Source organism: Muntiacus reevesi, chromosome 2 (assembly GCF_963930625.1).
Source record: "Muntiacus reevesi chromosome 2, mMunRee1.1, whole genome shotgun sequence".
Lineage (NCBI taxonomy): Eukaryota > Metazoa > Chordata > Mammalia > Artiodactyla > Cervidae > Muntiacus > Muntiacus reevesi.
In genome coordinates this window covers 31,426,536-32,442,767 of record NC_089250.1, presented here as the reverse complement: position 1 = coordinate 32,442,767, position 1,016,232 = coordinate 31,426,536, and the positions used below count along the sequence as shown (strand labels likewise).

Genomic DNA, 1,016,232 nt, shown 5'->3' with positions numbered 1-1,016,232 from the left:
TTCCTATTAACAGTAAGAAAAGAAAAGTTGAAGCATGAGAGATGAGCACTGCTGTCGAGTCCCCACAGCTGCCACAGAAACGCATGTGCTGCATTCCACCATCCCTTGCATTCAAAATGCTACTGATGCATAGCACCTAATCAAGTCCCCAGGCTGCGGCTCCACTCCTGAGGAAGCTACGTCACCTCCATCGCTACTGTGTTGTCTGCTATGTTGTTTAGTGCTGGCTTTTCTGAGTCATGATTTTCCCTGTTGAAAAAAAAGGGTAATAGATTACTTCTCTGCAGTCAACTTAACCAATCAAGATGATCTTCCCAATAAAAAGTCTACATGTTTTTAATAACAGAAAGAAATCTGACTCTCTTGGGACAGGACGGCAAGCAGAGGGCTATAAACCTTGACGCTTTATTATCAGGGACACACAACCAGAGGTTAGGCTTGTGTGCACTGCACATTCCACGAGCGACTACATTAACAATAAGACTGGAGTAGCATCCAAGCAAGCTAGATGGGAAAATACATAAAGAATAACCACACTTTAGAGTTTCAATTTCCTCCTTTATTAAACCTTTGCTAAGAATTTTAAAGAGGAGCGACGTGAATGAGGGTCATTCACATCAGGCCTTCAAGTCTGATTCTTTCTCCATGTGGAGCTTGAGCAATCAGAAGGCCAGGGTCTTAGCCGCTCCAGCCCTTCCACTGCTCTTAAATAAGAGCAATCATTTACTGACTAGCTTTGACTACACCCAGAACACTAACGAAAATGGATGAGTCCCCAGCAGATGATGACCACTTCTTAAGTTCAGGGGCTTCCCCAGTGGTTCAGCAGTAAAGAATCCACCTGCAATGCAGGAGACGCAGGTTTGATCCCTGGGTCAGACAGATCCCCTGGAGAAGGGGATGACAACCCTCTCCAGTATTCTTGTCTGGGAAATCCCATGGACAGAGGAGCTGGCGGGCTACTGTCCATGGGGTTGCAAAGAGGCAGACATGACTGAAGTGACTGAACACACATTTAAAATTCAAAAGGAGAAAGGATGCTTGGGTCAGAAACTAATAGCTATAGTCTGATGCTACAAAGCTTGCCCCCCTGCCCTGGGCCACTCCCAGCTGAGGACGTCTAGGGATCATCCTGGCATTCAAGACAAAGTCCAGCCTCCTCCTACCACTAACTTTTCCAAATCTCTAGACAGACTAGTTACCTGTTAAACCCCAGTCACATCTGTATTTCCCAACTCTTTCTACTCCTCCTCTTTGCCCAACCAAGATGAAATCTCATTTTTTAGAACATTCCCAGAATACCCTGGGTGTAAAAATATATCTTATATTAAAATTATAGCCACAATCTATACAATCTATAATGCTTTGTGACACCTCTAGAACAATTTTTACCTATTACCCACAATTCTATTATTTAACTTTCACACTTTTATGCTTGTCCTCTAACTAAACTGAAAACTCCTTGTCTTTCTCTTATTTTTTCACCCAAGTACATTGTAGACAAAAAGATTTTAATTACTGTTAATATTTAAAACAGAATAGAGACTGGGCAAACATTCTAACCCATCTATTGAAACCTAAGAAAACATGTTAGCATAGTATAAAATAATGATGATTAAAAGTTGACCTGGCATGAATACTGTAACCCTTTACATTATTTACAGTATTTAGAGCAGTTTAGTGACTAGCCATGGTGGGTTCTATCAATTCTGTCCACTTGAAAAACTGTGGAAGAACTTAGAAGCAAAAGAAACATTCCACAGAGAACTCCTTCCATCCGAAGGTGGAATAAAAGGTGAAAGTATTATAAGTTCTTATTATACAAAGAAAGTGATGTCCCAATTATAGATGCAATATTCACTATATGTCATTTAGTTCAAATTCTCAGCAATATGGAATTACAATATTTATCTGTTTAGTTCTTACAAAAATAAGGAATTCTCATCTATGCATTTTTAATGTATACAAGGAAAAAAGCAAACAACACAGGGAATTCTCTGGCAGTCCAGTGGTTATGAGTGTGCACTTACACTGCTGTGACTTGGGTTTAACCCCTGGTTGGGGAACTAAGATCTCACAAGTCACAAGGCTTGGCCAAGAACAAACAAAAAACCCCCCAGAAAACCAGAAAGGAAAAACAAAACACAAATAAATAAGTAGACAGCAGTGCCAGAGAACTTAAGTTAGATCTCTTATTCTCAAACACTTCGCGCTTCAGTAACTACTCACCGTGGAACGGCATCTACAGAGGATGACGCCGGGACCTTGGAAACTTGACAGTTTGCTGCAGCAGCCAGCTTTAAGGCAGACGATGGGACAGCACTTAAAGTCCTAGGTATGTGTCGTGCATTTATGGGGGTGATAGAGTTTACAGTGGCAACTGATGAAGGTACAGTCAATCGAATGTTGTTCCCAATCAGAACCTGAGTTGTGGCGGAGTTGGCAGCGGTCGCCGGGTGACCTGGCGCACTGTGGGAACCCGCAGTCTGGGTCACGCTTGCAGGCTGCAGCAAAGCCGGCCCTGCCGTCGACGGACTCGTGTGGACAAGTGCTGTGGGTGTAGTACTACTGAGGTGTAAGCCCTTGTATACTCCTAGGGAAAAGGAAAGACACAGCTCAACAACCGCAACTTTGCTTTTGGTTTGTCACTGACGTGTGTCACAAAAATAATCACAACTGCTGACACGTCTCTCTCCCTACCTGAGGCTGGAAGGACGCCGTTCACCCCAATTCCAAGCACCACATCCTCCTTCATCTTGAATCCCATCAGTTGTTCCGATGTCACCAAAGCAGAAGCAGCAAATTGAGCACTAGCAGAATCCAAAGTCTTGGAAACAAAACCCTACAAAGGCAAACACAGAGCAGAGTTAATCAGCATCACTTAAGTTTCAAACGATTATTAAAGCTACACAGCTATATGCCCAAATCAGTCTGCATACAAATCAAAGTGGCAAACCACTGAAATATCTTCATTTCTTCTTGACAGTCATAAATTTGATTAATGTTCACATCATCTTGTAACCCAAGGATTATAAATTAAAAAATAAATTCTCTTTTGCTGTACATGGCATTCTGGACCTTAGTTCCCTGGGGATTGAACCAACACTCCCTGCATTGGAAGGTAGAGTCTTAACCACTGGACTCTCAGGAAGTCCCAAGGATTATGGATTTTGATCTTCTTATGTGACAATATATAATATGAAATTACCAAAATAAACCTTTAAAATGTGGAAATGGTAAACCTCCAACATGAAGTGTTGGACAAGAAACATGCTAGTAAAACATTTCAGTGATTTGCAATGAATCAATGCATGAATAAATTCATACAATGAATAAGTGAGTAGGCAAAATATCCTTCACCTAACTTAGACACATACATATTCAACCAAAGGCAGCCAGGGGACAATAAGATAACTATCTCTTTAGAACAGAAGGAACAAAACATCAATCACATCCTAACTCAGCCTAGAAATTAAGAAGCCCCTTGAATTTTTTAAATGATATTTTCCTCTCAGATGTCTAGAGACACAAATCTCAGCCTTCCGTTAAGTTTTATAAATGTGTTTAAATGGCCAATATTTATCATGCTTTACGTTCAAAAGTGATTTAATAGTAAAAGAAGTTATTTTAGCGTAATTTTTAATACATTTTAAGAAGAATTAAAAGTTCTCCAGATAATGAGCTGGGTGGGGCTGTAAGTTAGAGGTACATTCACAGACTGCAAGATCAGGCTTGAAGACAGGGTCTCCATCTCATTTGACTACGCTTTTAGGTTTTACTTTTTTACAAAAGGAAGCAGAGGGTGACAGCTTCTATACTCACCTGTAACGTTCTTTCTAAACCCTGTATAGAGTGGCTATGATGTAGATTCAGGCGAAAGCCACTTTTCTGCTGGTTAGATGCAAGGTTCTATGACAACAGTTGGTAATTAGAGATGAACTCTGGTGGGAAACAATGAGGGATAATCATAAGACAGACAAATCCCTCACCTGTGGCGTGGTGGTGGAGGAGTTACTACTTGCTTGCTGTTGCTGAGTTTGTGCAAGCTGCTGTTTCTGCATGAGCGCCAGCTGCTGCTGATGTTGCTGGTATTGTTCGGCTGTAAATGCTGAACATAAGACAAGAGAACACTTTACAGAAATGCACAGCTACCACACGCAACTTATAATACATGAAAACAAATGCAAGCATTTAAAAAGATTTGCGCAAAATGAAAGCACTTGAGCATCCTGTTAAAGATCACTTCTGAATGAGAATTTCAGCATTTTTATAACCACGCTTGACAAGAGTGGCTTGAGTTTAAAGAAAAATAAAGTGAAATTTTGAGTTGCACATGGCAAAGAGAAGTGCTCACTTCCCAAGCTTTGAAACCATTATTTTTTTTGGTAAGCTGTGACACTTGTGCTAGACAGTGTAAAAGGTAATACCAGCTTTTTTCAACCGCATGTTGGAAATTCAGCTTTGCACTGAGCTTGAGAAGAGATCCAATAATTACCATCTGGTGTCTTTATTTATTCATACTACTGTCCTAATCCATTCAGATGATCTCCAGCAGTTCTGTGCAGAAATACTAGCTGTTCTACATAGTTCTGAATTTTAGTCATTACAAGTACTTCCTCCATATGAAATATAAGGTTGTTGGTTTATTACCTTTTTTTTTTTTTTTTAAAAGAACCCATCCTTTAAGTTTAACAGGAAGAAAAGAGGCTCCAAAGGTTAATTAATTTTCCCCACCCAATTAACCCACCTGGAAAAAATCCAGTCAATAAGAACGGAGTTGTTTATGTTGGCTTACTGTACAGAATGATGTCTGAGGAAAGACACTGTGTTATGCTACTTATGTTTGTCTATGGAGAGCTCAGTTCTAAAAAAAACAAACAAAAAAATGTTCATTTATTACCCCCCCAAAAAGTGTGTGCAGTTTTTAAAAAGGAAAACCTTTTTCTTTCTTTTTTTTTTTTGCCAATTAAAAAAAAAAAGAAAAAACGTACATACAATCACAACATCTGACTTTTAAGGCTTCTTTAAGAAGCCTGTGGGGTTTGGGTAAGAATTATTTTAGAACAGAAAAAAAAGGGTTAGCATGCATCCTCAGTCACTAGGGAATCTATAAACCATGCACATCCCTCAATCTAAGGTTTAATGTCTTCAAAATACTGTCAGCTAATTTGTTATCTTTAAAGATGTTTTGATAATTTATTTAGAATATTTCATCATCAAATTTTGCCATTTTCACTTATAACTCATGAGAATCTTTATCCTCTGGGACAGAGTTTCTGCCTAGGATAACTAGAAAATACTTAGCAAGAAGTTAGGTAGAAATCCTATCATATTTTAAACAAATCAGAAAATTGTGACATGATATTTCAGAAAACCTCTGAAGTTACTAGCATTTACACAGACTTTTATACTTGAGCTGAACTAATTTCCTGGGTTACAAAGCCAAAAAATACTTTGTTGGAAAAACTCTACCATTCATTTTCCTATTTTTGGTGTTACAAATCTGTTTAGTTGATATATGTCCTTTGATGAGTTTCTTCTTGTTATTTAGTCAAATGGATTCTTTTGCAACCCCATGGACTGTGTCCCCAGGCTCCTGTATCCACAGGATTTCCCAGACAAGAATACTGGAGTGGGTTGCCATTCCCTCTCCAGGGGATCTTCCCGGCCCAGAGACTGAAACCATCATCTCCTGATTGGCAGGTGGATTCTTTACTACTGAGCCACTAGGGGAGCCCTGTTCCTTTTCCTACTATGTTGGTAATCCTCAGATCTGAACTCTGCAGGAAAAATTCTTTTTTATTGATAAAAGGATAATCCATAAATAGTGACATAAAAGCAAGTTTCTGTCAAAATGACCATTTCCATAAAACAAATAAGTTAAATCAAACCTTAAAAAAATTTTCTTAAAAAAATAAGGCTGCCTTGAAACAGCGATTATAATTAACATAATATTTAACTTTATGCTTAAAAAATTCCATAAAAAGCAACTGCTTAAAGCCAAAAAGACAATTTAAGTACTGCTAATATGTTTTTGCAACTTCTACTTTAATTTCCTAAGCTTGAGTGAGTTGCCTAAATCTTGAATTTCCTGGTAGGAGATGCTTAATAAACTTGGAAAAAAAAACCAGACGACCATTACTGGAAGGTCACACACACACCATTACTGGAAGGTCACACACACCTAAAAAAGAATAATTTAGCGTTCACTGTAGAATAGATCTGTGTTCAGAACTCCATTTATATGAACGAAAATATTCTTTTGCAGAGCTTTGCTGGTGTTTGTGACTTAAAATTAGCAACATTAAGTTAGAAATAGATTTCAATAAAGGTTCCAAATATTTTACCCTATTTAAATCAACATTTCAGTCCTCAGTCTCTGAGGGTTTTGTGAATTTCATTTTTTAATCAACTGTTAACTTCCTATACAGATCTAGAAGTTTAAAAAAATGCAACCAACACTTTAGATCACGAACACTCACTGTGATTTTAGATCCCTATGTTAGCCTATTTCTTACATATCTCTATACTCCAGAGTCTAGTTATAAAAACTTCCCTGGACATTTCTGATAAATGTTATAGAAGAAACGCAGAGCAACATATACGCCAGAAGTGATGGTAATAAAAAACATGGGTCTAGGGGCCAAGAGATCCTGATTTTTCTTTTATTCTCAGCTCTATCATAATTAGCTGAGTATACCTAAGGAAATTACTTAATCTTCTGGAGCTCAGTATGTTTACCTAAAATACACAAGTATTAAATTAGGTGATCATTAAAGTCCTTTTCAAGATATAACTTGCTAAAGGGTTTTAGATTTCTTCTGAAAAATAACAATTCCAATCCAAAAGGCTATATGAATGAGTAGGAAAGCTTGGATAAAGGTCAGGTAATAAACTTGGGCAAATAAAAGCTTAACTGGGTTTCACATTGTTCCTTACACAGGAAACTAAGACGACCTTGGATGCCATTATAATTCAAAGCCTAACCAAATTCTAAGTGGAAATAAACCAAAATGACCATATTTCCCTAAATCTCTATCAAAAGGTTTTAGGTTATATGTCTACCTCTAGATATGGTGTGGTAGTCAAGTTTACAATTCACATGAAGAGGGACACGTTGGTCTGGTGAACAGATCACCAAACCTAGAATCAGAATCATTTCACAGAACCAAAAACTGTTAGATCAGGAGGGATTCTTGGTGATTTCCTCTATAACCTCATAATAAAGATGAAGAAACTTTCATCTGAGATCACAAGGATTTTAGTAGTGGAAACTACTAAACTACCCTGAAACCAATGAGATTTTAAATATAGAAAGAGACAAAAGTTTGTTTTAGATTTAATATCATTTACAAAATATAATCTTAAGATGTTTTATGTAGCAACAGTGTGCATGATGCTTGTAGAGCCCAGAAACCACTGCTGTTCGGGTAGCTTATAACAATTGTCTCAGGGTAGGAATTTAGATGAAATAATCTAAAACTTCATGAATCCACTTCTTATGCAAGGAACTATCATGTGCCAGGTACACCAGCCCTGGAACAATCTGGTGTTCAGGCTGCTGGCCTTTTAAGTCACATTCCTATAGCTGGAGCAGATCAATGGAATAATTTTGGGGTGGTATGGGGAGGGTAACAGATAATTTCAAAAAGGAAACAATTTCAAAATTTGAAAATTCAGTCTGAGGTGATGTGATGGATTCTTGGTTACCAGAATACACACTGTGTTTTAAAAACAAACTCAAACATCTATTTTAAAAGATACTCATCAATTAGAAATTTCTTTGAGCAATACAAGGCAGAAAATTATTTTAATGCAGGAGAGGTCACTTTAAAGAAATAAACATATCTGAAATGACTCCACACAGTATTACAGTATGACCCTTTAATTGGTAAGCTTAAATTGATAGTATGGAGGTCACAAGTACTTATCAATTATCTAAAATACCCAATTTGAAAACAAAAATTTGTTGTAATTCATTTGATAACAAACTACAACCAAACCTGAATTCATCTGGCTGCAAACGTCTTGAATATGAGATTCTCTGTGGTCAAACTTACCACTGAGTGTGACTATTCTCGTACTTCACTACACAACTGTAGGACTATTAATGTATTTCACTATGGGCACCACCCCAGACTCTGCTGAGCAAGTAATTCTGAGTTTTGAAACATATTTGGATAAGGATAAGGTCCTAAATCCTTATGATGGTCCTATGTCCTATGTCCATCACCGACTTGATGGACACGGGTTTGGGTAGACTCAGGGAGTTGGTGAAGGACAGGGAGGCCTGGTGTGCTGTGATTCATGGGGTCACAAAGAGTAAGACACGACTGAGCAACTGAACTGAACTGAAGATCCTATAAATTAAAAAAATCTAGCAATGAAAACATCCAGTGTTCAAATCTAGTAACTGTCCTACAGTAAGATTAAAATTTTATGCTAACTAATAAAGGCCTACTACTGTAGAGCACAGAAAACTCTACCCAATACTCTATAATGACCTAGATGTGAAAAGAATCTAAAAAAGAGTGGATAAATGTATTAACAGATGTAAAACCTTCAGTCTGCTGCACAGCAGAAACTAACATAACACTGTAAATCAACTATACTCCAATAGAAATTGAAAAAAAGATTTTTAGTGCTACAAATAGAAGTCAACTGTGCCTCTGAGTAAGCTACAGATTTGGAGACTTAGAACCTACCCATCTAGCTACACATTCCCCACTGACTTACGGAATAAATCTATCCTGCAGATATGGGAGTTCAGAAAAATGACTTAAAATGCTGATAAAATTTCACTGAGAACAGGAATTCAAATCCTGAATATATAATGGTGGTTTAAAAATTACTTTTCTATTTTCAGTCTTTCTGAATTAGAGTCCTTCCTAATTATGAAAAAAAGGTATTAATTCTGAATCTGTTACCCCTTCAAACACATGCAGATGAATAGTCATGCAACCAACACTAAGTTTTCAAAGATTTTTTTTTTTTTTCCTTTTGTCTGCACCTCATGGCTTGTGGGATCTTAGTGCTCTGGTCAGGGACTGAACCTCGGCAGTGAGAAAGTGTGAAGTCCTAAACACTGGACTGCCAGCGAATTCCTCAAGGACATTTTTGTAGATAAAAATACTAGAAAAATATACTTGAAAATTGTCCAAATCACATTTTAACTAAAGACTACTTAAAATACACAATTTACCCTTAAGTACTAAAATCCAGTCTGAGAAGTTCTAACACGGTGTCACCCTGCTGTAGTATTCAGGAGACCAGGCACTCGAGCACCTGACTACCCATCTGGCTGCACAGCTATGCGGAGTGGTGAAGACGGGGAAGCAAGCAAAAGACTGAGCGCTTGCCTGCAGAAGCTGTGTGCTAGAACTCGTGCCCTGTGCTGAAAACAACGGGCCTCAGATGCCCTTCTAGAGGATTATCTAGAAAAGGGATAATCAGTCCAGAGGGCATTACTCTGTCACAGCACACATATAAACATTAATATTTAAAACAACGATAGAATAATAAAGAATGGCTAAATTGAAACCCACACATTTGGCTTAAAATAGCAGGCAAGTATATCAGCTGACTCGGATGTCACATAATGACTGGTTAAGGTCTAAAGTCAGTGTTGTAAAAATTAAGCCTAAAAAATTCCTTTTGCAAGTACCATGATGAGTCCATCTCCTTTCAATAAGTCCAACACAGCCAGTTTTTCCTCTGGCATCAGACTAGATCAGAGTTTCTGTGGCTGAATTCCAGACAGAGTAGTTTCGTTTGTGTTTAGGGGCTATGACAAATGAAAAACAAACTTTAAAACTACATCAAACGAGATGAGATGCTTAACAGAGGGTGAGGTAGCAATGCAGGCACTGATGCTGCAGAAGGGACAGTAACAGACTCACTTCTCTCATTCCCAGAGGGGCTCACTCTTTTAGTTCAACTGTACTTAGAACCCTGTGTAACATCTAAACTGCTAAGGTTTTTTTTTCTCCAGGGGAATTCAATGAAGTTAAAGGTACACATGACATGAGTTCACTGTTATATACTTTACAACGAAAAGCTTTAGGTTTCTGGAATATTCACAAACATGAAAAATAAAGCGTTACCCTAAAGCAATTCTGTAAGTATACAGAAAGATCTAAGAAATTTATGGGAAAATTGGGAACAATTAAGTGCATGAGAAAACAAATGATAAACCCACCCACTTAATCTGATCACATATATACAGGAAGGAAATAATGGAAAGGAAAATTACACAGTTATTAAAGATTTTTTCAGCTAAATTTTCAGTAATACTACTGCTTCATATTCATCTTTTAACATTCATTGGCAAACATAAATCAAGTAAGTGTTATATTATCAATCCTCACTTCAGTAGTATACCAAAACAATTTATGTGAAAAAGATCATATAAGATCCTTAGGATAGCTATACAACTTTAAGAAGTGGAGAAGATCAGAAATTGATCGAACAAGCCAGTTTTCTACATCTAGTCTCAAAGAATTTTAAACGACTTACTCTTTATCAGGGAAACATATTATATATTTATACTATTAAAATCTCTACATTCACACCATATAAGACCTTCATGCTGAAAAACCCTTTTGATTTTTAAGACTATAAAAGCAGAGAGAAACTGAATCTTCATGATATAGACTCCAAAATTAATGGGATTATAAGTAATCTGTTAGGTAGGCCTCAGAATAATTTAGATTATCTTCTAACTTGATTTCTGATTTCTAACTTGGTTTATATTTCTTATGAGCTGAAAAGACTTCCCTTTCATAGAAGTACTTTATTTCTAATCACAAAGAATATTAATTTATGGAACCTTTTCTGAATGTCTTTAAGGATATGAGGCACATTTTCATATTTATTAGGTTTAACTGTAGCCTTACCAGATAATTAGGGGGACAGATTAAATTACCTTTATATATTTAAATTATCTTTGTAAATATCTGCAGTAACAACTTTAACAGTGAATTTCTATAATCTTCATGCCTCAAACAACTGGCATTTGCTTTAAAATAGAAAACTAAAATTTGGGGAATATTTTAAGTAGATGGCATTTATATCAGACCCATTTCACAGTGTAGGCATAATGCTAAAGTACATATTACCTGAAATGTTCCCAGATTATTAGAATAATCCTTAAACTTAGATGTTCTTTGAAAAGTTAGTGTCCCTCTTATAAATTATTCTGAATGACGGTGTCAGCAGAGAAAGCGTGCCTATCAAGTTGCTGGCTTACTTTAAAGCAGTCTAAGTAAAAGTCCAGAAAAGTGTCCACTATCAATTTACAGTCCATTTTCTTTCCATATTATTTGAAAACATAACAGCTGAATCTTGGTGGTTCATGAAGTACAACAGGAAACAAATGCCATACATTATAAACAGCACTAAAATTCTTGGGTGTGCAGAAATGTTTAAATGAAGACACATGCACAATCGGGATTCAAATAAATACTTAAACCTAGATTTAAAAAAAATACTATTTTAAGAGAAGAGGACTTGCAGCTGTAAGAATAACAGACCACACAGTCGCAAAACTGATGAACCCGAGGCTTCTACAGAAACGCACATCAAAACGAACGTACCAAAGTGTGCTGGGCCGCTGCTGCTTTTACTTTGCGTCGAGGTACTGCCTGTCTGGGTCCCGGGCTGTGCTGTGCCTGTTCGATTTACACTCCTACACAATTTTCGACAGGAGAGTTCATCATTGTCACTGTCAAGTAGGGATGGTGTCCGAGGCCTAAAATGTCGCCATCTACATGATTTGATATTGACGAGTATCTGACTGAGGTCTTTAGAGAAAGATTTGTCCGAGGTATTTGTTTCTGAGGTATTGGCAGGCTGATTGACTGGAGAATGTTGCGGTGAGGAAAGCATGTCCAGATCCAGATGGCGAAACACGCCGTCGTAGTCTGAGTGCGCTCTGTCCAGTAAGACCCTGTTAAAAATCAGTCAGAAAATGTATGTAGAACAGCTATTCAGAAATTACACAAGAGTTTTTTTCTATCCCCTCCCCAATTCCCCCAAAGTCATCTCATACTGAATATTTAAAAGCTATAAATTTGATTATTTCAATATTTGGCTCTGTAGGTTAAACTCTCAATTTCTGTTCTTTCACTTTTTAAAGATTCGATTAGAGAAGAAAGTACTCCACTTTGAAGAATAAAGTATACTGTCCACCTTGCAACAGAAAGCCTTCTAACCGTACGTTACTGTCACCATATAAGAGAATTTGATCTTTCACTTCCATTACAAAGCACCAAAATATTTATGAAGCACTGCTAACGTATCCGTTCCTTAAGCAAAAAGGTTTTTTTTTTGAGGGAGCAGGTAGGAGAAAAACAATAAAAGTATGTGATCTTTGAACATTTTACACTATTAAAACTTCTCACAGACAAAATATTTGAAAACACCACTCGAGAAGATTTATTTTTACTTTATTTATATAAACTTTATAAATGAATCCATCTTAAAATACTAACACTAATGCTAGTATAGAATAAAATATAGCCAACATAGAGAACTTTTACTACTAATGATGAGGTTGAAAAAGCACTCAATAAAATGTGTCTTAGTGACTGGATAATTCTAAACTGACATGAAGTGACAACAACTGCAATTAAGATCAAAAATGAAAGAAACGTGTATAAGTCATTAACTTACTGTAAATTATACCCTTACGTTTCTTCCTGAAGGCACCTTGATCTGTTATGCCTTTTAATTTTTTTTCACTAATACCATACACGAGTCTTTCTTTTCCTTCGCTTTCATGTGTTTGGCAATCCCTCCCCTCCCGACACAGCTTCTCACCTAAAGACCTCCAGAGCATCAAGGACTCCATCAGGTCTAGACAAAGGCAGGTATCCTGACAAACTGAGGTCAAGATCAGGTCCCGCATGGAGCCAGGAGCCTTTCCTCTGATGAGTTAACTCAGTGTACCAGTTATATGACATTTCTTAGCCTATTTAATCCTTTTTCTCAGTATCTCCCAAAACTCCTAAAATAATTTTTGGTAATTTCTTTAATGCCACATGGGCTTCCCTGATGGCTCAGTTGGTAAAGAATCCACCTGCAACGCAGGAGACCCTGGTTCAATTCCTGGGTTTGGAAGATCTGCTGGAGAAGGGATAGGCTACCAACTCCACTATTCTTGGGCTTCCCTTGTAGCTCAGCTGGTAAAGAATACGACTGTAATGTGGGAGACCAGGGTTTGATCCCTGGGTTGGGAAGATCCCCCAGAGATGGGAAAGGTTACCCACTCCAGTTATTCTGGCCTGGAGAATTCCATGGACTGAATAGTCCGTGGAGTCACAAAGAGTTGGACACGACATTTTTTAAATGTCATACAATTTATGTAATCATGATGTACACTAGCTTTCATCTACCTCTGAGGACAGATATCTGAGTTTTCAATCTTGAGAAGAAAAGCAGATCCATTAGGGAACCACTAGTTATGCATTAAAAGCTACTGCTGTGTAACAGGTAGAAAGTGGCAAAGTATCTTCATCCAAAAAAACCCCAAAAAACAGTTAATAAGAGCAGATGGGAACAAACGAGCTCTTTGGAAGGATCACCTCATTTTAAACTTTTGCCTGCCTCCATCACCCCCATCTAAGACATCCCTCTGCTAGGAGCAGAGATGCCTCACCTTCCACCGCGCCCAACCCGTCTTCGTGCAAATCCGATGCACCGCTGGGGCACGGTCAGGGTGGTCAGGCAGTATCGGTATCGTACATCCCCTATTCCTCCATCGCTAGGACTAGTCCAAGGCCAGTTGCCAGTTTGGTCTAAGTGAGGCTTAAAAAGAAAAATCGGAATTATTTTTTATTTTTTGTCAACTAAAGGTAAGCGGTTTGTTATTTACAAAGACAATCCACACTTACAGCGTAGTACTGACAGCCTGCCTTCCTTCGGAAAGCAAAAGGGCCATCGGGATCATTCTCTTCCTCAGCTTCTGAAGAGCCAGACAGAACCTTTAAATAAAAGGCAGTGCGTCAGATCATGTGCGTTCCTATGTTCCTCATCTGCATTCAGAGAAAATCCTTGCACTTACCTGGGAGAGAGGCTCTTCGTCTGAGCTGGGGAAGTCATACTGGTTCAGGTCTTTAGCGTTGAAGACCGGCAGCGTGGTGGGGCTGGCCTGTTGAGGAGCAGCAGCAGCAGACGATGGTAAGACTTTGGGCTTCTTTTCATATTTACGTTTAGGTCGGATAAGATCGGCCTTATCTTGCTGCAATACAGTCATGAATTAAACACCAGAAACCATGGTCAACAAACTCAAAGTTTGGGGGAAGTTTTAAAAATAAGTTTACTGCTAACATGAACTCATAGGAGATATAAGATCCTTACATTTTGTCATTTTCTAATGTAAAAGTCTTAGAGGTTGTTCTCTGTGAAAACATGAGTATGTTCCTACAACCTAAACATGATCCTAAAATACTCTGCTTCAATTAAAGTAAAAGGAAGAGAAGTTCTCCTGAAATCCTTAAACTACAATTAGTATATACTGTTGGCTTTGATATCTTTTTCTTAACTTTCTACAAAAATTCTAGGAGAGAATTTTTTAAAAGGAACTTTTCGTTAGTCTTCATCCTAAAGAATTAACAAATCAATACTGGGAAAGTAATAATGAGAACATATACACAAAGCAAGCTTCAGGTAACTGTTAACATAGTGAAAACAAATCCATAGTACTGAGGTATTAAAAAAAAATGAGTAGTAAAGACTTGCTAGCTCTACAATGAAAGCAAATGGTAAGCAGTTTTAGAGGATAAAGATATGAAATCACTAAAGCGGGAAACAACACAGGGATAATATACACAGGCAAGAGTGATGAATACAGTTGCACGTCAGAAATACACATGGGCGGTGAGGGCAGAGGTGAGGAGAGATATGAGTCTGAGGAGGAGGCAACAGGCAAGGAAGATCAGAGGCAAAAGTGGTATTTGGTAGGAAGAAATAGATCATGGAGAGTATCTTGCTTGTGTATATATGCTAAGTATTTATATCAAGCTTTATGAAGTTTACGGCATTATGGTTTTTAAAGAAAAGTTAATGAAACTATAACGTATCTCTCTTTACAATTTCTACTGCTATATCTACAGACCAGTCTTAAATCAAAAACTGGCTTTCATGGTAGGGTTTATAAACAAATTCCTCCTTTTTACTCTGATTCTAATGACAAAAATCTAATGACATTTTGATCACCTTATTAACTTTAAATTCCTTCACATCCATCGCCTCCTGGTGTTTGAACTGACTGCTGTTGGCGATGGGGATGAGGGGGATGGTGTACGTGGGCTTCACTGGCTGCCTCTGAGCCATGACCTCAGACATGATCTCCCCACTGTAGTCACCCAAATTATACCTGAAATGGTAAGAAAAGGTTTAGAGTTAGTTCTTGTAAGCACTTACCATCATGATGACTAACACTCAGATATTAACTATAACCCTGATGAAACTTAAGGTAAGATTACAGGTAAACTACCTGATGGATGCTTATTAAAAGTCAAGATTACATAATTCCTATTGCTTCTTTCTTTTACTTTTTGGCTCATGGCTTTATCATGCCACCATTAACAGATAACCATGGTGGGGGAGAGGGGGATTTAATTTTAACATAGCAATTCTGGTGACAGATTTGGTGGAGATGTTGAAATTCAAGCCTGAAATGGTATAGAGGAACTTTCTGCTAATTTGAGTTGCTGTGCCATAAAACTAATTTTTCTGTATTGAATCATAAGAAATTGAATAGTGATTTCCTTTGGGAATAGGGACCTGGAAACAGGGGAGTGTAGCCTGAAGTTTTCACTGTGCTTCTGCTGAAGGATTGTGTGTGTGTATTTAGTCGCTCAGTCGTGTCCAACTCTTCTGCAACTCCATGAACTGTAGCCTGCCAGGCTCCTCTGTCAATGGGATTTTTCAGGCAAGAATACTGGAGTAGAATGCCACGCCCTCCTTTAGGTGATCTTCCCAACCCAGGGATCGAACCCGCGTCTCCTGCATTGCAGGTGGATTCTTTACTGTTGAGCCACCGGGGAAGCCGCATTGAAGGATTATCTAGGTATTAAGATTACGGGCCTTTCCCCCATCCCTGTTTTATACTTTTCTGTTAAAAATCTCAGCAAGTGTTAAAATTCAGTATCATTTAGTAAACAAAACAAAAACTTTAGAAGTGACAAATGTTCTCTCCCTCGCAGCTCTGCACTAACTCAAGTAAGTGTAAAAGAAAATAATTTTGAAATGGAAGTATCCTGCATGACAATTTTACTGAACCAGTCACTTTAAAAGTGAAACTAGAGAGAGGAAGGCATGTCAAATTACACAAAGTACATCAACACCACATATTTCAACAGTCTCTAACTATTATTAAAAGAATGCATTTCTGGAGTTACAGAAAACTGCTTAGGAAATAAATGACTTCTACACAAAATTCTAATGGTGCCACACTTCTCATGCTATTAAAACATACTTTACCTCTTTTCCATAATTTCCAGTGTTAAGTGCAATAGCTCTCTTTTACTCTTTTCTCTTCTTTTTATCATCTCTAGGATAGTAACAGCCCGGCTTAGGTCTCGACGCAGCTTAAGCATTTTTTCATAAGAGGCTTCATCATTTTTGCGATTCTGCAAGTATGAATTTGCTTGTTTAATGTCAGTAAGCATTTCTGAGTATAGCTGGTGACATATAAGAGTATATATATATTTGAAAAGTGAGATTAGAATTTAAAGACACCGAAAGGGAACATGGATCACCGGGAAATCAATTTTGAATATGGTTTTTAATGAAACAACATAAAAAATATATCATTAAGAACTCAGTAATGAATTTAAAGACAGATTCATTTTACATTATAAAATGTAGAAAGTCTGTCTAAACACAAAACAGGTTTCTGATGCTGAGGCATTTATAACTATAAATAAATTTTCTTACATCAAAAAAATTACAAAAAACTCTCCCCAGGTTTTCTTACTTTCCGAGTCTGCATTTTTTCAGTTCGTCTTCTAAAAGCCACATAAGGATCATTTGTGCTCGAGCCATCTCGCTTCTCTTGTTTTACTGATGGGATAAGAGACGGACCTCGACAGTTTTTTCTCTTTTTAATCCAGTATTCATAAACTTCTCTAATTAATTCATCATCTTCTTTTAGCAGTAGTTTGGCTTCCTGCAGACTGACTGGCTAAATGTAAAATCATTATGTCATTTTCACATAATACAAAGAAAAGGTTCAAAAGTACTTCTAATTTAAATGACAATAATCAGAATAATAGTATTAACAATAGCAAATATGCTGAGTACCTTGTACATGTCAGATAGAGCTAGATGCTTTATGTAAATTATTGTATTTAATTTTCACAACAATGCTGTAATATTTATCATCTCTGTTTTACAGATTGGGACACAGACACACACAGAAATTTAAACCTTCTGCTGAAGGTTATATAGCCTAGAAATGGACAGAGATATGAATTCAAGCTTGTCCAGAGTCTGCTCACTTACCCTCTTCCCAACTTTACACTGTTTTCACACAAAGAGATATTTATATATATATACACATTCATTAAATATACAATGAAGCTGTACCTGCTGACCACTGCCTTTTTCTAGACGGTCAATCATCTCCTCAAATTGCAATGGGCAGATGTCCATTTTCTTCTTCAGTTTATTCACAAATACTTCATCTTCAGAATCCAAATCATAATCGGGCTGCTCAGCATCCAAACTAAAAGCTGACAGAAGAAACCACGCGCGATCATTTACCGCGTGGAAACGTGGACAGAAACCTCTCACTGATATCTGGGTTATCTCTAGGGAAACAGGGAAGATTTCTAAAATATTTTGTTTTCAGATTTGAAAACAATCTAAGTTTCCTGCATTTAAAGTTTAAGAAAGAAGACCATCTTTACTGTTAAAAGCGATAAAAGACTGGAAGTGACCTGTGACCGCACCCTGCAAAGCAAACTAGAAGCCCACTAGTAAAAACAGAAGGAGATTGTTAAATGTTCTGGGCTGAACTGAACAAAAATTCTGTAGCTCAAAAAATGATAAAACATCAGCAATTTCATGGGATTTGATACCATAATAGAAGGATAAGGTTTTTAAGTAAGATTGTTTCTAGAATACTTAAATCCTATTTTGTAAATTATTTAACCGCTTCACTGACAGCTTGGGGGTGGTATTTAAAGCTGAAGTGCTAGCCACTGCCAATAAGGGTAACAGCTGTCAGTGAGCTCGTTCCTGCCGAGGTTTGTTCCCACATGAGAATCATTGTCATGGTGAGAGAAATGGGAAGTTTTCTTTCAAGGAAAATTTCCCTTTCAAAATTTGTCAAGATATGGGAAAAAAAAAAAAAAAAAAAAAGGCAAGAAACATTCCTTTATACTATACCATGAAATGTTGTTCAATTACTTTGCAAAATTAAATTAGTTTGATAATAATGTAAGTAAAATATTAAGAAGCTTGATACCAAAATCTGTCTCATACCTTTTCCTTCCTTCAACAGTTCCTCCTAAGTTCCCACCACCTTCAAACCCACAACTGTGCAACTGTATGAGGTCCTTTTTCTAGTATATGTGCTGCCGAAGCGAGCACTGTATGAGGTCCTTTTTGACGGGCCTTGCTAGTCTCATCTGCACATTATGACCCAGCAACATCAAATTTCGTTTGTTTCAAACAGCAGGCTCCTCTTTCCCTGTCTTCAGGCCTTTACATTAGCTCTTTCCTGCCTGGTCCACCAGGCAAATGACTCATCTTTCCAAAACCCAACCTGACATCAACTCCTGTGGAATCCTTTCTGGACTGCTCCCCCACCCAATAAGTGGCTCCTAACTATTTTATCTTTTTTAGAAGTTATGAACCCTCTCTCTCCAGAAAAACATGGTGTAAACATATAGTATTTTACGTAAGTTATAAGCTGAAAATTCAAATGTCCTTAAAACAGCTTGTGGCACTAAGGTTAAAAATTCCTGTTCTAGATCACTCCCCTTCTTTTGTACTACTGTTACACATACTTTACAATCTTATTTGCTAAACATTTGAATATGCTCAATTTTCTTGAGCAGAGGGATTGTATCTCATTTATTCGTGTCACACTGAACACTCAACTCTCAGTCCTCACCAGGGTCTCACATCTAGAGGCACACGATGTTCATCTGTTTCTCATAAGTGGTGATAATTTTGATCACCAGTCAAGAAAGTGCCCAATATTCCACTGTGTATCTCTGGCCCATGCCCCCCTCCACCATCCTGTAACTAATAAGCAGTTTGTGGGGAGAGCTTAAGGCCATGCAAATACTCTGCTCCTCATCAAAATTTCCTCTTATGTATATACACTGGTGATTCTTGTGTGAGTCAGTCTTGACCATATAATTGCAAAAATGATTTTCTGGGTTTCTCTGAATTTTTATTTTTTTAAAAAAACTTTTATTTTGTATTGGGGGTTATAGCTGATGTGATAGTTTCAACTGGACAGCGAAGGGACTCAGTCACACATATGCATGTATCCATTCTCCCCCAAACTCCCCTCCCATCCAGGCCAACATAAAACACTGAGCAGTGTTCTTTGTGCTATACAGTAGGATCTTGACAGTTATCGATTTTAAATATAGCAGTGTGTACATGTCCATCCCAAACTTCCCAACATCCTTCACTCCACCATTCTCTTTGCCACAGCACCATTCAGCTCTTGGCTGGTATTCTCTACTGTAAAACCATGAGACTAGTATTCTCCACCACTTGAACCAGAAATGCACAGATCTGTATCTTTACACACACACATACACACATATTCAAATATAAAACAAGACTGCCTTTTAAAAGAGATTTCCTTTGAGGATTAGAAAGAGAATCTTGAGACTCAAATTTGAGGGGAAGGGAGGAGAGATTTGTTCCTGCCTATTCTGAGAAGGCAATGGCACCCCATTCCAGTACTCTTGCCTGGAAAATCCCATGGACGGAGGAGCCTGGTGGGCTGCAGTCCATGGGGTCGCAAAGAGTCAGACATGACTGAGCGACTTCGCTTTCACTTTTCACTTTCATGCATTGGAGAAGGAAATGGCAGCCCACTCCAGTGTTCTTGCCTGGAGAATCCCAGAGATGGCTGAGCCTGGTGGGCTGCCATCTATGGGGTCGCAGAGTTGGACATGACTGAAGCAACTTAGCAGCAGCAGCAGCATTCTGGACAGAACTGTTTTGTCCTTTCTTACAGTATGAATAAGAAAGGAGAAGTCCTAGTTGTACAATCTCAGCTCAGTTCAGCCGCTCAGTCGAGATTTTCCAAATAAATGTTCAATGAAATGTTAACAGATAACATGTAAAGAATACATTTGAAAAATGCTGAGTTAAAATAAACTTTCCTTTTTAACTGCAAGGTTCCCACAGCCTACAAACAGAATAATATGTACTATAACTCTGGGGTAGAGAGGGAAATATAACATGCAATCATTCTCAAATGTTTCTAATCACTACTTTTTAAGGCAATACTATCATCTTGAAAACTCCAAGGAATAGTCTGTGTAAACATTAGCTTAAGAGTTTTATAAAGTAGAAATTATAAGAATTGAAATGAACCAGTCTATATACATAATTTGATACAATGTACCCTTCATAAGCAATGTGTTAGACGACCTGGCATTCAATGCTCAATTTCAATTTGCAGAAATTTATAAATAACTACCCTTTTCTTGTGTATTGTATTATACTAAAAGTCAATACCAATTTTTAAAAAATTAACATCACTTTTACACAATCTCTTCCAGAAAATAAGTAAGAGGAAATACTACCTAACTTGCTTTATGAGGCCAATATTACTCTGATACCAAAACCTGACAAGACAGAGCACACATTCGCAAAAAGATTAACAATATCTTTCACGAATTTAGATGGAAAACTTCTCAATAAAATCCCACCCAACAGTGTATGGAAAACATACACACACACAGGCAAATGTGATTTATTCTAGGTATTCAAGGCTGGTTCAATATTTGACAACCAACCAAGGCAACCCATCACATCAGAGGATAAACAAGGGCGGGGCGGGGACGGGGGATCACATGACCTTATTAACTGATGCAGAAAAGGCAGCTGACAAATTCAACTGTTAGGATAAAAACTCCAAATACACTAGGAATAGAGAACTTTCTCAAACTCCTAGAAGCAACTACAAAAAACCCCCTTCAGGTGACATAATGCTTGATGGTGAAAGATTAAATTTTTTCCCTTAAGATCAGGAACAAGGCAAGGATGTCTGCTCTCACCATTCTTACTTTAACACTGTATTCAAGTTCTAACCATTATCCTAAGGCAAGAAAGAGAAATTAATAACATACAGATTGGAAAGGGAAAGCAAAACCATTTCTGTTTGCAGGCTATGACATGATTTTTCTCCACTTAGAAAATCCCAAAGAACCTGTAAACATCTTCTAGAACTAACATGCAATTTCAGTTAAGGCCACAGGACACATGCTCAGCATACAATTGAACTGCATTTCTGCATACTGACAATAAACAGGTGGAAACAAAAATCAAAAGTGCAATACCATTTTCACTTGAGTCAAAGAAAACAGGTATAAATCTAAAAAAAAAAATTGTACCAAAACACCATGGATCTTCATGATGAAAATTATAAAGTGTCAACTAAAGAAATCAAAGACCTAAATACTTGTGGAGAGTCATATTGTGTCATGGACTAGAAGACTCAACACAGAAAAGATGTCAATTCTCCCTACAATGATCTATAGATTTAAACACAATTCCTATCAAAATCACAGCAAGTTTCTTTGCAGATACAAACTTATTCTACTGGCACTTTTAGGGAAATATTTACAGGGAAAAGCCGTAGGATACCAACACAATCTTGGGAAAAAAAAAGGAGGAAGCATTTCCCGATGTTAAGGATTATCATACAGCTGCAGTAACCGAGATAGCGGTGCTACCTCGGGATAAACACAGGGATCAGAGGAGTAGAATTCAGACCCACAAACAGAGCCGCATCAAAATGCATAACTGATTTCTGCTGAAGAAACAAAAACAATCAATGAGGAGGGAACACTTTTTCAATAAATAGTGTTGAACCAATTAGATACCCAGAATAGTGAGTGGGGGTACGCACTGTGACCTAAACCTCACAGTCATAATAGATCACACACTTAAATGTGAAACTATGAAACTTCTAGAACAGGTCATAGGAAATCATCTTTGGACCCTGGGCAAAACAAAGACTATTCTTGGAGTTGATACTAAATGGATCTCATCAAAATTAAAAACTTATACTCTGTGGAAAACTCTTAAGAGAATGAAAAAATAAATTGTATACCGGAACAAAATATTTCCAAGTCACATATGACAAAGACTTGTGTCTACAATATATAAACAAAACAAAATCCTCAAAACTTAACATTAAAATAATCTAATTAGAAATAAGTAAGACACGCACAATCTTCACCAAAAGGATATCTAGATGGCAAAAAACACATGAAAAGATGTTTAACTTATTAGTCATTTAGAGAAAAACAAATTTAAAGTACAGTGAGACATCACTGCATACCTACTAGAATGGCTAAAATTAAAAAGTGATAACCTCAAATGTTGGCAAGGATAAAGGAGAAACTGGATCCCACATACACAGCTGATGATACTGCAAACAGGTATAGCCTTCTGAGATACAGAGTAGACATTCTTGTCAAACTAAAAATGGGTGACCCAGCAACTACACTATAGATATTTAACCCAGATAAGTAAAGATTTATGTTCACTCAAAAATCTGTACATGAACATTCAGAGCAGCTTTATTTGAAATACTCAAAATCTGGAAATGATCCGGTGTCTCTCAGTGAGTGAGCAGTGCAACCTGCTGCAGTGCATGTTATGGAAGACTGCTCAGGAAGAGAAAGGAAGGAACTACTGATATATGCAACAGCTTGAATGGACGTCAAGGAGGCTATGCTAAGAGGAAAAAAGTCAGTCTCAAAAGGATATACATTGATAATTCCACTCATGTTACCTTCATCAACAAACATAATTACAAAGATGGAGAACAGACGAGTGGTTGCCAGAGGCTAGGAGTGCATTTAAAGGAGCAATAAGGTAGAGTCTTATGGTGATGGTATAACTGAGTATCTTAATTGTGGTGGTGAATATACAAGGCTTCACATATTCTGTGAATCTATAATCATGCAAGACAATGTTAAAAGAAACTCAGTCAGCTAACACTCATTTGGCTGACAGTGTTCATAAACTTTCCAATGTAATAGGTCTTTCTAAATTTGTACTGATGAAAAACATTTTTTTCCCAAATAATTTACAATTCTGCTTCCACTTTATTACTGTTATTTGATTATAAGGTCAGCAGAGTCAATGCCTTTTTAAAAATAGTACCTTTTGACTTTTCTGACCACAATTTAACACACAAGCTACCAATAAAATGGAATTTGTGAATTCTGATCATCAATAGAAAAGCACCTATTTGTAAAACAAGCATTCAAAGCTTTTTTCCTGATAGTAATGATAATGTAAATTGAGTAACAATTTTATCTTGCTCCATCCTGTTTTAACCTAATAGCATATATTCATGAAATAATACAGCCATTGGCTGTGGAATGCAATGTGGTCCCGGTTAACATATACAGCAAGGATCCACTCTGGAATTTCACACTGACATGATTTTCCAGAGAACTAAAGTTTCAGGTCCTATTATTGGTAAACTTTGTTTAGAATGTCTGTGTTTTATATGTAATTAAACACGAGCAGGCAAGAAAAACACATGCCATTTGTTTGGTTTACTTCAAAGTAATCTTTAATAAACTGGAAAAAAATTTTTTTCTAAAGGAAAATTTTTTTTCCTAATGGGTGCAAGTTGGAGGTAAAGGTGAAAAACACCACAAGTTAAAAACATCAGACGCTAACACAGAGCTGGCCAGAGTCAATGCGGGCATGTTTACTTGTGGTTTTCATATTTAAGAAATAGTTTTTAAAAAATGCTTAGAATCCAGGACAAAGATTAGACCATATGGAGAAAAGGTTAAATGAGTTAGAAAAATAGTTAATAAGTAAGAAACTAGGGAAAGCTAGTTGCTCTATGTCCACAGAGAGAACAATAAAAACCAAACAGATTTATACTGTTCTGAAAAAAGTTCAGGCAGGCCCCTGGAAAAACCTCTTGATCATAAAGGTCAACAAGACAACAACGAAAGCTGTGACACCTTTTCCTTAGTAACCCTGCAATTACACGTTGAGTGGTCCACTACATGGGGACCAAATGAATGAAATAAATTCACCTAAGTTTACAAGCTCTCGGCAGTTCATCATCAAATGTGATTAAGTTATCAAAGGGTCATTTCCAATGAAGACCTCCATCAGTACCAAGTGACACAAGTTACCAATTAAGACACTAAATTAGAAAAAAAAAAAGAAATCATGAGAATTCCCTGGGGGTCCAGTGGACTCCATGCTTTCACTGCCAAGGGCCCAGGTTTGATCCCTGGTCAGGGAACTAAGATCTCATGAACTTGTGGGGCTTGGCCAAGAAAGAAAAAAACAGAAACACAGATGGGGCTGGCAAACTGTGGCCTGTGGGCCAACACTGGATTGATGCACATTTTTGTCAAGAGAGTTTTATTGGAACACAGCCATGCCCATTTGTTTATGTACTGTCTATAACTGATTTTGTCTGTAACAGCAGAGTAAAATAGTTGTGACAGAGACTGAAAGACCCACAAAGTTTAAAACACAATCTGACCCTTTAAAGAAAAGGTTTGTTGACTTTTGACTAAGAAATTCTTTAAGGCAATTAGTATTACTATTTCTGAACAGTAAGAAAATGATTTCTACATCTAAAGGTATATTCTTTATCCTACTCATCTACAGTAGCAGAAGATCCCATGTTGAGATGAAGCTAAAAATCTGGCTGAAAATGTGTTTTTTCTTGTCAGGCAGGAATCTCAAGCACAAGTGTAAAAGGTGAAAATGGCTCTGATAACTCTCAAGCTGATGCTGGTCAATAAAAGGGCCCCAAACAGATAAACATAAAAATCTGTCGAGTTATGTAAGAACACAGTACAAGATACAGTCATCAAGAGAGTAATCACTTACGCTGTATGTGAATGAGCTGCTTTGGCATCTTGAATTCCCCAGGATATATAGACTCATAGTAAGCGATGTTACTTTCTGCTTCTGGGACTGGTATAACCATGTTATCCCTCTTCTCGCCATACACCTGCTGTGCTGAAATAGCCCGCTGAAGATGGTGTTCCTAGAAAGAGGGAGAAACAGGTCCATTTACACATTAAAAAATGAGCAATCAGAACATACAGCCTTATGAAGAAGTTTCTTGTTCATTTATTTTTAAAGTAGAGGGATTTTTAGTAGCCTTGTAATGATGCTAACAATATAGTTGTGGTGAAAACATTTTGAGTATAAACAAGAATTGGTTAGCTACACTGTGTATTTCAATTTAAGAAAAGGCACTACACTGAAAGTGAGGATTAAATTATATAAGATTAAAAAAAAAAGCTGATGAAAGCTGTTACTTAACGTCTGCACTTTGCAGATGAATTTTTTTTTTAAAAACAGGGGTAAAACATTTGAACTTATTGTATGAAGAAAGCAGGCTATGAATAAAAAGTATTTTATGGATTATAATTACTTATTCATACAGTGCTTCAGAAATGTCATACAAATGAACTAACATGATCTTTCCAAAGAAGGGTACAGATTATTTTCTCCATTTTTAGTTGATGAAACTGACACAGATTCAAACCTGGTCTTTTGTCCCAAGTAATAACCTTTCTTATGAATTTCCAGATCCCTTTTTGAACAGTAGTAAAGTACAGGGCGGAGAAGGCAATGGCATCCCACTTCAGTACTCTTGCCTGGAAAATCTCATGGACAGAGGAGTCTGGTAGGCTACAGTCCATGGGGTCACTAAGAGTCAGACATGACTGAGAGGCTTCACTTTCACGCACTGGAGAAGGAAATGGCAACTCACTTCAGGGTTTGTGACTCCTGGCAAGACACTTCATTCCTCTAAATCTGTTTCCTCCAGTAAAAGAAAAATAGAATCTTACAGGGTTGGCTGGAAAGATTTAAGTAATATAAATGTGCATTAGATGTTTAGTATAATGCTTGGCACGTAACAGGTGCTCAAAACGAGCTTTGGTTGAGTTGCCACACAGAAAGATTTTTTTATCAGCTGCCATAAAAGTACCTGTTCTCACCCACTATCATCACTGAATTTTGGTAAACATTTCATTAAATTAAATTTTAAATAAAAGTAGTTTTTAAAATACTAGTTTTTAAAATATTTATATACAAGTTCAGGGATGAAAAAATTCCAACAGTAAGAAGACAAAAAATTTCAGTCTTCATCAGTAGCCTCTGGTAACTTTATGTATACGAAGATTTCAATTCACACCTAGGAGTCTTCTGAGCAACCTGACATATCCTGACATATCCCCTTGACATATCCTGGAGATTTTTCCATACTGATACTTTGACTACAATTTGTGCAACAGCAGAATTGCATTTCACTCTGTGGATGTGGAATACATGCTCCATTACTTACTTAACCAGACACGAATTGATAGAGAAAAACAAACCAACCCTGGAGACGACCTAAATGCCTGTCCTTCTCCCTGAATGCTGCAGAATGTGCTGCGATACACAGGAGGTGCCTCTGTGGGCCCATGAGAGCCTCTGTAGGACGAGGAGAGATGCAAGTGCTCAGAGGATACAGTGGTGACAACACCTACTCCGACCACTCTGTGTAGGAAGCCTTAACATCTCTCTTCAATTTTAAAATCACCCATTTTGTTATTTTAGGTTAATTTCTTTACAGTGAGTTTTTCTTCCCTTAAATGTGGCCATTTGTTCACTTTCAAAAGGCTTGCTTTCCCTTTTCTCATTGATGTTTAAATAGGTGGATTATTTTCCTTTTCAACATTAAGGAAATTAGCCCCCGCATAATAAACTTGACGAATATTTACCTAAAGTCTGACTGGTCATTTTGTTTAATTTTTTTCCTTGTAGGAAAGTTCCACTAGTCAAATTTATTAACCTTTTCCTTGATGACTCTGTTATCCTTAATAACAGGTATAAATTGTACAGTTGCAAGCTCAGGTATGTAAACAAAACCGTTCCTTTTTATAATTCAATTTGATCTTTGATTCATATTACCTTGTGGCTCTTGGGAGCTGGTAGAAACTCAGTGAGAAGGAGGCCAGAGGGGTGACTGGAAGCAGGCTGTGGTCACAGTGCACTGGCCCTGGAGGGAAGTCTGAGCCCAGGTGGGAAGTCGGTCACAGGTGTGCTCTTCCCCTCTCAGATACCCTCACATAGCAAGAACCATTTTGTGACCTATGCCCCCTCTACTTACACCAAACTAAAGGAGCGAGGGAGGGAGCAAGGCACGTTATTCTTAATTTGCATTTTCTTCTTAATCAGTTAGCACGTCTCTGTGTAGGTGAACATGTGAGAGATAGTTGAGCTACTTTTTGTGTGTAAGGAGAGCGAGCAAGCCACTGTCCTAATGTCCAGCATAAAATAATCTATTTCCCTTAATGACTAAATAATGTCCCTTTATAACTTCCTCTTGCATTTGACTTATTTCCAAGCTCTTCCTCCTTATTCTATTCAAATGCCTATGTCACTATTTAACGTGTTTTTAAAAGCACAGCCTCAGACTACACCTTATTAACTAGTGCTTTCTAGATATTAAATTCACTCTTTGCAATTCTTTTTAAAAAATTTCCAGGCTATTTCATTTATTTTTCTAGATGAACCAAAATGAAATTTACTTTCTCAGCATGAAATGAGACCACTAACGCCTTTAGACGTTTTGCAGTGTGGTGGTGAAGAACAGGATTTGTATCACAAGTGCTCTGGACTTGTATGTCGGCTCCACGGTCTATCAGTTCTAGGACTTGGGGGCTTGGGACAATATATTTATACTAGCAAGTTTCATTACCTCTAAGTGTACACTATGTATCTATCATAGGGGACTGTGGTCAAGATAAAATGCCTGAGACATACTAATGTACCTTTCACTACTAGAGAAGTTGAAGAGTTTTTCATATGCTTGTTAATATCTATATTCTCCCTACTGTTAACAACTTTCTGTAGAAAGACTTTGCCTGATGTTCACATCCATTTTTCTATAATTGTGAAATCAAATTTCTATCAGTATTATAGTAAATACTTACTGCTTTTAAAAAAACTTACACATGGCTTTTGTTTTATAAAATATTTGACACAATTTCCTCATGCTTCCCTGGTGGCTCAAGTGGTAAAGAATCTACCTGCAATGTGGAAGACCTGGGTCTGATCCCTGGGATGGGAAGATCCCCTGGAGATTTTCCTCATAAGGAACTTCATAAGGACTCAGGTATGTATAATATACAACAAATAGGCTATGGTCTTCTAAGCCTGAAAAACCTCAATAACTGGGGTGTAACTATAACTTTAAATTTTCCTATTTACTGTCACCCTGTGTATGTGCAAGGACTTGAGGATTGACAGGGGCCACACACAGGTGCCAGTGTGGCCAGAGTGTAGTGAGGGGTGCACAGGGCGGTCAGCATCAAATCATGCAGAGTCATGGGCATGTTAAGAATCCATCCTTGTACTAAGAGCGATAGTGTCTGAAGAGTTTAAAGATCACCCTAGTTCTTATCTAAAAAAATAGATCAATATCTATAAAGCAGAATATGTGCAGTCTTTAAGTGGTTTAGAGTAATATTTCAGTTCAGTTCAGTCGCTCAGTTGTGTCTGACTCTTTGTGACCCCATGAACTACAGCACACCAGGCCTCTCTGTCCATCACCAACTCCTGGAGTTTACTCAAACTCATGTCCATTGAGTCAGTGATGCCATCCAACCATCTCATCCTCTGTCATCCCCTTCTCCTCCTGCCTTCAATCTTTCCCAGCATCAGGGTCTTTTCCTATGTGGGCTGATCTTTGCATCAGGTGGCCAAAGGACTGGAGTTTCAGCTTCAGCATCAGTTCTTCCAATGAATACTCAGGACTGATTTCCTGTAGGATGGACTCCTTTCCTTTAGGTTGGATCTCCTTGCAGTCCAAGGGACTCTCAAGAGTCTTCTCTGACACCACAGTTCAAAAGTATCAATTCTTCAGCACTCAGCTTTCTTTATAGTCCAGCTCTCACATCCATACATGACCACTGGAAAAACCATAGCCCTGACTAGACGGACCTTTGTTGGCAAAGTAATGTCTCTGTTTTTTAATGTGCTGTCTAGGTTGGTCATAACTTTCCTTCCAAGGAGTAAGCGTCTTTTAATTTCAAGGCTGCAGCCACCATCTGCAGTGATCTTGGAGCCCCCAAAAATAAAGTCAGCCACTGTTCCCACTGTTTCCCCATCTATTTGCCATGAAGTGATGGGACTGGATACCATGATCTTAGTTTTCTGAATGTTGAGTTTTAAGCCAACTTTTTCACACTCCTCTTTCACTTTCATCAAGACACTCTTTAGTTCTTCGCTTTCTGCCATTAAGGATGGTGTCATCTGCATATCTGAGGTTATTGATATTTCTCCCGGCAATCTTGATTGCAGTTTGTGCTTCATTCAGTTCAGCGTGTCTCATGATGTACTCTTCATAGAAGTTAAATAAGCAGGGTGACAATATACAGCCTTGACGTACTCCTTTTCCTACTTGAAACCAGTCTGTTGTTCCACGTCCAGTTCTAACTCTTGCTTCCTGACCTGCATGCAGATTTCTCAAGAGGCAGGTCAGGTGGTCTGGTATTCCCATCTCTTTTAAGTATTTTCCAGGGTTTGTTTTGGTCCACACAGTCAAAGGCTTTGGCATAGTCAACAAAGCAGAAATAGATGTTTTTCTGGAACTCGCTTGCTTTTTCGAAGATCCAATGGATGTTAGCAATTTGATCTCTGGTTCCTCTGCCTTTTCTAAATGCCTTTTCCAGATGTTCCAGCTGGAAGTTCAAGGTTCGTGTACTGTTGAAGCCTGGTTTGGAGAATTTTGAGCATTACTGTACTAGTGTGTGAGATGAGTACAATTGTGCAGTAGTCTGAGCATTCTTTGGCATTGCCTTTCTTTGGGATTGGAATGAAAACTGACCTTTTCCAGCCCTGTGGCCACTGCTGAGTTTCCCAAATTTGCTGGCATATTGAGTGCAGCATTTTCACAGCATCATCTTTTAGGATTTGAAAGAGCTCAACTGGAATTCCATCATCTCCACTAGCTTTGAGAGTAATATTTAATGAGATGGAAAAATCCATCAACTTATTAAGTAAAAAGAGATCTGAAAATTGTATGTTCAGGATATTTGTCTTTAATCTTTTTTAAAAGAAAAAGACATAATTGAACGTACACAACCATAGCAAAAAGTCTACAAGTAGCTGAACACAATCCTCTCTACACTCTTTTATTCATTTACCTGCTGTATTTTCCCACAGCATTTACTGTCCTCTGACATGTCATATATTTGGTATGTTTGCTGGTGTCACCACTTCCTTCCCATCCCAAACTAAGCATCATGAGGACAGGGATTTTTGTCTACTTTGTTCACTGCTAAACTGCCACCCCAAAATAGTGCCAGGCACAATGCATGGTGCTTAAATATGTATTGAATAAATGAATATGTATGTAGGTGTCTGTGAATATACATGAACACACAGAGCACAAAGGTGCAAGCATGCACACATTCCTGTCAAATTTCAAAGTATGTACACCAATTAACAGATCACCTCCAGGTGACACAATTTTGAAACACTTCTATGATTTTCCTTATTTTCTAAAATTCTTTTTTAGTTCTTTTTGACACACACAGAAAATTTGAGTACATCTCACTACTTGGTTTTCTAAAACAAAGGTAATTTCTAAAAGACACAATTTATTTAGTTCAGCAAAACCTTTCCCATTAAAATCAAGTTTAGTTCAAGAGTTATACTTGCATGCAAAGAAAGTTATTCTTAAAACCCCAAACTATGTACACTTATTTCTAAGGAAAAAAAAAACATTATGTTAAAGTAACACTTCAATTTTAAGTGAAAATGAAATTTTTCCTTTGAGTAGGAAGATTATAATAAAATGGTGAAGCCAAGTAACACATGAGATAAATTAGAATAAGATGAGCTGTGAATCCAATAATTACAGATTGAATGCTCTGACTAAATATCTCAGATGATCCTATCCTAAATTACAATTATATAAAAAGTCAGATGTTCCTGGAAGATAGTATCTGTCAAATGAAACTTTTAAATACATCTACCTGTAGCACTGAGTAAGCCAGCCTGCCCCAACTGTGTTCACTAGAATACTTAATTTCAGATTATCAACAGGTAGTCTAATAAAGAGTCTGACAGTTAAAAAAAAAAAAGCGAGAGACAGAAAGAACACTGGATTTTTTAACTTTAGGGATGAAAGTTTTAAACACGCTAATGTAAACTGTGGTTGCTCATGAGGGAGGGTTCAGTCATACCAAATTTACGACCACAGAATCATTTTTTTTTCAGAATCTATTAACAGCTCATGAAGTGCTTCGGTAATACAGTGTGGGAAATGCTGGTTCAGGACAACAACTAGAAATACAAAGCATAAGAGCAGGGCTAGAGTCTGCTCATTAATTTAGTCTGTATTTACTAAGTGCCAACAGTGTGCTTGGCCCGAGAACACAATGGTAAATAAAACAGACATGGTTCCTGACATTGTAGTATGGATGACAGACACTAATAAAACAGTCCTAGGGAAAATTGCAAAGTGTGATAAGTGCTATGAAGGAAAAGTACAGTGAGTTATGGGAAATATAAATAAGAAACGGATTTCAAGGAGAGAATCATTTTCACTAGCGAAAAGTGAGAGTTAAGCCAAAATCTGTAAGAACAGGAGTTAAGAGATCATTTTAAGAAAAGTAATAGCTGTGTTTGAAGACCATTTACTAGTCTGGCACCTTAGGACGGTAAAGTTTCTTTATGTTAAAGAATATTTATAATATTAGGCTCAGTTTCAGTTTCAGAGTTAATCACCAAAGCACCAAGAACAACTGCAATTTTTCATGAAATAACAGAGGCACACCTCTCAAATCTGATCTTACAGGGAAAAAAGTATATACAATTAAATAATCTAAAAAATCTTTTAATATTCAATCAAATAAAATGGAATCAGATGAATTGTAACTTATGATTAAGCAAGCTACTTTAAAAGTTTCTCACACTGCAAGTAATTATAGATAACATTTTCTATCTATAGCAATGTGAACAATGAAAAGGAGGATCAGAAAAGACCAAACAATTTTTGTGTCTCCTGCACGAACCCTGCAATCGTGGGCTCCAAATATCCACTTTTGTTACTTCTGCTCACTGAGTGAATTGGAAGAGTGTGGGACTTCCTCCCAAGTCCAGCAGATCACTCTGCTACTTATTTTTTAATTTGTAATATATAATATATATATATATTTTTCTTACCCATCTTTCCCCTCTGTTAATTTCTTTTCTTTTACTTCCCTTCTTTGTTATTTTTGCTTACCCCAGAAAATTTTTGCCTTTACAGGTGGCTTTTAATAGTCTTTTTTGATTGATAAATGCATTGGCAGTTAATGCAAAATGGTTAACTGGTCATAGACCGGCATATCACATATTTGAGGAATCAGAAAATATCATTTTTATTGAGTCAGTTAAGAGTGACAGTTGCTATCTGTAGATAAGATCCATCTGAAGGGAAGTACTGTAAGTGTGTCTTCAACATCTGTTCTGTGCCTTTGTTCACTGGGATGGACTACCATTCACCACGTTTCACCCCAAGCCTCTCAAATTTCTTCTTGTTCTTCAAAACCTGGTTTAAAATGACCTTTCTTCTGCCTCCTATAGTACTACATTCTCTACTTACGAAATTGTGCTGTAATCATTTATTCATTTACACATTGATCTCCAAAATGTGAGTTCCTTAAGACAAATGCTAGTCTAACTAACCTGTCTATTTTTTCCTTTAAAAGATGTATTCTCTTGTAGTATTGGGGGCCTCAATTCTTCAAAGAATTAGAACTAAATTATCTTTGTAATCTACTTAGCATCTAGAACTATATTTTGCTTTACTGCAGGCACTCAATATTTTATAAAATATCATTATAGAAAAAGGAAGATAAATCTAAATTGGAAAGAGGTATTTCTATCTGCTCTATAGGAAGTTCTAATAAATATTACCAAGCCAGAAACAATCATTCAAGGTTATACTTGCAAATTCCTATGCAAAGATTTAATTATATTCACTTATTCATTATTTATTTAAGCAAATAATGGCTTTAACAGTTAGCCATAACAACAATTAAGACCACATTTACACCTTTTAGGTTACTGAATTTAAAATAGCTTATTAAAAGCAACAATATTGTCTAAGACTCCTTATGGGGAAATAAGTGATGACTCATTTGTAAGAAGCCACTTAAGAAGTTTAAATCCCTGATTATTTATGCATGGAGAGCCACGCCTTTTTGCTACTGGAGAGCTGAATCACTTTCTCTCCTGTCTCCTAGTGACATCTTGAAGAACCAGCCAGCAATGTCTAGGGCGCCAGTGGGGGCTCCCAGGTCCTCCATCCAAACACCCAGTTCTTGCCTGGCTCATTACAGCCTCCTGACTGATTTCTCTTCTACTTTCATCTGTCTTCATGGGAATAAACAAACTAATCTGTTAAAAATAGGTAAGTCAGGCCATGCCATACTTCCATCAAAATACTCCAATTATTTCCCACCCTCGTTCAGAAAAAGAGCCAAAGCTCTTAAAACTGCTTACAAGGTCCAGTAGGATTGACATTCCCCTTTCCTTGCTGCTCTTGGGCATCATGCTCCTCTTCACTCACTCTGCTCTCATCAAAGTGGATTCCTCACTCTTTGTCAAACTTGTAAGAAATTAGCTTGCTTCCTCAATTTTAACTCCTGATTCAAAAGTCCCCTTTGCAGACAATTCTTTACCAGCTCTCCCACTCTGCACCCTCCAGAATGGCTATAACTGAAAAGGCTGACAATATCGTACAATGGTAAGGATGAGGAACAACTTCAACTGCACACATATCAGTGAGAAAAAGGGGAGCCAGATCTCATGAAACAAAACACACACATTCCACACAGCTCAGCCATCCCACTCCGAGGCATTCACCCAGGAGAAATGAAAACAGGACCACAAAAAGACCTGAATCAGAGCTTCATATGGTTTTATTCACAATAGCCTCAAAATGGAAACAGCCCAAGTGTCCATCCTCAGGAGGACTGGTGCACAAACAACTGTGGTTTAGTAACACAATAGAGGACCACCCAGCAACAAAGAGGAATAAACCACATACCCACAACTCAAGTAAGTTTCAAAAACACTAGGGTGAAGGGAAATAGCTTTGCACGAGAGTCCATACTCTGAGTCCATCTATGTGATGTTTAAAAACAAGCAAAATTAATCTACGGTACGAAGAAAACAAACACAAAAAACCTAGTAGCTGCTTCTGACACATGGAGCCAAGGGCTGAATGGGGAAGGGAATGAAAGAGCTTTCTGGGATGATGGTAATGCTCCATGTCTTCATGGGGGTTGGGTTATACAACCATGAGAACTTGTTAAAATCCAGCTAACACACACTAAGTATTTGTGAATTTCTTTGCATGTAAATTTTACCTGAAAAGAAAAAAAAGTCAATACTGAACTCTAATGAATGATATGTATGCTGAAATATTTAGGGATACGTGCACTGATGCCTATAATTGACTTCAAAATGCCTTAAAAGATAAGGACTGACAGACGAAGAGATAGCAAGTAGACTAAAATGTTAATGGTGGAATTCAGCTACTGGGAATGTGGGTGGTCACTATAAAATTCTTGAAACCTCACTGTATCTTTGAAATTTTTCATAATAAAATGTTGCAAAAATCCTACTTTTTCATAATAAAATGTTGCAAAAACCCCCTCAATTCTATTGTATTCCCCAGCTCTGCTTTATTTTCCTGGATAGCACCTGCTTCCTCATAGACTACTGAATTTACTTATTGTTTTATTCATTATCTGTCTCTTCTTCCCAGAATATAAGATCCACAAAGGTAGGAATTTTTTGCTTTGTTTACCCCAAATCCAGAATTCTGCCTAACACATACAAGTAAACAGTAAATATTTGTTGAATAAATGAGCCAGTGAAATTACACAAGCTATTTAATGTCCACAAATTGTTCTGGTTAAGACAGATATTTCATTAAAAAAAATTAAATTTCATAAAAGCAAAAACATAAAAAAGACAAATGCACTTTGCTTTTGTACTTAGAATACTCAGGATAAAAAGTTAAAATAGCTGACGACAGATTAGACTATCTGGCAAGAAAAAGAGCAGTTCAATACTTACATTTTCTGCAAGAAATGAATGGTAAAAGATTCTCAGTCTATATTACTCTCTACTTCTCCCAACTACTGTACTCTGAAATTAGTTTTTATTTCTAGATAATGAAACAGTAAAGGAAGACATTTGCTGAGGTGCGGGTGAAACACTCTAGTCTTGTTATTTCTCTTCAGTATGAAATAACTGTCAATTTAGTACTTTCTTATCCCTTATTTGTACCCCTGACATCCCTTTATGACTCAGGTTGTCAGTAGCGTCAAACTTTATGCTGAGGATTTCTATACCTCCAATGCACCCCCAGAGAACCAGTAATCTGCTGTTATTTAATACCTTTTGATGCACACATTCAAATAAAATACAAAGATTAGCACCCTAAAACAACAGTACTGAATAAACTGAACATCCAGTTCAAACTGACCTAAAACTAAACATGCTTATATAACCTAATATAGGCAGACGCCATACCAAGGCTTGGTCCTTAGCCCTTTACATATTCACTCCTGCAACTTCATCCACAATCACGGCTTTAACTACCATCTCTATGCTGATGACAAATTCAGAATCTTCCTCTTTAGCTCATATTTCTGTTGAACATTAGGCACATGTATGAACCTCTTATTACATGTTCACTGATATATCTCATGTAACATCAACTGCCCACCTGCCAACTCTCCAAATCTGTCCCTCCTCGTGTACTATCAATTTCTGTGAATCACACCATCATACATCCAGTCACCCAGGAAGCCTTTATTTTTCCAGTTCCCTTTTGCTACCTATGTCCCTGTTTTCAAATCAGGCACCAAATCCTATCAATTTCTTCATCTTACGTCTAAGTTTTTTAGTGCCTCCTCATCCCACTGTCACAGCCAGGCTGCAGTCAGCCTTCTTACCTCCAGCATCACACTACTGTCCACTTCCCTCTGCGGTTACTGCCAGTGGTCTTTCTAAAAGAGGAAGAGGGCTTCCCCGGTGGTCCACACTCTCACGTGTAATCATTGGCTTTCTGTTGCTTTTAGGATCTTAGCAAGGCAAATGGAGTACTTTATGACTGAGCTCTAGCTAATTTTGCCAGTCTAACACCTTACCACACTCTACCCTGAATGTCCACATTCCAGCCACAGGGAGTGTCTAACAGAACTTTCCAATTACACCGATATGTGATGCCCCCCGCTCCCCCACCATCTTTCAGTTCAGTTCAGTTGCTTAGTCGTGTCCGACTCTGTGACCCCATGGACTGCAGCATGCTCGGCTTCCCTGTCCATCACCACCCCTGTCTTTAAGTCCACCCAAATCTATCATTTCTTCATAATTCTACTTAGAGAGTCTTTGAAAACAGGTATATGACGACGGTATCATATATATCACGACGGTAACATACAAAAGAGATACAGGTGATTTTCTGAATATCTATTCAATTAAGATGTTTATTGGAAATCAAACAACCCTGAGTCCAGAAAAAATTTCCTGACAGGACTTTCAGCCCTGAAGTACCTGCTTCACATATACCAGAAAGGAAGGGCATAGTAGGCAGGAAAGCACACCAAGACCAAGACCAAGGTCAGTAAGAAGATACTCCACTCTCCAAAGGACATAGGTTCCCCAAAACTGCTTATTAGCTGCAAGGGAAAAGCAGCAACTACACAGTGGAGAAACCAGGCCACACCCTGACTGGATGACCAGAATTAACAGCACCAAGGAGAGGCAAACAATATTACATGCCTCCAGAGGTGATACCATGAGAACACAGCATTCCTTATACAATGTGCTAGCAACACCTGAATCTAATAGAGAAAATATCAGACAAAGCCAAAATGGGATCACCCTATTAAAAACAACAACAACAAAGGGACTCTAATCTTCAAAAATGTTTCTATCACAAAAGGTGAAACACTTGCTAAAATATTTAAGGGTAAAGAGCCATGATATAAGCAACTAACCTCAAATGATTTGGAAAAAAATCTGCATGTGTGTGTGTTTGGGGGAAAAAAAAAATTTCTGTGTGTCTGTGTGTGTGTCTAGGACAGAAAGGGTGTGTGGAAAAACAGACAAAGCAAAAAGCAAATGAGACACAATGTTAACAATAAGTGTACATGGATGTATTCCTCTTTTTCTTGCAACTTTTCTCTAACTTTGAACTCCTTTCCAAATACAGCTGATCCCTGAACGATCTGGGGGTTAGGAGCATCAATCCAATTCCCCATCAACTGAAAATCCACATATAACTTTAAGAAAAAAAAAATCATTGGAAAAAAAAATTTTTTTTTAATTAAAAAAAAAAAAGAAAGAAAATTAGAGTATAACTTTACAGTGGGCCCCCTGCATCCGGGGTTCTGCATCCATGGATTCAGCTAACCGCAGATCTATAGTGGTGTCACATTTATAGAAAAAAATTCACATCTGAGCAGACTCATACAGTTCAAACCTAAGCTGTTCACAGGTCAACTGCAGAAACTGTTTCCTTTAAGCTAAGAGCGAAAGGATATTGGGTGGGGGGGTGGGAAGTAGACTCTATAAGCAAGAGTAAGAGATGTTAAGTTCTTGCAGAATTGCTGCCAAGTAATTGCATGAACTCCTAAGTCAGTGACAACGGGAGAGCCTCAGTACGATCTTCTGAATAATGGTTCTAGGGACATAACTAGGTGTTACATGATTAAACAATTTGGTAATAGACAGTAATAGACAAGGCTAACAGTTTCTTTACAGTAAGATTCTCGGTGGTTTCACATTTGCCAAAAATGCACCATGATTTTCCAAATGAATAAATATAGCAGTCAACATCTCCTAACTACGCACTGACTGTTGTTAGTGTGATTTGTATGTTTGGTGGGACCAAGTTTTTACTTTTCAGTAATAAAAAGGTAAATATTAAAGTTACAAGGTTAAACTGGGGTATACGAAAAACAGTCTTCTACAATAATGGATTTCATCAGTTTGGGGAAATATAGCCTCCTGGTTCCAGTGTTCAACTTATAGTGAGTTGGTTTTTTACTAAGTTTATTTTTAAAAAGGAGGGCTGTGTTAAGACTACGAAATCTCTGGCAACAGAGCTCCCTTTGGCAGACAGTAATATAGATGAGGGATTGGCACATTGTTTCCTGAGGAGCAAATCTGGCTCACCACCTGTTTTTGTAAATGGTTTATTAGAACACAGTGGAACTGGGTCATTTACATATCACCCATGGCTGCTTTTGTTCAACAATAGCAGAGTGGGTGTGACAGAGACCGTAAGGCCTGAGAAGCCTAAAATATTTACTATCTGACGCGTTATGGAAAGTTTGCAGATTCTTTTTTTTTAATTAGTTGGAGGCTAATTACTTTACAATATTGTAGTGGGTTTTGCCATACATTGACATGAATCAGCCATGGATTTACATGTATTCCCCATCCCGATCCCCACTCCCACCTCCCTCTCTACCCAATCCTTTTGAGTCTTCCCAGTGCACCAGGCCCAAGCACTTGTCTCATGCATCCAACCTGGGCTGGTGATTTCACCATAGATAATATACATGTTTCGATGCTGTTCTCTTGAAACATCCCACCCTCGCCTTCTCCCACAGAGCAGACTTTTGGAAAGTTTGCAGATTCTTGCTCTGTGCTCTGTTTAATTTTTGAGATTCAGCAGTCTGGTGGATCACTGGCACACACAAAGCTTACTCTACCATTTACATGGTGAAAAGGACAGAAGAGGGAAGTTCATTAAAAATGTATCACTATACTAGACCCTAAATCAGATACTTAATCTTCATTCTGAAAGCATGTTATCTTTTTTATATAATTGCTTTACAGTGTTGTGTTAGCTTCTGCTGTCCTACAACATGCTATAAGCATACACATATCCCCTCCCTCTTAAGCCGCCCCCCCACCTTCCCATCTCACCCTTTGAGGTCATCACAGAGCACTGGGCCGAGCTCCATGCGCTATACAGCAGCTTCCCACTAGCCATCTATTTTATACATGGTAAAATACATGTGCTAATGCTGCTCTCAATTCATCCCCCCACTCCTTACCCTCACCGCTACCCCACCACATCCACAAATCTTGTCTATGTCTGTGTTTCTATTCCTGCCTTGTACACAGGTTCATTGGTACCATTTTTCTAGATTTCATATACGTGTGTTAATATACAATATTTGTTCTTCTCTTTCTGACTTATGAAGACACATCATTATATCAATGAACACCTATTTTACAGGGAAAGTGAGGCTCAGTAAGGTAAATCACTTGCTCAAAATGGTGGAAGTAGGATTTGGATTGAGGTCTGACTCCAGAACTCCACGGCCCTTCTACTGTAGTTTAATTCCTCCTTGTTGTCCTGTCTTTCCCATGAATGACTGAGTTCTGGCTGGTACTCAGGGGAGGACTCAGAATACTAACAGAGAAGCAGAAAGGACTTTAACCAGCTGAAGAAATGAGTGACAGCAATATGGGGACTAGGATCATTCAGAAGTTACAGCTGGCTAAGTCAAGGAAGGAAGGGCACATTTCCTCACTTCTCTTACCCTTCCAAGTACTTTGCTAGATGAAAGCTCATCTAGTGACTTAACTACTGACAAGACCCAGGCACCTGAATATGCAGGATGGAGCCTAGACCAGATATTTACTTATGCTTCCTTATGTAGCTCACTACTCTTCATAATGCGCATGTACAGAGGTTTACAGTAAAGGGTAAACTATATTCTTCTCTAAGAAATACTGTTTTATCTTGTTGAATGGGCAATAGAAAAACATTAAAATCTGTTACTTCTTCTCCTGGACTTTCAACACTTTGTTTATTGTATCTCTGACACTCCATTTACCAAATGTGGAGTCAAAATAATCTTCTTCTTATAGAAATAATTCGTATTATGAGTTTCCTTCAAAAAAGGGAATCGGCTTTCAATTAAAAGTAAATTATAAAGGAACTCATTTGGCTTTAGAAGTACTGCATTTAGGTACTTATCATATAATCTACTATAAAAGTAGTCAAGAGAACAGATACCAAATGACTTACCACTCCAAGGGGGCTAAGGACTGTATATGATAAACTAATAAGGCTGAAACAGAGCCACAAACTCAGATTACATTTGACCATTCCTTGTTCTATCAAAAATAACAGGTTTACCTATTGTACTTTCCTACCAGTAAATGCTGCAACCAAGACTTGGCTGTTGATACATTGCTTTTATTAATACTTTTATCCCATCAAAAATGTAAAATTTTAAAGAGCCTCAGACATAGAAGACAAATTTATGGTTATCAAAGGGGGCAGTGGGGAGGGGAGAGGCAAATTAGGACTTTGGGATTAACACATACACACCACTATGTATACACAGTAAGGGCCTACTGTATATAACAGGGAATTACACACAACATCTTACACAATCTGTAACGGAAAAGAACCTGAGAAAGAATGAATGTATATATAAATGATCACTTTGCGATATCCCTGAAACTAATATAAATGTAAATTAACTATACTTGGACTTAAAAGAATGGTTTAATACATATATATATAAAACTTTAGAGCTTGTATGAATGCTAAGATAGCGCATTTTTAAGGTAATAGGAAAATAACTATAACATGGTTAGTTTGGGAAGACGTGATAATTCATACATTGTACTTATTCACTTATGACCAAATCTAAAAATAATCTTTAAAAATGTTCTTCCTTTTCTTAAATAAAATCAAGTCTCTTGGTTCTACTAAAGCCATAAAACTCCCATGTAATTTGTGCAGTTGTGCCTTCTGGAGTGGCTAAAAAAGAAAGGTCTCTGATAATCTTAAAATGTTCTTATTTATGTTTGTTTAAAAAAGACATTGTTTATTTCCCTCACTTATACTCACTCTTTATTTAAGAAACAAACACACTTATAGAGAAAAATAAACATTTCATAATTTCAAATCATTCTAATTAATCTGTTATTTGGTGCCATAAAATATCAGTATTTTCTTACATAAAACGTACTGTACAGAAAAATAAATTCTGACTTTATCAGAATAGTCTGTTGGGATTCCCTGGGCTCAGTGCTCTCACTGCCTGGTGCAGGGAGGTGGGATGGGTGGGGTGGCGTGGCGTTGCACTCTAGTTCAGCCCCCAGTCGGGAAACTGGGATCCTACAAGCCATGCAGCGCAGCCAAAAAAAGAAAGATACTCCATCAAATAAAAAGATGAACTATTTAAGAGCACACATTTTTCTATGTCAGAAGCTGGATTAGAATTCCAATTCTCAGTTCAGTTGCTCAGTCATGTCCCACTCTTTGCGACCCCGTGGACAAATACAGCATGCCAAACTTCCTTGTTCATCACCAACTCCCAGAGCTTGCTCAAACTCATGTCCATTGAGTTGGTGATGCCATTCAACCAGCTCATGCTCTGTTGTCCCCTTCTCCTCCTGCCTTCACTTTTTCCCAGCATCAGGGTCTTTTCCAATGAGTCAGTTCTCCGCATCAGGTGGCCAAAGTATTGCAGTTTCAGCATCAGACCTTCCAATGAATATTCAGGACTGATTTTCTTTAGGATGGACTGGTTTGATCTGCCTGTGGCTTAACATCTCTAAATCCTAATTTCCTTATTAGTGAAATGAGGAACTGCCATTACAAGCATAAAATAAGAAATGCAAGTAAACCTCTTAGTACAATACCCAGCACACACTGTAATATAAATAATGAAACAAATTTAACCCTTTTTTTCTATTAATAAAGGGCAGAAGAAGCTACCTAATTTACCAGATTGCAATGAGGATTAAACGAAGTTATAACCATAAAGATCTGGGGCATTATTACTATATCAGGCTAATGATAACAATTTAAATTACTAAATTTCCTTGGCAGAAAAGTTATGACCAACCTAGACAGCATATTAAAAAGCAGAGACATTACTTTGCCAACAAAGGTCTGTCTAGTCAAGGCTATGGTTTCTCTAGTAGTCATGTTATGGATGTGAGAGTTAGACTTTATTATAAAGAAAGCTGAGCGCCAAAGAATTGAAGCTTTTGAACCATTGTGTTGGAGAAGGCTCTTGAGAGTCCCTTGGACTGCAAGGAGATCCAACCAGTCCATCCTAAAGGAAATCAGTCCTGAATATTCATTCAGTCCCATCCAAGTAATTTTTCCTGGTAGACTGTCACTGTTGACAAAACAATCCTAACCTCTGAAGATAATAAAATCTTACCTGAGGACTTAAGGACTTTATACAACAAATTTAGGCACCACACTAGAGTAACCATAGTCAGTCACTTTTACAGCTTTTACAAGACAATGAGATCTCTCCACACACTTTAATTAAAATACAAAAGAAAAAAATGCATTGTAGTCTGTAAGGAAGCCTCCTTCTCACAAGTAAAATCAATGTAATTCATTTCAAAGATTAACTATACTACCCACTTTGTCCCACAGTGGATATGAGATAAACTCCCTGGACATTTAAAATCTTTTAATGCTACCTGAAACAAATCTGACTTCCTTTATCCTACTGAAATAAAAGAAAAATACTTAACCACTTTTATTCAAGGAAGAAGGATATATGGTTGCAAATCTTGAACATACTTAAGAGCACTTTCAGGTCTATCTTAATGCAATTATTATCTCTTTAGTTGGTAAGTAAGAGAAAGGAAATTACATTCCTTCTTGGCAGAGATCTTTAGTACTTATGTAAGTATTAAACAAATTCTCATTATTTCATAGCAGAAAGAAATGAACTAAATAAAGCTTCTATATAATATTTAAGAAAAATTCCTACAAAAATAAGTAAACCACGCTAAAAAAGTTTGTATCACTTCAGGAGTTATATTAAAATTGGTCAGAATGAAAGGTTGATTCCTCTACACATAAACAAGAATAAGCAATGTACTTTCATGATCTTAACTTCAAAGAAGCAAACTGTGACAGACACAATTTTTTTTAACCCTATAAAAGGCAAAAAGTTGGCTTAAAACTCAACATTCAGAAAACTAAGATCATGGCATCTGGTCTCATCACTTCATGGCAAACAGATGGGGAAACAGTGAAAGACTATTTTTTTGGGTTCCAAAATCACTGCAGATGGTGACTGCAGCCATGAAATTAAAAGACACTTGCTCCTTGGAAGAAATGCAATGACAAACCTAGACAGCACATTAAAAAGCAGAGACATTACCAACAAAGGTCCGTCTAGTCAAAGCTATGGTTTGCCCAGTAGTCATGTATGGATATGAAAGTTGGACTATAAAGAAAGCTGAGCACCAAAGAATTGATGCTTTTGAACTTTGGTGTTGGAGAAGACTCTTGAGAGTCCCTTGGACTGCAAGGAGATCCCACCAGTCAATCCTAAAGGAAATCAGTCCTGAATACTCATTGGAAGGACTGATGCTGAAGCTGAAACTCCAATACTTTGGCCACCTGATGCGAAGAACCGACTCATTGGAAAAGACCCTGATGGTGGGAAAGATTGAAGGCGGGAGAAGGGGACGACAGAGGATGAGATGGTTGGATGGCATCACTGACTCAATGGACATGAGTTCGAGTAGGCTCCAGGAGTTGGTGATGGACAGGGAGGCCTGGCGTGCTGCAGTCCAAAGAGTCGGACATGACTGAGCAACTTAACTGAAGAAAGGCAAATTAACTTGCCAGTAGTAAATGGCAGCAGAAGACTAGTGTGCACCTGAAATTAATTAGGAATTTGTTTATTTCAATCAGAGCATGACAAGCAAAATATGCCTTCTAGTGAGTGAGATATTTGTATTATAATTTGACCAATATGGTCATAACGCAAAACTTCCTTTTTAACAGGGTGATGGACAGATTAGACCTTAAGCTCAGAAGATACAACAGGGCCTGCTGGAGTTACATCTTTGTCTTCACAAATGTCTTCTAAACATGAGGAGCCAGCGCACTGCCAAAAATGCAGAGTTATAGGACGTAATCTATAATACATATCCTTTTATTTTCAAGATGACTACTGAACGTGTAACAGCCTTTAGTTTTGGACATCAAGTCCTTTCTGGCTGCCTCCCGAAGCACACAGTAGGATCATGCTTTCTGGCCCTCCTGTAGATGCTGGGGCTAGGTGACTAATTCTGGCTATTGAGTTGTGAGTCAAAGTAACTTACACCACTTTTGGTCCAGAGCATTTAACTACTGGTGGAAGATGCAAATTTTTCAAAGTGCTCCTCCCACTTGTCACCATGCTTGAGATGTCTGTGCATCAGCCTGGTTCCCCAGTTGAACCATGATAAAATGGGACACAAAAAAGAACTAAACTTTGAAGCTGTTTATATACACATCATAACCTGGCTATCCTGACTGACGTAAACTGGTCCCAAAAGTGGGGTACTGTTATAACATAAAGACTAAAATATGTGCCATTAGCTTGGGAGTCAGGAAGCAGGGAAACTTCTCGGAAGCTGGAAGGGTTGTACTCCTTAGTAAACAGTACAAATATTTGGTAAAAGTCAAGTTACCATAGCTTGCAAAGCAGATCATTTAATAAATAAGCCTGTTCTAGGCTTTCCTGGTGACTCAGTGGTTATGAATCTGCCTGCCAATGCAGGAGATATGAGTTTTTTCCCTGGGCCAGGGAGATCCCCTGGCGAAGGAAATGGCAATCCACTTCAGTATTCCTGCCTGGGAAATCCCATGGACAGAAGAGCCTGGTGGGCCACAATCCATGGGGAGACAAAAGAGTTGGATTTGACTTAGCAGTTAAAAAGCAACTCTAGGGAAAGAGGTTAAAAAACCTGGACGTTAAAATGGTGAGTTGGTTGCTCTGGGTTTGGTATTACACAAAAGAAATAAATTTAAAAACCTGACCAGTTTGTAAGCAGGATTGAAAGATAAGAGGCCAAAATTTTGAGAAACTGTAATGTTTGAAGAGTGCTTCTCAACTCAAACAGTACATCAAAAAATCAAGAGAAGGCCTTTGATTAACAAAAGAGGGTAAGGTTCAAAGCAAGGTATACCCCTGATGTGTGAAAAAGTGAAAGTGTTAGTCGCTTAGCTGTGTCCAGCTGTTTGCAACCCCACCGACTGTAGCCTGCCAGACTCCTGTTCATGGAATTCTCCAGATAGCCACGGTTAAAACATGAATAGATTAGTCTCAGAGCAGATATCTAGTTAAAACTGGACACAGTCAATGCTTTCAGTTGAATAAAAAGCTCAGAGGAGAAAAACAGAGACAGACACTAAGGACGCAGCCCTTACAGCAAAAGCAACAGGTTTCTGGGATTGACATTTAGGAGACACAGACACCTGTAGAGAACCGAGAGGACAGGCCATCTTGCCCACTGAGCTAAATGCAACGTTAAAGCCTACAAGCTGTACTGCCAACAAGCAAGCAAAAATCAGGAGCCCAGATTAAAAATTGGAGCAATTTAAAAGTACAATCGGGTCTCTTATGGTCCACGGGCAGGAAGCAGGCTTTGAAGCATTTTGGCCCCCAAAGGGCTTACTTTCCAGTATCAACTTCAGAGGAGACTAGGAAAGATGATGGAAAGAAAGGAAGCCTCCCCTAGATGTCAATGCCAAGAGCCACACAAGCCAACGGACTGGGAGCCATTCTAGGAGCCTGCACTAGGGCAACTAAACAAGCACATTCCCCACATAAAGTGCAAGAAGAGGCTTATAAAGCCAGCTAGGTGGACTCTATGGATCAGGAACTGCTATGTTTCCATTATCCAAAGGGGAGTGTTTCTGTGGTGATCATGTGTCTGTCATTCCCACGTACACTGGATGTGTGTGTATTGGGCGGGGGGTGGGGGGGGGCGGTGCAGACAATCTTTTCACTCACAGACCTCCAGGCCAAGGGAAAGCACATCCAAGCCTGATCTACAGAACCGTAGGACACCTGGAAATCCTACTACTCTGAGCTTTTTTGCTGTTTAGCCGGGACTTTCCGGCCAGGCTCACGGAGGAAGAGATGAGTTTATTTTGTCTGTGGGAAGGAGAGTGATCCAAATCTTTGGCTGGGCAGAAGGGCAGATCTGTCATGACTGCTGTTTGCCAAATCATTCTGTTCTTTGCCATCTGGTCATATGGTAGGACTGCATTTCCTGGCCAACCATACGGTTAGAAGGAGCCATGTAACTTGTTCTGGCCAATGAATTGTGAGTTGAGGTGATGCAGAACCTCATGTCTGGCTTTTGACCAGAGCATGTGAATAACTGATACAAGATATGAGACCTCCCAGAGCTCTTTCCTCTAGCATGGTGTCCAACAACATAGAGAATGGAGGCTGTCTTCTCAGCTGGATCCTGGAAAGAGGACACCCAGAACAGGACCCCTAAATCAACCCAGGAGACAGTGCAGAGTCAGCAGTCAATCTCTGTAATAATGCCACAGAGACTTCAAGACAGTATGTTTATAGCGCAACCTTACATATTCTGTCTGATAAATGGAGGCAACCCCTTACCACCACCGCACACGAATCAGAGGCAAGCTTACTGATCAACTAGTCCAAGTTCCTTCTACCAATGATAAAGAGGAGATCTACAGTTAAGTCACAGATTTTAAGTGCCTTGCCTGGTCACACAGTAATTACCCGGCAGAAGAATTTGATGGAACCATTATTTATTGTTGTTCAGTCTCTAAGTTGTATCCAAATATTTCGTGACCCCCATGGACTGTAGCCCTCCAGGCTCCTTTGTCCATGGGATTTCCTAGGCAGAAATACTGGAGTGGGTTGCCAATTCTTGACCCAGGGATCAAACCAATGTCTCCTGCACTGCAGGTAGATTCTTTACCTCTGAGCCACCAGGGAAGCCAGAACCATCATTATCCTCAAGTAATTCTAAATTACAATGTGAGTTATGTTCCTAATCTCTAAATGTAGCTCTGGATAGATTCAACTAGAAACATATGAATAAGTTAGCAATATGCCAATCCATTCATTCACTCAACAAATAATGGTGGCATTAAGCGCCAACACTTAAGGAATCCTGAGTTCAGAGTCAGGAGCCAAAGACTAATAATCAAGGATCTCCACAGTGGCCTAGAAGTTTACAAAAAGGAATTGCTGAGAATGATATTATGTAACGCATAACATGTAGCACGTAAGGGAACTACCTTAATGGGTAGACAGCTAAGGAAGTGACCTTGAACTTAGATCTGAGAGATCAGTGGGATTACTAAACCCATTACAGAGGAACAGGGATCCCCTGGTGGCTCAGTGGTAAAGAATCCGCCTGCCCATTACAGAGGAATAATGTTTCAGTACCTGGGAATAAATGAGAAGTGATCCTGTGGCTGGAGTGGACTTGAAGGCTCTGGAAGGACAAAACGGAGGTAAAGACCACATTTCACAAGGCCTCAGAGATAAGCCACTTTCAGAGCAATGAAAACCCCTTACAGGGCGTTAGTAGGAAGTGATGCAGGAAGATTCCAGTTTACAGAGGACCACTGGCTCAGTGAAGAATATTGGGAAGGCAGAACTGTGGTCCTGGGAAAACTTTTTAGGGAGTTACTGAAATCTAGGCACGAGATGTTAGCACCCTGAATTAGAAAGCAGCATTGAAGATGATGGGCTTCTCTGGTGGCTCAGCTGGTAAAGAACCCGCCTGCAACGCACGAGACCCTGGTTGGATTCCTGGATCGGGAAGATCCCCTGGAGAAGAGATAGGCTACCCACTCCGGTATTCTTGGGCTTCCCTTGGGCTCAGCTGATAAAGAATCCACCTGCAATGCGGGAGACCTGGGTTCGATCCCTGGCTTGAGAAGATCCCCTGGAGAACGGAAACAGCTACCCACTCCAGTATTCTGGCCTGGAGAATTCCACGGACTGTATAGTCCATGGGGTTGCAGAGTCGGACACAACTGAGTGACTTTCTCTCACTTCACATTGACAATGATAACGTCAGCTATTTAGGAAATTAAATACCACTACTATAACTGGAATTTTTATTCAAGATAATTTAAACTTTTGCTAACCTATCTGACCTTTCATCCTAGTTCTCTAATTTCTCCACTCTAATTCACAATAAATTCAAACACATTAAACTTAGTCAAATAACACCAATATGATAAGGCTAGAATAACATACTTATATCACCAACAGGCCCCAGAAACACTTTTAAGAGATGCACATATTCCATTACTTCCCAAATAAGGCAGGCTAATTAGCGAAAACTTTCTAGACCAGAATCTTAGAAGTCACAGATTTTAAAAATTCAAATGTAAGATTTAATCCAGGAAGGATTTTAAATGACTGGGCGCAGAAAAAGGGACATCATAGTTCTAAAATCGGCTTCTTGCTAGTGATAAAATGTATAAGGCATCCTCGAGAAATAAAAGTTTTAGATATGAGTAAGAATTAGTAAGGTTCAACTGAGAAATTTTATAGGGGAAAAAATCTACTCCTAAAAATGAGTAACATTAGGGGGAAAATATTAACTCTATCATTCAGACAATAAACCTATATTCTGTTTGTCTTCAAGAAAAACAGAACAGGAGACTTCCCTGGTAGCGCAGTGGACAGGAGCCCATCTGCCAATGCAGGGGACACAGGTTTGACCCCTGGTCCGGGAAGATTCCACACGACACGGAGCAACGAAGCCGGGGCACCACAGCTACTGAGGCTGTGCTCTCGCGCCCACACAACTACCGAAGCCTGAATGCTCTGGGCCTGCGAGCCACAGCTAAGGAGCTCCTGTGCTGCAACTACCGAACCCCATGTGCCTAGAGCCCACGCTCTGCAACAAGAGAAACCACTGCAATGAAAAGCCCCTGCACCACGACCAGAAAGGAGCCTCTGCCCACCGCAACTAGAGAAAGCTCACACGCCGCAACCAAGACCCAGTGCAGCCAAAATAAATAAAACAAACAAAAAAAAACTTAACAAAAATGTTTCATCACTACAAAAAGATAGGAGGAATTTCTTAAGTATATTGCACAAAAATAACAGTATAAAAGTTCAGACAATAAAGTAGAACTCACTGATGTTTTAAAATGATGTATAGAAAAACACAAGACAAAGGAATCAAGGAACGTATTTTTATGGAATTGATTCTATGATATTTCCTGGTATACAGAAAAAAAGGCTTTTCTATTTTATTGGAATTGCATTACAAAGGAAAAACTCACTGAGGCAAAAAAATTCACACAATTTTCACATCTGACGACAAGATATCACCATGGTAGATGACAAGGAAAATTCAGAGAAGATAATAAGGTAATGGCTACCAAAATTTTGGTTCTCAAGACACTTTCAGATCAGACAGAATTTTAATGTAAAAACTTCAGAGTAAAATAATTTTGATTTTTGCATGATTCTACTTATATTTACTTCAAATGGAGGGAAGAAAAAAAGATGACTTTTCAGGAACTCAATGTTAGAAGTTGGCTTACATGGTTTTATTAGACTCTGAGTGATAACACACAAAATATCCAAAGTAAAAATAGATACAGAGACTTAAAAAGATTGCCTCAGATTATGGCTTATTTAACATATGAACTATAAGTTCCTTAAACAAAAAGACATGTCTGTGGACCCCATAATATTTAGCATTATACTTCGTAAGCGTAAGTTTACAAATACTTGATACATCAACACAATATAAAACAAGTGCTTTTAGCAGATATTTCACAAAACTTACTTTTGGAAAGGCCATGACAATTTCTCTGGCTTAAAATTTTGGATCATTAGAATGTCTCATTGGAGAAGGAAATGGCAACCCACGCCAGTATTCTTGCCTAGATAATCCCGTAGACAGATGAGCCTGGTGGGCTGCTGTCCACAGGGTCGCACAGAGTCGGACATGACTGCAGCGACTTAGCATGCATGTATGCACTGGAGAAGGAAATGGCAACCTACTCCAGTATTCTTGCCTGGAGAATCCCAGGGATGGAGGAGCCTGGTGGACTGCCGTCCATGGGGTCGCACAGAGTCGGACATGACTGAAGCGACATAGCAGCAGCAGCAGCAGAATGTCTCCTGTCCTCCTGATCTTAAGAGAAAAACACCAAAACCATAACTTAAATCCTACTTTTATTAGCCTACTCCAAAACCTCAAAGGCAGTTAAGGCAGGTATCTGACTACCATTTTAGAATGTAAATAATCACAAAGTACCTGGATTTTTTTCAGAACTATATAAACATAAAGAAATGCTTGTGCCAGAAGATAATAAATTTTTGAGATACAATGCTGTTTCTTCTTTCCAGGGTCTTCAAGTGCACTGAAAGAAACATATAAGTGAATTTGCTTTCTAAAACTCCAAGTGACATCACCTAGGAAGGGTGAGTCAAGAAGGGTTTCATGAAGTTGAATAAACTTGGGGCCAGGAAAGGTATGTGGGGGTCAAGAGGCGCAGTGTGAGCAAAGGCAGATGTGAGGACCTCAGAGAACGTGAAGCACAGTATACTGAGCAGCAGTCTCCAAGTTGCCCCGATGCACATCCCCCTGATCCTACACCCTGGGGGCCCCCTCCCTCCCACACTGGGCCAGGGCTGGTCTGTGTGACCCACAGTGTGTGGCAGAGTGGTGGTGGTCACCTCCAGGACAGGGTGATAAGATGGCAGATTCTTTCCAGAGCTCTCCTACCCACCGTGGCACACTTTCTTTTGGATCATCGGCTCTGGGAGAAGTCAGGCGTCAGGCCTGGGTGCTGACTGCAGCCTCTGATAGATTCTGCAGAGGATGAGCCAGAGCCACCCAGTAAAGTTGCTCCTAGATTCCAGACCCTCAGAAACCGAGATGAGTGTTTGCTGTTGCAAGTGGCTAAACTCCGGATCAGCAGTTACACAGCAACAGACAGCGAACACGTGTTGGTACCGAGTGTCCTCACTGAGTAACACAAACCTAAATTGTTGGAATGGTCTGGCATCAGACTACGGTCTTCGAGGACAGTGTTAGTGAAGAAGCTGCTAATAAAAGGTCCATGGTGTTTCACAAGGTGAGGTGAACATTACTAGAAACCAGGTGATTTAGCTAAGGTTTTCCACCAGAGAGTTGAAAGTGCTGCCTTGTTCTCCCGCTATGTACAGTTGGGAAAAAAAAAAAATAAGAGAGAGAGAAGAGATAAACTAAATGAAGAACAGTTAAGAGTGAGCCAGGATTTGATGGTTTGGGCTGTTTGCACTCTTCCCAGATTGCAAACAGTGCTCCTATTCAGAAATGGATTCTGAGGCAAGACCAAATGCAGGCACTGACAGAAAAACCTGCTCTAAAAACCACGATGAGGGAGTAACTAACTATAAAATATTTTGTTAAGACCTCAGAAAGATCAAAGATGGGGTCTTAGGGCACCATTTGGGCCAGACAAAACACTGCTAAACACAACTGTGTGCTTCAAAGAGTCTCTCGAACAAACAACAAGGCTTTTAGGAAGCTTAAGGGTGTTTTCTCACAGCAGGAGCTCAAGGCAGAAAAAGGTTTATCACAAAGGAGTTCATGGGTGCGGCTTTTAATCAACGGAACAGACTCCAATGAAATTCATATAAGATCCACAAAAGTTTTTAAAATAATTATAAACACAGAAACATTACCAGCTTGACCTAATGGAAACAGGAGACAATACAAAAGGAAAAAAAGGCCGTTAAGAGTCCTAAAATTTTGGTAGGAAGTAAGTTAAGAAAACTCAGTAGCAAACAAACATGTTTTACCTTCAGGAGAAACAAAGGGTGAACCAAATGCCCCACGGGCAAAACTGAGAGCTGGGTATGAATCATACCCAGGAGCCGACACTCACCCAAGGAATTACCATCATTTGCCTGACTGGATTTCAACAATGCTGAGAACCAGAGACTCCCTGTGCCTACCAGCCCCACACTCTGCCTCCCCTTGAATAGGAACATTGCGTACCCCAAGTCTGACCCAATACTGCATATTGGTGGTGGCAGAGGGCGGGGAGCAGATACCTCTTTAGCAGTACAGGTTGAGAGGAATTTGTACTTGAGACACTGAAAAAATTACATTTGAGAAGCTCAGCTGTACCTGAAGCCAATCTGGATGAGATCCTTGTGCTGTAATGGGATGAGACTTCGGGGCACTGTGGGAGCAAGAATACTCTGCATGTGGTCAGCTGCGGCAGCCAGCCTCCAGTGACCCCCGCCTACACTTTCCAGGGTTGGTTCTGTGACCAACATGAGACACGAGTGATGGTGTGTAACTTCCAAAATCAGGTCACAGAAGACTGTGCTCTCTCTCGGGTCCCCTCTCTCCTGCTATAGCCCTGACCAACAGCTTTACTGGGACTCTACGAAAGACCCCAGGCCAGCATCACCCACATGAGCTGGTCCTAAGATCCCCAGTCCTCAGACACTGTGAAACAGTTTGGAAGTAATCTGTTATGCGGCAATAGCTAACTACTCCAGGGCTGAAGGAGGGGAAAGAAGACTGGAAATGAAGAGAGTGGTCAGAACACACAGGTCCCAGGGAACCCCACTAAAAGGTTTCTGCATCTTATTCTATCAGAAAAAGGAGCAATTTAAGAATTTTAGACAGTGAAATGACAACCAGACTCACATTTAAAAATATCACCTGGACAACTTTCGGGCGGTGTCAATCTGAAAACTACAGTAGGGAGACCAGTTAAAGAGCAATTACAAACCCTTTAGGATTAAAAGCCATCCTAATCTTTTAACAGATTTTCTTAGATTCAAATGCATGGATGTACATAAAGGAGCAGTCTCAAGAACTGAAAATCTGTGGAGCACAGACAACTACATGCAGTATCCTATGACAAACCATGATGGACAAGAATATATTAAAAAAAGAATGTGTGTGTATATGTATACAAAACTGAGTCACTTGGCTGTACAGCAGAAATGAACACAACACTGTAAATCAGGGATGCTTCAATAAAAAACTGATAAAAAATAAAGTATCTAAACATCTTAAAAAAAGAACCACAAGCATCCCCATGACTTTCCAGAATGTTCTGAGGGTGAGCAAATGGCAGTGTTGAGAAGCACTGCAGAGGAGGGAGAGCTCTCAGACGTTCAGTAACAACAGTTAAGGTCCATCTCCTGGGTCCCGAAACAAGTGTGCTGCACAAAAGGACTGTTTTTCACAGATATTTTTATACAACCATGCAAGAGTGACAGGCCTCAAAGTTCATCGAGCCACTGGTGTCTACCTAGAGGGACAACCCCCTCCTTTGGGCTCTAACCCCATCTCTAGCTGCAGAAGGATATTTTTAAAACAATATTTATTTGACTGTACTGGGTCTTAGTTGCAGCACGTGAGACTGTTAGTTGTGGCACGAAGGATCTATTCATAGTTCCCTGACTAGGGCTGGAACCTGGGCCTCCGCTTTGGGAGTGCAGTCTTAGCCACTGGACCACCAGCGAAGTCCCTGCAGGAAGGTATTTTGTGCACCTGATTTTGGCTGGATAAATCCCATCATTGTTCACATCCATTACCAACCAAGTTCAAGACTTAATAGTATCACTCTAGCTCTTACCACCATTTTCAGCTAATGTCCCCTAATCTAACCCAATCTTCCCCACACTCCCAAACTCTTCTCCTCTGTTCTCTAGAATTAAGATTTATTGGTAGGTAAACGCTTTACAGTCTCAACTTCTTTCAACTTTCCCTCCTCTTCTCGCCCTATTTTGAGGCTGGAGCCCTTCCAAGCAGAAGCTGTTTATCTTCCCATGTCCCACAAACGCATAGATGGGTAAAGGTCCTCCTTGCCTCCCACTGCCTCTCCGCTGTCCTTCCAGAAACCGTACCCCCTCAGACGTTCACACCATCACTCCTTCCCGGAGTGGCCACATCCACCCTGTTGCTGTCACAGAGCTCACAGTCGTCTTCTCAACCACCCCCACCTCGGGCATCATCCTTAGTGATGGATGATACACCTCATATCATGACCCTCTCACCCTCACTGACTTACTTTTCCTCTATGCCCTCTCAGTCCCCGCTCCTATGGTTGTTACCTCTAGACCTGCCTTAACCAGTAACTGCGACACCTCTGAAATCTAAGTTCAAGCATCTCACTCTAACTGTCACCCTCCTGACTTAAGTCTCACTCATTCCAGAATGCCTCCTTGCAACAATGCTGTTTCAGGGCATCCTACACCAGCTCCCTGAGGTCTTCTTCCCTCATTACCCAGTTCAGACCCCAGGTCTATCGTGATTGTCTATCTCGCACACATGGGTAACCTCTTCATCCCTCTTTTCCCCTCCTTTGTACTTGCTGGGCAATCCTCAACTGTAGAAGAACCTTATTATACACCCACTTGAGTCTTGAACTCGAGTTGAATATTTGAATTCATATGCCCAAGTGAGTGGACTGGTCTCACTTTAAGTAAGTAAGTGTTAGTCGCTCAGTCATGTCCGACTCTTTGCGACCCCATAGACTGCAGCCCACCAGGCTCCTCTGTCCATGAGATTTTCCAGGCAAGGATACTGGAGTGGGTTGCCATTTCCTTCTCCAGGAATCTTCCCAACCCAGGGATCGAACCCAGGTCTCTTGCACTGCAGGTTCTTTACCGACTGAGCTACCAGGGAAGCCCGGTCTCACTTTAAATGGTCACAAATACTGAGCCCCCAGCTGATTCATCAATCCTGTTACATTTCTCTAGTCAGTGAGCACCTCACACTCACCTTGGTCTCTCAGCCTCCCTCACTCTGAGGCGATGACCTCACCTCATACATCACAAAGAAAAGAGAATTGTAGGGAAAACAAACACCCCCATCCTCCCACTGCCAATGCTCAAACCAGTGTACCATATCCTTTCTTACTTCTAAAAAGGAAAAAGTACTTCTGCTCTAATCAGACCAATCCCGCCAAGAAATTAATCCAGGGGAAGATAGTAAACAGTTTTTATAAACAAAGCCCTTGAGTAGAAGAGGAAATAGGATTATCTTATTCTTTCTAAAGACATCAGTCCAACTATTACATTAGTTCTAATAACTTATTTATAATAGCTATTTTAACATTTTTGTTTACTAATTCTATTATCTGGGTTATTTCTACATCTCTTTTGGTTGACTAACTCTTCCTTAGTTATTAGTTAGCTTTTCCAGCTTCTTTGCATATCTGGTGGTTTTTTTTTTTTTTAATGGACACCAAACATTAAGTTTTATGCTCTAGGATCTTTTAGTATTCCTTTAAGCACTGTGAGGCTTTCTTCTAGGACACACTTATCTGAAATTAGTTGGCTCTTTTTCAGGATAGTGTTTAGTCTTTATTAGGGTGAGCCCAGAACAGTTTAGTCTAGAGCTCACTTGGCCCTACTACTAAGGAAATAACCCTTTGAGAACTCACATTGGACACCCTCTGCATTAGATCTTTCTACTCTGGTTGGTGAGGACACAACTCCCCGCCCCATGTGAGCTCCCAGGAACATCCCTCCTCCTTTCCAGTTGCTTCCCCATAGACAGGCTCAGATCATTTTTCAGCTGGAGAGCCCAGGGACCTCTCTGGAGACCTTCTCCTGAGGCCTGGGAACTCTTAGGGAGTGGCCGGTGCAATGGAGGACTCAGTTTTGCTTCCCTACTTGGTGTCCACTGCAACTTTGGAACTCATTTTTAAAAAAATCATTTGTGCATTTCCCCATCCCCTCCCCAGCCATTTTTTCAGCTCCTTTCATAGCAGAACTATTCCAAGGAGTCATCCAAACTTGCACTGACCCTTTATCATATAGTATTTCTTCTGTCTCTAAAATCACAATTTCCTTCCCACCACACTATCAAGATAGGCCAATGGCATGTATTAACTGGTCACTTCCCCCTCACTCATCATCTCAGTGGCCATATAAATGTCCTGCCCTTTTGAGACAGCTTTAGACTCACTTGCTTCCTAATTCTCTAAGAGCGTCTCCTCTATCTGAGCCTCAACGCAGTTTTAAGGAGCACCCACATCCCAAAGGCTTTCAGACTGATAGTACAGCCCATTGATGGCAGAATTGTACCTGCCATCTGCTCTAAATGCAGACTGCTCTGAAGCGTCACATTCTCACACAGGCCAACTAAATACGAATAAGAGGCACTGCAAACTGAGTAACTCCATCCTTCACATACCCTCCCTCTTGCATTTTTCCTACCTAATCACCCATCCACCCAGCTGCTCAAGGTAAAAGTCAGGGATTACGACAGAGGATGAGATGGTTGGATGGCATCACCTACTCAATGGGCATGAGTCTGAGTAAACTCCGGGAGTTGGCGATGGACAGAGAGGCCTGGTGTGCTGCAGTCCATGGGGTTGCAGAGTTGGACACGAATGAGCGACTGAACTGAATCCTTGATTCTCTTTCTCCATCTAGTATATTCTGATCTGTCAGCCAAGTTCTGTTGGTTCTACCTTCAAAATGTGCGTCTAGTCCATCCACGTCTCTTCTTCCCTACCATCACCTAGGTCAGAGCCACTCTTGCCCAGTAAGGATCATTCTGCACACACAGTGACAATAACCTTGAAAAACAGAACTCAGATCATGTCCTCCCTTGTCTGAAACTCTAGAGGTTTATTACTTCATTTCAAAACAATCCAAACTCCGTGTAGTCGCCTGTAATAACTCAGCAGAAATGGGCCCGCCTGCCTCTGGGCCCTTCGCTCACACTCCCCAACCCTCTCCACAATGCCCCCGGCTGCACCGGCCGTGTGTGTGCGCCCTGCACCTCAGGTCTGCCTGGAATGTTCTCCGTCAGATCCTCAGAGGGCTGGCTCCTCCCTCGTCAAGTTTCAGGGCCCATTCTTTGACCCTCATGCACAGAATTCTCCTCCTTCCACCAGAAACTCTGTACTGTCTTGATCCACTGCCACTTTTTATTCATTTGCTTTTTGTCTGTTTCTAATTCCCATTAGAATTCAGTCATTCAATTAAACAAAGACTGCACACCTACTATGTGCCAGGCATGATTTCAGGTGCTGAAAATACATCCATGAATAAAGCAGACACAAAGTCCCACCCTCACAGAGCCTGCACGCTAGAACACAAGATCCATGAGAAAGAGAACTGTTTGTTCACTGTCGGATCCACAAGACCTATAACAGTCCTGGGCTCACTGTAAGTGCACAATAAATATTTGCACTCTGAAAGTAAATGAAAATGAATGATTTAGCTATATTTTCTTAGTCTTTGTACAATATAAATATACTTCAAAAATCTTCACTCAGCCATTAGAACAATGATCAGATTCTTAATTTAGACTTCAAAACAGTCATATTTATATTTTCTTTCCCTTTCAGACTGCATTACTCTATAGCAATTACTTTTACAGTAAAAGCATGAATTTGCAACCCTCAGTACAAAAGTCTGCCTCTAATTTCAAATTCTCCTAACAGTAAAAGTGTTCTGCATCCACTTATACTCTTTAAGTCCTTTAGAACACAAGCTTTCTAGACTAAACTGGAACTAATTACCCATGTACCCAGACTACTTTTACTTCTGTGTAAACTGTTTATATGTGCAAACGAAGCCATCAACTAATTTAAAAAATTAATGATTATTTTATAAACACATAAAATGCATATGGGAATGGATCTAGTGCAGGGATAACATAATATACCCATTATCACAGGAAACCCTACTTCATCTTGCAGAGCCCTACTTCCATCTTGCAGTTAAGAAAACCCAGGTGCACGAGAGCACACAAACACAAGTGTACATATACACACACATGTGCACAGCTGGAAGCTGGATGAGGCCTTAGCTCTATTAACTCCCAGTCTGATGCTTTCTCCAACTAATAATAACCTAAACTTAAAGACACAGCTTTCTATAACTACATCATACAATTCTCTAGGGGTAGGCAACACATCTACACTAGACAATTCTAAAAACAAAGGACTGTACAAATGTAAGTGGTTCTGAACAGCAACAGAAAGCAAGGCCACACTGAGTATTCAATCAATATTTGGTAACAATGCAGTGTGTGTTTATAGCATCCTCACACACACTATCTGACACTCCTGAGCGCCACCTCCCTCATGAGGTAGGTCAGGAGAGGCTGGCACATGAAGAGACTGAAATTCATCCTGTAAAGTTAAGCGACTTGTCAAAGGCCACAATGTCAAAGTGCATCTTTCTCAGAGGATATACAACTGGTATTTGTGATTCTATGATAATCAAAACAATTCATCCCAGTACAGAAAAAGATCTGAACCTATATTAAATCATACACAGAACATTTTCAACCTCAGCTTATCTTTCCCCTGGACTTATTTTTAAGGCTGTGTCGTATTTCTTTAGCCAGTACTTGCTATACTGAAGGAAATTCAACCAAAATGATTTGCTTTAGTAATCTGTTGCAAAACTCCCAAACTCTCACCATGCATATTCAAAGTTGAATCAATTGCTTAAAGACAACCACTATAACAACACATAAACGAAGGGCTTTATCTTTTAAAGAACTGGTTATATCTCTATTAGTTAAAGAGAAAATTGAGATTAGGGGTCACAGTAGATGTATTAACTATGAATTTGTTTTTGGTTTTCATCTATCTACAGTGAGGCTGGTGGATGAAATACAATTCATATATTTAAAGGTACAAAGTCAGGTATCTGCTCTGTTTAAAAAGCTGCAATTTCTCAAAATCATTACCTACAGTCACAGTGTTTAAAAAACTTGATCAAGGTAACTCCAAGCAATTCACTGAAAGTAGTTCAAACAAGTTATCTAAAGCATCTGAATCACTTGTTTTCCTGATGATGTCCCCCCAAATTGATTTATCCAGTTACTGTAATATATTAGTATAAGTCACACCTTAACGGTTCAAAAGCTTACTTTAAAAGACACAATCTAGTTCAGCCTGCATATTTCATCCTTTCCATACTGCTTCTGCACTTAAGAGACTCAGAATTCATTTCATTCCCAAGTTACAATACAAAATTCTCATTTCCTTGTGGGTTGTCTTCTTTAAAGAAACAATCACAAACCACACCATCATTCCATGATATAAAACATTATCCTATGCTTTAAAATTATGTTTTAACCAACTGCTGATAACAAATACCCTTTTCAGAAAAATTGAATCACAAAGTCAAGAATCCACACCTTCATATATATCAAGTAGAACTCTTGCCATTACATACATAGACATCCTCTGATACTTTACCATTACTATTACTACCGACTATGATTTAGTAAAACCTATCCTGTTTTAGATAAAATATTAGGAATGGCTAGTTTAATATTTAATCTTGGCCACAAATTTATGAACCTGATTATTAGTCCTTATTTACAAGATTTAAGCTCTCCTTTATTTAGCTGGTACTTTTAATTAAGTATTGTTGATTAACAGAAAAGGTAATAGTTCTGTATAAACTTCATTACAGGTCACAAGCACCCACCAAACACCATTAGATGCATAAGCCCATTAGTTTTCAGTCTTGTTTTGTGAGAAAATGAAGTCTGACTACAAATGATACTAATCCCAAATCTTAAATATCAAACGGCACACTGAAACAAGAGCTAATATTAACACTTTAAGCACCAGGCCTGACAGTTTTCAAGAGGCTCCTTTAGTAGGTAAGAGTCCTCAGTCCTCCTACTTTGCTGAATCAAAAATATCTTGGGCAGGACAGAAAGCTGAAACTAGACTTTATTACTGCTTCTCAGTTATCTTTGATTTTAATTGATTATTTGCTACTTAATGGAAAAACCCCAAATATTCTCCATTCCTAATTGAAACTAGCTGTAAAAATTAAGCTTTGCTTCTAGTGCAACTGAGATTTCACATATTTCTTTTCACTTCCAATGCAGTGCACAGAATAAAGGAATCTAGATTCAGGACTAAGAAATTTTGGTTTTCAAAATTTTAAAGAAAAATAGGATTCTTAGTTTCTTTTAAAAAATGAGAAATCGAACTTTTAAACTTACCACAGTGATTTAAGTTTGTTTTTATAAAACAGAAAAACTATAGATTTTTTAAATAAAGTTTTGAAAATGGAGTGCTTACTACTTTTCCTCTTAAGAAAGATATGAAAAAAAAAAAAGAAAAGAAAAGAAAGATATGTACCTATGAACCAACTGAACAAAAAATACCTACCTGGCTACTTCATAAACTTGGGTTTTCTTAACATTGTATACTGGGTCAGTAAGAACAGTTTGAAGAAAGAAAAGATAGGTGTCTGAGACTATTTTGTCTGGTGAGAACCCTACTAAAACTAAGTGTTGGCCTGTGATGGCTGGATCCTACTTCTAACAGTCCCAAAGGTGGCTGTGTAGGACAATAACAAGGCAAGATCACTATAAACATCTTAATTACATCACACATCTTACCAGAACCAGTCTTGGTGACAGAAGAGAGTATATGCCTCCACCCTTACAGTAAGAGTCACAGTCTGGCATCCCAAAACTATAAAAAAACCCTCACACCAAAACTACTAGAGGAACCAAGCAGTTCCACTGTGCTGAGCATCACTTTAAAACCTCCTTTTTCAGAATGTCCTTTCTGAAATGAGAAGTATCCATAAAGGAGAATTTTAACAATGGAGAGCTCCAATTTGAACCAAAATAAGTCAACTTTTAATAAAAACATTTGATAGTACTGATACCTTGGAAAAACTATCCTTTCATTTAAAGGTAAAGCCATGGCACTAAGTATTATACAACATTTCTTACTTAGAAGATGATAATCTTAAAATGCTAAAAAATTATCATGGTGCAACCTCTGGCCCTGCTATTTAAATTTTTGTCCCTTTTAACCCCAAAGAGACTTATTTCATATTTAGAGCTGACAGTCTATTGATTTCCTATGATTTGAAAATTACTTGTTATTCATTAAACCAAAGCCCTTATCAACTGTTACTTTATGATGTAGCAAGTTACAAGGTATAACATTATACCAATTCAGACAATAAATCTCTAGCATCTATGACTCAGTCAAGTTCTTTAATTCATTACAATCTGTAATTATTTCTCAATCTTCATCAAAAAAAGGACTAAACAACTAAGTTTTAAAGCTGAGTAAAATTCATGTTTGGAGGGGACCTTCTACTTAAAAGTTGTTTTTTAAAAACTAAGAGATATGCCTAATTAAAGCAGTGCATTCAGCTTATAATGTAAAAATTAAATGAAAATACATTAATGTTATTTTCTGTGTTTAGACCTAGCATTTCTGCCACATTTACCACAGAAACAAAATATGGTACAACCTAACAATCACCAGGAATAGTCCACACAACAATTTTAATAAGGTGACATATACACAAAACTGTTCTAATTCTGTCCCATCTTTCATGATCAACTCCTGACCCTAACTAATGTGTCAGAGGCAGAAATTTTAATCTTTTGTCTTTATAAGAAGCATATCCTTCTTCAGTGAATTATCAAAAGGAGTGTTTTTCTAAGGCTAACTCAGTATTCAGTTACCTTTATTTGTGCTTGGTATACGTTTTCAATATCAACATTCTACTGTTAGTACTGATTGGAGCTATACAGCCTCCTCTGGCCAGCATGAACCACAGGAGTGGAGAGCAGCTGTTCCACCTGGGACTGTTTACATTCTTCTATTCAGGATTTATTCCTGAGGTCTCTGTTTCACTGGTCATAGTTTTGGTTGGATGTGAAGGGAAACAAATTCTAAATGGATGATAGGAGAAGGTAGTCTGAGGGGGAAAAAAAACCCTGAAAAATAGGGACTTCACACGTTAGAAAATAATAAACGTCAAAATTCTTTCAGTGAATGAAAATTATCTGTAAAAATTTAATAAGCTTTGGTACTTCAGCTGGGTTCAGCTCTGATTTCAGGCTGTGGCTCTTGAGACAGTCCAAAGTGTGCAAAGAAGCCAGACTTCAGTATGGTTCTAAGTGTTCTGTGTAGTGCTATCTGTTTTTATCAAAGCTCTCCAGTTCCTTGGCGGTAAAACAATGGCCACAACTTAATTTCCAGGTCAGTGTTAACACGACACCCCCAACTTGAAAGCATTATTTGTAAAACTTAAGAAACAAAAATAAAACCAAAAGACAAGATTCTGCAGTCACAAGTACTTTAATTTTTAAAAACAAATCACTTATTTAGAAATAAACAAACGGCACCATTCTACTCTAAAAGTTGGGAACAAGCAAAAGAAATTAGGAGATTCTGTCTCATAGGTAACGTGCTCGGAGTCAGGACTAGACAATCTCAACTACTACACACACTAAGGACACTACAATCCGAAGGAAGAGTCAACTGTGACAACTCTTTGACTTTAAAAGGTTGAACAACCCAAACAGTTTCAACAGCTTTATTTTCAAAATCAACAGTACAGAGCAAAATTTCTACATTAAAAAAATTCCGTACAGTCCCAAATAGAGGTATTACAGTACAGTTTTCCACCACAAAATTGTAGTATCAATCCAGCGACTCCTCGACTTCTTGAACTGTCAACACACTGCCCCCTGTTTAAGTGGCTGTACCTGAAAACCAAGGTATGCAATTCCTTAGAAGGCACCGGGCGATACTGACAAGGTTCTGGGGGAAGCGAGAGGAAGTCTTGTGTCTGAGCCCAACTTCCACGACCAGCGACAGCCACGGCTACGACACAGTCTGTGAGCTGTCAACATTCAAACACTGAAGCCCGCCCATGGAAAACATCTCCCGGTTAAGATTTCACTCCACTTGAGTTCGGTGATGGATAAGAAAGAACCCTTTTTCTAAACGGAGATCTGTTAACATCTACTTAGCCTGTGTCTTGTCTCCCGTAGGTTGAGAAACCAGCAATCAGGCGAACTTAGATTTTTATTAGGAAAAGAAATAAGAGAGTTACACAGGCTTTACAAGAGCCACGGAGTTCCCTTCAAAATCTGCAACATGTTCTCAAGGATCAAAGAAAAAGTCAGTAGGAGTTGACAACCCTCCGATTAAGTAGGACTCGGAGGAATGGATGCAAAAGTCCCAGAAACAGGACGCAGGACGAAAGTCGGCTCTGGGCTGCTCGCCGACCCCGACCTTCCGCTGCAGGACGCTCGCCTCCCCCGCCCGGCCTCTCGGCGGGTCCACGTGGGCCGCGCAGCCCCGCCAGCCTGCGGGCCGCCAAGAGAGCACGGCCACCCGAGCGCCCGGAACCTGCGCTCCCGGCGCCGGCGGCGCGCGAAGGCCGAGCCGGCCCCAGAGCGCCACCCAGCGGCCCGCCGAGAGGCCTGCAGGCAGGGCCTCCGCGGCCCGGCCGCCGCACCCCCCGCCGCCCGCCCGCTCCCTCTCCGGATGCACAAGGCCCAGCCCAAGCGCTCCGACCACAAAATGGCTGCCGGCAGCCTCGTCACGTGACCCCTTTGTGCCTTTCGGGCGCCCGAACTCCGCGGGCCCCGGGTCCGAGGGGCCAGGGTCGGCGGGTGGCCCGAGAGGAGGCCTCGCCGGGCCGCGGCGGCCGGGGGGCAAGGCCGGGGGCCCCGGGGTAAAGGCCCGGCCGGCGACGGGAGTCGGCGGCGGAGAGAAGATGGCGGCCATTTTGTGTGGGTCTGCGCTCCGCCGCCGCCGCAGGCAGCGGAGGGAGCGGGGCCCGGCGACGGGTCGGACAGGGGAGTTAACACGTACCGACTCCTCTTCCTTCTCCATTCCGGTGGGCATCTGCGGCACGGCCCGGTTTATCGAGGCGTATTCGTGCAGGTCGGGCAGATCCTCACAGCGGAAAACCGGCAGCGGCTTCGAGGCGTCTAGCGCCCGCGCCCGAAACGACAGTTTACTCATCTCAGGCGCAGCAGATACCTCTCCGCTCTGGGGAAACGGCCCCGGCCAGCGGGATCATGGAGAACCGGGGGTTCGGTCCCCACTCGCCCACCGCTGCCGGGGACTGGAGGGGCGGAGCGCGGAGCCCGCCGTCCGGGCACTCAGAGCCGCCTGGAGGTGGGAGGCCGAGACGCTCCGCTCCTCTCTCGCTCGCTCTCCTCAATACGCCATGGCCAACATGGCGGACATTAAAACTCCACTGTGCGCTCTTCAGCCAACCCCAGCCATTCCCCACACTGCATCGCGCAGCGGCGCGGGCACGCGGGGGGGGGGGGCGCGGGCTCGAGGCCGGGCGCCGGCACGGAGCGCGCGTCCCGCCAACCCCCGGCGCCCGGCCCCGCTCCCCCGCGCCCGGCAGCTCGGCCCCCGCCCCCGCGGTCGCGGGCGGACCGGCCGGGTCGGGGCGGCGCGCGGGGCACTCGGACGCCGGGGACCACGGCCGGCCTCCCGCCCCGCGCGCCCGCCGTCCCGCGCTCGCTCCCGCCGGCGCCGTTGGCTGACAGGCGAGGGTGCAGCGAAGCTACAGCCCCCCCGCGCGCCGGCTCTCGGCGCGGCGGCGGCCCCGGGCACCTGTCAGCGCCGGCGGCCCGGCCCTGGGTGAGGGAGCGGGCGCCCCCAGCCCCGGCCGGCGCGGCGTCTCAAGTTTTATAACGAAACTACAGACGCCATTCGGGCCGGGATGCTACTTTGAGTGAACTTTTTAACTGGCCATTATCTTTACGTGTAAGGAAACGCTGGACGGTATTTGATCGTCTCCGCTTGGATCCTAGGTCAGTTCCCATCATTGCGCTCAGTGTAAACAGGAGGCGTCCTACGTTTGCTCCAACTAGGGTTTTGGTGGTTTTATTTTTTCATCCTGCATTTTTATCGACCCACAGTCAAGTTTATTGTCATTGAAGCCAAGGGAATAATAATTATCGGGCGCCGTAACCCTTAGGGAAAAAATTTAAAAGCAAGACCTAGTTCACATTTTGAGAGCTGATGATTTTTCTGCACTGGAAGAAAATGTTGCTTCACCATAACCATGGGTTGACACTTATTTTTACCTTTACTTTATTGAACCATGGGTTGACACTTATTTGCCCTCTGAAAAACGTTTTACAATTATTTGAAGATCACTTATAGCACTCCTGCCACCCCCCCACCCCAATTTAGAAAGAAAAACTATTAGAGGAGTATTTAGATGGATGTGATGGCTACCATGTGGTTTATATTACACACGAAAATGAGTATCCAGAGAGCCCTCTCCAGCAGAATATTTTAAAAACCCGAAAGACTGTTGCGGTGGGTTTAATAGGTTTGGCAGCAAAATTTCAAATATTCACCGAGATCCAAAAATGCTCTGTACCTCCGCTTTTCTCCCCGGGGGACACATAATAAAAATAATCACTTCTTAAATACTGGGTTGGATGGGAACTGTTATTAGCTTAAGGCACCGAAGCAAAGTGCTATCTTTCAGGCTGGTTTAGCTACCACCCGTTTGGGGTGGGGAGAAGACAAGGAGGAAACAGGATTGCAGTTCTCCAAAATTATCATCAAACTCAAATACTGACAGCTCCTGTGTAGCAGACATTCACCTACAAGTCCTGTACTAAGAGGATGCATTTACTGACTCAACCAGCAAACTTTTTTTGAGACCTCAGGGGCCCTCTGAGTACCTGCTAATTATTCAGTGGGGCTTCCCTGATGGCTCAGGGGTAAAGAACCCGAGTGCCAATGCAGGAGGCTTGGGTTGGATCCCTGGGTGGGGAAGATCCCCTGAAGAAGGAAATGTCAACCCATTCCAGTATTCTTGCCTCAGAAAGCCCATGACAGAGGAGCCTGGCAGGCTACAGTCCACTGGGGTCTCAAAAAAACTGGACAAAACTTAGGGACTAAACAACAACAAACGACAATTACTCAGCACCCATAGGACTCCCAGAGGAGCTTACGTGGTTGGAGTAGGACCCATAGATGGAAGCTGCCACACCTGAAGTAAGTGTGAGGATGAACGCTCAGGCTGTTTGGGACCAGGCAGCAGTGGCAACCCAATCCGTGGGGAGCGGCTCTAATGAAAACATTCGGGAAGGATTTTTGGAGGAGGTGATATCAGGGTAAAAACTATGTAGGTTACGTATAGGTCAAGGTTGCAAAAAAAGAAGAGAAGAAAGGTATCTTGGGCCAGGTGAGCAGTTCATGGGAAGACCCAGGGCCCTGAGAGGGTGTGTCACACTCAGGGATCCTCACCACACCATGGCCCATGACAGCTGCTTAGCCACGTTTAACAATTCTGAAAATACTGGCTGGATATTTGTATGGTAGGTCTCGCCAGGCTACATATTGTATTTCTGAAAATCCTAACAGAATTCAGTTGATTCAGGAACCTAGAACTAAACTAGTCTTAAGTCATGACTGAAGCACCAAGAAAATGAATATATATATATAATACATATACATATATGACCCTCATTAAAACAACAGTCTATAGGGACTCCCTGTTGGTCCAGAGGCTAAGACTCCATGCTCCCAATGCAGGGGACCTGGGTTCGATCCCTCATCAGGGAACTAGATCCCGAATGCTGCTACTAAGAATTTGCAGGCTGCAACTAAAGATCCTGTGTGCCACAACTATGACGCAGTAGAGCCAAATAAATAAATAGATATTAAAAACAATAACAGATCATAGATAACATTTTCTATATCCTACAATAGATCCCCTGGAGAAGGAAATGGCAACTCACTCCAGTATTCTTGCCTGGGAGCCTGACAGGTTATATAGGGTCACAAAGAGTTGGGCACGATTTAGCAACTAAACAACAACACAAACAATAATGGGCACTATACAACTGAGTTCCTTGTTCAATAGAAATTCTAGACTCACACTTCATGAAGGGTTCAAAGAGATCCTTACAAATTAAGCTTGCCTTTTGCAGGTGGTCTGCCTGCCAGGAGACATTTTCTTTCTGCCACTCATCCCTATTCAGCTCAATGCCCTGGATTTCTGACTTGCAGATCTTACTTGGTTTCCAAAGGCCCATAGATTGCAGTCCCAAACCTCTTAGATTCAGTTCACTACCCTCCCTCCTATGGGGCAGGGGGTGTGGCAGTGAAGGCTCCGGTTTAATTTTCCTCAGCATCCTTTATCCAACCAAAAAGTCACCTGCAAGAATGACTAATCCTGCCCTGCCTTTCACTTTTTGTATTCCCAGCTAAAACTTCCTTTTTTCCCCCCTAAGTATCCCCAACAAGAGTGATATGAAATTCTCCATCTTGCAAAAGATACATACTACTAACATGAAGTTGTATATACGAAACTTTCCCCAAAGGGAAACTTTTGGTTGGGAAGGAATTTGCAGTATTTAATACAGTTTTGGATTGATGCCACAAATATTTATTACATAACTAGGCAACACACAGTACCATCATTGCAGAGGCTATAAATACAATACTGATAAAGGGATGTCCACTTAACAAAATGAGCAGAACCAGGCTGAGAGTGACATGTAGTGCTCTGGGAGTTCAGAAGGAAAGCAGTCGGTTCTAGGTGTGTTGATCAGACATTATGGGGAAAAAAAGCACATTATTTGGTTCTGAAGAATGACTACTATTTCAACTGGTAATGGGAATGAAATGGTAGAAGAAAAAGTCTTCATAGAAGAGGGCAACTCTATGGACAGAAAACGGGGAGGTGGCAACTACCAGGCCTGTGTGAAGATGAGAAGGTTGACTTGGCTGGGGTTCAGCAGGAGGTGACAACAACCCAGGTGTGAGATAAAACGGTCAAGAACTTGGGCAGAAGGGGCAGGAGAAGAAAGGACAGAGACATGTTTTAATGACAATAATAATCACATACTAGCATCACTTTGAAACCTGATTCATTTCGACTGGTTTCAAATATAGAACGTCTGGGACTTCCCTGGTGGTCCAGGGGCTAAGACTCCATGCTCCCAAAGCAGGGGGCCAGTGTTTGATCCCTGGTTGGGGAACTAGATCCCACATGTTGCAACTAAAGATCTTGTGCACCGTAACTAAGACCCAGAGCAGCCAAGTAAATAAATGAAAGAATATATATTAAAAAAAATACAGAACGTCTACTTAAACAACAATTGAGAATGTGTCAAATGCTATAGCTCCGATGCTATACTTTGCTGTATACAATAAACCTGAAATACAGTTCCTTCTATTAGTTTATACCCAATATGAGCCCAAGTCTTAGTATTTCTTTGGAACTGCATCTAGGATTTGCAGTCTTATTTCCATTCCCATTGTTTTCACCATCATCTCAGCTCTCATCACTTCCCACCTAGAAACAACCTCCAGTCCAAGTCCTCCCTCAGTCACTCATTCCTTCAATAAGCCTTGGTGAAGCTTCTACTTCATAGGAATCTGTGCTGTACTCTCCTACCAGTGCCTGGTGGGGATCAGCAGTGGCTGGTGGAGGCTCTGGGTCCCTGGGGTTGTGTAGATACAGTACACAGCTTACTGTGTAGATAACAGTACAGACTGCCCTTCAGGGATTCCCAGAACCCTGCATGCATGCGTGCTCAGTCATTTCAGTCAGGTCCAACTCTTTGCAACCTATGGACTGTAGCCTGCCAGGCTCCTCTGTCCATGGGATTCTCCAGGCAAGAATACTGGAGTAGGTTGCTGTGCCCTCCTCCAGTGGATCTTCCTAACCCAGGAACTGAACCCATATCTCCTGCATCTTCTGCATTGTAGGCAGGTTCTTTACTCACTGAGCTACCTGGGAAGCCCTTGCAGTGCCCTGCATGCCCCCAAATCAGGGTGGCTAAAACCCCACTTCCGCCTGTGTCCTCCCTTCCCCAAGTTATTTATTCATCTTGCTCATTAGACAGAGCCATTTTGGGGGGGGGGGGCATGGTTGCTGAGGCCTCATAATTTTGCCTCACTCTCTCCAACATTATTTCTCCTTAACACTTAAGACAAACAAGCTCTTCACTCTGGCTGGTTCGTCTCATCACCATCTTTAGAAATCAGCCAAGTCTTTTCTGCCTCCAGGTTTTTCTTTATTCCTTTCTCTCTGTTCTCCCTGTCCAGCTTCAGACCATCTGCTTCTAGCTACTGAAATGCTACTTCACAGGAATGTTTTGAAGATTAAATGAAACAACCCATGTCAAGCATTTATATGGTCTCTGGCCCACAGTAAACATTCAACAGATGTAAGCTATGTTATTATCCTTCAAAATCCGACTCAGAGATCACTTCCTTCATGACACTTTGACATCACTTCTCTGGGTTCTAATTTCCTAGTCCGAAGAATGAGCAAGTAGTTAGGTGAATTCAAAATCATTCTTAAGTCTAGGTCAATCTTTCTCATCTCTGAACTTTTAATATATTGTTCAATCAGTAAGAATAGTAACTACCATTTATCGAACATTTACTCTGTGTCAGGCCATGGAAAAGTACATTTTAAATGTGTCATCTCCCTTAATTCTCAATATCTATGAAGTGCATCCTGTTAGAAAGGTTGAACATCCTGCCTGTGATTACAAAGCTGGTGAGAGGTAATGCTGAGTCCAGAATCTCTGGGTTCTGATTCCACACTGGAGCCTCAGAAACCAGATTAACTGAAGTGAAGAGTGAACTGAGAGTGAGCTTGGGTCAGGAGAGAGAAAGAAAAGATGTGTGTGTGTGTGGCTTTTCAGGTCATCACTTTTGTTGTTCTTGAAGATGGGAAAGATGTGGGTATGTTTGTTTGTTGACAGCAAAGAATCATGTAAATAGATTAACTTTAGCATGGTCTTCCTCTGAGACAGGAAGGAAGGAAGGCAAGAATGGATAGTAATCCAATGAAGTTAAATTCTCATTGATGGGACGGTAAGATTTTTTAAAAAAATCATAATTTCAGTTTGGGAACTGGAGTCCAGATTCTTCTTCCTTTCAAGCATTCAGCAAATCTTTTCTGGATGTTTACTGAGAGCTAGACAAAGCTGAGAGCTAAGAATAAAGTAAGATACTGTGTATTCACTTTGGGAAATGTGAAATTAATTTCTTTAAGATGTGTAATGCACAATGCCCTCAACATTAAAAATGATAGTGCTTTAATTGAGAGCACTGTGCCAAAGGACTAAAAACATTTTCACCTGCAAGAATCATTTTCCTTCACTTTCTTTTTATTTCATAATAAGCTATAGAAAGAAATGGCGTCAAGTAATTCTTCCAACATAACATTTAGGAAAATAAAAAAGAGAAGCCTTTTATGATGTGCTGTATGTTGGAAAGCAAGTGTTGCAATTAAACAGCAGCATTTTTAACAGGTTGTCACAGAAACAATATCTGAATGGCTGATTTCTCTACAGAGTTGATTTATGCATGAAATTCTGTATATAATCTTTAAGAATAATGTCTTATAGAAAATAAGATAGTTCAGAATACATCCAGAAACAGTCTGCCTCTACCTTAAAAGAATAAAAGGCAAATTATTAACCCTAGCAAACTACAGCAGGACAGACTCAAAATTATTTCAGTTTAACTGTGTCTCCAATATACATGACTAAAACCAAACATGTCTGTCTGAGAATCAATTAGAATTTTACAAAATTCACAGAATGGTTTCAGCATTTCTACTAGGGTTAGGGAAAAAAAAGACAATGACATATGATACATCTTATTGTGTAACATAAAATCCTAAATTTATAGAAAACCTATTCCTAGCAGAGCAAGGATTTTGACAAAATTTAGACCACCATCCCAGGTCCCCTAAATCCAATCTTTCCCTCACCATCCTAGGTGCGCAGCTGAGGAGTCCTCTATGGCAGCATTTTAACGAGGACACTCCTAGATGAAGTTGGGGAAGTGGCCATTGTGTGTGTTAGCTGCTCAGTCGTGTCCAACTCTTTGCGACCCTATGGACTGTAGCCTGCCAGACTCCTATGTCCATGGAATTCTCCAGGCAAGAATACTGGAGTGGGTTGTCATTTTCTTCTCCAGGGAGATTTCCTAATCCAGGGATTGAACCTGGGTCTCCTGCGTTGTAGGCAGATTCTTTACTGTCTGAGCCACCAGTGGCAGGAGGCATAAATAGGAAATCATCTGGAACTTAAGTAATCATTTAGTACTTAAGAATGTCATATATATTAATTTTCTAGAAGAATAAAAGTCCATCTTAGAAAATTAGAAAAATTGAAAAAATTAAACCACATATACTAAAAATTTTTGGGAGTATTTCTTTAAACTGGATTTTGATACATTATTGTTATGCTATTGAATCCAATGACTGGCACTCACTGACAGACACTGTCTGTAGCCTGGGTGTGGGTCCAAGTTTGTAAAGGGCAGAAGGATAAAAATGAGAGGGAGGGGCCAGGGAAACAGAGGAACCTCTGGTACCTTACAGTCTTGAGCCCGTAAAACATACTAGTTGAGTGTGGCACAGATCAGTCATAGTATAAACGGTACATGAGGGGTGAAGGGGTGAAACTCAGAGAAACAAGAGAAAAAACTGCTCATGAAGTAGAAATTTGTGCTGAAACATTAAGTGAAAGTTACCAATGGGTGGTAGACAAAGAAAGATGGACAGGGACAAGGACATTCAAGAGAGAGACTGTGTGAATTCTCATTGCGCCCATGACCCAAGAAAGGAAATTATGTCTATTAACATAGTCACCTGAAACATTAGTGAAATAAACATTTACTTTCACTGGATGTATTTTCTTCTTTACCATACATTGAGTGACATTGTGTCAGTTGCTTAGATAAGCACCCTGGTGCATCCAGAGAAAGGAAGGGAAAGTGAGTGATTTCAAAGCTGAGGAGTGAGGTGACAGGTGTGAACAATGATTCCTGGAGCAAGGAGAAGGGGCTAGGGACGGGAGCCCCAGGGAACACCAACAGCTGGGAGACAGCGGAGGAAGAAGAGCAAAAGAAGCCAGGTGACCATTCAAGGAGGGGATCAATGAGGAGAAACCAAAAGAATGGGGAGGTCCCTGGAGACAGAGCAACCCTGATTTCTATCAGACATCGTGGGCAGGAAATTCACTCTGGTGAGCCGAGACAACTGTAGGAGTCACAGGCTGAGCGGTGCCTGAAACATGTTAATCATTTACCAGGCAAGTCAAGCCAGGTCAAGTTTTGAACTGCCTTCTTGTGAGACTTTTCTTACTTACTTGCTCACAGGAGAGAGAGCGCCTGGAGGGCAAAAAAATAAATCAGGTTCTGGGACACATCATCAGCACCTTCCATGTTACACATTAGCAGAAAATTAATTGGATTATGTCTTCACAAAATCCTGGTAACAAGAGGAAGTAAACCATATCTTCCATCTTTAAAATTGCAGAAACTAATAAACAAAAGACCAACTGGACTTAAGTGAGTTACTGACCAGGGTATATACACCACACCTAGATCTTAAAATTTCTTCTGAATTAGGCTTGCCAAACACTAGACTCATCAGCCATAAACAACTCAAGGACACTGTGGTAGCACATATATTTGGATATATATTTTAACTTTAATAGATTTATTAATAAAGCCTGTTAACTTTTTTGGCGTTTTTATTCCTTCCAGTCTTTCATAGCTTTGTCTTTCACTTTCTTGTTTTATAACATTGGAATAATATTGTCTATTATCTTGTAATCCTCACTCCTCAATATAATTTGAGATAGTCCCACTTCATTCAATATTCTTACCAGATGTTATCTTAGTGTTTTTCAGAAGTATGTTTCATAAACCACTAATCTGAGAAGTTATGTTCTGAGATGAGAGTTCCATAAAGAGTTTCATAGAAAACCAGTAAGTCAGGGAAATAACTGCCTCTTTAAAATATATAGAGGTTCATAATGTACAGGCTCCAAGAAGTCTTGCAGAAATACTGATGCTCAGAACAGTATTTTCCAAAGTTATCTCACCTTGCAACCCTTTACCATGTACTATCAGTTACCTCGTTTTATAAAAGTACATCTTGGGACTTCCCTGGTGGCTCAGTGGATAAGAATCCGCCTGCCAATGAAGAGGACATGGGTGTGATGCCTGGTCTGGGAAGATCCTACATACCTCGGAGCAACTAGGCCTGCACACAACTCTAGAGCCCATGCACCCTAGAGCCCATACTCTGCAACAAGAGAAGCCACCACGATGAGAAGCCTGTGCACCACAACTAGAGAGCAGCCCCCTGCTCGATGCAGCTAGAGAGAGCCCGTGTGCAGTAACAAAGGCTCAGTGCAGCCAAAAATAAAATAAAACTTTGAAAACAATATTAAAAAAAAACAAAGGCACACCTTGGGAAATTCTAACCTAGGCAATTCAAGGAAACAAGTTTTTTCTGATCAAGTTATTTAATTACTTAAGAAGTCTGACATGAACTTTGAAAAAGCATAAAGTTCTTATAAATGTAAAAATGTATCTGTGTTACCACTTCTTAAAATTTTTATCTTGCTAAAAGCAGTGCAAGTAAGTCAGGCACTAGAATTGTGCAGGTTGCTATACTTTGGCAATACATTTGGTGTTTAATACTATATTAACTGAAACGCTTAGCTACATTTCTTTCTAAAAGTTTCTCTACTAAAAAGGACATATGGAACTTTGATTCAGAGATTTTTTTTACTCTAACTTAAGTGCTCTGATTCAAAGGGTCGCAAAGAGTCGGACACAACTGAGCGACTGAACTGAACTGAAGCTCTTGGAGCTGCAGTTTCTTCATCCATAAAATGGGACTCCTAACACAATGTATCACATAGGTTGTTACATTGATTCCGTGAAATCATTAGCAAAGAATTTAGCATGGACCTGACACAAAAGTCATTCATGCTCATTACACATGAGCTATTTTTTTAAAGGATATTTTTTATTCTTTTCCTGTTAATAGATCATTTTACTTTTCTGAGCTTTATTTTTATACACTTAGTATAAAACATAACACTGATTGTAAAGGTTTCAACACTCTTAGCTAAAGAAACAAAACAAAACTAAGAAATCCTCAAATGAAACCAGAGACCAAGATACATATATAAAACAATCTAAGAAAGTTAAAAAAAAATAATCTATGTAAACTATTATACCCATCTTCTGGAATCTTTCTGTTTTGTTTCTATGTAGGAGTTTTGTTTCTAATGTTGAAATCTACAAGGAGCTCTGCAGTACCCACCCCTCTCCCCACCCCTTCCACCCCCCCACTGACAATTGATTCACCAAGCTGTTGCCCAGTGATGGCTTAATCTCCAAATCTAGTCAAGCAAGCTCTCCAGGGGGTCAGGGCCTCTTTGTACAGGTTGCTACCCTTTCTCTCAGGGTGAGTGCTTTGTGTAAAAAGAGTCCAGAGATAAATAACATTTTGCATTCAAAGTAGAAACGTAGCATAGTGAGATACAGCATTAACTACAAGAGGGAACATCGGCTTCCATGTTGAAAGGTCCAGATGCTAATCTCAGGCCTGCCCTTTACCAGCAGCATAAATCTACAGGAACGATTTCATCATGGGGCCTTAAGCATCTCTTAGGCTTGGACTGGCTTCCCAGGTGGCACAGTAGTAAGAATCAGCCTGCCAGTGCAGGAGACGCAAGAGACTTGGCTTTGATCTGTGGGTCGGGAAGATTCCCTGGAGGAGGAAATGGCAACCCACTTCAGTATTCTCGCCTGGAGAATTAATGGACAGAGCCACAAACAGTCAGACATGACTGAGTAATATGACATGCTTGGTCTAAAGAATACTTTTTCTTCTCCTTCTTAGGCCAGTATGAAGAACAAACTTACTATGGTTTAAAAAAAAAAACTTTGATAATTGCAAAGTTTTTTTTTTTTTTAATTTCCCACACAAATATACCAGGTAAGACTATACTATTTTATTTCTATTTCACCCTAGTGTTCAGGAAGGGCATACATATATTAACTCCCAAGTAATACACTGAATCAGAAGATCCCTCAGCTATTCAAATCATGCAGTTGATCACACAAGATTTCATTCCTAGCCTAAGGCCCTTTAAGCACTTTCTTAAAAAGGAAATATTTACGGCAACACCAAAATTCACCCAATTTACCTATTTTCAGTAGTCTTTTTCTTTCACCCCTTTTAATTTATCTTGCCATATTTCTTCAATTTATTTAGACAGTGTGTCTAGCACAATATAAAATTTTAGGAAATGTATGGTAAGTCTGATTTATTTTGAGACAAGCAGGAGCTTTAAGAAAAATTGTTAAGAGTGTAATATACAGCGGTTAAAAGTGCTGGCTCCAGACTCAGACATGATTTGGGTTTGAATCTCAACTCTGCTCTTTCCTAGCTCTGTGAACCTGAATAAAATTTTTAACTTCTACCTCTAATACAGAGATAATACATACCTCCAAGTATTGTTTTGAATAGATAAATAAGCCACATAACCAAAGTTACTGACTTCTTACCTTGGCCAGAGTGCTTTACATGTATGATCTCCTTTGTTGTTGCTGTTAGTCGCTAAGTCATGTTCCACTCTTCTGCGACCCCCTATACTATAGCCCACCAGATCGCTCTGTCCATGGGATTTCCCAGTCAAGATCTCCAGGGGATCTTCCTGACCCAGGGATCAAACCCATATCTCCTGCTTAACAGGCAGATTCTTTACCACTGAGCCACCAGGGAAGCATGATCTCTTTGAATCCCTATAAAATCTTACAAGATGGCTCCAATGCCTCTCCTCATGGTGAGACTTCAAAAAGTGTTAGAAATTATTTCATCAAAAACTCTTGAGTATTCTTCTTAAAGATTAAGAAACAGTTTCCAGTTGAGGGTGGAAAATTGGTTGCCCAAGTAGGGTGACCGAGGTCCTAATTACCTTCATTTTAACATGAACACCACACCGGGTTTATCCTATCTGTTCAGTCCTCCTTTCTGTTGAACAAAAACATACAAAACCCAAATCTTAAAAAGAAAGAAATGCTATTTGAATAAAAGAGTGTTCCTTTTTGAATATTTTTTCTCACACGCTTCTTCACATCAGGCTTTTAGGGGACACTTTTGCATGTTTCTGCAGCATCTACCTACCCTTCTTCCATCTTTACAGTCTTCTCTTTGCCTTTATTTTCTTGGGTTGTTTCATAATCTGTGCTTCCCCCCGCCTCAAATAACTAAACTTTCATGTTCTCCTTGAAAAACAATGGTTCCTCAGCATTATTTTTTTTAACAATATTCTGTATAGTGGTCTTTCTTAACTCTTCATGGAATAACAAAACAATTGTTAAGTATAGAGAAAATAGTCTATACTATTTTATGATATTTATTATCTATTTATGATATTAACTATTATCTATTTTATGATAATATTCCTTCTATTATGTGAGTTTTTAAGGTTACTTTTAAGAGCAAAGAAGTTTTTAAGCTATGTTACATTTTTATAATCATCATCAGTGAATTACAAAAATAATTCATGCTAAGCTATCTCATCTGTATTACATAGTTACTTATGAGCATTTTAATTTAGAAGCTGGAGGTTCTAATCTTGGCTTTGCCACCAACTAGCTGTGTGATCTTGATTTTAATCTCCCTGGACCTCAGTATCTTCAACTTTGAAAAGGACAAAGACTTCATGATCCTTTCCAACACTTCCAACACTCAAATTTGATGATTATCTCCCCATTTCTATAGTTGGTAGGAAAAAATGAGGATAAATGAAATTTTCTGAATGGAAAAAACTAACAAGAGAAAATTAGAGATACGAGATTTTTAGGAAACTATGTCTTCATTGTTCCCTGACTATGTATTTACATAGTATAGAAGGCCCGTGAGAAGAATGAGAGCAAATAAAAGTCCTAGAAGAGATGCCTTACGGAGAGTAATTTCAGTTGAGTGGGTCAAGATGTTATACTGTGGGATTTCCCTGGTGGTCCAGTGGCTAAGACTCCACATTCCCAATGCAGGGTGCCTGGGTTCAATTCCTAGTTGGGGAACTAGATCCCACATGCCATAGAAAAGAGTTTGTATGCTATCTAAAGATCCTGTGTGCCGCAACTAAGACCCAGTTATATTATGTTATAGTATATATGTTTTACTATAATCAGTAATAATTGATGATTAAGCAAAAAGTTTTTAAAGGATGCTTAGCAGAAGTAGTCTTGCCATTGTTTTTAGTATAGTTGCTAAGTTGTAACCGACTCTTTGCCACCCCATGGACTGTAGCCTGCCAGACTTCTCTGTCCATGGGATTTCCCAGGCAAGAATACTGGAGTGGGTTGCCATTTCCTTCTCCAGGGGATCTTCCCGACCCAGGAATCAAACCCACATCTCCTACATTGGCAGGCAGGTTCTTTAGCAGTGAGCCACCTGGGAAGCCCTAGTCTTGCATTATATGGTCAAATGTGAGCTGAGAAATCCACGCAGCATGCAAATATAAAACCTGAAACATAAAACCATTAAAACTGAAAAATAAAGATTCATAATTAATATGAAAAAAAGATACAAGCTGAAACAAAAACTAAAGCAGAAAAGGTCAAAATAATTAAGTTTGGTAATCAAAGACTGTGGGGATCACAACATACTGTGGAAAATTCTTAAAGATACGGGAATACCAGACCACCTGACCTGCTTCTCAGAAACCTGTATGTAGGTCAAGAAGCAACAGTTACAACAGGACACGGAAAAATAGACTGGTTCCAAATCAGGAAAGGAGTACGTCAAGACTGGAAATTATCACCCTGCTTATTTAACTTCTATGCAGAGTACATCATACGAAATGCTGGGCTGGATGAAGCTCAAGCTGGAATCAAGATTGCAGGGAGAAATATCAATAATCTCAGATATGCAGATGACACCATTCTAATGGCTGAAAGTGAAGAGGAACTAAAGAGTCTCTTGATAAAGGTGAAAGAAGAGGATGAAAAAGCTGACTTAAAATGCAACATTCAAAAAAGTAAGATCATGGTATCCAGTCCCATCACTTCATGGCAAATAGATGGGGTGGGGGGGGGAATGGAAAAAGTGATAGACTTTATTTTCTTGGGCTCCAAAATCACTGTGGACAGTGACTGAAGCCATGAAATTAAGACACTTGCTCCTTGGAAGAACTATGTCCAATCTAGACAGGATATTAAAAAGCAGAGACATCACTTTGCCTACAAAGATCTGTACAGTGAAAACTATGTTTTTTCCAGTAGTCATGTACAGATGTGAGAGTTGGACCATGATGTGAGAGTTGGACCATTAAAAAGGCTGAGTGCAGAATTGATGCTTTTGAACTCTGGTGCTGGAGAAGAATATTGAGAGTCCCCTGGACAGCAAGGTCAAATCAGTTCAATCCTAAATGAAATCAACCCTGACTATTCATTGGAAAGACTGATGCTGCCGCTGAAGCTCCAATACTTTGGCCACCTGATGCGAAGAGCTGATTCACTGGCAAAAACCCTGATGCTGGGAAAGATTGACAGCCAGAGGAGAAGGGGGCAACAGGGTATGAGATGGTTGGATGGCATCACCAACTCAATAAACCTGAGTTCTAGGAAACTCAAGGAGAAAGTGAAGGACAGGGAAGCCTGGTGTCCTGCAGTCCATGGGGTTGCAAAGAGTTGGACACCGCGAAACGACTGAACAACAAAATAAAAAATCTGCGACCAGTCTAATATTCTCACTAGAAAAGTGCAGACAATTTCTATGTAATAAACTAAGAAAATAACACAGTATTATTATCCAAGCACTGAGAGAAAATACCAAATAGCAACAAGAAGAACAATAATAGTAACAATTTAACCAATTTAACAATTTGAAAAGTATGATGAAAGTACCAAGAGTACCTTTAAATCTTACATCAAAAAACCAGGTTATGTGTGAGGACTTCCCTGGTGGTTCCTAGGCTAAGACTACGCTCCCAATGCAGGGGATTCGGGTTTTCAATCCCTGGTCAAGGAACTAGATCCCATATGTTGCAGCCAAAGACCCAGTGTAGCCAAACAAATAAATAAATAATTTTTTAAAAGATTAAAAAAAAAAGGTTATGTGTGGGATAACCTTGTGAAATTGGAATTGACATATCACACTACTATGTATAAAACAGATTAACTAATGAGAACCTGCTGTATCTCACAGGACCTCTAATCAGTGCTCTGTGGAGACCCACATGGGAAGGGAATCCAAATGAGAGGGATATAAAAAAAAAGAGGGCATCAGAGGATGAGATGGCTGGACGGCATCACTGATGTAATGAACACGAACTTGGGCAAACTCCGGGAGATGGTGAGGGACAGGGAAACTGGCGTGCTGCAGTCCGTGGGGTCGCAAAGAGTTGGACACGACTGGGTGACTGAACAACAACATGAATATGTATAAGTGATTCACTTTGCTGTATAGCGGAAACTATACAACACTGTAAAGCAATTATAATCAAAGTGAAAAAAAAAATTGGCTTTACAGAGTATAAGTCTTTCTGACATTGTTTCATTTATTGGGCCCCATCTCTGTGCAAGCATTGTATTATGGACCATGGGAGATACAAAAGAAAAAATGTTATTGCCCTTAATGAACTTAATTCCTATAAAAGCAAATAGGGTGGTATGTCTTGTGGGTGTATTCTGGAATATCCTGTTTTGAAAGGAACATTTAAAATAATTTTATATCATTTTATGTTCAGATTTACAAATGAGTTGAATAAAATATACAGGAAATGTGTCATAAATTTACTTCACAAAGTAGTTTATTTCCATCTCTTTTCATGATACTTAAGAACTAATTTTCAGGTTAACTATCTTATACCAAAAGTTTATTCATCATTTCAGATTTTCCATAATAAAGTTGGAAATCAGTATTTAACAATCATGGAATAGTCAGCCATCAATTTATGTGGCTATTCATTTAAAAACTCTATAAATAACACATGTTGCAGAGCATGTAGAGAAAAGGGAACCCTCCTACACTGTTAGTGGGAATGTAAGTTGGTGTAGCCACTGTTTGAGAACAGTATGGAGGTTTCTCAAACACCTAAAAATAGGATTACCATATGATCCTGCAATCCCATTCCTGGGCATATATCCAGACAAAACTCTAATTCAAAAGAACACAAGTAACCCTATATTCATAGCAACACTATTTACAATAGCCAGGATGTGGAAACAATCTAAATGTCCATCAACAGATTAATGGATAAAGAAGATGTGGTGTGTATATATATAATGGAATATTATTCAGCCATAAAAAAAGAATGAAATGCCATTTGCAATGACATGGATGCAACTAGAGATTCACATACTAAGTAAGTCAGAAAGACAAATACCATGTGCTATCACTTATATGTGGAATCTTAAATATGACAGATGAACCTATTTTTGAAATAGAAACATACATAGAGAACAGACTTGTAATTGCCAAGGGGGAGGGGATTGGCAGAAGGATGAAATGAGAGTTGTGGGTTTAACAGATGTAAACTATTATATGTAGAATGTAATAACAACAACATATACTGTATAGCAGAGAACTATATTCAATATCCAATGATAAACCATAATGGAAAAGAATATTTGAAAAATAATGTGTATATATATATATATATACACACATATATATATGGAAATGGAATCACTTTGCTTTACAACAGAAATTAACACAACATTGTAAATCAACTATATTGTACTTCAATAAAAATTTTTGTTAAGTAATTTATGTGGCTATTAAGGTGACAAATAAAAGGTGTTATGGCTGTACATGGAAAGACGCATACATGAAAAGGTGAACCAAGGGAGCGAAAAGCAGCAGGTGAAGGCCCTACCCAGGGGTCACGACCTCCTAAACGCTACAAGGAGAGGATCACGAAAGAACAGGGAGAGAATGTTCCTCCCGCAGTGTGTGAAGAAGTGTGATACCATCTTCCTCACATACTTGAGAGAGGGGGGGGGATTCTCTCTTGAGTGCAATGGAAAATTCCAGAGCTGAAAAAGAATCTACCTGGAAATTCCAATTTTCTGTTTTGTTTTTGGGCCCCGCCACATGGCATATGGGATCATAGTTCCCTGACCAGGGATGGAACCCAAGCCCCTTCCACTGGCAGCACGGAATTTTAATCACTGGCCTACTGGGGAAGTCCTTCCAATTTTCCATTCTTAATATCACCAACCATCGGAATTTTAAGAAAGGTTAGTATGAGGTGAATTATGCCAGGAAAATCTTATGAAATTTAGTGTGGTTATTCTTGAATTTAAGATAAAATAGAAAAAATAGTTTTTTAAGTAAAATTTTTATAATCATGAAAATCCAAAATTTGAAATTCCACATATTTGGCATGTAAAATAGACTGTACATTAAAATTTCTATTCCTTATTTAACTCAAATTTTATTCTCCAGATTTTCCCCACTGTTTCACTAGTTCCTTTAATGTAGTATAGCTGAACAAGTGTGCTTCCAAAAAAACGCAGTCTTAAAGAGTCTTATAAAGGCGTGTTTCCAATTGAAATGTATACTTTAAAAAAATATATTATATATTTGGCTGTACCAGGTGTTACTTGCAGCATGTGAGATCTAGTTCCCTGACCAGGGATTCTTCAAACCCAGGCCTCCTGCATTGGGAGCACGGAATCTTAGCCAGTGGACCACCAGGGAAGTCCCGAAATGTATACTTTTACATTTTATACAAAATTCTGAGTTCTTATGCATTTGAAAGGAAATAATACAGCGATTCTTACCAGCTGAGCTACAAAGGAAGCCTAAACAATATATAGACAACTGTTTATGTTTATGTTTATGTTCTCAAATGAACAGCAATGTCATTCTGCCACTAGCCAGCCTATTATTTTTCTTCTTTTCCTCTTTAAATTTCTATTCATTTGGGGGAAAAGAACACTAAGTTATTATCAATAGATGTAGCCTTATAAACTCACAGTTGTCAAGAAACAGTAAACAAGCAAATAAACCCCTTATGCATTCTTTCAACTCTTCAGTGCCCTTATGCTGCCCCCTGCTGCCGAGTGTCCACACTTGACTGGAAATTGTCCCAAACTTTCAATCTTTTTCACTCTTCCCATCAAAATTTAATCTGGTTAGAGCCATTGGAGTTTTCCTCTACCAGGCTAATGGGTAAACAGATGTCTATTAACAAAGAGGTAGTTCTTTCCTATTTATCCCATTGCCATTTCCAGGCCACTTACAAGTTTTTGAACTGATGGGTAATGACCGACATCCCGATTCCCAAGCCTGGGATTCCAAGTCCTCCCTGTGCTGGTTCCAAGGTACCATCAGAGGTCTCTTTCCCCACCCTCCAGCCTCTAGCTCCCGCACATCACAGCTTACTGTCTACCCACGCTGGACTTCTAGCTCGTATTCCCAGTGCCACGCTGTTTTCTCTCCTCTTTGCTTGTGTTCACACTACTTTCTTTACCTGAATGTCTCCTCTCAATTTCTACCTGTTGAAAGCCCACCTACCTTCCAAGCTCTGGTCAAAAGTACTTGCTCCATGACATTTCCTCCAATTCCCAAATGCTTCGCTTCTGTTCTCCCTTTAATCCTGTCAGGCTCCATCCAATTTTTTAACGTAGTAGAAGCTCAATAAGCATTTATTTAATGAATGAAGAGCAGTTAACAGAGGAACCTTAATTCTTGGAGCAACTGACTGACTTATCGACTTCATAAAGGACATGGTGAGGATGATTAGAGGAGCCTCTCTAATACTGCAACAACTTTATACACCTGGGTGAGGTGAATGTTTTAATTCCCATCACAGAATGTAAGGCCAGTTTTGATCCCTGAAATCAGAGGTATCTGTGAAAAAATTAACTCAATGCTTTTGTCATGTCAGGCATTATTCTAGGTGCTTTAAATGCAAATCTCATAGCAGTCAGGTGGGTAGGTAATATCACTTTGATTCACAGAAGTGGAAACTGGGGGTCTGGACAATTAAGTAACGGGCCGAAGGTTAAAGGCATAATAAAGAGCTGATCAAGGAATTCAGACCTGTCAAAGCTGGATATTTAGGGACTTCCCCAGTGGGGAAGTGGTGATCCAGTGGTTAAGACTGCTTCCACTGCAGGGGGCATGGGTTCAACCCCTATTTGGGGAACTAAGATCCCGCATGCACAGTGAAAACAAAAGAAATGTGTATTTAAAATGTTCTTGTGATGTCTTCAACAGAAATGTGTATGGAGAGGCTTCTAGTGAGCTATCTGGAAGTTAAAAAAAAAAAAAAAAAACTGTTAAAAGAATTACCTTAGAAATTGTGACCACATAGACAAAGGCCATGAGAGAGATTGTGTCAATTAATTATCTGTTAATATCTGCAAGAGCTGATTGTCTTACAGGGCATAACATGAAGGACTATAGTAGTCTGCCAAGTTCAAAGGTCTCTCAAGGACAGTTATATATATTCTAAAAGATTAAGAAATGCAGAATCCAAATACTTGTCAATTGATGTAGCCACTTGTGTGGGGACCAACAATTCTAACTTGACTGAAAAAAGGTAAAGATATGACAATATCTCAGGGAAATAGGCTTTGAGAATACTTTTTTTTTTTTTTTTTGATACAGTGAACATAAATAGGCTCATTATGTCACAGTGCCCCAGACAGGGATCTAACTGTGTTGTAATCAAAACCTGTGCTCATCAAGAAACTTCAGTAGACAAAAAAAATAAACTGAAGAAGGCAACACTAATTTTTTGGTAGGATATAACTTTTCTTAGTAGGTAAGAATCTTTTAACTTCAGAAAGAGTTAGGACAAGTACAGACATGTTTTTAAATCTATGTAATTGTTGTTTCACAACATTTGGAGTAAGAGGTCAGCTTAGTACACTTTTAAATAGAATTCCTACTAAGTTATATGTAGCACTGAAACATTAAAGAGAACTTAAGAATCACCATATTTAAAAGTTAAATGTATGAGGGGCTCCCCTAGTGATCCAGCAGTTAAGAATCTGCCTTCCAATGCAGGGGACTTGGGTTCGATCCCCGGTTGGGGAACTAGGATCCCACATGCCACAAGCAGCTAACCCCATGGGCTGCAACGAAGACACAGCGTATCCAAAATTTTAAAAATAAATAAACTTAAAAGTTAAATTATGAGATGGATAAGACCATCTTAACTTCTTGAAATGCCTGCTAAAGTACCAGAGTAAGCAATCAGATGTAGTAAAGGTAAAATGTATATAAAAAGTTGGGAGGTTTTTAATTAAATAATGCCATAAATGAGACCAAGTTTTAAAAGACCAAGTTTTAAAATTTGCAAGATTTGTAAGGTAAATTTAAAAACATAAGGAAGAACTACCTTTGGGTATGTCACTTCAATACATTTCATATTATTTTTAAATAACTTGATTTCAGAATAGTCTTTCAATATACAAGACTTACTCTTGAGGGCATCAGGTAACTTCTAATTGAAGAGTGGCAGCTGGACTGCTTTTCTTCCAACTGAAGTTGGTATTCATTAGGCAGTCAGCACATGTGGACAGAACTGGTTTAACTGTCCAATTATTCTTTCAGTCTGAACCTTCCTCCCTTCCTAGACGACTGTAGCTTTTGAAAGACTGAGATGAGTAGTAGCAACACTATCTACTGGTGGCCCCAATATCTGGTTTAGGGGCTTTGTTCCACAGAGTTACTCAGCAATCTTCAACTCCAGCAGCATGTTAGAACCCCACGGAGAGTTTTTAGAAAATATTATGCTCAGATTCCACCCAGATCTGCTAGAACCTCTGAGGATAGGGCACAGGCATTTAATTTATAAGTTTTTGGGTGATTCTAAGTGCAGACAGAGTTAAGAAGCACTGTTCCACAGTGTGAGCTTACTGTGGTCTGAAGTTCCAATAGAACTTTCTGTGATTACGGACACTGCTACAGACTGAATGTTTATATCCCCCAGCCTCCAAATTCATACACTGAAATCCTAGCCCCAGATGTGATGGTATTTGGAGGTGGGGTTTTGCGGGGTGATTAGGTCATGAGGGTGAAGCCCTCATGAAAGGGATTAGCACCTTTGTAAAAGAGATTCTAAAGAGCTCCCTTACCCCATCCACTGTGTGAGGACACAGCTACAAACCAGGAAGTGGACCTTGACTAGACACAGAATTTGCTGGTACCTTCTTGATTTTGGTAAAGAATCCACCTACAATGCAGGAGACCTGTGTTTGATCCCTGGGTCAGGAAGATCCCCTGGAGAAGGGAATGGCTATACACTCCAGTATTTTTGCCTGGAGAATCCTGTGGACAGAGGAGCCTGGTGGGCTTTAATCCATGGGGTTGCAAAGAGTCAGACAAGACTGAGCAACTAACACTTTTTACTTTCACTTGATCTTAGATGTCCTAGCTTCTAGAACTGTGAGAAATAAATTTCTGTTGTGTATAAGCCACCCAGTTTATGGTATTCTGTTACAGCAACCTGAACAACTAAGAAGCGTTCCACAAATTAGATGTCCAATATGGTAACCAACAGCCAGGTGCAGCTACTGAATGTTTCATTTTAATTAATTCAAATTTAAATTTACATAGCCACAAATGGCTAGTGACTGCCATCCTGGACAGCACAGTTCTGGCAGATTTAGACCATTCTAAATGATCTGAGTCTATTATTACCTAGGTGTTGAGTGATGCTTTATGATATGGATGAAAACAGTCCAGACCTGCCTCTTCGAGAACTTCATCCCAGCTTCTTCATGGGGTCTCCAGGGGATGAAAGGATAACTCACTGCTTATTCAGGCTTCTGAGAATGCTAAGGACATTGAATTCACTGATTTTTTTTTTTTTTTACTGATTTATGTTGGAGGTTTGTTTCTTGGACTTTATACTTTAATGAAAAATGAGCAAAAGCTTTCAGAACTAAATTTTTAAAGTCTCAAAACAGTGAAGCAATTAAACTCTTGGCTCTTTGGCACTTGAGTGTTTTTCAGCTGGCGGTTGTGACCTCTGTCTTAGGAGGATGGAGAGTTTCCAGTGGATTGGGGCAGTAGCCTGAGTTTCAGAGTTAAATATAGGTCACTGGCATGATGGCCTCTCTTTCCCAGTCTCATCAAAACCGTGTCCTTTTAATGAGCATGGGGCTTTAGTGGGTGGCAGGATAAAATCTTGAGAAAACCCAGCAAAATGATGCAGATACAGAAGTCTTTTTCATATGTAACTTGCTACTGAGCACAACTCAGTTCTATTTTTACTTGCCTTTAAAAATAATTTGTAAATTATGGATTACTCTTTTTTTTAAGTTAAAAATACACACAAATAGGAGTTGCTGGAAAAATAATCTCAAATGTGATGCTCATGCTGAAACATTTAGATGATTCCTCCTTCAAGTCATTGCTCTACTCTCAAAGAGACTATCCTGACCACCTATTCAATCCTGCACATGTATTTACTCATATATTTGCCAATTTTTAAATTATATCCTTTAAAGTTTGGCATATTTCAAAGCCAAAATATTTTCCATGGCAGGTACCCTCTGATTCTCTAGAGCAAAGTCTCAGAGGGTGATCATTTGACCAGCAGCATCTGGAGGCTTCAACTTCTTAGGCCCCACCCCAGACCCACTGATCCAGGAACTCCAGGTGTGGGCCCAGCCACCTGTAAGTTAGGTCGTGCACACTCAAGTTTGAGGCCCACTGATCTAGGCTACATTGAATCCCCCAAAAATGTCCCAGAGGGGTAAACTTCCCTGTATCCCAAAGATGGAAAAGGTGGAAATATTTTGTACATAAATGTACCCTGTAAGTTATGAAATAGAAGCCAATATTCTCTTTTGACCTAGTGTTACGAATCCCGAATTTACTCACTTCAGCAAAGCTTTCCTGCATCTCTACTCACTGATCTTTTTTTTTCTTTTCCTGATAGAATTGCAACTTCTTCTTTTTTTTTAATTTTAGAAATGTAACTTCTAAAAGAATTTCTGAGCTGCTCCTGAAGAGATAAGACATGGTGCATGTATCTTCAGCAAATCTGACATACAAAAATTCAGATGTGTACAACTGATAAAGCAGGTAAGCACTGCTCATGTTAAGAAAAGAGTATTTGATTTATAAAATTATTCACTAGAGGACTCATTTAAATAGGAATATCATACAGTTTACTTAAAATATGCCAATCTGGGGACTTCCCTGCTGGTCCACTGGCTGAAACTCTGTGCTCCCCATACAGGAGGTCCAGGTTGAATCCCTGGTCAGGGAGTTAAATCCTATATGCCACAACTAGGACAAGCACAACCAGGTAAATAAATAAATATTTACTATATGCCAATCTACAGAAGATAAATTTAGAAATATCCAATGTGACAGTTGGAAGTCCAGGTTCTGATTTCAGACCTCCCAGGTTCAAACTCCGGCTTTTTCATTTACTGTAACCTGGGCCAAACCTCTCTAAGCTTAGTTTGCTCATTTATAAAATGGGTATAATAATTATTCTATCTCCAAAGTTTGTTTGAGGATTTAAGGAGCTATTTAATACAGGTAGCATTTATCCTAAAGGCTAGAAAATAGAAAGCTCTCATTAAATGCTTATTTTTCTAAATTAGCAGCATCCGTGACCAATCTGGTTTCTATGAAAACAGGTTTTATCATTGAAGAATATTTTTACAAAGCAGTTAAAGTTTACACAAAGCAAATGGGAGCTAGCCACACTGAGCACTGGAAACTAGGCAGGTATTCACCTTTTTAAGAGCTCCTCCCAATTAGGGTAACTTCAATCTCCCAGAGACACGGTTGAGGTATGAGCATTTCCTACAAACCTGGTCAAAGAACTGTAAGAAGTAGTTTGCTGTGGGCCTCTGGGAAAGAATTTTTTCCCTTCTAAGAAGATGCTTAAGAGAAACTCTGGAAATTGTGGTATCAGGATATGATGCCCGGAGATGCAGCAGCCATCTTGTGACTAGGAGGAGAGACATTGCTGACATTACGGCAATGTAAAAGAATGGAAACTACCAAGGAAGTTGATAATATTGTTGAGCTATTGAACCAAACTAGAAATGACTTGACTCTTCATTATTAATTTAGTTGAAATAATGTGTCCTCATTTTTTTTACATAGGATCCTATGTTAGTACAAAAGCAAACTATATAATACATTTAGATAGTATTTTAATTGGCTGTATGATAAAATAATTTGCTGACTTCATTCTGGAGGTCATCTTAAACCACACATAGAGAGTTCTTAATGAATAGTTCCTTCCCTTCCAATTCATCTGTATATAACAGCAGTCTTACTTTCCTGGTTCCATATCTGATGTGCTTCACTAATTAACCATTAACTACATACACGTTTATTGCCTTCATAAATTAAAATACAAATGGTTATTATAAAAAAATGTTTGTCATGTAAATACCCTTAGAATTATTTCAGACAATTAAAAAAAAAACACATTTTCATTCTAATGTAATCCTTTAACACTGAAATTGTATTTCCCTGCTTCATTTCACAATTGTTATAGACATTGACATTTATTTCATGAGAATGAGAGCAAAATGTACAAAATGAGGCTTTACACATTAAAAAAAAAAAGTTTTCATTAAATGGACCTCACAAGGACACACCCAAAATTCCTACTACCAAAATGATCCTCTCCTCTTTTCAAGCAAATAAGTTAATGTTTTATTTTTCACTTTGCAGTAGTAATTTGCATTAGCTAACCATCTATTAGGGCTATATCTAAAATCTGAGGGCTATTTTCCCTTCAATGTGTCCCAAATAATGGTCCTTCAATAGAAGAACAGAAGGACACTTGTTAAACCCTATATAGATTTTTTTTTTTTAAAAAAAAGCTTTACCCCAGAAATATTATTTCACCCTTATTCTCAGATGGGGACCTCCCACATCTAAGGTCTTAGATTTAAGAATTCTTAAAATGTTAAATCATATTGGACTGTAAACTCCCTGAGGGCAGGAATCCTTGCCTCTTTGTCTTAATACTGTATCCCAGCATTTTAGCACAGTAGCATATAACAGGAGGAAAATATAGAACAAACCCCTAAATAGAAATAAATGTTGAATAAACCAAGTATAAAGGCCACTCCTTTCATCTTTTTCTTAAAGAAATCATTTATCTTTGTTTTCCTTCCCTTTAGAGTTTCCATTTGAGAATCTTTTCGGAAAGATAAAAAACAAAGTCATAACACAAACACCCATTTGATCTCTTGTCTTTCCCTGTCTTTTCCTTTGCAAAACATGTAATGATACGTCTGAGAAAAAGAAGAGGTAAGTACACACAAAAAGAGGGTGGAATTAGAAATATAAACAATTTCAAGTCTGTCTTCCACTTGGGTTTTCAGAGAGCAAAATTTTTAGCTAATTTTCATTCTTCTAAAAAAGTTTATTCCATGTTATATTAGATTGGTTCTGGCTAATGTTTTCAGCATTTTATGATGTCATCTTTATATCACTGTTAATGTTTCTTCCCTTTGTTACTGCATTTTTCCTAATAGGTTTGCTGACCTGAAAATTTTCCCAATCTTTAGCAATACTAATGAATACAAATGAATAAATTAGGAAATTATGTGGGTTCACTACAAGTCTTAATAGAATTTTCAGTTTATTTCCATTATTGACCAAACTCATAATTTCAAGTTCATATTTAGGAGGTTTATTGTTTAGAATTTGATTTACAGATCTTCTGTTTCTTTGACATCATTTATTTCTTCTTTCTGCAAACTGGTTTTTGGCCATTTCACTACTCATTGACCCCTCCCCTCCATCAGAGGGATGAAACAGGGTGAGAAAAAATGATAACGATATTTTAACACAGTCAATTTTGCTACTTACTACTGTCTCTGATAAAAAGGTATGCCAGAAAAAAATAAGTGTGTAATTGTTGACTGAAATGACATTTCAAGATTAAAAAAATTGTTTATTGTTCATGATCTAGCAACTGTTACTATGAAAAACTGAGTTAGTTCCCTACATACTACATTTAATAAATAAGATTTTTCAGGATAAAACATAGTTTATTACAATCATTCTAATCATAATCTCACCAAATTCATAAACTAAATGCCTACAAAATGTCAATAAAAAAAGGTCTGAAGAATCAAGAGTGAACATGAAGCACAAGGTGGATGTAAAAATGGAGAATAATATAAAACAATGAATTGTTTTTGCCTCACAGATTTAAATCTCCTTATTTAGTGATGTAAGAGTCATAGATAGAAGAATATCTTTAACATAAATATCTATGCAAGATTTTAAAAAGTGAAGATGCAACTATAATGGTTACTCATAATCAATGATGTAATAGTCGATGATATAGGAGAACAAAGAACATTGCATAGCTACATATGGACTTCACAGAATCAGTTTGTTTTTAAAAGGGGGGCTTCATTAGATAAATATTTTTAGTTTTCACAAATTCAATGAACAAAGTCACCAGCTGAATAACAGAATATTTTAGCAATAAACATACTGGGAAGTATATTTTATTCAGTAGATTAACTTCAGAGAACTAAACTCTCCAGCACAATCAGAGGGTTAGAGAATATACTTACACCTGCAGCATTTCACTCCATAAATAATCTATAATGTCAAAACCAATCTTGATGGAAAGATTGAAATTTTATGATGAGATAAAATGTTACAGTGAACATTTTCAAATTTTTATAGCAGAGTATAAACAAAATATAGGCATAATTTATAATTATTTTTTAAGTTCAAGGAAAGGATCCAACACTGATAAGTAAATATGAGACACAAAAATCAGAAATTCTATTCCTAGTCATTTTCACACATTCTTTTACTTGAAAATTTTAATGATTAGTGAAATGAGCACTTATATATTTCAAAGTGAAGAAAAGATACTTTATAACTCTAAAAATGTTTACTCTCTAAAGAAATCATCTATTCAATCATATGAAAAGGTGGTCTAGGATACTATCTCAGTTGTTTTTGTTTTACTTAGCAAAATAATTTGTTTTACGGTACAATTGTTGATTTTTTCGCCCCATATTCTTTTTCAACTAAGGACATACTTACTATCTTCATAAATATCTAAAATTTTCACAGAGACCAGTAAAAACTATGTCATATCGTAATACACATTTTTGTTCTTAGGAGGCTTTGGGCCTAAAATCCTATATTCTCTAATCAGATAACTCTCAACAAGAACAAAGATGGAAAAGATTTACCCTGCACTTAGATATATGAATACCAATATTTTTAAAGTTAAAAGCAGTTGTATCCATATTCTTAAAAAATTATCTCAGTCTAAAATATTTGCTCAAGGATATACATAAATTCAACTGAAGTATCACTTCAAAATAAAACAAACAACAATGTAAGCATTATTATATGTCAAACTCCTAGAAAATCCCCAGAAGCAACTTAGAATAGTTATCTAAGAAATCCCTAGGTTCAAAATGAAATTCAACTTTTACAACATTCAGTGAACTAAAACTCAAAACATTTTGTTAAATTAAAGACATTGGATGGATGATATTGTAATAGAAGAAAAATACAAAATGTTACTGAGGAAAGAAAGGGTAAACTGACAGCTTATTATTGAAAAAAATTGTGATCTAGAGATGATCAGATCAGATCAGATAAAACAGAACTGCAAACTGCATGCTTGGCCTGCTGCTCCCTGGACGGGTTATGACGACGTGTCTCTTCTCACCCATAGTTCACAGTTCACAGAAAACATTAAAACAATACAACTGAATAATTTTCTTCGACCAAATCAAACTTTCTTTCAGGAAATAAAGAGAGAAGATAATAGATCAAATGTTGCCCCACCTCTTTTTTTTTTCCTCCTTTTTTCTTTTAGTGAAACTGACATAAATTGTTGAGGAGAGCTACAGCGCCACCAACACAGATCAATGCAAAACAAAAAAGATCTCCCACCGTGTGCAAATAGAAAAAAAAAAAAATTAGAAAAATGCCAAAAATTACAAAATGTCTCCCAAATGTACCTTTTTGGAGAAAACAAGCTAGATCTGCAAAGATTATCTAATGAGGAGCCTCAGAGAACTACTAACATGGAATACAAGTTTTGATCTGATCAGCAAATAAAAGATCCACTATTTAGTAACAGCCATAACTTAATATAAACCCGGTTATGTCAATCTCCACCTTCATTATACCAAGGGCAGCTTTTCTGTAGTTTGTATCTAAGCAATCCATCAAGAAAACTACAATAGGCCCATTTCACACCAAACCAAACTACATCTATAGTTTGCCTGCTGATCATTTAGTCCTGGACAAATTAGGTAATACATAATTTTTATAAAGAGGATATGCACATATTTGGCATTACCAACATTGCTGGCACAAAACAAGTCCATCTTGAGATAGCTGAGTTCCCTTTAGCTCACAGTAATTAAAGTATAATTTACATTATAAATATTTTGCTTTAATCTTGAGGTTAAAAAAAAATTTTTTTTTTTTCTTTTGGTAAAAATTAGCCAGATAAGATTAGGTAGAAATGTGCAGAGATCAAAGCTAAAGGAAAACACCAAGATTGGTTTTGTGAGAAGAAACACAATGAAAATCCTTTTTTAGCGGGCGGCTCAGTCAAATATGTAATGGCATAAATGTTGTAAAATGACAAACTTACCATTAGTGGAGGCAAAGAAGAAGCCAGTTCTGGAAAAAGAATTGTAACAATATAGGCTGGATACTTGTGTCCCTAGAAACAACAGCCTCCAGGCAGCGTATGGATCTTCCAACATCTTTAAAATATCTGGTAAAGAAAAAGTCAGACTTTCTTCCATGATCGGTGGCTGCATGGGGTGACTTCCCCAGGATCTGTGGGCGTTTGGGAAAAAAATCGGAGAAATATCCACGAAGATTAAAAGCAGAGCAGGCAGCGGCAGCCAGAAGACTCTGGGGTTAACAACTTTGCGATGGCAAGCAGGCGGGCTCTGATTGGCTGGGCGGCCAGCGTCCCTACAGTCTGCACTATCCCCCGCTCCCCCCGCCTCCTGCAGCTCGGAAAAAAATGCAGTGTGAGTGCCATTTTACACTGGGCTTTTAAAAACACAGCCACCCAAACGACAAAGTCTGAAGCTCGCTACCAAGTGACATTGCAAAACAATAGCGCCCACGACTGCCCGCGAGCTTGGGAAAATGCCCCCTTTGATATCTCCAGCCACACTCTTTATTTCTTGCAATGTGGGTTTTTTTTTTTTTTGGTTTGCTTTTATTTTTTAAGGACGAGCACGCTTTTCTTAAGCAGCTTGTCATTCACCAACGTCGTGGTCTCCTTTGGTGTGGCCAGTGAAAAATGATCCCCACCAAAACATTTTTTAAAATTGAACATCCCAAAGGTACCTAAAGAAGCCTTGCACCGAATTCACGTCGTCTACAGGTCAGGGAGCTTTCACTCCTTGGAAAAAAAAAAAAAATTAGAATGGGTTAGCACTACTATTTCCTCTTGTGCAGAAAATACAAATAAAATAATGATTTTAGCGGCTACGTTACAAACAATAGGCATGCGTACTTTTTTCTGCTTCTTAAAAAATTGTTTCAGAAACCTTTGCTGACTGATAGAATCCTACCAGCCTGCCTTACAAACAAAATGGCTGTGGTACTGAGTTTTTTTGGATCCTCCCACTGTGGCTCCTCCAGGCCTCCAGGAAGTGGTAAAAATCCAAAATAAATACAGTACTAAAAGTACATTGTCCAGGCTGAACTCGGATGAAGCCTTGGATGGGGGGATGTCTTTAAAATGTGCTGCTTTTTATTAGTTTTTTAAAAAAATTGTTTTGAAAAGAACATCAATCACTAGAGATTTACTTGACTGTAATTTGAACTTCCTGTTTTACATATTTATAAGGTCTTTCACCTATCTTGGCAGGCTTTCAAATTAAGTGGGCTGGGAAATTTGATGCTCTGTCTAGCTGTGAGCTGAGTCAGGTATTTGGTGGTTGCAACTGGGCTTTTAAATAAAAACGAAGTCGAAAACTTAAAAAAAGGGTGAACGTTAAATGAACGCTACAGTATGATTGATTGCAAATGTAAAGCCACAAATGTCAGCAAATATGGAAATATGTCAAATACCGCATACATGTGTTAATTGAACACATTCAGTATAAAATTCTTTGCCAGGGAAATTTCTGGTGAGCCAAGGGTAGTACAGGGTTTAAAGAAATCGAGTGAAGAAAGCAGTGAGCAAGTGCAGTATTCTACACACCCTCCCCACGAGCCGCCCTCCGCCCCACCCCCGCCTCTCCCCGCGGTCTGGGATTTCTTCGCGTTTGGCGTTTTATAGGTAACATTCTTGGAAAAGAGCTATAGCTAGGGTGGCCATATAATTTATTGGTTAAATCGGGATATTTTTTGAGAGTGAATGTTTTATTTTGTAATCTCATCAGTAGTCATCTGATGAGAGCACATTTCAATGACATATTATAATTAGGAAAACATCCTTAAGAAGTCATCTAATGAAGAGAGTAGGGTAAAATTCTTGATACATTTTTGAGCAGTTTTCCTTTCAACAGAAAAAAATTGCTAGGGGTCACTTTCACTATCTACTATTTTATCTTATCACCTCCCCAGCCCCGTGTTTTTCTCTCCCAACACTTACCCCATCATTATATATACACGAAGATTCATATATGTATACATCCATATAGTTATACATCCATATATGCATATATGGATGGGCATATACATATATACTTTTATTATCTATAGATGGGAATATTCTGTGCATTTTCCATAATATGCATATTCTAAGTTATATACTTACCTACCACAGAATTTCTTCAGAATTTTTGAGACCATATTCATGATATACATGTTTTGAACATCTTTTGTTTTGGTAAAGATAAAATGTAGAGTGAGATGTTTTGGGAAAATTATCACCGAAAGACATTGGGTAAATAATTCTCACACTGTTTATTCAAATAGCTCTTGAGATCTTAGGGTGCTCCTTGCTACATACACATTGCTACATACACATGATGCTCCTTGCTACGTACATATTAATGGACAAATAGGTAGTTTCTCTCCTTCATGAAGCTCACAGTCTTGTGGGAAGACAGAGAAACAAGCAATATAAAAATAAAATTTTTATAATTTTCAAATATAAATTTTTTATAATTTAAAAACCTATAATTGCAAATTATAATTGCCACTAAGAAATAAAGTGCAGTCTTCCAGAATAACAGGGAGGGAAAGACGTAGAGAAGGGGCTAAGGAAAGTTATTCCTAAGCACGTAGCATTGGTGCTAGACTTGAAGGATGAGAAGGGGCCAAAGTCAAAAAATATGAGAGAAATAGCAGACCAGGAAGTGGTTGTAGCAAGTGCAAAGGCCTTGAGGCAGAATGGGACCTGGAGTATTCTAGGAAGTAAAATGAGGCCAATACCCCTGCAGCATATTGAGAGAAAGGGAAAATTACGTCAAAAGCCAGAAACGTAGTGACGTGTTACCGAATTTTGAAAGTTACGGAAGGAGTGAATTTTATTCAGAGAGTAAAATGCTGGAATTTGAGTTTGGAGGTTTCAGTGATGGTAAAATTCAGAGAAGTTGTAGTGAAATGGAGAAAAAACTCCATGCTACTAATAATTTTGAACTTACATAGCTGCAAAAACAATTGAACAAGCAACAACAAAACAGAGAATTCCCTGGTGGTTCAGTGGTTAGGACTCCACACTTCCACTGCAGGGGACCTGGGTTCAATCCCTGGTTGGGGAACTAAGATTCCTCAAGACATGTGGCATGGCCAAAAAAAAAAAAAAAAAAAAAATCCCCCCAAACCATAGCTGCATCACAGTGTTTTGGTATTGTATTTTTAAAAGTTATATTTCATCTCCATTGGGACAGCACTGATTATGGCTCAGGCCATACATAAATATGAGTGAGAAACAAATATCTAAGACCATACACATTACTAATAAAATCAAAAGGAAGAATTCAGGCAACTGTTTGTTTTAGTTTTGTGCTTCTCTTCAGTAGTGTCAATTCTGGTATTTTTTTATTCAAAGAACTTCACATCATATTGGTTGAACAAAGCTCAATTAACACTTTTTTTTTTAAAACAAATGAGGCAAAGCATTATTAAAGCTAGAATTTAAATCATATACCTGGACTAAAAATAATGTGTTTTTTTTTAATTTACTGATTGTTAGCAAACCAAATCCTATGTACACATGAGCAGAAATAGTACATTCAATTTCTTAGATTCTAAGACTTAGAAATTGCAGAAGCAAGTCAAATCAATGATACGTAATCCTTTAAATGAGCTTCCATAGTTTGGGAAACTCTAAACAAATCAAATTGTGAACCAATTAGGTAACGCAAATTTTAAGATCTTTACCACTCAGAACTGTGTGGGGAAGAAAAAAATGTTTTGGAATTCAGATTTTTTACAATAATTTACAAATAATAATATGATGCATTATCATAATCATCCCATAATCAAATATAATAATACATTGTACTGAACTACATGATCAGTTATACGAAATGGAGTAAAGACAGACCGTAAGTATCCCCATATCATTTTGGGTCAGCTTTTGTCACCAAACTGACTGCAACTTTTGAGGAAGCCTTCAGTTTTCAAAGATTTAGAGAATTCATAATTGCGAATGAGGGATTGTGCCACCATGGACTTTAATCCCATTCCAGTTCTTTCATTTTTAAAATCTATTTATTTGTTTAACTCGGGGCTCTCGCAGGGTAAGTGTGGAGTCGTAACTGCTGGATTACAAGGGAATTCCCTTTTCTGTTTTGTTGTTGTTTGTTTTTCCAGCTATGGAAATCCAAAATTAGTGTGGAGTTTTTTCTCCACTTCACCACAGCTTCTCTGGATCTTACCATCACTGAAAAATCCAGGCTCTCAACTCTCTTCGTTATAGTGCATGGGGACTACTCTCTAGTTGCGGTGCGCAGGCTTCTCATTGTGGTGGCTTCTCTTGTTGCAGACCATGGACTCTGGAGGGCAGGCTTCAGTACTCGTGGTGCATGGGCTTAGTTGTGTAATATTCCTGGACCAGGGATTGAACTTGTGTCCCCTGCATTGACAGGCGAATTCTTAGCCACTGGACCACCAGGGAAGTCCTCCAGTTGTTTCTTAAAAATATATTCTTAGCTTAAAACAAAGCTTATAACAGTTACAAAACAATAAAGTCCTACTGCATAGCACAGGAGAACTATATTCAATAAAAATAAAGGAATAAACAAAGTTACAATTTGGAAATGGGCAGGTTTCCATGTGTGGGCCCTAATAAATGAATATACATGGTACTAACAAATTTTTTTAGTTATTTGTGTGGTCTTGGACAAACCCTTTAAATTTTACCCTTAGATTTTCCCCATATATTTCTTCTTAAGAATAGTGAAGTTCACCGTTAATTACTTTTTTTTTTTTTTTGGCAAAATATTTTCAAGCACCACCTCACCAGATTTTTTTCTTTTCCAAATGCTTGACTATTTGGCAGAAACGGTAAGAGTGTTTACTTCAGATCTCTTTACCCGTTGTGAGATGTCTTTAGATCACTTTCATCTGCTGTAACCCAAGTGGCATTTTCAAGAAGGGTCATTCCTAGGAACAGTTTGTGACCTTCAGTGTGGCTGAGACTGCTTGCCGACTAACCAATATCCATCTTTCCTTTCTTTAGTCCACTTTTAAAAAAAGGCACAACTTGAGAGTTGTGAGTTAAATTTTCTTTGGGACAAAATGAGGACTGCAGCCTGGGAGATAGCACCTAAGATAGCTCTGAGAAACTGTTCCAAAGAGGCAGGAGGGAGAAAGTCATTATAAACGTGATTTTGGTGAAGGGGGAATACTAACAATCAAACACATATTTTTGCAGAAGGTTTCTGCTAGTATCATGAAGTTTTCTGCTAGTCATGAGGAATAGACATCACCATGAGGGATTTTTAGTGGTTTTCTAGATATGAGGAGATACAGGAATTGGGCTCATAAAATCAGCTCCTGAAAATATCTAACTATCTGAAGACCTGTCCTGCCAGTTCCTCTCCTCCCCTCCCTTCCTTCCCCCCACCACCTCCTCAAGCACAGAGTGCCTCACTCCTTATCTTTACCCTGAACTCCTTTCAGGAGGTGTTGAAGGTCAGTAGCTGCAGCTGCACATGATTTAATCCTTGTAGAGGTAGATGGCAAGTGCCCATGGGAAGTGGCGATTTGTAGTTGGCATTTCCCAATAAAATTGGATTTTATATTGGGTTTGTCCCCTAGATGATCTAAGTATCCCACAGACGTTTAAACAACGAGGTTTAATCAGAGGTCCTTTGGTCGAGGAAGCTTGTGAAGGGGGCTGACTCAGCGGGAGGTGCCTTTTGCTCCTCACCTTCGCCCTCTTTTGCTGGGAGTGTGGTCACCACACCTGGGTGGAGTCAGGAGCTCTGTTTTGACAACAGGGAGGAGAGCTCAAGGCCATGAGTAGCTGAACTGAAAGAAGAAAGCTAGGCTCTGTGGAGCCTCCCTACCGTGTGGATCTTTTTTTACATGAGAGAGAAAAAATTAGAAAACCACTAAGTTGTTTTAAAGCACTGTTTTGTGGGGTCTCTTCCTCATAACTAAATGCAGTTCCTAGTACAAGAGTAATCTTCATTTTCTCTGTTAAATTCAGCTATTTTTCTTTTTTCATTCCTGGCCTTCCAGCATGTGGGATCTTATTTCCCCAATCAGGCTTGATACCCATGCCCACTGCAGAGGAAGCATGGCGTTTTAACTACTGAACCACCAGAGAAGTCTCTAAATTCACTTTTTAAAAAAATGGTATTTACTTATTTATTTTTGGCTATCCTGGGTCCTGCCAACAAAGGTCCATCTAGTCAAAGCTATGGTTTTTCCAGTAGTCATGTATGGATGTGAGAGTTGGACTATAAAGAAAGCTGAGTGCCACAGAACTGATACTTTTGAACTGTGGTGTTGGAGAAGACTCTTGAGAGTCCCTTGTACTGCAAGGAGATCCAACCAGTCCATCCTAAAGGGAATCAGTCCTGAATATTCATTTGAAGGACTGATGTTGAAGCTGAAACTCCAATCCTTTGGCCACCTGATGCGAAGAACTGACTCACTGGAAAAGACCCTGATTTTGGGAAATATTGAAGGTGGGTTGAGAAGGGGACAACAGAGAATGAGATGGTTGGATGGCATCACTGACTCGATGGATATGAGCTTGAGTAAACTCCAGGAGTTGGTGATGGACAGGGAGGCCTGGTGTGGTACAGTCCATGGGGTTGCAGAGTCGGACACGACTGAGCGACTGAACTGAACTGTCCTGGGTCTTTGTGGCTGCTCACAGGATTTTTCTAGGTGAGGCGAGCAAGTGCTGTACTTCATTGTGGTGCTCGAGTTTCTCTTTGCAGAGACTTCTCATTGCAGTGACTTCTCATTGTAGTGACTTCTCAGGGTGGGGGGCTGGGTACCGGGTGTGGAGCTCCAGTAGTTGTGGCTCCCAGGGTTAGTTGCTCCATGGGATGTGAAATTTTCCCAAACCAGGAATCGAATGCTTATCCCCTGCATCAGCAGGTGGATTCTTAACCACTGGTCCACCAGGGAAGTCCTATCTACCTTTTAATTGCTTTGTAATACTAGGCTGAGAAGAGGAATGTGGGGCTTTATGGAAGGCAAGAAATTTGACTTAGTCTAGGTTGTGATTACATAGATATGAGATATGAACTTATGTATGTCCACAAAGGTAGTGAAGGTGATATGATTCTAGCTGAACTATTTCAAATCCTAAAAGATGATGCTGTTAAAGTGCAACACCCAGTATGCTAGTCAATTTCGAAAACTCAGCAGTGGCCACAGAACTGGAAAACTTCAGTTTTCATTCCAATCCCAAGAAGGGCAATGCCAAAGAGTGTTGAAACTACTGCACAACTGCACTTATCTCACATGCTAGCAAGATAATGCTCAAAATCCTTCAAGCCTGGCTTCAACATTACATGAACTGAGAACTTCCAGATGTACAAGTTGGATTCAGAAAAGGCAGAGGAACCAGAGATCAAATTGCCGATATCCATTGGCTCATAGAAAAAGCAAGGGAATTCCAGAAAAACATCTACTTCTGCTTCATTGACAATACTAAAGCCTTTGACTGTGTGGATCACAACAAACTGTGGAAAATTCTTAAGGTGATAGGAATACCAGACCACCTTACCTTCTTCCCGAGAAACCTGTATACAGGTCATGAAGCAGCAGTTAGAACTGGACATGAAACAACTGACTGGTTCAAAATTGGGAAAGGAGTATGTCAAGGCTCTATATTGTCATCCTACTTGTTTAACTTCTAGGCAGAGTACATCATGCAAAATGCCAGACTGGATGGAGCACAAGCTGAAATCAAGATTGCCAGGAGAAATATCAATAACCTCAGATACACAGATGACACCACCCTTATGGCAGAAAGTGAAGACGAACTAAAGAGCCTCTTGATGAAGGTGAAAGAGGAGAGTGAAAAAGCTGACTTAAAGCTCAACATTCAAAAAACTAAGACCATGGCATGTAGTTCTATCACTTCATGGCAAATAGGTGGGGAAACAATGGAAACAGTGACAGACTTAATTTTCTTGAACTCCAAAATCATTGAGGACAGCCATGAAATTAAAAGACGCTTGCTCCTTGGCAGAAAAACTATGACAAACCTAGACAGCATAGACATTACTTTGCTGATAAAGGTCCATATAGTTAAAGCTATGGTTTTCCCAGTAGCCATGTACAAATGTGAGAGTTGAACCATAAAGAAAGCTGAGCACCAAAGAATTGATGCTTTTGAACTGTAGTGTTGGAGAAGACTCTTGACAATCCCTTGGACAGCAAGGAGATCAAACCACTCAATCCTAAAGAAAATCAACCCTGAATATTTACTGGTGCTAAAGCTGAAAACTTTGGCCTCCTGATGTGAAGAACTGACTCATTAGAAAAGAACCTGATGCTGGGAAAGATTGAGGGCAGGAGGAAAAGAGGATGTGATGGTTAGATGGCATCACTGACTAAATGAACATGAGTTTAAGCAAATTCCAGGAGATGGTGAAGGACAGGGAAGCCTGATGTGCTGCAGTCTCCATGGGGCCACAAAGAGTCAGACATGACTGAGCTACTGAATAGCAACAAATGTGTTACAGTGAGCGTATCAGGAGGCTCAAGTTCCACTGAAAGTTGAACATTCCGCCATCCTGGGCCTAATCGATTCTAATCAGGTTTTGTTATATCCAGCTTTTTGCAATGGCTGTGTCATTCTTTAAGGGTTGTACCCTGCCCTCTTCCCTTCTGTCTCAATGGGATCTGATTATCTGAATATAGACAATGTTAAAGAGTTGGACAGATATAATTCTTTTTAAAAATATTCAATAATCTCCTTGATCTTTATCCTAAGACAACTACTCATTTTTCTCATTTAAAAATGGTTCTCTTAATGTTTCTACATGTTTCCCCATAATCATGTTGCTGACACAGTGTTCTAGAACCACATGTACCATCACTATTCACTCTCTGAATATTCTGTTTGAGAGCAATATGTATGCCTCCAGCAGCAGAGCCATCTTCATTTTATTAACCCTTAGTCTTGACTCACTCAAGTTTCTTATTCCTATATGACTTATCAGAATTCTGACGTATTGTGAACTTAGCGAAATGATTAAACAGCAAAACCTTAGGGTGGAGATTTTTTTGTAGTATGACATTGGAAGTATCAGTAAAAATACAACAGAGGAATTTTTCATCTAGTATTCAATTTGAAAATTATTCTTTTTGCTATTAAAAAGTTGGACTGTATAGAACTCCTTCCCTTCCAAGACCACCTCACCAACCTCAGACTGCAGGGTAGTGATGAAAAAAACTACACATTGACACAGACCATACTGCTTAAAATCTTAACATTGCTTATCATCAGAGAAATGCAAATCAAAAACACAATGAAATATCACTCCACATCCATCAAATTTGTTATCATCAAGTAATCTACAAATAACAAATATTGTCAAGGATATGAAAAAAAGGGAACCTTTATATACTGTTGGTGGGAATGTAAATTGGTGCAGACACCATGCAGAACAGTATGGAGGTTTTTCAAAAATTTTAAAATAGAACTACCATATGAATAGTATATATAGATACATACCATATATACCTAGCAATTCCACTCCTGATTATATATCCCCCGAAAATGAAACCACTACTTCAAAAATATACACGCATCCCAATGTTCATAGTAGCACTATTTACAGTAGCCAAGATACAGAAACAACCTGTGTCCACGGACAGTGAGTGGATAAAGATGTGACATACATAAAACAGAATATTGCTGTGCAGAGCTCAGTCACTCAGTCATGTCTGATTTTTTTCGACCCTGTGGCCTATAGCCCACCATGCTCCTCTGTCCATGGATTTTTCAGGCAAGAGTACTAGAGTGGGTTGCCATTTCCTCCTCTAGGGTATCTTCTTGACTGAGGGACTGAACCCAAGTCTATGCGTCTCCTACACTGGGAGGCAATTTCTTTAGTCCTGAACCACCTGGGACGCCCAGAGTGGAATATTACTTAGCTATAAAAAAGGAAATTCTGTCATTTGCAGCAACATGGATGGACCTAGAGAATATAATGCTTAATGAAATAAGTCAGACAGAATGTATGAGATCACTTATATGTGGAATCTACAAATTTTTTTAATGAATGAATATAACTAAACAGAAATGGACTCACAGATATAGAGCAGAAACTAGTTATTGTCGAGAGAGGGAAGGGGGAGGGGTAAGATAGAGGTAAGGGATTAGGAGATACAAACTGCTTTGTATAAATTAAATAAGCAACAAGGATATGTTGTACAGCACAGGGAAATATAGCCATTATTTTTTAATAACTTGAAATTGAGTATAATCATTAAAAGTGTTGAATCACCATGTTGTACACCTGAAACTAAAATAATATTGTAAATCAACTGTTTAAAAAATTGAGTCTTACTAGAAGTATTTCCAAAAAGCAAGAGAGTTCCAGAAAAAACATACTTCTGCTTTATTGATTACGCCAAAACCACTGACTGTGTGGATCACAACAAATGGCGGTAAATTCTTAAAGAGATAGGAATACCAGACCACCTGACTTGCCTCCTGAGAAATATCTATGCAGGTCAAGAAGCAACAGTTAGAACTGGACATGGAACAATAGACTGGTTCCAAATAGGGAAAGGAGTACGTCAAGGCTGCATATTGTCACCCTGCTTATTTAAGTTATATGGAGAGTACATCATATAAAATGCCGGGCTGGATGGAGCACAAGGTGGAATCAAGATTGCCAGGAGAAATATCAATAACCTCAGATATGCAGATGACACCACCCTTATGACAGAAAGTGAAGAGGAACTAAAGAGCCTCTTGATGAAAATGAAAGAGGAAAGTGAAAAAGTGGGCTTAAACTCAACATTCAGAAAACTAAGACCATGGCATGTAATTCTATCATTTCATGGCAAATAGGTAGGGAAACAATGGAAACAGTGAGAGACTTTATCTTTTGGGGCTCCAAAATAACTGCAGATTGTGACTGCAGCCATGAAATTAAAAGATGCTTTCTCCTTGGAAGAAAAGCTATGTCCAACCTAGACAGCATATTAAAAAGCAGAGACATTACTTTCCCAACAAAGGTCTGTCTAGTCAAAGCTATGGTTTTTCCAGTAGTCATGTATGGATGTGAGAATTGGACTGTGAAGAAAGCTGAGTGCCAAAGAATTGATGCTTTTGAACTGTGGTGTTGGAGAAGACTCTTGAGAGTCCCTTGGATTGCAGGGAGATCCAACCAGTCTATCCTCAAGGAACTCAGTCCTGAATATTCATTGGAAGTACTGATACTGAAGCTGAAACTCCAATACTTTGGCCTCCTGATGTGAAGAACTGACACACTGGAAAAGACCCTGATGCTGGGAAAGATTGAAGGCAGGAGGAGAAGGGGATGACAGAGGATGAGATGGTTGGATGGCATCACTGACTCAGTGGACATGAGTTTGAGTAAATTCCAGGAGCTGATGATGGACAGGGAGGCCTGGTGTGCCGCAGTCCATGAGGTTGCAAAGAGTCAGACATGACTGAGCGACCGAACTGAACTGAACTGGCAAGAATTTCTACGCTGTGTAGATTTGTGAGGTCAAAAAGGAACTGGAAGAACTATAGGGATAGAAACACAATTGATAAAGACTTAATTAAATTATGAACCTGAACAATCATACAAAGAGAGACCAGAATTTTTTGTGTAAGAGATCATTAAAGTTTCCATACAAGGAAGACCATGTACTGCTATGGAACATGAATTATTATTCAAATAAAAAGAGAGTCAGCAAGTAATTCAGGCCTAGGATGACAAAGGAAGAGGAATTTAATAGGATCAAATTATAAATTATTTCCCTAGCTACATCTAGCTAAGAATTCTTGTAATTCCTTAGTGTGGAGGGAGTTGGGTTGATGTTAATGACAGAATCTACACAGGTGGTTTATTGTATTTTAATATTTAGCCAGTTATGCTTAATGACTTCTATTGTCTATATTGTATTGCATTAAAAGAACATGATAGGAATTGTTGTAATTTAGATTTGGGGACTGAAGAGCTCTCAACTGACAACTGCATTCACAATTCTGGTGCTCAGTGTAGGTGGTGAAGAGAAACAGTACCTCTTACAGAAAATGTGTTTTATAAGGTTTATTGCAGTCTGGTTAGGTTAACATCTTCAGGGGCTTAACCCTGGGAAGCAAGGGGCCTTGATTTTGCTAATTAAGTGTAAGTAGCAAAAGAGAAACAGTTCTCGCAAAGCTGGATTGCTAGTGTGATAATTGATTTCTACCTTTTGACCATTGAAAGAATCATTATTTGACATATATGTGTGATAAATACATATGTGTATACATTTATACTCGACACACTATTATCCAATGTCATACATAGCTTTCAGATTTTCTTATTGATAAAAATAACTTTCTAAGTGACCTTTACTCTTGCATATTATTCTCTTCTATTAATATTATATTTATTTTCTTATGGCACCCTGAAAGAGTGTGGATGGTAAAAATAACAAACTCAATACCAGCCATTTGGAAAAGATGGAAATTTGTCATGAAGATCACACTAACCACTGTAGTCCCACTTTGGAACTCTTTCCAATGTCTTTCCTTGTACTTCATTTTGTGTTGGCAAACTTTCAGAATCAAGAGTGCCAAGTCAGAGATCCCTATTATGTAACTGAACAAGTATATATAATAGCAGTCACAAAAATAACTCAGATGGAAATGATTACATAATTAACACAATCGCACCCTCCTTTGATAAAGGGCAGAGATTTTGCAAGAGGCTTCGGAAGACTGTCCCTTCTATAGTTCTAAATCATTTGTCAAATCACAAGTACAGACTACTTTAAATGAGATCATCAGCTTACTTTTTTGCTTCCTAATCATTTCTTAGATCATCTAAGCTGAATGAATGGGGTTACATGGGAATGAATACTGAATAGAGTGGTAACTTTGGGGCATGAAAGACTTGGAAAACAGGGGAAAATAGCCAATGGGCAAAAACAGCAATGGGATACTCCAAGGGGATGAGGGAGAAGAAATGTCAGGAGAGGGAACTGGGGCATAAAATAATATGGGTTGGTGCCAGATAGGGTGATCAGATAATTTAGATTAAAACCCAGAACATTTTCATTGAAAATGTCACTGTTAATTGCACTGGGACAACAGGTTGGATTATACAGGGTAAACAAGGAAATATGGTCATTTTATGTAAACTTAAAAAAAAAGAAAAAAGAAAGAAAGAAACAAACCTACAGCCCTGGTGGCAGCCAACAGTTTACTTTTTACCAAATACATGACAAGTTTGATATTAGTATCCTTAAATTTTTGATCCCTCATCATTGACCTCTTTTCTGTTTTCACAAGCAAAAGGAAAGGCCAGGTGGATCCTCGCTGAGGGTTCTTTAAAGAGATTGAGTACCTAGGAGTCAGTGTAAAAGGTTGCCGAACCCAAGATCGTGTTTCTGTCATCATGAGAGTGAGTTAAAGTCACTCTCTTTTAGGATCCAGGCTTCACTCTCAGAACTGCTAGTGAAGATCTATGCTATTGGCTCTTTGTTTTATGGTAATTCTAAGCTAGAAGCTAGTGTGGTGGATTCCGTCTTGTCCTGTCTATAGTGACTGTTGCATTATATTCAGTGTCATGCTACAAGTCTTAAAATGTAAGGTCCACTGAAAGATATCTTAAGCTGCTTGTATTTTCAAATCAGTTTGCTGGGTCCATTGTGCACATTTGGAAACCAGTCCATCAAACCTCAGTCTGCAAACTGTTAACTTAAGGGATACATGCACCAGGAAATAAGACTAAATTCATCTCTATTTTGAATCAGCCCTGAAGCAGTGCTTCTGGACCAGCTTACATCCTGGGAAGATGAATAATAAGGGCTGAACCCTTGTGGCTCAGCTGGTAAAGAATCCGCCCGCAATGCGGGAGACCTGGGTTTGATCCCTGGGTTGGGAAAATCCCCTGGAGAAGGGAAAGGCTACTTATTCCAGTATTCTGGCCTGGAGAATTCCATGGACTGTACATTCCATTGGGTCGCAAAGAGTTGGACATGACTGAGCGACTTGCACTTCACTTGCACTTTAACAGGAATAGGATTTCAATCTTTACAGAGAGGTCCTCAGGTCACTTGCCCTTTTAGGAACACTCTGTGGTAGGATTTCTCATTGAGAGCTGCAATCCTTTAGGCTCGGTACTCTGAGCAGAGTATGATGCTGGCAATTTGCTGTTGCCAAAAGAACCCCAAGAGCTCTAGGTCACTCGGTGTCCCTTGGGCCACCATGCAGCACTTGGTACTATTATGCATGCGTGCTTAGTCACTCAGTTGTGTCTGACTCTTTGAGACCCCGTGGACTGTAGCCCACCAGGCTCTTCTGTCCCTGGGATTCTCCAGGCGAGAATACTAGAGTGGGTTGCTATTCCCTTCTTCAGAGGATCTTCCTGACCCAGGGATTGAACCTGGGTCTCCTGCATTGCAGGTGGATTCTTTACCATCTGAGCCACCAGGGAAGCCCCAGGTTGTACCATTAGAAGAGATTTTTTTTGTAATCATATCTCTTCCTGCTGTTCCTCTCTTTCCCCAATGGTCTGTATCAAAATAGGGCTCACTTGGGACTTACTTGGTGGTCTAGTGGCTAAGACTCCATACCCCCAATGCAGGGGGCCTGGGTTCCATCCCTGGTCAGGGAACTAGATCCCACATGCTGTAACCAAGAGTTCAAATGTGCAACTAAAGATCCTGCATGCCACAATTGAGACCCAGTGCAGCCTGGTAAATAAATTTAATTTAGTTAAAAAATATTTAAAAAAAAATAGGACTCTGTCTAGCTGGACTCCATACTCTAGATGCCCCTAAGAGCTGTGGGAGAAAGAGTTGGAACCCTGAAGGAGTGTGGATAGTACTGGCAGACTTCCCACTCTGAGTAGGAGGAGGGATGCTCCAGTGCTGTATGTCTGGCAACAGACTGAGATAGGATTGAAGCTCAGATTACAGAGAAGTCATCTGCTCACCTGCTTTGTAAAGAATATTCCAAAGTGCAGTTTCTTGAAGTAGAGATTCTGATGTCTGTGAGCTCTCTGTGAGGGTTTCTAAATTTTGCACTTTCATTTCAATAATAATTTAAAAGATAATATAAGCACATATTGGATCATCTAAACAATTTCTCTATAACCAAGCCTGGAGGGCTACAATCAATCCATGGGGTTGGCAAGAGTTGGACGTGACTTAGCGACTAAACCACCACCACCCTGCAAGTTTAGTCTTGGGTTTGTGTTTATAATTGAGTCATCACCGAGCAGTTCTGTTCTAATCAGGGAGCTAATGAGAAAGAACCAAAGTTGACTGAATATGCAAATGATGCATTTATGCCAAGCGAAGGCCACATAATATCACAACAGGCTGTAGGAACAAGTGGTTTACAGTGATTTGAATGAAAAAAAAAAGTGATGTGGATTTGTCATCTCACAGTACCTGACTGTCACATGTCATTCAAGTTACAACCAGTGATGACTGTAACAGTAATATCTGTCACATGAAATTAAACTTTTATTTTATTTACTTTTACATTAAAAAAATATTTATTTTTGGATGTGTTGAGTCTTAGTTGCGGCATGTGGTTTCTTTCATTGTGGTGTGTGGGCTCCAGAGTGCGTGGGCTCTGTAGTTTGTGGCAGGAGCTTAGTTGCTCCATGTGGGGGATCTTAGTTCCCCGACAAAGGATTGAACCCCCTACATTGAAAGGCAGATTCTTAATCCCTGGATCACCAAGGAAGTCCCCCTAAACTTTCATATTAAAACTTCCTGGTTTTATTGCTTGGCTTATATTCACTTTATAAATTGGTATTTTTTTGCAGTCACATAGCTCTGTAAGTAGGAGTTGCTATCTAGTTGCATGTGAGGACCAGGATCTTTAAACAGCATGAACTTGGGGACCAAATTTCCAGATATCAGTCTTAGCTCTGAGTAACCTTGGCAATGTTCCTCCTTTTTGTGCCCCAGTTTCATTTCCAGTATTCTTGCCTGGAAAATCCCATGGAAGGAGGAACCCAGTAGGCTACAGTCCATGGGGTCACAAAGAGTTGGACATGACTGAGTGACTTCACTTTCTTTCACTTTTTTCATCTGAATGGGCATAATGATAACATCTACTATTATCTTGAGGAGTAATTGAATACACGTAAATTATAAAGCTCAACATTCAGAAAACTAAGATCATGGCATCCAGTCCCATCACTTCATGGGAAATAAATGGGGAAACAGTGGAAGCAGTGTCACAGTTTATTTTTTGGGGCTCCAAAATCATGGCAGATGGTGATTGCAGCCATGAAATTAAAAGACACTTACTCCTTGGAAGGAAAGTTATGACCAACCTAGATAGCATATTAAAAAGCAGAGACATTACTTTGCCAACAAAGGTTCGTCTAACCAATGCTATGGTTTTTTCAGTGGTCATGTATGGATGTGAGAACTGGACTGTGAAGAAAGCCGAGCACCAAAAAATTGATGCTTTTGGACTGTGGTGTTGGAGAAGGCTCTTGAGAGTCCCTTGGACTTGCAAGGAGATCCAACCAGTCCATCCTAAAGGAGATCAGTCCTGGGTGTTCATTGGAAGTACTGATGCTGAAGCTGAAACTCCAATACTTTGGCCACTTCATGTGAAAAGCTGACTCACTGGAAAAGACCCTGATGCTAGGAGGGATTGGGGGCAGGAGAAGAAGGGGATGACAGAGGATGAGATGGCTGGATGGCATCACTGACTCGATGGACATGAGTTTGAGTAAACTCTGGGAGTTGGTGATGGACAGGGAGGCCTGGCGTGCTGTGATTCATGGGGTTGCAAAGAGTCGGACACGACTGAGCGACTGAATTGAACTGAACTGAAATTATTAGTATAGTGCCTGGGCCTGCTAGGTATTCCTGTGATAAAATAATTTAGCTCATTAGCTAAATTAGCATACTAAATGATGTAGGTCAGAAAGAGAAAGACAAATACCAGATGATATCACTCATATGTGGAATCTAAAATATGAACTTGTCTATGAAACAGAAACAGACTTACAGACATAAAGAACAGACTTGTGGTTGCCAAGGGGGAGGGGTGGAGGAGGAATGAATTGGGAGTTTGGGATTAGCAGATGCAAGCTGTTATATACAGGATGGATAAACAACAAGGTCCTACTGTATAGCACAGGGAACTATATCAATATCTTGTGATAAATCATAGCAGAAAAGAATATTAAAATAAAAGTATATGTAACTGAATCACTTTGCTGTACAGCCAAAATTAAGACAACATTGAATATCAACTATATTTCAGCAAAATAAATTAAAAAATGATTTAGCTCAGAAATAAGTAAAGATATAACTGTGTGAAAAGTCTCCTCTGTTGGATAAATTAGGCTATATAAAATAATAAGTAACATTTACATAGTCTATCATGTTTATAAGAAAAAACTTTTTCAAATCCTGGGTTGAGAGGATTCCCTAGAGAAGGCAATGGTGGCCTACTCCAATATTCTTGCCTGGGAAATCCCAAGGACAGAGGAGCCTGGCAGGCTTCAGGCCATGAGGTCGCAGAGTAGGACACGACTGAACACACATGCATATTCTACTTAGGTTTCAACATCTACCATGGAAACTAGATATTTTGTTGCTGTTATTATAAAGATGAGGAAACTAAAGCTTGGACAGTTGAAGTGATATACCCTGAAAAACATGTTTGCTGTGAGCATTTGATATTTTTTCCCCTCGTGGTGAATAAAGGAATATTTTGTAACTGAACATTATTCCCATTTTCTTTTGGGTTGCTAGGAGGCCCAGAGCTAATTTTGTACATGTTAGTACTTGTATAGTACTTATTGGTACTGGACAGCTATGTTAGATTTTCTGTCCTGTTCTTGATTTTTCTATTCTAATTTGCATTTTCTCTGATTCTGAAAATTTATGCCTAGTTTTATTATTTGAAATTCTGTCTAATCTGACTCATATACATCTTGGAAAACTTTGAGCCATAAACAAATAAACTGATTCATGATTGCATGACTAGTAACATTTAGATCTTGATGTGTGCTCTTTTGACTTTGTGGGAAGTCACATTTATTTAGCATCTAATATGTCCTGATACTTTAAATGCATAATCATATGCAGTCCCCACATTAGCTGATGTGAAGTAGCTCAGTTGCTGCTGTCTTTATTTTCAGAGGAAGATACTGAAGCTTATAAAATATTAAGACTTTCCCAAGGTTAATAAATATTCTAATTTCTGATTCTGTAAATTGTTAACAGTTTAAACAAAAGCATGCACTTCCTCTTCTAAAGCCAGATCTTTGTATCCACCTCCCCACCCCTTCCTCTCCCCCACCACACCCCTTGCCCCCCACACACAACGTGGCTTTTCCTATTATGGTTTTGCCAAGAACAAAATTACCATTCCAACTATCTGCCACTTAAGCTATTTATAATTTTTTAGTTAAAATAATACTTATTATTACAGCAGGAACACACATATTCAGCAAAGATGGCCCCCGGCTTACAGTATCCTTAGAAGACTTTCAGGGTTTCCCAGAGCACTGTTCTCTGTGCCACTGTTGTACACTTGCCGAGGATGCCTTCTAGAAAGAGACTGAATAAAGGGAAACTCAGAGACTGGTGTTCCAAGGGTGAGCTGGCATGCAAATTTATGCTTCCTGATCCTGGCCAACTTGCCTGTTTCTTTTTTGTCTTTAAGATTTATTTATTGGCTCTGGTGGGTCTTTGTATCTTTGCTCAGACTTTCTCTAGTTGCAGTGAGTGGGGGCTGCTCTTCCTTCTGGTGCATAGGCTTCCCATTATGGTGGCTTCTCTTGTTGTGGAGTTTGGTCTCTAAGGCACTCGGGCTCAGTGCTGTAGTGCATGGGTTTAGTTGTTCTGTGGCATGTAGGATCTTCCTGGACCAAGGATTGAACCCATGTCCCCTCCATTGGTAGGTGGATTCTTAACCACTGGACCACAAGGGAAGATATTCCTGTTTCTTTATTTGGTTAATTTTCTAGTTTTTACAGGCTTGAAGACTATCACGCAGATTGGCTCCTGTCAATATATCCCCTGGCTCATTTATTTTTCTGAAATTGACCTGCGGGAGTTGCTTGTATATTTTTGAGATTAATCCTTTGTCTGTTGCTTTGTTTGCTATTATTTTCTCCCATTCTGAAGGCTGTCTTTTCACCTTGCTTATAGTTTCCTTTGTTGTGCAGAAGCTTTTAAGTTTAATTAGGTCCCATTTGTTTATTTTTGCTTTTATTTCCAATAATCTGGGAGGTGGGTCATAGAAGATTGTGCTGTGATTTATGTCAGAGAGTGTTTTGCCTATGTTCTCCTCTAGGAGTTTTATAGCTTCTGGTCTTACATTTAGATCTTTAATCCATTTTGAGTTTATTTTTGTGTATGGTGTTAGAAAGTGTTCTAGTTTCATTCTTTTACAAGTGGTTGACCAGTTTTCCCAGCACCACTTGTTAAAGAGGTTGTCTTTTTTCCATTGTATATCCTTGCCTCCTTTGTCAAAGATAAGGTGTCCATAGGTACATGGATTTATCTCTGGGCTTTCTATTTTGTTCCATCGATTCCATATTTCTGTCTTTGTGCCAGTACCATACTGTCTTGATGACTGTGGCTTTGTAGTAGAGCCTGAAGTCAGGCAGGTTGATTCCTCCAGTTCCATTCTTCTTTCTCAAGATTGCTGTGGCTATTTGAGGTTTTTTATATTTCCATACAAATTGTGAAATTATTTGTTCTAGTTCTGTGAAGAATACCATTGGTAGCTTGATAGGGATTGCATTGAATCTATAGATTGCTTTGGGTAGTATAACCATTTTGACAATATTGATTCTTCCAATCCATGAACACGGTCTGTTTCTCCATCTGTTTGTGTCATCTTTGATTTCTTTCATCAGTGTTTTATAGTTTTCTATATATAGGTCTTTTGTTTCTTTAGGTAGATATACTCCTAAGTAATTTATTCTTTTTGTTTCAATGGTGAATGGTATTATTTCCTTAATTTCACTTTCTGTTTTCTCATTGTTAGTGTATAGGAATGCAAGGGATTTCTGTGTGTTAATTTTATATCCTGCAACTTTACTATATTTATTGATTAGCTCTAGTAATTTTCTGGTAGAGTCTTTAGGGTTTTCTATTTAGAGGATCATATCATCTGCAAACAGTGAGTTTTACTTCTTCTTTTCCTATCTGGATTCCTTTTATTTCTTTTTCTGCTCTGATTGCTGTGGCCAACACTTCCAAAACTATGTTGAATAGTAGTGGTGAGAGTGGGCACCCTTGTCTTGTTCCTGACTTTAAGGGAAATGCTTTCAGTTTTTCACCACTGAGGACAATGTTTGCTGTGGGTTTGTCATATATAGCTTTTATTATGTTGAGGTATGTTCCTTTTATTCCTGCTTTCTGTAGAGTTTTGATCATAAATGGATGTTGAATTTTGTCAAAGGCTTTTTCTGCATCTACTGAGATAATCATATGGTTTTTATCTTTCAATTCGTTAATGTGGTGTATTGCATTGATTGATTTGCATATATTAAAGAATCCTTGCATTCCTGGGATAAAGCCCACTTGGTCATGAATGACCCAATCAAAAAATGGGCCAAAGAACTAAACAGACATTTCTCCAAAGAAGACATACAGATGGCTAACAAACACATGAAAAGATGTTCAATATCACTCATTATCAGAGAAATGCAAATCAAAACCTCAGTGAGGTACCATTACATGCCAGTCAGAATGACTGCTATCTAAAAGTCTACAAGCAATAAATGCTGGAGAGTGTGTGGAGAAAAGGGAACCCTTTTACACAGTTGGTGGGAATGCAAACTAGTACAGCCACTATGGAGAACAGTGTGGAGATTCCTTAAAAAACTGGAAATAGAACTGTCATATGACCCAGCAATCCCACTTCTGGGCATACACACCGAGGAAATCAGAACTGAAAGAGACATGTGTACCCCAATGTTCATCGCAGCACTGTTTATAATAGCCAGGACATGGAATCAACCTAGATACCCATCAGCAGACGAATGGATAAGAAAGCTATGGTACTTGGAGAAGGAAATGGCAACCCACTCCAGTATTCTTGCCTGGAGAATCCCATGGACAGAGGAGCCTGGCAGGCTACAGTCCATGGGGTCGCAAGAGTCAGACATGACTTAGTGACTAAACCACAGGAGAAAGACTACCCTCAATTTGGCAGCAAGTGACAACTGTCCTTAAGATTTCTTTTTTTTTCCCCTGATAGAAAAAGAAAACACTTGGAAAATGAAAATAAAAATTTTTCTATTCAAATGTGAAAAAAAAAAAAAACAAAGAAAGCTATGGTACATATACACAGTGGAATATTACTCAGCCATTAAAAAGAATACATTTGAATCAGTTCTAATGGGATGGATGAAACTGGAGCCCATTATACAGAGTGAAGTAAGCCAGAAAGATAAACACCAATACAGTATACTACCACATATATATGGAATTTAGAAAGATGGTAAAGATAACCCTATATGCAAGATAGAAAAAGAGACACAGATGTATAGAACAGACTTTTGGACTCTATGGGAGAAGGCGAGGGTAGGATGATCTGAGAGAATAGCATTGAAACATGTATATTATCAAGTGTGAAACAGACCGCCAGTCAGGTTTGATGCATGAGACAAGTGCTCAGGCCTGGTGCACTGGGAAGACCCAGAAGAATGGGATGGGGAGGGAGGTGGGAGGGGGCTTCAGGATGGGGAACACATGTAAATCCATGGCTGATTCATGTCAATGTATGGCAAAAACCACTACAATATTGTAAAGTAATTAGCCTCCAACTAATAAAAATAAATGAAAAAAAAAAAAAAGGAAGAGATGGAGAAATTGGAGAACATAAACTAAATGAAATGGGAGCACTGAATATGAAATAGAAAAAGTGAAATAAACTAGACAAAAGTAAAATATATATATATATCCCCTGGCGATTCAAAACTGCTTCTCTTAATTGCCAGCCAGCAAGAGTGTTGAGAAGTCCTATGTTGATGGGATTAAGGTTGAACAGAAAGTTTCTTGCCATTGTGACCTAGATCTATGTAACAGGAAGTGCTGGAAGCATCATTAGGTGTCGGTCGTCCAGAGACTAGAGTGAATGACTGTAGAATCTCAATATCTCAGCCAAAATTTTACACCAATCTGTATGGTGTTTCCTAGATAGTGGGGTTTCACAGACTTCAGTCATTAGATTACCACAATTTTTGCTTATCCTCATGTCATCTTTACTTTGTATGCTGTGCTCTGCTTAGTTGCTCAGTCATGTCTGACTCTTTGTGACCTCATGGACTGTAACCCACCAGGCTCCTCTGCCCATGGGATTCCAGGCACGAATACTGGAGTAGGTTGCCATTTCCTTCTCCAGGAGATCTTCCCAACCCAAGGATCGAACCCAGGTCTCCTGAATTGCAGGTGGATTTTTTTTTTTTACTGTCTGAGCCACCAGGGAAGCCCAGGAATACAGGAGTGGGTAACCTATCCCTTCTCCAGGGGAACTTCCTGACCCAGGAATTGCACAGGGGTCTGTGCAATTAACCAAATTAATTGCTTGCATGCAGATTAATTACCAGCTGAGCTACCAGGGAAGCTCCAACTTTACTATAGATACATTCATACATACATACATCACTCAGTCATGTCCAGCTCTTTGTGATCCCATGGACTGTAGCCCACCATGCTCCTCTGTCCATGGAATTCTCCAGGCATGAGTACTGGAGCGAGTTGCCATTCCCTTCTCCAGAGTATCTTTCCAACCCAGGGATGGAACCCAGGTCTCTTGCATTGCAGGCGGACTCTTTACTGTCTGAGCTACCAGAGATGTATATCTTTATTGTAATTTATTTCAATGTTCTTCAATGACAGTTTTACTTAAATACATTATTTTAAAAGGAAACTTTTAGTTGCTGCCATTAATGGGAAAACAGTTTCACTTACTATAATAGAAGATTATCATAACACTAATACAATGACAACCAGACAACACTATCAAATTCTTTGCACACACAGGGATTGAGAATTAGGAGATCTGTCATTTATTTCTTTTCTAAAAAATTATTCTTTTGCTTTTATTTTTATTTTTTTATTGGAGTATAGTTGCTTTAAAATGTTGTGCTAGTTTCTGCGGTCATTTATTTCTAACAGTCACATAAACTACTATGTAAACTATTGAACAGCATGCAAGAACTCTAACTTCCTGTGCTATCCCTCTCCCCACATGAAAAAGCTTCAGAGCCAAAACCTTTTTCATCATATGCCATTATCTGTGAGGAAAAGCAGAGTGAGAGTTTCCTTTGCCAATTGCAAGATGTAACTGGAGACTGTAGGGCATTAGGCTGTGGAGGTAAGGGACTAATAGAGGTTTGAAACTACAAGGAAGGAATCAGTAGCTGACACAGTGCTGAGACAAGAGGGTACCAAGTGAACCCTACTTGCAGATTTTGTGTAGTAAGACCTGTAAAGAAAAGCAAAAACAGTGTCAGTTTAGAACAAAGGGCTTAGAAGCTGTTCAAAGGAGGAGAAATATCACAGCAGTGGAGAAATTTAAAATGGAAGAAGAAAAGATGATAAATGTTCTCAGTGGTAAACATGAAAAGTCCTGAATCCTAAGCAAAATTCTGCTTCCAATGATCATTCCAGATTAATCTCTTGATTTTGGAAACATGCACATATCCTGAAGGTTTTCTTTATATTTTTATGGGCTTATAAAATACTACATGAGTTGCTTAGGTGGTAGCTACACTTGTGGATGCTATTTGTCACTGGATAAGCAAAGAAAGGCCTAGAAGTCTCTCAGGAGATGTATGTAGATCATGTTCTAAATATAATTTATTCTTCAAGAAAATTCAGATAAATCATCTATTGCCCAAATATAGGGATTCTTTTATGAGAGCACTGATTAAAATGCCATTGGGAATGAGTTTCAGACATATTCATTCAATGATTCAGCTGCCAAGAATGAAAGCACATAACTTGGTTAAACCTTGGATAACTTGCCATGGAAGAGGGAAGCTGTGATCGATTTTGGAAGAAATATATGGAGAAAAAATGAAAACTGCTAGTTGGATATTATAACAATGCTATGAACTGGTTTGAGAATAAGGAATATTTACAAATAATTGTAAAAGAGAAAAAGTTGCAAAGATGACACAGCAGCGACGAAAAGCATTCAAAAAACATTTAACCAGTTGAGCAAGATTTGGGTGTGATGATAATAATGTTAAGAATAAGTGGAATAAGCCATCACCCCTGAGCACTTTATTACAGAGCAGTGCTACTGTGAATATTTCAGCAGCTGCATACCTCCATTAAGTGTGGATCTTGGGAACAGTTAAGTACATGTTACCTTAAGATTAAATTGCTTCCTAGAAAGCCAAATGACAGTTCAAAAACTTTTCTGTGATTAGCCTTCTTTGAATCCTGCAGCAAAGAAAGAGATGAATAAATAAATCCTATTTCTCTCTTTTATTTTATTTCATCTTATTTTTGGCTGTGCTGGGTTTTTGTGGCTGTTCTGGGCCTTCACTGCTGTGCACAGGCTTTCTCTAGTTGCAGTGAGTGAGGGCTACTTTCTAGTTGTGGAGTGTGGGCTTCTCATTGCAGTGGCTTCTTTTGTTGCGGAGCATAAGCTCAGGGCACATGGGCTCAGTAGTTATAGCTCCAGGGCATGCATGTGGCTGGGCCTGCAGCAAGTGGAATCTTCCCAGGTCAGGGATTGGGATGTGCCCTGCGTTAGCAGGCGGATTCTTAACCACTGGACCACCAGGGAAGTCCCCATTTCTTTTTTCTCCTCTCCAGAGCAACAAAATTCCAGTGTTTCCCCATCAGTTTACATCCCATAGCTATAAATGTGATCATAGACTCACATCATTTTGAAGGGGCAAAGAATCTCTTGGGAAATGTGAGGGCTTTCAAAAATATCTGCCTCTTCAGACTAAAAGATGGAATATGAGTTCAGGATCTCAGTATGATTGAATTTAGTCTTAAATTCAACATTTTCAAGATGATAGTTGACTTTTCCTGCCTTCTGGAGGTGTCCACCTGTCATGATTGGTTGTCACCACCTCCTCAGGATGAGTAGCCTTTATGTTGAGTAGGTTCTTCGTCACATATTAGCAGTTTTGACTTGGGAAAGGTTTCTCAAAAGTATGGGTATAAGCTTGGAGGCTCCTCACTTCCAAAAGTTCTTTAACACAGAATTGCATGCACTTGGAGTTAGAGATACTTAAGTCAAATATATAAAGCTAAGTCTTGTCAGAGCAAACTGGCATCAGGACAGATGAGAAGACTTCTACCATAGCCATGGTCATAAAAAATTCTGACTTTTCCTAGATATGTTAGCTAGTGACCTGTGAATGGCCTTTTGTCTCTAAAAACGTGTGCATACCCTTAAGGATCAATGGTGTTTCACTCAAGGAAACTTCTGGGTCATACTTATTTTCTTGAATTTGACATGCATTCTAAAAAGTATATATATTTAAGAGTATAGCTTGATGAAATTTTACAAAATGAATAGGACCCAGATTAAGAAACAGGATACTGTTAGAATTTTAGAAATTCCCATTATGCCCACTTTCACTTACTCCCCCACAAGTAACAACTATCTTTATTTCTAACACCAAAGACTGGTTTTGCTTATGTTTGAAACTTTATATAAACCAAATTATACAATGCATACTTTCATGTTTAATTATGTTTGTGAGATTCATTCATGTTGTTGCATATTACTCATTGCTGAATAATATTCCATTCTGGAATAGATCACAATTTATTTATCAGTTCTACTCTTGGGGGACAGATGCACACCATTTTGATCACTTGCTGAACAGACTTGGCCCAGAAATTTGACTTCTGGACTTAAAGGAAACATTTCTAAAGTTGTCTTAGATGTGATATTGTTGAGGAAGGCTTAGATTGAAGGTAAGTTGTTAGCTAAGGAGGGATCCAGGTTATCATCAGGATTTGCTAGGTCTTTTCTAAGAAGTGAGGAATATTATTCATATACTGGAATCCTCAATTCATATATTGGAATTGAGGTCTTCCATCCATAATCAAATATTCATGCTCATACAAGTTTATAAGGTAATTTTCTATCTTTCCTCAAATGAAATTATGCATGCTTTAGAATTCTATAAATTGCAGAGTCTGTTATCCATCACTATTTATGTCTAAAAAGAATACCAAGATCTCTTCTAGGGAGGATGAAGGCCTGATAACCTTTTTTTTCCCACTTTAAAAATTTTTTATTATTTATTTATTTTTATTAAAGTATAGTTGATGTGCAATATTATATAAGTTACAGGTATATGATATAGTAACTCACAATTTTTAAAGATTATACTCTTTTGATAACTAATCTCATCGTCAATTCTTTCCCTCTGAAAGGTCCAACTCTTATCATTCTTTTGCAGAAGAACTAAATAAATCAATGTATTTTTCTTATTTGGTTACACTGTTGACCCATTTTCTCTTATGGTATAAACTCAAGATGTTGAGTGATTTTCTACCATTTTGCCTGCCTTTTATTCTCCCTGGGTTTCTAGTTTTGAAATGTAAGCTTCAAAGTTCTGTTTTCCATACTTGGCCCTGATACTTTGATTAAGTTTCAGTCTGAAATTTTGCTCCATGCTCCATGGGTCTTTTTTTAATTTTTTTTCAATGCTCATAGCAACTGTATTTACTTTGGTTCCAAGCCCTGATAACTCTTTATAAAGGTATTGTTGTCTTTATATTTAGTCTCCAAAAGCCTGGGCTTTCATTATAAAAGCTTTCATTGGGGAAGGATTGTCTCCGGCTTCATGTGTAGGCTTCTTTTAACACAGCTATGGGGCTTCCCTGGTGGTTCAGTGGTAAAAAAAAAAAAAAATCTGCCTGCCAATGCAGGAGACACGAGTTCAATCCCTGGTCTGGGTAGATCCCACATGCCGAGGAGCAACTAAACCCCTACGCCACACCACTGAACCTGTGTTCTATATCTGGTAGCCACAATTACTGAAGCCTGCATGCCCTAGAGCCTGTGCTCTGCTAGAAAACAAGCCACTGCAATGAGAAGCACGACCACCACAACAAACAGCAGCCCCCACTTGCCACAACTAGAGAAAAGCCCATGCAGCAACAAAGCCCCAGCACATCCATAAAAAAATACAAACAAAAAACACTAAAAAAACAACAGCTCTAGTGACAGGGTAATTGATCATGGATGAGCACGTGAGTATGAATTAGGAGAAATGTAACTGTGGAGGATTCATTACGGCTGAACCATCAGGGAAGCCCAGTTAATACCCTCCACCATAATATCGGTGTTTACAGAAAAGACTCTGTAGTTCCCCTTGACACGGTTAGTGAACAGAAGCTTTGCGTGGCTGTGAGAAGCACAGACAGTTGACTACTCATCAGACTTCATTTCTCTTCCTATTAGGCACTGGGAAACAGTACTGAACACTTCCCTTTAAGTAAGCCTTTGATTTTTATTTTTTTTAAACAATCTGTAAGTGAGAAGACTTTAGGTAGAATTAGTGTCTCCTTTCCTCCCTACCTCCCTTCCCTCCGATTAGATCACTCTTTCTACCCATTCTCCTCCCCCATGGAGCCCCTGGAGGGTCAGGAGGCAGCTGGCATGGCAGACAGATCAATTACACACAAGGACATTGAGCAAACAAATACATACAATTTCTTTCTGTTGGAGAAGGGACTTACAAATATGGAAGAAGAGAGGCTGAAGAGAACCCCGAGGCACTGGATTGGAACTGGAAGCATTGGGTGTTTGAAATAATAAGTTCAAAAAATAGATACCCTGAGAGGAAGAGAAACACAGTTGTTTGTGGAGTCTGTATGTTTGTGTATCTGTGGGTACACATGCATGTATTTTGTAGCTTGAGTCTCTGGGGTAGAAACAACAGCCCAGTAGAAATAAATGTTCTGAGTGCCCAGATCTTGGTTTCCAAATATCAGCATCCACTGAAGGGAACCAGAACTTGTTGTAAACGGTTGGCTCCAGGATTGAAGTAGAGGAAGTACAAGATGATAGTAGGTCACCTGTTCCTCAAGAAAGTGAGGAAATACACAAGAAATTGTGGACAGTTGTCAAAGGACAGAGAAGCCAGCTTGAAGGGGGTCTCTACTGGCCAAATCTGGATCATTTTAAGAATCAAAGTAAGTAGTGATAGTAACACATTGTTGTTTGTTGTTTAGTCACTAAGTCATATCCAACTCTTTACAACCCCATGGACTTTAGCTCGTCAATCTCCTCTGTCCATGGGATTTCCCAGGTAATAATACTGGAGTGGGTTGCCATTTCCTTCTCCAAGGGATCTTCCCAACCCAGGGCTTGCATCCTCATCTCTTGTGTCTTCTGCATTGACAGGCGGATTCATTACTGCTGAGCCACCAGGGAAGCCCAGTAATAGATGACAAAACATTAAATAAAATAGGAATTCACAGGACTTCCCTGGTGTTCCAGTGGCTAAGACTCCATGCTTTCAATGCAGGGGACCTGGGTTCAATCCCTGGTCAGGAACTAGATCCCACATGCCCCAACTAAAGATCCTGCACCCAGTAACAAAGATCCCGCGTGCTGCAGCCAAGACTCAGCACAGCCAAAGAAATTAAAATAAAAAAGAAAGGAATCACTTGTCCGTAGAGAGGTGAATAAGTATACAGGGAGAAGGGAGAGCTTTTCCTTACAGTAGGATGTTAAATTTTCTATAAATCTGAAATTATTTCCATAAAGCTAACTATGCCTTGTAAGCAAACTGTTTCCAACACAGAGTTCCAAAATTGTACAGTTTAAAAAAGACAACAAAGTGAGCATCAGTAGGATTCCAAGAAACACAGTCGCAGAAAAACAACTCCTGGATGAGATAAAGGGGCATATTTTACTTTTTCAGTAGTGGGGGTCTTTATTCCCTTTGGATTGAGAGGTCCCAGAAGAGACTCTTCCCATGCAGCCCCCCAATGAACACCAGTAGCCCGCTTTCAGCAAACATGACTCATAGCAAGAAAAATGTGGTTTTTTTTTTTGTTGGTGTTGTTTAGTTGCTAAGTTGTGTCTCACTCTTTGCAGCCCCATGAACTGTAACCCGCCTGGCTCCTCTGTCTTTGGAATTTCCCAGGCAAGAGTATTGGAGTGGGTTGCCATTTCCTTTTCCAGGAGATCTTCCCAAACCAGGGATCGAAACTGTGTCTCCTGTATTGGCAGAAAGATTTTTTACCATTGAGCCCCTGGGAATGGCTATATTATCATTTCCTTTAGACAAATGAAGGAAAAGGCAAAATAAACATTGAGCTACTCATTTATTAGAAAAGTAGAAGTTGTTGGGCTCCAAGTTGAAAAAAGCAGAAGAGAGAGAAAAAGAGACAGAAAGACAGGGAGAGGAGGGGGAAACCTATTTCTTGTTTGTGCCCTGAGGTATAAATATGAAGTCTGTATTAGTTACAAGTCCTTCTGAGTATGGGTTTGGATCACTGGGGTTAAGATGGCAGCTAGAAGAAGCCTTCTGTCTCACCACTGGTGGGAGGCTCAGTTTGGTGCTATGAGTTGCTGGAAAGAGGAAGATGAGCGTGAGCTTCAAGCTGGTGGTGGCCCAGTGCCTGTAGACTGCACACTGTCAGGCAGAGGTCCACTGCCTGGTGTGTAAATGCAGGTAAATTCTCGTCCCTATTTACTGCCCCAGCCCCACTCTCTCCATGTTAGGCGCCTGCTGCCCTGGATGACTTGCATTCTAGAATATGACTGGAGGAATCAGGCTCCCTGACTTCAGACTATCCTACAAAGTTACAGTAATCAAGACAGTATGGTACTGGCACAAAAACCGAAATACAGATAAATGGAACAGGATAGGAAGCCCAGAGATAAACCTATGCACCTATCGTCAACTAATCTATGACAAAGGAGGCAAGAATATACAGTGGAGAAAAGACAGCCTCTTCAATAAGTCTTGCTGGGAAAACTGGACAGCTATATGTAAAAGAATGAGATTAGAATACTCCCTAATGTCATACACAAAAATAAGCTCAAAATGGATAAAGACCTAAATGTAAGGCCAGACACTATGAAACTCTTAACAGGGAAACAAAGGCAGAACATTCTTCGACATAAATGGCAGCTAGATCTCTTTTGATTCACATCCTAAAGTAATGAAAAAAGAATATGATATATCGTTGTCGCCTTCTTCAGAAGGTAGCATTCTTGTCTTACCCTTCTCAGTATCTAAAATTCTCTCCCTGAAGTTTCCGACTGGCCAAGACTTCCAGAATAAAGGACTTCCAGAATACTGCATGCCTCAGTGTGTTTTTGAATAATATTTGCTCTGTCTTCTTTATTGTCAAGGGCCACCATCCATGTCAACAGATTGTGCTCATTCTATTGACCATGACCATTGCACTGAGATACTCACTTGCCAGACTGTGAGCTCACGTGGAACCCTGCACCTCTCACAGTACTTCTCACACCTTCAATTATTTAATGCGCACCTTTTCCTTGAACTCTATGAAAGCAATGAATGTCTTGCTTATTACTCTGTGTTTAGGCTTAGCACAATGCCTGGGAATGACAGATTTTCAGTAAATTCAGTTTTGACCAAATTTTCTAGACCTAAGTAGGAATCTGTTCTTACGTTGTCCCACATTGTTGGTGGTTTAGCTCCAAATGCCAGGTTTTTCCAGTCTGCTCTGCCACCTGGAGAAACTGACTTACTTGGCTATGTTCTGTGGTTGGATAGTGACAAAGATGGCATCAGAGATCAGATTTTGATTACCTGAACCATTACTGTATTTTCAAAACAAGACTTCTGGAAATTAACCTTGTGATTCTTTTTAAGGTTGCAAAGGATGTTTTGTCAAGAGATTCAATCTGATCAAAAGGAGTTTAAGCTCCTCGATGGCTCAGCAGGTAAAGAAACTGCCTGCAATGCAGGAGACACAGGAGACATGGGTTCAATCCCTGGGTTGGGAAAATCCCTTGGAGAAGGAAATGACAACCCCCTCTAGTATTCTTGCCTGGAAAAATCCCATGGACAAAGGAGCCTGGCAGGCTACAGTCCATGGGTTCGCAAAGAGTCGGAGATGACTGAGCAGCTAAGCGCAGCACAGTACTGTGTTTGTAGTTAATAAGACTGTATTATATACTTGAAGTTTTCTAAGAGAATAATCTTAAATGTTTTTACCACAAAAAGAAATGGTAATTATGTGACCTGATGGAGGTGTTAGCTAAAGCAAAGGTGGTAATTATAGTGGAGTATATCAAGGGTATCAATTCAATAGATAGTGCATCTTAAAGTTACACAATGTTATATGTCAATTATATCTCAAGAAAGCTGGGAAAAAATACTGTAAATGTTTCTGTGCAGCAAGGAAACATTAAACATAAAAATCTATAAAAATCATCATCAATATATTTTAAAAATGTATCTGTTCTGCTGATCATTTAGAAAAGGCTATGCGATGGCTTTGAAATAATGAATTAGTTACTAGGCTGTGATGTATGAATTTTTAGTGCTTTCATATTCACAAGATGCTTTTGGCAGAGGCCGAAACTTATGTGAGAAGGGACATAGAACATGCTTTCAGGCTGGTATTTCAGTAAATAGTGTTTATAGTTCCTTTAAGTAAAGTAGAAGGTAAATGTGGTTGGCAGGGAAAGTATAATCACAGCCAGAGGATACTTGAAATAAAAAAATATATATACATAAAAACAGTTAATGGAGGACTTCCCTGGCAATCCAGTGGTTAAGACTCCTCCTTCCTAATGCAGGGATTGAGGGTTCAATCCCTAGTCAGGGAACTAAGATCCTGCATACTGCAATGGCCAAAATAAAATAAAATTAAAATTAAACAGTTAATGGAGTTAAAATCTGTTTGTAGTTACACTGCCTGGAAGTCTTCTATGTAAAGCATATTTTCAGAGCCAGTTTTACAAAGTATTATAGATCAATTATTATTCAAAAAATATTTACTCTACCCCTCTCCATCCATTGACTATACTCTCTTGCCATTGGACTTGGTCAGAAGTCTTCCACTGGCTGATTCAATGTGGTGAAGGTCATAGCCCGCCAGTTCCGAGTACAAGTTAAGAAATGCTATGGTTACTGTTCTTCCATTTGGGCTCCTACCATCTGCCATGCTCTAGGTAAACATTGGTCATTTAGCCTGAGTTCTAGAATAAGAGAGATACAGCTGATCCCAGGCTTCAGCATGGAGCTAAGTCTGGATAACTTAGTCAAATGTATCTGAACCAGAACTGACTTGTGGACCTGAGAGTGAGAAATGAGTGTGATTGTAAGTCACTGAGACTTGGGGGTTGTTTGTGATGCCGCATTATCACAGCAAAACTCGAGGAATACCTTTCCCCAGACTTAGTATCTTTTCTTTCTTTCGCTTTAGTTTTGGCTGTGTTGGGTCTTCATTGCTGCACACAGGCTTTCCTCTAGTTGCACCTATCGGGGGCTACTCTCAAATTGCAGTACTTGGGCTTCTCATTGCAGTGACCTCTCTTGTTGCGAAGCCTGGGCTGTAGGGCCTGTGGGCTCCGTAGTTGGGCTACACTGGCTTAGTTGCTCTGCGGCATGTGGGATCTTCCCAGACCAGGGATCGAGTCTGTGTCCCCTGTACCGGCAGGTGAATTCTTAACCACTGGATCACCAGGGAAGTCCCCAGAGTATCTTTTCTATTTTTACTAAAAACAAAAAAGAAAACCAACCAACTAACCAACAAAACCCCCCCAGAGGACTTGTTCCCTTTGTTAGTTCTTCTTTAAATTCACACATGACCTATAAAATATTAGTCATTCTCCATGCTGGATACTGTTTGCCCCTCCAAATGCACGCTCCATTCTTTCCCACCCTTAAAGGCTCTCTGCTTTAAGAAGCTTAAGGTCAGGTTTGGCCAACGGGGAGATTTGACAGAAGAGCAGAAGGAGGGGCTTCCCTGGTGGTTCAGTAGTTAAGATTTCACCTTCCAATGCAGGGGGTTTGGGTTCAATCCCTGGTCTGGGAGCTAAGATCCCACATGCCTCCTGGACAAAAAAAACCAAAACATAAAAAAAAAAAAAAAAAGATGGGATAGTGTAACAAATTCAATAAAGACTTTAAAAATGGTCCACATTCAAAAAAAAAAAAAAAAAGAAGAAAAGAAAAAAAAAGGGCAGAAGGAACAGAGAGTGGGAGTGGAAATATTTAATTCCTGAACGTTCTCCCTGTTGGGTCGCTGCAGACTGACTGCATCCAGTGGTCAAAGGTCATAGCCTCATCCAGGCTGCCCTCTCTGTCTGCATTTCAGTCATAGGTCACACCTTTTGTCCATGCGGGCCTTTGGGTGGTGAGATTCTGCTCACTAGCCCCGAGGTCCCGCACTGTCCCTTGTGGTTTCCTTGTACCCTGCCCTCACCTCCACAAATAGCCCCTTCTTCAACTTCCTTCAAATGGCTCAGTCTGAGTGTGCCATCTGTTTCCTGCTGTGATCTGGACGATATATATTCCTTGGTTAAGTTTTATGAAAAGTATTTACTAAGTGGCAGAAGTTCAATTTAATTTGGCATTCTGCCTGACATGCTTTGTACCAAAAAGAAAGCCTACCTATGTGAGAACTGTGCACGGGTTCACAGCCTTATTTTATTTTCCCCTGGAGACTCATTTTGTACTTGCTCAGGCTCATTTCCAGGGCACTGTTTTCTGCCAGGCACCTTGATTTTTACTTCCAGCTTCAAAGTTTTATGCTAATTAAGAAAATCATAGATTTTCCCTGTAATTCTCTCTGTAAATGCTAGGCTAACTTGACTTTTAAATTTCTTGTCAGGATTCCGTACATGAGAAAGAGAAGTGAAAAGAGTGGAAAAGGGAGAAGAATAATTCTTTTCTTAACTCTTTAAGAGAATTTGTTTCATTGTAATGACTTTTCCTCCCAGTTAACAGGCAATCCTGTTCTCCTAGGCTGCTGATCAGCTGTGAGAACTTAGGGAGCATATTCATTCTTTCTATACCCTGATTTTTTCAGGACAGTATGTCCAAGTCAGGATTTTAGAGTATCTACTTGCAGGTTTACTGTGTGAATGTAATACAATGGATGTAGAAGGGTTTATCAGTAATGAGCCTGTGTTGGGACCCAAGAAATGTCCATATACTTTTTCTTCCAACTGCATACTTAAAAGTTATGCATTCCACGTGCTTTTCAGGTTTACTCAGTCCTTCTGCAATTGTTTTTCAGGAAGTCTGGGTACTTGATGAACTTCCTTTTCTTTTTTTCCTTACTTAAAAAAATTTTTTAATTGTGGAAAAATACGCAATTTTAACAGTTACCCTCTTAAACATTTTTAAGAAAAGAGGTTCAGTACTGTAAAGTATATCCACGTTGTCTTACAACCAATCTCCAGAACCATTTCATCTTGCAAGTCTGAAATCCTATACCAATTAAATAACAATTGCCCATATGCCTCTTCCACAGCTCCTGGCAATTATGACTATACTTCACTCCTGCCAAGTCATAGTTTTTTTTTTCAGAGTTTTTTTTTTAATGGAACTACAGTTGATTTAGAACATTGTATTAGTTTGAGGTGTACAGCATAGTGATTCAATCATAGATATATAACTGAATATGTATCTATGCACATACATACACACACATATACATATGGTCACTTTGGTAACCATAAGTTTGTTTTCTTTTTTTAATTTTTAAAAATTAAAAAAAAATTTGTCCACACCTCACAACATGTGACATCTTAGTTCCTGAACCAGGAATCGAACCCTTACCCCATGCAGTGGAAGCGTGGAGTCTTGACCACTGGATTTCCAGGGAAGTCCAAGTTTGTTTTCTATGTCTGTGGGTCTATTTCTGTTTTGTAAATAAATTCATTTGTATCTTTTTTTTTTTTTGGATTCTATATACAATCAATATCCTGTGATATTTACACTCTACTTTCTGTTTCTGTAAATGTGACTTTTCTAGATATCTTAGATAAGTGAAATCATGGACTTTTTCTTTTTCATCCTCTGGCTTCTTACACTTAAACAATAATGTCCTCAAGTCTCATCCATGTAGCATGTGTTGGAATTTCCTTTGGTGAGCTTCTGCTTAAAAATGAATTTTCTAAAAATACCAAAATCCCTGGGTGTCATTTAATGTTACATTTCTCTATGTGTCAAATTTGCCCCAGAACTGCATATTACCATGGTAAAACTGCAAAAATTGTAATCTATTCTTAGAAAGTATCCTCTAATATTCTCCTTGTGAATATCCCCCTTTGTTTGATCAACATCCACATGGGGATATTTATTACCTTGAATCAGCCAGCATTCTCTCCTCTGTCAGTCCCCTTGTTCAGAATTGTTTTATGAAGTTTAATGAGCAAAAAGAAATGCAGTAAAAAAGCATATTTCACACCTTAACCATGTAGACCCTCCATTGAATCTGGAATTTCTGAGCAATTTTAATTTAAAATGTGCCTTTTCCACACCCATTCCTCCTGTGACTAGATTCCTTTCAAGGCTCCACTTCAAGCCGAGTTTTCCATGTTCTTTCTTCCTGTTTGGAATGCACAGCTTCCCAGACTTCCTGCAACTCTGCTGAACGTAGTGATTAGGGTCTCCCCTAAGACATTTGCTGAATGTAGATGCCACTGCTCACTGCCCCAGAGCCCGCTCCTGGGAATCAGCCACGAGGCAGGCTTGGTGGTTAGCAGAAAATATTCTCTGAGTCAACCTACAGCAACTATTATTCAATCTTTTGGCTGTTGGAATGATTTCTTTTCTCCCTCTGTTCCATGAGGTAGCAGAGATAGGGTGTAGGAGAGGGGGTAACCCAGCTGTGAAGAACACCCCAAATAGGGTCAACATTGGCCCCCTCTCCCAGTTTTACTGGGATATACTCATTGAATATAACCTTGTATTAGTTTAGGGTGTTGAACATAATGATTTTAAATATATATATATATATATATATATATATATATATATATAATGAAATGATTACCACAAATGGATGCTAAATTTAGTTAGCATCCATCACCTCACATGATCACAATTTTTCCCCTTTTCGGATGAGAACTTTTAAGAACTCTTAGCAACTTTTGAATGTAAAACAGTGTCATTTTTAGTCACCATGTTGTACATTACATCCACAGAACTTATCTTATGACTAGAAGTTTGTACCATTTGACCACCTTCTCCTATGCCTCTCCTCCACCTCATGCCTCTAAACCACCTGTTTCTACGAGCTGGGCTTTTTAAGGTTCTACATGTAGATGAGATTGTACAGTATTTGCCTTTCTCCATCCTCCAAAATCACTGCAGATGGTGACTGCAGCCATGAAATTAAAAGGCACTTACTCCTTGCGAGCAAAGTTATGACCACCCTAGACAGCATATTAAAAAGCAGAGACATTACATTGCTAACAAAGGTTCATGTAGTCAAGGGTATAGTTTTTCCAGTAGTCATGTATGGATGTGAGAGTTGAACTATAAAGAAAGCTGAGAACCAAAGAACTGATGCTTTTGAACCATGGTGTTGGAGAAGACTCTTGAGAGTCCCTTGGACTTCAAAGAGGTCCAACCAGTCCATCCTACAGGAGATCAGTCCTGAGTGTTCCTTGGAAGGACTGATGTTGAAGCTGAAACTCCAATACTTTGGCCACCTCATGCGAAGAGCTGACTCATTTGAAAAGACCCTGATGATGGGAAAGATTGAGGGCAGGAAGAGAAGGGGACGGCAGAAGATGAGATGGTTGGATGGCATCACCAACTCAATGGACATGAGTTTGGGTAGACTCCTGGAGTAGGTGATGGACAGGGAGGCCTGGCGTGCTGTGGTCTATGGGGTCACAAAGAGTGGGACATGACTGAGTGACTGAACTGAACTGAACTGAACTCATCTTAAGGTCCATCTAGTCAAAGCTTTGGTTTTTCCAGTAGTCATGTATGGATGTGAGAGTTGGAAACTGACACCCAAGAACTGATGCTTTTGAACTGCAGTGTTGGAAAAGACTCTTGAGAGTCCCCTGGACTGCAAGGAGATCCAACCAGTCCATCCTAAAGGAAATCAGTCCTGAATATTCATTGGAAGGTCTGATACTTAAACTGGAACTCTGATATTTTGGCCACCTGATGTGAAGAACTGACTCATTTGAAAAGACCCTTATGCTGGGAAAGATTGAAGGCAGGAGGAGAAAGGGACGACAGAGGATGAGATGGTTGGATGGCATCACCGACTCAATGGACATGAGTTTGAGTAAGCTCCGGGAGTTGGTGATTGACAGGGAAGCCTGGCATGCTGCAGTTCATGGGGTCGCAAAGGATTGGATACGACTGAGCAACTGAACTGAACTGAATGTCCTTAAGATTTGTTAATGTTGTCACAAATGGCAGGATTTCCCTTTGTTTTTTTTAATAGCTGAAAAAGAATCGATATTTATATATATATATCACATTTTGCTTATCTATTCATCTGCTGATGGACACTTTGGTTGTTTCCAATGTCTTGGCTGTTGTGAACAGTGCTGCTATGAACATAGGGTTGCATATATAATATCTCTTCGAGATAGTGATTTCGTTTCCTTAAGACATACCTAGAAGTAGGATTGCTGGATCATATGGTACTTCTATTTTTAACTTTTTCAGGAACCTACAAGCTGTCTTCCACAGTGCCTATATCAGTTTACATTCCCACCAGTAGCACACAAATTTTCCTTTTCTCCACATCCTTACCAATACTTGTTATCATTTTTCTTTTTGATGGCAGTTGTTCTAACAGCCATGAGGTCATATCTCATTGATTTTTGTTTCCTGATTATTAGTCATGCTGAGCATTTTTCTTTTGCATTTGGGCCATTTGTATATCTTTGTTGGAAAAATGTCTGTTCGGTTTTTGATCAGATTGTTCTTCTTGTATGTTGGAGTTGTTTGAGTTCCTTATATATATTTGGACATTAACTCTTTATCAGATATATGATTTGCAAATATTTTCTCCTTTTATATCTTTTCATTTTGTTGATTGCTTGCTGTAATTCTACTTTTTTTTTTAAAGATTTTTTTGACATGAACCCTTTATTAAAAGTCTTTATTGAATTTGTTAAAATAGCATTTCTGTTTTATGTTTTGGCTTTTGGATTGTGAGGCATGTGGGATCTTAGCTCCCAACCAGGGATTGAACCCAAACCTCTTGCACTGGAAGGTGAAGTCTCAACCACTGGACTGCCAGGGAAGTCCTCGCACTTCTTTATTTTCATTTTTGTTGCCTTTGCTTTTGGTGTCATATCCAAAACCATCGCCAAGACAGATGTCACAGGTATTCCATGGTTTCAGGTCTTACATTAAGTCTTTCATCCATTTTGAATTTGGGGGGAATGATGATCCACCTGTAGAGAATTTTCCAAGTGGGGCCAGCATTGCTTGTTGAAATATACCTGATATCTCTTATCATAGCTTTTCTTTGAAACATTTGCCAGTTTTAAAATTTCATTTATTTATAAAAAACATGTCATGTTAGTGACCTTCAACCCTGGTTCTCTACCATATCCCCACTTTTTGTTTACTTTTAGGCATACCACAGAAGGTATTTTCCTCCTCTAGAAAAATTTACCCAATTTCATTCTATAGCTTTCACGTCTGTTAAAATTCATCTAAAACTCATCTACTTCAAGGATCTTTCCCTGATTAAAAGGTACTGCTCCCTATAGTAATCTATTTACAAGGAGGTGTATTATAGTTTATACAAGAGAATGATTCTTGAGACACTTGCAAATTACTTTCTTTATAGATACAGTATTTTAACGCACAGGCAAGTTCTGTGCTTACAAGAACTCTAGTAAATTACTCTATAATGAAAATAAATACCCTTTCAATTTCTCTGTTGTGTAAGAATGTATAAATGTGTACGTATAAAAAAATGTGTACGTATATATATATATATTAAATACAAGTGTTTGTATGCATATATAGTCTTGAAGTTAATTATGCATGTGCGTGTGTTGTGTCTGACTCTTTGTGACCCCATGGACAGAGCCCATGGGACTTAACAGGCAAGAATACTGGAGTGTGTTGCCATTTTACTACTTCAGGGGATCTTCCTGACCCAGGGATTGAATCCATGTCTTTTGCATCTCCTGCATCCGTAGATTCTTTACTACTGAGCCACCAGGGAAGCCTGAAGTTAATTATGTGTGTCTGTGCTTAGTCGCTCAATCACTTCCAACTCTTTGGAACCCCATTGACTGCAGCACACCAGGCTTCCCTGTCCTTCACTATCTCCTAGAATTTGCTCAAGCTCATGTTCATTGAGTCAGTGATGCCATCCAACCTTGTATTTAATGCTCTTGAGATACACTACCTGCCTTGTGACTATTTTGGTTGTGATGGGTGGTTAAGTGCAAGGACTCTACTACTTAAAAAGAATTTATTTATTTATTTGTCTTTGTCAGGTCTTAGCTGCAGTCACCCTGGCTCTCTAGTTGTAGCACATGGGCTTAGTTGTCCTGCAGCCTGTAGAATCTTATTAATAGTTCCTGAACCAGGGATCGAACCCGAGTTCCCTGCATTGGAAGGCGGATTCCTAACCACTGGACCACCGAGGAGGTCACTCTACTTCCTCAGAAGCAGTTGGCATACTGCTCAGGCTACAGTGGACACCTAATTCCAGAAATTTTTTTTAAATAATTGATTTTAATTTGGATTTCTAATTATGATTGGGGACCAGAGACTTATTTTCTACTTGTTTTTAAAGCATCTGTACTGAAATATAATTGACATAGAGCAAGTTGCTATAAAGTACATACTTTAATGTTTTCATACACATATATATATACACACTTATCAATTATATCACAGTTAAGCAATAAAAGCATTACTCAAAAAGTTTTCTGTGCCTCTTTGATTTTTTAAAATTAACTTTATTGGAATCACTTTTATAAAAAATACATATATTGACAAAACCCACTGAAAAATAAAAAATTAAAAAAAAATAAAAAATAAAATATAGTGGTGTGTAAAAAAAAATACATATATATATTTGACTACACAAGGTCTTAGTTGTTGTATGCAGGATCTAGTTCTCTGATCAAGACTCAAACCTTGACCCCCTGCACTGAGGGTGCAGAGTCTTAGCCATTGGACCACCAGAGAAGTCCCCTGTGCCTCTTTTGAAGTCCCCTGTGCCTCTTTCCTCTCCTTCCTGCACTTTACCCCACCCCTAGAGAAGTACTTATCTGTCTTCTGAAACTGCAGAGTTTTCTAGAATTTTCTATAAATGGATCACAAAGTATGTGACATTTTTGTCTAGCTTTTTTCCCCCAAACAGCATTCAGAAATAAAGTTACCCCACCCACCAAAAAAAAAAAGAAATAACGTTACTATAAATATTCATGTACAAATTTTCATTTCTAAGTGTATACCAACGTGTAGAATGGCCGGGTTATACAGTACATGTTTAACTTTTTAAGAAACTGTCAAAAGCTGGGTCTACTTCCCTATGGGCATCGTATGAATATTTGTTATTCTACATCCATACTCACACTTGGTATCGGCAATCTTTTTAGATTTAGATATTGTAAATGTACGGGTCTTGATTTGCATTTTCTTTTTTTAAAATACAAATTCCTTTCTTTTCCTTTTTATTTTATTATTTTTTTTTATTAGTTGGAGGCTAATTACTTCACAACATATCAGTGGGTTTTGTCATACATTGATATGAATCAGCCATAGAGTTACACGTATTACCCATCCCGATCCCCCCTCCCACCTCCCTCTCCACCCGATTCCTCTGGGTCTTCCCAGTGCACCAGGCCGGCGCACTTGTCTCATGCATCCCACCTGGGCTGGTGATCTGTTTCACCATAGATTATATGCTGTTCTTTTGAAACATCCCACCCTCCCCTTCTCCCACAGAGTTCAAAAGTCTGTTCTGTACATCTGTGTCTCTTTTTCTGTTTTGCATATAGGGTTATCATTACCATCTTTCTAAATCCCATATATATGTGTTAGTATACAGTAGTGGTCTTTATCTTTCTGGCTTACTTCACTCTGTATAATGGGCTCCAGTTTCATCCATCTCATTAGAACTGATTCAAATGAATTCCTTTTAACGGCTGAGTAATATTCCATGGTGTATATGTACCACAGCTTCCTTATCCATTCATCTGTTGATGGGCATCTAGGTTGCTTCCATGTCCTGGCTATTATAAACAGTGGTGCAATGAACATTGGGGTGCACGTGTCTCTTTCAGATCTGGTTTCCTCAGTGTGTATGCCAGGTAGTGGTATTGCTGGGTCATATGACAGTTCTATTTCCAGTTTTTTAAGAAATCTCCACACTGTTTTCCATAGTGGCTGTACTAGTTTGCATTCCCACCAACAGTGTAAGAGGGTTCCCTTTTCTCCACACCCTCTCCAGCATTTATTGCTTGTAGACTTTTGGATAGCTGCCATCCTGACTGGCCTGTAATGGTACCTCATTGTGGTTTTGATTTGCATTTCTCTAATAATGAGTGATGTTGAGCATCTTTTCATGTGTTTGTTAGCCATCTGTATGTCTTCTTTAGAGAAATGTCTGTTTAGTTCTTTGGCCCATTTTTTGATTGGGTCATTTATTTTTCTGGAATTGAGCTGCAGGAGTTGCTTGTATATTTTTGAGGTTGATCCTTTGTCTATTGCTTCATTTGCTATTATTTTCTCCCATTCTGAGGGCTGTCTTTTCACCTTGCTTATAGTTTCCTTTGTTGTGCAAAAGCTTTTACGTTTAATTAGGTCCCACTTGTTTATTTTTGCTTTTATTTCCAGTATTCTGGGAGGTGGGTTATAGAGGATCCTGCTGTGATTTATGTTGGAGAGTGTTTTGCCTATGTTCTCCTCTAGGAGTTTTATAGTTTCTGGTCTTACATTTAGATCTTTAATCCATTTTGAGTTTATTTTTGTGTATGGTGTTAGAAAGTGTTCTAGTTTCATTCTTTTACAAGTGGTTGACCAGTTTTCCCAGCACCACTTGTTAAAGAGGTTGTTTTTTTCCATTGTATATCCTTGCCTCCTTTGTCGAAGATAAGGTGTCCATAGGTACATGGATTTATCTCTGGGCTTTCTATTCTGTTCCATCGATCTATATTTCTGTCTTTGTGCCAGTACCATACTGTCTTGATGACTGTGGCTTTGTAGTAGAGCCTGAAGTCAGGCAGGTTGATTCCTCCAGTTCCATTCTTCTTTCTCAAGATTACTTTGGCTATTCGAGGTTTTTTGTATTTCCATACAAATTGTGAAATTATTTGTTCTAGTTCTGTGAAAAATACTGTTGGTAGCTTGATAGGGAGTGCATTGAATCTATAGATTGCTTTGGGTAGTATAACCATTTTGACAATATTGATTCTTCCAATCCATGAACACGGTCTGTTTCTCCATCTGTTTGTGTCCTCTTTGATTTCTTTCATCAGTGTTTTATAGTTTTCTATGTATAGGTCTTTTGTTTCTTTAGGTAGATATACTCCTAAGTACTTTATTCTTTTTGTTGCAATGGTGAATGGTATTGTTTCCTTAATTTCTCTTTTTGGCATTTGTGGTTTTCTCATTGTTAGTGTATAGGAATGCAAGGGATTTCTGTGTGTTTATTTTATATCCTGCAACTTTACTATATTCGTTGATTAGCTCTAGTAATTTTCTGGTAGAGTCTTTAGGGTTTTCTATGTAGAGGATCATGTCATCTGCAAGCAGAGTTTCACTTCTTCTTTTCCTATCTGGATTCCTTTTACTTCTTTTTCTGCTCTGATTGCTGTGGCCAACACTTCCAAAACTATGTTGAATAGTAGTGGTGAGAGTGGGCACCCTTGTCTTGTTCCTGATTTCAGGGGAAATGCTTTCAGTTTTTCACCATTGAGGGTGATGCTTGCTGTGGGTTTGTCATATATAGCTTTTATTATGTTGAGGTATGTTCCTTCTATTCCTGCTTTCTGGAGGGTTTTAATCATAAATGAGTGTTGAATTTTGTCAAAGGCTTTCTCTGCATCTGTTGAGATAATCATATGGTTTTTATCTTCCAATTTGTTAATGTGGTGTATTACATTGATTGATTTGCAGATATTAAAGAATCCTTGCATTCCCTGGATAAAGCCCACTTGGTCATGGTGTATGATTTTTTTAATATGTTGCTGGATTCTGTTTGCTAGAATTTTGTTAAGGATTTTTGCATCTGTGTTCATCAGTGATATTGGCCTGTAGTTTTCTTTTTTTGTGGCATCTTTGTCTGGTTTTGGAATTAGGGTGATGGTGGCCTCATAGAATGAGTTTGGAAGTTTACCTTCATCTGTAATTTTCTGGAAGAGTTTGAGTAAGATAGGTGTTAGCTCTTCTCTAAATTTTTGGTAGAATTCAGCTGTGAAGCCATCTGGTCCTGGGCTTTTGTTTGCTGGAAGATTTTTGATTACAGTTTTGATTTCCTTGCTTGTGATGGGTCTGTTAAGATCTTCTATTTCTTCCTGGTTCAGTTTTGGAAAGTTATACTTTTCTAAGAATTTGTCCATTTCTTCCAAGTTGTCCATTTTATTGGCATAGAGCTGCTGCTAGTAGTCTCTTATGATCTTTTGTATTTCAGTGTTGTCTGTTGTGATCTCTCCATTTTCATTTCTAACTTTGTTAATTTGGTTCTTCTCTCTTTGTTTCTTAATGAATCTTGCTAATGGTTTGTCAATTTTGTTTATTTTTTCAAAAAACCAGCTTTTAGCTTTGTTGATTTTTGCTATGGTCTCTTTAGTTTCTTTTGCATTTATTTCTGCCCTAATATTTAAGATTTCTTTCCTTCTGCTAACCCTGGGGTTCTTCATTTCTTCCTTCTCTAGTTGCTTTAGATGTAGAGTTAGGTTATTTATTTGGCTTTTTTCTTGTTTCTTGATGTAAGCCTGTAATGCTATGAACCTTCCCCTTAGCACTGCTTTTACAGTGTCCCATAGGTTTTGGGTTGTTGTGTTTTCATTTTCATTCATTTCTATACATATTTTGATTTCTTTTATGATTTGTTGGTTATTCAGAAGCGTGTTATTTAGCCTCCATATGTTTGCATTTTTAACAAATTTTTTTTTTCCTGTAATCGAGATCTAATCTTACTGCACTGTGGTCAGAAAAGATGACTGGAATGATTTCAATTTTTTTGAATTTTCCAAGACCAGATTTATGGCCCAGGATGTGATCTATTCTGGAGAAGGTTCCGTGTGCACTTGAGAAAAAGGTGAAGTTGATTGTTTTGGGGTGAAATGTCCTATAGATATCAATTAGGTCTAGCTGGTCCATTGTGTCATTTAAGGTTTGTGTTTCCTTATTAATTTTCTGTTTAGTTGATCTATCCATAGTTGTGAGTGGGGTATTAAAGTCTCCCACCATTATTGTGTTACTATTAATTTCCTCTTTCATACTCGTTAGCATTTGCCGTACATATTGCGGTGCTCCTATGTTGGGTGCATATATATTTATAATCGTTATATCTTCTTCTGGGATTGATCCTTTGATCATTTGTAGTGTCCTTCCTTGTCTCTTTTCACATCCTTTATTTGAAAGTCTATTTAATCTGATATGTGTATTGCGACTCCTGCTTTCTTTTGGTCTCCGTTTGCGTGAAATATTTTTTCCAGCCCTTCACTTTTAGTCTGTATGTGTCTCTTGTTTTGAGGTGGATCTCTTGTAGACAGCATATATAAGGGTCTTGTTTTTGTATCCATTCAGCCAATCTTTGTCTTTTGGTTGGGGCATTCAACCCATTTACATTTAAGGTAATTATTGATAGGTGTGGTCCCGTTGCCATTTACTTTGTTGTTTTGGGTTCATGTTTATACAACCTTTCTGCATTTCCTGTCTAGAGAAGATCCTTTAGCATTTGTTGAAGAGCTGGTTTGGTGGTGCTGAATTCTCTCAGCTTTTGCTTGTCTGTAAAGCTTTTGAATTCTTCATATCTGAATGAGATCCTTGCTGGGTACAGTAATCTAGGTTGTAGGTTATTCTCTTTCATTATTTTCAGTATGTCCTGCCATCCCCTTCTGGCATGGAGGGTTTCTATTGATAGTTCAGCTGTTATCCTTATGGGAATCCATTTGTGTGTTATTTGTTGTTTCTCCTTTGCTGCTTTTAATATTGGTTCTTTGTGTTTGATCTTTGTTAATTTGATTAATATGTGTCTTGTGGTGTTTCATCTTGGGTTTATCTTGTTTGGGACTCTCTGGGTTTCTTGGACCTGGGTGGCTATTTCCTTCCCCATTTTATGGAAGTTTTCAGCTATTATCTCCTCGAGTATTTTCTCATGGCCTTTCTTTTTGTCTTCTTCTTCTGGGACTCCTATGATTCGAATGTTGGGGCATTTCACATTGTCCCAGAGGTCCCTGAGGTTGTCCTCATTTCTTTTGATTCTTTTTTCTTTTTTCCTCTCTGCTTCATTTATTTCCACCATTTTATCTTTACCTCACTTATCCTATCTTCTGTCTCCGTTATTCTACTCTTGGTTCCCTCCAGAGTGTTTTTGATCTCATTTATTGCATTATTCATTTTTAATTGACTTTTTTATTTCTTCTAGGTCTTTATTAAACATTTCTTGCATCTTCTCAATCTTTGTCTCCAGGCTATTTATCTGTAACTTCATTTTGTTTTCAAGATTTTGGATCATTTTTATTATCATTATTCTAAATTCTTTTTCAGGTAGATTCCCTATCTCCTCCTGTTTTGTTTGACTTGGTGGGCATTTTTCATGCTCCTTTACCTGTTGGGTATTTCTCTGCCTTTTCATCTTGTTTAGATTGCTGTGTCTGGAGTGGGCTTTCTGTATTCTGGAGGTCTGTGGTTCCTTTTTATTGTGGAGGTTTTACCCAGCGGGTCGGGTTGTACGATTGACTTGTCAAGGTTTCCTGTTTAGGGAAGCTTGTGTCGTGTTCTCGTGCATGGAACTTGATTTCTTCTCTCTGGAGTCTAATGGAGTGCCCAGTAATGAGTTTTGAGATGGGTCTATGTGTTAGGTGTGACCTTGCGCAGCCTGTATGTTGACGTTCAGGGCTACGTTCCTGCGTTGCTGGGGAATTTGCGTGGTATGTCTTGCTCTAAAACTTGTTGGCTATTGGGTGGTGGTTGATTTCAGTGTAGGTATGGAGGCTTTTGGACGGTCACTTATTACTTAAAGTTCCATGTAGTCAGGAGTTTTCTGGTGTTCTCAGGTTTTGGGCTTAAGTCTCCTGCCTCTGGATTTCAGTTTTATTCTTCCTGTAGTCTCAGGAATTTTCCAACTATATAGCACTGATAATAAAACTTCTAGGTTAATTGCGAAAAGATTCTCCCCCATTAGGGACACCCAGAGAGGTTCACAGAGTTACATGAAGGAGAGGAGAGGGAGGAGGGAGATAGAGATGAGCAGGAGGAGAAAAGGGGGGACTCAAGAGGAGAGAGACAGATCTACGCAGTTGTCTGTTCCCAGAGGGTTCTCCGTAGCCCAGACACCCACAAAGATTCACAGAATTGGATTGGGAAGAGAAGGGGAAAGGAGGAAATAGAGGTGTTCTGAGGTAGAAAACAGAGTCAAGATTGGGAGAGAATAATCAACACACTCCTGAATAAAAATCGGAACTGAATATTGGATTCTTAAATGTTCACAATTTATATCACATACTGAAAAACAAAAATAAAAATCTAGATTAGAGGTTAGACTCTTAAAAATACTATATTAAAGACAAAATCCAAAACACACACAAAATATTTTAGAAATATATATAGAGTTTGGTTTAAAAATAGGGCTTCTCTTTTTTTTTTTTTTTTTGTTAGGTTATAGTGTATTGAAAATGAAAATTAAGGAGTAGTAGAGGAGTACTAGAGAACTTTAAAAGAAATAAGAGAAAAAGAAAAATAGAAAATAGAAGAGAAAAAGAAAAAGAAAGAAGAAAAAAAAAAAGAAAGAAAAAAAAGTTTTCCCTAATTAGAAAAATTGTAAAAATCTATGAAAATGAAAGCTAAGGAGTAATGGGGGAGTAATAGGGAATTTTAAAGGAAAATAAAAGAGAAAAAGTAAAAAAGAAAAAAATTAAAAAAATTTTTCTTACTTAAAAAAAAAGGTAAAAATATATCTAGGAATTTCTCTGGAGCTGTTGCGGTTAGTGTGGGCTCGGCTCATTTTCAGATAGCTCCTCGTTCCAGCTTACACTTCTCCATATCTACAGGCCCTTCCGGTCTAGTCAGTGTTTTCTTCAGGGATTTTAATCTGTTGCACCGGTCCCTTCTGAAGCGGTTCCCTTTGTTTATTTGGCTTCTGTTTGCCAGTCTCTTCCGCGCCTAATTTCCACCCTGACACTGGCGGGCGGAGGTGGTCTCTTATTCAGGTAGCTAGTTCCCTCGTGCTGCAGGGAGGGGCTGGCGCTGCGGGGAGGGGCTGGCGCTGCTTTCTCCCTCTGTGCTGCTCAGTCTCCCGGCTGCTCTATATGGAGCGCGCCCCGCGCTGCGCTGATCCAGCCCTCGGGTGTTCCACAAAAGCGCGATTTTTCCTTTTTATTTTTAAGTATTTATTTATTTGGTTCCACCAGGTCTTAGTTGCAGTATGTGGGATCTAGTTCCCTGACCGAGGATCGAATTCAGGCCTCCTGCATCGGGTGCGTGGGGTCTTAGCCACTGGACCACCAGGACGTCCCTTGATTTACGTTTTTTAATGACTGATAACTTCAAGTGCTTGACAGCCATCCATGTATCCTTGGTGAAGTGTTTGTTCAAATCTTTTGCTGATTTTTTTGGTGGGTTGTGTGTTTATTATCAAGCTATGAGAGTTTTTGTATATTCTGGATACAGGTTCTTTATCAGGCATGTATGTTTTCTTGCTCTGTGGCTTATCTTCTCATATTTTCTTGACTCTTTTTTAGGAGCAGAAGATCTAAATTTTGATGAAGTCCAATTTACTAATTTTTTGCTTTATGATTATGCTTTTAATACAGCGTCTGAAAAATCTTTGTTAAACCCAAGCTTACATAGATTTTTCTTCCATATTTTGTTCTAGAAAGTTTATAGTTTTAAGTTCCATTTAGCTCTATGACCCATTTTAATTTTATATGGTGGGGGTATGGATCAAAGTGGGGCTTCCCACGTGGCTCAGTGGTTAAGAATCCGCCTGCCAATGCAAGAGACACAGGAGACAAGGATTTGATGTGTGGGTCAGGAAGATCTCCTGGAGGAGGAAATGGCAAACCACTCCAGTATTCTTGCTTGGAAAATTCCATGGACAGAGGAGCCTGGTGGGCTACAGTCCATGGGGTCACAAAGAGTCAGATATGACTGATACACTCACACAGACACACACATACACTTCCCTGTAATAGGAAGACAAAAAATTTTTTAAATATTTCTTTTCCCCAGACTAAATCTTTTACTTTAATTGAGAGTGTGCCATTTTAAAGTAACATTCTTAAGAATTCATAATGTCTCTGGCTTAATTTGCTTCTCCATAAGTTGACACTTTAATGTTTTGAAATGGCCTCATAGATATTTTTACCATTTAATTTGAAGGCTATTGGGTTACATATTTTGAATTTATTTTTACACAATATCACCTCAGAAAAGATGTTGCTATAAATATATAAATATAATATTTCCATTTTCCCATTTGTAGTTTCACTTACATTGTATAAAAACAAATTCTCATGTAGCACATTTGAACATATTCTATCTGAATGTCTATATATAAATAAATGTTAAAGGTATTAACTCATATAACTTCTTTTCTTGACAGACATGCTGAAAGCATGTGATTACTTCAAAATATTTAAGCAAGGAAAATTAAGAGACACCCAACTAGAGTTTGCTGATTAAAATTTATATTTGTTTTTTGGGATCCACATGTTTTTATTTTCTGAATTTTTTTTACTTCCAGTTTTATTGGGATATAATTGACTCACAGCACTGGATAAGTTTAAAGTGTACAGGATAATGGTTTGGTTTACATACATCATGAAATGATTACCCCACTCAGTTTAGTGAACATTGCTAGGCTCTTCCCACCAGTGAGCCCCCTTGACCCTGCCCACCAGCAGGCCAACACCAGCACTGAGACATCTTGGACCCCTCAGCCAGTCACCTTGGGATTCAGCCCCACTCACCAGCTTTGAGACACCCCAGAACTCGCAGTGAGCTGTGTCAGGAATTAGCCCCACCCATCAGAAGGCTGAAACTAGATTTGGGAATCCTGGCCCCACAGCTCCACTCCCCAGAACCTATCGGGTAAGAATGATTTTATATTTTATTTTTACTTATTTGGTTGCACCAGGTCCTAGTTGTGGCATGTGGGGTCTTTAGTTACAGTATGTGAACTCTTAGTTGTGGCATGTGGGATCTAGTTCCCTGAGCAGGGATTGAAACCTAGGCTCCCTGCTTTGGGAGTGTAGGGTCTTAGCCACTGGATCACCAAGGAAGTCCTAGAGAATGTTTTTAAACAGGGAAAGTAATAGGATTTTATTTGAATTTTAGAAAAACTGCCTCGAAGGAAGTAAGGATTTAGGATGGATGGAGAGTATGTGTGTAGAGACAAGTTAGAAGTATTTTTAAGGTAACAGATGTCAGACAGGTGCTAGTCTGAGCTAAATTAGCAATCCCAGCGGGGTTAAAGAAGAGGGAATAAAATGTAGACTGAGAAGATCTTGGTAAAGATCAGATGTAGGATGTGAGAAAATGGAAAGATTTAAGTATCGCTCCTGCACTTTGGCTTGTTTGCCTACATAGATTAGAAGCAAGAGCTGATTTAGATTTAAATTTAGATTTGGAACTGCAAAATTGGAAGTAGGGCATCTAGATGAAGATGTGGACATTGTATTTATAGGCTTTTTTATGTCTTACAATCATTTTTGTATTATGTGGTTGATCTGTATAAACAAATATAGCCATTTCTAGTGCTAGTAATTAAAAATTTTTTTAATTGGAGTATAGTTTCTTTAGAATGTTGTGTTAGTTTCTGCTGGACAACAAAGTGAATCAGCTATATGTATACATATATCCCCTCTTATTTGGATATCCTTCCCATTCAGGTCACCACAGAGCATCGAGTCGAGTTCCCTATGCTATACACTAGATTATCATTAGTTTTCTATTTTATACATAGCATCAATAGTGTATATATGTCAATCCCAATCTCCCAGTCCATCCCACCCTCCCTCCCCTACCTTGGTGTCCATATGTTTATTCTCTATGTGTGTGTCTCTATTTCTGCTTTGTAAATAGGTTCATCTGTACTGAATAGATTCTACATACATGCGTTAATATGTGTTATTTGTTTTTCTCTTTCTGACTTACTTCATTCTTATGACAGCCTCTAGGTTCATCTATGTCTCTGCAAATAACACAATTTCATTCCTTTTTATGACTGAGTGAAAAGGTTTGTAATTCATGATACATGGCTAAGATGTGCTCAGTATCTCAGTCGTGTCTGACTCTTTGTGACCCCGTGGACTGTAGCCCGCCCGGCTCATCTGTCCATGGGATTCTTCAGGCAAGAATACTGGAGTGGGTTGCCATGCCCTCCTCCAGAGGATCTTCCTGACCCAGGGATTGAACTGGCGTTTCTGGCACCTCCTGCATTGGCAGGTGGATTCTTTACCACTGAGGTATCTGGGATTCCCACATGGCTAAGACAGAAGTATAAACTTGTGACTATTAGGGTCTATGTAAAGTTGTAGGAAATCTGAGAATGAAATAACTCTAAGGAAATGAGTTGAGTGAGAAGAGGGAGAATAAAGAATCCTAGACATTTTTTTTTTAAATTTAAAAAGTTGGATCAGGAAGTGGGGAAAAAAAAAAAAAACAACTAAAAGAAGAACAGTCTCAGAGGAAGGAGGAGACAGACCAAAGCATGTTTTAGTAACTAAAGAAAGAAAGCTTTAGTAGAGAGGGAATGATTTAAGTATGGTCCAGATAGCTCAAGAATGATGAATAAAAAATGTTCATTTTGTGAACTAGAGGTTATTGAAGACTCTGGTAAGAGTTGTAGTAGAAGTGTGGGGACAGAAACTAGATTATAGTGAGTTGAAAGTAAGTGTCAGGGAAGGAAATCAGGATGGTAAATATAGATTATTCTTTGGGTTATAAAATAAAAAGATAGGTGAATAAACTGGAGGAAAACTGAAGTTGGAAAGGAAGGGGTGTGCTAAGTTAAGAAATTTCCTGAAGGGAAAGAATGAGTAAATGGTCAATCTTTAGACTCTAGAGTCAGAAATAATTATGTTGAAATATTCCTCTGTCATTTACTGTTTATATAATGCTGAGCAAATTATAAATCAGCAAGTTATCACGATTTCACAGTTTCCTTATTTGTAATATGGGGTTAACAATAATAATAGACAGGCATAGATCCTGGTTTTGTGAAACCTTGAAGTTCATAAAATTTAGGGGGGTCTTTTAAAGAAAAGGAATACAAAATAAAAATTAGATAATGCTTTGAATGACTTGTGCGATTGAATGCTTTGAAGATCAAGATTCATTAGCCTTACAGTAAATATGCCACTGTTCATAAAGGTTAATCTCAGAGGATTAAAGGCTATAATGGAGCAGACCACAGTCTAATGTTTGGTACACAGAAAAGACTCAATAAATGTTGCTGTGACTAATATTTGAACCTGTTTATAGACTGATGGGTAGAACCTCTTGAGAGGGAGAGTGTGAAGATACAGGAGGAAGAGAGACACAGGGAGGAAGAAAGAGCGAGTGAGTGAGCAAGAAATCATTGATGAAGTCTGATCCAGGTGGAAATGAGATGTTAGAAAATAGAGACAGGGGAAGAGAATAAAGTTTCAGACAGCGTAAGTTCTTAGTTTGATAAAAAGGAGGTTACAGGTATGCACAAATAAAGCTTTTAGGTGTATGGGTATTCTTGATTCAAGAAACATGATTAATTACCTCTGTTTTACCAATAGGTTAGAGGCAAAATCACCTGTTGTACATAGAAGAATCTAGGTCGATGACCCATTGCTTTTAAGCACACCTGGATTAGTTTCTCGTTGCTGCCATAATGAAGTGCCACAAATGTGGTGGCTTAAGACAACACACCCTGTATATTATCACCCTGCTTATGTAACTTATATGCAGAGTACATCATGAGAAACACTGGGCTGGAAGAAGCACAAGCTGGAATCAGGATTGCCGGGAGAAATATAAATAACCTCAGATATGCAGATGACACCACCCTTATGGCAGAAAGTGAAGAGGAACTAAAAAGCCTCTTGATGAAAGTGAAAGAGGAGAGTGAAAAAGTTGGCTTAAAGCTCAACATTCAGAAAACTAAGATCATGGCATCTGGTCCCATCACTTCATGGGAAATAGAGGGGGAAACAGTGGAAACAGTGTCAGACTTTTTTTTTTGCCCTCCAAAATCACTGCAGATGGTGATTGCAGCCATGAAATTAAAAGACGCCTTCTGCTTGGAAGGAAAGTTATGACCAACCTAGAAGGCATATTAAAAAGCAGAGACATTACTTGGCCAACAAATGTCCGCTAGTCAAGGCTTTGGTTTTTCCAGTGGTCATGTATGGATGTGAGAGTTGGACTATAAAGAAAGCTGAGTGCCGAAGAATTGATGCTTTTGAACTATGGTGTTGGAGAAGACTCTTGAGAATCCCTTGGACTGCAAGGAAATCCAAACAGTCCATCCTAAAGGAGATCAGTCCTGGGTGTTCATTGGAAGGACTGATGCAGAAGCTGAAACTCCAATACTTTGGCCACCTGATGCAAAGAGCTGACTCATTTGAAAAGACCCTGATGCTGGGAAAGATTGAGGGCAGGAGGAGAAGGGGACAACAGAGGATGAAATGGCTGGATGGCATCACTGACTCAATGGACTTGAGTTTGAGTAAACTCTCGGAGTTGGTGATGGACAGGGAGGCCTGGCGTGCTGCGATTCATGGGGTCGCAAAGAGTTGGACACAACTGAGTGACTGAACTGAACTGAAGACAACACAAATTTATTTTGTGGTCTGTAGGTCAGAATTATGAAATAGGTCTGCAGGACTGTGTTCCTTCTGAGGGCTTAGGGGAGAATCTGTTCGTTGTATTTTCCAGCTTCTGGAGGCCACCTGCATCCCTTGGTTTGTGGCCACATCACTTTGACCTCTGCTTCCATCATCATATCACATTGTCTGATTCTGACCCTACAGCCTACCCTTGTGATTACACTGGGGGCCTTCTCTTAATCCAGGATAATCTCTCCATTTTAAGGGTCCTTAACTTAACCTCACCTGAACAATCCCTTTGCCCTTCACAGGTTCTTCTTTTTTTTTATTTTTTATTTTTTTTTTTAATTTATTTTTTTATTTTTCAGTGGGTTTTGTCATACATTGATATGAATCAGCCATAGAGATACACGAATTCCCCATCCCGGTCTCCCATCCCACCTCTTTCTCCACCCGATTCCTCTGGATCCCCCCAGCCCAACAGGCCCGAGCACTTGACTCATGCCTCCCACCTGGGCTGGTGGTCTGTTTCACCACAGATAATATACATGCTGTTCTTTTGAAACATCCCACCCTCCCCTTCTCCCACAGAGTTCAAAAGTCTGTTCCGTACTTCTGCGTCTCTTCTTCTGCCCTGCATATAGGGCCATCGCTACCATCTTTCTAAATTCCGCATATATGCGTTAGTATACTGTAATGTTCTTTATCTTTCTGGCTCACCTCACTCTGTATAATGGGCTCCAGTTTCATCCATCTCATTAGAACTGATTCAAATGAATTCTTTTTAATGGCTGAGTAATATTCCATGGTGTAAATGTACCACAGCTTCCTTATCCATTCATCTGCTGATGGGCATCTAGGTTGCTTCCATGTCCTGGCTATTATAAACAGTGCTGCAATGAACATTGGGGTGCACGTGTCTCTTTCAGATCTGGATTCCTCAGTGTGTATGCCCAGAAGTGGTATTGCTGGGTCATATGGCAGTTCTATTTCCAGTTTTTTAAGAAATCTCCACACTGTTTTCCATAGTGGCTGTACTAGTTTGCATTCCCACCAACAGTGTAAGAGGGTTCCCTTTTCTCCACACCCTCTCCAGCATTTATTGCTTGTAGACTTTTGGATAGCAGCCATCCTGACTGGCCTGTGATGGTACCTCACTGTGGTTTTGATTTGCATTTCTCTGATCATGAGTGATGTTGAGCATCTTTTCATGTGTTTGTTAGCCATCTGTATGTCTTCTTTGGAGAAATGTCTGTTTAGTTCTTTGGCCCATTTTTTGATTGGGTCATTTATTTTTCTGGAATTGAGCTTCAGGAGTTGCTTGTATATTTTTGAGATTAATCCTTTGTCTGTTTCCTCATTTGCTATTATTTTCTCCCAATCCGAGGGCTGTCTTTTCACCTTACTTATAGTTTCCTTTGTTGTGCAAAAGCTTTTAATTTTCATTAGGTCCCATTTGTTTATTTTTGCTTTTATTTCCAATATTCTGGGAGGTGGGTCATAGAAGATCTTGCTGTGATTTATGTCAGAGAGTGTTTTGCCTATGTTCTCCTCTAGGAGTTTTATAGTTTCTGGTCTTACATTTAGATCTTTAATCCATTTTGAGTTTATTTTTGTGTATGGTGTTAGAAAGTGTTCTAGTTTCATTCTTTTACAAGTGGTTGACCAGTTTTCCCAGCACCACTTGTTAAAGAGGTTGTCTTTTTTCCATTGTATATCCTTGCCTCCTTTGTCAAAGATAAGGTGTCCATAGGTTCGTGGATTTATCTCTGGGCTTTCTATTCTGTTCCATTGATCTATATTTCTGTCTTTGTGCCAGTACCATACTGTCTTGATGACTGTGGCTTTGTAGTAGAGTCTGAAGTCAGGCAGGTTGATTCCTCCAGTTCCATTCTTCTTTCTCAAGATTACTTTGGCTATTCGAGGTCTTTGTATTTCCATACAAATTGTGAAATTATTTGTTCTAGTTCTGTGAAAAATACCGTTGGTAGCTTGATAGGGATTGCATTGAATCTATAGATTGCTTTGGGTAGAATAGCCATTTTGACAATATTGATTCTTCCAATCCATGAACACGGTATGTTTCTCCATCTGTTTGTGTCCTCTTTGATTTCTTTCATCAATGTTTTATAGTTTTCTGCATTCACAGGTTCTAGAGATGAGGACATGGACATCTTTGTGAGGGGGAGAGGGGGCTATTATTCAACCTACCATATCATCTAGCCATTTCCTGGTGGCTTAGATGGTAAAGAATATACCTGCAATGCAGAAGACCTGGGTTCAACCCCTGGGTTGGGAAGATCCCCTGAAGAAGAGAATGGCAACCCACTCCAGTATTCTTGCCTGGGAAATCACATGGACAGAGGAGCCTGGGTGTCTACAGTCCATGGGGTCAAAAAGAGCTGGACATGACTGAAGCGACTACCACACACACACACAGGATATAACTGCATTTTCAGAACAAACATATACCACAAGTATAAACTTTTGGAAGATAACAATTAATGCATAAGGCTCCCAAAGAAGGAAGTAGTTCCAGACAACCCTAGAAAAGAGCCAAATTCAAACAGTAATGAATTGTGTCTATGATTTATGTAAGTTAATGGGTAGAGAGGCAGAAATATGGGTGAAGATACTGGTAGGTCCATAGAAAGTTGGGATTTATTCTTGATTCTTTTCCCTGCCCTCACACATCAGCCTAGTCACTAGGTCCTGCTAAATTCCATGTCTGAATATCTTGATTCACATCTACCCAACTCTCTCTGACCTCATCCCCTGGATTATTGGAAGTGCATTCGAATAGATTTTTCTGCCTCCATTCTTGTACCAGTTTTAGTCCTTTTCCCACAATCATCTGACATGATCTTTTAAAGATGTGATATGAATCTGAGCCTGTTACTCTCCTGCTTTGACTCTCTTTAACAACTTGCCATTGGCCTTAGGATAAAGTTCTTCCTTGCTTATCAGAGCTAACAGGAATCTTCAAAAGTAGGGTCTGGACCCTCTCTCCAAACTATACTCTTGAAGGACTTTCCTAATGGTCCAGTGGTTCACACTCTGCCCTTCCAGTGCAGGGGGTGTGAGTTTGATTCCTGGTTGTGAAACTAAGATCCCTTGTCACAGGGTGTGACTCCCTCCCCCCAAAAAGCAAAACCAGAAACACAACTGTACTCTTGCCACTCATCCCCTCATATACTACATACCAAGTCTGCATGAGACAGTTCCTTCTGGCTGGAACATTCTGATTTTGGTTCTTTTTCCTCTCCTTCCGCAGTGCTCCCCGCCTCTTCTGACCAGCTAACTCCAAGTCAACCTTCTGGTTTTAATGTAACCATCTCTTCTGGGAGCCCACTTCTCCTTTCTGAAAGGCTTTTATGCTCTTTGATTCCATTTTAAATTGGATTAAATGAAATTTTCTTGCCATTTCCTCTTCCATGCACCCCATGTTTCCCTAGTTTTAACATTCATCATATTTGTAACTGCTTATTAATTTTCTCTACTTCCAAAATAGACTGAACATTAAGGTGGGTGGGGGAGGGGTAACTATCTATTCTCTAGCTGCTATACCTACATACCTAATGCAAGATTTGTTGCTTATATTTATATTTATTTGTTTTATATGTTGCTACATAAATATTTGCTGGATATGAACTATAAATTATACTTAGTCATCCAATTACTTACCTATCAATTTAGGGCCTAATGGGCTTCCCACCTGGTGCTAGTTTGTAAAGAATCCTCTTGCCAATGCAGGATACCTAAGAGACTCGGAGTTTGATTCCCTGGTCGGGAAAATCCCCTGGAGGAGGGCATGACAACCCACTCTAGTATTCTTGCCCAGAGAATCCCATGGAAGAGGAACCTGGTGGGTATAGTCCATGGGGTTGCAAAGAGTCGGACATGACTGAAGTGACTTAGCACACATGCATGCATAGGGCCTGATATGTGCTAGGCACTGCCTTAAGGATGGGGCTACAAAGGTAAAACTGATGTGGAACTTGATGTCAGTATTCATCATAGTTCGACTTGTATTTTGGGTAGTTATTTCAGTGCCTCTATGTCTGCCACTGTGACCACTTCTCTCACGTGCCCCAAAATATTATTATTATTATACTTCCAGGCCTAGGGTGGCTGGAGACGAAGTTTGGCTAACATCAGGGCTGAATCACTCTGTCCACTAAGTTGTTCAGTGCATCCAGGCTGTGATTGATGTAAGCTGTACCGCTGCTTGGGCAATACTGTCAAACTTTATTGTTTTGGAATTTGTCAATGATGGCAAGCCCAGGGGGACCATCATGAATCTAAGGAAGTGCTCTCAGGACTCATATCTGAGATGAAGTGCCTCCTGAAGGCATGCACACTAGGGGCCTCCCTTGCCTGGTCTGAATCCTATTCCTGGGGTCAAACTCTCTTGAGTACCACTCTGACCTTGTTGGCTACAAGGTGACTCTGGTTATTTCTATGTTTTGTTCGTGTGTGAGTGTGTGCTCAGTCATGTCTGACTTTTTGCAACCCCATGGCGTGCCAGGCTCCTCTGTCTGTGGAATTTTTCAGACAGGAATACTGGAGTGGGTTGCCATTTCTTTCTCTAGGAAATCTTCCTGACCCAAGGACTAACCCAAGTCTCCTGCATCTCTTGCATTGGCAGGCGGGTTCTTTACTCCTAGGGCCATCTGGGAAGCCTTTGTTGTAGAAACTTGATGGATTCAGATTCTACATGTAGGGTGGTCTAGGATCCATTTTAATATGAGTTTATAGAGGTTAGTCTCCCGATAGGACTTCCCTGGTAGTTCAACTGGTAAAGAATCTGGCTGCAATGCAGGAGACCCAGATAAGTTGAGACTGATAGATTTCCAGCCTTCTCTAGACCTTTTCCCCCCTAATCTTCTCATGCCTTCTTTAATAAATTAAATATTGGAAAATAGGGTTTTTATGAGCTTTTTTTGGGAGGGGGTGGTTAAAGGAAGCTTGAGAGCATCACAAACCGAGATTAAGACCATAAGGTTATATCTAAGTTTTTTTTTTTTTCTGCTCTCCCCACAGTAAGGGCCATATCACCCCATAGAACACAGAGCCCAAATGACCCTTTTATGGGTATATTCCTATAGGGGTCTCCTTTTGCTTAGACAATATGTATTTACTATTCCAACTCCAGATTTGTAATATGGACCAGTTTTAGAGCACCAAGAGACCTCTTCATCAACATAACTGTCACTTCAGTAATGTCTAGCCTACAGAAAGACAAATATATCACATATGTGAAATCTAAAAAAATAGCACAAATGAACTTATTTACAAAACAGAAGCAGATTCACAGACAAACTTATGGTTACCAAAATGGAAATGTGTTGGTCGCTTAGTCACGTCAGACTCTTTGCGACCCCATGGACTGTAGCCTACCAGGCTCCTCTGTCCATGGAATTCTCCAGGCAAAAATCCTGGAGTGGGTTGCCATGCCCTTCTCCAGGGGATCTTCCTGACCGAGGGATTGAATCTGGGTCACCTGCATTGCAGGCAGATTCTTTATCGTCTGAGCCACCAGCGGAATTGGGGAGGGATACATTTGGAGTATAGGATGCACACTACCATATATAAAATAAACAGTAAGTATTTACTGCATAACATAGAGAACTATATTCAATTTTTTGTAGTAAACTATAAAAAAAACCTAGTGTCCAGCCAAGGACTGTCTAAATGTCCTCAGCACTGTTGACGTGTGAACTAGTGAACTAATAATCCAGCAAATATATACTGATGAGCACTTTCTTTCTCTAGTTTACAGAGCTATCCATCCATTTATTCATCTACTCCTTCAATATTCGAGTGCTTCTTATGTGTTAGGCTCTCAGTAAGCAGCAGTGAGGTAAAAGTCTCCACCTCCTCAGAGTTTACAATCTAGCTTAACTTGTTCCTTCCTTTCTCTTATCTCCTAGATACTGATAACAAAGGTTACTGGTGCTGTGGTCACTATATGAGGCTGCAAAAATTCTTTTGGAAAGGCCTGGTCTAGACATTTTCCTGATCACTTTCAGATGACTTAGCCACAGAAGAATTCCATAAATTTATGGAAGAAATATGCCAGGGTGGGAAGAGTAGCTATTGGCTTTAGAAGCCAGGTGGTGGTGGTCTTTATCCTGATGTTCTCAATCATTGTTAGTGTATTATACTTCTAAAAACATCTCTGTGTAAGATTTGAAGATAAAAAGATTTAGGAAAAAATTTCCCTACAGTTCGGTGTTAATGACCACGGGGTGTGTTTCAAAGAACACTGTCTCCAGACAGAAGAATTATTTCTAGTTTCCTACTTAAGGATAGGAAACTATGTCTTTCCTTAGGTCCCTCCTCCCTTTAAATTTTTTTCACCTCTAACACAAAGATTACACCAAAGGTCTTATGGGCTTTAAAGGAGAAATCAACTCCCATACCTGGAACTGTTAGCCTTCCTTATTCTACTAACTGTAAAAACTGCCCGTGTGTTTTGAAGTTTCACCTGAGGATATAAATATATTAAAATACCATGAACCCAGGTTTAAAAAAATTGAATAATGCTGTTTACCTACAACTGAGATCAGGCCAGCAATCCTAAGAGAGGGAAGGAAATTTCATAAAACTCAACGGGTGCCTGAAGGGTTCAAGCAAACTCTGGTTTAATTCTTTCTTTGGAGGTTAGCTAGCCATTAACTGACTGAAAAAGTGAAAATGTTAGTCGCTCAGTCGTGTCCGACTCTTTGGGACTCCATGGATCATACCCGACCAGGCTCCTCTGTCCATGGAATTCTCCAGGCAAGATTACTGCAGTGGTTGCCATTTCCTTTTTCAGGGAATCTTACCAGCCGGGATCCAACCCAGGTCTACCTGCATGGCCCTCCCCCGCCTTTTTTAATCAGGTCAGTACGACTCAACCCTGCCTAATTGGCACCCAGCTCTCTTCCGCAAGGTCTATAGAGCGCTCCACCAGTATCCGGGTCCGAGGCAGCCCCTCCTCCAACCTCTTGAGAAGAGCCCGCCCAGTCCAGCTGAACCTGGAAGCATCGCGGGTGGAGCCAGGACACTCTGGAGGCGTGACGTAGAGGCCATATACGGCTGCGGATTGGTGGACGGGGGAAGGAGGGGCGGGCCACGTCGCCGGAACTGACGCATTCCGGAACCCGCTCTCTGCTGAGCAACCTGGGCTGCATGTTTCGAAGTTGATGCCAGCCTTGTTTTGCATATCTCTGTACAGTTGACAGCGGGTTCACTCCTCACGATTCCCCTCCTCCCCCCCGCCACGTGAGTGGCATTGCCTCGCAGTGGTGTCCGTGAGCGTCGCTAAAGAAGTCCCGGGACAGGTTCGGTGGAGGTGAAGCCGCTCCAACCTGGTCCAGCTCTAGAAGGCGTGGAAGTTCCTCCGCGTTTCTCATTTTAACTGGGCGTGAGCAGCGCTCTTTTCTTTGGCATCGGGTGGTCCTGGCACGCCGTGGGTGGTGTTCATTGCCCAGACGTTCATTGCAATTTGGACAGAGAAAAACCACCGTTTTCTGTCATTTCTCCGAGAGGAGGAGAACTCAAGCAGTAGGAAAATGTCTGTTTTCCCTAAAATATCTTTGAGACTTGAAGTTGAAAACTATCTTAAAGCGGGCTTTATGAATAAGGAGGTAGGTCAAATAAATATATTAGATGCTGTTTGCGGACATTCAAATATTTACACACTAGAGGGATAGGAAAAAAAAACCTAAAAGGCAGTTAAATGTTTACAGCTGTTGTTTCTTATTACTAGCGTTTCCCAATGTATTAATATAATATGCTGATGCCTTTCTGCAGGTATGTAATGAATCCTGTCTGAGCTAAGAGATGGATGGAGTGTTTTTGTTTGTTTGTTTGTTTTTTTAAACATTTCGGAATGGGAAAGGAGGGAGGAGGAAGAAAGCTGTTGTGTGCCTGGCGACAGGCGTTGGCCACTGAAGGGATTACAGGGGTGGGCAAGCAAAGATGCATGTCCTCTGAGAATTATAAGTCCTGTAGGGAAGAAACACCTGTGTTCTTCTAGCGTCTGCTCTGTGCTCAGGTGAGGTATACTGTCATTCAGCGAGTGCTTGTTAAATGCCACTGCTTGTGCTAGGTGGTTTGCAGACCTTTAACTTCTTAATCTTGTGTGTGTGCTCAGTCGTGTCCCAACTGTTTGGGACCTCATTGCCTGTAGCCCACCGGTCTCCTCTGTCCATAGGATTCTCCAGGCAAAAATATTGAAATGCATTGCCGTTTCCTACTCCAGAGGATCTTCCCAACCCAGGGGTTGAACCCATATCTTCTGCAGCTCTTTGCATTGGCAGGTGGATTCTTTACCGCTGAGCCACCTGGGAAACTCCACATCGTAATCTTAGCAATCATTTTTTTGGTAGATATTTCATCCCCATTTTTTACAGGTGAGAGAGCTGAGGGTCCAAAGAGTTATGTTCCTGAATCAAATCTTCATCGCTGTCATGGTCCTAATGTTGAAATCTGAAGGGAAAGAGCTTAGGTGTTAGTACAGTGGGAAAAGGAATCGATTTGGGACCCCAAGCCCCCTGGTTTGCGTCTCAGTGCTTTTTTCTGTCTCTTAAACTTGCTTTCCTCATCTGTGAAGTTGGAGGACATTTAACACCACTAAATTTTCAGGGTTAAGGTATTAGTCGTAAGGGTGAGCACCTGGCATTGTAGGTCCTGCTGGCAGCCTTGAGCACAGAAGTCCTCAGTGAATGCTGATTGATTGCCTGGCTCGTGCTCTCCGCCTTACCATCCTGCTTGTAGGCAGCTTTTTATTTTCCAAATCTTTGGTGTTTTATTCAAAGTAAAGCCGCACAAATATCAATCATTTTCAAAGATGTTGGTGAAGCCATGACTTCTAGGTTAGATTTCTATGTTTTTATTCCCAAAGATTATGTTAAAGAGCATCACAGTATGGAAAGATAGTCTCCTTTTTTCCTAAATATTTTATTTATTTGGCTGCTTTGGGTCTTAGCTGCAGCATGTGGAATCTAGTTTCCAGACTAGGGATCGAAACCAGGCCCCCTACATTGGGAGCTCAAATTCTTACCTGTTGGACCACCAGGGAAGTCCCCGAGGAAATATCTTCTTGATTTCAAAAAACTTAAAGTATAGGGAGGGTGTTAAGAGATATAGAGGCAGTTTTCTTCCCCCAGAATTTTTGAAATGATTAACATTGTTTTATAAAAGAAAATTCAAATGTCTTTGACACCAGTTCTTTTTCAAACATACTAACAGGATTTTACAAAAAGAAAAACTCCCTATGTAAAAAGTATTAAAAGTAGTGAAATATTCGGTTAAAAAAAAACATAAACACTGAGAAAGTGCTAATATTTGTAGGCTAGTGGATTATTAGGCTGGCAAGTAGTTTATGAAGATTCTGTGAGGCAGGGGATGGTCAAAGATGACAAAAAATGGTGAAATACATGTCTTGAAGGCTTCGGTTGATTACAAGGAAACTTGGTCATTGGAGTCTTTATAACTCTTATTTCTGACAGGTATCTTGCTGTTTTTTTTTTGGACAGTATCTGCTTGTTACTTTTAATAATAATGTGCATGTTTGCTCAGTCATATCTTGACTTTTTGTAACTCCATGGACTGTAGCCCGCCAGGCTCCTCTGTCCATGGTGTTCTCCAGGCAAGAATACTGGAACAGGTTGCCATTTCCTTCTGCAGGGGATCTCCCAACCCAGGGATCAAACCTACATCTCCTGTGTCTATTACATTGGCAGGCGAGTTCTTTACCACTACGCCACCTGGGAATCCTAACATGTGGTACTACCATATTAAAAAAACTGATGTTGTGGGAGATTGTTGGGTGACAGTATCAGGTGTTACGTATTCTTCAAATACTGGTGTTTTAAAAGGTTACTAGCCAATTCGCTCTAGGATATGAGGTTAGCAGGGAACTAGTTCTACAAAAGTGATGTAACAGTTAATATTTTTATAAATAAGTAGAATGAAATCCTGAATTTGTGTGAATAAATTCAGTTTATTCAGCAGTTATGTTCAAAATGTTAATAATGCTTTGAGGTTGAGGTAGTGATTTTCTAATCCCTTTTCATCAGGTGTTTCATTAGGTGTTTATTAGCATAACCCTGTGAAAAATCACCATAACCTTAGTGTTATCAACATAGAAACAGAAAAGTGAAATGGAGCAGAATGATTGTGGAATGATGTTTCATCAGTTGGAACAAATGTATATGCATATATCTTAATATTTTTAATTTGTATTATGAAATTGAAACAGTAACTTGTTCTTCTTTTCAGATTCTGTCTGCTTTAGGTAAACAAGAAGCAGAAAGGAGGTTTGAAACGTTGTTACATAACTTGTCTCACCCTCCGTCATTCACCACGGTCAGGGTAAACACGCATCTGGCCTCAGTAGAACATGTGAAAAATCTGTTATTTGATGAGCTTCAGAAGGTTGGTGTAAATTTTTGTCATTATGTACAGAAGGAGATTTCTCCAACCTATGTCATGTTGCTCCTAACATCATGTGGACCATATACTTTACAAGTTTACAGATAAGGAAACTGAGGATCACAAATGTTGTTCAAGGTTACATAGTGTGTGCTAATGCTAGAACTTAAACATAATACTTCTGATTCTGAATTTATTTAGTAACTGGATAGGTTATTCAATCCCTCCGGGCCTCTATTGTTTCATCATCTTCATCGTTAAAATGCCTAAGAGGTCTGTTCTAACCCAAAAAGTTTGTGCTGTTGTCGTAAGCCGCTTAAAACGATCATGATGGCAGATCATATAGCTGAAGTGAGCCCAGAGGTCAGGAGGTGCCTACCGATTACCTGTAGGATTGTATTTTTAATTTTAATATAATTAATTTATTTTTATTGGAGTACAGTCACTTTAGTGTTGTTTGTTTCTTCTGTACAGCAGAATGAATCGGCCATTCATATACATATATCCCCTCGTCCTTGGATTCCTTCCCGTTTAGGTCATCAAAGAGCATTGGGTAGACTTCCCTGTGCTGTACAGTAGGTTCTCATTAGTTGTCTATTTTATACATCATATCAATAATGTATACATGTCTATGCCAGTCTCCCAATTCCTCCCACTTTCCCCCTTGGTGTCCATGCATTTGTTCCCTACGTCTGTGTCTCTGTTTCTGGTTTGCAAATAGTTTCATCTGTACCGTTTTTCTAGATTCCACATTTATGCATAAAATTACATGGTATTTTCCTGCTTCTGACTTATTTCACTCTATACGACGGTCTCTAGGTCCGTCCATATCTCTGCAAATGATAGTTTCTTTGATAATTAAATATAATTTAATAAAGGGAAATTAAATAGCGTAAAGAATGTATTTAAAAATAAGATAATGCAGATTTTTTTTTTTTGGTTCAACCAATAAAATAGTTTTCATATATACTCATTTTCTCTAAGTGAAAATGGATTTTAAAATGCATAAGAGGTCTGTTCTAACCCAAATTGTTAAAGTTTCAAATAGAAAAATAATATTTGAATTTTCTTGTTTATATTGTCTTAATTGCTTTCAAAACCTGTACATTTTGTAAGTGGAATAAGTCAGAGAAAGGCGAATACTACATGATATCACTTATATGTGGAGTCCAAAAAAGTACAAGTTAGTGAATATAACAGAAAAGCAGCAGAGTTACAGATAGAACAAACGAGAGTCATTAGCAGCGGAGGCAGGCTCTGTAGGGGTGGGAGAGGTAAGTTAGGTGTTAGGTATAAGAGATGCTCAAGGATGAACTGTGTAACAGAGTATGATTAATATTTTACAGTAAGTGTAAGTGAAAAAGAACCTTTGAAAATTATTAAAAAAAAAATACCAGAAAGAAAACCCCAAAGCTGTGCATTTTGTGTTTAATACACTATGCACTGAAATTTGCCCCCTAGGAAATGTAAGATGGAGGGAAACAAGGCGCCTGAAGGGGGTAGTTTTAGTTATTTCGTTTTGTAGTTATTATTACATCTCTTCTAACAAATAACCACAGATGGGTGTCAGCAGGCCTATTTCTACCTAAGTACCTAAATGAAAAGGAAAGAGAGAAGCATAGTTAAAAGACTCCCATTTGTATATCATAGGCTGTGTTGTCAGTTTACTCTGGATATAACGTTCAGAAATTTTCAGAGCATCTTCACTGGTATTGATTCTTTTTATTTTATTGAAGTGTAGTTGATTTACGGTGTTGTCTGTGCTGGGCAGCAAAGTGACTCAGATATATATATATATATACACACACACACACACACCCACACACCCACATAATCTTTTTCATATTCTTTTGTTACAGTGTATCACAGGATGTTGAATATAGTTCCCTGTGCTATACATTGGGACCTTGTTGTTTGATTAATTTTTTTTTTTGTCTTTAATATCACCACATCGGTGAAATGTTTGTCATACTGTCTTTAAGAACAGTTCTATAAACTTCAAGTTGTGAAGAGATGACCATGATGTAAGAAGAATCAGTTACAGTTTCTGTATGAGACCAGAACTTAGTACAATAATTATGTAAAACTTGGAGAAAGGTTATTCTGAATTTTAATGAGTGATAATGTTACTGACCGTATTAGGCATACAATGTGACCAGTTCCTCTGAGCAGCTAAGATTATTACTTTTATATAGCCATGTGTATAGATTTTCAGCTTGTATAAAGGAAGCTGTTCTGTCCATAACTCAGGCAGATCCAGGTTGTTTCCTTTTCTGGAAAATTATTCCGAGAGCTTAGATAACCTAGGATCCCAGTCTGATAGAAAGAAACCTCAGGTGTTGTGTCTAAGACAAGGCAGGTGAAATCATTCTGGGCTTTGAGTCCCCTTCTGTGAAGGTTGAGGTGAGACTGAGAAAGTGGGGTTGTGGGCAGTAGGTAAGAACCTGGTGGTTTGAGTCTTGCCTCTTGCTACCAGGAGAGGGGACTCAAAGGAGGTTTTACATCACGAATGTTCTTTTTCCATGTCTCAAAGCTCACCTGTATCCCGAAGGCATATCCTGAATGGTATACAAGTGGGTGCTTTGTCTCTAGATTTCTCTGGGTCACATATTGAAATTTCATCATTTAAATTTCATTTGACTAGCGAGGATGTGGAGAAGCTGGAACCTGTCTCCAGTGCTGGGAATGTCAAGTGGTTTGGCATCTTTGGAAAAGTTTGTGGTCTCTTAAAAAGCTAAACATAAACTTACTGTACAACCCAGCAATTTGACTCCTATATCTGTCCAAGAGAAGTGGAAACATATGTCCATGCAGAGACTTGGACATGAATATTATTAGCCTCATTGTTTGTAATAACCAAAATGGGGCGACTGTCCAAATGTCCATTGACTGGTGAATAGAAAAACAAAACGTGGTTAAGTTCACACCATGGAACGTAACTCAGCAATGACAGTGATGAACTAATACATGCTACCATGTGGGTGAACCTCAGAAACACTACAGTGAGTGCAAGAAGCCAGACACAAGACCCTCTGTAGTGTGTGATCCTATTTGTATGAAATGTCTAGAAAAGGCAGATTCTAGAGAAAAAAGTAGGTTAGTGGTTGCCTGGGATTGTGGCTGGAACAGGGATTGACTGCAGATGGCCATGAAGAATTTTTGTGTGGTGATGGATAGGACCTAAAACTGAATTCTACTGATGGTTGCACAATTCCGTAAATTTACTAAAAAAATCATTGAATTGTGCATTTAATATGGATATATTTTATGGTATGTAAAGTAAACTTCAATAAGGCTGTTTTAAAAAGGGCACAGGATAGAAACAAACAGAAAAAGAAGCCCGTGGTATGTTTGGTTAAAAGAAGTACATTATGTTTTTATGAAAGTTAGGCATATGTGGTTTTTGAAAGTTTTATTTCTGTATTTTTAATATCTGATAGAAAAGGAGAGAAGGAAAATCTTGGCCCGAGCAGGGTTGATCACTGTGTAGAATATCTCTGTAGTGTCGGGAGGTAGTGAGTGCTTATGGAGCAAAACAAATGACAAAATCCATTATCTTCTCCTTGGAAGGATCATAGTCTGGATACTGTAAGGCAGCGATCCCCAACCTTTTTGGCACCAGGGACTGGTTTTTCCATTCTCCCAGTTGAAGACAGTTTTTCCATAGACCAAGGGAGGGGGATGGTTTTGGAATGATTCAAGCTCATTACATTTATTATGCATTTTATTTCTATTATTATTTCATCAGCTCCACCTCAGATCTTCCTGGAGGTTGGGAAGTCCTGCTAGGCTATCAGACAATAAGAGAACATGAGAGGGAGAGGGGGAAAAGCAGAGAGGTTTGTTTGAATGAGGAGTTCACCCTTTACATGTCTTGATATGCTGTTGGGTATGGTTAGTTTGAAATTCCCTTTGCTCAGAGGAAGTAGAACTAGGAAGAGTTGTTGACTTGGTAGAAATAAAATAGTCTGATTTCCAAAATCTGAAGAATTTTTGTTCTCTTTCCTTTTCGACTTAGATTGATTTTGGGTTTTCAATAGCTAGTGTAGCAGCACTAGTATCTATTATTGTTACTGCTTTGGTGCAGTATGTGAAGGTGTATGAGTCTAATCAGTAGCATACACAGCAGAGACTTGTTTTCCAGTATTTGTGTGTGGCCCTCTGATAGACACAGAGTCCTTGCCCTCCATTCCCCTCTTTTATGGGGAGTGCCCAATTGTCTACTGTCTGTAGCCATGGTGTGCTGGTACATACCAAACAACCCCCTTTCTGGGAAACAGAATGCTGGTTTGTAGTGTTTGCTGATTTTTGTGGTGTAAATGCTCCCACTCTGGTCAGTTTCAAGCTGCCAGCATGACTGTTGACTTGGCAAGAGATGCACACAGTTAGCTCCCATGAGATTGCTGCTGCTGCTAAGTCGCTTTAGTCGTGTCTGACTCTGTGTGACCCTGTAGACGGCAGCCCACCAGGCTCCTCTGTCCCTGGGATTCTCTAGGCAAGAATACTGGAGTGGGTTGCCATTTTCTTCTCCCATGCATGCATGCATGCTAAGTCACTTGAGTCGTGTCTGACTCTGTGTGACCCTATGGACAGCAGCCCACCAGGCTCCTCTGTTCACAGGATTCTCCAGGCAAGAATACTGGAGTGGGCTGCCATTTCCTTCTCTATACCTATGAGATTGGGAGTTGGCCTTGGCACCTACACTGCTGGCCCTGCACGTATTTCTCGTCTGAATGCCAAGTATGGTGGAGGATACTGAATATCCTCAGCCTTTGCCAGGAAGCATAATCAAAACTGGCGTGCCAGGACTTCCCTAGTGGTCCAGTGGTTAAGACTGTGCTTCCACTGCAGGGGGCATGGGTTCAATACCTGGTAGGGGAACTAAAATCTCATGTGCCACGGTGCAGCCAAAAACAGACAAGCAAACAAAAAACTGACATGGCATTCAGTGTTGATAATATATAATACACAGCATTTAGAACTCTCAGTCTTTAATGTCCTATTCATGCAACTCTATATTGGATATGTGTTTTCAAAGTAGGTCACTTAAGGTCAACATGGTTTGTGTTTACAAAGTCAAACACTAAACAAAATTGAGCCTTTTACTTGTAAAGAAGTCAGGAAACTTGAGAATCAAATTATGGAGAAAATGTTGTTTTGAAGTCTTTGATTTTTTTTTTTTTTTGGTAGTATCCCATGGAAAAAAATGAAAATAATCCTAAATCAAACTTTATGCTCTGTTAGGTAATGACACTGAAAAGCTCTGTAATTTGAAATTTACCCAGTATGTTGATTGCTTTGTAATCCTCTGTGTTTATTTTCAACAGCAGTTTAATGGATTAAGTTTTCCTATTCTTCAGCATCCAGACCTTCAGGATGTCTTACTTATTCCTGTTATTGGACCTAGGTTTGTAACTATTTCATTTTAAAATTGTATACTTATAAATAAAAATTTGTCTCAGGTTCTTTTTTTTGCTGTTTGGTGATAGTACTAAATTTCTCTATTAGCAACTTTATTTAGATAGGAATTCACAGACTTGATAAATGTTGACTACATTGTTTGTCATGGAAAATACTACAAAAAAACACTGGGAATGGGACTCAGCTATCTTGAGAGGAATGCATATTAGTTCCATTTAGTGGTGATTGATTTTTTTTCATTCCGTAAGATATTTGTTTACTTGTATATCATAAGAGATTCCACTGCTAACTTAAAACTTTTTTTGAGCCACAACAGAAATACAAAGCAAATACAAAGCAGTGTTTCCTATTTTCATAACTGATATATTTGTAAAATTTTATTAATTCATGATGATGTTAAATCACTGTATTCTCTGAGTAGAACTGGCTACTATGGTAGCTCAGCTGGTAAAGAATCCTCCTGCAATGCGATAGACCCCAGTTCTATCCCTGGGTCGAGAAGATTCCCTGGAGAAGGGGTAGGCTACCCATTCCAGTATTCTTGGGCTTCCCTGGTGGCTCAGACGGTGACGAATCAGCCTGCAATGCGGAGACCTGGGTTTGATCCCTGGGTTGGGAAGATCCCCTGGAGAAGGGAATGGCAACCGACTCCAGTATTCTTGCCTGGAGAATCTCCATGGACATAGGAGCCTGGCGGGCTACAGTCCATGGGGTAACAAAGAGTCAGACATGACTGAGTGACTAGGCACAGCTAAATAGAAGAGATACTGTGTTTGGAAGGCATGTATTTAAAAAAGGAAAAAAAATAATAGGCTTTCATATTATAATGGGAATTCTGTTCCCAAAGAGCATTTTAAAATTCCTAATTGTGATAAAAAAATTTTAATACCCCTAAGAGTAGTAATAAACACAAAAATGTTCATTTTGCTAAAGTTTTAAAGTATTGATAATTTAGTTGTCAACAGTAGAGTGATGGTTTTTGGTTTATCCATTCAGTGGAATATTATACAGACTGAAATGTGGTAGAATTATATGTACAAATAAATAATATATACAATTAATTAAATACCCAAAGCATGCTGCTCTGTGTATGATAATCACATTTCTTTTGCAATTAAATACTACAGATTTATGTATATTATACACAGAAAAAAGTCTGGAGGGTATAACATACCCAACTGTTAATAGGGATTAATTCTGAGTGTTTAACTCTGAGGAGGTAGGGAGAAACTAGATAAGAGGCTCTAATTGTAACATTTCTGGTTTATTTTATTTTATTTTTTTTACTGTAAACACGTATTACTTTTTCAGTTAAAAAAATTGAGTTTGTAAACTCCTTATTGTATATTTTTGTTAAGAGGAACATTGCTTTAGTGAATGGAGGAGTCTTAAGTGTGCTGAGTTTCGCTAAATTCATACAACTATATAGTCAGGTGTTGGAGAAGACTCTTGGGAGTCCCTTAGACTGCAAGGAGATCCAACCAGTCCATCCTAAAGGAAGGCAGTCCTGAATATTCATTGGAAGGACTGATGCTGAAACTGAAACTCCAATACTTTGACCACCTGATGCGAAGAGCTGACTCATTTGAAAAGACCCTGATGCTGGGAAAGATTGAGGGCAGGAGGAGAAGGGGACGACAAAGGATGAGATGGTTGGATGGCATCACTGACTCAACGGACGTAGGTTTGGGTGAACTCTGGGAGTTGGTGATGCACAGGGAGGCCTGGTGTACTGTGGTTCATGGGGTCACAAACAGTTGGATGCAACTGAGCGACTGAACTGATACCGAACTGATTGAGGACTCACCCTCATCAAGATATACACCATTTTCATCACCAGAAAATTCTCTGCATTCTGCCCCCCATACTAGGAAACCACTGTTCTGATTTCTCTCATTCCTATTTAGTTTTAAACCAACTAGTTACTATAGTTGATCAGTCACAGGTCTTCTGAGATCTGCGATTCATTTTGGAAGACACTGGACGTCATTCCATGATGCCCATAATTTTCCATAATCTATGTAACTCTGTTTCATTCTTCTTACTGGCTTCATAATAATCCTTTCATCCTATTCTTTGTAGTGAGTAAGCTATTCATTAAAACATTAGTGAACTGTGTAACACAGACGGTGAGTTACAGGAAAGCACTGAGAAATCTTTTAGGATTGTGGGTTCATATACCTACCTTTCATTTCTGAAAGGAGCATGTCACCTTTTTTTTTGTCTTTTAAACTCATCACCAGTTTTATTAGGTATCTTTTGACTTTCCACTATGAAAAACGAAGAAATTCTTAGAGCTGCCCTAAAACTTCCACCAACCAATTTTTATTTACTGTTTTTTTTTTTTTTTTCCTAACATTATAAAGCTTTGTAACATTTGTATTCAATTCAGGTGAATGCAGTGCTTGGCTTTTTGCAATAACAGTAGTTTATTTCTGAGTTCTTTGTCTTGACTGATTGGATATTGTCATTTAGCATAGGGGTCCCCAACCTTCTGGATCTAATGCCTGCTGATCTGAGGTGGAACTGATGTAATAATAATCGAAATAAAGTGCACAATAAAAGTAATGCATTTGAATCATCCCCAAACCATCCACACCCCCCAGCCCGTGGAAGAGTTATCTTCCATGAAGCCAGTCCCCGGTGCTAAGAAGGTTGGGGACCCCTGATTTAGCAGGTCTCCAGCACCTGCTTCTCTTCTCCCAGGGATGTTTCTTGTACCCTCTCTTTACATTCTCACTTGAGAATTGCTTGTTGCCTTTATATTTATTTTAAATATTTATTTATTTATGGCTGCATTGGGTCTTAGTTGTGTCATGCGGGCTTCTCTCCAGCTGTGGCACCTGGGTTTCAGAGTGCATGGGTTCATTATTTGTGATTCACGGGTTTAGTTGCCCCACATCATGTGGAATCTTAGTTTCCTGACCAGGGATTGAACCTGTGTCCCCTGCATTGCAAAGTGGATTCCTAACCACTGACTGAACCACATGGGAAGTCTTTTTGTTTTTGCCTTTATATGTAAGCAAGAACTTGGTTAAGTATATGTAGTTGTTTCAGGTCACATGTTATTTCCCTTAGAACCATGTAGACACTGCTTTCACGATCTTATGGCCTCACATGTAGCTGTGAAAAGACTCTGAGGCCAAAAAGTATTTCCCCTTTTGCAACAAAATCTTGATCTTTAACTTGGAGGTCTATGAGACTCTTAGGCATTGGACTGTAGAAACTTGGCTGGGGTATCCCTTGATTTTGGTTATTCTCTTAATTTTGATTGAAATACAGTGGAATTTTTCAATGATAAGTCTTCTGGTAGTTCTTTGAATATTTTTCTGTTACATACCACTGCCTTCTGTGTTAGGAGGACACTAATACTCTGTATGTTGGATTTCCAGTGAGGATGCTGCCTGTGTTGGGCTCTTCTAGACAGCCCAGGGTCAGTAATGAGCTGGGAGGACTCCCCAGAGCTCAGCATCTAGCCAAGGATATATTGGCAAGGATTTATGGCATGAAAGGGGTACAGAAGCCATGTCAGCAAAGGGAAAACGTGTATGGGGTAGAGTCAGAAGGAAACCAGGCATGAGCTTCCAGAAAGTTGCTCCCCATGGAGTTAACCAGGATGGGCTTCGTTCTTTCAGCAGTCCGTTTTGATATGAGTAAAATTGTTGTCTGTGAGGGCAGCGAGGGCAGCCACTAGAGCTGCATCACCCAAGGTTTCACTTGGCAGGCACGCTCTGCCTGGCATGTGCCAAATTCCAGACTCCCAAAAGGAAAGCAGGTGTTAAGAATGACCACACTGCTTGTACAAACAGTAGTTGACTGTTACTAGAGCTGGTTTTATGTCGGTGCTGGGAACTGTTTCCCAGTCAAGTTTTCAAATGCCAGCCAAGGGCCACCTTCTAAGCAGGCTTTCTTTCAGAATAGCTGTCTCAAGTCTGTTATGTTAGCTCTTTGATATAAGGAGATTTACCATCCTTTACTTGCTGAGATAAGCTAGTTCACTTTTTTTCCTCTTCATTATTTTGTTGTTGTTCTCTCTTTTTAAATGTTCTTTTTAGTTTCTTTGAGGGCTTCCCTGGTGACTCAGACGGTAAAGAATCTGCCTGCAATGCAGGAGACCTGGGTTTGATCCCTGGGTTGGGAAGAGCCCCTGGAGGAGGGCATGACAACCCACTCCAGTATTCTTGCCTGGAGAATCCCGTGGACCAAGGAGCCTGGCAGGCTATAGTCCACAGGGTCGCGAAGAATTGGACGTGACTGAGTGACTAACACACACACCCATTTTCTTTGAAACTACAGAGAAGTTATTTGAGATTTTGCTCTTTTTTGGTCTGTACATTTTGTTCTGTCTTTGGTTTATTATAGCTTTGTTTAATGTTACACACATCCCTTGGTGTTCATGGGAGATTGGACACCCCCTCACAAAATACCAATATCCACAGTTCTCAAGTCTTTTATATAAAATGGTATAGTATTTGCATATAACTCATACACATCCTTAGCATACTTTGAATCATTTCTAGATTACTTGCAATACCTAATACTATATGAACAGCAAATTCAAGTTTTGCCTTCTGCAACTTTCTGGAATTGAATTTTTTTTTTTTTCTGTCTGTGGCTAGTTGAATCCACAGATGCCGAACCTGAGGGTGAGAGGGCCATCTCTACCTACGCATCTGTCCCAGGTTGAATGAATACTAGAATGAAAACATTTACATAGAGTCACCTAGTCTGCACTTTGGGTCAAATGTGTACCTGGATAACTCATCAGATGTGTTTTTTGAAAACACTTTCACCAGATCTTTTCTAGTGGCTCATCTCTAGTTCTGGTGAGCTGAGCTGATGAAGACTAAGGCTTTGCTGTGAGGGGGTCTAGCTCATAGCTGTCTTGTTGGAGTCTTTAATTTTTGGTTATGCTTAGTGAACTCAGGGGAGGAGTCACAGCATTGATTGCACTTTGCAGCTCTTCCCTTCACTACTTCTAGAGAGTTTATCTGGGTTTGTTAGAGAAAGCATGGATTGTCTGCTTGCGCCATTTCTGCCAGTCCAGTTCCTCCTTCAGCTTTATCCATAGGGAATGGGACTGACCTGACATACCCAGACCTTCCTTTTTTCTGCCTGACCCTTTGGACCTGTTTCTGAGTAGTGATTATTTGTTTGGGTATCCAAGAGCCTTTCCTTTTCAGCAACAGTCATACCCTATTGAGGAATTGGATTTGATCCACATTTCACTGTGTCAGCTAATTACTCTTCACTTGCATCTTAGCTGCTGCTTAGATTTCTTGCAAATGGAATTTTCTTTCAGATTTTTCTTCCCCCATTTTTGTGGGCTTTAGAAAAAGGAATATATGTGTACTTTTACTCGTTGACAAATCCTTTTTACTAGAAGCTCAACATTTCACAGCTATTTAGGATATCAAAATGTACATTAAACTATTTAAAGAAAGTAAACAATTCAAAAAGTAAATCTCACCATAAAATTCAGTTTCCTACATTTTATTTAACGTGATATTTAATTTACTGAGCAAATATATGTACATATTTAATACTTTTTTAAGTTTTTGAATTTATTTCAGTGTTGCTTCTTTTTTTTTTAATGTTTTGATTTCTCAGCCCCAAGGCATGTGGGATCTTAGCTCCCCAACCAGGGATCAGACTTGCACCTCCTGCTTTGGAAGGCGAAGTCCTAAGCACTGGACTGCCAGGAAAGTCTTGATCAAATATATTTTAAAGTTAGGAAGGTTTTACCAATGGTAATTAGATCAAAGTAAGGGGGTAATGCTGAAGTTGATGGTATCAATGTCAACTTTATTGAAAAACTTAAAAGAGAAAATTGAATGCCAGTCTTCTCTTGATCCAAAGTATTTTTCATTTTTTTAATTGAAATAGAGTTGACTTACGATGTGATGTTAGTTTTAGGTGTTCAGCAGAGTGCTTCAGTTGTATATTTCTTCTCAGATTCTATTCCCTTAAAGGTTTTTATGAAATATTTGGTTTAGTTCCCTGTGCTATACAATACGTCCTTGTTGATTATCTATATTATATGTATTAGTGTGTGCATGTTAATCCCAAACTCCTAATTTATCCCCCCATAGGAGAGTATCTTTTTAAAATGTTTATTGTTGTATAGTTGATTGACAATGTTGTGTTAGTTTCTGCTATACTGGAAAGTGAATCAGTTATACATATATTCACTCTTTTTTTAGATTCTTTTCTCATTTAGGTCATTACAGAGTATGAGGTAGAGTTCCCTGTGCTACAGAGTAGGTCTTTATTATTAATAGTTATCTCTTTTACTTTAATAGTGTGTATATGACAGTCCCACTCTCCTGATTTATCCCTCTCCCCCATTAGCCATAAGTTTGTTTTCTGCATCCATACAAGAGTATTTTAAACACCGTACCCCAACCATCATTTTTTAAAGACTGCATTTAAATCAGTAGAATTTTTTAGGCCAATATTCAATTTGTAATTTTTAAGAATCTCTATATATTGTCTGTTGGTATTCTTTCCTTTTTGATAAAAATCTATTTTTAGCAGGTCAGAAAATTAACTTTCCCTAATAATTGAGTGTATAATTCAGTAGCAGAAATATCTTGAGATACAAATGAGATTGAGTTCGCCCTTCTCTTCCAGCCATTCCATTTCTGTCTCTCATAGTTGCCTTGTCACTAGTGTCAGCACTTTGGTTTTCAATTACTGTTTGTATGTATGAAATAATAGGGTGAATACAATGGAATATTCAAGTAATTGCTCAAAGACTGCTGGTTCAATACAAACAGCAATCTTGCTGAAAAGAAACATTTGGTTGACATGCAAATGAGATATCATGATCATGTGATATCTCAATATTATGCAAATGAGATATCAGATTATATGTATGCAAATGAGATATCATGAGTGTGTGATATCTCAAAATTATATTATCTTCCTTTTAGTGTAGGATTGCTAATATATGCAGTTAAATACATGCCAAGTAGCTAAGTGTATTTTTTTATATGCTCTTCAGTGGGTCATTCTCATAATCTCGACCCTCTCTTTAATGGGTCTTTAATTTGTCAGCATCTCATTTTTAGCTGTTTTAATTAGTTTTCTCTTATTCTAAGCACCTTCTTACTATTTTTCTCCAGTCTTTATTACTGTATTCTTGGAAAATCATCTTTATTTAATGCTATTGCTTCACTCTTTTGTTTAAAAACATTTTAATAAAAATCAAGCTTTTAGTATTTTTTTATGGCCCTACATCAACTTTTATATTTCCTCACTAAAACTTCAGCAATGCTGACTTGCACCTTGATACTTGCATATATATATGATCTTACGTTTTTATACAGTTAGTACTTGTGTTGAAAGAGTCCCGAAGACCACTCCCCAGCTCAGTGATTCTCTTGGAGGACTCAGAGGATTCCACATGTAGTCATACTTGTGACCATGGTTTATTACAGTAAAAGAATCTGAAGCAAAATCAACAGAATAAAAGGTACCTGGATTGAAGTCTAGGGAAAACCATTTGTAAACTGCAGAGTCTTTTTCCAGTGGAGTCATGCAGTGTGCACTTAACTCCTCAGGCAACAAGGATGACAATGCATATGTGAGATGTCACCACCCAGGAAAGCTCCTTAGAGACCGGCATCCAGGGTTTTCATTTAGGGCTGGTTGTGTGGGCACCTCATGCCTGGTAGGTACCCAAATTCTACCCTCCCAGAAGGAAAGTCAGTGTCCCCCATAAACCATATTATTTGTTTACAAATTGTTACAGATAATGTAGGCACACTGAGCTACCCTTGGTGATGGACAGGGAGGCCTGGCGTGCTTCAGTCCATGGGGTCGCAAAGAGTTGGACATGACTGAGCAACTGAACTGAACTGAATCAGTTAAGAGTGGGAACTCCCCTGATTCTGAGTTCCAGGATACTAGCCAAGGATCAGCCTCATCACCAGGCCTTCCAAAGAAAGGATAGTAGTTCTTTTTCACTGTGGTTTTTCATTTGTTTTTATTTTTGGATATGCTGGGTCTCTAGTTGAGGCATGTGGGCTTAGTTGCTCTGCAACATGTGGGATCTAGGTTCCCTGAACAGGGATTGAACTCATGTGGATTCTTAACTGCTGGACCACCAGGGAAGTCCCTGGCCCACTATGTTAATGCTCTTCCCCATAGTCTCCCATTCTCTCCTTTCAAAGAAATGGTTATTCTCATAAAACCTTTCTGATTAACATTACAGAGTTCACAAAATATTTTTTGAATCGGTGCTGTGTGTGAGACCCAAAGATACTATACAGATGGGTGAAACATAGTTTAGTCTAAAAGCAGGTGAATGTTGGTACAAGTCAAACTGCAGTAGATTCCTGGGGAGGGATATGAATTAAGTACCATCCAAGCAGAGAAGAGGAAGAGCTGAATGCAAAGAAGTGGGTAAAGATTTTCTCCAAAGAGATGTTATTCCAGTTGAGCCTTGTAGGTGAGTAAGAAGGAGGTAGATGAGATAAAGTAGGCAAGGGTACACAGGGTAGAGAGAAAGTACATGCAAAGGTACAGAGGAATGAAAATCCATGGTGGTTTGTGGCAAAAGTGACTGGGAATCTATCAGTTTTCAGAGAGGTTGGTGAAAGAAGATGTTGAAGTTAGAAGAGGTGGAGTGAAATGTGAAGGATTCATTTTAAATTTTATTAATTTTTATTGGAGTATAGTTGCTTTACAATGCTGTGCTATTAATAGTTTCTGTTGTGCAGGAGAGTGAATTAGCCGCATTTTTATATATATCATATATATATATGTATTGCCAATAAGATCATCTATACCATTTTTCTAGATTCTATGTATATGTGTTAATATACAACATTTTTCTCTTTCTGACTGAATTCACTCTGTATGACAGTCTCTAGTCCATCTACATCTCTACAAATGACCCAGTCTCATTCTGTTTTATGGCTCAGTAATAATATAATTGTGTATATGTGCCACATCTGTATTCATTCCTCTGTTGATGGACACTTAAGTTGTTTCCATGTCCTGGCTGTTGTAAATAGTGCTACAATGAACATTGGGGTGCGTGGGTCTTTTTGAAGGATTGTTTTTTAAAACTAAGAAATGTTTTATTTTTTTGCACAGAATATAGGAGCCAAATAACTCTTATTACAGTCATGATTTTAGAAATATAATACTGGTAGTAGCATAAAGCTGTTTTTTTTTCCAAACTGCATGTAGACCTTGACTCATTAGTAGGTTGTGAAATCAGTTTAACTGGTTGTTCGTAGTTTTTTTTTTTTTTTTTTTTTTTTTTTAAGGAATAGGGATTTTATTATATAATCTCCTGGAGTGTACATGGTAAGGTGTTTTGTGAAACATTTGCTATAAATGTAAGTGTGGATAGGCACACATGTGTACTGGGATGCCGTTCAAGTGCATTTCTCACATTGGGTTGCAGCCAAAAAAGCCTGAAAACACTTTTTTTCAGAAGATGAATTGCAAGCCTGGAGCCGAGTTAGGGAGCTATTTTAGTCTTTTATCTCCAGCAGTATGGTGAACTAGATAACTTGAGAATGTTTCTGCTACTTAGGCCTAGGAATACTGAACAAAAAATAGGTCATAAAATGCATAACAGAGTGATTAAGAACCTTAGTGAGATACTCAGGGGTTAGAATGAAGAGTAACTGAAAATTGGGCAGTAAGTGCGTGGGCTAAGATTAAGGGTTGAGGAGTTTGAGGGAGAAGGTGCTTCGTCCCCTGAACTTAGGGACTTTGGTTTTAACAACAGGCTGTTAGTGCTAAGAGCTGCTGCTGCTGCTCAGTAGCTTCAGTCATGTCCAACTCTGTGTGACCCACAGATGGCAGCCCACCAGGCTCCCTTGTCCATGGGATTCTCCAGGCAAGAACACTGGAGTGGGTTGCCATTTCCTTCTCCAATGCATGAAAGTGAAAAGTGAGTGAAGTCGCTCAGTCATGTCTGACTCTCAGCGACCCCATGGACTGCAGCCTACCAGGCTCCTCTGTCCATGGGATTTTTCAGGCTGGAAAGAGTACTGGAGTGGGGTGCCATTGCCTTCTCCGGCTGAGGTGAGAACCATCCAAAAGTCAGTGCAAGGCAGTAATTAGGAGTTGGAGCTCTCTTGCCATGGAGCCTGGGTTGCGGGGCGGGTGCGGAAATCTATGAGATGCATAACTGTGGTTCCATACCTGTAAGGGTTTGGAGTTCAAATTCATACTACCCATGTGGTCTTGACACCTGTGGTTTGAGAAATTGACATAAGAATTGGATCCTAAGCCGGTTCTTGAGGTGCTTGACAAAAGCACTGCAGAGTGGCACCCGTCAGCCCAGGCCATGCTTCTTTCTTACAGTTAGAAGCTACACTAGGAATCAAACTACCATGAGTGAGAACCAGCATATGCAACAGACTGAGGGATTAGATTACCTGAGAACTGTAGCCTGCCAGTATGTACTCAGTCATGTCTGACTTTCTGCGACTCCATGGACTGTAGCCCCCACCATGCTCCTCTGTCCATGGAATTTTCCATGCAGGGATATTGGAGTGGGTTGCCATTTCCTACTCCAGGGATTGAACCTACGTCTCTTGCATCTCTTGCATTGGCAGGTGGATTCTTTACCAGCTGTGCTACCTGGGAAGCCCAGCATGTAGCAAAGAGAGCTAATTGGTAGGCACTATATAATTCAGTTCAGTTCAGTCGCTCAGTTGTGTCCGACTTTACAACCCCATGAACCACAGCACGCCAGGCCTCCATGTCCATCGCCAGCTCCTGGAGTCCACCCAAACCCATGTCCCCTGAGTTGGTGATGCCATCCAACCATCTCATTCTCTGTCGTCCCCTTCTCCTCCTGCCCTCAATCTTTCCCAGCATCAGGGTCTTTTCAAATGAGTCAGCTCTTCGCATCAGGTGGCCAAAGTATTGGAGTTTCAGCTTCAACATCAGTCCTTCCAATGAACACCCAGGACTGATCTCCTTTAGGATGGACTGGTTGGATCTCCTTGCAGTCCAAGGGACTCTAAGAGTCTTCTCCAACACCACAGTTCAAAAGCATCAATACTTCGGCACTCAGCTTTTTCTTCTTTATAAAATTAGTCTCCTTGAAAATGATTAAAAGCAAAACGGAGAATCTAAAACATAAAAGACCGTAAGAGGGAAAAAGAAGAATTGAAAAAGAATTTCTGGACATTAAAATGTCATTAAAATTAAAAAGTCATTCAGTGAGTTAAACTCTAGACTCAGTAGATGAGAGAATTAATGAACTAGAAGATGGCTTATGCGTATCACCTAGAATACAGCGGGTAAAGGAGGTAAAGCAATAGAAAGTATGAAGCTGAGTAATGAGAACAAGAATGAAAAGGCACTACATGTTCCTAATGAATCCCAGATGTAGAGATTAGAAATAATGTGGGAGAGGCAATATTCAAAAATACAATGAAGAATTTTCCAGAATTGATGAAAGTCGGATTTAAGAAATACAGTATCTGAAGGCAAAAGTAAATATACATACCTGACTAGGTGCTTCAGAATGAAACTGAAGAACACCAGACACATCAGGAGGATCTGAAAGCAACCAAAGATAAAACACAGAAGTTAGATCACTGGATAAAACAATATCCAGTGATCAGATGAGCCAAGTCTGATGTCGGGGGTGGAAGGGCCTGGGAGACGTGTCAGAGAATTAGAGGTGGCATCGTTTGGTAACTCAGTGAGTGTTGAGTTAAAATTTATAGGAGGAGAATTCAGGATGATGCCAGGATTTGTGTTCTGGCTGCTCAGGTAGATAACATCATTTTGAACGCAGGAGGGTGAAGCTGTTCCCAAGGATTTGAGGAGTGGATCAGGGAATCATAACATTGTTTAGGACTTGTTGAGTGTGAAGTAGCTGTAGAACATCTATACATAGCTGTCTGCAGATAATCAGTCTAGAAAGGCTGATCATTAGAATATGTGGGTTCACAGCAAGGTCCAGCTCTATAGCACAGGGAGCTATAGTCAATATCCAGTGATAAACTGTAATGGAAAAGAATATGAAAAAGAATAGCTGATTCACATTGTGGTACAGCAGAGATTAACACAACATTATAAACAACTATACTTCAATAAAATAAAGAATATGTAGGTTATCTTTGTAAGTGGTCACTGAAACCATGAGGTTGTCAGGGTTTGGGATACAACTAGAGAAGAGATGATGGCATGTTTGAGAACCTGGAGAAATGAACCTTGTCCAGAAATAGCTGGAGAATGAGCAGTGAACGTGTAGGACCTGGAAGGAGGAGGATAAATCTGAGAGGCTTACTGAAATTTGATCAGTTGGAGATCTTGAAAAGAAAATGCCCTTAATTCCTTGAATGAACTTAAAATGCACTTAAAAATGCAAGGAGTTAGGACCACACATATGACATGTTGCCAACCAGGGAACCTCATCAGATGTGTGAAAGGTTGTTGCTGAATGATAAGATGCTGGGATTCTTGGCCTCCAGAGGAGACGAATTCAATCCGGGGCTAGAGACGAGGCTGGATCACTCAGAGCTTTTGTGTAATAAGGTTTTATTAAAGTATAAAGGAGATAGAGGAAGCTTCTGACATAGGCATCAGAAGGGGGCAGAAAGAGTACCCCCCTGCTAGTCTTCAGCTGGATGTTGTATAGTCACTAGCAGTCTGTTAATGAAAAGAAAGGAATGTCTTAAAACTCAGAATGGCACCATATAATTCATCCCAGGCCATAAAACGATTGACTTGAATCTTGTAGAAGGGCAGATTACCATACAAACAGTTTCGTTTACATGGATTAGGGGAACATTATCTAAGGATAACATACAGGTTTGTCAAGTAGGTTTTGAGCCATCTGGAGGAACTTGAAGACAGAGTCTAGGGTACATTAACAGCTTAAAACAAATATTTCCATAAGAAAAAATGTATTGGTTAACTCAAGGTTTGAGAATAGTTAGCTTCAGGTGAAACCAGGTGTCATGGCAACATAGCATTTTAAGAGAAACCTCCTTTTAAATTTGTATAGAGAAGGAAAAAAGTATTACTAGTTTGTTTCCTTCTGCTCAAGAGAGAGAAATATGTCTGGCACTTGCAGCCTGTTTCTTCCGTTCGGAGACCCCTGGCCTTCCTGCCTGTTACCCTCTCACGTGCAGTGCTTGAGATGTTTATTTGGGGCTTATCACATAGGTACCCCCAACCTTTGAGAAAGTGGCTCTGAGTGTTAGACGTGATACCAGGCTTCAGTGTTTGAAGGAATGGATGGGAGGTGAGAAATTGGAGAAGACTGAAGAAAGTTGGATAGCAGAGGAAGAAAAGACTTATCTTTGTCTTGTTTAAAACATTAATAACTTACTGTGCACCAATCTACCACTTGAGAAATGTTTTTGCATTTCTCACATGTTGTCTGTTTTAGTTTTTGAAGACAGCAACTTTATTGCTCTTCTCTTCTAATACTGTTATGAAACAGCAATGCTTATTGAATGATGAAGCATTTTTTTCCTTTGGGGTTGTGGTTTTAATCTACATAGAACTTCATTGGATTAGAATATAAACACTTGATCATGTCCCTTCTAACACAGAAGGCATCAGAGCTGGTGATAACAGACACCAGGCTGGGCTCCAAGGGGTGCCTGTTCTAGCCTGTGTATCATTTCCTGTGACCTTAGTCCTGCCTTAGTGTTTTTTTAATTTTAAATTGAGGTATAGGTGATATAAGTTATAGGTATACAATGTAGTGATTCACAAATTTTAAAGGCTATGCTCCATTTATAGTTATAAAATGTTGGCTATACCATAAGAAAAATGAAATAATACCATTTGCAGCAACATGGATGGACCTAGAGATGATCATACTAAGTGAAGTCAGTCAGAGAAAGATGAATACCACATGAAACCACTTGTACATGGAATCCAAAAAAAAAAAAAAAGACAGATAAATTTATTTTCAGAAGTAGACTCAGACATAAAAAATAAATTTGTAGTTACCAAAGGGGACAGGTGAGGAGGTGGGGTAAATTAGGAGTATGTGTTGAAGAGACACTTCTATATTTGAAATAGATAAACAACAAAGTTCTGTTGTATAGCATAGGGAACTATATTCAATATATAGTAATAACCTATAAGGGAAACAAATATGGAAAAGAGTCTACATATATATGTATGGATGCGTGTGTGTATATATATATATATATATAACTGAATCACTTTTCTGTATACTTGAAACTTATTCAGCATTGTAAATTGACTGTACTTCAGTAAAGAAAAAATATTGGCTATATTCCCTGTATCATATACTCTTGTAGGTTATTTTAAACATAATAGTTTGTACCTCTTAATCCCCTACTCCTGTCTTGCCCCTCCCCACCTCTCTCTCCCCACTAGTTTGTTCTCTGTAAGTCGGCTTCTTTCTTGTTTTATTTGCTAGTTGTATTTGATGAAGCAGTTTTTGATGCCACGTATTACCTTGCACCGAGATCATCATCTTAAGTGCCCATCGTCTTTGTAATGAAAAAACCCCAAGCTTCATTTGTTTATTATTGTTGGCTGCACTGTGTCTGCGTTGCTGCCTGTGGGCTCTCTCTGGTTGCGGCAGCAGGGGCTCCTCTCCAGCTCCTCTCATTGTGGTGGCTTCTCTTGTTGCAGAGCACGTGCTGTAGGGCATGTGGGTTTGGTAGTTGTGGCCCAAGGGCTTCAGTTGCCCCACGGCCCGTGGGATCTTCCCGGATCAGGGACTGAACCCGTGTCTGCCATGTTGCCAGGTGGATTTTCAACCGCTGGACCACCAGGGAAGTCCTTCTTTATAACTCTTAAGAAACTATTTCTTGTGTATTTATCTTCTTTCTTCCAACTTTTTATTATTTATTCACTTGAAATAATGAAGACTAAAGAGGTTATTTATTTAGGGTTAGTTTGAAACCCTGGAAAGGCTGGTTGACGTTGGAGGTGCATCACTGTTCACGCTTTCGCTCCTCTTCTCTAGGAAGGATATAAAACAACAGCCTTGTGAAGTCATTGTTGGGGCCCAGTGTGGCAATGCTGTGTTACGAGGAGCCCATGTCTATGTCCCTGGAATCGTGTCAGCCTCAAAATGTGAGTATAATGTTTAGGTTTCTCTATAAAACAGCCGCTAACGTTTATGTGTATCATCATATTGGAAATTTATTAAATCCTCACTCAGTTGCATTTCAGATTTGCTTTAACAAAGATCTTTTCCAAGTTGGGCGTTTAGTATGGCCCATGGAGTTGTGTGTCTGAGAAGGACTAACGAATCAGGCATCCGTATGTGGGTTTCTGCCCGTTTCTTTTATTCCCCTTGAGGACGTGTGTGATGATGTCAGAGGATCACGATGATGAAAAGAGGGGACGATGTCACTGAAATTTTGTTTTCCGTTCTTTACTCCGTTTTGCTGAAACCTCAGGCTGCTGACCTGTCAATTACACGGGGAACATTCCAAGTCTGGAATCTTAATATTGGGATGAAACTCAGTGTTCTTAAGTTACTCTTTTAAGGAATGTTAGGTTTGGGGAAAATAATTGGAATAGAAGATACCTTTCCTTTTCTGCTCAGCTAAAGGCTTCCAGCTGAGGTTGGATGTTTGCTGATTTTTTTTTTTTTTGGGCCCTCGCAAGGCATGTGGGATATTAGTTCCCAGATTGGGGGTTGAACAGGTGTCCCATGTATTAGGGGTCTTAACCACTGGATAGCCAGGGAAGTCCCTGAGGTTGGATGTTTCGAAGACTATTCTGCATCTTTGTTTTCCTAAGAAAAAAAAAATAAATTTATTGTTGTCAAACATTTTTAAGTAAACAGTTGTATTTTCTATCAGAAGTTACAGTGAGACCATGAGCCAGGTTAGACTGCTTCATGTCCACCACTGATGCCCGTAGGCCTCCCCAGTCTTAAAGCTTGAAGAATTTTCATGGTTCTGCCAGTGTCAGTGTAATATGACTTTCTTCTTTTCTCTAGTTATGAAAGGTGGAGATGATGTTTCCGTATACTCTGATATTAAAGGCAAATGTAAGAAAGGAGCCAAAGAATTTGATGGGACAAAAATATTTCTTGGAAATGGAATTTCTGAGCTAAGCCGCAAAGAGATCTTCAGTGGGCTGCCTGAACTGAAGTATGTCAGCAACTGTTGTTTTGGGGAAAATAAGCATCCTTTTTGTGGTTCAAAGAAAATGTAAAATAATGTAAAAATAAGTATAATTGCATTATATGACTGATTTTTTTTGTTATAAGTTCAATTGGAACATACTTGTTTAGTACATACTGCCATTTTTTGGGTGGGGGGAAATATCCTTTTAGTTAAAAGTATAAATACTCAGATGAAGGAGTCTATTAAGTTGAAAAGTTTTGCATCTTTGATAACATTATTTATCTTGATAAAGGATGAGTTAGATGGCCTCTCCAGATATTTTTTTAACAGTCTGTGTGAGAAAAGCTTATAGTTTTAATACTAAAAAGAAAAAAAATTTCAACTAAAAAATTTACCAGCAAGCCAGGAGTCACGTGAATACTTGTGGTTAAAAATTAATGTTTGGATTTACTCACACCTAACTTTTATTATGTTTTTAATTTAAAAAATTTGTTTATTTATTCCCACGCTGGGTCTTTGTTGTGGTACACGGGCTTCTCATTGCGGTGGCTTCTCTTATTGAGGAGCAGCGGTCTAGGCGCAGGGGCTTTAGCAGTTGCGGCTCTCAGGCTGCAGAGCGCAGGTCAGTAGTTGTGGTGCATGGGCCTAGTTGCTCTGCGTCACGTGGGATCTTTCTGGATCAGGGATTGAATCTGTGTCCCCGACACTGGCAGGTGGTTTCTTATCCACTGGGCCACCAGGGAAATCCCACTCACCTGAATTAAAACAAGTTAGTTTAAAATCATCTCTGGTTGCTACAAGTGAAAGTGAAAGTTGCTCAGTCATGTCCAGCTCTTTGCGACCCCGTGGACTATACAGTCCATGAATTCTCCAGGCCAGAATACTGCAGTGAGTAGCCTTTCCCTTCTCCAGGGGATCTTCCCAACCCAGGGATCGAACCCAGGTCTCCTGCGTTACAGGTGGATTCTTTCCTAGCTGTGCCACCAGGGAAGCCCAAGAATACTGGAGTGGGTAGCCTATCCCTGCCAGCGGATCTTCCTGACTCAGGAATCGAACTGGGGTCTCCTGCATTGCAGGTGGATTCTTTACCAGCAGGCACTAAGCAAATTAAATCTGTGTATAAATCCAGTTTCTTACAGTTTTTAAAATTGAAATATAATTGATTTACAGTGTTGTGTTCATTTCTACTGTACAGCAAAGTGACTCAGATATACATATACATACATATTCTTTTTTATGTTCTTTTCCATTATGTTTATTACAGGATATTGAATGTAGTTCCCTGTACTATACAGAAGGACCTTGTTTATCCATCCTGTATATAAAACTTACATCTCTTAATCCTCAACTCCCAATCCACCTCCTCCCCCAACTCCCTTTTGGAAACCACAGGTCTGTGAGTCTGTTTCTGTTTTGTAGGTAGATTCATTTGTGTCTTTATTTTTGCTTAGTATTTTCAGGCTGTTTCAGAAATTCTGTAGACAGCTCTGTTACTCCAAAGTTGATAGCTAATGGAGACATGCTGAAAGCTGTGAATTTATTCATCTAGAAGAGAGCCACTTACCTGATTCCTGGGACAGTTTTTCATATTTCAGCAATTGGAATTTATAGTTGATATTAATTCTTCTAAAGACATAGGCTATTCACTCCATCTAGAGGTAGCAATACTTTCCAGATGACCAAGAACAAATAAATTCTTCTTCTTGGATGTGCTTTTGAATATGAAGATTATGTATACATCTATGTGTTAATCTTTGGGTCTGTAATAGGGAGTTGATAGTTTGACTGCTTCCTTTAGTTTATTAATAGTGGCACACATTTCATCTTCTTATTTGATGTGGTGGTTCCAGTAATTAGGTCCACAGACTTCTGAGTACTGTTTTCTTTGTTGGTAGGAGTAGAATGCTGCCATCTTTCAAGAAACTTTTGATTTTTAGAAAAAAAAATTAATTTTTTTTAAGTATAATTATATTTACAATGTTGCATTAGTTATAAATGTACAGAAATATGATTTAGTTCATATATCTATTCTTTTGATTCTTTTCCCATGTAGATTATAACAAAGTATTTAGTAGAGTTCCTTGTGCTCTATAGTAGGTCCTTGTTGATTATCTGTTTTATATATAGTAGTGTGTATTTGTTAATTCCAGCCTCCAATCTGTCCCTCCCTGTTGTCCTTCCCCCTGGTAACCATATTTGTTCTCTAAGTCTGTGAGTCTGTTTCTGTTTTGTAAATATGTTCATTTGTATCATTTTTTTTGATTCTGCATATAAGTGATGCCATATGATATTTGTCTTTTGTCTGACTTACTTAGTATGATAATCTGTAGGTTCATCCATGTTCTTGCAAGTGGCTTTATTTCATTCCTTTTTATGACTGAGTAATATTCCATTACACACACCCACCCCCACCCACCCATACACACCCACCTACCCACCCACCCACACATACCCACACACCCACACACACCCACCCACCCACACACACCTACCCCCCCACTCACCTACCCACCCCTCATCTTCTTTTTCCATTTCTTTGTCGATGGACATTTAGGTGCTTCCATGTCTTGACTGCTGTGAACAGTGCTGCAGTAAACACTGGGGGTGCATGTATCTTTTCAAAATATGATTTTCTTCAGATATTATGCCCAAGAGTGGGATTGCTGGATCACATGGTGACTCTATTTTTAGTTAGTCTTTTTAAGAATATTTATTTTGTATTGGGGTGTAGCTGATTAACAATGTTGTGATGGTTTCAGGTGAACAACAGAGGGACTCAGCCATACATATACATGTATACGTTCTCCCCCAGACCCGCCTCCCATCCAGGCTGCCACTTAACACTGAGCAGAGTTCCATGTGATACTCAGTAGGTCCTTGTGGTTATCCATTTAAAATGTGTACATGACCGTACCAATCTCCCTAACTATTCCTTCCCCCCCCAGCAACCATAAGTTCATTTTCTGTGTGTCCTTCTGCTTTGTAAGTTCATTTGTATCATTTTTTTTTTTTTAGATTCTACATAAAAGACGTGCATATCATAATTCTTCTTCTCTGTCCGACAACTTCACTCAGTGTGACACTCTCTAGGTCCATCCATGTTGCTGCAAATGGCATTATTTCATTCTTGTTAATGGCTGAGTAATATTCCATTGTATATATGTAACACATTTTCTTTATTGATTCTTCTGTTGATGGACATTTTAGTTTTTTAAGGAACTTTCATACTGTTCTCCAAAAGTGCACCAATTTACATTCTGACCTACAGTGTAGGTAGAAGGGTTCCTTTTTTCTGCACCCTCTACGACATTTATTGTTTGTAGACTTTTTGATAATGGCCATTCTGACCTGTGTGAGGCGATAACTCATTGTAGTTTTGATTTGCAGCTCTCAAGTAATTAGTGATATTGAACATTTTTTCATGAGCTGTTTGGCCATCCATATGTCTTTGGAGAAATGTCTGTTTAGATCTTCCCATTTTTTGATTGGGTTTTTTGCTTTTTTGATAGAGAACTGCATGAGTTGTATACTTTGGAGATTAGTTGCATCTTTTTCTACCATTTTGTTGGTTGCCTTTTTGTTTTGTTTATGGTTCCCTTTGCTGTGTAAAATCTTTTGAGTTTATTTAGGTCCCATTTGTTTATTTTTGTTTTATTTTCATTACTCTAGGTGGTGGATTCAAAAAACTATTGCTGTGATTTATGCAAAAGAGTGTTCTGCCTATTATTTTCTCTATAGAGTTTTGTTGTATCCAGCCTTACATTTAGGTCTTTAATCTGTTTTGAGTTTATATTTGTATATGGTGTTAAATATATTCTCATTTCATTCTTTTACATGTTGTTGTCCAGTTTTCTCAGAACCACTTATTGAAAAGACTGTCTTTTCTCCATTATATATAGTCTTGCCTCCTTTGTCATAGATTAATTGACCATGGGTGTTTGGATTTATTTCTGGGCTTTATGCCTTTAAGTCTTTGTGCCAGTACTAGACTGTTTTGATGACTGTAGCTTTGTAGTATAGCTTGAAGCCAGGGTGTCTGATTCCTCTGGTTTTGTTTTTCTTTCTCAAGATTGCTTTGGCTATTCAGGGTTTTTTTGTGTTTTTCTGCACAGATTTTAAAAATATATTTATTTATTTACTTACATATTCATTTGGTTCACTAGGTCTTAGTTGTGGCATTTGGGTTCTAGTTCCCTGACAAGGGATTGAACCTGGGCCCCCTGCACTGGGAGCATAGAGTCTTAGCCACTGGACCATCAGGGAAGTCCCTACATACAAATTAAAAAAAATTATTGTTCTAGTTCTTTGAAAACTGCCATTGGTAATTTGACAGGAATTGCATTGAGTCTGTAGATTGCCTTTGGTAGTATAGTTACTTTGAAAATATGTTGAAAATATTTCCAACCCAAGAACATGGTATATCTTTCCATCTGTTTGTGTCATCTTTGATTTCTTTCATCAGTGTCTCATAGGTTTCAGAGTACAGGTCTTTTGCCTTCTTAGGTAAGTTTATTCCTAGGTATTTTATTCTTTTTGATGCAGTGGTAAATGGGATCATTTCCTTCTCTTTATGATCTTTTGTTGTTAGTGTATAGGAATGTAAGAGATTTCTGTATATTTATTTGGTACCCTGTATATTTATTTGGTACCCTGTACCCTTATGGCAGAAAGTGAGGAGGAACTAAAAAGCCTCTTGACGACTGTGAAGGAGGAGAGTGAAGAAGTTGGCTTAAAGCTCAACATTCAGAAAACTAAGATCATGGCATCTGGTCCCATCACTTCATGGGAAATAGATGGGAAACAGTGGAAACAGTGTCAGACTTTATTTTTTTGGGCTCCAAAATCACTGCAGATGGTGATTGCAGCCATGAAATTAAAAGACGCTTACTCCTTGGAAGGAAAGTTATGTCCAACCTGGATAGCATATTTAAAAGCAGAGACATTACTTTGCCAACAAAGGTCCGTCTAGTCAAGGCTCTGGTTTTTCCAGTGGTCATGTATGGATGTGAGTTGGACGGTGAAGAAAGCTGAGCACCAAAAAATTGATGCTTTTGAACTGTGGTGTTGGAGAAGACTCTTGAGAGTCCCTTGAACTGCAAGGAAATCCAACCAGTCCATCCTAAAGGAGATCAGTCCTGGGTGTACATTGGAAGGAATGATGCTGAAGCTGAAACTCCAATACTTTGGCCACCTCATGTGAAGAGTTGACTCATTGGAAAAGACCCTAATGCTGGGAAGGATTGGGGGTAGGAGGAGAAGGGGGCGACAGAGGATGAGATGGCTCGATGGCATCACTGACTCGATGGACATAGATTTGGGTAGACTCTGGGAGTTGGTGATGGACAGGGAGGCCTGGCATGCTGCAATTCATGGGGTTGCAAAGAGTTGGACACGACTGAGCGACTGAACTGAACTGAACCTTACTGAATTCATTGATAAGCTCTAATAGTTTTCTGGTAGCATCTTTAGGATTTTCTCTGTATAGTATTATGTCATCTGCAGTAATAGTTTTCTTTTCCAATCTGGATTCCTTTTATTTCTTTTTGTTCTCTGATTGCCATGGCTAGGACTTTGAAAACTGTGTTGAATAAAAGTGATGAGTGTGGGCATCCTTGTCTTGTTCCTAATCTTAGATGAAATGCTTTCAGCTTTTCATCATTGAGAATGATGTTAGCTGTAGGTTTGTCATGTGTGGCCTTTGTTATGTTGAAGTATGTTCCCTCTATGCTACTTTTTGAAGAGTTTTCATCATAAGTGGGTGTTGAATTTTGTCAAAAGCTTTTTCTGCATCTACAATCAGGGTGACAGTGGCCTCAGACAAGAAGTTTGGGAGGGTGCCTTCCTCTGTAATTTTCTGAAATAATTTCATAAGGATAGGTGTTAACTCTTTTCTAAACGTTTGGTAAAATTCACCTATGTAACCTTTTAGTCCTGGACTTTGTTTTTTGGAAGTTTTTCTTTTTTTAATTTTTGCCTGTGCTGGGTCTTCACTGCTGTGTGTGGGTTTTCTCTTGTTGCAAAGAGCGGGGCTACTCTCTAGTTGTGGTGCTCGGGTTTCTTATTGCAGCGGCTTCTCTTGTCATGGAACACAGGCTCTAGGCACTCTGGCTTCTGTAGTTTTGGCTTGCTGGCCCTAGCGTGTGTGGGCTTCAGTAGCTGTGGCACAGGGGCTCTTTAGCTCTGGCTTGGGGTCCTAGAGCATGCAGGCTTTAGTGGCTGTGGCTTGCAGGCTCTAGAGCACGGACTCAGTATTTGTGGCAGATGGGCTTAGTTGCTCTGTGGCATGTGGAATCTTCCCAGATCAGGGATTGAACCAATGTCCTCTGCATTGGTGGGCGGATTCTTATCCATGGTGCCAGTAGGTACGTCCCGCTGGGAGTGCTTTAATCACAGGTTCATTTTCGTTACTTGTGACTGGTCTGTTCATATTTTCTATTTCTTCCTGGTTCAGTTTTGGGAGAGTATTCATTTCTAAGAATTTGTTCATTTCTTCTAGGTTGTCCATTTTATTGGCATATAGCTGTTTGTAGTAGTCTCTTGTGATACTTTGTATTTCTGTGGTGTCCATTGCAGCCTCCCCTTTTTCATTTCTAATTTTATTGATTTGAGCTTTCTTCCTCTGTTTCTTGATAAATCTGGCTGAAGGTTTTTCAATTTTATCTTTTCAAGCATAAGTTTATCTTTTAGTTTCATTGATCTTTTCTGTTGTTTTCTTCATTTCCATTTCATATATTTCTGCTCTGATCTTTATGATTTTCTCTTTGATTTCTTCATTGATCCACTGGTGGTTTAGTAGCATATTGATTAGCTGCCATGTGTTTGTATTTTTTTTTTTTTTTACAGTTTTTTTTCTTGTAATTTATTTCTAATCTCATAGTATTGTGGTTGGAAACAATGCTTGATATGATTTAAATTTTCCTACATTTTCCCAGGCTTGATATGTGGCCCAAGATGTGATCTGTCTTGGAGAAGTTTCGTGTGCACTTGAAAAGAATGTGTGTTCTGCTAGTTTCAGATAGAATCTGCTATGAACATAAATAAGTCCATCTGGTTTAATGTGTCAGTTAAGGCCTATTTTTTCTTATTTTCTGTGTGGATAATCTATCTGTTCATGAAATCTGTTTTAAAGTCTACCAGTATTGCTGTGTTATTGTCAGTTTCTTCTTTTATGGCTGTTAGCATTTGCTGTAAATTTTGAGGTGCTCCTATGTTGGATGCATATATATTTGCATGTATATCTTCTTGGATTGATCTCTTGATTATTATGTAATGTCTTTGTTACTTGTAATAATTTTTATTTTAAAGTCTTCTTTTGTCTGACATTAGTGTTGCTACTCCAGCTTTCTTTTGATTTCCATTTTTGTGGAATACTTTTTTTTTTTCCATCCCCTCACTTTCAGTCTATATGAGTCCCTAAATCTGAAGTGGTTCTCTTGTAGACTGCAAGTATATGATTCTTGTTTTTGTATCCATTCACCTTCTCTGTCTTTTGGTTGGAACATTTAATCCAGTTACATTTAAGATAATGATTGATATGTATATATTTTTATTGCCATTCTGCTAATTGTTTTTGGTTTGTTTTTGAGATCTTTTTTCTTCTCTTCTTTGGTTCTCTTCTGTTGTGATTTGATGACTAAGTCTTTAGTGTGTGTTTTGATTGCTTTTTCTTTTGTGTGTGTGTATCTGCAATAGAAAATTTTTGGTTTGTGGTTCCCATGAGGTTTTGATACAACAGTTTCTATATATTTACAAGATTGTTTTAAGTTGCTGGTCTCCTAATTTCCAATGGATTGTCAATATCCTGCATTTTACTCTTCTCACACTTGCTGGTTTTGACATCATGTTTGTGTATGGATTATTTCCTACCTTAACTGTATATTTGCCTTTACTGGTGAGCTTTCCCATTCAGAATTTTCTTGTTTCTAGGGTGGCCTTGTTTTTTCCCTCTGGAGAAGTTCCTTTGGCATTTTTTGTGAAGCTGGTTTGGTGGTGCTGAATTCTCTCAGCTTTTGCTTGTCTGTGAAGCTTTTGATTTCTCTGTCAAATCTGAATGAGAGCCTTGCTGAGTAGAGTATTCTTGTAGTAAAATTTTCCTTTCATTGCTTTAAATGTATTGTGCACAAGCCTTCTTGCCTGCAGAGTTTCTGCTGAATAATCTGACAGTCTTATGGGGGAAAAAACCCTTATCTTTTATTTGTTGCTTTTCCCTTGTTGATTTTAGTATTTTCTTTGTTTTTAATTTTTGTCAGTTTGATTAATACACATCTTGGTGTTTCTTCCTCGGATTTATCCAGTGTGGGACTCTATGCTTCCTGGACTTAGGTGACTGTTTCCTTTCCCATGTTAGGGAATTTTCAGTTTTTATCTCTTCAAATATTTTCTCAGGCTCTTTCTTTTCTTTCTGAGACCCCTGTAATGTGAATGTTGGTGCTTTTTAATGTTGTCCCAGAGGTCTCTAGATTGCCCACATTTCTTTTCATTCTTTTTTCTATATTCTGTTCCACAGCAGTGCTTTCCAATATTCTTCCAGCTCATTTATCTGTTCTTCTTCCTCATTTATTCTGCTATTGATTCATTCTAGTGTATTTTTCATTTCAGTTATTGTATTTCCAACTCTGTTTGTTGTTTAAATTTCCAGGTATTTGTTAAACATTTCTTGTATCTTTTTGCTCTGTGCCTCCATTCTCTTTTTGGATCTTGGATCATCTTTACTGTCATTTCTATGAATTCTTTTTCTGTCTCCTCTTCAGTTAGTTGCTTCCCTGGTGTTTTATCTCATTCCTTCGTCTGGAACGTATTTGTCTGCTCTCTGATTTTATCTAACTTTCTGTTTTCTGTTTCACAGACTGCAGGATTGTAGTTCCTCTTTCTTCTGGTGTCTGCCTTTAGGTGGGTGTGGCTGGTCTGAGGGGCTTGTGCAGACTTCCTGGTGGGAGGGACTGGTGCCTGCCCACTGCTGGGTGGAACTGGGTCTTGTCCCTCTGGTGGGCAGGGCTTTTCAAAGGGTATGTGTTCAGGAAGACTGAAGTGTTGTGCTGAGTGGGACTGTATTTTTGCCCTGTTGGTTGTTTGGCCTGAGGCTTCCCAACACTAGATCCTAAGGGATATATTGGGTGGGACTGGGCCTTGGTGCCAACGAATACTCCCCAGCACCCCTGCCACCAGTGTCCTTGTCCCCACAGTGAGCTACAGGTGTCCCTCGCCTCCCCAGGAGACCCTCCAAGACCAGCAGATAGGTCTGGCCCAGGCTGCTATGAGGTCACTCTTTTTCCACCCGGGTCCCAGGGCACATGAGACCTATGTGTGTGTCCTCTGAGAATGGCGTTTATTTTCCCTAGTCCTGTGGAATTCCTGTGATCAGGCCCTGCTGGCCTTCAAAGCCAGATGCTCTGGGGTCTCATTCCCCTGATGCTAGACCCCCAGACTGAGGAGCCTGACATGGGCTCAGAACTCTCACTCCTGTGGGAAAACCTCTGTGATACTATTGTTTTCCCATTTCTGGGTCACTCACCTGGCAGGTACAGGGCTTGATTAAACTATGAATGCATCTCTTCTGAAATCTTGTTGTGGCCTCTTCTTTGTCTTTGGAAGTTGAGCATCTTTATTTGTGGGTTCTGGTTCTTGTTTGTTGATGGTAGTTCAGTGTCCAGTTGTGATTTTGGTGTGTTTGTGAGAGGAGGTGAGCTCAGGTCCTTCTATTCAACCATCTTGTCAGGAAATCAAGAAACTGTTGATTTTTAAACTCAGCTTTCTGTTAGGCTGTTAGGATTTCTTTGTCTGCTTATGTGAAAAAAAGCATACTTCTGCAGCAAAGAAATGCTGTGTTTATATACTGCTTATATTCTTTTTAAACTTTAGAACTGACTCCACTAATAGTATATTTGAACATTGAGCTAGTGAATTTGTGCCTGTTGGTTTCTTGAATGCCAGCTGGGTCGAATCATCCATAGGCTCAGATTGATTAATTTACCAACAGATTGTTTATTCTATGAGGCCTTATATTTTGCATTATTATATGTAGGTACATTGTACAGAAATAGTTTTAAAGGGAAAGAGTAAACTCATACATGAGCAATAACTGGCTAAAATTATTCTTTGTCATGTTATTTTCAATTAAATACTGTACAGATGGGTACTTTTTTGCTGGTAGATATGGTCAGGAGGAGATAGTCAAAGGGGAACCAGATCCTGAAGTACAGGTGGGACCTGAGTTAGGATGGCAAGTATACGTTAAGTTTCAGTATTTTCCAGAGGACTGGAGTCCTACAGGCCAGAGTCATTTGAATTACAGAAGAGTGATCATTCAGAGCATGCAGTACGGGTCTAGACTCTGGGGGTCGTGACAAGGTGTTGATCAAGGTAAGTGCCCAGTTGACTCAATGAAGAACTGACTTTTGAATATAAGGCAGTGACATTTCAGGTTTTTGTATTTTTTGCTAAGGGGAAGAAACCATTTAATTTAAAAGTGGTTTGATTTAATCCTGATTGGAGCAAGCACAAGAGTCTTAACTCGGAGTAAAGGTGCAGATTTGGAGAAACCGAGTGTTAAACAGATGAGTGAGGGTAAAAGGCACGGGGTGAAGAAGAAAAGGAGTTAACCTTTGTCATCAGACCCACGGCAGTGACATTCATAAATATCTACTGAAACTATGTCACTCTTACAGGGCAGCATAAACTTACTCTGTTGTGGCATAATAAGAAATACATAGGGAATTACCTGGCAGCCCAGTGGTTTGGATTCCATGCTTCCGTTGCAGAGGCCTGGGTTTGATCCCTGGTCTGGGGACTGAGATCCCATGTGCCACTGGAGGTGGCCAAAAGAAAAACTAGTACATAAAAAATTTGATCTTTGTCTCAGGTTCCTGACAGCTTGCTCCTAAAACTTGTGGAATCTCAGGAGTGATAAGAGTGTTTTTGTATCCCCTCCAGACAGTTGTATCCCCATACAGAATGGGGGCTGTTTGCCAAAGCAGCCAAGCATGTGATTAGAAGGTTGGCACTTGCAGCACCTTCGGTGTATCTCTGGGGAAGGAAAAGGGACTGGAGATTGAACTAAGCGCCCGTGACCAGTGATTTAATTGGTCTAGTGTATGTAATGAAACTGGGCTTCCCGAGTCACTCAGTGGTAAAGAATCGCCTGCCGACGCAGGAGACATGGGTTCGATCCCTGGGTTGGGAAGATCCCCTGGAGAGGGAAAGGGCAACTCACTCCAGTTTTCTTGCCTGGGAAATCCCATGGACAGAGGAACCTGGCAGGCTGCAGTACATGGAGCTTGAAAGAGTTGGGCCAGCTGAGCAACTACACAACAACAGTGTAATGAAATCACCGTAAAACCCAGTGAACGACAGGGCTTGGACAGTTTCCAGGGTGGTGAACACCTCCAGGCGCTGAGAGGGTGGTGCCTCCGTGCCCCCTCCCAGAACATGCCCTGCATCCCTTTGGTTTGGTTGTATCCTTCATATAAAGTGGCAGTCATAAATGCACTGTTCTCCCGGGTCTGTGAGTCATTCTGGTGCACTCTTGAAGCTGAGGAGAGAGTCTTGGGAACCTCCACATTCACAGCCAGGTGGCAGCCTGGGAAGTGCAGTTGGCACGCTGCCCGGTCCAGTCTTGTTGAACTGAACCTGCGGATTCTGACGATGACCCCGGGCAATCTGTCAGAAGGGAACTGAATTGTAGGTTAGCCACTCGGTGTCCAGAGAGGTAGAGAGTTGGTGGGTGTGAGAAAGAACCCCACACATTTGGTGTCAGAAGTGTTGTGAGCAGAATTAACCCACCCGCCTACAGCAAGTAGGGTCCACTCTGTCTGTGTAGATGCTTCTCTGCCCAGACCAGTTCATAAGCTCTGAACTCGTCTACCTGCTGTGTCTATAGGCTCTGGTCTTGTTCTTCCCACCTGGACTCTCTCCTCTGCTTGTACCCTTGAACTCATTCAAATCTTGATTCTTTTTTACTTTTTTATTTATTTTTGACTGTGTTGGCTCTTTGTTCTTGCTGGATGGGCTTTTCTCTAGTTGCAGTGAGCATGGGCTACTCTCTAGTTGCAATATGCAGGCTTCTCATTGCAGTGTCTTCTCTTGTGGAGCATGGGCTCTAGGGCATGGGGGCTTCAGTAGTTGTGGCATGTGGGCTCAGTAGTTGCAGCTCCCGGGCTCTAGAGCACAGGCTCAGTAGCTGTGGCACATGGGCTGAGTTGTCCCACGGTATGCCGGATCTTCCTGGATCAGGGATTGAACCTGGGTCCCCTGCATTGGCAGGCAGATTCTTTACCACTGAGCCACCAGAGAAGCCCCATGTTCTGATTCTTGTCTTTGCCTTTATGATCAGACTGTGCTTCTTTCTGTGCCCTCTAATCCTTGGAACAGAACATCGATTCCCCCCTTTTCTCTCCCTCTGGTGTGGCCTGTGCACCTGGCCATGCTTGGCTTTCTCAGACAGTGTACTTGTGTGCTTTGGAGAGACTCCGAGAGTCTTCTGACTGCAGGATATGTGTTTCGGTGGATCACTTTCGTCTGTGCTGTCCTGGCCCCTGGCCATTCCTTCTGTGATCCGTTCCACCGCCACTCACAGTAGGGTTTGAGGTGGTAAAGGTCAGCCCATGGACTGTGTCAGCACTGGGCAGTTACCCTCTAAAGAGTTGAGAGGGAAGCAGGGAGGCACGTTTGTAATGGCTTACCACCAGCATGATTCTTAGATAGATTTTTATTTTTCTTACAAGTACTGAGCATAGTGGCTGGCAAAATGAAGCTTCCACAAAATGTTTATTGAATCGAAAGGTTAATAACAGTGACCATAAGTCATTACCAATGATGAGAATGCATCAGTGAGTAAAGACTCAGAGGGTCTTTGCTTTTTAGTCTATTCACATCTCTGAATGCAGTGGTACCTAATGTGTGTTTATCCTTTTAATGCTCCCAGTGGCCTTCTCTGTTGTGGGTAAAAATTCAGAAATAATCCACAGGAATACTCAAGTATTTTGGTGTTGAATAGAAAAAGGTTTTTTTTTTTTTTTTTTTTTCATTTATTTTTATTAGTTGGAGGCTAATTACTTTACAATATTGTAGTGGGTTTTGTTATACATTGACATGAATCAGCCATGGATTTACATGTATTCCCCATCCCATTCCCCCCTCCCACCTCCCTCTCTACCCGCTCCCTCTGGGTCTTCCCAGTGCACCTGGCCCGAGCACTTGTCTCATGCATCCAACCTGGGCTGGTGATCTGTTCACCCTAGATAATATACATGTTTCCATGCTGTTCTCTCGAAACATCCCACCCTCACCTTCTCCCACAGAGTTCAAAAGTCTGTTCTGTACATCTGTGTCTCTTTTTCTGTTTTGCATATAGGGTTATCATTACCATATTTCTAAATCCCATATATATGTGTTAGTATGCTGTAATGTTCTTTATCTTTCTGACTTACTTCACTCTGTATAATGGGCTCCAGTTTCATCCATCTCATTAGAACTGATTCAAATGAATTCTTTTTAACGGCTGAGTAATAGTTCATGGTGTATATGTACCACAGCTTCCTTACCCATTCGTCTGCTGATGGGCATCTAGGTTGCTTCCACGTCCTGGCTATTATAAACAGTGCTGCGATGAACATTGGGGTACACGTGTCTCTTTCAGATCTGGTTTCCTCGGTGTGTATGCCCAGAAGTAGGATTGCTGGGTTGTATGGCAGTTCTATTTCCAGTTTTTTAAGAAATCTCCACACTGTTCTCCATAGCGGCTGTGCTAGTTTGCATTCCCACCAACAGTGTAAGAGGGTTCCCTTTTCTCCACACCCTCTCCAGCATTTATTGCTTGTAGACTTTTGGATAGCAGCCATCCTGACTGGCGTGTAATGGTACCTCATTGTGGTTTTGATTTGCATTTCTCTAATAATGAGTGATGTTGAGCATCTTTTCATGTGCTTGTTAGCCATCTGTATGTCTTCTTTGGAGAAATGTCTGTTTAGTTCTTTGGCCCATTTTTTGATTGGGTCATTTATTTTTCTGGAATTGAGCTACAGAGTTGCTTGTATATTTTTGAGGTTGATCCTTTGTCTTTTTCCTCATTTGCTATTATTTTCTCCCATTCTGAGGGCTGTCTTTTCACCTTGCTTATAGTTTCCTTTGTTGTGCAAAAGCTTTTAAGTTTAATTAGGTCCCACTTGTTTATTTTTGCTTTTATTTCCAGTATTCTGGGAGGTGGGTCATAGAGGATCCTGCTGTGATTTATGTCGGAGAGTGTTTTGCCTATGTTCTCCTCTAGGAGTTTTATAGTTTCTGGTCTTACATTTAGATCTTTACTCCATTTTGAGTTTATTTTTGTGTATGGTGTTAGAAAGTGTTCTAGTTTCATTCTTTTACAAGTGGTTGAGCAGTTTTCCCAGCACCACTTGTTAAAGAGGTTGTCTTTTTTCCCTTGTATATCCTTGCCTCCTTTGTCGAAGATAATGTGTCCATAGGTACGTGGATTTATCTCTGGGCTTTCTATTCTGTTCCATTGATCTATATTTCTGTCTTTGTGCCAGTACCATACTGTCTTGATGACTGTGGCTTTGTAGTAGAGTCTGAAGTCAGGCAGGTTGATTCCTCCGGTTCCATTCTTCTTTCTCAAGATTACCTTGGCTATTCGAGGTTTTTTGTATTTCCATACAAATTGTGAAATTATTTGTTCTAGTTCTGTGAAAAATACTGTTGGTAGCTTGATAGGGAGTCCATTGAATCTATAGATTGCTTTGGGTAGTATAACCATTTTGACAATATTGATTCTTCCAATCCATGAACACGGTATGTTTCTCCATCTGTTTGTGTCCTCTTTGATTTCTTTCATCAGTGTTTTATAGTTTTCTATGTATAGGTCTTTTGTTCCTAAGTATTTTATTCTTTTTGTTGCAATGGTGAATGGTATTGTTTCCTTAATTTCTCTTTTTGGCATTTGTGGCTTTCTCATTGTTATTGTATAGGAATGCAAGGGATTTCTGTGTGTTTATTTTATATCCTGCAACTTTACTATATTTGTTGATTAGCTCTAGTAATTTTCTGGTAGAGTCTTTAGGGTTTTCTATGTAGAGGATCATGTCATCTGCAAACAGAGTTTCACTTCTTTTCCTATCTGGATTTCTTTTACTTCTTTTTCTGCTCTGATTGCTGTGGCCAACACTTCCAACACTATGTTGAATAGTAGTGGTGAGAGTGGGCACCCTTGTCTTGTTCCTGATTTCAGGGGAAATGCTTTCAGTTTTTCACCATTGAGGGTAATGCTTGCTGTGGGTTTGTCATATATAGCTTTTATTATGTTGAGGTATGTTCCTTCTATTCCTGCTTTCTGGAGAGTTTTAATCATAAATGGGTGTTGAATTTTGTCAAAGGCTTTCTCTGCATCTGTTGAGATAATCATATGGTTTTTATCTTTCAATTTGTTGATGTGATGTATTACATTGATTGATTTGCGGATATTAAAGAATCCTTGCATTCCTGGGATAAAGCCCACTTGGTCATGGTGTATGATTTTTTTAATATGTTGCTGGATTCTGTTTGCTAGAATTTTGTTAAGGATTTTTGCATCTGTGTTCATCAGTGATATTGGCCTGTAGTTTTCTTTTTTTGTGGCATCTTTGTCTGGTTTTGGAATTAGGGTGATGGTGGCCTCATAGAATGAGCTTGGAAGTTTACCTTCTGCAATTTTCTGGAAGAGTTTGAGTAAGATAGGTGTTAGCTCTTCTCTAAATTTTTGGTAGAATTCAGCTGTGAAGCCATCTGGTCCTGGGCTTTCGTTTGCTGGAAGATTTCTGATTACAGTTTTGATTTCCTTGCTTGTGATGGGTCTGTTAAGATCTTCTATTTCTTCCTGGTTCAGTTTTGGAAAGTTATACTTGTCTAAGAATTTGTCTATTTCTTCCAAGTTGTCCATTTTATTGGCATAGAGCTGCTGGTAGTAGTCTCTTATGATCCTTTGTATTTCAGTGTTGTCTGTTGTGATCTCTCCATTTTCATTTCTAATTTTGTTAATTTGGTTCTTCTCCCTTTGTTTCTTAATGAGTCTTGCTAATGGTTTGTCAATTTTGTTTATTTTTTCAAAAAACCAGCTTTTAGCTTTGTTGATTTTTGCTATGGTCTCTTTAGTTTCTTTGGCATTTATTTCCGCCCTAATTTTTAAGATTTCTTTCCTTCTACTAACCCTGGGGTTCTTCATTTCTTCCTTCTCTAATTGCTTTAGGTGTAGAGTTAGGTTATTTATTTGGCTTTTTTCTTGTTTCGTGAGGTAAGCCTGTAATGCTATGAACCTTCCCCTTAGCACTGCTTTTACAGTGTCCCATAGGTTTTGGATTGTTGTGTTTTCATTTTCATTCATTTCTATGCATATTTTTATTTCTTTTTTGACTTCTTCTATGATTTGTTGGTTATTCAGAAGCGTGTTATTTAGCCTCCATATGCTTGAATTTTTAACAATTTTTTTCCTGTAATTGAGATTTAATCTTACTGCACTGTGGTCAGAAAAGATGACTGGAATGATTTCATTTTTTTGAATTTACCAAGTCTAGATTTATGGCCCAGGATGTGATCTATTCTGGAGAAGGTTCCGTGTGCACTTGAGAAAAAGGTGAAGTTGATTGTTTTGGGGTGAAATGTCCTATAGATATCAATTAGGTCTAGCTGGTCCATTGTGTCATTTAAAGTTTGTGTTTCCTTGTTAATTTTCTGTTTAGTTGATCTATTCATAGTTGTGAGTGGGGTATTAAAGTCTCCCAGTATTATTGTGTTACTATTAATTTCCTCTTTCATACTTGTTAGCGTTTGCCTTACATATTGTGGTGCTCCTATGTTAGGTGCATATATATTTATAATAGTTATATCTTCTTTTTGGATTGATCCTTTGATCATTATGTAGTGTCCTTCTTTGTCTCTTTTCACAGCCTTTATTTTAAAGTCTATTTTATCTGATTATGAGTATTGCGACTCCTGCTTTCTTTTGGTCTCCGTTTGCGTGATATATTTTTTTCCAGCCCTTCACTTTTAGTCTGTATGTGTCTATTGTTTTGAGGTGGGTCTCTTGTAGATAGCATAAATAGGGGTCTTGTTTTTGTATCCATTCAGCCAGTCTTTGTCTTTTGGTTGGGGCATTCAACCCATTTACATTTAAGGTAATTATTGATAGGTATGGTCCCGTTGCCATTTACTTTGTTGTTTTGGGTTCACCTTTATACAGCCTTTCTGGGTTTCCTGTCTAGAGAAGATCCTTTAGCATTTGTTGAAGAGCTGGTTTGGTGGTGCTGAATTCTCTCAGCTTTTGCTTGTCTGTAAAGCTTTTGAATTCTTCATATCTGAATGAGATTCTTGCTGGGTACAGTAATCTAGGTTGTAGGTTATTCTCTTTCATTGCTTTAAGTATGTCCTACCATTCCCTTCTGGCATGGAGGGTTTCTATTGATAGTTCAGCTGTTATCCTTATGGGAATCCCTTTGTGTGTTATTTGTTGTTTCTCCCTTACTGCTTTTAATGTTTGTTCTTTGTGTTTGATCTTTGTTAATTTGATTAATATGTGTCTTGGGGTGTTTCACCTTGGGTTTATCCTGTTTGGGACTCTCTGGGTTTCTTGGACCTGGGTGGCTATTTCCTTCCCCATTTTAGGGAAGTTTTCAGCTATCATCTCCTCGAGTATTTTCTCATAGCCTTTCTTTTTGTCTTTTCTGGGATTCCTATGATTCGAATTTTGGGGCGTTTCACATTGTCCCAGAGGTCCCTGAGGTTGTCCTCATTTCTTTTGATTCTTTTTTCTCTTTTCGTCTCTGCTTCATTTATTTCCACCATTTAACTTCTACCTCACTTATCCTATCTTCTGTCTCCGTTATTCTACTCTTGGTTCCCTCCAGAGTGTTTTTTATCTCATTTATTGCATTATTCATTTTTAATTGACTCTTTTTTATTTCTTCTAGGTCTTTATTAAACATTTCTTGCATCTTCTCAATCTTTGTCTCCAGGCTATTTATCTGTAACTTCATTTTGTTTTCAAGATTTTGGATCATTTTTATTATCAATATTCTAAATTCTTTTTCAGGTAGATTCCCTATCTCCTCCTCTTTTGTTTGACTTGGTGGGCATTTTTCATGTTCCTTTACCTGTTGGGTATTTCTCTGCCTTTTCATCTTGTTTAGATTGCTGTGTCTGGAGTGGGCTTTCTGTATTCTGGAGGTCTGTGGTTCCTTTTTATTGTGGAGGTTTTACCCCGCGGGTCAGGTTGTACGATTGGCTTGTCAAGGTTTCCTGTTTAGGGTAGCTTGTGTTGGTGTTCTGGTGCGTGGAACTGGATTTCTTCTCTCTGGAGAGCAATGGAGTGCCCAGTAATGAGTTTTGAGATGGGTCTATGTGTTAGGTGTGACTTTGGGCAGCCTATGTGACATAGCTCAGGGCTATGTTCCTGTGTTGCTGGAGAATTTGTGTGGTATGTCTTGCTCTGAAATTTACTGGCTCTTGGGTGATGGTTGGTTTCAGTGTAGGTATGGAGGCTTTTGGATGGTCTCTTATTACTTAATGTTCCATGGAGTCAGGAGTTTTCTGGTGTTCTCAGGTTTTGGACTTAAGTCTCCTGCCTCTGGATTTCAGTTTTATTCTTCCAGTAGTCTCAAGACTTCTCCAACTATACAGCACTGATAATAAAACTTCTAGGTTAACGGTGAAAAGATTTTCCACCGTGAGGGACACCCAGAGAGGTTCACAGAGTTACATGAAGGAGAGGAGAGGAAGGAGGGAGATAGAGATGAGCAGGTGGAGCAAAAGGGGGACTCAAGAGGAGAGAGACAGATCTACGCAGTTGTCTGTTCCCAAAGTGTTCTCCATAGCCCAGACACCCACAAAGATTCACAGAATTGGATTGGAAAGAGAAGGGGAAAGGAGGAAATAGAGGTGTTTTGAGGTAGAAAACGGAGAGTCAAAAGTGGGAGAGAGTAATCAACACCCTCCTGAATAAAAATGGGAAGTGAATATTAGGTTCTTAAATGTCCAAAATTTATATCACATACTGAAAAACAAAAATTAAAAATCTAGAGTAGAGGTTAGACTCTTAAAGATACAATATTAAAAACAAAAACAAAAAATTTTAGAGATATATATGAAGTTTGGTTTAAAAATAGGGCTTCTCTTTTTTTTTTTGCAAGGTTATAGTGAAATGAAAATGAAAATTAAGGCGTAGTAGAGGAGTAATAGAGGACTTTAAAAGAAAATAAGAGAAAAAGAAAAAAAAAACAAGAAAAAAAATTTTTTTGCCTAAGTAAAAAAAATCGTAAAAATATATGAAATTGAAAGTTAAGGAGTAGTGGGGGAGTAATAGGGAATTTTAAAAGAAAATAAACGAAAAAAATAAAAAAGAAAAGAAAAAATTTTTTTAATTAAAAAAAAAGGTAAAATTATATCTAGGAATTTCTCTGGAGCTATTGTGGTCAGTGTGGGTTCGGTTCAGTTTCAGATAGCTCCTTGTTCCAGCTTACACTTCTTGCTATCTATAGGCCCCTTCCGGTGTAGTCGGTGTTATCTACAGGGATTTTAATCTGTTGCACTAGTCCCTTCTGAAGCGCTTCCCTTTGTTTATTTGGCTTCTGTTTGCCGGTCTCAGTGTCTAACAGGAGGTGGTCTCTTGTTCAGGTTCGCTAGTTCCCTCGCGCTGCTGGGAGGGAGGGGAACTGCTTTCCCTGCCTACGCTGCTCAGGCTCCCGGCTGCTCTATATGGAGTGGGCCCTGCGGTTCCAGTTTTCGGGTACTCCACAAAAGCGCGGACTCGGTTGCACCTGCGTTTTGTGCTTTCCCCGGCCAGAGCAACTCAGGCAGCCAGGAGCTTGACAGGCGCACTCTCCCTGGGTGCGGTACGCCTTCTCCCCTCCGCGGCCCCAGCCTCAGTTTCCGCCCGCGCCGGTCGGGTGCGTGCGCCCTGTGTTTAGCCGCGACCCTCCCAGCGGATGTTGACTATCCAAAATCTCAGGAAGTCTTTGGTTAAAAACTAGAGGCCTGTTTGCATTGTGGTAGGGGATGCTGTCTTTGGGGCCGAGTTTGCCCCTTTCCCCTCCCCCCTGCCTCCTGCCTCCAGCGGGGCTGGGCCTGTCCACCACAGGCTAGCTCTTCTCTGGACTTGCTCAGACCCTTTGTACTGCGAACGGCAGGCAGTGTGTTCCAGCCGGTTAATTTTCTCTCTCTCTCTTGCTATCCCACAGTTTAAGTTGGAATCTCACAAAAGCTCCCTCCGATTGCTCTCAGGGCACTCAGGCCCGGTCCTTGCCCTAAGCAATGCCGCTCGCTCCTCTCCCTTCCACCCCCACTTGCTGGTGGCGGATGTGGGAGTCTGGGGTACTTTTCTGCTGGGAGTTGCTTTTAGGCACGTAATCTGTGGGTTTTATTTATTTTTCCCTCCCAGGTAGGTTGCCCTCCGAGATTGGAAAACTTCCCCCAAACCCGCCAGTGCGAGGGTTTCCTGGTGTTTGGAAACTTTCTCTATTAAGGACGGGTCTCCGTCCCTAGCTCTTTTCTCTCTCTTTTTATCTTTTATATTTTGTCCTACCTCCTTTCGAAGACAATGGGCTGCTTTTCTGGGCTCCTGATGTCCTCAGCTAGCGATCAGAAGTTGTTTTGTGAAGTTTGCTCTGCGTTCAATTGTTCTTTCGATGAATTTGTAGGGGAGAAAGTGGTCTCCCCGTCCTATTCCTGTGCCATCAGAAAAAGGTTTTTAAAAGGTGGAACATCTTATATTTGACATACCAGTTGAGTGTATTCCTAGAAGTGGAGTTTGTATTGTTCAGTCAATCATGTCTGACTCTCTGCGACCCCATGGACTGCAGCATGCCAGGTTTCCCTGTCCTTCATCTTCTCCTGGAGCTTGCTCAAACCTGTGTCCATTGAGTTGGCAATGCCATTTATGTAGACTGTTTAATTTACACTGAGTGACATTAGATTTCCATTTTTCAGAGGTGTAGGCGTAAGAATGACAGAGCCAGTGTATCTCAGCCCTTCATTTGATAATGTACTGCCCAACTACTTATTTTTACAGGTAAGTGTTTGTGAAAGCAAATATTTAGTGATATTGAAATATCCTTCAGTGAATTATTTGAAATCTAAAGATTTGTTTTGTTTCTGTTAACATTTTTTTTTGCAGTGTATTTGTATATTTTCTGATCTACCTTTGGTAGCAAGAAAAAGCTGAGATTTTCAACTACATTTTCTCCCTTTGCTCAACAGTGTTTTAAAAGCTTATTGTAATGATTGCTTTCCATCTCAGCATATTAATCCTTAAATAATGCATGCATTTGCTATGCATATTAGTGTTCCACATGTGCCTGTGAGTGAAGTTCAAGTGGTTTACTATTAGCAGAATTTGGTCAGATGGTTATCAATTGCTGTGATACAACAAGTAATTTGTTTTGCCTTATCCAGTTTATGATGTATTTTCATATACAGTAACTGATATGATTTGTTACAATCTCCTGGTTAGATGGCAGCATTATTATCATTACTGTTATTATTATTTCCGATATAAGAAAAGGAAAGATATACCAATATGAATGCAGAATTCCAAAGAATGGCAAGGAGAGATAAGAAAGCTTTCCTCTGTGATCAATGGAAAGAAATAGAGGAAAACAATAGAATGGGAAAGACTAGAGATTTCTTCAAGAAAGTTAGAGATACCAAGGGAACATTTCATGCAAAGATGGGCACAGTAAAGGACAGAAATGGCATGGACCTAACAGAAGCAGAAAATATTAAAAAGAGGTGGCAAGAATACACAGAAGAACTATACAAAAAAGATCTTCATGACCCAGATAATCATGATGGTGTGATCACTCACCTAGAGCCAGACATCCTGGCATGCAAAGTCAAGTGGGCCTTAGGAAACATCACTAAGCTAGTGGATGTGATGGAATTCCAGTTGAGCTATTTCAAATCCTGAAAGATGATGCTGTGAAAGTGCTGCACTTAATATGCCAGCAAATTTGGAAAACTCAGCAGTGGCCACGGGACTGGAAAAGGTCAGTTTTCATCCCAGTCCCAGAGAAAGGCAGTGCCAAAGAATGCTCAAACTGCTGCATGATTCTACTCATCTAACATGCTAGTACAGTAATGCTCAAAATTCTCCAAGGCAGGCTTCAACAGTCCGTGAACCGTGAACTTCAAGATGTTCAAGGTGGATTTAGAAAAGGCAGAGGAACCAGAAATCAAACTGCCAACATCTGTTGGATCATCGAAAAAGCAAGAGAGTTCCAGAAAAATATCTATTTCTGCTTTATTGATTATCCCAAAGCCTTTGTGTGGATCACAACAGACTGTGGAAAATTCTAAAAGAGATGGGAATACCAGACCACCTGACCTGCCTCTTGAGAAACCTGTATGCAGGTCAGGAAGCAACAGTTAGAACTGGACATGGAACAACAGACTGGTACCAAATGGGAAAAGGAGTACGTCAAGACTGTAAATTGTCATCCTGCTTATTTAACTTATATGCGGAGTACATCATGAGAAATGCAGGACTGGATGAAGCACAAGCTGGAATCAAGATTGCTGGGAGAAATATCAATAACCTCAGATATGCAGATGACACCACCCTTATGGCAGAAAGTGAAGAGGAACTAAAAAGCCTCTTGATGAAAGTGGAAGAGCAGAGTGAAAAAGTTGGCTTAAAGCTCAACATTCAGAAAATTAAGATCATGGCTGGTTGCATCACTTCATGGCAAACAGATGGGGAAACAGTGGAAACAGTGACACGCTTTTTTTTAGCTCCAAAATCACTGCAGATGGTGACTGCAGCCATGAAATTAAAAGACGCTTACTCCTTAGAAGAAAAATTATGACCAACCTAGACAGCATATTAAAAAGCAGAGACATTACTTTGCCAACAGAGGTCCATCTAGTCAAAACTTTGGTTTTTCCAAAGTTGGAATCTAAAAATCCTGAGCACCGAAGAATTGATGCTTTTGAACTGTGGTGTTGGAGAAGACTCTTGAGAGTCCCTTAGACTGCAAGGAGATCTTGCCAGTCCATCCTAAAGGAAATCAATCCTGAATATTCGTTGGAAGGACTGGTGCTGAAGCTGAAACTCCAATACTTTGGCCACCTGATGTGAAGAACTGACTCATTGGAAAAGACCCTGATCCTGGAAAAGATTGAAGGCAGGAGGAGAAGGGGATGACAGAGGATGAGATGGATGAATGGCATCACTGACTCAATAGACATGAGTTTGAGTAAACTCCGGGAGTTGGTAATGGACAGGGAGGTCTGGTGTGCTGCAGTCCATGGTGTTGCAAAGAGTCAGACATGGCTGAACTACTGAACTGAAAGAAGTTAAGTAGAAACAGAAACATTTTGTGGATTTGTATGTATCCCTGTCAGTTAAATAAGTGAAAATGATTCCTGAAAAGTTTAAGATGGCCACAAACTTAAGGCAGTGGTAGTTGTAACAGATAGAACAAGTCATTTTGTAGTGTGTCAGGTTTTGGCTTTTTTATTACACTTGTACTTAAAATGTGAGTGCTCTCTTGTTTGAAATAATTTTTACTAAAACCTAAGATAAGAAACTACCCAAGGAAAAATTCTATTGAGATGACCATGATTTTAAGACCTTTCAGTGAAAAAGCGAAAATCGCTGGAGATTAAATGGAGAAGACAGTAAAGAAAGAATAACTTTGTGCCTGCTTTTATTTACCCACTGCCTTTCAGCGCCTTTACCCCCTTTTTTTTTAAACAATTAAAAAAGTTGTTTTTATTTTTGGCTGTGTCGGATTTTCTTTGCTGTGTGAACTTTTCTCTAGTTGTGGTGTGCGGGCTTCTCATTGCGGGGGCTTCTCTTGTTGTGGGGCACAGGCTCCAGGCACGCAGGCTCACAGGCTTCAGTAGCTGTTGCACATGGGCTTATTTTCTCTGTGGCACATGGAGCCTTCCCAGACCAGGAATTGAACCCGTGTACCCTGGATTGGCAGTGGATTCCTATCCATTGTGCCACCGGGGAAGTCCTCAGAGCCTTCAGATACCATTGTTTTAACAAGGAATTTATTTCAAACCACAGTCTGTATAGACCAATTTCTATGTAGCTCTACTTTTTAGAAGCTAAAAAATGTTCAGCTGTTGCTGAAAGTCACAGATGTCAATCAGTTCATCAAAAATGCCCTAAGGATTGTCCAAACTCCTTTGCTCCTGATGTTCCTTTCAGATCACAACAAAAGTAAAAATGTAAACGGCTTCCCAAGACCCAGATGTCAAATATTCCTTAGGATCTATCTCATCAAGCAGGCAGCAGACAAATTTATTTGCTTTCTTTCCTATCTGTTGATTCAATATTTAAAAAAAATTACTTTCCAAGTGGTGTCCTGTGATGTAACGTGCTGGAAATGTAAACATTGATCTTTCTGTTCAGGTCTTTATATTTTGTGAGCAGCAGGTTCACTCCTGGTGTCTTTGACATCATTGGTTCAGCCCATCCAATAGAATTCTTTGTTGGGAACAAGATTGACAAAATGAGCAAGGTGATTGGACATGGCATAAAAAACTGAAATTGCAGCTATATCCCAGGTATCTTCTTGGTTGAGGCTGTGCACCTGGAGCTTTTTGAAACGGTCATCTGTTTTGTCATCAGCTTGGGAAATAGCAAGCACCCATTCCAGCATTGCCTTTTCCTGGGCAGGGAGGTCCGACTTCTGTAGTTAACGCAGATCTGGTCAGAGAGCACTGGGTTCTTCGAGAAGACCCTTTACTGGCCACTGTGGATGACAGTGTAATAAGCAAAAAGGCTCTGAATTTCAATGGCCGGTGAAAGAACACTTTAAATACATTTGGTAAAAATGCTGTCATCAGCCGCATGACGCTGAGGCTGCAGAGCAGTGACGTGTGCATTGGTACTAACACTCGGTGCACGCCCGTCTGTGCACAGAGGGAAGGAGGGCTTGCTTGTCTGTGTGTCCTTCCTCACCGTTGGTTTTCTCTTTTGAAGGGGTGATCTTGGATTCACTTGAGCACTGTAACCCTCTCAGGTTTCTGAGTACCTGTGAATCGATGTGTTTCAGCGTGAGAATGAATGGAAACCTTTGAACTTAAAAAACAGCACGCATGCTGGATTTCCCTGGTGGTCCAGTGGTTAGGACTTCCTGCTCACAGTGCAGGGGGTACAGATCCAATCCCCGGATGCCTCATGGTGTGGCCTAAAACATTAAAAAAATAAATAAAAAATAGCCCTATGCTTGTTAACCTCTTACTTTTTTTTCCCTGCCAAACAATTTTGAAAATAAATGATTATGTAATGTTATTCTATCATACTAAAGGCTGACCCGCCATCCTCCAGTCTTTATATAGTGAATACTAATAATGTGTTAATAATTTAGTAAAAAATTATACCTATAGATGGAGGTACTTTTGACTTGTGTAATCTTTCATAATATATTTCTGAGTGCCAACCAGAACTAGCTGAAATGTTTTCACTTTCTGTTGCTGAAGTGTGGTCGTGGAGATAGGAACCCAGATATGCCTTTAAGAGGCATCAGTGGCATAAAACGAAGATTCTTGGTTGGAATTAGCAAAGCACCTCATATGGCAAGGTTTTGTACATTTTCTGGGTAAAAAGATACAAAGCTTTTTCACACTTATAAGACATCTCTCACCTCCAGGATGTTGAGAACCACTGAATTGAAAAAGGACAGTGTGCATTTTTTGGTGAATTGGTTGGGGAAATGCGTCATGTATGTGTGTGTTTGTGTGTATGGATGCCCTGTGAGATCACAAGATACTCTGGGAAATTAAGAATTTTCTGACACTGTATATTTACAAAAACCATACTCTTGGCTGAGGATGTTGTACTGGGCTACCTCGAGTAATCTCTTTTTAAAAATTATTAATTTTTTTATGGCTGCTCTGGGTCTTTGTTACTGAGCACAAGCTTTATCTCATTGTGGTGCAGGGGCTACTCTCTAGTTGCGGTGTGCGGGTTTAGTTGCTCTACGGCAAGTGGGATCTTCCCGGACCAGGGATCGAATCTACGTCCTCAGCATTGGCAGGCAGATTCCTAAGCACTAGACCACCACGGAAGTCCCTCCAGTAATCTCTGCTTTCTCTTGTTTCTGAAATTTAAAGTGATCTAGAGTCATTGACCGCTGATCATTTTATTTTTTCCTCATAGAATTTGCCGTCTGCTGTAGTAAGTCATGTTCTGGATCCTCAGCCTGGAGAGAAGATTCTAGATTTGTGTGCAGCACCCGGAGGCAAAACAACACACATTGCAGCACTCATGCACGATCAGGTGAGGCCTTCTGCGTGCAGAACTGCTCATGGTGTGTCACTCGTGTCATTGTCCCAAAAGAAAAGCCTGTCCTTGGATCACTGTAGCTCAGATTTGACTGCTTTTTCCTCCATATGCATAGTTGCTGTGTTTAAAGCTGTGTGGCTTTGTAACCACTCTGTGCTTCAACTGAGATTCTTCAGCTCAAGAAATGTATGCGAGTTGATGTTACCTTTCCTGTTTGTTTCAAATTCCATAAAACCAGATGGTTCCTATAATATACATGTTAGTAGCTTCAGTTACAATAGCTTGCTTTCTTTTAAAAAAATTATTTTATATTGTAGTATAGCTGATTAATAATGGTGGTGGTAGTTTCAGGTGGATAGCAGAGGAATCTAAAATGAGGCAATGAACTTACAGCTTTCTTGATCAAGAGTCAGATTTTAATTGATTGGTGGACTGATTAAAAAAAATACTTATACTTACAATGAGTACTGGGTTACACCAATAAACCAGAGTGACCAAAATGTCCTTCATGGAGCTTACATTCCAGTAAAGGGACACTGATAACAAATAAATGAGTAGAAGATAAGGCATATGTAATTGTAGTAAGGTCTGTGGTGAAACAAAGGGAGGGTTCTGGGGCTTGGGAATATGGCAAGAAGGGAGTGAGTTTGTAGTTTCATGTGGGTAGCAAGGGAGAGCCGCCCTGGGAAGGTGGTATTTGGGAAAGATTTACAGGTGGGAAGGATGTTTCAGTGAGAGGAAATGATAAGAGTGAATAGACTGAGGCTGGAGGCTGTGTTGACTTTTGGGGGGAACCGTAGTTTTGCTGTGTGGACTAAGTGATGAGGGAGAGAATCAGAGAGATGGGGTCAGGCCCGAGGTGTTTTGGCGGAGCAGCTTTGCCAGGGTCTGAGGGGACTTCACATCTGCCCCAGAGATGGGAGATTGCTTCTTACATTGGCCGAGGCCTCAGACAAGCTCCACCTCAGGAGACAGTAATTCAGGGGACATCACAGAGGGGGTGAGAAGCTGGGCAGATTCTGGCTATATTTTCAAGCTGGAGCTATTAGGAATTGTTGGTGGGTTGGATGTGGGTTGTGAAATGAGAGACTGACCGAGGGTGACTCCTTAGGTTTCTGGCCAGAGAACCTGGAGAGACGGAGCTGCTGGTTTGGGAGGACTCTGAGAGGAGTGCATTTGGCAGGGAAAAATCAGCCATGTTGTTGTTGTTGTTGTTCAGTTGCTCAGTCGTGTCCGACTCTTTGCAACCCCATGGACTGCAGCACACCAGGCTTCCCTGTCCTTCACTGTTTGCTCAAACTCAGTTAGTGATGCCATCCAACCATCTCATCCTCTGTCATCCTCTTCTCCTTCTGCCTTCAATCTTTCCCAGCATCAGGGTCTTTTCCAGCGAGTTGGCTCTTCATATCAGGTGGCCTTCAGCTTCAGCATCAGTGTTGTTTAAAAACAGCCACACAGCCTGGCTGGCTTACGGCTTACTCCTGAGTCCATTCTGGAGTCTGTGTGATTCAGTCGATCGCAGCCTGCCTGGCTTTAGCACTGGGTCAGCGATGGGTTAGCCAGAGGTTCTGATGACGTTGGTGGGCTCACTTACTTGGGTTGGATGGTATTGGCTCAGCTGAGGCCACTGGAGTGTCTTGCTTCTGGTCCCTGTGGGACCCGGGTGCTCTCCCAGCCGAGTGCAGTAGTGAGGGTCAACAGTGGCAGAGGACAACGCAGAGCAAGGATGCTTTTGGAGTGCTTTTCGCATCTCTGCCTACATCACCTTTGCTGTCATCCTGTTGGCCAGTGGAAACCACGTGGCTGAGACCAGCTGGGACCAGCCGAGTGTTGCAAGGTCAACAGCAGAGGATGAGAATATGTGAAGACTTGAAAAATTGGGGCTGTTTAGGCAACTTCCCAGTGGGTCAGCACCCCAGGAACCTGAATAGAAATAATTGAGTCAGAATTGAATCCCAGATTTCACTACTGCTTTTGATTCGTTGCCATTGTTGATTTGTTTTAATATAGTTAACCAGACTTTGTGTAAATGTAGCCTCCTGTCTCGTACTTCGGTAAAAGCAACCTTCAGTCAGTGCACTTTCTCCTTCACCGTAGTTACACTGGAATCTTATTCTGGTGGTTTTTGCCTACTTTTCCAGTTCCATTCACTGGAAATGGTTTTCCTGTCCATCACAATATTAATTGGAATGGTGCTGACTGCTCAACCTAGTGTCACCTCCAGGAACATGATCAGCAAATCTTTGGTACTGTATGGTCTATGCAGTCAGTGCATATGTCACACAAGAAGGGTAAAAAGCAAAATACATTGAAGAGTTTGTGTCACTATCTCTGCCGAACCATTTCACAAGAGCGTTTTAAAATACCGTGTGAATATCACAGTTCAGTTTAGTTGCTCAGTCATGTCCGACTTTGCGACCTCATGGACCACAGCACGCCAGGCCTCCCTGTCCATCACCAACTCCCAGAGCTTGCTCAGATTCATGTCCATCGAGTCAGTGATGCCATCCAACCATCTCATCCTCTGTCATCCTCTTCTGCCTTCAATTTTTCCCAGCATCAGGGTCTTTTCAAATAAGCCAGTTCTTGGCATCAGGTGGCCAAACTATTGGAGCTTCAGTTTCAGCATCAGTCCTTCCAATGAATATTCAGGACCGATTTCCTTTAGGATTGACAGATTTGATCTCCTTGCAGTCCAAGGGACTCTCAAGAGTCTTCTCCAACACCACAGTTCAAAAGCATCAATTCTTAAGTGCTCAGCCTTCTTTATGGTCCAATTCATCACATATGTGACTTCTGGAAAAACTGTAGCTTTGACTGTGAATATCACAGCCTATTTAGGAAACTGTAGCCTCTTGTCTTTAATGACTTTTTTAAAATACATTTTTTAATATGGACCATTTTAAAAGTATTGAATTTGTTGCAGTATTATTTCTGTTTTTTCATGTTTTCTTTTTTTGGCTGCGCCGCTGCATGTGTGATCTTAGTTCCCCAGCTGGGAATCAAACCCGCACCCTCTGCCTTGGAACATGAAGTCTTAACCACTGGACTGCCAGGAAAGTCCCTATTGACTTTGACTTAAAGTGTTTCCATGTAAAATTATTTTTGAACTATTTTTTATAGCTCAGAACATTTTGCTGTGATACAGGTTAATATTTTTCTGTCTTTGTCAGAATTCACATGAATTTTGTTACGTGTACATAGTTCAGAAAGTACTGGGATGAAGGCTGATTGTACAAGTAACATTCGTCTGTATCTCAGAGTTTTAGAAGGCAAATATCTCAGAAAAACATGCTCTTCCAGAGGTGAGCAGGGCACATCAAATTGGTGATATTTTAATATTTATCTCAAATGGATATTTTAAAGTTTCTTTGTGTGATAAGTCACTTCAGTCGTGTCTGAGTCTGTGACCCCATGGGCTGTAGCCCGCCAGGCTCCTCAGGCAAGAAGACTGTAGTGGGTTGCCATGCTGTCCTCCAGGGGATCTTCCAGACCCAAGGATTGAACCCATGTCTCCTACATCTCCTGCATTGGCAGGCAGGTTCTTTACCATTAGCACCACCTGGGAGAAGATTGCTAACACTGCTGTTCAGTTTTGAGTTCTGTGGAGTGAAAGTAGATGGGCATTACAAGAAAATTATCTGGCAAGATTGTGTTCTTTAAAAGGAAATGCTTAATAGGTAGTCGGTGTAAATTTAGTATACATTTGGATGATGAATTCACCTTTAAAACTGGGGGAAGCAGGAAAGTGGGGAAGAGTATAATTATTCATGAGTTTTTTCCTTTGATAATTTTCATAATTCCTTTGTATTTGCACTTTTTAATGTTTCTCTCTTTCTTTCTTTTTTTTTTAGGGAGAAGTGATAGCACTGGATAAAATATCCAACAAAGTAGAAAAAATAAAGCAGAATGCATTATTGTTAGGATTGAATTCCATCCAGGCATTTTGCTTCGATGGAACAAAGGCCCTTAAACTTGATATGGTTAAGGACACAGATGGTGAGTTAAATTTTATCTTTCAAAGGATTCTGTAATTGGTATTTACAAACAGTCAGATTTTGCTGCCTTTGTGCCAGCTCCTAAATATCCATAGGGCCTTGAAACTCTGTGATGGATCTAAGATATTTTGGCATAATAGATGTCTTTTTTTGCTTTCATCTCATCTTTGAATATCCAGTTTTAAATACAGAATCAAACCTCCAAGACTTGGTAAAAACAAACTCTTTGTTCTTAGCCTATTTGTTTTAGTTTCATATTACAGCTCAGGAAGTTGAGATTCGATATGAGCCTTTCAGTTTTATGATTCTTCGTGTTTCCTTTTTCTTGAGGAATTGGTGATATTTAGAACTAGAAAGGAAAAACTGCAATGATTCTTGTTCTGGAATAAAATATTGCATTGGTTAAATCTGTTTCTATATCTTTGTTTCTCTTTAGACTTTATTTCGTAAAGTACTCATGGAACTTGCATATTTTAATCAATTATGGGCATTGTTTTCCTAGAATGTTTATTGATTAGATGCTGTGATTCATGTGATTTGTAAAAGGCAATTTTTTAATTGGAGGATAATTGCTTCACAGTTTTGTGTTTCTGGTGTACAACATTGTGAATCAGCTGTACATGCTCACACATCCCCTCCTGAGCTTCCCTCCCGACCCCACATCCCACCCCTCGAGGTCCCTACAGAGCCCCAGGCTCCCAGTGTTTCACAGAAACGTCCACGAGTTGTCTGTCTTACACATGGTGGTATATATATGTCAGTACTGCTTTCTCAGTTTGTTCCATTCTCTCCTTCCCCTGCTGTATGCACAAGTCTGTTCTCTATGTCTATGTCTCTTCCTCTCCTGCAGATAAGTTCATCAGTACCATTTATCTAGTTTCCATATATATGTGTTAATATATGATATTTGTTTTCCTCATTTACTTCACTCTGTGTGACAGACTCTAGGTTCAGCTGCATCACTGCAAATGATCCAATTTTGTTACTTTTTATGGCTGAGTAATATTCCATTGATACCTGTATCACGTCTTCTTCTTATATTCATCTGTCTATAGATAGCTAGGTTGCTTCCATGTCCTGGCTACTGTAAATAGTGCTGCAGTGAATGTTGGAGCACATGTATCTTTTTGAATTACAGTTTTCTCAGGGTATGTGCCCAGTAGTGGGGTTGCTGGGTCACATGGTAGTTCTATTTTGAGTTTTTTACAGAACCTTCTGCCGGGACCAGCCGGCAAAATGAACAAGTCCCGACCGCAACCACACGGAAGCCTGAGGAAAAAAAAAGATGATAGTAAAGGATGGGGTCGAGAGGGCTGAATGCTCTTTAGGCAAGTCAGCGATTTTATTGAGTAGAACAGCTACCTTTATACTAGTACAAGCAGAAAACATAATTCATAAAAAATGCCATCTGGTGTTTGTCACATCAATACAATTCTTTGTTTTAAGTGATTGCAGAAGCTTACATCTTGCTTTTGGCATTCCCAAAATAAACTACTAAGTGAAGGTCACTACTACGTTTTTCTCAAGGAAGAACAAAGGAGGCCCAGCAAATATTTTACTACTTTATCATGGGGTGGCGGGACAGGGAATGGCCCCCTTCAAGGCCTTTTCCCAGGGCCTTTTTGGGCCTTGAGCAGGCCGGCTCCCCGCAACCTTCATGCTGTCCTCCATAGTGGTTATATCAATTTACATTCCCACCAACAGTTAAAGAAGGTTCCCTTTTATCCACACCCTCTCCAGTATTTATTATTTGTAGATTGTTTGACGGTGGCCATTCTGACTGGTGTGCGGAGATAACTGCTTGTAGTTTGATTTGCATTTCTTTAATAAGGAGCGATGTTGAGCGTCTTTTTATGTGTTTGTTGACCATCTGTATGTCTTCTTTGGAGAAATACCTGTTTTGGTCTTCCACTCATTTTTGATGGAATTGTTTGTTATTTTGATATTGAGCCTCATGAGCTCAAAGGAGATTAATCCTTTGTCTCTTGCTTCATTTGCAGTTACTTTCACACAATCTGAGGGTTGTCTTTTTGTCCTGTTCATGGTTTCCTTTTCTGTACAGGGGCTTCTTTTATTTCAGTTACCGTAGGAGGTGGGTCAGAGAGGATCTCAATGCCATTTATGTCAAAGAATGTTCCTCCTGTTTTCCTCTAAGAGCTTTATAGTGTCATATCTTACTATAGGTCTTAGGTCTTATTTTACATCTTTAATCCATTTTGAGTTTATTTTTGTGTCTGGTGTTAGAAGTGTTCTGGTTTTATTCTTTTACATGTAGCTGTCCGGTTTTCCAAGCACCTCTTATTGAAGAGGCTGTCTTTTCTCCATTGTATATTCTTGCTTGATTCATGTGACTTTAAAATTTTTGTTTTATATTGGAGTATAGGTGATTAACAATGTGTTAGTTTCAGTGTACAGCAAAGTAGTTGTTACGTATATCAGTTCAGTTCAGTTGCTCAGTCATGTTCAACTTCTTGCAACCCCATGGACTGCAGCACGCCAGGCCTTCTTGTCCATCACCAGCTCCCGTTTACTCAAACTCATGTCCATTGAGTCGGTGATGCCGTCCAACTATCTCATCCTCTGTCATCCCCTTCTCCTCCTGCCTTCAATCTTTCCCAGCATCAGGGTCTTTTCAAATGAATCAGTCTTTGCATCAGGTGGCCAAAGTATTGGAGTTTCAGCTTCAGCAGCAGATATATGTATACATGCGTCTATTCTTTTCCAATTTAGGTTATTACAGAGTATTGAGCAGAGTTCCTTGAGCTATACAATAGGCCCTTGTTTGTTATCTAATTAAAAATAGCATTGTGTATATGTCAGTCCCAAACTCCCAATCTATCCCTCCTCCACACCCTTTCCCTTTAGCAGTCATAAATTTGTTCTCTAAGTCTGTGAGTCTGTTTCTGTTTTGTAAGTGAGTTCATTTGCATCATTGTTTTGGATTCTGCATATAAGTAATGTCATAGGATATTTATCTTTGTCTGACTTGACTTCATTTAGCATGATAATCTCCAGGTCCATTCATGTTACCACAAATGGCATTATTTAGTTCTTTTTAATGGCTGAGTAATACTCCATTGTATATGTATACCACATCTTCTTTATCCATTCATCAGTCAGTGGACATTTAGATTGGTTCCATGTATTTGTTGTTGTAAATGGTGCTGAACATTGGGTGCATATATCCTTTTGAACCATGTTTTTCTCTGGATATAGGCCCAGAAGTAGGGTTGCTGGATTATATGATAGCTCTGTTTTTAGTTTTTTAAGGAACCTCCATACTGTTCTCCATAGTGGCTATACCAATTTACATTCCCACCAACAGTGTAGGAGGGTTCCTTTTTCTCCACACCCTCTCCACCATTTATTGTTGGTCATTTGTTGATGATGGCCATTCTGACTGTTATGAGGTGATATCTTATTGTAGTGTTGATTTGCATTTTTCTAGTAATTAGTTATATTGAGCATCTTTTCCTGTGCCTCTTGGCCATCTGTCTGTCTCCTTGGAGAAGTGTTTTTTTTAGAGTTTTTCCCCATTTTTTGCTTAAATATTTTTCTTTTTTTTTTTTTTTATATTGAGTCATATGGCCTGTTTGTAAATTTTGGAGATTAATCCCTTATTGGTCATATGGTTTGCAAACATTTTCTCCCATTCTGTGGGTTGCCTTTTGTTTATGGTTTGCTTTGCTATACAGAATCTTCTGAGCTTAACTAGGTCCCATTTGTTTGTTTTATTTTTTTTTTTCCATTACTCTAGGAGATGGATTGAAAAAGATATTGCTGTGATTTATATCAGATAGTGTTCTGCCTATGTTTTTCTTTAAGAGTTTTATATTATCCAGTTTAACATTTAGGTTTTTAATCCATTCTGAGTTTATTTTTGTGTATGGTGTTTAAGAATGTTCTAATTTCATTTTTTTACATGTAGCTGTCCCATTTTATCAGTGCTATTTATGGAAGAGGCTGTCCTTTCTCCATTGTATAGACTTTCTTCCTTTGTTGTAGATTAATTGCCCATAGATGCATAATTTTATTTCTTGGCTTTCTGCCTATTCCATTGATCTATATTTCTTTTGTAAATGCCAGTACCATACTATTCTGATCACTGTGGCTTTGTAGTATAGTCTGAAGTCAGGGAGCCTGTTCCTCCAGCTCTGTTTTTCTTTCTCAAGATTGCTTAGTGGGATGGGATGGAGAGGGAGGCAGGAGGGGGGATCGGGATGGGGAATACGTGTAAATCCATGGCTGATTCATGTCAATGTATGGCAAAAACCACTACAATATTGTAAAGTAATTAGCCTCCAACTAATAAAAATAAATGGAAAAAAAAAGATTGCTTTGGCTGTTCTGGGCCTTTTGTGTTTCCATACAAATTTTAAGATTTTTTTCTCTAGTTCTGTAGAAAATACCATTGGTAATTTGCATTAAATCTATATATTGCTTTGGTTAATACAGTCATTTTGACAATATTGATTCTTCCAGTTGGAGAACTTGGTATATCTTTCCCTCTGTTCGTGTCGTCTTTTCTCTAGTTGCAGAGAGTGAGGGCTACTCCTCATTGCAGTGCACTGACTCCCCTGACGGTGGTCTCTCTGTGACAGAGGATGGGCGTGGAGCATGGGTTGTGGGGCGTGGAGCATGGGTTTTGGTGCATGGAGTTAGTTGGCCCCTGGCATGTGGACTCTTCCTGGACCAGGGGTTGAACCCACGTCCCTTGCATTAGCAGGAGGATTCTTAACCACTAGACCACCAGGAAAGCCCATGTTGGGAATTTTGAAATTGGGAATTATGAGTCTTTCAAGTTAGTTCATCTGTAGTTTTCTTCTTTGCTAATCCGGATGCCTTTTGTTCCATTTCATTGCCTCATTGCCCTTTCTAGAACCTTAGTACAGTGCTGAATAGAAGTGGTGACAGGGATCCTCCATATCTGGTTCCTGATTAGTCTTTTTTCAAGTGGCTTAAAACTGTAGGTTTCTCATAGATAACCTTTATCAGGTTGAGAAATTTATGAAATGGTGTTGGATTTTGTCAGATGCTTTTTCTGTGTCTTACTCAGATGATCATGTGGTTTTTGACTTTTATTCGATTACTTTTCAGATTTTTGAGTCAGCCTTTCATTCCTGAGATAAATCCCACTTGGGCATAGTGTATAATCTTTTTCATATATTGTTGGATTGAGTTTGTGTGTATTTCATTGCGAATATTTGTGTCCATGTTTGTAAGAGATACTGGTCTGTGGTTTTCTTTCTTGGGATATCTTTGTCAGGTTTTGGTATCTCTGGTCTCATAGAATGAGTTGGAGATTGTGCTTTTCTCTTATGTTTTTGAAAGAATTTTTGAAGAGTTGGTGTTATTTAAGTTTGGTGGATTCATCAGTGAAGTCATCTGGGCCTGGGCTTTTCTTTGTGGGATTTAAAAAAAATATTTCAGTCTCTGCTTATTATAGGTTTATTCACATTTTCTCTTTCTTGTATCAATTTCAGTAGTTTGTGTATCTTTTTAGTAATTTGTCCATTTAAGTTATTTATACAGTTTATTGGAGAAGGAAATGGTAACCCACTCCAGTATTCTAAAATTCCATAGACAAGAGGAACCTGGCAGGCCATGGGACCACAAAGAGTCAGACTCAACTGAGTGACTAAACCACAACAGTACAGTTTATAGTATTCCTTTATAATCAATTTTACTTCTTTAAGACCAGGAGCAGTGTCCCCCTTTCATTACTGATTTTAGTATTTTGAATCTTCTTTCTTGGTTCATCTAGCTAAAGTTTTGTCAATATTGTTGATGTTTTTCAAAGAGCCAGCTTTCAGTTTTGTTGAATCTCTCATTTTTTCTTTTCTGTTACATTATTTTCCACTCTAATTTTTGTTTTCTTTCTTTTTTTTTTTCTGCTTTACTTTGCTCATCTTTTTTCAGTGTCTTAAGAATGGAAGGACTGAGTTGTTGGTCTGAGATTTTTTGATGTAGGTATTTATAGTTATAAATGTCCCTGTGAACATTATTTCACTACTTCCTGTAAGATTTAGTATATTGTGTTTTCATTCACATCAGAGCATTTTATGATATATACCTGTCATTCCTTTGACCTGTGGTTATTTAGGAGCGTGTTTTAAAATTTTCACATACTTGGAACTTCCTAAATTTCATTCTATTAATGACTTTTATTTTCATCTCCTTTCAGTGGGAGAACAAATATTCTATGAGTTTAACCTTTTTTAAATTTGTTGAGCTTCTTATTATGGCCTTGCTTATGGTTTGTCCTAGAAAATGATCCATGTGCACTGGAGAGAAGTATGTATTCTACTGTTACATACAGTTTTCTGTGGGAAAACCTATCTGGTAGGTCTAGTTGGTTTATAATGTTGAAAGTGTTCCCTTTCCTCTTTGCTCTTCTGCTTCTTTGTTCTTTTCATCAGTAGTGGTTCTGTTTTTAATATATTTTTTTGAGGAAGCTTCATACTGTTTCCCATCATGGTTGCATGAGTTTACGTTCCCACCAACAGTGTAGGAGGGTTCCCTTTTCTCCACATCCTTGCCAACACTTGTTATTTGTTGTCTTTTTAACTACAGCCTTTCTTCCCTAGTGGCTCAGTAGTAAAGAATCCACCTACAATACCGGAGACTCGAGTTCAATCCCTGGGTCGGGAAGATCCCTTGGAGAAAGGAATGGCAACTCGCTCCAATATTCTTGCCTGGAGAATTCCATGGACAGAGGAGTGTGGTGGGCTACAGTCTATGGGGTTGCAAAGAGTTGGACATGACTGAAGCAGCTGAGCATACATGAGTTCTGATAGATGTGAGATGATATCTCATTGTAGTTTTTGTTTGCATTTGCCTGATGATTTGTGATGTTGAGCATCTCTTCATGTGTCTGTTGGCCACCTATTTGTCTTCGGAAAAATGCCTGTTCAGGTTCTTTGCTCATTTCAAAGAAAAAGATTTATTTATTTATTTTTGGCCACGCTGGGTCTTCATTACTGCGTGCAGGCTTTTTCAGTTGGAGTGAATGGGGGCTGCTCTTAGTTGCAGTATGCAGGCTTCTCATTGTGGTGGCTTCTCTTGTTGTAGAGCACAGAGTCTAGGGTTTGTGGGCTTCAGTAGTTGTGGCTCATGGGCTCTAGAGCACTGGCTCAGTGGTGCACGGGCTTAGTTGCTCTGCAGCATGTGGGATCTTCCTGGGCCAGGGTTCAAATCTGTGTCCCCTGCATTGGCAGGTGGGTTCTTAACCATCAGATCACCAGGGAAGTCCTCTGCTCAATTTTTTAATTGAGTGGCTTTTGGTTTTTTGATATTGAGTTTTATGAGTTCATTATGTACTTTGTATTTTAACCCTTATGAGACAGATCGTTTACTCCAGTTCAATGGGTTGTCTTTTCATTTTGTTGGTAGTTTTTCTGTGCAATAGCTTTTAGGTTTGATTAGGTCCCATTTGTTTGTTTTTGCTTTCGTTTTCCTTGGTTGAGGTGAAACAAAATTGCTAAGATTTCTATAAAAGAGTATACTACCCTATGTTTTCTTAGAGGAGTTTTGGAGTTTCTGGTCATACATTTAGGACTTTTATCCATTTTGAATTTTTTTTTTAAAATACACAGAGAAAATTCTTTTGTATGTTGTTGTCCAGTTTTCCCGAGATCACTTATTGAAAACTTTCTTTTTCTTCCTCTGTATATTTTAACCTTCTTTGCCATAGGTTTGTTGACTGTAAGTAAGTGCATGGTTTATTTCTGGATTCTCTACAAAGTTTAGGGGAGGGGCTCCCTGGAGCCAGGACTCAAAAACTCCAAGGAAAGGGGTGTTACCTAGCTGCTACTCAGGATTCAGAGCAGGTGATCTCCGGTAGCTGGAACTTGCTGCTTGAGTTAGGGGGCTCTATCCGCTTCGTGATACTTAAGGGAAAAAGCTGGAAACTGTAGCTGCTGAGGCAAAGGGCTGTGCCTGGGATTGTTTAGACAGAAACAACAAGCCTTCAGGAAGGATCATTGCCTGTCCTCTACCCCTCTTATTGTTCAACCTCTATCCACCTTCTTTACTTCTCTGCCTCTTGTTGGTGAGCCTTGAAATCAATAGGCAAAGAAGTATCATAGTTCAGAATTCCCACGTCAGCATCACACAGCAGAGTAGAAATGGGTTAACTTGGAGCTCAGGAAAATAGAGCTTTTAAGTGAAGTCGCTCAGTTGTGTCCGACTCTTTGCGACCCCATTGACTGTAGCCTACCAGGCTCCTCAGTCCATGGGATTCTCCAGGCAAGAGTACTGGAGTGGGTTGCCATTTCCTTCTCCAGGGGATCTTCCCGACCCAGGGATCGAACCTGGGTCTCCCACATTGCAGGCAGAGGCTTTACCATCTGAGCCACCAGGGAAGCCCAAATAGAGCTTAATTACTAGGATATTTGGAGCAGAACAGATAGCCTTTGAAATAGGTTCAAATGTCGATATGAATTTAGCATATGATAAAATTAGCATTTCAAACCTAGAGGGAAGAGTAAGTTTGTCGATAAATAGTTCTGAGATGATTTTTTTTTGCACAGTGGGGAGAACTTCAACATGGATTAAAGCTTACTGTCAGGAATTAAACTGGGAAAGTAACTAGAAGCAGATATAGATGAGCATTTATTTAATTTCATAAGGGGGAAGATTTTGAAGCATGAAAGCAAACATAGAACTCAGCAAAGAAAAAGATAAATTTAATACCTAACATTTATGTATGTTTAAAAACCTTATGGCAGGTGGCAAATTGTGGGGAATATTTGTAAAATATTTAAGAAAGATGAGATTAATATCCTTGATGTACAAAGAGCTCTTCTAAACAAATCAGTGAGAAAAAGATAACTTCCAGTAGAAAGGCAGCAAAGACAGTGTGACCATATAATGGGAAAAAAAATGTCTATAACATAATTACAACTTATGCTACTGGTAGTGTAAATTGGCATATCTTTCAAGAGGATTTTATCAGTGTATTAACACATTATTGATCAGGGAAGTTTTGTAGAAACTAATGCCTGTGGCCAACAATTTGTTAAGTTTCTGGTCAATAACATTCAGGTAACAAAAGATGTATTAATAAGTCTTTCGTCAATAAGTTGTTAAACATTTTAAAAATAATTACTTACCTTGATAAATTATTTCTTTGGAGGCAATTGATCAGAAAGCAAGGATGGTTGCAGATAGAGAAAAGTTAAATTGATAAGAGCTTGTGTCTAATAAATAGTTTTGCAATCAGAGAAAAGCAGAAGGTTCTCTCGGGGTGTGACTTGAAACATTGCTGTGGGTACTGTAGGACATCAGCTAGCTTAGTGTAAAATCATTTAGCAGTAATATCTTACAGTTAGGTAGCATAAATATATAAGCAGACCCATTTGGTTTCATGACTTTCTCCAGTAACACTAAACAGATGAGAAGTTGGAGTGGAGAAAGTTATGTAAGTGAATGCAAAGGGAAACCCTTGGGAGATCGGATTTGGAGATATGTAGACTTGTTCAAGAGCATAGCCTTGCTCATGGCTACAGTAGCGAGGAGACCAAGGAATTGTAGAACTGGTATGTTTGGCCAGAACCTGAAAGGTACCCTCTCTTTCTGGGGCTGTCTGCAGTAAGATTTCCTAAGAAAATATCAGCCCTTAGAACGACTAGAATTAATTTCAGGTCCTAGGTCTGATGAAGTGTGGCTTCTGACATTGAGGGTACTAAGTCTCATTTGATTAAACTTTGGCTTGTGCTATATCAGCTTATTCAATAATAATGACATCTTTAACCTTTTTTACATGTAAATAAATCAGCTTAACCAGCTACTTGGTTGAATGGAGAGATTGTTTCTCATTACTTTCTATTCTAGATTATGATCTTAAATCCCCGATCATTGCATCTGCCTCAGGAGTTTTCTGTGCTAATAGGGCAGAGAGCAAATAAGTTTTTTTTTGTTTGTTTGTTTTTAAAAAAAACTTTTACAGGAGGACTTCCATGGTAGTTCAGCTGTAAAGGATCTGCCTGCAATGCAGGAGATCCCGATTCGATTCCTGGATCAGGAAGATCCCCTGGAGAAGGGATAGGCACCCACTCTAGTATTCTTGGGCCTCTCTGTTGGCTCAGATGGTAAAAACTCCGCCTGCAGTGTGGGAGACCTGGGTTTGATTTCTGGGTCAGGAAGACCCCCTGGAGGGAGGGCATGGCAACCCACTCCAATATTTTTGCCTAGAGAATCCCAATGAACAGAGGAGCCTGGAGGGCTACAGTCCATGGGGTCACAAAGAGTCAGATACCACTGAGCGACTAAGCACAGCACACATAGTTCCTTTACAAAGTTGCATTAGTTTTAGGTGTACAGCAGAGTGATTCAGTTATACATTTACATATACCCAAACTTTTTAAAGATGTTTTTTCCCATATAGGGCATTACAGAGTACTGAGTTCCCCATGCTACTCAATAGCACCTGGTTAGTTAGCTGTATAAATAGTAGTGTGTATATGTCAATACCATTCTCCCAGTTTATCCCTCCTACCTTATCCCCTAGTAACCGTGAGTGTGTTTTCTTTTACATCTGTGACACTACATGTGTTTTGTAACTAAGTTCATTTGTACCTTTTTTTTTTTAGATCCCACATATAAGCAATATCATGTTTGTCTTTCTGAGTCTAACTTGTTACTTCACTCAGTATGACAATCTCTAGGTCCATTCGTGTAAATGGCATAATTTTGTTCTTTTTTATGGCTGAGTAATATTCCATTGCATATGGGTACCACATCTTCTTTATCCATTCCTCTGTTGATGAACATTTAGGTTGCTTCCATGTCTTGGCTTTTGTAAAGAGTGCTGTGATGAACATTGAGGTGGTGCCTGTACCTTTTGGAATTATGGTTTTCTGTGGATATATGCCCATGAGTGGGAGTGCTGGGTCCTATGGTGGCTCTATTTTTAGTCTTTTAAGGAACCTCCATGCTGTTCTCCATATTGACTGTACCAGTTTACATTCCCACTAACAGGCAAGGGGGTTTCCCTTTTTTCCACACCTTCTCCAGCATTTATTGTTGGTAGATTTTTTTATAATGACCATTCAGACTGGTTTGAGGTGATACCTCACTGCAGTTTTGATTTCTGCTTTATTGACTATGCCAAAGCCTTTGACTGTGTGGATCACAATAAACTGTGGAAAATTCTGAGAGAGATGGGTATGCCAGACCACCTGACCTGCCTCTTGAGAAACCTGTATGCAGGTCAGGAAGCAACAGTTAGAACTGGACATGGAACAACAGACTGGTTCCAAATAGGAAAAGGAGTACGTCAAGGCTATATATTGTCACCCTGCTTATTAATTTCCATGCAGAGTACATCATGAGAAACGCTGGGCTGGATGAAGCACAAGCTGGAATCAAGATTGCCGGGAGAAATATCAATAACCTCAGATATGCAGATGACACCACCCTTATGGCAGAAAGTGAAGAGGAACTAAAAAGATGAAAGGGAAAGAGGAAAGTGAAAAAGTTGGCTTAAAGCTTAACATTCAGAAAACTAAGATCATGGCATCTGGTCCCATCACCTCATGGGAAATAGATGGGGAGAGAGTGGAAACAGTGTCAGACTTTATTTTTTTGGGCTCCAAAATCACTGTAGGTGGTGACTGCAGCCATGAAATTAAAAGACGCTTACTCCTTGGAAGGAAAGTTATGACCAACCTAGATAGCATATTAAAAAGCAAAGACATTACTTTGCCACCAAAGGTTCGTCTGGTCAAGGCTATGGTTTTTCCAGTGGTCATGCATGGATGTGACAGTTGAACTGTGAAGAAAGCTGAGCACCGAAAAATTTGAACTGTGGTGTCAGAGAAGACTCTTGAGAGTCCCTTGGACTGCAAGGAGATCCAACCAGTCCATCCTAAAGGAGATCAGTCCTGGGTGTTCATTGGAAAGACTGATGCTGAAGCTGAAACTCCAGTACTTTGGCCACCTCATGCAAAGAGTTGACTCCTTGGAAAAGACCCTAATGCTGGGAAGGATTGGGGGCAGGAGGAGAAGGGGGCGACAGAGGATGAGATGGCTGAATGGCATCACTGACTCAATGGACATAGATTTGGGTAGACTCCGGGAGTTGGTGATGGACAGGGAGGCCTGGCATGCTGCGATTCATGGGGTTGCAAAGAGTCGGACATGGCTGAGCGACTGAACTGAACTGAACTGAACTGAATAATGAGTGAGCCATGTTGACCATCTTTTTGTGCATTGTATGTCTTCCTTGGAGAAATGTCTGTTTAGGTCTTCTGCTCATATTTCGGTTGGGTTGTGTTTTTTTTTTTTTAATATTGAGCTGCATGAGCTGTTTGTATATTTTGGCAATTAATCCCTTGTCAGTTGCTTCATTTGCAAATATTGTCTCTCATTATGAGGGCTGTGTTTTATTTATGGTTTCCTTTAGTATGTAAAAGCTTTTAAGTTTATTTAGGTCTCACTTGTTTATTTTTGTTTTTATTTTCATTATTCTAGGAGGTGGATTGAAAAAGATATTGCTGCAATTTATGTCAGAGAATGTTCTGCCTATGTTTTCCTCTATGAGTTTTATAGTGTCTGGCCTTACATTTAGGTTTTAAATCCATTTTGAGTTTATTTTTGTGTCTGGGGTTAGGGAGTGTTCTAACTTCATTCTTTTACATATAAGTGACTAGTTTTCTCAGCACCACTAGTTGGAAGGGGCTGTGTTTTCTTCATTATATACTCTTGCCTCTTTGTTACAGATTAGGTGACCATAGGTGTGTGCATTTATCTCTGGACTTTCTGTCTTGCTTCATTGATTTATATTTCAGGTTTTTGTTCTGGTATCATACTGTTTTGATGACTAGAGCTTTGTAGTATAGTCTGAAGCCAGGGCCTTCCTGCTCTGTTTTTCTTTCTGAAGATTGTTTTGGCTATTCAGGGTCTTTTTTGTTTTTATACAGACTGTAAATTTTTTTGTTCTAGTTCTGTGAAAAATGTCATTGGTAATTTGATAGGAATTGCATTGAATCTGGGGATTGCTTTGGGTAGTATACTCATTTTCACAGTATTGATTCTTCCAATCCAAGAACATGGTATATGTTTTCATTTGTTTGTGTCATCTCTGATTTAGTTCATCAGCATCTTATAGTTTCTGAGTACAGATCTTCTGCTTCATTAGGTAGATGTATTCCTAGGGATTTTATTCTTTTTGATGTGCTGGTAAATGGGATTGTTTCCTTAGTTTCTATGTCTGATCTTTCATTGTTAGCATATAAGAATGCAAGAGATTTCTTTTTTGTGTGTGTGAGACGTACGCATTGCTGTATTTATTTTTGGCTGCACTGGGTCTTCATTGCTGCACATGGGCTTTGTGTAATTGTCGAGAGCAGGGGCTACTCTATAGTTGTAGCACACAGGCGACTCATTGTGGTGCCTTCTCTTGTTGTGGAGCACAGGCTCTAGGTGTGCGGGCTCCGGTAGTTGCAGCATGCAGACTCAAGTAGTTGCAACTTGCTGGCCCTACAGCATGCAGTCTTCAGTAGTTGTGGTGGATGGGCTTAGTTGCTCTGTGACATGTGGAGTCTTCCCAGACCAGGGGTCAAACCCATGTCCCCTGCATTGGCAGGCGGATTCTTATCCACTGTGCCACAAAGGAAGTTCAAGAATGCAAGAGGTTTCTGTGTATTACTTTGGTATCCTTTGACTTTACTGAATTAATTGATGAGTTCTAGTAGTTTTCTGGTGGGATCTTTAGAATTTTTTATGTATAGTATCATGTCATCTGCAAACAGTGTCAGTTATACTTCTTTTCCAATTTGGATTCTTTGTATTTCTTTTTCTCTCTGCTTGCCATGGCTAGGACTTCCAAAACTGTGTTGAATAATAGTGGTGAGAGTGGACATCTTTGTTTTGTTCCTGATCTTAGTGGAAATACTTTCAGTTTTTTACCATTGAGTATGATATTTGTTGTGGGTTTGTCATATATGACCTTTGTCATGTTGAGATATGTTCCCTCTCTGCCCACTTTCTGGAGAGTTTTTCTCATAAATGAGTGTTGAACTTTGTTGAAAGCTTTTTCTGTATCTATAGAGATGATCATATAGTTTTATTCTTTACTTTTTTAATGTTATATATCACACTGATTGATCTGTGGATATTGAAAAATCCTTATATCCCTGGGATAAATCCCACTTAATCATGGTGTATGATCCTTTTACTGTGTTGTTGGATTTGGTTTGCTAAGTTTTCTTCAGGATTTTTGTGTCTATATTTGTCAGGATACTGGCCTGTAATTGTCTCTTTTGATGGTATCTTTGTCTGAAGGGGAGAAGGAAATGGTAACCCACTCCAGTGTTCTTGCCTGGAAAATCCCATGGACAGAGAAGCCTAACCAGCTACAGCCCATGGGGGTCACAAGGAGTCAGACACGTCTGAACAACTTGCACACACATCTTGCTTTCAGGTGGCTCAAATGATAAAGAATCCACCTGCCACTGCAGGAGACCCAGGTTCCATCCCTGGATCGAGAAGATCCCCTGAAGAAGGGAATGGCTACCCACTCCAGTATTCTTGCCTGGAAAACCCCATGGGCAAAGGAGCCTGGTGGGTTGCAAAGAGTCGGACAAGACTGAGTGACTAACACTTGCCTGATGGTGGCCTCATAGATTGAGCTTAGAAAGTGTTCCTTCCTCTGCAGTTTTTTGGAATATTTTGAGAAGGAGAGATGTCAGCTCTTCTCTAAATGTATAAAAGAATTTATCTATGAAGCCATCTGGTTCTGAACTTTTTTGTTTGTTGGAAGATTTTTAATTATAGTTTCAATTTCATTACTTGTGATTGGTCTGTTCTTATTTTCTGCCTCTTCCTGGTTCAGTCTTGGACCCATGGCTGCTAGAGCCAGACCCGTCCCAGCTGCAGGAGCAGTTTTGGATGTTTTGTAGGTGCTGAGTTTAGGAAGCTGTCAACAGAGATGTGACTTTGCAGTTTGAGCCACTGTGAGGAGAGATTTCAACTCTTCCTTCTTACTCACACAGCCCCTGAGGTTCAGCTGTGTTTCAGCCCATCTTCTTGGCAAATGTCTTAGGGGAGCTATTCATGCCCTCCTGGAACACTGTGGGCAGATCCTAGCACCTGCTGATAGATTTCCCAGTGTGTATGTGTGGTGGGGGGGCTGGTATTTGTGCCCTCATAGGACAGCAGGGTGGGTTCTGGCACCCACCCACTGATGGGTTTCCTAGCTGCAGAAGCTCTCTGTGCCATCCCCCCCCCCCCCCCCGCCCCAAGCCAGCGTGGAAAGATCCTGGAGCCCTCTGGTGGAATTCCCTAGAGTGCTGGAGCTGTCTCTGCCCTTCCACAAATATGTTTATAATTTTCTTTACAGGAGAACCTCCATTCTTACCAGAATCGTTTGACCGAATTCTTCTCGATGCTCCCTGCAGTGGAATGGGACAGAGGCCAAACATGGCTTGTACTTGGACTTTGAAAGAAGTGATGTCCTATCAACCATTACAGCGAAAACTCTTCTCTGTGGTATGTGATGCTTCTTTGTTGTGGAAGAAAGATGACCTAGTTTGATATTTTAAAGACTGAGAGCAGTTTTCATAGCAGCATTATTCACAGTAATTAAAATGTGGGAAAAACCCATGTGTCCATCAGTAGATGAATGGACAAGTAAAATGTGGTTTGTACAAACAGTGAAATTTTAGCCAGCCTTGGCAAGGAATGCAATTCTGATGCATGCTACAACATGGATGAATTTTGAACATATTATGCTGAATTATATAAGCCAGACACAAAAGGACCAAATGGTGTGTGTGATTAATTTATATAGTGTCTAGAAAAGGCAAAGTCATAGAGATAGAAAGTGGACTATAGGTTACCGGAGGCTGAAAGAGCAGGACGACAAATGGGGAATTAATGTTTCATGGTTCAGAGTTTCAGTTTGGAAGAGTTCAGGCAATGGATAATGGTGATGGTTGTACAGCAGTGTGAATGTATTAATACTTAATGCCATTGAATTTTACACTTAAAAATGCTTAAAATGGTAGATTTTATATATACCACACAGAGAGCACCAGAGACCTAGTCTTCCTTTGGTTGACTCATTCTCTCATTGCAGGCAGTAGTAAAATTTCTTCTCTGAGATATTGAATGAATTTGAAACATTCTGCTTTATCTTAAAAGTAGAGAGTTGTTAACATAGAGTTACTAACTGATGTAAAACATTTGGATATAAAATAAAGTATTTTTGAGTCTTCCCAGGTAGTCCAGTGGTTAAGACTGTGCTTGCACTGCAGGGGGCACAGGTTCGATCTCTGAATGGGGAATAAAGATTCCTTATGTCATGTGGCATGGCAAAGATAATTAGATAAATAAATAGCTTTTCAATAGAGTTCCTAATCATCTTAGTGAATTAAATGTGGGAAATCCAACAGAGGTGACCTCATTCATGAAATTGGGACGTGACAGCATCCAGTGTAGGATGTAGAAGGACCAGGAAAACTTAGCAAGTTGAACTGGTCTCCAGGATGTTTCACAGGAGACCCTGATAAAACATGTGGGAATTTCTCTCAGCCTTGCAAACATGATTTAGTGGATTTCCCAGCATGCAGACAGCATTGGATGGAAGACAGTCCTGCCATTTCTCCTCAGCTTTCTAATTATAAACATACAGGCTACAGCAACAGCGAATATGCTCCAATGATTCCCTCTCTGAAGTTGTCTTTGAGTGCCTTTCTCTTTAGCACTCCTGGTGTCTCCTTTCCTACCCAAAAGTGGCACTGGGAGTGGATTGTTTCAGCTTTTTCTTCTATATGGTCTTGAGAGAACACATCCTGGAAGTTAAAACAGCAAGCAGAGAAAAAGAAGCTTTGCTTATAGCTACAACCCACTTTAACGTTAGGGTAAAATTTTGTTGCTCTTGTTGTTTAGTGTTACGTTATGTATGACTCTTTGTCATACACGTTCTTGTTCTTTTGGCCGTCCCTTTGAGCATGCATGGTTTCAGTTCCTGACTGGGGATTGAACCCAGGTCCCAGCCGTGAAAGTGCAGAGTCCTTGGCCACCAGGGAACTCCCCAGGGAAGGGTTTTGAACTGAGAAGAGGCAATTTTAAAAGCACCACTTGAGTTGCTGTGATGAGAATAGATGGGAGGAGGGCAGGGAACGAAGCAGGTGGGAAACAGTTGGAATAATCCAGGTGAAAAAAGATCATGAAACCAGGAGCAGAATGGCAGCAGTGGGAGTCGTGAGACTCCTGGGTCTGTTCTGAAGGTAGAGTCAAGAGGATTTACTTGATGGACAGGAACGTAAGGGAAAGAGGCATAGAGATGATCCAGGGTTGGGGCCTGTACCCCAGGAAGGATGGGGGGATCCTTCTCTGGGAAGCTTCAGAGGAAGGTAGGTGTTCACTGTGGGATGGGAAAAATATTGAAAAAGCAGTTGAATATATGGGAACAGAAATCAAAAAGGAGTCTCACCTAAAAATGGTGAATTTTCAGCATAAAAATGGTGTCTAAACCCATGAAACTGAATGATCATATTTGGGAAAAGTCTTGGTTCAGATGGGCTGAAATAGCTCCGAGCTAATGAAATACATCTGGTCAGGAACATTGTTTTTTTTCAGTAATCATATTTTTCTTTTTATACTTTTTATTTTGTATTGGGGTATAGCCAGTTAACAATGTTGTGATAGTTTTAGGTGCACAGCAAAGGGACTCAGCCATATATATATATACATGTATCCATTCTCCCCTAAACTCCTCTCCCATCCAGGCTGCCACATAACATTGAGCAGAGTTCCCTGTGCTGTATAGTAGGTCCTTGTTGATTATTTACATATATAGTTGTTTAGTTGCTCAGTCATGTCCAACTCTTTTAATGACCCCACGGACTGTAGCCTGCCAGGCTCCTCTGTCCATGGGATTTCTCAGGAGAGAATACTGGGGCCGGTTGCCATTTCCTTCTCCAGGGGATCTTCCTGACCCAAAGATCTAATCCATGCCTTCTGCCTTGGCAGATGGATTCTTTACCACTGTGCTACCTGGGAAGCCCATCTTATATATAGTGGTGTGTGTATGTTAATCCCGGTCAGTCAGTTCAGTCATTCAGTTGTGTCTTAGGCTTTGCGGCGCCCCGTGGACTGCAGCACGCCAGGCTTCCCTGTCCTTCACTAACTCCTGGAGCTTGCTCAAACTCATGTTCATCGAGTCAGTGATGCCATCCAACCATCTCATCCTCTGTCGCCCCCTTCTCCTCCTACCTTCAGTCTTTCCCAGCATTAGGGTCTTTTCCAAGGTATTAATCCCAAACTCCTAATTTATCCTCCCTTCTACCTTCCCCCTTTGGTAACTGTGTTCATTTTTGAAATCTGACTTGTCTGTATGTGTGTTGCTCTGTTGACGTTGCCTCTGTGCCTTGGCTGTTGTAAATAGCGCTTCTATGAACATGGGAGTGCTTGTATCCTTTTTTACTTTATGTTGGAGTACAGTTGGTTTACAATGCTGTGTTTCAGGTGTACAGAAAAGTGAATCAGTTATACATATATCTACTATTTTTCATATTCTTTTCCCATGTAAGTTATCACAGAATATTGATAGGGTTCCTGTGCTATATAGTAGTTCCTATTTGATTATGTATTTATATACATAGTAATATATATATGTTAATTCCACCTCCTAGTATATCCCTCCCTGCTACCTTTCCCCTTTGGTAATGGTAGACTTGTTTTTGAAGTCTGTGAACCTGTTTCTGTTTTGTATTCCTTTGTATCAGTTTTTTGGATTCCACACATAACTGATGTCATACGATATTTGTCTTTCTCTGTTGGGCTTATTTCATTTAGTATTAAGTGTGAGCTCAGTATAGCTTCAGGCATCCTGTCTGCTGATGGGGGGTGAGTCTGTGTGTTCTTGTCTTGCTGGTTGTTTGGTCTGAGATGTTCCAACACTGTAGGCTGTTGGGCAGGGCCAGGTCTTGGTGCTAAAAGACCTCCTGGAGAGCTTACGCTAATCGGTATTCCCTGGGGTCTCTGCCACCAGTGACCTTGCTCCCACAGGGAGCCACAGCCAACCCCCGCCTCCCCAGGAGACCCTCCACAACCCACAGGTGGGTCCAGCCGAGGCTCCTGTGGAGTCACTGCTTTGCGCTGGGTCCTGGTGCACCTGAAATCTGTGTGTGCCCTCTCAGACTGAAGTCTCTGTTTTCCCCTGTCCCGTGGAGGTCCTGCATTCAAGCCCCGCTGGTTTTCAAAGCAGATGTCCTGAGGGCTCCTCCTCTCGATGTCAGACCCTCAGGCTGGGGAGCCTGACGTGATGCTCAAAACTTGCACTCTGTGGGAAAACCTCTGCGATATAATTATTTTCTAGTTAGTGGGTTGCCCACTGGTGGGTGTGGGATTTATGTTGCAGAAGTGCCCCTCCTGCTGTCTCGCTGTGGCCTCCTCCTTGTCTTTGGAAGTAGACTGTCTTTACTGGTAGCTCCCAGTCCTTTTATGATGGATGGCAGTGGTTCTGCAGTTTGCTCTGGTGTTGGTGTTTTTGTGAGAAGAGAGGTCAGCTCCTTCTACTCCTCTGTGTTGTCTGGAATCGAGGGGGTGGATACTTGCGCCTCTTTGCTCAGTATGTGCTGGCCCCTGTTGCCTCATTACGGGTGTGCAGGTGTGGTGGCCAGTGCTCGTTCCCGGGATAGCAGGGGCGTGCCCAGTGCCCGCCTGCAGGTCTTTCAGCGGTGGTAGTGGCCTGGGCCTGCCTGTGAAGCCCACACTGGTGCTGGTGGCACACGCCCACCCCCAGAGCTCGTGTGACCACTGTCCTGTTGCCTGGGAACAGGCATGGGGAAGGCAGCTCTCCGGTTTCTCTGCCTCTCTCCTTGGGTACCCCCCCGACGACGGTGCCTTGCCTCTCTGTCAGGCCCTGGCTGCTGCTGCTGTGCGCAGCCTCACTTGCCACAATGCCACCTCTTCAAGCTGTCCCCATGTAGCCAACCCTGGGCCTCTCCCTGGGACTGTCTCCAGAGCCCGAGCTTCTGGAGTCCCCACCTGCACCGGCAGACAAACATCTCAGCCGGAGGAGCCCAGGGTGGTGGTGCCGGCCTTCTGAGCAGGTCACCCCTCTTTGGGTTCTGCAGACGGGATGGGTTCTTCCACTGCCAGTGAGGGGACTTGTCAGGGTGCAGGGATCTCTTCTCCTCCATTCACAGCTCTCTCTCCAGGGTGCAGGGCCCGTCCTGATTCCGTTCTTTTGCCTTTTTCTTTTGCCCGGTTATGTGGAGGTTTACTTGTCCCTTCAGAAGGCTGAGGTCTTCTGCCAGTGTTCAGTAGATGTTCTGTGCAAATTATTCCACTTCCAGATGTTACTTTGCATATACGTTTATATACATTTCAAGTGTGTGCTTGCTCTCACGGTGCCCGCGGTCTGACCGCTCTTGTCTTCAGGCAGTGGAGCTGCTCAGGCCGGGGGGCGTGCTGGTGTACAGCACGTGCACTGTCACCCTGGCAGAAAACGAGGAACAGGTTGCCTGGGCCCTCAAGACGTTTCCCAGCCTTCAGCTTCAGCACCAGGTAAGGACCGTGGCAGCTCTCTCTGGGTGATCTGATAGGTCACGGAAGTGTAAGCGTGGTGATAAACTCAGAGAGTTACATGAAGGGATATGTCACGTGAAACTCCTGAAACAGATCTTGTGGAGCTCAAGGCTGTTCCTCCGATGAAAGCCATTCCAGATGCTCCTGGAACATCTGGAATTTTCACATCCTGAGCCAGGATTTCCAGACCTTCACTCTTACTGACCAGAGATGTGTTAATACATATTTTGTTATCCAAATGTTCTTGACTGGAGATGTATCAGTATTCACTTACATAACAAATTGCCAGCCACAGGTGTTAGTTTCTGCAAAAATCCCCCAGACAATAATGTATTAAAATGATCATAGAACTCAGGTGGATTTTTGATACATGTTTAACTTTTGGCTCTTGTTCAAGTTGTTCAGAATTTTGTTTCTAAAACCCTCCCCACCTCAGTCCTGTATTTTTCTGGTAGGGGAAATGGTGAACATTTTTTCTCATGACATATCAAAGCCCAAACAGGCTTTAATAACTGGGATTCAAAAGACTAGCCAAGCGAGGGAAGATAGTGCAGGTTTCTCTCTTCCTTTGGTTTCTTAGATATAGAACATTTAAAAAATGCGCTTGTACTTTCTTTTACTTAGCACTCCTTTTTAGTTCTAGTTTTATTAAAATATATTTATGACTAGATTTTTTAGCCTATGATGTTTGAGACTAGGTTTAAATCTGTAGTAATGCTCACATTAGTTCAGATACATTGGACGTTTAACTTCAGACTTTCTAGGACAGAATTTTAGTAAGTAATTGGATACATAACTAGAAAGCAATCTGGAGATGCTTTCTAGACTCAAAAATTAAGATAATTACAGTGTAGATGAAAAGAAGACTTGAGAATTCACTTGAATTTTTTTTGTGTGTCTGCATATATATTCAATGTATACTACAAGAGATGGAACCCCACCATGCATTAGTAGACAGTAGGTTTTCTGATATAAGCTTAAGAAAATGTATCTTCAGTAACATAAACATTTATCTGTGAAATGGTGCCTTAAGTTAGGCTTGTGCAATTTTTGTAGTAGTGGTTTTCACAGACCACTCAGTTCCTTATGATTCTTTATTTTTCTAATCAGTGCAGCCTTAGTTTTCTCATCTCTTTAAATACTCTAGTACATTTTAAAAACAGCAAAAAAAGAATTTTTATCATCCAATTGGTATGGACCAGAGAGAGGCATGTTCAGATGCCTCCTGTCAGCTTTGGGAGGGTCTGACAAATAAAGCTGAATTTTCATCTTGTGATGTTACTGATAATGATGTTTCACTTACTGAGTGCCCGCTGTATGTCAGGCATGATATCACTTTGTTTATTTAAGCCTCAGAACTGAGTATTTTATCTGTTTGGTAGATGAGGAAACGGGTAAGTTACTGTCCTAAAGTCACACAGCTAAGATGTGGCAGAGCTGTACCTGGAGTCCATGTGTTGCTGACTGGTGCTCAGGCCTTCTGCATGTTGTGGTCCCTGATGAGCATAAAGCCCATCCTAGGAGTTCAGTCATCAGGTGACTGCTCTTACTATTATCCTACTTTATTATTCAGAAAAGCGGTATGTCCATTTCTCTCTCTCTCTCTCACACACACACATACATACACACAAAGGTATTTACTTATTTTTCTGTTTCTGGAATTGGTGGTAGTTACAACTCAGTTTGCCTTTTAACATAAATAGCGCACAGGCACTCTTCCTAACATGAGGATGTTCACCTGTGTTTGTTCTTCTCCTGCGCAGGACCCACAGGTGGGAGGAGAAGGGATGCTGGGAGCTGGCCTGTCACCTGAACAGTTGAAACGGCTGCAGCGATTCGATCCCTCTGCAGTGCAGTCACTGGACCGTGACATTGGTTCTCTGAGAGACGCCAGCATAGAAGACCTGGTTTGGCTGGCAAATAAGGATTGTATAGGTTTTTTCATAGCAAAATTTGTAAAATGCAAAAGCACACAAGAGGAGGATCTTTAGAAATGAAAATTCCAAACATGTGTCATGTGGTGGTTATTATTTTTTTAAACCAAACGCTCATCAAGCCATGTGATTGATGTCGTGGTTGCTGGAGAAACAGAAAAGGCTGCCAGCTCTTCCACCAGGAATCAAGAGACTCTACTTCACAGAGAAAGAAACTGGAGGGTTGGGGTGGGAGTGGGGTGTGCGTTGAGATTATATTTTGTGTTTTTAAGAAAATTTTTCCTTTATGGATTTAGCAGAGTATAAAGAAAAGGAGGTGCCTGTTGAAGTCTGAAACGTATTTTCATTTGGGGTCTTTGTTTTAATTTGTAAAGAATGCAAGTTATTTTTAATGTTAAAATGAGTGGATTTTACAAAAGGAATAAAATTAGCAGTATTTAATTTGGTTATAAAACATGTTTTCTGTTACTGAGTTCCTGAGTATGAATGCCTTCAGAATTCAGGGTGTGTGGTCTGTAACTTATTTATCATGTGCCAGGAACCAAGCTGAGGATTTTACTTGACTTATTCTGTTTACTGTTTGGTACGTCAGCGCCTCTTTCCTGTGAGTTCTGGTTCACTCCCAAATAACAGTCACCCTTCACTGTGTTTTGTTTTTCCTTCATATTTTAAACTAAAAACTAAAATGAATTTTAACTCTGTAGATTAAAAATGAGACTATTATAGAATTGGGGTACCTTTTATCATCTAATGGAATATACAAATTATTAGAGGTATGATTGGTGAGAAAGAGAAAACCGTCTCGTGAGAGCTGGGAAGTGGCCAGGCCTTGGTATTTTCCTGCCAAGTCCATAGAACACCAACCCCAGACCATGCAGCTGTGACTAGGATAGATCAAGATAAAACAAGACCACTTCACCATCAAATCTGAAATCACCCAAACCACAGAAATGACCAGACATCTCCCATAGTGGCCAGTATACGTGGACTGCCTTTGTAAGATGATTGTAACTGCGGGCTTGCTTCATCCTGCATGCTTTTTAGATAAGATCTATTAAAATACCCACCATAGGTTAAAAGGTGTCTCATGTCATGTTAAATATATCTGTTTTGTTAATTCAAATCACCTCAAAATTCATGAGCCTTTGGGTATGTAAAGTGGATGGTTGGAAACAATTGCCTAATAGCTTTTTTCCCCTCCTCACCTTCACAGGTCTCCACTGGGCTTCGCTGGTGGGCTCAGTGGTAAAGAATCTGCCTGCCAATGCAGGAGATGCAGGTTTGATCCCTGGGTTGGGAAGACCTCCTTGAGAAGAAAATCAGCAACCCACTTCAGTATTCTTGCCTGGGAGATTCCATGGATAGAGGAGCCTGGCGGGCTACAGTCCGTGGGGTTGCAAAAGAGTTGGACATGACTTAGCAACTAAACAACAACAACAAAGGGTCTGCATTAGGAATTTCTTGAAACTCTTCTTGTGTCGTGAAGAATGCAAGGTCTCGGACCAGGTGAGATCTTCAGAGGCCTCTGCTCGGAGCAAGCCTTTCTTCACACTCTTCTCTGCGGCTGGGCTGTGCCTGCACCCCTTGGACCTCTTGACTCCTCCTGTCACAGCACTTGACACATCACCCTAGGGAACTAGGCATGCCCTTGACCCCTGTCCCTAGGTAGGCAGGAACTTTGTCCTTTCTGTACAGCAGATCAATGTTACACCATTAGTGAAGGAGGGAAAAAATCACACCAAGTGCCCTAAGATTCACTATGTAACTGACTTCTTTCCATCCCTCATTCTGCCTCATACCCAGCAGGTGTCATCTGTCTAAAGAGAAACACTGTTGACCTGTGTACTTCTGTTTCCAGGGCTCAGCATAACCCTGGAACTTTCAATATGATTTTAAAACATACAAAGTCCATCCCTTCTCATGCTGTCTGCAGAACCTTAGGTGCTAGGCTGGGATGGAAATGGTTGGGAAAGAGCCTCATAGCAAACATGGTAAGTTTTGATTGATACCAGCAAACACCACAATATAAGCAGTACAGGCAAAACAGAAGAAAAATATTTGCATATTGAAAACAATAATGACAGATAAGAAATAGGGTTACCATTTGTTCCTTTAACAGACATTTTCCAGTGGTTTCTTTCAAAAAAAAAACCAAATTGGAACACAAAACACATTCAATCTTAAGAAACGCAGACATTTAAGAAAAAATACGATAGAAGAAAGGGAAATACGGAGGAGAACGAATACATTTTTTTTAACATATTTAATGTTGTCATAGTTATTTCTGAAACAGAAGCATTTTAATTCCACAGTGAGTACATTTTACTTCAAAACCGTGTATCACATTTTAAGTAGTAAAGTACAAATACTTAAAAACGTAACTTAGCCACAATTCAACCACTGACCCAGAGACATCTAATTTACCTGTTGTCTCCACCAGAGTGACTCTTGACCTGTTAACGAGATTGGACCAGCAGCATCATGTCATTGAGCCAAGGGTGAGGAATTAAAATGAAGATCTGATGATGGATCAGTTTAAAAGGGAAAAAATAAAATTCAACATTGGAGGCAAGAATGGCTGAACATGGAAGGATGAAGGTGAGAGGAAGCTGATGTTGCTGTGCTCAGACCCCCGGAGACCTCTGACCTGCTGGAAGCTGGCACTTGTCAGTCAGCGTGGGGAGGGGCCGTAGCCCATGACCTCCCTGCCTCCGGAAGATGAGCCACGTGAGGGAAGTGCAGGTGAGTGTTTAACATACTTTCAGCTGTAAGACTCACTCCTGAAATGGCAATTAATACTACTAATAGTAAACAGTGCAGAAGCCAGCTCTTTATTTGTTTGATACGAATGACTTTAAACCAGGCTTGTTGAACAGTTTGGTGTAGCTGACAGTGAAGGTTTAACATGAATGCAGAGCAGACCATGTTCAAATGTGGCATTGTCCCAAAGTACAGGATAACTAAGACGGCCTACATTTAGCAGCACCTTTTTGTAACAGTAACTTAAATGAGCAGTAGAAAGAGAGCAGAGAAAAAATCGAAATGAGTTTGACAAGGAAAAAAAAACCCATAGAACTGTTCAGAACATTTCCAGCATTTTCTAGGTTAACTACAAAAATCATGATTCTACAACCTAGTTGGTTAAGATGAAACCTTTGCTGTGTGAAAAGACTTAGAATTTTACATTCTACGAGTCAGTAAATATCCCATTGCCCTTGGGATTGTTTCTTCATTTACATACTTTGCACACACCGTTAACACATAGACCCACTACACAGTCTTCACAGATAGATGCGCTTATGTCAAATCCTGCAATAGAGGTTTCTGAGGAACACTCTGATTTGGACTAATGTGTTTCACAGTAAAGTGAGAAATGAAGGGTCCAGGTACAAAATTTTTAAAAATGGAATCTGTTAATGTAGTTCTTAGAAAGGGATTAATGGTAGCAGCAAAAAAGATACATACCAGTTATACCTCAAGAATTCAAATATTCCAAAGTCATGAACTGGGATGTAATTTTGTATAGGAAAGGTTGGGGCAGGTGATTAGGACATCTTACCATGATGAAAAGTTGACTGGAAGTATTTTATAAAAGTAACTTTAATTGGAACTTGATTTCCCAATGATGTGACTAATTTATACTGAAAATTTATATATTATGACTAGTGTCTTTATATTCAATAAATAAAGGTATGTCAACAGTACAGAGCTAATGAACAGATTGAGGGAAATGTTTTCTCTATTATCTGATAAAACACTATATGTCTAATTCATTTTTATAACTCTTGAGTTTTCTTTGGGAGAGGAAAATAAGGAATGAAACATGAAACAGTTTTACTTGTAAAGGTCCAAAGATATTTGGCAAGAACCTGGAATAACCAAAGAAGCGAAATAAAAAAAGCCTACCTTATTTAGCAAAATAAGAATTTTTAATGTCCAGGTCTGAAGGTAGGCAGTCATAGAGAGGAGTTTTCCAGGAACAGACTTCAAGTGCCAGGTCCGTGCACACCTAACACTGTGTTACCCATCCAGGCATTACTGGACAGACAGACATAGAGCAGGTTTTGGCCTCAGCATGACAGCCACCTTGTGGGCTGCCGCCAGCGTGTCCCTGACACCAGGCTCAGCATCTCTGGCTTCCCCTTCAGGGCAGGTGTCCCACACAGGAAAACCTCAACATCTTTGTTCACTTCAAGTCACCTCATTTTGCCCTGATTTCTTCTGAAGAGCAGAAACTTTGGTTATAAGAAGCACTTCTAGGTTTTGACGGACAGTGAAAGTGTCGGAGTGGGTGGGGGAGATGGGGATGGAACGGGAGGCGATGGATGGAGAGAAGAGGGGAACAGCCAGGGGGGCGGGAGGAGTCACGGTCTCTGATTTTCCCCTGAAATTATTCTACAAGCTGTGTAAACGTTTCTCCCTACGACAGACACTCGGACACATGAGAGATCAGACATTTCCAGTGGAACACTCACAGTTAAAAGCGGCCCGTATTTTTCCTTTCCAGGGGCACAGCCAAGGAGCCAGCAGGTGGGAGCTCTCTGAACGAGTCCCCTTTGGCAGCGAGCTCCCCCCCACGCCCCGGCGGCTCCCGCAGCAGCATAGTGAACGGCGGAGCCAGGTGGGTGCATGCCGGTGGCCCAGGCTGGACGCTTCTTGCGTCTTCCACACTCACACCCTCCACTTGCTCGCACATGCTCACCCCCAGACCCACACGCACACGGGTTCCAGCTTCTAGACTCCAGTGCTGTGACCTCAGACACTAGCTACGCAGGACGTGGTCGTCACAATCAGTGTGAACTGCACGGAGTAGAACAACTCTTGGAGTTTGGTTATATATTTCCCATAGTTTATGGTCAGAAATGATAAACTTACAAGGATGGTGAAACATTCAGAAATCAAACCTTTTCAAGTCAAGCAGCCACACGTATTTACAGTATGTACAGACTCTCTAGTGAATGGGGATGGGTGTCGAGTCGATGCTATTACAAATTTCCTGAAGGTGGGCTTTTCTAGTCCCTGTAATTCATAAAGCAGGTCTGCTGACTTGGCATTAAGACTCTAAAATAGTGTGATCAAACTGATATATATATATATATATTATATATAATATATATAATTATTGTAAGAAGGTGTTTGCAGAAATAACATTTACAAACTGTCTATACAGTACACAATACTAATACATAGAAAATAGATTCTGACTTTATGATCCCCTTTGTGTAAGGCAAGACTGAATCTGTCCCCAAATTTAGTCAGCCGGAGGTACAAGCAAGAAACAGTGGTCCATGGATGAATATGCAAATCAGGTGCCTACATATTAAAAAATCGGCAAGAATCAGGAAACTCCACTTTTTATCTGGGCCAGTTCTGGCCTACTGGATACATCAACCACATTTTCGAAAACATCAGCTATGCTTCTTAAAATACGAATGCCACTCAGACAGCAACAGATTTTGTTCGAGTGGCAGCTACCCTAGACGGGGTTCAAGGATCTGTAGACAACCGGGGGCCTGCAGTCTTTCCAGGCCAATTGATAGAGCACTTACAAAAGAAAAAAAAAGTGTATTAATACTCAAATATTTTATGCTGTTGCTATCCAAGCAACAACAGTACAAAATATACAAGACAAGTCACATATGATTGCAATGTAGTCCGCCCCCCTCCCCTCAAGATCGAGTTGGGCGGGTGGTGGGTATACAAGACTTAAAAAGAAAAAAAAAACAACAGAAAAGGGCAGAAAAGTCATTGGCGGATGTAAACATCCCTGTTCCAGTCCGCAGCCTCGTTCCGTCTCCGGGACACCCCTTCCCCATCCTTGTCACAGTAGCGATCCTTGGATTTGTGGCGGCTCCGCTGTTTGTTGCACTCGTTGTGGTCCTGCTCCCGGTCCGGGTCCCTGGAGCGGTGCCGAGTCTCCCTGTGTCGGTGCTCCCCGCCCCCGTGGGGCTCCTCTCGGTGGTTGTGGTCGCGGGGCGGGGCGTAGTGGTCCGCGTGTTCGTGCGAGTACTCTTCCTTGGGCTCCACGTAGGCGGAGTCGCGACTCTCCTGCGTCTCTGAGTCCAGGGTCTCTTGCCTGGAGAGGCCTCGGCTGGTGCCGCTGCGATGGTTGTGGTGCTGCGTGGAGGAGCGATGCTGGGCTTTCTTGACCGGTTCCGGGCAGGGTTCTTCTTCAGCTTGGGAAGCAGAGCGGGCCGGAGCCCCACGATCCGTCCTCTGATCCCCTTGAGAACCCTGGAGCCAGAGGAGCAAATACAGGAGAACCCCCGTCACAAAGGCAGGTACTTTTAAGTCTAGTCCCCTTGCACTGTCCTAGGTGCTTACAAATTAACGTCAAGTCCAGTATAATATAAATGCTACTGGATGTTACCAAAAGAATTAAGCAAGCAAGCTGGGTTAGATTTCATTTCAGCCTTTTAGAGACTTTGAACAGAGTAACCTTTTTTTTTTTTTTTGCCTTTTAGATGAAGGAAGGAGGGATTTCTTTTATATGTTCTCTTGTGGTTCAAATACAGATACAAATTCCTGAGATTTGTCTACACATGGTGTACACTGAGCCACACCTCTGCTCAGATACAGGTGGGAAGATAAATTCTGGAAATGTTGGCTTTAAGGGAAAAAAAAAAAAAACAGTCAGATGCTTAAATGGCACTTAATGAGACCAGCACTAGCATAAGATAGTCACATATCAAATTATTAATACAACCCTCTGTGCTCATCTATGAGAAGGGTCACAAGATGGAACCCTTACGACAGCCCCATGAGGTTGGTGCTATTAGATGCCTGAGGCACAGGGCCTGAGAGGGATTTGAACCCAGGCAGTCTTGAGTCCACAGCCTGTGCTGCCGGCCTGTAGAAAGTTCCTCCTCTCTTCCTGTCTAATAGAGTTAGTAGTCTGTGGTAACCTAGAGGTGGGGATGGTGGGAGGTCAGTCCAAGAGGAAGGGGATAGAGCTGATAGACATATAGCTGTTCCACTTCCTTGTAGGAAGAAACCCATACAACCCTGTAAAGCAACTCTACACCAATTAAAAAAGAATATGGGGCGAGGGGATCTACATTCACAGGATGCTGTTTACACTGCTTTTCTTACGGGCACACAGCTCACTTGGGAGAGAGCTGCCTGATGGGAACAAATGGTGCATTGGCATCCCAGGCGTGGAAGAGGGCTCCGCTTACCTGTGAGTTGGAGGCTAGCGTGGGGCTGACGGGCAGGGTGGAGGTGGCTAAAGTGCGGCTGAGCAGGGGGTTGGGGAGACTGCTGCTGGGAGGGTGGGTGGCCTTCCAGTAGGCCTCCAGGTAGTCGGCCAGGTGTTCACAGGCATCCTCGAGCTGGTTCTCATCCAGGATCACATCAAACAGCTCCTGCAGGGGCAGACATTACAGATAGCACACTGACACCTCCCCACCTTAGAGGAGAAAGCAGGGAGCCCCTTGGTCTCTGCTCCTGCTGCCTGACTCCTCCACAGACTGTCCTCCAGAGTCAGCTTACAAGCATTGGTCCTCCTCCGGTCAGTGTCGACACACATGTATCACTGGTATCAATGACTAGGAAGTGGACAGGTGTAATAAAAGTTAAGGGCATGATAGAAAATTTGCTAATAGTGGAAAAAAAAAAAAAGAATTGACCCTACGTTAGAAGAGAGATGTAAAAAAGAAAAGACTATAAGCCAAACAGTATAGGAAGAAGTCTGTTTTCGACATAGAGACTGTGAAAAGCTGAATCTTGGAAATAGCTGCGGCAAGGGAAGGACATGAGGAAGCCAGAACCTAGAAGGTAGGTTGGGAGGTAGGCAACATATGTGTACGTACACTTTGCTGTACAGTGGAAACTAACACAACATTGTAATTATCCTCTCATTAAAAAAAGAAGCCAAAACAAAACCCAGAAGCATAGTGTCTCAAAGCATGGTATGCACAACAGGGATGCAAGGTAGGAATGGGTTCAGGGGTCAGAATCTGCTTACTGACTGGTTTGGAAATTGGTGTCTACATGGTTTCAGATCAATTTCATAGATGGTGATAAAGAGCCAGCAACTTGCTTCCAGACTAGAAGTGAATAATAAACCAACCCCAAATAGATCCATCTTTCCAACCAAAGTTCTGAAACAACAATTGTGTTTCACTTAAGATACTATGGAAGCGTTAGATGTTAACAAAGCGACATCCCTACGGAACACACTGCAGCCTTTGTAAACCACGACCATGACCTAGACCCGTGCTCATGGTAAGAGGTGGACAGTTCTCCAATTTGGGAAGAAGCCCACTGCTAATGGAGAGGCTTCTCTTCTGGACAAGTGTTTACCTAGTCTGTCTTGTTTTTGTTAACAGCGGGGCTGATGACAAGTGGATTATACCGAACAGAGAGACTTACTGGAGGACACTGAGCTAGCTTATCTGCCGCCACCATCTGGACATTGAGGTGTTTCGCTTGAGATTTCCCTCGAGACTTTATTAACCTCTGTAAAACCTGCAAAAGATGAGGTTTTTAAACAGGATTGTCTGTACTCAGGTAAACAACAAGGTTCATTATTCACTCTTTTCTCTGGGACCTTTTTCATACAGCACTCACGGTTTACTAGGCAAGAAAATAGAATATTTAAGATCTGGAAAATTAATATTTCTCGGTTGCAAGCTTCAAAAACCACCAGCATGGGGATTATTCTGAATCTTTTAAGGCTAGCACTTCTCAAACTTTATCGCTCATGATTTATGTTTTTAAAAACTTGAGAAATTCATTTAAGAATGACCAATAAACCTCTTGCATGTTAACATATATCACTTATTTCGATAAAAATAGCTAAATTGTTTGCAAATTTCTCTACGATCTGACTTCATAGAAGATAACCAATGTTTCCTCTTTCTACATTTAATCTGCCACAGTACATTACTTTGAAATAGGTGAAGAAAATCCAGCCTCTTCCACATACGTAATTCAGAAAAGGAGGAATATTTTAGTAGCCTTTTCAGATAATTCTGGATATTTTTCTTTGATACTACAGTAAACAAGTGGTAGCTTTTTAAAGATTAGCTGCCATGTGACATCTGAAACCCTACTCTATTAAATTCCATTGATTTGTCCTGAAATTTGAATGGCATGTTATTTGTTCTTTCCAATAAAAACAGTGTTCTAGGATGACGCCAATAATCACACCAGTACTTGTCCTTAAATAACTGACTTTGAGTATGCAGGTGAAGAACTTGATGTGCACTTCCCATTTTGTTATGTAGAATAAAGTACCACAATAACATTTTATTGACTAAATATAACAAATATTTTTGGTTTAAATAAAATACGTTCTTAAAACTAATATCACCAGTTTTTGTATTCTTAGTGTGGACACCAGAAGTTGTAAAAGAGTTAATGATCGTAAAAACTTAATTCCTAGCACAGTTAACTTAATAATACTCAGATATTTCACAAGATTCCATCTAAAATCATAGGCGAAAGAGGCATCGTCTCTTCTAACTTGAAGGTTGCCAGTAAAAAATCTGCACCTTATTCTGACCTCGTCTGGGACATAGATTTATATTTTAGTAATACCTTTAGACAAGAGCAAGGATCTCCTATCAATATACATACCCGGAACTAATGTATCCAGTGTTTTCAAACTCCACTAAGAAAGTGGCACTAGATGCATTTTCATTAGTACATTAAGTGAAACTTTATAACCTGGTGGTGCATGGTGAGGAAGAATGCAGCAGCTTCTAGTGCTGTTGTCGTCTTGCTTCCTGCCTAGACATTACCCACCACTTCTTTTGCACCATCAGTACAAAGGTCAGGCCAGGGGAAGAGGAGGAGAATATCTGAGGATTATCAGGGAAATGACCTTCTAGGCCCTCTGAAAGTGTCTCCAAGCCTCCCCCACCAGAAATCCACAGGCCACACTTTGGAAATCACTGTTCTCAGCCGTGAAACTTATCGTCACTCTCTGCTTATATGACTCTTAACACTTCTCATCTACCATCTCTCTCTTCAAATCCTTAGTGATGGATAAAGAAGCAGCCTGTTTGTAACTGGAAAGCAGACTATAAACACATATTTTAGTAAAGTTTCACTGCAGAACAAACGGTAATAGCCCTGCTTACCTTAGGAGAAGAAATCTTGACATACACTATAATAGGGGCCAGAGAGGTTTTACTGAGCTGGGCTGGGTGATTGATAGTGTCCGCGTCAAGGACCACCAGTTGCAGTGTTCTTGCAAGTTCAAAAATCCTTTCGATTTCACTCTGAACTTCCGCTGTAAAAGGTGAAGCAGAGATTGATTACTTAAAAGTTCAGCATCTTTAGACCAGATTGACAGAAAGTAAAATGGTTACTCAGGCAGGTGAGCTGTTGTTGATGTCTACAGGTAAGAGAGCTGATAACAGGCATCCTTTGCAAAGAGCCATTCCTTCACAACACCTCGAGAATTTAGAAATTCCTCTCTCAACCAGCTATGAAATTTATTTCCAGTTTACCACGATGTATGTAAGAGTCAAACTTTTTGGCTCTCTGTGCTTGTTTTGGGGGGCTATAAAACTTCACTCCATGGAGTCATTTTATTAAAATGTAAAATAGAAACATGAAGAGAGCTCTTCCTTGTGTTTTGTTTCTGACCACTCAAGCCTAGCAACCCATCACCGGCTTTCCTGTCACTGCACGGGTGTATCTGCATTTACCTGCCACCTCTTGGTATGCTTTCTGGAGATGATGGAGTCTAGAGATGTTTATGAGCAAGTGGAACTACAGCAGGAAACAGAGATTTTCAGAATGTCTATAACAAACCTACCCAGAAACACACCTCTTCTATTTTTCACCAACAAAAAGATGGTCCTGTAACATTCATGCTTAAAAGGGCAGTTATGTATTGGAGGCAGCACCTCGGATATATAATCTATTAGATTTATAGAAAAACATAAAAAAAATTTACTTGAATGCCAAAGTGTTTTCATTCAGTTCATCTATTTCTCCATTCTCTCTCGAGTGTAAAAAGGGCTGTCCAAGAATACTTTCTGTGATGATGGATATATACTGTATCACTGCTATGGAGTACCCGAAATGTAGTGAATGTGAATAACAATTTCTGAGAGTCAGATAAAAGTTAAATAGCCAGGAACTATGTTTCTAAGTATCACAGATCTGTAAAGGATAATATGTAGCTTGCAGTGCCCACTACAGTCATGAAGGGCCAATCCCATGAGATGCCTGGACCTACAGGACACCATTTAGTTCCTCTTGTGCATTCACGTCCATGCAGAAGATTCCTGGAGATAATTTTAACTTTTGTATTATCCAGAAAAGGCACGCCACTAATCACCTGCCTCTTATTACTAAGAGTCCTTTTGTTTATCTGGATGTCTTTAAAATGCCCCAAACCACTTGTGATATGAGCTTTAAAGTAGTATTTGGTCACATTACCACTCATGACAGTTTTGCTAAAAGACGAAAAAAAAAAAACCTACTAAGCTTCTCAATAGACCAGTTTACAAGAAATACAGGGAACAGACAGTTGTATAAACTACACCAGTATAATTTAGTTAGCAAAATTCAGTCTCTGAATACCCTGTAGGATAAGTAGGATAACTGACCTAGTTTCTTAAAAAAATTACAAGGAGATAAAAGATATATGGAAAACAGGATTAAGAGATTCAAGGACCTAAGAACCAATCACAATGTGTGAACTTTATTTGGATCCTGATTCAAACAAACAGTAATTTATATATTTTATGATGCAGAAGTGAATAAAGTGTTTATGTATATATATATGTGTGTGTATAAAATGTATGTGTTTGTATCTATACAGTATATGACAGCTGGGAAATGATACATGGCTGAGTGGCAACCTGATGATACCAGGGGGTGGTTATTAAGGTACAGCAGGGACTTCCCAGGTGGCCCAGTGATTAAGACTCCATGCTGCCAATGCAGGAGCCCAGGTTTGATCCCTGGTCAGGGAACTAGATCTTGCATGTGTCTACTCAAACTTGGTGCAGCCAAATAAATAAATATTTTTAAAAAAGGTATGATAATGGCATTATGGTTTAAATAAAAGGAGTTTCCACTGTTTAGAAATACATACTGAAATATTTACAAATAATATAAGTATCTGGGATTAACTTCAAAGTAAATGGTTGAAACTAGGTAACAAGTACCTGGGCTTTCTTACAGCATACTGTTCATATTTCTTTCAGTCATTCCTTTTCTAATTATGTTCTAAAACATTACTAATACTGTTATTTGCTCTCTTCTCTTGCTTCTTAAATTTTTTATTCCAATTATAACCTTGCTTCTCTGTGCCCTGTGTTTTCACAAGCCACCGATCACCACTAGTGAAGTTCCAACCTAAGTTTATTGTAAACATTAAGAAATTTGATGAGTTTACTGCTGACATCATACCAGGTGGAAATGCTAGAAGCTTTTCCTCTGAGATTAGGAACCACACAAGGATGCCCACTCTCGCCACTTCTTTCAACATAGTATTGAAAGACGTTAGCAGAGCAAGTAGGCAGAAAACAAAAACAAGGCATACAAATTGGAAAGGAAGTAAAACTCTCACTGTTTATAGCTGACATGCTGATATATGTATATAAAACTCGAAAGACTCCCCCAAAAGGCTGTTAGAACTAATAAATGAATTAAATTGCAGGATATAAAGTTAGTCTGCAGTACAGCTCAGTGGAATAAGATGAGTCACACACACACACACATTTGCAACAAGACTAATGGACCTTACCAACTTTATGCTAAGTGAAATTAGAGACAAATATATAATCTTACTGAAATGTGGAACTGAAAAAAAAAAAGCAACAAGTTCACAGATATAGAGAACAGGGGGAGGCGGAGGGTGATCAAAAGTACAGTGAAGTCCCAAGGATGTAATTGGAGTTAGTGATACTGTCTGTTTGAAAGTTACTAAGAGAGTGGATCTTAAGCAAGATCCTCTATGACCCACCTCCCAGAATATTGGAAATAAAAGCAAAAATAAACAAATGGGACCTAATTAAACCTAAAAGCTTTTGCACAACAAAGGAAACTATAAGCAAGGTGAAAAGACAGCCCTCAGAATGGGAGAAAATAATAGCAAATGAAGCAACAAAGAATTAATCTCAAAAATATACAAGCAACTCCTGAAGCTCAATTCCAGAAAAATAAATGACCCAATCAAAAAATGGGCCAAAGAACTAAACAGACATTTCTCCAAAGAAGACATACAGATGGCTAACAAACACATGAAAAGATGCTCAACATCACTCATTATCAGAGAAATGCAAATCAAAACCACAATGAGATACCATTACACGCCAGTCAGGATGGCTGCTATCCAAAAGTCTACAAGCAATAAATGCTGGAGAGGGTGTGGAGAAAAGGGAACCCTCTTACACTGTTGGTGGGAATGCTAACTAGTACAGCCGCTATGGAGAACAGTGTGGAGATTTAAAAAACTGGAAATAGAACTGCCATATGACCCAGCAATCCCACTTCTGGGCATACACACCGAGGAAACCAGATCTGAAAGAGACACGTGCACCCCAATGTTCATCGCAGCACTGTTTATAATAGCCAGGACATGGAAGCAACCTAGATGCCCATCAGCAGACGAATGGATAAGGAAGCTGTGGTACATATACACCATGGAATATTACTCAGCCGTTAAAAAGAATTCATTTGAATCAGTTCTAATGAGATGGATGAAAATGGAACCCATTATACAGAGTGAAGTAAGCCAGAAAGATAAAGACCATTACAGTATACTAACACATATATACGGAATTTAGAAAGATGGTAACGATAACCCTATATGCAAAACAGAAGAGAGACACAGAAGTACAGAACAGACTTTTGGACACTGTGAGAGAAGGTGAGGGTGGGATGTTTCGAGAGAACAGCATTGAAACAAGTATACTATCAAGGGTGAAACAGATCACCAGCCCAGGTTGGATGCATGAGACAAGTGCTCAGGGCTGGTGCACTGGGAAGACCCAGAGGGATGGGATGGGGAGGGAGGCGGGAGGGGGGATCAGGATGGGGAACACAGGTAAATCCATGGCTGATTCATGTCAATGTATGGCAAAAACCACTACAATATTGTAAAGTAATTAGCCTCCAACTAATAAAAATAAGTGAAAAAAAAAAAAAAAGAGTTATCCTCACAAGAAGAAAATTTGTAACTTCGTAAACTTGTAAGTAATCTTTCTGTGATCATTACACAATATATACATGTGTCAAACCAAGTTGTATACCTGTCAGTTATGTCTCATTAAAAAGAAATTTGATCACAAAGATTTTCATCTGTGTACCAGTTAATGACAGGTATTCACATAGTCACAAGAGTCCCATGCCTTAAAATACCTTGTTTTTTAGAGGCTTGAGCACTATTAAAAAGATGATTATAAATGTAATTTGTTGTTGTTTATTCGCCAAGTCGTATCCGACTCTGCAACCCCATGGACTGTAGCCAGCCAGGCTCCTCTGTCCATGGGCTTTCCCAGGCAAAAATATAAATGTAATACTTGTTATTAAATCTGGGTAACAGATAAACATAAAATAATCCATTATCTTATTATATATCCAAAAATTGTATCTATTAATGTATATCAATGTATGTATATATAGCTTAATCTATGTATCACAGACGTGTGTATATATGCATACATTCTAGTATTCTTAGATACACAGATACCTTACACTTTTTAAATTAAGGTGGAAAATTAGATATTCTTTAAAAACTTAAAAAGATTTTTTCAAGAAACCCAATGCAACATATTTGTAAATAAACCTTATAGAGAGATGACCAATAAATTCTGAAGAAAATGCTTTTAACTTCCAAGTACAAAATGATGCTTTCAAAAGAAATGTGCCCATACTAGTGGATTTTCTTTGATGGAGTACATCATGCTGAGAATTTATTTCAAAAAAGAAATAATGCTGCTGATGTTCATTTCTGAAACTGAAAAGCCTTATTTATCTGTCCAGATCCCGATCTCTTACACCTACTGAATTTAAACTCGCTGCTGATACTATGAAAAACAGTATAGAGGTTCCTCAAAAAAGAGTTGCCATATGATCCAGCAATCCCATCCCCGGGCATATATTCAGACAAAACTGTAATTAAAAAAGATACATGCACCCTTATATTCATAGCAGCAGTATTCACAATAGCCAAGACACAGAAATGACCTAAATGTCTGTCAACAGATGAGTGGATAAAGAAGATGTATGTATATACAATGGAATACTACTCAGCCATAAGAAAGAAAATGTTGCCATTTGCAGCAACATGAATGGACCTAGAGATTATCACACTAAGCAAAGTCAGTCAGAGAGAGAGAAATACCATATGATGCTGCTTACATGTGGAATCTAAAATGTGACACAAACTTATCTATGAAACAGAAATGGACTCAGAGGGCAGACTGTCAGTAATGTAATAGTAGTTCCAATGCCATTTCATAATCACTAAGCACAGATTTCTCATTTTGACAAGTTCTTTACTTAGCCTAAGAAAGGAAATCTGTTAAAGCTCTCTGTCACAGCCCCCTCTCCTTTCCCCAGACCCAGGAAGGTTTGCCTCTGGCCACCCACTTCCCAGACACCAATGTGGCTTCTTCACTTAATCCAGCGGTGTGATCCTTGGGTAACAAGGCTTAATTTCTTGGAGCTCCTAAGTATTCTTTTCTGGAAAATGGAAATGAGGACTAAGTGTAGCAATGTGCAAAATATTTATTTCAGTATGTGCCTATAGGAAATGCTTAATAAATGTCAAGTATTGCTTTGTGCCAACCTAACATGTATCACATTGCATTTTGATGATATGACTGAAAACTTTTCCAACAGTTGAACTGATAGAAGACTGGCAATAATACATAATTACTTTCATTCCTTCCCTCAGGACAGTGCTTAGGACATACTTGGCACTCAAAAATTTTGTTGAAAGAATGAGTTAAAAAGGAAAAGAAAAAATATAATCATTGTGTATATATATACATATATATATAATGTAACAAATATTTGCCTTTTAAAAAATTGTTTTTAATTAGAGGACAATTGGTTTACAATGTTGTGTTGGTTTCTGCTCTGCAACAATGTGCATCAGTTATATGTATACTTACACCCCTTGCTCTTGGGCTTCCCCACCATCCCAGCCCTCTAGCTCACCACAGTGCACTGAGCTGAGCTCCCTGTGCTGCACAGCAACTTCCTACTAGCTGCCGTACACATGGTAGTGTATATATGTGTATACGTGGTAGTGTATATGTGTGTGTACATGTAGTGTATATATCTGTGTACATGTGGTAGCACATATATGTCTGTACACATGGTAGTGCATCTATGTCAGTGCTGTTCTCTCAATTTGTCCCGCCCTCTCCTTCACCTACTGTGTCCACAAGTCTGTTCTCTACGTCTGTGGCTCTATTCCCTGCCCTGCCAGTAATAGGTTCATCAGTACCATTTTTCTAGTTTCTGTATATATGATGATATACAATGTGTTTTCTCTTTATATTTGCCTTTTTAGTTGACTATATATAGATTAGACAGAAGCTGTTGTTGTAGAAAAAAATTCACTAAATCTTCAAAAACATTAATCGTGCACTTGACAGCCAAACTATATATAGGTGAAGTCCTCCCTTTGGGTGGAGATATGGCTGTAGCTGGGCCATCAGAGCAATGTTGTGGAATTAAAAAATGTTAATTTCTTAAGATAGACATGGCTATGCCTATAATGATTAGGTCAGGAGGAGGGAGGAAGTGAGATTCAGATCAATAGGCCCATAAATTTTTTTCCTAAGAGAAGGCAGATGGTCAAGTAAATGTAATCACTTCACACCCTGCTCAATGGAGGAAATCCTGGACTGGCAGTCCGGACGCCCAGGGTCTAGCCTTAGCTTTATTCCTTGGTGCCTTACCTACACCACACGGATCCCTTCCCTTCTTGTGGTCCTTAGATCCTTCACTGCACAGTGATGACAAGATCGGTAGTTCTCAAACCCTGGCATGCACAGCAGAGTTACCTGGCAGGCTTGTTGAAACAGACTGCAGGGCCCCGCCTCCAGAGCTGCTGACTTCATAGGCCCAGGTGGGGCCTGAGAAGGCTCATTCCTAACTGATGCTCCCAGCAGTAATGCTGTTGATGTGGAGACCACACCTGAGAACCAGTGAACGAGACGTTCTCTCAGGTGTGTTACCCCAGTTCCACAGTCCCTGGTGTTACCAACGTAAGTAATGAGTTTCTCTTTAATTTGACGTTCCTACTGAGACAACTGTACATTCACAAGCAGCTGTAAGAAATGACAGCTCCCAGTGCACTTTATTACTGAGTTTTCCTCAGTGGGAACATCCTGCAAAACTATAGTGCAACATCACAACCAGGATATCAATATTAATACAACCTATCCGTCTTACTCAGATTGCCTGAGTTTTATGTACTCATCTGTGTGTGTGTATGTGTTTGTACTGAGTTCTATGCAGTTTTATCACATGTGTAGTTTCCTGTATCCATCACCATAGTCCAGAGACACAACAGGTCCATCAAGATAAGGAGGAAGAGACCAACTATTAACAAGTTATCTTAGCTGACTGTTCCACTGGGCTTAAAACATCTACCAAGTTGTAAACATTCTTGTCTGACCACCTAGTTGCTAATATATAAAGTGATTGAATTCCTCTCCTCCCATGCATTACTTTTCTGTTATAACTATAGCCAAATGCCAGCTACATCTAGCTTCACTTCCTTTACTCTTTTATTTGCTTGTATTTTCCTACTTTCAGTACATAGTTTTTGCTATTGTGTGACAGAAATAGACCCCACAAAGCACAGTTGTGTACAAGTGTGTGCAAAGATGTAGCATATTCTAAATTGACTTGTTCCTAGAAAACTACTTGGGGTAATTCCAAACCACAGTTGCAGATAGTATAAAGTTGGGCAGGTTAAAGACATTAAGGTGAATTATTTTATAAAGCAATAGTTAATTATCTAAGTTTATTATTTTTAAAAGTTTGGATTTGGAATTGGCAAATAACTGTATTACAAGATCCTTTACTATTTTAATTCGAATAGTGTTTTTACTTCTGTAATGTATGGAAGTACATATTTGTGTGCACAGCTAATATACATATTTTAATTTATGATGTCTGACCAATATTACAACTGAGAAAAAAAGTGAGAACTTTTATGAACCCATATAAAGACATATATATGTCATATATGCAAAGAAGTCCTATACCACTCCGAAAATCTGATGATGTACATAAAGCTGAAAAATTTTCATGGTTTTTTCCTTCATGCCATATGGTGGCATATTAGTATAAGCAACTCCAAATGCAACATACTATACTTTATGTAATGAAAGTTTTCTAAAAGTGCAAGTATAAAGTAAATTTTTACCTATTAACATTATATCTTCAATGTACTGGATCATTCATCCTTTCTTAAATAATTGCTGCAATTGATCTCATCTATTAAGTTTGAGGTCAGTTTTCTCAAATTTAGTTTTTACTAAATGTATGCAAGAAAAAGATGCTTTTAAAATAAACTCCCCCCCCCCCCCCGCCATTCAGCCCTACCTGCCCTTGGGCTCAAAGCACTTCTAGGATAATAAATAATGCTTGAAAGAAGTTCTTAGGCATCCTCTCTGGCCTCAAACCTTCCTCTAGCATACAGTCTCCAGCTGTTCACAAATACTGCAACATTAGCACTGATTTAATTTGACTTAGATCTTTGAAACGCTAATATTCTTTAAAAAAAAAAAAAAAAAGCAACATTACAGAGAACCCATTGTGCAGACTGAGAAGAATGTGCTACATAGAAACTGGTTTGTTTTTTAATTTATCTATTTACTTACTGGGCTTCCCAGGTGGCGCAATTGGTAAAGTTGCCAGGGCAGGAGATGCGAGAGATGCGGGTTTGATCCCTGGAGTAGGAAATGGCAACCCACTCCAGTATTCTTGCCTGGAAAATTCTATGGACGGAGGAGTCTGGCCAGGGCTACTGTCCATGGGGTCGCAGAAATTTGGACATGACTGAGCACATGCTGGCTGGCTAAGTACTTACTAGTTATTAAAATTTTCAGTTCTAGTATATATTTCTTTTATCAGATCTAAATTAATATCTTATATACTTTAATGAGTAAAAGAATTATATATGTATAATTATGTATATACAAATATGTCACACTGTTTGAAAAATTAGAACTACTAATAACAGCAGCCACCATTAACTGATCTGCTACTGCATGCCACAAACTACTTCATGTGCTTCTCACAATAATCCTAGTAGGTATCTTGGTAGTACCACCATGTTAGAGATGGGACATGGATACAAAGACTAAATAATTGCTAGGTTAAAAACAGTAAGAAGAATCGGAAAGATCTAAGAAAAGCAAAAAGAATTAAATAAAGACGGCGACATTTACAAATCAGAAGAAATGGTAGCATTTAGAACTATGCACAATCTTAACCATTGTCTACACATGTACATATAGTTACATACCTGGAGTACTAAAGGACCAGTTTTGTAGAAAGTAAGAATATCTTTCCTATAGGCTCCACATCACACACATAAAGTGTTATTCAGCATGTTTTATTGGCGGGGGAGGGGGAAATCCTCTGATCATTCTTCTACCACTAAATTTTTTCTCTGTAAAATCACCTATTCCTTGCACTACAAGGAAAAACTAAAAATTCTTGTACTTACAAAGAATTAAAGGCAAAACACACATAACATACTCCCCTTCTTTCGAAACTACAGACAGTGCATGTGCATGTTGTGTTTCCTAGGTAACCAGATGACCTGTATGCCTGTGTGAATTTCCATCCATCCTCAGGGTGGGCTCTGGCCCCAGGCCATCTTCCACGTGGTCTAAGGACTCTGCCCTCTGAACCCCTCTGCTTTGTTTGAGCAGAAACAAACCTGTCTAAGGATGGACATTCCCTATCAGCAAAGTCAATGGATTTGGCCAACCTTGTCTTCTTTGACCTTTCTGTAGCATGTGAGATATGAAACCTTTTCACTCCCCTGTGGGATCCATCTTTTCTGTGGTTTCCTGTCCCTCTGTGCTCCCCATGCAGGTGGGGACCCGGGTTTGATCCCTGGTCAGGGAACTAGATCCCACATGTTGCAACCAGAGATCCCATGTCACAACTAAGACCCAATGCAGACAAATAAGTAAATAAATATTAAAAACATTTTTTAAAAAGAGACTTTTGCAGGCACTCAGGACACCATGTGCACGGCAGCAGATCACTGGAGCCCCCAACACAGACATTCTCAGCTGCGGTTCACACAAGCTGAAGCTGCACCCTCTGGTTTCACCTCTCATGCTGTAAATATGTGTTCTTGTGATCTATCACATTCTTCTCGTTTTTGTGCCTTTTAAAACAGCCTCCACATGTAGGGTTGAAGGTACTGTCTAGTGTTTCTAAAGGCAAAAAGGCTAAAGTATTTCTTACGGAGAAAAATCTTTGATAAGCTTTGTCCAGGCATGATTTATAGAACTGGTAGTTGTGAGTTACATGTTAGGGGATCAACAGTATCTATCAAATAATGTGTGTGTGTGTGTGTGTTAGTTGCTCAGCTGTGTCTGACTTTTTGCAACCCCACGGACTGTAGCCCATCAGGCTCCTCTGTCCATGGAATTCTCCAGGCAAGAATGCTGGAGTGGGTTGCCATTCTCTTCTCCAGAGGATGTTCCCAACCCAGGGATCGAACCCAGGGTTATCCAAGTAAGGAGTCTTTAGATAGAAAAATGATGCAACCGGTGATGTGCAGGTCAGTGGATGAAAATGTGGGGACCAGAGGCTTGTAGGAACCTAACCCTGCATTACCCCTGAAAGCAGTGGTTCAGGATTCACGAATCCAGTATTTGCTGTGACTTCATTCTATGGGTGACTGGGTATTCCTATACCTATGACACCCATGAATACCGAGAATCCACTGTGTGTAAGCCCTGTCCTCTCTGGGAAGTTCTAGCTTCGAGTGTACAGTTTCCTGCTGGACATCTGGATGTTCCACAGAACTGCAAGTCCAACGTGTGTACAAATGGAGCTGTCATCTTTCTCATCCCCCTCCCCAGACCCCTGCCCTCCATGACTTCCTCATCCTGAGCCCCTTATCCCCAGAATGACACCATCTTCCTCAAAGCAAATACACAGAAATCCTCCTGGAGTTTTCTCCTTCATGTTCTCCATCCAGTAGAGAAATCCTGACTCTCTCACCTCTGGATTCCCACCAGTCTTCTCCTTCCCTCTGTCACTAATTTACAGCCTCTCTTATTCTCTAACCTGAATGATGACAAGTCCCCTAGGTGACCTCCTGTCCCAGTCTTTGCCACACCCCAACTCTGCTGAAGGGATACTTCTAAAGGCACCACTTTAAAAAAACCCTGCAGTATAGTTGCTGTAAAAAGTGAAAGTGAAGTGGAAGTGTCAGTTGCTTAGTCATATCTGACTCTTTGCGACCCCATGGACTGTAGCCCGCCAGGCTCTTCTGTCTAAGGGAGTCTCCAGGCCAGAATACTGGAATGGGTAGCCATTCCCTTCTCCAGGGCATCTTCCTGACCCAGGGATCGAACCTGGGTCTCCTGCATTGCAGGCAGATTCTTTACCGTGGGGTCACAAAGAGATGGGGAACATGAAGGAGAAAACTCCAGGACAATTTCTGCATTATATAAGGTGCACAAATATACAACAGGGTGATTCAAGATTATAGTCCATGTATAGTTATAAAATACTGGCTCCACAGACTTGCCTGGTAGTCCAGTGACTAAGACTCTGTGCTCCCAATGCAGGGGGCCTAGGTTCGATCCCTGGTCAGGGAATCAGATCCCACATGCTATAAGTAGAGATCCTGCATGCCACAACCAACATTGAAGATCCTTTGTGCCACAGCTAAGACCCGGCACAACCCAATAAATGAATATTTGAATGTTAGCTGTTTCCCATGTTGTACAATACATCCTGTGGCTTATTTTTATACCTAAAAGTTTGTACCTCAGTCTCCTCCCCTTATCTGGCCTCTGCCCTCTTCCCTCTTCCCAATGGTAACCACTAGTCTGTTCACTGTATCCCATAAGCCTGTAGAAGGGCCAGGTTTAGTATGTACCCACTTATCTGCAGAATACACTATTTCTCTCTGAAGCTGCTTCAGCAGAAAAACAGAATCTTAATTTCCCGCTCACCTCTCTCCTGTCTCTTCCTTTTCCCTTCTCCACACCTGCCATCAGAGATCCTTCTAAAATGTTAGTCACCTTGTGCCACCTCTCTGCTTCCATGCCTCTTCCTATCACATCCACAGTTAAAGGCCCGAGAGTGCTACCCAGTCAGGGCCTCCACCACCTCTCTGATTTCACACCCTCATCATTCCACTCCAGTCAAACCGGCTGTCCTGCTCCCCCTTCAGCCCATTGAACATGCTCCTGCCTCAGGACCTTTGCACCTACTTCCCCCTCTGCTCAGAACTTCTCTCTTCTCTCAGGTAGCTGCCAGGATAAAGAATTCATAACACAAATGATCCTGCTAAAAGGTCACCTCGGAGAGGCCTCTCCTGATATAAAATTTTATATAATTTCCTCATATAAAATCACACCCTGGTCCTCAGCTTACTCTCTACCTGTTGTCCTGTGTCTTCTTCCAGGACTCATCAACCACTGACACAGAGTGTTAACTGTCTGCAGCCACATCTAGAAGCTTCTGCCCATATCTTCCCTGTGAAACGTGAGCATGAAGATGTGCTGTCCTTCATATCTGTGTCCTCATGCTCACCCCACTCTCGTTTCACAGGGAAGATACAGACAGAAGCCCTCAATGCAGGGGGCCTGGGTTTGATCCCTGGTTGAAGAACAAGATCCCGCATGCTGCACTAAGAATTTTCATGCTGCAGCTAAAGACTTTGCATGCCACAATGAAGACTGAAGATTCCTCATGCCGTAACTAAGACCCAGCACAGCCAAGCAGATAAATATTAAAAAAAAAAAACAAAAACCCTAACACTCAGCAAGTTACATGTGTAATAGCCATTAATGCCAAATAGATGGAATAGTTGCCAAAGCCATTTCATTTGATCAAATTAGTACATGATCATAAACAGGATTCGAACACAAACTTGCAGATGTGTTAACTAAAATCTCCAAATTGCTTTTACAAATGAAACAAAAATGTTGGTATTGATATAATTCTTGATATAATCCAAGTATGAAGGGATTTGGGGTTATAGCCATCATTTATGGAAGTCGTACTATGTTTAATCTTTCCAGTAATTCCACAAGATAGCTAGTATCATCTCTTTCTCTCTCTTTTTGGGTTTAGATGAAGAAATGACACCATATCTAAGTCCCTGAGTCCTTGTCCTTTGAAATAAGACTTTTTTGACTTAGTCTCCCAGGCTTCCCTGAGTCTTAAAAATCTGACTTAAGAGTTAATGATTAGGCAAAATATGGGCAGAAGCTCTAAGTAGACATTTCTCCAAAGAAGACATAAAGATGGTCAAGAGGCACATGAAAAGATGCTCAACATTAGTCATTATGAGAGTAATGCAGATCAAAACTATAATGAAGTATCAACTCACACCAGTCAAAATGGCTATCATCAAAAAACCCAGAAGCAATAAATGCTGTAGAGGGTGTGGAGAGAAGGGAACCCTCCTACACTGTTGGTGGGGATGTAAATTGGTGCAGTCACTATGGAGAACAGCAAGGGGATTCTTTTAAAAACTAATAATAGAGATACCATATGACCCTTCAATCCCGTTCCTGGACACATATGTGGAGATAAACATAGTCCAAAAGAATACATGTACCTCAATATTCATTGCAGCACTGCTTACAACAGCCAAGACATGGAAGCAACCTAAATGTCCATCCACAGAGGAACGGATAAAGAAGATGTGGTACATATATACAATGGAATATTACTCAGCCATTAAAAAGAATGAATTAATGCCATTTGCAGCAATTTGGATGGACCTAGAGACTGTCATACTGAGTGAAGTAAGTCAGAAAAGAAGAAATATTGTATGACATCCCTTATATGTGGAATCTTAAATGATACATACAAACTTATTTACAAAACAGACTCACAGACTTAGAGAACAAATTTATGGGTGCCAGGGGGAAGGATCGGGAGAAAGGATAGTTAGAGAGTTTGGGATTGACATGTACACACTGCTATATTTAAAATGGAAAGCCAACAAGGTCCTACTGTATAGCATGGGGAACTCTGCTCAATGTTATGTGGCAGCCTAGATAGGAGGGGAGTTTGGGAAAGAACGGATTACATATATATTTACGGCTGAGTTCCTTTGCTTTCCACCTGAAACTATCAAAACATTGTTTAAAAAAAAAAAGTTAATGACTGAGAAATGTGAAAATGTAGAAACAAAGAATAGCTGTTGGGCTAGGAAACTATTAACGATTTAGACTATAAAGCAGTCACATAGCAGAAACAACAAACTCCCAGTTCTTGAAAGATATAAAGGCCGGACACACATTCCTAAATTCTTTTTACAGGAAGCAGATCCCCACCAGATGAAAACTGCTGACCGCGAGAACAGAGAAGCTAGATTGGTTGAAACCAAAAGGTTGATGATGCTTGAGACTTCACCTTGATGCCAACCAATCCTAGAACTGTGCATGAGCTGATCTCCCCGCAGCCCCCTCCCTCACACTGCCTTTAAAACCCCTTCCCTGAAGCCATCAGGGAGCTCAGAGCATTTGAACATGAGCTGCCTGTTCTCCTTGTTTGGCACCTGCAATAAATGCTGCACTTTTCTTCACCACAGCCCTGCATCAGTAGACTGGCTTCACCGCATGCAGGCAAGCAGAGCCAAGTTTGAGTCAGCAACAGAAACTGAGCCTTAAAGGTATTAATGACTTTGCTTGTGACAACACTGTGCAAAGCGAGGAGTTTTATTTAGAGTCCATAGACACCAAAGCTCATGTTTGTGAAAACAGACACCATCCAAAACATTCATGCTGACAGCCTGTGGAATTTTTAACTCAAAAACTTTCAAAACAAATCCTTCCATACCATGAAATCACTAAGACAGTAGCAGTGGCTACTGGTGACACCTGTCTGTTTTGCCTATGCACTCTGACACACGGAATTATCATCTAGTCAGATCTGCTCACTAATAGCCTCAGCAAAAAAGGTTTACATGGCTTCAACTCTTCGGCAATAGACACACTTACCTAAGCTTGACCTTGTGTTGGATCTTTCTATTATTGCATGCTTACTGGGATTGTTTAAGACAGAGCGTTTGGCCAGTGAGATGTCAGCGGTGACCCTTGTGATGGAAATCCTGTTGGTGAAAAAGCAACAGAAGATCTGAGGTTATTCACTGAATAAAAGGAGACAGAAATGCATACCCCAAACTCACCCAAGTATGATACATGAAGTAAAGTGAAAGTTACTCAGTCATGTGTGTTCGACTCTTTGCAACCTCATGGACTATACAGTCCATGGCATTCTCCAGGCCAGAATACTGGAGTGGGTAGCCTTTCCCTTCTCCAGGGGATCTTCCCAACCCAGGGATTGAACCCAGGTCTCCCACATTGCGGGTGGATTCTTTTAGCAGTAGAGCCATAATATAGACCATATTTTCAACCAAGAAATGTTAAGGCACTTACTCATTCCTTTTTCTGTTTAAACTTTTTATTTATTTTCTATTGGGGTATAGCTGATCATTCATTTTAATTCTGCACCTACCTAACTTAGCATGTATCGGTTGCTTACCATGTGCCAGGCATGCCCTCAGCATTATCTCATCACCTGGATTAACTCATTAAATCACTCTAAAAACTTCAGTGGAGAGGATATTCTCCCACTTTTGTTGATGCAAAAAAAAAAAAAAAAGTCATGGGTAGATGGTTTATCTAAGGCTACATTGTTCCTAAAAGTGATGAAGCTGCAATTTGAACCCAGAACTCCTGAGAGCCTATATTCTTAGCCCCTGTGGTGTAAATCCCTCCTGTAAGTATGGTGCTGTGATCGGCATGAGGAATAAATAAGAACAAGACAAACAAGATCTTCTCTAAGAGAGCCGAGCAGCAGAGATGGGTCATAAATAAGAAATTAATGAAGTATTACAGGTTAAGAGGACTGTTCTGAAGAAGACACAGAGGGTGTGGTGACAGACAAATCATGAGTTGAGGAGCGGGGGAGTCATCTCAAAAAGGGTAGACATGAGAACAACAAAAGTTGGGAGCTGGGCAGAGTAAAAGACTTAGGTTGGAGACTGGACTGAACAAACAAGCCAGTGGTAGGGAAAATGTGGAGTAAAATAGCTCATAAGACCTCTGAAGAAGAAGGGGAAGGGGGCACTAAAAATAAGAGATTTGGTTTAAAGTCTGTTCCATAGTTAGATCCTTCCACCTCCGCTTTATTACATCAAGCCATGAGATGGCCATCCTTTCCCTGTGTGGTGTAAGACCACTGACTGGTCTAGTCTCTCCAGGAAGTAAAATAGGGCATCTGAGCAGGGGGTGCTGCACAGAGCAGGGACAGAGAGAAGAAAAGGATTCTAAATGCTGAGCCCCCAGCCCTCCTCCTCATCCTAGAATTTTGGTTCAGTTCAGTCACTCAGTCGTGTCTGACTCTTTGCGACCCCACGAATCGCAGCACGCCAGGCCTCCCTGTCCATCACCAACTCCCGGAGTCTAACCAAACCCATGCCCATCGAGTCGGTGATGCCATCCAGCCATCTCATCCTCTGTCGTTCCCTTCTCCTCCTGCCCCCAGTCCCTCCAAGCATCAGGGTCTTTTCCAACGAGTCAACTCTTTGCATGAGGTGCCCAAAGTACTGGAGTGTCAGCTTCAGCATCAGTCCTTCCAATGAACACCCAGGACTGATCTTTAGGATGGACTGGTTGGATCTCCTTGCAGTCCAAGGGACTCTCAAGAGTCTTCTCCAACACCATAGTTCAAAAGCATCAATTTTCTGTGCTCAGCTTTCTTCTCAGTCGAACTCTCACATCCATACGTGACTACTGGAAAAACCATAGATTGACCAGAGGGACCTTTGTTGACAAAGTAATGTCTCTGCTTTTTGATATGCTATCTAGGTTGGTCATAATTTTCCTTCCAAGGAGTAAGCATCTTTTAATTTCATGGCTGCAGTCACCATCTGTAGTGAAGTGACTACTATCTGTAGCCCCCAAAATAAAAGTCTGACACTGTTTCCGCATCTATTTCTCATGAGGTGATGGGACCAGATGCCATGATCTTAGTTTTCTGAATGTTGCACTTTAAGCCAACTTTTTCACTCTCATCTTTCACTTTCATCAAGAGACTTTTTAGTTCCTCTTCACTTTCTGCCATAAGGGTGGTGTCATCTGCATATCTGAGGTTATTGATATTTCTCCCGGCAATCTTGATTCCAGCTTGTGCTTCCTCCAGCCCAGCGTTTCTCATGATGTATTCTGCATATAAGTTAAATAAGCAGGGTGACAATATATAACCTTGACATACTCCTTTTCCTATTTGGAACTAGTCTGTTGTTCCATGTCCAGTTCTAACTGTTGCTTCCTGACCTGCATACAGGTTTCTCAAGAGGCAGGTCAGGGGGTCTGGTATTCCCATCTCTTTCAGAATTTCCCACAGTTTATTGTGATCCACACAGTCAAAGGCTTTAGCATAGTCAATAAAGCAGAAATAGATGTTTTTCTGGAACTCTCTTGCTTTATCGATGAACCAGTGGATATTGGCAGTTTGATCTCTGGTTCCTCTGCCTTTTCTAAAACCAGCTTGAACATCTGGAAGTTCACGGTTCACATATTGCTGAAGCGTGGCTTGGAGAATTTTGAGCATTACTTTACTAGCGTGTGAGATGAGTGCAACTGTGTGGTACTTTGAGCATTCTTTGGTATTGCCTTTCTTAGGGATTGGAATGAAAACTGACCTTTTCCAGTCCTGTGACCACTGCTGAGTTTTCCAAATTTGCTGGCATATTGAGTGCAGCACTTTCACAGCATCATCTTTCAGGATTTGAAATAACTCAACTGGAATTCCATCACATCCACTAGCTTTATTCATAGTAATGCTTTCTAAGGCCCACTTGACTTCACATAGGTTATATCCCCTAGGTGTCAGGATGGAAGATTCTTCTCTGGGGGAATCTGACCCACAAATAGAAAAGACCCAAAGAACAGGCTTTGGTGGTTTCCCATGGAGACTGCCCAGTGGGGCTGTCCTACAGGAAACATTGTGTCTTATGAGCACAGAATCTCCAGTTGATTCTTTGATGTTCTGTTATTATACTTGAGCACACCAGTGGTCCCTGGGCATCTCAGGAGAACTCATATGAGAGACCAAGACACACAGAAAAACCACCTATGACTAACGCCCAAAGCTGAATGCTAAGAGATGATTACACTTATGAAACTAGAACAAAATTCTATTTAAAGACTCAGAAAGTTTTTGAAAATTAAAAATATAACCATAGAAATGAAAATTCAAAAGAGGTCCTGGAAGACCAAGTTAAGGAGATCTTCTAAAGAGTAAAACTGAAAAGACAAAGAGATGGAAAATAGGAGAATAAAGGCATAAAAACTAGTGAATTACCCAGGAGGTTCAACTTCCAATAATAAGAGCTCCAAGAAAAAGAGAACAAGGAAAACACAAGAGAGGAAAGTAAAAAAAAAAAAAAAAAAAAAAATTAGAATTAAGAGTCTGATTTTCCAAATGGGAAGGGGGAGTCCAGCAGAAAGGTTGAAACTTCCATGTCAAGACATATTCTTGTAAATGTCGTGACACTGGGTACAAAGAAAAGTCTAAAAGCTTCCAGAGGAAAAAGCAGGTCCCATACAAAGATGGAAATGTGTGTTCTTCTCAACAGCAACAACGGTTGACACAACACTGTAAATCAACTATACTTCAATAAAAAATATTAAGATTGGAACCCCCCCCCAAAAAAAAAAACAAAAACACCAAAAAACACAGTATCAATGGAGACAGAAGGCAATCGAGCAAAAATCCTTACAAATTCTGGGGGTGGGGGGGGCTCAGGGAATTATTCCAATCACAATTCCATAACCATTTTAACCATTTATCAGTTAAACAGGAGGGCTGATTAAAGGCATTTTAAAGACACTCAGGGTCTCAAAAAGTTTTAATGTCCTCTTTCTAAAGAAACTGTCAGAGGATATTCTTGACAAAAATGATGGAGGTAAATCTTGACAGAGATCAGTTGATCTAGGGAAAAGGGGTTCACACCCCAAAAAGGTGGTGACAGGCATAATGAGGAGACATGTCTTATAGTGACATATATGCACTCATCACAGAGACAAACCATCCAGACCGGGGCAGGACAGGACATTCCTGGAGAGAGGTTCAGGAAGACACAGCTGAGGGACACCTGGATATGTATGAGTCTGTTGTGAGGAACTTGAAACCACCAGGGGAAGAGTGTGGGGCTGGACTGGCACCAACTATATAGAAAGTTAAGCATGTGTAAAAAGCAAAATTATTAATCTCATAGATGGCACAAAGAAAACACATCAGAAAAAGTAATGCAAATATATGACATGGCTCACTGAAATCTTATTTACATGGTCATAATGCATCCGAAATATAGAACCAGCCAAAATTAAGATGTATCTGTTGGGAGGTTTAAGGATGAGGTGGATGCAGGTGTGTAGATGTGAGAGACACAAACAGGAGGAATATACATGAGGCAGCTAAACAGTCTTCATCGTAGGAAGTCCAGAGAGAATGCTTAACAGTGAATGAAGCATGTGATTTAGAGGCAAGGAGTAAAAACTGAAAGATACAACTGAAAGAGTTAAAAGTGGTTGCCTCTGGAGAGCAGGACATTCAATAAAGTGTGGAAAGGGAATTACTGGCTTTTGCAAAAAAACCCAAAAACAAAACAAAACCTGTTGATTTATATACTGTATCCTTTACTGTGTGTAGTTTCCTGAATTTGGACCAATTCATAAAGTCCTATCTCCACCATCACATTCATGACATGGAACAGTTCCGTGAGCTTCCCGACCCCACCCCTGTCGATCATGGGCTGTTTTCTATCCCTGTGGTTTTGCCTTTTCCAGAACATCACCGTAGTCTCTTGAGCTGAGCTTCTTTCACTCTGCATAAGGGATCCAAGATTCATCCATGATGTCATATCAATAGTTCATTCCTTTTTATTGTGGGGTAGGACTCCTATTTACGAAAATTAAGTCTATTTGATTAAGTTTTTTGTACTATGAGGACAATTTTACTTTACATGGAAAAAGTGATAACCAGAAAAGCAATATTAAACCCAGCCACTTAAACAGTTTCATTTTGACTTCCCAAGGCTTCAGATGACAGGTATTCAGCAACTGTTTAAAAATGTCTTTATTTATTTGGGGGTGGGGGTGGTAGAGTGGAGTGATGTAACGATAATCCTTTCATGTTGAGTGCCTGCATGGCATGGAGGGTATTGGTCATTCCACGCAGACTTATGATGTGCCTACTAGGTGCAAATCTTCATTCAGAGCGCTATTATGGAACTCAAATTCTTGTGGGGTGGAGGGAGGCAGGGATATAGACAAAGACATATCTGATGTTGGGTGACATTAAATGCCAGTGCAGGACAAAGGAATGAAGTTGGGTCGTTTGTAGAGATGTTGTTGGACCTAGAGTCTGTCATACAAAGTGAAGGAAGTCAGAAAGAGAAAAACAAATATTATATATTAAAGCATGTGTGTGGAATATAGAAAAAGTACAGATGAACCTAGTTGCAGGGCAGGAACAGAGACACAGACATAGAGAATGGATATGTGGACACGGGGGGAATGGGAGGGTGGGATGAATTGGGAGATTAGGTTTGACATAAATACACCATGTGGAAAGTAAAGAGCTAGAGGGAAGTTGCTGTATATCACAAGGAGCCAGCTCAGGGTTCTGTGATCACCTGAGGCATGGGGTGGGGGGCAGGCTCGAAAGGGAGGACACACACACACACACACACACACACACACACACACACACACAGAGCTGATTCATGCTGTTGTACAGCAGAAAGTAACACAACACTGTAAAGCAAGTATCCTCCAATAAAAATGTTATGCATGACAATAAGGACACAGGAGGGGTTCTGGGGATGGTATATCTTCATGTTCAGGGAGACTTTTCGGGAAAGGTGACCTTTGGATGAGCCATGTGGATACTGTGGGTAGGGTTCTGTATGCAGAGGAGGAGTCAGGACCTGAAGTGCTGGGCATTAAACCAGGACCACTGAGTGGGACCCGAGGCCTGCTGAGAACAGGATCTAAAGAGCCCTGGGCACTCGCTGGGAGGCAGGCTGCCCTCTGGGGGACACAGCCTGGGGATACGGTAGTGCCAAGGCACACAAATGGTGACAAGGCACACAAAACCAGGCCGGAAGCCTCTCACAGTCAGCCTGGGGGGATGCAGCCAGAGGACAGGATCTTCTTTGATGATCCAACTTCCTCTCCGCCCCACAGGCTTTGTTTTATCTGCACATGGTGTGTTACTTGGCTGGGCTTTCCCTGCCCTGCTTGTGTGGTTTGCTCTACAGGCTGCAGGAGGAGAGTTACCATCCTACTCCTTAAGTGATGCTTCTGGAATTGTCATTGCTTGAGGTTCCACCAAAAAACAGACCCTGAAAATCCTAAGGGCAAAAGTTTGGGGACAATTCACTGTAGAGGAGTGGTCCTCAACCCTTGCAGTGTATCAAAGCTGCCTGAGAAGACTTTACAGTTAGATAAAGTCCCACCCTAGACACTGGGCTTCACTTAATCACAGGTGGGATACAAGTCCATGACTTTTTTTTAATTAAATTTTTTTTTTTTTTGCCATGCCACATGGCTTACAGGATCCTAGCTCCCTGACCAGAGATGGAATCCATGCGCCCTGCGGTGGAAGTGCAGAGTTCTAGCACTGAACCACCAGAAAGTGAAAGTTGCTCAGATGTGTCTGACTCTTTGTGACCCCATGGACTGTAGCCTGCAGGCTCCTCTGTCCATGGGATTCTCCAGCCAAGAATACTGGAGTGGATAGCCATTCCCTGTTCCAGGAGATCTTCTCTACCTGGGGATTGAACCTGGGTCTCCTGCATCGCAGGTGGATTCTTTACTGTCTGAGCCACTAGGGAACTGCCAAGGACACCTCCTAAGCTTGCTACATTTTAAAACCTCTGCTGGTTTTAAATCGGCAGCCAGGGTAGACAACTACAGGTTCAGAAGAACCTGCCTCACATCTAAGTACATTTCTACACGACAAAGTTTCCCAGCATTGATTTCCAGTAAGACTCCTTAGCACAGGGTTCACCATGCCCCGCCCCCCGCCCCCGCCCAGAATTCAGTACACATGCCAAACGCTTCTATGACAAGACCTGACATTTTCAGAATCACTGGAGAGGACAACTGAATTCATCACTGATGGTGGCTTCTCTTTCTTGACCCCAATTTCCTTGTTAATTTACCTGTCATTGTCCTACTAAGAGAACAGGAAGATTGCTTTGTTCACGGGGTGACACGGTTGTTTAGGGTGGATCTGACTGAAATGGGCTTGTCTAGTGCACATAACAGAAAGGATAATGACTCATCATCTCTTCTCTGACATCACACACTTAAGGCTATTTTAGCAATGAGGGTCTTGATTCTGACAACTCTCCAGGGCATCAACACATGAACCTACCTGGGGCTCAGAACAGAAAATAATTCCTATGAAGAATGTTTATATCCCTAATCCTTCCTTTCATATTTCCTCCCTCTTGGGCTTTACATTCTAAAAAAATATATATACTTTTTTGAGTTTTCCCTGGTGATCCAGTGGTTAAGACTTCACAGTTCCAATGCAGGGGATGTGGGTTCGATTCCTTATTGGGCAACTGGGATCCCACATGCTGTGTGGCATGGCCAGAAAAATATTTTGCTTAATAGATAACACAGGAGTGATTCATTTTCCCCTCCTGTAACTGCATATTTATTTAGAATTAGCCACACTCACACTTGTTATGAGTTTCCACCCTCTAAGGCTGTCTGGCCAACCAGAAGTAGACAGTGTGTGATTTACTAACTCTGAATGTCTTGCCTTGAGTGAGAGTTAATGTTTTGCATGACTTTTTTGAAATTCTGCTTTACAGACCCTGTTCCTTCCTCTGAAAGTGAAAGTGAAAGTCACTCAGTCGTGTCCAACTCTTTGCAACCCCATGGACTATATAGTCCATGGAATTCTCTGGGCCAGAATACTGGAGTGGGTGGTCGTTCCCTTCTCCAGGGGATCTTCCCAACCCAGGGATCAAACCCAGGTCTCCCACATTGTAGGCAGATTCTTTACCAGCTGTGACACAAAGGAAGCCCAAGAATACTGGAGTGGGTAGCCTATCCCTTCTCCAGCAGATCTTCCCAACCCAGGAATTGAACCAGGGTCTCCTGCATCCTGGCATGCTGTGGTTCATGGGGTCGCAAAGAGTCGGACATGACTGAATGACTGAACTGAACTGCGGCATTGCAGGTAGATTCTTTACTAACTGAGATAACAGGGAAGCCCGTTCCTTTCTCTGAGGATTTTTAACTGGTGATCACAGGCCTATAGTGGTGAATTCCAGTTTTAAGAATTCAGAGGAACCATGGCAGGTCCATTCATAAAGCCACATGGAAACTACTTTGGGCCAGAAACAAAAGACTGATATAACAAAGAAAATACTGTCTTTGTTTCTTAAATGAAATAAATCTGGATGGCTAATACTGTAGAACATGGGTCCATGATGCACCCTGTAGCTGCAGTCTATCTTCCAAGTTCAAAACTTAACTCAGGTTGAAACAGAGGTCAGGGAACCTATCTCATTCCCTCATCTTTGGCACTTAGAAAAGAGTAGTGGGTTAACTCAGTCATAAAGAGTGAAGTGCCTGGTCTAGCAGAATTTTCTGGGTAAGTAGGTTCATGTAGACAATTCCAAATGGTGATAAATGACAAAGTCAAGAACACAGAAGTGAAAGCTACACAGGCCCAATTAGAGGTTGGGCCAGAGCCTAGACCAAGCTGAAGGCCCAAAGACCAAGCTGTGATTCCCAGCATGAAATAAATTATATTTTATAAAGTCATGCAAAGCAAAACTATCTAATGAAGAACATCTGATTAGGGAGACTGATTCTAAAGTCTGTGTTTTTTAATTTAGGCTGTGTTGGGTCTTCACTGTGGGGCATAGGCTTCTTTTCGAGTATGGAACACAGGCTAAGTTGCCTTGTGGCATGGAGGATCTTAGTTTCCTGATCAGGGATTGAACCTGTGTCCCTTGCATTGGAAGGATGATTCTTAACCACTGAACCACCAGGGAAGTCTTGTGAAGGCTTTTTTGAAACACAGATTCTAGTTTTCATTTTCTGTCTCTTTCAGTTCTTTGCTTTCAGTTCTACTACTATTCTAGTGGTCATGTATAGATGTGAGTTGGACCATAAAGAAGGTTGAGCTCTGAAGAATTGATGCTTTCAAACTGTGGTGCTGGAGAAGACTTGAGAATTCCTTAAACAGCAAGGAGATCAAACCAGTCAATCCTAAAGGAAATAAATCCAGGATATTCATTGGAAGGACTGATGCTAAAGCTGAAGCTTCAATACTTTGGCCATCTGATGCAAAAACTGACTCTTTGGAAAAGACCCTGATGCTGGGAAAGATTGAGGGCAGGAGGAGAAGGGGACGACAGAGGTTGAGATGGTTGGATGGCATCACCGACCCAATGGACATGAATTTGAGCAAACTCTGGTAGTTGATGAAGAACAGGGAAGCCTGGTGTGCAGCAGTCCATGGGGTCACAAAGGGTCAGATAAGACTTAGCAACTGAACTGAACTAGAAATATCCTGCTATAAAAGCTCCCCTCTTTGCCCTACCTCCCCTACTGATTCTGGCTGTAGAATAGACCTTGGTCCTTGTCTCCTTTGAAGAAAGAATTCAACAAAGAGACACAATTTATTAGAAGCACAGTATGTGTGGAAAGCACATGGGGAAACCTGGAGTAAGTTTGCACAATAGAAGGCTGCTTATTGGGGGCAGTTTTCCAGGTTGTCTCTGGCCAATCATCTCGCTTGTGCCCATCTTTGGTCTTTCAAAGGGCAGCAGGAAGCCAGCTTCAGGTGCTCAACCTGGAGCCTATCTAATTCCTACCTCATTACCAGAAGTCAGTATAAACAAGAAATAGTCATGAAAGCTGGTGTGTTCAAGGAAGAAAGTGAGAGATCTAAAAGAACAGTGAAATCTACAGATTCCATCTACTGCACTTGTATTGCCAGACAGGAAAAGGGAAGGAATGTGGAGATGAGAGGCACCCAATGTGTCTCATTAAAAATACAGAAATACACCCTAGTTCTGTCTGCTCCCAGGTTCCCAATAACCTATGCTTAGTTTATATTTGGAAGCTTCCATTTTAGACTCCAATCCTATCTTTGATGCTTCAGAAATTGGCTGAAACTCTACTATGGTGCCTACTGGTTATTTGATTCAAGGCTGCCATTCAATACACCCCCAGTAAACTCTGTGAAGCCAAGGCCCTTGTCTGATTTTGCTCCTCACAATGCCTGGCTCAGTAGAGAAGGGGAAGCCCTGTGACAGCTGTCTGGGTGGAGATGGGGAATGGGATCCAGCACCAGGTAGGGGCTGGCTATCGCTCACAGTAACAGGAGAAAAGGGAGAACATTCAGGCAAATAAGCAAGGGGGATGGGTGTGCAGCTGGTGGGAACACTTGGATGAGCTCCTCTGCTTGCTTCTGTTTGCTCAAAGAAACAGTAAGCAAGTTCATCAGGAAGCTGGAGAGGAGAAGGGTTTGATGAGAAAGGAAATGCTTTGAAAGCCTTTTAGAAGAGTAGAAAAGTGGATGGAAGAGGCACATAGAATATGATTTCTGGGCAGCACTGTGGGCCAGCTCATCATGAATTTAGGGTGAGACTCATCAGCAGGAGTTTGACCAAATTCAGCTACAGATGCAGGTGTGGGAATGGAGAGCTGAGGTTGTGTGGGGAAAGTATGATAAATATTTACTGAATCAGATCGAACTGAATGGAACTTACATCCTGTTACCACAGAGGGTTGAGAAGCCGGTGTTCTCTTAGGATCCACCTGCCTGTCCCACCCAGGTTTCAGTTTCATCATCTTTAAGAAAAAGATCCACAAAACCCAGAATTCTGAAATACTCACCGCCCTTCGAATCTGTGTTTTAAAAAATCAAACAGTGCCTTTTGCATCATATCTGTGACCTGCAATTGAGCAAGCAATAAGACATGAAAAAAACATTACTAATTATGATAAAACAGTCTTATTCCTCTTAATGTTAAAAATCAAGGCTTCCCAATGGAAAAATTTAGCATGTGAGGGTCACTCCCTTTTTCTGTGGCTGAGCTTTGATACATTAACAATGAAACAAAACAAAGTTCCCCAAACTCACTCTTGGAGGGACAATTAACAACATTGCAAGGGGCTTCCATCATTCTCCATTTGACACTCTCTCCCCAGACTGAGTCAACTGTGGCATGCATACATCTCCAAGGCAACAGCCAAGGAAACAAAATAGAACAGAACAGTAGCAATATACCCCATGGCTTGAAAACAACATGCTTTGCTGCCACCAGCTTTTTTCCAAGTTCAAGAGTCAGGAGAGGGAGGTGTGCAAGGTCAGGTCAGCATGCAAGGTCAGGTCAGCATGCAAGGTCAAGGATGCGCCAGAGGGCAGCTACCTACCTCGTACCCCTTCAGAGAGGGGCCCACCAGGACCACAGGTCGCATAGAAGGGACCACATCATATGGAGGGGTGTGCTCTGTCTGCAGAGAGAGGAGACGCCTTCAGATGGTTAAAAGGCAGAGGGAACTCAAATATATAATGCACATACTGTTCTTTCTCAACTCTGTGATACCAGGCACTAACTTCCCAGACGCTGCCATTCTTTTTGCACTGGCTTCTTTTTCTAAATAAACCCAACCCAAGACTGGGTGGTTTTACTTCCCTCAGGTTTCAAAGTGACTGAGTTGTCTACAGTTTTCTGGCTCTCCTCAAATGCTCCTGATGTTCCTAACGCAGGAGGGGCTGCTTTTGAACAAAAAACTAGTTAGAACAGACAGAAACATGCCTCATGCAGGAGAGGTGCTTTTAAAAGCTTGACCGGAGGTTAATACAGCTTTTCAGATGCATTTGAGTTTTCTCAAGAGTTGAAAGATCAGACTTCATGTGGTTAATGACAAAGAAAAGAAAGGTCTTTGGGTCTTAGATGGTGGTCTTACCTGGATAAAACCTTGGTCTTTTGTGACCAAATACTTGACAGTTTCTATTTTGCTGTGAGAGTTTGGAGGAGCCTGCATGCTTGTTTCAGTAAATGGAATCATGATCACTCTTCACAGCTGATGGATTTATATTTTTAGGTTTTTGGTTTCTATCCTTTGGAACTTAAACACTTACAATGTCAGGTTTATGGGTCTTGGAGGGAAGATGGTTCTCATGTGTTAAAATATCCGAGCAGGCCTCCATGGCCTCACAAGGTTCATTGTCATCCTGCAGTTCTCATGTGCTTCTCAAGAACTGTTTAGGAGGTGTTTCTGTTACATAACTAACTCATTCCCTCCCACAAGAATTTATTTCTTTTTTAGAAGAGCAGGGGGAGGACCTAACTTTGTAGCCATTTCTAAAACTTGCAACGATTTTCAGCTCTTCTGCTTCTAATACAATAATGACAAGAAAGATTTTCCCCCAGATTAGATAACTTATTTGTTTAAAGATCTTAAAATTGGCTATTTTAATAGCAGAAAATGTTAAAGTGACTGGGAAAAAAATGACTTTTGTTTAGTGTGGAAGACAGAACTATGGCCTAAGACATTGTATTGAGGAGTGTCTGAAAAATACATATACGTTAAGAATCACACAGACCAAAAGAAAAATCTCTGAGCTACTGGAAGAATTTAGTCAACTGATTGCAAATGTGAATGCCATTTTTGCATCAGGCTGTTGTTCAAGAACACATTGCTGTTGCTTAAGATGGCCCTTTATCAACTTTATGACTTGAATCGAATTTAATTTGCTTAGGGCATGGCGAGGGGATGAAAAAGCACTTCAAATTCAAAAGTTTCCATCGGAGTTTTGCCCATAGTCATGGACAATAGAATCTGAGGGGAGAAAATATGACTGTGACTGTGCTGTCTCAAATTTTACTGCTGAAAGCTTTATCTAGTGTTCAAAATGAATTTTAATAGATACAATCAAGGTAGAATACATTTTTAAACAGAAAAAAACAACAACAACAAACCCAAGACAAACATAATACAGTGACAGCACAAAGGCCACACAAGCATCACTCTAAAAGCAACCTAAAACATGGAAAACAATCTTATCATTGCATCTCAGGTTGTTTTCTTTTTTTTTTTTTGTTTTTGGTTTTTGAAAAGTCTATATTGAAGCTGACCACATCATTAATAACATAAGAAGAATGAATACCAGTGCCGAAGGCATCATAAGCACATTCATGAGATTATGACATGAAATTAATTCAGCAAAATTATTCAATTATTGCATTTATACCACCTGGGATCAGATTGAAAATATTTAGAAGCCAAGTTCTTGTAACTAGGAAGTCTAAGAATACCTTTCCATCATTATAATTAGGAATATCAGTTGCATGCATTTTAGCTCCCAAGAAATTTTATTTCAAGTCTTTAAATATTCAGTGGCCCAGTATTAGATGGGTCTTGGGCTCCTTCGATTTGTGACTGCCAACTATTAATAGCAATGCTGCTAATCAATCAGCTTCTTCATCAGTAGGGTAGCTACAGAAATTACCTTATTTGATGGAATATTGGAACTTTATGCCCTATGGATCAGGACACCATCCTTTTTATCTATCCTCTCCTGCTAAGTGTAATTTGTTCAAATTATTTAATGGAAGAACTACAATAAACATTTTTCATGTTTTGGAATTCAGGAGTCAGTAAACTTCAGAAAAACCTATCAATGAACACAGTTTTCATTCACATACCTATCGGGTAAAGCTCAGAGCAGCTGAGCAATGCTGAATTTCTAGGTTTCTGCTGCCCTGAACCCTGTTAAGTCACCTGGCTATAAGTTTTAGTGGTGGCAAGAAGGACGGACCAGAGAAATGGACCCACTGTCGTGGATGGATAGTTGGCTGTAGCTTTTGGTGCTCACACAAAAATGCAGGGGTTTTAATTTTTGCTTGGAGTATCTTGGTCTTCCACAATGAAAGCAAACACAATTTATTTTGAAAAACCAAACCAAACATAGTTCAGCATCTGACAGCTCACTGATGACTCAGAGGTCCTCCACAGGGCAGAATCCTACTGTACAGAGGAGAACGGCTCAGGGCGTGGAGAGCTGGAGGCAGAGGAGATTCTGCTCCATGCCCACGTGTGTCATGAGAGGTTGTGCTGGACTTGCTGACATTAGAAAGAAAGATTCTAAAGACAGCACAGCACAGCAGGCGGTGGACAGTGGTATATAAAAGAAAGAGAGGAGTGGGGATTGTGGCGGGGGGCACTATCCTTAAAAAATAATGCTTCAGAGCTACAAAATGTGCTTGGAAGAAACAGATTTTGGAATCAAAAGAGCTCAGCAGTACCCTAGTTTCCAGTTAGGGAACCAAGAGGATCACTGGGTAGCATCTTGGTTGGCCAGTGGCAAAGGCTCTACGCATGGCCACTGTGTCACCATCCGACGGGTGGGATGCTGAGATCTTAGTGACGGAAGAGGCAAGAACATGGGAGAGGATTTATATATGACAATAGGAAAAACTCACAGTAAACCGCCAAAACAAGCCTGCAGTTTTCCACTGGTCTTGTTCATCTGCAGATTTTGCACCTAGTGGATTAGAAGTTTAAATAACTGACTAAATTAAAAATTGAAGAATTGAAAAAAAAATTTTTTTTTTAGTACAAGCTATGTATCTGGATATCATAAATCAGAATCGAATAATGGTTTTTCATATGCTTGATTATCAGTTAAATTTCCGGAGGAAAGAAAGTGATAGAGACAGAAGCATGCACGAGAGAGGTGCATTACAAATGGAGTCTTCAGCATTGGACGTTCCTAGAATGTTGGAACGAATGCCCTTGGTGGTAGCTGTTATTCCATCAAAAAGGCTAAGTACTGTAATGGTGCTTCCACAGGTCACTCACTGAATTTAGCTGGTCTGAATGGACTCAATTAGCTGCTTGATACATTCTTTTCTTAGGACAGAAATGATTGTGTTGAATATTAACTGTGGGACTGAATGCTAATGATGCCAGGGGCAGGATAAACACAGCTCATGTCAATGTGAACTTACCGATTTCTGCTTCTGCTTAGCTACAGCAGCATGGAAAAGAAACAAAGAATAACAAAGCATGCATGTTATTGGCTTTATCAAGGACGCAGACAGTCCACAGGACTAGAAATGTGACGCAGTGCAGTTGAGCGCGTGGACAGACGCAAGCTTGGAAGTTCATGTTACCTTCTTAAAGAAGGGCATTCTTTTCTCTTTGGAGTGGGGTGACGTTACACTGTTTGCACTGGGTTTAGGGGAGCGGTGGTTTGCTGGAATATCATTGTCTTCTGCATCTAAGCCAGTAGCATCTATGTCTATAGCTATATACAGACAAACAATTCAAAAATCATCAGGTAGATGGGAGAGGAAAAATTGGTTATCAAAAAAATAAAACAAAAAGCAAACAAAACTAATCATAGTCAAAGATCTATCACACAGTGCTAAGCACAGTCAACAAGGTAAAGTTTCAAGGTAAAACACATAAAGAATGTCATCAAATTAAACAGAAAGATCCTCTCATAATATCTATGTGCTTGGATACATTTGTTTCATGCTCAATCTCTTGAATAAGATTTTGTTTTTAGAGAAACAAGTTTTTTAATTTGTAGTTTCAAATATAATATTGATATTTTCCAAATCAGCTGTCAGGACAGAAAACCTTCAATTCTTCCCATAGCTTAAACCAGCTTTCAGATAATCAGCATCAGAAACCTTGATCACTTTGTGCCTCTAATTTCTTATTGGTTGAACATAAGGGCAGTGTGAAAAGGTTCACTGAAGTTATAACAGGCATGTGAGGGGCAGAGAGAACAGAAAATCCTAAATCCAGTGACATAAAGAAGATATACATAAGACAAATAAATGACTCTAGAGGGTCCCAGGATGGACCAGATGGAATTGATTTCACCATGATCTGGGCACTCTTGAGGCAGGTCTGATGGAAAACTAATTAGAAGCCACTGGATGTGATGACCTCCAAATGAATCTTATACAACGGCCTAAGTAGCCTCCTGATGATTTTATATATATTTGCTGGATTTACATGAGAGGCAGCAGCAGAAGGGCAGGAAAACCCAAGGGATTATACCACTGATCTCCTCATCTGGAGAATGAGGGGTTTAGGTCTGTGGTTTGACATGCTTTCACCTTTTAAACTCACTGGCTCTGAAAACAGAGCACTGAAAAATCAAAATATTCAATGAAAAAGATTCATCATCTCCTTATGAGGTTCATACAATTCATCCACAAGCAATCACTACAGAATTTGATCCATGGTAGAAACCAGAGCTGGAAAGTATTGCATAATCAACGGCAACTCTCTTATTTTTCAAGATTGAAAAGATAAATTCTCAGAGTTGAAGGGACTTGTTTTTGGCAAAAGCTCAGAATCTACTTCTGCTTCTGTGGCACTATATCCCATCCCTCCACCAGGCTGCCTCTCCAGCTGAGGTCCTGCAACAATCCTGGTGCCCATTCCCTAAGCTTCCTGAGTGGGGTCATGTCCTCAAGAGTCAGGATTCAGGAAGATATTATGGAGTTGAGCCCACTGGAAAATTATTCTGTCCTTTAGAAGGGATCAAGTAGAAGAAGAAAAGAAGAAATCAACTTGTCCCAGGAAAACCTCATGTTACATATGTCATTCTCTCTCTTTTTTCACGTCGGTCTCTTAACATAAACCACAGTCCATTCAGATTTAAGGACCAAATTACTCTTGTGAAAGGACAGACAGCTTGGTGTTTCAACACCTTAGCTTCCATGCCCTGTGAAACACTGGCTGCCCTGGCTCATGACAGGCGCCATGAACCTTTCCAAATGACCAGAGATCATCCGACAGGCGTCACATTATTTTTCAATGTTGAAGTTATTATGGATGTTAGATGATTCACTCAGCCTTTCGAAAATGAGCTGTCTTGTTGAATTGTTCCTCTTTATTTGATTAGGTTGAAATACTGGGATGGAGCAAACACCTGGCATTGTTAGCACAGTGTTGCAAATATCAGCTCTTGCGTGCATAAAGCTGAGGTCGGATATTCTTTCTCCATGAGTCATAATGGTCTGAATTAATTCCTGGTAGGTAGTTAGATATGCCCAGTAAATATGTCTTTCTCTTTATCTCATCTGTGCCTTTGGATAAGCTCTAGGATCAGCCAGCATGTGTTGTACAATAGAAACATTATGAAACATGCCCAGTGATTTGAACTAATGCTGACGTGTATACCACCCATTGATGTTCTTCCCTGAATCTCCGTTTAGGGAGCATGTTATTCGTGTCTTCCAGCATAATATGGAGAGGATGTGGGTCAGGTTTTCACTAGTCCCACAGTACAGTGGTCTCCCACCATTTGGGGAACAGGAACCAGTTTTGTGGAAGACAATTTCCATGGACCTGGTGGGGAGAATGGTTTGGGGATAATTCAAATACATTGCATTTATTGTGCCCTTTATTTCTATTTTGTGGCAAGCTCAAGATATTATGCCTTGACTTTAGGGGTTGGGGTTCACACTCCTATGAGAATCTAGTGCTGCTGCTGATCTAACAGGAGGTGGAGCTCCAGCTATAATGCAAGTGATAGGAAGCAGCTGTAAATACAGATGAAGCTTCGCTGGCTAGCCTGCTGCTCACCTCCCGCAGTACAGCCCAGTTCCTAACTGACTAGGAACCCCTGCTATAGTACGTCTTAATCCAAATCAAGGGCTTCCCAGGTGGCTCAGTGGTAAAGAATCCACTTGCCAATGCAGGAGACATGGGTTCCATCCCTGGGTCGGGAAGATCCCCCGGAGAAGGAAATGGCAACCCGCTCTAGTGTTCTTGCCTGGGAAATCCCATGGATGGAGAAGTCTGATGGGCTACAGTCTGTGGGGTCACAAGAGAGTCTGACATGACTTAGCAACTAAACAACAACCACCCAAATCAGTTTCCCTTTTGGTGGTCAATTCCAATATGCTCTACCTTTCTAATCTGTTATTGGACTTATAAAGGCCACATTCAAGGGACAGTGCCTTTGACAGCCTCTCTGAAATTGAGGCTACTCAGTGGTCTGTCAGAGTTGACAGGACCTTGGGATGGTAAAGTTCAGGAACTGAATTTTATGATTGGTCCATTGGGTTTTTTATTTAAAGGAAGAGTGACAATGCATAAAAAGCTGAGCTGAGCCATAGCCCAGATGTTTGGCTACACACACAGCCTGAGTCAGGTTTGCAATTTACCTACATTTGGACAGAAGGGCTCAAAATCCCAAATTGAATACTTCAGTTTTCTAATCCTGACTTTGGTTAACTTAGATCTAAAAGCATCTACATTTGTCCTGAGACACAGAATTCTAAATCATTTGGCTAATTTCAAAACACACTAAAGAAATTTACTAAAAGTTGAGAAGCATGTTTGACTCTTTAAATGATTCTATACACTTTAAGAGGCTCAGATGGTTCTTATTCTGAGAGGTGTGAGATGTTCCTTTTAAATTTCATGCTTGCATCAGCATACCTTGGCAAACATTAGTATTTACTTGGGAAAATGGTCTCCTTTAAAAATAGTTTATTTTTGTCCTCTTCATGAGCATGCTTTGGTTTTGAAAATTATTATTTTTTTTGGCAGAGAGCCTTGGGGATGTTTTGTGAACTCTAAATTTCAATGTAATCTTAGACAGTTGGGTCGAGTTGAGTGATGTGCTGGGGTTGTGCATGTGGACACACACATGTAGGTATACAGAATGCTTTGTGCAACCAGCTACTATCTCATTCCCCAGGGGTGACGTGGAAAGTTTTTACTTTTTCTTTTTGCATTCATTTATTTTTGGCTGTGCCGGATCTTTGTTGCTGTGGCACGGGTTTTCTCTAGTGGTGGAGAGCAGGGGCTCCTCTCTAGATGCGGTGTGTGGGCTTCTCATTGCAGGGGCTTCTCTTGCTGTGAAGCACGGGCTCTAGGTGCGTGGGCTTCCGGAGTTGCTGCTTGCAGGCTCAACAGTTGTGATGCATGTGCTTAGCTGACCTGCAGCATGTGGGATCTTCCCAGACCAGGGATCGAACCCATGTCCCCTGCATTGGCAGGTGGATTCTCAGGACCACCATGGAAGTCCGAGGTGGAAATTTTTCCTTTCCAAAAATCCTGGAGAACCTCCGATTATATTTACTTTGGGCAAGTGCTTCTATTCTTTGGTCCTATAATGGGTGGGCTTGTAGATAGGGCCTTGGGAAACAAAAGATGATGATTAATCATTGGAGGCCAATCCACATTTGATGGGTTCAACAGGTTTCCCTGGAACTTCTCTATAGAAGATTGGGGGAACCTCTCTGTAGAATTTTCTTAGGTTTTCCTATTAGGTAAATTGTAGAATTGATACAAAAACATGGCAGGAGCCGAACGTGCTTATCAGGGATACACTGGTGGCTCCTGGGTAAAGAATCCACCTGCCAGTGGAGGAGACGCAGGAGACACGGGTTCAATCTCTGGGCTGGGAAGATCCAACTGAGAAGGAAATGGCAACCCGCTCCAGTATTCTTGCCTGGGAAATCCCATGGACAGAGAAGCCTGGCAGGTCATATTCCACGGGGTTGCAAAGAGTCAGACAGGACTTGAGAGACTGAGCACTCACATACTTACAATGTATCTATTACATATTTTGTAGGTGGTTAATATTTCTAGTTCAGGGTGGTTTGTGCTTGGTATTCAGAAAAGTGATTCCAAATTATAAAACTGTCTCTGTATAAAACTTGGGTGAAGTTAAAAATCTCTTTCTTTTCTTTACACTGTTTCTTTTTTTTTAACCAAATGAAAATGTCAGCACTTGCACATTGTAAGGTGAAGATGAAGAGATTGTTTTTCAAAAATTATCCATGTTTTAAAGAATATAATTTGTACTTTTCTCTTTTTTAAATTGAAGTATAGTTGATTTAACATATCATGTTAATTTCTCCCATACAGCAAAGTGATTCCATAATACATTCCTTTTTATATTCTTTTCCATTATGCGTTATCACAGGATATTTAACAGAAAATCATCTTTATTATATGAAACTCTTACTTGAACTTGATGTTCAGGAATGACTAATGGGTATGGCAGTATTCTCCAGTTTTCTTCCCTGGAGAATCTCAGGGACAGAGTTCATAGGATTGCAAAGAGTTGGACATGACAGAAGCAACTTAACACATATGCACATAACATCCAGCTACAGAAATTAAATGTTACTTTTCAAACACACTCACTTATTCTTCAAAATGCATGTTGTTAGCTCTCATTAGATTGCCAAGATGATGAGAAGGCTACATTTCGATTAAAGGAAACAGAAAACTTCTAGGTTGACAGAAGTGGAGCTGACAATTTGAGGGCAGGGATGCTATTTAACACAAGGAACTGGCATTTTCCTATTTCAGGAGGTAGTGACAGTCCTCAGGAGTCTCTGAGACAGTTCTGAAGACACAGAAGAAGAGACTAAGGTTTGTACTATAATTGCTGCAACTCCACCCATTTGAGGGGTAAAGAGAAGCCTCCTTTCCATTGGGCACTCAGGGAATATCTAATCACCACCAATCAGGGGAAGACAACCTCACATCATACCTAAAGGGCTCTGATGTTTTATTTCAAACATACTATTTTACTTAACTTTGGGCAACTTAGAATTATAGCTAGTTGTAAGTACCTGACTTTGGAAATCAATACGCATTCTAAAACAATTGATTTCTTATTGTGCTCAGACTTTGCTCACTTAACAAATCTTCCAGTTTTAACTAAGAAGCTGGGATGGGTCTCTGAAAGCTGCCACATCTGGGAACAAGGTACAATCATCAGTAACAAGGGGGACCCTTAAGACCTGAGAGTCACGGTGCAATTATACTGCTCCTTCATTTCTCCACAGAGGCATAATTCTCTGTCTTTGACCTCTTCCCACTTCTAGCTTCCCAGAAATCACCCACATGCTCCACTGGCCCATCCTTACCATCTTCCTCTGACTCTCAATTGCATCTCTTAGCAAACTAAGACCCTGATCATAAATTTTCACCCAATTCAACCAATTTGTCTCCTGTTGATATAGAACTCCAAGTTCAACACAGAATGGTAGAGTTGCCAGGCTGAGCAAATACAAATTCAGTTAATGAATTTCAGATAGACAAGGAATCATTTCTCAAGTATGTCTTGAACAACACTGACTTGTACTCAAATAATCAGAAATTCACATTCTTCTTCAGGGCTTTGGGAAGAAAACAGTCATTACTCTTCCTGGAAGTGTTTCCATCTTTTGTTCAGTGTTTCTGTGCGTCTTCTACATGTTCCATGGAGCTTCCTGGGTAGAGTTCATGTCAGACCCATCAATCCATCGTCACTTTATCCTTCTTTCTTTTCTCAACTTTTTATCCTTCACTTTTAACACTAAGGCCAACACCTCCCATGGCACTCTGATTGATGGTGAATGTTCATTCATTTACAGACCATGACAATGTGCCTGGGATCACTGTGTACAGGGGGACTAGAAAGTTAAATCTGCTTATCATCTTGATCATCTAAACCATGAACACAGTGACACCATTTCTGGGGTTTTTTTCAAAGGCAGAAAAGAAGCTGCCCATATTGTTCCTAACGCCATTCTCATTTCTGCTCCCTCTGAACATCTTGAGGGTTAACTAGTGACTCAGTTTATGGAAACTCACACAACTAGGTAAGACGGAGAAAAGCATGAAATGCAGTAGGTATTGTTCAGCACTTACTACCTACTTACCAGATGATGGAGGTGTAGATTTTCTGGAACTAGGTACTATGTCACCCAAACTGGATGATGAATTTCCTCCTGATTTACTGGAGTAAAGCAAAAGTTTATATTACAACTGATACTTATTTCAGAGATGAAGACATTTGTACTGCTCAATAAACATGATTACCCATTATGTTTTTACTGAACTTTAAATCTGCCTTGCCTCCAAGGAGGCAAAGAGTAATTTCCCAGTGGGTTCCTGAAGTGCTTGAAACATCTGTGTCAAGGTCTCCGTTTCAGATTCAAGGCTTAATTTGAAAAGGCCCTGAGAGACTGAGGAAAACTAGGGTACCTGCTGCACCCGTCAAATTCTCTGCCAGGATTGCAAATAGATTTCTCATTTTCAAGACTCTCAGAAGCAGTGAGTTCTCAGAAGAACCCACAGGCTAACACCCACACTTGTTTCTTTTTCACTGGGTTCCTGCTCCTTTTTCTTGTACACCAGAAGAAGCTTGCTTCTTTTTTGTGTACCAAGATGGACAGTATTCAAGTATTCATGAGGAATCTATTAAAAAAAAAAAACCCAACAACACAGGAATAATAAAATTTGCCAATCTCTACAACAGTGATCCTCAACCTTTTTGGCATCAGGGGCCGGTTTTGTGGAAGACAATTTTTCCAAGGAACAGAGGGTGTGGATTGGTTTTTGGATAATTCAAGTATGTTACATTTACTGAGTTCTTTGAGGAGGGGGTGGAGCTCAGGAGGTAAATCAAGTGATGGGGAGTGGCTGTAAATATAGATGAAACTTCACTTGTGTTCAGCTCACCTTCAGCTATGGAACCTGGTTCCTGACAGGCCAGGGACTGGTACTGGTTCATGGCCTGGGGGTTGGGGATCCCTTCTCTAAAAGACACTTAAGAGAACACGACAGTGTTCCATGATTTAACTCTCAGAGTGTACCTCTAACATTTCTCAAACATGGCTAACATGGAGGGTTCAACTCGGCTCATTTAGGAATGATCTGAACTTCAGAACTACCAAATTCTAAAGTTTGATCTGAGACATGCTTTAGTGTCTTAAAAACTTTGGAGTTAATATAAGATCAGTGGCATTGATGCTTTTACCAGTGACCTGCAGGCTAAATGATACACTTCAAGACCTCCTCACAGAGGTGGATGGAAAGGAGTATTTTTAAAGAGTGACATGGAATTTCAGCAAGACAATCTTATAGCCAAACGTTTATTATCATAGCCAAGCCCAGGTCTAGTGGACATAATCTGCTACAGTGTCTATGTATCCAAGGGTGAGATTTTGTAAATATTTACATATGTTTAACATTTTATGAATATTCATAAGAAAATACAAATTCCACTAAAATGCCAGGGACAGGCTGAATTTTGTTGCTACCATCCTGGCTTTTTAATGTGTAAAAAAGACAAACATCAAAAGCTTTAAGCAACCACCAGAAGGACTCTGTGTCTTTTTAAGGTTCTTAAAAGATACCCCAGCATGTTTAACAAGGACACCAGACACCATGTAAAAGTAGTAAAAAAAAAAAAAAAAAAAAAGTGGTATTTAGAGAAGCCATTTCTGGCAGTTATTTAAAAATACCCATTAGCAAGACCAAAACATTTTCTTCCAGAAGTTTTTTTCCCCTGAACTATTAAGTCTAATTCCAGTTCAAGCTTGAATTTATTTACATTCTCTTCGAATTTTCATAACAATCAAAGTATTATTTGAGTTGTGTAAAACTATGACAAACACTGCAATGAGTCAAAATGTTCAGAATGCAAATTTGCCCTTCACATTTAATTCCATAAAAATGTCATGTTCCTGAGCCAGGCTCCAATTCTACTGCTTTTGATTTCTGCTGATTTTTTTTTTTATTTAACTTACAAATCTGAGTTTTATAATACTGCTGAATTCTAGCTATGCCCTCAAAACAAAAGTATACTTAAAATTTTTGGAGACAAATGTAAAAACCTCTGAATAAGAAAACAAGAAAACAGTATTTTCACCTACTTGGGCAAAAAAAGAAAAAAAAAAAAATACTAGTGAATGAAGATGGATGTTCCAAACCACAAAGCATTTTATATTTGACCTGTGTGTGGGCACTTAAAAAAAATTCTTGCTGACACTAAAATATGGTCTTTGACAAAGGCTTTTTTGTCTTCATAGAAATAGATAAAACATAAACTTCAGGAAACAAAAGCTTAGTGATTTCCATTAAAGAAAAGACTTGCCTATATCATATCCTTTAACTGGAAGAAGCAAATCATGTTCCTGTACTTGTCTGCAAGGGGGTCATTTTCACATTTACTTCATATTCGAGGAGCCCTTCTAATGATTCTAGTGAAGGGCAAACAGCCTCAAGACTCCTAGGAAAAAAGATCATTTGGCCCCAGCTTATTACATAACTCATCTAATTGCTATCTGCAAGGACAATTTTAACTGCTTTCTTACTGAGTTTCTCTTTAAGTGTTAAGCAGTGGGTAGAACCGAAAATTGAGTTTCTTAAGTGAAAATGAAACTCAGAGACCACAAGAGCTGCTCCTTGCTGGTCTCGAAGACTGTCATTTCTAAAACATCTTTCTACCGTGCCAGGCAGCTCCAGATACTGGGATTAGTCACCATGATTGCTTGATGCCAGAGTATTTTCAGCCAAAGATTAGGACTTCAGAATTTCCTCTGCACTAAAGCCTGAATGTAATACTCTATGACCTTAGCTCTTTTATTTCCTTCATGGTAACAATTAATTTGATTTTCTCTTGAAGAGGATGAAAATGAGAGGCTGGGTGATGTTTTTAAAATACAGGATTTGTAATGCTCTCAGTAAACCCTACCACCAGTCTGAACTAAAAGAGCCGGAGAGTTATAAAATACTAGTGAATAGAGATGGATGTTCCAAACCACAAAGCATCTTCTATTTGACTTGTTTGTGGGCACTCAAAGGAAATTCTTGCTGACAATAAAATATGGTCATTGACAATGGATTTTGCATCATTATAGAAATGAATACAATGTAAATTTTCTAACACAAAATAAAGATTAGAGATTACAGCAACCAACGGTTCACAAATGATAGTACAGTATGAACTTTGACACAAACACTTAGTGTTTTTCTCCTACCTGGAGTAGAATTTCCCTTGCTTGGCTCTCTGTTCATGCTGTAGCCTCATGTTTTCTAGCTTGACTGGGCTTGGAATGAATCCGATTTCACAGCCTTCTTTAACCAATCGCCCTATCCACCAGTCATTGTTAAATTTCTAAACAGAAAATCAAAATTGTTCAGATCAGTGCACAGAAGTTAAATGAATCTAATGAATCTTCACATCCTTTATCTTCCCGGTTAATTTTTTTCAGTGGAGAGAAATATGGTAATTACAGAGAACTCTGCCTCAAATATCACAAGTCAAGAAACCTGTAGGTTCAGCTGCTGAGTATGCTAAAAGTGAAGTATTTTCGGGATGCTCAACAAACCATCTCTGGCTTGACTCTGCCTTCACTTTCCTGACCATGAGATTTTCCTGAATTCCATTGCAGCTGCTGGCACCACGAGGAGGGTAAACTCTCCCTATTCGAAGATTAACAGCTTTTCCTGACAAGAGACCATTAGGAACTAGGAAATGTTACAGAATGTCTTCCTCTTGTATAATCAGAGTAGTTAGAAGTATTATGAGTGAAAAATACTGACATTCACCTGAAATATCTGCTGTCAGAGCAAAATTTATCTTTGTTGTAAACAGGTTTATAATGACCACAGTCTGGTGTTCACAAATGATTTCTCGACTTACGCGAATGTTGGCAATTTCTCTCTTGTGCCTGGAATATTTATCCTATATCTTTAGGATCTGGTTTGATGTCCCTCAACTGAATAGTATTTTTCAAGCCTGTTCTTGAACATCTCTGTCAACTACAAATTGGCACTTGCCATCTACCTCTACAAGGACTAAATCATGTGCTGTTGCAGCCACTGACCTTCAACACTTCCTGAAAGGAGTTCAGGGTGGAGAACAGAAATGAGGTATTTTGTGCTTTGAAAAAACTGGCAGAACAGGTCTTCCGATAGATATTTTCAGGAGCTGACTTTATGAGCCTAATGCTTACATCTCCTCATATCTAGAAAAGCACTAAAGTTCTTCATGATGATGACTGCTCCTCATGACTAGCAGAAACCTTCTGCAAAAATATGTGCTTGATTGCATATACTCCTCCTTCACCAAAATCACCTAGGTACTGGCCTTCTCCCCTGCCTCTTTGGCACACTTTCTCAGAGCTATCCAAGGTGCTGTCTCCTGGGCTATAGTCCTCATTTTGGCCCAAACAAAATTTAATTCGTAACTCTTATGTTGTGCTTTTTTTTTTTTCTTTTTTAAAGTCAGCATTTCAAAGAAGAAAATCCATTCTGTTTTTCTTTTCTTTCTTTAAGTATCAGCCCTTGGGATGGGAGCCTGGATTCACCTAACTTTCTGTTGTAAAGTGAAAGTTAAGACTTGTACTTCTGCGAATTTTTTCTGTTTTTCCTTCCTAGCCAAGGGACTTTCTTCCCTGGTGGCTCAGATAGTAAAGAATCTGCCTGCAATGCAGGAGACCCAGGTTCAAGCCCTGGGTTGGGAAGATCCCCTGGAGAAGGGAATGGCTACCCACTCCAGTATTCCTGGCTGGAGAATACCATGAACAGAAGAGCCTGGTGGCCTACAGTCCAATGGGGTCACAGAGAGTCGGATACAACTGAGCGACTGATTCTTTAACTTTCAATTTTTCCTAGCTGAACAGAAATAACAGCTCTTTTGAAAAGTTTAATAAATGGTAGGCTCTATATTCTCTAGGCTCTTTCAATGGCAGTCATCACCTCTTTTGCTCATAGCCTTTAGTGCCTGAGCAGTTACATCGACATATGCTCCCTAGGACACACTGTTCCCTAGATGGAAGTGTTCCAATGGTAAATTCCTACAGGTTCAAGAAAGTCTCACGCTCACAGCCTGAGAACATCATGGAGGGGAAATCTCTGGCAGAGCAGGCTCAGATAAATGTTGACTCAAAATAAACCTTAATTAAGAGTGAATTTTTTCCAATTTACAGACTGAGTCATTGTTAACAGAAAGTGGAGGCTTTTGGCTTGGTGGAAAAGGGATGTTCCTGATATCTATTTCTTGTCTCATTGGCTCTAATTCCATCCATTTCTCCTTCCCCTACAGCAATCCACCACCAAAGAAGGAGAAAGAGCATCAGAGGTCTGAGTTTAGACCTTGTTAGCAGAGAGGAGAGACCGTGAATTCTAGATCCTATTATTAAACTCTCCCCAGATGCTTAAACTTGGGACATGAGGGGCAAATGACACATGGTCAAGGTTAAACATTAAAAGAAAAAGTACAGGTTAAGTATAAAAAAAGGATCATCTACTCCAGTGGTTCTTGATTTCTGGGTCACAGAGCCCAGGGGAGCCTTGAGGTTATTCCAAGAAGCCTGTGACTTTTTTCTTCTTTAAAAAGGTTATATTTATTTTGGAAAAGGTTGAGAGGCACTGATTTCATGTGTATGTTATATAATCACGGCTATCCATGTGTTATTTCACAGCAATGAGAAGTAAGAAGTGATGTTTCAAGGTAAAAAAAAATATCATGCAGCTAGAAATTGCAATTATTCTCCTTACTTCCTTAACATGCAGAAAATCTTTTGCTTCGAATGAGATGGCCATGCCTGGCACGGGAACATCATCTTCGTGGGCAGCACTGTAGCTGACATTTGTCCGAACTGCAAATGCAACGGGCTTTGTCTAAAATGGAAAAAGGGGGAAAAAATAAAAAAAGAAACAAGTGTTCCTTCTCTTTTCCCCTCAAAATACAAACATACCCGGAATAACTGTTGTCACAGTTGTTGTTTTTCCTCAATTTGGTTCTTTATCACAAAACACCATCTTAGTATTTCAACATGGGAAACCTTTGGGCGCTCAGCCACATACACCCATTTCTGAACTAGAAAAAGGCCACTGTGCTTTATGAAAGCACTCCAAGCAATGAAGGTAAAGATGAACTACTGAAATATGTATTTACAACATAAAAACTTGTAACAAATGGAAATCAGGAAACATACACAGGTTTGAAATGCCAAGTTCTTGTGTTTCAGTGAAAAAGACTTGGCCACTGCCATATCCACCCCCAAATCTACCTTAATTAATAACAGAAGAGGGAACTTCCCTCATGGTCCAGTGGTTAAGAATCCATCTTTCAATGTAGGGGACTCTGGTTTGATCCCTGGTTGGGGAACTAAGATCCACATCCCGTAGGGCAACTAAGCCCTCATGTCACAACTAAGACCCAATGCAGCCAAAAGTTAAAAAAATAATTTTTTTTTAAATGACATAATTCTAAAACATACTTTGCTTTACCTGAAGGAAGAACCAAGGAATATATCTTATGACTATTAAAAAGTATATTCGTGGCTGCTGGGTATCATGAAAGCAATGACTTTCTATTCTAATATTTGTCCTCTTTGAGTTTTCTCAGTCACTAAAGATGATAACATTCGGCAAGCTATTCTTCACCATTTGATGCTTTGCAAATTTACAGATACATTTTGTCCTCTGTCAAGCAATACCTGCTTAATCACAAAGTTAAAAAAAAACAGGTAAACTCAGAAATAGTGAAAAGAGGTATTAACTAGCACTGGGTATCTTTCACAATGTGGGCAAGAGGATTTCTTCTGAGCTGTTTCTTCCTATTCAAAGAGCTCTTCATCAGGACTGCTCACGAGGGGTAAGGGGGAACTGGAATAGAAAGAACCCATCTTCACTTCTGAATTTTCCATAGTTAATCTGTTCTAGCTGACTACTGTCTGGGTGAGGGCTGAGTTTAGAAGAGCCATGGTTACGGAGATTCATCCACAATATGCAGGTTCTAGATAAAGGCACAGTAGACAGGAAGGGGACTGAAAGACACGACATCCAATTCGTGACATCCATTACGAGTTTTCATAATAGAAGAGGGCTGCTCCTCGTATGGAAATATGAACTTTAAAGAAGAACAGTAAAAGTTGCCTAATAGTTCTACCACTGAAACACAATCCTGGTTTTTTAAAAAAATTATTTATTTTTCCCTGGAGGATAACTGCTTTACAATGTTGTGTTGGTTTCTGCTGCATAACAACGGGGATCAGCCATAAGTATACATATGTCCCCTTCCTCTTAAGCCTCCCTCTCTCCCCATCCCGCCCCTCTAGGTCATCACAGAGCGCTGAGCTGAGCTCCCTGTGCTAAATAGTAGCTTCTTACGAGCTGTCTATATTACACATGGTAGTGTATATATGTCAACGTGTGACAATGCAAACGGTATTTCAGGGGAAAAATGGAAATATCATTTTAAATAATATAGAAATTTGTTTCCCATAGCTATAACCATAATGTACCTAATTCATATCCAAATCTTAAAGTAACATAGTAGTTTTTCATGTGGTACACTTCTTTTTACTCTACCATTTAAAAAATTACCTCGGTAATTCAACCCCTTTTTCGACGTTTAGGTTTAGAGGTTTTTTCCTTATGATAAATATTCTGCTTTGAAAAATCTTTGTACAAAAAGCCTCTTTCTATTTAGGATTCTCTCCTTGGGATAGATTCCCAGAGGTAGCATGAGTAAGCCATGAGTTATCAAGACCTTTTAAAAATCTATTCCAAACTACTGTCCAAATGGGCTCTGCCATTTTAAACTGCAACCAGCAGTATATGCTGGTGCCCTTTCCCTAAGATGCAGTTTTAATTAGACTCAGTTTTACTACTAGAAATAGGATTTTCTGAGTATAATCAATCCATTACTGGAGAGAGTTTCTGATCCCTAAAATATAAATCCAAGATTTTTTTTTAAATGACATGATCTCTCATCTCTCTCAGGGACTTCTTAAAAATTCCTTGGAGGATACAGAATTTAAGTGTAGTGCACGCGTGCGCACACACACACACACACACATATTTAAACCACTGGAAGATCTAAATTTTAAATGTACAACTCTATAAAGGATCCTATGAAAATCTCTTCTCTTTTTCCCAATGACCAACTTTTCAGACACTGGAGTGGTAGGAAGAGGGAACACTGAGAAAAGAAAAATAAAGAGGTGGTGAAGGTTAGCATATAATAAACAGGGCAACAGATGATGATTTTATGTTCTTAGATTAAGATTACAGTTCAGAGTGTGACTCCCCACCTGTCTCAACTCCTATGACCAACCATGCTTCCCTTAGATAAGGAGCTTTACACAGCAAGCAGTATAGGAGCCCGGCTGGCAGGTCCAGGGGGATGGATTGTGGGCAGTTCTGGGGCCACAGGACTTGATTTTTCCCACAACCTAAAGAAGCTCCACTGGCACCTTGGAAGCCTGACTCATGGAAGCCCCTAAGTGCCGGTCAGAGATATGTTTTAAGTTTATAGCAGGAGCAATTATTATTTTTTCATAGTCTTCTAGAATCACTAGACCTAAGGCTGTCAGAAAATAATTATTGTTAAGTAGGAGATCATTAACTAACAAAACTCTTCGGATCCAGCAATTCCACTTCTGGGCATATATCCAAAGAAAACAAAACAACTACGTCAAAGAGATATCTAGACTCATGTTCATAGCAGCATCATTCACAATAGTCAAGACATGGAAATATCCTAAGTGTCCACCAACAGATGAATGGATAACAAAGATGTGAGATATACACACAGGCATGCAGGAATACTATTCAGCCATGAGAAAGAAGGAAATCCCGTCATTTGCAACAACATGGATGGACTTGGAGGGCATTAGGCTAAGTGAAATAAGAGAAAGACAAACACTGTCTGGTCTCACTTATGTGTGGAAGCTCAAAAACAAAACCAAACCCCCAAATCTCTGGTCATGAAATAGGATAAGACAAATTATCACAAATTCATGGCTTTCTTTTGAGCTTGCTTCCCAAACAATCACTTAATGAGTTAAGAGTGAAGCTAATCATTTTAATGATTACAACAATGTTTACATACAGTTAATTAAAAATATGCTAGTGATGGAATATCTACTGTTAAAAAGCAAAATGAAATTCACTCAAATAAGAATAAAAATAGAATTCTGATGATTAATAGTTACCTGAATTTTCAGGCATCAATTTCTTAATACATTTTATTATGCTAAATAGCAAATTATGTTTTTCCATTTTCATTCAGAGACCATTAATAGTTAATAATATATAAGGGAAATCCATAGTCTGTTTTTAAGTCTACAATGGGTTTTTCTTAAATATTAAGGACTTCCAACTTGTAGTATTTTTTAAAGAAATTGAAAAGTGTAAAGAATTTAAATGACCCAGATGTCTATTATAAGAGACTGCAGAAAAGACAGTTTAACATTTTAATGAGTCTCTGATCCATTTTCTTGTACATAATAATTTCCTATAAAACTTGCTATGCTTTTCTATGATTTAAATGACTCAAATAGGACTATAACCATTGAGACTTACAATGGAATTACTCAGACAAAGATATGGTGAGGTACTTTCAGAAATAAGATCAGAGCTTATTTCCCCGGTAGGGAAAGCCGGGGTGCCAGGTGCCAGGGCAGGGACAATTTTCCAGGGTCGTATAGATAGCCTGCCTTGAGGAGGCAGTGTTTGGACAAAAACATGAAGAGGTAAGAGAATGCAGATGCCTGAACTCCAGGCGGAGGGAAGGGCCAGTGCAGAGGCCCTAATGTGGGAGCAGGTCAGATGAGCTCGGAGATGACAAGGAGCTCAGAATAGCGGAGTGCAGGGGACCAGGGGAGCTAACAAAAGATGAGGTCAGAGCTCTCACGTGATACCTGACTTTGTAGCTCAGAGTTAAGACGTGTGGCTTTTATTCTAAGTGAGATGAAAATCACTGGAGGGTTGTCAGCAGAGGAGTGATGTGGTCTGACATGTTAAAAGGACTGTGATGGCTGGTGAACGGAAAAGATTTGGGGACTTTGAAGTAAAAACAGGAGAATCAGTTGGAGATGCTCACAGTAACTCACGTGAAGAGATGATGGTGTTTAAATCAGAGCAGCAGCAATAGAAATGGTAAAAAAAAAAAAAAAAGAAAAAAAAGGTCCAATTCTGGATATGTTTTCAAAGTAGAATCAACTAAATCTGCTGATAGCTTTGATAAGGGTGTGAAAGAGAGCTGACAATGATGCCAAAGGCTTTGGGTCTGAGCTATGAGAAGGATAATGTACTCATCAGGTGACACACAGGAGAGGGCTAAGTGCACAGGAGGCAAAAATAAAAAATTTTACATTTCCTTTAAATTGAAGTATAGTTGACTTACAATATTGTATCAGTTTCAAGTGTGCAATTAGTGATTCAATATTTTTATAGATTATACCAAAGTTTTTCATGTTTTGAATGTGTAAATCTTGAGATGATATGAAGCATCCAAGTAGACTTTGGAAGAGGGCTCAAGGTCTGAAAGTCTGATGGAAAGATCTGGGCTAAAGATACAAGGTGGCAGGGACTTCTCTGTCGATCCAGTCATTAAGACTCTGTTTCCATTAAAAGGAGCATGAGTTCAAGTCCTGCTCAGGGAACTAAGATCCCCCATGCCTTGCAGCATGGTCAAAAAAAAAAATAGATATAAGGTGGTAAATCTGGATGATACTGCCAAGGAAATCAACATATGTGAGGGCACTCCAACTACAAAACTGCTTGAACTTCCAAAGAGTGGAGAACAACTGTGAAGTGGAGAATGACTTCTGGTTTCCAGGAGGTAAGTGTCTCGAGGAGCAGGAAGGAAGTGGTCAACTGGGTCAGATACTGCTCATCAGTCAAATACTGAACGCTGGCACCTGCCATATGGATTCACAACTTGGAGGTTGGTGTTGACCAGAGCCCACTCAGCTGCTTGCTGGAGATAAAGTCATATTGGAGTTAAAAGAGATTAAAAGGAGGGGAACTGGATACAGTAAGTATAGACAATTCTTTTAAGGAATTTTTCAACAAAGGGAAGAAATAAATGGGGTGACTGGTGGTAGGAAAAGTGAGTCAAGATTTTTTTTTTCATTTAAAGTAGGAGAAATAACAAAAATCAGTGCTGTTGGGAATGAGTCAGTAGAGAGGGAGAAAAAAAAATGTGATGATCTATGAACCAGAGGACAGAAGTGCTAGAACATTGTTTTCACTTTGGCAGAGGAGGCGGTGAGATCCAGTGTGTAAGTGGAGGACGGGGCCCCAGACAGAGGCAAGGAGGCAGCATGAACAAGGGCAAATTCTGGCCACAGAGGTGATGCGATGTCCTCCTCTAATTGTTTCCCTTTCCCAGTGAAACAGAAATGTGAGAGTAAAGACAGGGCAGAAGGTATTGGAGGTTTTAGAAGAGAAGAAAAAACTCAGTGGAGTAATTCAGAGTGTGGAAGACTAAATGAACAAGGGAAGTAACTATGGTGGGACCGCCAAGCAGGACTAGAGCCCACTTGAGAGTCAAGGTCATGGATTTATAGGAAGCTAGCCATGCCATGTGGGAATGCCATGAGCATCATCACAGAGACAACAGATTTAAAACCACTGCCCCTCAGTTTTAAAAGATCATGGCCTTAATGACCTACTGCATAGCACAGAGAACTCTGCTTTATGTTATGTGGCAACCTGGATGGGAGGGGAGTTTGGGGGAGACTAGATACATGTATATGTATTGCTGAGTCCCTGTACTGTCCCCCTGAAACTATCACAACACTGTTAATTGGCTATACTCCAATATAAAATAAAAAGTTAAAAAAAGATAATGGCCTTAAAACTACCATTCCCCATCTTGTTTTGAATTTTCTACAGCAATTTCACAGATGTGTCTATTACAGTATATATACAAATAAGGTTTATATATTTGGGAACATTTTAACCTACTTTCCTGAGATGATCTTTCAACTAGGTTATAACCCTTTCCAGGCAAATGATTTATATTCCTATTTATTTTTTATGCCAGCCTCCAAGCCTTTACCAAAGTGCTAGGTATACATTAATAATGGTTAAAGGACTGAACTAAAGGATTGATTCCTTTCTGTTAGAGGAATCAATCATCAGGAGCTTATCCAGCACCTACTCAAGACAAAGTTCTGTTACCATGGTTCCAGGGCCCATAAAAATCAAATGGATGAATCATTAAGGAACTAAGGTTGGTCTCATTAGGATTTTGTTTTATATGATTGATATGCATATATGTAAGTGCAAGTATACATATATACTTATGAAATTGAAAATAGCTATATTAACTAAGAATCAAGCAAAGAAGCGTATGTTTAAAACAAAATTTGAAATAGTGTCTGCTTAAACACCACTGAAATGAGTTACAATCCTGATATAAGGTAAATTTATTTATGAAGCAAAAGATAAGGAATATCTGATTTTCATTTTTTTCATAGATGATTAAAAAGTAGATAAGTTCTTGCAAAAGTGTTTTGGGGAGTAAATAATGGTAATCCTTAAAATATTATATTCACCTTAAAAAACTGAATTGAAATACATTATTTTTGAATGCTGAAATCAGGCAGTACTCAAAGCTACAAAATGAGTGTGCCTGGTGAAGCTCAGAATAATAATGAAACATAGATCTATCTTTCTGCATAGGAAGACATATAGCACCTTTCCAATTTGTTTATCAGAGAGCTCATCACTTTGGATCTGAGGTCATATAAAGGATTAATTACCAGTCACCAGGAAAAGCAAGCATCCAATAGATAAACTTACCAAAGGAGAAAGTGAAAGTGAAGTCACTCAGTTGTGTCCGACTCTCTGTGACCCCATGGGCTGTAGCCTACCACGTTCCTCCATCCATGGGATTTTCCAGGCAAGAGAACTGGAGTGGGTTGCCATTTCCTTCTCCAGGGGATCTTCCCAACCCAGTGATTGAACCCGGGTCTCCTGCATTGTAGGCAGACGCTTTACCGTCTGAGCCACCAGGGAAGTCATCAAAGGAGAAATTCTATACAAAGAAGAGAGATAATATCTGCAATTTTGGTGCAGTCTGCCATCATTCAGTATTAGGAAAGCCTTCTCTAAACTTCCCTGGTAGAGCAGTAGGTAAGAATTCACCTGCCAATGCAGAAGACACGGGTTCCATCCCCAGTCCAGGATGATTCCATATGCCACAGAGCAACTAAGTCTCATGCCACAACTACTGAGCCAGGGATCTAGAGCTGGGGAGCCATAGCTACTGAGCCCATGCACCGACACTACTGAAGCTTGCATGTCTTTTAGTCTGTGATCTGTAAAAAGACAAGCTATGACAATGAGAAGCCCAGGCACCACAACTAGAGAGTAGCTCCCGCTTGCCCCACTAGAGAAAAACCTGTGTGCAGCAGTGAAGACCCAGCGCAGCCATAAAAATAAAACCCCGCTTTCAATAAAAGTGTACTGGCTTCATTTTCCCCATGGAGCTGTCTCTCCAGAGAATGGCATCTTCAAAAGGCACTGCAGCTCCTCCAGGTCACTGGGGAAGAAACCAATATGGCGAGAAAGTGCTGCATTTTATTTATTCTGGGTTACAGAATAGCTGTCTCCCGGCCTGAGAAGAAAGGTGAAGTCATTTTCAATTAAGTCAGCCTCTTAAGAAGAACAGAACTGTCTATATTCAGTTTTACTATTGATTAGTCTTACCAAGCAGGAGAACTGTAGTTCTTAAGTTATTTAGAATCTCATGGTATAAATTCAGGAGCAAGCAAGTTTTATTTTAGGCATGTTGTACAAAAAAAAGAAGAAGAAGAAGAAACTAAAATGCCTGAATTTGTTTTTTCTTCAGTTGTTATGGACTCAAGGTTTGCTTAGAGATGGTCATAAGGGTGTGGCCCTAATCTGATGGTACTGGTATCCTTAGAAGAGAAAGAGGAGACCCCAGAGGCCTCAGAGAAAAGGCCATGTGAAGACACAGGGAGAAGGTGGCCGCCTACAAGCCAAAGAGAGAGGCCTTACCAGAAACAGTCTGGGATCAGAACTCTGAGAATATCCATTTCTTCTGTTGAAGCCATGCTGACGATGCCATTTTGTTACGGGAGGCCAAGAAGACTAAACAGTTGCCTTAAGCAAATCAGTGGGGGAGGGGGTCTATATTGCTAATGAAAAACACAAGTTTAATCTACATTATTTTGATATCAAAGTCATTTGCAACCAAAGATTATTTCATTATACAAAATTCCTATATACTTTTCAGAGAAAATTAGGAAAATGTCAAGTTAATCAAAATTTACTCCTTGGGACTTCCCTGGTGGTCCAGTGAAGAATCTGCCTTGCAATACAGGAGACGTGGGTTCAATCCCCAGTCAGGGAATGAAGATCCCACATGCCATGGAGCAACTAAGCCCATGCCCCACAACTACTGAGCTTGTGTGTTACAACGTGAGAGTCTGTGCACTGCAAGGAAAGATCCTGCATGATGCCACGAAGATTCCACGTGCTGCAACTAAGACCCAGACCAGCCAAAGAGATAAATACTAAAAAAAAAATTCACTCCTTTTTTCTAACACATCTCGGCATCTATTTTGCTTAAAATCCAACACTGCAAATTTCACAGGGCAGGATGCTACAGGATACAGGGTTTCTTCCTTAAGCCCATCGAGATGCTAGCCAGGAAACTTGTGTCTATAGTAGACCCAGCAGCTTCAGTTAAGGCAGCTGATAAGAGGTTGGGTTCAAACATACCTGCTCACTCTCTTTAGCTATTGGTTGGCCACATTTTTTGTACAGCTGCGGCCTCCAACTCCTGAACAACAACCTGACATTTCCATTCATTCTCTTTGCTTATCTATTAAAATTCCACCCATGTGGTTGTCCCATTTATTAGTTGGTTTTCCCTAATTTATACTATTTCTATTTTTCTGAAAGAGTAAAAACTTAAAGAACAAAATAAAAAGTGTGGTGATGGAAGACCATCTCGACAGGGGCCAGGCACAATGTTCTATGAAACGCCTCAGTCCACAATGGGCAGCTCAGAATCATCCAGAATCTCTAACTCCAAGTGGTTTTTTTGACATGTTGCCACCATGGTTTTCCTTATTATTTTTATTCTGCGACAAGGAAAGGACTGAAAGAATTAAGAGGAATCAACAGGGGTATCCCTTCCAAACTACTGCTTTGCATTTAAACTGTTATAAAAATGTCTATTCTGTACTGATTTAGAAAATTATACACTACAAAGAATACCCCAGGGAGCATTCTAAACAAGTGCAAGGAAAGCCTTTATAAAGTACAGGCTGACAAATAGGGAGAGACACATTATATTTTGTTTTAATTCTGTAATCTTCACTTTCTTCTTCACTCCAGCAGCTGTGATTTCAGTTAAGACCACACAGTTCTAGGGATCCACACTTAGGCAAGTCTGTTGTGTACTGACTTGGTTATTGTTTATTTCACATCGAGGGTTCTGTTTTTCTTCAACAGAAAAAAAAAGAAAACAACCTTCAAACACCAGAGCAGAGCATCTCCAGGACCAAAACCAAATGTTCTGGCAGGGAATGAATCAGTGCAGAGAGCTGTGGGTGGCAAGTTCTGAACATGAAACCGTGTCTGGTCACTCTCTGGACACTTGAAAAATGTTTGTTGCTACCCGTACTTATTGGTGTAAGATCTTCCCAAGGTTTGTGACTAACTGGCACTGTGCTGGAGAGGGTAGAACAGCATCCTTAAGGGATCCAAACTGAAAGAAGGCAGAAATCAGCTCATAGGATGAATATTCTTCTAATCATGACAAATGCTGAATATTAACTGGGTTGTATTTTTAGATGCAAAGTTATCATTTGAACACCTACCATTAAACTCTGACAATATCTATGTTACAAGATAAACTGAGGCATATAAACATTTCCAAGGTTTTAAAATTATTTATTTAGTTTTGCCTCGCTGTGCACCACATGGGATCTTAGTTTTGCCGATCAGGAATTGAATCCGCATCCCCTGCAGTGGAAATGCAGAGTCTTAACTACCGGATCACCAGGGAAACTCCTCAAGGTTTTATTCAAGCAAACATCGAAACAAATCAGGTAGCACCTAACCAAAAGTGTTGAGGGGCATTCCAACCAACAGGAGCTAGGCATTCATAGAGAAGATACAGCAGCAAAGCAAGGAAATCATGTGATTGGCTACAGCTTTAGTGGTTGTCTTGTTTGGGAAAACCCGGTTGGCTGTTTGTGATTGACTGTACGTAAATTTTATTTTCTGGGTGAGCATGTACTTAGAAGTACAAGGCTCTGGCTTAGGTGTGCTTACGGAGGTTATCAAGTCATTAGAGACACCCGCCTAATGGCCTCCTGGTTTAATTACTTTAACACTTGTAGTTACTCTAAAGATTGTTGGTAAAGGCATCTCAAAGATCTGCTCAAGACATTTTCAGTCAAGTCGGGGATATATCCAACTTCCCTATGACTTTCTGTGAGTTAAGGTTTCAGAGAAAGCAGATGGTTACTGGGTACAAATAATGTGACTTACTTGAGCATATCTGTGGCAATAGAAAGATATGGCTTAGCTTGGTAAACAGACTTATGTTCTCAAATATTATTAGACCACAATAACTAAGAAATGCTTAATTCATTGTGTACTTATTACATAGAAACAACTGAGTTTAAAAGCCTTTTAATCTCCATAAAAATCTTATACTCGTGAATCTAAACAGTAAGGATCCAGAATTCAAATCAAGGTATTTTGGGGCTAGAAAAGCACATGTTCTTATAGACACTGTATTGTTATCAAGACAGACTATAGTCTCTTCTGTAATGCTTTCATTTTCATTTATTTCTACTCATTCTTAAATTTTCCCACAATTCCTATTACATGTCATAATATCTCATGACAATACTGTACAGCTGACTTATTTCATAACTTCTCAAAGTTTCACTTATTCATATTTGTGCTAACTTTTCAAATAATTTAAACTCAGTGTTCCTTCATTATAGCTTTTTACACTTGTTTATAGTTCTTCATTGAAATTCTTAACCCCCACCAAAAATACCTAACTGAATTTTCCCTTTAAAAAATTTTACTGCAAAATAATGAATCAGAGAAAGAAAAGATCATCTATAATTCAATCACTTAACATTTTAGAGATGATACACAAGCTTTATAGAAAACAAAAATACTAGTATGTCTCCAGTAGTCTCTTTGATTAGGGCACTATTCCCACTCGGGAGGGCTCCACCCTCATGACCGCATCACCTCCCAAAGGCCTGCCTCTTAATAACTTCACTTGGCGGGGCTAGGGTTTCAACATATAAATTTGGGGTCAGAGGACAAAAACAGTCTATTGCACACATCTAAAGTATTGGGCTTCCTTTGTGGCTCAGCTGGTAAAGAATCTGCGTGGGAGACCTGGGTTCGATCCCTGGGTTGGGAAGATCCCTTGGAGGAGGGAAAGGCTACCCACTCCAATATTCTGCCTAGAGAATTCCTTGGACTGTATAGTCCATGGGGTCACGAGGAGTCGGACACAACTGAGCAACTTTCATATGATGACATGAAAGTATTCCATCTTGGGAGGAGAGTTTGGGGAGAATGAATATATATATGGCTGGGTCCCTTTGCTGACCACCTAAAACTATCACAACATTGCTAATCAGCTATACTCCAATATAAAATAAAAAGTTAAAAAAAATTTAAAAATAAACAAGTAAAAAAATATTCTATCCTTAATTATTTCCTTACATACATTTTTAGATCAAAGGGCATTTATATCTGCAAAGATTTGATACATATTAACAAATTTTCCTCCAGAAAGATGTGCTAATTCTCTTGTCCACAAACAGGGTATAAGATTACTGATTGTCTCTTAATCCTGACTATAGATCCTAAGCTCTAGGAATCTAGATGATAGTGCTCGGTCACTTCAGTTGTGTCTGACTCTTTGTGACTCCAAGGACTGTAGCCCACCAGACTCCTCTGTCCATGGGACTTCCCAGGCAAGAATACTGGAGTGGGTTGTCATGCCCTCCTCCAGGGGATCTTCCTGATCCAGGGACTGAACTCGTGTCTCCTGCACTGCATGCAGATTCTTTGCTGCTGAGCCGCTGGGAAAGCCCTCTAGATGATATGCTAGTGAGATAAAAATTCTGCATTCTGTTATCTGCAGCTGAGCTGGGATTCCCTGGTAGCTCGGCTGGTAAAGAATCCACCTGCAATGCAGGAGACCCCAGTTCGATTTCTGGGTCAGGAAGATCCACTGGAGAAGGGATAGGCTACCCATTACAGTATTCTTGAGTTTCCCTGGTGGCTCAGCTGGTAAAGAATATGCCTGCAATGTGGCAGACTTGGGTTCGATCCCTGGGTCGGGAAGATCCCCTGGAAAAGGGAATGGCTACACCCTCCAGTATTCTGGCCTGGAGAATTCCACAGACTGTATAATCCATGGGGTTGCAAAGAGTCAGCTACTTACACTTGGTAGAATTAGCTTAGTAATCAAACCATTTCCTCTTTAATTGATTGTGTAGTTATTGAGTTCTTCTGAATGCAATATGTCCTCTTTATGGGAGCTCAAGAGAGAGAAAGTTTTTGCTCTATGAAGCTGATACCCTAGCAGGAGAGAAATAGTGAAGCAATAATATTATTAATGGCACTTGTGATATGTTTTAGAAAGGAGATGCATTATATGTGATGGTGCATGCTGTAGTTAGTGTTTAAACAGAAGGACTTATTCTAGAGAGTCAAGGAGAATCAGTCTTTCAGTAATCAGATTGGTAACAAAAAGAGAAAAAAAATCTCACACCTCTAATACTTAATATACAAATTAAAGAGACACCCCTGGTGGTCCAGTGGTTAAGACTTCCACTTAACCAGTTCCAAGGCATGGGGTGTGGGTTCAATCCCTGGTTGGGGAGCTAAAATCCCTGGTTGGGGAGCTAGGAGCTGGTCAAATAAACCAGAACATAAAACAGAAAAATACTGTAACAAATTCAATAAAGACTTTAAAAATGGTCCACATCAAAAAATCTTTAAAAAATACAAATTAAAAAATGAACTGTGATCTTCAAATAATTGGAGTGATTTTTTTTTCTACCAAAGCATATACAAACTTATCCAAGTTAGCTGTGACACCTTCAAGAAGGTATTCTTGGAAAATAAAATGTATGTTTATTCCAGGGTTTCTTCCACTGTTTGAAATTATTTAAAATTCAATTTTTGAAAGTGTCAACAAAATCAAATGTGTACTATTCTGAATGCTCTAAATACTGATAAGCCATTTTCCTTTGAGGACAAGTTAGTTTATCTGGAATAGCCCAGAGACATTCAAAGCCAAGTTTAATAGATCATGATCAACCTGAGAGATAAAATTGTAAAATTAAAAACATTGCTTGACTCTAAAAGTGATGAGCTATCTTCCTCATGTACTTCCAGTGTTGTCTTGGAGGATGGTCCTAATAATTTGTCAATGCGTTTTGAGAGAGTCAGTCCCTACCATGGGTCCTTGAAGTTTTCTTAATTATTTATGGTTCTCAAAAGTTGTCTTCTTGGAATTTTTATTAGAATTTCAGGTATGCCTGTAGAAATTTCTCAGCACAGGGCATCATAGACTCAGTGGTTATTTGTGTTTACTCCTGGCAGAAAAAAAATCAGGTAAAGGGTTTCAGGAATAGATAAATATATAGAGAGATCTCCAGCTATATCTATACCATTATCTACCCATCCAATAAAATTAAATCTTTTTACTTTCAAAAAGAAATGTTAAAAATTAAAACATTTTAAGCATCCAAGTAGCCCTAGATTTACAGGATTTTTTTCCTCCTTCCCACCTGTAATAGAAGAATTTGGAAGAAATGAATTACAATGTACCTACTTCCCCCTGTGTATCTTAGTCATTTTATTTAAATTCAGGCGTGCTGGGTTTCCCATAATTATTCAGGCTATGGGTAATTTGCAGTGCACCCATGGAGGGAGCAGATTCCATATCTTCAATCCCATACCTCTAACATTTAAAATACAAGTTAAAAAATGGACTGTGATGCTCAAATGATCTGAGTACTTTTTTTTTCTTTTCTAATCAAGTATATATAAACTTATCCAAGTTAGTTGTGACACCTTCAAGAAGGTATTCTTGGCAGCAAGGTACATTTATTCCAGGGTTTCTTCCACGTGTGAAATTATTTAAAATTCAATTTTTGAAAGTGTCAACAAAATAAAAACATACAGCATGTTGTATACCTTAAATATTGATAATTCATTTTCCATTGAGGACAAGTTAGTTTATCTAGAACAGACAAGAGTTATTCAAAGCCAAGAGAATTTGAAGAGAGTTTGCTTTTCTAAGTACCTCTTTAAATAAAAATTCCAGCTTTTTCAACAATAGCTACGGACAGTCCCGTGTGTGTGAAAGTCGCTCAGTCATGTCCGACTCTTTGCAACCCCAGGGACTATACAGTCCATGGCATTCTCCGGGCCAGAATACTGGAGTGGGTAGCTGTTTCCTTCTCCAAGGGATCTTCCCAATCCAGGGATTGAACCCAGGTCTCCCGCATTGCAGGTGGATTCTTTACCAGCTGAGCCATGAGGATAGTACTAGAGAGAACTTTTACTCTAGATCTTTTTATAGACAACAAAAGAAATAAGAAAAATGGAACCTCCATTATGGAATGAAAAATATGCCCAACATATCTTGTTGCAACAGAAGCATGATTATATGTAAGAAAATTACAAATCACTCCAAAATCGTTGTGGACGGTGACTGTAGTCATGAAATTAAAAGACGTTTGCTCCTTGGAAGAAAAGTTAGACAGCATATTAAAAAGCAAAGCCATCACTTTACCGACATGGGTCCGTGTAGTCAAAGCTATGGATTTTCCAGTAGTCACGTATGGATGTGAGAGCTGGACCATAAAGAAGGCTTAGCGCTGAAGAATTGATACTTTTGAATTGCGGTGCTGGAAAAGACTCTGGAGAGCCCCTTGGACGGCAAGGAGATCAAATCCATCAATCCTAAAGGAAATCAGCCCTATTCATTGGAAGGACTGATGCTGAAGCTCCAATACTTTGGCCACCTGATACAAAGAGCTGACTCACTAGAAAAGACCTGAATGCTGGGAAAGACTGAGGGCAGGAGGAGAAGGGGACAACAGAGGATGAGATGGTTGGATGGCATCACCGACTCAAGGGACATGAGTTTGAGCCAACTCTGGGAAGATAGTGAAGGACCGGGAAGACTGGCGTGTGTAGTCCATGGGGTCGTAAAGAGTCAGACACAACTGAGCAACTGAATAACAACAAATTACAGATGGTGTATTTCAGGGTTTTATATTAATTGTCACTTATTCTTTCTATGGGTGAGTGGCTCAGAAATCTTCTATACAATATAACATAACACCTCCTTTCCTCACAAGTCTAGGCTCAACTGATACATCTCTGCCCAGGATGGCAGCTTCTGTTTGTCTCTAAGGCCCCTTAATACAATAGCAGCCTGTCTGCGATTGTCTGAAGTCTGCTATAAATATACACTTAAGCAAGTTTATCCAAAAATTTATTTTTTTTCTAGGGTTTTCTCTTAAAAAACAATACAACATTATGCCAATTACTCAGAAACCAGCGAACGTTTTTCTTTTCTACTGTGTGGTCCTTATCTCCTCTTTTTCTCTGTGCTCTTCCCACATTGAGATCTGTCTCAAGCTTAAAAATAGCCTGGTTTGTCATGTTGATGTTTGGTGGAAACCAACACAGTACTGTAAAGCAACTATTAAAAAAATAAATAAATTTTAAAAAATAACAGAATATCCGTATTCTGTTCTTGGTGAAAGAGGAGCTTTCCAAGTGAGTCACACATGGGTTAATATGGAGGCCACCATCACTGGGTTCCTCCCTACTAACTTTATGCCCCTTATAAGAGCATAAAGAAAATCTACTACTCATGAATTTCATGATCTAAATCAAGTGGCTGTGCCAGTGGGCCACCTATTTTTCACTGTATACATTTTAAATATCTTAATGGACACATTAAAATATCACTCATGGGCATGTATCCAGAGAAAACAGCAATTCAAAAAGATACATGCAACTCTATGTTCATAACAGCGCTATTTACAACAGCCAAGACAAGGAAGCACTGAAACGCCCATTGACAGATGTATAAAGAAGATGTGGTGTTATATATGTATATATACTGCAACATGGATGAACCTAGAGATTATCACACTGACATAAGTCAAAGACAAATACCATATGATATCATTTATATGTGGAATCTAAAAAAAATGATACAAATGAACTTACTTACAAAACAGGAACAGACTCACAGACCTTGGAAACAAACTTATGGTTACCGAAGTGGAAAGGTTGTGGGGAGCGATAAATTAGGAGTTTGGGATTATCGTATATCCAGTACTATATATGTAATAGATAATCAACAAGGACCTACTGTATAGCACAAGAGAACTTGACTCAATATTTTGTAATAACCTATGTGGGAATCTGAAAAAGAATCAGTTCAGTTCGACTGAACTCAGACGCTCAGTTGCGTCTCTTTGCGACCCCATGAACCAGAGCACGCCAGGCCTCCCTGTCCATCACCAACTCCCGGAGTTCACCCAAACCCATGTCCATCGTGTCGGTGATGCCATCCAACCATCTCATCCTCTGTCGTCCCCTTCTCCTCCTGCCCTCAATCTTTCCCAACATCAGGGTCTTTTCAAATGAGTCAGCTCTTTGCATCAGGTAGCCAAAGTATTGGGGTTTCAGCTTCAACATCAGTCCTTGCAATGAACACCCAGGACTGATCTTTAGGATGGACTGGTTGGATCTCCTTGCAGTCCAAGGGACTCTCAAGAGTTTCTCCAACACCATAGTTCAAAAACATCAATTCTTCGGCGCTCAGCCTTCTTTATAGTCCAACTCTCACATCCATACATGACTACTGGAAAAATTATAGCCTTGACTTGAGAACCTTTCTAACTGAATCAGTTTACTGATTAAGACGTGGGGGTTACGCTTAGAAAAGTTGATGGCTGTTTTTTATGCAAAAAACAGCTTTTTTGCGTAAATTTGCTTAAGTGTACATTTACTGTGAACTTCAGACAATTGTAGACAGGCTGCTATTGTATTAAGAGGCCTTATAGACAAACAGAAGTTGTCATCCTGGGCAGATATGTATTAGCTAAGCCTAGACGTATAACTAACACTCAAAACTAACACAACATTGTAAATCAACTATACTTCAATATAAAATAAAAATTAAATTAAAACAAACAAAAATATCTTCAACAAGTTCTAGAGAACATTAGAATTGGAAACCATCTGAAAAGGAATATTAACATCACAAAATTCCTAAGAATACTGAGCTGTGCTTCATTACAGGTCAGGGCTCTTCCCAGTGGTTCTGTGGGAAACAAGAGATAGTCATTATATTACAGGGAAAGCCTGGACAGTCCATCCTTGGCCATGAACGGTCTGTGTGACCCAGTGCCCATCAACTTTTCTAAACCTACCCCCCATGTCTTAAAACAGTAAGACTGGCTTATCTGGGAGCTGGGAGGCAGGGTCAGGGGAAATACCAGTGAAGTGCTTCTTGAGCCAAAGATCAATAATTACTGTTTTAATCAACAACGACCTACTGTATAGCACAGGGAACTCTACTCAATGCTCTGTAATAATGGGGAAAGAATTTGACAAAGAGTCGACCTATGTGCAAGTATAACTGAATTACTTTGCTATTCCCCTGAAACTAATATTGTAAATCAACTAAACTCCAACGTAAAATAAACATTTAAAAAATTACAGCCCTACTTTTAGAATGAATGAGGTCCAGGGCTGACTAGGCACCGCTGGGTTGCCAAAGCAACAGCGAGTCTGGTCTATCAAAGCACAGACTGGAGGTTTCCCTGTTGCTTCCCGGCTACAAGCTCATCCCCAGGCCGCCCCCCTCCCTGCAACCAGGCCTTCTCTCTGGGGAAAGCGACACACTCCCTGAGTAATAGGGCACGAAGGAGGAAAACGGGGTGAGCTGGCATCTTCACTTTCATACAGCCTGATCACGCCGCCTCAGTTCATGAACCTGACTAAGCCCCTGGCCTGGTTCCAGGAAGCTGTGACAGAACAGAGTCCCCAGTTCCTGGATGTCACCCTGCCTCTCTCTCCCTTGCATCCTTGTATGTGAGGTAACAGATTTGTGGGTGCCTCTGAATTCTAACACGAGCTGATCCCTCAAGCTGTGGCCAGGTCTAGATTCACAAGGTTCCCCTCCCCCACCGAGAGGGCCCATTCCTTTCCCAAAAGTCTCATTATATATTTTCCAAATATATATATATTTCTCACCCTTTTTCTAGGTGAGAAATTTCAGTGAGTTATGCTGAAACATAACATTTCATCATCGTGACGTTGAGAGCTAAAACAGCCTTTCGTGAGCAAATCCATGCCTCTCATTTTCAAAACGAAAAAGATGAAGCCCAGCAACTTAGGGTCTCATTCAAGGCCATGGACAGTCGCGTGGCAGGAAGCAGCATCTGAGGGTCTGAGCCGCTCGTCCAGTGATACCCTGGCTCAGGCTACAACACATCAAAAACACAGGAGAAACCTCAGGAGATGATTTTTAATTTGCCAAGGCAGTTTGCCATTGCTACTGTACAGTCAGAAAAAGACAAGTATTTTGAAGAAGCAGGAACAATTGAAAAGTCAATCTCCTTCCTCACTTTGGCTAATTAAAGCAGGCGGCATTAATTCTCTGTGTGGCTGGGTAACTGACAGGAAGAAACACACATTGCTGGCACCGCTTCATAACGCACCAGTGCACCAGATGAGTATTGATGGATGGCTTCAGACACTATTAAGTCCAGAGTCTGTTCCTAGGAAAATGCTTTGCATGCGTCATTAAGGCTATTTTAAGGCTTGCTGTCTTGAGCTGAATGTAAACTAGCACTGGTGACTCTGAATTTAAATGTGATTTCATTGAGGGAAGAAACAGCATCATATTATTTTCAGGGTTTGGTGGTAGCAATATCTTAAGACAAAGAACTGGTAGCAAATCTGTAGACTTATGAGATATTACACCTATAAATTCGTTTTTTTCCCCCGAGATCTCAATTACAATTTTATTTGGGTGAATTTAAGTTTAATCTCTATTCTGTATGAATTACACAGTTGTAATCATATCTTAAGTCAAATTTTATATGCTGCTTTCACTTATAAGTGGTTTTCCCAACTATGCATGTAACAAGCTTAATATTCAATCACTACATAATATTTAACAACATGGATGCATCATTAATATAACCACTTACTTAACCTTTCCATTGTTCACTATTATAAACACTCCTGTAAGATGTACAAATCATGCAACAAAGATTGCACAGAACATTATCCAGGGGACAATCCTTAACAGTCCTCTAAAATCCATACTCTAAACAGGAATGTGACACCTATAAATTCTTTAAACAACTCCAATATTGCCCTTATATTTAATAAGCTACTAACTTAAACTGGAATACTGCTATCCCAAGCATGAATTTATTTCCTCTGCAGATGTATCAGACCATCGTATACCAAAGAGAATGGCCTGTGTGTGATACTTTAAAAAAATAAAGGGTTCTGGGCCCCACCTGAAAAGTATTGCACTGAAATGCCAGCAGGTGGAGCCAAACCACAGATTTTTTTTTTTTTTTTTCTTTTTAATCACCATGACTGACGCACATCTTCAATTAAGAATCACTGATCCCTAGAACACAATGCAAATTTTCCTTTATCTCATTAACAACTCCTCATACTCAGGAATGGGAATCTCCACTTGAAGAGAGTGCATTCTATGGCAGTGATGCTCGAATTTTGTTTTACATCATATTCAGTTGCTGGGGGTGGGGCTTAGTAAAAACACAAATGGCCAGTCTGATCCAAATCTAAAACACTGCATTTTTATTTAGGACTTCCCTGGTTGTCTGGTGGTTAAGACTCAGTGTTTCCACTGCAGGAGGCACAGGTTTGTTCCCTAGCCAGGGAAGTTCTGCAAGCTGTGTGGTGAGGCCAAAAAACAAAACACTCCCCCTCCGCCGCATTTTTAACAAAGCTATACAGAATACTCAGAAATACAGAGTTGAAGAATTAAAACCTTCTGGAAGATTTTCTAAAAGGCCACATGGTTTCTAAAAATTGAGCTGAAAAATAGTAAACCAAGAAGGTATTAAGAAGATGTAACTGTCTCAGACACAATTTGAAACCAGACCTATTTGACACCAGGGAACTAAAGTTCTCTTATCAACTCCCTACACCTTCCCACTGTGTTAACATGAGGTTAGGGAAGTGGCTCAGAGCATGGAACCAAGCGGGGCAGGTGGAATGGAAGGATGGCTCAAGTGTCAAAGAAATTGAAATTCCTTATTCAGAAATGACTCAGATGGTCAATCATGGGGTTTAAGTAGATAGAAAGGGAAATGAAGGAAGCTATGTTCCACCAAAGAAAATTTAGGAACCTAGACTTCTAAAGTGCATCTGAAAAAGAATAGACATACGTGTATGTATAACTGAATCACTTCGTTGTATATTTGAAACTAACACAACATTGTAAATCAACTATACTATAATATAAAATAAAGATTAAAAAAATACAAAAAAAGTAAAAAAGAAAAAAGTATATCTGAGATCAAATTGCTGATGGAGGGAATTCCCTGGCAGTCCACTGGTTAAGACTCCATGATTCCACTTCAGGGGGCATGGGTTTGATTCCTAGTCAGGGAACTAAGATCCCTCATGCCTAAAGGTGTTGCCAAAGGAAAAAAAAAAAAAGCTGATGTAGCCAATGGGTGTGAAGGAGCCATACAGAGACAAGACTGTAGCTCAACAGGGAGATACTGGGTTTAACACATCTGCGGTGGGGCTGCAAATTTCTACTTTACAGAAAGCAGTGGTGGAGGTACTCCAAAGGCAGTAAAGCAGAAAACAAATGTGTCATGATGCTGATGGCTGGGGCACGACGTCTGTGGAGGAATTGCAATGACTAAGACATCTTTACAAGTTCCTCTTTTACTACACACATCTCTCCCCCCAGCCATTTCTTCTGTGCCTCCAGTGAATTATAGATTTCAAGATCCCTTCTGAGTCAGAAAGTCAACAGCTTTTGGTGGGTAAATGAAGTATAATTACTTCTACTTTGCATATGAAGAAAATCAGGGGGCAGGCCTCAAATCGCATGACTCTATCTGGCAAAGACTGGACTCTAACCCACAATTCCAACTGCACTGCACCATAATTTCTGCTAACTAGTGCTCCAGAGGAAGTGGAAAATCCAGAGGCTTAAACTAAGGGCAGTTTAATGAAGATCAGTGGCACCCAGAAAATAACTTCCTCTCCTAAATCAAATAGAATTCCTATTCTAGGACTACTTAATTTTCTTTATTTTTGATGACTACATGCCAATAGAGGTCTCTGTGTTATTTTAAAAATGCAAGGGACTTCCTTGGTGGTCCAGTGGCTGAGACTCCATATTCCCAATGCAGGGGACCCGGGTTCAATCCCTGGTCAGGGAACTAGGTTCAAGGTGCTGCAACTAAGAGTTTGCATGCCACAATTAGAGCTCCCACATGCTGCAAATAGAGATCCTGTGTGCTGCAAATAAACAAGATCCTGAAGATCCCATGTGCCACAACTAAGACCGGACATAGCAAAAAAAAATACTTTAAAAAATGCAATGTTGTAACCTCTCTTCAGGGCTCAACTTGTACCTGGTGAATTCATTCATTCCTCTATTGACTCATGCAGTGAACACTTTTGCGGAAGGGGAACACTCACAACATTCTAGGTACTCTATGGGGCAGGAGGGATTCAAAGATAAACAAGACAAAACCTATTGTTTCCACGAGTCAGAATCTCCAAGGAGAGACAGACATGCCAACAACTGCATTGCATCCTAGGCACTTCAGCAGAGGAAAAGAGAAAGAACAGAAGTGTTAGGGTTGCCGAGGAGGAACTGATCAACTGCCGGCGAGGGGTGCAGGCTGATAGAAAAGCTCCATTAGGTGAAGCCACCTGAATGGGATGAGAAGTCAAATAAACAGACCTTCAGGTTCCTGGTTGCTGCTGTTGGATGGAATAAATGATTCCCCAACCACTCTTACTAAGCTCACCAGATTCTCCCCTAAGAAACCCTGTAGCATTCACTATGTATGTTACTTCATAAGGAGTTGACACTGATCTCTTTATAATGCTCTGTATCTTCTACGCAGGTCTTATCTTACAACACCAAACAGTAAAGTTGTAGAGGTAGCAACCACCTCTTATCATTGTGCTTCCAATGCCTGCCATAGGCTGGGCACTCAGTGAATATTTCTTAACCTCAAGGTTAGATTTTATGCTCCCAGAGAACACAGATGGTCTTCATGGGGATCTTCCTGACCTAGATGTTGAACCCAGGTCTCCCACATTGCAGGCAGATTCTTTTACCATCCAAGCCACCAGGGAAGTCCAAATCATCTAACGCTGAAGTTTAAATACGAGTGCTGACCATCATTGGTGAAGATTTGATGTCTGTGACATAAGGAGATGGCAATGTGAATTTCTCATTTCAGTAGAATGGCTTTAGGATGGATGATCTGGGACTCTCAAAAAAATGATAATGACTTTTTGTATTATCTCACTCAAAACATTAAAATTTGCAACAACATGAATGGACCTTGAAGGCATTATGCTAAATGAAATAAGTCAGAGAGAAAAAGTAAATACTGCATGCTATTACTTATATGTGGAATCTAAACAAACAAAGAACCCCCCCCCCAAAAAAAAAAAAAAAAAACTCATAGAAAAACAGATTAGACTTGTGGTTATCAGAGGTGGGGTTGGGGAAGGGGAATTGTAGGAAGGTGGTCAAAAGGTATAAACTTCTGCTTATAAAATAAATAACTACAAGGGATATAACATACAACATGATGACTATTGCTAACACTGATGTATGATATACAGGTAAATTGTTAAGAGAGTAGATCCTAAGAGTCCTCTTCACAAAGAGAACAGTTTATTTTTCCCTTTCTTCTTTTCTCCTTTTCTTTTCATTGTTTCTGAATGAGAAAATGGACATTAGTTGAACTTATGTGGTAATCATTTCACAACATACATCAATCAAATCATCATGCTCTATGCCTTAAATTAAAAAAAAAACAACATTAAGTCAGAATTATTTGGACATTACATGACTTTCGCATTTTGTTTAGATTTATTTAAACCTGTGGTGCTTCCTCGGTCAGGTTTCCCTGCTGGCTCAGCAGTAAAGAATCCTCCTACCAATGCAGGGGATGTGAGTTTGATCCCTGGGTTTGGGAAGATCCCCTTGAAAAGGAAATGGCAGCCTACTCCAGTATTCTTGCCTGGGAAATCCCATGGACAGAGGAGCCTGCTGAGCTATAGTCCATGGCGTCGAGAAGAATTGGACATAGCGACTTAGCAACAACAAAACCTGTGGTACAGTTTATGAACATGTGTTTCTAATAGCTGGTCTAGAACTTGTCCTACCACCAGTGAACCAGACATTTTAGATGAAGATGGTGCTGTGTTTAGTCGCTCAGTTATGTCAGACTCTTTGCGACCCCATGGACTGTAGCCCACCAGGCTCCTCTGTCCACAGGGATTCTCCAGGCAAGAATACTGGAGTGGGTTGCCATGTCCTCCCCCAGGGGATCTTCCCAACCCAGGGATCAAACCCAGGTCTCCTGCAATGCAGGCAGATTCTTTACCGGATGAGCCACCAGGGAAACCCAGGGAAGATCATCACATTAAAGAGGTCCATTAAAGTGGGAGTCTCTTATTCCTTCAGCAATTGCTGATACCCATGATAGATGATCAAATTAAGTGGCTACAAAGAATCTGATTTTCTTCCTTCTGCCAAAATTCCAAGATAGAACCTTCCATGTGGGACTTTCATACAATTAAAAAAATTAACAGCCATACTCATAAAATCAAGCCCACTGGGAGTATAAGTAAAACTGTTAGTCTCTCAGTCATGTTTGACTCTTTGAACTACAGACCCATGGACTGTAGTTCACCGGGCTCCTCTGTCCACAGAATTCTCCAGGCAAGAATACTGGAGTGGGTTGCCATTCCCTTCTCCAGGGGATCTTCCTGACTCAGGGATGAAACCTGGGTCTCCAGCATTGCAGGCATATTCTTTACCATCTGAGCCACCAGGAAAGCCCTTATAGGTAAAAGAGATGAAAACAGATCCCACTTTTAGTGCCTAGATGTTACAATCACTCTGACGGCCAAAAGGTTTTGTGTGCTGCTTTGAGATTCTTGGCTTTGGCACCAAAACTGGAATGTCAGATAAGTCATCCCCCAGGACAGGAGGTGTAACTGTATTTGTTTGTCAAGTGTTGTCACTCTCCTCTAGGTCTAGATAATTGAAGATTGCTGAGTGCCAAAATGTTCAGCAGCAAAACCCTTATAAAGAAAGGGGACCTATGTGCTTATCTTTGTGAATAACAAGCCTGAAAAGGTACAGGGGACATGGTGTTTCATTTTGCATGTGTCCTGGGGAGGAGACAGCCAGGGATAAATGGAGGGGCTGGGCAGCTGGAAAGAGAGGAGACATGCAGACTTAGATCTGAAGGAAGAGACAGAGGGGAGATACAAGGAGTTAACCAGAGGCTCAGAGCAGGACTGACATGGTTATTTTCTCATCTATACATTTTCCCCAGGGGATTTCATCCACTTCCGTGGCTTCAGGTATAATCTATAATGTTGACGCTTATATCTAAATATTCAGCCCTGAAAGCTTGGTTTTACTTGTCTATATCCAATGGCCTCAAGAATATCCATCAGCTTATCCACAGTTCAGCGGGTTCAAGAATCAAGTCATCTAGTCAGGACCTTCAGAATTTCCCCGTTTTCTTTCTTAGCACCGAACCTTAGGCTGCTTCCTCTTAGTTCTTTCCCACTGGCTTACTGTGGTGTGACTGTCCTACCTGTTAAATATATAGAAACATATACATATTTAATGTATTCCTGGGGATGACAGAGGATGAGATGGTTGGATGGCATCACCAACTCAATGGACATGAGTTTGAGCAAGCTTCAGGAGATGGTGAAGGGCAGGGAAGCCTGGTGTGCTGCAGTCCATGGGGTCACAAAGAGTCAGACACGACTGAGCGACTGAACAACAACTTCCTCTCCTATTTCAGTGTCCCTGCTGAAATACAGATTTTGCCAATTTTCTCTAAATTTTCTTTTTTTTAAGAATTTTTTTTTTTGATCTTTTTAAAGGAGACCATTGACCATGGACCATTTTTAAAGTCTTTATTGAATTTGTTACAGTATTGCTTCCGTTTAAAAAAAATTTTTTTTTCTTTTTTTGGCCCACAAGGCAAGTGGGATCTTAACTCCTCGACCAAGGATAGAACCTTTATCCCTTGCCTTAGAAACCTAAGTCTTAACCACTGGACCACCAGGGGTTAAGTAAATAATTTTAAAAAATAAAATAATAAAAAATAATAAAAAATTAAAAAGTAATGAATTTTACTTTTTTAACAAGCTGGAAAGGAGCAAGAGTAGGACAGAACCCAGACGAGAGATGACAGTGGTTTGGATTTGTGTGGCAGTGGTAAAGCTGGGTACATTTTGGAGGTGGAAATAAGAGGACTTATTGGTGGCTGAAACCATTCCTGAGATGGAGAACCTGAGAAAGGAATATATTAGGCCATAACAGTAGGCAATCAAGTTGACTTTGATGTCTGTGTGGACATGTAAGTAGAGAAGCTATAGAGAAAGTTGGAAAATATCAACTGGAAATCAGAGCGGAGTGAAAAGAAAGAGCCAAGTTCTGGGTGCTGTAGAATTCCAACTCTGGGAGGCTCAGAAGAGAGGGAGGAGCCCACCCTAACTTTCCCCCCCACCCACCAAAAAAACTGTCAAGGGATGGCCAGAAAAACATGGTGTCACAGAAGCCAAGAGCAGACATTTCAAGTTGGAGGGTGATCAACCACGTGGAATGCTGCTGACAGCCTGAGAACGGTAGCAGAAAGTTTATGACTTCTTTGACAATACAGAGATTGTTGACTGGGCCTGGAGCCATTTGTTGGGGTTGCTGTGATTCTGAGGGGTAAAGTCTGGACCACTGAGGGGTGGGGAGGGGAGAGGTTAAGTGCAAATGATCCATGCAGAATTTGAGAAGGTCTGCTGGGAAGTAGGATGGAGATATGAACCTGTAGCTGGAGGACATGCGATGCAGGGTTTGAGGGCTTTTAGGATGGACACCTCCATACTATTCATATATGAATGGCCCAGTAGAGAAAAGACTGGATGCTGTAGGAAAGAGATGATGACTGGAGGCAGGAAGTTCTTGGAAGGGGAAGAGGATTCCCACAGCAGGAGACATGCCTCTTTTATTCTCACAAGAAGGGAGAAAGAAAACATCGATACAGATGAAAATTGGTGGTGGCAGGATGATGGTCGCATCATCTGCAAACTTGTGTTTTCTCAGTGGGGTGTGCAGTGAGGGGTGATGAACTGAATCAATGAAAAGTACTCAAGAAATAACTAAAAGTGAAGGAGGATAAGAAGACTGGGGGGGGGGTGGAAATTGTCTCAAATTAAACGAAAATGAACTATCTTGCTTAAATTAATAAATAGCTTGTGGGGCCTCCCTGGTGGCTCAGAGGTAAAGAACCCTCCTGCCAAAGCAGGAGACATGGGTTCGATCCCCAGTCCAGGAGATAGCACATTGCATGGAGCAACTAAGCCTGTGTTCCACAACTACTGAGTCTGTGCTCTAGAGCCCGGAGCCGCAACTACTGAGCCCATGTGTCGCAACTGCTGAGGCCTGTGCTACACAAGAGAAGTGACCACGATGAGAAACCTGTGCATTGCAACTAGCGAGTGGCTCCTGACACCTGCAAAGCAACAAAGACCCAGCACTGCCAAAAAAAAAAAAAAACCCCTCTTATTTGCTGTCTTATGGGTAGCAAAGAGAACTATTTCTACTTTCATATGTCCTCATAGTTTTCCATTGTGACTCTTCTGTCCCAGGATCCTCTGACATCCTGCAAGTTCTGGAAAAACTTGCCATCAAGGGGAGCTGGGAATCTCACACTACTGGTCTCTGCTCGAGAGAAATGGCCAAGATGGGAGTATTAATTTCCCAGAACTGGATGAGTTCTGGACCGTGAGGGTGGAGGGGTATCTCTGGAATAAGTAAACATCCCAGATGGAAAAAAGAAAGAAAAGAAACCTGAGCCTTAAGTCCAGAGCTCCAGGAAGATTTCAGTACTCTGAAACAGCTATGTCTAAACTCCCTCCTGGGGTGACACTGGATAGCTTGAGGTCATTGGTTTTTCTCCACCCATACCATCTGAGGAGTTCCAGGCTTTGGTAGATGTATGTTGTTCAGTCGCCAACTCGTGTCTGACTCTGTGACCCCATGGGCTGCAGCACTCCAGGGTTCCTTGTCCCTCACCATCTCCTGAAGTTTTCCCCTTGTCCCTCACCATCACCATGTCCCTCACCATGTCCAATTAATCTGTGATGCCATCCAACCATTTCATCCTCTGTCACCCTCTTCTCCTTCTGCCTTCAATATTTCCTAGCATCAGGGTCTTTTCCAATGAGTTGGCTGTTCGCATCAGGTGGCCAGAAGTATAATGGCCCCCAGATAGAGACCTTTATCAATACGCTGAAAGCAAAGGACATACAGTCTGAAGATCTAAATTTATTTAAATAGAATCAAGGGGGAAAAACATGGACACTGACTTCAAAGGGAACTAGACAGGGGAAATGATCTCAAACAACAAGTAAAATTAAAAAGGAGTCAATCCAGGAAGGAATATGTCCATAGACACAAAATCATTCTGGACAAAGGTCAGAAGACATGGCTGCACCATCACTACTGCCCTGAGGACTGCAGTTTGCAGAAATGAGGGTCACTGAAGAGGGGACACTGGATTGAGAAACAACAGACACAGGGATCCCATCTTAGGAGAGGGTTTCAACACATGGCCCTCTGCCAAAAACAGAATTTTACCCCAAATGATGGCTCAACCTCCATACAACTCAACCCCACACAAGTGTACATCAGAACTCCCACAGGGAAAAAAGATGAATAATTTGAAATAGTCCTACAGGTATTTAAAAAAAGAGTCCTACTTAAACAGCAGAGCTGTGACTGCATAAATCCTGTAGAGCAATGAAGATGGGAAAGCCTTCTGTCAGAAGTAATTTCTACCCAACCTCTGAGAAGTCATCACTGAGATGAAGACTGAAAATGTGGAAGCAGAGTCCAATCCATTAGGCTAGAAGAAGATCTCCAGTTCTTCCCAATCTGCTTTATGTTAATATTTTGAGAGCCACAAACAGAGAAGTAAAACATGAACTAACATAAGACTCCAGTGGGATGAACTAAGACAGTAGCAGTGACATATATACACTACCATGTGTAAAACAAATAGCTAGTGGGAAGCTGCTGTAAACACACACACACACAGACATGATAAAATGTGATTTTCTTAAAAGAACCCCTGAACATCTTAGTATTCTGCTTTTACAAAATGCTGGAAAGTAAGAACTGCCCAGTTTTATCATGCACACTGTCTAGAATATTATGGATATTAAAAATTAATCTAATTTATTTTCTCCCGGCCAGGGACATCAATTTTTTAAGTCTCTATTAAATTCATTACAACACTGCTTCTGTTTTATGTTTTGGTTTTTTGGCCACGAGGCATGCGGGATCTTAGCTCCCTGACCAGGGTCTGAATCCACACCCTTCTGCACTGGAGGGTGAAGTCTTAACCGCTGGACTGCCAGGGAAGTCCCTGGATATTTTAAATTAGGAATAAATGGATAACAAAATTAAGTGGAGAAAAGATTATTGGCTATGTTGGTGAATTTCGGCATTGATTACACCATGAAACACTGCCCAGGTGAAGAGTTTTTGGCTCCTGACTGGCAGCATCACTGCGTGGCCTTTCAAAATCTGAAGGATTTGGTTTTTCATTGAGGTGATCTGTCAGCTGGGGCCACCCTCCTCCAAGTAAAATAGTCAGAGTTCAGGAAAAAACATGTTCGGGTGGATGATCTGGGCCACCTCTTCCCTCTAAGATACTGTTCCAGAGGATGGTGACATTTCTGCAGAAGGAATAGCCCATCAGTTAGGGTGGGGGGTTGTGTTTAGGGTTAGGGTTAGTTAGCTGGGAGGGGCAAATGACAACTCATCTCAAGTTCCTAATGCTATCAATGTATGTGATATTTTCGTATTCACAGGCACAGTTGTAAATTTCAGGGCAATTAGCCCTCTTTATTTCTTTGGCTTTTTCACAAAAGCCAAGAACTATAGTTTTTTTTTCATTTATTTTTATTAGTTGGAGGCTAATTACTTTACAATATTGTAGTGGGTTTTGTCATACATTGACATGAATCAGCCATGGAGTTACACGTATTCCCCATCCCGATCCCCCCTCCCACCTCCCTCTCCACCCGATTCCTCCGGGTCTTCCCAGTGCACCAGGCCCGAGCACTTGTCTCATGCATCCCACCTGGGCTGGTGATCTGTTTCACCCTAGATAATATACATGTTTCGATGCTGTTCTCTCGAAACATCCCACCCTCACCTTCTCCCACAGAGTCCAAAAGTCTGTTCTGTATATCTGTGTCTCTTTTTCTATTTTGCATATAGGGTTATCATTACCATCTTTCTAAATTCCATATATATGCGTTAGTATACTGTATTGGTGTTTATCTTTCTGGCTTACTTCACTCTGTATAATGGGCTCCAGTTTCATCCATCTCATTAGAACTGATTCAAATGAATTCTTTTTAACGGCTGAGTAATATTTCATGGTGTATATGTACCACAGCTTCCTTATCCATTCATCTGCTGATGGGCATCTAGGTTGCTTCCATGTCCTGGCTATTATAAACAGTGCTGCGATGAACATTGGGGTGCACGTGTCTCTTTCAGATCTGGTTTCCTCAGTGTGTATGCCCAGAAGTGGGATTGCTGGATCATATGTCAGTTCTATTTCCAGGTTTTTAAGAAATCTCCCCACTGTTCTCCATAGTGGCTGTACTAGTTTGCATTCCCACCAACAGTGTAAGAGGTTTTTAAAATATATAGATTTTTAAAAAAAAACAGTCATAAAAATTCATAACGAGAATCAGTCCTCAATGCTGAGTAACTACTATCAAGAGTAAAATATTTTAAAGAGTTTAGTAGAAGTTCGCCTTCTTCACTTGCTTCATACTAGCACAAGTAGACTGTGAATTAGTTGGTGATCAAAGTTAGGGTGACAATAAAAAATAAAAATCTTGATTTTATAGGTATTATTACTTATGTCCTTTATCATTTTTGGTCTTGTATAGGACATTTCTTAAAATTCTGTTTATTAACTTTAAGGAACAAAGGAAGTCTACTGAAGAGCTTCCAAATGACACTGTTGGGATAAATCATTTGTTTGTATCCAATATCTAATAAGTGTCATCTGTATACAATAAACAAAACAGACAAGATTCCCATCTTTGTGGAGTTTATACACTGGAATCAATACCAGGCGAAATTCACTACATGTCAATCAATTGTGGAACATGAAAGTGAATCAGGATAAAGTTTTCACATGTTTTCTAGACTGACACAGTATTTGTTTTATTAAATATATTTTCCCAATAGGAGCTCAATATTTTATCTTGAATTGCTACTGTCTAGGAGGATATGAATTTGCTTGCAACTGAACACTTTAACGGACTTTTTAAACTTAAACGTTTGCACAGCTTCAAATGCTTATATACATTTAAAGGGAATATTTTGTAAAAGGCAAGAAAGTTACAGAATTGGTAAAATGGTTCCCTTTGGCATCATTAAAATATTTCAAAAATAGTTTGCTGACTTAAGTGAAATGCATTTGTAGTCTAAGAATGGTGATTATCTAAACCAATTAGCCATGTTGAGAACAATCTAATCAACTAAAAATAAGCTGATTTTTATTTTTAGTTCTCCAAACATTTCCCCCTAATCTTCTTTTACTCTATAAAGAAGCTAATGAAAAAGAACATTATTCTACCAAGGGAAGCTGGTACATATTTAAATTTAAATTAAAAAGTACTATTACCTAGCAGCAGTTTAAAATGAAGTATTACACTGTGTAGGAGGAAGTCAATTTATGCCATATAGTATAAGGTAATAGACTAAGTTTTCTGAATATAATTAATAGTGTTTCCTTTAAAAGTTCCTGAAAGTATATTGTACATCTATGTCCATAGCAGCATTATTTACAATAGCCTAAAAATATACAGAAGTAACCCAACTGCCCGCTGACAGATGAAAGGATAAACAAAATGTGGTGGATACACACAGTGGGATATTATCCAGCTTTAGAAAGGAAGGGATGACTTCATTGGTGGTCCAGTGGTTAAGACTCTGTGCTTCCACTGTTGGGGGGTGTGGGTTCAAGCCCTGGTTGGAAACTGAGATTCTGCATGCTTCGTGACGTTGCCAAAAAAAAAAAAGAAAAATTTCTGACACGTGATCCAATATGGATGAGTCTTGAAGACATTATGCTAAGTGAAATGTGCTGGTCACAAAAGAGTAAACACTGATTCCACTTACATGAGGTACCTAGAACAGTCAAATTTATAGAAAGAGAAAAGAGAATGGTGATTGTTGGGGGGAGGAGGGTGGGAGTGTGGAGAGTCAGCATTTACTGGGTACAGGGTTTTAGCTGGAGAACATGAGAAAGTTCTGGAGATGGATGGTGGTGATGGTTGTATAACCATGTGAATACTTTCAATGACACTGAACAGTATACTTAAAATAGTTAAAAACATTAATTTTGTTATACATATTTGTATATTCTACCACAATAAAAAACTGCATCCCCTCCAACATTATACAAAAATGAAAAAAAGAAACTTCTTTTTTGGGGCCATGCCACATAACTTGTGCGATCTTAGTTCCCTAACCAGGGATTGAATTTGTGCCCCCTGCAGTGGAAGGATGAAGTCCTAACTACTGGACAACCTGGGAATCTCGCCCCCTCCCCACTGCCTTGCCCGCCCCCCACCCCCAAAAAAACTCCTTAGAGGTGAGCTATCATGTTAATAATCTGTTAATGTGCAAGCAAGGGGAAAATTTTCCTAAGGGATAAACTGTCTATATGCTCATCCAAACAACTGTCACCCAATATAGTTTCTCATTTGCTAGTTAAGTGCTCAATTAACAAATGAAATTCACATAACATCCATTTATTTGGTGCAGTCAAGATGACATGTGTCTAGTGTGTCCACGCAGACAGTGGTAAGCCATCTCAAGGACTGGAACACTGGCTGTGTAAAAACAAGCTAAATCTTAAATGAACTCAAGAGGTAACTTTACACAGTACCAAAGGAGGACTAAAATAGGGTGACAACCACAAATTCAAGCCCTGCTAGGACTCAGAGTAAGGGGTGTTCACCTTGTTTTGAAGTTAGTATGACAGGATTTATTATATATTTAAGCCCAGATCTGTACACAGACTATGCCTAGTAATAGAAGGCAGAGGTTGGGGCACTAGAAGAAAACAGTAGGAAGGCTGTAAGCCTGTGAAAGGGGAGTTGTGGAGACGCAGCTAAAGGAGACAGATGTTAAGAAAAAGAAACAGATTAGGTCTTAGAGTTTGCATTTGGAAAGAAAAATGAAAAAGAAAAGCTTCAGTATAGAGTGACATGGGTCAGCCACTTAATGAGTTTAGCAGTCTGCAGGCAATACTACAGATTGGCAGCAAGTTCCTTAAGGGTGACGCATCATCCAAGGGATGATTTACATTAATCCATCAAGAAAATGGCTCCCTGGGTAGCTCAAACTGTAAAGAAACTGCCTGCAATGCAGGAGACCTATGTTCGATCCCTGGGTTGGGAAGATCCCCTGGAGAAGGAAATGGCAACCCACTCCAGTATTCTTGCCTGGAGAATCCCATGGACAGAGAAAAGTGAAGATGGCACTAAATAGATGAGGAAGAACTGGCAAGAAGGTGGCTGATGAAGTGGAATATGGAATAAAAGTCAAGGATATAGGAACCCTCTTACACTGTAAATGGGAATGTAAGTTGGTGCAGCCACACTATGGAGAACTGTATGAAGGTTCCTCAGAAAACTAAAAACAGAATTACCATATGATCCAGCAATCTCTCTACTGGGCATATATCCAGATAAAATAATTCAAAAACATACATGCACCCTTATGTTCAGAGCAGCACTATTCATAGCAGCCAAGACATGGAAGCAACCTGGATACCCATCAACAGATAAATGAATAAAGGAGATGTGGTACATATATACAACGGAATACTACTCAGCCACGAGAAAGGACAAAATAATGCCATTTGCAGCAACATGGATGCAACTAGAGATTATCATACTAAGTGAAGTAAGTCAGAAGGAGAAATCACATACCATATGATATCACTTATATGTGGAATCTAAAATATGGCACAAATGAACCTATCTCTGAAACAGAAACATTCACAGACATAGAGAACAGACGTGTGGTTGCCAAGGAGGGGGGGAAGTGATGGATCGGAAGTCTGGGGTTAGCAGATGCAAACTACTATATATAGAATGGGTGAACAAGGCTCTACTGGATAGCACAGGGAACTATATTCAATATCCTGGGATAAACCATAATGGAAAAGAATATAAAAAAGAATATATACATATGTATAACTGAGTCACTCTGCTGTACAGCAGAAATTAACATGTTACTTCAATAATAAATAACACAACTATACTTCAATAAAAGATAAAGGTAAAAACAAGCTAAGGATGTATACATACCTAAAACTTGGAAATATTTTGTCTCTTGTTTAACTGCAAAAACACTCCTTGGTATAAATAGGAACATCAACTTTAAAGGAACTAAATGTCACCCTTGCTGAGCATCCTTCATGGACCATCAGGCTAAGTCATGCCTCATTTCACTGCACATCAGGAAAGTTCCATTCCACTTGGCTAATGAAAAGAAATCCTGCTAAAAGGACAGAATAGGAAGCCTGCCACTTTTAGGGGATATGCCTTTCTTATTATGATATTGAAGCAAAATCCAAATGTACTCCTCCAAAGTAATAAATGGAATACAAACACGGTTAAACCATCTAACCAACCTTAATGCATTAACCTTCTTAAAATTCCTGATAGATAAGCTAGTGGAAAGTGTTGAGTGAGATATAATTTGCCCTTGGGCTAACTTCCATGATAAAAACTCCTCCCCCAGCTTTCTCCACATCACTTCTATACACTCTTTACTCTCCAAGGAATAGCCACCTGGTATTTACCTGTTTTAATGGACAGAACTGTTGCAAACAGAATTCACCTCCAACCATAGCAACGGTAAGGTGTAAGCCAGACTACTCACTCTTTTTCTGGACATGTTTTCTAATCTCCATGAAATTTCCACACACAGCTCTCCTACCCACAATTCTCCCAGGTAATCTGAGCAGCACTCATTTACCTAATCATTTAATTACCATTTCTAAATCATTTCTTAGACACCACCTAAATCATCTTCCCCATATATCACCAAGGACTCAGAATCAACCAGCCCCCACATGTTCCTTTCCAAACTGTGTAATGATTACTGTGCATTTGTCTGTCACATTTTCCCCTAAAAATACAAGTTCCTCTGTTGCATTCTTTAATGCTCTCGACCATATATCGGTGGATATTATTACGTAAATTCTTGCTATGATTTTAATGGTGACTTTTCACTCAATGAGCACATATATCACATTTAAAAAATTTTCATCACTTTTTCCTCCAATTGGAAAAAGAAAAACTTAAAAAAAACACAGTGCCCAGTCCATTTGACATTTAAACAGCAAATACTACAAAGACATATTAACTGCATTTTTCATCAAAACTTGGACTTCTAATCTATATTAAATGGCTTAATACATGCATTTTCAATGGGAGAAATTTCATTCCCATCCCCAAGTGGGTGAGAATTTGCTCTTAGAAGATGACAAAGGTTACTCTTTTTATGTAAAAAGCATAGGTCTACACAGAATACCTAAATACATACCCAGTATATTTGTGATATGAACATTGGGAAGAGGAGATGGTGGTTAGGAAAATACTGTCTAGAAAACGTTTCTCCTTAAGGGGGTAATAATAGTAAAAAAAAAAAAGGCTGAAAAACATGGTTTTGATGTAAAGATGATGAGAAATTAAATGGTAATACTATAACCTCCAATCTAGTTATTTAATCTAGTTTTAGATCTTTGAAACTTCTAGAAAACATTTCCTCTCAGAAACTTCCTCTCATTCCTAAGTATGTGGTACTATTTCTCCAGGATATTCCTAGGATGTAGAATCCTTCTCACATCATCCCACCATTGTGCAGTATTATCATCGCCTACTAGACCATTCCCTCAATCCTGTTTGCTTCAAGAGAAGGGAGACTATGAAGACAGTCTACTGAAAGAAAGGGACTGGGCTCAGCCCTGGAACAACAGTGACAAACAAGTCACTTTAGAACCCTGGCCTCCTGGCACTCATATCCTACCAAGGCAGACAAGAAAGAGAAAAACACTCATGGCAAGATCTATAAGCTATTTTGTTACAGTTCTGCGGAGGAAACAGAGTGGGAGGACAGTGACGGAGATGAAATACAGTACAGAATACTGCAATGTATTCCACTGCAGAAGACCTTGGAGATCTTCCTCAGCTCAAGTATTTTGGGCCCAAGACCTAAGGTCTTGGTTGGACTTTCGTTGGACCAAAGGCAAAGGTAAAGAATAAAATGCTGGCAATTACTACCACCACTAAGAGTAGCTAACATTTACCTTACTGTGTGCCAGGAGTCTCACATGACCTGTGAGATATGGCACATTTTTAATAGGCCTGCTTTACAGAAGAAGACACAGGATTAGAGCAGAAATACAACATAATGGCTAAGACCATGGACTCCGGTATCACACCATCTTCTTTGACTGCTGACTCTAACACTCACTGGCTGTGACTTTGGGCAAGTTACTTCACCGCTCTGTTCCTGTTTCCTCACCTATAAGATAAGGATGATAGTATATCTGATTCATCTAATCATCAGAGTGGAGGATGTGAGAGAGTCAGCTGTGTGATGCAGAGGAAGAGATTCCAAGCCTGAGGGACAGAGTTTGGGGAGCAGACTGTGGAGGCAGCGAAGGGAGACCACTCATGGGGAAGGTGTGTGGGGAAGTGAGAGGACTGGATATTTGGTAATCAGGCCAATAGAAGCCTTGGAAACCATGGTGAGGAGCTATCTTTGAGCAGTGAAAAGTCCTGGTAGAATTCGGGATGAGCCATTGATTTTTCTCCAGAACTGTGAGAAAAATGTCTGTTGTTTACAAGCCACCTGGACTACGGTATTCTGTTGTTGCTGCTGTTAAGTCACTAACCTGTGTCCGACTCTGTGTGACCCCACGGACTGTAGCCTGCTAGGCTCCTCTGTCTGCGGGACTTCCCAGGCAAGAATAATGGAGCAGGTTGCCATTTCTTTCTCCAGGGAATCTTCCCGACCCAAGGATTGAACCCACACCTCATGCATTGGCAGGCAGATTCCTTACCACTGAGCCACCCAGGGACACCTCTGTGGTACTGTTCAGTTCAGTTTAGCCGCTCAGTCGTGTCCGACTCTTTTTGACCCCAAGGACTGCAGCATACCAGGCCTCCCTGTCCATCGCCAACTCCCGGAGTTTACTCAAACTCATGTCCATTGAGTTGGTGATGCCATCCAACCATCTCATCCTCTGTCATTCCCTTCTCCTTCTGCCTTCAATCCTTCCCAGCATCAGCGTCTTTTCCAATGAGTCAGTACTGTTACAGGAGCCCAAAGAGACAAAGATATAGGGGCTAGAATAGGAGCATCGGTGAAAAAAGATGTTTATGTGGAGGGAGTGGTACTGGGAAGTGGCAGTAAAGCCAGATGTGAGTTTGGACCACCTTTTTTACCCTGGTGACCTGAATTTATACAAATGCTAAAAAGTAGCAGGTAAGGGTCATCCTTGTGCTATTTGGCTCCCTCCTGCTTATGCTGAAATGCTCTCACGACAGGAAGTAAGGAGGAGCACCTAGATCTTGGGGTTCCCTTGCCACCCACACTCTATCTCCTGCTGCAACCCTGGGTGAGCTACCTCATCGCGTGACTCATCACAATCTCCATGTATTCTTTCCCAATAATCACGAAAAGCACTGGTTTTAAGGTGAGGAGGTAAAATGTATCAAAAAAAAAAAAAAAAAATCCAACATTCGGGGATTTCCCTGGTGGTCCAGTGGTTAAGAATCTGCCTTGCACAGAGGGACACAGCAGTGTCCACAGAGGTGTGAACCCACATATGTGTTTAACCACTTGTATGTACCCAATCGGCAACCTCAAGTACACTGTATTAATGTATGCGTGCATATATACCTATAATCACAGCATCTTGGCAATTAAATCAGCACAAACTAAACTGATAGAACAATGAAGCAAATAAAGTTCTTACTTTAAAAAAAAAAAAAAAAAACAACAACAAAGAATCTGCCTTGCAGTGCAGGGGATGTGGGTTTGATCCCTGGTCAGGGAACTAAGATTCCACATGCTGCAGGGCAACTAAGTCTGTGCCACAACCACTGAGCTTGTACAACCAGAGAATCTGTGAACCGCAATGAAAGATCTTGCATGATGCAACAAAGATCCCATGTGCTGCAACTAAGACCAGATGCAGCTAAATAAATAAATGTTAAAGGAAATCCAACAACAACAACAACAACAAAAAACGAGAGAAGGGAGATGGTGAAAGGATGCTCTCAGTCCCGTTGAACATGTTGCTGGCCCAGGGTAGGTAGAGCATTTTCTTCATTCAAACCTCGTCGTGATTCAGTATCGCTGAACTTTCTAAAATTAATTAAAAGACTTATTTTTCTTCATTTGGCTGCACTGGGTCTTAGCTGCAGGGTGTGGACTCTTCTTTTTTTCCTTCAGTTGTAACACAAAGGACCTAGTTCCTTGACCAGGGATTGAACCTAGGCCCCCCTGCATTGGGAGTGTGGAGTCTTAGCCTCTGGACCACCAGGGAAGTCCCTGGACTTTTATCTTTTAAAGAAGAGATATAAAGAGAAACGTAGCACATGCATTTGTTGTAAATCAATCATTCCTTAGGATAGATGGAGTTGTGTGTTAACAGTCTAGTTCTGGAGTTTACAGACATAACTTGAAAAGGACATAGACCCAGGGACAGACAGAGAAAACAACAAATGCTTTTATACTGAAGAGAAATTAGGTCACTGAGTGGATGAAATGCTTTCTGCATAGTGCCCCCACCCTGCCCTTCTATTCTGGTGGGAAGGGGTCTTTTGAGGGCTCTGAGTTGTACTATGAGCCATTCCGTCTCATCCTGCCTCCTGCTGCAAAACCTGCCAGAGTGCAACCCTGCAAGGGGCCTCTCTTCTACTCTGACAGCTTATGTACTTCAGTTGTGTTCAAGGAACTGCGGCTCTGGGATAATCCAGTAAGATGGAGCATAGCCCCTAGGATGCACTCCAAGGTCAGTCCCCGGGAGGACAGTCTCCTCACTGGGCATTGGTCCTGGGGAAGGGACCTGGCAGAGGGGTGATGGGAAATCAAAAGGCCAGGTCAGCTTGGTGAGAGCCTGTCAAGCTCCCCAGAGACTGTGCCTGGATTCCTTTCCCGGCTTCATCATTTACTAGTTGTGTGAACTTGGCAAACTCCTTCCTTTCTCATGACCTCATTTCTTTAACTGTAAAATGGGGTAACAGTACCAACGTCACAGGGTCCCCGTGAGGATGAAAGGAGTTGGTACATGCCAAGTGCTGGGCAAGGGCTTGCTAGTCTCCTTAGATCCCCTCTGACTCTGCCTTAGCTGAAACACTAACTCAGCTTGATTACATCAATTCCCTCATGACTTTCTGTAATAGAGGCTGTGTGTTCTCTTACTCTTTTTAGCTAAATGAACTTGGTGGACACAGAAGGGGGTAAGGGGAGAGTGGGATGAATTAGAAGAGTAGGACTGACATATATACACTGCCACGTGTGAAATCCCTGGAGGAGGGCATGGCAACCCACTCCAGTATTCTTGCCTGGAGAATCCCCATGGACAGAGGAGCCTGGTGGGCTACAGTTCACGGGATCCTAAGAATCAGACACGACTGAGCGACTAAGCTCACATGTGTGAAACAGACAGACAGTGGGAAGCTACTGCATAGCACAGGCAGCTCAAGGGTGCTCTGTGATGACCCAGAGGGGTGGGATGAGGCGGTGGGCAGGAGGGAGGTCTAACAGAGAGGGTGTATATATATATACACACACACACATATGGCTAACTCACCTTGTTGTACAGCAGAAAAGTAACACAACATCACAAAGCAACTGTATTCCAATGATAAAATAAGATAAAAATGAGCTCAGATGGTCTTTGCTGCCCCTGATACAATTCCTAGACCACAGGACCCCACAGTCATGGCCTATCTAATATAAGAGACATCCTTTTCGCACATGGCCATTGTAGAGACCAGAATACGCCACCCCAAATATGCCACACTGGCATAAGGACTCTTTTAGAGCTGGAAGCATATGAGAATCAAGAGATGCAGAAACATACTTGTAGCTTCCTTTAAGTGATTCAAGGTAGAAACTTTGGAAAACTAGGGACTGTTATAAGTCACTTCTAGGGAGGCTTTATGGCCAAGAAGATGATGGAAAGTTGGTCCCAAAAGGACTTTTCCCAAAAACCTTACTTCATTGTTTTCCCCCATCTATTCACCTTCCCTTAACTTGCGAATGAACTCATCCTAGAAACTCAAACTCCTTTCCTTCTGTCTTGTCCTTCCTCTGAACATCTATTGTTCTTTTCTTTTTTTAAAATGGTATATGAAAATTTATTACTATTGTGCTTTCATCATCAAAATTTATGATCTTGGTCTTAAAAATATGGAATGCTTCAGGAATTTGCATGTCATCCTTGCGCAGGGGCCATGCTAATCTTCTCTGTATCATTCCAATTTTAGTATATATGCTGCCAAAGCGAGCACTGTTCTTTTCTTAAGATGCTATTGAAGCCCGAGTTCTAACCATCCCTTGAAGTCACTCTTCACTGAGGTTTCTCCTGTGTGATGTGTGCTGCCCATGTTAATCAACTGTTTTTCTCTTGTGATTTTGTCTTTTGTCAACCTAACATTAAATGGGCCCAAGTGGGAGAACCTAGGAGAGTAGAAGGAATGAGAATTTCCTTCCCCTACAAAGAATCTTCCTTCCTTGATGGTTTCAGCACTGGATTCAGAGCATTTTCTTCTGGCTTGTCCTTTTTTTTTCTTTTCCTTTTTGATGTGGTCTATTTTTAAGGTCTTTATTGAATTTATTACAATATTCCTTCCCCCCCCACCCTTGTTTTGATTTTTTGATCACAAGGCATGTGGGATCCTAGCTCCCCAACCAGGGGTTGAATCTCCATCCCCTGCACTGGAAGGCAAAGTCCTAATCATTGGACTTCCAGGAAAGCCCCTATCTGTCCATCTTCACTGTTGTTCAGGAAATTAAAATGGAGAAACTCTTGTTCAGGCTTCAGAGACAAGAAGGCAGAGCAGGCCTCTGACCTTGCTTCTGACCTGCCTGGACACTGCCCTGATGATGTGTCTGCTCGCCAGGGTACCAGTTGTTACCAGGAAGCTGAGTGGCACTATAGATAAGATAGAGAGTGGGTCTTGGAATTCTTGAGCCCCTGGAGGTCTGGCCAACCATGCTTGGGGTTTAACAAAAATCCGATGACTCACAAGAGAAAACAAACAGCATTGTAAAAAGGTTAAAGTGAAACTAGAGCTGCAGTTTTGCTCACAAACTGATGATGATATCAGTTTGCAGATTAGGATTATAAGCAGGAACCCCAAAACTGCAGTTTAACGTCTAGCCCGTCGGATAGATGCACTGTCCAGGATCTTTTCCCAATTGGGACTTCCCAGTACTGTTTGAATCTGGATGTTAGTTGGTCCAGTTCTGTTACTCTCCACTAATGCTTCTATTTCTCTTTTCTTTTAATGATTGTATATCAAAAGTAAGTTAGATAATTCTCTATTAAGTATTTAAATTGTTTATTTGTGCATAACAAGTGGTTTCTTCTGTTAACGAATCCTTTGAACCTGAGATGAAAGTTAAAACTTGTGTCAAAACAACCGTCAAAACTTCAGTATCCCCGGTCACATCTTGCTGACTTCTACTTCGTATTCTTCAATTCCAGAAACTGCCATCACTGTTCTATCCCTGTTTCAAAATTTTATGTGCCTTTATCCACTGTTTCTTCTCTCACTTTTGGTCATTTTCTCATAAACAGGTGTCTTTTCTCTTTCAAGGCTCACCTTCGATCTGCAACCTGGGTTCTGCATTCTCCCTTCTCTAGAGCAGAGGCTCTCAGATTGTGGTCCCCAGATGGACAGCATCAGGAGTACATGGGAACTTGTTGGATATGTCAGTGGGTTCTGATATGTCAATGGGTTCCCAGATCTACTGAAGCCCAAAACTCTAGGCATAGGGTGGAGTGGTCTGTATTTTGTTAAAGATTTTTTTCTTTTTTTAACATGGACCACACTCTTAAGTCTTTAGTGGATATGTTACAACATTGTTTCTGTTTTATGTTTTTATTTATTTATTTATTTTTATTTTTTTTCATTTATTTTTATTAGTTGGAGGCTAATTTCTTTACAATATTGTAGTGGTTTTTGTCATACATTGACATGAGTCAGCCATGGATTTACATGTATTCCCCATCCCGATCCCCCCTCCCACCTCCCTCCCCACCCCATCCCTCTGGGTCTTCCCAGTGCACCAGGCCCAAGTACTTGTCTCATGCACCCAACCTGGGCTGGTGATCTGTTTCACCATAGATAATATACAGGTTTCGGTGCTGTTCTCTCGAAATATCCCACCCTCGCCTTCTCCCACAGAGTCCAAAAGTCTGTTCTGTACATCTGTGTCTCTTTTTCTGTTCTGCATATAGGGTTATCGTTACCATCTTTCTAAATTCCATATATATGTGTTAGTATACTGTAATGTTCTTTATCTTTCTGGCTTACTTCACTCTGTATAATGGGCTCCAGTTTCATCCATCTCATTAGAACTGATTCAAATGAATTCTTTTTAACAGCTGAGTAATAGTCCATGGTGTATATGTACCACAGCTTCCTTATCCATTCGTCTGCTGATGGGCATCTAGGTTGCTTCCATGTCCTGGCTATTATAAATAGTGCTGTGATGTTTTATGTGGGTTTTTTTTTTTTTTTGCCACAAGGCAAGTGGGATCTTAGATCCCAACTAGGGACTGAAACTACACCCACTACACTGGAAGCAAAGTCTCAACCTTTGGACTGCCAAGGAACTCCTGGAGCAGTCTGTGTTTTAACAAGATGTCTAGAGATGCTGATGCAGCCCAAAATGTAAGGACTACTGACACAGGAATTTAGTGGTAAAGCAAATAATTCCCTAACCCACACTGATCCCTCTTTTCTTCTACTTCATCTTTTGCTTAATCCTTAAAGAAAAGTCTGAGTCCTACTTTTCCTAAAACTTACATTCAATATTTATTTCACTGATAACTTTCTCTATACAAGGAATAAAATGTACTTTGCGTCATGCTTTCTCTTTACATCGCTCCAAGATCTCCTAATCAGGGCTTCCATCTCTTATCACATTCTATTCAAACTAGTCTTTCCAAGGTCAGTAACTTATCTTCCAAATCTTGAAAGGCCCATCCTCATTTCCTAAAAGAGTAAGATCCCAGTTCTCCTTCTGACTGACCCTTTCTCGTTTCCATCTCTTTCTCTTCTATCTCACAGATGTCCCAGCAAGTTTTCTCTTCTGAACTGATCTCACCTTGGTGGATTCAATGATCATCTCTAGATGATAACTCCAAATTCATCTTTCTACCCAAACCTGTACTTTCAGCTGAAGTTCCAGGAAATATGCACGCTTCTAGATGTTTCCAACTTGCATGGGCTCTGGCATCTCATATTTAACACCTCCTATGTCAACCTTATCCTTTTAATCCAATCAAATTCTCACTTCAATTTCCAAGTTTTTATTAGTCACATCATCATTCTCCAAACATAGTAGTGTATATGTTAGTCGCTCAGTCACGTCTGACTCTATGCCATCCCATGGACTGTAGGCTGCCATGCTCCTCTGTCCATGGAATTCTCTAGGCAAGAATACTGGAGTGGGTTGCTATTCCCTGCTCCAGGGGATCTTCCTGACCCAGGGATGGAGCTCAGGCCTATTTATTAGGAAAATGAAAAAAGAATTTCTAAAAAGTTCTGCATTTTCGGAAACATTATTATTTTGGGATATATTTCAAGCATAGTAAAACACGTCCCCCAAATGTTTCAGAAAATGCAGGATCTTTTATAAATTCATTTTTTAAAAAGATGCTTCTGTGGACAAATAAGTTTAGGGACTGGGACAAGGCCATGTTCTTTAAGGAGAGTCACAGTGTATATTAGCCAATTAGAGGTTTTTGAGAAATGTATAAATACAGAAGAAAACACCACAGAGAGTTGCAACTTGATTTGGGCAAGATCTTAATTTCTTTGGTGATGCTAAGCAATGCCATGGAGAACATCTACCAATACACATTCAGGAGCGCTATCTTTATTCTGGCTCACCTCTGCTCCTTACATCTGATTATTAGTCCAGGCTGTTGATCTTTCCTTGCAGAGATCTCATTCCCAGTCCTACGGTCACCCCTCCACACAAGGTCTGTACCTGCAGACCTTCTTGCCCAAGCATTGCAACACTTTCATCTCACTTTCATCCTCTTGAACTTTTCTTTAATTTCTTTTTAACATGAACATTTTTAAAGTCTTTATTGAATTTGTTTCAATATTGCTTCTGTTTTATGTTTTGGTTTTTGGCTGAGAGGCATGTGGGATCTTAGTTTCCCAACCAAAGACTGAAGTTGTGCCTCCTGCACTGGAAGATGAAGGGAGGTTCCAGGGTTCATCCTGGACATTCCCTGGATTACCAGGGAAGTTCCCAGTCCTCTTGAACATTCCATGCAGCCTAATTTTTTGAGGTCAGATTACCTGGCTTCAAGTAAAGCTTAGGTCATTTCGCTCCTTGGTTCAATATCTTCTCTAAAGAATAATCGTCATCATAAAGAAAGTAACATTTAAGGTCCTCTCTAACCCAGGATAATGTCTATTTGCCATCCCTTTCTCTCCCTCCATCCTTCAGTTCGCTGTATTTCATCTCATATGGACACTGACCTTCACCTTTCCTCAAATCCATGCTCTGGACCACACTCTTCCCCTGCTGTTTCATGAGAAGCTCTCCCAAAACATCGTGGCTTCTCAAATATGACTTCTTGTCCCCAGTTCAGCAACTACACCACCACTTTCGGGAAGGTTCCTGATGTCCCAGTTATCAATTGTCACCACTCCTAAAATCCCATAGTGCTGCGTTCACCTCACTTGCTGTATCTGCTCTACAGTCTTCAGAATAAGACATGGTAAGGACATCTCAATCCTTTCTCATGCATATTCATCTCCCCAGTGTCTTGATCGGAGAGCTCTAGAAATAACTGAATAAGGATCAAATCACATTGATCTGTACACAGAAAAGGAAAGGAATGCTCTTAAATTTGAAAACAATGACACTGGAAACTCTTTTACCAAAAGAACATGGGTGATGGAAAAGAAAACCCTCTACGCTCTTCCTTCAAGTGCAAGCCTCTTTTAAATACTAAGTGCTGCAATTTTGTTAAATTGAGGCTCTGTGGCTAGCTGTAAATACCCTAGTTCAAGATAAACTATCAGACACAGCAATTTGCACCAGTTCTCAGAGTGCCAGCTGCTAGACAATGTCCTCTTCTGTCGGGGATCAGATGGGGTCAGTTTCCCAGTGAAACTTGATATGGAACTGAGGAAAAGGAGAATAACGTTAAAGGACTTGTTGTTTAGTCGCTAAGTCATGTCTGACTCTCTGCAACCCCATGGACTACAGTCCGCCAGGCTCCTCCGTCTGTGGGACTGCCCAGGGAAGAATACTCAAGTGGGTTGCCATTCCCTTCTCCAGAGGATCTTGCGGGCCCAGGGATCAAACCTCCATCTCCTGTATTGGTAGGTGGATTTTTTTTTTTTTTTTTTTAAACCACTGAGCCACCTGGGAAGCCCTTATCCTCGATGCAAGAGACGTTTCTATTAAGGAGAAACCAGGATCAACTCAATGTTATATAACCAACAAACCACAGATACTAGGGTAAAAACAAAACCCCAAACTCTGAATGACTAGTTCAACAATGGTTCTGAGTCTTTCCAAAATACAAAGGTCAAACTAGGGAAACTTAGTCAAAGGGTTAAACAAAAGTTCAAAAAAAGCCTGCTCCTTTCGGTCTGTTTCTCACATCATTGTTTACACTTGTTCTTTCAATTTATGATTCCAACTGCAGTGAGTTTTCGCCAATACTTCAGCCAGTTTATTTGTCACTTTATCCTTTAAATATATATTTACTTACATATTTACATGTTACCTAATCCTCTAAATATATGTATATTTACAAATGTATCTGTTATGTAAGATGGCCATAAGATATATATTTTATATGTATGTAATTATATCTATCTATATATGAATTGATGAAATAAAAGAACAGGAAACTAACATTTGCTGAATTCTCACAACTGTTGTCAAGTAGGTATTATTGTACAGAGTCCAGAAATCCACAGCGGCACAGAAGGGTGGGTTAAATACATTAACCCTGAGAATAATCAGGTGGATTCAAATTCCGCTTAGTTACTAGCTGTGTGATTTTGAGCAAGTTACTTAATGGTCTCCCTTGAGAAAACAAGAATACCAATTGTACCAATTTCCTGGAGTTACAATAAGGATTAAATAAGGTATTATCTTTAAAGTACTTAGAACAATACTTGGCGCTTGTTAAGATCTTTATATAAATATTTGTTGCACAGAAAACACAACTGATGCAGGAACTTGGTTGAGAACTCACAGCTGAGTAAGTGGGCAAGTCTGAATTTTAACCCAGGGCTTTCTGACTCTTTTCATGCCACTGTCCTCGAGAGAAAGTACTGCTTATAAATTAACTGAGGGAAAAACACAAGACTCTAGTCACCATCCTCTGTGCAGTGACCTGTTATGAGTTGAACTGTGTCTTTCAAGATTCACTTTGCAGCCCTTACCTCAGAACATGACCCGATTTGGAGGCACAGTCTTTACAAAGGGAATCCAGTTAAAATGAGGTCATTATTATGGGCACTGATTCAATACAACTGGTGTCCTTATAAAAAGGGGGAAATTTAAACACACAGACCCACAAAGGGAGAAGATGACCTGTAGAGAAACGGAAAGAAGGCTTATCTATCTGCAAGGAAAAGAGAGAGGTCTAGAACAGACCCCTTCCTCCAGTCATCTGCAGGAACCCCGCCAGCTTCTGCCCCTGGTTCGGCCACCCTAGATGTCTCTGCTTATGAGGATACCAGTCATACTGAATTAGGACTTACGGCCTAGGTTTAACTTATTTTTTTAAAGGCCCCATCTCCAAATACTGTCACATTCAGAGACAAATATTGATGATAGGGCATCTACATAGGAATTTGGGTGTAGGGGGTATATCATTCAGTCTAGAACACCGGCTGTGGATACACAAAGACTTTAAGAGAGAAGCATGAGTCATTCCCCATCACTGTTCATTTTACTGAAAGACTTGTTAGCAAATGTTAAATACTTTAACTGCTAAGTATCTAGAATATTTCTCTTAAATCACATTTTGAAGTAAAGGTAAATTTTACATGGGGTTTTACTTCTTTATTAAAATTTTAAAAATATTTAATTGAAGCATAGTCATTTACAATGCTCTGTTAATTTCCACTGTACAGCGAAGTGACTCAGGTATATACACACACACCCCAATTCTTTTTTACATATTCTTTTCCATTATGACTTATCACAGGATATTGAATATAGTTCCTTGTGCTATACAGTAGGACCTTGTAGTTTATCCATCCTGTATGTAATAACTTACATCTGCTAATTCCAAACTCCCACTCTATTCTTTCCCAACCACCTCCCCTTGGCAACCACCAGTTTGTTCTCTATGTCTCTGAGCCTGTTTCTGTTTTACAGATAGGTTCATATTTTAGATTTATATTATAATTTAGATTTCACATATAAGTGATATCATATAGTATTTGTCTTTTTCTGACTTATCTTACTTAGTATGATAATCTCTACTTGCATCCATGTTGCTGCAAATGGCATTTAAATTTTATTTTTTTTACTGAAGTATAGTTGATTTACAATGTTGTATTAGTTTCAGATGTATAGCAAAGTGATTCAGATATATATATATATATATATATCCCTGAAGTTGCAAGAACTGAATATACTTAAGCTTTTTAATATTCTTCAGTACTGCCACCTTCATCCTAGGCACAAGAAAACTGAGTCTCATATTACGTCACTGAGCTACAAGGAGGAGCCACATTCAAATCAGGAGTGTCTGCCACCAAGCGCAGGCCCTTCTGCTCCCTCACATTGGCTCTGTCCACTCACCTCATTCAGAGGACTGGTTTTCTAATCATGGAATGTTCTAGAAGGAATTAGGAAACTAGCTTGAAGGTACTTAGAAAATAAAGTCACAGTTGCTCAGTTCAGTTCAGTTCAGTTGCTCAGTCGTGTCCGACACTTTGCGACCCCATGAATGGCAGCGCGCCAGGCCTCCCTGTCCATCACCAGCTCCCGGAGTTTACTCAAACCCATGTCCATCGAGTCGGTGATGCCATCCAGTCATATCATCCTCTGTTGTCACAGTTGCTAGGAGGCAGCAAATGCTGATGAACAACAAGCCTCACTAAGTAAGTCTTATTCTCTTTTTGAATGGTTACTCAATTGGTAGGTCAAGAAACAAGGTAAACATAGTTGTCTGGGCAATGAATTAGCTGCTTGACTGTTTTCTGCTTTCACACTTCTGCCAATTCCACAGACTTTCCACAAAACAGCCAGTGCCTCACTTTGCTCTTCTGTTTTCCTCCCTCCCCTTCTCCTCCCTCCCTTTCTCTCTCTTCCTTCCTCACATCCTTCCTTCCAATGTACAATTAAAATCAAATTATGTCTGCTTTTTGCTCAACACCTTCCACTGGGCCCTCCAATGCTCACAGGAAAGTCCAAACTCTTCCCCATGGTCTGTGAGCCCCCATGTGACCTATGACCTGCCTTCCCTTCCCTGAGCTCAGATGCGATGCTTTCCAGCTGAACCCAGGAGGTGCTTCTGAACTAGTGTCTTTGTCATCCCCTCTGCCCAGAACTCTACCCTCCAGACACCTACACGTACACACTCTTACCCCATCCAGGTCCCTGTTCAAGTGCCACCCACTCAGAGAAGCCATTTTTGATCACCCCCCAAACTCTGCATCCCCCTGCTTTTTAAAATTTTATTTTTAGCATGTTCTACTATGTCACAGCATATATTTATATGTTTGGGTGTGGTCTACTTGCCCCAACTAAATCATAATACCCTGGAGGGCATGGGCTTTGTTTAGTTTATGGCTATTCCTAGTGACTGGGACAATCCTTGGCACATACAAAGCTGAATGAATGAATGAAGAATGAGTCTGTGTTTCAGTTAAGGGTCGGATGAGACCTCTTACCCTTGTAGAGAAGCCGACAGAAGCTGAATGACTGAATAATCAAGCTGATTTATAACTGCAAAAGCAAGGGAACCTCAGGACTTTCCTGGCAGTCCAGTCAATAGAACTCCAAGTTTCCACTGCAGTGTGCACGGGTTCAATCCCTGGTCAGGGAATTAAGATTCCACATGCTGCATGGCACGACCAAAAACAAAAAAACAAAAAAACCCCCACAAAACAAGAGAGCCTCAAGAATCCTAATTCAAAATGTGATCATCTGAAGACAGATTTGGAGCATGATTTTGAAGGTGGTTATGAGAGGCTGAGGACTTATGCCCCCAGAGGAAAGCAGGATGGAATAATTCGAGTTGGGAGGCTGGGGGCAGCAGGGGAGGCGTCACATTATACCTTGAAGGGGGTCAGAATATGCTGCTCCAAAATAAGCCTCTTTGCCAGAAGGATTATTTTGAGATGAAGGCAATTCAGCATCAGTAGATGCAGTACGGTTTGGTTTTCTGCTCTCCCTTTATCTGCCCAAGTTCGGGGTGTACTTTTTCCTCATGAAGGTGTCTTCCTCTCCCAAACCAGGAACAGGAGGGAAACTCATTCCCAGAGGTGGGCACTTGGCCTCAAGTTGAGTCTACACAAATAGATCTGACTAACATAGCCCTTATCTTCCACTGGTGTTCCCTATATATTTCCTAGTCACTTTCTCCTATTTTGTTTGGAGCCCAAACTTCCTTTACTTTGTTGACAATGGTACACAAGCCCTTGGGTCTAACCAGTTCTTTGAGTTTAATTTCTTTTCTGTGAACTCTCATGCATGTGACATTAATAAAACTGGATGCCTTTTCTCCTTTTAGTCTGTCTGATGCTAGTTTAATTTGCAGGTCCCCAGAGGATAACTCTTAAGTGGGTACAGGAAACGCTTTTCCTCTCCAACAACCTTCACTTCATCACCATTCCACATGCCTTCTGAGTCCATTTGATTTAGTGCTTGACTAGATCACAATGAAAGTGTTTAATTCAATATGTGCTCTACTTTGGAAGAGCTGTATTTATAGCACATTCAGATAGGAACAATCAGCAGAAGGGCATAAAAACATATCCTATGAGGACTTAGGGATCTTTAGCCCGGAAGACAATAGGCCTTAAGAAGGAGGTGATCATATACTTCACAGGCCCATGGAGGAAAGAACTGGCACCAAAGAGTTAATCTTAAATCAAGAGGGACTGCACTGTACATAAACCAGGGCTTTCCAACAGAGCTGTTGGCATTAGACACCGGCTCCTGGGCCAAGAGGAGAAGACACAGCCTTCTGGAGAGAGGTAGGGCAGGACAGCAGATGGATAACTGGCCTGGATCACTCCTGAGGGTGGACAGTGTAAACACATGCAGCACACGGGTGGTCTGCAAAGGCGGGATCTCAACTAACCCCCCTTCCCACCACCAATCTGGCATCAGGTGTCTCATCACTAAAGCAAGGTGGATATTTTTTTAAAACTACTAACATTTACTTTATTTTTTATAATATAAGTATTTATTTTGGGGGGCATTTGTAGTTTATTATGTTTTATTTATTTTTACATATACATGCATCTATTCTTTGTCCATTTAGGTTATGACAGAATATTGAGTAGAATTCCCTGGGTGATATGGTAGGTTCTTGTTGGTTATCTACTTTCTTTAAAAACATTCTTTTTAACTTTTTATTTTTTTCTGTATTGAGGTACAGTTGCTTAACAATGTGGTGATAGTTTCAGGTGAACAGTGAAGGGACTCAGCCATACATACGCATGTATCCATTCTTTCTCAAACAGTTATCTGTTTAAAATATGGCAGTGTATATATGTCAATCCCAAACTCCCAATATATTCCTCCCTCTCTTCCCCCATAACCTTAAATTTATTCTCTAAGTCTGTAAGCCTGTTTCTGTTGTGTAAATAAGTTCATTTATATCAAGTTTAAAATTAGATTCCACAAATGAGCAATATCATATGCTATGTGCCTTTCTCTGTCTGACTTACTTCACTTAATACTCTCTAAGTCCATCCATGTTGCTGCATATGGCATTATTTGACTCTATTTTATGGCTGAGTAATACTCCACTGTATATATGTACCACATCTTCTTTATCTGTTCTTCTGTTGATGGACATTTAGGTTGCTTCTATGTCTTGGCTATTTTGGGGTGCATGTATCCTTTCAAATCATGTTTTTATCCAGATACATGCCTTGGAGTGGGATTGCTGAATCATGTGGAAGCTCTGTTTCAATGGCTAGCGAACTCAGTTCCTCAACAGCTCATACAACTCAACAATAAAACAATAAATAACCCAACTGGAAAACAGGCAGAAGACCTAAACAGAGATATCTCCAAAGAAGAAATACAGATGCCCAACAGACACATGAAAAAATGCTCAATCCTGCTAATTATGGTAAGTAAGTGTTAGTCGCTCAGTCACACCTGACTCTTTGAGACCCCATGGACTGCAGCCCACCAGGCTCCTCTGTTCATGAGATTTTCCAGGCAAGAATACTGGAGTGGGTTGCCATTTCCTCCAGGGGATCTTCCCAACCCAGGAATCGAACCCGGGTCTCCTGCACTGCAGGCAGATTCTTTACTGACTGAGTTACAAGGGAAGCCCTGCTGATTATTAGAGAAATGGAAATCAAAACCACAATAAGGTACCACCTACATTGGTCAAAATGGTCATCATTATAAAGTCTACAAATAACAAATTTTGGAGAGGGTGTGGATAAAAAGAAACCCTCCTATACTGTTGATGGGAATTTAAGTTGGTGCAGCCATTATGGAAAATAGTATAGAGGCTTCTCAGAAAACTAAAGATATCATTACCACATGGATCCAGCAGTCCCACTTATGGGAATATAACCAGACAAAATAATTTTAAAAGATACATGCATCCCTATGTTCACAGCAGCACTGTTTACAATAGCCAAGACATGGAAGCAACCTAAATGTCCATCAACAGATGAAAGAATAAAGAAGATGTGGTTAATATATACAATGGAATACTACTCAGCCATAAAAAGAACAGAATAATGCCATTTGCAGCAACATGATGCAACTAGTGATTATCTCACTAAGTAAATCAGAAAGACAAATATCGTATGATATCACTTATATGTGGAATCTAAACTATGACACAAATGAACTTATCTATGAAACAGAAACAGACTTATGAACATAGAAAACAGACTTGTGGTTGCCAAGCGGGAGGGGATTGGGGCAGAAATGAGTGGGAAGTTGGAGTTAGATGTAAGCTCTTATACATAGAATGGATAAAGGAAAACATCCCACAAGGTCCAACAAGCATAGGGAACTATATTCAATATCCTGTGATAAACCATAATGGAAAAGAACATATTAAAAAAGAATGTAAATATATATATATATATATATATATATATATATATGAAACTGAATCACTTTGCTGTAGGGCAGAAATGAACATAGCATTACAAAACAATTATACTTCAATAAAAAATAAAAAATGATGACAGTATTGCAAAACAGAATCTGCACCTCCATGCCAATGCTCAGAGGAGAGCCACTCAGTGGATGTTGGATTGTGACAAACATGAGAAATTAATCTTTACTATATTAGACCAATGGGATCTCTATGATCATTTGTCAGAGCAGGTAGCATTACTTGTCCCACTGGAAATGTCTATGAAAATTTTAGTTTTACACCACACTATTTAAATATCACATCATATATAAACTAACACAAAAAGAAATATTCCTCTTTCCAAACCCTTGTTCAGATTTCATAAAACAACCTTCTATAAGGTTTACATGTATCTCATGCTTACCAGTGGAAACACAGACTCTTCTTACTCCTTTCCAGAGGAAACTTCCATCCAAGTGTTTGGAAACAGTACTTCTTGGAATCTTTAGGTTCACCATAGTCCATATTTATCATTGTGAGGTCATATTCCCAGAAATAAATATTAAATTCCTATTTAAAATTTAAGTCCAATTTATCAGGTGACATATAAATATCACCCAATAATACTGATTCAGGCCAATGTACCTTCAGCAAACAATGTCTTGTTACTCAAAATACAGTAATTAAGGATGTGCTCGGGTTTCTCTGGTGGCTCAGTGGTAAAGAATTTACCTGCCAATGCAGGGCACATGGGCTCAACCCCTGATTTGGGAAGACCCCACATGCTGCAGAGCAACTAAGCCCATGCACCACAACTACTGAGGTCTGCATGCCTAGAGTTCAAGCTCTGCAACAAGAGAAGCCACGGCAATGAGAAGCCTGAGCACTGCAACCAGAGAAAAAGCCCAAGCAGCAATGAAGATTCAGCAGAGCCAAAAACAAATAAATAAATAAACAAAAATAAAAATTTTAAAAAGTGCTCCCTGTACCAGGAGTATTAGTGTGGGTTCAAATATAAGGCGACACTCTCTTTTCTGAGGAGTCTTTGGAGAAAAAGCTTCATTTTACATCCAGGGTACACGGGGCAATCTTTGGCAAATTTATATTTCTGCACATTTATTTTTGCAAATTTTCTAAGTGCATATGGAAAAAACAAACACAATTTATTCTTGTTTGGTTGTATAAGCTCATTTGGTTCTTGGCATCTACATAGAGTTGGAACCTAGTAACATCCTGTATGTATAAGAATCTGATTATTTTGTCAGGTGCCTTTGTGTTGAAAAAATACCAAGTATGCTCTGCAAACAACAGTACTTCTGATTATAAAACCATATATGTTAGAGAGAATTAATTTACATATGTATATGGTCTAAGTAGCCCTTTCAAGGGCCAACTGTTATCCACAATTCTTGCTCTAATTTTTCTTTACTGGTAGAGAGCAGGCAATGATTAACAGAAAGGATACAGCACTGTTCTGGCTGGCTGATTAGGTTTTATTTATTAGCTAAACTCTGCTTTGTTCACCATGAATAAATTATTGCTGAAGGTTCACATTTATACTTTCCTACTCAAATTGCTGGCTTAGCAAAGTATGCTTGAAATGGTTTTTAAGATCTTGTTCAAATTTGAAATTAAGCTGACATTTCTCAACTTATCTAGCAAAGAAGGGAAAACTTAATTCGTAGACTAACTATTAATGAACAGACAATGTAAATTAATTCACTATGTGTGTTCTATTCTTCTTTTACTAAAATTGGCTTAAAAATTTTCAAGGTAGTATCTAACTCTTATCCTTTGGAACAATCTTCATAGAAGGTATAATATTCATTTTCATTCTGGAAGTGAAAGTGAAGTCACTCAGTCGTGTCTGACTCTTTGCGACCCCATGGACTGTAGCCTAACAGGCTTCTCCATCCATGGGATTTTCCAGGCAAGAATACTGGAGTGGGTTGCCATTTCCTTCTCTAGGAGATCTTCCCGACCCAGGCATTGAACCTGGGTCTCCTGCATTGTAGGCAGATGCTTTACCATCTGAGCCACCTGGGTGGCCCATTCTGAACATTGAAGTACTCATTCTGAAATACTCTGTTAATCTTATTGATTCACTAAAAATGATCTAAGGACACTCTAGATTTTTATGATTCTTAAAAAGTTATTCTACAGTCAAGGTGTATAGGACAATGGTTAATATTCTGGGCTAACTGATGCTATGGTTCTCCAAATAGGATCAGAATTTGTGGGGCTCTAAGTAGATCTCAGTGCTTTTGAGGTGTGTCTGCAGCACATACACAGATATGTACACAGAAAAACAACATGTCAGAAGACAGAAATCTATTGATAATTTTTGGTGAAAATAGTCAAAGATTTATTAGGTCATTGTTTCATAGCTTTATATCTGTCAAAGACTGAGACAAAAGGTATAACTGGGTAGGGCTTTGGGAAATTCATGAAATAACAAGTACCCTACCCTCATAGAAATGACCCTTCATGCAGACGCTCTAGTGTCAAACTGGGTGGATTTTCATGGCTTTTAAATAAAATTGTTAGGGGAAATACTGACTGAAATCACCCACTCTGGCTAGGGACCACAATAACCACTTGCATGAGTTATTTTATGATAAGAGTTCCTAGTAAGGAACATGGAACTAACAAGCAACCATCAACTGGAAGAATTTGGAAAAGTCAAAAGGAGACTCCAGTCCATCTGTCCTACCAACCTCCCAGAATCCTCCTCATTGGAATCCATCTTGGCTGAGCCATGCATGTGCCACCCAGAAGGACCCTGAGTCAGAATGACTAGCCAGAGACAATTCAGAAACTAATCCCATCACATAAGACCTGAGACTGGGAGCCACATGGCGAGCAGTTCCCCTGTGTTTCCTGACCCTCCTGTTCTCACCTGGGCAACCCTCTCCAATAAAGTCTCTTGCTTTGTCAGCATATGTGCCTCCTTGAACAATTCATTTCAGACTGTTAGACAGGAGTCAATTCTCAGGCCCTGAAAGGGGTCCTCCTTCCTGCAACAAAATGTTGTGTTGGATTATCTGTTGCCAGTTTGGCTCTATGCCATTCCCCATACTCTCCCATACATCAAACGGCATGGATGCCTGGGAATTACATTTATAGAACTTCTGCCAGCAAGGAACCCAGCTGGATTTCCCCAAAGAAAGGCACTTGTGTGAGATGCAGAAAGCAGGAGAGAAGCCATAATATTGCTCTACCATCAGCCATCAAGAGGTTTTCCAGTAAAATAGGCCAGCAGTTCTCAAAGTGTGGTTCAGGAAATGCTAAAAGTAGCTGAGATCTTTTTGGGGTCCACATGTTCAAAGTATTTTTATAACCACAATGAGCAACTTCTTAATTCCCCTAAAGCTACTAGCAAACCTGAGAACTGGCAGCTTTCTCTGACTTCATTTCTTTAGTTCCTTTACATTTTGTAAATTTCTAATTCCCTGTACTAGATCCCTCCCTCTATGAAATATTTAAAGTGGTTTTTGTTTTCTTGACCAAACCATAATAGGATTGAATTGATGTTCAATATATGACACAATGGATTTATTTTTAGTAAATCTTTAAAAATCACATCAAGTAGGAAATCTTTTCCCCACCTCCATCTCTACTCCCACTATGAATTAGAAGAATCTCTCTCAAAACATTTCCTATTAAAATTGATGGTCAAAATGCTCAGTTTGTTCTGTTTTATAATGGCTATTCTATATTAAACATGCTATGTGCCTTTCAGAGAAAGCTCAAAATTAACTGTAAAGTGTTACAGGCAGGCAACTCTATCAGAGTTCTTATTGAAATGGACATGAATATTGTAACACATTTTGTTCTAACACAATACTGACATTCTGAGTTGTTCTATGCTACTTAAAAAGAAAACTCCATCTGATTAAAGACAATAGTTTTGATTGTGGAGGAAAAAACCCAAGGCTAGAAAGTGCCAAATTCACCATAACAGATTTATATACGTCTAAAAGTTGATCTCCAAATATCACTCAAGTCATCATCTGATTACATCTGTCATTTGTACAAGGAAGGGTTTTTCTTGGCTTATCAATATCAGTCAGCCTCAGCATATACAGATTCTTAGACATTCTTACCACTCTTAACCCATTTCCTGAAAAACCAATCCAATTCAAGCAAAGCTGTTGAGCTGTGAAAACAACAGCTATTTTGTGGAGGGGGGGGTGGGGAGTTGGTCTTGATAACCACAACAATACTATCAAGAGGAAATCTGCACAATGCAGACCTTGATGCCTCACTCATCACATAGTTTCTACAAAAACTGAATTACAAGAAATGCTGGGTAACTTTAAAAAATAGAAACTAGTTATTGGGGTCTCTTATCCAGTTATTATAGGGAGGGAACACAGCCCCAAATTGGATTAAAGATTTACTGAGCATGGCCTTGCCCACCAGAGCAAGACCCAGTTTTCCCCACAGCCAGTCCCTCCCATCAGGAAGCTTGCTCAAGCCTCTTTATCTTCATCCATCAGAGGGCAGACAGAAAGAAAACCACAATCACAGAAAACTAATCAAAACGATCACATGGATCACAGTTTTGTGTAACTTAATGAAACTATGAGCCATGCCATGTAAGGTCACTCAAGACGGATGGGTCATGGTGGAGAGTTCCAATAAAACATGGTCCATTGGCGAAGAGAATGCAAATCACATCTGGTCCCATCCCTTCATGGCAAATAGATGGGAAAAAAATGGAAAGTGTGACAGACTATTTTCTTGGGCTCCAAAATCACTGCAGATGGTGACTATAGCCATGAAATTAAAAGACACTTGTTCCTTGGAAGAAAAGCTATGACAAACCTAGTTCAGTTCAGTTCAGTCGCTCAGTTGTGTCCGACTCTTCGTGACCCCATGAACCACAGCACGCCAGGCCTCCCTGTCCATCACAAACTCCTGGAGTTCACCCAAACCCATGTCCATCGAGTTGGTGATGCCATCCAACCATCTCATCCTTTGTCGTCCCCTTCTCCTCCTGCCCTCAATCTTTCCCAGCATCAGGGTCTTTTCCAATGAGTCAGCTCTTCGCATCAGGTGGCCAAAGGACTAGAGTTTTAGCTTCAACATCAGTCCTTCCAACGAACACCCAGGACTGATCTCCTTTAGGATGGACTGGCTGGATCTCCTTACAGTCCAAGGGACTCTCAAGAGTCTTCTCCAACACCACAGTTCAAAAGCATCAGTTCTTCTGTGCTCAGCTTTCTTTATAGTCCAACTCTCACATCCATACATGACTACTGGAAAAACCACAGCCTTGACTAGATGGACCTTTGACAAACCTAGACAGTGTGTTAAAAAGCAGAAACATCACTTTGTCAACAAAGGTCTGTATCGTCAAAGCTATGGTTTTTCCAGTAGTCATTTATGGATGTGAAAGTTGGACCATAAAGAAGGCTGAGTGCTGAAGAATTGATGCTTTTCAACTGTGGTGTTGGGGAAGACTCTTGAGAGTCCTTTGGATATCAAGGAGATCAAACCAGTCAGTCCTAAAGGATATCAACCCTGAATACTCATTGGAAGGACTGATGCTGAAGCTCCAATACTTTAGCCACTTGATGCAAAATAAACAATTGACTCACTGGAAAAGACCCTGATGCTGTGAAAGATTGAGGGTAGGAGGAGAAGGGGGCAATGGAGGATGAGATCATTGGATGGCATCATCAACTCAAAGGACATGAGTTTTAGCAAACTCCGGGAGATAGTAAAAGACAGGAAAGCCTGGCATGCTGCAGTTCATGGAGTCATAAAGGGTTGGACACAACTGAATGACTGAACAAAAACATATTATTATGACATATAATTATATGTCATATATGTTAACATATATGTTACTATAACATATCAGTTATATTAAACTATTTTCTGTTCTTGCAACAAATATTCCTCTCTTCTGTCTTTGGGAGCAGGATGAACCCCTTGCATAAAATGTATTATCTAGATCATCTCTATCTGTCTTCAGCATTGTACACTGCCTACTAACAAATAGGTTCTCAAATAAATATACAAATACATATATGTGTATGTGTTTGTGTACATACATATTTTAATAAATAAACAGTATTACCTAAAATGTTACACTCTAATGAGGTTAAAAAAAACAAACAAGCACAGCATCATGTAGCCTAAAAGGAAGATATGCTTATAGATAGGATTAGGAAGGGGCTGACACAAGTCATCTATCTTTTGTTTCAATGGTGTTAAAACATTTATTTTGGTTGGATTACCTATTGCTTTGAAATGTAACACCAAATGAGTTTCTGTTTCCAAGCTGTTTTTGAAAACTTCTTTTTATATTTTTATCAGTTGTACTGAAGCATAAGTAGTGCACATGTGCACACACACAGAGTACAATTTGGTAACTTAACTTTTGTAATTAATTAATTAACTAATTTAACTTTTGTAACTAATTTTTAAACTTTTGTAACTATCTGGAACTACCACAATCAATCAAAACATATCTCAGGGTATCAGGAGGGATGAGAAGAAAGGATAACAAAGGAGCAAGAGGAAACTTTTAGGGGTGACAAATACGATTAATGCTACATTTAAAATTTTAAATCTTATTTCAAATAGAATATATGTTGTATTTTTGTTCAATCTGTGTCTAGTTTCAGATTCAAGGGAAAGTCTTAGTGAGTAGCTTGACATTTTGGAAGATTAAAAAGAGTTTTCATTTTTTTTTCCCACAAGGCTTAGAATCACATTACAATTTCTAAAATGAATCTGGGGGGGGTGGTTTAGTCATTAAGTTATGTCCAACTCTTGTGACCCCCATGGACTATAGCCCACCAAGCTCCTCTGTCCGTGGGATTTCCCAGACAAGAATCCTGGAGCAGGTTGCCATTTCCTTCTCCAGGGATCTTCCTGACCCAGGGATCAAATCCAGGTCTCCTGCATTGCAGGTGGTCTTCTTACTGACTAAGCCACAAGGGAAGCCCAAAATGAATCTATTCTTCCTTAAAAAGATGATAATGATCTTGTGACAGATATATGTTCATAGAAAGGACATGAAAGGGGTTAACAAAAATATCCTCGGAGCTTATCCATTTTGTTTCTTGACTTTTATCAGAAGCATGGACAGTAATTTTGCCTTGGTTAATTTCCTTGATTTTTTGGTCCTTTCAAGGAGCAGAATATTGCTATTTATATGTCAAGCTTTTAAGCAAAGGGAAAAACATGGTTAGCTCTGTATTTGTCATATTATGGATTATCAGAAGGAAAGTCTGTGTTTAAGTTGATATTTTCACTAACTTCACTGAAGTGTTTTCCTGATTTAAATAGAATATATGTGCTCTTAGAAGGAATAACCATAGTAAAAGGCCAAATTGGTTTTTTAGGTAGTGATGAGAAATTGATAAAAAAGGAATTCAGGGCCTACTCTAGGCATCAGGAGAGAAGCAGATTCATTCTCTTCCCACAGACAAATGTAAATAGATGGGGAAGGCAAACAAGATACTCATTGTAAGCTGTTAAAAGCATATAGAGTCTCAGAAAAGGACACATCTGCATATAAATAGAACTACACAAGCATCTGACCAAACCCAGATATAAATTATTAAGAGATTATCTACTTCAATCCTCCATTTGGTTAACGTGTGATATATAAATTTATAAATGCTTTTCCTGATAAAGAATTGAATACATATGTACTTAGTACACTTCTCGCAGCTCATTTATGGACCAGAATCCCATCTACTCTTTTTGCTCATTTTCTTTTGAAAACACTGATGAAAGAAATCAAAGAGGACACAAACAGATGGAGAAACATACCGTGTTCATGGATTGGAAGAATCAATATTGTCAAAATGACTATTCTACCCAAAGCAATCTATAGATTCAATGCAATCCCTATCAAGCTACCAATGGTATTTTTCATAGAACTAGAACAAATAATTTCACAATTTGTATGGAAATACAAAAAACCTCGAATAGCCAAAGTAATCTTGAGAAAGAAGAATGGAACTGGAGGAAACAACCTGCCTGACTTCAGACTCTACTACAAACCCACAGTCATCAAGACAGTATGGTACTGGCACAAAGACAGAAATATAGACCAATGGAACAAAATAGAAAGCCCAGAGATAAATCCACGAACCTATGGACATCTCATCTTTGACAAAGGAGGCAAGGATATACAATGGAAAAAAGACAATCTCTTTAACAAGTGGTGCTGGGAAAACTGGTCAACCACTTGTAAAAGAATGAAACTAGAACACTTTCTAACACCATACACAAAAATAAACTCAAAATGGATTAAAGATCTAAATGTAAGACCAGAAACTATAAAACTCCTAGAGGAGAACATAGGCAAAACACTCTCTGACATAAATCACAGCAAGATCTTCTATGACCCACCTCCCAGAATATTGGAAATAAAAGCAAAAATAAACAAATGGAACCTAATGAAACTTAAAAGCTTTTGCACAACAAAGGAAGCTATAAGTAAGGTGAAAAGACAGCCCTCAGATTGGGAGAAAATAATAGCAAATGAGGAAACAGACAAAGGATTAATCTCAAAAATATACAAGCAACTCCTGAAGCTCAATTCCAGAAAAATAAATGACCCAATCAAAAAATGGGCCAAAGAACTAAACAGACATTTCTCCAAAGAAGACATACAGATGGCTAACAAACACATGAAAAGATGCTCCACATCACTCATTATCAGAGAAATGCAAATCAAAACCACAATGAGGTACCATTACACGCCAGTCAGGATGGCTGCTATCCAAAAGTCTACAAGCAATAAATGCTGGAGAGGGTGTGGAGAAAAGGGAACCCTCTTACACTGTTGGTGGGAATGCAAACTAGTACAGCCACTATGGAGAACAGTGTGGAGATTTCTTAAAAAACTAGAAATAGAACTGCCATATGACCCAGCAATACCACTTCTGGGCATACACACCAAGGAAACCAGATCTGAAAGAGACACGTGCACCCCAATGTTCATCGCAGCACTGTTTATAATAGCCAGGACATGGAAGCAACCTAGATGCCCATCAGCAGATGAATGGATAAGGAAGCTGTGGTACATATGCACCATGGAATATTACTCAGCCATTAAAAAGAATTCATTTGAATCAGTTCTAATGAGATGGATGAAACTGGAGCCCATTATACAGAGTGAAGTAAGCCAGAAAGATAAAGATCATTACAGTATACTAACACATATATATGGAATTTAGAAAGATGGTAATGATAACCCTATATGCAAAACAGAAAAAGAGACACAGAAGTACAGAACAGACTTTTGAACTCTGTGGGAGAAGGTGAGGGTGGGATGTTTCGAAAGAACAGCATGTATATTATTTATGGTGAAACAGATCACCAGCCCAGGTGGGATGCATGAGTCAAGTGCTCGGGCCTGTTGGGCTGGGAAGATCCAGAGGAATCGGGTGGAGAGGGAGGTGGGAGGGGGGATTGGGATGGGGAATACATGTAACTCTATGGCTGATTCATATCAATGTATGACAAAACCCACTGTAAAATTAAAAAAAACATGTCTCAACTCAAAGTACAGTTCCAACACTTCACACTGCCCAGTCCCAGTTGAGACACTGAACTCTAATAAAATACTTTCAGAAGGTGGCCAGCAATCACTGGACTTCTCCAGCGGCTCAGACGATTAAAAGTCTGCCTGCAATACGGGAGACCTGGGTTTAGTCCCTGGGTTGGGAAGATCCCGTGAAGGAAATGGCAACCCACTCCAGTATTCTTGCCTGGAAAATCCCATGGACAGAGGAGCCTCTGTCCAACTCTTTGAGACCCCATGGACTATACAGTCCATGGAATTCCCCAGGCCAGAATATTGGAGTGTGTAGCCTTTCCCTTCTCCAGGGGATCTTCCCAACCCAGGGATTGAACCCATGTCTCCCGCATTGCAACTGGATTCTTTACCAGCTGAGCCATAAGGGAAACCCTAAAAATTCCAAAGTCCCTATATTGTCCAAAAGGAAGGTTAAATTACTGATTAACTTCAGATTACTGCTGAGAATTCACGCTGAAATTTCCAAGGTGCCACTAAAAAACAGAAGCATAATGTATAGCCTCCAAATTAGTAAAGAGTAAAAACAGATTTAAAAATTCAATCATCTCATATTGAGATGGGAAATAAAATAGAAATCTGTAACATACTAGAGGCACAAGGGCTTCCCAGATGGCTCAGTGATAAAGAATCCGTCTGCCAATGTAGGAGATGGGCATTTGATCCCCGGGTCAGGAAGATCCCCTGGAGAAGGAAATGGCAACTCACTCCAGTTTTTCTGGTATGGAGAATCCCACGGACAGAGGAGCCTGGCAAGCTAGAGTCCATGGGGTCACAAAGAGCCCGGACATGACTTAGAGACTAAGCAACAACAACAACAGATGCACAAAGGAAGATTGTGGTGTAAAATAAGTACAAATACGTATAATCTTAATCAAAGGAAGAGGATGAATTGCTATATTTTAAAAAGAAAAAATTGTCATATTGAACCAAATAAATAGAATTGAGCCATGACTCATTTGAAACAGACCTAAAATCAAAGAACAGAGAAAGGTCAAAAGTAAGATAACCTGCACACATTTGGGAATTAGCACATTTCTCGATAATTCACAGCTGAAATAAGGAATCAAAATGAAAACACTTAAACTGAACAATAATGAAATCCTACATGTCAAAGTTTGTAGACTAAAGTAAATATGGCTCTTCAATAGAAATGTAAAAGGCATATGTGATTAACAGAGGAGAGGATGAGAAATAATGACTTACGTATCTAACTTGAATGAAAAAGAAAAAAGAAATCAGAAGGAAATTTTTTAATATGGAGAAATTAATAAAATAGAAAACAGAATTAAAAACTAAATTTTATTCTTGGGACTTATTAATCAAATGGATAAATATTAGTGAAAGTAATCAAGTAATATCAATAACCTCAGATATGCAGATAACATCACCCTTATGGCAGAAAGTGAAGAAGAACTAAAGAGCCTCTTGATGAAAGTGAAAGAAGAGAGTGAAAAAGTTGACTTAAAGCTCAACATTCAGAAAACTAAGATCATGGCATCCAGTCCCACCACTTCATGGCAAATAGATGGGGAAACAATGGAAACAGTGACAGACTGGGCTCCAAATCACTGTGGAGGGTGACTGCAGCCATGAAATTAAAAGACACTTGCTCCTTGGAAGAAAAGCTATAACCAACCTAGACAGCATATTAAAAAGCAGAGACATTACTTTTCGAATAAAGCTCTTTTTCCAGTGGTCATGTATGGATGTGAGAGTTGGACTGTGAAGAAAGTTGAGCGCCGAAAAATTGATGCTTTTGAACTGGAGAAGACTCTTGAGAGTCCCTTGGACTGTAAGGAGATCCAGCCAGTCCATCCTAAAGGAGATCAATCCTGGGTGTTCATTGGAAGGACTGATGTTGAAGCTGAAACTCCAGTCCTTTGGCCACCTGATGTGAAGAGCTGACTCATTGGAAAAGACCCTGATGCTGGGAAAGATTGAGGGCAGGAGGAGAAGGGGATGACAGAGGATGAGATGGTTGGATGGCATCACCGACACAATGGACATGGGTTTGGGTGGACTCCGGGAGTTTGTGATGGACAGGGAGGCCTGGCATTCTGTGGTTCACGGGGTTGCAAAGAGTCGGACACAACTGAGCGACTGAACTGAACTGAATCAAGTAAAAAACTGAAAGGGAAAAGGAAATGTAAGATAGATACTACTGAGATTAAATAAGATAAAGAGAATACTATAAATAAGCTTGTGACTAAAAAGTCTTAAAACAGATGAAGTGGAAACAGAATTTAAAAGTTTTCTTTTTAAAGAAAAGATAGATTACTTTTAACTAGAAAGATATTCTAAAGAATTGGAATCAATTGTTAAAAATCTTCCCATCAAAAAACAAAAACCACAGCATGTATAGGAGTTTTCCTAATGAGTTCTAGAAAATATTCAAGGAAGAAATGTTGAAACATAGCATAAATGCTTCCAGGGAAGAGAATTTTTTTTAAAAAAACTAACAAACCAATTTCACGAGAGTAACAAACTTCAATTTCAAATCATGGTAACAGTACAAAATAGGGGTATCTCCCCTGCAACCACACATACAACACACACACACACACACACACACACACACACACACACACACACACACACACACACACACACATCTTAGAAAGTTAAATCCAGCAAAATATCAAAACAGGTTGTTTATCCCAATATGTAAAGTCAGTTTAACATAGAAAATCTATTAATATAACTAACTACAGTGAGAAATTTAAAGAAAAAAATCATATGATGATTACCTTAAAAGACGCAAAAAGGGGCATTTGAAAAAATTCAGTATCAGTTCATGATTTTTTTTTAACCCAACAATTTAGAACCAGAAGAAAACTTCCGGTTAAAGTCATTTATAGAAAACCCACATCAAATATTTTGCCTAAGAGTAAATTAAATACTCCAACCCACATGCCTACTATTACCACAGACAACCAACACTGCAGTGGATGGACTAGTCAGTGCAATAAGATGAGAAAAAAAAATGAAAAGTTAAACGGACTTGGGAGAAAGAAACAGAATTTTCTTTATTCATGTGGTAAGACTGCTCTATCTATGTCTGATAGAAAACCCTAGAATCTACAGAAAATTTATTAGCAGTTATCAATTGCTTAGAAAGACTGATGAATGTAAAGATTTTTCATAAAAAAATCAACTACATTTCTATACATTAGCAAACAAAAACTATAACTTGAGAGAGAGAGAAAGGGAAAAAGTGAGACAAAGAGACTTTAATAGTGACTAAAAAAAAAGATACCTAGGAACAAATACAAAAAGGGTAAGCATAACCTTTATGGACAAAATAATAAAACATTCAAGAATTTAATTAATGGAGAGATATTTCATATGCATGGATAAGATGACTTAATATTGTAATAAAGGCATTTTACCCTAAATTAAACCACAAACTTAAATGAAATTCCAAATCTCAGTTAGGTTTGTATTTTTTTGTTGTTGTTTTTCAGTTGAATTTCATACATGCTATCTAAAATTTATATAGAAAAGTTCAAGAATATCCAACTCTGTTCTGAAGAATACAGTGGGCTGACTTGTCCTATATTTAATAGTACAGTAATTGAGTAATATAGCACTGACACAGGAAAGAGAGTCCAGAAACAGACCTACTCATAAATTGAAAATTGATTTGTGACTGAGCAGGCATTTCAGAGCAGCAGAGAACACGCTATTCAATAAACAGCTCTGGAACAAACAGATGCCTTAAATGAAATAAAGTCCCTATCTCATGTTATATATAACAGTTAATTTCAGAGAGCTACAGCAATTAAATATGCCAAGACAAAAGTTTTTAAACGTTAGAAATACAGTTAGAAGAATTCTTTAGGAGCTCGGGATAGAGAAGTAATGGATGAGGACACAGGGAAGCTTGGCGGCATAGATCAGCAGACCACGCCAGACCAGAGCACATGGATGCTGAAAGAAAGGGAACCTCTTAATGGAATCTTGAATCCCTGACAGGAAAATGTCTCCTCCTAGGAACATTTAATATGTCATTTGTTTTTCCAAGAAGCCAGAAAGATGATAGGAGATTTCCGTCTATTCAGGAAATAAAGAACAATTAGGCAACAGAGAGACAGAGCCTAATGTTCTGTAACCTGCAGGTAGGGTCCCTTCCACCTAGCTAGTCAGTGTCCTGGTTATCCTAACCCAACAGATAATCCAAACAGAGAATGGGTTGGTGGTGGTTTTAGTTGCTAAGTTGTATCTGACTTTTGCAACCCCATGGGCTGTAGCCCGCCAGGCTCCTCTGTCCATGGGATTTCCCAGGCAGGAACACTGGAGTGGGTTGCCATTTCCTCCTCGAGGAGATCTTCCTGACCCATGGATTGAACCCCTGTCTCCTGCACTGCTGTCAGATTCTTTACTGCTGAGCCACCAGGGAAGCCCTAAGCAAGAATAAACAGGAACAAATATGAAGATATTTTCTGGAAGCTAACACAAGATAAAGCAAGTCAGAAATTCACAGATCAGTAAACCAACCCAGGAAGATTCACTATCTTCCTGTGAAACTTGAAAGGACCTTTCAGTTGTATGCCCCTTCCGACAGGCTGTTGGAAAATATGAAAACAAAACAGCGTTGAAATCGCTTATCATTGAAACCAGAACATCCTTTACAGCTATACAGTGCATGAAAGTATTTAGAGTATTGTATATCTGCCCAACCTCTGCTTCCACACTAGACTAAACACTATAGCTGAAACGAGAATTCCGAGAAGAATGTACGCGTTCATTGCCTCAAGTATCTGAGAGCAAAGGAAAACACTTCCCAGAATTAGGACCATATCCCACAGTTTGGGGGACTTCCCTGGAGGCTCAGACCATAGAGAGTCTGTCTGCAATGCAGGAGACCAGGGTTCAATCCTTGGGTCGGGAAGATACCCTGGAGTAGGGCATGGCAACCCACTCCAGTATTCTTGCCTGGGAAATCCCATGGACAGAGGAGTCCCGTGGGCAACAGTCCATGGGGTTGCAAAGAGTCAGACACAATTGAGCGACTCACACTACTACTATGCCCAGTTTTTAGGATTGTCCAGGTGGCGAAGTGGTAAAGAATCTGCCTGCCACTGAACAAGACTCTCAAGAGACACCAGTCCGATCCCTAGGTGGGGAAGATCCCCTGGAGGAGGAAACAGCAACTCACTCCAGTATTCTTGCCTGGGAAACCCCATGGACAGGGCAGCTTGGCGGGCTACCATCCATGGGATTAGCAAAAGAGTTGGACACGACTGAGCACAGCGCCCCTCACCGCCCACCACCCCCTCATGGTTTTTAAGGCATCAGCCATTCTAACTGGAGGAAGACTGTGATTCTTAACAAAGGTTCTTCTTGTACTTTGTAATCTCATAGGGTACATGGATTTGTTTCAGGGATCTGTGAAGGCCACGATCAATGACCCCATTCATAAATGGGCTAAGCCTCTGTCATCCCTTTCTCATGGTGTAGTTGCAAGGACCAAGCAAAGTAACACACTGGGGATTTCAACACTGAGACACTGAATAAACATAAGCCGCTACTTGCTGATGGTATGTAAGCTGACTGTTTCTCTGGAAAAGCCTCAAAGATTTCATCATACATTCAAAGGCATTCACAATTCAGAAAAGATGAAGAAACTGTTTTTTAAAAATCCTTGACCTACTGTACAACACAAGGAACCCTACTCAAAATTCTGCGAAAACCTATATGAGAAAATAAACTAAAGAAGAAAGAATACATGTACACATATAACTGAATCACTTTACTGTACATGAGAAACACAACATTGTAAAGCGACTGACTATACTCCAATAAAATTAAAATATTAAGAAAACAATAAAAATCCTGAAAAAGGTTCTATATCGATGATGTTACAATAAACATTTTTTTTCCAGCTAAGGAAATACCATATATATTTCAGGGAAATATAAGAAATTACTTCAAGACCTAAGATTATAAGGTACCCTGTTTTTCTAACTCAAACGGATAGTTTTTCTCAAAGAGTTAACAAGAGTGACTGACCTTTATTAATATCATTTTATTTTACTTAAAAAATTAAAGAAAGAAATCTTTTGGGTGCACACAGGGAGCTCAGCTTGGTGCTCTGTGATGACCTAGAGGTGTGGGAATGGGGGGTGAGAGGGAGGCTCAAGAGAGAGGGGATATATGCATACTTAGGACCGATTCACTTTGTTGTACATTAGAAACTAATACAACATTATAAAGCAACTATACCCACCCCCCTCCCCCACACAGAAAAAGCTCCAGGCAGTTCATAAACCTTAGCATACAGTTCAGAGAAGCTGTGGAAGCTGGGCTCCAGGGGATCAACTTGTCTCTTTCATTTTCGAGTGAGGAGGTGAACAAGATTATACTGTATGTTCACATGGGGTTACTACATTTAAGAGTTAAATGTCCTCTTAAATGAACTCCTGATAATCAGGGACCAAGGCTTAATCACTTTATATCCTCTAGCATCACCCATATTGCAAGGGAGGTAACTGAATACGAGTGTGTCAAATGAATAATGCATTCACTTTGCATCTGGAGATTTCTGTCTTATATAAAGGATTTTTTCTACTTCATTGTATATATCCATTAGAGGACTATCACACAAGTCAGACTACTTAAACTTACAGACTTAAGCTAGGAGCATATGCCAATCATCTGCTATAATTCTGCATGACTGTGTGTGACATCAAGTTGCCTTGTAAATCAACTTGTCACTTGACTTTCATATTCAAGGAACACAGGTTGACTCAAACATAAGGTTACAATGGATCCAATAAGTACTTGATTCAAGGATGACCACAGTTCCTCTAAGAAGATAAAAGGAAGACTTAAAGTATTCAAAACCCAGGGAATGGATCTGGAAAGCAGAAAGATTGAACCACTTGACTGATGACTGACTACTGACATTTTTCTTCCCTCCTGCCAAACACACTTCCTGGTCCCATTTTTGGGAGGGTAGGGTAGGCATAGTACTAGCCTCAGTCTTCAAGAACTTTTTTTTTTTTTTAAAGCAACAAGTGTTAATCCTGCAAATATCAATAGAAAGAACTATTAGTAGGGAATCAGTAGGACAAAAATAACTTTCATAGCTACTGTTGTCTTCCATCTTTTTCAAGGCAGGATTTAGTTAAAATAAACTAACACTTTCTCAAGCCACAAAAGTTTCCTCAAAACCATCACTAAGGCAGTTTCCTAGTTTTTCTTTACAACACATTCTCATCTCTCTTGAGTCAATTATAACATCTAACGTCACATTTTTGGATGCTATAATTTTTAGACCATTCTTTCACCATTTTTTTTTAATCTTAGCAGGAAACAACACTTATGAAATCTCTTTTCAAATAGTTTCATTGTAATTTCAATCTCCTCTCCCTTGCCCTACTTAAAATCTGTTTCTTTAGCATCCTCCAGCCAACCTGTTTCCTAGATATTTGATTGTGTGTGTTCAGTCACTTCAGTCGTGTCCAACTCTGTGTGACCCTAAGGTCTGTAGCCCGTCAGGCTCCTCTGTCCATGGGATTCTCCAGGCAAGAATACTGGAGTTAGTTGTCATGCCCTCCTCCCGGGGATCTTGTGGACCCAGGGATTGAATCTGTGTCTCTTATGCCTCCTGCATTGGCAGGGAGGTTCTTTACCACTAGCACCACCTCGGAAGCCCTTAGTTTTCCATTTCTCTAAAGGAAGACCCTAGTCAAAATTTTTTAGGTACATTCCATTTGGATCTCAATTTAACCAAGAATACAGTATACAACATATCCTGAATGCTACTTCTTTGGTTAGATTTGAGACATTTTAGCTCAAAATTTTTGTTTAAAGGATATTAAAAAGGTAAAAAGCACCCATTCCAAATCAGGGGCATAAATATCATAAACTAAACTTAAAATGTGGGAGGGAAAAAGATATTTTGCTTGTAAACGCTAATTGTACTTACCTAGATACAATAGCAAACGAAGAAAAAAATAGCAGAGGTGGTGTTTTTACTTTTAAACTCGTTTTAACAGTTGTCATGCGTTTTTTCTTGCTTTTGTTATTTAAGAAGACAAGTTTATCCCTTTAACTCCTCCAGAGCATGAAACAAAGAGGCAACGTTAGTGCATCCTTGGTTTATATCTTTCTAAAAAGGGCTCACTGATTAGGTGAAAGAACATAGGACAGAATCTTACAAAAGAGAAGCCTGGGGGCTTCCCTTGTGGCTTACTGGAGATGAATCCACCCCCCCGCCAACGCTGGAGACGTGGGTTTGACTCCTGCTCCAGGAAGATCCCACATGAAGTGGAGCAACTATGCTCGTGAGCCACAGTGACTGAGCCTGTGCTCTAGAGCTTGGGAGCTGCATCTACGGAGCCCATGTGCCTCAACTACTGAAGTCTGCTTCCTAGAGCCCTTGCTCCTCAGCAAAGAGAATCCACTGCAATACGAAACCCATGCGCTGCAACTAGAGTAGCTCCTGTTCGCCCCAAGAAGAGAAATGCCCGAACGGCAACAAAGACCCAGCAGGGCTCAAAATAAATAAGTAAAAATCATGTATAACAGGGAGAGAATCTTGGGTCTTTGTCCTAATTCCACCACTAACAGCTCAAGGCACTTGGGCAAGACTCTTCAATGTCTTGAAGAGACACTGCCTCAATTTCCTCATTCTTAAAATGGGGAACTCTGCCCTCCCCACTGAGTAGTTACAAAGACCAAGCAAAGTAATACTTTGGGATACTGGAGATTTCAACACTAAGACAGCATATAAACATAAGCTACTGTTGGCTGATGGAAAAGCTTAACAGCAGCATTAAAAAAAAAGTCCAAGACACACAACAAATTCTTTACAGCATTACTCACAGAAGACAAGAGGAGAAAGTAGCCTACAGGTCCCTCAACAGATCCCTCAACAGATAAATGGATGAAGAAAATGTGGTCTGTTTACATAATGGAGTATTATTTGGTCTTAAAAAAGAAGGAAATTGTGTCACATGTTACAACATGGATAAGCCTTGAGGACATGATGCTGAATAAAAGAAACCAGTCAGAAAAGGATCAATATTGTGGGACTTCTCTGGTGGTCCAGTGGTTAAGAATCTACCTCCCAATGCAGGGGATGTGGGTTCGATACCTGGTCAGGGAACTAAGATCCCACAGGCCATAGGGCTACTGAGATCCAACGAAGCCAAGTAAATAATAATTTTTTTTTCTTTTGAAAAAGGATCAATACTGTATGATCCCATTTACATGAGATACCTCAGGCAGTCACAAAAAAGGAAAGAGAAAGTAGAATGATGGTTTCCAGGACTTCTCTGGTGATCCCATGGCCAAGACTCCAAGCTCCCAATGCCGGGTTGGATACTTGGTCAGGGAACTAAAGATCCCATGTGCTGCAATGAACACTGAAGAGCTTGCAAGCTACAACTAAGACCTGGCGCAGACAAATTAGAAAAAAAAAAAAAAAGAAAGGTAGTTTGGTTGCCAGGGGCTGCAGGGAGGTAGAAAGAAAGAGGTGTTGGTCAACAGGTAGAGAGTTTCAGGTGTGTAAGAAGCAAAAGTTCTAGAGATACTACATGACATGAATATGGTCAACATGACTGAGCAGTACATATACTTCAAAATGGTACAGAGAATTTAAAAAAGAAAAACACTTCAGTGCATTGATTGTTTAAGGTAAATTGGAATTAAATGGAATTAGGTGGTATTTAAGCAAAATTAAGCCAAATAACAGCCTTTGTTGAGATCTTCAGTTAGCAGTCAATCTTGATAACCTTAGAAAAAGCACATCACTGGTTAGCAAAGGTCTATCCCTCAAGGGACATCCACTGCACCGTGGGGGCACCAGTAATCCCTACTGCCCTATTTCTGGTCTCCGGCCCTCCTCCACCCAGCCTTATTTCCATCCACCTGCTCCCCATCCCTACAGGGTCTGGCTCACTGTTGCTGCTGTTCTTTAGTCGCTCAGTCGAGTCTGACTCTTTGCAACCCCAGGGACTGTAGCCCACCAGGTTCCTCTGTCCATGGGATTTTCCAGGCCAGAATACTGAAGTGGGTTTTCATTTCCTTTTCCAGGGGATCTTCCTGACCCAGGATTGAACCTGTGTCTCCTGCTTGGCAGGTGCAATCTTTGCCATTGAGCCACCTGGGAAGCTCTCACAGCCAATGATATGCATGTTTGGCATCATCATTAATCAGCCCATGAGTTTCTGGAGGGAGAAACCACATCGAACAGATCTCTGATATCCCTTCTTCTAGCTCCTAGCTCAAAAGCACAAAACCACCCATCAAATGTTTGCTAATTGAACAAATTCTGCTCTTTCACAGTTTTAACATCTTTCACTTAGCTCTTGGTAGGGCAAAAACTCAAGAGCAGAGAAAGGTTGTCTATTTTAAGTGCTTAAAGGCCTTTGTGTTGTTCCCCGTTCATATATGATAGAAAAAGAGAAGAATCATGTATTTATAACTATGTTTATAAAGATATCACAAAGATGTTCAGTTACAGCTCTTGACAAAAAAGAACGCTTGAGCAGCAAAGTTTATAATAATCCTTCCCCAATCCATTTATGGTTTTGAAACTGCCAGAAGTCTGTATTATGTTAACAGTCTTTATAAGGGTTCTTACACCAGAGTGCAGTTTGAATGTGGGCAAACCTCAGATTCCTAGAACTTCCATTAATAAAAACCATAAATCCACTGGAAGAGAGTGTTGAATTCGAGTATCAGGTTCTCTTTTAAACATGTAACTCTTATCCATAAGAAACTTAAAACTCACTCCTGGGTAGACTGCCAAGATAAATATAACCATAAAGAAAGAGGGAATGGCATGTAATTTTATTCCTAAAATACTCAAGTGTTACTCAGGAAAGAGCCCATGAGAAGAGCAAGAGAGCATCGTTTGTTAACTTGCTCCTGATGACAGAGGCAGGAGTCTGCAGCCATGAGATGAAGAAGCTTGTCCTTACACAGCATGAAGGCATGCTTAGTTGCTGAGTCGTGTCTGACTTTTTGTGACCCCAAGGACTGTAGCCCGTCAGGCTCCTCTGTCCATGGGATTTTCCCGGCAAGAATACTGGAGAGGGTTTCTATTTCCTCTCCCAGGGGATCTTCCTGACCCAGGGATCAAACCTGCATATCCTGCACTGGCAGATGGATTCTTTACCACTGAGGCATCAGGGAAGCCCAAGCCACTCAGCTGTGTTCAACCCTTTGTGACCCCATGGACTGTAACCTGCCAGACTTCTCTGTCCATGGAATTCTCCAGGCAAGAATACTGAAGTAGGTAGCCATTCCCTTCTCCAGAGGATCTTCCTGACCCAGGGACTGAAGTCTGGTCTCCCACATTGCAGGCAGATTTTTTACCATCTGAACCACCAGGGGAGCCCCTTTAAGAAGCATAGAGCCTCTGCCTTTACTTTCAAGGGGCTTACAGTCTAGTGCCGGGGACAGGATACCATCTCATCTTGGGGATGGATAGGGGCTCAGCTGGCTCTCATCGATGAGCTGTGAATATCACGTGATACTGCAAATGTTACACAGGGCAGCAGCCAGTACAGATGTGTTACCCAGGACCCACTACCGAGTCGAACAACTCCAATATCGTAGTGACCAAGTAACAGAGCAGGGCGCTACGGCGCCTTTCCAGGACAGACTCTCCACCCCATGTCCTCCGCCTGCCTCTTGTCTGTAGAAAAATTTGAACCAGAGACTAAGTCTAATCAGAGACATGAGAAAATGTAGATACAAAGGGAAGTGGTCAAAAAGACAGAATAGTAAATAGTTTCATCATTAAACAAAGTCAAGGACCTTTAGTTCCTCGTCAGGAGCTATGGATAATATTCTAAGCCATGTCCTTTGAGCTGTTTTGCAGAGAATGAAACACCCACCAGGCAGAAGAAGTTAAGTACATGGTGACCAGGCTATAGCCGTGATATGAACTGCTCCGTCTCGCCCAATTCTGAGAACTGACCTCAAGGAAATGGGGACAGAACCACTCTGGAACTGAAGATTAACTTTACTTAAAACAATCAAGATGACACTGATTAGACCACTAAATGACCAATTTCAAGATGACTGTCAGAGTTGACTCTGCTGTTCTGCATGTAACTCCCTTCCTCTGCTCATGTGCAGCCCTGAAACTCTCCTTTAAAAGCCCCTGTCTCCTGATCAGCAAGGAAGAGTTGGTTTTTTAAGACATGAGTCCACTTTCTTCCCAGGATTGCCAGCTTCCTTATTAAAGCTATCTTTCGTTTAACCCAACATTTGTCTCTTAGTGGATTTTTGAGTGACGAGCAGCCAAATCTGAGTTTGGTAACATCCACATATAATGGCATATGGTGACCTTGCACAACTGAAAGGGGAATGAAATGAGGAGTTTCATCATTTCTAATACAGATACCCCATTAGACACTGATGTTGAAGGCAGGAGGAGAAGCTGCCTGGGCCTATCCTAGTCCCCTGCCTGGGAACTCTGAACTGGACAGGCACCAGCTCATGCAATTACCACTGAAACCGAGAGCATCACATATAACTTATCAAAAGGTCAAGCAGTCTATGCAGAGATGGAATCCAAACCTAGGTTTCCGTGAGTTGAGTAATTGTGAGAGATCACATCACCCATAGCAACTAAAATATCTCCTATCTGACCCTTTACAGAAAAAAACCTTGCTGATGCCTGGACTAAGTCTATGGGTTTGGGAGGATGACATTAACACTGACAGAAATTTTTAAAAATGCAGAAAAGAAAAGGTTTGAAAGAAAAAATCGGGGAGCCTCACTTTAAATAGCTGAATTGATAGAGATCCCCAAAAAGGGAGATGTGAGATATTAACACTAGGGAGAGAGGTCAGGGGCAGAGGTACAGAATTAAAGAATTAAAGTGATGATGAATCAGTGTGAAGGATGAGATGGTAAAAGGAAAGACGGAAGTGATGTAAAACTTGTTACAGAGGTGAAATTCTATATTGAAAGGATAAATTACACAGAAGTCCCAAAATGTCCAAAAAAAATATCAATAACAGAGCTGTTTCAGCTGAATCCGGTAGGAATTTACCAGAACACAAGCTGCTAGGCAGTCCTCTGCTTCTGCAGTGGCTCCTGAGGAATTCACTGATTTGAAAACCAAAGTTATGCCTCCAAAGGTAAAAGCCAGTAGGTCAATGGAATACTACTCAGCTATTTAAAAAAATGAAGTAATGTCATTTGCAGCAACAAGTTTGAAACTAGAGATGATCAAGCTAAGTGCAATAAGTTAGAAAGAGAATGACAAACACTATATGATATCACTTATATGTGGAATCTAAACTATAACACAAATGAACCTATTTATGAAACAGAAATAAAATCAGGGCCATAGGGAATAAACTGGTGGTTGCCAAGGTGGGGGTGGGAGAGGGTAGAAGTGAGAGTTTGGAGTTAGCATATGCAAACTATTATATATAGACTGGATAAACAACAAGGTTCTACTGTATAGCATAGTGAACTATATCCAATATACTGTGATAAACCATAATGGAAAAGACTGAAAAAGAATGTGTGTATATATATAGCTATATAATATATATGCATAATTGAGTCACTTTACTGTACAGTGGAACTTAACATTGTAAGTCAATTACACTTCAAATAAAAAATGAATTTCTAGAAAGTCAGAAGGTCAAGGTTGTTGCATTTGGTTGAATAAACTTCCACACTTTAGTGGAGGGAAACAGTGGAAGAGATTGAAAAGGAAGAGAGGTAGTAGAAATAGGCTTGTGTTGTAGCCAGGACCTGTCATTTAAAATAGACTTAGTAGAGATGAAAAAAAAAAGGCAAGGCTTACGAAGAAGTCCAGGGACCAGTTAATAAGAGGTCAGTGTACGCAGAACATTGCTAGAGACCATCAATAAAGAGAGACAGAAATTGGTTTCAAGGAAGTGGGGAAGAAATGACAGAGGAAATGAGAGCTAATGCTGGTATAATTCAGGTTGGCACTAACAGGAAGGGAGAGGTGGGGATGGGAGGAAGTCAGGGTTGTCAAAAGGTAGGGAGACATTTGTTCTTCCAGAGGGAAGGAAGATAAAAAGAAGATGGGTGTGGCAGATGGTTTGCTGAAATTGGCTTTAACAATTACCCACCGGAATCCAAGGCCCTGAGCATTCCCTCCCACACCCACTACAGGCTGCGAGTTTGAGCCAGAGGGCATTAGCACACAGGAAACAAGAAGAGACTCGAATATTGCCCTCTGGGACCCGTTCTCTCGGCGCTTGTCACCCTGAGAACACTGGGAGGAGGAGCCAGCCAGCCAGCTGGCAACGGGAGATCACCCAGAGGAGGAGGAGCAGCCCAAGTTGACAGCTGCCAACCTACAGGCACAGGTGAGAGGCCATCCCAGATCAGCCGCTCACCAGTTCACCTGCCAGCCGGCCAGTAATGCACAGGAGATCATTGTGACCTAAGCCACTGAACGGAGAGTAGTTTGTCCTGATGTAAAAGACAGTAAAGGAATTGATGCTGTATATGTTACATGATCAGAACTGCTCTGTTCAGTCGCTCAGTTGTGTCCGACTCTTCGCGACCCCATGGACTGCAGCATGCCAGGCTTCCCTGTCCATCACCAATTCCTGGAGCTTGTTCAAACTCATGTCCATCGAGTCAGTGGTGCCATCCAATCATCTCATCCTCTGTTGTCCCCTTCTCCTCCTGCCTTCAATCTTGCCCAGCATCAGAGATTTACTTGTATCTAGATAACTGCTCTAGAGGATTTCAAAATGCTCTAGGATGAAGAGCTGTGCTTTTTCCTTTCCTAGCTTTCAAATTGTCTACAGTGAACAGTAATCACTCAATAAGTGTCATTATTACTGCATTATTACTATTATTGTCAAGTAACATTTGAGATGAGTGGAACTACAGCACCAACATATATGACAGTACCTATCTAGTCACATTTATGAGCTACGCAGAACGCTATCAGGTCCATGGGGCTTTCACACTCTTTCTTTCTTACAGCCTAACCTAATATATATTTGAACAATAAACTAACTCACGATGTTGGAAATTAGACATATTTTGCCAATTTTCTAGCACTATTTGGAAGGTAATTGCTATGAGTAAAAGAGGGCTGACAGTTTTTCAATGCAAAAATTAAGAGACAGTACTAAAATGAGCAGTGGGAAAATAATCTGAGTCTAAAATATTTTCCAAGGAATGTCTCCCATACTTTATGTTTTTGATGATGAGACCTCTCTGCTGGATTTTATTTTGTACCAAATAAAAGCGTTTTTTCCCCCTATGTGGAACCATCTACTCTAATACCTGCCACATGTTCTTTGAATTCTGTCCAACAGTCTATCTTGTGGGTTTAAGAAACTATGTGACATAGGCATACACACATCTCTCTTACCTCCCACATGCTTTTCTCACTAAGATACATTTTTAGAAACATGTCTAATGTTTTTGAAATAAAAATTCATCTTTGGGTTGAAGGTGAAGGAACACATTCCTGTTTATTCATTCTTCTGAAGAGGCCAGGTAGGAGATATTTCCAACTGGATAGGATTCTCCCAGTGTCTAAGGCATTTACAAACTAAGGTAATATGAAAAACATTTTTCTTCTGCTATAGTATGTTTATTGATAAATCCTAAGATTAAAAACATGGTCAATTGAACAAATGCTTCCTCTTGAAACTATTTTTTTTCCCCTGTGTGTGAAAAAAGTCTAAACCCACAGAGTTAAAACAGCAAATGAGATGGAAGTAGACAAAAACATAGAATATAGAAAACAAGAGGCAGGGGCAATTAGCAAAGTAGAAAGAGTGAGAGTTAAGGTAAAGAGACCAGGGACTCCTTTAGGAGTCCTGATCAGATGAAGAGAAACTCCCTCCCACCACTACCCTCTAAAAAACTAGCAGTCAAGAAGCTTTACCATCAGTCTGAAAGCTTCCACTCAGCTTTACATCTTGCTCTTCACTATGAATGTGTTTTGTGTACTCAGTCGCTCAGTCATGTCCGACTCTTTATGACCCCATGGACTGCAGCCTACCAGGCTCCTCTGCCCATGGAATTTTCCAGGCAAGAATACTGGAGCAGATTACCACTTCCTCCTCCAAGGGATCTTCTCAACCCAGGGATCAAACCTGCATCTCTTTTGTCTCCTGCATTGGCAGGCAAATTCTTTACCACTGTGCCACCTGGGAAACCCTTAACTATGAATGGATAACCCAAAATCAAACTTCTGAAGAAAATCTCCAGATACATAAATAAAATCCAATTAAAAGTTTAAAAAAACACTCACATTACATAAAACCTAAAAGAAATCTTAAGAGATATAAGAGAAAAAGTTATGGCCATGGAATAAGGAGGACAAGAAACTATAAAAGGAGAAATGACAGAAAAGCTGTTGGGAATTAGAAATTTTCAAAAAGAAAAATTTCAGTAAGTATGTTAAAGGTGGAGAAAAATTCAGAACAAAAAGACAAAAGGCTAGTAAGTAAAAAAATGAGTAGAGAAGAAAACCCAAGCCAGACATCTGATAAATGAGAGAACCAGAAAAAGGAAAGCAGAGAAAGAAATGATCAAAAACAAATAAATAGATAAACAAATAATGCACTTTCCAGAAGTGAAGAGTCTGGCCTTCACAATGAATATTCATATGAAATGCCGCTCACCAGAAATAACAAGCTTCACATCAAGGCGAAATTTCAAACAGCTCTCCAAGTATCAGAGAAAATCATGTAGAGATCGCACTCAGAGACAGAATGACACTGGCAACCACAACAGCAGTGCTGGATGCCACAGAAAACAAAACAATGTCTTGAAAATTCTGGGGGAAAATGCTTTTCCTACATGAATATTATACCCAGCCAAAATAGTAATTAAATAGGAGACTAGAACAAAGACATCTTTAAGTTGGCAAGGTATCAGAAAGTAATCCTTCCTCTAGAAGGTTCCATGTTTTCTGACTGCCAAGCCTTTCCTAATATTGGCCATTCCTCACATTGCTTATCAAGTTTTCCTTCTCTACTCCCCAGTTTCTACTTTACAACCTAAACTGCATCTATCCATACTAGAAGATATAGCTTGAAGCCATTGCCACCCCCAAGAAGAATTTTCTGTTCCTGCCAGCTGGGGGCAGTCTATCTGGAGACTAGTCTTCTGATTAGCATGATTTAAGGCCACAACTATTCTCCCTGAACAGATACTAGAAGCCTTCTGCAGAGATATTTTGCTTATCTGTCTGTTTTCTCTTAAGGCTCTGGCCTTTCACTGCCTCCTCTACCCATCAACTGTGACTAATACACTTCAATGCAGTAGACATTTACTGATAAGACAACAATTGACTTAAAATTTCACATTAATTCATTTTTCTAAGAATACCACACCAAACCTATTTCATCTCTGCCCCAATGCCTTCCATATCCATATTTCTCAACTCAGAATCTCTGCACACAGGAAAGATCATTTTGAAGGAAGTGAAAGGGAAAAGAAAAAAAAAAAATCTTTCAATTAAAAAAAAAAGATGATCTTAGAACCCAGAAATGTCCATGCAAAATTTTTACATGAATGTTCATAACAGCATTATTCAGTTAGGTTCAGTTGCTCAGTTATGTCTGACTCTTTGAGACTCCATGGACTGCAGCACGCCAGGCCTCCCTGTCCATTGCCAACCCCCAGTTTAATCAAACTCATGTCCATTGAGTCAGTGATGCCATCCAACCATCTCATCCTCTGTTGTCCCCTTGTCCTCCCATCTTCAATCTTTCCCAGCATCAGGGTCTTTTCCAATGAGTCAGCTCTTCACATCAGGTGGCCAAAGGATTGGAGTTTCAGCTTCAACATCAGTCCTTCCAACGAACACTCAGGACTGATCTCCTTTAGGATGGACTGGTTGGATCTCCTTGTAGTCCAAGGGACTCTCAAGAGTCTTCTCCAACACCACAGTTCAAAAGCATTAACTCTTCTGTGCTCAGCTTTCTTTATAGTCCAACCCTCACATCCATACATGACCACTAGAAAAACCACAGCCTTGATTAGACGGACCTCTGTTGACAAAGTAATGTCTCTGCTTTTTAATATGCTGTTTAGGTTGGTCATAACTAATTTCAAGGCTGCAATCACCATCTGCAGTGATTTTGGAGCTCAAAAAAATAAAGTTAGCCACTGTTTCCCCATCTATTTGCCATGAAGTGATGGGACTGGATGCCATGATCTTAGTTTTCTGAATGTTGAGCTTTAAGTCAACTTTTTCACTCTACTCTTTCACTTTCATCAAGAGGCTCTTGAGTTCTTCTTCACTTTCTGCCATACGGGTGGTGTCATCTGCATATCTGAGGTTATTGATATTTCTCCTGGCACTCTTGATTCCAGCTTGTGCTTCCTCCAGCCCAGTGTTTCTCATGATGTAATCTGCTTAGAAGTTAAATAAGCAGGGTGACAATATATAGCCTTGATATACTCCATTTCCTATTTGGAACCAGTAGTTGTCCCATGTCCAGTTCTAACTGTTGCTTCCTGACCTGCATACAGGTTTCTCAAGAGGCAGGTCAGGTGGTCTGGTAGGCCCATCTCTTTCAGAATTTTCCACAGTTTATTGTGATCCACACAGTCAAAGGCTTTGGCATAGTCAATAAAGCAGAAATAGATGTTTTTCTGGAACTCTCTTGTTTTTTTGATGATCCAGCAGATGTTGGCAATTTGATCTTTGGTTCCTCTGCCTTTTCTAAAACCAGCTTGAACATTTGGAAGTTCACGGTTCACATATTACTGAAGCCTGGCTTGGAGAATTTTAAGCATTACTTTTCTAGCGTGTGAGATGAGTGCAATTGAGTGGTAGTTTGAGCATTCTTTGGCATTGCCTTTCTTTGGGATTGGAATGAAAACTGAACTTTTCCAGTCCTAGCTTAAAGATGGAAACAGCCCAAATGTCCACCAACTGATAAACGAGTAAATAAAATGTGATAAATGTATACAATGGAATATTACTTGTCAAGGAAAAGGAATGGAGTGCTGATACACGTGATAACAGGAATAAATGCTGAAAATGTTACTTAAATGAAAGTAGCCAATCATGACAGACCTCCTATTGCATGATTCCATTTATATGCAATAACCAGAACTGACAAATCTATGGAGACAGGAAATTGAATAGTAGTTGCCTAGGGCTGAGGTGGGTGGGAAGAACAGCACGTGACTGCTAATTTAGAACATGAGATTTCTTAAGGGAACGATGAAAATGTTCTAAAGTCTACAGTAATGGTTGCAACACTAAATATTCTAAAATCCATGGAATTGTACACTTTTTTTTATTTACTATTTTAAAGTTTTTTTTTTTATGTGGATCATTTTTAAAGTCTTTACTGACTTGGTTAGAATATTGCTTCTGTTTTATATTTTGTTTTTTTTGGCCGCAAGGGATGTGGGGTCTTAGCTCTTTGCCAGGGATCAAACCTGTACCCTCTGCACTGAAAGGTGAAGTCAATCACTGGACCACCAGTGAAGTCGCCAAAATGTTGCACTTTAAATGAGTGAACTATATCTCAGTAAAGCTGTTCTACTAAAAAGATCAATGTGGGAATAAATTAAGTTCCTATATTATTTGCCTTTAAGGCAATATCAAAGAGTGCCAGATTAAATAGGGCAGGCTCTTGAAAGTACAGAGAACCTGAACAAGATCAAAATGTGCATGTGGGATCAGAAAACATCAAGTTATAGAACAAGGTCATGTGAGTTATTTGCCTCAAAATAAATATTTCATCTGTCCACTGCAGAGTTTACTAGTTTAAGAGAAGCCATAACAAAGCAGCAGTGAAAAGTACTGGGCTTTACGGAAAGCACAGAGGGCCAGGTTATATAATCTTATGTAGGTCAGTTAATTTCAAAAGCTATTTTTTCTAGTTTCATTACTTGTCAATCACCTTATTTCATGGGTGTATTCTTAAGGCAATTAATGGATAATATACTTCATATTTACAGAATGCCAGGGTCTGAAACCACCACTGAGGTTTATTTCAGCCACTTGCACTTTTTTTTAGTTCATTTGTCTTTATTATGACTCCATGATTGTTTCTGGTTGAAAGATAAGTATTTTTGATACTGCACATACTTATAGCAAGTGATCTGCAGGGTAGGTGAGTTAAAGCACCAAGTTATAAAGGTTTTCTACTTGAAGGATGTTATAATAGGCACAAAATGAATGTAAAAAACATTTGCATCTTTCAAAATGCTTGGAAAAAGTGCTTAAAACTATCTTAAAAGTAAACAATGATTTCACATATTTTTGAACTTTAAGGTTTCATTTTGATCCCACAAAGGCACGATGATATATTGGAGGAGGAAAAGAAATTAAAAATAGCCCAGTGAATGACCCATGTATGACCCTTTTTTTGGTATACCTTCTTCAAAAATATCAGAATTAAGAAATCAGACCTACCAAACCATGATTTTAACCAAAAGTACACTTAAATCCTACTCTTTGTATCTTCTTTCAGAACATATTCAAATTCTCACTCACTTTAGTGTAACTCATATATTTGAATCCAGAGGTTTAAGATAATTGGCCTAATTTTAAAGAAGAAAAATGAATGTAAGTTGTTTTCATTAAACACAGGATATAGCCCTTCAATTATTTTGCTTTTGTTTTAAATTCTTTTCATTTTCTTTCATCTTCTACTTCTCTTGTAACTATAAATGTTTTAGTCTGTATGACAAGTAACACAAATCCGGCTTCATTAAGGAAAACAGTATGATCCATACTGGGTTGAAAGATACTAAAAAGTTCTGCCATATAACATAGGGAGCCCAACCTGCCTCTGTGATGACCTCTGTGAGATGGGGGGAGTGGGTGAGAGGCTCAAGAGGGTGGAAATATACTTATGGCCGATTTGAGTTGTTCTACGGCAGAAACAAACACAACATTGTAGAGCAATTATTTTATAATTAATACAAAAAAAGAAAAAAAAAGTTCTATGCAGCTGTGTCACTGAACTCAGGACTTAGAGCAGTGAGAGACAAAAATGCACCAACTAAGGACTTTGTGGTTGATGAAAAGCAAACCTACAAGACGCTGGATTGTATGATGATGTGATATGAGCTGGAGAAACTGTTTTAATTTTAGCATGTGAAAAATCACATGAATAAACAAGTGCAAATAGAACACTCTTATTTCTGGAATACAAATTGTTATTTAGTTTCTTTTTCTTGACTTTTTTTTTTTTTCCTTTGGCACCCTGGTGCAAAATATAGAATGCAGAATTGAGATTTTAAATTGCAGCATATATTAGCTACAAGACAAATTTGGGGCAATTAACTTCATTGGTTGTACATTCATTAATTTCAACTTCATAATTTTTCTATTGCAGTAGAACATTTACCAAGAAACCTACCCTTTTAATAATTTTTAAATGAAGAGCAGAACTGTTAGCTGTACTCTATTATAGACAAAACGGTGTACAGGAGATCTCTAGGACTTATTCATCTTACATAACTGAAACTTTCTATCTGTGGAATCTCCCCATTTCCTCCTCCAGTCCCTGGAAACCATCATTCTGCCCTCTGCTTCTAGGAGTTTGACTACTTTATTATTCTTTTATTTAAAAAAATTTTTTTTAAATTGGAGGATAGTTGCTTTACAATGTGTTGGTTTCTGCTGTACAACGGAAATCAGACATAAGTATACATACACACATACATACACACACACACACACACACACACACACACATCCCCTCCCTTTTGAGCCTTCCTCCTTGACTACTTTAGATACCTCCTATCAGTGGAATCATAAAGCGTCTGTCCTGTGATTAGCTGATTTCACTTAGCATATGTCCGCCACTCTCACCCATACTGTCACATCGTAATGTTTTAAATGGTTAACTTCAGCAGAGCAGATACCTTGGTGGCAACGGGGCCACACCTTGCTTTATCAGTTTTCTGCTTCTGCCCTTTATGAGTCCTCTTACAGTCAAGACTGTCACACCTGGAGATGACTTCCCTGCCCACTGAGGTGAGAACATTGTTTTGATGTCTGGAAGTACTTTTTTTTTTTTTTAAGTCAAGGTCTCCTGGCAGCTCCTCTGCAAACTACTATGGCAGCTGGGCTAGAGGTCATGAATATTACATAAGGGCAGTCCATGCATTCAAACCAGCATCTCCAAGCCATGATTCCCATAGCAACACACAGAGATTTTACTCATCTCAGAGACGAAGCAGCCAGCAGAAGTATTCTAATGTTACCCTGGATTCTTTTTTTTTTTAGCAAGATCAACACTTTTTTTTCAAAGCAGTCATTTTTTTCAAAAGAAAACCGATGACCTCGTTAAAATAGGTTCTTTTAAAAATTACCAAGCATCACACACACCAAGGCCCTTTGAACTTGAACAACAGCAGTCTATGCTTTAGAAATAGCTGCTATTTGAACCACTGCAGGAGAGAAAGAATCCAAATCATGGCAATGTGTGAAATGAAACAGTCTCAGCTAAATTCTGTACTTTTATGTTTCATATCTGGTTTCCAGTCCCCCTTCCACTTAATTATTATGGGATGGAGAAGAAAGAGCTCCAAAGGGAGGGACATCTTTAATTAATAAAATCCTTTCTTGCTTTCTTTTTCAAAAGCATAATGCAATCCATTTTTTTTAAATATAAGAAAAATACTATTATAAAACACCTAAGGAGTAAAAGTGAGAGAAAAGGTTGTTCAAGTCGAAGAGAATAAACATCAGCTTGAAGAAAGTTTGTTTTTCTAAGCAGAGAAATGGTTTTCTGAAAACAAAACAAAACAAAGTAAATCCTTTTCCTATTAGAAGCAGTTTTTCCTCTCTGTATATTCAGGGATCATTTTTCTGCATCTAAATAAACCATCCACCCATGGAAACAAGTTGCTTGGATTATAAAACAACATAAAAGGCAAGACCACTCATATATTACACTGCCTTTTTCTACCAAGGGAAGTCAGTACATTCCACATCCTGTATCTCTTTACAGCCAATCAAGAAAACACGGTAACAGACCAGATGTACATTTCAGAAGGAACTTCCGCAGGTGGCCCACCATGGACTCAGCACAACGGACAAAGAGCTTGGCACAGAAGGAAGGGTTTTACCTTTGCCTTTTCCAACTGGGCCTGGGCCTGTCGCTCTGCTTCTCTGCGCACTGCCTCCCGATCTTCCTCCAAAGAAACATCTGAATCGGATGGACGGCTGGTGTAGGAGTCTGCCGAACCCTGGAGAGGAAAATGGACATTTTAAAAGAGATTCCGTCTATGATGCTGGCCATGGAAAAGTCTCACTGACACGGCAGTTAGCTTCCTAGATTGTGCTGTCCATTCCTGAAAAGAGGAATAAAAATAATCCATTTTGGTGGCAAACCAGCTACAAACACCCAGCTTTGGTTTGCAGACCACTCACTAGGAGAGTTACCTCGTCCAAGTTATTGATACCCTTCCTTCCCAAATCTTATGGTCCAATTAGGAGCCTTTCTGGAAGCCAGAAGAAGTTCTCTTATCATTAAACTGACTCTGTGGTGCAGTGCAGTGAAGGACACACACACCGTTTTCAAGGAGAGCTTCAAGAACAGTCCACAGCTACAGTGAGAATTTACAATTAGGAAGAAGACAGGCTAAAACAAAAACAACAAATATAAAGTCAAGGGAGTTATCAACTTGAACTCTCCGACGCCACTACCATAGATGACCCCCTCTTTGATCTTAAGCAGCCTTTGGTACCTCTGTTTTTACCCAATGCCTCCTCAGACAAAACTGTAAGGCAACAGCTGCCAGCTTCCCTCAATTTTTAAGCAACATATCTTTTTCAATCCCTTTAAGTAGATATTTCATCAAAGCTGTCTACAGGAAAACACCTGCCCGGGGGGAACTCCGAGGGAGATAAACCACCGCAGAGGAAAAGGAGCTAGAGGATTAGAGGACTCTCTTCCGCTCCCTCTCTCGCAATAGGCATCATATTACTAATCACAGGAGCCCCAGGCAGCCCTCACTTGTACCAGCGACAGAAACAACGACAAAATAACGTCTCCCCTCTACGAAAGCCCTGAAGCTTACACAGATATCCGAATTCTTCAGCCTTCCTCCCTTGGCGCGTTTCAGAAGCCTGATCCAGGTGGCCTTCATCAGCCAGACAGCGCCTTTCGCGTCCGCAGCTGCAGCCCCGGGCAGCGATCCTCAGTGCGCGCTGAGCCCCGCGGAACCCCGGCTCGGTTCCCATCCATGCTCTGGGCAAACCCCCGCTTCTCCGTCCCTTTCGGCCTCCGGGGCTCTCACTTCCTACCCCGGAGGACTCCAATCCAAAGAGATTCTTATTTTCTCATCCCAGTGGGGAGGGGAAACAAACACTGGGATGCTTTTGATGGCTTTAAAGATAACACTCTAAGCGCTTCCAAAGACAGGCATCAATTCGTCCTAAACTTCATGCATTTTATGACCCTCTCATCTTCCCTGCTCTTGGATTGTTAAAAGACATTAGTTGTTCGAGAACCTTAAGGGGGGGAAAAAACCCAACCTAGTGCAAAACGTATGCGGTGACATTTGCAAGTGCAAAGTTCAAGGCTTATCTTCAGAGATCTGGAGGGGGAGGGCGGAGGACGCGCTCACCGCACTGGGCATGCTCCGCCTGTAGCCTTTTTACGCAGACGCTCACATCACCCGGTTAGTCTGTCAAATTGCCATTTTGCATCTGAAGTGTAAACAGCTGGAAAGGGCTTTTTGATTCTATAGTAACAGGCACCTGGGATGTTTGACATGCTTCTATTTCAGATGAAACGTCTCGAAGATGAAACCTGTGCTCTCTCCCTTTTTCTTTTCCTCTTAATGATCTCTTTCCATTAATCTGCTGTGGAAAGTATATTCTATGCCATAGGACAATTCATAGATAATAACTATGATATATGATATTGTTGGGCAACTGAAATAAAATCATGCTCATCCATTCTAATACAAAAGCCGCTCTTGATAGCTCCATTTCCTAAACAAAATGCAAGACAGAGATTTGCTCACTGAAATAAGACTTGAAAGTAACCACAGCGCTAAGCAATGAATTTAACGGAGCTCAAAGTGACTTTGAACCGCTTCTCCAACTAAGCAACTATCTTTCCAAATAAAGTCACTGAGATAAATAACCATGTGAATTGCTATCACAGCAATTAGGAACAAATATAAAAGCTTGGTTGATTTATTAGCTGGAGTTAATTTTCATAGAACCATTTAGTCCAAACTCTTATAAATAAAGTGACGGAAGCTTGGGAAAGAATTATACGTATTCATTTCCAGTATTAATGGGATTACTTTTTTGAAAGTTTATGAAGAAATACACACTTCCAGGTTTCCTAAAGTAAACATAAAATTCTATCACTGTATTCTAAACTATGTTTTGTTTGGGCAGGGGAGCAATGATTTTGTAAGGTCTCATGCAAATGAAAGAAAGCATTCTTAAGAAAATCTTCCTTACTTTTCCCCCTCTCTCCCTCCATCCCACCACCCTCTCCCCATTTTGCCCAACCCTCCCCATCCCTATTCCTTTCATTTCAAGATTAAGATCAATCTTCATGACTTAAATAGAAAATACAGGAGAGGCTTTAGAATAAACACTGTAGATCAAATGCACCCTCACTGTGGTATCATAACATAAATTAATAGATTACTTATATTTTTATCAAGTGAATACAAAATGCATGGGGACACAGAAAATGCATTGCAATTTTTTGGTTCTTGTAAAATTCACAGGGGGGATAGGAGTTTTTCTACATCAACATACATACTAGGGTATTCCTAATTTTCTCAGAGGGGTTCCTATAGCAGGAATTGTTTAGTCCCTCAGTCGTGTCTGACTCTTTTGCGACTATATGGACTGTAGCCCACCAGGCTCCTCTGTCCATGGGATTTCACACGCAAGAATACTGGAGTGGGTTGACATTCCCTTCTCCAGGGGATCTTCCTAATCCAGAGATCGACGCTGTGTCTCCTGCATTGCAGGTTTTTTTTTTTTAAACCATGGAGCCATCCGGAATGCCCACAGCAGGACTAGCATAGTAGAAAATTACCAGGAAGCACAGTTATATCCCATAAAGGACATTAGGCCCGCCACATGGGCAGGTCACACCTCAGGGAAGATACAAAATTTCTCTTATTAAGAAGCCCATAATGAGAGGAAGAGTGTAACACACACACACACACAATTGTGTGTGATCTTGTCCCACTATGAACAAAATAAGATTTTAAAAATCCTTTGCTTATAATCAGATGACGCTTTTAATTACATAGTCATTTTGAGATTTGTTACCAGGTTGAAATAAGTAAGCAGTGTAAAACACCCTCTCCATTGAGTTTTGGCAATGATCTATTGAATATCTGCAACAATATATTAACCTCTGACCACTTTACAATGGGTGAGCTGTGACTTGAACTGAGGTCCCCATCGCTTGCATTCTTTGAATCTGTGAAGTATACACTTTCAAAACATTTTTCATTATAGAAGTTACATGTATCCATCGTAGAATGAAGAGACACACAAATAACCTCTGCCTGAAATTTGCCCACCCAAAAAGCCTCACTATTAAATAGTATAGTAGAATTTAGCCTCCAGAGTTCTTGCATTTTCAAAAGTCACCCTCCCAACGTGTGCCTTATGATTAATCTCCTTCCTTTAGGAAGTGTTGATTTATGCAGTTAGAAGTGGTGTATCTAATTAAGCTTTTGCCTTGGGGACCATAAGGACTTTCTGGGTCATTCTGCCTTCTGTCAGGAAGAGCTGGCAGTCGTTTTCGTAAATCCAAATGAGGTTCATCACAAGCTGTACCCCTGATCTCTTGGGTTCCCTCAGTATGTTTAGTTGAACTTGTGTAATATTTGCCCTGGCAGGTACATCTCAGATTTCCTTCTCTACATCTTAATATTCTCACTCCTTATCATACAGTTCCAAAATGCAACCTGCACCTAATGTCTAACAATAGCTCATCTGGGATCACTTACTTATCTCCTCAGGACCTTTACTCCAAAACTGCAGTCTTTGCTTACAGGAAATGTTAATTGAATTAATTGATGCTTCTATTTATTCTTCAGTTTCTGGTGTTTTCCAATTTATGTCAAATATTTACACACAAAGCATTGCCCTTTTCCTTTAATACATTTTCGTGGATTTATAAAGTTGGTTTTTTTTTTCATGCTGCACGCTACTGTTTCGATCATATGTCTGTGTCTATGTCTATTTTCACATTTTTCTTGAGTGCTCTTGTACTTCCTCTTTTAAAACCAAAAGGGTAAGAGTCATCAGTCTATTGAGGAATGGCTTCTTGGATCCCAAGTGGGTCATCCATTCCTGTAGGAAACCTTCGTATGAAACCTAAAGCAATGCTCTTGGGCAGAATCAAATTCCTCATAGTATCCCAAGGTTACCTCAATTGTAGACCAAAGTGCATCCCATCCCAGACACTCAAGATTTCAAACACACAGGACTCATGTATAGGACAATGCTAAGTCAGTGGCTTCCCCCTGACTTTCTTTGGCAACAGTACTTTTTGGTACCAGGGACTGGTTTTGTGGAAGGCAAGTTCTCCATGTTACTGAGGGCGGAATGGTTTGGGGATGATTTAAGGGCTTTTCCAGTGGCTCAGGTGGTAAAGAATCTGCCTATAATGCAGGAGAACTGGGTTTGATCCCTGGATCTGGAAGATTTCCTGGAAAAGAGGATAGCTATCTACTCCAGTATGCTTGCCAGGAGAATTCCATGGACAGAGGAGCCTTGTGGGCTACAATCCATGGAGTTGCAAATAGTCAGACATAACTGAATGATAAACACTTTCACTTTCAAGTGCATTACCTTTATTGTGCACATTATTCCTATTATTATTATATCAGCTTCACCTCAGATCATCAGGCATTAGATCCTGGAAGGTGGGAACCACTGTCCTATTGCACAGATAGACAAGCCATTTCCTTATTGATCAGGCCCACTTTTAGAAAAAAAAAAGCAGAATGGGATAGACTTCCAAGGACAAAGACTAAGGCGAAAAGTGTTCTGTCTTGTATCATCTGCTTGTCTTGGCTGGGGGAGATGATTCTTTCATTTCTCATATTGTCATTTCTTTTCATAGTTTTAGAAAAACTAACTTTTTCCCTGTGAAGTCATCTGAATGTCTCTAAGAAAATGAATTGTTGACCTCTGCTTTGTTGGTTTCTTTAGAAACAAAAACATAAATTGACTACTGGTAATGAGAGTTCTTGACTCAAAGTTCAAAAATGACACAAGTTATTGAGATAAAACCCATTTTCATTAACACTGTTTACTTCGGTTTGCCAATGTCACAAAATTACTATTCAAACCCATTCAGTCATGAAAGTCTCAGATGTGACTGGCCTGCCATTTGGATAAACTTGAAAATAGTATCAGAGGTGATGGTAGTAAATCTATGGAAGTTCATCCCTGTTATGATTAAGTAACAGTTTAAATATTAGCTTCACTTTTCTCAGGAGCACAGGAAAATTTGTATACTCTGTGTAAGTTTCATAAATACTGGTGAAGACATTATATTTGGCCCCCAAACAAAACAAAACACCAAAACACCCACCACAAGCATTTCAGTTCAGTTCAGTTCAGTCACTCAGTCGTGTCCGACTCTTTGCGACCCCATGAATCACAGCAAGCCAGGCCTCCCTGTCCATCACAAACTCCCAGAGTTTACTCAAACTCATGCCCATTGAGTCGGTGATGCCATCCAGCCATCTCATCCTCTGTCGTCCCCTTCTCCTCCTGCCCCCAATCCCTGCCAGCATCAGGGTCTTTTCCAATGAGTCAACTCGTCACATGAGGTGGCCAAAGTACTGGAGTTTCAGCTTTAGCATCAGTCCTTCCAGTGAACACCAAGGACCAATCTCCTTTAGGATGGACTGGTTGGATCTCCTTGTAGTCCAAGGGACTCTCAAGAGTCTTCTCCAACACCGTAGTTCAAAAGCATCAATTTTTCGGTGCTCAGCTTTCTTCACAGTCCAACTCTCACATCCATGCAGGAACACTGGAAAACCATAGCCTTGACCAGACGGACTTTTGTTGGCAAAGTAATGTTTCTGCTTTTTAATATGCTATCTAGGGTGGTCATAACTTTCCTTCCAAGGAAGCGTCTTTTAATTTCATGGCTGCAGTCACCATCTGCAGTGATTTTGGAGCCCAGAAAAATAAAGTCTGACACTGTTTCCTCATCTATTTCCCATGAGGTGATGGGACCAGATGCCATGATCTTAGTTTTCTGAATGTTGAGCTTTAAGCCAACTTTTTCACTCTCCTCTTTCACTTTCATCAAGAGGCTTTTTAGTTCCTCTTCACTTTCTGCCATAAGGGTGGTGTCATCTGCGTATCTGAGGTTATTGATATTTCTCCTGGCAATCTTGATTCCAGCTTGTGCTTATTCAGTACTTAATACTTTGGGATTAAGTGCTATAACTGTAAGCTAAATGCTAGGAATATGACTTTGTTCCCATCATGGAGCCTGACATTCCAGTGAAGAAGGCCAATTAAAATAATTACCAGGAAAAAAATTACAATGAGAAAACAGTGAACAGGCTGAGATGAGAGAATGATGGTGGGAAGATACCACTTTAATTGATAAGATGAGATAATCGTAAGAGATGATATTTAAGGTGAAATACCCCAAAAGATAAAAAACAAGTCAGCCTTGGGATATGCTGGGAAAAGCGATATAGGAGAGGAAATGGCATATTCTAAGGCCCTGAGTACAAGGAATGAAGAGCAATCAGGGATGCTAATGTGCTCTTCTGCTGGTATATTTATTTAAGCTCCCTCCTCTTTCTCTCTCTGTAGGTAACACATGTGCAATGTGTATTCTGGGAATCTCTTCATTTGGGTGGCATGACCTGGCAGAAAAGCTTCTTACACAAGTTTGATTTTCTGAATTAGAAGTGGCATTTAAGTTGTCAGTAAATTCCACATTATGGGGAAAATCAAGTCTTCTAAGGTTTAACGGGAGTTCTCTGATTTTCTTCCTTCTAAATTAAGGACTATCTCATAAAGGCTAATGTCAGGATGCCTTTGAGACTCTTCTATATTATGTGAATTCAAGCAATCAATTTATCAAGGTTAGATGATGTAGACAAGTGATAATAACAATTGCTAATTAAAAAAGAAATCTTTTGGCCACCCCTTGGGGCATGTGGGATCTTAGTTCCCCAATCAGGGATCGAACCCATGCCCCCTGCTTTGGCAGTGCAGAATATTAACCAATGGGCCACCAGAGAAGTCACATAACTGCTAATTTTGAATGAATGCCTATACTGTACTAGGCGCTATGTGAATTCACCAATATTACATAATTTAATCATTAATTTTCCTCCATTTTTCACTGATGAAAAAACTTCAGCACAGAGAAGTTACCTGAGCGAGGTTACAAAGCTAAAAATTGATAGAGATAGGGGTCAACCTTTAGCAATCTAAATTTAAGCTCCATACATGCAATCAGTTCAGAAAATTAAAAGCCAGAACAGATCTTTACATGCAACTCATCTGTTAATCAAAAATACGTTTTTAAAAATTTTTTAAAAAGTTGAAGTATAGTTGATTTACAATGTTGTGTTAGTTTCAAGTGTGTAGTAAAGTGATTCACTTATATATATTTTGTGTGTGTATCTGTGTGTGTGTATATATATATATATACATATATAAGCTTCTCAAGTGGAGCTATGGTAAAGAATCCACCTGCCAGTGCAGGAGACAAGAGATATAGGTTCGATTCCTGGGTCAGGAAGATCCCCTGGAGAAGGGAATGGCAATCCACTTCAGTATTCTTGCCTGTAAAATCCTATGGACAGAGGAGCCTGGTGGGCTACAGTCCATGGGGTCACAAAGAGTCAGACATGACTGAGCACACATATGTGGGTATATATTTGTGTGTGTGCGCGCATGCATATATATTCTTTTTCAGATTCTTTTCCAATATAGGTTACTACAAGATATTGGACATAGTTTCCTGTGCTATAGAAAACATGTTTCTGTCTGCCAGGCACACACATAACCATTTCTAAAGGCCATAATTTGTCATGATAACTTTCAAATTCTTAGCTCTATCTTTGCTGAACCTGGCACTCTCCCCACTCCCTTTCTCCCCTTCCCTTCTCCCCTCTCTTCTGACACACTCTTCCCCCTCCAACCACTCCACACCACACACCTTTACAGATTCTCCAATTTTATCTTCTCAAAGGCACAATGAAGGTGCAATGAAACAGATAATTTCTCATTCATCACTGTAACACAGTTTCGTGACAATGTGCCTGCTACCCTGAAATTTTCTTCACTTCAGAGCATCTCAACTGGAAAGCATTCTTTTTGTTACTTATCTACAATGGAAAGTAGATAACTAGGATAGGAAAACAATGGAAGTCAAGAAACTGGCTATTGAAAATTTCCTCTCTTCCCTGAAAATGAACATAAGTTTGGCAAGTTGGTCTTCAGTAACCTCTCTGGCAGCTACTCTTGTCTGAAGCTGGCTAGAATTCAAGTGTCTCCTGAGTAATCTTTCAGTTCAATGGGAACCATTGCTAGTGGCACTGAAACGAAAATTATTAAAAAGTAGAAATGGTAGGTCCAAGGCTCAGTGATGTGACTTACATATTTTTCAGAGTACATCACATTACAATACATTAAAACACTTACCACTTAATTATTCTTCGAACCAAGGGTATGATGGCTGTTTATGTTTTGTAGAAGAGCTTCTGTCCAATATTTGTAAAATTTGACACTTTCACAGAGAACCATTTTGAGAAAGCTAATATTATGTGGGAATTCTCATATTATTTTGAGTTTTGGATTTCAAGCATAGGATAAGTAATTTCTCTTCATAATTACAACTATATTTGTGTGTGTGTGTGTTGGGATAGTTTTTTAGGCCTATTATATTTACTGACAGTAATAGATGGCAAATGTTTTTCATGCTAATATAACTTCTTTAAAAATTCATTTTTCATTCATGAGAAAGGAAATGAAGAGGCAAGAAGCAGAAAAATAGTGGCTTGGGAGAGTTGGACTTTCTCAAAATATTGCTGAAAAAAATCGAATGAGGAAAAAGGAGTGAGTGAACCACTTGTAGGAAATTTGGAGTACAGGAATTCATGACAGGTATGGATACAGCCATAAACTCTGAGTGGACATCACTACCTTTAGTCTTCCTACTGAGTCTGCTCAGCATACACACATACTATTATTTCCCTTTGCCTAATCAATGTGATACACCACATCAACAAAAGAAAAGACAAAAACCACATGATTATCTCAATAGATGCAGAAAAAACATTTGATAAAAGACAACATCTAATCATGATTAAAAACTCTTACCAAATAAAGTAGGTATAGAGGGAACATATCTCAACATAATAAAAGCTATTAATGGCAAACCCAAAACCAATCTAATACTCAGTGATGAAAAGCTGAAAGCCTTCCTGCTAAAATCTGGAACAAGACAAGGATGCCCACTCTCACTACTTCTTTTCAGCATAGTATTGGCAGTCCTAGCCACAGCAATCTGATAAGAAAATGAAATAAAAGTGTGTAAACTGGAAGGGAAGAGGAAAAACTGTCATTATATGCAAATGACATGATACTATTATTTCCTTTGCCTAAGAAAACCTCCATTGAACTCCATTTTCTCTGCCAGTTTCTACCTCATTTTTTTTTTCTCTCCTTTGTAGAAAAAAAATGCTCATGCTTATTTCAATTTTTCTCTATGGGTCTTTTTTAAATTTACTCTTTCCCACCACTGCCCTCAAAACTGCTCAAGGTCATCAGCAATAAATGGTTAAATCCAACGGTCAATTCTCAGTGTTCATCTTACTTGGGAGGTTAATATCACTCTTCATCCTTTCGGGGCTTCCCTTGAAGCTCAGTTGGTAAAGAATCTGCCTACAATGCAGGAGACCCGGGTTGGATTCCTGAGTTGGGAAGATCCCCTGGAAAAGGAAATGGCAACCCACTCCTATATTCTTGCCTGGAGAATCCCATGGACTGAGAAACCTGGCGGGCTACAGTCCATGGGGTTGCAAGAGTCAGGCATGACTTAGCAAGTAAACCACCACCCCACCCCACCTCATCCTTTCAGGATTCCCAGCTGGCACTAGTGGTAAAGAATCTGCCAGCCAATGCAGGAGACTTGGGTTCAATCCCTGGGCTGGGAAGATTCCCTGGAGAAGGAACTGGCAACCCATTCCAGTATTCTTGCCTGGAGAATCCTATGGACAGAGAAGCCTGGTGGGCCACGGTTCATAGGGCCGCACAGGGCAGGACTGAAGCAACTTCGCACAGCACCTATCCTATCATTCACTTTCTCAAAGTTGCTTTCCCAAACCACTCTCTCGTGGTCTTTCTCTTACCTACTGGCTGCTCTTTCTGAGTCTCCTTGGTTGGATCACCTCTCTCCCATAACCTCTTTTTTGCTTCAACCTCAATGAAGCTCCTCAGAGGCACCAGGAAAGCTCTCTCCCTAGATCTTCACAGTACAATCACCTCCTTAAGTCTTTTCTCAGCTGAAACCTTTTCTTTCTTTTTTTAAAATTAGGTCACCAAGGGTCTTAGTTGTGGCACATGGGATCTTTCCTTTAAGCACACAGACTCTGAAGTTGTGACATGCAGGCTCCAGAGCGTGTGGGCTTCAGTAGTTGTGGCACACCAGCTCTCTAGTTGTGGTGTGCCGGCTTAGTTGCTGGAGGCATGTGGGATCCTAGTTCCCCAACTAGGGATTGAACCCATGTCCTCTGCATCGCAAGGCAAATTCTTAACCACTGGACCAACAGGGTAGTCTCAGTGCCTTTTGAATGAGGACTTTCCTAACCATCCTATTTAAAATCGCAATCCCCAAAGCCCTCCAGCATCTCTAATCTCCTTCAGCCTATTCTACTTTTTAAAAATGGAGCTTTCACCTTCTGAAATACAATATAGTTTAATTATTTTTATTGTTTAGCATCTCTCTCCCTCCACTAGAATATAACATCCATGAAGGCATAGATCTTTTTTCCTGTTTAATTTACTTATTTATCCCAAGTGCTCAGAACAGTGCCTGGCACAAAACACATGCTTTATAAACATGTGTTAAATGTGACTAGGGTTACCAGAGAAAGAGAGCCTTTTCTTTCTCACATCCTAGATCTTGAAGCTCTTCTGCTGTATGAGGTCCTCCTTAGCATTCCTAAACATTTCCAAATACCCTTAAAACATTCCTAAATATTCTCATGTCTTTTCCTTACTATTGGGCTGGTCAAAAAATCTGTTCGAGTTTTTCCCATAAGAACAAACTTTTTGGCCAACCCTCCCCCCACTCCCACCCCCGCCAAAAAAACCCACACCCACAGCAATCTTATTGACTCATAGTTAATGGCAATAAATATTTGCTATGATGAGTAGAAGAATAAAACAAAAACTTCAGCCTGAAGATATACTTGGTATTTTATCATAAATCTCAATAAATACCAAGTTCATTAACTTAGTGTAAATGTCAACTCTAAGTCAGTAGATTAAATAAACATGTTCCATAACAAGCAAACTACTAAGAAGAGAAGACATTATGCTTAAAATTTATATAGCTTCCTTCTTCCAAGGAAAGTAAGAGAGACTTTACATTCTGAAAATGTGATTAACACTTACTTTCTATGAAGCTTCTTTTTCCATTAATTGCCCTCCTTCATTCCAGGGACTTATATTTCCAATCCTAAAACTGCTAATGACTCATTGTGTAGCCACAGGCAAGTTATGTAAATACTCCTCAGACTCATTGCCCCCCGTGCAATCTGAGTATAGTAAGTCAAAGCTACTAGAAAGAATATTCTTGAGAATTTTCTTACAGATGGTTGAATATACATTGTAAATATGACATATTCTGTGACTGTTTACAGACTGTTACTTCTCATACACTACCCCTGCCAGTCCTAGGAGGATAGAGTTTAAATTCACAGCAGAAAAAAGCGTGACTATACATATAACTTCTAGTAAGATGGAATGTTTTAAAAAAATCAAGCCAGCACAGGAAAAAGATATTTCTTCAAGCAATCTTTGAACATATATTTAAAAGGAATTCAACTAATAGCTGGACAAATAAACAACTCTGGAACATCTTCACAGGCTCTCTACTACTAAATAAAGGTCACATCAAAAGATGGCATGTCCAGCTGTGAGTCTTTTCTTGAGTGGCAGAACCATCAGACAGTGAATCTTGGCTCCTGCCTTCCAGGGAAAATTCGCCAAGGTGACCATGAACCATCAATCCATAGACATTCAAGGACAGTCAGCACATGTATCCTCCAGGGAATCACAGAGCTGTGAAAGGGACAGGACTTCAATCTCGAAAGATTTTCCCCTGTAAAATTTTCTGTGCATACAGCAGTTATTCTTATTGGTACAAAACACAGTAAGAGAACAACAGACAAGCAGACAAAGGATATGGATACAAGATCACCAAAAAATCAGCTAGTCATAAGCATCTGGAAAAAGTGTTCAGCATCACTAAATTAAGATGCATTTCCTTATTAAATGTGTACTGTTGCCAAAATACCAATTCATAGTGTTATGAGGAGACACTACAACCAACACTTTCACATCCTGTTGACAGTCTGTTTTACTTTCAGTTCAGTTTAGTTCAGTCGCTCAGTCAGGTCCGACTCTTTGCGACCCCATGAGTCACAGCACACCAGGCCTCCCTGTCCATTAACAACTCCCGGAGTCCATCCCAACCCATGTCCATCGAGTCGGTGATGCCATCCAACCATCTCATTCTCTGTCATCCCCTTCTCCTCCCATCTTCAATCTTTCCCAGCATCAGGGTCTTTTCGAATCAGTCAGTTCTTTCCATCAGGTGGCCAAAGTATTGGAGTTTCAGCTTCAACATCAATCCTTCCAATGAACACCCAGGACTGATCTCCTTTAGGATGGACTGGCTGGATTTCCTTGCAGTCCAAGGGACTCTCAAGAGCCTTCTCCAACACCACAGTTCAAAAGCATCAATTCTTTGGTGCTCAGCTTTCTTCAAAGTCCAACTCTCACATCCATACATGACCACTGGAAAAAACATGGCCTTGACTAGATGGACCTTTGCTGGCAAAGTAATGTCTCTGCTTTTTAATATGCTGTCTAAGTTGGTCATCGGAGAAGGCAATGGCAACCCACTCCAGTACTCTTGCCTAGAAAATCCCATGGGCAGAGGAGCCTGGTAGGCTGCAGTCCATGGGGTCGAGAAGAGTCGGACATGACTGAGCGACGTCACTTTCACTTATCACTTTCGTGCATTAGAGAAGGAAATGGTGGCCCACTCCAGTGTTCTTGCCTGGAGAATCCCAGGGATGGCAAAGCCTGGTGGACTGCCGTCTATGGGATCGCACAGAGTCGGACATGACTGAAGCGACTTAGCAGCAGCAGCGGCAGGTTGGTCATAACTTTCCTTCCAAGGAATAAGTGTCTTTTAATTTCATTGCTACAATCACCATTGATATTTCTCCCGGCAATCTTGATTCCAGCTTATGCTACCTCCAGCCCAGTTTTTCTCATGATGTACTCTGCATATAAGTTAAATAAGCAGGGTGACAATATACAGCCTTGACATACTCCTTTTCCTATTTGGAACCAGTCATTGTTCCATGTCCAGTTCTAACTGTTGCTTCCTGACCTGCATACAGGTTTCTCAAGAGGCAGGTCAGGTGGTCTGGTAGGCCCATCTCTTTCAGAATTTTCCACAGTTTATTGTGATCCACACAGTCAAAGGCTTTGGCATAGTCAATAAAGCAGAAATAGGCGTTTTTCTGGAACTCTCTTGCTTTTTCGATGACCCAGCGGATATTGGCAATTTGATCTCTGGTTCTTCTGCCTTTTCTAAAACCAGCTTGAACATCTGGAAGTTCAAGGTTTGCGTGTTGCTGAAGCCTGGCATGGAGAATTTTAAGCATTACTTTATAAGAGTGGGAGATGAGTGCAAGTGTGTGGTAGTTTGAGTATTCTTTGGTATTGCCTTTCTTTGGGATTGGAATGAAAATGGACCTTTTCCAGTCCTGTGGCCACTGCTGAGTTTTCCAAATTTGCTGGCATATTGAGTGCAGCACTTTCACAGCATCATCTTTCAGGATTTGAAATAGCTCAACTGGAATTCCATCACCTCCACTAGCTTTGTTCGTAATGATGCTTCCTAAGACCTACTTGACTTCACATTCCAGGATGTCTGGCTCTAGGTGAGTGATCACACCATTGTGATTATCTGGGTCGTGAAGATCTTTTTTGTACAGTTCTTCTGTGTATTCTTGCCACCTCTTCTTAATATCTTCTGCTTCTGTTAGGTCCCTACCATTTATGTCCTTTATTGAGCCCATCTTTGCATGAAATGTCCCCTTGGTATCTCTAATTTTCTTGAAGAGATTTCTAGTCTTTCCCATTCTATTGTTATCCTCTATTTCTTTGCATTGATCGCTGAGGAAGGTTTTATCATCTCTCCTTGCTATTCTTTGGAACTCTGCATTCAAATGGGTGTATCTTTCCTTTTCTCTTCCCTTCTTTTCACAGTTATGTGTAAGGCCTCCTCAGACAGCCATTTTGCTTTTTTGCATTTCTTTTTCTTGGGGATGGTCTTGATTCCTATCTCCTGTACAATATCATGAACCTCCAGCCATAGTTCATCAAGCACTCTATCAGATCTAGTCCCTTAAATTTACTTCTCACTTCCGCTGTATAGTCATAAGGGATTTGATTTAAGTCATACCTGAATTGTCTAGTGGTTTTCTCCACTTTGTTCAATTTCAGTCTGAATTTGGCAATAAGGAGTTCATGATCCGAGTCACAGTCACCTCCCGGTCTTGTTTTTGCTGACTGTATAGAGCTTCTCAGTATAATCCTTTGGGAAAATCATGTTCTTTTGGTTTGTATCTAGATACCTATCTTGATTAATATGTATCCAGATTAATGATTGTACTTTAAAAATTCTTGGACTTTTCTGGTGGTCCAGTGGTTAAGAATCTGCCTGCCTATGCAGGTGACATGGTTTCGATCCCTGGTCTGGGAGAGTCCCACATGCCACGGGGCAATTAAGCCCATGCGCCACAACTACTGAAGCCCCTGTGCCCTGGAGCCCATGCTCTGCAACAAGAAAGGCCACCACACATAATAGCCCCAGCTTGCTGCAACTAGAGAAAACCCTGCGCCCAGCAACGAAGACCCAGTGCAGCCAAAAATAACTAAAATAGTCAATTAATAAAAAAAGAATAAAATTTCTTAAATTATGGTTCATACACTTACATTATGACACTACCTTAATAATGTTTACAAAGGCTAAAAGGCATTATAGGCAAATGTTTATGATGATAAGATTTGGTTAAAAAAATGTAAAGAAAATTTGAAAACCTGAATCATTTCCATAATCATATACATTCAGGTATGAAAAATGCTGGGATTACACAAAAATAACAGAAGATAAAGGAGTAGGCTATTATTTTTTTAATTCGGGGAGTTAATTTAAAATTTTTTTCTGTAACATTACCATTTTTCTGACTAGAAGTAAAAACCTCATTCTTGTTGCAAATGAACTGTGCAACAAAACACTCTGAAAATATTTTTGGTGTTGCAAAAAGGGAGTTTGCAGATATACACTGTCCCTAATTTGTTGAGTTAACCTTGAAAGTTTTTTGCATGTGGGGAAGGGAAGAAAACTTGAGATCTTCTGAAAAACTCTTGATGCACATTATCAAAAAAGAAATAGAGTAATTGTTGATGTGGGAATTATATCAGGTAAGAAATAAAAATGAAAAGAAAAGTACTTTGACATGAAATGTTAATGTTTTAAAGTATTACATTTCTCTGTAGACAATGTGTTAATTACTTGAAGCTTCCATTGAAACACTGGGCTTGTTTCATATGACTGCTTAAATAATTTTGTGGTACTAGGTGAGATACTGAAGCTGGCCAAATGACCCAGTAATTTGGTAATTCATTATTAATATACTGCTCTCAAAGCCTAACCTTCCAGAAAGATACGACTTTGGTTCAGAGAGATTTAATATTAAAAATAGGCTACACGATCAGGGAGTTGGCTGAAAAAGGATCTGGTATGTAGTACTTAGTAATAAAGTATCCTACTGATCCAAAACAGCTACTGCCTCCTTTAAGCAGCTAACCTACCTTCAGAAGTGATTTAAGAACTAGAGACAATCTGGTTCATACAAATCTATGTTTAAAAATATGCTGCAAATTTCAGATTGATTACCTGGAGATATGCCATTGGTTCTATTAATATATTATTAATGTTAGAGAATCCAGACTCTATTAAGAGTATTTCAGAAAATATTGGACACAGACAGTTGGTAAAATGCAATTCATGGGACTTCCCTGGTAGTCCAGTGGTTAAGAATCCACGTACCAATACAGGGGACAGGGGTTCAATCCCTGGTCTGGGAAAATCCCACATGCCTCAGAGCAGCTGAATGCAAGTGCCACAGCTACTGAAGCCAGACTGTCTAGAGCCTGCTCTGCAACAAGAGAAGCCAGGGCAGTGAGAAGCCCACACACTGCAACCAAAGTAGCTCTCACTCACTGCAACTAGATAAATCCCGAGCACAGCACTGAAGACCCAGCACAACCAAAACATTTTTCAAAAGGCAATTTATATATTTCATTTTTCACAAATAAGAAAGCATTTTTTAACTGCAAATATTTAATACATGATGCCATAAGCTGAATGCTTGCATTATCGCCTCCAAATTCATATGTTGACACTGGATCCCCAAGGTGATGGTATTAGGAGAGAGGGCTTTGGGATGGTAAATAGATCATGAGCAGGAACCCTCACGATGGGATTACTGCCCTTGTAAAAAGACCCCAGAAAGCTCCCTTGTCCCCCCTACCAAGTGAGAACTTGGTGACAAGATGGCCATTTATGAACTAGGAACTAGACAGTGCCTTGATCTCAGGTTTCCAGTCCCCAGAACTGTTAGATATTTCTGTTGTTTATAAGTCACTCAGTCTCTGATATTTTGAAACAGCAGCCTGAATGGACCAAAACAAATGAAAATGCATGCTTTGCTTTAAGTTCAAAAGTATAATGAACTTAAATGATAATAAAACTTCCATCGGGGGGGAAAACACGGCTTGACAGTTTGGTAGGAAGACAGTTTGCTGAAGATTAGGGAAGACTTGGTGACTTCTGGCCATGTGTGCTGACCTTTGCCCTTTGGCCTGGTGATACTGTTCCACAGATGCTATAGCATGCTTATGTCACATGCTAGAGGCTTCCACTGTGAAAACACACACTAACCTCGAGCACTCCAAACTAAAGATACACCTATGTCTTCCACTTCATTTAAGTGACAATCATTTAATATAATATCTTAGAAAACTAAATATGATCTCCCTTCTCCCAACATCCACATACATTAGAATCTAATATCCATGAGAAGGGCAGGGATTTTTTTTTTCACCTCTGTATCCTCAACAGCAGTGTGTATGAGACAGACTGGAAGCTGGGACCTTTTACTGCAATGCTTTTACCTGGACAAACGTCTCCTTGAGCCACAAAATACAAAGAAACTATGGTGTGTGCATGCTGAGTTGTGTCTGACTCTTTTGCAACTCCATGGACTGTAGCCCGCCAGGCTCCTCTGTCCATGGGATTTTCCAGGCAATAATACTGAAGTGGGTTGCCATTTCCTACTCTGAGTGGTTTTCCCGACTCAAGGATTGAACCCACGTCTCTTGCATCTCCAGCATTGGCAGGTGGATTCTTTACCACCAGTGCCACCTAGAAAGCCCAAAGAAACTGTGAGGGACTACAGTTAACCATGTACTTTTGCAGTTAGGACAAATTATGGACAACAAGATCCAAAAAAGGACAAAAAACCAACTGCCATTTCTGAAGAGCTGTGAGCAAAAGCAGAGTCTTGGGGGAAAAAAAAAGCAGGCTGCTGCACATGCCCCCTGCATACTCCACCACCTAATGGGTGGGCAAACTGCCTAAGCTACCCCTCCAGCCTGACTCCTGGACACATCCCTACCCTCAGGCCATATAAGGAACCAGCTCACTCCTCCCTCAAGGACCGAATGGTCAGGGGAACCTGTTGTTTGTTCTTGTTCCCCTCTGGTGCAGCAGGGGGCCCCAAGAACGCCTTGTCTAAATTTCCTGTCTGGCCTCTTATCAATCTCTATTGATTAAGGAGGCCAAGAACCCTGGCTGGTAATATATACATCTGGGAAGAAGACAAGATTGGGGTGGGGGTGGTGGTGGTGGGGGGTCTTGACATTCTAGTGAGGGAGACAGATATGACAGAGGCGAATAATACAATAGTTATTTTATGACTACCATATCATACAAGGGTGGTCTACATGGTCTCGGCGCCAGAGACCCTGGAATTCTCTGGCCACATGGTCATGAGCCTGTTTCTCAGGACTGCGTGGGCCTCTTTTCATGTTTCTCCTTCTCAGAATACATCTTTTCACCTGTGTGCAGACTCTTAGACCCAGGTCTGCTGAGTGGGGAGTGATGATTAGGGGTTTGAATGTACAGGCTTGGCTGCTGACTCACACCACACACCTTCATAAAGCCTAACGGGACCTGGGGGCTGTGTGCCAGCTCTCTACCCCTTGCCATGGCGCATGCTCTCGTGTAGAGCTCTCAGGACACTTAAATCCAGATCTGCCTTCCCAGTCATTATAAAGGTATACACTCCACTGGTCTGCCATTGATCTTCCTGCCAACAAGGACCAAGGTCCTCCTCTCCCCACATAGAGAAGGGTCTTACCACAATGCCAGGGACTTTCTCTGTTAATATTTGGAGCTTCTGCTCCTGACTGATGAGCTGGCACCCACCTTGGTACTTATCAGGCACTTGATAGGTTATTTTGGGTAAATGAATACAGTGTGTGTCTATCATATCAAACTCTGTGTAATACAGGGTGCTACACAGGTACAAAGATAACTTCTGCGACCTTGTAGGTGTTCCACGGATCATTTAGCCAATAAGATAGCATCTATATTTCTTCCCAATGGGGCATCTAATTATGGGTAAAACAGTACCTGTGCCATTCAATGGTCTCAGAAATCACAGAGGAAAGATACCGCACAAACTCAACAAGAAATCTTCGGTACAGAGAAAGAGAAAACCTCAGTAAGTGGAGAGGAAAACAGTTCCTGGGGTGACCGGCATTTGCAAAGCCAATCAAAAGAGACAATTATTCTGAAAAAATCTGGCAACATTTGGATGATGCTACAAGATAGGAGATCCAGACTGAGCCTGGAAATGGTCTTTTTCCTTTCCTTTTCCTTTCTTTTCTCTTTCCTCTTCCTTCATTCCCTCCCTCATTTTTCCTTTTCCTAAGAATTTTAGCCTTCTTTAATAAACTGAAAAACAAATTAATATCAGAGCCCTACTGTATATTGTTTATAAATATAAATTTTTTTTGAGGACAATTTAACTTACACGCAGAGTACATCATGCAAAATGCTGGACTGGGTGAATCACAAGCTGGAATCAAGATTGTTGGGAGAAATATCAAAAACTTCAGATATGCAGATGATACCACTCTAACGGCAGAAAGTGAAGAACTAAAGAGTTTCTTGATGAGGGTGAAAGAGTAGAGTGAAAAAGCTGGCTTGAAACAACATTAAAAATCTAAGATCATGGCATCCGGTCTCATCACTTCATGGCAAATGGAAGGGGAGAAAGTGGAAATAGTGACAGCTTTTCTTTTTTAAATTCTTGAAGGATAATTGCTTTGCAGAATTTTGTGGTTTTCTGATATACATCAACAAGAATCAGCCATGGGTATACCCGTGTCCCCTCCCTCCTGGACGTCCCTCCCACCTCCCTCCTCGTCCCACCCTCCATTCTGTCGCAGAGCCCCTGTTTGGGTTCCCCGAGTCATACAGCTAATTCCCATTGGCTGTCTATTTTACATATGGCATTGTAAATTTCTATGTTACTCTCTCCCTATATCTCCCCTTCTCCCTCCTCGCCTCCCACCGTGTCCATAGGTCTGTTCTCTATGTCTGTTTCTCCATTGCTGACCTAAAAATAAATTCATCAGTGCCATTTCTTCAGATTCCATTTATGTGTGTCAGTATACTTAATTTTGGAGAAGGAAACGGCAACCCACTCCAATATTCTTGCCTAGAGAATCCTGTGGACAGAGGAGCCTGGTGGGCTGCTGGTCATGGGGTCTCCTCTAAGAGTTTAACAGTTTATGGTCTTACATTTTAGATTTTCTGGTCTTACATTTTAGATCTTTAATCCATTTTGAGTTTATCTTTGTGTATGGCATTAGGAAATTATCTAATTTCATTCTTTTGCACGTAGTTGTCCAGTTTTCCCAGTACCACTTATTGAAGAGGTGGTCTTTGCCCCATTGTATATTCTTGCCTCCTTGTGACAGCTTTTATTTCTGTGGACTCCAAAATCACTTTGGACAGTGACTGTAGCCATGAAATTAAAAGACGCTTGTTCCTTGGAAGGAAAGGTATGACAATCCTAGATAGTGTATTCAAAAGCAGAGACATCACTTTGCCTACAAAGGTCCATATAGTCAAAGCTATTGTTTTTCCAGTAGTCATATATGGATGTGAGAGTTGGACCATAAAGAAGGCTGAGTGCTGAAGAACTGATGCTTTCAAATTGTGATGGATAAGACTCTTCAGAGTTCCTTGGATAGCAAGGAGATCAAGCCAGTCAATCATAAAGGAAATCAACCCTGAACATTCATTGGAAGGACTGATGCTGAAGCTGAAGCTCTAATACTTTGGCCATCTGATGCGAAGAGCTGACTTGTTGGAAAAGACCCTGATGCTGGGAAAGATTGAAGGCAAAAGGAGAAGTAGGTGGCAGAGGCTGAGATAGTTAGATAGTATCATTGACTCTACGGACACGAATCTGAGCAAACTCTGGGAGACAGTGGAGGACAGAGGAGCCTGGCATGCAACAGTCAATGAGCTCGTGAAGAGTTGGACATGACTCAGCGACTTAACAAAAACAATAATGTTAAAAATACATGAACATCTCCTCTGTAATGTAAGTTCCATCATTTTCAAGTTACCATCTTATGATATCCATGAAGCCCTAACAATGTTTCCACACAGTGTCCAGACAGATGCCTGGAGTGGGCGGTCTTTCTCACCTGAAGCCAGCAGGATTTCAGAGTGCTGGGTGAGCTACACCATGAATGAATGGCTGTCCATGTAAACCATGCATTTTATGAAGGCCAGGCTCACTACTATGATTTTGGCCCTCTACAGTCCAACCTCTGGAGGCAGTTAAGTCACAGTGAAACTAACCTCCTATTAGGGAGGAGGGGCAGGGACTCCTACCTGTTATTCCTAACAACACAAGAAAAGGACAACAGCCAGCAGTGCAATTTCCCCAGCGGGCACTGCCTCTGAAGACATGGTCTCTGCAGCGAACCACTCTGCTGATCTTTTTTCTTTCTACTTTCAGAGAATCTACTGCTCTCATGGGGAGTGCTTATAAGCACTGCCCCCCACGATGAGAGGGAAACGTGTGGATTAATATAAAATTTGGATTATGTGGGGACTGCATGGAGAAAAGTCCACATATTTTCTAAAAGGGGGATTCCCCCAGTTGGGATATTATTTCTTGGCTTTCCCATTCGTCTTGTCTTTAGTGATATAAAAAAATTCAGAATAGCTTGATGCATCTTCCTCTAAAAATAACCTGCAAAAATCAGTTTCTCGAATGAATCATTTCTCACTTACTTTGAAAAAGAATTTTAAGCAGGACCATCCTCAAAAATAGTTCTTGACCCCCATGTAAAGAATGCACTTTGGTTTTCATAGTTAGACAGTAAGACTCTAGGACTTTCAACTAATAACACCTTTTATTGTTTGACTAAACCAAAACCAAAATGAAAATGTGGCTTGGTGATCCAGTTAACACTTACATATATGTATATATATATGTATATATGTATATATATATATATACACATACACACACATTATATGTATATATATGCATACATATTGTATGTGTATATATATATGTATATATATTTTAGGATTTCCCTGGTGGTCCAGTGGAGCTTCCCCAATGTCTCAGTGGTAAAGAATCCATCTGTAATGCAGGAGACACAGGAGATGTGGGTTCGATCCCTGGATCAGGAAGATCCCCTAGAGAAGAAAATGGCAACCTACTCTAGTATTCTTGCCTGGAGGATTCCCATGAACAGTGAGGTTGGCAGGCTACAGTCCATGGGGTTGCAAAGAGTCAGACATGAATGAAGCGACTTAACACACCAGTGGTTAAGAAGCTGCCTGCCAATGCAGAGGACAGAGGTTTGAACCCTGGCCCAGGAAGATCCCAAATGCTGTGTAGCAACTAAGCCCATGCATTACAACTGCTGAAGGCCATGCACCCTAGAGCCTGTGCTCTGCAACTAGAGAAGCCACTGTAATAAGAACCCCATGCAGAGTAACCCCCACTCACTGCAACTAGAGAAAGCCTGCACGCAGCAATGAAGATGCCACACAACCAGAAACAAGTAAATAAATTATAAAAAACTACCTAAAAGTTAAATATATATACATATATATATATATTAAAGGAATTAGGAACACTTTTCTTAAGATAAAAGCTTAAAACTGCATTAAAGGTAGAAGTTTTCATTTAAAATTTTAAAAATAGCTTTTATTAAAAAAAAGTCTTGAAGGTATTATGTTGAGGAAGGAAGCCAATCACAAAAGGACCAATACTATATGGTTCTACTTCCAGGAAGTACCAGCAGAGGTCACATGCAAGGGACAGAAAGTAGATTGTGGCTCCCCAGGGCTGGGGGCACGAAAGGGCAGGGAATTCATGTGTAATGAATGTACCTGATGCCACAAAACTGTACACTTAAAAATGGTTAAAATAATAGCTGTGGTACATATATGCACTAGAATATTACTCAGTCATAAAAAGGAACACATTTGAGTCAGTTCCAATGAGGTTGATAAACCTACAGTCTACTATACAGAGTGAAGTAAGAAACAGGAAAACAAGTATCATATGTTAATGCATATATATGGAATCTAGACAGATGGTACTGATGAACCTGTCTTCAGGGCAGCAATGGAGATGCAGAGATAAGAGAACAGACTTGTCAACACTTTGGGGGAAGAAAAGGGTGGGACAAATGGAGAGAGTAGCATGGAAACATATACATTACCATATGTAAAATAGCCAGTGGGCATTTCCTGTATGACTCAGGAAAGTCAATGCGGATCTCTGTGACAACCTCAAGGGGTGGGATGGGACGGGAGGTGGGAAGGAGGTTCAAGAGGGAGGCAACATATGTATATCTGTGGCAGATGCATGTTAATATATGGAGAAACCAACACAATAATAGCAATTATCCTTCAATTAAAAACAAATTTTAAAAATGGTTAAAATGGTAAATTTTGCTACATATATTTTACCACAATAAAAAAAATATTACAAGAAACCTCAACATGGTTTCAGACAGAGAAATTCTCATAAGCTTTCAAACTTAAATAAGCTAATAAATATGCTAGAAAGTCAGCTCCAGGAAGCAAGGCCTGCTCCTGCTTTTTTTTGTTCCAGGGGGGGTTGTAGAGAAGGGAAGAAGGGGAGATGTTTTTTTCTTAAGTTGAAGTTTGAAATTTCAACCAGCCTCAAACTGTTTGTAGGCCTGATTCTGGAAGATTTTTTTTTTACTACCAAGTCACCGTGGAGTCTAATAATTACAGTTCTGAATTATTAATTGATCTACAGCAAGTGCTTCAAATACATTCTGTATAAAGCAATCACATCTAGAGAAAGGAGTTCTCTGTGTGCTATATAATTATAAAAATCAGAAACCTTCAGATTGTGTCAGTGTTTTAGGTAACAAATAATTTCAGCACTAAGATACCCAATTAACACTCATTCAGAATTAAAATGTTGACATATCACCAACTATGCTGTCTGGAGTTTTCTTTGTCACTGGTGCTCGTAATTTAATCCTCCCAGATTTCTGCTCCTTCATACCACACCCTCCCTGCTCTGCCCTGCAACACACACACACACAAACACACACACACACAAGCTCTTGGCGAGACCTTCCCTCCAGTAATAATACCTTTCACAAGCAGTAGAAATATCATGTTCTTGGATTCTAGCTAACATAAAGACAATGACCCATCCAAACAGCCAAAAGGAAGAGTTCAAGGACCCTGTGTATTTCATAATCATCATTTTCATTTAATTTCCAGATCCAGGTAGAAATTTAAACATGACATCTGAATTAGGAGCAAAGGTCATTTGTGTTGTCAAACGTAATTTTCAGAAACCTTAAAAAAATAGTTCTCTACACAAGGACATCTATAGTACATTCCCAGATTTTATATCAGGCTCAGGGAGATAGCATTACACATTTCCTGGTATAAAAATATCTTCAGGGCTCTAACCACACAGATTCTAGCAGGGATTTGCCAGCCTGTTACCTCTTTTTGTATGCCTCGGGAGCTAAGAATAATGTTCATAAGTAGCTCAAAACAATCAAGAGAACAATATCACATGACATGAAAATTACATGAAATTCCCATTTGTGTGTCCATAAATAAAACTTTATTGGCACACAATCACACTCAGTCAATTCTACATTTCCTGTGGCTGCTTTTGTGTTACAAAAGCAAAGCTGGGTGGATAAGAGAGAATGTATAGCCTGAAAGCCCAAAATATTTCCTATCTGGCCTTGACAGGAAGTTTGTCAACTTCTCTACTATGTGATATGCCAGGCTTAAAATTAAACAGCTTGCATAGTACTGATACTTAATCAAATTACTCTGTACTCCAATTCCTTTTTTTTTTTTTTTAACAAGAGCAAAAAGGGTTTACTTTTGGAGGACAATTCTGTGTCACAAGAAATTTCCTCCCTTTTAGAAATATTCCCTAATAGAAATTATTTATACTTAAATTAATATCTTAGTACAGATGGTTTTCAAACAAGTGACTGCTTCAATGGATGAAAAAAGAGTTGTCTTCTCCAAATCCATGTACAAGGCATGTGGAGGCAGCTTCATGGTAGCTTTCAACACATTCTTAAACCAGAAAAATTAAACCATCCTTCAAACAGAGACACAGGCAACACCATTCATCTAGTCATTCACTGTCCACATATACTGATAATCACATCTAATATTCATTGGAAGGACTGATGCTGAAGTTGAACCTCCAATACTTTGGCCACTTGATGTGAAGAGACAAGTCATTGGAAAAGGCCCTGATGCTGGGAAAGATTGGGGGCAGGAGGAGAAGGGGACGAGAGAAGACGAGATGGTTTGATGGTGTCACCGAATCAGTGAACATGAATCTAAGCAAACTCTGGGAGATAGATTGTGAAGGACAGGGAAGCCTGGCATGCTGCAGTCCATGGGGTCTCAAGGAGTTCAACACAACTTAGTGACTGAACAACTGATTATCAAGTCCAGGCCTTTGAACATCAAGATCATGGCTCAGAGACCAGAACCCCATGCATCCCATATAAAGCTCAAGGAGAACTGAATTTTCACTTCTCACTAGCAGTATTTTGTGACAAATATTGCCTTCTATTTCTCAGTTTCAAGGAACTAAATTACTTAGTAAAAAGTTTTGTTTTAGGTCTTTATCAATTAAAAGCTACTTTTTCTAATTTCAAGTGCCTGACATTTTCTCAATGCACAGCTCTTAAAACAGAATGCAAAGAGTAAATAATCTCTCTCAGAGAATTTGGAAAATGATTAATTTAATGATGAACTTCATCCCTATTAGCACATTTAGATTATCTTTACATTAATAAAGATACACGTACCTTTCTCCTTTCTATCATTGATACACAAGGTGGAGAGGGTGGTGAGATTACAAGACAAAAAATAAAAAAGAATGGCATGCAAGAAAACACTCATCTCTCTGTCACTTTCAATCTCTAACATCACAAAAAGTAGGAACTGCTCCTCAGGTTACCTCTGAAACACAGCCTTCTGTCTTTACTAAAGAACTTAAAAAATTTTATTGAAGTATAGTTGATTTACAATGTTGTATTACTTTCTGCTGTATAGCAAAGTGACTCAGGTATACATACATATATATATATATATATTCTTTTTAAATATTCTTTCTCATTATGGTTTATTACAGGATATTGAATATAGTTCCCTGTGCTATACAGCAGAATCTTGTTGTTTATCCATCCTCCATAAATTAGTTTGCATCTGCTAATCCCAAACTCCCACTCCATCTCTACCTTCAGTTCTCTACCCCCTTAGCAACCACAAGCCTGTTCTCTATGTCTGTGAGTCTGTTTTGTGGATAAGTTCATTTGTGTCATATTTTAGACTCCACTTGTAAGTTATATCATGTGATATTTATCTTTCTCTTTCTGACTTACTTTATTTAGCATGATAATCTCTAGGTCCATCTATGTAGCTGCAAATGGCATTAGTTCATTCCTTTTAGTGGCTGAATAATATTCCACTGTATATATGTACATTCGCTCTAGATAAATGAGATGAAAAGTTCCCCCATTCATCTCAAAGGGACTTTTCTTTAGGGGGCAGTGTAACAAATGTTAAATTTAGCACTCTGTTGGGTGACATTGGACGAGTTACAGAACATCTTTAAGGCTGAATTTCTGTGCCTGGAAAATGAGGAGACAGCACCCTCTGTATGGAGTTGTCTGAGTTAATGTTAAGAGATGTTAAATAATACTTGAAAAGGACAGTGTGGGTACAGAGGTGCCCAGGAAGGAGTGCGAGGTAGAGTTCTCTGTTCTTGTTATACACAACAGAAGGGGCTAAATATGTCATTGAGACGGCAAAGTATTTTATAGAATAAGGAAAATCTACCTGGTGACAAGAGATGTCCTTTGAAACAGGACTCAGCAATTCATGAGCTTTGACTAATTTTATTAGTGGAAGTCGCTCAGTCATGTCCGACTCTTTGCGACCCCATGGACTACAGAGTCCACGGAATTCTCCAGGCCAGAATACTGGAGTGGGTAGCCGTTCCCTTCTCCAGGGGAACCTTCCCAACCCAGGGATTGAACCCAGGGTCTCCCACATTACTGTTTGAGCCGCCAGGGAAGCCCTCGCATCTTCATCTCTCAAGCTACCCTTTCTCCTTTACTCTAAACCAAAGAGCTACCTCCACTCTCCTTATTAACTCAGGATTAACCCATCAAGGAGATCTTAATTCCATCCACCCCCTGCACTTCTCCACTCAGTTCTACCTGGCACCTTCCAGTCACTGACCTTCCACTAAGCCTTCTCTACCTTCTGGAAACCTCAAATGACATCTTGTGTTCACGTTTTTCTTCATCAACTGTCATGCTTAGTACGGCTTTCTAGGTGATCCAAGCAGCCCTTTCAATGTCCTTAAAAGCATGACTGTATGTTCTTTATCTTTATGGCTTCTATTTCCTCTGTCATTCTGTCTATCCTGAGTCACTAACTCAGCCTGATGTACCTGTAATTATTTATTCCCTAAATCAATGCAGGCATTCAGATGAAAACGGGGTTAGGGAAGGAAGAAGGTTATTATTATTTTTTACAGTCACTTCTATTCCTTTCAGAGTTGAACATCAGTACCTTCTTGGAGAGAATGCCAATATAAATGTGTACCAACGACACCTGGATTTTCGAGGAACCTATGGGATAAAGGTGTGCTGTGCTATGCTTAGTCACTCAGTCGTGTCCGACTCTGAGACCCCATGGGCTGTAGCCACCAGGCTCCTCTGTCCATGGGGATTCTCCAGGCAAGCATACTGGAGTGGGTTGCTATGCTCTCCTCCAGGGGACCTTCTCAAATCCAGGGATTGAATCCAGGTCTCCTGCATTGCAGGCAGATTCTTTGCCATCTAAGCCATCCCCCAAAGGAAATCAAAGACTGACTGGTTTCACAATTCTACAACCTTAACCATGAAATAAACACAAAAACCTCTAAGGAAAAATCTGAAAGAACACATAGGCTAACTCCTAAGGCTTAAGAAAGCAAGTGGAGAAACCATGAAAGGAGCGGCAAAGAACAATTGGAGGGTTTGATTTGGCCAGGGGGTTGACTTAAGTTTGAATTCTGGTTCTACCTTTTATTAGCTATGTGACCTTGGGCACCTTTGAAAAACTTGCCAAACTCAGCTTCCTCGTCTATAAATTGTGGATGGTAAAAAAAAAAAAAGTTTTGAATAATCAGTATATGTAAATCACTTATACTAGTGCCTTACACATAAATATTCCATAAATAAAAGCTGCTGTCTTTATCTTCCTCCTCTTCCCCACTCCCCTCCTCATCATCAGCTCTACACAGGGTTGTGGACCCTTAAGGAAGACTATCCAGCCTAACTTGGGAGAAAGAGAAACAGGAATTCAGAATATCAAAGTAGAATGAGATACAAATCAACCTGAGTTCAGGGCAGGAGGGAGTCAAGAATTGGCTTAAAGGAAGGGTTCGATAACTGTCAAATGATAAAATTAATGAAACGAGAGGGTTTGCTCTGCCTTCATCACAGATCATGAGAAACTTCTCCAAGAAGAAAAGAAGTTTCTTTGTGATGTCTGAATAGTATGGGCTGAGCTGAAGTTGCCTGGTCTGTAGGAAAATGTGATCTTCCTTTGGTCAATGATTTTGCATTTCATCAAAAAGTTTTGTTCTCTTTTGCTTCCCCACCCCCCATCCCTCTAAATAAGAGGCTCTAGGGTGCTTTCTGCAACTATCCACAGTGAAAACTTCCAGGGAGAGCTGCACACAGTTTGGACTGCCAGTAGCCTGTTGGGCGGGCACTCGGTGGCTCCCAAGACACAGATGGCTGTAGTGGAAGATGCTGGTAGCCAAACTAGTGAGCTCCTTCACTTGGGAATTATAACCACAAAGCATGGTCTTTGGGGAGCATCAAGGGACTCAGAATTTCTGACTGCAGCTGTGCAGAACCAAATCAAAACTGGGAAATTTTTCATTGAATGAAATTCCTTTTTGGCTCAAGGGGCATAAAGGTGGGTAAAAGCAAGTGTTCTCAGTCCATTAAGAGATTTCTCCCCTCGTGGTACACAGTCATCAAAAAGGCAACACTCCTTGGGAGCATTAAATTGGGATTTGGGGATTGACATATACACACTACTATATTTAAAACAGGTTTTAGGGACTTCTCCTGGTGGTCCAGTGGTTAAGAATCTACTTCCAATGCAGGGGACATGGGTTCGATCCATGGCTGGGGAACTAAGATCCCACAGGAAGCAGAGCCATTGAGCCCGAGGGCTGCAACTACCGAGCCTGCATGCCACAACTCAGTCCGTGTGCCACGACTAGAGAAGGACTTCATGCCACCACGAAGACCTAGCACAGCCAAAAATAAACATTTAAAATAAAATAATCAACAAGGACCTACTGTATTTGTAGAGCACAGAGAACTCTGCTCAACACTCTGTAATAACCTATGTGGGAAACAATTCTGAAAAAGAATAGATACATGAATATGTATGGCTGAGTCACTTTGCTGTAGAGCAGAAACTAACAAAACATTGTAAAGCAACTATAGTTCAAAATAAAGTAAAAATTAAAATAAAAGAAGGCAACATTCCTAAAATGTCAGGTAGGCCTCTGGGCCATACACACCCCCTAACAATGATCCTAACAGATGGCACATAACTTCTGCTGTGTGCAAAATTACTGTCCTAGATGATTGGCATACAGATGGCTCTAGTGGTGGGTCTTCCCAGGTGACGCTAGTGGTAAAGAACCTGCCTGCCAGTGGCAGGAGACATAACAGATGTGGGTTAGATCCCTGGGTCAAAAAGATCCCCTGGAGAAGGGTATGGCAACCCACTCCAGTATTCCTGCCTGGAGAATCCTATGGACACATAAGCCTGGCACGATACAGTCCATGGAGTCGAAAAAGAAAATCAGACACTACTGAAGTGACTCAGCATGCATGCGTAACTACCTTAATCCTCACAACAACCCATGCGGTAGGTAAAACTATTTTCCCTGTTTTACAAGTCAAGTGAGTGAGTCTGAAATGTCACACAGCAAGTAAGTGACAGAGACAGGCCTGAACTCAGGGCAAGTGACTCCAGAGACTACTTCAACCACCATGTTTATATTGATCTCTTTTTAAAATTGAGATGTAATGACGTATAACTTGTATTCACTATAAATGTACAATGTAATGATTTGCTATATGTACCTACTGTGAATTTAATTTACATCCATCACCACACATTGCTATAATTTTCTTCTTATGCTGAGAACTTTTCAGATCTACTCTCTTAGCAAATTTCAAATGGACAATAAAGTATTGCTAACTAGAGTCTCCATGTTGTACATTATACTCCCAGGATTTATTTTATAACTGGAAGTTTGTACCACCTTCACTCATTTCACACCCCATCTCCCCCCACCATTTGCCAACTACAATCTGTTCTGAGTTGTTTTCTTTTTTAAGATTCCACATCTAAGTGAGATCATACAGTATCTGTCTTTCTCTGTCTGACTTATTTCACTTACTGCAGTGCCCTCAAGATTTATCCATGTTGCCACCAATGGCAGGATTTCCTACTTTTTAATGTATGAATAGTATTCCATTGCATCAAATTAACCTTTTTAAAAGTGACAATCAATATTACAGTGAAATGAACTCAAATACTGCTGGTGGACATCTAAATTAATGCAATGTTTCTGAACAGCCATTTGTCAAGACATATTTCTCTTCTAAAAGTACATATTCAGTAATTCTGTTTTTCAGAATCTAAGTGAAGGAAATAAAGATGCAGAAAAAAATTTATGTACGAGGATGTTCACCATGGGATCACACACACACACACACACACACACACACGTATGTAATACACACACATACGTATATGCATGTGCAAAGCAATCTAAATGTCCAACAATGACAGAATGGTTAAATCACAGAAAGTACTTTGGAAATTATATTCTATAAGCATGGATGACTTTTTTAGTGCCAAAAGAACGATGGGAATTTTAAATAAGTATGAGCTTTTATTTTTAACTAGCAGACTGTTCCCACCCCCACTCAGGCTAGCTCCCTGATGAAGCTCCATTTAATAAAGATGAAAACTTGTGACTAATAGCTTGAGCTCACCCTGGGTTCATTCTTTTTGAAACATAGAGTTTGCTGAAAAGGAAATTCTGGCTGTACTCCCAAGAAGCCCTGCCAGACATATCCCTCCACACCGTGCAACCAGGATGGCAGAACTTACTTTGCTGTGGCCCCAACCATGAGTAATAGAGGTGGGCAGAACTTTTAAGACATTTTTTGGGGGGTGGGGTTCCATAATCTCTAGCATAGGAAGGCAAAGAGGAATTTTAAAGGAACCAAGAAGGGGCTGCTTTGCTCTCTGATCGCCAGCTTAAAGACCTTTTGATGGTTCAAAGATACTATTTCTCACTTTAATCCTAAATATAAAATATGTGAAAAAAACACACCAGAAGACTTCAGATCTTCTTTTCTTTAAGACAGGTAACCATCATTTGAGACTTTGCAAAGCTAATTGTGATTTGGAAGAAAGATATATCCAATCATCTAGGCCTGCTAAGTTTAGTCAGCTTCTCTTACTTTGAAAGGCATATAATATGCATTAACAATAATAGGGGTTATGTAATATGCATTAACAATAATAGCAGTTAAAACCAACCTTTAGGGCTTCCCCGGTGGTACAGTGGTTGAGAATTTGAGTGCCAATGCAGGGGACACAGGTTCGAGCCCAGTCCTGGAAGATCCCACGTGCCATGGAGCAACTAAGCCTGAATGCCACAACTACTGTGCCCACACACTCTAGGGCCTGTGCTTTACTAGAGAGGACACCACAGTGAGTAGCCCGTGCATGGCAACAAAGAGCAGACCCTGCTCACCGCAAGTAGAGAATGCCTGTGCATAGCAGCAAAGACCAAGCACAGCCAAAAGTAAAAATCTTGAAGGAAAAAAAATCCTTTATTGATGCTTTACTCTGTAAACACTTTACTAACATTATGTCAGTTCACCTTCACGGTAGCTGGACAGGTACCATTTCGTGAGCACCCCCATCTGACAGAAGGGGAGCTGAGACTGTGACAGGTTGATTTATCTAAAGTCACTCAAAACCAGAGTGAAATAGCTGGGTTTCAAGTCCTTGTCTAACCTCAAAGCCTATGCTCTTAACCTCTCTTTCAATCTCAAAAATTAACTTCTCTGAAAGGAAAGAATTGCAAACTTGAGTGAGATGGAACACTCATCTCATCTAACCATTGAGTCTATGTAAGAATGCCTTTCAGACCAGCTCTGCAAAATGATAATGACCTGAAGAATTACCTGAGAAGTCTCACTAGAATGTGGATTCTGTCTCAGTAGGTTTGGGGTGGGACCTGGGATTCTGTGTTCTTAACAAGCTTGGATGTGATACTGGAATTCCTGGTCTGCAGAGCACAGTCTGAGTAGAAAGGAGTCATCTGTCTGTCTGTCTGGCTATGCTGGGTCTTAGTTGCGGTATGAAGGACCTCTAGTTGGGGCATGCAGGATCTAGTTCTTTGACCAGGGATTCAAACTAGCCATTCTGTAGTGGGAATATGCAGTCTTAACTGGATTGCCAAGGACGTCCTAATAAAAGCCATTCAGATATAATTACAGATTCAATTTTTCAGTCACCACATTTCAAGTGCTCAACAGTCACTCGTGGTTAGTGGCTGCCATACTGTTGTCATTGCTCAGTTGCTAAGTCGTGTCTGACGTTTTGTGACCCCATGGACTGCGGCATGCCAGCCTCTCTGTTCTCCACCATCTGCTGGAGTCTGCTCAAAGTCATGTCCAGGATGCCATATTGGACAGCGTCAACATAGAAAATTTCCATCGTGAGGAAAAGTTCTACTAAACAGCACTAGCTAGAGAGTGACCAAAGCAGGATACGATACTTTTAGAGATGGGAAGTTGGTGGCTTATTTCTTAGTGGGTTCACTTATTATTTTTTAAACTGAAAAGCGACACACGTTCTCGCTTCTTTCAACTTCCACTATTGGCCCCAGTTCCAACCTCTTTCAAGACAACAAGGAAATATACCTTCTTAAATCAGGTAGTCCTCTCAAACGCAGCATTTTAAATATATTTCTTGTTGACAAAGGGCTCTTATTAAAAATAAAATCACATTTGGGAATCTGGAATTACAAACTGCTATATGTAAAATAGATAATCAATAAGGACATACTTTCTAGTATAGAAAACTGAGTATTCTGTAACAGCCTATATGAGAAAAGAGTTTGAAAAAGAATAAATACACGTGTATGTATAACTGGATCACTTTGTTGGATAACTGAGACTAACACAACACTGTAAATCAATTATACTCCATTATAAAACAAACATTTAAAAATAAAATTATATCAATAATCTTAAAGGAAAATGGCAGTATCACTTCCTCACAAAAATAAAAATTCTGGTATGGATACATTAAAAACATCAAAGTTTAGACTATTCTTCCTGTGCAACAGTGAAGTACAGACCATCTTTAATAATAATGACTAATCTTCAAAAAACTTGGTGGCACAGATAGGATATTTTTGACTCAAGGGATATTGACTCAAGGATATTTTTGACTCAAGGGAGAAAAGCATATATGGATTTTGGAATTAAATTGAAAAAAATTCTTTTAAAAAATGTTTATAACTGTTTATGAAGTCTAGTAAAACTAACCAGTCTGGCAAATTATAAAACCTAGAAAAATTATCAGGGTCCATTTTTGAAACAAGTTATGTAGATCTCACCTTATAGAACAAACACACTGAATTCTCAGATGTCAAAGAATATTCTGAGACAGTTTTCAGGTTTTTAAAAACATTTCAACACTTAACACAAGAAATGTTCCAAATTTGGTCACAATCACCAAAATGGCCTAAGTTAAAGAATTTACGGCTTTAAGTTAATAGCATACTTCAAATGAGCATCATATCCTTTAAGTTTCTGTTGTCACACTTAGAGCAGCACTTTAAAAAAATATATAGTGACTCATACTGTAACTGTTTAACACGATTGCAGACTTTAAATACTTTCTTTTTCATTATAGAGCATATGGTTTCTTAAATTATGCAAAAATTATGTAAAAAATGATGCAAATTATTCATGAAAAAAACTGGCTTCTGTGCATAATCATATACAACAGGTGTGTATTTTATGGGGGTAATTCATCAATGTTTGTATTCCTAAAATACTCTTTGGGGTGTATTCTAGGAAGTAATTCCTGCATTGGTTTATATTCTTTATCAGAAAAATAATGAAAATCCGGAACTCATTATCAGGAATGCTTTGTTTAAAATGTTAACATCATTCCTCAAGATACTGGGTTGGCCAAAAAGTTTGTTCAGGTTTCTCTGCAGCATCTTACTGAAAAACCTGAACAAACTTTCTGATCAATCCATTTTCCTGTTTGACGGCACATGTTTATGTAAACTCTTAGACAGTTTGAAAATTCTGCCTCAGTCACATGCGATGGAGATAATGACAATAGAAAGTAAGATTTCAATACTGGATGCAATTCTGCATTATTTATTTAGTAGGAGCTTTATATGTGTCATTCTGAAAACTTTTAACCCCACAACCACTTCAAATTCCTGGAAACATTCTAATAGAGTCACAGCCCAGTCTTTAAAAAAAGTTTAAAAAAAGTTTGCTTATTATGATGGTGACCTGAAAGCAAAGAACAAGAGACAAAATAACTTTTATTATTTATTATAACTTATTTATTATAATTTGTAATATATTATACGTAATTTTTACTGTTAAAATAATGGCCATTCCAGAGAAGGCCATTTTGAAATTTCTAATGAAAATCTTCAACTCTCATTCTGAAATGGTGTAAGAATGCCATTCTGAGGGACAGAATGAGGAAATCACATGAAATAGGAAAGTGTGTGATTTCAATTTACTCTGTTTAGAGCTCAGTTGCTTTGGGGGAGATTTTTACTATCTGACAAGAAGTGAAATTATCTTCCTCTATTGTGCTCCTACACAAATCCACAAGGGAATTTGGTTTTCAGTAGACTATAACCAGAAAGCCGAAAGTCATTCTTTCATATAGGGCTATTTCTTGACAGTTAAACTGTCAAGCTTATACATCCTTCTAAAATTAGATCCAATTATCATCTCAATTCATTAAGATATTAAGGAACCAGAGATGTAATTATGAAATTTGAATTAAACGATAAAATATTTCAAAGTAATATATGGTTTAAGATACCTTTCTACAATTTCAAAAATGTGTCTATAACTCAAAATTTAGCTTCAGTTTTACTTGCATATAAGAAACATTTACTTTTCCTTATATTCACGATGTATAGATTAATGTGAACTTCTACATATTTTATGGTTGAGAACATGTGTTATCCTAATGTGCATATGTGTGTGTGCATAACATATTCTTAAATACATATTTTTAATGTTTAAAAAAAGCAATTCTTAGGGTGAGATTTTACTAATACTTATAAATGATCCAAACAAACCTAAAAAAATGTTACAAATGAATTTATTTCAAAACAGAAACAGACTCACACTTAGAAAACAAACTTATGATTACCTAACCTAAGGTGGTGGGGGAGGGATAAATTAAAACACATAACCAATAACAACCTATAGTACAGCACAGGGAACTCCACTTAATACCTGGTAATAACTTGTAATGGAAAAGAATCTGCGTAATAATAGATACATAGATATATATCAGTGGTAAAGAATCTGCCTGTCAACGCAGGAGACATGGGTTGGATCCTTGGGTCAGGAAGATCCCCTAGAGAAGGAAATGGCAACCCACTCTAGTATTCTTGCCTGGAAAACTCCAAGACAGAGGGGCCTGGAGGGCTGAAGTCCATGGGGTCATGAAGAGTCAGACATGATCGAGTGACTGAGCGCACACAACATGGATATGTGTATAACTGAATCACTTAGCTGTAAAGTATACAACAATACAAAATAATTTTTAAAAAAATTATCCAAAGGAAGTTTTATTACATATAAGTCTCTCAATTCAATTACTTTCAATTATATTTAACAGATATATTTTCACCAGGGAATCGAGATTTTTTTTTTTAAAGAATCTAAATTGCCTTACAAGGATTTTTTAAAAGACTTTTTAAAAAAGTCATGGTAAGATATTGATAAGCATTTCAAATCCAAGTTCAAGTACAAAAATAATCTCAAGTACATCGGATACTAAAATTAGAAATTACATTTGTTTATTTCAAACTTTGTTCTGAACTGTTTCAACATTTGTGCTAGTCCCTTGGATACAGGCTATTTGTTTTGTATTACTGTAATGACATCAAGCACTTGGGAGCAAAGGTTAAAAACAAATTCTGAAATGATTAAAAAAAAAAAAAACTGATGAAAAATGCTAGATGTCAATGAGCTGGAAAACAGTTTCTTACCACACGAGAGTGTTCACTGCCACTGATTGTGGTACATGCTTCATACACACCATGGCCACAAAGAAGCCCTTTTATAGGAAGCCAGGGCCACCTCATGCAAAGAGCTGACTCATTGGAAAAGACCCTGATGCTGGGAGGGATTGGGGGCAGGAGGAGAAGGGGATGACAGCGGATGAGGTGGTTGGATGGTGGTCATCGACTCGATGGACATGAGTTTGAGTAAACTCCAGGAGTTTGTGATGGACAGGGAGGCCTGGCGTGCTGTGATTCACGGGGTTGCAAAGAGGTGGACACGACTGAGCGACTGAACTGAACTGAGGGTACATTACTACAGTGATACTGTTTCCACAGCTGGAATACAGTGCTATTAGTTTACTATGCTTGGCAGTGCTCTTAAAATAGGCTCTCAGACACCAGAAGCCAAAAAACTGACTATTTGCAAGCACTTCAGAAAATGATGGGGCTTCCCTGGTGGCTTAGCTGGTAAAGAATCCATCTGTAATGTGAGAGACCTGGGTTTGATCTCTGGGTTGAGAAGATTCCCTGGAGAAGGGAAAGGCTATCCACTCCAGTACTCTGGCCTGGAGAATTTCATGGACTGTATAGTCCATGGGGTCGCAAAGAGTCAGACATGACTGAGCGACCTTTCACTTTTCAGGAAACGATGGTCTGGAAAACTGAGTGAAAATTCCACAACGAAACACAATCAGCTTTTGATATACTATAGCCATTGATTCCTAAAAGCAAAGAGACGAAAGCAAATGCTGGGCCGGGGGACACTCATTTATATTTCTGTTAAGTGGCTTAATCACATGCCCCAGCCATTTCATGGAGGGCTAGGAAGGATTACGATAATTATAAAACATTATAGGGCTTCCCTGGTAGTCTAGTGGTTAAGAATTCACCCGCCAATGCAGGGGACCTGGGTTAAATCCCTGGTCTGGGAGGATTCCCCATGCCGTGGGGCAACTAAGACCCTGTGTCACAGCTACTGAGCTCACGTGCTGCAACTCCTGAGGCCCTTACAACCCAGAACCCAGGCCCCACAACGGAGAAGCATCACAATGAGAAGCCATGCACTGCAAAGAAGAGTAGCGCCCGCTCACCGCAACTGTTTTCTCTAAAGCCCGTGCGTAGCAACGAAGACCCATAATAATAATAAATAACAAATCTTGAAAAAATTATAGTAATAATGTACTAAGAAAGATGAATTTCCCAGTTATTTAAAGAAACAGAAAGATTTTCTATGAATTTAAAGGAAATTTGAGGGTTAGTTTGGGTAAAATTAAAGGACTTAGTAACTTACTGGATTTTATATCCTGCACAAATTACCTAATATATTCTTACCATTCTTATCTCAACAAAGATACTTCTTTACATTTCTTTTCTTTCTTCATCTGCATTTATTTCAAATTATGAATAATTTGTGTGGGCAGGTTTACAAAGAAATCCATGAATGATTAATACTACACTGGGCCTTTAAATGAAGAAAAATGAGGCTTCTTTGTCCATTTTCAGAGGTAATACAAATGTCACATTGTTCTGTTGCAACATTATGACCCCCCAAAAATATTTCATTTTCCTACAGTCTTTTGAAAAATGATAACAAAAACCTTGCCAAGCATCCTTGTAGTACAAGGACAGGATTTCCGCCAAGGAAGCTGTCATGTTTTAATTAGAAATAATTTAGCCAAATACTGGACAAGTGGAATTGGTTGTACAGACTGAAATACAGAAATGCTGCAAAAGAAGTTCCACCTTGGGTGGCACTGGGAAAGAAACACAAGGGCATATTGCACACAAGAATCCAACTCACCTTGTGCTAGTAAACAACTGGCCATTAAAAAGCTGTTAAATATGATGGAGTAAATTTGAGAATTATAAAGATGCCTTGAAGAGTAGTTGGTCCTCTCATTCTCTGATGAGAATCTGAAGGCCAGAAAGGTTAAGTAACTTCCTCAAAGTCAATCAGCTAGATGGCTTGCTGGGAACAAACAAACCCCTAGATAATGTCCTTAACTAAACTCTAAAAAGGGAAACACAATACAGTGACTAGCAAAAGTGAAAAGAAACAAGAGTCCTAACACCCGAAACAGTCTTAACTATCAACACAGTTGGTAATTGACTTTGAGATCCAAGTCAACTCACTTAACTCTGGACATTTGCTTTCATCTTTAAACCACCAGTTAGATTGGATTTGAAGTTCTCTCTCTCCTGTCAATCTAACCTTCCAAGATTCTGTGCATACCAATAAAACAGCACTTGCCTAAGATGCTATCATAAAAAAACAACACAAATTGTATAGAATTCTGGATTTCTGCTGAAGCTGAAGCTCCAATACTTTGGCCACCTGATGTGAAGAAATGACTCATTAGAAAAGACCCTGATGCTGGGAAAGACTGAAGGTAAGCAGAGAAGGGGTTGACAGAGGGTGAGATGGTTGGATGGCATCACTGACTCGATGAACATGAGTTTGAGCAAACTTTAGGAGTTGGTAATGGACAGGGAAGCCTGGCATGCTGCAGTCCATGGGGTCACAAAGAGTCAGACATGACTGAGCAACTGAACTGATCTGAACTGGAATTTATGTGAATTCTTTTATCTCTGGTCAATTTTAAATCCTATTAGACAGAAGAACAAGAAAGAAAGCTGAAAAAGAAGGGGAGGAAAAAGGAGGAGAGGGAGAAGGGAGGAGGATGGGGGAGAAGGAGGAGGATGAGGGAGAGGGAAGAGGAAGGGAGGGAGAGGAAGGAGCGGGCAGGAGGAAGCCGACGATGTGGAGGAGAAGGCAAAGAAAGGAAGCTGCATGCGAAATGGGATTTGACAGGAAGAGGTAAATTGGAAAAGAAGGAAGAGAGAGGAAGCAATAAAAACAGGCAGACACATGGGAAAAAGATGTGGGTCACAGGTAACAGTATGTAGAGCAGTAGGAGAGGAAAAAGTAGGCTGAGGATGTTGAAAGAAAAAGAGAAAGCAAAAGAATTAACTGCATTGAAGGCCACTTTATTTCAAACAGCATTAATACATGTTTTTATTAATTAATATTTTACAGCAGTTTATGACAGGCAGAACTCAGCATCAGAAGATGGGCCTCCACGGGGAACAAAGATCTCAAGAAGGAAGAGGATTTGAGCCAGGCGTAAGAAGAGAGCTAGGGTTACTGGCACAAGATATATACATACATATATATATATATATATATATATATATATATATATATATCTTGCCTTTTTTTTTAGACTTTTTTTTTTTATTTTTATTTTTTTATTTTTTCAGTGGGTTTTGTCATACATTGACATGAATCAGCCATAGAGTTACACGTATTCCCCATCACGATCCCCCCTCCCACCTCCCTCTCCACCCGATTCCTCTGGGTCTTCCCAGTGCACCAGGCCCGAGCACTTGCCTCATGCATCCCACCTGGGCTGGTGATCTGTTTCACCCTAGATAATATACATGCTGTTCTTTCGAAACATCCCACCCTCACCTTCTCCCACAGAGTTCAAAAGTCTGTTCTGTATTTCTGTGTCTCTTTTTCTGTTTTGCATATAGGGTTATCATTACCATCTTTTTAAATTCCATATATATGTGTTAGTATACTGTAATGTTCTTTATCTTTTTGGTTTACTTCACTCTGTATAATGGGCTCCAGTTTCATCCATCTCATTAGAACTGATTCAAATGAATTCTTTTTAACGGCTGAGTAATATTCCATGGTGTATATGTACCACAGCTTCCTTATCCATTCGTCTGCTGATGGGCATCTAGGTTGCTTCCATGTCCTGGCTATTATAAACAGTGCTGCGATGAACATTGGGGTGCACGTGTCTCTTTCAGATCTGGTTTCCTCAGTGTGTATGCCCAGAAGTGGTATTGCTGGGTCATATGGCAGTTCTATTTCTAGTTTTTTAAGAAATCTCCACACTGTTCTCCATAGTGGCTGTACTAGTTTGCATTCCCACCAACAGTGTAAGAGGGTTCCCTTTTCTCCACACCCTCTCCAGCATTTATTGCTTGTAGACTTTTGGATAGCAGCCATCCTGACTGGTGTGTAATGGTACCTCATTGTGGTTTTGATTTGCATTTCTCTGATCATGAGTGATGTTGAGCATCTTTTCATATGTTTGATAGCCATCTGTATGTCTTCTTTGGAGAAATGTCTGTTTAGTTCTTTGGCCCATTTTTTGATTGGGTCATTTACTTTTCTGGAATTGAGCTTCAGGAGTTGCTTGTATATTTTTGAGATTAATCCTTTGTCTGTTTCCTCATTTGCTATTATTTTCTCCCAATCTGAGGGCTGTCTTTTCACCTTACTTATAGTTTCCTTTGTTGTGCAAAAGCTTTTAAGTTTCATTAGATCCCATTTGTTTATTTTTGCTTTTATTTCCAATATTCTGGGAGGTGGGTCACAGAAGATCTTGCTGTGATTTATGTCGGAGAGTGTTTTGCCTATGTTCTCCTCTAGGAGTTTTATAGTTTCTGGTCTTACATTTAGATCTTTAATCCATTTTGAGTTTATTTTTGTGTATGGTGTTAGAAAGTGTTCTAGTTTCATTCTTTTACAAGTGGTTGACCAGTTTTCCCAGCACCACTTGTTAAAGAGGTTGTCTTTTTTCCATTGTATATCCTTGCCTCCTTTGTCAAAGATAAGGTGTCCATAGGTTCGTGGATTTATCTCTGGCTCTTGGTGCAAGATTAAAGGAAGAAAAATTCCAATACAAATTTCAAGTTAAAAAAAGGCAAGATATATTCTGTTCCACAGACAGAAATATAGATCAGTGGAACAGAATATATCTTGCCTTTAACTGGAAATTTGTATTGGAATTTTTCTTCCTTTAATCTTGCACCAAGAACCAGAAAGCCTTGGAACACTGAACGAAGTCTAGCACTGACCTGTCATAGAATCAACATCTAGGTAAAATTTGTAACATAAACAAATTCTTTATCCTTAGCTGTGCAATCAGCAGCAAGGGGCGCTAGGTGATGGCCACACCGCTGATTTCCTTCCAAGGAGCACAATGCCTGGCTGATGCCAGGCTCCCCTTGGTTGGGCTGTGATCAAGGGGCCAGCCTGCCTGCAGGTGGAGAGTCCCAAGCTTGGCTGATCAACAGAACTAGGTACAAGATATTCTTAAGTGAGTAGACTTGCTGGGCAGTAACCAATCACAGTCAGTCAATCAACCAACCAGATGGAGGAGAGGAGCGCTGTGTGAATGTGACAAGAAACGGGATAAGTGGTCAACTCAGATCAGCAGCATTTTCTTCACAGGCAAAACCAATCAGCTCCTAGTTTATGAACTCACTTAACAAAGAGGATTCTGCTCTCATTAGCCATATTTTAGCAACATTTAACAATGCTACACACTATAGTAATATTTTTGTGGATTATTTCTATGGACTTTAAAATCTATTACCTCACAGGTTATTATTTTTGTTTATTCCATTTAAAGGATTTTAAGATCTATTTTCTTAGCAATTTTCAAATATATAATACAGTGTGACTAACTCTAGTTACTGTGATATATATTACATACCTAGGATTTAGATACTTTATAACTAGAAGTTTGTACCTTTTGACCACCTTCACCCATGTCTTCACCTACTGACCTTAAAAGTTCTTAAAAGTAGATCTTAGAAATTCTCATCACAAGGGAAAAAAAACTGTGGTGATGGGTGTTAACTAGACTTATCTTGGTAGTCATTTCATAATATATCTGTATGTATCTTCTATGCTGTATACCTGAAACTAATGTCAAGTTATATGTCAAATATATCTCAATTTAAAAAAAGGATTTTGGCTTCTTCCATGTCTTGTCTATTATAAATAGTGCTGCAATGAACACTGGGGTGCATGTATCTTTTTGGTTTTTTTTTTTTTTCCATTTATTTTTATTAGTTGGAGGCTAATTACTTTACAATATTGTAGTGGTTTTTGTCATACATTGACATGAATCAGCCATGGATTACACTGGGGTGCATGTATCTTTTTGAATCATGGTTTTCTCTGGGTATATGCCCAGGAGTAGGACTGCTGGGTCAGATGGTAGTTCTATTTTTAGTTTTCTAAGGAACTTCCACACTGTTCTCCACAGTGGCTATATCAAAAATGCATGGATGCCAAGAGGAGGAGCAGGGTGGGATGAATTGAGAGATTAGGATTGACATATATACACTCTTGATACTAGGTATAAAATAGATAACTATTGAGAACCTACTGCATAGCACAAGGAACTCTACTCAGCACTCTGTGGTGACTAATTGGGAAGGAAATCCAAAAAAGAGTGGATTTAAATAAATGTATAGCCAATATACTTTGCTGTATAGCAGAAACTTACACAACATTGAAAAGCATCTATAATGCAATAAAAATTAATTTAAAAAATTAAAAAAGAATTTAAAATCGATTCCCCTAAGCTACTTCCGTGTTAAGGCTCTAAAGTGAACCTTCATATAATCACTTACAGGAAAAGAAACAAGGAGGAAACAGTCATCACACAATATAAATGAATAATTAGATAAAAGTAGTCAAAGTTTCATGTATTTTACAAGTATTCATTACTACAAACAAAACATTTGGAAGAAAAGGTCTTCAGATAAACATCTTTTAAATAGTTGTTCAAGACAAAAATAGCCACAGTGCTAAATGGATCATTATAATTCTGAAATACAAATTAAGCTGAAATTTTCTTTTTTTAAAACAAACATCTTTAAGTCCTTCCAACCAAAAAATATGGCTAAAGAGAAAAGGATAACTGGATGGATATTGAAAACAACACTTAAAAGAGACTTAAATCATTATGCACAACCATCAATCAGAAAAACTGACCATTCACTATTAATGTAGCTGACCTAGACTTGTATAAATATGCAATGACAATAATACAGATGTTAGAAATTGAGTTGGTCTGGGATGGTTCCTAAGCTTATACTTCTTGCACTCAGGGGAGGTTATTGGAAAAGAACAATTAAGAATTTTACTTCAAGCATGATAGCAGTGGTGGAGCAACCATGGAGAGATGTAGAACAAGGCATTGAACTTAGATGACTGGATTTTTTTTTTTTTTTAAGTTTTATTCAAGGTTGGCTATGTAAAGGTGATGGTTGAATCCAGGGAGTACAAGAGACAGAGAGCACTCCCTTTTAGTAGATGTGGAGTGAGAAGCGGAGTATTTCCTGCCTTGTCAGTAAACAACAATGTCACAGACACCAGCAATTATAGCGCTCCAACGTGAGCCAGTGAATCTGAGGAAAGTCAGGGAGGAAAAGAATACCAGACATCTAGCAGCCATCATATGGCAGCCACTCCCTACAGTGAGTCCTGAGGGAACTCAGGATGTAAAAACACAAGATACTGGCCCCAGATAGCTGAGGTGCATATCAAAGGAATGATTTCAGTCCACCCAGACTCCTGCATTTTCCCATGCCTCGTTGCTACTGTTGTTCAGCCACTCAGTCGTGTACGACTCTTCCTGACCCCATGCACTGCAGCATGCCAGGCTTCCCTGTACTTCACTACCTCTCAGAGTTTGCTCAAACTCATGTCTATTGAGACGGTGATGCCTTCCAACCATCTCATCCTCTGTCGTCCTCTCCTCCTGCCTTCAATCTTTCCCAGCATCAGAGTCTTTTCCAATGAGTTGTCTCTTTGCATCAGGTGGCCAAAGTATTGGAGCTTCAGCATCAGTCCTTCATATTCAGGGTTGATTTCCTTTAAGATTGATTAGTTTGATCACCCTCCTGTCCAAAGGACTCTCAAGAGTCTTCTCCAACACTACAGTTTGAAAACTGTGTGAATTCTTCAACGTTCAGCTTTCCTGATGGTCCAACTTTCACATCCATGACTACTGGAAAAACCATAGCTTTGACTATATGGACCTCTGTTGGCAAAGTGATGTCTCTGTTTTTTAATATGCTGTCTAGGTTTGTCATAGCTTTTCTTTCAAGGAGCAAGCGTCTTTTAGTTTCATTTTCCAGGCACAGAAAAGTGCTAAATTCCTTAACTTGGAATATGTGATTTTCTTTAAGTAACAATAATCTTTTGATGTTCCAACTATCTGCCCTTTGTTGCAAAACTTCTATTATAACGTGGTTCCTTCCCCTTACTTCCTGGGAGCAGTTCTCTCAGGGTTACTTAAGATGTTGTCTCCTGGGCTTGAAGTCCTAAAAATTCCCACCGAGTGAAACATAACTCTCAACTTTTAGGTTGTGAATACTTTTTAAGTCCACAGGGAAAAGCCAACCAAGAGAGAGAAGTCATTCTCAGAGAAGGAGAAGGCAAGAAAAAACAGAACCTGATGAAAGAGAATGAGCTTGAGGCTGAAAAGGAAGATTAAGAGGTGTGAGGATGGTGGACAACAGCCCTTGGCTTTGATGATTAGAAGACATTCATGGCTCCTTACTACAACCAGTAGAGCATTCACTGGGTTTTCAACAAGGAAAGTGGAAACAATGTGGGTTTTGAAATCTGACAACTTTATTCTGTTATATGCTAGCTCTGTACCCAGCAGGGCCCTGACCTGACATCTGAGATGCCTTGTAGTTCAAGGGGATGATCTCTGAAATCGGCTTCCTTGAGTCGTGCCCTGCCCCTTCATATCTTAGCTCCATACCAAAGCCATCACTTAAAAGTTCTGCACCTCAGTTTCCCTATCTGTAAAATGGAAATACAGACTCATTTCCCATGACTCTATTAGGGATAAATAACTAATCATAAACACACTGTAAATATTTGTTTAAAAAACCAAAGTCTTTGAGCTTTAGTTTCCTTCTTGATACAACAGAAAAAAAATATATCACCTACTTCTGAGGTTGTTTGAAGAGCTGATGTCAAAGACATTTCAATTTTCACTCCTTTATTCTTCCAGGGTTGACTCACCATCAATTTATTAACGTAGTAAATCTTTCCTGAGTGCCTATCCTGCAATAGCATTGTGCTACTTCATGCTCCTGGGATGCTGTTAGTCCCAGCATTAGACCCTGTTTCAGAACTGATGGCTCATTTTGAATACAGAAGAGTTTAGTTTGCCTTTTGTGCCGGAGACTCAAATTTTACAACCCTGGGCTCTTAAGTGCCACTCACAATGGCAGAAAGCATAAAAATCATCTTCACATCAGAAGAGTTCAGAGAATAATATTTAAAATTCAAGAGTTTTGGCCAAGAAACACGCCAGTTTAAGAACATGAAGTAGCACTGAAACATACAGCACAGGGAGCTCAGCTTAGTGCTCTGTGATGAGGTGGGATGGCAGGGGATGGGAGAGAGATTCAAGAGGGAGGGGATGTAAGCACACTCATGGCTGGTTCATGTTGTTGTGTGGCAGAAACCAACACAACACTGTAAAGCTATTATCCTTCAATTAAAAATAAATTAAAAAAAAAAAAGGAAGAACATGAGTTGTAATCATGTCCAAACATCATTTGAAACTGACATCTACTTCTGGGGAGGCGGCTTCTTAAAGGGGACTGGCATCAGTCATAGGTTATGCCAGCAAAGTAGATCTCCAAACAATCTACAAGTGAAAAAAAGGAAAAGGTGGCTAGAGGTTTAATGAGTTATTAACACTCCCCCTTCCCAAATATTTCTTTTCAGGAAAAAGAAAAAAATCAGATCAAACTCAGGGAGCCTCATCAGTGGGGTTCACACCAGATACTCTGATTATAACTAGAGTGCTTGGCTTGAGCAGAGCCTCTGCCGTAGTATAAAAAGAAATTAAATCACACTTGAATAAATGTCGCCTGGATTTTCTCAATCATTCGTGTGATACCACTTATCCCGAGAACAAATTATATGTAAAATTAACACCCAATGGTGAGTGACATATGGAAACTCTGGTTTTTAAAAACTCAAAAAAAAAAAAACAACTAATGACTTTTCTGAGAGCTTCCCAGGTGGCGCTAGTGGTAAAGAACCCATCTGCCAACACAGAAGACATAAGAGACATGGGTACAATCCCTGGGTCAGGAAGATTCCCTGGAGAAGGAAACAGCAATTTACTCTAATACTCTTGCCTGACGAAACCCACAGACAGAGGAGCCTGGTGGGCTACACAGCCCATAGGATGACAGACGCAGACACGACTCAAGAGGACACGACTCCTGACTTTTCTAAGGAGATTCATACCTAGAAATGAAAAGCTACAAGTAAGATTTACAAAAGGAAATTCCTTTTTCTAGAACCCCCAAATCGGGAGACTCCCATGAGGTGTTAGAAGTATCATGTTAAACACCATGATACATAGTAAGATCTTCCCTTCAGAAGTGACTTCTGAAGAGAGAAAGCACACGGCATTCTAATGGGTTATGTTATGTTTTCATTCTCTGAACCCCTGTCAATCCACCATAGAATATGTAGAGTTAACTTAGGTTTAGAATGAGAGAAGCTCTCTCCTCTTGTTTGCATCCACTTACTTCTCCTAAGTATCCCATTCATTCTTCTGCTCTTGGGCCTTTGGCCCCACTGTGTCCTGAGACAGTTCTAAAGATGGCCTCCTTTTCTCCAGGGTCCTAATTGCAAAACAAACAAATAAACATGAACAGCATCAGCAAAATACAAATATTGCTGACAGTGGACACGACTGGGCAACGAAGCACAGCATAGAACCCAACACAACTGCCTGCTCACTTATACTCTACTGCTCTCTTCAGGCCCCATTATAACCATCTTGGTGGCATCGCCATTTTTGTCTCCTTAGGACTCTTTCTCCAGCTTTTTGGCCTCTTCAAGGACACAGCAAAATGATGGAGGGAGTACTTCCCTGGTGGCACAGAGGATAAAAATCAGCCTGCCAATGCAGGGGACAAGAGTTCAATCCCTGGTCAGACAAGGTTCCACATGCCTTGGAGTAACTAGGCCCAAGTGCCACAAACGCTGAGTCTGCTCTGGAGTCCGGGAGCTGCAACTATTGAGCGTGCTGTGCTGCAACCACTGAAGCCCATGTGTTCTAGAGCCTGTGCTTCACAAGAGAAGCCACTGCAATGAGAAGCCTGCGCCATCACAACTAGAGAGTAGCTTCTGTTCCCTGCAACTAGAGAAAGCCCACACAAAGCTACAAAAATCCAGCACAGCCAAAAATAAATAAAATTATTTTTTAAAAAGTGGTGGAGGGACAGAAGGGGCAGAGGGTGAACTGTGGGTTGGGACCAGGCACAGTGGAAGTTCTCATGGGACTTTATCGAAGGAACTGTTCCCAAGAGAGGTCAAATTTCCAGGCAGGAAGTTTGTGCTTTACTATATTCAAGATTTTCACATATATTTGATTTTTGAGGTCAAGAAGGCTTGTATTATTTCTTGTTGCAAAGAGGAGGCAACTGACTGTCAGAGACACTGGGGAATGTGTTCAATGTCACTCATCTAATTAAGGCCTATTCCGTTTTTTTTTAAAAGAAACATAAATTCTACCCTAATCCTAATCAAGTTCTCATCAAGTGACCAGCCACTTGCTGGTATTAATAAATATCAAAAGCTTTCAAAATATTAACAGGGATACTGACAGTTTGACCAATGATTGGGAAGATTTATTGTTTATTGTAGGAATAAAACTTTGCTCGTAATATTTCATGATCACGCCTTTGGGCAAAGAAATAGATAATGGTTGTTGTCAGAGTGAATAGACTAAACAGACAGTCTAAGATAGATATGATTAATGTAAAACCATCAACTCCCACAGAGCAGTACAAGTGGATTTTTTTTAAAGACTAGGCTGGGAATCTAAATTCATACTCTCAAAAACAAATGTCAATAGTTCATAATCCCTGGAACAGTACATGCTCTCTCATGAAGCATTTGCTTTCTTTTCCCTTCAATTAGTTTTCGATGTCTTTGCAGTTCATTTTACTTTCATGTGGACCTAGTACTGAATCAACACAGATCAGTCAACTGTCAAGGAAAGAAATGCTTACACAGTTCATAGCATAAAATGACTGAGTGAAAAACAGCTAAGAAGCATCATGCCCTTAACAAAAGATTTTTCTAAGTACATAAAAATAGAGATTTCCTAATGAATCATAAAATTTTTGAAGTCCAATGTTATTTTTAAAATGTAAGATCATCCAGAATCAAAGTGTCAGCCATATTACTGTTGAGGAATCATATTTCTCTAAAAAAAATTACAAGAAGATTTTTCTCTTTCATTATTTTTTTCTTACTGAACAGATCACACTTTCCTGCTACAGAATATCTTAAGACATTTCATGAATAAGAAAAATAACCTTTTTTAATATATTACTGAAATTTACAGCTTTACTAGATATGACATCCTACGTTTGATAAGATTCAAAATATGCCCTCAGGCGGACTTCTCTGGTGGTCCAGTGGTTAAGAATCAACCTGGCAATGCAAGGGACACGGGTTTGATCACTGGTCAGGGCACTGAGATACCACATGCCACAGGGCAAATAAGTCCACACGCTGACAACTAGACAGTCCTCGTGCCACAATGAAAGATTTCTGCATGATGCAACTAAAGACCCAATGCAGCCAAATAAATTAATAAATTTTTTAAAATTACAAAATTTAAAAAAGAGAACAATATGCCCCCATTATCATATTTCATTCATAGATTTTACTGATACAAATGGACATGTTCCTCTCTGCTCAGAAGATGAGAAAATCCAATATACTAGCCAGTCACTTCAAATGCTGTTAAATCTTACATGTAAACACCCTCCCTTAAAAAATAGCTATGAAATGATATGAAGAAATGGTTCCTTTCTGACGTGAAACACAGGTTTGTGATTAAACCTTGATTTCCCTTGTCATTCATATGACAATTAAGTACATACTTGGGCTTCCCTGATAGCTCAGTTGGTAAAGAATCTGCCTGCAATGCAGGAGACCCTGGTTCAATCCCTGGGTTGGGAAGATCCCCTGGAGAAGGGAAAGGCTACCCACTCCAGTATTCTGGCCTGGAGAATCCCATGGATTGTATAGTGCATGGGTTGCAAACAGCTGGACACGACTGAGCAACTTTCACTTTCACTTAGAAAATAATGACGGGTATAATTAAGAGAAACTCTTTCAAAGCAACAAGCAGGGAGCAAACCCAAGTAAGAGCTCTGATAAATGAAACGCCAGGAATGTTTTTAATGGTTTAAACCATGTACTTGCTTATCATTTGCTGACTGTTACTGGCTTCTCTTTCACAATTTATCAATCCGACTGTTGTCTATTTCAGTACGTGTCCACGATAACGTGAGTCACTGACCAGATTCCATAACCTAAGAGCATTTGTACGGTGTTGACATGTGCTATCTTCATGGTCCCCTGTGATAAAGCAATTACATCCTCCTGGTGTTGTTAAGAATTAACAGCCCCAGATGCCATGTTTTCCCTGCTTCCCTACAGAGGAGCCCTGTAATGGGACATGATATTTAAAAGTCACCTCGCTTCTCACCACTGGAAGGAACACATGCATTCCAAATAAAGAGGCATTATCTTTCCTAAGAGTAAGAATGAAGTCTAATGAGGCTGACTTGGGTGCTAAAACGTCCTTTTAGGCTGAATTCCCCTTCAGTGAATAAGGCTCATCTAGCCTGTTCAGCTCAGGCCTTGCACTGAATACACTGAAAGAGCAGACCTGTAAGAAATATCATCTGTCAGAGCTCGGCAAGCAGGTCAAACGCCTTATTAGGAGAAGCTGAACTGGCCCTGAGAAAGCATCAAGAGGGGCGAGGATCTGAACTTTTGCGTGTCTATTTCTGTATCTTAAATGTCATAATTATTTTTCTCAGGTTTGTGAAAAACTGTCAGCATTCTGCCTTGCTGAATTGATGAACTCATCAGGAAAAACCTTGGAATGGAAATCACATTTTAGAAGGGACTCGAGGACTTTGAAAGGAACATGAGCAGGGAATCTTAAATGCTGTTAAAACGTTTCCTAATTCTGTAATTAAGAACTTGATTTACTTCATTATCGTGGCCTGTTATTTTGTTTCCTTTGTTCCAGATTAAGGGCAGAGAGAAAATTATGCAAATATGCTGGGTTGGCAATGATTTCTCTCAGCTGCTATGGACCATCTGGTTTTCCATGGTAGAAAGAAAAAGGTAGAAAATGGGAACAATGAAATAGCCTGTGTTCCCAGCAAGATTTTGAAAGACACTGAAATCGTTGAATGTAGCCTTCAATTGCATCATCTTGCCCAATTAAAAAATACCAGTAGATGGGACTTCCTTGGCAGTCCAGTGCTTAACAATCCATGCTCCACTGCAGGGGGCGCAGGTTTGATTCCTGGTTGGGGAACGAATATTCCTCATGCCACAGTGCGGCCAAAAAAGAAAAGAAACGTAAGAGGCAACAATTAGTAGGTAGCAGAATCAGCAAAGATCTCTAACTCAGTTCAGTTCGTCTAAGCACCTTATTCCTTATTTTATAAAACTAATTTTATCACTGAATTGTCTTCTAATCTGTAATTCAACAGAATGATGGGGTATAGAATACACCTGATTCAAAGTCAGTAATTGCAAAAGAAACAAGTCGAAATAAAAATGAACCAAAAAAATACCTTAAGTGAAATCTGGTTAGAAATACAGATTTTAGCATTGAAAAAAAGAAGAGAAGCAAAGGTATATATGCATTCTTTATGAAAATATCCTTTTTTGGCTTTTACATCTATTCCTTTATAGGAATGAGTCTGTGTGCCTGTTGTTTTTTTTTTTTACCCCTGAAAAGTAGCTGGGACATTAAGATAAGGAAAAAACAGTTTGTTTTTTTCAAATGTTCAATAGACCAGTCTAGAAGACAGGGAAAAAAACATGTTATTAAAAGTGGCTTGTTCAAAGACATGGAAGCAACCTAAATGCCCATTGACAGAGGAATGGATAAAGAAGATGTGGTACATATGTACAGTGGAATATTACCCAGCCATTAAAAAGAACAAAATAATGCCATTTGCAGCAACAAGGATGGATCTAGGGAGAATCATACTGAGTGAAGTAAGTCAGACAGAGAAGAAATATTGTATGGTATCCTTTATATCTGGAACCTAAAAAGAAATGATACAAATGGACTTACAGAACAGAAAGACTCACAGAACTAGAAAATGAACTTACGGTTACCAGGGGGAAGGGATAGTTAGGAGTTTGGGATGGACATGTACACACTGCTCTATTTAAAATGTATAACCAACAAAGACCTGTGGAATAGCACATAGAACTCTGCTCAATGTTCTGTGGCAACCTGGATGAGAGGGGAGTTGGGGGAGAACGGATACATGTATATGTATGGCTGAGCCCTTTCTCTGTTCATCTGAAACTATCACAACACTGTTAATTGGGTATATTCCAACACAAAATAAAAAGTTTAAAAAAAGTGGCTTGTTTAGAGAGGGTTTTTTGAAACACAAGTGAATTTTGAGATGATCTTTATAGTAAGCCGGTTAGGCAATTTTCATGGATTCTGCCTAATAAGCCAGGATGCAACTGGCCTTGGGTTTTGTTGCTGGAAAGGCCTTTAGGGCCTGGTTGACTCCTGGAGGGTGGGGAAGGGTGGCAACCTTACCTGCTACAGGACTTTCAAGGCTCAAATGTCAAGAAGAACCCCATGAACTGGGATCCCTATTTCTAAATGAAGCTAACAGTAGTCGCCTACTTGAGCACTTAAGAGTGCAATTATCTGGGGAAGAAAAAAAAGGAAGCCGTGCATAGTGTGTATGTGTATGCGTGTGCGTGTGTGCACATGTGCAGCAGGCTAACCACTGGGCTATGATCTCTGTTTACATCACTCTCCTCTGCATGGTCCTAGACTGGAGACATTGCTGGCTGTGCCCAGGTTCTTCATCTGTGGAGATGACTATGTGTATCCTTCACTGAGCTTCTATGAAGATTAAATAAGATAATACCTAGAAAGTATTTGGCTTCATGCAACATACATGCACACTAACAAATTTCTTTAAAATCACATTTTAAAAAAGATGCTCAACATCACTCATTATTAGAGAAATGCAAATCAAAACCACCATTACACGCCAGTAAGGATGGTTGCTATCCAAAAGTCTACAAGCAATAAATGCTGGAGAGGGTGTGGAGAAAAGGGAACCCTCTTACACTGTTGGTGGGAATGCAAACTAGTACAGCCACTATGGAGAACAGTGTGGAGATTTCTTTAAAAACTAGAAATAGAACTGCCATATGACTCAGCAATACCACTTCTGGGCATACACACTGAGGAAACCAGATCTGAAAGAGACACGTGCACCCCAATGTTCATCGCAGCACTGTTTATAATAGCCAGGACATGGAAGCAACCTAGATGCCCATCAGCAGACAAATGGATAAGGAAGCTGTGGTACATATACACCATGGAATATTACTCAGCCGTTAAAAAGAGTTCATTTGAATCAGTTCTAATGAGATGGATGAAACTGGAGCCCATTATACAGAGTGAAGTAAGCCAGAAAGATAAAGAACATTACAGCATACTAACACATATATATGGAATTTAGAAAGATGGTAACGATAACCCTATATGCAAAACAGAAAATGAGACACAGAAGTACAGAACAGACTTTTGAACTCTGTGGGAGAAGGTGAGGGTGGAATGTTTCGAAAGAACAGCATGTATATTATCTATGGTGAAACAGATCACCAGCCCAGGTGGGATGCATGAGACAAGTGCTCGGGCCTGGTGCACTGGGAAGACCCGAGGAATCGGGTGGAGAGGGAGGTGGGAGGGGGGATCATGATGGGGAATACGTGTAACTCTATGGCTGATTCATATCAATGTATGACAAAACCCACTGAAATATTGTGAAGTAATTAGCCTCCAACTAATAAAAAATAAATAAATAAAATAAAAAAATAAAGATTGTTTTTTGATGTGGACCATTTAAAAAGTCTTTATTGAATTTTTTCATAATATTGCTTCTGTTTTATGTTTTAGTTTTTTGGCCCAGGGGCATGTGGGATCTTAGCTCCCCAACCAGGGGACACCCACAACCCCTGCGTTGGAAGCCAAAGTCTTAACCACTGGACCACTAGGGAAGTCCCTAAATTGCATTTAAAAAATTGTACTAAAATAGACACAACATAAAATTTGCCATTTTAGCTATTTTTCAATGTACAGTTCAGTGGCATTACGTCTATTCACACTGTTAGGCAACTGTCAGAACCATCCATCTGTAGAAGTGTTTTCATCATCTCAAATGGAAACTCTGTCCCCCTTAAACACTAGCCCCCCATTTTCTACTTCCTGCAGCTCCTGGCAACCACTGTTTGCACTCTGTATCTCTACGAGTCTATTTCAGGGACCTCGTATAAATGAAAGCATACAGCTATCTGCTCTTTTGTGACTGACTGCTTTTCCATAGCATAATGTTTTTGACTTTATGGCAATATGAGTGCTAAGAGGATGCTGCTAGAATAAAAAACAGTCCCGGGAAGGCAGGTACTCTCATTTGGCTGTAGAAATTAAACAAATACATATTTTCCGCCCCTGGTGGAGCAGTGGATAGGAATCTGCCTGCCAATGCAGGGGACACAGGTTTGATCCCTGGTCTGGGAAGAGTCCACAGGGCGCAGAGCAACAAAGCCCGTTTGCCACGACTACTGAGCCTGTGCTTGACAACAAGAGAAGCCACTGCGAGGAGAAGCCCTCACACCGCAAGTGGAAAGCAGTCCCGCGCACAGCAGTTAGAGAAAGCCTGCGTGCAGTAACAAACACAAACCAAAAAAAAAATACATAAATAAAATACATATTTTCTCAACCCAAGAGCAGACAGTGCATCAGGAATGAGGAACATTTATCATTCACACAAATTATTTCTTATTATCTCTTATGAACACAGAGTTCCCTGACAAGTCCTTTCTGGGCCTCTTTAAACAAACAACCCTCAGTGTTTCCACCAATGAGCCATTCCAGCTATGGTATCACATCTCTTAAAAAGTCATGTAGAAGCAGTCAAGTGATGGCTCTCAGGGGAACTCTGAATCCTGTCACACTTTCCACAATGGCCGTAAATTCCTACTCTTCTTGTGAAAGACAAAACAGACAGAACAGGTTGGAAATCTCTTTAAAACAGAAACTTTTACTGAGCTCAGCTTCAGCTACGTAATCATCTCAGATCTTCACATTCTAGCTTACAGTGAAAAACATACATAATTTAGTTAAATCCTATTAAAGAGATGGATGACAAACTTATTGTTCCATGGTGGTTATGCTGAACTGAATTCCATAGCTTCTGAATTTTCAACCAATCTTTTACCCTGAGAATTCTCTAAACATCTGTGCTACTTATATTCTAAAGATCTATGTTTCTTTATTCCTCAGTATTTGCACGTGGCATACATGTTTTTTCTCTTGTTACATTATCTGAATAAATACTAATTTCTCCAACAATAGAGGTCATGTTTAGGTTTACCCGGGTCATACGCAACACATATCACTTGTATGTGATTGATATTTCTGTCACTATCATGAAGTTACTTCTTTTTCACACGGCTATATTTGAGTGCATATGCAAACTTCTTTTTTAAAAAATCCCCAAACATCAAATTAGCATTAATTATTCACAGTCTACCATGGACCCTACTGTAAAATCCTTGGAAGTAGAGTTGTGAAGGATGCACAGAACTTGCTCATGTGGAACTTGGTCTTGAAAAGTTCTACTCATGTATGCATTTTTAGTGAACACTGAAGCTTATTATTAGGGTTTCCTTGGTGGCTTAGTGGTAAAGAATTCGCCTGCCAATTCAAGAGATGCGGGTTTGATCCCTGGGTCAGGAAGATCCCCTGGAGAAGGAAATGGCAATCCATTCCAGTATTCCTGATTGGGAAATCCCATGGACAGAGGAATCTGGCAGGCTACAGTTTATGGGGTAGCAGAAGAGTCGGACATGACTTAGCAACCAAATAAAAGCTTATTAACCTAAGTAATGAAGACGGTCATAAACCTCAACTCAAGCTCAGGAAGCATCTTGGGTTCATCAGGTTTCAAGCTGTGGAAACACCTGTGTTAGTACCAAGACAGGAGAGACCCAAAAAGGCACCCCCCGAAAAAAAAAAAAGGGACCCAAGGTTAAAATACTTGACTGAATACACACCGATATTGAAATTACATTCTTTAGACAATGGCTAGGGCTTCAAAAGAAAGACAAAACTAATACACAGCTGTTCCGAGACGCTTTAAGAATTTTGCATCACGGCTGATGGGCTGTCAGAGGCTCTCATATTGAGCAGATGGAGAGATAAGAATGATGACTTTAATTTTATAGGTGATAAAGTGAGCCTAGAGATGTAAATCAACTGTTCCCAAACCAAGAAACCAGAGTTACCATCAAGAATAATCTTGATCTTCTCATTTCAGTCCACCGAGCTTCCCACTGCATTCTCTAATCAAAGCCATTTTCTGTTTTTTGAGTAACTAAGAAGATCAGGAGGCCCAGGATCGTACAACACTAACTTTGTAAAGGAGGCGCTGGTATCAGGTGTGGGGAACCTTCTGGACTGTGGTAGATCTATCTTGCATACTGCTTGCACAATAAGGATCTTAGATATGATTAAAGGGATCAGATTTTTCTCTTTTCTGATGTCTCAAATGCCACTAACAGGTAACAAAACTGCTACATGATCAGACCGAGATTTAAAGGCATGTAAGTAGCCTGGCAGGCTACAGTCCATGGGCTCACAGTAGTACGACAAGGCTGAGCAACTGACAAAACTAACTCAAAAAGATACATGCACCCCTGTGTTCATAGCAGTACTATTCACAACAGCCAAGTCATGGAAACAACCTGAATGTCCATCAACAGGTGAATGAATGAACATATGGTATCATATATATATATGTAAAGGAATACTACTCAGCCATAAAAAGAATGAAATAATGCCATTTGCAGCAACAGGGATGCAACTAGAGATTATCATACTAAGTGAAATAAGTCAGAAAGAAATACCATACGATGTCACTTATACATGGAATTTAAAATATGACACAAATGAATCTAGGTATGAACACCAACAAACTCACAGACACAGAGAACAGACTTGGGGTTGCCGAAGGTAGGTCGTCAAGATGGGAGTGGGAGATTGAGGTTAGTAGATGTATGCTTTTATACATAGAATGGATAAACAACAAGGTCCTACTGCATAGCAGAGGGAACTATATAACTATATTCAATATCCTGGGATAAACCATAATGGAAAAGAATATAAAAAACAATGTATACATGTGTATAGCTGAATCACTTTGTTGTAGGGCAGAAATTAATACATTATAAATCAACTATACCTCAAGAAAAGTATAATGACATGTAAGTAATGTTTGTGAGGTTCACAAAGAACATCAGATAATATTAAGGTCAAGATGATGGAATGTCCCTTACCAGGAAAGAGTATAGAGAATTCCAGTTCTCCAACCCTAGGGGAGAGGGAGAGACAGACCCTGAATGACCACTGGAAGGGGGAGCCAAGCAGGAAACTATAAGGGTGCAGGGTCCAGAGCCGTGACAGCCTTGATGTGCAGACACAGAAAACAAAACGCACTGCTTACCTCCCGGTTCTCAGAGGACATTAGCGGCTGCAGCTGCTGCCTGATGCTGCACCCTGAGAAGAACTCGTGCTGAGAAAAAGGAGGAGGCTCCATGTGCTTTGGAAAAACAGGCCCCTTAGACAGCTAGATGTATGGGGATTCCCTGGTGGCTCAGATGGTAAAGAATCTGCCTGAATGCAAGAGACTAGATTTGATCCTTCGATCAGGAAGATCCCCTGGAGGAGGAAATGCCAACCCACTCCAGTATTCTTGCCTGAGAAACCCCATGAACAGAGGAGCCTGGTGGGCTACAGTAAATGGGGTCACAAAGAGTTGGACACGACTGATCGACTAACACACACATATTTCAGGAAGAATTTTATTGAACTCAGATTCTTGCATCTTCCCATACAGAGTAAAGTGCTAAAGTCATTAACTGGAGATCCCCATTCTTTGTGACCAGAAGTAATCTTTTACCAACATGTATACTTAATTGCCTGCATCCTCTAGCCAAAAATCATATAGAAACCAGCTTCTCCCGTATGTATTCAGAGTAGTTTCCTCAGAATTACTGAGAAGCTGTCTCCCAGGCTACAGTTTTCAGTAAAGTCCCCAAATAAAAATCTGAACTCACATCTCTTATGTTGTGCATTTTTAAGTCAACAAAATCAACAACAACTTGACCATCTATCAGACTTGCTGTCCTAAATGCACAATCTATGACCCTCAAGATGAGGCAGCATACACTTTTCATATGAACTACAACTTGAGTCACATGTTGTCATTTTCTTATTTGTGTACTAGTTTTTGACTGCTGCACAAAATAAGATATCTGAATAAAGCCAAAAGCTTTGTATTCTACTTTCCAAAATGAAGTTTTAATCCTTTGACTGGCCTAGTGTCTATTTCTAATCAAATTAATACCCTATTGCCTGGCACTAATGTATCCTTCAGTGATGTGAGGAGGGTCTCACTATATAAATATCTGATTAGCTTTTATGAAAGGAAATATTTTGATAGGTGAGACTGGATAGGGAAAAACCAACAGTTTATTCCTTACAGAGCTATTCTTACTATGTAACAAATAAAACTGATACTGTAATCTAAACACAGGGAATCTAATAAAATAATTTACACAGAGATGCAAAGAATATACAAATTTCTGATTAATATATACCTTTGCTAGTTAATCTCCTAAACAGAATTTAAAGTGATATGCTATATAATTATTTACATTTGAAGGCAATTATTAACACCTAATGTGGGGCGTATGGTGGCAAAATTAGCATATTAATATTATGCTTTCACTGTTGACTGATATAATCATTTTGAAAAGAATGATTATAGCCAGAGACATAAGAACATTCAAACCCACTCACTGTGCAAATAATTCCACATCTGAGAATTTATCTCAGAGAAGTTATTTGCTGAAAACCATAAGCTTAAAATTGGTGTGACAGATTTATTTATCTATAAAAGAGAAATTATGGAATTAACTAAAATTAAGTAACAATTGACCACTCTATTTGGAAGAGTTAAGGCATTAACAAATCCACACAATGCTGTATCATTATGTGATTAAAATGATTACAGGGACTTCCCTGGTGTGCCAGTGGCTGAGAATCCACTTTCCAATGCAGGGGACATGGGTTCAATCCCTGGCTGGAGAGCTAAGATCCCATAAGCCGCTAGGCTGCACACCGCAACTAGACAGACACATGTGCTCCAACTAGACAAAACTCATGGGACCCAGTGCAGTGCTCCCCATTCCAAAAATGACTCGAAAGTACAGCTGAAGGCAAAAGGCAGAATCCTGCAGTCTGTGTACTGTTGCTGCTGCTGCTAAGTCGCGTCAGTCGTGTCCGACTCTGTGCGACCCCAGAGACGGCAGCCCACCAGGCCCCCCTGTCCCTGGGATTCTTCCAGGCAGGAACACTGGAGTGGGTTGCTATTTCCAACTAAAAAAGTATGTATGCCTGTGGAAAAGGAATGGGATACGATTTGCCAGAAGAAAAATATCTGACCCAAAGCAGTGACATTTTGGCATCTTCCTCTGCACATTTCCTTTAATATCTCTTCTATTTTTTAATTCTAATAACTTCTAATTACTTTGACATGGAAAGCTCTCTTTCAAGGGTTTTCACTTTTAACAATAAAAGTAACATGGCAAATCTCTTTAGGATTGCAGAAAATTTTTATTTTCACACATTGTTTTATGGGGGTAAGATGCGATCAAACATCCTGGCATCTCTAGGTGACCCAACCCCAGGCCAGGGACTGGTACTTGCCTGTTAAGAACCAGGCTACACAGCAGGAGATGGGCAGCAGACAAGTGAGTGAAACTCCTCTGTATTTACAGCTGCTCCCCACCGCTCACATTACCTCCTGAACTCTGCCTCCTATCAGATCAGTGCAACAAATCAGTGCAATGCAAAGAAACAGAGGAAAACAATAGAATGGGAAAGACTAGAGATCTCTTCAAGAATATTAGATTCTCATAGGAGCTCAAACTCTTACGTGAACTGTGCATGTGAGGGAGCTAGGGTGCATGCTCCTTATGAGAATCAACCCCAAACCATCGCATCCTCTTCCCCTAAAGTCCACGGAAAAATTCTCTTCCATGAAACCAGTCCCTGGTTTCCTTCAGCAGTTCCTGAGGACTGCTGCTTTAAAGAATCCTTACAAATACTAGCCTCCAAGACTTTCTGACATTATATATCCATTTAAATACAAATTATACCTGAAAAATGGTACAGAAATCTGTACCCTTAGATCACTGTTAGTTTTATAATATATGGGAATTCAAGGGCTCCTTTCCCCCCTCAAAAGTGCTTAACAGTATAAAGGTAAATAAAAAGATAGAGTAAAAGTTAAAAAATTATGAGACTTCTTAGAATATTTATCCTCCAATATATATTTTTATTCTCATAGGCTTATTTTCATTCAGGAGCTCTGGTTATTGAACCATTTGGAAGTTGAGCGTCACTTGGAGAATCTTCCAGTGCTAGGAGATGTTGACATATACTATACATAGACTCAAATATATGCATGTAGTTTGGGAGGGTTTATACTTAGCCTCTTAGCCCCCTGATACTAAATCCACTTAGGAGTCTCATTTCGCAGGGTTTCTATTTACTTTAATCTTTCTATCTTTCTTCTAATATGCAAACAAGAAACAACTCATAACTTTCCCTTGCTGACTCTCCTGATACCATAGTTTGGGATCTCAGAGCTAAATTCTTTTATTATTAGCCATTGAAGAAAATGTAGGTGAGTATGTGCATTCCCTTAATAAGAGTAGGTGCTATGCTAAACAGTCTATATGTACTGGGATTTAAAAAAAAAATCTTACAAATATCTAGAAACACAGATAGTTTTATACTTATTTTTTTACGGATAATGAAACCAAGGCTCAGAGAAGATAAAAAAAAAACTTGCCACATCATAGAGTTATTAAGGGGATACTGCAGTATCCAAAATCAGGTCTCACTGTATACAAACATTTGCTCTTTTTCATTTCAATCCTTCTAAATTTATTTTTATGTTACAATGGAGCTGAGTTGGTGAACAATGTTATATTAGTTTCAGGTGTACAGTAAAGTGAATAATTTACACATACATATATCCCCACTCTTTTTTAGATTCTTTTCTCAGGTATGTCATTACAGAGTATTGAGCAGAGTTCCAAACACTTGCTCTTCATCACAATCAGATAAAGCTGAAATCACGGGTAACAGAACTAAATAAATGGAAAGACCTGGACAAATCTGAGAGATCATTTTTATTTGGAGGAAGGAAAGGAGACAGAGGGAGTGACTATCTTGGTCTAAAAATAATGGCACATGTTGCTGTCATAAAGGATATTATGCTAAAGAAACTGACAATGCAATAATACCAGAATTCATAGAGATGAAAAGAATACTTAATACTAGTCAGAGGCATATTTTTTTGCCCTTGGCAATGAGAAAGTAATTACCTCTACCAAACTGCATTGATTTACTCATTTTATTTTAATGCAAGATGAGTATTAAATGTATAATTTCCAAATGTGCTTTTTTATGCATTTAGGGTTTGCAGTGACTTCAGAATGTACAAGTGATATAAAAACTGAAATCATACTTGATTAGAACAAAAATAAAGGCCACAGAGCTTATTCAACATCCTAAAAAATTACTCTATGATATATATACATATATATATTTAAAAGTCCTCTCCCATTTATTTTATTGTATGAATTGAAAGAGAAGTTTCTGTCATTGGGGAACTTTGGGAATGACTAGATGAAAGTGTTAAATGGGAACAGAATAAAGTCTTTATTTATTCAAGTTTTGTTTAGTCCCTAAGTCATGTCCAACTCTTTGCAACCCCATGGACTGTAGCCCACCAGGCTCCTCTGTCCATGGGATTTCCCAGGCAAGAATACTGGAGTGGGTTGCCATTTCCTTCTCCAGGGGATCCTACTGACCCAGGGATCAAATCCACGTCTTCTGCTTTGGTAGGCAGATTCTTTACCACTGAGCTACCTGGGAAGATCTTATTCAAGTATAGTTGACTTAAAATACTATACTAGTTTCAGATGTACAACACAGTGATTCAATATATTTATATATTACACACCATACAAAGTTATTATAAAATATTGACTAAATTCCCTGTGCTATTATATTCCTGTGACTTATTTATTTTATAACTGGAAGCTAATACCTCTTGATCCTCTAAAGTTTTTGTAAAGATTTATCTTAAATCTTTAACCATTAAAACAAAAATCCATGTATTTATCAGCCCTATTCAAACACAAGTGTTAGTTAAAATGAGGAGTGACTAGGCGTTAGGAAATAAAACTCTAGGACTGGGAGAGAGGAGGCATTTTTTTTTTTTTTGAGAGGAGGCATCTTAAAACGGTAAACATGCTTGTGCAGATTCTCCATAAGACTTCAAGATTGAGATGAAATTAACAGATAAATTATTCAAGTAATTAACCTAGCATCACATAGACAGACATTCCAATTTTAAAAACTATAATATTTTTTCACCCAATTTCATGGATGAAAATATTCAAAATGATCAGTGGAATAGATTTGGCAGTTTTGATGCTTGGCAATTTGGGTTATAGATTGTAATTTTTTGAATTTATAACAGAATTCCTCAGCAGAAACTACCACTTTAGCAGCTTTGAGTGTCTGATGATGTTCTTAAAAAGCAGGCAAGTTTACGGAAAATGATGATTCCAGATGTCTTTCAAAACAAACAGGTATTGAACAATCTGAATTAAACATGGGTGGCACTTGAAAAACTCAAAAACATGTGAAGTATCCAACACCTAGAAATCCTTTATAATTAGTGTATACATTGCCAGTCATGTCAGAGCTTAAGAAATATAACTGAAGTGTACAAAGTCTAATGAGAGCCAACACAAGCAAGGAAAACTGTGTCTCTGGAAAATTTCAAGTGAAATACATTTCATATATACATATAAGTATATAAGGAGAAGGCAATGGCACCCCACTCCAGTACTCTTGCCTGGAAAATCCCATGGACGGAGGAGCCTGGTGGGCTGCAGTCCATGGGGTCGCTAGGAGTCAGACACGACTGAGAGACTTCACTTTCCCTTTTCACTTTCATGCACTGGAGAAGGAAATGGCAACCCACTCCAGTATTCTTGCCTGGAGAATCCCAGGGACGGCAGAGCCTGGTGGGCTGCTGTCTATGGGGTCACACAGAGTCGGATACAACTGAAGCGACTTGGCAATATGTATATAATGGATAAACAACAAGGTCCTACTGTACAGCAGAGGGAACTATATTCAGCATCCTGTGATAAACCAGAATGGAAAAGCATATGAAAAAGAATGTGTCTGTGTGTGTGTATGTGTGTATATATATAACTCTGTGTGTGTGTGTGTGTGTGTGTGTGTGTGTGTGTATAACTGGCTTGGCTCTAAAGCAGAAATTAACATAACACTGCAAATCAGCTATATGTCACTAAAACAAATTTTAAAAAATAAAATGAAGCATAATAAAAGGTCACTGAAATCCAGTAGGTTAAGCAAAGCATCTTATTGTGCTACATACACTTCTGTATGCTCCAACACAAAACAAATGATTTTCAAACTACAGGTATTTCTTTGCAAGTATTTTTTTTTTCCCTTTGTGAAATTAAATATAGCACAGGTTGGCACAATGAGAAACCAAAGCGGTAACCTGGAAAGAATTTTTCAACAAACTGTACTTCATTGATTCTACAATGATATTTTCGTGACCTATTGCACAGATATCTGTAACCTTATGAATTTTACATGATACAATTCACATTTGGGTTCTAGAATTATTTACTTATTTTCCCAAAGCCTTCCCAGGAAGGGGACTAGTAATAATATGCTCTTTACTTTAAAGGTTCTAAACTAAATGCAAAGACCCAAACATCACATCCTTGTGAGGTAAAGCTCTCTGCTTAAGTATTTTAAACATTAGACTCTCATTTTTGAACTTCATTAAATTAAAAAAAAAAACAACTTTTAATGTGATAAACGGCAATCAAATCTTAAATTGCAACCACATAGGATGTCACATTATTCTGATTTACATAGAAAAGCCTCAGAAGCAGCTCAGTGGCTGGGCTGTCCCTGAAGCGACAAGTGACTGCCTACAGCTGGAAAAAGCATTTTCATTTTCCACCAAATTTCTCCGCCTCCCTCTCTCTCTCTCCCCAGATACTAAATCGATCTCACTAAGATACACACTTTACAACCAAATTCCAGTCTTACTGGCTTCCACTCCACGGACACTGATGTAGTCACACCGTGAATGCCAACATTTCTGCCTAGATAAGAAAAGCTTTGAAAAAGTAAAGCCACCGAGTGATTTTTGCTTGAGTTCCTCCACAAGGCGGTACATCCCTGTTTTCCTGCAACCACACCGTGCATCTGGCCTGCCTCCCTGCCCACAAGCTTACCCCAGAAAGAAGGCACTTAGTTTGAGGAGACATGAGGCGTCTGTCAAACATAGCAGCCCAGCTCCAAGTGGGCCCAGCTCTCCAGAGGCCTTCACAGGAGCAAGAACTCAGTAACAAAGCTCCGGGCAGCCAAGTCTTGTTTTGCTGACCAGCATTGCAACAGCTTTCCTTTTTCCTCGCTGGCTTGGGGGGTGTGCTGTCTTGGCCAGGGTGACTTTCGAAAGTTCCTCAGATTACAACAGTGCTCTCTGTTCCAGAACCACTTAGGCAGCCAGAGGAGTCCATCAGAGTCAATTAACTAACGCAAGTGGGAGGGCCTTTTTCTCCTCTGAAAGACGTCAGCTGGCTTGGAATTGAGAAGCCTGCAAACTTGTGAAAGCCAAGTCATGTTTCATGAAGATCAGATGCACGCCTTCGGGCAGCCCTGTTCGATCGGCACTTAGACCCTGTCTTCACTAGAGAACTACAGGTTGCAAAACTGTTTCCCTTCAAGGAAATGAGTGGGACTGAAGAGAGTCTGGAGTAAAAGTGAGGAACATTTTCCTTCCGCCCATTGAAGAAATATTTCCTCTCTTCCCACCTCAGAAAGTGGTACCTTCCTTTTGAGGTTTTTTTTTTTTTTAAACTGGACCCTTTTTAAAGTCTGTTGAATTTGTTACACCACTGCTTCTGTTGTTTATCTTCTGGTTTTTTGACCATGAGGCATGTGGGATCTTAGTTCCCTGACCAGGGGTCAAACCCTCATCCCCTGCATTGGAAGACAAAGTCTTAACTACTGGACCGCCAGGGAAGTCCTGGTATCTTCCCTGTGGTTACCTTTCACATTCTCAATGTGTACGAAAAATAGAATTTTTTTTTTTACAGTCGAGTAAATATCACTTGGATACATTCAGTTTCAATTGGAAAACTTTTCGTCAAAACATTTCTTTCAAAAGTGAAATCGTAACCGCAATACACTGTGAATATTTACAAAGCATGCAACAAAGGATTTCCAGCCAGAAAATAGAAAGAACTGTAAGTCAATAAATAAAATACCCACAACCTTAAAAAGTATGGGGAAAAAAACCCATGAAGAGATAAATCATTGAGAGAAAATCCTAATGGCTAATAAACACGATAAAATGCTTGACTTCACTACTAATCAGGAGTACAAATTAAATTCACAATTTATCATTTCATACTCAGTAGAGTAGAAACATTTAGCATATCTTAAAATTCCAGATCTTGGACAGGATGTCAAGCAGTGATTGGCAAATTATGACCAGGTTCCAAATCTATCCAGCTGTCTGTTTTGCATAACTCACATGCTAAGACTGTGTTTTATATTTTTAAATGGTTCAAGAAAATCAAAAGAAGAATTGTATTTGGGACATGAAAATGATATGAGCTTCAAATTCCAGCATCCTTAAGTAAAGTTTATTAGAACATCGTCAGGCTCATTCAGTTATACTATCCATGGCTGACTTTGTGTGACAACAGCAGAGTTGAGTAGCTGTGATGGAGACCATGTAGTCATCAAGGCTTAAAGCTCTCCTACTAAGGGGACTTCCCTGGTGGTCCAGTGGCTAAGGCTCCATGCTCCCAATGCAGAGCATATGGGTTTGATCCCTGGTTAGGGAACTAGATCCCACATTCTGCCACTAAGAACTCGCATGTTGCAACTAAGACTGGCACAACCAAATAAATTAATCTTTAAAAAGCTTTCCTATTCAGTCCTTCACAGAGATTTGCCAGTCCCTGATGTGGAGCCACCAGACTTCTATGCATTGTTGGTGTGAGTATAAATTGGTACAGTCATGTAAAAGGCAGTAGAATGTCATAGGAGGTAGACGTGCAGGCCCACTAATGGGCACTCAGTTCCTCAATATGCACCCAGAGGAACGCTCACATAAGTACACAGGGAGATGTAGGTACAGAATGTCCCTAGCAGCACAGGGGTTATAGTAAAAAGTGGAAACCAACCTCAATGTGTCTCAAGAGGAAAGTGGGTAAACAGTTGTAGACGGTATTCAGCACTAACAGTGACTGAATTCTAAGTACATGGATCACTCTCCACAAACACAAGGTGGAGACAAAAGAGCAAGTTGCAGGACCTTAATACCTTAAGAACCTGTGATGTGATTTGTACACGGTTTGAAAATATGCAAATATACCATTAATTGCGTTGGCCAAAAAACTCATTTGGGTTTTTCTATAAGATGTTACCAAAAAACCCAACTGAACTTTTTGGCCAACCTAATACTTTATGGATAAGCTACAAATATAAAGATAAATAGGAAAATAAGTACCAAACCCAGAAGAGTGGTTCCATCTGGACAGGAGGACATTTGGAGGGCTGATGGGGGGAGGGGCAGCTCTATGAGTGATATTTTCTCTCTTAAACTAGGTTGGATCTACACCACTGGTCATTATATTGCTATCTACATTATTTTGTATTCTGAAAAAGTTCATAATAAAGAAATGAATTAGGAAATGGAGTGAAAAGAATCATGATACAACAAGGGCCAGATTATTATAGAAACATTAAAATCAGATAGGATAGGATATGATTTTTGTTAGTAAGGAAAAGATAAAAAATAGTCTGATTTTTTTTTCACATTAATTACTCCACTGTTAAAAATATTTAGGAAAAATGTTGAAAGGGGGGGACTTCTCCATTAGTCCAGGGGTTAAGAATCCTTCTTCCAATACAGGGGACTCGGGTTCTATTCCTGGTCGGGGCAACTAAGCTGGAATGCCATACCTAGAGAACTCACCCACAGCAATGAAGACTCAGCACAGCCGAAATTTAAAAAAAAAAATTGTAAGGGAACATATGAATTCTATTTATAGTGGCTGCATCTGGGTAGTGGTTTTGAGCATGGTTATTTTCTCTCTTCTTTAAAAAATTAGTATTTTTAAAACTTTCTACAACAGGTTTTTTATTACTTTTCCAACCTTAAAAAAAAGTTTTAAGTATTTAACAGGCAACCAAGGATTATCTAACTTTCTAGGGAAATTAGAAACTCGAGTAGTTTCTATGGATTGGGATATTTTATGTCTCTGTGAGGGCAGATATTAACATGTAGGAAACTGACAGAAATGCAAAAGAACTTGTCTAGAAGTGAATTTGTCTACTGCTAATGATTTCTTCATAAAAGATAAAGACCTCAAATTTTTATTTCTTTGCCCTACACAGCATTAACCAGTTTTGCATCTAATTTAACAATCTTAGCCCAGTATTTTCTCTTTCAATAGCTGTAAGTACCCTGTCTCTCCCATAATCCTTTAAATGGACTTAACAGTCCTGCTGGTTCCCTCAATGAATTTCAAAAACACCGTCAGCTCATATTCATTCTCTATTTGTTTGAGAGAAACAATCTAAAGTTTTTTGGAAATTATACTTGGACACCAGTTTTCAGTTTGAAACAGTTTATCTTCTGACAGTGGCAAACACAATGGCTTGCTTTCCAAATCTGGCCCCACATTAGTATATCATGCCGCTAAAATGCCACCACAATGGAAAAATATTAATGCATATTGATGCTAGGCAAGCAAAAGACAAGTGGCGTTTGAGTAAGAGGAAGGTAAGGTATGGAAATTCTGAATGAGGCATACAAGGATTTCAAAGCCTTTCTAAGCACTGATAAACTTTCTAATACTAAGCAGAAGTATTTTCTTATAGCATTCTTTTCACACACTAACTTGGATTTCTTTTTCTTGCTTTCAAAATGGGATTGAAGGGTATTTTCTTGTAATCTCTGGGGAAAAGATGAAGAGAGAAGCTGAGGAAGAAAGATTAGGGAAGAAGTTTAAGTGTCAATGACAAATAGACTATTGAGAATGAAAAAACAGGCCTGGGGATAATTAAGGCAAAAATTAACAGGAGTTACTGAGAATTTCTTTGGTTATAATGCATTTTCATTGTTGGGTACTGGAAAATAAAAAAGGAACCAAAAAATAAAAAAATAAAAACACCACTACCACACCATCCTTGCCTCCCCTCAGGTTCCCAATCTTTGAAAAGGAAGTAAGACTTCAAAAGATAATGTTCAGGATTACATAAAACATTGAGTCTGTATCTGACATAATCAGAAATGCAAAATAAATATTTGTTTTTCTTGCTATAACTCAATGGTTCTCAACTGGGAGTGATTTCACCCCCAGGGGGCATTTAGCAATGACTAAGAAACATTTTTTATTGCCACATGGAGGGTGGGGTAGATGGAAGCCAAGGATGTGACAATGCCCAGGTCACCCCCTACAACAAAGATTTATCCAGCTCGATACGGCTATCATGCTGAGTTTGAGTAACTTGAAGGTACCTTCTGCATCAATGCCATGGATGGGAAGGACTTTAAATTATAACCCAAGACATGATGTGAGATTCCATTTGTATTGTCAGGTTGCCTAAATGGGGGTGGGGGGGGAGGGTAGGGACAGGAGAAGAGGCCGCTGTGCATGCGGTAGCTCCGGAACAGCTCCTGGGAGCTCAGCCAAGTGCCCGGTTATTCTATGATTCTCTATGAGAGGAGCCCCCAGAAATGACTGAAGTTGCCTGGTGTCAGATTTCAGATGGAAGGCCCTGAAGTTTCTGCAGTCCTAACTGGCACACACACCCCCAATACTGTGCCTTCCAGTCTCCTTCCACCACACCCCCAACTTGACCTCCAAGTCTTTGCTACACTGTGAAAAAAGCTTAATGAAAATGACATTTTAACCAGAGAACTCCTTGAGTGCTATTTTTATAACTAAAGAGGCACTGCTTGCTAATCTGCCAAGAGAAGGGTTCTTTTTATTGCTGTATTTGTATTCCCAATTGTTACTGCCTGTCTACGTAAACAGAAAAGACTTGGAGAATGGCTTCGGTTGCTCCAAATCCTCTTTCTGAGACAACTTTCCCATGTGTTGTTTTAAACTTTAAAACAGCAGCAGACCTTTCTGGATGAGGAGGTAGTGGCCAAAGGATAAATATGTTTTGTTGCCAGGAGACAAAAAAAAAAAATACAGAATTCTAGAGGTCACATATTTCAAATGGCCACTCCAGACTTCAAAGTCCAGACTGTTTACCTAACCAGCAAGGATTGTGAAAAAAAAAAATTCCCTTGATCACACCCCAGTTTAGTTTATGCCTTCAATAGCATTGTCTTTGATTACAAAAGGCCATGATATGTGTACAAATATGGATAATTATGGCATGCATTAACCAGACAGTGAATCATAATAGCAAAACAAATCTCTAGCATGTGTGGATACTCTAAGCCTCACATGTGTTTTTTGTAAATAACAGCCAAACACATGGTTTTCTCAAGAAGTAAAAATAGGAAACAATTCCAAATGTCATAGTAAACAAAAACTGAAAAACAAAAACAAGAAAAGTCACATCCACAACTGAGTTTTCCTTCTATCTAAGTTGCTACTAATAAGTTTTTAAAAATATTTATTGGAATATAGTTGTGTTACTAATAAGTTTTATTTATTTTACTTCATGGGACAATTCTAACAGAGCTATTGGTGACTGACAGAGAAGAAGGTAAGCAAGAATAGAGCAATTTTGTTCCAAAACTATACCATTTAACCCAAATAGTGTACTACTGAATTTCCTTTTTCAGATTTTATTCTTTTAAGTCCCAATTCATATAAATGCCATTGAAAGGAAAATCTTCATTTAAATCAGAGCCACTCAAATAAAGGCCCTCTCTTTTTATTTCATCAAAAACTTTAGCAGTGAGAACTTACCTGGCTTCTTACCCCTTTTTTCTCTTTGATAAAATAGCTGTCTTTTTTTCCATCTCATAGACTTTATCACTAGTTAAGAATTTACACTGGCTAAACAACTTCCTTTTAGAGATGTGTTAATTTCAAACATATGAGAACCAACTGACTACAAAAACCAAAAGGGACTCTCTCCTGCAGCACCCATCTTCCTGTTTGCCTCGTGACTAGATAAGATACACTTGAAAATATCCTTGAGTATTGTTATTAATGAGGAGCCCCAGTAGCTTTAAGTCAAAGCTGCCACTTTGAACAATTCTAGGAATAATGGAAGGGAAGAGGGTGTTTTGAGGGCCCTCTGACCTCTTCATACCCTCATGGGTCTGTTCCATTGTAAATCTGACCTTGAAAAGGTGTAGTTTGTAATTTTTTGGTACTTGCAATCTGCATTTAATATTGTAAAACTCTCTTTCCATTTCATTAGATGTCTTTCCATGGTTAAAGATGAAAGAAAAGCTGCTGACCTTATTTACAATAACCAAGACATGGCAGGAACATAAGTGCCTATCAACAGGGGAATGGATAAAGAAGATGTGATATGTATATAGAATGGAATATTACTCAGCTATTAAAAAGGAGGAAATAATGCCACGTGCAGCAACACAGGTGGACTTGGAGGGTGTTACGCTAAGTGAAGTGAGACAGCAAAAGACAAATATTACATGATCTCACCTATATGCGGAATAAAAAAAATACAAAAAATTAGTGATACAACACAAAAGAAGCAGACTGAGAGATACAGAAAAAAAAAGTGGTTACCAGTGGTGGGCATTACAGGGGTGAGGGAGCTAGAGGTACAGACTATTGGGTGTAAGACAGGCTCAAAGATGTATTGTACAACATGTGGAGTACAGCCAATATTTTATAATAATTGCAAATGGAAATTAGCCTTTAAAATACATAAAAATTAAACGAAAATAAACAGGAAAAAAAGAAAAATGGCTATAGTAGTTGAATGGATCTATGTAAGTCAATGTATTATATGTAATGTTTCAATATTTCCCCTCAACAACTGTCATTGTATTATTTGCTGTGAGGTGTGTCCTGGGGATTAGGAAGGTTACATTACACGTTGGTTTTCTTCCCTACTGTTTTGAGATACCCACTCTGGTCTCATTTCCCAGTCCTCCTTCCCTAGCCCTTCTTTGTCTTGCTATCTTATGGATTTTCCCCCTGAAATTTCCACTTCTCACCTATGTTAAAGGAATGATTACTTCCCACTCCTGCAATCCCTTCTTTCAGTTTCTGTGAGGTGTGGTCCAAAATATTCAAGCCTCTGAGTTCTATGCTGTTGGATTGATGCCAACTAGACACCTCCCCATGTTGATGAATCTTTTCACGAGTCTTACGTGCTTCTAAAAGAACTACTGATTCTTCCCCTACATGGGCAGTCTTGCACATTAGGATGAAAAGAACCTGGAGCCCCTCCTGTGATCCAGACCAAAAACGTATCAGGTAGTCCTGTCCACCCTGGCGGCCAATCTTCATTACCTGTCTCTTGACTTCCTTAGAGAGAACCCCTGATTCCTGGCAGGGTTGCTGTCTTATCCCCAGAGAGAAGCCCAAGTGGTCTCTTTTTTTAAAGCATGGATTTGCTTCTCTCACTCTGCTGCTTAAAAATCTCCTAGTAGCTTCTCATTGCAACTGATAACACCATAGTGTTCATGGCCTGGTCAGAACTGGCTTCCGGCCACATCCCTGTCCTCAGGGCCCCTCTTTCTGCCCTGTCCCTGCCACGCTGCTGCCACCCTGGCCTTCCTTCTGTCCACAGACCACGCCAAGCACGTGCCTGGGTCAGGGCTCTGTACTTGCTCTGCAGCTGCTCGGAAAGCTTTCCCTGTTGACATGAGCCTGGCTGCCTCCATCTTACATCACTCAAGTCTCACTTCAAAACTCATCTCTTTGAAGAAGCCCCCAACCTCTGGGACTGAGGCATAACTGCTAACTATCACTTTACCCTATTTGATTTTCTTTAGAGCAATTGCAATAGTTGAGGGCGTCTTATACAATGATTTTTATACCATGTTGGCCTTCGCACTGGGATAAGGGTAGAATTTATAGCTCATCAACCACGCTAGTTTCAGCTTTAATGTCCCCACCATGAACACGCTCTCTTATTGTTGTTGGAGTCACCACCCGGTCCACAGTCCAGTAAAACCTGGATTTACAGTCAGGAAAATGAAGAGTACACTAGACTCAGAGCCAGGAGAACTGAGTTCCCACTCTGCTGCCATGAACAGACTGGTTAGGTGACTCATGCAAGAGCCTCAGAGTCTTTCAATGCAAAAAGAGGTTGCTCAACTAGTCACTCAAATTAGAAGTTAATGACTTTGTCCCACTGTTAATAATTCTAAAACTATTATTCTAGTAAACATGTTCAATGAAAAAGTCTTTATGTAATACTGTCAGAGCTGCTAATGATAATCTCTAGGGCATCCACAATAGGATAAAAAATTGGTTGGAATAACTAGTATTTGATTAATTTAATTTTCATCTAGTTTTTATTTAAACTAAAGCTGTTGTCATTTTCAGTAGCCAAGTATGGATGTGAGAGTTGCACCCTAAAGAAGGTTGAGCGTCGAAGAATTGATGCTTTTGAACTGTGGTGTTGGTGAAGATTCTTGAGAGTCCCTTGGTCTGCAAGGAGATGAAACTAGTTCATCCTAAAGGAAATCACCCCTGAATATTCATTGGAAGAACTGATGCTGAAGCTCCAATACTTTGGCCACCTGATGCGACGAGCTGACTCATTCGAAAAGACCCTGTTGCTGGGAAAGATTGAAGGCAGGAGAAGGGGACGACAGAGGATGAGATGGTTGGATGGCATCACTGACTCAGGACATGAGTTTGAGCAAGCTCTGGGAGATGGGTAAATGACAGGGAAGCCTGGTGTGCTGCAGTCCATGGGGTTGCAAAGAGTCAGACAATGCTGACCGACTGAACAACAGCAAAGCTGTTGCCATAGTGAATCCTGAAAGGAGTATACCTGATATCTAATTACATTTGCATTTGATTATATAATATATACCCATATGGAGCCTGTCAAACATTTTAAGTATTAAATAATGAATGTTATTTTAATGACTTATTTATGTTATCATTAAAAAGAACCTGGAATTCTTTTAAAATTCCAGTTTTACTCTATATAATTGATGTGTAAAATTGTAAGATATTCAAATTGTACATCTTGGTGATTTGACATACACATACTTTTTAACTAAAATATAGTCAACATGCAATATTATGTTATTTTCAGGTATTCTATATAGTGATTTGACATTTATATATTATGAAATGGTGACCACCACAATAAGTCTAGTAATTATCTGTCCCCATATAAAGTTATTATAATCTTATTGGCCATTTCCTTATGCTGTATTTTATATCCTCGTGACCTACTTATTTTACAACTGGAGATTCGTACTTCTTAATTCCCTTCATCTATTTCCCCAGCCCCTACACCCACCCCCTGATAACCACTGGTTTGCTCTCCGTATTTAGTCTGTTTTTGTTTTGTTTTTCAGATCTCACATAGCAACACCATCATACAGTATTTATTTTCCTCTGCCTGACTTATTTCACTTAGTAAAATACCTTCTAAGTTATCCAGCCATCATGTCACATGTGGCAAGATTTTATTTTTTATGGCAGAGCAATATTCCATTGTACATACACCCATATCTTCTTGATCCTTTGATGGATCTACTGATGGAGACTTAGGCTGCACATCAGTGTTCAATGCAGCACTATTTATAAGAGCCAAGATACACACCACTCAGTACATTGTGAAAGGATTTCCTCCAAGTTAATTGACTATTATCTCTCATATTTACCTCTTTTTTTTGGAGGGGCATGAGGACATTTATGTTCTACTCGCTTAAGAAATTTCAATTATACAATACAGTATTTTCAACTATAGTTACCATGGTTACATTAGAACCTAGACCTTATTCATCTTAGAGCTGAAAATTTCTACCCTTTCATCCTATTATCCCATCCCTCAACCCCTGGCAACTACCATTCTACTCTTCATGAACCTCTACATTTTAAAAGCACAAATTTATCAATTCAATACAATAAAATAAACAAAGCAGATATGGAGTAAACAATGAATTCAGGATAAAGGTACTACAAAAAATATATAGGAAAAAATGTATATATGTGTATAACTGAGTCACTTTGATGTACAGCAGAACTTAACACTATAAATCAACTATACTTAAATGAATACAACTATACTTAAATGAATTATAAGACTGCTAAAAATAAGATTATGAGCTTAAATGAATAGTTCTTACCATGTGATTTCATTTTACTAATTCTCCAGTGAAGTAGAGAAACTAATCCTACTTTCTGGACATAAATTCATGTGAATCACAAAAATGTAACTGTTTACTCCCTGATTCTGACTACAAACATATATTTTTTAAACTTATATTTCCCCCACTCCATTATTTTTATAGTAAGAGATGACTTAGGAGAACCATCTCCAAGAAAAAAATACATTCCAATCACATTTTAAAAACACGACAGGCAAGATAAGTTATTTGCTTTTTTGAAAAGAAAAACTTGAGACGATTTTTTTTGTTTGTGGAACTCTGGGATGTATTACAAGCAGAACCCTTCATGTTTTAAAACATGATGAACAACTGCTTTGGACTTTATTTGGGTAAACTTTCTTTCTCCTGAGTGTTTATCATTCTGTTTAGTAACACGGTTGTGTATCCACATCAACAGTATTTATTTCTAAATGGCTCAGAATACACACATTTAATCTGAATGTATTCTGGACCACAGATGAGTGAAGAAAAGATCAGAAAGGCAATCAAAAACAAAAATAAAATCCTTACAAGCGAATGGCTGAGCACAGATATCTTCCACAAGTGAAAACTGGAAAATATTTCTGTGTGTGGATTAGGAGTCCTGACTGCTTTCAAGATGCACATTCTTCCAGTCAGTGGTTCTCAAAGTGGCATCTGAGGACCCTGAGACTATATCTCAGAAAGTCTGTGAAATCAAAACTGTTCTCTGAGTACCAAATGAAAAACCAGAGATACTGCAAAAATAAGTGTTGGCGAGATGTGAACACTTCTTTATTCTAAATATCAAATGAAATCATATACCACAAATCTCCAACCTAGGGTCTGGTTTGTACATGTAGGTCAGGAGCCCTTCAGCTTGTCTAACTCCAAAAAACAGAGAATTCATTTCATTGTACCCCAGATCTAGGTCTACTTCAATGGAAGGAGTCTCTTCAGGATAAATGTCTTAGTGTGAAATACTAATATGGACTGGCCTTTTTTTTTTTTTTAATTATAGTTGATTTACAATACTGTGTTAGTTTCAGGTGTACAACATATTGATTCAGTTAATTTTTTCTGATTATATTCCATCATAGATTATTACAAGGTACTGAATAAAACAGTAAAACCTTGTTTATCTATTTTATGTATAGCAGTTCATATCTGTTAATCCCACACTGTTAATTTGTCCCTCCTTCCTCCCTTTTGGTAACCATAAATTTGTTTTCTCTGTTTGTGAGTCTGTTTCTGTTTTGACTACAGATTCATCTGTATTATTTTTTAGATTCCACATAAATAAAATATTGTGTTTGTCTTACTTCTTACTTACTTACTTGCCTGACTTACTTCACTAGGTATAATATTCTCTAGGTCCACCCATGTTGCTACAAATGGCATTATTTCATTTTTCCTTATGATTTACACATTTATAGATAATATGTATTTATATGGCTTCCCCAGTGACTCAGTGATAAAGAATCAGTCTGCAGTGCAGGAGACATGGGTTCAATCCCTGGTTGGGAAGATCCCCTGGAGAGGGAAATGGAACCCACTCCAGTATTCTTGCATGGAAAATCCCATGAATGAGCCTGCCAGGCTATAGTCCATAGGGTCACAGAAGAGTCAGACATGACTGAGTGACTAAAGAACAATACACACACACCACATCTTCATAAGCCATTCATCTGTTCATGGGCACTTGAATTGTTTCCCTGTCTTAGCTATTGTAAATAATGTTGCAGTGAACATTGGAGTGCAGGTATCTTTTCAAATTAGAGGGTTGTTTTTTTTTTTTTTCCAGGATATACACTCCTTTTAAATTAGGGTGGCAGAATGAGTTGTTTCTTAAAAAAGTCCCAGTCTTTGATATGTTTTGAGGCTTAGTTAGCAGAACTCTTTAAGCATTATATGTAGACCAACCACATTAGTATGACTTAAGTATTCTCAAGTATAATAGTGGTTAGCCTGTGAATTACAATGCGCATGATATGTAAGTGGATAATCCAAGCCAAAAGGACCAGGTACACACTCCCACTTTACAGTGTTCCTCGGCTGTGTTGCAAAGAGGAATTTCTGGGGAGCTTTAAGTTATACTGGTGCCTCCATCCCACCCCCCTGAGAGTCTGACTTAATTGATCTGGGATGCAACATGGGTAGGTAGAGTTTTCAAAGCTCCCTAGGTGATTCTAACATGCAGCCAAGGTAGGAAACCAGTGCTTCAGGGCCAGGTATTTTCTCCTGTTTTCTCGGCTGCTTTCATCATTCATTGTTCAGTCTTTCAACCTTGAATTCTCTTTGCTCTTGAATTTATACCATGAAACCTAGCGCATGATGCCTTTTAATATCCTTAGATGGCTGTATGGAGGTGGCCATGACACAGCCTGTCTCTAGGTGCCTTGGATCTTTTTAGGTTCTCTTTTCAGAACTGGCTATGAAGTCTCATCAGCTCCCCACAGGAAGTTCTCTTTTGTGTCTAGTCTCACTATCATGTTTCCAGCCTCTGGCACTTCTTATCTATCCTCAATTTCCATTCTGCCTTCACTTGGGTCTTTGACACAAGTTCCCTGTGGCCCCAAATCTCAAACCAGCCCTGCAGGTCCCCAGTCCATCCTGATTCCAAAGGCCCCAGCCTGTTGAACCCTGGAAGCTGGTCAGATATTGTCTTAAACTTCTGCCCTCAGTCGACTACAGACACGAATGCGGTCATTAAAAAAACACTGGGGGAGCAAGTAAGTATTTCCAGATGTGCGTATTTCCACAAGATAGCAGTAAAGTACATCTGATACTTTGGAGACTAAAGAAACGAACTGAAAGAGAATTGTGCTGTTTTTATTATGAACACGTAATGGATATACTTACAAGAAAACATGTTCTTTATATAACAGTCGAGCTCTTTTGTGGTCATTTGACTTGGACTCTGAAATCTGCAGGTGCTTTGGAATATCATAAGAACACATTTCCAGGCCTAATCTTCAATGTGGAAATTTGACTCTTTTGTCTTCAAGGGAGGGTGGCCTAGGAAAGTGCTTTTAAAAATCATTACTTCCTACTCACTGAATTAACTTGAAGAAGTATAAGTTGAAAATTGAAGTGCATCCCATGGTTGGAGGAGTAAAGCTCCATATTCCACAGAAAGATGGGGATCTTTTAAGGCCGAACTTTTTCAAGTGAGCTGTGTTATTAAACATTACATGGGATCTGATTGACCTGCAGTGTGTAATATAGTGCTGTTAGATGGTGCAACCGTCCTGATGCAGTCCCACCTGCTCGTTTCCCTGATGGTAATACCATGCATCTTCTGTTCGTGGCTCTTCCTGCATAAATGACCAAGAAAGAGCAGAGCTGGGTCAACACCAAATTGCACTTTGGGTAACCCAGACTGAGCAAAGACATGCTGGAATGTGATTTTGACTTCAAAGCTCCATTTGCTCCAGAGAAAGGCTTTACATCAACTATTTATTTTGGATTTCCACATTTAACTCAAGGTAGTGCTGATGAGAACCATGTTTCATTCATCCTCAACTGACTTTTCAATTTATTTTTCTTTTTCCTCAAGTGAGTTTCTCTTCTTTCCATTTCAGCATCCTACTTGAATTAATGATAGTTTCCCCTGTCTTTTACTGCTAATTTATCTTGAAAACTGAAAGCAAAAAAGATAAGCATAGGAGTGAAGCCAGTGAGAATCAACATCACAAGGAACTAGACTGAGTCTTGACTCTTCTGTTCAACAGCTGTGTGGCCCAGGGAGACTAGTGACTGTCATTGACAGGACCCAGTTTCTGCAGCTAAACAGTGGAAACACTCTGGGGGTGGCCACATAATTTGCAGTGTGCAGTGCAAAATGAAACTGTGATGCCCTTTGCTCAAAATTATCAAGAATTTCCAGAAAGCACTAACAGAGTATCAACCCCAAGGCAGGACCTTTCTAAATAGCACAGGTCACATGCCTATATGCCGGAGAAGACAATGGCACCCCACTCCAATACTCTTGCCTGGAAAATCCCATGGACAGAGGAGCCTGGTGGGCTGCAGTCCATGGGGTCACTAAGAGTCGGACACGACTGAGCAACTTCACTTTCACTTTTCACTTTCATGCATTGGAGAAGGACATGGCAACCCACTCCAGTGTTCTTGCCTGGAGAATCCCAGGGATGGGGGAGCCTGGTGGGCTGCCATTTATGGGGTCGCACAGAGTCGGACACAACTGAAGTGACTTAGCCGTAGCAGCAGCATGCCTGTGTGCACTAACCATACAGCTTTCATGGGGCTAGCGTGAGGAATACATCAGTGACATACATAAAATGCTAAACACGTGCCTGGCACCCATAAGTTCCCAATCAACATTAAGTATTTAAAAAAAATATGAGACTGACATATACACACTACTATGTACAAAATAGATTACTGACAACCTACACTATAGCTCAGGGAACTCTACTCAATGCTCTGTGGTGACCTAAATGGAAGGGAAATCCAAAAGAGGGGACATGCATATACATAGAGCTGGTTCACTTTGCTGAACAGCAGAAATGAGCACAACACTGCAACCGCAGTCCAATAAATTTCTTTTAATTTAAAAATATTTCTATTGCTGCTTATTCTTCTTTCTAATTGCCTTACTCATTTCTCCTTAAATATTCCTTTTTCATCTATTCACTCAATAAGTATTAGTGATGACAATGACAGCAACATAGTTGCACTGTGGGATGGACCCTTGGTTTCCCTGGGCTGAAGTCAACCTATACTTTCAGACCCAATTCAAGCTTCTCTTTCTTTCAGAAGATCTTGGATCTTCTCAGAGAAAGACCTTTTTGTCATCTGTGGCATAATTCTCTGCTTTGGCACTGATCACTCTGTATAAGCAAATAGTTACCTGATATGCCTCCCTTCCCCACTGGTCACCAGGAGAAACTCTGTCCACTCATATTATTAATAGTATCACTGGTGTCTAACACAGATGGTGCTTAATAAGTACACAATGAATGGCCTATTAATTCTCTGTAAGCTAGATTATTAATCAAGATTTCGTTCACCTCCTTTGCCATTACCTTCACTCATATGTTCAGTTACATGTTTAAACTAGTATTTCTTCCTTTGTATATGACATCTTGTATATTTCCCTACATCATACCATTGTGCAAAGTGTTCCATCTATTGTCTATCAACAGGTTATTGACGGCATGCAATATGTCTTTAAGATTGCAATAACTGGACTGACGCCTTCTCATTTGTATGTGTGCTAAGTCGCTTCAGTCATGTTTGACTATTTGCAATCCTATGGACTGTAGCCCGCCAAGCTCCTCTGCTCATTGGATTCTCCAGGCAAGATTACTGGAGTGGACTGCCATGCCCTCCTACAGGGGATCTTCCCAGCCCAGGGATGTGTTTTAAAGAAACTGCAATTGTATTGCAACTCCATAAAAACATGCCTGAAAGAAACTCACTACAGTAAGTCTCCTACATACAATTCTTCAAGTTATGAACTTTCAGAGATGCAAACATGCCCAGCTGTTGCACTGTACTACTATACTTTTCAAGGTGCTGTGCTGTGCGATATTATACTATGATTCTATTAGTGCTTAGAAACTAGAAACAGCTCAAATGTTCATCAGCAGAAGTGGATATATAAATTGTGATATAGATTCTACAATGAAATATCTTGTAAACCAATATCATAGACCAGTCCTGGAAACTGGTCCCACCTTGTAGTGATTAGGAAAGATAAGGAGGTGGAGGGTTATTTCCGAGGGTTGTTAGGAAATGTTGTATTTTTTAGACTTTTTAAGGGGAAAGTTACATGGGAATTATATTTAATAAATTTATGACTGCTGCACATACAAAACATTAAAGTGCACTAACCTAAATGACTTAGCCAGCTATGGTCTCTAATGCAAAAATAAGACACTGAAAGAATTTATTCCTTTAATGTCATGTTTTGACAATGTGTCATTTACTTAGGCTATAGGCTCACAAATACAGTCATTATTTCTTTCATGTTGATTCATTTTTTAAATCAGAGATTAATGTAAATAATATAAAATATCATTCCACTTTCTTTAGAAGAAATAAAATCATGGAGTAGTTAGAGACATTTCATAGACCTCAACTCATTGTTTCTAACCTGCTTACTCCATCTCATCCAAGGTCATTTTGTAAAAGTAGAGAAATGTAGGATATTTCATACGACAAAAGAATTGATACAAAAAAACAAAAACAAAACACTGACTCAGTGAACAGCAAAGAACCTTAATAATCAACAACTACAAAACACAAAATATATGCCTACTGTCTGCTTATTATAAATCATGAGGTTTCATCCATGAAAAGATGAGTCACTTTTTATCCGGGTGTTACTCAGCTGCTTTTAATGATTCCTACCACTAGCTTTGCTCTCTTGGAAATCAGAGTTAAATACTCTCAAGGGACTTTCGTGTTCTAGAAAGGTCTCTCCCTGTTGATAAACCCCAACTTTCCAAAGAAATTTAAAATAAAAGGACAGAAAGCAAAAAGTGCTTTGTTAATAAGCCAAAACTCATAAGAGGTCATGGTCCCCATGGTTGGCATATATCTGGATTATTAAAGTGATTGAAACACAGAAAAACAATTGCCTTGTCAGTCACTCATTTGTCATATTCCTGGCAACTAGTGGAAGAGGTTAAATTCCCAAGGTACCACGGCATTCCTGAATGCATGTGAAGAGCCAGAAAAAACATACTAAGACAATCTCCCAAAGTCTGGGTATATCACTGCATTTAAAGTGCAAGTTGATCTAATAATGAAGGTGATTGGTTGTGTTGGAGATAGAGGAGGGGGTGGTGGTTGAAAAGCTCAAGATCACCTCCTTGCTCACCTAAGAAAACATCTCAAGAGCTGCATAGATGCATCCGAATTTCACAGCTTGAAAGCAAAAACCAGAATTCTTGCCTTCCCGATTCCCTCTGTTTCTAAGGCACAAATTTCCCTCCTGGTTCCTCTTTAGGAATTCCTGCAGCTTGTGGCATGTGGAGTGAAGAGTTTACTAGCAGTCTCCTTAGAAGGAAAAAATGTGAGCTTTCTCTTGCTCTTTACTGCTGTCGACAGTAGTTTTAACCACAAATCAAGCAAATTGAGTAAGGCGATGATTCTTTTAGTCAAACCCTTAGTTTCTTGGCTTTGGTGATTCTACTTGCAATGAAATGACTTTTGGGAGAACTCCAAAACTTAGTAAAAAGAAAAAATCAAACAAGGATAGTTTGACACATAAGTGAAAATTAAAGCACACTCCATTTATAAACTACCAAAGTACAGTCTAAAGATTTTTAGCTCATTGATAAAGAAGAGCCAATAGCTATGGAGTTTTATGTTTTTTCTAGGACTTTATATGTATTTATTCATTCCACCTTAAAAAATAACTCTATGGGATGCGTAAAACTACCCCCATTTTACAGATGAGAAAACAAAGGCATGAGAGGTTAAGAAACTTGCCCAAGGTCATGGTTAGTAAGTAGCAGTGCTAAGATTTTGTTCCAGAAGTCTAGGTCCAGACTTTTGCTCTCAAACATTATATTCTACTTTTTCTCAGCAGATGTCATTTTTTGTGCAAAGGCTTAATTTTATAAGCTATGTTGAAAGCACTAGTTTTTTCATATTTTGGTAGGGCAATATATTTTAATGAAATACTCACTTGTTCAATTAAACAAATATTTATTTTGTAGTTATATATCAAAGTACCAAAACCTAAAGAAAAAACAAAAAGAAAGCCCTTGCCCTTGCTGAAGAATAAATAAGATGAACTCCCTGTTCTCAAGAAGCTTCTAGGATGATTGAAAAATTGAAGCATACATAAGGTCTGGGTATAAAAGGGTCAACATGATAGGGACAGAATAAGATAATCAAATAACTCAGAAATCCCATTAGAGGATTGTAGATAGACAGGGAACTTTAGGGGGCTTTGGGAGACCACAACCACAGTAAATTAATAATTGCTCAAGAAAGCAGGTTTGCTTAACCACAAAATTAAGCAGACTTGCTTAGCAACGAAACCCATGCAGCAGAAGAGGCATACCCCCAAACAATGAAACAATAGTGACTTGAGACCGACATCCTGGCCAGTGAGCTCAGGAAGTTAATGACTCCTAGGCATGATCTCTGCACACATAAAAAACAATAATTTATGGAAAGGTGGCATTTCAAAGTAAAAGATCCTCATTGTACTGAGACCTGAAATAATTTATCCATAGTGGCATGACGGACCTGACTTGATCATGTAGGGATAAGAAAATTCCCCTGTCCAACCTGGAGGTAGAACTGAAGATGGAAGCATGACGTCTACTTAAGAATGAGGAATGAAGGTAGTTTTTTTCTCCCTCCCCACTTTTCCTTTGATTATAAAACTGTAGCCCATGAAGTTCTTGGCACATGTGACACCCTATTGTCTGCCTGCTTATAAGCCTCACAAGAGTCTTATTCTAATAAGTCACCTATCACTTTGCCTCTCGCTAAATTCTTTCTGTGCTGAGACAGAAGGGATCAGAGCTCTCTAGGGTCCCCCCAAACACCACCAAACAGTTTCAAACAGAGTTTTAGGGAAGAACCAAAGAGGAGGAAATTCATTCTAATGATGAGCAGTCACTTTACAGAGGAATTGACAGTCTTGAGGGAAAGATGATAAAAAGGACGAGGGGCTGACAGGAGGGAAATGACATTTAGCAGACTATGCCCTTGGAGGAGACTGGAGAACAAAGCTAGAGAAGCAGAACCATGAATATAACCACTGGCTGCCTATCTGACCTCATATGCTGATATCCCCACTCCTGGCCATCTACTCCAGCTACCCTGGCCTTTCTAATTAAACAAGGCTCAGCCCTGCTCATGGCCTTTGCACTTGCTTCCACCTCAAACACTCCTCCCAATAGATCAGTGAGTGGCTTTTCCTTGCCTTTCAGGTCTTAGTTCAAAGGTCATCTGTAAGGAGAAGCCTTCACTTTATTACACAATTTGTTGATTTGGTTGTTTTAATTATTTGCTGTCTCAGTTAAAACAGAGCCTTTAAAAGATGAAGACTTGTTTGTCTTATTTGTGACTGATTTTCCATTGTCCAGAGTGATGTCTGGCTCTGAGAAGAATGCATTAAGCATTTGGTGGATTAGTAAATGATTAAAAGTAGGAAACTGTCAAGAAAGAATGAGTGTTCATCAGGGTCAAAGTCTAGGAGGAAATCTGGTAGGATAGAGGCTGAAAAGAGGTCATTAGATGAAGCCAGTAGACAGGCTTGGAGACCTCTGTGAAGACAGCTCTGGTAAAGTGGGTTGTGGGGTAAACTGGGAACATCAAGAGCACGTGGGGAGAAGGATGTCTCCTCTGACTCTTATTCAGTTGAGGAGGTGGCAGAAGTAAGAAGGAGCATTTGTCCCTGGAAAGGAAGCTCACCTTTGCTCATCTTCATTCTCCTAAGACACGTAGTCTCCCTTGGTGTAGGTAATTATAAAAAATAACACCTGAGGATGAAGTTGGGAGGGTCTGTTGGGACCAAGGGTCCCTTTATAAAGATTTTGCATGATGCTAGGAAGGAAACCTGAAGATAATCCAGGGAGGAACCGTTTATTTATTCTCATGGGATTTATATGTAGACTAAGACCTTGTCTATTCACAGATACAGACTTCAAAAAATTTGTTAAAATTTTTATTGAAGTATAGTTGATTCACAGTGTTGTGATAGTTTCAGGTATACAGCAAAGTGATAACAACAGGGATTTTTAATTCAGAGATAATTTGAGGTAATATCAGCAGGTGCAAACTGAACTTTCTTCTGTTCTACCAGGTTCAGGTTCATCATTTACATTTTTAAGATCAGTCAGTTACCCAACATTTATTGAGAACTTAAAACATGTCAGCTCCTATTTGAGACACTAGACCTACAGAAGTGAAGAGATGTACACTAGTAGTGCAAGGAAATTACTTTAAAGTACTTGGGAAATAGGTGTTTTAAGTACCTAGTAACTTTTTAGATGTTCAAGCTGGTTTTGAACATCTTTTCAGCTTTGAAAAGGCAGAGGAACCAGAGATCAAATTGCCAACATCTGCTGGATCATCAAAAAAGCAAGAGAGTTCCAGAAAAACATCTATTTCTGCTTTATTGACTATGCCAAAGCCTTTGATTGTGTGGATCACAATAAACTGTGGAAAATTCTGAAAGAGATAGGAATACCAGACCACCCGACCTGCCTCTTGAGAAACCTATATGCAGGTCAGGAATCAACATTTAGAACTGGACATGGAGCAACAGACTGGTTCCCAATAGGAAAAGGAGTACGTCAAGGCTGTATATTGTCACCCTGCTTATTTAACTTATATGCAGAGTACATCATGAGAAACGCTGGGCTGGAGGAAGCACAAGCTGGAATCAAGATTGCCGGGAGAAATATCAATAACCTCAGATATGCAGATGACACCACCCTGATGGCAGAAAGTGAAGAGGAACTAAAAAGCCTCTTGATGAAAGTGAAAGAGGAGAGTGAAAAAGTTGGCTTAAAGCTCAACATTCAGAAAACTAAGATCATGGCATCTGGTTCCATCACTTCATGGGAAATAGATGGGGAAACAGTGGAAACAGCAGCTGACTTTATTTTTGGGGGCTCCAAAATCACTGCAAATGGTGATTGCAGCCATGAAATTAAAAGACGCTTACTCCTTGGAAGGAAAGTTATGACCAACCTAGATAGCATATTAAAAAGCAGAGACATTACTTTGCCAACAAAGGTCCATTTGGTCAAGGCTATGGTTTTTCCAGTAGTCATGTATGGATGTGAGAGTTGGACTGTGAAGAAAGCTGAGTGCCAAAAAATTGATGCTTTTGAACTGTGGTGTTGGAGAAGACTCTTGAGAGTCCCTTGGATTTGCAAGGACATCCAACCAGTCCATCCTGAAGGAGATCAGTCCTGAGTGTTCACTGGAAGGACTGATGCTGAAGCTGAAGCTCTAATACTTTGGCCACCTCACAAGAAGAGCTGACTCATTGGAAAAGACCCTGATGCTGGGAGGGATTGGGGGCAGGAGGAGAAGGGGACGACAGAGGATGAGATGGCTGGGTGGCATCACCAACTCGATGGACATGAGTTTGAGTGAACTCTGGGAGCTGGTGATAGACAGGGAGACCTGACATGCTGCGATTCATGGGGTCGCAAAGAGTCAGACACGACTGAGCGACTGAACTGAACTTTTCAGAAAATGTATATATCTGTTCAGCCAAAAGATCTGGGCTTTTCCATTAAGACATCCCTAACTCTTTTTGTAAGATAAATGAACTTTTTGGTCAATTCGATACAACTGAAAAAATCTTAGTGGTGTGTTCCTGGAGCTGGCCTCACTGACTGTTAAAATTTCAGAAAGTTTGAGAGGCCAATTTCAAATATAGGATTACTGAACAGTCAGTGATAAAATGTACAACTAAGAAAAATAAATAAAAACAAAGATAATACTTGAAAATCAAAATCTGGTAATTATTATGCTGCTGTTGCTGCTAAGTCGCTTCAGTCATGTCCGACTCTGTGCGACCCCATAGATGGTAGCCCACCAGGCTCCCCTGTCCCTGGGATCCTCCAGGCAAGAACACTGGAGTGGGTTGCCATTTCCTTCTCCAATGCATGAAAGTGAAAAGTCAAAGTGAAGTCGCTCAGTTGTGTCCGACTCTCAGCGACTCCATGGACTGCAGCCTACCAGGATCCTCTGTCCATGGGATTCTCCAGGCAAGAGTACTGGAGTGGGGTGCCATTGCCATCTCTGAATTATTATGCTACGCTTTGCTAATATCTATACTCTCAAGGTTATTTATGTCTATTGTGCCTGTATGATGGAAATACCATAATATTCATATTAATAGACATAAGGTGTGTAAGTGAGTAACTCTTTCCAGTTCCAATTCAGAGAAGTCACAATTATAGTTGGAAAGTGGCCACAGCAAGAGTATTTACAAGACAGAAATTGGCAAATGCTACAGATCAGAAATTTTTTTTGACAACTTCATATTAAGCATTTACCGGCACACCACTGTTCCTAAATAGAAAAACCTTTGTATTAATTTCTTTGTTGTAATAGGTACAATAGTGTTTGTATATTGACAAACATGTTACTCTATTATAAAAGTACTTCAAAGGTAACTGAGAGTAAAGGTAACTGATTGGCTTGGTAATTTTGGATGAATGGTTAATGGTTCAAAATTTTTTTCCCATGAATGTGGGAAGACGAACTGTGGAATTTTAACTGTCTAAATACGTTTTCACCTCTTGGCAAGCAATTTTCAGACATGAGCAAGGAGGAAAAACAGGAAAAAAAAAAAACCAACCCTACAAACCTGATTTTCACTGATATAACAATTTCCTGAATAAGTGGTTCAGACGGTAAAGAATCCGCCTGCAATGCAGGAGACCTGGGTTTGATCCCTGAGTTGGGAAGATCCCCCAGGGAAGGGAACACTGGAATTCTCCAGTGTTCTGGCCTGGAGAATTCCATGGACAGAGGAACCTGGCAGGCTAAAGTTCATGGGGTCGCAAAGAGTCAGACACGACTGAATGACTTTCACTTTAACTAACAATTTAATATTAGTTGAATTGCTCACTTTATCAAAAATGAACAATTTAACTAACACTCAAACTCACTAACAAGGGAAATATTCCTTAGGGTAATTTTATGATGGGTTGACCAATTAAATTGTTCCCTTTCCCCACATCCCAACTTTTAACAGTGATATATAAAGCTTTTATAACAACTCCTTTTTCTAAAAGGAGTTAACTACACTAGTGGGGCTGTTTCTGATAAATAAATATATAGAGTTTCCATCTGACAAAATCCAGTACATACTTATGTTCATTCATCCATTCATTCAATGTTTAATATTTACTGATTATAAAAAGCTAGTAGCACTCTAAGGTTACTGTGTAATCATACTGTGTTTTACACTTCAAATTAAAGTATTTTTTGGTTGTCCAGAAGCCCTAGTTAATTGATTCCTTTTGTCAAAACCTTAAATATTTCAATGAAGAGAAATTAACTTTATCATAAATGGATGACCTGAAGCCATTATTCTGTTTTAACCACTGACAGAAACAGCTCTTTGAAAATGACTAACTAGAAAAATACATGTTTTGCAGTAGAGAGTACAACTTCCCTCAGTGGAATGCATCCAAAATTCTCTTAACCAACAACAAACTTAAGAAGCAAAGTCAGACTCGCAAGAATCTGATGGGTTATGGGAAACATTTCCCCCCAGTGGATTGATTCTTAACTTAAATAAAGTTTTGAAATGAATCTCAGTTACATGCTCATCTTTAGACCCTGAGCTTGGGAGAAAAAGGAAGTAATGACATGTTCCATGGGGCTTTTAGGGCAAAAGAAAGAATTCTCCAAAAATAGAAACCAAGTTTAGAGAAGCAAAAAGAAAAATACATTAAAAAAAAAAAAACAACTACACAAATGGATATCACTACAAAACAGTGGTTCCCAAACAGGGATGATTTTGCCCTCCCCAGAAAACAACAGGCAAGGTCTGGAGATATGCTGGGCTGTCACCGCTGGAGAGGGTCTGCTACTGATGTCGATAGGGACCAGGCAAGCTGCTAACCCTCTACAGAGCAAGGGACAGCCCTCCGCAACGAAGAACTACCCAGCCCCCACGCTAGAAGTGCTAAGGCTGAGAACTCTGCTAGAAAGCTAAATTATTATTGCAATCATACTAAGCTAATAAAATATTACTCAAAACAAAGGGGAAAATGAGGGAGACAGAAAACACTGACCATCTAAGTATACACTTTAAAGGTTCTCTCTCATCTAAATATGTTATTGACAGCACTTTACCTAATGCAGCCAGAAAAAATAACAGTCATTATCACCTGGCGGTCCTTAGTATGGAACACTGTGCCATGCACTTGACTTGCATTATCTCGACTCAAATTCATGAAAGCCCTGTGATATCAGTGCTGTTATTAGTACAGAAAAATACTATTTATTGCATCAAGTATCCTCTAGAGGTCAGCAGTCACTTGTTCTGTTTCTATCAGTAACTGTCAGCAGTGTGACCTTGGACATTGTGACAGAGAGTCAGTTATGAGAGCTCTCTGGAGCTCAGCTGGATATCATTTGAACACCCTCCAAGAGCTGTGTGTTCTTAAGGATTTCAAAGTACATGGAAAGAAGGAAGGTTTTAGCAAAGGTATTTAGAGTTAGTGGGAAGGCAAACACAGATCTTAAAAGCTACAGAGAGAGAGGCAAAAATCCAACCCCATGCACACAGGAGGGAGACCAAGGGACAGATGAAGGACTGGGATCACGTGAATTTTAAGAACACTTCCTCTAAGACAGAGAAAGACAAATACCCTATGATATTGCTTATATGTGGAAGCTAAAAAAAAAAAGAAGCCACAAATGAACTTATTTACAAAGCAGAAATAGTCACTGATGTAGAAAACAAATTTATGGTTATCAAGGGGAAAAAGAGGTGAGGAAGGAATAAATTTGGGAGATTGGGATTGAAATATACACACTACTATACATAAAACAGATAAAAAGGATCTACTGTATAGAACAGGGTTTCCCAGGTAGTTCAGTGGTAAAGAATTTGCCAGCCAATGCAGTAAATGTGGGTATTTCAATGCAGGAAATGTGTCGGGAAGATTCCTGGAGAAGGAAATGGCAACCCGCTCCGGTATTCTCGCCTGGGAAATCCCATGGACAGAGGAGCCTGGCGGGTTATAGACTATGGGTTGCAAAGAGTTGGACACGACTTCCTGACTGGAAAAACAACTACAAGTGTATAGCACAGGGAACTCTATTCAATGCTCTGTAACAACCTATATGGGAAAGAATCTGAAAAAGAGTAAGATATATGTACACATGTAACTGAATCACTTCGCTGTACAACAGAACATAACACAACATTGTAAATCAACTATATGTCAATACTTAAAAAAAAAAAAAAAGAACACTTTCCTGTCCTAACTCACATGCTCATCCCGCCACACATACACATTTAAAGGACACTGAGAAAGTGACCTTGAGAAAGTTATGTGTATCTCATTGTAATTGTTGAGAAGGATCCATTTAGAGTCTGGGCCAATATTGCTGGTCATTATATAATCTTAACTGGTTGAAATGGGATGATATAAATTATTTTCTTGGTAGGTAAGTCTAGGAAAACTTAAGATGAGAATCATTTCACTGGCTGAACAAATATAATTACTATTGTGTTGCAAAGGAGGTTGTGCATCTTTCATATTGTATATATTTTTAAAGTTTAAGAGAATTTGGCTCAGTGCAAAGAGATGAGCCTTTCCATTCCAAATTAAAATATACAACTATAATTGATTTAGACATGGGATTCTGAGTTGAAAATTTATTCATTTTATGAATGTACTGAACATTTAAGAGACCTTAAATTGCACCATATTTATAATTTTAATTTATTTCATGAGATTTTCTTGGAAAGTTTGTGGCAGACAATTTATATGCTTTAAAAAGACAAGGGGTATTACATATATAAATGCATTTTAAAAGGTGTTGAGACTGAAGCACTTTAAGGGAAATACTGACATCCTCAAAAGAATGGAAAGGCTCTACTGTGAGGGAAGAAAAAACAGATCTTCCCAGGAGTGAACTACACCAAGTGCTCCATCTTCAAGAGTTAAAGTCTTCCTAACTTAGGCGACTGTGGGGTTCCTCTCTGGTGGTTCCCTGATTATACACCCTACAGGGAAGCTTGGCTGCCACCGAGACCTATCCATCTTTGCAGAACCCCAGCTGGCCCTGCAATTCAGAGACGATGGGCCTACTGGAGAAACAAAACTAAAAAATTACAGACAGACCGTGGAGATATTACAGGTTTGGTTCCAGACCACTGCAATAAAGCAAATATCACAATAAAGCAAGTCACACGAATTGGCTTCCCAGTGCACATAAAAGTTATGTTTACATTCTACTGTGGTCTATTAATTGGGAAACAGCATGATATGTGAAAAAAAATCAATGTACAAATTTAAAAATACAAAACAAAAAATCAGTTGCCATAGTAACATCAAAGATCACTGATCCACAGAACAACAAAGCATATACAATAAAAATGGAAAACTTGGAAGTACTACAAGAATTACCAAAATGTGACACAGAGACATGACCTGAGCAAATGGGGTTGGGAAAATGGCACCGATTTATTTGCTGGATGCAGGGTCGCCAGAAATCTTCAACTTGGTAAGAAAAAACAAACAAAAAACCCCCACAAAAACATGGTATCTGAGAACTGCAATATAGTGAAATGCAATAAAATGAAGTCTGCCTGTAGGTAAGGTCATGCTACCTGCCTATGTGAACCAGTGGAAGCAACCACTCATAAATATGAGTGAATGAATAAGGAAAATCAGGCATGTGAAATATAAGGAAAAATACAGGCTAAAAGACAAGATGCAAAATAAAGAGAAAAACTGAGTCTTGAGGAAGCATAAATCAAGCAAAGAACATAAATAGATTTAAATAAAACAGAAATTCCAAATTAGTTATCTTCAGAGTTGAGAGAGATGATTGCATTTATAAGAGCAACAAACTATTAAAAAGTGCCAATGAGGCAATAAGAATATCCTTGGAAATTAAAATATACTTGCCAGCATACAAAAATTCAATGGTGAGGATAATTAATAAAATGGTGTGTTTAAAGACCAAAGTGGAGATATAGAAAACAACCACAAAAACTGATAGAAAATATGGAAGAGGTTAATATGGGTTGCTCCTGGTGTTTCAACATTTATCTTTTAAAAGAATGAAGAAAATGTAAGAAACATAGATGTATTTAGATTGATACCTCTACCCAATGCTAAACAGGGTGATTGTGAAAAGATTCAAGCCTAGACTTGTCCTAATGATAACTTGAAAGTCAAGAATATAGGTAAAATATGAAACGCTCCCAGAGAGGGGCAAAAAAAAAAGAATCAGATTACTATAGGTTTCTTATAAGCAACCCTGCTTCCCTGAACACAAACACTGAAAAATTGTTCTGAGGGGAAAATATATTTTGAAATTAGAATTTCATATCAAGATAAATGATTAGTTAAGTATAAGATCAAAAGGAAGAAAATTTTGAAAGTACACACATACACTATATGTAATTAATATGCATGGTATAAATATATATTTATATATGAATAGAAACAAACTTCTAGTTTTCAAAGGTTTTTCCAGCACAACAACACAAGAAAGTCCAAGAACAAGGATCTCATGTGACATTAACCACATGATCAGCTGAATGGAACTAAGTAGAGGAAACATGAAAGAAAATAAGAGAATCTGGCTGGAAGATAAGGCAGTTTTTACCAACATTAGATTAAATTTCCTTCTCCATAGATCCCATATGCAATTGATATTCTCATAATCATGATCTTGTAAGTGCTATTAGTTTTCAATTAAAAAATCATATTATAGAATGATGCTAAAGGCTTAATTCCTGTTTCAAAACAGAGTGTAACTGAATAAAATAACTATCAAAAACTGGAAGTTATGAGAAGTAAGAGGTAGTATGTTTCAAATTCCTCTTCTTTCAAAGTGTCTGGAGTTGGTAAATTACTAGATGGGGGAGAAATTTTAATATTTAAATCTATACTAGTATTTACTATATGAATAAAAATTTATAAACACCCTTAACAGTGGTTTTCCCTGAGGAGTAAAATTGAGGGAGGAATTGTGGGGTGAAGGGAGACATTTACTTTTCAATTCATATCATTTTGTTTTATTTTGATAGTCCCCTCCACAGCATTCACTGTGGCCAGAATAAAAAAAAAAAAAAGAGGTAAGAAAAAAAAATATATAGTGCAAGAACATAAAAAATTGAGGGGAAAACTTTCAGAAAAGGATCACTGGAAAAATAACCTACATATTTTATATATCTAACTTTAACATAAAAAAAATGTTCTATGGCATATTTTTCTTGGCTCACAGGGTAGAAACCTAATCATTACCATGAAAGTTGACTTCATCTGAAAGGGGATAAAAAAATTTTTAGGAACTATAAAATCCAACCATAACTGGCAAATTCTAGAATTTCCAAGACTGAGCTTTAAAGCATATTTCTGAAAATCCAACAGAAAAAAAGAAAGAGCTGTACTACTCCAAGTTCAGAAGAAACTGTCTGACAATAAAGCAGATACTAGAAACTTATAACTTAGTATGCTACAAATAGGCTTGGGTGAGTCACACTGCCCTCATTTTGGAATATTAACAGAACCATGCATCAAATTCTAGCTTCCTGGAGCAAATGTTCACATGTGTGGTCAAATGGTAGCTTATCAAGAGAGGTCTTCTCTGACTACTCTTAGAAGGAATCGATCCTAGGCCCCCTGTCATCATCTTTAATCTTCTTATCCTGTTTCCTCTGTCTTTACCACCTGCATATTTACTTGTGTGTTTCTCTCATGCCTTTCCCAGCCCCCAGAAGAATGTAAGCTCCTTGAGAGCCATGACTTGGTCATATATTCCACAGGACCCACTGCAGGTACTCAACAGTCACTAGGTAGATGAAGAGAATAAATATTCTTACAATATTGGGTTGGCCAAAAAGTTCATTTGGATTTTTCCATCGCATATTACAGAAAAACCTGAACAAACTTTTTGGCTAACCCACTTTATTTTCATTTAACAACTGATCTCAGAGAACTGTTCTGTTTTGTTTATCTCAAACTGGCAAATTGCATGTACATTTTAGATTACTCCACTAGCTGGATCCTAATTGTCTAATCAATAATCCATTTGTTACATGCATGATTAAAAACAGATGCCTGCTTCATTCTCAGTAGACTCTCAGGACATCCATTTTGAAACAAATAGAAATTCCTGCATCAAATAAAATCAACGGCTTCTTAAGGGTCTACCATGTTCAAGACCCTGGATGGATGAGGAGAAACCCACATGGTTCTGACCCAGAACCACCAGTCTTCCAATTCTAGAGGAAAACAACCTCCTAGTCACCTTCTATCTTCAATGTAAAAATTCTTGGCAGCTGGTATTAATGTAACTGCTGGGGATGTTTTGACCTTTTCTGTTTCTGAATATTCCTCTATTTTCCCTCTTTTTAGAAAATCCAGGACTCACTCTCATTTCTCCCTTTTATATGTAAAAAGCATGAAAGACTTATAGTCCAGAAAGTTACCATCTAATATTACAAAATTTGGGGACCATGTCAGACAAGAGTTTTCCTTTAATTCTGAAAATGCTAGTTATAGTGGGAAAAAAAGTGGTTGACAACGAGAGGGAAAAATACAACCCTATCACTCACAGGGTATCAACTTTAAAAATAAAAAAAGGTAGTTCTGCTATACTTCCAAACTAAATCAGAATTGGAGTAAGCTCATGTTCAAATATTACTCTTGTGTTAAAACGACATTTTGGAAAGTGCTTCATTTTCTGGCTGACATCAGCAAATACACATCTGTGAGTTGATGACATTTCATACAAAAGGGACAACTTGTTCATCAAAAAAGCTGTGAAGTCATACCCATGGCTCATTTTGCCAAGACCCAGAGGTGTCCAACATACCATTTGCCTTCTGTAACTTCACTGGCTCTTGTACTTGGCACATTTGGGGTTGTTTTGGGGAGGCTGGTACATACCCAACTCATGTTTATTATGACCCCAACAAACAGATTCCATGAGCTGTTGAAAGTGACCTTGGGATAAAACTCAATGGTCACCCAAGGAATTCCTGTGGTTGCCTCTACAGAGTTTCAGTTTTAAAATGTATTTCCCATTTCATAATGATCTTGCAAGGAATGTGAAAATCTAAAATGTTGGGGTATGGCAAATATTTTCAGGGTAGTCAATGTTTGAATTAATCATATTTCTTTTATTATAACTGATTTAGACATTTTTATCTTTTATGTTTTTATAAGAGACAGGTGTTTCATTACCACTTCCCCAACACTGCCCACTCCTTAGTGACCTTACGTCTTTTTAAATCCATGACATCAAATTATGTAATCCTCCTTTTCCACCTCTGTTGCTGCCTTTTAATTTGTGTAACATGTACTTACTTGTCATGTCTGTTGGGAACCACTGTTGTGCTAGGTAGGAACTAGAATTATATTCAAGTGGTGAAACAAATAGGTAAAATATAATCTTTGTCTCCAGTTTAAGAGAAGAGGGATATCAAAAACAAACAGCTTGAACACAACTGCAATTAAGAAAAGCATCATGAAATGAAAGTATGATGTTCATTTACTGATTTTGGAGGCATTTCTCCAGGTTCTTCAAACACTATTTTACCTCACTTCTACTCCAAATAGGACATGTCAACTCAAATTTCACAGCATTAACCACACACACAGACTTCACACATTCATATACATGTTCTGCATCTCCTTATAGTCTCAATTCTGTCAAAGGTTAACACCAGACCTCTGTATTTGGTCTCATTGTTTTCCACTTGCTCCGGAAATATGTTCTCTGGCTATAGATACACCCACATTTCCCTCAGTTTACTTCCCTTCCAATGATTGTGGTTTACTTTCTCCTTCTGGACAATGTGGGGTGTATTTTGCTTGTTTCTAGCCTTCGTCACACACATATTCATTCTAATTATTGCTTTTGTTCTGGACTGTCACCAACTCCTTTGAAGCTCCTCTTCAAAGATCACCAATGATCAGCAACACCATTTTGTTTTTCTTCGCTGCGTGGCATGTGGGATCTTTGATCCCAACCAGGGATTGAACTCGCGCCTCCTACATTGGAAGTGCAGAGTTTTAACCTCTGGACCACCAGGGAAGTCCCACCAACAACCTTGGGACTAAAGTCATTTTGACCCCAGTGTATACTTCTCTTCTTCCTCCTGAAAACTCTCTATCCTTAGACAGTATGGTGTCAAAGAGGATCCTGTTTCTTGTCTTACCTCCCAGAGAGTGCCTCATTTTTATTTGTAGCCTCTTAACATGTAAGACGGAGAAGGCAATGGCAACCCACTCTAGTACTCTTGCCTGGAAAATCCCGTGGATGGAAGAGCCTGGTAGGCTGTACTCCATGGGGTCGTGAAGAGTCAGACGACTGAGCAACGTCACTTTCACTTTTCACTTTCATGCATTGGAGAAGGAAATGGCAACCCACTCCAGTGTTCTTGCCTGGAGAATCCCAGGGACGGCAGAGCCTGGTGGGCTGCCGTCTATGGGGTTGCACAGAATCGGACATGACTGAAGAAACTTAGCAGCAACATGTAAGAATGCCCTAGGAATCCCCCACCAACCCTCTTCTCTCCTTGCACTGGGCGTCACGAATGGCTTCTGGCTTGACATGTTGGGGTTGTTAGTTTTTACCGATGTCAACACTTTCACATTAGGAGATTTTACATAAAACCTGGAATTTCAGTTTGTCTCAACAAACCAACCATGAAATAATGATACAGAAAGAATGTCAAGTAGATATAAAAGACTGCTTGACTGCTAAGAATGAAAGACCTGCTTCCCGCATCACATGGGAACCAAAAGGTAGGTTTACTGAAGATGACGATTTACGCTGATTCCCAACGATACTATAAGTTCATTCTATCAGTGTCAGACTTTTTCACATCTTCACATCAGTCATCACAGTTATTTGCTTTATTGTAGTCTCCAATCTTATCTCAAAAAGGGTTTGATTCAGAATCCTTTCATTTACTTTTCCTCAGAATATTGAATTTACCTAATAAAATCTGAGCTATGAAATGAGAGATAATAAAACAAAAGATAATATGACTTTTATTTTTTCCATTTTTAAAGGCTTTACTGAATTTGTTACAGCACTCTTTCTGTTTTATGTTTTGTTTTGGTTTTTTGCCCACAAGACATGTGCAATCTTAGCTCCCCAACCAGGGATTAAACCTCGGTCCCCTGCACTGGAAGGTGAGGTCTTAACCACTAGACTACCAGGGAAGTCCCAATAATATGAGTTTCAAACTCCTAATTCTTTCCTAGTCACACAGTCTATTTAGTCCATGAAGTAGATGATATACAACCCAAATGCCATTCTTTATTCTCAATTACAGAGGTGATAAAGTCTCAATTTTAGAGGTGATAAAGTCTCCATGGGGGAAAAATATAAGAACAAAGTAGATAAAGGTGGAAAGGTATAAAAATTTCCATAAGAAACGTTATTTGAATTATTCTCTTTTACTCCCTTATATTAGATTAAAAAATAATTGGCCATAATTAATCCTAAACCTCTATTTCCTGATGTTTATGCTTCAATTTCCATTACATCTGATTCCAAAAATAATGTATATATTTCTATGCAGAGGAAATAAAGAGTGAGAGTGAAAAGTACAACCTGACCTACAAGGGAAAGAACTACCTCTGTTTTAACAAGGGAATAGCAGAGACAGATTTCTCCTTTGTACATATCAAGCGTTAACTAATAGACCATGATTTTAAAACTCCTAATGGCATTGAGCTTTCATCCTGAAAGATGTACTTATGTTGGGAAAATAACAATCCACACAGCACACATGGAGGATGAATTTTCTGTCCAACGGAAGCATAAATCAAGGTTTTGTGAGCTGCATTTGATTTCTTCCTTTGGTGCTTTGCTAGCCCACTAAGCCTGGTTGCCAGGCAACCATGGCAGCTTTGCTGAATATAGATATTAACAGGTTTAGGTTACACTGAAAAACATGGAGTGAAAATGAGCACAGACTTATCCTTCACCTGGAAATTTGGGGGGAAAGCCATCTTTTCAACTCACTATTTGAAACAAATGTATTTATTATCTTTGGTTACACTCCATTCTCTGAGATGGTCGGGGGAGTTCCTCATTGGAGGGAATACATTTTTGCCTACTGTCTATTTTTGTTGTTTTTTATTTTTTAAGGTTACTACAGAGTATTTTTTCCATTGGAGTATGACTGCTTTATGGTGTTGTGTTGATTTCTGCTGTACAGAAATATGCATCAGCTATAGTATACGTATATCCCCTCCCTCCACCAGCACCCCCATCCCACCCTCTACATCACCACAGAGCACCAAGCTGAGCTCCCTGTGACATACAGTGGCTTCCCACTAACTATTTTACACATGGTAGTGTATGTATATGTATATATCAGTCCTAATCTCCCAGTTCACCTTACCATCCCTGCATGACCACATGTCCATTTCTCTGCGTCTGTGTCTCTATTCCTGCCCTGCAAATAGGTTCATCTGTACCATTTTCCTAGTTTCCACATATATGCATTAATATATGATATTTACTTTTCCCTTCTGACTCACTTCACTCTGTATGACAGACTCAATAATTCCCCGGCTCACTGCCATCATGACTTGAAACAGTGCTTAAAAACACCGGTGGTTTTTCTCGAAAGTGAATGGATTACAGTCTCATTTTCATAAAATAGGAACATGTTTGTGACGTTTTATAGTGTCAAGACTCTCTCTCAGACATATCTGGAACCATCTGAGTCAAACAGGATAGAGACCTCTCCCCTGTGGATCAGACTAGAAAAACTGTCTTCATGAAGATAAATGACTAGTGCCCCAGAGGTCAAGGGCAGAGCTGGAATGGCACCCAGATGTGGAGCCTGTCTCAAGAGGCAGTCCTCCGGCACAGCTCTCTACAGTGTTTTTACAGGATGATTGAGAAAGCAGCAGAAAATGAAGACACTTGTGTGAACTGTCAACAGTTTCTGAGGCTTCAGGTCTGGCTCTCTCCGTAAGAGTGTGTCATCTGAGACAGGTGCCACTGAAGTGTGTTTGTTCTTGATTTTTTCCTCCTCCTTGTCTCAAATATTTTCACATCCTTGTTTTTTTCTGCCTGTCTTCCCTCACTGCCTTTAGGGAAAAACAAAAAGAAGAACAAGCTCTGTCTGTTCCTTCATCCCCGGAAGCGACAGCAGTGGTCATCAAGGGCTAACCTGACTTCTTCACTCTGAGTCTGCCACTGGGCCAAGGGTGCTAGAGAGACCCCGTGAAGCATCAAAGTTTGAAGGACACCTGTTTACAGGTGTGGACCTAGAAGACCGCTGACGAAGAGAGAAGGCTGCATCTGTGTAGCCAGACTGCAAGAGGCTGCAATCCACCTGCCAGTCTAGAAAAGTCTGCCCCACACCTGGTTCATGTTTAAAATGCTGCTTACGTTTGAAAACATGTGCTTTCTGCACTTTCCACTATGGAAAACAGTACGGAGGTTGCTCAAAAAACTAAAAATAAAATTACCATATGATCCAGCAATCCTACTCCTGGGGCATATACCTGGACAAAACTGAAATTCAAAAAGATACACCCCTATGTTCACAACAGCACTACTTACAATAGCCAGGAAACAGAAACAGTTTAAGAGTCCATCAACAGATGCATGGATAAACAAGAAGATGTGGTACACATACACAAGGGAATACTACTCAGCCATGAAGAATAAAATCATGCCATTTGCAGCAACATGATGGAACTAAAGACTATTGTACTAAGTAAAGTAAGTCAAAAAGAACAAATACCATATGATATCACTTACATGTGGAATCTAAAATGACACAAAGGAACTTATCTATGAAACAGAAACAGACTCACAGACAGAAAGGACTGGCTCATGGTTGCCAAGGGGGAGGGGATCAGAGGAGAGAAGGACTGGGAGTTTGGGGTGAGCAGATGTTAACTAGACAGAGAATGGATAAACAGTGAAGTCCTACTGTGTAGCACATAGGACTATATTCAATACCCTGTGATAAACAATAGAAAAGAATATTTAAAAAAGAATAACTGAATGAATTTGCTGTACAGTAGAAATTAACACAACATTGTAGATCAACTATACTTCAATTTAAAAAAATAAAAATGTGTGCTTTCATTGCTGCTGCTTCTGGTTATGTGTAGCAAGCAGCTAGGAAGATCGCTGCGGTAACAAAAGCCCCAGCAAACTACTCAGACCAACTACATAAGTTCCAGGGATCACTGTGACAATATCTCAGACCTCTAACTCCATTCTGATTTTTCTTGTGTCAAGTGGGGGGATGCCTGATACTGATGATTTGGGGAGATCTATGTCAATGTGATCTCTTCCTTCTGCTTTGATAGGTTGGGAGTATTTTTACTCCCAGTCTGTTTTTGTGGCCATGTTCACTTAAACAGAGCATAATTTGGGGTCTTTTCTTGGGCCCAGGGAAAGGCAAGATATTCACATCCTTTTTCAGCACTAGACCAAGGCTCAGTAAATCCACAGCGTGAAGCTTGATTCACCAGAGGAAGAGAAGGATGAAGTTTGTCGCCCACCTTTGGTTGCTTCCCTTCACACGAGTAGAGAGAAGCCAGCTCATATCAGTCTCCTGATGTGACTTGGGAAGTTCATAAAGATCATCTATGTAAGAGCTAAAAACGAGCAAACTGTGCTGAGATAAAAATACCAAACCTCCCTGGTGAGGCGAATACTGATATGTTTGCACTCCTGAACTCATGAGCCTCCTTTTAATGAAAGGCGTGGGACCTTCCCCTGCATGTTGAGAGTCTCTATCTCACTTTTGATTTTTTTTTTTTGGTAGGATGAAATTGAAATAGTGCTCTTCCCTCACTTATCATCTCATTTTCGTGGATTAGCCTTAGTCCTTAGGTGAAGTCGCTTCTTTCTTTCCTCCACAGAAAGAAGGGAGGAAATTTCTTTCTGAATAACCTCTTAATTTTTTTTCTAGAAGTCCTCCTATCATTGCTGATGATAAAAAAGTAGAAATTTTGCTTGCATTTCAAACATGTCAATTATTAATGACACAATGAACACCTAAAATATTGAACTTTTTTATAGTATGTTTTGCCAGTATGAATGACATAAACGCAAACTTCCCTTACACAAGAGTGAGGGTAATTCTAGTGATCTCTTTTACTTTGCATGACCTTTGCCAACAAGTCCTAGTTTGGAACTTGGCTCAGAAGTAGCAGCAATGAGATTTCAAGGGTGTGGGGGTGAACTCAGAGGTACATGGGTGTGAATACTTCAATCGCGTTCAGAAAAGTTGAGGTTCTATCTATGGAAGAAGAAGCAGTGGCAGGGAACCAGGCTAGAAATTTACATGGAGATTGGACTAGACTTGACATTCTCCAAGGTCAGGCTAAGAAATCTAGATTGGCACCTAAGGTAATTTCATGTAGCACAGCCAAGTAAAATCCTTGCCTAACTGCTCTTTCTTATGACATGGCCCATCTCCTCCATGTATACTCCTTGCATTCTTAGGAGTGATTCTCACACCACATGAGGTAAGTATTCAAATCCACATTTTGTAAGTAAAGAAAGTGATCCCTGAAGAAGTTAATTCACCTGTCTGAAGACACAGGGCTGATGCCTTCCTGTCTGACATCAGCTTAGTCTATCTGCATTTCCCTACTCACACTGACCTTCAAGCTTGCACCTTCCCAGTCCTTCTCCCCACCCTACTCCACCCTAATTATTCATTCATACTCTGTTGTAACAATGAGAGTGGTCAGGTAATTCGCTGGCCAAACCAGAACACTTCTGAGGATGAAAGAAGACACTATTAATAATCGTGGGCCAACAGGTCCTATGTGGGACTTCCAGTCACCCTAGGGTGAATGAATTCCTGAAACAGGATTAGCATTTATCTAGTAACTTAATTTGAAATCACTCACACTGGGATCTCTCTAACCTTTTCTCCAAGAGTAGCATTCCCTAACTTGTCTCCATCAAATTTCTCCAAGGGGTCCCCCAAACCCCACACAGCAGTTTTCTCAGGGCAGAAGTAACCACTCCATCCTCATCACATCCATGTACTTTCTACCTATATATAAGGAGGAGTTCCACAAAACAGTGGGACTGCAAGGGAATGTTTTTCCTGAAATGCTTGCTAATCAAGGTGGCTACTGCTTGCAGAGGCTGTTATTCCTAGCCAGCTTGCACAAAGGTCAGGACACTCCACCAACTCAGATCCCTGTGAACAGATTGGGATTTGATCATTCACTGCAAATTATGTCACCTCTTGATTTTAGGGAACCATTCCCTGTTGGCCATCTCTGAGGCCCTCAAAGCCTCAGATGTGGCACTGAAGATGAATGAGGATATAGACTGACATCTTCTCCCTGAAATGTCACACTTCTTATCCAGTCTGGATGTAGCATTCTCATTTAGATTTTGCGTTATATCTTTCATGTATGTGATTGTGTATGCTATGTTTTTTAACCTTCACCCAAATAGAAAAAGGGGAATGGACTTCCTTCGTGGTCCAGTGGTTAAGACTTTGCCTTCTAATGTAGGGGGCCTGGGTTTGATGCCTGATTGGGGAGCTAAGATTCCACATGCCTCTTGGCCAAAAAACCAAAACATAAAACAGAAGCAATATTGTAACAAATTCAATAAAGACTTTCAAAATGGCCCACATTAAAAAAAAACAAACAAAAAACTTTAAAAAGAAAAAGGGGGAAGATTTCAACAAAAATACTTAGTGACTTGCGGATAATTATTTGATTTTCCTCACCCTTCCTGATCCACATTCTGTTGGCCTTCAGTCATGATCTTCAGACTGAGGGATACTCGGGCAGAGATGCTACCCCAAAGCGGAAACACGTTTGGAGCCAGGGTGAACCTCTGCATGTGAGGATGGTGCACGGCACTCGAAATGGAGCTGAACCTCTCCCTCACTCCCAGACTGTCTCCAGAAGGACCGGGGATGTCCTCCCAGCAAATGGGAAGAGAAAGTTTCACCAGTTGGAAGTTCATTTTGTCTATACCTAAGGCTCAAACCCACAGGAAAGAAGCCAGAGGAACAAGTAGAAGAGTCTTTGGCTTATCTGACCCCTGATTCCAGACTTCTCAGTTGTCTTCTTTGTGAAAGGAGTCAGTTGAGTTCAGAAATGTTTAACTCTAGCTGTGGATGGTGAGGTATCTGTAAAGGATTTGATCTGCCAGAGAATTGATGAAGATCTGGGTTTAGGGGCACTTATTGACTAGAAGTGTTTGGGATGGATTAGAGAAGGGAAAGTTTGGAAGTCAGCCCTCAATATGAAGACTGCTACAGGTAAGGGTCTAGCAGAGACAAGATAAGAAATCCCTGGAACTTCTCTGCTGGTCCAGTGGCTAAGACTCTGTGCTCCCAATGCAGGGGGCCCAGGTTCAATTCCTGATCAGGGAACTATTAATAGATCCTATATACTGCAACTAAGAGTTCACATGTTGTAACTAAAGATCCTGCATGCCACAACTAAGAGCTGGTGCAGCCAAATAAATAAACACTAAAAAATAAATCCCTGAATTAGTGCTATACCAGCAGGACTGGAAAGGAAGGGACAGAGGAAAGAAGCAACCTGGAATTGAACACATTATTTGTGAGAGCTAGCACTATGAGTAGCACTTATACACATTATTTTAAAAATACTCCTATGGAAAAAGCTTTACTATCCCCGTTTCATAGATGAATACACTAAACCTTGGTGGTTATAACTTGTCCAAGATCTCAAAGTTAGTGTGAGAACCAGAATTCAAACTCAGAATGTCTCCAAAGTCTGTATTTTCTCCATTTTTGGTACACTGTCAACAAGGCTTCAGATGTTGGTGCATGAGAGAATATAATGTCATCAGGAACAGAAATGAGAAATATACACACACGCACCATAGAATGTTGCTCAGCCGTGAAAAAGAATGAAGTAATTATTTGTAGCAACATGACTGGACCTAGAGATTATCATATTAAGTGAAGTAAGCCAGAGAAAGTATTAAAATTTTAGCTTCAGCATCAGTCCTTCCAATGAAGGATTTTCTTTTGTAGATAGGTTCATTTGCTCATTTGTTGTATTTTAGACATATATGTCTAAATAATATGATTATTGTCTAAATAATATGATATGTCTAAATAATATTTAGACATATGTGTAAGTAATATGATTATTGTCTAAATAATATATGATAAAAATTATATGATATGATAGAAATTATATCTAAATAATATGTATAATTATAATTATAAAAGATACAATTATATCTAAATTATATATTATATCTAAATTAATATGATAGAAATTATGTCTAAATAATATGACATCTGTCTTTGTCTGGCTTACTTCACTTAGTATTAGAATCTCTAGGTCCAAACATGTTGCTGCAAATATTTTGTTCTTTTTCATGGCTGAGTAACATTCTATTGTGTGTGTGTGTATTTCTCATTTCTGTTCCTGGTGATATGAAGAGTCAACTCATTGGAAAGACCCTGATGCTGGGAAAGATTGATGGAAGGAGGAGAAGGGGGTGACAGTGGATGAGACAGTCTGATGGCATCACTGACTCAATGGACGTAAGTCTGAACAAGCTCCAGGAGAACGTGAAGGGCAGGTAAGCCTGACATGCTGCAGCCCATGGAGTCACAAAGAGTCAGACATGACCAAGTGACTGAACTGAACAAAAGAAAAACAGACTCACAGACATAGAGAGAGACTTGTGGTTGCCAAGAGGGAGGAGCAGGGATGGGGATGGAAAGGTTGAGAATTTGGGGTTAGCAGATGCGAACTATTAGAAATAGGATGAGTAAACAACAAGGTCCTACTGTATCACACGGGGAACTATATTCAATATCCTGTGACAAACCATAATGGAAAAGAATCTGAAAAGAATATGTATGTGTAACTGAGTCATTTTGCTAAATAGTAGAAAGTAACACAGCATTATGAATCAATTATATTTAAAAACTATGAATCAGGAAAGGAAGGGAAAGGCTTAGTTTGGAGAAGTGAATGACAATTTGCCCCCTTTAAACATATGAGAGCTCTCTAAGTTAGAGAACTATGGTTATCTTTAAAACATGATTATTTTTAATATTAAAAACATAATTAACAGTAGCAGGCTTCATAAGATATACATCGGCTGGTGCTCCATGACTCACTCTATAAAGTAACGTATATCAGTATTTACTGGACCACCTGGTAGAATTTCTCAGGTTACCAAGCCCAGACAGAGAGTCTTTTATTGAGTAAAAAAAAAAAATACTCATTGGAAGAAGAAATAACTGTCTTCACATATGAATTTCTGGAAGAATCATAACAGCTGTGAGCAAAAGTAAACAATTTATCTGATCAGACGCCCTGTCACCAGACACCCTGATTTCCTATCAATTGTGAGTGAAGTTGAAAAAATTAAAATCTTCACAAGTATTGGACATAAGTTTAGTATACCCTCCAACATACCTCAACAAGGAAAGAGAGAAGAGCAAATAAGAGGGAAATAGTATTTCTGATGACACTGGTATATGTTTAGAGCAGGAACAGATAAAATTAGATATTTTCAGAAACTGTTATTGTCTGAAACCAATAATCTGGATGCTGCAGTGAAATGTACATATCAAACAAAGCACCATCAATGAGAGGTAAGTTGGTTTTAGAGTCACCAAGATATCTACAGTGACCTACAGATATCTACAGTGATCAGGGAGGTTAAAAAATGAGAGGAACAGTGATTCTTGACAATATGAGAGTGACATCTACATGGAAATAAGATGAAACATCTATGGAGCCAATAACCAAAGAAAGGTGATGGATTCCTTCCCTGGAGGACACCTCTTCCACTTCAGAAATGAGCCAGTGTGTGGAGTGTATTGAGTTTTCATGTTAGTCTTTTAGACAATTTCTAATAACACTAATTTTATAATAGAATAACACACACATAATAATGCATTTGCTAGAAGTATCTTTAGAAAGCAGACCTAAAGTTCTGTCTCAAGCACTTGGTTAAATGATAGCAATTTCTTTATATTCTTTCTCTCTTTATTTTTTAAATGAACTTTATTAGTTTCTTATGGCACATAATCAAAACTGGAAAAACAACTAATAAAATACACTATAAGCAGAGAGCAATTATTTTATATAAGACCACAGATTTGGAATAACAAACGGCTCAGTACGAGTGATCTCAGATCTTGAGGATTAAAAGTACAGCAAGGCAGTCTGCACAGTGGCAGGACACAAGCGGGATCTGTTATTTTTGTATTTTGATGGTGAAATGACTTTTCAACAACGTAGGTCAGTCTGACATAAAGTCAGATCTACAACCTTAAGACGTCCCCACAGCTTTTAGGAAAAAATGTCCACAAGACCATGTCCTATTCCCCACTCTGCCAAACAGATTTTTGGAAGAGTTTTTTATGCTCCAAGAATCCACAGAGATTCCATGATAAAGTTTTGGATTGCATACCTGTCCTTACAAAAAGTAAAAATTGCTCTTGGAAAAGCTGTGTTCCTTAAATCTGGATCCTTACTCCCAAATTCTCTGGCTCAATCCTAACGGTAACATTACTTATGTCAAAGTTACATTACACTCGTCGGTGAGACTGTCTCAATTATATTAAAAAATAAGAAAGTTCTTGATTCTTAAGGCTTATGGGTAGAGCATGAGTGTGTCATGATGACCCATCCTCTCTCTGTCCTTCCTGCTATCACCTTGCTGGTTTTACAGGTGCCTAGGTGTACTTCCTGTGAAGCTTTTACATACCATCTCTCTAGGGACTGGAAGGGAGGGATGTCAGTGTACCTTGGAATCCACAGGGAAACAATTACAAAGATAGACAAATGCATACAGAGACACAAGGGAATTTCAAAAAAGTAACCATAGTCCAGCCACACTGGCTGTCTTGTCACTCCTCACAAGCTCCAGTCTTTGGACCTTGCATCTGACATCTTTGCTGGAAATGCTCAATTACTATGCTTCCCCTGTGACAGACTCTGCTACCTTCTTCAATGGGTAGCCATTCCCTTCACCAGTGGATCTTCCCAACCTAGGTACTGAACCAGGGTCTCCACACTGCAGGCAGATTCTTTACCAGCTGAGCTACCAGGGAAGTCCTTGCTTAAAGAGCTGAGCCAACCAACATGCAACACCCTCTTCCAATGACCAGCAATTTCTAATCCATTTCTTGCTTGACTTTTTTACTATAGTATATAATGTTAATTTCTGCTGTGCAGCCAAGTGATTCATATTCATATTTAGTGATTCTTTTTATACTTTTTTCCTTTATGATTTATCCCAGTTCAATAGTTCCCTGTGTTACACAGTAGGACCTTGTTGTTTATCCATCATATTGAGGTTTGCGTCTGCTAACCTCAAACTCCCAATCCATTCCTCCCCATCCCTTGGAAGCCAGAAACCTGTTCTGTACGTCTGTGAGTCTGTTTCTGTTTTGTAGATAAGTTCATGTCTCTTGTTTGACTGTATTCTATCTCACACACTACTCATATATCTACTGTCTCCCTTTACTAGAATTTCAGCTCTTTGAGGACACAGATTTTCAAGTACCTTACTCACTGCTGTTGACTCAGTGCTGAGACTATCATAAAAGAAGCAAACGATAAACAACTACTGAATGATTGTTGAACCCTTATACCAAGAGGACTTGCTAATTCTCACTGCATCTCAGAGAAATAATAGGTAGTTACTACACACTTGTTTAGGGCTTCCCTGATGGTTCAGTGGTAAAGAATCCACTTGCCAAAGCAGGAAACACAGGTTCAGTCTCTGGGTTGGGAAGATCCACTGGAGAAGGAAATGGCAACCCACTTCAGTACTCTTACCTGGGAAATTCCATGGACAGACAAATTTGGGGGACTGCAGTCCATGGGGTAGCAGAAGAGTTGGACATGATTCAGTGATGGAGCACTCTTGTTCATCTTACAGCCAGGAAACCTCTCAGGCATGTTTAAACAGACACCCAGACCAGATACCATGATATTGGAAAAGAAAAGTGGTGTTTCACCCTGAGCTTGGACTTCCATTGTGGCTCAGCTGGTAAAGAATCCACCTGCAATGCAGGAGACCTAGGTTTGTCTCTGGGTTGAGAAGATCCCCTGGAGAAGGGAAAGGCTACCCACTCCAGTATTCTGACCTGGAGAATTCCATGAACTGTATAGTCAGTTCATGGGGTTGCAAAGAGTCGGACACAACTGAGTGGCTTTCATTTTCACCCTGAGTTTGTGATTTTCAGCAATACGTATTTGCATTTATCAATTTGGGCCAAATACGTCTAAGGTATACTCTAGAGCAACAGTCCCCAAGCTTTCTGGCACCAGCAAATAGTTTCACGGAAGACAATTTTTCCATAGACCAGGGATGGGTGGTTTGGGGAAGATTCAAGCACATTACATTTATGGTGCACTTTATTTCTATTATTATTACATCAGTTCCACCTCAGATCATCAGGCATTGGATCCTAGAGGTTGAGGACCCCTGCTCTAGAGGAACCAGGGATGGAGAGACGCATGACCTATTCTCACCATCGCAAAGTTCACGATCTAGTCTGAGACATGATGAATTATTTTATTCTCCTCTTGAACTAGAGTCTAAACAAATGTTCAAATGAAAACTGGCAATAGCAAAGGCAGGCATATCGGGTACATTTCATCACAACTAATAGTCAAAGAACTCAGAGAAATGTCATTCACCGTCTAAAACAACCACAACTGATTGAAAAAGAAGTGATGGCCAACATATGAAAGTGTCTACTTCCTCTATTCCAAATAAATGCATTCTATAATATTTATAAACATTGATTATTCATTCCTTGAACAGAAAACATACACCTCCCAAATGACAGTATTCTCTGTAATGTCACACTCATGAATTTGTAAACTTTGCTTTCGACAAACTCTGCTACGGAGACTTGTGTCACCAAATACAACAAACCAGGAACCTTCTAACCTAAGAAGATACAAGTATTCTGACTTTATGAGAAGAACTGCTTCTAAATTTCCAGCCAATGACTTGAACTTTTCAAAAAATATTAGTGTAATTGAGTCTGAAGGGAACCTAACCCAACAGTGGTCTAAGCTTTTTAAATGTTTCAAGTTTTGCCCTCCTGGCAGAAACACCCTGTTAAGCAGGCACTGCTTTGGGAGAATTAATCTTTTAGGAGGATTAAGCAGATGAAGGAGGGGATATACTTTTGAAACTATTCCTTTCTTCAGTGTTTATGTACCAGGAGAAAGTGGCAGACACCCCTACGGGCACCGGAATTAACCATTGAAGCCATCTGAACACGAGAGAATGAAAACTCACTGGTTACGGCCAAGGGTCCTTGAATTTTCTCTCAATTATACTGTGGAGGAGGGCAAGGAGAAGGATAAAAAAGCCACAAAAGCAATAATATCAAGATAAGAAATACTCATTTTTTTTAATTGGGATATTACAGTTGCTTTACAATATTGTGTTAATTCCTAGTGTACAATGAGTGAATCCACGATATGTATACTAATTTTTAATAATGAATAACCTGGAAAAGTTTGTAAACTTTTGCAGATAATTTTGGGAGCTGTGTTTTAAACTAAGACACATGTCTTTGTTAAATACTCTAAAGAGTATCCATAATAGAAAAAAATCATAATCACTGTTTTCAGACCAATTGTACTATGTCATAAAAAGTTAAAAAAAAAAACCCAATTAGTGAATTTCAAGTTAAGGTAGTAAAAATGATTTCGTACCAAAAAGATGAAATCCTTTCTTTTTCTGAGTTAAGAAAACTGTAATCATAATCAGTCAAATTCTGTGACAAGTATGGTTGGGTTGTAGGTGTGAGCAGTGGCTAAAACACAGGTGTAAGAGACACAAGTTCATCTGTGAGAATTTGTGAAGTGGAGTAGAAGGGAGAGCAGAAGGGAATCCATTTGTCTGTTAATTTTAATGCATCAAGCTCAGTAAATAAGACAGCCAGGGAACTATAGCCACTCTTTTTTAGAAGTTTACAGACTATTCTCATTATTTTGAGCTCAATCTAGTTTATATTTTTGGTAGGAAACTAATTTGAAACAACATTAAGGAGTCAAATTTGATTAGGATTAACATACTGTTATTCCTGGAATGTTAAACTTTCACTATAAATGTTTACTATGGATTAACAGAAATTAATCAGAATGAAATTGAGAAATACCTATTTCTATCTTGTTTCTAACACAAAAGGAACAACATTCCCCAATACTGTAAACTCTACATGTGCTATTTTTAAAATTTGACTTAATGCCCCTCCAAAATATTGACACTCTCTTTATTGAACCTAAAGAATTCTGGGGTTAAAAACATCTTAAAATCATAACTTTGGATTCATAAATTTTAAGTTTTGGGTATAGATGTGACTATGAGGCAACTTAAAAATGCCAAAACAAGTAAAGAGTTCATGTCCTATAGTTTACATTTTAGCAAGCACACCATCAAGCTTTCACCAAAGGATGTCTAACATGTAGAAAGATCTTCCTGTGGTTTTCTAAGGCAAATAAATACTTTCTCCCAAACACAAAATCCCTAGATGTCTTTAAGTTCTCAAAGTATTTCTGTTTTAAATATATTTTGAAGAGAGAGGAAATCATCGTCTACTTACCCAAGAGACATTTTTACCCTTAGGTGTCTTTAGCATGGCAATATGCAGGGCTGAGGTGGCCAACAAGCAATTTCACCAACATGGACAATCCAGGGAAGTAGATTTCAAAAGTCTCTGTTACCCAAATGCAAAAAGTTCCCTGGTTTGCCAGACACAGATATCATAAGTAAAAATAAAGATCACCTTCAGAGAGCCCATTTTTCTTCTCAGGGCTAAGCATGTAAACACACACATCACAGATCACTGCTGTAATTACCCAGTCTATGGAGGCAGGAGCTGCTGCATAAGGGTCTTCTCTATGTCCACAAAATGGACAAAATCCAGAGTGCAGTATTCCCTTAAAAACACAACTTGATTCCAGGAGGAAACGTCCAAAAGCACAGAGGAATTCTTCCCTCTGCTGCTAAACTGCAACTCCCAAGGACTCCCCAAGAGTGAACAAAAAGGTTGGCTGCGCTGGCTGACAGTTACTTAGCAAGAAAAAGAGGGAAAGCAAGTTGAATTTAGGGACTTTGTAGGTTAGCTGCTGGCGGCATCCATTTTAAGAGGCGCCTGACTCCAGGGCTGCCCGGGAGGATAAAGAGAAAGCGGAGCTCGGTTTCAATAAATAATACATAGTCTCAGGTACAGTCTGTGCCTGGTGGGACCTTCTGCTCAGCCTCAGCCAGGAGAGATCGCTCTGTGCAGCCCGGAGCCTCCCGGCGCACCTGTTGTTGGTGAGGCTGCTCCGTGCAAGGCTGGTCTCCTAACAACCAGGAGCGCTTGTTTATAAGAGAAGAAAAAGAGGAGCCCCAAGCGGGGAGCAAATGAGAGGCCCCAGATGGAAGAGCAAGGCTGGAAATCAGTGCCGGTCGCCTCCCCTTGCTCTGTGTCCTTGTGTCCCGTCTCTTACCTCCTGTCAATCTAGATTAACTAAGCAGATCCAGGCTAAATTTTGCTACTACCAGTAGTGATTAGTTTGAGTTGACGAAATCGGATTATACAGGCGGGCCTCTGCCTTCTCCCCAGGCAAGCCTCACCAAGCCACTGGAAAGCTGCTGTCCTCCTCACTGGACTGGAGCATTCTGGAAGGTTCTGCCGGGGGAACTAGCTCACAGGAGAAAAGTTGGCCACCTGAAGCTGCTCAGATACAAACAGAGCAGGGTGAAACCCGCCATTTCACTCTGGATTTTGGTTTTCTTCCAAATTCTAATGTTGTCTCTTGATGGAAAGTTGTTAGTACAGGCAAAAAATAATGCATAGCATTTTTCCATTTCATCAAAAATTTTATTCCTGATGCTAGATTTCTAATTTTTTTTTAAATAGTTAAGCTACAAAGGTTTACTCTATAGCACAGGCAAGTATAGTCAATACTTGTAATAATCTATAATGGAAAATAATTTCAAAAACAATATATGCGTATATGTATAACTGAATCGCCCTTCTGTGCACCTGAAACATTTTAAGCATGCCCCAATAAAATATATATATTTAGAAAAAAATAATTTATTCCTGGCAGGGTGACCACTTTGACGGAAAGATGGAGGTCATGGGAGACCATGGAAGGGGCTTCGCTGGAAGTCACTTTTCTTGTGCATCTATTATATGAGGGAATGGCATGAGGGAATTTATACAGTCTCATGCCAAACAATTCTGGAAATAAGTATATCACTTTAAAGAGGAAGAAATTAAGATTTAGAGATGTTAAATCCCTTTCCACAAGAATATGTTGAGCCAAAGCAACACTGTTTAGATTCCTCTCTCAGTGAAATCAAATGGCATCCGGAGTTTTCCCACTGGATCTTTTCCAATATATTATTCTCTATATTTCAGAATTAAAATTTTTTTCTTCCTTCCAGTTTTATTGAGATATAATTGGCATACAACACTGAAGAAGTTTTAAGGCATACAGGATAGTGATTTAACTTACATATACCATGAAATGATGACCACATTGACTTTAGTGAACACTCATCGTCTCACATAGATATAAAGAAATGTATTAAGATTATAAAGAAATAGAAAAAAAGTTTTTCCTTGTAAAGAAAACTTAAGGCGAAAGCAAAAGTAAACTCTGTGTGTACATGTGTATTTTAAAATATGTTGCTCTTAAGTGTCTAAGAATTCTCTGGAATTATGGTTCTTACTCATTTTGAAAATAACAATGCTATAGGGCTCCTCATATCCTCATATGAAATACTTTGGGTCAAATTTTTGTAAAGTATAAAATAGCTCAAGAGGGGCTACACAGTTACCCACACAAGTATCAATGTAGCCAGCCAAGGGCCTGATTGGTGACTCTGTGCTAGACCTTCAATAGGTATGTCAATAATAATTGCTGACATTTATTGAAAATGTGGTAAGTATGTTATCTTTTTGATCTTACTCAAAACAACAACCTTATGAAGTGGGTTTCAAATGATTTTGGTTGAGTTAGTATAAATCAATGACAAATTTTTAAAAACTCTGATATTCCAATTAAAATGATAGATATGAGCTAGAAATGTTCCCCCACTTAAAATCCAAAGAAAAATTAAAACATGGACACAGGAGTAGAGATAAAAGGATTTTTTAGATGAAAATTTTTCCTGTAAGTCTGTGTGTGTGTGTGTAAATCTCATTTGTCTTATGATGCTAGAACTCCTTAAGGACGGTCCATGTCTACTATATTTTTTCTCTTCAGGGAAACAGTACTAATGGTTGCTCAATAGCTGTTGTTGACTAATTAGTTGCTGTTCCATTATGAATTTTAAAATGGTCCTTTGAATATAATGTTCTGTTACAATTTTTTTTTTAACAATATAATACTATCAAGAAAGAGATAAAGCAACATGAAACTTAGTGTTTTGACTAAAACATAAATGCTAGGGATTCCTTATTTAGATGTGTGTTTTTATAGTTTATATTTCCTAAAACTCATGAAGGGATGTTCAGCACAAGTTGAGTGTTGGAGAAGGAAGTTGTAGAAAAGTAAGACCAGACCATGTAACTCCAGACAATTACTTTCAGATCCGATTAGAAATATTTGATTTCAAACTACAACTAACCTTGTATTCTTTTGCATCGTCATGGTCTGATATTGTTATAGGTTGAATTATATTTCCCTGAAAAGATATGGTTAGGTTCTACCCCCCAGTACTTCACAATATGACCTTATTTGGAAATAAGGTCTTTACAGAGGTAATCAAGTTAAAACACGGTCATTAGAGTAGGCCCTAATCCTAATGACTACTGTCCTTACAGAAAAGGGAAATTTGAACACAGAGATAGACATGTGTGGAGGGAAGATGATGGATGACGTGCAGGAAGAAGACAGTCATATGACTGAAGCAATGCATCTCCAAGCCAAAAAATGCCAAGGATGCTAGCAAACACCAAACACTAGAAGACGCAAAAGAGTCTTCTTCAGAACCATCAGAGAGAGCATGGCCCTGCAGATATGCCAATTTCAAACTTCTAGGTTCTAGACTAGGAGTCCATATATTTCTTATTGTTTTAAACTGCCCAGGTTTTGGCACTTACAGAAGGCCTAGCAAACTAATGTTGATGTCAATTCAATAGTTCTTCCTTTCTTCTTCTTTTCAGTGACTCTCTGGAGTATTTCAAGCTTCATTTATTAATTTCCCTACCAAATCCTAAAGAAAAGAATGTCAGAATTTTAAAAACTTCAAAGTATAGCTATATTATTTTACATAGTTGACTTCAATTTTCACTTAGTTTGTAGATTATCTACACATTTCACATAGTAAGTCTCCTTAACCTATGTACGGTCCTTAGATTCCAAGGAGTCTATGAGTAGAATTTAGGAAGTTCAACACCTTGAATGGAAAAATTAATGTCTTATTTTCAATAATAAACTTCAGACAAAACTTTGGCATTTCTTTCAATTATGAATGCCAGCAAAAAACCATAAATAGTGTTGGCAGTATCTCTAAGGCCAGCAATAGAAATCATAGATATTTTCATATCAGATTATAATTACTCCAGATATCTGGAAGTATGTCCATCTTCTAGTTTATAATATACATGCTGAATTATTTAGGGGAAACCTGCAATTTGCTTTGTAATTTACACTGACATGCATAAAAAACATTAGTATGTTTTGATGATGCTAGGCTGGTTGGCTGGTTAGATAGATATGTGATAAAACAAGTATATTAAATGTTAATGGGAGAATCTAGAGAGAGTATTCTCAGTAGAATCATCATGATTATTATATGATTAGTTTCCCTTGTAATTCTACAAATTTCATATTACACACTTGAAAGTACTATTACAAGAAATAATTCCTAGGGATTTACCAGACTACAAAAGGATTCAAAGCACACTAAATTTAAGGATTTCATCAATTTAGCCAATAGGCTATAAGAAGGTGCTTCTCATCACTTAGACCACCCTAATTATCAGAAAAATGTAAATCAAAATTACAAATAGAACTACCATATGATCCAGAAATCCTACTCCTGGGCATATATCCAGATAAAACTATAACTCAAAAAAGATAGATGCGCCCCAGTGCTCATTGTAGCACTATGCCAATGACCAATACATGGAAGCAACCTAAATGTCCATTGACAGATGAATGGATAAAGACGACATGATACACATACACAATGGAGTATTATTCAGCCATTTAAAAAAATGAAATAATGCCATTGCAGCAACATGAATGGACCTGAAGATTATCATGCTAAGTGAAAGTCAGACAAAGACAAATATCATATTGATATCACTTCTATGTGAAATCTTAAAAAAAAATGATACAACTGAACTTTTTCATAAAACAAGATTCACAGACTTAAACAAACTCATGGCTACCAAAGGGGAAATGTGGCGGGAGGGATAAACTGGGAATTGGGATTAACACATACACATTCTCATATTTAAAATAGATAACCAGTGAGGCCCTACTGTATAGCACAGGGAACTCTGTTCAGTATACTGTCATAACCAAAATAGGAAAAGAATTTGAAAAAGAATAGATACATGTATATGCATAATTGAATCTCTTTGCTGTACACCTGAATCTTACCCAACATTATTAATCAACTATACTCCAATATAAAATAAAAATTAAAAGAAAATGACAAACAGGTATCACCTCACACTAGTCAGAATGACCACCATTAAAAAATCTATAAATAATAAATACTGGAAAGGATGTGGAGAAAAGAAAACACTCTAACATTGTTGATGGGAATGTAACTGGTGCCTCCACTATGGAAAACAATAGGGAGGTTCCTCAAAAAACTAGAAGTAAAGTTGCCATATGATCCAGCAATCCCACTCCTGGGTATATATCCAGACAAAACTATAGTAGTTCAAAAGACACATGCACCCGCATGTTCACTATTTACAATAGCCAAGAAATGGAAACAATTTAACATCCATTGACAGAGGAATGGATAAAGAAGATGTGGTACATATATACAATGGAATACTACCCAGCCATAAAAAAGAATGAAACAATGCCATTTGCAGTGACATTAATGAACCTAGAGATTTTTATATCAAGTAAGTCAGAAAGAGGACAAATACCACATGGCATTGCTTACATGCAGAATCTAAAATATGACACCAACGAACATATCTACGAAACAGAAACAGACTCACAGACATAGAGAACAGACTTGGGGAGTGCCAAGGGGAAGGTGAAGTGACGGAGGGATGCATTGGCAGTTTGGGACTAGCAGATGCAAACTATTATATATAGAGTGGATAAACAACAAGGTTTGCTATACACCACAGGGAATTATATTCAAAATGCTGTGGAGTCTTTTAAAAGCCAAAAAAAAAAAAAAAAAAAAAAAATGCTGTGGAGTGGAGCTCCACTCTTCCACATTCATAATGGAAAAGAATACGAAAAAATTATATGTATAACTGAGTCACTTTGCTATATAGCAGAAATTAACACAATGCTGCAAATCAACTACATTTCAATGAAAAAAGAATTTCATCTGTGAAAGTATCAAGAGGAAACTGATAAACAACATTACTCCACAAAGGAAAAAAGAAAAGCAAATCTTTAAACTGTCTTATAATGACCATGTGCTTATGTAAAATTCTGCTGATATCTGATAAATAATTGATTTCTATTCTGTGCTAGGTAACTACTGATGTTACATACAATATTCCAAAACTTAACGGCTTAAGTAACAATTAATTAATATTATCTCTCAAGGTTCTCTGGGGTCACTGGGCTCAGCTGAGGGGTTTTCACTTGGGGACTCCAATGCGGTATGGTTGGATGGTTGCTGAGGTTGAGTCATCTGAAGGCTTGACTGGGGTGGACACCCCAGATGGCTCACTCATATGCCTAGCAGATGACATTGGCCATCTGCTGGGACCTCAGCTGGGGCTGGTGACCACAGCAAAACATGTGACCTCTCCATGTGGCTAAGGTGTCTCATGGCATGCCATGTAAGTTCCAAGAGACAGTGTCCCATGAGAAAGCATTCCAAGATACCCCAGGGGGAGATGCAAAGGTTCTTTCTTGACCTTAAAAATCACACAGCATTACTTAAACCATAGTTTACTTGTCAGGACTGAGTCACAGGACCGGTCCCGATTCAGAGGGAGGGGACAGTACAAGGGCATAAGTACTGGCCATGTGGCTCCTGGGGAGGGCAGAGGGGCACCAGTAGACACCAGCTACAACACATCCTCAAACCACCACACACATCTGGGTGAAGAACTGGGTATGTAAACTTGGATTTGATGGGACTTCTACTAGTCACGCTTACCCGTGTCTCCAACATAGCTAATTCTAGCTAATTATGTCTCAAAGAGTCCCAGATGAATTCCTTTCCCGGTGAATTTCTTATTTTGGCCCTGGGTGGTGAAAATGGGGCCAAATATGTGATTTAGTACTCTCCCTAGTTCTCCATTATCTCTAAAATTCAATCATTCTCATTTAATTCCTTCAGTAAGAGAGCTCTTTCTTGAAAACAAGAGATTAATGGGGTTTTTTTTTTTAGTCTTCATACCCTTTCCATTTCAAAGATCAAGCATACTGCTGAGAACACAGAAGTGCCCTCAAAATGATCAAGCAATTTTCATCATCAGTAAATTAAGATGTGCAAAGGTCTCGTGGCCTTTGGAAGCTTTGGAGGAATACAATAGAAGTAATTATCAATATGAACTCACAACCCATCTCAATTCCCATGCCAACTCTCCTGGGTTAATTTCTAGGGAGAGAATGGAAGAAGCTTTTGTTTCTTGTCATGGCTTAGCATTTTCCTCTAGGGCATAGGTTTGCAATAAAGGATTTGAGTTTTATTGTGCCCAACCAGGTATATCCCACAGATGAAAGATACTCTGGCAGATGAATCTCTTAACTGACCTTTTAGTAGAATTTTAATAAGCAGAAACAGATAAACTAGGTGTATTAACAAGTTAGTCTATAAAGAAAAAAATGCTTAAAAATAAATTCCTGGTCCAGTTAATATAGGTCTTTCAGGGTCTGTATTTCCCCAAAGACTCTTGCTAAGAATTTCTATAAAACATTCTCTCATTGAGTTAATGAGTCTTCTTAATAACCTATAGGACAGGGACTGTTACCCTTTTCATTTACAGGAAATTACAAATGACCACTGGAGCATCCAGATCTGACCCTATACGGTTTGACACCAACATCTGTCTGCTTGGTTGGTCCATCTTTCAGTTATAATAAGAACAGCTGACCAGTACTGCCACCCACCATGAGACCTGAGACAGATTTGTTGCATCCCATTCTCTTAACCCACCTCTGATTTCAGCCATGGCTGCCATTTACTCTGAGTCCTACTTCAAGCCCAAGCCATGCAGCTTCCCACTCTATTCAACTCATCAATTCTACCAACATCTGCTCAGTCCACCAGCCTGCCCAGATGTTGGGGGGGGGGTGGGGGTGGGTGGCGACTCACTGCCTCCAGAGTCAACTGAATGAACAGAGGACAAGAGCTGATGAACACATGTTCCTGACTGCCATCATCCTGTGAGTGGACAATTCTGGGAGGTTTTGAACAATTCTCAGGGAAGCTGGTGGAATCTAGTCCCTTTTGCCCACAACCTCGATAATGATCTGTAAAAATTTTTTTAAATTTATTTTTGGCTGCACTGGGTCTTTGCTGCTGCATGCAGGCTTCAGTAGTTGCAGAGTGTGGGCTTAGCTGCTCCACAGCATGTGGCATCTTCCCAGACCAGGGATGGAACCTGTGTTCCCTTCACTAGCAGGTAGGTTCTTAACCATTGGATCACCAGGGAAGTCTTATAATCTTTAATATTGGTTTTCCTCATTCCTATCTCCCAGAGACCACCAGCCCAATAGATTGCACACACTGAATCCTTGTCTCAGGCTCTCCTTTGGGGAAACAAGGTATGTTATTATATGTATCCACTCAAATAAGTGGAGAGAATGGAACAGACATTCCAAATCTATGAGTGTTTGTTCAGTGAATTCACTAAGTGAGCCCCTCCTGAAAGAGGTTTTCAGAGATTACGGAATCGCCGTAGATTTCACATACAGGCCCTTTAGTTATCTTATTAGACAGTGATCCCCCTGAGAGTAAGTGCTTTGACTTTCAGAGTCATTTCTCACATTGCACCCCAATGGCTGCCTGGCATTTAAGAGATGCTCAATTAATACAGGCTGACAAGTAAGTGGTTCTCCCTCTTGAAAATATTACCTCTTTATGTCCTATTCTATTAAAAATGTGAGCAGTACCTTCTGTAGCATATCCTCCATAGGCAGTTTTCTCTTACTAAGCAGTGCTTTTTCCTAAACTCCAGCTATCCAACACTAATGAGTATTACTTCATAAGGACACATCTACATCTAACAGTCAGAATCAAGCATGGCAGAAAGAACAAAGATGTGGAGTCAGACCAGGGTTGAATTCTGACACCTGCATTTACAAAATATGGAAACTAGCACAAGGTAATTAACTATATTGGACCTGTGTCCTTATCCACAAAGACTCCAGTTATACCACCCCCACAGAGTTTTTGTGAGCATTTTATGAAATTACGTGTAAAGCATGTTGGATAGTAAAGCACACGGTGGTTTTGTACCTGAGATCTACCTGCTCCAGGGTTCTTGCTTGGTTTTCACGCTGTATTTATTGTGTGATCAATATATAAACCTGTTTGAGTCTTAGATTTCTCTTTTGTAAGGGAAGGCTAATATTAATAACTTTCATGTCTACCTAATGTGGCCGAAGCCAACATCAAATAAAACCATGAATGTGAAAGTTACTTGAGATTTGCAGAAGTGATGATAGGCAATGGAGGAAGTGGGGGTGACGCTGCCCTACACAGCAGTACAGTCTATACACTGACAGAGGCCCTTCAAAATTAATGACTGACTCAATCATTCAACATAAACTTGAGTCTATTCAAAACAAATCTATGTGTACACATGTTTTTTGAGTGAGGCCAGTTAGCAATATATACATCTATTTTTAATTATGTTGAATAGTATAATGAATAAATTTATGGACTACTGAAACATACAAGTTATAAAAACTTGGCTCTGATGATTTGAAACAGCTGTCAGAATTGTTTTGTTTAGCTCAAGTCAGGGCTTTTAGTATAACACCAAGGACTTTGAAGAGTCTGTATTTAGTTTACATCAATCTGAGTGTTTTTTTCCAATGTTTACTTTTTTATTTAAATAGGAAGTTTTGTCACTTACAAATAGATACCCAACTATTGCATAAGAATCCCAGTTGCATTCATATTTTGTATATCTGGGAAAAAATCATTTGGAAAAGCAATAAAAGCCAACCAGAATTATAATATTTTTACCATTTATTTATCTGGCATGTATTAAGCATATTTTTGTGCCATTGGCCATGTCTTTCCAATCTGAATATTACTGGTAAGTTGCCTAAAATTCTGTCAATAGGTCATGAGACTTCTCATGAGAATTGGTCATCCTGTGATGACTTATCGGCTAAATGCTGACCTTTTGTGGATGACAAATTCTTCAAGGGCAAGAACCATATTCATCATTTTAATATATACTACTATGACATATTATATACAAAAAATGTTGGCTGAAATGATAATACAAGTGTCTGCCAAGTGAACTTCAAAGACACATCCCAGCAGAGCATGCCGCAGAGAGGACAAGGACATGACAAATGTCATAAAACAATGACTTTTCAAGCAAGGGGCTAACCACAGCATCCTGCCCCCTTGGAGGGCCTCATCAATAATGATTTGTCATTCAGTAATAGTTGCAAAGCCCTTTTCTTGCTCTTTCTGACTGAACACTGGGGACAAGGGAAGAAGTGGCAATGAGGAAGAGTCAGGGAGGGGCTGTCTGAACTTCTTCCAGGAAGAACAGAACTATTTGTTTGTACCAGCCCTGGGAGAGATTTCAAAAACACAGCTAAAGCCATTCAGATTTCATTAATTTGGCCAACCAACTCAATTAAAACGTCCTCAATAAGAAATAAAGGTGAAGGAATGGCTACAGTGAGGATTCATGAGCTTTGCAAGCATCCTCCATTTTAACCCAAATTTAACGGAAAATGTTTTAATTAAGTATTTCCAGAGGCAATTAACCCAAAATATGTTGTGAAAAGCAGAGTGACCATCTTTGGCTACCTTAACTATTTTCTATTTCCTTTATTATAAATGCAATTTCATTAAAGTAAACCATGATTGGGGACTTTCCTGGTGGTCCAGTGGTTAAGATTTCACCTTCCACTGCAGGGTCGATGTGAGTTTGATCCCTGGTCAGGGCGTTAAATCCCACATGCCTCGCAGCCAAAAAAACCAAAGTATTAAAAAAAAAAAGCAAACAATATTGTAACAGATTCAATAAAGACTTTTAAAATAGCCCACATTCAAAAATCTTAAAAATAAATAAACCATGTTTTATGAGTAAAGGTAAGAGAAACTAGGATCACCCCCCATCTTTATATTTCATTCCTCCCTTCTGTCAACAGCCCCCATTGCTCAGACTTTTATCCTCTTATTACATCATCTTGAGTAATATCTGAGAGTGTGGTCCTCCTGACTTTCCCCATCTGAATCCAACTGTCTAAGCTGCCAAAAGTGTCTTCAAGCTTGAGTGCCTCTGTTCACATCAGGGTAAATTTACAATGAATAAGATAGCTTCTTATTTCTTCCCACATCAAGTCTTAATCCAAATCCTGCATCTCTTTGGTTGCATGTGTAGCAGTTCTATGATTAGGCTTGAAATTAATCTAAGCGGTAACTGTCATATTAAGAACAATCATTTCCTTCTAATTAGATATGTGGATACACAAATCTTTACATTTGCCAGAAAAAATCTATTTCTGAACAGGACTCAGGCTACGCACTTAGATCCAGGATTTGCGCCAAAACTTATGCATAAATAGCCACATTATAACTGGTTATAGGAAACTGGTTCCCAGACAAATTCCCACAGAAGATCTATCTAAATGAGGATAACAGTTTGGGGATTCAAAAACAGTAAGTTTTTTTTAATTGGAAGAGATGTTGTTTTACTCTATGTTATATACTATTAGTGTTATACACTATTAATCACTATAATTACATAATACTATGCAAATTATATGAGTACTATAATTATACATGTACATTATTAATTACTATAAATACTATTAATATAAATTCCTTGAGGAAAGGGACTATTTGACTTATTTTTATATGCCCCCTAAATAACAGAATCTGGTATGTGCTAGGTACTAGATAAATATTGAACAAATGAATAAACCTAAACATTAAGCTAAAAATTAAATGTTTAATTGTATAGTGCATTAGATATCACACTTTAATTATCACCTGTTCTATGAACTGCTACATATACATTTCATCTCTCCTTTATATAATACACCCTTATGTAAGTTTATGCTAAGATTTGGCATTCACTCTCGTCTCTTCAGTTGATTATGTTTTCTCCTTGCTTTGGTTGAAAAGGACAGAGATCACTAAAGCCTCTACCCTGTCCCCAAGAGGTGGGGTCTTGATTAAAGGATACATATTTATAGGAACTCAGAAAAGCTGAACAATCAGACTTGGAGAAAGGCTAGGAGCCATTTCACATCTTCAAACTTATGTCTCCCGAAATCTGTTTTCTGTACCCTGGGATGCTGACAATTCTCTCCTTTTCATCTCTCTCTCTACATATATATATATAGATATAGATATTTATACACACACACACATTCATCCCATAGCTTCTGTCTCCTTATAGTACTGGGTTTACCAAAACGTTTGAGTTGTTCATGTTATGGAAAAATCCGAATGAATTTTTTGGCCAACCCAATATTCTTACTCAAAATGTTGGATTGCCCCTGAGTCCAAATGACAATGACGCTCATCCACAACAATTTTTCAGCTCTTGCTCCCAGTGCTAACTGAATCTGTGTCTTCCCCACTCAGATTTCTAAGCCAAACTTTTATCTTGATCCAACACATTTTGACTGCCCATTGGGGTGGGGTGGGAGAGAGTATAGTTCATGTGGGTCACTGAGGGCTGCCCTGTGGCAGGGACAATGGCTTCAGCAATTTCACAACATCAAAGGCTATAGGCTGGCAAGGACGTGATTGACATTTCTAATAAGCTGACATAATTATTCACTTTTTTATATTGTGACTTCCCTCGTGGCTCAGATGGTAAAGCGTCTGCCTACAATGTGGGTGACCTGGGTTCGATCCCTGGGTTGAGAAGATCCCCTGGAGAAGGAGATGGCAATCCACTCCAGTATTCTTGCCTGGAAAATCCCACGGACAGAGGAGTCTAGTAGGCTACAGACCATGAGATCACAAAGAGTTGGACATGATGAGCAACTTCACTTTCACTTTCTTTCACTTTCTATTGTTTATATCTGTTTCACTCTTTGCTTCTACGATTAAGTTATTATGAAATTGTCTGAGTTCATTGTTTTTTTGCCCTAAGTATACAACCATTCTAATCTTTTATATGAACCTGAAAGCAATACATGGAACACTAATGTTCTGTATTTATTGATTAGTTATTATTTGGAATGACTATGAAATATATTTTAAAACTGACTTAATGGCATTTATGGAGGATTGGCCAGGAATGAAGAAAAGTTGAATCATAAATTCTTGACTTAATCTGAACAAAGTCTCATAATCTGGTTGCAATTAAGTCCCATACTTTGAAACCAGAGAAATCAGTTCATATTGCTACTAATAAAAGCTGATGGGGAAGTTTTACTCTGAAATTTAAAATCTTGAGTTTAATTGGGCTGCACAGCAATTTTTAGAAGCCATTAATAAAAACACTTATTATGTTAGTCTAGGTTTTACAAAAAGCAGAGCTATTATTTAAAATAAATAACACTGAAAAACCATTCTTGCATGGGATAAAATGAATAGACTTTATTTTCCTCATGCAGCAATTCATTTACCATGAGAAATCTTCTCTCTGCATGCCCTTCTATCAGCTCCTAAGAGCTGATCTTTATTTTTTTTTTTTTTTAAATTTTATTTTTTCCAGTGGGTTTTGTCATACATTGATATGAATCAACCATAGAGTTACACATATTCCCCATCCCGATCCCCCCTCCCACCTCCCTCTCCACCCGACTCCTCTGGGTCTTCCCAGTGCACCAGGCCCAAGCACTTGACTCATGCTGATCTTTAAAAAGACGTGTCTTATATCTATTGCCTGATTGAGGCTAATCTCTCCCCTTCATGAAGAAGTACTAGCATTAACAGGATAATGTTGGAAAAATACATTCTGAAAGCTGGTGTTTAGATGGCACATCAGTACTTACATCCGACCTTTCAGAGCTCTAGCAGTTAACTATGACCTGTAGCCTGAAATCTAACCATAGATGAAACTGTACCAATTCTAAATGAATGTCATTTTCTCTAGGTAGTAATGGAGCAGAGATGACAGAAAGAAATCCTCAGTGACTTAATGAGTACATAAAATGCCATGGAGAAGTGCCAGTCTTATCAAGGACTTAAAAAGGTAGAGTAAATATAAAATATCCAATCAACTCAGAAAAAAAGTCAAATTGCCATCTCATTTTTCATGAAGCTGTAAGGTAAGCAGAGCCCAATGCAGGGTCTTTTAAGAGTGTTCTTTAATTTGATTATCCTGCCAATCATGGCTCGAGCCAAGTTCAATGGAAAAAAAATTGAGCAATAAGTGACCGGACTAGAAAAATCAGAGAAGCACCCTCCAGCAGTGATGGCTTTTCCCTTTGAAGTAGAGATTCATTTCCAAATTTTTAGTGCTTCTTGGGCTGTAGAAATAAGAATTCTATTATTTTTAAATGGTAATGAGCACATTATAATCATAGTTCAGAAATGAAAGTTCTATGAAACTGGTTGTATCAAGAGGGATTGATCAAGAGTGCCTTAAAAAAATACACTTTTAAATCAGGAGAATTTAACTGAAGTGGAGCGCTGCCCTGTAAAATAAAAAGTATAAAGATTCCTCTTTTAGAATGTTTGTGATCCCAAAGGAAGAGAGGTCATGACAGGTGGAAGCTTTGACCTCTGCACCCACCTTCAATCAGATAAAAATTAATAGGCGAACTTTGCTGAGAGTGCTCAAATACAAGATCACAAGTTCTAGGGTCTGTTTGTATTGCTGTCTTATTCAAATCTGCAGAGTAGAAATTTTTTTGCCTTGGTTTCTGCCGTACAACAAAGAGAATCCGCTCTATGTATACATCCATCCCTCCCTCCTGGACCTTCCTCCCCCCCATCCCACCCCTCTAGGTCATCACAGAGCACCGGGCTGAGCCCCTGTGCTTCACACCAGCTTCCCACTAGCTACCTATTTTATCCATGGTAGCGTGATATATCAATCCTAACCTCCCGACTCATCCCATCTTTCCCTTGCCCGCCCTGTGTCCACAAGTCCATTCTCTATGTCTGTGTCTCTACTCCTCCCCTGTAAATAGATTCATCTGTACCGTTTTTCAAGATTCCACATTTATGCATTAATCTTTCTTATTTCTTTACACTTAGGATGCCTCTCTCCTGTCTCTATTTTTTTAGAACTGAAATTTATTTTCATCAAAATAAATGGACAGGTCAATCTACTTCAGCAATTTCCTTTTTAAGGAAAGCTGTCAGTGTGGCCCACCACATACCGTCGCCCACAGGATATCCTATTTCTTTCTGTGGCATCTACAATGATTTCACAATGAGAGGTCAGTAAAAATCCCAAAAAGAACTTTCTAGAAGTATGACATCCACATTATATCTCTCATGGTAGACATTTATCAGAACTGTGTCTGCTCAGATCCAACGGTTCCAGTAAGGTCCGTGATACACAAGGAGAAATTAATGGCAAGAACCAATCAAGCAATAAAAGCTGCATCTTAGGAGGAGATAATATGATATTTTATGTTAGCTCTTTTATTGATTCTCTTCAGTGTTAACTGATTCAATAAACTTCAGTGGTAATTCAATATAATTCAATAAGTTGTCAATATTTACAGAATGTCTGAATAAAATCTTTACTGTCATTATTAGTTACTTAGATCAATTCAAATATTCGTCTTTACTCTTTTAAGTTAGTAATGAATTTAATAACAAAACCAGAGACATACAGAAATAGACAATTACAGGTCTTTACTCTTGACAAGTTTTTATCAAGCACTAATTCTACTGGAAAGGCAATTCTGGGTTTTTCCTACAAACTCCAGTTGCCATTAACTACCTGGTCCATAATCCCTGTTTATATAACTGAGAAACATCATCACTGCTGAGCTTGAAGATGTTCAAGCTTTACTTTCTAAGATTTAACCACAGGAAAGTGTGGTTCATTAAGAAAACCATATGATCGCATTCTTTGTATGTGTAAAGATCATCTGTGGTTTCTGCCATCTCAGATATACTCTCTTTTCCAGAAACAAGATACAGAGTTTCCTTTGGAAATTCTCTTCCTCTGTCATATGCTGGCTTGACAGGAGTCTGTCAAGTTTTCTCCTATTCTGGCCTGAAAAGTTCCTCTGTGGTCCTCTCCCCCAGGAATGTGAACCTTGACATAAGCCAACTTGAGATGAGTTTTACACCCATCTCAGAAGAAGGGTCCAGTCATGATTTCTGACACTCCTGTCCTGATTTTCAAATGTTCCTTGATTCTCTGAGCTCTCCTCAAGCAATTCCGTGTACAGAAATCACACTGAGAGAAGGTCAAACATTAAATGAAGGTGGTCCATCCCTGAGATGCAGATTCTATGGGTGTGGGATGGTTCCAGGGATCTGCATTTCTTGGACAAACAACTCCAAGAATTCTTATGCCAGTGATCAGAGAACACACTCAAAAACATCGCTGTAAATTGCCAATGAATTCTATGTTTAAATGAAAAAGAGGTGATTTCTGTCCTGTATCACTAAATTATCTTGTGCTGTGCTTAGCTGCTCAGTTATGTCTGACTCTTTGCCACCCCATGAATTGCAAGCCTGCCAGGCTCCTCTGTCCATGGAGATTCTCCAAGCAAGAATACTGAAGTGGGTTGCCATGCATTCCTCCAGGGGATCTTCCCAACCCAAGGATCAAACGCAGGTTTCCCACACTGCAGGCAGACACTTTACTATCTGAGACACGAGGGAATTCTGACTTCCAGGCTCCTCTGTCCATGGAATTCTCCAGACCAGAATACTGGAGTGGGTAGCCATTCCTTTCTCCAGGGGATCTTCCCAACCCAGGGATTGAACCCAGGTCTCCTGTATTGCAGGTGACTTCTTTATCATCTGAGCCACTAGGGAAGACCTAAATTATCTTAAGTACTCTTTATAAAGCTTTGGAAAGTGATGATTAATACATGAAAGTGTGTTACCTTGGGAGAGAAGAGAAATTCTTGATCCTTTGATTGATTCTTTTTTTAAACTTCCCCTTTCCTGTCATCCTGCTCTCACCCCTTTCAATTGGAACCCTTGAAAATCATGAAGAAGCTTCTGTTCCTGAAGAGAGTGTGTCCTATTAATCTTTGTAGAAAAAAGGTTTCAATTCGCTCCCTTTGAATGACTATCGCTTTATTTCATAGTCTGATATCTGCTCAAAAGAACAACCCAGTCTTCCTGATAATGAAATGACCAATGAGGACTCAATGATTCATTTGGGGAAGCTTCAAATAATCACTGAGACCATCACTCCCCCCCCACACACACAAAAAGTGAGAGAGAGAAACTCTAACATACTCAGGGCCTTAGAAACTCTGAGACTTTGCTCAGAGTCCTTCATTCTGCATTGTTGTTTGGAAATCAGAGTGGATTCTATAAATTATTTATTCTCTTGGTGATGGAGAGGAGAATGGTGAATGCCTCATGACAAAAGTACAAGGGGAAAAAAAACCCAGTAAACAAAAAAAATGAAGCTGCTTCTGATGATTCAAACAGAAGAGAATTGGCTGTTGTGTCAAGGTAATACCAAGAAAGAACAAATAGAGGATCCTAGCTCAAGGGAAGCAGATCTATTGAGCAGAAAGGTCATCTGGCAATAGAAGGCCTCTGAACCAACAACACAAAAGGCTGCATCAGAGCACAGCTACCTGGGCTTCAGTGGGGGAAGGAGGAGGATGGAGGCATTTCCTAAAATAGGTGTCCCCAAGTTATATATGGCAAAGACATTAGGACAGCTTTTAACACATAGAGCTTTTAATTCAAGGCTTCAAAAAACAATATGGTGGGGTTTTTATTTTTCAATGGCTGTGTTTAAAGACACTCTCAAATTTTTAAAAATTTTTAATTGAAGGATAATTGCTTAACAGTGTAGTGTTGGTTTCTGCCATACAATGTGAATCAGCTGTAAGTATATATATATATACACACACACACACACACACATATATATATATATATTTCTTTCCTCTTGAGCAAATATTTTACAAAACATTTTAAAAACATATTTACCTATTTGGTGAAAGGTGTTTTTTGTTGTTGTTGTTTTTTCCCCTGGTCGCAGAGCTTGCAGGATGTGAGCAGGGTCAAACCTGCAGTGGAAGCATGGAGTCCTAATAACCAGTGTTTTTAAATGAAGCTAGTTTGTAACGTTTGGGTTAATCACAGACTGAATGGACATGAGTTTGAGCAACTCAGGCAGATGGTGAGGGATAGGGAAGCCTGGCTGCTTAAGTCCATGGGGTAGCAAAGAGTCAGACACAACTTAGTGACTGAACAACAACATCATCATTGAAATCAAACTCAGCGCTCTCCTACACTCAAGCAGGTCCTTGCCATGGGTAAACAAGCTGGTTCTTGCTTGAGATCATTAAAAGAAATAACCAGAATCTAACCTATACAATGAAAAGAGACCCAAAGAGTAAATGATTACATAGTTTCAAACTCCTGCAACAAAATTGATCTTCTGGTTTATAAATAAAAAAGAGACCAGGGAACCTAACTTTATACATCATCAGAAAACTGTGTGTGTATACATGTGTACATCTATTTATACACATATACACATGTATATAATGTACTTTATGTAAACATATAATTAAAATTGCATTATTATAATGACCATCAGAAAGAAAAGGGTGCTCATGGAAAAGTAAGAATTTGATAATATTTCTCTAGCATGATTTATTTATTCAATAAAAATGTCTTGAATGTTGGCCAAAGGCCAAGCATTCTTGCTGAACAATCGGGATATGACACTGCAAAGGAAATAAACAGAACATGAATTTCAGAGGTGGGTGTCAGACACATAAAGGAGTGATTATGATCAGATAGAGTAAGTACTACTATTGAAAAAGAGCAAGGATGCCTGCCTTAGACTTGGGAGGAGATTCTATGAGAAGCAGAGGCCAAAGGTGGTGGGATGTGAATGACATTAATGCTACTGGGACATTAGAGTGCGAAGATACTAAGGGTTAAGGCCCAGGATACAAACAAATGCTTGATCAAGGGGGGTCCTCTAACAGAGCTACCATATGACCAAGCAGTCCTACTCCTGGGCATATACCCAGAGAAAACCCTAATTCAGAAAGATACATGCAACCCAATGTTCACTGCAGCCCACTATTTACAATAGCTAGGACATGGAAGAAATCTAGATGCCCATCAACAAATGAATGGATAAAGAAGATGTGGTACATATATACAATGGAATGTTAGTCAGCCATTAAAAAGGAAAGAAATTGGGTCATTTGTAGAGATGTGTATGGACCTAGAGACTGTCAGAGTGAAGTCAGTCAGAAGGAGAAAAACAAATATTGTATATTAACATATATGTGGAATCTAGAAAAATGATACAGATGAACTTATTTGCAAAACAGAAACAGAGACAAAGATAAAGTCAGTCAGAAGGAGAAAAACAAATATCGTATATTAACATATATGTGAAATCTAGAAAAATGTTGCAGATGAACTTATTTGCAAAACAGAAACAGAGACACAGATATAGAAAACAAATGTATGAATATCAAGCAGGGAAGGAGGGGTAGGGTGAATCGGGAGGTTGGGACAGACATAAATACACTACTGATACTATGCATAAAATAGATAATTAATGAGAACCTGCTGCATAGCACAGGGAACTCTACTCCATGCTCTGCGGTGACCTAACTGGGAAGGCGATCCAAGAAAGAGGGGATACATGTAAACATACAGTTGATCGACTTTGTTGTACGGCAGAAACTAACTCAGCACTGCAAAGCAGCCATACTCCAATAAAAATTAATTAAGAAAAGAAGGGCCTTGTATTATCACATGCTGATTGGATTGTCCTGTTATTCGCAGAGAATGGAAATCCACTGAGGATTTTAAGCAAGGAAATAACATGCTTACCTTTGAGAAAAATCACAATGGTGACTGCAAGGTGGAGGAAGGATTGTTGAAGAATGAAGGCTAAGACAGGGAGACTAGCCAGGAAGCTCCTGCAGCAACGTGGGGGGAAATAACTGGAGCCTAGTCTAGGGTGTAGCTAGGTGGAGGAGAGAAGAGAATAGATTCCAGAGCCCTGGAGGCAGAAGTGATTGAAAGGGATGACTGGATCTCAGAGACAAGAGAAAGGACAATGACTCATTTCTGGCTTCCACCACTGGGAGGATAACGATGCCTTTTAATCTGATCTGTATGGTGGAATTAGAGACAACTTTTGGTGGGAGACAGAAGGGAGAAGCACAGATGAGGAAGATCAGAACAAAGGTAACTGAATTCCATCTTCACTGGCTGTGTCTGCAGTGTCTGTGCTGTTTCCAGATAAAGTAAAGAGGAGACTTTGGATGGTTCTATGGGTCTGAAACTTGGAGGAAAGATCTGAGGTGTACATACTGATTTAGTGGTCATCAGCATAGACACAGAATAGTCCCAGGTATCATTTTTGCCATTTCTACTAAAGCACTTTTTTTTAGCTTTTCCTTCTTTTAACCATTCCTCACATGTATGTTTGTATTCATCAGTTTCTCTAAGAATTGAATAAAGAGGTACGGCCACAAAAATAAATAACAGTATAAAAAGAAAATGAAAATCTATTCTGTATGGAAGAAGGAATAGGAGGAGATATATGGAAAAGGCAAATGAGGCATCACAGAAGTGAAGAGAGAGATGGTCCAAGAGAGTCAGACGGGGCCAAAACCAATGGATCTGACTCTTTGGCCCATTTTGACTGGAGGAAGATGATTCACCAGGCCAGCATAAATTAATGGAAATATCTCCTTAGATGATTTATGTTACTCTGCTCAGACCTTGTATATCCCTTCAGACCTTCCATTACCTAGGAAATATTCTGACAATTAAGGCAATTCAGAGTGCCTATGAATTCAAAAGGACTTGATCATTCTTCGAGAAGCAGTTCTTAGCCTGAAAAGCAAAGTATTCGAGCCCTCTCCCATATTTGAGCACATCAACTACCCCTCAAAAGACAGGCCTAAAGGAATCAGCCAAAACCTACCTTTCTTGTATCAAAGTACTTGGAGTGCCTATGGAAATTTCTCAACTAACCAATTCCTCCATTTCTGGATTATTTTCACTCCATGTATTTCAAGCGGACTGTTTTTTAACGGGCTAGGATAGGCGTTATATATACTATTTTATATTTTATAAACCTTTCTGGAGGGAGGTAAGGGATACAGGCATTTACCACATTTAATGTTTATTAAAAAAAAAAGTACTTATTGTTAAAAGTCTAACAACATAAACAGTAAAATCCCACCTGGTCCTTGATAAGCCCACTTCTATGAGCTGCCCACATACTAGTATAGCCTTCTTGGCCTCTTCTTAAATACTATATAGACATAAACAGAAACACCCAGAGAGACATAAACACAAAGACCTATATATTCATAAACACAAATATCATGTAGACATGAACACAAACACCCAATAGACATAAACACAAATACCATACAAACAGAAACAAAACCCCATATAGTTGTTGCTGTTCAGTTGCTAAGTCATGTCCAGCCCTTTGCAATGCCATGAACTGCAGCAGACCAGGCTCCTCTGTCCTCCACTACCTCCCAGAGTTTGTTCAAACTCATGTCCATTGAGTCAATGATGCTATCTAACCACTTCATCCTCTGCCGCCCTCTTCTCCCGTTGCCTTCAATCTTTCCCAGCATCAGGGTCTTTTCCAATGAGTCGGCTCTTCACATCAGGTAGCCAAAGTATTGGAGCTTCAGCTTCAGCATCAGGCCTTTCAATGAATATTCAGGGTTAATTTCCTCTATGAGTGACTGGTTTGATCTCCTTGCAGTCCAAGGGACTCTCAAGAATCTTCTCCAGCACCACAATTTGAAAGTATCAATTCTTCAGCGCTCAGATAGACAGAAACACAAATACTTACAAAGACATAAACTCAAATACCCATATAGACATAAACACAAGTATAGAGCACATGATTACATGTACAATGCTCTGCAACTTAATTTGTACATTAACATATTCTCGGAATGTAGATCTCCTTCTCTATTGGTTTATACAGATCCAACTTTCTCTTTAATGCTGGTATTATTCCCTGCACACATGGTAAGTCATTTTTTTTTCCTACTGTTGGATATTCTTGTTAGGTCAAACACATTTGTAGTGTTCTCATAAACTCCTTTAACTTCAGCATTAGGCTAGGCCTTCCTGAAGGTGGGGATTAGGGGTTCAATTTCTCTCTTGTATTTTGAGCTTTCAGTAGAGTCCTCCGCAAAGAGCAGGCACTGAATAATTGCTTCATGAATGAATGGGTGGATGATGATGACCACAGCTCCTAGTCATTAGATAAACTTTACAGAGGCTTCTTTAAAACAATGAACTCATCCTTCCAAAAGTGATGGCTCTTTCTCAGCAACTGTCTTACCCCAGGAGAAGTAGTGGTCAGATGCAGAGGGAGGGGACATGACAATAACTAAAACAGTTCCCAATTAAGCACTTATTCCATGCCAAGTATTTTCATTGTCTAACTCGTGTAATGTTTATGGCCAACCTATGGGTAAGGTTCTGCAGTTACTCCTCATTAACAGAAAGGGAAATAGAGGCACAGAGTGATGGAGTGACTTGCCCAAAGGTCTACAATGTACAGACTCTGTGCCCATGCTCCAGTCTGTCACACGTGTGTTAAAGCACATCTTCCTGCTCCCATGTTCACTGCGTTCTTCACAGTAGGAGAGACAGGAAACTGCCTGAGTGTCCATCGATGGATGAAAAGATCAAGATGTGGGAAATACATATACACACACACATATATATATATGTGGTCCATCTAGTCAAAGATATGTTTTTTTTACCCCAGTAGTCATGTATGGATGTGATAGTTGGATTATAAAGAAAGCTGAGTGCCGAAGAATTGATGCTTTTGAACTGTGGTGCTGGAGAAGATTCTTGAGAGTCCCTTGGACCACAAGGAGATCAAACCAGTCAATCCTCAAGGAAATCAGTCCTGAATATTCATCTGAAGGATTGATGCTGAAGCTGAAACTGCAATACTTTGGCCACCTGATGCGAACAAAAGACTCATTGCAAAAGACCCCGATGCTGGGAAAGATTGAAGGCAGGAGAAGGGGATGACAGAGGATGAGATGATTGGATGGCATCACTGACTCAATGGACATGAGTCTGAGTAAGCTCCGGGAGTTGGTGATGGACAGGGAAACCTGGCATGCTGCAGTCTATGGCGTCTCAAAAGAGTCGGACACGACTGAGCAACTGAACTGAACTGATATATGTGTATGTGAGTGTGTGTGTGTGTGTACACACACACCCCACTGGATAATTAAGAATTTGTATACATACACATGGGGCTTCCCTGATGGCTCAGTTGGTAAGGAATCCACCTGCAATGCAGGAGACCCCAGTTTAATTCTTGGGTCGGGAAGATCCTTGGAGAAGGGAAAGGCTACCCACTCCAGTATTCTGGCCTGGAGAATTCCATGAAATGTATAGTTCATGGGGTCACAAAGAGTCGGACATGACTGAGCGACTTTCACTTTACATACATACATACACAAAATAAAGTATTATTCAGTCATAAAAAAGAAGGAAATCTTGTCATTTGTGACAACATAGTTGGATCTTGAGAGCATTATGTTAACTGAAATAAGTCAGAAAGGCAAATACTACAAGGTATCACTTACATGTGGAGTTAAAAAGAGAAGTCAAAAACTCATAGGAATAGAGAAATAGTAAAGTGGTTGCCAGGGTCTGGAGGTTGGGGGAAATAGGGAAAGATTGGTAAAAAGGTACAAATTTTCAGCTCTAAGATGAATAAAGTCTGTGGAGCTAATAAATGACATGGTGTCTTGAGTTGATAACACTGTCTTGTAGAATTGAAATCTGCCCAAAGAGTGGAACTTGAATATTCCCATCAGAGAGAAAGAAAGAATAAAGATAAATATGTGATGGATGATGTGTTCATTAACTAGATGGGTGGAATCCTTTCATGATTTATTCATTTATCAAATCATCACTAGGTACCCTTTAAATATCTCATAATTTTGTCAATTATATACCTCAAAATAACTGAAAAAATTTAAATGCTATCTTCCTAAAAATAATTTCACAAACAAAACTGCCTCTCCAGTGGGAAGAAAAGCAGTGAGTGATAACGAGATGAGCTGAGAAGACTCGAAAGCAACTTAGAGGATCCCACGTCTCTGAAAATTCATCAACAAGCTTATTTTCAGTACACGCCCAGAGGTTGCAAACTGCTAACTTAATTTCATCTCCCCCCTCTGTGCTCCTTAACATTTATAGGCCTGCTCATCTTTCTCATTTTCTATTAATAAAATGTCCCCATGTACTGAAGCTTATAATTAAAGCAAAATTTAAAGCTCTGAAAAACTGAAGTCGTCAAGTAGCATTTTAACTGTGAAATATTTTAAATACTCATGGTTGTCATTTCTGAAGCTGAGGTCTACTGCTCTGATATAAGCATCCATCATCTTAAGAATATTTTCACATTCCAGAAAGATGAGCATGAATTAAAAATATTTTTAGGATTAATGGCACTTGACAAATTTGAGGGATTGAATTAAGGATTTTAATATGGCCCAAATTAAAAACTATTAAAAACATATGCAGTCCCAAATCTTGAGAAATCTTGAGAAAATACCTTTAAGAGTAGATCAGGCAAAATATGCACAAATTTGACTTTTAAAGACACAGGTCTTAAAAGTCAAGAAGTACCCTTCAAGGACATCTTAAAATATAGCTGGAAAAGGACTACATTATTTAAGATATACAATATATAAATGTGCATATAATGTGTATATATATATATATATATATATATATATATGAACCTACGCATATGAACCTTATTCCCTTATCTGTTGGGGAAAAAAACTGATGCCTCTCGAAATTCTTTAAAAAGTCTTTCTGCCATAAAAACATATTTCCAGAACATATATAATAAGTTTTTAGCTTAAATTTATTTTCCCTAATAAGACAATTAGGATAATTCGGAAAAAGTATAGATTGTGAGAAACCCGATATTAAAAAATACATTACCTCCAATTATGCTAAGCAGAAATCTTTATTCCTGGCACTTTGGTACTTCTCAAGTTCAATGATAACTGGGTTTTATACTCAAAAGCACTATAAAATTTAGTGTTAATTAAACATAATTATAATCCCATTATGTTTAAGTTATAACCACACTGCAAATGAGATGCACAAAATGTGGTACATGGAAGAAAAATAAATTTCAGTTTGAATCTCAGCTTGGCCCCTATCAGATTCCACGGCCTGTGGCAATACAGTTTCTTCTCTCATTGGAAGCTTTCCCATCTATAAAATGGTGTTATCACTTGCCTTGTTTTTTTGTACTCTTAAAGCTTGTTTTAACGTCAAATGAAATGATACGGCTCCATGTATTTTGTTAGATAAAGAAGATGCACACACACATACAGTGGAATACTACTAAGACATGAAATTTTGCCATTTGCAGCAACATGGATGAACTTGGAAGGCGTTATGCTCAGTGCAATATCAGACAAAGACAAAGACTGTATGTTATCACTTACATATGGAATCTAAAAAAATGAAATAAGTGAATATAACAAAGCAGAAAGGAACTTACAGGTATGAGAACAGACTAGTGGTTACCAGCGGGGAGAGGGAAGTGGGGAGGGGAAATAAGAGTAGGGATTAAGGAGGTACAAATGACTATGTATAAAGTAAATAAGCTACAAGGATATATTATACAGCACAGGGGATACAGACCATATTTTATAATAACTAAATGAAGTATAATCTATAAAAATACTGAATCACTATGTTGTACGCCTGAAACTAACATAATATTGTAAATCAACTGCACTTCAATTTTAAAATGAGCAATTATCTACCATTGTCCTCCCTACCATCCCCTCCTGCTCTCCTCCTATAGTCCCTCTAACTCATGATCTCATTTCACTGTGGCTCACCGAGTCTGAAAAACAACTGTGGAACTGACAACATGCTAGGAGCTGACAAACAACATTTCACTTTAGCTCTAAAATGAAGAAAACCTTCAAGCTTGCCCTATTTTCCCAAATAGATGAGAAAGATAAAACTCAGAAAGAAAAAAAAACTCCCGTCTATTACACAGTAAATAAACAGTAACATTAATAATCAAACCCAGGTCGATTTGATTCCACATTTAAATCTTGTCTGTATATACCACATTGTCTCTAGTCATTCTATTATGCTAAAATCAGTTCCTTTTCCCCTTGTCAGTTCTTTTTCAAATGAACAAGCCTCAAAAGACAGAGAACCTAATAGAAAAAGAATCAAGAGACTCAAACAGGTACTTTACAAAAGAAGCTATTCCACTGGTCAATAAATATACAAGAAGGTGCTTGATTTCAATAGTCATCAGAGAAACACCAAGTCAAGCCATGTATGGGGGCACTTGTTGACTAAAAGACAACTTCAGGTTTGGGTGAGGCACCGGTGCTAAGAGTACATTGATTGAACCACTTTGGAAAGCTCTTCCCCAGTACTGACTTAAGCTGAATATATGTATATGCCCTATGACTGGGCATTTTATTCCTAGATTTATACTTGACAGAAGTGCATACGTAAGCATCAATAAAAGAATATGTCACAAATATTTATAACAGCAGTATTTATAATAGCCCCACACTGGAATATACCTGAATGCCTCTCAATAGCAGTTATGGGTCATTATATTATGGCCTAACCACATAATGGACTACTATAGAGCCAGGAGAAGCAGCAGGCAACAGATGTAACTATGTGCAACCATATGGGTTAATCTCCTAAGAGAATGATGAATGACATTAACCAAACAAAAAAAGAGTAGATATGGAATGAGTCCATTTATATAAAATTTGGAAACAGGAAAACAGCTTCCATGATGCTAGAAGCCAGATTAGAGGGTACTGTGGAGGAATGGGGAGCTGACTGGTGAGGGGGGATTGGATAAGGGTTCTGACATTACTTGGATTCTTGATTTTGCTGTTGTTACACAAAGTTGTTCACTTTGGGAACTTTCACTAGATTTGACACTTAAGATTTCTGCACTTTACTGCATGGAAGCTACACTTCAATAGAGTTTACCCCAAAAGAGTCAGTATCAATCTCTGCTCCATCAAAGCATGCAAATGTCCATATTTTAGAAGTGTTCTACAGAGATGCACACTCAACTTACAAGGCTTCTATATCTTTTTATGTTTAAGAGTATTTATTCAGCTGACAGATTTTGTTGTCATTTAATAAAATAACAATAGAAGGACAGTTGAGATAAAAGTAGGAATTATGTCTGAGCTACGGAGCTGGGTTCTAAAAGAATGATTGTTCAGTATAAATAAAATATTGAAGACTAGATCATGAGTTCAAATACTCAATAATGCCAAAAAGAGGCTTACGCATCAAGTATTACAGAGAAGGAGAGGGACCACAGGCCATAGGGCAGTCGCTGGACAATTTTTGAATATGAAGACAACATCACACACATTAGGAGAGGGCTTCTAATAAAGGTGACAGCTGTGGAAGGGAAAAACCTAGAAACAAAGGACTATAGCAAATGTATGTAACTTTATTCAAAACCCACAGAACTTTCATATTCTTTCTGAGATAAGGTGAGACTAGGAGGAGCCCTTGAGAAAACTGTCATACTAAAATGAGGTATAAGAAGTAGTGGAGGATTGAGATACACATACAAACACATTATACTAATAAGCAAATTATACAAATGACTGAATTATACATTATACCTAATAAATGCATTTTTACATATACACATACTTAATGCCAAAGCTTTAGTTGGAATTTAATACTGGCATGGCCTAAGTCACCATCCCAATAAATTGGTAATAAATTAGAGAAAGGCCACCAGGACAGTCTACTTAATGGATGAGGCCTCATCACTCCTGCAACCTATGGGTTTGGGTGTCCTTTGCCCTGCTATCCACCTGTTTATTCAATGAACAGCTTCCTAACTCCACATGTTGTCTGCTTGGCAGGCAAGTGAGAACTCTCATGGTCAGATATATACATGAAGAGTTCTTTTCCTCCAAGGAAAATGAAATATGTTTCGGACTTAACATACTACAGCGCTGGGTTGACTATCTATAAAGAAAACAGCAATCCATACATTAAACTGCCAGAGAAAAGAGGCTAGAATAGCAGCAAGTGGGTTACAGGTTAGAGTTCCCAAGAGAGAAATGATCTAAAATAAAGGAAAACTTGTTTCTAGTGACCAAGGTATATGCATTTCTTTTATCTTCAAGGTATATTTGTGTTGTATGTTTTGTGGCTCCTTAACCAAAACATAGGGCAAAAAAAGTTTGAAAATTAGCAGATGAACCATATCTCTAACCTTTCAGTAGAGACCCCAGAAAATATGGTTTATGCTGTCTCTTCTATTTATTTATATGTTCAATGTCAGAAAAAGGACAAAAATAAGCTGGGTTAAAAAAAATGACTATTTTGTTTGAGGCTTTCAGATTCTTTCAGAATTCCTCTAGTGAGAAGGCTACATATTCACAGATTTCTTCTCATTCATTATATAAGAACAAACAGAAATACATGAAACTATGGAATTGTCAATCTTCATGAGTCTATAAAAATACGGAGTTTAAATTTCAAATGATTTCTATCTTTAATTTCAAGATTTTCTTTATGTGGATAATTTTATACCTTAAAAACTTTCTAATACTTATTTCCAAATCCTATTTAAAAGCAATTAATCTTGCTGTTGGAAAAAATCATTCCTGCAGATGTCGTCTTTAAAAATCTTTGCTGGCTATGTCACTACTACATTTATTCCTTACATGTCAACTGTTGAGTCCAAATGACAAATGACCCTGAATAGATAACCGTTACGAAAATCTTTAAGTTAAAGAGACTTCGTAAGCTTATACTGTTTAATAGAATTGAATATTCTCTTTAAGATCTGATAGGAATACAACCACCCCTTTCACACCCTTCCACAGCCCTGGTCTCTAACTTTATTAGGTTGATCGTATCAGATTTTGACCTTGTTTGTCCTGGACGTGTCACATATATCTCTCATAGTGGCCAATTGTCCAAGGTCACAGATTTCTTTACACTCTGCCCTTAAGTATTGATGAGCTCTTTGTCGATTTCCTATTCGTTTTGCAGCCAGGAATCTCAGATCAGTGTTAAGCGATTCAGCACTGCAGTTTGTCCAGCCTGCATAAACCTCTTGTTCCTTTTCACATCACTCCCCGAAAATCAAGTAGCCACATGCAATGCAAAAGGAGGCTGGAAATAAAGCCAGCACTTCCTCCGAGCTTGTCGGCTAGCATACTGCACTGCATCTTTCAATTAGCATCCAATCATTTTAAGTAGTGATACTTCAGTGTTTGTATAAGCCTGCCTTGTAGAATTTAATACTCAGACAGCCATTTTGCAAAACACAGCAGGTCCATGAAATAAGGGCTATTTCAGTGAAAGAGTCACAGAATGATACAGCTGCTGTAAATGCTGGCGTAACTGCAACAGCTGTGTCATGCATCAAATAATTATCATCTACTCTTTTTCTAAAGCTGTTCAAAATAGGATTTAAAAGGAGCTTCTGTGGCTATCTTTAATTTGACAAACTCCGTGGTATCCCTCCCTAAAAAGATTTTTTTCATGCCATCATTCAAAGATGAAAACAGCACTACTCTACGTAAAAGAGAATATCAACTGGTTTGAACTGATACAGACCTCTGAGAAAACACACTTCCCAAGCGATCCCAGTGCAAGCTATTTCCAACCTTATCAAAGTAACCCGGCATGAAAGATACATTAAGAAAAAAAAAATCTCCGGAAAGAGTCTCAGAATCTCATAGACCTCAGGTGGCTGGAAAACTCATTGTACAAATGATTGATTCTCTGGCTGATCCTCAGCACAGGGATTAAAAACATCTGAAAGAGGCAACATGCACCAGACAGACACGGATAGTATTTTCAGCCCCTAGCTGCAATTTACAGCAATAGAAACTTACATAGGACACCCGTGCTCGCCTCCGATGCACCAGCCCACAGCACTGCATGAAGAGCCGTGCAGAACGCAGTCAGCGTGTGGTTTCACCGAGCTGCACTGTGCCTCCTCTTCTCATCAGAGCCACTGTCCATTTCTCCCCACCTTCCACTCCCAGGTAAGAAGCATGGGCAAATCAACACTTAGCTTCTGCCTCCTAGGTAGTTTCTAAAGACACCACTGTTTCTGCAAGCATGCCCAAACTTTGTTTTTCCCTAATTTTTTTTTCTTTTTTCGGGGAATCCGATCTCTTCTTCTTCAGGGAAGAAACTGACCAGAAATGTACCCAAAGTATCATTTATTTTCCTGAAATGACTCTAGCTAACTTACACTTGTGACTGTCCGGATCATCAGAGTTTCTTGGCAACGTTTTGACAGTAGCCATTCTCAACTGGGGAGCTTTTCAAACAGCAGAGAACCTTTGCATCTCACAAGCCTGCAGGCTCCTGCTTTTTTGCAAGAGGAGGCCTACTCCTGATGGTGTTTATGTGACTGCCTCGGAGAACGCGGCTGCTCCCGCGGCTGCTCTGCCATTATTGCCTTCCTCCCCACGCAGATTGGCAGCAGCATCCCTGCTTCAGGGTTGCCTCCATATCACTTTGGGCATATCTGATCTGCGACTTCTCCCTCCTCCCTTTCCCCTGAAAAATTACAGAGTCTAGACTTTAATTCACTCCAGATTCCCCGGACTACACAACCATCCTCCAAATTGTCAGATGCTTCGTCTTGCAGTACGTGCTTCACATGAACCGTAGGAAGGAGTGACTTCAGGACCCAACACAGGCATCCACTATAGTTACACAGATTTTTGTGCTTTTTTTTTTTTTCTCACTGCCAAAATGCTCATTTTCTATGTGAAAGCCCATTAAATAAATGTAACCCTGGCAAGCAAAACTGAGTCAGAGCTCATTAATTAATTAGCTAATATATCACCTATGATTTAGATACGAGAAACCCAATAAGCCTGCCTTCCAAGCCCGTGATCTCACAAATGAATATTCCTCCTAAACTGTAATTTACATCTTTTTTCTAAAGACACAGTTTGCAGACAGGGAGTCAATCGCAACATTCTTTCTAAAAGGCCTTGTACATGTCATGCCTGAAAAGATGAATGATTATGGCATTTGGGGATTAAACTATTAATTTATATGGTATCAACCATTCTGATAAGCAATGATTCATGTAGCCACAGCTATCGATCCACATTCACTCCCATGCCCATGTCACTTCATATACTGTTGCCACTTGAGAAGATATTTTAACTATTTCATGTCACAAATTGAGATCCCTCACCATTAAGCTCTTCAGACAGATGGAATATGCAAGACTATTCTCAACATTTCATTGTTCTTTCCTGAAAACCTATGATTTAAAGTAACAACTCTATTATTATTTGTAGTCTATGCTATGATGATGATGAGGAGGATATAAAGTAACAACTCTATATTATTATTTGTACCCTTGAGTTGAAAAAAACCTGCCTTAGTTCAATGTTTTTATTTGACTAATGAAGACCTGAGGCTCCAAATGGTCAAGTGTTTTGTTTGAAAGTGAAGGTAAATTTGCTGAGTCCTGTCCGACTGTTTGCGACCCCATGGACTGTAGCCTACCAAGCTCCTCGATCTATGAAATTTTCCAGGCAAGGGTACTGGAGTGGGTTGCCATTTCCTTCTCCAGGGGATTTTCCCAACCCAGGGATCGAACCCAGTTCTCCTGCATTGCAGGCAGACGCTTTACCGTCTGAGCCACCAGGGAAGCCTCTTGCTTATAAGTAGCATAAGCAATCATATTTTAAGTAGCTGGTAATTTATACAATTGAAAAAGTTTGCAAAAATTCTGTGGTTTTATCCTATATTGATTAATCCTCCATATAGCTGAAGATTCAAAAGGGAATCATGGATGGACTACTGACAATAAAGTTCCTTTTGGGAATATATCAGTAGACTACAGACAGACAATAAAGTTCCTTTTGAGAATATATCAGGAGCCCAAAGTAAAATAAAATTTCTGAATCATGTTGTACATTGCATTTTGAAGTAAGTCCTGGAAAAAAATGCAACATTTTCTGGAACACATAAGACAGATTTACAGAAGGTAGGATATCACTCTGGTTTTTGAAATCAACTTTAGTGAGAAATATACCAAGTAATATAAAAGAATGTATCATTTGAATTCCAGCTTTTTCTAAGGACCCTGTATCATCCTCAACCAGTACACATTTACTAGAACAAATGAATAAAAATAAAAAACAAACTCAAAGTTAGAATAAGAGTAAAACATTGGAAACTTGATCTCTTCCATGAATCTAATTTGGCATTCACTTAACTTCTCATCCACTATGATATCATTGTACACAATATGAGAGAGATCCACAGTTCATTAGAGATCCCGCTCATTTTGCCATTCTAGAATCCACAAGAGGAGGCCAAACCCTAATCTGACTTAGGAAACATTGATAGAGTACCTTTACTAATACTTGCTTGGCACTGTCCTAGGTGTCAGAGATAGAAAATAAACAAAATACTGTCCATTAATAACAAAGATAGGAAAAGAGAACACAGCATCTGAGTGCTATGGGAATACCAACGATACAACCCCTACTTATCCCTGGAAGGAACACTGAAGGCTTATTAACAAAGGTGGGCTATTCTTTTATTCTTTTTTAAGATTTTTTTTTGGATGTGTACCATTTTTTTAAAGTCTTTATTGAACTTGTTACAATATTGCTTCTATTTTATGTTTTGGTTTTATGGCCATGAGACACGTGGAATCTTAGCTCCCCAACCAGGGATCAAACCTGCACCCCCTGCATTGGAGGGTGAAGTCATAACCTCTGGACATCCAGGGAAGTCCCTCTGGGCTACTCTTCGCAGAATGAGTAAAACTGTATTCAGTGGAAAATGGGGGCTGAAAGAATTCAGGCAAGGGAGCAGAAAATGCAAAACCACAGATTATATACAGAATACATACAGAATAAATCTTGTTTGTATAGGAGGTAAAGAAGAATGTATATGGATTCAATATTTATGATACATTCAGACAATAGAGATTTACCCCAAATCTCTCCAACTGTACTGGGTTGTTTCCTAAGTTCACTCCTTATTCATCTCTCCAACCCTAACACTTGGTGTGGTGAGACAGACATATTAGGTATGATGGAGAGATTTGGAGTCCACTCATCATGAATTCTTTACTTCATCCTGGGCAAAAGAAATGGACCTGAGGCTCCTGGGCTAAGCCAGAGGAACTGTTTTCACAATTTGGTACGGACAACCAGGTAACCAGCTTGTGTTCAGTGGGGTAGGAGAGGGAATAACATGTGCCCAAACTTCATGCCTTCCCTTTTCTCGTTCTCCCTTTCTTGCTGTCTTGAATGGAGGTAAACTGCTGGGAGCTGGGACATCTGCCTACATTAAAGGATACTTCATGTTTAGAAGAAAGAGAGCAACAAGACAGAAAGCCTGTGTCCCTGGTGCAGTGCAGCTGGCAAACCAGCCCTATGTCGCTTACATTCGGACTCTTTCGTTTGTTTTTAACATTCCATTATTACCTTTTAATCAAATTTTTAAATTGAAGTATAGTTCATTTAGCTTCCCTGGTGGCTCAGATGATAAAGAATCTGCCTGCAATGCAGGAGACCTGGGTTCAATCCCTGGGCTGGGAAGGTCCCGTTAGAGAAGGGCATGGCAACCCACTCCAGTATTCTTGGACTTCCTTGGTGGCTCAGACGGTAAAGAATCTGCCTGAAATACAGGTGACCCGGGTTTGATCCCTGGGTTGGGAAGATGCCCTGGAGAAGGGAATGGCAACCCACTCCAGTATTCTTGCCTGGAGAATTCCATGGATGGAGGAGCCTGGTGGGCTACAGTTCATGGGGGTCACAAAAAGTTGGACACAAATGAGTGACTAACACTTACAGTTCATTTACAGTGTTGTGCTAATTTCTAATGTACAGCAAAGTGATTCAGATATATACACACACACACACACACACACATTCTTTTTAATATTATTTTCATAGGATTATGAATAGGTTTTATCATAGGATATTGAATAGGGTTCCCTGTGCTATGCAGTCATACCTTGTTGTTTATCCGTCCTACATACAAAAGCTTGCATCTGCTAACCCCAACCTCCCAGTCCATCCCTCCCATAACCCTCTCTTCCTTGGCAACCACCAGTCTGTTTTCTGTATTCGTGATTCCGTCTGTTTCATCAGTTCATTTGGTACATATTTTTATTTTATAGTGGAGTATAAGTGATCTACAATGCTGTGTGTTTCAGATGCACAGCAAAGTGATTCAGTTATACATATACAGATGCCTATTCTCTTTCAGATTCTTTCCCCATAAGTTTCCTGGGCTATGCAGTTTCTGCCTATGCAGGCAGACCTCAGAGACACAGAGTCCACTTCCAGATCACTGCAATAAAATGGCTAAGGTAGCAAAGTGAGTCCCAGGAGTTTGTTGGTTTCCTAGTGCGTAAAAAGGTATGTTTTTACTATACTGTAGTCTATTAGGTGTGCAGCAGCATTATGTCTAATAAAACAATGTACATACCTTAAAATACTTTACTGTTAAAGAAAGCTAACTTTCATCTGAGCCTTCATTGAGTCAGTCGCAACATCAAGGAGTGTTGACTAATAGATCACCATACCAGATAGAATAATAAAGAAAAAGTCTGCAATAATGTGAGAATTACCCAAATGTGACCATCAAGACACAAAGTAAATGCTGCTGGAAAAATGGCACCAACAGACTTGCAGGCTTGCCACAAACCATCAATTTATCAAAAATGCCATATCTGTGAAGTGCAATACAGAGAGATCTGCTTATACTGTTTAAAACCCCAGCCATAGATGTTAAACCTGTATTTTAAAAGTATTGGATTGGACGGGAAGTTCCTTCAGGTTTTTCCATAAGATATTATAGGAAAATTCTAACGAAATTTTTGGCCAACTAGTACCTCAAAGAGTTTCTGGAATAAATGCTAAATCCACAGATTGTGGAGGAGGTGAGGGAATGGGAGTGGGAACAAGTGACAAGAAGCCAGTCTTGTCAGGAGATTGGAACAGGAGATTGGGCTGGGATGAGACCACGGAAGTCTTTGAACATCACAGCAAAGAGTTTACACTTTATTCTGTAGGACACACAGAACCATCACAGCCTTTCAATATGAAATTTTCCGTGGTTCTATTAAGAAATAGGAAATTAAAAAAGCTCCATCCTGTTTGGCTGTAAAAACTAGTCGATCGCTCTCTATTAGTGAGAAATTTGAAGTTATTGAACTACTGTGGTTGTCTGCCATAAATGTCTGTCTACTAAATAATTAAATCAAATCAGGTCAATAAAACTAGTTATTGGGTTCATGTAGCCAAATCACAAACCTAATGAACTGTTACATTTGCTTGGTTGTTACATGTGAGATATATTAAAAGTAAAATATTAAAAAGTGACAAGAGGTAGAGTGACACAAGAAACTCATTCAATAGAACTGCAAAGGAATGCCTAGGATGTCAAGGTAAGGAATTTGACAAGTCCCAAGAGATTTATTTCTGGGCAGTCTTTATAAAGGATGAGAATTCAAGTTTATTTACTGGTTACTTTCTCCATTATTAGTAGTTACGAGAGATAAAGTAGACAGAGGGTGTCCAATAGGATAAAGTGATGCTTTGGAAAAACTCTTTGATGACAACGAATGAAACTGTATCTGGAGAAGCTTTCATAAGGAGCTGAAGCTTACTTGTTGGGGCTGATGCTGCCTGAGTGCTTATGGCTCTTCTGTGGCTTGGGTTTCAGGAAATGAATGGCCCTCTCACCAGAAACTGCAGCCCATATATGTACTCACTGAACTCTCCCTTCAGACTATGTTGTTGTTATAACTGCAACCATTCAGAGTCTAGCATGTTTTATTTTTTTAATGTGGACCATTTTTAAAGTTTTTACTGAATTCATTTTAATATTGCTTCTGTTTTATCTTCTGTTTTTTCAGCCATGAGGCATGTGGGATCTTGGCTCCCCAACCTGGGATCGAACCCACACCTCATGCATTGGAAGGTGAAGTCCCCCAGAGCCTGGCGGTTCTTAAGTGCACCAAAAACTTCTCCATTATTTTTCCTTCTTTTAAATTAAAATTTTTTTAATATTTATTTTTAAAATTGAAGTGTAGTTAATTTACAACATTGTGTTAGTTTCAGATGTACAGCAAAGTGATTCAGTTATATATATTACTTTTTCAGATTTTTTTTTTTTCTCATCCAGGTTATCCATTAATTTCAGTTAAAAACAGAAACAAAAAAAGAAGCCCAACATCTACATTCATCCATTCAGTCAACACCACCAATGGAGTGCTATTCGCCACGTGTGAGTGTCTGCTTTGGTCTTAGTGGATAAAAGGACCGGTGAAGTAATTGTGGTCTTAGACTACAGGGAGGGAAAAAGACAAGTTGAATCCATAATCAGGTAAACATAATTAGACACTGGTAAGTTCTATGAAAGTACAGAATACTATGAAAATGTAGAGCGAGCAGACACCCTCTAGAATCAAACGAGGCAGGAAAGCTTCCCTGAAGAAGAGCTATGAAGCAGAGGTCTGAAGCTGGAAAGGAATTAGCCAAATGGAGCAGGGCTGAGGCAGGGGAAGGGAACAGAGGAGCCCTGTCCAACGGAAGGAACGTTATTTACAAAGGTCTTTGTGTCAGAAGGGAGATGCTACCTGTAAACAGCTGGAGAACAAACTAAGAGGGAGAGTGGGACAAAATGAGGATGGAAAGATAGATGATGGCCATATCAGGAGATGTGAGCTGAGGATTTTTACCTTTACATTAAGAGCGTGGGATTCTATTCATACAGTCGACAGGCATGAACATCATTTAAACACACCTTGGTGGACTTCCCTGGGGGTCCAGTGGTTGAGAATCCACCCACCAATGCAGGGGACACAGGCTCCATCGCTGCTCCAGGAAGATTTCACATGCTGTGGGGCAACTAAGCCTGTGTGCTACAGCTACTAAAGCCCTTGCACCCTAGAGCCTGCATGCCACAACCGCTGAGCCCATGTGCTGCTGTTACTGAAGCCCCTATAGCCTAGAGCCCTTGCTCTGCAATGAGAAGCCACCGCAATGAGAAGCCCGTGAACTGCCAACTAGAGAGTAGCTCCCATTTGCTGCACCTCGAGAAAGCCCACTCGCAGCAGCAAAGATCCAGTATAGCCAAAATAAATATATAGATAAATAAAAATTAAAAAAAAACACACATTGGTAATGGAGCTGAAACTAGATGGAAAGATGTCCAGAGAAGAAGCAGGGAGACCAACTAAGAAGCTGATGTAATTATGTATGTGAAAGATAACAATGCCTTGTCCATGGTGGTGGAGGTGGTAGGTAAGATAGGAGGAGGAATCTATGAGATATATGGACAACAAAAACAGACATGTACAGAAAATGAAAAAAGAAGCCCAATGGAAAAGACACTTGTACCCCAATTCTTTCCATTCTGGATACTACCATCCATTGTGAAGCACAGCTTCTGCTAGGGCAATCCATGACACATCTTTATTTTCAGGTCAGTCCCGGTTTGCTTCTTTTCTTGGCCAATCCTCATTTCTCTCTTCAGCATCCTGAGCAGAGTCTGTCTAGTCCTTTGCATTTACACTGGACTTGATTCCTTTAGCCACCAAAACGCACTCCTGTAATTTATTCCAATTTCTACAGACTGAAACTATTCTTTCTATTTCTCACCAAGGTGTCTGGGTTCTCTTTTTATGTGTTGTTCTTTTTGAGTGTTTGTTGTTGTGGTTTTTCAGACCAACAACGAGGCATTTCTTCCCAGTAAAGACAGCATCATCATTTGCTTATTCTTCTCATTTTACAGAGAAGGGTGGAAGTAAATAAAATAACTCCATGCAAAGTAATTGGAGGAGATGAAGTCATACTTTTAAAATGAATAAACATGAAATGTGCAACGAACTTAAACAACAAGCTTAAAACACAGTTTGTGTTACAAAGTTAGAATACACAGGGTGCAATTCAAGACTGTGGGAAAACTATGTAACCCTAATAAAACTCAGATCTCTTGTAGTTCAATCCTATTGAAAGAAGTACAATCCAACAACAAAAATCAATTGAACATCAAAAGTCAATTCTTCATTGCATAGCTCAGAGTGAACATTAGAGAGAATCCTATACCCTCCTGCAACATTTCTCGAAAAATTCCTTTCCTTCCCTCCCTAATTCCCTTCTACCCTAGAGCCCCGATGAGCCTGCCTTCAATTCTGGACACAAACAGACACACCACAAAACCCCCTTCCCAGTCACCAGTTTCCAGATTTTTTCTCCCTCAACCTGCCTCCCCAGCCTCATATTTGGTAGATTTACTTAATTTCTGTAGCTCTTTACTTTCTTTCAGTGCTGAACAGGAAAGATATATTCTCTTTATTATAAGAGGTAGAGGCATCAAGGAAGAAGAGCAGGAACAGCCAAGAGTGTTTGTGTGTTAAATTTTTCCATATGACACTATTTTTGCAGAGAATACATTGCATCAGTTCCTTTCACTCATTATAGCTCTAAGGAAATACAATACTTATGTGAGAAAGAAACCACTGACCTTTGGGTGGAAAGGGGCTTCCCTGATGGCTCAGATATTGAAGAACTTGCCTGCAATGTGGGAGTTCCAGGCTCAATCCCTGGGTCAGGAAGATTCCCTGGAGAAGCAAATGGCACCTCCAGTGTTCTTGTCTGGAAAATTTCATGGACAGAGAAGCCTGGCAGGCTACAGTCCGTGGGGTTGCAAAGAATTGGACATCACTGAGTGACTAACACTAATATTTTGGGTGGAAAAAGGCAAGACACAGTCTTTATGGTGTCACATTTCACAAACAAATCTACGATGCTAACACAATAAAATATTTCACAGAAACTATGTTGCTTTTCTGTTTGTTTGGAAAGACCAAGAAAGAAAAACACACATTTTCTCTGAAGCTGCCCTGAAGCACTCATAGATTTGAGAATTCTTGGACAGATATATAATCCACGTGTAAAATTTTTAAAAATACCTTACTTGTCGTAAAGTAAACAAAGAAACTGAGGCACAATGAAGTTAAGTCAATTACCCAAGGAAATGGCAGAGCCAGGACTTCTAACCAGGAGTCTGGCTCCTGCGCTCATGGTCTTATGCTCTCTGTGAAAGGTTAAAAGTTCATTTTATAATCTGACCCTGGGGTTATGCACAATGAATAAACTAATTAACTAATCCAGTCATATAAGACATTTATCCATCAAGAGCTCAGTGGTTCCCCTACTGGCTTCCCAAATCAAACTTACCTTCATGCAAAACTTTCCCATCTTTGAACTTGTTCCTTTCTCTTTGATGCAAAATCTGAAATTTTACCCATTGGAAAATTCATTTGCTAGAACAAGTATCTTCTGACAAAAATTAAACATCTTTTAGATAGACAAGCTCTAAACCATTTATACAGGCTAACTTACTAGAAGCCTTACTTTATATATCTGTATCTATTTTTTCTGTCTTGGAGAAGGAAATGGCAACCCACTCCAGTATTCTTGACTGGAAAATCCCATGGACAGAGGAGCCTGGTAGGTTACATGTAGTCCATGGGGTCACAAAGAGCCGAATAAATTTAAGTGACTTCACTTTCTTTCTTTCTTTCTTTTTCTACCTATGTATGCCTCACCTTGCTTTAGCAGTTAGTTTAAGTAACTTATAAGAATAAATTATAAAATAACATTTAATTTGCTTAAAAGAGAAGAGAGAATAAAAAAAAAGTAAAACAATAAAGCAAAGGACACAAAATGCATCCCATAATAACCAAGGCACTGCCGACAAATGAGCCATACATTTGGGTCTAAGCTTTCCAGCAGCCAACTCAAGAAGGGAAACTCGGTCAGTTATGTAATTTACTGTCCATGAGCTTAAAATAAACCAAATGCTCAGAAGGATGTCTCTGCTTGGCACTGACATGGGACCCTGAATTCTCCTGGAGGTCCCCATGAAAAGGAGAATTGTGGAGAGTGATAAACAGCACTCCTGGGGGCACCCTTAAGGGGAAATGCCACTATGGGCGGTGAAGAGTTGCTTCTTAGACTGACCTGGGCTGGAAACTAAGTCCCACACCACGAGGAATTCAGTAAAATACTCTGGGGGAGTCAGGGGAGAATGAGTTGGCCAAGAGACCTAACCCTGTACAGATATGGCTTGATCCCTGAGTATCAACAAGAGCAATAACCAAAAGACTTAACATCTACTGATGTGGACATTAGGATGCATTATTCCTTTACTCCTCATATCAACTTGAAGAAGGTATCATTATTATTTATCCCTAGATTAAAAATGAGGAAACAGACTTCAGAGATTAGGCCCTACAACACACACACAGTAAAATTTTGAACCCAGATCTGTCGAACTCCAAAGCTCTTGACCCCAAACACTAGGCCTCCAGAGTTTCTGACAGTGATGGACTCTGTCCTTCAAACAAATCCATTGAATACTATTTCCCACTGACTGATTACTTTCTGATAAAAATTAAATGACAATGATATTAAGACTGATTTTAAAAAGTGTTTTTGTTTTTTTTTTTTTAATTTCTGAAAGCAGGCATGGATTCCAAAAACATAAACATCAATGCACCCTTTTTGTTCAACACAGATTGAGTAATCAAGCTGGGTGTATTCAGTATAATGAAAGAGGAAAACACTTAAGACAAGGTCACCCCGGGACTTCCCTAGTGGCCCAGTGGTTAAGACTCTGCTCCAGTGTAGGGGGCACAAGTTTGATCCCTGGAGAACTAAGATCCTGCAGGCTATGTGGTACAGCCACCAAAAAAAAAAAAAAAAAAAGACAAGCCTACCCCATCTCCATTTGCAGTTGTAGTTAAAGCAAATGGCTTTTCTTCTAAACCCCTTCATTTTCATAGAAACATTTCAGATAACAGGAAAAGAAAGTAGTTTCAGCAGATGGACACTTGGGGAATGAGAACAGACCTGGGAGGGAGTTGGTGCTTATGCCTGCGTGAAGTTGGGTCTTTCGATAAGGGCTTCAGAGAGCAGAGATGGGGAGATGGTAACAGAAGAAGCCCAAGTTCAAAAGGAATTTGCTGTGTTTTTCATTCTACACTCAACTACACTGTGGCTATATGATGCTCACAACCATCTGGATGTATTTAATCTTTAGTTTGTCCAAAAGTAAGGCTTAGGTTGCTGAAGCCTTTCCACATTTAGACCAGACAACTTCAAAAATGATGAGCTAAAACCGAGGGCAGACTGGCCCGAAGGACTAGTTCAAAAAAGATGTGTTAACACTCAAACAGTAACGGCCTTGCAGCATGCCATTAAGTTGTCCGATTTTCACATTTCTTTAAGACTGTTTTTGGAGGATTAGACAGAAGCTAGAAAAGGCACAGCAATGTATTTGGCTGTCCGCATTTTAGGAGAAATGAACTACATTTAAAATTACTAACAAGTCTATATGAGAATAAATGCCCAAAATCACTTAGCAAGTTCTCTAAAAAATAGACTACTATATTAGGCACTAATATCACCTTGGGTTCATTTTCTATTTTATAGGTTTCCTTTTCTTTTTACTTTTTTTTTTTTTTTTTTTTGGCTATGAGGTACACCATGAGGGATCTTAGTTCCCCAACCAGGGATCAAACCCATAGCCCCTGCACTACAAGTGTGGAGCCTTAACCACTGGACCACCAGGGAAGTCTGTATTTTATCGTTTTAATGTGCTTTTCTTTTTTTTTAAGTTTTAATGTGCTTTTCAAAGGAAAGCATGTAGTATTATTCTTTTCTACCCTAATATGAAACTGAGTGCTTCCAGATTAATTTAATTACTTCAGAAGATGAAAGGATTGCTCTGGGAGGCCCCATTCAGTTCAGGAAGATTACTGCGTACCTCCTGGGTGTGTGAGCTAAGAAGAAGTGCTAACTGGTCCAAGGGGCAGCCAAGATTCTGTAGATAGTCACTAAACAAGGCTTTGGATAGTTCCACAAAATTCAAATTTTTCCATTTAGAAACAAAGAAAGAAAATAACACTGAGAGCCAAATTTTGTGCAGACTCTGTTAAGAGTTTGCTGAGAATTTCATGGAAATATTCTCCCAGATTGCCAAACTTTCTGTTTTCTACTAAGCTCATCTGTGAAAGTAAAATGATATTTTTACTATTGTTGGGTCCTTTTCAAATTATGCTGTGAGTACGTAATAGGGTTTTAATAATTGGTTTTTTGGTTAGATAAGTGAATTAATAAGTACCCTGAAATATTCCTTGACATTGAAAACACCAGGCTAAAGTCAAAAGACGAAGAATAATATACAAAACAAATTTAGTGAGGGGAAAAAAAATCCCTTCAGAGAAAATAAATGCAAAAAGATAAAGAAAATTATATTAAAATATAGAGGATAGGCAGAAATGAATTGGTAATGGGAAATTTTAAAAAACAGAAAATTTGACACATTCATAAAAAAATAGAGGAAAAATTAAATCCATTAAGACAACTGGTGAGACAACAGTCTAGGGCTGTTTCCCAACGTAAGTAAAAAATATTCAAAGAGAAAGATTAGGGAAGAAATGCAAAGCTGATGTTGAAGAATAAGGCCTTGGGGAAAGACAAAATTAATTGGGGTTACCAGCCTAAGCTAAGACCTAATTGCTATTTCCAATGATTTGCTGGGCAAATAATAAGAATTTGTTGGACTTTTCCATTCACTCAAAAAATATCTCTAAGCATCTTCTGTGAATCAAGCCCCATTTCAGACAGTGGAGATATACCAGTGAACAACTCAAAAGCTCTACTTTCATGGATTCAGGCAGGCAATGGAAATGAAAACAAATGTTAAGAAGTGTCAATATGCATTTTTTCTGAATTGTGTGAAGAGGGATAAAGAAGAATAGGTGGGGGTGTAAGTTTCTATTATATATAAGTTGGTCAGGAAAACCCTTTTAGAAAGACGAACTTTGAGCAGAACAAAGGGATAGAGTGTAACATGTGACCACCTTGGGGAAAAAACCCAGGCAAATGTCTGGAGACGGAGTGTCCTGGACCTACAGGAGGAAGAACAAGATGGTACCTGTGGTTGGAGCCCTGTGAGCGCCCAGAGGCTTGATCATTTAGGATCTTCAGGTCAGTGTAAGGACTGGATTTTATTCCAGTTGCAAAGAGAAGCCATTGGTGAGCTCTGAAAAGGACACATGATTTGATTTACATCTTACAAGTGGCATTCTGTCTGCTGTATGAAGATGCCCAGGAGCTAAGTCTGATAGCATTTTTGAAACTATTGCAATAGTTCAGGTGAGAAGCAGGGGCTTGGTCTGAAAGTATTTGTGGGGGAAAACATTGAAAAGTGGTAGGATTTTGGATATATTTTACAGGTAAGGTGACAACCATGTTTTTCTCTGGATATATGCCCAGAAGAGGGATTGCTGATCATACGGTAGCTCTATTTTAGCTTCTTAAGGAACCTCCATACTGTTCTCCATAGTGGCTGTACCAATTTACATTCCCACCAACAGTGTAAGTTCAAAATGGTACATGTACTCCAACGTTCACAGCAGCAGTATTTACAATTGCCAAGACACAGAAGCAACTTAAGTGTCCATCGACAGGTGAATGGATAAAGAAGATGTGGGGGTGTGTGTATGTATACACATGTGTGTGTGTGTGTGTGTATATATACACACAATGGAATACTACTCATAGAAAATGATGAAATAATGCCATTTACAGCAACATGGATGGACTTGGAAATTATCATACTAAGTGAAGGAAGTCGGAGAAAGACAACACATGATATTGCTTATACGCGGAATCTTAAAAAATAATGATACAAGTAAACTTATTTATAAAGCAGAAACAGACTCGCAGACTTAGAAGGAAAATGTATGGTTACCAAAGGGGAAAGGTGGAGGGCAAATGACATGTACACACTGCTATATTTGAAACAGATAACCAGCAGGGACCTAATGTATAGTACACAGAACTCTCCTCAATACACCGTAATCACCCAAATGGAAAGAGAATTTGAAAAAGAAGAGACAGACACACATTTATATATAACTGAATCACTCTGCTGTGAACCTGAAACTAATACATGGTTACTCAACTATAATATAAACTAAAAATTAAAAAATAAAGGTTAGGTGACAGAAGGGACCCAGAATTTCGGGTTGGAGAGGGAAAAAACAGAAGCCAAGAATAAGCTAATTTGGGACGGGGGACAGATGAGGGTTAGACAACCGTGTGAGTGGTAGTTCCATTCGCTAGGAAGAGAAATACTGAGGGAAGAGCAGACTTGGGAGGAGAAAACAAACAAAAAACGGTTTCGAGGGGGATATGGATTTTGGGAGACCTAAAGGATACCCATGTGGAGATGTCAAGTAGGCAATCTAGTATAAAGGAAAGAGGCTTGGGTTGAGCTATAAACTTGGAAGTCAGCATATATGATCTTTAGGACCATGACCTTTAGTGAAATTCCCTAGGGAAATATGGACAGAGAAGGGGTCTGGAAACTGATTCCTGGGGCACGGCACCATTGAGAGGTCAGAAGAAAAGGAGAACCCAACAAAGAAGTGAGCAGTGAGGAAAGTAGGGAGAAAAGTGGAGGGTGGTGCTCTGCATGGAGTGGGGTAACTGGCTTTGTTCAACACCAACCAAAGTCAAGTTCGATGTGGACTAGACTGAGGTCTGACCATTGTGGAGGCTCCTGATGATCATGAGAGACCGCAGTCAATGGAGGGGCTTCATCAGAAGTCCGACTGAAATAAGTTCAATTCAGAAGGAGGGAAAACAACTTGCTACAGTGAGTAGAGAGAGCTTTTTCAAGGAGATATTCTTAAGCGAGGAAAAATGAAAACATGGCTTCAATAGAATATGGGAATAAGGAATGCTTTCCTTTGAATGGAGATATTATAGGAAAGAGATGAGGGAGAGGGATGCTTCAGGAGAGATTGTAGTAGGAGCAAAGTCCTTGGGTGGACCAGCGGGGATAGGACCCCATGCACAGAGACGGGCTCTTGATCAGTTCACTCGCTGTAGCAGGAAGCAGGGCAGAGCGGCTTGGGTACCACTAGGTTTAATAGAGGGAGGAGAAGGAAGGGCTTTGGGGAGAGTTCTTGTTTTCTCAGAAGAGATCAGAAAAAAGGTCATTAACAGAGTGAGGAGATGAGACAGTATTGGAGACAGAGGACAAAGGACAGAATGTGAAAGAGGTGTCTTAGGAGTGGCCAAGTGGAAGGACCAGGGAAACAAGGTTGATGAGTGGCACTGACAGCAAGTTGGCATTTGTGGTCCTAAACTTAGAGAAAAAAGTCCTTATGGTGTGGTTCTTCCTTCTACCATGTTCATCGACTCAAGTCCAAGCAAAGAGTCTGTAAGAATCATGTTTAGCCCGGCTTGGGTTTCCCAGGAGTACTGGACAAACGGAGAGAGCCAGAATAAGACACAGAGAGAAAGAGAGGGGAGGGGAGAGGGAGAGAGAGGGGAGATGGGGAGATAGAGAGAGAGAGCTGAAATGTTTGCATGGATCACGGTACCTACAGAGAGTCAGGAGGAAAGGGAGGACAGTGGGAGGGGTGATGGACTATTAAAAGATGTTGGTTATAAAGATATAAAATTACAGAACAGAATAACAGGAAGAACTTCAGATATGTCAAATGAGATCACACACATTCCTTTCTCAGATGCCTTCAAAAGAAGTTCATCTTTTAATAATACTGAACTAACAATGGAGCAACATGGAAGCAAAGAATTGGATGAGACAATCTCATTTTTTCCCATCCCCTGTCTGATTTAATTACTTGAGGAGCCAACAAGAATGCTAGATGTAACAGAAAATGGTCTTTCAATTTTAAGATCAGAGAGAGTGGAACTTGGGGAGCGTCATCTGGTTAGGGATAAAGTACTTCCAAAAAAAGAGTCATGTAGTATTTTATTCTTCTCATTTATGAACCAGATAGTTCCAAATAACTAAACTATTGAAGTTTCCTTTTTTGAAAGAACCAACTCATTATGTTTGACATAAACATTTTTCCTCTTTCATTTGGGTCCTAACATCAACTTAGTTGGTCCTGGAGAAGTAAGGCTTTCCACTGATTTTCTTTTTAAAATTTTTATTTTTTATCAGAGCATAGCTGTATATCAATTATTATGTTAGGTTCAGGCGTACAGCAAAATGATTCAGTATCTATTATTTCTCAAAATCTTTTCCCATTTAGGTTATTACAGAATATTGAGCAGTGTTCCCTGTCTACTGACTTTCTAAGCTTAAGTTTATAGATTTGAATTTTATTTTTTTCTCATTCAGTAGCTTTATTTTGGAAAGTACCAACAGATACACCTACGATCATAGTGTACGATTTTTTTAAAAACGTGGGACAGAATGAATAGAATCATTTGAGCCATTGGGCATTCCTAACAATCTTTCCATATCCAACACTTCATATCCTAAATGGGGTAAAGCAAGTAAAACATGTGCGTCTCTGTCCACTGGTTCTCTTGGGATTCTTAAAAGAGGCAGAAGCAAAAATATGTTTGAATGTTCTTCAGGAATTGGTATTAGCTGGAAAAGAGGATGCAGGGGGTCTGAGGGATTTGGGGGCTGATCAAAGGAAAAGATATGACCCGAGGTCACACAAGCTTTGTTAGGCAACTGACAAATTTGTATCTGGGGGATGTCCCTTCCAGCGGGTGTTGGTCCAGAGCCTATGACACAGAGGGATTGCTACTCAGAAGGGGAGGATGACCAGGAAATTCTCAAGGGAGAGTGGGTGGAAGCGGGGCTTACAGTATCTGTGTGATGTCTCCCAGAACGTGGCGAGGAGTCTCTGGGTCAGAGACCTCAAAGAGCTGTAGCCTCCTGGAGCCTCGTAACCACAAGGCTCTAACTCATCTATGGCTGGCAGATGTGAGGTGAGATTTCGTGGGTTATGCAAATCAAGGAGGCACAAAAGGGGTCAACATCTGCTCGTTTGGGCTATGTTTAAAACAACTGGATATATACAAATCTGAATTTGGCACCAGCCTGCTTTTGAGCTAACAGATTTCAGCTCTCAGTGAGGAAATAAACAACATAGGGGTCAATACACAGGGGGCATCTTTGGCTTATTTATGTGACATAGGAAGTAGGGAAAATATTGTAAAAAAAAAATTCTTTTTTAAATAGAGAACTAGGAGCTTATTGGTTTCCCTTTTTCAAAATTCTGATGTTCTCCAAGGTTGTCAGTATTATAGCAATAAGTTTAACATATATGGAGTGCTTCCTATGTGCGAAGCACTTTACTTTTTTTTTTCTTGTAACTTTCACACCAATTGTTCAAGCTATATTTTTGTACCTATTTACCACATAGGTGGGCTTCCCAGTTCTCTCGTGGTAAAGAACCCACCTGCCAGCTCAGGAGATGCAAGAGACAGGAGCTCGATCTCTGGGTTGGGAAGATTCCCTGGAGGGGGGCATGGCAATCCCCTCCAGTATTCTCAGCCAGAGAATCCCATGGACAGAGGAGCCTGGCAGGCTAGAGTCCATCGGGTTGCACAGAGTCAGACACGACTGAAGCAACACGTATGCATATGCACGTACCACTTGGGAAGGGCTTCCCAGGTTGCTTGGTGGTAAAAAATCCACCTGCCAGTGCAGGAGATGCAGGTTCAATCCCTGGGTTGGGAAGATCCCCTGGAGAAGGAAATGGCTACCCACTCCAGTATTCTTGCCTGGGAAATCCCATGGACAGAGGAGCCTGGAGGGCTGCAGTCCATGGGGTGGCACAGAGTCGAGCACGACATGGCGACTAAACAACTGTCACCACCACACAGAAAAACGGAAGAGAGTGGTTACTTACCTGCTTTAAGCTCACACTGCAAGGGGAAGTGGGGTGGGGTTTCAATGCTGGGAAGTCTGAATGGAGAGCTAATGTTTAACCAATAATGACCCAGCCAATCATTGAAGGCTTTTTCCCTTGGGGAGCCAGGGGGCACTGGAATTTTCCGCCTAGAGCCATTCTCTGGATTCCTGGAGTGGAACAGCCAATGAAGCATGCTTTCTGAACATTTCCTCCTCCGGTCACAGTGAATGCTCACCCTTCACATCTTTTCCGCCAGCACTTCCGCCCCCTCCCCCACCAGGGATGCCCTCAGATTGCTTCCCAACTCCTGATTAATATAAGAACAATGCATATTTGAAAGCACAGCCAAAATAAAAATAAACACAAAATCTTGTTGTATTAAGGAAAATAGGAACACTTCTAGTCCCATGTCTTGACCTCCCCAGGATTTTAAATTTATTTTTATTTGTTTACTTTTTGGCTGTGCTGTGTGGCATGAGAGATCTTAGTTCCCTCACCAGGGATCAAACCCGTGCCCCACCTGCAATGTAAGCACAGAGTCTTAACTACTGGACTGCCAGGGATCTCCTCTCCAGGATTCTGAACCTCTCTTAAATTAAAACTCTATGTTCTGCCCTAGAATATACCTTGCAGGAGTGGATAATGCCTAGTTGGAGCTGACTTTCTCGATTCTTGGTGGAGGAGAGGTAACCACATGGCTAACTTCAAAGACTAAACACATTCTGTACTCATTTGGCAAAAAAAAAAAGGGGGAACACAGATAACAACACTGCAGGTTTACTTCTGGCAGTTTCAGCCTGGTTCACCTAGAAAAATACAAGACACACAGTGGGTAGTTTTATATACTGTGTGTCTACATTAGTTTCCCACTGATGAAGGTCCATATAGTCAAAGCTATGGTTTTTCCAGTAGTCATATATGGGTGTGAGAGCTGGTCCATAAAGAAGGCTGAGTGCCAAAGACTTGATCCTTTCGAACTGTGGTGTTAGAGAAGACTCCTGAGAGTCCCTTGGACAACAAGATCAAAGCAGTCAATCCTAAATGAAATCAACTCTGAATATTCATTGGAAGGACTGATGCTGAAGCTGAAGCTCCAATACTCTGACCACTTGATGTGAAAAGCTGACTCATTGGAAAAGATCCTGATGCTGGGAAAGATTGAAGGCAAAAAGGAAAAGGGGTGGCAGAGGATGAGATGGTTAGATAGCATCATTGACTCAATGGACATGAATCCGAGAAAGCTCCAGGAGATAGTAGAAGACAGAGGAGCCTGGCATGCTATAGTCCATGGGGTCTTAAAGACATGGACACGACTTAGCGTCTGAACAGCAACAACAAGCTGCTGTAACAAATGACCACAAATGCATTGGCTCAAAGCCTCACAGATTTATTACCTAACAGTTCTGGAGATCAGGAGTCTAAAATGAGTCTCACTGCAAAAAAAAAAAAAAAAAAAAAAATCAAAGTGTTAGCGGGGCTCTGTTCCTTCTGGAGTCTTGAGGGGAAAACTTGTTTCCTCGCCTTTCCCAGCTTTTAGAGGCGGCCGGGTTCTTGTTCTTTGGCTCCTGGTCCCTTTCCAACTTCAAAGCAAGTGATCGCCTCCCTCTGACCTCTGCTTCTATCGTCACCATCTCCTCTGATTCTGTGTCTCCTGTCATCCTTGTGATTACATGCTGGGATAATCTGGGATAATCTTCCCAGCTCGAGATCCTTAACAAAATCTGCAAAGTCCCTTTGGCCACATCAGGTAACATCCTCACAGGTTTGAGGGCTTCAGATGTGGGCTTCATTAAGGGGATATTTGTCAGCCAGAGGGCTTGTGTGTGCTGGGCAGCAAGTCCTTCTTCCAAGGATGCTTCTCTAACAAGCCCTAACAACACTCAAGTCCTCCTAGATAAGGCTGACAGAAGGATCGGGGAGGCTGTGCAGAAAGGTGACCTTTGCTAATGAAATCAAAACCCCCAGATAAAACTGCTGAGGTGCACTTAATGGAGGTCTCTGCTATGAGCAGGAATTGGTATCACGTTTCACCTGCAGATGCCTGGTGATTTTCTGAAAAAGACAGATTACTTTGCACATTAGGAAAATTCACATTCTTCAGGGTCCCCCATTGCCACTGACAATGGAAGTTGGGAAATGGTCTCACAATTTGAATGTGAGTTTTTAAATGATTTTTGCTCAAAGGTAAAATTCTAATATTTGAAATTCATTGCTGAATTCCATGATCTTATTCTATATGAACCTCAGCAAAGAAATCAGATAATCTGTGGTTCTAAAGGAACTCCATTTGTTTTTTCTTTTTTAAAATATTTTTTTGATGTGAACCATTTTAAAGTCCTTACTGAATTTGCCACAGTATTGCTTCTGTTTTACGTTTTGGTTTTTTGGCCATGAGGCATGAGGTGTCTCAGCTCCCTGGCCTGAGTTCGAAGCTACAATTCCTGAACTGGAAGGTGAAGTCTAGTTAGAGGACCTCCAGGAAAGTCCCTAAAGGAACTATTTTGGAAGGGTTTTTTTTTTTATTCTTAAAATCCCTTTTGATTTTGTAATAGGCTTGCAGCCAAGGTCATTGCAGCAGACAGCAAGGACACTGTAGGATAGAGAAGCCAGGTGGCTCTTCCTAATTAGCACATTAGAACAGTCAATGACAAAAGCCAGCATCTTCCACCTTGCATCCTATCTCTCCCCACAACACAGCTCTGCTGGTAGTACCTAACTAGTTTCATAGTGGAGGCAACAGGATTCCCAGGCAAAGTGACAGATCCAAGGACACACTGATGGTGAGGGCCAGAGCTAGGATTCCAGCTCAAAGCCCCTGGACATCAGAACCCTTGCTCTTTAAACTCTACCAGGGTGTCTTGGGGTTGTGGGTGCTTTTGTCTTTCTTCCTGTTTTCACATTCTCCAGTGTGGTCCCAGTAAGGAGGCAGGCTGGCCTTATTGTTTCTTAGTCTTCTTTTTTTATTATAATTAAGGAATGTATTTTTAAATTTTACTTATTTGCTTTTGGCTTTGGTGGGTCTTGGTTGCTGCACTCAGGCTTTCTCTAGTTGCGACAAGTGGTGGCTACTCTCTAGTTGCGGTGCCTGGGATTCTCAATGCAGGGGCTTCTCTTGTTGTGGAGCACGGGCTCTAGGGCTTCGTGGCTCATGGGCTTAGTTCCCCCGATGCCTGTGGAATCTTCCCAGATCAGGGATCAAACTCATTCGTAACCTCCGGACCACCAAGGAAGTCCCTGGTCTTACTGCTAAACACAAAATTTCTTACCACACTGCTATCTAGGGGTCTAATGAATTACCAGTTTTTAAAACTTAAATAAGTGTCTTACCAGGAACTTTGTGTTTATTCTTTGTCATTTTTAATATGAGAGCCAGTCTAGATTACTTGTGAAATTGAGGGCATTTATTAGCATTCTTGCCAGTCCTATAACAAATCCTTCTCATATCTAGCAGAATGTTAAACCTGCTTCAGTTTTATTAAAAATGTTAAAATGATAGTTTATGAACTAAAAAATGTTAGTCTGTATATCAATATACAAAGTCTGATATTTTCTCCATATTTCAAAAAATTTAGCTATTTTTACTTAATTGCATTTATAACATTTCAATTTATCCAAGTCTCCAATGCAGTCTACTCATTTGGAAGCCACCTATGACAGTTGATCCTTCCCTGTCCAATGAGGTCCATTTAGCCAATCTATCCATTTGCCCAATGCTCCCATCCCCCTTCAAGTCTTACATTCATATTTACCCTAGAGAGCGGGCCTCAATGAAGATGCTTATCTTGTAGCATAATTATGTCATACATACTTCTAAGTATATCCTTGGAAACTCCAAATACACCTTAGTTTTTACATTTATTTTCCCTTGCCTCACTTTAATGCCAGTTGTTAATTAACTTTTAATTTCTGTTTTCCAAATACCTTTATAGGTTACCTGTATATTTAATGGAACAAAGGACAGCACACATAAACAAAGTAAACATTCTCTGGTTACAGTCTCTTCAAGGAACTTAAAAAACTCTTTTGTAGTAGTGTCTCATGTATTTTTTTTTGTATCTACCTCTGTTGAAACATTTTTATTCTAAAATGCCTTTCACTTGATAGATTTTATTAATTTTAAAATGGAATCATTCATATTTTTCCAAGATTCATTTTTATTTGTAATTCATGTCTTGTTGCATTGTCTGAAATTTCAAAATCAGTATGAAACATAATGATGATTTTGAGCTTAAAGTTTTTCCTAGATTTAAAGAGAGTACCTCTTGTGTGAGAGTACGCATTCTAAATCCTAGCGACTGGGTTCACATCCTCAGTCTACCACGTGCAAACTCTGTGACCTCGGACAAGTCTCTTCACCACTCTGTTCCTTAGCAGTCTCATCCACAAAACGGCGGCTAAAATAACACCTCCCTTACATGTTTGTTATGACAGCTTGACTGTTGTTTTTTTCCCCTGCTCTTTGATAATAAATGCATAAATGCTTTCAAGAGAAATCAAGGTTATGACTCTTGCGTTCCTGATGTGTGTAACTGTGTAACAGGTTAGTGGGAAGTGTCATTTTCTAAGGGAGAAAAGATCAGAAATAAGCCAGATCTAGAGGAAGTTCAAGGCGGGAGGAGAAGGGGACAACAGAGGATGAGATGGCTGGATGGTATCACTGACTCAATGGACATGAGTTTGAGTAAACTCCGGGAGCTGGTGATGGACAGGGATGCCTGGCGTGCTGCGATTCATGGGGTCGCAAAGAGCTGGACATTACTGAGAGACTGAATTGAACTGAAATGAGAGGAAATTCAGTTTTGGACATCATTGAGTCTGAGCCATCTTTGAGAAAAATCAAGAGGAGGTGTTCAGAAAGCAGTTGGAATTATTCCCTGGGGTAGGGGCGGGGGGTGGGAAAGATGAATAATGAGTTACCTGCTTATGCCCTGCACTTTCTCATCATGTCACTGCAGGCAAATTACCAAAATGCAGAGGAGGGCAATGATCCTTTTGAGTAGGAAACAATTTTCTTCAAAGACTTTAATCATCTTTTGGGTTGTTTTATAACTGCAAGAAAAGATGCTTAGCTATTTGAGTCACTGCAAATCTTTTGCAACATGTTTTTTTGGACTGCCAGCTAATATTGTCCAAGAGAGGGTCCAAGTGGAACCCAGCAAAATGTCAAATAGAATATGGTTTTCGGCATCTCTCTAATGTCAGTAGAATACTCATACTTTCTGGGATGAGTATTCAGAGCGTGACCTATTCTTATGATTCCAGTCATTCAATATTTTTATGAAGATAGTACTCATGCTTAAGATTTTCAAATACTTTTTAGAATGAGGCTACTGAAGGGTCATGTAAGGTTGCTGCACAGAAGAGGTAGCTGTCTATGGCAGATTCTAAAGGGATACACAGAACGAATATAAGCCAAACATGCCCTGACAGTGTGGACTCGGGGCCTAAAACCCACAAATCCTTCTATGAGACAAATACAAGCATTTAATGCTTTGTAAGATTGGGAAGTTGGGGGGAGGTGGCGTGCAGGGTGGAAAGGGGGTTGTCTAGAAACTAAAAATAGGATCTGAAAAAAATAAGGATCCATATTCATTTATAACAGTTTCCTACTTTTAAATAGACTCAAGGTTTTAAAAGTGAATATAATTGTATTCAATGGTCAACTTGGGTTAACTGTATAGACTGTTTCCATCTCGGCCACCACTAGGTGGCAGACTTTGCCAAAGAATATGGCCATCCCTGAAAAGATTTTTCTTTTTTTTTTTAAACGAGGTTCAAAACTTACTAAGAAAAGCATTTGGGTTATAGTTGCCATCGAATAGTAAAGTATTTCCTCAGAGTATACACTGCTTCTGTAATGAAAAAAGAAACTCAGGATTGCACAACTATAGACTTTGGAAATAATCTAATCAGACCCTCCTTCATTTTCTGGAAAACTGAGGCCAAAAATAGTTGAATGGTTTGCTGTTAGCTTAGCTGATGAGGCTCAGCTAAGCCATCTTCCTTTAGTATTTTTTTCCACACTGTTTTAAAAATAATAGCACTGTAACAGTTACTATTATCTGAATGAAGCTATTCTAGGCAAATGTGACGTCATTCTTCAAGGAGATCATCAAGGAATTTCGAATCACTCCACAGCCACACCCCTTGGCAGTCGACTCATTCAGGCTACACTATTTAAAACCACTTAGAAATGGTCCTTTCAGAAATTTTAGCAAATAGTTCCTTAGATTACCTTTAGATTTTTTTTTCCCCAGGTTCATGTTAGGTGGAAACATATTAGTCAGAAAAGATTTGGAAATATCCTTAATCAAATAATGAGAAACACAAAAAGACTAAAGTGGGTTTGTGATAAGAAAATAAGAATTGAAAAACAGAGCCAGTCCTCAAAACCCTGGCTTTCCACGGTGCAGAATAAATGCACCGTGGAAAGTCAGTCTTGGAAGACTAGCTATCAAATGTTTTGGTTTTGTTAAGTGAGGACTGGATTGGAATTGGAAGCAGAAACAGTGCCAAGAATTTGAGAAACAAAACAGATTTTAATCATGGTTTGGATCTGAGCATACCCTATGCCAATCAGAAGGTTGCGTCTGGGGCAGATGGGAGTTGCTATAGAAAACCAGATGCCAAATGCAAGGAGCAGAGATGTTTCAGAAAATAGTCTCCATATTTCCAGTCTGAGAGTCAGCCTGCATCTGGCCAAGCCTTCCGTCTGGAAGAACTCCAGGGGACAAGGCAACATCAGGTCCAAACTAGGATATGCTCTAAGTTACAGCACGAGCGGCACACGGAGCATGAGAGGCCACGAGTGCCTCTTCACCATCATTCAGCCACGAAATTCTCAGTGAATCAAGTCCAGACGTCTTATCGTGGCACACACACCCTGTCTGGGCTGACTCCTGCCTGTCCTTCCACCATCTCCACTCCTGCCTGTCCTTCCACATACAGCTCCACTCTGCCCTGGGAATTCGGGGGCACACCAGTGGGTCCCAGTACTCGGTGGGGCACCCCTTTGTAAGCAGTTCTTTTTGTCCTCTGCCTCCACTTTCTGTGTTTGCTTATCTGCCTGCAGAACCATTTTCTATCTGAAGGTTCTAGGAGAGAATCTGTCCCACGCCCTTTATTTAGCTTCTGGAGTGGCCCGTGGTCCTTGACTTGCCACAGCTTGTACATTTCTGCTTCTGTCTCCACAAGGCCATCTCCTGTGGATGTGTCTGCATCTCAGTTTTCTCTTCCTGTAAGGATGTTGAGCATGTGGGATGAACCCCCCCACACCGACAAATGGAGTATGACCTCATCTTAATTTGATTACTGTTGCAGAGATTCTTTCCAAATAAGGTCACGTTCCCAGGTCCTGGGGATTGGGACTTCGACACATCTTTTTGGGGTAACACAATTCACAGTGTCTTTCCCCATCTCTCTCCTCAATAGTGAGTTGCTACTTTTTTTTTTTTTTTTTTCTCTTGACCATTCTTCCTGTATTTATAGCACATGTAACCATATTGGAGGTGCCCGTATCCCTTAGCCTGTGATATCCCCAGGTCAGCAGGGCCTCTCTCTTTCCCATTTTCCATTTTTGTGTCTGTCTTGCTTGGCACTGTGGCCAATGCACAGTATCCTGGGCCTATGAAAGAGCATAATTCTCTGTGGCTGGGCTCTGGAGTAGATCCAGTTCCGTGGCACATTCCCTATTTGATAAGCTACCATGTCAGGATGAAACACTCTCCAAAAGGTGATCTTAGCTGAAGGATGGGCTCGGGCTGTGAAGTTCTGGGTAAGAAAGGGAAGGTGTAGGGAGACGGGTGTCTGGATCACTGAAGACTACATCTCCAAGGATGCTGATGGCCTCAGGGAACAGCAAGGATGCTGGGCGGTGAGTAGGCTAGGAGGTGCTCAATGTGTCTACTCCTTTGGGAGTGCAGGCTTTTTCTAAATTTTATCTTATACTGGAGTATACTTGATTTGGTACTACTGGCTTTTTTGGTGACACAAATACATGTCTTCTAAGAGAATGTGTCTTTTCTGCAACAGCTTCATGCTAAACTAGTAGATTTCATTCCCTTTATCCACTCTAATACCAGCACTTGACCTTCTGCAGAAGGTGACCCTGTGCTCTTAGGGAGACCTACTTAGATGGCTCTGGACCAAAGGATAAGATGAATGATTGTTGGGGGCCAGGGAGAGTGAGAGGCTCTAAGCAGAGCCCTCTTCTCTTTTCTCTACTTTCTCTGCTTCTCGTGGATTTGCAATGTCCGGTGGCTCAGTGGTAAAGAACTCGTCTGCCGATGCACCAGGCCTGCATTTGATCCCGGGGTTGGGGAGGTCCTCTGGAGAAGGACATGGCAATCAACTCCAGTATTCTTGCCTGGGAAATCCCAAGGACAGAGGAGCCTGGCAGGTTACAATCCACGGGATCACAAGAGTTGGACATGACTTAGCGACTAAACCACCCACCAGCCATACAAAAACGTCTACACCTGTGCTCACAGTCATCCCCCTTCGTTCTAGGTGTTGCTGTAGCAACCAGGCTTGTATTAGACTGAATGATGTGATGGTATAGACCAGGATTACAACCCGGATCAGGATGCAATCCAACTGGGGCCAGAGGCTCAGAAGCCCTGACCAGGGCACTGCTAACCAACCAGCATCCCATCCTCCTCTTGCTGATTGAGTCAATCACAATAAGACAGCCTGACATCTGGGGCTGGGCCAGTGGGGACCAGTCGCCTTGCCTTCAGCTGTTGACAGGTACAGAGCAGCAACATCCCCCAGCCTGAACCAACCTCCAATCTCACCCATCTTGTATTAAGTCTTCACAGTTTAACCCAACAGCCCCCTCCTTTCTCCTGGAAAAGGAAGTTGCTTTCTTTCTTGACATCCACCATTCTGTTTCCTTTCTTTGTGAACCTTGGTGCTGTAGGTACCTCACATGAAGAGAATCATAAAGAATTTATCCTTTTGTATTTGGTTTATTGCACCGAGCCTAATGTCTTCAAGACTCATCTGTGCTGTAGCCTGTGTCAGTGGTTCCTTCTTTTTTCAAGGTTGAGTAATATTCCATTGTATGGACGGACCACATTTGGTTTATCTACTCATCCACTAATTGACACATGGGATGCTTTCAGGTTTCGGCTATTGAGAATCAGGCTGCCCTGAATCTGGGTGTTCAAAGATCTCTCTGAGTTCGCCATCACTCTTTTGAATATATACCCAGAGAGAAATTGCTGAATTATATGGTAATTCTATGTTTAATTTTCTGAGGAACCACCATACTGTTTTCTACAGTGGCTGCACCATTTATGTTCCCACCAAGACTGCATTCTTTATTCTCATTTAAGATATATTGAAGATAAAGAAATGATTCATACACCCTCGCTGTGTACAACGCCCATCAGAAAACAAGACCCCAATCACATCACCTGAAAATCTCAGGTCAAGGGAAAAGAACATGTGTCTCTCCCAGATAACTAGGGTAAGTTATAGATATTAGACAAGATAACCTCTACGGCTAGAGGCTAATGTCACAGCCTGAGCTTCATAGCTAAGCCCCGCCTGTCTCGGGCCTTTGATGCGTCTCAGTGCCAGCAAATAGGAATGTCTATCCTCGCCCTTTGGTCTGCAGTCCCTTGCTTACAGTAGCACGGGCCTCCAAGGCTCTGAGGAGGAACACACTCGAGGTTTGGGGGATTTTGGTTGGTTTGAAGAGTACCAGTGGCAGCAGCCCTCTTGGCCCAAGACATGGACACTGACCAATTCTCCTGGGCTTAGTTGCTGGTCCTGTTTATTACAGGTGAGGAGACAGAAGAAGGGACATGGAGAAAATCTTAGCTCCAAGTTACTACTGAAATGAATTTTCAAATAAGATTTGTTGTAACATACGTAGCCTGTGTGTTGATGGATAAGTTTTGGGAAAAGGCACCTTCTTTAATGTTCTTTCATGCCCCCACAGAACCTGGGACAGTATAACACCTTACAGAAAAACTCAAATGAATGTTTTGGCCAGTCCAATACTTCTTTCACGCATAGCTGGAGCTCAAAGAAGCCCGATGATAAAAGACAATAAGCTCTTAAGGAATCTCCACACTGTTCTCTATAGCGGTGGTACCAATTTACATTCTCACCAACACAGAAAGACAAATATGATATTGCTTATATGTGGAATCTAAAGAAATGGTACAAATGAATCTACTTTAAAAACAAGTTGAGTCACAGATGCAGAAAACAAACTTGTGTTTACCAGGAAGAAAGTGAGGGTGGGGGATGCATAAATTGGGAGACTGGGATTGACATATACATACTACCACATATGAAATAGATAACTAATAAGGACCTAGGTGTATATAGCACAGGGAATTCTTCTCAATACCCTGTAATGACTTATATAGGAATAGAATCTAAAAAAGAGTTGGGGAACTTCCCTTGTGGCCCAGTGGCTAAGACCCCACACTCTCAATGCAGGGGGCCCCCAGGTTCGATCCCTGGTCAGGGAACTAGATCCCCCAAGTTGTGACTAAGAGTTTGCATGCTACAACTAAGACCCAGCGCAGTCAAAAAAAAAAGAGAATTTTTTTTTAATAAAAAAGAGTGGGAAAAAAAGGCAATAAGCAAGAACATAGCACAACACCTACCACTTAACACCCAGTAATGGTCTGGCTCTTTCAACAGGGACCCTCAAAGAGCTGACCTATCTTCCTTAGGGTAAAAGCTTGGGCAGAGGCGTGTATCAAGCCCCAGTACTCAACTCCCAGTGCAGTGCCCCCCTCCCCCACTTATTTTCCGTATTTTAGGACACGATCCCTTTTTTTAACCTAACACAAAGAAACTTAGCTTGACAGTCATAGAAATAAACAGATGTTTCCACTAGAGACTAGTTCCCGAGTCTCAAGTGCTTACAGAAGTTTTTAAAACAGCACACAAAAATTATAAGTGAAGGTCACTAAACACATCAACGAGGTAGCATGGCTAATAAATTGAGAGACCTACTCAAGGGCTCCATCCTTCAGTGTGAACTGCGGTGCGGGAAGCCGCCTGTGGGACTTCAGTGTCTTCCTGGAGTTGCTACAAGATGCGGGGGCAAGTCCGATGTGGGGGTGTGGCTGCTGTGTGGGACTCTGGCCAATTTCATGTCAAAAACACGTGTGGGTAACGTATCTTTGTGTTTTCCCAAGCTCTACAAGCTATTTAAAAGATACTGGGAAACTCGGCCTTAGATTTTTAATGAGTACACGAAAGGATTATTATTATTTTTTTAACTTTCCCAAAATTCCGATAGGAAAAGAAGGTGACTTCAGAGAATTCAGCTATACCACCTGGTTGACACGAACTCACTCTGAGGTCAACAGTTTGAGTATAATTCTGACACTCCCCCATCCCCTGCTGCTGCTGCTAAGTCGCTTCAGTCGTGTCCGACTCTGTGCAACCCCATAGACGGCAGCCCACCAGGCTCCCCGGTCCCTGGAATTCTCAGGCAAGAACACTGGAGTGGATTGCCATTTCCTTCTCCAATGCATGAAAGTGAAAAGTGAAAGTGAAGTTGCTCAGTCGTGTCCAACTCTTAGCGAGCCCATGGACTGCAGCCCACCAGGCTCCTCCGTCCATGGGATTTTCCAGGCAGGAGTACTGGAGTGGGGTGCCATTGCCTTCTCTGCCCCCACCCCCTACAAACACACAAAAAAGCATTAAAAAAAAAAAAAAAGATTCACAGATAACTCAATACACTTTTTATCTTCCCTAAAGTAAACATTGCAAGCCATGAATTTGAGATTGAAATGACCCTTTTCCTACACTTTTTGTACATTCAAGGACTGTAAGTACACTGATCAAGCACACGGCCTCTGGAGCCAGGACTGGAATCCAGTTCTTGGCTGAGTAACCGTGGACAAGTTACTTAACTCCTGCTGTTTCTAAATTCCCTCTTCCGTAAAATCAGAACTATTGTAACACCTTCTGGGCAGGGAGGTCATGAGAATTAGGTAAGTGATTACATATAAAGTGCCATGGGCAGTATTACTAACATTGCCCCCTCCTCTTCCCTCCAGGTTAATTCTTCTTGCTATGCTTTAAAAATTTTCCTTCAATGATTAACTGCCAAAAAAGAAAAAAAAAAACCCATAAAATATTATGTTATCTTCAAAAGAAAGCTTGAAATATTTTGCAGAAATACCTCTGGTCGTTTTTATGTACTTGGGGAAGAAAAATAAAATAAAACCAGTAGAGGAAAACTTCCAAACTAAGGCATTAGTATATTTTACATAGGGGTTTGCAATATTCCAAACATGTATTTTTGCAGATAGTATCACTATTATGGCTAAGACTTTTACAAAGGAAATGTTTTTTGCTGCTTACAAAGAGCTTTCAGCTAGTGGAGTACTGAGGGCTGTCACTCCTAGTTTAAGTCTTGAACAAAGGATACAGAAAGGAATCAGAACTCCCAGAGAGAGAGATAGAGTCAAAGAGAGAATCTGACTTGGAAAGGTATGTCTTCATCATTCTTTACCTTTGAATCACATAGCTAAGGAACGTAAAGTGAAGTTATTAATCAACAGTTAATAGATAATCAAGTTTTTAAGAAGTCATACTATTACACATATATATATAATAGATAACCAACAAGGACCTACTGTATAGCATAGGGACGTCTGCTCAATTTTCCCTAAATAGGGAAAGAACTTGAAAAAGAGTAGATACTTCTCTATGTATAATAGAATCACTTTGTTGTACACCTGAAACAACATTGTTAATCAATTATGCTTCAATTTATATAAAAATTAAAAAATAAAGAAGTGCCACTTAAGGTGCCAGGTAAGGTGTGGTGGACAGGAAACAGACTGTAATCTACAGCATAGGTCCTAAGTGAGATGACAGTCTAGTTGAGGGGAGAGAAATCAAACACATACAAGATAAAACAGCTGACTACAACATCATGAACCATGCATTACCAAATACCTAGGATTTGGGACAGTATCTTTCAGCTTGCATTTATACTATTGCCAGCCAGAGCTATTTCTATACCTGTTGTTAGAATATTAAAACAAAACAAAACAAAACCAAAATCTCTTTGGTTCTTTCACTCCAGCCAACTAACCTTTCCTGTGAATTCCCTCACTGACCTAGGCTGCATATGATGCATATTGGACAATTTCCTTCTTTTATTTTTTTCCCCTTGAGGAACTTCCAGCTTATTTTAAACCCTTCATGTATAGAAGTGTTGATTACAAGTTTCAAAAACAATGCCACTTGCCCCAACAGTGAACCTCCTTCTCCTGGCTGAGTTCCAGTTTTCATGGGACTTTAAGTGATAATTTACAATTTTAATTAAGGAAATAAAGGCTATCAAGCCATCTAGTCAGATGAGGAGATTTGACTAAAATGATGTCCAATATTCTTTCTATTGGGCATCCCTGGTGGCTCAGTTGGTAAAGAATTCGCCTGCAATGTGAGAGAGCTAGGTTCGATCCCTGGGTTGGGAAGATCCCCTGGAGAAGGGAAAGGCTACCCACTCCAGTATTCTGGCCTGGAGAATTCCATGGACTACAGTATATATAGTCCTATTTATATATGGGGTTGGACACGACTGAGTGACTTTCACTTTCATTCCTTCTATTATAGATCTAAATGTCTATGATTCTTTAAGGGTCTTTCCTTTTTTTCCAAGAACAAACTAGCTTTTTCTCCTGATTTCTCTGTCTCTTATTACTATTTACTATCATATATCCTGAAAATATTTTTAAATTTCAAGAAATGAGCACACACACTAACGCTATCGAATGACCTTATTTACTGGAAATTGTTCTAATCATACCACAGGTGACAAACTTTTCCTCATATTATGTTCATTTGTTTAAGAATCATATAAAACCAGATCGAGGTAACAGATACATATGATAGAGGATGGTCTTCCCACAAGATGGAGCTCATTTGTTTTGCTTTGCTTTTCTAACTTCAAGGAAGTTGTACATTATTGTAGACACATATGCTGTTGATTTTGGACATTTTTGAGAGTTCGGCCATGTTTCTCCCCCTGTGTATTCCGTTGTGGATGGCACTGCCTGTGCTGGAGAATTAGAGGGTTCAGGATGCTGTCATCTCCTCCCACCTTCCCTCCAATAATATATAAGTTAGCCCTTTTAAACCTACTATGTAGAATGTGATCAGCAATTTTTTCTGTTAAGAGTTGGAAGTGGTTAGCCTTAGAACATGACCAATGAACTAAGAATTGGCCCTTGAGTGGTTTAGATTAAAAATGACGGCTGTCACCTGAATTCACACATCCTCAGATTTGAGGCTGACTTACAGAGGACTAGTTCATAAGATTCTTCTTTTCTTTTCTTTTTTTGCTTTAAAAGTATATAATGGGTGCCTAGTTTCAAAATGGAAGGAACTATGTGCTGTAAGCCAGTTTTTTCAAATGGTAGGACTAAAGCTAAGCTCATCTTACTTTATTAAACCTTAACTCAAATTTATCTAACTACAGAGAAAGAAAAAACTTGAGAGCAAACATCCTTTCAAAAAGTACTATAATGTCACAGACTTAAAAAACAACTTATTGAAATACAGTTGATTTATAATGTTGTGTTAATTTCTGCTGTACAGAAATACTCAATCATACACACACACACATATATTCTTTTCCATTATGATTTATCACAGGATATTGACTGTAATTCCCTGTGCTATACAGTAGGACCTTGTTGTTTATCCATCCTATATATACTAGTTTGCACCTGCTAATCCCGAACTCCCAATCCTTCCTTCCCCTTGACAACCACAAGTCAAGAGTGAGAGTTTGGTACTGTTTTGTAGATATAACATCACAATTTTAACACTAGTCATCACCACACATAACTAGCAAGTAAACTGTAAGTGTAGAAATCCATAGCTTAGAATTAGGAACTTTTACCACAAAAGAGTGTTTTCTTTTGATGTAGCCAATATGACACCTACAAAAGAAATTCCTTAAAAGAAAAATCTCTTATTATGTTAATATTTTCATAGTTAACACAGTTTTTATGATGCCAAGTATTTCAAGTATCATTATCATAAAAATGTAAATATATTCCTTAAATGATTTTGATACCTTACCAAATAAAACTCCCCCCCGAATTTTTAAAAGTGCACTTTCTATTTGCTTTGTACAGTGCGGCCTTAAACTATTCAACTCCATGAACTTTAAAATCCCATATTAAATTTGGCTGGGTACATATCTGTGGTCTTCTAAGACTAATTTTAGATCTCTGCTATTTTCCCAAGCAGAAATACAACTAAAGTTTTGAACTTCTGCCTCAACCCCTGAATATGGGAATAATCATTCTTGTTTTCTAAGAATAAATAAATAAAATCATGTTGTTGCAGGAAGGGGGACCCCTTCCAGGGCCCGAAACTGGGCTCTTGTCTAACACTCGGAAATGAATTGTCCGAGGAGACACATGCTGACAAAGCAAGAGATTTTATTGGGAAAGGGCACCCGGGTGGAGAGCAGTAGGTAAGGGAACCCAGGAGAACTGCTCTGCCGCGTGGCTCGCAGTCTTGGGTTTTATGGTGATGGGATTCGTTTCCGGGTGGTCTTTGGCCAATCATTCTAATTCAGTGTCTTTCCTGGTGGCGCACGCATCGCTCAGCCAAGGTGGATGCTAGCAAGAGGGATTCTGGGAAGTGGACGGACAGGTAGTGTCTCCTTTCGATCTTTCCCGAACTCTTCCGGCTGGTGGTGGCTTATTAGTTCCGTATTCCTTATCAGGATCTCCTGCCATAAAACAACTCATGCAAATGGTTACTATGGTGCCTGGTCAGGGTGGGCGGTTTCAATCAGTGTGCTTCCCCTAACAATGTCACTGCAATTGTGGATTTAGTCTTTGGATTGGCAACATTCTCGTCTTTTTTTCTTTATTAATACACCAACATTACCCATACATGAAAAAACTAATATATCCTACTAATTATACCAACATTATTCACACAATTATGTAAGAAACACAACTGGGATATTTTATCTTACGTAGGTATTTTTTTCCTTCTATAAGGATGCTTTTTAAAAATACAAAGAAATTAATTAAATGAAGAATGAAAACAAGAAAGGGGTGAAAATTAGGTCTTGCTTGAAGCACAACAGGCATGGGATTGAACTATAAACCATAGAATAATCCTCGCTGCCCCCGACCCAAGCACATCCGCGTGTTGTGACCACACTGTGTTACGTACCCAAGGTCACAATGCAAGGACGGAGCAGAGCTGTGATTTCAATCTAGGAATTCTGTCTCTCGAGGTCCTTCACTGATCCTCTACGCTGCCTTGAAGGATAAACAGGATGCTTTCCATCTGAGTCTAAAAGGCATCCTCAAATAATCCAACCTTTTAATTTTAAGGTTTGCATTTGTGTACAACACAATAGGGCTTCCCTGGTGATTCAGTGGTAAAGAATCCTCCTGCAGTAGCAGGAGACAAGCATTCGATACCTGCGTTGGGAAGATCCCCTGGAGAAGGGAATGGCAACCCACTCCAACACTCTTGTCTGGGAAATCCCATGGACAGAGGAGCCTTGCATGCTATAGTCCGTGGGGATGCAAAACAGTGGGATGCGACTTAGCAAGTAAACACCACCAACAACACAGTAGTCAATGGGAAGGCTGCCTTCTCTTTTGAAGGATATAAAGATGTTGATGGCTGACATTTCCTCTTTTATAGGGGGTACCTTGAAGTAGCAGGTACCTTTGAAAGTGAAAAAAAGTGGAAGTGAAAGTTACTCAATTGTGTCCAACTCTGCAACCCCATGGACTGTATAGTCCATAGGATTCTCCAGGCCAGAATACTGGAGTGGGTAACCATTCCCTTCTCCAGGGGCTCTTCCCAACCCAGGAATTGAACCTAGGTCTCCTGCATTGCAGGCAGATTCTTTACCGTCTGAGCCACTAGAGAAGGCCCTTTATATTAGGTATAATATAAAGCAGGTACCTTTACACTGTGTATAATCAGACAAGATAGTTACTTAAGAAACATGGGAAATGCAGAAATGACTGCAGCGCGGCAGTAATTACGGCACACTTTTTCACTATTTAAGTTGGATATTTCTCTACATTCCTGAAATGATTTTTAGGCATTTTTGTAAGAGAAAAGCAGGCAATGCTTTCCACAGAAGAACTTGTACAGTGACTTGAAATACAATGAAGGCAATGCATGGCCTTCCAATGAATAAAAAAAAAATTTTTTTTGAAGACTTGAAACAACTCTCTCTCCTTCTTGATGGAATAAATATCTTAAGTTTGTAACGATGGGATTAAGTACGGAATTGAGGGAATGTTAGCATCCTATTTCTGCTGTTTTCTTCCTCTATCAGTCCACCCTCCCATCTGGGTCATGATTCTCATCCATCCTTTGACCAAGCAACCTCTGGCACAGGAGCTTTTAGAAGCTTCAGACACTCCCCCACCTACACCTTTCCTCTTGCCCCACATCACTCCCCTCTCTGACACCCTCCGAGTGTGTCTCCTATTCCCTACTTAGGAAGGAGGGTCTTGCCACTTATTCCCCTTTTGCTTGGGGTAAGTCTTGACTCCTGCAGAAAGACCCAGTTCCTCTGTGAAGTGTTACTGACCCCAATATGTCATGCAACATAAAACTCTTACTGAAAGTTTGTTATCATCATAGTCTTTTCAAAAGGAAGCTTTCCTTTTGTGCATCTAATGTGGCTATTAATGCCATCCTTTGAGCTCTGAGTGAAGTAACAATGACACTCAAGCAGCCAGTCTTTTGTTTTCAAAATCACAGCTACTAAGTACCCTTCCTTCTCTCCCTCTTTGTCCCTTATTCCTAGGCTGGATGGTAGCATCATCTGAAAGAACCCAGGAACCAGGGGCTATATATTAATAGTACCACAATATTTGGAATCAGAAGACAGGAGCGTCCTGACCTTACAGGAACGTCTGTTCTTCGTGTGAAGAAGGGTTGGTTGGGACATCCCTGTGTTTCTGGGTCGGATTTAAATGAGATGATAGCTGTGGAAGCTCTTTGTAAACCGTAAAACAATATGCAAATACAAGATAGAGCGTAGCCACTCAATTAATGTTTAAGGGGTTAATTTACTAGTGATCACTCGACAGACCACAGGTTCACAAATCTTAAGAAATGCTGCCAGATGAAAGATCATGGTTTTGTATTTGGCCATGCCCTGTGACACGTGGGATCTTAGTACCGTGCCCAGGGATTGAACCTACGCTCTCTGCATCGGATGGGAGAGTCTTAACCACTGGATCACCAGGGAAGTCCCAGGAAGATCATGTTTTAAACTCTACTTCCGTCAGAAACCAGATAGGAAGGATCAGAGCAAATTAAGGAACAGGAAGCAGAGATCTGGTCTACAAGAGGTGTTAAAACAGGGTTAAAATAATTTGACAAAAGATCTCGGATCTCTCAGTAACTCTTAGAAAGCTGACAAAATGAGCCCAACTCCTGCTGAAATGGTGCATGGAGACAGAAAAGCACTCCTCATCAGCCTGCTCTCCATGACGAAAAACGTGCAAAATACTTGAGTACTGTTTGGAGGAGGATCATTGTCACAAAACCTGAGTCCATCCTGACTCAGATCAGACTTCCAGAACTTCAACTTCCAGTTCTGTTAAGTGGGGAACAGAATGTTTATTGTGACAGACTGATGTAATATGTTGAAATGACATATAGGATATTTGAGCCAGGATTTAATAAAATGGAGGTAGTTTTTAAGCCACTTAGCCATATTTCTACTCTCTTCAACTCTCATATCATTTGACCACGGGTTGTGTAATATCCAATATTAAAAAGGTCCCATTGAAACGTAAATCAAAACCGTAGTGAGCTAGCACCTCACACCTGTCAGAATGGCCACCATCAAAATGAACACGAATGACAAATGTTGCTGAGGATGTGAATAAAAGGGAAATGAAACTATCAGTGGAAATGGAAATGGTACAGCCACTATGGAGAACAGTATGGAGGTTTCAAAAAAGTGAAATAGAACGATAAGCAATTCCTCTCCTTGGTATATATCTGAAAAAATAAAACCTTAATTAAAAAAGATACATGCACCCCAGTACTCATAGCAGCATTATTTACAAAAGCCAAGATATGGAAACAACCAAAACATCTAGCAACAGATGAATGGATTAAGAAGATATGATGCATATACACAATGAAATATTACTCATCCTAAAAATGAAAATTTGTCATTTGCAGCAACATGGATGGACCTGGAAGGTATTATGCTAAGTAAGTTAGACAGAGACAGTCAAATACTATATGATGTCACTGATATGTGCAATCTAAAGAACAACAAACTAGCAAATATATAAAAAAAAAAGCAGCAGACTCACAGATAGAACAAACTGGTGGTTCTCAGTGGGGTTCTCAGTGGGGTACTACAGAGGTGGAGTAGGGGAAGGCAATCTACTGGGTGTAAGATAAGCTCAGGGATGCATTGTATGGCATGAGGAACATAGCCAATATTTTGTTTAAAAAAGTAAATGGAAAGTAACCTTTAAAAATTGTGTAAAAAACAAAAATAATAATAAAAAATCCCCCTGACTTCTCCCAACATGGAGGAATATAATGGATTGCTTTTTTCCCCCCAGCAATCCAACTCCTGTGCATACACCTGGAGAAAACCATAATTCCCAAAGATCTCATGTACCAGAATGTTCACCACAGCACTATTCACACTAGCCAGGACATGGAAGCAATGTAAATGTCCATCAACAGAGGAACGGATGAAGAAGGTATGGAACACATACACAATGGAAAATCAGTCATAAAAAGGGATGAAACTGTGCCATGCTGCAGAGACACGGATGAACCTAGAGACTGTCATATAGAGGGAAGTAAGTCAGAAAGAGAAACACAAATATCAAATTATTAACACATACATGTGGAATCCAGAAGAATGGTACAGATGAACCCACCTGCAGCGTAGGAACAGAGATGCCGACATAGAGAAGGGACACGTGAACACAGCAGTGGAAGGGGAGGGTGGGATGAACTGGGAGATGAGGACGGACATATACGCACTACAACGTGTAAAACAGGTAAGAAGCCGCTGTTACAGCACAGAGGGCTCAGCTGGGTGCTCTGTGATGACCTAGAGGGTGGGATGGGGCGGGGGCTGGGAGGGAAGTCCAAGAGGGAGCGGACACACGCATACATATAGCTGCTTCATTTCATTGCAGACTGGAAACTAACACAATATTGTAAAGCAATTATATTCCACTAAAATGAGGAGACAGACAGGGAAAAAAGACATATGATGGCTTGCTCCAGATTTTGTAGCTACTCTTCCTCAAAGAAGATAAAATTCAATAGTAGCATTAACTGAGCATAGTTTTGGGGAAGGAAAGTATTGCAAAGGAGGAGTATTTTATATCTTGGTACAATCTGTTCCTATTACTAACCTCTAGGTCCACCTAAGGATGACTTAACAATTTAAACCCATTACTAGAAATTAAAATAGGCCCACCGTTTTCAGGGCAAAACAATAAATATAAGCAAACTTTAAAAACTAAACAGTTCTCTTCTTTTACGGTGTAGTCATATACTTCCAGAAGGTGGTGACTATGTTTATGGCCTACTTTTTTGCACACATTTCACTGAATAGAAGAGTTTCCATTTTCTGAAAAGTTTCAAAGTTTCTGTCTTATTAAAGAAAAAACAACACCAAGGTGAAACTTCAAAGGAAAACATTGATATGATGGGATTCTGTCTTTAAAATTGAAGACAGGAATGTTTCTCAATGTGAGTGTAACTTTGTTTTTACAAAAACTAAAAAGAAATGAAAATGTTAATAGTGGTTGTGTCTGGTGACAGAATAAAGGCCTTTTTGGTACTTTTCATTTTTTTCACTAGTGATTATGTAATATTTTTATTAAAGAAAAAGTTTCTTAATGTAAAAGAAAGGAATAAGGAACATTGTTTTTGCTTTTCCTGTAGAAGTATTAAAAGGTGCTTTTAATTATAATGATTACTCTTAAAAATCCTGTAGAATTTGTTAATCAGTAATTACTGAACAAGAGGAATATATTAAAAGTATAAACTTCTTTGGCTTTCACAACAAGTTTAAAATAATATTGGGTTGGCCCAAAAGTTCATTCTGGTTTTTATGGAAACCCGAATGAATTTTTGGGCCAAGCCAATACTAAAAATATAATTTCTTTTTTTCATTTAACATATACTGGCTGTATGCTTATTGCTGGTTATCATCTTGAAGGATATGATACCTGTGGAGGTGTGTGTAGTGGTTATTTATATCAATTATCAATATAAATTTGATATTTATATCAAATATCAGTATTATATAAGTAGCAGTGTTGAGTATATGACTAAACTCATTCATAACTGAAAACTGAAGATGTGAAAATTAAGAAAAAAGTACCAAAATAATTATTTGTGAAGCAAAATTAGTAATTCTCAGAACCCTATTTAAACGGTTCCATCTGTCTGTGTGATGCCTGTGACAGACGCATGTGATTGACAACAAAATATCAAGTGTTTTCTAAACTTGTGGTCGTTAAGGGGGAGGGTGGTTGGGGGAGGGAAGGATTGGGAGTTTGGGATTAGCAGATGCAAACTAGTATATACAGGATGGATAAACAACAAGGCCTGCTGTGTAGCACAGGGAATTATACTCAGTATCCTGTGATAAACCATATTGGAAAAGAATATGAAAAAGAACACATTTGCGTGTAACCAAGTCACTTCACTGTACAGCAGAAATGAAACACAACACTGTAAGTCAACTATACCTCAATAAAAGTTTTTTTAAAATCAAGAGTCTCAAGTTGCATTAGATGTTGATTTATGAATCCGAGAAGCAATGCACAGAACACTCAAAGAGAAAAATAGTGGGAAATATAATTTTGCAACAGGTTTCACGTAATTTGTTTCTATGTCCTTTATGACTTCAGTACAACTTGCTTTCAATTCATTCATACATTTTTCAGCATGGATCTCCAAAAGACTAGAACTACTTAAAAAGAACCTAATAACAGAATCACTATGAGGCACTAAAGTTAATAGTGATTCTTTAACATGAGCAAATGTCCAATCTGTGTTCATACTTCACCTATTGTCTCATACAATTTGTTGTTTTTAACCTTTTGTTTACATCAGGATCTAAATGAGGTTGAGACAATGCAACTGGCTCCTGGCTCTCACATCTCTTTTAATCTTCAGATTTCCTACCATCTCTTTTCATCATCTCCCTGGCAATTTGGTTATGAAGAAACCTGGCCATTTGTCCTGGAAAGTTTTACACATTCTGGATTTGGCATCCAGATTTTCATTTTACATATTTTCATTTTACATATTTCAGTGTAGACAGTTAGTGAGGTCTAGAGGCTTGATCCGATTCCTGTTTGACTTTGGCAAGGACTCTTCATACTTATACTCTGTACTCCTATCAGGAGAAAGGTTATCCAGGTTCTCCCTATCTTTGTCAAGGTAGCAACTACTAATATCTCCACTTACAGCCAGTCATCAATCATCAGGAACGAAGAAGGATAAAATTCACAGTCTTTGATCCCATCTTCATTTATTAGCTGGAACACTTTTATACAGAGCAACTCTGCCTCAAAGACGACAAGGTCCATGCTATTTTTAGAAAGCAAACATTGCAGTTTTGGATAAAGATAGGACATGAAATGCAGTCCAAGATTCTGGGTTGGCTTCAATGAAGAAAAGGAAAACTATTAGGGGAGAAAGAGAAAACCTCTTCAAACATTTTACCTCTTTTTAATGGATTTATAAAGGTCTTTTAAAATGCTTTTAAGTGCTCACAAGCAAAAAGCTCCTTAATTGACACTTGTGACATATCTAATGAATTCTAATGGGAGAAAACAATAGTTCTAGGAATTAGAAAATGGCAGTGAGCCATGAGTAGCACTAAATTCTGCATTTCCATATGGCTCTGTGACACAGTCAATATTATTGCTACTTGTCCATGGAATGAAATTTATATTTGCATGGAATAGAAACAGGTATCAAGTTCTGAAAATCCTAAAGACTTAAGGAAGAAGGATGAAGACCTTTGGGAACCTCTGCGAGAGACCAGCAGGCTGCCTGGGATTCAGTATTTCATCTCTCAGCTGAGCGTCTTTCTAACTAGAGCAAAGCAACCAGCCAGGCAGAGTTGCCCTGTGCCCCATCCAAACTAATTTCCCTGTATCACAAGGGAGAGTGTGTTTTCCTATAAGAGGGAAAAATTCAAACTGCATCCTTCTGAGTCCTCTAGGCTCTAGAAATAAACAAATAATGATATCCGATAAGGAGTCAGTTAAGAAGAGAAGCTAAGAGGGAAAGTGCTGAGAGAAGGTAAATAATAGAAGCTATTGAACTTCAGGGAACTGCAGATGTTAAAAAAAAAAAAAGATAAGGATATAATACCTGAATTTCCCCCCAAGGTTTTATACTCTAAAAGAAGCCCCAACTGTCTGTTTAATCTAGATGTGATACACACAGCCACACAGAATTTCTAATATTAGGTCTAATAATAGATCTTCTGTGCTAGTTCATGCCTATCTGACAATGTGTTTTGTTTCAGGGTTATAAACATCTGGAGGACATGGCAGAAGGATCAGAAAGTGCATTTTCTAGTAACTGTAATGCTCATCAACAGAGGAATGGATAAAGAATATGTGGTACATATATACAGTGGAATATTACTCCACCATAAAAAGGAATAAAATCATGCCATTTGCAAAGATGTAGGTGGACCCAGAGACTCTCATATAGAGTGAAGTCAGAAAGAAAAACAAATACTGTGTATTAACACGTATATGTGGGATCCAAAAAATGGGACCGATGAACGTATTTGCAAAGCAGAAATAGAGACAGAGATATAGAGAACAAACACATGGATATCAAGGCGGGATGGGGTGATGGGATGAATTGGGAGATTGAGGTTGACATATATACACTATGGATACTATGTATAAAACAGATAACTAAATAGGACCTACTATATAGCCCGGGGAACTCTACTCAATGTTCTGTGGTGACCTAAATGGGAAGAAAATCCAAAAAAAAGGGGAGGTATGTTTACAGACAACTGATTCACTGTGCTGTGCAGTAGAAACTAACAACACTGCACAGCAACTATACTTCAGTAATTTTTTTTTAATTGACAATATCTGGTCCTTAGAGCCTGACCTTTCTGAGAAGGTCAAATGTCTTTCCTAACAGCACCTGGAAACTAAAGATCAGGTCATCTGACTTCCACCAGTTTTTCACCACCAGCTCAAATCTCATATTCCCCACACCCCCACCACAAGAGTAGTGACTGCTGAGTCAGTCTATATTTGAGGCAAAAAAGAAAAGTTTATAAACAACCTATCTCTGAAATTCACTTGTCTTTTTATAAGAACATGAGTGGAAAAGTAAAATTCTGAATTCTAGAGGTAGAATTTACAATAAGAGTTAAATTTCTCTCTCTCTCTCTCTCTCTCTCACACACAGCTGATTGAATGGTTGTGCTGTATATCAGAAAAAAACTGAAAAGTTCACATACTGCAGGAAAAATGCAGGAAAAATCCTGCATGCCACAACTAAGATTCAATGCAGCCAATAAATAAATAAGTTTTTTTAAAAAGGAGTAAGAAAAAAAATAGAAAAAAACTCTCAGCTATGGAATAAAATGGTTACAACAGAGAATATTTCACACCCCATGGCATCTATACTTTGCCGATTTCAAATTAATTGAACTGAAGAAGATTCAATGAGGATCAATATAACAGGAAAACAAACTACTTTGTCTATTTGACTTAATCAATAGGTCATCTACTTGAATTGATTAGCCAAAATGATAGATGGCCATCCCATTAATGGCAAAAAATCAGCTCCAGGGTTTAGTAAGACAAGCTCTAACAAAAGAACGTAAATTTGTTACAGTTAGTCAAGCAAGACATATTTTTATTAAATTGCAAATGCCAGGCTTTTGTCATCCCAGCCCCAGCCCCATCCCAGCCCCAGCTTTTGTCATAAAAAGCCCCAGGCTTTTTACATCCCCGAGTAAGAGGATCTCTTACAATTCAGCCTTCCCCCAAACCTTTAGAGGGTCCCACAAAATGTAACCCAGGGGATAAAAAGACACATCAATTGTGACTTCCCTGGTGGCTCAGATGGTAAAGACTCTGCCTGCAATGCGGGAGACCTGGGTTTGATCCCTGGGTTGGGAAGATCCCCTGGAGGAGGAAATGGCAACCCACTCCAGAATTCTTGCCTGCGGAATCCCATGGACAGAGGTGGGCAATAGTCCACGGGGTTGCAAACAGTCAGACACAATTAAAGGCTAATACGGTGAGTGGCTAATACAGTCATGACACAGAATGATATCAAAGATACAAGGGGTTCTTCATAACAGTGTGAAATTCCTACTGAAAACTAGAATATGCTCAACCATCTGAAGCAAGGAAAGACCATTAAAGATGATTTGGGGCAGGCATTTCCTGGGGTGGAGACAGGGTGACAGGAAATGTTTTAGCCTATGTGCTGGTCAGGTTCCTTGCTCACCTCATCTCCTATGATGCCTCAACTCCCTCATTGTCTCTGCCCCATCCACGTGGTCTTCTAGGTGCTTCTGGACCCACCAGGTAAACTTCATCCTTAGGTCTTTGCAGTGGCTATTCCTTCTGCCTAGAAATGTATGTGACTTCCTCCTCATATCTACCTTTGCTGAAATGACCATCTCTCAACCAGGACTATCCCAACCTCCCCACTTAAGCCTGAAATTCACATTCCCCATGCATCTCCCTTATCTTCATTTCCCCTTTTTCCTGCAGTATTTCCAAGCTTTCGCCATACTAAACAATAGACTTATTTACAAGGTTTGTGGTTTATTACTATATCTCCCATTAAAATGTAAACCCACGTGGGCCAAGAATTTGCTGGAGTGGATACAGGATAACGAGATATACGCTTGTCCACTGGTGCATCCCACGTGCCTACCTCACAGCACATGTTAAGTAAATATTTGCTCAATGAATATATGAAGAAATAAATGAAGATAAAGGATCTATTTACAGCCCAGGAAGGATCTCTGGGCTATCTCTAGGCATTGATGAATTTGGTATAAACAAACTGACTTGTTAAAGAAATGCACCTCCATCCTGACTGGGTTATGTGGTCACTGCCCAAATAGCCCAGAAGGAAATCTAAAAACCAATATATGGATTTATGTGAGTTTTTAGGAAGCTTTTCACAAGACCTTTGTTTTGGAACCTGAAGAGGGATGGCTGAATTTCAAATACAGCGAGTCCCTTACATATGAATGAGTTCCCTTTGGAGAGCACGTTTGTAACTCCACCCTGTTCTTAAGTCCAACAAAGTCAGCCTAGGTGCCCAACTAACACAATCAGCTATATAGGGCTGTACTGTGATAGGTTTATATTACTGTTCACACAAATAACACCTAAAGAGCCAACAAAAAATAGAGAAAACATTTTTAACCTTACAGTACAGGACCTTCAAAAGTGCAGCAGTAGCAGCTACATCACTACTGCTTTTAAGCTTGCTTGTGGACATCATGGGATTGAAATAAAGATACCGCACTACTGTACTCTAGGCAGTGCTGCACAATAAAATACACAAAAGCACCAAGACTAGTAGAGGATGCAAACACATGACAATGCACATCAGACTCACGAACTGACTCAATGTGATTGGCATGTGAACACATGCTCCCATCTTTGAAAGTTCACACCTTGAAGGTTCCTATGTAGGGGACTTATTGTAATGGATTTAAAAAACAAACAAACTAGGGGAAACGTCTTGTGAAAAGGGGAAGGAACCAGCAGATGGCGCTTCAGCCTGCTTCCCCCAAGTCCAACCTAAAGAAGATAAGCATTTATGCCACTCTGCACAAGCTTTCAAAATACACACACACACACACACACACACACACATATACACATACACACATATGTGTGTGTGTCCACAACAACTAAATGTCTTAAAAACCACAGAGACAGAGGCATTCTAGCACTCAATTTTTGACATCACTAACCAAGTCAGGTACCAATAATGGCACAAAGTTCTAATCCAAAAACATGCTTACTGCTGATGAAGTAACTATGTATTTTTCATTTTTGCTTAAAACTGAAGGGACTAAAGAGCAAACGAAAGTGTTATTCACTCAGTCATGTCTGACTCCCTGTGACCCCCAGAATTGTAGCCTGCTAGGCTCCTCTGTTGATAGGATTCTCCAGGAAAGAATACTGGAGTGGGTTGCCATTCCCTTCTGCAGGGGATTGTCACAGCCCAGGTATCGAACCTGGGTCTCCTGCAGGCAGATTCTTTACCATCTGAGCCACCAGGGAAGAGACCTATGAAAAAGCTCTTCTGACAGACTCTGCAAGAGACAATGTCATCCCCAAGATTTATTTTATTTATTAATTAATCAGGCCTGCATGGCTTGCGGGGTCTTAGTTCCCTAATCAGGGGTTGAACCCAGGCCATTGTAATGAAAGCATGGTGTCCTACCCACTGGGGGAATTGCCAGAGAATCCCCCCAAGACTAATTTTAAGTTAAAATAAAAAGAATTCTAGAATGAGATCAACTGGAAATTTCAAAGATCCATAGTGCTGCAAGCTCAACTGTGCACAGCCCAGCAGGAGTGTCTCTAAATAAGAAACAATTGGAAAAAAAAAAGCATCTCCTTACCATTAACATTAGACTAAAGCTAGAAACCCAAGTAGGAAAAGGGGTACGTCAAGGCTGTATATTGTCACCCTGCTTATTTAACTTATATGCAGAGTACATCATGAGAAATGCTGGGCTGGAAGAAGCACAAGCTGGAATCAAGATTGCTGGGAGAAATATCAATAACCTCAGATATGCAGATGACACCACTCTTATGGCAGAAAGTGAAGAGGAACCAAAAAGCCTCTTGATGAAAGTGAAAGAGGAGAGTGAAAAAGTTGGCTTAAAGCTCAATATTCAGAAAACTAAGATCATGGCATCTGGTCCTATCACCTCATGGGAAATAGATGGGGAGACAGTCGAAAGAGTGTCAGACTTTATTTTTTTGGGCTCCAAAATCACTGCAGATGGTGACTGCAGCCAAGAAATTAAAAGATGCTTACTCCTTGGAAGGAAAGTTATGACCAACCTAGATAGCATATTAAAAAGCAGAGACATTACTTTGCCAACAAAGGTCCGTCTGGTCAAGGCTATGGTTTTTCCAGTGGTCATGTATGGATGTGACAGTTGGACTGTGAAGAAAGCTGAGCACCGAAAAATTGATGCTTTTGAACTGTGGTGTTGGAGAAGGCTCCTGAGAGTCCCTTGGTCTGCAAGGAGATCCAACCAATCCATCCTGAAGGAGATCAGTCCTGGGTGTTCATTGGAAGGACTGATGCTGAAGCTGAAACTCCAATACTTTGGCCACCTCATGCGAAGAGCTGACTCATTGGAAAAGACCCTGATGCTGGGAGGGATTGGGGGCAGGACGAGAAGGGGACAACAGAGGATGAGATGGCTGGATGGCATCACCGACTCGATAGGCATGAGTTTGAGTAGACTCTGGGAGTTGGTGATGGACAGGGAGGCCTGGCGTGCTGCGATTCATGGGGTCGCAAAGAGTCAGACACGACTGAGTGACTGAACTGAACTGAAAGCCAGAAACAGAAAGCATCCTATATAGGCCATTCTTAAATATCAACATGGTCTCAGAGGTGGACAATGGGGTGGGGTGGCGGGGCTCAGGAGTGAAGGGTGGACAGGATTTGCAGCAATCGTCTATTTATTTTTTTAATGTTTTGGCTGTGCCATGCAACATGTGGGATTCTAGTTCCTAGACCAGGGATCGAACCTGTGCCCCTTGCACTGGGAGAGCGGAGTCTTACCCACTGGGCTGCCAAGGAAGTCCTTGTTGTAGCAACTTTTAAAAAAGCTTCTTCTCTCTCAAACTCACTCACTTGGTCTGTGCTGTGTTCACCAAAAAGTACAAATAAAATATATATTCATGAAATCCTAGGCATAAAAAAAAAATCTGATAATGAGCAGCAAACTTCAGAACACGTACAAGCATAAAAGATTTTGGTGATTTTCATTTTTATTCCTTAAGAGCTTTCCAATCCCATCTAATTCAAAATGACCATTTTTGTCAAAATGCATTAGCAGAAAGGGCCTGGCTTAAGCCTCTACCCCCCCCCCCTTTTTATTAAAAGAAATTTTGGGCTCACTTGTTAGGCTCTGCAAATCCTCAGATTGGTCCCAGCAGTGCATTATTCCCAGGAAACCTCTGGGCTGAGTGCTGTGTGGCATGTGGCCAAAACACAAGAAATTGTCTGGCCTCCCAGGCCAACTTGCCCCAGTGGTCTCGAAAATCTGGAACAGACCAGGCCCCTGACTTAGATTCATGGGATCATGATGAAAGTCAGGCTCTGGGTGAATCATCTTGTGTGCAGGCTACTTTCTTTGTCGGGGCAACTTTTATACACACACACACACACACACACACACACACACACACATATATATAAAGAGAGAGAGAAAGAGAGAGAGAGAGAGAGAGAGACTCTATTAAACACAAAGCACTTTTTAAAAAACATTTTTAACTTTTTATTTTATATTGGAGTATAGCCAATTAAAAATGAAAGGATAGTTTCAGGTGCACGGCAAAGGGTCTCAGTCATGCAAATACTCGTATCCATTCTCCCCCAAACTCCCCTGCCATCCAGGCTGCCACATATCTCTGAGTCAAGTTCCCTGTGCAACATAGTAGATTGCTTATCCATTTTAAATATAGCACATACACAAGCCACTTTAAGGAGCTGCCATACATTGTCTGATTTAATCTTTATAACCACCTGGTGAGCTAGGCAGCGATATCTCTATTTTATAGTAAGGAAATTGAATATGAGAGGAGTTCTCATCTTAGTGCTGGAAACATGATTCAATCCAGGCCTACCTGATTTTTTTTCCCAGAGTTATAAACTTTTTATTCATGTAGCTGCATTATAAAGTATCTGCTGGTTTTTTTGATTGAAGTAGAGCTGATATACAAGTTGTGTTAATTTTTGCTGCACAGAAAAGTGACTCATTTATACACATATATACATTATATTTTACTTTTTTTAACATTATGCTTTGTCATAGGATATTGAATCTAGTTTCCTGTGCTATGCGGGAGGATTTTGTTGGTTATCCATCCTATTTCTAACAGCTTGCATCTGCTAACTTCAACCTTCCACTCCACCCCTGCCCCAACCCCCTCCCCACTGGCAAAACCACCAGACTGTTCTCCGTGTCTGCGAGTTTCTTTCTGTTCCACAGATAGGTTCTTGTATGTTGTATTACAGATTCCACATATAAGTGATATCATATGGTTACTTGTTTCTTTCTGACTTAGTATGATCATCTCTAGGTGCACCTAGGCTATCTCTGAAATAAAAGCACTTAGTCCAGAGTCACTGCTGTCTTGAGAGGAGACGCTAGATGTCACTGCTCCCATGAAACGTCAGGAACCTGCTAGTAATGTGAGAGGTTCAATAGTCCTTTGACTCCCATTATCATGATTTGGGCTCTGCAGGGTTAGCACTGCACAGCCAAGAAGGTCCAAGGATCTGCCACAATTTTTCTTTTTTTCTGAAAAACTCAAGACCTACAGTCTGTCATACAGAGTGAAGGAAGTTAGAAAGAGAAAAATAACATATATTAATGTATATATGAGGAATCTAGAAAAATGGTTCAGATGAACCTATTTGCAGGGCAGGAATAGAGATGCAGATTAGGGAACAGATGCGTGGAACTGGGAGGGTAGCACTCACAAACATACATCACCATGTGTAAAACAGCTAGTGGGAACTCAGCCTAGTGCTCTATGATGACCTGGGGGGCGGGGGTGGGAGGATGGGAGGCCACAAGAGGAGGGGATGTATGTATTCCTATAGCTGATTCATTTCATTGTACAGCAGAACTAACACAACGTTGAAAAGCAACTACATTCCAAAAAAAAAAAAAAAAATCCTTACTGGTTCATAGTTACCATTCCAAGCCCCTCCTCTCAGTCTCCTGTCACATCAGCTGTCCCCAAATTCCCCCATCCAACAACTGAACTACAAGCTGTCACAGCAAAGGTATGGGGGGCGACTTCCCTGAGTAGCTGTTAAATATTTTTCAGTGCATCTCTGTATAAGGTAAAGATGGCTGCAAAAGTTTAGTTTCTCTGTTTTTAATCCAATTCAGGCAGAATCACGTGTTTCCAAGTTAGTCGTAGAATCCTCGGTAGTTAAAAAAGAAAAAAAAAAATTGAAATAAAGTCTTGGGAAGTGAGATGTATGTGCATTTCTGGAGAAGGGTGACTGCTTCCTCAGAAATATTCAATCAAAAGATACAGGTGTGAAGTAAAAGTTTAAGTAGATAAATATCAGTATAAATAAGATCAACAGTACCCTTACCAGGAATAACCAGTGGAAGCAAAAATTTTGGAAATCCATTTTTGTGATTTCCTGTGTGTTTGTGTGTAGAAGAAGAAATGGCAGAGAGATAATAACTTCTCGATCTTGGTTGCAGTCCTATAATAATTCATTTCTCTGATTCACTCATTTTAAAGTTCTTTGAATTAAAAAACCTAGGAAGTCAAGTATCTTCAAGGACATTTATAGATAAAAGTACTAGGGCTGTTTCATGAAAGACATATATTTTGAAGTCTGATGTGGAGTTTGAAAAACAATCTACCTTATCATTAACTAATTCTTCTGTGTCCCCCGGTTGCTAACCTCTAATCAGAGAATGACAGGACATTAGTAATGGATGAGCATGGGTTTACACTGGATTTGTAGGAATTAGATTTTTACTAATTTTAAAGGAATTTTAAAGGAATACTTCTTGTTCAGAGAACAACATTTAGGATAACCTGAGGAAATTATCAAGAATCAGTTACTTACATTTATTTCATATGCAGTCTTTTAAGTATTTTAGTCAACACTACTAGGAAAAATTCATATAAAATGCAATATTAAAAAAAGAACTTAGGACAAGAATGATCACATGGAAAATATCATGCAAGTTTCAGGGCAAGGAATCTATATTCACTTGCTTGATAAACCTCATAAAAGTTTCTTGTGTTTAAATTAAAAGAAAAACAAGCTGTACTGTGTTGAATAAAACATGCAATTTTAACAGCCAAGATGGCACGTGCAAATGAGGCAAAGTTGACCTTTTAGGAGTAATTCTACTCTGTACGAAGAAAATCAAGAAGTCTCATATAACATTTTTCTTTCTTGGTCTGAACTCTTGGCTTTTTGTTTTATTTGAGGCTGCATAAACCGAGTGACAATTACTTTCTTTTCCTCTACAGTCACTAGGACAACCCTCCTCAGCCTCACCCTACACATACCTCTAAAGACTCTTCCCTGTCTATCCTGTTATCTGAGGAAGGAGTCAGAGCTGTGAAAAGCAATATAATAAATAATTCTGTAATGATTTAACCTGTAAGAGATGGAACCTGCTTTATCACACACACACACACACATTAAAATGTGTCTTTTGGATATCTGACGTTCCAAAGAATTTGGGGATTATATTATGTACAAAAGTAGGTAAATACTATAAGAGTACTTCTTATAAAACTTTCTATCTTTACAGTATTTCACCACCTATAAATAATAAAAAGAGGAATCTCTGTTTAGAGATAAGATCTGATCCAAGTAAGTATAGAAGCCAATAATATTAACTCTGTGTACAGAAATTTAAGAGTATTGGGAAATAAAATGGGAAAAACCCACAGTCATGGGTAAAGAGTTCAGAGTGAGTTAGCTGATTTAATTCAATAAGAGTAAGTCAAGAATCATGGAAATACATCAAATAGTACAAAGAGCTAAAGCATGTGATCAAACAACTTAGTATTTTGCATATATTATCTTATTAAAAATTCAGAACCAGGTGGAGGAATTACTCTTATTATCTCCATTTCATAGGAAAAAGAACACTGAAAGAAGAAAATCATTTAATTCCACAGGGTCATCCTCCAAGTTCATGACCAGTGAAACTCTGAGTCCAGATGGTTCTCTTGGCCATTAGGCTATATTTCTTTACAAGTAGTCTAAAAGAGATATTTTGGGGTGTGTTAAGACCACAGTGTTATAGATCAAAAAAAAATTTCCCACTTCAATCTCTACAGCAATGTCACACAGAACGTTACAAAATATGATGTGTGTCACTGAAAATATATCAATAAAGCTGAACACATTTCTACCAGTAGAGGACTTTAACCATGATCTACTACCTTGTAGAAGAGGTGGCAAGAATACACAGAGGAACTGTACAAAAAAAATCTTCATGACCCAGATTACCATGATGGTGTGATCACTCACCTAGAGCCAGACATCCTGGAATGTGAAGTCAAGTGGGCTTTAGGAAGCATCACTACAAACAAAGCTAGTGGAGGTGATGGAATTCCAGTTGAGCTATTTCAAATTCTAAAAGATGATGCTGTGAAAGTGCTGCACTTGATATGCCAGCAAATTTGGAAAACTCAGCAGTGGCCACAGGACTGGAAAAGGTCAGTTTTCATCCCAATCCCAAAGAAAGGCAATGCCAAAGAATGTTCAAAGTACTGCACAATTCCACTCATCTCACAAGCTAGCAAAGTAATGCTTAAAATTCTCCAAGTCAGGCTTCAACAGTACATGAACCAAGAACTTCTAGATGTTCAAGCTAGATTTAGAAAAGGCAGAGGAACCAGAGATCAAATTGCCAACATCCATTAGACCACAGGAAAAGCAAGAGAGTTCCAGAAAAACATCTACTTCTGCTTTATTGTCTACACCAGAGCCTTCGACTGTGCAGATTACAACAAATTTGTGGAAATTCTTCAAGAGATGGGAATAACAGATGACCTTACCTGCCTCCTGAGAAATCTGTATGCAGGTCAAGAAGGAACAGCACCGCACATGGAACAACAGAATGGTTCCAAATTGGGAAAGGAGTATGTCAAGGCTGTATATTGTCATCCTGCTTATTTAACTTATATGCAGAGTACATCATGCAACATGCCAGACTGGATGAAGCACAAGCTGGAATCAAGATTGCTTGGAGAAATATAAATAACCTCAGATATATCTGCCTTATGGCAGAAAGTGAAGAACTAAAGAGCCTCTTGATGAAAGCGAAAGAGGAGAGCAAAAAAGTTGGCTTAAAACTCAACATTCAGAAAACTAAGATCATGGCATCCTGTTCCATCACTTCATGGCAAACAGATGGGGAAACAATGGAAATAGTAAGAGACTTTATTTTCTTGGTCTTCAAAATCATTGCAGATGGTAACCGCAGCCATGAAATTAAAAGACGCTTACTCCTTGGAAGAAAAGCTATGACCAACCTAGACAGCACATTAAAAAGCAGAGATATTACTTTACCAACAAAGGTCTGTCTAGTCAAAGCTATGGTTTTCCCAGTAGTCATGTTTGGATGTGAGAGTTGGACTATAAAGAAAGCTGAGCACAGAAGAATTGATGCTTTTGAACTGTGGTTTGGAGAAGACTCTTGGGAGCCCCTTGGACTACAAGGAGATCAAACCAGTCAATCGTAAAGGAAATCAGTCCTGAATATTCATTGGAAGGACTGATGCTGAAGCTGAAACTCCAATACTTTGGCCACCTGATGTGAGGAACTGACTCATTGGAAAAGACCCTGATGCTGGGAAAGACTGAAGGAGGGAGGAGAAGGGGACGACAGAGAATGACGTGGTTGGATGGCATCACCGACTCAATGGACATGAGTTTGAGCAAGCTCCAGGAGTTGGTGATGGGCAGCAAAGCCTAGTGTGCTGCAATCCATGGGGTCTCAAAGAGTTGGACATGACTGAGTGACTGAACTGAACTTCTGTTTGTAAGATAATCTCCATTGTGAAACAAAATGGATAAGTTATTAAAAAAGTAGTATTTCTGAGTCTTCTAAAACTAACATTTATGGGACTTCCTTGGTCGTCTAGCAGTTAAGACTCCACACTCCCAGTGCAGTGGGCCTTGATTTGATCCCTGGTCAGGGAACTAGATTCTGTATGCCACAACTAAGTATCTCATTCCACAACTAAAGATAGCACGTGCCACAGCTAAGACCTGGTGAAGCCAAATAAATATTTTTTTTAATTAACATTTATTCCAAACATGGCTTTCAAGCATTATAAAATCAAACTGCATCAATTTTTGAAAGAGCAAAGACAACAGATTCTGAAAGACACAGGGTCAGCTTTCTGGTTTTACGATGACTGATATTATACACAACTGCACACCACACTCTTTCAGAGACCAAAGGCATGAGAAAGTGTTGCTTAATAGATGGGGAAACCAAGGTCAAAGAGGTTAAAGACTCACTTTACTTAGCTGAGTCCCTGTCACCCGAAGGGTCTACCACGACTCAGTCCCCTTGATCTGCCCCAGAGGACTCCTCCGTATCCAGGCTCTGAATCACGTGAGCAGCTACCAAGAACCACAGATGAACAAGCTAGAAATGAGTCCTGACCACAGTGCTCCCACAAGTGACCCTCTAGTTGCATGAGGTGACCATTTATACAGGCAGCGTTTTCTCTGCCCTTTCTAGCTCATGGGCTTTTCCACAAACTCCCAAAGTGGAGGAATCTGAACTTGGACTCAAACCCAAAACATCTAACGCTTTTGACCCAGATCACATACACTGTGTATACGTACTTTCGGTCAGGACTGGAGTGCGTGCTCTCAATCTGGTTCAGAACTCAAGTCTTCCTACTTTCAACCCAGTGATTTTCATTTCAAGGAGAATTACAGTTTTTTTTTCTTTAGTTCTATTTCAAAAATCAAAATTTAGCAAACTTAAAAATAAAATCAGAGTCAATGCTTGTTACAGAGCTGTCCTTTGCTGATCTGTGGGTGAAAAACGACCACTTGATAAGTAGCTCTGAAACAATTCATTATCCAAACAGAAAGCATAAAATTAGATTCCTACCTCATATCATAAACACAAATAAGAAATTAAAAAAAATTCTATGTTTACTTATAAGAATATTTTTGTGCCCTTCTATTATTAGCGAAGCATTTCTTTTTTTTTTTTTTTTTAAATATTATTTTATTAGTTGGAGGCCAATCACTTCACAACATTTCAGTGGGTTTTGTCATACATTGACATGAATCAGCCATATAGTTACACGTATTCCCCATCCCGATCCCCCCTCCCACCTCCCTCTCCACCCGACTCCTCAGGGTCCTCCCAGTGCACCAGGCCCGAGCACCTGACTCATGTATCCCACCTGGGCTGGTGGTCCGTTTCACCATAGATAATATACATGCTGTTCTTTCAAAACATCCCACCCTCACGTTCTCCCCCAGAGTTCAAAAGTCTGTTCTGTACTTCTGTGTCTCTTTTTCTGTTTTGCATATAGGGTTATCGCCACCATCTATCTAAATTCCGTATATATGTGTTAGTATACTGTAATGTTCTTTATCTTTCTGACTTACTTCACTCTGTATAATGGGCTCCAGTTTCATCCATCTCATTAGAACTGATTCAAATGAATTCTTTTTAACGGCTGAGTAATATTCCATGGTGTATATGTACCACAGCTTCCTTATCCATTCATCTGCTGATGGGCATCTGGGTTGCTTCCATGTCCTGGCTATTATAAACAGTGCTGCAATGAACATTGGGGTGCACGTGTCTCTTTCAGATCTGGATTCCTCAGTGTGTATGCCCAGAAGTGGTATTGCTGGGTCATATGGCAGTTCTATTTCCAGTTTTTTAAGGAATCTCCACACTGTTCTCCACAGTGGCTGCATACTAGTTTGCATTCCCACCAACAGTGTAAGAGGGTTCCCTTTTCTCCACACCCTCTCCAGCATTTATTGCTTGTAGACTTTTGGATAGCAGCCATCCTGACTGGCGTGTAATGGTACCTCATTGTGGTTTTGATTTGCATTTCTCTGATGATGAGTGATGTTGCTTATAAGATGAGAAATGGAAAACACAAAGGAAAAAATTGTTAAAATTGAGAATTTCACAATTTAAAATTTATACGTATTCAAAAGAGTGGAAAACAACTGATAGACTGAAAGTAGATATTTGCAACACTTGGAACTGAGAAAAGGTTACTACAAGGAATATATAACTCAATACGAATCTATATAAAAAACAGACTCAGATTTAGAAAACAAACTTATGTTGCCAAAGGGGAAAGGGAAAAATGGAGAGATAAATTAGGAGTCTGGGGTTAGCAGATACATATTATCATACATAAAAGGAGATCGGGATTGACATATATACACTATGTATAAAATGGATAACTAATGAGAACCTACTGAAGAGCACAGGCAACTCTATTTAGTGCTCTGTGGTGACCTAAATGGACAGGAATTTTAAAAAAGAGGAGATATATTTATACATATATCTGATTCACTTTACTGTACAGCAGGAAATAACACATTGGAAAGCAACTTTATTCCAGTAAAAATTTTTTAAAAAAGATAAGCAACAAGGATTTATCATATAGCACATGGAATTACCTTCAATACCTTGTTGTAACTTATAATGGAATATGAAAAAAACTGAATCACTTTGTTGTACACCTGAAACAATATTGAAAATCAATTGTACTCCAATTAAAAATAAAAGTCAGCATGACTCAATACAAAATGCAAAAAGCATGACAGATATATGGCAATAGATATACATTTGAAATACAAAAGCAAAAGTGGATCAGATGGACAAAAATGTGAACAGTCCAACATTTCCAAGTGTTGATAAGGACATGGGGGTGTAAAAACCGTTATACACTGCTGTTTGGGATGTGGAAATGGCACAGCTATTTTGGAGAACAATCTGATAACATCTAGTGAAGTTAAAATATGCATACCTTAGAGCTGGGCCATTCCACTCCAAGGCACACCTTGAGCAGAGTTTCTCAGTTAATCTACTGCAGCTAAACAAGTTCCAGGAGTAATTAAGATATCAATCCACTCTGCTTTAGGGGCAGCTGAAGTCTGGAAGCTTGGGCCAGTTCCTGAAGCTATGAATAGCCTGCAAAAATATTATTTTCTGGGTTTCCCTGGTGGCTCAATGGTAAAGAATCTGTCTGCCAATGCAAGAGACACAGACTTGATCCCTGGTCCGGGAAGATTCTACATGCCATGGAGCAACTAAGCCAGTGAGCCACAGCTATTGAGCCTGGGCTCTAGAGCTGGGAGTCACAACTACTACGGCCACGTGCCACGGCTGCTGAATCCCGTGCACCCTAGGGCTGGTGCTCTGAAATGAGAGAAGCCACCGCAATGAGAAGCCCTCGTGCCACAACTACAGAGCAGCCACTGCTTGCCGCAGCTAGAGAAAAGTCTGTGCAGCAACAAAGACCCAGCACAGCCCCCAAAACTAAGTAATTAAAAAATATCATTTCCTACATATGCCATAACTCAGAGAAGGTTGGGAAAGCACTGCCCTAGAGAAACTCCTGCATGTTTTTACCCATATTCATGCCCTTGAGTATTCCTAGAATCATCACTGGTCATAGCCAAAAGGAAAAAAGAGGGAAACTAAATGCTCATCTACAGAAGGAGGAGTCAATGAATCGTGCTAAATTCACACAATATAATGCTTCACTGCATGAAAATGAGTGAACCATTCCTATGTGTAACATTATGGGTGAATCAGAGCCATACTGTTTAGCAGAAAAAAAAGTGTTAGAAGCATACTGCAGTATTCCATTCTTCATGTAAAACTGAAACATGTACAAACATCTTTCAGGAAGTTGTGTAAGAATACTCAGTGGTGTCTGTGGCTTAAAGATAGACACATACCTGCTAAAAATATGAAAAATTCATGAAACTGATTTAAGAAATTGAGGGCTGTGATTTCTGCCAGTGGCTGGGGGCGGGTGTGTGTGTGTGGGGGGAGTTGTGCTACACGAAGAGAATCAAGCATGTTAGCAATAAAAAATGAATCCACTTTAAGAAGTTGGGTGATGGTGATGGGTATACTATACTTCATTTTATTATTATTTATGCCTTTTTGTATGCCTGTTAAACTGCATGATAAGTTTTTTTTTTTTTTAAACCAGTTATTTCCTAATAAATATTTATCTAAGGAATGGAGAATTATGCATTTCAAAGACTAATGCTCCAGAGAGGATTCCAATGCCTAAGCAGAAAGTCACACATGTATCTACTGTCACACTTCAAAACCAGCTGAGTCTCCTGCCTTCTGTTTTCCATTCTGGCTGCCATTCTTTCCCATTCTCCTCCTCTTCCACTCGTCTGTTGTTTTTACCCTTGCTCACCTGAAAGTCAATTTATTGCATCTTCTCCCAGTCTCTTTATACACCAACAGTTATAATAGCTGACATTGATGGAGCTCTTATCATGAGCCAAATCTCATTCTCAGTGCTTTGGATCTCACCTTATTTATTTTCACACAAATTCTGCAAGGTGATTACAATGATGTCTGCTGACAGTTGAAGAAAGAGGAAGTTATGAAGGTTGAGAAACTTGTCCAAAGGCACAGGAAAAGGGAGGACCCATGATCCAGACCCATATAACTGAATCTTAAAGCCATATTCTTATCACCTCTGTTATTCCACTTTCCATAATATGCATGCAACATATTCTATTAAATTTTTTTTTTCATTTTTGGCCACAACGCATAGCATGTGGGATCTTAGTTCCCCAACCAGCGATTGAACCCAGGTCTATGGCAGTGAAAGCTGAAGTCTTAACCACTGAACCACCAGGCAATTCCCACATGCAACATCTTCTAAATATTTCATATTGACTTTACAAAAAATTAAGTTCTTTGAGCTCAATTAAGATGACATAGTTTGAGAGGAAAACTTAATTGACTTTTAAATTTTGGCTTTCTAACAATAATACAGTCATAGTATATGGGATGCAAACAACAAATCAAGGAAGTAGAGTCCTTTACTATAATTGATTTTCTGACAAGAAAACCAGGTTTAGAAAAGGTAATTATAACTTAGAGTTACACGTGATGAATAGCAGAGCCAGTGCTTAAATCCAGGTCTTCTGTACAATCCAAAAGTCCAGGTTCTTAACCACCACTACACTCCATTTATTGCCTCTACAGATTCACATTCCACCCCAATCACCACCAACTCTTAAAGTCTATTGGGAAAAAATTCTTCACCTTTGTTCAAAGAGGACCAAATTAAGAGTGGTGTACAGTAACTAAGCTTAATTAGCACACTATTGACAACTATTATAAAATTGTTGGTGGTGTTGTTCAGTCACTAACTCATCTCCGACTGTTTACGACCGCATGGACTGCAGCACGCCAGGTTTCCCTGTCCTTCACCATCTCCTGGAGTTTATATGTACATACACATGTAAACGTGTGACTGCTTATGCTTCTTTCTACAGAAATAGAGACGCATTATCTCCTTCACATCCTTAAACTGGCTTAAAATTAATTATAGTCACCAACTTGTGTTTATTTCAATACAGTCTAAAAATCTGAGTACTTGTCTGGCATGTCCTAACCTTGCTACGCTCCCCAGAAACTTGTCTAAGAACAGTTCACTTTCAAACTGAGGGATAGAACATTCTCTCCTGTAAACTTAGAGGGGATTTTTTTTCATCAACTTTAGCAAAGCTTAAGTGCCTCATGGTATTAAAAAAAAAAAAAAGACATCCTTTGTCCCCCTCTATCCATTTCAAAACTCAAACATTTATAAATAGCTTTTGCTAGTTGTCATGACAAAACACTATTTATTTTCTACTTTGCAGATCCAAACTATTTTAATATTTTTATCTTCATAAAAAATAAAAGTCTTGAGTTTTTTTTCCAGATTATGTTTGATTTTTCCTGTTAAATGTGTCCAAAGTGATATTCAACACATAAACTGCTCAAGAACACTAATGGTTTTGGAAATACTAGTTTCTAAGTTTAAAGAAAAAAACCTCTATCATGTTGCCCTTAAGACATATTTATTGGTACTAATTTAAACACTATAATGTTCAAAATATCAAGTTTGAATATGCTATGTATAAATATAATCAATAACTAATATATGTGACTTTCTCCCAACTCAATAAAGCATAGATAAGTGAAAAGATTGCCTTATTTTTACAAATCTGTAGATAGATCCTCTCAATGTCAGTGTAATTCAGTTAAAAATTAGGAATAAGCTTATAAAATCACTCAGATCATGAAAAGATGGAAACATCTGGAAAACCACATCATTAATTCAATTTCCTGCTGTAAAAGTCAAAAATAGGTAAATCTGACCATTAAAGCAAGGCTTTCCTTGAAAATTTAATAATCATTTGTCAGGTAAAGCAGAAAGTCCCTTGAGAAACACACCCGTCTACGAAAGAAAACTTTTAGGACTCCATGAAGTTGATCTTGCCATTAAACTGTTACTTGCTGAAGGCACGTGATTAAAAAAAAAAAGTTAAGCCACATTTTTGTGAGTGTGATGAAAATAATTGTTACAGCAGATCTCCCTGGACACGTGAACAGGTCATAACATTTACATTATTTTCCACATGAAGTCAAGCCCGTGACCCACACAGACAAAGGAAGTAGTTGTGCAGGTCATGTGAAAAGACAGCTGTTCTGGAAGAGAGTCTATTGGTTTTGCGTGGCATATTTCAGCTTCTGTTTAAATATGGGCATTCATTATCCTGTTGACATCAAGCAATTTCATTGTCAACAAACAAGACAGTGGCATACACCATGGAATCTCACAGAGAATAAGCACCCTGGGTTAATATGCAAAGGTCCATTTACCAATTCCTCAGAATTCTTGAGAACTTGTCTGTGTTAATTAAGTGCCTTTCTCTCCCTAAACATGGTACCTTCTGCAGCTTAGACTTCTAAAATAGCAGATTTGATGGCTGCCTTTTCAAGAGCTAAGATGACTATATAAAAGGCCTTCAGATTTCCCTCACGCTGGACTCCAGACTATTTGCTGACTAAAACTTAACAAACAAGGTGATCAAAAAATAAAGAATGAAGATTAGCAATATCCATGTAGAAAAGTCCCTCAGTCATGTCCGACTCTGCAACTCCATGGACTACACAGTCCATGGAATTCTCCAGGCCAGATTCATTGAAAAGAACTGCCAATAAAATAGCCTTTTTGAAGTGCCCATAAATGCCTAAGAAAAAAAAAGCTTATTTACACATTTATAGGTCTAGGTCTTAGTATTTGTGTTCAACTGTTCTTTTAGTGTCCTTCTGACTTTAAAATGCATCTAATATTTGCATCTTTTAAAAATGCAGGACTTTAAAAAGAACCTTTTTTAAAAAAAAGCAGCAATACAAAATATTTACACATTAATTTGCTATGCAGAATTCGACAACAAAGCAATTAATAATTTGTTTTCTTCCCCCTGTTGCTACAATGATAAGAATGATTACTATGAAACAAAGTTAAGTAGCAAATGAAGCTTAAGCTGCTTCTATATGCTATTCAACATAATACACTGTGTAGATTAGAATGTACATGTTCAAAAGATTTGAAAAGATAGAACAATGAACGCAGAGTCAAAAGGTAAATGAATATGTACAAATGATTTTCTAAGCCTTCCAGGACTGCAGGTGTTCACATTAGAGCTTGGTGCACCATATGGCTTCCATATGTTATAAACTTTAATTTTTGGTAAGGGATAAGCATATGTGTGAAGTGCCAACTCACTGGAAAAGACCCTGATGCTGGGAAAGATTGAAGGCAGGAGAAGGGGATGACACAGGATGAGATGTTTGGATGGCATCACCGACTTGATGGACATGAGTTTGAGCAAGCTCAGGGAGTTGGTAATGGACAGGGAAGCCTGGCGTGCAGTCCATGGGGTCGCAGAGTCGGACACGACTGAGCTACTGAACAACAACCGCCATATGTGTTGCAACATTCTGGGATAAAATGTTTATTATTAATAACTAAGATATACCAGTCCCTGTGCAGAATGGATTTTAAATTTTTACTGATATGTATATGGGAGCATGTCTTACTTGACTTGCCAACAAGGAAAGGAGACTGGCATCTTCATCCTAAGCTCCTGCCCAGTCAGTCACAGTGCCAGCAGGAGGCACCCTCGCCCCTCTGTCCAAAGCAGTCCCTTGAGAGAGGGACTTGAGAGATAGCATGTTGGGGGCTTCACGGGAGAGTGTGGGGTTTGAGGCAAATGTCTGGACACAGTCCACATCTTGTATATTTCCTTGGGTGTGTCTTAAAGGAGGAGGAAGGCATGTTGAGCAGCTGTAGACATCAAGGGAAAACGGGAACACGGCAGAGAAGGGGGACCAGCGGAGAGGAGGAGCAGGACTGCAGGGCAGGGCAGCTCCTTGGTTCCATGTTGGAAGCAGCTGAAGGGACATCTTAGCAGCAGCCCAGGGAAGAGGATTTCCACTTGAGGAGAAAGCTGGAGAAGAGGATTGCTTGCCAGGCACAAAAGGAGAGAGTTGTCCTTTTTGAAACTCCTTTATCAAGGGCTTCCTTGATAGCTCAGTTGGTAAAGAATCTGCCTGCAGTGCAGGAGACCCTGGTTTGATTCCTGAGTCAGGAAGATCCCCTGGAGAAGGGATAAGCTAACCACTCCAGTATTCTCGGGCTTCCCTTGTGGCTCAGCTGGTAAAGAAACTGCCTGCAACGTGGGAGACCTGGGTTCAATCCCTGAGTTGGGAAGATCCCCTAGAGAAGGGAAAGGCTACCCACTCCAGTATTCTGGCCTGGAATATTCCATGGACTGTATAATCTATGGGGTCACAAAGATCAGGACTGAGTGACTTTCACTTTCACTATCAATGGAAGAGAGGCAGGGAAACTGAAAACCACACCTACTCTCTCCTTGGGACCTGCCCACAGCCTCAGCCTCCACGGATAGAATCAAAACAGACCAGAGCAAGACCAAGGACATTCTCCCATGTCTCAAACATGGTATAAAGTCTTCACTGCCCTGAGTTCTCATGTAAACTACAGAAGTCTGGCTTTGATGAGGAACAGGGGAGAGTTAAACACCACCCTCTCCTTCCAACTCCAGGGAGCTGGAGTAGAAGAAGAGTTGACAAACAGACCAATCCCAAGACTCAGAGGTCTGGACTGGAGGTGGTGAAGACTAGACTGAAACCTCTGTGGGATTTTAAATTGCATCAGACTTTTTTAAATGGCCTGAAATGACTGATAAGTTATCCACGAAAGGTTATCAAGACACACAGTTAGAAGCATTAAAGAGAAACATAAAATGGTAAAATCCACAGATTTTTCCACAATCAAGATGCAAGCACATCCTTTTTGCATACATAGAGATTAACGTGTACTATTTATGGAGATGTCCTTCATCTAATGCTGTGCTTAGTACTTTATGAAGCACTGTATCTTTGATCTCATTTAATTCTTACCATGACTATATGAGGTAGGTATGGTTATCCCCACTATACAGATGAGAAAACGGAGGGTGAGCAGTGAGAAGTAACCTTATCAATGGTGCAGAGATAGCTTGTTTACATGCGAGTCTATCTGATTCAAAGATTCATGCTTCTAACTACTGGATAGACAACTGTCTTGTTAATAATGTACCTTGAAAGGAAAGATCAGGAAATTTATATTCAGGTATACACAACATGTAAACCAAAACAAAAATCACTTGAGATCTACAGATTAGTAAAATCAGAGAATTCAGAATACAGAATCATAGAATCCCAAGAGTCTGAAAGTTAAATCTTTGTACAGTGTATGGAGCCCAGCCAGAAGTGAAGCATTTACCACTAGTAGGAATTCAATAAATATGTGTTGAATTAAGATGAAATAAAGGCCTATTCTTGACATTACTATTAACATAGAAACTATGGTAGGAGATGCCTGGGTGATTAGAAACCACAATATATCTATTCATTCACACAAGTATTTTGAGTGTTTACTATGTTTCAGCCTTTTTTTTCTAGGTACTGTAATTGGGCTCTGAATGTGCAAGGATAATCAAAACAGGTCGATATCTGCCCTCCTGGAACTTACCATATATACATCTATTATGTCACAGTTTTCTTATTTTATTAAATCCAGAGGCTAATGATCCGCCTTCCCTGGTGGCTTAGAGGGTAAAGCGTCTGCCTGCAATGCAGGAGACCCAGGTTCGATCCCTGGGTCAGGAAGATCCCCTGGAGAAGGAAATGGCAACCCACTCCAGTGTTCTTGCCTGGAAAATCCCATGGATGGAGGAGCCTCATAGACTACAGTCCATGGGGTCACAAAGAGTCAGACACGACTGAGCAATGACAAGGTCACACATCAAATGTCAGAGCAAAAATTACCATGCAGGAATGCCAAATCCTGTTACAGATTTAACTTTCAGGAGATCTCATGCCCTAACGAGACAAAAAATATATAACTTTAGAAAAAAAATTCCACCTCTGCATTCAAGCCAGTTTTCCTAATCATATTAAAGTTTCTAGCCTGGTTAACAAATGCACAGTGATATCTACAAATGATTTTAGGTCCACCTATTCTACTTAGTAACTAATGTTACTGGTCATGCATCATTTCATGTTACATTGTTGGTTAACGTGTAATCGATAGGCTTCATTATAAGCCCAGTCATGAAAAACAAATGACACTCAATACAAAAGTTTACATGCAGCAACCGCAAACACACCACAGCAACAAAGAGAGATTGATGAAAAAGGTTTGGTTTCTATAGCAACTATCGCATGGACCATCTGTAAGCCGAACCAGAGCAGTGAGAGCAAAATGAGCACTTATGACATCTACAGTAGGTCCCTTTGTCTATTTCAACATAAGGTTAAATTTTAATTTTTTTTCTCCTATAAGGATAAGCTCCTCCTGTATTTGCTGTTTTGCAATCTGATTGCTTTTTGTTTGAATGAGCCTGTTTTTATTGAGCCTTACAAAAATGACTGTATTTTCCTGCTTAAACTTCCATGCATAAAAGAAAAAGCACAAACACAATGGGTAATTGGCAGAAGCAGAGAAACACAGAGTGTGAAAATTTTTTATGTTTCCAAAGACAGTCTATAAAATGCTATAATAAAAAGACATTTCTTTGTTTATTTAGTGTTTTGTATTCCAACAACTGGCTTTTCGCAATAGCTGTCATTCACACACACACACAAAAAAACAACAACAAAGATCAGAGTAGGGAAATTACAACATAATTACTGTGCCTTCTTCATTACCTTATATGTAATTGTACTGCTCACTCTTCGGCCTCTGCTAAAATAATCAGCGATCAATCATATGTCACTTTTAAATTTCTCTCTCTATAGGTACACACACATATGTATGTATGTATGAGTCTTTATTTACTTAGTTATAATATCTCCCTTATTAAGTCACCTTTTTTTTTTTTTTTTTTAAAGAAACTAGTTGACGCCTTATGGAAAATAACAAAACATTTCAATCTGGGGAAAAAAAAACCCCACTACCTTTGTAATGAAAGCTTTTCTGCCCTCATTCATGGTGTGTCACCCAAAGAATGCACACAGGAAAGGAGAAAGCCATCAAGCAAGGAAAAATGGCTATTTCAATCACATGGGTGGACCCTGAGGACATTATGCTAAGTGAGATAAGTCAGACAAAGACACACATACTGTACAATATCTCTTATACATGGAATCTAAAAAACCAAACTTGGTGCTTTTGCCTTCCAAGACAGACCGCATTCTGCCCATGGAACTGTATCTCTCTAAATAAACTTGCTTCCACTTTAAATAAATAAAATTATATAAGAAACCAAACTTGAGAAAACAGAAGAGAGGAATGGTAGCTACCAGGGGCTGGAGGTGGAGTGCAGAGAACAGGAGAGATATTTTTTAAGGGCACAAATGTGCAACCAGTAGAAAAATAATTCTGGAGATCTAACACACAGCGCAGGGATTAGAGACAACAAAATTGTATTATAAACATCAAATTTGCTGAAGGACTAGATTTTAACTGTTCCCACCACTAGAAGAAACATAATTATTTGACTCAAGAGGTGTGTCAGACAAGGTTACAATGGCAATCATATTGCAATATACATGGGTCAAATATAAATTCCATGTCAATCACATGTCAATTTAAAAAGGAAAAATGGCTAGTTACCAGCCAAGGTGCAAAACTCTTGTTTCCGTCAGTTCACGCTTTACACTATCCATACCAGTTGACTGGCTTGTAAAAATGGTGTGCCTCTGCTCACAGCTTGCCCACTGTGCAACTCCCCTGTGATCCCACTCCATCACAATTCCTCCCTCCCTCAAGCCAGCCTGATTATGTCTATGTCCCTGCAGTTGAGTGAAATATAGAAGGAGCCAATCAGATCTGGATGCTGTGGCCAGACAGCATGTGCTTATTTCCTGGTGCCTCCTGTGTACTCAGGAGAATATTGCCAAAGCCTGCCCCCAAGCTACATGGTCTGATATTTTCAGAGTGAGTGATGGAAGCTTAAATACATAATGGAGACAGTGTTCAGCGATGACTTTGTTAACGAGGCCTTTGTTAACTGAGATTTCTAATCAACAGAAGCCTCCTCTTAACAGAGACAACCAGAAACTGATTTAATCATACAATGTCAGTCTATATGTTGAGACAATGTTTCAATGTAAAAATATCAAAGGTTACAAAGTGAATGTCTCTTGAAACAAAGTCATCAGGGGCAAAGAACATGATGTTTCCAGAAGATATATTTCAGAAGGAGGTTATACTACACAGGCATCACACAGGATGGATCAACATCCCCAATGAACACCTGAATGTGAATCTAGATCTGTGGACTCTGGTCCAAGCGTCTCAGTTCATTCTATCTGGCTGCCATTTACTTAGCAAGTCTCTGTTCTAGGCACTGTGCTAAATCCATAATCCATATCATTTCTATATTTGTAAATCCTTAGCAATTGTGTATTTTTATCTTCATTTTACAGATGAGGAAAGGAAGGTTGCGAGGAGTTCAGAAATAATTTGCAGTAAATAGAAGGGCTGATTTTTGGATACAGGTCTCTCTGACTCTAAAGAGACTGTCAACATTTATAACACTTGGTGCTGCTTTTTGTCTGTTTGGGGGCCTCTATAATAAAATACCAGGGACTGGGTAGCTTATCTTTTCCCCAGTTCGGCAGGTTGGGAAGTCCATGATCAGGGTGCCAGCATGGTCCAGTACTGGCTCAGAGACTGCCTTTTTGCTGTGTCCCCACATGGTAGGAAGAGCCAGGAAGTCCTGTGGGATCCCTTTTGTAAGGGCACTAAACCCATTCACGAGGCCTGCACCCTCATGACCTAATAACTTCCCAAAGACCCCATGCACTGGGTTGGTTAAAAATGTCATTGGGGGTTTTGCATAAAATGTTACCAGACAACTCGAATGACCTCCTCGGCCAGCCCAATACTTAATACAATCACCTTTGGGTGTTAAGATTTCAACATATGAAATTTGAGGGGACACATTTAGACTCCAGTAGATGCCTCATTTGAGAATTGGGGAAACTAGGGCATAGAGAAGATAGTCTTCTCAATCATTACCAGAAAAGGAACTGGAAATTAGATCTGTTCACCCTGAGGACACTTGTCTTCCAAACCATGCAAGATGGCCTTCACAGTTCTGTCCATCCCAACCAAAGGAATCAGTAAACTTATCCTGGCAATGCTGGGAAGTCATCCATCATCTTTCTTATTTTTGTCTTGCCACATAACTTTTTTGTCAACTTCCTTCACCCAATAAAGTTAGTTTTACCTTCTGTTTCAGGAAACCCAAGCAGCAGGTATCACCACCAAACTGGGGAACCATCTCTGAACACAGAGTTAGTGAAATTTCCATGAAGGAGCCCTTCAACACAAATCAGTACTTTAATTATTTTCTATTTAGTGATGTAATGAAAGATGTGGTCACTTGTCAAAGAAAATCTGAGAATCAAAGCAGATGAACAGACACAGAGCAGGGAGCTTTGAAATTCCACCTGTTCGGTTCTACCTGGTCCTCAGATGGTATGAGAGGTTTAAAAACGATACTGGAGTCTGTCAGAAGGCAGTAGGTGAGAAATCTAGTGGGCCAACTATTCTGAAAGTTCTAATGAACAGGTAAACACAGTTGCTAGAAAAAGAAAGTGAATGAATAAAGGAGTGATGCAGCAATGAATGGCTCTAACAAGTTAATTAGGGATAAGCAAACAAAAAATAACTCCCTTGAAGGGACATCAAAAAATTATCACCCAACAGATTGAATCTGGCCATAAACTAAAGCCAGTGAACAACTAGTCTTACTATTCTATTGAAATCAAATTCTTACCTCATTGTGTAGAGTAAGCATGAATATCATGGAGGTGAATTTCAGTGCAAAACATAAGTGAAGTGCCAAAATCTGCTGTTTCTAAAAGCAAGGTGTTCTAGCAGGAGGTTGAGGCATGAGAAAGCAATTTCTCAATGGCAATTACTCATCTTGCCATCTCTTCAATTGTCCCCACTTAAGAAATGGAAATAACATACAATTGCTGCTTGACAATTATAAGATTATTGTTAAAAAAGAATTTAATAACATTCTGAATTTCTTAGAAAAATGTGGTATAAAAATACTAAATGTCTCAATTTGTAAGAAGCCTTATCAGGGGAAAAAATGGACCAATTCATCTAAATAGGGATAATGATGAATAATCAAATACTACAGAAAACATGCCTATGAGTTATAAAAACAACAGATCATTTTTATAGGAGTTTTAGATTTTAACAGTTTAAAGTATTTATGTTCATTCTTGTGTAAGCAAATTTCCCTTTTCTCTTATTAATGGAAACCAGGCATATTCAAATTTCAGGCAAGCCCAATGACATACCAAAGATGACATACCAAGCAGGATTAATTTTAAAAGTCAGTACAATATATGGATTCTATAAATCAAAATACTTTCAATTTACTCATGACTCTTACAAGGAAGATTTTTGACATGGCAAAAATTTTTAAGTATAATTAAGGCAATGTAACAAAAAAGATGATTAAAATATAGTGATTTCAGAATGGCAAAGTGACACCAATGCAAACGGTCACTCTAAGTCTGCTTTGATTTTATTTTGAATTTATTCAGCATTTTTAAATAATCTGGAAATTTTGGGAACGTTTTCATAACCATAGTTTAAAATGTCCACTGTTTAGAAATGCTTATTTGATGTTTTTAAAAACGTAAACTAAATTAAGTGTTCTATCTGAAAGAGAACAGTCTTGTGGTTGCAAGGGGGAGGAGGATGAGAGAGGGGAGGATGGGGAGTTTAGGATAAGCAGATGCAAACTAGTACATAGAGGATGGGTAAACAACAAGGTCCTACTGTATAACAGAGAACTATACTCAATATCCTGTGATAAACCATAATGGAAAAGAATACGAAAAGGAACATATATGTATATAACTGAGTCACTTTGCTATCCACAGAAATTAACACAACACTGTAAATCAACCATACTTCAATAAAATTTTTTACAATTATTCTATTTGAAAAGCCACTATTATCTCACTTACCTTTGAGTCTCTTTTTTTATCTTTGTTGGTAATCAAACACACACACACACACCCGACTCTTTGCAACCCCATGGACTGTAGCCTATCAGGCTCCTCCGCCCATGGGATTTCCCAGGCAAGAATACTGGAGTGGGTTGCCATTTCTTTCTCCAGGGGATCTTCCTGACCCAGGGATCAAACCACGTCTCCTGCATCTCCTGCATTGCCGGCAGATTCTTTTCCACTTAGCCACTGGGGAAGTCCCAGTGCACATATATCTTTAATTTTATCTTTAGCTAGACTAGAAAAAATTGCAAGAAAAAAAAATTATCCAATGCTACAAAGCAACATGTGTTGAGTGCCAAGCTATCTTCATAAATGCTACAGATTTGAAAAGTGAGGCAGACTGATTCAAAGCCAAGTGGTCATAAAACACTCCAGAGAGAACAGCTAATGATGGACCTTGAAAGCAAGGTTCGGGCTCTGATAGGCACAGAGAAGGAAAGCAATTCTTCCCTGTGGAGAAAATGAAAGTATAAGAGCAATGGTATGAACAACATTATCAGAGAGTAATTAGTAAATCCATTTGGCTAAACTCCCGTTGTTTTGTGAGTTCAGGCTACTGTAACAAATTATCACAGATGAGGTGACCTATAAACAACAGAAATGTATTCCTCACAATTCTGGTGGCTAAAAGTCTGAGAGTGGGTGCCAGCAAGGTTGAGTTCTGGTGAGGACCCTCCTTTCACTGCAGAAAGCCTTCTTCTCATTGCCCCCTCACACTGCAGAAAGGAGACTAGAACTCTCTCTGGGGCCTCTGCTGTAAGGGCACTAACCCCCTTCATGAGGGTTCTAACTTCCTGATTTAATTAACAACTAAAGGTCCCACCTCTGAACGCCATCATATTGGGGGTTAGGATTTTAATGTATGAATCTGAAGGGGTCACACACATTCAGTTTATAGCACCAGCTTTAGATGCAAGAGAATTGGGTGATTGATCTGTAAGAATACAATGGGATTGTCTTAATCGGAGACTTCAATGTCAGAATTTTTCTAGGCAGTCGTGGGGGATTATTTAATGTCTTCATCAGTATTTATCATGAATGTCATGTTTTGGAGAGATTAACTGAATGGCTTTATATGGAAAGGATGAAAAGGAGGGAGGATCCAGAGGGAGGGACACCAATTAGGAAGCTTTGCCAAGCCCCCCGTGGACTGAATATTATTGATTATGACATGCCGCCGCCCCCTAATTCATCTCCCTTCAACACTCCCCACCAAGTTTACTCAGCTTAAGTATACTGGAATGGGTTGCCATTTCCTTCTCCAGGGGATCTTCCCCACCCCAGGACTGAACCCATGTCTCCTGTGTCTCCTGTATTGGAAGTGGATTCTTTACCCACTGGGACATCAGGGAAGCCCCTCTACCCTCTATGAGGCCAACTTCAGGAGAAGCTGATACAACTGCATTTTTATCTCAAAGGAATCCCATCCTCCAGGCCATTGCCTGGTGCACAAATGAATCAGAATTCAGCAATCCCCTGGACCCTGGAGTTGGTTCATGGGCAGAGCTGTGACCTGATTCCAAGTGATGAAATGCCAAGTGCTATTTCCTAGACATTTCCAGGAAAAGTGCAGTTTGGATGTTGCTATGGTAGGGTTTACAGATCTGAACTCTTTATTTTTAAATTTATTTTTAATTGGAGGAAGGGGATATGAAAGCTCATAACCATCCCGCTGATGGCGGAAGGGAGGGCAGGACAGAGAGATTCAGAAAGAAACACTGCAGGGTTTGGATGAAGTCCATCTTGGGGCCTGCTTTGTCTCTGGACTTCCAGTTCTGTCAGCCAATAAAATTCCTGCCTGCCTGAGCCAGGTTGAGCTGTCTTTGCTGTTACTTACAGGCAACAACATCGAAACATATATACCTTCGGCATGAAACTATAACAAGTGTCTGGAGTAGGTTATTGGCAGAGGGAGAGAAGGAAGAGGAAGGAAGGGATCTGCTCACTCAGTAAACATTTACAGGGTGTCCTTAATGTGCCAGACCCACATGCTAGGTGCTCAATGAACAAAGATGATGAATAACACACAGCCCCAGCCATCAGAGAACTCTGAAAATTGTTGACCAATGTAATGATCATTATTGAAAAGCAATGCACAGGTAACAAAGTAGGTGCCATATAAAGAATGAAAAGAGGAAAGAGGAGGGAGGGAATCCAAATGGAGCATCCTGAATTCAGGAAGAGCAAGGAGGACTCAGAATAGGATGGAATCAAAAGCCTCTGTACTGGGGAGGGGACACATGCATACCTAATGGCTGATTTATGTTGATGCATGGCAGAAACCAACAGAATATTGTAAAGCAATTATCCTACAATTTAAAAAATTTTTTCTTTTTTTTTTTTAAAGCCTCTGTACTGGAAAACTCAGGAACATAGAGAACTTACCTGGTCCTTGAAGCTTTGTTGCCTGGAAGACAACCGTTCTAATGCCTTCCTCAGTTTTAAACAAAGTGGGCCACAGAGGCATTTCGTTCATAGTGGTAGCATAAGAGAAGAGATAGGGACTTCCCTGGTGGTCCAGTGGATAAAAATCTGCCTGCCAATGCAGGGGGTATGGGTTCAATCCCTGGTTGGGGAAGATCCCACAGGTCATGGAACAACTAAGCCCGTGCACCACAACTACTGAATCTGTGCTCTAGTGCCTGTGAATCACAACTACTGAGCCCACGGGCTTCAGCTATTAAAGCCCATGCACCCTAGAGCCTGTGCTCCACAACAGGAGAGGCCACTGCAATGAGAAGCCTGTGCACTGCAACAAAGGAACACCTGCCCGCCACAAGCAGAGAAAGCCCACAGAGCAATGAAGACCCAGTGCAACCAAAAATAAAAGCAAATAGTTAAAAAAAATTTTTTTTAAAGATAGAATAGCCCATTGTTAGGAAGAAGAGTTTTAGAAACCCATGAGATGAGAGGACAGCAAAAAAGTCAAGTCTTGCTTTACCAATGGATCAGTATCAAGGCCACACTCAAAAATGTGTTCTTGTCACTGTGTGCCTGAACAGCTTCATATGGTGGGTGCAACTTTATACCAAACTGTGGGATTTGAAAGCAATGCAATCTCTGTATATACATCTGTAAATAAGGCCTGAACTCTTATGTGTGCTCAACTGTGCTCAGTTGCTCAGTCGTGTCTGAAACTTTCCGACCCCATGGACTGTAGCCCACCAGGCTTCTCTGTCCTGGGATTTTCCAGGCAAAAATACAGGAATGGGTTGCCATTTCCTCCTCCAGGGATCTTCCCAACCCAGGAATCAAACCTGCACTCCTGCATTGCAAGTGGATTCTTTATCTGTTGAGCTATTGGGGAAAACCCTGTAAAATGTGGATGGTCATACTAACCATAGCTTCCTTTGGACAGGTTTACTTTGAGGATCAAGTGAGTTTATATACCAAGTCTGGAACATAGGAAGTGCTTAATAAGTGTCACCTGTTACTAGTGTTACTCTTATTACACTTCATGTTGTGGACAGGAGGAACTAGAAATTCAGAATTTGAAAAAGGCACAGCAGAGATCACAGATGAAAGCTGGTTTTCAAGAGTACCAATACACTTTACACCTGGGTAAAACCGTAATTCAAATTGACACATGCACCTCAATGTTCACTGCAGTGCTATTTATAATACCTAGGACATGGAAGCAACCTAAATGTCCATCAACAGATGAATGGTTAAAAAAAGATGTGGTACATATATACAGTGGAATATGGCTAAGTAGCCATAAAAAGGAATGAAATAGCGTCATTTGCAGAGATATGGATGGACCTAGAGATTGTTATATAGAGTGAAGTAAGTCAGAAAGAGAAAAACAAACATCATACAGTAACAGTTACATGTGGAATCTAGAAAAGTGGTACAGATGAATCTACTTGCAAAGTAGAAATAGAGACACAGATGTAGGGAACAAATTTATGGACACCATGGAGGGAACAGAGGGTGGGATGAATTGGGAGACTGGGATTGACACATATATATACTGCTATGTATAAAAGAAATAACTAATGAGAACCTACTGCATAGGACAGGGAACTCTACTTCATGCTCTGTGGTGACCTAAATGGGAAAGAAATCTAAAAAAGAAGGGATATGTGTATGTGTGTGTGTGTGTGTGTGTAATTGGTTCACTTTGCTGCACAATGCAAAAGAATGTGCAAACTACCGCACAATTGCACTCATTTCACATGCTAGCAAAGTAAAACTCAAAATTCTCCAAGCTAGACTTCAACAGTATGTGAAGTGAGAACTTCCAGATGTTCAAGCTAGAGTTAGAAAAGGCAAAGGAACCAGAGATCAATTGCCAACATCCATTGGATCATAGAAAAAAGAGAATTGCAGAAAAACATCTACTTCTGCTTCACTGACTGCACTAAAGCCTTTGTGTGGATCACAACAAACTGAAAAATTCTTAAAGAGATAGGAATACCAGACAACCTTACATGCCTCCTAAGACATCTGTATGCAGGACAAGAAGCAACAGTTACAACCAGATATGGAACAATGGACTGGCTCCAAATTGGGAAAGGAGTACAAAAAGACTACATATTGCCACCCTGCTTATTTAACTTATATGCAGAGTACATCATGCAAAATGGATGAAGCACAAGCTAGAATCAAGATTGCCGGGAGAAATATCAATAACCTCAGATACACAGATGACATAATCCTTATGGCAGAAAGCAAAGAGAACTAAAGAGCCTCTTGATGAAAGTGAAAGAGTAGAGTAAAAAAGTTGGCCTAAAACTCAACATTCAAAAAACTAAGATCATGGCATCTGATCCCATCACTTCATGGCAAATAGATGAGGAAACAATGGAAACAATGACAAACTCTATTTTCTTGGACTCCAAAATCACTGCAGATGGTGACCGCAGCTATGAAATTAAAAGATGCTTGCTCCTTAGAAGAAAAGCTATGACCAACCTAGACAGCTTATTAAAAAGCAGAGACATTCCTTTACCAACAAAGGTCCATCTAGTCAAAGCTATGGTTTTTCCCGTAGTCCTGTATGGATGTGAGAGTTGGACAATAAAGAAAGCTGAGCACCAAAGAATTGATGCTTTTGAACTGTGGTGCTGGAGAAGACTCTTGAGAGTTCCATGGACTGCAAGGAGATAAAACCCAATCCTAAAGGAAATCAACCCTGAATATTCATTGGAAGGACTGGTGCTGAAGCTCCAATCCTTTGGCCACCTGATGCGAAGAGCTGACTTCTTAGAAAAGACTCTGATGCTGGGAAAGATGGAAGGCAGGAGAAGGGGATGACAGAGGATGAGATGGTTGGATGGCATTGCCGACTCAAAGGGCAGCAGTTTGGGTAAGCTCCAGGAGTTGGTGATGGACAGGGAAGCCTGGCGTGCTGCAGTCCATGGGATTGCAAAGAGTTGGACACGACTGAGCGATTGAACTGAACGTGCTGTACAGAAGGAACTTACACAACATTATAAAGCAACTATACTTCAGTTAAAATGAATAGAAAAAGAGTACCAATGCACTGCAACTAATGAACAAGTAATAGACGGCTCTATCCCAGAGGAGAGACTCTCGTAGTCAATTCAAGTTCATGGATATTACACAGGATGCCACAGCAGCTTTCAGTCTGTCTTCCTTTAGCAGCAGCAGCCCTCAGAGAAACCGACCATGGCCAGAGCCAGTTGTAAGGCAGAGTGGGCTGCCAAGTTCGCCACCAAAGTCAGGTGTCACTCTGATCAAGAGCCGTCTCCACTGCGTTAGGCAATGACAGTCTGAACAGAGGGCATTCTTGGCACGCCTGCCCAAGGGCTGTGGAGTGTCCCACTGGCCACGAGCCAGCGGCTCATAATCCACACTCTCTTGATGAGTGGAATGCTTTTATGAGACATTGACCAGGGTCTGAGACATCATCAGTGGCCGCAGAAGAGAGTGAATCAAGCTGACTCCCGGGGACCTAGAAGCCAGCACTGGCCTCTGGGCCCCTCCCGCTAACCTGAAGACATGCACCACCCCAGGCCCTCTTCAACTGCTGGGCTGAGTCGGCTTGTGTTCACGGCCTTGTCCGTGTGAGTGTCTCCTGCCCTGGAATGAGGGCCCGTGCAGGCTGCTTCCGTTTTAAGCGCTGATTTTGTTCTCCTCTGTTTACACTGGAACTTCTCCTGTGGCATTTAAAGCCTCCAAATATGTAGTTTTATGTAAACTGACTAAACTGGCTAACAATTGTTTAATGACTGCCTAAAATAACCAAAGTGAAAAAGAGCAAACCCCATTACATTCTGGAAAAGTATTCCGGAGAAGATCTTGAACTCTTCCTTCGCAATCGCAGGATATTTAAAGAAATGATATTTAAAGCAACATCTTATCTTCATTATTCTGAGCCATGTATTTTTAAATAAAAAAAATTCATATTTAGAGATTACAAACTTACGGATCATCAGACGACATGCAGTTCTCTAAATGCTGAATGTCAAGCTACAAGTTTAAAACGGGAAGCACATTTCACTTCTGAAATGAACCATCTTCTGGCCAACTTGAGATCAGCCATCACTGTAAAGTCAAGCCATATCACGAAATCTATGCTGTGTTCCCCTGCCTCCCATGATAGGGGCTGCTAAAAGCATAATTAAAGAAATGTTTGTTTTCCAAAACATAAACTTCAGTATAGAGTGGTGAAAGATCTGCGAAGACGAACTCAAATCTGGATTGGGCCTCAGAGCCCTCTTTCAAGTGCAAATCTCCTGATGACAATGAGATTACAACCTATCTCAGCCATATTCTCCGTGTCTTGCTATGGGCTACTGTCTCCAAATGAACTGTTTCATCTAAGGAGGAAACTGCAGAGAGAAACCCACCAACTTCAAGCCTTTATTGGGGGCCCTTGGAGCACAATGCCAGAAGCACAGAGGGTATCTGAGAATTACACAGGATTGAACTCTCAACTGTAAATATGTCCAAAATCATCGAGGAGTTCCTTCCAGAGGACAGAGTGGAAAAAAAAAAAAAATCCCTAACAATCTAGTGATGGCCTACAGTTCTTTACAACTTTGCGTTTCTATCTCAGTTGAACTGAGAAGCTTTTGTTCACTAACACCTGGCTTCCCGCATCCCAGGGACCCAGAGCTGCTCAAAGACCTCAGGTACCTAGACTTCCCCATCACTAATCAGCCATCATAACTAGAAAGACTCGCATGTGTGCTGAGCAAGGTGGCAGAGAGATGAGCGTCACAAGTTCACGAACAGATGAGTGGATAAAGAAGATGTGGTACACTGTTACACTTAAAGTGGAGAAGCAACCAGGACCTGCACAGGGAACTCTGCTCCATGTTACGTGGCAGCCTGGATGGGAGGGGAGTTGGGGGCAGAATGGATCCATGTGTGTGTATGGCTGAGTCCCTCTGTTGTGCACCCGAAACAATCACAACAGAGTTGGCTACACTCACGTCCCAAAGCTGGTTGACCTTAACTATCTGAGGAGGGTCCCTGCTGTTTTCACGATGCACTCTTGCTGTGTATTCTCTGCTCTGCCACCAGATGCTCTTTCAAAACCAGATCTAAGGATGCCACACCCTGCTTACAACCCTACAAAAGTTTCCCATTGCCCTTGGGGCAAACGCCCTAACTGGTTTTAAGACCTTTTATGATACATCCCCATCTTCTCTCTCCTGCTGTTCTCTCATTCACAGGCAACGTTCAGTTTCTGGAACACACCATGCTGCCTGAGTTTCCCCTCTCTCCACTTCCCTCAAACCCACATCCCCCTGGCTCCCACCACTGCCACCTTCCCCAATCCTTGGCCTGGACATATTCTATCAAAATCTATCATAAGGTTTCAATAAGACATTGCCTCTTTCAGGATATCTTCTATGACATCCCCCCCCCCCCACCAAGTCTCCCACATTTAATCCAGGGGGGGGTCACTCAGATGGGTGAGATCTTAGGAGCAGATAGAGAAAAATGGCAGGTGGGTGGCTGGCTGATTGGGTCTTCTCCTATTGAAAGAGTAGCTGAAGGGAATATCCTTGAGGGATTTGAAGCTACTCCTACACCATCATATTCTTGGACCCTATGTATCTGGAAAAACCCATGTGAATATGTCTTTTTTATTACACAGATCGTTGTGCCTCTGGGTCATGGGAACAAAGCTAGTGTGAGAGTCCCTAGTGCAGAGGATACTAATGTGAGTTAAACATCCTGGGGCCTCATGGAGCCCTAATAATGAAGGGGCTCAGGGGGCAAGAAGATCACCCAAAGGCTTCTCTGTGATGTTACCACAACTCTATTGCTCATCTGAGCTTTACTGGAGCCTTAACACAGACACACAGTTAAAATGGTCTTCAACCAGGGTCTCTGAGCAGAACTATTACCAGCATGTACAGTGACTTTGTTTCAATCAGCAAAGTTGACCCCCTCCAGAGAGACTCATTAGAAAGAAGCAACCCTTCCTTTAGACCAACCAGAGAGACAGGGCAATTTCAAGCCCCACTTGTGGGAGCTTAGCAGGTCCTCCTCTTGCAGAGGAACCAATACGCATGACCAGCACAACCACATGGAGTGAACAAGCCTCGCCAGACCTGTCTCTGACCCACATCCCTTTTTCTATTTTTTTAAAAATTAAAGAAAAAATTTATTGGAGTATGTAGTTGATTTACCATGTTATGTTAGTTTCAGTGTACAGCAAAGTGAATCAGCTATATGTAGACATATATCCACTCTTTTTAGATTCTTTTCCTTTATAGGTCATTACAGAGTATTGGGCTTTCCTTGTAGCTCAGCTGGTAAAGAATCTGCCTGCAATGCAGGAGAACTGGGTTCAATTCCTGGGTTGGGAAGATCCCCTGGAGAAGGGAAAGGCTACCCACTCCAGTATTCTGGCCTGGAGAATTTCATGGACTGTATGGTCCACGGGGTTGCAAAGAGTTGGACACAACTGAGTGACTTTTACAAGTCACACAGAGTACTGAATAGGGTTCCCTGACTATACAGTAGGTCTTTATTAGCTATTATTTTATATATAGTATATGTCAATCTCAATCTCTCAAGGTATCCCTCCCCCCACACATCCCTTTTTCATCTGTGACCACTGACCCACAATCGCACATGAAGAAGAATATATGTAGCGCCCAAGGTTTCCATCCTACAGTCAGAAGGAAAGAAGGACCTGGAGAGCTAGTCTTCCCACCAACAGGGGGTAAAGTGTCATCGACTCCTATAAGAAACCACCTCCCACTACAGAACTGTTAAAGATGGAGACTTGGACTCCACACAAAAGCTGCAACTGATTCTCTTTTTATTTGTTTTGCTTGCATTAGGGATGTATTCACCCCTGTTGAACAAATGCCAATCCTTGGAGTTAAATCAATGAGATAAAAATCATTATCTCCATCTCCCTTCTTTGTTTGCATAAGACACAAGAAAACTTGATCACTGATGCTTATTGCATCTTCATAGAGCCTGCTTCCCTTCCCACCATATCTTTCCAACAAGATGTTGAACTAAAGTCATACCACTAAAAAATACAATAAACCTAATAAAACTACTCAACTTGGTCTCAGAGTCTGCCTCTCAGAGAACCCAACATGTGACATTGACTGTGTTCCCATTTCATCAACTCATCAGCTTGTCTGGGAAAAGAACACGACCCTATAGAATAAGGTCATAGGTTCAAAACCCATGTGACTCATTCATTTCATAGTAAAAGAAAGCCTTATTCAAGGAACATAGAACAAACACTTTCCACAGAATAATGGCTCCTCTCAAACCATCTTCTCCTGCAGGGAGATCCATATCTCTTGCAGGCATGGATCAGGATTATCATCTTCACAGTCACAGGAAAGCAAAGTGGCAGAGAATTACGCACATATAAAAATGTAATTCTTTTAAGAAGTGGGGTGGAGAAGAAACCCTAGGAAAAGAGAAATATTTAAAAGGTGATATCAACTAAAGAATATTTCCACAAGTGCCAACAGTCGCGCTTGACTCTTTGCAAACCAATGGAATGTTGCAAAGTCCATGGAATTCTCCAGGCAAGAAGACTGGAGTGGACAGTCATCCTTCATATCCCATACCCCAATCCACAATATCATTTTCACCAAAGGGGATGTTTCAGCTTGTTCAACTGTTTTGACCTAAATAATGTCCACATCTTGGGTGTATTTGTATGGTGGAAGGGGAGAAGCTGATTTCCTCCCTTGTAGGTTGACAAGCTCCGTTAGATCAACAAATATACTTTTCTTGGAGTGCTGCGATCACCTCTGACTTGATACAAGTAGATTTGCCTTTCCCTGTCTTAGATTCCAAACATTTGAATACCAATATTCAAGATGTCTCAAAGCTCCCCTAATTAGAGGATTCTATAGCTCTTAAATATTAGCAAAAAATGGAAATTTGGAAATTGAAAAAATTTTTCATAAAACTTAACCTAAATCATTTTACGGCAAATCACATAATCTCCCCAAATTATAATAATTACTACTTACTTGATTGTTGTGGATGATGGGAACACACCCTCAGAAAGAGTAAGTTTCCAGTTGAGTGGCATGTACACCCATCACAGTGTAGAAGGAAGTGTGAACAAGTTCTGAACTTCCAGGGCTGCCTTTCCGAGTCTCTCCTTTCAGAATCTGAAGTCACCAACATCTTGTTTGCAACATGTATTTGAGGTCACCAGCCAAGTGCTGAGGTTCAACAGAATGTGCCCACAGGTCTTCCACAAACACTTGTCAAATGAATTGTGTAAAAAATATGGCATCAAAATGACCCAGATAAAGGAAAACTAAAACCAACAGGTGTTTTCTTTGCCTAGTAGGTAGGCTAGAATTTAAAAGAATGATAATATCCAATGTTGATGAAGACGTGATAGAAAATGTGGGGGTAGTGTATCCACTGTTCTGGGAGAATAAGTTGGCAATAAAATATGAACTTTAAAAATATTTGTACTCATATGCTAAGTAATGCAACTACCAGAAATCTATCTCCAGCCAATAATCCGATACCAATGTTCACTGTTGTTCTCCTTGTAATAATGGGGGGAAAATGAAGACAACCCAAAATGTTTTATAATAAAAATTGCTTACACTACAGCGCTGTCAGAAAGTCTAATACTATAGAGCCACTGATAACCCTAATAAAACATCTTGCTAAGCAAAATGGAAAAAGTACACAATAGTCAACTTAATGGAGGAAAATAAGTGATAGGATTATGCAAATAATATGAAATAATTTTGTTTAAAAATACATACTGTCACATATGTGCATCCAAAAAGGACATAAAAATGCAGTATCTTAGGAGATATGCAATTATGCTTACCTCCTTATTATTTTTTTAAAAATACCTCTTCAATTAGTTAGAATTATTGGTTAAATAATTTCTTTTTTAATGGACTATTTGTAAGCATTAAATTCTCTTTCAAAATAAAGCCCTCAATGTCACAACTATAACTATGAAACTAACCAATTTGAAAATATCAAAATATTATCAAAATGGGAAAGTCCAAGATTTTCAAGATGCAGATACTTTGAAAGAATTGTTTTTGCTTTTGTTTTTTTACTAGACAATCCTCTAAAGTTTATTTCTTAACTCTTCCCAGAACTCAGAACTACTGATCTGAGTTCAAGTTTTACAATACAAAACTCACACATACACACACACCAGAAAAAAAAACACAACAACATAACTTAATAGTGGGTATCTCATTACATATTAGCTTTCTTTTCTCTATTATGTATTATTTTTAAAATTTTTATTTTATACTATAGTTCTTTACAGTGTTGTGTAAGTTTCAGGTATCCAGGTGAATCAGATTCTTTTCCTTTATTGGTTATCACAAAATACTGAGTAGAGTTCTCTGTGCTATATACTGTGTGTCCTTGTTGACCATCCATTTTATATATAGTTGTGTGTATATGTTAACCCCAACCTCTATAAACTGCTTTTATAATTTAAAAAAAAAACTATTTTCATTTAAAATATTCTTCTCGGGGACCTCCAAAGTGGTCCAGTGGTTGGGACTCCATGCTTCCACTGTGGGGGGGACACAGGTTTAGTCCCTGGTCAGGAAACTAAGGCCCCATATGCCACATGGTGTGGCCAAAAAAATTTTTTTAAGATTAATAAAATATCCTCTTCCTATGTTATAGGCAGATATCAGGAATGAAATTAGGTATCTTTTTACTTTCCTATATTCACCAAATTTTCCAAATTAAGTGTATGTTACTTTTACAATAAAAAATTTGATTAGAAATATACAAAGAAAATGGCCTTAAGTTTCAAAGTTGATTGAAAATTTGACGCTTTGGAAAGAAAACTTTAACAGCAATTGGAACATTGAGGGGTGTGTTTGTTGTTGTTTTAGCTAATGAAAACCTGAAACTGAGTACAGTATGCAAATGTCACCAGACAAGGTCTGTCTACCTGTGAGGAAGGGTCATTATCCAAACATGATATGAACAGTCCAGGAAACTCACACCACCCCCAGCCCCTGGCATCATTCACCACCACCACTGGGATGAGCCCTTCATTTAATGACTCCACAATCACATCTCATCTTGATTTTCCTAAAAAGGCAGAAACATTTTAAAAGCCAGAGATTAGGCATTTTTGCATCCTTAGCGAAAGCATTGTTCAGTCTTTATAAAGTCATTGGACTTCCAGCGTGCTGTATCAAAACAGTCTTAAAAGTTGATACACATCATTAAGTAACTGAATGTACTAGAGCAAAAGCTTTAAACAAAGATAATTCATTTTATTAGATGAAAAAACATCCCCTGAGGGCTATTTTGCCCATATTGTTTAACTCAACAGCTCCTCTAAAATTTCCCCTAACACTTTTTTTTAAAAAAGGAGAAAAAAAAAAAAAAAAGAACCCTTTATGTGCTGAGTTATAGACTGTCTTCCTAAAAAGAATTCCTTTTTTTCCTTATTAAAGTAACCCTGTCATGTGATCTTTCTCTCATTTTTGGCTATTTGAACCAAGGATCAGAAAGCTGACATGTAACAGGATATTTCAGTTATCTTTGCAAAATTGAATGTACACTCTAAATTTCAAAAATGTCCAAGCAAGTCAAGTGGATGGTCTTTTTTAGATGAGCTTACTGTCATGTGCTATCATTTACTGTGTATTTATAATGATTATTGTTGTTGCTGTTTTAGTCGCTAAGTTGCATCTGATTCTTTGAGACCCCATGGACCATAGTCCGCTAGGCCCCTCTGTCCATGGCAAGAATAGTGGAGTGGGCTGTCATTTCCTCCTCCAGGGGATCTTTCTGACCCACAGATCGAGCCTATGTTTCCTGCATTGGCAGGTGGATTCTTTGTCGCTGAGCCATCAGGGAAGCCTCATAATGATCAGAACAGCCATTTTCCAGAATGCGATGGCAGTAAGTGATGGAGAACTTCCTGTTACTCATATGTAACTGATGCTCTCGCTGCTTCTGCCACTGCAAGTTTTTCTCACAATTCTCCCTGGCTCCTGGTATCCACGATCCCTGGTCTTCCTCGCAAGCCCTATTCACTTCTGCCCATTCCACCCCTTCTGTTGCCTCTCAGCTTGTGTCCCTTCTTCAGAGAAGCCTTCCGTGACTACCCAGCTTGAGTGACTTCCTCTCCTCTCCTCATGCCTCACAGCAACTCATGCCCCTCCTTCCCAGCACTGCTCACAGTTTGCTGATAATTGCCTCCCTGTCCCCACTCAAGGCAGGAAGTTCCTCGGAAGTCAGGACAGTGTACCCAACTGACCATTAAGTCCCCAGTGCAGAGCATAGCAACAGCTAGACAGATACTACTCCGTTCATGTTTTGAATGATTTTGATTGAATGAACTTCATTCCCAAGAGAAATCCCATGGTGTGGACAGACCTTCAATCAGATACCTATCTATGTCTCTGTTGAGAGGCCCACTCAAAGAGGTCTTTCTAGAAACACCTCTCATGCACCATTATGGATCACTTGACTCCAATTTATGTTTTTTAAAACCACTTATCACCCCTGATACACAATGATCTGTTTACTGTTTGTGCTGGAGAAGACTCTTGGGAGTCCCTTGGAATTCAAAGAGATCAAACCAGTCAACCCTAAAGGAAATCAACCCTGAATATTCATTGGAAGGACTGTTGCTGAAGCTCTAATACTTTGGCCACCTGGTGCAAAGAATGGACTCACTGAAAAAGACCCTGATGCTGGGAAAGATTGAAGGCAAAAAGAGAAGAGGGCAGCAGAGGATGAGAGGGTTAGACAGCATCACTGACTTAATGGACGTGAATTTGAGCAAACTCCATGAGACAGTGGACGACAGAGGAGCCTTGTGTACTGCTGTCCATGGGATCACAAAGTCAGACAAGACTTAGCAACCAAACACCACCACCAGTATGTCAGCACCACGGGAATCTGTTTTTTTCTGCTTTGCAGTCTGCTATATCCTGAGCATCAAGAAAAGTGTCTAGAGTGTGGTAGGCAATGGCACTCCACTCCAGTACTCTTGCCTGGAAAATCCCATGGACGGAGGAGCCTGGTAGGCTGCAGTCCATGGGATTGCTAAGAGTTGGACACGACTTCACTTTCACTTTTCACTTTCATGCATTGGAGAAGGAAATGGCAACCCACTCCAGTGTTCTTGCCTGGAGAATCCCAGGGACGGGGGAGCCTGGTGGGCTGCCGTCTATGGGGTTGCACAGAGTCGGACACGACTGAAGCGACTTAGCAGCAGCAGCAACAGCAGGCACTGAATAGAGATTTGCTGAATGAATGAATGAGCTAAGTATGCAAGGAAAGATGTACCCATCAGGGTACCACTCACACATCCTCATTTCTGCTTTCTGGTCATTTCTGCCCATCTGTTGCCAGCCTTCCGTCAAGGTAAAAGATGTATTTCCACTTTCCTTTCTGTTTTCCAAATGCAAGCTACTCTGACATCAGTACTATTTCAGTTAGTATATAAAAACAAGTACCCTGCTAGAAACTGTGTCCAAAACAGCCTGAGATGCCAGAACAAATTCATTCCTTTCAACATTTCCAGGGCAACAGCAAACCCAAGATGACCTTCTGGGTACCTTTTGCCAAAATGCACTATATCCCAGCTCAAATCAACGTTCACCACAAGCAGCTGAGCTCACCATATACATGTAATTTAAATAACATGTTTCCCATCTGCAAGTACTTTGTATATAATTTAAGGGAACTGGTTTGGTGAATAAAGTTTAAGTTGAACAAAATCAAGCTACCCAGGGACTCTCTTAAAGTTAGTTGGCTGTAACCTTGAAAAGGGTGACTTCTTAAGGGCATGTCAATGAAATCTCCGTTAAAAAAAAAAAAAAAAATTTCACTGGAGGACCATTCCACAAACTACATAAGCAGTACTCCTCAGAACTGTCAAAGTCGTCAGAAACAAGGTCAAGTCTAAGAAACTGTCACAGCCACGATGTGCCTAAGGCAAGATAACGACTGAACAGAATGTAGTATTCTGGATGGGATGTTGGAAAAGAAAGAGAATACTGAGGAAATCTGAGTAAAAGATGGACTCTAGTTGGTGATGATGTATCCATACTGGTTCACTAATATGGTAGTGAACATATCATACTGACCTAAGATCTGAGTGGGGTTTCCCAGGTAGCACCAGTGTAAAGAACCCACCTGTCAATGCAGGTTAGATGTAAGAGATGCAGTTTCGATCCCTGAGTTGGCAAGATTCCCTGGAGGAGGGCATGGCAATCCACTCTACTCTTCTTGCCTAGAGAATTCCATGGACAGAGGAGCCTCGTGGGCTACAGTCCACGGGGTCACACAGAGTTGGACACAACTGAAGCCGACTTAGCTGGCAAGATGTGAGTACACAGGTGACATGGTGGTGGTCACGTGAGAACTCTGCGTACTGTATTCACAGTAATTCTGTAAATCTAAAACTATCTTAAAACAAAAAGTGAACAAAAGCTTTTAGTTTCCTTCAGTGTTGTGACCTTGGGCCAAACCCTGAAGCCTCAACAGTAAAATCTAGGGTTTGCCATCACTTCAAGGAACTTGCCTTTCTCCTGCAGTTTTCAACAGAATGCAATTAACCTCAACACCTATAATCTGAACACCTGCCCCAGGCCTGGCACTGAGATAGGTTGGCAGTGACAACTAAGATGGTTAAGATAAAATCCATGCTTTCCTCAAAAATGAGTACAACACCCAAATAAGCCCAAGGAGGCATGTTCTATGTAATAATAGCTAACATTGGCTGAGCACTATTTCAAGCATTTTTCATGGATGAGCTCCCTTCAGTGTCTTGACAGCCCTATGAGGTGGGTACTGTAACCAGATCACCCCCACAGAGGAGCACTTAGTGCCCTGGAGGAGTTAAGTAACTCTCCCCAGGGCGCAGACCGAGTGAATGACAGAGCAAGCCTTTAATGTGGGGAGTTTGGGAAGGTGTCAGAACTCCTAATCACTGTACCACACAGCCTTCTAGAGGCAACTAGAGGGTCATGTCTAGGAAAATCCTCTACATGTTGGAAGTTTCCACTGATGGGATAGCATTTCAAGTGAAAGTTTTTTTTGAAGTGTAGTTGACTTACAATGTTGTATTGATTTCTGCTGTAAAGCAAAGTGACTCATATATATATATATATATATATTCTTTTTCTTATTCTTTTCCACTATGATTCATCCCAGGATATTGAATATAGTTCCCTGTGCTATACAGTAGGACCTTGTTTATCCATCCTAAATGTAATAGTTTGCATATGCTAACCCCAAACTCCCAGGCCAACCCTCCACCCCAACCCTTGGCAATCACACATACAATCTCTATGTCTGAGAGTCTGTTTCTGTTTTGTAGACAGGCTTATTTTGCCACATTTTAGATTCTGCATATAAGTTATATCATATTGTATTTGTTTTTCTCTGTCTGAAAGACAAATACCATATATCTAATATATTATCAGCATAATAATCTCTAATTGCATCCATACTGCTATAAATGGCATTATTTTGTTCTTTTTCTGACTGAGTAGCTTTCCATGGTATACATGCACTACATCTTCTTTATCCATTCATCTGTCAATGGACCCTTGGGTTGTTCCCATATCTTAGCAGTTGTAAACAGTGGTGCTATGAACACAGGAGTCAAGCGGACTTTAAATGTCCAATAGGATCTCTTTAAATGGTTAGAAGGACAGGGTACAGAGAGGGGACAGGAAAGCCTGCTGGTGGCTGCTTGCTCGGCTACAGTTTAGGGAGTCAGGACTTGATGTGGGCAGGGTCCGTAACACTTTACAGAGAACCTCTCACCAACCCCTTACAACCCCGTGGTGTGTGCGGAGGTGCTGGTATCTGCAATTTACAGAGGAGAAAAGAGGCACTCAAAAATTCTCTCCACTATCAGAAAACATTTTGCTGGATTCAAATACAGGTCTGTCCAGACCCACAGACTCTCAACCACCTTGCTCCTCTGTCTCTTTTAGTGAAAAAAAAGAAACGATACTGTAATTCTGTTAAACATGTGTTAAAATCGTATATCTTTGAACGTTTGTGAGTATGAGATAAGACAAAGGGATTTGGACAGAAAGATTCCAAGATACCAGTAACGGTTACAACTTTAAGTCGAGGGGATGAAGAATAATTTTTTATTTTCCTCCTGAAACTTTTTTAGACTTTTCTCACATTTTCTATTATGAGGGTGTGTTACATGGATGCTTAGGGAAAAAAAGCAATATAGCAAATTATGACAGTGTTTGGAAAGCTTGTTTCCAAAGTTTGGAAAGTTTGCTACAAAATATTATCTGATTCTTTTTGTAATAGCATTTTTTTATATCTTGGCCCATTTTATTTATTTTTATTTTATTTTATTTTTTGACTTTGTGGCAAGTGGGATCTTTGTTCCCTTTGAGTGAAAGTCGCTCAGTCATGTCTAACCCTGTGTGACCCCATGGACTATATAGTCCACAGAATTCTCCAGGCCAGAATACTGGAGTGGGTAGCCTTTCCCTTCTCCAGGGGGTCTTTTCAACCCAGGGGTCGAACCCAGGTCTCCTGCATTGCAGGCAGATTCTTTACCAGCTGAGCTACCAGGGAAGCCTGAGAATACTGGCGTGGACAGCCTATTCTTTCTCCAGCAGATCTTTCTGACCCAGGAATTGAACCAGGGCAGGCGAGCTCTTTACCCACTGAGCCATCAGGGAAGCCCTGGCCGCGGATCGAATCTGCGCCCCTGCAGTTGAAGTGCAGAGTCTTAACCACTGGACTGGTGGGGAAATCTGACTCTTGACTTCTTAATATGTCTACCTATTCTACCTGAGTTTCAAAACCAGTAAACAAGCACTCCAGACCAAGTGGGTCAAAGAGAAGGCAGCCCATGGTCTACTCAGGGTAGGCTGCTCCCCTAGTCAGCCAGTGGAGCCCTACTAGCTTCCTGCTATCTGCCACTCGCCCACAGGTCTATTCTGTGATACTAAAATCAGCCTGTAAATTGGTGTAATCACGATGAGAACAGTATGGAGGTTCCTTAAAAAACTAAAAATAGAGCTACCATATGATCCAACAATCCCACTCCCTGGCAGATATCCGGAAAAGATGCAAACTCTAATTCAAAAAGATAATTGCCCCCTAATGTTCATAGCAGCACAATTCACAATAGCCAAGACATGGAAACAATGTAAATGTCCATCAACAAACGAATGGATAAAGATGTGGCACATATATACAATGGAGTATGACTCAGCCATAAAAAACAATGAAGTAATGCCACTTGCAGCGACATGGATGGACCTAGAGATTATCATACTAAATGAAGTAAGTCAGAGAAAGACAAACATATGGTATCATTTTATGGGGAATCTAAAAAAAAAAATGACACAAATGAATTTACTTACCAAACAGACTCACACTTATGCTTATCAAAGGGAAAAGTGGGGAGAGAAAAATTGGAAATTTGAGATTAACAGATATACACTACTATAAATAAACAATAAGGACCTACTATACAGCACAGGGAACTACATTCGGTCTCTTGTAATAAAGTATAAAGAAAAAGAAACTGAAAAAGAACATATCTGAATCCTATTGCTATACACCTGAAACTAACACCATTGTAAATCAACTATACTTCAATTAAAAAAAGGGAAAAAATGAAATCGACCTGTATGAAAAAAGGCAAGCAGTGTGCTGTAAGAATGCCCACAGGGGTCACTAGGTTTTCTTAGGATTCACTTCGCTGCAGTTAAAGTTAACCTCACATTTCAAAACTCTGACTAGTGGCCTTATGACAAAAGAGCATTGCAAATTGATTATTTTCTCTAAAGCCTAAAACTTAGCCGAGTATAAGTACTGTCAGCAAAGGGAAAAAGGTTTAAAACCAAAGTTCTGGGTTTATGTCTACTCACTATTAGGATTATGCTTACTGACTGTGAGAATCTCTTACAGTCTCTTACAGGAGGGAAGCTTTATGGGAGACAGGAGGAGATTGAGATGAGGTCAAACCTGGTGCTTCTGAGATGGAGAATTTAAAGGACAAAATGACCCTGGGATGCCAGGCACAGAGGCAGAAGAAAAGGGAAATGGATCCCAAAGATACATTTTGTCTCTTTTTCCAACTTGGCTAAAACCCTTAATATGGATTCTTAAGGAAAAGATTGCCTCGGCTCCATTTTCTATTATTTCTCTGATTTGATTAGCACCTGCTCTGTGCCGGACTTTACTTATAGTTTACATTATCCCTGCCCCTCATAACTGCCCTGTGAGGGGTCGATATAATTTTCCCATTTTGCAGAAGGTAAAAGTGGAGATTGGGGAGGGGTGAACTTTACAACATCACCAGCTTCGTAACTGCAGGACCCAAGATGAAAGGCCAGTCTTATCTGGCCTGTGTTCTTTCCATGACATCACCCTGCCTGTCCTGGCATCAGTCTGGGCAATCGCTGGCCTCAGTGAAAACATCCAGGCCTCTGGTAATGAGAGGGAATTTGTGGTACTGCCCACCTGCAAAGGGAACAAACGACCATCTAGGCCACTGACAGCAGTCCTGTTATCTGGGATGATGCCTCTGTCACTCACGGACGACTCTTATCCCTGTGTAGACTCTGCCTCATGCCTTGTCTACACCACCTGTGGTTTCAGTGAAGCTGGAGTAATGTGTCTTGTCACTCCATCCCCGTTACATTTCTGTGTTGGCAAAATATAATATCACTCTTCTCCCTGCAGAATGCAGAAGGCAAATGAGGCTACTAGGTTTCTCAACTACAGTCTTATATGGCCTCGGAGCTCTCCCTTGCATAAATACACACTGATACGCTAACTCAGAAGCCAAGAAAAGACACTATAAATAGCCCCGGTTCCAGCCAGTAGAGGAAGCCGACCCCGTAGTCATGCCAACTTGTACATACAAGCATAGGGATGGAATCTTCAGGATGCATCTTTTCTTAGAGCCTTATCTCTACCCAAGGAGTGTACCATGGAGAGCATCATTTGCCAATAATGTGCCAAAGGTGTGTGCGTGTGCGCTTTTTTTAAGACCCCTGGAGGGGAAATGCAGCTTGAATGACTCATCTGAATGCAAAGAGTTTTAAAGTCCTTCTTTCCTGGTAAAGTACCTCTTAAACAGAAGCACACACATGTTTATTAATAAGCAAAAGAAAATAACCAACAGCCAAGAAGCCATCAGGCAAACATGTAAGCCCCAAACTCAAACACAAATGGTTCAGCTCAAGTCCTCGGGAGAAAGTCTTGAATTCTGTCTTTAAAAACTATTTCTTCATTTGCTATTATTTTCTCTCATTCTAAAGGCTGTCTTTTCACCTTGCTTAGAGTTTCCTTTGTTGTGCAAAAGCTTTTAAGTTTCATTAGGTCCCATTTATTTCTGTTTTTATTTCTAATATTCTGGGAGGTGGGTCATAGAGGATCTTGCTGTGATTTATGTCGGAGAGTGTTTTGCCTATGTTCTTCTCTAGGAGTTTTATAGTTTCTGGTCTTACATTTAGATCTTTAATCCATGCTTGGGGCTGATGCACTGGGATGACCCAGAGGGATGGGATGGGGAGGGAGGTGGGAAGGGGGTTCAGGATGGGGAACACATGTAAATTCATGGCTGATTCACGTCAAGGTATGGCAAAAACCACTACAATATTGCAAAGTAATTAGCCTCCAACTAATAAAAATAAATGGAAAAATAAATAAATAAAGGCAAACACATGAACAAAAAAACCTCACTGATATGAGTTTCACTTTGTTCAAAGATGTCAAGCCATTTGGAAGAAAGGAGATAAATATGCATGGCTCATTATGGGATGTTCTGATATCAAAAAGGTTTATCTGACCCGAAACATCAAGGTTTCATTCAGCAGGAATGAACACTCTTGTCAGAAACTAAGTGGAAAGGACTGCGAAAAGAAAGATGGGTGATGCCAGCTCACTGTGGATGTGCTGATCCCATCACCCTGCTGTGACCCAGAGACACGGAGGACACTTCCTAATGGTTGTTGGATAAATATCAATTTTCCACAACTGCAAGATAGCAAAGGCTACGATCCAAGCTCTTTACAAGCTTTCTCACTCCAGACCTCACAATGCTATGTATTTTCTGACATTCTGCTAAAAGGAGGTGAAGTGAAAAATTAAAGTCCCTGGTAATTTATTTCCTGGTAATTACATTGCAATGGAAATGTTGGTAGTTATTCAATCAGTAGGAACCCATTTGAAAGTAAAGCTTAGAAATTGACAATTTGTTCTTGTGCATGTCTCTCTAGAACACAGAGATGCCAGAAGGTCACTGTCTCTCTCTTTATAAAGACAGAATGAAGTGATCGATGCTACTCTGTAATTTGGTCACTCCCTTGCCCCCTTCCCCACAGGGTCTGGTCCTTGAAACACCCAAGGAGCCCCGCAGGGATCCATTACCAGCCCTACTTCCCTGTGGCTCAAAGGTTCTCAAGAGTTTCAAATAGACTTGCTAATGGTGGCTCCTTTAAAGTCCCCATCCCCATGGCAACACCGAGGCCAGTCCTTATCAACTTCAGAAGCAGGAGGCAGTACAAGGAGAAAGGCTGATTCAGATTTCTCTTCTGAATTTCTGCTAGTCTTCCACCTAAAGGATTTATGCACTCTCACCCCCAATATTCTCACCTTCAGCTCAAGTTGCTTCTATCAGTCATGCTGAATGAAACAATAAAAGTGGAAAGATCCCTCCACCCCCATCAATATATTTTTGGGGGACCTTATCTTACCCTGATGAAATAAAAATAAAATGCATCAAAAAAGAAGAGATTTTGTTGGTCAATCAGATCCTTGAGAACGTAACCTCTGTCTGATGATTTCCTCTGATTTTCAGTGTCTGTCATGTATTTAAATGATGATAGGAAGGCACTAAAAAGATATTTAATAAAAGTTTCCTGAATAAGAATGAATCTCAGAAGTTTCATTATCACTTAAGCTTTAAAAAAGACTAATAAGGTATGCTTAATGCTTAAAAAACCATGTGAAATGATTAAAAATCACTAGAAATTCCTTGTGGATAGACTGATTCCTTCATCAGTGTCTAGAATAGTACCCAATGCCGAGTAGGCCCTCAATAAACATTTGGGGCTTCCTTGGTGGCTCAGATAGTAAAGAATCTGCCTGCAATGCAGGGGACCTGGGTTCAACTCCTGGATGGGAAAGATCCCCTGAAGAAGGAAACATCAACCTACTTCAGCATTCTTGCCTGAAGAGTTCTATGGACAGAGGAGCTTGGCAGCTTACAGTCTATGGGGTCTCAAAGAGTCAGACAAATCTGAGTGACTAACACCTTCACTTTCAGGAAGACCATCGACAGCAAAGATAACATATATACACAAAGGATCATTGCCCTGACTTTGTGACAAAGATCAAGACCTCAATCCCTAGAGAACACACACAGCATCCCCACAATATCCCAATTCAACTCTGCAACCTCAATAAGAATCACTAAACAATGGAGAGGGACAAAGATGAGCATGTGTGCCCTGGGAATCTGAGACGAGGGATGGGGTACTACATCTTACCATCACTCAGGTATCTTCTGTCCTCCCAGGATGGCCACCCTGCTCTGTTAGATGTGTATTTAGCTTCAAAATACACACAATATGTCTCCAAAATGCAAGCTGGCTACGTTATGAACACCAGATGAATTCAATGCTGTATTATATATATCTTGAGTTAACCAAAAAGTTCATTTGGGTTTGTCCATATGGAAAAACCCAAATGAACTTTTGGGCCAACACAATACATTCTGCATTTTAGAAAGGGATTTGTAGAACTCTAAAGGGTACTTCTGCTTCTGTATTTTTTTCTTCACTAAATATCTTTACAAGCTAAATCCTAGGTACAAGGAGACCACGATGTGAGTGAAATGCTTTTCCCCTGTCACTGTCTAAAATGGAGGGTATCTTCCCCATCCACCTCTATACCCTTCTCACTGTCACTGTCATCAAATTCTGGGATTCTTCATTGTTGTTCAGTCACTAAGTCATGTCTGACTCTTTGCAACCCTATGAACTACAGCACACCAGACTTCCCTGACTTCAATATCTAAGTTCCCTCAAACTCTAGTTTGTTGAGTCGGTGATGCCATCCAACCATCTTATCCTCTGTCACCCCTTCTCCTCTTACCCTCAATCTTTCCCAGCGTCAGGGTCTTTTCCAATAAGCTGGCTCTTTGCATCAGGTGGCCAAATGATTGGAGGTTCAGCTCAGTCCTTTCAATGAATATTCAGGGTTGATTTCCTTTAGGACTGACTGGTTTGATCTCCTTGCTGTCCAAGGGAGTCTCAAGAGTCTTCTCCACCACCACAGTTTGAAAGCATCAATTCTTTGGTGCTCAGCCTTCTTTACGGTCAAACTCTCACATCCATATGTGAGTACTAGAAAAACCACAGCTTTGACTAGATGAACCTTTGTCAGCAAAGTGATGTCTCTGCTAAGCCCCACTTATCCCCTCTGTATTTTCTCTTATTTCTCCCTTGCTCTTCCTCTGTCCCCTGAAACTCTAGGCTGAAGTAGACAGCCTCTCCTGTTAAGCTGAAACGGACCCAGGCTTCTCTGAGTTACAGCTACTCCTAGGGGACCCTTTCTACCGCAGCCCCCTCAAACTTCTTGACCATCTGTCTCCAACCTCTAAATGCAAATTCCTTTATCTGGTGTTTTATCTGTCTACCATTTCCTTCAACCCACCTTTCTATACTTGCCTATCATGAATTTTTAGTGTTCCCTGAATGCCAGGTAAGAGATTCCTCACTATTCCACAGAAATCAAGCTTCTCCCTCTGCCATGTCTGCATCTCCCTGGTCCCTTTTCCTAGAATGTCCTTCCTTTCCCACTGTCGGTGGATCATGTCTAATTTCTTCTGCAATCCTTTTGTGATTCCCTAGTAAGAACATAATCTTCCTCCCCCAAAAGAACATAATCTTCCAATACTCAACTTCTAAAGCACTTTCTGTATTTCCCTCTTTAAGACATGCCCACTCTCTTCTACTGGACACAGTGTGCATATTTTAGCTCCTCTGGAAAACTGTAAGCTTCCAGGAATCAGAGACCCAATCAAGCTGTGTCCTCTGGTGGGTATCGGGTGGCAGGTCATTGTCAATTCCCCTTACAATCACTGAGGCTTTCTCTTTCCTCACCCTATTTATATGAAACAAAATATGAGGACACTCACAATAATTACTCTTAAGTAATAAGATGAGTAAACACGATGTGGTCATGAATCAACGTGCAGTTTTCCTTGGCCTTCAAGGAATGACTGATGAAGACTTAAAAGCTGTCCTCATCTCTAACGTGCTGAATTCAGAACTCAATCCAGTCTCAATGCTCTGAAAGTGTCTGCTGCAAGTAGAACAGCAAGAACTTGCTCCTCACTCTAGGTTTCTCCTGGAAAAGCACAAAATGTGTTTGTTTTCTACTGGACACCACAGAGTTGAGGGCAGAACAAGGGCAGATGGTTCTGAATTTAAATTCAAGAAGACTGTAGCCCCTAGGCTCCTGGCAATGACTCTGGACATGTACTGGTGTGTGTGTCTGTGCATGTGGAGAGATTCCCAAAGACTTAGCAAGCAGGAACCTTAGCTTTAACAAAATGACCGCTCCTCCTAAAACATCTGGTCCTAAATGTTGATTTGACATTTCAATCGTTCCCATTATTTCTTCAAAAGGGAAGGAGGATGAGGGGTAAATTAGCAGTTTGGGATTAACATATACACACTACTACATATAAAATAGATAACAAACAAGGACTTACTGTATAGTACAGGGAAGTCTACTCAATATCTTGTGTTGATAATAAGCTATAATGAAAGAGACCATAACAAAGGAATATATATATATGTATATACACATAAATATGAATCACTTTGCTGCACACTTGAAGCTGACACAACATTGTATAGCAACTATATTTCATTAAAAATTTTTAACAATTTGGCTAATGAGCATTTCCCTCCCAATAGGGTCTTGTTTTTAAATCTTTTTATGTAAATCTATAGAATCTTTGAATTAATAATAGCTTTATTCAGACCCAATCCTTTGACTTGCATCCAACTTGCTCATTTAATATGAAACCAAGTCAACTGGTAGAAGGTAAGCTATATATGCATTCTTTTTTACATTCTCTCCCATTATAGGTCATTATCAATACAATATAATGAGAGGAGTTCCCTTGTTTGTTATCTATTTTATATATCATAGTGTGTATATGTCAATCCCAAACTCCTAATTTATCCTTCTCCCTTCCTTCCCCTTACTGTAACCATAGGTTTGTTTTCTACGTTTGTGATTTCTACTTCTATTTTGTAAATAAGTTGATTTGTATCATTGTTTTAGACTCCACGTATAAGTGATATCACATATTTGTCTTTCTTTGACTTATTTCACTGAGTATGATAATCTCTAGGTTCATCCATGTTGCTACAAATGTACCAAATAATTGTATGACATCAAAGCTCTAACACTCTTCATTTTGATTTGTGTTCCTAAATTTGTCTTGAAACAAAAGTTAAAAGTTTTGATTCTTTGTTTTTTTTTAAACATTTTCATTAGTCCAACGAAAAGATCTAAAGTCCATGCTCCATGAGTCTAACATTCTATTTAAATTTGGAGTAAAGTTAGAAAGAACAGCTATCTGGTTCATATACTTGAGGAAAACAATAAAGCAAATCTGAAATCAGAAATAAAAGGGTCTCAACCTCCCCATTTTCAAAGGTGCTAAATTTTTTTTCTCTAAAATCATGGTCAAAGTAAACAAAGATAAGGTATATTTTCAAAGCACTTAAAAGGTAACTTATAGAACAGAAACTTTATTCAGTGGCTATTATAGAATAATCTCTTTCACTTTCTGTAAATGTCTATCACTAAACTTTTAATCAAACTTAGTATACATTTACTCATTTAATACAGGGCATTTCAGACTAGCAGTTTCAACTTGCTGCTGGAAAACTACCCCAAGCTTACTATCTGCAAGGATGCTTGTGGTACTTTATGGAAATGTTAAATCCAAACATTTGAAAGTCTCAGTGAATTGCCAAGCATTTTAAAATCCTACAAAAATGTAACAAGACACAACCCAACCACGGGATACAAACATCTGAATATCAACAAAACACACCATGTCCTTGCTTTCTGTGTTAAGAAAACATGTTATATTCGACAGTAGGAAGCATTTCTCTCCATATTCAGAAACTTCAGTGACTCATCATCTACCTCTAAATTCAAAGGCCGAAAATGTTAAACCACAAACTTGATTTATTTAAGGACTCCTAACCCACCTCTCAAAGTCAAAATTAAACCTAAATTTTCTATGGCCTACAGCTTTCAGGAACCTTTCTTAACATGTTCTAGAATCTTTCTATTACAAATACATCTCTCACCTGTGGGCATTCTATAAAGATATATTTGTTGTTCACTCAGTCATGTCAGACTCTGTGAAACCCCATGGATTACAGCACACCAGGCTTCCTTCTCCTTCACTATCTCCCTAAGTTTATTGAAGCTCATGTCCATTGAACAGTGATGCCATCCAACCATCTGTCACTCCCTTCTTCTCCTGCCTTTAATTTTTCCCAGCATCAGGGTCTTTTCCAATGAGTCAAGTCTTCACATCAGGTGGCCAAAGGACTGGAGTTTCAACATCAGTCCTTCCAACGCATATTCAGGGATGATTTCCTTTAGGATTGACTGGCTTGATCTCCTTGCAGTCCAGGTGACTCTCAAGAGTGTTCTCTAGTACTGAAATCCCAAAGCATCAATTCTTTGGTGCTCAGCCTTTTTTATGGTCCAACTCTCACATCCGTACATGACTACTGGAAAAACCATAGCTTTGAGTGTACGGACCTTTGTCAGCAAAATGATGTCTCTGCTTTTTAATATGCTGTCTAGGTTTGTCATAGCTTTCCTTCCAAGGAGCAAGCATCTTTTCATTTTGTGGCTGCAGTCACCATCCACAGTGATTTTGGAGCCCAAGAAAAGAAAATCTGCCCCTGCTTCCACTTTTTCCCTTTTTAAAGATATATACACTGACCTAAAACGAGCCATTGCCCTGAATCTGTTATTAGCATCTTTCAAATCACTATTTATACATTTACCTGGTACCAGGCTGGGTGCTGTTATAAAGCAGAGTATTTGATGAATTATCTTTCCTTCATCTACATCAACATTTTCATTTCTTGAAATAGCTTAATAGGAGAGGCCTTATAACTTTTCCCATTTGAAGAGAAACTGAAACTCACAAAGGGGAAGTAACTTGCCTGAAGTCAGAGAACTTGAAAGTCTTCACTTGACTTCAGGCAGTCTGACTCCAGAGTCTGTGCTCAAAATGGCTAGGCGATCTTGCTGCTAAGTGACTAATATAAACACACTAGTCTTAGCACTTATCAATTAAGACAGATATTGTTGAAGGTAAAATAAAATAGGTATCAGCTTTTAGCAGAGAATGCTTGTGACACTAAGATAAGAATACAAACTTGACAACTAAGACCACCTGGGGTGGTACGGTTGGCACAGGACACCAGGCTTAAATCCTGCCTCTGGGGACCTCCTTGGTGGTCCAGTGGTTAAGCATTCTCCTTGCAATGCAGGGGACATGAGTTCAATCCCTGGTCAGGGAACTAAGATCTCACATGCTGCAACTAAGTCCTGATGCAGCCAAATGCATTAAAAAAAGAAGTTTTTTTTTTTTTTCTTTTCTTTTTTTAAAATCCTGTCTCTGCCCTTTCCTAGTTCTGGGACTCTGGGCCGAATTTCTTTGAACTTTTATTGTCATTCCTTCAGAAAAGAATGTATAGCTGGAAAGAAATGATGTATGAAAAAGAAAAGAAATGATGTACGAAAACATACATGGGAGACAAGAAAGTACAACATGAATGGAATCTAAGACATTTGAATGAAGGGAAAAGTGGAATCCAAACTAAGAGAAAAGCATTTTCAATCAACTAGTCAGACAGCAGGGCTGGCGTTTCACACCTTGAAGAATGTTGGTTATGTAATTCCCCGAGGGAGTAGATCTTTTAACCTTTCCTCTTGCTTGATCCTTCTTCTGAATCTGTGCCTCAAGCAAGGCTCTGTTCCTTCGTGAGGAAAACAGAGGGCGTGATAAGGACCCGTGTCTCTGAGATGGCTGCTTTCCTTTGTACAATGTGCGGGGACCAAAGCAATACTCATACAAGGACTGTGGGTAAGGGAAGTCAACTCTTCCCACTCATAATTGACGTGCCTTGCCTTCCTTTTTGACTTCTGATAAAGATCCTCCCAGCCTCCTTCCTTAGTCTGCTCTTCCCCCACTCTAACCATACTATCTGCACACCCCTGACACACACATTTGAACCAAACTGGTCCACCATAGTACTTCACTCTTGTCCACAGAGACTGGTCCCAAAGGTGGTGCATGAACTAAAGCAGGGCAGTTAAGAGTCCTTCTTGGTGATTCTCTGAATTGGAATTAGAAAGGGTAAACAGGAAGAAACAGCCTTTTATTCTGTTATGAAAGATAGCAGGAAGGAAGCCTAGAGCTTCCAATTGTTACGTCCCTGCCTACATGATGATATCTTGTCTGTGGGAGAGACTCCAATACTTAAAGAGGGAGACACAGTCCTATCAGCATCTAATTTCTAATAACATCCATGCCTTTGACAGTTATGAGTGGCAACACATTCCTTTCTGTTTATGTGAGTTGGAGATGGGATAATGACATTCACAACCCCCAAATCCTTACTTCAAATATCTGAAAACAAACACAGTATTTTTCTCTGGATGGGTGCCAAAGGTACTTTCATGACAAAGCCAATGGTAACACACATAGAGCTTAACACCTCACAAACTGGCAAATGAAATCTTCCTTTCCACTAAATTAAGATTCAGCAAAAGTTATCATTGCTCTTTAAAAAGCACAATCTCAATGCACAATGTTCATTTCCCCCAATTACTAAGATTCTCAAACATCTCATTAAATGTCTCAAGATGTTTAGTCTTGTGATAAAACCTGACAACACTATATTCAAAGCTAAAAAAAAAATCATCAAGAACACAACTTGTTGGTTTCTACAACCAGCCAAACTCTCCCTTCTTCCTTGAGCCCATCACTGTCATTCAAATGTTATTAAGACCATAATAATTAGATTTAGCCAGTCCTCTGTTCTCCATTAGGGCTTTTTCAACACACATATAAAACACACACATACAACACTAAAACATTCAAATTTTATACTGGTAACTGGAAAGGGAGGTCTGGCGTGCTGCGATTCATGGGGTCGCAAAGAGTCAGACACGACTGAGCGACTGAAAGGGAGTGGTTTTACAACAAAGACTACAACTTGATATTTCCAAAACTACAGGGACACCACACATGGTCATGAACACATATTCCTAGATAGATAAATGTACATATATGTTCCCAGGGAGCTATATTTTCTGAGATTCACTCATTCCTGATCCACCCCTAGGAATCTAAGAACAGGACTCTTAGGAGCTCATAGGGCAAGCAAAAGGCTTCATTTATTAGCAAAACTCTAATAAATATTTTTTAACTTAAAAAAAAAAAAAAAAGGCTTCATTCACCCTCTAAAGTGGACCTCAGCTCTTTCTGCCACCATTCTACACCTATTCACCCCTCCCCCAATAACAGACCTTGCGTATTTCCCCTGGGAAGTCACCACTTTTCTCCCACTCAGTCCATGTCGTGCCTTAGATGGAACTGAATTTTCTCCTCCTTTCTTCCCCGCCAAGGGAGCATAGGGCTTGGGTCTGGGCCATCAGTGAATCAGAAACCATAGCTTGAGCTCTTCATCCATGGCTGTACAAGCAGTCAGTCAGAGTCCACGAGGTGCAAGGAAACATGAACTTGGAAGGACAGAGACCTGATACTGTTGGGAACCCTCTTGCCAGCACCTTGAGCTGAGGATGAAGCACCCATGGGAGAGAGCAGAGGTGAGAGATGGAGAGAAACCAAGTCCCCAAGGATAGAGCCACCATTCCTGTCACTGACGCCTGAGCACAAAAGTTCAATGAGCCCCCCGCCCCAACCAATCTACTTTCAGCTTAAGCCAGCCTGGTTGTAGGTACAGTCTCCTTCCACAGAGGATTCTAACCCATGTCTCTTCCAGAAAGCAGAATCTTTCTAAAGCTCAGCACAGGGAAATTAGAGGGAAGATGTGAATGAGGGGGAAGAATGGGTCCATAAACACTAATGAAGAAAGTGAAAGTGTTAGTTGCTCAGGCCTGTCTGACTCTTTGTGACCCCATGGACTGTAGCCCACCAGGGTTTTTGGAATTCTCCAGGCAAAAACACTGGAGTGGGTGGCCATTCCTTTCTCCAGGTGATCTTCCCAACCCAGGGATCAAAATCAGGCCTTCGGCATTGCAGGTAGATTCTTTACCAGCTGAGCCAACAGGGGAACCCTGAACAGCACGGAATCAAACACTGTGACCTAAGTAGTAAATTTTTTTAATAAAGGAGTCAATCTACACCACCTTGTATAAAATATCCACCTTGGAAAATATAATCATTTGGACAAAAGTCTAAAATCGATTGAACAAAGTCCTCCAAATTAAAGTTGAGCTCAATCGGAGAACTTTATTCAGAGGGCAACATTGTCATCATTCTTCTTATCATGAACCTTTCACATGTTACTTTAAAATATAAGCAGGTCTGGCCTATACATAGAAAACTATAAAACACTGATGAAAGAAATCAAAGAGGACACAAACAGTTGGAGAAACATACCGTGTTCATGGATTGGAAGAATCAATATTGTCAAAATGGCTATTCTACCCAAAGCAATCTATAGATTCAATGCAATCCCTATCAAGCTACCAACGGTATTTTTCACAGAACTAGAACAAATAATTTCACAATTTGTATGGAAATACAAAAAACCTCGAATAGCCAAAGTAATCTTGAGAAAGAAGAATGGAACTGGAGGAATCAACCTGCCTGACTTCAGACTCTACTACAAAGCCACAGTCATCAAGACAGTATGGTACTGGCACAAAGACAGAAATATAGATCAATGGAACAGAATAGAAAGCCCAGAGATAAATCCACGAACCTATGGACAGCTTATCTTTGACAAAGGAGGCAAGGATATACAATGGAAAAAAGACAATCTCTTTAACAAGTGGTGCTGGGAAAACTGGTCAACCACTTGTAAAAGAATGAAACTAGAACACTTCCTAACACCATACACAAAAATAAACTCAAAATGGATTAAAGATCTAAATGTAAGACCAGAAACTATAAAACTCCTAGAGGAGAACATAGGCAAAACACTCTCCGACATAAATCACAGCAAGATCTTCTATGACCCACCTCCCAGAATACTGGAAATAAAAGCAAAAATAAACAAATGGGACCTAATGAAAATTAAAAGCTTTTGCACAATAAAGGAAACTATAAGTAAGGTGAAAAGACAGCCCTCAGATTGGGAGAAAATAATAACAAATGAGGAAACAGACAAAGGATTAATCTCAAAAATATACAAGCAACTCCTGAAGCTCAATTCCGGAAAAATAAACGACCCAATCAAAAAATGGGCCAAAGAACTAAACAGACATTTCTCCAAAGAAGACATACAGATGGCTAACAAACACATGAAAAGATGCTCAACATCACTCATCAACAGAGAAATGCAAATCAAAACCACAATGAGGTACCATTACACGCCAGTCAGGATGGCTGCTATCCAAAAGTCTACAAGCAGTAAATGCTGGAGAGGGTGTGGAGAAAAGGGAACCCTCTTACACTGTTGGTGGGAATGCAAACTAGTACAGTCACTATGGAGAACAGTGTGGAGATTTCTTAAAAAACTGGAAATAGAACTGCCATATGACCCAGCAATACCACTTCTGGGCATACACACTGAGGAATCCAGATCTGAAAGAGACACGTGCACCCCAATGTTCATCGCAGCACTGTTTATAATAGCCAGGACATGGAAGCAACCTAGATGCCCATCAGCAGATGAATGGATAAGGAAGCTGTGGTACATATACATCATGGAATATTATTCAGCCGTTAAAAAGAATTCATTTGAATCAGTTCTAATGAGATGGATGAAACTGGAGCCCATTATACAGAGTGAAGTAAGCCAGAAAGACAAAGAACATTACAGTATACTAACACATATATACGGAATTTAGATAGATGGTAACGATGGCCCTATATGCAAAACAGAAAAAGAGACACAGAAGTACAGAACAGAGTTTTGAACTCTGTGGGAGAACGTGAGGGTGGGATGTTTTGAAAGAACAGCATGTATATTATCTATGGTGAAACAGACCACCAGCCCAGGTGGGATGCATGAGACAAGTGCTCGGGCCTGGTGCGCTGGGAGGACCCAGAGGCGTCGGGTGGAGAGGGAGGTGGGAGGGGGGATCGGGATGGGGAATACGTGTAACTCTATGGCTGATTCATGTCAATGTATGACAAAACCCACTGAAATGTTGTGAAGTGATTGGCCTCCAACTAATTAAATAATATTAAAAAATAAAAAAATAAAATATAAGCAGGTATGGGTCATGGAATCATGTGCAATCTTTATTTTCGGAATTATTTTTAAGTGAGCATATATTAATTGTATATTCAGAGAAAAACATCTACTTTTAATCATAAAGTCAGAATGATATCAGCATATATTTTCAGCAAGTTTTCAAAAATATTTATTACTTTACATTTATATTTTATTTAATATATAGTACACTATTACAACTTATATGTAGATTGTACTGGTCAATTATATTTTTAATATAATAAAGTACATGAATATTATTTATAAAGTATACTTATAAAGTATAGCATATTTAAATCAAATAAATTCTCTAGATGATGACATGCTTCTGGCTGAAATATCTCAACTGACTCACATATGCATCTGGGGTAATAAAGATTTTGATGTATTTTAATAATTTATATGAAAAATAGTTTTCATCTTCAGAGAGAGTAAAAGGATTTCATTTCATGTATAAAATACATTAGGATTTGTATAAAATTGTATAATGTAAAAAAGAAAATTATAGCTTATTATAAATATTATATTTGTACTTTATTATTTATTTGAAACATAAAATAATGATGGTAGCCAATGTTTCAGGTGGAATCACCTTGTAAACATGCAGATATCCTCATAAACAATAGGACATATTTTTTCTAATCTATGTCACATTTATCAAACAATTTGTTTTTTAAAAAATTACTACCAATAACCCAATATTATCTTTGAAGCTCTATGCTATTGCAGTCATTACTGGTATAATGCATTTATCATGTACACTTAAGATGGGGATTCTGAATGAACTCAACAGAAGAAAAACAATTGCTTTTTAAAAATCTCTTGCCTATGAATAGGCCATAGAAAAAATAGGGTCTCCAGATTAAGCAGGTTTTATAAGGTCTTTGCAAGGAAACACACTCACTGGTCAAATTATCACCACAGGCCACCGTTAAAAATCATTCCCCAGGTCTTACATTTGGGGGAAAATAATCCATTGGCTTTTCAAAACGGATGTCTATAGTCCAACTAATTTCCAATTAGATCTCCCAGGCCAGTCTCTCATGGTATTAAAAAAACAGCAAAGAAGAAAGCATGTCAATAAAAAGAACTGGGAGCTTGTATTCAATGTTCGAGCAAAATGTGAAAAACTGAATGGACAAAATGGGTATTTTATGAAGGAGAAGGTGGGATGAATTGAGAGAGTAGCACTAACATATGTACACCACCATGTGTAAAACATGAGACCTGGGTTCAATTCCTGAGTTGGGAAGATCCTCTGGAGAAGGAAACAGCAACCTGCTCCAGTATTCTTGTCTGGAGAATTCCATGGACAGAGGAGCCATGGAGTTGCAAAGAGTCGGACAGGACTGAGCCTCTCACTTACTTACACAGTAGTGGTAACCGGCTGTATATAGCCCAGGGACCTCAGCTGGGTGCTCTGCGATGAACTACAGGGGTGGGATGGGGGCGGGCAGTGGGAGCGCGGCTCAAGAGGGAGGGGATATATGAATACATACAGCTGATTCATGATGTTGTACAGCGCAAGCTAACACAACATTGTAAAACAATTATCCTCCAATTTTAAAACAAATGGACTTTTTTAGCTGCTGAAGTCAGAGAATGAACAAAATGGCATTAAGAAGTAACTGGTGTATTTGAAATGTATCTTCAGAGGAAAAAAGACTGGGGGCGGGATTCAAATCTACACTAAGATACCATCCAGAAAATCACACTTTTGCTTAAAGAAGGTCCTTTGATGTAAAATCCTTTGCTCAGAACCCATTTCTGGGGGAGGAGAAATCACATTATGTGTTGATTAAAAATTCTCCTAGTAGCTGATTTATTCAGCAGCAGTGCCTTCAACCTGATCACCAGCCTCCTGAGCTTTCTTTGGCAAAGGAAGTAAAAAACAAACCATCAACAATTAAAAAAAAAAAACAAAAATACACCAAGTGTATGGGAATGTGGAATGTTTGCATGAACCATCACAAACAGTTCTCCAATAATTTCCACACCAAAGGGGGTTAGAGGTAAACACTACTTGCAACAGGTGGGGTTGTGGGGCTGCGGGAATTTGTTGAGAAGCCTTAATGGTTTGGTAAGCAGGTAGTCTGCACTCAGGTGCTTGGATGTGACACATGGTTTAAAGTTGCAATCACCTAGTAAACGTTCCATCTTCCCTTATAGCTCTGTTTGTGCTGATGGATATTAGAAGCAAGCTGAAAGACTTTCCTACCAGCTACCTGGCTCCTTTTTGTATTATGATCCTTCTTCCCAGAGCACCTGAGAGTTCCAGTAACTTTACCAGGTCACATAGGTACTGAAAATCAGAGCCTCAGAGAGGATAAATACAATTTCCCACAGTCAACCTAAGCACTTCTGAGACAAGCTGCAGGGTTGAATAGCCCAATGAGAGAGAAAACACTGGGTGGCCTCCCAGCCCTTTGCACCCGCCTCAACCAATCCCCAACCTATACCACTGTTCTCCTGCGTACAGGGTAGGAATAGGAACGCAGTAATGGACTTGTGAACACAGAAGGGGATGTAGAGGGTGAGATGAATTGAAACAGTGGCATTGATGTATATACACTGTGCACGCTAATTTGCTTCAGTAGTGTCCAAATCTTTGTAGTCCTATGGACTGTGGCCCATGAGGCTTCTCTGTCCATGGGATTCTCCAGGCAAGAATACTGGAGTGGGTTGCCATGTCCTTCTCCAGAGAATCTTCCCGACCCAGGAATCAAACCCACATCTCTTGTGTCTCCTGCATTGGCAGGAAGGTTCTTTACTAGTAGTGCCAACTGGGAAGCCAACACTACCATGTGTAAAATAGACAGCTAGTGAAAACCTGCTGCATAACACAGGGAGCTCGGCTCGGTGCCCTGTAATGACCAGGGAGTGGGCGGGGAGGGAGGGGATATGTGCACACACATAGCTGATCTACACTGTTGTACAGCAGAAACCAACCCAATACTGTACCGCAAGTATAAGTCTGCGAGATGCTAAAGGACAGTGAAGCCCAGTGTGTTGCAGTCTATGGGGTCACAGTGAGTTGGACACAACTTAGGGGCTGAACAACAACCAAAAAATAGAACCTAAGAATGATTCTTAATGACTCAGATAACCATGATGGTGTGATCACTCACCTAGAGCCAGATATCCAGGAATGCTAAGTCAAGTGGACCTCAGGAAGCATCACTATGAACAAAGTGAGTGAAGGTGACAGAATTCCAGCTGAGCTATTTCAAATCCTCAGAGATGATGCTGTGAAAGTGCTGCACTCAATAGGCCAGCAAATTTGGAAAACTCAGCAGTGGCCACAGGACTGGAAAAGGTCAGTTTTCATCCCAATCCCAAAGAAAGACAATGCCAAAGAAAGTTCACACTACTGCACAATTGCATTCATCTCACACGCTAGCAAAGTAATCCTCAAATTTCTCCAAGGTAGGCTTCAACAGTATGTGAACTGAGAACTTCCAGATGTTCAAGCTGGATTTAGAAAAGGCAGAGGAAAAGAGATCAAATTGCCAACATCCAATGGATGGGAATACCAGATCACCTTACCTGCCTCCTGAGAAACCTGTATGCAGGACAAGAAGTAACAGTTAGAACCAGACATACAACAGACTGGTTCCAAATTGGGAAAGGAGTATGTCAAGGCTGTATACTGTTACCTTGATTATTTAACTTCTATGCAGAGTAAATCATGTGAAATGCTGGGCTGGATGAAGCACAAGCTGGAATCAAGATTGCGAAAAGAAATATTAATAACCTCAGATATGCAGATGACACCACCATTATGGCAGAAAGTGAAGAGGAACTAATGAGCCTCTGTTTAAAAAAATTTATTTATTTTTAATTGAAGGATAATTGCTTTACAGAATTTTGTTGTTTTCTGCCAAACATCAACATGAATCAGCCATAGGTACACCCATGAACGTGAAAGAGGAGAGTGAAAATACTGACTTAAAACTCAACATTCAAAAAAATGAAGATCATGGCATCCGGTCCCACCACTTCATGGCAAATAGATGGGGAAACAATGGAAACAGTGACAGGCTTTATTTTCTTGGGCTTCAAAATCACTGCAGATGGTGACTGCAGCCATGAAATTAAAAGACGCTTGCTCCTTGGAAGAAAAGCTATGACCAACCTAAACAGTGTATTAAAAAGCAGAGACATTACTTTGCCAACAAAGGTCCATCTAGTCAAAGCTATGGTTTTTCCAGTAGTTATGTATGGATTTGAGAGTTGGACAATAAAGAAGGCTGGGTGCTGCAGAACTGATGCTTTCGAACTGTGGTGTTGGAGAAGACTCTGGAGAGTCCCTTGGATAGCAAGGAAATCAACCCAGTCAATCGTAAAGGAAATCAACCCTAAGTATTCATTGGAAGGACTGATGCTGAAGCTCCAATACTTTTGGCCACCTGATGCAAAGAGCTGACTCCTTAGCAAAGACCCTGATGCTGGGAAAGACTGAAGGCAGCAGGAGAAGGGGACGACAGAGGATGAGATACCTGAATGGCATCACTGACTCAATGCACATGAGTGTGAGCAAGCTCATGGTGATGGTGAAGGACAGGGAAGCCTGGTGTGCTGCAGTCCATGGGTTGCAAAGAGTCGGACACAACTAGCGACTGAAAAACAACAGAAGAATGACTCTAGGTACTGTGCTATACTGCAGCACTGTAGCAGGGTTCAGTCCTGTTGACTCTGCGACTGCATGGACTGTAGCCTGCCAGACTCTGTCCATGGGATTTTTCAGGCAAGAATACTGGAGTGGGTTGCCGCTCCCTTCTCCAAGGGATCTTCCCAACTCGGGGATTGAACACAGGTTTCCTTTGTCTCTTGCACTGCAGGCGGATTCTTTATCCATGAAGCCATTGAGCAACTTTCCCTTTAAGAACAGGGTGGGGGTGGATAACAGGGGATGGGATAAGGCTAGCCTCAGGACTCCAGAAACTTTCCAGTTCTAGTTTCAATAATTGGGAAGGAAAATGGGAAGCCAGTGGGATCTAGAAGTTTACAAGACCTCAAACGACTTCCCAGCTCTGTTCATTCCTTTCCTTCTCTCCCTCACTCTGGAGGGACCTGGGGACCCTCAACACTTTTTCTCTCCTCTTTCCTACCAGGGACTATACCTCATAAGGCAAAAAAACTGGTGCCCAATAACTACCCTCAAAGGAGGAAAGTACATATAATCTCTTAAACACATATACAGGAAGAGTTATGTCTGGAGATTAAAATAAAGGAACTTAAATAGAAGTGCTTATCCATTAATTCAGATTTGAACTGCCTTGATTTTTTAAGATTGATCACTACTATCGTATAACAGAAATACTTATGACCTTAATAACAATGTTAGATTATGTCTATTATCTCTAAAGTCACACATCGCTGGAAATATGTACATATTTATACATATATATGTACTTATCTAGTGACATACTTATTATGGATGTAAGATCAAGTTCTATGTAGAGCCCAGCTTTCTCAAGAGATGCTTTTGACATGAAATCTAAAATAAAACACATTTGTGACCCAGAAACCTACAACTCTTCAAACACAGAAATGTAAACCACCACAGTCAACCTAAAATCAGCTTGAAGGGAAGTAAGAAGGCATATGGCATTTGTTAATATCCATCCTGCCCTTTAAAATGCCCCACACTTATAGAAAGAGCTATGAGAGAAAACCCTTATTTGGTGTTTGTTGAGATGGAGTAGATTCTGAACAGTTTATTCTGAACTGATGGATGTGAATAAGTATTGGAAAGATATGGAAATATTTCCTCTGTTACAGAGGTGGTTCTGGCAGGAAAAGGCACGTGACACCACCAGTGTACTCTAGGGGGCGCACAGGGGCAGGGGTGCTGCTCCTCCATAGACCTGGTTGGTCTTCTTCTACCCACCCACCCACCAGCCACAGGAGATGGAATGTGCCATTTTCGTACCTTTGCTTTGACACAGGGTGAGCTTTTAAGCCCAGTCCATCTTTCCCTATTTCTCCACCTTGAACAGCCACTCCCCACCCTTTTCAGCATCAGGGACCAGTTTCATGGAAGACAGTTTTTCCATGGGTGTGGTGGGGATGGTTTGGGGATGACTCAAGCACATTACATTTATTGCGCTCTTTATTACATCAGCTCCACCTTAGATCATCAGGCATTAGATCTCAGAGGTTGGGGACCCCAGCCATAGAATATTTCTCCCCATCTTTCAATATCCACCTCAATCCAGACCTTCTTGGTGACACTGTCTCCTTTTCCCATGACAGAATTCTGTCCCTTCCCCATGTATCCAACACGCTGTGCACACACTTCTATTACAGAACTCCTAACAATGGACTTTAAAGCACTAATATATTTAATGCAATTAATACTTTAATCTAGGCACCTTATTATTAATATTTCACTGAGATTTAATTGACACATCACATTGGATTTGTTTTAGGGGTACAACATAATGATCTGATGTATGTATGTACTGTGAAATGATCACCATGATTACCACAATAGGTCTAGTTAATATCTACCACCACGTAAAGTTACAATTTTTGTTTTCTTGTGATGAGACTGTTGAGTTAACTCTCCTAGCAACTTTCAAACACAGATAACGGTGTTGTTAACTATAGTCACTATGCTGTCCATTACATGCAGCACTTACCTAAGACTTATTTATCTTATAACTGGAAAGAACCTTGCTATTTTATTCTCTGTCTGGCCCTGTTCCTGGCAAAGACATATTGCCTGTTGGTGAATAAATGAATCAATGAACGAACAAGCAGCTTTGAGTAACTGAGGGCCAGTAAACTTAGTACAAAGAAAGTCTGAGTCAAGAAGTTCAGATATATTTGGTCTGTTTCTCATGTCATTTTCATAAACAACCAAAAAATGATCAGAGACATCATTTCATAAGATAATGTAAATATCTTCAAACCCTGAACCCAGAGTTGTTTTCTCTCTCTCTCTTTTTTTTTTTTTTGGATAAAAAAGACTAAACACAGGTGTGTGGTCCTGAAATAATTGTGTTTGAAAATCGGGTTACGTGCTGGACTTCCTTGGTGGTACAGCGCTTAAGAACCCACCTGCCAATGGAGGCACATGGGTTCAATCTGTGGTCTGTGAAGATTTCACGGAACAACAAAGCCCACGTGCTGCAACTACTGAAGCCCACGTGCCTAGAGCCTGAGCTCCACAACAAGAGAAGCCACCACAATGAAAAGCCTGTACACCACAACTAGAGAGTAATCCCTACTCACTGCAACTAGACAAAGTCTGCATGCAGCAACAAAGACCCAGTGCAGCCAATAAATAAAAATAAAGATAAATAAAAGATAGACAAAAATAAGAATAAATTAAAAAAACGATTTTAAAAAATTTGGCCAGGTACAATCATTTTTTAATCATTAAAATAGCTTATTATATTCATAGGACATACCACATCTTCAGGATGCTGACGCTTCCTACAATTGGCACTAACTGCAATTGACAGCAACTGTGGAAAATGCTAGTGAAATTGTTTTGAACTGTTTTATGGGAATATTGTGAACAACTCCCCAAAGACCATTAGCGTGTAGGGTTGTCTAACAGATACTAAGCAATTCTTCCAAAAGAGGGTAATTAGATAGGGTCAAGGGCAGGGTCTCTTGGTAACCAAATAACCTCATTTTCTCAAACAACTGCTCTCCCACAAATAAATGGCCTGAGGCAGCAACAGAATGGCGGGTTCTCAACATCTAAGACTGCTAAGGACTCCTCCTAGGCCAGGGGAAACCACTGTTAGAGAACCTGTTTAAAGGGTCTGCACAAATTCACTGAAAAAGCCACAAGATGACATTCAGAGAAGCAGCTGTTTAGGGGCTATAAACCCTCTATCCTTCAACTCGATGCCAATGAGGAAAATCTATTTTTATTGTGTTGGCATGAGGTTTTATTTTATCTGTTGGAAAACTAAGCTTGGGGCTCTGTGATGACCCAGAGGGGTGGGGTGGAAGAGAGGTCCACGACGGATGGGATATATGTATACATGTAGCTGATTCACCTTGGTGTACAGCAGAAAGTAACACAACACTGTAAATCATTTTTTAAAAAGATTTAAAAATGCGAAACTTTCAATCAAGTTGCCAGTAGAAAGAACCAACTTCTGCCTGCCAGCTCTGCTTTGTTGGGTCCTTCAGTCCAGAAACGTCTCTGAGGAGGTGGCAGGCAGGTCATGGCTATGGACTCCCTGAGGGTGGGACACTGCTTGTTCTCTGCGCTGCTAGTGGGGCAGGCGTTCACCAGCAACCACTCTGACCCTGGTCCTGGGGTCCTGTTCTCTCTCACAAGAGCTTCGGCCCTTTATTCCACCTCACACCCTGCCCAGATCCCCCCCACCTTAAGTCTTCCTCTTGCCCCTAGCTATTTTGAAATTTCTCAAGCCAACAGAAAAAGTAAAAAACAGATGCAATTAATAATACCTGCATAAATCAAAACCATAATGAGGTCCCACTTCACACTGGTGAGAATGGCCATTATTAAAAAGCCTACAAACAACAAATGCTGGAGAGGGTGTGGCAAAAAGGGAACCCTCCAACACTATTGGTGGGAATGTAAACTGATGCAGCCACTATGGAGAACAGTATAGAGGTTCCTCAAAAAAAAAAAAAAAAGAAAAACAAAAAACTAGAAATAAAATTACCATATGATCCAGCAATCCCAATCCTGGCCATATATCCATACAAAACTGAAATTCAAAAAGATATACCCCAATGTTCACAGCAGCATAATTTACAATAGCCAAGACATGGAAACGGACAACCTAAATGTCCATCAACAAATGAATAAAGATGTGGTATACACACACACACACACACACACACACACACACACACACACACACACACACACAGGAATATTATTCAGCCATAAAAAAGCATGAAATAATGCCAATTGCAACAACATGGATGGACCTAAAGATTATTACACTAAGTGAAGTCATGTCAAACAGAGAAAGACAAATACCATATGATATCACTTATATGTAGAACCTAAAATGTGACAAAAATTAACTTATTTATGAGACAGAAACAGACTCACAGACATATAGAACAGACACGTGGTTGCCAAGTGGGAGGGTGTTGGAGGAGAAATGGAGTGGGGGATTGGGATTAGCAGATGCAAACAATTATATAGAGAATAGATAAACAGCAAGGTCCTAATGTATAGCACAGGGAACAATATTTAACATCCTGTGATAAAACATAATGAAAAAAATAAGAAAAAGGATGTATATACATATACCTGAGACATTTTACTGTATAGAAGTTAAACACAACACCACAAATCAACCATATTTCAATAAAATTTTTAAAGTAATACCTGTATAACCTCCACTCAGATTTCCTGTGAACACCTTTCTCTCTCTCCATATACATTCAATACTAAACAAATAACCCTCCTGAGTCTTTGATTGTGCTGGACCCTGAGGCCACCTCAGCCCTTGGGACCCAAGGCTATGTCCAGTCTTGGCAGAGTCCTGGCTCGGGAGACTGGACCCCTTGCCTCATACCCATAGGCAATAGTCACAGTCACTGCTTTTGGGTCAATGACCCAGGACAGCCTTTTGCCACTTTCTTCCAGGCTTTGAGCATCATCACTATTGTCTAAAGTTTCTCACTGCCCAACAAACACCTAAATATTTCCAAGAGGACACCAATTTGACCTAGTAAATACTATGTGCTGTTTAAGTGTATGAACTTGAGAAAATTACTATTCTATCTAAACCTCGACTCATCCTCTCTTAAATGGGGGTACTAATGGTAACCACCTCAGTGAGCTGTGCTAACGATGAAATAAAGTGCCTATCAGAGTGGCTGGCACATCGTCACATTCAATAAATGTTAGTGATCACTATCATCTTTATTCAAATAGTTTCTTTGACACTGATTGCTTTTCCAATTAGCCAACTCATCAGTGCATTCTTGCAAACCCTTCCACACCTCAGGACAAGGCATTGTCACCCATCATGACAGAGGGGCCGCTGGAGTCTGGAGCCCTCCTGAGGCGAGAGTTAGCCGGGTCCCAGGCTCCTGTTGGCTGACACTTCTTGATAAAGACACAACAGGAGCAGGGCCCTGCTTGAGTAAAAAGATAAGGCAACCACATTTTTCTCACTCTTGTGGTCAAGGAGCCCGCCCAGGCCACACAGCCCACAGAACAGATCCTCACAGGTCAGAGAAGGGAAGGGGGTGGCAGCCCACAGTGTGTCCTGCCAAGCTTCCAGAAACCCTTGCACTGGAATCCGTCTTGGCCGAAAGATGCGCGTGGACATGGGAGAGGGCCCTGAGTCAGATCAAACATGGGCAGGAGCAAGTTAACTGGCCAGAAGGAACCCAGAAAACTGCCACCATATAAGTGATTTAAGCCACTCCTATAGTGTGTAACTCACTCTGAGTCTACCTGGGTGTTCTTCCACACATACTTTGGTTCTAATAAATGCTCTAGCTGCTTCACAATCTCCGTCTCTTTGCTGGAATCTTTCTTCAAAGAAGACAAGGACCTACTTCAAGCCATTGCACCCCATGATCCCCCGAGATCACTCCTTCACTTCCAACTTCACCTCTCATCCATCTCTCCACACACCCAGGTTCCACACACATAAGGTAATTATACCATCTCAGAAACACACTGCACACTAACCTTTGAAATTTCAAATTATTAACTTAAATTTTCAATTAGAAATTAGGTTGTTAAATTTAAGTTGAAATTTTAAATTGAAAACTATTTGGGTGATACATGCTCAGATGCTCTCTCTCCTTACTATTCAGAATAAAAGATCACTTCCTCAGGGCTCACACAGGATTTTCTTCTGTTCTTCTACTGTAGTACATACCGAAAGTTCAGGAATAGTCATTCTATGTCAGTAAGTCATGCCTTGGTTTACCACTTTCCTAGTAGTTACTGTCAACCTAATTTTTTCCTTCATGATCCATTCTGACCCCTTGATTCCTTTCAGATAATAGTACTTGATCATGAGAGAACATCAGAACTCTCTGTGAACTATTTCTAAAGTGCACATGTCCTAGGACTTCCCTGGTAGTCCAGTGATTAAAAATTTGCCCTGGGTTCAAACGTGGGTTCAATCCCTGGCTGGAGAACTAGGATCCCACACACTGAGGAACAAGTTAAGCTTGAGTGCCCCAGCTACTGAGACCATGTACTCTGGAGCCCATGTGCTACACCAGAGAGTCCGTGCACCATGACGATAGATCCCACATGATGCAACAAGATCCCAAGTGCCACAACTAACAGCCGACACAGACAAATAAATTTAAAAAATAAAAATAAAAATGCACATGTCCAGCTTTGATCCTAACAACACACTTAACTGTGAAATCTTTCTTAGAGATTTCATCTGGACTCCTTAAACACATCCTGCTTAGTAAAGGCACAGCACTTGAAATCAGACTTAGAAGAGAGTAAATAATGTTCTTCTGTATAAGCCTCACCTTGGCAAGCCAGTAAGCATCCGCAAATAAATCAGCAAGAGAAGACCTATGTTCTTTGATTTTTTTTCCCCCACGAGTAACTAACACATAACAGGGCATTCTGCCCCACCATGTGGTTTTTCTCCTTGCTGCAGCTCTCCCTGTAATTGTCAGAGAGAAAGATTAAATGAGAACGTTAATTCCTCATTTTTCTTGGTATTAAACATCTATAAGCTTGAAGTCATAACTGCAAGAATGCAATGAACAATAATTCACTGTGAGAAATGCAAGTACAGAAATTATTTTAAAATAGTAGCTCCAATCTTGACGCGTATGATTTAGGTGTAAGATTATATTTTAAAATATAGCTGCTTTTAAATGAGAGGGAAAGGGTAAAAGGAAAACTTAAGTCACAGAATACACACTCACACATATATCTATAAATGTCTCTGTGTGTGTACTTGTGGCTGTCATGAAGCTAAGTGCAAAGAAAACATCTACTGTGGATGTGCAACAGTTTGTACACATTTTACCCATATGCTAAAGTGAGAACTGGATTCTGGGTTATACGGAGAAGTTGAATCTTTAAAAGCCTCAAGCCTTTTAAACATTTTACAGATATTGGCCATGTCCTTGGTTACAAGGGATCAAAGCCTTAGAAAGAGATCTTATACTCTGAAGAAACTGAATCATCTAAATAAAAGTTCATGAAATGATACAGAAAATAAAAGTGGGTTCATAGTTAAGATGTTAGTCTATTAGGTTGATTGCAAAACTACATGGTTGTTTCATTTCTACATCAATCATTGATGTAAAGAGGGAAATGCATCTCTTTATTCCTTTAATATTCTAGCAAGAAAAATGTTTTTCTGTCAGTTTTGGCGTCAGTGCTTTTTAGTGTAAGTCTATTATCATGTGAAAAACTCAAGTTACAAGGAAACAAATTATACATGAAGCTAATTATATAAGCATTTCTATCTGTTACATGTTGGATTATGTCCCTACCAAATTCATATGTTGAAGTCCTGTCCCCCAATACCTCAGAATATGACTTTATTCAGAGGCAGGGTCTTTAGAGAGGTATTTAAATTAAAATGAGGTTTTTAGGATGGGCCCTAATCCAGTATGACTGATGTCCTTATAAAAAGGGGAATTGTAGGCAGACACACAACAGAGAGAACACCATGTGAACATGAAGATAGCCACCTACAAGCCAAGGAAAGAGGCATGGAACAACGTCTTCCTTCCTTGCCAACACCTTGATCTCAGATTCTTAGCCTCCAGAACTGTGAGACAATAAATTTCTGTTGTTTAAGCCACCCAGTGTGCAATACTTTTGTTACGAGAGCTCTAGCAAAGGAATATATTTTCCACTTTATTTTTCTTTAAAATGAAAAGTTGGCTTGCTTGTTTTGGGTGGGGAGGGTTGCTTTAAAAAAAAAAAAAAAGTGGTTGGCCATTTTTCAATTTTCAGATACAGCACCTGGACCAAAGAAATCAACAAATCTTCCTGTGGGAGTAAACCTTAAGGTTACATCTACAAGAAAAAGACCCCTGAGTCAGAGAAAGCAGCACTTTCCAGGAAAGAGGAACTGGTGAGGTCACAATGCCCAGACACTCCAGGACGGAGAGGAAAAACAGTCTAGCTCAAGTGTCCTTGTCAGAAGTCCAAAGACTCAAGCTGTCTTCTGGGCTCTCCTATCACCAGATGTCAAGTATAAGAAGGAACGGAAGTTGGTACTCTTCCATGTGTATCAAAGACATAAGGAAATATGAAGGGAGATGTAACGCCCTAAGTCAAAATAAACCTCTAAAATTCAGGACTAGCCTACAGGAATGACACAGATGATGAGATGGTAGCAAGGGACCTCCTGAAGAACTTTCTATTTTCTCACAATTACGAGTCAATAGAAGACTCTATTGGAGAAGGCAATAGCAACCACTCCAGTACTCTTGCCTGGAAAATCCCATGGATGCAGGAGCCTGGTAGGCTGCAGTCCATGGGGTCGTTAAGAATCAGACATGACTGAGCGACTTCACTTTTACTTTTCACTTTCATGCATTGGAAAAGGAAATGGCAACCCACTCCAGTGTTCTTGCCTGGAGAATCCCAGGGATGGGTGAGCCTGGTGGGCTGCCTTCTATAGGGTTGCACAGGGTCGAACATGACTGAAGCGACTTAGCAGCAGCAGAAGACTCTATAAAAGTTCTCCCCTCCCCCAGTGAATCATTTTCCTGTTTGTTTCCCTCTCCTTTACCCTCAAACTCTAAAATAAGCAGAGGGTGAAAGGAAGCATTGTGATAAGCTCTGGGGCAGGGCTAGGGCAATCAGTTCCTTTTCTCCATCTCAAGTCTTTGCAATAAATACACACACTTGGTCATGAATGTGGAAAATGGTAAGATGGGAATACGAAATTGTTAAACTATTGCAAATATTTTCAAGACATTAGTCAAACTCTCCAAAAGGATTTCCTTAGCATCTGATAATCATCAGGTATGAAGATTTCAAAACATGTCCATAGAGAACAAAGATGCTGATGATATTTACATCTATGAAAGACAGAAGAGGGAAAAGAGAACTCTTTCTTGGTTGGACCACACTTGGGTATGATGTCTGTGAAGACCTGAGACATGTGAATCATTAACCTGGAGGGAAGTAACTAACCATTTCAGCATGACTCCTTAAGTTCAGGGTTCAGTTGAAACACACACTTCTTGGAAATTCACTGCTTAATGAAAACCTATTTTATTAGTCATTTTAATTACTTCATATTAGATCACTTGTACATTCTCAATTAATTTAGGGGGTTAGTTTAGCTAGGACTTTGCAAGGACTGGTCAAGCAGAAGGCAGATAATAATGGAAGAAAATGGGGCATAAAAGGAAAGTATATTATAATTTGAAACGTATCTCAGAGTCTAAAATCTCAGAACACCAGCAGAAATGATTCTGGGTTGTAAACTGATATTTTTAACTATGTGGGGAAAAGATAGGCAAAGATAAAAAACTGTGTCAATCCACAAAATAATTTTAATGATAATGAGGAACCTTAATTATACCTAGTTTACAGGGTAAGTGTTCCAAATACATGAAAACAAACTGAAAATGAGGAAGACTACTATAGAACCATGCCCTTGTTCCCCTACAAAAAGTATCTTCAAAAAGGTTGATGAACCAATTCGCAAGAAAGCAGTGGAGATGCAGACAGAGAACAGAACTGTGGACACAGTGAGGGAAGGAGATGATGGGATGAACTGAGAGAGCAGCATGGAAACATATACATCATCATATGTAAAACCGCCAGTGGGAATTTGCTGTATGATGCAGGGAGCTCAATCTGGTGCTCTGTGCCTAGAGGGGCACATCTGCCCTAGAGGGGCGGGATGGGGTGGGAGACGGAAGGGAGGGTGAAGAGGGAGGGAACAAATGTACACCTGTGGCTGATTCATGTTGATGAATGGCAGAAACCAACACCATATTGTAAATCAATCATCCTCTAATTCAAAATAAATTTTTAAAAAAGACATGTTAAGGCTAGTGATTTGTTGAAGTACAAAATCGAACTTAAAAAAAATACTTTCTAAATTACTTATGTCAACTCAAAGAAAAATATACAACATTCTCAGTAACATAAAGGCATATACCATGGAAAGGTCAGTGAACTTTTTTTAAGGCTCAATATTTTTATACTGCTATATTTAAGAAAAGTTCTTAAGAGAACTCAGAACCAATTCTGCCATTCACAAAATCTAAATGAATGCTTAATAAGATCTAAAGATATTTATAGGAAATCACAGTGGCAATAAATCTACTGCATTATTATTTATAGTTGTGTTTGTGATGAATACAGCCTAACACGGCAACAAGCCAGTATTTCAGGGCTGAGAGATTTACCCAACCTTAAACATATCAGTCCACACAGGCCTGGAGTCTGTAATCATTATCACAGTTTAATCTGTCTTCTGCAAAACAAAACTAAAAAATAGACTGTGTGTCTCTGTGATTAATCATTCATATTTAAAGCCAATCGGAACGAAGAAAAGGTCTAAAATAGCAGCTCCAAGAACATGGTACTGGAAAGCAATGGAATGTGTTTAGAATACCGTGTTCCGAAAAGCGTCATGCAACCTTCTGTTAAATGTGTGGTTCATTCCATTTTGTCATCCTGATTTGTATCCTGGAAGCCCTTATACGTGACAGGATTACTTCCTGACAATTGCAGCACACATAGGTTGATGAGCAAAATCCGAGATTAACTACAAAGTTCCTCCCCTTGAACCTCCTCCTACCCACCCCCTCCAAATAATGATGCTTCTTGCAAAGTCCAAAGGACTCCAGTTGGTACTCTTGTGTGTGTTAGTCGCTCAGTTGTGTCCAACTCTTTGCGACCCTATGGACTATAGCCCTCCAGGTTCCTCTATCCATGGAATTCTCCAGGCAAGAATACTGGAGTGGGTAGCCATTCCCTTCTCCAAGGGATCGTCCCAACCCAGGGATTGAACCCAGGTCTCCTGCATCCCAGGCAGATTCTTCACCATCTGAGCCACAGGGAAGCCCACTGGTACTCTAGGGTGACCTATCAAAATTATCAGTGGGAAGAGCTGGTGAGTCCTGGATACACTTGGCAGAGGACAGCCAAGAGTTTGGAAGATGGGGTACCCTGAACCCCAAATGAAAGCTGCCAGGCTGTGGGATCATTAAAATAAAGCTAGCTGGCAGTTATCCCCTTAGCATTTGGTGTTCATCCTAGGAATACTGCCAGGTACATAAACATAGCCAGGGAGAACATGTCTTTAAGAAAATGAAGGATTAAAAGGGAGGAAGAAGAGGAGAAGAGGGTAGAAGAGAGAAGTAATGGGACTGAAGAAGCAGTTACTAACACTGCCACCCCCCACAAGCTGCTTTTCACTTTGATGACTAGCACTTCTTTGCAGATGTACATAGTTCCTCCTGACCTTGGCAGAATCCAAGAATTTATACAGTTAGCCATTCTTGCACAATCTCCTAAAAAGAACAGCACAAATGTTCTATCCTTCAATGCCAGCAGGCCTTGCTGCTTCTACCCTCCTATTTTTCTTCCAGTAAATTAATTTACTTGCTTAGGTACCGATGTAAAAATAAATGACCAGCTCTCCTCTTCTTGCTTCCTCTCCATCTCTGACAACAGAACTCAGATTTTTTTTTTCCCTTTCTTTAGATGAAGTTGGAGGAAACAGCTAATTTCTATGAAAACTTAATTATCTTCATCAACTAGAAATTTATGCTGGGCATGAAATGCAAAGGATTTTAACAACTGTAGCTTTTCCAGCTTTATTATTATGAGAAATGAAGTTCTCTTATTGATGGATCTGTTCACAGCACAGAGCCAAAGAGTACAAAGAGTTTATACTATAATCAAAGACAGCCTGGATATCTTAATTATCTTAATAATAAATCCAAAATAACCACAGTTTTGATATATTAAATAACTTTTAGGACATGAACACTGAGCAAGAATCTTCATTAATTCTAATTACGGTGCCTATAAGTCATGTTTAACACTTTTTCACCCCTTAGTAAATTAAAATTAAAGTGCTTATTTACAAAGCACAGGCCCTAATGAACCAAAAAAGACATTTCTAGAAGAATCTGATGTTAAACCCAGATGCTGTATATGTGTCTAATTTTACCCAGATTCACAGTAAGAATGATTTATGGGCCAACATCAGCCTCAGTTAAACCTCAAAACCAACTGGCATGATACTGCAGGTGATTCAGAGTTGAGTTCATTTTCAAATTTATCTTTTCAAAAACTAAAGGGAAAAAAACAGACTTTCACAATTCCAAAAAGTGCCTGTTTCTGTGACATTCATAGTAGGAAGGAAAAAATAGACACTCTTCCAATCATACTTCTCAGGGACCAGTAACAGTGACAGAGTCTGCAAAAATGGTGATACCAATTAGGAATCTGAGCAACTTTTGAGGAAAAAAGAGGGAAATGACATCTACTGTCTTCTTTTTAAAATCATGATGCTAGGGTAAACTGACAGTGCTGGTGACATCCTCACCTTCCTATAAGGAAGGAAGTTGAAAGAATACCTTTGGATTCATCCTAAAAACACTGGTAGGAATCCTTCTCCACGTCTTCCTTGGTTGAAAGAAGGAAGCACTTGCAATTGATTTTCATTTTGACCTTTGTTACAAAAGAGTGTAGCATCATCAATGACAGCACAGATCCAGAATCAGCCCCCTGGATTCCAACCTTACTTGTCATGTGACTGTGAATGAGTTACCTCTTTGGGTCTTACCTCTTTGGGTCTAAAATGGAGCTATAGATAAAATATACAGTAAATAACCATAACAGTCAACAACCATTATAATTTCCTCTGCCATGGTCTATTTCTTATTCAGCTTTTAACTAATGTTCTAAATATGGAATAATGTTTATAAGTAAGAATAATAAATGCTTAAAGAGTGTTTCATAAAGAAGGCCAAGCACCAAAGAACTGATGCTTTTGAAGTGTGGTGCTAGAGAAGACTATATAGAGTCCCTTGGACAGCAAGGAGATCAAACCAGTCAATCCTAATGGAAATCAACCTGGAACATTCATTGGAAGGACTGATGCTGAAGCTGAAAATACTTTGGCCACCTGATACAAAGAGCCAACTCATTGAAAAAGACCCTGATGCTGGGAAAGACTGAAGGCAAAAGGAGAAAGGGGTGAACGAGGACAAGATGGTTAGATAGCATCACTGACTCTAAGGACGTGAATTTGAACAAACCCTGGGCAGCAGTGGAGGACAGAGGAGCCTGATGTGCTACAGTCCATGGAGTCACAAAGAGTCACGGCTTAGTGACTGAACAACAACAACAAAACAGTATTAACTAGATAGCAGGTACCATTCTAAGCAATTTTTACTCATGTGATCCTTACAACCAACTTTTGAGGTGGCCACTATTTCCCAGATGAGGATGCTTAGTACACAGAGATGAAGCCACTCGTCCAAGGGCCAGCTAGTAAATAACAGAGGCAGAATCCAGACTCAGACTGGCTTCAGAGCCCAGGCCCTTATCACTATCCTGCTTCTCTCTTTTTTTTATGAATATAAAAAATTTATTGAAACGAACGTCCAGGTTGGTATAAATTCACTTTTTAAAAGGCTGGTATAGAGCTTGTGAAGCAAGAACATCTGTATCCTGCAACACTGAACACCTTTCCATCCAAACTTGGAAAATCTGCCACACAAACACGGTTCCAGTCAGTGGGGAGATGAGATTAGACCACAAATGCGCCATCCGTTGTAGAAAGAAGATACAAAATACCTTCCCTGTAAATTACACAAAGTACCTTTTCCAAACACATGCTGTAAACAACAGATACTTTAACACAGAGCATTAATTATGCACCACATACTAACACAAATGACCTCTGAAATGGCAGACCCACATCTGAGCATCTAAGCTACTCCATTTTAAAAAAATTCTCTTCCTGCCTCATTTCACCTAGTTACTATCATACTTTTTTACACGTGTTAAAGTTCCAAGGAAGTAAGCTAATCATATCTAAAGGTGAATTCTAATTAGTCAAAAATACCTTCGCTGGCATTTTCTATAAATGTTTAGCCTATCTCCCACGCCCATACCTATTTACAAAGAAAGTCAAACTGACAGTAAAAATTAATCTGCTTCTTGAACAAAAACCTTTGATACAAATTTGCTAACATCATAATTTATATAACATAGAACTTTGGAAATTCTAAGTTCAGTACACAGTGAAACTATCTTGCATCTCAGTAACATTTTAAGTATAATACAAAGGAATGAGACTTAAAAAGCAAACAGATCAACCACAGTTAAGTTTCCTTCTAATTGATGCTCCTCCTTGCAGTTTCCGAAAAGGAGTTCAATCTTTGAAATATTTGATATCCAAGGTCATCTAGGCTGCTACTTTGCAACAACCTTACACAGCCCACAGGAAGCCCCACTGATATCAGTCACACACAGCCAACAATCTGTGTGGACCACGACTGTGACGTGAACCTCAGTGAACAGTGACACTCACCGATCAGAACTCAGATCCCTCCCTTAGCTTCAGCATGGAAACCACGTCCTGGGAGAAATGAACTAAGCACATGAGGGAAAGCGCCTCTCATCCCCATCTTTAGAATATCATAGACTTTAAATAGGTTGATGATGTGAAGAACCAGAAGCTGCATTATTCGGTTAGCTTAGGGTGAACTGGTCAACCAATATAATGGAGTTCCGATCTAGAAAAGCTATTTTACGGTAGCCGTTATCCTGTTTGTGGACCTAAAGCAAAACATATCTATAAGTAATTGCTCCTTAAGACTAATGAATTTCTGAAAGAATTATTTGGTGGTGGTTTAGTCGTTAAGTCATGTCCAACTCTTGCGACCCCATGGACTGTAGCCTGCCAGCCTCCTCTGTCCATGGGGATTCTCTAGGCAAGAATACTGGAATGGGTTGCCAGTTCCCTCTCCAGGGGATCTTTCCAACCCAGGAATCAAACCCTGGCCTCATGCATTGCAGGCAGATTCTTTACCAACTGAGCTATGAGGGAAGACAAAAGAATTATTCAGAGCAACACAAACACATGATGGTCAGAAATATACAACTAAAAGCTTGGGAAAAAGAAACCATGCTTTTTTTACCTTTCTACTTGTAGCCTTCTTTCCTTCTCGTGTTCTAACATATTTCAATATGTTCCAACATATTCCAACCAATAGTTCTAATTTTCCAATAAATAGCTATAGGCCTGATTACAATGACTAATGGGCTATTTGCCACAGAGAGTAACAAAATACTCTCATATCATATGGTTGTTCAGATTTATATATACATACAAATTTATATATACATATTTATATATTTTATAATACATATTACATATACATTTATAAATACATGCCACACAATGACATATTTATATCACACAATGCACCCTAGATACAGCCACAGGTAAACTATGGCTTTGTTATCTATGGCTTTGTTATCAAGGACACGGATATTAATACCACAATGAGCTTTGACTACTCTGTTGTAAGAATGACTGAAATGAAAAATCATTGACAATAACAAGTGTGGGTGAAACTATGAAACAACAAATACTGTTCTCCACTGCTTGAGGGATTACAAATTGGTTCATTCCTTTGGATAAATGTTCTGCAGTATTTACTCCAGTTGCACATATAACCCAGCAGTCTACTCCATTCAATGAACAACAATGTATTCACATGTAAGATCACAGGAAGATACAGGAATGCATGTCACAGCATGGCTCTCAATAACCCCAACTGGAAATGACTCAAAGTCCAGCAACAGTAGAGGAGATAAACCAGTTGTGGCATGCTCACCCAATGAAATACTGTACAGCAAGGAAAATGAGCCAGTTATTGAAACATACAACATTGATGAATATAATAATGGTAAGGTCAAATGAAAGAATTTAGTCAGAAAATAACTCCATTTATACAAATCCACAAAAGAGGCCAAGTGAATTATGGTCTCACGAGAAGGGACAGTGTTTGATTACCTTTAGCATGAAGGAAGAATTACTGATAGAGGTCAAAGGGGGCAAATTGGGTGCTAGTGATACTGATACCTATTTCTTGACCTGGCAGTTGGTTCACTTTGTAAGATCTCAGAATGAACACTTACAATTTGTGTATTTTTCAGTATATATGTTACATATCAATAAGAATGCTTATTATCTTTTTAATTAAAATTTTTGTTTTGGCTGCACCATGCAGCTTGTGGGATCTTTGTTCTGGAACCAAGGATTGAACCTGGTTCCTCAGCAATGAAAATGCTGAGTCCTAATCATGGACTGCCAGGGAATTCCCAAGAATGTTTAAACATAAAAATTTAAAAAGTTAAAAGTTAAAAATAGGTCTTTTACAGTTATTTTAAAAAACTTTTTAAAATTATATTAAAATTAAAAATAATATTTTTTAAAGAAAAAATAGATCTACTTTCAAGCCCAATTGTCTACATATGTATATATCTATATTAGTTTACTAGGGCTGCCATGACAGAACAACAGAAATGTATTTTCTTATGGTCTGGAGGCTAGAAGTTCAAGGCCATGGTGCTGGCAGGGTTGTTTCCTGCTGAGATCTCTCTCCTTGGCTCAGGGACACCTACCTTCTCCCCACTGTCCTCTCAATGGCTTATTTCTTGTGCATGCACATTCTTGGGGCGTCTTCTTTATGGGGCATCAGATTAGGTCCCCGCTCTTATGACCTCATTTAACGTTAGTTACCTTACTGCCAAGTACAGTCACATCAGCGATTAGGGCTTCAGCCTATGAACTCTGGGAGAGTTCCCAACTCAATCTATAATAAACTCATTGACACTCTCCTAATTAAAAAAAAATCCTCTTTATGTAAAATGTTCACATTTTCAACCTCTAAAATATTTAAATCTCATTACCTTAAATACCACCTCAAAGTACCAGGTGTTTCCCAAGTACTTTAAAGTCTTCACCATATACAGTTTGTGAAAATGTTTAAATCTAAGGTTTTCAAAATTTCATGGAAATTATTTTTAATTCAAGGACAGGGAAAAAACCTAATTATATTTTTAAATAGAACCCAGTTTTATTGACAAAACACCATTTCAATACCGATTATATACAAACTCTCGCCACAGACAAGTAATCAATACACATGCGGGTCACCTGTTTTGTTAAACAACTACACATGATAAGAAGGAAACATTGAAAAAGAGTACTTTCAAATGATTTCATGTAACACATACTTATTGTTACCACCTACCCTGCATTTCTGCAAATCCTCCAGTGAAACTTTAGTCTATTAAATATTTAGTAATGCCAGGGTGACTTAAGCTTATTTTCAAATGGTCGCAAAATATGAACGTGTTGTTTACAGAATAGAGAATAAATTATCCAAGGAAAAATATAGTGTCCGACTCAGCATTCTTGCCAAAGATCCTGGTTTATCCTTCTGTGACAGGATCAACGGGGCACCTTGGGGTTCATGATGCCTATATAATTATACCCCAAATCTAGGTCACAGCAAGCACCTCATTACACTGAGATTCCAAGAGCTAAACCTTTATTTCAAGGAGACAAACTTTTAGGACAGTCTTTTCTTCAATCTGCTTACATGCTCACGCATGTTTTGGCAATATATATTCAAATTAATACTAAGTCACTTGGTAGCTCTCTTTGTCATTTATAACTGTTTCACGCACATGATGTCATATATCACCAAGAACACAATGTCAAAAGGAAGTTATCAGAAGGAAAAACAAAGTCCAGTTACTATATGCAGTGTAGCAATCCCTGTGGATTAAGTTACCAAAACTTCATGAAAGGAGAATTCAAAGGGATGAATGAAAAATGGTGCCCAACAACTGTCTTAAAAAGATATTTTTAGAGTTCAATGAGTCCCAACTTATTTCTATCACAATATCTTTGCTCACTAGAAACACTGCAGTTTTTCTTTCCATGCAATTTTGACCAGCTACCTGTCATTCTGCAGGGCTTATTTCTTTCTGCTTCAGATCCTTCAGCCCTGAGATGATTACTCAGAGTGTGAATTCTAGCCCTCCAGGGTCAGTCTCCCAGTCCCAAAGGCAGAATAAATATGGAGGCTTGAAATGGAAAAAGCCTTGGGTGATTTTCCTTTAAGGGGCTCACCTAAGCCAAGTTTGAGGCTCTCCACTCAGACCCAGGATGCCTGAATTCTGCTCACGACAACCTCAGGCCAACACACACACCCTTAGTGTCCATCACACACTGCTCAGCAACTCTGCCCCCACCAGAACGCGGGCCCTCATGTAGCGTCATCTTCCTTTCTCTTTCTAAATGTCTCGGAGCCACAAAAGTTCTGCTCCTTCTTAAACAGCTCTCTTTTTCTAACTTCCTGCAACCGAAACATATCCCAGGTTGCAGAGACCAGAACCAAAGTTTTTCCAGTTGCCTGGAAAGTTACTGAGGTTACTCAGACTTACCGTTGGTGCCTTTGATGCAGGGAGCAGATGGCTGAACTCAGGTCATCCTTTGTCTGTGTCGGAAAAGTGGAAGGAGGCAGCCACCGACCAAAAACAAAGTCCCCGTGAATGTAACAGGTCAACATGTTTGGGCTGAACAGCTGCTAACTAACTTGGGGGAAAGACAAGGGGAAAGGACCCCAAAAGTGGTGAGGAAATGGTTTCCTTCCCAACAGAGATGGAGCAGCTCTCATGGTGGCCAATCATCATCTCCAGGAGTGAGATCTCACTGACAAGAGATTGATTTATGAGCCTGCTAACTAGAAAGGTGGTTCTTGGGCCAGGAAAGCAGAGTCACCCAGCAAGCTCCTCCCACATTTCCCCTGCCACTGACAAGCATCAGCTTAAGATGCTCGTGTACCTATACCTGATGAGATTTTAGCCTCATCTGTAACCTATTGTCCTCAGAGATCTGGTTGCCTCTGCTCTTTCTCTGGGAATGAAAGTTCTCTCTGTAACCAAGGATGAGAGTGTTTTGATGTTAGGGATCCTGACACTGCTTAGGGGGCAGTCCCAAACTACTGAGCAAGAATCCACGTGAACTGAGATAAAGGCTTTGTCTCTAAAGGCAGTTTCAATTATGTCTCCAAGATACCCTGTCCTCTATTTGACCTCAGTACCCTCGGCCTTTTCAAGAGCAGGGCTAATCTCTTTCCCAAGCCAAGCCCCAGGTGGGAAGAAGAAAACTCCAGCTGGAAGAACACCCGTATCTCAACTCATAGCAGGTGGTATGGATGCCTACCGCCCCGCCCCACTCCACCACTTTCACTTCCCCAATGAACCCCCCAAACCTGGAATCATTTCTACAGGAGTTCACTCTGTTATGAAGAAATCCTTTGTAATGAAGCTTGCATTTCTTCCCCCAACGTGCTGGGAAAGAATGTAATTACGACATACAGTCTCACTTAAAATTTAAATATATGAACTTCTGCTCCAATACTTTCGCCACCGGATGTGAAGCACTGACTCATTGGAAAAGACCCTGATGCTGGGAAAGACTGAAGGCAAGAGGAGAAGGGTGCGACAGAGGATGAGATGGTTAGATAGCATCACAGACTCAATGGATATGAGTTTGAGCCAACTCTGAGAGATAATGAAGGACAAGGAAGCCTGGTGTGGTGCAGTTCATGGGGTCACAAAGAGTCAGACATGACTTAGTGACTGAACAACGAATCACAGTGACATTCAATGGAACAATTTTCACTTCAATTAAAAGTAAGTACAATAAGACTATATAAATCATAGGGATGACATTGTTAAAACCACCTCTTAAAAAACCAAAACTGAATTCATTTTCATAGACTTCTTCAAACTGTGAATTAAAAAGCTCCTTTACCTGACGAACGAAGCTATTTGAGGTAGTGTCAGAAGAAGTGCTCCCATCGGATCCTTTAAATCTGTTTTTCCTTCTGGCTCCTTTTCCATATGACTACAAAAAAGAAAACCAAAAGACAAACGAGATTATGATTAGACCCTTACACAGGAATCTAGACCTAGTTCCAAAAAATGTTCTAGATCAAGACAAAGAATAAATTGCCATCACATGAGCATGATTAAAAAGTTACTGGAGACCAAATATATTCCACTTATATGTGGAATCTAAAATATGACACAAATGAACATGTCTATGAAACAGACTCACAGACATAGAGAACAGATTTGTGTTTGCCAAGGGAGGTAGGTTGGGGAGAGAATGGAGTGAGAGTTTGGACTTAGCAGGTGCAAACTCATATATAGGATGGATAAACAACAAGGTCCTACTGCCCAGCACCAGGAACTATATCCAACATCCTCTATTCAACATAATAGAAAAGAAGATTAGAAAGAATGTATATATGTATATAACTAAATCACCTTGCTGTATAGCAGAAATTAACACAACACTGTAAGTCAACTATACGTCAATAAAATAACATTTTTTAAAAAGTGATTGGTGGAATCACAAATATTTATTTCAAATCAGTGACTTTATAGGGAGGAGAGGGTTCTGGAAAAAGCATTTCACAGTTGGTGAATTGGGCTTCCCTGATGGCTCAGGGGTAAAGAATCTGCCTGCCAATGCAGGAGACGCAAGTTCAGTCCCTGGGTTGGCAAGATACTCTAGAGAAAGAAATGGCAACCCACTCCAGTATTCTTCCCTGAGAAAGCCCATGGACAGAGGAGCCTGGCCGACTACAAGTCAATGTGGTCACAAAACAGTTGGTCATGACTTGTTGACTAAACAACTACAACAACTCTTGAATTAAAATATTTTAAGCTCTGTTAGCATATCTCTGGTCAAGACGCAAAGGCCACTAAAGATAAGGCATTAAAAAAAATAAACATTTGCGTGTAGGAGGGACTGGGGCAAAATTACTTTGAGAGGAAAGCAACTTGTCAAAACCCTTCAGAGAGATGAATGCAGTTGTTGCTGGTCAGTCACTCAGTTATGTCTGACTGTTTGTGACCCCACGGACTGCAGCATGCCAGGCTCCTCTGTCCTCCACTATCTCCCGGAGTTTGCTCAAACTCATGTCCATAGAGTCGATGATGCCATCCAACCAATTCGTCCTTTGTCGCCCCCTTCTCCTATCCTCAATCTTTCCCAGCATCGGGGTCTTTTCCAGTGAGCCAGCTCTTCACATCAGGTGGCCAAAGTACTGGAGCTTCAGCTTCGGGATTAGTCCCTCCAATGAATATTCAGGACTGATTTCCACTAGGATTGACTGGTTTGATCTCCTTGCTGTCCGAGGGACTCTCAAGAGTCTTCTCCAGCACCATGGTTTGAAAGCATAATGAAATACTGTTTCCCAGCAGTGCTGAACAGCCACTCTTTGGTTCATGTTTTAATTTGTAATTCCATAGGTATTCCTTGCACATGGTGGCTCAGGAAGCGTTACAATATAAATTCTGACTACCTTTACATATAGATAGATTAGTATAGGTTGATCAATCTAGATGAAATATGAATGAAGCACAGTGTCAATTCTTCACATTCTATAGATTTAGAGATTGGTTTTGGGAGATGTCAAAAGAACTATGGAAGTGGTAGTGAATTACACGAAATTAAAACATTTTGTACAATTTTTCTGGCCCATTGTTGTAATGTTTGAATATGATGTGACAAGCTTGTTCTTTTGTTAATAGATATAGAAAAGAGTTTTATTTGAGCCACCAAGAACTACAGCCTGAAAGAAAGCTTCTCAGATAGCTCTGAGGAACTGTTCTGGAAAAGCATGGTTTTCACTAGTTTATTTTTTTTTTAATTTTATTGAAATATAGTTGATTTACAATGCTGTGTTAGTTTCTGCTGTACGCAAAGTGACTCAGTTATATATATATATTATTTATATTTATATATACACACATATATATTATTTTTCATATTCTTTTCTATGATGGTTTATCACAGTATATTGAAGATAGTTCCCTGTGCTATATAGTAGGACCTTGTTATTTATCTCAAAAGCCTGCTTTTTAATCACTCAATTATTCTGCTGAGAAGGCAAGAAAAATAAATTTTATGGAATTGTAATATTAAGTAGTACTAGGCAGCATTTAAGAACAGGATGTTAAAGGTAAGACGGTTTGTCTCAGTAGTAGGATAAGGCCAAGCACAAACACCTACAAATGAACTTACTTCTCTTTTAAACTATACCTACAGCTTACTTTCAGAGCACTAAAAATAAACTATACATTCATCTATGGCTAATTCTAGACAGGAATAAAGTGACTGAGAAAATCACACGTTAAAATATAAGTAAAAAATAGCTCAACACTGAGCTTTACGGGTACATACACACAGGCAGGGATCCTGGTATAGCAGACCTTGAGCAAGTTTCTCAACCTCTCTAAACCTCAGTCTTCTCATCCTTAAAATAGTAAGACTTACCTCCTAGGTGGTTTTAGGTACTAAATGAAAGAATGTATTTATCATTTACTGTAAGAGCTAGCACATGATAAGGGCTCAAAATAATATTATAAAATGTGATACCCACATTAGGTGTCAAGGGTAGAGAACAATTGGGCTAAAATGTATTAAGTGCTTAGAAGGCCCACAGAGACTTCATTGGATGATCAGAATTAACAAAATTTGCTTTTTTGAAAATCACCATGTTCGGGTTTTGAAAATGCTACTTTTGTTATATTTTACACATTCATATGGTTTTCATTAAAATGGAAATATAAACCATAATATACATAGCACTTAGGCAAGCTGAAATCTCTTACAAACATTTGTGTTATGAGTAATTTAGATGAATTTGCAATCAGTGAGAGGGGTGGTATAATTTTAAAGCAAAAATTTGCCTTAAATATGTTTGTTCTCTTCCAAGTACTGAAGGGATTTATATAATACAAATGTGTTTCCATGGCATTTAATTAACTCTCGACTTCATAAAAGGAAAGACAATCTAGGCCGGGCTTTCATAATACAAGGTTCTCTTCACGTAACAGCATATTCTTCTTACTTTTGTAAACATTATGCCGTAAACTGTTGAAAAATAACATTCTTTCAACAATGTTCTTCCTTTTCCAACTATTATGGAAAGGTTCGCACAGAAGTGTCTTCCAAGGCCTAGAAACGTTAAAGTTTGAAAGTCTCCTTAAAATTAAAAAAATAAATTTTTTATATTATTCCATGTGGAAAAATACTTATTACCTTGAAAGCAGTTTTAAAGCCTTACATATTTCCTTGAGGGAAGGTGAGGGCAAGTCTATGTTCAATTTACTATGTACCTTCATTTGGAGTATAAATTATCTTTGAGAATAAAAACAAAATATTCTATCATCCCATAATCCTGTGTCCAAACAGCATTGTTTGCACATGGGTGGAAAAAGCTTCTTTGAAGTCACACCATTATCATTTATTTTGGATTTTTAATGATAAATATGTTTTTACTATTCAGTTGCTTTGGAGTATGAGCTCTTTCATGGCTGCTGACACTGGCCAGCAGACACTGTGAGAACCACACAATATTTAAGACAGCCAGTCCCAGGGGAGGCTGCTGTTCTCTGCAAAAAAATGAAACACATTTAAAAAGCCATTTTAAATTTTCCTGGCCCCTGGGGACACTATTCATAAACATTATTTCAGGTGTACTTAGCTACAAATGCCATGTGTCTAAATTGGATTATTACAGGTTTCAACTGTACTAAGACACAGCTGATACACTTAAAGATGGCATACTGAATTGCACACAAACTGGTGATAATTTATTTTTATTTTTTTGGCCACACCACACGACATGTGAGACCTTAATTCCCTGGCTAGGGATCGAACCCATGTCCTCTGCATTAGAAGTGTGGAGTCTTAACCACTGGACCACCAGAAAAGTTCCCTGGTGACAGTATTGAGAAAAAATATCTTTTCCTTCAATCACTTAAATGTATGAGGGATGATTTATTCAAAATGTTTCTGCTTAACAGTGTTAAAGCAGTTCTTATTCATTATATGTGTTTACTAAAAGTCAAAATAGATATGATTAATTACACTTCTGTTTACTAATTTCAGCAGTACTTTCTCTCTTCTAATCTCCTTTTTTTAAAAAAAAAATATAACTATTGAGTGATGCTTCAATAACAAGTTATTTCTTACAACAATATCCAGGATCAAGAAGAAAATAATTAAAGCAACTTTTGCAAAGCTAATAGTCCATCTTTACATACTTTAAAACAGGTTAGTGAAAATTTATACTACCATTCCCAAATGAAGCTACATTAAGTTCCATGCATATTTAAAACTGGGTCTAACTTACTAAAATGGCATCTGTGTAAGTTATTCAAAATTCTAGAAAATGAGGACCAGAGTGTTTCAGATGAAGGAATTAAAAAAAAAAAAAGTGAAGGCCAACCCTTACCCAAATGGTAAAAGACAGGAAAGAATAAGTATTCAAATATGTAGCTGCCTAAACTTGGGAAAGGAGTATAGTTTTCTTAACTGGCTACTTCAGATGCAGCTACTTTTATGAGCAATGGGGTTTCTAAATTTTTTTTAGCAACACTAAGTATCTAAACATCTGCTATTAAATATATGAGATGATTATAGAGTTTCAGGATGTAAAGGAAGAGAACACGGCCAGGCTGTCAAGAGTGCCAAGTGTAACCCATAACACTCTCTAGGATACACGCAGACCCCTACGTCCCTGCAGTCTAGAAGTCACTAATGCCCACTCATTCCCTCTTATTAATAGTTATATTAGCTTAATAAGGAGAAGGAAATGGCAACCCACTTCAGGATTCTTGCCTGGGAAATCCCAGGGACAGAGGAGCCTGGCGGATTATTGTCCATGGGGTCACAAAGAGTCGGACACCAGTGAGCACACACATAGCTTAATAAAACCAGTGAAGTCAATCACAGTAAATAGGAAAAAAGAAAACTGTGTATAACATCACTCATTATTATAGAAATGCAGATCAAAACTACAACAGGGTATCACCTCACACTGGTCAGAATGGCCATCAACAAAAAGTCTACAAACAATAAATGGAGAGGGTGTGGAGAAAAGGGGAACTTCCAACACTATTGGGGGGGAATGTATATTAATGCAGCCACTATGGAGATCAGTATGAAGGTCCCTTAAAAAATTAAAAATAGAACTACATATGACCCAGGAGTCCCATTACTAGGAACATACCCTGAAAAAGACCCATTATTTAAAAAAGACACATGCACCTCAATGTTCATTGCAGCACTATTTACAACAGCCAGAACATGGATGCAACCTAAATGTCCATGGGCAGATCAATGGATAAAGAAGATGTGGCACATATATACAATGGACATAAATTGAACATTCAGACATAAAAAGGAATGAAATTGGGTCATTTGTAAGAACGTGGATGGATCAAGAGTCTGTCATACAGAGTGATGTGAGAAAGAGAAAAACAAATACCATATATTAAACATATATAGAGAATCTAGAAAATGGTACACATGAATCTATTTGCAGGCAGGAACAGAGATATGGCGGTAGGGGACAAAGGAGGGATGAATTGGGAGATTAGGATTGCTATATGTACACTGTTGTTGTTTTAGCCGCTAAATTGTGTCTGACTCTTTTGCAAGCCTCGACTGTAGCCTGCCAGGCTCATCCGTCCATGGGATTTCCCATGCAAGAACACTGGAGTGGGTTGCCATTTCCTTCTCCAAGGAATCTTCCCAACCCCGGGATGGAAACCACATCTCGTGCTTGGCAGGTGATTCTTTACCACTGAGCCACCTGGGAAACCCCCATAAATACCCTGTGTAAAATAGATAGCTAGTGGGAAGTTGCTGTGTAACATAGGAAGCTCAGCTCAGTGCTCTGTGATGACCTAGAGGGGTGGGATAGGGGGAGGTGGGAAGTGATCTATGTTTATGTATAGTTGATTCACTTTGCTATTCAGTAGGAACTAACACAATACTGTAAAGCAACTATATCCCCAATACGAAAATAAAAAAATAAATTACCTCTCCTAAAACAGTAGACAAGTAAAGTTTCAGAAAACAGAAAAAAAAATTAAGAAATTACCACAAGTACATGACTGACATTAAAAAGATATCCACCATTCACCAAGATTACGTTAATATCATCTTCATGTGAAAGATTGTTTTCTTTGATACTAAATAACTTTTAAAATTGGATTGCAATCTTAAACTCAGCAAATGGTCACATGTCCACAGGTCACTGAAACCTAATCTCCGTATGACTGGAAGTAGACAGTAGTTAATTACAGAAGTCACCAGCTAACTAGACTTCAGCCCAGTTTTGCACACAAAGTTGACTTGATGGCCCCTGGGAACAGTTTTGAAGATGTCAGCTTCTCTGGTTGATGAATAAGGTAACAGTTCTCCTCCCTATGAACTGCTCCCTGTGAGCATAATACTGATGCCTGAAGTTAGTTTCCAGCCCTCTTTTTCAGCATTCATTGATATTTATCCCTTCCAAATGCAGACTTTCCTCATCTTAGGGTCTGAAGCATAAGCAACCAAAACTCAACAGAGAGGACTCAGACAGTTAATATCCTCATTTACCATCAGTTTTGGGTGAATGAGGCTATCAGATCCTTTACTAGGAGAAACGGCAGTGAGATATCTCCTCCCTAGAAAAGGGAACAGAGCAAGTTCTCCATATGGATTGGTTTACACAAAAGCAGAAAGGAATCAAGAAACAGGATAAATAGAGCTCTTCAGGTAGAGAAGGGAGAGGAGACAGGCCAGGGCGGGAGATGGTCAAGGGCCAAGCTTGCCTTCCTCACGGTTTACCTCCAGCCGTGTTTGGAAAGAACTCTTAAGACAGCCCCAGTCACTTAAGTGGTGTCATAATTAATCTGAACTCCCTGTCATTGTGAAAGTCCATGTTGTGCCATAAGCTCTTGGCAGGACCGAGACAAGTCCCCACAGTCACAAAATCGAGGAGGGCTAATTCTCTACACACATAGGATTAACATATTTTGCTCAGCTTCTCTCTCTTTTTATTTGAGTATAATTGCCTTACAGTGTTGTGTTCGTTTCTACTGTACAGCAAAGTAAATCAGCTATATGTATACTTACGTCCATGCAGTTTTGGATTTCCTTCCCATTTAGGTCACCGCAGAGGACTGACATAGAGTTCCCTGTGCTATACAGTAGGTTCTCATTAATGATCTATTTTATGCATAGTATCAATAGTGTGTAGATGTCAATTCCAATTTCCTAATCCATCCCACACTCAGCTTTTCTTAAAAGAAGCAAGGCAACAGACTATATAATTCAATACAACTACACAGAGCAACAGGTAAACTAATTCTTTACATAAAAGGAAAATAAAAAAAAACAGGAACATAAAGCCACAAAACCAACTAAACCTCCAGTCACTCAATCAGATGTGATGTTTTGAGGTTTAAAATGCACTCAGAAATCCTGATGAGCAGGTTTGTAAATTTCACCCAGGCAATGCCAGAACAAAATCCCATCAGAGAGGCAAGTGATGGAGGCTGGGGACAAAGGTTAGACAAGCAAGGTTAGAGGGGCAAGACATGGAAGTCCAGGACCCAAGTGCATTATGCGAAGAGGCTGCAAGGGCTGAACTGAACCTCGGACCCCAGAAAGTCTCTGGAAAGTGGTACTGACCTGGGGGAAGAGCTGCTGCTCTTTTTAGATAAAGCACCTTGCTACACGATTCAGGATGTTGCCTTGACCGGGCTGTATTAGACAATGTGCTTGAGAAGCATCTGGCAAACTCTGATGGGGTGGAGCCAGCCGGGTTTCGTTGCCAGGAGCAAAACAAACAGGCCCTCTGCTTACTGTTGGTGCATCTCCAGGTGCAATTGGAGGTGCTGGTTACCAGCTCTTTGAGGCCTAAAGAGCTGAGAAATGCTCTTGCTTCACCCATTTCCTCCTCTGCTGCACCCTAGTCTCCATTCCTTTCACCCTGAGTTTGCATCCAGCCGGCCTCCATCCAGATCTGTTCAACTCCCTGGAGAATTCCCAGTGCTGTGCTTTTAGACTAATGCTGTCCAATAGAAATAAAAGTCACCTACGTAATAGGAATCTTCTAGTAGCTCTATTAAAATGGTAAAAGGCAGCAGACCAAGTGCATTGTAATAATGTATCTGGCTAAATGTATCAAAGGGCATCCATGGTGGCCCAGATGGTAAAGAATTCACCCACAATGTGGGAGACCTGGGTTCAAGATCCCCTGGAAAAGGAAATGCAACCCACTCCAGTATTTTTGCCTGGAGAATCCCCATGGACAGAGGAGCCTGGTGGGCTGCAGTCCACTGGGTTGCAAAGAGTCGGACACGACTGAGCAACTTTCACTTTCACACCCCTGTGATCGTATTTTTGATACATTGTGCTGTGCTGTGCTTGGTCGCTCAATCGTGTCCAACTCTTTGTGACCCCATGGACTGTAAAGTCCAGGGAATTCTCCAGGCCAGAATACTGGACTGGGTAGCTGTTCCCTTCTCCAGGGGATCTTCCCAATCCAGGTATCAAACCCAGGTCTCCTGCATCACAGGTGGATTCTTTACCAGCTGACTCGCCAGGGAAGCCCCAAAACACTGGAATGGGTAACCTATCCCTTCTCCAGAGGATCTTCCCAACCCAGGAATCAAACAGGGGTCTCTGCAAAATACAGGTCTTGTGGGGAGCGGCTTGAAAGAGCTGACTCTGGGAGCTGCCTTGATTGATTATCAATGGTCCCTTCAAGGACATAGCTCTCTGTTCCGCCACCCCTCTCCTGGAATTTACTATCCAAAGTTAAACAGAACACTAGTAAGCCTTGAATGCACACATGACGCAGGTGGATAAGCCTTTCATGATCACCCTTAAGATAAACGGGATGCCCTTCTTATCCCTTGACGTTATCAGAGAGTTCTGGTGATTGTTATCTCAAAGTGATGTTTATGGAAAAATATTTTCTCTTAAGATTCTCTTCTTGGTTTAGTATAAATGTAACCCTGAGAAATAAAGAATCATCGCTGACTGCAGCGATCCTCTCGACCCCATCTGTTCTGTGTCTTCATTTCTTAGCCTAAAGGAACGCGTCGTGCTGCTCGCTGAAATCTTCTGGCTGGTCCCAGCAAGGTCTCCTCTGTATTTTATGTATTTTTTACTTATTAAATGTTTATTGAATTGAATGAAATTGACTTTCATTGAGACAATATCCTTGAGATTTCTTCATCTGTATATATTTGTTTATTTTTTAATTCATTTTTAATTGGAGGATGGCTTCCCCAATGGCCCAGAGGTAAAGAATCCACCTGCAATGCAGAAGACATGGGTTCCATCTCTGGGTCTGGAAGATCCCCTGGAGAAGGAAATGGCAACTTGCTCCAGTGTTCCCACCTGGAAAATTCCACAGACAGAGGAGCTTGGCAGGCTACAGTCCATGGAATCACAAAAGAGTCTGACATGACGGAGTGACTGAGTACACACACAGTTGGAGGATAACTGCTTTCCAACACTGTGCTGCTTTCTGCCATACGTGAATCAGCCAGAAGTACACATGTGTGTGCATGCTAAGTCGCTGCAGTTGTGTCTTATTCTTTGTGACACTATGCAGTGTAGAAGACCAGGCTCCTCTGTCCATGGGATTTCCCAGGCAAGAATACTGGAGTGGGTTGCCATGCCCTCCTCCTCTAAGTATACCTAAATATACATATATGTCACGTGCATTTTGTATTTTTAAGTTATCTGCACTTTTAGTCGATATATACCTCACTACTTATTTGATCTATATTTTGATGTATTTTAAAATGTCTATTTTACACATACAGCACATCTCAGTTCAAACCAGTCACATTTCAAGTGCTCAGAAGTCACATGTGACTAGTGGCCACCATGGCAGATGGCACAGATTTGGAGTTTTGGAGGGAGAGCGTTTGGTCAGCAACTTGACTTTGGAGGTAGACTGTGTCCAAGTTTGCACTGAGATTGTTCAACAGGTTACCTTAATAGGGATGTGATGTGCTTAAATCTGAACTCTCAAGAATTTGCAGTTAGACTGTCACTTGCTTCTCATGTAAGAAATAGATTTATTTTGTTGACGACCATATCCTAGGGTTATAGAGTAGGAGGGTGCCCCCTCCCTCGGCAGGATTTCTGACAGGAAAAAAGATCAATGGGCAGTCTGTGGAGTTCCATCTTTTGCTTTCTTCGTATAGAACGTGCAGTATAACCCAGAGGTGAAAGAGAAAGGATCCTTCAGACCAATGACTGCTGAGACAGATATGTCACAAACGAAAACTCCATTTCTCAGAGGAATTACGGTGACTCAGTGTCACAAAACAGAGGGATGCTCCAGAGACAGTCTTTTTCCCCCAGGTGGTTTACTGCTGGCCTAGCCTTCCTGGAGACATGGAAGAGATGCCTTGCCAAGTTTTCACAGCCCTGTGATGACATGATTTATTAGATATCAAATAAACAAGGCAATGTTTCCCTCAGATAATGGCTGTGATCTGAACACAATTCAGGGGAAAATGCTTTCATTTTTGGAAGGTGGAGCAAGGAGAAGGATGCTGATGCAGCTGAATGCTGATGCCTTTTACCTGCCTCTGTTATCCATTCCTCCCTGCTTCCCTCATCCAATCACTTGTAATGCCTATGGACTGGGTCTCTGGACTATGTCCATCCGTAGTACTGTCCTATCTATTATCTCTTCTCTCTTTTCAGTTTAGACCTCATTACCTCCTGTCCAAACCGTTACATCAATCTCCCCTCCAGCAGCTCTACCTCTGGATTCCTGAGACTCCTGACTCCCTTCCAGCATGCTCCCAGGTGAATCTTCTCCATGAGCTGTTACACTGCTCCTTCCCTAACCCCTTCCAAGGCTTTTTGTTGTTCATTACATTTCAGGTTCCAAAGCCTTCAAGATGTGGCCTCAATTGCCTTGTCAGACTTCTGCTTGACTAAGCTCCAATCTGAACCTGTCCACGCTTTTCAAACTAGGGATTACAAAGGTATAAGACTTGTAACTGCTGTTACTTGGCAGTCAGAATAGCTCCCTGAAGAGCTCTGCAGCATCTCTCTGAAAATCTGCTGAAATCTGACCCAGACTTCAAATCCCTTCTCAAATGCTACCTCTTCCATGAAGTCCTTACAGATTACTCCAAACAGAGTATCTGTGATCTTTTCCTTAGCAACCATCTAAGATTCGGTATTTCTCTTAGAGCCCCATGCCACACAATAGTCATCCATTCATCACCCTTGCAGCTACTGGAATGTACATTCTATGAAAGTAGAAAGTGTGTCTTCTCCTTTCTGAATCATTTCCATGTTTGCAGTAACTTCACAAATACTTGTTGCCTTACGTTTAACTACATAAATCACTGAGTAAATTAGTGTCTCTTATCTGAATGCAGTCATGCTTTCTATTTTGCCCTAACTTTGATCTCCAGGAATTCAGGAACTCTATTTTTATCATAAGAATAAAAACTGGAAAAAAAAAAAAAAGCAACAACCCTGAAGGGAGATCAAAGAGAAAAGAGGGTCTAAAAGGCCTTTTCTCTATCAATATTTAAGACCTTCATCCTAAAAAAAAAAAAAAAAAAAGGAAGTCCCTGAGTACATTTCTTGTTCTCATCTAACCTAGTGAGTATCTAGATAAAATCAGGAGTCTAGAACAAACGTGACAGGTGTTGGTAAGAATTCAGGCCCACTGGCAGAGGCCAGATGGAAATGTAGGTTGTTAGTTACATGTCCCGACTCCGTTCTGGCAGCCTAACAACCCAAGGCTGACTAAAATCTAGCTGTCTTACCTCTAAGAAAGAATGAATTCCTCTACAATCGAAGTGGATTTCTGATTAAACAAATGATTGGTTTCTACCTTTTTTTCCTGCATTTCAAATCAAAATGAATGGTGTGTTTTAATCTGCACTTTTAATTCCCAGTGATAAAAGAAAGTTCAACAAAGCTCCATGACCATGCCGCGGGAACCACCGTTATTAACAGTATTAAAATAGCTAAAGCAGTCAATTTCTATCACCTCTGAAAACAATTAAGCAGCCAAACATTTTATTACCGTGGCCCACTCCTGCCCCCCTTACTACAGTAAATAAGACTAACGCATTCTCTCCGGCATATACAAATATAAAGTACACAAATTACGTACTTAGAAATTTGACCTAAGTATAAAACTATAGAATCTTCTCACAATTTACAATCTAGCAAGTGGAGGTTTGAAATCAACAAGCCAGCATCACTAAGCAGAGATATCTCCAAAGTGATGCTTGAAATGAAACCCTAACCTTTTTGCCAAGCTGCCTACACAGTTAGGAGTCTTAAAAAATTTCCCTGCTAGGAGAAAAGTTGAGAGACTCCTTACCGCTGAGAACTGGAGGTGTCTGTAATCCAAACTGTACCTGCCAAAGCCTTACGTAAAAGCCACCTTATCACTGCCCAGTGCCTACAACTGACATCTCCTATTTCACAACGAGCAGCAACCCGGAATTTCCCCAGAAACCGCTAATACTCATCAGAAGGTGGCCTCGGAGCTCTCTGAGATGGCTAACATTTCAAGACCAAGGGAAAAAGAAAAACTTTCACGTCGCCAACTCGCTCTCTTCTGCAGCGAGCGAGGGGTCCAGGCAAACCTGGCCAGTGCCAGGAGGGGAGCCGAGCTGTCCCAGAGGTGTAACGCCCGGGTGCCCAGGGGGGCCGCAGCTGCTGTGGGGAGGCAGGGGCAGAGCGCCCCCTCCGACGCCCCCCTGCCCGCCCCCACCCCATCACACGCCCCCTACTCCCACCCCGGCTCGGAGATGGTCTAAAAGGGTCGGCGTCGGAGCAGAGTTGTAGAACCCCCCCGCACCCCCCACCCCCGACTCACGATCTTGAGCAGGTCCAGTCCGCCCGCCTGATTCATGTCTGTCCATGCGCCTCTCCCGGGAAGGGGCGAGGAGGGCTGGCCTCGGGGGGCAGCCTCTGAGGACCTGGAGGTCTCCCCCGCCCCCTTCCCACTGGCTTTGGGGAAGCAGAGGAAAATGGAAGCCGGAGAAGAGCCGGGGTGGGGAGGGGGGGCGGGAAGGCGGAGAGGAGCGGGGGGCGCCGGCGCCCGGAGAGGGAGAAGTGGGTGGCAAAGCGCGAGGGAAGGAGGCGGCGGCGGCGGGGAAGACCCAGGCCGGGGCGGACGGCCGGGCGAGGGATCCTAGCAGAGCAGGCGGCGGGCGGGATGGAGCCCGGGCGCCCGGGCGGCTCACAAAGGAAGGGGAGGGCGCGGCGCTCTCGCTACCTGTGCGGCCGCTCCGAGCGCCCCCGCGGGAGCCGCGTTCTCCAGCAGTTCCATCTGGATCTCCTGCGCCACCGCCGCCGCCGCTGTGGGAGGCGACTTGGACATGTCGCTCTGGACCATTGGCGAAAAGTCGGCCGGGAGCCAGCAGCCAGGCCCCCCCCGCCCCACACCCCCCGGCGGCGGGTCCCCTCCTCCGTTCCCCGCCTCCCCGCTCCGGGGGCCGCCCGGGGGCTCGAGGCGCTCAGGGCGCGGGGCGCGGCCGGGCCAGGTTGAAACGCGAGGCTCGCGGAGCCGGGCGGCGGGGGCGCTGGCAGGGCGAGCGCCGAGCGGGCACGGGAGCCGCCGGCGCCTGGGCAGGTCCTCGCCGAGAGGGAGGGCGCTCCGGCCGCGCGAGCCCAGGGGGAGGCGCGTCGGCCGGCGAGAGTGACAGGCCACCGAGACACCCGAAAGTTCCCCGCGGGAGGCGCGGGCCGCCGGGGCCCCGGGCGCAGCCGCCGCGCGTCGCCGTGGCACGCGCGTTGGAAAGTTTTCAAAGCCGCGAAAGCCAGGCCTCGCGCCCGGGGGCTTCCTTCCCCCGGTTGCCCAGTTCTACTCCCTCCGCTCCCAGCGGGCGGGAACAGGTCGCTGCTGCGGGGAACCCGCGAGGCTCCGCGCCTACCCTGCGCTCCTGAAATCTCTCGAGGCCTCGAGCAGCCCCGCGGAGCAAGTGCCTCCCAAGGACCTCCCATCCCCACCGGCCGTGCAGATCACTGACGACGGCGGGAGTCAGGAGCCGGACCAGAGTGGGGCTGCTGGGTGCGACCCGAGGATTGCGGTCCCACACCCGAATCTGCCGCTGGCCTGAGCTGCCGGGTCCAAACAGACCAACTCCACGTCCGAAGGCTTTTCCTTTACGACTCCGGTTTGTCTTCACCTTTGCAAACCCCTTCTTGACTTTTCGGTAGAGTTGAGAAGTCTTCCTGTCACATTTTGGGGGAAACAAACATTTCCTTAGGATTCTGAATCGTGATCAGAGAGTAGCAGCCATAGTAAGAATGCTTCCTTCACAACATAACTTTAAGCTCTTCCTAGTAAGAGTATATGTGTGTGTGTGTATGTATATATACACACACGCACACACACAAATAGGCTAGCTCTTATCTCAACAACTTTTACTACTGTGGAACTCTATATAACACGTTTTTTCCAGCACAAGTGTTGTTTTGTAACAGCAGAAAGTACACATTGGATACTGAAATATACATATGGAAATTTACTACAATAGGCTTCATTCAGCTGCCTTTTTTTGTATTTGTTTTTTTACCGTGAGATAAAGGAATCCGCCTGCAATGCAGGAGGCACTAGTTGCTGCCCTGAGTTGGGAGGGTCCCCTGGAGGAGGAAATGGCAACCCAGTGCAGTATTCTTGCCTGGGAAATGCCATGGCCAGACGAACCTGGCGGGCTACAGCCCACAGGGTCGCAAAGAGTCCCCAAGACTGAGCCACTGAGCACACACTAAATTATTCTGGGATACAGTCCTTGTTCTCAAAGATAAACGTATCCATCTCCATCATACATTGTTTGAATCAGGCTTGAAGAACTAGTGTTGGTATGGTTAAAGATTTGGGCATATCCAAAATGCTATTACTGATTTTTCTAATCTTTGGTGTTAATATTGTCACTGTAATTTAAATGCTACTGGGTGTTCAAAAACAAACTTGTAGGATAAGAGATTAGATGTGTGGTTCCCAGAGGTGGGAGAGTATTAGCTGAAGGCAGTCAAAGGTGCAAACTCCCAGTTATAAGGTATGTGAGCACTAGGGATGTAATGTACAAGATGAGAAATATAATGAGCACTGCTCTGTTACATGTGAGAGCTGTTAACAGAGTAAATCCTAAGAGTTCTCATCACAAGGGAAATTTCTATTTAAAAAATTTTTGTATTTATATGATGATGGATTTTCGCTAAACTTATTACGATAATCATTTCATAATGTATGCAAGTCACATCATTATGCTGTGCACCTTAAACTTACGCAGTGTTGTAATTCAATTAAATCTCTATAAAACTGGAAGAAAAATAAATATTTCCAAAATAAGGAAGAGACATGACAATGTTAAGCAGAAGCAGTGAAAAACTGGTTAACAACATTTCACAATAATAATAAAATCACATTTTGTAAAGCAACAGAGTGGGAGTTAGGAAGCTCTTGGTTAGCATATGGGTGGGTATCCAGCTAGTGAGGGATGTGGCACTCTCTACTTTGCAGCCATGGCTAACAGCCTTCTGAAAACCTTGGCTAAGATTTTTTTTTTTAAGTTTCATTTATAACAATCGGCAGCAGTTTTTCATGTGTGCATGTGTATATGTATGCATGTATGTACATAAGAAAGTGAAAAGATGAGATATTTAAAGTTTTTGGAGTTACAGTCTCTTTGAACTTCATGATCTGCTGCTATTTTAAGGGAGTGTTTAAATTCCTCTAAAGAACATTAAAGAACAGATAACATTAAATCTGGTTTTAGATTAGAGTATGAATTCTGTGTGGGTAGGAGTCATGCTTATTCACTTGGGCACACTCAGAATCTTGATTAGAAGCATGGACAATGAAGATCAGGAATTTTGTAGTTTACAATCTACTTAGTAAGCACTTAGAAACCAGTTAATGCATACTTGAAGGAATGAATGACAGATGCATTCTAATATTGTTTTCAAAATATCAGGTTTGATGAAACTTGTTTCCCCGTGATATCTGTTGGATTTCTTATAGTATACTTAATTATCTGTGCATTTGCTTTTAATTATGAACATTTGGGAAGTAGAATTTTATCTTTCATCAGATTTTTAAAGAGACCACACAAAATAGAAAAACAACCTTGCAAATCATTTAAAATAATGCTTACAGCCAAAGGGCAAGTCAAGTTTGAATTAAATGTTTAAATGATAGAGTGTATTTTATTCATTCCATTAATCTATGATATAGAACTGTGTTTTCTGTTTGTCTCTGCCACTAGATAGAGTTCCTTGGGGGCGGCCAATTGGGTCTTACTCATTTTAGCATCCCCTGCATCCAGCATGGTGTCTGGCACTTAGTTGGAACCTGAAAACTCCTGTTGCGTAAATGGATGAATGAATGATCTGTCTTCACATGTTTTAAAAGATAGCATATAACTTTGCAAATTTTAAGATATGAAGACATTTACCTAATCACAACTTTTATGAAAGGATTATATTAATTCTTTCCTTATAACCTGTGTAATTTAATTAGCTTATATTGAACAGTAACACTATAAATGTACCCATTCAGGCTGTAGCCTGACTTGTCATAGTTTTCAAATAAAAAGTAACACCACGTTGCACCTACCTAAAAAAGGGAATAATGTCAGAATAGATGGGGGTGGGGAGTAAATTCTTGGGAAATTTATCATGGATGTTTTCTATTATGGTCAGTTTTGTTTTTAACCTAACGTGACTTATGCAGTACTTAAAAGCCACAGATGAAACCTATAATTTGATATGGAAAGCCCAATTCTTTTCAATGTTAAAAGGTATGCAGATGCACCCCAGTAATAATGGATGTACAATCATCAGCCGAGGCATTTAAATGCAGATGACTAATTTGTTCAAGCTGTATGTGAACTTCAGTGTGCTCATTAGTCGTTGTAATGGACAGGCATATTCTGGGCATTATTAATGCTCTGAGATGAGAACAGAGGCTAAAAAGAAACACTGGCCAAGGAAGCCAGAAGTTTTATAAGAGCTGGGTTTTCCCCCCTTGTAAATAGAAGAACCGGTGATTATACTTACCTTACTTCTCTCTTGCCTGTAGAGTTGTGGTTGTATTTCAGACCTTGGAGTAAGAGTTCTTTAGGACAGATATGCACCAGAGTGATTTCTCATCTTACTTAGTAAATCATTTTCCATATCATTTATGGTTCTAGATTTCAGACATTGTTAATGGTATTTTCATAAGGGTATACCTGTATCAGTCACTGGTATATGAATTGTTATGATACATTCCACTAAGTTACACACTTGCTTTTTGAAAAGTATAAAATGAATGCCCTGAATCATTAATTAGTATTTAAAAGCATATAAAGATGCAAGTACATGCCATTTACAAGGATTGTACATGTGTGTAAGTCTGTGTGTGTGTGTGTGTGTGTGTGTTGTGTGTGCATATAGTGAAAGGTTACAACTGAGATGTGTAAGTGGTTGGGGAAAGCTTAATTTCACTTCCAAAGTAAAGGCTTCATTAGAAGTAATAAGATTTCATGAGTTCTTAAAACTACCCAAGAGACAGAGGTCTGGAATATCCAATATTGTATAACTTTCTAGTTTTTAGTTTCACATTGATTTATAATTTATGATTTGATTCTCATCCAAATTATAACTGTAACAACTGGTACTTTGGCTTACATACAAATTGCCAAGCCCTGTGCTAAGGATTTATATATGTCATCTCATCTGTGAAGTAGGTATTACTGTTCCCTAAGTTAGCATAGGTCAAATTTCTCTAACAAATGAGCTCTAAGTATTTAGAGGATTAGAGAACAAGAAATGCATTCCTTTGATGCTGGGGTAAGTGGTTCACCATCAGAAGGGGCTCTGCTTCACACTCATATTTAGGACCAAATTTTTGAGCAACAATCTACCATTTTGAAAAATGTGACCTTGGAACATACATGGTGGACAGGTGGAGCCTGCAAATTTTTATTGGCCAACCTTGGAAGTGGTCTGGATTCTCCTACTTACATTTTATTGGCTAAATCTCTATCCCATGAAAAACTCTACAAGTCAAGCTGTGAACTGTAGTCCAGTTAGGAGAGTGGATTTTGATGAAGAACTAGCAAAGACTGACGTCACCAAGCCTAAATAGCTGACAAGTGGCAGGAATTACACCTGAGTTTTTTAAACCCCAACTCTAAGACCTGTTTTCAGTTGCCTGGTGGACTTCAGTTACTCTGCCACCCAGGTTAAGACTGCATTTCTAGTTGGAGAAACGGATTTTCATATTTCTATTGCTGCATGCTGTGGTGACTACATTCATTTACTTGCTAGAGATAAGCCTGCTGTGAATAGCAGAAATGTTATTAATCCATGTCATTGTATATGTGTGTGTCTGCTATAATCCAGAGCAATAGAGATATTGGCATTGAATGAAGTATGACTCCTACACTTACTGAATACACAGTAGACTAGGCAACATAGGTTATAAGTGAGTAATGCTTTAAATGGACAAGATGGAACCTTTGAAGTTATTTCTCTTTGCTGGGCAGTTACCCACATCTTACTGTTTCATGCTTGATCATTCTGCCCTCTGCCTGGAAGGACGTCCTATTTCACTTAGCTAACACCAGTTGCTTTTAAAAGTCAGTTCCAGGAAGCTTACCCTTATTACTCTGGTGTGGGATGAAATTCCTTTTCTTGCTTTAAAAAGAAAAAAGTGTTTTGTTTTGTTTTGTTTGCACTTACCAGCTTGAAAGAAAATGACCATGTCTCTCTTCTGCACAAAGCTAGCTGCTTCTGCTCATCTTTATTTTTTTTAATTTTCATTTTATATTGGAACATAGTTGATTAACAATGTTGTGTTTCAGATGTGCAGCAAAGTGATTCAGTTTACATATACAAGTATCTGTTCTTTTTCAATTGTTTTTTCCTATTTAGGTTATTACAGAATATTGAGCAGCGTTTCCTGTGCTCTAGAGTAGGTCCCTGTATGATGTGTTCATCTTTCCCTTGCTCCACACTTACTAAAGATTCATTAGCACAGATTTAGGGACTTCTTGGTAGTCCAGTGGTTAAGACTCTGTGCATCCCGTGCAAGGGGTTGGGGGTGGGTTCAACCCCTGGTCGGGGAACTAAGATCCTACATGCTGCATGGTGTGGCCAAATAAATAAATATCAGAGCTTAATAAACCATTTTTAAAGGCAAATTTATGTGAACACAACTGTTCAGAAGCAGCTAAACACAGATCATTTCAGACTGCTCAACCCTCCTATTAATACGTCTGTAAGTGAAGTCAGTATTTGATTCTGATTCCTTGCTTTCGGCATATAACACATGATTCAATCTTTAGGGGTTTACTCCATAAACCAGGGAACAGGAAGAAGGACTCTTTTGCACTTGGGGAATGTAATCTTCAACCTCTAACATCTCTGCTGAGGAGAAAAAAAATTCCTTTGGCCTTAGGATAGAGTGATGTAAGGATAAAAAAAGAAAGTTCTGAGATAAAATCATATTTTTCACCCCAACACAGATGCGTCTTTGTTCACCGCTCTTTCACACCCCACCCCCACCCACCATCACTGCTCCAGTATTTCTCTCCTCCTTTCACTCTTTACTGGCTCACTCTTGGCCTCCCCAGTCAGAAATAAATACATCTCAGAGAGCAAACCAAGCTTTCCTTCCTCTGGTTCTCTTTTAGGTCCGGAAACAGGTACTGTCCAGATTTCTGCATTTAAGTAGCTCATTTTAACACTCCTAGCTTTGTCATGTTGTCAAACTGAGGCATGTTTTTGAGTAGTTCCCTCCACAGTTGTTCATTAGCATCATTTAAGATGTGACTACCTTGTGAGGTGTTTCACCTCAGCTTAAGAGACTAATTTCTCCAGGAGAAAAAAATGCTTCCCTGGTGGCCCAGTGGTTAAGAATCTGCCTTCCAGTGCAGGGGATGTGGGTTCGATTCCTGGTCTTGGAACTAAGATCCTATATGTCTCGAGGCAACTATGCTCCTGTGAGCCACAGCTACTGGGGGTGTCACAACCCCCCTCCCTCCACAACGACTAGAGAGAAGCTTGAGCAATGCAATGAAGAGCCCATAAGTACCAACCAAGATCCCACATGCTACAACTAAGACCCAACACAACCGAAAATGAATAAATATTAAACAAAGGAAAGAAAAATGCTGCAGAGTTGTCCTAGCCAATTTAGTAGCCCCTAGTCTAGGGAGTACTTGAAATGTAACTAGTGTCACCTTTAAACGTTTTTTAAACCAAAGTTAAACTTTCACTTTCAAACCAAAGTGAGGTACCCCACATGTATCCCACCCAAAAGACTAAAATATCTCATAAACAGTTTTACACTGACTCTATGTTGAAATGATCTATTTTGAGTACATTATGTTAAATAGATGTTATGGTATTAAAATACATCCATTAATTATTAAAATCAATTTCACCTATTTCTCTTTGAATAAAGTGAAAGTGAAAATTGCTCAGTTGTGTCCAACTCTTTGTGACCTCATGGACTATACAGTCAATGGAATTCTTCAGGCCAGAATACTGGAGCGGGTAGCCATTTCCTTCTCCAGGTGATCTTCCCAACCCAGGGATTGAACCCACTTTTCCCACATTGCAGGCAGATTCTTCTGAGCCACTAGGGAAGCCCAATACAATTACTAGAAAATTTGAATTTCTTCTGTCATTAGACACATGGCTTGCACTGTATTTCTGTTGAACAGTGCTGTCTGAGAGGACTGAGGATTGCCTTCTTGAATTTCCCAAGAAAAGCAAATATTCTTGAACTCTAAGTTATAGTCCAAGTTACTGCTATCATTTTTTTTAATTGGGATGAACCTCTTCTCATACACATTCAGTATTTCTTTTTTTATTTTTTACTGTGATAAAACATAGAGCAAATAATTTATCATTTTTAAGTGTACAATTCAGTGGCATTAAGTACATTCATATTGTTATGTAACCATCAACATTATCCATCTCCAGAGCATCTTTCATCTTCCTAGATGGAAACACCATACTCATTAAACTCCCTGTCCTCCCCTCCCCCACTCCTTGGCAGCCACCATTCTACTTGCTGTCTCTATGAATTGACTCCTCTAGTGGAATATTATAGTGTTTGTCCTTTGGAGACTGACTTGTGTCACTTAGCATAATACTTTTAAGGCTTATCCAGGTCACTGCATGTGTCAGAATTTCCTTCCTTTTTAAGGTTGAATAATATTCCATTGTTCGTATCTACTATGTTTATCCATCTGTCCATCACTGGCCACTTCACTTGCTTTTACCTTGTACTATTATGAATAATGCTATGAACATCAATATATAGCTATCTCTTTGAGTCCTTGCTTTTAGTCCTTTTGTGTATGTACCTAGAATGGAATTGCTGAATCAAACAGTAATTGCATTTTTAACTATTTGGGGAACTTCCATACTGGTTTCCATAGTGGCTGCACCATTTTACATACTCACCAACAGTGCACAAAGCTTCCGGCTTTTCCACATGCTCACAAGCATTTGTTATTTTATTTTTCTTTCTTTTTTAGTACCATTCCAATGGGTATGAAGTGATATCTCATTGTGGTTTTCACTTGTATTTCCCTAATGATTAGTAATGCTGAGCATCTTTTCATGTGCTTGCTGGTCATTTGTCTCATCTTCTGGGGAGAAATGTTTATTCAAGTCCTTTCCCTATTTTTCAGTGGGTTTTTGTTTCTTTCTTGTAAGCTATAGGAGTTCCTTATATATATGTATTCTAGATCTTAATACCTTACCAGATGTATGATGTGCAATTATTTCCTCCCATCCCATGGGTTGCCTTTTCATTCTGTTGACAGTATCCGTTGATGCACAAAAATTTTTAATTTTGAAGTCCAATTTATCTTTTTTTTATTGCCTATTGCCAAATCGAATGGCATAAAATATTTCCCTTCTGTTTTCCTCAAAGAGTTTTACAGTTTTAGGCCATACTTTTAGATCTTTGATTCATTCTGAGTTAATTTTGTATAGGACATGAGGTAAGAGTTCAGCTTTTGGATTCTCAATGTATATTTTCAGATGATTTAGAAAATCACGAGACTTCCCTGGTGGTCCAGTGGCTAAGACTTGCACCCCCCATGCGGGGGTTATGGGTTTGATCCCTGGTCAGGGAACTAGATACCCCACACTGCAACTAAAGATCCTGCATGCCACAGCAAAGATGGAAGGTCCCAGGTACTGCAGCTAAGGCCTGGTGCAGCCAAATAAATAAATAAATACATTTTTAAAAAATGAAAGTCATATTCATAGAAACAGCAATAGGAATGTGCTTATTCAGAGATGCCCCTTGATGAGAATCTCAAAGTATTTGAAGAACTTTATATGGAATAGCCCTTAAACCATAGAAAAGGTGCATGTTTAGTTTCAAAGCTCCAAGGTACGTGCATGTGTGTTAAGTTGTTAAGTCAGCATGTCCGACTCTTTTGTGACCCTGTGGACTGTAGCCCGCCAGGCTCCTCTGTCCATGGGATTCCCCAGGCAAGAATACTGGAGTGGGTTGCCATGCCCTCTTCCAGGGGATCTTTCCCACCCAGGAATCTAACCCATGTCTCCTGCGGCTCCTGCACAGTCAACAGATTCTTTCTTGCTGAGCCACCAGGGAAGCCCCAAACTCCATGGTACTTTTCCTTTAAAAACTCCCATTTTCAAAACTTAGGTAACTCCTCCTCCTACTGCTCCCTGGAAGAGACCTAAAATATGAAGAAATATCAGGCAGAAATTTCAAGGAGATGGCTCTAGGATAGAGAGGGTCTTCTTTTCAATGTTTAATAGTTGTTGACTCTATGCCAGGCAGTCTGCCTTACATAAATGATCTATTGTGATGCTTCTTACTGGCATGGAAGAGGATATTGTTATTTTCATCTTTTAATTTTTTTCTCTAGACCATTTTTAAGTCTTTAATTTGTTTCAGTATTGTTAATGTTTCATGTTTTGGTTTTTTGGTCACGAGGCATGTGGGATCCTAGCTTCTCAACTAGGGATCAAACCTGCAACCCCAGGACTGGAAGGTGAAGTCTTAATCACTGGACTCCCAGGGAAGTCTCTGTTATTTCCATCTCACAGTTGAGAAAACCAAGATTCAGAAAAGTTAAGTGATGCAGAATCTCAGCTCAATACACACTTCCAATTCTGGGCTCAGATATTTATTTCATAACCAGTAAAATGTAGCAAAATATGTATCTCTGTTTCAATAGGACCGGAAGAAATATGAGTGAAAACAATGAAGAATTCAACCTCAACCTTATTACAGACGAGTCCCTACCATTTGTTATGATTTGTTCATCCTGTCTATTTTTAACTGTTCCCACATTTCTATTGGCAAGTAGATCTGCAGTAAAATGCCACTCAAGCTGTCAGAGTCTTAATTTTTCTCTTATGTTTGTACTTTCAATTACAGCCATTCTAATGCTTTTAGTTGATGAGTCTTCACTTAGCTTCAGGTTTTTGTCTTTATAAAAGGATACAGAAATAAACACTATTTTCTGTCACTAACACATACTTAGAAAAAAAATTTTCCAGCAATTACTACGATATTTAGTGACATATTTGTGAGCCTCCGTGTTTTATTTCAGGCTAGCACATCAATTGGTACTTTAGCAATCTCTTTTTTATTAAGATAAAATTCCAATAAGATAAACCATTTGAAAGTATCCAATTCAGTGGCATTTAGTACATTCATAATATTGTGTAACTATCACCTCTACCTAGTAGTAAAATATTTTCATTTCTCCAAATGGAAACTGTGCCATTAAATAATAACTTGCACTTTCTCTTTCCTCCCAGACCCTGGTAGCCTGTAGTCTTTCTCTCTCCATGAAGTTGCATATCTTAGACATTTCTTTTAGTAGAATCATACAATCTCCATCCCTTTGTGTCTGACAATTCATTTAGCATAATATTTTCAAGGTTCATCCATGTTGCAATATGCTTGAGAACTTCATTCCTTTTTATGGCTGAATAATAGTCTACTGCACATATAAGTCACATTTGTTTATCCATTATCCGTTAGTAACATTCTTTTTTTTTTCACTTTTTGACTGTTGTGAATACTGCTGCTGTAACACTCATGTACAAGTTTTTGTTTGAATGCTGTGTGCTGAGTTGCTCAGTCGTGTTCAATTCTTTGCGACCCATGGAATGGGGCCCGCCAGACTCCTCTGTTCATGGGATTCTCCAGGCAAGAATACTACAGTGGGTTGCCATTCCCTTCTCCAGGGGATCTTCCTAACCCAGGGATCGAACCCAGGTTTCTCACATTGCAGGTGAATTGTTTACCATCTGAGCTACCTCTTTTCAATTCTTTTGGGTACATACTTTGGAGTGGGTTGTGAGGTCAAATGGTGATTCTAGGTTTAACATTTTGAGGTACCACAAAATCATTTTCACAGTTGCTGTACTGTTCTACATTCCAAACAGCAACATGCAAAGGTTCAAATTGCTCCACTTTCTCACCAACATTTGCTATTTTCCATTTTTCTGATTGAAAAAAAAAATTATTGGAGTCTAGTTGATTTACAATGTTGTGTTAGTTTCAGGTGTACACAGCAACGTGAATCAGTTATACATATGTCCACTCTTTTTTAGATTCTTTTCCCATATAGGTCATTCAGTTCAGTCGCTCAGTCATGTCCGACTCTTTGCAACCCCATGGAATGCAGCACGCCAGGCCTCCCTGCCCATCACCAACTCCCAGAGTTTACTCAAACTCATGTCCATTGAGTCAGTGATGTCATCCAGCCATCTCATCCTCTGTCATCCCCTTCTCCTCCCATATTCAATCTTTCACAGCATCAGGGTCTTTTCAAATGAGTCAACTCTTCACATCAGGTGGCCAAAGTACTGGAGTTTCAGCTTCAACATCAGTCCTTCCAATGAACACTCAGGACTGATCTCCTTTAGGATGGACTGGTTGGATCTCCTTGCAGTCCAAGGCTCTCAAGAGTCTTCTCCAACACCACAGTTCAAAAGCATCAATTCTTTGCTGCTCAGCTTTCTTTATATTCCAACTCTCACATCCATACATGACTAGTGGAAAAACCATAGCCTTGACTAGATGGACCTTTGTTGGCAAAGTAATGTCTCTGCTTTTTAATATGCTGTTTGGGTTGGTTATAACTTTTCTTCCAAGGAGTAAGCATCTTTTAATTTCCTGGCTGCATTCACCATCTGTAGTGATTTTGGAGCCCCCCAAAATAAAGTCAGCCACTGTTTCCACTGTTTCCCCATCTCTTTGCCATGAAGTGATGGGACTGGATGCCGTGATCTTAGTTTTCTGAATGTTGAGCTTTCATCCAACTTTTCACTCTCTTCTTTCACTTTCATCAATAGGCTCTTTAGTTCTTTTTTTTTTTTTTTTTTTTATTATTTTTTTAGTGCAGTGTTTTTTTTTTTGTTGTTTTTGTTTTTTATTTTTCAGTGGGTTTTGTCATGCATTGATGTGAATCAGCCATAGAGTTACACGAATTCCCCATCCCGGTCTCCCATCCCACCTCCCTCTTCTTTAGTTCTTTATTTGCTTTCTGCCATAAGGGTGGTGTCATCTGCATATCTGAGGTTATTGATATTTCTCCCAGCAATCTTGATTTCAGCTTGTGCTTCATCCAGCCCAACATTTCTCATGATGTGCTTTGCATATAAGTTAAATAAGCAGGGTGACAATATACAGCCTTGATGCACTCCTTTTCCTATTTGGAACCAGTCTGTTGTTCCACGTCCAGTTCTAACTGTTGCTTCCTGACCTGCATACAGATTTCTCAAGAGGCAGGTCAGGTGGTCTGGTATTCTCATCTCTTGAAGTGTTTCCCACAGTTTGTTGTGATCCACACAGTCAAAGGCTTTGACATAGTCAATAAAGCAGAAATAGATGTTTTTCTGGAACTCTCTTGCTTTTTTGAGGATCCAACAGATGTTGGCAATTTGATCTCTGGTTCCTCTGCCTTTTCTAAAACCAGCTTGAACATCTGGAAGTTCACGGTTCACGTATTGCTGAAGCCTGCCTTGGAGAATTTTGAGCATTACTTTATTAGCGTGTGAGATGAATGCAATTGTGTGGTAGTTTGAGCATTCTTTGGCATTGCCTTTCTTTTTTTAATTTTTATTTTATTTTATTTTATTTTTTATTTTTCAGTGGGTTTTGTCATACATTGATATGAATCAGTCATAGAGTTACACGAATTTCCCATCCCGGTCTCCCATCCCACCTCCCTCTCCACCCAGTTCCTCTGGATCCTCCCAGTCCACCAGGCCCGAGTACTTGACTCATGCCTCCCACCTGGGCTGGTGGTCTGTTTCACGATAGATAATATACATGCTGTTCTTTCGAAACATCCCACCCTCCCCTTCTCCCACAGAGTTCAAAAGTCTGTTCTGTACTTCTGCGTCTCTTCTTCTGCCCTGCATATAGGGCCATCGCTACCGTCTTTCTAAATTCCGTATATATGTGTTAGTATACTGTAATGTTCTTTATCTTTCTGGCTCACCTCACTCTGTATAATGGGCTCCAGTTGGTGCATATACACCATGGAATATTACTCAGCCATTAAAAAGAATTCATTTGAATCAGTTCTAATGAGATGGATGAAACTGGCATTGCCTTTCTTTGGGATTGGAATGAAAACTGACCTTTTCCAGTCCTGAGGCCACTGCTGAGTTTTCCAAATGCTGGCCTATTGAGTGAAGCACTTCCACAGCATCATCTTTTAGGATTTGAAATAGCTCAACTGGAATTCCATCATCTCCATTAGCTTTGTCTGTAGTGATGCTTCCTAAGGCCCATTTGACTTCATATTCCCAGATGTCTAGCTCTAGGTGAGTGATCACACCATCGTGATTATCTGGGTTGTGAAGATCTTTTTTGTATAGTTCTTCTGTGTATTCTTGCAACCTCTTCTTAATTGCTTCTGTTAGGTCCATACCATTTCTTTCCTTTATTGAGCCCATCTTTGCGTGAAATGTTCTCTTGGTATCTCTAATTTTCTTGAAGAGATCTCTAGTCTTTTCCATTCTGTTGTTTTCCTCTATTTCTTTGCAATGATTACTAAGGAAGGCTTTCTTATCTCTCCTTGCTATTCTTTGGAACTCTGCATTCAAATGGGTATATCTTTCCTTTTCTCCTTTGCTTTTCACTGCTCTTCTTTTCTCAGCTATTTGTAAGGCCTCCTCAGAGAGCCATTTTGCTTTTTTGGATTTCTTTTTCTTGGGAATGGTCTTGATCCCTGTCTTCTGTACAATGTCATGAACCTCTGTCCATAGTTCATCAGGCACTCTGTTTATCAGATCTAGTCCCTTAAATCTATTTCTCACTTCCACTGTACAATCATAAGGGAATTGATTTAGGTCATACCTGAATGGTCTAGTGGTTTTCCCTACTTTCTTCAACTTAAGTCTGAATTTGGCAATAAGGAGTTCACGATCTGAGCCACAGTCAACTCCTGGTCTTGTCCTTGCTGACTATATAGAGCTTCTCCATCCTTGGCTGTAAAGAATATAATCAATCTGACTTCAGTGTTGGCCATCTGGTGATGTCCATGTGTAGAGTCTTCTCTTGTGTTGTTGGAAGAGGGTGTTTGCTATGACCAGTGCGTTCTCTTGGCAGAAACCTATGAGCCTTTGCCCTGCTTCATTCTGTACTCCAAGGCCAAATTTGCCTGTTACTCCAGGTGTTTCTTGACTTCCTCCTTTTTCATTCCAGTCCCCTATAATGAAAAGGACATCTTTTTTGAGTGTCAGCTCTAGAAAGTCTTGTAGGTCTTCATAGAACCGTTCAACTTCAGCTTCTTCAGCATTACTGGTCGGGACATAGACTTGGATTACTATGATGTTGAATGGTTTGCCTTGGGAACGAACAGACATAATTCTGTCATTTTTGAGACTGCATCCAAGTACTGCATTTCAGACTCTTTTGTCATTATAGGCCATTTGGACTCTTTTGTCAACATAGGTCATTACAAAGTATTAAGTAGAGTCCTGTGTGCTATACACAGGACTCATTGTGATTTTCATGTGCATTTCCTTCATGGATAGTGATGTTTAACATTTTTCTTGCATCTATCTGACCATTTATTCTCATTGGAGAACTGTCTAGGTGGTTCTTTTTGGTCACTTATAATTGAGTTGTCTTTTTTTTGTTGATGATCTGTAGGAGTCCTTTATATATTTTGGATGCTAAATATTTTCTCCCATTCAGTAGCTTTTCCCATTTTCTTGATAGTGCCCTCTAATACACAAAAATTGTTCATTTTGGTCAAGTCCAAATTATCTATTTTAGGTTTAATTGCTTGTGCTTTGGGTATCATATCTAAGAATCCATTACCAAATGTAATGGATTGTTTTCATGGCCCACATTTGTAATTTAATAAGAAGCTCTCTGAATCACATATTTAAGGAAAATATCTCACTCATACTTGAAGAATCACCTCAAAGGGCTTTAAAATTCAAGTACTAATAATAGCATTCTAAAACCAAGATGGTACACTAAATCCAAGACCTCCAAAGAACTTTACAAATAATAGTAGCCTGAAAATATTTTGGCCAAGAAGTTACATATTAAGGATTTGGGGATGAATGATTTTGCATATAAAGGATTTGCAGAGGAATGACGTACTTTTGTCACATAAATCACTGACATAAAACAGACACAGAATGCCACATGGCAATAATATAGAAAATGACATTTTTTCATCCTAAAGGATCTCAAAGGGTTTCATAAATGGAAATGAATAGGCTTAAACACAGCCCTATGTATGTAGAGAGGACAGAAGTGTGCCCTTGATTACACACATTAATACTGGATAACAATTCAGGGAGTACTGTCGACTTGACTCCAGTCATAGGTACCCCATCAACAGGGGTAGGTGTAGATTACTAGGAGGTAATCTTGTCCAGGGGGAAGTAGGCAAGTTAAACCCTAAACAACAGATATACAATATTTTAATGAAATGTATGCACAACTTGAACTTTTTCATTATACTACAAGCTTCCTGGGCTATCCTTGTGGCTCAGTGGTAAAGAATCCACCTATTAATGCAGGAGACACAGGTTAGATCCCTGTGATGAGAAGATCCCCTGCAGAGGGAAACAGCAACCCACTCCAGTGTTCTTGCCTGGGAAATCCCATGACAGAGGAGCCTGGCAGGCTACAGTCCATGGGGTTGCAAAGAGTCAGATACTGCTTAGCAACTAAACAACAACAAACTTACTATGTACCAGCAACCATGCAAAAGCTTCACACATTATTTAATGAAGTCCTTACAACAATTCTATGCAACAATTCTATGAGGTGTGTTCCATTTCATATATATATATAAAGAGGAAGAGACTTTTAGAAAGATGAAAAACCTCACCCAAGGCTAAGAAGATAATGGTGGCAAATAATGACTCTCTCCTCCCTCCCTCACTCTCTCCCTCCCTCTCTCTCTTTCTCCGTGTATATATATATACACTGTGTATATATGAAAAGTGAAAGTGTTAGTCACTCAGTCATGTCTGACCCTTTGGAACCCATGGACTGTAACCCAACAGGTTCCTATGCTCATGGAATTCTCCAGACAAGAATACTGGAGTGAGTTTCCATTTCCTTTTCCAGGGGATCTTCCCGACCCAGGGATAGAACCCAGGTCTCTGCATTGCAGGCAGATTCTTTACTGTCTGAGGCTATATATATATATATATGTGTGTGTGTGTGTGTGTATAGTATGCCTATATCTGTATGTATGTATGCACACTGGTCTGAATATAATCATTTCTACTATTGGTATTAGAGATTTGTTTTCAAATTGTCTAATTATAAAATGGATAAACAAATAGTAATTCATGGTGAAATTTTGCCACCATCTAGCAGGCTACATATATATTAACCTGTGAAACAAGGGTAATGATTCACAAGGAAGGAAGGAAAGAAGGGAGGGAGGAAGGGAGACTGCTCTGCTGAAATCTTATTGGATCAAGACAGTTATTTAACAAACTTCACTATGAAATAAGCCTGGCTCTAAACAGGCCACATAGTCCAAGTTTTCTGCTCTAAATCAATCTCTACAATTTTCAAAATGCTTAATGCTTTAGGACACCGGCTGAAGCACTACACTGGCCTTGGTTTGAATACCCACAAATACCATCCTGCTCTGAGTGGCCTTGGAGAAACCATTTGCCCTCTCTGTAGATCAAGCTTCTTGCCAGAAATTAATGAAAAATAATCTCTGCTTCCTGAAGTTGTGGAGACTCAATGTACTAATAAGCATAGAGAGTTTAACACATGATAACCAGTTCATAAATAATAATCCTTCTTCTGTTATGCTTTCCTATTGGCTGAGAGAGAATGAGTGGAATTCCCCAAGGTTTGATTAACTTTCACTTGTACACAGTAACAGTAAAGGGGCAGTAGGTATGAAAGAAATTCACAGCTGAAAGCTCTTGTTAGTAATTCTGTTATGATTATTTCCTTCAGTGTCTTTTCTGAAAGCATTAGCTGGCAGCTTGTGACTCCTTCAAATGCTGAGTCCTTTATGCAGTGATTCTGAGTCTTATTTGCCAGTTGTTTGCAGGGTATGATCACTGCCTCTTTGTGACCAGTGATGAATATGGTTGCTCAAATATCTCTATTACACACACACACACATACACTCTCTCTCTCTCTCTCCCTCTCTCTCTCTCTCTCCAGAAGAAACAAGAGAAAACAAAGACATTCATAAAAAGTAGAGAGCTGACCAGGGTGACAGAGATAGGGTGGATGGGGGAATGGGACTGAGCCCCCAAAGGGAGGGGATATATGTATACACATAGCTGATTCACAGCAGAAATGAACACAACCTTGTAAAAAAAAAAATGCCCCAGTTTTTAAAAAAAGTAGAGAATTGATATGCTAACGTTTCTCCCACTCTGAAACTATAACACTAAGCCAGACACCAAGTAATTGTAAAGAGATAACATTCATTTTAATCAAAATACATTATCAACTGAGCTCTAGATTCAGAACACAAAATATCATATCTTCATCTTCTCTGCTGATGAACAAATTGAACTCTAACGAGAATGTAAATTGGTGCAGCCATGGTGAAAAATAGTGTGGAGGTTTCTCAAAAAACTAAAAATAGAGTTACCATATGATCGAGCAATCCCACTGCTGGGCATATACCCAAAAAATGAACACAATCAAAAAGATAAATGCACCTCGATGTTCACAGTAGCATTGTTTACAGTTGTCAAGATATGGAAACAACCCAAGTGTCCAGCAACAGATGAATGGGTAAAGAAGATGTGGTATATCAGATGAACATATTTGCAAAGCAGAAATAGAGTAACAGATATAGAGAACAAACTTACGGTTACTGAGGGCAGAAGGGGGTGGTGGGATGAATTGGGCGATAGGGATTGACATATATACATGACTATGCATAAAATAGATAATGAATGAGAATCTACAGTATAGCATAAGGAATTCTACTCAATGATCTGTGGTGACCTAAATGGGAAGGAAGTCTAAAAAAGAGGGGATAGGGACTTTCCTGTTGATCCAGTGGTGATTCATGCAATGCAGGAGACTTGGGTTCAGTCCCTGTTTGGGGAAATAAGATCCCACATTCAACAGAGTAACTATACTCATGTGCCATAACTACTGAGCCAGAGCGCTGCTAGAGAGTCCATGTGCCATGACAAAAGATCCTGGCACTGTAACTAAGACCCAAATTGATAAATAAGTAAATATTGTTTTAAAAGATATAACGAGGGAATATATGTATAAATGTAAGTGATCCACCTTGCTGTACAGCAGACACAGAACATTCTAAAGCAACTACACTCCAATAAAAATTAATTTATAAAAAAGAGAAAAAAGAAGATGTAGCACATATGTACAATGGAATACGACTCAGCCATAAAAAAGAAGAAATAATGCCATTTGTAGCAACATGGATGGACTTGGAGGGTATTATGCTAAGTGAAATAAGTCAGAGAAAGAAAAATACTGAATTATATCACTTACATGGAATCTAAAAATACAACGAACTAGTGAATATAACAAAAAAGCAGACTCACAAGTATAGAGAACAAATCAGTGATTACCAGTGGGGAGAGGGAAGTTGGGGAGGGGCACTATAGGGGTAGGGAAATAGAGATATAAACTATTTGGGATCAAGTAAACTACAAGGATATATTGGACAACACAGGAATAGAGTCAATATTTTATAATAACTACAGATGAAGTATAACTTTTAAAATTGTGAATCACTGCACTGTACACCGTCACTTACATAATGGGGCTTTCTTGGTGGTGGTTCAGTGGTCAAGAATCTGCCTGCCAATGCAGGAGATTCAGGTTTGATTTCTGATCTGGGAAGATCCCCTAGAGAAGGAGATGGCCTGGATATTCATTAGAAGGACTGTTTCTTAAGCTGAAGCTCTAATATTTTGTCCACTTGATGCAAAGAGCAGACTTTTTGAAAAAGACCCTAATGCTGGGAAAGACTGAACGTAAAAGGAGAAGGGGGTGGCAGAGGATGAGATGGTTAGATAGCATCACAGACTCAATGGAATGAACTGGAACAAAGCCTGGGAGATAGTGGAGGACAGAGGAGCCTGGTGTGCTGGAGCCCATTGGGTCGCAAAGAATCGGACATGACTTAGAGGCTGAACAACAACAGCTTACATAATTATTATATAGCAACTGTACTTTGATAAAAAGCAAAAAATAAAACCAAGAAATCTGACTATATCTAAAATAAAAGCTTGTTACCAAGTCTTTAGATTTCCTTTTCCACAGTGGAGATATCAGTCTAACTGCCTCAGCCAGAACTCTACACATTACCTTTCTTCTCTTCCGTCTCTCCATCTGATCAGATAGGAAATGACATGAATTCTTCCTTTGCAAGCATCTTTCCCAGCAGTTCTGTGTCCTTCTTCTCACTGTCATCAGCCAACAGTACTGAATCAGGATGTCTCACTTTCAATTTGGAAACCACAGAGGGCTGATCCAGAGGCCCCTCCCCATCACTCACATCCGAGCGCTTCCAGGAGACTCACTTAAAGAAGAAAACAAAATACTGCTGGCACCAAGTCCCTCTTAAAAAAAAAAAAAAATTTAATAAGCTGTAAGTCTTGTTAACTTATTTTTTTCTTAAGGGTTACACAACTGATTTATTTTAAATTGGAGTTTATTTGCTTTACAATGTTGTGTTAGTTTCAAGTATACGGCAAAGTAAATCAACTATACATATACATATACTCTCCTTTTTTTTTGGATTTCATCCCCATTTAGGTCATCACAGAGCACTGAGTAGAATTCCCTGTGCTATACAGTAGGTTCTCAATATTTATCTATTTTATACATAGTAGTGTATATGTGTAAATCCCAACGTCTCAGTTCATCCCACCCCTGCTTCCCCCTTTAGGTGTCCTTATGTTTGTCCTCTATGTCTGTGTCTTTATTTCTACTTTGCAAATAGGTTCAACTGTTCCATTTTCCTAGATTCCACATATCTGCATTAATATATAATATTTTTCACTTTCTGACTTACTTCAATCAGTATGACAATCTCTGGGTCCACTCATATCTCTGCAAATGGCACGATTTTGTTCCTTTTCATGGCTGAGTAACGTTCCATTGTATAAAGGTACCACATCTTCTTTATCTGTCCCTTTGTTAATGGACATTTAGGTTGCTTCCATATCTTGGCTATTGTAAACAGTGCTGCAATGAGCACTGGGGTGCATGTATACTTTGTAGTTATGGTTTTCTATGGGCATATGCCCAGGAATGGGATTGCAGGATCATATGGTAGTTCTAACACTTTTTATCAAGGTCTTTCTGCTGGGGTCTTCACAGCTGTGTCAGCCTCTGCTGGTCCTTCCCATCCTCATTCTTCTCCCCCAAATTCTTACATCCTTTAGTCTTGAAATCTTTACTCCCACCGTCCCTGTCCCCACTTCCTTATTTCTAGTGTTGTGTCTACAATGCAGTCATCATACATATACTTTAGCTTGTGAATGAGTGAATTGGTGCATCCTTCAGACCATCCAAATAGAAAGAGAAAAAGTCTTCGAACTTTTTCTCAAAGCAGATCTCACATGTGGTTACCACACAGGTCCATATGTCTTTGCTTTAACTTCATAAATATGAATCTGGGAGACAATAATAGAACGACTTACTTATGTTTTGGCTAGTACATTATTTTATTGCCTAAACAAGCCATGTTCTCTTTTAAAGGAAATCAAGAGACAGCTTATAAATACAGATGCATATAATTTATTCATTATTATTCATGAATCTTTGTGACAGTGAAACCAAAATAAGCAAGGGAACCAAACCTTGGTCAAAAAAAGAAAAGAATAGAATCTTATAGCAGATGTTTGATGGGATCTCAAAGAATTTTAAAAATATGCCTTGTTCCTGCCATGGGATGTTTGGTTAATTGTTGAAGCCTTTAACAGGTAATGCTTGCATTAGTATATCATATGGAACACTGATTTTCCAAGGGCAATTTTAAAGGTTAGTTAATCCTGGATAGGCTTATTTTTGGTGTCTCATACCAGTTCCAAAGCAAACTATAAAAAATAGATTTTACCACTGCAGGTGGATTGTACGCCTCTTGACTTAACACGTAACCTAGTAAAAAATTTCTCTCAAGACTACAGTTCTTACATGATCATTTGCACATTTAAATGGTCAAAATTCTTTCATTTACATTGTAATATCTTCTCAGAAGTGGCTCCTAAGCCTTTTTCAGAAGAATTAGAACTTTATATGAAGAATCTCCCCTGTCCTGCCCCGACTAAAGACCCAAAGCAGAGAGCTTTCAATTAGCACATCAAAAACAGTGTTATAGGAAACATAATTATTCCTGTTTCTTTGGTATTCTGGTGTAATAATAAATTCTAGCCTCAACAACAACAACAACAACAACAACAAAAGGATTTTTAAATAGAGCCAATTAACATAAGCTTCTTTAAAATTTGTTACAGATAATTCTGTCCTGCACACTTTGATAAGCTTGGGTTAACTTTCTGTGTTGTTAACTTCCTTTAACATAATGTTAAAAGGCGAATGAGTCAGAACACAAATGAGCAAGTGTTATGAGTAATTCATCATTTCTTAAGTTTTGCAGAGCAGGTTTTAAGGGAACGGTGGTTATTTCCATTCACTGCTCACTTAAAAATTTTTCTTCAGATTCTTCTTGTTACGTTGCTGTCATTTCACAAATTATATTCGCTAGGTTTATGTTACTATAAGAATGGTAACGTAAACTGTAACACTCTTTAAAGTCATGAACTGGGGCTTCCCTGGAGATCCAGTGGTTAAGAATCTACCCTGCAATGCAGGGGATAGGGGTTCAATTCCGGGTAGGAGAACTAAGATCCCACATGCCACTGCGGAGCAGCTAAGCCCATGTACCACACTAGAGAGCCTGTGCACTGTAACTACTAGGCCCAGACCACAGCTACAGAGTCTGTGAGCCACAGTGAAAGATCCTCAAGTGCCACAGAGAAAGATCCTCATGTGCCAGAGTGAAAGATCCTCATGTGCCAGAGTGAAAGATCCTCATGAGCCACAGTGAAAGATCCTCAAGTGCCACAGTGAAAGATCCTCATGTGCCAGAGTGAAAGATCCTCAAGTGCCAGAGTGAAAGATCCTCATGAGCCACAGTGAAAGATCCTCAAGTGCCACAGAGAAAGATCCTCAAGTGTCACAAAGACACAAGGCAGCCAAAAAAAAGTCATGAACTAGTCCAAGTATGATGTTGGTTTTGGGGTTGTGTGTAGAGTTCAAGGGCTTGTGAGAAGATTAAATGGAATCATACTCATCAATGACTAAGACTGCTTTGAGCGTTTTATATATAGTAGTGTATATATATCCATCCCAATCTTCCAATTTATCATTACCTTCACCCCCTGGTACTCATAAGATTGTTTTCTACATCTGTGACTCTGTTTCTGTTTTGCAAGTAAGTTCATTTTTATCATTTTTTAAGATTCCACATATAAGCAATATCATATATTTGTCTTTTTCTGCCTGACTTATTTCACTAGTATGACAATCTCTAGGTCCATTCATATTTTTCCAAAAGGCATTATTTCATTCTTTATTTTTTTAGTTGAGTAATGTGCTGTGCTTCATTGCTCAGTCATGTCCGACTCTTTGCGAGCCCATGGACTGCAGCCCACCAGGTTCCTCCGTTCATGGGATTCTCCAGGCAAGAACACTGGAGTGGGTTGCCATGCCCTTCTTTAGTTGAGTAATATTCCATTGTATATGTATACCACATCTTCTTTATCCACTCCTCTGTTGATGAATATTTAGTTTGCTTCCATGTCCTAGTTATTGTAAATAGTGTTGTGTAAACACTGGGATGCATGTATCTTTTCAAATTACAGTTTTCTCTGGATATATGTCCAGGAGTGGGATTGCTGGATCATATAACTCTATTTTTAGTTTTTAGGGAAACCTCCATATTGTTATCCACAGTAGCTGTACCAATTTACAAAGACAATCTTGAATTAAGTAAATTTCTTAATTTTTATCTTAATAAATTCACTCTGAATTTGTATGATTCACCCTGTAACATATTTCAACTTTTCAAAAAATAAGAAAAATTACCAAGCATGCATAAAGACATATAAATATTAAATAGCTTCATTTTTAAAGCAATTTTAGCACCAAGACTATTATTTTCTTTATGGAGTTTCTGAACTCTGCCCTCCAAGCCCAATGGAGCTCAAAATTATGCTCTGTTTAATCTTGAATGAGGTAACATTAGACAGAATTATTATTTGAGCTAACTTAGTCTGCTATCTAAAAGGCCTCAGAGTTGTTATTTCTGTCTTTTTACTGGAACATAGTATACATATAGGAAAGTCCACAAGTCATGAGTTTACAGGTTAATGCACTTTCACATAAGAAACACACACTTGCAAAGCCAACATTCAGTTGAAGAAAGAGAACATAATTAGCACCAATTGGAGAATCGCTCAGTGCCCCATGCCTATCACTGACCACCAACAAAGAAAACTACCATCATGATGTTTAACACTATGTATTAGCTTTCCTGTCCTGGAATATACCACTGGTATATGTACTGGTTTGTATGTTGCTTCTTCCACTCAATGTTATGTTGCAAAGTTCCTCCACATTGCTGTAACTGTAGTTTTTTTTTTTTTTTATGCTCATTTCTTTGTAGGATTTCATTGCTTCATGCAATGCAAATGCAATGCAAATGCTTCATGCAATGAAATGCAATCTGTCTACAGCAATGTATCTGTCCATTCTACTGCTGATGGACATTTGGGTTGTTTTGTATTGGAAGCAATTCTAAAGAGTGTGCCTAGGATTATTCTCACACATGGCTTTTGGTAAACATAGATACACTTCCATCAGGAATAGAAATGTATTGGGTTCTATAAAAACCCAGGAAAGGAACTTACTGAGTCATAGCATAAATTTTTAGCATTAGTAGATACTGTCAAACAGTTCCCCAAAATGGATGTGACAATTTAACTTCCCAACAGGGAGAGTTCTGCTTCAGTCATTTCCAATAATTGGTATCAATCATCTTTTTATTTACAGTGATTCTAGAGGATGCAAAGTATCAAGAGCTATAAAGGATTAGGATTTTATCATATACCCAAGTTAGTTACTTACTGCAGTGTCACGGGCCTTAGAAGAAGATTCAGTATTCCTGGGTCAGAGAAGGGGGACATTTGATTACATCACATCAATTACAGTAATTAGACTATTAACTGGTCTGGACGGATACACTAAGCCTCAGTTCCTGTGTGTGTGTGTGCGCAGTCATGTCCAACTTTTTGTGGTTTCATGGATTGTAGCCCACTAGTCTCTCCTCTTTCCATGGGATTTTCCAGGCAAGAATACTGGATTGGGTTGCCATTTCCTACTCCAGGGCATCTTCCCAACCCAGGGGTCCAACCCACATCTCTTGGTTCTTTACCACTGTGCCGCCTGGGAAGCCCCACTGTTCGCAAGTGAAGCCAGATGGCACCTGCATGGGCAGTGAGGTGCATTACAGGAGAGTAATCCTGTGCTTAGAGGAGCGGACTCTTAAAGTGGACAGTGAGCAGACCTGCCTTACTCCAGAAGGAGATACTGTCTTTATCTTCCGAGGCTTTAGACTCTACAAACATCTCTGAAAAGGTAATTAGGGACAAGGCCAGTTCTCAAAGCAGAGTATTATCTCTGCTTGCAAAACATGCAGGGGGACTTCCCTGGCAGTCTTGTGGTTAGGACTCTGGGCTTCCCCTGCAGGGGTCATGGGTTCAATCCCTGGTTTGGAAACTAAGATCCTGCATGCTGTGTGGTGTTTCCAAACCTCCTCCCCCGCCCCCAAAAAAGACATACAGACATACAAGAGGCCCATGGAGAATAATCTCTCAGTAATAGTAAGTACATTAGGGTTTTAATTTGTACTTCACTGATAATGTGGGGGGGGGGGCGAAACTGAACCTCACACCATAACATAAAAACCCATCTTAAATGAACTATAGATATAAATATGAAAGGTAAAATGATGAAACTTCTAGAAGAAACATGGAATATCCTTGTGACTTTGAGACAAGCCAAGATCTAGAAAAAGATCACTTTGAAAAGGATTATAATACATTAATCATGAAGGGAAAATTGATAAACCTGAAATAAAAAATTTAATCTACCTTGTCATATTGAGTCTTATATAGGCATCAAGTTTAAAGAAACTATAAAAAATAAAATAAAAATATATATATATAAAAATAAAAAATAATAAAATAAAGAAACTATATACTTACTGAAATTCTTTTTTGTATATTTTTCTTTCCAGGACCCTTTCAAATACTGTAACAAACTTAGGTTTGAAGAGAAAAGAGCAAGTATAAGAAGCAGCTTATAACCTCAGAATGTAACCCCAATAGCCTGGAAGGCAGGGCATTACAATAGTGGAGACTTTTTATACCTTGCTAATGAAAAAGAAACCCTAGCAATCTAGGTAGTTTTCTTTATAAGTGGACTCAATGCTTTTCCTGTTGCCAATGTGATCAGATAAATAAATATATCTACTAATTTGCTAGCCTGATGTCAATATATTTGATGTACACATCATACTTTAATCAGGCTTTTGCTACAATGAAAATACCTCACACAAGTTAAGTGGGGTTTATTTTTAGGATGCTTACTAACTTGAAAAAAGCTCTGAACATCATTAAAAATCAAGCCCCTATAGTGATTAGTGGGATTTTGTGTGAACTCAACAAAGTTTAAACTTCAAGGTCTATGACTGGCTTGGGTCTTTACCAAGAATCTGGGTGAGACTCTAGTGACTTTGTATTTGTCATTGTATATTCCTTTTCTTACATAGGACCTTTAGAATTGTGTAACTTTTAGGCCTTGAGTAACAATTAACCTCATTTCCTAGTGGGTGAAGCTTCTCTTATGTGGGTTAAGGTCTTCTTTCCATCAACTGGTGTCTTAGGATTACCTTCATCATGAACTCAGCACTCAAGCCCATGATGGCTTCCCTGGCCACACTAGTTTTCTTCGCAACTTTAGATTCTCTCTCATTCTAAGTACCTAATTATTTCCATATTGCCTAGTTAAAACAAGAGAAGGACAGGGACTGGTCCAGCTTCTCCTTTTGTACTGGACCCCATCACAAATCACCCATCAACCTAAGAAACAATTGCCCTGTGTCAGGCTGCTAGTCTAAACACAGGAAGGTCCTACTGCCTGCTTCTTCCATAGGGGCTCTGAGTGCCATCTCTCTCTCTCTCTCTCTCTCTCTCACACACACACACACACACACACACACACACAGACACACACAGGGCATCAAAGCTAAAGCAACGGAGAATCTTAGCTTTGGGGTGAAAGTTGAGAGACTGAAATACCGGCTGTGCAAGGCTGACTGAATGAATTAGATAAGGATGTGGTGAGAATCTGTAGCATTTACTTATGTAAGAAAAAGCTTCAAATCCATAGAAGTTTGGCTGCAGTTTGTATTGCCTGAGCCAATTGCTGGTCTCCAAATCCCTGAATTAGGGAAATCTTAAAATAGCCCTGCATCAGCTCTTCTGTGGAATCCATGGCTCTCCCTGTGATCCTGACCTGGAAGGATCAGGCAGATGATAGTTTTTCCCAGATCAGCAAAATTTGCAGAGTATGCCATTCATTCCTAGGCCCAGAGTCATCCAAAATCAAACACATGGATAACAGGTGAGACGTATCAATGATTACTCAATTATCTTTAAGGTAGTTAAGTGGTGGCCTGATTTGCTTCATCATTAAACATTCAGACCAAACTTTTTTTCTTTTATGACAAAGATACTTAATTACTAGAAAATGTGAGAAAGAGAAGTTTAGAATGCCTCTATACAGTCCTCACCAGGGTTTAGAACAGGCTGTCTAGACACGGAACAGAAAGAGAACTCGGTTAGCACCACAAAGGACATTCAAGTTTTATAAGGAAAATAAAAATTTGTCCCACATAGGAAATCAGTCCCTGTGTGTGGGTGGGTGGAGAGACAGTTGGGAACATAGGGATGGAGCCAGAGAGGAAAACACTGTGGCATCAGAAGAGGGGGAGGGAAAGTGGGTGGGAGAACAGCCCCTCTATCCATCGGCATTAAAGCCCCAGTGACGGAGGACTTTGGTTGATTGACAGCTAGGGTACCCTGAAAACAAGGGGACTCTCCATGTGAGGCAGGGACAGAGAAGACAGCGTTTCCATCACTGCCAGGTTTTATTTGTTCCAAAACTGAACAATACATTTCCATGAAGTTTCATAGATTCCCCTGCCACCTCTCTCTCTTTCTCTCTCTCCCCACCTACCGCCCTCTCTCTTTCCCCCTTATGAAAATAACATTGGGTGAACTAAGGGAATGAAGTAGAGTACAACATAGTACAATATGGAAGAGAGAGGGAAGAAGAAAATTTAAAGAGTGTGCATTCTTGAACTTCCCTGGTAGTCCAGGGGTTAAGAATCCACCTTTCAATGCAGGGGACTCAGGTTCGATCCATGGTCAGGGAACTAAGATCTTGCAAGCTGTGGGGCAACTAAGCCAGTATGCCACAACTACTAAGCCCCTGAACTCTGGAGCCTGTGCACCAAAACTAGAGAAGTCCATGAGCCACAATGAAGACCCAGCGCAGTTAAATTTTTTTTTTAAAAGAGTATGCATTCTTTTTTTTCCCCCCTACATTAACAAAAGAACAAACAATTACATGCAGATTCACTGAACACTGACCATCAACAAAGCGTTGTACTCATTCGGAAAAACAAAGATGGTAAAGATGAACCAATAAAACCAGTGCTCAAGAGTTAGAGTCGACATCTTCTCACCTTCTCAAATATATGGAACTCTGAATGTTCCCATCTCTCTCCTGTTTTATCTATCTCCACCCTTTCTTCTGGATCATCACCACCAGCACAAAAACTTAAACACTGAAACAGACAAACCAACAAATTCCCCTCAACCCACTTCCTCCGATGTCAGTTTCCAACCAATTTCTCTGCTCATTTTAGCAAACTTCCTTAAAAGCTCTGCTAATACGCAGAGTTATCAATTCCTCTCCTCTCCTGGTCTTTGAAGACCATTTTCATCAGATCTTCCCTGAGCCAGCCTACAGAAGCTGCTCCTGTGTCCCGCTCCTCAGTCTTTGACATAGTCAATGACTTCACTTGACTTCCGAGCCAACCTTTGGGGTTTCCTCATAACTTGCTGGTGGCAAAGAAATGAGAGTTGACTTAGAAGTAGGGTTGACAGGTGAGTTAACTTAGATCGGGTTCAGAATGACTCTGAGACAATTAACCAAAGGTTTTGGGTAGATGGTGAACTTACTAGCCAAAGAGAGGAAATCAAGAGAAGCAGTTTAGCAGCTAAGAGAGGGGCTTAAACATAATGTGCCCAGATTTTTTTTTTTTTAATTTTTTATTTTTCAGTGGGTTTTGTCATACATTGATATGAATCAGCCATAGAGTTACACGAATTCCCCATCCTGGTCCCCCATCCCACCTCCCTCTCAACCCGATTCCTCTGGGTCTTCCCAGCCCACCAGGCCCGAACACTTGACTCATGCTTCCCACCTGTGCCCAGATTTTTAAATGCTGAGTTTGAATAGACTAAGGGACATTTGAGGGACATGCCCGAAGAGCCACTGGGATACAAATTTGAAGCTCAGGAGAGCTGTAAATATTAATTAGAGATTTTGGAGCCATTAGCAGATACATGAGTGTTGAAATCATGGACATGAATGGAGCAGGAGACAAGAGATGCAAGGACAGGTTGAAGAGGTGTACCAGCAAGAAGGAAGAGAGGAGGGTAAAGACTAAAAGATACCCAGAAGCTGTGTCAAGTCTCCGAATGATGGGTGTCTGACTTGGTCTCTGTCTTTCTACCTAGTGCGCGCGCACGCGCACACACACACACACACACACACACACACACACACACACACACACACACTCTTCTCCTTTTATGATCAAATGAGGTCCAGAGTTCAAGCACTAAAGGCTGTAACAGAACATTCCCCACTTTGCCTATTCAGCCAAGAACTTAACATTTTAGCTAACTCCAGAGTGCCAGATTCTTCTAACTTATGTTTTTGTTTGTTTTTGATGTGGACCATTTTAAAAAGTCTCTACTGAGTCTGTTACAACATTGCTTCTGTTTTATGCTTTGGTTTTTTGACCGCAAGGCATGTGGATCTTAACTCCCTGACCAGGGATGGAGCTTGCACCCCCTGTGTTGGAAGGCGAAGTCTTAACCACTGGACACCACCAGGGAAGTTCCTTAAAGTGACAGATTCTAATCAGGTGAGGTGATAATAATGAAAATAAGAACTAACCTTCATTAAGGGCCAGTTATTGAGCTAAGATTTTACATATGTTATCTCATCTCAAGCTCATAACAACTCCATGTGAGTTTTACAATTTCTATTGAATATTCAAAAAAATTAGGCTCAAACACTTAAACAATGGCCAATGGTCAAAGATCTGAGGCAGTGGCCAAGCTGGGATTTAAATCTCAACAGTTCGTTGGTCCTTGCTTTGCCTTCTACCACAATATGTTACCACAATATGCTATGTTTCTTGTTTCCTGATAAGGCAGATTAAGAATCTTAATATATTTTTGTGGTAAGAAAATTGGAAGATCTAAAAAAAAATTTAAAATTTACAGTGATAGAAGGCAATGCTGATTATCAATAAACCTGAGTGTGATAAAAGAGATTTTAAAACACGAGTAGATTACAGAAAGGCCAGAGTAATATAAATAATCTGAAGTGCTGGAGAGTACTTTTATTTATTGTATTAGACACACAGAAATACACACATTTGCAAAGCACTCAAAACAGAAAGCTGGTCTTCATTCCTATCCTGTAGATCATTTCTAACCACACGGCTTTTTCTCTTCCCTTGTTAAACTCCTAATGCAGATAAATGTTTAGAGTTTTTCACTTTATCAGAGAACGTCCAAGTACCTGCTCTTAAGCCCTTGCTACATTTCCAAAAAAGGATCACGTTTCCTGTGTTATGCTGGCTATTTCTGATAGTGGAATCTTCAGATACGTTCTCTACTGGTCTCATGATCCAAGTCTGTTTTTAGAAGGACATTTTTCAGTTTAAATAAATTAAGAGCAATTTAACTTCATCTGTTATTAAAGATTCTGAGTTTTTTTTTTTTTTTCAGGACTCAAACTGCACTCTATTTATAAGATTTTACCTCTCAAGACTAAATCGAGCTGTGGGTTTATAGGCAATCTTAAATATACTAAGTTTGTTACCGAATAGGACTCTACGGAAGTGACTTAACACTGCACACAGCTGTTTTTCCCTTAGTAGGGTGAAACAAACTGGTGGGAAGGCCTGTCATTATAGAATCCTCCATTTTCTGGATCACAAGATGTCTAAAAATAACTACTTTTTATGGTGTAGAAAATAGAGTAAGCTATATTGCAATGCCTGTCAAATATAAACCATCTGAGAAATAGATTTATAGTTTTTCTGAGTTTTAAATCCTTTACTCTTGTTGTTGTTATTCAGTCGCTAAGTCAAGCCCAGCCCTTTGTGACCCCATGGACTGCAGCCTGCCAGGCTACCTCGTCCTTCACTATTTCCCGGAGTTTGCTCAGATTTATGTTCATTGAGTCAGTGATGCTATCTAACCACTTCATCCTCTGCCACTCCTCCTCCTTTTGCCTTCAATCTTTCCTAGCATCAGGGTCTTTTCCAATGAGTTGGCTCTTTGCATCAGGTGGCCAAATTATTAGAGTTTCAGCTTCAGCATCAGTCCTTCCAATGAATATTTAGAGTTGATTTCTGTCAGGATTGATTGGTTTGATCTCCTTGCTGTACAAGGGACTCTCAAGTCTTCTCCAGCACCACAATTTAAAAGCATCAATTCTTTGGTGCTCAGCCTTGTTTATGGTTCAACTGTCACATCTCACATCACTTTCTTAGTTTCCACTTTTCCCACTTTCTACTTTCTTACTAAACCATAATAGATAACAAAAACTCACCTTAAAAAATCCACCCCCAAAATAGAAACAAAAGATGCCAGTCATTCGGCCTTGTACCCTATCACTCAAATCTGACTGTAAGAGCAGATAGGAAGAGGCTGAGTGACATTTGGTTCTGGTCCAATGAGGTGGTAGATCAGAGGGGACACGTTCGCTGGAAGTCAAGAAACTGGGCTTCATTTCTGGGATTGTTCCATAAGTAATTGTGTGACTCTGGTCAAGTAATAGCCATTGGTTATACAAGGTGAAGAAAACAGATTTACTCATCCCTTCAACTATTCATTCAACAAACATTTCATCACCTGCTGTATACTAACTATTTTGCTAGAAGTTGGTGATAAGCTTTGGTTGGTGGTTGGTAGGTCTATATCGAAGCATGACTTCTCCATGAAATAAGACTATTTCTGTCTCCAAAATGGCAGATCCTCAAATATCCAAGCTCTATTGGTGAGAAATAGCCAGTGGAGTATTAGCATGTTCCAGTATAAACCTTTCTTTAATAACAAAAGTAAATGATAAAATGAAGAGACTTCCCTGCCAGTCTAGAGATTAAGACTTCACCCTCCAATACAGTGGGTCCCGGTTTAATCCCTGGTTGGGGAAATAAGATCCTACATGCTTCATGGCCAAAAAAACAAAACATAAAATGGAAACAGTATTGTAACAAATTCAATTAAGACTTTAAAAATAGTCCACATGAAAAAAAAACTCACAAAAATTCAGTTGCAAATATCATTTAAAAATTATTGTGAGCATATTTTTTCAAAGTTTGATCTTTTCTTCATACTTTTATTTACTCACTACAGTAAGAAAGACAACAATGGATGTCATAAGGAAAATAACAGTACATTTTAGAACTCAGAGAACTAATTAAGACTTAAGCAGGCACTTGTTATAACTTCTCTTGTTAAATTGGAAGTTATTGAGTTTTTCACTTATGATAAATCCAGAACCAGGCAGGACAGTCTTTGACATAAATCATAGCAAAATTTTTTTGGATTTGACTCCTAAGGTGAAAGAAACAAAAGCAAAAATAAACAGATGGGGCCTAATCAAACTTAAAAGCTTTTGTACAGTAAAGGAAACTGTCAACACAATGAAAAGATAATCTACTGAGGGGGAGAAAATATTTGTAAATGATACGACCAATAAGAGGTTAAAATCCAAAGTACATGAACAACTCATACAACTCAAATATCAAAAAAATAAACAAGGTGATTAAAAATGGGCATAAGACCTGAATAGACGTTTTTTTTTTTCAAACAAGAAACAGAGATGGCCAACAGGCACATAAAAAGACATCCAACATCACTAATTATCAGAAAAATTCCAATCAAAGCCACAAAAAGGTAAACCTCACACCTGTCAGAATGGCTATCGTCGAAATGCCTGAAAATAACAAGTGCTGACAAGGATGTGGGTGCTGTTGGGGGCAAAGTAATTTGTGCAACCACTATGGAAAACAATCTGGAGCTTCCTCAAACAACTCAAAATAGGACTACTGGAATAATCCAGCAATTCCACTCCTGGGTATACATCTGAAGAAAACAAAAACACTAATTCAAAAAGATACATGCACCCCCATGTTAACAGTAATAAAGCATTATTTACTATTGCCAAGATACAGAAGCAACCAAAGTGTTCATCAATAGACAAATGAACAAAGAATATGTGGCATATATACACAGTGGAGTATTAGTCATAAGAAAAAAATAAAATTCTGTCACTTGTAAGAATATGGATGGACCAAGAGGGTATTATGCTTAGTGAGATGTGTCAGACAGAGAAGACAAATACTCTGTTATCACTAATATATAAAATCTAAAAAATACAACAAACTAATGAACATAACAAAAAAGAAACAGACTCACATACATAGAGAACAGATTAGTGGTTACCAGGTTGGGGGGGGGCGGCAAGGTAGGGGTAGAGGATTAAAAGATGCAAACTACTGTGTATAAAACAAATAAGCAACAAAAATATTGTTCAGCATAGAGAAATATAGCCATTATTTTGTAATAGCTTTAAATGAAGCACAATCTATAAAAATAGCAAATCACTATGATGCACACCTGAATGTAATATAATATTGTAAATCTATTAGGCTTCAATAATAAATACATACATAAATTTTTTAAATAGGGAGAACAAGAAAAAATCCAGAATGAAGGGCAAAATTTCAAAGTGAATTTATTTTTTGAAAAATAGCTATGTATAACTTGGAGTCATGGACATGTTAAAAGCAAACAAAGCACAAAAACGCAAAGAAAATTAAAAAAATCAGTGAGTCAGAAACGTAAATTCTACTCAGTATAAGAGTAAAACCAGGTTGAACTAAGCAATTATTAATACATGTTATTAATGAGAAAAGATACCTAAGCAATTGTATCCCTTGAGTCTTGCTTTAAATGATTTTATAAATATATTATGGTTTCCTAAATGAAGTTTTTTTATAAAAAACAAATTGAATCCTGTTATGACAGAACAAACACAGTCAGTTGGAAAACTATGAAATTCCTTGATTCAGTAAACCAAGCAAGGCCTTTGGGCCAAGATCTCCTCAATGGCAATTGCTCTAACATAAGAAAACCAAAATAATCAGCAGGAAACAACAGCCCTTCCTGGGATTCTGATGTTGCAGCTGCAAGTCTGCCATGTACAGCTCAAAATAAGAATTCCAGTCTCATCTACTGTCTCAGACTTTAGCTTACCTTGTTGGTCTCAATCTTTACTCTGACCTTTGTCCACATGCAGTCCTAGATTTACCTGGGGCATTTGGGTTAAATTTTGGCCATACTTTTGATGCAAATGATTAATGTGTTATTCTTTGCGTTTTAACCCATCAAATTATATTGCCAACATGGTTTGTTCAGGCAAGGAATCTTGGTCAGAAGGCACAGAATATCAAGTGTATTAGAAACTGGATCGCTGTTCTAGACACATCTTAGTGATTGAGAATGTCTCAATAACCACATGTCAAAACACTAGCTAACCATTCACCACATTTTATCTATGTGTCCAAATTGAGGAATAGGTATCTTTAAGCAGTTGTCTTCTAGACAAACAACGGGACAGGCCCACGCTCAAAGAAAATGTGGAGTGTCACACTCCTACAATGACAAATACTTGGACTAAGCGCATCAATACCAGGATAGGGTCTTTTATTTATAGCAAGAAAAAGAATAGGATCCATCATCATAATCAGCAAGACCACCAACACTGTTGTTGCTCAAATGTGGGCATTTTCAGGGACTTTCTGGCTTCCATGGTGGCTCAGACAGTAAAGAATCTGCCTGAAATGCAGGAGACCTGGATTCAATCCCTGAGTCAGGAATATCCCCTGGAGAAAGGAATGGCTACCCACTCCAGTGTTCTTGCCTGGAGAATTCCATGGACAGAGGAGTCTGGAGGGCTACAGTCCATGGGGTCGCAAAGAGTTGGACACAATTGGGCAACTAACAGTTTCACTTTTCACTTCTTGGCGGCCACCTTCCAATAGAGGTTCCATCTCTGGTTGGGGATCTAAGATCCCACACACTGCAGGGCAACTAAACCTGAGCATCACAAGTAGAGAAGCCTATGCACCGCAATGAAGACCCAGCACAGCCAAAAAAAAAAAAAAAGTGCACATTTTCATCTCTTCTGTAATTACTAGTTTACTAGCCCATCCTGCCTGCTAGACGGGAAACTTCTTTGGAGCAGTGATTTGTTCATTGTTACATTCTTAGTGATTGCATTGCCTAGCAGTGCAAATGCTACAACAGTGTTGAATGAATGGTGTTTTGTGCAATTACTTGTGGATTCCACTGGGAGAGCTGTAATCAGTGGTCAAATCCAGAGGAGGAATCTGAAATTTCCCTTCATAACATCTTCAGGAATTTTTCATTTTTTTCTATCAGCAAGTATGGGCCAGACCAGCAGAGGGCAGTATGACAGATTATAGACCATTTCTTGGAGGACTTTTATAAAGGACACAAGGCTAGCAAGAGTTTGCTGGTATATGAGACACCAGGTTATTGTCATTTGTCTATTGCAGAATCCATAGTGTTCAATCTTTTTCCTTAAAAATCATGGTACCAGTGTGCTTTTGTATATCCAGTAGAATGTTCAAGAGAGGGGACCCCCTGTTTCTGGCTGAATGTCAACTCAAGGGGAAGACGTCGCTTTCCCAAAGTGAGTTGGGCCCTTTAGGGTCATGGGAGGCATATACAAATGAATGTCACAAATTACAATATTGGAATATGCATCTTTAACTGAAAGCACTTCCCAGGTTCCAAAGAGAGATTCCATGGTCATAAAAACAGGACCAAAAATAGAAGAAGTTACTTCAAACACTCCTGAATGATTTAGTGTGTTTCTGACAAGGGGAAAGATAGAGGGCATTTATTCTCCCTGCCATGAACCCCAGAAGGTATTAACATTATTTTTGGCAACGGGGAAGAAAATGCAAATCATTGCTGGAGTCCATTCTCAAAACACTATATGACTATTCATTTTCTAGAACATGTGGAAGTATTTTGATCATCCTTTTTGGGACAAAGTACCAAAGGTCAGAGGTCATTCTGAAAGTAAATATATACCTGACAGTATTATTAATTTCTAATAACTTCTACTGGTTACACTTAAAAAAATTTTTTTACCACCTCATTTTAATAATTATGGAAATGTTTAAAAATCTGACATGTTGAAGGCAACATACCTTTTGGAGCATTACTTAGTACCATCAATACAATAAACATTTATTTCTTACCTACAATGTGTTATGCACTCTGCTAGTCTCATTTGTTCTTGTCTTCAAGGTACTCTGTCTTGTTTCTTAACACCTAGAATGAGTGTATAAAAAATAGAAGTTTAGCTGATGGAGTCCATTATTGTCCCAGTAACTAGACAGGGATGACAAAAGTAATAAAATTAATAAAAATTAATTTCTGCAATGTTTATTGATTTCTTAGTACTGGGAAGGGCATAAAAGGACTTTAGAACTTGTTCAGCCTTAGAGAAATTCTGCAAATGGGGGCAAAGAATTAACAGATAACGGAGTCTATATTTGCCTCATTGCAACTTGGAGATTATACTGTGATGGTTAATTTTGTATGTCAACTTGAATAGGCCACAGGGTACCCAGCTATTTTAACAAACATCATTCTGGGTGTGTCTGTAATGTTGTTTTTGGATGAGACTGAATCAGTAGACTGAGCAAAGCAGATTGCCCTCTCTAATGTGGGTGGGCCTTATCTAAGCCTTGACTAGAAGAAAAGGGTGGACCATCCCACGAAGAAGAGGGAACTCCTGCCTTTGAGCAGGGACATTGGGGTTTTTTTGGTTTTGTTTTTGTTTCTTGCCTTCAGACTCAAATGGAAATATTGGCTCTTTCTGAGTCTTCAGTCTGTCAGCCTTTGAACTAGAATCATACCACTGCTTCTCTGGGGTCTCCAGATCTATCTACCTCTCTCGCTTCTCTGTGTGTGTGTGTGTCACACACCTATATATATTTGACCTTTGAGCAATGCAGACTTGAACTGTGTGGGTCTACTTAATATGCACATTTTCCCAATACCTATGTACTATAGCCTTACACCATCCACAGTTGGATGAATTCATACAGCACTGCAGATCCACAGAGACAACAATAACTTATATAAGGATTTTCACCTGTGCGGAGGGTAGCACTTCTAAGCCTAACAACATGAGTAGTTTGAGTGTCAGCTCTAAACATCCCATTTTACTGGTTCTATTTCTTTGGTGAACATTGACTAGTACATACACTAAGGCCCAAAGTGAAGTAATTAGGTTCTTCACTGCCTATCTAAGAGAAATTCAGAATTCTTGTTTCATATTGAAATTGAGAAAGGCAATGACTTGGGGCAAATAAGATGGCGTTTTCTTCCCATAATCACCATAATGAAACTACTTTAATAATTAAGAATGCCATGTACCAAAAATCCAAATCAATCTCCAGAATTCATCAATAAAAGATCAAGGAGATTTTCCTCTACTGAAAACTAACAGCATTTAAAATGAAGTCAATCTGGCTTTGGGAGCTTTATTCCATTTTGGTTTTTGAACCCACACAGATTTTAATAGATTGATGTTCTTATCTACTTACTTGTTTAGTGTACAGAGGATTGATAGTTCAAGCAATGAAATGGAAAAGTTGGCAGTTCACAAAAGCAGCTTATGTTCCCCAGATTGTCTATGTTCCCCAAAGACTATAGGGGTCAGAGTCGGACACGACTGAGCAGCTAAACACAGCACAGCACACACCCAGAGACAGGCTCCCAGATCAGCTTGTCTGAAACAGAATTTTGTCTTGACCGCTAAACAAAAGACTGTGTGTGTGTGTGTGTGTGTGTGTGTGTGTGTGTGTGTGTGTGTGTGTGTGTGTGTGTGTGTGTAAGTGAGTGAGAGAGACAGAGAGAGTTGGAAGGTTGTTTTTCATCCAATCAGCAGTGTCTAAAGAATAACTGAATATACAAAGAGAATTTCCACATACTCAGCTTCTTACTGGAAAGACTGTAATGTTCTCCCAGTTCTTGATAAATTTTTATGTTCTAAAAGAGAAAAACCTTTTTCCTTTTACAAAATTCATCCTGCTTTCTGAGAAGTTCTAGCTTTCTTTATTGAAAGGTCAAGATACCCCAGCAATAATTTTGAACATCATATTACCTGCCAACAATTTCTAATCTTGAGGAATAATCTGTATGTGAAGGAGGAGGTGTAAAAATTGATGAGTCTGGTATTAGACAGACATGGATTTTGATCCTGAGTCTACTGTCTAACTGTGTACACTTGAGTAGGTTGCTTAACCTAACCTTTGGTTTCCTCTTGCAGAAAGTGGGTGTCTAATAGTACCTACCTCACAGTTGTTATGAGAAACAATTGAGATCATGTATCTATGTGTTTAGTATACAAATGGACATGTGCTAAATATTCAGTAGGTGTTAATGATGATAATGATGTCTGCGAAATAAAACTTACAAATAGTAACAATTAGACAACACTATAAAACATAATAAGTGTGCCATTGGATATGGCATTCCCAACCTCTCCTTAACTGAAGAAGTCACATACCATATTTTCAATTCTTTGCTGTTTTTCTTGTTGTTCGATCACTTAAGTCGTGTCTGACTCTTGGTGACCCTGTGGACTGCAGCATGCCAGGCTTCCCTGTCCTTCACTATCTCCTGAAGTTAGTTACCATATCCTCAACTCTACTGTCTCCTATTTAGTATTTTTTATTGATAAGTGAATTTAGCTTTGGCATAAGCAATAATATGTATGAGTCACAGATGTAATGTGTTACCACATATCACATCCTAGGAATAAAGAAATAACAAGTGGATGTAAAGAAAAGCAGATAAACATATACAGAGGAAACCTTGTGGAGGAAGTGGAATTGAGCAGGGGCTTAAGGATAAATAAAATCAAAAGACTCAGGCAAGAAACAGTTGTAAATGAATGAACTAATCAGATCGTCACCAGGTCAACAAGATCTTAATGCATCAATAGGGTAAAGTAATAACTCATACACAAATGCTTGTCAATGGTTTTGACTTGATTTGTGGTTCTATAGCAGATCAGAAACAGATTCCCATAGGCAGAAAACTTACAGACATTTTACTCTGTTCTTTTTATGTAAAATTTAAAAAAAAACCAATGCCTAATAAGTTGTATAAATATTCTCCATTTCTGTCACTTTTTTTTTTCCCATGCCGAGTGGTGTGTAGGGTCTCAGTTCCCCTACAGGGATGGAACCCACGCCCCTGCATTAGAAGCACAGAGTCTTAACTTTTGGACTACCAGAGAAGTCCCTGCCACTTTCTTAAAATGTGTCCTAGGCAAGTTACTTTGTCTAAGTCTTTGTTTCCTCATCCATAAAGTGGGGATGATAGCTGCTTCACAGGTAATCATGAGGGTTAAATGAGATAATATGTAAGATGTTTTCCATTGCCCTATTCTCAATGAATGATTTCTATTACTGTAATTGTGATGTCAGTAAAGAATCTGCCTGCAATGCAGGAGACCCAGGTTTGATTCCTGGGTCGGGAAGATCACCTAGAGAAGGAAATGGCAACCCACTTCAGTATTCTTGCCTGGAGAATCCCATGGACAGAGGAGCCTGACAGACTCTAGTCTATGGGATTGCAGGAGTCATACACGACTGAGTGGATGTGTAGTGTGGTCTAGGGTATTGTTGTAATTACTAATACAATTTATCACACTAATACCTGTAAGTTTTAACAATTAGCATAAAGCAAAATACAATAGAGGATCCATATCTGGCAAAGGAAATATTCCTATTGACTATATGTAAGTACTCAAGGATGAAGGTAAAAAGCTGAGTTGTCTCTGAAAGACAAGGGTTAATTCTAACACTTCCGATGCATCAGTGAAATATAAGATTATGGTCACCCTCTTCTCTAGAGGATCTTGGGTACTTTGAAGTGCAAATCCTGCTTACAAAATAATATACTATGCAACTGAATGTGCTCATATTTGTTTTGCACCCTGAGAATCCATTTAGATTTATAACAGAGATCGCTTCTTGGCCTTTTGGCTAAGATCAAGTGTAGATTTATAACAGAGAAAGGTGCCGACGGTTCTCAAGAAATTCTACATTAAGTTGATAAACATGCAAGAAATGCAGGTGACTCCCATGAGCTCAGGGTGGGTATTTTCTAGTGGACACAATTACCATTCCTATTTCAATCTGTTAGTGGAAGTGAAAAAGCAGCCTTTTTGCTGTCCTTGATTTTCACAGACTACCATAAGCCTGAAAAGTCACTTAAAGGAAATAGTCAGAAGCAAGAGAATAAGATCTTGAAGCCCGAGAAAATCTACATGTACAAATATGTTTTACTGGGACAAGAGTTTTCTACTAATATGTTAAAAAAATAAAAACCTCTTGGTATTTCCCAAGCTTCATCTCTGAAGAACTCAAAATATTTTGGAGGAGGGGGGAAAGCTTTTAAGATTCCTGCAAGACAAATATGAAGACAAGACTCCTATTTTGCAAAGAAGAGCAATCTCTACCTCCCTCCAGAGTTGAACAGTTTGAGAAATACGTTGCCTATAGCAACTATTCAAATCTCAGGGACTGAAAATATTCACCAGCACAAGCAAGGGATGGTCACCTCTTTAAACAAGGTCAGGGCAACTTTTGTGGTCTTTCTTTCAATGCAAGGAAGCATCCAGTCTAGGGTTTGGCCTCACCTTGTTTGTGAAAGACCTATTCCCACAGAAATCTCACTTTCTTTTCCTTTTTCTTCTTTCTTCTTTTCAAACAATCCCATTCAGTATCTTCCCATGATCACAGATCACTCATTTTTCTAACAGATGAAGGAAGAGAAAACAAAGTCAAATCATACTGCTATTTCAAGATGTTTAAAATATCACACAAACAAGTGCCCCCACAGCACCATCAGCTAAGCCTCTTCTGACCCCTCTGAAGTAATGGGGGCTTAGAGGTCTTGCAAGAAGTGTTGACGTGATGGATGAATGATACTGAAATAGAGTGCTCTTGGTTGTGCTTGAAAATGCTTTTAAAACGTGACCTTCTCACGGACATTCTGGAAATTCTTTTCCTAGTCTTGGCTTTGATGCCACTCCCTGAAATAGCAATGTTTACAGAGAGTCCCAGGAAGAGAAAAGGTCTGTGAGTGGGGCAGTGGCATTATGCTATGTAAGTCAACATCCCAGGAAAATAATCGGAACAGAAAACTCACCCTGAGTCATCTGTGCTGTTGAAGGGGGAGGCATGTATTCTCAGCGAAAGGCAGTTTTGTGGGCAGGAGTCAAATCCGTGACTACTTGTGGGAGTGACAGAGGTTCGAGGCTGAGTCTACCTGCCACAAACAAATTCAGAATGTACAGGCTTTGATGAGTGAGTACAGAAGACATCACCGACCATTCTTCCTTCTGATTCTTCTACACAGATGCTCAAAATTTAGAACTCCCACGCCAGAGAGGTGGTCAGAAACCAATGGGCACAGACTGTTGATCAGTCAGGACGATTTTATGGAATTGTGCCAAAGGAGGTTAGAAAAGAGGAAACCAAGTCCATGGCCACTGGGGACCACGCATCTTTCCCTGGAAAGGCACAAACCTAATTACAGAAAGACAGGAAAGCCCAAGCGCCATATCCTTTCTTTTTTTGTAGGCCCCTAAAAAAAGTTACTGTTTGAAAATTCCATATTTCCTTTTTCTAAAATTCAGTTGTAGGCTCTGAGATCTAGTTCGTGATCTTGAGCTGGCCATTAGAGGGGGCAGTGGAAGTCACACTGAGCATCCACCATCTGCCAAGTTCTGTGAATTATCTTTCTTTTGCTCTCTCTCATCTATCCTTCTATCTACCTACCTACCAACCTACCTACTTATGTACCAGCCTCCAGGTTAAGCATACTAACTCATGCCATCTCTATGTATCTCATACTTAGCTCATGAATAAGAAATCACTAGGGAATTTAAGAATTGACCATATTTTGAATGGTCAGTGAAACATTGAGCTGGGATGAAAAGACAGATCTGTTTGACCTGATATTTCTTGTTATTTTCTCCTGACCAGAAATGCGTGTCTGATTTTGGTAACTATGGGTGATATCTCTCCGGTAAGGCATTCCATAAATTTGCCTGTAGGGTGAAGCCAATTTGGGGTGGCAATTCTCAGTGAGGACTGAATGAAGGTTGCACAAAGGAAAGGAGAGAATTTTTTCTCAAAGTCTGAGAAAAGATTTTCCTGTGCCATACATTGACCCCTGCTCCTCAACCATCACCCTCACTGAGACCCCTTGAAGAATCAAATCATCACATTTCCACAAGTGTCACTTCAGTCAACGTGGAGATGGAGGCATCTTTCCTACCTTATCATAGAAATTATATTGTTATTTTATTTCACAAAGAGTATTTTTATATTGGGCAAGTAAAGGATTCTCCGTTACTCTAACACTGTTGGACTATGCCTGCAAAGCAATTAATGGTCTTGTCCATCAATCTATGGAAGGATTTATTCTGAGGAGAAGAGTTCTAATAGATAGATGATAGACAGATAGGTAATAGATAGATGATAGGTAGAAAGACAGATGATAGGTGGATAGATGGCTGGATAGGAAGGCAGGCAGATAGGTAGATAGGCAGGCAGGCAGGTAGGTAGGTAGGTTGGTAGATGACAAGTAAATAGATGATTGATAGATATATGAATATATCAGATAGAATGTTGGATGGGTAGATGGATGAATATATCAGATAAATAATTACAGATGCAGATAGATATAAATATTTATAATGCTAATCCTGAGAACTTGATTTTTTATTTTGTAGTGGGGCATACCTGATTAAGAATGTTATGACAGTCTCAGGTGGACAGCAAAGGGACTCAGCCACACATATACATGTATCCATTCTCCCCCAAGCTCCCTCCCACCTGGGCTGCCATGTAACTTGAGCAGAATTCCCTGTGCTGTACAGTACATCCTTGTTGGTTATCCATTTTAAATATAGTTGTGTGTACATGTCCATCCCAGACTACCTAACTATCCCTTCCTCACATTCTTCTCCCCAGGAACTATAGGGTCATTCTGTAAGTCTGTAAGTCCTGAGAACTTGATTTAACTTTTCAAATGCTAAAGCAAATTTAAATGAAAATTTGGATGATAGAATCAGCAGATTTAGGGGGTCCTTCCTATGACTTGGTCAAACTTGTAAAGATCTCCAATCTGACTATTATCACACTGTGTTATAGTTATCTGTTTACCTGTGTTACCTGTTAGTACCCAGATCCTCCCTTTTCGGGATTACTCTTTCTTTTAACATTCAAGTAAAATTGTTGTTGTTCAGTCACTAAGTCATGGCTGACTCTTTTGCAACCCCCTGGACTGTAGCTCACCAGGATCCTGTGTCCAAGCAATTTCCCAGGCAAGAATACTGGAGTGGGTTGCCATTTCTTTCTCCAGGGGATCTTCTAGACCCAGGGATGGAACCCGCATCTCCTGCCTTGGTAGGTGGATTCTTTACCACTGATCCACTAGGGAAGCCCTCAAGTAAAATACCTAAGACAATTTCTTTGTGAAAGCTTGAGCACATACCCCCAAGAATTCTGTGGGGAATCCAAGTGAAGGGTGATTGTCTTCTTGGTCCTCTCTTCTTATAATGTCTAATTCCTGATCTATTCTCACTATTTACCTTTCTTAGCCCACAGTCTACACAGAGTTTCTCAAAGTGGGGAAGTGGCCCCCATCTTCCCTCCTATGTTGCTTCTCCTCTTCCTTCTCCTTTGTGAATGGGTAATTTTTAAAACTTAAACTGTGACGGTCATACAACCATAAAATGAACGTCTGCCAAAGATTTTACTTAACTTATTAATTGTTGAGGGAACCCATAGGCTGTTATCACTTCTTTAAATAAGCATTTTTAAAAGTACATGTATATATGCTAAAACTATTTTTTTACAGATCAAAGCAAAAGTAGTCAGTACCACACGGCAATAATCAATTGTTTCTCCTCACAATTTGCACTTTTGTGAACAAGAATCATTTGCATCGCTGCCGCCGTCTACCTGGCAGGGTTGTCAAATTGCTCTAAGACAATGGAAGCTGGTGATGACAGGGATGATGCTCTGGAAACAGTCATCTTTTTCCCCACCACAAAATCTTTTATTTTGTAGTTATCCTTTCGTTTTGAAGCATATCTCTTCCTTCATCATTCTGCAAAGGAAGTTGCTATCTCTACTCTACTTTATTGAAGTCTAGGATTATTAAAAATTGTGACAGTGGGCTTACCTGGTGGCTCAATGCTAAAGAACCCACACCTGCCAATGCAGTAGACAGGGAAAAAATGATACAGTAATGACAGTAACAGATAATAACACATCTTAGAAAAGCAAGAGATAACCCAGAATTGAATATTGCATGTCACCTGACTTTGAATCCCAAATCATCTGTAGCAAAGAGACTTGCTCAATAGCTATCTTTTTCCTCAGAGAAAGACTCTACTCACTAACGTCAACTCTTCTCTCCATCCAGACATCATGCTTCCTTTTTCTACTGGGAATCTCATCCCTCTTCCTCCTTCATCCAGACTGGCTCTGAAACTTACTCATAGCATCTAAAGGTCTATTAGGTACTTCCCCATATAAAGACCATTTTTCTACGAAAGTATTATTCTATCCCTCCGAGGCAGTTTGTCCAGAAGTCTGTCAGCTTTGACAATAAGAGCATTTTCCCTCTGCTCACTCCAACAGGAAAGCTCTTTGAGGATATTTTTGAAATTTCCAAGACTGAGCACACAGTAAGTCATTGGTAAGACCCTGTTATTTCATAACTTAGGTAAACAAAATCAAAGAAGTTCAATTTGAACTCAGAAACCATCCTTCCTTATAACCTAGGCCCTTGGCTTCCCACATCAAGACCTGATCTAGTTCACAGCTCTTTCTAAGTCTAAGGATGCACTGTTCACACCGAGGAGAACTTACTCTCAGTGGATGTGGAAACAACCTCTTTTCCAACTCAAGTACCCTTTCAAGAGTCTGCCTTCCTCACCTAGCCTGCAGGTGGGTAAGGTTTAGACAGGAAACCTGGCTGGTCATTTGAAATAAAGACAATCAGAAGAGTAAGAAATAACTCAAATGCAGTGTGTCTTATTTTTTCAATCAAACTGCTATTGGATGTCTTTCTAGAACATGACACGTGAAATACTCAACCTTGTTATTGCAGAAGCTAGGCTTTCTATTTTTGTAAAGAAAAAAAAAAATCCCACTTAGGAAAAGATGAATTTGATCACAAGATAACTGCATCACATACAAGACATCCTTGATAAGAATGCCAAATGAAGGTCTGTAAGAAGAGGCACTGAGAGTCAGGATACAGAGGTGTACACCTTCTTTTTCTTCTTTATTTTAGGTTTTTTTTTTTTGTGTGTGGCAAACTATAATATCTAGGGGTGAGAAATGCAGACAGAAGATAAAGTGTGTAAAGGGGGACTGGGGAAATGTATTTTTACAGATAGTATAAGTCTTGGGATGAAGGCATTGTAATTTTTTCTTGGCTGCATGCTACATCATGTGAGATCTTAGTTCCCTGACCAGAGATGGAACTCGTGCCCCCTGCAGTGGAAGTGCCAAGGGCCAACCATTGGACTGCCAGGGAAGTCCCAAGGCATTGTAATTTGAAAGCCAAATGCCTCCTGAAAATAGCTCCTACTTGGCAATTGTCGACATGGTCTATGACATGGGACTAAACATGTCAGGGATTCTGCAGGGTTTCATGACCTTCCTGAAGGAAGAAAAGGTAAGAGGTCTGAAAGTCTAGGAATCCTACTTACATTCGATCCTCCTAATTATCTCAGGGAGCACTCTTATATTAAATTTGCAGATAATAGAAACTTAACTCAAAAAAGCTAACAGTTTTGCCCAAAATCACTCTACAAAGGTCCCAGGTTCTGGAAAACAGGTTCCTATGACTCTAAACCATATATTTACATTCTATTTTCCATTATATGCTGCTTCTGGTAGATTGTTCCAAAAAGACAGAATCTGAAAAGTACTCAGAAATTCAGAAAACATTGGATTACAGGGTCTAAAGACCTTATGTTATAGGGTCTGTAGACCATAACAATGTAGGGCGGTGTCATCATTCATGATTCTTATATTCAGTCAATGAAAATGGTCTTCTATTTAGTTTCCTTTCACACATTTCAATGACCTGACCTTAATCCCTACTCCCATTGTCATCCTAGCCCAGGCCCTACTCACCAGATGCCTGAATTGCTATAGTAACTTCTCCCTGGACTATGAGACTCAACCCAGGTCAACCCTTCCTGTCCCACCAACACACACCATCAGACTCAAATTGCTGGGCTGCTCTCCCAAGCCACCAGCTTCATCCTCACTCTAGTGCCTTCTCATCCTTCCATGCCCAGGCTTCAGCTCCACATGAAGCCTTCCTAGACTGGCCCATCCCCCCCCTCCCCAGACACTCCTCTTCTCTGAATTTCTTCAAGTACCTTGGGTTCTTTTCCCTAGTTAAATGATGATCTCTTTGAAGGAACTGAGTCTCACAAGTTGGCATGTGGTGTGGTCTTTCTGTATGGTATCCGGCCCTGTGCTGAGCTCAGAGAAAGTGATCAGTACATGCTGATGGAGTCATCGAAAGAAGTTTGAATATATTCCAAGGACAAAATGTTTTTGAGGAACTTGCCTGGTGGTCCAGTGGTTAAGAATCCACCTTACAATGAAGGGGACTCAGGTTTGATCCCTCATTGAGAAACCAAGATCCCACCTGCCATGGAGCAACTAAGCCTGCATGCACAATTTCTGAAGTCCATGCACTCCAGAGTCCCTGTGCCACAACTAGAGATTCCAGACACCACAACAAAAGACCCTGCATGACACAACAAAGATTCCATGTGCTGTAACTAAGACCAGATGCAGCCAAGTAAATAAATAAATATTTTTAAAGATGCTTTTGAAAAGTGAAAAATGCATTATGCATCAACGGGAAGAAACAGAAATGGACATTTAAAAGATGTCTCTAAAGTTGATCAAATGCAGCAATAAACGAAAATGATTTGGGGACCATTGATTGTCATCTTATGGATATCAGAACAGAACATGTTCATCAATTTCTCTTTATAACTCTTCTCAAAACTCAAAACATATAGTCAGAGGCTCTTCAGAGTTACTTTGTACCCTCCCTGTCCCCCGTCCTCACATTCCCCCTGCCATAAGTTGGCCTTGGCCATGCACGACTTTTCAGGTCCATGTCCTCCTTGCAAGTATGGAGCTCAGGTCTAAAAACTATGAAGTGAATCTCAAGAACCACCAACTCACTAAGCCTGGCTGGTGGTAGGGGCGAGATGGTCACAAGGTGGTAAACAATGGTGATATATGAACTGAGCTGACCTCAACTTGTTCCTCATTGGCTCCATGAGGAGACTCACCCAAAATGGGAGATGGGATATTTAGGGAACACCTAGCCTGAGCATCAGCTGAATGGAGGCCCACGCCAGGCTGCCTGGATGGAGGTCTTCTTAGGACAACTCCAACAGTTGGTGTTGCCAGTTCAAATAGTCACAGTAAGAAAAGAGTAGATGAGATGGCATGGTGGAAACAGGACAGGGGAGAGGGCAAGGTTATCTTTCAGGGATTCTGGGCAAACTCAGAGCGGGTCTTGAACTCAGAGAGATGGTGACTTGACCTGTAATGTGCATTCTTCTGCATATTTGCCAGGGGGCAGTCCATGAAATTATAGTCACCTAATTCGTCTTGTCTTTACTTAGAAGCTCTCAGTATTGCCCCAACTTGCAGAAGATGCCATGCGACCCTCCAAGACCATCCAACTTCCTGTTTGTGGCCTTAATGGGCTTTGACTCAAACTATTTTTTGCTCTCCATCCTCTGTCTCTCCTCAACCCACAACCAGTTGTAACTACTCACAGAATTACCAGACAATTTCTCCATGACATACTGAACTTTCCAAATATACAGTCTTTCCAATACTGTCTGAAAATAGCCTAAGGATTTCCTCTTACAGACCCCAAAAGATTGTGCCTTCTAAAATGTGAATCCTCTCTGTGAATCCCTAGGGCAAACCCCCATGGGCTTGATGAAAACTGACACTTGAAAAAATATATCAATAAAAAATTTTTTTATTCATTCATTCATTCATTCATTCAACAAACACATACTGAGCACTTACAGCTTGCCAGGTACTGTGCTAGACTCTGGGAAAACTATTTACTGAGACAAAGTCATTTCCCTTAAACAGCTTCCATAATACCTATTGAAGGACAAAGCTCTCAACTGTCTTCCTGTATTTCTGATCCTCGTTGATACACAAAGAATTGCTCTGATTCCCTCACATATTACTCTTAATGCTGCTCATAAAAATTGAAAACCAAACACTGAGTTATAGTAGGTCATGATTGTATTTTATGCACTTTTAAAGGAAGGTTTAAGGACAAGTTAGGGGAAATCTCTTAAAGTATCAAGTTGAATTCAAATGAATACATTTTTCTTTGCTCTTCTCCCAACTTCATACATTTTCCAACCAGTCATCCAGTCTGAAATCTGTGTACACGCCAAGTTACAATCCTATCATTTAGGGGAAAATTCCATTATGAAAGTTTATATACAACTGCTCCTTTCTACATAAAACCTTTGTTTTGGTGACTCCACAATTTCTAAAGCTATATTATATTTTTCTAAGCCCACTCCCAAAATACAGGCTGGGTACAGCTGTTGATTAAAGGCAAGAGACATGGAGACCAGCATCTTCCCAAACATTTGGGGATCAGGCCACTAAACAAAGCACCCCCAATTTTTTCTGTAATGATGGCTCTTTATCTCCCAGTTCTTGCAATCTGCTCAAAAAGGGAGCTTTGAACTCTTGCCTTGGGCACGCTTCCCAGGAGTTCCAAATATCTTCCTCGGCCATTGGCCAACAAACAATAGCTCAAGGATGAGGTTGGGCTGTGTTTGTTTGAAGTGCTCTGTGAATCCTGGCTCTATGTTCTGGGTTGTCCACTGTGAGTTGCGCTCTCTTTCTAGCCAATTGGAGGTCTTTTTTCTGAGAACAGTTTTGGCTGACAAATCAGAGCTCAGGTTCCAAGGCTGGCACTCTACCTTCCTTTATAGTTACTAAAAGTTCCAGAGAAAGTAACAGCTGGGTTTCCACATTAAATTAAGTGCCTGTGATAAGTTGTCCTGCTCCTTGGTGAAACATTTCCTTTAAAAACAGAATGTATCCTTCAGGCCATGATCAGCAAATGCTACTCTCTGAAACTAATAAACAAAGCTTATCCCACCAAAATAAGGTGGGACTAGGGCCCCCACTCGTGGTACTGGCTTGATGAAAACAGACACTTGAAAAAAATATGTGAATAATAATTGTTCTAAAAAGGATAAACAACAAGGTTCTACTGTATAACACAGGGAACTATATTCAATATATTATGATAAACCATAATAGAAAATATGAAAAAGAACGTGTAAGTCAATCACTTTCTTCTATAAGAGAAATTAATCACAACATAAGTCAACTATATGTCAACAAAATTTTAAAAATATACAGTGTGAAACTGAATAATACTATTTGAGACATATTGCTATTAAAATCTTAAGCTATCAATGGCTTGCCTTTCATGGCACTTTTTTTTTTTTTTTAACAATTCCTCACATGTTAGGATTTGACCAACTCGCAAAAATAAGGTATGGCTGCAGCACTATGTACAATAGCCAGGGCATGGAAGCACCCTAAATACCCATAGACAGATAAATGGATAAAGAAAATGTGGTACAAACACACAATGGAATGTTACTCAGCCATAAAAGGAAAAAAATGTGCCATTTGCAGATATGTGGATAGACCTAGAGAGGGTCCTACAGAGCGAAGTAAATCAGAAGAGAAAAACGAATGTCATATATTAACACCTACATGTAGAATCTAGAAAAATGGTGCAGATGAATCTATTGCAAAGTAGAGACAGAGACAGAGAATGGACATGCGGACATCAAGGGGGATGAGTAGGGATGGGATGGATTGGGAGATCGGGAATGACATGTGTACACTGCTATGCATGGAACAGATAACTAGCGAGAGCTCTCTGTATAGCCCAGGGAACTGTACTCACTGCTCAGTGGTGACCTAACAGGGAGGGAAATCCAGAAGAGAGGGGATATGTGTATACATCTGGCTGATTTGCTCTGCTATACAGCAAAACTAGCACAATGTTGTGAAGCAACTACACCTTAAGAAATAAATTTTCTTAAAAAAGGTAAGCATCTACTTCCTGCTGTTACTTTGTCCCAAGGGAGGCCAGGCTACCCAAGAGGTTTTCCTGAGGCAAAAATAGCTTCCCTGGACCCTCTACTGACTCCTTGTTTGCTTAGATCAATAGCTCGTCTTTTAAGCTGCAAACAACACGTGGGGAGAATAAACACAGCAGACTTTTTACGTGTAATGTCTATAGAGCTAACACACTCAGCGAATTTGGTTACCCTGAGGAAAAGGAGGTGATGATGGGAGGGACTCTTGACATAAATGTCTGGGAGGGGGCTGACCCCTGAGGCTCTGACCCCTGAGGGGCAATGGAATCAGTACATTCTTTCTCACAAGCAGCTTCTAGAAGGAGAGAGACAAGGCATGAGGAGACAGAAAAGGGAGGTGGAGCCCTAAAGTCTGTCTTCCTTGATATCTTCCTATCCCTGCTGGCCACCATATTCTCTCTTAACACCCCAGAAGATGGTCTCCCAATAGCTTTCTATAAGCAGAGAAATCTTTCTTTAAGTTTCAGCGACTGATCTAGAGCTTCCTAAATTTCATCAAGAAGGTTACTCTGGAGGAAAGAAGAGTGAAGGAGTATGCCACATGGTTGCCTGGGGGATGAGCTTTCTAGGCAAGTCAGGTTTTATTAAAGCAACTCAATGTTCATCTCCAACTAAACCCTGCTTTGTGTTGGCCATTGTGGAAATAGGGTAAACTTAGGTTCAGAAGTTGATCTGCCCAGCTGTTTATCATTCCTGGAGGAAACAAGCCTGGCGTCCTCAGACAGATGGACAGTGCAGAGATCGGGTTGGAGAAGGAAGGTCTGACCTTGAAGAGCCCTGGATGTGACAATCAGGGTATGGGTGTTTATTCTGAGTGAGACAGGAAATGTTGGAGGGTTTTGAGCAGAGGCATGAGCATCCTGCTCTGACATGGACTTCAGGAGTTTCTGGCTGATGTATTGATGATAGTCTTTCTGTAAGAACTTGGGAGGAATTGCTTTAACTCTATTAAATCCTGAATCAGCTCACTGTATCCATGCAAGATGTTATTCTTTAGCTACTCCAAGAATGTGTATCTCAAAAGCACCCAAACTAAGTACAAATCATGTTATATATTTAATTTGAATATCTATGCTTCTATCAACTGACTAAATAAGGTACTGGGGACATGAAACCAGGTTTGTCACTAGATAAATGTGGATAATAATCTAGACTCAGTTTCCTTATTCATCAATAGAGGCATATGAACTAGTATATTCATTATTTTATTTTATCACATGTTTATGAATAAATATCTCTATTAAGAGCAGGAACTATGGTGAGGAAATATATCATTTCTCTTTGAGAATATCATATTCTATGAGTGAGAGACCAGAACTGGTCTAAAGAAGGAAGATATGTGTTTTGTTTGGTTTTGATGAGTAGAACTGAGGATTTTTAAAAGTCTGATAAAAAGGAACTAGAAAACAGGAAGATGTGGGAGATTCAGGCAAGAAAGAAGAAAATATGTAGACTGTGCTGTCTGAAAAGGAGGGAATTTGCCCCCAAGGTCAGGGAGAAAGGGGGCATTCCTCTATAATAAAGATTTAATGAAAATACATGGAGATCACAGGTTTTCAGGTTGGAAGGTAAGTTTTGCATGCTAGGTTGCTTCAGTCACATCTGCAACCCCACGTACTACAGCCTGCCAGACGCCTCTGTCCTTGGGGATCCTCCAGACCAGAATACTGGGGTGGGTTGCCATACCTTCCTTCAGGGGATCTTTCCAACCCAGGGGTCCAAGTCACATCTCTTATGTGTCCTGCGTTGGCAGGCGTGTTTTTTCCAACTAGCACCACCTGGGATGCTTGGGAAGGTGAGATAATGGTCATTAAAACAAGCTTTGATTTTTCCTCAGAAGAAGGTAAGGCCACATACTGAGAGAGAAGAAAATGCTGTGGGGTAGAAAAATCTAGAAAAACAGCAAAGTCTTGAAACAACCACTGTGGAGAAAGGGACAATGAGAACTCAGGAGTTAATGCCTGGTTTTGCCCATCTGTACTTTTTGTGATTGTTTCCAAAGGGCAGGAGTAAGTGGAGAATGCAAACAATCCAGTGGGTTTGAAGTTGAGCATGGTGGGAAGACCGTAAGGGCTGGAGGAAACTGGAAAAGAGTATTTGACACGGAGAAGCATGTGTTCTTGTGTGAATAGGGAGGTTAGAGAGGACCAGAGGAGGTGAAGGCAGCGGGGGTGGGGAGATGAAGGGAGCAGGTGTCTCAGGGAAACGGTGGCAGCTGTAGCAGGAACACCTGAGGGACCGAGGCCAGGTGCAGCCAGAGAACACAAAGTATGGATTTCAGGTTGTATAAAGGAGGCAGATGGAGTGACACATTATCTGGTACTGTGATGGGATGGAACGTGAGAGAAGGAGAAGGTTGTGGGAATCCAGGTGGTGCAAGAACTGAGAGCTCAGAGGCAGGATGTAAGGATGCTGATGTGGGGACTGAAGGCAGCTGGGACTTCCGCAGGGTTGGGTGGAGAGGTCCTTGTAGCTCTAACAACATATTATGTGGATTTAGTATAAAAGGAAGGCTTCCCTGGTAGTTCAGCTGGTAGAGAATCCACTTGCAATGCAAGAGTCTGGCTTCAATCCTGGGTTGGGAAGATCCTCTGGAGGAGGGCATGGCAACTCCAGGATTCTTTTCTTTTTAATTAATTAATTTTTTAAATTGAAGGATAATTGCTTTACAGAGTTTTGTTGTTTTCTGTCAAACCTCAACGTGAATCAGCCATAGTTATACATATATCCCCTCCCTTTTGAAACTCCCTCCCATCTCCCTCCCCACCCCACCCCTCTACGTTGATACAGAGCCCCTGTTTGAGTTTCCTGAGCCATACAGCAAATTCCCATTGACTATCTATTTTACATATGGTAATGTAAGTTTCCACATTATTCTCTGTACACATCTCACCCTCTCCTCCCCTCTCCCCATGTCCATAAGTCTATTCTCTATGTCTGTTTCTCCACTGCTGCCCTGCAAATAAATTCTTCAGTAACATTTTTCTAGATTTTGTAAATATACATTAGTATATGATATTTATCTTTCTCTTTCTGACTTATTTCACTCTAAATAGGCTTTAGGTTCATCCACCTCACTAGAATTGACTCAAATGTGTTCCTTTTTATGGCTGAGTAATATTCCATTGTGTACATGTACCACAACTTCTTTAACCACTCATCTGTCGATGGACATCTACGTTGCTTCCATGTTCTAGCTACCGTAAATAGTGCTGCAATGAACAATGGGATACATGTGCCTTTTTCAGTTTTGGTTTCCCTAGGGTATATGCCTAAGAGTGGGATTGCTGGGTCATATGGTGTTTTTATTTCTAGTTTTTTGAGGAATCTCCGTACCATCTTCCGCAGTGTCTGTATCAATCTACATTCCCACCAAAAGTGCAAGAGTGTTCCTTTTCTCCACACCCTCTCCAGCACTTATTGTTTGTAGACTTTTTGATGATGACCATCATCAGAAGGTGTGAGGTGTGAGGTGTGAGGTGATATCTCATTGTAGTTTTAATTTGCATTTCTCTAATAATGAGCGATGCTGACCATCTTTTCATGTGTTTGTTAGCCATCTGTATATTTTCTTTGGAGAAATGTCTGTTTAGGCCTTTTCCCCAATTTTTGATTGGGTTGTTTGCTTTTCTGGCATTGAGTTGCATGAGCTGCTTGTAAATTTTGAAAGTTAATCCTTTGTCAGTTATTTCATTTGCGATTATTTTCTCCCATTCTGAGGGTTGTCTTTTCACCTTGCTTATAGTTTCCTTTGCTGTGCAAAAGCTTTAAGTTTAATCAGGTCCCACTTGTTTACTTTTGCTTTTTCTCCCATTACTCCAGGAGGTGGGTCATAGAGGATCTTGCTTTGATTTATGTCATTGCAACTCCAGGATACCTGGCTGGAGAATCCCCACGGACAGAGGAGCCTGGTGGGCTGCAGACCACGGGGTCGCAAAGAGTCAGACACGACTGAATGACTAAACACAGCACAGCACAGCGTAGAATAAAAGGAACCAACATATAAGTCAGTGGTGACTTTTAGTGAAGTTCGGTGAAGAGTACTGGATAACAGTTGGTTAAGAATGTCTTTATTTAGACTTCCCTGGTGGTCCAGTGGTTAAGAATCCACTTGTCAATGCAGGGAACACAGGTTCAATCCCTGGTCTGGGAAGATTCCACATGCTGCAGGGCAACTAAGACCGTATGCCACAACTTCTGAGCTGGTATTCTACAACCCAGGAGCCACAGCTGCTGAAGCCTGCCTGCCCTAGAGTCTGTGCTTTGTAACAAGAGAAACCACCGCAATGAGAGGCCCATGCCCCACGACTAGAATAGCCCGCACTTGCTGCAACTAGAGGAACCCTGCACTCAGCAATGAAAACCTAGAAAGCCAAAAATAAATAAATCTTAAAAAAGAATGCGTTTATTTTACTAAAGCAACTCAATTTTCATCTACAATTAAATATTGTATGTGCCATGTCACAGTGGGAATGGGATAAACTTTGACTCAGAAATTGATTGGACCCATCATTCATCATCTGTGTGGCTTAACTTCTCCAAGAATCTTTCCTTATTTGTAAATTAAGCATAGTAATGTTGACACCTGAGATGGTTGAGATTTTCACATACAGGGACACAGATGAAATAGACGCCTGAGATGACCTGCCTGGTAGCCTCTGGCTCCTTCCCATCCCTGCCTGTCCTGCCCTGGGTCCACATGGGAGCTACTGCACTGAGACAAAATGCCCCTTTTCCAGTTGATTAACTTCAGGGTGGGCACCTGGCCCAGGTGAAGTCAACTGTTTCCACCAACTTTTTTCACTCAAACCAGAGTGAGTGTACTTTGTCTTCCTCCCATGGCTGAAATCCCGGGGTGAAAAATACAAACTGAGTGAGTTTTCAGAATGAAACGGTGCTCTCTGCAGAGAGGTACCAGGGAATGTCCTCTTTTGCCTGAATGGCAGAGGTGGGTTTCTTAAAAGTGCCAGCAGACACTGTGTGAAGGTCCATAGGAGAGTAGTTGAGAGTTTGAAATTTTCATAATTGCTTTTATTTTTTCCCTGGTGTCTTGTAGGATAGAAATTAGGAGTTAGAAGTAATCTCCATGATTTATCTGGCACTTCTCTGGAGCATGTGGGTGAGGGCAAGAAAGAACTGGGAGGCAGGCAAAACAGAGAGAAAGTATATGACACATAAATCCTGAGAAGGATATCCCAGTTAAAGAATCAACCTATCCTTCAGTGTAGCAGTCCCCAACTTTTTTGACATCAGGGACCAGTTTTGTGGAAGACAATTTTTCCACACACTGGGGTGGTGGGTGGTTTGGGGGTGATTCAAACGCAATACATTTATTGTGCACTTTTTTTCTATTTGTGTTCTGTTTCCACCCTGTAGTTCAAGCTCAAGTTTCTAGTACTCCTGGGGAAGGAACAATGACAACATCAGACTATCTTAAAACCAGAAGGAAATGAGGGAAGAAACACAGTGATCCAGAGCTGAAGCGCAGCCACGAGGAGCCAGAAAACGGAGGAGGGTGACTGTTCTGCTGAAGAGTGTACCTTCTAATTCAGAAAACTTAGTCACCAGACTGAGAACAGATAACAAGAGTGGGAGGAAGGACTGGGGAGTGTGGGGAAACGTTTCATAAAGCTCTGCAATCCTGCAGCATGGAGAGCAAGCTCTTGACAAACTCGCAACTTTTGGGAACCTTCAGAAAATGAAAACCCAACACATAGGATAAAGCAAATAGCCCCACTGGGTATTTCACAGTGCATATCTAACTAACACCCATCAAAGCTCTGAGCAATGGAGATGGTTCTAAAAACATCACCTACCCCTGGGCAAGACAATCTGTAAAATGTGGCTCCATTTTGAAAATCACCATTTTATGCCTAAATGGCATAATGGATAAAACATTGGCTCCACTATTTAACTCAGACTTCCTAGATGTCTCAGTGATAAAGAATCCGCCTGCCAATGCAGGAGATGGGGGTTGGATCTCTGGGTCAAGAAGATCCCCTAGAGAAGGAAATGGTAACCCACTCCAGTATTCTTGCCTGGAAAATCTCTAGGACAGAGGAGCCTGGTGGGCTACAGTCCATGGGTTTCCAGAAAGCTGGACACGACTTGGACAAAACAACAACAACAAGGCCTCTTGGAACTCTAAGCACAAGTTTAAGAAAAATCACCATTTTTAAAATGGCTCTACAGGGGATGAGTAAACACAGAAACTGATGTGGACGCTCATGTCACCTGCCAACACTAGATTATAAGCACTCAGATGAGTCAGTTCTTATTTTAACTTTATACTTTTTCATCAAAGTGCAATTTTTAAAATGTTTATCAAGAAATGAATAGGCCCCAGAGAAGTTGTAACCAAACCCTTCCAGATCTGTGGACCCCAGTTTTAGGTAGGGGGAGCCATGTTTGAGGCTGAGAGGCAATGTGATCTGACCATTTTGTTACAGGGAAGAGCAAAATCTAACTACATGTTGGATCCATTTTTTTTTTTTTTTCATTTAAACTTTGCTTCTTATTGCTTTTGTTCACTAAGAGGATACTGTCCACACATAATGGCCTGCCTCGGGGAACCCTGCCACTCTGCCTGAATGCTAAACCAAAATGCCTTTGGTCAGGGAGATATCCTGACCCTCTCCACTTGTGAAAGGCTGCAAGAAAGAAATTAACATATCAGCTTCCTGAAGCTGACCATTTTGGTAGATATTTGCAAGACTTACAAACTTCTTCACCTCCTCCCCATCTCTATTCTATAAAAGAATCTAGAATTCTATAAAGAATCTATCCAGACCCCAACAAGATGGTTATTTTGAAACATTAATCTGCCATCTTCTCTGTCTGCTGGCTTTCTGAATAAAATTGTTATTCCTTGCCTCAACACCTCCTCTCCTGACTTATTGGCCTGTCATGCAGTGAGCAGAATAAGCTTAGACTTGGTAACAATTCCTTCCTGGCTCTATGAAGGGTAAAGGGGGTGGGTGGGTGAGATAGGAAACCACATCTTTAGTAGCAACTGAAATAGCTGAGCAGAAGCTGAAAGGTCTGAAAGATGGGGAGGGGAGGGAGGAGGATGGGGGAGGACTTTGAAAGAAGGAAGGGAAGAAGGATCAATGTATCTTCATTGCCATCAGAGGAAAAAATCAGAGAGACGTCACTAGTGTTTCTAAGTGGAAACTACATAATATAGCCGTATTTAGGTTTCAAGGATCCCAACCAAGACTCTGTTCTTAGAGATAAGCTTCTGCACACAACTGATTCAACAAAACTCTCTAGAAGGAACACTTAGTTCTATGTCAAGTGGGATTTGTCATTAGAAGCCTTGGACCCTCTTTCTGAACTCTGCTAACTAGAAACTGGAAGCTATGATAACACAGGAAGCTGTTTCCTGGTCTGAAAAACTGTGGGCAGGTGGGAAAGTGGACAAAATGTTAAAAAAAACCTCCCAGAGCAGCCTGACAGAAAGACCCAGGGGGAAAAAAATGATACCAGACAAATTCATTCTGGAAATCCCTTTGTAAATGGTCTGAGCTAAAATGAACCTAACCTTGAACAGAGAGGAAAAGATGCAGTCAGAAATTAGGTTTTGGAAAGTGATTTCAAATAACTGCTCTGTTCTCTGCCCACAGGAGTAAGTAGCTTGGCTTTCAGAAGACATGGCCATTTATGCCTGTTACCGCCTAACAGGGCCACCTGCACAGCCACCCCAATCGCCCACACACATTTGAGTCTGTTCAAAGACACAGAAGGAATTTTCATACAAAAGAATCTTCTGGCATTAGTAGCAGTTGAGTCAGACTGTGATGGCAGATCAACACATTTATATTATCGTCACACAGAGATTTGATTTTTCTAATGGCACAAAGTATTCTGATAAAGAATGGAAAATTACCCCTGTTTACTTCAAAGAGCAAGGCTGACTTCCTCGAAATCTGTAGCCCTTGGTGTTGCTCAGGGCAACCGATTTAATTCAAAGAAAGCCTTTCTGTGATTGACATCTTAAGAAAAGTCAGGTTTATCTGTGAGAGAATTGCGATCGGATTATAATAGGGATGTAGAAAGATATCAAGCAGTTAGGAAAACAAGAGCAGATTTTAGATCTGTTTAGCGAGTTGCGAAAAGTCTATTACAAAAAGCCTGCGCTCGTGAGAATTTGCAGGCAAGCTATTGGATAACTTCTCAGAAAAATATTCATTAGAGGCATAGAAATAACTAAACAAATCTGGAGAATGCATTTTCACACAAGGAGCACATGTCACTAAATTCAGTCCAAAACATTTGATCCAAAGGCTTCTCAGACTCAGTTAGAAGTAAGTCAGACATAGGTGTTCAGGCTACATATCTGTTAGTGCAACAGACAGTTGAGGTGTCTGACTCTTTGCATTACCAAAGACTGTTCTGCCAGGCTCCTCTGTCCATGGGATTTTCCAGGCAAAAAAACTGGAGTGGGTTGCCATTTCCTCCTCCAGGGGATCTTCCAAACCTAGGCCTCAAACCCAGGTCTCCTCTATTGGCAGGTGGATTCTTTAACACGGTGCCGCTGGAAATTCTATTGAATCCCCCCAATCCCAAATTTTTATCCTTTTTCACAATGATATATTACTGGGTATGAGTATAGTCACTGTCATTGCTTACTTTCCTTTTGAAGAAAATGAACAACTGGTAAAATTCCAAAGACATGTATTTTAAGCCCAAATAACATCTCAAAATGAACTGTTTATTGAATAATCCTTCCAATGAATTCACGTTGACTTTGCTATGTGACAAGCAGTCATTACTGAGTCACAGAGTGACTCTGATTTCAGATTGCACTCACAACTTGTTAGGATCCATGGAACACAATCGTTACCATCACAGTTGTTCACAACTGTATTATGTGGGTTGCTCAGAAAAAATAATTAATACTATTGCATTCCTTTGTATCATGAACTTACAGTATAGCAACTATGGCATTGTATTTCACTGAATTTTCTTCTGTATTTGTCTGCCACTTGTCTGAAAGCTTTCAAGAACAAAACAGTGTGCCTCATCCCTCTATTTTTATAACCTGGACAAGTGCCTGGTATACCAGTAGCCCTCAACAAAAAATTTATTGAATGAATGAATGAAGAATGAATAAGAGCTTTCTTCAATTTGTGTTGATCTTTACACATCAAAACCAAATACAGTTTTTGAAAGCCATTGAAGGCAATCCAATACGCCCTCCCCAAATATGCCACTTTGGAATAAAGATTATTTTGAGTGGAAGACAACTCATAATCAATGGATGCAAGATGATTCTGTGCCCAGTCCTTCTCTGCCTAAATGGAGAACATTAATTTCCCTGTGAGAAGGTGTCCCCCTCTCCCTTTTCTACCTTACTTTGTAGCAGAAAGAGAAGAGCAATTCATATCACTAGAGACACTAGAGCCAATATTCCCCTAAAACAACCCTTATCTTCAGCTTCCCTGGTGGTCTAGTGTTCAAGAATCCACCTGCCAATGCAGGAGACATGGGTTCTTTCCCATGTGTCCAGGAAGATCCCACATGCTGTGAAGCAACTAAGTCCATGGACCACATCTGTGCTGTACCGCCTGGGAGCCATGACTACTAAGCCCTCCATGTGCCCTAGAGTCCATGTGCCATAACAAGAGAAGCCACTTCAGTGAGAAGCCTGTGCACCACCAGAGAATAGCCCCCACTTGCCACAACTAGAGAAAAGCCTGTGCAACAACAAGACCCAGCACAGCCAAAAATTAATAAAAATTTAAAAAATAACCCTACCTAAAAAAAAAAAAAAAAAAATAACCCTATCTTCCATTAGTTCTCCTATATACATTTCTTAGTTACTTCCCCATGATTTGTCATTTGTTGAAACTCAGTTCCCCACTTTTGTTAAAAGGGTATATAAGACCCTGAGTCTTACTGTTGGTTTGCATTTCACTTTTCTATAAACTCTTATGCACATGGGCTTCCCAAGTGGTGCTAGTGGTAAAGACCCTGCCTGCTGATACAGGAGACGTAAGAGACGCAGTTCTGATCCCTGGGTGGGTAAGATCTCCTGGAGAAGGGAATGGCTACCAACTCCAATATTCTTGCCTGGAGAATCCCATGAACAGAAGAGCCTGGTGGGCTGCAGTCCATAGCATCGAACAGGATTGGACAGGACTGAAACAACTTGGCACTTAGGTACATAAATCGGAATAAAAATTGTATGCCTTTCTCCTGCTAATCTGTCTTTTGTTAGTTTAATTTGCAGGCCCTGAGGCACTCAGTGTAAGAGGGTAGAGGTAAAGATTTTCCTACCTGACATTATTATATTTATTCATACTTCTCTTTACATCTGTCAAAGAAATCTTTCTCCTGGCTACATTCACTTTATTTCTTATCCTCTCTCTCTCCTGTTAACATTTCAAAGTAAATGTATAAAAACACAAACCTCTATCTTGACCACATGGGACTCTTTTTAAAGCGTTTTCCTTCCTGTTAATGATGCAACCTCAAAAATAAACTCCAGAGGTTTCCACTTGTCAGCCCCTGCCTTTGTGAATGACACCATTTTCTACACATGGGGACCATAAGCACATTTTCATTCTTATATTACTTTTGTCTGTTATTTTGTCAATTTTCACTGTCTTAAACAACCTTTGATTATAGATTTAGCCAAGTCATTTTCTCCTTTCCAAAGTCTACACCAAACCCTCATTTTTGTTTAGGGTAACAGGACTCTCGGCATTGCACAATTTTACCCGGAATTTGACAGGCCAGGTAAGAGAATTCTACCACCCTCCATATCTGATCACTTTGATATCTGATTAAATTCCTCACCCCCATCACTCCCTAGGTGATGTCTGATCACCTCAGTTTGCCCACAGCAAGAATGTCAGGTCAGTTTAGCCAGAATTCCCTTTATCCTGGATGCTTCATCTCTATGTGCTCCCATCCACAAACCCACACCCCACTCCTTGGCTATAAAGCTCCATCTGTCCTTGCTGTCTTCAGAATTAAGCCCAGTTCTATGCTGAGGTCTCTCATCCCCTCGTGCAATCACCCATGAATAAAATCTCTTTTTTACCACTTTACTGTCAGACTCTGATTTTCTTTCACAAGTTGTACAGGGACCAGGATCCGAGAAAGGAGCTCGTGCAAAGGAGCTTCCTTCTGTTACTTGCTGTGCCCTGCCAGAGTGTAATTTTCAAAACACTGAAAACATAACTCACATGCCTCTGCATCATCCATCTGGTTAGAATCACCAGAAAGACCATAAAACCAAATCTCTCATCATGGCTGCAACCAAGTGGAAATGACTTAGTGGCTTTGCATGAACTAGCACCAGAACCAAACATACACATACTCCAAAAAAAAAAAAAAAAAAAAAAATCCCAAACAAGTAGAGAGGATTAAAGAACCTACAGAAATCGAGAGTCAGCAAAGTTCAAGTTCTACTGCTTTTTGTTAGTCAGTCACTCTGGGAGCCAAGACAAGATCAGCCTGGGTTTATGTAGTCTGTGAGGTTTACTTTTCAAGCAATGCATTGTACCAGGCTTCCAGGTGAGTCCATAAGAGTGTTGCACTGCAGCCTCCAAAATTTCTCAAGTATAAGTTTTTTAAATGTTAAAAATGTGCAACATATGCATAAATAAAAAATAAGCATGTCTCCAAAATTTTAACCAACTCAGTAATTAATGAAGGAACCAGTAATACTAGTTCAAAAGACACTTGGAAGAACAGAGAGATGGACAGGTAGATAGATACATAGAAAAGAGACTGACAGATATTAATAAACAGATAGTTACAGATAGTTGGTTTAGAATGCTAGAATTTGTTAATAGAGTCAAGTGGGTTAATATCTTATGGGTCTAGTAAATCTAATGTTTGAGATTATCTTTAATATTTTTATTGTAGAAATGAATTGCTTCTCTAGTGACACAAAATTATTTGCAATGTTGTGGGCAAGAATCCTTTGCACTGCTATTAGTTTCTGCAAGATAATATCTTCCCTTACAGAGATATAAAACTACTGTTGCTCAGTCACTAAGTTGTATTCAACCCTTTGCAACTTATGGACTATAGCATGCCAGGTTTCCCTGTCCTCCACAATCTCTTGAGAGTTTGCTCAAATTCCTGTCCATTTAGTCAGTGATGCTATCTAACCATTCCAGCCTCTGCCACTCCCTTCTCCTTTTGCCTTGAATCTTTGAGTCATTTCTTCCCATCAGGTGGCCAAAGTATTGGAGTTTCAGCTTCAGTATCAGTCCTTCCAATAAACATTCAGGGTTGATTTCCTTTAGTATGGATTGGTTGGATCTTCTTGCAGTCCAAGGGACTCTCAAGAGTCTTCTCCAACACCACAGTTCGAAAGCATCCATCAATTCTTCAGTGCTCAGCATTCTTTATGATCCAACTCCCACATTTGAACCTGACTACAAATTTCCAGCCCTTGAAACTATACTCTGTAATCATTTTTCTCTATTTCCAAGTCTTGGACCATTTCTCTTGACATCCTTTGGAATTTTATTTTTCTTCATTCTTTATTTCTCTCCCTTCATTCTTTCTTTCCTCTTTAGATATTTATTGATCATTTACTGTGTTTTAGATCAGCACTGACCAATAGAATTTTCTATGATGATGGAAATATTTTATGTCCCTGATTTTCAGCATGGTAGCCACTAACCACATGTCGCTATTGAATATTTGGCTTGTAGGACTGAAGGGTTTTTAATAGATTTAATTTTGACTAGTTAACCTCTAAATAGTCATGTGTTACACTGGGGACCATCATGGAAGGCACAATTCTGATACTGTGTGTGATTCATCAATACATAATGTTCCATGTCCCTCACCTCCCATCCTTCAGCCCCTCTAAGGTGTATATACTCACAGAGAAGTTAGGGCAGGTATGAAAGCTCTGTTCTAAAAGGCAGCAGATGCTCTGTGATCTCAGAGGGGAGACTCCATGCATCTATCTGGACTGTCCTGTAAAGGTTTTAAACAATAGTGGAGGAAACTTCGACTTGCCAAGATATCATAGAAAGACATTCCAGGAGGAGGGAATAGGATGGCAAAGGTAAGGAACTCCTTAGGGACTGAGGAGTCACACTGGTAGGCCTTTGCACAACTCAAGTAGGCAGGCTGGGAAACCTCAGCTTTCTAGAAAGGAAGGAGGCTTGGAAACAGACTGGAAAGCCCTTTGAAATTGCTGATGATCTTAGAACTTTCTCCTATAAAATCATTAAACACCTGGAGCAGGGGGGTAGGACAGGACCAGATTATTATTATTATTATTTTGCTATACAGTAGATCCTTGTTGCTTGTCTATTTTAAATATAGCACTGAGGACCAGATCTTTATTATTAAAAAGCTTCACAAAGACAATGTGGAAGATAGATTTGAAGGCAGTAGCCATTGATGTGCAGAAGACTTGTTAGGAGGTTACTAAAATCATCAACATGTGAGGTCATAGGATCTGCATTAGAGGAGTGCTAACCAGTGAGGTGGGAGATATCCTTCTGCACTATTATAGACCAGTAATGGGTTCACGTTTTACAAATATAAAACATATATGTGTATCTGTGTATATATATATGTATATGTACATATACACACGTATTAACACACACACATATTTACATGTAAATATATGTGTGTTCATATACACACATATTTATATGTGTATTTATGCATATTATATATTTATATTTTTTAATTATCAATAATATATTTATATATTTACATTTATATATTTATGTATATTTATACTTATATTTGGAGAAAGAAATGGCAACCCACTCCAGTATTCTTGGCTGGGAAATCCCATGGACAGAGGAGCCTGGTGGGCTACAGTCCATGGGGTGGCAGAGTCGGACGTGACTGAGCAACTAATCAACAACATACTTATATTTATATATTTATTATATAACATATATTTATATTATAGTACATATATTTATATGCAAATATATAGATATTTATAAATTTATGTATTATAAATATGTATATCACTTCAGTTCAGTTGCTCGGTCATGTCCAACTCTTTGTGACCCCATGGACGGCAGCATGCCAGGCCTCCCTGTCTATCATCAACTCCTGGAACTTGCTCAAACTCACATGTATATAATATTTATAAATGTGTATAAAGTATACATAAATATATACAGCAAGAATACTGGAGTGGGTAACCATTCCCTTTTCCAGGGGATCTTCCCAACCCAAGGATTCAATGTGGGGCTCCTACATTGCAGGCAGATTTTTTACCATCTGAGACACATCAGCTCCACATTTATATTAGTGTACATAAATATATATATATATATATATATCATGTATAAATATACATACACATATTTTGGAATAACACAGTGTTTTAAGCTCTTTTAAGACAGAATGACTAAATACTTAGACATGACAACCCTGGCTCAAACGAAGAAGAGGACGAATCACTTGAGGTTCTAAAACCAACTTTGTCAATCTCATTGTGATTTTCAGAACAGGCTGTTGATGACATAAACAGGGTCAACCCTGGATAAAATTGCTACGTAAGAAAATTTTACAGCATTCAGTCTTTCTTCCCCCTGTCTACTCTGCATAACTAACATGTATTTGTGTTACTGATAATTCTTTATGTACCTGGCCCTTCATTAGGATCTTTACATATTATATTAGTTTTCTGTCAGTTCGTGTGAGTTTTCTACAGCGGGTATAACAAACTACAGCCAATCGAGTGGCTTTCAAACAGTACACATTTATTATCTCACAATTATGAAGGTTGGAAACCTGACACAGTTCTCACAGGGCTAAAATCAAAGAGACAGCAGGGCTGTTTCTCTTTCTGGAAACTCTGGGGGAAATTCATTGCTTGCCTTTTCTAGCTTCTTGAGGCTGCCAGCAATACTTGGCTCCTACTCCTTCCTTCATTGTAAAGAAAGAGATGGTGGGTTAAGTGCTTGTCCCAACACTTCACATCACATCACAACACTTCACATCACACTTTGACCTTCTTGTCTGTCTCCCTCTTTTATTCTTTTTTTTGGCCATGCTGTGTGGTGTGCAGGATCTTAGTTCCCCAACCAGGCATCAAACCTGTGTCCCCTGCATTGGGAGCATGGGGTCTTAACCACTGGACCACCAGGTAAGTCTGCACACTTTTTCACTTTTAAGGATCTTTCTGATTATAGTGGACCCACACAGATAATCCAAGATCATCTCCTTATTTTAATAATTTTCCTCACTCGCAATCTTAATTCTCCTTCAACATCTCCCCATCTCACGATCCTTAACTGGGACCAACTGCAAAGTCCTTTTCAACACATGCAGTGACACAATCACAGATTTCTGGGATTAGGGTGTGGGCATCTTTGGCGGAACATTATTCTGCCTCCTACAAATGTATTACTTCATTTGCTGTTTCTGTGATTATCCCCATTTTACAGACGCTCATCACACTAGTACAATGATGTTTCTGTGTCATAGGTAATGAATCCAAGACTCAGAGAAGTTGAAGGCAGCGGCCTGTGGCTCACACAGGTTGTACAGTGGCAGAGCTAGGGCTGAATCCACATCTGTCTTCACGCTTAATCTCTTCACCACTAAACCATGCTAATTCTCACAAATGTCACTTTCTCCTGATTATTCTTTTTCCCTCTTAGAGCTTTAGTCTCTCTAACCTACCCTAGAAGAGTATTACACCAGGAAGGGATGTAAAACTTGTTGAATTTCTAAATTATCACACCTCAAATGATGCCTTTCTAAGGGTACTTGCCTTTGGCAACACTGAAGTCTAGGAATAAAGGTCAGAAATTGGCAGAGAAAGCAGCAAATTCAGAAGGGATATTTTAAGCTTGGGGCTTTCTCAGAGCTTCTGGGCCATAGATGATTGCCTGCTTTGCTTCTTGCAGGGAGAGCCTGGATCCCAGGCAAAGGCTACTTGAGAATAAGAGGTGACAAGATTTTGAGAGTGTCCTTATCTTAGAGTAAATTCAGACAGCGCCTTGCTGTCCTTCTCCTCCTGGGAGCCATCCACTTACAGTATCTGAAGGCAGACTGGCCACATAGATTCAAAATTAGCTCCCACATTAAAACAACAACAACAACAACAACATTAAAAGAGAGAAAAGCTAAAATGCTGGGATGAAATATATATCAGATATCTGCATAGAGATTAGATGAGCTCATTATGGAAATTCAAAAGTATTAGGCACATTTGGAAGCTCATTATTTATTTATTTACTGGACTGTGTTGGGTCTTAGTTGTGGCAGGTGGGATCTCAGTCTTCTGACCAGGGACTGAACCTACACCCTGTTTCATTGCAAGGTGGATTCTTAACCACTGGACCACCAGCAAAGTCCCAGAAGGTCATTTTTGAAAAGGCACAATCCTGTTAGTCAGGTGACGATGTATGATGCTATGGTCCATCTGCTTGTTCTTTTGTCTTGACCTCCTTCATCAGCTGAAAATGCAATCAATCCAGATGGGACTTGCTGGGTAACAGTCGGTCTTTTCCTAACAGTGAAAGCTGGTTGGGCAGGTGTGTTCAACTTGTGGGATTCAATTGAGCTGTTCACTTATGATCTGTGTGCCTTCTGTGTACTGTATGCTAATCAGTTAAAAAAAAAAAAGGACCTAATGACAGAGGAAGAATGAAGGAATAGTCTCAATAAAGGAAGCTGGATTGCTGGGGAGCAGAGTCTGATTTATGCTGAAGTTATAAGGCTTATTCTCCTGAGTCTCTTACCACCCTCTGAGTTCCAAAGAGTCTCAGGGGTAGCTGGGAGCAGTTGAATGTTCTAGATGGGAAAAGGAAGGTAGAAGGAAGGAAATTACATAAAGAACCCTGGAGGTCCAGTGGTTAAGGTTCCACACTTCTACTGCAGGGGGTGCAGATTCAATCCCTGGTCAAGGAACTTAAGACCCCACATGATGCTCAGTGCAGCCAAAAAAAGAGAGATGAGGAACTGACTGTTAAGAATCCAGAGATTTCTTCCCTTATTTAAACACACTGTCACTTTTCAATGTTAAAAAGCAAACAAAAATCAACTTAACACTATATTGTAGAGAAACTATATTCCAATAAAAATTCATAAAAACAAAAACAAACCAATTCACCACTTGCCCTTATAGAAATCACTGCTGTGATAGAAGCAGCCCTGTGTAAATGTAGAGGAAACACTACACTGAAATCCATGTGAAGTGGATAAGACAAATAGTTTGAATTACTGCTATATGGATTTCCAAACAGAGAAGTGCCAAAAGTCCTGAGGGTTTTTGTGCATCCTCATATCTTTTGAAATTCCTGCCCTCATAGAACTTACTTTCTAAAGCAGAGTCAAGAGTGCCTGCAAAAATTAAAAATCAGCAAAAACTAGAGCACTTAGAAAGGGACAAGTGCTATGGAGAAAAATAAACCAGGGAGCCAGGAAAGGGAGGGTAGTGGTGGTAGTGATAGAAGTGAGACATGATTTTTAAATAAGATGAACAGGCAAGTCTTCACTGAAAAATAATATTTAAGCAAACACCTGAAAAATTAGAGTCCTGTGATCATATGTGGGAACATATCAAGGTAAGGGGAACAGCGGGTACAAAGGCACAGGGGCATGCATCTGGAAGCAGCCAGTCGCTGGAGTAGAGATGAGTGAGAGGTGAATAGGAAGAGAAGTGTTCAAAGAGTAAGCAGATTCTGTAGGTTTTCTAAGCCACTGTGAGGAGTTTGGCTTTCATTCTGAGTGGTTTGGGGAGAATTTGATCAGAGGTGTAATATAATCCTATTGTAATTCAGTAACCACATAATTTGAAAATGGACAAAAGATTCAAATAGGCATTTCTCTGAAGAAGATACACAAATAGCCAACAAACACACAGGGAGATGCTCAACATTAACCATTAGGAAAATGGAAATCAAATCCACTGAATCCTTCTCGTATTGTATTAAGAGGAGATAGTTTGAGGGTGGGTGTGGAAGCAGGGAAAACGGTTAGAAGCCTAAGCAATAACTCAGGTAAAAGATGATGGTGCTGTTGGTGGAAATGTAACATGGTACACTCATTTTGGGAAACAGCTTGAGAATTTCTCAAAAACTTAAGCATGGAATTACCATGAAGTGAAGTCGCTCAGTCGTGTCTGACTCTTTGCAACCCCATGGACTGTAGCCTACCAGGTTCCTCCATCCATGGGATTTTTCAGGCAAGAGTACTGGAGTGGGTTGCCATTTATGACCCAGCAATTGGACTCTTCAGTATATAACCAAGATCACTGAAACTGTTCACACAAAAAAATGTACACAAATGTATGCATCAACATCACTCAAGACAGTAAAAACTAAAAACAAAGCAAATATTCATCAACAGATGAATGTTAAACAAAATATGGAACATATATACAAATGGAATATTACTTGACAACAAAAACACTACTTAGTATGATACATACCCTCACGTGAATAAACATTGAAAACATGATGCTAAGTGGGAGAAGAAAATTAGAGATACCAAGGGAACATTTCATGCAAAGGTGAGCACAATAAAGGACACAAATGATATGGACCTAACAGAAGCAGAAGATATTAAGAGGTGGCAAGAATACACAGAAGAACTATACAAAAAAGATCTTCAGGATCCAGATAACCATGATCACTGCTTAGTGATCACTAGGTGGTGTGATCATTCATCTAGAGTCAGACATCCTGAAATGTGAAGTCAAATGGATCTTAGGAAGCATCACTATGAGCAAAGCTAGTGGAGGTGATGGAATTCCAAATGAGCTATTTCAAATCCTAAAAGATGATGCTGTGAAAGTGCTGCACTCAAGATGCCAGCAAATCTGGAAAACTCAGCAGTGGCCACAGGACGGGAAAAGGTCAGTTTTCATGCCAATCCCAAAGAAAGGCAATGCCAAAGAATGTTCAAACTACATCACAATTGCAATCATCTCACATACTAGCAAAGTAATGCTCAAAATTATCCAAACCAGGCTTCAACAGTACCTGAACCGTAAACTTCCAGATGTTCAAGCTGGATTTAGAAAAAGCAGAGGAACCAGAGATCAAATTGCCAACATCCACTGGATCACCGAAAAAGCAAGAGCATTCCAGAAAAACATCTATTTTTGCTTTATTGACTATGCCAAAGCCTTTGACTGTGTGAATCACAACAAACTGTGGAAAATTCTTAAAGAGATGGGAATACCAGACTACCTGACCTGCCTCCTGAGAAATCTGTATGCAGGTCAAGAAGCAACAGTTAGAACTGGACATGGAATAGACTGGTTCCAAATAGGAAAAGGAGTACAACAAGGCTGTATATTGTCACCCTGCTTATTTAACTTATATGCAGAGTACATCCTGCAAAATGCCAGGCTGGATGAAGCACAAGCTGGAATCAAGATTACTGGGAGAAATATCAATAACCTCAGATATGCAGATGACACCACCCCTATGGGAGAAAGCAAAGAAGAACTAAAGTGCCTCTTGAAAGTGAAAGAGGAGAGTGAAAAAGCTGACTTAAAACTCAATATTTGGAAACTAAGATCGTGGCATCTGTCCCCATCACTTCATGGCAAATAAAGTGTTTCCCCACTTCATGGGGAAACAATGGAAACAGTGACAGACTATTTTTTTGGGCTCAAAAATCACTGCAGATGGTGACTGCAGCCAGGAAATTAAAAGACGCTTGCTCCTTGGAATAAAAGTTATGACCAACCTAGACAGCATATGAAAAAGCAGAAACATTGCTTTACCACCAAAGATCTGTCTAGTCAAGGCTATGGTTTTTCCAGTAGTCATATATGGATGTGAGATTTGGACTACAAAGAAAGCTGAGCACTGAAGAATTGATGCTTTTGAACTGTGGAGTTGGAGAAGACTCTTGGGAGTCCCTTGGACTGCAAGGAGATCCAACCTGTCAATCATAAAGGAAATCAGTCCCAAATATTCATTGGAAGGACTGACACTGAAGCTGAAGCTCCAGTACTTTTGTCACCTGATGCGAAGAACCAACTCATTGAAAAAGACCCTGATGCTGGGAAAGACGGAAGGCTGGAGAAGGAGGGGATTGCAGAGGATGAGATGGTTGGATGGCAACACTGATGCGATGGACATGAGTTTGAGTAGGCTCTGGGAGTTGGTGGTGGACAGGGAAGCCTGGCATGCTGCAGTCCATGGGGTCACCAAGAGTCGTACATGACTTAGCAACTGAACTGACTGACTGACTGAAGTGAGAGAAGCCAGTTAAAAATCACATATTGTGTAATTCTGTTTAAGTGAAATATTCAGAATAGGTAAACCCACAGAGGTAGAAAGTATATTAGGAGTTTCCAGGAGTTTGGAGATGGGGGAGAGGGTGAGTCATTACTAATAGGTACAAAGTTTCTCTTTGGGGTGATGAAAAGATTCTGAGCGGAGTGGTGATGGCAGAAAAAATTACTAAAACCCATTGAATTATATACTTCCAAAAGGTATGCTTAATGTATGAAAAGTATCAATATTAGAAAGAAAAGGAAGAAAAAAGAATGAAGGTTCTCAAAAGCTAAGTTATTCTTGAAAGAAAATTTATAAGGGGGACATGTATCAATTATTAAGACTTATCATAGTCACAATAATAAAACCAGTATGGCATCAAAGGAGACCAAAAGAACATTAAAAAAAAAAAAAAACAAAAGGTCAGAGACAGATGCATGTAGAGAGGGGAACTTAATGGATAGTAAAATAGCATAACTAATCAACTTGGAAAGAATCCATTATCCAGTAGCTAGTATTAGGAAGAAAAATAAACCTGAAAAAAAAACAAAAAACCTGAATCTAGCGCCAGATTGTTGGATATCATGTGCAATAAAGACCTAAAGTTATTAGAAAACATAGAGGAATATTTCTGTGACTTGAACAAGAGAGAATTCTTAAAACCTCAGGAAAGCTAATACTTGATGTGTTTGATCACATCAAAACTATGAATTTCTGTTCAGCAAGGAACGTCACAGGCAGAACTCATAGACTGACAGAATGGAAAAGTTATTGGTAATGCCTAGCACTGACAAAGGATTAATATCCAAGAATACCAGAGACACTTTCATAAGAACCAAGAAAAAGATAGCAACTCTAAATAGAAAAGTTTACAAAAAGGCAACGTATAGTAGAGGAAATTCACATGACTATAAGCACACACAAAAAATGATGAGACTCAGGAATCAGAAAAGTGTAAATTATAACAATAAGGAGACACTGCCTAATAAACTGATGGGCAAAAGTTAGAAAATGATAAATGTTGACAGGAATGTGAAGATACCTGAATCCTTAAACATTATTGGGAAAAAAAAAATGTAGACTGATGTCATCATTCTGGGAAGTTACCAGGCACTTCTATTCCCTGACCTAGGAATTCCACTCCAGGTATATTCAAATAAATCCTCATAGAGCTCAATAAGGACAAGGACTTGAGTATAAGCATTGCAGTGTTGTTTTTGGTACCAGGAAGCTATAGGCAATCTTGCTATACCTCACTGGGAGAGTGGATAAGTAAGATGTACTCTTTCTTTTTTTTTTTTTTTTTTTTTAATATTATTTTATTAGTTGGAGGCCAATCACTTTACAACATTTCAGTGGGTTTTGTCATACATTGACATGAATCAGCCATATAGTTACACGTATTCCCCATCCCGATCCCCCCTCCCACCTCCCTCCCCACCCGACTCCTCAGGGTCCTCCCAGTGCACCAGGCCCGAGCACCTGACTCATGTATCCCACCTGGGCTGGTGGTCCGTTTCACCATAGATAATATACATGCTGTTCTTTCAAAACATCTTTCTAAAATTCACATGCACCCACATGCATGCACACACATATATACCAGGTACAAGTGCTCAGTAGACTTAAGAATAACTAAATCTTTCTTTCTGTAAATCTGATTTGCCTAAGCTTATTCTTAATTCTAACCATAGAAAATCTCAAGTTTTCTTAGGTCGCAGTTCACTTGCCCCACATATCACTTACTACACTAGGGTCGGATAACACAGTTTCCAAAAAATACACTCTCCTAAAACACAGCTCGTAAGAACCATGCTTTTGCATCTTTCTACATTCTCTCTTTTTAAATCAATCTTTAAAAAAAAAAATTTGGGGGGTGGGGGGCTGTGCTAGTTGTTCACTGTTGTGCATGGGCTTTCTCTAGCTGCCATGAGTGGTTGCCACTCTTCACTGTAGTGTGTGGACTTGTCACTAAAGTGACTTCTCTTGTTGCGGAGCACAGGCTCTAGAGCTCAGGCTCAGTAGTTGTGACACATGAACTCAGTTGCCCCAAGGCATGTGGAACCTTTCTGAACCAGGGATCAAACCTGTGTCCCCTGCATTGGCAGGCGGATTCTTAACAACTGGACCATGAGGGAAGTCCTCTTTCTACATTCTGAAGGTGTAATACAGGAACAAGCTGGTTCCTCTGAACACTGTTAGAGCCCTGAAGTCACACTTGATTCATCCCAGTTTTCCTTCTAAGACATTAGACCTCCTTTAAAACCAGAGTCTAAGCAGGAACTCTTGTTCTATTGACAGACTGTCCATGATGGCTGCCCACCTAAACTTTAAGCCATCAGTCATCTGGATCCTACTTTCTTTCAAGTTGAGTCCCTTGTAATGCAACAAAATATGCTCACCAGCTCTTGACTTTGATCAGGATCGGAACCTCTTGAGTTCCATTAGACTTGAATTTTGCCTATGGAGGTGAAGCCTAACTGGCACGTGGGAACATCCTTTGCTACCTTGATATAGATGACTCACCTATTGTCAGGTCCTGGCCACCTCTATCTTCTGCCTTTGATTCCTATTGGAAAAGTGGACCACAATGCCCAGTGCAGTAGGCTAAAGAATGGCTCCTGTGTTAGGTCCTCAGCCTAGTTCCTGGACCTGTGAATATTACCTTATATGGCAAAACAGACTCTGCAGATGTGATTAATTTAGAGATCTTTAGATAAGAGATATTATCGTGAATTATACAATGGGCCCAACATAACCACAGTGGTCCTTAAAGAGGGATGAAAGAGAAGTTAGAGGAGAAGCTGGTGTGATGATGAAAGCAGAGATTGCAGTGATGCTTTAGAAAAATCAAGAAGGGGCCACAAGCCAAGGAATACAGGCAGCTACTCAAAGATGAAAAACACAGGGAAACATCAGAGCCTTCAAAAGGAATTGGCTCTGTCAGTGAGTTGACGTTAGTCCAGTGACACTGATTCTTTAGAACAGCGAGAGAATTTGCATTAATTTAAGCCAGTAAAATTGTGGACTGTGGCTGCAGCTGTGGACTTTGGCCACCTGATGTGGTGAGCTGACTCACTGGAAAAGACCCTGATGTTGGGAAAGATTGAAGACAAAAGAAGAAGGGGCTGGAAGAGGATAAGATGGTTAGATAGCATCACCGACTCAGTGGATATGAATTTGAGCAAACTCTGGGAGATAGTGGAAGACAGAGGAGCCTGGTATGCTACAGCCCTTGGGGTTGCCAAGAGTTGGACATGGCTTAATGGCTGAACAAGTTTGTTGTAATTTTTTACAGCAGTAATAGAAAACTAATACAACAATAATCACTCTCAAAATGTTATATGAAGACCTCCTAATCATAAAACTGAATGGTCTTTTCCTTTTTTCTTTCCTTCTTAAGGTCTCTTGGGGATTTTAAAGGGAAACACCCAGATCTGGTTCTAATTAGTGCTTCTATGCAAAAATTCTTTCTTGGCATTTCTCAGAAAATTTATGTTTTCTAAATCCTGAGAATAATCATTTGAGAAACTGAGGAAAGGGAAAAAGTATTATAACTCTCTAGAAAGAATTGAAGCTTAATCAGAGAGGAGAATTTACAATCTAATCAGTCTTGCCTGTTGTTTTTTAGTCACTAAGTTATATCTGACTCTCTTCTGACCCCATGGATTGTAGCCCACCAGGCTCATGTGTCCATGGGAGTTCCCTGGACTCCATCCCTAGAGTGGGTTGGCATTTCCTTCTCCAGGGGATCTTCCTGACCCAGGGATGGAACCTGCATCTCCTGCATTGGCAGGTGGATTCTTTACCACTGAGCCACCTGGGAAGCCCAGTCTTGCTTGAAGCTGTTGTTATAAGTGTTTGCTTCTGGCCCTGTCTGCTGCTAACAGTGAGTCATTCTGGCACATAAAATAAATATTAAGAAGTTTATATACTTTGTATGCTTTATTTAAATCCTATTAAGCATGATTTAAGAAATAGCAAGTTTTAGAAGCCAATAAATCCTTAAATTGGCTGTTTCTACACAAGATTTGTTGACATTCTATTAATCTTGCTAAGAGATCCAAATATTACACTATTTGAGTATAAACCAATATTGTTTGCTGGCATTTCCAGTGTTTGAACATTCACTATACTTTATAAATACTATTAAATTTAATATTTCTTATTTATTAAACAAAAACTTTTAGATATCCATAATAATGAGTAATGCACATAAAGAATGTTGGAAGTATTTTAAGAAAAAATTATGATTTGGAAGAAATCTTGAGAAATCCTATAAATTATGATATCTCATTCCTGAACCACTCCCCCTCCCCATATGTGTCTATTAGGACATTGTGAACATTGGTTCAAATCCTTCTATTATTTTGATAGTTGTACAATCTTGGTCAAATTACTGTTTTGACAGTAATCAATCTTTTGACAATCAAAAGAGGACAATATTACCAAGTAGGTTTGCTGCAAGAATTAAATAACATTATATGTGGAAAGTGCCTGATACATAAGTCTTCAAAAAAAAAATATAGTTTGAGAATCCACAGGGGTACATTCTCAGAATCTTGGAGTTGCCAATGGACTTTCAGATATAACACCAAAAAAACCCACAAGCAACTAAAGATAAACTAGGTAAACTGAACTTCAGTAACATTAAAAAGTTTTGTGCAAAGGACTTTGTCAAGAAATTAAAAAGACAATGGACACAATGGGAGCAAATGTTTGCAAATTGAATCTCTGGTATACCTCACCATACGCCCAGAATATATAAAGAGACTAATTTTCAACAAGAAAAACACAAACCACCCATCTTTTTTCAAAGGCAAAAGATTTGAATAGATATTTCTACAAAGAAAATATACAAATGATCCCTAAACACATGACAGGATGCTCTCAGAGTCCTTCCTCCTTAGACAAATGGAAATCAAAACCACACTGAGGACTGACTCTCCTGGTGGTACAGGGGATAGGAATCTGCCGGCCAATGCAGGGGGCACAGGGTCAACCCCTGATGTGAGGGGACTCCACAGGCTGCAGAGCTACTAAGCCCTTGTGTCATAACTACTGAGCCTGAGTGCACGAGTACCGAAACCTGCATGCTGCAGTGCTTGCTCTTGAGCCACAAGTACCGAGTTCGTGTGCCTAGAGCCAGCACACCACAGCAACAGAAGCCACCACAAGGAGAAGCCCAGGCACCACAACCAGAGAGTAGCCTCTGCTTTCTGCAGCCAGAGAAAGACTCCGCATAGCAACGAGGACCCAGTGCAACCAAACAAACCAAACAAAAACGACAAAACCCACAGTGAGATACCATTTACACCCACTAGGATGGAAAAATAATAAACTTTTAAAATGGAAAAGTTGGTTGAGAATGTGGAGAAACTGGAACCCTCTTACGCTGCTGGTGGGAATGTAAAATGGCACAACTGCTGTTGAAAGCATTTTGTCAATTCCTCAAAAAGTTAAACACAGTGTCACCAAATGACTTGGCAATTTCCTTCCTGAGTACATACCCTTCAAAAAGGATTTGAACAGATCCTTGTATGAGAATATTCACTGCAGCATTATTCACAATAGTCAAAATGTGGGAGTAATCCAAGTGTCCATCGATGGATGAATGTGAAAACAAAATATGGTATATCCAAACAAGGGAATATTGTTGAGTCATGAAGAGGAGTGAAGTTCTGATACATGCTATAGTTTGGATGAATCTTAAAAATGTTATGCTGAGTCAAATAAGCCAGACATAAAAGGATAAATATTGTATTAGTATATGAAATCTCTAGAATAGAAGAATTCAGAGCCATAAAGTAGATGAGAGGTTACCCAGGCTAGAAAAGCATGAGAAGTTCTTGCTTGCTGGCTATAGAGTTTCTATAGGGGTAATGAAAGAAGTTTGAAGTTTAAGTGATCATAATAGAATAATACTGTGCATGTAAGTAATACCACTGACTTGACACTTAAAAATGGTTAAAATAGCAACTTTTATGTTAAATATATTTTATAATAACAAACAAAAAAAAAAAGAATATGGGTAAAAAACAAAAAAACAAAATCCCCTATAGGCTAATGAATTTGAAATGTAGTTTGAAACCTTATTCTCATCCTTGCTCCAGGGTAGAGACACAAGTCCCACAGATATTAGCCCAGCTTTCTGAGGAAAAAAAAAACAGACTTTGAGATAAGGCATGTCTCAAAGGTATTTATTTTGGGGAGAGATCCCAGGAAATAGGAGGGGAATAAGGCAGAGGAAGAAACAGGAAACAAGGGCAGTGGTTCCATGGTACACTCTGGGCTCAGCCATGTGGGATTCTCCTAAGAGCTGTGGATAATGTGCCCCAGAGGGTAGCATTTATCACCCACCTGCTTCCCCATAGGGTAAAGGTTGCTGCATGGGTTAACCTGTTTGCACGTTGGGGCTGGCAGGATGGAATACTTATGAGGGCCCTTCCCTCCCATTCCAGGTGCAGCATCAGAGAAGGTCCAGGTCAGAAAGGAAAAAGCATAGCTGAAGCTGAAGCAAGTGCCACCAGGTGATACTGGAATAATCATGGGTCATGGGGGGCCCCAAGGAAGCATGGTACACCCAGAATGAGATTATATTCCTTCTCAAGCTGCAAAGCCCTAGTCGAGAAATCTTAAAGCATATTTAGATAAGAAATCTCTAGTAGCTCCATACTGCCAGATGAAGTTTAAAACTATTAAATGATATTTCTGAGACTTGCACAATTTTACCTCAATTTATCCATTCAGAAGTCTCCCATATCTCCTTCCTATGACCTGTATTCCAGCCCCATTACTCAGCAATCCCCAGAGATGGGACAGTTTCCTGTATTTTCACTTTGTGAAGCTCATTTTCAACATCTAGAAATCTCTTTTATCTTTTGAAAAATATCTGCTCTTAAAGGAACAGATCAAGTCTCTCCTCTATCAAAACTGTCCTTCCTGAGTATTGGATGGGGAAGAATCAGGGCATAGCTAGTGAATCAGGGCACAGCCAATGAATTATGGAGTGGTTAATAAATCACGGTGGAGCTAGTGAATCAGGGCGTGGCTAATGAATAGGGCAGGGCTGTGTGTGTGTGTGTATGTGTGTGTGTGTGCACGCGCGCGCTCAGTCACGTCTGACTCTATGCGACCCTGTAGACTGTAGCCCACTAGGCTCCTCTGTCTATGGAATTTTCCAGGCAAGAATACTGGAGTGGGTTGCCATTTCCTTCTGCAGGGGATCTTCCCCACCCAGAAGTTGAACTTGTGTCTCTTGCATCTGCTGCACTGCAGGCAGATTCTTTACGGCTGACCAGGGAAGACCTGGGCAAAACTAGCTAGGTGAGTTTCCTGGAGCTCTGGACAGAGTAGTAGAGTGTGAACCCTACTGTGTAAACAGTATGTGAAGTCAGGGGGCCATAAGGTCACAAAGGCAGACATGAGAAAAATGGTTTAAGAAAAAATGGCCAAGAAGTTAATGGAGAGGCAGGAGAGCACAGCATTAAACAAGGTGGAGAAACCAGAGGATATGATAAGCACAGAACAGGAGCCAAAAGAATGGGGCGTCTGCCTGCAGGTGGGCTCATTTAGAGGGGCAGAACTGGAACTGTCTCTGGCAGGAAGTTCCCTCTTCCTACTTTGGAGCCATCGCAATCTGTGTGCCTCCTATATCTCTCAACATACCTTGCATCACAGCTATTTGCACATTAGCTTTAATCTCCCTTTATAGGTGACAGTTTCCTCAAGAATTAGGATCATGCTTTTTATACACTACACAGGATAACGCACAATGTCTCTCAAAATGGAAGGTCAAAAGATAAATGCTGGATTGGATCAACATTACACACCAAAATAATTTTGGCAAAAAAAAACGTAGAACTAGATTCATAATCCCTTTCCAAATTTTGGTTAGTCAGGAATGACCACAAATAATAGCTGTCTGGGATATTAGAAGGAGGCAGGGCAGAACTGATATTAAGCAATGTCTACATGTCAAACTCTGTGCCACATGTGCTCACATTAATCCTAGTTGTTGTATCATTTTACTAATGGGGAAACTGATGGTTTAGACACTATCTAGAGTTATACAGATAGAATGTGGCTAACTGGGACTTCCCTGGTGGTCCCATGACTAAGACTCCATGCTCCCAATGCAGGGGGCTGGGGTTTGATCCCTGGTAAGGAAAGTAAACCCCATACGAAGATTCCATAAGCCACAACTAACAGTCAATGCAGTCAAGTAAATAAATAATAAATATTTTTAAAAAGGGGCTATCTGATCCCAAAGCCTCAGATCTCATTAGCACCAAAGATATTCATGATGAGATGTCCATGAAAAAATGCATAAACCAATGTCTTCCAACTTTGAGATAATCTCATAGCCAAAATAACTGTCAAATAGAAAAACTGAGAATAATGGCTGTAATGTCAGGGTCCTGTGATTGTAGGTGACTTTCATAAAATAAAAAGTTCCAAACAATCTGAAATTGTATTGCATTTGTGGTGCAATCTAATGCAAAAAAATAGCCATGGGCATTCTTCCTCATCAACAGTAAAATATCTTACTTGTGATGTTATCTCCACCTTATCTGTGTCCACAGCCTTAGACTCCAGCTTCTTCACCCAATTCTTACAAATCATCTGAGACATCACAGTGCCTTGTACACATAACCACTTGTTTCTTTCTGTTAAATGGAAAGGCAAAAATAAAAATAAAGGAAGTTTAGAGGAGGATAAAATAAGCTGCAGAAGACCCCCAAGTGGGCAAAAGATAGGATATGTTTGAGGTTGGCTGATTTGCAGTATATGGAGGGGTTGGGTATTATAGATTGAATATTTACAAACCCACCAAATTTGTAGGTTGAAAACCTAACCCCTAAGGAGATGGTATTAGGAGACAGGGCATTGGGGAAGTAATTGGGTCATTGGGGTGGAGCCCTCATGAATGAGATTAGTGCCCTTGCTAAAGAGACCTCAGAGAGCTTCATCGCCCCTTCTGCCCTGTGAGGACACAGTGAGAAGGCCATGTGTTGTCAGGAACCAGGAAGAGGGCCTTCATTAGAAGCCAACTGTACTCATGCCCTGACCTTGGACATTCAGACTCCAAAACTGTGAGGAAGAAATTTCTGTTGGCTATAAAGTACCCAATCCATAGAACTTTGCAGCAAGACTCTGGGGATGCAAGGAGACCCCAGGTAGCATCTCTTCTCTGTCTGATCCAAAATGATGTGGGAGCTGGGAGGGGAAGAAGAAAAACAACAAATGACATTCTGGTTCTGACTCTTCTGGACCAACCCCTGACATTCCTCTGCAAACTGAGTCAAGCAGGAGGTGCTATGAAAATGAACATTCATTGACAGATGAGAAAATAAGCACCTAAGTGTTAAATGGGCTTCCCTGATGGCTCAGTTGGTAAAGAATCTTGCCTGCATTGCAGGAGATCCCAATTCAATTCCTGGGTCAGGAAGATCTGCTGAAGAAGGGATAGGCTACCCACTCCAGTATTCTTGGGCTTCTCTTGTGGCTCAACTGGTAAAGAATCCACCTGCAGAGTGGGACACCTGGATTTGATCACTGAGTTGGGAAGATGCCCTGGAGAAGGGAAAGGCTACCCACTCCAGTATTCTGGCCTATAGAATAGGCCTATATATAGGCCTATATATAGTCCATGGGGTTGCAAACAGTCAGACACAACTGAGCGACTTAAAAAAAAAAAAAGTGTGAAATGACTGGCTTGCTACCATTCAAGGGGGTTACAGCAGAACTGGAGCCAGAACCCCAGGTTGTGTGTTCCCTTTATTATCCAGAGGCTTCCCTAACTCTGCTCCTCAAAGCCTCAGGTGTTTCCCAGGGGTGCTGTTCATAAGCATTTCATCTGAGAAATGGAATATTTCCTGCCATATCATTAAACAAGGATGTCACAGTCATCAGCAATTGCAGCCACCACAATGGTGAGCTGGTGAACTTTGAGGGAATTCAGGAAGGAGAAGAATACCTGCCCTCAGACTGCACCCAATCCCTACTGTGAGCCCTGAAGAAAGGAAACTCAGAATGTGAAAACAGGATACTGGCCCCAGATAGCTGAGGTGAGTATCAAAGGGATGATTTCAGTGATCCCAGATTCTTGCATCTTTACATACAGAGAAAAGTCTAAATTTCTTAACTTGAGATAACTGGTTTTCTTTCATTAACAATAGTCTTTTGATATTCAGACTTCCTGCTCCCTTTGTTGTAAAACTTCTCTATAACCTGGAACCCTCTACCTCCTCGGAGGAGGAGTTCTCTGAGGTTATTTGAGGTACTGTCTTCTGGGTTTGAAGTCCTAAAAATTTCCACCAAAAAAAAAAAAAAAAAAAAAAAAGCTCTCAACTTTGAGGTTGTGAATATTTTTTTAAGTTGACACACTCAACACCCTCCTTAAGCCAGAAAAATCCCTTCCAAGATGGGGCTTCCTCAGGAGGTTTTGCTTGAAGGAAGGCGTCTGAGCCACTTTCCCACTTAGTACTGTCCCTGGAGTACTTAGTATCCCCTGGCTTCACAAAGACAGATGTTTCCTGCACCCGGTAAGGCTTTCCTTATTCTTTAATGTTTCTCAGAACCAAAAAAGGCCTGCAAACAGTACATACACAGAAAATAGACACCAGTCAGCCCTACACGAGGCTTCCCTAGTGGCTCAGATGGTAAAGAAACTGCCTGCAATGCAGGAGACCTGGGTTCAATCCCTGGGTTGGGAAGATCCCCTGGAGAAGGGCATGACAACCTACCCCAGTATTCTTGCCTGGAGAATCCCCACGGACAGAGGAGCCTGGTGGGCTACAGTTCATGGGATCGCAAACACTTGGAAACGACTGAATCGACTAAGCACAGTCCAACAAGACTCGGGAGTGAACCCTCAGAAGGGAATCAGACAGCCCTCACACTGCCTGTCCCCTGGTCCTCAACAAGGCCTGGGTCCTAAATTAAGGCAGGACAAAGGGGCCAGGCTAGATTTCTGAACACTGTGTGAGACTCAAATTGTATTGATTCCTATTTGACATGCGGCCATTAAGCCTGGCAAAGTGGGAGGATGCCAGAAGAAAGATGTGGCTGTTCTTAGTTTTTCCATTATATTCAGAAAATTCTCAGGACACCCTGGTAGGGGGAAGGGGTGGGAAGGAAGGCAGCGGTTCTGAGTCGGCTCTGTCAAAGCGAAGGTCATGGGTCTCAGGCCCAGCACCCACTGTCACCCCTGGCTGGTTGACTCTCCCTTTCTTTTTTTAACTTTTATTTTTTGGGTGAGGTTTCACAGGGCCTCTTTCTTTTTTAAAGGCTTTAATGAATTTGTTACAATATTGCTTCTGTTGTTTTTTATGCTCTGACTTTTTGGCTGCAAGGCATGCGGGATCTTAGCTTCCTGACCAGGGATTGAACCTGTACACTGTTCATTGGAAGGCAAAGTATTAACCATGGGGCCACCAGGCAAGTCTCCCTGACTTTCCCTTTAGATTCCGTTGCCACAGGAGACCCAGAGCCGGGGGATCTGTCACCATAAAGCACTAGCACGAGGCAGGGCCTCCTGCGGAGCTAACCTTATCTGAAAGGCATTATGTGATCAAGGGCGACTTGGCAACCCTCGAGAGGCACTAGGGTGCTGATGGCTCTTCGCCAGCTTCACTCGGCTCAGCTAAATGAAGGGCTGGCACACACCCCGTCGGTGCGATGACTAGAAGGACACAAACCAGACCCAGGCTCGCTAAGTTAAGTCCATTCAAAGCAGAAATATTTATATTGTACGTTTTAAATAGTCCCCGAGGGATGTACAATATGTTTTTCATCTTGCCTGGGCTTAAGAACTTAGCATCCTTGAGAAGCAAAGCAGGCCCCGTGAGCCGTGGATTCCAGTGACAGGGATGTTCTTATCGTTGAGATCAAGACCACAACCTTCTGAGATGGACGAGGCTTTCTGTGCGGAGACGTGTGGCAGAGGTTACTCTGGAGAAAAGGTAAACCATGGAGCAAGAAGCGGTATGCATCCCATCACATTCCTGGTTGTCTGGACATGAGCAGATAGAAGTTTACCTGTATCCCCATGCTGTGGCTGCGTGATTAAGTAACACACATGCACATTTCCAGGAATGCATTTCTTGAGACTCTGGGAAAATGATGTATAGATTTGTGCAGAGAGGGGATTAGGAACGCTCTAGGAAAAATTCACAAAGGTGGTGGGGGTGGTGGGGGGATGGCAGGTAGATTTCTGATCTGGGTTGACCTGCTATGTACAATGTGGATGGAAAAGGGGTTGTTTGAAATAGGAAGGCCCTTGAGAAAGAATGGTGACTTTTTAAGGTCCCCTGTGGGATCAGAAAGAGACTGGTGTAGTTCGGTTGCTCTCCAGAGAGACAAAGGACCACCCAAGTGGATGAACAGAGCGAGCCCTGAAAGTGAGGGGGTTGGAAGAAGTCAGTATCTGAAGAAATGAGGGAGAAAGCTAACATGCAGGATAACTTGGTGGGTAAATTGTTCTCTTCATCTCCATTGTGGGCCAACTTTCTTCTCTGCCAGAAATACTAGAACTGCTTGTCACACTCTTCATGGGAGGCCTGCAGGAACCCCACCAGTGTGGATCCCAGTTTTCTTCCTCTCTAGCAGTGTGACTTAGGCCAAGTCATTTCATCTCTGGGAGTCAGCATCTCTATCTGAGAAATGGGGGAAATTTTTAATTTTTAAATTAAAATTAAAACTTTTCAATTTTAATAAGCATGTATAGCACTTATTATCTTCCCAGGTGGCACAGTGGTAAAGAATCTCCCTGTTGATGCGGGGGATGGGGGTTTGATCCCTGGGTAGGGAAGATCCTCTGGAGAAGGAAATGGCAACCTACTCCAATATTCTTGCCTGGGAGATCCTACGGACAGAGAAGCCTGGTGGGCTACAGTTGATGGGATCACAAAGAGTCTGACATGACTTAGTGACTAAACAGGAACAACAAAGCACTTACTATATGCCAGAAACTAGTCCAACTATTTACAAGTATTTTTTTTTAATTTTTAATCGCTTTCATTACCAGTATCTACACATTGATTTATTACCTTTAAATTGGTAGCAAAGGTTGTTGTGAGGATTAAATGAGATAACGCAGGCAACTATTGATAAAACAGCACCCAAAATATAAAAAGTGCCTGGCAAATGATGCTAATGTTGCTATTATTATTGCTTTTGAATAGACTCAATTTAGGTTTCATTCATTTTCTTATAATTGGTCTGATAAAAAATATTAACAGAAGTAGCTATATAATAATAGCTATCGTTTATGAACTCTTCATTACATGCCAGAAACTATGTATACTGACCATACGAGGCAAAAACTGTTACATCCATGATGAGAACTGAGGTTCAGAGAAGTTAAGGAACTGGTTCAAGTTAACACAGTAGGTAAGTGTCAGAGGCAGGCCTCAAAGCCCAGGCTCTTTCAGTACTTCCGACTGTGGAAGGCAGGGTAAACACATTTTGTTATTGGTGAACAGACTGTGTGAAGTAAATTCATTCAAATTGTTGAATGATCTTGGATGTGGCTGTGTGTTCTGTAAACATCAGTGTACTCACATCAGAGCAAGTGCCACCAAGCAATGGAAATCCTCACAGTGCCAGATGAAGTGCCTGGTAGACATTTGGTGCCTGGTAAGTGTGGGTGGGGGTCACGTGCTGGCATTGGGGGGAATTCCTATTCCCATTGATAGGATGCAGACATGAAATTGTCCCCAAGTCTTTCATTACTTCAGTTATATAGAGTTACACCAATCATATTGTTCATATTTTGCAATAAAAGTTTTTACTGAAGAAGGAGACAATTGAGGTCCAGGAAAGACGGCCAGAGCCAAAGGTAGACTTGATGCATCCAGAAAGCGTGGAGGCCAGAGGAGGGGTCAGGACAGCTGGATTCTGGGCTCAGCTCCACCCCTCACTTGCAGCACAACGGCCAGAACCATCTTACAGCCCCAGCTTCCAGTTCCTGGATTTTCCAGTCCTCTGATGAGCCAACAGTATAGTCACACTTGGGAGTAGTATTGGAACTCAGACACAACTGGTCTGCACCTGCGATGCAATGACCCAGCCATTCTCCTGGTTAGAACCTGGAATCCCAGTCCACCTGACTCTGCTGTCTGGATTCCTTGATGCCAAATGGAGGGAAGGCTTCAGGAATTAAAGTTGAGGCTGGGGCACCCTTTCCAATATTGTGTCTGGAAATCCTGTTCTCCATCCCCCAACTCTTTTTCCCCAAAGCAGTTTCTCCAAACCCCTTTCCATAGTTTTCTCTCCTCTGTTACCAACGCTTTATCATCCAGAACTTGACAGAATGTACTTTCGACTACCAATAAGTCATCCTCTTATTGTTTCAAGTTCCACTTTTGTAAAATAAAGAAATTGAGCTGGAAGCCATAGATGGTGCCTTCCACACCTAGCATTCTATTATTCAGTACCTTCCGTACACGAAGGTATATATACTCACATCTAACATGTATTTCTGAGAAGAGTTCTGTTTGACAATTAAGGCTCTGAGTTACCAAGTCAACAATGTCTTGACATAGGACATAATTGGATAATTAAACAAGTGCTATTACATATGCTCAAATTTGAGTATGTCTCCTTTTGAAATAAGTTGTCAGAAATAAAATGATCTATTTGTATAGAGATTTACTGTTAGAAAACATTCTCAAGTGTATTTTGTCATTCTCCTTATACTAACCCTAAAGATAGATGGTATTAACCCCTCATTAATATCCTACATACATCAGTGTACTCATGTAAGAATAACTACCTCAAACCTGCATTGAGGATTAAAGGAGAGATATCTATAATGCCAGAAAGAGTGCCTGGTACACAGTCCATGCTTAACAAATGAAGATGTGGTCCTAGGGTCATTAGTGGTATGGGGCATAATTATTCTCCTATATCATATGATGTAGATAGAGAATGCTCCACTCAACCTCATTTCTAATATACAATAACTATATTCTAGAAAAGATAACTGAACAGAAATCCTGTCCTACTCTTTTATCTATTTTTTTTTTTTCAGGTTATCCATAAAGAAAATTCCTGAACAGGGAAACCAACAGTTGAGTTCTGGACCTAACAGTAGCCTCTGTATTTGACTAAAGAATACTAATTATCACACTGACTCATTATCACAGCCTTTCCTGAAAACGAAGGTGTCTTAGTCTGCACTGCTGTAGCAACATACCATAAACTTGGTGGCTTCTAAGCGACAGAAATTTATTCCTCCCAGTTCTGGAGGTAGAAAATCCAAGCCCAAGATGCTGGCAGATTTGGTGTCTGGTGAAGGACCACTTCCTGGAGTGACCACTTTGGAGCTGTGTCCTCTCAAGATGGGAGGGGAAGGGAGATCTCTGGGGTTTCTTTTATAGGAGTACTAACCCCATTCACGAGGGCTCCACTCTCATGATCTAATTTCAGATTTTGGGAGGATGCAAACAACATTCAGTCAGTCAGGATCACAAGATTAATAATTTTCATCCACCTTGTAACACTGTTAGAATATTAACAAAAAGATGTTTGTAATAAGTCACACACACACAAACAAAACAGACTCATCCTCTTGTATACCTATGGGTAAATACTTCAAATGTCTTATTTGTTATCTCATCTAAAATGTGAGGCTAGCATTTCATTAGATTGGTCTCTTATATTTTACTCAACAGGTTTCAGATATGGAGGGAGATTTATACTTTTTTGATTGATTCAGTCACTCATCAAATAGTAACTGAGTGTCTTTTTGTAGATCAGGTAAAGCTCAAGCTTCTGGAAATATCCATATGCTTAAGAAAATGCAGAGACAGCTCTCTGGTGGGAAATAGAGCTATTTCTACAGGGATGAACCACAGAACTCTAGGTGCCAGGATAGAGGTAGGATGGGAGGATGAAAGATGATTACACAATCCCCTAAGAACTTGCAGAAGAACTCATGCCTGAGGCAAGTCAAACAGAGAAAACATCCTTGCAAATTCATGGAGGTGAGGAGCAAGAGTACAAGAAAAAATATGCAAGCAGTCTGACTTGGTTGCAGCCTAAAAGACAAAGAAGCAGGGGATGAAAAGGCAAAGAAAGAGAAAGAAGACAAATCACAGAAAGTCTTTATTCCATGAGGAGTGACTTGGACATTTTTCTGGAGGCAAAAGGGAGAAACCAAATACTTTGAATAGAGTTATGATGTGACTGGATTTGGTTTTTATACAGTCCATTTTGACAAATTTTTATTTATCACCTTCTGGGTAGTAGTCTAAGCTAAAGGAATACAAAACCAAGTAAGAGCTAGCATTTTACCCTAAAAAAACTAAAGTCTAGGAGACAAGAGACAAAAGGAAGACTTTACTAAAAAGTCTCACTGAGTACCATGATGACCTGAATATTTGCAGAAAGAACACCCAGATATAGTTGGCAAACCCCAAATTGACCCAAAAACAGATGAGAAAATGCATGTCTTTCCTGAGTTGTACATAGTATGGCTGAGTCTTTGCACAAAAGTCTGCTATCTTTCTTCATTCTTTCCAATAAAATGCATAGGCATCAGATCCCAGACTTGGTGGAAGTCTTAGATGTCATCTAAGAGTTCCATATTTCTTTAATAGCAGTCTTCTTCAACTACTATCAATCCACCCAAGTCAGCTTGTTCAACTGTTGGAAGTAGATACGTTAAAACAGAGATTCCTGCATTGTATTTCAGAATTCCCTCTTCCAGTAATGTCTTTCCTATTCCTTTAACTTTCATCTGAGGCAGTATGTACAATAAGAAAAATCTCAGACCAGAGAATCACAGTGGTTCTGTCATTCACTAGCTGTGTGGTCTTGGCTAAGTTACTTAAACTTTTTGACTCAAGTTTCTCAGGTCTGAATTGTTTTGATATGGGACTTAAGAGAAATACAAGTAAAGCAATAAGCAAGTATTTTGTATAAAAAAGTTCAATAAATAATAACTGTTCAGTTCAGTTGCTCAGTCATGTCCGACTCTGTGACCCCATAGACTGCAGCATGGCAGGCTTCCCTGTCCATCACCAACTCCAGGAGTTTACTCAAACTCATGTTCACTAAGTCTGTGATGCTATCCAACCATTTCATCCTATGTCTTCCCCTTCTCCTTCCACCTTTAGTCTTTCCCAGCATCAGGGTCTTTTCAAATGAGTCAATTCTTGGCATAAGGTGGCCAAAGTATTGGAGTTTCAGCTTCAAAATCAGCCCTTCCAACGAAGACTCATCTCCTTTAGGATGGACTGGTTGGATCTCCTTGAGTTCAAGGGACTCTCAAGAGTCTTCTCCAGCACCACAGTTCAAAAGCATCAATTCTTCAGCGCTCAGCTATCTTTATGGTCCAACTCTCACATCCATACATGACCACTGAAAAAACCATAGCCTTGACTAGATGGACCTTTGTTGGCAAAATAATGTCTCTGCTTTTTAATATGCTGTCTAGGTTGGTCATAACTTTCCTTCCAAGGAGTAAGCATCTTTTAATTTCATGGCTGCAGCCACCATCTGCAGTGATTTTGGAACCCCCAAAAATAAAGTCAGCCACTGTTTCCCCATCTATTTGCCATGAAGTGATGGGACTGGATGCCATGATCTTAGTTTTCTGAATGTTGAGCTTTAAGCCAACTTTTTCACTCTCCTCTTTCACTTTCATCAAGAGACTCTTTAGTTCCTCTTCACTTTCTGCCATAAGGGTGGTGTCATCTGCATATCTGAGGTTATTGATATTTCTCCCAGCAATCTTGATTCCAGCTTGTGCTTCCTCCAGTCCAGCGTTTCTCATGATGTACTCTGCATATAAGTTAAATAAGCAGGGTGACAATATACAGCCTTGGCGTACTCCTTTTCCTGTTGGAACCAGTCTGTTGTTCCATGAAGCAGAGACTTCCCTGGTGGCTCAGATGGTAAAGCGTCTGCCTACAATGCGGGAGACCTGGGTTCGATCCCTGGGTCAGGAAGATCTCCTGAGGAAGGAGATTTCCAGTATTCTTGCCTGGAAAATCCCATGGACAGAGGAGACTGGTAGGCTATAGTCCATGGGGTCGCAAAGAGTCAGATACAACTGAGTGACTTCACTTCACTTTGTTGTTCCATGTCCAGTTCTAACTGTTGCTTCTTGACCTGCATACAGATTTCTCAGAAGGCAGGTCAGGTGGTCTGGTATTCTCATCTCTTTAAGAATTTACCACAGTTTATTGTGATCCACGCAGTCAAAGGCTTTGGCATAGTCAATAAAGCAAAAATAGATGTTTTTTGGGAACTCTCTTGCATTTTCAATGATACAGCAGATGTTGGCAATTTGACCTCTGGTTCCTCTGCCTTTTCAAAATCCAGCTTGAACATCTGGAAGTTCACGGTTCACATATTGCTGAAACCTGGCTTGGAGAATTTTGAGCATTACTTTGCTAGTGTGTGAAATGAGTGCAATTGTGTGGTAGTTTGAGCATTCTTTGGCATTGCCTTTCTTTGGGATTGGAATGAAAATAGACCTTTTCCAGTCCTAGGGCCATGGTTGAGTTTTCCAAATTTGCTGGCATATTGAGTGAAGCACTTTCACAGCATCATCTTTCAGGATTTGAAATAGTTCAGCTGGAATTCCATCACCTCCATTAGCTTTGTTCATAGTGATGCTTCCTGAGGTCCACTTGACTTCACAGTCCAGGATGTCTGGCTCTAGGTGAGTGATCACACCATCGTGATTATCTGGGTTGTGAAGATCTTTTTTGTATAGTTCTTCTGTATATTCTTGCAACCTCTTCTTAATATCTTCTGTTAGGTCCATACCATTTCTGTCTTTTATTGAGCCCATCTTTGTGTGAAGTGTTCCCTTGGTATCTCTAATTTTCTTGAAGAGATATCTAGTCTTTCCCATTCTATTGTTTTCCTCTATTTCTTTGCATTGATCACTGAGGAAGGTTTTCTTATCTCTCCTTGCTATTCTTTGGAATTCTGCATTCAAATGGGTATATCGTTCCTTTTCTCCTTTGCTTTTCACTTCTCTTCTTTACACAGCTATTTGTAAGGCCTCCCCAGAGAGCCATTTTGCTTTTTTGCATTTCTTTTTCTTGGGGATAGTCTTGATCCCTGTCTTCTATACAATGTCATGAACCTCTGTCCATAGTTCATCAGGCACTCTGTCTATCAGATCTAGTCCCTTAAATCTATTTCTCACTTCCACTGTATAATCATAAGGGAATTGACTTAGGTCTTACCTGAATGGTTTAGTGGTTTTCCCTACTTTCTTCCATTTAAGTCTGAATTTGGCAATAAGGAGTTCATAATCTGAGCTAAAGTCAGCTCCAGATCCTGTTCTGGCTAACTGTATAGAGTTTTTCCATCTTTGGCTGCAAAGAATATAATCAATCTGATTTCGGTGTCAGTCATCTGGTGATGTCCATGTGTAGAGTCTTCTCTTGTGTTGTTGGAAGAGTGTGTTTGCTGTGACCAGTGTGTTCTCTTGGCAAAACCCTTTGAGCCTTTGCCCTGCTTCATTCTGTGCTCCAAGGCCAAATTTGCCTGTTACTCCAGGTGTTCCTTGACTTCCTACTTTTGCATTCCAGTCCCCTATAATGAAAAGGACATCTTTTTTGGGCGTCAGCTCTAGAAGATCTTGTAGGTCTTCATAGAACCGTTCAACTTCAGCTTTTTCAGCATTACTTGTTGGGGCATAGACTTGGATTACCGTGATATTGAATGGTTTGCCTTGGAAGTGAACAGAGATCATTCTGTCAATTTTGAGATTGCATCCAAGTACTGCATTTGGACTCTTTTGTTGACTATGATGGCTACTCCATTTCTTCTAAGAGATTCTTGCCCACAGTAGTAGATATAATGGTCATCTGAGTTAAATTCACCTAGGCCAGTCCATTTTTGTTCGCTGATTCCTAAAATGTCGATGTTCACTCTTGCCATTTCCTGTTTGACCGCTTCCAATTTGCCTTGATTCATGGACCTAACATTCCAGATTCCTATGCAATATTGCTCTTTACAGCATCAGACCTTGCTTCTATCACCAGTCACATCCACAACTGGGTGTTGTTTTTGCTTTGCCTCCGTCTCTTCATTCTTTCTGGAGTTATTTCTCCACTGATTCTCCAGTAGCATATTGGGCACCTACAGACCTAGGGAGTTCATCTTTCAGTGTCCTATCTTTTTGCCTTTTCATACTGTTCATCGGGTTCTAAAGGCAAGAATACTGAAGTGATTTGCTATTCCATTCTCCAGTGGACCACATTTTGTCAGAACTCTCCACCATGATCCATCCATCTTGGGGGGCCTTACATGTCATGGCTTAGTTTCACTGAGATAGACAAGGCTGTGGTCCATGTGATTAGATTGAGTAGTTTTCTGTGATTGTGGTTTCAGTCTGTCTGCCCTCTGATGCCCTCTCTCAGTGCCTACTGTCTTTCTGGGGTTTCTCTTACCTTGGACATGGGGTATCTCTTCATGGCTGCTCCAGCAAAGTGCAGCCGCTGCTCCTTACCTTGGGCGTGGGGTATCTCCTCACGGCTGCTGCTACTGACCATGATGTATCATCATTTCTGGATACATCTCTGCCCTCACTTCTTTAAAAAAAAAATAGTAAAACCTCCATAAATTCCCCCTCCAAATGTTGGTTCCAATATTGAACTTATTACCTGGGTTCATCACAGGTAGTACAGTCACAGAATACTATCTCTCTTGAGCAGAAAAAAAAATTAGGCAATTTCAGACATCTATTCCCGTCTATTCTTTTACTGTTGAGAGCTGAGCTGGGTGACTTAGTCTCAGGTGAGAAATGGAATATTTCCTGCTATATAAATAAACAAGGATGTCACAGTCATCAGAGATTGCATCACTCCAGTGTGAGCTGGTAAGTCCTGATGGAACTCAGGATGTGAAAACATAGGACACTGATCCCAGACAGCTGAGGTGCCTATCAAGGGAATGATTTCAGTGGGCCCAGACTCTTGCATCCTCCCATATGTAGAAAATCCTTAACTTGAGATATCTAGTTTTCTTTAATTAACAGTAATCTTTTGATGTTCAGACTACCTGTCCTTATCTTCTATATAACCTGCCCCTAGTCTGTCACTACCCAGCCCTTTCAGAGCACCTGCCTCCTGGGAGCAGTTCTCTCAGGGTCACTTGAGATAACTTCCTCCAGGCTTGAAATCCTAAAAACTTCCACCAAATGAAACATTTTAGACTGCACATATTTTTTCAGGTTAGACTCAACTTTTAGACTGCACATATTTTTTCAGATGACACAGGTTAGTTTGATAACCAGGTAGTTCTCTCTATATTTTTTTAAGGGTTGTGCATTTACAACTCCAAATGAGAAACCCATTTCTTACCCAAAATAATCACATTAGGTGACCTTGCCTATTTAACATTTCACAATTTCTTCCTGGGTTGGTCAAAAGCTCATGATGAATAAATAGATTCAAGATGGTGTTGTAGGAAGGTCTTGAACTCACTTCCTCCCACAGATACACTGAATCTACAGCTGTGTAAGGAATCACTTCCTCAGGAAAAAAAACCCCAAAACTAGCTGACTGACTCCTCCACATTGGATGAATGAGAAAAAGCCTACATGGAAGCGGGTAGGAGGGACTGAGACACAATGTCACCATAAACCCAACCACCCACATGGTGATGACCCACAATCAGGAAGGAACTCAAAACCCTGAGTTCCTCCTTCCTCACCTGAGAGGAGGAAACGGTTTGAACCCCACATCAGGCATCCAGCTCTTAAGACCTGCCTCTGAGAGATGAACTCCCAAAACATCCAGTTTAGAAAGCCAACAGGGCTTATTACATGAGAGCTGTAAAATGAGTGCAAACTGAGAAATGACTCTTCCAATTTTAATGAGCTCTTATATTTTTGAGATACATATTAGCATATTAATGGATAAGACCATGTCAAACCATCTGAGAGATAGTTACAGACATTTTGATATTTTATTCCTAAAGGCTTTAGCGTGTATCACCTAAAAGCAAGAGCATTCTCTAATCCAGCTACAATAGAGTTATAACACTTGAAAAATGTTAAATGGATACAATTCTATGATCTGACATTATATTTAATATTATTATCTAGTAGGAGCCTTTATTCAAATGTCCCGTTATTTCAGTAGTGTCTTTCATTGAATTTTTAATCATCTAAGAGCCAATCAACGATTATATATTGTATGTAATTATCTGTCTCTTTGGCCTCCTTTCATCAAGAGCAGTTCTCAAATGGAAGAGAAAAAAACACTTCAAGGGCTCAATGGCTGGGACTCTCACAAGCTTCAGGGACCAGACAGAGGCAGCCAACTGAGAGGTGCCCAGACTTTCTGCAAAAGAGGCTTATTTGCTTATCTTAAAGCATCATCCCAATGGGGAGAGCATCCAACACATGTAGAGTCAACTACAATATTGGGTTGGCCCAGAAGTTCATTGGGATTTTCTATAAGCTGTTAGGGTTACAAAAAAACCTGAAAGAACTTCTGGGCCAACCCAATACTTGCCAAAGACAGAGGCCAGTGACTGCCATGTCTGGGCTTTGTCTTTCCCTCACTTCAGGTGGCTGGTATTGTGACAGGGAGGAGCCTATTCTGACTCCATGTTAGATATGTTTCTTTGATTTTACCCCTTGCTTTTTGTTGCTTTTGTTATTATCATCATATATAATGGCCTGCCCTAGGGAACCCTGCCGCTTTGCTTGAATGTTAAACTAAAGCGGCTTTGTTTAGCTCACAGGGAGACAATCTACCCACCTGTGAATAGCTGCAAAAAAGAAGAAATTGGGGCTTCCCTGGTGGCTCAGAGGTAAAGAGTCCACCTGCCAATGCAGGAGACACAGGTTTGATCCCTGATCTGGGAGGATCCCAGTGTTGGGAGCAGCTAAGCCCGTGGGACACAACTGCCATGACTGTGCTCTAGAGCCCCAGAACTGCAAGTACTGAAGTCTGCATCCCGAGGGCCGATGCTCTGTCACAAGAGAAGCCGCTGCAATGAAAAGCCTGCACACTTCAACCCAAGAGTAGTCCCTGCTCGCTACAGCTAGAGAAAAGTCCTTGCAGCAACAAAGACTCAGCACAGCCAAAAATTAATAAAATAGAAGTCTAGAAATTTACTTATCATGTCTTCTATAATACAAATAATACATGCTCATTGGAAAAACAGAAATAAGATAGACATTTATAAAGGAAAAGTTTATAAATGAAGGATTTAAGAAGAAATGAACACATCCGCTCCTATTTTGCAAGATAAATGGTCTTTTTACTTTACTTCCTTTCCTCCTTTCCCTCTCTGTTCTATAAAAGAAACTGACAACCAGGCCCTGATGTTGTTTTTGGAGATACTAATCTGCCATCTTCTCGGTCTGTTGGCTTTCCAAATAAAGTCGTATTCCTTGCCTCAGCATCTCGTCTGATTCACTGGCCTGTTGTGCGGTGAGGAGAGCAAGTCTGGACTCGGTAACAGTGTCTCCCCAAAAGGAGCTCCTCTCTCGTCTGGCACCCTGACTTGGGCAACTGCTGCTCGGGAGCCTGTCTAAATCTCCTGGCTCTGATGGCCAGTAGCACCTACACTTGTGGGTCCCACAGGATTGTAATCAATGGAGGCAGAATTCTTAACCATCTAATCCTCCTGGGGCAGAAAGGCGGTAGACAGGGTGGTCAGTCTCTCTGTGAGATGGGTCTATTCGGTTGTCTTCAGAGCTGCAGCCTGAGGGGCAGGCTTCTCACCAACAGTATTCAAATGGCAGACATCAGTCCTCTCAGACACGCTGGGGGATGGATCCTCACTCTGCACAGTCCCTCTGTCCTGCTCCAGAGGGAGCTGGGACACACGCTTGGTGCTGTTTCTGTGGCCGCTGCCCAGGGGAGGCCCCTTGATCGCCTGGCTCTAATGATCAGCAGGATTTAAAATCATGGGCCTGGGACAGATGGAAAGATTTCTTGGCCTGCCCCTGCCCCAAGGCACAGTGCGCATGGCTGGCTGAAACACACCCCAGTCTTTTTTTTTTTTGCTGGACAGATATATTTTTATTGTAGCAGGTACTATAAAACTACATTCCAGAGAAGTCCACCAACGATGAATGAGAGCACCTATTTCCTTGTACTCTCACCACACTGTTAAAAATTTTTAGTTAAAATTTTTTAGTTTTCGTCAGCTGAAAAGTGGTATCATGCTAATTAATTAGTGAGATTCAACAACTTCTCAGATATTTACTGGTCATTTCTATTTCTTCTCTGAAATGCATGTCTATATCCTCTGCTCATTTTTCTATATTGAATTATTATTTTCATATTAATTTAGAAAACTTATTTATATGCTAAAGATGTCAATAACTTGTCTCTGTATATTTTACAAAAGTATCTCTAGGTCTGTTATTCATCTTTTTTGTTTTTTAATTTCTTTATTTTTTCCATTTATTTTTATTAGTTGGAGGCTAATTACTTTACAACATTGTAGTGGTTTTTGCCATACATTGACATGAATCAGTCATGGATTTACATGTGTTCCCCATCCCAATCCCCCCTCCTGCCTCCCTCTCCATCCCATCCCTCTGGGTCTTCCCAGTGCACCAGCCCTGAGCACTTGTCTCATGCATCCAACCTGGGCTGGTGATCTGTTTCACCCTTGATAGTATACAAGTTTCAATGCTATTCTCTCAGAACATCCCACCCTCACCTTCTCCCACAGAGTCCCAAAATCTGTTCTGTGCATCTGTGTCTCTTTTTCTGTTTTGCATATAGGGTTATCATTACCATCTTTTTAAATTCCATATATATGCATTAGTATACTGTATTGGTCTTTATCTTTCTGGCTTACTTCACTCTGTATAATGGGCTCCAGTTTCATCCATCTCATGAGAACTGATTCAAATGAATTCTTTCTAATGATTGAGTAATATTCCATGGTGTATATGTACCACAGCTTCCTTATCCATTCGTCTGCTGATGGGCATCTAGGTTGCTTCCATGTCCTGGCAGTTATAAACAGTGCTGCGATGAACACTGGGGTGCACGTGAAACACACCCCAGTCTTTCTGTGAAGGAGGCTTTTTTACCAGTCTTGGAGCTTTGTCCTGGGGGTAGACCTCGGATTTGGCACACTCATAGGGGTCTACAAAGGTGCCTTCCAGGAATGGAGGGTGGGCGTGAGTTTTGCACTCTCTCTGCCTCCCTCCAACTTGCTGGTGTCTCCCATGAAGGAGCGTCTACAGTGTCTGGTGTCCCAATTCTTGCTGCTGACCCCCAGGGGGCCATTCTAGATCTCCTGGCTCTGGTGACCAATGGGGCTCCCTGACTGTAACAAATGGAAGAAGAATTCTTAACTAGCTCCCACTCCAGGACACAATAAGAGGTAACAACACCTGAGGCCTTCAGTATCTCCGTTTAAGAATCTTATTAGTATAGTCAGGCTTCCCTGGTGGCTCAGTGATGACAAATCCACCTTCCAATGCAGGAGACACAGGTTTGATCCCTGGGTCAGGAAGATCCTCTGGAGAAGGAGATGGCAACCCACTCCAGTGTTCCTGTCTGAAGAATCCCATGGATAGAGGAGCCTGGCAGGCTATATAGTCCATGGGGTCGCAAAGAGTTGGACACAAGTTAATGAGCAAACAACAACGGTGTATATTCATGCTATAGACCAACAGGCAGGCTTCTAACTAAACAAGCATTTAAGGGCTGACTATAATCCTCTCCAGATATACAGACAAATAACAGGTACATGACAAGGTGCTCAGCATCACTATTTTTCAGGGAAATGCAAATCAAAACCATAATGAGATAGCACCTTACATGTGTTAGAACGGCTATTAGTTTTTTTTTTAATGGCAAGCATTGGTGAGAATGTGGAGAAAGGGAATACTTATGTATTATTCATCGGAAAGTAAATTGGTACAGTCACTGTGGAAAACAGTATGGAGATTCTTCAAATATTCAAAAAAATGTAACTACCATATGATCCAGCAATTCCACTTTTGGTATTTATCTGAAGGCAACACAAAGGCTAACTTAAGATACCTATACACCCATGTTCACTGCAGCACTATTTACAATAACCAAGATATGGACGCTCAAGAAGGAGGGGATATAAGTACATTTATAGCTGATTCACATTGTTGTATAGCAGAAACTAACACAACATTGTAAAGCAATTACACTTTAGCTAAGAAATTAATTTTTAAAAAAGATATGGAGGCAACCTAAGTGCCCTTTGATGGATGAATGGATAAAGAAATTGTGATATATATGTATATGACTGCACAATGAAATGTACTGAGCCATAAAAAAGAATGAAACATTGCCATTTGCAATAACATGGATGGACCCTGAGGGCATTATTCTAAATGACACAGGTCAGACGAAGAAATATAAATACCATATGATCTCACTTATATGTGAAATCTAAAAACAAAACAAACTTATAGATATAGAAAGCACACTGGTTCCTAGGGACAAGGGATAAGGGGTAGGCAAAATAGGGGAAGGGTGTCAAACTTTTAGTTAAAAAATAAATAAGTTTCAAGGGATATAATTCAGCATAGTTACTATAGTTAATATACTGTGTTGTATTTTGAAATTTGCTAGGAGAATAAATCTTACAAGTTCTTATCATGAGAAACTAAGTACAGTGAAGGATGCTAACTAGACTTGTTGTGGTGGATTGTTTAGCAATACACACAAATATTGAATGACTACTCTGTGCACCTGAAACTAATAATGTAATATGTCAAGTATATTTTAATTAAGAAATCCTTTAATTAAAGAAGCCTACAAACTTTTTTGAAGCACAAGCTAGATTCAAGATGGCTGGCAGAAACATCAATAACCTGAGATATGCAGATGAAACCACCCTTGTGTCAGAGAGCGAAGAACTTAAGAGACTCTTGATGAAATTGAAAGAGGAGAGTGAAAAAGTTGGCTTAAAATTCAACATTCAAAAAACTAAGATCATGGCATCCGGTCACGTCACCTCATGGCAAATAGATGGGAAAACAATGGAAACAGTGAGAGACTTTATTTCCAGGGGCTCTAAAATCACTGCAGATGGTGGCTGCAGCCATGAAATTAAAAGACACTTGCTCCTTGGAAGAAAAATTATGACCAACCTAGACAGCATATTAAAAGGCAGAGACATTACTTTGCTGACAAAGGTCCGTATAGTCAAAGCTATGGTTTTTCCAGTAGTAATATACGGATGTGAGAGTTGGACCATAAAGAAAGCTGAGCGCCGAAGAATTAATGCTTTTGAACTGTGGTTTGGAGAAGACTCTTGAGAGTCCCTTGGACTGCATGAAGAACCAACCAGTCTATCCTAAAGGAAATCAGTCCTGAATATTCATTGGAAGAACTGATGCTGAAGCTGAACCTCCAATACTTTGACCATATGATGCGAAGAACTGCTTCATTTGAAACAACCCTGATGCTGGGAAAGAGTGAAGGCAGGAGGAGAGAGGGACGACAGAGGATGAGATGGTTGGATGGCATTATCAACTTGATGGACATGAGTTTAAGCAAGCTCTGGGAGTTGGTGATGGACAGGGAAGCCTGTTGTGCTGCAGTCCATGGGGTCGCAAAGAGTGGGACATGACTGAGCGACTGAACTGCACTGAGAAACTTTTTGGAATTTTAAAACTTAAATTCATTTGTCTGGACTTCCCTGATTGTCCAGTAGTTAAGAATCTGCCTCCTCAACACAGTTTCCATGCCTGGCCCAGTAAGATTCCACATGCCGAGGAGCAGCTAAGCCCAGACGCCATAACAACTAAGCCCTCGGGCTAGAGCCCATGAGCCACAAGGGAAGCCACCACAATAAGAAGTCCACGCATCACAACAATGACCCAGCTCAGCCAAAAATAAAGTGATGCTTCTAAAAAAATCACTTTTTAAACAAGTTTTATGAAAATTGTAACACATTAAAATTAAAAAAAAAAAAAAAAAAAAAACTTGCTGCATGGGCCATAGATTACCAAGGGGAGAAATTAACATGAACAAGAATAGGCAAACTCTGCTTAAATGACTGAGACCTTAGACAGGAGAAGGGAGGACTGGGATCAGAGAGGGTTGGAAGGATTGTTAAGACTGCTGGGCCAGAAGTTAGACATCTCAGTCTGAGTCCTTGGTCAACTAACTCCTTTACTGAAATAAGACCTCAGGCCCTCATTTAGACTGTTCAAACCTTTGTCAATTCTCTGTAGGGGCTGCGTGATACAGGGGTTAAGATCACAGATTCTGGAGCCAGCCTGCTCTATAATACTGGGCAAGTGAACTGAACCCTCTGGGTCTCAGGGTCTTCATCTTTAAAAGGGGTAAGAAAAGAGTATTTCATCTTTACTTTTAGAGTTCTTAAGAGAATTAAATGAGTCTTATAGAGCATCTTTAATAGCGTCTGGAACCTAGTAAGCATCCTAAAAATATTTGCAACTACTTCACTATTATAAAATAGTATGTTAAAAATAGTATATTAAAAAAGAGTATGACAAAACCCAATACAATATTGTAATTAGCCTCCAACTAATAATAATAAATGAAAAAAAATAATAAACTAGATTTTTTAAATGTTTGGAAAAAAAAAAAATCAAAGAGTTGAATTAAATCTCTGAGGTTGGTTCTAGCACCAGCATGACAGGATGCTGTGGGCTGAGTCAAGGAGCATCCTGCATTGTTATTTAAGGGAAATGCTGAGACCACAAATTAAAATGAATGTGTAAACCAGACATTCCAGATACTTTCCCAAATTTTGTGTAAAGTCAAAGGTAGGCATAGGAATTGGTGTGAAACCAGGTGGGTCCCAGCTGGCAGCACCTGTCTCTGTGGGCAGAGGAAGAGGATTATCTTTCTGTATTGTTCAATGGGACTAAGGAGGTGAAGGGGTTTATCCTACAGAGAAAGAAAGGTTCTGAGAAACAAGAGGCTTTGTAAAGTGGGTGAAGCAGCATGGAGGAGGGTGGGCTGAGTGTTAGGGGGCAGGGAATGGTGACCCACTCCAGTACCCTTGCCTGGAAAATCCCATGGAAGGAGGAGCCTGGTGGGCTGCAGTCCATGGGGTCTCGAAGAGTCAGACACGATGGCGACTTCACTGTCACTTTTCACTTTCACGCATTAGAGAAGGAAATGGCAACCCACTCCAGTATTCTTGCCTGGAGAATCCCAGGGACGGGGGAGCCTGGTGGGCTGATGTCTATGAGGTCGCACAGAGTCAGACACGACTGAAGTGACTTAGCAGCAGCAGCAGCCACATGGCAAAATCTGTCTCTGAGACCTGGAACACTGTGGTGTGGGAGGTCTGACTTGCAGGTATAGCTCACAGGCCAGGTATCACTCACAGGTCCTTCGTAAAGGGCAACATCACTTTGGATTTGGGAAAGCCTCTTTGGCCTCTCCAACTGTGTGTGATTTCCACTGGGTTTTGAGAGGTGTCTATGAAGGTAAAAAGCTTGACTACAGTGGAGGGGATTCATTCCCCACCACACAAGTGGTCACTAGTGCAGGTGTGAGCATCTGCTTGGTGAGTTGGCACCGCTGTCTGTGGTGACCTCGCTGCCAGGGTGGCTGTGTGTGCCCATAGCTAGAGGGTGCCTGCCTTGTGTGAACATGCCAGCACTCCCAAGGGAGATGCCAGGTGGACCCTGGACTCTTTTCAGAGCTGGTCACATCCCTTCAGCAGGTGCATTGGCAACAGAGCAGTGGGCTGAACTCTTTTGGGCTCTGACTTAAAATAAAGTTGTGACAACAAGCGTGACCTCAAACAGGTTCTTCTACCTCAGCTTCCATTATTCAACCTCCAGATCCTTACACGTGTGATCAGAGTGCAACATAGTAGGTCATAACCTTGATGCATAAACAACAAGGACAGCACAGAGAAGTATACTCAATCAACTATACTCCAATATAAAATAGCGAGTTTGAAAAATATAAAGTGAGTGCCTCTGGGCATCAAGAATTCATAAATAAGATGAAGAATAAGGGAGAGGGGCTCACACTGGGTGTAAGTGTTATGACACATTTAAGGAGGCTTCCCTGGGCACTGAGCAGGGTGGGGTCAACCAGAGGGGCGCCCCTATCTCTCAGACTCCAGAAGTGAGTCAACAGAAAACAATATGAAGGACAGATTTGAGTGACTGGTGGGGCTGGTTTGGGGGCTTGAGTAGAAGATTGTAAAAACATAAAAAGGTGTGATCTCCATTCTCTACCAAGAAAAGACATTTTCATGAGCCAAGGTGCAGCCCTGAGCAGTAAACTGTGAATATGTGATGAAAGAAGAGACTAAAGATACTGATGATGATGATTCAATATTTATTGTATCATCAGTATTCTCCAGGCACTGTGCTTCATTAACACTAAGCATCTCATATTGACCCCACAATTTAATGATGTAGTGTCTATTTTCAGCCCTATTTTACAGAAAGAAAAATTGCTCAAAGAAGTAATAAGGTAATTAAGTAGCATTTTTTGGATTTGAATCAACATTTCAGCTTAGAGCCTGAAGTCTTCATGACAACACAAGAGTCCCAACCTCATTGGTCCAGTCCACCCTCCAGATTGGCATCATGATGATCTGACCCATCCCCTGCTCCAGCTTTGAAGAGGAAAGCAAACTGTCAAAGTGCAGTACCCTGAGATATGCATCTTGCAGAGAGAGGCGCAGTCTCATCATGAAAGACTAGGTTCTTGAAGAGATGGGGGAGGGTTGGCTGTGACTATAACTTATGAGCATATTTCCATAACACCCCAGTCAGCACACAGCAGTGGAATCACCTTCCCAGGCCCTGAATTCAGCCTCACGATGACATGACACCAATTCTCCTTTCCCTAAAGAGGGCTCTGTCAGTGAGTGATGGATGTTCAAATAAGAATTCTGTATAACTTGCTCTTTGACTTTTCCCTCCAGGAGCATTTCTAGTTCAGTGACTAAAATACAAATCAATCACCGAGAAGAAATACAGTGGAATCCTAAATTTAGGCCTAGTAAACAGAAATACTCTAACGCTATTGAGAAATCTGGTTTCAAGGAAAACACCATTTACCCCAAAGCTCAGTGAGTAACACATAACTTAGATGACTGAAAAGGATGACCATGGTCAGCCATCCCAAATTTAGACTCTGTCCATATTTAGAAGGCAAGGAGTTGTCATAATATTTTTATCGTTACCACTCAGTTTGGAGGAAAAGAGAATTTCTAGCAATTTTAAGATTGTTTGAGACTGGAGGACCAGTTTAGGCTACTGGGTTGCTGATGGGAATTAACAAAGAGCCAGTCATTTGCAGCCACATTAATGAATCTAGAGGTGGATGTCATGGGTATCATGCTGAATGAAGTCAGAGAGAGAAGAAATATAGGACATCCCTCATATGCAGAATCCAAAAAAGAAATTATACAACTGAACTTACTTACAAAAGAGAAACAGACAAACAGACTTAGAGAACGAACTTATGGTTACCAGCGGGAAGGATGGGAGGAAGGGATAATTAGGGAGCCTGGGATGGACACGTACACACTGCTATATTTAAAATGGATAGCCAGCCAGGTCCTACTGTATAACACAGGGAACTCTGCTCAATATTACATGGCAGCCTGGATGGGAGGGGAGTTTTGGGGAGAATGGATACATGTATAGGTATGGCTGAATCTCTCTGCTATCCACTTGAAACTGTCACAATATTGTTAATTCAGCTATACTCCAAAAGTTTACTGAAACAAACCAGCCCCCCCAAAGAACCAGTTATAAGGTAGCATGGGAGGAGGGATGGCCAGCCTAGAGAGGTGCCCCCAAGAACCACTATGGATTATTCTCAGGATGACCCTTGCAGATGACCTCTGATGGCCAGGTCTCTGCTCACAACCATAGCACACTGGCATTGGGTTGAAAAATACTCACTGAAAAATGCCCCTCCAAATCCTTCCAACAGCTGACTCCTTTTAGACCCTCTGCACCGCCCCACTGAACAGTCAAATTAAGCCCACTCTAGATGAGCAGATGCAAACTATTACTCACGGGATGGATAAACAACAAGGTCCTACTGTATAGCACGGGGAACTATATTCAATATCCCGGGATAAACCATAGTGGAAAGGCTTATGAAAGAGATTGTGTGTGTATATATATATATGTAAAACTGAATCATTTTGCTTTACAGTGGAAATTAACACTTCAATAAAGTTAAAAAAGAAATTAAACCCACTCTTAACTTGAAGGTTACAGGGTGAGTAGCTCACACCAACATGCTTAATTTGGCCAAGCCCCAAACCAGCTCTCAACCTGAACTTGGAACAAAATCATCTGTCAGAGCTTTTCTAATTAAATTGGTTGAAGTTAAGGCTTGATGCCAAAATCAGAACGTGCTCATAGAAACCCAAATACGGTTGGTGCCAGGTGCTTCTTTCTGTCACCTCCACATCACGTCGACCTGTACAAAGGGGTTTTGTTCAGCTACACATCATTCTCCAAAAGAACGGCAAAGCTCTATGTGTGGGGTCCACTTACCTTTCAAGGTAAAGATGAATAAGAGGGTTACCTGCACATCCTTCATGCGGTAACTCCTGAGATGGATCGTCTGCTCACAAGCAAGTGGGAAAGAGCTTGGGGTTTCAACCTAGGAACTCAGGTCTCGCGTGAGGTTTGCAGGGTGTTAATCATCTTAAATGGGCAACAGAGGCTTGCGCCTGCTCTTCTTTGACAGCGCCAGGTGCACCTGATATGAACGAAGCCAGTGAGGCGCGGGGCGGGGCGGGGCGTCTGACCCGCGGTATTAGTATCGCCTGCAAACTGCTCAGAGTCAAGCCCCACTCAGACTTACAGCAGCAGAAATTCTAGGGGGGAAGTTCAGCTCTCTACATTGTCATAAATCCTCCATTGGTCCTGACGTCTGCCGAATTCCGAGAATAACTGCTCTGTATCATGATGCCTTAACTGAAGCTCTAAAGCAACTGAAGGGAGAACCGCCTGCCCCGCCCCACTCCATTCTGAAATCAAAGAAAGGTGGCTGAAGACGATTGTGTTTGTGTGTACGCAGGAGAGGTGTGTGTGACAGAGTGACACGATTCATTTTGGCAGTAAAATGGGCTTTTCCCCCTTTGTCAAGATAGCTCATAAAAAAAAGTGAAGCATCTATTTACGACTAAAACCAGAGTTATTTTCTGGTTTAATCATTTTGCTAGAGGGCGTCCCCGGTGGCTCAGTTTGCTAGGCTATCAGTAATGCTGCTTGTATATTTCATGATGTACCTACTGAAATAATGCTTAGGGTTCTGTGTTTCCTCAGAAAGAATATAACATGTTTTGCTTGTCAGTACTATTATTCTCATAAATATACTCTGTTAAATCCACGCGAGTTTACACAGTAATCTCCAGCCTTACTCAAGTTTTGTTCTGTTAAGAATTTTTGAACTTCATCTGTTTTTTCCAGTTTTCTTTACCTGGACTAGACTTCCTTTGGTGATTATAGAGAAGAGTGTTGACACAATAGCCTTTAAACTTCCCAGGCTTTGGTGATCCAGTAGCTAATACACTGTACTCCCAGGCCTGGGTTCAATCTCTTGTCAGGCTAGATCCCACATATTGCAACTGGTGCACCCAAATAAATAAATGAATAAAAAGTAAACTTCCCAAGTTTGCTTATTTATGAGCATTTGAGTCAGTGGGTCATGCTCTTAAGTGAACTATACACACACACACACACACACACACACATATGTATATATATTTAGTGTTGATATAGAATCTGACATCCAGTAACAAAAGGTAATACAAACCATCACATTAAAACTAGACTTTATTATATTTGTTTGGAATTTAGTTTGCTTATGGTTTGTAATCTCACATACACACAAAAATATATTATTGACATCAAAGAAGTTGAAACAGATTGTATCCCAACAGACATCTGTCCATTCAAATACTACAAACAAACATCTTTTACTAGGGAAACAATTCTTTTTGAAAGTTTACTAGAGTTAATTTACAGCTTACCAATTACTAAAAAGGTGTGAGTTCCTGCATGGTGCTGGAAACTTAAAAATTCAATTTATACACTACAGAAACAAAATTGCATTATTAAATTAATAAGTTAATAAAGACACACATTTCACCTAAGATAAAAATATTTAATTTATAAATCATTATAGGATATAATAAAAGAAATGAAGTGAGGCCAGAGAAATTGATTTTGGAAGGATTTTAAGACCATAAACTTATATTTTAATATTTTGCTCATATATAGCCAAGAGGAAGAGAGAAAGCCAACCTAGGGTCAGTCCAAAGTTTTGCAGGAGAAGCATCAACCAGGGTCGCTGTGTTTGAACATGAGTCATTTCAGGAAGCTAAAAAAAGAATAAAAAACCAGAATAAGATCCAGATATATTCACTGCTGGGAAAAGTTTGGTGGGAAAACATGAGAGACTCTGTCATTCAGAACTTAATAACCTTCCCAATTCCCCAAACGGTTACAAAATGTTTAATACCCGCTCTCACCAAAATTCTAAAGCATCAGATACATTGAGCCATTTGAATGTAGTGACAAGGATCCTAGCAATGCCAGAAATCTTAAAATGACAGTTATCAACTGAAAGCAAATCTAATCCCTGTTTTTATTTTTGGAAAATCCTTAAATGTGAAATAGATAATAGATGAAAGGAATTCTTTTTGATGGTCCTGTTGGGTTTATGAAATTGCTAAATGCACTGGCTATTACAAAGCATATATTTGTTTCTTTTCAAAATGATGACTGAGATCTTCCTGACCTTTGGAACAACAAAGGCATCATCTCCTAAGGCTAGGTTTTATTCTCAGAGAGAGAAGGCAGCAGTTTTATGTTTGTGAAATGCTGTAATGCCATTTCGAGGGAAACATTCGCTCAACATCTGTGAGTTGTTCCTCAATCTGTTCATCTCAGTTCTTTTGATTCCTCACCCTGAGAGGGTCAGAGTCACTGTATCTCTTTGATGACAATCATTTCTATTGGTGCATAGCCTCAGGTCAACAGAGATCGGACACTGAACTCAGCCCTGGCATCACTGACATTCGACACTGGATAATTCTCTGACGTGGGGGTTCTCCTGTGTGTTGTGGGATGTTTAGCAGCATCCCTGGTTTCTATCCATTAGATGTCAGTTGTCCCTCTGCCCCTAGTCATGACAACCAAGAATGTCTTCAGACCTTGTCAAATGTCCCCTTGGGGGTTCTCTCCTCTGGTTGAGAACTACCAAATTCATACCTAGCAAAAGAAAGGTCAAACATATAAAATGTGCAAGGGCTTTAAATTTATTGTAATGGAAAACAGATTGATGTCTTTTTTCATGCCTGTATGGGAGCATCCTGGACGTTCTGTTTCAGTGTGTTTGAGATGGATATTTCTTTGTTTTAATTGGCAAAATAGATGGAAGGAGGATTAAAATTATTGCAACCTGCTGTCTCACACCCCAGCACTGAGCGGTGGAATAAAAGACAAAGTAGGATCCAAACTGCTATCCTGAATGAATGGATGAATGAATAGACAGATGGATGGATGGATAGCCTTAAATTTGTAATATACATATGTGTCATATTCCTTTTCAGGTTCTTTTCCCTTAAAGTTTACTACAAAATATTAAGTAGGGTTCCATGTACTCTAGGAGAAGGCAGTGGCACCCCACTCCAGTACTCTTGCCTGGAAAATCCCGTGAATGGAGGAGCCTGGTGGGCTGCAGTCCAGGGGTTACACAGAGTCGGACACGACTGAAGTGACTTAGCAGCAGCAGCAGCATGGACTCTACAGTAGGTCCCGTGTGTATAACTTAATCCCAACCTCCTAATTCATCCTTTGTCCACACCCTCCCCCTTTGGTAACTGTTTGTTTTCTATGTCTGTGAGACTAGTCTCTTTCTGTTTTGTAAATAAATTCATTTGTATCATTTTCTCTAGATTTCACATATAAGCAACATAGGCTTATACATATAGCAACACAGGCTATTTGTCTTTCTCTGTCTGACTTATTTCACTTATTAGGATAGTCTCTAGGTTCATCCGTGTTGCTGCAAATGGCACTCCTTGCTTTTTTAAATTAAAACAATTTGCTATGTGATAACTTGCTATTCATTCAGGGGTATGTACTTTTATAAACCATACTGAAGGCAAATGTTGCAATATCCAGTAACAGATCTTTAATGACACCAATAAGAAGCCATTTTTCAAATAAAGATTGAAATAGACAAAGAAGTGTGAACTTAGGATGGCCCAGGAGTGTGAACCTTAGGTGTATAAGAAGGAAAGACACCATCTTAGTTTCAGAGGGTGTTTCATAAACCATCCTTTGTGTCAAGTCCTCCCTCATATAAAATTACTACATGGCACATGATATTAGTATTTATCCACTTGCCTTCCTGGTGTGCGTTACCATTCTCCATGAGCATTCATTTTAAAGTTTCAACTTGAGTAGGGATACAATTATGCAGATGGAATCAAGTTTAAAACATGTATTTACTATCACTTGCTAAAATGTTCAGAAATCCTAATTAGCAGTTGACCATCATAACTACATCGCAGTTAGTTAATAGAATTTGTAGGGGCCATTACCTGTAGACCAGTTACAGTCAATATGTGGGCTTCATGCATATCAGGGAGTTTTTCTCCTATGCCTGATTGAACTTTTTAAAAAGAACTTCACAATGGTATGTTAAAGAGTTGCATCTTAAAGATTATTTTCCAGAAAATTACAACTACTTGACTGTCATGTCTTGACATTCACTGATCAGACTCGGGAAACTTGCCAAGCATGGAGGTTAGAAAGGAAGTTACTTTCTGCTTCAGGATTTCCAAACATCTGGCAAAAATCTGAAGAACATTTCTCCTAGTACTATCTCTAGAAGGCAAGGCTGTTTTGCCATCATTTCTCTTTTTTTCTACTTTCTACTTCAATGTTAACACATTCTATCCATCATTTCACCCCTCTAGTCTTAGGGTATAAATCAAGATCTGTAAAACTGTTCAATAACATTTTAACTGCCCCAGAGGAAAAGGGGCCTTTTCTCTTTTGAAAGCTAGGGGGAAATGGTAACATTTAAACTCTTTTTGGGTGTTTTTTAAAAAGAAAAAGCACAGTATGTACTCTCAAAAATGAATTCCTATGGACCTTTATTTTCCTTCAAATTTGCTGACTGAAATGATTAAAAATATGGCTAGATTCAGAGCAAGTGAAATGCTGTAATCAGATGAGGTTTGAGCTTCAGCATTTTATGTTTGTATCTTTTGTAAAGACTTTCTGTAGAACTTGCTGGTATTTTGGTATGTACCCAAGAGATATTATGATTCTTATGTCATCCATAATCATCCAAAAGAGTGCCAAGTACTGTCTCAAAAGCAAGCTCAGCTAGGTTTTCTTACCAAACCATGTGGACATGGGAAGTGAAGACAGGCCACTCAAATTATGATCAAAGCTTTCATGTCAGGGTAAGCATCTCTTGAAAGTTTTAAAATTTGAAATTTTCATTGTTTGTCTGTTTCTATAGGCTTACAAAGTTAGTCTGTTACAGCTTTGTTCCAGTGCATACTGTCTGACTTATAAACAGAATCAGTAAATGCTATCTTTTATAACAAAGGCAGTGTGCTATCTATGTATTCTACTACATATTTTTTATCACATGCAGTGACTAATTGGATTTCTTAGTGTTGGCATTTTTTATTTTTTTCTAGCTAATTAGAAATGTATTGGACCAGAACAGAGGTGAATTTCAGATAGAAAGTTGGGCTTTGCAGGTGTTTGCATATCCTCTACAATAATGAGATGACTTGGCTTCTTCTCCTGATTCTGACATCATGTCTATGTGCCTTAGGACAAGTCATCCTCCTTCCTGAGCCAGTGTTTCCTCATAACTGAAAGGCGTTCATCATTTCACCTCTTGCAGGATTTTGAGGAGTAAATAGAGAAGGAAAGATATAAGTAAAGGTGTGATTTTTAAAAGGATGTAAATCAAAGTAGTTGTTACATAAGACCTTCCTCCAGAGCATCCTGAAGGACCTTGAGAAAAAACAAGCTGCGAGAAGGTACCACTGAATGGATGGCAAGTTATCACAGAGACAATTATTTTAATTTTTTAAATGAAAAGAATGTCATTTGCAGCAGCATGGATGGACTTAGAAATTATCATATGAAGTGAGGTAATCCAGAGAAACAATCTAAAACAAATGGTGTAAATGAACTTATTTACAAAACAGAAATAGACTCAGACATAGAAAACAAATGTATGGTTACTAAAGGGGAAAGGAAGCAGGGGGATAAATGAGGAGTTTGGGATCGACATATACATACTACACATATAAAATATATAATCAACAATGACCTACTGAATAGTACATGGAACTCTACTTAATATTTTATAATAACCTGTAAGGGAAAAGATTCTGAAAAAATAAATATATGTAACATAATTTAAGGCTATCCATCCATCCACGATACCAGTTTTAGATCCAACTTTGACTTATATTTCGCTGCTCTGTGCTGGGGTGTGAGATAGCAGGTTGCAATAATCTTAATCCTCCTTCTATCCAGTTTGCTACTTAAAACAAAGAAATATCCATTTCAAGCACATCCAAATAGAACATCCAGGACGCTCCCACACAGGCATGAGAAAATACATCAGCCTGTTTTCCACTGCCATAAATCTAAAGCCCTTGCATCTGTTGTATGTTCGACCTTCCTCTTGCTAGGTACAAGAATCCAGTAGCTCTCAACCAGAGGAAAGAACCCCCAAGGGGACATTTGACAAGGTCTGAAGACATTCTTGGTTGTCATGACTAGGGGCAGAGGGACAACTGACATCTAGTGGATAGAAACCAGGGATGTTGCTAAACATCTTACAGTACACAAAAGAAGCCCCACAACAGAGAATTATCCAGCCCCAAATGTCAGTGGGTTGAGTTGGATGTCCCATTCATGTCGACTTGAGCCTGTGCTTCAATAAAAATGACTGCCGTGAAAGAGATATAGTGACTCTGACCTTCTCAGGGTGAGGGATTTGAAACAATGTGAGGCAACTTATGAAGATGAAAATACAACTTATCAAAACTAGTGGTATTCAGTGAACACAGTAAATAGAGGGTAATTGACAGGATTGAATGCATATATCGGGGGAAAATATCTAAAAGCAATAATCTAAGTTCCCAATTTAGGAAACTAGAAGAAAACTAGCAAATAAATCCCACATAAGGAAAAAAAAAGAAATAATAAAAACTAGAGCAGAAATCAGTGAAATTGAAATTAGGAAATCAATAGAGAAAAATCAACAAAACCGAAAGTTGATTTTATGAAAAGAATGATAAACTAGACAAGTCTCTTCCAGGCTAACTAAGAAATAAAGACAGAAGACACAAATTACTAATATCAGAATTGAAACTAAAAAATCCATGGATAATAAAGGAATATTACAAATAACTTTATGCCCACAAATTTGATAACCTAGATGAAATGTACAAATTCCTTGAAAGACACAATCTGCCAAAACTAACACAAAAACAGATCACCTGAACAGGTCTATTTCTTTTATTAAAGAAATGGAATCAATAATTAATAATTTTCCAGAGCACCAGACCCAGATGTGTTCACTGATGAATTCTATCAAACAGTTAATGAAGAAATAATGTCAGTTTTCTATAGTTTCTTTCCAAAGAAAGAAGCTGAGTAAATAATTTCTAATTCATTCTAAGAGATCAGCATTGTCTTAATACCAAAAACCAGATATATATGACAAGAAAACTATAGGTTGATATTTCTTATGAACAGAGATATAAAGATCCTCAAGAAAATATTAACAAATCAAATCTAACAATGTATAACAAAAATTACATGCCACAAGGAAGTGGGATTTATCCTAGGCAACCAAGGCTGGTTTAACATTCAAAAAAATCAAATAATATAATCTACATTCCAATATCTGTCTAGTTAAAGCTATGGTTTTTCCAGTAGTCATGTATGGATAGGAGAGCTGGACCATAAAGAAAGCTGAGCACCGAAGAATTGATGCTTTTGAACTGTGGTATTGGAGAAGACTCTTGAGAGTCCCTTGGACTTCAAGGAGATCCAACCAGTCCATCCTAAAGGAAATCAGTCCTGAATATTCATTGGAAGGACTGATGTTGAAGCTGAAACTCCAGTTGTTCAGTCACTTGATGCGAAGAACTGGCTCATTTGAAAAGAACCTGATGCTGGGAAAGATTGAAGGTGGGAGGAGAAGAGGATGAGATGGTTGGATGGCAACACTGACTCGATGGACATGAGTTTGAGTAAGCACTAGGAGTTGGTGGTGGACAGGGATGCCTGTCATGCTGCAGTCCATGGGATCACAAAGAGTCAGACACAACTGAGCAACTGAACTGAACTGACATTCCAATATCAACAGGCTAAAGAAAAATCACATGATCATATCTATAGATGCATAAAATCATTGACAAAATCCAACACCTATTCATGACAAAATAAAAACTCCCAGCAAATTAGGAATAGAGAGGCGCTTCCTCAAATTCATAATTAGCATCTTAAAAAGCCTGCAGCTAACATCATACTCAGTGATGAGAAACTGAAAGCTTTCCTGCTAAAATCATACACAAAACAAGGATATGCCTTTCCACCTCTGTTTTTCAGCATCATATTGGAAGTCCTAGCAAATGCAGTAAGAGAAGAAAAGGAAATAAAAGTTACACAGATTGGGGAAAAAAAGAGATAAAACTCTGTTTATTTGTACTTGACAACGACTGTCTATGTAGTAACGCCAAAACAATAAAGCTCCCAGAACTAACAAATGCTTATATTAAGGTTGCAGAATATAAGTTGAATATACAAAAGTCAATTGCTTTTCTATTTACTAGGAATGAACAGGTGGGTTTTGAATTAAAAACACCATTTATATTAGAACCCTAAAATGAAACACTTAGATATAACTCTAACACAATATATGAAACATCTATTTGAGGAAAACTATAAAACTCAAAGATGTCAAGGAAAAAGAGTAAATAGAGAGATATTCCATGTTTATGGGTAGGAAAATTCAATATTGTCAAGATGTCAGTTCTCCACAACTTGATCTATAGATTGAATGCAATCCCTATCAAAATAAAAACCCCAGCAGCTTATTTTGTGGATATTGACAATCTGATTCTAAAGCTTATATGGAGAGGCAGACGACACAGAATGTCCAACACACACTGAAGCAGAATAGAGTTGGAGAATTTGATACTACCCAGCTTCAAGACTTACAATAAAGCTATAGTAATTAAGACAGTGTGGTATTGGCAAAAGAAAAGATAAACAGATCAGTGGAACAGAGTAGAGTGCCCAGAAATAGACCCACATAAATACAATCAACTGATCTTTGACAGATGAACAAAAGTAATAAAACAAAGATAGTCTTACCAATAAATGGTGTTAGAACTATTGGACACGCAGAAGCAAAAAAAAAAAAAAAAAAAGAATCTATACACAAAATTTTCATAAAAATTAAGATGAATCAGATTTCAATGAAAAACATGAAATCATAAAACTATACAGGTAAAACCCAGAGGATCTTGGGTATGGTGATGCCTTTTTAGATCCACATCAAAGATATGAAAGAACTGATTGACAAGCTGAATGTCATTAAAATTATAGGCTTCTGAGTTCCCTGGTGCTCAAATGGTTAGGATTCCAGGCTTTCACTGCCTTGGCCCAGGTTCAATCCCTGGGTGGGAACTGATATCCTGCAAGCCACAGAGTGTGGCCAAAAAGAAAAAATGAAAACTTCTGGTCTGCAAAAGATAACATCAAAAGAATGAAAAGATAAACCAGAGACTGGGAGAAAATATTTGCAAAAGACTCACCTAATAAAAGACTGTTTAAAATATACAAAGAACTCTTAGAACTTAATTCAATGAAAAGAAAACAAACAACCCAATATTTTAAATGAGTAAAAGAACTGAAAAGACACCTCCCCAAAGAAGGTAGAAGGTTTATGGATGGCAAATAAGCACATGTAAAGATATTCAACTTCATATGACTTCAGGGAATCTCAGCTTATACTGGCAGTGAGATACATGAGATACCACTACATGCCTATTAGAATGGCCAAAATCCAAAACACTGACAACAGCAAATACTGGCAAGGATCTGGAGCAACAGGAACTCTCATTCATTGCTGGTGGGAATGCAAAATGATCCCACCACTTTGGAAAACATTTGGCAGATGTTTTGCAAAACTAAACATACTCTAGAAATTGCACTCCTTGGTATTCACCCCAAAACACTGGAAAATTATATTAACAGAAAAACTTGCACATGGAGCTTTATAGCAGCTTTACTCATAATTTCCAAAACTTGGAAGTAACCAAGGTGTCCTTTACTAGGTAAATGGATAGGTAAACTGTGGTACATCCAGACAAGTGAATATTATTTAATGCTAAAAATCTGAGCTATCAAGACGTGGGGAAAATGCCTATTACTAAGTGAAAGAAGCTAGTCTGAAAAGGCACCATAGTATAATAATTTCAACTATATGACAGTCTGGAAAAGTTAAAACTATGAAAACAATAAAAAGATTAGTGGTTGTCAGGAATCACTAAGGATGCACACCAAGGATTTTTAGGGCCTCAAAACTATTCTGTATGATACTACAGTGAAGGAATATATGTCATTTGTCAGAATCCATAGAATGTACAACAGCAAACAAGAACCCTCATGTAAATATGGACTTGGGGTGATAATGATTTTTCAGTGTAGTTTCATCAGTTGTCACAAACATAGCTATGGTGTGTGATGTTCATAGTGGGGGAAGGTATGTATGTGTGTGGGTCAGATGTCATGTGGGAATTTTCTTTATTTTCTACTCAACTTTGCTAAGAATTTGAAACTGCTCTAAAACAAAGTTTTTTAATTTAAAAAAATGCATTTCCTAGGATTCCTAAAAATCTAAATTCAACATCCATTTTAATTAAAAACACTGTATTTCAAGCACTCCATATGGATATATATGTGACATATGGATATAGCCATAAATAGTGACATGGATATAGCCACTATTGTAGAAAATGCAGACAGAAAAATTTTTTTATTATCTATGCCTGGTGTAAGTGAAACACTCATACCTTGGCCTATAGGCTTATTGGGAGAAAAATCATAGTGATTATGGATCTTTTGGTATTGATTATGAATCTAATGATATTTCTTCTGTTCTGCCTAAACATTCCTGTTTTCTACAGTGGAAAGAGAAAAAAAAAGGGGGGGACAAGGAAAAAATGAAGCATATTTTGAGTTGCTTGAAAAGCCTTTGACTGTGTGGACCACAACAAACTCTGGAAAATTCTTAAAGAGATGGGAATACCAGACCACCTGACCTGCCTCTTGAGAAATCTGTATGCAGGTCAGGAAGCAATGGTTAGAACTGGACATGGAACAACAGACTGGTTCCAAATTGGGAAAGGAGTACACCAAGGTTGTATATTGTCACCCTGCTTATTTAACTTATATGCAGAGTATATCATGAGAAATGCTGGGCTATGAAGCACAAGCTGGAATCAAGATTGCCAGGAGAAATGTCAATAATCTCAGATAAGCAGATGACAGCACCCTTATAGCAGAAAGCAAAGAAGAACTAAAAAGCCTTCTGATGAAAGTAAAAGAAGAGAGTGAAAAAGTTGGTTTAAAATTCAACATTCAGAAAACTAAGATCATGGCATCTGGTTCCATCACTTCATGGCAAATAGATGGGGAAACAGTGGAAACAGTGAGAGACTTAATTTTGGGGGGCTCCAAAATCACTGTAGATGGTGACTGCAGTCAGGAAATTAAAAGACGCTTGCTCCTTGGAAGAAAAGTTATGACCAACCTAGAAAGCATATTAAAAAGCAGAGACATTACTTTGCCAACAAAGGTCCATCTAGTCAAAGCTATGGTTTTTCCAGTAGTCATGTATGGATGTTAGAGTTGGACTATAAAGAAAGCTGAGCACTGAAGAATTGATGCTTTTGAACTGTTGGTGTTGGAGACTCTTGAGAGTCCTTGGACTCAAGGAGATCCAACTAGTCCATCCTAAAGGAAATCAGTCCTGAATATTCATTGGAAGGACTGATGTTGAAGCTGAAACTCCAATACTTTGGCCACCTGATGCGAAGAGCTGACACATTTGAAAAGACCCTGATGCAGGAAAGATTGAAGGCAGGAGGAGAAGGGGATGACAGAGGATCAGATGGCTGGATAGCATCACTGACTCAATGGACATGAGCTTGAGTAAACTCTGGGAGTTGGCAATGAACAGGGAGGCCTGGCATGCTGCATGGGGTCGCAAAGAGTCAGACACGACTGAGTGACTGAACTGAACTGATTTTGAGTTACTGAATTGTTTGGTGGCTAAGGACAAAGTAGATAGTGCCATATCAAAGTGTTTCATTTATTTTCAGGACAGGAAGATTTTTTTCCAAGTATTTTCCATATTCTTATAACACTGAAACACCTAGATTTTCTTTTTCTTTTTCCAAATGATCATCACTGCTATGAAGAGCCACTGGAGTATAGAAATGTTTCTACGTTCTATGTCATATGTTGTCAAACACATGAGAAAAAAATTAACTTTAGAATATTCACTCATCCACATATTTACAACAATGTTAATTTTTCAGTTAGTTTTTCTCTTGACTTTTAAAGGGTCATTTGATGATTATTCATCAATAACCTGTTGTCTAAGAAATAATTAACAAAGAGACATGTAGGATCCTGTTAAATAGGTAGATAGATTTATTACAGTTAAAGACACTCAAAGGTTCATCCAGTGTTTGTAAAACCTAACCACTTAGTCTGTATTATTTTTTATGTCTCCAAGAAAATTTTCTGAATCTGTCATCCATGAGATCACAGTTTGCTGAAAATCTGGTAAAGCAGAAAGACTGGTTTTCGCAACCCCAAGAAAGAGGCACTGAATTTTGTGTCTTTCTTCTCCCATGTGTTGGCTGGCCAACTTGTGTTAATAAGTGTTCTACCACAGACACAATCCCATAAACTTTTTGCTTTTCTTCCAGACTGTTGACAACATACATAGGCTGACTCTTTGTAACTGTGATCATCTCACGCATTCAGTAAAATTAGATGAACTGTAACCAACCTATGTTATTCTTGATGTAAGCAAGATTGCATTGGACATTCACTGTCACAAACTTTACAAAAACACCAGGGAAAATGCTCTAGTGAATGAAAAGAATCACCTGAAGATCAAATATGTTATTCAGTCCTCAATAAGAATTTGGGAAAGCAAGCCAAGTATCCACCGATAGATAAATGGATAAACAAAATCTGATATACATAGAATATTATTCAGCCTTAAAAAGGAAGGAAGCTCTGACATACACACTATTATGTGAAGTGAAACAAGTCAGTCACAAAAGGACAAATACGGCATGATTGGACAAGTGTGAGGTACCTGTAATAGTTAAATTCATAGAGAATAAAGTAGAATGATGGTTACCAGGAGCTGGGGGTAGGTATATTATCATTTAATGAATATGGAGTTTCAGTTTGAAAAGATAAAAAATGTTCTGGAGATGGATGGTAGTTGTTACACAACAATGAGTGTACTTAATGCTACTGAACTGTACACCTAAAAATGGTAAATTTTTTGTTATTAATATTTTACCACAATAAACACACATGAACTCACTCACTCCAACGTTTCAAAAGCTCTGCTTTAATTCTTTAGCTCTTTGTTACTCAGTCATTAAGTCATGTCTGATTCTTTGTGACTCCATGAACTGCAGCACACCAGTCTTCCCTGTCCTTTACTATCTCCTTTATTCATTATAATATTATCACAAGTAAGAAAACATACAATAGGAATAATTATCATTTACTAAAGATTCATTGCATTCACTTTGTATTGAGAAACATTGAATTGTTGGTTATGTTTAGATCTCAACATCCTAGAGCATAAATATCATATTATAAATGTTTTTGTTTCCTCAAAATTCATATGTTGAAACCATACCCCTGAATGTGATGATATAAGGAGGTGGGGCCTTTAGGAGGTGATTAGGATTTGATGAGGCCGTGAGGACAGAGCCCACGGGAATAGAATTAGTAACTTTAACACAAATTACTATATTGGCCCAACAATATCCTGAAATTGGGAGATGTGTTCCCACTGACACAAGTCCTATTTTGAATTTTTGTTGCTGTTGTTCAGCTGCCAACTCATGTCCAATTCTTTGCAACCCCATGGACTATAGTACATCAGGCTCTTCTGTCCTCCACAAGCTCCCAGAGTTTGCTCAGATTCATGTCCATTGAATTGGTGATACTAACTAATCATCTCATCCTCTGTCACTACCTTCTCAGCCACTACCCAGCATCAGGGTCTTTTCCAACGTGCTGGTGCTTCACATAAGGTGGCCAAAGTACTGGATTTTCAGCTTCAGCAGCAGTCCTTCCAATGAATATTCAGGGTTGATTTCCTTTAAGATTGACTGATTTGATCTCCTTGAAGTCTAAGGGACTCTCAAGATTCTTATCCATCACCACAATTTGAAAGCATCAATTCTTTGCTGCTCTTCTTTATGGTCTAACTCTCATATCCACACATGACTACTGGAAAAATGATAGCTTTGACCATATGGACCTTTGTTGGCAAAGTGATGTCTCTGCTTTTTAATATGCTTCCTAGGTTGGTCATAACTTTTCTTCCATGGAGGAAGCATCTTTTAATTTCATGGCTGCAGTCACCATCTGCAGCCGTCAGCTTTCAGTTTTGCTTTAGATTTTTTTTAATTAGTAGCCATGTTTGTAAAACAACTGAATACAGCAGTTTTAATTTTCTTTATCAAGCAAGAAAGCAAGAGCCACAGCTCTCAGTGTGTCTGAGATCACCAAACTGGAAGCTTATAAGGTTATTTTGAAAAATTTGGCATTAGATATTTTATTTGTTAAATATTCAAATACACTCCAACTAATAAAAATAAATGGAAAAAAAATCCAAATACAATATTATAGGTTTCTACTGTCTCAATGGCATCCCAAGGGAATTCAAGAAGCCATTTGCAACAGAAGATAAGTGAAAATTTCTGTTTTGAAAACTGAGTTATAAGACAAACATCCTATCACTTTCAGACATAATTCAGAGACACAAAGATGTTACCTGCATTTAACTTGCATTTAAAAATTCACCTGTCCATTTTTTTCGTTAGGAAAAGTGGTTGAGTTAGACAAACTCTAAATTAAAGATAAAGATAGTCATAAAAGATAGCTCAATAAAGATAGTCATCAGCCAGTTGTAGCATTTTCTTAAGAAATGGATTTCTTTGGAAGATATGTATGTGTGTGGGCATGTGCACACTTGGTTTGAGAAACTAGCAAGAAGAAAAGAAACATGCAGAGCAAAAAACATAAACATTTTTGGTGATCACTTTTTTAAAATTATAAAGCTCAGCATTCATCAAATTTTAGTCTATTAATAATTTCCTCAGTAAAAAATATCTAGGTATAGAGTTCGACTGATTTTTACAGAAAGAGAATGAAAATCTTTCAAAACTGTTGGTAAGAATGATTCATACTTCTTGCTTTTGTGAAGAAATCATTGTGAATGTTAAATTATATTCATTGTGCTGCCTAAAAAGGTTTTTCAATGCTTGTCATTTTTTTTCACAGCAGAAAAGGATTTAAAGGATGTCAGTTACACTCACTGATTTCAAGTACAGTATTTGTTGAAAGCAAATGTGCATATCAAGTTTATTCTATGTCTTTTCAAGCAAAATATCTGTTTTTTATGGATGGATATTATTTAAGGGGCATTACACCTAGCTATTGCCAAACTTCAAAGTGAGAATAACTTAGTAGTTTTCTGGATAAAGGACTCATTTACCAGTGCCAACTTGGTGGTGATGGATTACTGATTGAATTACACTGGATTTATTTAAATTTCCCTGACAAAGAAAGACTCAATTAAATGCAATAAATTGGAAGATAAAGAAAGAATGGGGAGCAGGGAATAGGATCAACAACCCCAAAGTGTAGAAGGAGCTTAACATTATAGTTGTTTTTCAGTCTCTAAGTCATGTCCTACTCTTTTTAGACACCATGGACTGTAGCCCACCAGTCTGCTCTATCCATGGCATTTCCTAGGCAAGAATACTTGAGTGGGTTGCCATTTCCTTCTCCAGGGGATCTTCCTGACTCAGGGATCAATGCAGATCAATGCAATGCAGATAGCTTCTTTACTGATGAGCCACAGGTCACCTGATTTTTAAAAAGATGCAAAACCTAAGTAGGATGGTAGCTGTTTTGTCAGCCAATTTATGTTCTTTTTACTTAATTCACTCTCTCATAACTGTTATATTTAGCTGAACTAAAATAACTGTAGAGAAGCCAATGAATGTTCTTCTTCTGGACTACTAATAATCCTATTTATTGAGTGGGTGTCATAGGAAGAGCTTATTTTTCTGTGTTTGGGTACATTTTCAAAATAGAGGCTCTTAAGTTCAAATCCAAAATAGTCTTTACCAATGCTTTGCAAACAAAGAAAATTATTTGGTAATTGGAAGATGCTCCAGGCAAAAGGATGGCTGGGATATTACTTGGAGGATGTTAATTCCCAGAAGAGGATAGATAAGCCAATTGCTCTAAAGTGATTCCTCTACAATCTTGCTGTTTCCTCTCCCATTATTATGTAAGTGAAAAACAAGTTTTAAAAAAAGATAAGAAAAAAACCCCAAAAAACAAAAAACCCAGCTGTGGAGTGGAAAAGGAAGCAACTGAGAGATATATGTAATAAGAAAGATTGGTCGAGGGAGAGGGCTGGAAATAAGGTTTATTCTCAATTAACTCAGCATGATGGGAACCTGTCTGGTGGTCCAGTGGTTAAAAATCCACTTTGCAATGCAGGGGGTGTGGGTTTGTCCCTTGGTTGAGGAACTAAGCTCCCACAAGCCTTGGAGCAACTAAGCCCAAACACCACAACTAGACAATCTGCATGCCACAACTAGAGAACACACAAAACTCAGGGAAGATCCCAGGTATTGCGACTAAGATCCATCACAGCTAAATAAAATAAATAAAAATTCACCTTGACATACAGGGAGAGGGCACAGGAGTTTTGTTTTCTTTTATTTTAGCATGAATTTGTTAGGCACATCCTTCTCCTGAACCTCCTTCTCTGAGTTACATCTCCTCCACTATCAGCTTGGATGCTATCAACATATTGGATCCTGGGCAGCTGTCCAGTTATCTCCAATCTAGGGACATCTCCATCGTGATAGACCCTTGAGATTTCTATGAGCTTATTGTTATGGAAACAGTTTTACAGGATTTAAAACCCTAGGAAATGCCTAAAGGTCTGCAACTTGTTTCAGATCCAAAATAAATTTCTCCCTGGCATAACCTACTTAATGCTTTTCAAAATGAATTAACTCATTTTTTAAATAAAAATCATATTGTTGAAAAATATATTCTCTCTTATTTAAACTTCTGAAAAAAAATACTTTGGGGGCTTGTCTTTTCCTTCTGTTTGAGAGATTTTTTGAATTTTAGAGAGGGTGGCTATGAGAAGTTTTCCTGAATTTTTAGTTCTGGGAAATTTCATAGAAGGAATTTTCAGTTCTCATACAGAATGAGAAGCTCCTACACAGCTGCCTCTTGTTCCTAAGAGCATCTAAACCAAGATTGGCAGCACAGGGATATATATATATATATATATATATTTTTTTTTCTTTGTTAAGCCACTTTTTTCTTATCTCTCTCTCTCTTTTTTAAAATTAGTTGGAGGCTAATTACTTTACAATATTGTAGTGGTTTTTGCCATACATTGACATGAATCAGTCATGGATTTACATGTATTCCCCATCCCGATCCCCCCTCCCGCCTCCCTCTCCATCCCTTCCCTCTGGGTCTTCCCAGTGCACCAGCCCTGAGCACTTGTTTCATGCATCCAACCTGGGCTGGTGATCTGTTTCACCCTTGATAGTATACTTGTTTCAATGCTGTTCTCTCAGATCACCCACCTTCGCCTTCTCCCACAGAGTCTAAAAGTCTGTTCTGTACATCTGTGTCTCTTTTTCTGTTTTGCATATAGGTTATTGTTACCATCTTTCTAAATTCCATATATATGCGTTAGTATGCTGTATTGGTGTTTATCTTTCTGGCTTACTTCACTCTGTATAATGGGCTCCAGTTTCATCCACCTCATTAGAACTGATTCAAATGACTTCTTTTTAATGGCTGAGTAATATTCCATGGTGTATATGTACCACAGCTTCCTTATCCATTCATCTGCTGATGGACATCCAGGTTGCTTCCATGTCCTGGCTATTATAAACAGTGCTGCGATGAACACTGGGTTGCACGTGTCTCTTTCAGATCTAGTTTCCTCGGTGTGTATGACCAGGAGTGGGATTGCTGGGTCATATGGCAGTTCTATTTCCAGTCTTTTAAGAAATCTCCACACTGTTCTCCATAGTGGCTGTACTAGTTTGCATTCCCACCAACAGTGTAAGAGGGTTCCCTTTTCTCCACACCCTCTCCAGCATTTATTGCCTGTAGACTTTTGGATAGCAGCCATCCTGACTGGTGTGTAATGGTACCTCACTGAGATTTTGATTTGCATTTCTCTGATAATGAGTGATGTTGAGCATCTTTTCATGTGTTTGTTAGGCATCGGTATGTCTTCTTTGGAGAAATGCCTGTTTAGATCTTTGGCCCATTTTTTGATTGGGCCATTTATTTTTCTGGAATTGAGCTGCAGGAGTTGCTTGTATATTTTTGACATTAATCCTTTGTTTCTTCATTTGTTATTATTTTCTAGCACAGGGATATATTAGCTTCCTACTGCTACTGTCAACAAATTACCACTAACCTGTTGGTTTAAAACAACAAATTTAAAACACAAATTTATCTTATAGTTCTGTAACAGCAGAAATAGAGACATAGATACAGAGAACAAATTTATGGATACCAAGGGGGAAAGGGGGGTCAAGATGAATTCAGAGATTGGGATTGACAATTATACACTATTGATACTATGTATAAAACAAGGCTTCCCAGTTGACTCAGTGGTAAAGAATCTGCCTGCCAATGCAGAAGACACAGGAGACTCGGGTTCAATCTTGGTCGGACACAACAGAGCACATAAAATAGATAATATATAAGAACCTACTATATAGCTCAGGGAACTCGACTCAGCCCTCTCTGGTGACCTAAATGGGAAGCAAATCCAAGAAAGAGGGGATATATGTATATGTCTAGCTGATTCACTTTGCTGTACACAGAAACTAACATGACATTGTAAAGCAACTATACTCCAGTCAAATCAATGCGTTTGGAACCAAGCAGAATACTGTGGGCTCCGCTCCCTCCTCCCCCAAGTAAAAAGCCTCCTCTGTGTTTCTTGTCTCTTGTTTGTAGAAAAGCTGATGTCTCCCAGCCCTTCCTGGGTCCCAAAAGAGCAGGTGCAAGCAATTAAGGATTAGGACAACGGAGTTCCAGATTCAGTGTCTAATATACGTGTCTGAGTTGTTTGACAGGTATTATAACTGCCCCCAGAGGGGAAACGCCAACTGCGTGATGACCAGACTGCAGCCGTGATATAAGCTGCTCCCTCTTGAGCACAAAGGAGTCTCTGGTTAGCAGCATTCCAAGAACTGGCCTTAAGGGAATCGCATTAACAATACTGCTCATAACAATCTGTATTTTTGTGGGCATCAAAATAATTGTAGCTTGTTCTGCTCATATATGTAAATAGGCAACTAAAACTGTCAGCAAAGAGGTGCTTCAAACCCATGCCAATATCTTTCACATTAAGTCCTTGATGCCCTTTCTCAGCATAAAGCAGTTATAGAAGATGGCCCTTCATCCCTAATCCCATCGAAATGGAATGATATCTGACAGGAGAGACTTGTAAGCAGTTCTTTGTGGAAATCGCTCACAGCAGGAAACCTTCTTTCCCCGCCAATTTAGCAAAACTACATTGTAACTAACTTTTAAAATCATGCGCCCCCATATTCTACTCACTTCCAGCGCAAGCACCCCATCAGATGCTATGATCACACAATACCTTGCCTACCTTGTTGGTGCTTTCTGTAGATGAAAGAAATAGAAAAGAAGATAAGTAATTAACAGATGACCAGATCTCTTCTCCTGTTCCCACTTCACTAATCTCAAGAGCAAACTGTGTGAACATGATAGCATTTAAAGAAAGATCACAAGAAGTTGACAAGCCTATATGCAGTGAGGAATGGTGATGATTCTGACCCCCTCAACTCAGTGATTAACTGTGATGACTTCCCTTTTCCCTTTAAAAACTTTCATGACTGAGCAGAATCTTTGCAGATGGTTTTGGGGGGGTACTGAGTCCACGATCTCCATAGATTACCAGCATTCTGATTAAAAGCAATTTTCCTTTCTACCAACAACTGTCTCTCAGGTATTGATTTTTGAGCAGCAGACCTGAGGTTCAGTAACCTGTCACTTAACTATTTTGGATTCTTTAGAGGAGAATCTGTCTCCTTACCGTTTCCAGTTTCTAGTGGCTGCCTGCATTCCTTGGCTCCTGGTCCACTTTCTCCATCCTCGAATTCAGCAACCTCAAATCTCTCTGAATCTTCTTTTATGATATCTCTTTGACCACAGCTGGGGAAGGCTTTCCACCCTTAAGAACTGGTGGTTAAATTTGGACCATCCAGAAAATCCAGGGTAATTAAGAGAAAATGTTATGTATGTTTTTTTTAAACTGTAAATCTTATTTTTTAAAAATAAGATAGTTAACCTATGCCTAACACTGGAATATTTAGGAAATCAATCCTGAATACTTACTGAAAAGATTGAAGATGAAGTTGAAGCTCCAGTATTTTGGCCACCTGATGAGAAGAGCTGATTCATTAGAAAAGACCTTGATGCTGGGAAAGATTGAAGGCAGGAAGAGATGAGGACAACAGAAGATGAAATGGTTGGATAGCATCACCGACTCAATGACATGAGTTTGAGCAAACTCCTGGAGATGGTGAAAGACAGGGAAGCCTGTGTACTGCAGTCTAAGGGGGCACAAAGAGTCACACACAACTGAGCGACTAAACAACAACAACCTTGGCTAATCTGAATTAGTCTAACAACCTCAGATATGCAGATGATACCACTCTAATGGCAGAAAATGAAGAGGAACTCAAGAACCTATTGATGAGGGTGAAAGAGGACAGTGAAAAAGCTGACTTGAAACTTAAACATTCAGAAAACTAAGATCATGGCATTCGGTCCCATCATTTCATGGCAAATGGGAAGGGGGAAAAGTGGAAACAGTGACATATTTTATTTTCTTGGGTTCCAAAATCACTGAGGACAGTGACTGAGACCATGAAATTAGGTGCTTGTTCCTTAGAAGGAAAGCTATGACAAACCTAGGCAGCATATTAAAAAGTGGAGACATCACTTAGCCAACAAAGGTCTGTGTAGTCAAAGCTATGGTATTTTCAGTAGCCATGAATGGATGTGAGTCGGACCATAAAGATGGACCATAAAGTTGGACCATAAGATGCTGAAGAATTGGTGCTTTCAAGTTGTGGTGCTGAAGAAGCCTCTTAAGAGTCCCTCAGACTACAAGGAGATCAAACCAGTCAATCCTAAAGGAAATCAATATTTGTTGGAAGGACTGAATATTTGTTGGAAGGACTGATGCTTAAGCTCTAATACTTTGACCACCTGTTGCAAAGAGCCAATTCAATGGAAAAGACTCTGATGTTGGGAGAGATTGAAAGCAGACGAAGGGGATGAGATGGTTAGATAGCATCACCAACTCAATGGACATGAACTTGAGCAAACTCTGGGATATGGCGGAGGACAGAGGAGTCTGGCATGCTGCAGTCCATGGGGTCAAAAAGAGTTGGATAAGACTTCATGACTGAACAACAACAAAAGATTTGACTATGAATTAGTAATTACAATTGGCAGGAATTTTATTTTTAAGTTTTAAGAAGCTAAAATTTTCTGAAAATTACACTTTTTGGTGTAGCATCTACACATTAAAAGCCAAATAACATCAAGTCTCTTTTGAATCCTAGTACATATTTTTATGTAGTTATAACTATTGTGCCATTTTCATCATCATGGTTATTAATGTGCAAAATGGAAATGAGCACATGTGCACCATCTTTATGAGAAACTGGGTAATTTCCCCATCTCCAGGTTCTAAACCTTAATCACATCTGCATAGTCTCTTTTGACATGTGAGATAACATAGTCACAAGCTTCCAAGATTAGGACATGTATATTTTTGGGCAGCCACTATAACTATAAAGAACAAACCCCAGGAAACCTTTGTAGCAAAGATGGGAGTACAAAAAAGACAGCAAACCAACAGATCTGGTTATAAACAAGACTTAGAGAAATTAGATAAACAAGATACATGGATGCTAACATATTAATCACAGACATTGCTGATTATATCAGACATTTCTCTGTTATGTCACTTCAAATACTCTATCAAAGCCCCACCCCTTACTTTGCATATTCTATGCAAATAGTAAGCAGGAAAGCAGGTGTGACTATACTTATATCAGGCAAAGAGGAATCATTCGTCATGATCAAAGTATCAGTTCAATCATGAAGACATAACAGCCCTATATATGAATGTGTCTAGTAACAGAGCTTCAAGTGCATGAAACACAATTGATAGAACTAAGAAAGAAAGAAGTAAACCCATAAATATTTGCCTGTATTCTAACTTCTTGCATAAAACAGAACTAGTGGAGAAAAAATTAATACAGAATTTGAAAATATGAATAATATCAACCAGCCTGACTTAATTGGCATTCACAGAAACCCTCACCCAATATGAGACCATTTACCAGGTTAGACCATACTCTGGGCCATAAAGCAAGTCTCAAAACATTTCAAAAGGCTAAAATAATAAAAGTATATTTTCTGACTAAGCAAGTATTAAAATAAATTTAACTATAAGACATTTTTTTAGATTACAAATATGAGAAATGAGACAACATACTTCCATATAACACATGGGTCCAATAAAAACTATGAGATGTTTAGAATGTTTAAAAACATTTCAAAATGATCTGTACTGGAAACAGAACATAAGAAAATACACAAGAGAGGACTTCCCCCGTGGTACAGTGGCTAAGACTCCACACTCCCAATGAAGTCGATCCCTAGTCAGGGAACTAGAACCACAGGCTGCAACTAAAGATCCCACATGCCACAACTAAGACCTGGTGAAGTCAAATAAATAAATATTTGAAATGAAATAAAATAAAGTACATGAGATTCCGCAAAGCAGTGCTTAGAGGAAAATTTACAGCTTTCAATGCTTACACTAGAAAAAAAGAAAAGATTTAAAGTCAATGATACATCATTCCACCTCATAAAGCCAGAAATTGATCAGAAAATTAAATGCAAAGTGAGGAGAAGGAAGAAATAAGAGTAGGAACAATAGGGGAAATCATGGAACAATGGTATATAATCACTGCCAGCTTTTCTGCTTGTAGAATTTGTGCTTCCTGTTCCTGAGAACTCTAGCACCATCAGATAACAGAGATCGTTATTCTTGAGGAAAATGCACCAGGGAACACTTCCACTGAACTTGAAGTTATGACTACCATGTGGTCACTTGAGCACCTCATGCCAGTCAATCAACTAATAGAGAAAAAGTTACTGTGCTGGTGGGAGCAATTGTCAATGGTTACCATGTGGAGTCAGGGTAACTGCTACACAATGAAGGCAGCAAGGACTGTATCTAGAGGCCTGAGAATTTCTTGGAGCCTCTCTTGGTGCTTCCATACCTGGTGACAATGGTGAACAGGCAACCACAGGAAATATGGCCTGACAGAAACAAAGCAGATCCCTATAGGGAAGAACTGGGTGTCCCTACCAGGAAAGAAATCCTAATCAGCTGAAGAGGTGCCTGAAGGTGGGGAGAATCAAGATAGGGTGCTGGAAGGACAGAGATCATGAATATCAAATATTGTCTCAGGACTTCCCTGGTGGTCCAGTGGTTAAGACTCCATGTTTTCAATGCAGGGTACATGGGTTCAATCCGTGATTAGGGAAATAGGGTCCCACATGTAGCATGTTGTTGTTTAGTTGCTAAATCATGTTTGACTCTTTGGGATCCCATGGGCTGTAGCCCAACAGGTTCCTCTATCCATGGGATTTCCTAGGTAAGAATATTGGAGTGGGTTTCCATTTTCTTCTCCAGGGGATCTTCGAAACCCAGGGATAGAACCCTTGATTCCTGCATTTGCAGGCAGATTCTTGACCTCACCACTGAGCCAATAAGGAAGCCCCCACATGCCATGTAGCATAGCCTAAAAATAAAACAAATAAATGAAATAATGTTTTAAAAAGAAAAAAAAGTAAAAAAAAAAAAAAAAAACCAAAAACAAACCTTCCTCAAGACCAGTAGGGTTTAGAGATGGTTTCCACTGACTGTCTTGGGTTAACTCTTCGTGGAGTTTTTGACTGGCTACCACCATGCAGGGGCTTTGGTGTAGATGGAACTTTAACGTAAAGGAGACCAAAACATATTTGAGGGGCAGATAGGGTCAACTGCTAATGGCCAGTACATGTGTGCTATTTTATATTCTTTCAGCCCATCTCTCACCCCAGCTACTGCTGCAGAGACCGGTTCCAAGAGGGCATTAACTATCCTGCATCGAGCCTTGCTTCAGGTCCATGCTACATTCTTCCTGTGTTGCCATTCATGTGATGGCATGGAACTGCCAGTGAACACCCTTGGCACTCAGGCATCCATGACCTGAAGTGTGGGTGGGGGGGGGGGGTTACTTATGGGACAGATGAATGACAGGGACAGAAGCACCCTCAGGAGGTCTTGTATGGAGGATGCCATGTGGCAGTGTTGAACTTAATAAAAACCCATTGTCTTAGTGACTTTTTATCATTCTCTGTTTCACTCCACCTGTCCTTCCCTCCGGCTTCCTGAGATCACCTCCCAAGTGAACTGACTTCACAGAGGCCTTTGTCTTAGACTTTGCTTGGGGAAACCCACATGGATCTTTCTAACAGAGAATGAATTTCCTCTGGCCACCCAGAGATGCATTCATTCTTAATCTCCTTTAGAAACCATTCAGTGTAACTGGAAGTTGGTGTGCTTGGATAAGGCAACACCACTTTGGAGAATTTTGGGCTGGCTGACTGCCCTGGTGAAGACTTTCTGCTTTGTTGGCATCACTGCCAACAAATGGCCCAATTCTTTGAGTTCTTTTCTTTTTAGGAGTTTGAAATAACACAGCTGATTACTTTGAAACAAATAAGCAAGGCAAAAATACAGCTAATCTTTTCACATTAACCCTGCTCAGAAGGTGCCTGGTACATTTCCAAGCTTTGGTAAATAGCCAGGGTATGAAAGTATTCCTCCTTACCCTTTAGTTACTGTCATTTATTTTCTTTGCTGTTGTACAGTCTTGAAACCTTGTTTTCTTCCCTTGAAATGACAAGAGTATTTTCTTTGGCACAGCCCCAGAGTACAACAACGGTTAAACTTGCCGCTATGTGAAAGGGCTGTATTTGTTTAGAAGTTACTCAAAAGGCCGTGAGAGCAGGCGACCTGGATTATAGGAAGTAGCCCCAGGAAACTCAGAGTATTTTCTTTCCTGTCTTTTTGCCAGGATGCTAGTTTTTCTTTGGCCAATAGTAATTTGCAATAAGGTCAGGATTTCTTCTAGTTGGAATTTCATAGGATGTCAACCACACTGTTTTCTTACAAGCAATTCTTTATCCTTACAAGACTGGGAGGAGAAACTTTGAGAGGAAAAGGATGTATTTAGCTTAGGGCTCAAATGGTTCCTGATAATCTCCTCAGGTCAATTTTGGGAGACAAAGAGAAAAGATTGACTTCATACGTACACATCCATCATACTTGAAGAGAGATCCAGACCATATTAAGATACAAAATCAACTTCAAGTAACATAGAAATTGTCCCTTGATGAACTCAAAAAGAGGAAAGGAATTAGAAATACAAAGCTGAAAATAAGGAGGCTTAAGAATGAGCTTAAAGATGGATTTGCAGACATTTTAAACAGAAAGCAGCTCACAACATTCAGTGGTTAGTGGCCATGTGTTTTCTAAGTCACACAAGGCTAGACATCCAGACTTCTCAACTTGGGAGAATTGTACAATTAGATAACATTGATTGCAGGTTGGGGACTGGGGTTCAGAAAAGATGGATAGAATTTGCTATAGTACTTTTGACTATCTTCACTATATGAGTAGGAAATTTCCTGAGTATCACAGATAATATGTAAGAACATTCCCAAACATGGAAGTACATTTCGGTGTTTACCTTGCTTTTTTGAATCTCATAAAAATTAAGAAAAAATATCAAAGAGTCAGAAGCATTTAAGTGGTTTGTTTGTTTGTGAGAAATGGTATGTTTCCTGCCATATTAGTAAACAAAGTATGTCACACCTTCATCAGAGATTGCCGCACTCCAGCGAGCTGGTGAGCCCTGAGAGAACTCAGGAAGGAAACAATATCTGCGTCTAGCAGCCATCAGACTGCAGCCACTCCCCACAGTGAGCCCTGATGAAACTCAGGGTGTGAAAACACAGGATACTGGCTCCAGATAGCTGAGGTGCATATCAAAGGAATGATTTCATTGAGCCAGATTCTTTGATCTTCCCCTGCACAGAAAAATGCTGAATTCTTTTTGAAAGGAGGAATACCTTCCTTTATGAAAGGAGGAATACTTCCATACCCTTAACTTGAGATATCTGGTTTCAATTTACAAAAATCTTTGGATGTTCAGACTACCTGCCCTTTGTTGCAAAACTTCTCTATAAGCTGACCCCTCCCTTCACCTCCTTGGAGCAGCTCTTAGGCTTACTTGAGATGCTGTCTTCCAGGCTTGAAGTCCTAAAAATTCCCACTGATAAAAAGCTTAACTCTCAGCTTTCAGATTGTGAATATTTTTTAAGTCCACATTTATTTCGGCCATGCCATGCTGCATGCAGAATGCAAGATCTTAGTTCCCCAACCAGAGGTCAAACCCAACCACCCCCCTGCAGGGAAGCATGGAGTCCTACCACTGGACCACCAGGGAAGTCCCTACAGTGGGGTTGAAGATGATAGTTTACCTTGATGAGTCCCCTTCTTGAATTCTGCCTATAGAATGCACTGTTCTGGTCATATCAGTCCAGTTTCTGGCTTCCAAATTTTTTTTCTTTATGAAACATTCTCTTTACTTACTTCTGGGACAATTGTTGGATTCACTAGTCAACCCCAATGGTCCTATTCCAAATATGACCTTCAAGATTGTTTATTTTACTTTTCAGCTCCAGGATATATGTAATCACATATTTTATTTCTGATCAGATTGGCTTTCTATTGATTTTAAGCCTTAAATATTTCTTTTGTTAGTTTATGCCATTTGTACTTGCCTTATTCTCACCCATGACTCTCATCTTAAGACATGTAAGTTGTAAGCAAATCTAATATAAGGTGACCTTAAAAAACAGGTTTATCTTGCAGAGATTAGAATTTAAGAGGCAAAAATGTGAAATTTCCCAGGTTCAATTCCTTCATAAGATTACAGAGAATGAAAAATGATGATTGGATTAACCACTGGTGTCAGCAAGAACTTCTTCAGGAAAAATGTATTGCAAATTTAGAGACACAATACATAATAATCTTTCTCATTTCACCAGCATGATAGTGCTTTGGCAATTAAAACTTAAATCATTTTTTTAAAAAATAGGGTTGTTTCATTAAGCTAAACAGTTCTTTAACTTAATGACAAAGTCAGTTGAAATGTTGGGTTGGCCAAGATGTCGGTACAGGAAAACCCAAACAAACATTTTGGCCAACCCAATATTTGCTAATGTATAAACAAAATGGCTGGCTATTTAAAAAAATTTTTTGTTCTTCAGTTGGAAGTTTAGGCATCTTCTACAGATGCAAAACTGGAGCGGAATGAACTGATGGTGCCTTTTGGGGAATTAGAAAGGTTTCATTCATTCCATTTAAATTGACTTAAAGAATGTCAGTATTTTCTGAATCTCAAATTATATTTCTTCTGCCTGCTTACTTTTTTTGGATTACAGAGAATACTTCTTTAGTCTTTTATGTTGTTATCTATAGTCTTCTCTTTTCACCCTTGATCCTTCCATTTTGTCTTTTTCTCTGTTTTACATTTTTAGTGTTTGGAAAAACAAAACAGAAAAACCACAAAGCTTACCATTTCCACCAAGGATAAATATAAAAACATCCCGGCAGTAACTGTTAAGATCCAGTTTTGAATACATGGATCTGTTGATACTGAGAGGCCAATATACAGTCCTATGAAGGCAGTTAAAGCACTTATAAAATTCATCAAGATGGCAATCTTAACAGGAAGTCCAGAGCTTAGGAGCACAGCAAAGTCTCCTGAAATTTAAGAGAAGAGAAAACAGAATTATCATTTAACCAATGATGCCTTTGTTCGAGACCTGTGCTATTATGAAATCTGTTTTAAATTTCAGCAACTGGGGTTGATTTTATCAGTAAAATTGAATGACTGGTTAAAAAAACACTTTCCTATATTTCTCAAGAATTTATAGCCCAACTCTTCATACTTTAGGAAACTACATTTCAAAAGTTCTGTTCCTTTTACTGTTCCAGGAGGTAGTATATACAGAGAGAAGTGTGACATACTCTTTACTTCCTAATGTCCTATGACATTTTCAACTTAGACAAATGCAAAATAAAGGACTTGCTGCCCTGGGATTTCTAAATCTTTTTAGCTGGAAACTTGCCAGGCAAAATCCCAAGGTAGTAAACATCACATGGGTTTTTCTTTTTTTTTTTTTTTAACTTATGCAGGAACTTCTGTGGGGAAAGAGAAAATGATGACTTGATAGATTTTAAAATTAATGCAAAAATTTGTTTGGAAAACACATTTTTCCTTTAGAAAATGTTTTACCGCCTCAGTGACTAGAGAAAAATGACCTTATTCTCTCCACACTTTTCCTCGAAAAGAAGGATGTTCTGTTAATCTGAGAGGCTCTATTTCTTAGTTTTGGGGAATTAAGAAGAGGATGAAATTCAATAAAGACACATAATGAAAAAGAATTTTAAAAAGAATGCATATATGTATATAACTGAGTCACTGTGCTGCACAGCAGAAATGAACACAATATTATAAATCAACTGTACTTCAATAATTAAAAAAATAAGAGGCAGCCCAGGGACTCAGTTTTCCTAGTTCTATTGCATAATTAATCTAATGAACAGATCTTAAGACATCTTTGTTGGCCTATCACAGACTGTCACCCACAGATAAAAAACTGTGGTTTTTATCACAGTAGTCAAAACAAGACCATACATGGCTCCCAGACCATAAGTTTTGGTGGATTCAGGAAGGACCCTGGATAAACTCCTTAGAGAGGAATAGTCAGTGATGATCAGTGATAGGACTTTGGGCAACAGACACAGAACCCAAGAGGTCAGGGGTGGCCCAAGCGGGCAATATAAACATGAAAGTGAAGATGAGAAAGGGACTAGCAAGAAGGACCCTCTCTCAAGGGCACACGTGTATCTGGACCAGCCTCTCCTCTTTCTGAACCTATTTCAGAAATGTCTACTCCATCTCTTCTTGGTTTCTGGGAGGCAGGATTTGAATTACATGGGTTATTAAGATTATCCAGAAAGAGAGTCTTTTGTGCATCTGCTACCACATGCCTGTCATTTCAATGTCATGCTTGGCTTTAGACATTTTGTATAAATCAGGTTGATGAAACCATGGTTTGGCTTTAATTTAAATGTTATTTTATCTCATTGGCCTGTTTGCTAACATAATGGATCCAATTCCCCTCTTAATGTTTTCCCCACATTTCAAATGCAAATTTGGAAGTTTTTACTGATGTTCTTCAAAAGGAGGTTTCTCTGAAAATCTCTCTGCTGTAGAGAATTCTCCAGAATCCAAAAAGAGTCACTTCTGGCTCCAAGAAATATAAAGGAGTCTAATTGAATTCTATCTCGAGGTACAGGAAGTTTCTTCCTACTTCTCTGCTTTTGATGGTTTAAATAAATTATGAACGGAAAGTATTCATCTTTCAATTATGTGTTGGAAAAAGAAGCCTAGTAAATCATGGCAAGAAATATATTATGATTTTCTCAACAAGAAGGAGGCAGTGATTCTACTCTCAGACTTACCCATTTCATGGGGAATTTCATGACACAAGATAGCAATAGTCGTGGTCACTCCCGCCTCAGATGAAGAGGAGAAGGCTGCTCCTATTACTAGGCCATCTGCAAAATTATGCAGGCTGTCCCCAACCAGAATCATTATTGCTAGCAAGCTAATGGTTTTGCCTAAAGAATAAAATAAAGGTGTGAGAAGCATTAACAGAGCACAACACAGTTCATGGAATCCTTCAATTACAACCACTCTTCCCTTCCATCCTTGACATTCTTAAATCGCATCAGATTAAGTAACTGCTTTGTTTCAGCATTCAAAATAAATCAGGACTAGAGATGTGATATGGCACTCTTGCAGGTATGGTTGCTGCTTTTCTAATGGGTTCAAGTAATTAGGAAATAAACTATATTTGCTTTTCTAACCCCCTACTCAGGTGTGCCAAAAGAAGAAAATAAAAATAATACTGCTATAACTTTCCAAAATACGTTCAATGACCTTTCCACATAAATCTTTGTAAAGCATTTTTAAATAATTTAAGATCTTATGGGCAGAATGTCGTTAAAATAGAGTCTATTTTCCAAAACTGGCCCCTGAATCAGACTGCTCCTCATGTCAATCTGCTGGAGTCAACTGTCAACCTACTGCTGCCCTGTGATCACCCCCCTTTCTGGTTGGTGCTAAGAACCCCTCACTGTCCCTTCACCCCCTAAATGTGACTATGATAGAACCACTGCCAACACTTGTGATTCCAAAGTTAGCTTTGGAAAAATTACTAAATGTTTTGTCTTTCAGAAAAATAATTCAGCACTAGACCACTCCAGTACTCTTGCCTGCAAAATCCCACGGACGGAGGAGCCTGGTAGGCTGCAGTCCATGGGGTCACTAAGAGTTGGACACAACTGAGTGACTTGACTTTCACTTTTCACTTTCATGCATTGGAGAAGGAAATGGCAACCCACTCCAGTATTCTTGCCTGGAGAATCCCAGGGACAGGGGAGCCTGGTGGGCTGCCATCTATGGGGTCGCACAGAGTCAGACACGACTGAAGTGACTTAGCAGCAGCAGCAGCAGACCAACCTGATGCCCAATAAAGTAGAGAGAAGCTGTCTTCTTAGGATTCTATTATATGGTATACATTATCTGATTAAGGAGACAACCAAAGAAATAAATTTGACCATAATGGATTTAATTAATGAAATAATTAGATCATTAATTGGGCTCAAGTTTTTAACAGACAGAATTTCTGCTTTCAAAAACCTGAAATTGTATATTAGTATTTGGGGTGGAAGAATTAACAAGTACAAAAAGTATTTCAGGGATAAACACATATCATGACAGTGAACTACTTAAGTATACCATTTGATAAGAAGAGTCATTAAAATCAATTGCTGTAGTCTAAAAATTAATTAGTCAGTTGATATAAATTATGTGACAGGTTTGAGGAGTTACTATTGTTACTATTAGAACTGCACACAGTATTCTAACAACAGGACACCCATAAAAATAGGAAGAGGTCATCTCATTTCTGTTATTGGATCTGAGGTGGTGGAGGAACTATATTATAATATGATTTGTTATTTTATTGGGGGAATACAATGTAACATTTCATAGCCTATATTGTGAAAAAAGGAACTTCAGTAAACAGCAGATCTAGCCCAGACTATCGGCCAGGGGGTAAGTGCACTGACTGTTGTAAAAACATCCCAAGTATTTCACTTCTCAAAATTATTCTTTATTTAGAATCATCTCTGTGAGACTCAGTTCTATTGTTCTTGTGGTTTCATAATTCATTTTCTTCCTTAGTAAAAATGAGAAGATTTTAGGCAAAGGTAAGAAAAATACAGAATAAATATCAAATTATTGAATTAGAGAGAGTTATTGGCATTGCCTGGAAGCTCTCTGAACCTAATAATGCAAAGAGGTCACTTGAGCTGTTCCTGCCAGTTTTCAGAAGTAAAGCTCTTCTTTGTGGGAAAAAAAAGCAATTGAAAGTAATGCATTTGACAATGTTGTAGCATACAAATAAATTGTGATTCCCCATTTCTGTGTGTATGCCTACATACAGTTTTGATATTAATAGCATATATTCAGATGGAAAATCTTTACCCAATTTATACTCTGCCAAGAAACAGTCCAGCCTATTTTTGTTGCTTATTATTTTATTATCACTGATGTGGGGTTATAAATGTCAGATCATGACCATGTAACAAGTCACAGGCAAATATACATATTTGCATATAAGCTATAAGGAACACAATGTGCATACTAGTTAAGACAATTGCAACATTATTCACTGGAAGATAAGACAAGCATGCATTGACAAATCAATGTACTCACTATAGAACTATTGATAATATTCAATATTTTTCCTTTCCTTAGGAACCTGGCAGTCATACTGAGTTCCACATTTCTGACTTATCAGAGGTTTTCCATGGTGATATATGGATTGGATATGGTATCATGTTGCTTTTTGTTTATTTAAATCAGACTGTGGATAGAACTTCACATCCTGAGCTCTACCAATGAGGTAATAAAAAACAAGGAATCAAATATTTGAAGCTAATTCAATATGTCCCTGGCAAAAATGGTGGTTGGGCAATTAAATTTGGATTTGTTCACTGTTCATTCTGTATGCCAAGCTTGACATCTGAAGTGGAAAGATATGAGGCCTACAAAACATTTGAATAAGATCATCATTATTCCCTGAGCTAGCAACCAGTCTCTGCTCCTAATTTGACTAGGTGTGGCCTTTCCTCTTCCTTTTTTCCAAAAACAAATACAAAGAAATGTCTCTAACATACCTTCTAAGTGCCAGGCATTCTAAAATTTCTCCTGGAACTAAAGATTCAGGAGTTAAAAATATCACTAGAAATGTCCTGAAAATAGAATTGGAAGAACTATGTAGTTATATATTTTGAATCATAGAAAGAAATTACGGGATTTAAAACATCAAACACATTCCGAATAGTGATTGTTACCATCATGTTCACTGCTCTTAGCATTTAAATTCTCAACCACATTGCAAACTAGGGATAAAGGCCATTCCTAATTTTATTCCCTGGTGCATACACCATCCTAAAACATCTCCAAATATTTCTTGAATGGATGGATGAACAAATGAATGAATTTGAAAAAAATATAAGAATGCATGTGTGAAAGAACGATCACAAGGAAATTGTTGGTGCATTAGCATTTCTTAGTTTCTTCAATGTTGTAGTCCTGGTCAGTGACTTACCCTAAGGAGGGGTCTTTTAATTTGTATAAAATGGATATTAATTATTACTTCAGTAAAGTGTAAGAGGATTAAATGAGATAATCCATGTCATGTTTTTAGCATTGTGCCTGGCATATAAGGACTCAATAAATAGCTCTTTTTCTTATTAGGTAACTTATTCTGGTAGAATGGGAATAACTCACGACGACTACTTAACATTAAAATATTGAGAAGTATGTTTACAAAAGGGTAATATCAGAGAGAAAAATGGGGCAACTGATGAAAACCAACATGGATCTTAAAAAAAAAAAAAAAAGAGTTTTAAGAATTATTCAGAAGCATGAGAAAAAGGGAAACAAGTCCAATCCACAATTGGTAAATCAAGTTCAGAAACAGGGGCATTCCTAGAAAGAAAAAGATTGGATGTAAATTATACAAACAAGTGAATTTTAGCATAAGTTGTGAATAATGAGCTGGCACTGATTTGAACTCCACCATGCTAATAACAGTATCATAAAGAAGATAAGATATTTGTGATGAATTAATTATCAGTAGACTGTGATAGAAGACAAGAAACCAATCATGATGTGGAACTTCATGGAAAGTGAAAGGTTCAAATCACTACATAAGCAGGATTTTATAGGAGCTTTGATAACCACGTAAGCATTTATACTAATTTAAGTTTCCAGAGGGCTTCCTAGGTGGCGCTATTGGTAAAGAACCCCTGTGCCAATGCAGGAGACAGGAGACATGGGTTTAATTCCTGGATTAGGAAGATGCCCTGGAGGAGGGCATGGCAACCCACTCCAATATTCTTGTCTGAAGAATCCCATGGACAGAGGAGCCTGGTGGGCTATAGTCCACAGGGTCGCAAAGATAAGCAATGGGGGAAAACATTTTTAAAGAATGGAGTAAAGTTGATATTAATGGTAGTAGTTTTCAAAGATAGGAATAGAAATGAGCCTTTATTTAAAATTTCATTGTAAAAGCTTTAATAATGAAATACATACTTACCTAGTAGGAAATGGATATGGTTTTGACATATTTATTTCAAAGGAGATATAACCTTTTTCTATGACACTTCCTATATTTGTTTGGATTTTTTAAATTGGTACTCACATTTTCTGTTGGGGGTGTTCAGACTAGGTATAGAAATTTCAGCTGCCTGTGCATCTTCTGGGCCTTTCTATTTTAAATTAAAAAATAAAAGAGGAAAGATAAGCAATAGTCACCATTTTATGGAAAAATGAAACATCTGAGGATTTATGTTGATTATCAGAAGACATTTTGATCCTCTGGAGTATACGAGAATTTCTAAATTTCATAGACAAACATCTAAGGTAGAGCCGAGGCTCTGCAAGGACATTTTTTTCCACTATCACATTTAGATGAAAATAGCACTCTTACATAGATCAGAGTCTTCTATAGAGAGCTAGAGGCTACCTAGAGCATCTGTAATTCACTCTTAAATTATAAAAGCCTTTATGAAAGCCAAAAGCTGTAGGAAAAAATGCTTCTTGACTCTTGACCAAAGTTGACCCTGTTCCTATATGGCAGATCGTGGATCTAGAATTCATCTTCTGATCTTCAAGTGGATTGTGGAGAAGAAGTCCTTTTAAACCCAATATTTCAATTCATTCATTGTAGCATAAGATGCTGTTACTGTTGTTTTCCAGTCAGTAAAAAAAAATCTTGCTCATTAGTAAAGGAGATCCACAAACTTACTAAAGTAGTACATTTGAAAAGGTCTTTCATCCTTTCACATGGCAGGGAAGTGAGATTTTGAAATTGACTTCTAAGAGTTGAGATGATATGATTTCATTTCAGAGACTGACTCATTTTCGATTTCAGCAAAGTCACTTTCCCTCTCTAGGCCTCAGATTCTTATTCTAGCACGTGAAAAGAATACTTCATATCTGCCTATGGAGCATTCTTAGAAGTATACTCACATTACCCCAAATTGTGGAAACTTTGAGACAAATTTCATGTGAGACAAACATCTTCTTTAAAATGTAAAACAGAGAAGGTAAACCTAAAATTCAAATGTTAGAATAACAACAGTTATTCAAAAGATGTAATGATAGGCTAACTCTGGAGAAGGATGGCTGAGAAGAGGGGTTCTGAAGGATTAAAGGAGGTAGACAGGACTCTTGCCTGAAATTGGTGGATCTAGAAACAGAAGAAAAACGTGTAGATTTTAAATTATATCCTATGAAAAGCCTGATTATAATCAAAAGAGTCTATATTCTAATAAAAGAAAGGAGTTCAAATATTTATTCCAGGATTTTTTTTCCCTTAAAAAGCTCTATATTGTCACACTATGTAAAGGAATTTACAGGCAAACATTCTTTGATGACTGGAAGGATTTGTGAGTTCCTCTCCTTCCTTAAAAAACAGGAAATTGGACCCATCAAACAATCCTAAAAGTTCATGTTATTTCTATCTCTTTTCAGGTTGATCTTGCAGCTTAAAGAACAAAAGAAATGGTGAAATCTCTTATTAGTGAGATAGCACAGTTAAATTGTTCTAAACTTATTACATTAGCATCAGAATTTTGCTTATTTGCATCTTGGGGCTCTGGACCCTTCATTCACACAGAAAGAATGAGGTTACCATTAAAGTAATTTAAAAACTAATCTCAGGGAATTCCCTGGCTGTTCAGTGGTTAGGACTCAGCACTTTGATTGCTGGGGCCTGCATTCAATCTCTAGTCAGGGAATTAAGATCCTGCAAGCTGCTCAGTGCAGTCAAAAACAAGACAAAACAAAAAGTGTGATCTCAACTTGAAGTTATCTTCTTTCAAACCACATGTGATGTACCTAAGCACTAAACACAATAAGGTTTTTAAAGCTATTATTTTAAAGAAATGCTTTATGTTCATATCTCTGAATTGGCTGTAACTCTGCAGTCTACTCCCAGACTTGTATTTTGCTAGGCTAATGTCTCAGGAATAGCTTACTTCTCTCCACTCGGGAATCTACCCTTGAACTGAAATGCCCTCCTTCAAGATCAGGGTTATGGGAGGCATGTTTTCTAACTGTGATATACTTTCACTTTTTCCTCTCCCTTTTCTTATGTGTTTAAGAACTATAATGAGAATATTGTTTTGAACTTGACTGAAGGGTGTGTTTTATTAAATAATTTATTTTTAGTTGGAGGATAATTGATTTACAATTTTTTGTTGGTTTCTGTCATATATCAACATGAATCAGCCATAGGTATACATATGTCTCCTCCCTTTTGTTTTGAGAATTCACATGGAAGACCTTTGTCGTGAAAAACTCAGTGTAACAAAAGGCACTTAACTATGAGACATCTTCTTGGGCAGAATCACTTCTCTCCTACATCACAAAATGAATGCCCCACTCCTAAATGCTCTAATTCCTTGCTCAACATTTATTTGGCCTCATCTAGTCATGACTAAAGGATTACTCAGAATGGAGAAATCTCAAGGTCAGCTGGTTTATGAAAACTTGTAAACACAGTGATGAAGGATATGTATATTATGTCAATCTGATTCACATGTGTTTCAAAGAGGTGCAGATACGGAACCTTCTCCAGAATAGATCACATTCTGGGCCATAAATCTGGTCTTGGAAAACTCAAAAAAATTGAAATTATTCCAGTCATCTTTTCTGACCACAGTGCAGTAAGATTAGATCTCAATTACAGGAAAAAAATTGTTAAAAATTCAAACATATGAAGGCTAAATAACATGCTTCTGAATAACCAACAAATCATAGAAGAAATAAAAAAAGAAATCAAAATATGCATAGAAATGAATGAAAATGAAAACACAACCCAAAACCTATGGGACACTGTAAAAGCAGTGCTAAGGGGAAGGTTCATAGCATTACAGGCTTACATCAAGAAACAAGAAAAAAGCCAAATAAATAACCTAACTCTACACCTAAAGCAATTAGAGGAGGAAGAAATGAAGAACCCCAGGGTTAGCAGAAGGAAGGAAATCTTAAAAATTAGGGCAGAAATAAATGCAAAAGAAACTAAAGAGACCATAGCAAAAATCAACAAAGCTAAAAGCTTGTTTTTTAAAAAAATAAACAAAATTGACAAACCATTAGCAAGACTCATTAAGAAACAAAGAGAGAAGAACCAAATTAACAAAATTAGAAATGAAAATGGAGAGATCACAACAGACAACACTGAAATACAAAGGATCATAAGAGACTACTATCAGCAGCTCTATGCCAATAAAATGGACAACTTGGATGAAATGGACAAATTCTTAGAAAAGTATAACTTTCCAAAACTGAACCAGGAAGAAACAGAAGATCTTAACAGACCCATCACAAGCAAGGAAATAGAAACTGTAATCAAAAATCTTCCAGCAAACAAAAGCACAGGACCAGATGGCTTCAGAGCTGAATTCTACCAAAAAAATTAGAGAACAGCTAACACCTATCTTACTCAAACTCTTCCAGAAAATTGCAGAAGAAGGTAAACTTCCAAACTCATTCTATGAGGCCACCATCACCCTAATTCCAAAACCAGACAAAGATGCCACAAAAAAAGAAAACTACAGGCCAATATCACTGATGAACATAGATGCAAAAATCCTTAACAAAATTCTAGCAAGCAGAATCCAACAACATATTAAAAAAATCATACACCATGACCAAGTGGGCTTTATCCCAGGAATGCAAGGATTCTTTAATATCCGCAAATCAATCAATGTAATACACCACATTAGCAAATTGAAAGATAAAAACCATATGATTATCTCAATAGATGCAGAGAAAGCCTTTGACAAAATTCAACATTCATTTATGATTAAAACTCTCCAGAAAGCAGGAATAGAAGGAACATACCTCAACATAATAAAAGCTATATATGGCAAACCCACAGCAAGCATCACCCTCAATGGTGAAAAACTGAAAGCATTTCCCCTGAAATCAGGAACAAGACAAGGGTGCCCACTCTTACCACTACTATTCAACATAGTGTTGGAAGTTTTGGCCAGAGCAATCAGAGCAGAAAAAGAAGTAAAAGGAATCCAGACAGGAAAAGAAGAAGTGAAACTCTTGCTGTTTGCAGATGACATGATCCTCTACATAGAAAACCCTAAAGACTCTTCCAGAAAATTACTAGAGCTAATCAATGAATATAGTAAAGTTGCAGGATATAAAATTAACACACAGAAATCCCTTGCATTCCTGTACACTAACAATGAAAAAACAGAAAGAGAAATTAAGGAAACAATACCATTCACCATTGCAACAAAAAGAATAAAATACTTAGGAGTATACCTACCTAAAGAAACAAAAGACCTATACACAGAAAACTATAAAACACTGATGAAAGAAATCAAAGAGGACACAAACAGATGGAGAAACATACCGTGTTCATGGATTGGAAGAATCAATATTGTCAAAATGGCTATTCTACCCAAAGCAATCTATAGATTCAATGCAATCCCTATCAAGCTACCAACGGTATTTTTCACAGAACTAGAACAAATAATTTCACAATTTGTATGGAAATACAAAAAACCTCGAATAGCCAAAGTAATCTTGAGAACAAAGAATGGAACTGGAGGAATCAACCTGCCTGACTTCAGACTCTACTAGAAAGCCACAGTCATCAAGACAGTATGGTACTGGCACAAAGACAGAAATATAGATCAATGGAACAGAATAGAAAGCCCAGAGATAAATCCATGAACCTATGGACACCTTATCTTCAACAAAGGAGGCAAGGATATACAATGGAAAAAAGACAACCTCTTTAACAAGTGGTGCTGGGAAAACTGGTCAACCACTTGTAAAAGAATGAAACTAGAACACTTTCTAACACCATACACAAAAATAAACTCAAAATGGATTAAAGATCTAAATGTAAGACCAGAAACTATAAAACTCCTAGAGGAGAACATAGGCAAAACATTCTCCAACATAAATCACAGCAAGATCCTCTATGACCCACCTCCCAAAATATTGGAAATAAAAGCAAAAATAAACAAATGGGACCTAATGAAACTTAAAAGCCTTTGCACAACAAAGGAAACTATAAGTAAGGTGAAAAGACAGCCCTCAGATTGGGAGAAAATAATAGCAAATGAAGCAACAGACAAAGGATTAATCTCAAAAATATACAAGCAACTCATGCAGCTCAATTCCAGAAAAATAAATGACCCAATCAAAAAATGGGCAAAAGAACTAAACAGACATTTCTCCAAAGAAGACATACAGATGGCTAACAAACACGTGAAAAGATGCTCAACATCACTCATTATCAGAGAAATGCAAATCAAAACTACAATGAGGTACCATTACACGCCAGTCAGGATGGCTGCTATCCAAAAGTCTACAAGCAATAAATGCTGGAGAGGGTGTGGAGAAAAGGGAACCCTCTTACACTGTTGGTGGGAATGCAAACTAGTACAGCCACTATGGAGAACAGTGTGGAGATTTCTTAAAAAACTGGAAATAGAACTGCCATATGACCCAGCAATACCACTCCTGGGCATACACACTGAGGAATCCAGATCTGAAAGAGACACGTCCACCCCAGTGTTCATCGCAGCACTGTTTATAATAGCCAGGACATGGAATCAACCTAGATGCCCATCAGCAGACGAATGGATAAGGAAGTTGTGGTACATATATACCATGGAATATTACTCAGCCATTAAAAAGAATTCATTTGAATCAATTCTAATGAGATGGATGAAACTGGAGCCCATTATACAGAGTGAAGTAAGCCAGAAGGATAAAGAATATTACAGCATACTAACACATATATATGGAATTTAGAAAGATGGTAATGATAACCTTATATGAAAAACAGAAAAAGAGACACAGATGTACAGAACAGACTTTTGGACTCTGTGGGAGAAGGTGAGGGTGGGACGTTTCGAAAGAACAGCATGTATATTATCTATAGTGAAACAGATCACCAGCCCAGGTGGGATGCATGAGACAAGTGCTTGGGCCTGGTGCACTGGTAAGACCCAGAGGAATCGGGTGGAGAGGGAGGTTGGAGGGGGGATCGAGATGGGGAATACATGTAACTCCATGGCTGATTCATGTCAATGTATGACAAAACCCACTGAAATGTTGTGAAGTAATTAGCCTCCAACTAAATTAAAAAAAAAAAAAAAAAAAAAAAAAACTTCAGGTCTAAAACCCACAGTGTTAAAAAAAAAAAAAAAAAAAAAAGGTGCAGATAGCAGCGACTTGAATCTATGGAAAATACATTTACCCCTTGAAAACAGCCTTCAGGTGCTTGACAAAGTTTTCCAAACAGGATTTATCATGATCAAGAATAGGCAAATCAGGAGGGGATTCTACTTATCAAGCCTACTGATTTTCATCTATTTATCAAGGAATAAAAGAAAAAAGGTGATCAAATCAGAAGAATACTTCAGATCAGTAACCTACCAACTGGATAGTTGAAGCAGATTTGCCTCTGCCTGACTGGTCACTTAATTCAGGGTTGAATGCAAGATGGCGGGAATGCGCCACATGCCCGTTAACCAATGACATGTCCTGCTGGATAAGGATGGTTTAAAATTAGTGCTGAAGCCAGAAGAACACAGGTGCAGCCTTTGTCAATTCCATGATTCTATTTAACATTTTGTTTACTGGCCAATGAGGTAGATGACACAAAAAGATTATTGGGAGAATTTCATCAGGATAAATACTTGCTAAATGGAAAAGCACAGGACTGTCCTGAATATCATGCATATTCTCAGTGCTTGAAGAATGCAACCTCAAAAATTTTAGTTATGATTTACAAAGGTTGAAGAGTGGTAATTTTTATATTGTCACTTTTATTTCCCACAAAATTAAATCATGAGTTCTTTCTGATGGAGAATGATATCCAAAAGGATGATAACTGAAACTGTATTACACCCTATAACTACTAAATTAATATCTCCAGAAAGACTTTCACCAATTAGAGTACATGTAGCTTCTAAAATATTCACATTCTTTTTTTTTTTACACAGTGTCATGCATCTTAAAATTACACTCTTAAAACTCATTTTAAGTTCCCTGACAAGTCCAAGAACAATCTGGGGGAAGAAAAAAAAAGCATAATTTTTGGATATTCAGAATTTACTTCACTCAGTTCCATCTGGTTACATTTCTAATTATTACACATAAGTTGATATATTGACTTTGTAAATTAATTTTCCAGCCCAAGAATGGTAGTCTCTTGTGTGTAAATGGGGATCCTTTAGTATTGTCTTTAGTGCTTAGTTAGATGAGAACTCCTTTTGTGGAGGTTAAACCCCAAACTTTTAGAGTAAGGGTTGGGATTGAATCTGCCATTCCTAATTCCTGAATTGTTATAGATAGCACTCTAGCTTGACCCCATGCCAAAGAACCACTCTGATTCATTAAAACAGAATTTTTTTTTACAGAATTTCATTTAAAATCTATTGTGAAAAGTTTCAAATATACAGAAAAGCTGAAAGAATTATGATGTCAACACTCAGACACTCACTACCTAAATCCTATCATCAACATTTTATATACCTATTTTATCATCCATCTATTTATCTACCATCCTTTATCCATCCATAACCCACCCTATTTTTGATGCATAAAATAGAAATTTTGAATAAATCTAGGAAAGATAAACAAAAAGTGCTAATATTTTAAAAGACTACTAATGTTTGCCCTAAGACAAACAGCTATGTGAACAGGTAGAAAGTTAGGAAATAAATAGAAAACCATGAAGACTGGAGAATTGCAGGACTTTGTAGGGAGTTTATTTTAGTCTCCTGGAGCTTTTTTTGAAAGCATTTACCTTTTTGAAACATCCCACAAAACTGTTCACCTATTCTCTTATAGGATAATATATATGAGCAAGAAGAAATGAAATCTATGTATTAGCCACACTGCATTTTATATGTCATCATATATGTAGAAATTGATCAAAAACAGGCACTGTAAAAGCAATTACTCAAGCTGAAAAAAAAAAGATTTGCTGCCATTTCCATTCTTGAGTTTCTTGTTTTCATAATTTTAAATGTCATCCCCTAGAGGAGGGCATGGCAACCCACTCCAAAATTCTTGCCTGAAGAATCCCATGAACAGTGGAGCCTGGCAGGCTGCAGTCCATAGGGTCGCAAAAGAATCACATACGACTGAAGTGACTTAGCATGCATACATGCAAGATAGAAAAAGGGCTTCCCAGATGGCACTAGTGGTAAAGAACCACCTGCCAATGCAGGAGATAAGAGACGCGGGTTTGATCTCTAGGTTAGGAAGATCCCCTAGAGAAGGGCATGGCAACCCACTCCAGTATTCTTGCCTGAAGAGTCCCATGGACAGAGGAGTCTGGCAGGCTACAATCTATAGGGTTGCAAGAAGTTGGACACAACTTAAGCCCCTTAGCACACACAGAAAATAGAAAGTGATGTGTGGTTTTATGAATTTTTCAAAATTTTTGTTTGCTTTTTTTTTGAGTTAGGAAAGATACCCAAAACACAGATTGGTAGCTAGACTTTTAAACCCCTCATTCTCAAATGTGAAATAGTCTCCTATTTCTAAACTAGCCATGAAGGCCAAAAAACAGGTTATAACAAGTATAGTAATGGGCCAGCAACAGATGTTTGAAAAATTAATAATCATGCTTACAGGGATGCTGTCTGTCAGAATGATCTAAGCATTCTAGAAATCAAAGCCTGACCTCTTAAACAGACAATCTCATGAAGATGCCAATTACTTTTGAACAAGTAGCTCTGAAATAAAAGGCAAATATCATGAAGCTCTAAAGCAAAAGATAAATAAAATTTAAAATATACCTTGGCATTTGGTGATACAAGAAGAATAAAACATTTTTCTATTAAGAAAAATCCATGGATGCCTCCAATTAATCCCAACAGTTTCCAAATATGCCCTTTGTTTTCATAGAAATGTCCAAACTCTGAGGTTTCCTGCATATGTAAGCCAAGAATCTAAAAAGAAGAGACAGACATAAATTTTGGTGACCTAAATGTAAATGACTAGGTCCATTGTTGAATACGTTCAATTTCCATTTTGAGGAACCCCATGACGACACCTGAAATCATTCACAGACAGTTTACTTCTAGATGTATGAATTCTTCCACTATATGATTTACTCAGGGTCAAATAAGATGGGAGAAAAGAAAACAGAGCTTTGAATAACCTCTGCCAATGAGTAGACTAAAGCCTAAGCTTATCTCAGCAAGTGTGGCTTAAATTTTCATACATTCTCAGTCCTTTAGCTGAATGTTTTTCAGTTCAATCTGTCCCTATTTGCACAACAATGCTCTATAATAAATCAATGTTTTTTAATATCCAGAACAAATATAAAGATATTTCATCCAGCGTTTATTCTCCCCATGCCTCATAGCAATTAAAGTTGTTAATCAGTGTTCAAATAAGTAAGAAATCCACCTGAAAGATTTTTTCCATTGAGTATGCCCAGCAATATTGTCAGCTCCTTGGAACATAAAAGGATACCAGAAAAGCATTAGGAATTTTCCTTGAGTTGACTCATCCCATTGGTTGACTCATCCCATTGGTTGACCTCATGACTTCTTATGAGCAAGTAAATTATAATGTATCATATTCCCTTCATAGGAGAAGACAGTTTAGGAAACAATTCAGTGGTCTCCACATTTAGGATGTTACTGATCATTACATTTAAAAAAGAATTTGTCTGTGTACATGTTCATATCAATGTGTACAGATATTTATGTATATATACACATATGTACATGTGTGTATATATGTATAGATCTCCATATACACATCGAGTGTATGGACATCACTAACTACAAACACATGTTAACCCACTTTTTTTAAAAGGAATTTTTTTTAATGTGGACCATTTTTTTAATTGGGTTTGTTACAATATTGCTTCTGTTTTATGTTTTGGTTTTTTGCCCATGAGGCATGTGGAATCTTAGCTTGCCAACTAGGGATCAAACCCTCACCCCCTGCACTGAAAGGTGAAGTCTTAACCACTGGACTACCAGAGAAGTTTCCACATTTTCTTTGGGTAAAGACATTGAAGGACACTTTCCTATTATTTGTAATTACCATTATTTCACAAAACAAGGACACTGTAATGTCACAAAAGAAACAGGAAAACCTCATAATTTCAGAATAAAATGTAGATCTTAAAGTAGAATCAACATAGCTGGTTAAAAGAGGAAATGATGCCAGTGGGATTTTTCTCATTTCTATGCAGACCTTTAAACACTTGCCTTGGATCACGTTCAGGAACCACTGATTTTTCTAGCTTTCTGCCACACTGATACTGCATCTGTCTTCCTCTTCTGGATAACTTCTGTACTCTCTTTCTTTGAGTAAAGCAACTGCCTTCTAAGCAAAGCAACTGCCTTCTCAGCTACGTTTTCCTCTGTAATATATCTCCGTAGGGCCAGTTGACTCTCCCACCCAACCCACACCCACCCCTGCTGCCTTGGGCTCTGGGCTTTCCCACTGAGGGAGACCGGGGCAGTCTTAAGATCCTGTTGCTACTTTCCAGGATCCTGGGCTGTGAAGAGCTCTGCACCCACTACAGTGACATAGAAACAGGTTTTGGCCACTGCCTCAAGTAAATAAACCCTGAAATATTTCCAGAAAATTAGATTACCAGGGAGATTAAAACTAATAATGGTTTGTTTCATATCTACAATGCTCACTTTATAATTTTCAGAGCATCTAATAATTTTTCGAGCCTCTAACCAACAAGAGGGACCCTGGAGGAAAATGCCAGAGGCCTGTGGAAAGTTTTAATATCTCAGATTTTGTGAGAGGAGGGGGAATCATTTGCTCATCATGATCCATCATGAGAGATCTCAGAAGGAATGGATAGCCTCATCTGAAGACCCTTTTCCCTGAACTCTTGCATCTCAGATCCTAACCTTCCATTTCTGACAAATAAAGAGCCTCCAAAGACTTCAACAAAGAACCAGTTGCTGGAGCTTGCCTGTTTCTTAAAGGGTGAGGAATCTACCTGTCAATGCAGGAGACATGGGTTTGATCCCTGGGTTGGAAATATATGCTGGAGAAGGACATGGTAACCCACTTCAGTATTCTTGCCTGGGAAATCCCAAGGACAGAGGACCTGGTGGGCTACAGTCCACGGGGTTGCAAAAGAGTTGGACACAACCTAGTGACTAAACAAACAACGAAAACAGACACTAAGAGTTGGGCAAGAAAGGGAAATTCATCTTGATGGTTCAGATGAAGAGCGCTTTAATGACGGTGCCATGACAGAGGTGTGGGCAGGGTCAAGGGTATGAATGAGGGGTAATGAGACACCCCAGAGACTAGCAACCCCAGGAAACCATTACCACTTTTAAGGCTGAAAGGGCAAAGGGCAGAGGTTGGAAATGATGTTACCGAACTCCAATGGCGGAGGAGCTAGGGACCCATGGGAAGCTGTAACATTGCAGGTAATGAGCTACTTCTAGAGACAGTGTCAGAGGGAGGGAGCAAGGAAGAAACCCCTGCCGTTCTCTCCTCCCACCTTGGCCTTTCTGTGGTGTCCCCGCTGGGGAACCCAAACAACAATCCAGCCTGCAGGGAGCGGAGGGGATATAGTCTTCTGGGGCAGAACACACAGCAGACAAGAGCAGAGAATGGATCTGATGAGGTTGGGGGCCAGCAGAGAAAAACTAGTATATATTATAGCCCATTCATTTTTATTTACAGATACTCACCTTTCATGAATTTTCCTTAATAGTCACAGGGACAGAATAAAGGGATAAAGTAGGTGATTATGTAGTTAATTATACTACAGGGGATTGAAAGTAGGAAAAAATATGGGAGACCCTCATAAGTTAATGATTACTCAAGAGAGCAGGTTTGCTTAACCACAAAACCAAGCAGACTTGTTTAGCAACAAAAGCATGCAACAGAAGCACAAGACATGCCCCAAATCAATAAAACAGTGGTGGCATGAGACCCATACCCTGCTCGGTGAGCTCAATAAATTAATGATCCTTAGGACATAAAATTCAGTAATTTATGGACCTAGCTTGAGCACGTAGGGACAAGAAAACTCTCCTGCCCAAGCTGTAGGAGGAGCTGATGATGGAAGCAAGACGTCTACTCAAGGGAAAGTTCTTCTCCCCCTCCCCCCCCATAGCCCAGTAAGTTCTTAGGGCATGGCACCCCCTTGTAAGCCTCACAAGTGTCCTATTCTAATAAATCACATCTTATCTATCACTTTGCCTCTTGCTGAATTCTCTTCTGCACTGAGACATAGAGGACTCTGGTACCAAAGCTCTTTGGAGCCCTGGAAATGACACCCAATGGTTTCAATAGGAATTTGTATCTGATCACTTATTTTTTAATTTCAAAAATAAGAATAACCTGGTGAATCGAATGACGATCATCTCTTTTCTCCTGCAAGGGCTTTGGGGAAATAACAGTGATTTCCAAGGAAAACACTGGCCACTGTATCTATGCATCCAGGTCACTGTGAAATTCTTCATAAACACCTACAGTGGCTAAACATAAATTGAAACTAGAAACACTCCAGATGAAACAGAGCAGCTTACCTGAGGGATGAGGTGGAGCAGAGCATCCCCAGAAAGTGTCCCAACAGCCAGGCCCACAAACAGCTGTAAAATGAGCCTGTAGTTCTCCTCGCAGCTGTGGAAAAGGATCAGTGTCGTCCCAAGCATGGAGCCCAGCGTAAGCAGCGTCACCGCCACAGTGCTGTAGCCATATTCTGAGTCAAAAAGAGATCAAAAACAGTCAGAAGCCCCTGGGAGTGCTTCTGCCGGTGAACATGGTAAAAGAATCCATCCTATGCTACAATGGCTAGGGATACAAAATTGTTTTGTGAGTGCCATATTGGATTTAAGGTTTTAATTTGTAAGGAAATTTACTAATTTACTCCATTGTTTTGAAGTTACCCTGATTTCCCCTTATTAAAAAAATAATCACTGTAGCAAGGAACTATCTTACCTCCTACCCTCAAAGAAAATAATTTCTCTTGCTTTAAACTACAAGCTTGGGAGTTCCCTGGTGGTCCAGTGGTTGAGAATCCGCCGTCCAGTGCAGGGGACGCGGGTTCGATTGCGGGTCAGGGAACTAAGGTCCCACAAGCCACAGGGCAACTAGACAAGACAGCAAACTATGACTGCTGAGCCCCATGCACCCTAGAGCCCACGAACTGCAACCAGAGAAGCCCCCGCATGCTGCAACTAGAGAAAATTCTACACGCTACAATGAAGACTCAGTGCAGACAAAAAAATTAAAACTAAAAATCAAACTACAACCTTCACCGACAGACAGTGGTAATATTTGTCATCTAACCACATTTAAACCTTTCGAAGGCAAGAAGCAATGGGACAGAAAGAGCGTACGGTCTGGGCCACTGTAGATCTGTATTTGTGGACAAAATGAGTACTTTCTTCCAAAAAGTCTCAAAATTATTTGTAATGTCAAAAGTTTTTACTATTCTCTGTGACTAAAATGAGTGACTGTATTGGTAAAAACTAATCAACGAATGAATAAAGGGTGATAATATAAATTTGGACAGCCTAACTTTTCAATTATTACAATAATTTTTCTGACCCCTAAAATACATTCCATATTTCTAAAATTCTACATTTTTAAAAAATATTCAGAAGGTACAATTGTTTTTACAATTATTCCAACAGAAACAAACATGTGGAAGGAGAGAAGAAATAAAAGAGTAGAGGAAGAAAGGAAAGAGAAAGATTAAAACAGAAAAAAATAGCTTTCAGAGTCAAGTGTACATTATTTGGGTATAAACCATATTCAAACACCATTTTCCACTGGTTATAGATATTAAGGGTAAATACTCTGTTTCAACTTATTTAGAAATTACTAACTTGTTTGTAAACAATGAAGATAGGTCATTACCACATTAAACTATCATTTCCTTTTATAACTACAAATAACTGACAAATTAAATTGAACAATTCAGTTATCATACTACTTAAAGCCCACTGAAGATTTTAAGAAACTACCCTCTTCAAGTTTGTTATAATTGAAGATGTTCCATCTTCATCATTCTTGTACTTTTCTGGAACGTTGACTCTCGACAGCAGATCATGTTAATGACACTAGCTAGTAAGATGATAATAGGCGTGTAATGTGAAGAGGACCTTTATTAAATTATACGCTCTGCCATTAAACAGAGATTGAACATTAAAATGAAGTTGGTAGCATACTCAGAGCAGGCTAAAAACTTTCACACTTTGATTTTTTTTTTCCCACTGTCACCACAACTCCTTCCCAGCTAAGCAATCTCTACAAATTGGTTGTTGTTCAGTGGATATACAGTTTCAGTTTTGCAAAATGAAACAGTTCTAGAGATCTGTTGCAGAGCCATGTGAAAATACTTAACACTACTAAGCTATACACTTAGAAGGATTGAGATGGTAAATTTTATGTACTTTTTTACCACATTAAAAAAATAACAAGGGAGAATTCCCTGGTGGTCCAGTGGTGGAGACTCCTTGCTGCCAATGCATGGAACGTGGGTTTGATGCCTGATAGGGTAACTAGGCTCCCATATGTTATGCAGTCAAAAATTAAAATAGTTCAGAATGATCATACAGCTACCTAAAGGTTTTATTTTGCTCTAATTTAATATCTATTTTATTTTTAAAAAATCCCTAGAGATAGTTCATCCAGTTTCACATCCTACTTTTCCACAAATAGACTCTAAGTGGGAACATGATTCTTCTCAACTAACCTGTAAATTAAAGACATTTGAAGTTTAACCTGAGTACCCAGTATCTAATCAAGTTCAAAGTTACCACACTTTTCTGGTAGGTACAAAATATCACCAAATGTCAAGAACTCACAAGGACAAATTAGGGGTTGATGTTTCCTAGGCAAAAGGCAAAGTTTCAGGTTCTTCAGTTCTTTTCCCTTTGTCCTGAGGGTGGCTTTGCTGTTGTTCAGTCACTAAGCTGAATCTGACTCTTTGCAACCCCGTGGACTGCAGCACACACGGCTCCTCTGTCCTCCACTATGTCCTGGAGTTTGCTCAGATTCATGCCCATTGGGTTGGCGATGCCATCCAACCATCTCATCCTCTGTCATCCCTTTCTCCTCCCGCCTTCAATCTTTCCCAGCATCCAGGTCTTTTCTAATGAGTCGGCTCTTTGTATCAGGTGGGCAAGTACTAGAGATTCAGCTTCAGCATCAGCCCTTCCAATGAATATTTGGGGTTGATTTCGAGTCTTCTCCAACACCACAATTCAAAAGCATCAATTCTTTAGTGCTCAGCCTTCTTTATGGTCCAACTGTCACATCTGTAGATGACTACTGAGCTACAGTGTGGTTTTGGAAGACAAAGGATGTTCCATTCCTTGAGAGCTTGTAAAACTTTCTAGGTCTTCTATGAGTCAGATTTCACCTGCTCTCCTGTGGCAAGAACCATCTGAAAATCATAAAATCTCTGACTTTTGTTGCCACCAGACTCTGCAGACTTACTCTAGTTCCCTATATAGTGTCATGGTGTCTTGATTGGACTCAGATTCCTTATAAATGTTTCTCGTCCTTAAAACAGAACTGGACGTACTACCAATTATAATAAAATTTTAGTCAATTCCAAGCAGCTTCTTTGAATAAATCTGAAATGATTTCTACTCAGCTATAACATTCTTTCCTGGAAATTCAGTTGAAGACAGCTCTTAGAAGTTGAGTTTCAGCATACTGAACACTGTGTTCTTAATAACATCTTCCTGTGTCTTCCACTCTTTAACATCTTACATTCCTCCACTTTCAAAAGGCTGACATCACAAGTCTTTCTCTTTAGTTATATGATGCAACATTTTAAATTGAGGAAAGTGATTTTTTTTTTTTAGGTTCTTTAGTGAGTATGATTTGTATGAATTTTTCTCAGGAAGACTGTTTCCTAGAAGGATATAGAAGTCAATTTAAATGGGAATAAACTTTTTTTTTGGATCTTCAGTCCAAAACTCTGTTTCTGAATGGCCTGTATGACCAGACACAGTGCCAGGAAATAGAAGCAAATATGGGAGCTCCTAGGTGCCATGATCCAGTCCTGTTCATCCATTTTTGAGCCATCACTGGCCACAAGGTGTTGAATTATTTAGCTGCTCATTTTTAATGAAGTTTTTTTTCTCTCAGTGAATGTGAAGTCTTTAATATATAGGCCTGGAATGATGAGTCACTTGATGTAGAATCTATTATGAGTTAGAAATAAGGACTGAACAATTCGGCTATGACGGGCATTGCAGACTATCTCAAAGAAAAAGAAAAGCAGTTCTGGAAAAAAAATGTAACATCCTCAGATCAAAGGTAATATTTTAAATATGGTTAACTGTTATATTTTTACTATTCATCATACCTGTTCTTAGGCCACCATTTTTGGGTCATTTTTCTGGTTTTGTTTTTCCAAACTCTCTCAGCACAATTAAGTGAATGATTTCTTCACTGACTGAAGTCCCTTCTGGGATGAAGTTGTTTATGGATTCTCTATTTGTCCAATTTTTAATCTAACAGTCCACATGCCATGTGTCCAGTTCTCCACAACATTTTAGAACTACTTATGACTATAGTTTATTAAAAGTGATAGGGTATTTTGGTAAGTGGTAAGAAAAACATTTTCTCACTCTGAGATCATTTTGATGGTCCTCATATTTATGTCTTCAAAAGATCTTTATGAAGAACTCAGGTAAATAAAATGGCATTTCTATTGCAAGAAAATAAATAAACTTCAGGTGTTTTAAATTTATAGAACACACTTTTGTACATATTATCCCATTGAAATTTCACTGGTGTCCTGGAAGTCTTACAGCAAAGCTCACGTACTGTGATGATGCTATGGGTCACAGGTGAGTGTGAGTTCTTTTTCTTTTCTCTTTTGGCTTTACCATGCCACATGTGAGCTCTTAGTTTCCTGACTGGGGATTGAACTGACACCCTCTGCATTAGAAACATAGAGACTTAACATCTGGACTGTCAGGGAAGTCCCAAGTGTGAATAGTGGTCCCTGCACTTCCTGGGGCTGCCACATTCAGGAGGCTCGTACCTCCCTGGCCTGGTCACTGCCAGCCCAAAGCAGCTTCTTTGGTTTACCCCAACATGCCTTCATTATTTCATGTGTGCCATGATGTGCGAAAGGATAGCAATTCTTGTGGAATCACTGCTTTGCACGGTGCAGGGAAAGAGACAGGCTTGAGAAATATAGATTGTAGAAGATCGCAAAGGACAGACAGCATGATTCAATTCTGCATTTCTGATCCCAACACTGATGTTCTTTCTCTTACACTATGCTATTTCTCAACTATCAACTTTTTTTTTTTTTGCAGAGATGTTCATAGTAAGTTTTCTCAAAGAGCCAAAAACTGAAAATAATCCATTTTTTAAAAGGTGAATGGTTAAGCAAAATATGGTATATTCATACCAAAGAAGGAGTTCAGTTCATTTTCTCAGTTGTGTCCAACTCTTTGCGACCCCATGGACTGCAGCATGCCAGGTTTCCTTGTCTATCACCAACTCCTAGAGTTTGCTCAAACTCATGTCCATTGAGTCGGTGATGCCATCCAAACATCTCATCCTCTGTCATCCCCTTTTCCTCCTACCTTCAATCTTTCCCAGCATTGGGGTCTTTTCCAATGAGTCAGTTCTTTGCATCAGGTGACCAAAGTATTGGAGATTCAGCTTCAGCATCAGTCTTTCCAATGAACTTTCAGAACTGATTTCCTTTAGGATTGACTGGTTGGATCTCCTTGCTGTCCAAGGAACTCTCAAGAGTCTTCTCCAACACCACAGCTCAAAAGCATCAATTCTTCACTGTTAAGCCTTCTTTATGGTTCAACTGTCACATCCATATGTGACTACTGGAAAAACCATAGCTTTGACTAGATGGTCCTTTGTTGGCAAAGTAATGTCTCTGCTTTTTAATATGTTATCTAGGTTGGTCATAGCTTTTCTTCCAAGGAGCAAGCGTCTTTTATTTTCATGACTGCAATCACCATCTGTAGTGATTTTGGAGCCCCCAAATATAAAGTCTCTCACTGTTTCCATTGTTTCTCCATTTATTTGTCATGAAGTGATGGGACTGGATGCCATGATCTTCATTTTTTGAATGTTGAGTCTTAAGCCAACTTTTTCACTCTCCTCTTTCACTTTCATCAAGAGGCTCTTTAGTTCCTCTTCACTTTCTGCCATAAGGGTGGTGCCATCTGCATATCTGAGGTTATTGATATTTCTCCCAGCAACCATGATTCCAGCTTGTGATTCATCCAGCTAGGCATTTCACATGATGTACTCTGCATATAAGTTAAATAAGCAGGGTGACAATATAGTCTTGACGTACTCCTTTCCCAATTTAGAACCAGCCCGTTGTTCCATGTCTGGTTTTAACTGTTGCTTCTTGACTTGCATAAAGATTTCTCAGGAGGCAGGTAATGTGGTCTGGTATTCCCATCTTAGGAATTTTCCACAGTTTGTTGTGATCCACACGATCAACGGCTTTGGCGTAGTCAATGAAGCAGAAGTTTTTCTAGAATTGTCTTGCTTTTTTCTATGATCCAACAGATGTTGGCAATTTGACCTCTCATCCCTCTGCCTTTTCTTTTCTAAATTCAGCTTGAATATCTGGAAGTTCTCAGTTCATGTACTGTTGAAGCCTGATTTAGAGAATTTTGAACGTTACTTTGCTAGCATGTGAAATGAGTGCAATTGTGCAGTAGTTTGAACAATCTTTAGCATTGCCTTTCTTTGGGGTAGGAATGAAAACTGACCTTTTCCAGTCCTGTGACCACTGCCGAGTTTTCCAAATTTGCTGACATATTGAGTACAGCATTTTCACACCATCATCTTTTAGGATTTGAAATAGCTCAACTGGAATTCCATCACCTCCACTAGCTTTGTTCGTAGTGATGCTTCCTAAGGCCCACTTGACTTTGCATTCCAGGATGTCTGGCTCTAGGTGAGTGATCACACCCACCATCGTGGTTATCTGGGTCATCAATACCTATTTGTATCGTTCTTCTTGCCACCTTTTCTTAATCTCTTCTGCTTCTGTTAGGTCCATACTGTTTCTATCCTTTATTGTGCCCATCTTTGCATGAAATATTCCCTTGGTATCTCTAATTTTCTTGAAGAGATCTCTAGTCTTTCCCATTCTATTGTTTTCCTCTATTTCTTTGCATTGATTGCTTAGGAAGGCTTTCTTATCTCTCCTCGCTGTTCTTTGGAATTCTGCATTCAGATGGGTATATCTTTCCTTTTCTCCTTTGCCTTTCACTTCTCTTCTTTTCTCAGCTATTTGTAAGGCTTCCTCAGACAACCATTTTGCCCTTTTGCATTTCTTTTTATTGGGGATGGTTTTGATCACAGCTTTCTGTACAATGCTACAAACCTCCTTCTATAGTTTTTCAGGCACTCTATCAGATCTAATCCCTTGAATCTATTTCTCACTTTCACTGTATAATCATAAGGGATTTGATTTAGGTCATACCTGAATGGTCTAGTGGTTTTCCCTACTTTCTTCAATTTAAGTCTGCTTTTGACAATAAGGAGTTCATGATCTGAGCAACAGTCAGCTCCAGGTCTTGTTTTTGCTGACTGCTACAGATTTTCTCCATCTTCAGCTACAAAAAATATAATCAGTTTGATTTCGGTATTGACCATCTGGTGATGTCCATGTATAGTCAACTCTTGCGTTGTTGGAAGAGGGTGTTTACTATGACCAGAGTGTTCTGTTAGCAAAACTCTCTTAGCCTTTGCCCTACTTCTACTCAGTAAAAAAAAAAAAAAAAAAAATTTATTAATACACAAAACAATCTAGATGGATTATAAGGAAATTTTGATGAGTGGAAAAATACCCTGAATCCCAAAAGGATACATACTGTAGGATTTCATTTCTATAACATTCTCGAAATGATAAAGCTATTCAACTATAGTCTGTGATTCCACTATGGTCTATGATTGAGTCAAAGATAGGGGATAGAATCAATTTATGTAAGTTAGCTACAAAATATAAAATATTCATTGAACTGTAGTATAGCATAGGTGGTTAAAAACAAGGACTATGGGACCAAATTGCCTGTGTTTGAATCCCAATTCTATCAATTACTAGCTATGTGTCTTTGGGCAAGTTATTTAACTTCCAGTTACCTGAGTTTCATCATCTCTAAAGTGAAGATAATAATAATTTATAGCTGGTAGCATTGTTGTAAGGACTCAATGAGCTGATCAAAGTAAAATGCTTAAAACAGTGCCCGGTGTATGGTATGTATTCTTCCTTCACCATCATGAATCCATTGTGTGGACTGTATGCATTGTGTGCATTGGCTTTCTGAGCGAAGAGCCAGGACTTACTCTCCAGCGTGGTGGGTGCCATCTTTGCTTGTTGGTTCTGGGGCAGCTGGCAAGAACAGCTGAGCAATTGCTGAATGATTCCTGGACTCATTTGCTTAAAGTCCTCCTTAGAAATGGGTGAACGCTTGTTCTGTAGAAATATGTTCACCAACTGCCCGGCAGAGAAGCAAGTCTGTAGGAGGCAGAACATGCATTGTTACCAACCTCAGCACTGGACCAAATTCACCATCAACTACCATCCTGGAGGAATCAGGACTAAACTGGAAGGGTTCCAGTCAACACATGAAGCCATTACTATGTGTGTTTCCTTGCAACCTTCTGACCATACATAATATTCGAGGATTGTTTTTCATCTCTGATTAAAGCAGCTGATTCTCACTTTCATTCTGAGTATTGTGTGGTAGGAGTTTTGCAAACATTTTTCTTTCCTGAAAGGAGATGCAGATTGTTTTACAATGTGCTGGATGGTGTTCTAGCCAGCAGCCTAAGCAAGCCTTAAGACTCTTGTTGGGGGCATGGCTTTGTATTATTAATGAAGTTAAAACTTTATAGGATAAACAGGAGCTCTGGAGGAATAAGATCATTGTCTTTAATATTATCTGATTTAATAAGCTTGTGTCAGCAACATGAATTTTCAAAAGCAATAAAAGTAAAGGTAATATTTTAAAAAGCGGATGCTGTGTCAACTTGCTGGTGTGTACGCACTAAATGATATGGTGACCTATGTTCTTTGACAGCCCTTCACCACAAAAACAATTGAGATCACTGTTCTTGCCTATAGATTTCACTAGTTTTTATCTACTTTTTCATATTGTATAGGGATATTTATGAAAGAAGTAGCTAAACAATAAATGAAACAGATCTCTAACAACTGCCTGAAAACATTTGTTCACTTCAGAAGTGCTAAGGGCTGACACTTTATGCATCAAAAATTACATTGAAAAGTTTTCATATGTGGATGAGAAGGGTGTGTAGTTTCACTAGCACAAATGAATGTCTTCTAGTGAAATAAGACCTCAATGCAAGAGCAGTGTGATCTGAGGTCACAGTAAGGTATCTTTAAAAAAATCAGTGATGTCCAAGGATTGGTTTGCCATGCTATAGAAAGCAGGGATTTTAAACAAAGACACATGGCTAATCAGAAAATGATGATGTTTGCTGGTTTTTCCCACATAAAAATCCTCTGGGATGATCCAAAGGGTTAAAAAGCTTTATCTTGATTGGGAGACATTTGGTTGCATAGAACAGAGCCACTTAAACCACCAAACACCCAGAGGAGGATGTATTAAGGTTACAGAGGATGTCTGACATGGGAAGGACAGCCACATTTTATGAGGAATTCAACTGGAAGCTGGAAAATGAAAACCAAAGATTTTTCTCTATTTCTTCAGGGTTCTGTATTTTCTCCTTTCTGTTTCCCCCTGCAGACATCTATTTCCCTTCACAGTCTGGCCTTCTCTCTTTAATAAACACATGGCCTTCTCTCTTTAATAAACACATGGCCTTCTCTCTTTAATAAACACATGGCCTTCTCTCTTTAGTAAACTCATGGCCAGGTACTTTCCTGGCAAACCAGTGGTTAAGATTTCACCTCCCAATGCAGGGGGTGTAGGTTCGATCCTTGCTTGGGGAGATCAGCTCCTATATGCTCCACAGGCAAAAACAAAAAACAGAAGCAATATTGTAACAAATTCAATAAAGACTTTAAAAGTGATCCACATCCGAAAAATCTTAAAAAAAAATAAAAGGTCATATAAGCCCCAACCCATTCCATTTACCTGATGCGAAGAGCCGACTCACTAGAAAAGATCCTGATGCTGGGAAAGAGGGAAAGCAAAAGGAGAAGAGGGAGGTAGAGGATGAAGTGGCTGGAGAGCATCACGGATTCAATGGACATGAACTTGGGCAAACTCTGGGAGATGGTGAGAGACAGGGAGGCCTGGGGTGCTGCAGTCCCTGAGGTCGCAAAGAGTCAGACATGACTTAGTGACTGAACAGCAACATTATTCATTGTAATAGTATGCCTGTAGCTGCAAAATACTGTAAATAACTCATATGTTCATAAATAGAAGAATGAAGTATGCACACACGATATACTAATATGAAGTTATAAATAATAAAGATGGCTGTGAACTGAAAAAAAAATTGGATTAAGTCTGCAAGTCTTGACAGATCTGATTGTCTCAGCAAGGCCATGGATGGGTTTTTTTGTTCCAATGTTATTTGATTCCATCAGTTTTGCCCCAAGACAGGAAGTGACATCATACGGTTCAAATATGGCTGCTGGACTCAGCCCAGTGGGTGGGGAAGGCATTTCTCAGAAAGACTGGGCAAGAACTCCAAAATGTTTCTACTACAAGAAGCAACAACAGAAAGCTAAACTTGTAATTTTTTTCCCCTTTATCAAAATAATTTACACCAAAGACAATAGTCTCTTTTGCACTATTTATTAATTATGGAACAGAATCACATTATCATTAACAATACTGGCAATGATAAAGGGAAACTAACCATAAACATCTTATGACGAATCCTTCATAATAAATATTCTTACTGAAAAATGCCTGACTGGGAAATAAAAGAGTGGAGAAATAGACATGAAGAGAATGTCATGCATCTCTCCCTAGTTCATTGTCAAGGAATTGAATAGTTTCCAGTTTTAGAACACCTTCTTGTAGAGTAAGGTTATTCTATTATAAGCTTCTATGCCCTTGATATTTACTTGCTATTCCTATACTATTTAGGTTACTATTGCATTACATTTCTTCTGAAATCACTAATACAAATGTCCTTAAAGGTGATTCATTATATCCTTTAAATTTTGGCAAACTATTTTTAATAAAGAAGAAAATAGAATTAAAATTAGATGATTCAGTCAATAACTTTTAAAATAGCTTTATTCTTTTACCTAAAACTTCAATATAATTGTACACTTGTGTTGATGTCATAAGACCTTTGTGGAAACTTTAAAAACACATTCTAAAGTGTCACTTCTTGCATTTTAGCTTTGAGAATCACTTGGAGGGCTGGTTAAAAGATAAGGTGCTGGGCTCCACAATCAGAATGTATAATTCAGTAGATTCCGGGGTGGGACCCGAGAATTTCCATTGCCAGCAACGTCCCAGGTGCTGCTGATACTGCTGTCCCAGGGACAACACCTCAAGACTGACTGGTCCGAATGATACAGGCAGGATCTTCAGATCTAGTCTCTTACTTTAGGGTCCCCTCCAGAGTCACAAAGAAAGTGGATGTTGAAACAGATAATTGAGAAAGAAGAGGTTTTGTTTATCTTGCGTAGTCATCACAGAAGATGACAGTTACTGCTCTTAGAAAATGCATGGCTTAAGCAAGTAATCCCTAAATTTTAAGAAATAACCTTCATTCTTTATGCAAATAGGGTCTCCATCAGACAAATGAGTTCCCTTCCTAAGAAGAGCTGGCCCTGAAGGAATATTTAAGGAGAACTTACAAACAAGGATTAATACAGGCATCAACTTATTTCCTTCAGTGAATACACTGTGAGTTTAAAATAATCAGCTTTAATTGATGCCTTTACTATGTAGCCTAATTAATAGAAATTTACTTTTTAAAATATATCATAGCAAAAATAGGCAATACTAACCCAATCATGTATTCATAACTTACAGGAACAACAGTCACTATTGTTAGAAATGTTTACAGAATTTTTCTCTTTCAATATACAGATTTGTGCCTAATAGGAATAATAACTCATCCAAGATACAAACAAAAAGTAGTTTTATTTCTTTAAATCAACACTTATTAAACAATAGCATGGTTGTTAAGAGCACAGAATATGCTCTGGGACAACGTATGTATATATCCTCAATTTCTGTGAACTTAATCAACTACTTACTAGTTCCATGACTCAATTTCCTCATTGGTAGGATGGAATCATTTAACCTAGCCTCATACGGCTGTTGTAATAACTAAATGAAGAAATTCAGGGGAAACTCTGCAGTGTCTAACACATAGTATTAATTTACTCATTAAATATAAGCCATTATCATGGAATATCAATTTTCCAAGATTTTAAATGATAAGAGCAGGGAAGGTTTCTATGTGTACCAGAGTCTGAAAAATGCTGAATTCAATAAGACTAAAGAATTTTATTTACTACAGGACCTCCCCAGGCATGTTAATATGCTACAGTGCAATACATATCTCTATTTCCCAAACAGATTTGATGATGACACCCCTTTGTAAGAATTATCACAGGACTTCCCTGGTAGTCTAGTAGTTAAGACTCTGCCCTTCCAATGGAGAAGGTGTGAGTTCAATCCCTCACTGGGGAACTAAGATCCCACATGCCATGAGGCAAGGCCAAAAAGAAAGAAGTATTATCTAGATTCCCCTGGTGGCCTAGTGGTTAAGAATCTGTCTGCGGATGCATGGGACACAGGTTTGATCCTTGGTCTGGGAACTAAGATCCCACATGCTGCAGTGCAACTAGGCCTGTGGGCCACAACCACTGAATTTGCAAGCCCTAGAGCTGGTGCTCCCCAACAAGAGAAGGCACTGCAAGAAGAAGCCCGTGCGCCACGATAAGAGTAACCCCTCCTCTCTGCAACTAGAGAGAGCCCTAGTGCAGCAAAAAAGACCTAGCGCAGCCAAATAACAAACAAACAAGACAAAAACAAGTATTATCTAGTAGACTAATGAATGTACTTTGGAACACAACTTCAGGAAGTAAGAATAAGAATATATTTATAGGCCCATATACCTACCACCTTTTCTCAAAAACCTTCTCAGTGCCACCTACTATACAAATATTTCTCTGTCGGTCACAATGCAAAGTAATCTCATCATAATCTAATCTAAATTTGAAGCATTCATTCATGATTGTTTTTATATGTCTATATTCACCCACTATCCTGGTAGCTCCATAGGAACTGTGCCTGTTTTTGTCCAATTCTTTACCCCTAGTGCACACAATGGTGACTGATAAATGGTCGCATGTTTACTGAATTATTCATGAATTCAGTATGGAGGAAAGAGTAATATATACCATTCTCCTAAATACTTTGGCCTCAAGTTTTAAATCTGCAGAGATCGACTTGTAAAAGGAAAAAACCCTGACTACAGTGTGGAAATAGAATATTTTTACATTTAAGGAAATCTACATTACCCTTGAAGTTTTCTATAACACTTAGAGAATGTTCACAGTTGCTTCCTTTGGCAGTACAATGGTACAAGAGGAATAATGACAATACCTGATCCCAGGAAATTTGACCATCTTCTGATTCTGGGTCCATGGATACAGATAGATTAGGGTAGTCTCCATCATGAATTGTTAGGCTGTTTTGTTTCCTTCTAAGGTGATGGATTTTCTCTTTGCTGATACAGGTACTTTTAGTCCACAGAGTGTTGAGGAGCTTGTCTAGTTCTACAAATTTCATACAAAATTTGGTGTCAGAATAAAGACAAGCCAGTTTCAGAATAATCACAATTTCACATGGCCACAGCATAGATATGTTACTAAGTAAATTTCTAAGTTCTAATGAGAAGCCAAGAAATTATTCTGAATAAGAATGAAGAACATTTATACTTCACATGGATACTGATTCCCTCACAACACCTTGCCTAAGCTTTAGAGCTGAACCATGATGGAATGGGCCGTTCCATCAATGGAGTGCCTTCTAGTAAGTCAGCTAATTCTTTTTCTAGGTGTCCCCTATAAAAATGAAAACAAAGGATGAAACCAAATTAACCCTTAGAAACTCTATTCCCTTTAAGCACCATACATCCTTAGTACATTAACTATGATTTTAAAGTAAAGTCAATCTAATCATATCCTCTTAATGTTTAATGTGGAAAGAGATAGGAATTGAAAAGGAACTGAGATTGTAGGGGCAAAATAGACCTCGTTTTCTAAGGTAGCTGTGGTATGGTTGTCAGTTTATAAACTGCAGCTTAGTTTCCTTGCTACAATGTAGGCTTTTAAAAATTGATTGACACAGAGAATAATTGAATAAATGTAATGGTGAATTTCTTCAGATTTATTCATCTTCTTACTTGTAAAAATATATTTCTGGTATTTTCTAAATGTTACCATCAGTATTAGGAAAATGACAAGCTAGAGTTGCTACCATATTTTATTTTAAATGGCCAGTTTCAAAAAAACATTGAGACCTGCAAAGTAATGGGAAAGTGGGACCCAGAGTTAGGGAAAAAAGCAGTCAATAAATATGCCTCTGAGATTTCCCAGATGTTAGATTTAGCAGACAAAGACTTCTAAGTAGTGATCATCAGTATGTTCAAGGAACTAAAGAAAATAATATTTGAGAAATTAAAGGAAAGTATAAGAATAGTAAACTAACAAATAGCAACTTTTAATCAGGAGATCAAAATTATATAAAGTCTAAATGAAAATTCTGGACTAGAAGAATAGAATAGTGAAATGAAAAATTCACAGCAGCATATTGTCATGGCAGAAGAAACAATTACTGAATTGAAGATAAATTAATAGAAATAATCTACTCTGAAGAACAGAAAGAGAAAAAAGAACAAGTCTCAGAGACCTATGGGAAATAGCAAGTACACTGACCTATATGCAATGGCAGTCACTTGGAGAGGAGAGAGAGAAAGAAGTAGAAGAAAATACTGAAGAAAATAACAGGTAAAAACATTCTCACTTTGATGTAAAACCTTGCTATACATGTTCAATAAGTTCATCAGACATCAAATAGGATAAACATAAAAAACAAGTCAAATACAAAAATATATCTTGAAAGTAGTAATGGAAAACTGATTCATCACATACAAAAGAGCATCAATACAATTAACAGTTAACTTATCATCTTAACAATGGAGGTCAGAAAGTAGTGGAATAAGATATGCAAAATACTGAGAGAAATAACTGTCAATTAAGAATTTAATGCCCAGCAAAACAACTCTTCAAAAACCAAGGTGAAATAAAATTATTCCCAGATAAACAATGAATGGTGAACTTATTGACAGCAGACCTGTCTTACAAGAAAGTCTAAGTGAATCTATTTAGACTGAAAAGAAATGACCAGAATGGTAAAGAGTCCACAGGAAGAAATGAACAATACTAGAAATGTAAATAATATGGATTAATATAAAAGACTATAATATATACCTTTTAACATATGTTCTCTAAACTCAACGAGGAAACACTACAAGGTTTTCTTTCAAGGTCAAAAACATGGTAAAGGCTCATTCTCAAAATATCCACCATTTTTTAATTGGGGTTATTAACTAATATAATCAGGTAACAAAGAAAATAGAGACACAAGAATTGAAAAAGAAGTAGCAATCTGTATCTATTTGGTGATGGTATAATTATATATCTGAAAACTCTAAATAATTAGGGCAAAAATAAAATGAAAGATTTAATCATGGAGTGAGTTACAAAATTAATCTAAAAAAAAAAGTCACTAACTTTCATATGGATAAACAAAAACCAGTTAGAAGCTGTAATGAAAGAGAGGATCCCAGGTAAGAGATACAAAAAGAAAGTTAAATGCCAGGTATAAATATACCAGGAAATGTCTAAAACCTGTGTGAGGGAAATGATAAAACACTCCACAAAATAGACACGTGAACAAGACATACTATAGGATTTAAAAATGTAACATCTTGTAAATATCATTTCTAAGATATTTTATAAATTTTTCACAATTAGAATAGTCTTATCACAAGGTTTTTATCCCCCAGAATTTAAGTTAGGTGATATCTGTCAATAAGAATGAACAAGCCAGGAAGTGCTCGGGCCTGGTGCACTGGGAGGACCCAGAGGAGTCGGGGGGGGGGGGGGGGGGGGGGGGGAGGGAGGTGGGAGGGGGGATCGGGATGGGGAATACGTGTAACTCTGTGGCTGATTCATGTCAATGTATGACAAAACCCACTGAAATGTTGTGAAGTAATTAGCCTCCAACTAATTTAAAAAAAAATTAAAAAAAAGAAAAAGAAAACTCTGAAAAGAAGAGCAATGAAAAAGGCTAGATCTGCCAGAAATTAAAATATACTATAAAGCTGATACACATAAAACAGTACAGTCCTGGCACATTTCTCCAACAACAAAAAAAAATTGCCACAAAATATAGTGGAGGGGAAGGGCATGACACCTTGAAAAAAGCTTCAATGACATATCAACAATTCACATTTTATAGACCTTATTTAGATCCTCGTTCAATAAAAAGTGAAAATATTTTTTTAAAAGATGAAAAATAACATTATAGAATCATTCACTTTTTTAGTTGTGATACTGCTAATAGATGCTTTAAAAAAAAAAAAAAGAAAAGCCTTCTGTTCTAGAGATTCATACAGAAATACCAACAGGTTGATGATTTGCTTCAAAATAATCAAGTAATGAGCACTGAAGAATTGATGCTTTTGAACTGTGGCATTGGAGAAGACTCTTGAGAGTCCCTTGGACTGCAAGGAGATCAAATCAGTGAATTCTAAAGGAAATCAATCCTGAATATCATTGGAAGGACTGATGCTGAAGTTGAACCTCCAGTACTTTGGCCACCTGATGCGAAGAACTGACTCCTTAGAAAAGACCCTGATGCTGGGAAAAATTGAAGGCAGGAGAAGAGGATGATGGAGGACAAGATGGCTGGAAGGCATCACCAACTCAATGGTCATGAGTTTGAGCAAGATCCAGGAAACGGTGAAGGACAGTGAAGCCTGGCGTGCTAGAGTCTGTGGGCTCGCAAAGAGTCAGACTGAGCAACTGAACAACAATCAAGTAACGGGAGAGAACGGAGGCACATATAAAATAAGATTATCCAGATTGCTGTTGCTTGTTGAGGCAGGGACTGTGAACATGGGAGTTCATTGTTTTATTGTTTCTACTTTTATTTATATTTGACAATCTCTATAATAAAAACATTAAAAAAAAACACGTAAAAATAGCATACTTTTGTTCCTCCTACTCCAAAATGCAATCAGTGTCAGTAGGGCCCTTGCTCAGAGGCAGATGTTAGAAAAAATGCCTCAGGGCCCCTGGAATAAGCATCTAATTGTACTGAGATGGGAGGGAATTCTGAGTTCTCAAATGCAAACAGGGCTGCTTTGTGTCCAAAAGAGTGATACTGAACATCTCTCACATTGTGTGGGTTTTTTATCTCAGGTCCATGATGGTTTCATATGCAGACAGCTCGCCTTGATCTTACAGTACAACTTGCCTCTAACCATATTCTGTACTCCAGTGATTGAGCCTTCAAGTGGCACAAATTTTTATTTGAAAAGTGGAGTAATTGCATTCCTTTGGTTGACATGGAAACTGTTCTGCTAAAACTCAATCACCCAAAATCTGAATTTCGTAATTCCTGTTTCCCATATCAAAATCATTCTCAGCACAGCATGCTTTCCCCTGGTCTCTGTCCTAGTGATGACAGCTAGGTAACACAATTGACTGGCACTTCAGCTTTCATCTTAAAGATTGTCTTCCTTTCTTTCTTTTTTAATTAGTCTATTTTTAATTGAAGGATAATTGCTTTACAATATTGTATTGGTTTCTGCCATACATCCTCACGAATCAACCATAAGAATACATATGTCCCCTTCCTCTTGAGCCTCTCTCCCACCTCCCACCCCATCCCACCTCTCCAGGTTGTCACAGAGTACTGGTTTCCCTGGGTCATATAGCAAATTCCCACTGGTTACCTATTTTACATATGGTAATATACATGTTTCCATGCTACTTTCTCCATTTGTCCATCCTCTCTGTTCCCCTCTGTGTTCACAAGTCAAAGCAAGAGTCCTCAACCTTCAGGATCTAATGCCTGAGGTGGAGCTGAGGTAATAATAATAGAAATAAAGTGTACAACAGATGTAATGCCCTTGAATTATCCTTACACCTCCCCCCTCTCCTGGTTCGTGGAAAAACTCTCTTCCACGAAACAGTGCCTGGTGCCAGAAAGGTTGGGGACCGCTGGCTTAAAGCATATAAAATGAATTACAGAAAAACACATCTGTCATTCAATTGGTTATACAAACAAGTCAGGGAAAGTTCTGCGCAGATTTGGATGACTCCTAGCTCTTGATCCCTTTCAGAGTTGGAAGATTTATCTAGATCATGAGTGTGCTGCTGGCGTCTTGGAAAATTTGTATTTCTCTTCTGTGTTGTGACTTCCCAAGAGGAAATATGTTGGCAAAAGCACCAGCTATGAAGTGACACATCAAGTCCCCTTGGTGTGTGCAGAAAGCAGGGCGTTCTAATGCAGATGAAAAAATTAAGTCATTTCACGCTTAATGTCTTGTCGAGTACAAAGAAATGTGTGAAACACACATTCTGATTTCATTCCATGATGTCCTATTTTATCTCAGATCCCTAAAACACTGGCAGTCACAAATGCAGCCAGGCCGTCTGTTTAACACGACACGACTTACTTTTATGGTTCCAAGCAAACTGCTACCAAGCCTCTTGTACCATTTGGAATACCCTTTTATCCTTCTACACAAGCAGTCCCCAACCCAGAACAGTTTTGTGGAAGACAATTTTTCCAGGGACCAGGTGGCGGGGAGTGGAGGGGGAGAGAGGTGGGAGGGAGGAGGTGGTTCTGGAATGATTCAAACACATTATTTTTATTGTGCATTTTGTTTCTATTATTTTATTACATCAGGTCCACCTGAAATCATCAGGCATTAGATCCTGGAGGCTGGGGACCTCTGTTCTACAAGATACCTTGTCACCTGTTGCCCAGCACTTTATACCAAAAGAGATAGTAGTACTAGGGTGCCCTCACTTGCAGTCATATCCAACTGTTAGCAACCCCACAGACTGTAGGCCGCCAGGCTCTCTGCCCATGGGATTTCCCAGGTAAGAACATTGGAGTGGGTTGCCATTTCCTCCTCCAGGGGGTCTTCCTGACCCAGGAATCGAACCTGCATCTCCTGCATTGGCAGGTGGATTCTTTACCACTGAGCCACCTGGGACGTCCCAATCAGTTCTAGCAACAGATCATAACAATCTCTCCCTTCAACCCTCTACCCACAATTTCATCATCCCTGTTCAAAGGTGCTGAGTTTTTGGTTTTGGTTTTTTTGCCTTATCACCCCACAGATGTCATAGCATGTTTGCCCTGACAAGGCCCCCTGGGCTGTCTCACAACAAGCTGAGATTAAAAGGGTGTTTAAAACATACCTGAACAAACTCGGTCACCACAATGCTTCCGCCTTTGTTTTTGTCACAGTTTATATTTAGTAGTTGTGACTTGGAAATGAAATTCATGAAAGGCATCCTTACCCGATAGGTGAAGAGTATTCGTACTATTCAAGGCACTGAAAATGTATTCTGTAAAATAGTCTGGGGGAGGCAAGTTTCTTTGTCCCAGACAAACGCCTTGGAGGGACAAAGCAATGATTGTCGCTGCCAACTGGGGAAGGGTGTTTTCATCGGCACCATCACTGCTTAGGATTCCAGATTTTTTCTGCAGCACTTTGGTTTCCATACACTGAAATCAGACACAAAGTAAAAAGGAAATGTTAACTTCTGAAGCTATTCTGATTAGAAAATCTCTAGGGACTTCCCTGGTGGTTCAGTTTTTGAAAATCTGCCTGCCAATGCAAAAGACACAGGTTCAATCCCTGGGCTGGGAAGATTCCACCTGTCATGAGGCAACTAAACTTGGGAACCACAGCTGCTGAGCCCTCAGGCCCCAGAGTCTGTGCCCCACAACATGAGAAGTCACTGCAATGAGAAACCCATACATGCACTGCATCAAAGACCCAGTACAGCCAAAAATAATTTTTAAAAAAAAGAAGAAGAAGAAGAAGAACATCTGGTGGCTCAGATGGTAAAGAATCCACCTGCAGTGCGGAGACCTGGGTGTGATCCCTGGGTTGGGAAGATCCCCTGGAGGAGGGCATGACAACTCACTCCAGTATTCTTGCCTGGAGAATCCTACGGACAGAGAAACTTGACGGGCTACAGTCCATGGGGTTGCAAAGACTGGAACACGACTGAGCAACTAAACACAGCGCAGCACAGCCTAGCATCATTTTCTAGTCTCAGATAGAACTCCATTTGGAAAATACTTGTTTCTTTCATCTGCCATGACACGGAGTTTTTCAACTCCCATCTCAGTGGTTCTTACCTATCTAATCTTCCTCATTATTCATTTAAAGATGTGTTTTCTCCAATGAGACTCTGGCCCTGACTACTTGTGAAACAGGAGGGACATGACATAAACTGATTAGAATCAAATATGTCCAAGATGGCAGATGAGTCAACTTGCTCTAGAACTTGAGCCTCAGTATATACTCACTGTCACACTCAGCAAGCTGACTGATACACCCACAGGTGCCACGACAGTTCTAAGGCAGACCATAAAGGTAAAAAAGTGGGCAGTGGCCCAATTCCTGGAAATCTCCACTCCTTCCCCAAAATAGCTGGACTACTCCTTCCATTCATTAGTCTATGAAATTACCCAGCCTTATAAAAACTGACAACCCCACACCCTGGTGCCTACATCCTCAGATGGCCCACACTGTGGAGTATGTTTCTCTCTAAATAAATCCACTTCTTAACTATCACTTTGTCTCTCATTGAATTCTTTCTGTGATGAGACATCAAGAATCTGAGCTTCATTAGTCCTGAGAACAGGTGTGATCTCAATTAAAATACCACATGTCTAAGTCCCAATCTGAGGTGCATGTTTAACGTTCATTCTTTCAACTGGTGAACTGTTTTTCTCCAGCTTCAAGTACAGCCTGAAGGCTGATAACATTCAAATCTATATTCCTGACCTTGACTTCAAGCTGACTCTGCTGTCTTATATGATCACAGAGCATGCTCCCTTTCACATCTGCCTTCAACTACTTGGTTCAGCTTCCTCCTTACCGACCAAAACTTACTCCAGCCACAGGCTAGTGATGACATGGATTCTCTTTTCAACTCCAAAGAGAGGTTACCCCAATGGTAAGATACAAAGGGAAGAAGAAGGATCCAAAACAAAAATGTGGGTCATCATCCATCTCACAATTTTTATAAATAATAAGTGAATCTACTAGTTGAATCATTGTCAAGTGTGTGTGTGTGTGTGTGTGTGTGTGTGTGTGTGTGTGTGTGAGTGTGTGTGTGAGTGAGTGTGCTCAATCACTCAGTTCTGTCCAACTCTTTGTGACCCCATGGACTGTGTCCCATCAGGCTCCCCTGTCCATGGAATTTTCCAGGCAAGAATGCTGGAGTCGGTTGCCATTTCACTCTCCAGGTGATCTTCCTGATCCAGCAACTGAACTCCTGTCTCCTGTCTCCTGTCTCCTGCATCTCCTGCATTCACAAGCAGATACGTTATTGCTGAGCAACCTTAGAAGAGGGGAGCATGGTGAAGGCCAAAGGTTTATTGGCATGTAATGGAGTTTGCCCTACATCCTGAAATCAACTGGAAGCCAAAGAAGAATTTTGAGCAAGAGATGGGAATAGAACTACAGGACTAGTGTGTTTTGATGAATTCACTCTGGCTACATGGTAGAGAACAAATAGACTGGAAAGGGAATCTGTGATTCCTAGAAGTACAGTTGGAAGACTATTACAGCAGTCCAGGTAAAAAACAGTGATGGTGATAATTGTAGAAAAGTCATCAGGTTATGGATCTCTTCAGGATGAAATAGCAGTAAGACTTGGAGTTATATTAGATATAAAGGTGGAAGGAATTTAGAAAATAAAATTTCTAGTTCGGCATTTATCTGCTGACCTATGAAGTGACACATAGAGACTGGGTCTCGCTGGGTTGACTTATGGTCATATTTTAAGTATGAGGTGCCTTTACCATATCCTTTAAGAAAAGATGCTGAATAGCTTATGTGGGTCTGGAGTTCACAGGAGTGTTTGGGATGGAGATACACTCTTGTGAGTCATCTTTAAGTATAGATGTGCTACCCTGGAGGAAGCATAGGGAGTGACAGGGGGCTAAGATCATGCCTGAAAGAGTATTAATACTTAAAATCTACACACAGTGAACATAGGGTTGTTTTTGAATTGGTAGGTTTTTTTCTCTTGGGTAAATACTCAGTACGAGTTGCTAGATCATTTGGTAGTTCTAGTTTTATTTTTTTGAGGAAGCTTCATTCTGTTTTCCATAGTGGCTTCAGCACTATAGGTAAGACATGGAAGAAACCTAAACATCCATTGACTGATGAATAGGTAAAGAAGATGTGGTATGTGTATATACCTGATGGCTCAGCAGGTAATCTGCCTGCAAAGCAGTAGACACATGGTATGCAGGTTTAATCCTTGGGTCAGAAAGATCCCCTGGAAGAAGAAATGGCAGCCCACTCCAGTATTCTTGTTTGAAAAGTCCCATGGAGAGAGGAGCCTAGCGGCCTACAGTCCATGGGATCACAAAGAGTTAGACACAACTGAGCATGTATGCATGTATACATGTACAAAGGAACATAAGGCAGCCATAAAATAAAATGAAATTTTGCCATTTGCAACAAAATGGCATTATGCTAAGTGAAGTAAATTAGGAGGCCAAAGACAAACACTCTATGACTTCATTTATATATGAAATCTAAAAAACAAGTGAACCAAACAAAACAGAAACAAACTTATGGAAATAGAGAGCAAACTGATGGCTGCCCTAGGAGATGGAGTGGGAGATTGGGTGAAATAGGTGAAGGGAAATAAGAGGTGCAAACTTCAAGGTATAAAATAAATTATGGAGATAAAACGTATAGCATAGGAATAAAAAAAATCTACACAGAGAAAGAGAGATGAGACTGCACAGGTGAAAATGGGGTCAGAGAGAAAGGAAAACAGGAATGCACAGTGTCACACAAGCCAAAGTAGAGACTATTTGAAGAGCTACATAAGCAACATCAAAGAAAGAACAGGTTCAGGAACAGAAATAATGACTTTCCATTTTAATATTGAATTTCAAGAGCCAAGGAAATAGCCAATGGAGAATTTTGAAAGGCAGGTGTTTAAATGAGTTGATGACTCAAAAGAGAAATCCTGGTATGCAGCAGAATTGAAGGTCATCAGTGTTTGGGAGTGCTTGACATAGTGTGAGTGAAAGTCACTCAGTTGTGTCCGACTCTTTGTGACCCCATGGACTATACAGTCCATGGAATTCTCCAGACCAGAATACTGGAGTGGGTAGCCTTTCCCTTCTTGAGGGGATCTTCCCAACCCAGGGATCGAACCCAGGTCTCCCATACTGCAGGCAGATTCTTTACCAGCTGAGCTACAAGGGAAGCCCGGCTTAAGGGATGGCAGGTCAAGTTCATCCTTCAAAGGAATAGCTGGACAAGTGAGAAGAAAACCAGGATATGGGTGTGATGGAAGTAGGAAGAAAAAACCATGAAATGTGGGATGACAGAAATCAATGAGTGACGGGATTTCCCCAGTGGTCCAGTAGTTAAGACTTCACTTTTGAATGCAGGGGACACAGGTTCAATCTCTGGTCAAGGAACTAAGATCCTACATGTGTTAGTTTCTCAGTCATGTCTGACTCTGCCATGGTGCCCCCCATGGCCCAACTAGGGTTTTCCATCTCCTTGCTATATGCTTGTTACTTGAGATGCACTCCCAAACACCGATGACCTTCAATTCTGCTGCATACCAGTCCAGATTTTTCTTTGAGCCATCCACTCACATACAGACAGACTTCATAGACTATAGCCTGCCAGGCTCCTCTGTCCATGCGATTCTCCAGACAAGAATATTGGAGTGGTTTGCCATTTCCTTCTCCAGGGGATCTTCCCAACCCAGGGATCAAACCCACATCCCTTATGTCTCCTGCATTGACTGCATACTATGTGGTACAGGTGAAAAAAAAAAGAAAGAAATCAATGAGAGAAAGAGGGCTTCATGGAGATGGGACTTGACTTCAAAAGTGAGAGCACAGAGCAGGACGTAAACTGTTTAGAAATACCATGTACAGGAGTGTGAGAAGGAGGAAGTGTGTTCATCAAATAAGGAACTAAGGGGAGGTTTACTATGTCAATGTTGCCTTGTGATACAGGACAATGGGGGGAAAGTGCTGATAAGATTTACTTACTGAAGTATATAGTTGGTTTACACTATTGTGTTTAATTTTTACTGTACAACAAAGTGACTTAGTTATACACACACACACACACACACACACACACTCTTTTTCATATTCTTTTCCATTATGGTTTAGGGCAGGGATCCCCTAAGCCCAGGCCACACACCAGTAGTGGTTCATGGTCTGTTAGGAACTGGGCCACATGTGAAGAGGTGAGCAGTGAACAAAATTGGAAACATCTCCCACCCTCATCCATGGAAAAACTGTCTTCCACAAAACCAGTCCCTGGTACCAAAAAGTCAGGGACTGCTGGTTTAGAGAACTGTATTCAATTGCCTGTTTTTTTTTTTTTTAAGTCTGTAATTGGTGAGTTTGGCAAGAGCCTCTTCATAGCTATGGTGGGGAGCAGTGTGGAAGGCTGAGAGGCAGTTATCAAACTTTAAACAAATTTGAAGAAGTAGCCAGAAGACTCATGAAGGACAGTAAGAAGTTAAAATAGCAGAGAGTGGGTACGGCATTGAGGTGGGGTGGGTTTTTCATGGAACCTGTAAAAGCATAATCATCTCAAAGTGCCACTGAGGACAAAGAAAGATTCTAAAGCTTGTTTCCATCCCTGAAGTCCTTAGGATGGGGTCACAAATATTCATGCTCCATATAAGAAGCAGGGTTAGTAGAAGACCAGGTACATTTACCATGGAAACAGCAAGAGCAGAAAGAATGGAGAAAAGTGGGTGCATTCAGACACGCAGGAAGATGAACCGAGTAGGAAGAGAAGGAAGGATAAAGGGATGTTTAGACTCTGCAGCATTAGGGAAGGCAGCTAAATCTGGGTATGACGGAGTAAGGTTTTCTCTCTTAATGAGCTGGTTAAGGCCCAGCTGGAGCTGCTGTTAGTGGTGTGACTTGAGACTGAGTCCTATGCAAACCGAGACCTGCTAGTCATTTTGGGCCTGGATTGTCAGAACCTTCTGTGACCTTATATGCTCTAGTCAGAGAGTAGCAGCCTGCAGTGAGGTGCCAAGAGGCCTGCTGCAAAAGTCCAAACTGATTTACATCCTAGAGGAACCCAAGTCCAAGTGCATGGGCCACAGGACCCAGGATCTGGAGACAATGATTTCTTCCATGAGATAGTTGTTCCAAGGTGCAGCACAGGGTTATGACTCATCAGTAGCTCAATTCTTCTTGACTCAATATAAGAATAAAGTAGATCTACATGTAATATTGAAGTAGTTTATTCTGTTATGCTGCTGCTACTGCTGCTAAGTCACTTCAGTTGTGTTTGACTCTGTGTGACCCCATAGACGGCAGCCCACCAGGCTCCCCCTGTCCCTGGGATTCTCCAGGCAAGAACACTGGAGTGGGTTGCCATTTCCTTCTCCAATGCATGAAAGTGAAAAGTGAAAGTGAAGTCGCTCAGTCATGTCCGACTCTTCGAGACCCCAGGGACTGCAGCCTACCAGGCTCCTACGTCCATGGGATTTTCCAGACAAGAGTACTGGAGTGGGTTACCATTGCTTTCTCTTTATTCTGTTACAGGAATGTTTAATCTCATATACACACACTCAGAAACTCAGGTATTTGCAGTATGCATTGCATAACCAGAAGTCTGCATTAAATATATACACTCCATCTGCCTTTAAATGCTGGCTTTCCATTTGCATTTAATATATATCAAAAGACAGTAACACACAGGAGGCTAAAATCCCAGTGGCTAATTTGAACTGATCTTGTATTATATAGATGTTGCAATGAGGAAATTCTCTGTAGGGACACCTCCTTATTTAAGTAGAAAATTGAATTCTATAAAAGAAACACATTTTCTCAATTGGAAATAGAAAAAATATATAGCCAAAGTTTTGAGATTCGTGTGATTTTGAGTTACTGAAATGATACCTACAAAGTCCTTAGTAAACTGTCTTTCCATTTGTACTGCCAAATATGAGAGAAATTAAGCCTATTCACAGCAAATTGGAGGGTATGTTTTCTAGCATTAAGTTGCAGCGTGTTTGCAGAGATACCTTTGAACCCCTAGAAACCAGAATTGAGGTCAATAATTAAAATTTATCAATATATGTTGCCACAGAGTGAATGTTTGTGTCATGCCCAAAATTCACATGTTGAAATCCTAACCTCCATGGTGATGGTATTAGGAAGTGAAGCTTTTGGGAGGTGATTAGATCATGAGGGTGGAACCCTCATGAATGGAATTAGTGCCCTTATATAACACCCCACAGGTCTCTCTTGCTCCTGCCATCATGTGAGGATACAAAGAAAAGATAACTTTCTGTGAACCTAAAAGTAGCCTCTCATCAGATACCAAATCTACCCAGTACTTTGATCTTCAACTTTCCAGTCTCCAGAAGCGTGAGAATAAATTTCTGTTGTTTGTAAGCCACCCGGTTTATGACACTTATATTCTATCAGCCCAAATGGACTAAGACACATGTCAATTAATAATTCAAGAGGGAAAAAAAACACATTCTGCTACACTCTTCAAAATGTGCTGATGGCTCAATTAATTAAGAAAATATGGCTTAAAAGAGTTCGTGTTCAGAGAATGTTATCAGCTCAAACTTTCCACAAAAAGCAAAAACGTAACTGAAAGGTCAGCTATTACTGGAATAGTAATGAGACAACAAGATGCTTGTTTCCTAATAGTGGGAGCTTTAAGAGAGGAAAAGACTTGGGATCGCTGAATATATGCAGCACCAGTCAAAAGCCACAAAAGAGATAATGTCTGTGCTGACTGTCATGAATAAGGCTTTTTGCAAGCTGCATCCTCCGGGAAGTAACTAATAATAAAATCATCTCTTCCCAACTCTTACCACCTTCTCTTTCTCTGGCCAGAAGTCAAGGCAAATAGACACACTGCAATCACTGCTAGAGTTCAGTCCTTGCAGACTGATCAAAAGCCATGAATCACATTCACTCTAGTGCTCAGGGGAACTCAGAATAGAGCTGCCTTGTTACCTGGCCTGTCGGCCCACCCACCCACGGAGCTTCTGGCTAAAACTCATCTGACAACCGATTATTTGTTACATTCCCCACTTCAGACTCAGAATTTTAAATTATGTTACAACATCCGACCACTAAAAAATACAACTACTTACCTCTCTAAGAAGTTTTTGAGCATATTACAAATATATTAGTGACAGAAAATCATGCTCTGAGACTGTATCTTAGCAGCAGAGCTAGTTAGCAATTCTGACTTTCTTACCTGGTTTCTGGAAGTGTCAAAGTACTGCCTGGTGAAAGCCAAAATATCTTCCGTCTCATTCTGTGAAAGGAAATAGGAGTCTTCATCCTGCCTGAGGCTGAGAAGGCTATGCAGGTAAAATGTATACTCCTTATTACTCATGTTGAGCTTAGAAGAACAAATCTCTTCCTGATGAATGATGTAATAGAGGAGGAGAAGAGAAACTCGCTGGATCACTTCCTCTTTGAGCTGATCCTCGAAATCTCCTCCAGCTATTAGTAACAGGGTATCCGGTTCAAAGCACTGTGCAAAAATTAATAAATAAAAATAAACAGAAAGCTTGACAAATAGTCCCAGAACATTAACCACCACAGAGTCTCTGATGCTTATTATTTTATGAATAGGAAGGAAAAGTGGGCAGTCTCAATAGCCCAATTCAAGTAAGACAGCCAGGGTTGAACTTTTTTTTCTTTTTTCATTTGAAGATATTTGTCCCCCGAAAAGAGAATACATCTCTTTGGGGACATAAGTTTATTTTCTTTTATTTTTTCATTTATTAGTTGGAGGCTAATTACTTTACAATATTGTAGTGGTTTTTGCCATACATTGACATGAATCAGCCATGGATTTACATGCGTTCCCCATCCCGATCCCCCCTCCCGCCTCCCTCCCCATCCCATCCCTCTGGGTCATCCCAGTGCACCAGCCCTGAGCACTTGTCTCATGCATCCAACCTGACTGGCAGTCTGTTTCACACTTGATAATATACATGTTTCAATGCTATTCTCTCAGATCATCCCACCCTCGCCTTCTCCCAGAGAGTCCAAAAGTCTTTATGCAAGGCAGAAAAAGAGACACAGATGTATAGGGTTGAACTTTTATACAAGGAAGCTCTCCCAGGAAGTCCTTATTTCCTAAATGCAGTCTTTCTGTCTTCAACTATGGTAACACAAGCTGTTAATTTGCTGCCTTGATTAAAACCAGCTGACTCTGGCTTTTAAAGTGATGCCCCATTCCATTTAGAATGAAATTCAAGCCCTTATAATTTTCTCTTCAGTCTGGCTTCTACCTACCCTATCTAGCCAACCTCATCTTATCCTCTCTCCACTGCTGTCACTTCACTTCTGCTTCTGTGACTTTCTGTCAGTTCCACCAGGCTCTATTCCACTTGATTTCCTGGGTCTCAGCTTCAAGGGCCAGCTCCTCAGGGATGCCTTCCCGGATACCCTGTCCAAAGTTGGAAGTTCCCATCCCTGCCCTGTGTTCTCTTGCACAGTGCCATTCAGTAGAAATACAACGCAAGCTACAAAGGCTAGGCACACTTTAAATTTTCTGGTAACGACATGTTTTGTTTTGTTTTGTTTTGGCTGTGCTGGGTCTTCACTGCAGTGCACGGGGGTCTCTCCAGCCGTGGAGCATGGACAGGCTCTACAGCACGTGGGCTCAGTAGTTGCGGCATGTGGGCTTCTCTACGTGGGGCACACAGGCTTAGTTGCCCCATGGCATGTGGGATCTTAGTGCCCTATATTGGAGGGTGGATTTTTAACCACTGGACCACCAGGGAAGTCCCAAGTAGCCACCTCTTAAACCATAAAAGAAACAAATGAAATTAATATGAATAATACATTTTATTGAAAGATACATGTATATACAAGATATGATCATTTCAACACACAATCAAAATTCTAAAAGGTGTCAATGTGCTATTTGACATCCTTTTTGTCACACTAAATCTTTGAAATCTGCTGTGTGGTTTACACTGACCAGTATATCTCAGTTGGGATGAACACATATTAAGGGCCTAACAGGCTGAGGCAGCTAACGGCAGCTCTAGCATTCACTATTTTTTCATTTTTTCATGGAACTAGGCTTCTGAGATTAATTTGTCTGCTTGTTTATTTTCTATTTTTTCTTGATGACAACTGGCCCAATAAGGCTGGATTTTGTCTGCTTTGTGCATAGGTCTATCCTCTGTCTCTAGCACCACGATGACACTTAAGAAGAGTGAAAATGGAATATGTGTGCTCAGTTGCTCAGTCGTGTCTGACTCTGTGACTCTTTGGGCTGTAGCCTGCCAGGCTCCTCTGTCCAAGAGATTTTTCAGAAAAGAATACTGGAGCGGGTTGCCATTTCATCCTCCAGGGGAATCTTCCCGACCCAGGGATCGAACTCATGTCTCCTACATCTCTCGTATTGGCAGGTGGGTTCCTTACCACTAGTGTCACCTAATGGGTACCATCTGCTTCTCCCTTATCCCACCTAAGAGAACTGATGTCAGCACCCTTCTGAGACTCAATCACTGCACCCTGCTGTTAACAGAGAGGTTGGTGGTTTGAGAATTACTAAAAATGCTTCCACGATGCTTTGTTTAGCAAGCCACAGACAGATGCCTGGCTTGTCTAATCAAGAAGTTTACTTGACAGAGAAAGGTGTTTGGAGAAATGTGTTGGGACAGTGAGAAAAAGAAAGACACATAGGTTGTAGAAGAGAAGATTTCCGAGCAAGACAAGAACTGTCTTTCTTCAAAGACACTCGAGGAGCTTCTGGGAACACTCCCAGGATCCAAGAAGCAGTCCATGACATGGCACCAGTCTCAGAGTGAAGGCATTAAGTAATACCTATCTCGAGCCCCACGGGAGCTGTCCCACTGTGGGATAATCTACTCGAACATCTTTCAATCTGTTCTCTGAGATTGAAGTTTCAGGGGATCTAATTCCATGTCTGCTGTGCGTCCCACTGGGTAACATCTGGAAAATACCATCTGAGTCAGAAAGAAACATGTCATCCATCTGTAAAGCAAAGCATTAATCACATTCTTCACAAGCCAGGAAGATTCCAAGCTCTCCCCAACTCAACTGCAAGGGGCCAAGAACTCAGCAAACAGGCGCGGGCTTCTCAATGAGACCAACTCTGAACGTCAAGGTTAAACTCAACCACCAAAACCACACCAGCTCTTTTCTGTTCCCTCATGAGCCCTAGAGAAAAATCGATGGGTTGGTAGCTCTTGTATGGGGCTGACACCAGGACCCAGGGAGGTGAGTCAGATGAATCCTTCTTTGGACCAAATAACCTCCTGAAGCTAGACTATCGGTAAAACTATTGTTCATACGGCTACCATTTACTGGAAGCCATGTGTCCAAGACAGAGCTAAGCACCTTCCACACTGAGTCATTCCTCAATGGATAAGTCTCCTGGTTTCTGGAAAGGGTGTCGGATAATCAATTTTTCAAAGAGGGGAAACATTGCATCATTTTAAATGGAAAAACAAAATGTGCCCAGTTTATATCATAATCCACCAAATATTTCTGCACAGTAGACAGCATTCAGAATACTAACTGACCAATTATTTAATGTATAATGAGTTAATAGGTATATTTATATGCAGTATGCAAAGATTTAAGTATGCACAGAATTAAGTATGAACTAAATTTTTCCTTCTATCAGGAAGAATACCCTTAGTATATGTGTAAGCCAAGTTTAACAGAGGGTGAGTAATGTACTTAAAGCCACACAGTTGATAGTGGCTGCCCAGTCTTAATTCCTGCTCTGCCATTGACAGGCTTTATATTCTCATTCCTTTGTTTTGTGTCATGGAAATCAGCTGTGGATCACCTATGTATTTACTCTACAGCCCCTTAGCTAGTAATTTTCTCTCCCTCCTGTTTGGTAGGGAAAAATTGGGTCAATTAGGAGGCTTGGGGATTGGTAAGGGTCTCATACCAATCAGTGAGAACACGGTATAACCAGAGGGTTGATTGGATTCACCCTGATCAACTTTTAAGTGCTATTCGGGTTGCTTGATAGCACTGAATAGATGGGAAGAAGAGCGTCAAGAACATATAGAACCTCCGTGAGGCCACCGGACCACATTTATGTGGCCCAGGTGTGGCTGTGTGCTGGTTGCACACAGCAGTGTCTATGGCCACTCTCCATCCCATCCAAGCTGCCTGAGACCTTGGTCCACTCATGGTTCCTTCTCCATTCTTTTGCTGTGGACCTTTCTAAAGGTGGGGAGAAGGGGTGTGGCATAGGTAGTGGAGGGTAAGAGCTGGGCTTTCCTGGGAGTCAGGTGGTTAAGAATCCAGCTTGCAACACAGGGGACACCTGTTTGATCCCTGGTCAGGGAACTAAGATCCCACATGCCACGAGGTAGCTAAGGCCACGCACGAAACTGCTACGTCCATGTGCCTCAACTATTGAAGCCCATGCATCTAAAGCCTGTCTTCCAAAACAAGAGAAGTCACTGCAGTAAGAAGCCCTTGCACCACTAGGCAATATCCCCCACCTTGCTGCAACTAGAGAAAGCCCGTGTGCAGCAACAAAAACCCAGCACAGCCAAAAATAAAAGAATAAATAAAATATTTTTAAAAGAGGGTAAGATCTGTATTTATGCAGATGGTCACGCCAGAATTAGTTTGTAAAATGCTTACAACTTGCAAGGTAAATCAGTTTCTCACTTTGAAAAGCTTTTAAAAAGTTGTGGAAGCATTTCATTTGTCTGATTAGAGAGTTTGGTCATCTTGAATGACCAGAGGTTTGCCTACTCCCTGCTTTAGTTTTTTAAGTCCAGCTGAAATGACACTTAATGGTGAATCAGAGGGCCATGGGCTGAAAACTTTGTGCTCTGATATTTGAATCTTAGACAAATTTCCTTAATTCGGAAGGCTGTGGCTTGAGGAAAGAACGCTGCAGGGAGAGTTAGAAGAGCTAACATAAGAAAATGTGGATTTTCTTCTGGGCACAGATGTGACAGAAGGCCTCTAGAGGTTGGTGGGAGGACTGGAATTTTCAGCTCATCACCACTAGATTTGTTTTTGTTGTTACAGTTTTCAGAAGTGCTTTGGTTGTGGTTTGAGAGAAGATGTTTAGTAAAAGTCTGCAAATAGTGGCACTCCATGGGCATTGGATCTGTCCCAGGCTCTGACTCCAGTGAACTGATTCTTTGTTAAAAAAGAATGGACTCACTCAGAAATAATCCACTGATTTCCTTTTAATCTTGTCAGGTGGAGGCATAAGGTTTAAGAGGGGGGAAAAAAACCCCCACAGATTCTAGGAATTAGTTTTTCAACTTTATAGGGAAATAAACTTTGGTAAAAAGACTACTCAAAATGTGAGAAGCATTTTCTACTCAGTAAAATGGACTACACAGATATTTGGTAGAAATTTTCTATGACACCCTGGAGTCAAATCAAATTGTCTTCTCCCAGCTGCTTAATTCACCTTTTTGTGTATTGCCTGTGTATTTCAAGCTCCAGCCTCAGCAACAAAGAGCTGTGTGAAATATTTCTTTTACACTAATGAAGCAGTTGTCAGAACCTGCAGGATAAACTTTAGGAATTTTAAACCAAGAGACATTTAGAATTTGATTTGAAATTGCGGGTAAATCTACTGCCTTCTTTAAGTTCTTAGATTTTTACAAGGTCTGCTTAGAAGGCAGGTGGGGGTTGCTAACAGTTGACTGTAAAAAATAAGAGGGAAATTATATTTCTTCCTTTTCCTTTCAAAGAAATATCTGGGATAATGTCAGCTGATGGTGGGCACTAGATTTTTATGAGTCTGTACTAGATTTAGTGGCAATTCTGAGTGACAGAAAGAAAAGTCTTAACTGAAAAGAGTTCAGATAAACTTGCTCCATAAACAAGATAAAGTTTGATGCTTTTCACACTTGACCCCATGGTAGTTCTGAGAAATCAGGGACAGGGAGGAAATTAAACACAGAACCTAAAGCACCAGTTCTCTTTGACTGTGTCTGAGAATCACCTGGAGATCTTGGTTAAAAACCACAAACCTCTGGGACAGCTGAGGTGAGGCTAAGGGGCAGGCAGGAAGGGTATGCTGAGGAAAAGTCTGATTTTTCCAGTCTGATGGTCCTTCACAAACACTGCTCCAATAGCCTGAAATGGGGTTGGTGCTGGACATTTCCGTGAATACATGTGGGAGAAGAGTTTGAGTTCCTAAATACATTCACAGATGGACATGTGATCTCACCAGCAGCCCCCAGGGGAGGGAATCAGCACCTCGGTGACTTAGCAGCTAGAAAGTACCAAAACAAGGGTACGCTCCTAATGTTGACTTCAAACCGGATTCTCTTCCCTTCACCATGCCTGAAACCCAAGCAGGATCACGGCTCTCATCTTTACTTAAGTACAATCCATTCTTTTGGAGTTACTTAATCCCTCATTAAATGTATTAAAACCCTCTTCTCACTCTTCTCATTAAAAGGAAAAAAAAAGAGCCACACTCAGGCAAGAGTGTCTATTTTTCAAAGACAGCAGCTTGAATGGATTTATTTTAAAACACACAGCACTCTCAAAAACTTCAGATCAGTTTTTTTAAAAATTCAATTTTTACCTAGATCTGAAATAAAATTGGGAACTGATTTCCTCCCCACACATTCAAGATACACTCTGATCTCTTTTTTCATTCATTTAAGGACATGATCTCACCCCCTTGCCCTCTTTATAATCAGAGAACTTCTGATAGGCACCCTCTCAATAGATAAAGTCCCTAAAAAGACAAAAATAAAAATAAAAAAAATTCAACAACAAGGTGAAGGTTTGTGGTTTGCACAGAATGTGGGTATTTGTGAAATCAGAGAGTTTGTTTTTTGTGTGTGTGTGAATGAACACAGATTTCATGGACTCCTTGCTTAGATCATGGGTGTTTGGGTAAACTAGATCCTTCTGAGAAGGTGAAGCTGAGATTTGCCTTTTTCCCCCCCAACCTCAGTCTCTTAGAAAAAGAAACAACAGCAGCAGGAGAGTAAAGGTGTTACAGTGTTTCACTTCCTGGGAATAAGAATTAATTCAAACAGAAGCTAAACTGGACAAACACTTGTATTTGATATTACTTCTGTAATACCACAGAAAACAAAACAAAAATGTACAAAACAACCTATTCCACCCCCCTCCAAAAATGGAGAACAATCTTGCCTGTTTACATCCTCCCCTTACCCTGCTAAACTAATATTTGACCAGCCTTAATAAGGCACTTCATGTCGTTAGAGGAGAACATTTCTCTGAAGCAAATTCTCAGAGGACATTAATAAGATATGACTCCTAGTTATTTCCGGTGGGAAGTCGTCTGTTGCTATATATATAAATTAATGTCATCACAGATGAGCTGCCTCTCACAACACATGTTTTCTCTGGGAACCCTTGGGAGTTTTACTAATTATTGAATTATTTATTGCTTGCACAGAGCAGAGAAAAATTCTGTTAGCCAGACCCTTCTGTCATGAAAAACAAAAAACAAAACATTTGGTCAGGAAATGTTTCCCTCAGAACTAAGCATGATTGAGAAAATCTGCCAAAACTTATTCTGGGGGGAAATGATTTCGCTTCTCTTATTTAGTCATGTTTTCATTTATTTACTTACTTATTTGTGAGGGCATCCTGAAAAAAATCTAATCGGTTAGGAAAGGGATGCTGAGAATGCTGTGGTCTGTTTTTTGTTGTTGTTGTTTGCAGTCATTTTTAAAAAAAAATGTTTTATTTAATTTGACTGTGCTAGGTCTATAGTCATGGCATGCAGGATCTTTAGTTGCAGCAGAGTTGAGGCATGTGGGATCTAGTTCCCTGACCAGGGATCAAACCCAGGCCCCTGCATTGGGAGCTTGGATTCTTAGCTACTGGACCACCAGGGAAATCCCTGCGGTCATTTTTAAAACATGGGCTCTTACTGCTGGGGATGCGCTTGTCAAACTCCCTTTCCCCCAATGGAGACATTCTGATTTTATGTTAAATGTTGATTTTTACATTAATTCTGATTTTACATTAAAGTGCCTTGCAGAGATCTTTTAAAAAAAATTCTGGGCAGATGAAATCTTGATCTCTGGAGAAGGAAATTGCAACCTGGGCATTTCGTGAAGACTGGCCAGGTGATGCTGATGGGTAGCCAGGGTTTGAGAGTCACTTAATAGACTAGAAAATGGCTGGAAAATTGGCCTCGGGGACCCTGGATCTCATTTCGGCCCCACTGATAGCACTTCCCTTCCCCAGTTCAGATTCTCCATTTTTAAGAAGGCACTCATCCAATTCATTAACTCCCCATGATACAAAATATTAAAACACACCTACCAATATTCAGGAGAAAATACTTAAAAATTCAATGTTAGACAAATAGTGAATGGTGTTGTATGCCTCAGAAAACAAGCAGCATCTATCTAACCAATCACATTCAAGGTCACTACAATAAAAAAGATTAGTAAGTCAGAAAGAAGAGGGGACTAATAGTGCATACCTGCAAATACATACTTCTAAGCCTGCGGAAGGGTTGTAGCAAGACTTATAGAAGGCTTATTATCATTTTAACAAAAACAAGTCCTCCATATCTTTAAATGCCATATGCAGAATACTGTATGATCTGGCATATGGGAGTTATTATACCGTAATGCATTGGTCACTCAGATATTGGAAGGTTTGTGTCTGATTTTGCTTTCCTGAAATAAGTGACTGGGAAATGCATGGCTCTTGTGAACACGCTCAGTCCCTGATCCCCTTCTATCACACTAACCAGATTGCAATCTCCTTGCCTTCCGTCTGTCCTCCGTGGGCATCCAGTTTTCTCCAGCAATATTCTGATGAGGCTTCTTGAGTGGTTCAGGGGACGGGGGTCATCAGCAGAGAGAACCCGTAGAACTTCCGTCAGTTGCCCTGGGTTCCAAGTACTGCTGCTGTCCTGAGTTGAGGGTTTTTCTGTCTCAGTCGAGGGATCAAGGCTGAGTAGAAGGAACAAGGGCACCCAGGATACAGAAGGCTTTGTCCAGAAGCACATTTCCACTCTTCCTCTACCCCGAATCTGCTTTGATGGAGGAGGATGGCTTGGTGTTCACCGTGTCAACTTGTAGCTGGAGGAATGTCAGTGGAAAGGGGGAAAATGAAGGCTTTAATTATTGTGCCTGCAAGAGGTTTGAAAGGATTCATTAACTGGTGGCTAAGCAGATTGGCAGTGACAAGCTGTTTCTAAACAACAGGGGATCCGTAAGTTGTTCATAACCCCCACTGGCAGGAAACTCTGGTGGGTTTATACTTTCAAACTGTACAACAGCCAAGAAGTGAGTTATATTGCCTCTCTGGGAACTAGACATAGAGTCAAAAGATAGGAAGAACACATTTCACTGCCTATCCTAAAGGTGCTACAAGTCAGAAGACCCAGATGTATTAAAAGATAACTAGTGGGAAGCTGCTATGTAGCTCACAGAGCCCAGCTCAGTGCTCTGTGATGACCTAGATGGGTGGGATGGGGAAGCGGGGTGAGGGGAGGAGGCTCAAGAGGGAAGGGAATATGTCTATACTTATAGCTGATTCTTGTTGTTGTAAAGCAGGAACTAACACAACATTGTATAGCAACTATACTTCAATTTTTTAAAAAAGAGCAGGAAACACTCCCCATTTTTAAATTGAGGTATAGGTGATTTACAATGCTGTATTAGTTTCAAGTGTACAGGAAAGTGATTCAGTTATACATATATATATTTTTTTTTTTTCAGATTCTTGTCTATTTTAGGTTATTATAAGATATTGACTATGTTTCCTATACTATACGGTAGGAATTGTTGTTTACCTATTGTATGTACAGTAGTGTATATATATTAATCCCAAACTCCTTATTTATCTCTCCATACCCCCAGCAGGAAACATCCTCATTTTAGCCCATTGATTTATGGGCCTCATTCGTGAAGTAAGTCAATAAAAGTAAACAGAAAATAAATTTGAACACATTACAGATATCACATTGAGTCAGAAGATTTTCAAAAAGGAAAGGACAAAAAAAACAGTAATGTCCAGAAAATACTGGTTAGTTTTCAGCTGATTAAAAGTACAAACTATCTTAGAAAAGCAAGAGAGTTTTAAGTCCGCATGAAGCATGATAAATCCACATATTTGGGGCTCACTACAGAAGTGAAAAGGACAACTTTAGAGCCAATCAGCTTACTGGAAAAAAAATATTAATCTCTTCAACCGATTGCTTAAGGAATGCAAAATGTTAACAGCATCTCATGGCAGATCTTGGCCCAGAGATGAGCTAAAATGGCTGTAGGGTAGTAACAAAAATACTAGGATTACTTTTATGGTTTAAAAAGAGAAAGCAAGTTTAAGATTCTTATGTTAGCATTTTAAAAATGACAGAGGATGATACAAACATTTCTAAACCCAGTGCTTACCTTCAGAAGAAAGATAAATGATTATTTATCTGGAGCTCTGTGGCCTTTTAAATCTTGGAGGGTATTTCGTGGTTACAAAGTCCTCTGTTTTTAAAATTCCTTGACTGTGCGCTGGGAGCTAGAGAGGATTATTTCAGCCCAGAAAAGTTTTCAGTTGCTATGGAGAGTAACAATGAAGGTGGATAAAAGTGAGAACTTTCTGTCTGGCTGATTTTCAGGAAAATCAAATCGGTGTCGCTAATGAACCCGACTTTTTATATCAATATTTACCAATTGTCTTAGAATTCTGAGAACAACCTTAGAGTTTCTTACAGTCACTTGCCCTTTAAAGAGTAGATCTAGGTCAAACGAGTTCACTTACAGGATGGAAAGGTTTTCATGTTAAATCAAGATTTCTTTTATTCCTCAGATGATTTTGTGATAACTGCTTTATCCACACTCAAACCAAAGATTTGTTAAAAAAAAAAAAAAAAAGACAGGCTCATTAGAGCTTTATTTTATAAGGTACAGGATTTTAAACAATTTCAGGCATTCTTAAGTACATTTTTTTGGGGGAAAAAAAAAGCATTTGCTGGAGGAAATTCTTACCTGGGATTTAAGTGGGAAACTTTAATTAGCTGTGTATATTTTGATCTCAGAGTCTGTGTTAGAAGTAATTACATCATGCCCTCTGGTGCTATGAAACGAGTTCTTACTAACTTATTAGGGAATAAATGACTGAAAGAACAAATGTGGTAAATTTTATAGGAGGTAGGAGAAGTTAAAAACCCAAGATTTCAAAGTGGACATGGAAACAACGCAGAGGCTCCAGAGACACAAAATGAATCTGAAAAGTGTAGGAAAAGGAGAGAGATTTCTGAGTTGGGTTCTCAGGTGGTGGTTGGGGAGGGAGACCAAGGCAAAAAACAAAGAAGGTGAGATAATTGTTCTCAAACCTTCATCGGATATGAAGATTGGGAACAAGAGTGAAATGATCCTAGGACAATGCTGGTAAGCCTGTTAGAGATACGGAAGGCCAGCGCTTCCAGAAAACGCCCGGCTGCTTTTGACCCACACATCAGGAAACACTCAAGATTTATCTAAACTGTCAGGGCCGTGGCCTGTTTCTCTCGAAATCTCTGGGAAGATATTCCTGAAGTAGAGTCTAAAACCACGCGTCCAACAGAGGAGTGAGGAGGTGGTCAAGACCTTCCAGCCGTGGAGGTGGATGCAAAACAGGAAATGGACTCAGGACCAGAGAGGGCACCTTGGGCAAAGTTCCCCGCAAGCTCCTGCTCCCCACCTGCTGCTGCCCATCCAGCGGCTGGAGCCACCTGAGCATCATTTGTAGGCTCTGCCCCATCTCAGCCTCAGGGACTCGCTGAGCCGGTAACTAAGTAGCCCAAAGTCTACTGAGCGAATTATCCAGTCCTCTTGTCACCTGCTGCTTTTCAGAACTTCAGCTTTGCCTTATTTCTGGAATTAAGCCCTTGCTTCCTGGCCCGCTTCCAATCATCAGGTCCCCAGATCGGCCCTCCCTGCCCAAGTCCCTCCGTATAATTTTCCAGGTTAGAGCAGAGCTGCATCTTGATTGGCTATGAAGTGGTCCTGGGAGAGCGCCCCCTGCTGGAACTTTGAGATCTTTCTCCTGATTCCCAGATGGATATCCAGCCTGAAGTCCTGTGTTTCCTAGTCTCAGATGCCCTGTGGCTAGGGATCCTCCCCTCTTAGAGCCCCAGAAAGTTACCTCCTGCAGGAATTCTCAAACACCCATTACTAGTCTCAGCTGATCCCAGCACCTCCACCAGCACACCCAGGAGCTAAGAGGCTCTCAACTAAGCGAATTTTTCCCTCAGGTCACAGTCTGTATCATTTGCCTGGAGGCTTGCTCTCCCCTCGAAGTCATACCTAAGTCAGCCACCGACCAGATTTCTCTTCCTGCCCCAGAGTGAGACAGCCATTAGCAAGGGCAAGGAGAAGCCTTGGAGGAAGGCTGGAAGGCAGGCAGATCCCAAGGCAGGAGGAAGCACTTGGCTGAACAGCGAGGTGTCGCTTTCTTCATCTGATCTGGGTTATAGTTGTTAACTCTTCATCCCCAACCTGCCTGCTTTCCCAACAAGCCTGAAATCAACCTTGCTTAAGCATAGTTATATTTGCAATCCAAACCAACCTCTGGGGATAATGAGTTTCAGGTGTGAATTAATCCCCTTTATGTACAAAGGAGGAGCTCATTGAGTCCTGGTTGATATTTACAAGGATTTACTAATTTGGAAATAACTTTCATCTGCTGTAGTATCTCCTGATAAGTTGTTGTTTATCACTAAGTCCTGTCCAACTCTTTTGCAGTCCCATGGATTGTTGCCTACCCGGCTCCTCTGTACTCCTTTTCCTAGGAGGAAGCTGTATACGTCAAAGCTGTATATTGTCACCGTGCTTATTTAACTTATATGCAGAGTACATCATGAGAAACGCTGGGCTGGAGGAAGCCCAAGCTGGAATCAAGATTGCTTGGAGAAATATCAATAACCTCAGATATGCAGATGACACCACCCTTATGGCAGAAAGTGAAGAGGAACTAAAAAGCCTCTTGATGAAAGTGAAAGAGGAGAGTGAAAAAGTTGGCTTAAAACTCAACACCCAGAAAAACTAAGATCATGGCATCTGGTCTGATCACTTCATGGCAAATAGATGGAGAAACAGTGGAAACAGTGGCAGACTTTATTTTGGGGTGCTCCAAAATCACTGCAGATAGTGACTGCAGCTATGAAATTAAAAGACACTTACTCCTTAGAAGAAAACTTATGACCAACCTAGGCAGCATATTAAAAAGCAGAGCTATTACTTTGCCAACAAAGGTCTGTCTAGTCAAGGCTATGGTTTTTCCAGTAGTCATGTATGGATGTGAGAGTCGGACTATAAAGAAAGCTGAGCACCAAAGAATTGATGCTTTTGAATTGTGGTGTTGGTAAAGACTCTTAAGAGTCCCTTGGACTCAAGGAGATTCAACCTGTCCATCCTAAAGGAAATCAGTCCTGAATATTCACTGGAAGTACTGATGTTGAAGCTGAAACTCCAATACTTTGGCTACCTGATGCAAAGAGCTGATTTATTTGAAAAGACCCTGATGCTGGGAAAGACTGAGGTGGGAGGAGAAGGGGATGATGAAGGATAAGATGATTGGATGGCATCACCGTCTCATTGGGCATGAGTTTGAGTAAACTCTGGGAGTTGCTGATAGACAGAGAGGCCTGGAGTGCTGCAGTCCATGGGGTCGCAAAGAGTCAGACACGACTGAGCGACTGAACTGAAGTGAACTGAATTGAGGCTCCTCTGTCCATAGGATTTCCCAGACAGGAATACTAGAGTGTGTTTCCATTTCCTTCTCCAGGAAATTTTCCTGACCCAGGATCAAACCTGCATCTCCTGCTTAGCAGGCAGATTCTTTACCACTGGGCCACTAGGGAAGCCAATCTCCTGATATACAGGGACTTTTTTTGTGCTGACGCAGGAAGACGTAGTAGACAGGAGGTGGAAGGGAAGCTGGAAGACGTTAATCTGTCCTACCTTCAGCTCCAATTCTTTGCTGTGCTGTGTGATCTGAGTTTCAAACTTCTACTTCATATCAACATTGGAGAAGGCAATGGCACCCCACTCCAGTACTCCTGTCTGGAAAATCCCATGGACGGAGGAGCCTGGTAGGCTACTGTCCATGGGGTGCTAAGAGTCAGACATGACTGAGCAACTTCACTTTCACTTTTCACTTTCATGCATCGGAGAAGGAAATGGCAACCCACTCCAGTGTTCTTGCCTGGAGAATCCCAGGGACAGAGGAGCCTGGTGGGCTGCCGTCTATGGGGTCACACAGAGTCAGACATGACTGAAGCAACTTAGCAGCAGCAGCATATCAATATAATGCCTTGACCTGGAAAGAATTTAAAGGGGCCCACCAGGTAACATGAAATACAAGACGGCAGCCACTTCAGAAGAGACTGAATAAAGTGCAGAGCCATCATGTATCATTCTGGGTGGCCATGCACAGTTTTGCAGGTTGTGTACTGTACAACCCTAGGGATCATCATTCACTTTTATAATCATCACAGATTTATAGATTTATTACATGAATATTCCAGCAAATGTCCTGAGGAAAGGAGGCTCTGAGCTCGTGGTAGGACTGCGCGTCTCTCTCTTCTTCAGCTTCCAGTTCCCTCTGTGTGGGGCCATCTCTGGCAGTCAGATGAGGTCCTAAGACTCTGAGCTACTTCTGGGCCTTGCTTTTCCCCCTGTCCTCCCATTATGCTGTCTTCTTCCCTCTTTTCCAAGACTCTAACCTCCCTAAGTCATAACTAAATACAATTTATTAACATTTTTGAATTGTCTTTAATGCCTAGGCACTGGGCTAAGTAACCTCACATATTTTCTTATGTGATTTCAACTGAACCTAGTTAATTTCATTTTCTAAAATTGATTTTTGGCTGCACTGGGTCATCATTGCTTTGTGAGGGCTTTCTCTAGTTGTGGTTTTCGGGCTTCTTGTTGGGATACCCTTCTCTTGTTGCAGAGCGTGGGCTATAGGGTGCACAGGCTTAGTTCCCCCGTGGCATGTGAGATTGTACTGGTCAGGGGTTAAAACTGTGTTCTTTGTATTGGCAGACAGATTCTTAACCACTGGACCACCAGGAAGTCCTGAACCTATGAACTTCTCACTGTGCCACCAGAAATCCAGGCCTGTATACATCAAACTTGGAGCTTATACCAGCAAGCAACTGTCTGTTGGAATGTGATTCCATTTTTATTTGTTATGTCTAGGCAACACCATTATGGCAGAAAGTGAAGAGGAACTAAAAAGCCTCTTGATGAAAGTGAAAGAGGAGAGTGAAAAAGTTGGCTTAAAGCTTAACATTCAGAAAACTAAGATCATGGCATCTGGTCCCATCACTTCATGGGAAATAGGTGGGGAGACAGTGGAAATAGTGTCAGACTTTAATTTTTTGGGCTCCAAAATCACTGCAGATGGTGATTGCAGCCATGAAATTAAAAGACACTTACTCCTTGGAACGAAAGTTATGACCAACCTAGATAGCATATTAAAAAGCAGAGACATTACTTTGCCAACAAAGGTCTGTCTGGTTAAGGCTATGGTTTTTCCAGTGGTCATGTATGGATGTGAGAGTTGGACTGTGAAGAAAGCTGAGCACTGAAAAATTGATGCTTTTGAACTATAGTGTTGGACTTGAGTGTCCCTTGGACTGCAAGGAGATCCAACCAGTCCATCCTGAAGAAGATCAGTCCTGGGTGTTCATTGGAAGGACTGATGCTGAAGGACTGATGCTGAAGCTGAAACTCCAATACTTTGGCCACCTCATGCGAAGGACTTTTCTATGACTCATTGGAAAAGACCCTGATGCTGGGATGGATTGGGGGCAGGAGGAGAAGGGGACGACAGAGGATGAGATGGCTTGATGGCATCACCGACTCGATGAACATGGGTTTGAGTAAATTCTGGGATTTGGTGATGGACAGGGAGGCCTGGTGTGCTGCAATTCATCAGGTCGCAAAGAGTCGGACACGACTGAGTGACTGAACGGAACTGAACTGAACTGAGGCTTCTTTTTACAATGAATAATGGGCTAAACAAAGGAAACAGGCAAAAGCTCATCATAAATAAAATAATCTTTTCACATATAATTCATTATATAGTATTGGGTAAGTTTAAAAAAAATTTTTAAATAAAATTTAAAAATTCATGTGATATAGATTTTTCTTAAAAAGAGAAAAAAATAATAATGATCTGCTACATTTTGATTTTTGAATTCTTCCCAAGACTCCTTCAGCACAAAAGTTCTCAGGGAAAATATTTTCTTCAGAAAAAAAGTAAAACTTTAAAACAAATAGAACTTCAGGCTCTCCTTTTCTGTAATACATAATAGGTCTAACCACTAGGCATTTGAAACAAACACTACTCCCTCTTCAACTGTTTTCTCAGAGGAAAATCTGTATGTTCAATTGAAAGACAGCATCTACAGGGTAAATACTAGAGTCTTAACCATCTCTTGATTCTGTGACATCACTGTATCTCCAGCAGTTAGAAAATGTCACCTGTTTTAAATGTTGACATTTAGATGATCTTTGATTTGGAAACTAATAGTAAACATGATTTTTAAAAAACACATATTTTATGTGCAACTTTCAAACAATATTTTCTTTTCTTTATGAAAACCATGTATAACTACTAATAAAAAAAGATATCTAAGAGCATTAAAAAAGAAAAAAAAGAGGATGGTGTCTCTGCCCAAAATAACAAATGGATTATGTTATATGCATAGTTTTGAAACAGTGCTTTTACTGTTATATTGTGTAAGACCTGCTAAAAATGGCTTTATTAGTCATTTCAAAAATTCACCTTTTGGAATATTATTCCACCATAAAAAGGAAAGAAATTGGGTCACTTGTAGTGATGTAATTGAAACTAAAGTCTTACAGAGTGAAGTTGAAAAAAGAAAAACAAGCATCGCACATTAACACATATATGAAGATTCCCTGGTGGCTCAGTAGTAAAGAATCCACCTGCCAATTCAAGAGACACAGGTTTGACCTCTCTGTCGGGAAGATCTCCTGGGGAAGGAATGGTAACCCTCTTCAGTATTCTTGCCTGGGAAATCCTATGGTCTGAGAAGGCTGGCAGGCTACAGTCCATGACATCATAAAGAGTCAGGTATGACTTAGAGACTAAACAACAACACATATGTATGGAACCTAGAAAAATGGTTCTGATGAATCTATTTGCTGGGCAGCAATAGAGATGCAGACATAGAGAATGAACATATGGAGACAGGGGTGAGGAGGAGGGGGTGGGACGAACTGAGAGAGTAGCATTGACATATACACACTACCATGTGTGAGACAGCTAGCAGGAAGCTGCTATGTAGCGCAGGGAGCTCAGCTCAGTGACGACCTAGAGCGGTGGGATGGGAGGAGTGGGAGGGAGGTTCGAGGAGGGGATATATGTATACATATAGCTGATTCATGTTGTACAGCAGAAAGTAACACATTATAAAGCAATTACGCTCCAATAAAAATATAAAATAAATCATACGAGCTCCCCCAAAATTTACTTTTCACTTTGGCTTTGATGATCCTCATTATAGCCAGCTTTTCACATCATTAATTTCCACTCTTCTTATTTCCTTCATCCTTCTATCCCATCTTTCCATGGTTCTGTCTGTGGGCATGAAGCTTTGACTGGCAGATGTTGCTAGATGTCTATCTGATAACCATTCTTCCTGCCTTCATTTCTTCAGGGCAGCAAAGTCCTCAACTAAAAACCCTAGGAGACTCTTTTGTAACTAACACAATATTGTAAATCAACTATAGTGTCATTTCTTTTTTTACTTTTTTTTGACCAAATTGTACAACAAGCAAGATCAAAAAAAAAAAAAAGATCTTAGTTTCCCACAACAGAGATAGAACACATGCACCCTGCAGTGAAAGCACAGTGCCCTAACCACTGGACAACCAGGGAATAAATAATATTTATTAGTTTCTATTCTTTTAAAAGACAGGTGACACAGCTCTGAGATGATGTGAGTGGTAGTCTGCTGGGGGCGTCAAAGGGGGCCTCCTGCTTGGGAGGCAGGAGTTAAACACCTGTGGCCCCCGGGGAGGTAAAGAGCAAAAGAACAAGAGCCTCCCCCTTCCAACTGAAGCAGGAAGGCAGAAGTGGAGCCTGGGCCTCAGAAGTATCACCCGAACCACCCTAGCAGCCCTGGCTGCCTATTCTTGCACTGTTGGTTGAGTGAAATCCAGAAACCTCTATCTGTGAACTTCTTTCTGTCAAGTTCTCTGTTGGTCTGCACCAAATGCAAACACTGCTACCCCTTGAGACAACAATGATATGTCTTGCCATCTTTTCCTACTTCCTTAAAAACATTTTTTTGGGACTACAGTTGGTTTACAATGTTGTGTTACTTTCTGCTGTACAACCACCTGAATCAGCTGTGTGTACACATATATCCCCTCCCTCTCAAGCCTCTCTGCACCACTCCCGCCACCTCACCCCTCTGCTGCTGCTGCTGCTAAGTCGCTTCAGTCGTGTCCAACTCTGTGTGACTCCATAGACGGAAGTCCGCCAAGCTCCTCCGTCCCTGGGATTCTCCAGGCAAGAACACTGGAGTGGGTTGCCATTTCCTTCTCACCCCTCTAGGCAATTACAAAGCACCATTTTTCTGCTTCTTAAAGCAGTATTTTCAGACATGGAGAAAGCTCATGGAAATGGAGAGTTGGAATGAGGAGGCCTGGTGACCACTTAATTTGCCAGTTACTTCCTGAGTCACTCAGAGTGAATCACTGTGTAAACAGGTGTATGAATCATCTATTTCTGTACCACACTGAAAACCACAAGCTTGGGCTATGGTTGACGTGTTGATTATCCCACAATTTCTGTGGCTTAGGAGTTCAGGCGTGGCTCACATGGGTTGTCCACTCTAGGGTTTCATCAGGCTCCAATCCAGGTGGTGACAAAGGCGGAGGTTTCTTTTGAAGACTGGATTGTGGAAGAATCCCCTTTCAAGCCCACATGGTCCTTGGCAATCTAGTGAATTCTAACCCCAGGTGACACCGCATATTGGCCTGGTCAGAAGTGAATTACCTACACTCAATGGGAGAGCTATACTAACAGTGTGAATACCAGGAGGTGGGGTATCAAAGGGAGAAGAGTGGAATCACTTTGCTGTATGCCTGAAACTAACACAATATTGTAAATCAACTATAGTGTCGTTTCTTTTTTTACTTTTTTTGGGCCAAATTGCACAACAAGCAAGATCTTAGTTTCCCAACCAGAGATAGAACACATGCACCCTGCAGTGAAAGCACAGTGCCCTAACCACTGGACCACCAGGGAATAAATAATATTTATTAGTTTCTATTATTTTAAAAGTTATTACTTATTCCCTATAGTTCCATTTTAAAAGGGAGAAGAGTGTGAAATAATGTGGGTGAATATGATGATTAACATTCCGAAGGCTATGGTTTGCATCCATGTTCTTTTCTGAGGAGGTAAGGAAAATGGAACTTCTGACATCTTTCTTCATCTCCTAATCACTCTCCAACTGGTTTCAAAGTCCTCCTGGAGTTAGTTATGTGTGCTAAGTCGCTTCAGTCATGTCTGAAAGCAAGAATACTGGAGTGGGTTGATATGTCCTCCTCCAGGGGATCTTCCTGACCCACGGATCGAACCCAAGTCTCATGTCTTCTGCATTGTCAGACGGGTTCTTTATCACTGGTACCACCATAGATGTTACCAATCAAAGGATGTATTTAACATTTAATACTTCTTCAGAATCTTGAGTACTGGTCCAAACCACTGGGAATTGTGTCTTTTAAAAAATTCAACTTCTCATTTGTTTGATTCTAAAATTGAGAACTTATCCTTTGTAATTTGAGATTAAAGGATATTCCATAAAGTATATAACAATCAAATGTATTTTTTTCTCCACACACTTAAAACATTGCAGTTTCTAGAATATTTTTAGAAAAACGGTAGAATCCTTATTGAACATTTTATTCTGCTTTTAAGATCAAAACTTTGGTATTCATTGTTAAATATGTCAAAAGTATGTGACTTGGGCTGAAATTTGTCATTTGAATATCCTTTAACCTGATGACTTTAAAAAAAAAATGTGAACTCAAATCTTGCCAAGAAAAAATGATTCAACATTTATGTTGAATAAACTAATGACATTCAAGAGCATTTTACAAAATAAATTGTTCACTGCTTATTATTCAAAGGATTTTCACCTTGGCATGAAAAGATTTCTAATATTTGTGCAATTATTAGGAACATTATGTAATTAAAAAGTTGTTAAACACTTATGAATAATGTTCTTCAAATCATAACTGTGTCAAATATACTTCTGGCAAAATTATTGACTATAAATAAAGTATTAATTGTAGCTCCCCACTAGTGGTAGGAACATAGGTGATTTTCTTTCCATTTTCAATATTTTCCAAAGTTTATATAACAAATGTATAATCTTGCACAATGGAGAAAAAATCATTTTTAAAAGAAAGGATTTGACTAAATCAATGACTTTCCTTTTTAAATTATTTGTTTTAGCAGCAAAACTCCTTTTTTTTTTTAATGAAATTCTTAGAGGTCACCCAAATATGTAAATCCGAGAAGAGTGATGATTGTGTTTTGGAGGTATTCTTTATTGTTTCTGGATTCCATACCATCCAAGGATTCTTAAGAACACATTTGAAAACCACTAGACTAGTCTCTAGAATTCCTTAAAGCAGGCTGTGCTGGTAATAGGAGCCAGCAGACCTGTGGAAAGAATACTGAATACTGGCCCCAAGTAGGACTTCTTATGGGACCTCTGTGCCTTCTCTACCCTTTAAGATGCACATATCATTTGCCCTCAGGCCATTTTAGTACCTGGCACATATAGGAGCTCAGTCATCACACTGCAGTCATTATATAAGCTCTGTGATGTAATTCCATGTAATTCACTCTGCAGTCCCTTCCACTTCAGATCCTTCTTTTTCTCCCTCCCCCCGCCCCCGACTTTTAAAAAAATATCTACTTTTGGCTGTGCTGATCTTCATTGCTGTGCACACAGGCTTTCTCTAGTTATAGTATCTGGGCTTAGTTGCCCCGTAGCATGTGGCATCTTCCCAGACCAGGGATTGAACCTGTGTCTCCTGCATGGCAGGCAGATTCTTAACCACTGGACCACCAGAGAAGTCTTCTTTGGCTTCTTCTCCAGGCCACTTTGCTTCTGTCAGACGAAATTTCCCCAGTTCTAGTATTCATGATATTCTCTCAAACTGAAAAGGCCCTTTCTCTTCTCAGCTGCTGAATCTAGTTTGTTTTGTTTTTCCTAAGACCCAGCTCAAATACCACTTGCTTTGAAAAGCCTTCCATGATTCTCATGTGTGGTAGAATCTCCATCATCTGTGCCTTGTGATACTTTTTTATCCCATTTGCTCCATGGTATGCTAATTCATGTTCTACATCTTGTTACGTCTTAGCTGCACCCATCAATGGGGCACGGGTTTTAATCATTTTTGTGTTCCTAGCATTACACACTGTATTTGATAAATAGGGGGGGACCCGTCAATAGAAAATAGTGACCACAAGCAGTAAACAATAATATAGACACTTCACTGCACTGACTTAAGATTATTAGTGGTTGCAAACAAAGAGAGGAATCCACATTTTTTGAATCTACTGATAAATGTGGGGTCAGAGTATGTCTTTGAATGAATGGAATTCCTACTGTTAGGAACAGGGAAGGACCTGGCAGTGGAAGATGCCAGCACAGGTAAGATGCAGAAGTACAAGAGTGCTCTTGAGTCCTGAAGGTGGGTGGAAGTCCCACCCTTTGGAAACACACCTTAAGTCAATCCAGCAAATGATTTTTTCTCATAAGACGTCAAAATGTAAATCACTGGGGAATGACAATCTATTTTTCAGTTAATTTGTTAAACTTATCTGTTAGATATTGAACAAAACTATTACTTTTCCAAATGGTTTAAATAGATTGGTTGATAATGATTCACAAAACTGTTGAAAGTCAGAGTAGCACCCATGTGCATGAGAAATATGGCTTTTTATATTCTTACGCTAACTTCAATCTAACTCTGAGCCTCCTTGTCAACTGGCTGGAGAGAAATTCCATCCTGAACTGGATCAAAAGTCCCAGGTCAAACACCAGGGAAACCTAATAAGTGATACCCTCTGGTAATGGCTAAGAATGGCTCATCCTAATTCCTGTAGTCTGCTTTTGTTTAAAGCTTCTCCTGTTTCTATTCTGTGTGTGGGGCTCAGAATCCTTGCTGAGGCTGAAGCTCTTCTCTCTCAGTTGGAGGCACTCTGATGTCTTGTCACCCCAAGAGAGCAAATTCAGGCCCTCAACAGATCGAATGATGATCCCTTCCCACATTAAGGAGGACAACCCAGTTTACGCAGTTTACTGATTCAAATGCTAATCTCATCCAGACACAGGTTCACAGACACATCCAGAATATGGGTTGTGTTGAACCAATTACCTGGGCACCCTGTGGCCCTGTTGAGACCTAACAGTAACTATCAGATCAATATATGATAGTTTATGACTGAAACTCAGCTTCCAGGACTTCCCTAGTGGTCCAGTGGTTAAGACTCTGTTCTTCCAAGGCAGGGGCTCAGTTTTGATCTCTGGTTGAGGAACTAAGATCATACATGCTGCATGACATAATCCAAAAAAATTTTTTAATTAAAAAACAAAATAAAAAAAGAAACCCAGCTTTCTATTACATTAGAACTTGTAGAAACTCAGCTTCTCTTTGGGGTCACATAGCATTTCCCATGTGAGCCTCTTTAGACTGTAGAATTTAACAGAGTAAATCTCAAACTAGTGAGGGCCTGAATAAAATAAAAAGGCAAGGACTTCCCTGGCGGTCCAGTGGTTAAGACTTCACCTTCCAATGCAGGGAGTGTGGGTTCGATCCCAGGTAGGGGAGCTAAGATCCCATATAATTCAAGGCCATAAAACCAAAACATAAAACAGAAGCAATATTGTAACAAATTCAATAAAGGCTTTAAAAATGATCCATGTCAAAAAAAAATAGCTTTTGAAAAAAGGGCAAAGGGAGGGAGAATTTGTTCCCTCTACTTAATGATCTCTGAGCTGGGACATTGGGTCTTTGACATCCTGAGGCTTGGCACTGTGGAATACACTTGGTTGAAGAGTGTCCAGAAGAACACAGTGGCTTGGATTCTTTGAAGATCAGCTTCAGGAAAAGCTACCTGATACTGTCTGGCTTCCCAAGACATGTATTCCTTGCTCCTCTTGGCCCCCATGGAAACCCCAGAGAATTGAGATTTTCCTGCTTGTTGAGGAAGAGATGTGGCTAGGAGGAAGAGAAACAAGTCCAGGACGGAACACATCTTGAAGATGAGCTCCGGAGAACACGGTGGCGGCACAAGTTCCAGCTGAGGCCCCTTGGAGGTTGTGCCAGATTCTCTGTCACTTGGCGGCGGAGGCCTTGTCAGCTGCTTAGGCTGAGGTCCCAAACTGGGTCTGCTTCCTTCAAGCTCTGCGAGTTTGGCTTGGGTGTCTTCGCTGGGTAGGGAGTGACCCCGCAGATAGTCAGTGTTACTGAACCCAAGACTGGCTGCTCACCCCTGAAAAGCCAAAAAAGAGGACAGATTGGTGGAAAGGAAAGTTTGCTTTATTTTGGATGCTGGCAACCAGAGAATGTGGGACAGATGTCGGGTCCAAAGACCGACTACCCGCACCCCCTCCACAATCAATGGGCAAGAGTTCTTATAGATGGAGGGAGGGGGCTACATGCAGTGACAGTACAGTCAGCTCTGACAGTCATCTTGAAGTTGGTCATTGGTGGTCTGACCAGCGTCATCCTGATTGTTTTAAGTACAGTTAATCTTCAGTTCCGAGGTTGATAAGTTTCCATTTCCTTGAGGCCAATCCTTAGAACTCCGGCAACTTTTGTCATGGCTAGAGATTGGTCATCATGTAGTTAACTTCTTCCACTTGGTGGAGGTTTCAGTATATATAACACAGCTCTTGGGATATGGCTCAGAATGGTATATTCAGTCCTTGAGAAGGAATTCAATGTCCTTGACTGTTCTTAATGACATTATTGCTATTTGATCTCCTTTGTTTTCCTTTTTTTCCTGCATTTTCTCACTTCTCTGATTAATCTTTTAATCTCTGACTGAAGTTTTTCCACAGATAAAAGGCAGGCTGAGGACACAGTGGGGAGAGGGGCAAGGACCCTGGGGTCCTGCTCAGCCTCAAAAGCGGGGGTCCCAGTACCTGCTTTGTGATGCATCCACCGTAGGGACTTGAGACGAGCACAGGGATATCTGGCCAGGCTGTGGTTCATAAGGAGAGGTGGCTCACAGCACAGGTGGGGCTGGCGGGGTGCACAGTATATGGGAACAGACTTCCAACAAAAACAGTTCTTAAGTAATCTGTCTCTAGTTACAGCCTATGGACACACGGCAGCAAAGGCCCAGATAGAAGCCTGGATAAGTCCAGAGAAAATAATGACATTTTATTATGAGACCAGTGATCAATAGCACAAACACACAGAGACTGGAGAGGCTTAGCCCATCCTGTAGCCGGTATCTCCGAGAGGGAGTCAAACCTTGCCAGGTGAATGAACTCCCCCATTTGGAGAAGTAGATTCCTAGGCACTGTCAATCCAACACCCTGTTTTCTTCTCCACTGGAGACTTCAGATCCTCCTCCTGGATCCACACCAGTTCAAGAGTCAGGGCCTGAGTTGGGAAATTAACCCCCAGGGTGGCACATGGCAGTAAGCAGAACACACTCCAGGACCAGCTGGAATTCATTTGATTGCCTGCCACTGGGCCTGGCATTTGAAAGGTACTTCATCAGTTTCCCTGTGACCTTTAGAGCCAAGTGTTACTCTGATTTCCAGAAAACTGGAGGGAAACAGAGACAGAATCTTCTTTGAAAGATGGATGGCAATTTTTCTCAAAGAAGTTGATGAGGTTTCTCCTGCTCTCTCACATCTCAAGAGAGCACAACTGGATCACAGAGTTAAGATGGTCCTGAGTGTGAGAAGATTCCCATTCACTTCCTTTTAGAAGATGAGCAAACTGACCCAGGGAGCCTGATGTTTCCATGAAGTCAGTCTCTAAGGTGATAAACAGTTTTGTTATTACCAACAACATAGAGAAATGGTTCTTTTCACGAGGATCTAGGGTTCTGCCCAGGTTCACATAATGTCAGGCCTTTTCCCTCCTGGAGTTTATAGTCTAAGACTGGATAAGACAGACAAATTGTCAACTCACACATCCTCATTCATGGTGATTGTGGAAGGGATTATAAGAACACTGCAGCCTTGGGAGAATATCTTAATCATTTGGGTTTCTATAACAAGATACATTGGAGAAGGCAATGGCACCCCACTCCAGTACTCTTGCCTGGAAAATCCCATGGATGGAGGAGCCTGGTAGGCTGCAGTCCATCGGGTCACTACGAGTCGGACATGACTGAGTGACTTCACTTTCACTTTTCACTTTCACACATTGGAGAAGGAAATGGCAACCCGCTCCAGTGTTCTTGCCTGGAGAATCCCAGGGACGGGGGAGCCTGGTGGGCTGCCGTCTGTGGGGTCGCACAGAGTCGGACACGACTGAAGTGACTTAGCAGCAACAAGATACATGGTGGCTTATAAACAACAGAAATTCATTCCTCACAGTTCTGGAGGCTCGAAAGTCCAAGACTGAGGTGCCAGCAGACTTAGTGTCTGGTGACAACCAGCTTCCTAGTTGATAGAAGACGGCCTTCCCTTTGTGGGGTTTCTTTCATAAGGGCACTAGCTAATCCATTCATAGGGGTTCCGCTTTCATGACCCAGTCACCTCCCAGAGACCTTACCTCCAAATACTATCACTTTGGGGGTTAGGTCTCAACCTATATGGATTTGGTGGGGGGATTGCATGTATTCAGTCCATAGCAGAGAGTATAAAGGAGTTCAGAAAAGAAGTAAAGAAGTGGATTTTAGCACCAACAATTTCTAATTAACAGAAAGAATTGAAAAACTGCAGTTTTCATTAACTTCCATGCTCTTTGGTTTTGAGGCTTTGACCTCATGGATTATTTGAGATTTATAATAGCTTTGGGGAAAATGATACCGTCACATAAAAATGATTCCAGAATAGATTGCTCATCAAAATCACAGCCTGAGGGGCATTAGAATCCCCTGGGATGCTTGTTGAAATGCAGATTCCGGGGTTGGACCCACATCTACTCAATCAGAATCACAAGCAGGGGCCCAGAGGACTCTCTATTTTAAATGAGCTCTCTGAGAAACTCTTATGCCCATCAAACTTTGAGAACTCCTGCCAAAACCCTGAACTAGGAGCAAGCCCAGGCAGTTTTAAACTTTCCTGCCCTTGAAAAAAATAATTAAGTCAACAGAAAAGAGAACATGGTAGCATCACAGGTTTCTTGAAATTTCATAGAGAACTGTTTGTACATGAGCTGTAACCAGACCCATGAGGAGAAAGGTTAACCCAAACCCGCAGAGTTAGTTGAATGATATCAACAGTCTTTGCCAAAACCTAATTGTGCAGACCTGCCATGAATAACTTTAACGTTTTAAAGGTCCCACAGCACAGCCAGGATCCCCAGCCAACTCAGAAAGCCTTTCCAATGTCAGTGTCACCTTTTGTTGAAAAAAGTTGCCTGTCAGGGGTCTCTTCTAAATGAAAAACATTATTTAGAAAATGCTAAGGAAATTCTAATACCAAAATATGTGTTCCTGGTATGTTGTTGAGACGTTTGGGCAAGATTTCCAGTGGAAGAACTCTCCTAAAACCTTTTTATGATAACATCTAAAATCCAAAATATTGTTTTAATGAAATTTTCTTATTTGATAGTTGGACACAATGAGAAAAACCAGAAGTATAAAAAGACACATTATGATGTTACTATTTTGGGTCTCATCCTCTCTTTGTTAATAAATTAAAAAGAAAATTAAAAAATAAAACTATATTGAGGGTAGCTTTTCTACATCAGAAAATTCACTAACTGATCTCCCATAATTGTGGGTGACATTACTATAATCATGTTTTCAAGAATTTTGACCTCATAGGAATCCTGAATAAGTAACCTTCATGGAAGTATTATTTAACATCATTTTTCATCACCAACTTCATGAACTCACCCAGGGAGTTCTTATCTGTTTGTTCTGTTTTGCTAGTCAAGCCAATACCTGAGTCCCGCCCCCAGGTTCTAGTTTCATGGGCATGGAGTGGGGCCCAGGTGTTTACCATATGCAATCAGTGTTGAAACACCCATTTACAGCCAATACAACAGATTTTTCTTATGTTATTTGCAGAAGATAAATTCTCAAGAATATAGGTGGCTTATATTCTCAATAATACAAAGGTTTCTAAATTAAGATAGGACTTTCTACTTTTAATTTTGTTATAGAGACAAGCCAATAATTGTTCTATGCATCCCATAGTTATATAATCTAAGTCGTGGGGTGGGGGTATATCTGAGCCTAATTCCTTTTTTTGGTAAGGGGGAGACTTTCTATTTATTTTTAATTTTACTATTTTCTTGTTGGCGTATAATTGCTTCACAGGGTATACTAGCTTCTGCTGTACAATGTGAAGCAGAATGTATGTCAGCTATATGTATACATATGTCCCCTCTTCCTTGAGCCTCCCTCCAACCACCCCATCCCACCCCTCTGTCACCACAGAGTACTGAGCTGAGGCCCCTGTGGTATACAGCAGCTTCCCACTAGCATCTGTTGACACACGGTAGTGTATACATGTCCATGCTACTCTCCCAATTCACCCTTCTCTCTCTGATCCTAATGCTTACTAAGTTTACTACAGAAACTTAATGGCCCCAAATTTGAGTGCCTCAGTGAAAAAGAAGTGTTATTTCTGAAGGCCTTCCTAAGTCAAGCCATGTCACACAGACAGCTTTGATTATGTGTGTTTTAAGGCAAAGCAGTAGTTAGACAGGTCGTCTCCTTGGTCAGGTCAAGTGGGTAGAGCCTGACATGATACCAGGATGCTCTGAATGCAGGTCAGGTGTAGGGAGGACCAAACAGAAGATGACTTCCTGTCAGTATTTGAGGCAATTCCTAAACTCCAGCCCCTGCCACACACATCTCGCTTTCCTACTTAATGACGACAAGCTGTTTCCCATCTCAGCGGCTTTGCCCAAGTTTTTCCTCTCTCTGGCATCCATTCCTACCTTCCTTCCTTACACCTCAAGTTTCTATCATCTCGTCTGGCTCTGCTCAGTGTCCACCTATCAGAAGCTGTCCCTGACACTAAGAATGGTTCTATAATGAGCAAATAAAGCTTAACCTTTGGGGCCCCTCACTCACATGGGTCCCTTCCAAACCCTGGGAGGGACCACAGAAATATTTTCATGTGGTCATGTTTCTTAAATCTGCAGAAATAAGAGATTTTAGCCATAATAGATTCAGACTGTCTACTTCAACTAAGCCCCTGTCAAACTTTCTTTTGTATTAAGCCCTGCTGGAAAGACCATGAGCATTTTTGAGAACCAGGGTAAATGAACATTGAATCTGGAATACATGTAGTTTGGGTTTAGTGGAATAACATGTTTACAAATAATACAATTAGTGATGTCAGTATAAGAATGGCATATCAGTTGGATTCAAAGAAATAGAATCAGTAGAAAATAATAACACAGATACACTGATGATAGGTAATTGATAAATGAGAGATAGATGATACATAGATAGATATACAGATATAGATAATTGACAAATAGATGTATAGATAGACCTTTTAGTTTCACTTGTCTGGAGAACACTGCAAATACAAGGATCAGTTAAACAAACAAGCAAAAAAAGTGTTGTAGAAGCATGCTATTGGCTGAACTGTGCCCCCCTCTCCAATTCATATGTTGAAGTCCTAACACAGAACCTCAGAAGGTGACTATATTCAGAGACAATGTCTTCAAGAACTAGACTATGTTAAAAATGAGGTTTTGGAAGCTCATACAACTCAACATAAAAACAAAAACAAAAACAAAAACAAAACAACTCAAATGAAAAATGGGCAGAAACCTGAGTATACAGTTTTCCAAACAGGAAATACAGATGGCCAACAGTCACATGAAAATATGCTCAGTGTCACTAATCATCAGGGAAATGCAAATCAAAGTCACAATGAGATATCACCTCACATCTGTCAGCATGGTCATTCTCAAAAAGAACATAAATAACAAATGTTGGCAAGGATGCAGTGAAAGGGGAACCTTCACACACTGTTGTTGGGAATGTAAACTGATTCAGTTGGTGTGGAAGACAGTATGGAGGTTTCTCAAAAAACTGAAATAGAACTACCGTATGACCCAGCAATTCCACTCCTGGGTATATATCCAAAAAAAAAAAAAAAGAGAGAGAGAGAGAAAACACTAATTCAAAAAGATACCTGTACCCCAATTTTCATACCAGCATTATTTACAATTGCCAAGATATGGAAGTCAACAGATGAATGGGTAAAGAAGATGTGGTATATATACAATGCAATAATGTTCGGTCATAAAAAAGAACAAAATTTTGCCATTTGCAGCAACATAGGTGAACTTGGAGGGCCTAAGTCCATATTCTAAGTAATAAGTCAGGTATAGAAAGACAAATACTGTATAATATCACTCACACATGGAATCTAAAATATACAACAAACTAGTGAATAGAACAAAAACAAAGCAGACTCACAGACATTAAGAACAAATTAATGGTGAGGGATCAGTTGGTAAAGAATCCTCCTGCAATTCAGGAGACCCCGGTTCAATTCCTGGCTCAGGAAGATCCGATGGAGAAGGGATAGACTACCCACTCTGGTATTCTTGGACTTCTCTTGTGGCTCAGCTGGTGAAGAATCTGCCTCCAATGCAGGAGACCTGGGTTCGATCCCTAGGTTGGGAAGATCCCTTGGAGAAGGGAAAGGCTACCCACTCCAATATTCTGGTCTGGAGAATTCCATGCACTTTATAGCCCATGGGGTCACAGAGTCAGACACGACTGGGTGACTGTCACTTCACTTCACTTCACTGGTTACCAGTGGGGTCAGAGGGGCAACAGGGCTAGGGGATTAAGAGGTATAAACCATTACAATACTGGGAATATGGTCAATATTTTCTAATAATTATAAATGGAGAATAATTTTCAAAAATTGCAAGCCACTATATTGTACACCTGTAATTTATATAATAGCATGCATCAACTATACATCAATAAAAATCCCTCCAAAATGATCGTGTGTGCCTGGACCTCCATTAGACTGCATGCTTCTCATGGGCCAGCACAGCTTCTCACCCACATTTGAATCTCCAAGGCCTAGCTCAACACCTGGGACATGTACGAGATGCTGATGGTATACGTGATGAACAAATAGGTAAATACACAAACAGATGCCCAAGTGAACACTGAATTCTGATGAAAACAAGTGCAAAGCCAGTGTTCAGTTCAGTTCAGTTCAGTCGCTCAGTCGTGTCTGACTCTTTGCATTCAACTGGGAAAAAAAAAATCCTTTAAGAATTTTCTGACTGCTGAATTCTGATGAAAACAAGTGCAAAGCCAGTGTGGAGAGCACTTAAACATTTAATCCCCAGTAAGAATTTCTGATTAAAAAAGATAAAAACAAATGGACTACAACCACCAAAACCAAAAATAAATGTAAAAAGCAAACAAAACTGCTCTTCTCCACTTTATAAAACTTCTCTACTCCCCATATGCTTAATATGCTACTGAGTTTGAGTGCATATATAGATACAGATGACATCTATTTGATTGTATGTTTGAGTGGATAATGTGAGGTATATTTAGCATCCTACTGAATACAGACAGTTTCTTGAAAGGATAAGACATTTAAGTATGAGACAAACGTCTGAAGTCCGAAATACTTTCTGTGAAAATGTGGCTCTGAGTTCTAAAGAAAATGACTTGTGTAAAGAATTTGTAAATCATGCTCACTCTTATATTTCTCCTCTTCCATATTTCTAATTCTCTCTTGTTTCTCTTGTATCTTGAAAGAAAATAAATTCATATACAAAATTTTTTCAGTATAATTAACCACACACTGCTATGACACTGTAGCCATTGTTTTCATTAGAACGTCCTCAAATGGAATATGCATTGTTCTTACCAAGAAAATAAAAGCAATTTGTTTTCTACTATCTGAGGAATGAGAGAAAGTTGTTTGTTCCCAGAAAGTTTTCTCACAATTGCCCACCTCTTGCAACCCCATTAAGTTTGGGTATTGCAAACTCCATCTTACCTCCTAACCAATACGCTGCTTCTTAGCCTCTTTCTCTCTCTCTCTCTCTTTTTTTTTTTTTTTTTTTTTTTTTGGCTGCAGCACACGGTACCTTTAGTTTCACCATGTAAGATCTGGTTTCCTGACCAGGGCTCAAACTCAGGCCCCCTGCATTAGGAGCTCAAAGTCTTAACCACTGGACCACTAGGGAAGTTCCTTTAGTCTTTTGTGAGTTATGGACTTTCTTGAAAATCTAGCTATTTTCTTCCCAGAAAAAGAAGGGGAAATAAACACAAATAGAGGCAACATTTTGCAAACAATGTGAGGGTCTTCATAGACCCCTTAATGCCATTTAAGGATCCCTGTTTAGGGACTTCAGGTAAGGAACTTCTGCTCGTAAGTAACCCCTTGGGAAAGGCAAGGATGAGTTGGAAATATAATACTGGGGTAGATGCGACACCTCTGATATATTTTACAGTGTACACAAAGCTTCGTCTGAGGAAAAGTTTTTGAGCAAAAAGGAATTGTTAAAGTGAGGAAAAGATACTTAGAGACCTAATTCCCAATAACAGTGCCTTCAACTGTTGCATTCTGAGATCAGTCACTGTTACAGGGGAGAGATCCAGGAAAATACGCCAAGTTATTACAGCAAAAAGTTAATTTTATGCACAGTGTTTTAGCAATCTATATTTTCTAAATACATTAAGAGCTTAATTTTAAAAATTCCTCTACTGATATCATTAATTTTCCAAGTAAAATGTAAAGTAAATGGCTAAATAAATCACAGTTAAAAGAAAATTTACACTTACCAAGATCACCAAAATACAAATTTATTAAAAATACACCTTGTCTTTGATGTTTATTTCACATTATCTAAGTACATCCAGTTATGCAAATTTACATTTTTATTTCAAATCTTTGCATTCCTGATATACATAAAATAGGACAAAGAACACATCTGTAATGTTCAGCCTGGAAATCTTGCTTGGGGCAGACAAGATTCTCAGCTGCCTTTTTCTTTCTGCACATGCACAAATACAATTCTGAATAACTGGAAGTAAAAAAATCAAGATGGGTATAAGGAAAAAGGTGACTAAATTTTTGTGTCACCTGAGGCTATATGTACTTGACTTTTAAAATGGTCTTCTAATTACCAAATAACCATTTCATGGGTAACAAGTCTTTGGAATCTCCTTAAATGATTTCAGGACGCTTAGCTGGTTTCTGAGGTTCCTGTAATCTGAATGCAGTTGACACAAGCTATACACCAATGCTGTATATTCACCTAAGACCTTTTTAAACACAGTAGTCAATGTCATTATCCCTCTTTTGTGAAAATATCTTGCCAGGCTAAAAAGGGAGCACTTGTTTCTTTCACTCGGCAAAGAAAAAGACAGACCAGCATAATACAGTACTACTATAATTTGAAAGGAAATAATCACATTGAACAAAACAAAAGACCTTACCATTTTAGTTATAATTTTATGAAATTCAAATATACCTAAATCATACCATGATACTAGATGACTGCATGTTCATTCTGTTCAATGTTGCCCATGAGATCTTTCGTATCATTAGTTCCCGGACTTGATCCACTGTTAAAATACAGAGTGTTCTCAAAAGTGTCCTCTCGAGGCAAATGTACACGTCTTTTCTTATAAAAGAAGTACACAGCGAAGCCAGCACCCATAATAATCAGGAGGACCACGATGACTACTACTCCTGTCGCACTGGAAGACGGTTTAGAAGGTTCCATCTTCCTTGGATCAGCTATAAATAAGTAAATACATTAGAAAAAAGGTAAGTGGGGAGAGGCAGAGAGTAGAATGCCATGGAGAACAGTACAACTGTCTTAGAAAAACTAAAATGCATGAATTTCCTGTCCAATGACATTTGCCAAACAGAAATTCAGGACATGAATATAGAATTCCGTGAATAATTAATTCAAATGTTCAGATGACTATTCAGTTGCAAGAGTATTTCATGTATCTATGCAGCAGTATGCTAGTATGATATTTTTAAATATTTATACCTTTTAAAAATAATTGAAGGCTGCCTATACATACACCATATGAAGATAAATGGAATAGTAAAAGCTGTGATAATAATAACAACCAAGGGGGAAAATTAGGGGAAAAAGAAAATGAATAGTGGAAATTTGAACACATGAGTATTAGTTAACAAATAGCACGTAGGAAGTTAAGAGAGCTGCAGGCAAGCCACACATCTCACTTTTACTTTTTTTTAGCAGCAAACAACATAAGTGAAAGAGGTCAGTTCCTTATTCAAACTGTCCATAAAAATAAAATTTTAAATATTGCTTTAAAAAAAGAAAACAAAGAAATCACAGGGATTCCTAAGAGAAATTTCTTCCCTGGGTTCTCATAGGGCAATCAGTGAAATGAAGCGATTGGTGTCCTCAGTAAAACCTAGAGTTCTTGCCTGGAGAATCCCATGGACAGAGGAGCCTGGCAGGCTACAGCCCATGTGGTCACAAAGAGTCAGACACAACTGAGTGACTCAACAACAACAAGACCTAGGATAAAAACACCAATCTGACTCCAAGATTGGCTTTTCTAGAGCATCATTCAAGAGTGATTGATGCCAAAACGACAAAGGCTAGAGTAGCTCAAGCTATTTGACTGAGAGTGCAATGGGTGTAGGAAGGGAAAATTATGTTTTTTAAAACAAACACACTGTTATCAATGTATTGCTAACATGGAACTTGAAATTTCATGATCTTACCTTTTGTTGTAATTAATGTATGTGTAGGTTCAGCATCAACAACTGTTTGTAAAAGAACAAAATAATTAAATAGTTATAAAGACCCATGACAATTGCATGTAGATAGTGAGCATTATTTGGTTTACAAATATATCAAATTATTCATGTTTGATTTATGGTGATATATGATATAGATAGACAGTAATCAGATAGATGGACAGATAGATAAAATCTGTATGTATATATACAAATTTTAGCTATCTATCTATTCTACAACTGCAACCTACAGCTGCACGGTGAGTTTAAATACACTGGAAGATCTGAAAACAGGAAAAACGCCCCCAGTTGTACTTGAAGCACTTATACCACCAAAATCTACCCAATCTACCCATAAAATAATGTATTCTAGGCTAGCGGTTTTGAAAATAGCTCACTGAAGCATAAGATATTACAAGGTATTTGAATGAAAAATAAAAATTCAACACTGCCCCAAAGGGTACAGTATCTTAGAACAGAGTTGTCAAAGAATGAAGAACTAGCATCACCGACTCAGTGGAAATGAATTTCAGCAAATTCTGGGAGACAGTGGAGGACAGAGGAGCCTGGTAGGCTGCAGTCCATGGGGTCACAAGGACTCAGACACAACTTAGCAACTGAACAACAACAAAATAATAAACCCTACTGGGAATGGAGTATTACTTTACTTAGTTCATTTATTTATTTAAATCTATTATCTAATTTTATCTCTCGGTAAAGATACTATGTGAAGTAGAACGGCATAAAACTATTATGAACGTCTGGATAGTATCATATCATGGGCACATAATACTATTAATTCCCCCAACCGTTGTCCTGACATGGTCTGCCATTCAGTCTCAGGAGGAAACTTAATTGGTCTTACATGATTTATTTCTTAACAAATTCTCATTCCTCCCCACTGTCCACTTCTTATTTGGTCAAGGTATGTATTTTATCTCTTTTTCTCATATGCCATAAGGCTAGATCTCCAAACTTCTCCCAACTTCACAAACCCATGTGCATGGATATTTTATCACATGTGTATTGATATACCAAAATCATTACTTCAATTAAGCAGGAAGTTTTGTGCTCACTCAAAGTGACAGACAGAACTGATCACCATGGCAGACTGGATTATAAAGAGAAAAAGTTTATAAGGAACCTGTAATCACATCATAATTCCACACTGAATATCTTCATATTTTCAAGAAAAGGGAACCTAGAAATATATGTACCATAGGACAAATTCTTACTTACTTTTTGGTCTTTTACAAATGTATCCTTTGTAGGAAGAACAGTGAATATTACTCCATAATCCAGAAGATGCATATAAAGTGACACAATCATTTCTTTCACCAGAGGGATCACCTGTTTTCCAGTTGACAAAGGAGAGTGGGTTGTTGTTTATCCATAGCCACATTCCTGATTATCAGAGGAAGCCAAAAAAATTACAAGTTAAAAATAATCCCCCTTAAAATAAATTCAACTTATCCATGTAAAATTTCTAAGCATGTTATTTTATACCACAATCAATAGCTATTTACAATTAAGAGTTTTAATAGGCAAGATAATAATAATTAATTAATAGAGGAAAGGAAACTGAGAATCATGCTTCTCATGTAGTTTCAGTTGAAAATTTATTCCTAATTAGTATATATATGTAAAGTTATCTTCCCCTAATTTTTTTAAATAGCAAAAGATAGAAAATATTTTTTTAAAACTTCTTTAACTTAGCAACAGTGGATACTCCTTTTAGCAACTTTCAAGATAGCCTGATGTGTGAGTCACTTAAATACTCAGTTCTTATCTCAAATGAAACTATGAGTTTGAATCTTCAAATGCTTCACAAATTAATCATTAATTAAAGCAAGATTTTCTAGAACTGAAAACTTGTTTTGAAACAAGTTTGAAATATTTCAACATTTTGAAATATTCCTGATTCAAAAATCATGGTGCAAAAATTACCTTCAACATTTCTGTATAATCCTATCCAAAAATTGGTTTTGCTTTGAAGTGGCTCAACTCGATATGACAGGAAACTCAATTCAGCAGCACTTTCAATGGTAACCAGAGAGGAACCTGCAAAGTACAAAAGAATAAACAAGATGGGAATATATTTAAGTAGTTGAAAACATTTTTATAATGATTATGTTGATATCAAGAGCAATAAAAGTCATCCCACTATCTCCACTTAAGGGGAAGAATTTCAAAGAGTGAACATTTGTCTTCTAAGAATTTGTTTCCATTCTAAAAATGTGATTTTTTTAGGCATCATTTGTGTACAAGCACTGGACAACTCACTGCAGGATATACAAAGATGAGTAGAACACAGAATACCTTAAGAAGGTTATGGTTCAGTGAGTAGGAATGAATTGAGCATATAAAGAAATGTATTAGAAAACAAAATAAATATAAAAAGGTACTGACATGTCAAACAGGGAGAAGATTTGTTTTAGGGGAAGCTATTTAAAGGAAGCATGCAATAAACAGAATTTTAAAATATTAGGGAGCATGAGATTTCAAGTAGAAAGAATAGAAAATAATTCCGAGACTAGGAAGAATAAAAAAAACAGACAGAGAAGCATAGAGGTGGTTCACAGATGCATCGAATTCTTCATATTTGGTTTATAGTAATAAGATATGAAATAGATAGAAAGGTAGGTAGATAAGGCAATCTATTGGGGTAATGAATAGCATTGACAGATAGCTCAGTTTGGCTGGATGAATCTGGTCAATGGGTGAAAAAAGCCTTGGGTTAGGTCTCACTGCAGATTGCAGGAGACTGGTATTTAGGGTAATGTGGTGATTAAAAAATACTTAGATTTTTAGGGAGCAGATTGATGCATGCACTATAAAAGTATTAATCCAGTTGTTATGTATAGGACTGTACAAAAAGAAGACATGAAACAGAAAGGCTGCTTGGATACTATAGCATCTAACATACCCAGTCAAAGATTGCTTCAATGCCAGTACTGTATTTTATTGTAAAATTATAGAATTTTAAATAATAACAACTTAAAATATTTTAAACTGTTTCTACCAGACATTTTGCTTTGGACTTTACAAACATGATCTCACTAAAATTTTACAACTATCTTATTAAGTTAGTACTACTGTTACTCCATTTTACAGATAAGGAATCTAAAAGTCCAGAGGGTAAGATCTTTCAAGATCTTAGTGATAGAGGAGGACAAAGTCATGGCATGATCCAGGCATCTGAATCTTGCCCTATATCTAACCACATGCCTGTATCCCACATTACTGGAACTTTGCTGACTATTTTCATTGCATCATTTCATATTTTATTTTAAAATATATTTCATAGATGATAACCATTTCAATATATATGGGATATATTTTGATGAATGTGAATCATTCATTTTATTTACAGGAAATCATAGTTATCTACAGTTGAAAACAAAGTTTCTACATATCCACCGCCAAGAATTTTTTTAAAAAATACTTAGCAACATAAAAGAAAAATACATTTCTTAATTTAAAAAAGGAGGTTTCAAGTGACATCATAATGAATGGCAGAGTAAGAACCCTTGAAAATCATCTCCCCTAAAAAAGCAATAAGAACACTAAATCTCTTTCAAATCAACTTTTTCAGAACACTGAAAGTTAACCAACAGCTTGTAACAGTCCAGGATGTATTTATTCAAGAAAAATGATTGACTCTCAGTAAGGAAAGTGAGCTTCAGGATGTTTTAACTTGTCCTAATCCCATAGTCTTATCCCTAGCTCTGTGATTGCCTTAAAAGCCAAAAGCCTCAAAATCACACTGAAGACCAGAAACCAAGAAGACACTGGAAAGTCAGAATGGGATTGGGGTTCTTTCCAAGTCACATTCTCAAAGAAAAATTTCCATTATTTGATCTCTGACAGTTCCCTGGAAAACCTCACTTGGCAGAACCTGCCTTAATTTGAACTAACTCAGAGCTCATCCAATGTAAACAGCATTTTCCTTGGGGGAAATTGTCAAAAATTAACAGTGGCAATAACCTAACAGTATAGCTGCCTGAAGCAGTGATAACATTTTAGGGAAACAATAAGCTAACCAAAAAGCTAACAGGAAAGACTGTGGAGTAAAATGTCCACAGGGAACTTTAAGAAGTGCTGACCTATTCCTGGGACTCTAGAAGGCCATAGACATGCATTGGAGTGTATACATGCATTGGACTATGTGCATGCCCGTGAAAGATCTGAAAAGTCTCCACATTTTCACCTCTGGCTGACCTTGAGGGTCTGCAAAAGCAGGAAGTGAAGGCTAAGGTAGAGTTTTAAACTTCATGTATGAAAGTTGAAGGCATGTCTTCAGACAGAGCCCCTCAGTAAAACCCAGAAAACTTATTGGTTCTAGGCACTAAGAAAATATGTTCGCATCACTAGCTGACCACTAAACTAACTAGGTAGAGAATTCAGTGACTACGCATGAGAAAGAATACACACTTCATAGAATTTATGAAGGAAAATTATTAAACAAGGAAATAGCAACAAAATCAAACCTTGTAGAGTGGAAATAAACTTATTTCCAATGTTGCTTATTTTCTTATTTTGAATACATATTTTTCAATAAAAATTACAAGAAATTCAAAGAAACATGAAAATATGACCTATACCAAGAAAAGCAGCAGCCAATACAAATTTTTCCAGAACAAAGTCACATCTTTGGCTTATTGGACAAAGACGTTTGAAATCAGCTATGTTAAAGATGTTTAAAGAACTTAAAGGAAAAAGTGTCTAAAGAACTAAAATAAAGTATGAAATAATTGCTCACTAAATAGGGACTATTAATAAAAAGATAGAAATTATTTTAAAAATAAATTTTTGGAGTTAAACATAATAATAATTGAAAGGAAAACTTCACTGGAGAAGCCAAAAACTTAATTTGATTAAGTAAAAGAAATAATCAGCAAGCTTGGGCTTATCCAGGCTGAATAATGGGAGTCCTAGGAGAGGAGTGAGATAAAGAGGCATAAAGAGTACTTGAAGAGATGATGGACCAAAAGCTTCCCAATGGTCCTTCCCAGGACAAGGGCATGGCAACCTATGCCTGTATTCTTGCCTGGAAAATCCCATGGACAGAGGAGCCTGGTGGGCTATGGTTCACAGGGTCACAAAGAGTCGGGCACGACTGAAGCAATTTAGCACAGCACAATGGCTGATAACTGCCCTAACCTTGGAGAAAGAAACAGACATCTAGATACAGGAAGCATAAGGAGTACCAAATACAGTGACTCTAAAGAGACCAACACTGAGACACATTACAATTAAATTGTCAAAAATTAAAGACAAAGAGAGATTCTTAAAAACAGTTAAACTAAAGTAGCTTGTTACACACAAGGCAACCCCCGCAAGACAATGAAGAAACTTTCCAGCAGAACTTTGCTGTCCAGAGGGAGTGAGAAGATACATTTAAAGTGCTTATAGATAAAAGCTTCCAAACCAAGAATACCCCACCTAGAAAAACTGTCATTCAGAATTAAATGAGAGATAAAAAGTTTTCCAGACAAATAAAACTGGAAAGAGTTCATCACCAATAGATATTTTCCCTGATAGCTTTATTTTTTCCCTGATAGCTCAGTTGGTAAAAGAAACCACTTGCAATGCAGGAGACCCTGGTTCAATTCCCAGGTGGAAAGATCCACTAGAAAAAGGATAGGCTACCCACTCCACTATTCTTGGGTTTCCCTTGTGGCTCAGCTGGTAAAGAATCTGCCTGCAATGCAGGAGACCTAGGTTTGAACCCTGGGTTGGGAAGATCCCCTGGAGAAGGGAAAGGCTACCCACTCCCGTATTCTGGCCTGGAGAATTCCATGGACTGTATAGTCCATGGGGTTGCAAAGGGTTGGACACAACTGAACAACTTTCACTTTATAAGAAATGTCAAAGGGAATTCTTCAAGTTAAAGTGAAAGGACTCTAATTAATAATATGAAAATATTTGAAAATATAAAACTCAATGGTTAAGATAAATATGTAGGAAAATCCAGAATATTCTGATATAGTGGTGGTAGGTAGGTGGTAGGTAAATCTGTAATTCTAGTATAAAGGTTAAAATACAAAGTATTAAAAGTAACTATAAATACAATAATTTGTTAATGTATACACAATATAAAAATACATAAATGGTGACATCAAAAATATAAAAGGTGGGGGGAATGTAGAAACAGAGTGCTTGCATACATTCAAAGTTAAGTTGTTACCAGCTTTAAATACACTACTATAAGATGTTTCATATGAGCTTCATAATAACCACATAACAAAACCTATAGTACATATACAAAAGGAAACAAATCTAAGCATATCATTATGGAACCATCGAATCACAAAGGAAATGAACAGAGGAAGAAAGGAAAAAAGGAAGGTTAAGATAGACAGAAACAATTAACAAAATGGCAATATTAAGCCCATGCCTACCAATAATTGCTGGAAATGTAAATGAACCAAATTCTCCAATCAGAAAACACAGAGTTGCCTAATAGATTGAAAAAGAAGAGGAAAAAAAGAAAAAGACCCAACTATATGCTGTCTAAAAGAAATGCATTTGAACTTTAGGACATACATAGGCTTAAAGTGAAGGGATTAAAAAAAAATTATTCCATGCAAGTAGTATTGAGAAAACTGACAGCCAAATGAAACAGAATAATACTGGACCACTACTAACACTGCACAGGAAAATCAACTCAAAACTATTAAAGACTTGGATGTAAGACCTGAAATCATAGAATAAAATATAGGCAATATGCTCTTTGACATTAATCTTGTTGATGATTTTTTTGTATATGACACTAACAGCAAAGGCAAAAAAAAAAAAAGCAAAAATAAACAAACGGTACAACAGCAACCTAAAACGCTTCTGTATAGCAAAGGAAACCATTAGTAAAATTAAAATATTACTTACTGAATAGGAAAAAAAGTTTGCAAACCACATGTCCTAATAGAGGTTTAATATGTAAAATATACAACTTATGCAATTCAATGGCAAAAACCAAATAACTCAATTTCTAAAATGGGCTAAGAATATGAATAGACATTTTTTTCCATAGGAGACTTTCAAATGACTAAAAAGTACATGAAAAGGTGTGCAGCATCACTAACCATCAGGGAAATACAAATCAAAACCACAATGAGCTATCACCGCCACACTTGCTTAGGCTAGCTATTATTAAAAAGGTAAGAGATAACAAGTGCTGGAGAGGATGAGGAGAAGAGAAAACCCAGTTAGTGTAAATATAAATTGGAACAATATGGAGGTTCCTCAAAAAGCTAAAGATACAACTCTCAGCACTCCCACTTCTCAGTATATATCCAAAGGAAATGAAATCAGCATCTTGAAAAGATATCCACACTCCATGTTTACTGCGGCACTATTAACAATAGCCAAGATGTGGAAACGACCCAAATGTCCATCAACAGATGAATGGTTAAGAAAAGGCAGTATGTGTATACAATGGAATATTATTCAGTCTTAAAAAAAGAAGGAAATCCTGCCATTTGCAGCAGCATGGATCAACCTGGTGGGCATTATTTTAAGGAAGTAAGCCAGAGACAAATAAGTACTATATGGTATTACTTATATGTGGAATTAAATAAAAGTCAAACTCATAGAAACAGAGAGTAGAATAGTGGTTGTGAGGGGCTTGGGGTGTGGGAGAAACAGTACAGACCTTCAGTTTTATGATAAATAAGGTCTTGGGATCTGTATAATATAGTGACTATAGTTAATACTGTATGATATAAGAGATTAGAACTCAAGTATTCTTACCAAAAAAGGAAGAAAAGTAAATATGTGATATGATGGTTGTGTTAACTTGACAGTAGGAATCGTTTCCCACCAAAACATGTATCAAATCATCACCTTGTATACCTTAATTGTATTATAATTTTGTGTCCACTACACCTCAATAAAACTGAAGAAAAAATTAAACATAAAAGCAAAAAGTAGTAAAAACTCCAGGCTGACTTTTGAATGAACAAGAAGAATATGAGAATGTAACTCTTGCTCACCACTGTTGAAAAAAGAGCCCTGACTTAGGGCATAAACAAACTTCAGTAACAAAATAATTCAGTAAAATACTTATTGGGATTAAAGTAAGTAAATTTATTAATGTACCCTGAAAAGTTCACTTTATTTGATATTTTTATATCAGAAGGGAAACTTTCCATTTTTGTCAGGTCTACTTGAATTTTCTTTCATATTTATTCACTAATAAGATAACTAGATCTAAATGTTTTTCTATTCATGGCAAAGCAAAATGGTTCCTATGCACTTGTGAAGCCTGAGCTGATTAGTGACAAAAGGTGACTCCAACAATCTGAATTATAATCCCAGTGATTTAAAATATTAGGGCAGAAACTAAGAAAGACTTCTTCAGCAAATCATTGCTTTCCACACCAGAATTCTTTAATCTTTTGAGGTTATAATGTTAGAAATTGCATTTAAGTGGCATGATGTTAACATTTCTGTTACAATATGAATTATTAAGACAAAAAGGACAGATATTCTTACAATTCCTTAGGTTTTAACATACGGGGCTACTATTATCATGGTAATCTAGAGTATATGATCGTGGAATTTTCTGACAGTAAATGTGGCACTTACCCATTCGAAGACATTCCAGAGAAGCCTGGCCCCAGTTCCTTGTGTATGAAGATTCAATATAGTAGCAGTGACCATGGAAAGGAATCCATGCTGAGTGCTCTGTCTCAGGGCATCTACCAGGCAGCTGCGGGGGTTCAGTGGCAGGGATTTCTGTTAATAAAAAGATATTTAAAACAAAGTAAGACCTGAAGCTTCTGTAGTACACAGAATAAAATATTAACATTTAAAAAATTTTTCATCATCTGTTATTTTTTTTTAAAAAGCCCTAATGGAAATCATTTAGATCTACCATTTCTATTACTGAGATTTCTTTTTACTTTATCATTATTTTATTTTTAAAATATTTAAATAGAAGGTATTGTGGTACAATGGCAATCAACCACATTCATAATTAAGAATATAGATCTACAGATACCTACAAAGATGTTAGTAAGTTCCCCAAAGAGATCACCCAAAAATAATTTGCAAAGTGAGTCTTCCTTCGACACTCTTCATTTTCTAGGATCCTTGCCCCATAAAACCATCTTAGCTGTGACTGACACTTATAACTAAGTGCTATAGGTAGAATTCTAGGACTTTATCACTGTCCAATTCAACTATATGTTAAGACTGTATCACTGTAATATCACTGACTGCAATGAATTTGCATTGTTGTTCAGTCACTAACTCACATCTGACTCTTTGTGACTCCACAGACTGCAGCACGCCAGGTTTCCTGTCCTTCCCTATCTCCCAGTGTTTGCTCAAACTCAAGTCCATGGAGTCGATGATGCCATCCAACCATCTCATTCTCTGCTGTTTCCTTTTCCTCTCAGCCTCAATCTTTCCCAGCATCAGGGTCTTTTCCAATGAGTCTTCTCTTTGCATCAGGGGGCCTATGATTTGGAGCTTCAGCTTCATCATCAGTCCTTCCAATGAGTATTTGGTTTTGATTTCCTTTAGGACTGGTTTGATCTCCTTGTTGTCCAAAGAACTCTCAAGTCTACTCCAGCACCACAGCTTGAAAGCATCAATTCTTTGGTGCTCAGCCTTCTTTATGGTCCAACTCTCACATCCATATGTGACTATTGGAAAAACTATACCTTTGATTATAAGGACCTTTGTCAGCAAAGGAATGTCTCTGCTTTTGAATATGCTGTCTAGGTTGGTCATAGTTTTTCTTACAAGGAGCAAGTGTCTTTTAATTTCATGGCTGCAGTCACTGTTCACAGTGATGTTGGAGCACAAAAAAATTAAGAGTCTGTTACTATTTCCACTTTTTCCGTATTTATGTGCCGTGAAGTGATGGGACTGGATGCCACCATCTTAGTTTTTTGAGTGTTGAGTTTTAAGCCAGCTTTTTCACTCTCCTTTTTCACCCTCATCAAGAGGCTCTTTAGTTCCTCTTCACTTCCTGCCATTAGAGTGGTATCAACTGAATACCTGAAGGTGTTGGTATTTCTTTCAGCAGTTTTGATTCCAGCTTGTGCTTCATCCAGCCCAGTATTTCACACGATGTACTCTGCATATAAGTTAAATAAGCAGAGTGACAATATACAGCCTTGGCTTTCTCCTTTCCCAATTCTAAACCAATCTGTTGTTCCATGTCCAGTTCTAACTGTTGCTTCTTGAGCTGCATACAGGCTTCTTGGGAGCCAGGTAAGTGGTCTAGTATTTCCATCTCTTTAAGAATTTTCCACAGTTTATTCTGACCCACAGAGTCAAAGGCTTTAGCATAGTCAATGAAGCAGATTTTTTTTCTGGAATTCTCTTACTTTTTCTATAATCCAAGAAAAGTTGACAATCTGATCTCTGGTTCCTCTGCCTTTTCTAAATCCATCTTGAGCATCTGGAAAATCTTGGGTCACATACTGCTAAAGCCTAACTTGGAGGATTTTGAGCATTACCTTGCTAGCAAGTGAAATAAGTGCAACTGCACGGGAGTTTGAACATTCTTTGGCATTACTGGAATTAGAATGAAAACTGACCTTTTCCAGTCCTGTGGCCGCTGCTGAGTTTTCCAAGTTTACTGGCATATTGAGTGCTGCACTTTAGCAGCAGCATCATTTAGGGTTTGAAAAAGTTCAGCTGTAATTCCATCACCACCACTAGCTTTGTTCACAGTGATGCTTCCTAAGCCCACTTGACTTCGCACTCCAGGATGTCCGGCTCTAGGTGAGTGACCACACCATCATGATTATTTGGGTCATTAAGACCTTTTTTATATAGTTCTTCTGTGTATTCTTGTCACATCTTCTTAATCTCTTCTGCTTCTCTTGAAAGTGAAAGTGAAAGTGAAGTCGTGTCCAATTCTTTGTGACCCCATGGACTGTAGCCTACCAGGCTCCTCCCTCCATGGGATTCTCCAAGCAAGAATGCTGGAGTGGGTTGCCATTTCCTTCTCCAGGGGATCTTCCCGACTCAGGGATCGAACCTGGGTCTCCTGCACTGCAGGCAGACGCTTTAACCTCTAAGCCACCAGGGCTTCTCTCAGGTCCTTGCTATTCTGTCCTTTACTGTGCCCATCTTTGCATGAAACGTTCCCTTGGTATCTCCAATTTTCTTAAAGAGATCTCTAGTCTTTCCCATTCCATTGATTTCCTCTTTCTTTGCACTGTTCACTCAAGAAAGTTTCATCTCTCTTGCATTCAGTTGGGTGTATCTTTCCCTTTCGACTTTGCCTTTGGCTTCTCTTCTTTTCAGCTTTATGTAAGGCCTCCTCAGACAACCACTTTGCCTTCTTGGATATCTTTTTCCTGGGGATGGTTTTGGTCACTGCCTCTTATACAATGTTATGAATCTCCATCCACAGTTCTTCAGGCACTGAGGCTATCAGATCTAAACCCTTGAATCTATCACCTCCACTGTGTACTCATAAGAGATGTGATTTAGGTCATACTGAATGGTCTAGTGGTTTTCCTTACTTTCTTCAATTTAAGGCTGAATTTTGCAATAAGGACCTCATGATCTCAGCCACAGTCAGCTCCAAGTCTTGTTTTTGCTGACTGTATAGAGCTATCCATCTTCAGCTGCAAAGAAAATAATCAATCTGATTTCAGTATTGACCATCTGGTGATGTCCATGTGTAGAAGCATTTCTTGTGTTGTTGGAAGAAGGTATTTCTTATGACTAGTTCAATCGCTTGGCAAAACTCTGTTAGCCTTTGCCCTGCTTCATTTTGTACTCCAAGGTCGAACTTGCCTGTTACTGCAGGTATCTCTTCACTTCCTACTTTTTCATTCCAATCCCCTATGATGAAAAGGATGTCCTTTTTTGGTGTTAGTTCTAGCAGGTCTTGTAGGTCTTCATAGAACTGTTCAACTTCAGCTTCTTTGACATTAGTGGTTAGAGTATAGACCTGGATTACTGTAATGTTGAATGGCTTGCCTTGAAAATGAACCAAGATCATTCTGTTGTTTTTGAGATTGCCCCTAAGTACTGCATTTCAGACTCTTTTATTGAAAATGAGGACTACTCCATTTCTTCTAAGGGACTCTTGTCCCTAGTAGTAGATATAACGGTAATCTGAGTTAAATTCACCCTTTCCCATCCATTTTAGTTCACTGATTCCTAAAATGTCAGTGTTCACTCTTGCCATCTCCTGCTTGACCACATCAATTTAACTTGATTCATGGACCTAATATTCCAGGTTCCTATGCAATATTGTTCTTTATAGCATTGGATTTTACTTTCAGTATCAGACATACCCACAACTGGGCATCATTTCTGCTTTGGCCCAACCTCTTCATTCTTTCTGGAGATATTTCTCTGTTCCTCCCCAGTAGCATACTGGACACCTACTGACCTGGCAGGCTCATCTGGTGTCATATCTTTTTGCCTTTTCACACTCTCCTGGGATTCTTGAGGCAAAAATACTGAAATGGCTTGCCATTCCCTATTCCAGCGGACTACGTTTTGCCATAATTCTCCCTCATGACCTGTCTGACTTGGGTGGCCTTACCCATGGCTCAAAGCTTCATTGAGTTACACAAGGCTGTAATCAATGTGATAATTTTGATTAGCTTTCTGTGACTGCTGCTTTTGTTCTGGAGGCTGTGGGACTATAGTTCTTGCTTCTTCTGTCTGTCCTCTGATGGATGAGGATAAGAGGTTTGTGCAAGCTTCTTGAGGGGAGAGACTGGCTGCTGGGAACACTGGGTCTGTAGGGCAGGGCCTTGCTTAAATCTTTAATCCAACTGTCTGCTGATAGGTGGAACTGTGCTCCTTCCCTGCTAGCTGTTTGGCCTGAGGCAACCCATTCTGATAAAAGTATTTTGATACAGCTTGCTGTCAACAGCAAAAGTAATCATAATTTCCTGAGGACTGTGATATCATAGACTCAGAGGATAACCCCAAATAATAAAAAAAAATTAGATATGTAAAAATAAACTCCAGCAATGAAGGAAATTTTCTCTCTCTGTTACTCTGACCTATGTATATTTGTTTATTGCCAAGTCAGTCTTTGGTTAGGTGAAGGAATATGTTTTCTCTGATCCCTAAGTTACCCCAAAACATATGACTATTTAAGAATATCAACGGTGGTTTATATTAGCTTATTGGGAAAATTTCAAACCCTTGACTGTTTTTGTGTTCTCAATTACCATCTGATCTTTTGCAGAGAAAATAAAAACTTTCATTGCACTGTGCTGTCTTCCAGTAGCCATCAAGATCCATATAAGCACATGCTGACTTCAGTCTGGGCTCATCAGCAGCCCAATTAGTGTACCTCACCCTCCATTTATCAGTCCAAATGTAGTCATTATTGGTCTGTAAGAACAAAAACAACCATTAACATCAAGCCCAGAGTCATTTAGAAAATACCAAAAGAATCCAGTGAGGAGTAAAAAGTATGTTTAAGACTGTGATTTGACAAGGAATCTTCAACATTTGAGAATAAAAAGATTATAAATTATTTCTACCAACTCAAATTCAGGAAATGCAGTCTTTCTTAAGAAGAAAACTACTTCTTAAAGATACTCATGAAGACATCGTTAGAAGCCATTTTGAAAAACATAAAAACCTATGTCTTATTCTAGAAAACTCTATTTGCAGGCTTTCAGTGCAAAAGAGAGATTTTATCCTCAGAACAAATAAAATACTTATTATATTATCATTGAAATGATAATAGAAATTAAGTAGTTTTTATTGAACTCATGGACCCTTGAGAGAAACATGTACCTTTTTTAATCTTACTGTTTAACTGTTAAAACAGGGCCAATGACAAATGACTTGAGCAAGGTGACATGAGTGGATAACAGAGGAGCTTGGGTCTCTTGCCTTCCAGTTAGGTGGTCTTTCAACCATAAGGAAACATGATTGCATTTTTAAAAGCTAGTTGTTTTGTTCAATTTGCATACTCAAATTCTTATTTCGTTAAACAAATTTATAGTCACATACAAATTAGTTGATAACATCAAAAATTTTCTTATCAATGATATCTTTTTAACAGTCTAAAAGAGATTTTACAGGTAAAGCCTACATTTTACAGATGCAGATAACTTCAGTCAGAGATAGGTACATTTTTAAACCATTCTAACAGTTATCGCTTTCTAACTGCATTATTTAATTTACCAATGCAATTACCAAAGATTTAATGACAAAAGCAAAAGCATATGGCATTGCAAGTTAAAATTTTGTAGTATTATACCATGTTTAATCAAATAATTAGATAATCATTAACTCCATAGATATAATAAATACAACAGTATTGTTTTAGTTATAAATGTTGGTATAATGGAAAGCTATTTAAACTAACAATAAATAAATCCCTATTTCAAACTCTTAAGAGCCTTGCAACCACAGCTGTGAGGAGAAAATATATGAATAAGTAAGCAAATCAGTTACTAAAAATAGATTCAACGTGGATGTAAAAATGTCTTGCTTAAGTTTAAACACAGAAATCATTGTGGAACTACTTGGATTTTTTTCCTGCATTTTATTTATTTACTTATTAGAGTAAAGTCATTTTACAATGTGTTAAGTTTTTACTCTACAGCAAAGTGAATCAGCTGTATGTACACATATAGCCCCTCTTTTTTGGATTTCCTTCCCACTTAGATCACTGTGGAGCATTGAGTAGTTTCCTGCCCTATATAGTAGTTTCTCATTAGTTACCTACTGTATACATAGTATCAATAGTGTATCTATGTCAACTCCAATCTTCCAATTCATCCCCCCCTCACTTTCCCCCTTAGGGGCCATATGTTTATTCTCTACCTCTATGTCTCTGTTTCTGCTTTGTAAATAAGATCATCTGAAACTCCTGGGCATATACACTGAGGAAACCAGAACTGAAAGAGACACGTGCACCCCAATGTTCATTGCAGCACTGTTTATAATAGCCAGGACATGGAAGCAACCTAGATGCCCATCAGCAGACAAATGGATAAGGAAGCTATGGTACATATACACCATGGAATATTACTCAGTCATTAAAAAGAATTCATTTGAATCAGTTCTAATGAGACGGATGAAACTGGAGCCCATTATACAGAGTGAAGTAAGCCAGAAAGATAAACACCAATATAGTATACTAACGCATATATATGGAATCTAGAAAGATGGTAACAATAACCTCATATGCAAGACAGAAAAAGAGGCACAGATGTATAGAACAGACTTTTGGACTCCATGAAGCTACCTACTTTTAAATGTTCACTACACACACCCTAACTCAAGAAATAGTCATTGCATGATGTGTAAATTTCCATCTCTGCATCCAGGTAGAATAAGTCCTATAAAGTCTGATACCAGTCTGCTTTCCAGTTTTATCCCCTTCTATCCTTTTCTCTCTTCTTGGTACTCTTTCCTTACATTCCACCATCCTAGACTAAATAAAGTTTGATTTTCTCTGAGAAGCTCTCTTGGTCTTCTCCCCTGGCACAAATGATCCTTTTTCTCTCAGGTCACAGCACTTTGTCTATATCCCTTTTTGACACTTGTATTATCTCTTAATTACTTATTGACACCTCCTTTTACTGTACTAGAAAGTTTATTGATTGACTAGTTAGATGGATAGACGCATGGGTGGAGGAGAGATGGATCTCGTGGTGTCAGAGAAGACTCATTTTAGGGAAATTTTGGCACCTCCAGCACCACTCTTAGTTCTGACCCTCATCCCTCATTCTACCCCATCCTCTGCCAACCTTCTTTTTCTGTTATAGAATCCAGAGAACTGACTGCAATGAAAATTATCCCATATGAGTAGAAACTGTACAACTTCAGAAAGGATGACAACTCTAGAATGACTTCCCACAAAAAAATAGGGAGAACCCCTCACTTCCCAGGAGCTATGCCCCTGATGTTTTCTTAACTCCTAAGACATAGTTGTAATCATGACACTAAAAAGACTTAAGTTAATACGTGAAACCGAATAGATGCAGAATCTAACTTTAATATTCAAAAGCAATCAGAGAGTTAATGTCAGTTGGATAAGTCTTAGTTTGATTTCGGACAAACATCACTAACTTGCCAGATCCTCAAAGGTACCATGCGGTAGAAAAACTGGGTCTCATATATGTTAGTATCATTTTCTTTCTTTTTTTCTTTTTAAAATGGGCCAAAGAACTAAACAGACATTTCTCCAAAGAAGACATACAGATGGCTAACAAACACATGAAAAGATGCTCAACATAACTCATTATCAGAGAAATGCAAATCAAAACCACAATGAGGTACCATTACATGCCAGTCAGGATGGCTGCTATCCAAAAGTCTACAAGCAATAAATGCTGGAGAGGGTGTGGAGAAAAGGGAACCCTCTTACACTGTTGGTGGGAATGCAAACTAGTACAGCCACTATGGACAACAGTGTGGAGATTCCTTAAAAAACTGGAAATTGAACACATAACCCAGCAATCCCACTCCTGGGCATACACACTGAGGAAACCAGATCTGAAAGAGACACGTGCACCCCAATGTTCATCGCAGCACTGTTTATAATAGCCAGGACTTGGAAGCAACCTAGGTGCCCATCAGCAGACGAATGGATAAAGAAGCTGTGGTACATATACACCATGGAATATTACTCAGCCATTAAAAAGAATTCATTTGAATCAGTTCTAATGAGATGGATGAAACTGGAGCCCATTATACAGAGTGAAGTAAGCCAGAAAGATAAACACCAATACAGTATACTAATGCATATATATGGAATTTAGAAAGATGGTAACGATAACCCTATATGCAACACAGAAAAAGAGACACAGATATACAGAACAGACTTTTGAACTCTGTGGGAGAAGGCGAGGGTTGGATGTTTTGAGAGAACAGCATCGAAACATGTATATTATCAAGGTTGAAACAGATCACCAGCCCAGGTTGGATGCATGAGACAAGTGTTCAGAGCTGGTGCACTGGGAAGACCCAGAGGGATGGGGTGGGGAGGGAGGTGGGAGGGGGTATCGGGATGGGGAATACCTGTAAATCCATGGCTGATTCATGTCAATGTATGGCAAAAACCACTACAATATTGTAAAGTAATTAGCCTCCAACTAATAAAAATAAACGAAAAAAATGTATTTTTAACTGGAGTATATTTGCTTTACAATGTTGTGTTGGTTTCTGCCATACAACAACATGAATCAGCTACAAGTATTCATAAATCCCCTCCCCTCAAGCCTGCCTCGCACTCCACCCCTCTGGGTTGTCACAGAGCACCTGGCTGAGCTCCCTGGGCTAGACAGTAACTTCCTAATAGCTATCTATTTTACACATGGGAGTGTATATATGTCAATGCTACTCTCTCGATTTGTCCCACCCTCTCCTTCCCCGCACTGTATCCACAAGTCCCTTCTCTACGTCTGCATCTCTATTCCTGCCATGCCAACAGATTTATCAAGATTATTTTTCTAGATTCCATATGTATGCATTAATATATAATATTTGCTTTTCTCTTTCTGATTTACTTCACTCTGTATAATAGGCTCTAGGTAGCAGTTTCTCTCATATAATAAGTATTCAACAGAATGAACAGAAGAGAATCAGATTCAGTTATCATTTATCAATCATGTCAAGTCACACATGTTTCCAGCATCTTACCAAGTTACTGTTGAGGGCAATCCATACAGGTTCATTCAGTGTCTGCATATGCATCCAGGCAAAAGCATTACTATAAGCATCTAGAATGCTAGCAATGTGGGAAGTGTGCAGCTTGCAATAATCATCAGCTTCATCCCACTGCAGCTTTAATTTCACAAGCGAATAGCTACTTTCACCAAATTTAATAAAACCATCTGTTGGAACTGTTGGAGAACTCGGCAAGGAAGGGTCTGGAATAAAAAGAAATATTTTCATTAACACTAAACACAACTTAAGTGCCATCAGCACACGACTTCTATATTTCATGCATCCTAAAAAGAATCTAAATAGCCCAAATGCAAACCATTGGACTGTTAAACACGTTTTCATGTGCCATTTCAAATGAGAACACAAAGTTCTGTTTTTTAATCAGTATGCCTGATTGAAGTCATTTCTAAACTCTATTTAGAATAAGAGAAATACATGATCAAGTTTATAAACTATACAACTGAAAAGACTTATAAATACAATGAGATCTAGGGTTTGAATGAAAGAAATGCCACAGTTTAAACCCACAAATTATAGGATGTCTATCAACCTGTCAATACCAATCTTTTTTTTTCCACCTTGGTTAAATATTAAGGTTGAGAACAGTCTTCTTCTCCTTCCCCTCCCCCATTCTGTTCCATTCTACCCATGGAATTTGCATTTATATCTATTTGACTTCATCTGTGTGACTTCATCAGTGATTCATGTACCTTCAAGAGACTGGCTTATGCTCTGGAGTGAAGCCATATAACAGTTGCCAGTTCATTTAACCTTGATGTCAGGATCAAGCTTTATTCTTATGATGAGTAAGAACATCTTATCTCCATGCTTTATCCAAACTGCACCCTTTGCAAGTTAGAGTCACACTAGCTTTCTGATCTTTCCTCCTCAATCTCTTAGAGTGCATTTCTAATAACTACTCTAGACCCACCCAGACTTTGATCAAGACCCAAAAAAATCTTGTTTCTGTGTGCCTTAGTGGATGCCCAAGAGCAGAACAGAGGTCACTGAGTAACAGCCAGAGGGTGGAATCTGGCCTGTTGTCTGTCTTTATAGCCCATGAGTTTTTTAAATGGTTGGGGAGAGAAACCAAAGAACAGTATTTTGTGACATGTAAACATTACATGAAATTCAAATTTGGGCACATAAATAAGGTTTCAGTGGAACTCAGCTGCGCTCACTTGTTTATGGACTATGATCGCCCACGATCACAGCAGAGTTGAGTCACTGCAACAGAAACTTTATGGACAGCAAAGCCTGCAATATTTATAATCTGTCTCTTACAGGAAAAGGTTGCCAACCCTGGTCTAGGGCTCCACATATCCTTGCCTACCAATGTTGTCTTGGCCAATTCTCTGAGCTGTTCCGCTGTATACCAACCCAACCCATCACGTGCCTTGTTCTGTCACCCCACGAATGCCAAACTTTCCTTTGATGACTCAAAGGCAGCAATTTTGATTCAGCAAAGAGGGAGGGCAACCTCCCCTTTCTTCTGCTGTTGCTGCCACCGTGTGTTGGTACAGTTGCATTAACCCAAGAGCCCCAGCCCAAGGTCCTTACATGTCACAGCCAGCAGGAAGTCAAGCCCTATCTTTCTCAGCTTGGGGAGAACGGGGTTTGTCTCAGTATCATTGGAACAGCTTTGGTCTGCTAAAAGTGACAAATGAAGCTTAAGGTAACGCTTTAAAAAGCTTTATTAAAGGCTATATGCAGCCAGGAAATTAGCTCCCTTATCTAATTAGCTTATTTATTAAAACATTCATAGAAAAAATTGCAAGGAAAAACTAAATTTTTGAGAGGTATTTTCAGGTGCTAAGATTATGGATAATTTTTTCTTTTTATACTTTTCTGTATTTTCTAAAATTTCATCAAGGAACATGTGTTATGGTTTGTCTAAGTGTTTTTTTATTCATATATTCATATGTATTCATTCATGTCTTTATTTCTATATCTTTATATATTTACATGAATACATTCATTTTTATTCATACATATTCATATGAATAAAAACACTATTTTATCTTTATTTATTTTATTTAATTTTTTTAAGGTGGCTTAAAGGATCTTAGTTACCCAACCAGGGATGGAAGCTGTGCCCCCTGCCATAGAAGCCCAGAGTCCTAACCATTGGACCGTTAGGTAATTTTTGAGAACAACAGTGTTTGAAAAAAATACTGAACACATGTTCTTTGCTGAAGTTTTAGAAAATATAGAAAAGCATAAAAATGAGAAAAAATTACTCAGAATTTAATCACCTCAACAGTTTAGTATTTCCTTATAATTTATATATGTATGGAGAGAGGTATTATATAATATACACAATATAAGTGTAAATATATATATATATATAGAGAGAGAGAGAGGGTATGTGTGAGAGAGAAATTTTTTAAAAATCCAGAAAAATACAATAGTACAATGAAGGAACTAAAGTTCTTAATCCCACGATCCACACATATCCACTATTTCTATTTTGATGCATTCCCTAATAGCTTTTAGGTTCTTATTTGTTTAAGACAGTTCAAAGTGTTTTTTTGCATCATCAATACTCTGTAAAATTTCATATCCTGCCTTTTTCGCTTTAATACTGTCAACCTCCCCTTAAACCTAAATCATTAAAAATCTTAAAAGATATTTTTTGTTGGCAGCAAACATCTGATCTCTTATGTTTACAGGAAGAAGAAAACGATGATTTTAAGTAAGTCTAGGGATTATCATTCACTCTTGGAAGGGGTCTCCCTTCTTTCCCCCAAGACCAGAAACACAGAAGTATCACTGGTGGCCTAAGGTTCTGGCGCTCGAAGGGCATAACAAAGTGAGAGATGCGACTGTGGCCTGGGATGGCTTTTGGATTAATAGAAGGCTAGAACTTCTGCAGAACTTTCCAATCATCTGAAGATATCTTCAGTGATTTTCACTCATTGTTCCCTGATTCCCCAGAAAGAACAGAAAAATGTGTTAGATCTGGGCCAGCATGTACCTTCTAACTCAAACTCCTCTAAGAGCTCTGCTCAGGGTGACAACAACCCACCTCATCTCCAGCCCTTGTCTCTAACCTATCTTTTATTTTCTGATCCTCTTCTTAAGTAGCTAACCACTTTCTAATTTCACTTGAAACTAAAATGTACATAGCTACAATCTAGATTCTTTGTCAATATCCACATATCTGTTCTATTTTCCTTGAACCATAGTCAGGCTTCCTAAGATGAAAAAAAGGACCATAAGTAAGACAATTACTTTTCAAAAAAAAAAATAGAATACCTAACAAATACTGAGACATATATGATGTTTGGGGTCAGTGGTTCTCAAATTACACAAATTTAAATGAGGTGTCCCCACTCTGACTTTTTTTTAAGCAGAGGTAAGCAAACATCCCAAATTTCTATCAAAATTAGAAAAAGTTTCAAATTCAAGTTGAATCCATGCAGATTTTCTGGTAATGGATGAGGGAGCACATTCATCAATAAATTACAGGAAGTATCCTTTTTGTCTGTCACAGGCATCCATGGGTGAAAGTGTGAATCAAATAAACATATTGATGTGTGAGGGGTGATCTTTTTTGAAGCAAAAAAATTTTTAGAGCAGTTTAAGACTCACAACAAAATTGAGAAGAAAGTCATTCTTAAAAAATATGTAAAAGCCCCACTTCAAAAAATAAATAAATAAATAAATAAATAAGTAAATAATAAAAGCCCCACCTCTCACAGTCTGGTGAGGTCTGTTAGGACTTACCAGGGTGTGTCTGACATATATAACCTCGCTTACTGTCACAAGTGTCATCCATCCACTTTCCCGCATCCCTTGTGTTCCCTCCAATAATAACAACACAGTCAGCCTGTATATTCATGGAAGGAAAAAAAAAAAAAGCTAAATATGGACCAACAATTATTTAAACCAATCATTAAAAAGCAGAAAAAAAAAAAATCCTTAATCCCTAACCTCCAAATTTTAGGCTAGTCCTAATTCAATCAAGGCAAAAGGAGAAGGGGTCACCAGAGCATGAGATGTTTAGATAGCATCACTGACTCAGTGGACATGAATCTGAGCAAACTCCAGGAGATGGTGGAGGAAGAGGAGCTCATATGCTGCATTCCATAGGGTGGCAAAGAGTTCAACACGACTCAGTGACTGAACGACAATAATTTATTGACAGCACGTTCGATTCATCCTCACTTTCCACACAATTGCACCAACTTCCATGCAGATCCCTCACACTGAACTCATGCTATTTTAATTGAAAATTAAGTCAGTTCAGTTCAGTTCAGTCACGTAGTCATGTTTGATTCTTTGCCACCCCATGGACTGCAGCATGCCAGGCTTCCCTGTCCATCACCAACTCCTGGAGCTTACTAAATTTGGGTACTGGTTCTGAGAAATGTTGCTATCAGAAATGCCCAGAAAGCTACCACATCTTTCACTATGGCCAGAGTCATCTTCTCAGCCTCTGGAACCCCCTAATCCTATATTTCCAAGATGCTCCACTCATCCCTTTTAGCTATTCTTATCTTTCATTATCCTGGCTCAGCATCTCTGTTCTAAGCCAGGAAACTGTACAGAACAAGCATATTTCCTCTGCAAAATGCATGTGAACACCTCTCTCCCACTCTCTTTATCAAACTCTATCTAATCTTCTTCATTTTAAAAGCTCTGAAATTGTAACAACACGTGTTGATTTTTGTGTGTGTGAAATATAAACTTTATATTTTTACACAAACTAAGGAAAAAATATAGCAATAAAACTAACAAAAATTAACAAATTTTTTTGCCCTGTGTGGTCAGTTTATAGACTAGTTTGTTTCTGTTTCTCCTTTTCATTATGTTCTAAAAAAAAAAAAAAAAAAGAAAAAACTTGAGCCATAATGAATTTTGTTGTTCTAAATAAAATTTATCACTCATCATGAGGTCTTTCTAAGCAAACCCTATCTCACTCCATCCTACTTTTCAGCCGTCATTTATGTAATAAGGATTCAAAGAATTTCTCCTCAGAAGATCATTTACCCATAACCAAAATATATTTACCCTACACATAGTGACCAAAGTAATTATTATAAAGATGCCATCCTGATCAAATCATTTTTCTCCTCAAACCTTTTTTTTGTTGCCTATCTGACAAAGTCCAACCTCTTTCCTAGGGCATCTGAATTTCTCTAAATTCTGTTTTCCACCCTCTAAAGCTGACTCCTACTTCTTTTCTGCATGAAACTCCTGCTATATTCAAAGCCCTTTAGTCTTGCCTAAACCCAGCTTGTGCCTTTCTCTTGAAGACTTTATTCACCTTTCCCACTTAACGTGACTTCCCCATTCCCTTGCCACATTCCCCTACTCATCGTGTTTTAAACGTCTTGAGTGAAAAGACCCATAGCTGATTCTTCCTCACATTCCTTCTTCCCACCAAAGGAAAAATTGCATAGATATGTTGTGTATGTTCCATAGATATGGAGTGATTAAATCACTCCATCCCATTGTAAGTATCTTTCCTCCTAACTGCTATTATGCTTTATAGCTTCTTCTCATTACACATTTTCATTCTGTTAGTCTTCTTTCTTGTACAAGACTTGATATCTAGCTGAAGTGTAAGCTTCTTCAAGCTAAGAATAAAATCATAAGATTTTATTTTATTCCTTTTATTTTATTTTATTCCTTCATGTATTTTGAAATGCCTAATATAGCCTTTAACACTGATTAGTTGGCTTTAATGATATAAGATCAAAAGTAGTGAAATAAAGAAACCATCGTCTGTCTCTTAGATGAATGTACAAAAGCACAAAAAGTTCCATTTGCACCCTGCAAATGGTAGCTCAATCATGATGATGATGATGATGATGATATCTTTAGAAGCAGTAGTAGTAACTATATCCCAAATACTACAAAAGCTTCAAGAGTTTAGGGGCAGTTGACGCAAAGAACATTGGTAACTCTGGGTTCAAGTGTACATGCTGACTACAACATAAGCCCGTGTGGGAGCTGACTTTCCCTATTCCTCACTACCATCACCATCTCCTCCTACCTTTCACCTAGGGATACAGAGTTCTTAACTGAATTTATATTCCTTCGTTCAAGGCTGGTTCAGTCTGAAACAGTTAAAATCTGTAAGAATGAATCAGATCCAAGTAGATTTTTCAAAGAAGATTAAACACTACCATGCTGACCTGAAAGCAAACTGATCGTGTACAGAGAGGCGACCTAACAGTGACACTTACATCTTCGTAAGAAAGACTGCTCCTTCTCCCACCAGGGTATCCTTTCCCCCAGTTTGTGTAATCAACTCCTCGTCCGTCTGTCCAGAGGAAGGTGTGTTCTGAATTGATATCATTCAGCCCAGTCCAGGCATTAAAAGTGGAGTTCTTCATATGATATGTAAGAAATGCTGAAAGAAAGTTTCACAAGATAATTTTTAAACCTTGGGGAGAAATACTCAAATATCAAAAATATTCAGAACACATGAATTTACAAATACAAAGCACATGATTAATGTCTTTATTATCATTTAGAAGTTTTACCATGAAAACAAACACATTCTAACCTGACCAGCATGTTATCACTTCAGCTTTGGACTTTGAAAAACTTCTCACAATAAGAAGTCTAGGTTTTACCCTGGTCCCTGCAGACAGCTGTATAGGTTGTGCCCTGCTCAGGGGCACTGGAGCACTGGGAAAGGGGCAGCTAAGGTCCAACCCATGCCCCACTCTCCATCTGGTACACCCAGATCTGTGTTGTGGTTGCCTACCATCCTGCAGGAAGAAGACTTTTCTGATACAAGCAGCCATCCTATGAGTTAGCAGATATCCTAATTAAATAAATAAGATAATCTGACTATAACAACTGGGGGCCAAAAAGAGCTCTTAATTCAGAAAAGTTCTGAAAACAAAAATTATCTGTCAAAAAAAAAAAAACAAAAAAAACAACCCAGCATTAGGCTCTCAAATGATCACCACCTTGGATCGCCAAACCCAAGGAACTCCTCCAGGGCGGCCAGCTCCTAGGGGTCAGCAGCCATCCATGTCCAGTGAGTGTACTTGGATCCAGGGGGCATCCTGATGCTAAGTGCTCACATCATTGGGAGAGAAATTCTAGAGAAATTTAGAGAGGGTAGGACAAATATGGCCTGTTGCTTCTCTACCAATTCTGTGGCAGAAAGGATGGCAGCAAATATGCAGAAGCTGTAAAAGGCTTAAGTGTAACATCGTCTCTCCAGTAGCGCATCCCCATGCCTCCCAAACCACAGCAGCTGCCTTCTGAGGTCAGCAATCTCACCTGCCAGGAGCCGTGGACACCTAGGACGAGATGGACACCTCCTGGAAGAACCTTGGCTCTACAACAGGGGTGTCCAGCCCCTGAGCCACAGACTGGCCCATGGCCTGTTATGAACCGGGCTCCACATTGCACACATCGCCTGAGCTCCACCTCCTGTCAGATCAGGGGTGGGATTAGATTCTCACAGGAGTGTGAAGCCTTCTGTGAACTGCACATGTGAGGAATTTAGGTTGCATGCTCCTTATGAGAATTTAATGCCTGGTGATCTGACTTTTCATATGGTGGGTTATCTAATTATTTAACACTATATCACAATGTAAGAAGTGCACAATAAACGTAATGCACTTGAATCATCTCGAAACCACCTCCCCACCCAGTCTGTGGAAAAACTGTCTGCCATGAAACCTGCCTGAAAGGTTGGGGAGGGGGTGTCACTGCTTTATAGGGCAATTTTCAAACATACACACTTAAACGTGACTCCTAAATGCAAACAGGAAACCAAATGACTAAGCACTTGCATTACTAATACAAAATGTAAAATAGAAGGTCGCCTACAGAGATTATCTGTTTATTCATGAAAAAAAAAAAAACAAAACAGTTCCATTGAAGGGCCACTGCTACATGCTTAATCTTCAGCAGAAAAGTAGATGCCATCACTCTGCTCAGAAATTTGCTTATTTCTCAATTAACTAAAAGTAAAGAAAAAATTCTAACATTTTCAGAAAGAAAAGAGCATGGACAGATATATATTGTGTTTTTATTTCCCAAACAAGATCATAACTCTTGCCCTATCCCCAACTTGAAATGAAATGTGGAAAAGCTCTACCTGCCAATATTTCAACACTGACTTGTTTTCTGCCAAGAACCACAATAAGAATTCAACGTGTGCCTGTTTTGCCAGGAATAATGTTATTTTATCTGAAAATTGTTTCCTTCTGCACATCTCTATTACCCAGGTTCTAATTTTGTGATGCCAGGAATCAGAACTTTGTGGTTAAGAGCGGAAATCAATTATTGTGTTTCTCTGTTGGGTAGCTAAGCCCAAAATGTGGTAGACTGGTTAGAAAAATGTGAATATTATATTCTTGAATTTTTTTATTGTGTGCTATGGTTTGACACTTTTATTCCAGCATCTGGCAAGCTGCTGAACTTGTCAAAGGTTCTCAGAGAAAGCTATGTTGATTTAGTGTAGAATGCATTCCAAAAAAGCACATGGTGGCATTTATGAACTGAAATTAACGTTTGGGAGAGTGACACACAGGGTTCCAAGGTCTCTCTTCTTTTTTACATTTTTTGAGATAAACCATTTTTTTTCCAGTAAATGATTTTGGAAATCAAAGAATCTCAGAACCAAAAGGGAACTCAAAAACCATCCATCCAGTCCACATTTCTCCCCCCACAACATCTGCATAAATTCCTCTGTACAATAAATATTCATTGAGCATCTTCCAGGCTATATACCAATCAACATATGTGACTCTGCAGCACCCACTTGGAGTACCTTCTAATACAAGCATTTTTACAGTCCTTTAAAAATGCATGAAGCAACCCATCCAATTAACTCTAATTGTTGGAATAAGCTCCTAATTTTGAGACTAAATTTGTTTCCCTGTAACTGCCCCTCATGTGTTCTAAATCTTCCTTCTCGAGTCACATGGGATAATCCTTCAAAGTTCACATCTCTTCTGACTGCGAAATTTAGGGTCTTTCGAACAGTCCTTACTCACGGCTAGCTGTGGTTTCAAAACTTTCATCTGTTTAGTTACTTTCATCTGAATGGCCTGCAGTTGGTCAACATCGCTTTTAAAGTAACTAAGCAAATATCTACAAATAAGGTGGCCCCAAAAAGACCACGTGAAAGGCGTCAAGTACCTCCTATTGACAACAATATAATGAATTTTACTATCTGCTATATGGAAATGGTATGTTTCCTCCTCCTGTTCTTTAAAGTTCTGGCTTATCCTCATGTTTTATCAATTTTTTTTCTCAATTTGTTCAATGTTTGTATTGGAAAATTAGTTTTACTGAATTATAAGTTATAGGATCAAGTGACTAGAAGAGCAGTAAATGGAAAATGAGCAATTTTTAAATTTTATTCTGAGAAAACCTCTACTTCTTTGGCTCTTCTGTGAACAAACTGGTTTGGCAGAAACCAACGGAACTGAAGCTGGAAGACCCAGTTTGATTCCCAGTCCTACCCCTTCCCATCAAGCTCCTTGACCTAAGACTTCCTAAACACCACTTCCTCATTCACAATGGACTGATGATTCCTGCTTTATAGATTCGTTATAAAAATGGAAAGGCAATTTACACATAAGACACTCAGCATGGTGCCTACAACTAATAAAACTAATAAAACTCCATAAGAGTTTGTTCTTCCTTCCTAGACTTTACTCTGGAAAACCAAAAAATCGTTTACTATAAGAAAAAATTACATATTTATGTGCATCACTGACTATAAAACTGCCCACACACCTTGCTCTTTTTCACTGTGTATGGATGCCAGATTTCCTCCAAATCCTATGCAATCTTTTCGTGCCTCTTGCCAATTTTTTCTTTCTTCTTCAACAAATCCAAAGATTTTGAAACACTGGGATGGAAGGGAAAAAAATCACAGGAATTACATAAAGATAATAGTGTGTACTAAACAAATGAAAATGACTCAGAACTAAACATATGTTTGCTCACAACCAATCAGAAATGAAAAAAAAAAATGTTTTTTCTCCCTTGGGACAACAGGCACTTGTGCGTTTGGATAATATCTTCAAGTCTACTCTCAATTCCCATAGAGAATTTAACATGGGAGCTCTTGCCTAAAATTCTCTGAAGTGATGAGGTAAGCAAAAGTTAACTTAAAGCTGAAAGATTTGTATTGTCACCTCCATATTGATCAGAGCCAGGACCACAACTAGATTTTCTTAGTACCTTGTGATTGTAAAAATTCCAACCTTCTTTACAACCTCCTGGGACTGACGCTGTGGTCGGGACAGCTGTGGCATTGATACTGCTGTTATGGCGTTGGCAGATGAAGGCATTTGGATAACCACAGTTAATGTCATTCCAAAACCCTGACAAACAACAGAACAGTTATATTAGATTTACATGTTTACCTTTAAATCACTTTCTTCCCCCAAAACAAACAACTTTTTATTGAAGTAAAGTTGATTTACAATGTTATGTTTTGAGTATACCGCACAGTGACTCCATTTTATATATGCTATATAAAAGAATCTGAAAAAGAATATATATTATATAAAAATTATATATAAGAATATAGATATATATATTCTTTTTCAGATTCTTTTCCATTATAGGCTATTATAAGATATTGAAATAGTTCCCTGTGCCATACAGTAGATATTTGTTGCTTATCTATTTTACATATAGTAGTTAAAAATATTTTTTAAAAATGTGTTTATATTGTATAAGGATTCTCAAAAATGGTTTATACTACAAACATCATTTACACAAGAGACCAGAAAGATCTATGCGGATAACCTTTTGAGCTTTCACTTAAACCAATAATAGTTTAATTTTAATCAAGAGCTTACTATGAGCAAAGACTACATTAGGTGTTGCACAATTATTTAAATAGCCAGATTTGCTAGTAATAATAATCTAATAATACCTAAACTCTATATATATAAGCATTTGCTTAGTAGTTTAGATGTATGATCTCCTCAATTTTCTTGACATCAGATATATCTGTTGTTATTCCCATTTTACAGATAAAAACATGGAGATAAAAAATGTTTCATAAAATGAGAAGAAGTGAGAAGACTGTCTCTCATTGGCTTATTTATTTATAAGAAGAAAGGATGTAGTATCCATTCACCTTACAAATTGAACAGTTGTGTTGCTAAAATTAGAATTCTTCATTCTCTCTTCTTTTCTTATCTGATGTTAAGCATACAACTTGCTACTTTTAGCCTAGGGATGTAGCAAATGACACATCCCACCACAGGGCAGATTCTACTCAACCATAAAAAGGAATGAAATTGTGCCATTTGCAGAGACAAGGATGGATCTAGAGTTTGTCATATGGAGTGAAGTAAATCAGAAAGAGGAAAACAAATATTGTCTATTAATGCATATATGTGGAATCTAGAAAAATGGTATAGATGGACCTGCTTGCAAAGCAGAAATAGAGACACAGACATGGAGAACCAATGTATGGAAACCAAGGAGAGAAAAGTGGAGTGAGATGAATTGGGAGATTGGGATTGACATATATATACTACAGTGAGTGAAACAGATAACTAATGAGAACTTACTATATAGCACGGGGGGAGAAATGAAGGTATAATCTGTTTGTAGGATATATATTAGGTTAACCTTAAAAATGCATTCCAATATACTTTAGGTACAGACAAATACTGCTTGAATCCACTTACACGAGGTACCTAGAAGAGTCTAATTCATAGAGTCAGGAAGTACATCGGTAGGTGCCAGGGGCTTGGGGTGGGGGGGATGGGGGATGGGAGTTAGTGTTTAATGGGGACAGAGTTTTGTTTAGGAAGGTGGAGAATTGGGAGATGGGTGATGGTGAGAGTTTTACAGTAGTGTGAATTGCACTTAGTGCCACTGAACATTATAGTTAAATATGGTTAAGACAGTATCTTTAATATTACGTAATTTTACCACAATAAAAAAATTTTTTTAAAAAAGAAGATTGTGATCTTGTCTACCTGAATTTGAATACATGGTTACACAGTTTTCATCATCATTTGCAAAATTGGGTTCACCTGTGGCCCAAGCCACATAATCCACTTTGCTTCCATCCATCCAACTGGAAAAGAAAATTTAGGTATTAGGCAAAAATCTAATTACAAGAGTTGGCTACAGCCTAGTGGTGGGAACAGGCAAGTTAAAATTAAGATGAAGAGACTACAGCATCTTAAGCAAAGAGAAGAAAGGTTTCTACAGAAATCACTAGGAACCCCAGAAAGGTAGCTGCTGCTGCTCCCGGGGCATTGAGATCTCCTGTAGCAACTGGATGCCTGACTATTCTGCCTTCTTTTCCCTCCCCAGAAGAGGTATGTGCTTTTAATCTTGAAGTGAGAGAAGAAATGGAGATTCCCAGTTATCCCAGAAATGGACTCGAAGTAAACATCTTCCCATAGTATTTCTTGGGCATGATTCCCACAAAACAAAACTACCCACAGAGAGACAGAAAATATAGAGTTACTCATTGGGCCCCATTCTCTGATTTTCATGTTTACTCTGGTTTCTTCTATGATAGGTGAAAGTGAAAGTTGCTCAGGCCTGTCTGACTCTTTGCAACCCCACAGACTATACAGTCCATGAAATTCTCCATGCCAGAACACTGGAGTGGGTAGCCTTTCCCTTCTTCAGAGGATCTTCCCAACCCAGGGGTCAAACTGGGGTCTCCTGCATTGCAGGAGGATTCTTTACCAACTGAGCCACAAGGGAAGCTCTCTAAGATAGGTAGGCCAATGTTTATTTTCATAAATTATAAAAGTTCTGAGGCTATTAGGTGGAAAGAGAAAGGAGATCACTGAATTCAACCTTCTCTTTTGGAGGTTGTTAAAATGGATGCTTGCCCAAAGGAACATCAAACATCCTGATCTTCAAAAATAATTTATGTGGAACTTCCCTGATGGTCCAGTGATTAAGAATCCATCTTCCAATGCAGGGGACACAGGTTTCATCCCTGGTCAGGAACTAAGATTCCACATGCCAAGAGGCAACTAAGCCTGTGGACCACAACTAGAAAGCCCTGATGCTGTAACAAAGACTCAGAGCAGTCAAAAATTTTTTAAATTTCTAAATCTTTTTAAAAAGTAATAATGAGAGTGAGTTTCACTCTTTCTTGCCAGAAACAGCAACAGCAGTCACAATTGGTTCTGGGCACCAAAGACAGTCCCAATGGGAATAATTGTTCAAGTAAATTCAATATTCATATCTGCATAATACATCTTCCTAATAGATGATTTACTAACAAGTGATGATCTCCTAAAACAAAGAGAGGTGACATTTTGCAAGTTTCAATCAGAGCTTAAGTTGTTTATTTGAGAACTATACTGTTGAAAATACTTAAAAGTATTTTTTAAAATTAGTTTTTTTAAAAAGATGCTCTGTAGATTGAGAGCCCAGCAGGATTTTTTTAAAATGCATTTAAAACTTAAACACACTTTTTCAGAAAGAAAATGATTACTCTAGATTTTCAACAACATATTTGGTTGAAATGGCTGCCAGAGATGTAGTGCAAAAGTACCCATATCAATACATACATTTTAGCAGAGGAAACATGAGCTTCCCTTTAATATCCTTTGAACACCTTTAATAGCATAGATAAAATTTAGGTTTCTTACTGAATTTCATTAAAAAAGATTGTTTTAGATTGTATATATAAGTAATTTAATTTTTGTAATGCAGAAATAAATCTAGGTTTTAGAAATTACATATTGAAATAGTTTATCTTGGTGATAGAAATTACATATGGAAACAAATTGGGGGTATTCCTTATTGAAAATCAATTTTACTCTGCTTCTGTCCTCAGAGTTTTATCACTCAGTTTGTCTATAGCAGCACTTTGCTGTGGAAAGCACAATGTACGCCTCACATGAGAGCCACATATATAATTTCAACATTTCTATAGTCATATCGGAAAGAGAAAAAAGCAGGGGAAGTTAAAGCTAATTATATATTATATTTAACATACTATATCCCTCAATTATTTCAACCTGTATTTAATAGTGTAAACATCATTGTGCTATTTTACATTGATTTAGCTTTTAATAAAAATCTAATTTAATTAAAAAATGCATTTAGCAAAAAGAAAGCCTGAAAATCACTCTTTAATGTTCATCACATCACTGTCCTTAGCAAAGTTGTTTTATTTTGATTTACTTACATAAATTTTTTATCCAAGCTGATCAATAAGCCAATAAAATATGCTGGCTGTACATCATTCCTGTTTACCTAGAACATGTAAGTTTACATATAGTTCAATCTGTACTTATATGATAGGCAAATTTTAAATAAAACCTACAGGTTAATGAGACAGTCTGTTAGGGACTTTTCTAAGGAGGCATTCAAGCAGAAACTTTGTTGTACATTCAGTATTTTTCAGAGAAATAAAATGGAAAAAAAAATGCACATTATGTAACAACCTGTATTTATATAGCAAATACCTTAAGACATTCTCTGTAATATCAAATACCATTAGTAATTAGATATTATTAAAGATATTCTATTAAACAAAGTAGTCATTTGGGATTATGTGCCTAAGGAAAGACTTCTCCATCCACACATACATTGGTGCAATACTAGGAAATACCTTGAAAACTTCAAATCATGGTATATCTACGAAAATGGAGATGAATCAGACTACACTTCAAAACCTTCATAATGACATGAATTCTTACTCTTTCATTACTGTCTAATTTAATTTTTCCTTCTCTCTTACCTCTTTTCTAGATAACAATAAAGATGCCATGAAGATTTTTAAAGAAAAAGAGTGAGTGAAGCATGCTTGGGAAAAAATCAATTATACTTTAACTGTTAGCTGAAATTTCAGTATAGTCAAGAAATAGTTTTATATGAATAATCAAGCTGTACTATCTATTGACCAAGAAACTAATCCAACTAAGACATAAATTAATAATCAACTTGCACTGTACACAAAGGTTCAGGACTGATACATAACAACTAGTTAAGAATGAAAATCTTTGAAAACAAAATGAGTAAAGTCAAGCCATCAAGTCTGGATTCTCCCAAAGCTCAGTCAGTCCTGGGTCTAAACACTGTTTAAACACTGTTTCTAGGTTCAAAAAGTCTAAACACTGTTTCTGGGTTCTATGATTCTGCACTGAATATTGCAGCAATCAAGTCATTCACTTATGTGATGGCCAACACCCTCCTCCCTTCCCCTGGGACTCATATCTTTACCCCTGACCTTAGGAGGTTCAAATTCAGCACATAATTGGAAATTGCACCATAGGGTAGCAATTGCAGACATTATTGTTGCTTATCACATGTCACTATTTCATTCTTAATCACATTCTTACATATTTCCATAGAAACTTCTTTTCACTTTCACTTCGGATAGAAACAAGATCACCAAAATGCCTCTTGCAAAATTCTCGTGCCTTGTCCATGGTCGCCTTCTCTTTGCTGAAATAATACTGGTAGTCTTTGTAAATAACCCACCCATCATCAGTAACTGGCAGAGCTGAAAAATAAATGAAAAAGGTGATGAATTTTACTTAGATGAACTAAAAGAATCTAGTATGCAAGCTACACAAAAGTGAAAAGGGCAGAGTAGCCCTTCAGAGGTATCTGCAACTCTGAGAACTCAGAAAGAGCAGAACATTTATGCCAATACAGACTGAATTACCTAAACCCAAATATCTACTTTCCAACAACTCTGTAAAAACTAAGTTCCATGTACCATTATTGGGTAAGAGAACTCCCGACGTTACATTCATCAAAGAATCACAGTGCTGGAATGATTAACATACATGTACCCAGATGTTCTCGATTCAAAGAATAGAACCCATGAGAAAGCAGTTTTCATCTCAGTGTAACAAAGAGGTTTTAACAGATGTACTTTGATGCTTCAACGTATAATCGGAGAACCAAGGAATTCCTATACCCAGAGAGCCTCCAAGCCTTCTTCCCAACCAAAGGATTCTATGGTTCTGGGCTGTAGCAGGCTGAACAAGAGTCCAAAACATATCCAGGTCTTTTTTGTTTTTAAATTTCTTTGGCTGTACTGGGTCTTGGTTGTGGTATACACTGAGATCTTCAGTTGTGGCAGTGTGCGTTCTAGTTCCCTAACCAAGGATCGAACCTTGGCCCTGAATTCGGAGCATGGAATCTTAGCCACTGGATCAACAGGGAAGTCCTGATACCCAGGTATTAATATCTGGAATCTATAAAAGTTATACAGAAAAAAGGTACTTTGTAGATGTGATTAAGTTAAAAACTTTAGATGGAGAAATTAACCTAAATTTTCTAGGTAGGCCTGGAATGTAAATCATAAGTATCTTTACAGAGGGATACAGAGTGAGATGTGAGTACAGAAGAAGGTGGCTTTGTGACAAATGAAGATGCTACACTGTTGGTTTTGATGATGAAGGAGTGGGCCATTAACCAATAAATGTAAGGAATGCAGCTCTAGAAGCTGGTGACAAGGATGTAGATTCTCCCTTAGAGCCTCTGGAAGGAGTATGGTCCTGTCCATCTCTTCATTTCAGCCCAGGGAAACTGAGGTCATATTCCTGACCTCCAGAACTGTAAGAGAATAAATGCATGTAGCCACCAAGTTTGTGGTAATCTGAGCAGCTATAGGAAAGCCATATATGAGGCCCTTGGATCTGATTTGTGAACACTGAGAAATTGCATTAACATGCCTGATGCTTGTGAATGTCAGTATTTGTCCGGAGGAGAAGATGCAAGTTCTCATGAGATTCTCAGACATTAGGAATCTCTTCCATCTTCCCAGGGGAAGTATTTTTTTTTCCCACTGAGAAAGCAATGAGGAAAGAGAAAAAAAAAAGCTATCAATATCAGAAAAGGAAGAAAAAAAGCCCGGGGAAGAACAAAATGGAAGAGGAGTAGGTGGACATGGAACACACCTCTCTCCACGGATACATCAGGAACACACCTTCAGACACAGAATTGCATACAGAACACCAGCTGAGAGCAGACAGAAAGACCTGAGCAGCGGAAAATAATACATAGAATGAGGCAAAACTCGGTAGGAGGAAGGAACAAGGGGGAAAAATGGAGTGTTAGTAGGACTGGACCTGCCCTCAGTGGGTGGGGCAACTGAAGCAGGGGTCCGATCCCCACATCAGGGCAACTGCCTGAGTAAGAGGAGAAACATTTAAGGCTGAGAGTAAAACAGTTGACCTGTGGCAGCGTAAATGGAATGAGAATCAGACAGTCCTGGATGCAGCCATATATACCCTGGACAGGGATGCAGGTCCCACGGAAGGCACAGCAGCTGGGAGCTGGAGTTTAGGGACTGTGGAGCAATCCCAAGGTGAGGGTTGCTGTTGACTGTGGAGAGATGGCGAGGGGATGTGAGGGAGGAGACTGTGGTGGGAAATGCCTGTGGAGGAAAGCCAGGTAGCCATGGAAGCAAGCATAGGGGGTGGAGCCATCACCATAGCCTCTCTCTCCCCATCTGCCAGCATCAGCAGCTGAACAATAGAGAGGTTGGCCCATCAAACGTCCCACGCACTGAACTACAGAGGGGCACCCCACCCGGGTGCCCCTTTAAGTGCCTGACATGCCGATCTACAGAGTAGGACCCCAGCCAGGGGAGCCCCTCTATGTTGCTGATATGCCAAACAACAGAGAAGGACCCCAGGCAAGGGACCCCTCTAAGTGCCTGAACGGGTGGAGCTACAAACAACAGGTCACTGAGGAAATCAAAAGGGAAATCAAAATATTTCTAGAAACAAATGACAATGAAAACACGACAACTCAAAACCTATGGGATGCAGCAAAAGTAGTTCTAACAGGGAAGTTTATAGCAACACAATCCTACCTCAAGAAACAAGAAAAACATTGAATAGACAACCTAACTTAACACCTAAAACAACTGGAAAAGGAAGAACAAAAAAATCCAAAATTAGTAGAAGGAAAGAAATCATAAAGATCCAAGCAGAAATAAATGAAAAAGAAATGAAAGAAACAATAGTAAAGATTAATAAAACTAAAAGCTGGTTCTTAGAGAAAATAAACAAAATTGACAAACCTTTAGCCAGACTCATCAAGAAAAATAGAAGAATCAAATCAACAAAATTAGGAACAAAAAAGGAGAGGTTATAATAGACAATGCAGAAATACAAAGGATTGCAAGAGACTATTATGAATAATCATGTGGCAATAAAATGGATAACCTGGAAGAAATGGACAGATTTTTAGAAAAGTTCAGTCTTCCAAGACTGAACCAAGAAGAAAGAGAAATTATGAGCAACCCAGTTACAAGCACTGAAACTGAAGCTGTGATAAAAAAAAAATCTCCCAAAAAACAAAAGCCCAGGACCAGATGGCTTCACAGGAGAATTCTATCAAACATTTAGAGAAGAGCTAATGCCTATCCTTCTAAAACTCTTTCAAAAAATTGCAGATGAAGGAACACTTCCAAACTCATTCGATGAGGCCACCATCACCCTTATACCAAGAGCAGGCAAAGACAACACAAAAAAAGAAAACTACAGGCCAATATCACTGATGAACATAGATGCAAAAATCCTCAACAAAATTTTAGCAAACAGAATTCAGCAACACATCAAAAAGCTCATATACCATGATCAAGTTGGGTTTATTCCAGGGATGCAAGGATTCTTCAGTATACACAAATCAATCTATGTGATATACCATATTAATAAATTGAAAGATAAAAATCATATGATAATCTCAATAGATGAAGAAAAAGCCTTTGACAAAATTCAGCACCCATTTATGATTAAAACTTCAAAAAATGGGCAGAGAAGGAATTTACTTCAACATAGTAAAGGCCATATATGATAAGTTTGCTGTAGCAAACATTATTCTCAATGGTGAAAACCTGAAAGCATTCCCCTTAAGATCAGGAACAAGACAAGGGTGTCCACTTTCACCACATAGTTCTGGAAGTCCTAGCCACAGCAATCAGAGAAGAAAAAGAAATAAAAGGAATCCAGATCAGAAAAGAAGACATAAAAGTTCTCACTGTTTTCAAATGGCATGATACTGTACATAGAAAACCCTGAAGACACTATCAGAAAATTACTAGAGTTAATCAGTGAATTTAGCAAAATTTCAGGATACAAAATCAATACACAGAAATCACTTTCATTTCTATATACTAACAATGAAAAATCAGAAAGAGAAATTAAGGAATCAATCCTATTCACCATTGCAACAAAAAGAATTAAATATCTAGGAATAAGCTTACCTAGGGAGACAAAAGAACTATACACAGAAAATTATAAGACACATGAAAAAAATCAAAGATGACATAAACAGATGGAGAGATATTCCATATTCCTGGGTAGGAAGAATCAATATTGTTAGAATGACTATACTACCAAATGCAATCTACAGATTCAATGTGATCCCTATCAAATGACCAATGGCATTTTTCACAGAACTAGAACAAAAAATTTCACAATTCATATGGGAACACAAAAGACCCCAAACAGACAAAGCTATTGAGAAAGAAGAATGGAGCTGGAGGAATCAACCTTCTTGACTTCAGATTATACTACAAAGCTACAGTCATCAAGACAGTACGGTACTGGCATAGAAATAGAAATAGAGACCAATGAAGCAAGATAGAAAGCCCAGAAATAAACCCATGCACCTATGGATACCTTATATTTGACAAAGGAGGCAAGAATATACAATGGGGCATAGACAGCCTCTTCAATAAATGGTGCTGGGAAAACTGGACAGCTACATGTAAAAGAATGAAATCAGAATACTTCCTAACATCATACACAAAGATAAACTCAAAATGGATTAAAGACCAAAATATAAGACCAGAAACTATAAAACTCCTAGATGAATACATAGGCAGAACACTGACATAAATCAAAGCAAGATCCTCTATGACCCACCTCCTAGAGAAACAGAAATAAAAACAAAAGTAAACAAGTAGGACCTGATTAAACTTAAAGCTTTTGCACAGCAAAGGAAACTATAAGCAAGGTGAAAAGACAACCCTCAGAATGGGAGAAAATAACAGCAAATGAAACAACTGACAGAGGATTAATTTCCAAAATATACAAGCAGCTCATACAACTCAATGCCAGAAAAACAAACAACCCAATCAAAAAGTGGGAAAAAGACCTAAACAGACATTTCTCCACAGAAGACATACAGATGGCTAACAAATACATGAAAAGATGCTCAACATCGCTCATTATCAGAGAAATGCAAATCAAAACTACAATGAGATATCACCTCACACCGGTCAGAATGGCCATCATAAAAAAGTCTACAAACAATAAATGCTGGAAAGGGTGTGGAGAAAAGGAACACTCTTGCACTTTTGATAGGAATGTAAATTGATATAGCCACTATGGAAGACAGAGATTCCTTAAAAAACTAGGAATAAAACCACCATATGACCCAGCAATTCCACTCCAAGGCATATACCCTGAAGAAACCAAGACTGAAAAAGACATATGTATCCCATTGTTCATTGCAGTACAATTTACAGTAGTTAGAACACGGAAGCAACCTAGATGCCCATCGGCAGATGAGTGGATAAAGAAGTTGTGGTACTTATACACAATGGAATATTACTCAGCCATAAAATGAAATGCCTTTGAGTCAGTTCTGATGAGGTGAATAAACCTAACCTATTATACAGAGTGAAGTAAGTCAGAAAGAGAAAGATAAATATCATATTCTGATGCATATATACAGAATCTAGAAAAATGGTACTGAAGAATTTATTTACAGGGCAGCAGTGGAAAAACAGACATAGAGAATAGACTTGTGGACATGGGGAGAGAGGAGGAGAGGGTGAGATGTATGGAAAGAGTAACATGGAAACTTACATTTCCATGTGTAAAATAGACAGCCAGTGGGAATTTGCTGTATGGCTAAGAATCTCAAACAGGGGATCTGTATGAACCTAAAGGGGTGGGATGGGGCGGGAGATGGGAGCGAAGTTCAAAAGGAAGCGGATGTATGTACACCAATGGCTGATTCAGGTTGAGGTTTGACAGAAAACAACAAAATTCTGTAAAGCAATTATCCTTCAATAAAAAAATAAAACAAGAATAACCTGTACACCAATAGTGTATTAACGCATACATATGGAATTTAGAAAGACAGTAACGACAATCCTACATGCGAGATAGCAAAAGAGACACAGACGTAAATAACAGATGTTTGGACTCTGTGGGAGAAGGCGAGGATGGGATGATTTGAGGGAATAGCATTGAGACGTGTATATTATCAGACGCAAAATAGATGACCAGTCCAAGTTCGATGCATGAAACAGGGTACTCAAAGCCAGTGCTCTGGGACCACTCAGAAGGATGCAGTGGGGAGGGAGGCAGGAGGCGGGTTCAGGATGGGGAGACACATGTGCACCCGTGACTGATTCATGTTGATGTGTGGCAAAAACCACCACAAGACTGTAGAGTAATTAGCCTCCAATTAAAATAAATTAATTAATTTTTTTAAAAGAAAGAAAAAAAAACGGAAACACCTACTGTCATGAGGAGCTGGTGTTGGCTCAGGTTTGGGAGTTTGTCCTGGAAAACAAGAGAAAATTAGATATAAAAGGTGATTGAATTTGTGCTATTTCATATCCTCTGGTTTTATTATTTTCATGGAGTAATATAGCTAAAAGTTTAACTCTTCTTTCTCTTCCTTCCACTCTCCAATTCTACTACCATGTTGTGGGGGAGAAAAGCAAAGGGAAACAAAATTAGGAGTTTAAGAGTTCAACAAATTAGGTACAATACCACCAAAAATTGGAAGACAGTTTTCAAGCACAACAAGTAGCATTATATAAAAGAAAGAAAAGAACATGAGTCTTGGAATCAGAAAGCCTAGGTTCAAATCCCAGTTCAGGTTTAAATTTCTTACCTTTAATTTTCTCAACTACAAAAAGGAGTTGTCATACACGTAAAGAGATGGGATAAAATATGCAAGTTATCGGTATTTAGAAGCTGCTCAATAGATATTATTTTTACAGCAACACATCTTATAATCAACTGTGAAAGTATAAATTTGCATTATCTGAAACCATTAGATATGAGCTATTTATTTATAAAATATAGTTTCTTCAAAAAAGCATATTCTTACTAAATGCACATTTTATGAAAAGTTAAATATTTTCCTTTCCAAGTAGTTAGTGATCTACCTGGACTTTGGCAGAATCTGATAAAAGGACTCAAGTTATGTAGCTTTTGGTTTAATGAATTTAACATCTGTAAGAATACAGCTACCAAAAACATACAAGGAAATTAGTCCTTGGGAGCAAAGAGACCTTTAAAGGTCTCTTTAAAGAAAAACTGGCCACTATTCATTCCTCCAAATTCCTGTGAAATGCCAGGCTGTATGAAGCACAAGCTGGAATCAAGATTGCTGGAAGAAATATCATTAACCTCAAATATGCAGATGACACCACCCTTATGGCAGAAACTGAAGAGGAACTAAACAGCCTTTTGATGAAAGTGAAAAAAGAGAATGAAAAAGTTGGCTTAAAATTCAACATTCAAGAAACGAAGATCATGGCATCTGGTCCTATCACTTCATGGCAAATAGATGGGGAGACAATGGAAACTGTGCCAGACTTTATTTTCTTGGGCTCCAAAATTACTGCAGATGGTGACTGCAGTCATGAAATTAAAAGATGCTTGCTCCTTGTAAGAGAAGCTATGACCAACCTAGATAGCATATTAAAAAGCAAAGACATTACTTTGCCAACAAAGGACCATCTAGTCAAAGCTATGGTTTTTCCAGTAGTCATGTATGGATGTGACAGTTGGACCATAAAGAAAGCTGAGCGCTGAAGAATTGATGCTTTTGAACTGTGGTGTTGGAGAAGACTCTTGAGAGTCCCTGAACTGCAAGGAGAATCAACCAGTCAATCTTAAAGGAAGTCAGTCCTGAATATTCATTGGAAGGACTGATGCTGAAGCTGAAACTCCAACACTTTGGCCAACTGACATGAAGAACTGATTCACTTGAAAAGATCCTGATGCTGGGAAACATTGAAGGCAAGAGAAGAAGGGAATAACAGAGGATGAGATGATTGGATGGCATCACCAACTGGATGGAAATGAGCAAGCAAGAGTTGGTGATGGACAGTTTTGGAAGCCTGGCGTACTGCAGTCCACGGGGTTGCAAACAGTCAGACATGACTGAGTGACTGAACTGAACTGATTCATTCCTCCATCCTGAAAACACTGTAAACACTCATCTAAGCAAGAGTAAGGCAAACAGCAGGAGAGCAACACAGTACTTTTAGCAAGAGTTGGAGCTGTAGTCAAGGTTCCCAGACAGCAGAGGGCGATGTGGTTCTATTTATCTGTTGATAAAGGAGGAAGTTAATACACATTTTGGTTCAAGGGTGGGCCTATTTATCTTAAAAGAATCTGACTTGGCTATGTGGAGCTTTGTGAGTCATTAATCATGACTGATACGTATACATTGATCTTGTTGACCATCAACAACATGGTGGATCTTATAGCATCAGGGGCCTCAAAATGGTGCCAGCTCTTCAGATGAACATCCTTGAGAAACCAGTCTGCAGTATATTCAGACTGAGGGAGATATCACCTACTGGATGATGAATGTGGGTCAGAGGGTGAAAATCCCCCAACAGAAATCGCAGTCTCTTTACTCTGCGTACAGAGTCAAACATCTACCCAGTCCCACGACTGTAGGAACTGACAGGAATAACAAACAGCTCGTGAGAACTGTTTTGAAGGCCATGCTCTGCTCCAGGATTCTGGGCTGGCCTTTTCATCCCCTGTTCCTTTGGAAGATTTATGTGTGTTCAGCAAGTTCACTCTTATCCTGTGAAGTGATGGCCCTTGGCAGTTCCCTTATATTATTCCGCTTGTTTGGTTGCATGAATAAAGGGAAGACTTTGGAATCACAGGAGGTTAGTGTTCCAATCTAAGATAAAGCAGAGGGCAGGTCATCCTACCTTTTCGTATCTGGCAAATCCAGTTGTTAAGATGTTCACAGTTAATGTCATTCCAGGACATACCAGGGTCACCTTTTAACTCGCCACAGTATTCAACATTTTGATAATTATTAGGTTCTCCATAAGCCCAATTTTCATATGACACCTACGTTAGAAACATTACATTACAACCATTAGCCAACAGCAATCATCAATCCCTAGTGATTCACTTGGTAAAGAATCTGCCTGCAATGCAGGAGACCCGGGTTCGATCCCTGGGTCAGGAAGATTCCCTTGGAGAGGAAATGGCAACCCACTCCAGTACTCTTGCCTGGAGAATTCCATGGACAGAGGAGCCTGACAGGCTACAGTCCATGGGATCATAAAGAGTAGGACACGACTGTGCGACTAACTTTCACTTTCATCCAAACACAAAAGGAAAGATATGTTCACTTTTTTATTCTCTTTACTTTTATTCACAATATGTTTGCTTTGAAAACAAGTTTGATGAGAACAGCTGGGAAAGAAATAGCTCCTATTACATGGAAACTTTTGAAGTTGGAATAGAGTATTTTAATTATTAAAAATTTTTCTTTACTCTTATTAAATAGAATGTATCCAGGACCACAAAAGTGGGATTTGTATATAGGAAAAACCTGATATAGAAGTTCCACTTCTCAGTATTGGGAGCTCCTAAATTTATAACTCATTCTGAAGGGATAACATTTAATTGTGATATCTGAAACTTTCTTTTATTAGAGGGGTAGGAGAAAGAAATGGAGAAGGAAATGGCAACCCACTCCAGTACTGTTGCCTTTAAAATCCCATGGACAGAGAACCTGGTAGGCTACAGCCCATGGGGTTGCAAAGAGTCGGACACGACTGAACGACTTCACTTCACTAGGAGAAAGAAATAAAACGAGTTCTTACAAACAAAAAGGACTTCTGAATATTGCTAACAAAGCTACCAAACGTTACCAAGATGAATACTGGAAATAAGTGGAGGGCTAGGATTAGGTCCACTATGGTGTTTTCAGAGAGGAATTATAGCCTATATCATGATCTACTTTCCAGAGATCTAAATGCAAAATCCTTGTTATCAATGAAGCCATCAAATAATCCACCCTACTCAAGTGCTTTAAAAAGTTGCTAATGGGTGGTAAGGGGAGGTAGAACTGAAATTACACAAAATCACTCCCTGCAATGACTGCCAGCATGTGCCAGAGCCTCCCGCTTCCCCATTGCTGAGAATGGAGAAGTCTGACAAAAGTCACTGGTTGACAAAAGTCAATGGTTTCTAATAGAATATCAAAAGTTGTTTCCATATCTCCTAGTCTATAAGACATCATAAAACACAGTTTTTAAGAAGTCTAGCTATTTACATACCAATTTGGCATGAGAGAAGGAAGACATTATTTTATATAAATTAGAAGAATCAGTTTCCTAATTTTTTTCAGTCTACCATGGTCACACCTCCGGTGAACATACCTGTCCTGGGTCAGAGGCAGAATAATGACCCTAACATAGCATTTATTTTACATAGAAAAATGTCTCTAACTATCATCATAACCCATCTTACCAAAAATTTTGAGTAACCCCAAAGGATAACATCAAAATAAAGATACAATAAAAGTAAGAAAATTATCTATGAAATCAAATTACTCACAGGGGATCCATCACTCCAAGTAAAGCCCTCGGAAGGACTTCCATATGTCAGTCCCAACCAAAATAGTTCATGGTAGCTTCCACTAGCCCTGCAACATACAAGATACAAAGGTAGCTTATAGTACTATATGAACCAAGTTTGGTTACCTATGAGTCCTAATCAAATTTGAAAATGACTCCCAAAATAGCAATTGGTCAGTACACAGGTGAAGGATTAAATGACTAAATATAAGTATTATGCAACAGTTGCACATTTTGGTACAACTTGTAAATATCCTGAAAACAAGCTGTTGTTTGAAATAACTGTAAAGCATTGAGATATTCATTCATTTATTTGTTTAATAAATGAATAACAAGTGTCTTATGATTTTTTAGAACAATTCATCTCGGGATTTATAGCTATAAAATTAAAGCATTTGGAAGTGAAGTGCAAGTCACTCAGTCGTGTCTGACTTTTTGCAACCCCACGGATTGTAGCTTGCCAGGCTACTCTGTCCATGGAATTCTCCAGGCCAGAATTTGGAAGTGAAACTAGGTCCAAAAGTGCCCATAGATTTGGGATACAGCATCACCAACTCAGCGGACATAAACCTGGGCACACTCTGGGAGATGACGAGGGACAGGGAAAACTGGCATGCTGCAGTCCATGGGTTTGCAGAGTCGGACACAACTTGACAACTGAATAACAACAACAAATGTGGACTCAAAGGGTCAAAGGAAGGAGTATTAAATGGAAAAGATACTTACGTTATTAATCGCCATATTGCTTGCTGTTCATCCTTATTATTGATGCTAGCTAGATCTCCACCCAGAGCTCTACAAAAATCTCGAGATTCAAACCACGTTTTCTTCTCATGTTTTCCTTTTGCAAACAGCTAAAAGTGATACAGATTCAGAATTTATTTTACACTTCACAGCTTATCAAACCAAGAGAAATAATTATCTATTTTTGACGAGATTTCATTTAGTGAAAAGCAAGACATTACAATAGCCCCAAGCAATGTAATTCTCTTGACTGAAAATCAATTTGTGAGAGAATATTTCGGTAACAAAGTTTGGCAGATGATTTTGTTGAGAAAACCCTAAAAAATAGAATTATTTTATAGCACTGAAAATGTCAGATTGAAAGGTTTAGGTATATGGGTTAGGCATACAGCTTCTTGCATAAGACAGGATTAATTTGTTTAAGTGTCAACTATGCCATTCAGATGGAAAAGAATGAAAGAAACTTGATATAGAAAAAGCAAACATCAAAAAGATTTAAGGATAATAATCTCCCTAAGATAGTGCCACAGTTTGTTATCCTGTTTAGCTTAAACACTGAATAACCTGGGAGTCTTCTAGTACTTCAGTGGTATGTTCTTAAAATTGTCTTATAATTTTTGCTTATGGTTGCATATTTTAACAAAGATTGGAGGTCATGGCATGACAGAAACTAACTGGGCAGAGCATGTAAAAAGATGGTACATAAGCTAAATTTAATATTTATTTAGAATTTAGAGAATATGTCATATTACCCAGAGGACTGCTGGGGGAATGGAACCCACAGGGATCCATCAGGATGTAAACAGGACAGGAGTTTACATCATTGTATCCATCAACTTTTATAACTTTCAATCATTGTTTCTCATGAGACATGGCCTGTATCACTGTAGGCTTGTAGAAAAGAAATTTGTTTCCAATAGACCTGTGGTTGTCTAGTTGTCATTAAGCAACCTGAGGCGATCTTCACCTTGACCCTACTTGAGTTATCGGGACACGTGTGCCTTGAGCAACTTTTCATTGAGTAACTCCCAAGACCTCTGTGAGTATCTCAACTTGTGTAGATGGTGATAAAAGATTTTATTTTTGTAAATCAATTTACTGATAGCTGAAGTTTATTAAGAATTTTCACACCTTAGTATGTACAAAGATGGTCTATATATTTGCAGACAAATCCTACCCCAAGCACCTCCAAAATCATAATTCCTAGGGAAGCACACATTTGAATTTGTTAAACATCTACCCAGAAAGGTCTGCTGGAACTCTTGGTTCATTTCCCAGCTCTGGAGAATTCTGTACCTTCTCTAAGAAATCCTGCAACAAATCTCCATAGCCTGCCACTCTCCAGTGAATAACTATGTATAGGACAAACCTAACCTTTGTGTAATAACTTAAAAGTTTTTGAAAAAGACATAAGTGATTTTCATCTAGATAATGACAGCAGATTTAAAACATATCTTACATATCTTCTTCCCTCAAATCAGAGTCTCCTAAAATGACATAGAACAGAAGATTCACAAACATCTCTGTACTAGCAATCAAAGTTCCAGAAAACAGAATATTGTTATGAAGTAGAGATTTTATTTCCTGTCTTTTGATGTAAACACCTTTTCTATTGAATAAAAAATCATGGGCAACAGTGAAAAAAAAAAAAGTTTCCAGAGGCAACAATAAACTACCTGATTTGCTTTGTATTAGTTTTCAACCCATTCATAAAGTCCTTTCCAGTCTTGGCCCAATACTTTCCCTTCTATGTAAATTATGCTTTAAGTTGGACTGGCTAATGTGTATTAAATAGCTCATTAGTCTGTTACTGCTAGTGGTAGTTACCAAACAAATTAGCCCTTAAGTTAGAGACTAAACAACCTCATTCCAATACACATTAGCAACTGAAGTTCTTCATCAGCTTTGTCTAACTGTCTTACAAAACATGCCAGGGTCATATGCCTCAAAGGATGGAATAAAAGAGGTCCTGAGAACTGGCCATTAGAGAAAAATGTCATTAAGTGGTAGTTAAGTATTGGGTTGACCAAAAGTTTGTTTGGGTTTTTCTGTAACATCTTACAGGAAAACCCAAATGAATTTTTTGGCCAACTCAATACATTGCTATGTTTGGCTAAATCCAACCTTCTCTAGAAAGAATATGATTTACAAGAAAGAAAAAGACCCAAATGCTTAATTCATTGAAGTTGGGGTATGTTTTTTATTTGTTTGGGTGAACTTGATTGCATAAAGAGAAAATGGGTGATCTCACATAGGAATGTACTAAGTGATTACAGGGTATCAAACTATCATGTACGAGTCACTGAATGGCCATGTACTCCCTACTTAACAGTCCTTCATCTTCCACCAGGCATCATAATCAGGGGTTAAATAAGAACAAAGGAATATTCTCTCTAGAATCCCCGTGTGGCGTGACTGTAGATTCATTTATCAATTCACTTAGCCAAACGCTTGAGCTCCAAGAACAGAGTCAAAACGGATGCCATAGGATAGCATGAGGTGGGGCAGGAGTTTTCATTAAGAGAAAAAGAATCGTGAGCTCAGAAAGCATGGGAAAGAGGAAAGATGCCAAGTATACGCAGTGATAAAGGCAGAGCATTGAAGAAAGGCTGGTGTGACTTCTGTTTATGGTATTGGTCAAGTTTGTTGGTCTGAATGAAACTGGTTCTTATCTTTCCACCCAAGGAGAGCTCTTTCAAAACAAGTGCCCAAGTCCCCTTTCAGATCAATAATGTCGGAATTTCAATAGGTTCAACCCGGGCATTGCTTTTGTTTTGTTTTCATTCCTTAGATGATTCTTTAGGCTGAAACATATCCCAAATTCTTTAAGAGCTCAGCAATGGATACTTACCTTGAAGCACAAGCTTGTTTTACTGGTGGCACCCCAATCCTCTGGACACTTGGGTTCGGGGGTGGTTGTGGGCTCTGGTGGGCGAGTGACTCCTTCTGCCCAGTGTTTGCACACAAATTTTGCCTTTTCTTCACATCTCAAGACATCCCACAAGCCCCCTGCAACCCCAGTCCTCATGGCAACACACCCGGCTTTCCGTCCTGAAGGTAACAAAGCAGAATTCACAACAGGTGACTGTGAAACCCGGCTGTGCTCAAAGAAGAGAGTTCAAACCTGAGCCTCGAGTAGTGGGGTAAAATCTACATGGGGTAAGAAAATGTAGGGCAGACATTCTGCAGTATTTCGCAATTGCTTTGTTCTATTTCTGCACCATTATTTGCCTTCTATTTGTGTGGCCTGCATCCCCAACTGAATCATCAATATAATCTCGGATGTCAAGGTTTGGCAGAAATAGAGACATAGACGTGGGGAGCAAGCATATGGACACCAAGGGGGGAAGGGAGAGTGGGATGTATCGGGAGATTGGGATTGATATATATACATATTGATACTATGTATAGAATAAATAACTAGTGAGAACCTGCTGATTAGCACAGGGAGATGTACTCAGCGCTCTGTGGTGACCCATATGGGAAGGAAATCCAAAAGAGAGGGGATATATGCATACATATGGCTGACCCATTCTGATTTACAGCAGAAACGAATACAACAATGTAAAGCAACTTGTACTCCTATAAAAAAAATAATTAAAAGTCACCAGGAGGTAACCCAAGGACTTCATGTGAAAGTAACTCTGAAAGAAAAAAAAAATTGTCAGGGTTTTGCTAACATTTTATATTTCTAATATCTGGCAGGGTCCTCCCCAAACACAGACATAACAATACAATATTTTTAGTATGATAAAATTTATCATAATGACAAAAATAACAGGGGTTTTGTTTTACCAAGGAAGTTGTTTTTTTAAATTAATTTTTATTTTATATGGGAGTATAGTTGATTTAAAATGTTGTATTAGTTTCTAGTGTACAACAAAGTGATTCAGTTATACATACACTTACATATACTCTTTTTTAGATTCTTTTTTCTATAGAGGCCATTACAGAGTATTGAGTAGAGCTCCCTGTGCTATACAACTGGTCCATATTAGTTATCTATTTTATATATAGTATAAATATATATATATTTTATACATAGTATAAATATATATATACATATATATATTTTATACATAGTGTGTATATGTCAATCCTAATCTTCCAATTTATCCCTCCCTGCCCTTATCCCCTGGTAACCATAATTTTATTTTCTACATCTATAATTCTGTTTTGTAGATAAGTTCATTTGTGCCCTTTAAATTTTTTTATTTTATATTGGAGCATAGATTAACAATGTTGTATTAATTTCAGGTATACAGCAAAGTGATTCATACATATACATGTATGTCTTCATTTTAAGATTTTTTAATGGATAAAGAAGTATATAAAAGAAAATGTGGACTATACTAAGCTTCATAGTTTATTTCAAAATAGCATTAAGATAGAACTTTAAAAACACTAGGATTTCTTACTGATAAGATGAGATAATCTTTGATTATTATACTTTTAAAGGCAGTATATGTTTAGTTTTGGAGATCTACACTTTTCCCAAAATATTTTCTCTATGACTGCTAATTCCCTATGACTGTGGTTTGATTTATTTTTATTCCCTAAGGATGTTCCTAGATTAATCTCTCAGTATCCTACTGCTAAATGATCAACACCAGTGAAATTAAGGCATGTTGCCTGGCAAGTAAAAATTACCACTCCAAAAAAAAAAAAAAAAGCATTCAGCTCTTAATATACTGCCCTGTTCTTTCAAAATAAACTTAAATCTTACTATTTTCCAGAATGTTCAATTAATTAAACAGAAATCACACTATCCAAGTTACTGATCTATTTTCCTTATTGATGACTGAGGATACAAATTTTAAAACTTCTGAAGATTTGGACTTATTAGGCCAAGCAGTTAATTTGCATACTTAAGCTCCATTATTCCTTCCATAGCTTTTTAACTAGGCACAATGAAACATTTGCTCTAAGGATGCTGAATTTCCTGAGTGCAGTCATACTGAATTACATCATAGGCTATGACACCAGTGCATAAAAAAAGCAAAAAATAATTTGAGTGTCTATTTCAGAAACCTCTTATTAAAGAAGGCAAATAAAAATTTATAGGGAGAAAGGGTGACCTTCATGCAAAGAGCATGGATTTGGGAATTACAAAGATTAGTCTAAATCCATCCTGATAAATTTTCCAAGTCCTAGTTTCCACCACGACACAAGGAGGATACTGAAACTTAGCTTATGGGTTTTCTATAAGTATAAAACTAAATCCAAGTCATATACATAAGTCCCCTACATACAAACAAATTCCATTCTGAGAGAGCATTTGTTAAGTCCCATTTGTTTGTAAGTCCAATAAAGTTAGTCTAGGAACCCAACTAACACAGAAGGCCATATAGTACTGTACTATAATAGATTTATAATATTTTTCACACAAATACTACATAAAAAACAAAAATAAAGAAGACAATTTTAATATTACAGTACAGTACCTTGAACAGTACAATAGTACAACGGCCACATCCAGCGGCTCATTCACATCTTTGAAAGTTCGCCACTTGTGGGTTTGTATGAAGGGGACTCATCAAAAAGAGCTAATGTGTGGCCCATTCAAGATACTGAAATAATACATTCCCCACAAGCTCTCAGTCTTGTTCTACCACTGAAGCACAGTCATATTTCTATTCGCAGTCACATTGAAAGTTTTATATCCCTTGAGGACAGTTTTAAGTTCTCAGAAATAAGTGAACCAATGGTAACCATGGAATCTTTCTGACCATTAAGTATTTCATCACTATTTCATAAATACTTCAAATAGAGTGGCACCAAATAACCTAGTAGTTTTCTCTTCCTTTTTATCTTAGACCACTGCACACTAATGGGAACATTTTTAAAAGAAAAAAGAGAGGGAAATAAAAAATAATAAAATTTTAATAGTACAATAAATTTACAGAAGTCTGTTTGGAAAGGTACATGAAGGAATCACAGGTTTGACCAAATGGATATGTGGGGTGAATGGAAACCTGAGACGGAAGCCCTGCACATACCTGGCATATCTGAATTCCAGTGTGTGAACTGAACGCCTTCCTCGACGGTCCACTGGAAGGTGCCTTTTTGTTGTACATCAGAAAGTCCTATCCAAAAATATCTTTCAGGCCTCAATCCAACCAAACTAGTCAGAAAGGCTTGTTCATATCTTAAAAAAAAATTTAACTAAATTTTAGGAAAAAAGTGAATTTTTCTAATTATCCACATGAAAAAACATCTCAATTGTATGCCTGCACAATCATTTAGTTGGCAAATCAAACCTATTATGTCCTATTTTCTTGTCATTTAAATTATGCAAATTTTCGCTAAGGAAATAGGATCTTATGAAGGAAAAGTATCATACGGCTGATAGAACAAAATCATTCAAATGTACCCAAACTGTTTCTCATCAGTCCCTCTGCTTATCCTGTTGCCTTTTAAAATACAATGTTTGAAAATCAGTTCACTTTCCAAATATTTCAGATGCTCTACACAATTCTTGGCAAAGTGGAGAGGCTGCAACATTATTAAAGATAATACAGTTAGAAAATCTGTGTCGAATTTTCCCTCAATTTCATTCCCATTTCTCAACTCTGAAACAACAGAATATTATCAAGAAATATAGAGAACAAGAGATTTAATCTCTAGAAAGAACTGGGAGCAGAATCACAAGCTCCAACATTTTTTCTCCCTCTGGATCTCATCTTTATATTTGGCGTCATCTGGTAATAATACACTGTGGTTAGTAAGGCAAACAAAATTTGTCTTAATTGATAAATGACAGTGACGCAGCAGCATACGCAAAAAAGTCTCTCTTTGGAGCAAAAGAAAAGTGATGTTCAAAATTTCCAGGAACAAGAGAGTTGTAGATGGCTCTAGCAAGAGCAGAGACGAAATGGAGAGAAAACCACAATAACAGAACATTGGTTTGACCCTAGTCTGAATAATTTCATTCCCTAAACTGAACAAACCAAGAAAAAAAAAAATTAAAAATAAGAAACTCAATTTTTCTTAAATGCCTAAAGACCAAATTGAACCGCAGAGTTAGTGAGTTCCTGAACACAAATATCACAGAAAACACACACACACAAAGCAAACCTAAAATAGAAAATCTAGGGACATCTATGCTCCAGTAGACTCAAAGACCAACAAGATAGACCAGAAAATGCTCCCAAGGTACTTAAAATTGTGTAGCTTACTTCCAGGTCGTAAGATAAAAAAGTATCTATGTTCTGATTTTCAGAGGTGAGCAATGTATCAGATATGTAATTATACATGAAGAAAGAATGTTGAAATATAAGTTTTTTTTATAAAGACTATACGAATTCTATGAATTCTAAGACATCTTTCATTTTATCAAAGAATTTTAGTATCAATAGCATCTTCTAGATTTTATTGCGCCTGCTTTGAAAGGCCAATAAATATAACTTACTGTATTAAAATTCAATCATTTTTACCAGTTTACTCCGAATCAAATGGACAATTTAAAAAATTAAATTTCTTTTAAGTTTCTTGAAAAAAAGTAGGAGAAAAACAAATACTGAAATCTCAAAGAAGGATGGAACGCTAGAAGTTAAAAGTTACATAAAATTCTCTATGTCCACATCATTTTCTGGACCTACTCGTCTAGTAAGCCTAGAAAATCACTCTGCTCTCTCCCTGCGCCCCGCCGGCCCCCACCACTGGGCTGCCAAGGGAAGTTCCCATCTACCATTTTTTGTTGGAGGTGGTAGTAAAAATAGAATGTTTGGTTTCTTGAGATGATAAAATTTCCTTACTTTCTCTGCCTTAAAAACTTTGAGATCTACTACATTAAAAAAGTTAGATCTATAAACAACATTTACTGGAGTATTAGCAAACTGTTCTTGTTTTATGGTACTAAAAGTAGCAAAATATTTTTTAGTGTTTGCAACGAAGAATCCAAATAAAAATATGATTTTTACTGCTTCTATATTTACAAACCATACTTCAAGATTCAATGTAATTTACTCAGAAATTTAGAGCATATTGATATATTCTTCTGAAAATGTTTCATTATTTGATATATATATATTTTAAATAGAAGAGTTGCATACCTGTCTTCAACAGTTGTTAGGTAAGCCTTCTCACTTACACAGGTTTGGTTTGCTTCTGTAAATGTTGAAAGTGTGTGTCCAATCAAATAGCAGTAGAATCCATGCCTTTTCCAGCCCTATTAATATTATCAAGCAGAATATCATGCATATTTATTATATAATATTATTTTAATAATTTCTATATCTTGAAAAACAAATTGATAAACAATAGAAGCATGTAAATGACACAAATATCAGTAACTTGATATGCAATGAAAACAATTTATGTGAATAAAGAAAACAGGAGTGCACTGTTCCTCATTTGACAAATTATGATACAAAATGGGGGTGAGGGGAGTCATTCTTTCCATTCTGATGCAATTTTCAACAAAAACAATTTGTGAAATGTTTACAAGACAAACTGAATGAAATGGCTAAATTCTCAGTTTTAGAATAGGTAGCCACAGAAACTAATTTGCAGAATAACAAACCTAGTCACCTAGTGAAGACAGCAGTAGATGGTAAGTACAAAGCTGTGCCATCTGGTCAAAGGTTAGTACTTATCAAACTCCTGGCATCATAATTTGACATGGTTCCTCTCCCACAATTCAAACACATAGAAATGCTAAATAAAAACATGGCAACAAACGGAAAATCCATACTGGAATTTGAGAGAAAGAAGGAGAAATCTTCAGGTTCAAAAATAAGTACTAGAAAACGAAAAAGTTGGAATAGAAAATGTACAAGCTGAGATTGTAGTTGCCCAGTCATATTTCAGACCAAGATTAAGGTCCTCAAGTTTATGGATTAGGGTTTTAATGTTCATACAGATATTGGGCCATCAGCTCACCCGAGGCAGGGAGATGGAACTGATTATTGCTGTTTAGTCACTAAGTTATGTCCGATTCTTCTCTGGTCCTGTGGGCTGTAGCCTGCCAGTGTCCTCTGTCCATGGGATTTCCCAGGCAAGAATACTGGAATGAGCTGCCATTTCCTTCTCTGGGGGATCCTCCCAACCTAGGGATTAAACCCACATCTCCTGCATTGGCAGGCGGGTTTCTTCCCATGAGCCAGCCATCAGGGAAGCCCATAGAACTGAAGTCCTTGTGTAAAGATGATACCCACTCATGGTAGCCCCTCTGTGAAAGGAGAGCAAGAAAACACCACCCACAAAAACAGGAAATTAAGAGATCCTTGTCACTTGCTTGGGGATTTGGATGCAGGAAGAAAAAAATTCTTCTGCTGAAAACAAGTACCAAGTCTGTGCCACAGCTGGATGCCAGCCCCAACTTTACACTATCCACACTGTATGAGAGTCCATAGTCAAAACATGAAAAATAAAATACGCAAAAAGAGAATCTTGCAGGTGCTTTGAGAATTAAAATGCAAAATCACACAACAGAAATATTTCCACAACCCAGGTCAGGTAAGACTATGACATTTGAGGGTAGGAGGAGATGGGACGGTGAACTAATTCACAACCAAAAATTATAAACCATGTAAGAAAAATGTCTCCTTTAAGGAAGGGTCAACAGTTTAATATAATAAAACCAAGTGGAAAAGAACCATGTTATGGTGATTTAAGTGACAAAGGAAGAAACATAACCAATGAGGAAAGATCAAAATACTATAAACAAAGAAAAACAGGATTTGGTTACACAAAAAAACAGAATTTCTAGAAAAGAAAAATATGAAGTTAAAAACTCAATGGACAGATAAAGCATAGAAAATGTGGTTTCGGAAAGATTAGTAAGCTGACTGAATGTAGAAGAGAGATGAGACTATGAGAAGATGTTTAAAATAATATTGATAGAAAATATAGAAGATAAGAGGGCTTCCCCAATGACTCAGCATTAAGGAATATGCCGGCAGTGCCAGAGATGCAGGAGACATGACTGAAGCAACTGAGCATGCACATATGGTGAATGAGGTTGAAAAGAATCCTGAGCAAAGTTTGAGAAGCATTGAATAGAATGAATGACTGGTAATTTTCAAGAAAGGAAAGATACAAATCCTCAAAATGAAGAGATACTCCACACCAAATGGAACCAATAAAGCAAATCTAAATCCAAGACAATGAAAAAAAAATCTTAAAATCAATCAGAGAGAAAATACACATTATCCACTTTTTTTAAATAAAAAAAGAAGAAGAAGAATTAGTTTAACAGGAAATCCAATGGCACAAATAAAGGTCAGGAGAAAATGAAATAATATATAGAGAGCTATCAGAAAACAGCTGTCAATCTAGAATTCTACAATGACTTACCTAAATTACTATGCAGAGGGAAGATGAATTCAAGACATTTTCAAACAAAGACAGAGAGTTTTCCACTCCCAAATCCCAGCAAAAAGAACTTCTGAAAGATTAACTTTGGCAAGAAAGTAAAATCAAGAGGAGTAAGCGAGCTAAAAGTCTACACTGAGCAAAGAAGTCAATAAATGTCAGCAAATGCAGATCAAACTGCCTGGACAAATAGCAAAGATAATTAATTGGAGGTGGAAAGCTAAAGAATGGAATAGTAACAAGATCTGTAGTTTAGTTAACAATATTGTATCCATGCCAACCACCTGTTGTGATCATGTACTCTGGTTAGATATGATGCTATCATTGGCAGAAGTCAAGTGGATGATAGAGGGGACTTCTCGGTACTCTTTTTTTTTTAACTTCTCGTGAGTCTAACATTATTTCAAATTTTAAAAAAGTCTGAATCAGTAGTGGAATAATAACATTCATTTTGTTCAGGAGGCAGAGAAAGAAACTGGTTAACTTCAAGACAAGAATGCATGTTAAAAATATAAGATTAACCATTCTGAAAAAAAAGGAGTAAAAATGTAAAATTTCCAAAAGGGGGCTTCCCTGGTGGCTCAGATGGTAAAGAATCTGCCTGTAATGTGTGAGACCTGGATTTGATCCCTGGGTCAGGAAGAGCCCCTGGAGAAGGGAATGGCTACCCATGCTAGTACTCTTCCCTGGAGAATTCCATGGACAGAGGAGCCTGGCAAGCTACAGTCCATGGAGTCTTAAAGAGTCTGACACAACTGAGGAACTTTCATTTTTTTCAGAGGAGGAAAAGGGGGAAAATATATTCAATAGAACCAATGTGAACCAATGATATGCACAAAAAGAGAAAAAAAGAAAGCAAGCAGAAAGGTAAACAAAATAAAGCACATAATAATATAGTAGGAACAAATCCAAAGAGATTGGTATGCAAAACAAATATAAGCTCATGTCTTCACCAGTTAAAAGCCAGAGTTCCTCAAATTAGATTAAAATGAAAATGCAGATATTCATTTACAAAACCCATTCTTAAGCTACAGCTACACAGAATAATTAAAAGCAATCAGTTGGAAAACAGGATTCTGGGGAAACACAAAGCAAAAGATAGCTTCTATGGCAATATTAATATTATTTAAAATTGACTTTATGATAAAAATCATTAGTATGAATGAAGAAAATAACTACATAATTAAAGAACTGATTCACCAGAAAGATATAAATACATAGCAAAGTATATAAGATAAAACTTGATAGAATCACAATGAGAATATTATGTCAAGCAGACAAAATATTAGTAATACAGAATATCTGGATAATATAATTGCTAAGTTTTATCAGTGCTCATTCAGTCATGTCTGACTCTTTGAGATCCCATGGTCTGTAGCCTGCCAGTCTCCTCTGTCCATGGAATTTTCCAGGCAAAAATACTGGAGTGGGTTGCTATTTTCTACTCCAGGGGATCATCCCAAGTTTTATCTAGTCACAGTTATATAGACCCCTGAATCCCCAGATCAAAGATCACTGTGTTCAAGCACAGATAGAATATTTAGAAAAACTGATTGTGAACTAGATAATGAAGAAACTCTCAATAACTAACAACAAAAACTTTATATGAGCACAATGCAGTGGAATGAAAATTAACAGTACCTCCAATTATTTAGAAACTAAAACACAAAACTCCCGTTACTGCCACCAAAACTTCCACCACCATGAAAACACACACACACACACCCCAGTTCACAGGTCAAAGAATCTTAATGGAAACAAAACATATTTAGAATTGAATCATAAAGAAATTTCACAGAATACATGGTGTCTGGTCCATGGTTTCAATTCCACCTCTTACTTCTCATAAGAATTTAAAAAAACATTCACTTTAACATCACATCCATTCATTCCACTATCTAAAGCTCATGGTGGTATGTCTTATAATTTTGGATTTCAAACTCATCTGTGGGATTCTCAGTCAGCCTGGAGAAGAGGTCTTCTAAAGAGGATTTACAGGTGCATCTATCAGACATCCAGGAATATTAGCAACTCAGGACCACTTCAGTTAATTTCTTAAATCAAGGTTTCCCACAGAGATAGCAATGAATTGCAAACTGAATCCCAGATCTTGATCACATAAAGTCTGTAGTTTTGAACTCTCAAAAATACTCCTAAAACACCAAGTACCCAGGCTCAGACAAAAAAAACCAAACCTCTCTGTTATCTTCTTTTGTCAGCAAGTGGATTTTTTTCCTACTCTTCCCAATGATTTGAGGAAACCACTGCCTAAAGCATGTGTATTTAAAAACTTGCCAAATTAATATCTCTAAGTCTTTGCTTCCTCTCCTGTCTAATTAGAAATGTAATATTTATCTTTTCGGGCTTCCCTGGTGGCTCAGTGGTAAAGAATCCGCCTGCCAATGCAGGAGAGTTGGGTTCAATCCATGAATCAGGAAGACCCCTTGGAGAAGAAAATGGCAACCCACTCCAGTATTCTTGCCTGGGAAATACTATGGACAGAGGAACCTGGTACACTACAGTCCATGAGATTACAAAAGAATCAGACATGTCTTGGCAACTAAACAACAAAATTTATCTTTTAAGACTATCGAAAGCAAAATAACCACACTCAACAAACAATTGGCTGATACTTTCTTCGTTTTCTTATTACCAACCTAATGAATAAATTGGATTTTATCAGCGATTATAGACAGTTAATAGAAAAACATATATATATAAAATTTTGATTGCATAGAAGTAATAAAATTTACTTTCCTGGTGGCTCAGACAGTAAAGAATCTGCCCGCAATGTGTCTTTGCTTCCTCTCCTGTCTAATTAGAAATGTAATGTTTATCTTTTAAGGCTTCCCTGGTGGCTCAGTGGTAAAGAATCCACCTGCCAATGCAGGAGAGTTGAGTTTAATCCCTGAGTCAGGAAGATCCCCTGGAGAAGGGAATGGCAACCCACTCCAGTATTCTTGCCTGGAGAAGTCCATGGACAGAGGAGCCTGGTGGGCTACAGTCAATGGTATCACAGAGTCGGACACGACTGGGTTACTTTCACTTCACTTCACTTTACTAAAATTTAAGGATTGGTTTATTAATTACAGAATGTTACAATAATAGACAATCTCCTGTATACACACATGATTAAGCAAAGAATATATAAGTGTACTGGTAGTTAAACCAGCAGTGAAAGTGTAAGAACTTGGCAGAACACTTGGGTTCTTAACTTCCCTCTGTGTGACTTAAAAAAGTTATCACTTCTCTGGTTGAAATTTCCAGAATGCAAAATTTAAATGGGGGTTTTCAATTGTCACTAAGATACTTTTTCTATCTCTCACAGTCTGTGATTTTCTGTGTCTGCTCTATTTTTATTTACGGTTTAATGGTATAGTACTCAATTATGTTTCATGAATTTTGGCGTTTGTTATAGGATGATTTGATCATAACGTGACACTCTTGGACAGAAAATCAGTTGCTACTTTATTTTTATCCAAGAGAAGTGAGAAAGGAAAAAAGAGGAAGATGGGCAACTCAGCAATCAAACAGGAAAATGATAACCATACACCCTGTATTTTTGTAGCTTCTTTGCATTTTCAGAAACTATTTCACAGAAATAATCTACTTTAACCTCAAAGAAAAATAAGACTTGTGAGGAGGTACTACTAACCACGGTGCAGATGAAATTAAAACACAATAGGATTGCATGGCTTGACTTGGTTTAGCTGAATTACTACTAGCTACTACCAGCTGGAATGGAGACTTCCTGCCTTCGAGATCCTCAGAGATTTACAGAGATGAATCCCCACCAAAAACAAGGTCACCAGAAATATTAAAAATGGAAAAAATGACTAAGGATCATTTGCTGTCTACAACTTAAGGTTATCCACTAGAAATGTCCTTGACAATCCACTGGGTCAAAGATTAGCAATACCTTGAAGCTGAAGCATTTGGCTACTATGACAATTAAGTACTTTCACAGACAAAAATAAGCTAAGTCTATCACATCGAATTTGCTAATCTGAAACCATGGGGTGCGTTCTATACTCACTTTCCGGCAGCCTGCTTCCACTTCCACTACTCCTGGAGTTTGGGCTTGTGATTTCATCTTACAGATGTAACCAAGAAGACGTTCGCATGCCCGATCTGCCCAGTACCCATCCTGCAGAAAGCAAGGGGGGAAAAAAAGTCTTAATGATTATCAGTTGTTTGACCTTGATGCTATTTTCTTATAATTGTGCCTCTGAAAAGGGAAACAAAGATTCGAGATGATTAAGAGAAAAAGGCATCTATGAAATGGAAAGGTAAGTGGATCTTTTACTAGGAAACTGCAAATTTGACTTTGGCTAAAAAGATAGAGCCAAATCAAGATTGCTGGGAGAAATATCAATAACCTCAAGTATGCAGATGACACCGCCCTTATGGCAGAAAGCAAAGAAGAACTAAAGAACATTTTGATGAAAGAGGAGAGTGAAAAAGTTGGCTTAAAACTCAACATTCAGAAAACTAAGGTCATGGCATTTTGTCCCATCACTTCATGGCAAATAGATGGGGAAACAACGGAAACAGTGACAGACTTTACTTTTTTTAGGCTCCAAAATCACTGCAGATGGTGACTGAAGCCATGAAATTAAAAGACAGTTACTCCTTGAAAGAAAAGTTATGACCAACCTAGACAGCATATTAAAAAGCAGAGATACTACTTTGCCAACAAAGGTCTGTCTAGTCAAAGATATGGTTTTTCCAGTGGTCATGTATGGATGTGAGAGTTGGACTATAAAGAAAGCCTAGCGCCAAAGAATTGATGCTTTTGAACCATGGTGTTGGAGAAGACTCTTGCGAGTCCCTCAGACAGCAGGGAGATCCAACCAGTCAATCTTAAAGGGAATCAGTCCTGAGTATTCATTGGAAGGACTGATGCTGAAGCTGAAACTCTAATACTTTGGCCACCTGATGTGAAGAACTGACTCATTTGAAAAGACCCTCATGCTGGGAAAGATTGAAGGCAGGAGGAGAAAAGGATGACAGAGGATGAGATGGTTGGATGGCATCACTGACTCAATGGACATGAGTTTGAGTAAACTCTGGGAGTTGGTGATGGACAGGGAAGCCTGGCATGCTGCAGTCCCTGGGGTCGCAAAGAGTCAGACACAACTGAGCATTTGAACTGAACTGACAAAGATGTAGAAAGAAACTGTAGCCACAGTTTGTTTTCACATCTTCATTGTCAGGTCACAATGGAGAAAGAACTAGAGAGAAATTAAAAATGCTCATAAGCCCTCAAGTGATGGTTCAGCAGAAGGTTTGCACAAAGCCTCCTCATCCATCCCTACCAGCAACTGTTTTCAAGTTAAGTGAGTATATTTATTTATTTATTTATTTATTTATTTTTGGCCAAACCATGCAGTATGCAGGATCTTATTTCCCTGACCAGGGATTGAACCCAAGCTCCCTTGCAGTGAAAACCTGGAGTCTTAACTGCTGGGCCACCAGGGAAGTCCCACTGAGTACACATAAAGCAATGCAAAAAGAACACTCCCATGCAACACACCCAACCTGAAAACAGTGTCCTTCTCTCCCTTCTTCCTATTTCTATTGATGAGGGTCCTCATATGAAATTAAGGTGGCATCTTTCATTCTGCTTCAAATTCTACCTTTTCCACCTTCCCTAGAGATTTCACATTAAATGAGTGCTCGTCTCCTCCCCTCAACTGCTAAACATCTTGAAAAGTGTTTTCTGTACTCTTTGACTTAATCCTCACATCTCACTCAGTCTCAGCCACTACAATCTGGCACTCAGCTCTTCAGCCAGCATAATATTTACAAACTGCAGATTTGGTTTGGCTGCTCCTAGGCTAATGCATGTTTTCTCATTGCCAGTACTTTTCCTACCCACCTCTCCACCTCTCACTCTATGCTTTCAGCCATACTGTCTTTTGAGTTTTCAACAAGAACAAAGCTCTTTGGTTTCCTCTTCCCAGGACACTCTTCTGCCTATTCTTTCAATAAATAACACATATTCTTTCCTTAAGCTTTCAATTTTTCACTGTGAAACCAACCACAATGACAAGAACTGTAGCTAATACTTACTGAGCAGTAAGTTTGGGCCAGGGACAGTGCACATTATATTCATTAACCCATTTAATCTTTATACCCACCATGTGAGCTGGGTACAATTATAGTCATTTTACAAACAAGGAAATATTTTGCATTAAAACCCAGCCTCTTAACTACCATGTTCATTGTCTATTAACAAAAAATAACTTGATGATATACTTCGTAGGTAAACTGCCTGATTTCCAACATGGAAGCCATTGTTTCATATTTGACACTTCTGTGTAACCTAAAATAACAAAAGTAGCTCTCCAAGCACAGACTCGAGGTTGTAGGACTCAGGGTAGATCTAACCAGGTCTACATCCACTCGGAGCAACCAGTTGAAAGTAGAACCAAAGTTTTGAAAATTGTTTAACCAAGCCATATAATCATATGGCATGATTTAGAACCAAACACAAACAATATGAGCATTCGTATTGGTTAATTTCATCTTTGAAACAACAGTTTATCTGCTGCTTTTCTGGTCTTCTTGAAAATGACTTGGCCAGGAGACTCAAGAGACTGAATCTGAATTCTAGTTCAACTTTGATCTATGTCAATTCATTAGGATAGAAACAATGGAAACAATGATATATAATAAATGGGGCAAAAGGAAAATTTTCCTGTGGCTTTTGCTAGATATCAGTAATTAAAAATGTCTTACTTTGCCTTTCATCACTGCACAGTCTTCCTGCCTGTTGTTTTCATGACTTGGTTCTCCACGAAGCCATTTGGTAAAAGTTACAGGGGTGCCATCACTCCATTCAAAGTACATTTGAATCTTGATGTCGTTTAAGCCAATCCATAACTCATCACTTGGCTCTAAACAGGAAAAAAAGCACAGAAGCAATTTCCACAAAGTCTTCTTTCCAAAGATCAAAAGGTTATCAGGAAAGGAAGGCCCCTTCTTTATCAACAACTCTGTTGATATTACAACTATCATAATACACCATCCACTTGCACATTAAATGGATCTACCTCTGTAGCCTGAGATGTCAATGACATTTTGTGTTGCCAGTTTTAGTTTAAAATGTGTAATGTATTCTTCACATTGCGAAGGTGACTGTACTCTTTTTTTCTGTGCTACTGCAGATTTAATCTCCTGGGAGTTGTTAAAATGAAACTGAAGTAGATCTATCATTACCCTTTATTTTGTGAAATTGTTTTCTTGTTATAAATAATTTACTATACCAATCAAACTCATGGTGCTGGAAATATGTAGTTTATTTACACATAAATCTATTTGACTACTATTAAATCTTAATGTAATGAAGGTTTTAAAATAAAAACTTTAAAAACCACTTCTATTTTACTAACAAGGTTGTTATCAAGAAAATTCTAGGTGTGTCTGTTAAAGTTTAATCACTGTAATAGAAGTTAAAATGATCCATACAGTGAGAAGATATATCAACTAATAAATGGACTCTCTTGGCATTTAGCATTTATTAGTCTATAAATATAAACGAATCCATCATCATTGTCACCACAAAATACCAGAAAAACCCAAACAAACAAAAGTTAAAATAAAAAACTACCAGGTACAGATATAAAAGGTAATCATTCTGTTCTGAAAAGCATTATTGATTTTATCAGTAGTTGTAATTCGAAAAGTTCTACATACCATAAGCATAATCGGGATAAAATTGAAGGCCTGCAATCTCACAGTTAAAATCATACACATTTCCACATTTTTAAAAATCGCAGGCATACACAATTCAACAAGTTTAAGTTACCTCCCTGGAATTCCATCATGGATGCTTGATATGCTCTTTAAACAGTTAAATAAAATTATTTGTCAACAGATTGTAAAGATGTTGCATTAATAGTAGAAAATGAGAAATATGCCACATCTTATAGGAATTTCCCTAAACGGTATAGTCTCTTCCTCCTAAAAGCTGTCACTCAACTTTGCTTTTGGAGAAGTCCCTGGCTGGCCTAGTGCCGGCCCCGGCAGATGTTTCCAGCAGCATGAAGCATGAATGGCTTTGCCAGGATGATCCCTTTTCCTTTCACTTAATTTGGCAGATCATGATCTGTGAGCAGCAATTATAGGCTCCAAAATGACCTCATGTAACTCCTCAAGGTTTTTAGGTTCAAGATCAATGAAAACCTAAACTCTCAAGTCCCACAATTATAACAGAGTGATAAGAGGGTCCAATAAACATTTTTCTTACTAACTGTTCTCCCACCTAGCTTTTGTAGTTCATATGCACAAACTTGATCCTATAAAAATATATAAGATGTGAGCATAAAGTTGTTAGAAAAAGCTGTTTGTAAATATGTTAAGGAAGCTGTCTTAGTTAATGGGGTCAAAATTTATATGTGTAGGTTCCAACTTATCCACTGTATTTCCATGATTAACATGAAAGATATTGTCTCAACTAGCTAAAAAAGGTTTTCTAGGCTTTTGACTCAGAAACAATTTTTTTTCAGAGGTTAAGGAGGGAATTTTTAACTAAAGTGTAGCTGGAAAGTTTGACATTTTGAGAAAAGAAACACTAATTTTAACTTTATTACTTATTTTTTATTAATATTATTTGCATGGTTTTAAAGAAATAAATCTTTATCAATAAATAAAAAGGGAAGGTTTCTCCAGTGAAAATTTACTAATTCTCTAGCTGAGTTTAAAAGCAACCTTCCTTATCCAAATTCAAAATAACTACAGCAACAAATATATAAGGTTCTCCTTTATAAAAGACCATATTATATAAAGGAGAGAAAATTTGCACATTAGCCCTACAGCCTCTTAAACTGTTTTCCACTGATTCACTTGAAAAGTTTATCACCTATCATAAGCATCATGCCATCTACATCATGATATTATTCAGATATCTTGGTTTTGATTACATTATTATTGTGTAGTCTAGGTATTTCAGGATAGGTAAACATAGAGTAATCAAGAAATTTATGAATTAGCAGAATGTCATCATCATTCTATTAAATTCAGTGAGGTGAGCAGAGGAGGAAGGATTCCATTCAGCCAAGCACTAACAGCAGCAGTGTTGGGGATCTATTGTATTTGTCTGAGACTAATTTTTCTCATTCATTTGTTCATTGTTTTTTTCTTCTCCCCTACCCCCACTCCTATCAATTTTCATACAGTAAGTGTCAGGAAGCATTCCCAGCATCACCATCATCCATTTCCTCTTGTTTTGCTCTCTGGAAATGAACAGGTCCAACTACTCAGCAATCTCACCAGTGGAAGAAGAAAATGATCATCCTTTAATCAGCAAGTACCACTGAGTGCCCATCATTATTATATCCTTCCTCACCCTCCTCCTCTTCAGGATAAGCATTACCAACACCTTTATCCACTTTTCAATTGTTTCTGATATAGCCAATTTTTGAAAACTTTACAGTATGTTAGTTTTCTACATTTTCTACATTTTCTCTGTATCTCTTAGATTATAGTCCTAAAGGGGATATATAAACTACTTCAAAAGGTTTAGGCCACTATCTAACCACTCCAATCAAACATCTTCTTGATTTTTCTGCTCATCATTCTAGCAGCATCAATTAGATTAATAGAGAAAATAAACTCCAAAGAATGAGATGGTTCATTTAGAGACCTTTCCTGTGAGACAAAATATCGGCCTTAAAATAGAAAACACCTCCACACACACACAAGTGAAATATTGTTCGCAAATTTAAAGAAGACTGCTCTGAATCCAGGTTTTATATAGAAAAATAATATTTTTAAAGCTATGCATATGAGACAAGTGCTCAGGGCTGGTGCACTGGGATGACCCAGAGGGATGGGATGGGGAGGGAGGAGGGAGGAGGATTCAGGATGGGAAACACATGCAAATCCATGGCTGATTCATGTCAATGTATGGCAAAAACTACTACAATATTGTAAAGTAATTAGCCTCCAACTAATAAAAATAATTGGAAAAAAAATACTTAAAAAAAAAAGCTATGCATAAGCTGATCCCATGTTAAAGGAAAAAATCAAATGTTCTGTCAGTGATAGAAATTTTTTAAGTTACTATGCAATTTTTATATCTTAGGTATAATTAATATTTGTCACTAAGTTTATTGAATTGTTAATCTGAATTTATCTGGATTATAAAATTTAACATTTATGACTAAATTTTCCAGAGATGGATGGTAAGTCAGGAAGACAAGAGTCAAGCATATTACAGATGGAAGTTCTTACCATAGCCCAGCTGAGAGATAATAAAGTCAAACTCCTCGATGCTGTGGATACTTGCTAGGTCACCACCCTCCTTCCTACATGCTCTTAAGGCATCTCTTTGGATTTTCTTCTCCTCTCTGTGAATCTTGTAACAGTGACCTGCATACGGCCACCACTGACTTGGGCAGTTGGTAGGCACATCACTTTCTAGAAAAAAATAAGAGTTTGGAAAACACTTTAAAAGAGTTTTAATTGTAACAATATTTTCTATTAATATCATTCTCTATGGTAAACAGTTTATTATTATAGGCAAATATAGCTAATAGTTCTTTTTCTGTTTTTTGGCATAGGTATTCACAAAATATAGACAAGAATGTGTTTGATATTAGACTAAAAATGATATGGAAGCCATCCTTCACTATAAAATGAAGCCAAATGAGAAAGCTCTTTTAATTTTCAATTATGCATACAACAAGCCCACATGAAGATACAATAGATTCTTTTTGTATTTAATCATCAACAGACCTGTCCTAGCCATGTCCTGTAAATATCGGAGGCACAAAAGATTTGTGCCTCTAGACATTCCAAGGGGACTTCCCTGGTGGTCCAGTGGTTCAGAATCTGCCTTGCAATGCAGGGGACATGGGTTTGATCCCTGGTTGGGGAACTAAGATACCACACGCCATGGGGCAACTAAGCCTGTGTGCCACAACGAGACAGTCCATGCTCTGCAACAACGATCTTGCATGCTGCAACTAAGACCCAATGCAGCCAAATAAATAAATCTTTCAAAAAAGATTTCAACTTACTTCTATTCTATGGACATGAGGGAGCCATTCATTTCTCAGAAGAGGGCAAAATTCGTAATGAAATCAGGAGAAAAATGTGTTGACAAAGGGCACAGAATGGGTGGGAGGTAGGGGGGTCACTAAGGAGTTTCTGAAACCATGGTAGTGTGAGCCGGCCACCTGTGCCTCTGAACCAATCCACTGCCACTGACTTTCTCCCAAAAGATGACATGTGACATTGCAGAAATCACAGGGATTTCAATTCCGAAGTCTTTCAGCCAAAATCAGAATTTGCCATGAGCAAATCACATCACATGAACCAAACTATCCATATATATAAAAAATTGTAAATAATATTAATACTAATATTAAACTACCCATCCTTATTGTGTTCTTCTGCACTGGAAAACATTTGAGATAATATGACTATAAATTATAAACATGACAACAATGATGATTTAATCAAATCAGTAATAATGACCAATATCCTATTTGTTGCTACTAACAGTTAGGGTCAAATTTCATAACCTTGATGATTGATACATTACAAACATGTACTAAAATAGTAATGAGTGGGGGAAGGGACAGTAATGACATGTGAAGGCAGGAGACTCACTTTATTTGTCCCCATATGTCCTAAAATGACATAGGGCCTGGCACAGAATAAATGTGATGAATATTTGTCAGGAAAATAATTGAAGTTATATTTAATACACAAAGCTTATTATTACCATTTTATGGATACTGTTTTAGAGAGCAACTGAGCAATATATCCTGCTTGAAGAGGAACTATACTGTCAAATAAACGTCAATCTCTATGTTTAAGTTTGATATGAAATATTCTCAAATGTGCTGCCTTAGTAAAGTTTCAGTATAAAGTATCTTTGTTATTCATTTAATGCATTGGTCCAATATTCTCTCAAAGTCTGGGACTGTTTGCATCACATTTGTATAAGCTCAAGATTTTGTGTACAATCATCATTCAAGTAAATAGCAGTCCTGATATTCAAACACTGTATTATTATAATAGAAAAATGCATATGTTAATTTTAATTAGAATACAATTGCTTTACAATGTTGTGTTTACCTCTGCTATACAATAGTGGGAATCAGCTATATGTATACATATATTCCCTGCCTCTTGGGCCTCCCACTACCCTCATCCCATCCCCTAGGTCATCACAGAGCACCGAGCTGAGCTCCCTGCGCTATACACAGCTTCCCACGAGCTCTTTTACACATGGTGTATGTGTCAGTGCTACTGTCAGTTCACCCCACTCTCTCTCGTTCCCTTTCACCCCATGCCCACAAATCTGTTCTTTACGTCTGCATCAAAAAATGCATATTTTTAGAAAATATTCCTTCTATACAGTTTCAGTAGTTACCAAGAAAAAGAAGTTTAGTATTTCTCTGGAGCCCTCTGGTGGGATATTTTAATTTTGCTGCCCAAGAAGCTGAAAATAATGCCAGCATATTCTAAGGGCTTCAAAAACTAAACAGATAAACTTCTAAAATATTTTTTAAAATATGAGAAAAACCAATGAAGAGGGGTTCCCTGGGGCAGCCACAAAAGATGGCTCGTTTCTCTAGAGCAATGCTATCTGATTGAGACATAATAAAATCCACAAATGGAAGCCACCTATGGAATTCTAAATTTGCTAGTTGCCAAGTCAGGAGAAACAGGTAGCTTTCATTTTAAATATATCTTATTTAACCCAATATATTCAAAACATTATCATATAATCAATTAAAAATAATGAGTTAGTTAACTTTTTTGGTCATGCTATGTCTTGGAAGTCCAGTGCATTTTTCACACCTATAGCATAACTCTGTTGGAACTAGCTGTATTTCATGTGTTCAGTGGTCACATGTGGTTAGAGGCTACTGAACTGGACAGTACGGCGCCAGAGACCCAGGGATCATGGATGAACAGGGTGGCATTGCGAGGATAAATAGCACATAAGGTGGAACTCTTGTGAGTCACCAACTGCGTGTGCTTCACAATCCTAACTCTTTATGTTTTTTCAAACTCAGGCTTATTTGAGTTTATAAATAAGACAGAATGCTTATCCAGGAAGTACAGAGAAACTTAAAAACTAATGGAAAGTGAAAGTTAACAAGTGAAGTAGGGCCTGTAACCTAGCAGGACTTTATGGGGCCTTCAACAGACCCCTCTCCCGCGTCCTCAGCTGTAACTCCTCTCTGAAATACCTAGATAACAGTCTTCTGAGTGTTTAATAAGTTGTTTTACAGATGCTAAAACCACCACCAAATTAAAGAAATTAACTACTTGATTATCATGGGCATGTAGCCCTCAGACCTGTTGGTGCCTAAGGATTGATAATATTAACCCCTGTGACCTTGCCCTGATACCTCACCATCAACCAATCAGAGAACTGTACCCAAGCTTATCACATACCCTGCAATCCACCTCCCTTACCTGGCCTTTAAAAATGCTTTGCTGACCCGCTGTATAGCATAGGGAGATCAGCTCAGTGCTCTGTGATGATCTTGAGGGGCAGGGGGTTGACAATGGAAAGGAGACTCAAGAGGGATGGGATATATGTATCAGTCAGTCAGTCAGTCAGTCAGTACAGTCGCTCAGTCACGTCCGACTCTTTGTGACACCCATGAATCTCAGCACGCCAGGCCTCCCTGTCCATCACTAACTCCCGGAGTTTACTCAAACTCATGTCCATCGAGTCGGTGACACCACCCAGCCATCTCATCCTCTGTCGTCCCCTTCTCCTCCCCCAATCGCTCCTAGTATCAGGATCTTTTCCAATGAGTCAACTCTTCGCATGAGGTGGCCAAAGTATTGGAGTTTCAGCTTCAGCATCAGTTCTTCCAATGAACACCCAGGACTGATCTCCTTTAGGATGGACTGGCTGGATATCCTTGTAGTCCAAAGGACTCTCAAGAGTCTTCTCCAACACCACAGTTCAAAAGCATCAATTCTTCGGTGCTCAGCTTTCTTCACAGTCCATCTCTCACATCCATACATGACCACTGGAAAAACCATAGCCTTGACCAGATGGACCTTTGTTGGCAAAGTAGTATCTCTGCTTTTTAATATGCTGTCTAGGTTGGTCATAACTTTTCTTCCAAGGAGTAACTGTCTTTTAATTTCATGGCTGCAATCACCATCTGCAGTGATTTATGTAGACATACAGCCAATTCACTTTGTTGAGCAGCAGAAACTAACACAACGTTGTAAAGTAATTATACTCCAATGTAAATAAATAAATAAAAATGCTTTGCTGAAACATATTGAGGATTTAAGTGTTTTGCACACTAACTGCCTGGACTCCTTGCTTGTCACCTGCAATAAACACTGCACTTTCCTTCACAACAACTTATGTCAGTAGATTGGCTCTACCGTGCACGGGCTAGCAGACCCAAGTTTGGTTCGGTAACAGGCTTCGCAGAGATACAAGAATAATGGACTGAGTGCCTGACAATATAAACAAGTATTCTACTTAATAGGTAGGAAGCTATAACTGGAGGGTTAAGGAACAAGGCCAAGTTATAGAATTCTGCCTACTATACCAGGGATGATAAAACCACCATTCTCCTCTTTTCCAAAGTGGCAACTCCAAATCTTCTGAAGGAGAATTATATGAGCTCTTCCAAGAGGGAGGATTATACTATTTATCATATGGAATGAAGAGAGGAGATGAAATATAAAAATTACTGAAGTCTCTCTAAGGCATGCCCACAGTTACAAGGGTGAACCTGTAAAATATAATCAAACCCAATAATGGGACCTTCATCTATATCCATTGGCAATCTCTGCCATATTTGTATCCATTAAAGTTCCAAACACACCTACACTCTGCTTCAGCAATTCCACTTCCAGGAATAATGAGACACATGAAACCACATAGGAATAAAATTATTCACGTTAGCATAGCTTATAATAATAAAAAACTGGAAGTAAACTAAAGCTCCATTAAGAGAGGACTAGTCAAGAAAAAATATGGTCTCTTCCTGCAATGGCTAATGTACAGCCATAAAAATGAACATAGAAGCTATTTATGTACCAGAAGAAATAACACTCAAAATTGTTATTAAGTGACAAAAGTAGAGCAAAGTGTATCATATGCTGCTTTTTATAAAACAGACAAAAAGAATTACAAACATATTTATTTATATAGTCATAGAGTAACTAGGTAAGGATATACACTCAGACACAGTTATTCAGAGAATAAATGCATATTTGAATAAGATGTTACAGGAAATTATTATTATTTGTCATGTCATACCTTGGACTTTATATCCATGTCAATAATATTTTAAAATAAATGAAATTGCTTTTAAAAGTCAAGGAGAAAAAAAAAGTCAAGAATGCCACACTATCAGATTTCCCAAGCAGAGAACATACATACATACATACATACATACATACATAAGTCTCTTTGAAGTTTTAAGTGTCTCTCCAAAACAGCCGATGGTGGGAAAAAAAATGTAGTTAGTTTGCTTTTGCTTAGTTTGAAGAAGGAATGCAGTCTGGCCTTAGTAGTTTAATTCTTCTATAAAGTTATAATAGAGAGCATAATTTCTTTTTCCCTCTGGTCTAGCCTGTATATAGAATTCAATTACTACTTCTGGGATGTTTTACTATATTTTGGTGAAGACTTCAGTTAATATGTTAAACAAACAGCACTGGGTCCCAGATAAGCCATTACATATCAAGGACATAATAAAACATCCTTTTTAGATATTGATTTCCTACCTTGGATTCCAGTTCTGTCACATGAGCAAATTTTTTATAGCCTATGAAAACCTTCTTCCTCACTGAAAATACATGAATAATAATACCTACCACCTAGGGCAGCTGTTAAGATAAAATTTTTATTTAAAATTATTTATTAAAATTTTTTATTAATGCTTTTGCTCCTGCTGGAACACTTGAGAACACTCTGGAACCGTTAGCAAGCAACACAAAGACATTTGTAGGAATATCATTAAGTTGCCTCCATAAATGATCAACCAAACCTGTCACTGCCAACAGTTAGGACTGGGCTGTCATTTGATCTTTAAACTATTTTATGTACTTCAGATCAAATAGATCACTTACCTGAGGGGATAACAAAAGGATTTAAAGTGGTGTTGCCTTTTTTACAAATATAGCCTAGTTTCTGAACACACTGTAGATTTTCCCATTTAGCATTTTTTCCAGGATTAAGTGACACACAGCTTTTTCCTGGTTCTGCTGATGGACTTCCTTTGGAGAAAAGAAAAAATAAAATTAGGATTACTATAGTATGACAAGTAGATAGCCCCTCACAACCTCATGTGCTTATCCTTGACATTTAATGGATCCCCAGTTTTTTGCTACACATTCACAAAGAAATATTTACTGCCTACAGAGCAAAAGCTATTTTGGATATCTATTTGTTTTTCCATTGTTGGATCATCCCAATACTTAAAATGTTGATTACACAAGTTTATTTCTTTGGTATTTTTAAGACTTTTCTTTTTGATGTGGATCATCTTTAAAGTTTTAATTGAATTTGTTACAATATTGCTTCTGTTTTTTATTTTGGGTTTATTTATTTATTTATTTATTTTTGACTGCAAGGCACATGGCATCCCGACTCTGTAACCAGGGACTGAATCTGCACCCCATACACTGGAAGGCAAAATCCCAACCACTGGCCCAAGGAAGCTTCAGTAAGTTTACTTCTTTGAAATAACTTTTTCCCCTGATGAGATCAAATAATAAAGCTAAATCTTAAACCCTGAACAACTTTCACACTGGGCTATTTTATGTATGAAAGTGAAACTATGAAAGTGTTAAGTCACTCAGTCATGTCTGACTCTTTGCAACTCCATGGACTGCAGCCTGCCAGAATCCCCTGTCCATGGAATTTTTCCAGGCAAGAATACTGGAGTGGGTTGCCATTTCCTATTCCAGGAGATCTTCCCAACCCAAGGATTGAACCCAGGTCTCCTGCACTGCAGGTATTCTTTACCATCTGAGCCACCAGGGAAGCCCCTCATTGTATATATGATAGGGGGGTAAATAACAAGAGTTTGTTGTGTGGATCACAACAAACTGTGGAAAATTCTTAAAGAGATGGAAATACCAGATCACCTGACCTGCCTCTTGAGAAACCTGTATTCAGGTCAGGAAGCAACAGTTAGATCTGGACATGGAACAACACACTGGTTCCAAATAGGGAAACAAGTACATCAAGGCTGTATATTGTCACCCTGCTTATTTAACTTATATGCAGAGTACATCATGAGAAATGCTGGGTTGGATGAAGCACAAGCTGGAATCAAGATTGCTTGGAGAAATATCAATAACCTCAGATATGCAGAAGACACCACTCTAATGGCAGAAAGCGAGGAAGAACTGAAGAGCCTCTTGATGAAAGTGAAAGAGGAGAGTGAAAAAGTTGGCTTAAAACTCAACATCCAAAAAAAAAAAAAACCCTCAACATCCAGAAAACTAAGATCATGGCATATGGTCCCATCACTTCATGGCAAATAGATGGAGAAACAATGGAAACAGTGACAGACTTTATTTTTTGGGCTACAAAATCACTGCAGATGGTGACTGCAGCCAGGAATTTAAAAGACGCTTGTTCCTTGGAAGAAAAGTTATGATCAACCTAGACAGCATATTAAAAAACAGAGATATTACTTTGCCAACAAAGGTCTGTCTAGTCAAAGCTATGGTTTTTCCAGTAGTCATGTATGGATGTGAGAGTTGGACTATAAAGAAAGCTGAGTGCTGAAGAATTGATGCTTTTGAACTGTGGTGTTGGAGAAGACTCTTGAGAGTCCCTTGGACTGCAGGGAGATCCAACCTGTCCATCCTAAAGGGAATCAGTCCTGAATATTCATTGGGAGGACTGATGCTGAAGGTGAAACTCCAATACTTTGGCCACCTCATGCGAAGAACTGACTCATTTGAAAAGACCCTAATGCTGGGAAAGACAAGGCAGGAGGAGAAGGGGACGACAGAGGATGAGCTGGTTGGATGGCATCACCGACTAAATGGACATGAGTTTGAGTAAACTGCAGGAGTTGGTGATGGACAGGGAGACCTGGCATGCTGGAGTCCATGCGGTTGCAAAGAGTTGGACAAAGAGTTGGTCGGTCAGTTGGACTGAGGGACTGAACTGACTGACACAATATTTCAAACTAGCCATATTCTACATAGTCAATACCCTTCCAAAAACCTAAGTCAAGCTAACTGTGAGGACCAGCTTAGATACTAACTGGACATGGGGAAATTTTATATAGTTAGAAAGAAGAGGCAGGAAAGATGGCAATAGGAGGAGAAAGAGAGAAGAACATCACCAAACATGCAAGTCCGTGTGCCCCGATGAACAGGGAGGACAAACAATACTAAAAAACACTGGAGTTTGGAACAGAGACTAGTTTACTGTAGGACCATGTAAAAGGATAGGTGTCTCATGCCCCCAAGGACCCCAAAGTTACTGAAGTCACCGCTTAGTCCATCAGTCGTGTCTAACTCTTTGTGACCCCTTGGACTGTAGCCCACCAGGCTACTCCGTCTGTGGGATTCTCCAGGCAAGGGATCTCTGACCCAGGGATAAAACCCACATGTCTTGCATTGCAGGCAGATTCTTTACTGTCTGAGCCATCAGGGAAGCAAATCTGTACCAAACAAATGTTATTCTCTGTCCTGATAAGAAAGGGCAAGGTCCCAAGGCACAACTTTGACTCTCCAAGGTCCCAGTCCTGGCTAAGAGGCAGAGCTCAGTTGATGGCTCCCTCAGGGCCAGGTCCCCCGACTCTGCCCAGCTGTCATCTCTGAAGGGAGCAAGGTGTCCAGCCCAACTGGCCCTCAGGCTCCTCAGGCCACCCAAAGAGGGGAGACCAGGTCCCACAGACTCTGACCCTGGCAGACTGCCAACACCAGGAGGTCACAGAGGCGGGAATGGGGAGAGGTTCACCAGTGCCTCAAGGCCCAGGCCAAGGCTAGTGGCTGGCCTTGGTGGGGGCTCTGGAGCCCAGCAGGACACAGCCCCCAGCCCTTCTGGCCCAAGGCCAAATGAACTGAAGGGTCTCAGGGAGAAGACCCAGATCCACCTCAGACCATCACTCCAGTGTTTTCTGAATCTCCTCACTAACTGTCTTTTCTTGATGGTTGGTTGCTTGTGGGCAGGGCCCACTACAGCACCAACCAATGACTGAGCAGGACCACTAACGGCTGCTCCTTGGCCGTTGGTCGCCAGTGGGAAGGTCTGAGGCACTGACCAATGGCTGAGCAGGACCTGTTGCCTGGTTACAGACTACAGAGTAATGATGCGCAGCAATGGCTGCCGGGCCAAGGGCTGCGCTTCTCTGCATGCACTTACAGGAAGAGCTGCTAGAAGTAGCAATGTGTGTTCAGTTGCTCCAGTCATGCCCATCTCTTTGCTACCCATGGACGGTAGCCCATCAGGCTCCTCTGTCCATGTGACTCTCCAGGCAAGAACACTGTAGTGGGTTGCCACACCCTCCTTCAGGGGATCTTCCCCACCCAGGGATCAAGCCTGCATCTTCTGTAACTCTGCATTGCAGGTGGATTCTTTAGCTAAGCCAACTACTTCTAGGGAAGCCTAAAAGTAGTAATATGCCACCCTAAATGCTGACAAAGTATTCCCAAGAGCTCAGACTCTTTCTCAAGACTTTAAATTCAAGCCTATTGAAGAATATTTTTAACAGCTAACCTCTCATCCCATTGCTTACTAGAAAATTATTAAAAAACAAGGTCATGTCAGCTTGGCTAATGCACTTGATACAAGGATCGATACCAACATTTCTCATGCTTTTCTATCACTTTAATATATAATTTTAAAACCAGGACAGGGAAGCCTGGTGTGCTGCTGTCCGGGGTCGCAGAGTCGGACAGGACTGAGTGACTAAACTGAACTGAACTGAACCTCTATGTTATGACAATGAAGAAATTAGTTCAGAGTCTTCTCTGTCCTTTAAAAACCTGGAAAACTATTGAAGGTTTTTGATTGTCCCCTATGTTTTTTGAGAACTAAACTACAAATTGTTAATAAAATTGCTCATGAATGATTATGCTAGTATGGAATATTACAACCTGTGACTGGAATTATTTTTAATCCAACTCTATTTGATTAAAAACAGGAGAAAATGGTGTTAATGTAGACTTTCAGATCATGATAACAATGACCGAAAAATGGCAAATATCTCATGGCTCAAGATAACGAGAAATTCTCCAGCTCAAAACAATTTAAATTTCTTAAATTTATAGTGTGTGTGTGGATGTAAATAAATATGCATAAAATCTTTGAATATAATATGTAGCATTATATAATATCTCATAAATATAAAATCAAATATTTGAATATAATGCCTAGAGAATCAAGGATACTTTGAGAATATATACTTTGAGTCCTGTATTGATTTGTGCAATAATCCTTCCAGACAAGTCCTTTTCCCAGAAAGCTGGAATATCCTTATAATTTCAGTGTATTCAAATCTAGCTGACAGGTTTCTAAGCAAGGTGAGAAATGGACTGCATTTGATGAGTCTCCCAATTAGGCCCTTTGTGATCTACATGTGAGCTGATGGAGATTTCCAAGGTACCAAGATAAATTAAATGTACATGAATTCAATCAGCTTAACCCCCCCACCACCACCGCCCCGCCCCGAGTTAATCAAACGAGCTTAATCCTACCTGGTAACCAGTTCAAATACCGGAAGGGACTGCCCCCACTCCACTGCCATCCACTGTTGAGATTTAGACTGTTTAGTCCGATCCAGAGTCCTGAAGTCAGAGAATTGGTTAAACCTATAGGACAGAGGCAAAACAAAAATAAGACTGTCATTCAGAAAAGATGGTGACATCAAATTCAGAATTAAGTATCTGAATCAAAATGTATTAGAAAGAAGTCATGAAAATCATGCCTTGCAAATCTCCTCTGAGTCTCCTAACAACCTAAAAGCAAGTACAATTGTTACCTTCACTGGCAGGAAGAGAAACAAAGGTAAGAACATAGATAAGCAAGGAAAGTTCTTGCTGGGAGTCTAACCCAGATATGACCAGGCCTCAGCTCCCATCATGTTGATGACTATTACAGGATCATGTGAACATGCTTCTAATTTGGAGATGACTCTTTTAGACTATCATCAAACCAAAACATGTTTAGTACATTTTAGAGAAAAAATAAGATTGATTTTATATAAAAGTCACCATTTCCTATCATGAGAAGTTGAATACACATTTCAATCCATCACTCTTATTACCGTGCCCTCATATTTTAGAACTTACTCTCAAAATCTTTTAATGATATTCTTAAAAATCAATTTTTTCCTCATGAAGATGTTGATTAAAATCTAAACACTACTTGCTTGTTCTCCTACAAACAATGTTTTATTTAGGCAGTTGTCCGTATGTGCTTACTTGCTTCAGTCCTGTTCGACTCTTGTGACCACATGGACTGTAGCCGGCCAGGCTCCTCTGTCCACGGGATTCTCTAGGCAAGAATACTGGAGTGAGTTGCCATGCCCTCCTCCAGGGGATCTTCCCAACCCAGGGATCGAACCCAGGTCTCCCTGCGTCTCCTGCATTGCAGGCAGATTCTTTACCAGTGAGCCACATTTAGGCAGTTAATAAATCCTAATTACAGTGTTTCAAAGTCTGTGCTCAGCTTGAGATAGAATAAAAAACAAAACAGAAGCAACATGGATCTCAGCTCTCCTATGTTAAACAACTCTAATCTTTTATTGCTTATAACTTAAAAAAATAGATCTGTTGTTCTCTATATATTATACTTAGTTGATTAAAAAGTTAATGAAAAAGAAAACTATCCTTCATCTTAAATAAAATACCAACATGAAGTATCTGAAAACATAATTGGTAAACACAAATGGACCACTTTATTTTCACTGTTCCCTACAGGATATATTCCACAGTCAAATCTTTTGAATGGTGAAAAAACCACTTACTATATTCAGGGCTCTGTTTTTGCTCATTTTTCATCCTCACAGTCTCTGATTAGGTACTGCCATTTCCATTGTATGGATGAGGAATCTTACACTCAAAGAGTTTAGCTGTCACGTGCAGAGCTGAAATTTAAACCTAGGTTCCTATGACATCTAATCCCAGACTCTATAGTTCTATGTAACCAACTAGGCTATCCAAATTCACTCAAACTTTCCCCAATTTTTCATTAGTGTATATACACACATTCATGTGACAATGCGACAAATTCAAATGAATGGAGATTATAGTGACTCCATGCCCCAAGATCGTATTTCACTTTTTTTTTTTTTTTGCAATTCCATATCCCATAAAAGCACAGATCACATTCTTGGAGAACAGTGACCTGAATGCTATTCGTCATTTATTCAGCATCTAGCAGAGAAGCACTTCCAAAGGAAGAACCCACTTGAGGATACTGACTAGGGTGATATTGATTAGGTAGGTTGATGCTTAATGAACTAAACTGGATTCAGTACTGGAGCTATTTACTAAAAAAAATAAACCCTATTGTGTGATTTCTTTAAATAAAGTAATAAAAAATGGGATGAAATTGAATACTGGCATGTAAAAAAAGCAATGAAAGTTAATTCAGATTCACATATCTTTATCAAGTGTTCTAGAAAAAGAAGTCTGAGTTAGCATGGCTCTTGCACATAGGTACTTTATATATAGGCTTCATAAGTGGCTCAGTGGTAAAGCATGCATCTGTCAATGAAGGAGACTTGGGTTCGATCCCTGAGTCAGGAAGATCCCCTGGAGAAGGAAAGGCAACCCACTCCAGTAATTTTGCCAGGAAAATTCCATGGACAGAGGATCCCAGAAGGCTGCAGTCCATGGAGTCACAGAGAGTTGGACATGACTAAGCAACTGAGCATGTCTTTATATGCCTTGGAAATATCTAGTCCAATGCTTTCATTCTACAGATGGAGAACACTGAGGGAAGACAGGATAAGAAACTTGTGAGAGTGAGACAGAGGATCAGGACTGGCACCCAGGGATTGCGTCAATGTTTTCAGGGGGTTCAACCTGTTTAAATTAAATTTGGTTGGTTTCTAAGGAAACCAACAAAAACTGCCAACTCAGCTCATTCATGTAAACAAATAACTTATAAGGTGTCAGGAGGATATGCCTGTTTACTGGTGTGTACCTTAGAAATGTCACTCTCAGATCAGTGTCATATTGATACTATATTTCACGCTAATTATCCTATTAAATACTATCAAACAATGGATTTTTCATAAATTATTTTCTTATTGAAATACAGCTGACATACAATATTATGTTAATTTCAGGTGTATTATATAGCGATTTGACATTGCGTAATTATGAAATGGTCACCACAATAAAGCTTAGTAACCATCTGGGCCCATACAAAGTTATTACAATAGAGTTGACCATATTCCTTATTTTATATCCCCATGACTTTGAAATATAACCGGAAGTCTGTACCTCTCAATCTCCTTTATCTATTTCACCTACTCCCCAACCAGCCTCCCTTCTGGCAACCACCCATTTGCCCTCTGCATCTATACATCTCTTCTCACTTTGCTATGCTTCATAGATTCCATATGTAAGTGACATCATGAGGTATTTATCTATGGCTGACTTATTTCATTTCGCATAATACCTTCTAGAACTAACCATGTTGTCTCAAATGGCAATTTTTCACTTCTTACGACTAATATTCCATTGTGTATGTATTTTTACCACATCTTCTTTCTCCATTTGTCTGTCAGTGGATACTTAAGTTGCATCCATGTCTTGGCTATTATAAATAATGCTGCAAAGAACACTGAAGTGTGTATGTCTTTCTGAATGAGTTTTTTGCTTTTTTATTTTCTGTAAATAATCAGAAGTAAACACAGCACGGCACACAGCAAAATTGCTGGATCATATGGCAGTTCTAGTTTTAATTTTTTGAGGAACCTCCACACTGTTCTCCATAATGGCTGCACCAATTTACATTCCCACCAACAGCACATGACGGTTCCCTTTTTGTCCACATCTTTGCCAGCATTTGTTGCCTTTTTGAGAACAGCCACTGTAACAGATGTGAAGTGGTACCTCATGGTGGTTGTGATTCACATTTCCCTGATGATTAATGATGCTGAACATCTTTTCACATGTATGTTTTCTTTGAGAAAATGTCTAAAATCAAGTTGTTTCAACTTTTGTCAGGCTTTGGGGGGTTTTTTGATGTTAGATTATATGAAGTTTTCAGACTTGTTGGATATAGTTATTCCCCTGGTATTTTTAAAAACTTTAAAGAAGTATATCTAAGTTTTCAAAACTAAGAAGTTTTAAAAGGAACTGTAGGAAGAAATAAATTAGACTTTTCCTGACATTGCTTAAATAAATTACTATGTTTAGCATAATGAGAAAACATGATAGCTCTTTTAGAGAATTACCTGTTCCTGATATTCCTCATCTACTCTAGAAACTTCTAGGCTTGTTTTGAAAAATTAAGTTACACTTCTTAAAATAGGGCCTAACCCTGAGTATATGTCCAATAAATGTGATCTATTGCTATTATTATCATTATCATTAATATTATTCTGGGCTTCCCTCATAGCTCAGTTGGTAAAGAATCTTCTTGCAATGTAGGAGACCCGGGTTCAATTCCTGGGTCGGGAAGATCCCCTGGAAAAGGAAATGGCAACCCACTCCAGTGTTCTTGCTTGGAGAATCCCATGGACAGAGGAGCCTGGCAGGCTGCAGTCCATGGGATTGCAAAGAGTCAGACATGACTTAGCAATTAAACCACCACTCCATGCTGAATTTGAGTTGACAAAAAGTGCCACTGACAAATTTCAAACTCTGGGTTAAAAATGTCATTTAAACCTAATGAGTATCTTCCACAATTTTTTCTCTAACGTGTTTGTAATTTCATAAAGAAGATTACCAAATGTTTTTAGTATTATTACACAAAGCATCAATTCCACATGCTAAACTTTTTAATGTTTAATGTTTATGTATCATTGTCTGAAATGATCGATACCTACTTTTGAACGTGGTTATAAGACACAGTCATGCCCAATATTACACCATATTTTTCTTTTCTATACTGTGGTCCAATGTGTTCTCCAGCTACCACCATAGGAAACTGGTAAAAACAATCAGAGTAAACAAGCCAATTTCACTTCCTGTATCTTATTTCAGTTCTGTAAATCCTAATCGTGCACATACATAGCAATAAATCAGTTTCAAGAACTGAAGTTCAGTTGAGTGTCCCAACATTTTTTAGGGTAAAAGTAGAAGAGACGATGAAGTGATGATGGGGTGATGTAAGAATTGGCTGCTGGGCAGAAGCCGTTAATCCAGCAGATAATGTGAAATCAGATTGCCAATTTACTAGAACAAGGGGCTGTTGACATCTAAATTAAGAATTCTCCTTCCTGCATTGGGGACCTCCAGATCTTTGCTTATTTTGTGATTGAGACCTGGGCAGAGTGTAATGGAAAGATAGAGCTGAATTCCAATTCAGTTATTTTCTGAATATCTGGGATTAGGCAAAATTCTTAACTCATCCCTCCTTCTGTTACCTCGTCTATAAAGTGAAGACAATAATCCTTATTTATCAGGTTAGCATCAGCTTTAGAAATAACTGTGTCTGACACACAAAAGCTGTTTAACAAATAATAGCTGATTTGATCTCAAGAGTCATGAAAGGCTTATACCTTTCTGTCAAATGAAATTTACTCTTAAAAATTCTCATATAAAATAAATCATGTTTTATTTTAAAAGTATAACTATTGTATTTGTGGCTTTTGAAAAATTTTAGTGATCTACTTCCCAGAATGGAGTGAATGACCCCACTCACACCTTCATTTTCTAGAGTCTTTGCCAGTTTATGCCAATAAATTCCAAATGTCATGAATATCTTCCTTCCAGAAAAACCAAAGTCTGTATTACTTTTTAAATTCTCCATCAGACTCCTTTTGTCTTCTCATGCTTGGTATTTCTGACTTAAGGAAAAGCAGGAGGGAATTCCCTGGTGGTGCAAAGTTTAAGATTCCGTGCTTCCAATGCAGGGGGCATGGGTTTGATCTCTTCTCAGAGAACTAAGATCCCACATGTTGTGTGGTATGGCTAAAAATTTTTTTAAAAAGAAAAGAAAAGGCAGGAAATACTACACATCTCATTTGAGAAGTCATTCTTACCCGGATTTCAATTCAAATTTGCTGACTGAAATTCCAGAGGCTTGGATGAGATTCAACTAAGTATCTGAGGTGAACTCTGCCTCGCAATCTCTCTGGGCTTGTTTGCTCCTCTGAGGACACAATAATAGCCCTTGCTGATTAGGGAAGCATTTCCTGCAGCCAGCGCCTGATAGCAGAGCTGGAGCCAGAAATGTGGAAGTGAGTGGAGGGCTGGGCAGAGATGCTGTCCTGCCCACGTGGCCCCTTTGCTCTAAGCAGCTGGAAAGAGAGTCCAAAAGTAACCCGTGCTCTGTCCCTTCGCTTCTGGAAAGTCAGAGAACAAGCAAAACTCAGAAGAGTCAAGATAACACAACACACAAAGAGATTCATTAAAAAAAAAAAAAAAAAAAAAAGCCAAGTGAAACCATTTCAACTGATAGAGTTTTCTCTAACCCATGCAAGCCAGCACACATCACGCTAGGATTGTCTCAGCTCATCATTTCTCTTCCTTCATCATCTACATAAATCTCATCTATCTCTGTCTGTTTTCCTCTTCTTATCTTGATATGTGGTTATAAACATTGATCCCTCTGCACTTTGTCCCAACACTACATACAAAGACCCCAAAGACCAACACAGATTAGGACAACCACCCCCAGTGAGGTCACAGTGCTTTTCTGTCTTCAATTTCCTTAATAACGCCTGAGAGAAAATGGCAGCTGCAGTTACATTAATAGGAAAAAGGTTATACTTGGTGTTTTCAAAGTTATACTTGGTGCCTAACTATTGCAACAAAGCTTTCATTACAGTGGAGTCAGTTTTCATGATTTAGTCCTCAGAAATGGGCTAGAAGTAGAAAAATCTTTCTTAATAATGCCTTGTATATTTCACAAAGTTGTGCTAAAATATAACACATGTTACATTTTTTTCTACCTAAAATAGGATGCAATCAACATCTTCAAATTCAGTTTAAAAACAGTAACTTATAGGAGAAATGTGTTTCAGTTGATGGAGATATCATCCAAAAAGAGTTGGAGAAAGCAAAGTCCTAGATAATGAGGTAAGGCTGGGGACAACTCTGTCCCCCATACCAGGTAACACACACTTTCTCCCTTAACAGATGATGTCACTGCAGCATAGAAGCCTCAGGTATTACCCCCCAATGTCCCCCAGCTTCACAGATCAGAGGCCAGGCAGTCAGGCTCCTAAGTCTTTGCCCTATACCTCTGAGCTCTGCTGCCTGCTGTCCAGGCAGATGGAATCGGTAGGTGTTTTTTACACAGTGGTTACTGAATATAGTGTTTTACCAAGTGTGGTCCTCATCCACTTGAACCAGAATCACCTGGAAAATTGATCATATGCAGATTCCTGGGCTCCCACATTACACCTACTAATCTACAGTGTCTGGGATTTGCACCCAGGCAGCTTCATTTTAACAAAGTTCCCTAGGGATGGATAAGCAACTTCACACTTAAGAACCACTGTCTTCTTGCCATAAACTGACCACTGGTCCAAAAATGTGAGGCTGAATTTCTAAATAATTGCTTTTCTTGTGCTGCGTCCTCATTTGTCAGTCAGCAAATATTCTTTGATACTGTCTTCCTTGGAAGGTTCTGCTGTGAATCTCTCTGGGGGTGGGGACATACCTATTCATCAGACATTCTTCACTTTCAGCTGTCTGCCCCTCCAATCCTTTTTCTACACAGGATTCAGTTCGCTCTTTCCATGGCATTTAATGATAATTTGTATTTATTTGTTTGTTTTCTTATGTGTTTTCCCCATTGAACTTTAAGCTCCATGTGGATAGGACATGACTGGCTTTGGTATCATTACGTCCCTAAGACCTAGAACAGTGCCTCACGCACAGATACCACGATCTTGTAGAATGAATGTATATATAATTTATTTATAATTTAAAATGAATGTATATAAAATTTAGTAGGAGAAGTAGAATATATGCAAGTAACTTTTACAAAACTGCTAAACAAATAAGAGAAATGCAGACAGAATGGGAGAAGACTGCATTTCAACTGGATAACATGTGGGGAATGCCAGGTACAAAAAATGGATGGAAACAGATGTGGAGGTGAGGAAGTATGAGACATTAGATGAAAAGCCCAAAACTTTTCTTTTGTCAAGACTGTGAAAAGCACAAAGGGAAGCAACATTCAGTGGACAAATGACAGCCCTTGGAAGTCAGGCAAAGATGTGTTGTTAATTATTTGATAAGAAACGAGAAGCCACTAAGAGTTTTTTCAACATGGTGGTCACTGGAACAGAGATAGATTAAGCTAGAAGCAGGGTCAAGGTGAATGGGAGGAGAGATTCCAGAGCAGGAAATGCTCTAGAATCATACACAGATTCTCTTAGTCATATGCAGATGCTCTTAATCTCATACTTATTTCTGGTCCTGATCTCTCTGTTCCCCAAGCGTGGATTACAGAAGCTAAAACAGAACCTCTCATCTCAAGCAAACACTAATTCTTTTCATTTTCACATATGAACAAATGCTAAAAAAAAAAGTAGAAATAGTATCAGTGAGACCTGAAAACCAGTAGTCTGGGAATTTGAGAGCCAAGAGGACAAAAAAAAAAAAAAAACACCCAGCTCTTGTCCCTGTTTGTGGTGGAAGTAAATTCTCCAATGCTAATGGAAAACCACTGACTTGAGGCTAGGCCTAGAATACCTGACCAGTCTGGCACCCGTGTCTTGTGTCTAAAACATCACTAATTGATCGTGGCATCTTCTACTCTGAGCCCAGATTAATCCTCAGAATCCTTCTCAGCACAGGTTCTAGACACTGTCACAACTAATAGAAGAAAGTTGGCTACATTCAAGAGGGAGCGGACATATGTATACCTATAGCTGATTCACGTTGATGTTTGACAGAAAGCAACAAAATTACATAAAGCAATTATCCTTCAATTAAAAAATAAATAATAAAAAAAGAAAGTTGGCTCATGAGACAGAAACTATTTGTCATTTCAGGTGTCTTTTACAGGGTTCACATTTGTCATGCTCTCTGCACCATCTGTTTAGGACTGACTCTATCATGATATCTATAATTACTTGTGCTCTCTGCTTTTAAGTTAAACTGCAACCCACTCCAGTATTCTTGCCTGGAAAATTCCAAGGACAGAGGAGTCTGGCAGTCCATGGTGTCGCAAAGAGTTGGACACAGCTGAGTGACTGAGCCTGCACGCATAGAAAGACAACAATCATGACCTCTCAACTCTGTTTTCATGTCACATCATTACCTGTCAGGTATGTCTGCTCATGTATCTCTGTGATGCTCAAGAGTTCGGCATCCTGTTGTTGGCAGCTCTTCCTTGCCTGGTGCCAAGTTAAAGCAGCTTTGGAATTTATCTGATAGTAAATGCTGGTCAATGGATCCTTAGTCCATAAGCTTTCACTGCCTTCAACTGCAAAAGAAGCCAAAAGGAATTGATTACATTACCCAGGGAAAGAATTTTCAGTGAACAATATTTTTTAAACAATCTTGGTAGTACTAATGCCTAAAACACTGTATTTCTTTTCCTTTTAGTCTTTCTTTTACTTAGATTTAAAGTGACTACGAAATTGTCTTGACTCCTGAAATGAAGAAGGGGAATTTTCCAGAGATTCACCACATTCCATTTCCTTCATATGCCTTAAGAAAGAAAGGAAAAATATTTGTCTGTTTTTCCATTAGAACACTAGAGATCAGATGAGTTGAGAAGTGAGGCAAATACAAAGATTAGAACAGTGATAACAGGGACTTCCCTGGTGATCTAGTGGCGAAGGGGCTCACTTCCAGGGCAAGGGACTTGGACTCAGTTGGGTTCAAGCCCTGGTCAGGAACTAGATCCTGCATGCTGCAACTAAGATGCGGTGTAGCCAAATAAATGCGTGGTTCTTTAAAAAAAAAAAAAAAAAAGAATAGCGATAACAGCCCAACTTCCTTAATATAGAAAAACAAGAAAGAGAAGAGAAAATAAATATGTCTTCTTGCGTCATTGTATATGTCACCTGCACATTCTAGTTTGGTCTTTTTAGACCAAAGACACAGGCATTGCAGGCAAAGGCCGTGGATTCCACAGACTGATCAGAACTTGCCTCCAGGCTCTGTCACTCACTCGTGATTTGATCTTTAATTAAATCAATAGCTTCTGGAGTCTCATTTTCTTATCTCTAGAATATATTACATGTTGTGGTGGTTTAGTTGCTAAGCTGTGTCCAACTCTTGAGACCGCATGGACTGTAGCCCACCAGGCTCCTCCGTCCATGGGATTCTCCAGGCAAGAGCACTGGAGCGGGTTGCCATTTCCTTCTCCAGGGGATCTTCCCCACCCAGGAATTGAACCTGGTTTCCTGCATTGCTGGCAGATTCTTTACTGGCTGAGCTACAAGGGAAACAGAATATTACATGTTGGTGCCTCTCAGTAAAAGCTTATAGTTAATTTTTTTCCTTCAGAGTAAAATAATTTTTTAATTTTTACCTTATTTTTTCCTTCGCTACTTTACACCTCCCAATATATTCTATAAACTTGGCTATATTATAGGAAAGGCCAATAACATAGATGAATAAGCATTATTGATAGCATTTTGCATATAAGATGTTTGAGAAATGAGTCGACAACTGAAATATTTTTATGTGCTTTGGGTTGTAAAAACTTCTCTTTTGTCTTTTTAGTAATATAAAATTCTACTTACAAGTCATATGAAGTCATAACCCTTTCACTTATTTGTAAGGAAGAAAGAAAAATTATGCAACTTCTCAGATTTTCTGATAAATATTCAATTTGCTAAGAAACTGGACAGTTGTCCATGTGTATAGAGCCTATAGTATTCATATGCATATAGTCAACATCATATAAACACATACAGTCTACACTATATATGCATAAAGCTTACTCTCTACACACACATATAGACTACACTTCATATATGCATATAATTGCAATTCTTTGTATCTGACAAGGAAGTGACCTTTTTCATACACTTAACACACTATGATATGAAATTTAAGTTCCATGAAACACCAAAGAAGAAGATAAATATGTCAACAGTTCATCTGGGCAACAGCAGAGACATTTCTAAGATGTTTTAACTATAAAATCATTATATTTTTATATAAAAATAAATTTGAGTTAGTAATGTTAAATTTAACTTAATGTAATCTGAGATATTACTAGTTTAATGTGCAAATGGAATTTTCTCCATGTAAGTGAGATCATTCAAACGAGACTGATTTGAGGTTTATTTGAAGAGGAAGCTATTTCAAATAAGTATTTTTAGAAATTTGGAGGTTTGGCTTGTATTGTGGTAGAAAGTGTGAAATATAAAAAAAGGGGGGGAAGATTTTCTCATCTAGAAATGAAAAAAAGGAATATAAATGAGCAAAGAAAAAATACAAGACTCTTCTCTTCATTTAAAGAAAGAATATTTTCCATTTTAAATCAAGGAACTAAGACTTATTTCTCAATGAACGCATAGGTTAGCTGACCCTATTATGCAAATTCCCACAGTAAACCAGCATAACAGATACTGAAAGCTAAAATTGCAAGCTATGAGGAACTGAGAGAAAGGGGGCTTTTCCTTTTCCTGTTGCCCTGATACTTGACAATAAATGTCTAAAAAGAAGGAAAACATTACCATAAACAATAAAAAGGACAATGAATAGCATATATGAAATGTCACTAGGTCAATAGCTGGGACCTCATCTTCCTGGATTAAATCTGCTAGTTGAAGGCTAACATAAAATAAATGCTCTTTTGAAAGAAACACAAAGCAAGGACAATGAAATAGTTTTGGAAATTGCAAAACTCTTTAAGAAAAGCATAAATTGTATAAAAGGTCCTTTAAAATCATAACGCATGCTGAAATCAAAAGTGTTTTAAATTTCTACAGTAATTTCTCTTTTATAGTTAACTGGAAAAAATATATAATTTGCTTTGGAAGACATAAATTGGAATCAATGAGACTAAAAACTTATTCTAGAAGATACTCAGTTTATCCCTCCAATACACGTCTAGCCAAGGTGGTGAGTTTCCGTTTTTTGGTTTTTTTTAATGATTACTGGCTAGCCATTTGTCTTCCATTTAATGATTCATTAAATCACACATGCAACCAACAACACTTCTGTCAACACTGTGTAAGTGTAAGATATCATAACTGGACCCATGAGATTTGTAGCCCCAAGAAACTACATGATAGCAGATTTAGAAAATACTATTCCTGCAAAGTCTAGGACAAAGATGTTCCTCCATAACTGGAAAACAAATACTGCTTTATCTCATGTGGGAGAAAGGTTAAATTTTGTTTAGACAGCATATCTTCTAATACAGAGATCAGACATCAATCAACTTTCATGGGAATCAAATCTTTAGTTATAGGGGAATTCCTTGGGAATACAGTGGTTAAGATTTTTGTCTTCCAATGCAGGGAGTGTGGGTTCAATCCCTGATTGGGAAGCTAAGATCCCACATGCTTTGTAACCAAAAAAAAATCAAAATGTAAAACAGAAGCAATATTGTAACAAATTCCATAAAGACTTTTTAAAAATGGTTCATGTAAAAATATCTTTTTAAAAAATTAAATAAATAAAGGTTATCATAAAAGAGAAATGCACTTACCTCACCCAAGAATGGGAGAGTGGTTCCACTATGAACACAGGAAGACTGTGAGTTTTTGTGTGTATTCAACCAGAAGAGAGGGACTGTACCCAGAGGGGAATTACAATAATCTAAGGGGCTGAGAAATCAAATTAATTTCTAGTGTGATTTTTAGGAATTAAAAATCAAAAGAGGTAAAATAAGCACGACTCTTGAAGTTTGGCTTTACAAACTAAGATACTTTTGTAAACTGGACTGTTTTTTTCACAATAATCCTTGGAATACTGTGATGGTATTGGATGTGTAGTCCTGCAAGTTTAGTGGTAAGCAACGCTCTCGCCATGCAGATGGTCTCACAACATCCCAGACTGCCTCTAAGGCTCTGCCCCTGCACCCAGCCCTTGGCAGGAGAGCAGAAGACAGGAGCTCTGATCCATAGAATCTGAATTAGCAAGAGGAAGAAGTTCAGGGGGAAGAAAACGATGAGAGGACCTGGCGGCAAGAGGTGTAACAGAAAGGGAAGCAAAGAACTCTTGCTTCTCTGCCTTCTTCAGCCCCCTCTCTGCCTTCCGACACAAATGCCCTCCTCCACCCCACTCAAAATCTGCTGCTCTGTTTTTCTTTTTTTGTTGTTTGGCTGAATGACGTGGTATGTGGAATCTCAGTTCCCCAACCAAGAACAGAACCCATGCCCCCTGCAGTGGAAGCGCAGACTCTTAACCAATGGACTACCAGGGGACTCCCGCTGCCCTGCTTCTTAACAGATTCTTGGGCAAGGTAAGGACACCAAGCATTTTCATGGCCCCTCCTGTCAATATAACACAGTGCAACTTATTTTGCATCATTCCAATAAGACTAATATTTTCATTTTAGAACCCTTTCAAGCATAGACATAACTCACTTCCATTGAAACTATGTTAAATTAAATGATAACTCTTCATACACTGAATTTAAGAAGAGTAGCATTACTATCATTTTCACAGTAAGTAACCCTTTTAATTACCTTGACACAAAATTCAGGCGTCCCTTACATCTCTCTCTCTATCAAACTTCATGCGGTAGCACTGCTTAAATTTTATTTTTGGTCTATAGTTTAGTAAAGGTAAACCATTGGGGGGTTGGAAAATGGGATGACTACCTCTGGTATTAAGTATATACTGTATCACATACAGTATAATTTGCCCTAAAGTCTTAGAAAATAACTGACAGTAACAGTGGAATTTGAAGAGAAGAAGTATTTAGTGAAAATAAAGGGGTCATTTGATGCAGCCCAGGGATAAGAGTCAGAAGATGTGGGCTGTGGTCTTTAACCAATACAGATCGCTCCCTCCATTAGAAAATGGGGACAGTGACATCCGTACAAGGTTGTCCTAGTGTATGATCTGAGATAAAAAATGAGAAATCACATAAAGGGAAAAAATGTTCTAGATATACACAAGGTCTTATCACAAGGTTGCCATATTAAACATGCCAAAATTGTCTTAAAGTTACTTACACTTCAGTGGACAATATCCAAAGAGCCTATCCGTGTCATAATCCGTAGTGGTTCCACACCACAGCCAGCCGTCTGATCGTCCAGCCGCTGTGCACTCCCCGTACCACTTGTTTTCAAACTTGAATGGAAACGCACAGGTTGCCCCGTTGGCATTGCCCAGGAGTGTGTACATGGCTAGAAGAGACACAACCAACTTGCACTTAGAAATGATGTGAATCTCCTGAATGCTGACTTCCCAATCAGAAGGTCTCTGCAAGAACTGGCCTTACTCTTCTGATGACACCTCAGGCCCCACACATGGAATTCCTCTGTATTTCTGGTCCCTCTTGACCCCTGTCTTTTGCTGAGTTCATGCAGTAGTTGTCCTCAGGAACAACTCTAGCACCACTTCTGTTCTGCTGTCTTTGGCAACAGGTTTTCCTCTTTGCTCTCGCAAGCCGAAAGTAGACAGCTCTAACGCCAACTTTGACTTCTGCCTTTCTGCCAAATAGAGAAAAGGCTATCCTTCCTCTTGGTTGAAATTGGAGAATTATTGAATCTCTAGATTGAAAAATAACCTTATAACTGTGGAACCCAAACACACAGTCAAAACTTCAGTCCCCTGCAACCACTCCTATCAAGACATACTCTACTCGAGTCCCTCAACAATGGCCAAGAAAGGGTAGGAATTCTCATATAAATTTCTGATTCACATGATGAAAAAAAGAACTCAAAACCATTAGATACTATCTATCATCAATATTCATCTTCTTAAAAAAAAAAAAAAGAGTCCAAACAGATCAAAATGGGAAGCTCTAGGTTTACCTAGAAAAGGAAGTTGAAACAAATATAGAACCATTGTGGATTATAGTTTGGCTTAAGCCAAAAGGATTAGAGAAAGTCACATCTCCATTAAGAACCAAACCACTCAGGTAGTTAAATTCCCCAGTATGTTCAGATTATCTCTGGGAGATAATAATCTTCTATACTGAAATATTTAGTCTCTTGTGACCAGTTGATATTCAGAATTTTTTCTAGATGAGAATACTCTTTTCCTAATTGTTTCATAGATCTATGACTTTAAAAAGTTCTTTAAAGACATCTTAAAAGTTATTTAGATAATATAATAGTTGTAAAACACATAGCATGGCACCTAATGTACATAAGTAAAGTGAAGTGAAAGCCACTCAGTCGTGTCCAACTGTTTGTGACCCCATGGACTATAGAGTCCATGGAATTCTCCAGGCCAGAATATGGAGTGGGTAGCCTATCCCTTCTCCAGCAGATATTCCCAATCCAGAAATCAAACCAGGATCTCCTGCATTGCAAGCTGATTCCTTACCAACTGAGCTATCAGGGAATCCCAATCTACATAAAGAGCATGACAAAAATAAATGACTTACCTCTTTTCCTTTTCTTTTATTCATACTTATCCAGTCTACCTTAAAAGCTAGGTTTATTTTCAATTCCCTCAAAATTACTTTTCTCCCAATTGAAAAGTAAAAGTGAAGTTGCACAGTTGTGTCTGGCTCTTTGCGATCCCATGGACTGTAGCCCACCAGGCTCCTCCATCCATGGGATTCTCCAGGCAAGAGTACTGTAGTGGGTTGCCATTTCTTCTCCAGGGGATCTTCCTGACCCAGGGATCGAACCCGGGTCTCCAGCATTGTAGGCAGACGCTTTACTGTCTGAGCCACTAGCTGTTAATAAGTTTAAAATGTGATCCTAAATTTGGTTCCCACTAAGTTATAGGACTATTTTTCCAAATCACAGATTGCATAAAAATATGCTGGATTTGTAATAATTATGCCATTGTTCTTTTGTATGAAGTAAACCTGATAAAGACTACCTGGGGCTAGTCTCACTGCTTATTAAAGTAGCGAAGGAATTTTCAGAGCTCAACTTATAAATTCCAATCAAAAGTGGCTTTTTAAGGACTAATTCAATATATTTATTTATTTTATTAAAAATTTTGGCCATACCACAGAGCATGCTGATCTTAGTTCCCTGACCAGGGATTGAACCCACACTCCCTGCAGTGGAAGCGCAGTGTCTTCCACTAGTCCCTAACTTGATTTATTAAACAAAGCATTGGGGACTTCCCTAGTGGTCCAGTGGGTAAGATACCCAACTCCCAATGCAGAGGACCTGGGTTCTATCCCTGGTCAGGGAACTAGATCCCACGTGCCACAACAGAGACCTGGAGACAGCCAAATAAATAAATGTTTAAAAAAAACAACAACAAAGCACTGATGAAGCCAACCTCACTAACAAATCATGACAGAGCACTTATTGCCTCTTCCTCTTGTGGTCCACCATTCCAGACAATCCTCGGATGCTTTCAAGTCTACAAAAGCTAATTCTATTACTCAAAATTAAATCTTTGGTCTCAGACAGTATTCCTCCCCAAATGTTTTTTAGAGAGACAAAGAATCTCCATACATCCTCTCTGCCTTGTCTTTACTTTTAACGTATATTCCAATGAATCGATTCCAAGATCTCTCTGAAAGGCTAGATCATCTAGCAGGAATACCTTAAGTCCTGGGAGAGAGTTAGGGAGTATGCTACATGTGGTCAAGGGACTATCTGCATCCAACTACTCAGGTGTTCATAAAAATAATTCAATAGGTCCCTAGGCCCTTCCCCCAATATGCTAATTTGAAATCTAGTAGGGGAGGACTTTGGGATCTGTATTTTTAACAAGTTCTCCAAATGTTTCTTAATCATGTTAAAATTTGAGAACCACTGTCTTAAATCCTATGCCTATTTTTCAAACAGAAGATCAGAAAGTGTGGGCAGGGAGTGGGAAAGAGATTATAGAACTTCAGTGATATCTTTTAAAATAAAATGAGAATTCCCATCTTTCAGCACCAAACTTCCTTGTGTTGAATTCCTCAATTAGAACTACTGTCCCAACTGTGGAATTTGACTCAGTCAAGTTTAGTTCACCTTTGTCCTGCCCTACAACTTTCCATCAAGTTTCTCTTGAGATGCTATGATACTTTGGTAGTCTCTCATATAATTTCTAAATTTACATTATTTTCGATTAAGACCTCAGGATAACTATTTTCTGAGCCCTCCTCCTCACTCCTCTTTAATTCCTACTTTGTTTTTCTCTTTATAGAACATAGAAGGAAAATGGAAAGCTGATAAATCATCTTGCAAAGAGCTGAACTCAGATGCTCTGCATAGCTGCCATCAGACAAGTTCAATCAAACTTTGCAGCCTCAGTAACATAGTAACTTTGGAAACAGGTTAATCACTTGTCCCAAAAGGCAAACTCTTTCTCTGACCTTGAGGATGTTCTAGATAGCACTGCACAACAACCAAATGACCCATCCTAGAATGTGGCTACAACATCATCTGACTCAAGAGGCCTTTGTAAAGCGTTTCAAGTTCTTTTTTGTTTTATTTTTTTCTGTGCAGATGCCAGAAAATGAAATTTGGCCTAGACGAGAGAAGACTAGATACTCTGATTTTATTTCACCTTGAAGAGCTAACGGAACCAACTACATATAAAGTTATTTTCTGCCCCACTGGTACTGTCACTTTCTAAAATAGCAGACTAAACATGGTAAAGGTTAATTTACAAGCTAATTCCTCAGCTTTGTTAATTTTCTGATTATTATATAATGTTTTTAAATACCCATAAGGTAACAAATAAATTAGAAACATTTAGAAACCCAAACTGTCAATGTCAAGATATTATGCAATCTGAGTTATTAAAAAATGTTTTTCCATGGATCATTTGTTTAGAGATGACTTAAATCAAAGGAAACGAAACATTTGGTTAAATTCATTTATCATGACAATCACACAGTGTTAAATGCAAGACTCTGAATTAAAGATGACAGTGAAAAGTAATTTCCAAAAACAGTAATAGTTGTTAGGAAAAATTTTAGCAAAAGTTAAAAGAAATGTCTTCCTATTAATCACACATAGCTAAAGTATCACTCAGGACTTTTTAACTGCATTTATTCACTCACAGAACACACAATCATTCCAAATTCAAAAGTAAACAATATTTCTAGTACAGACTGAACAAGAATATGCTTATTTTCTTGAATTAGTTTTCAAATAAGAGGATGAGAAAAAATGGACAGAAAGACAAAAGAAAAAAATTCCAAGCTTCTTACCTTCATAACCTCTAGAGCATAGATCATCAGTGGTTCCATAAACCTTCCATCTGCTCCATAAACCCGATCCCTTGTAAAGCATAATGTTCTTTTCTTGTCTGTTGCCATAGTTAAAAAATAAATCTTCTCCCTTGATTCCTAAGAGCGTGTCATTTTTGCACTCCCATTTCTGAAATTCACTCTTGGAGTCACAGGCAAACAGAGTGACAGGAACCCAATCAGTTTTTGATGGCACCCCTAAGCATAATTTAAGTGCAACGCTCATGATCTGGGATTCAGACACCCATCGGAATTTCTGAGCTTCGTTGTTTGGGTTGCAAACTGCAGTTTGGACTGCACTGGAACTTAATGCTTCCACGCAACGCTTGTGATCTTCATTGTATATTAAAAATTGCCTAGTGTCTGTTAAAAAAAAAAAAAAAAGGATGTTTAAGTGGATACATAGGATAAAGGCAACATTTTAGGTCAAAAGTTCTCAATGTTAAATAGATAATCAACAAGGACCTACTGTATAGCACAGGGAACTCTGCTCAATGTTATATGGCAGCCTGGAGGGAGGGGGAGTTTGGGAGAGAATGGATACATATATATGTGTGGCTAAGTCCTTTTGCTGTCCGCCTGAAACTATCAACATTGTTTATTAGCTATAAAATAAAAAGTTAAAGAAAAATAAGTTCTCAATTTTTCCATTTCCCTTTAAAGACCTATGATCACAGGAAAAAAAGATGAAATTGACTCTGCCTGGGCGAACTTAGCTCCTCCAGAGGGGTCCCTGAAGCTGCCAAGACTGGGTTGAGGGTCCTCTCTCAGGAGTACATGGCTGCCAGCTGCCAGTAATTGACTGGAAATCTTCAAGATGTCCTAGTTTGGACAAGGAACCTTATGAAAAGGCTCAAATACTTTAAATGCACATGAATTGTAGTGAAGTAAACATAAAAGAGGGCTTCCCAGGTGGTGCAGTGGTGAAGACTCTGCCTGCCAATGCAGGAGATGCAAGAGACATGCGTTTGATCCCTGGGTTGGGAAGATCCCCTGAAGGAGGAAATGGCAACCCACTCCAGTATTCTTGCCCAGAGAATTCCACGGACAGAGGAGCCTGGTGGGCTACAGTTCATGGGGTTGCAAAGAGTTGGACACAATTAAGCACAAATACAAGCCTGCACAAACATAAAAGATAGGTAATAGAAGAAGAAATAATACTCGTGTGAGAAAAACAAATTTGGAGATGAATACAATAAAGTATTAAACTAAATATTTCTGTGTCCTAGAATAGAATTTTGAAGTCTGACTATCCTTAGCCTCTTTGAGACAGATGAAACCTATACACAATTATTTTAATTATAACATTGGGAAGGCTTCTTGTGTCTAGAAAAACAATTTTATTTTAGGAATTTTTACCTTCGTTTAATGGCCAGCAAATCTGTGAGCTAAGAGTCTGTTGGGTAGCCCAGGTCTGGGCAACTAGAGAAATTTTTTGTTATGTTTCCCACCCAAAGCGGGCAACTCAGACATCTAGTATCTGTCATTTCATTGGCATATTCATCTTGACCTTTGTATTAAAAAATGATACAAAATGCATTTGAAAAGTGTAATAATTTGTGAAGTTTGCAGTAAAGGTTGAGCACATAAAGTTTTTATATCATTTAAGGTAATATTTATAAGAGTAACTTTACAAATAACAGTGTTTTTTTATGCCTGTAATTTGGGGTTGGTACTTTAAGTAAATATGTATACATGGTTTATTCGTATAGTACATAGCTGCTAGCTGGCAAAACTCAACTTCCTCTTGCCAAACAAGAAAAGAATAAAAGGAGCGAGTAAGCACATTTTTGTCCTTTAAATCACAATTGAGCTCAAGTTTAATCATGTAAAGGTTTTCTTTTTTGTCTGTTTTTTAATAGACAAATGAAAGGAATTGACTATTTGGGGGGCACAAATATAAATTAAAGACTTTTTGTGAAGTTTGAGTAAATTCCTTCTACTTAAGAGCTTCTTTCAAAGTGAGCTAGTGTAGTATTACAGATGTTTGAAGGTTTGGCTAAATGAGCTTGTTTTTCTTTTTTTTACATTTGATTTCAACTTTATTTTTTTCATTCTTTGAAGTATAAGTTGATTTACAGGGAAGCCTGGCACGCTGCAGTCCATGGGTCACAAAGAGTCAGACATAACTTAGCAACTGAACAACAAATAGATTTACAATGTTGTGTTAATTTCTGCTACAGCAAAGTGATTCAGTTATACATACATATATTCTTTTTTACATTCTTTTCCATTATGGTTTATCCAAGGATCTTGAATATAGTTCCCTCTGCTATATAGAAGGACCTATTGTTTATCCATCCTCTATACACTAGTTTACATCAGTTAACTCCAATTTTAATCAGGTCATCCCAGTGACACTATCAAATAATCAGAGTATCACTAAGAGAGCCCTTTGCTGTTTACAAAGCACTTTCACAAGCCAAATTCTATTTACTGTCCTCAACACCCCTGTGGGCTTGGCAACACTTGCACTCTGAGATCAGTCTTGGACCATCAACTTTGATGTCATAATGGATCTTTGCCTCAAAAGATTATGTTCTCTTGCCATATCTGTTCTTGTCTACACTTGGTAGAGTCCTCCTACCTCTGTCTTGCCTGGGTTCCTAATTCAGAGCTACTTTGAACCTCTGCCTAGATTCCTTGGCTGGGTTCCACATGTCTGCCGGTTCCACTTCTTGGAATCGGGACTCACTAGAGCCTGAATTCAGAACATCTGCTTCTGTTGGCATATTTGGAGTTGATGTCTGTCAGCAGAACATGTAGTGTCAATGCAATCTCCTCCCATCTCACTGAAGTCCTTCCCAAGCTTGATCTTTGTGTGGCAACATGAGTAACTTTGTGCATTGGTAATACAATTAAAGTTTTAATAATATTGTGTTTTGCTCACAGTAAAACCCAGGAAAAAGGAAGATAAAATGTTCTTTAAATGGATAATGTACCATACACAAACTTATGTCTGGCTAAAAGGGTACTGAACTATGAAAATGTGGCCACAGATAGATATTTGTAGACTCACCTATATTGACCTTTACATGTTGGCCACTGCACCTATTATTTTCTTCTCTAGACTTCTCTTCCACATTACACAAAGTTTTGCTTAGTACCATCCTAACAGAATCTATCTTCCACCTTCTACTTCAGTCATTTGATTGTATTGTTGAATGACCAACACTTACCGTCTAAATTCAGTCAACCAACCAGCTGGTAACCAACCATTTAAGGTAAGGTGTTTAGAAGTCTTTATGCAAGAATAGGATTCCTCTTTCAGAGGTTTTTATACTTCCTTGAGTTTTATTTCATGTATTTAATTTTCATCTGTAGTTCCATCTTAACTTTAACTATGATGGCATTTCATGAGCAAACACCCAGTATTCTTTTTTATTAATGGCACCATCATCCACCTAGATCTATAAGCCAAAGACCTAGGAGTCATCTAGATTCTCAGCTTTCCTTAAATGTCTAGGACAAAATTATGATCTGTTGGCCCCCTCCAAAAATGTACCACTGTGGTTACTTTTATGTGTCAAATTGGTTGGGTCAAAGGATCAAAATAATTGGTCAAACACCTGTCTGGATGTTGCTATGAAGGTTGTTTGCGCAAGTTTTTTGGTTTTTGTTCTTGTTTTAAATAAGATTAACATTTAAATCAGTAGACTTTTAGTAAAGCAGATTATACCCCATACTGTGGGTGGGCTTCACTTAATCAGCTGAAGACCTTCAGAGAAACAGGCTGAGGTCCCCCAGAGAAGTAGAAATTCTATCTCTAGACTATCTTTGGACCTGAACTTCAATATCCACTCTTTCTTGAGTTACCAACACGCCAACCTACCCCTGTAGATTTTGGACTTGTCAGCATCCACAACTGCATGAGGCAACTTCTTAAAATAAATCTCTCTCAAAAAATATTGATAGACGACAGGTAGAGAGATAGGTATGTAGACAGAGAGAGAGGCAGAGGTAGACACACACATACACATTCTATTGGTTCTGTTTCTCTGGAGAACCCAACTAATACGTATTCCCTAATCCAGTCTTTTCTCTATATCTCCACTACCATACCCCAGACCGAGCCACCACGGTCTTGCTCTGATTTTCCTCTGTTTGAAATGGAATCTTTAGAGATAATGCCTGATCTCCCAGTTTCCTGGGTGAGACAGGCTTAACATGTCACCTGACCCCAGACTGCAAAACCTGCTTGATGCCATGAAATGTTTCTACTTGGCCATATAAAAGGGTCAAGTTTCTCTGTTTCTGCAGTCTCTTTAGTAGACTGCCAATACATGTCACATTCTGCTTGAATACTTACTCAATAATAAAATTATTTTCTTTTTCTTTTACTTTTGGGGAGAAGTTTTCCAGGATGGAAGAGACTTTGTTTTTCATCACATCTCTTCCCAAGTGTAAACCCTTCGTGAGGACCACTGCACACACAGGAACAAAACCGTCCAGTCTCCATGTCACAGCTCACTAGATGTGACACCATCCAGGGAAGCTGCTCCTACTCTCACCTCCTCCCACCCTTGCTCTCACTTACCACCTCCTAGCCACAAAGCCTTTCTGTTCCTCAAAAACTTGAAGCTCATTTTCACTTTACAGACTCCATATTTCAAGTTCCCTCTTCTTAAGACACTCATTTAGGTTCCAACTCAATTGCCAACTCCTTAGTGAGCTAACAACTCTAATTTAACTCTTTTATTTTCTATATAATATTAATAACCACCTTAAAATATATACTTTTAAAATTTTGCTTACTTATGTTTTGTTTGTGTCCCTACTGGAATGTAAATTCCCTGAGTAGAAAGACTTATCTTTCCAATCCAGCACCATATTCTCTCTTTTTAGAGCATAATAGTCCCTCAACAAGTATTTGTTGAATGAATAAAGGAATAGTTATTAAATTTGAAGCATCTCCTGACTATTAACCCAGGTACTTTCTTTTATTTAATGCTTGATTCAAGATGATGGATCTATTTCATATGACTTTTTACCCTGAAAGTTTATTTTTCCCAAAGAGCAATTTATAAATGCTTATAACAGAAGTACTTGCAAATGAAAAGCTTCTATTTCAATACAAATGTATCTCTTCTTGTTTCCTTTATTTATCTTGGACACTAGGAAGCAGTGCAAGTTTGATATTGCTTCTGCCAGACAATATGAGGAAATGTAAAATTATCGCTTTATGATCCTGTGTTCATACGTTATTCCTCTCCTTGACGCGTCAACATGTGAGTTTTACTTGTATCACTGTCTCTGTGCAATGTCTCTGATTTAAAATGTCATCAGTCTTCCTCTGAAAGTGACTCAAGACCTTGACCAAAAGACAGCTTATGGCGTTTTTGTCACTATGAACCAGACCAATGTTTTATTTGGATAAACATTCAGTTTTTGTTGTCTATACTATGTTTTTGTAACAGAAATATTGCAAAACTTAACAAATGTGAATAGATGGTACTTATACATCAGAAATGTATTTACCGAATCAACGAGACTAGCCATCCATCTTAACTCAGTCTTACTAATCTCTTATTTTTCAACAAATAGATACCAGGCACCCTGCTGGTGATAATGCAAAGACAAACTAGAAACAAGTTCCCTGATACACAGAGCCCACATTTCAAGGGGAGAAATATAAAAAGTCAAAATGCATCTAGCAAAGAAGTTTCCACGCAATGTCTCAGGTTAAAAATGGCTGAAGTCTGGCCATAAAAAGGAATGAAGTTGGGTCATTTGTGGAGATGTGGATGGACCTGTGAAAGTGTTAGTTGCTCAGTCATGTCCAACTCTTTGTGACCCCATGGACTATAGCCTCTGTCCACGGAATTCTTCAGGCAATACTGGAGTGGGTTGCCATTCCCTTCTCCAAGGAATCTTCCCAACCCAGGGATCGAACCTGGGTCTCCTGCATTGCAGGCAGATTCTTTACCATCTGAGCCAATGAGGATGGACCTAGAGACTATCATACAGAGTGAAGTAAGTCATAAAGAAAAAACCAAATATCATATATTAATGTATATATGTGAAATCTAGAAAAAATGGTATTTACAAAACAGAGACAAAGACATAGAGAACAAACATACGGACACCAGCATGGGAAAGGGAGGGTGGGTGGGATGAATGGGGAGACTGGGATTGACATGTATACACTACTGTGTACAAAATAGGTAACTTACGAGAACCTACTATATAGCTTATGGAACTTTACTCAATTCTCCGTGGTGACCTAAATAGAAAGGAAATCAAAAAAAGAGGGGATATATGTATATGCATGGCTGGTCTACTGTGCTGTAACAGTAGAAACTAACACAACATTGCAAAACAACTATATTTCAAGAAAAATCAATTTTAAAAAATGGCAAAAGCCTGGATACCCAACTTCATGGGTACAAATGTTTTTTTAGGCACATTTTAACTGTTTCAAATGATAACACTGAGCAAGTCATTAAATTTCCAAAGTGAAAGTGAAAGTTACTCAGTCACATCCGACTCATTGCAACCCCATGGACATAGTCCATGGAATTCTCCAGGCCAGAATACTGGAGTGGGTAGTCGTTCCCTTCTCCAGTGGATCTTCCTGACCCAGGAATCAAAATGGGGTCTCCTGTATTGCAGGAGGATTCTTTACCAACTGAGCTACCAGGGAAGTTCAAATTTCCAAATTTACTGGCAAAGAAAGTTAGGTTATTAAAGGTGACAATTTAGAGATATAACTATCATAGGCTGTATTTCCTTAGGCATCTTTAGGCTTTCCCCACCATCAATAAATAAAACACTGACATGAAAACATAAAAGCTAATAACTTGTGGAAGACAGGGAAACTGGATAAGAGGAAAGTAAATGGGTATTTTGTAGTGGATGCTGCCAGAAACCCATTTATTTCTCTTGCCTTTTGCTATTTCAGTGAGCACCAGCTCCACTCCCCAGGGGAAGCCCCACATCTCTGGGCCTGGGGACATTTTTCTGACCATCAGAGCCTCCTTCACCCACTGCAAAGACCAGAAGGGTCAGAGAATGAACACCTCCTAGGAGCAACCCTTCACTAGTGACCAGTGGGTGTTGGAGGAATGAACAGCCCTAATCCTTACACCAAGGAAGGATGATTCTGAGACATACATTCTACCTTGTCACCCAGGGTACCCAGGAAGGCTGAGCTCATCTGCCCACAGGGCTCAGTTGTTCCTTCACCCACCCTTGACCAGCTGCCTCCCTCTGGTCTCACGGCCCCCTCCTCAGCCAGTTTTTCCCAAGATTTTTCCCAGTCTTGGGAAAAAAGTCATTGTCAGAGGTCAAGTCAAGTCATTGTCAAGTCATTGTCAGAGGTCACCATCTTGAGTCAACCAAACCAAGAATCTGTTCATTAGCTCCTGTAAGTGAAGGTACACCCCACAAGTGTGTCCCCAAAGAACTGAAATTAAGCTAATAAATGTTTATTTTTGTAAATGTATTAGTTAAAAATAAATATTTATTATGCACTTACTATACACAAGGACTTCCCTAGAGACTCAGTCTGTAAAGAATCTATCTGTAATGCAGGAGACCCAGATTCAATCCCTGGGTTAAGATCCCCTGGAGAAGGAAATGGCAACCCACTCCAACATTCTTGCCTGGAGAATTGCATGGACAGAGGAGCCTGGCGAACTACAGTCCATGAAGTCACAAAGAGTCGGACATGACTGAGGGACTAAACCATCACTACCATACACATACAGACACACACGCACACAAACTGTAACAATTGCTGGGGGCAGAGGGGGAAACTAAGGATCACACGATTAGGTTTAGTGATACTGAACAAAAGGATAAAGAAAAAATTGAAGATTATTTTATTTTCCTCTTAGATCCTTCATTTGTTCATCAAATATCCAGAGGACCTACCAATTTGAGTCACCGCATTTGGCTATTGGGGATTCCCAAGTGGCTCAGTGGTAAAGAACATGCCTGCCAATGCAGGAGACACATGTTTGATCCCTGAGTCGGGTAGATCCACTGGAGAAGGAAATGGCAACTCACTCCAATATTCCTGCCTGGGAAACCCCATGGACAGAGGAGCCTGGCAGGCTACAGTCCATGGGGCCCCAAAAGAGTCGGACACAACTTAGAGACTAAACAACAACAGCAAAAACAATTAGGCTATTGGGGGAGGTGCAAGTATTAATCCAATAAGGACTATGACCTCAAGGAGAAAACAGAGTAAGGGACACTGCCAACTTCCTGCCTCCCTCCCTAAAGAAAGGAATACCTACTCCCTTCCTGGATTCATTCACTCCCATCTCAGGAGCTCTCCCGCCACCTGCTGATCCCAAGACCTATATCCTGGATTCCATTCCCAGCTGCCACTTCATTCACCATCCTTCCCTTTCTCTCCTAATCTTCAACCTCAAAAACCCAGCCTCTCTGCCAACTTCAAGACAAGCAAAACATGTAGGTAAGAAGCTGAGACTACACAATTTTTCCTCTTCCACTCATAACCAGGCAAATTAATTTAATGCATTGTGTCCACCTGACTGTGACATAATTGGAGTGCTACTGCTTACTGAGTGACCTTGGTCAAGTATCTAAACCACTCTGTCCTGCCTTTTCCCCCTGAAGAATGAGGAGGAAAGTACAGGACCTGCTGGTTGTGTGAGATTTAAATTAGATCATCTAAACAAAGCGCTGAGAACAGTTCCTGACACACAGAAATTGCTTGATACATATTAGTATATTCTTATCATTAACTGGAGAAAATCAGTATTGCAGGCAATGTGAAATGGTCCAGAGCAGGATGAAACTAGAAAAAAGCAGAGAACTGTTGCAAAGAGACAGACAGAAGGATAGAGACCCCGGAGTTCCCATGTGATTTGGTGGAAAGAAGCGTGTGTTTGCAGGCCAGCAAACTTGCAATCAAATGTTGGTTCCACCAAGTCCTAGCTGTGTTGCCTCAGTTAAATTAATCATTCTAGCCTCACGTTCCTGATCTGTCAAATGGGATAATAATGCTCTCTGATAGAGCTGCTGGAAACATTCTAAATATTTTAAAGAAATATTTAGATGTATATATCTAGAGATAGTTCAAGCAAAGCACCCAGAACATCATTTTGCAGATAGTGAACCCTCAAAGGTTACTGTCCCCTTTCCCATCTTCAAGTGAAAAATCTAAATAATTGATGCAAAGAGAGGGACTAAGCCCTTTTTTGACATCCTGCTGTTTTGAAGCATGTTTATGTCTTTCTTGATCAATACACTCCAGCTAGTAAATTACATCTTCTTAGCCTCAGAACCAGAAGACCACAATCAAGAACTGGTCAGGTCCTTACTGGCTAGCTTACTTCTGAGCCTGTTTCCTCATGTAGTAAAAGGTGAATGACATTAATAGCACCCAACCAACCCATCTCATGGCTTCCCTGCTGGCTCAGATGGTAAAGCGTCTGCCTCCAATGCGGGAGACCTGGGTTCTATCCCTGGGTCAGGAAGATCCCCTGGAGAAGGAAATGGCAACCCACTCCAGTACTCTTGCCTAGAAAATTCCATGGATGGAGGAGCCTGGTGGGCTACAGTCCATGGGATCACAAAGAGTCGGACACAATTGAGCGACTTTACTTTCTCTTTCAACCCATCTCATAGGGTTATAGTAAGGATCTGATTAAGGATCTGAAAGCAATTAATTGAAGTGGGTAAGGATCTGAAAGGGCTCTGTAACCTTAACTTGGTTTATAATCAGAAGAATTTGTCACACAATAAGGGCTTCCCAGGTGGCTCAAGTGATAAAGAATCTGCCTGCCGAAGAGCCACAGGAGATACAGGTTTGATCCCTGGGTTAGGAAAATCCCCTAGAGAAGGTAATGGCAACCCACTCCAGTATTCTTGGCAGGATAATCCCATGGATATCGGAGCCTGGAAGGCTACAGTCCACGGGTTCATTAAGAGTCCAACACAAGTGAAGCAACGGAGCACACATGCACATCCTACAATGTCTCCTGTGTCTCAGTTCTTTTTCAAAGGGTACTTGCCTTCCTATCTCCTCTACATTTTATTTTATTCTACCTGATTATTCTACCTGATTTCCATGAGTTCCCTCTATGGATCAGTGTAACTACATGATGTTTCCATTCAACAATGCTTGATGCTCACCAGGAGGCAAGAGGACCCTGTTATTCTCACACTGATGTCAGTTTAGTTCCTTCTGTGCCATGTAGACAACACACTACTTAAAAGGCTACATTCCTTCTGTTCAAATCCTCTAGTGGCTCTGTGACCTTCTGGTTCTCCTTCAGCTGCTCAAGATTCAGTGTCAGAAACCAGGTTTCAGGAACACTTGTCATCACTGTGATTGCCACATCCCCCTGATGATAGGGGTCTTTGTCTTTAACTGAAGTTGAGTGTGTTTGATTCTTTTTTTCCCCTTACACGTTGCCCTCAGTATTTTGTTTTTTAAAATATATTTTACTGAAGTATAGTTAATTTACAATGTTCTGTTAGCTTCTTCTGTACAACAGTAACTCAGTTATACATATAGACATTCTTTTTCATATTCTTTTCCATTATGGTTTATCCCAGGAGATTGGATATAGTTCTCTGTGCCACACAGTAGGACCTTGCTGTTTATCCATTCTCTGTATAATAATTTGCATCTATTAATCCCAACTCCCGGTCCATCCCTCCCTCATCACCCCTGCCCCTGGTAATCACAAGTCATTCTCTATGTCTGTGAGTCTGTTTCTGTTTCATAGATGAGTTCATTTGTTTCATACTTCATATTCCACATGTAAGTGATATTATATGATATTTGTCTTTCTCCTTCTGACTTACTTTAAGTGTATTTAATTCTTTAATGCTCACATTTAACCAGAAGTGATTCTTCCCACCTAGAAATTAGGTCCAACAACCTCAGAAGGCACTGAAATGTCACACAACAAAGCAATTGTCTTCTTGCCTGTATCTGCAATATCCTACATCGACAGATCTCCAACTCAGAATTAGAGAAAAAACTCAGAAGTCATTTGGGACAACAACGAAAAAAATAGATGACTATAAGAACAACTGAAGAAAGAAAGAGGACAAAACCTTGGCTTTGCTCAACAATGTCAGAAAATATGTGTTAAATCTGGTACCAAAGCAAGTCACATGTATAAAGGAAGAAATGAGAGACTAGAAATACAGAAAAGGTAAAAAAAGAAAGGAAGAATGAAGGAAAAATATAACTCTTCAAGGAAAATTTTGTGAAAACTAGTAAGGGAGTGGTCAGTGGGCAACTGTTCCTCGAAGACATCCTAGATTAGTATTAAAATCAATCTAAAGGGATAGTTTGGGAGCTTGGGATAGACATGTACATGCTGCTATATTTAAAATGGATAACCAGCAAGGTCCTGCTGTATAGCACAGAGGACTCTGTTCAATGTGAGGTGGCAGCCTAGATGGGAGGGGAGTATGGGAAAGAATGGCTAAGTCCCTTTGCTGTCCACCTAAAACTATCACAACTTTGTTAATTGGCTATACTCCAAAAAAATAAAAAATAAAAAGTTTTTTTTTTTCAAACAAATGTAAAAATATCCCAGTAAGCTTTATATTGATGAATGTTGACTAATAATATTTTGGATACACTGGGTTAAATAAAATATATTCATAAAATCAGTGTCACCAGTTTATTTTTTTTTTTTGATCTTTTTAAACATGGCTACAAAATGTGGCCAATGATGTTCCTATTGAGAAGTGCCAGGTTAGAGTACAGGTCTCATTCAGGGTCTGTCTGAAGACCTTTAGTGAGAGAAAACTTTCTCCTAAGCAAAACATTCTATTTGAGACAGCAAAACCTTTAAAAGATTGTCACTGGTCTTAGTTTTAACCTTTGGGGTCACGAAGAATACATTAATCCTCTTGCACAAGACAGTCTTTCAAGATGAAGACCAGAGTGATATGGGGCCTGCTATCCCATCACACTCCTCCTTACTCTCTGAGAGATGTGCTTTGTAGCCAGGACACAGGTTAAATAAAAGCTTCCCTGGTGGCTCAGTGGTAAAAAAAAACCCGCCTGCCAATGCAGGAGACTCGGGTTCTATCCCTGGGTCAGGAAGATCCCCTGGAGAAGGAAATGGCAACCCACTCTAGTATAGTTGCCTGGAAAATTCCATGGACAGAGGAGCCTGGTAGGGGTCCATGGGGTCGCAAACATGACTTAGTGACTAAACAACAACAACAGGGAAAATATCTCCTCAGACTTCAGGACTCGTTCCTCTGTATTGTTTCTTGGAAAACCTTTCCTTTCCTGCTTGCACTGAGCCATTGATTGCTACCATGGGGGAAAAAAAGTCACGGTTATGAATAGCTAACATTTAGGAACTATTACGAGTCATACTATGTTCTAAATATTTTACATAGTTTAACTCATTGAATCATTGCAACAGCTGATGGGACAAGTAATACGATGCTCCTTAGTTTATATACTAAGAAAGTTTATAATTAAGGCACAAAGAAATTAAGTAGCAGGGGCCAGGTACAAACTAGACTGCCTTTGCTTATGTTTTTATCATCTCTGCTATTTCACGATCATGCCGATTTGTTTTCTGTGATCAAACACTCTCTCTGGAAAGTTTCCTGGTGGTCAGGAGTTTCTGTCTTATCCATGATCCCCTCTCCCCAGCACCCACCTCCAACATGCCAGCAGGGTATGGAGCACCCTTAGCACAGGCTGGGCAAGATGGTATTTGCTGACTTGGGGAAAATCAAGGGGATCAGAAATCCAAAATTTCAAAGCTGAAATCCCATCTATTTCATCTCAAAAGAGACCTGGGAATAAACATTCCTCCAGACACTCTCAGCTCTCATTCCGAGGGTAAAGCAAGATGTGTTTAAAGAAATAGAGACGTCATACTGTCTTCAGGCTTCCGGAAGGCTCTGAGTCTGGTCCTCATGAGTTATCATCCATTTCCAAGAAAAAAAAAAAGAAAGGGATGGAGGAATAAGAACGAATCAGTTTGAACAACTTAGAACTGAGAGAAGGATCGATGTAGAACACCGTTAAGGATGAACTGTCTAGTAATAAAAACTAGGACTGATAAAAATGGTTCATTCACTGCTGAGTGAAGTAAGTCAGAGAAAGACAAATATCATATGATATTGTTTACATGTGGAATCTAAAATAGGGATAGGAATGAACTTATCTACAAAACAGAAATAAAGTCACTGATACAGAAAATAAAAATTATGGTTACCAGGGGGTAAGGGAGGGGGTGGAGTAGGGATACATTGGGAGATTGGGATTGATGTATACACAGTACTATGTATAAAACAGATAACTAGGAAGGTGCTGTGTAGTACAGGGAACTCTACTCAATACTCTGTAATGACCTATATGGGAAAAGACTGTAAAAAAAAAGAGGGGATGTGTGTATATGTATAACTGATCACAATTACTGTACACAATTACTGTACAACACTGTAAATCAACTCCAATTAAAAAAAATTTTTTTAATGTGCATTTACAGAAAAAAGATGCGTTGTAAAACTCTCATGAGACCTTTGGCGGGGACTATCTGAGACCCATCCTTAGACCTACGATGAAGAGAGATACCAGCGCTGCCCTCATTTTGGTCAAAAAACACTCAGGAGAGATTGGTTGAGGGTTAGACAGAAATTGAAAACAAGAATTCGCCAACCGGAGCAGAAATCACTCTAACAATATATAGCAGCAAAGGGGCAGTGGGAGACGAGAGAAGAGATTAAGAGGAAGTCAGGGCTCTGGGGGGCTCAGATCAGGCAGCCCCCCTGACCCGAGGAGCCGCTGCCTCCTCCCGGTCCCCAGCTTCCAGGCCTGGGGACCCGGAGGAGTTTCCTGCAGAGCTGGTGGTGCTGTAGCCCGGCTTCCTCCTCCACGCAGGTGAGGAAGGAATCCCTTAACATTTTCCCCCAAAAGAGGGGTATCATAGACCCCAGACCCTAAGTCAGGAAGGTCCCACCTCATTAGCCGACTTACCCAGGAGCTGCACGGCTACCGGAAGCAGAGAGAGGAGAGGCAGGAGTGGGGACGGCCTCATGGTCCAGAGCTTATCCTTTTCTTCCACGGATGGAGAGAAGACAGCGGGGAGGACCAGGCCAGCGAGCCCCCAGCTGTCCCTGCCCGCTCCACCCTTCTCAGAACTGCCCAGCTGAAAAGGAGCGTGGAGGAAGAGCCCACTTTTAAAGGGCTTCTGAAATTAGGGAAAACCTCCAATAAGGAGATATCCTGTCACATGAGGGTGGTTGGAAAAACAGGAATTCAAAGTTACAACTTTGCTTTGTAAGCTAACTTCTGAGAAGAGCAGACACAGAGGAAGGGGAGAGAGGGACACGTGTGGGAGAGAGATGAGGAAGAGGGTGGAGGCGACTGGGCGCCTGTGAGAACCTAGGAGCCAGGGTCGGCCTGCTGGGAAAGGGGGGAAGTGAAACAGCGCTGGACCTCCCGGCTCTGCTTGGATGCGGGGGAGGGCAAGCTGGAGGCCACTACCTGGGCTGGAAAAGTGAGATTCTCTCTGCGGAGCGGCTGAATCCGGGGACCTTCAGCAGACAAGCCCTGGAACGTAGTGGAGATGGCAGGCAATAAAGAGGACAGTTTTCTGGGCTTTCTTAGCAGTCCAGTGGTTAAGACTCTGGCCCCCTCAACACAGAGGGGGCACAGGTTAAGTCCTTTGTCAGGAAATTAAGATTCCCACATGCCACATGGTGCCCCCCTCCAAAAATGATAATTTTAAAAATCCTGAATTATACCAATATGGCATTACATCTAAAATAATAAACTATTTTTTAAAGGATAATTTTCTGGTGGAAATGTCTTCTTAAGGGCTGAAATGGATCCCCTCCCACTCTCCATATTCAATGTTTAGAGTTTCCCTTTTTCTTTGAAAGCTTTGAAAGTGGCTTCATATGGAGCTTTGTTCCTTTCAGCTAGAAGAAAAGTAAAATTGAGACTAAGCTTAAGAAGCTCAGTTGTAACAGGAAGGAGAAAGTTCTAGAAGTCTTTTTCTAGAAAGTTCTCAAGTGATCCAGAGAAAACAGTGACAAGACTTGCAGTAAGCCCCACTCCCCGTCCTTAACAATAGTGACCCCTGAAGGGGGTAAACCTGAAGGGTTTACAAGGGTCCTCTTGCCAGGAGGAAGTCTGCTCATTTTGTCATTTCATAATAGGTGGGATACTTTCTTTTTAAAGAAATGAAAACATCTTTCATGAAGCATCATGTTAACCCTACAGATCTACTGTGTTATTTTTCAGAAGTAAAGAATGAATTAAGAACATTTTGAAGCAGATATCGGTAATTAGATAACCAGCTCACAACTGGAGTGTGGGAAACGTTAGCCAAACAAAAGGAAGCTGCTGGAATATTTCTTGAAATTTTATTTTAGTTTTTTGATTTAAATTTACTTATTTTAATTGGAGGATGATAGCTTTACATTATTCTGTTGGTTTCTGCCATACATCAACATAAATCAACCATAGTCAACATATGTCCCTACCATCTTGAACCTCCCTTACACCTGCCACCCCATCCCACCCCTCTCTGTTGTCACAGAGCACTGGATTTGAGCTCCCTGCATCATACAGTAAATTTCCACTGACTGTCTAATTTTACATATGGTAATGTATATGTTTTAATGATTAGTTCGTCTTCAAGTGAAAAGCTCAAAGATTTACCATCTTTATGATATTATAAACTTTGCTTCCTAGTAAGAAATGTGATATACTTCTCTTACTGATTTTTTTAACATTCTAAATTTCAGATTACTCTGACAGGATGAAAAATATGATGAAAATGTAGGACACAAAGAAAAATGTTTCTTTTTCATTAAGCCAGTGTTTCACTGCCATAAAAGATTGGTTACAAAACACAGCAAATGAAACAAAATATTTCTTTCTAGAACACTGCTTCACTGATTCATGATGAGAAAAAAAAATTTTAAATGAGACATTCATGGTTTTTAAATGTAAATCAATTATATAAATTCAGAAAGTTTGGCCTAATTTGGATTTACATTAATTTCAGAAGCAGATAAAACTTAACTGAATTCTCTCTACACTCACATTCAGGTTTTTTTTTAATCACACAAAATGTGTCATATGGCCAACCAGGATCAGTGGTAGAATCTGTGACTTTGAAACAATAGGAAGCCTATCATCCCACAAAGAATTTACCCCATGACCTTGACCTTACTAAAACAAAGATTTAACAGGTTAAAAGAGGTGACCAAGCAAAAAAAGGAAAGCCAGTTCTTGTGGGAGTGATAGTGGAATAAGAAGCTTTAGAAATCCATCATTCCACTTCAACACCTACTAAACTAGGCAGAAACTGTCTGGAGTAACTATTTTAGTATCCCAAGTAACTAGTAGAAACTTAGGAGCATCTAGTGGAGAGCTTGATGGAAATGCTGGTATATTTCAGTGAATTTCAAGCTCTTCTTTAGGTAGTGGCTATCATCTTCCACTCCCCCATCTTTGTAGCAGGTGACAGCCTTTTCTGCACCCTGATGGATCCAGGATAGCCCATCAGGGACTCATCTTCCAAATATCAGACTTGTGTATTCTGAAGGGTAATTACTGCTTTTAATTGCTTTCACCACTTCTATTCAACATGGCAAGAAAAGTTCCAGCCAGAGCAGTTAGTCAAGAAAATAAATAAAAGCATCCAAGTTGGAGAAAAAGGAGTAAAAATATCTTTCTTCCAGAGATGACATTATTTTATATGTGAAAAACCCTAAAATGTCTACCAAAAAAAAAAAAGAAAAAAAAGTCACCTGCTTGAGCTAATGATCAAATACAACAAAATAGAAGAACACAAAATCAAAACACGAAATTTGGTTGTGTTTCTACATACTATTAATTAAAAATCTGAAAAGGAAATTAAGAAAGCAATTCTAGTCACAATAACATCAAAAAAGAATAAAATATTTAGGAATAAATTTCACCAAGGAGGCAAAAAAACTACAAAACATCACTGAAAGAAAGAAGACCTAAATAAATGGAAAGCTATCCCATGTTCATAGAATTGAAAACATAATATTGTTAAGATGACAACACTACCCTAAGAGATTTACAGATTCCATGCAACCTCTATCAAAATCCCAATGATGTTTTTTGTAAAACAGGAAACCCCATCTTAAAATTCATATGAAATTCCAAGAAATCCCATATAGCCAAAACAATCTTGAAAAAGAACAACGTTGGAGGTCTCATACTTCCTGATGTCAAAACTTATTATAAAGCTACAGTAATCAAAATCGTGTGTGGTTCTGGCATAAGAGAGAACATAAAGACCAATAGAATAGAACAGAGAGCTCAGAAATAAGCACTCAAATATGAGGTTAGTTGGTTTTTTTTTTTACAAAGGTACCAAGACCATTCAATGCAGAAAGTATTCAAAATGGGTCAAAACCTAAAGTTAAGGGCTAAAACTATAAAAATTTATGTAAGAAAACATCAGGAAAAATCCTCATGACATTTAATTTGGCAATATTTTTCTTTTTGGACATGACACCAAAAGCAGAGCTACAAAAGGAAAAAGTAGATTAAATTGGGGTTCATCAAGATTAAAAAGGACACTATCAAAAGAGTGAAAAGAATGAGAGAAATGAGAGAAAATATTTACAAATTATATATCTGATAAAGAATTAATATCCATAATGTGTAAAGAAATACAACTCAACAACAACAACAAAGCAACCAATTTTTTAAATGAGCAATGTATTTGAATAGCCATTTCTCTGGAGAAAATATACAAATAGCCAATAAGCACGTGAAAAGATGCTCAACATTGTTGTTGCTGTTTAGTTGCTCAGTCATGCCTGACTCCTTTGCAACCCCATGGACTGTAGCCTGCCAGGCCCTTCTGTCCATGAGATTTCCCAGGCAAGAATATTGGAGTGGGTTGCCATTTCTTTCTCCAAGGGATCTTCCCAACCCAGGGATCGAATCCATATCTCCTGCAATGCAGGCGATTCTTTACCACTGAGCCAAGGCGGGGGAGACCATTCAATATTGTTAGTCATTAGAAAATTGCAAACAAAACCACAATCATATATCACTTCATGCCCATTAGGATAGCTGTTATCAAAGAACAAAAACAGAAGATAATAAGCATTGATGACGATGTGGAGAAATTGGAACTCTTGGGCATCACTGGTGTAAATGTAAACTGGTGTAGCCACTATGGGAAAAGGTTGCTCCTATCCCTAAAACCAGAAAAGGCAATGGCGACCCACTCCAGTACTCTTGTCTGGAAAATCCCATGGAGGGAGGAGCCTGGTACGCTGCAGTCCATGGGGTCGCAAAGAGTCGGACACGACTGAGCGACTTCACTTTCACTTTTCACTTTCATGCATTGGAGAAGGAACTGGCAGCCCACCCCAGTGTTCTTGCCTGGAGGGATGGGGGAGCCTGGTGGGCTGCCATCTATGGGGTCTCACAGAGTCGGACTCGACTGAAGCGACTGAGTAGTAGTAGTATCCGTAAAACATTAAACGTGGAATTGCCATATAATCCATCAAGTTCACTTTTAGATGTATACCCAAAAAATCGAAAGCAGAGATGCAAATAAGTATTTGTACTCCAATGTTTACTGCACATTATTCATAGTAGCCAAAAGGTAAAAACCAATACAAGTGTCTGTCAATAGATGAATGGATAAACAATATATATATAATGGAATATTATATATATTAATATTATATTCCATTTTATATATAAAATAATATATCTAATGGAATATTATTAAGCCATAAAAATGAAATTGTGATACCTGCTACAACACGTACAATCTTGAAATAACACAGACACAATACAGACACAAAAGGACAAATGCCACATGATTCCACTTATATGAACGTAGAATAGACAAATTCATAAAGACAGGAAAAATACCTCTATTTTTACCAAGGACTGGTGGGGGAGGGGAAATGAGTGTTATTATTTAATGGGTTCAGAGATTCCATTGGGGATGATGAAGAGTTTTAAAAATAGCAATGATAGCTGTACAACATTGCAAATACACTCAAACCACTGAATTGTACATGAAAATGATAAATTTTATGCTATGTATATCCTGTCACATTAAAATAAAACCCAACTCTTATCATCCTCTTTATACCCTTCTACTAAGTTTTGGTTCTGGCCTTTGCTTAGCTTTTTGATGGTTGTTTTCAACTAGTGTTTCCTTCAGGCTAAAGGAGGATTTCTATAAAATAAAGGAAATCCTCTTTTTTTTCTAATTGGTGAGACAATTGCTGAACTATTTCATTTCCCCTTAGATGCTCTCAAACATTACGTACCTCACACCCACTCAGTTCCATGTAAGATGAACTTAGTGATTCCTTTGTTCTGAAACAGTTCCAAGAAAATCAGCTCAACAAATTATTTGGTAACCTATTCCATCATTTCTGCTAGCTTAAACTGGTGACTTATATAGAAGTTTATTTGGTTTAACCATCCCTATCTTTTAATAGGCAAATTTGCTCAAATGATACCAAGATAATTTTGACTCAGAAGAGAAAAAAGATATAATGATGCAGTTAAGTAAAAAATTAAAAATTTTAAAGACAGAAAACTGGGTTTTTAAATGTTCTTATTCTTCAATTTTCCAATCCTTATCAAAATACATCAAAACACCAATGACGCTTTTGCAATTTAATAGAAAGTAATTGACCTTATAGCAAAGAAAAATCTTTGTATTGGATTATTTATCTAAAATTTGACTTTAGTTTATAATACTCTTCAGATAGTATATTTAGATTTACTGTAATGTACAGACTATTTGAAGAGCCAGTGTTCTGTTTTGTTTGGCATGGCACATGTCTTTCAAAATAATTTAATTATAAGATTATTTGACATATTAAAAAGATCGTACATCATGACCAAATGGGCTTTCTCCCAGGGATGCAAGGATTCTTCAATATTTGCAAACCAATCAATGTGATACACCACATTAACAAATTGAAAGATAAAAACCATATGATTATCTCAGTAGATGCAGAGAGAGCCTTTGACAAAATTCAAAACCCATTTATGATAAAAAAAAAAAAAAAAACTCTCCAGAAAGCAGGCATTGAAGGAACATACCTCAACATAAAAGCCATATATGATAAACCCACAGCAAACATTATCTTCAATGGTGAAAAATTAAAAGCATTTCCCCTAAAGTCAGGAACAAGTCAGGGGTGCCCAATCTCATCACTACTTTCAACGAAGTTTTTAAAGTTTTACCCATAGCAATCAGAGAAGAAAAAGAAAGAAAAAGAATCCAGATCGGAGAAGAAGAAGTAAAACTCTCACTGTTTGCAGATGACAGGATCCTCTACATAGAAAATCCTAAAGACACACCAGAAAATTATTGGAGCTAATCAGTGAATATAGTAAAGTTGCAGGATATAAAATTAATACACGGAAATCCCTTGCATTCCTATACATTAACAATGAGAAAACAGAAACAGAAATTAAGGAAACAATCCCATTCACCATTGTGATGAAAAGAATAAAATACTTATGAATAATTTGCCTAAAGAAACAAAAGACCTATACATAGAACTATAAAACACTGGTGAAAGAAATCAAAGATGAAACAAATAGACAGAGAAATATACCATGGATTGGAAGAATATATATAGTGAAAATGAGTGTACTACTCAAAACAATCTGTAGATTAAATGTAATCCATATCAAGCTACCAATGGTATTATTCACATTATTATTCACTTATATCACAATAATATTCACTTATTATTATTAGAACAAATAATTTCACAATTTGTATGGAAATACAAAAAACCTCAAATAGCCAAGGCAATCTTGAGAAAGAAGAATGAAACTGGAGGAGTCAGCGTGCCTGACTTCTGACTATTCTACAAAGCTACAGTCATCAAGACAGTATGGTACTGGCACAAAGACAGAAATATAGATCAATGGAACAAAATGGAAAGCCCAGAGGTAAATCCATGTACCTAAGGACACCTCATCTTTGACAAGGGAGGCAAAAATATACAATGGAGAAAAGGCAATCTCTTTAACAAGTGGTGCTGGGAAAACTGGTCAACCACCTGTAAAAGAATGAAACTAGAACACTTTCTAACACTATACACAAAAATAAACTCAAAATGGATTAAAGATCCAAATGTAAGAGCAAAAACCATAAAACTCCTAGAGGAAAACATAGGCAGAACACTCACTGACATAAATCACAGCAAGATCCTCTATAACCAACCCTCCAGAGTAATGGAAATAAAAGCAAAACTAAAATAATGGGACCTAATTAAACTTAAAAGCTTTTGCACAACAAAGGAAACTACAAGTGAGGTGAAAAGACAGCCTTCAGAATGGGAGAAAATAATAGCCAATGAAGCAACTGACAAAGAATTAATCTCAAAAATATATAAGCAGCTCATGCAGCTCAATATCAGAATAATAAATGACCCAATCAAAAAACAGGCCAAAGAACTAAACAGACATTTCTCCTAAGAAGAAATACAGATGGCAGACAAACACATGAAAAGATGCTCAACATCACCCATTTCACTTTGTATAATAGGAATGCAAATCAAAAACACAATGAGATATCATCTCACGCCAGTCAGAATGGCTCCTATCAAAAAGTCTATGAACAATAAATGCTGGAAAGGTTGTGGAGGAAAGGGAACCCTCTTAAACTGTAGGTGGGAATGCAAACTTGTACAGTCACTATACAGAACAGTGCAGAGATTCCTTAAAAAACTGGAAATAGAGCTGCTATATAACCCAGCAATCCCACTGATGGTCATACACACTGAGGAAACCAGAATTGAAAGAGACACCTGTACCCCAATGTTCATTGCAGCACTGTTTACAATAGCTAGGACATGGAAGCAACCTAGATGCCCATTGGCAGATGAATTGATAAGAAAACTGGGGTACATATACACAACAGAATATTACTCAGCTATTAAAAAGAACGCATTTGAGTCAGTTCTAAGGAGGTGGATGGAACTGGGGCCTATTATACAAAGTGAAATAAGAAAGAAAAACACCAATACAGTATGTTAACACATATACATGGAATTTAGAAAGATAGTAATTACAACCCTATATGCAAGACAGCAAAAAAGACACAGATATAAAGAATAGACTTTTGGACCCTGTGAGAGAAGATGAGGGTGGGATGATTTGAGAGGATAGCATTGAAACATGTATATTACCATATGTGAAACATATGACCAGTCTAAGTTTGATGCATGAATCAGGGCACTCAAAGATGGTGCACTGAGACAACCCAGAGGGATGGAATGGGGAGGGAGATGGAAGTGGGGTTTGGAATGGGGGACACATGTACACCCATGGCTGATTCATGTCAATGTATGGCAAAACCCACCACAATATTGTAATTTGTGAATCCAATTATAATAAATTAATAATATATAATATTTATATTAATAATATTATATAATTAATATGATTATAATATTTATAATAAATTAATTTTTAAAATATTATATGACCCATCTAATATTTGAAAAAAACCAAGAATAAGGCAAAAAGTGTATTTTTATGATCTGTAAATGACCCAGACTTTACAGATGGAAGTCAAGACACAAAAACAGTGGGTACCTTCTTCAAATTACACCAAATATGTAACATTACCTATAATTATAAGCAATTTAAAAGGTAATTTTTTAATTTATGTACTAAAATATTCTGGAAAACCTATTTTCTAAGGAACCTACATCTTTAAGAAGAAAAATAAATACATTGTAGAGAAAGAAGGCTTTTCTAAAAAAAAAAATCCATTAATATTCCAATTTCAAAGCAAGAGAAATTATGAGATTTTTATTAATAATAGGCACATCCTAAAAATTAAGATTTGCGTATGTATAAATGCCAATTTACAAGCAAATATACTTTGGAAAATATTACCCCCGGGACATGTTTTAAAAGTTTGATGTATTTAAGACTACACTACTTATTTTGCTTTCAAATTATTATGCTAGAGAAGACTCTTGAGATGCCCTTGGACAGCAAGGAGATCAAACCAGTCAATCCTAAAGGAAATCAACCTTGAATATGCATTGAAGGACTGATGCTGAAGCTCCAATACTTTGACCACCTGATGTAAAGAGACAATTCACTGGAAAAGACACTGATGCTGTGAAAGACTGAAGACAAAAGGAGAAGGGGGCAGCAGAGGATGAGATGGTTAGATAGTATCACCAACTCAATGAACATGCATTTGAGCAAATTCCAGGACATACTGGAGCACAGAGCAGTCTGGCATTTTGCAGTCCATGGGGTCGCAAAGAGTTGAACACGACTTAGCGACTGAACAACAACAACACTACTACTTTTTTAGGAAGACATTTTTTTGTTTGAGCAATTTTAGGTTTATAATAAAATTGAGAGGAAATTATAGACTTCCCATCTCCTCCTCTGTTCCCACACATGCATAGGTTTTGGTTTTACTGGTTTTTCTCTATTGATTTTGTTTCAATTTCATTGATTTCTGCTGTAATTCTTATTATTTCTTTTCTTACCCTTGCTGGCATTTGATTGCTCTTCTTTTTCTAGCTTCCCAAGGTGGAAACTTATTTTACTATAAATATCCCTCTAAATACCGCTTATGCTTGTACATTTGTACAAACCCATACATTTGGATAAGGTTTTTTTTTTTTTCATTTTTATTTACTCCAAAATGTATTTTAATTTCTGTTGAGGTTTCTTCTTTGACCCATGTGTTATTTAGAAATGTGCTGCAAAATCTCCATGCAATTGGGAATTTTTCTACTACCTGTCTCTTATTAATTTCTAATTTAATTCCTTTATGAGAAAAGACATTATATTGTTTCTATTCTTTTAAATTTGCTAAAGTGTGTGTTATGCCCCAGAATGTGGTTTATCTTGGTAAATGTTTCTTGTGAGCTTGAGAAGAATGTGTATTCTGTTGTTGTCAGATGAAGTAGACCATAGAAGTCAATTATATCCAATTAATTGATTAGTATCATTGAATTCAACTCTGTCTTTACTGATTTTCTATCTGCTGGAACTGTCCATTTCTGAGAGATGGATGTTGAAGTTTCCAACTATGATAGTAGCTTCATCTATTTCTTTCGGCAGTTCTATCAGTTTTTACCTTATGTGGTTCTGTCATTAGGTGCAAACACGTTAAGGATGATGTCTCCTGAGAGAATTGACTCCTTTATTATTATGTAATAATCCCTTTCTTAATCCTTGAAAATTTTTCCTTACTTTGAAGTCTGGTCTGTCTGAAGTTAATGTAAGTGCTGCCTTCTTTTGATAAGTGTTAGCATGGTATATTTTTCTCCATCCATTTTCTTTTAATCTATATGTAACGTTCATAACTTTTTATAAGGACACAAAAGCTACATGGGTCTTAATAACAAAAACCATTAGAAACAATGAGAATTGCAATGTAATTTTAATAGCATAACTTTTAATCACAGAGTGTATAACAACCAATGTTTTATTAGCATAATTTGCTGCAATGCCTGTTAAATACCATAGACAAACTTTATAAACATGCACACATCCTTAAAATAAACTATTAAATTAAATTAGGTACTCTGTAATTTTCCTCCTACATGGAGTCTTTTGTACATGCCTTCATTATTTATACAGTGTTGTGACTCTCCAAAATATCAGGCACATTCATGTTCAAATATTAGGTGCAAAATGCATTCTAAACTCCAATAAGTAATACTTCCCAAATTATCTGAGCATTGTTCACTCTATAAATTCCAATACAAAGATAAATATAAATGTACATAAAGTACTTTCATATTTAGGAATACTACAATCAACTACATGGTTATATATTTTTCTTAATAAAAAATTATCAGGTATAAATTGAAAGAATTTTTTTGTATAATAATCTTGTTCTAGAGTTACAAGCATTGTAAGTTTCTGTGAGATTGACAGAGGAAGATAAAATGCATTGTTAAACAAGATATTCTCAGGCCTTTCTTTAAGGAATTTAAAGATTAATGAGGAACTCAGAAAAGCAAACACACAACGAAAGTCTTAAAAAAGTGCTATAATAGTTAGGGTTCTATAAGAACTCATAGGAGGGACACTTTGATGCCTGATGAATGAATACCTACATCAAGTTTATGGTCTTTTAAAATTTTAACCTTTTTAAAAAAACATTTATTTATTGGGCTCTGCCAGGTTTTTAGTTGCACCATGCAGGATCTAACTCCCTGACTGGGGACAAACCTAGTAGCCTGCACTTAGCAGCATGGAGTCTTGGCCACAGGACCAACAGGGAAGTCCACTTATCAACTTTAATCTCTATATTCAGTAGATTACTCACTTCTACACATAATACTATTTGATGGAAAATTATAGTCTGAGGTAACCTGAAGATTTCATATATTATTTTTCACAAGTGTATGGTTTAAATTATTATTCCCAGAGGGTAAGCAAAGACACAGAAAAGAAAAAATAGGAAAATTAAAACAATGCATTAAGCTACCTGTTTCTCTGTAGGGATTTGATCCAATTAAAAGTCTTGGCATTTATCAGTTATTACAGTTAGCCAGACAATACAATGAGTACATTCCCTATCTAGTTAATTCTCTCAGACCTAAAAAGTACTATTTAACCTTATTTGTAGCTCAAACAGTAAAGAATCTGCCTGCAATGTAGGAGATCCGGGTTCAAACCCTGTGTTGGGAAGATCCCCTGGAGAAGGGAATGGCAATTCACTCCAGTATTCTTGCCTGGAGAATCCCATGGACAGAGGAGCCTGGCAGACTACAGTCCATGGGATCACAAAGAGTCACACACAACTGAGCAACTAACACTACTAACCTTATTAAAGTACTAGTAATATACTCACTTTTGGATGTTTTGCCCCAAGTCATAAAACCAGAAGTTAAGCTTTTAGTAACTGTGAATAGACCTTATCTTATCTTATCTTACCTTATCTTAAGGAAAACCCATAAAGCCCAGAGGGAGAGTGACACTGGAGGATTTGGTGGAGAGTTGGAGTGGCAGGTAAATTCAGTTATTCATTCTTTAAGCTATTTGTTACCACAGATCACTGAAGAGACTGCCTGCATAAAACATTACTCTGCACATGTAAGACTCTCAGAAATCTCTATAGCATCGGAAAATTTATATAGAGTGGAGAGCCCCTGCTATGCATATCTGAGGGTATCCCATCATATGAAATCAAGTCACATAATTCCATATCTAATTATTTAATGTCAAGATAACTATTCTATATTATCACATAAGACACTAATGCACTTGCTGCTACATTTGTAAGTTGAACTTCTAACTTTAAACAGGACTTGCACCTTGCTTTCATGATGGTATCAAATTCCACAAGTAAATATTCTTTTACTTTGAAATTTCCCTCTTCAATTAATGGCTTCCTATTATAAAAGTTTATCTAGATCTTACCTTAACTTCATTACATTAAATTGAATCAAATGTCTGTAAAATTAAATTGCTTTCTCTGCTGAAATCAACTAATTACATAAAAATCTCTTGAATCTCTTGCCATAGAGGAATGAAAAACAATTACATGTCTAAAGGAGAGAGACTCTAAAACAATTCAATTTAAAAAAAAAAAATACATGAATCAGCCATGGGTGTGCATGTGTCCCCCATCCTGAACCTCCCTTCCACCTCCCTCCCCATTCCATCCCTCAGGGTCAATTTGTTAAAAGTACTGATAGAATCTAAACTTATTTAATAATAACAGGCTTATTTCCTAAAACTAATTTTAACTAATTCTTGTAATGCCCTCTCTGTCAACAATAAAAAAATCTCACTCTTGGACTAACTTAGTAGGAAGACATGTTCTCATTTTTTAAGATGCTTTACTGAAGTGTACTTTTAGAAAAAGTGCAGAATACATAACAATATTAACTACTGACATTTTCTACAAATCTAGGGGAACCAACTTAAAAGACAACAACTTTGTTTACATTTAGCACCATTTGCATACATTTTAAAAATTGACATGTTATAGTTTTTAAAAATAGTTTTTTCTCTAGCATCTATTTCTTCATTTCTTCTTAGAGTGCAAAATAACGTATGCCTGCCCCGCAAAAAGATCACAAATGCATGCATGTGCATAAAAAAGAGGTCTGACTATAGGATATTTTCTCTTTAAAAAGACCTCTCAAAGGTAGAGAACATCCTGAATCTGGTTAAGTAATTGAAGTAAACATAAGACAGAGTCACCAGCACATTTTTACACAGACCCAATACGGGTGTGATTGTTCCCAGGACAATGATTAAACTCAGTCTAACAAAGATAAAAGGTAGATCCTGGAGAAGGATGCCAAAGGAATTCAGAAGCGGGTTCCGGGGAGTGAGTATCATTCGAAGAAGAGAAATGTAACTGAAGATGTAGACCGCGTACACCCAGCCCGACTTGTACACCCTGGGGTGCCCGGCCACCCGTACCATTTCTATGGTGTCAGCCCACAGCAGAAAGCTCCTGAGGAAGACCTCTGCACGCACGTCCTGTTGGGACAGCGTTCTCAGGATTCCCCACTCAAAGGTGGGCTCCTGGGGCCCCTCTAGTTCAGGAGAGGAGCTTCCTGTGGCGCCTCCTAGTGGCCGCGACAAGTGGATCCTGTTGGCTGGCTGTGGGCGGGTCGGGTTTTCTTCATTTTGCTTCGCTTCAGATGTCACAGTTCTTATTTGCTGCAAATTGGTCGTATGGATGTGCCTGTCTTCGTTACCTGCAACAAATTGATTTATTTAAATTTTAAATTTTTATTAAAATGTAACTTCTCATTCAATTTTATTTAAACTTACAGGGATTTCCCTGGTGATCCAGCTGCTAAGATTCCATGCTCTGAATGCAGGGGGCTTGGGTTTGATCCCTGGTCAGGAAACTAGATCCACAGGCTGCAACTAAAAGGTCAGGCACAGCTGCATGGAAGATGGAAGGGTCCACATGCTGCAACCCGACATATAAGTGACTGTGTGTGTTAGTGGCTCAGTTGTGTCTGACTCTTTGTGACCCCATGGGGTGTAGCCCAACAGGCTCCTCCATCCATGGGATTCTTCATGCATGAATACTGGAGTGGGTTGCCATTTCCTTCTCCAATAAACAAATAAAAAAATAAATATTATAAAATAAATAAATGAATAGTACTTTATTTATATTTGGTGTAGTCAAATAAATAAATATTTTTAAAAATAAATTTTAATTTTAAATGCTTTATTTAAATTTAAAATTTTTATTTAAAATTTAACTTTTCCTTCAATTTGTTTAAAATTTAAATATAAACATTTTATTTAAATTTCAAAATTTATTTAAACATAAAATTCTTTAATTTTTACTTAAATATTTAAATTTTTATTAAAATTTAAAATTTTATTTAAACTTGAAAATGAAATACAAGTGATCTCTTATTTGAGGTCTGTGTCACACATGGAACTTGAAGATAGCAATTGATAGCACAACGCCAAATAATGTAGAGGCAGAGAATGCTCTTTGTGTCTTTGTATTTCCCGAGGTATGGATCCTAAGTCATTCTTACCATTTCAAAATAATACCCACTACTGATTACTGAGCTAAGTAAGCACTTTCACACATTGACTCATTTAATCCTCAGAAAAAAGTTGAGAAATAGGGATTACTATCCCAGTTGATAAAATATGGAAACTGGAGTCTAAGAGATAAAATGACACCTGAATTCAAATACACAGTTAGGAATGAGCAGAGGTGGAATTCACACCCAGACTTGTTTGACCCCAATTGACAATCTCTTAACTTTATCACTTTCTAGAGGCAATACATCAAGTGCTAATTATAAACCACACACATATCATAAAATCAAATGAATCAAAAGTTCAATGGTTCATTCTTATCACTTTATTAGAAGCCTACAGCAATGACTACAACCCAAGTCTCCAGGTTTAGAGTTTGGCACTAAGAGGGTCTTATTTGAGCATGAGAGAGTCTTAGTGAAGGGTAACATTCTGAATCCAAGACTTTTAAGCTGTCCTTTCCCCCGACATTTTTGAACTAGTCAGTGTGATTGTTTAGACAAGTATCTCATTTGTGACCGTGAAGCTGTGGCTGATCAACAAGTCAGTCATCTTAATGAGTAGGGTGTTCCTCACCAGCATCACAGGAGTAAATGTGTGTGTGTGTGTGTGTGTGTGTGTGTGTGTGTGGAAGAAAGTGAATGTATGTGTCTCTCCATATACACATGGGTATTAAGGTTGTGATTATGAAGGAATCTCAGATCTCAGAACTTACTGGTGATGATAGGATTTTTCTGTGAAAGGAACAGAACATTATTTTCCAAACATTTAACCATTTAGGCACCATTTTCACTGCTAAGAATTTCTCATCTCTTGACACAGTTTACTCAGCCAACAACATGCTGAGCTGTCACATTCCTTGATAAGATAAAATGTAAAGGGAGTCATTAAACGGAAGTCTAAAGGTTAAAGACACAAAGGCAATAAAATTTGTTGAAATGTACTGAGCAGAAGTGAAAACATTTTAAAACAAATAAGTTATTATGATGAATGACTAACAAAGGGCTTGATGACTATAAGCAGGAGTTATTTAAAGAACAAACTTCAGTTTTCCGTCTATACAATTAATTATTTTAATATTGTAAGTATGAATTGAGTAGATTTATTAATTAAAAAAATAAATTCTTGATGAGATATTATTTCCTTCTGGCATGAATTAGTCATAAGTGTTAGGACTCATGATCCTTAGAAACTTTCTTATCAAACTTAAGATGTCACAGTAGCATCAGTAAGAATCATTTTTTTATTAGAATATTGTTGGCTCACAATGTTATGTTAGTTTCAGGTGCATAGCAAAGTTATTCAGATAAATATACATATATGGTGATTGAGCTACCCCGCGTGCAAGGTCAGGGGTGGCAGCCGAGAGGAGCTACCCCAAGTCCAAGGTAAGGAGCACCAGCTGTGCTTTGCTGCAGCAGCTGTGAAGAGATACCCCATGTCCAAGGTAAGAGAAAACCAAGTAAGTTGGTAGGCGCTGAGAGAGGGCATCAGAGGGCAGACAGACTGAAACCACAGTCACAGACAACTAGCCAATCTGATCACAAGGACCACAGCTTGTCTAGCTCAATGAAACTAAGCCATGTCATGTGGGGCCACCGAAGATGGGCAGGTCATGGTGGAGAGGTCTGACAGAATGTGGTCCACTGGAGAAGGGAATGGCAAACCACTTCAGTATTCTTGCCTTTAGAACCCCATGAACAGTATGAAAAGGCAAAAAGATATGACACTGAAAGATGAACTCCCCAGGTCGGTAGGTGCCCAGTATGCTACTGGAGATCAGTGGAGAAATAACTCCAGAAGGAATGAAGGGATGGAGTCAAAGCAAAAACAACATCCAGCTGTGGATGTGACTGGTGATAAAAGCAAGGTCTGATGCTGTAAAGAGCAATATTGCATAGGAACCTGGAATGTTAGGTCCATGAATCAAGGCAAACTGGAAGTGGTCAAACAGGAGATGGCAAGAGTGAACGTCGACATTCTAGGAATCAGCAAACTAAGATGGACTGGAATTGGTGAATTTAACTCAGATGACCATTATATCTACTACGGCAGGCAGGAATCCCACAGAAGAAATGGAGTAGCCATCATGGTCAACAAAAGAGTCCAAGATGCAGTACTTGGATGCAATGTCAAAAATGACAGAATGATCTCTGTTCGTTTCCAAGGCAAACCATTCAATATCATGGTAATCCAAGTCTATGCACTGACCAGTAAACGCTGAAGAAGCTGAAGTTGAACAGTTCTATGAAGACCTGAAGACTTTCTAGAACTAACACCCAAGAAAGATGTCCTTTTCATTATAGTGGACTGGAATGCAAAAGTAGAAAGTCAAGAAACACGCTGGAGTAACAGGCAAATTTGGTCTTGGAGTACAGAATAAAGCAGGGCAAAGGCTAATAGAGTTTTGCCAAAAGAATGCACTGGTCATAGAAAACACCCTCTTCCAACAACACAAGCGAATACTCTACACATGGACATCACCAAATGGCCAACACTGAAATCAGATTGATTATATTCTTTGCAGCCAAAGATGGAGAAGCTCTATACAGTCAGCAAAAACAAGACCGGGAGCTGACTGTGGCTCAGATCACAAACTCCTTATTGCCAAATTCAGACTTAAATTGAAGAAAGTGGGGAAAACCACTAGACCATTGAGGTATGACCTAAATCAAATCTCTTATGATTATACAGTGGAAGTGAGAAACAGATTTAAGGGACTAGATCTGATAGAGTGCCTGATGAACTATGGATGGAGGTTCCTGACACTGTACAGGAGACAGGGATCAAGACCATCCCCAAGAAAAAGAAATGCAAAAAGGCAAAATGGCTGTCTGAGGAGGCCTTACAAATAGCTATGAAAAGAAGAGAAGTGAAAAGCAAAGAAGAAAAGGAAAAATATACCCATTTGAATGAAGAGTTCCAAAGAATAGCAAGGAGAGATAAGAAAGCCTTCCTCAGTGATCAGTGCAAAGAAATAGAGGAAAACAATAGAATGGGAAAGACCAGAGATCTCTTCAAGAAAATTAGGGAATATTTCATACAAAGATGGGCTCAATAAAGGACAGAAGTGGTATGGACCTAACAGAAGCAGAAGATATCAAGAGGTGACAAGAATATACAGAAGAACTGTACAGAAAAGATCTTCACAACCCAGATAATCACGATGGTGTGATCACTCACCTAGAGCCAGACATCCTGGAATGTGAAGTCAAGTGGGCCTTAGGAAACATCACCATGAACAAAGCTAGTGAAGGTGATGGAATTCCAGTTGAGCTATTTCAAATTCTAAAAGATGATGCTGTGAAAGTGCTGCACTCAATATGCCAGCAAATTTGGAAATCTCAGTGGTGGCCACAGGACTGGAAAAGGTCAGTTTTCATTCCACTCCCAAAGAAATGCAATGCCAAAGAATGCTCAAACTACTGCACAATTGCACTCATCTCACATGCTAGTAAAGTAATGCTCAAAAGTCTCTAAGCCAGGCTTCAGCAATACGTGAACCGTGAACTTCCAGATGTTCAAGCTGGTTTTAGAAAAGGCAGAGCAACCAGAGATCAAATTGCCAACATCTGCTAGAACATTGAAAAAGCAAGAGAGTTCCAGAAAAACATCAATTTCTGCTTTATTGATCATGCCAAAGCCTTTGACTGTGTGGATCACAATAAACTGTGGAAAATTCTGAAGAAGATGGGAATACCAGGCCACCTGACCTGACTCTTGAGAAACCTGTATGCGGGTCAAGAAGCAACAGTTAGAACTGGACAGGGAATAACAGACTGGTTCTAAATTGGGAAAGGAGTATGCCAAGGCTCTATATTGTCAACCCTGCTTATTTAACTTATATGCAAAGTACATCATGAGAAACGCTGGGCTGGATGAAGCACAAGCTGGAATCAAGATTGCTGGGAGAAATATCAATAACCTCAGATATGCAGATGACACCACCCTTATGGCAGAAAGTGAAGAAGAACTAAAGAGCCTCTTGATGAAAGTGAAAGAGAAGAGTGAAAAAGTTGACTTAAAGCTCAACATTCAGAAAACTAAGACCATGGCATCCGGTCCCATCGCTTCATGGCAAATAGATGGGGAAACAGTGGCTGACTTTGTTTTTTTGGGGCTCCAAAATCACTGCAGATGGTGATTGCAGCCATGAAATTAAAAGAGGCTTACTCCTTGGAAGAAAAGTTATGACCAACCTAGACAGCATGTTAAAAAGCAGAGACATTACTTTGTCAACAAAGGTCCATCTAGTCAAGGTTATGGTTTTTCCAGTGGTCATGTATGAATGTGAGAGTTGGACAGTGAAGAAAGCTGAGCACAGAAGAATTGATGCTTTTGAACTGTGGTGTTGAAGAAGACTCTTGAGAGTCCCTTGAACTGCAAGGAGATCCAACTAGTCCATCTTAAAGGAGATCAGTCCTGGGTATTCATTGGAAGGATTGATGTTGAAGCTGAAACTCCAATACTTTGGCCACCTGATGCAAAGAGCTGACTCATTGGAAAAGACCCTGATGCTGGGAAAGATTGAAGGCAGGAGGAGCAGGGGCCGACAGAGGATGGGATGGTTGGATGGCATCACCAACTCAATAGACGTGAGTTTTGGTGAACTCTGGGAGTTGGTAATGGACAGGGAGGCCTGGCATGTTTCGGTTCATGGGGTCACAAAGAGTCGGACACGACTGAGTGACTGAACTGAACTGATGGTGACTGACTGAGTCCCTCATTCATATCTGACTCTTGTGACCCCATGGACTATGGCCTACCAAGCTCCTCTTTTTCAGATTCTTTCCCATACAAGTTATTACAAAATATTGAGTAGAGTTCCCTGTGTTATTACAGTAGGCCCTTTTTAGTTATCTATTTTATATATAGTAGTATGTATATGTAAATTGCAATTTCCCAATTTATCCCTTCCTGCCATGTTTCCCCTTTGGCAACCATAAGTCTGATTTCGAAATCTGTGAGTCTGTTTCTGTTCTGTAATAAGTTCATTTCTGTCATTTAAAAAATAATTTTATTTAATTATTTTTGGCCAAGCTGGGTCTTTACTGCTGCACAGGCTTTTCTTTAGTTGCAGCAGGTAGGGGCTACTCTCTAGTTGTGGTGAGTGGGCTTCTCACTGCAGTGGCTCTTCTTGTTGCAGAGCACAGGCTCTAGGGTGTGCAGGCTTCAGTAGTGGGCTCAGCAGTTGCAGCTCCTGGACTCCAGAGCACAGGCTTGATAGTTGTGATGCATGGGCTTAGTTGCTCTGTGGCATGTGAAATCTTTCCAGACGAGGGATCGATCCCATGTCTGCTGAATTAGCAGGCAGATTCTCTACCACTGAACCACCAGGGAAGCTCTGTGTCATTTTTTAAAATTAGATTTCACATATAAGTGAGACCATAGGACAATAGAACACTACTCAGCCATAAAAATAAATTTAAAAAAATGAAATAATGCCATTTGCAGCAATATGGATGGACCTAGAGATTATCATAGTTAATGAAGTCAGACAGAGTAAGGAATCATTTTGATAAATTACACTTAAGAGAGAAAAATATACTTATTTTTCTAACTTCTCTTTTTTCAAGTTATTTTAATAATGATAAAATCATCTTTTAAAACTCAGGTGCTCACTTACATCAATTGTATCTCTTATTTTACCAAAAAAAGCTAATGTAGAAAATATAGAGTGTGTTGTGTCTTAGAGCACACTCTTTCACCTCTCTTAGTAGATAAAAGTCTTCAAGTGAAAACCCAAATTCCTTTGTCAATATGAAGAACACAGCATATAATCCAGGCTCTTGCGAATGACTGCAAATTCAGCATTGTTTCAAGGCCAGGAAGTGCCATCTAAGAAGTGACACATTAACAGTTTTTAAACAGTGAGAGTCATAATATCTGAGGATAAGAGCTGTTGGTTTGAACAATAAATTCTTTTTTTATCTATTTATTTTTAATTGAAGGATAATTGCTTTATAGTATTGGTTTCTATCAAGCATCAACATGAATCAGCCATAGGTTTACCCATGTCCCTTCCCACTTGAACTTCCCTCCCACTTCCCGCTCATCCCACCCCTCTAGGCTGTTACCAAGCCCCAGTTCGAGTTCCCCAGAGCCATACAGCAAATTCCCACTGGCTGTCTATTTTACACATGGTAATATACGTTTCCATGTTACTCTCTCCTTACCTCCCACCCTCTCCTCCTCCCCCTCGACTCCCCAGCCGTGTCCATAAGTCTTGAGCAATGAATTTTTAGGTAGGGTTCATTTTTAATGAAATGAGAAGGCCTTAATCCATGTGTATTTGGTAAAACCAGGCCTGGAAGCCTCCCATTTCTCCATAGCTCATTAGGGACTAGTTTAGATTTGGGGACTCGCTTAAGGGACTAGTCCTTTTACCAAGTAAGAAGCACTATAACTATGAGTTGGAAAGTTCTGCTGGCCTCTCAGAGGGGAGGGCAGAGTTGAGGATGTCAAGAAACCATTTGGTCATTAGAACAGACCAGCAAATTTATCCTCCAGTCATGTAAACATTCATGTATTCGTTACTGTTTCCTTAGGCTCCATGATCACTTTCCCTCCAAATAAGTATTTTTTAAAATTTCCACTCACAGTGGAATTCTTTTTATTATTATGTTGCTGTTAATTGTCAGAGTTCTGTTTTGGGGGAAACTGTATTTATTTGTGCAAAATCTGTAAAAGATATAAACACAAAGAGCAATCTGTTCACTTCCTTAAAGGCTCACATTCTCTGTAAAAAGCACAAATAGCCATTCTGTGTAGTTCCCCACAGCTAAAGCCAGTCACCAAAACTTTTTGTCCTCACTGTGCATGCTATATAATTAAAGAAATGCAATTTTGATAACAGAAACATGTTTAAGTAGGTAACATACCTCTTTTACTTTATTATTTCTTTTTAGTGATGTATTTCTATCTCTAACTTTTACCCCAAAACTTTTTTGATCACTTCCAGGGAAAATGTAAGTACAATATAACAAATCAGGAGGGAGAAATTTTCTACAGTGAGCATGTATTCCTCTTGCAAAGAGAAAGAGAAAGCAAAAAAAGTTATTTTTCTCTTCATTTTCTTTATTTTCTCTACTCATGTTATTTTAGGAACTAACACAAGCTGGAATTGAGCTTGCCAGAAGAAATATCAATAACCTCAGATACGCAGATGACAGCACCCCATGGCAGAAAGTGAAGGAGAGCTAAAGAGCCTCTTGATGAAAGTGAAAGAGAAGAGTGAAAAAGTTGGCTTAAAGCTCAACATTCAGAAAACTAAGATCATGGCATCCAGTCACATCACTTCATGGCAAATAGATGGGGAAACAATGGAAATGGTGACAGACTTTACTTTTGGGGACTCAAAAATCACTGCAGATGGTGACTGAAGCCATGAAATTAAAAGATGCTTGCTCCTTGGAAGAAAAGCTATAACCAACCTAGACAGCATATTAAAAAGCAGAGACATCACTTTACCAACAAAGGTTCCTCTAGTCAAGGCTATGGTTTTTCCAGTAGCCATGTATGGATGTGAGAGCTGGACTATAAAGAAAGCTGAACACCAAAGAATTGATGTTTTTGAACTGTGGTGTTGAAGAAGACTCCAGTGAGTATTCATTGGAAGGACTGATGCTGAAGCTGAAACTCCAATACTTTGGCCACCTGATGTAAAGAACCAACTCATTGGAAAACACCCTGATGCTGGGAAAGATTGAAGGTGGGAGGAGAAGGGAATGACAGAGGATGAGATGGTTGGATGGCACCACCAACTCAATGGACATGAGTTTGAGTAAGCTCCGGGAGTTGGTGATGGACAGGGAGGCCTGGCGTGCTGCAGTCCATCGGGTCGCAAAGAGTCAGACATGACTGAGTGACTGAACTAAACTGAAAAGTTACTTAAATAAAAAGAGAAAGAGAGAAGGATCATAAGAAAGCGCAGCTAAAAACAAGGCAGGAATGAAGTTGCTACTAAGACTGCACATTTTAAAAGAAATCAATATTTATATTCATTCCAAAATTTCCTTCTGTAAAGTCAAGCTGGAAAAGGGAGATCTTAGCTTAGGGGTAAAACAGCCTATTTGAAGGAAAATGGGTGCTGGGATCAAGTGCCAACAGCAGGCAAGTGCTAGGTCATGCCACTGGCAGGGAAGAAGCGCCAATACTGCCTCTGCAAACAGCAACTTCAAAACTGCTCCTCATAGGAATTCCCAGGTGGTCCAGTGGTTAAGATTCCATGCTTCCACTGCAAGGGACACAGGTTCAATCCCTGATCAGGGAACTAAGATCACCTCATGGTGTGGCCAAAAACCTGCTCCTGATGTTCGTTAAGGGCTAAAACAATTAGGCAACCAAGCTGTCTGCTGTGATCAAACTGCAGAGTGCTGTTCCAAGCTCAGACTGGGTTTTGAAAACAGTGCAGCAGGTAACGTGCCCGCCTTCATCACCCTGTCTCCTGACATCACATCAACAAGCACAGAAGAATAAACTGTGGCAGGACTTTCAAAGGAAGGTAAGTTCTGTGAGGAGAGGCTACACCAGGGTAGTCTGAATTAGACTGGAAGTCAAGCTCAGTTCATCTCCGAAGTGACAGTTAAAGTGAAAGTGAAGTCACTCAGTCGTGTCTGACTCTTTGAGACCCCATGGACTGTAGCCTACAAGGCTCCTCCGTCCATGGGATTTTCCAGGCAAGAATATTGGAGTGGGCTGCCATTTCCTTCTCCAGGAGATCTTCCTGACCCAGGGATTGAACCCTGGTCTCCCGCATTGTAGGCAGACGCTTTACCTTCTGAGCCACCAGGGAAGATTGACAGTTAAGCAGAGACCTAAAGACTACATAGGAATAAATTATGTGAAGAATGGAGAAAGAATTTTTCAGGTGGTAGAGAGAGCAGGTGCAAATATCTTTCGGCTAAAGGGACTTTCCTGGTGGTCCAATGGTTAAGAATCCGCCTTCCAATGCAGGGCACACGGGTCACGGATTCGATCCCTAGTCAGGGAATTAAGATCGCACATGCTGCGGGGCGACGAAGCCTGTGCACCACAAGTAGAGAAGCCTGCGTGCTGTCACGAAGACCCAGCACAGCTCCCGCCTCCCCAAAAAAAGATCCTTCAGCTAACGTGAACTGAAAGGAGAGTGTGAGGAGGGGGAAGCAGACAGAGAAGAGGAGAGAAGCTATGGTTTATGCAGTGTTTGCTATATACGAGGAAATGTGTTAAGTCCTTTCTATGCATCCATTCACTTAATCCTTATAAAAACTGTATGCTGTGGTTGCCAAAGGCGACAGTGGAGAGAGGGGTAAATTAGGAATACGGGATTAATAGATCCACACTGCTGCATGTGAAACAGACAAACAACAAGGATTTACTGTATAACACTGAGGACTATATTCAACATCTTGTAATAACCCATAATGGAAAAGAATTTGAACATATACTTATCAATATATTGATATACAACTGAATCACTTTGCTGTACACTAGAAACTAACACAATATTGTAAATCAACAAAGGTTCAATAATAATAAACCTCTATGATGTAGCTACTACTATTTTCCCATTTGATTTTTAAGTGCATTTTCTTTAAAGATTTTTTTTTAAGTGCACCATTTTTAAAGTCTTTATTGAGTTTGTTACAATATTACTTCTGTTTTATAGTTTTTGGCCATGAGGCATGTGGGATCTTAGTGCCCCAAGCAGGGATTGAACCCACATCCCCTGTATTGGAAGGGGGAGTCTTAACCCCTGGACCACTGGGTAAGTCTCCTATTTTCCCATTTTAAAGATAAACAAACTGAGGTAGGGAGAGACTAAGAGTTGTTTCCAGGGTCACACAGCAAGTAAGGAGAAGGATGGAGTGTGAAACTCAAACATCTAACCATTAGACCACATTGCCTGTGGTAGAGCCAGCTAATGTAGAGCTTATTGGCCATGATAAAGTCTGTGGACTTGATTCTAAGTTCACTGAAGATGAGGACATTGAAGGGAAGGAAAGATGACTTGGGGATTCAGCAAAGAAGCTGTTGAGGCTGTCAAGGCAGCCAATGCCCCATCAGATTGTTACTCAACTCACAGCAACCAGAAGATGAAATTAAAGACTCGGTCAGCATAGTAGGATCCTCTATGGCCCACGTCCCAGAATATTGGAAATAAAACCAAAAATAAACAAATGGGACCTAATTAAAATTAAAAGCTTCTGCACAACAGAGGAAACTATAAGCGAGGTAAAAAGACAGCCTTCAGAATGGGAGAAAATAATAGCAAATGAAGCAATAGACAAAGGATTAATCTCAAAAATATACAAGCAACTCCTGGAAGCTCAATTCCAAAAAAATAAACGACCCAATTAAAAAGTGGGCCAAATAACTAAACAGACATTTCTCCAGAGAAGACATACAGATGGCTAACAAACACATGAAAAGATGCTCCACATCACTCATTATCAGAGAAATGCAAATCAAAACCACAATGGGGTACCATTTCACACCAGTCAGGATGGCTGCTATCCAAAAGTCTACAAGCAATAAATGCTGGAGAGGGTGTGGAGAAAAGGGAACCCTCTTACACTGTTGGTGGGAATGCAAACTAGTACAGCTACTATGGAGAATAGTGTGGAGATTTCTTAAAAAACTGGAAATAGAACTGCCATATGACCCAGCAATCCCACTCCTGGGCATACACAGCGAGGAAACCAGATCTGAAAAAGACACGTGCACCCCAATGTTCATCGCAGCACTGTTTATAATAGCCAGGACATGGAAGCAACCTAGATGCCCATCAGCAGATGAATGGATAAGAAAGCTGTGGTACATATACACCATGGCATATTACTCAGCCATTAAAAAGAATACATGTGAATCAGTTCTAATGAGATGGATGAAACTGGAGCCTATTATACAGAGTGAAGAAAGCCAGAAAGAAAAACACCAATACAGTATATTAACGCATATATATGGAATTTAGAAAGATGGTAACGATAATCCTGTATGCGAGACAGCAAGAGAGACACAGATGTACTGAACAGTCTTTTGGACTCTGTGGCAGAGGGTGAGGGCGGGATGATATGGGAGAGTGGCATTGAAACATGTAAATTATCATGTATGAAATGAATCGCCAGTCCAGGTTTGATGCATGATACAGGATGCTACGAGCTGGTGCACTGGGATGACCCAGAGAGATGGGATGGGGAGGGAGGTGGGAGGGGGGTTCAGGATGGGGAACACATGTTCACCCATGGCAGATTCAAGTCAATGTTTGGCAAAACCAATACAATATTGTAAAGTAAAATTAATTAATTAATTAATTTAAAAATAAATAAATAAATAAAGTCTTGGTCAGAAAAAGTATGACAGGTCTTGAACAGTTTCCAAAGTTAATTTTGCCCTGAGACAAAAACGGTCTAAAGAAAGCAAAATGCTAATAATTTAGATATAACATGATGAGGGGAAAAAAAAATTTGGAAAAGAAGAAAAGCCACAGTCTTATGGAAGATTTTTTAAAAATATATGAAACATACAAAGAACTTTTAGTCATAGTACTTTAAGACAATAAAAAATAATAAAATATACAGCATCTAAAATAAACACTTTAATATGTCTAAGTGTTTAAAATGCAGATTATAACCACTGTTATTTTGACCCTTTCCAAACCAATCAATGCTAAAGGAAATCAACCCTGAATATTCATTGGAAGCACTGATGCTGAAGCTCCAATACTTTGGCTACCTGATGTGAAGAGCCGACTCATTGGAAAACACCCTAATGCTGGGAAAGATTGAGGGCAGAAGAAGGGGGAGACAGAGGATGACATGATTGTATGGCATCATTAATTCAACGGACATGAGTTTGAACAAACTCTGGGAGATAGTGAAGGACAGGGAAGCCTGGTGTGCTGCAGTCCATGGGGCTGCAAAGAGTTGGACATGACTTAGGGACTGAACAACTGACTAAACTCACTGACCTGTGTCTACACACAGTTTCCTTTGAGAAGCATGTCTGAGATTGGAAGACAAGTACCATCACTGCCAAGAAATAAATGATGAAACCCACCACCAACCTCCCAGCATGATTATGATTAATTGAATCAGTGTTTGTAAAGCATTTAAAGTAGTGCCTGACACAGAGAAACAGTTACTTATGCGTTAAATAAGTAACCATTGCTAAACCATCTATTGTTTCAAATGAATTAGAAGAGAATAGAAAATAGAATGCAGTAAACAGTGATTACAGTTTGTTCAACTTTGGTTATAGTTACACTGCAACCCAGCACCCCATATATCAGGAGAAGTCAAAAAGTTGGAGACAGAGTGTCACACTACAGAGCCTGATTCTTTAATTCTTAGATTTGCCTGTCCATGTCACAAAGAAAAAAACTACTGCATGGATATACCCTACACAGGCAGAGACAGCTTGCACCAGCTGACAAGAGCCTGTAGTATGTACCACTTCTCAATTCTGTGATCAGTGATCAGCGATACCACCTTGGTATCTGGAAATTGGTCATGATGAGAGTACTCATACTAGAAAAACTGGCAAATGCTATCCATAAGGACTTTTACCCCTCCTCAACCAAGAGAGACAGTTTAAATACTGACCAGCATACTACTATCTCTCTGCTCAAAACTGTATACAAGTTTTCATAAAATAATAATGATAATGAATTCAATCCATCATCAGTTCTGCAGAATCTCATGGGCATACATTCTCAGTAGTGAGACAGTGGTGACAACTTTTTCTTTAAAAGGCATTGGATCCAGTAAATTCAATGCCCTCAATTCACTTTCAGTTCCCTGCTAGACATTGCACAAATCTGAGAAGAAATATTAATAAATTTATGATTTCTTAATTTTAGGCAATGTGAAATTCTAAGAGAATTCTTTTGTCTGAGGACACAGCAGGAAAGCTTGGTAAAGTCCATCTTTCCCTCTATAGACTCATGTAACATTGGACAAGAACTGCTAAACATAAAATTATTGATTTTTTTAAACTCCATTTTTTAAGATTGTGAAAACTTTCTTAATATTCTAATCTTTAGTTTTTCATTTGAGATATTCTAGTCCTCTTTGATAGGTGTTTAGATCAGAGAATGTAATTTAATTAACAATATATAAATAGAAAAATTAGTTTCTACATTTAATATATATTAAGTATAAAATATTATACACTATAATGATTATTATATTAATTATGCTAATAATTAACATAATCATATATTAATATGCACTGTGCACGTGTGTGTCTGCGTGTGCTTTCAATCATGTCCAACTCTTTGCAATCCCATTGGCTGTAGCCCACCAGGCTCCTCTATCCATGGGGTTTCCCAGGCAAGAATACTGGCGTGGATTGCGATTTCCTGCTCCAGAGGATCTTTCCAACCCAGGGATCCAGCCTGAGTCTCTAGAGTCTCCTGCATTGGCAGGCAGATTCTTTACCACTAGCGCCACTTGAGAAGCCATATAATATACATTAATATACAATAAATATTAAACAATTCTAGATTTTTGAAATGGTTTGATATTCCTCTACTAGTTAAGTGCTTGGATATAGACCATAGCCAGAAACCCAGCCTGAGCCCATTCTGGGTAACAAAAAACGGACACACGTGGGAATGAGCCTGATTCCTTGCATTCAGAACACTTAGCTTTAACTATATGTATTTGTTAGTGTAGTTTTAGAAACCTGCTATTGCACCCACTAGACCTTGCGTGCATGCTCAACCACATCTGACTTTTTGCGATCCCATGCCAAACAGGCTCCTCGGTCCATGGAATTTTTCAGACAAGAATACTGGAGTGGGTTGCCATTTTCTCCACCAGGGGATCTTCCTGACCCAGGGCTGGAACCCCGGTCTCCTGCACTGGCAGTTGGATTCTTTACCTAATGAGCCATCGGGGAAGCCCCGCTAGATGATGAGCTCCATGCACAGGGGACTCTGTCTGCTTTCACCACCTCTCCCTCTCACCCCACCACTGTACGCCCAGCACCTAGTGGAGTGCCTGGTATGGACCAGATCCTCCATAAAAATTTGCCGCATAAACGGTAGGAGGAACTCCTGGTATGGAGTTCTATAAGAATGAGGGCACCATGGGCATTCTGGTGGGGGTTGGGGGGAGAGCGGAATCTGCCCTAAGGGAAGGAAGCCCAACCATCAACACTAGGCTGAATAATAACCCCTCCCCCCTGACCCCACCTCCCCCATGCTCTCAATCCTCTCACACCACATCCTGCATGAGGTCTACCACTCAGATAGCCCTCTGCCTCAGGGTCCTAAAGACAGCCCTTGAAGCAAGATGAGAAGCTTCGGAAGGCATTTGGAATTCCTGGCGGTGCAGCCTGGGTACCTTCCGCGACTGTGGCCGCCACAGAACATGCGCATGTGCGGTGTGAGCTCGCCCAGCCTCTAGGACCCCGCGAAGGTGGCGGGGACTCAAGGTTTTCCAAAGCCTCTCAGGCACCAGCAGCGACAGGAGTGACCTAGCACGGGCAGACGTGCCAATGAGTGATTCCAAGAAGAGTTTGTGAGTTCATAGGAAGCAGCCTTTACCACACCGACTCCACCCGAAACAACAGAGTCTGCGCAAACTGGTGTCCCACTACTAACGTATACACGACTTAAAAGGCTCTCTGGCCATCAACTCCACAACCTGTCACTCTCTTCAATCCTATGCAAGAAAATTTAGATACCAAAAATCCATGACCTATCTCTTTAATTTCTAGCTGGGGCCTTAAATTTTTGTTGCTTATTATAAAGTACTGCATGCCGGACTTCCTTCCACCCAGCGGGCATAGGTTCCATCCCTGGTCGGGAGGGAAGATTCCGCATGTCCTGTGGCCAAAAAGCTAATAAAATAAAGTTAGGTTAAAAAAAAATAAAGTATTGCCTGCTGAATTCTTTATGTTCTCATTCTCTTACCAGACGCTGAAAATGTTTATTTTGAAAATACCTTGCAATTCTCAAAAACTGCACTTTATATATTAAAAATGCTCATACATTTTACTTCCTTCCTAGAGAGAAAAAAAAAAAAACAATTAAATGCCAAATTGCTACAATCACGTAAAGCTGTCCTACTCAAAGGGAGTCAGTTCAGACCTGAGAGCACCTGACGCCCCATGTCGTTTGGCACAGGAACCACGGCAGTCTAGTTTCTGGCCGGGTCGGCGCTGACCTAATCCTGACAGCTGGTGCTTCATTAGAAGTTATAAATCAGAAACTCTACCCTTCTCTCACCCCCAGTCTGGTAAATGGCTACTTGTTTCTTGAGAAGGGGGTAAAAAATCCTAGAGCTGACATACTTTTCTGAAACTTCCTTCTTCTGAACAGCAAAGGGAGGGTATAAAAGGAAATCCCCCCTCCCCTTCTTGGCATGGCTGCGGACTCAGTGTTCCTCATATGTACTCTCTAACCCCATTGCAAAACACATTATGGAAACCAGCACGCACACTGGGTTCAGACTGTGTGATAAGCTTTTTCTTAAAAAGAAGCAAAGGGGAACTCAAGATGCCATTCATTTTATTCAGAGAAAAGCAGCGTCCTTTTTTTTTTTTTTTTAAATTTCTTTTCCCATCTGTAACATCTCTAACATGCTATTTTGTTATGAAGTGATAAGTTCCACTTCAAGGAAATCTGAAAAGGAGATTCCTTTCAGAATTTGGATTTTATCTCTTGGCTTTTAAGTTGCTATTGGTCTCAGTTCCTGATACTTTCTATGGTCAAAGGCTCTCAATCAGGGTGGGCATCAGAAGTGCTTGGAGAACTTTAAATAAATTACATATGCCAGCCTTAAAACCTTGCATATCCTTTGAGCATGAAATTGCACATGGAGGCATTTCACTTGAAGAAATAATCATCTGTGCTGCTGAAGTGCCTGCAGCACCTGGTCCAAGTCTCTGGGTATTAAAGAGACTACACAGAAGGAGCTGGAGCACAGTCACTGAGAGCAGATTTATTTGAAAACCTTACACTGCCAACATCATACCTGGCACCTCTTACTGATGTGACAGTGGAAACCGCCTCTTCTGCAGGGCTATGATGTTTTCCACTCAAATAGCCTGTTGATCTCACTTCTAGCAGGTCACGTCTGACTCTGCAGACACCCCCCATGGAGCCAAACCACCTTGCCACCCCACTGGTACAATCCCTTGTGGCCCCTCTGTGTTCGCCCTCATGAGCAGCCAGTCCACAATAGTCCCTCTCTTCTGGCTAGGGCTGTTGCCAAGGAGTCTGGGCATGTGCAATGCTCAGGGTCTCCTAAGGACAGCGTCTGTGGTCATCATACTGATATCATTCGGCTGCTATCCAGCAACAGTTAACTCTCTCTGTCTCCAATCTCTGCTAGGCTAGACACATCACGGAGTGAGTGGCTGCTGACTCCTGTACATGGCAGAGGGTCCCCGCAAACAGAGACCCCCTGCACCATCCACACACCTGTGACCTAACTGGGCACGTCTCCCCTGTCCAGCTCAAATACACAGCATCTTATTTATTTTAACCATATCCTAGTCTTTCTCTTCTCAACCGTTTCACTTCTGAAAAAGTCAAAACAATAATGTTTGTTGTAGCTACAAACTAGGAGGGGACTTCCCTGGTGGCCCAGGGGATAAGAATCCGCCTGCCAATGTAGGGAACACAGGTTCAATGCCTGGTCCGGGAAGATTCCAAATGCCATGGAGCAACTAAGCCTGTGTGCCACAACTGCTGAAGCCCACACACTCCAGAGGATATTCAACAGTCTAGACCAACAAATGAGACCATGGGAGATACATCTTGGGTCTAGTTTAAAAATGAGAGAGAGAATAATACAGAAAGAAGAGCGAGGAAGTCCAGTCACAAAGAGGTTGGGACCAAGCTAGCAAAATTCAGATGGAAGTGCTAAAGTGTGCTCACGTGTACTCACATATTAGTAAAAGCCACTCCCCTGTGGCTCAAATGGTAAAGAATCCGCCTGCCGTGTAGGAGACCTGCGTTTGATCCCTGGGTCTGGAAGATGCCCTGAAGAAAGGAATGGCTACCCACTCCAGTATTCTTGCCTGGAGAATTCCATGGACAGAGGAGCCTGGTGGGCTACAGTCCACCATGGGGTCACAAAAAGTCAGACACGACTGAGTGACTAACATTAGTAAAAGCAGGAGACATGCAGGCTATATCTTGTATTCTTATTGTTTGTTCACCTGACTATGACTTGACACTATTAGGTGCTATGGGCACCTGTGACATTACATGCCTTGGAGATCTGTGTTCCAGAAAATATTCCCAACTGAGCCCCAGTCTATGGGAAATGACCCACTTAGACTTTATAACATGGTACTCACTTGATACTTTGGCATTTCAACTGGTAATAGGAAGTTAGCAGAAAAGATCCCTTGGGCCAGTGAAGATTGGTTTAACCATATGTCAAATATAGAGCTTTTATTATTTTTTAAATTTAGAAAAAGAAAAATGAAGAGCAAATTTTGGTGTCTTGGAATTAAATAGTTAAGACAGTTGGGGAGGTGGGAAGGAACAGAGTGGTAATGTGGGGTTAGCAGATGCAAACTAGTATATATAGAATGGTTAACACCAAGGTCCTACTGTATAGCACAAGGAGTTATATTCAATATCCTGTGATAATGGAAAAGATATGAGATGATAAGATATGATAATGGAAAATAATATATAAAAAAGAATGTTTATATATGTACAACTGAATCATTTTGCTGTACAGAAGAAATTAACACAACACTGTAGATCACCTATACTGCAATAAATAAATATACTGATGCAAGAACAACAACCAAAGATAATTAGGCTAGTACAAGAGTATCCATTAGGTCCAAGCATTGTAGAACACCTTAGTTTCATCTAGCACAAGGTGAAAACTGCGACAACTGGTATGTATGCATTTCAAACATCTGGACGGAGCAAAGAACAGAATACATTTTCTTTACTGACACTTCCTAAGGGAAGTCAAATGAATCTGAACTCTATCCCACATCCCTATCCTACCACTTCGATGCTAAGGTAGCATATGCAATGAAACCATATTTATTCTTATGTTCAGGTTGATGTTTTATAATTTATGTTTATGAATTTACATATTAATGTTCCAGAGGATAAATGAGAATATCCCATTGATTCAAAATTCATACAATTGATTTTATTAGTAGTCTGTTAAAATGAGTATAGGAGACTATTTGAGTTCAAATTTTACACAAAAATTAAGTATACATATAATTAATATTTATAAAAATATTTTGAAAGAATGATAGTTTTTTATGTGTGACTTTATTAAAGAATGGAGCTACTTAACTCCAGGGTTAGATATTAACCCTCCTAAGTTTGAGCAGAGATGAGCTCAAGAAAGAGGTTCTTCAACTAAGAAGCAGCAATTGGACAAGATGTTCTAGAGTCTTCTCCCTAGGACTGACCTCTTCCTTGGTGTTCTCTTATTTTGATTGTTTTTTCAGCATTACTTCTGAATACAAGGAAAATTTCCCTTTAAAAGACCAAATCATCACTTAAAGTATAAAATGCCAATAACTTATGCTCAAAAATATACATGTGCATTTAAAAAAAAGAATTTTCACTAAAAACTTAGAAAGTTCACATTCACATGGAAAATACAGACTCATGAAAACCGGTCCAATTTCAAAATAGGCTTGTGTCATTAAGGAGTCTAGAAAAGTGGTCAAGGGTTTGGCAATTCTCAAACCACCTCAGTTTAAGACAAAACACTCAGTTCTGGAAGGCAGGTGTACCTGGGGAGTACCTTTTTCTCCACAGACTCATTGGCTACCACTGTCATCTTCCTGCCTTATCACCTGTGTTATTTTAAACATAACAGCCTCTCATCCCCCACCAAAGGACAAAGTGCAAAATATGAAGCTCAGAGTCTCAGATTTCATGGTGGTCTCCAATTCAGTTCTGCTTTTCAAACTGAGAAGCAAGAGTGACTAGAGGGATGGCTCACTCTTCCATAAGGAAGGGCTGGTGGCTCACCCCTGAGTCGTAAGAAATGACTGTCTAGAGTTTTCCTTCCTGGTTGTAGTAGTCACCTTATTATCCCAAAGCATTCTCCTATGAGTCACTCAATTTACCCCCACTCACCCCATCAGTCAGGGAGTGATGAACAAGACGCACCCATTTCAAATGCAGAATCTTTGCCATCCAATAACCACACCATGCAAATATTGTACATTGAACACAGATACCATCATATAAAACTAAAGTGGAGGGCAGTCATGACCGACCAAATGAAATATTCAGTTAACAAAATACTTTTTTTAAAAGGCCAATCGATATTTAGTTTCAACTGTTCCCTTTGGGAAAATGTGGCATATCTTGGTAATCTTCAGCATTTTGACAATTCACAATTATAAAGCAATTAAATTTAAAAAAACATATAAATCTCCAGGAAATATCTGCAGTAGTCATATTAACTCCCATATCAAAAGTATCCAGAATAAAAAGTGTGTTAATCACTCAGTTGTGTCCAGACTAAACTCCTTATTTATTCATCAAAACTTAAGGTTTTGAGAGAGTTCCTAAAATACAAATGTATAACAATTTACTTAGGTAATTTTCTTGTTAGAGTAAACATTAAATATTTAGTAGTCAATATTTAATAAGTTTATTCATTTATCAGTACTATCAAAATCAAAAAAAGAAATGAAAAGAACTGTATAGCTATCAAAGTAGGTTTAAAAATAATGGTATTTAGACATCTTCATTTGTAACCTTCTAACTATAATGTTAGCTCTTAATATCATAAAACATGTCAACAGATAACAGAATGGGAGAAAGTTGAATTATATGTCAAACTTTTAAAAAAATATTTGTATTTAAAAGAATACTTACTCTTTTGCCTCCCTGTAAGAGGATATATCCTGAGTTTTTCAATAATATCAACCACAATCAAGCAAGTCAGAACTAGGGAGACTGGCAGGTCAGGTAACATATCCGGTAAGATACCAGTGGAACCATTAATATTCTTTTGAACCTGTTTTCAGAAGACCATTAAGAAGCATTAAAATTTTGCACTTTCTTTGTTCACAATTCTTTGAGGAGTCTGAAAGAAGTGCTACACTAATTATACATACATTTGTTAAAAGATTAGAAGCATGGTTTTCAGCTTTTTAGGTGTTCAATCCCACAAAGTTTTGAACCATTTCTAAAGATGTCATTAGGATCCATGTTAATGGAAGACAGAACTCTATCAGTTAAAGAAAGAGTTCAGTAAATGTTCATTAACATTTAAGAGTAGGCTCCTGGAATAGTGGAAAGAGGAATCTCTCCCAACCCAACAGCTAAACAGAGCCTCTGAGAGTCCTAGCTCAAAGAGGAAGGAGACAAATATTAAAGTGTATGGTCTTCTAAGAAGAGACAGCTGGGTAAACCCAGCTAGGCTTTGGAGCACTTGCTTCATCAGTTTAAGATATCCACAAAAAACCTATGGCAAATATCAAGTTAACCGCAGTACATTAAGAGTTTTCAATACTTCTGAGGACAAGAATAAACCAAAGGTTACACCATTACCATTTCCATTCAACACTGTACTGAAGTCCTAGCCAGTATAATGAAGCGAGAGAAAGAAACAGTGTTTAAGTATTAGGAAAAAAGAGAAGCAAAATGTCATTATTCATAGACTATATGATAGTAAATGGACAAAATCTTCCTCAAAAGGATAAACTATTTCCTCATCCCCAAGACAGAAGAATTATAAAATACAATTTTTAAAAATGATATCTTTTGTTACAACCTCAATAAAATTCCAACTTTTCTGTGGAAAATGATAAGCTGATTCTAAAATGAATATGGAGATTCCTTAAAAAACTAGGAATAAAACCATCAAAGACCCAGCAATCCCACTCCTAGGCATGTACCCTGAGGAAACCAAAATTGAAAAAGATACATGTACCCCAATGTTCACTGTAGCAAATAGCTAGAACATGGAAGCAACCTAGATGTCCATCGACACATGAATGGATAAAGAAGCTGTGGTACATATATACAATGGAATATTACTCAGCCATAAAAAGGAATGCTTTTGAGTCAGTTCTAATGAGGTAGATGAACCTAAAGCCTATTATACAGAGTGAAGTAAATCAGAAAGAGAAAGATAAATATTGTATACTAACATATATACATGGAATCTAGAAAGATGGTACTGATGAATTTATTTTCAGGGCAGCAATGGAGAAACACAGAGAACAGACTTATGGACATGGAGGGAAGAGGAAGAAGGAGAGGGTGAGATGTATGGAGAGAATGACATGGAAACTTATATTACCATATGTAAAATAGATAGTCAATGGGATTGCTATATGACTCAAGGAACTCAAACAGGGACTCTGTAACAACCTAGAGGGGTGGGATGGGGAGGAAAATGGGAAGAAGGTTCAAGAGAGAGGGGACATATGTATCCCTGTGGCTGATTCATGTTGCTTTTGGCAGAAAACAACAAAATTCTGTAAAGCAATTATCTTTCAATTTAAAAAAGTGGAAAAAAAGAAAATACAAAGAGCAAGACAGTCTAGAAGAAAAGGAATACAGGAAATTTTACTCTTCTGGATACAAAGAGCTATTATAAACATGTAAGAATTAAGATATTGTAATGTTGGCACAGGAATAGAAAAGTAGGCCGTGGAACAGAACATAAAGCTCAGAATAGACTATGGACACACACATCTGATTTATTAACTACAGAGAAATGTGATAAGGACAGACATTTCAATAAATGGTGCTCAGTCTATTAGATACTATTTGGGGAAAAAAAAAAAATCCGTTACTGCACAACACACACAAAAATTAGTTATGGGTAGATTGTGAAGTTCAAAGAGAATTTCAAAATGTTATATAGGAGACTATCCTTAGGACTTCAAAGTTCAGATTCACAATACGACAAAATTATTTCAAACAAGTAACCAAAAGAAAATGCAGCAAATAAAGTGACGCAGTGGACTATTTTAAAATTAAAAGCTTCTCTCCGTCAAAATATACAATTAAGAACATGAAGTCACAGAATGAGAAGATGTTTGCAATACATAAAATCAACAAAGAGTCTGAAATCTGAATATATAAATAATTCCTCCAAATCAATTTTTAAAAGATAAGTAACACACTAGGGAAAAAATGGAATGCAAAATAGGCTCAATCTCATTAATTATTGGGGAAATGAAACTGAGAACTATAATGAAATTCAAGAATATTCTCACCAGAATGGTTAAAATAAAAAGGCTGACAACACAAGTGCTAGTGAGGATGGGGAACACAAAGACTGCTCATTCTCTGCTAGTGGAAGTCTAAATTAATACAATCTCTTTGAAAAACTGACACTGTTAGTTATAATTGAGTACTTGAACATCTTGGGATCCATCAACTCTACTCCTGCACATTTGACCAACCCAAATGCTTATATATGGCAACAAGAGACATGTTGAAGGATGTTCACAGCAGCAAAAACTGGAAACTGAAATGACCATCAAGAGTATAACTGATGGGAGTTCCCTGGTAGCCAAGTGGTTAGGATTCCAGACTTTCACTGCTGCAGTCCGGGTTCAGTCTCTGGGGAGGGAACTGAGATCCCACCAGTCAGGTGGCATGGCCAAAAAATAAAATAACATAGAGTAGAACTGATAGAGTGTGATATATTTGTAAAATGAAATACTGTACAGGAATAAACAATGAAAATGAATGAACTACATCTAAACAGAAAAACAAGAATAGCACATATTTTGAACAAAAGATACACGAGAAAGATCATAATAGATAACAATTTGATTTCCTTTTATAAAGCTTTCAAAAACAGAGAAACTAATCTGTGATATTAGGAGTAAGGTAGAAGTGACCCTTGGGATAGAAGGAAAGGTAGCCAAAAGAGATGGCCTTTAGGGAGCTGGCGAAGTTTTATTTTTTGAACTGAGTAATGTTTCCACAGGGGCTTCCTTTGTAGTATTCCATTAATATTGTCTATATTGTGTGAACTTTTCTGTTTGTGTGTTATACCTCAGTGAAAAATGAGAAAAAAGTAAAGAAAAATATACAACAATGGGTGAAACATAATGAGAAAGTTGGCCCAAAAGGGCAAACCATAGATAGTGCATCTCTGTGATAGTAGTGTTCCTTGACAGGCCATACCCTGAATTTCTGAAGCTCGTAGGAACCTCCCAAGTGCTTTACAAGGTCACTGGTGGGGAAGGAAGAGAAAATGACAAATCAAGATTAAAATACTCGTGTGTTGCAGTTTGATGCAAAGTTCATCTCTGTAGCCTTCTGAGGTTATTCTGTGTGTTCATATACTGTCCTACTGCTGCATCTAGGACACGTTCCAAAGTCATGTGATTTCTAATGATGTCATCCATTACCCGGTATACATCTCTCTTGTAGCACTAAGCAGACCTACTCTTGCTGCCTGTTTTTTTGCTCTCTACCATCAGTTAAAAAATTACTGAAGGCTGTGCATGTGTGCTGTCACTTCAGACGTGTCCAACTCTTTGCGACCCCATGGACTGTAGCCCACCAGGCTCCTCTGTCCTTGGAATTCTCCAGGCAAGAATACTGGAGTGGGTTGCCATTCCCTTCTCCAGGGAGTCTACCTGACCCAGAGATGGAACCGTCTCCTGAGGTTCTTGCATTGCAGGCAGGTTCTTTACTGCTGAACCACCAGGGAAGCTCACTGAAGGCCAGAGACTGTCAAATTTTCTGAGTGCTCTATCCTCAGGATCTAATTTCATGTAATATGCACTTAGTGACTATCTACTCAACATGTAAATGAAAATTTTATTAATAAATTTAAAAACTACATCTTTCAAGCACCTTACAAATTATAAGATTAGCAGGGCATTCTGCTTTGAACTATCTGGGTAATAAGAGTTCTCACAGCCTGAAAGTTGTATCTGTAATATTCCTGTCCTGCAGACACCCATCCATCAGAGTCCCTTGGGAGCTGCCTTTGGTTGAAACATGAATTCAAATTTATTTTCAAATAAAAATCACATGCAAATTATTTGGCAACAGATATCAAAGATCTTATCGTGTGAGTGGTTGTTCCCTGAGATACTGTTCTATTCTCTTTAGAACCAAGAACACTCATGAAAAACATCAGGTTAGAAGAAACAAAATGTGGATCTTCTCTCAAATTCCTTGCTTTTTTATTATTTTCAAGTGACATTCCTTTCTCCCCACCCCCCTATACAAACACAGTAGATTTTTAAAAAGTGGCTGCTAGACCTTCCTCCAAAATGACAGAGATAACAATGATCTAAGACTGGAGAAAATCAACTTTAAGAAACTTGTTGGGCATACCACTCTGTGAAATTTTAAGCACAGGGGGACATTCTAAAATCTCAAAATCTTATAGGCAGGAGAAGAAATCAAAATTCCATACCTCAGTCACTGCTATAGAAAAGCTGAAGCTGGGAAGCGTGGTGAGTACTACACACATCATCATAACAGGTCTCCTAGCAAAGGAGAAAAAATAAGCAAAAGCAATAATGTACAAGATCAACAGTTCCTGTTACATTCTGCCAATTGTGCAGTTCCTGCACTCCTTTATAGTTTTTCTAAGAAGCCACTGCTTCCCTATTTCCATTTCCCAAATGTTTGAGTATGGCAAAGGGGAACACACAAAAAGCCAGGATGTTTTTCTAGAAGAAGAGGGTGAAAGGTTTCCAAATAATTAACAAACCATCGATGGCTAAAAGTATCACAGTGCAAGACAAATGACGTTCAGTACTTTCATAATTCATTCATTAGAATCCTGTCCAACACGTCAGGCTCTGGTGACCAGTTGGAAAAGAAAGAACAGCATGACTCTCTCTACGGATACTATACCCCATGCTGCAAAACTGATCTTTCAAAAAATAAATTAGAAATCATATACCATTAGTTAAAGGTGACAAAGTGAAAACATCTAGATTTTTCTTACCTGAGGGGAAAAATTTATATATATATAAATACATAAAAATCACATAGTTTTTCATATTTGTTTTTGGACCACCTTTTAAGCCTTGCCTGGAGAATTCCATGGACAGGTCATGTGGTCACAAAGGGTCAGACACAACTGAGTGACTAACAACTTTAACTTTTTAAGCCTTGCACAATCAAGCAACCAAATAGTTATTGAGATATAACATATAAATATTTTATGACAGAGAGAATTAACACATATATTTAGCATTATCAATTTACAGGAAGATATTGCAAAATACACTCAAATTTTTCTATAATGAACTATTTACCTCCTCTCTCCTTAGTTAAATATACATTATACTAATTACATTTATAGTATAGTGTGTATTAAAGCACACAGTGTTGGAGTCTTTCAGAAGACTAAGAATTTCTGCCTGCCATGTCCCTTTACTCCAGCCCCATCCTAGATTTTCTAGGTATAGACATAAGATAGGGGTGAGATAGCCCAACTCTCATAGCCAGACCCAGAACAACCTGCTAAAACTAGAGGTATGATGAAATTTAAAAATTGGTAGCTTTGCCTCTTTCTCTGAGCCCAGATGGAGATTCCTGAAGCACTCAGCTCTCTGAGGCTGGCAAGGGCATTCACAGAGTCCTCTTCTCAGCTTCACCTCTAAGAGTACCTCAGGAATTACTCTGGCACCTCTTCTTTACCTGTGTTATTTCCCGTGATTATCTCAGCCAATCCCATCATTTAAACACCACCCACTCGCCCAGGACTTGCAAATAGATTCTAGAATATATACAATGGCCTCTGTCCTGAGATCTGGAGTTGGACACACACCTATCTATTTGGTACCTCCATTGGATGTCTAATAGACAACTCAGGCTTAACAGGCCTGAAAAAGAACCCATACTCATTCCAGTCATCATCCAATCCTGCATGATTTGCTGCCTAAGTGCATTTCAAATCCTCATCCGCTAACACAGTAGCTCACTCACTGTCATCTCTTATCTGCAGTGCTTCGTAACCAGTTTCCTGGTAGTGTTTCTATTCTTGCCAAGCAATATTTTTCCCACAAAGCAAACATCTAATTTTGTAAATGGAAAACACACCTTACTACTCAGCTCAAAATCACCAGGTCTGGGAGGAGTGGGGAGTGGGGAGTTAATGTTTAATGGCTATAGAGCTTCAGTTTTTCCAAACAAAGAAGCTTCTGTGGATGGATGGTAGCACACCAGTGTGGATGTACTTAATGCCCATGAGCTCTGCAATTAAAAATTGTTAAGATGGTAGGTTTTATGATTGGTGTATTTTACCACAAAATATACTTATTTGTGGATTTAATAAATTTTCTAAAAATCTCCAGTGGATAAGTAATTAAAATAAAATTCAAACCTAGCACCACTGTCTACATGTTCTCCATGATGTGGTTTCTCTTATTTCTTTTACTCTCTTCACTTAGAATGATCTGCCCCTTTCCCAACATCCACTTGACCCCACCATACTAATAACATCTAATAACATACTAATAACATCTTGTTATTCTGTGATCATACCAACCTTGTCCCACCTTCCAGATTTACACTAGCTATCCTTTTTTGACAGGGAGTCTCTGGATGATAGACCTAGTCTAGATCATAGATCTTTCATGTCTGACTCCTGTTTGCCTATATCCAAGGTAAGTTCCATGGGACAAGGTGCCTTATCTAAGGTGTTCATTACTTTATCTCCAGCATTTAGAACAATATTTCCAAACCATCTTTATACAATAAACTTTCTGGGAATCTGGTAAATCCTATGGACCCTTCTCAGAATAGAATTTTTAAGTGCATAAAATACATAGACTTATACAACAAAGTAATGAGGCTGAAAGACAGTTATACACATTCTTTTAAAACTTTGATTTAGTAATTTACATACCTCAGAGTAGGAAACAGCAACCCACTCCAGTTTTCTTTTCTGGAAAATTCCGTGGACAGAGGAGCCTGGCAGGCTATAGTCCACGGGGCCATAAAGGGTCAGACACGACTAAGCAACTGAGCACACAGGCAATATGCACACCTAAGAACATACTGTCTTATTTTCTTTGACACACTCATATCCATATTGCAAAGGATGCAGGAAAGATGGGGGAGCACATTCTGGAGAAAACACTAAGGGTGTGGCTCGTGAATCCAATCAACAATCTCAGTAGAAACACTAACAGCTTACTCTGAAGGGCGACAGAGACAGGACAAAATGAAGAAAGGCTGTGAGACTTCCAGGATACAATAGGCAGGAAATGGGCTAATACAGAGCTGCACCGTGCCATGTGTGCATGCTCAGTCCTGCCCAGTTCCTCGCGACCCCACAGACTGTAGCCCACCAGGCTCCTCTGACCATGAGATTTCCCAGGCAAGAATACCGGAGTGGTCTGCCATTTCCTTCTCCAGGGGATCTTACCGACCCTAGGATTGAATCCACATCTCCTGCATTGGCAGGTGGGTTCTTTACCACTGAGCCATCTGCTAAGCCCAATACAGAGCCATTTGGCTGCAGAGATGTGCTATCATCAACAAAAGGGAAGAATGACTCGGATGATGCCACAGAGGCCAGGGAAGCTGCCACTGCTACCATGGGCCCAGGGGTTCCCTCCTCAGATGCAGAAGCAGGCCTGCTGCCCGTGGCTCAGAGGGTGGAGCCCTCACCCTGATAGGTCCAGAGGACAGAGTGTCCACACACACAGGTTGGTTGTCAAGCCTTAAACCTTAGAACTGCTGGCTAAAACCAACATACAGGCAGACCTTGTTTTGCTGCATTTCACATTACTGTGCTCTGTAATAAACTGAAGGTTTGTGGTTATCACAGAGAGTACACTCAGACATTAACAAGTCAGCTAGCATCCCAAGGAGACATTATGAAGAGTAAAAGGTTCAGAAATCACAGGACAAGGAGAATAACTGATGGGACTTGGACACTGGAGAAAACTTCTTAGCAGACTAAATGGGATGTGGCTGAAATGGCTGTGATGAGCTCATCTTCAAATATTTGAAAAGCTTCGGTATAGACACAGTGAGCTCAGACAGGAAGTCACCCTTAGAGACACAATGTGGAGAGCTGTCATCACACAAGCAACAGTTTATGAGAGCTGACGAGAGAGCATGAAAAGCTATAAAAGGGGACATGTATTCGTATAGCTGAATCACTTTGCTGTACATCTGAAAATAACAGAACACTGTAAATCAACTATACTCTAATCTTTTTTTTTTTTTTAAAAAGGGAGAAAAAAATGTCATGCTACTGAAAGTGATCATTAGATGTGGCTAATTAATTGCTGGTAGCCATGCCAGCATGATTTCATAACAAGGACAGTACTCTGAAATTGGTGAGTGTTGAATCACTGAAAATTGGCTGATTGACTGATTGACTGAAACCAAAATTTTCTTCTTCTTCTTCTTTTTAAAAAATCTTTTAACCCCACCATGCAGCACCTGGGATCTTAGTTCCCCAACCAGGGATTGAATATGGGCTCCCTGTGGTTACAGCATGGAGTCCAAACCACTGGACAGGGTATTCCCAGAAGCCAAACTTTTCTATGCAAATTAAAATATGCAATCTCCAAATTAATTATGCTCGACACATAAAAAAGAAAATCAATAAAAAGGGAAAATCAGGGGGCAATGGGTAGGGCTCCCAGCCATGGCCAAATTCATTGGCATCTAAGGCAGGGCATAGGATGTGATATCTACAAAGAAGACGGGAAGGAAGCTACACATGGCAGAGTTTATTTCAATACAAGGAAATTAGGAAGACTATTCTCATAATTGCTTCCCAGGTGCCACTAGTGGTAAAGAATCTGCCTGCCAATGCAGGAGATGCAAGAGATGTGGGTTCAATCCTTTGGTCAGGAAGATCCTCTGGAGAAGGAAATGGCAACCTACTCTAGTATTCTTGCCTGAAAAATTCCATGGGCAGTGGAGCCTGGTGGGATACAGTCTATGGGGCCCAAACAGTTGGACATAACTGAGCGAGTGAGCACAACACTACACATTCTTATAATTAGAGACACAAAAAGTCATGAAGCTCCTTTTAAATCAGAGACAGACTGTCTGTTTTGTGAGAAATAGTGTGATAGATGGACACTAAGGTGTCTTCAGCTTTCAGATGATCCCAACACTGAATTCTAAAAGCAAGGGGAAGAGTAGAGTTTTAGAGGTGGCACTGAAATGCAGGCAACATTCTTCAAGAAGGTTATTACTCTGTCAACAAGAACACGGAGGGGATGAGAGGGACAGAGAGGCAAAAGGCAAGGACAGCTGTTGGTGAAGGTCATCAGAGACCCAGGAGGTTCATAAAATGCTCTCCGTGCCTCCTTGAGCAAAAGTGACCAGAACAAGGGATCTGACCCTGGACATGAATAGATCAAAAGTTGGCGAGCCATGCCAGAGACTCAAGTGCACAGTGGCCCTGGAAATCAGTGCCTGACTGGGGTGAGGAAAAGAGTCATGAGAACAAGATGCTGAGTCGATAGAGACGAAAGAGGAAGAACTCATGGAATCTGGTGACTGACTGCATATGCAGGAGAGAAAAGCAAACGTGAATCCACTCCTGCTGACTGACTGGAGGTGGTGGGACAAGTAGAGAAAGTCTGTGGTCAAGGACAAGAAAATGATCAGTCTTGAGATTTTCAGAAGATGATAGACAGACTGAGAGAAAGAGGGTTCTCTGGGAAGAAGTAACTGTTAAGCACCACTGGTTATCTCCTGGCAATTCACCCATGACCACCTTGGGGGTGCTGGAAAGAGTGAGCTCCGCCTCCTCGGGTGAGCCGGTCACTCGTGTGTGTTGCTGAGCCCCGAGACAAATGGGGTCGGTCTTGACTCCCTACTCACTGGCCAGGTGGTCTTTTAACCTCTGTGCCCCAATTTCCTCACTCATAAGATGAACACTGTAAATGTTCTCCTTCATAAAAGTTAGAGAATTAACTAAAATAACACAGGCAGTGTGTTTACAACTCTTCTTGGTACATGGTAATTGTTTGATCAATATTTACTCTTATTTTACTATGATGACAACTAGAACTATTACTGCTATGACTTCCACTGCCACCAGAAACAAATCAACAGCAAATCTTGCAGTGTAAGTAAAAGATGTCAACAAAGGAAAATGTTCCAATTGGAGTCTTTCTAACTTGGCACTGCCCAGGATGGCTGACATGTCTGAGGCAGGGGTTCCCCAACCTCCAGGATCTAATGTCTGATGATCTGAGGTGGAGCTGATGTAATAATAATAGAAATAAAGTGCACAATAAATGTAATGTACTTGAGTCATCACAAAACCATACCCCACCATCCTAGTCCACAGAAAAATTGTCTTCCTGGTGCCTGGTGCCACAAAGGTTGTGGATGGCTGACTAAAGGAATCATACTCTGCAAGACTTGACAGAATTCCTAAAATATCACCCCAAACCAGTCTGGGAACCCCTAAAAGTCTTCTAGGATTATCCTTCCCCAAGGTACCCTCTCTGAGTAAATCTACTTCAGTTTCAGGTTAGTCTGTAGCTCAACAATTTCACCCATTCACTGATTAGTCTATAGCTCAATGGCTTCACCCATTCTGTGATATCCTAGGCAAAGTTTCCTCTTATTTACTGGGATATAAAATTTGGTGTGTATATAAAGGGTTTTTCTTCTTTTCCTCAAAACCATGCCCCTAATTTATTATAAATTATGACAGGCATCCCTAAAAAGAACAGTCATTCCAAAAGAATGAGGAAGTGTTTAACAAGAGTAAAAGAAAGAACACCGGATTAAAGTTCAGACTTCTGTTGGTTTAGAGTGTGTCCGAAACTTTCTGACCTTGTTTCCTCCCTTATAAAATGACAATTATATCCATTCCCTCAACTTTACAACACTGAGTGCAGGTCAAATGAGAAAATGAAACATAAAATCACACTCTAGTAGAGAATAGTCTTGCGGTTGCCAAGAGGGAGAGGATTGGGGGAGGACTGGACTGGGAATGTGGTATTAGCAGCTGCAAACTATTATATATAGTATGGATAAACAACAAGGTCCTACTGTATACCACAAGGAACTATATTCAATATCCTGAGATAGAGACTTCCCTAGTGGTCCAGTGGCTAAGACTCCACACTCACAGTGCAGGGGGCCCAAGTTGGATCCCTGGACAGGAAACTAGATTCTGCATGCTGCAATAATTGAAGATTTCACATGCCAGAACTAAGATCTGGCAGAGCCAAATTAAATAAAATATATATCCTGAAACAAACCATAATGGAAAAGAATATAAAAATATGTATGTATATGTATAACTGAATCACTTTGCTGTATAGCAGAAATTAACACAATATTATAAATCAACCATGGAAAGTGAAAGTGTTAGTCACTCAGTCATGTCCAACTCTTTGCAACCCCATGTTGCAGGCAAGAATACTGGAGTGGGTAGTCATTCCCTTCTCCAAGGGATCTTCCTGACCCAGAGATCGAACCCAGGTTTCCTGCATTGCAGGCAGATTCCTTACCATCTGAGTTACCATTCTTCAATTCTAAAAAATAAGTAGAATCATGCTATGTAGAGAATAGAATCACAAAATATAAGATATTCATCATTTCACTCTATTGACCTTCACTACTCTCAAAGGATAAAAGAAACCTAGAAGATTCTCTGGATACACAGAGTATCACTTCTAGAATTTTCTTCAGCTTTATCATCACTTCTCAGAGTCATTCTGAGGATTAAACCAGATCATGTTTTCAATGGAGATATTAAATTCAGCCTGAGAGAACAACACTAACATTTACCAGGTCCTTACTAGGTGCTAGGCATTGTGCTCAGAAGTTTTCATGCATAATCTTACTCAGTTTCTTAAAACAATCCAATAAAGAAACATTTTGCTCATAAGAAAACTAAAACTTAAAAGAATTTAAAGGATGATCTCAAAATCAGGGCCAATGCTGGAATTTCAATTCAGATCTGCAGCCTTCAGCCACAATGTCAGGAATTCACTAGCTGGATGACTCACTCTCTCCTGAATACCATCCACATAGGAACCATGGCACCAGTGTGGATGTACAGACAGATTCTCAAATAGGCCCATCAACAATGTAGTTGTGAAAGCTAAGAATCTATGAAATCTCACATAAACAACTATTTAAGTATTCTTCAAAAATAATTCATACTTTCAATTCCTACTTTCTGTAATAGCAATTATTTTTGCATCATTTTCCTCTAGAAATCAAGTTATATGACACACACTATGTTACCACATATATTAAAATATTCTATACACATTTTTGGGGATCACATATAATATCCAAATATATATCTTTAGGGAAGATGTATTCTAATGACACTAGAAAAATTGCAATGTTTTTGAAACATACTTAACATTCAAAGTCAGAAAGAATATTTTAAAAGTTGCATAAGGTGGAAGAAATAGCACAGAATCAGACCACTCTGGGCTCACAAATTCCAGCTCCACTAGTTATAAACTTTATCACTAGCCAAAGTTAATCATTTCTTCAAGTTTCCATTTCTTCATCTATACAACAAGACTATTAGTGGATACCTCACTGGGTTGTCATAAAGTCTAACAGTGTGGAATGTGTAAGGTTCCTAGAATAGTACTCAGTAACAATTTCTTCTTTTCTAGGCCAGTAAGCGATAACAATGGCTCGTAAAAGAGGTCATGGAGGGAACAGTTTCACTGAAATCATAGATAACATGCCATCCACCTAAAACTATTTAGAATACTCATGACCAACCACACCCACAAACAGAAATGAAAGACTGAAAGAGTATTTTCCAAAAGGAATCACTGAAAGATGTAATTATTGTGGCAGCCCAAGACAACTTAGCACAAGGGAAGTGGCTGGACCAGGTGTACAAACAAAAACAACAAACAAAAGCACAGACCCTAAGGAGTAGAAAGATTGCTCTCTTTCCTTTCAATTGCTCCCAGAGATTGGGACCTCACCCTTCAAAGAAGCAGTTCAGGGTAGTGGTTAGAAAGACCAACCACAGAATCAGATGGACATGGGTCCAAAGTACAGGCCTTTCACTTACTTGTCAGCTGACCGCGTTAAGTTTCTTAACCTCTGTAATCTTCAGTTTCCTCTTGGGAATAATAAACTCAAAAAAAGACATACTTCACAAGGTGGTATGCAATGAAATGAAACTGATAAATTCATATTATAGTACATAATAAGTAATCAGTAGAGAAGTAATTATAGCTTAATAATAATATTTTTTCAAGTTTTTTAGGTGGACCATTTTCAATGTCTTTATTGAATTTGTTACCATATTGCTTCCGTTTTATGTTTTGGCTTTTTGAACATGAGGCATGTGGAATCTTAGCTCCCACAAAATAATAATAAGCAATATGGGAAGGTTTGCTGCATGAATGATATTCAGACCTAAAAGGTCCTAGGGATTAAGCCAATGCAGAAAAAGATAAGAGAGCACCTTCCTGGGCTGGTGTGGCCAGCTTCCTACTGGTTTACTCCTGTTGTCATTTAGACCCTCCCTATCCCCTCAAACACTTCCTGGCCTGGTCAGGAGTCTTCAACAGTTGAAGCAACTCCTAGCAGGTATGAGGGGTGGAGGGCCCAGCTCAGCTTAGTTGATCTTGAGGATTTGGGTCAAGAGTTGGAAAACACCTAAACCCCACTGATGAAAGCAATGCCAACCACATGCTTTATTTTCAGAAACCACTCAGGACGTCTGCCCTCCGGGAACTGAAAGTCTCCTGGTGGGTTCGGGGGTGACATCCTGGGCCCCACCCAGGATCTGGCCCACCCTCCCTACAGTGTTTCTCACTATACAGATGTATAGCTTTATCTATTATTTTTACATTTCTGCCCTTGCTTGAATTAAAATTCCCAGCTCTTCGCTTGTCAAATGTATTCTATGTATCTCAGATGACAAGAATCAGATCTGAAGATTTAAAAGGAAAACTACATTAGGACCAGAGATTATTTGTTTTTAATTCCTTTACATGGATCAATATAGTCATTAAACTATGAGTTCAATCCTTATTAAGCCATGATTTATTTAAAATATTTCTGTATTATTATTTGAATACTTACCCTTCTTACCATGAAGGTAATAGAATTTATCAACACAATCAAAGTATTATTATTTTTATTTTTTAAATCTAAATAATGGAACCAGTTTGCTTAAAAATTTTAGCTGGCTAAAGATCAAAGGGTGCCTTATAGTTATAAAACATTGCAATGTAAACATTTACACATTACTTTCAGCTTTATACAACAGAAAAATTATACATTAGAATCTTACGATTATGGTTTCTATAAATTAACTATGATAACTTTGCACACTTTAGTGTACAGAGGAATTAGTACAAAAACAATCACTACTCAGAGTACCAGAGTCTTGGGAATACATGTAAATTGCAATTATCAGTCAGCAAAAAAATGACTCTTAAAAAAAATATATGGAAAGAGACTTCTCTGGTGGTCCAATGGTTAAGACTTTGCCTTCAAATGCAGCAGGTGTGGGTTCAATTCCTGGTCAGGGAGCTAAGATCCCATATGTCATGGCCAAAAAACCAAAACATAAAACAGAATCAATATTATAAAAAATTCAGAAAAGACTTAAAAAAAATAGTCCACATCAGAAAAATATTATTTAAAAATATAGAAGATACTTCCATACTTCATACAACTATGAATACATTGATTGAAACAGTGGTTATTACTTATCTTAATCTCACATTACACACCTGTGTGTTATGCTAGCATCCATGCCCAGAGAACAAGACAATCTCTTTGAAAGCATCCCAGGGGGTCCCTGCGAAAGAATTCTTTTTACTCACCATCCTTTGATTTTTTGGTAAAGATGACGTTTCTTGTACAAGAGAATTTTCACGGGAACCCAAATCAAGAGAGTCACTGAAGCTACATAAGCAATTGAACAGCAAACAATCAGCCAATAACGTGTTTTGTCAGGCGGATGCCTTGTGGTGTAGTAGGCAACAGCAAACTGTTCCATTATCACCAACGTAGGGACACAGAAAGCAGTAAACTCAAGCAGCTCAAACACCAGCAGCTTGATTAGTTTTCCCGAAGCCATCCTGGGAGGCTGAGCACCCGGAGACCACACTCTCCTCCTCTGACTGTGAGCAGCATATGGACGCACAGATACTGAACTGGGGTCAAGTTCCTTGTACTAGAATCACTCACCAGTGACTTTATTCTTTTATTGACCCTCATATGGTTCAGTGATCTTCCAACTTAACAACCGAGGTCTCTTAAAGAAACAGAGCCGTCATGGAAGTGATCACTTAATGTGTTTGCAGATCCATTACTAGAAGTCAAATGAATTTCAGAATATGCTTCGGAGCATCAGTAAAAGTGGGGTCTTTTAATGTAGTCTTTATCGTGAATTTGAGCACAAAAAACCACTTATTTAATATTTAACACTTGTTAAGTAGAACCATTGCAATAATATAATTTTAGAGTTAAAAAAGAGGAAAAGACATAATCCGATCCCCTATTTTTACAACTGAGCAGATCCAGCAGATTTTAGAGTTAAAAAAGAAGAAAAGACATAATCCAATCCCCTATTTTTATAACTGAGCAGATCCAGAGAAATACCCAAAGCTTGAGTCTTTGTCTAAGACAGCAACCTCTCATTTCTCTTCAAAATGCATGAAAAGGGAGTTTGGATTCACTTTGCCAATTTCCCAACCAGATTTCTTCCTAGTACTTGAAATATTTATTTGTTCTTGCACAATTAATTGCTATGCAACACAGACTAACATTATTTTTATTTTGCAGGTCAGGAAACTAACGATGATATGAGAAACTTGTTATCAGGATCAATACATGAAGAGTTATCTATATCTAGTTTAAAAACATATCAAATATTTAAAAGACAATTATACCCATGAATATCTTTCCTTCGCACAAGCCACTTTGAGCAGCTGTGATGAGCATTCCACTGGGTGTGGGGTGGTTCAATGTACGTGTGACAAAGAGTCCTTCCCTGAAAACCCTCACAATCCATAGAGGAAACAAACCTACAGGCAACAAAAAATAACTGCAGTCAGAAGTCTAACCTAAATGCCATGATACCACAGAGGAGAGCTTCCTCTTTGGTTTTGGGAAGGGGAGGGAAAGATAATGATGATGCAAACAGATGGTGGGTGTTGGGGTGTCAGTGACATTTCAGGCAGAAAAAAACAACTGGGAGGGAGGCATGATGGTGAAGTCTGGAGTGGCATGGCAGGAACACAGGGGAAGGTGATGCTAGGAAAATCAGCTGGACTCAGAACACCCATATCCCATGAAGGATGTGTGTGTGTGTGTGTGCGTGTGTAAATGTGTGTGTAAAAACGCATTTTCTAAACAGAGGAATCAGCTGACTATTTGGAAAGGAGGGACAGTGCAGATGTGAAGGCAGGGCTGGAGTGGTATGGACCTAGAGATGGGGAAGCCACCTGGAAGCCACAGAGGAGCCTACACAAGACAAAGCCTTAGCTACCACAAGTGGTACGGGGGTGATGCACTCACACGGGCTGGTCTAATCCCTCCTGTCTGCCGGCTTCATCGGATGGCACCCCTGTGCCTGTGTCTGACTGAGACACGTCACATTTCTCTTGGCTTCTGTGTCTCAAGGCCCTTTTCAGAAGGGATTCCATAGTTGCTTGGTTCTTGGGATGCACCTAGGATTCTGGGGGTGGCTCTGAGGATTCACACCTCCTGCCCTCCCACGGCAGGATAATCAGACACAAGGTTCCTTGAGCTCCTAGGTGCTTCTCTTTGACCTTGCCACCACTGACTTGTAGCAAAGGACTTCCCTGGTGGTCCAGTGGTTACGAATCCACGCTTCCACTGCAGGGGGTGCAGGTTTGATCCCTGGTTGGGGAACTGGGATCCCACATGCTGCCCAGCACGAACAATAATAATAATAATCAAGTGCAGCAGAAGTCCTCTATATGAAAAAAGACACCTGGAAGAAAGGTGGCAAGAATACAAAAGGATGGAGCAGTAAAGCATCTAAGCAGCAGTTCTGTTGGCAACTGTTTCTAATAGCATACCATTGACATCAATTCTCTGTTATTGTCCCTGAAAAATTTTCTATTTAAATTATACTGGATACAGACTAGATTTTAACCTCCTAACCCTGGGTCTTGGGTCATCTAGTGCTACAATGTATTATAATTTCTTCCACAAATTTTGTCACTAACTGGAATTGTGATCTGAGAATTTAAAGACAGTTGTTGAATAAAAAACAGTCTGGCTCTTACCTGAACTGGAATTCTATTCATTTCCATATATGGCAATTGAAAACTGACACTCTATTTCTCATCTATCATCGTCCTCCAGTTCCTATTTTCTCTTTAACTTTAGCCTCAAAGATAACACCAAGTGTGTTACATTCATGGAATGGGACCTACTGTTCTCCTCCACAGGGAATGCCCTGATAACTAGCTGTGCTTCTCTTGAGCAGGAGAGAGTTTACGGCTATTGTCCTCTGTTCACGAGGAGCCCAACTCCATGTAAAGGGAAGACTGCGTGGGTTATCCTTGTAACAGACCACAGGTCATGGCAGAGGCATAGTGACTGACTGACCTTGTGGTTGGGGAGATGACCAGATGCACATGTAGGACCGGAGAAGGTGTGTGGAGTGAGCTGGACAGCCCTACCCTGCCCAGGCCTCCACCCACTCCACCAGACATGTCTGGATGAATAGTCTGGCCACAAAATGTCCAGCAGTCTAAGAGTGACCTGGCATGATCTGGGCCAATCACTTTCTCACCGTTAGGAATTTGAACTAAAACACATCTGGAGAAATTGACAAGTGGAGTTAAAGGAGGCCATGATTTTTGAGTCAGAATCAGAGCAACTCAAACTGTATGTGCCAGAACCATCTCTGGCTTGTGGTTGAACTCTGTAACCTGTTGAATGAATGAACAAATGAAAGTCGAATGGTGAGGGAAGAGAAGAGTGACCAGAGCAGGGAGTCCAATCCAGACAGTAACAGGACAGATCTATGGGGCTATGCAAGCGCACCAAGGAAGACCAGCCCCCTAGTAGCTTGACTCCCCAGCTCACCTCAGTTCAGTTCAGTCGCTCAGTCGTGTCCGACTCTTTGTGACCCCATGAACCGCAGCACGCCAGGCCTCCCTGTCCATCACCAACTGCTGGAGTCCACCCAAACCCATGTCCATTGAGTCAGTGATGCCATCCAACAATCTTATCCTCTGTCACCCCCTTTTCCTCCTGCCCTCAATCTTTCCCAGCATCAGGGTCTTTTCAAATGAATCAGTTCTTCATATCAGGTGGCCAAAATATTGGAGTTTCAGCTTCAACATCAGTCCTTCCAATGAACACCCAGGACTGATCTCCTTTAGGATGGACTGGTTGGATCTCCTTGCAGTCCAAGGGACTCTCAAGAGTCTTCTCCAACACCACAGTTCAAAAGCATCAATTCTTCAGTGCACAGCCTTCTCTATAGTCCAACTCTCACATCCATACATGACCCCTGGAAAAACCATAGCCTTGACTAGATGGACCTTTGTTGACAAAGTCATGTCTCTGCTTTTTAATCTGCTGTCTAGGTTGGTCATGACTTTCCTTCCAAGGAGTAAGCATCTTTTAATTTCATGGCTGCAAGCACCATCTGCAGTGATTTTGGAGCCCAGATAAATAAAGTCTGACACTGTTTCCACTGTTTCCCCATCTATTTGCCTGATGTGATGGGACCAGATGCCATGATCTTAGCTTTCTGAATGTTGAGCTTTAAGCCAACTTTTTCACTCTCCTCTTTCACTTTCATCAAGAGGCTCTTTAGCTCTTCTTCACTTTCTGCCATAAGGGTGGTGTCATCTGCATATCTGAGGTTATTCTCACAAAATGGGGCCTTTGTTCTTTGCAACCAAAGAGCTTGAATATGGGGGTGGGGGGAAGTGTTTATAATCAGGGGCCAAATGTACAGAAACAATATGTAAAATTACTGATGATTCAGAGGACAGGATTGAAAAAATTGAAGTCAAGTTGACTAGAGAAGGTAAATTTTGGCCTGTATTCATTTTTAAATGGACACACAATAATATCTCTATATTTTTACAGCAATCTTCTCTTTATAGTATAATTATATCTTATTTGAAAAGTATTTCTAAGAATTTTCATGATGCAGTGAGTTGGGGAGAGGGGTGGCAGAGAAAAACAATGGATTTTTGTTTTGAAACATTGTAGTCGTAGATTTAAATGTAAATTTAAAATCCAGGAAGATAGCAATCAAACTGTTAACAGCATTATCCCTGGGGCATGGGTGAGGTGGGGCAGAGAGGGTTTTTGCATTTTTTAACATTTGCCTAGTTGGAATATTTCACAAGCATAAAAATTAGAAAACAACTTTAGTAAACAGTCAACTGAACAAAGAAATTTAAACTTATTAAAAAATTTTTTTCTCTATCTTTAAAAATCTTCCCTACACAACTTTTCCCCCTACTTCCAAGCAGAAGCAGAATGAAGAAATTTTACTTTTGCTTACTCCCGCAGTGGCTGAACTAAATAGCAGGGACATAGCTAAGAGGCAAGCAGGAGATGGGACAGTGGAGGGAGGCTGTGAAGAACTGTTTTCTGGCTGGGCAGTTGGGTTGAATTCAAATATTTTCTCCTGATCTCACAGGAGAGTGTAAATAAGTGCCATCTTCACCCCTCAGTCCCAGATTCTGAGATTAGCTCTCAGAAATCTTCTCTTACTCTCCTTCTTCAAGTAGAAGTAAGTAATTCCTCTTGGGTGTAAAACACTTTTTGAGGGGATTTCCTTGGCCATCCAGTGGTTAGGACTCTGCACGTCCACTGCAGGGTGCCCAGGTTCGATCCCTGGTCAGGGAACTAAGATCCTGGATGCCGCATAACTCAGCAAAAAAAAAAAAAAAAAAAAAACCCAACAGATTAAAGCTACATATAAAACACCTTTTGAATACTCTTACTTGTCTCCCTAAGATGTGTGCACATTGGGTTCCTATGAACCTGAAATTTCCCTGAAGGCAGACAGTGTGTGCTTTTGTCTTTGTACCATCATTTCTTAGCACAATGCTCAGTAC

General features: G+C 39.5%; 6 protein-coding genes and 2 non-coding genes across 14 annotated transcripts in view; 2 read left to right on the top strand and 6 right to left on the bottom strand.

The window, feature by feature from the left end:
* The window catches only part of EPC1 (enhancer of polycomb homolog 1), a 92,661-nt gene extending 121 nt beyond the window's left edge, over positions 1 to 92,540 (bottom strand). Inside the window, exons 1-15 of one of the 5 annotated variants that reach the window (XM_065921192.1) lie at positions 92,269 to 92,540; positions 25,096 to 25,255; positions 17,593 to 17,816; positions 16,982 to 17,188; positions 16,486 to 16,634; positions 15,217 to 15,376; positions 14,063 to 14,239; positions 13,893 to 13,982; positions 13,658 to 13,806; positions 11,595 to 11,947; positions 3,990 to 4,108; positions 3,823 to 3,909; positions 2,701 to 2,842; positions 2,230 to 2,593; positions 1 to 249 (exon numbers count right to left, since the gene is read on the bottom strand). The exon at positions 1 to 249 is cut by the window's left edge and continues 121 nt beyond it. In XM_065921192.1, coding sequence (XP_065777264.1) covers positions 177 to 249; positions 2,230 to 2,593; positions 2,701 to 2,842; positions 3,823 to 3,909; positions 3,990 to 4,108; positions 11,595 to 11,947; positions 13,658 to 13,806; positions 13,893 to 13,982; positions 14,063 to 14,239; positions 15,217 to 15,376; positions 16,486 to 16,634; positions 16,982 to 17,188; positions 17,593 to 17,816; positions 25,096 to 25,255; positions 92,269 to 92,271 — 2,457 coding nt within the window. In that variant the 5' untranslated portion in view covers positions 92,272 to 92,540 and the 3' untranslated portion in view covers positions 1 to 176. Of the gene's footprint in view, positions 250 to 2,229; positions 2,594 to 2,700; positions 2,843 to 3,822; positions 3,910 to 3,989; positions 4,109 to 11,594; positions 11,948 to 13,657; positions 13,807 to 13,892; positions 13,983 to 14,062; positions 14,240 to 15,216; positions 15,377 to 16,485; positions 16,635 to 16,981; positions 17,189 to 17,592; positions 17,817 to 25,095; positions 25,256 to 63,697; positions 64,187 to 92,268 lie in introns of those variants that run through there. The other 4 variants (XM_065921189.1, XM_065921190.1, XM_065921191.1 and 1 more) reach the window with 4 other exon arrangements.
* A 59,745-nt stretch (positions 92,541 to 152,285) lies between these two features.
* NSUN6 (NOP2/Sun RNA methyltransferase 6) lies at positions 152,286 to 230,216 on the top strand. 2 transcript variants are annotated; one of them, XM_065919582.1, is made up of 11 exons: positions 152,286 to 152,756; positions 155,395 to 155,550; positions 160,878 to 160,954; positions 175,919 to 176,028; positions 176,906 to 177,059; positions 197,976 to 198,057; positions 203,164 to 203,283; positions 207,144 to 207,288; positions 222,631 to 222,779; positions 227,682 to 227,807; positions 229,592 to 230,216. In XM_065919582.1, the coding sequence occupies exons 1-11, from the start codon at positions 152,682 to 152,684 to the stop codon at positions 229,817 to 229,819; spliced, it is 1,422 nt and encodes a 473-aa protein (XP_065775654.1). In that variant the 5' UTR covers positions 152,286 to 152,681; the 3' UTR covers positions 229,820 to 230,216. The 2 variants fall into 2 exon arrangements, with proteins under 2 accessions (XP_065775654.1, XP_065775653.1); XM_065919581.1 differs by having other exon boundaries at positions 160,875 to 160,954.
* Positions 230,217 to 234,543: 4,327 nt separating this feature from the next.
* On the bottom strand, positions 234,544 to 645,538 carry CACNB2 (calcium voltage-gated channel auxiliary subunit beta 2). Of its 2 annotated transcripts, none has more exons than XM_065921213.1 (14): positions 645,419 to 645,538; positions 632,086 to 632,178; positions 367,180 to 367,299; positions 282,313 to 282,435; positions 279,789 to 279,925; positions 276,684 to 276,760; positions 270,159 to 270,292; positions 266,410 to 266,490; positions 265,870 to 265,928; positions 254,923 to 255,032; positions 239,851 to 240,002; positions 238,136 to 238,231; positions 236,941 to 237,126; positions 234,544 to 235,996 (listed from the first exon to the last, which is right to left on the bottom strand). In XM_065921213.1, the coding sequence occupies exons 1-14, from the start codon at positions 645,536 to 645,538 to the stop codon at positions 235,508 to 235,510; spliced, it is 1,977 nt and encodes a 658-aa protein (XP_065777285.1). In that variant the 3' UTR covers positions 234,544 to 235,507. The 2 variants fall into 2 exon arrangements, with proteins under 2 accessions (XP_065777285.1, XP_065777286.1); XM_065921214.1 differs by lacking the exon at positions 270,159 to 270,292 and adding an exon at positions 269,994 to 270,013.
* On the bottom strand, positions 322,448 to 322,554 carry LOC136162034 (U6 spliceosomal RNA). Its single transcript, XR_010661886.1, has one exon. It is a non-coding gene; the product is annotated as a U6 spliceosomal RNA (small nuclear RNA).
* On the top strand, positions 568,899 to 568,971 carry TRNAC-GCA (transfer RNA cysteine (anticodon GCA)). The gene has a single exon. It is a non-coding gene; the product is annotated as a tRNA-Cys (tRNA).
* A 103,974-nt stretch (positions 645,539 to 749,512) lies between the features above and the next one.
* Positions 749,513 to 831,652, bottom strand: SLC39A12 (solute carrier family 39 member 12). The gene is made up of 13 exons (XM_065921212.1): positions 831,620 to 831,652; positions 829,969 to 830,302; positions 821,476 to 821,757; positions 813,509 to 813,716; positions 807,504 to 807,676; positions 802,273 to 802,444; positions 794,490 to 794,662; positions 790,752 to 790,904; positions 788,377 to 788,487; positions 782,096 to 782,162; positions 777,777 to 777,935; positions 775,822 to 776,009; positions 749,513 to 749,981 (listed from the first exon to the last, which is right to left on the bottom strand). The coding sequence occupies exons 2-13, from the start codon at positions 830,227 to 830,229 to the stop codon at positions 749,853 to 749,855; spliced, it is 2,076 nt and encodes a 691-aa protein (XP_065777284.1). The 5' UTR covers positions 830,230 to 830,302; positions 831,620 to 831,652; the 3' UTR covers positions 749,513 to 749,852.
* Positions 831,653 to 853,213: 21,561 nt separating this feature from the next.
* On the bottom strand, positions 853,214 to 961,895 carry MRC1 (mannose receptor C-type 1). The gene is made up of 30 exons (XM_065919580.1): positions 961,732 to 961,895; positions 947,745 to 948,146; positions 943,630 to 943,803; positions 938,799 to 938,963; positions 930,095 to 930,208; positions 925,499 to 925,645; positions 919,652 to 919,837; positions 916,157 to 916,314; positions 913,449 to 913,559; positions 907,150 to 907,265; positions 905,095 to 905,243; positions 901,947 to 902,146; positions 899,078 to 899,205; positions 898,332 to 898,419; positions 896,687 to 896,831; positions 894,237 to 894,278; positions 888,075 to 888,238; positions 886,919 to 886,986; positions 884,730 to 884,830; positions 882,967 to 883,109; positions 882,517 to 882,631; positions 878,988 to 879,154; positions 876,520 to 876,622; positions 872,764 to 872,993; positions 868,326 to 868,491; positions 863,746 to 863,895; positions 857,104 to 857,217; positions 856,396 to 856,560; positions 855,142 to 855,183; positions 853,214 to 854,166 (listed from the first exon to the last, which is right to left on the bottom strand). The coding sequence occupies exons 1-30, from the start codon at positions 961,790 to 961,792 to the stop codon at positions 853,916 to 853,918; spliced, it is 4,365 nt and encodes a 1,454-aa protein (XP_065775652.1). The 5' UTR covers positions 961,793 to 961,895; the 3' UTR covers positions 853,214 to 853,915.
* Positions 961,896 to 974,358: 12,463 nt separating this feature from the next.
* TMEM236 (transmembrane protein 236) lies at positions 974,359 to 1,011,389 on the bottom strand. The gene is made up of 4 exons (XM_065919579.1): positions 1,010,989 to 1,011,389; positions 1,000,626 to 1,000,698; positions 996,098 to 996,239; positions 974,359 to 975,458 (listed from the first exon to the last, which is right to left on the bottom strand). The coding sequence occupies exons 1-4, from the start codon at positions 1,011,243 to 1,011,245 to the stop codon at positions 974,878 to 974,880; spliced, it is 1,053 nt and encodes a 350-aa protein (XP_065775651.1). The 5' UTR covers positions 1,011,246 to 1,011,389; the 3' UTR covers positions 974,359 to 974,877.
* Positions 1,011,390 to 1,016,232: the final 4,843 nt, after the last annotated feature.

Coding starts and splice junctions, on each gene's coding strand:
- MRC1 (XM_065919580.1), bottom strand. CDS start 961,792: ATGAGGCCGTCCCCACTCCTGCCTCTCCTCTCTCTGCTTCCGGTAGCC. Junction 943,804..947,744: donor ATGCTCTAGAGGTTATGAAG/GTAAGAAGCTTG, acceptor TGTCTCTTCTAG/CCATGTACACACTCCTGGGC. Junction 883,110..884,729: donor AACCATGTATTCAAATTCAG/GTAGACAAGATC, acceptor GTTGTTTGTCAG/GGTTTTGGAATGACATTAAC.
- NSUN6 (XM_065919581.1), top strand. CDS start 152,682: ATGTCTGTTTTCCCTAAAATATCTTTGAGACTTGAAGTTGAAAACTAT. Junction 152,757..155,394: donor CGGGCTTTATGAATAAGGAG/GTAGGTCAAATA, acceptor TCTTCTTTTCAG/ATTCTGTCTGCTTTAGGTAA. Junction 155,551..160,874: donor TATTTGATGAGCTTCAGAAG/GTTGGTGTAAAT, acceptor TATTTTCAACAG/CAGTTTAATGGATTAAGTTT.
- SLC39A12 (XM_065921212.1), bottom strand. CDS start 830,229: ATGTGCTTCTGGACAAAGCCTTCTGTATCCTGGGTGCCCTTGTTCCTT. Junction 790,905..794,489: donor TGCTCCACCTCATCCCTCAG/GTAAGCTGCTCT, acceptor TCTTCTTTTTAG/ATTCTTGGCTTACATATGCA. Junction 776,010..777,776: donor TGAAATTCCCCATGAAATGG/GTAAGTCTGAGA, acceptor CTTAAATTTCAG/GAGACTTTGCTGTGCTCCTA.
- CACNB2 (XM_065921213.1), bottom strand. CDS start 645,538: ATGGTCCAGAGCGACATGTCCAAGTCGCCTCCCACAGCGGCGGCGGCG. Junction 632,179..645,418: donor CGCTCGGAGCGGCCGCACAG/GTAGCGAGAGCG, acceptor TCTTTTTTGTAG/TCATATGGAAAAGGAGCCAG. Junction 276,761..279,788: donor CAAGGGAAATTCTACTCCAG/GTAGGAGAAAAA, acceptor GCTTTACTCCAG/TAAATCAGGAGGAAATTCAT.
- TMEM236 (XM_065919579.1), bottom strand. CDS start 1,011,245: ATGGCTTCGGGAAAACTAATCAAGCTGCTGGTGTTTGAGCTGCTTGAG. Junction 996,240..1,000,625: donor TTTCTATAGCAGTGACTGAG/GTATGGAATTTT, acceptor TTCTGAAAACAG/GTTCAAAAGAATATTAATGG. Junction 975,459..996,097: donor TCTTACAGGGAGGCAAAAGA/GTAAGTATTCTT, acceptor AATTTGTTGCAG/GTAACGAAGACAGGCACATC.